Source organism: Macaca thibetana, chromosome 12 (genome assembly GCF_024542745.1).
Source record: "Macaca thibetana thibetana isolate TM-01 chromosome 12, ASM2454274v1, whole genome shotgun sequence".
NCBI lineage: Eukaryota > Metazoa > Chordata > Mammalia > Primates > Cercopithecidae > Macaca > Macaca thibetana.
Genome location: NC_065589.1, coordinates 88,277,371 through 89,430,803, shown reverse-complemented (window position 1 = coordinate 89,430,803; position 1,153,433 = coordinate 88,277,371). Strand labels below are relative to the sequence as shown.

The following is a 1,153,433-nucleotide window of genomic DNA, read 5'->3' as shown; positions in this document are numbered from 1 at the left end:
ATAAATGGTTAACTAGAGTAACCAAGAAAAGACCCAAATAATTACAATGAGAAATAAAAAGGAGGCATTACAATTGTTAGTTTGGTTATAGAAAACATTATTAGAGACTATTATGAACATATATACACTTATAAACTAGAAAACTTAGAGGAAATTGATAAATTTCTGGGAACATAAAACCTCTCAAGATTGAATCAAAAGTAAATAGAAAATTTTAAGAGACTGATAACAAATAGTGAGACTGAATTAGTAATAAATCTCCCAACAAAGTGAAGCCCATGACCAGATGGATTTACAGCCAAATTCTACCAGATATACAAAGGAGAACTAATACAAATCCTCTTGAGACTGCTCTAAGAAATCAAGGAAGAGAGAATTCTAATTCATTCTATGAGGCCAGTATTACACTGATACAAAAACCAGACAAGGACAGAGAAGCAACAACAAAAACTACAGACCAATATCATTGATGAACATACATGCAAACTTTCTCAACAAAATACTAGAAAACCAGATTCAACAAAACATTTAAAAAAACACAATAAAGTAAGTTTTATACAGCAATGCAAGGATTGTTAAACATATGCAAATCAATAAATTTGGTACATATATCAACAGAATGAAGGACAAACCCATGTAATCATCTCAATAGATGCAAAAAAGTATTTGATAAAATTCAACATCTCTTTGTGATAAAAACCATTAGCAAACCAGATATAGAAGGATTGTATCTCAAAATAATAATTGCAATATGACAAACCCATAGACAATATAACACTGAATGGAGAAAAGTTGAAAACATTCCCTTTAGAAACTAGAATGAGACAAGGATACTAATTTTCACCACTCCTATTTAACATTGTACTAGAAGTCTTAGTCAGAGAAATGTGGTAAGGAAAACAAAAAAAGGCATCCAAATTGGAAAAGATAAGGTCAGATTATTCTTGTTTGCTGATGGTATAATCTTATGTCTAGAACAACTCTATGATTTCACCAAGAAAACTCTTAGCTTTGATCACTGAATTCAGTAAAGCTGCAAGAAAAAAATTAACATAGAAATCAGTAATGTTTCTATATATCAGTAATCTAGCTGACAAGATCAAGAAAGCAATCACATTTACAACAGCTATAAAAAATTACCTAGGAGTATATTTAACCAAGGAGATAAAAGACCTGTAAGAGGAAAATTACAAAACATTGATGAAAGAAATAGTAGGTGACACAAACTGAAAAATATCCCAAGCTCATGAATCAGAAGAGTTAGTATCATTAAAATGACCATAACATCCAAAGTAATAGCTTCCATGCAATCCCTATCAAAATACCACCATTTTTCCTCAGAATTAGAAAAATAGAAATGTAACATTTATATGGAACCAAAAAGGATTCCAAATAGCCAAAGGAATCCCAAGCAAGAAAAACAAAGTTGGAGGCATTACATTACCTGACTTCAAGTTAGATTGCAAAGCTATAATAACCAAAACAGCATGGTACTGGTATAAAATAAACACATATCCACAGAATAAAATAAATTGTCATGGGGAAAGAATAAAGCTATATTCCTGTCTCTCACCATATACAAAAATCTGCTCAATATGGATTAAAGACTTAAATGTAAAACCCCAAACTATAAAAATGCTGGAAGTAAACACAGGGAAAACTCTTTTGGATATTAGGCAAACAATTTATGATGAAGATTTCAAAAGCACAGGCAATAAAAATAAAAATAGACAAATGGGACTTAAATAAACTAAAAAAACTTCTGCACGGTAAAAGAAATAATCAACAGGGTAAACAGATAACCTGCAGAATGAGATAAAATATTTGCAAACTGTTCCCAAGATAGGTGACTAATATCCAGAATTTACAAGAAACTCAAACAACTCAACAACAACAACAAATAGTATCCTTAGAAAGTGGGCAAAGGACATGAATAGAATTTTTTCAAAAGCAAACTGACAAATGGTTAACAGATTTCATATATATATATATATATATATAAAATGCTCAATATATATATATAATGCTCAATATTACTAATTACTAGAGTAAAGCAAATTAAAGCAAATTAAAACTACAATGAAATATCATCTTACAACAGTAAGAATGGCTAGCATTAAAGTTAAGAAACAACAGATGTTGGTGAGGATGCAGAGAAAAGGGAACTCTCATATATTGTTGGGAGGAATGTGAATTAGTACAACCTCTATAGAAAACAGTATAGAGATTTCTCAAAGAACAAAAACAATTAACTATAACTCAATCCAGCAATTTGACTACTTGTCTTCTACTCAAAGGAAAATAAATCAGTATATTAAAATGATACTTGCATTGGAATGTTTATCACAGCACTACTCACAGTAGGAAAGATATGAAATCAATGAAATCAACCTAAGTGTCTATCAATGTATGATTGGATAAAGAAAATGTGGCATATATCCACTATGGATTACTACTATTCAGCCATAAAAGAATGAAATTATGTCTTTTGCAGCACCATGAGTGGAACTGGAGGTCATTATTTTAAGTGAAACAAGCCAGACACAGAAATACAAATATCCTATGTTCTCACTCATAAATGGGTGCTAAAAAATGTACACACATGGATGTAAAGGGTGGAATGATAGACAATGGAGGAGGACCCACAGACCCTCTGAAGGAAATAGACTTTTCCTGAAGGACCTGGGAGAGACCCAAATACTGTGAGTGCCCCAACTGCAGAAGTGGGAAAGGGAGACCCTCCTCTCCCAAACACACACCCCCAGTGGAGAAAGTGAAGGTCTGTTTGCAAGAGAAACTTCTGACCTTACCTTGAGATGAGTAAATTTAGAGAGCTGAGTAAAATACAGGGGCAGAAGAAGCAGCAGAGAGGCCCTGGGAACTCGCTGGTTCCCCAGACAGTTCACTTCACTCCTGCCTGGCATCACAAGGATCCATCAGGAGGGAAGCCAGAGGAGCAGGGGGTAAAACTCCACAGGAAGAAGGAAATCTCTAGTTGAACTTCATAAAAATTTGAACAGAGTGGAAAAGGGGTGGGAAACCTCATGACCAGAACTTGGGGGAGGGTGCAAATCCAGTGTGCAGACTTTACAGCCCTTTTCTTTCGCAGCTAGGAGGTGTGGAGCCTGGGGCAAGTTCTCAAGCCCATCTCGCCCACTACCTGTAAACAGACTTGGGGCTGTTGGGGGTGCCCAGTGAGAGTGAGACCAGCCCTTCGGTTTGTGTGGGAGCTGAGTGAGGCCTATGACTGCTGGCTTTCCCCACTTCCCTGACAACCTGCATGACTCAGCAGAGGCAGCCATAATCCTCCCAGGTACACAACTCCAGTGACCTGGGAATCTCACCCCCAACCCCCACAGTAGCCACAGCAAGACCCATTCAAGGAGAGTCTGAGCTCAGACACACCTAGCCCTGCCCCAACCTGATGATCCTTCCCTACCTACTCTGGTAGGGGAAGACAAAGGGCAACAATCTTAATAATCCTGTTGCTTTTCTTGAGATTCTTTGCTAAGTACTTCCTATCTCAACAAACTTGTTCATTTGCCATCTTTGTAAACAATCTCTACAAGGTGGAATGAGGTATACTGGTTTAGGAAAGATGGTATCAGGGTGGTGGGAGATACACTAGAGGAATCATATCTTTTTTTCTTACACCATAATTTCCTAAGAAAAATTAATGCTTCAATGCTTTAATGTTCAATGTTCCATACCAAATGTTTACATTAAAATGTAACATAAAATATCATTGGACTTGATAAACCACTGACCCATTTTTTGTGGTATAAGAACCCTCCTAGGAGCTAGTGGCCTTTCTACTTTGAAATCTTGTACAGAGAGTAATGTTCCAGATATCAATGAAGACTGAAGCTTCATGAAAAGGGCTTATTTTTAACTCAATAACTTACCATAAAATAATCTGACCCACATTGACAATATGCATCATAGATATTCTATACTTGGTAATAATCCAGTAATGATAGGCAATTTACATTAATTAGGGTAATGTTAATTTTATAAAATCAAACCAAACTTTTTGTTTACCTTTTCTTTGGTACTTTTCTGAAATCTAAAAGTTAAATGAATGTTAAAAGCATTTCCCCTGAATGTTTATGTATTTTACTTTTCTCATGCTCTCTTATACACACAGCTGCTAGATATTAATTCCCATTATAAGCCACAATTTTACCCACAGCACTCTTCTAAAACTGTTCTAATAAAGGTAACCAATGACTAAAACTAACCAAAGAAGGTTTACATTTTGATTAAAAATTCTAGGACTTGGCCGGGCGCGGTGGCTCAAGCCTGTAATCCCAGCACTTTGGGAGGCCGAGATGGGCGGATCACGAGGTCAGGAGATCGAGAGACGATCCCGGCTAACACGGTGAAACCCCGTCTCTACTAAAAAATACAAAAAAATAGCCGGGCGAGGTGGCGGGCACCTGTAGTCCCAGCTACTTGGGAGGCTGAGGCAGGAGAATGGCGTGAACCCGGGGGGCGGAGCTTGCAGTGAGCTGAGATCCGGCCACTGCACTCCAGCTGGGTGACAGAGCAAGACTCCGTCTCAAAAAAAAAAAAAAAAATTCTAGGACTTAATTACCGTTTTTATAATATTTGCCTTGGGTGACTGTACTTGGTTTTTGGAAACATTTTTTCTTGACTTGTCTTCCATGACACTGATATCTTCTGAATTTCTTCCTAGTTCTGATTATGTTTTCTAATCATGATCTCCCTTTCACTTGCCTTTAAGTGATCATATTGCACTGAAATCTTTCAATTATCTTCGTGGTTTTTTTTTTTTGGTAATCTTATCTCTTCTAATACATTCAACGTGCACCTACATGCTGAAACTCTAATTCCTTTACCTTTCAGTTCTGATATTTCTTAACTGAAGACCTATATTTCCTTTTGAACATATCAAGTATATGCTGAAGGTAAATATACTTGTTCAAAACTTATCTCATTATATTTTTTTTACTCAAGCTGGTCCCCTGACTGTTTTTCTAAGTACAAATCGTAAACACAATAGTTTTACAAGTTAAAAGCAACATGAAATGTAATCTTCCATTATCCATTTTGCTAATCGCTTCTGCCCTCATCCAGCTAAGAATAAATACATTCTCAAGCATTAAAAATCTCAAGTATATAGCACTTATGAATCCTTGGAAAATAAAACTATTTGACTATAAATTTCAGCCAACCAATAAACAGGTCAAAATTATAGTCTCAGGAATGATGAAGCCATGTGAAAGAATACTGAAATTCAATCTAAATCTAAGTAATTATAAAAAATCTTTGATCCATAAGAAATATAACTGACATAATTCTAGACAACATATAAAATGTTAATATAATGTGGCATAGAGAGAGTAAAAAAATAGGAGAAAATGTACTTTTTGTAGTATTATGTTTAAATATTTCAGAGTTGGTAATAAATAAAAGTTTACTTACATGTTTTGAAGTGTTAATAGTATCCATTACAAAATCAAAAGAAGAAAATAAAACTTCAATGTAATTTGATGGGGAAAAAAATCACACTCAAAGTAGATAATAGAGACCATGTGCCAAATAATAGGAAAAAATGAAGATTAAAAATTAAAAAAACAAAATGATCGAATTTAAATCAGATGTTTGTTTATAACAGTAAATGGAAATAAGATATTATCTATTAAAAGAAAAAGGCACTCAGTTTGTATAACAAAACAAAATTTTATGCTATAAAAAACTCAGAACTAAAATTATTTCAATATACGGAAGATCTTTAAAAATTTGTTAAATCTTTATTTTATATTGATTCCTTATTTTATAAAGCCATTACATTCTAATCAAAATAAGAATGAATGAAAATTTTGCTACAGTGATTTTTATAATAAAAACCAATTATATGATATAAAAAGGTTCATCAGAAATAAAATTATTACAAAATGAGCAAGGTGCTTTAAAAATTTGTTAAGCTTTAATATCTATTACTTATTTTTAAAAAGGCCATTGAAAAACTCTAAATAAAATATGAACAGATGCATATTGTCCTACCATGATTTTGTTTAAAAATCAGATGAACCACTAGAATCATTTTCATTAAAATCAGCCAAAATATGTGCCCAATATTGCCTCTGTAGTTTAATCTTATTCTGAACGTACCAAACAATGCAATTAGACATGTAACTAAAATAAGTGGTATAAATATTGAATGGCTTAAAATAACACATTTCTTATTATATTTTGGGATTCTAAGTGGCTCGGCTGAGTGGTTCTTGCATGCATTTCTTCACCCAGGTAAGATTAGTTCTTGGCTGGGTGTATAACCATCTGAAGGCTCAGCTGGGCTGAAAGATGGCAAGACTCACAAGACTGGCAGTTGAAGCTGACCATTGGTTGGAAGCCTAGTTGTGGCTAACAGCCAGAAAGCTTACATCTCAGATTTCATAAGCTTCTCACAGTGTGGTGGTTGAGGTCTGAGAGGGAGGGTCCTAAGTGTGAGTGTTCCAAATCACAGAGGTAGAAGCTGCTAAGCCAAATAATGTGTCTGTGCCCATAACCAACACAGTATCAATTTGTTACATTATTTTGATGAAATCAGTCACAGAGCCTAACCAGCATCAGGAAGTGGAGACATAAACTCCACTTCTTAATGCAGACAACTTAATAAAGACACCTCACAGAAAAGCTTGTGTTATAGAGATGTTTTTGCAGCTTCCTTTGAAAACGCAATCTATTACTCTTAGTAATAAACCTAGCATGACATTTGCAACATCTAAATTATAAAATGTTGGAGACCATGCAGAAGATCACCAAAAAAAATCTTTAAATGGAAAGATTTAAGTAGAAAGATATTTTCCTTAGATAGGAAAATTCAATATTATAAACATGGCAATAGTTTCTAAATTAATCTGTAACCTCAATTTAATCTCTGTTTAATTAAAATAACATGTTTTTAACTTGATAGGATTAAAGTTCATGTAGAAAAATATGCACATAATAAATGCTGGAAAAAAACTCTAAAAGGAAGAAAACTGAGAATAAAATCAGTAATTAAAATGATTAACATATACACGCATATGTATATATGTGTGTACATATGCATGCAAATAAAGACTAATCAGTGGGAAAATAATAAAATTCTGTTTTAGAATTCTAGGATAGAGGGGGCGGAGCAAGATGGCCAAATAAGAACAGCTCCAGTCTCCAACTCCCAGCGCGAGCGACACAGAAGACCGGTGATTTCTGCATTTTCAACTGAGGTACTGGGTTCATCTCACTGGGGAGTGCCGGACGATTGGTGCTGGTCAGCTGCTGCAGCCCGACCAGTGAGAGCTGAAGCAGGGCGAGGCATCGCCTCACCTGGGAAGCGCAACGGGGAAGGGAATCCCTTTTCCTAGCCAGGGGAACTGAGACACACAACACCTGGAAAATCGGGTAACTCCCACCCCAATACTGCGCTTTAAGCAAACAGGCACACCAGGAGATCATATCCCACACCTGGCCGGGAGGGTCCCACACCCACGGAGCCTCCCTCATTGCTAGCACAGCAGTCTGTGATCTACCGGCAAGGCAGCAGCGAGGCTGGGGGAGGGGCGCCCGTCATTGCTGAGGCTTAAGTAGGTAAACAAAGCTGCTGGGAAGCTCAAACTGGGTGGAGCTCGCAGCAGCTCAAGGAAACCTGTGTCTCTGTAGACTCCACCTCTGGGGACAGGGCAATAACAAACGCAGCCGAAACCTCTGCAGACGCAAACGACTCTGTCTGACAGCTTTGAAGAGAGCAGTGGATCTCCCAACACGGAGGTTGAGATCTGAGAAGGGACAGACTCCCTGCTCAAGTGGGTCCCTGACCCCTGAGTAGCCTAACTGGGAGACATCCCCCACTAGGGGCAGTCTGACACCCCACACCTCACAGGGTGGAGTACACCCCTGAGAGGAAGCTTCCAAAGCAAGAATCAGACAGGTACACTCGCTGTTCAGAAATATTCTATCTTCTGCAGCCTCTGCTGCTGATACCCAGGCAAACAGGGTCTGGAGTGGACCTCAAGCAATCTCCAACAGACCTACAGCTGAGGGTCCTGACTGTTAGAAGGAAAACTATCAAACAGGAAGGACACCTACACCAAAACCCCATCAGTACATCACCATCATCAAAGACCAGAGGCAGATAAAACCACAAAGATGGGGAAAAAGCAGGGCAGAAAAGCTGGAAATTCAAAAAATAAGAGCACATCTCCCCCGGCAAAGGAGCGCAGCTCATCGCCAGCAACGGATCAAAGCTGGACGGAGAATGACTTTGACGAGATGAGAGAAGAAGGCTTCAGTCCATCAAATTTCTCAGAGCTAAAGGAGGAATTACGTACCCAGCGCAAAGAAACTAAAAATCTTGAAAAAAAAGTGGAAGAATTGATGGCTAGAGTAATTAATGCAGAGAAGGTCCTAAACGAAATGAAAGAGATGAAAACCATGACACGAGAAATACGTGACAAATGCACAAGCTTCAGTAACCGACTCGATCAACTGGAAGAAAGAGTATCTGCGATTGAGGATCAAATGAATGAAATGAAGCGAGAAGAGAAACCAAAAGAAAAAAGAAGAAAAAGAAATGAACAAAGCCTGCAAGAAGTATGGGATTATGTAAAAAGACCAAATCTACGTCTGATTGGGGTGCCTGAAAGTGAGGGGGAAAATGGAACCAAGTTGGAAAACACTCTTCAGGATATCATCCAGGAGAACTTCCCCAACCTAGTAGGGCAGGCCAACATTGAAATCCAGGAAATACAGAGAACGCCACAAAGATACTCCTCGAGAAGAGCAACTCCAAGACACATAATTGCCAGATTCACCAAAGTTGAAATGAAGGAAAAAATCTTAAGGGCAGCCAGAGAGAAAGGTCGGGTTACCCACAAAGGGAAGCCCATGAGACTAACAGCAGATCTCTCGGCAGAAACTCTCCAAGCCAGAAGAGAGTGGGGGCCAATATTCAACATTCTTAAAGAAAAGAATTTTCAACCCAGAATTTCATATCCAGCCAAACTAAGTTTCATAAGTGAAGGAGAAATACAATCCTTTACAGATAAGCAAATGCTTAGAGATTTTGTCACCACTAGGCCTGCCTTACAAGAGACCCTGAAGGAAGCACTAAACATGGAAAGGAACAACCGGTACCAGCCATTGCAAAAACATGCCAAAATGTAAAGACCATCGAGGCTAGGAAGAAACTGCATCAACTAACGAGCAAAATAACCAGTTAATATCATAATGGCAGGATCAAGTTCACACATAACAATCTTAACCTTAAATGTAAATGGACTAAATGCTCCAATTAAAAGACACAGACTGGCAAACTGGATCAAGAGTCAAGACCCATCAGTCTGCTGTATTCAGGAGACCCATCTCACACGCAGAGACATACATAGGCTCAAAATAAAGGGATGGAGGAAGATTTACCAAGCAAATGGAGAACAAAAAAAAGCAGGGGTTGCAATACTAGTCTCTGATAAAACAGACTTTACACCATCAAAGATCAAAAGAGACAAAGAAGGCCATTACATAATGGTAAAGGGATCAATTCAACAGGAAGAGCTAACTATCCTAAATACATATGCACCCAATACAGGAGCACCCAGATTCATCAAGCAAGTCCTTAGAGACTTACAAAGAGACTTAGACTCCCATACAATAATAATGGGAGACTTCAACACTCCACTGTCAACATTAGACAGATCAACGAGACAGAAAGTTAACAAGGATATCCAGGAATTGAACTCATCTCTGCAGCAAGCAGACCTAATAGACATCTATAGAACTCTCCACCCCAAATCAACAGAATATACATTCTTCTCAGCACCACATCGTACTTACTCCAAAATCGACCACGTAATTGGAAGTAAAGCACTCCTCAGCAAATGTACAAGAACAGAAATTATAACAAACTGTCTCTCAGACCACAGTGCAATCAAACTAGAACTCAGGACTAAGAAACTCAATCAAAAACGCTCAACTACATGGAAACTGAACAACCTGCTCCTGAATGACTACTGGGTACATAACGAAATGAAGGCAGAAATAAAGATGTTCTTTGAAACCAATGAGAACAAAGATACAACATACCAGAATCTCTGGGACACATTTAAAGCAGTGTGTAGAGGGAAATTTATAGCACTAAATGCCCACAAGAGAAAGCAGGAAAGATCTAAAATTGACACTCTAACATCACAATTAAAAGAACTAGAGAAGCAAGAGCAAACACATTCGAAAGCTAGCAGAAGGCTAGAAATAACTAAGATCAGAGCAGAACTGAAGGAGATAGAGACACAAAAAACTCTCCAAAAAATCAATGAATCCAGGAGTTGGTTTTTTGAAAAGATCAACAAAATTGACAGACCACTAGCAAGACTAATAAAGAAGAAAAGAGAGAAGAATCAAATCGACGCAATTAAAAATGATAAAGGGGATATCACCACCGACCCCACAGAAATACAAACTACCATCAGAGAATACTATAAACACCTCTATGCAAATAAACTGGAAAATCTAGAAGAAATGGATAATTTCCTGGACACTTACACTCTTCCAAGACTAAACCAGGAAGAAGTTGAATCCCTGAATAGACCAATAGCAGGCTCTGAAATTGAGGCAATAATTAATAGCCTACCAACCAAAAAAAGTCCAGGACCAGATGGATTCACAGCTGAATTCTACCAGAGGTACAAGGAGGAGTTGGTACCATTCCTTCTGAAACTATTGCAATCAATAGAAAAAGAGGGAATCCTCCCTAACTCATTTTATGAGGCCAACATCATCCTGATACCAAAGCCTGGCAGAGACACAACAAAAAAAAGAGAATTTTAGACCAATATCCCTGATGAACATCGATGCAAAAATCCTCAATAAAATACTGGCAAACCGGATTCAGCAACACATCAAAAAGCTTATCCACCATGATCAAGTGGGCTTCATCCCTGGGATGCAAGGCTGGTTCAACATTCGCAAATCAATAAACATAATCCAGCATATAAACAGAACCAAAGACAAGAACCACATGATTATCTCAATAGATGCAGAAAAGGCTTTTGACAAAATTCAACAGCCCTTCATGCTAAAAACGCTCAATAAATTCGGTATCGATGGAACGTACCTCAAAATAATAAGAGCTATTTATGACAAACCCACAGCCAATATCATACTGAATGGGCAAAAACTGGAAAAATTCCCTTTGAAAACTGGCACAAGACAGGGATGCCCTCTCTCACCACTCCTATTCAACATAGTGTTGGACGTTCTGGCTAGGGCAATTAGGCAAGAGAAAGAAATCAAGGGTATTCAGTTAGGAAAAGAAGAAGTCAAACTGTCCCTGTTTGCAGATGACATGATTGTATATTTAGAAAACCCCATTGTCTCAGCCCCAAATCTCCTTAAGCTGATAAGCAACTTCAGCAAAGTCTCAGGATACAAAATTAATGTGCAAAAATCACAAGCATTCTTATACATCAGTAACAGACAAACAGAGAGCCAAATCAGGAATGAACTTCCATTCACAATTGCTTCAAAGAGAATAAAATACCTAGGAATCCAACTTACAAGGGATGTAAAGGACCTCTTCAAGGAGGACTACAAACCACTGCTCAGTGAAATCAAAGAGGACACAAACAAATGGAAGAACATACCATGCTCATGGATAGGAAGAATCAATATCGTGAAAATGGCCATACTGCCCAAGGTAATTTATAGATTCAATGCCATCCCCATCAAGCTACCAATGAGTTTCTTCACAGAATTGGAAAAAACTGCTTTAAAGTTCATATGGAACCAAAAAAGAGCCCGCATCTCCAAGACAATCCTAAGTCAAAAGAACAAAGCTGGAGGCATCACGCTACCTGACTTCAAACTATACTACAAGACTACAGTAACCAAAACAGCATGGTACTGGTACCAAAACAGAGATATAGACCAATGGAACAGAACAGAGTCCTCAGAAATAATACCACACATCTACAGCCATCTGATCTTTGACAAACCTGAAAGAAACAAGAAATGGGGAAAGGATTCCCTATTTAATAAATGGTGCTGGGGAAATTGGCTAGCCATAAGTAGAAAGCTGAAACTGGATCCTTTCCTTACTCCTTATACGAAAATTAATTCAAGATGGATTAGAGACTTAAATGTTAGACCTAATACCATAAAAATCCTAGAGGAAAACCTAGGTAGTACCATTCAGGACATAGGCATGGGCAAAGACTTCATGTCTAAAACACCAAAAGCAACGGCAGCAAAAGCCAAAATTGACAAATGGGATCTCATTAAACTAAAGAGCTTCTGCACAGCAAAAGAAACTACCATCAGAGTGAACAGGCAACCTACAGAATGGGAGAAAATTTTTGCAATCTACTCGTCTGACAAAGGGCTAATATCCAGAACCTACAAAGAACTCAAACAAATTTACAAGAAAAAAACAAACAACCCCATCAAAAAGTGGGCAAAGGATATGAACAGACATTTCTCAAAAGAAGACATTCATACAGCCAACAGACACATGAAAAAATGCTCATCATCACTGGCCATCAGAGAAATGCAAATCAAAACCACAATGAGATAACGATCTCACACCAGTTAGAATGGCGATCATTAAAAAGTCAGGAAACAACAGGTGCTGGAGAGGATGTGGAGAAATAGGAACACTTTTACACTGTTGGTGGGATTGTAAACTAGTTCAACCATTATGGAAAACAGTATGGCGATTCCTCAAGGATCTAGAACTAGATGTACCATATGACCCAGCCATCCCATTACTGGGTATATACCCAAAGGATTATAAATTATGCTGCTATAAAGACACATGCGCACGTATGTTTATTGCAGCACTAATCACAATAGCAAAGACTTGGAATCAACCCAAATGTCCATCAGTGACAGATTGGATTAAGAAAATGTGGCACATATACACCATGGAATACTATGCAGCCATCAAAAAGGATGAGTTTGTGTCCTTTGTAGGGACATGGATGCAGCTGGAAACCACCATTCTTAGCAAACTATCACAAGAACAGAAAACCAAACACCGCATGTTCTCACTCATAGGTGGGAACTGAACAATAAGATCACTTGGACTCAGGAAGGGGAACATCACACACAGGGGCCTATCATGGGGAGGGGGGAGGGGGGAGGGATTGCATTGGGAGTTATACCTGATGTAAATGATGAGTTGATGGGTGCAGCACACCAACATGGCACAAGTATACATATGTAACAAACCTGCACGTTATGCACATGTACCCTACAACTTAAAGTATAATAATAATAAATAAAATAAAAAAAAAAGAATTCTAGGATATATTGAAATCTAATTATTTCACAGCAGTCGTTAAAATATGCTTTTCAACAAGTGATGTATGAAGACTAAAAAGCAAATTGGGGTACAAATTTTAAACATCTGTTATATGGAAAACATCCATAAACAAAATCCAATGACAAACAGAAAAATGAGAAAAATATTTGCTGTGCACAGGACAAAAATCTAAATTTTAGAAAAATTCAAAGAATTCTTTTCTCATTTAGTTTCTACAACAGTTTTTATTAAAAAGTTTCTAGGCTTCTACTCTGGCCTCCTTTGTTTTTCCCATAACAGACTGCCAACATAATTTTCAGGCACAGTGCAAAATGAAAATATGGACCTTTTGTTAATAAATTATTTTGTATTTCAGTACAGCCACAGCAGAGCATTAAACCTAGTACAGGGCACTTCTAGGCACAGGACTCAGAGCAACTGCACAGATCACACAAGCATGAAGCTGATCCTGTCCCACAATATCTTTTAAAAGTATAAATCATCGGACAAGTGTGTCGTGACTTTAAATGGTAGAAAGCATGATCTTTTCAACAAATGGTACTGGACAACTGGATACCCACATGCAAATAAATAAATAAATAAATAAAGTTAGACACTTGCCTTCCATCTTTAAAAAAAATCCACTCAAAATGAATTATAAAACTAAATGAAGAGCTAAAGCTGGACAATTCTTAGAAGAAACAGAGGAGTAAATCTTTGTGAGCTTGAGTTAGAGAATGTTTTCTTAGATATGATACCAAAAGCACAAACAGCAAAAAAATGAATAAATTGGACTTTATCACAATTAAGAAAAATTATGCTGCAAATGATACTATCAAGAAAGTAAAAAGACAGAATGGGAGAAAATGTTTGCAAATCATATATATAGTAAGCACCTTGTATCCAGAATATGCGTTCTTAAAGCTCGGTAATAAAAAGACAACCCAATTTCAAAATGAGCAACTCTAAAAAAGTAAAGAAATGGCCAATAGGCACATGGAAAGATGTTTAACACATTATTCGTTAGGGAAATTCAAATTAAATAAAGAGATATAACTTTATATCCACTAAGGTCGCTATAATAAAAACAGACGATAGCAAGCATTGGCGAGGCTGTGGAAAAATTAGAACCCTCATATACTACTAGTATAAATGTAAAATGGTACAGCTACTTTAGAAAAACAGCTCCACAGTTGTTAAAATGTTAAATATAGAGTTTATAAATATGAAGTATAAAACTGTTAAGTACCAGTACCTGTGCATGCGTGTGTATATAGACCCAAAACAGTTCATACCGCTGTTGTGCTCAAAGCCCTCTAATGGTTTCCTATTGCACTTTGCATAAAATTCAAACTTTCCTTCTATAAATTTTAATATGCCCAGATATCTGCCTAATTTATCCAGTCCCATCTCCTACTATTCTCCATCTGGATCTGCTGCTGCAGCTACTCAGACATCCTTGTTTTCCCTGAAGGCAGCAAGTTCTTTCCTGCCTCAGGGCCTTTGTATTTACATTTCCCCTTCTTCAAAAAGCTTTTACCCAGATCTTTGCGTGGCTCCATCTCTCCCTTCATTCAGGTGGGTCTCTTCTTCAATTATCATCCTATCTAAAGCAAACTCCTGTCTTACTCTTCTCCTGCGTTATTTTTTCTCATTGTACTTTTCACTACATGATGCTAAATGTTCTATTTTTATTTATATGATGCCTGCATTTCCACTAAAGGCAGTTTCATGAAAGCAAGGATTTTGTCTGTTTCTTCCACTGGTAACAATATCTACAGCTCCTGCAGCAGTGCCTGGCACATTGTAAGTACACAGTACTACTGACTGAATCAGAGTAAAATCAGTTTTTATAAATTTTTAAGAAAAAGACAAAGTCTACAATAATACTTTATTCCTGTCTGAGTTATGTCATTATGAGAATGTTAGCAATATCTATTTAAATTTCTTTGTTTTTAAATAGGCTGTGAGGACTCCAAGGGCAGAAAGAGGGTTTTATTCGATGATTTGCCCTCTGTGAGTGGCACATTGTGGTATCTCAAAAATTCTTTCAGTGAAAGGCATGAAACTTTCATAGCCAGATTTATAAAGTCACTGTTCTCTATCTAGTGGCTCAGGTTTGTGTCTTCTTTTTTTTCCCACACCCATTTCCCTTCTAAGCAATGTCTTTTTGAATAGTACTGTCAGTAGCCTGTAGGAAACTCAATTTTCTGTGATATTAGTTCTTAAAACTTAAAGGCAGCAAAAGCAGTGAGGCTTGAATCAATAGCAACTATGATAATGTTATAGCAAATAGTAATTGACTGTATGCCACGCATCTGGCAGAGTGTAAAGCCTCAAAATTTGTTTCCAGCCTAGTTGGGATATCCATTATCTTTAATTATTTATCTCTATGACAGCAACATTTGAATTTTTCTCTTCTAGCTATTTCAGAATGTATACTAGGTTAATGTTAGCTATAGTTATCCTACTGATCTAATGAAAACAGGTCTTATTTCTTCTATCTAACTGTATAATTGTAACCATTAATCAATCTCTCTTCATCTTTCCCTCCCGTTTCCTTTCTTGGTCTCTGGTAAGCACCATTCTGCTGTGTATCTTCCTGAGATCCATGTTTACAGCAGCCACTTGTGAATGAGAACAATCACTTTGTATGGGTTAAGTGCAAATTTTGTCCATTGTACAGCTTAACCCAAGAGGGTATATTTAGTAGATGGTGAAGCTGGGATTTGAACCCAAGGTCAGACCTTGTAACTACTAATCTCTCAGGCCTCATAGCTGTTTCACCACATTCATTACCACATTTTGAGAAGATAAAGAGCAAAGCACAACTCCCCAAGAGACACCTGGATATAGTCAGAGAAGGGTTTGGAGTAGCTGGACATATTATCATAATGTATGATATTTACATTATTGTGACTCTGTTGTTTTTAGTTCCTAGACTGGTGTAAATGAGAAAGCATAATTTATGCATCTCCTTGTTATTCCATAAATCACATGTAAATATATTCTTGAGTAATATATTTTTCCCCTCTTCTCAGAGCTGCCACTAAACCACCAAAGCTGTGTCAAGAACTTCCACATTATCAAGATGGCTGCTGGGTATGACTCCACCAGTCTTAACAAGGCAGCAGAACTGACTTCATGCAAATGTTCACCTATCCTCATCTTCACTCTACTGCCATCCAAATCTCCCGAGGCAGAGAGGATTGGAGAAACTGCCCTAGTTACTTAAAAATATATTTGCCTTTCAGCTAACTCTGGAAGACCAGAACCATAGAGGCCAAGGGGCAGAGCAGAGGTGTGTCATCCATTTGCTTAGTTCATGCCATGTACATGCAGCCTCCGTTTGTCATTTCTCCCATTTATTTTTGTCTATCTTGGATTAACTGTTGAGTAAAACATTTCTTATTTCATGCTATCCAAAAATGACATTTTGTTATTCAAATATAACATGCAATTTTATTATTTTTCAAAACCCCACTCTACCTTTTGCACCTAAGTTAGCTGAAAAATTATTCATTTTGCTTTTTGTAAATATCTAAATATATCAATTAGCACTTTTGTTACTAATGTCAGAAAATCCAGCTGGAGTGGATGTAGGCTTAAAAGGAAGTGTTTGACTTATATAACTCAATATGACAGGATAGTGCCATATCGATAGAGGGCATGATCTATATACTTATGCAAGGGTTCATTTTCCAACTAGTGCAGTGCATTTGTGCTTGCTTTCTATGAGATCCTAATTGATCAAGCTTTACATCCTCCCAACCCCATATTTTCCATAATTTCTCTTCCAGTCTTTCACAACTGAGATTCATTTCAGAGCTTTAAATCCTGATGCCTTAAGACATTCATGCAGCTATGTAAAGAATTAACTTTCTCAGTATTTTGGGTGGTAAAATTTGGGTACTATCTTGGGGAAAGCAGTTGCTGAAATCATTTTCTGTGCTGTAATTCTGATGAGGATCCCTGGCTAAGATAAACTGAGAGAGTTCTAAATATATCTGTGTCTAACACTTAATGGTTTGAATGATGTGAAATAATCCTCCCTAATTCAATCATTGTGGCCAGAAGGACAAAATATACAGAGAGGCACGTCCTAACTCATAAACACACATGAGAATCAGGGAAAGAGTTAAATCTAATTTCATATGTATATTATGACTGGAGGAATAATGGTTCCAGGAAAGAAATTCAAGACATTACTAACCAAATATGTTCATGGTTAAAGAGAAAAATAAATGTTTACCACAGTATATTCAAATATACATACATTCTTTTAATTTCATTATTTAGTATCCTTTTTTTTGCCCTGTCAATTTAAAGCACAGTATTGGTTAGAAACTTATTTTCTGAATTTATTTTCTATTTCAAGTGCCTTAATCATTGATGAATTTTTCTTTCATAATTTGATGTTACATATTCCTGAAACAGAGTTTGTACTAGTAATGATGGCAAAATATTGTCTTCAGTGATTTGAGACTTTACAACATAATGAACATAAACTATACAAAGCAAACTATAATAAGAAAGAACTTGTAAATGATGCCAATACTTTTAATTGGTAAGGAATATGATAATATTTTTCCTTGAGAAGAGAAGCAAAGAATGTCATTTTCTCCTCTGACAAATTTCACCATTTTTCTTTTTTTCAACATTCTCACATATTTCCTTTCGTTTCATGTCAGATGCAATTTCTCAAGCTGAACAAGGGCAAACTCTTTTCATTTCCACATTGTCACTCCTGTTCAGTGTGGTTATAAATGAAATGAAAGCATATTGTACAATAGGACCCCACATGTACTGTAATACCAGAAAATGATTTTGATACACTGAAACAAATGTTATGTATATCTAGGCCTTCTATGACTTTTTAGTCTCACATGGACATACAAAAGAAGATGTTCCTTACACTAAGGAAAATGCTAAAAAAGACACTACCAAATGGCAGGCAGAATTTAAATTCAAAGATAATATATACACCAAGAAATCTTAAATATCTAGAAAGAAAGAGTGCTAAAATACTGCATTATCCCCATGTAGTCAAATGGGATTTAGCCATGGTGAATCACTTGACTCATTCAGCCGTGTGTAATAGGCCAATTAAAATGCTTAAACTGGCAAATTCTCAAAAGAGCAAATATTTAGTCCAATGTGGATTCTCATCCAACTTATCTGTGATACCGCATAAATAGAACAAAAATAGGGAAAATCTAAGAGCAAATGGGATTTAAAGATCAACAAGCCTCTATTGTGTATCTGGCTTAGCAAACAAAATAGCAGATAAGAAGAGTTCACATGGATCATGCTTTATGTTTCCAGGCTTAGATATAACATGTTTTTAATTTATTTAACAAATACTTATTAGGCATCTACTATATTGTTAGTACTATTTTAGGCACTAAGTTTGTAGTGAGCAAAAATGCTCCAAATCCCTGCTTTCACAGTGTTTGTGAAAGACAGAAATTAAAGCAAATATGTCATGTCAATAATAGTGGTAGTTGGTGAAAAGGACTCTAGAGAAAAATAAAGCCAGAAAGCAAGATTTAGTTTGGTGTGTGTGGGTGGGTGGGGGCGGGTAGTTAATTTTAACTAGGAGATCAGATAATACCCTACTGGGAAGGAGTGATTTGAGAGAGACATGAAAAAGATGAGGGAATTAGCCACGTGGACATATGGGCAAGACGTATTAAGGAAGAAGAAACAAGTGCGGAATCCTTGGGTTAAGAGAGTTCTTGGTGTGAAAAAGGAGTAGCAAATAAAAATATTTCTGGCTGGCCTGAAGTGAGCAAAGGGAGACAGTTAGAAAATGAGGGCAACCAGGCTTCATAAGACTTTGGAGATCATAGTAGGGAATGATTCTTTGAGCAAAAGAAGGAGGTATTGGAAAATTTCCATCATAGGAGTGAATGATCTGCTCAGGTTTTAATAAATTGCTCTGGCACCATGTGAAGATGGACTGCAGGGGCAATGGCAGAGAAATGGGAAAGGAAAAAAGTAAGCCATTAAGATCAGCAAGTTTTCCTAACTGTCCAGCAAACCAAAGTAGAAATGATAGTGACTTGGAAGAAGATACAAAATGGGTCTCAATTCAACACAACTTGATTGCAACAGCTGTGAGTTTAATATTTCTTCTGTACTTTTAACAACAGTATATATTGACTATTCATCTAAAAAATAAGTGTTGCGTTATAGTCCTCTACTATTCCACCGTCTCCTATATATTGACAAGGATATATAGCTGCTTACAATAAAGACATTTTTCCAGCTTCTCTTGCTGTCAGGTATCATCTCATAACTAAGTTTCAGTTATGGAACATGAGAAGTACTTGTGTATCTTCTGGGAAGTATGTTTTAAGGAGGGAAGTACTTTCTCTTTTCTTTCCATATGGGCATTATGACTAGAGCAAAAGAAGCCATTTGGGAACATCATGTAACCTCGGGAATAGCAGCCACTCATGTCAGACAAACAACAGGAAAATAACTAGGCCCCAAAGGAATTTACAAATGAGAACTTCCATATGCAAACAGACTATATCAGGACTAATTCTAATTGAATTAGATTCATTCTGGAACAGATACCCAGATGTTACCATATACTTGTCTTTATCATTTGGTTTGGAAACAAACAGTAATTTGACTCAAGGTGATAACGCTCTATTCTTTTCATGTTGGAGTAGATGGGACCACAGTATTATCTACAGACTAATAATTTTCAAGGTTTCATTCATTTTCAGTGTTTGCTGTTTTAAGATACTATAGACTTTGCTGTGAAAATAATTAATCCTCAACTTTTCCTATTAGCACAGAGAGGAATGTGTCCTTTTGTTATATTTTATTGAGGCTTTACAAACAAAATTCCCCTTTAGGGTATCTTAATATTTTGGACAATACAAGTTCAACATTAGATTTTCTTGATGATGTGGAAATGGTAAAACCCCATGAAAAGAGCCCAAGGCTTAGCTGTCAAGAAAGTTACTATGTGGCTTGAAGATCTTTGTTTTAACTTCTAGGCTCATATTGAAAACTCTGGCTCTAGGAAAATTTCATAAGAAGTCCTTATGTTTTCTGTGTGTATGTCATTATCTGCTGTATCTTGGTTAGGAGAGCTTCTCCTTCCCCACAAATACCTTCTGTGTTTGTTTTCAGTATTCTGTTTCATTTATCAAATGGTTGATGGTGAATGGTTGATTCACCAGGAAATGCATTACTTACAATGTAAAGATGGCTAGTTGAGATGTTGGTAACCAGGGAAAGCACTTAAATGAAGCTGTGGCATTTCCAAAGATTTTTTCTTTTCTTCCACCATAGTCTCCTCCTGCCAAGTTATATTCTGACAACTTCTGGGGCTATCACCCTCTGGCCACAACATTTTGGTTGATACCAAGGTTCATAAGTGTTTTCAACCATACCATATCCCATCTCTTTGAAAGGGGTGTGAATGTAACCTGAAACTTCATGGAAAATAAATGGCATGGTAATCACAGGCGTGTGGAAATTTTATGTAAATAGAGCTGTTGCCAATCTCTGTCTCTCTGTCTCTGTAGCTCTTTCTGGTGTCTAGATGAGGCCTTTAAAAAATGCAATTAGATTTCACTGCAGCCAATAATCTGGTCTCCTCCCTCAGTTATTTGGCTTTCGATCATTTTTATCATTAAGGTTTCAACTAAAACAAAACTTGCTTCCTGAGCAATATCCTATTTAAATTGCTATCTAGATAAACCTGCTGGAAAATATTAGATATACTTATTAGTTGGATTATATGTAAAAGTGCTATTTTAATTAAGCTTAATAGTTTGAGTTCTGTGTGGCTCCTTCAGTTATCTAACTAGATATTCTTATCATTCAATGTGTATCATTGTTATCTTTTATGAATTATTTTAGTCTCTATGCATATCTGTGAATATAACTTTATTTTATTAAGAGAAATTTAACCAATTGTTTTTCTGTTTACATGAAGGAATACCTATTGGATGCTTTCTATGTGCCATGCCCTCTGCTAGCTATTGAGGCTAACAAGAAATACATGGTTCTGATTTTCCTGAAGCTCACAGACTAGAGCATAGTGTCAATCTAGTTCAATTATTCAATTGATGGGTGAGAAATATAGGGCCCAGGGAAGGTAAATGACTTTTTTGGGATCATGCAACTGAAATCCAAGCCAGGACCAAAATTCATATCTCCTGACCATCTGTCTGTCCAGTTTGATTTCCAGTTTGATAACTTTCTGACACTCCCTATCCAACCTGGTTGTTTTAAAGGAAAGCACAGGAAATGAAAGCCTATGTGCTCAGTCTATTTCCCTTCCTTCTGAAAATTCCAAATAGCTTTTTGGCGGCCTTCCATTCTAAGCCTAAATCCTGTTCTTTTTGCTATCAGTAGCAAGTAATAGATAGGCTTTTTACACAGAGCTGGTAATCACTTCTTGATTGACCCCAGACCAAAATTAAACTCACTCTTGCTAAGCAAGCTCATTGGCTTTATGAACAGAGACTTTTCAGTTATCCAAGACCATTATACCTGCTTCTAAAATGTCATGTTTTCTCTGTTATTATGAACTGCTTCAGCATACTGCAGTGAGCTATCTATTAGCATTCAGGAAAAAAAAAAAATCTTTAACTTCTTAAATGTAAGGATGTCTTTGAGAGACCATGGCGTATTTGATGAAAATTTGTTTAGTAGAAATTTTTTCTTTTTCGTCCAGATTTAAACAGTCTAAAATCAATTCCTCTGGAGCTACTTGTCATTTCTTATCTTCATTTTTTGCAGTGTGTGTGAACTCATGTCAGACTTTACTTTTACCCAGAGAAAAAAGAAAATGGTTATCAGTTCTTGGTCTTGCTTCTACTGCTGTATAAAAATAAGCTGACTTGTTTCCACACATGTAAGCAAAACTGTCTCCAAAAGGGGTTGGTCAGAGTTTTGAAAATAATGTAAGCAAATACCATTGCTATGTTTGAAGAATCTGTGAAATGTTCTGAGTTAAACCACTTTGAAAGGAGAATCTCAGAAGAGAATAGGGAGTCGAATTTGCTTTCATACTGAGATTTCATGCAGTGTCTGTTGTGGACATCAGGAATTTTGGCAGGAAGGGTCTGTGAGATGCTGTGAGCGTCCTCATGATTCGAGCAATAGTGAGGAGAAGGAGGCCAGAAGGCTAGATTCCAAACCAGGCAATATTGAGTTCCCCATATTTATACTCTTTAGTATATACATCTATAGAGGACAATGATAGTGAAGGAATTTAATGCAAGAGCAGCAGGTACAAAGCAGGGCAGGGTTAACAAACATATATCATCATCAAATATATATATATGTGTGTGTGTGTATCTATTTGTATGTATATATATATTTGTATGTGTGTGTATATATATGTATATACACACACACACACACACACATAGTGCTCTGCATGTGCTGAAAACTTGGGGGCCTACTGAAGATGTCATTTCTGTAGCCTATTTCTGGCTATTAGAAACATAGACTTTATGAGAACTCTGCAGCATTAGCCAATAAACCCTAAACAAAGATTGTCCCATCTGCAGACCACAGGACGCATGTGGCCCAGGACGGCTTTACGTGCGACCCAATACAAATTCATAAACTTTCTTAAAACATTATGATTTTTTTTTTTTGGTGATTTTTAAAGCTCATCAGCTATTGTTGGTGTTAGTGTATTTTATGTGTGGCTCAAGACAATTCTCCTTCTTCCAATGTGGCCCGGGGAGGCCAAAAGATTGGACACACCTGCCCTTAACCATGATAATACTTAGGAGACCAAGAAGACATAACCTTGAACTCTGAGGCCAAATTATATGCCCCTAATGAATTTCACATTTTGAAACAAAGTAGTATGACAAGCCACATGGTCCAGAGTGAAGCCTTTTATGTCTTTCTAAAGGTGGCATTCTGGCCCTGCTTGCCTCCCCTGTCTCTCCTCTCTCCTTCACATTCTCTTCTCCTGACTTACTGAGTTTCTCTTAGTTCCATAAAAGCTCTGTGTCATGTCTTCAGGTTTTTTTTTTTTTTTCATGCACACTTTCCTCTGTTTGATGCTCTATCTCCACACTCCCTATCAATCACTTCTATTCTTCATCTCTTTTCACATTTCAGTATATAGATGCATTTTTCTTTGGGAAAATGTTCCTTAAAGTCCCTAGAGTATGTGAGATACCCCTCAGCCTGATCCCACAGCCCTCAGTGTTATCTCAGTGTGAGCAGTCATTGAAGTTGTTTGTCAAAATTTCCTCTACTAGGATCCCCAGCAACCCGAATACCATGACTTCTCTGCCACTGAAACCCTGGATTGATACATTGTATGTAGATGCCCAGTAATTACTTGGCGAGTGACACAAAAGTTAGGCAAGCTCCTGGGAAGAGATATAAGGGCGACTGCATTCCTTCATCCTTTCATTGTTGAATAATATTTATTGGTGCCTTCTACATGCAAAGAACCATTCTAGGCACTTGGTAAACAATAAACAAAAGTTAAAGTCAGACAGACACTAAGCTGACCACCATCATGACATAGGTAGTCTTGTTTTCTAAATATGTTATCAGAGAAAATCCATATTGAATGAATTATTCTGTGGTTTAGGCAATATAAAAAATACAGAAAGGACTCAAGTATCAGTAAAGGGAGGAAGTATTCAATTAAGAATCCTTTGTAGGCCGGGCGCGGTGGCTCACGCCTGTAATCCCAGCACTTTGGGAGGCCGAGGCGGGCGGATCACAAGGTCAGGAGATCGAGACCACGGTGAAACCCCGTCTCTACTAAAAATACAAAAAATTAGCCAGGCGCGGTGGCGGGCGCCTGTAGTCCCAGCTACTCAGGAGGCTGAGGCAGGAGAATGGCGTAAACCCAGGAGGCGGAGCTTGCAGTGAGCCGAGATGGCGCCACTGCACTCCAGCCTGAGCGACAGAGCGAGACTCCGTCTCAAAAAACAAAAAACAAAAAACAAAAAACAAACAAAAAAAAAGAATCCTTTGTAATCATAACCTTTAATACCTCTAAAAGAAGACTAACACAATTATCAATATCTTCCGTTTCAGTTGAAGATTATAACTTTTACCTAAATCTTTTTTAAAAACTATAATTTTCATAGAAAGTACAAAATTGAAGACAGAGGCTAAATTGAATGTATGTGTTTACTTTGAAATAAACAAGGTTCTGTTTTTTTTTTTTTTTTAACTTAATAAACTCAGCTATAAAGTACTTTTAGTGAGAAGAGGTGATGGTGTTTGTCCCACCCTTAAGAGAGTCTTTCAGAAATAGACAATCACGGACACTTACCAGAAAAAGAAGACAAGAAGAATTTAATGCCATTGTTTAATTTTCATCAGGATAAATTTTCATCTAGCCACACATAGTTAGCTAGATTCCCTACAGTTTTCTTTTGCTTGTAGCATATATATGTGTGTGTCTGTATAAAAAATATATATATATATATATTTTTTCTCCTTTAAAAATGTTTCCCTTCAGTAGCCTACCACCAACTTTCTCTCTGTTTTTCAAGTGCCAAAACTGGCCACTGGAAGGATCAAGAATTTTTCTGAATAAGCATCAGGGACTTTAATCTGAAATGTTTGCAGCAGAGGTGTCAGACTCTGAAAGCCTTCCAGATTGTTCTTTGTCAGTGACAACTCCCTGCAGAGGAGGTTAAGAGATTAATAGTGGATGAATCACATTTTAAATATCTTCTAACCAACTGTGTTTAAGCTTATATCTGATACAATAACATATTTAAAGGTGTTTCATTTCTTTGAGGGCTTAATATAAGCCATGAGGACAAGTGTCATTTTTTTAAGTCCCATAGCTTTTCTCTCTTATATCCCACCCACGGTGGCAGAGTGGGTTGAGAAAGCAATAAGATTATGTGGCAATTTCAAAACAGGTAGAAGATTAAAAAGAAAAATATTTTGTTGGTTTTCTTTTTTAAAGTACACTCGCCACCGTGTATGGTTTAGTTAACAGAATTCTAAAATAGCACATGAGTATCCATCATGATAATATTGCTTTATGCTGTTAACAGCTGCTGTTGCCTGATAATATCAAAAGGATTTGGAGATGGTTGCTTTAGTGCCTTCTTATTCATTATATACACATATATGCCTATATATACATGTATTATTCTCTTTCATACATATATAGACAAACATTAATATATAAATATATCATATATTTATAAAATATATAAATATGTAAATGTATATATAAATTATATAAATATGTTTTTATAAGTAAATAATTTTGTTATATCTGTTATATAAACTATGAATTATATATTTATTACATATAATATGATATAGAATAAATATATATAATTTAAAAATATTTTTATATAATTTACATATATATGTATGAGAGAAATAGTGGAAGCAAAAATCTAGAGTACAATTTTTTTTACTTCCTTTTTTTTTTTTTTGGAAGTAGGGTCTCCCTCTGTTGCCCAGGCTAGAGTGCAGTGGCGAAATCTTGGCTCACTGCAACTTCTGCCTTCAGGGCTCAGGCCAAGCTCCCCACTCAGTCTCCAGAGTAGTTGGAACTATAGGTGTTCACCACCATGCCCAGCTAATTTTTTTTTTTTTTTTTAGTATTTTTTATAGAACTGGGGTTTCTGGGCATGTTGCCCAGGCTGGTCTTGAACTTGTGAGCTCAACCATGTTGCCCAAGCTGGTCTTGAACTTGTGAGCTCAAGTGATCTGCCTGCCTCAGCCCCCGCCAAAGTGCTGCAATCATAGGCATGAGCCACCATGCCTGGTCAATATTTTTTTTCCTTCTAATCTTGTATTTTGAAGTATAATTTTTTAAATCAACCTCTACCTTTTTCTGACAAAGGATATTTGTATCTAAGTGTGTTAAACTCTAAAATCCTTTGAACTATAATAATTATTTTAGTTCATAATGACTTCTGAACATATCTGACAAGAACTATTTTAAGTGTTTGAGAGAACCCTGCCACCCCTGTTGACTTCCCTGCTCCTCTTACACCCGTTTCCCTCATTTCTCTGCTTAAAGGTAACTTTTTTTTTTTTTTTTTTTACAATTCTTTTTTTATTTTTTATTTTTTATTTTTTATTATACTTTAAGTTCTAGGGTACATGTGCATAACGTGCAGGTTTGTTACATATGTATACTTGTGCCATGTTGGTGTGCTGCACCCATCAACTCATCAGCACCCATCAACTCGTCATTTACATCAGGTATAACTCCCAATGCAATCCCTCCCCCCTCCCCGCTCTCCATGCTAGGCCCCGGTGTGTGATGTTCCCCTTCCCGAGTCCAAGTGATCTCATTGTTTAGTTCCCACCTATGAGTGAGAACATGCGGTGTTTGGTTTTCTGTTCTTGTGATAGTTTGCTAAGAATGATGGTATTCACAATAGCAAAGACTTGGAAAGGTAACTTTTAAAGTACATTTGTTCTGATGTGAGAACTTAGCCTTTATCAGGGCTTTCCTCAGCCAGTAAAATGTCTCCTTTTGTCCCCAGATCCTTTCCTCATGAAAGTAGCCCTCTGTTTCTAATTTAAACCACCCTATCAACTAGAGAGCAGTCTTAGGTAGTCACTCGTTGAAGTAAGCCACTTCCTTTGCCAGAGATACAAAACATGATAACAATGAAGCAAACCTTATTTGCTCTCAAATATAATTGCTTTAACTCTTCTGCCCTTTCTGATCACAGAGTCCTAATGCAAACATCTAGTATAACTGCACAGCAAATGAATAAGCAGATTCAAACCAGCTGGAGTCTTACACCAATATACTGTCTAGGCATAAAACTGAGCCTTTAGGTAGAAACCAAGTCACAATGCAGCACATGACATCCTGAGCTAGGAAAGTGAGCTAAAAGGACCTTGGCAGCCTTCTTGGTATGTTTATTTGTGCACTACACAGATAAGCTCAGAGGAAGGGTTGGCACTGTGCTAGAGCTAGAAGTGTGGCCAACCTTCTGCTCTACTGGCTGTTGACTGCTAGGAGTGGGAGGAAAGTCCCAGAGAATGTGCTCATATCCCATCATTCATAGAGAAGACATATCAACAGCCATTACCAAAGGTGGTGAATAAAGAAATTGGATTTTTAGCTTATTATATAAAGTTAGTGATATAGCCAGTAGAACTGAAACAACAAACTATCATATGCACATATACATACAAATACACAGAAAACAAAGCAAAAGCTTCATTTATTGAAAAAAGAATTAAAAACAGAAAACAGGATGCAAAATAGGAACCTCAAGGAAACATTTCAGTATTTGCAAATGGGTTATATGCATATATTTATTAAAATAAGTAGATTGGGCTGGGCGCTGTGGCTCACACCTGTAATCTCAGCACTTTGGGAGGCCAAGGTGGACGGATCACCTGAGATCAAGAGTTGGAGACCAGCCTGTCCAACATGGCGAAACCCTGTCTCTACTGAAAATACAAAAATTAGCCGGGCTTGATGGCGGGCACCTGTAATCCCAGCTACTTGGGAGGCTGAGGCAGGAGAATTGCTTGAACCCAGGAGCCGGAGGTTGCAGTGAGCCAAGATTGCACCACTGCACTTTAGCCTGGGGGATAGAACGAGATTCTGTCTCCAAAAATAAAAATAAAAAACAGATTGGGTTAAAAACAAAAGCCCAAGTTATAGGTTGTATATAATAAATGTAGCTACAATAAAATATTTCAGACATGTGGAAGGTAAAAAACTAAAGTGAGAACAAAGATATACTAGGAAAGTGCCAACAATAAGATGATATGAATTGTATTAATATTAGAAAATTTTGATTGGCAAGGCAAATTGTTTCAATGAAAGAAAGAAGGAAAGAAATTTTTTAAAATATTAAAGTCCAACCGATAATTTCTTGGACTAAGAAGCACAGTATTAAAATAAAGATAAAATTATAGGAAATACAAGGAAATGTGACAAAATAGAAAACCTAGGAACACACAAATCAGGTAAGAAATATAGTTATGATAAAGATCACATTTCAAATCAGCAAAAAAGAATTATTTGACTTAAATGGCTTTGAGCCAACTGGCTAACCATTTGAAAATTTAAAGTTGACTCTATAAGTTGTAATGTGTGAAATTAAATGCAAATGGTTTGAAATTTCAAAAAGTTAATATGTATAATAAAAGTATTAGACTAGTCAAGTATTTGGGTTCTAAGTAATTTAAATGTATTGTCACAAAGAATTAATTAAATTGCCCGACTCAGCTTACCTAATACATGACAGACTAGGATTTGAACCAAGTAAACCTGCAGGCCCCACCCTGCCTTTTTTTTTCTCTCTCTCTTTTTTCTTTGAGACAGAGTCTTGCTTTGTAGTTCAGGCTGGAGTCCAGTGGTGTGATCTTGGCTCACATCCACCTCTGACTTCCAGGTTAAAGCAATTCTCCGGCCTCAGCCTCCTGAATAGCTGCGACTACAGGCACCTGCCACCATGCCTGGCTAATTTTTAGTAAAGATGGGGTTTCACCATGTTGGCCAGGCTGGTCTTGAACTCGTGACCTCAAGTGATCTGCCCTCCTCAGCCTCCCAAAGTGCTGGGATTACAGGTGTGAGCCACCATGCCTGACCAAGAAGCACATTTTTACCTTTTATTTAAGTTCTGGAATACATGTGCTGAATGTGCAGGTTTGTTACATAGGTATACACGTGCCGGTGGTTTGCTGCGCCTATCAATCTGTCTTCTAGGTTTTAAGCCATTCATGTATTAGGTATTTGTCTTAATGCTCTCCCTCCACTTGTCCCCGAACCCCCAACAGTCCCTGGTGTGTGATGTTCCCCTCCCTGTGTCCATGTGTTCTCGTTGTTCAACTCCCACTTATGAGTAAGAACATGTGGTGTTTGGTTTTCTGTTCCTGTGTTAGTTTGCTGAGGTTGATGGTTTCCAGCTTTATCCATGTCCCTGCAAAGAACATGAATTCATCTTTTTTTATGGTGGCATAGTACTCCATGGTGTATATGTGCCACATTTTATTTTTCCAGTCTGTCATTGATGGGCATTTGGGATGATTCCAAGTCTTTGATATTGTTTCATGCCAGTTAGAATGGTGATCATTAAAAAGTCAGGAAACAACTGATGCCATCAAGCATGTGGAGAAATTGGAATGTTTTACACTGTTGATGGGAGTGTAAATTAGTTCAACCATTGTGGAAGACTGTGTGGCAATTCCTCAAGGATCTAGAACCAGAAATACCATTTGACCCAGCAATCCCATTACTGGGTATATACCCACAGGATATGTTGTACTATTGTACTATGTAGACACATGACACATATGTTTATTGCAGCAGTATTTACAAGCATTACATTTTGAAAGTAACAAAGATTAGTTCTAAAAGGAAAATTTGATGGATTTGACTACATGAAAATTACAATCCTTTCAATGTGAAAAAATGGAAACAACAAAATCTAAAGTCATCTGATAAACTGAGAAAATAGTTACAAGACATATATCATATAAACACTGTTGACATCTCCAGTACATTCGAGGTTTGCATCAATAAGAAAACAAAGAAAAAAAGGCAAAGAACACACAGGAAAATGTATAAGTAGTTAATTAATTTGACATCCACAAAATTAAGTACCATTCAATTAGTAAAAACAAGCTTTTATAAATATATTCTTTATAATGGCTAAAGTGAGAACAATCTATTATCAAAAGAAAATGACAGATGATAGAAACAATATGACAATATGATAACATTTGTGTATTAATACTGTTCATTACATATATGGTAATGTATGATTCCTTGTAACTTTATTTCTCTTTATCTTTGTTTTGGTGTAAGAATATTTTTTGGAATTGTTTCAACCATTTTATTACCATAAAAGGAAAACAAACAAACAAAAAATTACAGAATGACCAAACTGAAGGCCTCACTTTGTTAAGCTGCCAAATAACTGTCCTGGACTCACCTTGCCTTTACCTTTCTTATGTAAGAAGAAAAACTCCTCATTATTCCTGTGACTTTTGTTTGAACACGCATTGATTTACTTGTAGTTGAAAGCACCCTAACTGATACAGACAGGGAGATACTTGTGGAAAAAAATAATTTGACCATACAATGGAAGAGGAAATTTTAAAGAAGAAAATAGAATTAGTGCATATTTAAGATTTTTCTAAAGCATTTTGAGGGCAAGAGATCAAAGAGATTTTTGAGATGATTGCGAATTTGGCCTAGTATATCAACAGGGTATCCAAATTTTACAGACAATTTTGCTGTAAGTTAATATAATTACTCCTTGCTTGCTGCCTATTTTAGAGAGCTCCATAAATATGTGCATTTTTTCTGGATATTATGTTTGAATTTGTCTGTCAGATGCAAAAAGTGCTATCCATATGACTCAATTGTATTAGAGCTTTATATGAGACAGGAAGAGAAAGAGTTTCCCCTTGAATAATAAGACCAAAATATTTTCTAAAGAGGCAGATTCTGTGTGCAAATGTTCTCAGGAGCATAATATATACTACTAATTTCTTAGAATTATAAAATCTCAATATTTTAGAAAATAAAATAAAGAATCCTGATATAAGAAAAGTGTTTTGTTGAGTATTTCCCAAACTGAAGAATGCTATTACTGGAAGGAACTATAAACTGAGTGGCTTCTAGGTAGAGGTGGGTTATAAATGAATGATATTTTCTTGACAGTGAACTCTGAAAACCCAATGTCTAGGAATAGTCTAGGGATTACTCACACCAAATCAATAATAACATTAGAGTGAGTCACAGCTCATCTTTAAAGATATTATGAGTAAAATGGATATTATGAGTAAAATACTTGGTGTTCTATAACCTTCTTGTAATTAGATATTGATATCTTTCTCTAGATTTAGGAAGTTCTCTATTATTAGCACTTAGAATAAACTTCCTAGTCCTTTATCTTTCTCTATCTCTTCTTTAAGGGAAATATCTCTTAGATTTTCCCTTTTGAGTCTATTTTTTTAATATCCTGTAGGCATTTATTTTTATTTTGTGAGACAGAGTCTCATTCTGTCACCCAAACTGGAGTGCAGTGGCATGATCTTGGCTTACTGAAACCTCCACCTCCCAGATTCAAGTGATTCTTGTGCTTCAGCCTCCTGAGTAGCTGGGATTATAGGAGTGCACCACCACACCTGGCTACTTTTTGTATTTATAGTAGAGATAGAATCTCACCATGTTGGTCAGGCTGGTCTTGAACTCCTGGTCTCAAGCGATCCACCCATCTCCGCCTCCCAAAATGCTGGGATTACAGGTGTGAGCCACCGTGCTCAGCCCTGTAGGCATTCTTAATTGTTTTTTATTCTTTTTTCTTTTGTCTTCTCTGACTTTCTATTTTCAAATAGCCTGCATTCAAGCTTACCAATTATTTCTTCTGCTTGATCAATTCTACTATTAAAAGACTCTGAGGCATTCTTCAGTTTGCCAATTGTATTTTTTAGCTCCAGAATTTCTGCTTGATTCTTTTTAATTATTTCAATCTTTGTTAAATTTATCTGATGGAATTTTGAATTCTATGTATGTTTTATCTTGAATTTTTTTCAGTTTCCTCAATACAGCTATTTTAAATTCTCTCTATGAAAAGTCATATATCTCTGTTTCTTCTGGATTGATCACTGGTGCCTTATTTAGTTCATTTGATGAGGTTAAGTTTTCCTGGATGTTGTTGATGTTATTAGATGTTCTTCACTGTCTGGGCTTTGAAGAGGTAGGCACTTAATGTAGTCTTCACTGCGGTGGGCTTATTTGTAGCCATCCTTCTTGGGAAGACTTTCCAGATATTTGAAAAGACTTGGGTGTTGTGATCTAAGCTATATTGCTTTATGGGACATTCCAAGCCAGTAACACTGTGTTTCTTGCAGACTTGTAGAGATATCATCTTGATGGTCTTAGACAAGATCCAAGAGAATTCTCTGGATTACCAGAGACTCTTGTTCTCTTCTTGTACTTTCTCCCAAACAAAAAGAGTCTGTCTCTCTTTCTCTGCTTCTCTCTCTCTCTCTTTTTTTCTGAGCCACCTAATTTATAGCTAACATGCTCAAACCTACATATTTATGAAATGTTGTTACTCAAAGTTATCCCCATGGAAAACTTTAAGTGTATTCCAATGATGTTACCTCTCAAAACACTACAGCTCTCAGTACAAATACTCACCAGTTTGGGACTTTCTTTATAGTCATACTTTACGTTTAATAAAAATAATATGACCCGAAAAGATTATGCAAGGACCATCTCAATGACTGTATTGAGTCAGATCTGAAGCCAGCACAGCACTGGGTCTTGCCCAAGGTTTGCTGTAACCACTCCCTGGTTACTGCCAATGTTCACTCAAGTATCTGGAACTCTACAATCTGCAAATGGCAAAGCCAGCCATACCTGTGTCCTTCCCTCCAGGGCAGCAAGGCTCGCCAGACCCTGGATGGGCCCAAAGGTGCTGTCTGGGAGTCAGGGACAACAGTCAAAAAACCTTAGAAGTCTATTTGGTATTCTGTTGTATTGCAGTTGAGGTGACACTCAAACCCCAACACAGTCCTTCCCACTCTTCCCTCACCTTTCTAAAGGCAGAGGAGCCCACCCGGTACCCACCACCACCTTAAGCCACAGAGAGTACTGCCAGATTACCAGCCAGTGTTATGACCCAAGCTCCTTTAAGTCAGCTTGTGTTGGATGCTGCCTGGCCTGGGACTCACCCTTTAGGTCAGCGGCCTCCCCTCTGGCTGAGGGCAGGTCCAGAAGAAGGCACATTGATTTTGGATGGTAATACCGAGTGAAACTCGCAGAATGACCTCAATTTTTGGAAGCAGCTTTACATTAATTAGAAGTTAGTTCAGTAAAAAAAAAAAGTGTAATCCTTTTGTGTCATATTATTTTTTCTTAAACATAAGGTATGACTATAAAGGAAGCCCCAAACTGGTAAGTATTTATGCTGATAGCTATGGTGTTTTGAGAGGTAACATCATTGGAATGCTCTTAAAGTGTTCCAAGGTGATAACTTTGAGTAACAGCATTTCATAAATATGAAGGTTCTAACATGTTAGCTATGAATAATTCTTACTATATTATAGTTCTCTCTCACACACACACATACATACCCAGTGAACTTTATACTGATATTATGTATAAAATATACTGATATTGTATATAATTTAAATTTCACAGAGATCAAAAGGCTTTATTTACAAAGATCTTAAGTGATATTGACAGGAAATTAGTCATATTCATTTATAACTAAAAGGCAGGAATAAGGTTATATTTTGAGATATTCCTGAGATCTGCTAAAGTAGTTTCTTGAATCGTGAAGCATTAAAATAGCCACAAAAGCACATTTTTGGCATTTCTTTAGAAATTGAGGGAGTCTGCCCTCTCAAGGTTGAGGTAAGGCAAAGATGATTTGTGTATTTAATTAATGGTCTCGCCAGAGGGCAATGAACTGTGATTATTGGTTCCTCAGGCACACATAATAGATACGAAAATGGACATTTCATATTTTTTTTCTAGAAAAGGAGTTCAAATATTTCAGTAAACTACAAACATTATATCCTTTATTACCCAGTTCGTGTTAATATTTATTATGTGTGTCCAGAATTGTACACAATTTTAAAAACAACCAAATTTGTATTAATAAAATTTAACTTTTAATAGGAAAGAAACATTTATCATTTTTACAACCTTCCATAATGAGCTCACTGGTAACTGTGTTTTGCTTTTATCTTTATTACCAATATTATGATTACATTAAATGGTAGATAAATAATAATATGGATTATTAACCCTATATGTAAATGTAACACATATGTTCTCTGGACTGAGAATGATTTCTAGGTGAATTAACAAATGATTGTAGCCACCCTTGTTGAAAATAGAGGAGCTTAGGGTAGTCTTGTAAGGTCTGTGATAATACACATTTTCTAGTTTTTGTGCTTTGTATGTGCATTGAAATGATATGGATATTGTGACTCTTCTTTATTAATTCTGGTGCTTAGCTATTTATTTTTGTGTTCTCCATTGAAATAGACTCCTGAGACAGAGGCTGTTTTTCCTGCAGTAGAAATGCTATGATATGAGTGAGTGGTTTATAATTTCTGTAATTCTCTTTTCACTGTAACCTATTAGGGCTCTATTCCAAGATCTACTTCTGACTCCTTTGACATTGGGAAAATTACTTTATACCCTTCCTAAACCTGCTTTCCCTCATCTGTAGAATGAGAATACTTAGCTCTACTTATCTCAATGGGAAATGTGTTTTATTAAAGGCCTATTAGCTTCTTGAAGTATACAATTATAGTTTTAGTGGTGTTTCCTTTACTGTGGCACTTGGCATCAAATCTTCTTTTGAAATCTTTATAAATGCTGCTCTATATAAGTGTGCTTTGCAAGGACAAGTGGAAAGTAGTTTACTCTGCTACAAAAGAAGAAACTGCCTTTATTCTAATAACAGCTAAACCCAAGCAAGTTCTCTCCAAATGATGGCAAATATTTTTTAAGCTTTTAAAATACAATAAAAATGGCATAACTATACATAGAGAATGGAACTAAATATAATTATTATGGGACTATTGTGACATATTTATTTTATATATATAATGCTTCAGTTTCTTTAAATTTTTTAGCTTGAGAATTTATATAAATGGAAACATTCAAATTTATAGGGACAAGTAAGTATATCAGAAGTAAAATTTTACAAATTATTAAAAATGTTGAGTTTCCTCCTTTTTTTTTATACCTTCACCACCGAATTCCTATTTAAGTAAGCAGATATTTGTTTTACAAGTGAGGAATTAAAGAATGTTTTTTAGGGATGGTACATTCCATGGAGACAACAAACAAATTGGCTTAAATACCAAATTTTCTGCCCATCAAATGCACATGTTGTTTAGAAAAGCACTTTCCCATCATAGGCCCCAAACTTTTTGTTCTAACCATGCACATGCCTATATTTTCTTTAACAATAAAGATGGTGTAGAGAGTGGGTGAGGGAGCTGGTTATGAGAGTGGAAGAAGAAAATGAGATATCCAGACTCTTTGTTGATTATTTGAATACACAATCCTTAAGGATTCCAAAGTTAACTGAAAAGTGGAAAGGCTTATTTGATTCCTTATAGCCTACTTGAATGCTTATTATGATCCCAGAGTAACTGATTCATGAACTGTAATCTCTAGGAGACTCTTTCTGTGTGACATTTGTCTTAAACTGCATCACTGGGCACGTGGTCACTCCCTCCACAGTAAGAGGTCTTTACCTCTCCACGCATTGTCCTGTGACATGTAGTCCCTCTTTCTGGTGGAGGCTATTTTCCTGCCTTTTGGATAATGGAATACAAACAAATGTGAGATATGTCACATCCAAACAGAATATTTGAAGGAGATCGCTTGATACACCTTGGCCTCTTGCTTTTGACCCCACCATAAAAACAGCATCTCCCAGACAGCACCTTCACACTGCGTCCTAGAATGGGAAGACATGCAACAGAGCCAAGTAGAGTCCAACAGTGTCTCAGCAGCCACAGCCTGAGCACAGCTTACATGTAGTGTAAGAGAAATTTTTGAGGCAATTCACTGAGCTATATGGGTTGTAACAGCAATAAAAATACCCACTTTAGAAAATAGCTTTCAAACCTTGTGGTCGGCTCTAACAAAGCTATCTAATAAGATTTTGCTGGGCACCAGGAGGAAGAGAGACTTTTTTTTTTTTTTTTGAAACTGGAAAACTGTTTTTATAGAGTGGCAAAACATTTTGTAATATTTTGTTTGAGATAGTTCAGAAGACAGTTGATATACTGTAAAATGTGGCTTCAGACAAAAAAGTTTCGAAACAGTACAATACTGGCATTTTGAGTTGATTGTTATTTGTTGCACTTGAGAAGGCACTATGAGAAGACTGAGGTCAGAAAAGAATTGATGTATTTGAAAGTAGGAATGAAAGGAAATAGAGATCCTAGCAATTCTAAAATTTGCAAAATTAAAAAATGAAATGATTTTTCAATTTTAGTCAGTAAAAAATTAAATTAGAAAGACTTTTGAACTACAGTCTCAAGGTAAATACTAAACATGGCCATGCTATGCTCCAGATTTCCTCATAGATTAAGGTGGTCTTTTAGATGAACAAAATGGCTTGGAGCAGAGTGGGGGGAATGGGACAATTCCACAAAACCTGATAGATGAATTACCTAAAATTAAGAAAGAGCTATCTATGTTCAAATACAAACAGTGGAGGTAATGATTGCATATGGTACTGACTATAATAAATATTACAAACAAATAAATACTTTTTTGAGAAATTTATGTTAGCAGAAGTAACAAAAGCCTGTAACAAAAACACTGTGATGGTTTAATATATCAGTAAGTCCTTGGACTCCTGTTACTGACAGAGAGAAGAAAGAATTTGAAGCTCAAAAAAGTCACACATGCCACAGAAGTTGAAAATCTGGGAAAATGCTGTAAGAACTGCTTACCACAAAGTAGGCAATGATATTTTACGGAGTCCCTGTTCTGTTCTGTTCTGTTCATTGTTCCCCACGCATTTTGGCTCCACGCTCCAAGAAGTTCTTTCTTTTCTATTATCCTCCTTGACTGTTGCTGAAGAGAAAAATGGAGAATCTTTATTATGGTTGCTTGATTCATCTCAGTCTTTTCTTTTCCCCCTGTTCTCTGCCATAAGAACAAAATAGCCCAGACAGGGGATCGTTCTTCGTTCTTCAGTCTGTATTCGGAATGAGGAGATGTTGGAGGGCTGGTCAGACCCATATCAGCCATTGCTGACCTACAGCTTGCATGTAATACAAGTGAGAAATAATTTATTGTTTGTTTCAGCTCCCTGCTGAAATGTTTGAGTTGTTCAAAACTGATCAAGGCATAATTTTTCTTTTTAAATATTCACAAACTTGTTACTAGTTGCTATTACTCTATGTTACAAATTGTGAAACTTGCACTAAAATTAATATGTAATATTAGTTCTTTCAAGAATATAAGATGCATACCCCATACTATAAAAGATATCACCTTCACTGCTCCAATTTAATAATCAAATTTCTAACTTTCACATAAACCATTGGTTCCCAGATGCAGACAAGAAGCTTTGTCCAACTCACTCAATGAAGAAATATAAATTTACTCATGGGGTACATATAAGATGAAGGGTAGAAAGAGGAAGAACACAACATAAAGAAGAGAAACTCAACCTAAATATTAAATAGCAACACAAAAATGTTCACAAAATCTTGTATATGAAGATAATCAAGAAAAATAGTAATTCAAAAGGAGAGATGAATACAAAATGTATTTTTCTGAATATGGGCTTTTAAGAATGCAGGATTTCAGGATGCTATGTTGTGTTTTATAATGAAAATTTCTGTAAGGATTTACTATATCTTTTGACTCCCCCTGATTATATTATCTTTTCTCAGTTCACTTCTTCTCTGAATAGGAACATGCACTATTTATTTGTAGCTCTACTTTCCATGCTTGGCACATAAGAGGTGCTCAGTAAATATTCGTTGAATTGAACTGGACTTACGATACAAACCTTTAAATACTGTATAGTTTAGCATCGTCACTGTTGCTGAAAAGTAATTGGCTAAATCAGGGATTGGCAAGCTACTGCCTGCGTGCCAATTTCAGCACGCACCCAGTTTTTGTACAGCCCTTAAGCTAGGAATGATTGAAACAAAACAGAAACAAGAATGTGAAATAGAGACTCTATGATGCCTGCAAAACCTGAAATATTTCCTTGCTGGCATTGTATAGCCAATTTTTGCTGAGCCCTGGTTTGAATTCAAATAATATTACCTGGACTTAATCCCAGATGTGTGGAATTTATGCAATAACATATGTAATAGTATTTCAGATTAAAGAACAACATTATAAACAGAGGAAAATGCACATGGTAAGAGGAAATTTGCTGGGAACTTCTGGAAAAATTATTTTCAGTTTCAAAAAGGGATAAGGAAGAAGTGCAGCATTTTTCTCCTTTCTAGTCTTTGGGCATTGTTGTGTGGGAATGTAATGCCTGAAGGTGCTTGCAGCATTCTTGAGACTATAAAGGGACAAGCCTGATCATAAAAGCCAACACATTGAGGATCGTACACTGAAAAGATGGAAAAAGCCTTGGTCCTTAGTGATGTCATTAAGCATCAGAATTTCCAAAACTAGAAGTATCATAATCATGTATCTTTCTATAAGTGATAATATTAAAATTTTCTGGTATTTTTAAGTCAATTGATTCAAATTTTATATTCCTTACATGTGAAAACATCCTTAGAGTTTGGTTGCAAAGTAGAATAAGTAGATATTCTTTGAAATATCTGTCTTGGGTTTGTAAACTGCTTAGAAAATGAGAGGACAACTGGACAAATGAGCAGCTTCTGTGGACTTGGCATGATTTATTTAATTGCTCTATTATTATAGTAAACAAGTTAAAAAGAGTCTTAGAAAAATCTAAGCCATAATGTTCCCAACTCAACATAAATGATCATGAAGTAAAAGTATAAATTGGTGCAAAAATAATTGTGGTTTTTACCATAGAAAGTAATAGCATAAAACTGCAATTACTTTTGCACCAGCCTAATAATACTCAGACAATACGATTGTGCAGCCATGTTTGGGAAGACAGAAGGAGACTCTTCTCAACTATAAACATGCCTTAAACACTGTCTGACAAAATTTTTAGGCTTTTAAAACAATCATATCAGTAGTCCTGCTTTAATCCCCCACCTCTTAGGATAAAAATTCAGATATTCATTGTTCTGACCTTTGACAGCATTCAAGGCAAAACAGCATCCCTCATCCCTCTTAAGAATTATCAAGCTCAAATCTGAATCCTCTAAGAAGCCTCTCCCAAGTCCCTCTTACCGATATGCTTCCAGAGTTCCTCTGGGTTATGTTTTTCCTGCTGCAAAAAACTAAAGAAACCTAACATTCTTTACTACAAGTATTTTCCTGGTGATTAAAAAAATTTAATAGACATTTAAAAAATCAATTTTAAACTTATAGAACAATTCTGAAGAACGTACAGAGTTCCCATATACTTTGTCCCTAGCCTGCCTCAGCTTCCCCTTTACTAACAACTCACATTACTGTGGTAGATTTGTTACAATTGATAAACTAATATTGATAGACTGCTATTAACTGAAGTCTGTAGTTTACATTCCTTAGTGTCGTGGGGTTTTATGGACTGTACCAAATGCAAAATGGCACGTATTCATCCATTATCGCAGTATTATATACAAGAGTTTCACTGCCTGAAAAATTCCCTGTGCTCCACCTGTTCATCCCTCCCAAACCCCACCCCTAATCCCCTGGAAACCACTGATTCTTGCACTCTCTCTGTGGTTTTACTGTCTCAATAGTTTTGCCTTTTTTATAAAATAAAATATATAGGATACAGTTTGAGTCATATAGTATGTAACCTTTTCAGAATGGTTTCCTTTAATAATATGCATTAAAGGTTTATCTGTGTTTTTTCATGATTTGATAACTCATTTATCTTTATTTATTTTTTATTTTATTTATTTATTTTTGAGATGGAGTCTCACTCTTTTTGCCCAGATTAGAGTACAGTGGTGCAATCTCGGCTCATTGCAACCTCCACCTCCTGGGTTCAAGCAATTCTCCTGTCTCAGTCTCCCAAGTAGCTGGGATTACAGGTACACATCAACATGCCCGGCTAATTTGTTTGGTACTTTTTTTAGTAGAGATGTGACTTCACCATGTTGGCCAGGCTGGTCTCGAACTCCTGACCTCAAGTATTCCACCCGCCTCGGCCTCCCAAAGTGCTGGGTTTACAGGCGTGAGCCACCATACCCAGCGCCATTTATTTTTATATTAATAAATAATATTTCACTGCATAGTATACCATAGTTTGTTTATCCCTTTATACCTATACAAGGTATCTTGGTTGCTTCCCAGTTTGGGGAACTGAAATTCAAGGAAATGGCTAAGCATACTTTTAATTTCCAACATATACAAAATAGAAAATATAATCTATATTTCCCCTATCCCTCAGGTTGTATTTGTGTACAGTTCAATTCATATTTCTGAATTACACAGCTGAGGATATAAAGTATTCTCCTTAGAAGAAATAAATATGCTTAAGCTAGACATAAAATAAGACATTATCTCACCAGGTAGTCTTTTTTTTTTTTTCCATTCAATTTACTCCCTTTCACCATTGTAGATGATAATAAAAGTTAAGTAAATATTAGGTTTTTTCCTTTCAAGGTTTTAAGAATGTTTCACATAGATAGATCCTAGACATATATTATTTATAGACATTCTGAAACCATCACCTCTTCCAAGAAATGCCTTCTCTTTGTTTGCCTACTACAATATTTTTCACCATAGGAGACATTTATCACCTGGTGGTGAATTACCTGTTGTAGTTTACCAACTTGTTCCTCTTTGCCGTGTTTTTAAGGAGTGGCTAGCTAAGGGGTCCAGTGAGTGATCTCTTTCCAAGGATGGTGTTCCTAGCATATTTTCAGAATTCCCCAATCTTTGGAACTCTGATGCTGGAGATTTATGAAAGCCTTTTATCATGCCTTTGGCGTCCTGCATAACAGCCTCTGAATTTTTCATAGCAAAACATTTATAGTACTTTTGTCTCTAGCGTTATGGTTTTATAAATATCTTATTGTAATCAATAAAGTCTGTGGACAGAACTGTCAATCTTTTCTTTTAATAATTTCCGATGTCTGACTTTTAAATTCTACAGACCCTAAAGATTTAAAAATCTGATTAGCTACCTTTTGAGTGCTGTTGACTTAAAGATCATCATTTTCCATCATGTCATTGAAAGATGTCAGCTGTAATGCAGAAGAATTTCCATAACTTTGTGTGGCATATTGATGAATTGTCAGGAAAACAAACAGAAGTTATACAGGGACTCAGTAGTCCAGAACCACCGGGAAAATTATTTAGTAAATGAGTCACACATAATTTTAAGTTTTATGATTTTATGCAGAAAAAACACGTGAACATAACTAAGAAAATAAGCATAAGTAATTAACCAAATTAGAACTCTTAACTTTTATGTAACCTACACATATATTCAGAAGAGCATTTTTGTTTAAAGTCATATGAATCATGAAAGTAATAGAATGTAGTACATGTCTATTCAACTCACACTGTTCTCTGATAATACACTGATGGGACATTTTATAATTGTTCTTGATGACTTCGACTCTGAGAGGTAAAGACATGAAGCCCTTACTCCTAGAGACTCTCTTCTTCATCCATACATCCTTGGGAGAAGTGGTTCATTATGTTACTAACTTTTGAGTTTGACTTAATGATTGAAAAAAAAAGTTGAATTTTTTTTTTTTTTTTTTTTTTGAGATGGAGTCTCACTCTGTCACCCAGGCTGGAGGGCAGTGGCCTGATCTCTGCTGACTGCAACCTCCACCTCCTGGGTCCAAATGATTCTTCTGCCTCAGCCTCCCAACTAGCTGGGACTACAGGTACACACCACCACACCCGGCTAATTTTTGTATTTTTAGTAGAGACGGGGTTTCACCATATTGGTCAGGCTGGTCTCAAACTCCTGACCTCATGATCCACCTGCCTCGGCCTCCCAAAGTGCTGGGATTACAGGCGTGAACTACCAGGCCCAGCTGAAAATCTTTACTGAGCACAAATTACACACTAAGCACTGCTATAGTTTTTTCTTTTTTTTTTTTTAACTTGCTTGTCTCATCTTGTGGTTCTATCTTACCTCTGGGAGGCAGGCGTCTTGATCTCCAATTTGGGAATGTGAAAACTGAAGTTGAGAAAAATTAGGTGCTAAAGCAGAGTGATTTTACAAAGCAATAGTTTCTAAGAAGTGTGGAACTGACAACTACTTTAGAGGACATTTGTTCTTGAAAGCAGGGGAAAAGAAAACACTTTCTAAGAAAGGGAAATGGAGGTGAGACTCTTGAAGCAAAGCGTATGCTTTATTATTTTCCTTTGATCCTTTGGAAGACCCAGTTTAGGCTACCTGCCCAGCTGACACATATTTTTTTCTGAGAAATTTTGCCGTCCCTCAAGTGACAATCATAAAAGATAGTATACTACCTTTCCACAATACATTTTCTTTTGCTTCAGGTAATTTGAAGGGAGTTCCTGGTATTTACAACCAAGAAACTTTAAACAGATTTTTTCTAGAACTCTCTACTCATAGGACAGTAAATATATATATACACACATATATATGTATATGTATATGTGTATATATATTTGTTTTTAACTTACCTTTCAGTCTTCAAGATTTAAGAAAACAATTATTTGGATGACTGTAAGAAATTTCATGATACTAAAGTAAATTAGGGCAAGAAGTTGGAAATGTAGATGTTTAAAAGTTGATAGCAGGTGTTTAGCCTAGGATGAATTCTGCAGAGTTGAAGAGGCACCACCCATTGTCTTGGAACTCATTCATATCTTTGGATATGGGAAGGTCAGGTGGTTCTGTGTCCACAACTGCTTTGTGTAACTCTACTAATTTTATGCTACTGACTGGAAATATTCAAATATTGCATATCTGTGGTTTCCCTGTAGTGTAAGTCAGTAAACTTCAAAGACTTCACAGATTAGTTTGAGGTTTTAAGTTCTTTCTAGTATAATATTTTTTTTGTACATGTTTAAGAAAAGGGTTTTTGAAATTTAGATGTTTTGAGGCAGGGGTAAAAAGAAACATAAGAGAAAATGCCTTGTTTGAATGATATATTCAATAGAAACTAAATGTGTAGACTTGAAGGATGTATGTCTGTTGATGTGGGATGGGGAGAACACTGTGAAGAGGAAATTCCAAACTCCATGCATTTCTATTTCACATTTGGTGATTACATTTTTAGCATGCTGGGAAAGAAATCAGACATAAAACGCCTGTTATATAAAAAGATGTTTTCTGTCTAATTCCCCCCTTCGCCAGGCTAACTACATACCCACTTATATTTAATTCCACACATTCAAAATGCAGTCACATTTTGAAGGGGAAAACAGTTTAAACTAAGACCAACAATTAACTAGTTATTTTTAAATATTCCCCTCTGTTCCCTATTACTGGCTTTAATGACAACCAGAACAGCACATATTACATTTTAAAAAATTAAATATGTCCCAGTAAACAGGTGCAGAATCATACTTTATTTAATAGTTTTCAACTCTTTTGAAAACAGAAAGGTAGTATTCTCAATAGATATTAATATGTAAAAAGGCTTTTTCTAGTTTTTATTTAATAGACAGAATTTCCTTTTTGACTATGGTTAGCAGGAAATAAAACAATAATAGTTGTAGTTACAAAATGCTTTGAATTCAAACATTCTCCCACCCCAATCAAAGACCTTGTTAGATAAAATAGGACATTTCTGGTTTTTAAATTTGGAGAAATTGAAGCTCAGTTTTGTAATCTCAAGGAACCTCTGATCAATCATCAAAATAGTGCTGGAATCCAGGCTCCTCTTCCTTCCAGTAGGGCCAGGGCTCTTACTGCTTTCCCAATGCTGTGTACCATTTAAACCCTCTTAAATAACATGTTCAAATATTTGCTCCTACATTGCTAGGAATTTAGGGGAAAATAGAGAAGACTTAAATAAATTATTACAGTAAGAAAGTAGAATCTGTGAAGGCAAGATAAATCAGTTGACATAGTTTAGCCTGGAGAGGATAAGGTTAGAAGGTGACTTGATACATGTCTTTAAGTAAAATGATCCTGTGAAGAGTTGCTCTGTATCTCTGTCAAGGTGATAGTATGAATTACAGTGACGAACTACTGGGTCAAATATAAGATAACTTTTATTGACAGGGGCTGCATTAAATTCAATAATAGGCACCGAAAAAAGGTGAAATGTCCTTTTACAAAGAAATAAAGAAAATAAGCTCCGAGGCTCCATTTTACCTGATTAAATTATAACATCATTTATGGTTATTGAAGCTTGTAATAGTGTATCTCTGGTCATATACCAAACTGCTGAATTTCTAAAATGCTCAAATCTTATGAATGAGCATATCTATATGATGTGTTAATTCCCTTTGAAGTCCACATTGCCTCATTTCAATTGAATTGAATATTCTAACTGGAAGGAAGCACAAGATACTGCAATCTATCACATGATCTTTAATTAACTGACAATACCTCAGGGGAAATCCAAAAGCTGTTCTTATACAGTGGAAATTCCAATTCTGGCTTCCTTTTCCTGCCTTTTTTTTTCTTTTTTCTTCAGTTATTCTTTATCTACATTTTGTTACTGATAAGCACATCTCTGGATAGCAGGATAGAATAAAGAAGGACTGAGAATTCAGTTTCCTAACGTTATTACTTCTTATCAGGCTTGATTTTTAAAAAAGAACACAGGGAGGAGAGAGAAATATAATAGCAAGTTTGTTGCATTTTCTTGGAGCATTTAGATGCATGTTATCAATGAGTATTTTATTCTATATGCAGAATTTTATGAACACCTGTCAGAAATTGTGTGCTATTAAAGCACTGTGTGGAGTGTGAAATAAATCTAGAATATAATCTGTATATGTGTGGAGTTTATAGTAGCCATTGATAAAAATAACTGTATGTAATTAGGTGCCAACTGACATGATACAGACTTTAAGTGTTGTAGAAGCTCACAGAGAAAATGATTGATTCAGTCATTCAACACAAATTGAGCAAATACTATGTTTATTCATTTATTTCTGTAGAAATAAAACTTTATATGGTGCCTACCAAGTACCACACATGGGAAACAGAGCCCTGAATTCTTCCCATTATGGAGCTGAAGTTTTAGCAAGGGTTGGGGATAAGAAGACAGACAATAAATAAATAGGCAAATAAATAGAGAGTCATATGTTGGTGAGTGTTATGAAGGCAACTAAACCAAATTAAGCACGGGAGGGATTAACATGAGATGTGGAAAAGGGTTTATTTGATGTAGGTGGCCAAGGAGGCCTCACTGATTTCCCAAAGAAGCTGAAGGAGTAAACCTTTCAGATACACTGGAAAGGGCATTCCAAGAAGAGGGAGGGGAATGGCAAAATCCTGGAAGTATAATGTATGTTTGGGGTGGCTGGAATAGAGTGAGTTGGGATCAGAGGAGATCGGAGAGGTAGTGATAGGCAGATCATTTGGCACCTTATATGTCATTGTAAAGATATTCACTGGATCTCCAGGAAGGCAAATCATTGGAGGAATTTCAGCAGAAAATTAACATAATCTGACTTGTTTGTAAACAAAATTTCTTTGAATGCTCCCTTGAGAATGGGCAATATGAGGGCAATAGGGGAAGCAGAGGGACACAGGAGATATTGCAAAAATCCAGGCAGGATACACTGGTTGCCTTGATACCAGGGACAGTAATATAATAGTAAAAAAGTAGTACAGTTAAGGATATATTTTAAAGGTAGAACATGCAGCAGTGCTGATAAAGAACTGATGAAGTAGGGGGATGGAAGAATTGCTAGAATAGTATATTTTGAATAGGTGAAGGGGGATGCAATCTAGTACACAAGGAGAGGGAGTTATTGTGAGTAGGAAAATGAAGAATTTCTCCATAGTAACAATAGCCAAGGAAGAGTACATAGCCCAACCCTAATCCTGACCTTAAATCTAATTTATATGGCCACAGTCACAGGTAGGTAGGTAGATATACTGATAAAAATTTGGTGGGGCGGGGAGGGTGTGTTCCCTTTTGATACCTCCATTTTCTCACTGGAAGAGGAATAAATGTCATTGTCTAAGAGTGAAGATAGGCAAGAGATCCTAGTGATTTAAGGAAAATGAAAAAAGTGTCAATTTTTATTAAAGAGAGTAGGAGAGTAAATGGACTAAAACAATGAGGAAGGATTGCTGAGCAGGACTAAGAGTCCCTTGAGGTCATAAAATGTCAACCAGGGAACACAAGTGGTTTTCTCCAGTCATGTTCAATTGTATAGGTCTAGATAAAGAATAGTTGGAGAATTAGATTCAATTAGAATTTTTTTTTGGTCAGGCACTGCTGTGAGGAGAGGGATGGTAAAGAGATCAATAAATACAAGAGGGTGATTGCAATGATGGTACATGATTTTTAATGGATGAAGAGAGAAGGAAAGGCATGAGGTATGTTAGGTTCAGTGAAAAGGAGTTAGGATTGTTTGATATCTTGGTGTAATTAAACATTTATTGAAGTTAAAGAACAAAATGGGTGGACTGGAAGGAAAGAAACTGGTGAGTGGAAGGATTAAGATGCAAGAAATTATAATTTTGGAGGGAATACAATAATTGATAATGCCAAGGTTTCTAAGAATATAATTATGAGTGTCCGTGGCAAAATGAACATCAGAATTTTGGGAAAAGAGGAATTCAAGGAACTGGGTGGCCAAGAATTGGAAAGACCATGTACACGAACATTAAAATCACCAAGAATAAAACAGGGGTGTTGTTGACAAGAATGATAGCAGTGTGCAAGAAGTCAATGAGTGAAAGAACGTGACTGTGATATCATTGGCAAAAGAGTCAAAGGTAGGATAATGTAGGAAAGGAAGAATTCTCTGAAAGTGCCAGTGAGGACCAATCCATTCCATTGCAAGAACTCATGATAGAGGAGGATGCGAGTGTAAATATTCTCCACTTGTGAGGACTATAATTTTAAATTGATTTTAGTTAAAAAACTAAAGGGAAGGAAAATTGTATTGAGGAATTTGAGAATGTAGGACATTTTACTGATCACTGATCATGAGTTCAGATCATAGAGCTGTGAAAATGTTTCAGGAGCTGGACAGGTTTTGGAAATGGAGTCAGAAGAGTTCATGTAGACAGCAATCTGAGGATGAGAGCCTTCATGATAAGGGATGACCTGGAAATTCTTGGCTTCCTGTAGTGATATGTTCAGGGATCAAGGGGATAATGGGATTTGTCCTGATGGTCTCTGTACAAATGCTCATAGAGGGGCTGTGAGAGCTAGTAGGAAGGTAGGGTGAAGCAGTTGCCAATTCCATTCATTTCTAGAGGCCTGATTTGACCTAGTAATGGTGACATGGAGGTTGGAAAAAGAAGTTTGGTCTTAAATAAAGCACCAAGATCTCTGTGGCTCCTTCTTGTCTCTACCTCTAGAAGATGAGTAAACTGGAGAATGATAGTTTTTACTGAAGCTCAAAGAGTACCAGTATTCCCTCCTGGCTCCTTCCAATGGAAACCTGGTTGTCAGCATAAGACTGTTTCATCCAGAGGTAATTGATTACTCCAAGTGTGGAGACCAGAGGCCGTATGAGAAGTATCTAAGAAAGAGTGGTGGTCCATACTGTTGTTGAGAAAGATTTTATTGTGGAATTACAACTGAGCTAAAATGATCACTACATTTGGATCATAAAAATACAGTATAATTCAATGAGGAGACTAGAGTCAAAGACATTGCTCGGGGTATAAAAAGTTTGTCAGGGCCTGACATAGTGGCTCATACCTGTAATCCTAGCACTTTGGAAGGGTGAGTTGGGAGGATCACTTAAACCCATGAGTTCGAGACCAGCCTGGGCAATATAATTAGACCTCATTTCTACAAAAAATTTAAAAATTAGCTGAATGTGGTGGCACATGACTGTAGTCCCAGCTTCTCAGGAGGCTGAGGTGGGAGGTTCACCTGAGGTCGGGAGACAAATGGTGCAGTGAGCCCAGATAATGACACAGCACTCCAGCCTAGGTGACAGAGTGAGACTGTGTTGTTGCAGGAAGTCAGGGACCCCGAACAGAGGGACCTGCTGAAGCTGTGGCAGAAGAACATAAATTGTGAAGATTTCATGGACATTTATTAGTTCTCCAAATTAATACTTTTATAATTTCTTATGCCTGTCTTTACTGCAATCTCTGAACATAAATTGTGAAGATTTCATGGACATTTATCAGGTCTCCAGTCAATACTCTTATAATTTCCTATGCCTGTCTTTAATCTCTTAATCCCGTCATCTTCATAAACTGAGGATGTATGTCACCTCAGGATCCTGTGATGATTGTGTTATCTGCACAAATTGCACAAATTGTTTGTAGAGCATGTGTGTTTGAACAATATGAAATCTGCACATCCAAAAGGAACAGAATGGCTGTGATTTTCAGGGAACAAGGGAGATAACCATTGGGCATGACTGCCTGCAGGGCCAGACAGAACAGAGTCATATTTCTCTTCTTACAAAAGTGAATAGGAGAAATATCGCTGAATTCTTTTTCTCAGCAAGGACAGCCCTGAGAAGGAGAATGCATTCCCAGGGGTCTGTCTCTAAAATGGCTGATCTGGGAGTGTCTGTCTTATACGGTTGCAGATAAGAGAGGGATGAAATAAGCCCCTGTCTCCTGTAGCACCCCCAAGCTTATTAGGATTAGGAAATTCCTGCCTAGTAAATTTTAGTAGGACCAGTTGTCTGCTCTCAAACCCTGTCTCCTGATAAGATGTTATCAATGATAATGTGTGCCCAGTGGGACATGAAACTTCATCAGTAATTCTAATTTCACCCTGGTCCTGTGATCTCTCTCTGCCCCCATTTGCCTTGTGATATTTTATTGCCCTTGAAGCATGTGATCTCTGTGACCCACACCCTATTCGTACACTCCCTCCCCTTTGAAAATTGCTAATAAAAACTTGCTGGTTTTGCAGCTCAGAGGGCATCATGGAACCTGCCAACATGTGATGTCCCCCTGGACATCCAGCTTTAAAATTTCTCTCTTTTGTACTCTTTCCCTTTATTTCTCAGACCAGCTGACACTTAGGGAAAATAGAAAAGAACCTATGTTGAAATATTGGGGGCTGGTTCCCTTATTACTGTGTCTCAGAAAAAAGTTTGTCAGATGGGAGGTGGTCTGCTGTAGTGGAGACACACATTGGGAAATGGTAGAGAATAATGTTAGCTTAAAGAGTGGCAACTTTCTTACTAATTTTGGGAAATTGTAAGGTACAAAGATAATAAAATAGAATTTTGTTTTCAGTTCTTCATCTTGGCAGGAGACCAAAGACTGAAGGGGAAATCTCTTTGTGGAGCCTAAATGGTATGTCTTTCAGCAGTTTTAATATAGGAACTGAAATATATAAAACAGCAATCGTTCAGGCATTCTTTGGTGAAAAAATCTTTTCTTGTATCTAACCTTGTATTAAAGTAACTATTCCTTATGAAACTACTCAATGATAATAGGCACTTCAAACATTATTTCCTTTAAATCTCTCCCTAATTCTATGAGTTATTGTACAGGCTGGGAAATGAAGGATCTACTCTAATGTAAGCATAAGAGCCACTCTCTTGTTCATGATACCACATCCTGTATCAAACACTATCTCACAGTTGGTAGGTTCTTTAGAAATATTTCTTAAGTGGTTATGTAGCAGGACGAGCCACAGACAAAACTCCTCAGACACAAAGTTAAAGAACAAAGGGGTTTATTGGGCCGGAAGCATTGACAAGAATCCTGTCTCAAGAGCCAAGCTCCCCAAGTGAGCAATTCCTGTCCCTTTTAAGGGCTCACAAAGCTAAGGGGGTCCATGTGAGAGGGTCGTGATCGATTGAGCAAGCAGGGGGTACGTGACGCTGCAGGTACTGGTAATCAGAATGGAACAGAACAGGACAGGGATTTTTACAATGCTTTTCCATACAATGTCTGGAATCTATAGATAACATAACCAATTAGGTCAGGGGTTGATCTTTAACTACCAGGCTTTTGGTATATATTTTCTATTTTCTTCAACAGATTAGGGTACTGTGTCTGGGGGAAGTACTAAGCTATTTAAATTAGTTTATCTTCATACTCTACCTTAAAACTTGGATTTTTGAGCCCTCACTTATTGTCATTATTTTCTAATATGTTCTTTACTATATTCATCTATTTATTCTAGGCTACTTAAAAACTTATTGATTTTTATTAATTCTTAATAAGTATTTAATTCTTTTCCAAGGTTCTTAATATATTCAGGTGGTCTTCTTTGCTTGTGTGTGTGCAGATGCAGTCGTGCACATGTGTGTGAGTTACTTTTCAAAGCATTTTATTCTAATACTATATTTTATTTGTAAGAGATATTTAATATATAAAAACATGGAAAAGTTTAAAAAAGAAAAAAATAGATACAGCAGACAAATACTATGAAAATAGTAGGATGCACTTATTTTAATCAGACAAAATAAATGTCAACAACAGTCATTTTACTACATATTGATGAAAGGTATAATTACCCAAAAAGATACAGAAATTCTAAATTTTTGTGTATTCTAATAACATATTTTAAAAAACACGTAAAGCAGAGCTTCACAAGACTACAGGTCTTGTGAAGGCAGAAAATACAAATTCACCATTATAAAGAGAGATTTCATAGCACTTTGCAATTTATTGACAGTGCAAAACTCAGCAATTATTGAGCAACAAAATAACAAGCTTTCCTTAACTGAAAAATTCTAAAATTTAAACCCACAATTAAAGCACATCTGATTTTATTGTAACCTTTACAAAATTTGTCCATGAACTAGGTAATAAAACAATTTTCAATAAATTTAAAGTGTAGATGTGATTAGACCAGTTCTTCAATATAATTTATTTATATTAGAACTTGAAACATATATAAAAACCCATATATTTTAAATTAAGAAACACACATCTAAATAATTGATGTGTCAAGACAATTTAATAAAGAAAACAAAAATCATTATACTTGACTAGTTATTTAAATGCCACTTAATGTAACCTGTGGGGTGTAGTATCCTTAGAAAAATGTACAAATATTAAATTTTGTATCAGAAAAATAGTTAATATACAAAAGTTTGAAAAATATAAGTAAATGCAAAACTGAGAAGATATGCAAAATCAAGAGCAAGAATTAATAAAATGGAATATAACAATGTAAAGTGAATTCACAAAGAGAAAACATTTCCCTGTAATGACTAGTAAAATACACAAATTTCTAGTAAATGTGATGTACAAAACATGGAAAAAGCAAAAATAAGCAATACTTTAGGGTTTTAAACATGGCTATAACTGCATATACAGCAGAAAATAAAGGATCAATAAAAGAATATCATAAATAGCCACATGGCAACAAACATTAAAATGGTAAATAGAATAATTTCTGAAAAATATAATTTAAGAAAACCAATCTAGATTTGTAAAACTCAAAATAGTTCTATAAACACTAAATACATGGAATTTCATTTAAAATCTGAGTTAAAATAAACCACCAGACTCATATTCTACCAAATTCTCAAAAAATAATGTAATCCAATATCCACAAAATTTCCATATTATAAAAAAAGTAACAGTCTAAGAATTATTCTAAGATATTATCATCCTCTAACAACAGTTAGAAAAAAAGAGTAGACATGTAAGTCTGATTTCATTTAGCAATGTAGTTGAAAAAATTTAAAAGTATTCACAAACTCTGTTCAGAGTATATCAGAAACTACATATATCACAATAAATTTTAGTTTACCCTAAAAATGGAATGGTGGTTTGATATTATAAAACCATTTATGTAATTTATTGTATTACCATATCACCTCAATCTATGCAGTAAAACTTTGATAAAGAGTCATTTGCTATAAAAATTTTTAGCAAAGTGGCAATGGAAATTTTCTTAACTTCATAAAGAATACCAAAAATCTGTAACAATCATTCTTAGCTATTCTCTTTAACATTCTCTTTAATATCAGGAAGAAAGCAAGACTATCTAACTGTCATCATTTCTTTTCAACACTGCTCAGGAAATCTTACTAGTATGGTAAAATAAGAAAAGTAATAAAAACTATGATGAATAGAAAGGAGGGACACTATTTAGAGGTGATATGATTGCTTAAATAGGAAACCAAAGTGTCTACAAATATATTATTGAAATAAAAATGCTGGCTATAAGAACAATATATAAAATAAATTACATTTTATATATAAATAATGCAAATTTTTGTTCATTAAGGCTGAAAGCATCCTAGCTAATAAATATAAAATACAGGAAATAAAATATATTCTGAATAAGAGAGTTCCTTAACTATTTTTCCTCCTGAATAATGAAAATCCATTCTTCTGTGGCCCTTTCACCATTCAGTTTGATTTTGTTAAAATACTCCCCTCATCTCTGAAGTTTAACGGCTGGGTAATGTAAGATCATCAGACCAGTTCAGTTATTGCTGTCTCAGGACTGTGGGAAGGAAACTGGAGCTGTTAGCAGTACTAGTAGAGGGAGCTCAGATTTTTGTTTTTTCTTGTGATTATTGATTCCCATGGTTCAGGATATTCAACATACTACTTGTCCTGGCCCCTACTCTGGCTATAAAGTATAGAACTGTCTGACACTCCCCAGCCTCCCCCTCCCCCTACCCCTCCACCAACCCACCCTACTTCTTGATTCACTGACTTTGACTATCAGTCTTATTGTAAATTCCTACTACATTAGAATTCCGACAACTTATACATTTTCAAGATCAGGTAAAGTGTATAAAAATTCTAGATTCAGATAGGTTGGAGCCAATGGTAGGGCCTATTTGTCACCATTAAGATTCTCTTCTTTGGCTTTTTATATTGTTCTTTCTGTCCATTATGCTTCACAAACTAATATGTCTATGGGGCAAAATCTGTCATATGATATCCTACATATGCCTTCTCTGTGCTTACAGTCTTGTTTTTACTATTTCAACATTACGATGAAACATTTGTCAGTGTTTCTTCTTTTAAAATTCATATAAGAGAAAACTATCTGCATATGGCAAGTCCCCAGATCCTCACTATTGTGAAACATTTTCCCTAATTAAAAACATTCATAAAAATTAACTGCAAAGAGTTAGAGGCAAGGGTACTTGAGATTACATCTTATAAGAATATGAAGAAAAATGTGCACTTCATGGTATAATGCTCTCTGCTGAGCAAGAGACTAGATGTGGCTTTGCTCAAGGCTTGAGTTATATACTTAATTGTATACATTAAAATTTAATGACCTTTTAAATGTAATATGCCTTTAACAAACAGCATTTTTTCTTTTCCAATAGCATAATTTCCCAGTATTGTAGAAATAATAGTTTAGAACATAGTTGATTTTTTTCTGTATACATTTAACTATTTTTATTAATTTTAAAAAGGTTTTTCTTTAATGGCACTGTCATTTTTTCCAGTTCTGACAAAATTCTGAGATAAAATGATTTAAAACATAATACATTTCTTTTGGCTTAGAGAAAAATTAAAATTATGCAAATAGAATATTTTTTATTGACTCATTAAGTCTATCATTACATGTGCATACAGAGCTGTTTTTTCACTCATGATTTATGGATTTTGTATATTAAGATGAATTTGGATTAGAGAAAATGTATTTTGAAATATGTCTCAAGAGGCTTTCAGGGACAACTAAAATAGAAAAAAAACATTTTTTATGTGGGAGAAATGCTTGTTTCACAATGCACTTATTCCCAAATATTCCTGGCAAGCTTTCACAGGATCTTAATTTTACATTCCTTTTTCCTGTGCAATTTTTTATTTCCCAGCCAAAAAATGAAGTAGTGAAAAGGGATTATAGAGCAGCAGGGAGACCTGTTGTTATACCAGGTAGCTAGGCAACCAGAACCCATTCTAGTATTTTACACAAAATGTTACTAAAATGTTACATTTGTGGAGAGTGTTTTACATTTTACCAAATGAGTTCGTGCTTACGTGATCTCACTTGACCCCTGCTTTGTGAGGTATGCAGAAAAACTAATATCATTATTTCTATTTTGGTGTAATAATGGCGAAGATAGAGTAGGTTGAGGCTATTTTGGATATTATAGTAAATGGTGAAGATACAACTTAACTCAGGAATTCTGATTTTATATTTATTGTTCTTCCTCTGTACCTTGCTACACACAGTGAAATTTCAAATAGCTAACTGACTGAACACAAACAATATTTTCCCAAAGTCCAAAAGCCTTTATAAGTAATCTTAAGAATATTAGAGACCCCTGAAAAATATTAATATTATTTACTAAGATTATAGTTTTAAGACTTTGAAGACATCTGTATCTGCATTTCTATTAACATGGTGATTTACTCCAATTATGAAGGAAAAAGTTCAGCAACTAAGATAAAAAAATTGTGAACTCTGTGCAAGTATTAAAGTTACAATTTTTTTAACTAATGACTGTTTTAAATTACTTTAAACAAAATACATATTTCATCCAAGTTTAGGAAGTATAAGATTAAAACTTGGCTGTGATGTACATTCATATCTTTTATAAATAAACCTGTAACTTTGAGACTAGCTTTACCGATGTCTGCAGTGGGAGTGTTTATCTGATTGCTGTGAGATAACAAAATCAAGGGTACAAGTGGAGTGCAAAAGGTCGCAGACTAATGGGCATAAAGTCTAAGTTATTCAAGAAAAATGACTTACAGAGATTTACTGTATGGCATTGTCCCTACAGTTAGCAATACTGCATTGTACACTTAAAGTTCTTTAAGAGGGTAGATCTCATTTTAAGTGTTCTTACCACAATAAAGTAACATTTGAAAAGGAGGGGTTGAGGAAGAAGCAGAAGTGTTGAGGTATAGAATATTAAACAAGAGTCTGGGGAATTGATAGGGACCAGAAGTGAGAATCAAAGTCATAGAATAAAGTCTGAATCCAGGATGAGAAAATAATTGATAAATATGAATGAAAACAAATTTGGTGAAAGAAGCCAGAAGTCAGGGTTCATACCTAATTATATGGAGCAACTGTTGCTACTTGTAACATTGTGATTGAATGAACAAAAATAGCTCAATGGCATGGGGCAGAATAGACAGTATCATGTCCATTGTTCTTTCAATATCTCAGTTGCATTCTCCTTCTCTAGTGGAAGATATCCTGAGCCCACCTGCACACAGCAATTAAATAATTTTTTATCATTCCTAAGTAGACAATATTCTTGAAATACAAAGTATTCTAAGCATGGGAAGGATAAATCTTCATCACAGTAGTTGGTTGGCATTGAAGCTGACCATAGTGCTGGTGGAATCTACAGTTTCTAATAATGTATTATTTTTTCTTATAGTAACAGATCTGGGCAGAGGTTGAGAAATGGTGATGTGTTAGGAATGCAGGATCCTGATAAGCAGGAAAGCAAAATGCCATTGGATTGACTATTCATTTCCTAAAATGTATTAGCTGATGATCTTACAGTTTCCATCAAGCAAGAGGATGTGGTATATTTGTTGTATCTGTTATTTTTATATATAATTCTGGTTACCAACTTCAACATAACGTTTGCATAAATTTTTCAGTACCAGTGGATGCTTCTTAAGTGAATGAACTGTAAGCTTCCTGGGTACTGTCTAGCTGGTGGAATTCCAAGTGGTGAATAAGTGACTGTTAGAACCCAGGATGGAGCAGCAAGAGCCATCATCATTTCCAAAGTTTTTTCCACCTAACCTTAATCTAGTCCACTCTAATCTACACATAAATAAAACTATTTGTATATGCTGCATAGGTCATGCATAAAGTTTGACTAATTAAATTTTTATTTCAGTAATATATCTTAGGGTTTAAACAAATATATTTTATAATACATTAGTACATTCAGCTAATATTTGAACCTATTCTAAAGGTTGTGAAAGTATTTTACAATTAACTTAAACTTGATAATTTTATGAAACAAATGGACTTTTAAATTTAGTGGCAGAGGCTGCAGACGGTGGCTCATGCCTGTCATCCCAGCACTTTGGGAGGCTGAGGTGGGAAGATCCCCTGAGGTCAGGAGATCAGCCTGCCCAACATGGCAAAACCCCGTCTCTACTAAAAATATAAAAATTAGTTGGGCGTGGTGGTGTCTGCCTGTAGTCCCAGCTACTCATGAGGCTGTGACAGGAGAATCGCTTGAACCCAGGAGGCGGAGGTTGCGGTGAGCTGGAATTGCGCCACTGCACTCCAGTCTGGGCAACAGAGTGAGACTCTGTCTCAAAAAAAGAAAAAAATTTAGAGGCAGAAAGATCAGTAACCATGATTGACATGCATCTCTCCACCCTTGCCATTTGTTTGAAAATAAAATGCAAAATCTCACCAGTTTGTCCAAATGTAATTGTCTTCATATGTATTTAGAAATTCTTTCTAGTTTCTTCACCATCTGATGCAGAATTTCTGCCTCAGCTCTAAAATAAAAACAGCTATATCAGATTAATACTAAATTATCAAAGAATTTATAGGTGAATCAGTAAAAAGTTCATAGAAAATATAAAAATGTTCCCTTCTTTTCTTCCTTTAAAAAAAAACTTAGATGTAGCTGTTCATAATAAAAATGAGGTAGTATAAGATATATATATACACACACACACATATGTATATGAATATATATATGGATTTGTATATAATAAATACATACCTTAGGTGGCAGATAATCTTGAGAGATTATGCTTGCAGTTGAGTCAGGCAGTCAGGTAATTTGAGTTCCAGATTTATTTACTATTTTTGCTATAAGTTGATTTCTCCGGAACAGATGCTGAAATAACAATTGGGATAAAATATGTTTGTTAGGGATCAACACATGTGAAGAGAAGGAAGGGAAGCAGAACTGGATAGAAGAAGAAGTCAAGTGATTCAAGCTCAACAAAGCTTCAGCTAATCCACTAGGGAGCTTTAGAGAGAGAACTGCCCTTTAGAGAGTCCTACACTGAGATTAAAATGGCAAGACCTTCACAAACCTTTCTCATTCAATCATCAGGTATGGGCTTCCCTGGGAAAACCATGACCTTGAGTGAGAAATTATTGTAAGATTATTTAATTGTTCTAAGGGTTGTGCTTGTGTTTGAAAAGGAATCATATTTTTTAGAATACTTACTAAAATATTACTGGATATAATTAGATGTTGTGTGAGATAAAGTTAAAAAAACAAAAACAAGAAAATGACCAAATTGCAAGTGGTATCCAATGACCAAAGATGGGACAATTTGAGTATGCTCTGGTGCCCCAGAAAAAGAACACCAAGTATCAAAACACCTAAAATATAGAGTATACATGAGATCATAATAACATTTGAAAATAACATCATATTAAGTGTTTGCTTTAACATCTAATTGGTTACTTTGAAAATAAGTAAGAGGAACACCCTAGCACTTTTTCTGCCTATCTTATACAAATATATTTTGGAGTAATCAAATATTTGAAAAAAATTTATGCAAGAATTTCATGTAATAAATAGAGAATAAATGTTAGAATAGAAAAATTTTAATAACCCTTAATAAAATAAGGGATTTAGGCAATGATCATCAAAGGATGCTTAAACATTAAGTAAAATATTGATGTAAAAACTAATTGATGAACCAGGTTGAAGCTATTGAACCACTTGTCCCTTTGGGACAGTCATATATATTATGTACCCTCCTGATAAGATGCATTAAGATACACATGGCACCCCCCATGTAAATTAGTGTAATCAAGCCTCTTGATCTAACTGTGAGTAGGAAATATGGGGGATAGAGAAACAATATGAATAGCTGCCAAATCCAAATCCTAAACAAATGTAGAAAACATTACAATACACAGTTTTTTCAACAAATAATTGATATGAAAAATATAAGGATGAAGAATCTAATTTATTTTAAATTTAAATAGTTTTATAAGACATACTAACCAAATGCAATTGTGTGGATCTTACTTGGATTCTGATTTGAGCAAATCAACTATATAGAAACATCATATCATGGAAAAAGTATTAGATGATATTATGAAAATATCATCATTTTTGTAGGTGAGATAATGTCATTGTGGTTATGTTAAAAGGTTTTGTTTGGAATGTACACTGAGTTATTTGCAGGTGAAGTATTTGTAATATACAGAAATCCACATTTTTAAATTGTGTACCACCTAAAATAATCTTGCTTACTTCTACCAGCAATACTTTAGTGTAGTATAGTTCTCTCCATCCACACAGTCCACATCTGAAGATTCAACCGAGGATCAAAAATATTTGAAAAAAATTGACAATACAACAATTAAAATAATACAAATAAAAATACAACATAATTATTTATAGAGTATTCACATTATATTCATTACTATAAGTAATCTAGAGATTATTTAAAATATCCAGGAGCATGTATGTGAGTCATATGCAAATACTATGCCGTTTACAAAAAGGACTTGAGAATTTGTGGATATTGGTATAGGGAGCAGGTGATCTTGGAGCCAATTCTCCATGGATACCAAAGAATAACTCTGTATCTATGTGGCACCTGAATCCTTGCCACTTCCACACTAGATATAAGTTCCTGATGTCAGAGAGATTTTGCTGTTCTGGTTCCTCATCCCCTAGCATAGCACCTTACTTACGTTAAGTATTAAGTAAATGTTTCTTAAATGAATAAACACATGTAACCAGTATAACTTGCAAATTCATATTATCAGTTTTGGTCAACTTTTAGATTAAGGAGTGGTATTATTGAAGTAACTGCCTTTTACACCAAATTCTCTGAATTCTGCATTGGTCAGCACTGCTCTGATTTTTCTTAAGGAAAAGCACAGGTTTAGATTGTAGAGTTGATTTATTTATTACACATAATTTGTCCACCCCCAAAATGCTTGAGATATTAAATATTTTTCTGTCCTTTAGTTGATAGAATGTAACAGTGCTACCACACAGATAATTTCATCATTATTAAAAATGTTTGATGACTTTTAACTAAAACATGATTCTACAGGTGCATTTTCCCTGTATAAATTGTTCTTAAATTTTAGTATACCTGACAACCACTTTTGATCCTTTGATTTAAGAGATTTATAGAGGTTTTTTCTGTCAAAATAATGTTGAAATGCTCTAAACTGAGAGACATATATATTTGTGATTACTAAAAAATAGATCCAAATCAATGAACATGAGAATCGTGGATAGCTATGGGTTTGAAAACTGTTAACTATCAAGAAGAATGGTTCACATGATGACAGGGCAGGTCATGAAAGTAGTTCAGAATTCTTGACAACTTAAAAATATGAGAATAGAGTATTTATGCATTTATGTTCATAAGGAAACTGAAATCTGGCATTTTATCGAAGCTGGGACATATAGAAACTGATATACCTTGTATAGCTTAATTATTTCATGTAACAAAAAATCTCACTATTATCACTAGAATATTTGAGAAATGTTTATTTCCTTGTTTGTTATTGCTTGGGAGGGGAAGAGTGGTTGAAAATTAGAAAGTGAGACTAAGTTAGATGTTACAAAGTGAGTAAATTTATAGCCAACAAACATAATATGATCTGAAACACATCTAAAAGTAAATCCTTTAATAGGTATAATGTCTTCACATATCAAAAATTCCTACTAGTATTTCACTTTTTATCATTTGAAAGCTTGCCCACTTTGTTATGCAAACTGTGAATGGTATGTCTCCATAATTAAACATTTTAATTGGCTTATGAATTAAACTCAAAATGTCTTAGTACTATCTAATTTTAAAATGCTGTCAATAGGCTTGTTAATTCTGCATGTATTTACTTAGCACCTATTCTATAGAAGATGTTCCGTCAGATAATGAGGAATAAAGTGAATAAAACAAAAGACAATGAGCACACATTTAAACTATGGTGATTATCCCAGTGCATTGTGATTGCTTTGTTATATGTTTGACCACTTTTGGTTTACTTATAGAAGTGTGTGTGTATGTATATGTGTGTGTGTGTGCACATGCATGTGTGCGTGCATTCTAAATTACAATGTAGAAATTATTTCAACTGTGATAATAAAAAAAAGTTTGAAAAATACTACACTTAGCTGTGAGTCACCTGAGAATAGAGACTATTTCAGCTATTTTATCCGTTTTTCTTGAAACCAACACTAGAACTGGGATGTTGTAGGTACTCAGCATTTGTTGAATCTTAGGTAAGAGAAAGAAGGAAACGTCGTTAGTATAGTGATAAAGTTCTTGTAGTCATTAAACCTCAAGACAATGATGTTAGAGGAATAAGGTTGGGTTATTTTTGTTGTAAATGCCATCTATGTTATTTGAAGGCCACCCTTTAGGGAAAAGAAATGTCAAGAAAAAGTTCTATCATGGAGAGTTGTTATTGGGAGGTGCTAGGTGAGCATGTCAGCTAGAGCTGAGCAGGGGAACCGGGACATCAAATCTGGTTTGAAATTTTTTGAGGAAGTGGGTAACATTCACACATTGGGATGAAGTCTAAAAAGTGAGGTTAAAGCACTAAGGTGCAGGAAGAATAGGAGGTGCAACCCAGCTTTTAGGAGTTGGGGGTTTGGCACGTATAGCAATGGGAAAGAAAAATTAAGAAGGCAAAAGCAGGATCCTAGATCTTCAGCTGGCTGAGTGACCAGATGATGATGAAGGAAATGGGGGAAAAAATGGAAAGGGGATGACTGAGTCTTACAGCGGGGTTGGGCATAGCAGTGAGTATCAGACAGATCTCTATGAAGTTTTGGGCTCTACCGTAGTAAACGAAGGGCATATTGCGATCATTCAGTCTGGCTCAAACAAAGAGATAATCTGGGACAATACAAAGCAAAGACAGTTTTTCAATAGGAAATCCGAGGTGAGGAAGGGGGGATGTTATTTATAGGTATGGGGGAAGTTATTAAATTTTCTGAATGGGAGAGTTAGAAAATGATATGTATGCATTACAGCAGTGTCCAGAATGAGCAGAAGAGGGAAGAGAATGAAGATAGAAAACAGTAGGGAACTATTGCAACAGATAGTAGAAATAATAACCTTTGCTATGTGACAGGCATAGTACTTAGCATTTATGTGCCTTATCCACATTTAGTCTACAATAATCTTATGAATTAGATACTGATTTCACCCCATTTTACAGTTGAAGAATCTGAAACACAGGAAAACTACATGACTCGCTAAGGTAAAAGAAGCTGGAAGGCAGGAGGGTAGAGTCAGGAAGTAATGCCTGAGGGTATAAACTGAGCCCTCAATTACCAGGCCACATTATCTCTATAGATACAATTCTATATCCAGTATTAAATTTCTCATACATTTTAGAACAAAACAGCTCTTTGAATGAAGTTTTTCAAGTTTAAGTTCTTTTTAAATCTCCAATTAGCCTCTCGTAGCATAAACCAATTAGGCATATGTTTGAGAATAACTTGGCAGATTTCACTATAATATAGCAAGCCTGGGCTCTTATTATCCCTTCCATGTGTGTCCTTTAGAGCCGTAGACACAGTCTTTGGCTGACTTTGGGTATTGATTCCATTTTGCTGCCAACATTCTTCAATTGATGTAGAAAATCCAGGCTGATCTATTAATATACCTTAGTCTGCCTTCTGCAGCACAGGGTTGAAGTGAATTTTTAAAGAACATGTTTATAGTCAGCTGTATTTCTAGGACCTTTTCACATAGGATCACCAACAATAAGGTCCAAAAAATAGATGTCTGACTCATTCAAGACCCCCCCTCAGGGTTCTGAATTCTCATTCAGAATTTTGTGTTATAAAACCTCTGCAGCCACAGCTTTCCTATTATTGTACATAAACCATTCATTCTACCTTCTGGCCAAGTTATCCTCTATTCTTTAAAATGTTTGACTTCCATGCTTCCTTTTTCATATATTTACTGCTTGTCTGCATTCTATTCATTGTTCAAAGACAGCATCACATCCCACTTCTGCCAATGGCCAACTACTGAGCCCTGGTGTTATTTCTTCTTCACTTCCATAGCACTGATTAGAAGTAGCACTCATTAGTAAGCCTATCTTTGACTCCCTTATGTGGTTAAGTATATTTTTATGTGACCACGTCAGTTTTAGTTCAGTAGGTGATAGACACTCCCCAACTATAACAGGGTCTTGGCCTTAGCATTAATTTAGATTTCTGATTACCATATACCATTTTACTTCACACACTGCAAATATACCAGTACTTTTAATTTATTTAGCATTTTAAAAAATTATCAAATAATGCTTATTTTCTTCTGATTAAGTACAATAGTATATATAACATATTATAGGAGTTCTAAGCTCAGGGAAAAGATAGATAATAATTTAGCAAGTCATTTGGAGATTACATATGTTGTATAAAATGGAAAAAAAAACACTGCAGTGTAGGACTGCAGGTGTAAAACTGCCAGACTTTGCTTGCTTTTTTTTTCTTTAAGACAATCCAGAAATTCACATTTTCTTGTAAAATTTCTTCAATGTTCAATATTTGCTGAAACAAGTTTTAAATACTATGCAAGAAAAAATAAACACATCTGTTGACCCATTTATCAACCCACGTTTGTGCCTTCTAATGTATATATATTTGTCATTTCAATATAATATTTAGAACACTGTACTCACAGTACAGCATGAAAAAATAATTGAATGTATTAACATACACTATTTGTTTCTGTAAACAATAATGTAATACAAAATAAAAAGAACTGAGAACTATTAAAAAATTTTTATTCCATACATGTATTTCAACAAGATTTTATGAACAATTTTGTACTGCACAGAAATGCAGTACTGCTGGGAAATTCAACCATCAATTATAGCATGAATTACTGTCTCATTTATAGAAGTATTAATATAGACATTTTTCAGGGCCTAATAGCAGTTGCCAGATTCTATATCTGCAAGAATCAAACATTTCCGTGAAGACTAAAAGAAGTGTGATCATTGCATTTCCCCCCACCTCGTGAGATTAGATTTCATTTCAATTCAACCAGCATATATTAAATGTCTGCTTTGAGTAAGACCTCATGGTAGATGTTACAGATAACACAAAAATGAGTAATATACTTTACCTTCTCTGTACGTGTGTTCCTATCTTTGCCTACCTAAATTCTTCCTGTTCCTTCAAAGCTTAAGTCTTATTTAAACTTTCCTAAATCTAGTTGATGGGCAGAACACATAATCAAATAAGTAGAGTACGAAATACACTATGACAAGTTCTTTAAAGAAGACATCCAAAAAATTATCTGGGTGCACAAAAATTGCAAAGTAAGCCTCTACTAGTTTTACCACAATTCAAACTTACTCATTCAAATTATCAGTTGCACTCATATGCAAAGAAAGCATATCCCTACAAAGACAATGGAAAGCAGCTTTCTGCTGACTCTGAGCGCAATGCCTATGAGTTAGCCCTGCTCCACAAGGAGCAGTAAATAATAATAAATGTTTTAAAAGAGAAGAAGAAAAGCAGCTTTCTACTAATGGGATGATGAGGCTTGTGATAGAATATGAATAACTAAGCCAACAACCAGCTCAGGAGATAGTCTAAAGTATTCTAACTGGCATTTCAATATGTTAGAGATGAAATATATTGTTATTCAATCATCTATTAAAAATACTGATTGTCTTCCATGGGCCTTATGCTATTCTAGATGCTGAAGATGCAGCTGTAAATAATACTGTCAAGGTTCCCTCTTCCTGGTACATATATTACAGTGACAAAGACAGATAAGCAAGAATGATAATTTCAATTGGAAAGAAATGCTTTGGTGAAAATAACACAGCATAACGTAATAGAAAGTGACCAGTAGGAACTGAAAGCAACCTTAGTTAGTTGTCCTTAGGTATTTACAACAACCTTAGTTAGGTTGTCCATTAAACTTCTCTTTGAGGAAATGATATTTGATCAGAGTTCTAGTGATGAGAGGTAACAAGAATGTGACTATCAAGGGGCCACGCAGACCTGACATTCTCTATGCAGAGAAGTGTGACAAGATCCAGAGTGAGAAAGAAGAGGAATGGTGGGAAAAGAAAGCACATCACACTTGGATTTGTTAACCAGCATAAGGACTTCGGAACTCATCTGAAATATAATGAGCAACCACTGAAAAATTTTGAGCAAGGAACTGATACTGTATGATTTATGTATTGAAAGATTACTTTGGCCTAAGTGGACTGGGTTGATAGAAAAGCTTAGGAAGGGGAGCAATAGGATAGGAGGAGATAGTATAATAAATAATATATATTATATGATTATATTTTATTATGGATAATATAATAATATATAATATATAATTATAATTATATATAATATAGTGTAATTATAGAAATAGATATGATATAATATATAATTATAATATAAAATATAGTATATTATATAAATTAAATTTATATTATATATTAAATATTATATATAATTATACATATTATATATGTAATATGAATAGGAAGGGGAGCAATAGAATTGGAGGATATATATTATATATGATAGAATAGAAATATATATAATAGAATAGAATATATTATATATATTATAGAAATAGGAATATAAATAGGAATATAATATAAATAGGAAGGGGAGCAATAAGATTGGAGGATATATATAAATAATATATGTAATATATATTTTATATATCCTCCAATTAATATAATATATAATATATATTATAATAGTAATATATTTTATATGTATCCTCAATCCTATTGTTCCCCTTCCTATTTACATATAATATATGATATATAATATTTATATTTATATAATATAATATATATTTATAATTATATATCATATATAATATATTTATAGTTATATATCATATAATATATTATAATTATAGTTATTAATGTAACATATATATTATATTTATAATTATATAATATATAATTAAAATATATAAACATATATATTATATGTATTTTATATATATATAAACAACCCCTGAAATATCTATGGCTTACAAGACCATTTTTCATTCAGGTTACCTGTCAGCTGCTACAGTTCAACCACTGTAGATGTGCTCTGTCATTTTAACCCAAGGCCGCAGTGAAGGAGCAGCCCCTATTTGGGATGTATTATCCTCATGGCAGAGACAAAAGAGCAAGAGGTAGAGCCTTATGTTGAAATTGTTCTTAAAGTTTCTGCCAGATATGACATAGTCACATTTATTGCCATTGGCCAAGGCAAGTCACATGACCAAGCATAGCAATGGGACAGCATTGGAGGCACTGCCAGTGAAGCAGCAACATGCTAATGTGCACAGTGCTTCACAGAGGAGGGAGTGCATAGCTGGAGGTGATATAATCTATCAGGATAGGTATAAATGGGGGAAAATTTGTTGATGAAAATGTCTTCAGCAGAGTCCAAATATCCAGCACTGGATTCCGGTTACAGGTGAAAGAATTATCTAGTATCTAACCTGGCTTTGCCGCTAGCAAACTTGTAATCCTGTCCAGTTCACTTAACCTACATGAGCATCCTTTTTATCAGTAAAATAATAAGTTTATACTAGAATAACGGACTATTATCTTGGCTTTCAAGAGTTCTTGGTTAACATTGGGTTCACCTAATGCTATATAAAAATTTTATATGATATCTGAGTAGGTACGTTTTCTGGAGAAAGGATGCTTAGCTGCTCAAAATCACTGGGACCTGAAGATAACAAATAACTTAAAAACAATAAATGATTTCTAAGATTCACAGTGAGCTTTATATGTCCAGATTCACACCTGCAAGGCATATCACATCCACAAGTTTAATGAATCTTTTTTCCAATTCCATCTTTTTTTTTTTTTTTTAGTGAAAGCATACTAATTGTAAGAAGAAAAACAATACAAAGGAAAAATTAGTAGTCTCCAAACACCATCTAAACAATTGATATCAACTCCCTGGTATGATTTATTCTATGTTATTTTCCATGAACATACAGGCATATATGGCCACTTGTATAATGCATAATTTAAATCTTGCTTGCTTCATACAAAAAGGGTAATGCAAATGAGTTTGAACCAGACATATTTTCTGCAACTTATTTCTCCACATAATATATCATCAATATCCTTCCAACATAGTATATATAGATTGAATTTATCTTCAGTACCTTTATATTTGTTCATGGGGTGTATATTTGTAATACTTTTTGACCATTTACCTATTAAAGGACATTAAGATTTTCTTCATAACATTTTCATCATAAGCATGTTGATAGAAATACGTTTGCCCATGCATCTTTACACATGTCTCTATATCTTATGATAGATTCTTTCAAGTGGGATTGCTGTGCCAAGAAAATGTGTACTCTTAGTTTTGTTGGCATAGTAGATGTAGATGGTGCACTGCACGGATCTTCCCTTTGGGTTTGTGGCATTCATTTCCAAACTGCTAGGAATGTTGACGTCCGACATCTCTCAGCTGAATTCTTCTCTGGTACTTGGGTTGTAATCTTTTCTTGGGGGCATCCCACTCCTAAAGAATGGTTGATGCAAAGGTACAAAGGTCTCATTTTTCCTCCAAATTGGGATAACTCTAAAGGGCTATCCCATCTCCAGATCTCCTGATATGATTGGCTAGGCTTTTGTTGCAACTGCAGCAAAACTCAACCTATCTTTCTGCCCACTTCCGTTTCCTTCATTCTCCCATATATGCTTATGCAAATATTATTTTCCAATAGACTTGTTGCACATTAATCCCAGTAATCGCCATCTCTGCTCCCCAGGGAACTTATCCAGTGGGGGTGGCAGATTCATTTCCATAATTACTGCTCAGACTTTCTCTGGCAATCAGGAAGTCAAACCTAACAGCATAAGTCTTGAGACTTATCAACATAGGATAGTTTCTATAGGATGAAGCATCCTATCACACAGATTTTCTCAGCACCAACTTGTCTGATTGAAATGAGTCTTCTATAATGAAAATCCACTACAGTGAATAATTTGTTTACAATCAAAGTTCCTCTCTCTAGGACATTTATATAATACTTGATATGAATTTTTTTCTTCAGTGAACTGTGGGTTTACTGTTTACTGTGAATGAAGCAAACATGCTTACAAAGTACTTATGAAGCCAGAAGTTCTGTTTACTAAGTATGGAAAACCAAAAGTCAATGTCTTTAAGACTACACTCAATTTCTATGCATAGCTAGTTTTCCACCATTTTGTCTAAAACCTCAATCTATTCATTCCTCAGTGTTAGAAAATTACATAGGAACTTTCCAGGCAATCCATTCCTGTAGCAGCCTTTTCAAGGTGCTCCCCTACTCTTCTGTGAATGCAACATACAGACTCCACAAAAGGAGACTTGTGAGAGGAAGGAAGAAGAAAGGAAAATAACAAGGATGGGAAAAAGAAACTCTTTTCAAAGCAATAGTAAAAATAAACTCCAGTTGCTTTCTTTGTGAGTAGCTGAATATCCAGGGTTAATTTGTCAGGATATTTGATGTTTCAGTAGACATACTTAATTTAAAAAACTTCTATGACTACCAAATATTACCTTTAAAAATGTAAAAAAAAAAAAATACAAACTAGACGTATCCAGAAGCATGTGAAATGTGCTCAGAAAATCAACAAAGCAGTATGGAGTAATAACTCTAATGTTCTAAAACTAGGCTTTTTGAGATTTACTTTAAGTGGGTAAGAGGAGGCCAATGTTGAAAGAATATACTTTAAGTTGATAAGCTTCCTTGTAATGGCTGTTAATAAATCACTATTTAATTTTGCCCATGTCAGAAAAAAAAGTGAAAAGAAAATCTTTACTGAGCTTTAAGCTATTCCATGTGCTGCACAGAAATACTGTACATCGATTTCATTACCTTAAAGTCAGTGGTTGACATTTTGTGTGTCAGTTTGAAATATGACTGTGACAAACCTCATCCAATTAAAGAATATTCCCACCCCCAAAGAACAATTTTCTGCAGCTCCATACTGGGGAGCATCATGCACTTATGATAAAGTCCATGGCAGTAGCTGACATTAGAGTTCTCCTTTATTGTCTACATAGTGCCTTGCTAATTAGCTCAACTTCACTCTGGGAAGAGCTGTCTATTCCGAGTAGGAGAAGTTATTCTTTATCAGTGCCAGCTTGCTCCTAATTCCTTCCTGAAAAGAAAGTGTCAGTCATGCTTAATTGTATTAAATTAGGTGTGATGTTTTAAAACAGCACAGCCTCCTTAAAGCTCAGCTAAATCATGCAAATTCTCACTTCTTTCATGAGCCTGGGAATAGGGTTTTAAGTCATATCTGAGAAGTGTCACTGTAGGGAATTAAATGGCATGTGTGTCCAAGGTCACCTAACTTAATTTTCTGACACAAGTTATAATCATTGTCAAGAAGAATTAAACGCTACCATGTGTATGGCGCTCTCCTAGGAACAAGCCAGAATAACAGAGGCTTGGCGTGGTACTTTAGTGGAATTCTGAGGTAGACAATATGGTTGATCACACACATGAGTGTGGGGATTAAATGTAAAGTCTTTATTAATTTGAATTTGACCCATTTGGAATAGCTAGTAATTCATGCCATGGATCCATTTGGAATAGCTAGTAATTTATGTTCTTTCATGACCTGGCTTTGGAAATCACCTATCATTAATTCTATGTACTCTATTGACCAAAGCAGTCACAAGCTTTCCATGTTACTAGAAGATGGCGTATAGATTATAAATTTTGATAGAAGATTGTTGAAAGGCCTATGGTCATATTTTCTTTAACTATCTTAATGGTCTTTGATTCCCTTCATATTTTCCATACTCCTATTAATCTAGACCATATACAGTTTCCTAATCACCTTGTATTTTCTTAGCTAAATACAAGGAGTACTGCTTACATTTATTTCTCTTCTTAAAATGTGTAAGTCTTCATCTGTTCCTATAAAGTTTCTCCTATTTTAAGATTTTCTGTTTAAGTTGTAACTCATTTATTTTTTTATTCACTTATTCAAGAAAACTTTATTTTGATGATTTAGATTCTGTAAAGTATATAGAAATACCCTATCCTAGAGTGAATTTTTTTTCTTTTCCTGGAAAGTCAAATTATAGGTATATTTTTAAAATGTATTTGATATGACCACAAACTCACCTTCCCTACCACCCCAGTTCATGCATGTGTGTGCACCCCACCATGCCATTGCTTGCCAGTGTAAGTGCACTGCTCCCCACAGACACACTGCTGTCTATTGTGTATTATGCTTGTTACATTGGCAATGAAATAATCTTTACACCAAACACTCATGACACAGAATTTACTATATAACAAACCTGCACCTGTATCCCTAAAACTAAAATAGAAGTTAAAATAAATAAATTAAATTGAAAAAAGAAGACTAGGATTTGCTTCCAAGATGGCCGAATAAGAACGGCTCCAGTCTACAGCTCCCAGTGAGATTGATGCAGAAGACGGGTGATTTCTGCATTTCCAACTGCGGTACCTGGTTCATCTCATTGGGACTGGTGGGACAGCAGGTGCAGCCCATGGAGGGAGAGCCAAAGCAGGGTGGGGCATTGCCTCACCCAGGAAGCACAAGGGGTCAGGGGATTTCCCTTTCATAGCCAAGGGAAGCCATGAGTGACTGTACCTGGAGGAATGGTACAATTCTGCCCAAATACTGCATTTTTCCCATGGTCTTTCCAACCAGCAGACCAGGAGATCCCTCCCATGCCTGGCTCACAGGTCCCCCATGCACAGAGCCTTGCTTGCTGCTAGCGCAGCAGTCTGAGATCAACCTGGGATGCTGGAGCTTGGGGAGGGGTGAGGGGTGTCTGCCATTGCTGAGGCTTGAATAGGTCATCTACGCTCACAGAGTAAACAAAGTGTCAGGGGTACTCAAACTGGGCAGAGCCGACTACAGTTCAGCAAGGCCTAGCGCCACACTAGATTCCACCTCTGGGGGCAGGGCATATCTGAACAAAAGGCAGCAGACAGCTTCTGCAGACTTGAACGTCCCTGCCTGACAGTCCCGAAGAGAGCAGTGGTTCTCCCAGCATGACGTTTGATCTGCGATAATGGACAAACTGCCTCCTCAAGTGGGTCCCTGAGCCCCTGTGTAGCCTGGCTGGGAGACACCTCCCAGTAGGGGCTGATAGACACTTCATACAGGCAGGTTCCCCTCTGGGACAAAGCTTCCAGAGGAAGGGTCAGACAGCAATATTTGCTGTTTTGCAGCCTCCGCTGATGATACCCAGGCAAACAGGTTATGGAGTGGACCCCAGCAAACTCCAACAGACCTGCAGCTGAGGGCCCTGTCTGTTAGAAGGAAAACTAACAAACAGAAAGGAATAGCATCAACATCAACAAAAAGGAGATCCACACCAAAACCCCATCTATATGTCACCAACATCAAAGACCAAAGGTAGATAAAACCACAAAGATGGGGAGAAACCAGAGCAGAAAGGTTGAAAATTCTAAACAGCAGAATGCCTCTTCTCCAAAGGAACACAACTCCTCACCAACAAAAGGATGAAACTGGATGGAGAATGAGTTTGACGAGTTGACAGAAGTAGGCTTCAGAAGGTCTGTAATAACAAACTTCTCTGAGCTAAAGGAGCATGTTCTAACCCATTGCAAGGAAGCTAAAAACCTTGAAAGAAGGTTAGAGGAATGGCTAAATAGAATAACCAGTGTAGAGAAGAGCTTAAATGACCTGATGGAGCTGAACACCACAGTACAAGAAATTTGTGAAGCATACACAAGCTTCAATAGCTGATTCAATTAAGTGGAAGAAAGGATATCAGTGATTGAAGATCAAATTAATGAAATAAAGCAAGAAGACAAGAAAAGAGAAAAAAGTGAAAAGAAATGAACAAAGCCTCCAAGAAATATGGGACTATGTGAAAAGACCAAATCTGCATCTGATTGGTGTACCTGAAAGTGATGGGGAGAATGGAACCAAGTTGGAAAACACTCTTCAGGATATTATCCAGGAGAACTTCCCCAACCTAGCAAGGCAGGCCAACATTCAAATTCAGGAAATACAGAGAACACCACAAAGATACTCCTTGAGAAGAGCAACCCGAAGACACATAATTGTTAGCTTCACTGAGGTTGAAAAGAAGGAAAACATGTTAAAAGCAGCCAGAGAGAAAGGTCGGGTTACCCACAAAGGGAAGCCCATCAGAATAACAGTGGATCTCTCTGCAGAAAACCTACAAGGCAGAAGAGAGTGGGGGCCAATATTCAACATTCTTAAAGAAAGGAATTTTCACCCCAGAGTTTCATATCCAGCCAAACTAGGCTTCATAAGTGAAGGAGAAATAAAATCTTTTACAGACAAACAAATGTTGAGAGATTTTGTCACCACCAGGCCTGCCCTACAAGAGCTCCTGAAGGAAGCACTAAACATGGAAAGGAACAACAGGTACCAGCCACTGCAAAAACATACCAAATTGTAAAGATGCTATGAAGAAAGTGCATCAATTTGCTATGAAGAAACTGCATCAATTAATGGGCAAAATAGACAGCTAGCATCATAATGACAGGATCAAATTCACACATAACAATATTAACCTTAAATGTAAATGGGCTAAATGCCCGAATTAAAAGACACAGACTAGCAAATTGGAAGAGTCAAGATCCATTGGTGTGCTGTATTCAGGAAACCTATCTCACGTGCAGAGACACACATAAGCTCAAAATAAAGGGATGGAGGAAGATCTACCAAACAAATGGAAAGCAAAAACAAACAAACAAACAAACAAAAAAACAAAAAAGCAGGGGTTGCAATCCTAGTCTCTGATAAAACAGACTTTAAACCAAGAAAGATCAAAAGAGACAAAGAAGGCCATTACATAATGGTAAAGGGACCAATTCAACAAGAACAGCTAACTATCCTAAACTATCCTATATATGCACCCAATACAGGAGCACCCAGATTCATAAAGCAAATTCTTAGAGACCTACAAAAAGACTTAGAATCCCCCACAATAATAATGGGAGACTTTAACACCCCACTGTTAATATCAGACAGATCAAAGACACAGAAAATTAACAAGGATATCCAGGAGTTGAACTCAGCTATGGACCAAGTGGACCTAATAGACATTTACAGAACTCTCTACCCTATATCAATAGAATACACATTCTTCTCAGCACCACATTGCACTTATTCTAAAATTGACCACATAATTGGAAGTAAAACACTCCTCAGCAAATGTGAAAGAACAGAAATCACAACAAACTCTCTCTCAGACCACAGTGCAATCAAATTAGAACTCAGCATTAAGAAACTCACTCAAAACTGTACAACTACATGGAAACCGAACAACCTGCTCCTGAATGACTACTGGGTAAGTAATGAAATGAAGGCAGAAATACAGATGTTCTTTGAAACCAATGAAAACAAAGGCACAAAGTACCAGAATCTCTAGGACACAGCTAAAGCAGTGTGTAGTGGGAAATTTGTAGCACTAAATGCCCATAAGAAAAAGTAGGAAAGATCTAAAATTAACACCCTAACATCACAATTAAAAGAAATAGAGAAGCAAGAGGAAACAAATTCAACAGCTAGCAGAAGACAAGGAATAACTAAGATCAGAGCAGAACTGAAGGGGATAGAGACACAAAAGCCTTCAAAAAATTAATGAATTCAGGAGCTGTTTTTTTTTTTTTTTTTTTTTTTGAAGAGATGAACAAAATTGATAGACCACTAGCAAGACTAATAAAGAAGAAAAGAGAGAAGAATCAAATAGAAACAATAAAAAATGATTAAGGGGATATCACTACTGATCCCACAGAAATATAAACTACCATCAGAGAATACTATAATCACCTCTACGCAAATAAACTAGAGAATATAGAAGAAATTGATAAATTCCTGGACACATACACCCTCCCAAGACTAAACCAGGAAGAAGTTGAATCCCTGAATAGACCAATAACAGATTCTGAAATTGAGGCAATATTTAATAGCCTGCCAACCAAAAAGAGTCCAGGACCAGATGGATTCACAGCCAAATTCTACCAGAGGTACAAAGAAGAGCTGGTACCATTCCTTCTGAAAACTACTCCAATGAATAGAAAAATAGGGAACCCTCCCTAACTCATTTTATGAAGCCAGTATCATCCTGATACCAAAGCCTGGCAGAGACACAACAACAAAAAAAGAGAATTTTAGAACAATATCTCTGATGAATATCAATGCAAAATACTCAATAAAATACTGGCAAAACAAAACAAATCCAACAGAACAACAAAAAGCATATCCACCACGATCAAGACAGCTTCATCCGTGGGATGCAAGGCTAGTTCAACATATGCAAATAAATAAACATAATCCATCACATAAACAGAACCAACAACAAAAACCACATGATTACCTCAATAGATGCAGAAAAGACCTTTGACAAAATTCAATAGCTTTTCATGCTGAAAACTTTCAATAAACTAGGTATTGATGGAAGGTATCTCAAAATAATCAGAGGTATTTAGGATGAACCCACAGCCAATATCATACTGTATGGGCAAAAACTAGAAGCATTCCCTTTGAAAACCAGCACAAGACAAGGATGCCCTCTCTCACCACTCATATTCAACTTAGTGTTGGAAGTTCTGGCCAGGGCAATCAGGCAAGAGAAAGAAATAAAGGTTATTCAATTAGGAAAAAAGGAGGTCAAATTGTCTCTGTTTGCAGATGACATGATTGTATATTTAGAAAACCCCATCGTCTCAGCCTAAAATTTCAAGCTGATAAGGAACTTCAGCAAAGTCTCATGATACAAAATCACTGTGCAAAAAATCAAAAGCATTGTTATACACCGAGAACAGACAAACAGAGAGCCAAGTCATGAGTGAATTCCCATTCTCAATTACTATGAAGATAATAAAATACCTAGGAATCCAACTTAAAAGGAATGTGAAGGTCCTCTTTAAGGAGAACTACAAACCACTGCTCAATGAAATAAAAGAGGACACAAACAAATAGAAGAACATTCCATGCTCATGGACAGGAAGAATCAATATCGTGAAAATGGCCATACTGCCCAAAGTAATTTATAGATTCAATGCTATCCCCAACAAGCTACCACTGACTTTCTTCACAGAATTGGAAAAAACTAGCTTAAAATTCTTATGGAACGAAAAAAGACCCCACATGGCCAAGACAATCCTAAGCCAAAAGAACAAAGCTGTAGGCGTCATGCTACCTGACTTCAAATTATACTACAAGACTACAGTAACCAAAACAGCATGGTACTGGTACCAAAACAGATATATAGACCAATGGAACAGAACAGAGGCCTAAGAAATAACACCACACATCTACAACCATCTGATCTTTGACAAACATGACAAAAAAGGCAACGGAGAGAGGATTCTCTATTTAATAAATGGTGCTGGAAAAACTGGCTAGCCAAATGTAGAAATCTGAAACTGGATCCCTTCCTTACACTATACAAAAATTAACTCAAGATGGATTAAAGACTGAAATGTAAGACCTAAAACCATAAAACCCTAGAAGAAAACCTAGGCAATACCATTCAGGACATAGGCATGGGCAAAGACTTCATGACTAAAACACCAAAAGCAATGGCAACAAAAGCCAAAATTGACAAATAGGATCTAATTAAACTAAAGAGCTTCTGCACAGCAAAAGAAACTATCATGAGAATGAACAGGCAACCTACAGAGTGGGAGAAAATTTTTGCAATCTGTCCATCTGACAAAGGGCTAATATCCATAATCTACAAAGAACTTAAACAAATTTACAAGAAAATACAAGCAACTCGATCAAAAATTGAAAAGGATATGAACAGACACTTCTCAAAGAAGACATTTATGCAGCCAACAGACATATGAAAAAATGCTCATTATCACTGGTCATCAGAGAAATGCAAATCAAAACCACAATGAGATACCATCTCATGCAAGTTAGAATGGTGATCATTAAAAAGTCAGGAAACAACAGATGCTGGAGAGGATGTGGAGAAATAGGAACGCTTTTACACTGTTTGTGGGAGTGTAAATTAGTTCAACCATTGTGGAAGACTGTGTGGTCATTCCTCAAGGATCTAGAACTAGAAATACCATTTGACCCAGCCATCCCATTACTGGGGATATACCCAAAGGATTATAAATCATACTACTATGAAAACACATGCACATGTATGTTTATTGCTGCACTGTTCACAATAGCAAAGACTTGGAATCAACCCAAATGTCCATCAGTGACAGACTGGATTAAGAAAATGTGGCACATATACACCATGGAATACTATGCAGCCATCAAAAAGGATGAGTTCATGTCCTTTGCAGGGACATGGATGAAGCTGGAAACCATCATTCTCAGCAAACTATTACAAGGACAGAAAATCAAACACCTTGTTCTCATTCATAAGTGGGAGTTGGATAATGAGAACACATGGACATAGGGAGGGGAACATCATACACTGGGGCCTGTTGAGGGGTGCTGGGCTGGGGGAGGGATAGAGTTAGGAGAAATACCCAGTGTAAATGAGAGTTGATGGGTGGAACAAAACAACATGGCACACCTATACCTATGTAACATTCCTGCACGTTGTGCACATGTACCCTAGAACTTAAAGTATAATAATAATAAAAGAAGACTATATCTCAACACTATACAATTACATGGAAATTAAGCAAGCTGCTCCTGGATGACTGTTGGGTAAACAGTGAAATTAGGGCAGAAATCAAGAAATTCTTCAAAACTAATGAAATCAAAGACACAATTTACCAAAATATTTGGGACATGGTTAAAGCAGTGTTAAGAGGAAAATGTATAGTGCTAAACACCCACATCAAAAAGTTAGAAAGATCTCATATTAACAACCTAATATCACATCTAGAGGAACGAGAAAAACAGGAGCAAATCAGTCTCAAAGCTAACAGAAGAAAAGTGACAACTATAATCAGAGCTGAACTGCATGAAACTGAGACCCAAAAAACTTTAAAAGATCAATGAAATCGAAAGTTAGTTTTTTGAAAGGTCAAATAAGATTGTAGACCATTATCTAGATTAATAATGAAAAAAGGTAAAAAGAAGCAAGTAAACACAGTCATAAATGACCAAAAGGACATTACCATCAATCCACCAGAAATACAAAAAACCCTCATAGATTATAATGAACATCTTTATGCATACAAATTAGAAAATCGAGAAGAAATGTATATATTCCTGGAAATATACAACCTCCCAAGATTGAACCAGGAAGAAATTGAAACCCTGAGCAGGCCAATAATGAGCTCCAAAATTCAATCAGTTATACAAAGCAAACCAACCAAAAAAAGTCCAGGACCAGAAAGATTTATAACTGAATTCTACCAGATGTATAAAGAAGAGTAGGGAGGGGCGGAGCAAGATGGCCGAATAGGAACAGCTCCAGTCTCCAACTCCCAGCGCGAGCGACACAGAAGACCGGTGATTTCTGCATTTTCAATTGAGGTACTGGGTTCATCTCACTGGGGAGTGCCGGACGATCGGTGCTGGTCAGCTGCTGCAGCCCGACCAGCGAGAGCTGAAGCAGGGCGAGGCATTGCCTCACCTGGGAAGCGCAAGGGGGAAGAGAATCCCTTTCCAAGCCAGGGGAACTGAGACACACAACACCTGGAAAATCGGGTAACTCCCACCCCAATACTGCGCTTTAAGCAAACAGGCACACCAGGAGATCATATCCCACACCTGGCCAGGAGGGTCCTACACCCACGGAGCCTCCCTCATTGCTAGCACAGCAGTCTGTGATCTACCTGCAAGGCAGCAGCGAGGCTGGGGGAGGGGCGCCAGCCATTGCTGAGGCTTAAGTAGGTAAACAAAGCTGCTGGGAAGCTCAAACTGGGTGGAGCTCACAGCAGCTCAAGGAAACCTGCCTGTCTCTGCAGACTCCACCTCTGGGGACAGGGCAATAACAAACGCAGCCGAAACCTCTGCAGACGCAAACGACTCTGTCTGACAGCTTTGAAGAGAGCAGTGGATCTCCCAACACAGAGGTTGAGATCTGAGAAGGGACAGACTCCCTGCTCAAGTGGGTCCCTGACCCCTGAGTAGCCTAACTGGGAGACATCCCTCACTAGGGGCAGTCTGACACCCCACACCTCACAGGGAGGAGTACACCCCTGAGAGGAAGCTTCCAAAGCAAAAATCAGACAGGTACACTCGCTGTTCAGAAATATTCTATCTTCTGCAGCCTCTGCTGCTGATACCCAGGCAAACAGGGTCTGGAGTGGACCTCAAGCAATCTCCAACAGACCTACAGCTGAGGGTCCTGACTGTTAGAAGGAAAACTATCAAACAGGAAGGACACCTACACCAAAACCCCATCAGTACATCACCATCATCAAAGACCAGAGGCAGATAAAACCACAAAGATGGGGAAAAAGCAGGGCAGAAAAGCTGGAAATTCAAAAAATAAGAGCGCATCTCCCCCGGCAAAGGAGCGCAGCTCATCGCCAGCAACGGATCAAAGCTGGACGGAGAATGACTTTGACGAGATGAGAGAAGAAGGCTTCAGTCCATCAAATTTCTCAGAGCTAAAGGAGGAATTATGTACCCAGTGCAAAGAAACTAAAAATCTTGAAAAAAAAGTAGAAGAATTGATGGCTAGAGTAATTAATGCGAGAAGGTCATAAACGAAATGAAAGAGATGAAAACCATGACACGAGAAATATGTGACAAATGCACAAGCTTCAGTAACCGACTCGATCAACTGGAAGAAAGAGTATCTGCGATTGAGGATCAAATGAATGAAATGAAGCGAGAAGAGAAACCAAAAGAAAAAAGAAGAAAAAGAAAATGAACAAAGCCTGCAAGAAGTATGAGATTATGTAAAAAGACCAAATCTACGTCTGATTGGGGTGCCTGAAAGTGAGGGGGAAAATGGAACCAAGTTGGAAAACACTTTTCAGGATATCATCCAGGAGAACTTCCCCAACCTAGTAGGGCAGGCCAACATTCAAATCCAGGAAATACAGAGAACGCCACAAAGATACTCCTCGAGAAGAGCAACTCCAAGACACATAATTGCCAGATTCACCAAAGTTGAAATGAAGGAAAAAATCTTAAGGGCAGCCAGAGAGAAAGGTCGGGTTACCCAGAAAGGGAAGCCCATCAGACTAACAGCAGATCTCTCGGCAGAAACTCTCCAAGCCAGAAGAGAGTGGGGGCCAATATTCAACGTTCTTAAAGAAAAGAATTTTAAACCCAGAATTTCATATCCAGCCAAACTAAGTTTCATAAGTGAAGGAGAAATACAATCCTTTACAAATAAGCAAATGCTTAGAGATTTTGTCACCACTAGGCCTGCCTTACAAGAGACCCTGAAGGAAGCACTCAACATGGAAAGGAACAACCAGTACCAGCCATTGCAAAAACATGCCAAAATGTAAAGACCATCGAGGCTAGGAAGAAACTGCATCAACTAACGAGCAAAATAAGCAGTTAATATCATAATGGCAGGATCAAGTTCACACATAACAATCTTAACCTTAAATGTAAATGGACTAAATGCTCCAATTAAAAGACACAGACTGGCAAACTGGATCAAGAGTCAAGACCCATCAGTCTGCTGTATTCAGGAGACCCATCGCACACGCAGAGACATACATAGGCTCAAAATAAAGGGATGGAGGAAGATTTACCAAGCAAATGGAGAACAAAAAAAAGCGGGGGTTGCAATCCTAGTCTCTGATAAAACAGACTTTAAAAATGTGGAACATATACACCATGGAATACTATGCAGCCATCAAAAAGGATGAGTTTGCGTCCTTTGTAGGGACATGGATGCAGCTGGAAACCATCATTCTTAGCAAACTATCACAAGAACAGAAAAACAAACACCGCATGTTCTCACTCATAGGTGGGAACTGAACAATGAGATCACTTGGACTCAGGAAGGGGAACATCACACACCGGGGCCTATCATGGGGAGGGGGGCGGGGGGAGGGATTGCATTGTGAGTTATACCTGATGTAAATGATGAGTTGATGGGTGCAGCACACCAACATGGCACAAGTATACATATCTAACAAACCTGCACGTTATGCACATGTACCCTACAACTTAAAGTACAATAATAATAAATAAACTAAAAAAAAAAACAAAAACAGACTTTAAACCATCAAAGATCAAAAGAGACAAAGAAGTCCATTACATAATGGTAAAGAGATCAATTCAACAGGAAGAGCTAACTATCCTAAATATATATGCACCCAATACAGGAGCACCCAGATTCATCAAGCAAGTCCTTAGAGACTTACAAAGAGACTTAGACTCCCATACAATAATAATGGGAGACTTCAACACTCCACTGTCAACATTAGACAGATCAACGAGACAGAAAGTTAACAAGGATATCCAGGAATTGAACTCATCTCTGCAGCAAGCAGACCTAATAGACATCTATAGAACTCTCCACCCCAAATCAACAGAATATACATTCTTCTCAGCACCACATCGTACTTACTCCAAAATCGACCACGTAATTGGAAATAAAGCACTCCTCAGCAAATGTACAAGAACAGAAATTATAACAAACTGTCTCTCAGACCACAGTGCAATCAAACTAGAACTCAGGACTAAGAAACTCAATCAAAACTGCTCAACTACATGGAAACTGAACAACCTGCTCCTGAATGACTACTGGGTACATAACGAAATGAAGGCAGAAATAAAGATGTTCTTTGAAACCAATGAGAACAAAGATACAACATACCAGAATCTCTGGGACACATTTAAAGCAGTGTGTAGAGGGAAATTTATAGCACTAAATGCCCACAAGAGAAAGCAGGAAAGATCTAAAATTGACACTCTAACATCGCAATTAAAAGAACTAGAGAAGCAAGAGCAAACACATTCGAAAGCTAGCAGAAGGCAAGAAATAACTAAGATCAGAGCAGAACTGAAGGAGATAGAGACACAAAAAACTCTCCAAAAAATCAATGAATCCAGGAGTTGGTTTTTTGAAAAGATCAACAAAATTGACAGACCACTAGCAAGACTAATAAAGAAGAAAAGAGAGAAGAATCAAATCGACGCAATAAAAAATGATAAAGGGGATATCACCACCGACCCCACAGAAATACAAACTACCATCAGAGAATACTATAAACACCTCTACTCAAATGAACTGGAAAATCTAGAAGAAATGGATAATTTCCTGGACACTTACACTCTCCCAAGACTAAACCAGGAAGAAGTTGAATCCCTGAATAGACCAATAGCAGGCTCTGAAATTGAGGCAATAATTAATAGCCTACCAACCAAAAAAAGTCCAGGACCAGATGGATTCACAGCTGAATTCTACCAGAGGTACAAGGAGGAGTTGGTACCATTCCTTCTGAAACTATTGCAATCAATAGAAAAAGAGGGAATCCTCCCTAACTCATTTTATGAGGCCAACATCATCCTGATACCAAAGCCTGGCAGAGACACAACAAAAAAAGAGAATATTAGACCAATATCCCTGTTGAACATCGATGCAAAAATCCTCAATAAAATACTGGCAAACCGGATTCAGCAACACATCAAAAAGCTTATCCACCATGATCAAGTGGGCTTCATCCCTGGGATGCAAGGCTGGTTCAACATTCGCAAATCAATAAACATAATCCAGCATATAAACAGAACCAAAGACAAGAACCACATGATTATCTCAATAGATGCAGAAAAGGCTTTTGACAAAATTCAACAGCCCTTCATGCTAAAAACGCTCAATAAATTCGGTATTGATGGAACGTACCTCAAAATAATAAGAGCTATTTATGACAAACCCACAGCCAATATCATACTGAATGGGCAAAAACTGGAAAAATTCCCTTTGAAAACTGGCACAAGACAGGGATGCCCTCTCTCACCACTCCTATTCAACATAGTGTTGGAAGTTCTGGCTAGGGCAATTAGGCAAGAGAAAGAAATCAAGGGTATTCAGTTAGGAAAAGAAGAAGTCAAATTGTCCCTGTTTGCAGATGACATGATTGTATATTTAGAAAACCCCATTGTCTCAGCCCCAAATCTCCTTAAGCTGATAAGCAACTTCAGCAAAGTCTCAGGATACAAAATTAATGTGCAAAAATCACAAGCATTCTTATACACCAGTAACAGACAAACAGAGAGCCAAATCAGGAATGAACTTCCATTCACAATTGCTTCAAAGAGAATAAAATACCTAGGAATCCAACTTACAAGGGATGTAAAGGACGTCTTCAACGAGAACTACAAACCACTGCTCAGTGAAATCAAAGAGGACACAAACAAATGGAAGAACATACCATGCTCATGGATAGGAAGAATCAATATCGTGAAAATGGCCATACTGCCCAAGGTAATTTATAGATTCATTGCCATCCCCATCAAGCTACCAATGAGTTTCTTCACAGAATTGGAAAAAACTGCTTTAAAGTTCATATGGAACCAAAAAAGAGCCCGCATCTCCAAGACGATCCTAAGTCAAAAGAACAAAGCTGGAGGCATCACGCTACCTGACTTCAAACTATACTACAAGGCTACAGTAACCAAAACAGCATGGTACTGGTACCAAAACAGAGATATAGACCAATGGAACAGAACAGAGTCCTCAGAAATAATACCACACATCTACAGCCATCTGATCTTTGACAAACCTGAGAGAAACAGGAAATGGGGAAAGGATTCCCTATTTAATAAATGGTGCTGGGAAAATTGGCTAGCCATAAGTAGAAAGCTGAAACTGGATCCTTTCCTTACTCCTTATACGAAAATTAATTCAAGATGGATTAGAGACTTAAATGTTAGACCTAATACCATAAAAATCCTAGAGGAAAACCTAGGTAGTACCATTCAGGACATAGGCATGGGCAAAGACTTCATGTCTAAAACACCAAAAGCAACGGCAGCAAAAGCCAAAATTGACAGATGGGATCTCATTAAACTAAAGAGCTTCTGCACAGCAAAAGAAACTACCATCAGAGTGAACAGGCAACCTACAGAATGGGAGAAAATTTTTGCAATCTACTCATCTGACAAAGGGCTAATATCCAGAACCTACAAAGAACTCAAACAAATTTACAAGAAAAAAACAAACAACCCCATCAGAAAGTGGGCAAAGGATATGAACAGATATTTCTCAAAAGAAGACATTCATACAGCCAACAGACACATGAAAAAATGCTCATCATCACTGGCCATCAGAGAAATGCAAATCAAAACCACAATGAGATACCATCTCACACCAGTTAGAATGGCGATCATTAAAAAGTCAGGAAACAACAGGTGCTGGAGAGGATGTGGAGAAATAGGAACACTTTTACACTGTTGGTGGGATTGTAAACTAGTTCAACCATTATGGAAAACAGTATGGCGATTCCTCAAGGATCTAGAACTAGATGTACCATATGACCCAGCCATCCCATTACTGGGGATATACCCAAAGGATTATAAATCATGCTGCTATAAAGACACATGCACACGTATGTTTATTGCAGCACTATTCACAATAGCAAAGACTTGGAATCAACCCAAATGTCCATCAGTGACAGATTGGATTAAGAAAATGTGGCACATATACACCATGGAATACTATGCAGCCATCAAAAAGGATGAGTTTGTGTCCTTTGTAGGGACATGGATGCAGCTGGAAACCATCATTCTTAGCAAACTATCACAAGAACAGAAAACCAAACACCGCATGTTCTCACTCATAGGTGGGAACTGAACAATGAGATCACTTGGACTCAGGAAGGGGAACATCACACACCGGGGCCTATCATGGGGGGGGGGGGGGGGGGGAGGGATTGCATTGGGAGTTATACCTGATGTAAATGACGAGTTGATGGGTGCAGCACACCAACATGGCACAAGTATACATATGTAACAAACCTGCACGTTATGCACATGTACCCTACAACTTAAAGTATAATAATAATAAATAAATTAAAAAAAAAAAAAAAGAAGAGTAGATACCACTCTGACTGAAAGCATTCCAAAAAAATTGAAGAGGAGGAATTCCTCCCTAGCTCATTCTGTAAGGCCAACATTATCCTGATACTAAAACCTGGCAGAAACACCAGTGAAAAATATCAGGCCAATATTGCTGATAAACATAGAGGCAAAAATCCTCAACAAAATAGTAACAAACTGAATTCAGCAGCATATCAAAGAGCTAATCCACTGTGGTCATAGTGGACACTTGATCAAGTAGGCTTTATCCATGGATGCAAGGATGGTTCAACATACGCAAATGAATAGATGTGATTCATCACATAAACAGAATGAGAAACAAAAACCACATCTTTATCTCAGTAGATGTAGAAAAGGCTTTAAATAAAAATTCAACATCCTTTCATATTATATATCCTCAATGACCTAAGCATTGAAGGAACATAACTCAAAATAATAAAAACCATCTATGAAAAAAATACAGCTGTAATCATACTGAATGGGCAAAAGTCAGAGACATTTGCTGAAGTCTGGAGCAAGACAAGTATGCCCACTCTCATCGCTCCTATTTAACATAGCACTGGAAATCCTGGCCAGAGAAATCAGGCAAGATAAAGAAATAAAAGGCCTTTAAATTGAAAGAGGAAGTCAAACTATCTCTATTCAAAAACAATATAATTCTATATCTAGAAAACCCTATAGTCTCTTCCCAAAGGCTCCTAGATGTGGTAAACAACTTCACTAAAGTTTCAGGCTACAAAATCAATGTATAAAAATAGGTAGCATTTCTACATATGAATAGCATTCGAGCTTGGGACCAAATCAAGGATGCAATCCCATTCACAATAGACATACAGACACACACACACACACACACACAATATCTATGACTACAGCTAACTAAGGAGGTGAAAGATATCCACAGTGAGAATTTTAAAACACTGCTTAAATAAATCAGAAATGACCCAAACAAATGGAAAAACATTACATATTCATGAATAAAAAGAATCAATATTGTTAGAATGGTCATACTACCCAAAGCAATTTACAGATTCACTGCTATTCCTATAAAATGACCAATGGCATTCTTCACAGAATCAGAAAAGAAAAACTATTTTAAAATTTATATGGAACCAAAAAAAATCCTAAATATCCAAGACAATCCTAAGCAAGCGGATGAAGCCGGAGACATCACGTTATTCGACTTCAGACTATGCTACAAGTCTACAGTAACCCAAACAGCGTGGTACTCTTACAAAAATAGACACAGACCAGTAAAGCTGCACACTTACAACCATCTGCTCTTCAACAGAATCAAAAACAAACAATGTGGAAAGGACTTCCTATTCAATAAATGGTGATAGTGTAACTGGATAGTCATATACATAAGATTGAAACTGGACCCCTTCCTTTTGCCATATAAAACAATCAACTCAAGATGCATTAAAGCCTTAAACATAAAACCTAAAACTATAAAACCCTGGAAGAAAGCCTAGAAAATACCATTCTGGACATAGGTCCCGACAAAGATTTAATGACAGGCTCCAAAATCACTTGCAACAAAAACATTAATTGACAAATGGGAGCAAATTAAACTAAAGATCTTCTGCGAAGCAAACAAACAAAAAAGAAACTCTGAACAGAGTAAACACACAACCTACAGAATGGGAGAAAATATTTGCATCTATGCATCTGACAAAGGAATATATATATATGTATGTGTGTGTGTGTGTATATATACAACCTCCCAAGATTGAACCAGGAAGAAATTGAAACCCTGAGCAGACCAATAATGTGTATACACACACACACACACACTCACACACACACACACACATATATATTTATCTCCAATATATCCAAAGGAATATAAATGATTCTACCATAAAGGCACATGCACACATATGTTCATTGTAGCACTATTCACAATAGCAAAGACATGGAATCAACATAGATGTCCATCAGTGGAAAAGTAGATAGATAAAATGTGGTACATATACCCATGGAATTCTATGTAGCTCTAAAAAAGAACGAGATCATGTCCTTCTCAGCAACATGAATGGAACTGGAGGCCATTATTGTAAGTGAATTAATGTAAGAACAGAAAACCAAATACTGCATGTCTTAATTTATATGCAGGAGCTAAACATTGAGTACACATGGACACAAAGAAGGAAACAGTAGACATGGGGGCATACTTGAAGGTGGGGCATGGAAGGAGGGTGAGGATTGAAAAACTGATCAGGACTATGCTCATTACCTGGGTGACAAAATAATCTGTATGCCAAACCTCCAGGCAATTTACTCAGGTAACAAACCTACACATGTACCTCTGAACCTAATATAAAAGTTGGAAAGGGGGAAAAAAGATGGAGAGACGGACTTGCATTGTGTCAAATGGAAGCACAGTTGGCTATTGTATTTATTTATAAGCTTTAAGGATGGTTAAAAGAGTATGGTTTAAATATGATTCAAGTAAGTTGTCAAGGGACAGACAGGGGTAGGTTTGTACTATGTCAACTTAGCTAAATTGGAACTACATATCCCAGAATTCCCTCCCTATATGCTTCCCAGTAGGCCACAAAAAACATTAATAGTTGAGAGTGTGGAAAATGGAAGTTATGTCTTTATTCCATTGGATCTCTCCTTCCTCAGCCTCTCTGGGCCAGGAGCATGAGCAGTCAGGTTATTGTGCCTCCTACCTATGTTACCATGATTGAGGTTGTGAGAGACAAGCATGAGTACTAGCTAGTTTTCAGGGGTTCTTGTTTGTCCTCATGGATTCCAGCTGTTCCTTGCTTCCTACTACATATGTCTGTATTTCCTTCCCAACAGCCAGCCTATTGACTTCTGGAAAATACTAGATACACAGATAACAGCATTACACTAGACTGCCTAAGCAGCTCCCACAAGTACATAAAGTCTAATTCCTATAATAAATTCCTTATTCTGTAATACTCACAGTGATTATGTTTCTCTGATCAAACCTTGACTGATACAACTTCAAAAATTTATAATAGTAGTTTGATAGAGAGAATTCTGGACTTGTGTTTCTCCTCTGTCTGTCTAATTCACCCACTACATCATGGCAAATGTCTTTGCCTGAGTTTCTTCATTTTAAAAATGACAACATAAACTCAATCCATCTAAAAAATGTATATGCATTATGCATACTACATGTCATTCATTTTTTCTATCATGAGTTTTGACAAATCTGTCCAATTACAGTCCTTTTCTGGGGAAGTCTTCACCTTATTATCCTTACTGAATCTTAAATACATTATATCCAAAAATAAATTAAAAATTTCTCCCACAGGTCTTCCACCTTTTTAAAAACTGCCAACTGTATCACACTTTTACCAGTAATTTAGACCTATGTGCATTCTTTCTCCATTTTCTCCTCTCTCCAGAGGCCATCCTTTAATCTCAATCCAAATTCAGTTTCTTCAATGACTCCTGCTTAAACTTTCCTTGGCACTATTTCATACCTGCAAAACAATTTCATTTCAATAACATTTTTCATTATTCTGAATTCCATGACATAGTTTTATCTTCAGTATAAAATTTATAATCTTCTTTACATTATATTGTTTTGTATATTTGTCACTTGTCCTTCTACCTTCATCCCACAAGACTAGGGTAGAGAGCATGCTTCATCTTCCATTCGGAAGACACTAAATGAATACGTGTTGAATAAATAGATAAATGAATAAATGCATGCATGTAGGAGATGTGAATAAAGAAGATAAATTTTAAAAATGAGTGGAGTACATTGTTAAGTGGGTAAATATTGTGTAATGCCATATGACAAATGAAGAATGGAGTTATGTAAATATACTGGCTATCTTATCTCTAGTTCCACAGAGAGAGAAAATAAATAAGTCTATTTCTACTACCCTATGGGAAATAAAAAAAAAATTCCTCTCCCCTACCTGGAGAAAAAAATGATTAGAGTTTACAAAAACAGAAGACAATAAATAGCAGGCATCACTGTACAAAAATATGTGGGAGCTAGGATCAAATTGGAGTTTGCATAAAAGAGAATAAAAATAAACTCAATTTATAAGTGATAAGATACAGAAATTATAGATCCACTCCCCTCATAAACTTGCACAAACAAATATATACCTTTAAGAAATTTTGGATTGCTCATAGGCTGTCTTCAACTTGGTCACATCTGATTTAAACATGAATAAATGCATTTCCTAACTCCTGCTTACAGAGTCAGTAAGAAAGACCATGAAAATTCTCAGTTGACTGCGGGTGTTATTTTCCTACCTCTCTGTCCATATGGCCCACATTCAGTATGTTCCTGTGCCACAGTCCCTTTCTCTTACTCAAGACTATAATATTTGCCCATCCTATAAGAGCTATAAGAGGTGACTGTTTGTGACTAGTTTACTATTTTGTTATTTACATCATGAGTTCACATAATTAAAACCAAGATCAGAAGTACACTGTACGTGAAACTCAGATACCAATCACTATTAGTTTTCCAGGGATAGCCTTAAGGAAGTTAGATAATGCCTTATCTTCTATCTTCAGGGCCATAGGCCAAGACCTATCTCTGGGTCTGAGAAGACAAGGTTATAGAGGAGTCTCCAACAAAATGATGCCAAGTCTGCCAAATTCCCTAATGACACCTGCACACTGCAATAATTCCGCCATGAGGCTAGAAAAGATGCCCCAATTTGTCTGACAAGTCTACGAAACATTGTAAATGGAGAAATGAGGATAAAGCCCCAGTCTTGCAGGAATTACACCTGCCATAAATTGATGAAATTTCCTTAACATGTGATACCTTCCAGTCGTTAGCTCAAACCAAATAGATATTGGATCCTATACTGAAATGACACAGTTGTGACCTTGGATTATGTCAGGTTAATATTAATCTCAAAGATATCTGGTAAACTGGACCATTTCTACAAGTACTTCTCTGAAGTTTTCTTGTGAACATTAATCTTTTCTGGAAAGTTATTTTAATATTTAATACCCATTTTCTCTGTTTAATATTTCCATCTTGAATACTAACATCCTTTAAGTCTACAAATATGTTTATCTCCTCACTCTCTATCATTAAAAGATGTGAACAGAATTTTAAAAAGCAACAGAAAGACAACCAAACTTTTCTCTTTATGCTATCACACCATTCTCAATTTTCTATCAGTATCTCTCTCCTCAGAGAAGTCTTTTGCTATCTCTATTTCCTCATTCTTCCCCTTTATCACCCATTATTCGACACTTTGCATGTATCTTGTTTTCAAAATCCTATTTAAAAACACTATTTTTTATCAATCAACATTATTTTCCGCGCAGTGGCCATGGGGAATAGCCTCATTCAAATAGTTCTGATTTAAAACATAAGTACCAAAGGCATAGCGTTGAGTTTTGCTGCACAAGAGAAAATGTTCTAGGCTTAATATGCTACAGAGCGTAGAGTTCTTACAAAAATACACACAAAAAATTTACTATCACTCAGTACTCAGTTTCAGGAGATTATTCTTGATTATCATCTTTAAGCTGTTTCTCCTATGTACCAAGCATAGATGGTGTGAATCTTTCTAATGAGTAAAATTATCACAATTCTTGCGCTGGCAACTAGTATTGCCCTGAATGTTCAATGTCGTGACATACACTGTATACTACTATGCACCATGTGCTATTTGACTTTGGAGAATTTTGTTGAGATCACCCGAGTACATATTTGGTGGCTTGCCTATAGATGCCCCATAAATTATTTATCCCTGTATACTTTGCTCTTCTGTCATATTTATGGCATTTTTCTATCAGTTGAAAGGGTTACAACTCCCTTTTTTGAGTCTCCAATTTCTTTTCTTTAAACCCTCGTGTTAATTTTAATTACCCAGACATCTTCTATAATATCCTAGTCATATTTTCTTCTTATTTTACTGTCCTTCCCCTATCATGTAACTTTGGCCCTCAAGTTTACACAGATTCCTAAATCAATATCTTACAAAAGGCTTTCTTCTTGAACTCCAGCTCAGGCTTCCAACTGTTTACTTAATTTATTCACATGCATATATCACTCCGTCTGCAAACTATGCACACTTTTCTATCCTCACAAGACAGTTATAACACCTGCCCTTACATAAACAAATCTAAAACAGATAATGTAGTTCTTTGGAAAAGAATATTCAACATTTCATCAATGATTACATAAGACCATAAGTGACTTTGTCATGAAATTTGCAGATGAATAGATAATGTAGCATACTTGATGGCTTAGTTGTTATCTTGAAATATTTAGTAGATCAAAATTATTTGATGTTTATAGTAATATGAAATATGTTTGGGCAAAAAGTTAAGTCCTCTTCTTGGTCCTAACACATACACCCAACTACAGAAAATGTTGTAACGGCTGAACTGCTTGGCTTAAGTGTTCTAAAGTAACAAGATTTACTTGTTTTATTTAGTTTAATTAGAAATGAAGCGACTAGCAGACCAGGCATATCTTTCTGGGTGCTAAATGGATTAGAATGCATCTGGATTATTATAGTTATTGTTTCTAAACGTAGAGATCTTTTACAAATTTGAAGAAGGATGTTATGAAATCCAGGTGAATGATTAGGAAAAAAAGGAAAAACAAAATTGAGAATACCTGAAGCAGAAATAGGATACGGCTCCATTGATTAAGATACTTAAAAGGATTTTTTGCAGATCAGGAAGATATGTGGCACATAACTAATGTTCGAGCTCTGATGTCAGACAAACTTGAGTTCAAATCTTGGCCATTACATTCCACAATTATGTGAAATTTGAACAAGTGATTTAACTCTCATCCTTCAGTTTCCAGCACTTCATAAAGTGATTGAAAGAATTAAAATGAATAATACAGGCAAAGTGCTAGACACAGTGCCTAGCACATAATAAAATGGCAATACTTATAAGTTATTACTATCAGTGAATGGAAATTAGAAAAGCAGATTTTAACTTAACAAAACTTTTTATAAAAAATTGTGGTTTGCATATACCTAAGTGGAAAACCTCCCTTTAAAAAATTTATCTTGAGAAAGTTCAAGGTTAACTTCATCTCAACAACTTTTCAGTGATTTTGAGGGGATTAATTGTACTATACAATGTCTGATGTTTGTTATAATTTAAATCTATTATGATTCTTAAGTGTTAGATATCTAAGACAACATATTTTATTGGAAGAAATTAGTAGATGAGATTAACGTGAAGGCTAGTGAGGGAAATGCCCTTGGACTTTTGATGCCTCTCAAATTGTACTGATGTCCCAAGGAGGCTCTCTCTGCCCTGGATACAATCTGCTAACATAGCCTTTGAACTAAATGGTAAAAATATCTTTTGCCAGTTTCCATCATTTCTAATCTTTTGGGAGTAACTACTTTTTCTAGGATCTGTCTAGCTTCAACAGTAAATGCTTTGATATTTCCTAGGAACTTTTGTGTTTTCATTTTAAACCAGTGATGACAGAAAGAAGCAAATAAATGGATAAAAGTGTGTGACAGGAAACAATTACCTCTCACCACCAGCTATCACTGTCCTTTAGCAACTAGAAGTCAGCATTAAAAAATCACCTGATGGGAATTTCAGGGAAATTAGCAGCTCTCACTAAAGTCCTGTATCAATATTTCCTTTTCATGACGAGAATACGTATATATCCCAGACCATGGGAATAGTCAATGCATTTATTTAAAAGGTCCTACATCGTTTTACAGGTTGTCTGGGAGAAATTAAAATTTGATATGAATAATACATAACAAGTGAGATTAGTAGAAGAATGAAATTTGTTATGACAATTATTAGTATGAATTTTTATATGTTTTCTTTATGTTATTTCCATATTGTTCCTAGCCTATTTCCATAATAGTTTCCTGGGTTACTGTGTCTACATTTTGCCTCCTCTAACTGTCATTATGTATGAGCTCTTTATTGCTTCATAAGAAAAAACAGTTTTTTTATTCCAGCTATATGCTACAAAAGGGATAATGTAACTATTCTTTTTCTGCCTGGGAATCACATCACATTGCATATTAAAATATTTAACTTGAATATCAGGGAGGTCCATTAAGCATTCAGCTGTCGGGAATGGTGTCAGGTGATGTGGAATACCAGTAGAATACACATTTATTTGGCCACAATGATTCCCTCAAATTATTTGTTTATTCCTGATTGATTTCCTTGTTGATGGTGTCAGAAGAAGAATTTTTTTCTGTTTTAATTTTTTTTTAACTTTTAAGTTCAGGGGCACATGTACAGGTTTGTTATACAGCTAAACTTGTGTCTTAGGGTCTTGTTGTACAGATTATTTCATCACCCAGGTATTAAGCCTAGTATCCATTAGTTATTTTTCCTGATCCTCTACTGCCTCCCACCCTCCATCTTCCAAAAGGCCCTATTGTGTGTTGTTCCCTCTATGTGTCCATGTGTTCTCATCATTTGGCTCCCACTTGTGAATGTGAACACGCAGTATTTGTATTTCAATTCCTGTGTTAGTTTGCTAAGGATAATGACCTCCAGCTCCATCCATGTCCCTGCAAAGGATGTGATCTCTTTTTATTAAGCCTACATAGTACTCATGATGTTTATGTATCAGATTTTCTTTATCCAGTCTATCATTACTGGGCTATCATTTAGGTTGATTCATGTCTTTGCTATTGTGAATAGTGCTGTAACGTACATATGTGTGCATATCTCTTTATAATAGAATGATTTATATTCCTTTGGGTATATCCCCAGTAATGGGATAGTTGGGTCAAACAGTATTTCTATCTTTAGGTCTTTGAGGAATTGCCACACTGTCTTCCACAATGGTTGAACTAAATTACATTCCCACCAACAGTATAAAAGTTTTTTCTTGTATACTCCTTTTCCTCCACAACCTCAACAGCATCTGCTATCTTTTGACTTTTTAATAATAACCATTCTGAGTAGTGTGAGATGATATCTCCTTGTGGTTTTGATTTGCATTTCTCTAATGATCAGCGAAGTTGAGGTTTCTCCATATGATTGCTGGCCACTTGTATGTCTTCTTTTGAAGAGTGACTGTTTATGTCTTTTGCTCATTTTAAATCGGGTTATTTTTTTCTTGTAAATTTAAGTTCCTTATAAATGCTGGATATTAGACCTTTGTTGGATGCATAGTTTGCAAAAATTCTCTCCCATTGTTTATGTTGCCTGGTTATTCTGTGGATAGTTTCTTTGCTGTGCAGAAGTTCTTCAGTTTAATTAGATCCCATTGGTCAATTTTTGCTTTCATTGCAACTGCTTTCGGCAGTTTCATCAGGATATCTTTGCCCATGCTTATGCCCTGAATGGTATTGCCTAGTTTGTCTTTTAAGGTTTGTATGGTTTGGGGTTTTACATTTCAGTTTTCAATTCATCTTTATAAGGTATAAGGAAGGGGACTGGTTCCCATTTTCTGCATATAGTTAGCCAGCAGCATTTGTTGAACAAGGAATACTTTCCTCATTGCTTGTTTTTGTCAGGTTTGTCAAAGATCAGACAGTTGTAAGTGTATGGTCTTATTTCTGGGTTCTCTGTTCTGCTCCATTGGTCTATGTGTCTGTTTTTGTATCAGTACCATGCTGTTTCGGTTACTGTAGCCCTGTAGTATAATTTGAAGTCAGTTAGCATGATGTCTCCAGCTTTATTCTTTTTGCTTAGGATTTCCTTGGCTGTTCGGGCTCTTTTTTTGGTTCCCTATGAATTTTTAAATGATTTTTTTTTCTAGTTCTGTGAAGATTGTCAATGGTAGTTTAATAGTCATAGCATTACATCTACAAATTGCTTTGGGCAGTATGACCATTTTCGCAATATTGATTCTTCCTATCTAGAAGCATGGAAAGTTTTTCCATTTGTTTGTGTCATCTATGATTTCTTCAAGCAGTGGTTTGTAGTTCTCCTTGAAGAGAACCTTCATCTCCCTAGTTAGCTGTAATCCTAGGTATTTTACTATTTTTGTGGCAACTGTGAATGCTAGTTCATTCCTGATTTGGCTCTCAACTTGACTGTTGTCAAGGCATGTTAGTGATTTTTGCACATTGATTTTATATTCTGAGAGTTTGCTGAAGTTGTTTATCAGCTTAAGAAGCTTTTGGCCTCAGACTATGGATTTTTCTAGACATAGGAACATGTTGTCCACAAACAGGAATAGTTTGACATTTTCTCTTCCTATTTGAATGCCCTTTATTTATTTCTCTTGTCTGATTGCCCTGGCCAGGACGTACAATACTGTGTTGAATGGGAGTGGTGAGAGAGGGCATCCTGGTCTTGTGCAGGTTTTCAAGGGGAATGCTTCTGGCTTTTGCCCATTCAGTATGATGGTAGCTGCGAGTTTGTCATATATGGCTCATTATGTTGAGGTATGTTCCCTTCAATACCTAGCTTACTGAGAGTTTTTAACATGAATGGATGTTCAATTTTATCAAAAACTTTTTCTGCATCTATTGAGATAATTGTATGATTTTTGTCTTTAGTTCTGTTTTTGTGATGAATCACATTTATTAATTTGCTATATGTTAAGCCAACCTTGCATCCACGGATAAAGACTACTTGATCATGGTGGATAAGCCTTTTGATGTGTTGTTGAATTTGGTTTGCCAGTATTTTGCACAGGACTTTTTACATTGAAGTTTATCAAGAATATTAGCCTGAAGTTTTATTGTGTGTGTGTGTGTGTGTGTGTGTGTTGTCTCTGCAAGTTTGGTATCAGGATGATGCTTTCCTCATCAAATGAGTTAGGGAGGACTCCCTCCTCCTCAGTTTTTTGAAATAGTTTCTGTAGCAATGGTACCAGCTCTTCTTTGTACACCTGATAGAATTCAGCTGTGAATCCATCTGGCCCTGGGCTTTTTTTGGTTGATAAGCTATTTAATACTGCTCAGTTTCAGAGCTCATTATTGGTCTGTTCAGGGATTCAATTTCTTCCTGGTTCAGTCTAGGGAGGAACGTATGTGTCCAGGAATTAAGCCATTTCTTCTAGATTTTCTAGTTTATATGCATGGAGGTGTTCATAATATTCTCTGATGGTATTTGTATTTATGTGGAATCAGTGGTAATATCCTCCTTGTCATTTCTGATTGTGTTTATTTGAATAGAAGAGTAAATATTTATCTCTTCTCTAGAATGCATTTAATTTCTTTCCCACCTTTTAAAATTTTTTATTTAGCCTGTCACTTATTCATGTCAGTACAGTGTTTTCACAAGTATAACAATTAATAGTAATTTACTAAATCTATGATCCTGAGGGAGCTTCAATAACTCTCTTGTACAATAACATAGACCCAAGTGGAACACACCAACCCCATCAAAAGGAAATGATGATATAGCGTATATTGAAGAAGCCTTCTGTCAGCTCCCAAATGTAAGTACCTTCAGGAATTAAAGACTTCAGACTGCCTTAACAAGTTACCAAAAATAAAAAAAAGAAAGTAGCAAGAAAAGACAGTTTGTGGTATTATCTTTAGATCTAGCCTTTCACATTTTAATTTATGAAAATTAATAATATTCAATATTTCATATTTACAAAAATACCATAGGAAACAAGTAAATACTAGCATTAACCTCAAATATTTATAATATGTTAATGTAACTACACAGTTATTGTTGCTGTTAATTTCAGCAAAATTCTCGAATTAATTGTAGGTGGTTAACTTTAACTTAGAATAGAGGTCAGCAAATCATGGTCCACTTCCTGTTTTTGCAAATAAATTTTTATTGGAACATAGCCATGTCTATTCATTTACATATGGTCTATGGCTGCTATAAACTACAGTGACAGAGTTGAGTACTTGTAAGAGACTGCATAACCTACAAAGCCTAAAATATTTGCTACCTGGTCTTTTACAGAAAACGTTTGCAAATCTGGTCTTAGAAACTTCTTTTGGGAGAACAGTTTCATAGAACATGAATAGCTTCAGAGGCCACTAAGTTCTGTGTGACTTTTACAAGTTGTTAGATTCTCAATATCACTAAATACTTTTGCTACTTAATATTTTAAAACAAGATATTTTAGTAAAACCTGTTTTGAAATGTTTCCAGAAAGTACACACATCATTAGTATATAGTGTATAGTTCAGTGAAATTTTACTTAGTGAACATATCTGTGTATTCTTCAGATTAGGATATATAGTATTACAACATAGATTTTTCTCTTATTCTTTGAGTCATTATCACCCAAAGGTATTCCCTCTTCTAAAATTCTGCCTTGTCTCTCCATGGATAAGGTTTGCCGATATCAAACTTCATATAAAAGGAATAACACATTATGTTACATATTTATCTCTGGCTTCTTCATTAAACATGATGTTTGTAACATGCATTCATGTTGTTACATGCAACAGTGGTTTGTTTACCTTTTACTGACTTGTGTCCAATTTTATAGATATAATACAATGTATTAATTGTTTTATCTTGGTGAATATTTAGGTTGTTACCAGTTTTGGTGTCTATCATCAATATTATTGTTGTTACCTTTCTTGAGCATGTATTCTGGTGAACTTCTGCTGAGTTCCTGTTGAGTGTATACCAAAAGTGCAACTGTTAGGTCATAGGTAGAGGGGTGTGTGTGTGTGTGTGTGTGTGTGTTTAGCATTAGTGGATATTGCTAAACCATTTTCTAACGTTAATGAACCAATTAATCTTCCTATCAGTTGTAGAAATGTTACTGATATGAAATATCAGTTAATCCACATTCATGCCAAAACTTTGTATTTCCATTTTCATTCAGATGTGTATGTCAAATAATATGGATTTAATTTATATTTTCCACATGACATATAATATTAAGCACATTGTCATATATGCTTAATGTGCATATAGGCTATTTGGATATATTCTATTACTTAGTCCTTTTTCCTATCATCTATATTTTTCTACTGGATTTGAAGACATTCTTTATATAATCTATTCTAAATGTAAGTACTTTGCTGGTTATAATTATTATAAATAGCATTTTCCATTCTGTGGTTTGCCCTTAATAAATCCCATTTATATGTGTTTGCCTAATTCAAAATCATGAAAATATACTTTTTTATCTTCTAGCAATATTACATATTTTGTTCTTCAAATTTAAGTCTACAACACTATGAATTAGATTTTTGTTTGTGGTGTCAGGTATTTTCATATCTTTCAGTCTTTTAAATGTGATTCCAATGATCCTTTATATAATTTCTAATGAAGTCAGCAGTCATGCTTAATTTTTTTTCCTTTGTAGATAACGTGTATTTTTTCTCTTACTCTTTAAGACTTTCACTTTGTCTTCGATTTCTGCCAGTTTTTCCACAGTTTACTTAGATGTGTGTCTGTGAGGAGTGGGAATGGTGGTGGGCTTAGTTTTCATTGAGAATCTTGAATCTGCTTTTTTCTAAAAGGGACATTCATTTTGTATCTCTTCAGATTTTTTTGGTCTTATTCCCTCTCTCTTTTGTTGTCCTTGTAATTAACAAGTACTGGGCCTTTTAAACCATTTTTATCCTCTTTACTATTTATGTTTCAGCATGGATTTTTTAGATTGACCTGTCTTGCAGTTTTCTAATTCTGTTTTCTGATATGTAAAATCTACAATTAAAGCTATCTATTGAATCTTTTAATTTCATCAGTTGTATTTTTCAAATCTACTATGCTCATTTGATTATTTCCTTATGGATTTCATCACTTTGAAATACTTCAAATTTTCACATAGTTCCTGAATATATTACTGAGATATTCTGTGCCTTTCAATTGTCTACTTGCATTCTTATTATTTGCCACTTATACTATTTCCTGAAATACCTGATAAGTGCTGGATATTGTTTTGAAAAACTCATACAGGATTCGATGATGCTATCTTTCTTCAAAAATATTTAACTGTCTTCATGCTCGTATTTATAGTCAAGCCTCTCTGATCCAATATAGAATAAACACAGTTTGAAGCTGGGTTGAAGATTTGTGAGAGATGGTCTGTTTCTGGTTTCAAGAATCTCAATTTAAAGCTTGAAGTAGTTTGCTGGGTACTACCTTAAAAATTATGATCAGGAGGTACCCCAAATGCTACCCTGGTCTACCAGAGTGGTGGGGACTTACAAAGGTCAGATGATAGATTTATAGATTAACTTATCTTATAGTGGACTTAACACATCCATAAAACTGTGTGTGACTCTTTCTTTAGTTCCTGAATACTTAATGGATATCTTTGGTGCAGAAATCCCATGAAATAAGAGCTTTTAAAATACAGAGACAAATCTTTCATGGTGTTGTGGTGAATGAGAAACAAATATTCCCCTAAAAAAGGAACCCAGTCTCAAAAACAGGCTTGGCTTCCTTTCAAGACATTGCCAAAGTGTGCAGACATATACTGCAGGATGCTAAAGACCTAACATGAAAACACCTGGAGGGCAGAATAATACCCTCCAGACCAGTAGGAGGGTCCTATAGTCATTCAGGGCTAAAGAGAGCAAACAATCCATTAAGTCTCAATCAAATGTCCAGGAGAGCCATGCCTGAGGAAGATGGGTAGACTAGAATTGGATGGTTTTACTGCACTTGTAACCCAGCCCTGATCCAGTTCAGTCATGATTGACCAGCTTTCCACTCCTTTGGTATATTTACATTCCATGGCTTGTAGTATTGCTTGTGGAGTACTATAAGCAATGGAATTGACCAATCTGCAACTATGCCCAATTTTATGAATGAATCTCCAAACATAATGTTGAGGCAAATAAGTCAGAGAGAAAATATTATGTATTGTATATTTTCACTTATATAAAGTATAAAAACTGACAAAAATACTTTTTTGCTGGAAATCAGAATTAATTTACCTTTGCTGGGGAGAGAGACTGCAAGATAGTGTGAGGGATATGCAGGATGCTCTTTCTTGATCTAGGTACTATTTACATGGTCACATTCAGTATGTGCACAATTAGTAGGCTTTTGATGTATGCCCTTTCCCCTATGCATATGATACTTCATTAAAAGGTTTTAAGTCCACTGGCAGTGTGAGAATATATTTTGATCCTTTTCTTTTTGCTAATAAATAGCTTGTAACAAGAATGTATAAAAATTCCTATGTGTCAATCCGAAAAAGACAGACAACCATTAATGAAAAAAATGGGCAAAAGGTTTAATAGCCACTTCATGAAAAAATTAGCCAAAAGACCAATAAACACGAGAAAAAAAAAACCCTTGATTTTATTTGTTGTCTGAAAACCACAATATGATACCACTATACACATACCAGAGGTCTATACACGAAAAAATAGAAAATAAATTTTGTTAAGGGTGTGAAACCACTAGAACTCTCATACACTATTGGTGGTACTGAAAATGGGCACAGCCACTTTGGGAAATAATTTTTGGCAATAAATAAATGTGTATATATACATGCTTTGTAAAAAATTTTATTCCTGGGAATATGCTCAACAGAAATCCATACTGATATTCTTAAAAAACATGGATTATAATGTTCAAAGCAATATTGTGTGAACTGGGGAGAAATGGAAACAGCCCAAACACCAATTTGGAGAACACTGGCTAAATGACATGTAATATATTTATGTAATGGAATACTATACCACATGTGTATGGAAATGAACAATCTGTATCTCCACACACAATGATAGGAATGAATCTCACAAATGAATATTGAGCAAATGAAACAAGCACAAAGGAGTAAATACTACATTATTCTTTTCAGATAAATTATATAAACATATTGTTAGAAATGAGGCTAGGGTTCACCCTTGGGGTTGGTAGTGACTAGAAGGGAGAGTAAAGGGGGTTTCTGAGACACTAGTACTGTTCTGTTTACTTGGAAGCTTGTTACATTTTGTGTTTGTTCTTAAAATTTTATCAAGCCATACACTTAAGAGCATTGAAATTATGTATAATTTTAAAAAAATGAATCCCTAAAAATATCATAGAAATTGGTGCCATCTTCAAAGACTTGAAAGATACACATGTGATTATTCCTTTTGGTCAGTAGAGAAGACAAACAGGTCTTGGAAACTGCCAGTGTGTTATCATAAAATTAATCATGTCTTGACTTCAGTTGTTGTTATTCCAGATATTGTTTCTTTAGTTGGAATAAATCAACTCAGGTTCTAGTTCCTGTTAGGCAGTTATTGATCTGGTGAAAGCTATTTTCTTCTATTGATTAGCAATGACCACTAGAAGTGATTTGCTTTCACCTAGCAGTGCAGTAGCATACTTTCATTGCCTTACCTCTGGTTCTTTGTTTTAATCTAGTACACAGCAACCTTGATCAACTTGTCATTCCACATATATTGAGGGCCTATGTATTGTGCACTATATTGATGTTATTTTGTTATTTGTAAATGAACAGGTTTCCTGGATGCCTTCATAAGACTCATGTACCAGAAGGTGGAGAAGAGTAAGACTCATGAAAACTCATGGGGTTGCTATTATGGGGAGGTTTCTAGAAATCCAGATAAAAGGATCATGTTGAGTTATTACTTCCAAATGAAAACCAATATTTCACATTGTTCTCCCAACATTAAAAAAAGGCTCAAAGCTTTGTGGGACTTTTTAATATTAGAGGTAATAAATAGCAGAACCAAGTGTGTTCTACAATACATTTTGTATTTAATCCAGCTTTGAGAGCATCCCAGAGAAAGAAAAGACTCTGAAGCTGGTACTAGAGAGAGTATAGATTACTCAGCAGTAGAATAGTTTAATCCAGCAGATCTCTGGCACTTGAAATTTATGTGGCGGTTAGGAGTGTTGTCTATGATTTCTTGCAAGCCCCAAAGGTAGAATCACAATACAGACCCTTTGAATTTTGAAAAAAAGTCATGGCTGCTTCTTTGACGAACTACTCATTTTGTGAAACATATTTGGATTTACCCCTGGGATCTAGGAGATATGAGAAGTCTATTATCAATTGGTTTTACCCTTCTTATCAAATCATAAAAATAGGTATATATAGCAGTATTCCTGAATCACATCATCTTAAATTGGGCTAAGCAGGATCTAAAGGTTGTAAATCAAAAAGTGACTGAGGCAGATCTCAATTGATTTAAAGGTTTATTTTGCCAAGGTTAAGAATGTGACTCGGGAAAAAAACACACTTTACGATAGAATCCGTGGCCTGTGCTTCTTCCAAAGAAGGATTTGGAAACTTCAGTATTTAGAGGGGAAAGAGCAAGCAGGAGGATAAGGGGGAAAACGTGGAGAGAGGGTAGGTGATGAGCCAGGTGGTTACATTCTTGTGAGGCTTTGATTAGCCCTGTTCAGTGAATCCACATTTTACATGTAGAAAGAAGGGAGTTTGGGGAAAAGGCAATTATGCATTCATCTCACACTCAGTAAATCTATCTTTTACATCTAATAAAGCAATTGGCTGGGCGCGGTGGCTCACTCCTGTAATCCCAGCGCTTTGGGAGGCCGAGGTGGGAGGATCACGAGGTCAGGAGATCAAGACCATCCTGGTGAAACCCCATCTCTACTAAAACTACAAAAAAAAAAAAAAAAAAAAAAAAAGGAAAGAAATCATGTGAAATTACAGCTATCTGTTTGGGAACAAATGGAAGGTAGTTTTTTTGTGTAACTCAGTTACGAAGTGTAACTTTCCCTTTGGCATAGTGAGTTTGGGGTCCTGAGTTTTTATTTTTCTTTCACTAGGTACAAGGAGGCTGTATGCATAGGTGACTCTAGGAATCCATGAATCTATGTTCATTATTTTGCCTATTCTCTCAAACTACATGTGTTACACCATGAAGAATTTCCTATGATCAATGAATAGAACAACTAAAAAGTTCAGGACTGGTTCATTATGTATGATGAAATATAGCAATTGAAAAACTAGTACTATACATAATAACATAAATAAATCCCACAGATACAATGAATGAAAGAAGCCAGACACAGAACAGGACATATGTATGATTCAATTTTCATGACTTTTAGGAACAAACACAACTAAGTAATAGTGTTAGAAATCAGAATAGTGTTTACCTTTGGAAGAGTCTTAATAGAATGATACATGAGAAAACCATCTACAGTGTTAGAAATATTCGATATTTTGCTCTGGGTGAGTTGCACATATTTGGTAGAATGCATTGAGTTGCAACTTCAAATTTGATTTGCTTAAGTAAAAAAATTTTTAAATAATAATGCAAGATGAGAGAATTTTTACAAATCTGTTCTCCACTTCTATGTGAAAGGAATGTCTAAGATACTATGTCTGGACAATAAAGTTTTAAAATGTATGTTTTAAAATAAGGAAAAATTACAGCTACCGGTATGGGAGCCCCCAAAACAACTCCCAGATTCAATGAATTGCTAGGAGAATATATGGGACTCAGCATATAGTTTTACTTACATTTATTATAACAAAATTACATTTATTATAACAAAAGGATACAAGGAAAAATCAGCAAAGGGGAAAAGGTACATGGAATGAAGTCCAAAGAAAACCAGGCACAAGTTTCCAAGTGACTTATCCCAGAAAGTCACAAAGATAAACTAAACTCTTCCAATGACAAGTTATAACAACACCTGTAAAATATTGCCTACTGCAGAAGCTCAACAGAGACTCAGTGCCCAGGGTTTTAATTGGGAGCTTTTCACTTAGGCACCATGTAGGCATGTATCAAAATTCTAGGCTCGCAGAGAAAATTAGATAGTCAGCATAAACAACATTGTTTATACAAATAATTTAGGCAAAGTGACTCACTCTTATCAGGGAATGGTGGGAACCCTCTCAAAAATACAAGTTTCTAGATACTAGTCAAGGGCCTAACTTGTGAGTAGACCTTTCTAAATGTAAATCTTTCTAAGTTTTAGGCCTGATAGTTTACCTTTCTTCTGCACAGCAGCCACATATAGGCAGGTCCACAACAAGCTCTAATATTTCAGGAATGATTATTTGATTTAGCCCATTAAGTAAGAAGTGTGACCAGCAGAATTGGTGGATGAAAGGTTAAGGACACCCTAAATACATGTAGAGGAGAGAAGATACAACTATCAGTTATGGCTTTATGACCAGTTTCACTTTCAGAAAGGAGAAAATCAGTAGTGGGTATTCTCTCCCTAACATTTTAATAAAGTTATTGTTGATTTAATCTATAGATTAAATTATATTTTTATAAATGTTGATTGTAACTAAATTGGAAGAAATAAACATTACACAGAGGATGAGATTGGAGTCTCCTTTTGAAGAAGTAAGCACATTTTTATTTTACAAGAGTTAACTGTATCATGTTAGGCAGAAACACATAGTTCTAGATAATTTTTGTTTTGCAAGGATAGTGGAGAATACCCCCTTATCCACAGAAGATATGCTTTAAAACCCCCAGTGGATGCCTGAAACCACAGATAGTATTGAATCCTCTACCTACTGTATTAGGGTTCTCCAGAGGGATAGGACTAATAGGATAGATGTATATATAAGGGGAATTTATTAAGGAGTATTGACTCACGCAATCACAAGGTAAAGTCCCACAATAGGCCATCTGAAAGCTGAGGAGCAAGGAAGTCAGTCCAAGTCCCAAAACTTCGAAAGTAGGGAAGCCGACAGTGCAGCCTTCAGTCTGTTGCTGAAATGGGAGGAAGATGAAGCCCAGAAGACTTAGCAAGTCTGCTCTTCCATCTTCTCCTGCTTGCTTTATTCTAGCCCACCTGGCAGCTGATTAGATGGTGCCCACCTAGAATGAGGATGAGTCTGCCTCTCTCAGTCCACTGACTCAAATATTAATCTCCTTTGGTAACGCCCTCACAGACACACCCAGGAACAATACATTGTATTCATCAATCCAATCAAATTAACACTCAGTATTAACTATCACACCTACTAAGTTTTTTCCTACACATACATGTCTATAAAAAAGTTTAATTTATAAATTAGGCACAATAAGAGATTACCAATAGTACTAACAATAAAATAGAATAATTAAAACAATATATTGCAATAAAAGTTATGCATATGTAGTCATACTCTGTCTTCTCTATCAATCAAAATACATGTGGACTGCAGTTGACCATGAATAACTGAAACTGCAGAATGCAAAACTGCAGATAAGCAGAGGGGAGGGCACTATTTTATGGTTAGAATATAGATGCTGAGTAGCCAACATAGGGAACTATGCTACTTTTTCTTTCTGGGAAACCCTGTCCCTTTCTTGTCTTCCCTCTTTTGATGGGTTGTAAATGTGAGATCTACATTTCTCAGACTCTCTTGTTTCTAATCTAAATTCTGCCACATTTTGCCAAGAATATATACTCTCAAAGGAAATTATAGAAAAACAGGAGTCAAAGCCATTTTCTAACAGTAATAACAGTTTTGTGAGCTCCTGAAACTCTGAGGGTTTGCAGAAGACTTTTTGTGTTTCCCTGCAGGTAACCTGCCCCATTGCTGCAGGGCATCTGTGATTTCAGAGGTAGTTCCCCACAGTTCTGACTAGTACAGTTGCAGCAATTTCTTTCTTATTAATACCACAGTGACTGTGTTGAGCCTCAAAGCTAGCAGTGGTCTCTTCTGTCTGTTGATCCTCTAGCAACTAATCCCTGATATTGAATTCTATTTACAATGCCTCTGTGGTGTCTGCTTTATAAGACATTTAGTCTGTGTTTTCTTTGGTTATGAATTCTGCAATCTTGTCACTTCCCCAGATGAACACATTTCCATATTTACCACAGCCAGATAAGAGAGAGACAAGAGCATCCTGGCTTATTCCATAAGTGACATCCCTTTTTGTTCCTATAACTAGTCACATGGCCCCCCAAAATTTCAAGGGCCCTGGGATGTGTCACCTCCATTGGCTCAGAAAAAAATGGAAAACTAGATATTTCTGAGTGTGATGTGTGAATATGTAAGAGAAAAATATTCTAAACAAAGAAAGAAGTTAAACTGTAGGTTCTTGAGGCAGAAGACTATCTGTAATATTCAAGAACCAGTGATAATGCTGTGTGTCTGGAGCTTAGCAATTGAGGCTATGAGTAATATGTGATAAAGTCAGAGGTAATGGGGTAGAAGGGGAAAGCTGATCACAAAGCAATTGAAAAGGTCCTAGTAAGAATGCTGCCTTTCAATCTGAATGGCATGTGAATGTACTGGAGAGTTTTGAACCTAGGGGTGACGTGATCTGACTTGTATTTTAACACTGACTTGCATTTGCCTCTCTGGCATTGAGACAAGCAGTTCGGAGTTTATTGGCATAATCCAGGTAAAAGATAATAATGACTTAGGCCCAAGAAGAAAGTGGAGGCCAATAGTCAACATTCTTAAAGGAAAGAATTTAAAAGCCAGAATTTCATATCCGGCCAAACTAAGCTTCATAAGCGAAGGAGAAATAAAATCCTTATCAGACAAGCAAATGCTGAGGGATTTTGTCACCACCAGCCTTGCAAGAGCTCCTGAAGGAAGAGCTAAATATGGAAAGGAAAATCCAATTCCAGCCACTGCAAAAACATACCAAAATATAAAGAGAGATGACACTATGAAGAAACTGCATCAACTGGTGTGCAAAACAACCAGATAACATTATGATGACAGAATAAAATTCACATGTAACAATATTAACCTTAAATGTAAATGGGCTAAATGCCCCAATTAAAAGACACAGACGAGCATATTGGACAAAGATTCAAGACCCATTGGTGTGCTGTATTCAGGAAACTCATCTCATGTACAAAGTCATACATAGGCTCAAAATAAATGGATAAGGAGGAAAATTTACCAAGCAAATGGAAAGAAACAAAAAAAGGTGTCACAATCCTAGTCTCTGACAAAACAGACTTTAAACTAGGAAAGATCAAAAAAGACAAAGACTGGCATCACATAATGGTACAGGGATCAATTCAACAAGAAGTGCTAACTATCCTAAATATACATGCACCAAATACAGGAGCACCCAGATTCATAAAATAAGCTCTTAGAGACCTAAAAAGAGACTTAGATTCCCAAACAATAATAGTGGGAGACTTTAACAGCCTACTCTCAATGTTAGATCAGTGAGACAAAAAATTAACAAGGGTATTCAAGACTTGAACTCAGCTCTGGATCAAGTGGGCTTAATAGACATCTACAGCACTCTCCACCCCAATCAACAGAATATACGTTCTTCTCAGTGCCACATGGCACTTATTCTAAAATCAACTATAATTATAATTGGAAGTGAAACATTCCTCAGCAAATGCAAAAGAACTGAAATCATAACAAAAAGTCTCTCAGACCACAGTGCAATCAAATTAGTACTCAGGATTAAGAAATTCACTCAAGGGGCCAGGCATGGTGGCTACACCTGTAATCCCAGCACTTTGGGAGGCCGAGGCGGGAGAATAACGAGGTCAAGAGATCGAGACCATCCTAGCCAACATGGTGAAACCCCATCTCTACTAAAAATTACAAAAATTAGCCGGGCATGGTGGTGTGTGCCTGTAGTCCCAGCTACTCAGAAGGCTGAGGCAGGAGAATCGCTTGAACCAGGAGGCAGAGGTTGCAAAAAGAAAAGAAAAGAAAAAAGAAATTCACTCAAAAATACACAACTACATGGAAATTAAACAATCTGCACCTGAATGACTCCTGGATAAATAACGAAATTAAGGCAGAAATCAAAAAGTTCTTTGAAACGAATGAGAACAAAGAGGTAACGTACCAGTATCTCTGGGACACAGCTAAAGCAGTGTGTAGAGGGACATTTGTAGCACTAAATGCTTATGTCAGAAATCTAGAAACATCATAATTCGACACCCAAACATCACAATTAAAAGAATTAGAGAAGCAAGAGCAAACAAACCCAGAAGCTAGCAGAAGACAAGAAATAACTAAGGTAAGAGCAGAACTCACAGAGACAGAGGCATGAAAAACCCTTTAAAAAATCAGTGAATCCAGGAGCTGGATTTCTGAAAAAATTAATAAAATGGATAGACCACAAGCTAGACTAATAAAGAAGGAAAGAGAGAAGAATCAAATAGACGCAATAAAAAATGATAAAGGGGATATTACCACTGACTCCACAGAAATACAAACTAACATCAGAGAATACTATAAACACCTGTATGCAAATAAACTAGAAAATCTAGAAGAAATGGTAAATTCCTGGACACACACACCCTCCCAAGACTAAACCAGGAAGAATTTGAATCCCTGAATAGACCAATAACAGGTTCTGAAATTGAAGCAGTGTTTAATAGCCTACCAACCAAAAAAAGCCCAGGACTAGATGGATTCACAGCCGAATTCTGCCAGAAGTACAAGGAGGAGCCAGTACCATTTCTTCTGAAACTATTCAAAACAATTGAAAAGGAGAGACTCCTTTCTAACTCATTTTATGAGGCCAGCATCATCCTGACACCAAAATTTGGCAGAGACACAACAAAAAAATCCCAAAACTTTAGGCCAATAACATTCATGGACACCAATGCAAAAATCCTCAATAAAATACTGGCAAACTGAATCCAGCAGCACATCAAAAAGCTTATCCACCACAATTAAGTTGGTTTCATCCTTGGGATGCAAGGCTGGTTCAACATATGCAAATCTATAAATGTAATCCATCACATAAACAAAACCAATGACAAAATCCGTGTGATTATCTCAATAGATGCAGAAAAGGCTTTTGATAAAATTCAACATCTCTTCATGTTAAAAACTCTCAAACTAGGTATTGATGGAACACAACTCAAAATAATAACAGCTGTTTATGACAAACCCACAGCCAATATCATACTGAATGAGCAAAAGCTGGAAGCGTTCCCTTTGAAAACTGGCAGTAGACAAGGATGCCCTCTCTCATCACTCCTATTAGACATAGTACTGGGAGTTCTGGCCAGGGCAATCAAGCAAGGGAAAGAAATAAAGGGTGTTCACGTAGGAAGAGAGGAAGTCAAATTGTCTCTGTTTACAGATGATATGATTCTATATTTAGAAAACCCCATAATCTCAGCCCAAAAACTCCCTAAGCTGATATAAGCAACCCCAGCAAAGTCTCAGGATATAAAGTCAATGTGCAAAAATCACAAGCATTCCTATATACCAAAAATAGACAAGCAGAGAGCCAAATCATGAACGAACTCCTATTCACAATTGCTTCAAGAGAATAAGTTACTTAGGAATACACCTAACAAGGGACACGAAGGACCTCTTCAAGGAGAACTACAAACCTCTGCTCAAGGAAATAGAACACAAACAAATGGAAAAACATTCCATCCTCATGGGTAGGACGAATCAATATTGTGAAAATGACAATACTGCCCAAAGTAATTTATAGATTCAATGCTATTCTCATCAAACTGCCATTGACATGCTTAACAGAATTAGAAAAAAAACCTACTATACATTTCATATGGAACAACAACAAAAAAAGCCCATATAGGGAAGACAATCCTAAGCAAAATTAACAAAGCTAAAGGCATCATGCTATCTGACTTCAAACTATACCTCAAGGCTACAGTAACCAAAACAGCATGATGCTGGTTACCCAAACAGACATAAACGCCAATGGAACAGAAAAGAGACGTAAGAAATAACACTACACATCTACAACCAGCTGATTTCAACAGACTTGACGAAAACAAACAATGGGGAAAGGATTCCCTATTTAATAAATGGTGCTGGGAAAACTGGCTAGCCATATGCAGAAAACTGAAACTGGACCACTTCCTCACACTTTATACAAAATTTAATTCAAGATGTTTTAAAGACTTAAATGTAAAACCCAAAACTATAAAAACCCTAGAAGAAAACCTAGGCAGTGCCATTCAGGACATAGGCATGGGCAAGGATGTCATGATGAAAATGCCAAAAGCAGTTGCAACAAAAGCTAAAATTGACAAATGGGATCTAATTAAACCAAAGAGCTCCTGCACAGCAAAAGAAACTATCAACAGAGTGAACAGGCAACCTACTGAACGGGAGAACATTTTTGCAAGCTGACAAAGGTCTAATATCCAGAATCTACAAGGAACTTAAATTTATGAGGAAAGAACAAACAACCCCATCAAAAAATGGGCAAAGGATATGAACAGACACTTCTCAAAAGACATATATATATGGTGAACAAGCATATGAAAAAACCTCAACATCACTAATCATTGGAGAAATGCAAATCAAAACCACAGTGAGATACCATCTCATGCCAGTCAAAATGGCAATTATTAAAAAGTCAAGAAACAAGAGATGCTGGCAAGGCTGTAGAGAAATAGGAATGCTTTTATACTGTTGGTGGGAATCTAAATTAGTTCAACCATTGTGGAAAATAATGTGGCTATTCCTCAAGGATCTAGAAGAAGAAATACCATTTGACCCAGCAATCCCATTACCGGGTATATACCCAAGGGAATATAAATTATTCTACTATAAATACACATGCACATGTATGTTTATTGCAACACTATTCCCAATAGCAAAGACATGGAAACAAATGCCGATCACTGATAGACTGCATAAAGAAAATATGGTAAATATACACCATGGAATACTATGCAACTGTAAAAAGGAATGAGATCACGTTCTTCGCAGGGATGATTGGCAAAGCTGGATGGATGAAGCTGGAAATCATCATCATCAGCAAACTAACACAGGAACAGAAAACCAAACACCACATATTCTCACTCACAAGTGGGAGCTGAACAATGAGAACACATGAACACAGGGAGGGGAGCAACATACACTGGGGCCTGTTAAGGGTCAGGGTCAAGTGGAGGGAACCGAGATGATGGGTTAATAGATGCAGCAAACCACCATGACACACATATAACCGTGTAACAAACCTGCATGTTCTGCACATGTATCCCAGAACTTAAAGTAAAATAAAATACATAAAGAAAAAATAAGAGCTTAGGCCAGTATGGTACATAAAAAATAATAGCTTAGGCCAGGATGGGGAGAAGAGCTTCTGTATATAGTTTGAAGATTTAGTCAACAAGATCAATTGATGGACTGGATGTGGTGTATGGGAGAAAAAAAAATGAATCAAGGATGACTTCAAGTTTTTGGCTTGAACAACAGGAATAGTAGAATTGCTATTAGCTTGAAAACATAGTCATTCAAGGAAGCAGTGGGGAGAGTGGAAATTAAAAGCTTGGTTTTAGACATGCTAATTTTGAGATGAAAAACCAAGCAGGAAGGTTAATATATGAGCCTGATATTTAGAACTAAGATCTGTGTTAAGGAGATACATTGTGAAGTAATCAAAAAATAGGTGGTAACTAAAGGTATGAAACCAGGTAAGAGCACTTGGTCAGCATAAAAAGACCAAGGATTAAGCCCTAGCACTTTAATATTAAGAAGCTGGGAAAATGAGAAGGACCTAGCAATGAGACTTGGAAACAGATGCCATTGAAGTAAGAGAAAAGCAAGGGAAGTGGGGTCTTCTGGAAGCCAAGTAAGGGAGGCGTTTATAGGGGGTGAGTGATTAGATGAGTCAAGGGATGCTGATAATCAAGTAATATGAGGCTTGGGAATTGACATTTAGCTTTTGCAATGTGAAGCATCTTAACAGCAGTTTGTATGAAATGGTCTGAGTTAAAACATCATAGATGTGTCTTCTCCATACACATTTAATCTTTCCAAATGCTTTACTGTCTGTCATTTGTCTCATTATTAAAATATAATCTTAATTTCATTTTAAGTTACTGATTCCATTGCTTACTGTATCTCATTTATTATTTCATAAGGGTATAAGTGTTATGTTTCATTGGCTTTAATCTTTTATTCTTGTTTCATATTCAGGTTCTTTCCCATTTCTAGATAATACAAACTTCGCTTATGTAAATATTTCTTCTATTTTCCTTGGGATTATGTTTTTTTCTAAAATAGGTTTTTCATCTTTCCTTTCCTCTTTCTTTCTTCCCTTAGTTGCAGTCATTTTTCCTGCTTTCCTTTCTTAGTACTTTCAAGGAGCTGCTCTTCATTTTGCATAGCTTGCTCATGAACAGCTCTTGTTAGGATTTTATTACCTAAATGTAGGGTGGTTAGATAGTCCTTGATATCTGTTCCTTCTTTCCCTGTCTTGCCTGATCTTTATGTTTAGCCTTATCAAACCAAGTTGAAAGTAGAATCGAATTAATTTCAGCCTGCATTTCCTTTTTTTAACAAGTATTGGGAAAATAGCTCATAGATAGCAGTATGTGCTCTGCTTAGAGACTGTGTCAAATACTGGAGAGAACATGCATCACTTCTGTTGTGGAACAGTAGTCAAGTCATCTTAATCACTTTGGTGCAGTTTCTTCACAGTAAAATAAAAATATAAAGTTTGGTTATTTTTAAAGACCTCCCCAGATGAAAATTTCTATGTTTCTAATAACATTAACTTACTCCTCAGTCCTACAGAATACTCTATTTTTCCAATTCCAGAAATGTTTTCTTACATTTTTCAATATATCTTGAAGACACCAGTATATTTTATTCTTGTTAAAAATCTACCCTGTAGATTTGTTAATATGGTAAGAATTAGAAAAAAAATGAGTGACCTTTATATATAAGGCATTACATTATTCAAAACTTTCTTTTTCTCATTAGCAGAACATTAAAAAACAAATATCACTCAACATTTTGACTCATAGAGAACAACTTTTGGTCCAATTACAAAAAATATATGATTAAGCGCTAAACTATGTATAGACATATTAAGGTGGCTTTCTTTCTTACTTTAAAAAATTATAATTAAGGAAAATAAGCCATTCACTGATTGACACTAAGCATGGCTACATTATTTGAGCATCATATTAACTTTTCCTGAAATACTTTCAAACTACCTCTAATTTTATTCTAATTTTCACTGCAAAGTGAGTGGCATAACTATAAATTTCTCATTGAAAATATACTATACTTCTCTCTCAATGTACAAATGCACCTCAGTTTTCAATGCAACAGTGAAAACCTTTCTTCTTAAAGCTTTAGAGCTTATTGCAATTTTGATGAAATAAGAAAAGTGGCTATTGTTTGAGTGTGCATGTGATTTTAGAGAACTGTTTTGGAATGAATGATATTTTCATTTTTCTGCTTTCTAACAGCTGCCTTCTTTCTGAGATACAAATTCCATCTGAACCCATGACTTATTTCCAATCAGATAGAAAATGCAGGCTGAAATCTTGCAGTTAGGTTAATAGAAACCCAAATATTTTCACACAGATTAACAACACAAAGAATGTATTGCAGCATGAGAACAGAGCATTACATTTCCAATATTTTTAATAAATATAATAAACAGATCCCAGAGGACTGACATCAAGTAAGTTCTTAGATGCACTCCTCAGTCCTATGATAAATATTAACAGTAAAGCTAGAAATGTGGGGAAAATTCAATAACTTCATTTATACTGATAGTTAATTTTGGAATGGTCATGTCAAACACCACCACATTGCATACCTCAGCATTCTTTAGAACAGCCAAGTATATTTGATTGTACTAAATATTTTGCTGTGTATGTAGATTTAGCAGCAGCTGTTGATTTGGTGCAGAAACTTGTACCATATACATAATGCAGATAATTGACAAATAATAGGATTTAAAAGAAAAACTTGAAGACAAAAGTTGATTTTTGAAATATGGCTCCACTGACTAGTCTTGAGTAAGTCACTTTTCTTTCCTGACTTTCCATTTTTTTCCTGTAAAATAAAGATGATAATACTTTCTGCCCTCTCTGGGTCATAAGGCTTTTAATGAGAGACATAGCAGCATTTTCAAGAGATTTTATAAAGAAGTTTCTGTTCATTGATGGAGGTACCACTGTTAAAAAAAAAGTGATGAAACGATTGCATTTGATAGCAAACTACTAGAAAACTCAGTGAGTCACAAAAACAGTTATTTATTTCTCTCTTATGTATCTGCATTTGGCTGGAGTTCAGCTGATCTAGGCTGGGTTTGTTGGGTTTGGCTCCAAACTATAGGTTAAGTTCAGGTCGGTTTCACATGTCTCTCATTGTCCTTGGACAAACAGCTATCTGAAACATACTGTTCTCAAGGGAAAAGTTAGGCACACAAGAATACAAATTCAGTTGCACAAACACATTTCAGGCCTTTGATCCTGGCACTTCTGCTAACATTGTATTGTCAAAGCAAGTCACATGTTCCAGACAATCCACAATGGAACAAAGAAATATTTTCTACTTCTTATGGGAGGAAGTGCAGAGTCACATGACAAAGGGCATGGATACAGAGGAGAGGAAAGAATTGAGAACAATATGCAGGTAACAATAGCAGGAATTTTGCTTAGCACTATTTCTCTTCAACATTTTTCTTAGAAATCTATTTAAAATAGCATTTGTCAGAGTATCTTCCCCTTCAATTACCTTTTGCAAAATATATATGCTTTGTATTGAGGAGTATATATATATATATATATTTTTTTTTTTTTTTTTTTTTTGAGATGGAGCCTCACTCTGTCACCAGGCTGCAGTGCAGTGATGTGATCTTGGCTTAGTGCAACCCCCGCCTCCTGGGTTCAAGCAATTCTCCTGCCTCAGCCTCCACATTAGCTGGGACTACAGGCACACCCCACCATGCCCAGCTAATTGTTGTATTTTTAGTAGAGATGGGGTTTCACCATGTCAGCCAGGATGGTCTGGATCTCCTTACCTCGTGATCCACCCACCTCGGCCTTCCAAAGTACTGGGACTACAGGTGTGAGCTATCGTGCCAGGCTGAGGACTATATCTTTTACTGCAGCCAATTATTTAAATCTATTTCAAAAGGCTACTACCCCATCTCCAAGACCACTGTGAAGAATGACCTTTAAAAATTAAAACCCACCACAAAGTTGTCTTGAAATTAAAACTGTGGGAATATTTCAACCAGAGATTAATGTATTAAATAATTTAAATTTATCATATGACTTCATTTTAACATTACATGACCAGTGAAATGGACAGAGCAAGGCCCCACTCCTCAATCATTTCCAGTAAAGTATCCATGTGTGCACATGAATATGCATATGCAGGAACAGACTCAGTTGGTTGCATCATGAAATAGGCCTTCACATTTCTGGACATATATTTCATATCTGTCTAGCTGAACCCCTTTCTTTGTTCTCTTCCCTATTATTTTTACTGTGCTTATTTTCAACTTCCATTTCAAATTGCAATTGTTCCTTTCCAATATGGCATAGTGGAAAACAAGAAAGGTTGTAGAATGAAGTCCTCTACCACTTATTATTTCTTCAAAACTGAATAAACTACCTAGAATTTCTGAATTGGTTTCCTTAAAGTAAGTTGAGGAAAACAAGACTGATATGAATTTGGCTGTCTCCCCACCCAAATCTCATTTTGAATTTGTATGTGTTGAGGGAGGGACCCTGTGGGAGGTAACTGAACCATGGGGGCAAGTCTTTCCTGTGCTGTTTTCATGATAGTGAAGAAGCCTCATGAGATTTGATGGTTTTAGAAAGAGGAGTTCCCTTACACAATTTCTCTTTCTTTGCCTACTGCCATCCATGTGAGATGTGACTTGCTCCTCCTTGCATTCCACCATGATTGTGAGGCTTCCCCAGCCACGTGGAACTGTAAGTCCAATTAAACCCCTTTCTTTTGTACATTGCCCGGTCTTGGGTATGTCTTTATCAGCAGCATGAAAACGGACTAATACGAAGACCTGGATTGTAGAGTTGTAAGAATAAATGTCTTGGTTTCTAGAATAGTTCCATTGGTCAAAGGTAAAAATGCCATATGCTTGATCTTTATTATTATACACATCATTAATCATAATATTGAAAAAAACCAAACAAACCTATAGAGAATCTTGATTATATTTGTGGTTTCTATGAAACATCCATATTTGCAAAGATATTTTGATGCACACCTCCTCAGATAAAAGCCAGAATTCCATTTCCTAGCTTCCTTTGTACATGGATACAAGCATGTGACCTTCATTCTACCAATCAGATGCAATAGCACAGTAGTTCAATGTATGTGCTAACACATCTGTGACCCCCTTGCCTCTCCACTGCTGTACTGCCTTGCTTGAGTACTGCTGTACTGCCTTGTACAAGATCACTTGAGAGAGTCACTTTCAGAGAGAAGCAAGTTCTCTTCATGCTTCTCCTCTACCACCTCTCATTATCTCCAAACCTATCACTAGAGTCATAGCCCCTCATGTTCTGTGGGGCCAATTACAAATTCAAACTTGAGAGGGGAACATATCCATGAATAAAACCTGGATTATATGTGTGAGTATGGAATCTGAGGGTGTTAGACCAGGGAGGAATATAATTTAGATCACGCTGAGGTTATTGATCTGAGTGTAGTTCTAGAAGGCTTCTGGATGGAATGCATGACCTCAAGCAAGTGGGACTACTACACCTTATTTTCGTTAATTAGACTGAGAAAATTAATTTTCTATGAACTCCATTAAATATTAAGAGTCCATAAATTCTTTGGAACAACAGGGAGAATGGATTCATCATGTTAAAACGGTTCTTTCCATCCTCCCTACCCACAAGTCTTCCCTCACAGAGTGAGCTCTGGTTCACTTTTATTTCTGTCACTAATTTCTGTATTCTATATAGGGCGCACCTTTGGCAATCTTCATTTGGAAATAAAAAAAAGTATTTTACATCATAAGAGAGATGTAGACTAGAAGAAAACTACTGGTGTATGTTCCCTTTACATAAAAAGTCTGGATAATTATAGTTATATGAATCTCATAGTCTTCATAAGGACCTCAAAGCAGCTTCCTTCTCCCAGACAATTCTACTTCTGTGGAGTGTGTATGTGAGAGAGCAAGTGAAAGTTTATGACAGGGTGTAAAATAAAACTACCCTCTATTCTTAACTGTTATACAGAATAGTCATAATTATGCATTTGATTGGCTGTGTATCAGGTTAGATAGATATGCATCTCAAAACCTATCATGGCAATCAGTCTTAAACTTTATCAGATGAATTAATCATCTTATGATAATCTTAAAAAATTGAAAGGAATGTGGCTTTAGTGTAAATCAGTGGTTGTCAGGATTCTCTTGCAGTCCTGAAATATTTTGAGGACCCAAAGAGATTTTGTTTATACAGATTTATCTATTTGTATTTAACAATTAAAAATAAAACTCAAAAACAACAAAGCTGGAGGCATCACACAACCTGATTTCAATCTACTGTATACTACAAAGCAATAGTAATTAAAACAGCATGGTACTGCTGTTTTATAAACACAGGCACGTTGACCAATGGAATATAATAGAGAACCCAAAAATAAACCCATATATGTTCTGTCCTTTGACTCTGGCAAAGATTCCAAAGGGGAAAGGACAATCTCTTCAATAATTGGTGTGGGAAACACTGGTTATCCAAATGCAGAAGACTGAAATTGGGCCTTATCATACACAATATGCAAAAAATCAACCCAAAACGGATTAAAGACTTAACATAAAACTTGAACCTTTAAAGCTACTGGAAGAAATCAGGGGAAAAACTACATGACATAGGTCTGGGCAATAATTTTTTAAATTTGACCCTGAAAACACAGGGAATGAAAGAAAACCTAGAAAAAATGGATTATACAAAACTAAAAAGATTTGTACAGCAAAGAAAACAGCAGGATCAAGAAACAATTTACAAATTGGGAGAAAATATTTTCTAACTACTTACATCTGAATGCAGAATATCTAAGGGACTCAAACAAATGAATAGAAAAAAAAACAAACAAACCAAAAAATGAAACAAACAAACAAAACCCATCTAAAAGAAGGGCAAAAGATATGAATAGACTTTTCTCAAAAGAAAACATATAAATGGCTAACAGATATATTAAAAAGTGTTCCACATCACTAATCATTAGGGAAATCAAAATTGAAACCACAACAAGATATCACCTCACATCTATTAGAATTAGCTATTATTAAAAAGTCAAGTTATAACAAGTGTTCGTCAGGAGGTGGAGGAAAGGGAATTCTTGTACACTGTTGGTGGGGATTAAATTAGTGCAGCCATTATGGAAAACTCTATGGAAGTAACTCAAAGAAATAAAAACAAAAATTATGATATGATTCAGCAATCTCACTTCTGGGTATTTACCCAAAAGATTTGAAATAAGTATGTCGAAGAGATGTCTGCACTCCCATGTTCATTGCAGCTCCATTCACCATAGCCATGTTATAAAATCAACTTAAGTGCCCATCAACAAATGGATAGAGAAAATGTGGTATATATATGTAATGAAATAATATTCAGCCTTAAATAAGTTCTGTCATTGTGACAACATGGATGAACCTGGAGGACAGTATGCTAAGTGAAATAACCTAGGCACAGAAAGACAAATACCACATGTCCTCACTTATAAATGGAATCTAAAACAATCAAATTAACGGAAGCAGAGAGTAAATTAGTGATTACCCGAGGCTGTGGGGTGGATGGAATGTGGAAATGATGGTCATAGGGTACAAAGCCTCAGGCAGAAGAAATAATTTTTTTCTTAGATCTATTGCACAGTGTGGTGAATATATTTAATAATAGTGTATTATACATTTCAAAACTGCTATGAGAATAAATTTCAAATGCTGTCACCACAAGAGATGATATGTGTGTGAGGTGATAGATACATTAGTTAGGTTGATTTAATTATTCCACATTGTATTCAAAATCAACACATAACTTTGTACCTAAAAAATCCATACAACTACAATTTGTCAATAAAAATAAAGTAAGCTGAGAACTTTTAAAACATGAAAATACAAAAGTGAACATTCCATTAGCTGTCAAAGAGATGATGTCATCACACATAATGTAACTTCTGGAAAACATCACAGACACTCAGAAAATGAGAGTGAAACAGTAAAATAATGTCTTGATACTATTATGAAAATATTTTTGAGCCTGTGGATCCCCAGAAGGATCTCAGTAAGTTCCAAGAGTTCAGGAGTTCCTGAACCACATGTTGAGAACAACTGGTGTGAGTAATTTTTCTTCTGAACCCAAATATAATTACCATCCAAACTGCATACATTAACCTTTAAAGGAGAAGGAATGTATATTTTGATTTCCTTATTAGAATATAGCTCCTAGAGAGCTTATCTTTAAGATTTTTCTCTACTGAACAATCATACAACCATCCAACAATCCTTGTTTGTTTCCTCCATATGTTGTTTTTTATAATATTACCCAGTTGTCAATAAAGTAATTACCATATACATTGGGAACTATTTAACTGATAAATGAATATGTCATTGACACTAACTAGTTGATATATTTTCTTTCTTACAGATATTGTGTATTTGATTATTTTTAAACATCGAGTGGTCTTTGACAGTACAAATTTACAAAAGCAATGTATAACACAAAAGGTCACTATCCTTCAGTATATTTTTATTATTAATCTATTTTTTAGGAATAAAAATTTTGTATGATAGATTTGATGTTTTTAAAAACATAAGCAAATAACACTTGCACTCTAAGTAAAAACATTTGACTTTAAAACAACATTTTAAGCCGCTTTTCTTTGAGCCTTGCCATAGGAACTTTGTTGTACAATTAGCTCTAAATTCAGCTCTCCAAACCATTTTCAGTTACTACTAAAGCCAAGTTTTTGAAAGAGTCATTTATCAAAATTACTAAGCTCAGAATGCTGAAAGGAATTTACAAAAATTGCTATTATAATTTGGCCTAAATCTATGACTTTATAACATGTATAGTATATATGGGTTTACATTAGTGGAAACATTAACTAAAACCCGGCCTCAAGTTAGAACTTGAAGTCATCATAAGTAACTTGAAATAGCTCAAGCTATAGGCTTCTCTAGGAGATAATTATAATAAAAGCTACTGTATATTGCATAGCTCAATACCATGTACTAGAAACTATGCCCAGCCCTTTACGTCTCTCATTGTAATCCATGCGGCCACGTCTAGAAGCAGCTATGATAATCCTCATTTCATAGGTAGCTAAATGGAAGTTCAGAGAAGCTGGGAATCTTGCCAATGTCACCTGGATTTGCACCTAGGTTTGACATTAAAGCTGTGTATTCTAAAGCCTTAATACAAAGAACTTAAGTAATTATATGGATCAGAAGTTTAGTTAGTAGTAGTACCAAATAAAGCTGAATTCACAACAAAGATCTGTAGCTCACTTGTGCTGCATGTCCATCATGGGTCAGCTGTGGGCTCTCTTCCATGTTTTCCTTACTCAAAAATGCAAGTTAACAAGGGTCCATCCTCTCTATTATCAGTTGTTGCTGCAACAGGGAAAGAGGACATGGAGAATTGTGTGCTGGCTGTTAAAGGCGTCACGTTTATTCACATTTTATTTGCCAAGTCAAATGGCTAGTCCTGCCTTCAAGAGGGTGAATTCCACCGCATTCTGAGAAGAAAACAAATGATAATCAAAGCAGTCTTTTCAAAACTTTGAGTAAAATATGCTACCTCCCCAGATGTTAATTCTTTTGACACAACCTGAAATAAAGAATAAAATTGTTTTGAGTTTGTGATTTTTTTAATGAAAATAGACAATTATACCTGAAATTGTAATCATATTCCTTCTTTAGAAACTTCAAGGGTAACTAGTCATAAAACACCTGGAAAAATTATGGAAACTTGTTCTTATATTTCTAATCCTTTTTAGCAAGGTTAAAAATGTGCTTCAATTAGAAGTATAATGTTTATATTATTTCAATATGACAGTTATGCTATTAGATGTGACATTCTTAGAGATTACAGCTTTCCTTTTGAAAGAAGCTACCTATTTATTAGTCTGTCAAAGAAATAGCTCACTGAAATTTAAGATATTATATATATTTTTTGTCTCCTTTCTCAACCCTTAGCCAACATCAGTCCCCTCTTGCCCTAGGTTCTTATCAACATTGGAGAATCAGTATAACAGGATAAGCTTGTCATCTGCAAAAAAAAAGAACCTTAGTATATTCTTAAATTTTTAGTTCATTTTTTTTAAAAAAATTAGCAAATAAGTTATTGGGTTTCAAGTAAATAGGTAGGACATTATGCTGGCATAGAAAAGTCTAGGGCTTTTTGCCTGGTGATCTGTGTTAAAACCGGTTTCTCTTGGACTTGCAGAGGTGAGACTAGAAAAAAAAGGTCCGCTACTCCATTAAATGGTTATTTTTCAAATTCACAAGCAACTTTGAGGTATACTACATGGAAATGATCTTTTTAAGTGTCACAGAGACATGTTTCAAGCCATGGCCATCTCATCTACCATCATTATGAAAGCCATCATTGGAGCAGGTAGTCAGTATCTAACCACTGAAGCTGACCTGTAGAGTCAACCCAGGCAAAACTACCTGTGCCCCATAGAGATCAAAGCATGTATCAGTCCACCATTTTGAAAATCTAGTCATACCCTGACCCACATGGGAATATTAAATGAATGGATCTCTTTCAGCCATTGTAAAAGGATAAGTGGAGTCCAACCAAATAAGCAATCTGTGCTGTGGGAACCTGTTGTCCACCTGTAAAAAAACTACTTCCAAAGCCAAAATATAGGTTAGTCACTTCAGGCATTCTGTTAATGGCCTGAAACAAAGAGTATGGCAGATATGGAATTTAAATTGTAGAGAAGTTTATATATATGTTAAATATTAGCTGGAATAGTAATATTATTCCTAAAACTAGTACAAGTACCTCCACAAATACTTCTATTTTTTAGGTAAAAGAGAAAATACATTATAACACTTCCCTTTGTATGAAATAAATAATACCCTTTTTCATTTCTCCTGGACAAACTGGCTTGAGAGCCAAGAAAGCATAAACAGCTCTCACAGTGCTATCAGACTCAAGAATATCACTAAATCTACAAACATCCTGATTCCAGGGTTTCCTTCCTCCTCACTGATGTCTCTTACATTATGATTTTGCTGAAGTCAGTTCTTTTCTACTGGTGACTCTCATGGTTCCATGTTCTGCCATAAGGAGACTATGTCTTTTTTTTTTTTTTTTTTTTTTTTTTGAGTTGGAGTCTCGCCTGTTGCCCAGGCTGGGGTGTAGTGGCATAATCTTGGCTCACTGCAGCCTCCGCCAAGCGATTCTCCTGCCTCAGCCTCCTGAGTAGCTGAGACTACAGATGGACACCACCACATCCAGCTAACTTTTGTATTTTAAGTAGTTACAGGGTTTCACCATGTTGGCCAGGTCAGTCTTGAACTCCTGACCTCAAGTGATCCACCTTCCTCGGCCTCCCAAAATGTTATGTTGGGATTATAGACGTGAGCCACTGTGCCCAGCCAGGCTATGTCTTTTAATGCCTATGGAGCATTAAAATCAAACAAAAATCAAACATCAATCAAATAAAAACTGTCATCTGACAACTATTCTGCTGCCACTTAGATCTCAAACTCCCCATCCTCCCAAAATGATACAATTTGCTGCCATTTTCACACCCTGGGTACCAACATCCCTGAAGTGTATAAAGAGTGACCCCACCTTCTCTAGCAATGAATACTAAATACTAAATATCCTTAAGTCTTAGGGGAAGTTCCCAGGAGCTATGCTGAGGGCATTGGATGACCCTAGTATTGTACTGAAACATCACATCTCCCTGCACAAATTCCTCAAATCTTTCCTACATCATGGTGAGTTCTTGCTAACTTGGGACATTCCAGGTCCAGAGATAGAGACATGTTTGTTGTCTTTTTCATTTAGAATTGATAGTCCCATTGAGACAGAACACGTTTATCATTGCCATAATCATCATTACTTTTTCTCCTAGGAGGAGAAAAATTTCCTCCACATGTAAGAAAAAAAAGCTAGAGACCTGTTCTATGTCAAAGAGTTCTCAAAGTCAGTTTTTAAATATACAATTAAATAAAATACACAAAAGACACGTATATGGATATCATGTTTTTGATTTTAATAAAGTCTACCTCTTTCTCACGTATTTTACTGCATGCTTTCAAAAATGCTCCCCACATTCAAGAAAACCATCTTCTAATATGTACCTTTAGGGTCTACCAACCATATTTCTCACTGTTCTAAATTAAATGAATGTATCATAGCTACAGACCAATTTTTTTAATGGTGAAACACTGGAACTGTTAAGCTTGAACAATTTGCAATGTTATAATTAAGGTAGAGAAAAATGAGCAATTATGAAGTGTTAAAAACACAAAGTACTCAATGTACCTATTCAAGCTTCCAAGAGCTCCCACCAGGCTAAATGAAGCAAGGCAAAATGGAAATGGCAAAAGCTAAAATCATAGGTTTACACCCTTTGGGTTCTAATGCTTGTGTGTTATGTCATTCTAATAATTAGTCTGAATCCAGAGTATGGAGAAAAAGAAAACAGAGTAATACTACTTCATACTTAGCCCTTACCTCCTTTTCATTCATTTGAGTCTCAAAGAGTCTGAAATAACCGTGTTAGGGAATACTGCCAATAAGCTGTTGAGAGCTAATTAAAATTCAAATGCTACTTGGAAATTTTACAGTCTTTTTCTTTAGTTTATCCATAAATGTGAAATATGTGTCTGAAGTTGTTCACTCTCTCTGTGTCTGTCGTTCCATTGCACCATGGCTCTGGGGGCGTCATTCTTAGTGAACTATCAGCTTGCAAAGGATAGGACGCATCAGGATTTTACATTGACCTCACCTCAAAATCCTGCTGGCCTCACACAGCTTGGTTATTAACTTCACTGGGATGTGTAGAATTTATTATTTATACTGACCTGTTAGGGCTGATTGTAATCAGGGGTATTTTTGTGTGCCTACTAAGTGTTAATTGCTACCAGTAGCTGAGGTGGTAATTGGATCTGGGAATGAAGTCTAGAACAAACTGTCTTCAGAAATACCCAGAGCTTCAGAGGTAGTGGTTGATTGCTTTGCAGCCCTCCAGTCTCCTTAGCTCCCGAGGGTTTCAACTGGCTTTGGCCCTTCCACAGTGTGTCAGCAGCTCTCTCAACTGTGACTGGTGCATTGCCTTTTAGCAGCTTTAAATGGTAGATGCTAATGGCTTTGCAGCCTTGCAGTTCTCCCAGCAGGTTTCTGTGCCTTGTATTACTTTAAACACAAAGCACTTTGAAAACATACATAAATTAAGGCTATAATTCCATCTCTAGTCTTTGGCATGTACTACTTGTCAACTTTTCAAAAAGCAAATGGCTAATATAAAGCATTCCAACAGGCTTGGCTCAGAGTATGCCTTCTCTCTGCCTCCCATTTAGGCTCTGGCCCTTCCATCTTTAATCCACCCATTGCTCTCTCCTTATCATATATTAACATTCTCAATTCTCAGTTCACTTTTCTTTTGGGTTTACATGCTAGCTCCCTCTTATCTTCTTCTTCTTCTTCTTTTTTTTTTTTTTTTTTCTGATTCATGGCTTGGATGTCAGAGCTGTAACCGGCCACAAATACAAACTGATGTCTTTTCATTTTACATACATATAGGGAAGAGGGCCAGGACACAGTTTTCTGGGTTAAGGATTTTGGGATCCTGAGCTATGTTTTTGTTTTCATATTGTTGAAAGGGTAATGATAAATGTTTCATTGGTAACAAAAGTTTGAGAATCAAGAACTAAGAGAGATACAATAACAACAAAAACCTTGCTTGTCTGAGTATCAGTTGAGCTGATTATTTTCTCATCTTTAGCAGAGCCTATCACTATACAGTAAAAGAGTGAGTTTGGGAGCCAGAGAGAAAATCGGATGAAACTTAATTCCATGGAAGAGCTTTAGTCACACTGAATATCTCAGATACTCGCCAGCTTGTCCAACCCACGGCCCACAGGCCACATATGGCCCAGGATGGCTTTGAATGCAGCCCAAACAAATTTGTAAACTTTCTTAAAACATTATGTGATTTTTGTGGGTGTGATTCATTTTGTTTTGTTTGTTCATCAGCTATCATCGGTGTTAGTGTATTTTATGAGTGACCCAAGACAATTCTTCTCCTTCTAGTGTGGCCCAAGGAAACCAAAGACTGGACATCCCTGAAAAGCTCACTCAGTGGGAAATGATAGCTCCCAAGCAGCCAAGGCGGCTAGTAATGACATTTCATTCTGAAGTTCAGAAAAACCTCTATGAGTAAGCAATAATCTGAATTGCACACATCTCAGATTAAAAATTTTAATTGTGTTGTTGTAGTCATATTGTAATGTAGTCTTGCATTTAAGGGTCATTCCAATGACCACCAGAGACCTTTCAATGGTTCACTAATGATTTACTGAGTTTTGAACCACTTAATGCTTCAAACTAACTAGTTATTCCTAATAAACAGGCCTGTGAGTGGTAAAACTACTCTTAATCCCATAGAAAGTAAGCTAAAAAATAAACAGCTTTAAGCTTTTTGGTTCCTAAAGCAACCTAATGGAAAGGCCCCCGACTCAAAGCATGAAACAGAAGGGAAATATTTTCATGTTCTTCTTAAAGAGAATCTGTTCCTTTCAAGATGAATCCTGAATCTTCCTAAAACCACTGACTCTAAATAACGTTAGTTTGCCTGTCTGTCATCTAGCATGCTCTGAACCACACCCTTCTCACTTCATCTATAGCAGGAAGGATTAAGGGATAAGAGATGTTTTCATAACCATTCAATATTGCTGGGGTGCTTTGGAAGCACTGTAGCTTCCCTGCCTGGGTGGCAGTGTTTATTCCCTTGACATAAGAGCATTTCCTGATGAACATCTCAAAATAATAAACATTCTGCTTTGCCATTTTCCCCCCTTCTGTTGGCTGTTTGTGGTTCCTAATTGCAGACAGTGTTGCCACATAATGAAAATAAAAGCGTATATTAGCAAGTTTCACTTCCATTCTGCAGGGACTTCATTCCACTTTTGTATTTTTTTAGACAGTAAGTGAAGCAGACTTTCTGCTACTGCTGTGGCATTTTTAGTAGAGATTTAAGCATCTATGGAGGAAATAACTTCTAAACTCCTGCAGGATTCCAATTTATGTGCTTGTAGGTGGAATATTTTCTGAGGTATCACTACTAATTTATTTGTTTGTTTTTTTTTTCAGAAAAAAACCTTGTACATGGTATTATGTAGAGAATGAACACAACTCAAAAATTATGTCAACTTTATTGCTTATATAAGACAGCATAAAATGAGTTCTTGTATTTTATATTTATAATTTTAAATCTTCTACATATTTTAATCCTTTCTGGACTGGTAGTACATTTCATGCAAAAAAGAAAGAAGCACAAATGTTTAATATTTCAATAACATGCTGAATTTTTAAGGACTGAGGCTTTTGTAATGACTGTTAAACCAATCTAACAGTAGTTGGTTAACTAGATTACTTTGAGTAAAAATTTAAAAGGCTGTAAAGCAACTAGCCAGAAGTCTTATTCAACCATGAGGTCAGAATTTTCTCAGCATTTGGTGCTTGGTCATCAATTATTTACAGCTAAATTTACTTACCAAGTTATCAAATCTAGGAGAGAAAATAAATAAAAATATCTAAAAATTAGTAAGTTTTTTTTAACTCAAAGCCACAGGATGTCCACAAACCCTCTCCTTTGATGTTGCTTTGAAATCATTTGAAAATTCTGAGAATATGGCTCACCTCTTCTTTTAATTTAACTATGTCAAAAAAATTCACTAGTGTTCTTACTTAATTAAAAAGTCCACACTTCTTAGAATTTTGAAGATAGATTAAAAATACAGTTTCATCATTGTTACTATTAGAACATAAACCAAAAACATGCTTAAAAAAGAAGCTAGGACCATAAGAGAGATCAAACTGTTTTTTAATGGTCCAATGCAAAACACAGAAAACAAACAAACACAAAAACAGAATTAAGATTGATCCAAAGCCAGGACACAAAGTAAGGTAGTGAAATTTGTCTTGGGTGCCCTTTAGTGTCTCTCCTAATCACCTGTGTCTTTTCCTGCTCAAAGGCATTCTGGGGTAAGCTTAAAGGACTTTTTTTTTCATGTTTTTGTTTTGTTTTGTTTTCAGTTTTACAAGTTACTCTTTAAACGTTGGAACGCCTTTAAACTCAACAGGAATAAATCCCTGTTCTGGAGTTTGAGGCTCATAAAAGTAATAGAGGTGAAATTTGCAGCTGATGGGCCTTCTGGTGGCCCACAAGTCACCCATAGCCATCTTCATATTCTTCTAACGCAGTGACATGAGGAAGCAGCAGGTGTCAGGACGGACCATTAGAAGAATTCTTGGATTGAGGACTTTTTTCTACCCTCACCAGCTGTGAGAAGTTACAGAGAATAGTGCTATGAACTCTAGCTTTCTCATCTATGTATTGTTAAGAACAATTCACATTCTGCTGACCTCATAGTGTTGTGAAGGTCAGGTTTGCAATACACTTTGAAAATTAAAAGGCATTTTAGAAGTATAATGTGCTGCTATTGAATGGAGCATTTAAAGTTTGTATCCAAACCATATGGTTTTATACTACATGTCTAATTAAACACGGGGGTTCTCCGTTTATATAAGAAGAAATGCCATGAATATTACCCTGAAAGTCCAGAGAAGGATTTTCTATTGGTCATTATTAACTGTATTGGGTTAACTCCCACTGAGACCCCTACTCTGCTCTTCATCCACTGAATCTCTGATGATGATGGCAAAGCACCTAAAGCCTTGGTTTTCTGTCTTCACATTTAATGTTGATACTGTTAAGTTCATTACAACAACCATCTGATCAATAGTGGCTTGAAGAAGCTGAGGATGTGCAGCTTGGAAAAGGGAAGACCAGGAAAATCAGGTAGAAATTATGGCTTTGGAGTTACCAACTGTTTGAATCCTACTACATAAAGAGACTTAACTTATCTATAGTCTCCTCTAACTCACTAAATTGTATGTTCAATTTACAAATAACCTTTTTCTGAGGGCTACATTGACACTGACTGAAAGGTACCGCTTCAATTTGTAATTGATCAGATGTTTGCTTCCATATTTGTTCAAAGTCCCTTTGAAAAAAGCTAATATGACTAAGATGCAGGAGTTCTTCTTTTAAAGTCCAAAATAATAAAAAATAATGGGAAGGTTTCAAATGATAAATGGATAGGGAATAGTTGAGAAAATTTTAAGATTTTTTGGAAAAATGTAAAGTTGATGATATTCTACCCCATAGTGTCCAAAAATCTGGTCCCATGCCACCAGCTTCACAGATGCTACTTTTGAGGAAGATGGATGCCACGGGCAGCTGGTTCCAAAAATATAATTTGAAACTTTAATTGGCATTCCTAATGTGCTGACAGCTTAATCATATGAAAAAAGAAGTGTTTCATGAATTTCCACTTCATGGAATATTCACATTGTGCTGAATGTTTAAATGATCTTTTCCCCCTCTTTGTGAAATAAATTATAAAACATTCTTTATACTATCTTTTGTGTGTGTATACAGTTATCTTAATTAGCATAATAATTTTTAATTATACTTTTAATTTTTCATATGAAGTGTTACTAGGAAATTCAGAGAGTAGCTATTTCTTCTTAACAATGATATTTGATTATTATATAAGTTATTGTTCTATTGAGTATTTTAATGCCAACATAATCTTAAAATAGGGACTTCTGAAAAAACTTTAACATTTTCATGTATATTTGGAATGGCTGTTATAGTCCTTTCTAGAGGTACAAATACACATATTCACATGCATATACAGAAAAATTACAGAAATGTGGTAGACACCACTATATAAATGAGCTTTATATATTAGTTATTCAAAATTATAATTTGATATATTTGGACAATTTAATTCAAATGATTCACTGAAATGTTAAGTCAATGCTGTCTTTAGTAACTCTCATAGATGCAACTTGTGTCTTTTTTAAAAATTGCAAGTTTTTTTTCATGTGGAATCAGTACCTTAGGTTAATTTTTCTTTAACCATTCCTTCATGTACCCATAATTTGAATGTCATAAAATATTACTTTGAGAGGCACATTTTAATAAAATTTCTGCAAAGTAAATTTGATAAAAGAACTCCATTCTAGGTGTTGATAGGCAAATAAAACACTTTCAGACAATGAATGCCTAAACTTCTACCTTCTTATTTTCCACATAAGAAATCTCTTTATTTTTAAGATATATATATGAATAAACCACGTCATTTAGCTCATGTACCTTTTTCTCCTTGTTAAGAAACACATATGGCTGGCGCGGTGGCTCACGCCTGTAATCCCAGCACTTTGGGAGGATGAGGGGGCGGATCATGAGGTCAGGAGATCAAGACCATCCTGGCTAACACGGTGAAACCCCTTCTCTCCTAAAAATACAAAAAATTAGCTGGGCATGGTGGTGGGCGCCTGTAGTCCCAGCTACTCAGGAGGCTGAGGCAGGAGAGTGGCTTGAACTCAGGAGGCAGAGCTTGTAGTGAGCCGAGATTGTGCCACTGCATTCCAGCCTGGGTAACAGAGAGTGTCAGTAAACCATTGGGTCCAAACTGATGATCTGAAATCACACAATCATAACTTCACATAGTAATACTGAAACCTATAAAACATTAATTACTATATAATTTTTAGTTATTGGATATAGACTTTAAAGCTTACCTCTTTCGGAAAGTTGTAGTTAAAAATAACAAAATCAAGGTTTTTCTGATTTCTCACATAATATATTGGTTTTGCCTGTTTGGGAGCTTTGCATGAATATAATTGTTTAGTGTGGTTTCTGATTTATTTTGTTTAATAAAAGGTTTGTGAGATTTGTCCACATTTTTGTTTGTAGTTGTACATCATTCATTCTCATTGTATATTTTGTTTGGTTAATAGGCCACAATTTATCCACTCTACTGTTGATGCATTTGGTATTTTTTTTTATTCTTTCCTATAATAAATAGTGCTTTCATGAACATTCAAGTGTACACATTTCTGTTAGAATTGAGTGAAGTAGAGTTGCTAGATCATATAGTGTATAAATGGTCATCTTTAGTAGCTACTGTCAAAGAGTCTTGTAAAGTGATTTTACCAATTGCCATCCATACCACTCATCTATAAGAGTTCTAGTTGGTCTGGGCTGGGCGTGGTGGCTCATGAATTCCAACACTTTGGGAGGCTGAGGCGGGCGGATCACGATGATCAAGACCATCCTGGCTGAGATGGTGAAACCCCATCTCTACTAAAAATACAAAAAAATTGTCCAGGTGAAGTGGCTCACACCTGTAGTCCGAGCCAAGATCGTGCCACTGCACTCCAGCCTGGGTGATGGAGTGAGACTCCATTTCAAAAAACAAAAAGAGTTCTAATTGGTCTATAGCTTAACACTGGCTATTTTCTCCATTTTCTATTTTAGCTAAATTTTTGGTGTATAAAACAATTGCCTGTGATTTCACCTTATGTTTCTTAATAACTAATTAAGTCAAGCACTTTTTTTTTCTTTTTTTTCTTTTAACTGTCACTTTAAGTTCTGGGATAAATGTGCTGAACATGCAGGTTTGTTACATAGGTATACTTGTGCCACGGTGGTTTGCTGCACCCATCAATCTGTCATTCAGGTTTTAAGCCCACATGCATAGGTGTTTGTCCTAATGCTTTCCCTCTACTTTCCCCTCACCCACTGACGGGTCCCTGGTGTGATGTTCCCCTCCCTGTGTCCATGTGTTCTCATTGTTCAACTGTCACTTATGAGTGAGAACATGTGGTGTTTGGTTTTCTGTTCCCGTGTTAGTTTGCTGAGGATGATGGCTTCCAGTTCCATCCATGTCCCTGCAAAGGAGATGAACTCATTCTTTTTTCTGGTTGCATAGTATTCCATGGTGTGTATGTGCCACATTTTCTTTATTCAGTCTATTATTCATGGCCATTTGGGTTGGTTCCAAATCCTTGCTCTTCTATATAGTGCTGCAATAAACATACGTGTGCATATGTCTGCATAGTAGAATGTTCTATAATCCTTTGAGTATATACCTAGTAAAGGGATTGCTGAGTCAAATGGTATTTCTGGTTCTAGATCCTTGAGGAATCACCACACTGTCTTCCACAATGGTTGAACTAATTTGTACTCCCACCAACTGTGTAAAAGTGTTTCTACCTCTCGACATCCTCATCAGCATCTGATGTTTCCTGACTTTTTAAAAATAAGTTCTTTGAAACCAATGAGAACAAAGAGACAATGTATCAGAAATCTGGAACACAGCAAAAGCAGTGTTACCAGGGAAATTTGTAGGGCTAAATGCCCATATCAGAAAACCATAAAGATAAAAAATCAACACCCTGACATCACAATCAAAAGAACTAGAGAAACAAGAGCAAACAAATCCAAAAGCTAGCAGAAGACAAGAAATAACTAAGATCAGAGCAGAACTGAAGGAGATAGAGACATGAAAAACCCTTCAAAAAATCAATGAATCCAGGAGCTGGTGTTTTGAAGATTACCAAAATGGATCACTAGTCAGACTAATAAAGAAGAAAAGAGGGAAGAATCGAATAGACATAATAATAGTGATAAAGGGGTTATTTAACACTGATCCCACAGAAATACAAACTACTATCAGAGAATACTATAAACACCTCTATGCAAGTAAACTAGAAAATCTAGAATAAATTGATAAATTCCTGGACACATTCACCCTCCCAAGACTAAACCAGGAAGAAGTCAAATCCCTCAATAGACCAATAACAAGTTATGAAATTGAGGCAGTAATGAATAGCCTACCAACCAAAAAAAAGCCCAGGACCAGATGGATTCATAGCTGAATTCTCTCAGAGGTACAAAGAAGAGCTGGTACCATTCCTTCTGAAACTGTTCCCAACAATAGAAAAAGACGGGCTACTCCCTAACTTATAGCCAATATTGTACTGAATGGGCAAAAGCTCATTGAGATGTCCTCTTTGTAGAGTATGTTTAAAACCCCTTTTCCATTGGATTTCTGACTTTCGTTGATTTGAAAGTTATTTGGATATTTTAGATATGAATAAATGTCTTTTCAGATGTACATATGTTTAATATTTTTTTCTTCTGTGGATTAAATGTTCATTCTCTTAATGCTGTATGTTAATAAACACATGCTTTTAATTTTAATATAATTTAATTTATCATTTAAAATTTTTTTAAGGTACTGATTATTGTGTCATGTTAAGAAATACTTGCCTATTCTGTCACAAAGTTATTGTGCTGTGTTTTTTACTAAAAGCTTTCTACTGTTACTTTTGTACTGATATCTGTAATCCCTCTAATTTTGATATAAGGGTTCGAGTCAAGATTTTCTTTGCCCACTTTCACTATTCCTATTTAACATAGAACTGGAAGTCCTAGCTAGAGCAATTAAAGAGGAGAAAATGTAAAAATCATCCAGATAGAAAAAACAGGAAGTATTCTGATGACATGATCTTATACCTAAAAAATCCTAAAGAATCATCCAAAAGATAACTAGATGTGATAAATGACTTCAGTAAAACTTCAGTATGCAAAACCAGTATTAAAAAATCAGTAGCAATTCTATACACCAAAAACAATCAAGCTGACAACCAAATTAAGAACTCAACCCCATTTACAATAGCTACAAAAATAGTAAAATATCCAGAAAGAGAACTACAAAACACTGATGAATGAAAGCATAGATGACACAAATACATGGAAAAAAAATCCCATGTTTGTAGAATGGGAGAATCAATATTGTTAAAATAACCACACTGCCCAAAGCAGTCTACAGATTCAGTGCAATGCCTATCAAATTACCAATGTCATTTTTCACATGATTAGAAAAAATAATTCTAAAATTCATTTGGAACCAGAAAAAAAGTCTGAATCGTCAAAACAATCTTAAGCAGAAAGAGTAAAGTGGGAGACATCACATTACCTGACTTCAAATTATACTACAAGACTATATAGTACCCAAAGAGCATGGTACTGGTTTAAAAATAGATACATAGATCAATTGCAGAGTAGGGAATCTAGAAATAAAGTCACACATCTATAACCAACTGATTTTTGACAAAATTGACAAAATAATACAAATATACACTGGAGAAAGGACACTCTATTCAATAATTGGTACTAGAAAAATTGGATAGCCGTAAGTAGAAGACTGAAACTGGACTGCTTTCTGTCACCATATACAAAAATCAACTCAAATGAATTAACAAGTTAAATATAAGACCTGAAACTTTAAACATCCTATAAGAAATCATAGGAATAATTTATGACTAAGATCTCGAAAGCAAATGTAACAAAATAGACAAATGGGACCTAATTAAAAAGCTTCTTCACAACAAAAGAAATTATCAACAAATAAACCTACAATCTACAGAGGGATAAAATATTTGCAAACTATGCATCTGAAAAAGAACTGCTATCCAGAATCTATAGGGAACTCCAACAACTCAATAAGAAAAAAACCAAATAAGCCCATTAAAAAGTTGGCAAAAAACATAAATAGACATTTCTCAAAAGAAGACATACAAGTGACTAACAAATAAAAATGCTCACCATCACTAATCATCAGAGAAATGTAAATTAAAACCACAACGAGACATTATCTTACACCAGTCTGAATGACTATTATTAAAAAGTCAAAAGACAACATATATTGATGGGGATTCAGAGAAAAGGGCACTGTCGTACACTGTTGGTGAGAATGTAAATTATAATAGAACAACCCCTATAGAAAACGGTATGGAGATTGCTCAAAGAGCTAAAACTATAACTACTATTTGATCTAGAAATCTCACTACTGGGCATCTAGTCAAAGGAATGTGTATACATATATACACATACACACACACAAATATATACAGGATATATATATATATATCCTGCATTCACACATTTATTGCAGTACTATTCTTAATAGCAAAGTCATGAAATCAACCCAAATGTCCATTATTAAATGATTGGATAAAGAAACTATGATATATATATATAAGAGTATATAAGGGTGTGTATATGTTTGTGTCTGTGTGTGTGTCATATATGATGTATTTATATGTGTGTCATTTATATTTCACATATATGATGTATTATATAAAATATATTGTCATATATATGTTGCCTTTTGAAGCAACATGGATGAAACTGGAGGCCATAATCCCAAATAGAATAACTCAGAAAATCAAATACTACATGTTCTCATGTATAAGTGGAAGCCTAGTGATCTGTACACATGGACATCCAGAGTGGAATAATAGACTTCGGAGATTGCAAAAAGTGAGACGTGGGTAAGGGATGAGAAATTATCTATTAGGTACAACGTCCACCATTTGGATGATGGGTACACTAAAAGCCCAGACTTTACCTCTACACGATATATCCTTGTAACAAAACTGTACTTGTATACCCTGAATCTGTTAATGATAATATAATAATAATGTGTAATGTGCATGGCTCCATTAACTCATTTTGCCACATCCTCATCCAACAGTGAAGCAGGATATTACTGATGCATAGTAACTATGGCACAGGACTATAAACATAGGATTCAAACTTTACCTTATAGGAGGCATTGGTTGATTAAATACACTTTTTAGATAAGTATTAATTGTTATTGAAAAACTAAGGTTTCAAGCAAAAAATTGGCATAGGAAATATTTTCTATTTGCCAATTTTGTATTTTGACATCATTTTTTTTCTGCAGTGCAGAGCTGCTATAAACTACTGTTGAGAAAGATGCTCTCTAAATAAAACTGGAGAACAGATCCTTGCCAGATATAAGACTAAATGCAGACAAGTGTTTTGTGTTGTTTGTTTTATATAAAGTAATGTGTTCTACTGTGGTATGTGGCACGACGACTGATGCTCGTTGTGCTACATACTGCACATGCAGTCACAACGACTGACTTTATAGTGATAAAGTCATGTGTTGCTGTTTTGAAATAAATATAATCCTCTCTCTTCTCATTTTAGAAAAAGGAACTACATTGTGAGTTTTTGAATTATCGGATACTCTACAGGAGCCATACAATGAGTAGTGGATCTCAGAAAATTTAACATTCAGAAAGATTTTCTGGACTAAAACTATCATTAGGTTATATTTAGATAAATTTATACATCCTAAATCCACAGTAAATCATTAAGTGGGGTTCAAGGATACATCTCTCATGTTTTGAGATGGGTGTCACAGAAAAAAAATGATACCTTCTTGTTTCAGTGCCTTTTGAGTTCACATTTAATAGTTTTGAATCATTTGCCTAACTGATGTGATTTTTAGTATTTGCCTAATTCGTGAGCATGTGAGTGTATAATACTAATAATATTAAAATAATATGAACAGACATTATATATCATAATTTTGTTTTGGATTAATTACCACCACAGTTGATTTTCATACGTGTTTAATGAGGCAGAGGGCATGGATTTAATTTTTGGTTAGACCAGATAGCTTTTGTGTTGTAATATAACCATGAACTCTACCCTAGCACCTTTAAGACTTAAAAATGTGTACAACAGCTGAGTAAAGGTCAAGACCCATGTAAGAAGGTAAAAATGTATCTGTTATACTAAGCATATAATTTCAAGTAAAAACAAATGAGAATATATTCATGTAAGTTGAAAAATCTGCAAATGAGTATTAAAACATGTACAGAAACTATGATTGGTTATCCAAGTATTATCTTATTAACTAACCCAACTCTGATTATTTTTTAGATAACAAGTTGGAAGACTTTGGATCCCAAGAAAAGTGGATTTGGCCTCTACCCTAGAGATAGGTATGTAATCCAATACTAGCCAATAAAATATAAGGAAATGTTTGTTAGTAGGAACTTACGGGATGTTTTGTTTTGTAATAAAAATAGAGACAGAGAAGAACTGCTTACTCTCCTAGCTTTTCTTGCTGCCTTTGAAGGTAGCTGTGTTTCTATGAGTTGAAATAGCCATATTGCAAATATGAGGCAACATATCTAAGGATAAAAATTCAACATGTAAAAATGTCAGAGTGGCAGAGTAGAAAGATGTTGAGATCTTGATGAATCATTGAGAAGATAAGCTAAGCCAACTACTACTTACCTTCATATTTCTTGTAATGCAAGGAAAAATAAACCCTTCTTTGTTTGTTTGTTTGTTTGAAAAACAAACCCATGTGCTTGTTATTATGGGTGAAAGTATTTCTACCAAACAAAACATTGGCATAATTGGGTTATAGATAATCTCACTTCATTTATCATGTATCCATTGACCTAGATTAGAATATGGAAGAAATTAAGCTACTGAAGTTAGCCTGCCCCTCAAGTTGTTCTGAACACTTCAAGATGGCAGCTTAATTTGTTTATTCATATGCAGCTACTAGCAACATTCCTTAAAGCCTCAATAAATATATGTAGAATGATTTTCTTTGTGCCATAGTGACAAAAATCAGTTGGATACAGCCCCTATTTTCCTAATTGTCTCTCGCAATACCCCCATGCACACATATTTGCACATTCATCATGCCATGTTTCATGATGAACTCTCTATAAAAGGGCTATTTCCGGCAACCTTGTAATTCTGCCTTTTTTAGCAAAGACTTTTAGAATGAGTGTTATTAGATCTTAAAGTCCTTCCTCTCTGTGTAAGGCATTTAAATCTGCTATTGGGCAAATGGTTATTGGCAGTAGCGTGATGGTGGAAAGTGGAAGCCACTGCAGGCACGTAGTGGTAGTATTCATTTCATAGCAGGTGAACATGTGGAGTGAGACTTAATCTAAGTCAATTAATTTTGAATAAAGCAAGAGTATGAACTCAGGGTCTTTAGTGGATTTTCCAGCAGACTGTCCTTTTAAAACACCTAAATCCCCTCTGCTACACAACAGTGTTCTCTTTCAGATTGCTGAATTCATCTTAAAGCCATCCCCTTTTTATTTCTTCAGTGTCTACATTGTGTTTCTCAGGAAAGCAGTCAGGTTGCTTCTTTGTCTCAGAAACACTGGTACAGCTCAGGACCATGTTGGTTGTCTATGTCTTTGCTTAAATCATTATGTCAGGTGACTGTCCTAAGACACACATGGTCAGAAGCCATGCTCCATGCAACTCAATTAAGTTTTCTGGCTTCTGGTGCCCGCCGTGTGCACTCAGATGTGCTTGTTTTTCATGTTGCACTTTGAGGTCCTCTCTTCTACGCTGTAAGACGTTGATCAGGAGAGGTTTTGCTTTTCAGTTTTCATAATGAATATCTCACATGATTGACCTTTTCTCTTATGTGTGAACTCTTTGTAATAGTATTTACTAAGTAAATCAAAGCGTGCAGTGGATAAACAAAGAGGCAGTCACCTGAATTGTAATTGTTTTGACTTGTTGACTTACCAAAACAGAAATCTGGTAAGTCTAATCTGAATTTAGTATAGGCAAACAAGAATGGAGTGGAATCTGAAGAAACATAAACAAGGGATCAGGGATAAATTTGCATATACAAGCAGCCTTCTTAAACTGCAGGCCCTCTAATTATTCAGTGTTATGCATATGTATTAGGTTGGTACAAACATAATTGCAGATTTGCTATTAAAAGTAATACTAATATTTTCAATTGGCTGCAAAAGGGGTGGATTCTGCCCTGTAACTCAGAGCTGCTTTTCCTTTTAGGAGAAGCAATGTGGCTTAAACCTGCGTGGCACTGATTCCTCCCTAGGCTGTGACGCTAGATGCAAGTGTATCCTGTGCTACTTTTGAAGTTAGAAATTATATTCTGATCATGCTGACATTTTGGCCTAATTCATAGTTAAACATCTTGAGATATAAGTTGTATTATTTTCCCATAATTGTTGGCATTGTGTTTTTTAACTGGAAATACCAGCTTTTGTATTTTGGAGAGTAACCTCCTAGAGGGCCACAATCAAGATGTAGAGCTGTCTTTTCTCTTGCACCTCCCTGAGTACCTGACAATGCAGCCTTGAACTGTGACAACTCCTTCAAAACCTGCAGCTTCCTGGCTGCCAGGCAAAGTGAAAGAACCACTGATTGATATTACCCGAAGGACAAACCCTAAGTCACAGCTACAGGGCTTCCACTCTGCAGTGTTCCATGTCTTGTTTGGAGCTGCATTTCTAAATTTTTATTTTCAGAGAGTTTAATTAAAATACATGGGCATGCTCTACCTGATTTTATTTCTAACAGCCAGTCTTGTTCAACTGAATTTTTAAAGTAAAAGAACTTTGAATTTTGTCTCTAGGGCTTACTGTTTTGTTTTTTTTAATAGTTTTAGTTTGTTGTTCAGCAGAGAGAATATACCTTTTCCCCCAAGATTTCATGCATCAAAGGCATTAAGTTGTCACATACATAGATTTTAGTGAGTAACACACAAAATAAGCTGCCTTTTTAAGCAGTTGCAATGAAAAATAGGTAAAGTTGATATTACTGAAAAAATTTGTAAATATTCTTTTTAGCATGTTATGATGATACTGCTAGGCCATCTTGATATGGACAGGCACAATGAATTTGCTTTTGTAATAACTATGGTAAGATAGATTACCACTATAATTCCACAGATCTTGCTCAAGCTTCCCCAGTTGTCTTAACAAGGGTCTTTATAGGTAACATATCCAATCCTGGATCATGTGCCACATTCCGTTGTCATATTTGTTGAGGCTCCTTCAATCTAGAAGGTATTCCCAGTTCCTCATTGACATTTAAGATCCCATTGTTGTTTAAGATCACAGAGCAATAATTTTGCAGAATATCCCTCAACCTGGTTTGTCTGCTTTCCAGGATTAGATTTGGGCCATTTATTTGGACAGGAATGTCACAGAAGTGATGCTGTGTTCATTCCATTGCTTTCTACCAGGTAGCGCATGATTTTAATTTGTCCCATTACTGGTCATGTTAACTCTGATCACTGATCACTTGATTTAAGTTGGTAGTTACCAAGTTTATCCTCTGTAAGATTATTTTCTTTTCCTCTTTGGAATAAATGTTTTGTGAAAGGGTACTCTGAAACTATGTAAACATTCCATTCCTTATCAAACTTTTATCCACTAATTCCAGTATCAGATAATGTTTTTTTAGTTAAAACAACAGTCACCATGACAGTTACCAAATGATGATGATTCTTTGTTTCCCTCATCATTTCTTCTACATTTCTTCAGTTGGCACTCCATCGTAGATAAAAGCTTTGTTTCTTCCTCATTTACTTTTTCATCCATTCATTTAAATCAGTATGCACTCATGGATTCTCACTCTTCTCCATGGGTTTTAGTCTGTTGCTACTGTTATTTTGATGTCCAAATTATCTCATATTTGGCCAACGGGAGCCCTTCAGGATAGCTCCTGTGTCCTTTTGACATGCTGCTTCAATCTTTAAGATGTTGCAAGTTCACCTGTGCTTTCCCTACTTCCCCAATGTAATCAAGTATTTCTTCCTCTCAAGAACTTTCGTTCTTTTTAATGGTGAATTCTGTTTAAAAACAAAGATCTAGGCACTAGATGTTTTATTGTTGTTGGTATATTGCAGTTCCTTGTGCCCTGTCAATGCACCATACTTAGGAACATGTATATGTTCATGTATATTAGCACCCAAATATCCACATTTTCATATGTTTTCTCTATATCATTATCTATCTATCATCTATCTATCTATCTATCTATCTATCTATCTATCTATCTATCTATCATTTATCCATCTATTTCTCTATCATCTATTGTTAAAACTTTAGGTTCACACCGATACATCCAGTCTGAACCTAATACCAGATAATTCATTTTACATTTTACCTTCCCAGGTATTCTTGTTTCCTCCTTCCTTCTTTGACATTATCTTCAGTCTATTTTCATTTTCTTCAGTCTCTCTGAATACAACCTAGCTCCTGTGACTGCTGCCACCACCTCCCACCCCGGCCAAATGGATGCCCTCCTCATGTTGCCACCCACTTCGAGTGCAGTTGCCCTTTTCCAACAACCTCTGACATTCTATGTAGAATTGCTACTGCCTTTCCCACTGCCACCATCACTCTTCTGGGAGGGCAGTCCTCTGCAAGCCCACTTGGGATCCAATATTCTATGTTGTTCTATCATCGGGCTGGCACACACATCCACTTCATCCTGTTTATGTTCCAGCAATCCACACTGGGCCATGCTGGGCCTTTCAAGCACGCGTGCCTGGTGGTTTATGAACCTAATTATTCAGGGAGGAAGAAAGGAGCACAGGCAGGCAGAAAGGGAGACAGGGTAGTAACAAAAAAGAGAATTTTAAATGATCAGGAAAGTCGGAACCTAAGAGGTCTTTATGAAAGTGTTATTATATTTTTTAATGGTTTGATTTTGAGGCTTTTTTATTCTTGTTTTCTCTAGTCTTGTTACCTTTGTTCAAATATGTTGTTTTTCAACCTGTCTTGTATATATTTATTAGAATTGTGTTTTTTTTCCAATTTTTTTTTTTATTTTGGTGGCCTTGTGTATTATCAATTTTTGGATATTCCTTATGTTATTTTTAAAATAAAGCACATTTTCTGTTTTCATTGTGTAATATATATAAATATCTCCTAGGTTGCATACATTCATTATAATATCCAGATTTTCTTCTTCTTTACTTATGTTTATCTACTCTATTTTTAAAAACTTAGGAAATGTATCAAAGTCTTCCTTACATAACAATTCTATTTCGATATCTCCTTCATCATCTAGTAGTTTTGTTTCCTATATCATGAAAATATATTATTTAGCACGTAAAGTTTGGCAAGAGTTTAGCATAGTGTTTAAGAGCAGAAAACAGGAGTCAGACTTACCTATTGTGTTACTTAAACTACAGTTTCCTCACCTGTAAAATAATAATTATAATTACCTCCTGGGTTTTTTATTTGTATCTAATTGTAAAGTTCCTAGAATAATGTCTAAGTTCTAATATAGGCTACTTGAGTTGTATTATAGAAATAAATGTAAGTAATATGTTTATGGGAATTATATATTTAACAAATATGCCAAACCATGTTAATCGTTTGCTGGTCTACTTAATATAGTCTATCTTGTGTTTAACTGTATCTAATGTTACTCTTTTTCTCTTGTTCTGTTTTGTTTTGCTCTTGGGTCTCATTTTTCCAGTATATCTTTGTGAATATTTTTATTTTTCTGGATCTTTTTTTCCTCTTACTTAGAACATTATGTGGGTTTGTTTACTAATCATGTTAAACTCTTTGCTTTTAATACATGAATTGAATATACCTGTGCTTATTTTTATAACAAACTTTGAACTTTCTATTTTCATTATAATTTACAGTTTCTGTTTTTATTCTTACTAGGTCTTTCTTGCCATTTCAACCTTTTACTGTATTTTCCATGTTTTATTGAAAGTAGCTCCACGCTCCCCATGCCCCAACAAGGAAATTTGCAAGTTGTATAGTTCACATCTGTTAATTTCATGATTACTTTTAAAGCCTTACATATTTGGGTGTAAACTTACACTTTTTATTTAGCAACTACTGAAATCTTGCCTCCCTTATGAACTACTTAAAAAATTAATTTATATTTCTTCCTACTCTATCTGTGCCACCTCTGATTTCTTCACAATAGACAATGAGCTTTTTGTTTTACTCTCTTAGTATTGCTCTTTTATTTACATAGGTTTATGCTTTTCAAAAACTTTAGTCCCACAAACCAACCACCCCCCCCCACCCCCACACAACCAACCAAAACCACACACCCACCAAAACAATTCCACCCCCCCCCCCCCCCACCCCCCACCACCCCAATAAAAATCCACAACTTCCCAACCCCCCACCCCCACCCCCACATCCCCCACTCCACCACACACAACAATAAAATGTATATGTATATGTTATTTTACAATGAAACATGTAAAAAATATGATATCTACACAACTTCCTTTTTTCTATTGGTTGAAATATGTCTTCGAGTTGATTTTTTAGGACAAACACATAAGCAATAGAGTTCTTGGGCTCTTTAATATTTGAGCATGTGTATCTACTGCCTATACATGTTATAATAAATTTATCTTAGTATACAATCCTGGAGTCACCCACTACTCTAAAACATTATAAAAATTGCTCCATTGTCTTCTTTTTCCTTCAGTTTTTTTTAAATTATAAAAATGTCCATATGTAGAGCAAAGTCAAAAGAATTTTACAATGAACACCCCAAAACTAACCAGTTATATTCTACCATTAGCACTTTACCATCTGTGCATGATCACACATGCATCCATCTATACATCTGTGCATCCATTCATTTATCCATTTTATTTTGTGATTCTTTTGAAATAAATTCAATTTAATAGTGCATTTCTCCCTCCAAATACTTCACATTTATATAACTAACTGGACTCTAATGTGTTTATAACTTTTAAATCAATAAATTACATTCAATGACATGTATAAATCTTAAATCTATATTTGCAACATTTTGGCAAGTGGATTTATCTGTGTTACCCAAACTCCTCTTTAGACACAGATAACTATTACCATCACAAAGAGTTCCCTAATACCTCTCCCAAGTCAATTCACATCCTAGTCCCCTAAGCTTATAATTAACAACTGCTTTTTTGTATCAATATATGTTAATTCTATTTTTTTAGATTCCATGAAAAATGGAATTATATACTCTGTATCCTTGTGTGTGAGGTTTTCTTCATTTTCCATACTTTGAAGATGCAGCTAGTTGTGAGTATTACTATGTGCTTTCATCTTTGGTCTTCTTGAATTAGATTTTTATTTTATTTATTTATTTTTTAAGCTTTAGTCTTTAAATAATGTACGTTACATTAATTGATTTATCAACGTTATCACGTAAACTTACTTTGGATAAATTTTACTTGATCATGATAAATGATAATTCATATATGTTGTTCATTTTGATTTCTTAATATTTTGCGAAAAATGTTTACACCTGTAGTCGTGAGGCATATTGGTGTATAATTATCTTGTGAGTAATGTCTTTATCAGGTTTTGATTATAGGTTTAGGCTAGATTTACCTTCTAATACAGTTTGAATAATGTCATTTTTCATTTATTAAATATTTAATAGAACTCACCAATGAGAACATTTGTACTTGCAGTTTTATTTGTGGAAATGTTTTTTCTTCATAAAAATTGTATTTCTTCAATAGGATGTAGAAGTATTCAAATTTTCTATGTGATCTTGTGTCAGTTTTGGTATTTTGCAAAGAATTGTCTATTTTATTTAAGTTCTAAGAATTCTTTGCGTAGAGTTCTTCAAGCTTTTTGAATCTTTAAATTTGTCTTTTGCTATACTCACGAAATTATCTTCAAATATATTTTCAACCTGGCTACTTTTTTTCTCTTCTACTGGGACTCTGATTACATCTACACTATGTGGTTTGATATTGATGACACAAGTCCCTGAGGCCCTGTTCATTCTTTATAAATGTTGTTTCTATTTTATTCATATTGGACCAATATTCAAGGTCACTGATTGTTTTCTCTTCTACTCTATTCTGGTATTAAACCTATACAGTGAATTTTAAATTTTAGATATTATATTTTTAAGCTCTAGAATTTTTATTACATATTTCTACGCATACCTTGAAAATTCTTACTTTTTCATTAATTGCAAGCGTGTTTCCTATTACTAAATGGCTGCTTTTAAATTTTTGTGTGCCAATTCTAACATTAGTTCATTTTGGCATTCATCTTTTCTCTCTAGCCTTATTAAAATTTTCTGAACCATTATATGTATAATTTTGGATTTCATCCTGTACCTTATGAATGTTTTGTTTGTTTGTCTGTTTCCTTTTTTTGTGGAGACTTAGGTCTGCTAATATTCCTTTGGAGTTTTCTGTGGTTTTAAAAGGCAGTTAACTTCATTTAACTCGAACTGCAAACACTGATTTCTGGGTGACAGCTCAAAAGTTGGCTGATGGTTGGGCTAGTTTGTGAATGCTCTGTATATATGCTTTGTTCATTTTCCATTAGATAGTTGAGCAGAGTTTATGCATATCATTTGTGGCAGACCCCTTTCAGCTCTCTCCTTTGCAATATTCCTCTTTCACTTTCTGGTGGCTCACTTCTTAAACTGTGAATTTTCTAACAGTGTTTTAGCCTTTCTGTGTAGTGTTTGCACTTAAACTAAAAGTTATAAAAGTGGGAATTTTAGCCACACTAGAAACGGAAGTCCTACTCCACTGTTTTCTGTCATTAAATGTTGGTTAATAAATGAATGCAAGTATCCTTTGTATTTCTCCAGCTTCTTCTATCCATATTTCCTAAGATTCTTTCTTTGATTTTGAAATTTGGTAAATTCAACAATGTAAGTCTCACTATCACATTTTATTTTTTTCTGTATCACTGTGAGTTATTTCAATCTATTTATTTATAAATACTATCTGTATTTTCTATCAAATATACTTTTCTATTTCATCATTTCAATTTTCTTCTCCAGTCATATCAACTATTCATATATTAATATGCTTTGCTTTTCCATTCTATTAGCTCCTCTCTAAACCTTTCATATCTGTCTTTTCCTCTGCTCTTTAAGAGATTTTTCTTCAATCGCTGTTATGTAAAATTATACTCTGATTCCTACAGTTTTTAAATCTATTTTTGACACAATGGTTTTGCATATAATCTATGTTTATTTTCTTCATTTCTTGGTATTTCTTGATTCCTAATTACCAGGGAATATAAGTACTTAATACATCTTAGTTGCTGATTAATACTCAGGAGTGGGGTTCCTTAATTATATAATTTTATTTTAGTTTTTTTATTTCAATTTTAATTTTTTATTTTGAACCTACTTTATTTTAAGGGCACTTTTTTTGAAGCTTTTGATTTATTTATATATTTTTATTTTTTGCAGATATATTGTAGAGGTATATATTTATCAGGTACAGAAGAGGTTTTGATACAGGCATGCAAAGATAATAATCACACCATAGAAAAGGGGGTATCCATCTCTTCAAATATTGACCCTCTGTGTTTCAAAATATTCAATTCAATTATTTTAGTTATTCCAAAATGTACAATTAAGTTATTGACTATAGTCACCCTGTTTTGCAATCAAATAGTAAATCTTAGTCATTCTTTCTATTTTTCGTACCCATTAACCTTCCCCACTTCCCACCCCTACAACACTCCATGACCCTTTCCAGCCTCTGATAAGCATCTTTCTACTCTCTATCTCCATGAGTTCAATTCCTTTGGTTTTTAGATCCCACAAATAAGTAAGAATATGCCATGTCTGTCTTCCTATGCCTGGCTTCTTTCACTTAGCATCATGACCTCCAGTTCCATCTATGTTGCTGTGAATAACAGGATTATATTCATTTTTACGGCTGAAGAGTACTCCAATCCATTATGTATATGTACAATTTGTTTTTAATAGAGAAAGAAAAGTGATCCCAGGGGACCGGCACTCAGCATATGGAGGACCCACACCGGCACTGGTCTCTGAGTTCCCTCAGTATTTATTGATCATTGTCTCTACTGTCTCAGAGAGTGGGATGTGGCAGGACAATAGGGTAATAGTGGGGAGAGGTTCAGCAGGAAAACATGTGAACAAAGATCTCTGTGTCATAAATCAGTTTAAGGAAAGGTGCTGCGCCTTGATATGCAGGTATGCAAACATCTCAAACATCTCCGTGCATTAAAGAGCAGTACTGCCACTAGCATGTCTCACCTCCAGTCCTAAGGTGGTTTTCTCCTATCTCAGTTAATAGAACATACAATCGGGTTTTACACCGAGACATTCCATTGCCCAGGGAGGAGCAGGAGACAGATGCCTTCCTCTTATCTCAACTGCAAAGAGGCCTTCCTCTTTCACTAATCCTCCTCAGCACAGACCCTTTACGGGTGTAGAGCTGGGAGACGCTCAGGTCTTTCCCTTCCCAGGAGGCCGTAGCTCAGGCTATCACACGGTAGAAACCTTGGACAATACCTGGCTTTCCTAGGCAGAGGTGCCTGCGGCCTTCCACAGTGTATTGTGTCCCTGGGTACTTGAGATTAGAGAATGGCAATGACTTTTAACAAGCAAACTGCCTTCAAGCACTTTTTTAACAAAGCATATCCTGCATAGCCCTAAATCCATTAAACCTTGAGTCAACACAGCACACTTCTCTGGGAGCACAGGGTTGGGGCTAGGGTTACAGATTAACAGCATCTCAAGGCAGAAGAATTTCTCTTAGTACAGAACAAAATGGAGTCTTTTATGTCTACTTCTTTCTACATAGACACAGTAACAGTCTGATCTCTCTTTCTTTTCCCCACATTTCCCCCTTTTCTTTTCGACAAAATTGCCAACGTCATCATGGCCAGTTCTCGATGGTCGCTGTCTCTTCGGAGCTGCTGGGTACACCTGCAGACTAACAACAGACAGAACAGGCACACAAGGATTAATATGAAATTTACAATAGTAGTACTTCCAATGGTCTTAACCCAAGTGACAGGGTTAAGATTTGTGAGACCGTAAGCAACTCCTGCTATTGCCTCAGTTCCTGGCACCAAATTTTAATGGGTTTTTGATGCTTCGAAAATTTGTTCTTTTAATTTGGAAATGTCTAAAGTGAGATTATCTTCTCTTCCCTGTAGATGGCATCTAACCATGTCCCACTGGTGCTCAGACTCAGTATAAACTCAGGGTTTAATACAAAAATCTGATGTATTCCAGTCACACTGTAACTGGAAAGGATGTTCTAAGCTCATGAGCCTATCTCTCATCCAAATGACAGTTTGTCTAAGATCATTAATTTAATTTCCAATTTTTGATCAATACCAGATTATGAATTCCACAATCTTGTAGAATTCTTTTGCCAATCGTTAACAAAGTTTACTGTCTGAAAAGAAGGGTGCAATGCAACTCCTGCCACAGCGGCTGTAGCTGTGACTGCAATTAATCCCATAATCACTGCAATTTAAGTAAAAATGAATCTTTTGGATCCATTTAAAATGTCTTTTAATACTTCAGTCAAAATATGGACAGATGGTGAAACCTCCCACGGTCAGTCCCTGGACACAGGGATCCACACGCCTTCTCTTGCTCTTACTAGCAGAATACTGTGCTGCCAATTAAAAGTCAAATCAATACAAGTAAACAATCTGCAGTTTTCACAGGTTATAGTTTGGGAATCTCATTTAATAACTATATTTCCTACAACTAGCATATAAGGGGGCTTTACACAACTTTGCAAAGGAACTGTGAGACTGGAATTTTGGGCAATATGTAAATTAGTACAACCACTATAGAGAACAGTTTGGAGGTTTCTCAAAACAACTAAAAATTGAGTTACCATATGATCCAGCAATCTCATTGCTGGGTATATAGCCAAAAGAAAGAAAATCAATATATTGAATAGATGTCTATACTCCCATGTTTATTGCAACACTATTCAAAATAACCAAGTATGGAAGCAACCTAAGTGCCCATCAACAGGTGAATGGATTAAAAAAAAAAAAATTGCACAGAGGTTTTTTTTTCCTCTTGTTCTTGGCAGGTAATTTTTATTATTTCTGCAATTTCCATTTCTAAATTCACTGAAAGAAATTCTCAAATTATTAATTGAGCCTAAAATTCTAGTTTGGATTCATTCTTATTAAGCAAAAGTTTATTTAACATTAAACTTCAAATATTAAGCATAGGTTAATATAGGCCAAAATATCAGTTATTTGTTTGTTTGTAGCTCCTATTTTTGGTTTGTTGTTTGTTTTTTCAAACATGGTCACACTTTGTCACCCAGGCTGGAGTGCAGTGGGGCAAACATGGCTCACTGTAGCCTGGACTTCCTGGATAATCAAGTGATTGTTCCACCTCAGCCTCCCAAAGTGCTGGGATTACAGGCTTGAGCCACCAGGCTTTGCCTGAAGCTACTGTTCTGTATATTGCAGTTTAAATATTTCATCAGAGTTGTTATTAACATCAGAAAACCTGAAACTGCTACTTATGATACATGGCCATAATATGGTACTGGTTTCCTAGAATGTAATAGAAAGTATATTGTTTATGATGTATATACCTGCCTTACAATAGTGATATGCTATGCTTCACTGAATAAAAGTAAAATTTCTTAATACACTCATTGTATAAATGACATTTTCTAGTCATTGAATTATGATATACATGCATAGCAGTGCAAATATCATAAGTGTACAGTTCAATATATTTCCCAAACCTGAACACACCTATATAACCGGAGCTCAAATTATTTTTTAAAAACAAAAATACCAAATAATACCAGGCACTAGTAAGTATATACCTCCCAAAGGTTACCACTATCCTAATTTGTGGTATCATGGATTAGTTAGGTAATGGATTGGTTTTTTTGTGAAATATTAATGGTTTTGTTGTGAAATATATATGTAGATATGTATGCAATTATTGAATCGTATAGTATGTCCAAATATTTCTCCCAATATTGTTTTAAAATTCACCCATAATATTAAAGAGATTCATAGTTCATTTACTCTTCTTGTGTAATATTTTATTTGGTATATTTTCCACAGTTCATTTACAGTAATGAATATCTGGATGGTTTCTGATTCAGCACTATTCTGAATGGTGCTGCTATGAACATTTTAGTACATGGCTTTTGGAGAACTCATGTATTTCTATTGGGTGCAGTGAAATTTCTGGACCATAGGTTATACTTATGTTAAATTTTAGTGGAAGCTGCCAAATAGGCAGGTCTTGAGAGTTTAAGTTATTCTGTATCCTTGCCAATATTTATTACTTTCAATTATTATAATTTTAGCCATTCTAGAGCCTGAGGACTGAAAACTTTCATTTCTCTAATGGCTGATGAAACTGAGCAACTTTCAATATGTTTATTAAATATCTGGATATAATTTCTTTAAAAATATTTGCTCAAGCCTTTTGTTCATTTTTCTGTTTGGCTGCCTGTTGTTTTTTAAAATTGGTTTTGAGTCTTTGTGTATTTGATATGAGTCCTTTGTTGATTATTTGTCGCACGAATATCTTCTCCAGCTTTCTGGGTTGCCTTTTAATTTTTTTGTAATTTAAAAAATTTTTAATCTTTGTGGGTTCATAGTTAGTTTATATATTTATGGGATACATGAGATGTTTTGATACAAGTATGAAACGTGAAATAATCACATCATGGAGAATGGGGTATCCATCTGCTCAAGCCTTTATCCTTTGTATTACAAACTATCCAATTACATTCCTATAGTGATTTTAAAATGTACAATTATCATTGACTATAGTCAACCTGTTTTACTATCAAATAGTAGGTCATATTCATTCCTTCTATTTTTTTGTACCCATTAACTTTCGCCACATCCCACCCCCTGAAGCCCCCACTACCCTTCCCAGCCTCTAGTAATCATTCTTCTATTCTAAAATCTCCAAAAGTGCTTTTTTTTTTTTTTTTTTTTTTTTTTTTTTTTTTTTGAGGTATAGTCTCACTCTCGTCCAGGCTGGAGTGCAGTGGAGCAATCTTGGGTCACTGCAACCTCCGCCTTCCGGGTTCAAGCAACTCTTCTGCCTCACACTCGCTAGAAGCTGGGATTACAGGTGTGCGCCACCATGCGCAGCTAATTTTTGTGTTTTTAGTAGAGACAGGATTTCAGTATGTTGGTCAAGCTGGTCTTGAACGCCGGACCTCAGGTCATTTCCTGCCTCGGCCTCCCAAAGTGCTGGGATTACAGGCGTAAGCCACTGCACCTTACCCAGTTGTTTTGGTTATTAGATCCCACAAATAAGTGAGAAAATGGCGTGTTTGTCTTTCTGTGCCTGGCTTATGTCACTTAACATAATGATCACCATTGTTGTTGCAAATGACAGGATCTCACTCTTTTTGTGGCTGAATAGTATTCCATTTTATGTATGTACCATTGTGTCTATGTATCTGTTGTTAGGCACTTAGATTGCTTCCAAATCCTAGGTAATGTAAATAGCACTACAATAAACATGGGAATGCAGATATCTTTTTGATATACTGATTTACTTTCTTTTGAGTATATACATTATAAGTATACATAAAATATTAGTTTGGTGCAAAAGTAATTGTGGTTTTTGCTGTTAAAAGTAATGGCAATTTGATCTTGTTGTGTAATATTTCATTTGGCATATATTCCATAGTTCATTTAGCCTAAGGAACATCTGAGTGGTTTCCGATTCAACACTATTATGAATTTGGAGTTTCCTCAAAGAACTAGTTTTCATTCTTTAGAACTTGTGTGAGCAACTTTCAAAATGTTTATGAAATGTGTTCAAACGTTGCTCATACCCAGCAGTGGTATTGCTGGATCATATAGTAGATACAGTTTTAGTTTCTTTAGGAATCTCCAAATTGTTTTCCATAGTAGATGTAATAATTTATATTCTCACCAAAAGTGTACAAGGGTTCCCTTTTATCCATATCCTTACCAACATTTGTTATTATCTGTCTTTTGGACAGATCATTTTAGCTGAGGTGAGATGATATCTCATTATAGTTTTGATTTGCATTTCTCTGATAATCAGTGATAAGTACCTTTTTCTATGCCAATATGATATTTGTATGTCTTCTTTTGAGAAATGTCTATTCAAATATTTTGCCAATTTTTTATTGGATTATTAGATTTTTTTCTATAGAGTTGTTTGAGCTCCTTATATACTCTGGTTGTTAATCCCTTGTCAGATGACTAGTTTGCAAATATTTTCTTCCATTTTGTGAATTGTCTCTTCACTTTGTTGATTGTATCCCCTGCTGTGCAGAAGCTTTTTAACTTGATATGATCCCATTTGTCCATTTATGTTTTGATTGCCTGTGCTTGTGAGGCCTTACTCAAGAAACTTTTTCCACCCTTATTATAATGATACCTGAAAAAAAGAAAAGAAAAAGAAAGGAACATTTGCCTAGACCAATGTCCTGGATATTCTCCCCAGGGTTTTGTTGTAGTAGTTTCATCGTTTGAGGCTTAGACTTAAGGCTGTAATTCATTTTGATTTGATTTTTGTATATGTTGAGGGGGAGAATTCTAGTTTCATTCTTCTGCATATGAATATCCAGTTTTCATAGCATTATTTATTGAAGAGACTGACTTTTCCCTAGTTTATGTTCTTGACATCTTGGTCAAAAATGAGTTGACTGTAGGGTGTATTCATTTTTTTTCTGAGTTGTCTATTATGCTCCATTGGTCTATGTGTCTGTTTTCATGACAGTACCACACTGTGTTGATGACTATAACTCTGTAGCATACTTTGAAGTCAGGTAATATAATTCCTCCAGTTTTGTTCTTTTTGCTCAGGATTGCATTTACTCAAATTATTCTGAGTCTTTTATGGTTTCATATAAATTTTGGCATTTGCTTTTTCTACTTTGAAGAATGTCCTTGCTATTTTGATAGAGGTTGTATTGAATTTGTTGATTTCTTTGCATAGTATGGACATTTTAACAATATTGATTCTTCCAATCCATGAACATGGAACATATTTTCATTTTTTGCTATCCTTTTCAATTTCTTTCTTCTGTGTTTTATACTTTTCATTATAGAGATTTTTCACTTCTTTGGTTAAGTTAATTGCTAGGTATTTAACTTTATATGTGGCTATTGTAAATGGGATTCCTTTTTTATTTCTTTTTCAGATTGTTCACTGTTGGCATATAGAAATGCTACTTATTTTTGTATGCTGATTTTGTATCTGGCAACTTTGGTAAGTTTTTCAGTTCTAATGCTTTTTTTGTGACATCTTTAGATTTTTCCAAATATAAGATCATATCATCTGCAAACAAGGATAATTGTACTTTGTCCATTGCAGTTTGGATGCCCTTTATTTCTTTTATCTGATTGCTTTAGCTAGAACAATCAACACTACACTGAATAAGAATGGTGAAAGTACATTCTCGTCATGTCCCAGATCTTAGAGGAAAGACTTTCAGTTTTTCCCCGTTTAGTATGATACTAGCTGTGGGCCTGTTATATATGGCTTTTATGTTGAGATATGTTCCTTCTATCTTCAGTTTTTTATTTAGGGTATTTTATCATGAAAGGAAGTTGAATTCTATCAAATGCTTTTAATGATCAATGAAAGAATCATATGATTTTTATCCTTCATTCACTTGATACAATATATCACATTGATTGATTTGCATATGTTGAATCATCTTTGCATTACAGGAATAATCCCCCTTGTTCATGATGGAAGATCTTTCTAATGTATTGATGAATTGGTTTGCTAGTGTTTTCTTCAGGACTTTTGCATCAATATTCACTAGAGATATTGGCCTGTAGTTTTCTTTTTTTGATATGTGTTTGTCTGGTTTTGGTATCACGGTAATACTGATCTAATAGAATGAGTTTTAAAGTGCTCTGTCCTCCTCTATATTTTGGAATAATTTAAGTAGGACTAGTATTTGTTTTTCTTTAAATGTTTCATAGAATTTCAGCATTGAAACTAAGTCCTGGGCTTTTGTTTACTGGGAGAATTTTTATTACATTTTGATATTGTTACTTGTTATTGGTGTGTTCACATTTTGGATTTTTTTTTATGGTTCAGTCTTTGTAGGTTGTATGTGTCTAGGAATTTTACTATTTCTTCTAGATTTTTCACTTTGTGGACTTACGTTGCTCATAGAGGCCACAAATAATCCTTTGAATTTCTGGGATAGCAGTTGTAACATCTCCATTTTCATTTCTGATTTTATTTATTTGGACATTTTTTCATTTTTTCTTTGGCTAAAGTTTGTCAATTTTGTTTAATTTTTTAAAAAACAACTTTTTGTTTCATTGATTTTTTTGTTTGTTTTTTATTTCAATTTCATTTATTTCCACTCTGATCTTTATTATTTATTTTCTTCTAATTTTGGGTTTGGTTTGCTCTTGCTTTTATAGTTCTTTAAGGTTTAGAATTAGGTGTTATTAGAGGTTTTTAATCTTATTTGTTTTAGGCACTTAAAGCTATAAGCTTCCCTCTGAGTACTGCTTTTGCTGTATCCCATAGGTTTTGGTATGTTTTGTTTCCATTGTCATTTATTTCAAGACATTTTTTAGTTTCCTTCTTAATTTCTTCATTGACCCACTGGTCATTCAGGAGCATATAGTCTAATTTCAATGTATTTGTATCATTTCCAAAACTCCTATTGTTATTAACTGCTAGTTTTATTCCATGGTGGTGAGAGAAAATGCTTGATATTATTTCAATTTTTTGTGTGTTTTAGGACTTCTTTTGTGACCTAACATATGGTCTATCCTTGAGAATGATCCTTGTGCTGAGGAAAAGAATGCATATTGTGCAGCTGTTGGATGAAAAGTTCTGTAGCCGGGCGCGGTGGCTCACGCCTGTAATCCCAGCACTTTGGGAGGCCGAGGCGGGCGGATCACAAGGTCAGGAGATCGAGACCACGGTGAAACCCCGTCTCTACTAAGAATACAAAAAATTAGCCGGGCGCGGTTGTGGGCGCCTGTAGTCCCAGCTACTCGGGAGGCTGAGGCAGGAGAATGGCGTGAACCCGGGAGGCGGAGCTTGCAGTGAGCCGAGATCGCGCCACTGCACTCCAGCCTGGGCGACAGAGCGAGACTCTGTCTCAAAAAAAAAAAAAAAGAAAAGAAAAGTTCTGTAAATATTTATTAGATCTATTTGGTCTCTAATGCAGTTTAAGTCTCATTTTTCTTTTTTTTTTTTCTGATGTTCTGTTTGGAAGATTTACCCAGTGTTGAGTATGGGGTGTTAAGCCTCCAACTATTATTGTACTGGGGCCTATCTCTCTCTTTAGCTTTAGTAATATTTGCTTTATATATCTATGTGTTCCCATGTTGGGTGCATATATATATAAAATTGTTATATCCTTTTGCTGAATTGACCCTATTATCATTATATAGTGACCTTCTTTGTCTTTTCTTACAATTTTGTCTTGAAATTTGACATAAGTATAGCTACTTCTGTTCTTTTTTAGTTTCTATTGGCACGGAATATCTTTTTCCCTCCCTTTACTTTTAGTCTGTGTGTGTCTTTTCATGTAAAGTGTGTTTACTGTAGGCAACAGATCAATGGGTCTTGTTTTCTTTCATTCGCTCAGCTAGTTGATATCTTTTGATTGGAGAGTTTAGTCCACTTACATTCAATGTTATTATGTATATGTAAGAACTTACTCCTGCCATTTTTTTATTTGTTTTCCGGTTGTTGTGTGATTTTCTTTTCCTTCTTTCTTTCCTTCCTGTCTTTTTTTTAGTAGAGGTGATTTTCTCTGGTGACATAGTTTTCTTTCCTGCTTTTCATTTTTTCTGTATTCATTGTATGTTTTTTGGTTTCAGGTCATGTCAAAGCTTGTACATACTGTCTTATAACCCATTATTTTAACCACATAACAATTTAACACTATTTGCATAAAAAACAGACAAAACTAATGAAAACTCTATGCCTTAACTTCATCCCCTTGCTTTTAAATTATTATTTCTATTCATATCTTATTTTACAGTTGTGTCTTGACAAGATGTTACAATTATTATTCTTGATTGGTTCATCATTTAGTCTTTCTACTTAGGATAAGAGTAGTTTACACACCACAGTTACTGTATTATAATTTCTGTGTGTGTGTGTGTGTGTGTGTGTGTGTGTACTTGCTATTACCAGTGAGTTTTGTCCCTTTAGGTAACTATTTATTGTTCATTAATGTCCTTTTCTTTATGATTAAAGTAATACCTGTAACATTTCTTACAGGCAGGTCTGGTGTTGATGAAATCTCTCAGGTTTTGTTTATCTGGGAAAGTTTTTACTTCTCTTTCATATTTTAAAAATATTTTCACCAGATATACAATTGTAGGGTAAAAGATCTTTTTCCCTTCAGCAACTTAAATATATCATGCCACTCTCTCTTTTCGGTCCAGTAAGGTTTCCACTGAAAAGTCTGTTGCCACACATATTGGATCCTCATTGTATGTTATTTGTTTCTTTTCTCTTGCTATTTTTAGAATCTTCTCTTTATACTTTATTTTTGGGAGTTTGATTATTAAATGCTTTCAGTTAGTCTTCGTTGGTGAAATCTGGTGTCCTATAACCTTCTCATACTAGGATTTTGGTAACTTTCTCTAGGTTTGGGTCCTTTGTTATTATACACTGGAACAAACTTTGTACCTCTATCTCTTTCTCTGCCTCCTCTTTAAGGCGAATAACTCTTAGATTTGCCTTTTGAGGCTATTTTCTAGATCTTATAGGCATGTTTCATTGTTTTTTATTATTTTTCCTTTGAATTCCTTTGTGTATTTTCAAATAACCTGTCTTCAAGCTCATTAATTCTTCTGCTTTATCAATTCTACTATTAAAGGACTCTGATGCATTCTTCAGTATGCCAGTTGCATTTTTCAGCTCCTGAATTTCTGCTTGTTTCTTGTGAATTATTTCAATCTCCTCCTTAAATTTATCTGATAGAATCCTGAATTTCTTTTTTGTTGTCCTGAATTTCTTTAAGTTTCCTCAACACAAGTATCTTGAATTACCTATACAATAGGTCACATAATTCTGTTTCTCCAGGATTGGTGGCTGTTGCTGTATTTAGTTTATTTGATGAGGTCATGTTTTCCTGGATGGTCTTGATACTTATAGATGTTCATCTGTGACTGCGAATTGAAGAGTTAGGTGTTTATCGTAGTCTTCACAGCCTGGACTTGTTTGTACCTGTCCATCTTGGGAAAGCTTTCCAGATATTTGAAATGACTTGAGTTTTGTGACCTAAGATGTATCTGTTTTATGGTGCATCCAAAGCCCAGTAATACTGTGATTCTTGTAGATGCACCGAGGTCCTACCTTGATAGTCTTGGACTAGACCCAGGAGAATTCTCTGGATTACCAGGCAGAGATTCTTGTTTTCTTCCCTTACCTTCTCTCAAACAAATGGAGTCTCTCCCTCTCCCTCTGTTCTGACCCACCTGATCCTGGGGGGTGGACTGACATGGGCACCCCTGTGGCCATTACCAATAGGACTGGGTCTCACCTAAGGCTTGCTGTAACCACTTCCTGGCTACCGTCTATGTTCACTCAAGGTCATGAGGCTCTACAGTCAGCAGGTGGCAAAGCCTACCATGCCTGTTTCCTTCCCTTTAGGGCTGTGAGGTCCTGCAGGACCCAGGCAGGTTTAGAGGTGTCATCCAGTAGTTAGGGACTAGAGTCAAAAACCTTAAACATATATTTGGCATTCTATTTTACTGCAGCTGAACTTGTATGCAAACTACAAGAGAGAGCATTTCCCAGACTTCTCTCCCTTTTCTAAAAACAGAGGAGAGTCACCTCATGGCCTATGACGCCACAGTTCCACTGTAAGACTACCATCAATGTTTCCTTCAGGGCCAAAGGCTCTTCAGTCAGCTTGTGGTAAATGCTGGTGGCTGGGACACTCCCTTCAGGGCAGTGGACTCCCCTCTGGCCCAGTGCAGATTCAGAAATGCCATTCAATGCGAAGTCCTGGAATCACAGATCCCAAGAGCCAACTTGGTATCTACCGACTTGTGGCCAGACTAGTACCTAAGGTGCAAGACAAAGTCTCTTTCACTATTCCCTCTGCTTTTCTCAAGCTGGAGTCTCACATCAAAGCCAGTGCAGCTGGGAATGTGCTCAGTCTCACCTGAAACCAGCAAGTCTCTGACCCTCAATGTAGTTACCTGGGTATTATTGCTGGTTATTCAGAGCCCAAGGGCTCTTCAGTTTGCAAGTGATGAATCCTACCAGGACTGGATCCTTCCCTTCAAGACACTGTGTTCCCTTCTGGCCCAGAGTGTCTAGAAATGTTGCACAGGAACTAGGGCCTGAAATGGCGGCCTTGCAACTCTTGACCAGTGCCTATCCTGCTGTGGCTGAGTTGGTATCCAAAGTCCAAGACAGTCCCCTCACTCTTCCTGCTGCTCTGCTCAAGCAGTAGGAAGGAGTCTGTTTTGGAGCTGTGAGCTGTGCAGCCTGGGGTTAGAGGAGGGATGATGTCAGCACTGCCTTACTTTCCTGGCTGGTGTCTTAGTAGTTTGTGTGCCCCCTGAGTCCTCTAGCTCTAGGCCCAGTTCAACACTGGGACTCACTTAAAAGTTGTAATCCTTGTTGTCCAAGCTGCCTTTCAAGTTTATCAGAGCCCCAGAGGAGAGGGTTAGCCCACAGTGGCAAGGCTTTCAGGAAGTCAAATTTTGCCTGCTGGAATTGGCAATTTTCCTCTGTCTAGGGCTTGTTTAAATGCTTAAATGCTCCCTGCATGGGTGGATGCCAGCTGAGTTTGGTCCAGTTTTGCTTTCTTTTATAACAGGGTAGCACTGTGTTCAATGCCTCAAAATTGCTACACTATACCTCTCTCTATTGTGCAGAAACACTCCACACCACACTGCTGCTGCCAGAGGATGAGGGAGGACTGGTGTCTATAATTTGAGACTGTTTTCTCTACCTCTTCAGTGCCTCTTTCAGTTATATGAAGTTAAAACCAAGTAGTACTGTGATTGCTCATCTGACTTTTTGTTCTTATAAAGGTTTTGTTTGTTTGTGTTTGTTTGTTAGTGTAGACAGTTGTTAAATTGGTATCTTTGTGGTTGAGATGATCAGGAGAGGTTTCTCTTCTGCCATCTCGCTCCATCCCTCTCCTTCATTTTTAGTTTTTTGAGGAACTCTATACAGTTTTCCATAATGGCTGTACTAATTTGTATTCCTATCAACTGAGTAATCAATTTCCCATTTGTCCACATCCTGGCCAACACTGTTATCTTTCATCTTTTTCAAAATACCCATTCTGACAGGTACTAGATAATAACTTGTGGTTTCAATGGGCATTTCTCTAATGAGTAGTGATGCTGAGCATTTTTTAATTTATCTATTGACCACTTGTATTTTTTTTTTTTTGAAAAATACCTATTCAGGTCCCTTGTCCAGTTTTAAATTATGTTGTTTTCTTTCTATAGAGTGTTTTGAGTTACTTATATATTTTGTATATTAACCCCTTATCTGATGCACGGCTTTCAGAAATTTTTCCTGAATCTTGTTTGTCTCTTCACTCTGTTAATTGTTTCTTTTGTTGTATATTTTATTTTTTCTTTAACTAGACTACATTATTGTGGTTGGTTATTTAAAATATCTCCTTCAACATACTTAATAGTCCTCCAAATTATCATTACGATAAGTACCCAAATCTTTATCTTGAACATACCCTCCTCACCAGGCAAAAAGTAATGGACATTTTCTGTAGTCTTCAGTGATTATTCCTGATTAATGTTTACGCCATATTGATTTTGCAAGAAGTTACTTCTGTCATTCTCGGCAACATTTTCAACAAATAATGCCATTAAGTAGGCTATTGGAAAAATATATTCCTACAAAGGTGTTTCATCTATAAGGTAAAAATAATTTATAAGATTATATAGTACAATTGAAGAAGTTTGGTAAGTATACATTCTATCTTTCTTACCTTTTCTGATTTGATTGGAAAATAAATAGCATTTAAGCGCGCAAATAAAAAATATTGTCTTCAGAGGGCAATTATGTATAAGATCACATTTATGAATACTATACTAGGATCAATTTGATATCTTTTGTGGAAAAGCCAATTATGAAAATCAGTATTTTACCTTATTTAGATTAAAAAGAGAAAAATGCTTTGGTGACAAAGAAAACATATTTATAAACCAAGTAAATAAATATGTGAATATAAGTGCTTATAAATTGTGCATTGCTCTGCTAAATGAACTATTTAAAGGAGACAGAACTAGTTGCCATAGCTATTTTATAAAATCAAACGTAGATTTTAGTTTACTTTTGTATCCTTGTAGTAGAACTTCATAAGACTAATAACTCACATTTTATCAGTTCAATTGATTTAAACTGGATTTTTGCTTTTAAATCACATGTTAAGATTGCTCTTAAAAAAAGCAGATGAAACTTGCTTCAAATACCTTATTTTATTTCCACTCATGTTGGGCACGAGTGCCTTTATCTTCTAATTATGAGAAACTTTTTTTTCTTTTTTGGTGTGTATTTCAACATCCTTTCTGCTTTCCAGGTTTACCATTTTAGAATGTACCATTGACTAGCCTTTCCATTCCAAACTAGTATCTTCAAAATTCTCAGTGAAATTTATCAGTTCTATATCTTCAGGAACTACACCTGGGCTTTCCTTGGCCAAAATGTAAACTACCTGTTCCAGTTCTCTAGGCTTTTTTTCCTATTCTATTTTTTTCAGGTGTTTTTGTTTGTTTGTTTTCTCATCCAGCCAGTATGCCTTTCACCCTCTAAACACTTGTGTCACAAATGTAGAATCTCTTCCTTTTTTAGACAGTATTTTTTAAAGAAAATTTATTTATTTTTGTTAGCTATTGACAAATTATAATTGTATGCATTTATGGAATACAAAGTGATGCTATAATATCTGTATACAATGTGGAATGATTGAATTGAGCTAATTAACATAACCATCACTTCAAAAACTTATTTATTTCTCTTGTCTAAATGAAACACTGTACTCTTTTATCAACATCCACCTATCACCCTCCCCCACAGTCACTGGTTTCTGGTAACCACAGTTCTGCTTTCTTCCATGTTAGCTTCTTAGCTTCCACATACAAGAACATGTGGCATTTGTTTTTTTATAGCTGGCTTATTTTACTTAGCATAATGTCCTCCATGCTCATATATGTTGTTGCAAATGATATAATTTCCCTCTTTGTAAAGGCTGAATAGAATTTTATTCTGTGTGTATACTACATTTTTTGTCCATTACTTAACTGATGAAGGTTTATTCCAAAACTTGACAATTATAAATAAAGCTACAATAAACATGGAAGTGCAGGCATCTCCTTGACATATTGATTTCAAATCCTTTAGATATACTGCTGAAATTGTATTTTTACTTTTTTGAGGAACCTCCTCCATACAGTGTTCACCAATGGTTGTACCAAATAACATTCCCAAAAATAGTATAGTAGGGTTCTCTTTCTCCACACCCTCCCCGACACTTGTTATCTTTCATCTTTTTGATAATAGCTATCTTGATAAGTGTAAGGACATACCTCATTGTGGTTTTAATAGGCATTTCCACAATGATTAGAGATGCTGAACATTTTTTAAATGTATCTGTCGGCCATTTGAATGTCTTCTTTTTAGGAAGTATCTGCTCTGATCATTTGCCCATTTTTAAAATCAGGTTATTTGTTTGCTTTCTGTTGAATTGTTTGCAATTCAACAGAATTTTGAATATTAATAGTAGAATATTAACTCCTTATTAGATGTATGGTTTGCAAATACTTTTCTCTCAATTCATAGGCTGTGTCTTCATTCTGTTAATTTTTTTCTTTACCCTATATAAGTTTTAAGTGTGATATAATTCTACTTCTCTATTTTTGGTTTTGTTCCCTGAGCTATCATGGTCAAATTTAAAAAAAAATTGTCTAGACAATTATTGTATAGTTTTCCTGTGTTCTTTTTCTCTTTTAGTAGTTTTACAGTTTCACTTTTTACATCAGTTTTTAACCCATTTTGAGTCAATTTTTGTATATGGCATGAGATGAGGGTTCAGTTTTATTCTTCTGCATGTGAATATCCAAATTTCCCCATTTCCTTTATTGAAGAGGCTTTTTTCTATATTGTGTTTTAGACAATTTTATCAAAAATCAGTTGGCAGTAAATGATTTTTTTTTTCTTTTTTGGCTCTCTATTCTGTCCATTGGGTGATGGATGTGTCTATTCTTATGCCAGTACCATGCTGTTTTAATTACTATCATTTTGTAATATATTTTGAATTCAGATAGTGTAATGCCTCCAGCTTTGTTTGTTTCAGTGTGCAAGATTGTCTTGGAAATTTGTGCTTTTTTGTGGTTTTATATAAAGTTTAGTTATTTTTCCATTTCTGTGAAAAATGAATTTACATTTTGGTAGAATTTTCATTCAATATGTAGATCACTTTGGGAAATAGGGACAGTTTGTTTATTTATTTATCTACTGAGACAGAGTCTCAGTTTGTCACCCAGGCTGGAGTGCAATGGCATGATCTTGGCTCACTGCAACCTTTGCCTCCCAGGTTCAAGCAATTCTCATGCCTCAGCCTCCCAAGTAGCTGGGATTACAGGCCTGTGCCACTGTACCCAGCTAATTTTTTGTATTTTTAGTAGAGACGGGGTTTAATATGTTGGCAAGGCTGGCCTCAAACTCCTGTCCTCGAGTGATCCACCTATCTCCGCCTCCCAAAACGCTGGAATTACAGGCATGAACCATCACACCTGGCTAATAGTGACATTTTAACAATATTAATTCTTCCAACCAATGAACATAAAATATCTTTACATTTACTTGTGTCATCAATTTCATCAGTTTTGAAAATTTTAGTCTGCAAATCCTTCACATCCTTGGTTAAATGTATTCCTAAGTACTTTTTATTCTTAGTAACTGTTGTAAATGAAATTTTTTTCTTGATTTCTGTTTCAGAATGTTCATTGTTAGTGCACAGAAACAGTACTGACTTTTACATGTTGATTTTTTTTTATCCTGCAAGTTTACTGTATTCATTAATTAGTTCTAACAGTTTTTTTTGTGGAGTCTTTAAGTTTTCATACATAAGAGCATGTCATCACCAAACATGAACAATTTTCTTAATCTTTTTCCATTTGGAAGTATTTTATTTCTTTCTCTTACCTAATTTTTCTGGCAAGGAGCGCTGTAGTCACTTGCAGTACTATAGTGAATAGAAGAGGTGAAATTAGACATTTATGTCTTGTTCCTGATCTTATAGGAAAAGTTGCCATTGTTTTCATCATTAAGTATAATGTTAACTGTGGGCTTGTCATGCATGGCTTTCATTGTGTTGAGTTACATTCCTTCTGTAGCTAATCCATTGGGAGATTTTATCATGAAAGGATGCTGAATTTTGTTAAATGCTTTTTCTGCCTCTAATGAGATTGATCATATGGTTTTTGCCCTTCATTCTATTAATAAGGTGTATCACACTTATAAATTTGGATTATGTTGAATCATCCTTGCATCCCTGGGATAAATTCTACTTGATCATATTAAATGATTAAATGATTCATTTAGTACACTGTTGATTAGATATTCCTAACATTTTGTTGAGGATTTTTTGCATTTATTTTCATTTGGGATATTGGCCTGTAATTTTTTTTTTTCTTATAATGTCCTTGTCTGGCTTTGGTACCAGGATGATTCTGCCCTCATAAAAAAAATTGGAAATACTCATTTTTGTAAGAGTTTGAGATGGATTTATATTAGTTCTCCTTTAGTGGTAGAATTAAGTAAAACCATCAGATCCTGAACATTTACTTCATGGGAGACTTTTTATTACTCATTCTCCCTTTAATGGTTATTTTTTATATATTTTCTATTTCTTCATGATTCAGACTGAATAGGTTGTGTGTATCTACAAATTTATCCATTTCTTCTAATTTATCCATTGGTTGCATACAATTATTCAAAGTAATCTCTTATGATGCTTATATAGCTATACTATCAGTTGTAATTTTTCTCTTTTTTCTGATTTTAGTTATTTGAATTGTCTCTTTTTTGTTATCCTAGTTGAAGTTTCATTGACTATGTTTATCTTCTCAAAGAAATTCTTGATTTCATGTATTTTCTTCTATTGTTTTTCTAATCTCTATTTTATTTATTTCTCTTCTAACCTTTAATTTCTTATTTCTTCTAACTTTGGGCTTGGTTTTTTTTCTTTTTCTTTTCTTTGAGATATAGCATTAAGTTTTTCATTTGAGATTTTTAAATATAGAACTGATTTTGCTGTATCCCGTAAGCTTTGGTATGTTGTGCTTCCATTATTGTTTGTCTCAAATTTTTAAAAATGTTCCTTTTGATTTTTTCTTGACCCATTGATTGTTCAAGAGTATGTTGTTTAATTTCCACATATTTATGAATTTTCCAAGATTTCTTCTGTTTTTGATTTATAATTGCATACACTTGTGATTAGAAAAAATATTTGATATATTTTCAATTTCTTCAATCTGTTCAGACTTGTTTTGTAGCCTAACATGTAATCTATCCTGGAGAATGTTCCATGTTCCCTTGAAAAGAACATGTATTCTGTTAAATGAAAGGTTCTGTATGTGTCTATTATACCTGTTTGGTCTAAGGATATTTCAAAGCTAATGTTTTCTTATTAATTTTCTGTCTGAATGATTTGTCCATTGTTGAAAGTAGGGAACTGAAATCCTCACTCTGATTGTATTGCATTTGATATCTCCCTTCAGATCCTTTAAGATTTCCTTAGTATATTTAGGTGTTCCAATGTTGGGTGTATTATGTATTTATACTTGTTACATCTTCTTGGTAGATTTATCCTTAAACATTATGTAATAACCTTCTTTATCTTTTTTACTGTTTTTGATTTAAAGCCTACTTTAAGTATAACTAACCTTGGTCTCTCTCTTTTGGTTTTCATTTACATAGAATATTATTTTTCATCCCCTCACGTTCAGTCTATGTGTGGCCTGAAATGTGAGTTGAGTCTATTTGGGTAGCATATAGTTGGGTCTTGTTTTTTATTTTTTTATTTTTTATTTATTTATTTTTTTTGACTTTTTAAAGAAGTAAGCCTTTATTTCCTTGTTTTGCAAATAAAGCTGGCTAAGTTAGTTGCTTTTTGGTGATTAGTCAAAGAGACCAAATCCCATATCCTCGTCCGACTCCTCCGACTCTTCCTTGGCTTCAACCTTAGCTGGGGCTGCAGCAGCAGCAGCAGGAGCAGCTGTGGTGGCAGCAGCCACAGGGGCAGCAGCCACAAAGGCAGATGGATCAGCCAAGAAGGCCTTGACCTTTTCAGCAAGTGGGAAGGTGTAATCCGTCTCCACAGACAAGGCCAGGACTCGTTTGTACCCGTTGATGATAGAATGGGGTACTGATGCAACAGTTGGGTAGCCAATCTGCAGACAGACACTGGCAACATTGCGGACACCCTCTAGGAAGCGAGAATGCAGAGTTTCCTCTGTGATGTCAAGCACTTCAGGATTGTAGATGCTGCCATTGTCAAACACCTGCTGGATGACCAGCCCAAAGGAGAAGGGGGAGATGTTGAGCATGTTCAGCAGCGTGGCTTCGCTGGCTCCCACTTTGTCTCCAGTCTTGATCGGCTGCACATCACTCAGGATTTCAATGGTGCCCCTGGAGATTTTAGTGGTGATACCTAAAGCCTGGAAAAAGGAGGTCTTCTCGGGCCCGAGTCCAGTGTTCTGGGCTGGCACAGTGACTTCACATGGAGCAATGGCACCAGCACGGGCAGCAGCTGGCACCTTATTGGCCAGCAACATGTCCCTGATCTCAGTGAGGTCCTCCTTGGTGAACACAAAGCCCACATTCCCCCGGATATGAGGCAGCAGTTTCTCCAGAGCTGGGTTGTTTTCCAGGTGCCCTCGGATGGCCTTGCGCATCATGGTGTTCTTGCCCATCAGCACCACGGCCTTCCCTCGAAGGGACATGCGGATCTGCTGCATCTGCTTGGAACCCACATTGTCCGCTCCCACGATGAAACATTTCGGATAATCATCCAATAGTTGGATGATCTTAAGGAAGTAGTTGGACTTCCAGGTCGCCCTGTCTTCCCTGGGCATCACGGCGGTGCGTCAGGGATTGCCACGCAGGGTTTAAAGACGATGTCACTTCCACGAGGACGCCTGGCGAGAGCGGGTCTTGTTTTTTAAATCAAGTCAGTAATTCTATGTCTTTTTATTGGACAATTTAATTCATTTACATTCAAAGTAATTAGTGATAGGTAAGAACCTACTACTACCATTTTGTAATTTATTTTCTGATTTTTTGAGCTTTTATATTTGTTTCTTATTTAATTTCAAAAACATTATTATAGTTGAATACTAAAACAAAAACAATAGCAGGTAGTGAACACATTATGATTACAACCCTTCACTCACTCACTCACTCACTACTGCTCATCAAGTGCCAGGAGTGAGTGTTACTCTTTGGTCCTTTTATGAAGTTTGGCACTGAATACCACCTCTGGGATGATGTTTATCATCCTCATCTGTTTCTCCATTGTAACAGTGCTGTCTTTCCTGATATGAATCAAAGTTCTAACTTGATCCATTTCATCAATCTCTTCTATTTCCTTCCTGTCAGGTAGAAGTTTACCCAACTGAGAGAGCTTATCATGAGAGAGAAAACCATTCTCAGGAAAGTTTACCTTGAATTTGATGATTAGGTGATGCTTTTCAAATGCTCTATGAAAAATTGGCATGACTTCATTTAGCACACATTTGATATCTCCATGTTTGACAATCTGACCTGGGTGACAGGTGATGACTAGTTCAGTAGTCAAGAGTGGATATTGGTTTTTGGAAACCACGCAATATTTTAACCAGTTGTCTGTCCATAGACATAAACTAGTCTTCTTGTCAACTAAAAACAGCATGGTCCTTTTCATCTAATTCAATTATAGTATCTCCTGGTTCCAATCCTGGTTCTTTGTCTCCTTCACTATGAAATGTTATCTTCTGGCCATCTTTTATGCCTTTGTCAACACGAACTTCTAGAATCTTTTTCCTTCAAACTGTCTTTCTTCCATTTCAGTTTTTACATCTATCTTTAGGACTGATTCATTCTCCATGACCCTGGCACTCCATGCATGCATACAGACTAAGTATGCTGAACCATCCCAGGCCCTGTCACATGAATTCTTATTTGCAGTCCAGAACTTGGCAATTGGGACAACATTATACTTCTCTCTTCTTTTTTTCCCCACTTCTGCCTTCACATTAGTCACAAATTACATTCTTGTGAAGTGCCAATTTTCTTGTTGTACCATCACAAACATTTTCTAAGGTTTTTGAGAGCTGATGCACAACAAAGTTACTCCTCTTTTCTCTCTGCATTCTTCTTCCTCCATAAATAATTATATCGAAGATGTCCATAGGGGACCCAGAACTGCCACTTGCTCAGTCCTCTTATTTACCTGTTATCTTCCTTTGTTATGTAATTCCCTTTTCTTGGCATCAGAAATAATTTTGTAAGCTTGAGAAATCTGTTTAAACTTCTCTCCATTTGGATTTTTATCAAGGTGGTACTTCAAGGCCAGTTTCCTATAAGCCTTTTTCAATTCTTCCTTAGTGGTACTTTCTTTGACCCTCTAAAAAATCATGGAAAGTGGTTTGTTTCACCATTTTCTGCAACTACAGCTAGTAAGGGGGATGAGGCCAGTGTGAGAAAGCAGAAAGGACTGTAGTAGCTTTTTGAAGCTCAGGCAGCTGCCACTTCTCTGCATCTCACTGAGTCTTCTGGAAAGTTCTGCCTGGTGAACTGAAGCCCTTGTCTTTTGTCTTCTGCTTGTTTTTTATACACATTTTTTCTTCCTCTATTGCCATCATCATTTGTGACTTAATGGTTTTCTGTAGTGAATTGTTTATATGTTTATATTTATATTTTAAAAATCTAGTATAGATTTTTGCCTTTTTGTTATAAGACTTACACAAAACATACTTATAACAAACTATTTCAAGCTGATAACAATTTAACTTTGATTGCATTTGATTTTGTAGAGTTACAAAACTCTACACTTTTATTCTACCCACTACATTTTATGTTTTTGATGTCAAAACTTACATCATTTTATAATTTGTGTTCCTTGAAAATTAAATTTTACCTATTGTTGTTTTGATGCATTTTTATTAACTATCATACTGAGATAAAATTGGTTTAAACATCACCATATCAGAGTATATTGAATATGATTCTGTATTACTTATACCATGATTTTTTTTTGCTTTTGTATGTTTAAGTTAATAATTAGTGGTCTTTGGTGCATCTTAAAGAATGTCCTCTAGTCATTCCTGTAGGGCAGGCTTAGTGTTAGTGAACTATCTTAGTGATATGGTTTGGCTATGTCTTCACCCAAATCTCACCTTGAATTGTAATAATCCCCATGTGTCAAGAGCAGGGCCAGGTGGAGATAATTGAATCATGGGGGCAGTTTTCCGCATACTGTTCTCATGATAGTGAATAAGTCTCATGAGATCTGATTGTTTTATAAATGGGAGTTCCCCTGCACATGCTCTCTTGCCTGCCACCATGTAAGACATGATTTTGCTCCTCCTTTGCCTTCTGCCATGATTGTGAGGCCTCCCCAGCCATGTGGAACTGTGAGTCAATTAAATCTCTTTCCTTTATAAATTACCCAGTCCATCATATGTCTTTATTAGCAGTGTGAGAACAGACTTAATACAGTAAATTGGTACCAGGAAGTAGTGGGGATGCTACTATAAGGATACCCAAAAATGTGGAAGAGACTTTGGAACTGGGTAACAGGAAGAGGTTGGAATACATCAGAGGGCTTCGAAGAAGACAGGAAAATGTGGGAAAGTTTAGAGCTTCCTAGAGACTTGGAGGTCTCAGAAGAGGAGAGGAAGATGTGGGAAAGTTTAGAACTTCCTAGAGACTTGGAGGGCTCAGAAGAAAAGAGGAAGATATGGGAAAGTTTAGAACTTCCTACAGACTTGTTGAATGCCTTTGACCAAAATGCTGATAGTAATATGAACAATGAAGTCTAGGCTGAGGTGTTCTCAGATGGAGATGAGGAACTTGTTGGGAACTGGAGTAAAAGGTCACTGTTGCTGTGCATAGAGATTGGTGGCATTTTCCCCATGCCCTACATGTCTGTGGGACTTTGAACTTGAGAGAGATGATTTAGGGTATCTGGTGGGAGAAATTTCTGAGCAGCAAAGCATTAAAAAAAAAAAAAAAAAGCAGAGGCCAGACACAGCAGCTCACACCTGTAATCCCAGCACTTTGGGAGGCCAAGGAGGGCAGATCACCTGAGATTAGGAGTTTGAGACCAGCCTGACCAACATGGAGAAACCCCATCTCTAGTAAAAATACAAAATTAGCCACGCGTGTTGACACATGCCTGTAATCCCAGCTACTCAGAAGGCTGAGGCAGGAGAATTGCTTGAATCTGAGAGGCGGAAGTTGCAGTGAGCTGAGATGACACCATTGCATTCCAGCCTGGGCAACAAGAGCAAAATTCCATTTCAAAAATGAAATTTAAAAAAAAAAGCATAAATGATAAAAGCTGGAAAAATTTGCAGCCTGATGATGTGATAGAAAAAACCCCATTTTCATGGGAGAAATTCAATCTGGCTGCAGATATTGGCATAAGTAAGGAAGAGCCAAATGTTAATCATTCCAAGACAATGGGGAAAATGTCTCCAGGGCATGTCAGAGACCTTCACCTGCAGCCCCTCCCGTCATAGGTCCAGAGGCCTAGAAGTAATAAATGGTTTTATGGGCTGGGCCCAGGGCCCCCCTGCTGTGTGCCGCCTAGGGACTTGGTGCCCTGCATCCCAACTGCTTCGCATCCAGCCATAGCAAAAAGGGGCCAACATATGGCTCAGGCCATTGCTTTAGAGGGTGCAAGTGCAAGACCCATGCCTTGGCAAGTTATACATGGTGTTGGGCCTGCAGGTGCACAGAAGTCAAGAATTGAGGTTTGGAAATCTCCACCTAGAGTGCAGAAGATGTATGGAAATCCTGGATGTCCAGGAAGAGATGTGCTGCAGGGACAGAGTCCTCATGAAGAACCTTTGTGAGGGCAGTGCAGAAGGGAAAGTGGGATGGGAGCCCCTACACAGAGTCCCCATTGGTGCACTGCCTAGTGGAGCTGTGAGAAGAGGGCCACTGTCCTCCAGACATCAGAATGGTAGAGCCACTGACAGCTTTCACTGTGCACCTGGAAAAGCTGCAGACAATGCCAGCCTGTGAAAGCAGCTGGGAGGTGACTGTACTCTGCAAAGCCACAGGGTGGCACTGCCTAAGCCCATGGGAGCCCAACTCTTGCACCGTTGTGACCTGGATGTAAGACATAGAGTCAAAGTAGATCATTTTGGAACTTTAAGGTGTAATGACTGCCCCATTGGATTTTGGACTTGCATGGGACCTGTAGCCCCTTCATTTTGGCCAATTTCTCCTATTTGAAATAGGTGTAATTACCCAATGCCTGTACCCCAATTGTATCTAAGAAGTAAGTAATTTTTTAAAAAATTTTACAGGCTCATAGGCAGAAAGGACTTGCCTTATGTCAGATGAGACTTTGGACTGTGGACTTTTGAGTTAGTGTTGAAATGATGTTCAGTAATATTCACAGACTTTATTCATTCTTATTTTTTCTTGGCTTATTTTAATGGTTAATTTCAGATATTCTGTCTTCTAACGTACTGATTCTTTTCTCTGCCTGATCAACCCTGTTGAAGCTTTCTATTGCACTTTTCCTTACATCCATTATATTATTTATCTCTAGGATTTCTATTTGTTAGTTTTTTAATTTTTGAAATTTCTTTGTTAGTGTTCTCATTTTGTTCATTTATTACTTTTGAATTTCACTTAATATTATATTATTTTTTACATGTATTCTTGAAGTTATTTAAACTTCTTTAAGAGGATTATTCTTAATTCTTTGTCTGCCACTTCATAGAACTCCATTTCTTTAGAGTCATTGTTGGAGTTTTCTTGTTTCTTTTCACTTATTTATTTATTTTATTGTTAAATTTCTCTTATTATTTTTTAAAATGTACTTTATTTTAGATTTATGGACTATATCTGCATGCTTTTTTACATAGGTATATTGTGTACTGGTGGGGATTGGGCTTCTGGTACATTCATTAATGAAATATTGAACATTGTACCCAAAAGGTAATTTTTCAAAACTCACTCCATGTCTATTATTTTGGAGTCCCTAGTGTCTATTTTTCTTTCTATCTATCTATCTATCTATCTATCTATCTATCTATCTATCTATCTGTCTGTCTATCCATCCATCCATCCATCCATGTGTACCCATTGTTTAGCGTATACTTACAGGTGAGAACATGAGATATTTGGTTTTCTGTTTCTGCATTATTTTGTTCAGAATAATGGCCTCCAGCTCTATCCATGTTGCTGCAAAGGACATGATTTTATTCTTTTTATGACTGGGTAGTATTCCATGGTATATAGATACAATCTTTTCTTTATCCAATCAATCTTTGATGGACACTTAGATTGGCTTCATGACTTCACTATTGTAAGTTGTACTGCAATGAATGTATAAGTGCAGATGCCTTTTAATATAATTATTTCTCTTCTTTTAGGTGCATACACACTCATAGGTTTGCTGGGTCAAATGGAAGTTATATTTTTAGTTCTACGAAAAATCTCTGTACTGTTTTCCATAGAAGTTGAACCTATTTACATTCCCGTGAACAGCGTATCAGTGTTCCCTTTTCTCCACATCCATAACAACATATGCTGTCTTTTTACAGTTTAGCAGTAGCCATTTTGAACGGCTTTACATGATATTTCATTGTGGACTTAATTTGCATTTAACTGATCATTACTAATGTTGAGCATATTTTTATACAGTTGTTAACCACTTGTATGTCTTCCTTTGAAAATAGTGTAGTTCATGTTCTTTGCCCACTTTTTAATGGAGTGTTTTGTTTTGTTTTGTTTTGTTTTCCTGTTTAGTTGTTTGAGTTCCTTGTGGATTCTGGATATTAGTTCCTTGTCAAATGCATAGTTTGCAAATATTTTCTCTGATTATTTAAGTGGTCTATTTACTCTATTGATAATTTCTTTTGCTGTGCAGACACTTTTGGTTTAATTAAATCCCATTTGTCTATTTTTGCTTTTGTTGCATTTGCTTGTAGGGTGTCATCACAAATTGTTTGTCTAGGGCAGTGTCCAGAAGAGTTTTCCTAGTTTTTCTTCTATGTTTTTATAGTTTCAGATCTTACTTTTAAGTCTTTAATACATTTTGGGTTTCAATTTTGTTTATGCATCCAAAAGACCAACAACTTAGTCCAAGAAAATATTTGTTATAATTTAGAGTTTTCTGAATTTATTAAGACTTGCTTTATGGCCAAGTATATGGTTAATTTTGGAGAATGTCCCATGCACAGATGAAAAGAATGTATATTCTGTGGTCGTTGGATGCAATGTTCTGTAAATGTCTTATAGGTACATTTGTTCTATAGTCCAGTTTATGGCCAGAATGTCACTGTTGATTTTCTGCCTTGATGATCTGTGTAGTGATATCACTGGGGTGTTGAAGTCCCGTACGGTTATTGTATTGCTATCAGTTTGTTTTCTTAGGTCTAGTAGTATTTGTTTTTTGAATCTGGGTGCCCCTGTATTAGATGCATACATATTTAGAATAGTTAAATCTTCTTGTTCTATTGAACCGTTTATCATTATATAATGCATTTTTTTTGGTGTGTTTTTACTATTATTTAAAATCTGTTTTATCTAATGTAAGGATGGCTACTCTGGCTCACTTCTGTCCTTCATTTGTGTTATATATATTTTTCTATCTTTTTACTTCGAATCTGTAGCTGTCGTTAGTCATTACGCCTTTCTATTGTACACAGCAAATGGCAGAGACTTATTTTTTAACCCAATTTGCCACTCTGTATCTGTTAGGAGTATTGAGGCCATTTACATTCCAGGTTAATATTATTATGTGGGATTTTGTTCTTGTCATAGTGTTGTTAGCTAGCTGTTTTGACGTTTCAGTTGTGTAATGTTTTCTAGGATTTGTGATTTTTGTACTTAAGTGTTCTTTTATGATGGTGAATACTATCCCTTCATTTCTATCTTTACAACCTCTTTGAGCCAGTCATGTGGTGACAAATTCCCTTAGCTTTTGTTTGTCTGGAAAATACTTTATTTATTTTTCACTTATGAAGGTTAGTGTAGCAGGATACAAAGTTGTTGGCTAGCTTCCCCCACCACCACCCAGTGCTAAAAATGGCCTTCTAAGCTCTTCTGGCTTATAGAGTTTCTGCTGAGAAATCTGCTATTAGTCCGATAGAATTTCCTTTACAGATGATGCTTCTCTATTGCCACTCTTAGCATTTTTTCCTTCCTGTTGACTTTGGATAGTTTGGTTACCATATGCCTTGGTGTGGTTCTTCTTGGATTGTATCTTGCAGGAGTTCTCTGAGCTTCTTGTATCTGAATATTCAAATATTTCCAAAGGTCAGAAGATTTTTCCTGAATTATTTTCTAAAATATATCTTCCATACTTTTTACTTTTTCTGTTATAGGTTTTCCTGTTATAGGTATGGAATACCTATAACTCATAAGTTTGAATACTTTACACATCCCATATTTCTCAAAAGATTTACTCAGTTTTTAAAATTCTTCTTCATTTTTGTCTGAGTGAGTTAATTCAAAATGCCTCTCTTTCAGCTCTGAAATTCTTTCACTCAAGTTAGCCTATTGTTAAATATTTCAATTGTATTTTGTAATTTCTTTAATGGATTTTTCATTTCTAGGAGTTCTGTTTAGTTTTTTTTGTAATGATGTCAATCTCTTCTTTATATCCTGAATTGCTGTTGTGATCTATTTGTGTTGTTTTCAGCTCTCTATTTGATCTCATTTAGCTTCTTTAAAATGAACATTTTGAGTTTTTTATGTGATATTTCAAACATTTCATTTTGGTTAAGATTCATTGCTGGAGAATTAATGTAGTGCCTTGAGGGCATTGTGACACTTTGTTTTTTTCCTACTTTTACAGTCTTCCCCTCATCCCCCTGGCTGCTTCTCCTCTGGATAATCTATCTCCCCTTATTTTTTGCATTTGATTTCATTTGGATGAAATTTCCCACCCTACCGCCCATTGTGGAGGTGTCTATAATATATGTTGTCTATGGTCCTTTGACTTTGGTCTGGTTGCTTTCAGTGACCAAGAGTCTGTTTTTAAGGTCCTTGGTTATAGATAGCCTTTTTATAGTGCCTTTTCTAAATTCTGGTTGTAGTAGCCATGTTCTAGGCATGTGAGCAGATTCACTGGCACCTATGGGACTGAGGTGATATTGGTATCAGGAAACTTACCTTGCTACCCAGTGCTATGCACTGGTTTCGAAAGATTTCCTATTGTGTTGTGCTGTTCCTCCTCCAGGCCAGTGGGTGGAGCTCATGGGTAAGAGCCAGAGAACTTCTCCCAGTAAACAAGGATTAAGTAGATATTCATTTGCGTCAAGGATCAAGTATATACCCATCTACATCATCAGTCACAGCTGATACATATAGGTATATATACTTATTCCTTGTTAACCTGGAGAAATTTTCTATTTCATCAGATAATGGGCTGATTTGTGTAATGCACAGTAGTCTGAGCTCCCTGCTTAGCCCTGGAGGGAAGGACCAAGATGACGGGGACTGAGCTGGGCAGACCCACCTACAGGTTCTCAAATGGTAGGCATAGGCACCATCTTTGAGGTATGGTCTTGTGGATAGCCATTAAGCACTTAGAGGTGTGTCTAGGCATGGAATTGGAAAACACACACTTCCCTAAGTTCTCTTCATGGGAAGGGGGGTGGCCTAAACTTCTAATCTAGAAGAGCTGGTGCTCCAAACACCTGGAGATATGTCTAGGTGTCAAGTGGAGAGAATGCCACTGCACTAAGATCTCTGCAACTAAAAGGAAAGGTGGCTCAGGCTCCTAATCCATGCAAATAGATGTGCCTAATGCATGGAAATATGCCCCAGCAATGATTGGAAAAACTGCTATTACATGGTCTTTGCAGGGGATGGGAGAAACTACTTAAGTTCCTAATCTGGTGTGGGGGGCAGATGTGTCTCAAGGTGGGTGATATGTCAAGAGAAGGAGCAGAGAAACTGCCACCATAAGATCTTTGTATAGGAAGGGCAGGGCAGTTCAAACACCCAATATGTGAGAGTAAGTGTGCTAAATGCTTGGAGTTACATCCACGTGTGGAGCAGAAGAAGTGCCACTGCACCAAGTCCTTTGCATGGGAAGGAAATGGTGCCTTAGGCTTCTATTCCAGGAAGGTATGTACACCAAAAGCCTGGAGATATGTCCAGGTGTGGAGCAAAAAGTTTACCTTTGCACCAAGATTTCTGCAAAGGGGATTGTGTAGTCTCCTAATCTAGGGTAGCTCAGTCTCCCAATCCAGGTGAGTGATTACTTCGATTGCCTGGAAAAATGTCCCTCTGTGAGAAGGGAAGTAATCACTGCTACAACAAAGATTTTGTAGGAAAAAGGAGGGGCACTGCGGGCTGATAATCCAGGTGATCAGGTGTGTGCTGAATGCCCTGGAAACATGTCTAGGCATAAAGCAGAGAGGACTCCAGTGCCCCAAAATCTCTGCATGGAAAAAGAGCAAAAACTAATCCAAGTGAGTGGTGATTCAAATGCCTGGGAATATGCCTGGGTGTGAGGTGGAGAGAGGTTCTCTACACACAGATGCAAGCAAAGGATTGATTGGACCGTACTTCCAATTCAGGGGAGCAGGACTAGGGTCTGCCTTGCTCTTGCTTCTCAAGACTGGTGGGGCACTCTCCCCTGGTTGACCAAGGGAGCAGTCCGGGACACCTAGCAATGGCATATGCAGGCTGGTTCCAAGTGACAAACCTGTCCCTGGCTGCAAATCCCAGATTAAATCTTGGCTTCAGCAACTCTTCCTGCTGCAGTCCTGTGACTGGAGAGAGCGGATTCCAGTGCTTACTGCTGCGGTGCTCTCCACACTTGCCATTCAATTCTGGCTGTGAGCATTATTCCTCCAATGCAGAGCAGCTACTCCAATCTCTGGCCCTTGACCAAAATGCCTGCAGTGGCTGCCGCTTCCAGGTTAACAAACAATGACTGACTTTCTATAAGCCTGGATTAAAAATGATTTCCTCCTCTCAGTTCTGGGCATGGGAAAATGCCTACAGCGTTTCTCAGTATCTTTTCCTCTGGCTGTCTCTTCAAGTTTTCTCCTGGGCTTCAGAGGAACTAGGTACTCTCTCTTGGCCAGGGTTGCATGGTATCCTAGTGGAAAGGTGAATCACAGCAGGAGACTCTCCTTCCTCATGTACTGGAGCTTCTCTCACTTTTATCAGCGGAATGCCATCATGGAGGCTGCTTGCCCACTTTCTCCTCCCTGAGATCTGGGTTGTTGTTCACTATTCCAGTGAATTCTCATTTTCCTTCTTGAATTAAAGTTCAGAGAGTTTATCTTTATGCACTGTTTTGCTATTTCCAAGTGGTTGAGACATGCTAAAAGCCTCTAGTACACCATCCTGGGGAAAAAAGACTTTGTTAGCTTTTTCTGGAGCCGTTGTGATCTCCTGATCCCTTATAGTCTTCACGTCCTTGTCATAATGTCACATTTGTAGAGACAGCCACTCCTCTGGCTTTTATAGGTATTCTTTGGCAGAGATAGGCCTTGCCTATTTAGTCTAGCCTATGATTCTAGATGGGCCAGATGGTAACAACCCTGGGCAAGCAGGGCTTGTTTTAGGCTCTCTACATGGCTGGGCTGCTGCCCCTGCTCTAATTTTAGGTGAGACTGCTCGCTGGACTCCCTCTGCAGTGAAACCACTGGCTGAGCTCTGCAATTGAGGAGAGCTGCTGGATGGCCACTGCAGTTGCCTTTGATTGGGCCAGGCCACAGAATGTGACTCTGCAATTGACCACAGCTGCTGGATGTCCACTGCAAATGCCCCTGATTGGACCTGGCCAATCAGATCTCATTGGGTCTGGCCTGGTATTCCTTGACCGGGTAGTACTGCTATTTGACATTTGTAGTTGGACAAGGTTGCAGACTGGGCCCTGAAACTAGGCTGAGTCACTGCTTGGGATGGATGGGACCAGTTTCTATGCTCAGTAGAAGTGATAGGTTGAGGTTTGCTTCCCTACCTAGGTAGGGTAGGATTTGAGACTGAGCTGAGTACTGTTTAAGCTCCCAGTGTAACAGAACTAGTTCTGGCACTTGCTGTAATGTGCTGTGGCAAGTTGTCTACCTCTCTGGGCAGGTGACACTCTTCATTTGTCAAACTAATTCTATTATAGTATTGGATACCAAGCCAGTAACATGACACTTTAATTTGAATAATTTAGATCAGTGAGATTTTTGTCGTATTGTGTATTTGCATTTAAGCTCTATGTGGAATAGAATATAGATGTCCCTTATTGACAGTAATTTTGGATGTCAGGAAGAAAAGATTTCCCTTCTTTTTCTAGATTTTTTTTCTCTTTCCCTTACTTTTAAAGAGAAGAATGGTTGTCATAGCATTTGCAGTCAATGTAATATAAGAGATTAACCTCTCTGAGAAACAACTCACAATGTAAAACAACTATTTGTGGTCTGTCTCTTTTCTTTAACTCTTATCCCAAGACAATTATATATAGCTCAATTTGTAAAACTGACCCTAATCTTAACTCTACCTGCAAATTCAACTGTAACTCTAATCATGAACATTATATTAATGTACATTGATGTGCATTCATTTATTTCGGACTGATATATATTGATATAATCAATTGGTGATTGATTAGTATAGAATGAATCATACTTTGCTGATGGGGTATAATTTGAATTTTAAGAAACTATTTTTCTGGAAAAGTAGTTGAAATACATATTCATGTTTTTATATTATAGAAACTATGGCATATTTGCAGACTTTTAATCATGTATGTAAAGAATTTTTATTGATTAAAGTAATCAATAAATGTAATACATCATAAATATATAAATCATAAATATCTTGAAAAACTCAAGAATAAATGCTTAGTAAATATTGCTAGATATTTATGGGCTTATTGGTGACATTTCTTTTCTCTCTCCCTTTACTCTTTTTTCCATATTTTTCTAATATGTACAAATTAATTTCATAATCAGAAAAATAATAGGAGAAGATGACATTGCAATTATGAAAAAAGTAGAAGCTAAATTTTATATCCATTGGGTTTTATATAAAGAGAGAATGCAGAGTTCAAGTAAATGCAGAGTTTACTTGATTCATCAAACCATTTATATAGGTAGAAAATCTATATTTATACTTCCCCATAATACTTTTGACAAGAAAACTTTGTTTTTGTAAACTTATTCTTGTTGAAATTTAGTCAAGAACAAAGATAGGCTGGGCATGATGGCTCACACCTGTAATCATAGAAGTTTGAGAGGCTGAGGCAGGAGGAGTGTTTGACTCCAGGAGTTCAGACCAGCCTGGGTAAAAATGAAACCTCATCTCTACAAACATTTAAAAACAAAACAAAACAAAACAAAAAGCAGGCATGGTGGCATGCACCTGTAATCCTAGTTACTCAAGTGACTGAGGCAGGAGGATTGCTTGAACCCAGGAGGTCGAGGCTGCAGTGAGCTATCATCATGCTGCTGTGCTCCTGCCTGGGAAACAGAACGAGATCCTGTCTCTAAAAATTAAAATTAGAACAATAATTTCTGCTGTTGTACTTCTGATCAAATACTGCACATGTCAAGCACATTCTCTGATGGTAGAAAACATCCAAATCATGTGTCATTATTACAGAAGTAAAAATTAATTTTTCTGTCACTTTATTATAGAAAGATAAATATTGCCTTGACTCAAGAAGTAATGCAAATTTTCCTTTTCTAAGAATAAGTAGATAGGAGAGGATGGGGGAGGGTTTAGAGACAGAGGAGGAAGTTTCTTTGCTCTTTAGGACACCTAATATTTCACTAAAATAATGTCATACTGACTTACAAAAATAGATCACAAATGCTTTCACTTTCTAAAACTTAGGGCATTCATTTGGATACAATACATTGATAGAAGCAAAACCAAGTCAAATATTAACACAAAATACATTATTAAAAATTTATTCATTTATTAAGTCAACTTTGAAATTTAGTTTTTCAATATATTGCCGGAATTGATATAGAGGTTGCATAGTGACTCCTAACTGCCTCATTCATATGTTGATATATTCTACTTACTTTTCAGATTTCTATTGAGGGCAAAATGCCAAGTTATTAAATGGAAATCAGTCACGTTATCATGCAAACTATTCTCTTACTAAAAGTAACTGAAATTTTCTATAAACTTTCTTAATTTTTTTTCATTATAAAAGATACATAATTCCCAAGTAAGATTAGGGACACTAAGTCTAATATCTTTTTCATCATGTACTCAGCTTATGTAATTTAAGTAATCTAATATATGTAAATATAAGTAATATGTCTTTATGCTGCCTTAAAAATATTCAAAGTTGTGCACTTATTTAAGGGCAAGAATCACATCATCTTTCTAGAGCCTTCTTTGGACACAATGCAACACACTGAATAATATTGAATGACTATGTCTTGTATAATTACTAGAAATTAGGCTTATACTAAATAAACTCCTCCAAGATTTGTTTGAAATTTTATTCTTTCTTTTTTTAATCTGCTTTCTACTTGTACCTTTATTAAAACTCTAAGATTATTCATTAGAAAATTTGTCCATAATAAATTATAAAATCACCTTTGAAATTAGGTGGTGATCTTCTCATTGCAAACACAAATGAATCAATAGGAAACTTTGAAGAAATATTTTAATGTAGATACTATAATAAACAATAAGAAAAACCTATTATATCTGTTCAAGCACTCTTTTAACTCAGAGATTTGACACAGATGTGAAATATTATTGTGGAAATAAATCAAAAAACAAATAATGAAATTTGTTCTTTCTTTTGTGGTTCGTTTTAAAAAGTGGTTGAAAGTAAAATATTTTTGAAAATTTTATCCAGAATTGTTTTAAAAAACTAAAACACAAAAGAGGGAGAGTTGTTTATGTTTCACCCTTCACAGTTAGTTGTGAATACATCTGTACAAGGCTGGTATTCTTACTGTAACTCAGCTTTGAGAGGCCATAAAATTTTCCTTGAAATGTGTTCAATAAGGCCAAAGAGCACAATGCTTTAGATTTCCCTGTTTATCCTTCCCATAGCACCCTAGCTCTCTCCAAGGACAAAACATCTTTAGTGCTTCACTACAGCTATTAAGTTATTTTTTATAGCTTCAAAATGTCAATTCCAACAAAGCATTAACATCCTAAAGGAGCTTCTTTCAATTTCTCAGTTGCCCATGTCTTTCATTCCTGATGCTGTCTACCCCAAAGATTTTTGAACTAACTACCTATAAAGCACACATTTATGAAAACATTTGTAAAGTGAATGTTTTTTTTAAAAAAGACTGTCACCTTCTATAACAATCTTTGTAGCTTCTCTTCTCTGTGCAGCTCTGACATTTCAGTAATTGCTTCAACCTTAGTGCAGCCGGGCTTTGTACTTTTCCTAGATGAAACATTTCCTTGACTCCTTATTTTAGAACTTCTCTACTTTGATTATTAAGGCACTAAGTTTCTCTCCCTTGGCCAAGGCTGCTTTTAGCCTGTCAACATGTCTGAATCAAGTTTTCCCTCAGTGAATACGGAAACCCATGGTGAAAAGTGGTTCTACCATTTCTTGTCTTTTAAGGCTCATTCTGGATGAACTACACACACCTGTGGAAGTGTTTTTCCTTTTTTTTGGAACTTAATGAAGTAGATTGACATTTTGTAACAACTACAAAGCTACTGAAAAGACATAGTTATAATATGCAGATCAGATGTTAGTGTCTTCTGTATGGTTTGTGGACAGTCAAGATTGTTTCAAATTGAAATAAAATCCTGCAAGGAAATGTAGATGCTTGAGGAGGAAATAAACCAAAACAAAGCAAATGAATAAGAAGTCACTTCTATTATCTTTGTTTAGGGCAGCAGACACTTTCCAGTGTTTCTGTTATCTGTTTGAGAGGTGGGATGGGGTGGAAGTAGAGAAGACTTAGATGCAGTGCATTTCAAAGAGGACGCTATGGTCTGAATGTTTGTGGTCCTCAAAAAGCCATATGTTGAAACTTAATCAGCAATGCGATAGTTTAAGGAGGTGGGGCTGTTGGTTGGTGATCAGGTCATGAGGGCTCCACCAATCATTATGGCAGAAAAGAGGGATCTGGGGGATTGAACGGGCAGTTCATTGTGCCCATGTACAAAACTGACACATTTCTCTTCTACTCATATTTTATTGGCCAATGCAGTAATGCTGAAATGGGAAAAGCTCCCTTGTCCCCCTCGCAGGGTGTGCAATGGGGGTGTGCTTGCTTTTCAGTGCCCCCACTGTTCACACCTCTAGGGAAGCATACAGATGGGCAGCCTTTGGGGCTTTGACCCCACAGCAGTATCTAGAGGTGGATGTTTACAGCTCCTGAAGCCCCAGTGAGTGTGTGTTACAGGGTGCTCTTTTAGTTTAACCATCTGTAGGTGGCTTGGCTTAGTCAGCTCAATTAGACCCTCTACCTTGTTGCGAGGATGGAGGGCTTTCCGCATCCCGGGTTCTTGCCTTGGTGTACTGGAAAACTTGGATCACACATGGGCTTGGAGAATGAGTGCAAGGTTTTATTGAGTGGAAGTAGTTCTCAGCCAGAAGGGAGATGGTTTTCCTCTGGAGCTGGGCTGCTTGGCTGCCCAATCTCTCCTCTGATTGTTCTGGCCAAACTTTGCCTTGTTCCACCAGTCAATGGCCTGCTGGCATGCTGGTATGCTCCTATGCCGGTGTGCTCCTATCCTGGTATGCTTCTATGCTGGTGTGTTCCTCTCGATGTCCTGCTGTCTGTGTGTTCCTCTGCTGATGTGCTCCTGTCGACGTCCAGCCACGTGTGTGTCTGCCTGTTAGAGTCTCAGAGTCTTTATAGGTACAAGATGGGGACGTGGCAGGCCAGGGTGGTTTTGGGAAATGCAACATTTGGGCGCCAAGGCAGGAATGCCTGTATTCACCTAGGTTTGTAGACACAGGACTGGGGTGGAGCCCTAGCCAAGGACCACGCCCTCCTCTACCCAACACTTCCCTTCACCCCTTCTCCACCATTTTAAGGGACCATGCTCTTCCCTTCCCAGAACTTCTGTATCAACATGACAGGCTAAATTAAAAAGAGGAGGAAGTGCAATTCTCCATTCATAAGGAGAAGAGATAATGGAAACAGTAGAAATGCCTACTTCTTTTATCTAACCTACTAAACTCTATTTCCAAGTATCTTATGACTCATAATAGAAGACAATACAAAAACGATCACATTAAAAGACTTTTAGCCCTATTCTCTCTGCTAAATAATCCCAACTCTTCTCAATCTCTATTATAATCTCAACTTCTAAACTTTTAAAAAAATTTGTACAAATTTAAGTGGTACAAGTGCAGTTTTGTTACATGGGCATATTGTGTATTAGTAAAGTCTGGGCCCTTAGTGTAACCATCACCCAAATAGTTTTTCTTCATTATTTTTTGTACTCCTCTTTGTAAAGCTAGATGTTAATTTATATAGCAAAGTGAGAAGGTAGAAAAGCAGAATAATAGGAAATCAGTAAGATTCATATTCAAATCTCAGCTCTAAAACTGATTAGCTGTGTGGTCTTCGACCCATTACTTAATCTCTTTAAACTCAGCTTCCTCAGCTGAAATTTAGGGTGATCTATTATTAAGGTTTTGTAGAGAACAATTAATGTTTGTGAGCTCCTAATCCAGTGCCTAGTATATAATAAGTACTGAATAAATGAACTAACTTCAGAGATGGGCACATATCCAGGACAATATATTTTTCCTTTTTTTTTTCTTTGAAGAACTCTTGTTCTAGATGCAAAACATGTAATTTCATTTATGCTATTTGTTGAAAGTTTGACTTTTGTTCTGAGCCTGTGAAGAGATGCTAATAAGTAAAGTGTTGGAAGTTGTGTGGTGTTTCTATTAAAAGCAGAGCCAATGGCACTAACACAGTTTCCAAGTTATAGACTTGACACAGTTACTACAAAGACATTGATTCTGCTTCTCAGGCACCTCATTTAACAATGCACTGTCGTGGTTTAATTATTAAAGTGCATATTCTGTATTATACTTGGATTTTAAAACTTTGGTAAAAGTAGGTAAGATAGAGTTCATATAAACTCTCTTTTAACTTCAACTACTGTGATCTACAAGATTTTTAAAATAGTGTATTTATTATTTCATATTCTTATAAGCAGGAATTTCAATGTTAGTCCCAAATGCATTGCTATGTTCCACTTTTATATTATAAAAATAATATGGAAGGCAAAGCTGATCTGTGTATTTCTAGACTCACAATAAAAAGGTAATTTCTCATGAGTGATGGTTTTACTAGAGACCACAGTTTTCATAAAACATCTGGATAACAACAGCTAAACTGGTTCCAATTTTTCTTAGATGTAAATACAATATCCATATGTAGCACAACATGAAGATTTTCAGCTTTTCTTTCTTTTTGTCAGCCTCTGAAGTCTCAGAATAAATCAAGAACTGTTTACATTTTTTTTCACTGTTCAGCTTCATTTCCATCTAGTTTAACATGTGTGGTGAATGTAATGTATTCGTTTATTCAAGAAAGTTCTCTATTTTTCTGACACCTTGCATGATTCAGCAAGACATCATCAGAGTCAATAATAGCTCGGGTGAACTGCCTTCTTATCTCAGTTAGACTTCCTGAATATACTCATAAAGTAGCCTGCGCGTTTTCTCTCTCATGCCAATGATCAATTATATAATGGTTCCATACAGCTTATATCTTAAATCATCCCATCCTAGGTAACATAATCTTCTTTTGGAAAGAATTTGAGGGTATATATATATATACACACACACACACACACACACATATATGTGTATATGTATGTGTATATATGTGTATGTATGTATATATATGTGTGTGTGTGTATATATATCTCAGAAGCTATCATTCTGTACATTTGACCTTAATATAATTCCTCTTAAGCCTCAGTTTAACCTACTTCTGGAAACATTAAAGTCCTTTAAACTACCAGGGTGGGCTGCTGATCCCTCAATGCTGTTCACTGTAATCACACAGGGCAGTCCTTGCTTATGCCTAATCTCTGATTGCTACAAATCTTGCTCAACTTCAAACCCTTGGTTGTGTATTTCCAAGTTTAATCATGTTTCTGGTTCTAAGGATTTAGTAGAAATCTTTGCTTTTACTAGCAGACTCATATGAAAGAAACTCTTGCTCTATCTACCCATAATATCTTCTTGATGTTTACACAGTCATGCTCTAACACTAACCACTAGATCGTACCATTGCAGGTATTACAAAATAAGACATCCACATGGGAGAACTACAGAATACACAATGAATATATTTTTGGGGGAGATATGCCCCAAAATGTATAATATGCCCAAAATAGTAGCCTACTTTCCACTCAAATTTGAGAACAGAAAAAATATTGCCTGCTCATTATGGCAATAAATTGAGGTGTTATTATGTGCCAAGCACTGAGTTAAGTGCTAGGGATATAGTGATGGCTAAGAGAGAGATGATTCCTACCTCCCCAGGACTTACTTACAGTTTAATGGGTAAGATGGATAATTAAACATGGGGTTACAGTGTCGTGTGATGAACTCTATGATAATTTGTTGGTGAATGCATGGAATGGTCGTGTGCCTGTTTCTAAAGGACAATTACATAAACTTGGACCTGAGAGGCAATTAGGTATTAACAGAGTGAAGTGGTGGGCTTATGGGAGAGGGTGACAGAGGTAAATAATCCAGGCAGAGGGAACATCATATGCCAAGGCACTAAAGATTTTGGTTCATTTGCTTCCATTGAATTGAAGTTTTGTTGCATAAGATACTGAAATTATCACATAGTCTTAATATTACATTTTGCCACTTTAAGATGTAGCATATTGGATTGAAAACAATTGTGATGTCAGAATCTATAAAATTGTTAGATTAGCTTTGCCACTGAGCAGGTACAGAGATGTGAAGTGACTTTCTATTGCCTCATTTTGCTCATCCTCACCCTGCCATCTTGTCCTGTTACAAGAAAATGCGCTTACATACTTTTTGGTGTCACAGAATTAGAATGAACACATCTGTTGAGAACTGGTTTGTTTTCTTTCTAGTTGAGATGTACACCATGCACTGGATGATGAAGCTTCGGTATGCATGCTGGACAAGAATAAGTAGTCAGCTACTCCCTGAAGTGTGAATTCCCCTCTCCATGGCAAGAAAAACTCTCTGCCATTAGAAGAGTGGGCTTTTGTGTATACAACATATAAATATTCTTTATTTTTATGTATCTCAGAAAAGTACTAAAGATGAGGTACTTTTTAAAATTAAAAACTTGTCTTTGAGTTTAAAAAAAAACACTGATATCTAAATATAGCATATTTAACATTTTCTGTTGTTCCAGAATTAGTCAACAAAAATCAAAGTTGAGGAAAAGAGATGAGAATTACTCTAAATTCTATACAGAATTGCAAATGATTTGGATTAGATATCACTTCCAATTAATAGAATATGGAAAATGTCACTTCCAAGATTAGGTTATGAAAAAGTGCTGACTTTGTGTGCTTGCTCTCCTCATTATTTCTCTTACTTACTCTAAGCGAAACCAGCCACCATGTTTTGACCTGCTCTGTAGACAGGTCCACGTAATAAAGAACTAATGTCTATAGTCAACAGCTCAAGAGAGAACTTGAGGCCTGCTATTGTGGGTTGAATTTCATCCCACCACCCCCTAAATTCATATGTTGAAGACCTAACTGCTAGTACCTCAGAATGTGACTGAATTTGGAGACTGAGTATTTACTGAGATATAGTCGTATATGGCTTAATGATAGAGACACATCTGAGAAATGCCTTCATTAGGTGATTTTGTCATTTTGTAAATATCATAGATCTTTCTATGTATCATGGATCAAATATTTCTCAGATATATCTTACACAAGCTAGATCACATTTCTCAGTTGTATCTTACACAAGCTAGATGATATAGCCTACTACACACCCGGGCTATATGGTATATCCTATTCCTCCTAGGGTACAAACTTGTACAGTCTCCTGTTCAGTTCCTGTAATGAGTACTGTAGGAAATTGTAACACAATGGTATTTGTGTATCTATACACATCTAAACATAAAAAAGATACCATAAAATACAATATTATAATTGTGTGGAACCTCTGTTGCTTATGTGGTCTGTTGTTGACCAAAATGTAGTTATGCAGTAAATGACCGATTAAGTTAAAATGAGTTATTTGGGTGGGTTGAATCTAATATACCTGGTGTTTTTATAAGAAGAGAAAATTTGGACACAGTCAAAGAGAAGACAATGTGAAGATATAGGAAGACAATGACTATCTACAAGCCACGGAGCCTTGGAACAAATCCCTCTCTTATGGCTCTCAGAAGAAACCAACCCTACCAGCACCTTGATCATGGTCTTCTAGCCTTTGGGAATCATTAGAAAATAAATTTCTGTTGTTTAGACTACCCAGTCTGTGGACCTTGTTACAGCAACCCAAGCAGACTAATATATCTGCCAACAACCATGTGAGTGAGCTTGTTAGTGGTTCTTTTGAGGCCTGTCAACACCCAGGTGAGTGCGCTTGTAAGAAACTTCTCTCCCAAGTCGAACCCTGGGAAATGGTTACAGACATACTGGAAACAGGTAGGCCCCAAAAGGGAATCTAGAGTGAGTGAAAATTGAGGATGCTTTGGGCTTACTGTAAAGGTAGAAGTGAATTCATCCAAAGGGCTGATGGATATTTAAGTCTAAAGTTTAAGAGTGAAGCCAGTTCATATTGATATAAAAATCTAAATTATGAGAATACATTACATTTCTGAGCTAGAAAATACATATCATGGAAATCAATGTGGCAGTAATAAAGCTTTGGAAAATATGCAGTTTGCAGTTTTAGTATTATAGTGGGAGAGAGGAACCAGCAGGAAGCCAAGGAAAGAAAACTCCCAGAGGTTACATATATCTTGAAACCAAGAGGAAATGACTTCATCTTAAAATTAACAAAATAAAAGAATCATCTAAGATATTTCTGTTTTTGTTTTTTGTTTGTTTTTCCTAGATGAGAATGTATACCAGAAATAAACCTCATTTTCCTCACCTTCCATATTTCATCAGTCACCTTCAATGGTACCATATTTCTTTCAGGCTCCATTTTAATGTCAACCTGGACTTCAAACCCCTTTATCAGTTGTCCAAGGCCAAGCTGATAGGGTTTGACTGTGTCTCCACCCAGAATCTCATCTTGAATTTTAATAATCCCCATGTGTCAAGGGTGGGACCAGGTGGAGATAATCCCTTCTCGGGAACAGTTTCCCCCATACTGTTCTCATGATAGCGAGTGAGTTCTCATGAGATCTGATGGCTTTATAAAGGGTTTTCCCCTTCATTCAGCTCTCATTCTTCTCCTTGATGCCTCTATGTGAAGAAGGATATGTTTGCTTCCCCTTCTACTATGTTTGTAAGTTTCCTGAGGCCTTCCCAGCCATGCTGGACCGTGAGTCAATTAAACCTCTTTTCTTTATAAATTACCCAGTTCAGGTATGTCTTTATTAGCAGCATGAGAATTGACTCATACAGTAAACTGGTACTGCAGAGAGTGGGGTGCTGCTATAAGGCTACTCAAAATGTGACCCAAAAATGTTCCTAAGCAACTTTGGAACTGGGTAACAGGCAGAGATTTTAAGAGTTTGGAGGGCTTAGAAGAAGATAGGAAGATGTGGGAAAGTTTGGAACTTCCTAGAGACTTTTTGAATGGCTTTGAGCAAAATGCTGATAGTAATTTGTCCAGGCTGAGGTGGTCTCATATGGAGATGAGGAACTTGTTGAGAACTGGAATAAAGGTAGCTCTTGCTATGCTTTAGCAAAGAGACTGGTGGCATTTTGCCCCTGCCCTAGAGATCTGTGGAACTTTGAACTTCAAAGTGATGGTTTAGGGTATCTGGCAGAAGAAATTTCTAAGCGGCAAAGCATTCAAGAGGAAGCAGAGCATAAAAGTTTAGAAAATTTGCAGGCTAATGATGCAATAGAAAAGAAAAACCCATTCTGGGGGTAGAAATGAAGCTGGCTGCAGAAATTTCACAAGTAATGAGAAGCCAAATGTTAATCACCAAGACAGTGGGGACAATGTCTCCAGGGAATGTCAGAGACCTTCACAACAGCCCCTCTCATTACAAGCCCAGAGGCCTAGGAGGGAAAAATGGTTTTGTGGGCTAGCCCCAGGGCCCCCCTAGTCTATGCAGCCTTGGGACATGATCCCCAGAGTCCTAGCTGCTTCAGCTCCAGCCATGGCTAAAAGGAGCCAAGATACAGATCAGGCCATTGCTTCCGAGGGTACAAGCCCTAAGCCTTGGCAGCTTCTACATAGTGTTGGGCCTGTGGGTGCACAGAAGTCAAGAATCAAGGTTTCGGAACCTCTGCTTAGATTTCAGAGAATGTATAGAAACACCTGGATGTACAGGTGGAAGCCTGTTGTATGCACAGAGGCCCCTTGGAGAACCTCTGCTAAGGCAGTGCAGAAGGGAAATGTAGGATTGGAGCCCCCATGCAGAGTCTCCACTAGGGCACTGCCTAGTAGAGGTGTGAGATTTTCCAGACCCCAGAAAGGTAGATTCACCAAAAACTTGCACCGTGCACCTGGATTATCCACAGACACTCAGCATCAGCTTGTGAAAGCCAGGAGGTGGGCTATACCCTGCAAAGCCACAGGGGTGGAGCTTCCCAAGGCCATGGGAACATACCCCTTGCATCAGCATGACCTGGATGTGACATATAGAGTCAAAGGAGATCATTTTGGAGCTTTAAGATTGGACGGCCCCACTGGATTTTGGACTTGCATGGAGCCTGTAGCCCCTATCGTTTAGGCCAATTTTTCCCATTTGGAACAGGTGTATTTACCCAATGGCTATACCTCCATTGTATTTAGGAAGTAACTAATTTGCTTTTGATTTTACAGGCTCATAGGTAGAAAGGACTTGTCTCAGATGAGAATTTGGACTGTGGCCTTTTCAGTTAATGCTGAAATAAGACTTTGGGGGACTGTTGAATTGTGATTTGAAATGTGAGGACATGAAATTTGGCAGGGGTCAGAGGTGGAATGATATGTTTGGCTGTGTCCTCACCCAATAGCTCATCTTTAATTGTAATAATGCCCACTTGTTAAAGGCAGGACCAGGTGGAGACAATTGAATCATGGGGTCCTGTGTTAAAGGCAGGAATAGGTGGAGATAATTGAATCATGAGGGCAGTTTCCTTCATACTGTTCTCATGAGTTCTCACAAGATCTGATGGCTTTATAAGGGGCTTCCCCCTTTGCTCGGCTCTCATTCTTCTCCTTGCTGCTGCCATTTGAACAGGAACATGTTTGTTTCCCCTTCTGCCATGATTGTAAGTTTCCTGAGGCACCCTCAGCTGAACTGTGGGTCAATTAAACTTCTTTCCTTTATAAATCACCTGGTCTCCTGTATGTCTTTATTAGCAGCCTGAGAACTAACATACCAGCCTTATACCTGTCAAGCGTATATCATCTTCTCAGGGTAATTATTCTTCTTTGGCACCTCCTATCTCCTATCACAGCTTTCGTACAGTTTGCTCTTCCTAATTCCATATCCCAAAAACCTAATATATATTACATTTTAGTGGTATGCCATTTGTGTTATTTTCTATACATATCTATCTTTGAAATATTTCTTAACTTATAAACTAAACCAAAATAAAAGAATATTCAAAAGCCACATAACATTTTTTTTTTTTTTAGTAAAAATTGTGGGCTGGCCAAAATGGCTGACTAGAAGCAGTTAGTGTGTACCACTCTCATAGAGGGAAATAGAAGGGGCAAGAAAAATATAGCACCTCCAACGGAAACATCCAGTTACAAGCATTGGGATACATCAAGGAAACAACTTGACCCAGGAGAATGGAAGAAAGCAAGGCAGGATGACCACTGCCAACCAGGAGGAGCCACCCCAACCCAGGGAATTCATGAGTGGGTGAATGATCCTGGGGACCCACACTTTTCCCATGAGTCTTTGTGACACTCAGGTCAGGGGATCCCCTCATGAACCCACTCCACCAGGGCCTTCAGTCTGACATGCAGAGCTATGTGAAGTCTAGGCAGAGCAGCCACTCAGGCACACCCAGAGCCCCAGGAGGTTTAGATACCCAGGCTTCCCAGCAAAAGAGACTGCAACTTTGGCAAAGTAGAAGGCTAAACCCACGTACAAACCCCTAGGGCTGAATCCAGGGCGCTGCACAGTGACGTCTGTAGGTCCCACTTCCACAACACCTTGCGAGATAAGACACACTGGCTTGGAACTCCAACCAGCCATGGGTAGCTGCATTACACCTCCCTGAGGTGGAGCTCCCAGAGGGACAGGTGTTTTTTTTTTTTTCTTTTGCTGTTTAACTGACTTAGCCGTTGTTGCCTTGGGGCTCTGGGGAATATGAGACAACTAGGGACTGAAGTGGTCCCCTGTTGCAGTATAGCAGCTCTGTGGAGAGACAGCCAGACTGCTTTTTAACTCTAGTGCTGGATCTTGGCTCTCTTCACTGAGTGAAGTCTCCAGACTGAGGTGAGGTCTACAACCACCCTCATCAATTTTTTTCCAGCCAGCAGCAGTTCCAAACCCACCTTGGAATGGAGCTCTTAGAGGGAATGGCCGAGCTCCATCTTTGCTGTTTCTTAGCCTTAGATGCTGTTGCTTTCAGGCTTTGGAGAGTCTGAGGCAACTAGGGGCTGGAATGGACCCTCAACACAGCACAACTGCTCTCTAAAAACTGGCCAGACTGCTTTTCTATGCAAGTCCCTGATCCTGTTTCTCCTCATTGGGCAGGACCTGCCAAATGGGGTCTGCAACCACCCTGGGCAGTGGATTCAGGTGGGTGACAGGTTTGTGCCCCCCTGGAGTGGAGCTCCCAGAGGAAGGGGCAGGCTGCTATCTTTGCTGTTTCATAGCCATCACTGTAGATATAGCCTTTAGGTACTGGAAAATCTGAGGTGACTATGGACTGGAGCAGACTCCCAGTGTACTGCAGCAGCCCTAAGGAAGTGGCCAGACTCTTTGTTATGTGGGTCCCCAATCCAGTATCTCCTTACTGGGTGAGTTCTACCAGCCTGGGTCTCCAGCCACCCACTCTGGGGCTATTGAGCCTGTAGCAGCTCTGCAACTCCCTGTGACAGAGCTCCCAGTGTGGGCATGGGGGATGCCATCTTTGCTGTTTCATAGCCCTGGTCCTTGCTGTCTCCAGGCTCCAGAGAGTCTTTGGGGATCAGGGGTTGGTCCTGACCTCCAGCACAGAGCACCCACGTCACAGAAAAGTGGTCCGATCCGATTGTTCCCCACGTAGGCCTGAGTCCTCACTTCTCGCTGGGCAGAGCTGCCTGATGTGGGACTCCATCATAACCACCCTGCTTGTAACTCACCACTTCAATCAGAGGCAGTCCAGTATTTCTCTAAAGAGGAAACCCAGAGTCAACCAACAACCCTTCTGGCAGTGCAGTTGCAGTGGTATTACCCTAATAGTCCTTGGGCTGGGGAAAGAACAAAGAACAAAGGGCCTAGTAACTATGCTGATACCTCCAGCACACTGCAGCCACCATATGGAGAGGAGTCCAGCCCCTCTTCACCAGTTGGGACTTCACCAGTTGGGACTCCTGGAACAGTCACCCTACATGGCTGAGCATACTCACTTCTAGTGGCCCAGAGTTTTCCTGGGAAGAGACTCCCAGAGGCATTTGACAACTTCTCTGCCACTGCCATAGCAGCACTTTAATCCCTGCTGCCCTTGGGGAAGAAACAAAGAACCTAGGGCTACACTGAGCTTACAGCAACCCACAATTATGATATTGAGAGGAGATGAGTCTCTCCTCCTAGTGAGCCTTTGATCCCCTGCTCCCCAACAAGCAGGACCCCAAGCTTATGCCAGCAGTGTGGCTGCCCCACCCCACTGGCTGAACACTACCAGTAACAGCGGCTCCAAATTCCTTGGAGGTGGAGCCCCCAGGGGCAATTGAAAGCCCCTCTTCCACTACCACTGCAGTGGTACTACCCCTGCTACCCTCAGACTAACAAAGGAGCAAAGACCATAAGTATCTGTCCACACCTCCAACAAGTAGCAGTTGATCCAAGGAGAGGAGGCCGGTCCATCTTCCACGGGTAACACCCACTCCCACTGTTCATAAATAGGCAGGGAACTGCTGGCTGTGTCCAAAGCACAGGAACCCCATCTTGGGCTAATCACACTGAGTGATTGCTAACCTGAGTTTCCTGGGGTGGACCTCCCAGGAGACAAGTAAAAGACCTTCAGCCACAACCACTGCTAAGGTCCCTTCCTCTGCTGCCTCGAAGCTGGGGAGAAAATATAAACCCTGAGATTATACCAGAGATATGATGGGAAGCCCAGGAGTACTAAGCTGTGATCTATGTCCAGCACTCAAATGAGAGGAGAGCTCACACTGTCAGAGCATCAAGAGGGAGAACAGCTGCAAATGTGAGGAAATACAGGGGAGCCACACAACTGAGCAAGAGCCTACCAACTGACCGCTACACTTAAGTGCCACCTACTGGATCACAGCCCAAAGCTTCAACACCAAAACTACCTCATTAGCATAACCCCCTGTGAAACCAAATATAAGTCAGCTACATATAAAGACCCTGTACAAAGTCTCAGTCCTGTGAAGATTCAGAAAATAAGTCTACTGACTGTGCTCAATGTATACAACAAAGAAATACCCAAATTCAGAGATGAGAAACAAACCAATGCAAGAACTCCAGCAACTAATTGGCCAAGTATCTTATGTCCTCCAAACAACTGCACTAGTTCTCCAACAAGTGTTCTTAACTAGGGTAAGTTTGCTGAAAATACAGAAATGGAATTCAGAATATGGATAAGAATAAAAATCATCAAAATTTGGGAGAATACTATAACATAATCCAAGGAAACTAAGAATCACAATAAAACAATACAAGAGCTGACAGACAAAATAGGTAGTATGAAAAAGAACCTAAATTATCTGATAGAACCGAAAACACACTACAAGAATTTTGCAATGCAGGCCGGGCGCAGTGGTTCAAGCCTGTAATCCCAGCACTTTGGGAGGCCGAGATGGGCGGATCACGAGGTCAGGAGATTGAGACCAGCCTGGCTAACACGGTGAAACCCCGTCTCTACTAAAAAATACAAAAAACTAGCCGGGCGAGGTGGCGGGCGCCTGTAGTCCCAGCTACTCGGGAGGCTGAGGCAGGAGAATGGCGTGAGCCCGGGAGGCAGAGCTTGCAGTGAGCTGAGATCCGGCCACTGCACTCCAGCCTGGGTGACAGAGCAAGACTCTGTCTCAAAAAAAAAAAAAAAAAAAAAAGAATTTCTGCAATGCAATTGCAAATATTAACAGCAGAGTGAACCAAGCTGAGGAAGAATCTCAGAACTTGAAGGTTGGCTCTCTGAAATAATACAGTCAACAAAAATAAAGAAAAAAGAACAAAAGGGAACAAGTAAAACCTCTGAGAAATAGGAGATTATGTAAAGAAGCCAAATCTACAAATCATTAGCATCCCTGAAAGTGACAGGGAGAAAGCAAACAACTTGAAAAATGCATTTCAGGATATTATCCATGAAAACTTCCCAAACCTAGCTAGGGAGGCCAATATTCAAATTCAAGAAATGCAGAAAACCCCTCACTTGGGTCCATTAAAAAATAGATCATCCTGAAGACACATAATCATCAAATTCCCCAAGGTCAAAATGAAAGAAAAAATAATAAAGGCAGCAAGAGAGAAAGGACAGGTCACCTGTAAAGGGAAGCTCATCAAACTAAAAGCAGACTTCTTAGCAGAAACCCTGTAAGACAGAAGAGATTGCAGGCCTGTATTCAGCATTCTTAAAAAGAAAAGTAACTCCCACCAAGACTTTCATATCCAGCCAAACTAAACTTCATAACTGAAGAAAAAATTAGATCCTTTTCAGCCAAGTAAATGCTGAGGGAATTGTTTTTTATCACCAGATCTGCCTTATAAGAGCTTCTAAAAATTTACTAAATCTTGAAAGTAAGGACCATTACCAACCACCACGAAAACACACTTAAGTACACAGACCAGTGATACTATAAAGCAACCACACAAACAAGTTGGCATAATAAACAGCTAATAACACAATGACAGGATCTAATCCATACATATCAATATTAACCTTTAATGTAAATATGCTAAAAGCCCCAGTTAATAGGTAGAGAATGGCAAGCTGGATAAAGAAGCAAGACCCAGTGGTAAGATGTCTTCAAGAAATCTAACTCACATGCAATGACACCCAGGCTCAAAATAAAGGCATGGAGGAAAATCTGCCAAGGAATGGGAATCCGAAAAAAAGCAGTGGTTGCAATCCTAACTTCAGACAAAACAGACTTTAAACTAACAAAGATCAAAAAAAGGTAAAAAAGGGCATTACATAATGGTAAAGGATTCAATTCAACAGGAAGAGCTAACTATCCAAAATACATATACACCCAATACAAGAGCACCCAGATTCATAAAGTAAGTTCTAAGGAGCTTCAAAGACACTTATATTCTCACACAATAATAGCGGGAGACTTTAACACCCCAATGAAAATATTAGATCACTGAAGCAGAAAATTAACAAAGATATTCAGGATCTAAACTCAACATTGGACCAAATGGATATGATAGATGTCTACAGAACTCTCCACCCCAAGACAACAGAATATATATTCTTCTTATTGCCACATGACACGTACTCTAAAATTGACCACACAATGAAACATAAAACAATCCTCAAAAAATGCAAAAGAACAGAAATGACACCAAACACACTCTCATGCCACAGCAGAATGAAAATAAAATCAAGACTAAAAAATTAATCAAAACCATGCAACTACAGGAAATTAAACAACCTGATCCAGATGAGTTTTGGGTAAATAATTAAGGCAGAAATCAAGAAGTTATTTGAAACTTATAGAACAAAGATGCAACCTGCCAGAATCTCTGGGATATAGCTAAGGCCGTATTACTGGGAAAATTTACAGCACTAAATGCCCACATCAAAAAGTCAGAAAGATCTCAAATTAACAGCCTATTATCACAAGTAGAAGAACTAGAGAACCAAGATCAAACCAACTCCAAAGCTAACAGAAGATGACAAATAACCCAAATCAGAGCTGAACCAAAGATCAAGGCACAAAAGTGTATTCAAAAATTCACCAAATCTAGGAGATGGTATTTTGAAAAAAATTAATAGAGAGGCCACTTGCTAGACTAACGAAGAAAAGAGAGAAGATCCAAATAAACACAATCAGAAATGATAAAGGAGATTTTACCACTAACCTCCCAGAAAAATGCATAACCATTAAAGGCCGATATGAACACCTCTACGCACACAAACTAGAGAACCTAGAAAAGATAGATAAATACCTGGACACATACACCCTCCTGAGACTGAAGCAAAAAGAAATTGATTCCCTGAGCAGACCAATAATGAGCTCCAAAATTGACTCAATTATAAATAGTCTACCAACCAAAAAAAGGTCCAGGACTAGGCAAATTAATAGTCAACTTCTACCAGATGTACAAAGAAGAGCTGGTAATATTCCTACTAAAAGTTTTTCAAAAAATTGATGAAGAGGGACTGCTTCCCCACTCATTCTATGAGGCCAGCATCACCTTGATACCAAAACCTGGCAGAGACACAACAAAAAGTAAAACTTCAAACCAATATACTTGACGAACATCTGTGCAAAAAGTCTCAAGAAAATACTTGCAAACTGAATCCAGTAGCACAACAAAATGCTAATCCACCACAATCAATTAGACTATCCCTGGGATGCAAGGTTGGTTCAACATACACAAATCAATAATGTGATTTATCACATAAACAGAACTAAAGATAAATATTACATTATCATCTCAATAGATGCAGAAAAGGCTTTCAATAAAATTGAACGCCCTTTATGTTAAAAAACTCTCAATAAACTAGGTACTGAAGGAACATACCTCAAAATAATAAGAGCCATTTATTACAAATCCATAGCCAACATCATAATGAATGGACAAAGGCTGGAAGTATTCCCTTTGAAAACTGGCACAAGACAAGGATGCTGTCTGTCACCACTCCTATTCAATATAATATTGGAAGCCCTCGCCAGAGCAATCAGGCAAGAGGAATAAATAAAAGGAATCTAAATAGGAAGAGAGGATGCCAAACTATCCCTGTTTGCAGATGATATGATTCTCTTACTAGAAAACGCAAAGTCTCAGCCCAAAAGCTCCTTAAAATGATAAACATGTCAACAAGGTTTCAGGATACAAAATCACACAAAAATCACTGGCATTCCTATACACCCACAAAAATAAATCTGAGTGCCAAATAAGGAATGCAATACCATTCACAATTGCCACAAAAAGAAATAAAATACCTAGGAATACAGCTAACTAGGGAGGTGAAATATCTCTAAAATGAGAATTACAAAACACTGCTCAAAGAAATAAGAGATGAGATAAACAAATGGAAAGATTTCGTGATGAAGACACCAAAAGCATGGCAACAAAAGCAAAAATTGGGGATCTAATTAAACCTAATTGTTTTCTGCATGGCAAAATAACTTATCAACAGAGTAAACAGGCATACTACAGAATGGAGAAAATATTTGCAAACTATCCATCTGACAATGGTCTAATAACCAGCATTTATAAGAAACAAACAATTTTACAAGAAAAAAAGCAAACAACCCCATTAAAACATGGACAGCCACTTCTCAAAAGAAGACATACCTGTGGCCAACAATAATATGAAATAAAAGCTCAACATCCCTGATCATTAGAGAAGTGGAAATCAAAACCATAATGTGATACCATCTCACACCAGTCTTAATGGCTATTATTAAGTTGGTGCAAAAGTAATAGCGGTTTTGGCCATGATTTTTGCACCAACCTAATATTAAAAAGTCAAAAAATAACAGATGCTGGTGAGGTTGTGGAGAAAAGGGAATACTTAACACTGTTGGTTGGAGTGTAAATTTGTTCAACCATTGTGGAAAACAGCGTGGCAATTCCTCAAAGAGTTAGAACTATCTACCCAGCAATCCTATTGCTGAGTATATACACAAAGGAGTATCAATTTTTCTACCATAAAGATACATGTGTATGTTCATTCCGGCACTATTTACGATAGCAAAGTATGGAATCAACCTAAATGCCCATCACTGGTAGAGTGGATAAAGAAAATATGGTATGTCTACACCATGGAATACTATGCAGCCATAGAAAAGAACAAGATCATATCTTCTGCAGGAACATGGATGGAGCTGAAGGCCATCATTTTTAGCAAACTAACACAGGAATAGAAAACCAAATATCGCATGTTCTCATTTATAAGTGGGAGCCAAATAATGAGAACACATGGACACAAAGTGATACTGGAGCCTACTTGAGGGTGGAAGGTGGAGGAGGGGGAGGATTAGAAAAAAATCACTATTGAGTGTTAAGCTTAGTACCTGGGTGATGAAATAATCTGTACAACTAACCCCAGTGACAAGAATTTACCTATATAACAAACGTTCACATGTACCCCTAAACCTAAAAGTTAAAAATAGAAAAAAAAATATTGTTTATAATCCTACTACGTGTTGGTAACCACCATAAACTTTTGGCTTTTATCTTTGCAGTAGTTTTCTATATGTATGTAATTACCATCAGTCCTATGTATTTGATGGGTTCTACACCCATGTATTCAACCAACTGAAGATTGAAAGTATTTTAAAAAAAGATAGTTCCATGGTTGCATTTATACTGAAAATGTACAGGCTTTTTTCCTTGTCATTCTCCAAACAATATAACAACTATTTATATAGCATTTACATTGTTTTGTGTATTATAAATAATCTAGAGACTACTTAAAGTATACAGGAGGATGTGCTTGGGTTATATGCAAATACTACACAATTTTACATAAGGGACTTGAGCATTTACAGATTTTGGTATTCACAGGGGGTCAGGGGGTCCTGGAACCACTCCCTAAAGAAACTAATGGCTAATGCTCTTTATTTTTTAAAATTATTTAATTTGGGATTATATTTTATATTGTATGATAACCTGCTTTTATCACTTAAAATTCACGCTGAAAATTTTACACCTTTTCACATTTTTCCAGGCATGATTTTTAATGGCTATGTAATAAATACTTGTACGGGTATATTCTAAATGGTGTAATCTGTCTGCCACTATTGGCCACGAAGGTGATTTTCCTATATCATAGAAATCCTCATTTGTATTTTACCCTCTGTCACTGAGAGAAATTCCTAGAAGAGAATAGGAATATTCTTAAGGCACTTGATTTGTATTGTCAAATTGTTCTCCTAAAAAGTTGTATTATCAATTTGGGAAGAACTGGGATATTTACAAAATGCATGTTTCCTAACAGAAACATACTAGGTCTCTCCATTTATTTAATTCAACTTTGGTATTCTGAGGTAACTTTTTTGTTTCTTTTCTTTTTTTTTTTTGAGATGGAGTCTCACTCCGTCACCCAGGCTAGAGTGCAGTGGTGCTATCTCAGCTCACTGAAACCTCTGCCTCCTGGGTTCAAGTGATTCTCCTGCCTCAGCCTCCAGGGTAGCTGAGACTATAGGCGTGTGCCACCATGCCCAGCTGATTATTTTGTATTTTTAGTAGAGACAGGGTTTCACCATGTTGGCCAGGATGGTCTGGATTTCTTGACCTTGTGATCTGCCTGCCTCGGCCTCCCAAAGTGCTGGGATTACAGGTGTGAGCCACCGTGCCCAGCCCTTTGGTAACATTTTATAGCTCTTATATGCTTTTAAAAAAAATACAGGTTTTTCTACCTTTTGTGTTAAGCTATGAATTTTTTATATTGTTCTTTGAGGTAAAAATGTTCTTGCACTTTGTCTTTACAGTCCAAACCCAGGACATCTTTTTAAAACTGAGCACAATATTAGGTACTCTAAAACTTAGCTTCTTAATCCTTTAATGGTTCAGTAGAGTTTCTCAACCCACAGCTCCTCAAATGACATGGGCAAACTGTATTATTTCATACTGCTCCTTGTCTCTGTTCTCTCACTTCAGAAATCAGAGTTATAGAACTGAAACCTAATATTTTCAGTTAGAAAACACTCTTCTAAAGTTAGACAACACTGTTGTTATTTTGCTTTAAAAAAAAAAAAACACTAGAAAACACTCTTCCCATATTACATGTTATGTATCAAAGGAAAATCCAAATCTTTGGATTTAAGGACTAGTAATCCACCCTGGAAGAGTAAAATGAAAGGAAAAGAGCATTTTCTTATACTTTATCCACACAATATTTCATTTGCCTCTATAATACCTATAATACTGCAAGCAAAACAGAAACACATGTTAAATGAATAAATACTCTAGAAAGTTGGTGGTCACAATGATGTAATCTCCCACAGTGTATGTAGATTTTCTCTTATAAGGGGGTTGGTCTTGTTAATGCTATATACAGTATATTGTAGTTCCTCTTAGGGCAGACTACTTTGAGTTTTCAGAAGGTAGAAGGATTGTTCCATTTGCTATAAAGTATCTGTTTTAGCTTTTAATATCAAAGAGTTTAGTTCCATTTTAAGTCTGAAAGCCAAGAAACAAAGCATGGGAAGTTTTAATCTTGAAATTCAAAACTATTCATCACAAATAACTTAATTCTATTTTTGAGACCCAGGTTAATAAACTTTTAAATTAAACTTCACCTAAAATTTTAAAAATCAAAAAATTTTGATTTAAAAATTATAAACATTAAGTCATTACGTAAGGTACTATTTTAGTGTTCTACTTTTTTTTTAATTTAGGAAATTTTACCAGTGGTTCCTTTAAAATGTCTCTCTCTCCCAAGTCATTATCTTTTAGAGTTAGTTTATTATTCGTTATTCAGAAAAATGTACAGCACCATAAAAGAGCATTTCATATAGCAACCTGCAGCTAAACACAATTGTGGTTAACAATTTTAAAACGAATGCATGTTGGGTTATTTTCCAAGAATACACTGTGTTTGGTCGATTAGGATAATTATTTTATTTTTGAGATGGGATCTTGCTCTGTCATCCAGGCTAGAATGCAGTGGTGTGGTCTCAACTCACTGCAACCTCCACCTCCCGGGTTCAATTGATTCTCCTGCCTCAGCATCCCGAGTAGCTGGAATTACAGACGCCCACCACTGCGCCCGACTAATTTTTATATTTTTAGCACAGATGAGGTTTCACCATCTTGGTCAGGCCTGGTCTCAAACTCCTGACATTGTGATCCATCCGCCTCGGCCTCCCAAAGTGCTGGGATTACAGGCATGAGCCACCGCGCCCAGCTTGGATAACTTTTTTATTAATGTGATACTTCAGCAATTTTTTGTAGCAGAAATAAAAGAAATTTAAGCAATGATAAATATGGTTAGAAGAATTGTCATTCGTATCTGGTAAAGAAATATTTTATTTATAGACAAAATAATGCTCCAGTAGAGTTAGTTCCATTTTTTTCTTTGCCATAGTTTCAAAACAAAAGTGACACTTAAATTAAAAAGAAAGAAACAAAAAGCTAAACAGGCCTCACAGGTTTGGCTTTCAGCTGAGCCAGGAAGGGTGGTTGCGAGTGCTCCAGATTTGTGACTTTTTCCTCACCATATTATGGTTTGCACTCATTTCTCTTTAAAATAATTGCACTAGAAATATCTTGCTAGCGACTGACAATTCATTTATAATATTCTAATTTTATAGACAAAATAATGCTCTCACATTATTTAAAGCATTTAGTTTGATTGGAAATCTGCTGAAAATTGAGTCAAGTTTTGGAAAATAATTGTACCGTACATGATTTTGTAGACATTCCTTGACTAAGATAGTGGAAAATTCGCTCCCTCCCTGTTTACTTCCATCAAAGCTAAAAGGGACATTCTCAGTGGTGAAAACAGAGCTCAATTACTGGACCTTGGATCTGATACATACTTGCCAAAGACCACATGAAACTACCTGATGACCTCCTGGGCCCAAATAAAGTGATTTATTTCGGAAAACAAATCCCAGCTAGGTACTTTTTTTGTTCCTTTTCTTTAGCTTTTGGAGGGAAAAATGTATCCTGTTTAAAAAAAAAAACAAGCTTTGTAAGTTTACTTTATGACCTCTACATGAAATATGCTTAATTTATTCTTGGATTCTAGTCAACTTTAGGTTACAATTGATTCCTTGAAGACAGATATTCATGAAAATTCACTGTTGAAAAAGATTATTTCACATTTTTACCATTAGTTCTGTTGACTTGTTTGTGTTTTCAATGGTAAAAGATTACTCTCAATTTGATAAGCTTCATACGTGCTCCTACTATATCAAGGAAGAGAGAGCTATGAACACAGGCAGTCCATTTACAATTATTTACTTAAGCTATCTGTGGCATATTTTATACCCATAATATGGTATGTATCTTGCAGTATTCTCTTAGAATTAGTACATGCTCTTGCCTCCATTCTTGAGTGTTTTCACCTGCAGATCAAATTGTGCCAGAATGCAAGTCGAGAAGAATGCCCTCACCTGCACCCTGTGGAGTGTTCTTAGTCCCGGTCAGAGAGTTCAAGCGTTCACTTCTACTTCTTTTCCACGTACTTGCTACTTTAGCAATGATGGCCTTTGTGTGCAGATGATGGGTTTTATATAGATGAAGTATTTAATACAGGAAAAGACCCATTATAATGCAACCACATCAATATTGTCCACTTGACTCATTGCCCGTGGTCAGGCTTCTGGTATGGCACAGACTGGGAGAATGTGGTGTCAATTATTGCAAGAAGAGAGAAGAGAAAACACAGAGTGGGGAGCAGTTTCTCCCTACTGCAGTGTGTGCCACACACAACACATGCAAAAGGTGAAGGTGACCTGTGCTGGGATCCTGCATTATGCATTATTTAATAAAATGTATTATATCTGTCATAACTCAAATGTTTAAATTCCAAAAGCAATCAGATGACTTGGTAAAAATGATCATGTCATGTTGGAATAACTAATTTGAAGCTCTATTTTATCAATTGCCATGGTAAATAATCTTTTATAAAAATAAATATTACAGTAACATATAACAAAAATTATATCACAAATTTACTACGTTGAGATTTAAAGAAAGCATTCTTGGCAGTATAGAATGTTTGAAATTCAATACATGTATCTAAGAAATAAACAATATTGCTAAAAATATATTCTTTGGTCAAAATATTCTCTGTTTTTAATGTGGTAAAGTACATATCCATAGAAGTTTGTGTAGCATCTCAGGAAGGCAAAAGTAGACGTGTTGTTTCGCAATACTTCCTTTGGTGTCATAAATTTAAAAAAATATATAATGGCAGGTCTTCTCCTGCCAGTTTAGAGTTAACTCAGCTTTTCCATTATGGCCAAAAAGCTGTATTTTATAATTTCCACGGATAAATGTAAATCATTAGTGGGAAAAAATTAGAAAATTTATCTTCTCCCACATGTTTGATGCAGTAAGTTAAAGAGTTTATTTCTATCATTAATTTCACTTTAGTCACTTTTTTTGACAAATGGAAAAGAATGTTTAAAGCTTTAATTTTATATGATCTGTATTATCAAAGGAATGCATTTGATGAGTATTAACATGAAAGCTAGCACTTGGGCCACAATTAATGCCGACTTCATCAGCAGATGTAGAAGACAAGTAAATAACAGAGAGCCTAATGGCAAGTCTGTTAGATGTGTCATGGGCAGAAGCTTTTTGAAATTCAGTAAAAGCATCTAGTACTCAATTTCAATCTGAAAGAACAAATATCCGGAAGCATTGCAATTAGGCTATAAATAACTATTGGAAAGAGGTATGACATATTTCCATAAACGGTTAGAAAGAATGACTTGGTGATGCTCTTAGTCTTCTTTAAGGTGTTATATTGTAATGTGAGCAAAGGTCCTTTTTGCACTACTCTCTGCACTGACAAAATAACGTTCACTTTATATGGGTCACAGAAGCTCAACCATCCTAGAAATTAATCACATTGGCTCAACATGTTTAATCTCAAGGGATCCCTCCAGGACTTTTCCTGTCACTCTGCTTCCTATGTCACCTCCAGTCTGCATGGGTAGAGATCAGAGGCTTAATGTGTTTCCCTGAAGAACCCATCAACTACGTTTCTTTTGGTCACTGGAAGTGTGTTGTAAAAGAATTAGAAACCTCCCCTTGCGATCAGAGGCTGGTACTCCTGTGGGACTCAGTTACATCTTTAGACAAGAAGCTTTGAAGTAAAGATAAAATTATGATAAAGACAGGCAGTGCAGAAGCCTGCTGTTTGACCTTGCTGAGACTCACACTCCATGCTATTGCTGGCCTATGCCCACTGAAGTATACCCATAAGCAGGCTGGAAATACAATGACTTTTTGTCCAAAGGTGATGTGGAATGCCTTCTACATTTTACTGGGTTTTTCTGGAGTAACTCTGACATAAGCCCTACCATCATCTAGCACCCAGCTTTTCATGGGCCACAGCATCAGCATTACTTGGAAGCTTGTTAGAAATTAAGAATCTCAAGTTATTTCAGACCTACTGAAGCAGAATCTGCATTTTTAAAATATCCCCAGAATATTTGTGTGCACGCTGAAATTTTAGAAGCCCTGCTCTACATTGCCCCTATTTGATTGAAGTCAACACACAACTTCTTTTGTGCTAGCCGGTAGCTTCTCTTGATCTTACAGTTCAGGATTTGCTGTGCTTACTCTCCTACTACCTTTTTCCTCTTCACTGGATACATAGAAAATATTTGATGAGGGAAGAGTTTAGCATTTACTTAAACAAGTTATTTAGTTTCCAATTAAATATTTGAACAATTTTTACTATTGTATGTATAATATAGTTTGAGTTGGGCAATTAGAGGTAAAAAGAAATGTGTAAGTGAATTGAATACTTTGAGTTTATTACTATATATGTTCGTGTTTGCATCACTGTCCAATCCTTTATGTTTTATGTGAGTGCATCTACTAAGATAAATGCAATGTTTACTTATACTGACACAATAATTGCAAATTGAATTACAAAATATTTATATGCAAACTAGGAATTTTAACAGGTACAGCATAAAAATGTCCTAGTAAAGATACAACCAATTACCTCCTGTTTCCTAATGAATAGGGAATAATTAAAATAAAAACTCCCATGAAGAACCAGTTTTAATAAGAAAAGCTCACTCTAGTGTTATATGTGGAGAAATTATTTTATCTAAGTTGTTATAACAGATGCATTAATTTTCAAATTGAACTCTTAAAAAAGTTGTCATACTTCTGGTGTCTTTCCATGTTATAGTTTAATTAATTGCCAAGTTTTACTACCCTTTACTTAAAAGTAGTTAAACTGTTTTCCCCACATTTCTATCTGCATAACGTTGAGCACTATTATTGCTGATATTTTCTAGGTGATGTTACAAATGTTTGTGTATAAGCATATGTACCTGAGGAATACTGACGTATTATTTTCATATCATCTAGATACAAACTCTGTATTTGTTTACTAGTTCTAATAGATTTTAAGGATTAAAATTTTACAGGAGATGAAATGCAAGCTCACAGGCTGCCTAACTGGGTGACTTAACAGGTGTTCATATGAAGAAAAAGTGGGCATTGTGACCCCCATAGGAAGAAACACAGATATAAATAAAGATCATGTCTTTTGGATATTTTCCATTAAGATTTAGTATTTGCTTTTTTCTGTGGTTAGTGTTAAGTTTGTTCTCTTTGTGTGTTCTTGCTAAATGTAAAACATTCGTCTTGCTTCATTGACCTGGAAAAATGAAAAGGACAGCTGCATAGAGCAGGGATTCTTGGAACTTCTTAAGACTTCTTCAAGTGCCTTCAGGCCCTGTCTACCTTCCCCAGCCTCCTCAACCAGAATGGCTCCGATAGTTGATAGAAATTGTATTCATTTATGTACATGCATACCCTGATAGTGTTTGTATATGCCAATAAAACTGGGAGTAATGCAAAGGAATTGGACAAATACTCAGGAGTCTCAGCAATCACCATGTCAGATCTCAGAGGCTGGAAAATCATCCAGAGCACAAGAATTGTCAAGTAGGTGTCCATTGCTTCCTATTCAAATGCTCTGCCATTAGAGTAACTATAGTCAGTTATATTATTGTCAGAAGTTATTTGCTATCCATCCTTATGAAATAATTACATTGTCTTGGCCTATATCACCCTATCAGGTATGATTCTATGACTTAGTTTGGCCTATTAAATGTGAGAAAACATGTGACAGATGGCATTTCCAAACACAAACTCTAAGTGCTACCTGTATTTTTCCTTAGCCATGGGAATGATATGTACCATAGAGTCCTGTCATTCAGTCAGAGTCCTGAAATGAGGGAACAGAACAAAGCTGCAACTGAGCCACATTGGTATATATTTGAGGGAGAAATAAGCATTTGTTTTTGTTAGACATTGAACATTTGTGCCATTTGTTACTGCAGCATTATTTTGCCTAGAATGACTGGCGTGGTCATCAGCTATTCTATGTTGCTATCAACTGATTTCTTTTATGCTTATTCCATTTAGCTTGCTCGCTCTCTCTCTCTCTCTCTCTCTCTCTCTCTCTCTGTCTACACCCCCACCCTGCCACACACACACACGCATATCTCAGAGAAATTGCAGGTTTGTTTCCAGACCACTGCACACTGCAATAAAGCAAATATTGCAATAAATCAAGTCACACAAATTAGGGGGGCTTTCTCAGTACATATAAAAATTATATGTACACTGTACTCTCTTATGTGTGCGGTATTATTATGTCTATAAATGCACATACCTTAAAAAAATAATTTAATACAATTCCTAATGATCATCTGAGCCTTCACTGAGTTGTAATCATACCGCTGGCAGAGGATCTTGCCTCGATATTGATGGCTGCTGACTGATCAGGGTGGTGGCTAGGAAGCTTGGAGTGGCTATGAAAATTTCTTAAAATAAGACAATAATGACATTTGCCACATGGATTGACACTTTCTTTCATGAAAGATTTATCTGTAACGGGAGATGCTGCTTGAAAGCCTTTTACTCGCAGTAGAATTTCCTTCAAACTTGGGTCAATCTTCTCAAAACTTGCAGCTACAGTATCATGTAAGTTTATATAATATTATACATCATTTGTTGTCATTTCAATGATGTTCACAAACATCTTCACCAAGAGTAGAACCTAACTCAAGAAACTGCTTTCTTTGCTTATCCAAAAGAAGCAACTCATTTGTTGAAGTTTTATTGTGACATTGCATCAATCCAGTCAGATCTTCAAGGTCTACTCCTAATTCTACTTGCTATTTCCATTACATCTGCAGTTACTTCCTCCACTGAAGTCTTGAATCGCTCAAAGTCACAATGCTATTACTTCTACATTGACAATCTGTTGCTTAGTATGTCCACTTTTACAAATTATTTTAGCTATATATTCCAGATAACTTGCTACGGCTTCTCCATCAGCACTTGCTACTTCACCATGTACTTTTATGTTATGGAGATGGCTCCTTTCCTTAAATCTCATGAACCAGTCTCTGCTAGCTTCCAACTTTTCTTTGGCAGCCTTCTCATCTCTCTCAGCTTTCACAGAATTAAGAAGAGTTAGGGGTGTGTTCTGGAGTAAGCTTTGGCTTAAAGGAATGTTGTGGCTGGTTTGATCTTCTATCCAGATCACTCAAATTTTCTTGATATTAGCAAAAAGGCCGTTTTGTTTTCTTATCATTCCTGTGTTCTCTGGAGTAGATGTTTTAATTTTCTTCAATTTTTTTTCCCTTTACATTCACATCTTGGCTGTTTGGCTCAAGATGCCTAGTTTTTGGCCTACCTTGCTTTTGACATGCTTTTTTTCCTATGCTTAATCATTTCTCTCTTTTGATTTAAAGTGAGAGATGTGTGACACTTCCTTTCACTTGAACACTAAGAGGCCATTGTAGAGATATTAATTGGACTAATTTCAGTATTGTTTTACTCAGAGAATAGGGAGGCCCGAGGAGAGTGAGAGAGATGAATGAACAGCTGGTTGGTGGAGCAGTCAGAACACACACACATTTATCAGTTAAGTTTTTCTCTTGTATGGGCACAATTCATGGCACCCCAAAAGAGTTACGATAGTAACATCAAAGATTACTAATCACAGATCACCATCACAGATATAATAATAATGAAAGGTTTCAAATATTGTGAGAATAAACAAAATGTGACACAGAGACATGAACTGAGCACATATTATTGGAAAATTGGTGCCAATAGACTTGTTGGACTCAGGGTTGGCACAAACTGTCAATTTATAAAACACCCAATATCTGAAAAGCATAATAAACAAAGGTATGCTTGTATATGGCTTTTTTGTATTCATTGTTTCCACTTATGTATGGTATCTATTGCTTCGTGTATTCTTTCCTGTGATTTTATTATTTTTGGTCTCCTGTGTCTTTCTGCTTCTAATTCGTACTGTCCACTCTCTAAGTTTCTCATTAATATTCTCAAGAAAATTAGTCATTTTATCATCCTGACTGAGCAGAGTGTTCATGCCTGTCCAGTTTATTGGCCATTAGTCAGCCATTATAGTTGTATATCTGAGGACTGTGTTGTGGCATGTCATTTACTACATGGAGAATATTTTGGTAGCAATTTTCATGATAGGTAAAATGTCACATGCTCTTAAGTTTTCTTAGAAATCACGAATAGTATTAAAATATCTTTCTTCAAGACTTTCTCAAAATGTTAGCATCTATAAATGGAATAATTGTATTAGTGCCGTGGATTCTATTCAGGAAATCAGATGTAATCAGAAGTTAAAATACAATTAAAAGAAAACTGAGTGTTTCTAATAAGCTTTCTCTTTATTAACTAAAATACATATTATAATGAAAATCACATTGATCTCTCATTTTAGGATATTTGGTTTGGTTCATTCTACTATTAGTCACTCTATTAGTCATAGGAGATGAATGATGTCATCCTTTTCCATTTTCTCTGTTATCATTTTCTTGCAAACCTTATAGTAGAGAAAAAGAGTTCTATATAATCTCAAGGCTCTGCTCACTCTGCTGTGTTTATGAGTCCATCTAATCCTTACAACCACATTTCAAGTTGACAATTGTTAAGACATCAGTGGATATGGATGCCAATTTCGTGAAATATCCCTGAGAATAATACATCCTGAGTTATTTTTGAAACTTAAGGTATTCATCCTGCAGAGGAGGAATAGCTTCAACATTCTTTCATTTCTGTTCAATCAATTTCCACAAATTTGTATTCCAATGCAAGCCTCTTTCATTTAGTCACAGCATTACGGAAACCAAAAGCTCAAAATACCTCTAAAACTACTGAATGGAATCCTGTCAAAATAGAAGCTCAGGCTCATGCCTTAGCATCTGCCCTCAGAAAAACTGTGAAGTTTTTAGTGGCAACAGAGGAAGAGAGGATGCATTAGAAATAGCATTTGGCCTCACATATTTTTAGAGGAAATCTTGATTCCGCTACTTTCTGGCTGCGTGATCTTCACAACTCAGTGCCCTTAACAAGAACACAAATTAGATTTAATATTCATTACATCCAACTGAAGATTTTGATTTTTTTTTTTTTTTTTTTTTTTTGAGACGGAGTCTCGCTCTGTCACCCAGGCTGGAGTGCAGTGGCCGGATCTCAGCTCACTGCAAGCTCCGCCTCCCGGGTTCACGCCATTCTCCTGCCTCAGCCTCCCGAGTAGCTGGGACTACAGGCGCCTGCCACCTCGCCCGGCTAAGTTTTTGTATTTTTAGTAGAGACAGGGTTTCACTGTGTTACCCAGGATGGTCTCGATCTCCTGACCTCGTGATCCGCCCGTCTCGGCCTCCCAAAGTGCTGGGATTACAGGCTTGAGCCACCGCGCCCGGCCTGAAGATTTTGATTTTGATGCCATCCTGGATTCCTCTATTTTAATGCCTGTAATTTCAGGGTGGCACTGGTAAGCTCAGTGTTCCCCTCAGGACCACAGTCTATGAGCTTCCAGCTTGTCTTACCCCATGTCCCAAATTCAGATGGATATTTTCACTGTTTTATTTCAAATAGTTTATTTCAGTATATTAATGCTACAGATTGAATTGTGTCCCCCAAAATTTATATGTTGAAGCCCTAGTCCCCAATATAGTTACATTTGAAGATAGAGTTTTTTAGGAAGTAATTAAGCTTAAATGAGGTCAATAAGGGTCTGGTCATAATCCAATAGAATTGGTGGCCTTATAAGAAAAGGAACAGAGAGAGACTGATCTCTCTCTCCATGAGCACAAAGAGGTCATATGAGCACACAGCACAATGGAGGCCACCTGTAAGCCAAGAAAAAAGGCTTCAGAATGAAACCTATCTTGCCAGCACCTTAATCTTAGACTTCTAGCCTTTATAACTGTGAGAAATAAATTTCTGTTGTTTAAGCCATCCAGTCCATGGTATTCATTATGGCAGCCAAAATGAACAAATACAATTAATCCCTACCCTTTCATCCCTCAAACACTTAACCTGCTGCTGGAGTGACCACATCTGCATTTGTCAAGAGCCTCTTTAGACATTCTTAAACCAATGAAATGACATTAACAGGAGAAAAGGAATGTTGGGATTGAGACATGACAATGCAATAGAAATTAGGGCTAATAAAAAGAAAATCAAGACAGATATAAGTAAGATTTTTGTTGTTGTTGTTTCTTTTTGAGATAGGGTCTGGCCCTGTGGCCGAGGCTCGAGTGGAGTGGTGTGGTCATGGCCCACTGTAGCTTCAACCTTCCTGGCTCGAGTGATCTTCCTACATCAGCCTTTCCAGTAGCTGGATCACAGTCATGTGCCATCATCAGCTAATTTTCTTTTTATGTTTTAATTTTTTGGTAGAGACGGAGTCTCACTAGGCTGCCCAGATTGGTCTCAAATTCCTAGGCTCAAGCTATCCTCCCAAGTCAGCACCCCAAAGTGTCGGGATTATAAGCATGAGCCACAGCACCTGGCTGGTAAAATTCTAGCAAAGGGGAATGAGTGGAAGGTGACAGAAGTTATTAGCGAAAACATTATATCTGATGGCTTTCCTGTTCTCTTTCCTTCATTTTCATAAAAAAAAACTCATGACTAATTAAAAGGGAAAAGGAAGAGTGCATTTATTTTTTACCTCTTTAATTATTTTTTTCTTTACTCTGAAGAAGTTCAGAGTAAATAACATGGAAATCACTACACAAACAAATTGTAACTGATTTCATGTAAAAATGAGTGACACTTAAGTGTAATATAAAATCCTATACATTTTATTATAATAAAAGAAAATAAAGAGCAGAATGATGTCTACATAAAATGAAAGCACACCAGACATGCTTACATAAAATATGCAATTTTACATTTTCCTTCTAAATTAGTAAGAAGACAAAAAGGTTGTAAAATAAAGGAAACAATGTTAATAAGAATTAGAAAAGTTTAGAACATAAATGGCAGAACCTAAAAATTTATTACATAGAAAATATTACTTAGAAGTTAAAGTAGTCTAAATAAAACACAAGAGTAAATGAGCATAAATTATGAAATATATATGTAATTATGGTATACATAGATTGATATATATGAATTATTAGGTGGAATAGAAATAATGTAAATTATGAAATAGAATATTAAAATGAGAAAAATTAAAAATAAAGAAATGAAAAGGTTTGAGGAGGAAATGAGAACTATTGATAGTCAAAGAAAAGTCAACATTTACATAATATGAATCTCTGAAGACAAAAAAAATCAAAGCAAGGGTATAGAAAAATACTAAAATATATTAAGTAACATATAATGAAAAGGATTATATTCTCATCAAAAATTTTAACACCAATAATTTATTCCAAAAGAAAATTGAGTAATAAAGTACTCAAGAAATTAAAATGTGAGCCACTAATTTTGTATCTAGCAAAGTTGATTTTCAAACATAAAGGTCACAGACAAACTTTTTGTGACATGTAAAAACTCAGTAAATTGTTTCCTTTTCTGAGGAATCTACTAAAGGGAATAAGTAGACAATCAAAATGACTAGAGAGACATTGACATAACTAGTGATGAACATTAACTATATAGTTACTTGTAGAATGAATCCTACGTCAGAGTTACGAGGGAGAGAATATAATATGCTCGGACCCTGTAGATATAGTTTAACTATAGCAAAAAGCAAGGTGGGGATTATAGGAATAATATATGTAAAAATAGTTTTGAGAGTTCTCAGTTGATGTGGTGGTATTAATATTGTTAGTCTAAAACTATGGTATATGTAATGTGTGAAAAACTAGTACTTATGAGATTTACTAATTCTGTAATTCATTGTCCTTTGAAAGTAGGATTCTGATTCTTTATGAAGAAGAAAGCAGATACAAGTGTAATACATGTGATTAATTTGAAAAGCCTCTAGTACTAAATTTGAAATGGAAGTATAAATATGGAATTAAGAGTGTCCTGATTTATACCTATATAAACATATATAAAAATATATAGTGTATGTATGTGTATATACAGTATATGTATGTGTGTATATTCCTAGCTTTCCTATCAAAGAGCCTAGAAACAATGACCAGTTCAGAAACAATGTATATCCCTAGCATCTGACATCCAGGTAGTCTTAAAATACTATTTCTCATGAACATACTAGGGTTGCTTAAAAAAAGTCTGATGATATATCTGTGGCAGCAAATGTCCAAGCTAAGTCTAAAACATCTTGTTATACCAATTGGTAATAAAGCTATCAAAGTTTACTAGAGTAATGTTAAAAATTACTAGATTTATGTCAGAAGGAGACCATTTGAAGAAGCTCTCACTAGCTAAAGATACAATAATTTGTACTTTAATAAGGATAATTGCAATTGACTTAAATCTATTACTATACTATATTGACAACAGATCAATAAGGGGAAATAAAAAGCATTTATCTTATGCTACTGGGTGACTAAATAATAGAGGAGAAGCATGTCTCTTTATAATAATATTCTAACTAAAATATAGGCAAGAAATTATGTAAATGAAATATCACTAATTTGCAATCCCCATTGAATTAATCAATTCAAGCATTGAATATTAACAGCTGCCAATGTCACAGAAAGAAAGGCAACCACACATTATGAGGGTCTCTAGGAAAGAAATCAATATCATTATCATGATGTCAAAGGGGTTGAACATGAGTCTGATAAAGAGCCTGGATTTACCTGTCAACTTGTAAAAACAAAAAATAGGCAGAAGAATATACAAAGCTTTACCATGAGTATAAATTCAGTAAACTTTAGACTCTTTAATGCTGTAGGCCAAATGATTCAGATTCTTCAACAGATAAATTGTAAGGGAAAGGAATAGAAGGGAACCTGTAGATTAAAGGAATTTAACAGCATACCAAATTTTAAAAAGTTAGTCAGTGCCACAGAGCTACAGTGTTTCAAGATGTACACATTGGTGAAAAGAAAAAACTATAATGAAACAAAGAAATGATTACCATAAAAGTTAAAAGCATAATTACTTTATGGGGAGGGGGAAAAGTGATGGGGATTGGGAAGCAATAGGATTTCGGAGGTGGCTGGCAATGTTCTTGATCTGGGTGTTGGTTACAGGGGTACTTACCATCATCATTATTCATGCCCAATCTGTATATTAACAGCACAAAATAAAAAGTTCATTTCCTCTTTTAGCAACCCCATCCCTCTTCTCTCATAAGTTATCACTTATGACATACTCATGTATATCCTCCCAGATATTTTTCTAACCTTTTATATTAGATAGACATATATATATATACATGTACATATGCAATAATGTATGAATATAAACTTGAATAAGGTTTTTATGTATTTTTATAGAAATGCAATCAGCCTATATATATTATCCTTTGACTTCCTTTTCTCACTGAAAAATATATCTAAGCTACATTTTCTATTAGATAACTACCTTTGCCTCATCCTTTTGAATGGCTATATGATATTTCTTAGAATGGCCATAAAATTATTTAACTGTTTTATTAGATATTTTATATGTATAAAATGTTTATAAAAATATGAAAAATACAATGATCAGTGATAAAATGGAAACTCCCATCATATAGTTTAAAATATAGCTCAATATCTTTGAAGTTTGCTGTGTATGCCTGACATTATCCCATCATCTTTCCTGAGTTATTTTACAGTATCAGGTTGATTATCCTCTAAGTTTTTTGTTTTGTATTCATATCTTCAAGCTTTTATTACATTTTAAAAAATGTGTTATAAAATTTATTTTAATTCTGTGTTTGATAATTTTGATATCCACAGTCTTGAGACCCTGGGATATTGTCTTGTATTTCATTTGTTCATGAAACTTTGTTTCCTTGTCCATTTTGTGACTTTCTGTTCACTGTGAGTTCATAACTTTTTGGATCTTTATTTATAGGAATTCAGTTTTAGGTATGGGTTAAGGCCTTCGGTTATTTTATTAGTAGTAATTTTCATATGCTTTTGATAGATGCCTAGCTAAGTTACTAACCTGAAACCACTTTCAACTGAATTATCAGCTTCAGTTCAAACTTTGTAATCACTGGCTCTTTAATGTGCACTTAGGAGCACATGGAACAAAATGCAAAGTCAATGCAATAGCCCAAAGCACTGTAGTTAATACTTTAGTGATTAACTAAATTTAGTGATAGGCAGTTTAAAATATACATTACAGAAATGTGACTATGTTTTCTCTTCTATAATACTGGCAGCTTTTGGGGGTTTTCTGTATTCTTTCATTCTATGCTCAAACTACACTAAAAAGTCAATATTAGCAATATTCTATAGTTCAGCAAACTGAAGTAAGTAAAATTAAGCTATTTTTTCCCCACGACATTTTCAACTGGTGCCTGTTTTATATACCACATTCCATACCCATACCATAAGCCTAGAGGTAGTATAATTGTCTTTCTTATTTCTCATTACCATTTTCAGCCCTTTTTTACTTTCTACTCTTCAAATCTTGGGTTCTTTGAAGTACCTGCTTGCAGACTAGATCTGCTATTAGTTCTCCTTTTTGCTGTCATCTAATCTCCAGGGTTCTCCCCTGGGTTTTTAACTATCTTAATATCCAGCTCATTCCCTTTCTAACTTTATTCCTGTCATTATTTCTTGTGACTTCAGTCTCTTTTGTTGATGTCTTCAGTACTTAGCTTCTCAGAAAATCTCATATATAAGAACCCTACTCTGGGCGAGGTGGCGGGCGCCTGTAGTCTCAGCTACTCGGGAGGCTGAGGCAGGAGAATGGCCTAAACCCAGGAGGCGGAGCTTGCAGTGAGCTGAGATCGCGCCACTGCACTCCAGCCTGGGCGACAGAGCGAAAAAAGAACCCTACTCTGACCACTACATGCTCTCTTTCAAATTTCAAATTCACATTAGCTTCTTCTCTCCATCAACTCTTTTGCCCGCATTGAAACATCCAATGCTTTGGCCCAACCTATTTTTCACTGTCATCTGCCTTATCTTTTTTCTTAATTTTCTCTTTACCTATATTAGCCTCCATAATTAATCACTTTAACCACTCTCTTGCAGAGGCCCTCAACTCCCTGCCTTTGTTTAATGCTGTCAAAACTCTCTTGGCAAAATGCCAAGCCTGCTTAAACTCGTAATTCTGCTTATTCTGTGCATATACCTGAATATCTGAACATTGGGTGGAGAAAAAGCACAACTACCCTGACTGTTTTACCCTTAAATTTATAGTCACTAATCTTTAGTGGGCACTCAGTAATGCTAAGCATTCCTTTTATACTTCCCTAGTAAATTGACTTGCTTTGTCATCAAAATGACTCTCATATTTTCTCTCTCAATCACTTTAAGCTATCTTCACTGACAGTAAAATCTATTCTTGCTTCACTGATAACACAGATGCCACCAGAATAGAATGCTCTTGTCTTTTTATCATCAAATCTTTCAGCCTCCATTAATATGCACACATTATTCATCGAACCATTTAGGATGTTTTATCCAACAATCAGCAAAATACACTATGAAAATTGGTTTTAAAATGGATTTTAAAATATCACATTAAAGAAAAACAGAGATGTGTGGTTTCAGTATTGATTAGTTCCATGCTTAAAAATATTACGGCTCTAGGTGGCTTCTCTGTGATTCTCTTGGCTATAAGATAGTTGCCACAACTCCAACATCATGTCCTGATACATCAAAACATAGATAGTAGGAGTTTCTCTTTGCATGTGTCTCCTTTTAATCAAACAACAAAACAATTTCCCAAACTTTTGAACAAACTATTACCTATATATCTTTGAGCAATTTTAACCATATGCCCACCCCTAAACCAATCATAATCAAAAAGGAAATACGATTGGTTAGGTCCAGTCCATTGAAGTGGGTCTATTAATCCTAGGCATATCTTAACATAATTTGAATCATTTTAGAAAAGATAAAGGAGGAAATAGCAATTTTGGAGACAACCAATATTATGTACTACACCTTTATATTTTGCTTTCTCTATTGTTATAATGGATGACTTGTCTCTATACTTTATTAAAGATCAACTTCCCTTATGCACTCGATCCCATCTTCTCTTGCTCGCGCGACGATTTTGTCTCTCAACCCGTTTTCTCTGTATCAACAATTTCTCCCTTTCCAAACAATTGTTGCCATTAACATACAAATATGCTGCAACATTTTTCTTTTTGTTTTCTTTTTTTTCATTTTGAGACGGAGTCTCACTCTGTCGCCCAGACTGGAGTGCAGTGGCGCGATCTCGGCTCACTGCAAGCTCCGCCTCCCGGGTTCACGCCATTCTCCTGTCTTAACCTCCTGAGTAGCTGGGACTACAGGCACCTGCCGCCACGACTGGCTTTTTTTTTTTTTTTTTTTTTTTTTTTTTTTTTTTTTTTTTTTTTTTTTTTTTTTTTTTTTTTTAGCAGAGATGGGGTTTAACCGTGTTAGCCAGGATGGTCTCGATCTCCTGACCTCGTGATCCGCCCATCTCGGCCTCCCAAAGTGCTGGGATTACAGCCGTGAGCCACCACTCCAGGCCAACATTTAGCTAATTAGCTAATTCTTTAGTTAATTCTTTTGACTTGAAAATACTCTACAATTACGCCAGAGAAACAAAATCTTTTCAAAGTGTTGTGTGTAATCATTGTCTCTATTTTTTCCTTATTCTCCATAGTCAGATTAAATTACTGGCATCTATATTACATATTAAGAGGTTTTATCTAATTAAAGTTATTATAATTATTGTGGTTTACTGTCATCACAAGTTCACTGAATGAATGTGTTTTTTTAGGTTCCATCAACTTTATTTTGTTGCTTATACATTTGTTATTTTACAATTGTACCCATTCTTTCAATTAATACCAAAAAGAAAAAAATAAAGCTGGGGAGAGAGAATTGAAGAATAAAGAGATAAAGGAGCTCTAAACAATAGTAGCAAAAGGTTTGGAAAAGTATAGGAAAGGATGGGCTAAAGTGAAGACATATTTATATGAAGATCTGTCAGGGCCATTGGCCTTAGAGAGTGGTCGTCTTTTATTAAATCAAGGAAAATACCATATACGTTTTTGTGGATCCTCATTTATCTAACAAAATGCTGTGCTTATAAGTAGGTACAAGACACTTATTTGTCAAATTTAAGTTTTCAAATTGTAGAGTATTTTCAGAAAAACTAATAAAACATCACATGTGATTTGTACAATCACTTCGTGAGGTAAAATAAAAAGGAATAATTATCATTGTTTTACTATATTTGTGATTTCAGGCCAGTCATTTAACCTTTTTGAGCCCAATGCCCCTATTACTAAGGCTGTAGTGAGAATTGAATTAATTCAGTACCCAGCACATAGCAAGCGTATTTGTGTTAGCTATTATTATTATTGTTATCATTATTATTTTAAAGACAGGGAAACCGAGGTTTAGAAAGGTGAGAACTACCTAACTGGAGAATGATGAGTTCTTGAGATCAAAATCCAGGTCTTTTTATTTCAGTCTAATGATCTCTCTACCATATTGTTGGACAAAGTGGGTATCACTTAGTGTGGATTATAACATCAAGTCAATTCCAGACAAATTTATTTCCCTTGGGAGACTGACATTTGTCTTCTCTTCGGACAATGGGAATTAAAACACTGATTAGCTTTACCTCTGTTTACTGGCTGCTGAGAAACTGAATCAAATTTAAAGTGTAATCATAGCAATTATCTGTCTTTATTGACTTTATCTTCATTTTCTTCATATATGCCTTATTTGTATTCTGATTTGTCTTGGTAATTACTTTTTACATATATTTTCGTATTAACTGTCCTCAATTTCTTAGGAGAATTGCTCAGCATTGTTGAACAAATAAATCTCCACTACTGCTCTTGTTGGGACTTGCAACATAGAGTTTGCCCATGTGAGAAGTAGAGAAATTGCAAGCCAAAGCCTACAGTTTGGAGCTTCCACCCTTGTGGCTCCTTATTTAGAGCTCACAATTGAAACCACTATTTGTTTTCTCTGTGATGTCTTAATATATGCAGAATGATTCTTTCAATTGTCAGTCACACAAGCCTCTTTTGATTTCTAAGCCTCAGCTGCTCTGGGGGACAACAGTCTTTCTTTTGAAGTGTTCACACTAGGGTTCTCCAAAATTAACACGTTTGCCTCAGAGCTTACATGTTGTCTCAATCTCTATCTCTTTTTAAATTGAGATATAATAAACATATAGCAAACTGTATAAAGTACATTACTCTTACTGATGCAGTTTAAGAATTATTTGCATATGTTTGCATTCTTTTAACCATCACCTAGATCAAGATATAGAACATTTCCAGCATGCAATAAGGTTGTTTTGTGCCCTATCTTGTCCATACAACCTCCTCCAGGAGGTAACTTGTATTGTGACTTCTGTCATCAACAATTAGTTTTGCCTGTTCTTAAATTTTCTGTAAATAAAATCATGCATATTGTATGGACATTTTTGTGTGTCTTGCTGACCTCTTTTTTATTATTCAACACATCTAAGATTTATCCATGTTTTCTCTTGTACCTGTATTTTGCTGTTTTTTACTTTGTACATTCTATAATGGACATAAATCTATATGATGCAAGAAAAGGCAAAATTATGGAAGCAATTTGTTTTTGTTTCCTTCATTCCTAGGTTTCTATTGTTAATTTCCTTAATCCTTTATGTAAAATATATGATAAATATGGAGGCCTTGCAAGGGAAAGAGAATGGAAACTAAAATACTTAAAATACCAGAGTTAGAGGATAGAAGAATTTCACTTACTATTAAAAAATACTTCTCTACACATTTATTCATAATAACAAAACTAGTAGAAATTTTAGTTTTTCTTTACGGCCCATTCTTACTTTACTTATTTTTCACCCACAGCACAATAGAGGGAAGAGAATGCTTATTTAGCTGTGGCCATTCCTACAGATTATATTTCTCCCAAATTCTAATTTATATTCCATTCCCTTTAATATTTTCCCCTCTTTCCTTTGTTTATCTCAGGTGGAGGGAAAGGATACCCAGAGCTCTTCCAATACTGATATTATCTGAACCACACTGGTGATTTCTCTCTACATAAATATCCTGCTTTCCCTATGCACACAAACTGTTTCCTTTCTAATCTTATGTAAATGATGATATCTCATAGGAATGTTGACTATAAAAGATCCTCCAGGGTTTCTTCTCCTTACAAAATTATCTGGACCATTCTACATACAGGTTTTTGTTATCTTTTTCACTGATATTGCTGAGAGATTAAAATGTATAAAAATCATCAAAGTGGTTTCACCTTCACTTTATCTTTTATTTTTATCCATATGCTTCATTTCTTATCAATTTTAGTAAAAATCCGATTTCTTGTTGGGTTCATCATTTCATTATTATTTCTCACTTAGGTCTGAGACTGTATATGAGTTTTTAATTCTTATCTGTTTTCAGTGATTCAGAATCTAAGTATACACTTTTCAATTAGAAATGAGTAAGCTAATATTACTGAGGTGGAGGTAGGGGTTTGGGAAGAGTGAGCAAGTACAACATCCTCTTGTTTAGGATTCCCTGGGACTGAATTTGCATGATTAAACAATCTTAAGATATAAAATATTTGCATTGGTAAGTTATTTAAATTATATTTTTAATATTGCTAGGCTATCAAAACAACTACAGATTGATGAATGTCGTTAATTTTCCTAAGTCTTGTAGCTATGCAGCTATAGGTCTCTTCTAGAATCAGAAAGTAGCAGATCACTCAGACCAATTCCCCATTATGAGTTATGGAGAGGATGGGAGGAAGACATACCTTATCTCATATTTCTTCTGTAATCAGAGGACCTGGAAAGGTACTCCTATAGTATTCAATTATTAGAAAAGACCTCAGAGGCCATCTGACCTGACCTGACCTATCCTATACTCATTTATTTTCTACAACTTCCCACAAATGATTACAGAATCTCTTCTTGAATACTGCCAGTGGCTGGAAATCTCAGTCTGATATGACACATGTACTGATCATAAGCAGCTAGCATTTCAGAAATCTATTGATGTAGCACAAGACCATATCATGACTTTTAACAACCATAATTTATTATTTCTTGCAATTATATAGGTTAGGAATTTGGGCAAGAATTAATAGGGCTGTTTTTCTAGTTTGCATATTGCCAATAGGATCACTCGCTCAGCCAAATAGGACCCAAAGATTCAAGATGGCTTTATACCTGGCACTTTGGTGCTACCCGATATAGTCTCTCTCTTTCTCTGTAGTGTCTTATCCTTCAAGCTCTATGTGGCTCTATCTTCAGCATGAGAATCTGTAACCCCTTGTAGCATGACAGCTGGCTTCCAAGAGAGAACAAGAAAGTAGCAGGCATCTGAAAATCTAGGTTCAGAACAGTCACCTCATCACTGATCACTTCTTTCATACTCTATTAGTTAAAACAATTCATGATTATCCCTGATTCAAGGCTTGATGAAACAGAAATACACTCCACTTTTTGAATAGAGTAGCCACAAAGCCTCATTGCCAAAAGCTGTAGGACGGGAGCTACAATTGCAGCTACCTTTGGAAATACCCTACCACATCCAGAAAGTAATGCATCACACAACACCGCCTCCTCTCCCTTACCTACTGCCAATCAATGCGCCTGATTGTTTTCATTCTGATGCTCCCTCCACCCATTTCAGCTATCTTCCAACTCAGGCCTTATAAACTGTAATCTTGATTTCTAACTCTGGCCTAACTGAATTTGATATACAGCTGTATTATTCTGAAATACAGTTTTGCTCATTCTTTTAAGTGTTGGAGGTAGAAAATTCCATATCCTAGAGCAAGGCAGGGAGGAAAACAATGCTCTTCATGTCATGTTGAGACATCTTTAACTGTCAAAAATTTTTTCTACATAGAGAACTACAATTCAACCCCCTGCAAATATTATTGTTTCCTAGTTCTATGTATAAGAGCTATTTAAACGCTAAATACAGCTACAGTGTTCTCAGACAAGCTATTGCCTACTCTTTGCTAAACATCTCTGTCTTCTGTCATTGTTTCCAAACCCTTTATTATCATAACAATTCTTTTTCAGATGGACTTCATTTGGCTAATATATATCTTAAAGCAGACACAGTTTACTTGGAGAGATGATGTCATTTATATTCTAGTTCTGGACACTATAAATCTGTTGCCACTGCGGTCTTATTTTGAGCCTGTGATGAAACAAAATCTTTAAATTTTGTTCATACTTTCTGTTCACTCATTTATCTCTCATTCTATGGTTAATATACTCACATGGTTGCATATAAACCTGATGTGTATGAACTCGGGTGAAGTGCCTGGAACATTTGGGGAATGTAAACTCACTTTATTCCATGCAGGTACAGCTCAATTACCAAATTAAGAAATATGCACATCTTCAGATGAAAATTTCTAGACGATACAATTACAATTTTTGATTTCCCTAAGGTATATTCCTTTGGTATCCTTACTCTCCAAACATATAAACTTTTAATACTTTTAGGTTGTAGCTGTAAGCTACTTCATAACAGGGGAGGGGAGGTGCAGGTCTAGTCATTAGGCAAGATCATTAACTGCATGTCTTACAATAAGAGTTTTTCCGTTCTTAACATTTTTTTTCTAAAAGTAATAAATCATTTAGAAAATGGTCTCAAATACTCACTTGTCATAATATCTTGAGGAAAGGTTTTCTTATATGTCTCAATTTCTACTGTTTGGTTTCATTAAAATGTGCTCAAGGTTTATTCTTTTGTGTTAAGAAGTCTTCACATCAGAAATTCTTCATTCTAATACTCACCCAAGGTTTTAAACCTACATCCTAGGATATGTATATTTATTCAGCTAACATGTCAGTCTCTTCTTTCTACAAGATGACTAACTGTGATTATTCCTTCAGTTTCTCAATTCACTCACTCAGCAAGTATGCTTGATGGAGGGTCTATACCTGAGAGTCAGAAAGGTCAGTTCCATGTTCTGTGAGGTTTACATTCTTATGGAAGAAAATAAATATGTAAATAATAAATATGTACTGTGATTGTAGTTATAAGTTCTATAGAGAAACATAATCAGAGTAAGTAATCAAAAGCAAGGAAAAGTGAATGGGGTAGGAACTACTTTAAAGGCAGTCAGGGAGAAGAGCCCTCTGAATCTGAGGTCATGATGTTTGGACAGATATCTGACTCCTGGGCAGGAGTCAGTCTGAGGAGATGTGTGAGTGGAGTATTCTGCTCAGAGGTGCAGAAGGTGACATGGCTTCAGGATGGATCAACTTTTGTGTGTTCCAGAAGGACCAGGAAAGTCATGGTAAGCAATGAGAAGTGGTAAGTGATAAAGTAGAAGAAATAAGTGGGGAAGGGCAGTTCATGGAATAATTTTCATGCCATTGGACATATTTAGCTTTTAGCTTGAATGCAGTGAAAACTGTAGGAGGCACTGCTGCTGCCACATTTAGAAATATTTTCTGGAGTCTTCAGCTCCCAGCACGAGCAACACAGAAGACGGGTGATTTTTGCATTTTCAACTGAGGTAGTGGGTTAATCTCAGTAGGGAGTGTCGGACAATCAGTGCTGGTCAGCTGCTGCAGCCCAACCAGTGAGAGCTGAAGCAGGGCAAGGCATCGCCTCACCTGGGAAGTGCAAGGAGGAAGGGAATCTCTTTTCCTAGCCAGGGGAACTGAGGCACACAACACCTGGAAATTTGGGTAACTCCCACCCCAATACGGTGCTTTACCAAGGGTCTTAGCAAATGGCACACCAGGAGATTATATCCCACACCTGGCCAGGAGGGTCCCATGCCCACGGAGCCTCCCTCATTGCTAGCACAGCAGTCTGCAATCTAACTGCAAGGCAGCAGTGAGGCTGGGGGAGGGGCGCCCGCCATTGCTGAGGCTTAAGTAGGTAAACAAAGCCATTGGGAAGCTCAAACTGGGTGGAACCCACGGCAGCTCAAGGAGGCCTGCTTGTCTCTGTAGACTCCACCTCTGGGGACAGGGCACAGCTAAACAAAAAGCAGCAGAAACTTCTGCAGATGCAAACGACCCTGTCTGACAGTTTGAAGAGAGCAGTGGATCTCCCAACATGGAGGTTGGATCTGAGAACGGACAGACTGCCTGCTCAAGTGGGTCCCTGATCCCTGAGTAGCCTAACTGGGAGACATCCCCCACTAGGTGCAGACCGACACCCCACACCTCACATGGCAGGGTACACCCCTGAGACAAAGCTTCCAAAGCAAGAATCAGACAGGTACACTCACTGTTCAGCAATATTCTATCTTCTGCAGCCTCTGCTGCTGATACCCAGGCAAACAGGGTCTGGAGTGGACCTCAAGCAATCTCCTACAGACCTACAGCTGAGGGTCCTAATGTTAGAAGGAAAACTAACAAACAGGAAAGACATCCACACCAAAACCCCATCAGTACATCACCATCATCAAAGACCAAAGGCAGATAAAACCACAAAGATGGGGAAAAAGCAGGCAGAAAAGCTGGAAATTCAAAAAATAAGAGCGCATCTCCCCCTCCAAAGGAACGCAGCTCATCACCAGCAATGGATCAAAGCTGGACAGAGAATGACTTTTGACGAGTTGAGAGAAGAAGGCTTCAGTCCATCAAAATTCTCAGAGCTAAAGGAGGAATTATGTACCCAGCACAAAGAAACTAAAAATCTTGAAAAAAGAACGGAAGAATGGATAACTAGAATAATCAATGCAGAGAAGGCCATAAACGAACTGACAGAGATAAAAACCATGACACGAGAAATACGTGACAAATGCACAAGCTTCAGTAACTGACTTGATCAACTGGAAGAAAGAGTATCAGTGATTGAGGATCAAATGAATGAAATGAAGCAAGAAGAGAAGTCTAAAGAAAAAAGAGGAAAAAGAAATGAACAAAGATTTCAAGAAGTATGGAATTATGTGAAAAGACAAAATCTACGTCTGATTGGGGTGCCTGAAAGTGAGGGGGAAAATGGAACCAAGTTGGAAAATACTCTTCAGGATATCATCCAGGGGAACTTCCCCAACCTAGTAAGGCAGGCCAACATTCAAATTCAGGAAATACAGAGAACGCCACAAAGATGCTCTTCGAGAAGAGCAACTCCAAGACACATAATTGTCACAATTAAAAGAACTAGAGAAGCAAGAGCAAACACATTCCAAAGCTAGCAGAAGGCAAGAAATAACTAAGATCAGAGCAGAACTGAAGGAGATACAGACACAAAAAACCCTCCAAAAAATCAATGAATCCAGGAGTTGGTTTTTTGAAAAGATCAACAAAATTGATAGACTGCTAGCAAGACTAATAAAGAAGAAAATAGAGAAGAATCAAATAGACGCAATAAAAAATGATAAAGGGGATATCACCACTGACCCCACAGAAATACAAACTACCATCAGAGAATACTATAAACATCTCTACGCAAATAAACTAGAAAATCTAGAAGAAATGGATAATTTCCTGGACACTTACACTCTTCCAAGACTAAACCAGGAAGAAGTTGAATCCCTGAATAGACCAATAGCAGGCTCTGAAATTGAGGCAATAATTAATAGCCTATCAACCAAAAAAAGTCCAGGACCAGATGGATTCACGGCTGAATTCTACCAGAGGTACAAGGAGGAGCTGGTACCATTCCTTCTGAAACTATTCCAATCAATAGAAAAAGAGGGAATCCTCTTTTTCTAACTCATTTTATGAGGCCAACATCATCCTGATACCAAAGCCTGGCAGAGACACAACAAAAAAAGAGAATTTTAGACCAATATCCCTGATGAACATCAATGCAAAAATCCTCAATAAAGTACTGGCAAACCGAATCCAGCAGCACATCAAAAAGCTTATCCACCATGATCAAGTGGGATTCATCCCTGGGATGCAAGGCTGGTTCAACGTATGCAAATCAATAAACGTAATCCAGCATATAAACAGAACCAAAGACAAGAAACACATGATTATCTCAATAGATGCAGCAAAGGCCATTGACAAAATTTAACAGCCCTTCATGCTGAAAACTCTCAGTAAACTAGGTATTGATGGAACGTATCTCAAAATAATAAGAGCTATTTATGACAAACCCACAGCCAATATCATACTGAATGGGCAAAAACTGGAAGCATTACCCTTGAAAACTGGCACAAGACAGGGATGCCCTCTCTCACCACTCCTATTCAACATAGTGTTGGAAGTTCTGGCTAGGGCAATCAGGCAAGAGAAAGAAATCAAGGGTATTCAGTTAGGAAAAAAAGAAGTCAAACTGTCCCTGTTTGCAGATGACATGATTGTATATTTAGAAAACCCCATCATCTCAGCCCAAAATCTCCTTAAGCTGATAAGCAACTTCAGCAAAGTCTCAGGATACAAAATTAATGTGCAAAAATCACAAGCATTCTTGTACACCAGTAACAGACAAACAGAGAGCCAAATCAGGAATGAACTTCCATTCACAATTGCTTCAAAGAGAATAAAATACCTAGGAATCCAGCTTACAAGGGATGTAAAGGACCTCTTCAAGGAGAACTACAAACCACTGCTCAGTGAAATAAAAGGGGACACAAACAAATGGAAGAATATTCCATGCTCATGGATAGGAAGAATCAATATCGTGAAAATGGCCATACCATTCAAGGTAATTTATAGATTCAATGCCATCCCCATCAAGCTACCAATGAGTTTCTTCACAGAATTGGAAAAAACTGCTTTAAAGTTCATATGGAACGAAAAAAGAGCCCGCATTGCCAAGACAATCCTAAGTCAAAAGAACAAAGCTGGAGACATCATGCTACCTGACTTCAAACTATACTATAAGGTTACAGTAACCAAAACAGCATGGTACTGGTACCAAAACAGAGATATAGACCAGTGGAACAGAACAGAGTCCTCGGAAATAATACCACACACCTACAGCCATCTGATCTTTGACAAACTTGAGAAAACAAGAAATGGGGAAAGGATTCCCTATTTAATAAATGGTGCTGGGAAAATTGGCTAGCCATAAGTAGAAAGCTGAAACTAGATCCTTTCCTTACTCCTTATACGAAAATTAATTCAAGATGGATTAGAGACTTAAATGTTAGACCTAATACCACAAAAACCCTAGAAGAAAACCTAGGTAATACCATTCAGGACATCGGTATGGGCAAGGATTTCATGTCTAAAACACCAAAAGCAATGGCAACAAAAGCCATAATTGACAAATGGGATCTAATTAAACTAAAGAGCTTCTGCACAGCAAAAGAAACTACCATCAGAGTGAACAGGCAACCTACAGAATGGGAGAAAATTTTTGCAATCTACTCATCTGACAAAGGGCTAATATCCAGAACCTTCAAAGAACTCAAACAAATTTACAAGAAAAAAACAACCCCATCAAAAAGTGGGCAAAGGATATGAACAGATATTTCTCAATAGAAGACATACATACAGCCAACAGACACATGAAAAAATGCTCATCATCACTGGCCATCAGAGAAATGCCAATCAAAACCACAATGAGATACCATCTCACACCAGTTAGAATGGCAATCATTAAAAAGTCAGGAAACAACAGGTGCTGGAGAGGATGTGGAGAAATAGGAAAACTTTTACACTGTTGGTGGGATTGTAAACTAGCTCAACCATTATGGAAAACAGTATGGTGATTCCTCAAGGATCGAGAACTAGATGTACCATATGACCCAGCCATCCCATTACTGGGTATATACCCAAAGGATTATAAATCATGCTGCTATAAAGACACATGCACACGTATGTTCATTGTGGCACTATTCACAATAGCAAAGACTTGGAATCAACCCAAATGTCCATCAGTAACAGACTGGATTAAGAAAATGTGGCACATATACACCATGGAATACTATGCAGCCATAGAATGTATGAGTTTGTGTCCTTTGTAGGGACATGGATGCAGCTGGAAACCATCATTCTCAGCAAACTATCGCAAGAACAGAAAACCAAACACTGCATGTTCTCACTCATAGGTGGGAATTGAACAATGAAATCACTTGGACTCGGGAAGGGGAACATCACACATCAGGGCCTATCATGGGGAGGGGGGTGGGGGGAGGGATGGCATTGGGAGTTTTACCTGATGTAAATGACGAGTTGATGGGTGCAGCACACCAACATGGCAGAAGTATACATATGTAACAAACCTGCACATTGTGCACACATACCCTAGAACTTAAAGTATAATAAAAAAAAAAAAAGAAATATTTTCTGATCCATTTATCAGGTGTATTAGGGTTCTCCACAGAGACAGAACCAATAGGATGGATGGATGGATAGATTAGATAGATAGATTAGAAAGGATTGATAATTAACTATCACATCAGATTACTTAGAAGGCTGCTACTTTTGAGTAGGATCTATAGCAAGAGACAAATTTGTGGCAAGGTCAGATCATAGGTCAGTCTTACTGCTTGGTCCGTATGACCTGGCAAATTCCAGAATTCTAAAACTATCCATAGTAAATAATGGCAATATGTCACATCTCAGGCCAGCACCAATATGTGAGTTTCAATTCAGACTCTTTGGGTTCTGAAACAAGGTCACAGGTTATGCAGAAGAGAAATGTTCACTGTTTATAAAGCTCTCTTGGAATGGCATTGGGCCCCCGTAGAGACGGTGACTGATCATGGAACATCAAATGTCTATGTAACCAGAGGCACCCATTTTAAGCTATTTTTCATCCACCAAGTTATAAGGTGTGGCAGAAACAGCAACAGTGCATCATATAAAAGAAGTGCTACATTTACGATCAGCCCTAAGCAAACGGCTCTGAACTTCATGACATCTGTTGCACCAATGACTCTTCCTCAGTGTAATCACATGTGAGTTTTCATGGGATGTTCATCAGGACCATCTCATAGAGGAGGAAAAACCTGACCAAGTTCAGAGGTGGGTTTACCCACTGACAAAGACTCTTTGCTTGGCCAAACTTTAGTCAGGCTTTTGAACCTTCTAGGTCTATCTGCATACTTTCTCATAAAATTCAGTTTTAGCAAAGAACCCTGATAAATCAGTTTAGCAAGAAATCTCCACCCTTGATAACTGATAATCTTTCATATCTGACTGGGTTTCTCATCCCCCACCATTTCCCAGGTGATGTCTGATCACCCTGACCTGTCTTCAGCCAAAATCCTGTTAGGATGGTTTAGCCAGAATCTCCCTTATCCCTGATGTTTCCTCTTAGTAATTTTCCATCCACTGACCCCCCTCCTGCTCCTTGGCTGTAAATTCCCACTTGCTGATACTGTTTTTGGAGTTGGACTGCACCTTTTTCCCCCATTGAAATATCTCTGTTACAGTGGTCCCTAAATTTATTACAAAGGTCCTGAGTAAAGTCTTCCTTAACATGCTTTAACAAGTGTCATTGAATTTTCTTTAATACTGCATAAAAGTTTGTACATAAATATTCATAGTAGCATTATTTATAATACCCAAAAAGTATAAGCAACCCAAATTTACACCAACTGATTAATAAGGAAAACGTGGTATAACCATAAATGGAATATTATTCAACTATGAAAATAAATTAAGGAGGGGGAGTTTCAAGCTGGCTGACTAAAAGCAGTTAATGTGCATCGCTCTCATGGAAAGGCAACAAAGACTTTGAGTAAATACCACCTCTTCAGGTGTATCATCTAAGAGATCATGCTGAGATTTACCAAGGAAGTGACAGAACCCACAGAGAATGGAGAGGAATAAAGCTGGGCAGCTGCCCACTCAGAACTGGCATGGAACCAGGGGAAGCTCCCTAATACAGGGAAAAGGTTAGGCGAGTGAGAGACCCCAGAATATCCACACTTCCACCATGGATCTTCGCAATTTTGGGAATGGGAGGACCCATGGTTTCCCCCGAGGGACTCCAGATCGACAAAGAAAGTCACCTGGAGGCTTTGTAGAGTCTCTGCTTAAGCCTATGTGGAGCCCCACAGACCTTGGATCCCTGAGCAGCCTGGTGGCAGCTGCTGTAGCCCCAGTAGAGGCCGCAGCCACAGTGCTGAAGAGTGGCCAGATTGCCCTGACTACCCCACTGTTTCTCACCGGGCAAGGCTCCCTGTGCAGCAACCCTACCTCTGTCTGAACAGTGGGGGGCGGTTCTGGCCCTGTGCTCCTCCAGGAAGTGCCCAGACAGCAGACTGTGTGACCCCCGCCCCAGCTTCACCTCACCAGGCAGGGCTTGTAGGCTTGGGCTCCCAGCATAGTGACTCTGCCCCTGCCTGAACACTGTGGTCAGTCGTGGCTCTGCTTTCCTCTGGTACAAAACTCCAAGATAACAGGCAAGGCGTGGCACCTCCTTTGTGCGTCCACAACAGTGAAGTGGGAGAGAAATGCAAGTGTGTCACATGCCTGGCAGCCACTAGTCTCTATTAGCATAGCTAAAGGCCCACAGCACAGCCACCCTGCCCCATCTGAGCATTTTACCTGCATCCCAGAGCCCTTCCAAAAACTCAACCCCACCGGTCTGTAATATTCCCTCAGGTTCCCACTACCTAAGTATCCCACTTAACCATGCTTGAAAGTTCAGCCAGTGACCTGAGGACGAGTCCACCCCTCCCCATCACAGCCAGCACCTGAACTTTGAACCAGCCAGACTTGGCTCCAGCTCCTTCAGCACACATACACGTTGTCCAGTGGGCCATATAGTGTGCTAGGACTGAGAAACTCTCTACCCCATTCTAACTCTGCTAGCATCTGATCATTTCTCCCAGGGCCTGAGCTCAGGCCGACTCAACCATCCAATATCACCACACCATTACCAACCTATATGGATGCAAAGGTGGAGCCCCCCTTTAAAGAAGCAGCAGTACTGCTACATTTGAGAACAGATAAACCATAAAGCTATCTGTATCAGGCTGAGTGATGAGGTAATGCCCTAAAACCACAGCCATGGAGAGTTGCAAATTAGTCATTTCCCATGGCTCTCAATCACATTGTGGTCCAGGGATATGCTACAATGTGCATATGAACTAGGAGTTACAAGCCCTAGAACAAGGATGTGATAGGGAAACATCAAGTTGCTGCCTATGGAAGGGGAACCAGTGCAGCTCCCCCACTCCCCACAGAGATTTCAGTGTACTTCACCAAGGCCTCCTCCAAGCCACCCTTGTCAGGGCTGGTACCTGCACTTGCCATCAGGACATTTGCTCTGCCCAGCTCTGTCCCCTCACCCACATGGTACAACACTGTCTAGCCCTTCACCTGAAACAGCAGAGAGCACCTCACAGTGAAAAAAAAGATCAGATACATACCCACCTGCTGTCCCATAGCTAGTTATTTCCTGCAAGCACCATCTACTGGCCTGTCCATCTAACCACACAGCCTAATATAAATCCTGCCAGCAGAAGTCCCTAGGACTTTACAAGCAAAGCCAAAGATCCTGTCCAACACACTCCTCTCGAGATGGGAAGAAACCAGTATAAGAATTATGTTATCATGAAGAATCTGACTGTTGCAACACCACCAAAGGATCACTCTAGCTCTTCAGCAATGGATCCTAATCAAAATGGAAACTCAGAAATGACAGATACAAAATTCAAAGCATGGATTGCAAGAAAGCTCAATGAGATCAAAGAAAAGGTTGAAAATCACACAAAGAAACTTCGGAAGCAATCCAGGAAATGAAGAAAGAGATAAACATTTTAAAAAGAAGCTGATTAGAGCTAGAGCTACTGGAATTGAAAAACTCACTTAAGAAATTTCAAAATACAATTGAAAGCTAGACTAAGCAGAAGAAGCAATTTCAGAGCTTGAAGGCTGGTCTCTTTGAAAAACAAATATTCAAGAAAAAAAAATTTTTTTAAATGAACAAAGTCTTCAAGAAATATGGAATTAGTTAAAGTGCCAAACATACAAATTATTGGCATCCCTGGGAGAGGAGAAAAAGTAAACAACTTGAAAAACATATCTGAGAGAATAATTCAAGAAAATTTCCCTAATATGTTTAGAGAGATAGACATCAAGATACAAGAAACTTAGAGAACACCTGCCTAATAATATACAAAATGGACATCACTAATGCAAATAGTCACTAGACTAAGGTCAATGCCAAAGAAAAAATCTTAAGGACAGTTGGAAAAAAGATCAGATCCCATATAAAGGGAACACCCCTAGACTAACGGCAGACTTCTCAGCAGATACCTTACAAAACAGAAGAGATTAAGGCCCTATTCTCAGCATTCACACACACACACAAAAGAAATTTATATCCCACCAAACTAAGCTTCATAAGTGAAGAAGAAATAGAATACTTTCTAGGCAAGCAAACACTTAGAAAATATGTTACCACTACACCAGCCTTACAAGAAATTCTTAAGGGAGTTCTAAACATAAAAGCAAAATAATAATACCTGCTACCACAAAAACACACTTAAGTACATAGCCAACACACCCTATAAAACATCTACACAATTAAGTCTACAAAACAACCAGCTACAAATATGACAAAAGGATCAAAACCTTATATATCAATATTAACCTTGAATGTAAACAGTCTTAACATCCCACTTAAAATGCACAAAGTAGTGAGTCAGATAAAAAAACAAGAGCCACCCATTCACTGTCTTCAAGAGACCCATCTGACATGTAATGACACCCATATGATCAAAGTAAAGAGTTGGAGAAAGATCTATCATGCAAACAGAAGACTTAACTATCCTAAATATATATGAACCCAACATTGGAGCACCCAGATTCTTAAATACTTCTAGACTTATGAAAAGTTTCATACAGCCACACAATGGTAGTGGGGAGCTTCAGCACCCTACTGACAGCATTAGACAGATCATCAAGGCAAAAACCTAACAAGAAATTCTGGACTTAAATTCAACACTTTACCAGCTGGACCTCAGATATCTACAGAACACCCCACCCATTAACCACAGAATATACATTCTTCTCATCTGCACCTGGAAAATACTCTAAGATCAACCACATGCTTGGCCATAAATCAAGTGTCAATGAGTTCAAAAAAGTCAAAATCATATAAACCATACTTTTAGATTGCTGTAGAATAAATAATACAAATCAATACCAAGAAGATATATCAAAACCACACAATTATGTGGAAATTAAACTTCTCCTGAATGACTTTTGGGTAAGCAAAAAAATTAAGGCAGAAATCAAAAATTTCGTCAAAGTTAATGAAAATAGAGACACAGCATACCAAAATCTCTGGGATGCAGCAAAAGCAATGTTAAGAGGAAACTTATAAATGCTAAATGCCTATATCAAGAGGTTAGAAAGATGTCTAATTGAGAATCTAACATTATACCTAGAAGAAATAGTAAAACAAGAACAAACTAACCCCAGACCTAGTAGAAGAAAAGAAATAAATGAAATCAGAGCAGAGCTGAACAGAATTGTGACCCAAAAATCCATACAAAGGATGAATGAAACCAAAAGCTGATTCTCTTAAAGGCTAAATAAGACTGACAGACCACAATCTAAATTAACCATGAAAAAGAGAGAGAAAATGCACATAAGAACAACCAGAAATGACAAAGATGACATTACAACTGATTCAACAGTAATACAAAAGATCCTCAGAGGCTAAGGAACTCAACTCTGTTCACACAAACTAGAAAATCTACAGAAAATGGATACATTTCTGGAAACACACAACCTCTCAAGACCGAATCAGGAAGAAATTGAAACCCTGAACAGACGAGCATGAGCTCCAAAATGGAATCAGTAACAAAAAAAAGAAAAAAGAAAAACCCAGCTAAACAGAGCTCTGGATCAGATGGATTCACAGACAAATTCTATCAGATATACAAGGAAGAGCTGGTACCAATCCTACTGAAACTCTTCTAAGAAACTGAGGAGGAGAGGCTCTTCTGCAACCCATTCTACAAAGCTGTCATCCCTCTAGTATCAAAATCTGGCAAAGACACAACAATAAAAGAAAACAGGCAAATATTATTGATTAACATAGATGCCAAAATGCTCAACAAAATACTAGCAAGCCAAATCCAGCAGCACACCAATACGTTAATTCACCATAATAAAGTAGGCTTTATTCTGGGGATATAGGGTTAGTTCAACATATACAAATAGATCCATATGACTCACCACATAAACAGAATTAAAAATAAAGGCCATATGATTATTTCAATAGACATATAAAAAACTTTTGATAAAAATCTCAAATCCCTTCATGATAAAAATCCTGAACAAACTAGGCATTAAAGGAACATACCTAAAATAATAAAAGTCATATATGACATACTCAAGCCAACATGTACTGAATTGACAAAAGCTGGAAGCATTCCTCTTAAGGACTGGAACACTGAATGGGCAAAAGCTGGAAGCATTCCCCTTAAGGACTAAAACAATACAAGGATACTCACTCTCACCACTCCTATTCAATATCATATTGGAAGTCTTAGCCAAGCAATCAGGCAATAGAAAGAAATAAAAGGCACCCAAATAGGAAAACAAGAAGTCAAATTATCTCTCTTTGTTTATATGATGCTATATCTAGAAAACCCTACAGACTCTGCCAAAAGGCTCTTAGAACTGATGAACAACTTCAGTAAAGTTTCTGATTACAAAATAAATGTGAAAAAATTAGTAGTATTTATATACACCAATAATGTTCAAGCTGAGAGTCAATTCAAGAACATATTCCCATTTACAATTGGCACATACACAAAATAAAATACCTAGGAATACATCTAACCAAAGAAGTGAAAGTTCTGTACAAGGATAATTATAAAACACTGCTGAAAGAAATCATAAATGGCACAAACAAACGGAAAACCACTCCAAACTCATGAATTGGAAAAATCAGTATCTTTAAAATAGCCATATTGCCCAGGACAATATACAGATTCAAAGCTATTCCTATCAAGCTACCAGTATCATTTTTCACAGAAATAGAAAACAATATGCCAAAATTCATACGGAACTCAGAAAGTGCCTGAATAGCCAAAGCAATCCAAAGTGAAAAGACCAAAACCAGAGACAGCAGATTACCAAACTTCAAGCTATGCTACAAGGCTACAGTAATCAACACAGCATGGTACTGGTACAAAACAGACACATAGACCAGTGAAAAAGGATAGTGAACCCAGATACAAACCCTCACACTTACAACCATCTGATCCTTGACAGAGTTGACAAAAACAAATAATGGGGAAAAGACTCCCTATTCAATAAATGATGCTGGGATAACTGGCTAGCCATATGCAGAACAATCAAATTAGACCTCCACCTTTCACGATATACATAAATTAACACAATATGGATTAAATACTTAAATGTAAGACATACCTCTATAAAAATTTTTGAGAATACCTAGTTAATATCATTCTGGACATTGGATTTGCCACAAATATATGACTAAGTCCTCAAAAGAAATTACGACAAAAACAAAAATTGACAAGTGGGATCTAATTAAACTAAAGACCTTCTGTACAGCCAAATAAACCATCAACAGAGTAAACAGACAGCCTACACCATTGTAGAAAATTTCACAAACTATGCACCCAACACGTTTTAATATCTTGAATCAATAAGAACCTTAAACAATTCAACAAACAAAAACTAAATAACCCCATTAAAAAGTGGGCAAAGGATATAAAAAGACGCTTCTCAAAAGAAGGCATGCAAGTGAATAACAAACATGAAAAGAACGCTCCACATCACTAATCATCAGAAAAATGTAAGTCAAAACCACAATGAGACATTATCTGACACCAGTCAGAATGGCTGTTATTAAAAAGCCAAAACAACAGATGCTAGTGAGGCTGCAGAGAAAAGGGAAGGCTTATTCACTGTTGGTGTGTAACAGACACACGGTTGGTGAGTAACTAGTATAAATTTGTTCAATCACTGTGGAAGCAGTTTGGAGATTTCTCAAAAAACTTAAAAGAGGACTACCATTTTACCCAGCAATCCCATTACTGGGTATATACCCAAACAAAATAAATCATTTTACCAAAAAGACAAATGCCCTTGTCTTTTTGGTAATTATATCCAGCATAATATCACCTTGGACCAAGGAATCCACATTTGTTCAGGGAGTTGTGACAATGGGCATATGACCATGGGATCCACCACTCCTGTCTTCTAGTATATAATGAAAAAGCTAGTGGATCGACAGAGTAAACATTGGGATGATGTGGGAGGCAAAATTCTAAGATGGATCCCCAAGATTTCCAGTCCCTGGTGTTTTTTCATATCTGATATTATTTGAATCTGTATTCTTATCCAAATCTCGTGTTCAGTTATAATTCCTAATGTTGAAAGTGCGGCCTGGTGGGAGGTGATTGGATCGTGGGGGCAGATTTCCCCCCATTAGTGCTGTTCTCGTGATAGACTTCTCAAGAGATCTGATTGTTTTAAAGTGTGTGGAACCTCCTCTACCTCTCTGTCCCTCCTGCTCCAGTCATGTAAGATGTGCTTGCTTCTCCTTTACTTTCGGCCATGATTGAGAGTTTCCTGAGGCCTCCCCAGCCATGCCTTCTATACAGCCTGTGGAAATGTATAAATTACCAGTCTCAGATAGTTCTTTATAAATTACCCTCTTCTTTTCTTTATAAACTACCCAGTCTCAGGTAGTTCTTTATAGCAGTGTGAGAATGGACTAATATAACATCTTCCCCCAGGTATCCAACCAAACACTAATCTAGGTATTGCTGTGAAGGGGTATTACATATTTGGCAATATCTGAAGATGTTTTTTGGCGATCAGAACTTAATGAGAACTATGCTACTCACATCAGTGGGTTGAGGTCAAAGATGCTGCTTAATGCTCTATAATGCATAGGACATCCCTAATAATAAAGAATTATATGACCCAAAATGTTAATAGTACTGAGGTTGAATAACTCTTAGATCAACATAAATGCTAACCAGTTTTAAAGGGAATATACAAACAGTGGTAGGAAGGAGATTATAAGTAACAATTTCAGTGTTAGAATCAATTACAGCAATGGCTCCTGTTGTATGTGTGTATACAAAGGCTACGACAAGCCACTATCTTGAAATTAAGTAAGTTATTAATAGATTAGCACAGTGCAAAAGTTATACTGTCAGTTAGCTCTCAATGTCTCATCCTTGGTCTCTGGCCACTTAACTTTTTTAGGAATGCAGGTATGACTTGCAATTGCTAGTACCTGTGACTCTTTCCATGAGTGCTCTGTGTGTGTGTGTGTGTGTGTGTGTGTGTGTGTATCCACTGAAGCCTTCTACACCTCAGTGTTGGGCAGGCCAGAAATGCCAGGGAATTAACCCTGGCATTATATCCTATAATCCCCCAGTGAAATCCTTTGCAGGAACAGCCTAAAAAACAACTAACAAGATCTGGCTTCTTTGCTCCTCCAGTGGGATGATTGAGATAACATATTCTACACTGCTTCTAGCATTTTGTATGAAATTCATTTCCACTTCCTCAAAGTGGTGGCTTGTTTGGTGTCTTAGTCTACTTTCTGTTGCTTATAGCAGATACTTGAAATTAGATAATGTATTTATCCTAGCTCCCTGGTACTTCTGCATCAGCAGCTTTCTCCTCCTCATTTTCTCTAGAACATGTCTAATTACTCATGCCAAATTCTGACACCCTTCTCTATCCCCAGCTCTTTCATTAGTGTACTCAGTTTCTATCCAACACCACCAAATACATAAAATGTATTTTTTATACTTCTAGAGGCTGGGAGGACCCAGGTCAAGGGCTTGCATCTGGTGAGGGCCTTCTTTCTGGTATAGACTCCTTGCAGAGTCCCAAGGTGGTTCATGGTATCACATGATGAGGGGGCTGAACATAGTCTCTCAGGCCTCTCTTCCTCTTCTTATAAATCCACCAATCCTACTGCCATGATTAGAGCCCAGTAAGCCATTAAGCCAGTAAGCCATTAACCCATTACTCCCTTATTGAGGGCAGAATCATGTCTTCTCATGACCCAGTTATTAACACGTCTTGAGTGCCTCACCTCTCAATGCTGTCTCATTGTGGATTAAGTTTTAACACGAGTTTTGGAGAGGACAAATATTCAAACCCTAGCACTTGGTAATGTACAATTTTTGACTTTATTCCTTTTACTGTCTTACTTCCCCTACAAGTGTTCCCTGGGATTACCTGTCAAATAAAGTCTTATACTTTAATCCTTATCAAGGTCTGCCTCTGGAGAAACCCAAAGTAAGACAGAAAACTTTAAAGAGTTTTAAACCAGGAAATGACATGATCTAGTTGATATTTTTAATGACCTGTATAGCTATTTTATGACAACTGAATGTCTGGGAAAGAGTGTAATCAGAGAAACTAGACAAAAAATTCTTTCAAATGTTCAAGAGAGATACAGGGGGCTTGGACTCAGGTAGAAGCATCGGATGGGGTAGTAACTAAATACACTAATGCAAAAGTTGGGGATACAGAAAAGTGTCAGATTTTGGCAGTAGTAATTAGGTGTGTTCTAGAGAAAATAAGGAGGAGAAAGTTGCTGATGCAGAGTACCAGAGAGATAGAATGAAACAGAAGGAAGACAAAAAAAATTTTTTTGACATGTTCATTTTGTGAACTCAGACTTTGTATTAGTCTGTTTTCACACTGCTGATAAAAACATACCCAAGACTGGACAATTAACAAAAGAAAGAGGTTTAATGGACTTAGAGTCTCACATGATTGTAGAGGCCTTACAATCATGGCAGAAGGCAAGCAGAGGCAAGTCCTATCTTATGTGGATGTCAGCAGGCAAAGAGAGAGAGCTTGTGCAGGGGAACTCCCGCCTTTAAAACCATCACATCTCCTGAGACTTATTCACTGTCAAGAGAACAGCAAGGGAAAGACACACTGCCATGATTCAGTTACCCCCCACTGGGTTCCTCTGATGACACACGGGAATTGTGGGAGTTACAGTTTAAGATAAGATTTGGGTGAGGGTCGGGCGCAGTGGCTAATGCCTGTAATCCCAGCACTTCAGGAGGCCGAGGCTGGCGGACCACGAGGTCAGATCGAGACCATCCTGGCTAACATGGTGAAACCCTGTCTCTATTAAAAATACAAAAAAATTAGCCAGGCATGGTGGCAGGTGCCTGTAGTCCCAGCTACTCGTGACGCTGAAGTGGGAGAATGGCGTGAACCCGGGAGGCAGAGCTTACAGTGAGAGGAGATCGTGCCATGGCACTCCAGCCTGGGTGACAGAGCGAGACTCCATCTCAAAAAAAAATAAAAAAATAAAAAATAAAATAAAATAAAATAAAATAAAAGATTTGGGTGGGAACACAGCCAAACGATATCATTCTGCCCCAGTTCCTCCCAAATCTCATGTCCTCACATTTCAAAACCAATCATTCCTTCCCAGGAGTCCTCCAAAGTCTTAACTCATTTCAGCATTAAATCAAAGGTCCAAAGTCCAAAGTCTAATCTGAGACAAAGCAAGTCCCTTTCACCTATGAGCCTGTAAAATCAAAATCAAGTTAGTTATTTTCTAGATACAATGGGTATACAGGCACTGGGTAAATACATCTTTTCCAAATGGGAGAAATTGACCAAAACAAGGGGGCTACAGGCCCAGTGCAAGTCTGAAATCCAAAAGGGCGGTCAAATCTTAAATCTCCAAAAGAATCTCCTCTGACTCCATGTCTCACATCCAGGTCACACTGATGCAAGAGGCAGGTTCCCACAGTCTTGGGAAGCCCCACCCCTGTCACTTTGCAGGGTACAGCCTCCTTCCCAGCTGCCTTCATGGGCTGGCATTGAGTGTCTGCAGCTTTTCCAGGCACGCAGTGCAAGCTCTCAGTGGATCTACCATTCTGGGGTCTGGAGAATGGCGATGGGCTTCTTCTCACAGCCCCACTGTGCCCCAGTAGGGACTCTGTGTTGGGGTTTCAACCCCACATTTCCCTTCGGCACTGCCCTAGCAAAGGTTCTCCATGAGAGCCCTACCCTGCAGCAAACTTCTGCCTGGGCATACAGGAGTTTCCATACATCCTCTGAAATCCAGGTGTAGGTTCCCAAAGCTCAAATCTTGGCTTCCATGCATCCACAGGCTCAATACAATGTGAAAGCTGCCAAGGCTTGGGGCTTGCACCCTCTGAAGCCAGGGCCCAAGCTGTACCTTGGTCCCTTATAGCCATGGCTGGAGTGTCTGGGACACAGGGTACTAAGTCCCTAGACCACACACAGCATGGAGACCTTGAACCTGGTCAGCAAAACTATGTTTTCCTCCTAGGCCTCCAGGCGTGTGAAGGAAGCGGCTGCTATGAAGAGCTCTGATATGCCCTGGAGATATTTTCCCCATTGTTTGGGGATCAATATTGGGCTCCTCATTACTCATGCAAATTTCTGCAGCTGGGCTTGAATTTCTCCTCAGATAATGGAATTTTCTATTCTATTGTATTTTCAGGCCTCAAATTTTCTGAATTTTTATGCTCTGCTTCATTATAAAACTGAATGCCTTTAACAGTACCCAAGTCATCTCTTGAATGCTTTGCTGCTTAGAAATTTCTTCCACCAGATACCCTAAATCATCCCTTTCCAGTTTGAAGTTCCACAGATCTCTTGGGCAGGGCCAAAATGCCACCAGTCTCTTTGCAAAAACATAACAAGAGTCACCTTTCTCCAGTTCCCAGCAAGTTCCTCATCTCCGTCTGAGACAACCTCAGCCTGGAATTCATTGTCCATATCATTATCAACATTTTGGTCCAAGCCATTCAACAAGTATCTAGGGAGTTCCAAAGTTTCCCACATTTTCCTGTGTTTTTCTGAGCCCTCTAAACTGTTCCAATCTCTGCCTGTTACCCAATTCAAAAGTCACTTCCACATTTTAGGGTATCTTTTCAGCAGCACCCCACTCTACTGGTACCAATTTACTGTATTAGTCTTTTTTCACTCTGCAGATAAAGACATACCCAAGACTGGGCCATTTACAAAAGAAAGAGGTTTAATGGACTTACAGTTCCACATGGCTGGGGAGGCCTCACAATCATGGCAGAAGGCAAGAAGGAGTAAGTCTCATCTTACATAGATGGCAGCTGGCAAAGAGATAGAGAGCTTGTGCAGGGAAGCTTTCATTTTTAAAATGATCACGTCTCATGGTCTCATGAGACTTATTCACTATCACAAGAACAGCACCGAAAAGACCTGCCCCCATGATTCAATTACTTCCCACTGGGTTCTTCCCATGACACATGAGAATTGTGGGAGTTACAATTCAAGATGAGATTTGGGTGGGAACACAGTCAAACCATATCTGACTTCCATGGTTAGATGCCAAGTAGACAGTTAATTGTGTGTATCTGGAGCTCAGGAAGGAGGTCAGAAAATATAGTTTAGAATAATTAACCTATAAATGGCATTTAACTGATTATTTAACCTAAAAAATTAAGTTTCAAAATTTATATTTGGCAAATTCTATTTGCTGTAAAATGCTTGCATGTTGAATTGAACAGAACTAGAAGCTGATATTTAGAAGAGACTTAATTCCTTTATTTGTTATTGCTACGGAAGTCTCAGTCTTTACATTTTGTTTTTGGGGAAAAGCGGAGAGATCTATTTGCTCTGAGAATGATTTTCAAGTTCTGAGTATGTATGTCCTTTAAACAGATGTGCACTACAAATTGTATATCTTAGTGTTTCACTTTATGAATGGAAAATTTTAAAAGTATTTTTAGAAGTAAAACAATCATTCACTATTCTGAAATGATTATTATTTTTATATATTACCTAGACTCATACGAGAAACATTATTTTGTATTTTGCTTTTTAAAATTTGCATGTTTTTGAAGGCAGAAATAAAGATGTTCTTTGAAACCAATGAGAACAAAGATACAACATACCAGAATCTCTGGGACACATTTAAAGCAGTGTGTAGAGGGAAATTTATAGCACTAAATGCCCACAAGAGAAAGCAGGAAAGATGCAAAATTGACACTTTAACATCGCAATTAAAAGAACTAGAGAAGCAAGAGCAAACACATTCGAAAGCTAGCAGAAGGCAAGAAATAACTAAGATCAGAGCAGAACTGAAGGAGTTAGAGACACAAAAAACCCTCCAAAAAATCAATGAATCCAGGAGTTGGTTTTTTGAAAAGATCAACAAAATTGACAGACCACTAGCCAGACTAATAAAGAAGAAAAGAGAGAAGAATCAAATCGACGCAATTAAAAATGATAAAGGGGATATCACCACCGACCCCACAGAAATACAAACTACCATCAGAGAATACTATAAACACCTCTATGCAAATAAACTGGAAAATCTAGAAGAAATGGATAATTTCCTGGACACTTACACTCTTCCAAGACTAAACCAGGAAGAAGTTGAATCCCTGAATAGACCAATAGCAGGCTCCGAAATTGAGGCAACAATTAATAGCCTACCAACCAAAAAAAGTCCAGGACCAGATGGATTCACAGCTGAATTCTACCAGAGGTACAAGGAGGAGTTGGTACCATTCCTTCTGAAACTATTCCAATCAATAGAAAAAGAGGGAATCCTCCCTAACTCATTTTATGAGGCCAATATCATCCTGATACCAAAGCCTGGCAAGGACACACACAAAAAAGAGAATTTTAGACCAATATCCCTGATGAACATCGATGCAAAAATCCTCAATAAAATACTGGCAAACCGGATTCAGCAACACATCAAAAAGCTTATCCACCATGATCAAGTGGGCTTCATCCCTGGGATGCAAGGCTGGTTCAACATTCGCAAATCAATAAACATAATCCAGCATATAAACAGAACCAAAGACAAGAACCACATGATTATCTCAATAGATGCAGAAAAGGCTTTTGACAAAATTCAACAGCCCTTCATGCTAAAAACGCTCAATAAATTCGGTATTGATGGAACGTACCTCAAAATAATAAGAGCTATTTATGACAAACCCACAGCCAATATCATACTGAATGGGCAAAAACTGGAAAAATTCCCTTTGAAAACTGGCACAAGACAGGGATGCCCTCTCTCACCACTCCTATTCAACATAGTGTTGGAAGTTCTGGCTAGGGCAATCAGGCAAGAGAAAGAAATCAAGGGTATTCAGTTAGGAAAAGAAGAAGTCAAATTGTCCCTGTTTGCAGATGACATGATTGTATATTTAGAAAACCCCATTGTCTCAGCCCAAAATCTCCTTAAGCTGATAAGCAACTTCAGCAAAGTCTCAGGATACAAAATTAATGTGCAAAAATCACAAGCATTCTTATACACCAGTAACAGACAAACAGAGAGCCAAATCAGGAATGAACTTCCATTCACAATTGCTTCAAAGAGAATAAAATACCTAGGAATCCAACTTACAAGGGATGTAAAGGACCTCTTCAAGGAGAACTACAAACCACTGCTCAGTGAAATCAAAGAGGACACAAACAAATGGAAGAACATACCATGCTCATGGATAGGAAGAATCAATATCGTGAAAATGGCCATACTGCCCAAGGTAATTTATAGATTCAATGCCATCCCGATCAAGCTACCAATGAGTTTCTTCACAGAATTGGAAAAAACTGCTTTAAAGTTCATATGGAACCAAAAAAGAGCCCGCGTCTCCAAGACAATCCTAAGTCAAAAGAACAAAGCTGGAGGCATCACGCTACCTGACTTCAAACTATACTACAAGGCTACAGTAACCAAAACAGCATGGTACTGGTACCAAAACAGAGATATAGACCAATGGAACAGAACAGAGTCCTCAGAAATAATACCACACATCTACAGCTATTTGATCTTTGACAAACCTGGGAGAAACAAGAAATGGGGAAAGGATTCCCTATTTAATAAATGGTGCTGGGAAAATTGGCTAGCCATAAGTAGAAAGCTGAAACTGGATCCTTTCCTTACTCCTTATACGAAAATTAATTCAAGATGGATTAGAGACTTAAATGTTAGACCTAATACCATAAAAATCCTAGAGGAAAACCTAGGTAGTACCATTCAGGACATAGGCATGGGCAAAGATTTCATGTCTAAAACACCAAAAGCAACGGCAGCAAAAGCCAAAATTGACAAATGGGATCTCATTAAACTAAAGAGCTTCTGCACAGCAAAAGACACTACCATCAGAGTGAACAGGCAACCTACAGAATGGGAGAAAATTTTTGCAATCTACTCATCTGACAAAGGGCTAATATCCAGAACCTACAAAGAACTCAAACAAATTTACAAGAAAAAAAACAAACAACCCCATCAAAAAGTGGGCAAAGGACATGAACAGACATTTCTCAAAAGAAGACATTCATACAGCCAACAGACACATGAAAAAATGCTCATCATCACTGGCCATCAGAGAAATGCAAATCAAAACCACAATGAGATATCATCTCACACCAGTTAGAATGGCAATCATTAAAAAGTCAGGAAACAACAGGTGCTGGAGAGGATGTGGAGAAATAGGAACACTTTTACACTGTTGGTGGGATTGTAAGCTAGTTCAACCATTATGGAAAACAGTATGGCGATTCCTCAAGGATCTAGAACTAGATGTACCATATGACCCAGCCATCCCATTACTGGGTATATACCCAAAGGATTATAAATTATGCTGCTATAAAGACACATGCACACGTATGTTTATTGCAGCACTATTCACAATAGCAAAGACTTGGAATCAACCCAAATGTCCATCAGTGACAGATTGGATTAAGAAAATGTGGCACATATACACCATGGAATACTATGCAGCCATAAAAAAGGATGAGTTTGAGTCCTTTGTAGGGACTTGGATGCAGCTGGAATCCATCATTCTTAGCAAACTATCACAAGAACAGAAAACCAAACACCGCATGTTCTCACTCATAGGTGGGAACTGAACAATGAGATCACTCGGACTCAGGAAGGGGAACATCACACACCGGGGCCTATCATGGGGAGGGGGGAGGGGGGAGGGATTGCATTGGGAGATATACCTGATGTAAATGACCAGTTGATGGGTGCAGCACAGCAACATGGCACAAGTATACATATGTAACAAACCTGCACGTTATGCACATGTACCCTACAACTTAAAGTATAATAATAATAAATAAATTAAAAAAAATAAATAAATAAAATAAAATAAAATTTGCATGTTTTGAAAAGTTTCCAAGTTTATCAGATGTACATTTTTAGAACATGCTTTTCAAAACCTACATAATATTTCATCACGTGGCTCTCCATAACTTTCTTATTGTTAGATATGTAATAAATTGACAATTTTCTTTATTATTATAAAGTCATTGAATTTCACATCCTCAAGACTTTGACTGTACCTTTGTTCATTTTCTTTGGTTAGATTCCTAGAAATGGGGAAATTCTTTAATTCTCAAAAATTTTTAAGGGTTTAGGACATATATTGCTATTTTGTCTACTAAACAAGCTGTGCACACTTACTACTGTCAGCTGAGCATGGGAATGCCTTTAATATTGCCAATATTAAGTAGTATTGCCTTTGTCAATTTCATACCAAAAAGGATGAATTTTTATTTTATTGATATCTCTCTAATTGCTAAAGAGGCTTAATTTTTATATGTTCTTTATCTTTAACTTTCTCTTTTACTGTTTGCTCCAATCTTTTGCTCATTTTTCTAAGGAGAAAGATTTGCATTTGTATTCATTTATTATTTTTTTGGCTGCCAAGAACTGTTATCTCTATTCGCACAAATTTGCAAAACTTGTTCCTAGGTATCATTATCCCTTTCATTTTTGCTTTAATAATGTTGCTTTCAGAATTATACATTATATCTAATCAATGTAACTCTTCCTTTAATGTTTCTCTTTATATGTGTTTTCATATTCTTTCCTCATGCTGAATCCAGTAAATAATAACCATTATTAATTTTTTTATATCTTATTGTCTTCCTTTTACACACTTGAAATCTTAATTCACTGAAAATAAAATTGGTTTGAAGTGTTACACATAAGAAAAGAATGTCTCAAATTTCTAGCAGCATTGGTTGAAAATTATTTTACAATTTAAAGACATGATAGTCTGTTTCAATAATTTAATTAATTTACAGTACAATCCTGTTATGGTTTGGAGTATCGTTTCTCATGCATTTTCATGTCCTTAATATAAAACTACTGTTATTATACTTGTTGACAAACTTTGTCTCTTTTTTCCTTCAAATTTCAGTTCAACTTAAGTTATCATTATTCTATCACCCCAATCCACTTATATCTATTAACATACTTAGGAAAAGTGGACATTTGTTGTACCGTTTAATATGCTATGCTACTGTCTCTCAGCCCCAATTCTGCTCTTCCGTGCCCTGCTCTGAAAACTACATTTCCTTTAATAGTGTCTCTGTCTGAGTCTGCCAGTAAGGAGCGCTAGAAGGAGGCAGCAAGGACAGGATCATGGGGCTTGCTGCTTCTTATCGGCTTCCTGTGGGAGATGTGTTCTTCTGTTCCCATGTCTTCCTAGAATGCTTGTTCCCTTTGGTAGCAGCAATTCCTTCCTGTAGCAGCCACTGTATCCATTTTGCCGATTTCCCAACCCTCACAGAATCAGCCTCATCACGCCTCAGCACCCAGAAACCCAGCACCATTGCCAATGCTCTCTCTTCACTCTGTGGGAGGCCCTCCTCGACTTCAAATCAACAATAAATCCAGCGTCTTCCCTCAGTTTCCTAAGCCTTAGCAGTGTTAATTGCTTCCGTTGTTGCTATCTCTGTGATTCTATAGTTCTCTTTTGAGTCACCCAGTTGTCAGTTTCCTACTTCTACGTCCTGATTGGGTTCATTTGCTTTTCTGAGTGGACTCTCACTAATAACTGGAAGTACAGCATATCTCTTGATTTATTGTCTTCTTTGAACTCTGTTAACAGAAATTTATAGTTCTGGTTCTATATTCATGTGACATATTTCTAGTTAATTATGAGGTACTTTATGTTTTGTTTGTGTGTATGGGCTAGCTTTGTCATGTGTCTTCAAACAGGTCGTTGCTGGAATAAAAGAAAACTTTTAATTTCCATGTTGATTTTAAGTAATTAATTTTTTCGGAAGTTTAATGAAAGAAGAGAGCTGTATATTTGGGAGCATAATCACTGGAGATGTTTTTAACTGTGTTAAAAGCTTATGCTAATAGCATAAATGAATGTATATTTCCATCAATGACTGAATAATCTGACTGTATCACAATTGACTTTCACTGGGAAAAAATGAAGAAGGCATAGTGGAGACTAACGAAGGACAGGGAAGATCACAGCAGACATTGCTAAAAATAAAAATTATTTCCAAAAGAAATGCTATTCATAGGGAATTACACATGTTATGGGTAATGATCTGTGAAGGCATAAAATAAAATTTCATTATTTTAGTATGAGAGTCTTGATAGGTCAATTTTGCTATAATCAAAACAAGTTCAAAAATAAATGGAGTTATTATGGGATTTAAGTTGTTCAGAGAATTAGGTATGTAGTTGTAAAAGATCTTTATTTTGACTCTAGTGCTAATCCTGGGAGTGTGACTAACATAAAATAAAAGTTAGTAGTTTTAGTTACAAAATGGCAGAGTTGATTGTTTGCTAACAGATTTCAATATGAATAAATAAATATTATTAATGATATTGTTTTGTAGTACTTCATTTCAACCAAGGTCAAAATGAAATAATTAAATTAAAGCTGCAGCAGGAGATTTTAGATCAGGTAGAAGGAGCACTTCTGCTACAAGGGCCATTTTGTGATGTATTCTGGGTACCTAGTTATGTTTTTCTTTAGAAAAGGGATAGTCAAACTTTTTCTGTAAAGTGTCAGTAAATATTTTAGGCTCTAAAGCTGGTCAGTCTCTGTCACAGCTATGCAATTCTGACTTTTTAATGCAAAAGCAGCCACAGGTAATACTAAACAAATAGGCATGGATGTGTCCCAACAAGGCTTTATATAGTAGTCCCCTTTTATCCTCTGTCTTGCTTTCCATGGCTTCAATTGCCCGTGGTCAAGCTTGGTCTGAAAATATTAAAAGGGAAATTCCAGAAATAAACAATTCATGAGTTTTAAGTTACCCACCATTCTGAGTAGCCTGATGAAATCTTACATTGTCCCTCTCCATCTTGTTCAGGATGTGAATTATTTCTCCAGCATCTCCATGCTGACTATGCTTGCTGCCCCCTTGTCATTTAGTAGCTCTTTTGGTTATCAGATCACCTATCCTGGTATTGCAGTGTTTGACTTCACGTAATTCTTATTTTACTTAATAATGTCGCCAAAGTGCAAGCATAGTGATGGTGACAATTCTGATACGACAAGTAGAAGTTATAATGTACTTTTTAAAAATCAGAAACATGAAAGTTCTAGACTTAATAAGAACAAAAATTGTATGCTGAGGTTGCTAAGATCTATAGTAAGAACAAATCTTCTATCTGTGAAATTGTGAAGAAATCTTACAGTATAATGTTTTGTTCTATTTTATTATTAGTAATTGTTGATACATCTCTTAGTGTATCAAATTTAACTGAAACATTATCACAAGCATGTATGTATTGGGAAAAACATGATGTACATACGGTTCAGTACTACCAATGTTCTTAGGCATCCACTAGGCATCTTGAAATGAATTTTTCATAGATAAGGGAAAACTACTTTATATGAAACAAGCAGCAGGCCAGATTTGGGTCATAGATTTGAATATTGCCAACCCCTGTTTTAGAAGACTGGAAACAGAAATTGTAAAATCAACTCTCCAGGTAGAACCATTTGGGGAGATTTATATTTTGGCAGGTCTCAAAATATGGTGGTAGCTTGGGGATTCTATGCCACTAAGCTTTCTATTCCTTTTTGATTCCTTTCTTAGTATAATATTGGACAGCCATACCTTTCAGTCTTCAGAGTTATCACTCTGAAAAGAGTGGTGTGATTTCTTAGCAATTGTTACTGATAAAAAATTAAATCTTGTTTTTTTTTGTGATTTAGGCATACTCAATTTTGTTTTTATCATATTAAATTGAAAAAGTTAATATACTGGCCTGCCTGTCCTCACCCCCTTGTAAGGAAATTTGGACCACTTGTAGCTGTTTGTAGTTAGGCAGATATATTTTCTGTTCTAAAGCCCTCTCACTCACAGGACCCAGAGAATGTGCTTAATTTAGGGAAGCCCTACCACAGGCTGGTCACCATGCTAAAATGAGACTGGAAGATATGCAAACTGGAAAGTTGCCAGAGGCCAGGCAGATAATATAAAAGACTGAAGGAGGCCAGATTAAACAGTAGTTCACTTTCTTCTGCTTAGAAGCTCTCCTCTAAAATATGCCAGGGCATAAAGACAAAGATAAAAGCCAAAGAATCTCAGCCTTATTGTAGGACAGAGTTGGGAGTGGTGGCAACCTGGACAGCACAGGCTTTGTCCAGGGGACGGTAGCTAATCAGCGCCAAGTAATTGTTAGCATGAACAAAACGCCAAGTGTTGCCAGCTCTTGTTTCTTTCAAGGGATGGCAAAAATTAGGATTTTTTGGTAAAAGTTACCAATTTATAAATATTGGGAGTTAATTCAGTTTTTTAAAACTTTAGTGGACGGGGGGCAACAGTATGTATGCTTAAAACATATCTGAAAGTTTAAAACGACTATTGAGCCACTATTTACAACTTCTATAGTACACATTGATTTTCTTTTTGGGGAACTTGAATTTGGAAGGATAATGAGGCATATAATAGGCTTATATAACAGGCATAATAAGAGGAAAGGGACTGACAAAAAACGGGGTGGAGTTGGAGCCATGGCAAGATGAAGCTCTCTGTACTTGGAACCTAGTCCCTGCCTTGTAAATATTTGCTTTTCAATGGGGATAAACATATTTTCAACTTAAATATTTGAACTACCATAAAGTATGAGTAAGCAGAGTTAAGTCAATTGGCAGAAAATCAATTCAGAGAAGAGCAGAAAAGACATGCAAAGAAAAATAGAAACTCAAGAGGAGGTAATTAAGTCTGTGAAAAAGAAGAGAAGAGAGTCTGGTCCTTGGAGTTGCCTCCTTTCATGGTACTTTTTCATTCTAGTTCTAGACTTTTTCCTCTTGTTACCTTACAACAGAACTTCTTATCCTGAGCTGACTTGGATGGATTTTTTTTTTTTTGATAATTAAAAGAACCCGAACCAAGCATATAACATTATAGCGTATATCTGGTTGCTTTAGATAGTGAATACAGGGTCATGGTGGTTAATCTTACATGTTGTGTCCCAAGAAAACTCACATGCAAGATAGATACAATTGCAAAACATAAGAATTATTTATGTCCAACAATGTAATTTCTTATTAATTCATTTAAGATTAAAATATTTGTTACCTGTCATTCAAAGCATCTGATTCAATATTTGGTACCAGTGATAGTTTGAGTAATAAAAATAATTAGAATAAAGAATGCAGTAATTTAAAAAATACAAATTTAATGAAAGGGGTTTTGGTTCTATGATGAAACGGTTTTAATGTTATAGTTTCTGGGAAACTGGAATCTTGAGGGTTTTGCTTTAAAAAAATTCCTTTAAATTGAAATTAATAAATTTAAAACTTACTTTTAAAATAATAGAAATACTTTGATAAACCCAATTTGTCTATGCTTCATAATATAAAGAGTGAATTTTATCTGTTTATCACATATATTTACATGATTATTTTAGTGCTATCACTTCATGTCATATTACAATACTTTAAATATGTATTTCAATAACAAATTTTGGATTTATGGAAAACAGCAGATTAACTCTTATATTTTGATGGGTAATGAGTTCACTTGCTCCGTATGACTTGAGTGATTTGGCCACTCTAAGATTGAATATCAGATTACTCTTCTCTAAGTAATATGTCCATTTTAGCTGTGCCATTTTGGGGGGAATAATGAACCTATCAAAAGCATTGAGTTTACCTTAATGTGCTGTATGTTATGAAGCTAACATGAATTTATCTTGTCCCCTGATCTATGGTTAAGAAAAAATAATTTTAGGAGTCTTTAATCCTAGACTGTCAATCCCAAATTGGCAAATTACCTAAATATATCTGGAAAAGATGCAATATAGCTATGTCTTTGACATCTGAATGCAATGAAGGTGAAATAACACATGGGGCAATTTATTGATGTGATAAGACAAGGAGAAAATATTTTTATTGTATATATTTAAAATGTACAACCTGATATTTTGATATACCTATATCTAGGAAACATTATGCTAAGTGGAACAAGCCAAAAACAGAAAGGCAAATACTGCATAATCTCACTTAAATACATGGAATCTAAAAATGCTGAACTCATAGAAACAGAATAGAACAATGGTTGCCAGGTTATGGGACAGGAGAGGAAATAAGAGAATTTCTGTCATACAGTACAAATTTTCTGTTATAAGATGAATATATTCTGAAGATCGTATGTGTAGCATGATGACAATAGTTAATAATGTAATGTGTACTTGAAATTTGCTAAAAGTAGATTTTAAGTATTCTAACCACAAAAAAATGTAATTGTATGAGATGATAGATGCTATTGAGGTTGATTCTACATCTTGGCTATTGAGAATAATGCTGCAATGCACATGGGAATGCAGAAATCTCTTCCAGATACTAATTTTACTTTCTTTGCATATATTCCCAGAAATAGGTTTGCTGGATCATATGGTAGCGATAATTTTAGTGTTTTAAGGAATCTCCATACTTTTTTCCATAATGGCTATACCAATTTATATAATAGTTTCAATAATGTACAAGTGTTCCCTTTTCTCCAGTCCTCACCAACACTTACTATCATTTGACTTTTTAATAATAACCATTCCAACAAGTGTGAGGTGATATCTCATCGTTTTGATTTGTAATTCTTTGATAATTAGTTGACACCTTTTCATATATCTGTTGGACATTTGTATATCTTCTTTGGATAAATCTCTATTCAGGTCCTTTGTCCATTTTTAACCATTTTGCTACTGTGTTGTATGAGTTCATTATGTATTTCGAATGTTAAACACTGTCAGATATAAGGTTTGCAAATATTTTGTTCCATTCTATAGGTGGCCTTTTCATTTTGTTGATTTTTTCCCTTTCCTCTGCAGAAACGTTTTAGTTTGATGTAGTCCCACTTGTTTATTTTTGCTTTGTTGCTTGTGCTTTTGGTGTGATATCCGAAAAAGCATTTCCTAGACCAATGTCATGTAGCTTTCTCCCTATATTTCTTCTAGGATTTTTATGGTTTCAAATCCTATATTTAAATCTTTAATTCATTTTGAGTAGTTTTTGTATGTGGTGTAAGATAAGGGTCCAATTTTATTCTTTTTTGGATATATCCAGTTTTCCCAGCCCCTTTATTTGAAGGGATAGCCCTTTCCCTGTCGTGTATTTTTGATGCCTTCAATGAAGATTAGTTGAATTTGTATGAGTTTTTATTTTATTTTGAGCTCTCAATTCTACTTTATTGGTGCAAAAGTCTGTTTTAATGCCAGTTCCATGGTGTTTGCTTTATAAAATACTTTAAAATCAGGTAGTATGATGCATCCAGTTTTGTTCTTTTTGCTCGAGATTGTTTTTGGTCTTCTGTCTATTCAGGGATCTATTCAGGAACTCCTGTGCTTCCACACAAATTTTAGGATTTTTTTTTTCTATTTCTGTGAAAAATGTCTTTGAAGTTTTGATAGAGATTGAATTGAATCTTTAGACAACTTTAGGTAATACGGACATTTTAACAATACTAATTATTCTAATCTATTAACAGAAGATATCATTCCATTTGTATCATCTTCAATTTTTTATCTTTTTTCTAAGTTTCTGTGTATAGATCTTTCATCTTTTTGGTTAAATTTATTCATAAATATTTTATTCATTTTGATGTAAATTGAATTATTTTATTATCTTTTGGATAGTTTTTTGTAGTGTATATAAATGCAACTGTTTTGTATGTTGATTTTGTGTTCTGCAACTTCACTGAATTTGTTAGTTCTAACAATTTTTTGTGCGTGTAATGTTTAGAGTTTTGTATATATAAAAATCATGCCATGAGCAGAGAGTTTTCATCTTCGTTTCAAACTTAGATGCCTTTTACATTTTTTTCTTGCTTGATTGCTCTGGCTAGAACTTCTAGTACTATATTGATTAGAAATTGTGAGAATGGACATCCATGTTTTGTTCCTGATTTTAGAGGAAAAGTATTCAGGTTTTCACTGTTGAGTATGATGTTAATTGTGGGCTTGTAATACATGGCTTTTATACGTTGAAGAACATTTCTTCTATACCTAATCCATTGAGGATTTTTAATGATGAAAAGACATTGAATTTTGTCAAATGCTTTACCTCTCTCTATTGAGATGATTATAATTTTTATCCTTCCTTCTGTTAATATTGTATATTATATAAGGAAATGTTAATATTATATATATTCCAAAAGGTATTAATTGTGAATTATGTAAGCTTTTTCACAATATTTCTGAACTGGAAATCCATATATTTAATACATTATTCATAGTTTGCAACTTTAATAGGTGCTGAATTTTTCTGATCTGTTTTGAAACATATATTTGTATTTTTTTTAATCATTGGCACAATTAGAGACAAGAAAATGTTGGCCCATGTTAGATGATCTTTCTATTCTAAATCACTAAGGAGACATTGTATATTTATTATCTAAAAGACTCAGGACTTCAAAACTGGGAGTAAATAAACACTATTTTTTAAGCTAGTAAGTGTACTGCCAAAATCATGAAAAACTGGCTGTTTACAGAGCCAGCAGAGGATGACTTAGTGATGGGGCGAACCTGACTTAGAACATTTTTTTCAAAAGGTAATAGGATAGGAGATCTAGAAAGGTCCTCCTAGTAGGGAACTATACTTATTTTTCTTACTGCCAATGAATGTGGTTGGCACATTGTAGTTATTGCTTGTTTATTAACCCACATTTTTCTATGTAATGTTGCTCCAATGCATTGAAGAAGTTTGTTTACAAATAGAAAAATGAACAAACTAATACATAGTTCAATGTAAAATTCATTGGCAATAGCATGTCATTGAACAGGTTTTGTTACACTGTTTTCCTCTGGGTTTTGAAAATATTTGGTGTTATACTCTTATAATCTTAAAATATTCATTTATATAATTTGCTTTTACATTTAAAACTACATTTTAAGAGACAAAATGTTAATATATGACATGCTGGCAAGCATGATAGACTTTATGAACATACTTGAGAAACATGTCATTCTGTTGTAATCTACATAATAAAGCAATAACCTTCTGGGCAGCAACAATATATTTATCATATTGAGAAGCAGAAAATGTTGACTAATAAACCACAAAATTCTGAGCTCCTTTAATTTTTCCCATAGTAAAGATATGTTTTTGTGTGCCTCAGGGTCCTGGCAGAAAAAAAGATGGCACATGCAATTGGGTAATTTAAGAAATGCATTATAAAAGGCAGGGCATAAGTAAACCACAAAGGATAGTGGAAAATACCCTGATGCTTATAAAAGCATCTTTAAAAGCTATGTGGTGAGAATTGCCTGGCAGAAAATACAACCTTAAGTAAAAAAAGAGAATAAGCTAGAATGACCCTGGAGGGAGGCAAGAGGGGGACTATATGCCCTAACTTGCCTCTAATCTCCTGCTAATGTTGCTCATTGGATAAACCCAACCAGAAATCTTTTTGAGCACAGCGTAGGATGTAAAAGTATGGCAAGTGCAATTGAAGACATAAATTGAAGATATTCAGCACATATTCTAATCAGATGTTTCTCAGGCTTTTTTTTTTTTTTTGGTACGTAACCTTGGAATGTTACTTAAGTATTCCAGATGTAAGAATTCTAAGATTTTAAATAAGATCTCTTACGGTTCTAAACCCCCCTAATTCTCTGAAAAAAATATTAGAATCAGTCTTGTCAAAATTGGCAAGGTTTCATATTACTTAATGGAAAATATTTTAGTCTCATAACAATTTAAATATTTACTTTCAATTACTCTTAATTTTTAGATGCTCTTCAAAAAGAACTTTAGTTATTTAATATTTTTCTTTCTATAGAGGAATTCTTTTGAACTTCATATTATTCCTCTATAGAAATTCATCATGTTTTATTTGTAAAAAAATTACCACCTTTAAAACTATGTAGCTATTCAACTGAATCTATTCCTTTATAATTTTAGAGCCAAACATTCCAGCATAATTCGAATTTATTTTTAGAAACTTTTACTTCACTGAGGAAATTATTCATAAAGGATATGAATGGGTGGCTAATATTGACTAAGCACTTTGGGTAAAGTTGACTTCGAGTTAAATATTTTATATACACATTTCATTAAAACATACACAATCATCATAATATATAAATATTATGATTTAACAGAAAAGAAAATTGAGGAGGAAAGATACTACATTCTTGTCACATAGCAAGTGGTCAAACCAGGACTTGAGCACATATCCATCTTATCCCAAAACTGAAGTACTTCCTGAAATATACAGCATAATATTTGTGCTCTTCCCCTACTCTCATAGTTTTTATTATACAAAATGTGCCTATGTTTTGAGAAAAATCACACTAGCATCTGTATTATGGTTAGATCTCAAGTTTAATGTATAACATCTGAAAGTATGTAATTATTATAAGATCCTTCATTATTAAGTAGTCTGTTTATAACAATATATTTTTGGTATCCAAAAGTACAAGTCAACACTCAAAGCAAAGTGCACAAAAGATGATGTTTACATTTCTGATTTGCACTGTTAGCAGTTCTCAGGGTTAGAGTTCAAGCTTGTTGGTCAAAAGGAAGACAAATGAGGCTAGTGCTAAAATTTTATGGGTGTTCTTTCCTATACAAAAAAAAGTACAGTGGGTGTTGGGGAGCATGGTGGAGGGTTGGGAGAGATCCTGTTTCCCATAATGGTAAAACAGTGTATTGTGGAACAATTCTGCTACCGAAAAAAAGTATAAAACTGGGGGTGGCGGGGTGGGGGGCGGGTGGCAGGTATAATCTCTCCTACAGCATCAGAGAACTACCAAGAGAGCCAGAATATGATGAAAAGGAAGTATACTGAAAAGAAGCCAACATTCTTTATCCCTTTCTTTTCAAAATTATTTGCCAACTAATGTCACTCAGAGTTGAGAGGCTAAAACATGGAACAAAAGAGAGGCACTTGATAAATAAGAAACTGAGTAGAAATTTTGACAGCCCCACAGGCTGGTGAGAATTGGTGATTAGGGAGTATCAAAGAGCAGAGGTCCTGGATGATTCTCAAGATGTACATTTAAGAACCTAGAAGTGCCATCACCTAAGAGTAAGGGTGAACTAGAAACACACAGTCTCTTACAAAAGACTGAAAAACAACTTCCAACCAACTCAGTCCTAAACTAAATGAAGGTCATCTATTTCTACACACACTGCCTGCTAAACAGTAAAAATAGGTTTTTTTTCTGAAGAAAAATTAAACTATCCAGAATCTCAGTTTATCCTTCATTTTTAAAAAAAAACACAAGAGCTAGAATGCAAAAACAAAAACTAAAGCATGCTGACAATGGGGCAAATTACAAAAGTATAACACACATACACACACACACACACACTCTCACACACACATACACCCCCCTACACCAGACCAACAGGTAATCCAGATGCTGTAATAACCACATATGAACCTTAAGATTAATATGTCTTAGAACAAATATGACAAGATTGAAGCATATCTGACAAGATTCCAGTTTTATCAAGAAAATGGCCCATATAAAATAGTATACACTTGACATTCTAGAACTGGAGAAAAAGGTAATAGTTTCAGATTAAATGAAGAATTTAATACATGTGTTTAGCAGCAAATTAAATATAGTGAAAGAGATTTGCAAACTGGAAAAATATATTATAGAAAATATCCTTACTGAAGCATAGGGGATTAAAAAAGATGGAAAATACATTTTTAAAAAGCTTAAGAGACATATTAGGCTATTTTTGCATTGCTACAAAGAAATACCTGAGACTGGGTAATTTATAATGAAAAGAGGTATAATTGGCTCATGGGTCTGCAGGCTTTACAGGAAACATGGTGCTGACATCTGCTGGGCTTCTAGAAAGGCCTGAGGAAGCTTATAATAATGGCAGAAGGTGAAGAAGGAGCAAGTTTGTCACATCAGAAATGTAAGAGCAAGAGAGGTGGGGAGTGCCACACACTTTTAAATGACCAGATGCTGTGTGAACTCAGAGAGGGAGTCCACTTATCACCAAAGGGATGGCCCAAGCCATTCATGAGGGATCTGCCACCGTGATCCAAACACCTCCCACCAGACTACACCTCTAACACTGGTGATTACATCTCAACATGAGATTTATACAGAGACAAATATCCAAATGACATCATTCTATCCCTGCCCCTCCCCACAAATATCATGTCCTTCTCACACTGCAAAATACAATCGTGCCTTCCCAATAGTCACCCAAAGTCTTAACTTAGTCCCGCATTAACTCAAAAACATAAAATCCAAGGTTTCATGTGTAACATGTGTAAAAAGGCAAGTTTCTTCCACCTATAAGCCTGCAAAATCAGATGCAAGATACAAACTTCCAAGATACAATGTGGTACAGGCATTGGGTAAACATCCCATTCCAAAAGTAAGAAATTGGCCAAAAGAAAAGGGCTACAGGCCCCATGCAAGTTTTATGGCTGACCCAGAAGGGCAATCATTAAATCTTAAAGCTCCTAAATAATTTGCTTCGGCTCCATGTCCCACATCCAGAGCAGCCCAGTGAAAAGTGAGGGCTCCCAAGGCCTTGGGCAGCTGTACTCCTGTGGCTTTGCAGGGGCCCCCTGTAACCTGTGGTTGCCCTCACAGGTTGTTTAGTGCCTACAGCTTTTCCAGGAACAAGTGCAACCTCCCTTTGGATCTACCATTCTAGTGTCTGGAGGGTAGCAGTCCCCTTCATACACCTCCACTAGGCAGTGCTCCACCGGGGACTCTTTGTGGTGGCTCCAATCCCACATATCCCCTCCACATTGCCCTTGTAGAGTGTCTCTGTGGGGGCTTCTCCCCTGCAGCATGCTTCTGCCTGGACACCCAGACTTTTTCATACATCCTGTAAAATCTAGGCAGAGGCTGTTCCTTCACTTTTGTGTTCTGTGTACCTGCAGACTTAACACCACATGGAAGCTGCTAAGGCTTACAGCTTGCACCCTCTGAAGCTGAAGTGGCAGTTCGAGCTGTACATAGACCCCTTTAAGCCAAGGCTGGAGCCAGAGCAGCCAGAATATGGAGAGCATTGTCCTGAGGCTGCAAAGGGTAGCAGTGCCCTGGGCCAGGGCAACAAAATCATTCTTCCCCACCTAGGCCTTTGGGCCTGTAATGGAAGGGGCTACAGTGAAGGTCTCTGAAAGGCCTTCAAAGCCTTTTCTCATATTCTTGGATAAGAGTACTTGGTTCCTTTTTAGTTGTATAAATATCTCTATCAAGTGGTTGTTTTATAGCCTGCTTGTATTCTTCTGAAAAAGCTTTTCCTTTTTTTGTTCATGGCTAGGCTGCAACTTTTCCAAACCTTCCTCTCTGCTTCCTGTTTAAACACAAATTCTAGCCTTATGTCATTTCTTTCCTCCCACATCTGAGCTTAGGCTGTTAGAAGCAGCCAGCCACATCCTGAATGCTTTGCTGCTTAGAAATATTTTCCACCAGGTACCCTTGGTCATCACTATCAACTGCAAACTTTCAAATATCTCTAGGCATGAACACAGTGCAGCCAACTCTTTGCTAAGGCATAACATATGTGACATTTGCTCCAGTTCCCAGTAAGTTCCTCATTTCTATCTGAGATCTTGTCAGCCTGGATTTTACTGACCATATTATTATCAGCATTTTGGTCACAGTCATTTAACCAGTCTCTAAGAAATTCCAAACTTTTCCTCGTCTTCCTGTCTTCTTCCAAGCCCTCCAAAGTCTTTCAACTTCGGCATGTTACCGAGTTTCAAAGTCGCTTCCATATTTTCAGGCATCTTTGTAGCAGGGACCCCCTCCCAGTACCATTTTTGTGTATTAAGTCATTCTTGCATTGCTATAAAGAAATACATAAAGAAATACCTGAGAAGGGTAATTTATGATGAATAGGGGATTAATTGGCTCATGGTTCTGCAAGCTTTACAGGAAGCATGCTGCTGATATCTGCTCAGCTTCTAGGGAGGCCTCAGAAAGCTTACAATCATGGTGGAAAGTGAAGGGGAGCAGGCACATCACATGGTAAAAGCAGGAGCAAGAGAGAGAGAGAGAGAGAGAGAAATAAGGAATGGGGGAAGGTGCCACACTCTTTTAAATCACCTGATCTTATGTGACTGAACTCAGAGTAAGAGCTCACTTATCACCAAGGGGATGGTCCAAGCCATTCATGAGGGATCTATCCCCATGATCCAAACACCTCTCACCAGGCCCCACCTGGTGATTATATTTTAACATGAGATTTGGATGGGAACAGATATTTAAACTATATCAAGAGACATGAAGAAAGATAAAACTTTAGTATTTTAGGGGTTCCCAGAAGGAGAAGAAAGAAAATGAGCAGAAGCAATATTTGAAGACATAGTGATACATATTTTCCAAAAGTGACAATAGATGTCAAACCACAAATTTATGAATTTCTTCAAAAATGAAGCAGGGTAAATGTAAAGTACCATACTTTTGTATATTACAAAAGTATATACCAAACACAAATTGTAAAAGTAAACAGGAAAAATGTGTATTATTTTCAAAAAAATAATAAACAATAAGAGCAAGAGCTGGTTTCTCAACATACGTGAAGGAAAAACTAAGATAGTGAAATGACATCTTTAAAGTTCTGAGAGAAACTACTAACCTAGAATTTTATGTCCAACAAAAGTAAAGTCAAAGTAATGTGAAGTATTTTCCAGGATAACAACAATCTGATACTTTTCTATTAGCAAATAAGCAGTAAACAGTAAAAAGAAGTACCAAAGAAAGTAGTTAGGCAGAAGCAAAATGATTCCTTATGAACACATAAGAATACAAAAATAAATTTGAATACACGGAAAGGATAAATATATGGAAAATCAAAGTGAATTTTTCTTAAAACATTAATATTACTTAAAACATTAATACTACTTAAAACATTAATACTAATTGTTTCTGGTGTTTAAATATATGTAGAATTTAAATAGAGGACTGTAATATACACAAGGAAGAAAGTAAAGGGAGAAAAGTTTCCAAAAATACTGCCACTGCCATTTTCAGGAAAGAGACAAAAGTAGAATGTATATTGAATGTGTATAGGTATTCAAGAAATACTGAGCACATTTTTAAGCCAATGAGGGTTAAAAATAATGATAAATATTGTTGGTTCAATTAAAAGAAAAGGTAAACAAGTTGGAGGAATTAGGAAACATTTGTAAGATGTTAGATTTAAACTTAAGCAGAAATCACATTTAAATGTAAATGCTCTAACTAATATAATTTAAAGATCACATTAAAAGATAATATTCAGAGCAAGCAGATTTGTGACTCTCATAAAGATATGAAAATATACACTTGTTAAACCGTTTAACTCATGAGTGAACTTGACATATGTTACAAATTAGTTCAAAAGAAAATCCAAAAAACAGACTCATTTATAATTCAGGAATAATGAAATGAATATGTAGATAGAGGCAAAAATTTTTCCTACAGGGTATGAAGGAAGACAATTGCATCTGCACCAAACCAAGCAGGGCATAATTTGCATGTCTATAAATTTACAGTTACAACATAGCCTAAAGGAAAAAGGCTAGAATCAGATAACCTGAAGAGGTGTCCCAATTAAAACATATTTTTTCTGCAATAAATATTTCTAGAATGAACATACAAATAAAATATAATTTAAGCTGTTTATAAGAGACATATCTTAAATATAAGGACACCTAAAAGTTGGAAGTAAAAGGATGGAAAAATGTATTCCCTACAAAAACTAATGGAAAAAGCTAGTGAAGTCAAATTAATAAAGAAAAAAGCAGATTTCTAGGATAAACAACATTACTCATGACAAAGAACACCTTTCACAATTACAAAGGGGTCTGTTTATCAGGATATATTATATAACAATTATAATTTTAATTCATCTAATATTACCTTCTCTTCAAATTATGTAAAAAGAATTATGAGTTTTGAGTAAGTAGATAAAACTACGGGCAGTAATAAAGGATTCTGAATACAAATCTTTCAGTAACTCATGTAAGAGACAAAAAGGTCATTCAGAATATAGAGATTGGAATAACATGTTTGACAAATATACGTGCTCATGCACACACACACACACACACCCCCCATAATATTTTACCCTAAGCTAAAAAAGAGTGGAAATATAACATATTGCAATGTCTCAGCAAATTCTAAAACAAAACCAGAAAAAATGCATATAGAGTTAATTATCTAATCAAATTGGGAATAAGTTTGGAATCAATTGCAAAGAGACAACATGAAAATTCCTAGATATTTGGAAATTAAATAACACACATCTAAATAACCCAGGGGTAAAAAAAAATGTAATTATAATGGAAATTAGAAAATATTTTGAGTTAAGTGGTAATAAAAATAAGACATATGTCAAAATAATGTTACCTAGCTAAAGCAGTGCTTAGAGGAAAACATGTAGAATGTTCTAAGTTGGTTTCTTCCAGAAGCACTCCTTAATTCAACAATGTATTGAGAAATGCTTCAGAAAGAAAGAACTAAAATATTGGAGATAACAGTTGGTGAAGTGTGAAAGTACAAAAAATATGGAATTTTACCGAAAGGTTCAGCTAAAATTTGATCCCATGGAGAGCTCTAGAACTAAAACTGCATCTCAATTTGAGTTCCATCTTGAGGCAAGAGAGCTGGCTTATGGAACTCTGAATCAGTCAGTAATTGATTATGGTCTGTTCCAAGGAGATGGAAATGTTCAGGCACTTCGAGCTCTCTCCAAATAATCAAGGCCATTCAAGTATTCCCAAGACGACTCTCTGAAAAAGCCTCAACTACAAGTCAGAAGCTGGACGATGGGCCAAAGACACTGGAAAACAAGTATTTGGGGGAATCTGTGTGCCATACTGGGGGTATTTAAGCTTCCAAGCACTTACAGATTTTCATATTGGTGAGGCAGTTTTAGTGCCCTGTGGGTAATACTCTGAAGAAGTGTGAAGTTGCACACTGTTAGTAGCAAAGAACACAGAAACTGGGAATTGAGCACATAGCATGGCAAAAGGGGTAAAAGGGAATTTACACAAGGCTTCAAAGGTGTTCACTTGGTAGTGTTAGGCTGAGATTCTGTCTCAAGAAGTGATAAAAATAAAAGTAAATTAAATGCAAAGAAGTACAAAGCAGAAAATAATAAATATGAGTAGTAAAGAATGACTCAGAGGTAAACACAAAATAGAGAAAACCAACAATATCAAAAGTTGCATCTTTGAAAATACTAATTACTGTAGTAAAGTTGTCTGTCAAGAAATTAAAAGAAATACAAATTTCTCAAATCAGAAATTTTAGAAAAGGTGAATATCACTACAGATCTTCAGGTAATAGAAAGATAATATGAAAAATCAATGAAAAAATGTATGCTATTGATATGAAAATTTATAAAAATATACAAACTTTAAAAAAATCTTAATATGGAGACAAAATAGGCTATATGAAGCATTTATAGCTAATTAAGTAATTTAATCTATATTTGATTCAATATTGAAAACCTTTCTACAAATTATAAATCCAGATGGTTTTACTGGTGAATTCTACAATGTATGTATAAAGTAAATTGCACTAACATTTAAAACTCTTCCAGAGAATAGAGAATTATTTTATAATACAGTGATATTTTGATCCCAAAAAATGACAAGGACTTTACAAAAAATAATAATAAAATTACAGATCACCCTCTCTCATTAATCTAGCTGCAAAAGTATTTAAATAGAATTAACAATCCAAATTAATAAAATATGGAAGGATACTACATTAAGACTAAGTTGGATTTATCTCAGAAATGTAAGGAAGTTTTAATACTCAACAATGTAACTTACAAAACTAATAATAAGAGAGTAAAAACCACATTATCATTTCAATACATGCAAAAAACACATTTGAGAAAAGTTAAAGCATTTTAATGATAAAACTAGGAATAGAAGAAACTATCTTAAACTGAAAGATAAAATCCTACCAAAAAACATACTTAATAGTGAAATATATAGTTTTTCCTTAGAGAATAGAAATAAGACTATAATGTCTGCTTTTGTACCTCTAATACTCGATAATGAACGGAATTCAATATTGTATTCTTGCCTAGCAAGGAGCAGCAATGACACAGCAAAACAGAATAAAAAGAATTAAAATTCTTCTTCTAAAAAGTGTATGAAAGAACAATTTTCAGATAATGATTATTGGTCAATGGAATACAATGATTCTGAAAAAGGGGAAACAAACAAGATAATTCCTGCAATTGCCCCAGTTTGTGGCCATGAGAATATAGGGAGGGATAACCTAGGTGTCTCCCTGAGTTGAGGGGATTGAACCAGGAGTTCTCTCTGCAGTAGAACCCAGCAGTCTCCCTGAATAGAGGGGACAGAAGAAGTAGTCCAGGGAGGGCATGGTGGTACAGTTTGAAAAGCAGAGATGTGGACAGTAGAGATCTGCAAAAAAATCGTCAGAAATCTGCAATGGGTTCCTTTAAGTATTCAGGTGAGTTACGTATGAGCATATGTGGCTAAGAAACTATCTGACGCTGGGATAAGAACCACTAAAAAGAAACAGAGAGAACAACACTTGGCACTCACACCAGTCCAGTAATAGTTCCTGTTCCTACCAGTAAACACTGGATAGAATAATCAGAATGGTGGTTTCATCTCAGTAGCAAAGAGAAAACCCTAGAATAAAGACTGATTTGTTCCTGCCTATTGAAGCCTACAAGCAGCTCTCAAAAAGATCAAACTATTTCCAAACAAATTAACTGTCCCTCAGAATATAGCCCAAGGCAATTCATAAAAACACAAGAAGTTTTCAGAACTCAAAAGTTAGAATTAACAATGTCTGCCAATCAATCAAAAATTTCCAAGAAAGAATCAGAAAAATATAATTTAAATGTGTTGAACAATCGATCAGTTAAAACAAGTATAGAAAAGACGTGAATGATAGTTACTAAACATGGACACTGAAACAAGTTTTAGAACTATATTCTAAATAGTTAAGATGGTAAAGATTCAGCATGCTTAATAAACACATAGAATATATAATAGACATCCCATCTAGAGACGGAAGCTAAAAGTTCTGGGATGAGAAAGGCACTGGATGAGATTAGCTGCAGACAATGTAGAAGAAAAGATTAGTTAAGATGAAGAATAGTAACAGAAACTAAAAGTAATGATACAGAGAGGTAAAAGGGTAAGAAAACTGAAAAGAGCATTAGGATATGTGAGACATCTTCAAGTAGCCTTGTTGTAATTAGAAACTGAATAAGAGTGATAGTTCCAACACCCTTTTTTTCTCTGTCACCTCCAGAGAAATAAGATGACAAAGAAAATGTTGAAGAAATGATGAAAGATTAACCAAATTTGATGAAAACTATGAGCCCATAGTTTAAGAATCTCAAAAACCTCAAACACAAGAGAGAAGAAAAGTATACCATAACTTATCATAATCAAATTGTTTAAGTGATAGAAAAATCTCAAATGTATCTAGAAAAAGAGGCCATATTACAAAGAAGGACAAAGATCAAACTTTCAACACAATTCTTGTCAGCAACAATTCAAGTCATAAGAAAGTGAAGCAATATACTAAAAATACTTAAAACAGTCATTCTTGAATTCTACAAGGAAAATGCCTTTTAAAAAAGTAGGCAAAATAAGAATTTTTAGAGACACAGAAAAGCTAAAACAATTAGTTACCAGAAGACCTTCACTACAGAAAATGGTACTGAAAGTCTTTTAGGTAGAAGGAAAATGATATCAGATAGAATTTTGCATTTACCTGTAATCCCTATGTTTTGAGAGGCTAAGGTTGAAGGATCACTTGAGGCCAGGCGTTCCTAGGCCATCCTGGAAAACACAGTGAGACCTCATGTTTCCAAGAAAAAAAAAAGTAGCTTGGTGTGATGGCATGCACCTGTAATCCCAGCTACTTGGGAGGCTGAGGCAGGAGGATTGCTTGAGGTCAGGAGTTTGAAGCTATAGTGAGATCTGATTGCACCCCTGCACTTTAGCCTCCTTGACAGAGCACGACCCTGTCTCAAAGAAAGAAGAAGAAGAACAGAAAGAAATTACATCTATACAAAAGAATGAATAGCACCAGAATTTATAAATACATAGGTAAATATTGAAGATCATTTTATCAGTTAAAAAAACTCTTAAGATAATAGACTGTTTAAAGGAACAAAAATGTATTGTTTAGTTAACAGCACTGAGGAAACAAAATGTATGACAAGACTAGCACAAAATGGGGGAAATTATGTATACTTTTGTAAGCTGTATACCATATTTGAATTGGTATAATATTACTTGAAGGTGAGACATGATAAGTTAATGATGTATGCTATTAACCTTAAATCATTTGCCAAAATAACAGAACGTTACAGCTAATAATCCAAAAAATGAGAAAAAATGGAGGCATAAAACTATGGAAATTGAAAGTAGACAGAAATAGAAGTAAAAAAAAAAAACCATAATAGACTTGACAAATAGTAAACAAAAAAGATAGTACATTTCAACCCATATCTATAATTACATTAAATGTAAATGGTCTGAATAATTAAAGGCAGAGATTGCCAGATTGGATTTAAAAATATCACGAAACCCAACAACTGTATACTGCCTACAAGAAACCACTTTAAATATATGCCAATCAAAAGAAGGCTACATTGCCTATATCAGGATTAGATAAAGTGGATTACCTAGTAAATGATATTTTCAAAGATAATAAGTAACAATTCTTAGTTAATGATATTTTCAAGAATAGTAAGTGATATCATGAGGTTAATTCATCTATAGGACATAATCCTAAAATGTTTATGTATTTAATAACAGAGATTCAAAATATATAAAGCAAAAATATATAGAACTAAATGAGAAATAGACAAATTTACAAATAGTTGTATATTTCAATAATGCTCTCTCAACAACTGATAGAACATATGGAAAATCAGTAAGCGTATAAAAGACTTAAATAACACTATCAAGCAGGGTGGGTTAAAATTTATCAAACACTCCATACAACAACAGCATAATACAAAATGTAAGTGGTATAACCACTGAAGAAAACAATGTGGTAGTTTCTTAAAGCTTTAAACATATAACAGCCATATAACCTAGCTATTTAACTGATAGGTATTTAGTCAAGAGAAGTGAAAGTATATATCCATACAAACACTTGTTGTATTTGGGTTCTCTTGAGGGACAGGACTGATAGGATAGATGTATAAATGAAAGGGAGTTTATTACGGAGTATTGACTCACAGGATCACAAGGTAAAGGCCCACAATAGGCCATCTCTAAGCTGAGGAGCAAGGAAGTCAGTTTGAGTGCCAACACCTCAAAAGTGGGGAAGCCAGCAATGCTGCCTTCAGTCTGTGGCTGAAGGCTCGAGAGCCCCTGGCAAACCACTGGTGTAGGTCCAAGAGTTCAAAAGCTGAAGAACTTGGAGTCTGATCTTTGAGGGCAGGAAACATCTAGCACAGAAGAAAGATGGAGGCCAAAAGACTCAGGCAGTCTAGTCCTTCCATGTTCTTCTGCCTGCTTTATTCTAGACATGCTGACAGCTGATTAGATTGTGCCCACTAGACTGGGGGTGGGTCTGTGTCTCCCAATTCACTGACTCAAACGCTAATCTCCTTTGGCAACACCCTCACAGACACACCCAGAAACAATAGTTTGTATCCTTCAGTCTAATCAAGTCAACACTCAATATTAACCACTACACTTGTACACAAGTGTTAACAGCACCCTTATTTATAATAGTCAAAAACTGGAAACAACTCAAGTATCCAGCAACATGTGAATAAATAAATTGCCATATAAATTATATAGCTAAATATATGGATTAGATAGCTAGCTAGCTAGAAATAGAGATGATGGAATATCTCTAAGAAATTAAAAGAAACGAACATGCATAGATACATAGATACATGCAACAACATGAGTGAATCTCAAAAAAATTATGCTGAGTACAATAGGTTGGACAAAAGTAATATACACTGTGTGATTCAATTATATAAATATAATTATACAATTGCATAATATTGTATAATTGTGTATTATACAATGTAGTTACAAATTGTACAGTTACAAACTATACAATTGCATAATATAGTTATACAATTATATAAATATAACCACTGTGTGATTCAATTATATAAAACTCTAGAACATACAGTTCTAGTGACAGGAAGCAGAATAATGGTTTCCTAGGAATGTAAATAGGGTTAGAAAAAGGGTATAAGAGAGGAATGATGAAAACACATGAGGAAATTTTGTGGGCTGATGGATTGGAGTAATGAACATATCCATCCATCACCCCACAGAATTTACCATCCGTCAGCCCATAGGTATATACATATGCCAGATTCATCAGGTTATATACTTTAAATCCGTGAAGTCCATAGTATGTTAATTATACCTCAATGTAACTGTAAAATGTAAGCATTGTAAGGAAATATGATTGTCATTATTGCTAATAACAAAACTGAGAACCTAAAAAACCCAAAGTAACCATGGATAAACTATTAGAGATATGTTGCTTGACACAATGTTACCAGATACAAAAATTCATATATAAAAAGCAAATCTTTCTGTAAATCAGAAATAATTAAGATATTATATATAAAAAGTATAATTTATATTATTTAAAAATTAGGCCGGGTGCAGTGGCTTATGCCTGTAATCCCAGCACTTTGGGAGGCGGAGGTGGGTGGATTACCTGAGGTTAGGAGTTCGAGACCAGCCTGGCTAACATGGTGAAACTCCGTTTCTGCTAAAAATACAAAAAATTAGCCAGGCATGGGGGTGCACACCTGTAATCCCAGCTAGTTGGGAGGCTGAGGCAGAAGAATCGCTTGAACCCAGGAGTTGGAGGTTGCAGTGAGCTGAGATTGCACCATTGCCATCCAGCTTGGGCAACAAGAGCAAAACTCCATCTCAAAAAACTCCCCAAAATTTATCAGAATGTAACAACAAAAAAAAATACGACACCTTTTCAAAGACAACTTCAAATATAATTAAAATAAGGCAAGGAAACATAATAAATGGAAATGTATACTATGTTAAGTTAAAAGAGTCAATATTTTAAATATATCAACTCTCCACAAATTAATTTATGGTTTCAATATAAATAAAATCAAGCAAATTTTGTGGTGGAAACTGACACACTGTTTCCAAAATGTATACATAAATGCAAAGGGCCAAAATAGTTCAATTTTGGAGAGGAAGAGAAAGGAACAACTTCCATTACAGAAACAAAAACATTATCATTCTACATTAATTTTGACAATGTGATATTGCAGCAAGCATAGAAAATTGATCTTGAAATGATGTAAATTCCACAAATGAGCCATGTATATAAACAAGCCTACATGTATATAAACAAGCCTATGTGTATATACATACTAGATTTATGACAAAGTTGGAAATGTGGAACAGTAAGAAATAGAATAGTTTCCTAATGATGCTGCTGAATTAATTAAATATTCATGTGGAAAAAGTTAATCTTAACACACACCATACACAAAAATTAATTGCAAATTATTACAGATTCAAGTGTCAAAGGTAAATAAGTAATCTTTCTAGAAATTTAACATGGGAGAACATATTTATAACCTATAGGTAGGGGAAATATTCTTTAAAAGGACACGTACTGCATTAAACATAAAACAAAGAATTGAGAACTTTTATAACTCAATAATGAAAAGTAATCTGATTAAAAACGAGCAAAGTAAAAAACAAAACAACAACAAAAATGGGCAAAATACCTGGCCAGGCATTTCTCCAAAGAACATTACAAATGTCAATAAGCACGTGGAAAAATGCTCAAATGCTTAACATTAGTCATCAGAGAAATGCACATCAAAGCCACAATGAGGCACCACTTTTCACCCATTAGGATTGCTATAATCAAAAGGACATCATAATAAGTATTGTCCAGGATGTAGACAAATTGTAAACCTCATACATGGCTGGTGGGACTGTAAAATGACACAGCTGCTTTGGAAACGAGTCTGGCAATTCCTCAAAATGTTAAATGAAGTTAACCCAGCAATTTCACTCCTAGGCAGATACCCAAGAAAAATGAAGACATATGTCCACACAAATACTTATATGTGAATATTCATAGCAGCATTTTTCATAATAACCAAAACAGTGGAAATAACCTAAATGTTGAATGAATGAATAAAATGTGGTATATTTATCTGATTAAATATTTTTCATCTATAAATGGAATAAGTGCTGATGCATAGTGCAACATGGATGAACCTTGAAAACATTATATTAAAGAAACCTCACAAATGACCGCATAGTGTTATGATTCCATTTATATGAAAAGTGCAGAATAGGCAAATATGTAGAGACAGAAAAATATTTGTTGTTGTCTAAGCCTTGTGAGGCATGGAGGATATAGGGAGGGATTACAGATGAATATGGAATTTATTTGGGGGTGATGAAATGTTCTAGACATAGTTATGGTGATTGTTACACAGCTCAGTGAATATATTAAAAACTATTTTGCTATACAGGTTAAATGGGTGAGTTGTGTTATAAATTGTATCTCAATAAAGCTGTGATATGTAGGTAGATAGAAATACGGATAGATTGGTAGGCAGGTAGGTAAATAGATAGACAGTTGTTTTAAAGTGGTAAACTTCTGTTCATTAAGGATTTCCATTAAGAACATTAAAATACAAGGCCCAGAGTGGAAGATATTTTTAACACACGTCATCAATAAAGATCTAGTATTCAGAATATATAAAATACTGCAAACAACCAACATTAAAACATGGATCTAAGATTTGAATAGACCATTTCACAAAAGAGACTATCCAAATGTTTCAATAAGCATGTGAAAATATGCTCAATCTCACCAGTCATCAGGAAGATGCAAATTGAAATCAAAATTAGGTAAATCAGAACTGAATGCATAAAATCTGAAAAGACAAAATTTCTTGTCTAGGTGAAGATATGGAGATACTAGAATTTCCATACTCTCGGAACAATAGTAAACATTTATGCAATTACTTTTGAACAATTGTTGACAGTTTCTAATAACATTAATTTATCCTTTGATTGGGCAGTTCTTTTCCTAGGAATCTACACCACATAAATGAGTACATGTGTTAAACTAAGGACAAGCATAAGAATTTTTATAACAATGTCATTGATAATAACCAATACTAGAAACAATCCAAATGATTGTCAACTCTAATGTGGATCTATAAATTACAGTACTGTATGGGATAGTATACTGCACTGCAAATGAACTACTGCAACATATGGATATAGCTCATGAACACAGAACTGAGCAAAAAACAAGTATATGCAAAGGACTGAATAATTCCTTTATATTAAGTTCAAAATAGGTGTTAGAACTGGGATACTGTTACCTTTGGGAAACTGTGAAGGGAATTTTACGGTGGGACTTGGTTTTTAGTGATATGCTATAGCCAGCTTGCATCAATGTGTAAGGATTGTTGTTTTCAAATTTTGCAGGCTGATCGATGTCAACTTGGTAACTTGAAATTAGCCATATTGGGAGTATTCACACTGTGAAAATTGATTTTTTTCAATGCGGTGTGTTTTTCTTTTCCAGTGGAGGAGCTGGTTGTTATATATTTACCAGCGTACCACTGATACAAGGATTTATGCACATGTGATTTGTGAACTTTTCTCTATTTATGTTCTAGTTCAAGACATAAGTTAATTCATGTTTTAAGGAAAGAAATAATGAAAGTCACTGTAATTTCAAAAAAAATCTGTATCTCATCATCTAACCCAAATCCAGGGAAAAGGGGGCAGCACAACCAAGTAGGCAGCTGTAAGAGAAGCAACAGGGCCAAAGCACTCGTAAAAAATCATTGATTTAATCTCTGCTTTAACCATTTAGATCAAAGGTCATGATCTTTTGTTTTTACAGAGGTCAGATGAGTTATAGAAACATCTTTGCGTATTTATTCGCATAGGAATATTCTGCACTTCCATACATATATATTTTTTAATTTTTTCTTGAAAATCACATACCTCTTCTTGATATATTTGAAACTTGGTGATTAAAAGATTGAGAACTGGTGTTAGACTGCCAGCATTTAACTATAGGATTTTAATTTTTTTAGGTATATGATCCTCAGCAAACTATATAACTCTTGCTTCCAGTTTCCTCATTAGCCAAATGGGGAAAATAATCATGCCCATAACTTATTCATTGAGACCAATTTTCAGAGTAAGACTTATGTGCCAGGTATGAGTCTTAGAGCAGGGGATGTAGTAAGAAGTATAATATATGAAGATCTATTATGTTAATATAAAACTGTCTCTGTAATAGGGGGGAACACAGAGAATAAATAGGATATAAGTAAAATCTACAGGAGGTAATAACCATGGAGGAAAATCAACTAGGAAGGAGAGATAGGCATATCAAGGTATAAATTAGGTGATATTAAGTTAAGTGGTTAGGTTTTACTGAGAAGATGACATTTAAGTCAGGTCTTGAATGAAGAGCAACTATGTGGGATAAATGTGTCACAGGAAGAGGTGACAGAAAATGCAAAGGCCGTAAGGCACAAGTAAGCCCCAATGATTTGATAACTAGCATGGAGGCCTGTGTGATTGAAGCAGAGTAAGAAAGGGTCAGAGATAGGCCACTGATAGGACTCTGGTATTTACTCAGACTGAAATGTGGAGATGTTCACGGTTTTAAACAGAGTGGTAATAAGATCTAACTTGGGTTTAAGAATAGATTCAAGGAGGGCAGGGAGAGAAACAGAAGCTGATTACAGTAGTCCCCTCTTATTTTTGGTTTCTGTTGCACATGCTTTCAGTTACCTCTGGTTCACTGCAGTCCCAAAGTAGGTGAGTACAGTAAAATAAGACCATTCTAAAAGACAGAGAGAGATCATATTTATATAACTTTTATTTCAGTGTATTGTCATAAGTGTTCTATTTATCAGTTTCTGTTGTTAATCACTTAATGTTCTTAATTTATAAATTAAACTTTATCATTGGTATGCATGTATAGAAAAAAACCTAGTTTATAGGTTATTTATTTATTTATTATTATTATTTGAGACAGAGTCTCGCTTTGATGCCCAGGCTGGAGTGCTGTGGTGTTATCTCGGCTCACTGCAACCTCCACCTCCTGGGTTCAAGCAATTCTCCTGCCTCAGCCTCCCTAGTAGCTGGGATTACAGGTGCCGGCCACCATGCCCAACTAATTTTTGTATTTTTTAGTAGAGATGGGATTTCGCCATGTTGGCCAGGCTGGTCTCGAACTCCTGGCCTCAGGTGATTTGCCCACCTCGGCCTCCCAAAGTGCTGGGATTACAGGCATGAGCCACATGTCTGGTCAAGGTCATGGGTTTTTATATGGCATAGGGTTAAGTACTACCTGCAGTTTCATGCACCCATTGGAGGTCTTGGAACTTCTTCCCTGGGAAGAGGGTGTACTACTATAGAATAATCCATGTGAGAAATGACAGCCCCTGGGTCCGGTTAGCTTCTTTTGCATTTGGCAAAGTAGGTTCAATTTTTCTAGATCTAATTTTAAGAGAAACCAAATATGTAGTTTATTTTAAAAATAAATATCCTAATTTTCTGATGTTGGATTAATTTTGTTTTCTAATACGCGAAGATACTCATATACACAATCTGTATCTACAGATTTTTAACTGGAATCAATTATGTTACTAGAATTCTGTTCCTAAGCCTTTTGACTGGTCTTTGTGCTAAGCCTTTTCTTCATAAACAAATGAGTCTCAAACCAGGGTCTGGCTTGATTTCTCTCCTTACTTACTTCATACCTTTTGGTGCTGGCTTTCATTTTTCTGTCCTGAGTCTTAAAATATAACAAATTGTTTGATAAATATATCCCTTAGTAGAAAAGACAAATAGGAAACAAATAAGAAAAATAAATAGAGAAGTATTATATTGTCCAACTTTTCTTTAACATTAGGAGGAAAAAAGCAAAAACATGTATTCACCCTGAACCACAGATGGTGGCTATGAAATACAAATTGGAGACAACTTTCTAGATGTAATTGAAATATCCACCTAAATTTTGATGTAAAGAGTATATATTTACTTAAAAATCTAGAAGTCATCACTTCTATACTTTTTAATGGAAGACTTTACAAAGACTTGTAGTAAATACTATCATACATTCAGCATTAATAGTCACAATAATTGGCTGAGAATCCTACCCAAATAACTTTATAGGAAGGTATATCACAAGCGAGATTCATAATTTACATGTATAAAATTGGTTCCTCTTTTCACTGGTACTAATAACAAAAATGTCAATCATTAAAAGGTAGATTTGTTTAAAATTGAATAAAGAAGTCCTATATAATCCACTTCTCAATAAAGTAAGATAATTTGAAAGTAAATTACTTTCATGTATTCATGTGTTTGAAATGAATACATGAAATGTGAGTTACTTTCAAACACATGAATTTATTCAGACGTTTTGTACTTTGTTTTGAAACTCTGGAAATTGGGTTGCCAAAAGGCAAAATATTATGATAAAATAATGCTTTGTAAAGAAGAATTCTGAATTTTCAAACTGTTGAAGTTATTATCAAAGTGCTTTGAGTCCTGACGGAGAGATCATGGTTCTATTCCTGTTCCTTCTTTTCCTTCTCTTTCATATATTAGGCACTTTAGGACATCTTTGTACTTGCCCTAGTGAGCTAAGCAAAGTTCAGAACAATCGAGGGATAGGGGATATAGTTGCTTGACTATTTAGGACCAAATTAGTTGACTTCTATCCTCTTTTACTATTTAGGACCAAATCAGTTGACTTCTATCCTCTTTTACTATATGCAAAACTCATGGAGGATTCAGCAGGTAGTTTTTGGGAAGACGGTCTTCTCCACAGAGAGGAGCATTCACTTCCTAACTATAAAATCATTAAAAATCTTGATAATGAAGATACTGCTTGAAAAAAGTCAGTTTCTTCTGATATTGAAGTGGTTATTTAGGAGACAAAAATATAGAACTATTTGATGATCCATGCTATTTATTGGACTCCATTATGTGGTAGGTACTCCATTCTATTAGGGATATTTCCATGACCAATGTGACAAAAATCTCTGGGACTTACATTTTTAAGTGAGAATCTGTGTGCATATGTGTGCTGATGCATGATCGTGTGTATGATACTCACACAGAGGACAAATGCGAATGATAGGAGTAGTAATTAGGTCTAGGAGCAGGAGAAGGAGCTCTCATAGTACCAATGTTTATTCTGATTTTAAGTTAGGATCATTACTGAGTTTAAGGATTTGAGGAGGCATAAAGCAGTGAGAGCAGTGATATGTATCCAAAGAGTTTTGATCACCTGGACTGCTATTCCTAAATTTTCCCTACAGCAAGGAGCATGAAACCTTCCTGGATCCAACTTAAGCCTCTTTTATATTTTAGAAATGACAGCAGTGCCTTTTAAAAATGCAAGGACTTAGAAATAGCTACCATTTACTGAGTACCTAGTCTAAGCAAGGTAATATACTAGGGAACCTCCATATACTGCATCATTTAATTCTGAAAACATCTATTATTATATGCAGTGTATACTTATTTTACCAACAAAGTAACTACTTCTCAGAGGGGTACATACCCAATGTCGAATAGCTGTGAAATGGCAGAACTGGATATTTACTCCACATCTGTTTTAAAGTCTACAGTTAGTTTGTGGACCCTTGACCTGAGAAGGAATGTGGTATTTAGACAATAAAATGACAACTTTGTGTAGACTGGTGAATGAAAATTAGAATAATTGTTCATTTACTATTTTCTATGCTTTGTGATGAAAATAAAAGTAGAAGATCCGCTTTTTAAAAGCTGATTCTAATACAGTTTACCTTTTTCCATGCTTTCCTTTTTTTTTTTTTTTTTTTTTTGATATGGAGTTTCGCTCTTGTTGCCCCGGCTGGAGTGCAATCATACGATCTTGGCTCACTGCAATCTCTGCCTTCCAGGTTCAAGCGATTTTCCTGCCTCAGCTTCCTGAGTTGCTGGGATTACAGGTGCCTGCCACCAGGCCCGGCTAATTTTTGTGATTTTAGTAGAGATGAGGTTTCGCCATGTTGGCCAGGCTGGTCACGAACTCCAGACCTCAGGTGATCTGCCCGCCTCAACATCCCAAAGCACTGGGATTACAGGTGTGAGCCACTGTACCCAGCCTCCTTTCTTTAATGGATGCCTAGAGACCATGACACTAGATCTTATATCAATTTTTAAAATTTAGCAAATGGTGGCTCACATGGTTTGCAGATTGGTGGGGAGGAAGTACTATTTTCAAATTTTACTTTTAACCACTCTAACCCCAAAAGATAATATAATAACATATGTGTCACATGACGTATTTAGTCCTATTGTATGTTTTATGAGAGGTGATTATAAAAGCGAACTTTTCAAATTCAATAATCTTATAGCAATTACACACTTAAAAAGATAGCTCTGGATATTTGCTTCTTAAAAATAAATTGTACTACAATTTAAAGATTCACACACACTTATACACATGCTTATATAATAACCTTTTGTTCAGAGAAGCAGCACAAAGGTGTCATTCAAGTTGATATAACTAAAGGCCTGGAAAAAAATCTTGCAGAACTGTTTCATATATCCTGGAGCAAAAATACACTTAAATGTTTTCAGTTCTATTTCTTTATAAATTTGAGTAACTCTTAATATCCTATACTATAAATTGTGAAGGGTGAATTCCCATGTTTATAGAATTCTTCATGGAGAGAATAATACTATGTTCTTTATGGCTAATAGATTTCATTGCTTTTGGATTATACTGATGACTATTTCAAGGCAATAGTACTTCAAAATAGTGCTACATATTCCACCCTAATATTTCTTTCCTAACACTAATAAATGAGGCATAGCATTTAAATATTTTATAATTTTTCCTTTTTTATGTTAAATTTTAATACTGTTCTTATTTTACTACACCTTACATTTGTAAAATGCTTTATATTTTCCAAAGAATTATACATATGATGTATTTTATAGCATACATATATTTGTATGGTTCCTTTTCATATACATATCATCAGATAATTACTACATACATCTGAATTAATGAACTCATGCATTCTAGGCTAATGAAAAATTCTAATATGTTATATTCTTATATTTAATCTGTACTATAATATGAACTTCTAATATTTTAAAATAAAGAATATCCCTTTATTTATTTAGCTAAGTTTCACAAAATTCTTCATAGTTAATGGTAGTCAACTTTTCCTGCTGGATGAGTCATTCCTTTTTCATTTAATATTGAGAAAATTGCCTCTTCACATCAATTTGGCCACATAGGTGAATTTAAAGTGAAACATATGTTCTCCTTTTTATCCATATCCTAACCAGATATTTAGATGGGATGCAGGACCAAAATTTGTGACACTCCACTTAATACCTTCTACTTCCTCTTCTCTGTTAAAATTGAATAATGTATTAGTTTGTCTACTTAAAATGTTCTTGTCTGGTACACATAAGTTTTGTTTAGTACATTATGTTACGTATAAATAATTACTTTGAATGAGATAGGTGAAGCAAAATGAGGTTTATGATGAAAATCCAATATGATTCTTGGAATCCTTTTAAATATTTAAATTTAAAAAGAGGCTTTCATACTTTTCTTTGTTCCCCATATCTGACTCACTCTAACTCTATAAGTCATCAATGCACAAATGTAAAATTATTGTCTTAGGAAGTTAGAATGAGTCAGATATAAGCTATCTGTTGGATAAAAGATGTGGTTGTTACAGTTAGTATGCTGGAATTATGAGTAAAGCCTCAAACAACTAATTAAAACACACTAGAAAGTCCTTCATATAATAGGGAGATATTTTAAGTATAGCTTTAAAATAAAGTCCAAATGAAAACCAATAAAATGTATTATCTATTGAGCTATTGTTTATAAACATTCATGTTTAAAATTTAAATAGAGAAGTATTAGATTCTTAAACATGAAAACAGTTTTGTCATTCTAATGAATTATTCGTAAGCTTTAATAAGCAATCGAAATGTGCTTGACATAATTATGCAATTTAATATATATATTTAATGAAATAATAACCATGTACTATGTGCCAGATATTGTACTCGGTCCTGTGAAGCAATGATACAGTCTCTGCCTTCCAAGGATTCACATTCAAAAAGAGGTATGACCATATGGTATATGTAAGTGAAAAAATCTTGAGAGATTGTGTATGTGTAATTGCTTCTTACATTGATTGCTGATGGCACTTAACATTTTACTTCATATTTGCCTTCTGATTTGCAGAACTACATGGAAGTTACAAAGCAGCAAATCCACATTGCCATAACTGAATGCCAATACTTTTCCACATTGTCCCGATTTCTGCCTACTTACTTATCTCTGTTTATGAATTCTGGACTTATTATACATAAGTATTTTCCATGTTGTCCTACTTTCTATGTAGTTACTTTTCTCTGTCAAAAATGCTAAATAGCATACATAGTCAGGGTGGCATTACCACAAATTTTGTTGGCAGTGATTTGTTGCTCTCCGCAGTACTGATATATCATTGTGGGCTGAAAACTAGTTGTTTTTTACTAATTCTTTGACAGGAGTGATTACTGCCCAATCAAGAATTCAAAATATGGAGAGAAAAGGTCTGTTGGGGGAAAGGAAAGATCAAAAACAGAAAGTCTTAAAGGAAAGATTTAACTGTTCATGAATAAATGGTTGGATTCATTTATCCATTCAACAAGAGTTTACTGTACGAAAGGCACTGTGCTTTGAATAAAGTTACAACAACCACCTCCCCATATAAACAAATAAGCCTATTTTTTTTTGCTCTCATATATCCTACTGTATAGTGGAGAAAATATATACAAATCACCGTTATGGAAAAATGCAAATTTGCCACTGTGTTTGGTGCAAATGACAAATGATATAAGGCTTTATGGATCATAAGATAAACTAGAGCAAATTTGAGTGTATTAGTATAAGGTCTAGCTTAAAACTATACTTTCTTCACATTATGAAATTATTACAAATCTATAGTAATAAGAAGATATATTGAATCCTAAGACTTCCAAATAAAACTTTAAAACTTTTAATGAGATCTTGCTTTCATAAACTAAACAGTTTAACAAAAGATTTTATGCTTGAAGTAGCTATATTATTTACTGATTGTGACATTTTAAATGATTGCATAATAGTTTATCATCATAAATGATGAGAAAATTTGTTTGCACAAGTATAGGTGAGAAAGATTGTAAACATTTGCGTCTATGACCAAATATTTACATCAGTTAAAATCTTATTTAAAATATATCATCTCTACTTTTCTTTCATTAATTGATTCATATTTTTTGTGGATATACATGGATTTTATAATATCTATTCAACATAATGATAAAGCTTGAATATGAAGAATGCCATCATGCATTATAAGAACAGTCAATCTGCAGCTGATATGGCTACCACTAAAATAACAAATCAACTATATATGAAAAAGAATTACTTAATCTTTATGTTGCTAAATCTTTGGGTTATTAGCTGGAGCTATACCCACTAGCAGTTCCTGCCCAACCTCCTTGCTTTCCCACCCACAATGGGCTATACTTTGAACTGAACATGCAGGCCATTCTCTAAGAAGCCCTTATCAAATTTCTTATGACCAAGGCTATCTAATTATGGGCCCTAGCAACTTGAAGCTACACTAGTTGGCTACTGCTGATGGGTGTAGTGATCAATATATTATGGCATATCTATAAACTATTTGTGGTACATGAGTTGAAAAGCTCAACTCTTAGCCTGTTTCAATTTTCATCTAGAATTTATTAGCACCTGACATAAATACACACCTACCTGTTTATTTGGTTAGGACAGCACTCCCCAACCTTTTTGGCCCCAGGGACCAGTTTTGTGGAAGACATTTTCCACAGACTGGGAGAGAGGATGGTTTCAGGATGATTTAAGCACATTACATTTATTGGGTACTTTATTTCTATTATTATTACATTGAAATATATTATGAAATAATTATCTAACTCACCATAATGTAGAATCAGTGGGAGTCCTCGCCCTCAGCTTGTTTTCCTGCAACTAGATGGTCCCATCTGTGGGTGATGGGAGATAGTGACAGATCATCAGGCATTGGATTCTTATAAGGAGCACAACCTAGGTCCCTCACATGCGCAGTTCACAACAGGGTTCACACTCCTAAGAGAATCTAATGCTGCTGCTGATCTTACAGGAGATGGAGCTCAGGCAGTAATGTGAGGAGTAATGAGGAGTGGCTATAAATACAGATGAAGCTTCACTGGCTTACCCGCCCCTCACCTCCTGCTGTGAGGCCCAGTTCCTAACAGGCCATGGACCAGTATAGGTCTGTGGTCCAGGGTCTGCAGACCTTTAGGTTAGGACATACCTCAGCAAAATGTAATATTCATGAAGGCAGGATCTATATCTTTTTTCTCACTGCTAGACAGTGCTAGGCATTTTCTTCTACTCTCTGGTAGGCACTGGGAATACAGCAGTGAACCTTAGCCTTAGCTCACTGCTGTATTCCCACTGCCTAGTAAATAACTGTCATTCTGTAAGCGCTCAATGTATATTCACGGGATGAATGACTGAACCCTAAGTTTTGTGCAGGCTGTCTTTACTTTTCTCTTTGTCTTCAATACCTACTGCAGTGCTTAGCTCACTGTAAGTACAAAGGAGGTAAGCAGAGCCCCAGAGTATAAAGGTTCTTATAGGGCATGTTACAGATTTTAGACAATTTCTTAAAATCAATGAAATGTTATAATTAGAAGAAATAATTAGAAGAAAATATTACTAGATTTCATTTTAGAAATTAAAGATATTGCTTTCAGTTTCCCTTAATAATGACATCTTCATCATCCTACTCATCCAATCTCAATCTCTTCAAGTTATATAATACATTTTCCTTTATCCATCATTCCTAATAATTTGCCAAAACCTGGTAATTTAATTTCAGCAAGATAAAACTATCTCACCCTTTATTTTCCTTTAGAATGAGGGCCTTGGTTAATCACATAATAGACAATTGTAGCTGCTAAACTCATATCCCTGTCTTTAGTATACTCTGTAGCTAAGTCCCTTTGGCCTTAAATTGGCCAATAGACATTATTGGCCTGGTAGCCATTATATTGACCTTATAGCCAAGAATTGTACAGTATTGGTCTTCCATTTATCTAAGCAAATACTTGCAATAGCTCCACTTTGATTAAAGAGAAATTTCTAACTTTCTATTTGAAAAAATATGACTTTTTAATAACTTTCAACACTCATTCAGATAAATTGTTATGGTTATTATTCTTGCGAGGTAAGTAATTATAACTGCTTGATTTTTGGAAAAGTATTGAAACTTCAAGAAATATTGCAAAATTACTACGAAGAATTAACATACACCCTTCACCAAAATTTACCAATAGTGTTATAAAAGGTTGCCACATTTGCTTCATCATTCTCTCTATAGGTATTTCTAGACCTTACAACCTCTATGTTCTTTTTATTTCAAAATATTTTATTATTCTTTTTAAAGATCAAGGGCTTTCTTATGTATGATCGCAGTACAATTAAATTAGGACATTTTATATTGATATAAAACTAATTTTATTATAAATAAAAGTCCTACAGTTCAGATGTTATAGTTTTTATTAATATTTTGAATTAGATTATCTCAATAATGTTCTTTATATTAATAGATATTATTCCCAGTTTGCTATCCAATTCTGGATTACACATTGCATTTAGTAGTCATGGTTTTTAAATCTCCATTAGTCTGGAATACTTCCTCAGCTTTTCTTTGACTTTCATCACAGTGACATTTTTGAAAAGTATAGGCAAGATATTTTGTAGAATTTTCTTTAATTTGAGCCTGTCTTTGCTTTCTCATGATTACATTCAAGTATGCATTTTTTTTGTCTGGAATCCTAAATAGATAATGTTATGTACTTCTCAGTACATCATATCATGAGGCTCATGATATCACTTGGCCCATTATTGGTGACTTTAACCTTGGTCAGTTGGTTAAGGTGATGTTTACCAGATTTATTCACTACATGCAATTTATTATTCCCTTGTAATTAAGGATCTATAGTATATTATAAAAATGGCCTCAAGTTATTTTTATTTGTGTATGCATTCTCCTTGAAATATGGCATTATAGTTTCTCCCATTAAGACATGGACTATATTATCTATGTTTGGGTCATGTAACTTCCATGGCTAATGAGACACTAGCAAATGTACGTTCACAGATTCTCAGAGTGCTCCACATTGGAGCTTGCACTTCCTTGTTGCTTTTTGGAGCCCTGCAACTGCGACTACTGCTAGCCTATTGAAGGATGATGGCCTAGATGAAACAAAAGACAAAACATTGCAGCTGAGTCCCACACTCTCAAGACTAATAAGTATGTCACATCAGACAATGAGTGAGGCCATCCTAGGTCTCTAAACCAAACTGAGCTAGCCAGGGAAGACACCAACCTGACAACCCACAGAGCTTTGAGAAATTATAGATGTTTATTGGTTGGGGCTAATAAGTTTTGGAATGGTGTGTTATGCACCAAAAGCCAATACTTTCTAGGGTGATACTTTGGGACTATGTAAATATCCAATTACCCAAATAACTTCTACCAAGTTTATGATTCTTGCCTAAGTTAAATATTATCACAAAGATTGCAAGATGGAATTGGGCTTTTTTTTTTTTTTTTTTTTTTTTTTGGCGGAGCCTCGCTCTGTCGCCCAGGCTGGAGTGCAGTGGCGCGATCTTGGCTCACTGCAAGCTCCGCCTCCCGGGTTCACGCCATTCTCCTGCCTCAGCCTCCTGAGTAGCTGGGACTACAGGCGCCCGCCACCACGCCCGGCTAATTTTTTTGTATTTTTAGTAGAGACGGGTTTCACCATGTTAGCCTGACACCATCGAGGATGGTCTCGATCTCCTGACCTCGTGATTCACCCGCCTCGGCCTCCCAAAGTGCTGGGATTACAGGCATGAGCCACCGTGCCCGGCCGCCTTTTTTTAAGAGATGAAAAACGTAAGAATGGGGGCTTATTTGTCTTCAAAAAACATATGACTAGTAAGTAGCTGTATCAGCATTAGAACCTCAATCTTTTACCTGCTCCACAGTTTTTCTCAGTATACCATGTAGAGGTAAGTGACCTGATGTTAGGACTGTAATTCACTAGAGGGAGCAGTAGAGAGAAATTCCAGAGTGTTATGAGTGGGACCCTGTGTACTCACACATGCACAGAAGCATCTCTGGTAAATGCTCCATAATTGACAGTAGGGCAGGATGGACAATGTAGGAGGAGACATTAATACAGTTATTAACATAGAAATTTAAATGATAATTGACTCATGAAAAGATATAAAGATAATATCTCTGGAAATTGCCTTTCATGAGTATCATCAAGAATGCCACTGACATACTAGATTATGATTAATAGTATCATATGTTTGTCAAACGTGGCTCTTAATATTTTTATGTAGCCGTTATATCCTCCCCCAATTCTGCCAAAAACATCCTATAAGACATGTGAAGTGACACTGTGAGAAGAAAGGACCCCTGTCAGCCGTTCTAACAAACAAGAAAACTGACACCCGAAGGGCCAAAACTAGCCAAGAGCCACAGCGAATAAAATGCCAAGCAGGCACTTGAACTCGGCAATCCCAATTTCCTAGAAAAGCTCCTCTCCCATGGCAGTGGGGGACAGGTCCCAAGTCTTTCAGATGCTGATAATGCCTGTGTCTTAGGTCTCTGCCTTCTGCCAGGCACTGTTCCAAAATCTTCACATGTATTTAAACTCAGTACCATGGGGGTACTGGTACTACACATTAACTTAGACATGCAAACGTCCAGGTACCTCGGAGTGGGTGTGTGTTTAATACCATACCTAACTGCCTGAGAAAGGAATTCAAAGCCCCACTTTTTTCTTTACCGCTTCATAAAAATTTGAGAGCTACAAGGAAGCGCTGTGTTCCCAGTACTCTTACAGTGCGTTCGGTGGCAGTAGCCACCGCCAACCAGAACACTAGGATCCTGCCAGGGTGTAGATACTGTAACCAACAAGGGGCCAACCTCCGTCCTTTCTGCGGAGGGCGCCGAAGCCTCAAGTACCCCGCAGCATCTCTCCGCTGGAGAGCCGACGGCAAGGGTGGGGTTGCCGGCGCTTTCCCCGAGGGCAATCTCTGATCCTCCAGCTCCCCTCTAAGAGGCTTCCTGATGCTTTGGGCGAACGCAGTGCACGCAGGCCGGCTTAGACGTTGTGGGGCCCCAAGGCGGCCAGGGGTCGCCAGGCGCCCTCCAGAGAGAGGAGTTGACCCCACGGTTGCTCTTGGGGGCAGTGCCTGCCAAGTATCGCGGGACTTGTGCACATCGCAGAAGCGCCAGCTCCAGGAGCAGCTGGAGCGCGCTCGGTGCGCACCGCCCCAGCCCGGGGAGGAGCGGGAGCAGGGAGGGAGGAGGCTGGGGGTGCTGGTTACGTAAATGATACTAGCCCAGTGAGAGGCCTCCAGGCTGGGGCTACGAGAGGGGGAGGGACCACGCGAGGAGGAGGGACCGGGAGGCGGCGGGCTGGGGTGGGAGGGGGGCGGGGGCCGGGGCGAAGTGACCAGGCGGAGGCGGCGGCGGCTCTGCTGAGGTGACAACGTGCTAGAAGCCCTCGCTCGCTCTCGGCGCCTCCTCGGCCTCGGCGTCCGCTCTGGCCGCGCTCGAGGAGCCTTTCAGCCCGCCGCTGCGCTATGAGGGCCCCTCTCTGGGGCTGGCCGAGGCCGGAGCCGGCTCCCTCTGCTCACGGGGAAGTGTGAAGAGAGAGGCGCGAGCGGGAGCCGGGACTGAGCGCGGCGCTCGCGGGCCGGCGCGGGTTCCAGGTGAGCGCGGGCTTGGCGAGCCCCGCACTCGGCGCGGCTGGCCGGCGCCTGCTGGGCTTGATCGGAGGCTGAATCCCGTGCGTGGACCGCCGTTCCCTCTTCGCGGGATCGTTGGCCACGATAGCAGGTCTCCGTCTCTTTCTCGCTTCCTCTCTTTTCCTCTTGATTGTCTGGGAGGAGCTCCCTCTGGGCTGCCGGAGTCCTGGGGCTAGGTACCGCAAAGTCCAGGCGTCAAGTGCCAGGGCGCGGCGCCGAGCGCCCCGGGCCGGTCCCAGGGCAAAGGCAGGGGCGCGGGCGGACCTGGCGAGGCGGCCTCCCGGGAGCTCCGAGTGCGCTCGCCCTCGGCTGCAGGTGTTGCGGGAGGACCTCGTGGCGCGGAACTTTCTGCCGCCGCCCACCTTCTGCTCTGCTTTTCCGGCTACCCCACTGAGTTGGGGGGGCTCTGGCCTCCTCTGCGTTCTGGTGACGCTCCGCGGCGGCTGTGACTCGGCCTCCAAGCCCAGGCAACTTTCTCGCACCAGCTGCAGGCAGCCCCGGCTGCGTTTCGGGCGTTTCTCGACCCGGCACCAGGCGCTCCCTGGGTCTTGGGTGTCTTCCTCGACGGTTGCCTTCCTATCCTGCCCCCTTTGCCTCGCTTTTTCAGAGTCCTCCTGCCTCTCATTCTCACCATGTGTGTCTCTGCCTCTCTTTCTCTTTCTGAGCCTTGGTCCCCTCAGTCCACACTCTCCGGCTATGTATCTGTTTTTTTTTTTCCCCCTCTTATTCTATATTTCCCCCTTTCTTGGGATGTCTGTGTCCCTGTTAATCTGTCTTTCCGCTTGTCTCTCCGTCTTGCAGCATTTGTTCTCTTTCTGTGTCTGCTTCTCGCAGCTTATCTCTGTCTCCCTCTGTCATCTCCCTGCCCCGTCTTCCCGAGCACGAGCCCCCTGATCCTGAAGCGTCTTGGTTAGGGGAGCAAGCCCTGGCCCATCTAATGGGCATCTCCAGGTGCAGAGACTTTCCTGTTTGGGGTCAGCGGGGACGCGGAGGAGACGGCCTGACCTTGTCTGGGCTATTGTGGACCTGAATGAGGGGCGCAAGGCGTAGAGTGGAGGGTGCAGCGGTAGGCTCCCCTCGCCGGGTCTGAGGGCGCTGCGCTGCTGCGAACCTGAGCGCACTGAGGCTGCTACTCTGGACAGCGAATGCTGCGCAAGCCCCGCCCGCATACCCGATTCTTGGACCGTGGTTAGTTGAATTTCCAGGAGCAGAGTCTACCTCCCCAACCTTTATAGCCAGCTGCAGGAGAACGGACAGTGGACAGGCAAACATAGATGCTTGAAAGGGTGGGAGCTTTCTTCAGGCAAAGGTGTTGCTAGCAGAGGAGAGGAGCTTTTGGGGACTGAGGTATGCCTGCCTTAAACTACTATGTATTCAGTGCTTAGGAAAGCGGTTTCCTTGGAGAGATAGTGGTCCGCCTTCCCTGAAACAGCGTAACAACATAGAGGTTTTATTCGCAAGGCCAAAGGAACTTGGCTGCCAAAGCCCCCTTGAAATTTCTGGTTTCCTTGAGTATTTTCAGCTTTATGTGAAAGCTGCCTTTCCTCAATCTCTCTCTCTCTCTCTCTCTCTCTCTCTGTCTCTCTCTCTCTGTGTGTGTGTGTGTCTCTCTTTCGCTGTCTCCCTGTCTCTCTCTCTGTTTCATTCGCGTTCATGCCCTCTAGTGTTAAAGAAACCTGCTGGTTCAAAAATACTGAAAAGTAAGGTCAACCTATTGGTTATTTACTTTTGGACCTCTCACCTTCCGGGATCATTCTCCTTGTATTACCCACATCCTTTCCTTTTCCTCAATGAATGACTTTTGCATTACGTTACTAATCTTTCTTTCTCCCGCACCCCCCTCCCTCGATCTCTATGTTTTTTCCCCCGCGGTCTCCTGCAGAGTAAGAACCTTCATATTGAAACCCTGTTCGTTTGATTTAGGAATTGGATAGATTTGGAGAATTTGCATAGCCTAAGGCAGACTTTGAACATTAAAAAGGTGCATTTCTCTGCACTATTTGCTACAAACCAGGGTTTCACGTCTTTCCTTTAGCCACTATCCACCTTCAGTTCCATGGAGAATTTTCCTGGCTGCTCCTGCTAGTTTAAATAAATGCTTTTATTTCACCATTTCTGTGATGCTTATCCCATTCCAGGGCTTCAGCTACTTGCTTAAGTAGCGGCACTATATCTCAGATCCGCTTTGGAGAGGAAGAATAGAAAGCTTTTCCAAAGGAATTATAGGGTGCTGTTGGTATAGATTAATTCTAGTTCAGAAAGTCCCAAGTGGGAATGTGAGAATGGAGGCTGTCTCAGATATGTAGTCCTTAGGACAGTGTGGGGAAACTAGTAAGTGCTTAATAAAAACTTGTTGGTTGATTGATTAGCATGCAGTGAATCATAGGCTTCCAAGTTACCAGCTGTGTTAAGGAGCCGACAGTTGAATTCCACGTCCCCACTCCTTTTTTGGGAGGTTTCATTTAGATTTTTTATGAATGGTAATTGAGAACTAGTAGAAGGGATATTGAAACAGGAGTCTTCTGTTTCTTTGTAGTTCATGTTATTGCTTGAATTTGCCCCTGTTTGCAAGTTTACAACTTGGCTGGTGTTCTTTAACACAGTCATCGCAGATTGAAGAAATGAGTTTAGAGACCCTGAAATGTGGCATCTCCCAACCTCCTTACCTGAAAGTAAATTGGGACATGACATCATTTTTGGGTGAATACTTTCATGTGGTTTCTAACAAGTGAAAAGTTCTCTCTTTTAATATGAAGAACAGATATATCAGCTTAAAATACTTGGGGGCTATATTGATCTGTAAGCTGGATCACTTACCCTAAATAGTTTATGGATTCCTCTACTGCTTCATATATATATATATATATATATATATATATATATATATATATATATATATATATGAGATGTGTGATACTGCACGAATATGAGAATTTCCTAAAGTACCTGGAAACATAATGCCTCCTAATTCAAAGTAATAATAGGAATTCATGGGCAGCAATACTACTTTTTTGATGATATGCTAGTCACCTCTTAAAATAGTTGGTAATTTACCATGAGTATAGTGCAGGAGCATGTTCAAAGCAATTTTCCTTTAAAAATATTATTTACAAATCACCTGATACTCTACCCAATTTTTATATTTAAAAATAGTAAAGACGTAGTGAAGGTGGAAAATCTGATACTGTTTGAGATACCTTCTATTTGTTTTACAGGTTTAACTTAATGCGTTTAACTTTTTCACTTAATGGGGCAGTCATTTCAGCTTGAACGGTTATGTCAGAGTGAAATATGTTTTTATCATGCCAACTTGGTTTCTAGAAATAGTAGTTGTAACAGGAACATTTTCATGTAGTAGAGCTAGAGCTTGTACAGCTTATAAAAACTTTGGGATTTTAGGAAAGGGGTGAGATAAGAAGTAACAAATGGGTATTTTTATTCTTTCTGAATGGGCAGATGAAGAGAATCCTGGTGTTTGTGAATAATAACAGTTGAGAAAATGATTGGGAATGAAATATTAATAGAATTGTCTTACTGTGTAAAATAAATTATGATGCTGCATATCTCTGTTAGGTGTTCATTGTCCTTTTAAAAATGGACACTTTATATAGTTATGACCTTTAACTAATTTGCCTTATTAGACATGATATTCTCAAGAGAAACCTCTTGTAACAAACAACACATACTTGACAGCGACTCTTAGTACATCACCTTCTTGTATTTGTGTCCCTATCGGTAGGAACATGTAGACATCTTAAATCTAATGGGATCTAACAGGATCACTGCTTTGAAGTCTGAATGACCATATGCCTAATTATCAAAGGATTTAAACTGGGCTTTGGTTCTAAATCCTTCCGTCTGCTCTTGTCATCAAAATAAACACATGTGAAACATCAAATCAAGACCTACATATATATACTCATATTTATTTTGACAACCTATTTAATGACATTTCTAACAGCACCCCCCCCCACATACACACGCAGTGGCTAAAGCATATGTTTGGAAACATAAATCACGTTTAAAGATCTGGCACTGTCTGCTTTGATAAACCATTTATTATTTTATCAGATTAGACTTCTGTTTACAATTTCTATCTGAAGGCACATTGTTGAAGGACTTCTGCCATTCAAATATATGCATACCTGTGTTTGAAAAGTCTGGTTTTTCATTGTGAAATTTAGCTTTTCAAGGAAATTTATGAAAATGAATACATTTAATTCAGTAATAGTCGTCCGTCTGAGGCATTATAAACAATTATCTCTAGTCTTTAGGAGGAGCAGTATAAACTGAACAGACTTTAATCACTTGATATTTGTTTCTTCTTAATTTCATATTTAGACCTGGTCTGTGTTTTCAGTGTAGTATATCTATTATAATACATTTAATTGGTCTTAGCTTGATTACCAAGAAATGATTACAGGTGGCTAAAGACATCTGTGTGATTCTGATTACTGTGTGCTCTCATGTCCCTAAATTCATTTTTAGCTATGAGCTTTTCAAGCTGTTTTTAGTATGTCTTTAGACTTATACATTTAAATGACATTCTTAATTTTTAAAAGTTGTCACTACAGAGATTGATGGGATCTAAAATTTAAATTGTAAGTTAAAGTTGGGAGACATGCTTTTCCTTTAAGGGCTCAACTTCATTCAATGTCCATGTAATTAGAGTCCTCATGAACTGTCAGGCTCTCTCTTAATGTCTATACTACCATAATTACCTGCCCTTCAGAAATGAACTCAAATGCAATTAAAAATATCAGTTATTAAAAATTGTTCCAGGTTAATGGTTAATCCTTTCGAGATAGTTTGAGAGGGATGTAGGGAGAAGAATGACTATTGTTATCACAGATATGAATATATTTGTTATCGTCTTGTAGACTATGTGAGAAAATTAAATACAATGTCCATAATAAATACTTAGATTTCTTTCATATTTTTTAAAGATGTGGTCATTGTTAAGACAGATGGGGGCTGTCCAAGATATATCATGTTAAGGTTTTAACATGAAGAGAAATTAATTGGGACTCTGTTTCATATATCCCGCTACATTGAATTGTCACTTAAATCTTATTTAAGCTCTTATACAACAGTTTCGGGAGAGTGTGATTAATCTGCTTGTTGACATGTTGGTGAACATAATGCATGTGGTGAGTAGCCACTGTAAACAGAAAGAAGAATTTAAAAGCATAGCACAATCAAAAATCATCGAAATAACATCTTGAAGATAGTAGTAAATGTCAACTTAGTCTTGTCTTATATTAATTGCCTTGATATTACAAGCAAAGCACCTCTTTTTGGTTAATAAAGTGGATTTTGACATATGAGGAGGATTATGTAGCTTAGAAGCATAATAACTGGCTTAATTTCCTCTTGAGATTATTATTATTATATAATTAGTTTCAGATAGAGAGGGTGAGATTTATATGATTATCAAGACCCCAATGAAATACAACCATTAGTTTAAAGAAAGAAAAATGGAATGAAATATATGTAAAGGTATATCCATTCCAATTTATTTATGAAGAAGTTAAGATGGTGTATTGGGTTGTAAAATGGTAAAGTGGCTAAAATTTATTGGCTGTTTACTTTGTACTTGTACTGTGGTAAGTAAATATCTGGCAGGTCTTAACATGTTTTATCTTTGTAACAACAATATGAGTAATAGTATGTTACTGTTCCCATTGTATAAATGAGGCCTTACCTTCTCAGAATCACATAGCTCATATGTGTGAGAGTCAAGGATGACACTAGTTTATTCTGCCTTGAAGCCAATAATCTAATAGTTCTCAGTCTAACATTTTCACTGACTAATAATTTAAAAAAATCAAATGGTAAACTTTATGTGATTATTTTCTTTTGTACAGTAAGAATGATTTAAAAAGTCTACTTCTATCATCACAATTTTATAAGAGTGGACATTTTAACACCAAATAACATGGAAGAACTGAATCTCAAAATAAAAGTTATTTAAAGAGGATAAATTAAGCTCCCTGTACATTTTTCCACATTGTACTCATTTTCCTAATGGGATGACTTGTTCCTAGGATTGACTTGTTCCTTCTTGGTAGTTAACCACCGTTTACTGACACTAAGATGGTGCCACTGTGTGTCCTGGGATTGGAAATGAATATTGGGCAATGACAAAAAGAGCTTGTCAGAACTAATTTCTCCATCCTTCCTCCAAAAAACACATCCCAACCTGTAGGGATCAGTTTGCTCCATTTTTACTTTGCCTTGGCGAAAGCAAAGCAAGTTTGCTTAGTGCTTTTGTAAAACTGGCGGTTGGTTTTATATCCCAGGTTGTTTTAGATAGTTTCTATTTGGGCCATCAAAGAGGAAAAGAATACTGGTGGAGTGTGTGAAATGTGGCTAAATTGACCTAAGACATTAATTTCATTTCTACCAAAGCAGTTTGTAAATCCAAATTACCTTGAGCTTATTTATTCATTTTAGTTACAGGTGTTCAGGTCCCACTGATACAGAGTCTCATTTAACTGGGATGGATCCACAGAATCTATCTTTATACACATTTTCCTATGTGATACTGAGGTGCAGTGACATTTCAAGCAACTAATCTGCTTGTAGTATATCACTTAACAGATTTATTTAACAAAACATGGCAATTACTATGCTCCAGAGCTGTTCTAAGTGCTTTGCAGATACTGATTCATTTAATCATAAAGACCTTCAAAAGTTGATTTTATTAGTATCCTTATTTTAGAGACAAGGAAAGTGAGGCACAGAAAGGTTAAGTAAGTTGGCCAGTGTAAGAAGATCAGTGGAAGGGCAAGGATGATGCTAATTTTGATGAAATAATTAAAACTACCTACGTGTGTGTGTGTTTGTGTGTGTGTGTGTGTGTGTGTGTATGTGTGTTTTGAGACAGAGTCTCTCTCTGTCACCCATGCTGGAGTGCAGTGGCAAAATTATAGCTCACTGCAGCCTTGAACCCCTTGGCGCAGCCTCCCAAGTAACTAGGACTACAGGATTGTGCTGCCATGTCTGGATAATTATTATTTTTTATTTTTTTGGTAGAGACAGAGCCTCACTATGTTGCCTAGGCTGGTCTTAAACTCCTGGCCTCAAGTAATCCTCCTGCCTCAGCCTCCCAATGTGCTGGGATTACAGGCATGAGCCACTGATCCCAGCCGTGCTTTAAGTCACAAAACTTGAAGTAGCAGAATTGAAAATAGAATACAGATTTCTGTGTCTTTTCCCTATTTGAGTAAGTTTTGCCTTTGAAAGTGAAGGAAGAAAAGCTGATATTTCTAGAGTTGGAAATGTTTTTAAAAGTTTATATTTTAGAAGTTGTGGCACCAGATGAAGAGATAAATATAATTATGAATGGGATAATAAACATGGAAAAATCAGAGTGGTTTTCCTCAGGTAGTGTCATCATTGACTTGGCCTCTAATTAGACATAGACCAAACCAGTATTAATAATCACTACTACATAGTGTTGCAGACAAGAATATTAAAAGATTTAGAAAAGAAATTTTGTTTTCCAAAACAAAATTTGTTATGGGTTGTTTGTTTCAACCCATAACAAAATAACCATATATACTTCAATACATAACTAAGATTTACATCTGTAACTATACTGAATAAGAAACATTTTATTTCCCTATAATGCTCCTCATAAGATCTTTAAATTACATTAGGAAATACTCATGTTTATGGCAGGATTGGGGAAATTCTACCTAAATTTATGGATTTTTTCTCAATAATTTTGTAAGCTTTGTATAAAATGGAGTATTTGTAATTTATAATCACTTGTGAAAACCAATGTATTAATCTTTAAGAAAGTACATTTTCTCCTTTTCTGTTATTTAATATTTTTGTTTAATGCACTAAAATAATCTTGTAATATGGCTTTTCTTTAGTGTTTTTTAAAATAAATTTTATTTTAGACTGATGTTTGATTAAATTATGTAAAGTATTTGAATTCTAAACCCCCAATAATGAGTCATTCCACTTGTGTGGTTTAAAAAAGAGTTAAAAATCGGCATTTAGAAACAATGCGATTTCCAATTCTGTAAATGAGTTAAGGGTTTATGGGTTTACTAACTATTTTACTTTCAAGACTCAATATCATCTTTTCTCTTTTCCTTGTAGCAAATTTCACCAGGATTCCTGAGGCTTATATTTCTTTGATTCTCTTGATCATTCAGTCTCAAATAGGATTATATATCACTTGTCCTGAAAAATATTAGAAACAGTCTGTCACTGAATATGGTGCAGATTTTATTCATATGTTATAGATTTTAAGCATATCTTTTTATTTTTTTCTTAAGGTAAATACTGTGTTTATTATTTTTCAGTGTTCTTTTTCTTTGCCCCATATCTTTTTCTTTGTTCTTCTTTCCATTCTTCTTCATGGTGCTTTTCACTTTAAGTTGTCTTTCTTTTATGACTTGTTAAATCTTCATATAGCCAAACTGAACTATGTATTGATGTCCTTGATTCTGGTAAAACAAAACAAAACAAAACGAAAAAACAACAAAAAAGGAAATAAAAAAAGTCTGTTCATTTCATCATTTAGTTTCTGAAAAGGTGAGTGATACTATAGCTCTTGCATCTAGGTCATTTAACAGGAGGATGGGGATGCTAAATTTGCATCTCATTACTTTTGTCTACTTTTAGATTTGTGTGTTTGGGCCCTGTGGTCAGTTGACAGGTGGCAGGCCATAGCTCCAAAGGAATGCCGTGTTATTTGAGGGGATGCCAATTTCAGTTGCCGCACGATTCTCACATTACTTGGTCAGACTTTTTAAAAATAAAACAATGTATGTTTCATTATTAATGCTAGATTACTGACTTCATGTCAAAAATCATTGTGATATTGACAGACTGTGATAAATATTTTTAACAATTTATATTCTGTGGTACCCACTGTCAGACTTATGGATAGTATTTCCCCTATTTTCATGACCTGGAGCAGACATTTTGTCAAAGATTTTTAAAATACTTTTATTGTTGTACACTAAAGTTGAGATGAATTGTAGGTAATTGGATGGCACAGCTGAATTAACACATTGAATTGCTAGTTATGAGACACATCATTTGCTGTTGCAGACAACAATAGGCCCATTTTTGCTTCTACAATGCACAAATTCTTATTATCTGTATAAAATTATAATTCAAGTGGGATAACATATACATCATTTCCATTCCTTTTGTAAGGAAAACTAACTTCCACAAATGTAAAATATTTACAACTATCTCAAATAATTTTGAACTTCAATTAATCTTTTTTTTGCAAATGTTCATCAGTTTTCTCATTTCCCACAAGCAGAACAGAATATAAGGCATTTAGAATATGAAATCAGTAGCATGAATTTTACCCTGTGTACCTTAAGGTCTGTGCAGATGGGCAATTCACATCTATCTCAACAGAGATCCTTATTTGAATCATTCTGAAGAACATTATTACTGTCGTGATTATGGTGATAGGCCACAGTGTAATAATTTTGTTGGCTCTTGGGTTTTTTTCATTTTAGACGTTTTAAAGTATAGCTTCTTAGTTTTCAATAGATGAGTATCCATTTTAAGAGGAAGGAATAAGAACTATTTTTATCTAAACTACCTTCTGAAAACTCATTAATTCAAGCATTAAACTGAGGGATTAAAAGTTATAAAGCTGTTACAAATTGTAGAGAATAAAGCAAGGCAAAGGAAACTGCCTAGAATGTAGTGGGAGGTCAGCGGAGCGGGGGAAGTGGGTTGGTGGCTTGAAGTTGAGGAGATTCACTCTGCCCATATTAAGGCCCCAAAGGCTTCATGAGGTTCAATAATGAAAAAAGTAGAGAACAGAAATGAGAGTCTGGGGCTAAAACAAAATAATTTATCAAACATGTATAGATGAAATAGCCTTGTATTCATAACTCTACTTTCTGTGTAAACATCTCTATAGTAAGTTTTTCTTACTCGCTCACCTAACTATCCACTCTTAACATATACTAACTGCCAAGGGACAGCAAGGGCAACTAAGGATGGGTCTTAGAAAAACAATGCCCCCTTTATTTTGGCACTTACAGCCTTTAAGCCTGATGGGTCAGCTTTTTGGTTGCCCTAAAGCAAAGTCTTCTAGTCAACAAGACCCACTCAGGTTCACAGAGATCTGCATTTTCTATTCCTTTATATTCTTTACTTTTTTTTTTTTTTTTTTTTTCTTGAGCCAGAGTCTCTTGCCCAGGCTGGAATACAGTGGCATGATCATAGCTCACTACATGTAACCTCAAACTCCTGGGCTAAAGCAATCCTCCTGCCTCAGCCTCCAAAGTAAGTAGGGCTACAGAAATGTCTCACCACACCCAGCTAACTTTTATATTTTTGTAGAAATGGGGAATCTTGCTATGCTGCCCAGGCTGGTATTCCTTCATTTCTAAATACATAAAACAGCAATCAAGGATCACAGACATTTAAGAAATAACGTAAGAACAAAAATGTTAAAATGTCTGCAACATGAAAAAAAAAAGAGACCAAGTTAAAGAAACCGATAACAAGATGACTTTGCAAGAAACACACAATTAGAGGACCATAAAAGAGACAAATGTTATATAATATATATATAATACACATATATAATATATATATAATTCTTGAAAAGATCCAGGAAAATATTGCATTCATAAAACAAGTGGATGATATAGAAAAGGAACACTAAATGAGCAGGAAAAACTCTTGGAAATTGAATATTTTCAAATATTTTAAGGGAAAATTTGTAATTTTAAATAGAGAAAAATCTGTCAATTCTAACAAAAATGAAACAAGATGGAAAATATGAGTCATAGTGAATCTCCATGAAGCATGACTTCCTACTAATTGAAAGTCTAGTAAGAAAGCAAAAAATACAGTTCGAGCAAGCATTAAGGAATTGAGGATAATTATCAAATTTCTGAGGAAAGATGATTTACAACTCAGCATACCATACCCAGTCAAAATATCCAGTGTCAGGGTAGAATTAAGACATGTTAAGACATAAAAAGACAAAGGTTATCTTCCTTAAATATAACCTTTCTTGAAAAGTTACTTGAGGTTGAACCCCAGCAAACTATAGTTAAGAAAAAGAGAAAGACATGGCATAATAGCTATGTGAAGTAGTCCAAGAAGGTGAACAAATTGTGTTGTTTCAACCTGGTGTAGGATTAGTATAAGGAAATGGAGGCTTTGGTTGGTGGGAGGATTTGGGACAAAAAGGGGAAATTATAGAATATTTAATGTTTAAGGAGTATTTAGAAAGACAAAAAATGTACAAAGAAAAAAGTAGAAATGTCAGGAAAAACAAAAGAATATGCAAAAAAGCAAAATAACCATAGGACTTTAGTTGGCTCCAAAATGAATAATATTTTTAAATTAAATATACATGGTATTTACTGACTTTCATCTTTTGATTGATTTTCAGTCAATCTTACTTAAAATGTAGAAGATAATTTTGGTGATAGAACAAAATGCAAATATTATCAAGACTGACAATATCACGATAAACATACAGGTGGTTGAGGTTAGGAATTAGATATGGGGACTGGAGAGAGTTGAAGGAAATGTTAGGGATTGGAAGAGTAGCATATAACAAAATAGGAGTCAAGAGATAATGTCTATAGTTAATATAAGAAATAGCACTGATACAGTCCTTAAAGTTACAAAGATAACCAACACGAGGAATAACAAATACATTAGGAGGAAGGATACAGAGAAGTTCTGAATATGATGTGAAGTGACTTAGATAATGGCTAAACTACTCTGAGTCTGCTTGGTCAAAGTATGCTTTAATTTTTTTGAGAAAAAAATGCAATTATGCTTCGATGAGTGTGTACTTCCCAGATTTCCACATATTCCAGCCACTCTCTGTGGAGTCATCATGATCCATAAAGATATTGGGATTTAAAGGTTCTATTGTAGAGCTAATAAGCAATTAAAAGTGAGTTCCTCTGGGGAGAGCAACTGGTTGGGGTTGAGGGGCTTTACTATATAAAGAAATATAAATTCTTGGTACTTCTGTCACTGAACATCATAGCAATAATTCCCTATAGTACGACATTATGGGACTGAGGGGAACATTGGATTTAGTCCTGATAAAGCCATTAATAAAAGTCTATAACATGTCATTTAAGTTCTCTGAATGTCAGCTTCCTCATCTTTAAAGCAACTGGTGCTGGGCATGTAATCCCAGGACTTTGGGAGGCTGAGGCGGGTGGATCATCTGAGGTCAGGAGTTCAAGACCAGCCTGGCCAACATGGTGAAATCCCATCTCTACTAAAAATACAAAAAAAAAAAAAAAAAAAAAAAAAACAAAAAAAACAACAAAATAGCTGAGCGTTGTGGCACACGCTTGTAGTCCCAGCTACTCGGGAGGCCAAAGGAGGAGAATCTCTTGAACCCAGGAGGTGGAGGTTACAGTGAGCCGAGATTGTGCCATTGCACTCCAGCCTGGCAACAAGAGCAAAACTTTGTCTCAAGAAAAAGAAAATAAATAAAAATAAAGCAACTGGTATTTAAAAATACCCAGTACCACTTTGTAGTCTGTTTATTTTGTGAAGATAGGTCTATCATTTTATTGAGAATAAAGTGAATTAGCATTTTTCTAGGTATAAATCCTGAGACTGATACAGAGCTCTTACTTGCTCTGGGTCTTTATTAGAGTAAAGGTGTTCATTGCCTTCTTAACAATGGTCTTCAGTCTCTGTCCTGTGTCCTTTAAGTTTGATTCTTTACTTTATGTCTAACTGACTTTACCAATCAAATCAGAATAATACATCTTTAGTTTTATGAATGTGTATACACGGAACCTAAATATAATTGTTTTAATAGAACTTTTTTCATTTTTTAAGGCCTTGTTTTCCTATGGCTTATTTATTTATTTTTTTGCTGATGTAAATATGTACGTTAGAAGATGATTCTTTAAAAGATCGTATCACCATTTCACCTCTGTTTTCCTAAACACTTTCAAAGCACTGAGGAATAATTTGAAACAACATTTAGTATTGGATTCCAGATAGAGGCAGTAAATTTTACAGTTCTCTCTGTTGTTGCATTGTACCAGTTACTGTGATTACCTGATGTGCCTGCAGATTTACAGAAAAATTGGTAAATGAAGGATGGCCATTTCAACGTTCACAGATGTGAAGATATTGCCATCTTAGATCAGCAGCTGCTCTCGAAATGTTCACTCTTTAGTATCGTTGGGCTAACACTAATTTTGTAGCTGATCAGAATAGTTGCTGTAAAGATACTAGCTATTCATAATTAATGTGAGCATATGGGTAGTTCCCACAAAAAATTTACTAACCTGCTGGTTGTTGCTGTGTAACATGTTCATGCTTTAGCATTCTTAACTATGAACATGAATCAGCTAACTAAAAAATAATCATAGTTAGCTTTCTATAGACAGAAATGGAGAGACAGAGAGAGAGAGAGAGAGAGAGAAATGAGGAAGGTTCCCAGTTTCCCCCCATAGTGTAGGATACGTATATCACAAAAAGGTATTGTGGAAAACTGAGGAAAAAAATAATTATATGGTAAAACCTAGTCTTTTATAGTATGAAAGGATAGGGGATTCTGAACTGAGGAAAAAACAAAAACAAAAACAAATTAACAATGAGGCACTCTTTAAAGCTGTGAATATCCGGTTTCTGTTGACAGTTTGTGATTACAGTCTCTCTTGGTCACCTCATTTTACCATTTTCTGGGTGATCTTGATTTAAGGACAGTAACTTGTGGGCAGTTAGAGCTCTTTTGTCCTGTTATTTCATGTGGTTGATGAATCTGGGGTCCATTAAGTTACATATTAAAGTTGAAGTTCTTGGCAATTATTTAGGACCTTTTAGCATATTAACTTCCTCTTCATTCTAAAATAAGATAAATATAGAGATTCAAGTTAGGAGGAGACAGTAAAACACAATTAAGTGTTAAAGACACAAGTTTAATTTTGTGGTGCCGGGAATCACATAAATGTAGTTTAAAAATTCTTATATCTGATTACTAGAAGTATGACAGAAGACAGTTACATAGCCTGCATGGAACTTAGTTACCTCATCTTTAAAATGGAGATAATAGTCATAGTAGCTAACAAGAATACAACCCAGGTCTCTTACTGGGCAAGAAGGTCTCTTTTAAGTGCTTTACATAATATTAACTCATTTAATTCTCATAGCACTATGAGCTAGATATTCTCATCCACCTTATAATTGTAATGACATGAGGGTTGAGGTGACAATACATATAATGTACTGATTGTTGTGCTTGGCACTTAGCAGGTGCTCAATAAGTGTGAGCTGTTTTTTGTGTATCTCCTCTTCAATGGTCTTCTCTTGGTATCTAGTGTGACAGGTGCCTAGTAAATCTGGCCTGCTTAACCGATTTTTGAAATAAAATCTCAGACCTGGAAGAGTTATTGTAAGGAGTTACTGCAAAATTGGGCCCCGAGTGCCAATAAATAAATAGGAGTTAAAGATAGGACTGAAGCCAAGTGAAGTAGAAACAGTAAAACTGTGTTAGTGAAATGCTGAGAAATCTTATTTAAGAGAGAAGGGAAGGTAAATGCGTGAAGGCAAAGGTGCATTCATTTCATGATAAATATTATAATATTATACACATTATACACAATGCTAAACAATGACAAACCACTTTGCAAAAAAAGTGTATCTAGCTGAGAACAAGGATGGTAAGCATTTTCTATTCGGGAATTTCCAATATCTCTGTTGAGTTTTGTTAGGTGTTCTGCGTTAAGTGACAGCCATCTTGCATTTCCCCCTTAGTTATTTGATCTGCTTTGACTATGTTGTTTTTCTTGTGGAAGAGCCTTAGAGAAATTGAAAGATCAATGCTTTTTGTGTGTGTTAAGTATGGAAAATAGAGAACATTTTAAAACATTGCCATCCCACCCTTCATTTCTGAATGAAAAAGATGAAACATTGTATACTTCTTATGCTTTAAAGACACAGATTTTATTTTCAGTCTATGATGTCTAGTTCTTAATTATTTTTATACATGCTTATTTGGAGATTTTCTACTTTTTTAATGTGGAAGAAAGCATAATTTGAAATAACAAATTGTAATTGATTTCCCATTTAGAAATATTTGAATTACGGTTCTCTTTTCTTATCAAGTAAGGAGAATATGTTTTGAGCACTGGTAGTTTGTCATTTCCTTCATAATAATTTGTGCAAATGATAATTATACATAAATTAATAAACTGCTGGTAGGAATCTAATGATGCATCATACTGTTTTTGATTTATTTCCAAATCATTTGCAGAATGTTGAAATGCACAAAGACTAATTTTTAAATGTAACCTACAACTTCCTCAGCTCCAAAAACATATTCAGTAAGATAAAATAGTTATTTTAAAAAATGCTGGTACAGGAATAAATTACATTATGTTTTGTGAGTTTATTATATGAGGACATTATAGGTTATTAAATAGTATTGTGTTTATCTGTGTTTAAAAACTGTTTCATATTGCAAGTAAATAAATTATTTTTAAAACTTATTATAACTTGTCCCATGTGATTCAAGCAATTTTCTAGTGCTGCCTAAAATAATGTTGGGTCCTCAGTTTGTATTTCCTTAGTGCTCCTGTTTTATTCCATCTTGAAGTTTTGTGTGCCACTTGAATACATTTTAAAAGTAATTAAAAACAAAATTTTGTTACAAGCTTCAATAACTGTGTAAGCAATTTCTACATAAAATATTTTTAGAGTCAAGTACTAACTCCTGCCAATTCTGGGGACCATGCATGAGGTTAAGCATTTTCAGCCAAGGTTACATGTAGCCACAGACAGACAATTGATTCATTTTCTTGTATTGTTGCATCTATCTGCCAATATATTACACCAATTATAATTATTTTATTTATAGAGTGATAGTCAATTGATAATTAATCCTGTAGTTTCACTTTCAGACCAGTCTTCATTTTATTCAACACCAAGCACCTTGGAAATTAGTAAGTCACAAAAGATATTTTCCATAGTTATAAAATATTTAGCAATATGATTAATTTTGCAATATATTTTTCATGAGCATGAAATCAAAGATATACTGTTTCCTAGCATAGGGCAGAGCTGATGCAAACTACCTGTGTGTGTGCTTTTCTCCAAAGCACTCCTGTGGAAAGTTGATTTTTCATTTTTGTAAGTTTCCTGGCAGTTTTTAAGTGTGGTCCTCCAAGATCTTGGCCTTGGATACCACTAAAGCTAAGTATAAATTACTGATCTTATTTTATAATTCAGATTCATTTTTGACTTTCAGTTACTTACTTCATTAACTCTGGAGTTTATTTTGACCTTATATTAGATCAAATTAAATTTTGCCAGATGGATTTTTTTAAAAAAACGCTCCTTATCCCAAACCTTAACGTTTAGTACAACTTTCTTGTTAGGTTCTACTAAGTAGTTTTGAGTTTTTAACCAACCTCAAAGCCTTCCTGACACCCTTTTATCCTTCCTCACCCCACACTAACACACTCTAAAACTCCCACATGTAGTGGGAGTTACTTTCTGTCTGTTTGCTTTTTATAAAATCTCATATGTATTTATTACTTGCCATGGAAAAATTTTATTACGTGATTTTAATCATGTTGTATTATATGCACTTGTCAATTTATTATAATTCACTAAATACCGATGCGCTTTTATTTGGCCAGAGGCTTACATCTCACAGTAACTGGGTGGTATATAAAATTGTGGGCCAATAAAATGCTGCTACAATTTGATATAGAAATGACCGTACTTCATTGGTGCATGAAAGGATTCCTGCTTAAGCAGTCAGTATACATAATCAATCAATAAATTGGGCCAGTGATTTTGAGATCTACGTAATTTAAGGCACTATGTAAATGCAAGATCAGGCACTTCCAATTTATTGATACATACTTACCAGTGGGTTTTCAGCAGTGGGTTCATGCTCATGGCATGCAATTATTGAATTGCAATTCTAAAACCCTGGGGGTTGACTAGCCAAAATTTAGTTTTGTCTGCACTTCTGCTCGCTTCCTGTGAAGCATCTGCCCTACTGAAGTCTCATACTATCAAGAGAATTGTTCCCTTATTCCTGCTTCTGTTATTTCTTTTCTTAATCAGGAATGAGTAACATCTGCAAAATAGAGCTACATGTTTTCATAAGGCTATTCTATCACGAAAGGGCCTCTTTGTCCCATAAACAAATGTAAAAATCATCTGTCTATATGAACAATGTTCCAAATGTATGAATCATGAATTACAAATGTATGAATTACATGTTGTTATTTTGTAGAATTTTTAGTTTTCCTGTTCTGTGTTTTTTAGTAAATGTGTTCATATTATGTTATTTGCGGCTGTGTTTTATGGGAAAATATGTGCCTCATTGATTCATTTACCACTGTGCAGGGGTTCAAGGTCAGGGAGTTCTGTTAGTATCGACAGTTCTGATCTCATGATATACTTGGCTGATTGCCATCAAACCAATCACTCAGGGGACTTAAGAATTCTGATCTCATACACCATGTACTTGGTCTGAGGGATAAAATTCACACTGCATCCCAACTTAAAACTTTTTCACGTGTTGCTTCCTCAATCCAGATTCACACCTTCTATTTAGTAGAAATTGTATGAGTTCCTGCCTTTTAGCTGACACCTATATCTGGGTCTTCCTCTCTAAGGCTAAATGCTCTTGTTAGAATGGCACAAAAACAACAGCAACAAAAACAGAAGAGAAAACAAAAGGAAAGGAAAGGAGCTTGTATCCCCAGATTCATGCTGTGCGGTGGCTGGTTTGTTTCTTCTTTCTTCAGCGCATCACTCCTGTGACATGCTGTGCCTCAGACTGCTTGAGTCGACCTTGCCGTTTAGAGCTGTCAAACCTGAATAGAGCAGAGCTTTTCTTTACCCTTCCAGTAGGTCTCAGGAGTGAGATCTGGTCACTGGCATTTATTCTCTGACCCTTAACTGTGGTTCCCCTTGAAATAGAGCTAATCAAGGTGTTGTTCCACTTATTGATTGATGCTCATGAAGTATTCATTGTTGGTACATATAATTTTGCCTGTTCCTATACTTGAACACATTCTTTCTTCTACGTAAACTAGGTGTATATCTACATCTATTTGCTGTTTGTGGATTAGAAAATCCAGGAAGGCAGTCTAACAGGATTCTTTTTGTGCTGTACCTAGCAAAATGCTCTACACAATTAAGTCCTTACTACATGCATTTAACTACATGCATTTAATTAGATTGCATATGCACAGATAGGTCCCTTGGGCCTTCCAGAGCAGTAGAGGCTACTTTGCGAAATGATGCAGGCTAAAAAGGATTTAGGTCAGTCAAATTTTTATCTGGCTTTCCCAGTAGGATAGTTGAAACTGCCTTTTCACTTGCTATAAGAATGTCTTCCATGTGACTTTTTTTTTTTCTTCTCAAATTCCGTTGTTAGCTAGTAAGGGATTGTGCACTTTATATGCTCGTTGTCAAACTCATTTGGTATTTGAAATCACAACACCTTTATGATTTTCACCCAAGTGGCTTCAGAGTTCTGCCACTTCTGTCATTTATAAGAATTTGCCTGGAACTTGTTTCCTTTGATGGACACGTAAGTCACAGGGTTTAAGATTGAAAAGGATCTCACGGGCTGATCCTATCACTCCTGCCAGCCCTCAGTCAAGGTTGTGCTTAATCTAAACCCAAGATTAACATGTTTCTCTAAAATAAAACTACGCCTCATCATGTGGTTTGTTAAATACTCTACATTGTCAATAGAAGGATCTCTCTGAATGAGCATGTAACTCCTGGGTGTTAAAAACCTTCAAAAGCTCTACAAGTTAAATTTCAAATTCTTTAGCATATCATTAAGGTCCTTCCTAGAGATCTATTTCAAATGACCTTTTTGGCCTTGCATCTCATTTTTTACCCCCTCTTAATCTATTTTCAGGATTCACTGAATTGTTTCTCTGTTACCTGGACTTATCATAGAAGTCCATGATTGTTTCTTTGCTCACATTGCTTTGCAGCCTTGAATTACCTAGCTGCTCATTTCAGAGATCAGCTCACATGAGCAAATCCTTTTTAAAGGATTTCTCCAAATCCCCAAGGCAAATTTATTCTATTTTCTCTGTTCCCATAGAACCTTCTTCCTATTTCAACCTGTTATCATAGTGGTGCCCTCACATGTCTACCATTTTAGATGATAAGCTTTTTCACAATGGAGACATCATGTTTCTCATTGTTCCTCTGAGACCTACCAAAGTCCATAATATAACCATTCATTCAATAAATGTCTTGAAAAATTGTTAAATATTGATGCAGTAGGATGAAAGGCTATGAATTTAATGATGCTCTATTGAATGAATCTTTGTGACATGCCTTGTATCTTTTTCTGGAATATAATGAGGATATAAAAATATTAACATAATCTCTTACAATGATAATCACTACAAATTTATCAAAATCATGGGTCCAAGAGTACGCTAAAAAAAAAATTTCTTCCATCCCATATTTATTGCACACTTCTAGTTGGATCTTTGTTTTAAAGGCCCCAGACTTAAAGTTAGGTTTAAAGATGTCCAAAAATGTCTTCACTTAAAACACAAAAAGACAAAATTAATATTTAAGTAATTTTTAATTTCTAGAAATTTATTTTTACAGTGTAGTGTAAACTCTCCCGGTACTGTTAAAGCTGTTTCTTATAATTTTAAAAATAATTTTTCACATTATTAAAAATAAACATTTCTTTTTATGAAATATAAATTTCTTTGTCTGGGTCAGTTTTAATGTATCCTAATTTTCCAACTGTTAATTCTTTCCGTTTCTGTCCTCTGTCTTCATTTTAAATATGATTTGACATGTGAACCCTAATATTTAGTAATATATGCTAGCCAAATACTTATTAAACCCATGACAAAAAATTTTTCTTTAATCTTATGTGCAAATTTTTAGATAATATGTATCATTTAGGAATTGTGCTCAGTGTGTATCCAGAGTGGCCTAAAGAAATTGGTACTTTATTTTTCCCTCACAAAATATGAAGTCTTGACGTTGGTAGTCTACTAAGATGACCTTTGTAATGTTACCAGAGATCTTGGATTCTTGCATTCATTCTAGGATTCTTGCACTCAAAAGAGCTGTCAGAGTTCCAATCATTGTAACTACATTTTGAACAGGCAAAGGTCAAAAAGCATAAATGTGCCAACAGCAGCTAAGAAAGGAGAGATTAGACACGGACAAGGCACCTTTCAGGTTCAACCACATTTGTCAAAAAATCATGTTTTCTTAACTTTTGGAAAATTGATTTTGTTTCTTACTTAGCTGCAACTTTGTACTATTTTCCAGCTCTTTTAATGTTGAAGTTCTGCCTAGTTTATAGCTGTGTAATTGGTTCTTACTTATGCACTTTGTTGCTTTTGTTCACTTTCAGCTTTTAAACTAGTATTTTTTTGGATTATAACATATGTATTTTTTGTCGAAGATTTGAAAATTAGAAAAAGCACTAAAAATATGACAATTACTTACATTTTTACACCATTTAGACATAATAACGTTAACATTTCACTGTATAGCGAGTTGTTATACCCAATTTATATACATATATAGGCACATATTTACATATATGTAAATTATGTAATTATTTACAAAACAACTTTATTCTCCATATTATTTTAGAAATTATTGATACTGTTTTAAAGATTAGATTTCTGCATATAAGTAAATATTATTTGGGACATTATTTTTATGACTATATGGCATTTCATCATATGGACAAGCCATAATTTACTTAGTTGATCCCTAATTGTTGCTTTTATGGATTTAAAATTATACCAATATAAATGACACTGATTAAGTACTTTGAACATGAAATTTTGCCTGTATATCTAATTATGTCTTAGAATAACTTGATGGAAGTAGAATGGGTCAAAAAGTAAGGATATGCAAAGGAAAAGGCCACATTTCTTCAGAAACTAGGAAATAATGAAGCAAAGGGTATAAAATATGCCACGCTTTAATGTCTGTTTACTGGGAATGGAGTACAGTGAATAAAGCACAGATGTTCCATTTTTCATCCCAAAAGGGGGAAGAACCAATATTTTCTCCTGTTTCTTCAGGTAGAGAGGGGCCAGTGGTGAAGGAGCTGTCATTGAACACTCTTCACGTAGGCTGTTGACCGCTTGGAACAATCATTTGGCTACTTCTTTTAACAATCAGTGAAAAAAAGTGAAATAAAACAAAGGGAACAAAGAATTGACAGAGAAGCCACTTGAATCTCTGGAGACCCCACTTGAGAACCCACACGTCTCTGGCATCTCCCCAGTTGGATGAATAAAAAAGAGGAATGGATGATACAGTGTTCAGTTAGGAAATGCAACAACATGGCATCTAACCATGATGTAGAGACTGCATATAGAATTATGCAGGGATAGAAATTGGCTGATGGACTACAGAGAGGTTATGTTTAAATATTGGTTGTGTATAAATCAGGGGATCTTGATTTGTGATGTCTATGATCGAAAATATCATGAGGGCATTATCAAGTAGTATTTACAATAAGAAAATGTGCAAGGGAGTTAGTGGTCTTGAAGGTCAAATTAGAGAGAGAGATGGGGGTGACAGGGAGAGAGAAGAAGAGGGAGGATGTACTAGAGATGACTTTAGAAGTTATAGATTAATCAGTTTGCTTTGATATGTATGAAAATAATAAGACAAAGTGATGATTGATTTCCATACACTTCAAAGAGCGGAAAAAATGGGGTAACAGCCAACATGTTTGAGAGAAGTAAATCACTCAGAGTTAATGTAATCTTCTCTGACACAATAACAGAACTTAAATATGAGAGGACAAAAAGTTCATGTATCTTTACTTCGGTAAGGTTTAGTTTTTGTCTGACATGATGTTCTGATCAACCAGCAAAGAATATATAGTCTTGTATAAAGGGAGGCATAGCCTGTTACTTGTCGCTGAATCAGTGACCTGGTAGGGCAAACAAAGCAAGACTCTAAAAGTGTTTGTTGGAGACTTATACTGAATGATATTTGTAATAATCTCTATAATTTAATAATACAAAATATGGAATCTGCAGACTAGGAAAATTGCTAAATCTGTGTGAATTTGCAGGAATCTAAAGTGAATATGGTAATTAAAAAAGAGGGACTAAAATAAGTTGGTCATCTATGAGAACCATTGATTAAAATGGCATTAAATTACCATTAATGATTAAAATACCATTAAAAATGGTAATATCTAGTGTTGCTGAGGCGTTTTGAAATATTGTTGCTGTAAAATAGAGATGAGACCTGGAATAGTTGTTTGTGTTGTTCAGGGGGATCTGTAGTGTTTCCTGCCTTAATTATATCCCTTAACCTGGAATGGCCATTTTTTTTCTATGTTCTGAGTTTCAAGATTATAACACATCTTCCTCTATTCGTGGGCATTTTTCTTTTATTAGTTCAACAAAACGAATAATTATTTTACTAAAGTTGCTTTGTTTCCATGCCTTTCCATATAAACAATTTTTTCATTTCGGTATTACCTTTTTGTGTAATCTTTTAGAAGACATTTTAAAAGGTAATTAAACTTCATATGTAGAATACCTAGAGTGCATACAACTCAAATGAACACATGACAATATGCAGAACTAGGGTCAAATTGGGGTATCAGCAGGCAACAAACACTTTGTCATGACTGCAACTATATTTCACAGTAATTGTAAAATATAAACTGATTTGGGAGTTGGTCAAATAGGAAAGTTGGGTCTATCAGTTTAATAAAATACGGTTTAACAAGTTTTAACAGTCTCATGCTACTTGACCCAGAAATCCCAGTTCTCAGCATTTTATCCTAAGGAAACAATCATGCTGTGACAGAAGATACATGCCCAAGGACCTTCACAGTGTCTTCTTTTTGTCACAAATATTTGATGATAATTTATCAGAAAATAAATAAATGATTTCATGCCATAGCAATAGGATATTAATCAGTGAAGTGATCTTGCAGTGTGATGAAAAAATGATGATATTGTCACACAGAGAAATTCACAATTAATTAAGTAAAAAGAGAATATAATCGTAAAATAGTTTATATAATTCTTTAAATAATAGTCTTCAAGTAAGAGCAGGATAGTTATTTCTGGAATTAAGGATGATTTTATATTTTAATATTTTTTTCCTAAATTAAAAAAACTTGCAACCTTTGATTTAGAAAACTAATTGTATAAGAAAAAACCATTTACACTGGTAATCTTTAAAGACTGATAACCTTTTGTCTTTTTTCTTTAAGTCCTGACTACTTTCACTTATTTTTTGATTATCGTTTCATTATTTAACTTTATATTGCTTAATTTGCTGACTATAATATAATGTTGTTTGTGTGGTTTATTTTAAAACTCTAAAGTAGATTTTACATTTTTTCTCATTCTCCTGTATTTTATATATTTAATGGGTATATATCAGTATATAAGTTATGAATAAATATCTTTCATTTAATCTAAATATATATTAAATATATATAAAGATGTAAATTGTATATACATAAACACTATATGATATATAGTATGTAAGCTATCACTCTGGATTTCTTACTATACTAATTATACAAAAACATTGATGATTTTGAATTTTTTTAACCTTTAAATATTTTTCTGATTTATTTATTTAGTTATTAGTTATTTATTTTTAACTCTTATTTTAGCTTCAAGTGTATATGTGCAGATTTGTTATATAGGCTAATTTTGTGTCACAGGGGTTTGGTGTACAGATTATTTTGTCACCAGGTAATAAGCATAGTACCCAATAGGTAGTTTTTTGATCCTCACCTTCTTCCCACCTTTCAGCCTCAAGTAGGGCCCAGTTTCTGTTGTTCCCTTCTGAAAAAGACTTCCTTGATGTATGTTTGACTATTATTCTGGGATTCCCAAATATAAATGTCTAGATTAAAATAAAACATTTTATTTTTATTTATTTTTACCTTGTTGCATAATTTTAAATTTTGACATAGTTTCAAATGTACAGAAAATGTACAAGAATTGTATTTAAGAATACCTTTTGTCCAGATTCAACAGTTGTTTACAATTTTGCCTCGTTTGCTTCATTTCTGTGTGTGTTTTCTCTATATATTCCTGTGTGTGCATGCACACACCACACACACACACCACATTTTTTTCTGAATCATTTGAGAATAAGTTACAGACATCATGCTTCCTTAGCTGAAGTGTTTAAGGGTACATTTCCTAAGAATAAGGACATTGTCTTCTATAACAAGAGTATAATTTTTAAAGATATTCACATTAATTTTGTATCCTGAGACTTTGCTGAAGTTGCTTATCAGCTTAAGGAGATTTTGGGCTGAGACAATGGGGTTTTCTAAATATACAATCATGTCATCTGCAAACAGGGACAGTTTGACTTCTTCTTTTCCTAACTGAATACCCTTGATTTCTTTCTCTTGCCTAATTGCCCTAGCCAGAACTTCCAACACTATGTTGAATAGGAGTGGTGAGAGAGGGCATCCCTGTCTTGTGCCAGTTTTCAAAGGGAATTTTTCCAGTTTTTGCCCATTCAGTATGATATTGGCTGTGGGTTTGTCATAAATAGCTCTTATTATTTTGAGGTACGTTCCATCAATACCGAATTTATTGAGCGTTTTTAGCATGAAGGGCTGTTGAATTTTGTCAAAAGCCTTTTCTGCATCTATTGAGATAATCATGTGGTTCTTGTCTTTGGTTCTGTTTATATGCTGGATTATGTTTATTGATTTGCGAATGTTGAACCAGCCTTGCATCCCAGGGATGAAGCCCACTTGATCATGGTGGATAAGCTTTTTGATGTGTTGCTGAATCCGGTTTGGCAGTATTTTATTGAGGATTTTTGCATCGATGTTCATCAGGGATATTGGTCTAAAATTCTCTTTTTTTGTTGTGTCTCTGCCAGGCTTTGGTATCAGGATGATCCTTTGTAGGGACATGGATGCAGCTGGAAACCATCATTCTTAGCAAACTATCACAAGAACAGAAAACCAAACACCGCATGTTCTCACTCATAGGTGGGAACTGAACAATGAGATCACTTGGACTCAGGAAGGGGAACATCACACACAGGGGCCTATCATGGGGAGGGGGGAGGGGGGAGGGATTGCATTGGGAGTTATACCTGATGTAAATGATGAGTTGATGGGTGCAGCACACCAACATGGCACAAGTATACATATGTAACAAACCTGCACGTTATGCACATGTACCCTACAACTTAAAGTACAATAATAATAAATAAATTTAAAAAAAAAAAAAAGATATTCAATATTGACACAATAGTAGTTGTATTGTGTAACTCACAGTATGTGTCTAGGATTCCAGGTGTATTTTTTGGTCTTATCTTTAAAAGTCCTTTTATCTGGAACATCTCCTTAGTCTAATTACTTGGACATTTGAAGAGTTCAGATCAGATACGGAATGCAGTATTCTCAATTTGGCTTTACTGAATGTTTCCTAACGGTTAATTCTGGTTTTGCATTTTTGACAGGCATACCACAAAAGTGATGTTGTGTTCTTCTCAAGTGCATCATACTTGGAGACATGTTGTATTTGTCTGATAATTGATGATATTGTCTTTGATCAATTTGTTAAGGTGGTCTCTGCCAAGTTTCTCCACAGCTAGTTACTATTTTCTCCATTGGAATTAATAAGAAATTTGTGGGAAGATACTTTTTGACTGGAAATACCTGTTTATCATCACACTTTTATGCACTGGTGCTGATCCACTAATGTTTTCTTTACTGAATCAGGTACCTAAAATATTATGGTGGTTTTCTAACTCCATCAGTCTGTCTGTACTTTTTAGGTGACATTATACTCGAAGAAAGAGTTTTCCCTTCTTAATTTCATACTTTATTATATTTTCTGTAATAAATTTTAATCCATTACAATAATTATTTATTTTTATTTCCCAATTGTCTCCGATTAAACCAGTAACAGCCTCTTAAAGCTAGGACCTTTGTCCTTTTGACATATCCCCATCATTTTATAAATGCCTTACTTGCTTTTCTTCCAAAAAAAAATGTCACTTCAAAATTTATGCATTTTTGTCTTTTCTCTGTGTCCATATTCTAATATGCCAGAATAAGTTTTCAGAATTTTCATAGTTTGAGTGGATTTTCTGTGAATGATTTTCATGTCACTCTTAGGAATTCTGGTTTCCTTTACCTTCTTTCTCACAGTTTTTCTGGACCCCATATATCTCTGTATATAGGGGCAGCTTAAAGATAGCTGCATTAGAATTGGTGTCTAATTTTCTATTTACGTATAATCTGACATGTTTATTATTCTCCAGCTTCCAGTTGTGCTGAAGGATTTGGATTCGTGTGTTTTAATTTGTTTTGGTTAAGTGTATGTATTTTTTACGACATGTGAACAGTTTGAGATTTAGGTGGCTCTTACTACCTGAGTTCCTCAGAATGCCAGTCCATATTTTTATGCATTCTGCAAAATGTATTGATATTTGAAGACAATGCAATATGCCATTATTTAAGCAAAATTTGTGGATTGCATAGCTTTACCTTTAGCTGTTAGTGTTCTGTTAATCCAGTTTATCCAACTAAATTGAAGTGTTTAATGTATCATAATTATTTTATTACCTAGTATACCTATCAATCCAGGAAATAACTCACTGGAAGACATACACGTCCATGGTAAATGTAAAATTATTCTTTGAGGTCACTCATTCTTTCACTTGATGATGTACTAATCAATTATGTTTGTAATAATTTCCCTTAGCTATGACAATTATCAAATATATATTTAAAAATAAAATATATTCAAACCCACAAAATTTTAAAACATGTATATAGATTAAAATAAGATAACTAATCAATAGCACCTGGTTATAGGAATCCAGTGAAATGTAGTATTTTAAGTGGTTATTTCAATTGACAAAATACGTTTTTTTGAGACTAATAAAGGTAAATCCTTCCTCCAGTTTCACAGCAAAAACAAAAAAAGAAAGAAAAAAAAAGATGGCAATTCTTAATAAAGGAGAGCTTGGATCTGGTACAAAACACTCCAGTATTTAAAATTGTCAGAGTGAAAGATGGTTTGTAAAAGTGGGAAGTAGATGAATATGAAAACTCGTGCTATCTAAGAGGGGCAACCATTTTTCTGTTCCATGCCTGAGTCCAGCCTTATAAAAATTTTCACTTTTTCAAAAAAGCTAGATATGAGGATTTTTTTTATGAGAAATCTTCTGCTTTTGAATATTGTGTAATATTTTAAAAACCATGGTGTGGGACAAACGAAATGTATCAGTAAGCCAGATTTGGTTTTCACACCCCCAGTTTTCAATCTCTGCTCTGGATGCAACCTAGAAATTAGCAGATATTGTAGTAAGAAGAAACCCAGGTCAGAAAAGCTGGTTTTGAGCCCAGGCTTACCTCCTATTGGCTGTGTCAGATTGAGCAAGTCATGTAATTAGAGTTCATCTCAGTATTCTTGTCTATGAGGATGAATATGCTAAAGTATGAAGAAATATAGAGATTTGCTAATTGTTATAACTTTATAGTTCTACTGAATTATATGTGAAGAAGAATATATATATCTTTTATTATGTTTTAAGTTTTAAACTTAGAAAATACAAAATTTCTTGGACATTTCTTGATTTACTTTTTCCATTTAACTATAAACTTGCTAATTATATCCAGTTTTCTCTGTTTGAGAGGTTCTGTGTAAAACACTAGTAAAATCATTTATTCATGGGCCAGGTAGAGACCTGTGCATTCCCAGTGTCTTTAACATACTAGAGGAAGATAAATTAGATTTTCTATTCAAAATGCTTATTCTGAATGTTGAATTGTTGATTTGGTTACAGTTGGTTTTGGTGAACACAAAAGCACAACTTCTGTATTATTAAACTGCTAGTTCTGCTTAGTACCATCAAGACGCAGATCTCTCTGAGCAGAAATTCTGTTTGTTGCTGAGAACTAATATTCCTTTAAAGATGTTTGGTACTTAAGGGAATTTTTATTTGTATTGTTTATAGTGTGAGCTGTCTGAAAGAACACACTGTGTTTTTAAAGGGATATATATATATTTATATATATATATATATGTATTTTTTTTTTTTGAGATGGAGTCTCATTCTGTCTCCCAGACTGGGGTGCAGTGGCATGATCTCAGCTCACTGCAACTTCCGCCTCCTGGGTTCAAGCGATGGTCCTGCCTTAGCCTCCTGAGTAGCTGGGGCTACAGGCACTCACTACCATGCCTGGCTAATTTTTATATTTTTATTAAAGACAGGGTTTCACCATGTTGGCCAGGCTGATAATTTTCATTAGGTTGTATTTTATTATATTTCTTTGAACAGTTCTTTTATAACACTGTATTTACTCAGTAGCATAAAACCCATTTAAGTTGAAATATTTTGAGATTCAAAATCAATATGCTCTTTCAAAACCCTACTCTAAAACGAACAAATTAATTAATAATGCTTGATTAAATCACTTTCTCCTTATAATCACATTGATATTCTGAAACACAGAGAATGGATCTGTTTGTGTATTTTTGTGAGGTATGCAGGTCGCATGCCTGCATTTTTCTCAGTGCATGGTTTTCAATTAGAATTGAAATGCAATTACAAAGTGAATTGGTGCAACTCTCTGGATAAATCAAGCAAAATTCTTTTCTAACTCAGTGATCCTCATATATCAGATAATAGTACCTTTTAAAAACTTGAAATATTTGAATAATCACCTCAACTCTCCAAGTATATTTGAACATCTCATATTTTTGAATTACTTTTATGCCGTTCTGCCAACTGTGTTTCTTGCATATAATTATGAAGCTAGTATGCAGACTTCTCTTACCTCTTTCTTCAAAGTGTCCTCCTTAATTGATGTTTTGGAATATTTGCATGTAGTTGGGAATATTTCTGTTCATCAGCCCATTATACTTTGCTAGATGTATAGTCTACATTTTGCAAAACCTATTTTAGTATGTTACAGTGTATTGTGTTTAAGTGTGTGTTGGTCTGTGTTAGTTTTTCTGTGACCTTGACAAATTGTTTACTCTTTTGGATGTTTTTCTTCCTCCACAGATGCATTTTTGTAGAAGCATTTTGAGGATGTATGTTTGCAAATCATTTTGAAATTGCCAAGTGCAACATACAGTAAGTAATATTTTTATTGTTCTACTCAATTGCAGTCATGCTCGATTAATTTGGCAGTCATAAAAGAACCCATTTCCATTTACAGTCTTTGATATTTTTTGTCAGCGTTGTTAAAGATCAGATGGTTGTATGTGTGCAGCATTATCTCTGGGGTCTTTATTCTGTTCCATTGTTCTGTGTGTCTCTTTTTGTATCAGTGCCTTGCTGTTTTGGTTACTACAACCCTGTGGTATAGTTTGAAGACAGGTAATGTGATACCTCTAGTTTTTTCTTTATGCTTAGGATTGCCTTGTCTATTTTGGCTCTTTTTTGGTTTATGAATTATAAAATAGTTTTTCCTAATTATATGAATGATATCATTTGTAGTTTGATAGCAATAGTATTGAATCTGTAAATTGCTTTGGACATTGTGGCCATTTTATCAACCTCGATTCATCCTGTCCATGAGCATGGGATGTTTTTCTATTTGTGTCATGTCTAACTTCTTTGACCAGTGTTTTGTATAGAACTTTCTCCTCCTTGGTTAGCTGTATTCCTAGGTATTTTATTCTTTTGGGGGCTATTGTGAGTGGCATTGTGTTCTTGTTTGGCTGTCAGGCTGGAAATTGTTGTAGAGAAATATGCCTCTGCCCTGATGAAGTGCTCTGGCCAACACTACTCATCAGAGTAAATGAGTATTTTATGACTGAATTCAAATTAAAAAAATAACAATTGCCTTATATTAAGTGTCAGTAGAACCAATCAGCAACCCAAAATGAGTTGCCTTGAACAAAATGCTATTTGATTAGAGAAAACTTAAAAATATATAACAACTCCTCCCCTAATGGCAGAGACAATATCTTACTCTTCTATTATACTTTTCAGAATTAGCAGTGGCTGACCACACCCTTTTCTTGTGGTCCTTTTTAGTTGCTTTCTGCAGTGAAGAAAAGATTGGAATGAAAGGTTGAGCTTGACTTACCATTCTTTTCCCTCCTTATTATCTTCAGATGTGTAATATTCATAGTACTATCCTTTACATCACACTGGCCACATTCATGCTTTCCCGTTTGGACTCTGGTGATCTTCAAATTCATTCATGTTAGCCACCCATTGGTCCTAACCCTGTACACTTTATTTCTTGAAACAAACCATCAGCGACATTTTATATGGGGACATTTTCGGAATTCCTGGTATTTAAAAGGCTATTGCTCTAAAATTGAATGGATCAGATCGTTCATGCTCCCACACTACTTTTGGTTTTGAGATTGAAGGATTTACAGAGGGGTGAGAATGAAGGGATGAAGTCTCCATTTCTAGATTTGACCTCTGGAAGACAAAGCTAGTGATTTTGTTTAGTAATTTTATTTCATTTGGTTCAATTAATAGTTCATGCTCCTAAATTGAGAGGTACTGTGTTAGTAAGGACTAGAGCAAGTAGGAGAGAAAGACAAAAAGAACTCTCAAGGAAACTTTGTCGTTGGTTTGAGGAAATAAGCTATTCCCTCATATAAATAAAGCAGAGGCTGTGGTAAGTTACCTCATGAGAATGGTATAAACTAATACAATTTAAAAGCCATTTTAAATAATTTGAGAAACAATAAAATGCACAGATGTGTGAAAAAAGAAGCCATTATAGGAGACCTCAGAAAGGAGATATAATTCTGAACCATATTGGTCCAAGGTTTTATGGAAATTGAATTTGGGCTAGATCTTGATGCAGATGGAGAATGTTAACAGAATAGTCAAGAAAATGGCATACTAACATTTAGAAGTAAAGAGGCATACTTCACACTCAATGAATGACAAATTAATTAGTTTGGCACAAGAATACGTTTCTTATGTTGGACTAAAAACAGGTAACTGGAAAATAAGGCTGGTACCAGGTTGTGGGAAATACTGATAGCCCTTCAAGAAATTTGAATTTAATTGGTATGTAATTAAAAATAGAGAGCTAATATTTCATGAGGGCTAATCCTGTGAACAGAAAGGTATTTTTAAATGTTATTCTGGTAATATCTTCAAAGTGGATGGCAGTTGGAAGACTTGTTGCAAAAAGATCAATTTTTAAGCATTTACAGAGGTATAAGAATGAAGGGATGAGGGCAAGACCTAAAGTCATAGCAGTGGGGAGGGACTGGCAGGGTTTGGAGCATGTGAGATTTATTTGGAAGTAAATAGGTTCAGGGAGTAATGGTTATACTTAATGCTTGTGCAGGATTTACTGAGTGCCAGGGTTGTTTTAAATGTTAATGACTAATGTCATCCCCATTTGTGCAAGAGGAAACTGAGAGAGGCATCATTTAAGCAAATGGTCCCAGGTCACAAAAGTAAAACATACCATGCCTGACATTTGGGGCCATTTAGTCAAGCTCCAGAGTCATTGCAGTTTACCACTGTACCATCATTTCTCTAAAAAAATAACTGAAGCTTCCAAGTTGACTGAGCTGGAAAATGATGTTGCCAATAATCAGAGAAACATATTTTTTTTTTCAGAGTTTACCCTTTCTTTAGGTAGGTTTTTGGGTATGCAGAAAAATCTTGACCTTTAGGGAGAAATGTCCCTTATGGTTAGTGATGAATCTCTTGTATGCATTCACTTGTGTCTTGGGCAATAGGAACAGTAATTTATTACATTATTCAGTTGTAAGTTATGATAGTAAATATGTCGTCTTAATCAGATTTGTCTTCCTTCCTTAGCAGAACTTAAAAATGAAACAAGGATAGGGTGATAAGTAGAAGATTTCATATCTTGGGTCCATAAAAGACCACTATTTTAGACTTAGTTTACCTATCTTGCAAAACTAATTTTGACAAGAGAAAAACATAACTCTCAGCATATGGAGTATCTTTTTTTCTGTTAGGTTGATGCAAAAGTAATTGCATTTTTGCCATTACTTTGTAAAACCGCAATTACTTTTGTATCAATCTAATATACTGGAGAAGTAGAATAATGTACTGCTTAAGACCATGGGCTCCAGGACCATTCTGCTTCATTGATTCATATTCCAAGTAAGGCCCATTTGCTGTGTGGCTTTGTGTCAATTATTTAAGCTCTCTGTGCCTCAGCCTCTGTACCTTCAAAATGTGATATTAGTAATACTGTGTCTTCTGGATATTGTAAAGCTCAAATGAGATAAAGCACCTACAATGGCTCTTGGTACCAGTAAGTTTTAAATAAAAGTTATGTTTATTAAAATTTATCTCAGGTAACAGTTTTCTATTTTTTAATTTCATTACATAATTACTGCTGTTTTAAGCTTTTTGCTTTGAATTTTTACGCATTAAGGAGACAGAACAGTGATTTCACAAGCAAAGACCCATGTAACCATCACACAGGTGAAGAAATAGAACAATTGCTGCATCTCCAATCCTACTTTTTCTGCCTGCCAGCCATTACTTCCTTTCTATCAGTTTCCCATGGATAACATTATTCCTGATATTTGTGGGAATTACTTCCTTGCTTTTCATCATAGTTTTAACATTAAATAATGTATCCTTATATGCAAAATATTGGTTTAGCCTGATTTTTAAATTAATGTACATAATATTTATATTACACACATTCTTCTGTGCATGGTGTCCTTTTCTGAATGTATGTTTGTAAGTTTCCTTAATGTTTTTATGTGGTTCATTAATTTTCATTCCTATATCGTATTCCGTCATATAGAAGTACTACAGAATATTTATTCCTTGTGTTGTTGATGGACATTCATGCTGTTTCTAGGTTTGAGCCATTATAAATAATGCTGCCATAAACATTCTTTTAAATGTTTTTAGCCAAATATATACATATATTTCTCTTGAATATATACTTACCAATGGAATTTCTTAGTCATATTGCATGCAATCTTTTAACTTTAGTAGATACTGCCAGATGGTATTCCAAAGTAAATATACTAATTTCACTTCATTCCTTAGTGTATAAGAGTTTCCATTTTTTCATCTTTACCAAAGATTGGTATAATCAGTTAATTGTAGCCATTCTGGTGAGAGTTTGGTTTACATTGTCTTATTGAATAATATGATTGTGTCATGTGGCTTAATAGCCATGTGCATATTATTGTCTATAAATTTCCTCTTCATATGTGTATTTTTCTATTGTGTTGATTTTTAAAATTGTTAATATTCACAAGTTAGGTACACTGGATTAAGAGCCTCCCACCAGTTAAATATGCTGCAAAGGTCTTCTCCTTTTCTATGATTTGCTTTTTCAGTTTCTTAATGAGGTTTCTCTGATGTTCCTAATTTTAATTTTAATCATTATGTCACCTCTTTATGTTTATATCTTTCCACTTGTCTTTGGTTTTTGTGAGTGATGTGAGGTAGAAGTCAAATTCTAGATATCCAGTTGTTATAGAATCATACTGGACAATTCTCTCCTTTGCCCACGGTTCTTTAATGTCATATTTACTACAAATTAAATTTCTATATGTGTCTGGGTCTTTTAGGAGCCAACTATTCTATTTAATTGGTTTATTAGTCTCTTCTTATCACTTATAACACTATTTTAACTACGGCTACTTTTTAAATATTCTTAGTATCTATTAAAACGAGTTTTTCTACCACATGTTATTCAAAGGCCTCTTGACTTTGCCTTCTTTCATGTAAATTTTAGAATTACTTTGTCAAGTTAACAAAAACAATTGTTTAGATTTTAGTTAGAATTGCATTCAATCTATTGTTAAGTAAATTGTTAAAGAACTGGCATAATTACAATATTAACTTATTTCATTTATGAACATAATATATACTGCATTTCCTCCTTATTAACTGGGAACACATTCCAAGATCCCCAGTTGATGCCTGAAACTGCAAATAGTACCAAACCTTATATAGACTATGTTTTTTTCTACACATACATACTTATGATAAAGTTTAATTTAAACTTAGGCACAGGATGAGATTAAGAACAACTAATAATAAAATAGAACAATTGTAACAATATACTGTAATAAAAGTTATGTGAATATAGTCTCTTTGTCTCTCAAAGTATGTTATTGTACTGTACTTAACCTGCTTCTTGTGATAATGTGAGATGATACAATGCCTACATGATGAGATGAAGTCTTGTGAATGATTTTGGTCATAACTTTCATAGTGTGAGGTGCAACAGCAAAAGTAACATAAATCTCTTGTTCTTTCTTCACAATTTCAAGGATAGAAGCATTCTTACCAGAGAGCTTAGCAACCTGAGCAAACAACTTTTTCTCTTTATTCTTTTCTTAAAGGAAACACTTTATGGCTTCTCTTTGGCATATTCAAATTGTCAACATTATTATTCTTGTAATTTGGGTCAATTATTAAGTAATATAAGGGAGACTTGAACACAAGCACTGTGATACTTTGGCAATCAATTCGATAACCAAGATGGCTACTAAGTGACTATAGGGTGGGTTGTGAATGTAGCATGAGGTTGCTGGACAAAGGAATGATTAAAGTCCTAGGAGGAACAGAGCAGAGTGGTGGGAAATTTCATCAAGCTACACAGAACAGCACACCATTTAAAATTATAAATTGTTTATTTCTGGAATTTTCCATTTAATATTTTTGGACCACAGTTGATGATGAGTAACTGGAACCATGGAAGGCAAAACCATAAGTAAGGGGGACTACTGTACTTTATTTATTTTGATCTTTTAATTTTTCTCAATCAATGTATGGTTTTTTGTTTAGAGGTCTTACGTATTTTGGTTAATTTGTGCCTAGAAGTTTAATGCAGTTTAATATTAAGATTATATATATACACATATAATTGTATACATATGTATCATATATACATATAATTACATACATAATAACACATACATATTATATACACTTCTTAAACTTTTATTTTAGGTTTAGGGGTACATGAGCAGGTTTTTTATGTAGGTAAACTTGTGTCACGGGGGTTTGTTGTACAGATTATTTTGTCCCTCGTATACTAAGCCTAGTACCCAATGGTTATTTTTTCCTGTTCCTCTACCTCCTGCCACCCTCTACCCTAAAGTAGACTTCAGTGTCTCTTGTTCCCTTCTTTGTGTCCATGTGTTCTAATCATTTAGCCTCCACTTATAAATGAGAACATGTGGTATTTGTTTTCTATTCCTGTCTTGGTTTGCTAAGGATGATGGCCTCCTGCTCCATCCATGTTACTGCAAAGGATATGATCTTGTTTTTGTGTGTGTGTGGCTGCATAGTTTTCCATAGTGTATATGTGCCATATTTTCTTTATCCATTCTACCATTGATGGGCATTTAGGTTGATTCCATATCTTTGTCATTGTGAATAGTGCTGCAATTAACATACATGTGCATGTGTCTTTATGGTAGGATAGTTTATATTCCTTTATGTATATACCCAGTAATAGGATTGCTGGATTAAATGGTAATTCTGTTTTTAATTCTTTGAGGAATCATGACATTGCTTTCCACAATAGTTGAACTAATTTACACTCCCACCAGCAGTGTATAAGCATTCCCTTTCTCCACAACCTTGCCTGTATCTGTGATTATTTGACTTTTTCACAATAGCCATTCTGACTGGTATAAGATGGTATCTCATGGTGGTTTTGGTTTCTATTTCTCTAATGATCAGTGATGGTGAGCTTTTTCATGTGATTGCTGGCCATATATATGAAAAGTGTTGGTTCAAGTCCTCTGCCCATTGTTTAATGGGGTTGTTTGCTTTTTCATTGTAATTTGTTTAAGTTCCTTATAGATGCTGAATATTGGAGCTTTGTCAGATGTATAGTTTGCATATATTTTTCCCATTCTATAGGTTGTCTGTTTACTCTGTTGATAGTTTCTTTTGCTGCACAGAAGCTCTTTAGTTGAGTTATATCCCATTTGTCAGTTTTTGCTTTTGTTGCAATTGCTTTTGGTGTTTTTGTCATGAAACCTTTAACAGGTTCTACATCCAGAATGGTACTTTCTAGATTGTCTTCCAGGGTTTTTATAGTTTTGAGTTTTACATTTAAGTGTTTAATCCATCTTGAGTTGATTTTTCTATGTGGTATAAGGAAAGAGTCCGGTTTCAGTCTTCTGCATATGGCTAGCCAGTTATCCAAGCACACTCCCATTGAATAGGGAGTCCATTCCTCATTGCTTCGTTTTGTTGACTTTGTGGAAGACCAGATGGTTGTAGGTGTGCCGCCTTAATTCTGGGCTCTCTATTCTATTCCACTGGCCTATATATCTGCCTTTGTACCAGTACCATGCCATTTTGTCTATTGTAGCTCTGTAGTATAGTTTGAAGTTGGTAACATAATGCATCCAACTTTGTTCTTTTTGCTTAGAATTGCCTTGGATATTCGGGCTTTTTTTTGGTTCCATATGAATTTTAAAATAGATTTTTCTAGTTCTGTGAATAATGTTATTTATAGTTCAATAGGGATAGCATTGAATCTACAAATTGCTTTGGGCAGTATGGCCATTTTAACAATATTGATTTCTCCTATCCATGAGATCCATGAGCATGGAATGTTTTTCTATTTGTTTGTGTCATCTCTGATTGCTTTGAGCATGTTTTGTGATTCTCATTGTAGAGATCTTTCATCTCCCTGGTTAACTGTATTCCTAGGTATTTTATTCATTTTGTGGCAGTTTTGAATGGGATTGTGTTCCTGACTTGGTTCTCAGCTTGGCTCTCACTGCCATATAGGATTTTTTAAAATGTGATTTTTGTACATTTTTTGCTAGTTTCTACAGATTTTGCTAGTAATTTTTGTACATTGACTCTTTATCTTGAAACTTTGCTGAAGTTTATCAGTTTAAGGAGCTTTCAAGCTGAGATTGTGGCTTTTTCTAGATACAGAAACATGTCGTCTGCAAACAGGAATAGTTTGACTCCCTGTCTTTCTATATATATATGCTTTATTTCTTTTTCTTGCTGGATGTCTGTGGCCAGGACTTTCAATACTAGGTTTAATAGGAGTGGTGAGAGGGGGCATCCTTGTCTTGTGTGGCTTTTCAAGGGTAATGCTTTTGCTTTTGCTCATTTATTATGATGTTTGCTGTGGTTCTGTCATGGATAGCTTTTACTATTTTGACGTATGTTCCTTCAATATGTAGCTTGTTGAGAGTTTTTAACATGAAGGGATGCTGAATTTTGTCAAACATCTTTTCAGCTTCTATTGAGATAAACATGTGGTTTTGACTTTACTTCTGTTTTTGTAATGAATTGCATTTATTGATTTGCATATGTTGAACCGACCTTGCTTTCCAGGAATAAAGCCTACTTGATCATGGTGTATTAGCTTTTTGATGACACTGCTGGATTTGGTTTGCTGGTATTTCGTTGAGGATTTTTAAATCCATCTTCATCAAGAATTTGGCCTGAAGTCTTTTTTGGTTGTGTCACTGCAAGGTTTTGGTATCAGGATGATGCTGGCCTCATAGAGTGAGTTGGGGAGGAGTCCCTGTTCCTCATTTTTTTTGGAAATAATTGCAGTAAGAATGGTACTAGCTCTTATTTGTGTGTCTGGTGGACATTGCCTATGAATCCATCTGGTCCTGGCTGGGCTTTTTTCTTGGTTGGTAGACTATTTATTACTGATTCAATTTCAGAAATCATTATTGGTCTGTTCATGGATTCAGTTTCTTCCTGGTTTAGTCTTGGGTGGGTATATGTGATCAGGTATCTATCTATTTCATGTTGATTTTTGAGTTCTGTGAATAGAGGTCTTCATAGTAGTCTCTGATGGTTATATATGTATGTTTCTGTGGGGTTAGTGGTTATTGCCTTTGTCATTTCTGATTGTGTTTATCTTCTGTCTTTTTCTGTTTATTAATCTAGCTAGTTTCTATCCATCTTTTTAATTTTTTAAAAATGCCAACTTCTGGATTCACTGATCTTTTGAATGGTTTTTTTATGTCAATCTTTCAGTTCAGCGTTGATTATGGTTATTTCTGGTCTTCTGCTAGCTTTGGAGTTGATTTCTTCTTGTTTCTCCAGTTCTTTTATTTGTGATTCTAGGTTATTAATTTGAGATCCTTCTAAGTTTTTGATGTGGGCATTTTGTGCTTCAAATTTGCCTCTTAACACTGCCTTATCTGTGTCCCAGAGATTCTAATATGTTGTAGCTTTGTTCTCATCAGTTTCAAAGAACTTCCTGATTTCTGTCTTAATTTCAATATTTACCCCAAAATCATTCTGAGGCAGGTTAACTTCCATATAATTGTATAACTTTGAGTGATTATCTTGAATTCTCTTTTTATTGTGCTGTTGTTGAGAGAGTAGTTGCTATGATTTCAGTTCTTTTGCATTTGCTGATCGTTATATGTCATATTGTGTGGGTGATTTTAGTGTATGTGCCATGTGGTAATGAGGAGAATGTATATTCTGTTGTTTTTGGATGGAGAGTCCTATAGATATCTATCAGGTCCATTTGGTCTTTTTGAATTCAAGTCCTAAATGTCTTTGCTGACTTTCTGCCTTGATGATCTGTCCAATACTGTCAGTGGAATATTAAAATTTCTCACTATTATCATATGGAAGTCGAAGTTTCCTTGAAGGTCACTAATAACTTGCTTTGTGAATCTGTGTGCTTCTGAGTTGGGTGTATACATGTTTAGAAGAGTCAGGTCTTGTTGACCTGAATCCTTTGACTTTACTTCTGTTTTGGTAATGAATTGCATTTATTGCCCTTTTTTGTCTTTTTTGATCTTTGTTGATTTAAAGTCTGTTTTGCCTAAAATTGGGATTGTAACCCTTGTGTTTTTTATGTTTTCCATTTGCTTGATAGACATTTTCCCCTTCCTTAAGTTTGAGCCTGTGAGTGTCATTGTATGTGTGATAGGTCTCTTGGAGACAGCATACCACTGAGTGTTTCTTCTTTATTCACCTTGACACTCTGTGCCTTTTAATTGGAGCATTTAGCCTTCTTACATTTAATATTAGCATTGATATATGTGAATTTGATCCTGTCACTGTGTTGTTAGCCAGTTATTATGCAGATTTGTTTTTATGGTTACTTTTTAGTGCCACTGGTCTGTGTACTTAAATGTATTTTTGTAGTGGCTGGTAACAGTCTTTCCTTTTTATATTCAGTGCTTTTTTCAGGAGCTCTTATATGCATGTTTTGTAGTAATGATTTCCCTTAGCATTTGCCTGTCTGAAAGCATCTTATTTCTCCTTTGCTTATGAAGCTTAGTTTGTTTGTATATGAAATTCTTGGTCAGAATTTATCTTTTTGTAAGAATGTTGTATATAGACCCTCAATCTCTTCTTGCTTGTAGGGTTCTTTCTGAGAAGTTGGCTGTTAGTCTGATGGGCTTCCCTTTGTGGTGACCTGTCCTTTGTCTCTCGCTGCCTTTATCATTTTTTCTTTCATTTCAGCCTTGGAGAATATGCTGATTATGTGTCTTGGGATTGGTCTTGTGAAGTATTTTGTGGGGGTTCTCTGCATTTCCTGAATTTGAATGTTGGCCTCCTTGTCTAGATAGGGGAAATTCTTTTTTTTTTTTTTTTTGAGATGGAGTCTCGCTGTGTCTCCCAGGCTGGAGTGCAGTGGCGTGATCTCGGCTCACTGCAAGCTCCGCCTCCCGGGTTCACGCCATTCTCCCGCCTCACCCTCCCAAGTAGCTGAGACTACAGGCGCCCGCCACCACGCCCGGCTAGTTTTTTGTATTTTTAGTAGAGACAGGGTTTCACCATATTAGCCAGGATAGTCTCGATCTCCTGACCTCGTGATCCATCCGCCTCGGCCTCCCAAATAGGGGAAATTCTTATGGATGATAACCTGTATCATGCTTTCCAAGTTGCTTCCATTCTCCTTATCTCTTTCAGGGATGTCAATAAGTCATAGATTTGGTCTCTTTATATAATCCCATATTTCTCTGAGGTTTGGTTTGTTCCTTTTTATTCTGTTTTCTTTATTCTTGTCTGACTGTATTATTTCAGAAAGTCAGTATTCAGACTCTGAAATTCTTTACTCAGCTTGGTCTAATCTGTTGCTTTGACTTGCTATTGCATTATGAAATTCTTGTAGTTTTTTTTTTTTTTTCAGCTCTATAAGGTCAGCTTCTTGCTTTTCTATACTGGCTATTTTGTCTGTCAGATTCTGTATCATTTTATTATGATTCTTAGTTTCCTTAGATTGGGTTTCAGTGTTTTCATGAATCTTGAAAATCTTCATTCTTACCCTTATTCTGAATTCTATTTCTGTCATTTCAGCCATCTGAGCTCAGTTAACAACCCTTCTTGGAGAACTAGCATGGTCATTTGGAGAAAAGAAGACACTCTTGCTTTTTCGAGTTGTCAGAGTTCTTGTGCTGGTTCTTTCTCATTTTTTTGGGTCCGCTGTTCCTTCAATATTTGAATTTCCTATCATTTAGATTTTTTTTCTTTTATCCTGTTTAATGACCTTGGAGGTTTGATTGTGGTATAAGGTGTATTCAGTCAATTGGATTCATTTCTGGAAGATTTTAGGGAGTCAAGGCTTAGCTCAGGACTCCTGGACTGTGTTTTTCTAATTCTGAGCGACTCTTATTGAGCGCTGGCTTTGTTTTCTGGCCCCTCATGGTTAGGAACCTGTTGTGAAGGATAGGCTGAAATGCTCCTGGACTTCTGGTCATAATACTTGTATGCATGGTGCCAGCCAAAGCTCTTTGTAGGGCAGTGGCAGTGGAATCTATACTCATTTGCATGTGCTAGCAGCTGTGGCAGTGGCAGCATGGCCAAGTGCACACTTGTCAGCTGTGGCAGGGTGGTAGTGGGTGCTGGGTAGCCAGCAGGTGTTTGCAGCAATGGTGATGGCAGTGTTACTCAGGGAGACAGGGGTCCTCCACTGGCAACTGTCCATGTGTTTATGCCAGTGTTGGTGTTAGCATGGTAGTGGGGGTGCTGGTGGGCTCAGGACTGTGCATGCCCTCTATGCATGTTCACACTGGTGGTTGCGGCTGCCTAGGTTGTGGGCAAGCTGTCTGTTTTCCCTGCCTAGTTTCACTTTGGCAGCAGTGTCAGTGCAAGGGGTGGGTGCTGGTGGTGGCAGGGTAGGCGGATTTCATGCCTGCTGATGCTCTGATGCAATGGCAATGTGACAGGTGGGGTTGGGGGCAGCATGCACCCACACCAACAACAGTGGCACAGCAGGGTGCATGCACACACATGTGGTGGCAGGGAAGGGAAAGGAAGGTTTGTCTGTGCACACATGTCCTGTCTTATGGGCAAAACAGCCCTTCAGAGTTCAGGTTGGACAGTTCCCCTAAGGCTAAAGTCTCCTATGGAAACAAGTTGAGCCCAGGTAAATGGGCATCCCTGACCATGCTCCACTACAGACACTCCAACGCCAAATCCTCTGGGCTCTGCACTGGCTGGAGTTCTGCCCCTAACACTTTTCTAAGTTACTCTTCCTGCCAACTGAAGGGTCCATGGTGGTTGAGGGGTTTCCTACTGCTGGGATTCCAGAGGACTGTGATGAGAGCAGCTTCCTCCTTGTGTGATCAACTCCTAGTTTCTGCAGGGGTTCTTTGGGGCCAGGAATAAATCCTGGTGAACAGTAGTCCTATGCAGGGTGCCCAGTCTCTTCTCCCTTCAGTATAGCATCTGTGTCTTCCCTCCATCTGTTCTCAATACCTTGCCTCTGAAGATATGCTCAGAGAACTCCAGTCTTTCTGATGTTCTGGTTCCTTGGAGGGAGATGTTCCTCCTAGCTGTGTCTAGTTGGCCATTTTGGGGCAGGCAAGATATATCTTAAAAATTATTTTCTCTTAGTTCCTTGTATAAAAATACATGTTTAAATATCGACCTTGCATATAGTAGATTGTAAACTCATTAATTCTAGTATTTTTACGGTGGATTATTTTGAATTTTCCATGTAAATATCCATGTTGTCTGTGAAGAAAGATAGTATTACTTAACACTTTCAAAATCTTATAGCTTTATTGTATTTTATGTGTCTTATTGACTTGACTAGAGTGTCCAGAACAATGCTGAATGAACATAGGAAGAATGAACATTCTGCTCTTATTCACGAATCAAAGAGAACACTTTCCATCATTTTACTATTAAGAATGATGTCCATGAAGTCAGGAGTTCGAGACCAGTCTGGCCAACACAGTGAAACACCGTCTCTACTAAAAATACAAAAACTAGCCAGGTGTGGTGGTATGTGCCTGTAATCTCAGTTACTTGGGAGGCTGGGAAATGGTATGTCTAGTTTACCTATCTTATATTAGCATAAATTCAGTTATTTAAGAGAGGACGGTGACTATAAATGACTAATAAAGGTTGATGGAGTACTAAAGCAACTAAACTTGTTTCTCTTGAGTAGAGCTTTACCTTTTAGATGGGATTGAGTCTCAATTTCTGTTCTTTGATGTATAATTTCTATACTTTGAACTAAACTGAAAGATTGCTCAAAGTTAAGGTTTATGATAGGAGCACTTTATATAATGTTAAACTAAGAAATAGATAAGAATTTAAAGGTTTCTCTTTAACCTTTGCCATTGGTAGGTTATGAAACTTATGAAATAAATTATATGCCTCTGGGCCTCAGTTTATTCAGCTGACAAATCAGTTGGTTGATGAGATGACCTCTACTACTTATTTACAGCTTTAAAACACCATAATTCTGTGCATTTTTTTTTTGCCCAAGACAGATTCTTTTGCCAAAAGAAATATCCTAGTCTCTGTTTGTGTCTGTGTGTATATATTTATTCATATTGCCATCATCTTTAGAATATCTTGAAATATATCATTTATGTATTAAGATGTGTATAGTACACTAATATTAAATATATTGATTGATGAGTTTTTACATAGTTATATGCCTGAATTACTGCTATCTAGATCAAGAACATATAGAATATTTCTCACCTCCAATAACTTCCCTTTACATCTCTTTCCCTTCAATAACCTTCTGGTTTTTATTATTTTTTTTTATTTTGACTTTATGATAATATAATTTGAAAAAGGTATGTAGTATTTTGAGGGATAATTCAAACTTCAAAAATATTCTAGAAGTATTAATAATTATGACAAAACCAAAATCTCTAAATAATACTGAGAAGTGCAGTAAACTATAACAATAATGTTATAAGTAATAAACTTAATTGCACATCCACTGAAACGAAACAGAATTGCAGTGTGAAAAATCTCTTAAAATTCTATCCAAATCTCCCACCTGTAAGCCAAAAAATAGAGCTACCGCACAGGCTTGTGAGTATTCTATCAGTCATGTTGCCAGGCAACCTTAGTCAGTATGAGAGACACCCAATTGAGCAGCCTTAGAGTCAAACTAAAAGGTATCTTGGAAACAAAAGGGTTCAACTGATAGAGAGGGAGGAAAGAAGGAGAGAGAGAGTGAGAGAGAAAACAAAGAGACAGAATGTCAATTAGGCAGTTATCTGTGTTAATGATGACCACAAACAGTTTTTTTTTTCTGGTAAAATGCAGCTAACTTACAGCAAAATTACTTGGATTTCTAGTTCCTTCACTGTGTTTTTTTCCTGCATGTACACATGTGTGAGTGCAAAGGTTTGGCAAGATGTATCATCATTACTTTTTTGGAGAGAAGGACGTTAAAAAGCATTTTTAGCATACTCAAAACATGCTAACTAGGAGTTCATTGAGATTTTATTAATTCAGGATTATGTTTGATTCAACCATGTTTAACATAATTAATCTGATTTTTAAATTGAAATACTGTGTTTGAAAAATTGGGAATACGAAGTAAAAATATCTACCACTTGAACTGAAATCCTTGGAGGCTAAAAGGAATGGAAAAGGAGAGGCTCCTAATTCTCTCTGGGTGAACATCAATGGAGTTAATATACACCAATCAAACAGAGTGAGAATTTGGGATGACAAAGTGAAGTAAGCCCTTGACTCTGAAAAGCAACTCTTAATGTGGTTTTCTAGAGAGGTATCTTCCATTTCCCACAGTTTCATTTTCATATCCAACCTCTGCTACTCCTGTATGCTCTAACCCACCACCATTCTTCTCCCTTCCTTCTTAACAGATCATGTAAAGAGAAAATAGCATCCGTGAGACAGAAACTTTTGAGATTCCTACTAACTTACCAGTGTCCATAAATCCTTTTATTATCCCCTTCTATTGATGCCTCTTCCTCTATAAACCAATTCCTTCATCAATGCTCTGGATCCTACAGCTATCTGTGCATGTTCTAAGGGCGCCAGTTCAAATGAATATTTTCATTTTGCTTGTTCAACCTTATCCCTTTCTCCTGATTCCTTCCTCTTGGCATTAAACGTCAAAATATCTTTCCCCTTAAAACCAAAAATGCATTTATGCATAAATCTTCACCTTATTTTAAGTCCATTTTTAGCTACACTGTAACTATTACCTCTATTCATAGCTAAATGTCTCCAAGATTTGTCAATATTCAGTGTCACATTTATTCACACCTCAACACACCGCGGCTTTCCTTGTCTGCTTGTCTGAAGCTGTTCCAAGGTCACCAAAGTTAGTTGCGTGACTTATATTGCATATAGAATATACTTCTTTGCTCTCTTAGCACAATTTTGTACTATTGATCATTCCTTCTATTTCAGAATATTACTTTTTGATGAAATCTATATTATTTGCACTTGTTTTTCTCCTCCCTTGATAGCATTGCCTAATCTCATATGTGTGCTTATCTTTCTTAAAATACATATTCTACAAGATTCTTTATGGCACCCTCGTTTTCTCTCATACTTAGATTCTCATTGAACAAATTTTATCAATTTCCATGACTTCCATTTCTATTGACTTGCTGACTCCCTCATCTTTACCTCTTCTGATATTCAGTCCCTATACTCACTTGCCTTCTAGGCAGCTCTGCTTCTGTATCCCATAGGAGATTCAAAAAGTATTAACATCTACCAGCAAATTTGTGAATACCACTATTTTTCCATTATAAACTTGATTAAAATATGTGATATTGATATATATATAAACAACAAAATGAAAATAATAAAATTAATATTCTTAACAATGATGCAGACCCCAGAAACTTTAATCTTGAGCAGGCCTTTGATTTTATGTAGAACTTCTAGATTATAAACTGTGAGGTAAGGTGTCTCAAGCACCTAATTTGGGCTAGGGTTGGGAGCATATTATGTACTCAAAAATTATTTGGGAAATAAATAAATAGCTTAATATTTGAATGAATCTTAAAGGATTTTCTTTTTCCAAGTTGCTCATCCTAATATTGATTACAAATTATTTTGCTCATCCTAATACTGATTACAATAATAGTAATGGCTAACATGTACTGATTAATTACATTGTGCCAGTTCCTCTGATTCTCCCTTCATATATATAATCTTTACCATAATTCTATAAGTAGATATAATTCTCATTACTATTTTATAAACATGGGAACAACTGGAGTTAACTGGGCAAATTAACCTCTTCAGTATCTTCAAACTGAATGTTTATAGGGGTTGGACTTGAATCAAAGTTGTCTAATGCCCCATTATATATATTATACAGTTATATTATATATATTATAATATATGTTATGTATATTATATATAACTAAATATATATATATATGAATTTTTAGAAAAAATAGTACCTTCTATATTCCTTGTTCTTTGATACAGACATTCATGTTCTAATGTTTTTGCTATTAGTAGGCCTCTTCGGATTCTCAGTAGGTGCACATGACTTAGGTGTCATCAATTACAATTAAAGTTTAAGTTGTCTTGAAAAAATAACTTAGAATATGCCTTCAGAGGCTACAGTAATCAAAACAGGATGGTACTAGTACAAAGACCAACACATCGACCAGTGGAACAGAATAGACAACCCAGAAATAAGGCACTTCACCTACAACCATCTGATCTTCCACAAAGCTCACAAAAACAAGCAATGGGGAAAGAATCTATTCAATAAATGGTGCTGGCACAACTGGCTAGCTATATTCAGAAGATTAAAACTGGACCCTTTCTTTATACTACATAAAAATATCAACTCAAGATGGATGAAAGACTCTAATATAAACCCCAAAACTATAAAAACCCTGGAAGACAACCTAGGAAATACCATGCTGGACGCAGAAACTGGCAAAGATTTTATGACAAAGATCCCAGAGCCACTGCAACAAAGGTGAAAATTGACAAATGGGACCTAATTAAACTAAAGAACTTCTGCAAAGCAAAGGAAACTATTAACAGAACAAACAGACCATCTATAGAATATGAGAAAATATTTGCCAACCATGCATCGAACAAAGGTAGAATATCCAGAATCTTTAAGGAACTTAAATTTATAAGTAAAAAACAACCCATTAAAAAGTGGGCAAAGGACATGAACTGACAATTTTCAAAAGAAGATATATATGTGACCAACAAGAATATGAAAACATGCTCAACATCACTGATCATTAGAGAAATGCAGATCAAAACCACAATGAGATCCCGTCTTACAACAGTCAGAATGACTATTATTAAAAAGTCAAAAAATAACAGATGCTGGAAGGTTGTGGAGAAAAGGGAACACACATACATTGCTGATGAGCATGTAAATTAGTTCAACCATTGTGGAAAACAGTAATGATTTCTCAAATAACCTGAAACAGAATTAGCATTCACCCCAGCAATCCCATTTTTGAGTATATATCCAAAAGAATATAAATCACTGTACCATAAAGACACATGGGCGTATATATTCATTGCAGCACCATTCACAATAGCAGACATGAAATCAACCTAAATTCCCATCAATGGTAGACTGAATAAATAAAATATGAAACATATACACTATGAAATACTGTACAGTCATAAAGAAGAAGATCATATCCTTATCAATAACATGGATGGAGCTGGAGGCTTCTATAGTAAGTAAAATAACACAGGAACAGGAAACCAAATACTGCATGTTCTCACTTGTAAGTGGGAGCTAAACAAGAACACGTGGACACAAAGAGGGGAACAACAGGCACCAAGACCTACTTGAGAGTGGAGTCTTGGAGGAGGGAGAGGATCAGAAAAATACCTATTGGGTACTGTGTTTATTCTTGGGTTATGAAATAATCTGTACACCAGTCCCCTGTGACAAGCAGTTTACCTGTATAACAAACCTGCACATGTACCCCTGAAGCTAACATAGAAGTTATAATAATAATAAAAAAAGAATGCCTTAAGAGTTCATGTAAGAGTAAGGGAGATAGAATGCAAGTGAAAATTATGAGGAAATATTGAGATGGCCAAGAGATACAATGTTTTCTCTATAGTAGAGGAAGAAAATACAGTAAATTTGAAAAAGATGGCAGAAACAATGGACAAACAACTAACAAATATATCCTGCAGAGCCAATTAAAAACTGAAATAAAAAATCCAGATCAGATGATATTTATAATTGGAAAAAGACTATGGACAGGAAATAAGATGAATAAAAAGGGATATTAGAAATATCATAAGGATAAACATAATTTAAATATGTTAAAATACATCTATAATTTTAAAAATACATATAGAAAAAAATCCATGTATCGGGTTAATGGGCTTTATTAATTTAGATTGCTGTCTTTGTACATATCTTTGCCAGAAATGTGAAGCAAAAAGGAAAATAAAAGTTGATTGCTATTCTGCTGGAGTGGAGCTGAATGGATGTGGGAAATCAGAGAATTTTTGTACTGATTATGGTTTTTTGCAGGAAGGGGAATCATACGAATATTTTCTTTTCAGTTTGAACACTGTTTCATTTCACAGAAATTAACAGATAAGAGACTTTGAACTGGAGTACACCTACTGATTTCTTCTGATGTCAGTCAGTTGTTAGAATGTATTTACTATGCTTTTCAAAATCAAAAGAAAATATCATAATCATTCAGCCACATAAATAGTGGAAGCTTTTCCTTGGAATAAACATATCTTTTGATCTTGAAGCTTTATACCTTTCCCATTTAAGTTATAAAAATATATAATCTTTACAGAAAATGTATGGACTGTTTCCTTTTAGAATTTTACCCTTGTCTCAAAAATAAACTATAATTAGAAAAGCTGTCTGTTAATAACTAATTACTTCCCCCTGCTATCATACCAATTATAAAGACTCATTTTAAGAAAGGAAACTTTATAGTTGAGGTAAACTTAGGTAGGTGATAATCATTCCTCCCCCAACCCTTACTTTCCACCCTCTCCCAGTCCACTACCATGTTCTGCACAGCTAACTTCTGGTGGATAATGTGTAAAGAAAAACTGTTTTCAGAAATCACTTTAATTAGCAACGACTGCCATGAAGTGATATATGGCAATGAATATTTTAGAGACTCAGAGATATATTATTTAATAATTATATCAAAGTAATAAGGTCATTTGAAGTAGCATTTTTATTTTAATTTTTTTAGTTTTTGAGACAGAGTCTCCCTCTGTCGCCCAGGCTGGAGTGCAGTGGCATGATCTGGGCTCACTGCAACCTCCGTAATTCTCCTGCCTCAGCCTCCTGAGTAGCTGGGATTACAGGCGCCTGCCACTATGCTCGGCTAATTTTTGTATTTTTAATAGAGACGGGGTTTCACTGTGTTCACCAGGCTGGTCTCAACAGGCTGGTCTCAAACTCCTGCCCTCAGGTGATCCTCCCACATCGGCCTCCCAAAGTGCTGGAATTACAGGCGTGAGCCACCGGGCCTGGCCTGAAATACCATTTTTAGATTAGACATTTAAAAACAGAAAAAAAAAATTAAGTATGAGTTAATAGCCTTCATTAATTCAGACTGCTGCTTTTGTACATATCTTTGCCAGAAATGTGAAGCGAAAAGGAAAATAAAATGTTGATTGCTGTTCTGCTGGATTAATAGCAAATTATAATAGAACCGATTACATCAGTTATATACTACTACTATATTTGTTAAGTACTTTTTTGGCTTTTGAATAAAATCATACTCTACCTTGCTCACTTTTAACAGGGAAAGTATTTTCTTCATGTTGATTTGATTTTGGAATCTGATTTTTTGTTAAATCTCAATCATGATTTTTTAAAATTTCCAACTTTCATTTTTAAATTCAGGGGCACATGTGCAGGATGTACAGGTTTGTTACATAGGTAAATGTGTTCCATGGTGGTTTGCTGCACAGATCACCCCATCACCTATGTAATAAGCCCAGCATCCATTAGCTGTTCTTCCTGATGCACTCCCTCTTCCCAAACCCTAGCCTCAGATAGGCCCTGGTGTGTTTTGTTTGCCACCATGTGTCTATGTGTTCTCATCCTTCAGCTCCCACTTATAAATGAGAACACATGGTATTTGGTTTTCTGTTCTGCATTAGTTTGCTAAAGATAATGGCCTCCAGCTCCATCCATATTCCTGCACAGGACATGATCTCATTCTTTTTTATGGCTGCATAATATTCTATGGTGTATATATACCACATTTTCTTTATCCAGTCTATTGTTGATGGACATTTAGATTGATTCCATGTTGTTATGCAATGAACATATGTCTGTATGTATATTTATAATAGAACAGTTTATATTCCTTTGGGTATATACCCTATAATGAGATTGCTGGACCAAATGGCATTTCTGCCCTCTAGGTCTTAGAGGAATTGCCACACTGTCTTCCACAATGGTTGAACTAATTTAAATTCTCGCCAAGTGTATAAGTGATCCTTTTTCTCCACACCTCGTCAGCATCTGTTGTTATTTTACTTCTTAATAATGGCCATTCTTATTGGTGGGAGATGGTATCTCATTGTGTTTTTGATTTGCATTTCTTTAATGATCAATGATGTTGAGCTTTTTTTCATGTTTGTTGGCCACGTGTATGTTTTCTTTTGAAAATGTCATGCTCACTTCGGCAGCACATATACTAAAATTGGAACGATACAGAGAAGATTAGCATGGCCCCTGCGCAAGGATGACACGCAAATTTGTGAGGCGTTCCATATTTTTTCAGCAATATTCTATCTTCTGTAGCCTCTTCTGCTGATACCCAGGCAAACAGGGTCTGGAGTGGACCTCAAGCAATCTCCAACAGACCTACAGCTGAGGGTCCTGACTGTTAGAAGGAAAACTAACAAACAGAAAGGACACCCACACCAAAACCCCATCAGTAAGTCACCAGCATCAAAGACCAAAGGCAGATAAAACCACAAAGATGGGGAAAAACCAGGACAGAAAAGCTGGAAATTCAAAAAATCAGAGCACATCTCCCACCCGAAAGGAATGCAGCTCATCGCCAGCAACGGATCAAAGCTGGACAGAGAATGACTTCGATGAGTTAAGAAGGCTTCAGTCGATCAAACTTCTCAGACCTAAAGGAGAAACTACATACCCAGTGCAAAGAAACTAAAAATCTTGAAAAAAGAATGGAAGAATGGATAACTAGAATAATCAATGCAGAGAAGGCCATAAACGAACGGACAGAGATAAAAACCATGACACGAGAGATACGTGACAAATGCACAAGCTTCAGTAACTGACTTGATCAACTGGAAGAAAGAGTATGAATGATTGAAGATCAAATGAATGAAATGAAACGAGAAGAGAAGTCTAGAGAAAAAAAAAAAAGGAAAAAGAAATGAACAAAGCCTCCAAGAAATATGGGATTATGTGAAAAGACCAAATCTATGTCTGATTGGTGTGCCTGAAAGTGAGGGGGAAAATGGAACCAAGTTGGAAAACACTCTTCAGAATATCATCCAAGAGAACTTCCCCAACCTAGTAAGGCAGGCCAACATTCAAATTCAGGAAATACAAAGAACGCCACAAAGATGCTCCTCGAGAAGAGCAACTCCAAGACACATAATTGTCAGATTCACCAAAGTTGAAATGAAGGAAAAACTGTTAAGTGCAGTCAGAGAGAAAGGTCGGGTTACCCACAAAGGGAAGCCCATCAGACTAACAGCAGATCTCTCGGCAGAAACTCTACAAGGCAAAAGAGAGTGGGGGCCAATATTCAACATTCTTAAAGAAAAGAATTTTAAACCCAGAATTTCATATCCAGCCAAACTAAGTTTCATAAGTGAAGGAGAAATAAAATCCTTTACAGACAAACAAATGCTTAGAGATTTTGTCACCACCAGGCCTGCCCTACAAGAGTCCCCGAAGGAAGCACTCAACATGGAAAGGAACAACCGGTACCAGCCATTGCAAAAACATGCCAAAATGTAAAGACCATCGATGCTAGGAAGAAACTGCATCAACTAACGAGCAAAATAACCAGTTAATATCACAATGACAGGATCAAGTTCACACATATCAATATTAACCTTAAATGTAAATGGACTAAATGGTCCAATTGAAAGACACAGACTGGCAAATTGGATAAAGAGTCAAGACCCATCAGTGTGCTGTATCCAGGAGACCCATCTCACATGCAGAGACACACATAGGCTCAAAATAAAGGGATGGAGGAAGATCTACCAAGCAAATGGAGAACAAAAAAAAGCAGGGGTTGCAATCCTAGTCTCTGATAAAACAGACTTTAAACCAGCAAAGATCAAAAGAGACAAAGAAGGCCATTACATAATGGTAAAGTGATCAATTCAACGGGAAGAATTAACTATCCTAAACATATATGCGCCCAATACAAGAGCACCTAGATTCATAAAGCAAGTCCTTAGAGACTTATAAAGAGACTTAGACTCCCATACAATAACAATGGGAGACTTCAACACCCTACTGTCAACATTAGACAGATCAACGAGACGGAAAGTTAACAAGGATATCCGGGAATTAAACTCAACTCTGCACCAAGCGGACCTGATAGACATCTACAGAACTCTCCACCTCCAATCAACAGATACATTCTTCTCAGCACCACATCACACTTATTCCAAAATTGACCACATAATTGGAAGTAAAGCACTCCTCAGCAAATGTAAAAGAACAGAAATTATAACAAACTGTCTCTCAGACCACAGTGCAATCAAACTAGAACTCAGGACTAAGAAACTCAATGAAAACTGCTCAACTACATGGAAACTGAACAACCTGCTCCTGAATGACTACTGAGTACATAACGAAATGAAGGCAGAAATAAAGATGTTCTTTGAAACCAATGAGAACGAAGATACAACATACCAGAATCTCTGGGACACATTTAAAGCAGTGTGTAGAGGGAAATTTATAGCACTAAATGCCCACAAGAGAAAGCAGGAAAGATCTAAAACTGACACCCTAACATCACAGTTAAAAGAACTGGAGAAGCAAGGGCAAACACATTCAAAAGCCAGCAGAAGGCAAGAAATAACTAAGATCAGAGCAGAACTGAAGGAGATAGAGACACAAAAAGCCCTCCAAAAATCAATGAATCCAGGAGCTGGTTCTTTGAAAAGATCAACAAAATTGATAGACTGCTAGCAAGACTAATAAAGAAGAAAAGAGAGAAGAATCAAACAGACGCAATAAAAAATGATAAAGGGGATATCACCACCAACCCCACAGAAATACAAACTACCATCAGAGAATACTATAAACACCTCTATGCAAATAAACTAGAAAAACTAGGAGAAGTGGATAATTTCCTGGACACTTACACTCTCCCAAGACTAAACCAGGAAGAAGTTGAATCCCTGAATAGACCATTATCAGGCTCTGAAATTGAGGCAAAAATTAATAGCCTACCAACCAAAAGAAGTCCAGGACCGGATGGATTCACAGCCGAATTCTACCGGAGGTACAAGGAGGAGCTGGTACCATTCCTTCTGAAACTATCCCAATCAATAGAAAAAGAGGGAACCCTCCCTAACTCATTTTATGAGGCCAACATCATCCTGATACCAAAGCCTGGCAGAGACACAACAAAAAAAGATAATTTTAGACCAATATCCCTGATGAACGTCGATGCAAAAATCCTCAGTAAAATACTGGCAAACCGAATCTAGCAGCACATCAAAAAGCTTATCCACCATGATCAAGTAGGCTTCATCCCTGGGATGCAAGGCTGGTTCAACATACATAAATCAATAAATGTAATCCAGCATATAAACAGAACCAAAACAAAAACCACATGATTATCTCAATAGATGCAGCAAAGGCCTTTGACAAAATTCAATAGCCCTCCATGCTAAGAACTCTCAGTAAACTAGGTATTGATGGAACGTATCTCAAAATAATAAGAACTATTTATGACAAACCCACAGCAAATATCATACTGAATGGGCAAAAACTGGAAGCATTCCCTTTGAAAACTGGCCCAAGACAGCGATGCCCTCTCTCACCACTTCTATTCAACATAATGTTGGAAGTTCTGGCTAGGGCAATCAGGCAAGAGAAAGAAATAAAGGGTATTCACTTAGGAAAAGAAGAAGTCAAAGTGTCCCTGTTTGCAGATGACATGATTGTATATTTAGATAACCCCATCCTCTCAGCCCAAAATCTCCTTAAGCCGGTAAGCAACATCAGCAAAGTCTCAGGAGACAAAATTAATATGCAAAATCACAAGCATTCTTATACACCAGTAACAGACAAACAGAGAGCCAAATCAGGAATGAACTTCCATTCACAATTGCTTCAAAGAGAATAAAATACCTAGGAATCCAGCTTACAAGGGATGTAAAGGACCTCTTCAAGGAGAACTACAAACCACTGCTCAGTGAAATAAAAGAGGACACAAACAAATGGAAGAACATACCATGCTCATGGATAGGAAGAATCAATACTGTGAAAATGGCCATACTGCCCAAGGTAATTTATAGATTCAATGCCATCCCCATCAAGCTACCAATTACTTTCTTCACAGAATTGGAAAAAACTGCTTTAAAGTTCATATGGAACCAAAAAAGAGCCCGCATTGCCAAGACAATCCTAAGTCAAAAAACAAAGCTGGAGGCATCACGCTACCTGACTTCAAACTATACTACAAGGCTACAGTAACCAAAACAGCATGGTACTGGTACCAAAACAGAGATATAGACCAATGAAACAGAACAGATCCCTCAGAAATAATACCACACATCTACAGCCATCTGATCTTTGACAAACCTGAGAAAAACAAGAAATGGGGAAAGGATTCCCTATTTAATAAATGGTGCTGGGAAAACTGGCTAGCCATAAGTAGAAAGCTGAAACTAGATCCTTTCCTTACTCCTTGTACAAAAATTAATGCTAGATGGATTAGAGACTTAAATGTTAGACCTAATATCATAAAAACCCTAGACGAAAACCTAGGTAATACCATTCACGACATAGGCATGGGCAAGGACTTCATGTCTAAAACACCAAAAGCAAAGGCAACAAAAGCCAAAATTGACAAATGGGATCTAATTAAACTAAAGAGCTTCTGCACAGCAAAAGAAACTACCATCAGCGTGAACAGGCAACCTACAGAATGGGAGAAAATGTTTGCAATCTACTCATCTGACAAAGGGCTAATATCCAGAACCTATAAAGAACTCAAACAAATTTACAAAAAACAACCCCATCCAAAAGTGGGCAAAGGATATGAACGGACAGTTCTCAAAAGAAGACATGCACACAGCCAACAGATACATGAAAAAATGCTCGTCATCACTGGCCATCAGAGAAATGCAAATCAAAACCACAATGAGATACCATCTTACACCAGTTAGAATGACAATCATTAAAAAGTCAGGAAACAACAGGTGCTGGAGAGGATGTGGAGAAATAGGAACACTTTTACACTGTTAGTGGGATTGTAAACTGGTTCAACCATTGTGGAAAACAGTATGGTGATTCCTTAAGGATCTAGAACTAGAAATACCATATGACCCAGTCATCTCATTACTGGGTATATACCCAAAGGATTATAAATCATGCTGCTATTAAGACACAGGCACATGTATGTTTATTGTGGCACTATTCGCAATAGTAAAGACTTGAAATCACCCCAAATGTCTATCAGTGACAGACTGGATTAAGAAAATATGGCATATATACACCATGGAATACTATGCAGCCATAAAAAAGGATGAGTTTGTGTCCTTTGTAGGGACATGGATGCAGCTGGAAACCATCATTCTCAGCAAACTATCACAAGAACAGAAAACCCAACACCGCATGTTCTCACTCATAGGTGGGAATTGAACAATGAGATCACTTAGATTCTGGAAGGGGAACATCACACCCTGGGGCCTATTATGGGGAGGGGGGAGAGGGAGGGATGACATTGAGAGTTATACCTGATGTAAATGATGAGTTGATGGGTGCTGACGAGTTGATGGGTGCAGCACAGCAACATGGCACAAGTATACATATGTAACAAACCTGCACGTTGTGCACATGTACCCTAGAACTTAAAGTATAATAGAAAAGAAAAAGAAAAAAAAAAGAAAATGTCTGTTCATGTCCTTTGTGCACTCTTTGATGATGTTGTTTTTGGCTTGTAAATTTGCTTAAGTTCCTTATAGAGGCTAGATATTAGGCTTTTGTCAGATGGCTAGATTACAAAAATTTTCTCCCATTCTGTAGGTTGTCTGTTTATTTTGTTGATAATTTATTTTTTTGTGCAGAAGCTCTTTAGTTTAATTAGATCCCATTTGTCAATTTTTGCTTTTGTTGCAATTGCTTTGGCATCTTTGTCATGGAATCTTGGCCTGTGCCTATTTCCTGGATGGTATTGCCTGGGTTTTCTCCTAGGGGTTTTATAGTTTTGGGTTTGTATTCAAATCTTCAATCCATCTTGAGTTGATTTTTATATATGGTGTAAGATCCAGTTTCAATTTTCTGCATATGACTAGCCAGTTCTCCCAGCACTATTTATTAAATAGGGAATGCTTTCCCCATTGTTCGTTTTTGTCAGGTTTGTCAAAGATCGGATAGTTGTATGTGTGCAGTCTTATTTCTGGTGTCTGTTCTTGTATCAGTACCATGCTGTTTTGGTTACTTTAGCTGTGTAGTATAGTTTGGCATCGGGTAGTGTGAAGCCTCTAGCTTTTTTTTTTTTTTTTGCTTAGGATTGTCTTGGCTATTCGGGCTCTTTTTTGGTTCCATATGAATTTTAAAATTCTTTTTTCTAATTCTGTGAGGAATGTCAATGGTAGTTTAATGAAAATAGCATTGAATCTATTAATTGCTCTAGGCAGGATGACCATTTTCACGATATTGATTCTTTCTATCTGTGAGCATGGAATGCTTTTCCATTTGTTTGTGTCATCTCTGATTTATTTTAGCAGTGCTTTATAGTTCTCCTTGAAGAGGTCCTTCATTTCCCTTGTTGGTTGTATTTCTAAGTATTTTATTCTTCTTGTGGCAGTTGTGAATGGAAGTTCATTCGTGATTAGGTTGTATGCCTGTTGTTGGTGTATAGGAATGCTAGCAATTTTTGCACATTGATTTTGTATCCTGAAACTTTGCTAAAGTTGCTTATCAGATTAAGAAGCTTTTGGGCTGAGATGATGGAGTTTTCTAGATACAGGATCATGTTACCTGCGAATGAAGATAGTTTGACTTCCTCTTTTCCTATTCTAATACCTTTATTTCTTTCTCTTGCCTGTCAATCATGATTTTTTTCAAATTGTTGTACACCATTGATAGGAGACATTGCTTTTCTAAAGCAAAAATCACTAAGGGTTTCAGATACCTCAAGTTGCATGTGATTTTAATCTAAATCATATTAAAAAAATAATGTTCTGGGGTTCAAGTATGTATGATTTCAATACATTAAGGTTTATTTACATGAGATGAATATACAATTTATTGGTGTTTTTTCTTTTCTAAAGATTTAACTGGATTTGAGGGAAATACAGGCTGCAATGGTGAGAATAGTTAGAAGTGAGTACTCTTTTCCACTTTCAATAATCACTTTTAAATATGGTCCTGATGGATTTAAGGTTGTATTTGTTTGAAACAAAATCCACATGTACTACTAGAAAGAGATAGTTCCTGAATTTTGGTTACGAGTCCAGGTTTGAAAAGTTAGCCATTTTCTTCAAAAGAATGTGAAGTTTTAAAATAATTTCACATTTGAGGCAAACTTTTATCTTTCTGGAGTCTGTAATACTAGAGACTAGTAAAAGTTAGAATTTTGGAAGCAGATTACTTAAATCAGGCTTCGTTTTAATGGGGAATTCTGTCTTCCTTTTTTTTCTCATTTATTTCATTTTATGAATAACCCTTGACAGTTCTTTGGGTCTATTGGTCTATGTTTGCATGGTTTTCATGACTGTGTGCGTGCCATGTGCTCACATACACATCGACACAAATAGCAGATGAGTCAGAAATTTAGTCTGTATCACTATTTATTGGTGATTTTCTTATTACTTTAAATTAAAACACATATCTTCCCCATTATTCAGATAATAGATACTATTTCTAGTTACTATATAAAAATCACAAAGCTAATTAGAGAAACACAATGAAAATTCCCACATTTGCGCATGTTTTTTCCAGTGCTTGTATATGAATAAGTTAAAAACCAGTTACAATCATAGTGCATATGTAAGTAGACATTGTAATTTTAAAAAATAGTGTCATAATATCTCTTACCTTAAGGTAAGCCTTTTCTCAATATGGGGTATTTAAAAGAGTGTCCAGTGGAGAAATTACTAGTTCGAAGTATATGATATTTTTAAGAAAATAGGTCAAAAATCTTCTTTTTAATAAATGCTATTTCTTTCCAAAAATGTTTTTACCAATTTATATTTCCATCTGCAAAGAAAGAAAGGACCCATTTATCCCGTCTTTGCTAAAATATAATTTTGTTACAAATAGTGTTTAATTTTAATTTATAGTCCTTAATATGCACAATTATTAATTAAATTAATTAGAAGTTTTGCGAGATGATAGGGGAAATGTTGCTTTGTTTACAGGTTGGATTTTCATGTGCTTGTACACATAGTGGTAATCTCTGCTTACCTGTTACATCTTGCATTACATTTTTCCCTTTCTCCTATATTTGTGGCAGATTTTCTTATTTTATAGCTTCTCTGTGTTTTCTATTAATGGATTATACACTCCATTATATTAGTTGCTTTATATTGATTAACAAATTATCATCTTTAGCAATGTTATATGACAAGTTTGCTTTGCTAATAAGAATATGAATTTTAAGTCCATGGGGACTTGATACTTTTACTTTACTGTTAATTAATTGGTGAGTATTCAATATTTGGAATATTTAGTTCTTTATGTAATTATTTACTTCTTTCCTCTAATTGCCTGTCTTTTAAGGCACTTAACTTATGATTAATAACTTTACCAGGAAGTTTGCAGGAAAAAAACCAAAGCTGCTAATCAAATTATGAAGTACGTTCATATAAGCTTTAATGAGTTGTTTTGTTTTTTTCCCCAGAAGGAGAAAATGACTATTTCACCTATTAATACTTTATTATCTAGTTTAAGAAAAGAGTGCATTTATTCCATGGATAAGGTGTAATAAAAAATCAATCATTAAAATATAGGAGCAGACAAATATAACTTTGTTTACATTTTTGCAATTTTAGTATGCCTCTAGAGTACCCTGTAAAGCCCCTTCTTCATCTCTCCTTTGTGCTACTAGGGGTTCTTTTGTGTCTAGGGTTCTGTGCTTTTGTTTGACTTTATTTCACTTTCTATCCCCCATTAATTGTCAACCAGACTAGTCGGAGTGACTCTGACATAATTTTACAAGATAATATAATATTATTCCTCATTATTTTCTATAAATAAATGTCCCTGTTTTGAAATAGAAGACTACATAAGAAATAACCACATTATTCTACACATTTCAAAGAAAGAACACTTGTAATACATTCCTTACATATTTTGTCATGAAGAATTCAGAAGCCTTAAGGCCAACTAGGAAGCTGAGGTTTAGATTTTCTAATGGTTTGATGTCTCAGTGGAAACGTTTATTTTCTTTTTAATCAGGAGATTTATGGCAGAAGATAGCCAGCTAGCTGACAGATGTCTACTGGGAACCGTCTAAATGCTCTAGTGTTGTTTTAAATCTCTAGTTTTATATCTACTTGAACATTCTGAATTTTTCCCTTCCCCTCTTGGTGACTATTAATGAACAAGCTTGAACCATTGGTTTGCCATGTTATAAGATGAATACTGAGCAGTCATTAAATGCTATATCAAATGAACCACGAGAAATGTTTAGGTTGATGAATAGGATTTTAAAAATCACTTAATTTCATTATGTTTTTGAGGCTCATATATTCCTTTTTAAAAGCTTTCTTTATGAGGACTTCTTAATTTCATTATATTTTAATAATTATCTATTCCTTTTAAAGCCCCACTATCATATATTTTAGGTTTTGACAGCCATAGCATCTTCATAGAGTGAATATCCCTAAATTCAAGCATGGCTGAAGGGAGCTCTGTGCAACAAATTGCCTTGATATGCAAGGCATCTGCCTTATAAAAATGTTACTGCTTTCTAAACATTCTCTGTAAATTTAGCTCCACCCTTATTTCACTCACTCTATGGCCAAGTATTGTTTGTCACTTCATTCTCTCAACATTAGTAGTTATGTATAAAAACTATCTGTTAAGAGTTTTACATATTGGAATTACTCCATATGTTTCATACATCATTTTCTTATCCCTAATCCACTGCTCTTGTCTATCTCCCCTCCTGGATCCTAAGACAGAAGGCAGGAATACTGTCTTGTTGTCTGTTTTATTTCATTCTCATATTTCTTTTTATTTAATTCAAGAGAAAAGTTGAAAATACATCACAGAACCTGCCTATCAGATATGGTGTGGTCGAGTGGGCCACAGCACTGGTATCACCCCAGGTTGTTAGACATGTGCTATCTCTGGGCTTATCCCAGACCTACTCTATTGAAATCTGCATTTTATTTTATTTTTCTTTCCAACATTTATTTTAGGTTTACGGGGGCAGGTGGAGGTTTGTTACATGGGTAAATTACATGTTGTGGAGGTTTGGTGTGCAGATTATTTCATCACCCAGGTAATGAGAATAGTACCCAAAAGGTAGTTTTTCAGTTCTTAACCTCCTCATACCCTCCACCTTCAAGTAGGCCCTTGTGTCTATTTTTTCTCCTTTATGTCTATGTGTACTCAATATTTAGCTTACACTTATAAGTGACAACATGCTGTATTTGGTTTTTCTGTTCCAGTGTTAATTCTCTTAGGACAATGGTCTCCAGCTCCATCCATGTTGCTGTAAAAGACACGGTTTCATTTTTTTGTGGCTGTATAATATTCCATGGTGTATATGTAGCACATTTTCTTTATTTAGTCTACCAGTGATGGGCATCTAGGTTGATTCCATGTCATTGCTATTGTGAGTAGTGCTGCAATGGACATACACACATATATATATATCTTAATAGTAAAATGATTTATATTCCTTTGGGTATATACCTACTAATGAAATTGCTATGTCAAATGGTAGTTCTGTTTTAAACTCCTTGAGAAATCTTCAAAATGTTTTCCCCATTGGCAGAACTAATTTACATTCTCATTAGCAGTGTATAAACGTTCCCTTTTCTCTGCAACTTCACCAGCATCTGTTATTTTTGAATTGTTAATAGCCATTCTGACTGGTGTAAGGTGGTATCTCATTGTGGTTTTGATTTGCATTTCTCTAATTATTAGTGATGTTTATCATTTTTTCTTATGTTTGTGGGTCACATGCGTGCCTTCTTTTGAGAAGTATCTGTTCATGTCCTTTGTCCACTTTTTAATGGGGTTTGTTTTTTGCTTGTTTATTTAAGTTCCTTATAGATTCTGAATATTAGACTTCTGATGGGTATGTAGTTTGTAGATATATTCTTCATTTCTGAGGGTTGTGAAGGTTGTCTGTTTGTTGTCTGCTTTGCAGAGGCTCTTTAATTAAGCCCCACTTGGCAATTTTTGTTTTTGTTGCAATTGCTTTTGGCATCTTCATCATGAAATCTTTGCCAGGACCTATGTCCAGAGTAGTATTTCCTAGGTTATCTTCTAGAGTTTTTATAGTTTTAGGTTTTGCATTTAAGTCTATAGTCTATCTTGAGTTGACTTTTACATATGGTGAGAGGAATTTTAATTTTCTGCATATGCCTAGACAGTTATCTCAGCATCATTTATTGAATAGGAAGTCCATTCCTCATTGCTAGTTTTTTTTGACGTTGTTGAAGATCAGATGACTATAAGTGTATGGCTTTATTCCTGGGTTCTTTCTTCTGTTCCACTGGTCTATGTCTGTTTTCGTACCAGTAAGTACCACGCTGTTTTGGTTACTGTAGTCTTGTGGTATAGTTTGAAGTCAGGTAGTGTGATTCCTCTGGCTTTGTTTTTCTTGCTTAGTATTGCTTTGGCTATCTGGGCTCTTATTTGGTTCCACATGAACTTTAGAATAGGTTTTTTTTTTCTAATTCTGTGATGAATGTCCTTGGTGGTTTGATGGGATTGGTATTGAATCTGTAAATGGCTTTGGGCAGTATGGCCATTTTATCAGTATTGATTCTTCCATATTCATGAGCATAGACTGTTTAACCATTGTATCATCTCTGATTTCTTTCAGCAGTGTTTTGTAATTCTCAATGTAGAGATATTTCATTGCCCTGGGTAGCTGTATTGCTGTATTCCTAAGTGTGTGTGTGTGTGTGTGTGTGTGTGTGTCGTGAATGGGATTGCCTCTTTGATTTAGATCTCAGCTCTGACATTATCGGTGTGTAAAAGTGCTACTGATTTTTGTACATTGATTTTATATGCTGAAGCTTTGCTGAAGTTGTTCATCAGACCTAGTAGCCTTTTAGCAGAGACTGTAGGGTTTTCTAGTATAAAATCCTATTGTCCACAAACAGAGATAGTTTTATTTCCTCTCTTTCTATTTGGATAGTTTATTTCTCTCTCTTACTTGATTATTCTCACTAGGACTCCCAGTATGATGCTGAATATGAGTAGTGAGAGTGGGCTTCCTTGTCTTCTTCTAGAACTTAAGGAGAACGTTTCCAACTTCTGCCTATTCAGCGTGATGTTGGCTGTGGTTTTGTCATAGGTGGCTCTTATTTTAAGGTGCATTCATTTCATGCCTAGTTTGTTGAAGGTTTTTAACATGAAGGCATATTGAATTTTATTGAAAGCCTTTTTTGTGTCTATCAAGATGATCATGTGGTTTTTATTTTTTGTTCTGTTTATGTGTTGAAGCACATTTATTGATTCACGTATATTGAACCAACCTTGCATCCTAGGGATAAAACCTACTTGATCACAGTGCATTAACTTTTCGATGTGCTGCTGGATTCAGTTTGTTAGTATGTTGCTTTTACCTCTATGAAGATTTTTACATCTATGGTCATCATGGATATTGACCTGATGTTTTCTCCTTTCATTGTGTTTGTTTTTAGGTTTTGGTATGATAATGATACTGGCCTCACAGAGTAAGTTAGGGAGGATTTCTTCCTCTTCAATTTTTGGGAAGAGATTCAGTAAGATTGGCACCAGTTCTTTATAGGTCTGGTAGAATTCGACTGTTAGTCCCTCTTATCCAGGTCTTTATTTGGTTGGTAGGTTTTTTATTACTTATTCAATTTTGGAACTCACCCGGGAATTTATCCATTTTTTCTGTTTTCTAGTTTGTGTTAATAGAGGTGTTTACAATAGTGTCTGAGGGTTTTTTGTATTTCTGTGCATTCAGTGACAATGTCTCCTTTGTCACTTATGATTGTGTTTAATTTTCTATCCCTTTTTATTATTCTAATTAGTGGTTTATTAATCTTATTTATTTTTTCAAAGAACCAACTTTTGGCTTCATTGATCTTTTCTATGGTTTTTCACATCTAAATTTAGTTTAGTTTAGCTCTGTTTCTGTTTATTTCCTTCCTTCTGCTTGCTTTGAAGTCAGTTTGCCCTTGTTTTACTCATTCCTTTAGGAGTGATGTTATGTTGTTAATTTGAGATCTTTTAAACTTTTTCATGTGTGCTATAAACTTTCTTCTTAATACTGCTTTAGCTGTGTCCCAGAGATTCTGGCATGTTACATCTTTGTTTTTCGTAGTTTCAAAGAATTTCTTGATTTCTACCTCAATTTCATTGTTTGCCCAAAAGTCATTCAAGAGCAGGTTAATTTCCATGTAACTGCTTTTGACAGATCTTCTTTTTTTTTTTCTTTTTTTGAGACGGAGTCTGGCTCTTGTCACCCAGCCTCGAGTGCAATGGCACAATCTTGGCTCGCTGCAACCTCTGCTTCCTGGGTTCAAGTGATTCTTCTGCCTCAGCCTTCCCAGTAGCTGAGATTACAGGGTCCTGCCACCATGCCTGACTAATTTTTGTATTTTTAGTAGAGATGGGGTTTCACCATGTTGGCCAGGCTGGTCTCAAACTCCTGACCTCAGGTGATCCTCCCACGCTGGCTTGCCAAAATGCTGGGATTACAGGCATGAGCCACTGTGCCTGGCCCAATTGATGTCTATTTTTATTGCTCTGTGTTTTGAGAGTGTGGCTGGTGTGATTTCAGCTTTTAAAAAATTTGTTTATAATTGCTTTATGGGTGAACATGTGATTGATTTTAGAGTATTTGCCATGTGCAGATGAAAAGGATATATCTTCTGTTTTTAAGGGGTGAAGAGTTCTGTATATGTCTGTTAGGTACATTTGGTCAAATGTTGAGTTCAGGTCCTGAATTTCTTCGTTAGTTTTCTGCCTAAATGATCTGTCTAATACTGTTGGTTGCATGTTGAAGTCTCCCATTGTTATTGTGTGGTTATCTAAGTCTCTTTGTAGGTTCCTAAGTAGAGAATTTCTGTGTCCCAGTGTTGGTAGCAAATATAATGTCCTTCTTTTGTCTTTTTTGATCTTTGTTGCTTTAAAGTCTGTTTTGTCTGAAATTAGAATAGCAGCTCAATATTTTTTTGGCTTTCCATTTGCTTGGTAGATTATTGTCCATACCTTTACTTTGAGCCTATGGGTATCATTGCATGTGAGATGAGTCTCCTGAAGTCAGCATATGATTGAGTCTTGCTTCTTTATCCAAATCTTCACTTTGTGCCTGTTAAGTGGGATGTTTATCCTGTTAAGTGGGAATGTTTAGCCTCTTTATGTTTAAGGTAAGTACTGATATGTGTAGATTTGATCCTGTCATCATGTTGTTATAGTAGCTTGTTGTTATGTAAATTTGATCATGGTAGGTATTTTATAGTGTCAGTGGGCTATTTATTTAAGTGGGTTTGTGTGTGTGTGTGTGTGTGTGTGTGTCGAGTAATGGTCTTTCATTTTCATGTTTAGCACTCCCTTAAAGACCTCTTGTAAGGTGGGTCTGGTGATGACAAATTCCATGAGCTTGTCTGAAAAGGATTTTATTTTTCTTTCTCTTATGAAGCTTCATTTGGCTGGATAGGAAATTCTTAGTTGGACTTTCTTTTCTTTAAGAATGCTGAATATAGGTCCCACAATCTCTTCTGGCTTATAAGGTTTCTACTGAAAGGTCCATTACTAACCTGATGGTGTTCCATTTGTAGGTGACCTGCCCCTCCTCTCTAGTTGCCTTTAACATTTTTTTGTGTGTGTTGACCTTGAAGAATCTGATGACTGCATGTCTTGGGGATGGTCGTCTTTTATAGTACCTCAGAGGATTTTTCTGAATTTATCTTTAGTGCCTTAGCACGGTGTTGGCACTTATGTGGGCACTAAATTGTATCTGTAGGATAAATGAAAGGAATATTTTAGTTTTTGTAATTAAGGGGGTTGTTTTATTCTTAAAGTAATATATGCTTATAGTAAAAATTCAAGCTTACAGAAGACTGCAAATTCTGTTGTTCAGAGATTACCAAGTTTAGTGAGTGTATCTTTCTAGAAATTTTCTGGAAATATGAAAATTTACACAGACACACATACATATTTCCTGCTTTTTCTGTGTGTGATGATTTCAGGTCTGTGAAGGGTCTGGAATTTGATTTCACCTCACATAAAAGCTAAAAGTTAGCTTGTTATTATTTCATGGATTTTGGCAGAATAGACTTCTGTATTAGAGCAAAGGACATTTTTTACTCATGGCACAGGAAGTACATGAGCCATCATATGTCACCTATCAATGCAGTTTGTCACATATTGGTCTTTTCACACATGCTTGCGTATAGGGATATCCATTCTATGAAGATGGTATGACTATAGAAGTACAATATGTATTTGTGTGAGTTCCACTTGCTTCCTGTGTTTGTCCCAGATGGGACAAACAGTAGCCATTTTTTCTCACCTCCTTTTTCAATATTCCTTACTTCAAACACAATTATGAAAAGTGGCCTGGAGTGTTTGGGGCCTTGCATTGTTGGCATCCCCAGCAAGAAGTATTAGGAATTTATGAGAGTGGAGGAATGTCTCTCAATGATATCCACTCTTGATCTTCCATAATGTTGGCTTCTTGTGAATTTTCATGTGAGTATGGCACTCCATTGAACACCCTAAATAATGTGACAGTGGCTGGGGTCAGATTCACTTAGTTTTTCCTCATACAGTATTTACATAAGGCTATTATGAACAGAACTTCTAACAACAGGATTAGGCCAACCTGGAGTTTTGACTTTACTCATGTTTCCCCATGGTCCTGTACTCAGTCATCGTAAATAAATCTAAGAGGATATCAATAGGTTTTATTCTATAAAGCCAAACTGTAGTAGTCTAAGAACAATGTATTATCCAGCACAACTGATACAAGGGAGTTTACATATAACTGCTTATCTTTGTTCACCGTTGCAATAGATGATTTAATAGAATCTGAATTTCCATGGAGAGAGAGTCCATGGCTCACTCTGCCCATGTACAAACATATAGCCCAAAGGGATACAAGTCTGTCCAATCAGGATTTTTTATTAAACTTTATTTGGATCATCATTACGTTGGTCTGATTAAGCATGTGCCATGTCACTGAAGAGTTGTAGCCTGGATTGTATACATGGCATAAGCCAAAGTGCTCAGATATCAGGAGAAGCAAGTGAATTTCTATCAGCCAGATAGAAAAAATGTTATGCAAGTTCTTGTGTTTGTTTAGGTGGGAGGAAGGGTATCTTTTTGGGAGCAGCCATTTATGGCATCAGGCACAGCAGAGCAGTTTAGGACTGGCCATGCCCACATGAGTTTTTCTGTTTCATAGCACTTGGAAGAGATGACAAATGGAACAGCAGGCTGGATTGTCAGCCACAGATGCTACTTCACTCAGGCAGGCCATATGATTATTTTGCCAGGCTCTGATTCTGGAGCTAGGTGACAAACACAGCGTTAATTAACCCATCCTCTTCCCCACAGCTCTTGGTGTACAAGCCATTTCTTCCCCAGATGTCAGAATTATTGCTTTCTCTACAGCCATGAAATTTTGTGTGCCCTATTTCAGTATAACTTTGCTTTTCTTCTCTCCAGTCCTCTATTAATCTAACCCAGAGCTTTCATATGAAAGTGTTAAATGCAAGCGGAACAGAGACATTTTTACAAAATATATAGAGACCCATTATACCTCCCATATTTGCCCACATAGGCCATGGTAGAGGGATTCAGTTAGCAGTAATGTTAGCCATCTGTGTTTGCAGTTTCTGCATTCACAGATTCAAGTAACCTTGGATTGAATATATTTGCAAAAGAACACAGTAAAAGTAGAAACACAACAATAAAATCACAGATAAAAACAATTTAGCATAACAACTATTTACATAGCACTTACATTGTATTAGGTGTTATGAATAATCTAGAAATGACTTAAGGACTACAGGAATATGTGCATAGGTTATATAAAAATACTATACCATTTTATGTAATAGACTTGAGTATTGAGTTTGGAAAATCTAATACCTTGACTATTATTATATTATTAGGTGGCCTTTGCAACAAACGTCACAACATTGCCAGACTGTAGATGGGTCTGGAAACCAGCAAATATGACCCAGTTTAGTTTCATGGGCCATAGTGGTATGGCTGGAAGTGACTGATTGGCCTGAAACAGCAGCCCTGTAACCTGAAACCAGGTAGGGTGGTGATGTAGGCACCTTTATCAAAGAGAGCCATAAATATTCTTATTCCTGCCATCCCTTCTTAGTGTTGACCAATACTTGTGTTTCAGGCCAAGGATAGGATTTACAATTTATTTTAAATGTGATAGAAGCTGTTGATCAATAATGAGCAGAACAGGGAAGATAACTAATTAAATTAAATTATTATTATTATTTTTTGAGACAGAGTCTTACTCTGTCACCCAGGCTGGAGTGCAGTGGCATGATCTCGGCTCACTGCAACCTGCACCTACAATGTGCAACCTGCACGTTCAAGCGATTCTCCTGCCTCAGCCTCCTGAGTAGCTGGGACTACAGGCATGCGCCACCAGGCCTGGCTAATTTTTTGCATTTTCAGTAGAGACGGGGTTTCACTGTGTTAGCCAGGATGGTCTCGATCTCCTGACCTTGTGATCTGCCCACCTCGGCCTCCTAAAGTGCTGGGATTACAGGTGTGAGCAAATGCGCCCAGCCATTAAATTTAAGTTTTAACAGGAACCACCTGCCTTTTGTGTGAAGAATAGATTATAATGGGGGTACATTTAAGATGCTAAGGCATAGCAGATTATCAAGCAATTCTACACCTAGGTATATACCCAAGAACAATGAAAACATGTCTACAGAAAATTTGTATGTAAATGTTCACAGCTTAAATTTTTCATAATAGTCAAAAGTAGAAATAACATAAATGTGCATCCACTGATGAATGGATAAATAAAATATATATAGCTGTATAATGGAATATTATTTGGCAATAAAAAGAAATGAAGTACTCGTATATGCTACAATGTGAATGAACATTGAAAACATTGTGCTAAGTGAGAGAAGACAGTCATGAAGGCAACATATTGTATGATTCAATTTATATGAAACATTCAAAATAGGAAAATTCATAGACAACGAATCAGATTAGTGATTACCTATGTCTATGGATGATGGTAGGATTTAGGGTTCTAGCAAAGGGGAGTGGTTTACTTTTTGAGAAAAGGAAATGCTCTAAAATTAATTGTGGTGATAGACACACAACTGTGTGACTATATTGCATTGTATACTTTGAATAATACAATGAGTGAATTATCAGATATATGAATTATATCTCAATAAAACTTTTTTTAAAACAATCTAAGTCAGCATTTCAGAATCCTGGCGGCTGCTTGGTCTATAGTTGGAGTGGTGGAATTGGTGAAAAGTGGCACAAATCTGAAAGTGGAGCCAACAGAATTTGCTGCACAATCAAATATAAAATGTGAAAGAAACAAGTTGCTAGAAAGGAGTACACGGTTTTTGGCCAAACTGTACCAAATGCTGCTGAGGATTTGTGTAAGATAATGATTAAGAATTGATCATTGGATATGACCCTGACCTTGTCACATAAGATTTCCACATAGTGGCAGGACCTAAAGCCTGTGAAGTTTAAGAGAGAATGGGAGGATAGGGATATATAGACATACATAATTATTTTCAAAAGTTTTACATTACGTGTGAATAGATGGATGTAGGGGTACCTGAAGAGAGATGTGTGGTGAAATTACTTTATTCAAAGATTATTATGAATATAACATCTTTGCATGTTGGTAATAATGACTTGTTAGAAAAGATAAACTAACACAGAAAAGTCAAATCCTTGAATATGTGAGGGCAGGGGACTTAAAGGGACAGTTCACCATGGTAACAGCTGGACTTGCCAAATTTGGTATGGGGGTAATAGAAACAAGCAAGCGATACATTTAACATGGTAGTATGCAAAATTCTCTCCTGATTGTTTATATGTTCTCTGTTAAATGTAGATGCATAGTGATCAGCCATGAGAAAAAGAAAGTGTGGAGATGACAGTATAAGGAAGTCAAATAAACTGCAAAATTGTTGTCTGAAAGATGGAGATTGATTTGGACTCCACTGCAATGTGGGCATAGATTTAAAATGAGAAGAAGTGGAATAATTTGGGAGTTTCGTGCCAGCCATGTTCACCTGTTTGCATGTAGAAGTGGAGTACAGGAAAGTGGGTTTAACTAGCCAGTGTTTTCCTTTGCTGGGATTGCTATAATTAATACCACAGACTGGGTGCCTTAAACAATAAAAATGTATTTTCTCTCACAGTTCTGGAGGCTAGAAGTCCAAAATCAAGATGTCAGCAGTGTTGATTTTATTCTGAGGCCTCTTTTTGTGATTGACAAATGGTTGCCTTCTCTCTGTGTCTTCACATGGTTTTCCTGTGTCCTAATCTCCTCCTTGAAGGGTATCAGTCAGATTAGATTAGGGTCCACCCATCTCACCTTATTTCGTCTAATTACCTTTTGAAATCCCCTATTTCCAAATATGGTTCCATTCTAAGATACTAGGGGTTAGGACTTGAACCCATGAATTTTTGGAATGTGGCAGGCAAGGGCAATTCAGCCCATAACAACAAATGCTGTAGTTTTAAAATGTAAATATATTAGAGTTAGAGAGGGTGTATGTAAGAGAAGTGTAATCCTGTTCTCATATAGCTTACCACTTAAGAAAGGGGGACAAATAAGAAACAAAAAACCCACCATTTTTCAGTAAATTGGGGGTGATAATTGCTAAGAAGGAAAGTTAAGGTGGGGTGAGAAGATAGAGAGTGAGTAAGGTGTGTGTGCTGTTTTATATAGGCTGATAGGAAAGCTCTTGGTGATGTGACATTTGAGCAGGAAGGAAGGAAGATCTGAAGGAAACAAGAGCAGGGAGCCATGAACCTACAACTGGGCAGAGAAAGCACAATCACACATGCGCTGAGGCAAGCTAGTAATTGGCATATTTAAGGAACAGCCAGGAGACATAAGTGACTGATGTGAACATGGTAGGAAATGAGATCAGAAAGGCATTAAGTAGAAGCTCTCCTATCTGGTGAACTTATGACTACAATTTATTTAATTCAAAAGTTGATGATATCAGGGAATCATATGGTACCTATTTACCTTTAAAAGGGAGGTACAATTTACACAGAGTGAAATGCATTGATTTTAAGTGCACAGTTCGTTTGGTTTTTGCTATTGTAAAACCTTGTGTAACTCATACCACGTTAGAAACTACATCTAAAATAGTTCTGCTACGTGGTGCTCTTGTTCTCCAATCCCCTGAACGCCTACACACTGAGCATGCAATGTTTCCTCAAGGGTGGGCAGGGAGAATCCTCATTATTTTCTCTGGCTCTTTCACTGATGTTTCTGATGAAAACAATGTAAGTGTTACTACTAGTAATAATAACTAATGTATAATGAGTTCTTATGTGCCAGGCACAGTTATAAGAGGTTACATGTTACATCCCTGTACTCATCCTAGTCTTACAAGGTAACTACTATTATTCACATTCTGTGAATAGGAAAACCAAGGCCTTAAACATTTAAGGAACTTGAATCAAGTTGCACAATTAGTGAGTGTTGGAACCCAGACTCAAATCATGACAAAGTAACTCTGAAACGTTTTCTTTTACAGCCTATGTTAGGTTCCCTCCTAAGAATTGAACTTTATGTTATCAATATTCTCCCTTTCCTTAGTTGATATGCAAATGAGGACTTTTTTGTTGTTTTTCTTCAGTTTTGTTTATTTCTTCTCTTCTACCATCTTTCAGTAAAAAGCATTTATTTAGCACTATATTTGTTGGCTTCTTTGTCTCTTAGTTTAACCTTTAGTGTGATGTGATTATTACAGTGGACACTTTGGTTTAGGCTGTGAGTGGATTTCCTGGGTTTAACTTAAGTTTTTGTCTTTTTTGTTTGTTTGTCTGTTTTGACAGAGTCTTGCTCTGTTGCCCAGGCTGGGGTGCAATGGCACACTCTTGGCTCACTGCAGCCTCCGCCCCGCAGGTTCAGGTGATTCTCCTGCCTCTGCCTCCTGAGTAGTTGGGATTACAGGAGTCCACCACCATGCCCAGCTAATTTTTACATTTTTAATAGAGACAGGGTTTCGCCATGTTGATCAGGCTGGTTTCGAACTCCTTACTTTTAGGTGATCTACGTGCATCGGCCTCCCAAATTGCTGGGATTATAGGTGTGAGCCACTGTGCCCGGCCAATTTTTTATCTTTATTCATGCAAAGATCTGTTTCCCTATCAGTCAGACCTGAAGCTAATTTATGGTGTTTTTTCAGGGCTTACTCACTACATTTATCAGCCTATAAACCAAACTCTGCAAAATTATTTGGTCATTAGCTCACAGAAGCTCCTGCCTATTTAAAACATTTAAAGTATGCTGAGTGCCTGAAACTTCTGGAAGGATTACCAGCAGCCTTATACTAGTTTCCAGGATCCCTTGGCAGCCTCAAGGATAGCCTCATAAAATAGACTGAAAAAATTTGCTCCCATTACACAATTTTCTACAAAAGAAAGTTTATGACTATAGATAAAAATGTCTAATAGCAAGTAAAGTAGATTCCCTGAGTAATAACTTCCTAATTAAAAAAGAACAACAAATAACAAACCAAAGCAAAAACAAAAACTTTTTTCTTTTTAACAACATAGTGACAAAGTCCTAAACTTTATCGATAAACTGAAAGGATCTACCCTATCTTAAGACTGAATACAGGAAATTTGATAGCTTGAATTGTTTCATATCTCAAATTTAGAAAATATATTTCTTATATTTAAAATCAATTTTTTTTTTTTTTTTTTTTTTGAGATGGAGCTTCTCTCTTGTTGCCCAGGCTGGAGTACAGTGGTGCGATCTCTGTTCATTGCAGCCTCTGCCTCCTAGGTTCAAGCCATTCTGCTGCTTCAGCCTGCTGAGTAGATGGGATTACAGGCACACACCACCATGCCCGGTAATTTTTGTATTTTTAGTAGAGACAGGGTTTCAGTATGTTGGCCAGGCTGGTCTCCAACTTCTGACCTCAGATGATCCGCCCGTCTCGGCTTCCCAGAGTTCTGGGATTACAGGCATGAGCCACTGTGCCCAGCCTTAAAATCAATTTTTAATAAAGATAGGAAATATGGTACACATTTTCAACTAAAAATACTATAATATAGACAATCTTGCTGATACCATTACTTAATGTTTTTGAAACAATTAGGAAAAGGGTAATAGTATTGGATAGAAAAGGCTGTAGTTGAGACAAGTTGCTCATGCACTACATTGGCTTGGCAAGCCAGGGATATTGAAGAACTTGGATTTTCTGACTGTTTGAGAAACAGAACAGTATTTGCAAATAAGTAGGGGTTTCCTGGAATAGAAACATAATGCAGATGCTGATTCTCTTAAATAAACCTGGGCCACCAACTGTGCTTATGTTGATTAGTATTCTGTGTTTAAAGTACCATTTTTCTGCTCAGTTTTCTTCTCTTAAGAGGAATATTGAAATACAATATACAAGATTATTATTTTATAAGTGCCAGGGGATTAGATCTCTGTGAATGATAAAGTTTAGCCTGTTTTCAAGGCTTAGGTGTTTTCAAGATGTAGATAAAATTTAAAAACTTAAAAAAATAAGGAGAGTCTGTTTCGTAATTAGATAAGAAGTTTAAACAGCAACTTAGTTTTTCACATGAAATGGTATAGTTAGAATTCTTTCAGTGCTAATGTCTTAATATATAGTGCTACCAGGCTATGAAATCAGGATAATTTGAATACTACTTGAAGTGGCAATAATATGTAATTTTGACTTTTTATCATAACTAAAGTTTAAATTAAATTCTCAATAACCTCAGCTGTTAGGCTCTTATTAGGAAATGACTTAGCTTAGACATTTTAATATTTAATTAATACTGAGTGATTTCAGATTTTATATTATAATAATATTCTTCATCTTTTCTTAAACAATATTTTAAATTCTTTATCTTGCTTAAGCTTCACAATATTTTATGAGATTGATGGGACAGGAAATATGTTAAAAACAAATGAAGCACTGAAAAGCAAGATACCTATCTAAGGTCATCTCTTTATTTGATGACAGAGCCAGGCATGGTGCTGTTTACATCTTCCAGGATCATTTATGTATAAGGTACTCCTTATAAACTTGGGGATGGCTGTGTAGTGACCATCAATGTTATATGTACTTCTCCATGGAATTATTTTCTACGATAAACTGAAAGGATCTACCCTATCTTAAGACTGAATACAGGAAATTTGATAGCTTGAATTGTTTCATATCTCAAATTTAGAAAAGAATGTACACAGTAACAGGAAATAAGTATGGGACAATAATTCCTTTATTATCAGGTTTAGAGGCTGATTTCCAATATTTAGCTATCATTTTTATAGAAAATTAAAGTGGAAATGAAACAAAGTAGATAATAACATGTTACTTTTTCTAAGAAAAAAACACCCAAATGTCATGTATTCTTTGGATTTACATATATCTCTCCATTTTATATGTGTGTATATATATATATTCTGAATAAATGTAAATGTAATTTTTTTCTAGTTACTAAAATAAAATCTGTTACAATAATTATTTTGTAACTGGCACTTTATGTGAATTTTGAATTTGTTGCTAGTTTAGGTTGGTTATAACAGGCGACAGAATTTCTGTTGCTTTATGGTGCTGTCAGCTGCTGTTAATTTAAAGAGCTTGTGCTCATCAAATTATACTTTGGGCCGGGCGCGGTGGCTCACGCCTGTAATCCCAGCACTTCGGGAGGCCGAGGCGGGCGGATCACAAGGTCAGGAGATCGAGACCACGGTGAAACCCCGTCTCTACTAAAAATACAAAAAATTAGCCGGGCGCGGTTGTGGGCGCCTGTAGTCCCAGCTACTCGGGAGGCTGAGGCAGGAGAATGGCGTGAACCCGGGAGGCGGAGCTTGCAGTGAGCCGAGATCGCGCCACTGCACTCCAGCCTGGGCTGGGCGACAGAGCGAGACTCCGTCACCAAAAAAAAAAAAAAAAAAAAAAAAAAAAAAAAAAAAAAAAAAAAAAAAAAAAAAATTATACTTTGATGTTTTTATTCTGAGACACACGTTTATGAAATATTTCAGGTGTCTTTGTATTTAATACTGTTCACCCCAAATAGCTCTGTCAAAACTTCATCACTTATCTTATTCACATCAATAAGTTTATATTTTACTTGATATTATTTGAAATGTAACAAATGGTATCAGATTATGTTTTGTCTGATTTACTTACTTTATAGATAAAAGTTGGTTAACCAGGTAGTTAAACAAATGTAGTAGTATAAATAAAATGCTCAATGTAGTATAAATAAAACAAATATGTGTAAGGTATTCATTCTACACTTACCTTGGAAAATGTCTCTTAATAATTATGTGTCTATCTTTGTTATAGCCGTTAGAATTCTTGCTCTGATTATTTTAAATCATTTATATTAATATGTTTTTCCTCTGATAAATTGGATGCATGCTATCTATTCTAAATACACATTTATCGTAGATACTTTCTATGCAGATCAGCTGGGATTTTGGAGGCTATGTAATTATTAATCATGCCTTGTAATTGCTCTACTTAAGAATATGAGAACAATTTTTGTTATTTTATATGTTTATTTTATTTTATTTTTATGTATGTATGTATTATTTTTTTTGAGACAGAGTTTCGCTCTTGTCACCCAGACTGGAGTGCAGTGGTTCAGTCTCGGCTCACTGCAACCTCCACCTCCCAGGTTCAAGTGATTCTCCTGCCTCAGCCTCCCAAGTAGCTGGGAATACAGGCATGTGCCACCATGCCTGGCTAATTTTTGTATTTTTAGTACAGACATGGTTTTACCATGTTGGCCAGACTGGTCTCAAACTCCTGACCTCAGGTGATCCACCTGCCTCGATCTCCCAAAGTGCTGGGATTACAGGTGTGAGCCACCATGCCCAGCTCTGTTTTATGTTTTGATAATTATCTGTTCTGCAAGATGCTTTATAAGTATGATTCTACGTAATCCTCATAACAAATGAGGTTTAGGTTTGGCATTTCTATCCACATTATACATGTGAGGAAACTGTGGCTTAGAAAGTCTTCTATTCCTAGGAGGTGTATGGACCTAGACGTGTCTGTCTAAAAAGGCCAGATCTCAGATGCTATAATATAATATATCCTAGGATGATTTCTATTTCAGTATTATTGGCTAGTCAGAAGTACTGAATTAGAGTAAACTCAGAATTGCACTGTTTGACAACCTAGTGCTATAAAGAATATCATGATATGACTTTAAGGTCATTACAATACAACTTAAAGGAATCAAATAGTTTGTCAAGGGCCTAGCAGAGTAGTGGCAGATCTAGTATTAGGTATTAAAATGTTAGCCAACTAGCTTGCTAGCAACTTTCATTTATTTAGGCTTTTAATTTTGGATTCGAAGGCTTGAGTGCTGATATATTTGAGAGCACTAAGTAAGTCCTACATTTCATGTTATATGTTCTTTATCCAAAAATCTATGTGTACAATTAATGAAATTTTCTTCTTTTTTTTTTAATACAGTGGAATGTATGCTGCTTTTATCTTGGAGTTCACCTGTGTGGCTTGGATTTATCACAGTAGCATTTGTCTTCAATCTGTGTGTTAACTAGAAATCAAGGAAAGACATGAGGAGATTTGTTTACTGCAAGGTGGTTCTAGCCACTTCATTGATGTGGGTTCTTGTTGATGTCTTCTTACTGCTGTACTTCAGTGAATGTAACAAATGTGATGATAAGAAGGAGAGATCTCTGCTGCCTGCATTGAGGGGTAAGTGCTTATGAAGCAAATATTTTTATAGAGATGCCTTGACAAAATAAGAAACTTCAGAATCAGAAGAGTTTTGCCTTAGTGAGTTAGAAGAGCATTTTGGCAGCACTATTAATGCATGTTTAACCATGGGGAAGTTACTTTACTTTTCTTGGTCTTAGGTGTCTTCTTGGAAGAAATAAGAACAGTTAGCTAACCTCTAAGATAGTGTTGAACCTAATAAATTCTGGTGTTCTATGACTGTATGAAAAGAACAGTTTAGTGAACATTCAAACTGGGCAGAATTTTAAATCTAGGCTCCTAGAAGCCAAAAGCCTTTAAAGACCAAGCACATAACATAAAACGGAAAAACCACTAAAGTGAGACAGGTGGCGATTTTAGCAAACGAACTGTGCATGAATGACACCACTAAAGACTTCCAAAACAGTTGAAATAAAACAACCAGTTTTTAAAACAAAACACATGGTGGTATGCAGATTTACCAGATTGCAGGCTGTATGTTAAGTGAAAAAGATAATTTCAAGTATACTATAAAATTACTTTAATTCAGTATTTTCCTCTTGAGGGACCAGTTTCAAAGACTAAATATGAATGTAAACATAATAATTTGTATGAATGGTTATTTATCAAGTAAAGCCACAGAAATTTGTTTTCTGTGAAGTTATTCCAAACGATTTTCTCTATGCTTTCTTTTTTGTTGACTTCAAGATCTATAAATATGTTTCTGAAGTATTCCTAGAAAATTCAATACTTCTAAAATATGTAAGAGTACTCAAAATTAGTTTTGTTCTCATTGAACGAACATATTCTCTGTTTGGCAAAAGTTTTATGCATAAATATGACAAAAAGCAAGCTTCAATTGAAGTTTGATGAAATGTTTGTACCTTTTGGAAAAGTGAATCTAAATTATCAAGTTGAGATTTACATTTATTTAATGAATGTGATCTGCTTTTAATGTTATAGATATTTTTGAGATATTTATTGAACAAAATATTTTAATAAGCAGAATTTCATTAACACTCTCAGGTTATATGAAGTTTAGGGAAACAGAAGAGCTTTTCCAAAATTTAATTTTTGTTCAAAGAGTATTTTAGATATGTTGAGTTTGCTTTAGATTACAAAAATACTCTTGTTCATTTAGGGAAATCCTGAATCGCTTCCTTGTCTTTTAAAATGGAGCTTTCATTTTAGATTTTGACCAATATAAATAATTAAAAAAATTTTGGGAGTGACTGATGCTAGACCCATTTAGGTAGTTTACATGCATTTTTTATGCCTTTATACTACAGTTATTCTGAGAGGGGAACATTGTAAGTCCGTGTTTTTGACAAATGAACAGGGGGAATGATTTGCTGATCTTTAGTTAAAACCCCAGAATTAATCAGCCTTTTCAGCTTCTTTGTCAAAATCAGTTGAGTTGCTGCTTGGCTGAATGCAGAAAAGTGTTTTTGATGGATTACATCAGTTTGGAATGATCACTCTGTCATTTGTTGAAGGAAACCATCTAGGTTGGTCACACACACACACAAAAATGTTACAATCTGATTCAGCAAAACTTTGATAGGCTTTTCTACAAGTAACAAAAAGGTACAGTTTTGCTGATTTATGTCCTTAATGCTCCTTAAGTCTTAAATCTCAAAATGTGAAATTTAACAATGCAAGGCAAAAATAACTTTTCCTTGTACTTAAATTGTAATTAAACTGTTGTTCTCTTTGTTTATAAGACTTGTTGTTTTACTTAATTCAGGTTGTTAAAAAAATATAGACTTGGTGGCTAACAAAGAGCAGATATTTATTTCTTACAATTTTGTAGACTGGGGATTCCAAGATGAAGGTGCTAGCAGATGCAATTTCTGATAAGGGCCTGTTCCTTATAAACAGCTGTCTTCTCACTAACCTCACTAGGCAGAATAGTTGAGAAATCTCTCTGGGGCATATTTTGTAAGGGCACTAATCGCATTCGTGAAGGTTCCACCTTCATGACTTAATCACCCCCCAAAGGCCCTATCTCCTAATATCACTTTGAGGTTAGGATTTCAGTATATGAATTTTGCAGAGACACAAACATTCAGTACATTGTACTACTTTCAAGTTTTATATTAATACTATTTGTCTTGAATAAATGGAAAATAGACTTAAGGGTTTTAATTTCATTTTCAATTGTCACTTATTTCAGAATTTTACTTTAGGAATTTGTATCTTGTTTTCAAAATATTTTATTTGTAAGCAGATGATGCTATGCAAAATGTACCTAACTGAATTTTTCGTGTTTTAGGTCTGCTAAAAACAGGCTTTTTTACTTATAAAAAGATCCTTCTGAACCTGTGCATGTCCATTATTAAAGCAAAGGTTTTGGAGTAGACAGTTTCTGATATCACTTATATGTCTAAAGTTTAAACAATTCATAAGGACCCAATATTAGCATACACTATTAGTTAATTTTTGAGATATTTTCATTCATTCCTTTATTCATCAATTAATTAATTATTTATTAAGTTCTTACTGTATGCAAATCCTGGGGATATAACTGAGGTCCCTGACATTTGGGACATAAGGGAACAAGGCTCCCACCTGTCATGGAGCTTAAAGTCAAATATATAGTAAACATTTTTCTCTTTCTATATGTATTTTTGTGACTGTGTGTGTGTGTGTGTGTGTGTAATCATGTGACATATAATGATTTTTTGGTCAACAACTGACTACATATATGATGGTGATCCCATAATATTTTAGTAATGATCACCGACATTGAGTTAGTTTTTTTCACATGATTTTTGGCCACATGTATGTCTTCTTTTGAGGAGTGTCTGTTCATGTCTTTTGTCCACTTTTTAGTGTTTTTTTTTTCTTGTAAATTTGTTTTAAGTTCCTTATAGATGCAGGATATTAGACCTTTGTCAGATGCATAGAGTGCAAAAATTTTCTCCCATTCTGTAGGTTGTCTGTTTACTCTGTTGTTAGTTTCTTTTGCTGTGCAGAAGCTTTTTAGTTTAATTAGATCACATTTGTCAATTTTTGCTTTTGTTGCAATTGCTTTTGGTGTCTTCATCATGAAATCTTTGTCTGTGTCCATGTCCTGAATGGTATTGCCTAGGTTGTCTTCCAGGGTTATTATAGTTTTGGGTTTTACTATATTCAAGTCTTTAATCCATCTTGAGTTAATTTTCTATATAACGTAAGGAAGGTGTCCAGTTTCCATATTCTGCATATGGCTAGCCAGTTCTCCCAGCACCATTTATTGAATAGGGAATCCTTTCCCAATTGCCTATTTTGGTCAGGTTTGTCAAAGATAAGATAATTGTAGGTGTGCAGTCTTATTTCTGGGTTCTGTATTCTGTTCCATCGGTCTATATGTCTGTTTTTGTACCAGTACCATGCTGTTTTGGTTACTGTAGCCCTGTAGTATAGTTTGGTGTCGAATAGCATGATGCCTCTAGCTTTGTTCTTTTTGCTTAGGATTGCTTTGGCTTTTGGGCTTTTTTTTTTGGCTTCATATGAATTTTAAAATAGTCTTTTCTCTTTCTGTGAAGAATGTTAATGGCAATTTAATGGGACTAGAAAAAAGCTCAACATCACTGATTATTAGATAATTGCAAATCAGAACCACAATGAGATTCCATCTCATGCCAATCAGAATGGCTACTATTAAAAAGTCAAAAAACAACATATGCTGGCAAGGTTGTGCATAAAAAGGAACACTTATTTCCTGTTGGTGGGAGTGTAAATTAGTTCAGCCATTGTGGAAGACAGTGTGGTGATTGATTCATCAGAGACCTAAAGACAGAACTACTATTCAACCCAGCAATCTCATTAGTGTATAATACCCTAAGGAATAAAAATTGTTCTATTATAAAGAGACATTCATGCATATGTTCATTGCAACACTATTCATATTAGCAAAGACATGGAATCAACCTAAATGCCCATCAATGATAGGCTAGATAAAGAAAATGTGGTACATATATACCATGGAATACTATGTAGCCATAAAAAAGAATGAGATCATGTCCTTTGCAGGGACATGGATGGAGCTGGAGGCAATTAGCCTTAGCAAACTAATGCAGGAACAGAAAACCAAATAGCTCATGCTCTCATTTATAAGTGGGAGCTAAACAATAAGGACACATGGACATGTAGACAGGAACAACACACACTAGGGTTGAGGGCAGGAGGAGAGAGAAGATCAGGAAAAATAACTAATGAGTAATGAGTATTAGGCCTAAAACCTGGGTGATGAACAAATGTGTACAACAAACCCACATGACACATGTTTACTGATGGAACAAACTGAACTTAAAATAAAAGTTAAACAAATTATAACATTTTACTGTACCTTTTCTATGTTTGGATATGTTTAGATACACAAATACTTACAATTGTGTTATAATTTCTGATAGTATTGAACGTAGTAACATGTTAAACGTGTTTGTAGCCTGGGAGCAATAGGCTATACCATACAGCCTAAGTGTGCTGTAGGCTGACTGAATATATATTCAACTAAAAAGGTAAAATAAGTTAGAAATGATTACAAAACATAATTGATATTGGGATCGGGAAGAAAAGGACGCTGGATCTAGAGTATTGGATAACATTTCCCAAGCCAGGCATGGTGGTGTGTGCCTGTAATCCCAGGTACTCAGAAAGCTGAGGTGGGAGGATTGCTTGAGTTCAGGAGTTTGAGTACAGGCTGGGCAATATAGTGAGACTTCATCTCAAAAAAGTGAAAAAAAAATGAACCTTCACAAAGGCTGTAACATTAAAATTTAGGTTTACAGCATAAGAGTAGGAAATAACTAGTAAAAAGCAAAAAAATACTAAAATTCTAATGGAATGATAAAGATTCCAGAAAGCCCAGGATACTTCTAAAGGGGAAAAATACAGAGTGGGGATGTGACAAGTAACAACTCTTAAAATTTAGAGTAATTAAGGCTATATAATTGGAACAGAGAAGCACAGGGGGAGACAGATTGTCCAAAGGAAGAGAATTAGCCCTCTGATGGCGAACCACATATGTACATATGTTTGGAACATTCTGTATATGACAGGAGAGGCACTGCAGATCAATGGGGAAAAGAGAGGCTGTTCAATAAATGGAACCGAGAATAAAATGGCAATCCATGTGGAAAGAGATGAAATTGGATGCCTAACTCATGTCATGAAGTTTGGATTTAGGACTTAAATGTCAAAAACAAAGCTAAAACTTTAGCAGAAAAATATTTAGACATCTCTAAGACCTTGGAATAAAAAAATTCTTAAAACATAAAAAAATTACCACAAAATATTGAGAAATTTGACTATGTTAAACTTGAGAAAGTTAGTTCATTCAAATGTACCTTAAAGAAGGTAAAAAGAGAAGTTAAAAATCGTAGAATATATATAAAGAAAATGCAATTGACAAATTATTAAGTACATATAAGTAACTCGATTGTTATATATATCAAGTATATATAAAAATTTTCTGTAACTAATAAGAAAAACCCAAATAATCCAATAGAAAAAGTAGGCAACAGAACTGAAGTGACACTTCATAGAAAATGAAACACATGTAGCAAATAAATTTGTGAAGAAATAATTAACATGAGCTTTACTTGGAAAAATGCAGATCAAGGCTACAGTGGTATATCACTTGTATTTAGTCAGTTGGCAAACACTATAAATGGCTGATAATACCAATTGCTAAAGGTGATGTGTCTCTCCATTTTTATAATAACTTCAGAGAACAGTTGGGCATTATCTCTGAAATCTGAACATTCATATGTAACTCAGCACTTAAAGTCATATACCCAAGATAATCTATTTCACATAAACAAAATATCCATAGCACTACAATTCATAAAAATAAAGCCTGAAAATAACCCATAGATCTATTAATGGAAAAATTGATGAATAAATGTTGGTATATCAATACAAGGAAATCTTATATAGTAGTTTAGTAGTTAAAACGAATGCAGTTCATTTTGACTTCCATCAACACGATTGAATCTTCAACATATAATAGTTAATTATGTACAAAAACTACCTGTTGGGTACTGTGTTCACAGCCTGTATGACGGGATAATTTGTACCCCAAACCTGAGCATCACACAGTATATCCATGTAACAAACTTGCACATATACCCCAAATCTAAAATAAAATTATAAAAAAAGAAAAAAGTTATATCCTTCAAAGATTATATACAGTATAATACTGCTTAAAACACTAAAAATAACTAAAATTTTAAAAATGTAGAATTTAAGAATATAGAAAACTACAACAAAACTTTTCAAAAGCCAAACAATGCTAGTTATGAATATGGGAATTAGGATGTTGTCTGTCATGTGTGTGGGAGATTGGGGTATTAGATGGGGATGAATATTTTGACTGAATGTAGGGTATTATTACAGTCCTAGATTTGATTTGGATATGGGTTTGATGTGTCTTTTTCATTATATGGATAACTAAATGAATGAGTAAGATACACTGAATGGATTAAAAGTGGGAAGCCACTGAATGGACTTAAAAATCAAAGCAAACAGGATACGAGTTGTGTCACAGAGGGATTGCTGTGGATACAATGTAGAAAATGGAATAGAGAAGAGCTATTCTTTCCAGGAGGTCTGGGTAGGAGTCTGTGGCATTATTCCATGTATTCTGTGTAGGAAAGGATGTCTGCTTAGAGCCAAATAGTGCACAGTGAGGTGTGAGAGGAGTAGGTAATACCAAGAGGCATTTCATATATGAGATTAAGATTGCGTGCTTGATTCTGGCAGGTGTAGGAGAGGGGAGTGTCAAGGTCAAGTCTCTGGATTTTTGCAGGAATTTGTTTGATCTAATTTCCTGAGAGAAGGAAGGATGTAGGAGATGATTTGAGGGTGGACATTGAGTTTATTTTGGACATGTTGCTCTGAAAGGAACTGTTCAGTAGGAAGTTGGCTACATTATTACACTCTAAATATCAAACTTGAAAAAACAGTCACTTTAATGGACATTTTTCTAAAATGGATTACATTCTCATCTCCTTTTTTAAAAGTGAAGTTTATGGGCTATAATGGAATCTTTGTTACAAAGTCAGTATTATCATTTTACACATCAATTATTGAATGATGCTGTAAAAAATAAATGATTTCAGGGACTTTATGGGAACATGTAGACCGATTCCAATATTAGATACAGACCCATGAACACTATTTGTTTTTCTGTTTTTTAAAGGATTGCTCTTGGGTAACATAAGTACTTGTTAGGGGATGATATTAACCCTTTCATGCCACTCTGATGCCACCTGGAATTAAAGTGCAGTAAAAATATTTCTGACTCCTAAATGGTATGGAATACTAAGTGCTGCTACTCTCAGTTTGGCAAAGTTAGAATAGGTATTTGAGAGAATAGGTGTTTAAAAAGCTGGGTGATGCCACAGTGTACCTGCAAACTCTTTGTGGAAATTTGAGGACGTGTGGTAGGTTTACATGGACATTATGCAAGGTAGGTTTGCAAGGATCCATGCATAGTGGATCCTTGTCCTGGCTTCCCACTCATGGCCTATATTCTCAGGCAAGTAGGTTAGTCTCTCTGGGCCTCAGTAGTAATATGAAATGAATATGAGTCATGATTTTTAAAATCATGCCAGTCTGAAGTGAATGATTATATGTTTCTAGTTTTAAGAAAATAAGCCTATAGAAAACCAGCTATTTTATTATCTAGCTTTTGGTTTGTCTGTAGATAGTATTTAGTTTGAGATGAGAAATGGTCATACAGAGAATACAAAATGGGAAAGGATCTGCTTAGAAACTCCAGAGGTTTCTTATCATCACAGAGGGCAAAAGGGATATGATGTTATGATATCTATTAGAGTTATCTAGAGGGACAGAACTAATAGGATAGATGTATATATGAAGGGGATTTTCTTAAGGAGTATTTACTGATACAGTCACAAGGTGAAGTCCTACAACAGGCTGTCTGCAAGCTGAGGAGCAAGGAAGCCAGTCTGATTCCCCGAACCTCAAAAGTTGGAAAGTCGACAGTGCAGCCTTCAATCTGTGGTTGAAGTTCTAACAGCCTCTGGCAAACCACTGGTGTAAGTCCGAGAGTCCAAAAGCTGAAGAACTTGGAGTTCAATGTTTGAGGGCAGGGATCATCCAGCACAGAAGAAAGATGAAGGCCAGAAGACTTAGCCCATCTAGTCCTTCCTTGTTCCTCTGCCTGCTTTTATCCTAACCACGCTGGCAGCTGATTAGATTGTACCTACTCAGATTGAGGGTGGGTCTGCCTCTCCCAGTCCACTGACTCAAATGTTAATCTCCTTTGACCACACTCTCACAGATACACCTCACAGATACTTGCATCCTTCAATCCAATCAAGTTGACACTCAATATTAACTATCACATGATATTCTAGAAGGGAAGCAAAGCTACCTTTCTTTGTCCTATTCTGAACTTTAAACATATGACATATGCATAGGAAATGAAATGAAATTTACTTGAAAAAAGGGAAAAATAGCAAAGCAAGAATTTCTGATTCTATAGAAAAAAGATACATACATTAGTCAATAATAATAACACAATAATAATTTTAAGTATTAACTGTTCTAAATTAAAGTGCTACGTTAGTAAATTCTCACAAAAAATCTGTAAAGTTGGCATTATTATTATTATTATTTTACATGTGAGGAACTGAGACAAAGAGAGGGTAAAGAGATCTGCCAGAACTTTTACAACCAATGGAACGAGCTTTGGTTATTATAGTATAAGTTCACAAAATGATCTGTCATCAGTAAATACCAGTTTGCATTGGAATTGAAGCACTGTGTTTTCATTTGGATACCAGTGTGGAGATACACATTCTGAAAACTCCATGTTTTGTCTTTACTCTCAGAGACACTCTACACCCTCCAGGTCTCCCTCGCCTGTAGGATGTGTAAATCTCAGCCAGGAAAATATTTACTAGTGATCATTCTGCTTGCAGATAATTAGTAAGACAGTTATCACCTTCTCTGGCATTTTAAGTTGCTTTTATTCACTTTTGTCCCTCAGACCTCCCCAATGCTGCTCTGAATTGGGGGAAATCAAGAAAATGAGTGGAATTGCTGACCAATGATTTCAGTTGAAAACCTCTACATTTTTCTTGGTGCTGCCAGGGAGACTAAGGTTTATTCTCATAAATCCAGGGAGACATATGGCCTTGCTCTCTTACATGTTTGGCAAAAGGCTGTTGTGTCAGCCTTTTCTTTTTTAGCTTTTTAAATTATCTCCTCCTTATAGCCATACACTCATTTATTGAACAGCAAATGTTTGTTGATTTTGTCTGATTAATCTTTGGTGCTTTGGGGGAGAATTCCTGTGTTTACATAGGGGAAAACTAAACACTGGTGAATTAAAGCAATAAAACTAACAGCAAAGTTTTAAAATATATGGCTTCATCTTTTGCAAGATAGGTACAGGGTATGATTGATTAAAACGCATTGTCAATATTGGAATTGCCCTTAATAAATTATAATGACCACTGGAATGTTCAGATTATAATATTTATAATTATAAAACAGTGGAATATACCAACACAATTGATTTGGATTAAGGGCATATATATCCTGGATAATTTTCAATCAGTTCTATATACAGTTTCTAAAAATTAATAGGCCTTATAAAATTTTGACCTCTGATATTTGCTTTGCTCTTTCTTTTTTTTTTTTTTTTTTTTGTTGAGACAGAGTCTCACTTTGTTGCCCAGACTGGAGTGCAGTGGCCGGATCTCAGCTCACTGCAAGCTCCGCCTCCCGGGTTCACGCCATTCTCCTGCCTCAGCCTCCCGAGTAGCTGGGACTACAGACGCCCGCCACCTCGCCCGGCTAGGTTTTTGTATTTTTTAGTAGAGACGGGGTTTCACCGTGTTAGCCAGGATGGTCTCGATCTCCTGACCTTGTGATCCGCCCGTCTCGGCCTCCCAAAGTGCTGGGATTACAGGCTTGAGCCACCGCGCCTGGCCCCTGCTTTGCTCTTTCATGCTCTTATCCACAATTCATTCTGACCCTTCTGCTCTTCTACACAGGCATAGTCAAGTCAGGAAGGACAATTAATTTTAATCAATATCATAATTATTTTAAAAAATATGATAGTTATTATAATAATTTATTATAATAAATAGCAAAAAATTATTAGGTTTACTGTGCTAGGTACTTTACAAGCATTATTTTGAGTAACTTTAAAAGCAGCATTAAAAGGAGGTACTATTATTATACCCATTTACAAATGAGAAACTGGGCTATGGAAAGGTTATTTAAATTCTCCAAGGTTACAAACCTCTAGTAAGAAAGAAGAAAGGACCCACAGCTGATCTGTCAGATTTTGAGCCCATATGTTGAAACAGTAGACTGACTGTGTTGTGCCCCTGACCCAGGCATGCCTAGACTCCTTTTAGCCAAAGTAATCATAACATTTATATACTATGTATGAAGTATTTATACAAACAGGAGTATTTCTGGAGGACGTAGAAAGAGATGGCCACTGACTTTGGGTAAAAAAAATCTTATTTAATAGAAAAGTGAAAAGTACCTTTGCCAGGCTCACCTAGCCTTATTTTAGACTAGCAATTTTGCATTTATTGAGTCCCTAGAGCACACTGATTAATTTAGACTGCAGTTTTTCTCAGCAGTGAATTGTGGGGTCAACCTAACAAGTCTCAGAAAAAAATAGTTAAAAATTGAAAGCAGTAGTGGAACACCAATTTTTCCCCAAAGCTTAATAAAAATATTTGATACCATACATTCATTCAGTAGATGTACTAGAGGTATGATGTGTTCATAAATAATACATTACAAAACAGAAAGTGGTACCTGCTCTAAGAGAAACACCACATAAACTTGCATAAGAGTTAAGAGGCCTTGAAATATATGAGTTTTATGGACATGTGAAAATTGGGAGGGAAGAGATAGCAGAAGGAAGTGAAGTATCAGGAGAAGCAGGTGGCCTTTCCCAAAATATGGATATAAGAAATCAGAGAATTCGTTGATAGGAGCAGAATCAGTCATAAAAGAGTTTCTAGATTTTAGGTTGAACATCAGGAGAAAGATTTTAAAGGAATGAATACTGGGGAAAGGAATCTTAACCTTGTTCTTTAGGAACAGGGATCATTGATGGTTTCTCTTAAAAAAGTGTGGATTTGATGCAGGACTGGCAAGCCCCAGAGTGGGTCTTAGCCTGTAAAGGTTCTCAGTTTTGCCCAGGAAAGAATTCAAGGGCAAGCCAGAGGTGGAAGAAAACAGTTTTATTGAACAGTGTTACAGCTCTGGTGGGGTTACAGCTCTGTGACTGCCAAGGAGTGCTTTCCCACCTCCCCTTTATCTGGCTGAGAACATCCAGCTGACTACAATTCCCCTGACTTGAAGCCCTCTGGCTCTGGGGGCCCTACCAAGGAACACGATGGACCTGAAGCTGGCAGTGTACTACCCTAGCATTGGTACAGGACAAAATAACAGCTTGGCCATTGACACTGCCTTCAGCACACCCTGAAAAAAAAAGGTGGGATACAAAACAAAACCCAAAATCCATAGGCCAAAGGGAATGGAGCTGGGCAAGCATCTGACAATCTCAAAACACTTCTAAGCAAAAACTAAAAGCCAAAATGAGGTTACATGTTGAAGAACACCAATAGCATAGAATTAAGCTATGTTGGGAGAAAACACTGTTCCCACAGACCTCTAAGATAAAGCACTTTAGCATTAGGCCACCACAGCAGTCATAATCAGAGGAGAAAAACTCAAAGGAGCTGACAGAAAAGCCAATGGAGAGTGCTACACGAATCTGAGAAGCTCTCAAAAGAAGTAGATCACAGGATTGAAAATAAAAGTTTCTGGTAATTTAGCAAATTAATACCTTAAGAAAATTTGGTTCAGATATAGAGACTATTTTCTAAAAAGCCTGTTATACACAATTTCATTTTAATACATCCATATATTCTCCTTTACAAACTTTTCAAAACTTATGCAGATCATCTATAACATGCTAGAATGTTCTGACTTGTTCTATGCTGCCTATTTCTTAAATAACCAGTCATTTTACTCTAGGGCAAGAGTTTACTATACAAGATCCCTTCTCTTACAAAATTACTCTTTCTTTATATCCTTCTTTGCAAAATAATAATAAATCCTCTATTCATGATGTTCTTTACATCTCTCTTTTTTACTCGCAGGTTCCCTCATATTTTGAACCTCCTTTTTAATAACTACCAAATTAGACAAAATTATTTTTCCCAATGAAGAATACATTTCTTTGGCACATTTTATGTAAACCTAGCAAGGAAGAAATCCTAAACTGCCCACCAGACACTGGCATTCTACAGATAAGAATTATTCTATCATTTTAAGACTTTAAACCACATAATAAACTCACTATTTAAGCATCTATTCCATTCTTTCACCTTTAACAGTTTTATGTAGACTATCTCCAAGAACCAAGTTGTTATGCAACTCTGGTCACCATTTAAAGCCACTTTAACCATTTCAAAGCCTATTAACATCAGTTATTTACTAAGGTAAAAATCTTAATGTCAAATTTCAGAAGACATAACATTATTTTCAAACTAATAAATTTTGACTAGTCTTATTTATGAAGATTATAAACCAATTTGATAGCATGCTAGACAAAACGCATATCACAATACATGTTTATATGCCTAAACAAACACACTAGATAAAGTTACCTACACAAGACAACTGGATTCATATTATTTACAAAATTGGGACCATCTACTTGGCCAAATTTTGTTTGCCCCAATAGGTATGAAAACAGGAAGAGGCAGGGAAGGGGATCCAATAGCATCAAATAAGAAAGGGAGGTAGCAAACAGCACTGCTTGAGGGGAGACCCTGAGCTACCAAAGAGCGCAGCCAGCAGTGGAGTCACTGAAGAAAAATGTTCAGGCAGCTGCTTGTCTGCCACTGTGGAAAGCCATCTGCAGGGACAATGGTCCAAGACTCCCAGTAAACTTACTTGAACAAGGCAGTTTGTTGGGGCTAGTGGAAGAAGGTTAGCTCTAGAATTGATGGAGGGCTTTTTTTTCTGTCTCTTACCAGGGACAGTTAGGACATGCTTATTGCCAAGGGCCCTCTTGCTTATAGTAGGTACACTGATTCTGGCCCAGGAGCTGGCAAGTTAGGGGCTCTTGTCTGGGCATCTGATCCTAGATGCCAATTTCATAACATTTTCTCATGATAGGTAACCCTTAGGGGGCAGGGGACTTAGGCAACCGTTAACAATTGTACTTTTTGGCTATTTCTTTTTTTTTTTTCCTATTGCCCTGAGATAGTTCTCTAACTGTGTCATAATTGACTGACTTAACCGTATACTTTTTCCTTTACTTTTTTCCCACTGCAGAGCAAGTAGGTAACACTATTTGTAAGTCATGATGAGTTAAATCAAAGAACATGGTCAACTTAACAAACTCCTCTATACACTTTTCTGGATTTTCCGCAAACTTTCCACCTTTCTCCTCATATAAAGTCAAATTAGACATAGAAAATGGCACTTGTATTCTAAGTATTCCCTCACTTCTATTAGGTACCTCCTGCAATGGACACAGATTTGATTTTAGGAGCTGGTATGCGGCTGACTCCTGGTGGTACTGGTTGGGCTTACTTTCTAGGGCAGCAAGGGGTATAGGCTGAGGCTAGTTGGATAAGGATGAGGTGTGCCTGATGTCCTAGGGGTACAGTCCTTCATTAGAGAACTGGTGGTACCCCCCAACCCACTCAGAGTTGGTGGACTGAGGAGACCCTGGGGAAGGAGTAGGCTTCCTAGGGGAAGCAGCTGGGAGGGGATCCTTTAGGCATGGATTTCTGGTGCCTGGAAGTAACATGAGCCAGTAAAGGTCCGTAACAGCCTATACATAAGGGACCTCTTCCCATTTTCTTTCTGTTTTAGGAAAGAAGTCTAATTGTAAAGTATCATTATAACATATAGAACCATGTTTAGGTCAAATGTGTTGGCTTGTCAATTTGCGTTGAACGCAAATACTATTGCCATACTAAATGAGTTTCTTCTTCTTTTAGCCGAATTTGAATTTGCTCCATTGGCCTAAAAGATACCCCAGTGGTGGGTCCTCTGGGATGCTTGCTGTTGTACCCATGTCTAGTAAGGATCTCTACAGAGGGTTTTGGTTAGCCTAAGTTTAGTAAATGCCGAGTTGCTTTTTCCCTTTTACATTCCCACTTTTCATAGGTAGGTGTTACAAATTAGATTACAAGCTACAAAAAGGCAGTGGGATGTTGAACTTAAATTCTAGAGAGAGGGTTACACAGAAAGGGAGGATAAACAAATGGCTGTGGAAGAGAGAAAGGAAAAGATAAACAACATTGCCCAAGGGGAGACCTCAGAGGCCCTGAATTGCAGGAGATTCTACCCAATAGTGGAGACACCAAAAACAAAAATATCTGGATAGCTTCTTGTCTACTGCTGTAAGTGGCTGTCCATCAGGCCAGGGGCCTAGGAACTCCCAGTTCCTTTGACCAAGAGAGGCTTGAGCAATTCACTTTTAGACAGCACACAGGAAGGGACTTGCAGCTGGCTGTTAGGAAAATAATACTTCTAACTCTAGGGCAGAAAAAGGTAAGACCAATATTCCCTTAGGAGGAGGGGCTATAACCAACCATACTAGAGAGAATGTCAGTGCTGAAAATCCCAGAGCATCTCGGAGGTGGCCAAAAATACTAATGCTGAAAACCCAGAGTTACTGAGTGTCAGCCAACGAGGGTCCCCTCACCAAATGCTGAAAACCTTGGGACAGCCAGGGGGCAGCCAACGGTGAACCCAAGACCAAGCTGGGGTCACAGAACAGTGTGACTCTGGCATCCCACAGTCAACACAACAGGGAACCTCTAACAACCAAGTATCCTGCCTTAATTGTCCACTCAAAATTAACAGAAAGTTTAAAGCAAATTTAAGACTGCACATGAAACACACATTTTAAGGCATAAATCATTGATTGAAGAAAATAAAACAAATGGTGGAGCAATAAAAAAGGATGAGTTTGTGTCCTTTGTAGGGACATGGATGCAGCTGGAAACCATCATTCTCAGCAAACTATCGCAGGAACAGAAAACCAAACACTGCATGTTCTCACTCATAGGTGGGAACTGAACAATGAGATCACTTGGACTCGGGAAGGGGAACATCACACACTGGGGCCTATTATAGGGAGGGGGGAGGAGGAGGGATGGCATTGAGAGTTATACCTGATGTAAATGACTGATGATTTGATGGGTGCAGCACAGCAACATGGCACAAGTATACATATGTAACAAACCTGCATGTTATGCACATGTACCCTAGAACTTAAAGTATAATAAAAATAAAAATAAAAATAATAATAATAATAATAAATGGAGTTAGAAGACAAAGGACTTGGAGAAGGGGTGGCAAGGATGTGTTTCAAGGCACCAAAACTGTGAGGAACTGACAGTTTAGCCAAAGGCTTTTATTCCCTAGCTTTACCAAATACTATGAAAGGAAGGGCAGAGGGGATACCACCCATTCAGCAGAAATGGCACAGACTGTGGGACTTGATGAAGAGCTCTCTAGGATACCACAGCTTGGGGGAGTTCTGCAGGGCTGCCTCAGGTGGAGAGGCCTGCACCAGTTTGGTAACCTGCCCATTACTAGTCAGAGAGGCAGGCTCCACAGAAGCCAGAGGGCACTATGGCTGCCCCCCACCAATGGGCTTGGCTGCTGAGGTGGGAGAGGCCTGTACAGGCAGGTAACTGACAGGGCTGCCTGTCAGAGATTTCGGCCCCACACAAAGCAGACAGCATCACAGCCATCTCACCAGTGGGCTCAACTGCCACAGTGGGAGGGGCCTGCATGGCCAGTAACCCACTGAGTTTCTGGTCAGAGAGGCAGGTGTCACATGAGGCAGCACACTATGGCTGCTTGTTCATCTGATCAGCTCCACTGCCTGCCAGGGAAAATAATGGCTCTGGAAAGAGCCTTTGGTGGTGACAGAGCTCAAGCGTTACAACTCTGTTTTCCTGCCTCTCCGATCCTCAGTCTTCTGATGACTTTTTGCCACCACTGGCTCTGCTGATCACTGTTCCCTTAATCCTGCCAATTGCTGCTTCGCTGATTGCTGACTGCTGCCTCATTAGTCACCCATTACCATCTTCTGTTGTTGCCCCATGTTGGGTGCCAAGCTGATGCAGGGCAGGAAAGCCCCAAAGTTGAGCTTAATCCAAGAGGATTCTTGACTTTGCCCAGGAAAGAATTCAAGGGCAAGCCAGAGGTAGAAGGAAACAGCTTTATTGAACAGGCAGTGTTACAGCTCTGGTGGTGTTGCGGTTCTGTGACTGCTCCTGCAGAGCAGGCCCATCCCATAGGCAGAGAGTAGCAGTCAGGGCAGTTTTACAGTCACATTTATACCCATTTTTAATTGCATGCAGATTAAGAGATTAAGGGGCAGTTTATTCAGGGAAGGGGTAGTAATCATTGGGTCATTGCCATGGAAAGGGTCAGCAACTCTGAGGGTATCACCATGTCAATGGTAAATTGACATTGGTAGTGGTGGGAATGTCTGAGTGAAAGCTGCTTTTTCCCCGGCTTGTTTTAGCTAGTCCTCAATCTGGTCTGGTGTCCAAGGCCTGCCTCTGTAGTTGAGTCTTACCTCCTATCTCAGATTGATTATTTGCTGATGTTTATAATACAATAGCACTAAAACATTTTAGTATTTATTTAAATAAAAATTCATACTGAAGTTTATTTCATTAATTAAAACCACTCAAATTGATAACTAAATGGAATACTGTCATTTAAAATTTTTACTTTACAAATTAATTAGTGAGAGAAATAAAGATTTTCATTCTGTAAAATTGAGTTTAGATATTATTTTTAAAGGTAACTCCTCAAGTCCAAATTCAGCAAAATGTATACATCAATATGTTTTTTTTTGTATATCAATTATACCTCAATAAAGTATAAAAAATTAACTACTCAAAAATCTTTACTCATGTAGTATAAGGTGAGACAACTTATCCAAGAAACGTTACTTGAATACTGATTGTGACGGAGCCTAGAGATAGTAAGAGAAAGAATACATATTCTTGTTTTCATGTTTAACAGGGAAGAAAGGAATTCGGAATTAAGTGAATGCAATGTCAACACATCAGTGCTGTGCTATTAGGAGAGAGAGACTATATGAAATTAAGACCAAAAAATCTATAGGATGCTATCTGTCCATTGAAGGCAATGCCTAATATTGTTTTTTTTTTTGTGATATTGAACAACATATTCTATGCAAATACTTAATAAGTTAATACGGCAATGTAAATATCAGGCAGATATTTTCATTCATGTTTATATAAGGCAAATGTATTAGTGTGAAGGGAGGTACTACATAATAATAAAGGTAACAGTCTGTCAAGAGGACAGAACAATTATAGACATGTATATACAACAGCCTTTATATAAAATTAGGAAAAAAAGAATTACAATGAAAAAATTAGCAGACCCAACTTCGTAGTTGAGTATTTAGCAAAATGCTTTCAAAAATTAATAATCTTGAACAAATGGAAATAAAAGCTATAGAAAACAAAATTTACAAGCTTGAAGATCAAATTTTCAATTCCACAAATACTTGAATTGATTGATTAGAGAGTGGGTAGCAAAACTGTTTACCAAATTGTCCACCAATAAAATGAGAATGGACAAATTTTATCTCTATTCAGTAGAAATTATTTTAATTAAAGGGCTATGTTGTACAGAGACAACTGACTATAATAAAATTTTGTCCACTTCTATCTTCATCACCTAAAACAGTGCCTGGCTTATAGTGGGTGCTCACTTAACAACTGCTGATTGAATAAGGAATGCATGATAAGTTTGGTACTCTGTTTTCATGATCATAGAGTAGCCAGTTTATGTATATAATTAAGAAACTTGATGTAACTTCAAATAGGCTTAAAAAATTGTTTACCTTACACACAACCCAAACATAGAATATTTTCTTGTGTCTCTTCTTGGTGCATATAATTTGATTTGTAGCCCAAATTGGGCAAATTTATAGCCTGGAGACGATATTTTTTCCTTCAGAACCTGCCTTATGTTACATTGTATATACTTTCACTGTCTCCATGATATACAGAGGTTTTCATAAGATCACTGCATATTGACATTGTAGGAGTCAGTAAGTCAAGAGAGTAAAGTGAGTTCTAGATGGAATAGATGTATCATGTGGAGTATGTGGAATGAATCAGTACGTAGAGGACTCAGCAGGAGCACTCATGAAAATAAGATTGAGGAACTTGGAAAAAGATGGAGATAGGTGGTATATTTGACTTATGTGTAAAAAGCAGCTAATAAATGGAGACAATAGCAAATAATAAAGTAATAATGGAAAGTTTTAAGAGTGAAAAATTCAATCTAAAAGGAAAACTACTGAGAATAAGGTGATTACATTGTAGGGCAGAACTCATGGTTTATTAGCCAATAAGTAAAACTCCATGTAAGTATAGCTTTGGGAATAAAGAACTTATTTCCAAAATCAACTTTATTACGGTATATTATAAAAAGCTCCATTTTACTTTTACAGTTTGATGAATTTGGACAAATGCATCCCAGTTTTAATCTCACAATCATGACTCCCCCTGCACGATGTCCCTCATACCTCTAGGCAACCCATTCCTCCACTCGAGGCCTGGTAACCACTGATCTGGTTTTTGTGATTATTGATTACTTTTGTCTATTCTAGCAAATCTGAAAAATTGAATTGTACTACTCAGCATAAGTGTTTTGAGATTGATCATATTATTGGGTGTATCAGTGGTTCTATTGCATAAAAATATTCTGTGGTATGGTTTCTTTGTTGCATGCTGCTATAACAGAACACGTGGGACTGGGTAATTATTAAATAGAAATTTATTTCTTATACTTTTGGAGGTTTAGAAAGCCAAGATCAAGGTGCAAGCAGGATTATTCTCTGGTTCCAAGTTGGTGCTTTGTTGCTTTGTTCCCCAAAGAGGAGGGGCATTGTTGTCTTTATGTGCCACAATAAATCCTTTTAGTAGTGGCATTAATTCTATTAATTAGGACAGAGGTCTCTCTACGTAAACACCTAAGTCTTCACCTCCCTATACCTCCATACTGGAGGTCAAGTTTCCAACATATGAATTTTGGGGAAACATTTAGACCATACCATATGGATGGAGTACAATTATCTTTATTTTTGCGCTGGCTGGTGGACATTTAGGTCGTTTCCATCTTTTCATTATTATGAATAAAGCTGCTACATTCATACACAAGTCTTTGTGTGGACATATGTTTTCACAACTCTTGGGAAAATACCAAAGGATAGAAGTGCTGAGTCATATGCCAAGTGTATGTTTAATTTTGTGAGATACTGCCAGTCTGTTTTCCCAAGTTGTTAGACTATTTTCTATTCCCATCGGCAATGTAGGAAATATCTAGTTACTTAACATCCTTGCCAACACATCATAGCCAGAATTTTAAATTTTAGCCATTTTACTGAGTTCATTATGGTATCTCATTGTGACTTTAACTTGGATTTCCTGATAACTATTGATACTGAGCATCAATTTCTCTCTTTCTGTCTCTCTCTCTCTCTGTTTCTCTGTGTGTGTGGGGTGTGGGGGTGTGTGTGTGTGTGTGTTTGGCCAGACTTGTTTTATTAACTATCTGTTCAATCTTTTGTTCATTTTTTAAACTGGATTGCCTGTGGCTTGCCTTTTTACTTTTCTAAATAGGGTCTATGAAAGAGCAGACATTTTTAACTCTGATGAAATCTAATGTATTTTTATGCTTTATTGTTCTAGCTAAGAAATGTTTTCCTATGCCAAGGCCATGAAAATTCTTTCTGGAAGATTTATGGTTTTAGATTTTAAGATTTGATTTAATTTTGGTGTAGAGGGTGAGGAGAGTCAAAGTTCCTTTTTTTTCCCAAAAGAAACCCTCCATTCATTCAAAAATATACATCCCTTGAAGATAAGAAAGGCATGAGTTTTAGAAATAAGAAAAGCATTTTTTGCTGGGTCCCAGTGACTCACGCCTGTAATCCTGGCACTTTGGGAGGCCAAAGCAAGGGGATTGCTTGAGCTCAGGAGTTTGAGAGCAGCCTGGACAACATGGCAAAAAACCATCTCTACAAAAAATACAAAAATTAGCCAGCCATGGTGGCGCATGCCTGTAATCCCAGATACTTGGGAGCCTGAGGCACAGTAATCACTTGAACCTGGGAAGTGGAGGTTGCAGTGAGCCAAGATCATGCCACTGCACTCCTGCCTGGGCTACAGACCAAGACTCTGTCTCAAAGCAAAAAAAGGAACAGCATTTTCATATATTTCTCAGTACTCTCTTATACGTTTTTCTATTGCTAATATGGATAATTTAGTTATGAATACTGAGGTTTATTTTTAAAAATTCATTATGCATTATATGTAATGACATAAAATTCATTAGATAACTTGAAAAATATGTAATTATTACAGACTGAATCTTCTCTAGATATTTCATTGAAGGATAATGAAAAATATATTTTGTTGAATTTCTTTAAAAAACAGTACTATTTATTTTTCCTAATAAAATTAATAAATATTCATTGTAACAAAAATTAAAATATAAATAAAAATAAAGGAGGAAATTAAATTTGAATTCCACCTAGATATTGCCCTCACAGTAAAATGAAATTTAGTTTTTAAATTAATATATTATGGGCATTTTTTCTTTTGTAAGGTATTCTTTAAAATATAGTTTTAATGGTCATATAATATTTTATCATATGTCTGTATGGTAGTATTCATAACTATTTGTCATGAATTTTCATGTAGATTGCACCAAACTTTTTGCCACTAAATGATGTTGTTATAAATATTTTTATGAAGTTATCTTTGAAAATGTGACTCATTTTTTATGTAATGGAAAGTATGTTTCACTATTTTTATGGATACATAACAGTTTTACATGTTTATGAGGTACATGTGATATTTTGATACAAGTATACAACGTGTAGTGATGAAATCAGGGTAATGGAGATATGTATCACCTCAAGCATTTATGATTTCTTTGTGTTAGGACCATCCCAATTCTTCTTTTCTAGTTAATTTTAAATTTATAATAAATTATTGCTAACTATAGTTGTCCTATTGTGCTACCAAACACTACTCCTTCTATCAAAAGTGTATTTTTGTATTCATTAACCAATTATTCTTTTCTACCCCTACCACATTACCCTTTCCAGCTTCTGATAACCATCATTCTACTCTCTATCTTCATGGAATCAATTTTTTTTAAACTCCCAAATGTGAGTGAGAAAATTTAATACTTGTTTTTCTGTGCCTGGCTTGTTTTATTTAACAGACTCTCCTCCTGTCAGAGGAGAATCTGCGAAGGGACAAATGAGAAATTCTACCATTTGTGATTATATGTATAGAAAAGGAGGGTCTTGGTTTTTGGTTGTTTCATAAATCCTTTCTTTTCTTCTTAATTTTTTTTTATGGATATGTAATTTTATTTGGTAGAAAGATTTTTTTTCTTGCTATTTGTTTTTTGTGTATCTATTTTATGTGATGCTTTGTAGTTACCATAAGACTTATAGATAATATCTTATAATCAATGATTGTAAAGCAATGACAACTTTGGTCACAATGAAAAGGAAAAAATAAGCAAAAAGAAAACTAAAAAACGCTACACTTTCATTCCATCCCCCCAACTTTAAGACTTCTGTTTTCTCTACTTATATATTTTATATTATCGATCTCATAACAAATTGTTGTTGTTACTATTTTTGATAGGTTGGTTTTTAGTTTTCCTACTACATATATGAGTGGTTCACAGTCTGAAGTTACAGTTTCAGGGTATTCTATATTTTTTTGTGAACTTACTTTTGCCAGTGAGTTTTATATCTTCGTATCATATTGTATTGCCCATTAGTGTTCTTTTGTTTCAGATTGAAGAACTTATTTTAATTTTTTTTTTTTTTTTTTTTTTTTTTCCTGACATGGAGTCTTGCTCAGTCACCCAGGCTGGAGTGCAGTGGCGTGATCTTGACTCATTGCAAGCTCCGCCTCCTGGGTTCACGCCATTCTCCTGCCTCAACCTCCTGAGTAGTTGGGACTACAGGTGCCCACCACCATGCCCCGCTAATTTTTTTTTTTGTATTTTTAGTAGAGACAGGGTTTCACCATGTTAGCCAGGATGGTCTCCATCTCCTGACCTCGTGATCCGCCCATCTTAGCCTCCCAAAGTGTTGGGATTACAGGCATGAGCCACCGTGCCCAGCCACATGTCTTGTAAGAAATGTTGATGTTGAAATTCCTCAGCTTTTGTTTGTCTGGGAAAGTCTTCATTTCTCCTAACTTTTCTGGAAACAATACTCGATATTCTAGGTTGGATTTTTTTTTTTTTTACTTTAGCATGTTGAATATGTCATCCCATTCCTTCCTGGCTTATACGGTTTATAGTGAGAAGTCTGCTCCTAGATGTATCAGAGTTTCTTAATATGCTATTTGCTTTTTTTGTTGCTGTTATTGGGATTCTTTTTATCCTTGACCTTTGAGAATTTAAATGTTTTATGCTTTAAGGTAATCTTATTTGTTTTGAATCTTCTTGGTGTTCTTTGATGTTCTTCTACCTGGTTATTCACGTTTTTTCCAGGTTTGGGAAGGTCTCTGTTGTCATTTCTTTGAATAAACTTTCTACCTTGATCCCTTTCTCTGTATCCTCCTTAATCAATAACTCTTAGATTATCCCTTTTGAGGCTATTGTCTAGATCTGGTGGGATTACTTCATTCTTTTTTTTTCACCCCTGACTGTGTATTTTCATACAGTCTATCTTCAGGTTTACTAATTCTTTATTCTGCTTGATCAATTCTGCTTTTGAGAGACTCCGAGGCATTTTTCAGTTTGTCACTTGAATTCTTCATCTCTAGAATTTTTGCTTGATTTAAAAAAATTATTTCAATCACTTTGTTAAATTTCTCTGAGAAGAGAGGATTCTGAATTCCTTCTCTGTGTTATCTTGAAATTTATTGAACTTCCTAAAGACAGGTAGTTTGAATTTTCTATCTGACAGGTCACATATCTTTGCCACTCAAGGATTGGTCACTGGTGCCTTATTTAGTTAATTTGGTGAGGCTATGTTTTCCTAATGTCCTTGATGCTTGTAGATGTTTGTTGATATCTGGGCATTGAATAGTTAGGTATTTATCAGTCTGAGCATATTTGTGCTCATCCTTCTTTAGAAGGCTTTCCAGGAATTCAAAGGGGATCGAGTGTTTTTACTTAAACTTGTTGTCCCTGCAGCTGTTTTAGCGGTAGGTGGCCCCCACAAGCCCAGGAACATTGTGGCTCTTCACTTAATTACATACACCGTCTTGGTGGATTTGGGGAAGACAGAGTATTCCCTGTGTTCCCAGGAAAAGCCTCTTGTTTTCTCCCCTGTCTTTTCCCCCAAGCAAAAGGAGATTTTCTCCATGTGGCACTGCCTGGAGTTGAGGGAGGGGTGATGTGGGTACTCCCATGGCTATCACAGCTGGTATCATGAGGAGTCACACCTGAAACCCCTGCCTTCCAGAGCAGGACACTAGTGGTGCTCACCCATGGAACACATCTACGCCTGTCTCTCTGCCACGGATATTTTTGTCAAGGCCCAAGGCCACTTTAGGCAGCAGATGGTGATTCCTGCTGAGACTCGGTCCAACCTGTCAGTGCAGTGGATTCCCTTCTGGCCCCTGATGGGTCTAGAAATGCCCTTTAGGAGCAAAGGTCTGGAATTGGGCACTTCAGAAATCTTCCTGATGCTTTGCTTCGCTGTGAGTGAGCCGGTATCCACGTTGCAAGACAAAGTCCTCTGTACTATCTCCCCTCCTGACCCAAGCCGAAAGAATCTCTCCCAGTGCCGCACTGCCTACTGTTAGGACGGATATGACACAGGCACTCACTTGGCCACCACAGCTAGTGTTGCTCTGGGCCGTACCCCAAGTCCACTGCCTCTGAGACAAGCCTAGCACCAGAGTTGGACCAAGGACTGCAGTTACTGTGGTCTGTATGCCACTCAAAGTTATTTGGAGCCCTAGACCATTTTAGTCAGTCACTGATAGAGCTGACTAGAATTCAGTTTCCTCCCACTGGGGCAGACGATACCTCTCAGTCCCAGTGGTGGTCTAAGTGCTCCCTCTGTGAGCACCAGCAGAATTTTTCCCTGTGTTGTGCTTTACTGTGACAGAGTGGCCCTGACCTTCAGTGCAAAGTCCCACACTTTCTTCGCTGTCCCTTCTCCAAGCACCCGGATTCTTTCTCCAGGCTATGCCTCCTGGGGTTAGAAGAGGGGTGTTGTAGGCAATGCAAAACTGTTCTTCCTATCCCCTCAATGCCTCTTTGTTACTACGCTGAACTAAGGTATGTGGTCCTTACCTGCTTATCTGATTTTTATGAATGTGCTTCCTTGCATAGATAGTTGTTGAATTTGATGTTCCTGTGGGCAACAATCTCTAGAGGGTTATTTTGGTTATTTTGTTCCACCTTCCTCTGAAAAGTAGTTTCTGATTATATTCTTAGACTAGATTATTGGTATTGGATTAAATTTTTGAAGACATGAATATTCTCTTAATTCTCTTGATAGAAACTTTCACTGCTTTAAATAGCCTTGTTTGTAATAGTTTAAAACAATAATTTGTTTTAATAGTTTAAAAACAAGGCTATTGATCTTCTTATCTCATCATCAGTATAGGTGTATACATATCTTACCACAATATTTACAATTTCGTTTAAACACATTTGTGAGCTAAGTTAGTTTATAATCACAAATTCTTTGAGTTTTTCTGTGTTCAGTTTTTTTCACATTGAATAATTTGATCTGTATATATTTTGATTTAGAGTAATAATGAGGATGTATTTTAATTTTTTGATAATGATTCACTTGTAACATATATTGGATTGTCTTTGCTCTCATTACTTATTAGTAATGTTAAAATTAACTTGTAGAAAATCTTTATATATATGCCAGGGTCTGTATACTTCAAAGTCTAATCCAGATATAATCTCACTTCCTCCACTTTCTGAGAATTAAAGAGGTAAAACTAAAAAAATGCATTAGGCATCACAAAGGCCTCTAGAGAAAAATATTAATATACAAACCCCATAATTTACCTGAAGTTAATAGTTTAAAAACAAATCTAATTCCTTTAATTAGAAAAACTTTAATTTTTTTTAAATTAAAAATTACCTAAATAAAATATGTGATTTCCTTTTTAGAACACTTATTCTCCTTTTAGGTTACAATAACACATGATATCTATTTAAACATTTTTTTTTCAATGTAAAAAAATAGAAGAAGTATATAAAAGAACTTATAAGCCCAATATATATATATAGATTGTTACAATTATAATCTTGGTTTATTTTTTATATTTATAATAGAGATCTTGCTTTATTTCATTTTTACATTCTGCTTTTATTGTCTGAATTTATATTTTGGACATTTTCTTACAGTATTAAATCTTTCTTAAATCACAGTTTTACTGACTGTACATTATTCCACCTATCATAATTTGCTTAAACATTTTCCTCTGGATTTTCCAAGGGGTGATAAAAATTTAAAAATCTTTCTTTACTAGTTCCTCATTCATAACTATAATTATTTTCTGCCACATAGTATGGTTCCATGTGTTTTCCTTTTCTTCTTTAATCTGTGTGTTATAATTTATTTCATTATTATTTTACTTATTTGGGGCATGCCCAATCCTACTTACTATTTATTATTCAAGATGTGAGCGGGATCTGAAAAGATAGATTACTGAAGGTGAGAGATTGTTCTTAAGGAAATTGGCACTCTTGTTGAATTTGAAGGTTTATGTGCATTATAAACATATTCACCATTATTAGAGCTACCACTTATTAGGTGTTTACTACGTACCATGCCATGAATTCAAAGCACACGTGCTATACCACTTAGTTTTCAAACATCACTATGGAGAAGTTCAGAGAGAATTATCTTGACAAAATTTTCTGTACTCATGGTCTTTGAATTCAGTTCATCATTTCTTTCATAAAGATACTACAGTCAGCTTCTTTTTCACCATGACTTCACCAGAAATGCTTTTATTAAGACCACTTATTGTTTTCATATTGCTAAGTCCAGTGATTCTCAACCTTTATTTTACTTGACTATCAATAACATCTGAAACAGTTCATCATCCTTTCCTCCTTGTATTGCTTTTGTTACTTATCTTAGAGGCTGTCACACCCTCCTGGTTTTCTGCCTCACTGACGACTCCTTCACAATATCCTTTGCAGGTTCCCTGTCTTCACTTTACCTCCTAAAGTTGAGATAGGCCAAGAAGCAGAATTAGATTTACCTGTTGTTTTTCTGTACTTATTCCTTTAGTGATCTATTTGAATATATTGTTCATTTATATTCCTTATCATAAATTTATCACTTCAAACTTTCCATAGCCATTAGACACTTGTGACTAAGGCTTACTTGATATATCTTTTTGGATTCTAAGAAACATCTAAACTTACCATATCCAAAACTGAATTTCTCATCTTTCATCAAAAGCTTCTCTCTTTGTCATCTTTTCTATGTCGATTTTTAGCAGTTTCATCACTCCAGCTGCTTCAATTCCAAATTTCAGATATTCTCAACTTTTCCTTTTCTCTCCCATTTCACATTAGCACATCCTGTTTGCATTATTATATGCAAACTTTCTTTAAAGTATATTTAGAATTCAAACTTAAGTCAGATCATGCCATTCCTCTGTTCCAACCTTTCTGCTAGCTCCCCAGTACTCAGAGTAGAAACAAAAGTTCTTATGATGGCTTCCTCAAGTTCTGTGCCTTGAGCACTGGAGTCACATTGACTTTAGGTCTTGGTATTCTCCCCTTATTCATTCTGTTCCAGTCACATTGGCTTTCTTGCTATTCTTGTAATATGGCAGGTATCTTTCTTCCTCAGGACCTTTGTCTTGCTAACTCTTCTGTGTGTAATGTTCTTTCCCTAGTTTACTTCATGTCTTAATTTTCTACCTCACCTTTTTCAGGCATTATCTCAAATGTCACAGTAGACTTTGACTTTAGAAGAAATAAGTCTTGTAAAATAAAAATATAGCCCACATGGCCACGCTAACAATCCTGTAACTCTGTTTTACTGCTGTATCCCCAGTATCTAGAAGTGCCTGACACATCAGATGTGTGAATGAGGGAAGGAATACTGAGTGAATATTTACTTAATGCTGTCATGATAGAAGAATCAGTGGAGCAATAATTCAACTTTTGTTCCAATAATAATTTACCACTAGAGAGACTCATTTCAAGACTTTAACTTGAAATCTATATACAATATAAACAGTATATAAACATACAAAATTTATAAAGAAAGCATGAGGTTTTCAAATATATGTTTTCCAACAACTGAAAGCATCGCAAAATTTGCTTTTATGATACAGTTTTATAGTACTGATAAAAATGCATGCATTCTTATAACTTGTAAATCTTTTCATATTTTATACAAATTGATAAAATATATCATAACCATTATAATGGGTTGAATAGTGTCCCAGAAAAAAAATCATGTTACATGGACTCTCAGAATGTAGCATTATTTGGAAATAATGTCTTCGCAGATGTAATTAGTCAAGGATTGAGATGAGATCGTACACAATTAGAGTAGGCCCTAAATCCAGTGACCAGTGTCCTCATAGAGGAGAGAATGCAAAGAAATACATAGAAGGGAGAAATTTATGTCAAAATGAAGGCAGAGAGTATAGTTATGTTGTCACATACCAAGGAATGCTTGGGTTCATCAGAGAAGACGAATGAGACAAGGAAGGAGTTTCTCCTACTGCCTTTGGAGGGAGTGCGGCCCTGCTGACTTCCTGATTTTGCACTTCTAGCCTCCGGAACTGTGTGAGAGAATATGTTTCTGTTGTTTTTTGCCACCAAGTTTATGGTTATTTGTTATGGCAGCCCTAGGAAACAAATATAGCAACTAATAACAATTTTTCAAATGTTCCACAGTCATAAAAATACAGGAAGAGTGAAAACATGGCTTCTCCCAAATCACAAAGTGATTCAGTCAGGATATTGATGTGATATTAAGAAGTCTTGATTCCTGGTTCAAGATGCTACCACAAATATCCTTCTCCGTCTTTTTAACTTTAATATTAGGATAAACAATATATAGTTCTATAAAAATGTAATGCATTTTTATGGAAGTCCCCTTATTAGAAAAACAATAACTACATATTGAGAATATATAACATTTATCAACTTATATGTAGGCTGCTGGTTATATTTCATAATTTGCAGTCATTCTCATGACAAAAATGCTACAAATGAATTGGGGATGATGTCATAATATGGGCATATAACTCTATATTAGGTACTTGCTGTACCTAATATAAAATAGTGTATTAATGTTAATATAAGGACATTTATTGCTTTAGCTTATGATACAGATACTTCCTGCACCTAACATGGAGTTATATGCCTATATTATGACATATATGTCAAGGAATTCCTTCCTTTAATGAAGTAGAGCTTGCTAATTTAGATAATTCAGGATAACCTATGAAGTGGCCTCATTGATAGAATTTGTATTATGTAACACTTTAGAGTTAGTACTCATGTGACAAAGAATAAATGAAAAGAATGATATAAAGGTAGTCATTGAGTTTTAGAACTGGTCACAGTCTTAGAATTCATCTAAGCTATTTTCAAACTTCTGAAAATTCTCAATGACATAGAATACATTTTCAAATAAAATCTCATGTAAATACAATTTATTAATTGATAAAATATTTAACTCTTCTATGTAAAGAGGGGTTAGTCGTTCATGGCCCCTTTTTTTTCCTAACAAGGAAATGGAAATCCGAGGAAAGTACATCAATTATCAAAGTTAGATAAGTAGTAGAGGCCAAGCTAAAACTACTGAGAGCTTTGAGGATTCTGACCTAGAGCTCTATTTAAAAATTACAGTGATTGTGAAAATACCTCTATAATTTACAACCCTGCTTTTGGTCTTGTTAATTTTATATCTTTTTCTGAAATGTATCAACATCATCCTATCTGCTGTACCAGATATCATTAAGAGTTACTAATGTTTACCAAGCATTACCACAAATCCATTGATACACTATTTTTGATGTACTTTGGTGGAATATATTTTATAACTCAATTACTAGCTACTCACTGAAGCTTTCTGCAATGCCAAATTTACAGTAACACATTTCATACAGTAACCCAACTCATATAGTACCTTATCTAAACGTCTCCCATTATAATATTATTATTTTCAGCTATTTATGTGCTTTTTTTGCCTTACCAAAGGCAGTTTGAGTTCAGAACCTATGATTGATCTGTGATTTAAGGAAAGCATCTAACAAAGTGTCTTTCATATAGCAGGTACAGAAGCAACATGAATGAATAAACTTTGATGTAGTTTGGACATCCTTTCCTCCTTTTACTTTTTATATGTTCTTTGAAGATATTTAAGTAAGTTTTTTATGTTATTCACATGCGTACCTCGTGGAATGAGGTGAACATGACCATATACAGATGATCTTGTCTTACCAATTGACATGCAGTGTCTGATAGAGACTGTTGATGATGGCTATAAACATTGCATACCCTCAATAAATATTTCCTGAATGATCATTTGTAATAGGTCCACATCTCAAGCTGAAGAACAATTTGATGTTACCAATGATTTATAGACTTTTACTTTGGACTAGTTCCTGAAATTATCTTGACATTGTGCTTTTTTCTTTGAACCTTCTTGCTGCCTTGATGTTCTTCCCTTACCAATCTTTTCTCCACACTGATGGCAGATAAATCTTCCTGAAACACTATTTTGTGGCTGTTGCTTGCTTGCTCAGTGTCCTTCAATAATTTCCAACTAATGGCAGCTCTAAGTCATAACTCCTTACTTTGGCACCAGAAACTGTCTATGGTCTGGCTAGACATAGTCTTAGCTTCAAATACTTTCCTAAATATTTACTGTATAGTGGTTAACAAATGCACTTTTGTATGAGACAGATTTGTATTTTAATCAGTCTGTCATTCCCTGAAGGTGTGACCTTGTTAAATTCATTTGCTATTATGAGCCTCAGCTTTTTCATCTTGAAAATAAGAATAATGACCACGTGGATTTTTATTCCTTCCTTCAGTAAATAGCTATTGTTTTTTATGTGCTAGTCACTTCTTAGGTATTTGGATGAATCAATAAAGAAAGTAGACAAAATTATTTTGGAGCTTGCATGCTAGTGGAGGAGATAATAAATATAACAAATAAATAACCTATAGAGTAGGCTAAAAAGTGGTAAATGCTATGAAAAAAAATAAGTGGGTATAGGGGTATTAGGAATGGAGGAAGAGTTCTGGAGAAGGGGAAGGATGGAAATCAGTCTTAGCATAAATGAGATATTCTTCCTGCCTTGATTTCCAGAAGTCATGGTTACCAGAAGAATTAAGATTTTTAGAGATAGACTAATTCGAGCTTCCTATTATTTGTTCTGTCAGTAGATCCTAGGAGATTGCAGTCGTGTAAGGAAAAGAAAGTTAGTTTTGACAGTCTGGTCTTCCTATGTCTTTGTGATGTAAAATAGTCTAGAGGAAGGAAATCTAAATTGTTTTTTTCTTAAGTGATAAGTGGGAAACTTTCAGAATCTTGGTTAGTGTATTATATGGATATCACCATAAAAAATAATGGAAATTATTTTATACCCATTCCTTGATTTGCCTATGACTGTCTTTTTTGTTTTCTTTATGTTTGTCTGGGTAAGCAAATGAGGTAGGAAAAAATGAAAAAGAATTTCACCAAAGCTTTTACTCTTAATTCAAGGAAATGAATTTTGACATTAATGTTTTTAACCCTCATTATTAACCCTATGGTGGCATCTCTTGGCCTTCTTATCGTACCTTCAAGTATGTGATCATTCGTTCCTAACAATGGGTACATGTCACATTTACCTGGAGGATTTGAAAATGTGCTTTTTCTTATATACCATCCACCCCTGCTCCTTTTATATTGGTGCTTTGTCAAATTTCTCAGTTGATTCTAATATGCAACCTGACCTGAGAACTACTGACTTAGGTGGTCTGGCACATGCCTCTCTCTCTAACCTTATCACCTACCATTCTCTTCACCACTTGCCTCAAAACGCTTTTCCACAGAGGCATTCATTTAACACTTCAACACATATTTGTTAATTAATCACCTATTCACTCTACCATGGATGAAACTGAAAAAAAATAACAATTCCTCTTAATTTGGCTGCTTCTCTCTCATCATTACAGGAGTCAATGGAGGGATGTTGGCCAAAGAAACCAAGTTTGGGAGATGATGTATAGCTTGGTGGCTACAGTTCAGAAAATTGTGTTGCATACTTGAAATTTGCTAAGAGAGTAGGTCTTAAATGTTCTCACAGCACCACACACACACACAAATGGTAACTGTAAAGTGATGAATATGTTAATTAGTTAAATTGTCTTAATGATTTCACAATGTATACCTATATTAAAACATCACATTGCACCTCCTAAATATATGTGATTTTCTCTGTCATTTATACTTCAATAAAGCTGGAGGAAAAAAGAAAAATAAATAAATATCACATCCCAACATACCTCACCTGACCATTCCAGCTGACACTGCCACTTCAAAATTATTCTCCATCTTCCTTATTTTATCACAACTCTTGTTATATATTTTGATTTTGTCTTACGTATGTATGTGTTATTGTGTTTACAACCTTTAAAAGGTATGTTCTATAAAACTGAAAATTTGTGTATCTCATTAGCCATTTTACCCTGAGTGCTTAGATTAGCATTGGCTGGAACATAATGGGTACTCAATGATCAATCAATTAATTAATCAATCTGTTTTATAATGTAACTAAATATGGTTTCTATAGTTCCTCAACTGAATCTTATCTACCATAAAGATATTGAAGTTTAACGTTTAGTACCCATTTTAATCATGAACCATTTTCAATCAATTTTATCTTTATAAAGCAGTCCTTCAAAATTCACAAATCTCAAGCCTTATACTAAAATTTGAATGTCTTCTGTTCCTAAACTAAATTTTCTTCCAACCCAATTACATATTAGTTTATCAGAATAACATTTGTTTTATTTCAGTTAAAGTAGTAAAATAATTCTGCTCTAAAGAACAAGCTATATTGGAATCATGGGTTGAGTGAATAAAACATTTGGAAACAATAATAAATGGTTGAGGTAATAGCTCATTTTGGAAAACAAAAGCCGTTCATTTAGCTTTTCTTGTAGAAACAGAATTTTTTGTCAATCTATTATGTTGGGTTACTTATAATAAGTAACATAGTAAATATATTTAATTCCATATACTACGTGATTAATTCCCACAACACATTTCATATTTTTAGAAAATTTGCATATTATTATAACAATTGGCAAAAAATTAATGTGGAAACATATGAAAAATTATTGATATGGGTATGTATTTAAAATAAATTTGAGCTTAGTTAGGAAACAATAATTTAAATAATTCCATCTACAGATGTTTTTAAGCACTTGCACTATACCTCCTCTAATAATAGAGGGCATACTAGTCATAATTGAACTGATAAATCACTTTATCTTTAAGTTATTTTTAACATTGCTCTTGTCAATGAGGGAATATTTTTCTTTGAGAAAGCAATGAAAGCAACTTTTGTGCTTGAAATAAAATCTAGATGTAGTAAGTTGTCATTCAAAACCCTTTATAATTTGACTTAAATAAACCTTTCCATCAATTGCCTCTCAAGGAAAGAGTGCTACTGACTTATTCAAAGCATAGATGATTCTTTTATGCCTAATACTTGCTCATATTATTTTATATGTCTAGCATTACCATGCTAGTTGTATGAGTATGTTCTCATGTTGCTAATAAAGACATACCTGAGACTGAACAATTTATAAAGGAAAGAGGTTTAATTGACTCACAGTTCTGCAATGCTGGGGAAACCTCAGGAAACTTAAGGCAGAAAGGGAAGCAAACACATCCTTCTTCACATGGCAGCAGGAAGGGAGAGTGCTCAGCAAAGGGGGAAGCCCTATATAAAACCATCAGATCCTGTGAAATCACTAACTCACTATTATAAGAACAGGATGGGGGAAACCACCACCATGATTCAATTACCTCCACCTAGTCCCTCCCACAACCTGTGGGGATTATGGGAACTATAATTCAAGATGAGATTTGGGTGGGGACACAGCCAAACCATATCACTATTCAAAGTGTGGTTCTGAAACCAGCATCATCATCATTATCTCAGAGCATTTTAGAGAAATGCAAAATCTCAAGTCCCACTCAAACCCACTTAATTAGAATCTGTATATTAACAATATCTGAGTTATTCATATGACCATTCAAATTTTAGAAGGTCCAAAATTCCCTTTCCATTAACTTTTTAATTTTTGAAATTCTTTTTTTTTTTTAAATTTATTTATTATTATTATACTTTAAGTTGTAGGGTACATGTGCATAACCTGCAGGTTTGTTACATACGTATACTTGTGCCATGTTGCTGTGCTGCACCCATCAACTCGTCATTTACATCAGGTATAACTCCCAATGTAATCCCTCCCCCCTCCCCCCTCCCCATGATAGGCCCCGGTGTGTGATGTTCCCCTTCCTGAGTCCGAGTGATCTCATTGTTCAGTTCCCACCTATGAGTGAGAACATGCGGTGTTTGGTTTTCTGTTCTTGTGATAGTTTGCTAAGAATGATGGATTCCAGCTGCATCCAAGTCCCTACAAAGGACTCAAACTCATCCTTTTTGATGGCTGCATAGTATTCCATGGTGTATATGTGCCACATTTTCTTAATCCAATCTGTCACTGATGGACATTTGGGTTGATTCCAAGTCTTTGCTATTGTGAATAGTGCCGCAATAAACATACGTGTGCATGTGTCTTTATAGCAGCATAATTTATAATCCTTTGGGTATATCCCCAGTAATGGGATGGCTGGGTCATATGGTACATCTAGTTCTAGATCCTTGAGGAATCGCCATACTGTTTTCCATAATGGTTGAACTAGTTTACAATCCCACCAACAGTGTAAAAGTGTTCCTATTTCTCCACATCCTCTCCAGCACCTGTTGTTTCCTGACTTTTGAATGATCGCCATTCTAACTGGTGTGAGATGGTATCTCATAGTGGTTTTGATTTGCATTTCTCTGATGGCCAGTGATGATGAGCATTTTTTCATGTGTCTGTTGGCTGTATGAATGTCTTCTTTTGAGAAATGTCTGTTCATATCCTTTGCCCCACTTTTTGATGGGGTTGTTTGTTTTTTTCTTGTAAATTTGTTTGAGTTCTTTGTAGGTTCTGGATATTAGCCCTTTGTCAGATGAGTAGATTGCAAAAATTTTCTCCCATTCTGTAGGTTGCCTGTTCACTCTGATGGTAGTTTCTTTTGCTGTACAGAAGCTCTTTAGTTTAATGAGATCCCATTTGTCAATTTTGGCTTTTGCTGCCGTTGCTTTTGGTGTTTTAGACATGAAGTCTTTGCCCATGCCTATGTCCTGAATGGTACTACCTAGGTTTTCCTCTAGGATTTTTATGGTATTAGGTCTAACATTTAAGTCTCTAATCCATCTTGAATTAATTTTCGTATAAGGAGTAAGGAAAGGATCCAGTTTCAGCTTTCTACTTATGGCTAGCCAATTTTCCCAGCACCATTTATTAAATAGGGAATCCTTTCCCCATTTCTTGTTTCTCTCAGGTTTGTCAAAGATCAGATGGCTGTAGATGTGTGGTATTATTTCTGAGGACTCTGTTCTGTTCCATTGGTCTATATCTCTGTTTTGGTACCAGTACCATGCTGTTTTGGTTACTGTAGCCTTGTAGTATAGTTTGAAGTCAAGTAGCGTGATGCCTCCAGCTTTGTTCTTTTGACTTAGGATTGTCTTGGAGATGCGGGCTCTTTTTTGGTTCCATATGAACTTTAAAGCAGTTTTTTCCAATTCTGTGAAGAAACTCATTGGTAGCTTGATGGGGATGGCATTGAATCTATAAATAACCTTAGGCAGTATGGCCATTTTCACAATATTGATTCTTCCTATCCATGAGCATGGTATGTTCTTCCATTTGTTTGTGTCCTCTTTTATTTCACTGAGCAGTGGTTTGTAGTTCTCCTTGAAGAGGTCCTTTACATCCCTTGTCAGTTGGATTCCTAGGTATTTTATTCTCTTTGAAGCAATTGTGAATGGAAGTTCATTCATGATTTGGCTCTCTGTTTGTCTGTTACTGGTGTATAAGAATGCTTGTGATTTTTGTACATTAATTTTGTATCCTGAGACTTTGCTGAAGTTGCTTATCAGCTTAAGGAGATTTTGGGCTGAGACAATGGGGTTTTCTAAATATACAATCATGTCATCTGCAAACAGGGACAATTTGACTTCTTCTTTTCCTAACTGAATACCCTTGATTTCTTTCTCTTGCCTGATTGCCCTAGCCAGAACTTCCAACACTATGTTGAATAGGAGTGGTGAGAGAGGGCATCCCTGTCTTGTGCCAGTTTTCAAAGGGAATTTTTCCAGTTTTTGCCCATTCAGTATGATATTGGCTGTGGGTTTGTCATAAATAGCTATTATTATTTTGAGATACGTTCCATCAATACCGAATTTATTGAGCGTTTTTAGCATGAAGGGCTGTTGAATTTTGTCAAAAGCCTTTTCTGCATCAATTGAGATAATCATGTGGTTCTTGTCTTTGGTTCTGTTTATATGCTGGATTATGTTTATTGATTTGCGAATGTTGAACCAGCCTTGCATCCCAGGGATGAAGCCCACTTGATCATGGTGGATAAGCTTTTTGATGTGTTGCTGAATCCAGTTTGCCAGTATTTTATTGAGGATTTTTGCATCGATGTTCATCAGGGATGTTGGTCTAAAATTCTCTTTTTTTGTTGTGTCTCTGCCAGGCTTTGTTATCAGGATGATGTTGGCCTCATAAAATGAGTTAGGGAGGATTCCCTCTTTTTCTATTGATTGGAATAGTTTCAGGAGGAATGGTACCAACTCCTCCTTGTACCTCTGGTAGAATTCAGCTGTGAATCCATCTGGTCCTGGACTTTTTCTGGTTGGTAGGCTATTAATTGTTGCCTCAATTTCAGAGCCTGCTATTGGTCTATTCAGGGATTCAACTTCTTCCTGGTTTAGTCTTGGAAGAGTGTAAGTGTCCAGGAAATTATCCATTTCTTCTAGATTTTCCAGTTTATTTGCGTAGAGGTGTTTATAGTATTCTCTGATGGTAGTTTGTATTTCTGTGGGGTCGGTGGTGATATCCCCTTTATCATTTTTAATTGCGTCGATTTGATTCTTCTCTCTTTTCTTCTTTATTAGTCTGGCTCGTGGTCTGTCAATTTTGTTGATCTTTTCAAAAAACCAACTCCTGGATTCATTGATTTTTTGGAGGGTTTTTTGTGTCTCTATGTCCTTCAGTTCTGCTCTGATCTTAGTTATTTCTTGCCTTCTGCTAGCTTTTGAATGTGTTTGCTCTTGCTTCTCTAGTTCTTTTAATTGTGATGTTAGAGTGTCAATTTTAGATCTTTCCTGCTTTCTCTTGTGGGCATTTAGTGCTATAAATTTCCCTCTACACACTGCTTTAAATGTGTCCCAGAGATTCTGGTATGTTGTATCTTTGTTCTCATTGGTTTCAAAGAACATCTTTATTTCTGCCTTCATTTCGTTATGTACCCAGTAGTCATTCAGGAGCAGGTTGTTCAGTTTCCATGTAGTTGAGCGGTTTTGATTGAGTTTCTTAGTCCTGAGTTCTAGTTTGATTGCACTGTGGTCTGAGAGACAGTTTGTTATAATTTCTGTTCTTGTACATTTGCTGAGGAGTGCTTTACTTCCAATTACGTGGTCCATTTTGGAGTAAGTATGATGTGGTGCTGAGAAGAATGTATATTCTGTTGATTTGGGGTGGAGAGTTCTATAGATGTCTATTAGGTCTGCTTGCTGCAGAGATGAGTTCAATTCCTGGATATCCTTGTTAACTTTCTGTCTCGTTGATCTGTCTAATGTTGACAGTGGAGTGTTGAAGTCTCCCATTATTATTGTATGGGAGTCTAAGTCTCTTTGTAAGTCTCTAAGGACTTGCTTGATGAATCTGGGTGCTCCTGTATTGGGTGCATATATATTTAGGATAGTTAGCTCTTCCTGTTGAATTGATCCCTTTACCATTATGTAATGGCCTTCTTTGTCTCTTTTGATCTTTGATAGTTTAAAGTCTGTTTTATCAGAGACTAGTGTTGCAACCCCCGCTTTTTTTTGTTCTCCATTTCCTTGGTAAATCTTCCTCCATCCCTTTATTTTGAGCCTATGTATGTCTCTGCGTGTGAGATGGGTCTCCTGAATACAGCAGACTGATGGGTCTTGACTCTTTATCCAGTTTGCCAGTCTGTGTCTTTTAATTGGAGCATTTAGTCCATTTACATTTAAGGTTAAGATTGTTATGTGTGAACTTGATCCTGCCATTATGATATTAACTGGTTATTTTGCTCGTTAGTTGATGCAGTTTCTTCCTAGCCTCAATGGTCTTTACATTTTGGCATGTTTTTGCAATGGCTGGTACCGGTTGTTCCTTTCCATGTTGAGTGCTTCCTTCAGGGTCTCTTGTAAGGCAGGCCTAGTGGTGACAAAATCTCTAAGCATTTGCTTATCTGTAAAGGATTTTATTTCTCCTTCACTTATGAAACTTAGTTTGGCTGGATATGAAATTCTGGGTTTAAAATTCTTTTCTTTAAGAACGTTGAATATTGGCCCCCACTCTCTTCTGGCTTGGAGAGTTTCTGCCGAGAGATCTGCTGTTAGTCTGATGGGCTTCCCTTTGTGGGTAACCCGACCTTTCTCTCTGGCTGCCCTTAAGATTTTTTCCTTCATTTCAACTTTGGTGAATCTGGCAATTATGTGTCTTGGAGTTGCTCTTCTCGAGGAGTATCTTTGTGGCGTTCTCTGTATTTCCTGGATTTGAATGTTGGCCTGCCCTACTAGTTTGGGGAAGTTCTCCTGGATGATATCCTGAAGAGTGTTTTCCAACTTGGTTCCATTTTCCCCCTCACTTTCAGGCACCCCAATCAGATGTAGATTTGGTCTTTTTACATAATCCCATACTTCTTGCAGGCTTTGTTCATTTCTTTTTCTTCTTTTTTCTTTTGGTTTCTCTTCTCGCTTCATTTCATTCATTTGATCCTCAATCGCTGATACTCTTTCTTCCAGTTGATCGAGTCGGTTACTGAAGCTTGTGCATTTGTCACGTATTTCTCGTGTCATGGTTTTCATCTCTTTCATTTCGTTTAGGACCTTCTCTGCATTAATTACTCTAGCCATCAATTCTTACACTTTTTTTTCAAGATTTTTAGTTTCTTTGCACTGGGTACGTAATTCCTCCTTTAGCTCTGAGAAATTTGATGGACTGAAGCCTTCTTCTCTCATCTCGTCAAAGTCATTCTCCGTCCAGCTTTGATCCGTTGCTGGCGATGAGCTGCGCTCCTTTGCTGGGGGAGATGCGCTCTTATTTTTTGAATTTCCAGCTTTTCTGCCCTGCTTTTTCCCCATCTTTGTGGTTTTATCTGCCTCTGGTCTTTGAGGATGGTGATGTACTGATGGGGTTTTGGTGTAGGTGTCCTTCCTGTTTGATAGTTTTCCTTCTAACAGTCAGGACCCTCAGCTGTAGGTCTGTTGGAGATTGTTTGAGGTCCACTCCAGACCCTGTTTGCCTGGGTATCAGCAGCAGAGGCTACAGAAGATAGAATATTTCTGAACAGCGAGTGTACCTGTCTGATTCTTGCTTTGGAAGCTTCCTCTCAGGGGTGTACTCCACCCTGTGAGGTTTCCTACATTTTCATTATGACTGTAACTCAATAGGGTATACTTGAATCATCATCTCTACTTGCATTCAGCCTGGGTATGAATTCTTGTTTTCCTCTTTGTTTTGTGTGACCTTTGTGAACTATCATGGTTTTCTATGTCTGATATGGTTTGACTATGTCCCCACCCAAATCTCAACTTGAATTGTATCTCCTTGAATTCCCATGTGTTGTGGGAGGGACCCTGGGGAGGTAATTGAATCATGGGGGCTGGTCTTTCCCATGCTATTCTTGTGATAGTGAATAAGCCTCATGAGATCTGATGGGTTTATCAGGGGTTTCCTCTTTTGCTTCTCTCTCATTTTTCTCTTGCCACCACCATGGAAGAAGTGCCTTTTACCTCCTGCTATGATTCTGTGGCTTCCCTAGCCATGTGGAACTGTAAGTCCAATTAAACCTCTTTCTCTTCCCAGTTTCGGGTATGTCTTTATCGGCAGCATGAAAATGGACTAATAAAATATCTTGTTTCTTTATCTATTAAATTGAGCTGGGTGTGGTGGCTCACATAGGCAGTCCCAGCTACTTGGGAGGCTGGGGTAGGAGGATCCTGTGAGCCCAGGAGTTTGAGGCTGCAGTGAGCTCTCATTGCACCACTGCACTCCAGCCCGGGTGACAGGGCAGCTGAGCTAGACTCTGTTTCTTAAAAAAAAATAATAAGGAAAGATAATAATAATACAGTAATATGCTCCTTGCATCATAGGTTTGTTATTAGGATTAAATTATGTTACATCTACAGAAAATTTTCCATGGTTCTTAATATGTAAGAAATACTCTGAAAGGTTAATAATCATAGTTATTATTATTATTTGATTATTTTAAATCTAGGTTACTTTTATTTTAGCTATCCGAGGAAAGCTCACACACAATTTCTTAAAATAAACTATTTAATTTACATTTGCTTATAATGAATTACCCCGAATCAATAGTTTTGTACTTTGAGGATGGGTATTTTTCATAAATCTTAGTGATTCAGGTAGCCACACTTATTTAAATAATATGCTGGGTTGCTGAGGAGCAGAGGATCAAAAATTAATGTGGCAATAAAGGCTTCCTTGCTTTTGAACAGATCAATATCTGTAAGTGAACTAGAGGCACTTACAACTAAATATCCAGGAATGAATTTAAAATAGATTCACTGATGCTTGATGGAGTTAAGGATCTGAGATTATGTTCTTTGGCAAACTTAGTGACCTGAATACATATTCCTTTTCTACCATCCTCCTTTTCTGCAATGCTCATCAATTTCAATAGATATTGATATGCCTGGTTGCATAAAAGGACGTTGAAGAGTTGAGCTCTTTATTCTAATAGCTTTTAAAATACACATGCAAATCATAATTATTCTCTAGTAGAATCTTTGTATATAACATCATATGCACAAATAAAACATTTGTAAGTATGATTATAAACATTCTTCAACCTCATTACAGATCTAAGGAAGCTGACAAAGAGTAGAGAAGGGCAGATTCAACATCTACATGAGGCTGATATGTATGCTTTTTGCTGAGACCAAAAAAGATTAAAATGTTTAAGCCTTGTCAAAAGTCTATGAGAACCAAATGAAAGGTAGATTATATTCTTCCTTATATTCCAGATTATTATTTACTGATTCAATGGATAGAGGCTGATGGAGCTCTATTCAGTGCGATACATTAAGTTATGTGCTGTGATATGAGAGTAATCCAGAGAGTTCAGCTAATATTAAACATAAATGTTAAACACAGAATTGCCTGTTGAGTTACAATTGTGATATATATGACAGCATGAATATGATCTCCTTTGTGAAGGCCCTAGACAAGGAGGAATTAACAGTATTTCAGAGACAGGGAGAATGCTAATACTGCTGGAGCATAGGTTGACCAAGGAGGCTAGTGACATGATCAAATCATTGTAGACAATATTAAGAGTTTTGTTTTTAATTCTAAAAGCAGTGGAGCACCACCGAATGATTATAAACAGGGAACCTTAAACACTAAGGTCAGATATGCACTAAAAAGGATTACTAATTGCTATGTGAAAAAATATGTTGGAGAAGATGAAAAGTGGGTGGGAAGGAAGACCTGTTAGGAGGTATTAGAGTAGCTTGGAAATGTACATAATGGTACCCTGAATAAGGTTAGTGAAAAAGAGATGGGGAATAGGAAGAGTAGACTGAATCAAGAAAGAAAGGTTTAGGAGGAGTAATAGGCATAGTTTAGGGATCTTTGGAAATTGTTTATGAGGTGTCATGTGGGTGATAGTGATCTTTGCTAAGAAAATGAGTGTAGTCTTGGATAGGTTGCACTTGATGTTCCCTTTAGAGATTCATGTAAGAGTTTTGAGTAGGCAATTGGATACATATTTCTGAATCTTAGAGAACTAAGGGACAACTTTAAAAATTGAAAATTCTTATTTTAAGACAGATGAATGGAAAAACTTCTCTACTCATATAAACCTATTAAATTTGTATTCCCATGTTTATTGAAATCTGAGTATGAAATAGAAGTAGGCTTCCAAATAATTTAGTCATGCGCTGGTTTGCAAGCTTTGTTTGTTAAAGCCATATGGTATCATCAAGGTGGCTGCAGAATACCTTGTATATTGAGGAGGTATCTGTGTATAGGAAGCCAGGCTCTTCCTTTTCAACTAAAGGAGCTTTACTTTTATATAAGTTGCAATATCGAATGATGTTTTATTCATTTAAAAAATTTTAAAATCTCTTTATTCACGACTGGAAACTCTCTGGTACATTATTAAATAGTGAGATGTCTCAGTTCACGCTCTAATTATTTGAGAATGAAGCCATGAAAGGAAACTATCATAATTATCTCCAAAATTATTTCTTTGAAGACTAAATACTAGATTGCAGCTACTACTCATTTGGTCTCATGCAAAATTATGTTCATCCTTGTCATATTTTAGAAATATAACTTTTAAAAATAATAAGGCAAAAGTTGCTTATATTCACAGTTTAACACTTTGAATTTTGCCTTGTCACCTGAGTTCAGCAATTCATTGAACCAGGTTATCTCCTTTGGTTTTCACAATTTTTTCTAGCTCATGGTATACAGATCTGTTGTCTATATCCAACAGTCCTCTCCCTGACATAGAATAGCCTGATATGTATATTTTTTGCTAGTTATTTTTTCTCCATTATTATTATTTATTTACTATATATATTATCATGTCTATTACTATAATGTCACTTGTAGCATTAGTGAGTAGTCTTGTCCTTTTTCTTGCTATGAGGGGCAAATAATTACCACACACAGAATGCCCTTCTGCTACAGAAATTGAAAGGTGTAATTTCAGCTTTCTGATGGTCTTTCAAACTGACACTTAACTGTAACAAATGTGTGTTAGGAGAAATTAATATTTTTTTCTCTCATATTTCACTGCAATCCACAAGAACAAACAGAGTGCCAACATTTATCATTTTAGTTAAGTGAAACGCTAGGAATCAAAGTGACAGGCTCCGAAGAAGTTATACTGTGGAATAAAACTTTATGATCCATTTGCAAGGATGGAAATGTACTTGGCTGATCTTAGTAGGTAAATAATGCTAAATTTATTTAAATATTGATCTGTTTTCAGTGGAAGAGTGAAATGAATTTCAAAATGTAGAGGTTATAAATGTATACAAAGCATTTTCTACTGTAATACCAGTATTATGCTATGTCACTTTACAAATCTGTGACTAGGTTGCTGAAAACTGCAAATTTTGTTGTAAGTTGTAGTAGTCATCTATCACCAAGTTTGTATGTTGAAGTCAGTGTAGGTAAGGAAAATTAGTGACAGAGACAAATTAGTTTCTGCATAGCATCTGTCAGCATAGATAACTACATCGTTTTATAGGTGAGAAGTTTAACTATCTTTAACAGGTAATATAGGGTCTATTCTAAGATCCACTCTATTTCCCTTAACAAGTGCCATGATGAAGCTCTAACTTCTAACTTAACTTCTAACATGTTTGGATACACGTTCAATAATCTTAAGTAAACATGATACTTTATTTTTATTTTTCAAAAGATTTATAAATTATCAAAGAAAATTTTTTTTGTTGTTTATTATACTTTAAGTTCTAGGGTACATGTGCACAACGTGAAAGTTTGTTACATATCTATACATGTGCCATGTTGGTGTGCTGTACCCATTAACTCGTCATTTGCATTAGGTATATCTCCTAATGCAATCCCTCCCACCTCCCTCCACCCCACGACAGGCCCCGGTGTATGATGTTCCCCTTCCTGTACCCAAGTGTTCTCATTGTTCAATTCCCACCTATGAGTGAGAACATGTGGTGTTTGGTTTTCTGTCCTTGCGATAGTTTGCTGAGAATGATGGTTTCCAGCTTCATCCATGTTCCTACAAAGGCCATGAACCCATCCTTTTTTATGGCTGCACAGTATTCCATGGTGTATATGTGCCACATTTTCTTAAGCCAGTCTGTCATTGATGGACATATTTTATACAAAAACAATCCCAAATGACAGACGTATTTAATATGTCTGGGGGAAAAAAAGAATATGAAATAAGAAGTTTTGGTATTTTCTCTGCCATTGTGCTGAGAATATTTAAGTTACCAGGTGCTGAGAATTTTTGTTAGAATTTGAAGAGAATAACACAAAAGGACTGAATTTTCTTAATGTATTGAAACAAGAACCATTTCTATCTGGAGATAAATTAGACAGTAATAACAATTTTATAAAGTTAATCTATCAGAAAACTGAAAAGCAATACTGAAATAAGTCTATTCTGTTTATAAACTAATTCTCTCTTACATAGAGAGTGAAATTTGGTGTGAATAGCAAGTAGCAGAATTTGCTATAGTTTCTTCAATGTTTGCTGAATTTTTCTTTTTAAGTAAATATAAATGTTATTTTAATATTTACAAATTCTGGGCTGAGATAGAATTTTCAAAGAAATCTGATGCAGGCTCTTATAGTAGCTTAGAAAAATATAATTACTTATGGTATGAAAATATTATCATCAATTGGTTCAATTTTTTATTTTAAAAAACATATCTCAGTAGTTTCTACCTAGAAGTTGTGATAAATGATAATTAATATTGATATTTACTTATAAACTCTTTAAGTATTAGAAACTACAACTTAGATTATGCATTTAAAATAACGTAATTTAATTCTCTTCCACCTCTTTTCTTCCTTCAATTTTTGGGTTGTTTGGAGTTATCTGATAAAGTGAATCTGTGACATATACCGAAATGTTAAATGGATGGTTTTTTGTTTGCGGTAATGAAAGATTTAAGCTTTAAATATTCTCTCAGACTCTAATTTCCAAAAATGAAAAACTAAAATGAGATTCCATTTGCATAATAAAGTAGTGAGAAAGAATTTGAGTGTAATTTATTTCATCGCAACCCTTTATGTCCTTGGCATTCTATCTCATTACATAAACATGCTGTTTAACATGTGGCAATGTGTATTGGTCTAAATGGAATGAACATATTTCATTCTGTGCCCTTCGTATTGTGCCATACTGGCATTTTCAATAAAGGTGTCACTTACCTTGTTCCTTCTAGAGAAAATACTATGCTTCTTCCTAAAAGAAACCAAAGATAATGTGAGAACAAGACAGGTAAATGTTTAATGATATCACAGAACTGCAATAAATTTTGCTCGTTAGCTTAAGGAAAGATCTATCATACTTGATTATACCTGTCATCTTTAATTTTAAAGTCTTTTTCTATAATAAAATTCTTCTTATGTGAAATCCATTCAGTGCTTTTTTATTTATAGAAGCTACAACTTTAGAAGTTTAATGAAATACCCAATTCTTAAGCTATATTGTCATCATAGAGGTTTTACAATAATATAATCTCTTTTTGAGTTCTTGTGTTTTAACATTTATTTGGAATTTGAAATGAAAAAATTATAGGTTGAGTTTATTGCAAGCTTAAATTATTTTTATAATTGACTAGATTATTGGCAATAGTTAACATCTTCAACACAATCATTATGTGTGCAATTTTGTCCTGGTATTTGAAAGTATATTTAGGGGCTATATAGTAAAGGATACTAGCTCCAGAAGACTGTGGTATACTAAAGGTATCCAGAGAAGTTAACATTCAAATACATCCTAACAGTGAAATTTGGAGAGACCAGATTTCTATTACTTTTAATATTATTTAAATATTATTGGAATTATATAAATTTTTTATTTTTATGTTGTATCAACCATCTTTTAAGCCAAATTGTGAGTTATCCGTTTGGTTATTTTTTCCTTTAATCAATTGTATTGAAGTGTAATTTACAAACAATCATATTCACCAATTTTAAGTGTGCATTATGATGTGTTTTGACAAGCATATACAGTTGTATAAGCAACATGATGCCCTCCTCTCACCCCAAGTCCAGGAATTTACTGATCTATTTTTAGTAACTATAGCTTATTGTTCTACATATTCCTGATGCTTCTCTTTACTATTTGTTTTATATTTCCTCTATTTTTTTCATTTTGGATAGTTTCCAACACTACCAGGTTCACTGATCTTACCTTCTGCAGTATCAAATCTGCTGTGAATTCTATCCAGTTCTTTACTTCTATTGTATTTTTCATCTCTACAAGGAGTTCTATGATAAAATATGCATAATTTTTCAAATGACTGGGGGGTCAAATCCTGTTGCTGATGTTTTCATTTGAGGAACTTCCTTAATTATTCAGTGCCTTGCAATCTTTTATCTGAAAAATGGGAAAATAGTTCCATGTGTGTTGTAAGATCAACTACAACTATTTATATGTAACACTTGAAAGTAAAAAGTAAACTTTCTGTAAGTACTAACTATTATTTTTATTATCAGTTAGCATTTATGACTTATTAAATGCCAATTCTTAGAAAAACTAAATAGGCCTATTATTTGTAATTCTCAGCTAAGCACATCACGTTCCTAAGTAAAAGACCGTTACATCTTACTTAATTCCTCTTCCCTCCAAAATTTAAATGTCCATTTCTCTTGAAGTCCACTTGGGTGCATCGTGCCCAGACTCCTCTCCTCACTGTAATACATAGAACATACCTTTTCTATTGTTAGTTGAGTTGTGTCAAGAATTTCCTACCTGTTCAGTTGTATTCCTCTTGTACATCAAGCTTTCCATTCTACTTTGATAATTTACATATGGATTCCTTTTCATAGGACTGTGAGTGACTGGAGAGAATAGATTTTCATATCATTTGTTCTATTTTCAGCACCAAACTCAGTACCTGGCTTAATAGTTACCTAATACTGAAAGGCAAAATACAAAAATAAATCAATAAATAAATAAATTCAAGGGAAGAAAAACACATTATGACAGTTTTAGTGGACTCCTTCAGCTTAACACATTAATGGGCTTGCCTCTTACGTATCTTGGCCAACTATGGAAATGAAGAGCTGACCCCGACCACTGCTTGACATCACATGAAAACAAGTCCTGACTGAAGGTCTCCCAGAGGAGTTCCAGGCCTATTTGCCTGATGAATTTTCCTGTTTCATTATTTATTAAAATGCTATTCAGTAGGAAGCTGAATTTGATGATAGTTTGCAGTGTTGCATTTTTATTGGAAATCTTTGGCTGTATTTAGTTTCCTTGGTGTAAGTTGTTACGTGATCTCAGCAGAGTTGTTCAGGTCAGAGCACTTTTGTCCTTTTGTGGTAGTTCTGAAACTGGCCCTTGGCCAGATTTATAAGCATATCTACAAGAAACGTGAAATTGCTAGATAGTATTACCAGTGATGAGGTACGGAAATACCGGGCATGAGACTATCTGACTGTGGCAGTAAAAAGACTGTAACTCTGTGACTTTACTTCCTTTTCAAATCATTACCTCATATTTACTTTATATACTAAAAAGCTGGCTTCAAACCATTAAATGCTACATGCATTAACATGGAGATGGTTTATTCTGAAAGAATCTCACACAGAAAATGCAACATTTTCTTTTAAAATTTAGACTTACAAATCAGAGGAAAAATGTGTCATACTCAAAAATATATATCCCTCATTTAAAACAAAAGAGAAAGACAGGTATTGTTCCAAATGAGACGTTTCTGGGTAAATCAGGTATCACACAGTAATCAGTAAGTGCTAGGACTACAACAGTATACTTGGTCATATAATACACATCCACAATATTGATACTGGGATGTGATCGTTACGCTTTTGAAAATCAGTACCTGGAGTTATGATTTGGGCAGCAGTTTCTCAATACGAATTTATGGACTTCACAATTGTGACGTTGCTTTGAGTAGTTATTTTTTAATCCCCTGCCCTCAAATCCTTTTAGCCCAAGATTATCCCAATCACTGTGACAAGATTTTCATGTCACAGTAGAAGACTCTTTTCTGTACTCCTGCTTTAACTAGCAAAACAGCCTTTGTTTGTTGAAAGCCTCTGAAAGAGCTCAGAATGCCTAAGGAAATGAGTCATATTGGGTGTAACAAAGTGGATGAAGGGGAGAATTATAAGAGAGAACTATGAAAAGCTGGGCAAAAGGCTGCTCGTGCAGGGTCTTCTACATCCTAGTAAAACTTGTATTTCATCTGAAGTACAGTGGGAAGCCACTGAAAAATATTAACAACAGAGGAAGGGAATGAGAAGAAATAATATAATCAGATACACATTTTAGAAATTTTCCTGCTGGGTGTTGTTTGGCAGTTAGTTTAAAGGGAAATAAGAGAAGCATAAGAGCCAGTAAATAGTGTATCACAGTAGTCCCAAGAGGAGAGAGGAAGGTGGTTTGAACTTAGGAGCAGGGAATTCAAATGCCTGGAGTTGATATCCATTTATACACACAATAATATGTCTTGGTATTAGATTGGATCTAAAGGATAAAGGAGTAGGAAGAATCAGGATGAGAGCCAGGTCTCTGGCCTAAGCAAATGTATAAATGCTGATTTCATTTAAATGAAATCGGGCAAGTCTGTAGGAAGAATTGACTGGGAGTAAAAAGAGGGTTCTTGTGAAACTTAAGTTCATTGTTGTCTTTTGGATTTGAGAGGCTCATAATTCATCTAGGTGGTTAAATTCTAGTCTGGGCTTAAGGGAGAGGGGCCTTTTTACTGCCTCTATCTTGGAAACAAGACAACTGTTAAGCAAGAAGGTACCTCTTTAGACACAACGTAGATAAATATTATTAGACTCAATCATTGTATTGAATGATCTCACACTTCAATGGGAGAAATTAAATATGTATACACATGTCAAATGTTCCCATAGTAAAGCCTAATCTTATGTTTATTGTAGTGAATTTGGGCATATTAACTCATGAAAGAGCAAGAAGCTAGGGATTATATTAGTGTAAGGTATCTTTGGAGGAGTTATACTACAAAATTAGGTGCTGACAATTGACGTCAGAGACTTGACCACATAGTCAAAAAAAGGAAGATAGTTTGCCTGTTAAATTCCTGGGCATGGCACTAAATAGGATGATAACTCACCCTGAGTTGGGAGATAATTGACTTCAAGCATCTTGGCAGAGAACGATGCTATGAAATCATTTATTTAGGTTTCTGACCAAAATTATTGCATTGTTTGCAACAGTATTAACAGTATTAATCAAATAAAAACAGTTATAATATTAAAAGGTCTAAAACTATTCCTACAGTTAGGATTAATCCCATAAGTATTCAGGGGAGAAGAGCACCATAGAACAGGATGTTTTAAAAACTATTTTTAAATTAATATTGTTTTGACAAATAATTGTATACATTTGGGGGTAGAAGGTGACCTTTATATATATATATATATATATATGTGTGTGTGTGTGTGTGTGTATGTGTGTATATTCATTGCATAAATGTGTATATACACACATACACATATACAATTTAGAATGATTAAATCAAGTTAATTAACATATCCATTGCCTCTTTGACCTATCATGTTTTATGGTGAAATGTTTATAATTTATTCACCTAGTTATTTTGCAATATACTGTGCATTGTCATTGACTATAGTCATCCTGCTGTGCAATAGATCTAAAACTTATTCCTCCTATCAGAAACTGTGTATCCTTTACTCAACAACTTTTCATTCCCTCTCACCTGCTTCCACCTGCCCAGTCCCTAGTAACCACCATTCTACTCTCTACTTCCATGAGTTCACCTTTTTTAGATTCTACATGTTAGTGAAATGATGCAGTATTTGTCTTTTTGTGCCTTGCTTATGTCACTTAACATAATGTCCTCCAGGTTGACCCACATTATCAAAAATAGTAAAATTTCCTTTTTCTGAGGCTGAATAGTATTCCATTGTGTATATACACTGTGCTTTCCTTATCCATTTATCTTTTGATGGGCACATAGGTTGATCGTGGACCATAAGTTTTAAAATATGAGCAACATTGGAATAAAGCATTGGCAGTGATTATAAGCAGCTGATGTTATGCAGTTGTAGGAAGCAAGGGCATTGATAGCCCTCTTGAGTAATATACATCTACCTAAACCCTCGGTGAAAATTTAAGAGGATGATGAGGACCTAAATATGCAATAAAAGTGACATATTTTTAAGTCTTTGGTGTATTTATTTATATTAAGTTCAGGTGACTAAAGTATGATTTTTTTGCATCACTCAGGAAATAAATTGAGCCAAGTAAACAGTAAATGCCAGAGATGGTAGTAAAAATGGAGAATTCCTTCTCTCATTGAGGTTCATCATGTTGAATTTAAATTGAACCTTAAAAGTGGGGTAATTTATGTCAAATGTTGTTAATCTTGGCCATGCCACGTGCTTGTAATAATAGATAGAGGTGCAATTAAGGAGTAAAGTTACATATTATTGTTACAACATTTTTTCCAAGGCCTTAAGAATGCTTGTATCCTCTCCTAGTCAAACTTTTTAAGGACATTTCTAAAGAATTAATACATAATGATATAAAACCGAGTAAAGCAATACTTTATGCAGCTACCTTTAATCTTGTTAAACATGCATTAACTTCTTATTGTTTTTGCCTTTATAATCTAGATTCAACATGCAATCATAGATCTGCATTGTATATGTTTCAAACTCTTAAGTATAAACCTAAATCTAAAATCATATCCCTCTACTGCTTGAAAAGGCCACATCCTTTATGGCCAAAAATTAAGAGAGAGTGGAGAGTTCTTAGTTTGCCTGATTAATTATCTATATTCCCTCCTTTAAAGCACCAGTCATGATACAGATGTGGTCTAAATACGGTGATAAAAGCCAGCCAATACAATTTTCCTCTTTTGGGTTTGTGTGCAAGGAATCCTGGAGATTAAGTGAAGAATACTTCTTTATCTTTGATGCTAACTTATAGGCAGAATTTAGAAATCTGCAACGATGTGAAAGAGTACTCTAGGCAAGGTGGATTATGTAAGGAAAGGTATATGGGTGTAGCAAGGTACAGGGCAATTCCAGGGAGAAAGTGAATATCACAGATAACTCTTGAGCATTTGCCATATTTATGCACACTACAAAATACTATAGCAGTCAAATACGCACATTCCTTTTCCTGCTCTCATATGTCAGGGAGTTAGTTGGAAATGCTAGGAAGTAAAATATTTTGATTGAAATGATGTTTTAAGGCATGTTGATATTATCTCAGAATGCATGGTGTTTTTGGTATAGAAAAGTCCAGAGGTAAATAAATTTGTCAGAAGACAATGGAATTAACTCCAATATGAAATGGGTGACATTTACTTTCAGAGATAAAATAAAACTAAAAGGATCAACAATATATGACAATATGCTGGTTGAAATAGAACAACATATCAAAGTAATTTTTCTTGTCCCAGAGGCGTCATAGAGTAACATAAGTAGCATTTATTGGAGGCAGCTTATGAATAATAGTTCTATATAGTATTAGTATTTTTTTTGTTTAATCTCTCTGTAGGTTGGTGCTTTTTTTCGTTTCTGTTCATCAGATGTGAAAAATTAAGACCTGAAGAGATTAAGTAACTTGCTCAAAATCAGACAATTAGTAAATGGTAGGCTTGGCATTCTGAGTCAGGCAGCTATCATTTTAAAAATAATGAGGAAGAGAAAAAGATGTAAGAAAGGTGACAAGTTGTTGCAGAAGAGCAACGGAGAAGATACATTTGCCAACGGTGTGTTCTTTGTGTTATTATTTGTATTTAGAAGACTTTCCCACACTTAATTATGTAGAATGCCAACGTTAACATCCTGTCTCTGTGGTATAAGGTCTACGTGTAATAAATGAGTGAGTAATGAATATGCATTTTCAGTTTTTTAGAATAAAGTCTTTCCACATTTAATGCAGAAATGAAAATAAGTAATTGAAGAATGATAAAGTTTAGAAATCCTTGTTACAAGGGAATTAGGCTCTTTAAATCGTATTTTGAGAATGTGTTTCAGAGTCTGGCATAACATTCATTACGTAGAGTGGGGCTCTGTGACTTTGAAAATAAAACAAAAGGGTACGCTTGAGAAAATGGAATGATAAATATCCCAAAGCAGTGTTAGCAACAAGTCTAAATGAATAGTTTAATATGCATTTCCCTAGTCATACAGCTTACAAAGCAAAACTAAAAACTTTCTTCTGCAAATGTGAACTAGTTGAGATGAATATTTTAGAAAATTGGTGTACAAATGGCAATAGCTGTTGTTTCAACATTTGAGGAGCAGATTGAAACACAAAATTAGCTATTAGCCTAAAGCTTAAGTACTCTCTAGGAAGGGGAGAACAACTGAAGCTAGCAAATTGATTTTCATTTGGGATGGGTGCTCATGGTTCTGATGAAACTCGCACGTGGTAACTTCTGAATCTCTGGGGACATATGTTTAACTGACCTTTGGGAAGTAGAGCAAAGAGAAGCTGGGCAGCTTTATACAAAACCACCCTTAGCATTTCACTCAGCAAAACCTTCTCCACCAGAACACAGTATTGCATAAATTTCAAAGAAATCGAAGCCTAACTTGGAGAAGAACAGAATAATTCACTCATAATGTTAGGAATGCTGTTTAACACATCCCAGTAAAGCACCGGCTGGGCAGGGCTAGATTGTGATGGAGCAAAAAACGTGGGGATGAGCTGACACCTGGTCAAATCGAAGGATTGAGGATGCAGGGGCCTAAAGATAAGCCTGAAAAGACAGCTGGAGTGAGAGACCAGGAGTCCGGAAATTTGGTCTGAGTCAGATAGGTTATGAGAGGTGAGGCTGTGCTGGAGGATGGAAGCAAGATTTGGAGGAGAAAACAGTAAACACTGTCCAGAGGTCCCAGTGAGGGAGGAGTGTATGGGCAGGAGGATATACAATATGTCTTCTTTAGGGATTCGGCCTTGATTCTTAAAAATATATAATGAACCATCATTAGAACACTCTTTGGCCACTTCACAAGAAAAGAATGAACTTAGTGTAGGGATGGTGGTGAGGGCCTTATTAACTACTGGTAAATATAGACATCCAAGCAAGTAATTATATTTTGTTAAACAGAGACAATAGTATGAAATGGTTTAAGGGGATAGGCTTGACTATATTTAATTCTCATTTCTGCCATTCCTGGTTGTGTCATCGTCAAGAAATTGTTTAGTTTTTTTTTTTTAACATCTATTTATACTTACTTAAAAGGGGTAAATAATATTACCAATGTTACTGGGCTGTTGTTTTGGATCAGGGTGTTGAAGGTCATCATCATCTGATGATCACTCCTATTTTACTAAGGACAAGCTTGTACTTAATGCCAAAGAGAGAAATAAATAATGTGGAAGGCTGCTGCTGGTATCAACAATGTGTTTTGAAATCATGGGAGAGTGGATCATGAAAATGAGACATTAATCTGATAATTGTTACCCTTTTAAAGGTGGAATAAACCTTTTGGGGAAATAATAATATCTGATAATTTTGTCCTAGGGTTTTACAATAGAGTGGCTTATCATTGTTATGTTTTTATGTTATGTTTTCAATCCATAAGTTCTTCAAATCACTAGAAAAATAGCAACCATTGTTTTGATTTAAATATTTCAGTATTGTGAAGTAAAATAATAAGAAATGCAATGGTAATTAATAGTTCAGTGTGTTTTAATATATCATATGCATGTTAATAATTAGTATGCTAAGATTATATACACTTGTTCATTTAACTAATTTCTAAGGGAGAAGTTCAGATACAAATTGTGCTTTGATGAAAATAAAATAAAAATGTTAGGAATGTTTAATGCTATTTATAATACATTTATAAATACACTAAAGTTTATGGAAAACGTATCTGGACCTAAAATGAAACAGGACCTAGTAATTTAATGCTAAATATTTCATTTTACATATAATTCATTGAAAAATACATGTGTGGACAAAGTTCAACCTGAACACTGAATGATCTGATTGCATAACTTGCTTCTGGGCATCTAGATTCATGAAGCTGATTCCCTAGTAATGGTAAGTCATTTGGGAGTTAGTGTATCCCCTTCTAGTAATTTCTAAACAACGAATTTCATTTGTAATATTTTGCCATGGGTTATAACTTTAGTCTGTGAAAACAATACCATAATGATACTTTTTAAAAAAATTTAGAAAATAAAGTGGAACAAAAAAGCAGAAAACTAATGGCAGCGCTAACAGTGAAAAAGGCGATCTGCTATTAAGTGCTGCCTCATCACCCATGCCTATTAGGCAAATTATTTTTCTTGATGCTTATAGAAGTAAACTAATATTCATTTTATTTGCACATCTTATATCTAATACCCAATTTTCTTTCATCATTAAAACTTTAAAATCCTACAAATGTTTACTTTAATATAAAATATACTGTGAAATTAGACGTGATAGACTCCGGAGAAGCATTTATTTGATTAGGAAAGGTTAGTACAAGCTGTTCTTTATGAAAGAATATTAAAAAATTCAGAAGATGATATATTTAGGACTAATATATTTTATATTTTTACCAAGTATGTGAAGTCAACTTATAAATCACAGAAAATTATCAAGATAAACACCAATCATTTACAACTATTGTACATATTAAGTTTTTATGTGCTATGTTTGACAACTGTAGATATTTACTATAAATTAAAAATCCAGTTCATTCTGAATAGATGTGTAAAAATAAAGTGACTGTAAATTCATTGAATAAAGCGAAATAAAGTAGTAGTAGTATTTAGAATAATATACTGAATTAAAAAATGATTTCTTCCAACATTCATAGTAGAAAGCATTATTAATATGATACATTTGGCCAGGCATGGTGGCTCATGCCTGTAATCCCAGCGCTTTGGGAGGCCGAGGCAGGCAGATCACAAGGTCAGGATATCAAGACTATCCTGGCTAACATAGTGAAACCCCATCTCTACTAAAAATACAAAAAAATTAGCTGGGCGTGGTGGTGGGTGCCTGTAGTCTCAGCTACTCGGGAGGCTGAGGCAGGAGAATGGTGTGAACTCAGGAGGCAAAGCTTACAGTGAGCCGAGATCACGCCACTGCTCTCCAGCCTGGGTGACAGAGCGAGACTACGTTTCAAAAAAAAAAAAGAGATAAATTCTAATGACAGATGATTTGCAAAAGGATGCCAAATTTTGGTGGTAATGACTTTTATTCTTTTACATTTCAAAAAATGTATGTAAGCCCCCTGTGCAACTGTGATCATGCTTTAACTACTTAGATCGTTTTTCTTTTGAATTAACTCTTGTATATTCAACAGAACACTTAATTGCTTTCTTAGTTGTATTATAAAATATGTCTCAGCCCAAAATCTCCTTAAGCTGATAAGCAACTTCAGCAAAGTCTCAGGATACAAAATTAATATGCAAAAATCACAAGCATTCTTATACACCAGTAACAGACAAACAGAGAGCCAAATCATGAATGAACTTCCATTCACAATTGCTTCAAAGAGAATAAAATACCTAGGAATCCAACTTACAAGGGATGTAAAGGACCTCTTCAAGGAGAACTACAAACCACTGCTCAGTGAAATAAAAGAGGACACAAACAAATGGAAGAACATACAATGCTCATGGATAGGAAGAATCAATATTGTGAAAATGGCCATACTGCCCAAGGTTATTTATAGATTCAATGCCATCCCCATCAAGCTACCAATGAGTTTCTTCACAGAATTGGAAAAAACTGCTTTAAAGTTCATATGGAACCGAAAAAGAGCCCGCATCTCCAAAACAATCCTAAGTCAAAAGAACAAAGCTGGAGGCATCACGCTACCTGACTTCAAACTATACTACAAGGCTACAGTAACCAAAACAGCATGGTACTGGTACCAAAACAGAGATATAGACCAATGGAACAGAACAGAGTCCTCAGAAATAATACCACACATCTACAGCCATCTGATCTTTGACAAACCTGAGAGAAACAAGAAATGGGGAAAGGATTCCCTATTTAATAAATGGTGCTGGGAAAATTGGCTAGCCATAAGTAGAAAGCTGAAACTGGATCCTTTCCTTACTCCTTATACGAAAATTAATTCAAGATGGATTAGAGACATAAATGTTAGACCTAATACCATAAAAACCCACAGGAAAACCTAGGTAGTACCATTCAGGACATAGGCATGGGCAAAGACTTCATGTCTAAAACACCAAAAGCAATGGCAACAAAGGCCAAAATGGAGAAATGGGATCTCATTAAACTAAAGAGCTTCTGCACAGCAAAAGAAACTACCATCAGAGTGAACAGGCAACCTACAGAATGGGTGAAAATTTTTGCAATCTACTCATCTGACAAAGGGCTAATATCCAGAACCTACAAAGAACTCAAACAAATTTACAAGAAAAAAACAACCCCATCAAAAAGTGGGCAAAGGATATGAACAGACATTTCTCAAAAGAAGACATTCATACAGGCAACAGACACATGAAAAAATGCTCATCATCACTGGCCATCAGAGAAATGCAAATCAAAACCACAATGAGATACCATCTCACACCAGTTAGAATGGCGATCATTAAAAAGTCAGGAAACAACAGGTGCTGGAGAGGATGTGGAGAAATAGGAACACTTTTACACTGTTGGTGGGATTGTAAACTAGTTCAACCATTATGGAAAACAGTATGGCGATTCCTCAAGGATCTAGAACTAGATGTACCATATGACCCAGCCATCCCATTACTGGGTATATACCCAAAGGATTATAAATCATGCTGCTATAAAGACACATGCACACGTATGTTTATTGCGGCACTATTCACAATAGAAAGACTTGGAATCAACCCAAATGTCCATCAGTGACAGATTGGATTAAGAAAATGTGGCACATATACACCATGGAATACTATGCAGCCATAAAAAAGGATGAGTTTGAGTCCTTTGTAGGGACATGGATGCAGCTGGAAACCATCATTCTTAGCAAACTATCACAAGAACAGAAAACCCAACACCGCATGTTCTCACTCATAGGTGGGAACTGAACAATGAGATCACTTGGACTTGGGAAGGGGGACATCACACACCGGGGCCTATTATGGGGAGGGGGGAGGGGGGAGAGGGGAGGGATTGCATTGGGAGTTATACCTGATGTAAATGACGAGTTGATGGGTGCTGACGAGTTGATGGGTGCAGCACAGCAACATGGCACAAGTATATATATGTAACAAACCTGCATGTTATGCACATGTACCCTAGAACTTAAAGTATAATAATAATAAAAAATAAATTAAAAAAAAAAAAGTAAAACGCTCAAGTTTGCAATAACAAGCAATGTAAAAGGGAAAGATACATGAAAGCATTAAAACACATTCACTTGGACTTTGAAAGCTTAAATCTTTAATAAAATGGTGATATATATTTCTAAATAAGATAAAAAATATTGTAATGAATATTCTTATATTAGTATAGACACAAATTATTTGCATATACAGAAATTGTTGATCAACTCTAAAATAGTTTAGTTATAAGCCTTTGCATATCTATATTAAATACTTTCCATGTTTTCAGCTTCTTTTTGTATTTAATATAAAACCCACATATTGATAACTTGTTTAAAATGCATAAAATCAACGCCTTTGATTTGCTTATTTAATAAAGAAAATTGAACTCTGTTCATTTTAATTAATACATTTATTTTATATTTAATTTTCTAGATTCAGTGCTGTGTTATACATAAAAATAAATACCACCACCTGTTCCTTTTGGAATCAAAGAAGGGTCGTATGTAAATTAATAAGTATAAGACATTGTCATTGCTCTCGGGAGCTTAGGGGCAACTTAGCAAACTATCGCAAGAACGGAAAACCAAACACCGCATGTTCTCACTCATAGGTGGGAACTGAACAATGAGATCACTTGGACTTGGGAAGGGGAACATCACACACCGCGGCCTATCATGGGGAGGGGGGAGCGGGGAGGGATTACATTGGGAGTTATACCTGATGTAAATGACGAGTGGATGGGTGCTGATGAGTTGATGGGTGCAGCACACCAACATGGCACAAGTATACATATGTAACAAACCTGCATGTTATGCACATGTACCCTAGAACTCAAAGTATAATAATAGTGAAAAAAAAGATATTTTCAGTTATTTCATGACTATCATTTAAATTTTCTTTTTAAAATTTTTTGTTTATATTTGGCATATAATTTTACATGTTTATAGGGTACAGTGTGTTGTTTCAGTACGTGTATACATTGCATGATGATCAAATCAGTGTAGTTTTGATCTATCCCTCAGTGTCTATCCCTGAGTCCTTGATCATTTCTCTGTGCTGATAACTTTCCAGATTTTTTTTCTAGCTACTTTGAAATATGCAATGCATTGCTATTAGCTAAAGTTACCCTATTATGTAATAGAACATCAGAACTTATTCTTCCTATCTAACTATAACTTTGATAAACCAACCTCTACCCTACCATCCCCACCTTCTCCCTTTCCTCCTCAGCCTCTTCCTAAACACTGTTCAACTCTCCACTTCTATGAGATCAACTTTTAGAAATTTCGTCTATGAGTGAAATCGTGCAGCATTTGCCTTTCTGTACCTGGCTTATTTCACTTGACATTATATCCTCTAGATTTATCTGTGTTGCCACAAATGACAGGATTTCCTTCTGGTTTTAATAGCCAAATAGCATTCCAGTGTGTAAATATACCACATTTTCTTTATCCATTCATTGGTTGATGGATGCTTAAATTGCTTCCATCTCTTGACTATTGTGACCAGTGCTGCAATAAACATGAGAATGCAGTTATCTCTTCATACTGATTTCATTTTCTTTGGATAAATACCCAGTGGTGATATTGCTGAATCATACAGTACTTCCATGTTTAATTTTTTGAGGAACTTCTATACTATTTTTCTGTAATGGCTGTACTATTTTATATTCTAACAGTGTATAAGAGTTCTTCTTTTTCCACACCCTTGCCAACATTTGTTCTTTTTTGTATTTTTGATAATAGCTATTCTAACTAGGATAAGGTGATATCTTATTATAGTTTTGATTTGCATTTCCCTTGATGATGAGTGTTAAGCATTTTTATCCTATATCTACTGGTCATTTGCATGTCTTCTTTTGATAAATGTCTATTCATGCCCTTTGCTTATTTTTGGATGGGAATTTTTTTTTTTTTTTTTTTTTGGCTATTGAATTGTGTGAGTTCTTTATATATTCTGGATGTTAACCCCTTGTCAGATGCATAGTTTGCAAATATTGTCTCTCATCATGTAGGTTGTAATTTCAGTATGTTGACTGTTTCCTTTGCTTTGCAGAAGTTTCTTAGTTTTACATCATTTCATCTGCCCATTTTTCTTTTATTGCCTGTGCTTTTCAAGATCTATCTGAAAAATTCTTCTTCAATCAGTTTTGTGAAGTGTTTCCCGTATGCTTTTTTGTAATAGTTTTGTAGTTACAGGTCTTATATTTGAGTCTTTAATCCATTTTGAGTTCATTTTTGTTTATGTAAGATAGGGCTCCAATTTAATTCTTCTGTGTGTGGATATTTAGTTTTCCTGGGACCAATTTTCTTTGATTGAATAGCCCGTCCTTTCTCTAATGTGTGTTCTCAGCACCTTTGTAAAAAGACAGTTTACTGAGATGCATGGATTTGTTTCTGGGCTCTCTATTCTGTTCTGTTGGTCTTTGTGTCTGAAAGTCAGTACCATGCTGTTTTGGTTACTGTGGGTTTGTAGTATATTTTGAAATCAGGTAATTGGATACCTCTACCTTTGCTTTTTGCTCAAGATTGCTTTGACTATTCAGGGTCTTTTGTGGTTTCATACAAATTTAGGATTGCTTTTTCTATTTTTTGAATGAATGACATTGGTATTTTGATAAAGATTGCATTGAAATTGTATATCACCTTGAATAATATGGACATTTTAATAATATTAAGTCTTCCAGTCTGTGAATTTGTAATATCTTTTTATTTGTGTCTGCTTCGTTTTTTCATTAGCATTTTTTCATTACTGTTTTATAGTTTTTATTGTAGCGATCCTTTACCCCCTTGATTGACTTTATTCTTAGGGGGATATTTTTGGCTATTATAAATGGGGTTACTTTCTTGATTTCTTTTTTACATAGTTTGCTATTGCCTTATAAAAAATGCTTCTGGATTTTTTTGTGTTTATTTTATACCCTGAAACTTTACTGAATTCACTTATTAGTTCTAACAGATTTGTGGTGGTATTGTTAGTATTTTCTGTACATATGGTTATGTCACCTGCAAATAGGGACAATTTAACTTCCTTTTTAAAAAAATTTTTTTAACTGTACTTTTAAGTTCTGGGATACATATGCAGAATGTGCAGGTTTGTAATGTAGGTATACACGTCCCATGGTGGGTTGTTCACCCATCAACCCATCATCTACATTAGGTGTTTCTCCAAATGCTATCTGTTCCCTAGTCCCCGACCCCCCGACAGACCCTGCTGTGTGATGTTCCCCTCCCTGTGTCCATGTGTTCTCATTATTGAGCTCCCACATATTTGTGAGAAGATGTGGTGTTTGGTTTTTTTTTCTTGTGTTAGTTTGCTGAGAATGATGGTTTCCAGCTTCATCCATGTCCCTGCAAAGGACATGAACCCAACCTTTTATATGTCTGCATAGTATTCCATGGTATATGCGTGCCACATTTTCTTTATCAGGTCTATCATTGATGGGCATTTGGGTTGGTTCCAAGTCTTTGCTATTGTGAACAGTGTCTCAATAAACATATGTGTGCATGTGTCTTTATAGTAGAATGATTTATAATCCTTTGGGTATATACGCAGTAATGGGATCTCTGGGTCACATAGTATTTTTGGTTCCAGGTCCTTGAGGAATCACCACACTGTCGTTCACAATGGTTGAAGTAATTTACACTCCCACCAACAGTGTAAAAGTGTTCCTATATCTCCACATCCTCTCCAGCATCTGTTGTTTCTTGACCTTTAATGATCACCATTCTAACTGCCATGACATGGTATCTTATTGTGGTTTTGATTTACATTTCTCTAATACCAGTGATGATGAGCTTTTTTTCATATGTTTGTTGGTAGCATAAATGTCTTCTTTTGAGAAGTGCCTGTTCATATCCTTCGCCCACTTTTTTGATGGAGTTGTTTGTTTTATTCTTGTAAATTTGTTTAAGTTCTTTATAGATTCTGGAGATTAGCCCTTTGTCAGATGGATAGATTGCAAAAATTTTCACCCATTTTGTATGTTGCCTGTTCACTCTGTTGATAGTTTCTTTTGCTGTGTGGAAGCTCTTTAGTTTAATGAGATCCCATTTGTCAATTTTGGCTTTTGTTGCCATTGCTTTTGGTGTTTAGTCATGAAGTCTTTGCCCATACCTATGTTCTGAATGGTATTGCCTAGGGTTTCTTCTAGGGTTTTTATGGTTTTAGGTCTTATGTTTCAGTCTGTAATCCATCTTGAGTTAATTTTTTTAAGTTGTAAGGAAAGGGTCCAGTTTCAGTTTCTGCATGTGGCTAGTCAGTTTTCCCAACACCATTTATTAAATAGGGAATCCTTAATACAAGCAAATGGAAAATCATTCCATGTTCATGGATAGGAAGAATCAATATTGTGAAAATGGCCAAACTGCCCAAAGTAATTTATAGAATCAATGCTATCCCCATCAAGCTACCATTGATTTTCTTCACAGAATTAGAAAAAACTACTTTAAATTTCATACAGAACCAAAAAAGAACCCACATAGGCAAGACACTCTTAAGCAAAAAGAACAAAACTTGAGGTATCATCCTCCTTGACTTCAAACTATACTACAAGTTTACAGTAAGCAAAACAGCATGGCACTGGTACAAAAACAAATATATAGACTAATGGAACAGAACAGAGGCCTCAGAAATAGCACAACGCATCTACAACCATATGAAATTCTTTTTTTTTTCCAATTTGAATGCCATTTATTTCTTTCTCTGGCCAAATTGCTGTGGCTAGGACTCCCAATAGTATGTTAACCAAAAGTGGTGAAAGTGGGCACCTGTGTCCTGTTCCAGATCTTAGAGGAAAAACTATAAACTTTTCCCTATTCAGTATGTTATTAGCTCTGGGTTTATCAAATAAAGCCCTTACTGTTTTGAGGTATGATATTTCTATGTCTAATTCATTGAGAATTTTTATTATGAGGGGATGTTGAATTTTGCTGTTTGCTGTTTCTGAATGTATCATAACATGTCTCTGATTCTTTTGCCTTGATTTTGTTAATGTGATTTATAATGTTTGTTGCTTTGTGTACGTTGAACCATCCTTTCATCCCTGGGATGAATCCCACTTGATCATGGAGTATGTTCTTTGTAATATATTGTTGATTCTGGTTTGCCAACCTTTTGTTGAGGATTTTTACATTTATATTTATTAGTGATACTGACCTGTAGTTTGTTTTGTTGTTGCATTCTTGTCTGGTTTTGGTATCAGGGTAATGATGATCTTGTAGAATGAGTTTGAAAATATTCCCTCCTTTTAAAGTTTTTGCATGAGTTTGAGAAGAATTAGTATTAGTTCTTTTTTTTTGTTTGTTTGTTTTTAATGTTTGTTAGAATTCAACACTGAAGCCATTAGGTCCTGGGCTTTTCTTTGATAGTAGAGTCTTTCGGACTGCCCCAATCTTGTTATTTGTTATTAATTGGCTCAGGTCTTCCATCACTTCATGATTTGATCTTGGTAGCAGTTAGACAAGAGAAAGGTTGTATGTATCCAGGAATTTATCCATTTCTTCTAAATTTTCCAATTTGTTGGTATATAGTTGTTTATAATTATCTTATAATTCTGTATATTGGTTATAGTACCTTCTTTTTCATCTCTGATTTTTATTTAGTTGAGTATTTACTCTTTATTTTTTAGTCTAGCTAAAATTGTATCTGTTCATATTTTCAAAAAATAACACCGTTCATCAGTCTCTTTTACTTTTTAATTTCTATCCCATCTATTTCTGCTCTGATATTTGTTATTTCTTCCCTTCTACTAATTTTGGGCTTACTATGTTCTTTTTCCTTTTTCTTCAGCTATAACATTAGGTTGTTTATTTGAAACCTTTCTTCTTTTTGATGTAGGATTATATTGTTCTAAAATTTTCTCTTAGAACTATTTTTGCTGTATCTCGTAGGTTTTGGTATGTTGTGTTTCCATTTTCATTTGTCTCAAAGAATTTTTACATTAAAAATAATTCTTCATTGATTTATTCATGTTGTTGAACGTCTATGTATTAGAGTTTCTAACATTCCTTTTGTCATTTAATCCTAGTTTTACTCTATTGTGGTGAGAAAATATAATTGATATGAGTTTAGTTTCTTAAAAAAATTGCTAAGACTTGTTCTCTGACCTAAAATATGGTCTATACTGGAGAATGTTCCATGTGCTGTTAGGAAGCACGTATATTTCATAGCTGATGGATGGAATATTCTGTAAATATCTGTTAAGTCAATTTGGAAAACAGCACAGTTTAACTCCAATGTTTCTTTGTTGATTTTCTACCTGAATGATCTAAAATTACATTTACATTGCTAAAAATGGGTAGTTGACATCTCCTACTATTATTATGTTGCATCCAATCACTCCCTTTAGGTCTATGTATATTTGCTGTATATATTTGGGTGCTCTGGTGTAGGATGCATACATGTTTACAATTGTTATATTTTCTCGCTATATGGATGCCTTTATTATTATATAATGGCTTAAGTTTGATATTGTCATTCCTGTCTTAAATTTTAACTGAAACACATGTAGCGACTCACACTCTTTTTTTAAGTTTCAGTTTGTGCAGAATATCTTTTTGTGTCACTTCACTTTCTATCTTTGTGCATCTTTAAAGGTGAAGTAGATTTCTTGCAGGCATCATTTATCTGCACCTTTTAAAAAAAGTTGTATAGTCACTCTATCTTTTAATTGGACAATTTAATTCATCCACATTCAAGGTTATTGTTGACAGGTAAGGGTTTATTACTAACATATTTTTACTCATTTTCTGTTGTTCTTTTTTTGATTCTTACTATCTTTTTGGTTAAATGATTATCTGTATTAGCACATCTTGATTCTATGTTATTTTTAATGCATCTATTATAAGTTTTTGCTTCGTGGTTATCATGAAGCTTACAAAAAATCATATAGTTATAACAGGTCATTTTAAACTCATACCTTCTTAACTTTAATTGCAAAGAGAAGAAACTGAAACACACTCTACAGTTCAAACACCATACCCCACTCTTTTACTTTTTGATGTTTCAATTTACGTAATTTTATATTACATATCTCTTAAACAATTATTGTAGTTATTATAATATTCTTTTTTGTTTTAGTCTTCATACTAATGATATTAGTGGTTTACAGGCCACAATTACAGTATTGGTGTATTCTTACTTTGTATACTTTTACCACAGAGTTTTATGCTTTCAGATGTTTTTTTGATACATGTTAGAATTTTTTCCTTTCAAATGGAAGGACTCCTTTTAGCATTTATTGAAAGACTTTTAACTTTTGTTTTTCTGGTAAAATATCTCCCCTTCATGTTTGAAGGATAGTTTTTCTGGGTATAATATTCTTTGTTGAAAGGTTGTTTGTTTTTTTGAGTTTTGTTCTAGCACTTCTAAAATATTATCCCATTCTCTCTTGGAAGGTAGGGTTTCTGCGGAGAAATCTGCTGGAAGCTTTATTGGGGCTCTGTTGTATTTGGTATACTTCTTTTCTCTCACTGCTTTTAATATTCTTTCTTTGTCTTCAATTTTTAATAATTTAATTATGATGCACCTTGGTGAATTTCTCTTTGGATTGAATTTAATTGTTGACTTCTGAGCTTCCTATACCTGGATGTTGTTGTTATTCTCCTTATTTGGAAAGTTTTCAGCCATTATTTTCTTAAATAATCTTTTTAGGCTGTTTTCTCTTTTGTCTCCTTCAGTAATAAAAAGGTTTATTCCCTTTATGGTGTTTCATAATGCTCGTAGGCCTTCTTCACTCTTTCTTGGTCTTTCTTTTCCTCTTCTCATTGGATAAATTTGTATGTTCTGTCTTCAAGCTCACTGATTCTTTTCTCTTTTGATCAAGTCTGTTGTTGAAGATTTCTGGTGAGGTTTTTTGTATTTATTGTATTCTATAATATTGTATTTATTGTATTCTATAAATTTATACATTTATTATATTCTATAATATAAAATTTCTATTTTTATTGTTTTTTTCAAATTTCTCTTTTTATTGCTAGGCAGTTTTTCTTAATTTTCCATACATATTTTCCTGTGATTCTCTGCATTTTTGAGCATTATTCTGAATTCTTTGTTAGATATGTTATATATCTTTAATTCTTCTGGCTCCATTACTGGAGCTTTGTTGATTTCTTTTGGTGAAGTCATGTTTCCCTGATTTTCCCTTGTGTCTTTATATTCATTCCTGTGCATTTGCTGAAATAGCCACCTCTTCCATCTATTGCAGTTGTTCTTTGGTGGTTTTAGACTTTCACCAATTGTTACCAGAATTTAATCATGGGACCGTTTGTTGCTTTGAATTCTGGGGAGGCCTTATAGTGAGCATCAGAACTAAAATATGGCACCAGAACTTACTCACTGCCCTTCCATTGTTTCCCATGCTGAGGATGACTTATTGCAGTCTGAAGAAAACTTAAGCACACATCAGAATTTAATTGGTAACCTCTCAGGTTTTGCAGGTTGGGGATTGCTTGACACACTTAGGCTTTGAGAGGAACCCAGCCAGGGTTTTGGGCCTTCACATATACTAGGCTCCCTTTAGCACCAAGACACCAGGCAGCATTCTCAGTATGGCTTCCCAACTGATGGGAAAACAGAACAGATACCAAGATTTTCATGCTTGTCACTGCAATCAGTGTCCCCAGTTTTATTTCCAATTTACCCCACATCATTGAGCCCTGTTGGCCCTCCCATTGCTTCCTGTGGAATGAAATCAGTGTGGGCCCCCATGAAGATTCCCAGACTGGTGAGGAGATTGAACATCCACCTTTATTTCTTCCCAAGAAACTGTGAGTCTAAGAAAATTCTCTGAGAGTAGTGTTATGCCTGCTTGGGAGAGGTGGGTGTTTACCAGCTGTGGCTTCTCTCATTTCTGTGGCTCAGGGTATTTTTGTGCTTCTTTTCCAAGTTCTTGTGAACTCAAGGTGGCATTCTTGGCTTTGAATAGTTTCTAGTTGTACTTTTGTTAAGGGGAGTAATGCTGAGGGATCTTCTATCCTACTGTCTTCCTGACATCACTCCTCTTAATTTTCTTTTAAATTATTGTTGAATACAAAGTCTTGTTGCATACTGATGTGGTTTGTATCTGTGTCCTTACCCAAATCTCATGTTCCATTGTAATCCCCAGTGTTGGAGATTGGGCCTGGTGGGAGATGATTGGATCATAAGGGAGGTTTCTCATGAATGGTTTAGCAATATCTCTCGATGCTTTTCTCATGATAGTGAGTGGGAGAATTGTGAGATCTGGTTGTTTAAAAGCGTGTAGCACGTTCCCCCTCCTCTTCCTCGTTCTGTGGCCTTGTAAGATGTGCCTGCTTCCTCTTCATCTTCCACCATTATTGTAAGTTTCCTGAGGCCTCCCCAGAAGCAGAAGTCACTATACTTCCTATACAACCTGTAGAACCCTGAGCCAGTTAAACTTTTCTTTATAAATTACCCACTCTCAGATAATTTTTATAGCAATGAAAAAAGAGACTAATACATACCTTTAATTTTTCTAATTAAAGGACTAATACTAATAACTTTCATTAGATCTTTAATGAATTATAGACTAATTCTAATACATTTAATTTTTCTACATAGAATTATTACTAATTGTTATTACTTTGCTATAGAATATCCAAATAAAGTGTTTAATTCCCTTTATATATTTTTTTCTTTTTTTGAGACGGAGGCTTGCTCTGCCTTCAGGCTAGTGGAGTGGTGTGATCTCAGCTCACTGCAACTTCCACTTCCTGGGTTCAAGGGATCCTCCTGCCTCAGCCTCCCAAGTAGCTGGGCTGCAGGCACACAGTACCACGCCCAGCTAATTTTTGTATTTTTAGTAGAGACAGGGTTTCACCACGTTGGCCAGGATGGTCTCATTCTCTTGACCTCGTGATCTGCCTGCCTTGGCCTCCCAAAGTGCTGGGATTGCAGGTGTGAGTCACCGTGTCTAGCCAGTGCTAAATTTAGTACATTGAAGGAGAGGTTCACTTCTGACAGAACATGGAACTTAAAATGAATATGAGTCAGTCTTTCTTACTACATATGGTAGATTGATCTCTCAGCATTTTGATTGACAGCTAGTATCTCAGTTGTACCATAGATCAGTACTCATCTCTTATGTCACCAGTGTCACAAAAATTGATCTGCCATTACTCTGTTACCTCCGATCTTTGAAGTGGTAGGGTAATAAACTTTTCTATTGGTGATAAACCTAATTTTAGCACAGTTATGTTTCAAATGTATGTTATTGATTGCTAAGAGAATGAATCATTACACAATGCTAAGCAAACAAATACACTGTAAAGCCCACTTATCAGGGTGGATTAGCTTTTTGATGTGCTGCTATTTGGTTTACTAGTATTTTATTGAGGACTTTTGTGTCTATGTTCATCAAGGTTATTGGCCTGAAGTCTTGTCTTTTTGTTGTGTCTCTTCCGGCATTTGGTATCAAGATGATGTTAGCCTCTTGGAATGAATTAGGTTAGAATTCCTTCTCCTCAGTTTTTTGGAACAATTTCTGTAGGAATGGTACCAGCTCTGGATCATACATCTGGTAGAATTCAGCTGTGAATCAGTCTGGTCCAGGACTTTTTCTGTTTGTTAGGCTTTATACTATTCATTTATTTTTGATATTACTGATCTCTTCAGGGTTTCAATTTCTTCCTGGTTCAATCTTGAGAATATATTTTTCAATGGAATATTATGTATTTTATCTTTTTTAGTTTGCATCTATAAAAGTATTCATAATTAGTCTCTGAAGGTTTGTGTGTGTGTGTGTGTGTGTGTGTGTGTGTGTATTTCTGTGAGGTCAGTGATAATGTCCCCTATCTCATTTCTGATTGTGTTTATTTGGATCTTCTCTATTTTTTTCTTTATTAATATAGCTAGTAGTCTAGTAATCTTATTTATTCTGCAAAAACAAACTTTTCATTATGTGATCTTTTGTCTTTTTTTCTCAATTTCATTCAGTTCAGATCTGATTTTTTAAAATTTATTTTCTTCTGCTAGTTTTTGGGTTGGTTTGCTGTTGTTTTTCCAGTTCCTCGAGCTGTTATGTTAGATTGTTAATTTGAGATCTTTCTAACTTTTTGATGTAGTCATTAGTGCTGTAAACTTTCCTCTTAGTGCTGTTTTAGCTGTGAACCAGAGATTCTGGTATGTTGTATATTTGTTCTCACTGTTTTCAAAAAAATTCTTGAATGCTGCCTTAATTTCATTGTTTACCCAAATGTCATTTAGGAACAGGTTGTTTAATTTTCATGTAATTGTATGGTTTTGAGCGATCTTCATAGCTATTTTTATCGCACTGTGGTCTGAGAGTGTGGTTGGTATGATTTCAGTTTTTTTGAACTTGCTGAGGATTGTTTCATGGCTGATTATGTGTTTGATTTTACAGTACATTTCATGTGCAGATGAGAAGAATGTATATTCTGTTGTTTTGGGAGAGTTTTAGAAGAGTTCTATAGATATCTGTTAGGTACATTGGTCAAGTGTTGAGTTCAGTTCCTGGATATTTTTGTTAGTTTTCTCCCTTGATGATCTGTCTAATATTGGCAGTGGGGTGTTGAAGTATCTGACTGTTATTGTGTGGTTATCTAAGTCTTTCGTAGGTCTCTAAAAACTTGTTTTATGAATCTGTCTACTCCTGTGTTGGGTGCATATATATTTAGGATAGTTAGGTCTTCTTGTTGAATTGAACTATATGTAATTATGTAATGTGCTTACTTGTCTTTTTGATCATTCTTGGTTTAATGTTTGTTTTGTCTTAAATTAGAACAGCAACTTCTGGTATTTTTTAATTTTACATTTACTTGGTAGATTTTTCTTCATTTCTTTACTTTGAGCCTCTAGGTCTCCTTGCCTGTGAGATAGGTCTCTTTAAGACAGTACTGTATAGTTGGGTGTTTATTTTTTGTCCAACTTGCTACTTTATGCCTTTTAATTGGGGCATTTACCCAGTTTGCATTCAAGATTAATGTTGGTAAGTGGGTATTTGATTCTGTCATCATGTTGTTAGCTTAGTATTATGCAGACTGGATTGTGTAAGTGCTTTATGGTGTGAGTGGACTATGTACTTAGTTGTGTTTTTGTGGTAGCCAGTAATGGTGTTTTATTTCCCTATTTAGGACTTTCTTAAGGACCTCATGTAAGGCATGTCTGGTGCTACTGAATTCTCTTAGTACTTGCTTGTCTGAAAAGAATTTTATTTTTCCCTCACTTATGAGGCTTAGTGTGGCTGGATCTGAAATTTTTGGTTGGAACTTCTTTTCTTTAAGAATGCTGATGGCCCCCCATCTTTTCTGGTTTGAAGGGTTTCTGCTGAAAGTTTCATTGTTAGCCTGATGGGGTTTCCTTTGTAGGTGACCTGCCCCTTCTCTCTAGCTGTCTTTTTTTTTTTTATTTCATTACGAACCTGGAAAATCTGATAAGTATGTGTCTTGGGGATGGTTGTCTTGCATGGTATGTTGCAGGAGTTCTCTGTATTTTTTGAATATGAATATTGGCCCATCTAGTGACATGAGAGAAATTTTTGTGGACTGTATCCTTAAATATGTTTTCCAGGTTGCTTGCTCTCTGTTTCTCTCTCTCTCTCTCTCTCTCTCTCTCTTTCTGCCATGTCAATATGTTACAGATTTGGTCTCTTCACATAATCTCATATTTCTCTGAGGTTTTGTTTGTTCTTTTTTATTTGTTTATATGTCTGATTGAGTTAGTTTGGAGAACTAGTCTTTGAACTCTGAGATTGTTTCCTCAGCTTGGTCTGTTCTGCTGTTTATACTTTGTGATTGTATTATGGAAGTATTTGTATTGTTTTTCAACTCTATCAGATTCATTTGTATCTATCTTAAAACAGCCATTTCTTCATTCAGCTCCTGTATCTTTTTATTGTATTTCCTGGATTCTTTGGCTTGGGTTTTGACTTTCTCCAGGATCTTGATGACCTTCATTCCTATGTATATTCTGTATTTTATGTCTGTCATTTCAGCCTGGTGCAGAACCATTGCTGGGGATCTAGTATGGGCATTTGGAGGTAAGAAGACACTGGCTTTTTGTGTTACCAGACTTTTTATGCTGTTTCTCATCTTTCTGGGCTGATGTTCCTTTAATCTTTGAAGCCGCTGTCCTTTGAATGAAGCCTTTTGCTTTTATTTTCTTTGAAGCCCTTTAGTGTTTGATTGTGGTATAGGGTGCCTTTAGTCGACTGGCTTTGATTATGGAAGATTCCAGGGGGCCAGGAAGCCCCCAGCTGTATCTTCTGGCCCCTTGAGGTTATGACCCTGACCGCTAGAGGTGCTGAAGTGTTCCTAATAAGCTAGCCCCAAAACTTTAAGGGGAATGCTAGCTGAAGCGCTCCATAGCGGCGTTGGCAGTGGTATCAGCGCTCACTTGTGCTTGCCAGTCACTGTGGCCTTGCAGTGGAGTGCTTTTGCGTCAGTGGGGCGGTGCACTAGTCGGGGTGAGGTGCTGACAGGGGTGGGCGCGCCGGTGTACACTGCGCTCACTTGCACCAGAGTAGAACCTGCACAGCAGGGATGGGCTGCTGGTGGATGCGAGGTTCTGGAATCTGTGCACGCAGTCGCACCCACCGCTGTTCGGTGGGCTGCCCACACCTCAGCGAGGGCTGGCTGGGGTGGGCAAGGCAGAAGAGTGTGCTCATGACAGCAGCGGTGGGGCAGTGGGGTGCACACTCACATGCCTGATAGGAAGAGGGTTGGCGAGGTCGTTCGGCCCTTGCGCACACACTGGCAAAGCAGTGAGGGGAGGCTGCAAGTGAGAAGAGGTTGTGGGTGGGCTGGTTTTGTAGACAGAGTCCAGTCTGCTGGACTTCTCTGATGGTTAGACATGGACTGCCAGTGAGGACGCTATCATGAAGGCATCTGGGAAGTACCCTGGTTGGGCATTTGATGCTGCATTGCAAGCGGGAGCGATCACGCTGGGGCTCCAGGAGAAGCCGGCAGCAGGAGAGGCTGCTCAGATAGAAATGGCTCTGAAACTGGCAATTATTAGAATGGCAATCATTAAAAAGTCAGGAAACAACAGGTGCTGGAGAGGATGTGGAGAAATAGGAACACTTTTACACTGTTGGTGGGATTGTAAACTAGTTCAACCATTATGGAAAACAGTATGGCGATTCCTCAAGGATCTAGAACTAGATGTACCATATGACCCAGCCATCCCATTACTGGGGATATACCCAAAGGATTATAAATCATTCTGCTATAAAGACACATGCACACGGATGTTCATTGCGGCACTATTCACAATAGCAAAGACTTGGAATCAACCCAAATGTCCATCAGTGACAGACTGGATCAAGAAAATGTGGCACATATACACCATGGAATACTATGCAGCCATAGAATGTATGAGTTTGTGTCCTTTGTAGGGACATGGATGCAGCTGGAAACCATCATTCTTAGCAAACTATCACAAGAACAGAAAACCAAACACCGCATGTTCTCACTCATAGGTGGGAACTGAACAATGAGATCACTTGGACTTGGGAAGGGGGACATCACACACCGGGGCCTATTATGGGGAGGGGGGAGGGGGGGGGAGGGGGGGAGGGGGGAGGGATTGCATTGGGAGTTATACCTGATGTAAATGACGAGTTGATGGGTGCTGACGAGTTGATGGGTGCAGCACAGCAACATGGCACAAGTATATATATGTAACAAACCTGCACGTTATGCACATGTACCTAGAACATAAAGTATAATAATAATAAAAAAAAAAAAGAAAAAAAAAAAAAGAAATGGCTCTGAAACATGGGCAGGACCGCCTTGCTCCCAATCCGACTGTCACCCAAATGCAAAAGTCAAAATTATAGGAGCTTGGTGAGCCTTGGGGGATAGACATCCCGGGCCATGCTCCACTGCAGCCATTCCCCCGACAAACCTTCTAAGCTGTGCCCAGGTTGGAGTCCTGGCACTGGCATCTCTCAAAGCAGCTCTTGCTGCCGGATCAAGTTGTTCCTGGGGGTCCTGAGGTCTCCTGCAACTAGGATTATGGGGGTCTGTGGCAAGGATGGGCCACTCCTCACCTGTTAAACTCACCCCTTACCCAATATTCACTGGGGGCCAGGAGTGGGTCCCAGGGCTCAACAGCCCCATGCAGGATTTCCAGATTCCTCCCACTTCAGTCCAGTATCTTCGTCCTCCTTCCATCCATGCTTAATGCCTTCCCTCTGGAGGTCAGCTTGAAGTGTGCTAGTATTCCCAATGCCTGAATCTCTCTGTGAGAGATGTTTAGCCTGGCTGTGTCAGGTCAGCCATCTTGGCTCTTTCCTCTTTTTCTTTTTTTAACTACTTTTTGTCTTTCTGATAATTCTCTTTATCTCCCTCACCCAAAATGTACCCATAGAGAAAATATACAATTTCCCTTATTGACATATACATTGAATAGAAAAATAAAACAAAACATGCATATTATCTTCTGAAAAATATGTATCAATTTTCTATAGCTAGATAAATATTTAATGGAAGAAACAATGCCTTCTATGTGTGGGCACAAGTTAAAAAAGGAAAATAAAAAGATATAGTACTTCTTTTCTGATACCAGAGTTTGAAGTGCTTCCATTCTTATTTTGTTTTGGTTAGCAACTTAAAATATGAATTATTGCCATCAGAATAAATCTGATTTAGTGATTTTATTTTAAGTTGTATTTGAAAAAAATACCAATATTTGTTATAAATTTAACAATAAAAAATTAAATTAGTTACTTCCTGGTCCTTGATAAGTCCTAAAGCATGACATCATTGTTGAACTTAGAAAATCTCTTTGCTGATATAGGTACATCCAATCAATAGGTGGGATTCTGCCACTATATCAAAAAGATGTGTCTGGTCCACTGATATTTGTTGATGTCACTGATTCCTAGTCCTCTCAGGAATCTCTGTGGCTTTCCAACATTCTCCTGGGAGAAAACGCAGCTATTAGTGGACAACTTTTCCCATTTTATTCTGAGTTTTTAAACTATTTTTTGTCCACTTGAAAATTTATGTTACTCATTACATTGCCTTCTCCTGCATTAATTATACTATATTTGGAAGAAATGAGCAAAAACTTAAATGTAAAACAGATGATAATGTCTACAGGATGCATTTTACTGTCACATATTTTGAATGTTCCTAATTGCAATTAGTTTTCACCCCCCAGTATTTATCTTGTTAATGTCATGATTTTGTACTCTCCTGCCTAAAAAGAAAATCTATGTTCTTTCTTTAAATTTTAAAATTATATTTATCCTAATATTTTACATCACTAAGAACACATGACTGTAATCACTTGAAAGGTATTGTGAAAATATAAATGTTTTAGGTACAAACTCAGAGATGCCAGACAAAATGAAATTAACCAGTATCTACTTGTGTTGAGCAGTTACCAGCACAGATGGTAGCAAATAAGCTTATTCTTTGTCTCAATATATTAATGATGCACAATCACATGTATTTCACTTTGGACAAATATCTGACAGACTAGCAAGCAATATTTTGGAAACATGACCCCTTGATTGATAATAGAGAGAAGTATTTAATATTTATGTCTAACTTAAGTTTAATACATTCTATATCATTTTAGATGCCTCCATCCAAACTTTTTTAATTGGGACATGACACAAAGTAATCAAAATAGAGGTTCAGTGACTTTGTGGAGTATAAAATTAGAATTTTGAATTCTTCATTCATAAACATAGGGGTGATTTTTAAAGATTATGTTTGAAACTTAAGTCTTGATGGTTACCCCCTCAGTAGCCTCTAATCTCTATTTGAAAGGTTTATAGGGTGCTAGATTTTTATTTATTTATTTATTTTAGCAGAGTCTGGCTCTGTCACCCAGGCTGGAGTGCAGTCGTGCGATCTCGGCTCACTGCAACTTCCGCCTTCCAGGTTCAAGTGATTCTCCTGCCTCAGCCTCCCGAGTAGGTGGGACTATAGTCAGGCACCACCATGCCTGGCTAACTTTTGTATTTTTAGTAGAGACGGGGTCTTACCATATTGGCCAGGCTCGTCTCGAACTCCTGACCTCATGATCCACCTGCCTCAGCCTCTGAAAGTGCTGGGATTACAGGCATGAGCCACTGTGCCTGGCCTAGATTGTTGAATCAACAAATCGAGCCAACAGGATGACTTGAGGATTTATATAAAACAACTAGAAAACTGAACAATAATTTTTATTTTTAATGAAATATATCAATAATTGAATGTTAAAAGGTGTGATGTAAATGATCATTGTTGAAAAGAAAGAGTGATCAGTCAAGTGATTTTTATTGTTATTGCTGTGGGCTTAAGAAATAAAGAATGTGGAATTAATGAGAAGTTGAGAATTTTCTGAGGGGTTGGGTAAGAAAGTACAAGAGATATAGAGAAGTACAGTATGTGGGCAGAAAGCAGTCTTTTTTCCCTCTAGAAGATTAACACATAGACAAAAGAAGACCAATGAGGCACCCACAATCTTGGGAAGAACAAATAACAGAGTATCCACAGGGAGCTGTATCCCAGAAAGGGCACTAGATGAGAAATTCAGACTTCATTTTTTCATCTATAAAATGAGAATTGTTCATTCTCTTTAATCTGACTAATATGAACTTCATGAAGATATTTTAAAATTGTAAATGATATGAAATATAGTAATAGATAATACTGGCATTATATTTGTTATAAAATAAAATCGTATCCACATATAACTCTTAACATCCTCACATGAGTAGGAATGGGCAGTACTAACTTTGGAGCTATAATGTACTCATTATTTGAAAAAACTGTCAAAATCCACTCTTTCTAAATAATTGGTTAATATGATATTAAAATGTAAAATGAAGAATACTCTTTGAAAATTACATGATAAGTGGACCACTTTCGTACTTATTTAAAATTTTGTTCTTTATAGATTACTAGGGTGTTATTCATAAGTGCAACATTCAGAAATTTACATTTTTCTCAAGAATTTGGGAAGAATGTAATGAATGTTCTCTTCTTGCTTAAAAATACTCACAAATTAATTTGCAACTTATTATTGACTATAAAGTTATTCATATTTCTCTGCCAAATGACTAAACCCAGTTCATATCTGAAATATAACACTTTTTCTTTCTAAATAAAGAACAATTATTACTATTTTTGAATCATCCTATTTATGGCTTATCACTACAAGTTAATATGCACATTGTGGAGTTTATTTTTGTTATTCGTATGGAGGATTTTAGTTATTATAGCCACCTTCTAAAGATCTGAAATGAGTTTTAGTTGTGACATGTATTGTCTTTAGGTTCTATTTATATTTTCAGTTTAGGTGGAAATAGTTCCCTGTTGACATGTCCACTGCTTACTTTTTGTTACTATCTTTTGCTTACTTTTATGCCTCCAAAAGTTTGTGGCTTTATAATCGATTTACCTTTAATTCACTATAATCTTCATCACAGTAGAATGAAGTAAGCTTGTCAGATGTGATTCCTAGCTCTTTCTGTATTTAGGAATTCAAAGGCAATAGCAAGAGAAACCATCTTTTCAGAAATATTTTCAGAAATCTCAGTACATTCCCAACTGCAATCTCATATACTAAGTAAATATATGAATGGAAACATTTTTTACATTTCCATTTATTTTGTTACTATTCCAATTGCTACTTATTGTCAGGGTTTATTCCATCCTGTAAACTGCCACTCCAAACCACAGGAGAAGGAACCACTTTTGTAAAATGCAATTAAAGTAGCCACTTCCTCCAGCTACCTGGACATAGTGATTGTCCACACCTTGTCTAAGCTGGGCCAATTAGATTCTCTCAGAATTTGGAATTGGGTCTCACAGATATCAGTCTCTGCAGTCATTTGAATTAAGTTAGTGTAAACTCAAGATGAGAGAGTTCAACCTTGTTTAGCTTGTGTGTATAGGAAGAGAAACAGAGAATGCCAAACCAGCGAGAAGATAAGAGGATGGGGGAGAAGGAGACAGAATGAAGAAAAGGGTGAGGGGATAAGAGAGAGGGAGAGAGAATGATGAAGAGGGTGAGGGGCTGAGGGAGAGGGAGAGAGAATGATGGAAAGGGTGAGACGATGAGGGAGAGAGAATGATGAAGAGGGCAAGGGGATGAGGGAGAAAGAGAGAATGAGGGAGAGGGACAGGGAATGAGGAAGGGTGAGATGGAGAATGATAGAAAGGATGAGAGAGGAGGAGGAAGAGGAGGAGGAGAGAGACAAGATGAGGAGAGAGGAAAGAGAGGAAGAGGGAAGCCTGAAAAGAGGAGAAGAAAGGAACAGGAGAGATGAAGTGAGGGAAGAGAGAGAAATCATGGGGAGTAGGAAGGAAGAAAAATAAATGAGAGAGAGAGAGATTGACTATAGGAAAGAGATGTATGAAGAGCAGAATCAAGAGATTAGGTGTCTTCAGAGAAATAGAAAGAAGCTGAGGCTTCATGCCTCTTTTTATTCCTTGATGCTGGTGCCAGAATCTTGACTTCACTCTCTGCTCTTGGTTTCCTTAAGGTCCACTCATATTGTTTATTTATTTTGCCTCACTCGTTCAACCCGAAGAACCTTAACCAAGATATAAATTAAATCAAAGCTTTACTAATATCATAATTTAAAAATCAAATGGATTGTTTTGATTTTTGAACATTTAAAGCCATTTAATACCTTGTTTCGCTATAGAAATAATAATTTCTTTAGCGTATTTGAAAAATGCACACATGACCGGGCGCAGTGGCTCACACCTGTAATCCCAGCATTTTGGGAGGCCAAGGCAGGCGAATCACGAGGTCAAGAGATCGAGACCATTCTGGCCAACATGGTGAAACCCCGTCTCTACTAAAAATGCAAAAAATTAGCTTGGTGTGGTGATGCGTGCCTGTAGTCCCAGCTACTCAGGAGGCTAAGGCAGGAGGATCGCTTGAACCTGGGAGGCGGAGGTTGCAGTGAGCCAAGATTGCGCCACTGCATTCCAACCTGGCCAGAGTAAGACTCCACAATAAATAAATAAATAAATAAATAAATAACCACAGGAAAATGCACATATTTAACAAAAAATAAATAAAATTTACCTCTGATCTCACCATCTGGAAGTAGCTTTCACTAATGTTTTAGTACATTTTCTTATAATCTTCTGTGCATGCCAGTACATACACACACACACAACACATTCATTCTTTCTGGACACTAATCGACAGTATGTACAGTTTTACATTATGTTATTTCTATTGAGCAAAATGAAGTTTCAAAGACATGGCTTTTATTCAGTATTATCCCACTTAATTAACCATTATTGTATTTATAATCATTCTGGATTTTTAATTTACACAGTGTTAATTATAGCTTCATTAGTGCTATGATTTTTTATTTCTTCATTTAGTCAACAAATCTTTATTAAGTACTCACTCTGTACCAAACATATTGACACAACTAACCAGGAAGATGTGTGTCTTGAGGGTATTGTAGCTTTACAGTGAGAAAGACTAGTAAGCAATACCTTCATTCAATTCAGGTCACTCAATTCTTTGAGGGAAAGGGGGTAAGCAACTACTTCCTAGGGGGAAACTGGGTCTTGAACTGAGTCTCAATATATGAATAAATGAGAGGAGGATACATGTGAAGTAGCAGGAGATAAATTAGAAAGGCAGGCAGGACTCAGATCATGGGGAGGGAGGAGAAAGAAGGGGAGTGAAGGTTTACTTGCCATTATATAAGGAATGGATATCACTGAACATTTCAATCTTTTTTTTTTTTATTATTGTACTTTGAGTTCTAGGGTACATGTGCATAACATGCAGGTTTGTTACATATGTATACTTGTGCCATGTTGGTGTGCTGCAACCATCAACTCGTCAGCACCCATCAACTCGTCATTTACATCAGGTATAACTCCCAATGCAATCCATTTCAAATATGCATGTTGGTGGTGGGAAGGGGAGTAAGAATGTAGTAGATTTGCATTTTTAAATGATTATGTGACAGTAGAAGATTGATTTCTCAGGCATAAAACTTGAAGTGGGAAAGTTACTTGAAGTGAGAAATCTACTGAAATAGTCCACATAGGAGATGAGATCTAATATTACACTACTAGAGGAGAGAGATTAAGTTATGGCTATATTGAGAAGACAGTTTATGATATTTGACAACTAATTGGCTGTCAGAAGGTGAAGGGTAAGGACAAACTCAAATTGCTCTCAATCTTCTGGCTTGCTATTATTTTATGAGGTATAAAATATAAGAGGAGGGACAAGTTCAGTAGAAAGTATGGATTTAGGTGTGTTTGGCTTGTGTTCCCTATTGATCATCCAGGTAGAGGTGACTAGTTGTCAGCTAGTGCTGCCGTCACAGAGTATCACAGACTGAGTGGTATAAACAATAGAAATTTATTTTCTCAATTTTAGGATCTGGAAGTCTGAGATTAGAGTGCCAGCATGGGCAGGTTCTGGTCAGTCTTTTTCCTGACTTGCAGTGGCCACTTTCTCTCTGTGCTCTCACATGCAGGAGAGAGTGTAAGTTATCATTCTACCTTTCTCTTCTTATGATGTAACAGTCCTATTGTATTAGGGCCCCACTCTTATGACCTCATTTAACCTTAATTATCTCCTGCAAACCCTAGCTCCAAATACATTTAGAATGTTTAGAGCTTCAACCTATGAATGAATTTGGGAGAGTAGGGATATTTCAGTTCGTAACAGCTAGACATAAATCTAGAAGTTAGTGACACCTAGAAATTGGAAGTATAGTTGGGTATGCCTCATCATGAGATTGGATAGGCACACCCAATCAAACATCCGGAGAAAGAATGGAAAAGGGTCCAGAACTGAAGCATTTATGTTGTTCTCGGGAGAAGAGAAGATAGCAAAAAAGACTGAAAAGGTAGGGTCAGGGAGTTGGAGGACAAGCAGGAAGCAGGATGCCTCTGCATGTAAGGAAGCAGATAATTTTATCTAGAGTGGAAGATTCAACAGCATCAAATGATATGTAGAAGTCAAAGAAAATTAGTGAGCAACTATTTTACCTATCTAAACAAGTCAGATCCCAGTCTTTTGTTCTTGACAGCATATGGTTTTGGGGATATTCACTCATTCCTCACCTCTTCCTTGTTCCTAGTTTCTTTTTAGCTATTCCATCTGTCTTGTTTACCACTGTTCTGTGTTACATTGCTTGTAGTGAACAATGTCAACTACTTAACAATATAGAAACATTGCTTTGTGTCTGCTTTTCCATAGTCAGTAGATTGATATTTTTAATGTTTGATCATATTTTAAAAATGATCCCTGACTGCTAATCTCATAGCATGAGATTAGCAGGGCAAACTGCCGAATGGACAACATATACCTAATCAATGAAAATATGTCATAGATGAGTCACACTTCAGACACTAATCCATAATGGGTCTCTATTTGGAGTTATTTGAATGACATGTGAGATATATAATCCAAAAGAAATAAGCTTAGAACTGTTTAAGCATGACCTTTCCTAGGAGAAATAAAAAATAAATTAAAAAGTTATTTTCAGAAGGAAAGATATTAAACTCATTCCTAGAGTTAAGAAAAGAATGTTAGGAAAAGATTTACAAAATAAATTGTATAATATCTATAAATATCATGGGGGATAAATAAATAGGAACTGGGAATACATCTCCAGGTATTTTCACAGAACAGCTTAACGACAAAGACGTTACCTAAGGCTTAAATGTAGCATTATTTTGAATTGTAAAAATACAAGTTAAACAATATTTGTTGTAAAAATGTTTCTCATATATTATTACATATTGCACATCAAGAATATTTTTAAATAAAGTGAATATTATATACTTGCTTTTTTGGTAAACATTGCCTAAGTAAAATATGCAATTTTGGCTTTTGCTTTCAAAAACTAGCCTTGATGTTCACATAGTTAGAGCTGCAACTGTAGAGCACTGTTGCCAAAGGAGGATGGTAAACTTTTTGGTAATGCTGAACCTACTAGCAGGTGAGGGCATTTAGCATACTGATGGTGATATGAACTAAAGGAAATGTTGACACTGTCCTAAACAATATTCCTTTTATTTTTAAAGTTATTTCCTTGAGGGCAAAATCATAACCTGTATAAGCTCATAGTACATTATGGCTTATTATTTTGCCTTTGCTATATTGCTAAGAAAACAAATTTGCTTATTCTGATAAATTTATTCTTCACAAGGCCATGAATATTATTTTTTCCCAATAGCTTGTAATTTCATTATAGCTTGCAAGTCGATTTTTTCTTTTGTTATTTGCTTCAGTATTTCACCAAGCATAAAATTTTAGATAAATATTCCACTTGGGGGATTATTGTGCCATCCTCTTCTTTCTTCTTAAAAGATGCACTTTTAGGATAGTTAGCTCTTCCTGTTGAATTGATCCCTTATATGCACCCAATACAGGAGCACCCAGATTCATAAAGCAAGTCCTTAGAGACTTACAAAGAGACTTAGACTCCCAAACATTAATAATGGGAGACTTCAACACTCCACTGTCAACATTAGACAGATCAACGAGACAGAAAGTTAACAAGGATATCCAGGAATTGAACTCATCTCTGCAGCAAGCAGACCTAATAGACATCTATAGAACTCTCCACCCCAAATCAACAGAATATACATTCTTCTCAGCACCACATCGTACTTACTCCAAAATCGACCACGTAATTGGAAGGAAAGCACTCCTCAGCAAATGTACAAGAACAGAAATTATAACAAACTGTCTCTCAGACCACAGTGCAATCAAACTAGAACTCAGGACTAAAAAACTCAATCAAAACCGCTCAACTACATGGAAACTGAACAACCTGCTCCTGAATGACTACTGGGTACATAACGAAATGAAGGCAGAAATAAAGATGTTCTTTGAAACCAATGAGAACAAAGATACAACATACCAGAATCTCTGGGACACATTTAAAGCAGTGTGTAGAGGGAAATTTATAGCACTAAATGCCCACAAGAGAAAGCAGGAAAGATCTAAAATTGACACTCTAACATCGCAATTAAAAGAACTAGAGAAGCAAGAGCAAACACATTCGAAAGCTAGCAGAAGGCAAGAAATAACTAAGATCAGAGCAGAACTGAAGGAGATAGAGACACAAGAAACCCTCCAAAAAATCAATGAATCCAGGAGTTGGTTTTTTGAAAAGATCAACAAAATTGACAGACCGCTAGCAAGACTAATAAAGAAGAAAAGAGAGAAGAATCAAATCGACGCAATAAAAAATGATAAAGGGGATATCACCACCGACCCCACAGAAATACAAACTACCATCAGAGAATACTATAAACACCTCTACGCAAATAAACTGGAAAATCTAGAAGAAATGTATAATTCCCTGGACACTTACACTCTCCCAAGACTAAACCAGGAAGAAGTTGAATCCCTGAATAGACCAATAGCAGGCTCTGAAATTGAGGCAATAATTAATAGCCTACCAACCAAAAAAAGTCCAGGACCAGATGGATTCACAGCTGAATTCTACCAGAGGTACAAGGAGGAGTTGGTACCATTCCTTCTGAAACTATTCCAATCAATAGAAAAAGAGGGAATCCTCCCTAACTCATTTTATGAGGCCAACATCATCCTGATACCAAAGCCTGGCAGAGACACAACAAAAAAAGAGAATTTTAGACCAATATCCCTGATGAACATCGATGCAAAAATCCTCAATAAAATACTGGCAAACCGGATTCAGCAACACATCAAAAAGCTTATCCACCATGATCAAGTGGGCTTCATCCCTGGGATGCAAGGCTGGTTCAACATTCGCAAATCAATAAACATAATCCAGCATATAAACAGGACCAAAGACAAGAACCACATGATTATCTCAATAGATGCAGAAAAGGCTTTTGACAAAATTCAACAGCCCTTCATGCTAAAAACGCTCAATAAATTCGGTATTGATGGAACGTACCTCAAAATAATAAGAGCTATCTATGACAAACCCACAGCCAATATCATACTGAATGGGCAAAAACTGGAAAAATTCCCTTTGAAAACTGGCACAAGACAGGGATGCCCTCTCTCACCACTCCTATTCAACATAGTGTTGGAAGTTCTGTCTAGGGCAATCAGGCAAGAGAAAGAAATCAAGGGTATTCAGTTAGGAAAAGAAGAAGTCAAACTGTCCCTGTTTGCAGATGACATGATTGTATATTTAGAAAACCCCATTGTCTCAGCCCAAAATCTCCTTAAGCTGATAAGCAACTTCAGCAAAGTCTCAGGATACAAAATTAATGTGCAAAAATCACAAGCATTCTTATACACCAGTAACAGACAAACAGAGAGCCAAATCAGGAATGAACTTCCATTCACAATTGCTTCAAAGAGAATAAAATACCTAGGAATCCAACTTACAAGGGATGTAAAGGACCTCTTCAAGGAGAACTACAAACCACTGCTCAGTGAAATCAAAGAGGACACAAACAAATGGAAGAACATACCATGCTCATGGATAGGAAGAATCAATATCGTGAAAATGGCCATACTGCCCAAGGTAATTTATAGATTCAATGCCATCCCCATCAAGCTACCAATGAGTTTCTTCACAGAATTGGAAAAAACTGCTTTAAAGTTCATATGGAACCAAAAAAGAGCCCGCATCTCCAAGACAATCGTAAGTCAAAAGAACAAAGCTGGAGGCATCACGCTACCTGACTTCAAACTATACTACAAGGCTACAGTAACCAAAACAGCATGGTACTGGTACCAAAACAGAGATATAGACCAATGGAACAGAACAGAGTCCTCAGAAATAATACCACACATCTACAGCCATCTGATCTTTGACAAACCTGAGAGAAACAAGAAATGGGGAAAGGATTCCCTATTTAATAAATGGTGCTGGGAAAATTGGCTAGCCATAAGTAGAAAGCTGAAACTGGATCCTTTCCTTACTCCTTATACGAAAATTAATTCAAGATGGATTAGAGACTTAAATGTTAGACCTAATACCATAAAAATCCTAGAGGAAAACCTAGGTAGTACCATTCAGGACATAGGCATGGGCAAAGACTTCATGTCTAAAACACGAAAAGCAACGGCAGCAAAAGCCAAAATTGACAAATGGGATCTCATTAAACTAAAGAGCTTCTGCACAGCAAAAGAAACTACCATCAGAGTGAACAGGCAACCTACAGAATGGGAGAAAATTTTTGCAATCTACTCATCTGACAAAGGGCTAATATCCAGAACCTACAAAGAACTCAAACAAATTTACAAGAAAAAAACAAACAACCCCATCAAAAAGTGGGCAAAGGATATGAACAGACATTTCTCAAAAGAAGACATTCATACAGCCAACAGACACATGAAAAAATGCTCATCATCACTGGCCATCAGAGAAATGCAAATCAAAACCACAATGAGATACCATCTCACACCAGTTAGAATGGTGATCATTAAAAAGTCAGGAAACAACAGGTGCTGGAGAGGATGTGGAGAAATAGGAACACTTTTACACTGTTGGTGGGATTGTAAACTAGTTCAACCATTATGGAAAACAGTATGGTGATTCCTCAAAGATCTAGAACTAGATGTACCATATGACCCAGCCATCCCATTACTGGGGATATACCCAAAGGATTATAAATTATGCTGCTATAAAGACACATGCACACGTATGTTTATTGCGGCACTATTCACAGTAGCAAAGACTTGGAATCAACCCAAATGTCCAACAGTGACAGATTGGATTAAGAAAATGTGGCACATATACACCATGGAATACTATGCAGCCATCAAAAAGGATGAGTTTGTGTCCTTTGTAGGGACATGGATGCCGCTGGAAACCATCATTCTTAGCAAACTATCTCAAGAACAGAAAACCAAACACCACATGTTCTCAGTCATAGGTGGGAACTGAACAATGAGATCACTTGGACTCAGGAAGGGGAACATCACACACCGGGGCCTATCATGGGGAGGGAGGAGGGGGGAGGGATTGCATTGGGAGTTATACCTGATGTAAATGACAAGTTGATGGGTGCAGCACACCAACATGGCACAAGTATACATATGTAACAAACCTGCACGTTATGCACATGTACCGTACAACTTAATGTATAATAATAATAAATAAATTTAAAAAAAAAGATGCACTTTTTAAAAAGGCAATGTATTTGTCCTTCTCATCTTCCAAAATCTCAAAAATATTCAATGAATTCTAATAAATAATAATTTTTCTGTGATTATTTTGGCCAGTTCATTATGGAATTGGGGTCTTGCAGAAGTATATAAATTTTTAAATTGTTTAACTTGGCTCATATTTTTATTAGAAGTTGTTTATATTTTAATCAAGGCTTTTCATTCTGCTGCATTTTGTGGGGCATAATTGTGTTTTCATAAGGAAATATATGATACAACATATGAATTAATAACTAAACAGGAGACTTAGACTTACTTCCCACTCCTGTTTGGGGATTTAAAAAAATGGGAAGGAGCATCACTTCCAGCTGTAGAACAGCAAGCAAAAAAACTAGAGAGTTTGCAGATTCACAACTTTTCTTGGACTCATCAGAGAACTAAGGTCATAGGGCAACCAACTAACCTGAAACTTAGGAGGAGACACAAGCACTTGTTTTCCTGGAGCAGATATCTCCAGATGGCAGTAAGAATTTAGCTGAATTTTTAAATCGAATTGATAAAGCCAGTTGTGCACTAGAAAGATAATATAGCAACCGTATTGACTGCAGATATGAGGGGAATTTGCACTGCAGGCTTTTCTCCATAGACTTCAATGTATACAAAAAAAAAAAAAACTGTCTAGAGTCCTCTGAAAGCATCTCTTCTGATACAGGCATAGCATAAGAAGTACAGGAATCACTCTGAGAAAGGCAGGAATCATCACCTGGATCCTCCTCCCCTTCCCCCTACAGAAGAACCTGGATCCTTCTCCCCTTCCCCCTACAGAAGAAAAGCCTTAAACTGCTAAGTGTAGTACAGCGGTTCTCTGAAACAGAATGTAAAAGGAAGACCTAAAGTTAAGAGTGGAGCAGATACTGAGAAAAGAAATGGCTGTCCATGTATTACCCATCCTAAACACGAGAGAATACTAGAGGAATTTGCAGCCTGTGATGCCAGGTAACCTTGGTAACAACAAATCCCAAACCTACCTTAACTCCTGAGTAGAATGATTCAAACCCCAGACCTAGCAGAAGGACAGTCATTCTCATTTAAAGACATAAACACTATTTACTCATCCTTTAATATCCTACACAAGATATTTAGTTTTAAACAAAATGTACAAGATGTGTACAATGGCAACAAAAAATGGGCACACTGCCAAAACAAAAAGAATTTAACAAAACCAAAGATATGACTTACATAATAAAACTATCAGAAAACTTTTAATTACTGTCATAAATATTTTAAAGACTCAAATGGGAAAAGTGAACAATATGCGCATCACATAGGTAATTTTAGCAGGCAACTGGAAACCATAAGAGTCACATGGAAATACTAGAACTGAAAAACATAGCAACAAAAGTGAAGAATGCATTTGATGGGCTCATCAATATGCTTGGTACACCTGAGGAAAGAATTATTGTACTTGAAAACAGGTAAATTGAGAGCTGAGGTACAATAGTGTATTTGCAATCTTCTGGGAAGTAATCTTAAATATGTGTACTTGTAATCCCAGATGGAGAAAAAGAGAACAAGACCAAAGAAATATTTGAGGAAATAATGGCAAATAATTCTCTGAAATTAATGATAAAGAAATTAATAAGGATTTAATGAGAAAAAAATCAATGAGAGACACCAAAACAGATTGAAGAAGCTCAGAGAACAGTACACACATAAACACATATATAAAAAGGAAACCATACTCAAATTGCTAAAAACCGAAGATAAAAAGAGAATTTGGAAGACATCCGAAGAAAAAGACATATTATGTACAGTGGACTTGTTATCAGAAACAAGACAAGTCAGAAGACAAAAGGATGACATCTTGAAACTGATGGAAGATAGCTACTCTCAACCCAGAATTTTATAACCACTGAAAGTTATCATGATGAAGGAGAAATGAAGATGTTGTTTGACATATAAAAATGGGGAGAATTTATTATCAGCAGAGCTTCTATATAAGAAATATTAAAGGAGGTTCTTTAGGGATATGGAATGTAATAGCAGAGTTAAACTTGGTTATTGATATGGTTTGGTTCTGTGTCCCCACTGAAATCTCACATCAAATTGTAATTCCCACATGTCAGGGGAGGGACCTGGTGGGAAGTTATTGGATCATGGGGGCAGATTTACCCCTTGCTGTTCCGGTGATAGTGAGTGAGATCTCATGAGATCTGGCTTTTAAAAGTTTGTAGAACTCCCACCTTCACTTGCCCTCTCTCCTGCTGTGCTGTGGGAAGCTGTACCTTGCTTCCCCTTCACCTTATGCCATGATTATAAGTTTCCTGAGGCCTCCCAGTCATGTTTCTTGTTAAGCCTGTGGAACTGTGAGTCAATTAATCCTCTTTTCTTCATAAATTATCCAGTCTCACTTTGTTCTTTACAGCAGTGTGAAAACAGTCTAGTATAGCTACGCAGAAAGAAGTGAAGGGCGCTGAAAATAAAATGAATGAAGGTAAAAATAACACATGTTTCTCATATTTTTAGTTGCTCTAGAAGATAACTGACCACTTGTTAAAAAATAATAGCAATGTGATATTTATTTATCTTACATGTAAAAATAAAATATATGACAAAATACTATAAATGTTGTGTAGGAGAAGTATTGGGATGTAGTGTTACAACATTCTTATAATACATATTAAACATTATAACATTTGGGAGTTGACTAAAGATATATAACTTAAACTAGGGTAAGCATTAGACACTTTTTGAAAAATTATGTATTGTAAGTTAATACCAGAGGTAATATGGTATCATAAAATATATTTAATCAAAAAAAGAGAAGAGGAAAAAATAAACAACATATGGAACAAGTAGAGAACAGACAGAAAGATGGTAGATTTTTAATTTAACAATGTTAATAATTACATTAAATGAAAATAGTCTAAACACATTCATTTAAAAACTGAATGACAGATTAGGTAATAAAAGCAAGATCCAAATATATAGTGTGTACAAGAAACCCACTTTATGTGTATGGATATGTATAGAAAAGTAAAAGAATAGAGAAAGAGAGATTATGAAAACATCAACCAAAAAAACTGGAATTGCTATATTAATATCTTTAGAGCTCAAATTAAATATATTAACAAGGTTAAAGATGAACATTAAATAATGACAAAGAAGTCAATTTTCCAACAAGACATCTTCAGTCCCAAAAGAGTGTTTAGATATATATGTACTTAACAACATAGATTCAAAATATATAAGGCAAAAATGAATAGTCTTGAAAGGAAAAATAGATAAATCCATAATTATATTGGAAGGCTGTAACAGTCCTTTCTCACTAATTAATAAAACAACCAAATAGAAAATGAGTAAGTATAAAGAAGACCTGAGCAACACAATAAACTCAATCAACCAATTTGACCTAATTTATATTTATATAACAGTCTAAGCAACAATGCAGCTAAAGCAACTCTTCAATTTGATGCTTATATAGTATTAGAACAGAAAAAAACTCAAATTCATGATCTAATCTACCATCCTAAGATACTATAAAAGTAGGTGCAAATTAAACCCAGGGCAAGCAGGAGGAAAAACTAGTAAATATAGACACAGCAACCAAATAAATTGGAAACAGACTAATCAAGAGAATGAATGAAATTAAAAGCTGATATTTGAAAAAAATAGGCATTAAAATATAATAAACCTATTTTTGAAAGATATAAAACACTAACTTTCCCTAAAAATGTAGGTTATGCGAGTAGTCCTGTTTGTATTTAAAAGTCATTTAATGAAGACACCTCTAGGCTCAGATAGATTACTAGTGAAGTCTATTAGCCTGTTAAGAAAAAAATAATATAAATTCTACCCAGTCACTTCCAGAAAGGAGAAGAAGCACTTTCAATTTATCTAATACTGAAACCAGACACAGACATCACCAAGAAAAGAAATTGCCAGCCAACACGCCAATACTTCTCATGAATATAGATACAAGAATGTTCAATAAAATTTTATGAAAAAAATCATCTAGTAATATATTAAAAGGATATTATATTATGAGAAAATTGTATATCTCCAGAATATCCAAAATTGATTTAACATTAGAAAATCAAACAGTGTAATTAATTGTATTAAGAGAATAAAGAAGAAAATTCATGTGATGATCTCATAAATGCAGAAAAGGCCTTTGACAAAATTCAAAATGTATTCCTGGCAAACTTCTTTTTTTTTTTTTTTTTTTTTTGAGACGGAGTCTCGCTCTGCCGCCCAGGCTGGAGTGCAGTGGCCGGATCTCAGCTCACTGCAAGTTCCGCCTCCCGGGTTCACGCCATTCTCCTGCCTCAGCCTCCCGAGTAGTTGGGACTACAGGCGCCCACCACCGCGCCCGGCTAGTTTTTTGTATTTTTTAGTAGAGACGGGGTTTCACCGTGTTAGCCAGGATGGTCTCGATCTCCTGACCTCGTGATCCGCCCGTCTCGGCCTCCCAAAGTGCTGGGATTACAGGCTTGAGCCACCGCGCCCGGCCTAAACTTCTGAAAACACTAAAAATAGGAAGATAATTAGTTAACCTTAAATAAGACACTTATTATGGAAATAACTGGCATCATATTTATTAGTGAAAGACTCAGTGCATTTCCACTAAGATCAGGAACGAGGTGGTGAACATATAGCATATTATAGTTCCTTTTTTTTTTACATTGTCCTTGTGGCGTGCAACCTTACTAAAATCTATTAGTTTCAGGATTTGTTTTATAGATTGTTGGGGATTTTCTACATAGAAACCATTATTGCATGTAAATAGATATTGGTGGGAAATATACAGTCGCAGAACAAACCTATACCATTATTATTAATTAATTTTCTTAAAAAGGTGCAGAAAATTCAATGGAGAAAGGTATTTTCAATAAATTGTGCAGAAAGCAATTGGACGTCTATATCTAAAAAATGAACATAGACCCATGTTTCACACCTTATATAAAATTTAATTCAATTGTATTATAAGTCTGAATGTAAAACAAAATGTAAAACTTTTGAAGAAATACAATATTTGTGACTTGGAGTTCAACAAATTCTCAGATATGATACCAAAGTCGACCGGGTGCAGTGGCTCACGCCTGTAATCCCAGCACTTTGGGAGGCCGAGGCAGGCAGACTACGAGGTCAGGAAATCGAGACCATCCTGGTTAACATGGTGAAACCCCGTCTCTACTGAAAATACAAAAAATCAGACAGAGGAGGTGCCGGGCGCCTGTAGTCGCAGCTCCTCGGGAGGCTGAGGCAGGGGAATGGCGTGAACTCGGGAGGCGGGGCTTGCAGTGAGCTGAAAAGGCGCCACTGCACTGCAGCCTGGGCGACAGAGTGAGACTCCGTTTCAAAAAAAAAAAAATCTTAGATATGATACCAAAGTCATCATACATAAAAGAAAATATAAATATATTTAACTTTAACAATATAAATTTTTGGTCTTGAGAAAACATTAAGACAATGAAAAAAGAAACCGTAGACTGGGAGAACGTATTTATTTACAAGTCAATTAATTGACAAAGGATTTATATTCAGAATATATAAAGAACTCATACAACTCAATAATAGTAAAAACTATCTAATGAAAACAAATGAGTAAAAGATTAACAGGTACTTCACCATAAAAGACATATGGATGGCAAATAAGCACATGAAAATATGCTTAACCTCGTTACTTGTTAGGAAATGGAAATATAAAACAAAATGAGATACCACTACACACCTATTATTATAACTTTAAAAAAACTGAAAGAGGCCGGGCGCGGTGGCTTACGCCTGTAATTCCAGCACTTTTGGATGCTGAGGCGGGTGGATCATGAGGTCAGGAGTTCGAGACCAGCCTGACAAACATAGTGAAACCCCATCTCTACTAAAAATACAAAAAATTAGCCGGGCATGGTGGCGGGCGCCTGTAATCCCAGCTACTCGGGAGGCTGAGGCAAGATAATCGCTTGAACCCAGGGATTGGAGGTTGCAGTGAGCCGAGATCACACCACTGCACTCCAGCCCCGGCAACAGTGCGATTCCGTTAAAAAACAAAACAAAACAAAAACACCTGAAAGGAATGAGTGCTGGGGAGAATCTGGAGTGACTGGAGCCCTCAGACATTGCTGGTGAGAATGCAAATGGCTGTCATGACACTTTGGGAAACAGCTTGGTAGTTTCTTATGAAGTTGTACTTGCTTTATGACTCAGCCGTCACACTACAAGGTATATACTCAAGAGAAATGAAAACTTAGGTTCACACAAAATCTTGTACATAAATATTTTAGTAGCTTTATTTATAATCACCAGAAATTGGAAGCAATTAAGATGCGTTCAACCAGTGAATTCGTAAACAAACGGTGGTATAACCTTATAATGGACACTCAACCCTAAAAACTGAATGAACTATTGATACACACACACACACACACACGTTACATGTTTCCATTTGTATGATATATTGGAAAATATCTTGTAAATAAAATATTTTGAATAAAATTAGATTCAGTAGGTGCAGTTTTGGTTTCACTTGGTTTTCTTTTTTTATTATTTGTACAAATTTAAGGCATGCAAGAGCAATTTTGTTACGTGGATATATTGCATAATGGTAAAGTCTGAGCTTTTAGTATAACCATCACTTGAATAGTGTACATTGTACTCATTAAGTAATTTCTCATCCCTCACTACGCTCTCATCCTCCCATCCTTTTGAGCTTTTCCACTGTCCATTATCCACACTCTGTGTCCATTTAATAATGTACACATGCTTAGTTCGGACTTATAAGTGAGAAAATGTGGCATTTGTCTTCCTGTTTCTGAGTTATTTCACTTCAGATGTTGGCTTCTAGTTCATCTGTGTTGATACAAAAGATGTGATTTCAGTCTTTTTATGGCTGAATAGTAGTCCATTGAAAAAATGCTCAACACCGCTAATCACAGATAACTACAAGTTAAAACCGTCGTGAAGAATCATCTTACACCAGTCAGAATGGCTATTATTAAAAAGTCAAAAAAGAACAGAAGTTAGCAAAGATAAGGAGGAAGTGGAATACTTATACACACTTAGTGGGAATGTAAATTAATACAACCTTTATGGAAAAAAGTACAATGCCGTCTCAGAGAACTAAAAAATAGAACTATCATTTGCTACAGCAATCCAGTACTGGGTATATTCACTTGTATATTTATCACAGCACTATTCAGAATAGTCAAGATATGGAGCCGACTAAGTGTTATCAGTGGATGATTGGATAAAGTAAATGTGGAGTATATATACACACATACATACACACTTGGATTTCTTATTGCTCGTCTCTTACAGTATGTGTGTTTGTATGTTTGTGTAATGCTTTTATTAGTAAGCATTTTAGATTAAAATATTATTTGCCATATAAATGAATCCAAATAACCTGTAGCTTAATTATTTTTATGTGGTGTATTTATTAGAAATCAAATGGATGGTGGAATTTAGTATACTATAGAACTTTAACCCCGGAAGTAAGTTATATTTTCTCCACACTGGTTCATGTCACTGCAAGTTGTTTTTCCGTCACAGAACTACAAATGGGAGTATATAGCAAATGTCTAGCATGCTATCTACAATGAATAATGTATGATTAATTAGTCATTTTTTAAGTGGAAAATTATTTCAAAGTAGAGTAGTTTTAACTATTACTTGATTTTCAAATACATTTAAAGAGTATGTTAGATTAGCAAGGGCAGAAATATTTTCATCACTGTGTTATTTATTAATGCCTGGACCAATGTTTGGAACATAGTAGACCTCTGATTAATATTTTATGAATTATTTATTGAATACCTGTGGAATAATAATACATCATAACTAAATATTACAAAACCATTTTTCTAAGATACACTTTAGGAAAATCTAGAATAAACATGAATTTTGGGGTTGTAGCATTGTTATATTATGAATATGAATTGAACACTCAGTAATAGGAGAGAGAGGAATAAAGAATAAATAATCTTTGAGATGAAGATATTTCCATGGCTAATATAGTAGGCAACAAAAAAGATATACTTACAAACCTGGCTTTCTATTATGTACTGCTTTTCTGATGATTTCATTACTTTAGTATTTTTAACTTGTTTCTAATAAGAGCTGATTGGTTATTTTTCCCCATGGTATATATAAATGTGTATATTCTGAAGAATCATTTATTAAGACAAATTAAATTTTTGTTTCATTTATTGATACAGTTTGCCAGCAATTAGTGTCCAAGTTAAGAAATACTGTTCTAGCAACAGTGATTTCCCTAGATGACTTCTTAAATCATAAAGAGAGTATTTCACATTATATCTGCTTTGTTTAAATTTATCTGTTCTGAAAATAGCAACATTGATCCCATGATATACCTGATATATTCTAATTGCCTAGAATGTAAACCACAAATTCTGCATTGCAGATACCATCATAGTAAATGCTGTTTAACTTATGCAAAATTTATAGAATGATGACAAAACAAAGCTTCTGAGAGAATAATTGTTTCACCAAAAGCGTTTTATGTATCTGACTCCATTTCTAAACTGTAAATCAGCCTTGAATTATCATTGAGTCCTATGATACACACTATTAATGGTAAGAAAATATCCCATTTTAAGCTATATTCTTATTGACATGTATGTTTATATGAATGTGAATGTGTGTGTACCTGTGTGTACATGTTTATGTATGCACACCTTTTTTTAACATACTTTTATTTTTTAACTAAAATGTTTTTTCTTTACGTAACACCATCATGCGTTGTTACTTTGACCTGTACAACCTAACAAATATCTGCCCTTTCATCCAATGGTAAGGAACAAAACCCTGTAAGAGTGTAAGAAAACTGAGGATGGCCTGTCTACAAGCGTGGCTGCCCACTGGAAACACTTGCGGAATTTTAAAGATATATTGATACCTTTGTTCCACCCCAGAAGTTCTGATTAAAAATTTATTATATGTACATTGGATATCAGGATTTTAAAATAATCTCCCCAAAAGATCCTAATATGCAGTAAAATCTGAAAATCCTTCCTCTAGAATACAACAATAAAAGTGCCTAATAAACAATGATTAGTGTGTGCTTTGGAACCAGAAACAACCATTTTCTTAACCTTTTATGGTTTAAAAAAAGTATGGTAGGGAAGTTATTTTAAAAGGAATTAAAGTTGATTTTATGTGCCTTTTTTTTTTTTTTTTTTTTTTTTTTTTTTTTTTTTTTTTTACTGCAATCTTCAACATAATGGTTTTGAATTAAGGTATAACCTGTTCTTCTTGTGGAGTGTGTGCAATAGAAAATCACCCAACTTTAAGGGTCAGAAAATATGAGTGTGTGTGGTGGTTCTGCCACTTCTTAAATATATTGCCTTGGCTGGGTCTCTTATAAGACTTACTTTCTCATTGCCCATGGTAATATAGGTGTTATGGCATTTCAAAAGTTAAATGGTGTGTTTGTAATAAAGGCTCTATGTAACAGACCCATAGCTAACATGGGTTTCCAATACTGAACAGGAAAAGTTGAAAGCATTCCCTCTGAAAACTGGAGCTAGACAGTTTTCTGTTTGGTTCTTATTCACTGTTCTTATTCAACGTAGCACTGGAAGTCCTAGTCAGAGCAATTAGGCCACAGAAAGAAATAAAGGTATCCAAATTGGGAAAGAGGAAGTCAAATTGTCCATTTTTGAGCATGACATGATATTAGATACAGAAAAACATAAAGACTCAACCAAGAAACTCTTGGAACTGATACACGAATTCAGTAAAGTTGTAGGATACAAAATCAACATATAAAAATTACCGAGACCAGCTTGGTTTTGGAGACCCTAACCCAGCAGTGCTAGAGGAATTAAAGACACACACACAGAAATATAGCGGGTGGAGTGGGAAATCAGGGGTCTCACAGCCTTCAGAGCTGACAGCCTAGAAACAGAGATTTACCCACATTATTTATTGACAGCAAGCCAGTGATAAGCATTGTTTCTATTGACTGTAGATTAACTAAAAGTATTCCTTATGGGAAACAAAAGGATAGGCCTAAATAAAAGGGTAGGTTTGGCTAGTTATCTGCAGCAGGAGCATGTCCTTAAGGCACAGATCACTTATGCTATTGTTTGTGGTTTAAGAACGCCTTTAAGCGGTTTTCTGCCCTGGGCGGGCCAGGTGTTCCTTGCCCTTATTCTGGTAAACCCACAACCTTCCAGCATGGACATTATGGCCATCACGAGCATGTCACAGTGCTGCAGAGATTTTGTTTATGGCCAGTTTTAGGGCCAGTTTATGGCCAGATTTGGGGACCTGTTCCCAACAAAAAAATCATTATCATTCATATACATCAACAATGAATTAGCTGGAAAAGAAGTCAAGAAAGTAATCTTTTTTATAATAGCCATAGCAAAAAATTACATACCTAGGAATACATTTAACCATAGAGGTGAAAGATCTCTACAGTTAAATCTATAAAATGCAGGTGAAAGAGGACATAAAAATATTGTAAGATGGCTAGGCACAGTGGCTCATGCCTGTTACCTCAGCACTTTGGGAAGCTGAAGCAGGAAGATTGCTTAAGCTCAGGTGTTCAAGACCACACAACATAGCAAAGCCCCAACTCTACAAAAATTTTAAAAAATTAACTATTCACAATAGCAAAGACTTCGAATCAACCCAAATGTCCATCAGTGACAGACTGGATTAAGAAAATGTGGCACATATACACCATGAAATACTATGCAGCCATAGAATGTATGAGTTTGTGTCCTTTGTAGGGACATGGATGCAGCTGGAAACCATCATTCTCAGCAAACTATCGCAAGAGCAGAAAACCAAACACCGCATGTTCTCAGTCATAGGTGGGAACTGAACAATGAGATCACCTGGACTCGGGAAGGGGAACATCACACACCGGGGCCTATCACGGGGAGGGGGGAGGGGGTAGGGATTGCGTTGGGAGTTATACCTGATGTAAATGACAAGTTGATGGGTGCTGACGAGTTGATGGGTGCAGCACGCCAACATGGCACAGGTATACATATGTAACATACCTGCACATTATCCACATGTACCCTAGAACTTAAAGTATAATTAAAAAAAAAAAAAAAATTAGTCAGGCCTGGTGTCATGCACCTGTAGTCTCAGCCACTGAGGTTGGAGGATTGCTTGAACCTGGGAGGTTGAGGCTTCAGTGAGCCATGATTGTGCCACCTCACTCCAGCCCGATAATAAGAAAAGAAAGAAAAAATAGTAAGACAACCCATTCTCATGGATTGAAAGAATTAATATCGTTACAATGACCATACTACCCAAAGCAATCTCAGGTTCAGTGCAATCCCTATTAAAATATCAGTGACAGGCCGGGTGCGGTGGCTCACACCTGTAATCCCAGCACTTTGGGAGGCCAAGGCAGGTGGATCACGATGTCAGGAGATCGAGGCCATTCTGACTAATGTGGTGAAACCCCGTCTCTACTAAAAATACAAAAAATTAGCCGGGCGTGGTGGTGGGTGCCTGTAGTCCCAGCTACTCAGGAGGCTGAGGCAGGAGAATGGTGTGAACCTGGGAGACGGAGCTTGCAGTGAGCCGAGATTGCGCCACTGCAGTCCAACCTGGGGGACAGAGCGAGACTCCGTCTCAAACAAATAAATAAATAAGAGAAATAAAAAATAAATTATCAATGACATTCTTCACAGAATTAGAAAAACCATTAACATTTGAATTGAACCACAAAACACTTTGAATGGCCAATACCAAGCAAAAATAACAAAGTCAGAGATATCACATTACCTGAATTCAAAATATATGACAAAGGGATAAGTAACCAAGCAGCATGATATTGGTATAAAAACAGACACATAGACCAATAGAACAGAATAGAAAACCCAGAAATAAATTCATGTATTTATAGCCAACTGAATTACAAGAAAGGTGCCAACAATATGTGTTGGGGAATAGACTCTTTTTTCAATAAAAGCTAGGAAAACTAGATATCTATATGCAGGACAATGTAAGTAGACTCCTGCCACTTGTCAAATACAAATATCAACTCAAAATGTATTATATATTTAAATATAAGACCTAAAAGTATAAAATAACTGGAAGAAAACATAGGAGTAATGCTTCAAGACATGAGTCCAGGCAAATATTTTATGGGTAGGACTATGAAAGCATAGGCATCAAAACAAAAAGGACATTATAAAGCTAAAACCCTTCTGCACAGCAAAGGAAACAACCGAGTCAAGGCACAACCTGCAGAATAGGAGAAAATATTTGCAAATTATTAATCCAAGGAGGGACTAATATCCAGAATATATAAGGAACTCAAAACAACTCAATATTCTCCAAAACAAATGATTCTATTAAAAATGGACAGAAAATCAGAGTAGACATTTCTCAATAGAAGATATACAGATGGCCAATAGGTATATGAATAAACGTTCAAAATCACTCATCATCCAGAAAATGTGAATCAAAACCACAATGAGATATCACCTAACCTCAGTTAGAATAGCTGTTATCAAAAAGATAAATAATAACAAAGGCTGACGAGGATGCAGAGAAAAATGAAGTTTTATACTCCATTCTTGGGAACATCAATTAGTACAACCATTATGGAAAACAGTATGGAAGTTCCTCAAAAAAAAATAATAGAACTATCACATGATCCAGTAATTCCACTAATGGATATTTATCCAAATGAAAAAAAATCAGTAGATCAAAGAGTTATCTTTACCTCCATGGTTATTACAGCACTTTTCACAATAGTCAAGACATAGAATCAACCTAAGTACTCCTCAACAGATAAATGGATCAAGAAAAATGTGGTATGTATACACAATGGAATATTCTTCAGCCATTAAAAGAAGGAAATTAAAAGAAGGTCATCCGTTAATATGACCTGAATAATAATGGAATATTGTTCAGTCATTAAAAGAAGGTCATCCGCAGCTACATGGGTGAATCTGGAAGACCTTATGTTAAGTTAAATAAATCAGGCACAAAAAGATAAATACTACGTGTTCTCACTCAAGTGGAAGCAAAAAAATGAGTTTATAGAAATAGAGAGTAGAATTACAGTTGCTAGAAGTGGGGAAGAGAGGATAGGGAGAAGTTACTTAATGGATGAGGAATTAAAACTAGATGGGAGGAATAAGTTCTAGTGTTCTGTAGCACTGTGGGGAGAATATACCTAACAATAATTTATTGTATATGTTAAAAATCCCAGAAGAGAGGATTTTAAATGCTTCCTACAAAGGAATTGAGAAATGTTTGAGGTGATAGATACGCTAATTACAGTAATTTGATCATTACACATTGTATACATATACAGGAATATTCTATGCTCCATAAATATGTACAATTATTATGTGTCAACTAAAAATAAAAGAGAAAAATAGTGTCTATAATTATTCAGGTATAATTTTGTACTGTTACCTGTAGCCTGCTCTGGCCTCTTATGTTTACAAAGTATGTTTTTTAAGTTCACTTTACTGAATGACATATTTACTGTTAACTCATTTCATGTATTTTTTTATTAAATAATTATTCAATGCCTACTACATGCCTGTCAGACACTTGCTAAATGTTGAATGTACAGTGTCATGTGAGACATGATTCCTGTCTCCAGTGAGTTATTGTCCAATGCAGAAGAAAGCTACACACACACATGCACATGTGTATTTTGAAGGGTGGGGTGAACTAAAAGTCCAGGATTACCTAAGTAAAATGTGAAAATGCTCAATTGGGAAGGTCATTGTGTAGTTCTTTAAAGTCCAAACCAAATTTGTTCAAATCTAAGGCATCTTTCTGATGTATCTTAGGCATTGAAGTTTTGGTGCACTGAGTAGAATACATTGTGATTATGAAATGTTTTCATTTGGAGGTAGTATAAATTAATTGATAATGGTAGAGGCTTTGAAACCATATTGTCTTGGTTCAATTTTTTGCCCCTCAACAAATAAGCTGTATGATTATGGATAGGTTTTTATCCTTTGGGTTTCACTGTCCTCATATGTAAAGTAAGCAAATAGCGCTAATACTTCTTGGACTTGTTATGAGAATGAATAGGTAATACCTACAAAATGTTTTGAGTGTTGTCCTTACACATAGGGATTAGACAATATTCACTATTATTTTAAAGTTACTTTAATAATATTGCATATTTGGGAAGAAGATATTTTTCTGCCTTTTCTATATCAGAATGGTTAGTTGAAAATATTTTACTCGTAAGGTAATTACTGAACTGTGAAAATGATACCATCAGCAAGATATAGAAAAAAGTTGGCAAAGGTAAAAATACTTTTATTTTGCATCAAAATATTAATATATTATTTTTCTGATTTATGGCTCAGAGCTATTCATTATTATTCCTTAGATGCTCGAATCCTCTATTTAATACCATGTGGTACTTTTAAAGAGAACATCTGTTTTTGTACGAAGTGTTGCTATGAAACCTCAGTAGAAAAACATAGCAAACACTTATAAAAAGTTTAGTACTGCAGTTAAGGCATGGGATTATATTGGTTTGGTCTGACTGTTCATTAAAAAAAGGAAACAATTATTAGCTAAACCACACATTTCAGATGAATAAGTAAATATGAAATTCAGGGATTATATTGTTCTTTGGTAAAAATCTTTGTGTTATAGATTTCAGTGCCTTGAAGACTCATAGGAAATATAGGTTCTTTTATGTTTAAATGTGTTTTGTTACAGAAATTACTCCACCTATCTTAAATGAAGAACTCATTGAAGTTTTTAGACTATATTATTTTTCTTGTATTCCACAATAACTATGTTATTACTTCCAATCTTTGATTCTGAGAAATCTGGCCTTTATCTTCTCTTTATCTTTTAGAGACAGAAAATCTCTTGATAGTTTGAGATATAGGGTAGAAATATGCAATTTTTGATTCCTTTTAAACTTCACTCTTTTATATTAGAAGATGTTCTGTGAGGTTTTTTTCCTGGACAAATATTAAGACAGAATCAAGCAAAACCGATGTAAACACACTGTTACATTTACATGCAAGAAAATAGGTGTGTCATCAATTAATTTACATAAATTATCTAGCTGGCTTTGAAACCTATTGACATGTGAGAAGTTCAGAGTTCCTTCAGCGTAGGGCATTCTGTTAAAAATATACGTGTTTAAACAGACAAAATAATTTATATAGATACTATAGAAATTTTCTTTAATGATATGAAATGTAATTTGTATTTACTTTCTTCAAATATGGGAACTTCTAATGCCTTTCAAAATTGCCATGATGTTGAAGACAGTGTTGATATCATATACAAGTATATATTTTACTGTTCTTTCTTCTTCGTTTCTGTGCAATCTGTTACACCAACCAAAAATAAGATTGAACCGAGATATGATTTTTAGTAAACTTAGTGCTTAGTAAATTTATTTAGATGCTTAGTAAATTAACTATAATTAATTTAGGTGTTTAGTATATTTATTGAATGGAATCTCACCTAATATTTATAACCGAAATGTTTTATAATTGATTTATAAAAATCACAAGTGATGTTCTTTTTATACAATATCTATGTCTTTATCAAGTCATAGAGATTGCATACTTAGTATAAAGAGCAACATCAAGATTTTGATGGCTGGAAAGAACACTAGAGGAACCCTGGATATCCATTTTCACTTAACTTATCTGAGTCTGATACCTTGTGCATAAAATGGGAACGATGACATTACCCCAGTAATTATAGTTTTTTATTTTTTTCCAATCTCCTTAGAAATATGTACTGAGTACCTCATTATGCGCTGCTCATAATTATAAATACTGTACTGAGGATTTACTCCCTACTTTCAAAGAAATACCTTATAGTCAGTGGGAAAAAACAACAACAACAACAACAAAAATACTAGCAGGCTCTTTTACTATAAGATAATATGTTATAACATTATAAATTTGGTTTTATTTGTTGATTACAGCTTAAATATCACCTCTTCAGAGGACTTTCCTGATCACCCACTTTAAAGCAGCCTTCCAGGCAATATCATAATCTTTTTTAAAGTGCACAATACTATCTACATTTTCTTTCTTATTTGTTTATTATTTTTCTGTCTCCCCTCAAATAAAATATCAGTCTTATGGCTGCAGATACTATGTTGTTCAGTTCTTTACTCTAGTCCTAATCATTATGCCTATATATATATGGTTTTCATTAAATATTTATTGAATAAATGAATGAAAGGAAACTTACAAATTCTTGTGCTATGGCAGTATAGATAAGGAGATTTTATTTAAATGATATTTGTTCTACTGTGTTCCAGAGACATACTGTTTGCCCCTGGGAGTACTTTGTTAATCTTAGTCTGGTGGGAAGACATTGATCAGCTTTATAATTTCAAACAATTGTAAGTGCTATGGAGAAATAGTGAAGGGTGGCGTATGACTATGTTAAAGAATAAGGTATCTCCCTAATATGGGAAATTAGAAGCCTTTCAAGGAAGTTTCATTTGAGCTGAAATTTGAACTGTTTGAATTAACCAAGCAAAAGCATTGAGAACATCATGTGCAAAGGCCCTGTGGTGATGGCAGCAGGAGTCTTTTAAGAAAGTGAAAGAAAACCAGTATGGATTAACTGTAATGGGTGGGCACTTGGTAGAGTGGGAGAGATATGGCTGAAATGCTGGACAAAGAACTTGTAAGTCACTGTGCTGACTTACACTGTGCTGGTCTGTATTAATAGTTGATATCAGAAAGCAAAATGTATACAGGAGAAACAGTGTAAACAAAGGAAAAGAGTAAAAAAAAAGTTAGTGATACATATAGTCTTTGTCCTCTGATGTAACTGGGTTACTTTGAAATATCAACATTTTCAAAATCTCTTTTGTCAACACTACTATAAGGATGTTATACATACATATATACATACATACATAAAAACGTGTATTGCAAATATAAATAAGGTCTCTATTTAAAAATCTAACAGTTATTTGCTAATCACTTGTTTTTATACATATAGGACTTAGAGAAAGAAATAAATATTCATCAGAGTGAATTAAAAACACGTCTACAGTATAATCAGTAAAGAATAGGTCACATTAAATACAAAATGTATAATTAAGTCAAAATATTCATTGAATGTATGACTCGCATAAGAAGAGACACAAGGTCTAGGACTATTTTCAAAAAATCAGCTGATACTTAAAACATACATTTGAAAAGCACCATAACAAACATATGACCTACACAAATATAAAAGGGAATAGCTGAGTAAGATCTAGGCTTATGCTTATAACCCCAGCACGTTAAGAGGCCCAGGTGGGTAGAGGGAGGTGAAACCCAGTCTCTATAAAAAATACAAAAATTAGGCAGGCGTGGTGGTGATGGCATGTGCCTGTAGTCCCAGCTACTCACAAGGCTGAGGCAGAATATCACTTGAACCCGGAAGGTGGAGGTTGCAGTGAGCAGAGATGGTGCCACTGCACTCCAACCTGGGTGACAGAGTTAGACTCTGTCTCAAAAAAAAAGAAAAATAAAAGAAGTTCTGGGCTTAGCTAAGTATAGAAGGCTTTGTAGAGGATCAGGTTTGAATTGAATTTTGAGAAAAGAAAATGATGAATATTAATAAACAAGTGAAGTGAATGGGAGAGCTGCCAATAATCAAAGGCCTGAAGCCCAAGCCATAGAAGTAAGAACTAATGACATGTGGGAAATTAACAAAGATATAAATTTTATGGAAAGATAAAGCTCAAGAGCAGAGACCTCGATTAAAAAGATACCTTGACAATTATCTGATGGATAAGGGAAGAAAGAGCATTTCAGATGGAGGCACTCCCTGTGTGGAAGTGTGGATCATTCAGTGTCAGTCATGTAGCAAGATGATGTTAGCTTGGAGATGTAGCTATGGTAGAGGCTGACCACTACTAAAGGAACTAGATCAGGATAGGCCTGGTCGTCTCACTATGGAGTTGTAGTCTGGCACATTGAAAAAGTACTGAGTGACACAGAAGGGAGCTAGGACATGATTACAGAGGGCTTGGAGGGAGATGATGAATATAAAGGAAAAGGGAAGTGAGGAGAGAAACTAGATTTTAGAGGTATTTAGTCAATTCAATAGGATGTAATGATTTATTGGAGGTAGAATGAAGGGGAAGGAGAATGAAATATCATTCTTATGTCTGTCTTAGCTAATTGAACACCTAAGGGGAACCCTGGGCCAACAAAGTTTTTCTTTTTTTAATTTTTATTTTTTAGAAGAGATAATGAATTAATTGTTATTTGCATTTAATCCAAAATAATCGAGATACACAGGATGAGATATCTAGAGGGTAGATAGTCAGGCCCAGCCTTAGTGTTACCCAGTTGGAAGCCATAGCATCGTAATGGATTAGATTTTAGCTGGGCCTAGGAGGATGAGGTATGTTGCGGTCAGTACTAGGGAAACAGAGGGCTTCTGAGCTGCATGGTGACATGTCCATGGAATAAGGAGAAGACAGGTATCACTGAACTCAGCATGTGCTGGAGTAATGTGTGAGAAGGATGAATCATGGATCAGTAAGGTGAGGCAAATTTATAGATGGAAGTAACAGAATAAGAGGTGCTACACTTTTTAATTGAAGCAACTTTCAGAAAAGGAAGATGAAATTACACAATGAACGAACTGCTTAAGGATGAATAATTGGGTAGACATTGAAGGACAGGACTTTATTTCAGTCAAATTATGTGAATTTTGATTACTGTGGTTGGAAGACATAGGAGACATACATGATAGCTGTGATATAAGAGACAAAGAATAAGAGCAACATGGAAATGTAGGCTCAAATTAGATCAATAATTGTATTCGTGATTTACTGACACAAAATGCTCTTTATTGCTTGTATCTCGGATCTTACCTTGTTTCCAGTTAGCTGTGAAGAAGATACTCCTTTGTGACCCTTGCTTTAGTCATCTTTCCATTTGTTTCTTTTCTCTTTGTTTCTGCTGACCTGCTGAGGAGGCTGACAGCTCTGAACGCAAGTGTTTTTGCTTCAGGAGTAGATGGAAGAAAAGCATGTCCTGTAGTTATAATGCTGCATTTTTCTAGGCAGGGAGAACCAGCCTCTAAATTCTAGAAAAATAACTTCCTTAATTCAATGTAGCAGTTCTGATGCTCCCGTGAGTTTAAGGATAAACAAACAAATGCTTCCTCTACTCACTAAACCAAGCAATAACAAACTAGCAAACCAGAAACCTAACTTAAAGCAGAGGAAATCCAGATTGTACTTACTCTCACTCACAAAGAAAACGATTCAGCACATTTTTACTATCATGGCATTATTGCCATTAAAGTCTTTTTATTTCTCTATCTAGTAAGTCTTTTCTTCCTGTTCAGTACAGTTTTTTTGTTGGCTTGTTTGTTTTTTTTTTTTTTTTCTGATCTAGTGGAGAGAACATTGCAGGACTATGAATAAGACCCTGAGCTGGATGTCGTGGTTCATGCCTGTAATCCCAGTGTTTTGGGAGGATGAGGCAGGTGGGGCACTTGAGACCAGGAGTTGGAGAGCAGCCTGGGCAAAATAGTGAGACCCCATCTCTACCAAAAATTAAAAAAAAAAAAAAAAAAAAAAAAAAAAAAGAGAAGATGGGCATGGTCGCACATGCCTGTAGTCCTAGCTACTTTGGAGGCTGAAGCAGGAGGATTGATTTAGCCAAAGAGTTTGAGGCTTCAGTGAGCCCTGATCATGCCACTGAGGACAGCCTAGATGACAGACTTTAAAAAATTAAAATTGAAAAGGACCCTGATAAACATTTGTAGATACAAACAAATTTCAAGTTGGGTCTGGTGGGCCGTTTTCCTTTAGGGTTCACCACTTATGGTGCCATGTTGCAAAGACATGGTGCTATTTATTAAGTAGCTATCTTACATATCTTTTGTCTAATACCTAACAAACTGCTCTTTCAATTCTCCAGGAAAAAGTTCTGGGCACTTTAAGCCCCACGTCTTGTGCAGAATTGTCCTTCCTATATGTTGTGGTCTAAATTGTGATTCTCCAAAATTCATATCATGAAGCCCCAAAGCATAGTACCTTAGAATGTAACCATATTTGGATATAAGTCTTTAAAGATGTGACTGCTTTACTGTGAGCCCAACAGGGTGGGGCCCTAATTCAATGCAACTGGTGTTCTTATAAGAGGAAAAGGCACTGTGGAGGAAAGAAAGAAGAAAAGGAAGATTAAAAGCCATCTACGCTACAGGAAGAAGGTGGCCTTCTGCAAGCCAAGGAGAGAGGCCTGAGAAGAAACCAAACCTGCTGACACCTGTATCTTGACCTTCTAGTTTCCAAAACTGTGACAAAATGTATTTCTGTCATTTAGGCCACTTAGTCTGTTTTTTATTTTTCTGTCATAGAAAACTTAATATACAGTACTTTCTGGTAAGTTTTTATTTTCCTTGAGTGAATTTTTAGTAGCACAAAACTTTTCTGTGCTGAAAATGTGAGACCTCTGATGATCTGATGAGCCTTTCTCTTATCCTAACTTGCTTTTACACTTATAATATTATACCAAAGCTAAGTGCTTTCTATTCTTATTTTCTTGTTAGTGTGATCTGTTTCACTTAGATGCACTTTTCATTTTTCTAGAAATTTTGAATACATTTGCTAAAGCTGGAATGAAAAATCTCAATAAATGAATAAATAATGATTTAGTGACATCTGCTGTGTGCTTGAACATTCGATGATCTTTAAGAATGAAATTTTCCAAAAGAGACTGATCATTAGGGGTTTCTGTAGATCTTAAGTATGATGCTTTTTAAAACCTTTTATCAGAAACAGGCTTCTTTAATCAACATGAATATAATATAGTGATGTAGGTAAGAGTATATGGTCTTGAGTTAATATGCTATGGTTTAAATCCTGGCTCAGCCTCTTGGAAGCTGGGTAACAATGAGTGAGATAATTAATTAAATTACAGCCTCATTTTCCTCATCTGTAGAACAAGAGTAATAATAGTTGTGTTCAACTCATAGTACTGCGATGAAGATTGAGTAAGTTAATAAATACAACAGCACCTGGTTCATGGTAAATCCTCCCTAAATCTGGGCTATTGTTACTATTTTTCTGAATTCTGTTGCTTGCTGGTCTGAACATCATCTTGGGCTAATATTGTTACTACTGGAACTTTATTGTGATATTAAAGTAGGTTTCTCACCTTTGGCTCTATTGACATTTGGGGCTGGGTAATTCTTTGTTGTGAGTGTTCTCCTGTGTATGTAGCATGTTTAGCATCTGAGGAGTTTAACAGCATCCATAAAGTCTACCTACCAGATGCCAGTAGCACACTGCCTCCCCACCCAAGTTGTGACAACTGAAGGTGTCTGCAGATGTATTCATCCATTTTTCACATTACTATAAAGAAATGCTGGAGACTGGGTAATTTATAAAGAAAAGAGACGTTTGTTGTTGTTGTTGTGTCTCTGCCAGGCTTTGGTATCAGATGATGGTGGCCTCATAAAATGAGTTAGGGAGGATTCCCACTTTTTCTATTGACTAGAGTAGTTTCAGAAGGAGTGGTATCAGCTCCTCTGTGTACCTCTAGTAGAATTCGGCTGTGAATCTGTCTGGTCCTGGACTTTTTTTGGTTGCTAGGCTATTAAGTATTGCCTCAATTTCAGAGCCTGATATTGGCCTATTCAGGGATTCAACTTCTTCCTGGTTTAGTCTTGGGAGAGTGTAAGTGTCCAGGAAATTACCCATTTCTTCTAAGTTTTCTAGTTTATTTGCGTAGAGGTGTTTATAGTATTCTCTGATGGTAGTTTGTATTTCTGTGGGATCGGTGGTGATATCCCCTTTATCATTTTTTATTGCATCTATTTGATTCTTCTCTCTTTTCTTCTTTATTAGTCTTGCTAGTGATCTATCAATTTTGTTGATGTTTTCAAAAAAGCAGCTCCTGGATTCATTGATTTTTTGAAGGGTTTTTGTGTCTCTATCTCCTTCAGTTCTGCTCTGATCTCAGTTGTTTCTTGTCTTCTGCTAGTTTTTGAATGTGTTTGCTCTTGCTTCCCTTGTTCTTTTAATTGTGATGTTAGGGTGTCCATTTTAGATCTTTCCAGCTTTCTCTTGTGGGCATTTAGTGCTATAAATTTCCTCTACACACTGCTTTAAATGTATCCCAGAGATTCTGGTATGTTGTATCTTTGTTCTCATTGGTTTCAAAGAACATCTTTATTTCTGCCTTCATTTCGTTATGTACCCAGTAGTCATTCAGGAACAGGTTGTTCAGTTTCCGTGTAGTTGAGCGGTTTTGATTGAATTTCTTAATCCTGAGTTCTAGTTTGATGGCACTGTGGTCTGAGAGACAGTTTGTTATAATTTCTGTTCTTTTACATTTGCTGAGGAGTGCTTTGCTCCCAACTATGTGGTCAATTTTGGAATAAGTGCGGTGTGGTGCTGAGAAGAATGTATATTCTGTTGATTTGGGGTGGAGAGTTCTGTAGATGTCTATTAGGTCTGCCTGGTGCAGAGCTGAGTTCAATTCCTGGATATCCTTGTTAACTTTCTGTCTCGTCGATATGTCTAATGTTGACAGTGGAGTGTTAGAGTCTCCCATTGTTACTGTGTGGGAGTCTAAGTCTTTTTGTAGGTCTCTAAGGACTTGCTTTATGAATCTGGGTGCTCCTGTATTGGGTGCATATATATTTAGGATAATTAGCTCTTCTTGTTGAATTGATCCTTTTACCATTATGTAATGGCCTTGTCTCTTTTAATCTTTGTTGGTTTAAAGTCTGTTTTATCAGAGGCTAGGATTACAACCCCTGCTTTTTTTGTTTTCCATTTGCTTGGTAGATCTTCCTCCATCTCTTTAGTTTGAGCCTATTTGTGTCTCTACATGTGAGATGGGTCTCCTCTCACACCGGTTAGAACGGCAATCATTAAAAAGTCAGGAAACAACAGGTGCTGGAGAGGATGTGGAGAAATAGGAACACTTTTACACTGTTGGTGGGACTGTAAACTAGTTCAACCATTGTGGAAGACAGTGTGATGATTCCTCAAGGATCTAGAACTAGAAATACCATTTGACCCAGCCATCCCATTACTGGGTATATAACCGAAGGATTATAAATCATGCTGCTATAAAGACACACACACACATATGTTTATTGCGACTCTATTCACAATAGCAAAGACTTGGAACTAACCCAAATGTCCATCAATGATAGACTGGATTAAGAAAATGTGGCACATATACACCATGGAATACTATGCGGCCCTAAAAAAGGATGAATTCATGTCCTTTGTAGGGACATGGATGAAGCTGGAAACCATCATTCTGAGGAAACTATCGCAAGGACAGAAAACAAAATACCTCATGTTCTCGCTCATAGGTGGGAACTGAACAATGAGAACACTTGGACACAGGAAGGGGAACATCACACACTGGGGCCTGTTGTGGGGTTGGGTGGGGAGGGATATCATTAGGAGATATATCTAATGCAAATAATGAGTTAATGGGTGCAGCACACCAACATGGCACATGTATACATATGTAACAAACCTGTACGTTGTACACATGTACCCTAGAGCTTAAAGTATAATAAAAATAAAAATAAACCAAAAAAAAAGGAAAAGAGTTTTAATTGGCTCATGATTCAGCAGGCTGTACAGGGAGCACAGTAGCTTCTACTTCTAGGGAGACCTCAGGAAAGTTTTAATCATGGCAGAAGGCGAAGGGGGAGTAAACACTTCACATGGCTAGAGCAGCAGGAAGAGAGAGATTGGAGAGTTGCTACACAATTTTAAAAAAGCAGATCTCACAATAACTCACTGTCACAAGAACAGCACTAAGGGATGGTGTTAAACCATTGGACCTCCATGATCCAATCACCTCCCATGGGGTAGGGGCCGCCCAACTCTATCACTGGGGATTACAATTCTGTATAAGACTTGGTGGGGACTCTGAACAAAGCCATATCACCAGACGTTGCCAAATGTACTCTGGGGGCAAAACTACCCCCAGTTGAGAATCCCTAAAAAAATTTTACTAACGAATAAAATACTGTTTGGGAAAATATATCTAAAATCTGCTTCTTACATGAGCTATACCTGATGCTCCATTTATTTTGACTGATAGTCTTGGGATTTTGTAAGACAGCTTTTCTGTAAAAATATTGTTAAAAGAGGTCATCTACAGTGTAACTCATAATTTCTCTCACTGTGTCATAAGGCCAGAATATCTCGATATGTCTAATTCTCTAAAATAGAATGCATAGCCATGAAAAACACAATTGACTTAAAAACTGATCAAATATGTTTTCATTAAAACATCTAGTAGCTGAAATAAATTATGCCTGCAGCTTATTGGACATAACTCAGAAGTTATCAGAAATGGAATTGTAAATACTTACTTATATTTCTCATGGTGCTGTAGAGATTTGTCTAAAGTTGAATTGGGAGTAGGAGGGAGAAATGTAAATATTCATGAAGGTGTGATGTCATATTTCATGATTAAAGATACAGAAAGATTAAGTATATGGATAATTTTTAAAGTACCATAGAGGTATTTCCTAGAGAAATAAGACACATCACTGTCAAGTACATGTAGATGTATATTATCTTTATAAATTAAGGTATTACATGGAACTTACTGTGGTTCAAGAACTCAGTAGGAAGTTTTTTTAAAAATAAGAATGTTTACATAAATTCCAAAGTATAATGACATCTTGTCTCTGTCATCCCTTTGTAGTACATCAAAATGATTAACGCCTGTCAGTTGCCATTCATTACTCTTTTGCTGCCTGGAAGTTGCAGTGCCTCATCTGATACACTGATACACTGATCAATGTGGAATATGCTTAAAGTACATTTTGTCAGTCTCTGGAGTTTGTCTTAATACTTACCCTAAAGTATTTAAATACTTAAATAATTAGTATTTATTTTATTTTACAATAAATACTGTTTTATACTTAATATATGTGCGTATGTATATATGGATATATGTAATTTAATGAATATATATCACTGTATGATATATAGATATATGAATATATGGATATAATGGTATATATCACTGTAATATGAAATATATAAATATATTTCAAATATTTATTAATATATAAATATATTTCAAATATTTATTACTATATAAATACTTACATATATTATTTATATATAATAATATATAAAATATATTCATATTTGAAAAATATGTATATTATATATTTATAGAATATTATATATAATATAAATATGATATATTATTATAAATATTTTATTTATTTATCATATATATATATTTATTTATTATTAAATATTATATATTATAAATATATATCATATTTATATTTATGATTCTATATCTGACATATAATATGTTATATATCATATTTATAATATATATTATATATCTTTTATATGTTATATATTATACAAAATATATAATATATTATATATAATAATATATAAGTGTCATATATTATATACTTAATATATAAATGTATAAATATATAAATAATGTATAAATATATAAATGTATAAATAAATAAAATATATATAAATGTATAAATATATGTTTAACACTGTAGTGATATATAATATATATTTATATATAATTTTATATTTACATGTTAAATAATATTTGTATTATTTAATAAAATAACATATCATTAAATATATAAATATATTTATTTTTGAAATATATAATATAAAACAAAAATATATATAATGTTATATATTATGATATATATTTATATATTTATTATATACTTCTATATATTTATATATTGTTTAATATAAATATATAAATGTATATATGAATATATAATATCACTACAGTATATATATCATATATACTGTATTATATTTATATATATATCACTACAGTGTGAAAGTCAAGAATTGTAGGAAGCAAACAGATCCAGAATTCAGGGAATATACTACATATAATAAATGATATCTAGCCATCTTTCTCCACTAAAAAATACAATTATAGTAATTTAATAGCCTAATGGGATTTTCCACATACTTAATAGTTACCACATCATGTTTTCATGCTAAGGGCAGATTTTCTATAACCCTTTTTTGGCAAGGTGAGAAGCTGGAAAAGAATGGGTTGTCTGTTATTGATTATGTAGTCTCTAAGAAATCGTTTTTTTTTTTTTTTTTTTTTGAGACGGAGTCTGGCTCTGTCACCCAGGCTGGAGTGCAGTGGCGCGATCTCGGCTCACTGCAAGCTCCGCCTCCCGGGTTTACGCCATTCTCCTGCCTCAGCCTCCCGAGTAGCTGGGACTACAGGCGCCCGCCACCTCGCCCGGCTAGTTTTTTGTATTTTTTAGTAGAGACGGGGTTTCACCGTGTTAGCCAGGATGGTCTCGATCTCCTGACCTCGTGATCCGCCCGTCTAGAAATCGTTTTCTTTTGTTGACAATTTGAATGCCATGTCTTACAGGTTTTGTCAGTGTGAGAATTTTAAAAATTACTTATTTTATTTTTATTTTGTTGGATGCTTTTTCTGTTTGACCAATACCAGCAAGTCTTTCCAAAATCAGAATATAGCTAAACATATCTTCCTTTCTCAATTGTATTAAATGTTTATTATACTATTAATTGGGCTAATTTTTGTATTAATATGTTATTTTAAATACCCCATTTAAAATTAGATTCAATATTTGTGTCATTTATACTTTCTTTCTCTTTGTCCTGATTGTTTTATACAGTCAACATTCAAATTTAGAATAGAGAGAAAGAGAAACAATGGATTTTAAAGCATAATAGTAATGAAGCTTTGAATAATTTTTTTCATACATGACTTTTTAAAATTTCATAATAGTGGGGTGATGTGGATGTACCTTCTAACATCATCACATTTTGGCGGTGAGGAAAGTGAGACTGTGCATGGGAAAAAATGTGGCTGAGTACGTGAAGCAATAAAGTGGAAATAGTTCTTTGTTCTAGCCCCTCTGACCCCAGACCCTCTGGTCTCATGCTACGTCGCAGTGTCTGTGGAATAAACTTTTATCACTTTTGTTGTTGAGAAAATGAACTTGAGGTTTCTTATTATGATGTGTAATTTCCCCTGGGAAAGTCCTTGATAGCTTGATAAAGACAGCCAAGAGTTTTGGAGAATGATTAAATACCACTCTTCAATTTTTTTTTTTTTCTTTTAAGAAGGCTTTGAGGATCTCTTCTTCTGATGCTGAAAAAACAGTAGCCAACTTAAGGGGGGAAATAATATTAAAATATAAATACATATTTTAACATATTTTAAGTATCAGATGTTGTAGAGTACTCAAAGAGTGTTTTTGCCCTGTTTTAGCATATGCACATCTGTATTTTTATTTATAAAACAAATATAGTGAAATAGTGTAATGCCGAATATTTTGTTACCTTTTTCTACACACTCATCATCTTCAAAATCAATCAGCCTTCACTTCAGGCATACTGTATATGGTCTTATACTAGAAAATACATAAATATATTGCTTAAAAGATTAAAAGAAATTAACCACATGCTGTTTGTCTCACGAACCAAAGCTGAGTAGTTTATGTCTGTTTTATAGCACATACACAATACTTGACCTCCCCCTCCCAGCACTTAGGACAATATAAACTCTGAAATAGAAAGTCTTCTTGGAAACTTTGGGAGCATTGTGTCAGACGGAGAGATAGTGCTCAGATGAGAGCCAGCGGTAGTTGTAACTCTCAGTAATAATATCCATCTTATCATCTCGTGGATCAGTGGTTGTCTTAGTGGAAATCAGAAGATAATGCCAAGGAGACATCAAACGTTCAGAATATCCTGCACTGTAGAGTATAACTTGTTAAATTTCACCCCTGTTTAAATCTCAATTACTGGAAGAAGCAGGTGGTAATAATTATCTTTCTCCTTCTTGGATTTTAAGCCATTTAACAATTAATTATTAACCAGGGTTAGAATCAAGTTAAATAATCTCATTTATTTAGATTTTTCCTTCTAAACCAAGTATAAATTCCCATTGGTACAACTATGATTAAATGGAGCAATGACATGATCTATAGACACTTCCCTTTCTAGGTGAACATGTGTAAATTCACTCCAGCGTGTCAGCTATATGTTCTCTCTAAGTAAACAATGTGATTCTCCTATTTAGCAAGATATTTCATTCAGTGTACTGTCTTATCCTAACTCTGAGCTTTCCAATGTATATTCAGAAATGATATTCCTTTGTAAAAGACTGTATTTCTCAGCGTGCAAACTTGTTAGCAAAATCAAACATAGGGTGCAAGAAAAAGCGGTGAATTTTTTTTTTTACTTGTTCCTGTGGTTATATTCATACTCCGCTGCTCATGTAAACATTTTCAGCTCCCCAAACTCAAACTGACTGCTTGAAAATCTTTACTAATGATCATTACCTCTTGAATAAAATCCAAATTCCTAATCCTTCAGACTAACCTCCGTGAGAGCAGACACTTTGCGGTTGTGCTTGTGGCTAATATCATCAGTGCTTGCTATTGTGCCTGTCCTACAGTAGGTAATCAGGAAATATTTGTGAAAGAAAAAAATATCATAACCAAGGTACTATATTATCTGTCTTCAGTGTACTTTCCTGAGGTCATCTTACACAACTTATCTCGATACATTCTGTGTTTTAGTCCAATGAGACTATTTTTCTTGCACCTGCAGATGACCCCATTATCTCCATGTATGAATCACCAGTTCGAGTGTACTCTCTTCCTACAGTTTTTCTTATCACCTCATTTAGATTTTTTTCTTCTCAAACTCTCTTAGAATTTTCTGTTTCTTTTACTAATTTTGTTCGTTTTTCATTGAATCACAGATACTAAATGTATCCTTTTTCAACTCCTTGAGGTGAGTGAGTGTAAGAGAGAGGAGAGTATATTAACTCTTCTTTCTTCAACAGTGCTCAGCATAGGACCCTCAAGTGTGTTGGCGTACAGTACATGTTGGTGTGTTGTGTTGGTGTTCAATATATGGTTGTTGACTGAATGGACACTTCTTTGTTCACTTTACTACTGAATTGAATTTTTGTTTGTTTGTTTTTGTTTGACACGAAGTCTCACTCTGTCGCCCAGGCTGGAGTGGAGTGGAGTGGCGCGATCTCGGCTCACTGCAAGCTCTGCCTCCCGGGTTCGCGCCATTCTCCTGCCTCAGCCTCCCATGTAGCTGGGACTACAGGCGTCCACCACCACACCTGGCTAATTTTTTGTTTTTATTTTTAGTAGAGACGGGGTTTCACCATGTTAGCCAGGAGGGTCTTGATATCCTGACCTCCTCATCCGCCCTCCTCGGCCTCCCAAAGTGCAGGGCTCACAGGCGTGAGCCACCTCGCCTGGCCAGAAATGACTGTTTTTTAGTTGTCACTTTTCTCTCTGGATATCTTAAAAAACTTCCCACAGCTGATGTAATTTGATATAAATCCAGTAGAACTTAGTTCTTAAAGATATCTGACAAACAACTTTTGATTTGTAATATTATAATGAGAAAGAACACTGAACTTGGAGGAAGAATCTTGAGTTCCAAAACTGGATTTCTGTGAACTGGTTGAGTAAATTTGACATCAAAATCAATTCTTCACATTAACATCATATGCAAAAGAATTTAATATGATACGTGGTGATAGCTAGACCTCAATAAAGCCTCGTTTCATCCTTTTCCTATTATTATTTCCCTTCACTTAACTTTTTTTTTCTTTTCCCTTTTCCTCCTTGCCCTCTCCTTTAAAAATCATAAATTTATTAAATGACTTTTAACCTTCTATTACCTAAAACTTTTCTGGCCTGGATTTTACATTAAATCAGTTCAGCCTGCTTTATTAGTTTCTTTGATTTCCCATATACAAAAATTGGAAAGAAATTGTATTTGCTTTATATTGAAAAACAGAAGACTAAGCAATAGTGCCTTAAGCTCCTATGATGAAATATATAGAGTATTTTTAAAAACATCGTTGGTTAGCAATATCTAGGTATGTTGCTAGCATCTACCTTCCAAATCCACTTTGGAATGGCTTTGTTGCTTAGATTTTAAAGAAGCAAAATTTAAAGAAACTTATAGAATCTAGGCTGGTGATGGGTGAAAGGCCAGGACTGAGCATCTTTTGCAGGGTGACTCAATCTTCTTAATTGTGAAATGCACCTTTTATGTTGATTTTTCTTTTCCTTTGACGTGCATCTGTTCTGTGTTTTACGTGGTGGTTAAACACTTTTAACAGAATAGATAGATTTTCCTATTATTTTATCTACAAATAAACACCAGGTTCTTGATACTTCTCTTTCTCCTTTTATCACTTTTTGCCTAAGGAAATCTAATTTATTCATTTTGCCTGTATTTTATACTCACAATATTTTCTTTTTTGCTTTTACCTTCTGCATATAAATACAAAACATTATTATCGCACAGAATAACACATTTTTTTTTTACAAACACATTTACTGTTAATATTTTATCTTTTGAGTCTACATTATGCTGATGGGAAGTTTTTCATATATGATTGTTTCATTTTTATGATACAGGTTCACTTCTTTCTCTTGATTGCCTTGTTTGTAGTTTTTTTCCCTGCAGAATGTTTTGTATGCTACCTTTCTCTTCACTTTTTCCAGACTACTTTCTGAACAAGCAGATTGTGAATTTCAAATAATTCATTTTTATTTTTATGTTGTGAATTGACATTCTTTTCTTCTGCTATTCTTCAGATGAGAAAGAAAGATAAAACTGATAAAAGGAACATAAATTCTGCCATAGAAGTTACTGCCAAGTGAATATGTATTTTAGTATGTAGGAGTTTTACTCATGAAATATTTTGCCTTTACTTAAGAAATCTATGTTAAATAGGAAAATGCTTATTTTCATTTAAAAAAATTAAGGTATAAATTGTGTGTGCAAGTATATGCACAGTCTCACCAAATTATATTTTTCTGTATAAATATGTACAAAATTGAATATCCTCCTTTTTTAATGACTCCTTCTTCTATGCAAACAGGAGGGATGGTACTTCATAATTTTGGTTCATAACATCCCTTAAGGAATTCATTCTGGTGGCCAAAAGAGCAACACCTTTGTAGGAGGGAAACAGGATCAATCAAGTTAACAAAATTATTGGTATAAGTTTCTTCACAGGAAGCTTTATGAAATAAAGGTTATAGTCATAGTAAAATAAGAAATTATGAATTATGAACTCACCTTAAAACAGTCTTTAAATGTTCTGTATGATGTCAGTGGGCTACACAACTTGTTCAATGTCTAATTATGTTGGTAAAATAAGATAATGGGACTTTTTTTTAGGTGAAAGAATTTCCATTGTAACTTTTTGCATATGTATGACAAATTATTCTCTTTACACAAAGTTAATTGGAGGTTTGATCAAGAATCTAGGCTCTCTTGTTCGATAAATCCTACATAATTATTTATTTATATTATTTCCCTCATAAATAGGAATTGTTGTCCTATCATTGTTATTTTGCTGTGTTACCTACGTAGATACAGCTATCAGTTTGATGCAGCAGTTCTGTCTATGAGAAGATAGAATAATATCTTTGATGGGTTTCTCCATGTCAGGGTTCCTTCACCTTCAGCCATGTTTTCCAATATGTAGTTCTTTTTTTTTCTTCTTAATTGAATCAGCATTGCTCATAAATTACAATTGAGTACAGATTGAAGTAAATGCAATGTCTTCTTATGAGAGTATGTCACCTAGTATTTATAATGTAATCACAGTGTTCACAGAAATTTAAACATACTCCTTCTCCTACAACATTTACACTTTTACAGAGACAAAATAAATATATAATCATTAAAACTGTTAGAGGTAAGCAGGTAATTATAAGATTGTATTGAATTTCAGCTATAAGAATGGGAGTGACTAATTGGAGAAAGTATCCTACAGTATAATTTTAGGGGAGAAAGCCGTGTGGATAGAGGATAGATGCTGTTCTAGGTAAATAAAAGAGTCTGAGTAAAACCAAGGAGGTTCACTCTTAAAAATATAAGAAGCTAGTACAGATAAATTTCAAAGGCAAGCTAGTATGCATATTCAAAAACATCTTCTTCTTAAATTATATGGTTTTCTTGCCACAGATTTAGATTCATTCTCATTAGGAATACTGCATTTTTAAGTATGGCTTTTAGAGGCTTGTGGCTTAACCAGAGCAAAGGCAGTAGGGTATGATCTAAATGTCACTCTGCAATTTTAGCACAGAGTATAACTGTCTCCTGGGTCAAGATTTCGCTATTCTCTCAAGCAAAGGAGGTTAAATGAAATCTAAATTTTATTGTTAAGTAAACCAATAAGAAGTTTTATCTTTTTAGTTATAATTCTCTGACAAGCTTTTCTTCATGTCAGAATTACTGATCTCTCATAAAGATAAAAGCTTAGGTTAAAAAAATGTTTTCATCTGATTTAGTTTTATTGCTTAGAGCTGTGCAATTTTTATATTCCCATTTAAAAAGAAAAAAAGGAAAAAAGAAACTTGGTAAGTTATTTTTTTTCTGGATAAAAGATAATTGGAAAGCATTTCAACCAAAAGTCAATGTAAGTCTATTCTCCAAATCTGCCCTCCATTTACTTTTTTAAAATCTTAAGTCGACAATGCATTTTATTTGGCTATAATAATTTAAGTAATATTAGACATCTAGGCTTATCATATTCATCATAGAAATACTTTGGTAGCATCCTTATATTTTTAATCTAAAGCGCAATATTGATCAGCCTATCCTAGGATGTAGTTAATACATTAGCTGATCAATTTAAATGCCCTGATAACTTCAGACTCACAGATGAAGTACTTTTTATAGTACTTTGGAAACCCTTGAGTTTTTGATTCTTTGACCTGAATTAATTTTCAGTCTTTTTACTGTACTTAAAGTTATTGACAGTAGAGCCATCATTAAATGAATGGGAGTTTGACCTCAAATTTATAGCTGATATTGGTAACAACTGCTTAAATTTTAGTCAGTGAAATGTGTCTTTGATAAAAACATCATGACCTAGGTTCCCTGAGTATGTTAGTAACTCCAATTTGTTAGAGTTTATATGTATCATGGTGTTCCATGGGTGATAGAGTGCCAAAACAATACAAACATTTACATATTTATGGACATTTTGGAAACAGTCAATTACCTACTTGTAATAAAATATTTAATATTAGAAAAATTGAAGAATAATATAAATTTATTTTAATTTTAGGTTGAGTTTCTTTGACTCAAGAATTTCTACTTATGTTTTTCATTTCTCTTACTACCTACAACTAAAGAAAACATTAAGAATAAGGCAGGAAGGAAACTTAATTCTTTTTTTAAACTTTTTATTTTTATTTTATTTTATTTTATTTTATATTTTGAGATGGAGTCTTGCTCTGTCACCCAGGCTGGAGTGCAGTGGCACGATCTTGGCTCACTGCAACCTCCGCCTCTCGGGTTCAAGCAATTCTCCTGCCTCAGCTTCCTGAGTAGCTGGGACTACAGGCATGTGACACTGCACCTGGCTAATTTTTTGTATTTTTAGTAGAGATGTGGTTTCACCATGTTAGCCAGGATGATGTCGATCTCCTGACCTTGTTATCTGCCCACCTTGGCCTCCCAAAGTGCTGGGCTTATAGGCATGAGCCACCGCGCCCAGCCCTAAACCTTTTATTTTAAAACAATTTTAGATTGGAAATATAAGTATAACCATTCAAAGAAGCAAAAACAAAATGTACTGTGAGATTCAAGGCACTGTCTTATTCCCTTTTTTTTCCTACTTTTTATGCATTAAATATTTATGTAGTACTGACTTTAAGTGCTGGGGAAACTAAGGTGAATATAATAGCCATTGCCCTGGAAAATTTCATAATCGATTGTGGAATAGAGACACATTATGAAATAACCCAATTGACTGTATTAAATGCAATGGCAGAGCAAAGAGAAGTAGAATCACATAGTCCAGCTCTGCAGCTGAGGTGAGGGTGGAGAGCCGCAACAAAAGGCAGCAATGGCAAAGGAATTCCTTACATTTTTGCACATGTGAAATATTTGTATAGACATATTTGACTAAGATTTACTCAGAAATTAGAAATTGTTTTGTTTTTGCCTATATAATTGTATCATGTTATGATTTCAATATCATTTAGACTTTATGGATAATCTACACACTAAATGTTTATTAGGGAAGGAAAAGTACTTTTAGAATATGCAACAATTCTGGTGACACTCAATACATTTTTGTTAAATATATTTATTTATCAATTTATTCAACAAATATTTATTGAACAGCTGCATAGTGCTAGTTATTGCACTTGAGTCCCAGGAATATACTGTTATGGACTGAATGTTTATGACCTTCCAAAATTCTATATAGGCTTCTGCCCCCAATGTTATAGTATTTGGAGATAGGACCTTTATGAAGATAATTAAGGTTAAATGAGATGATAAGTGTGGGGTCTTGATCTAATAGGAGTAGTGTGCTTATAAGAAGAGGCACCAGAGAGCTGATACTCTTTCTTTTTCAACCATGTGAGGACATCAGAAGCTGGCTTTCTGCAAGCCAGGAAGAGAGCTCTTACCAGAACCCAATCATACTGCCATTCTGATCTCTAACTTCCAGACTCCAGATCTGTGGCAAAACAAATTTCTGTTGTAAAAGCCACCAAGTCTGTGGTATTTTGTTATAACAACCTGAGCTGATTAAAACAGTCGTAAACAATAAGTGAATACATAAATAAGGTTAATATAACAATTTCATTATTAACATAAAGTGTAATACGGTAGAATATTATAAGGCAATGACTTGTGGAACACAGGAAAAGTGGAAAAGAGATAGGGAATAGGAAGTGGTGGGATAAAGGGCATCTTACAACATTAAGTAGGAGGTCTGAGTAGGCCTAATTGAAAATGTGACATTTGAGCAAACACATGAAGTTTGTCCTGTGGATATTTGGGAAGTACACATTCTAGGCAGTGAGACCAGCCAGGGTCCTGGCCCTAAGGTGGCATCATGTCGGCTGTGTTTGAAGAGTTGCAAGGGGCCAGTTTGGCTGGAGGAGAGGGATATTAGAAATTAGTAGGCAATAATTTTAGAAATCTAATAGGAGTGAGATACCTCAGGGCCTTTTAAGCTATTATAGATTTTAGGTTTTACTTTGGGTGAAGAGAGGAACCATTGTAGGGTTTTAAGGAGAAGGGTAACATAGTGAAAGGATTTCTCTGACCACTGTGTTATGAATAGATGTTAGGAGGGGGCCAGGCAGAAGCAATACCAATTAAAAGGCTATTATAGTAATCCAGGCAAAAGAAGATGGTGGTACTGACTAGGGTGCAACAGTAGAGGTGATAAGTTATTAAATTCTGTATTTTGAAATCAGAACCAAGTGTTTTTACTGATGGTTAAGATTTGAGGTATGAGACAAATATAGGAATCAAAGATGACTCCGGGATCAAGACCATCCTGGCTAACACGGTGAAATCCCGTCTCTACTAAAAAATACAAAAAAAAAAAAAAAAAAAAAAAACTAGCCGGGCGAGGTGGCGGGCGCCTGCAGTCCCAGCTACACGGGAGGCTGAGGCAGGAGAATGGCGTAAACCCTGGAGGCGGAGCTTGCAGTGAGCGGAGATCCGGCCACTGCACTCCAGCCTGGGCAACAGCGCGAGACTCCGTCTCAAAAAAAAAAAAAAAAAAAGATGACTCCGGGATTTGGAGCCTAAGCAACTGAAAAACTGCAGTTACCGCAAACTGAATGAAGGGAAATATTTGTCTCTGTTCGCCTAACCTGCTGTTGTTAATCACTGGTAGAATTCAGGTGGCTTTGGTTGTAGAATATGAACAGAATATTTTGAGAAAAATGAAGGGAAGATAAAAATAATTAGGGAAAATAGCCATGTTATGGTATTTAAGTTGCTTTTAGCTATTTTAATCTTCATTTCTCTTGAATGAACGTTAAGGTCTTGACCATGGCTGCAAGGAGAGTGATAAAATTCAAGTGATAATAATTTATAATATAAAGGCTTGATCAGAAATAGCATGGACTTCATTTTGTTTTTAAGGCTATGCTTCCTGTATCTATATATAAATATTTAATTCCTACCAACTTGTATATGCACCATTATGTTAAGCTACTCTACAAAAATCTTTTGAGAAAATGTGTGATGGTATCTTCACACAATTAAATTAGTTTCATCCATTTTTCATCTGCGAAACAGCCCATGGAGGTATTTCAAAATGATTAATTTTTCATGCTTATTCACAAAGCAGTTCTACTAATAGTTGGATTTTTGTAACATATAGTTTTAAAAATATTTCCAGTATTTAAATACATTACATTTTTCATAGTGTTTTCCTTCTTATTAGCATTATGTACCAGACAAGATGCCTGCGGGAAAGAGATAACACACTCAAAAAGAGTAACTAAAGAAGTTTTAATAAAGGTAATATTCACCAAGGTGTGGGCCAGGTTAAGAAAAGTCAGCAAGGGATGGTGAAGCTTAGGGAGCTGGTAGGGACTGAATTTTTGTGTCCTCCAAAATTCATATGTTGAAATCCTAATCCCTATTGTGATGGTATTTCGAGATGGGGGTTTTGGAATATCATTACTTTTAGATGAAATAATAAAGGGAGGGACCCTATAGTGGGATTAGTGTTCTTATAACAAGAGGAAGAAAAAACAGAGCTCCCCTGCTGCCCTCCACCTATATGAGTGAACATTTGCAAACCAGGAAGAGGGCTGCCACTAGGAATTGAATCGCTAGCTCCTTGATCCTGGATTTTCCAGCCTCCAGAACTCTGGAAAATAAATGTCTGTTGTTTAAGCCACCCAGGCTATGCTACTTTATTATAACAGTGTGAGCTGACTAAGATAGCGAGTAGGCTCACAAGACCAAGATTGCTGTCTTGGTTTTTCAGGTACCTGGAGGGAGAGTTATATCTTTATTTTTAATTTTAATTTTTTTTTTTTTTTTTTTTTTTTTTAGGATAGAGTTTTGCTCTGTCTCCCAGGCTGAAGTGCAGTGGCACGATCTCAGCTCATTGCAACCTCCACCTCCCAGATTCAAACGCTTCCCCTGCGTCAGCCACCTGAGTAGCTGGGACTATGGGCACATGCCACTATGCCTGGCTAATTTTTGTATTTTTAATAGAGACAGAGTTTCACCATGTTGCTCAGGCTGGTCTCGAACTTCTGAGCTCAGGTGATCCCCTAGCACTTTGGGAGCAAAGTGCTAGGACCACAGACGTGAGCCACCACACCAGGCCAGTTACACCTTTAAATGTAGCTGTATCTGTATTAGAAGACCATTGAAAAGAAGCAGTAAACTTGGGTAGAGGAACAAATCCTGGAACAGAGCTTGACCTAATGTGGCTCACACATGCTGATTCTGCTTGCATTTCTCATTGGCTAAACACAAGAAAGTACCTTAGGAAAGGGAACCCAATTAATATAGTTCCTACAGGTCAGCCTCCAGGGGGACACAGCAAACTGTAGAGACCCGAAGAGTAGATTTGGAGAGACACACAGAAATATCTAGCCGACATGAACTTATAATTTGTAAAGGGAAAATTGATTTACATCAAGATCAACAAATATATCAAGCGTTATGAGCCAACACCCCAATTGTGCTCCTAAGTAGTCTTCTTAGCTTATATATATGTGAAGTTTTTGAAAATATTAGAAAATATTTTCAAACTTACAAAAAAATGGCAGAATAAGAATATTACAAAGAATATCCATATCCCTTTTAACCAGATTCACCTATTGTTAGCATTTTACTCCATATACTTTATTATATGCTTTGTGTCTCTTTTTATCTTAGTAATATATTTTGTGTTATTATTCTATTATAAAAACACTGTCAGTTGAGGCATTGGGCTGAGTCCCTGACTGCAGCTCAGTAATTGCAATGCGTTGGCTATAAATACCAAGTCTAGTGTGGGGATGGTAGCTTTCCGCCATGTGATCTGCCAGGTAAAAGCCTTTGTAATTGCCTGTAGTTAGGCCTGAAAGATCTCCACAGGATTTTGGGTCAGAGCTGGACTCTTCAATCTTTTGTCAGAAATTATAATTTTATGCATATTATTTTTTAGTCATCATTCTTCCTCTGTTTTAGCTTTAATTCTAAAAATAAACATGGAATGCTCACCATCAGTCCTTTTTTAAAGTTTTTTCACTCTTCCCTTGGTTGGATGAAGCTCATGCTCTAGTAGGTTCCTCACTAAGAGTATATGTGTACAATATCCCTGGGCCTTTGTATATTCTGCTTTTTATAGACTTGATACATGAAAGACAGTTTGACTGAATGTATCTTTGGCTCATACTTTCATTTTTTTAACTTTCTTGAAAATATCACCCTACTTGTACCTTGCTTTGTATGTTGTTTTTCAGAGAAGTTTGATGAAATTCAAATTATTTTGCATTTATAAGATATTTTCTCTCTTTGCCTAACAGTGCTGAGGATGGTATCTTCAAACTCTAATAGTTTTGCCAGACATGTGCCAGAGTTTAGTGTTCTGAGTCAATAGAAATGGTGTGTCATTCCTATGGGTGGAATCCAGTCTTCTTTTATTTTGGGAATGTATTTCATTATAGTTGTAATAAAATTTTATTTGATTCTATTTTCCCTTGGTAATATTTTCCTTTTATTTTTATTTCTGATATGAGTTATTCTTTTTCTTCTATTTCTTTCTGAAGTCCATTACATTCTCTTATGTTTTCTAACTATTTGATCATTTGTGTTAGTCTGTTCTCACTCCGCTAAAAAGAACTACCCAAGACTGGGTAATTTATGAAGAAAAGAAGTTAAATTGACTCACAGTTCTGCAGGCTCTACAGGAAGCATGTCTGGGAGAGCTCTAGAAACTTAAAATAATGTGGAAGGCAAAGGGGAAGCAAACACCTCTTACCCTGCAGGAAATAGAGAGAGAGAACGAAGTGGGAAGTGCTACACACTTTGAAACAACCAGATCTCATGAGAGCTCACTCAGTATCATGAGAACAGCAAGGGGAAAATCTGCTCCCATGATCTAATCACCTCCTACCCGGTTTGTCCCCCAACAGAATTACAATTGGACATGAGATTTGAATGGGGACACAGAGCCAAACCATCTTAACATTTCTAGTGTTAGTTTTGATACTTCCAATTCAGTGTTTTTAATGACCTCAAATGTTTCACGATATTTAATTCAACATGGAATTTTTTTTTCTCCTTTTTTTAGCTTTATGTTTGTTTTTAGGATAGTTTTCATTAGGAGAAATTGTTTTAGTCATAATTTTAACAGTCATTTAGCATCAATGTGATCTGCTTTTTCTAGCATTATTTATATTATGAACAGGATTCCTAATTCAAGAGTATTATTTTTTATTATTGTTGCTGTTTTCTTTTTTCTTATGCTTTTTTAAAGAAGGGTGTTGGGGAGATGAAAGAGTTGATGTGTTTTTGTTACCCTTTTTGTTTCTGCAGCAAATATGTATTTCCTTATTTTTCTTCACTGCCTCATTTCAATCCTATATATATATCACATTCTCTTAAGGAAGCAGTGGTCTTAGAAGGCGGCCACTTTGATCCTGCATGCCATCAAGGCTCTTCTGCATAGCCATTGCTATAACCAAACAAATGCTGACCCATGTTTAGTATTTTAGCATTTAATGCTGCAGTTTGTCTTTTAGGGACTGATTTGGTCTATATTTCATTGATAACCTCTACTGTCCTCACATTTTTCATGACATCTCTTGTGCCTTCTCTTTCACAACTTCCATACCTACAGATTTATCATACTAGGTGACTTGGTAGAAATTCTGCTGGAAGTTTCTTCTTCCTTTTTGTAAAGGTCATATTTTTCTTGGTCTCCTAGTTAAATTGAAGTCCTGGGTTATGCTTGGATTATTTTGCTATTATTGATTTTATAATTTATTTGGAAGGGTGTGAAGGAGATTCAGAATCAATGGCCCCATCATTATTGTCCAACACCAGAGGTTGCCACTTATCTGTATTTTGAACTAGAGCAATCAAAAATTAATTTAAAGCTATTTTGTTTAAATAATCATACAATTTTATGCTCATAAATGATGAATATTAAATGAGAGGTCTAGTTTCAAAAGCAAGAGATTTTTTTGCAGTAAAATATGAAAAATAACAACTTTTATGGGAAGCAGAGCAACTTGACTGCACAGATGCATCCACTGATTTTCCTTCCTCCAGCGACACCAAATTTAACAACTACCTGCACAAAAAAGCAGCACCTTCATAAGAACCACAAGTCAGGTAAGCCATTATAGTACTTCATTTTAACTTCATATCATTGAATGAGGCACAGAAGAGAGTAGGAAAGAAAGTCTTGAATTGTGGACACCACTCTACCCCCATCTGCTGGCAGCAGCCCAGTGGCAGGGAGAATCTGGGTGCTTGCAGGAGAGGAAGCCCAGTGATTATAGGACATTGGATTAGAACCCAGCACTTCCCTGTCACAACAGAAAGCAAAAACTTGCAGAACTTAGCCGACGCTGATGGAAGGAGCATGTACACCAGCCCTAGACAGAGGAGAATCATCCATCCCAGTGGTTGGAACTTGGGTTTGGCAAACCTCACTACTGTGGTCTAAGGTGCTCTTGATTCCTAAATAAGCATGAAAAGCAGTCTAGGCAACAATAACTGCAATTCCTAGGCAAGTTCTAGTGCTGTGCTGGGCTGAGAGCAAGTGGAATTGGGGAGCATGTGATCTAATGAGACACTAGCCAGGGTGACCTTGGGAGTGCTTGCACCACTCCTTTCATAACTCCAGGCAGCACAGCTCACAGCTTTGAAAGAGACTTCTTTCTTCCACTTAAGAGAGGAGAGGGAAGAGTAAAGAGTGCTTTGTCTTGCAACTTGGATACCAGCTCAGCCAGAGTAGGCTACAGCACTGGGCAGAGTCATGAGGGTCCCATTCTAGACCCTAGCACCCGATGGCATTTCTAGACACACCATGGGCCAGAAGATTACCCACTGCCTATAAAGGAAGGACCCAATCGTGGTAGGATCCATCACTTGCTGACCAAAGAACTGTGGGACCCTGAAAATCAGCAGTAGTAGCCAGGTAATACACCCAGTAGGCCTTGGGTAAGACTGCTACATGTTGGCTTCAGCTGTGATCCAGCAATTCCCAGCAGTGGTGACTACGAGGAAAGGTTCCTTCTGCTTGAGAAATGCAGAGTGAAGAGTTAAGGGGACTTTGTCTTGCATCTTAGGTACCAGTTCAGCCGCAGTGGGGTAGAACACCAATCAGGATCTTATAGTCCTCACTTCTAGGCTTTGGCTCTTGGATGGCATTTCTGGACCTACCTTGAGCCAGAGGGGAGCCCAGTGCCCTGAAGGGTGAGTCCTAAGCCTGGCATTCAACACAAGCTGACTGAAGATACCTTGGGCTTTCAGTGAACATCGGTGGTAGCCTGGCACTACTCCTTGTGGGTCTGTGGCAGTGGGGACAACAGGGAGAGACTACTTTGCTTGTTGAAAGGACAGGGAAGAGTGGAAGGATTTGTCTTGTGGTGTGGGTGCCAGCTCAGCTGCATTAGAATACAGCACCAGGTAGATTTCTATGATATCTGACTCCAGACCCTGGTTTCTGGATGGCATTTCTGAACCTACTCAGGGCCTGGGGAACTCACCAGGCACAAGGCTGGCTGGCTTTGCTGTCTGCTGATTGTAGATCCTTTGGACCTTGAGCAAACATAGGTGGCAACCAGATAGTTGTTATAGTGGAGCTTGACTGAGATCCAGTGCTGTACTGACTTCAAGTCTGACCCAATACATTGCCAGTGGCGGTACCCGCAGGGGTGCCTGTGCCACCCCTCACCCAGCTCCAGGCAGCTTAGCACAGAGAGAGATTCCATTTGCTTGGTAGAAAGTAATGGAAGAGAACAAGCATCTCTGCCCGGTAATCCAGAGACTTCTTATGGATCTTATGCAGTATCACCAAGGTGGTACCTCTGTGAGTCCACAAGAGCCATAGCATTCCTGGGTTTGGGGTCTCCGTAATGCAGATATGGCTGCTGTGACCAAAACTCAGATCATAACACACAAGTCCATTCAAAATCATAGGAAGTCTTCCCTAGAAGGACAGGTATGAACAAGCCCAGACTGTGAAGGCTACAATTAATTCTGGATTCTTTCATGCACAGACACTGACAAATATCCACAAGAATCAAGACCATCCAGGAAAACATGACCTCCTGAGATGAACTAAGTAAGTCACCAGTGACCAATCCCAGAGAGATAGAGATATGTGATTTTTCAGACAGAAAATTTAAAAGAGCTTTTTTGAGGAAACACAACACAATTCAAGATAACAAAGAGAAAGGATTTAAAATCCTATGAGATAAATTTAACAAGGAGATTGAAATAATTAAAAAGAATCAAGTAGAAAATCTGGAGTTGAATAATGTAATTGATATGCTGAAGAATTCATCAGCGTCTCTTAATAGAATTGATCAAACAGCAGAAACAATTAGCTTGAAGGCAGGCTATTTGAAAATACACAATCACAGGAGACAAAAAAAAAAGAAGAAGAAAAAGATTGAAGTACACCTACAGGATCTAGAAAATAGCCCCAGAAGGGAAAATCTAAGAGTTATTGGCTTTAAAGATAAGGTAGAGAGAAAGAAGTAGAAAGAGTTTTTAAAGGTATAATAACAGAGAACTTCCAAAACATGGAAAAAGATATCAATATTCAAGTACAAAAATGTTGTAGAACACCAAGCAGAGTTAGCCCCAAAAAGACCACCTCAAGACATTTAATAATCAAAGTCCCAAAGTTGAAAGATAAAGAAAGGATCCTAAATGCAACAAGAGAAAATAAACAAATAACATACAATGGAGTTCCAAGTCTGGCAGCTGACTTTTCAGTGGAAACCTTACAGGCCAGGAGAGAATGAAATGGTATATTTAAAGTGCTGAAGGAAAAAGCATTTTACTCTAGAATAGTATATCCAGTAAAAAATATTATTCAAACATGAAGGAGAAATAAAGATTTTTCAATACAAACAAAAGTTGAGGAATTTCATCAACACCAGTCCTACAAGAAATGCTAAAGGGAGTTATTTAATATGAAAGAAAAGGATGTTAATGATCAAGAAAAAATCATCTGAAGATATAAAACTCACTGGTAATAGTAAGCACACAGAAAAACACAGACTATGATAACACTTTAATTGTGGTGTATCAACAATGCATATCTTAAGTAGAAAAATAAAAAATAAATCAGTCAAAAGTAATAACAACTTTTCAAGACATAGCCAGTATAATAAGATATAAAGATAATAAAAAGTTAAAAAGGTGGGAGACAAAGTTAAAGTACAGTGTTTTTATTAGTTATTGTTTTTCCTGTTTGTTTGTTTGCTTGTTTTTGTTAATGTAAGCAGTGTCAAGTGGGTTGTAAGATATTACTTGCAAGCCTAATGGTAACCTCAAATCTATAAACATGCAACAGATACATAAAAAGTAAACAAGAAATTAAACATACCACCAGAGAAAATCATCTTCACTAATAAGGAAGGATGGAAGAAAGAAGACCACAAAACCACTGTAAAAGAAATAGCAAAATGGTGGGATTACATCCTACTTATCAATAATAACATTAAATATAAATGGACTAAACTCTCCAATCAAAAGGCATAGAATGGCTGAATGGATTTTAAAAAATGACCCAACAATCTGTTGCCTACAGGAAACACACTTCTCCTATAAAGACACATAGACTGAAAATAAACATGAAAAATGATATTCCATGCAAAGTATAACTAAAAAAGAGCAGGAGTAGCTATACTTATATCAGACAAAGTAGATTTCAAACAAAACTATAAGAAGAGACAAAGAAGGCTATTATTTAATGATAAACAGGTCATCAGCCAGAGGATATAACATTTGTAAACATGCATGCAACCAACACTGGCACAACCAGATATATAAAGGAAGTATTATTAGAGCTAAGGAGAGACAAAGAGACGTTGAACTTAATCTGCATTATGTCTCACCATATACAAAAATCAACTCAAAATGGATTAAAGATTTAAAGCTAAGACTTGAAACTATGAAATTACTGAAAGAAAAATTTAGGGAAACTCTCCAGGATGTTGGTCTGAGCTAAGATTTCTTGAGTGATATACCACAAGCACATGCAACCAAAGCAAAAATGGACACGTGGGATGTGTCAAGTTAAAATCTTCTGCACAGCAAAGAAAATAATCAACAAAGTGGTGAGACAATCCACAGAATGGGAGGAAGTATTTCCGAACTATTCAACTGACAAGGGATTATAAACCAAAGTATATAAGGAACACAAACAACTACATTGGAAGAAATCTAATAATCCAATTAACAAATGGGCCAAAGATCTGAATTAATGTTTCTGAAAAGAAAACATACAAATGGCAAACAAGTACATGAAAAAGTGCACAATCATTGATCATCAGAGAAATACAAATCACAATTGCAATGAGATGTCATCTCAGTTAAAATTACTTTTATCTAAAAGGCAATAGTAAATTCTGGTGAGGATGAGGACAAAAGACAGCCCTCATACCCTGTTGGTCAGAATGTAAATTATTACCAGCACTGTGGAAAGCACTTTGAAGATTCTTCAAAATACTGAAAATGGATCTGCCATATGATCCTACAATCCCACTTCTAGGTATATACCCAGAAGAAAGGAAATCAGTATGTCTAAGATATAGACACACTCCCATGTTTATTGCAGCACTATTCACAACAGCCAGGGTTTGGAAGCAACCTAAGTGCTCACAAACAGATGAATGGATAAAGAAAATGTGGTATATATACACAATGGAGTAATATTCATCCATAAAAAGGAGTGAAATCCTTTCATTTGCAAATGAGGTTATTATGCAAATGAACTGGAGATCATTATGTTAAGTGAAATAAGCCAGGCAATGAAAGAAAAGCTTCCCATATTCTTACTTAGCTAGAAATTACAACAATGGAAATTATAGAGAGAGTGGAATGATGATTACCAGCAGCTGGGAAGGGTAGTGGGGCTGGTGGGAAGTGGGGATGATTAATGAGTACAAAAATATAGTTAGATAGAATGAATAATCTCTAGTATTTGATAACAAAACAGGGTGACTACAGTCAACAATAATTTATTGTACATTTTAAAATAACTTTTAGTTATTTAGTATTCAGTATTTTAGTTATTTAGTATAATCGGTTTGTTTGTGATACAAAGAAAAGATAAATGCTTGAGGTACTGGATACCCCATTTACGCTGTTGTGATTATTATGCATTGTGTGCCTATATCAAAATAGTTCATGTGCCCCATAAAGATATACTCCTACTAAATACTTACAAAAAATTACCAACATGGCACAAGTATACATATGTAACAAACTTGCACGTTATGCACATGTACCCTGGAACTTAAAGTATAATAAAAAAAAATAAAAAAATTTAAAAAAAGCAAAAAGAAAAAACAATGAAATTATGTCTTTAGAGGGCTGAAAGGAAAAAAAAAGTCAATGTAGAATTCTATAATGGATAAAAATATTCTTCAAAAATAATTATTATTTAGACAAAACTGAATGCATGTATAGCAATCATCATTACAAGAAATACGAAGAAAGTTCTTTGGCTTGAAGGAAAATATTTGTAAATGGAAGCACATAGTATACAGAAAGAAGAGAAGAGTTCCGGAATGTTCAACCATAGATACAAAGTCAATAGTAAAAAAAAATAACTGTACTGTTAGAGACTATCTACAAACGATTGCAAAAATGAACCCTTAAAAATGCTATTTATAATAGCATAAAATCATGAAACACAAGAGAGAGTTTAATAGATGTTTGAGACCTCTATTTTGAAAATATTAAAATACTGCTTAGAGAATTTAATGAACAGAGAAATAAATGGAGATCATCTATAAATTTATTATGATTCTAATCTGTATCTAAGCATGTTTCTTTTCTTTTGGTGGACATTAAATAATTTTAATATTTATATGAAATTCAAAAGACATAACATAGCTGGAATAATGTTTAAGAAGAAGAACACGTATTACCAGTTATTAGGATTCATTATAAAATTAGAATAGTTAAATGACTATGGGATTGGCACAAGGATCACATCAAGAGGTGGGATAAACTAGAGTATAGAATAGACCAACACCTATACATTGAGGAAAGGATAATGTTTACATGAAAATAGTAATTTATTCCTTCCATACATACAAATTAACTTGAAATTTACAAAATACATGTCTATGGTATCATTCATGTTTGTTCCCAAGTAACTAGCACATTTCAAGGCACATGATGGATATTGGATAAATAGTTGATGAATCAGTGACAACATAAACTTCATTACTGAGAAAGTTTTATTAGAATGCACTGCTAAAATAAAGAAAAATTAAATTTTAAGAATGCACTACTAATAACAGCAATAAGACTGATCCAGAGTTTAGGATCCTGCAAGTTTTCTTTTTGAGGACTGAAGAAATATAAATGGGTGCTGATCTGCACCCATTTAAATCTAAATTTAAATTTAGATTTAAATTTAAGGGGATTTACAACTGACCTCCAGTCTAGGAATTCATAGTTACTCATTTATTGAGCCTATCACAAAGTAGAGTTCTCTATTTGCTGTTGAAGGGGCCAGGGAAAAAAAGAAATGGAAAAGTGGTATTTCATGTTGCTTCCTTGTTACTAAACATGAGAAACTGCATTATACAAAGTGATCTCTAAAATTTCTATAGTTTCAAATTTCTATAGTTCCACATATCAGTATTAACATATCATACTGTCATATGGTTCCATGTATTGATAATACCATTCTAAATAGTTAACTCAAGAAGTTTTAATCTAAATTAGTGTGAAAAGCAGATATAGAAGAAACACATGTGGATGAAATATAGAACTAGTGTCTTTTAGTGAAGAACAGAAGGGCACATGAAAAAATAAATAAACAAAATATGTTAAAATTTTCCAAAAAGAAAAATAATAAAATGATCTACTATCTTCTCCTCTTTTATATTGTGATAGATAGAGATTCAAGTTTTTGAAAAGAAAAATTGGGCCAGGTGCGGTGGCTCACACCCTTCAATCCCAGCACTTTAGGAGGCCGAGGCAGGCAGATCACTTGAGGTCAGGAGTTCAAGACCAGCCTGCACAACATGGTGAAACCCCATCTCTACTGAAAATACAAAATTACCTGGGTGTGGTGGTGGGCGCCTGTAATCCCAGCTCCTTGGGAGGCTGAGGCAAGAGAATTACTGGAACCCAGGAGATGGAGGTTGCAGTGAGCCGAGATTGCACCGCTGCACTCCAGCCTGGTTGACAGAATGAGACCCTATTTTAAAAAAAAAAAAAAAAAGAAGAAGAAAAGAAAAGTTGGATCACTTAGCTATATATAAGGACACAATAAAATACTTACGGATGATTTAAAATGGATAACAATAAGGTTTTCCTATAAATTGTATTTCCATATTTGATTGTTTTTTCTAAAACTTCTGGAACTAATCAATCAGGCCATACTAATTTGCCAAAAATGAATTTTCAAAATAATATTGAAAGTTTCAAAAATCTTTTCTGATTCATGACTTATTTCTTGCAAGTTGGTGCTTTCCCTTTATTAATTCAAGCATCATGACTTCTTTGCCAATATTTTATTCAATCCTGAAAACTAGCATAACTGATATCTATTTATTTTTATGAGACTGATATTGGGGGTTGATGCCATTTAGATAAAGAGCTCAGAATTAAAATTTTCCAGAATTTCTGGGTCTTTATGTTACAGCATGTGTAACAACTACTTCAATATCCTTAATCCTAACATAGGGTCACATGACCTTAAATGTAGGAAATTTGTAAGTGAATGCTCTTACTGCAGACAGAAAAAACATACCTGCAATTTCATCTTTCTGTTGTGGATTGTATTTTCATAATTCTAAAGATGTTTGAACTTTAAATAATATGTTAGCACAGTTAGTCCTCATTATTCATGGATTTCATATTTGTGAATTTAACTACTCACTATGAAATATGTTGATAATCCCCAAGTCAATACTCATGGTGTCTTTGCTGTAATTCATGGACATGTGCAGAACATTGAAAAATGTGAATTGTTCAAACCACATATTCCAGTCATGTGAGAACAAGGCAAAACAGCACTCTGCCTTCTTGTTTCAGTTCTCATGTTATAAACAAGTGTCCCTTTTGCAGTCTAGTTAATGCCAAGAGCTTTGAATTTTTGTCCTTTTTCTTGGTGATTTTACTTTTAAGATGGTCCCAACCAGTGCTGAAGTGATGTTTATGCTGAAATAGACAAGAAGCACAGGAAGGCTATGATGTGCCTTACAATGAGAAAATATGAGTGTTGGACAAGCTTTGTTTAGCATGAGTTACAGTGCTTTTGGCTGTGAGTTCAATGTTAATGAATCAACACCACAAATATCCAGAAAAAGGAAGGGGAAATTTGCTGAGCTGTATATGAAGTTGCTTTGTAAAGTGCAAAACTAACATCTAGACTACATGATAAAACTGTGGAAAACATGGAAAAGTGGCTAAATCTGTGGATTCATGAAATGACAGGCAAGTGTGGAGAATAGCATTATTTTGATGAAGATAGCCAAAGCAATTTATGCTCATGTTATTCAGGATTTTAAAGATGCTATGCTAAATCCTTCTGGACTAGTGCTACATGGCCCACATGTTTCAAAGGGGGATAGCATGAACATGATAAACTTGCAGGTGAGACCTATTCTGCAGATAGGAGGCTATGAAAAACATTTAAAAAAGAATTCCGAATTCTGTACAATTATGTTTATGATGGAACACATTTAGGTTTAGCTTATAGTTTGTTTTTTTATGATCAAAGAGACTGGAGCTAATTGCAACTTACTCTCTTTTCATTATAGTGTATTTAAGATTTGACTCAAAACATCAGTCTAACCCTATAGGTCATAACTATTACTGGTTTTCCAGAGTCCATACTAATACCTCCCTGTTTCATGCTCTTTCCTTTACAATGTGTCACCCAAAAGATTACAAAATGTTTTGGAAAAAAACCCTAGGACATTGCTGCGTGATTATATGTAATAGAGTACTGATGGTACCTATCTATCTACTCCTTATAGCAACTGGTGGTAGGGCTGCAACTACAAGAATTAGATAAAATTGACTGATGGTACTGCGATCTGCTACCAAATTTGCTATTGGAAAATAGTTCACTGATTGTAAGGAACACAAAGAATTAAATGAAAACAGGAGAAATTTCTTCTAAAATAATAAAACAAAGTGTAATAATTTCTACCTACCTCAGGAAGGTAGGGATATGCAAACATTTTCATGACTTCAGGATATTAATATGGTCTATGTCAGTGATTCTCAAATTGTGGTCCCTGGTTCTCTGGGTATCCTTTAAACCCTTTCTGAAGGTCTAATAGGTGAAAACTTTTTAAAAATAATAATAGTTTGATGATTTTGTCTTGTTCACTTTGTTGACATGTGCACTGATTGAGACAGGAACTAGTGGTTAAAATTTCTGATGCCTTCATTTGAAGAAAGACAGTGACTACACATCATTTATAATGGAATGGAAAGTAACTGTGAACAATACTGGCTTCATCCTGACATGTGATGAATGTCTAGAGTAAAAGCACTTGTGTGATTGTTTGAGTTGCAAGATAAAGTAGCTAGATTTTTGTAGAATGTCATTTTTAACTGAAAGAATTACTATGGGTAATTTAACTGAAAGAGAATCTATGGATGTTAAAACGGGTATTTTGCAGACATTTTCTGTGAAAATATAGGAAGTGAGTCATTCAAATAAAACAAGTAACTATTGCCAATGGTAAGTCAAACTTTCAAGTGACAATTTGAATTTTAGAAAACTTGTATCCATGTTCACTGTGACCCTGATAGTTTTCCAATAAAGATTTTTCTGAGAAAAGTTATAAACAAATGTATTTTCATATTGCATTTGAAATGTGTCAAAATTTGCAAAATCTGCATAGCTCAAATAACCAGTATTTTCCAAATGACTAATGCAGAATGTTACAAAATCATGAAGACATTTAAAAATTCATTCAAAATGCAAGATATATCAACAGATTTAACCTATTAGAGTATGAAATATTTATTGTTAGGGTTTTTAGTTTTACATTGTGAGTAAACTGTAAGGAACTATTACTTGCTGAGTTTTGATGTAGTATCAAAGCAGAATATATCAATTATCTGAAAAATCTGCCAGAATACTATTCCAATTTCTAACTGAATATATGTGTGAAACAAAATAACATAACAAAAACAACATACTATAGCAAATTGAATTCAAAGGCAGATTTGAGAATCCGGCTAGTTTCTAATAAGGCAGATATTAATTTTTTTAAGGAACAAAATGCCATTTTCCTTACTAGTTTTTAGATAAAAGTGTTTGATACTTATATATTTTATGTATATTTATGTTTTAGGTTTATTATTTTTACATTCAAAATTCAGAAATATTTTTAAGTTTTACTGTTAAATTTAATACAATAAAATGTTTATAGATGTAGCCCAAATAAATGCTCTTATAGGCCTTAATCATTTTTAAGAGGGTAAAAGTGTCCTAAGTTGAAAAATTTTGAGAGCTGTTATACAACATTTTGAAAATATCTCAATTGTATAAATTTCATTATTATCTTAAATAAGTTATGCTTAAAAGTGAAATGGTAGTTAAAAAGGATAATCGAAAGGAAGATCTCAGAACTTGCTTGAGATTTGGAGAGCCAGTTGACTGGTATAACATGATACAAGGACTCATTTTCAAGTGTGAATTAAAATGGTAAAATTTATTGAGGACAATTAGGGTTTTACAAACATAATTTTGTTTTCTTTTCACACAACTTGTTGAGGTAGATGCTGTTACCATAATTTTGTAGATTTCAGGAACATAGCTCACTGAATTTTGGTAATTTTATTGAACACAGAAGGAGAGATTTGAGAATAAGATAAGGGACACCTCCCTAACTAATTCATTCTATGAGGCCAGCATTCTCTTGATACCAAAATCTGGTAAAGACACAACAAAAACAGAAAGCTTCAGGCCAATATCCTTGAGGAACATATATGTAAAAATCCTCAGTGAAATACTGGCAAATTGAATCCAGCAGCACATCAAAAAGCTAATCCACCTTGATTAAGTTGGCTTTATCCCTAGGATGTAAGGTTGGTTCAATATACGCAAATCAATAAATGTAATTTACCACATAATAGATGCAGAAAAGGCTTTTGATAAAATTCAACATCACTTCATATTAAAAACCCTCAACATACTAGCAATTGAAAGAACATACCTCAAATAGTAAGAGCCATCTATGACAAACCCATGGCCAATATCATACTGAATGGGCAAAAACTGAAAACATTCCCCTTGAGAACTGGAGCGAAACAAGTATGCTCACTCTCGCCACTTCTATTCAACATAGTACTGGAGATCCTAGCCAGAACAATCAGGCAAGAGAAAGAAATAAAATGGAAACAAATAGGAAGAGAGGAAGACAAGATATCTCTCTTCATGGATGAAATGAGACGTGAGAGGATCAAAAAACCAACTTTTAGGTACTACGCTTATTACTTGAGTGACAAAATAATCGGTACTGAACCCATGTGACATGCAATTTACCTATATTAGAAACCTTCACATGTACCTCTCAACCTAAAATAAGAGTAACAACACAGTTCTTGCTATTTCTATTGTACCACTTTGTAATATCAAAGATTCCTTTCTTTTCTTCTTTAGGTTTCAAGCTACATCCATACCTTACATGAAACCAAGTATAGTTGGTTTTTATATTACTTTTTCATTGTAAAATTAATGCATATAAAAAAGTATCATTAAATATTCCTCTATAACAATTTTAGTTACTAAGTAGAATTTAACTGCATGGCTATACCATAAGTTATTTAACTAATTCCTGTTATTGTTGATCAAATATATTTTCAACATTTTGTTATTGTAAATCATGTAGCAATATACACTATTCAATTATAATTTTGAATATATCCATAATTACTTCCTTTACAAAATTATTAAAACTAGAATTAAAATGTACCTCTAGATTGTACTGCAGAAATATTGGTGCTGTTAATATTAATCTAATTTGACATTTATTGTCAGTTCACTACTGGGGTAAATACTTTTGTTTTAATGTTTCTTTTTTTTATCTCTAATATCACTAACTTTACATTGTTTCATATGATCATAGGCTATTTGCTTTTTAAAAGTTATTCACTATTAAAATGGTATGTGTCAGTCATTGCTCTAAGTGTTTTTTATATATATATGTACACACATGTATATATATACACATTACATATATATACATATATATTGACACATTTAATTCTGAAAACAACCCTTTGAAATAATGTACTGGTCAGATTAGGTGAAGATATGCTGATATAACGAGCAACACTCAAATCTCAGAGGCATACAACAACAAGATTTTGTTATTGCTCACATTACATATTTACTGTGGGCCAACAGCAGCTCTGTTCTCCCTCTTCTTCATTATAGTACCCAATCTGAAAATTTCATCCCACTGGAATTTTAAAAATCTTATGGCAAATGGAAAAGGGGGAGGGTTAACCGCAAGATGACCCTTAACATTTCTGTGTGTAAGTGGTTCCCATCATTTTAGTGCACATTGCTTTGACCAAAAGAATTCAAATAAACACACCTTAATGGGATTATGATTTTTAGTTCCTCCATATGGAGAAGGATCAGAAATCACAGACTCATGGTATCAGTGAGCAACAGAAAGTATTATTCTTCTACAAACAGGGTGGCAAACATTTGAGAACAAAGATATAATCTGTAACACTAGATCTTATTATTTTCCACATTTTGTAGATGAGAAAACTGAGATGCAGAGAGTTTGAATAACTTGCCCATACTGAGAGATTTAATAAATGGTGCAGCTGGGATGCAAGTCCAAGCACTCTGGTTTCAAATATTGTGCTCTGTTCCAATGATAGAAGTTAAATTTATACAGAAAAAGTTACCTAGCACCTCATAGTATTTTATAAATATGACAACCCTGGAAATTATTGTCCAAAGTTGGACCCTTTTCCTTGGATAAATGCTAAACTTGGTGGAATATATTAACAAGTTTTAACCTGGGATTGTCCCAATTAAACCAAGATGTGAGGTAAATCTTGAGGCAAATTATATAAAACATTATACTATTGTGTAGTAATTAAGGGTTTTGGCAAGCTCGTTTAAGGAGTATCAAGCAAGGAAACACTTATTATAGAGGCTTCACTGCAAAATACGTTACATAATACCCTCCAATGCACACTAAATTTCTGACTTGGTTTTGCTCCTTTGCTATATTCTGTAAGTGAAACTTATTAATGTTTGCAGCATTTCCCAAGATGGTCTCTAAAATCTGCTCTATTTTTGCACTTTTAAACTACCATTTGAAGTAACAAATATTTCTAAAGGAGGCCAAATAATAGTTGTAAAGTTTGAATAAAGCAGCATAAATAATAAAACACCCTAGGAACTTATTAGTATAACAATGAAAAGAAGCAAGACTTCTAGACTTGAGCTTATATGCCTATTGTTTTGTGTGATTAGCGGAGGAATTTATAAATGCAGCTGAGTATACAAACTATAAAATCTCTGTAATTTTAACATTGCTTGTTTGTATACTAGGAACTTTTAGGGGAGTTTCATTTTGCAAGCTTTTATAGGTTTACCAGACTCATTAATTGCCTGGGAAGAACTTTTCTCTACAGGATTTCCTTTAGTTTATATCTAATCTTTGAAATTGGAAAACTTAAAAAAGTGAAATGTAAATTCCCCATAGAGAAGTGATCATGATATCTGAATATAATCAGGTAATTCCCAAGAGACATACAAGATAATAAAGACACAAAAACATATTCCATATCATTTGTGACCTTATTTGTGAGTTAAAGGGTGGAAAATAAAATAGGATGACATTTTCATCTATCAAAATGGCAAAGATTTTAAAATATAATATTGAATGGTTGTAAGGGAATGGTCAAATGAGCATTCTTTTATATGACTGATGAGAATTTAAATAGAAACACATTTTGTGGAAAGTAGTTTAAAATAAAAAACAAACAAGAATTTATACATGTTCCTAGTCATTGACATCAAGGAATTTATGCTTTGGAAATACAGATTTTAATGCAATATTTATCTTCTAGAATTATTTTTAGTGTTGAAAAACTAGAGGCAATAGTGAAAGATTAAGTGAATTATGTCTGTCGACATGGGGGAAAGTTACACAGCATTGTTTTTAAATCATGCTTTCAAATAATATATCTTAGGAAATTTTTATTATTCAATCTTGAATGAAAATAGCAGTCTGCAAAATTGTTAAACAGAGAATGGTCACAATTTTTAAAAACGGAAGGAAATATAAACATGTATCAGATTAGCAGCAGTTGTAAACTGTGTTGTAGAAAAATGAGTAATGTTTGCTTTTCAAAACTATGGATATTTTCCAAATACTCTGCAGTTTTCTAATTATAATCAGAAAACAGTTATTAAACAAAGTGAAATAAATTAAAGTTTAAATTTACCAGTAAAAGTTGCTTCTTTGGAGGAGTATATTTTAACTTATTGACTACCATCAGATTTACTAAATACCATAGCTCATTATTTCATTTAAATTCTCCACACATTACTTTTCTATGTAGTTCATTTACCACAGGTATGATATTGCCATTTGTATTACTAGTAGAAATTATACTTAATACATTGAATTTATGCCATAGGAAAAATAAAATTAAAATTATTTTCTTATTGTATATGCACATATTTTCTTCTTGATAAAGGATTTCTCTCAGATTGTAATGACAGATGATAGAGATAGATAGATAGATAGATAGATAGATAGATAGGTAGATAGATAGATAGGTAGATAGATAGAGTAAATATGTAAGCTACTACAAGAATCCAATTAGAGTGAATTTAGGTTGGAAGAAGGTTCTTCCTTCATCTTTCTTTATCTCTGAATAATTTCAAAGTTGACAGACCATGGTTGCTGACATCTTCATTGAGAAAACAAGAGTTTTGCCTATGGTTATTTAAATGTACTTATATTTTCCTGTTTGCTTTACATATCAAATATGTATGAACTTTGAGGATGGGGGTCATAATTTCCTTTTTTCTATCTTTCTAAAATATATATGTAAGAACTCAATAAATGATAGAGAATAAATTACTGAACATATGTTTGTGTTCACACAGAAAGGCAGTAAGTGTGGAAGTTGACAGGCAGCTTCTAGAGCCAGATTACTTGTGTTTAAATCCCAGCATTGCTATGTGGCTTCAAGAAAGTTACTCAATTTCTCTGTGCCTCAATGACTTCAATTCAAGTGTAACATGAAGAAAATAATGCTACTCATCTTTGGAGTGGTGAAGTGAGTTAATGGTTACAAAACACTTAGAATATGCTGGCACATGGCACATTTAGCAATGATTATTTCAACATAATTTCCTTGCTAGGTGACTATAGTGATTACAACACATAACTGTAGCTCTGAGGAATATGTTCACATATTCAAACCTGGGAATCGTTTGTTGGCAACTCTACTGGTATAAGGAGGGATATAGAAGAAAATCGTCCTATGTACAGATAATCATCAAGAAATTTATGGATATAAAGAAATACATGATAACAAGAATGTTTATTGATGAATTTGTAATTAGTGAGATAAAATTTACAAATGGTATGGGATATCATTAAAAAGCTTTTAGAAAAGGAAATTCTTATGGGGTACACAAAACAATATGAAGATAAATATTTGTGAACTGGAAAAAAATCTGGCCTTTCATTCTAGACAGGATATATTATGCAAGTAGTCTCTTAATTGAATGCTTCCTTTTTCTAATTTAGATAATTGATAAACATATATTTTTTTTTTTATTTCAGAGCAGGATGGAAGTTTATTTAAAAGCTTTATAACAGGAAACAAAGGAAGGTACACTTGGAAGAGACTCACACAGGCACCTTGGAGGTCAAGTGACCTGTTTAACCTTGACCTCAAATTTTACATGCTGGCCTTCTTTCATCTTGTACCCCTTTCCCTTCATTCTTCCCTCATGGTGAGTCACCCACATGCATGGTGCCCTCCTTACACTCCAGAGATGAGCATACAGAGTGTGATTAAGAAGTTGCATGCATGCTCACCTCAGGCTTTCTTCCATGATACAAAGGATATTTTTGAAATACAAAAAAAAAACCTTTTAAGTAATTTGCAAATGTAAGGCATTATGATGACTACTACTTTTCTTATTAATAATCATCATTGAACATAGAAAATTAAAGCAAAGTAAAATTAAATTACTTTGACCCTCCATTTGAGAAGGAATATTAAGGAAAATTTACATTACATTTTATTCTCAAGAGAATAAAACTTTTATATAGTTTTTGGGAATGCATTTTTGAAGTTGAATATATTTGGGTATAATGTGATTTAATACGTTGAACTTCTTCTACCCCTTTGTTTTCTAAAGGGTTTTTTGTTTAATTTTAAAGGAGATTCAGATTTTTAAAAACCCAACATTTTTGTTGATAGAGTTGAAGATATGTGCATGTGTTATTTCAACAAAGGCTGCTGGGAGGAATGTGTACCGTGGAAACCTTTATTTAGGCAATTTTGCTGCTTTAGTTGCATCCTTTATTCATTCTGCTAAAAATTCACTGGCCATGAGCTGGAGTACAGCTACTCTTTTCCCATTCTCCCTACTGTTGATCAAATGAAGCTATGGAAAAAGAAGAAGGAGAGGGTTTTGATTTGCATTTCTCTGATGGCTAGTGATGATGAGCATTTTTACATGTGTCTGTTGGCTACATAAATGTCTTCTTTTGAGAAGTGTCTGTTCATATCCTTTGCCTGGGACTGTAAACTAGTTCATCCATTGTGGAAGACAGTGTAGTGATTCCTCAAGGATCTAGAACTAGGAATACCATTTGACCCAGCCATCCCATTACTGGGTATATACCCAAAGGATTATAAATCATGCTGCTATAAAGACACATGCACACATATGTTTATTGCAGCACTATTCACAATAGCAAAGACTTGGAACCAACCCAAATGTCCATCAGTGACAGACTGGATTAAGAAAATGTGGCACATATACACCATGGAATACTATGCAGCCATAAAAAAGGATGAGTTCATGTCCTTTGTAGGGACATGGATGCAGCATGTCCCTACATCATTCTCAGCAAACCATCATTCTCAGCAAACTATCACAAGAACAGAAAACCAAACACCACATGTTCTCACTCATAGGTGGGAATTGAACAATGAGATCACTTGGACACAGGAAGGGGAATATCACACACTGGGGCCTATTGTGGGGAGGGGACAGAGGGGAGGGATAGCATTAGGAGATATACCTAATGTAAATGACGAGTTAATGGGTGCAGCACACTAACATGGCACAAGTATACATATGTAACAAACCTGCACGTTGTGCACATGTACCCTAGAACTTAAAGTATAATAAAAAATAAATAAATACATAAAGTTAGTCTGCCAATTAAATATTATGTGTAACTACTCAGCGCTAAATTAAATATAAAAATTTGTTTGGAAGGAGACAAAAACAGAAAAAGAGAAGGATTGATTAATTAGAATATTGATCATACATCAATTGAATGATAAATCTTAAATTTTATTTGGACAAATACTTTTTTCTCACCAAAATATGTATTTATAATTCATCTGAATTGTCCAATTTAAGGCAAGGATTAGAACATAAAGTATAATAAAAAAAAATACAAAAAGAAAAAAAAAAGAAGAAGGAGAGGGAGAAGTAAAAGGAAAGAGAAGAAAGAGGAAGGATTAAGTATTACCTTCAGGGCCAAAGAGTTTAAGTGTTTTCTTTAACATTTAATGAAGTAAATAAAGGGAGTAGAAAGTCAAGTAGCAATAAGAAAAACTTGAAATGCACTTGGGCAGGAAATTACTCTGTAAATATGATTAAATTCTAGACCCAACATTCAGTGGAAATAAGTTTTAGAATTTTTCCACTAGAGATCTTTAAAAACATTATTTCTCTCAAACAAGGTGACAAGTTGAAGAGTGTAAACTTGATTTCTACATTGCCACCCTCCTTAGATTCTTCTGACATACTAGCAGTGGCCAAATTCCAGTATACATTCAGAGTTCAATGCACCTTTTCATACTCTGGAGGCACCTGCATATCCACTTTCTCCCTAATCCTTTGACTATTCAAATAGTATTATCAATGCACAATTATGTCAGTGATTTTTCTTCATGAATTGTACCCTATGCTAGCTAAAGTATGCCATCATCATATCAGTGCTAGTAAATATTGTGGTTCCTTGGGTGGAACTCAAAGACTTGTATTCAGGATTCTTAAACATGTTATCCATCTAGCTTCTAGGAGGGAGGACAGGAAATGTTTAGTTTTAAAGAAAGTTTTGTTTTTTGTGTTTTTCATGGCCTGTAGTAGAAGTCCCCATATTGTGTAGTCACATTGAAACTTGCTATTATATTTGGTGGTTGCTATGAATCCAAAATTCCTTAGTACTCCTCACATATAAACTGAGTTTTATGTCCTTAGTGCCTGAATTTTCCTTAGAAGTCCTGTAATCCAAATGATTTTAGCATAAACTCCACAGAGAAGTCATGAAGCTTGTAGACCATACTCTATGTAAATCTCTGGTTCATTTCTGGACTAATCTCCACCCTAGTACCCTTCCCTTAACTTTTTCACTTGTATTTTTCTTTTAAACTCTTTCCATATTTAAAATACCACAATATTGACATGTGAGCCATCTTCTTGAGAGAGAATCAGGCATTCTCTTAGCCTTCTACCTTCTGTTGCCATTCCAAAGCTACTACTGTTTAGAGCTTAACTTCTTGTAATAACTTGCATCACTCCCCTTGTGTCCTCTTAACAAACAATCACATCACTCCTCACTCATCATTTCCCTCAATGTGACAGTATGAAGAATTCAATTTTAGTCCTTGCTATAAGGGAGTGACAGTAGAAAACTGAGCCATGATGGATCAAGCATTATCAATTCTACAGATGCTCTTACCCAAAACTCAGGACATAAATACTGTGAACATACCCTGAAAATAGTTTCTACTGGTATTCCCACCTAAATTATACCCATTTATGCCATAGCACAATACATTCCCCCATACTACTGAGGAAATTCCTATATCCATGAATGCTACAAGAGATCCAAATGTAGTTTGCTTTGAAGGTAGACCATTGTCAAATGACCATTGATTAATCTTATTTATGCTTTGATAATGTGTATAATGTTTAACAGCTTGAAGTAGCCTCAATCTTTAATGGACATTTGTGGTCAAACCACAATAAAACAGTGCTTGAGCCTTGGGTTTTCATAGTCTCTAGGCTCTAATTCAAGCAATTTCCTATCCATACAACCAATAGATTCTTCAAATATCTTGTGAATATGACAAATTTTTTCTAAAATAGCATAGTTTACTAGTTCCTAGCTTCTGTTTAAAATCTAGAAACCAATTTATTATTCCCTATCCAAATATATTCCCTAGATACAAAACCCTATATCCAAAGGTTACAGTGTAAATATAAAGATAACTTTATCAATGGTTTTTTGATGTGTGTTTTTAAATGAATTATCCCCTTTGTTTTTTAAAACAATATAATCTATATGAACTTTGTTTTCATCTTAAACCAAATGAAACTGAAGTAATTTATCTTACCTAGGGTCGGAAAACAAAGATACAATGGAGTTGAGATTTGACTTTGTGGTGTTGTCTTCACAGTAGGGATTTTCCTCTGTCTTATGTGCCAGAGCAGTTGAGAATTCTGTATGACAATAAAAATCTCTTAATTTTTAGTTCATAAATATTGAAAATTAATTGGATTATTGATTCTGTTGATTAAGGTTGTTGCACATAAAGGTGTCTAAAATTCCTTAGTGCTCCTACTTTCTGAGTTAGCAGGAATGCTTGTGTTTTGGGCATACTTTATGTGCAACTCTATTGTGATGAATATTATGAAATGTAACTGTTTCTTCACTGAAAGGAACAAATGACAAATATTTCATCTAATAAATAAGTACTATTTTTGTTAAGCTTTCTGAGTTGGAGAAAGAGCAGACTTTCTTGAAGAAGTGGTTTTGAATCAGAACGAGAAAGATGAGAAAGACATCTTCCTTCCATTTTCCATGGCTACCTCTGCTTCAGACTCACCTTTTTTCTGTTCATATCCTTTGCCCACTTTTTGATGGATTTTTTTTTTCTTGAAAATTTGTTTAAGTTCTATGTAGATTCTGGACACTAGCCCTTTGTTAGATGGATAGATTGCAAAAATTTTCTCCCGTTCTGGAGGTTGCCTGTTCACTCTGATGACAGTTTCTTTTGCTGTGCAGAAGCTCTTTAGTTTAATTAGATCCCATTTGCTGATTGTGGCTTTTGTTACCATTGCTTTTAGTGTTTTAGTCATGAAGTCTTTGCCCATGCCCATGCCATGAATGGTATTGCTTAGGTTTTCTTCTAGGGTTTTTGTGGTTTTAGGTCTTGCGTTTAAGTCTTTAATCCATCCTGAGTTAATTTTTGTATAAGGTGTAAGGAAGGGGTCCGGTTTCAGTTTTCTGCATATGGCTAGCCAGTTTTCCCAACACCATTTATTAAATAGGGAGTCCTTTTTCCATTGCTTGTTTTTGTCAGGTTTGTCAAAGAGCAGATGGTTGTAGATGTGTGGCGTTATTTCTGAGGCCTCTTGTCTGTTCCACTGGTCTATATATCTGTTTTGGTACCAGTACCATGCTGTTTTGGTAACTGTGGGTTTGTAGTAGAGTTTGAAGTCAGGTAGCATGGTGCCTCCAGCTTTGTTCTTTTTGCTTAGGATCGTCTTGGCTATATGGGCTCTTTTTGGTGTCATATGAAATTTAAAGTAGTTTTTTCTAATTGTGTGAAGAAAGACAATTGTGGCTTGATGGGGATGGCATTGAATCTATAAATTACTTTGGGCAGTATATTCATTTTCATGCTATTGATTCTTCCTATCCATGAGCATCGAATGTTTTTTCATTTATTTGGGTCCTCTCTTATTTCCTTGAACAGTGGTTTGCAGTTCTTGAAGAGGTCCTTCACATCCCTTGTAAGGTGTATTCCTAGGTAGTTTATTTTCTTTGTAGCAACTAACTTTTTTATGACTTGCACCAGTGATAATTAAATGAAGTCTTTGTGTCTTCTCACCAGATAACCATGTCCCTGCCTGACCTTTCCTTTTATATGGCAGTAGTAGCAGTTCTATTTTAGTTCCTGCTGAAGTGAAGAAAATGAAGTTTTGAGGAAAGTAATGGTTTGTGAATTGGGTGATAATGACAGACTTTAGTAATAAGAGTAGTTTGCCACTGTTGGGGAATCCTAGAAAATGAGTATCAACTGTCATGAAGAATTATTCAGACTTACTGTTTTCATTGATAGAAAGAGAGAATGATCATATCTGCAACCCAAGGACTGAAAGAGCTCATGTCTTGGGCTCCGTATCTACATAGGCTACCTCTGGAATACTAAAATAAATGTACTTCTCAATTGTTACTGGAGAAGAGATGCAGCTTAAACACTACCACTGAGTTGCTACTTTTAGAGTCCCAAACATTAATGGTCCAGATGTATTATTTCAACTCTAAATGTCACTTTTTATTGTAAAAGGTTAAAGAACTTTACAAAATAATTTTTTATTAAGTTTCTTACATTTGTTTTTCTGGCCATTCTCTCTACAGTTTTCTAATTATAAATTAATGATGGGAAATTTATTACCAAACTGGTTAACAAGATTATTTGTTTATATAGTTTCTACTATACCAGTTTGACCTGAATTATAAAAATTAGATTGATATATCTCAAGTATGAAAGGACCCTTTAAAACTCAGTTGTGAGCCATGAAACAGTATTACAACTCTAAGGTAAACCTACTAAATTTTAGGAAATTGATTTTAAGTAGAGTATAATGTAATCCCTAAATTATTTAAGTCTACTTGGAGAGAGATTTTATACTGTAAAACTGCTTATGACAATACTAATGCTTTCACTTGTCTCTATTACAAATGCTGAAAAACTCATATTAAAACAAATCCATCTTTCATGCCAACTATAATACAGATATTGTGTCTTAGTTAAAATAACAGGGAAGCTTGTTAGTGCCCAGATAACATGCTAACAGTGCTGCCTAAGAATAACTTTATATCTTTATATATTGTGTATATCTTTAAATATTATATAAAGATTTCCTTCTTCTTTCTGAAAGTTATTTTTTAATTACCCAACACAGACCAATCCTTAGTGACATTGTATTTGAAATTGTTTAAGAATCTTTTTATATTTTGAGTAACTTATCATGATTAACAAGTTTGAACATTTGCCTCTAATTTCTTAAGAATGAAATTGCTGTATTCTCTTTCACTGTTTACTTTTTTCTTGCTCAGTAAGGCAATTTAATTGCTTTCAAGTAATTTCAAGGTCATGCTTAGTTATTGGTCTTGTGCATGTTCTATGGAAGATTTTCTATAATGAATATGCCAGATAACCCAAGTCTACACAACTGATCTATATTTATATTCCTACTGAGTCATGGTAGTCCTCCTTCCCCACATTTGCCTGCCCATGAAATTAAAATATATAATTTTATATTACACATATTATATATCAATTATATATATCACATAATTATCTTTATATATCATTAATTATATTTGTATAATATATAAAAATATATTTACATATTATATATTCATATATTATATATTTATAACATATAATATATATTTATAATATATAATAATATATTATATATTTATAATATATATTATTTGTATTTGTATAATATAATATATAATATGTAATTATATATTATATATAATATATAGCTATATAATGTATTATATACAATATATAATATATAATTATATATTATATTTGTATAATATATAAATATATGATATGTAAATATATGTAAATATTTTATATACATATATAAATATATATACATATATTTATAAATATATAATGTGTATATATATTTATATATTATACATATGTAATATATATGTAAATATAAATATATTTATATGTAAATATAAATATATTTTATATAAATCTTTTTATATAAATCTTAAGATATATGTATGGGTAATTATGATTTTATAAACTTTTGCAGGGTTCTGTATATTCATCTGCATAAACTTTTGATTATATGCATTTTTATATAGGGCACTGACTTATTTTTCTTCCAGTAAATGTAAATTTCTGTCTATAAGAGGATTTATCTTTGATTTCATTTTGGTGATACTTTAAATCATAGGTTAACTTTTTGAAAACCAATTACAAATTACAACTTGGTAACTAAATGATATTTACTAAAGCAAAGCATATCAATTGATATTTTTAAGTTATATGTAAGCATATATATATATACACACACACACACACACATACATACACACATATACACACAAGATAGGATCCAGACAGATTGATGCCCTAATAAAGTAACATGTTAGTTAAAGATGAAGTGAATTAATAAACATACCATTATATATAACTTTCTAGATGGAACAGACAAATATAACTTGTGATGAAATACATGAAATTTAGTTCACCACATGCACTGTTGTCATCATTTGCTTTTTATGAGATGATTCAGCTATTGTATGAAATGTTTGCAAGTGTGAATTCAGATTTTTGGTAGGAAAAGGTAAAAGATAAATTTCTATCTTCCGAAAGGAGTTGTGAATTGTTCATATGCTCAGATTTTACACTAACGAGAAACCTTAACTGTTTCTCAAAAGAAGAAAGGCATTTCCAGCAATGTTACATATAGCATATTTTTGTTCTTCTGAAAACTTGTGTTTCATTTTCTTTCAGGAAAAAGAAAGAACAGGCTCCTAGACCAATTTTTCAGACTCTTCTATAGATTACTTGAGCAGATACGAAATCAATAAGACCTTAGGTAAACAGTATGGTACTTATTTTTTTCAAGTCACTGATACATTGAGTCTCAAAATATGTTGCACAGTAACTGAAGATATGTTTGTAGAATTCATAGCACTTATTATATCTTGATTATACTGAAACGTTTTTAACTTTGACAATTACAAATCCATCTTGCAGTTTCTCCAAATTCATTTTATTTTAATTAGCTATGATTTGACATCATAGTCCATTATACACTTACTTGACTAAGTCTATGCTATCAATTTGTCTACCACCACCACTTCCTATCAATAAATAATTGAAAGGTTTATTATTATAAAGCACAATTATGTTAGCTTGATCAGTAGACTTCAACTATATCTGCTCATGTGTCCCCTAAAATAATTGAGAAAAACGGTATAAAATCAATAACTTTTGAACTCGATACATTCAAGCAATGGTATCATTATATATGTGGTTCATCTTCCTGACACGTGGAAGATGTTTCTTTTAGACCTCAGTGCCAGAATAGTGTAATTTCAGAGCAACAATACTATTTTCTTGGAATATAAATGGGAAGCTCACAACTATTCATATTTCTCTCTTTGTCAAAAAAAAGCTATGAGGTTTAACACAATTATGAAAGCCAGAATACAAATGTATTTTTGTAGCAATTCCTGACTTTATGTTACTGTGTCTCACCTTCCAATAATGCTTTTTTTAAATAATATAATTTGTTATGTGTTTCTGCAAATTGCATGATACCCTTTGTGAATGAAGTAGATACTAATTAAATATTTCTAAACAGACCGCTATAATACAGTGTGAACACTTTTACCATAACTGAAAATGTGTTAATAAAGAAGTGGCTACAGGCTGTGTCTCATACACTGTAATTCTTTTCAGTAGCCTTGAATCTCTAATTGATTTTGGAAAACTAAGGCCTTCATTTCTTCTGTTACATTCCAATGTTCTTTTCTCTTGTTTTATCTTTAGCATGAATCGATATGAAGAAAAAAACTATCCTGTACTTTAACTAGATTCAGATGTGATTTCCTTTTGTTCATTAATCCTACTCTAACTCTCCATATTCTGTATTTTAAAAAATATTCGTACATGCTTTCTAGAAAAGTGCTATATATCCAGCTAATCATTTCTATGTACAGTTAAAAAGTAGAGGTAACAGTGCTTATTTATTTATTTATGTAGAGACGGAGTTTCGCTCTTGTTGCCCAGGCTGGAGTGCAATGGCACAATCTTGGCTCACTGCAACCTCCGCCTCCCAGGTTCAAGTGATTCTTCCACTTCAGCCTCCCAAGTAGTTGGGATTACAGATGCCTGCCACCACACCCAGCTAATGTTTTGTATTTTTAGTAGAGATGGTGTTTCCTCATGTTGGCCAGGCTGGTCTCGAACTCCTGACCTCGGGCGATTCACCCACCTCGGCCTCCCAAAATGCTGGGATTACAGGTGTAAGCCACCGCGTCCAGTCAATGCTTATTTTAAAAGGAAACATCAGGACCATTTGAAAAACATTTTTGCACTAAAGTATCAGGGCTATGTTTTTGTTCTTGATACCAGTTGCCAGCTGATTGCATTATTGTGTTTAAAATTGTCCTGGGGCATCAATTTATCCAGAGTCTGATCTAATTAATTTTAGGCTCCTTTGCAGATAGTTTTAGGGATGAATCACCTCTGAGATTTTTTGTGAACACAGGAGGGCTCATCTTAACTTTCTCTTTACCTGATTCTTTATGGTGAATGAATAGCTGGCCTACAGTTTAGCTTGATACTCTCATGAGCTACTATCCTCTCTTAATCTCACTTCCAAAATCTCTATTATTATTCAGAGTGCCTTCAAGTTTAACCTTCCCCAGACTTTGTTCCAAACAAATGAGTTCGTTTGAGGAGAGCTTTGGAGCTCTGTTCTTATGGCCTGCCTAGTCCACTGGCAAAATGCCTGTGTCTCCCTGCTCTGTGGTTGACTTTTGGACAGTGGTCTACTTCTCTCAGAGTGATACTCTGGCTTTACAAGCAGGGTACTGGGTGCAGTCATAGCATCTCGTCTTCCTTTTATAGCTTGAAACTTTCCTCTTATAGCATGAAACTTTTGCCCTGTGAGTGAGTAGAGGCAGGGTGATCAGGGCCTGCCCATTCGTTTTCTTGGCTTGCCATACCTGGAGTGGAGGTTTTACCATAGAAGTGAGGGTCAGACAAAGGAAAAAAGCCTAGACCTCTCAGCCGTTGCTGCCTGGAAAAGATTCTGAAACAGAGATTTGGGAACGGGGGCTGGGAAGCACTGGTGCTCTGCCCTTGAAGAGGAGATACCACCCCTCTTGACTAGGAATGGATGGTTAGGGAGCCCTATGTTCTTGGCTGCACCCATCTGGAGTGGAGCTTCTCTCATGCTCAGCTGTGGGTGAGCTGTGGGTGTTTGTGGCTCAAATTCCACAGACTCTTGCTGCTCTTACTAAGATTTAGCAGAATTTCTAAAATAAATGTTTCTTCCTTTACTGTCTGCTCTTAGGACAATTTCCAGAGATTACCTTTTTTTTTTTTTTTTTTTTTTTTTTTTTAGTATAACCTTCACCACTTTTGGTTGTTTTGCTGTGGAGAAAGACCACAGATTCTACCATCATTCTAGAAACCATCTCTTTGCTGCCTACATTATGAACATCATTTATTGTATCATGTTTCAATGAATACATATATTTATGTGTCAATAACTGGGCCAGATACTAAGAGCAGAAAGATGATTTTGTCATGAATGTTCCTTGCAAGAAGCACAAATTGAAACTGGAAAAGTGTAAACAATATTATCACTTGTGTAAAATACAAAATGATGTGAGTACATAGTATCATTGTGAAAGATATCTATGCATAACAAGATAAACACTGGGTGGTAACTTTAGTGTGGAATGCTCCTTTAAAGAAATAAAAATATGGGGATATTTAAGTTTTGAAAAGACAGTGAAATAACTTTATTGATATGTTATTTTCTGGGAATAGGTGAAAATCTACATAATTCTATGGTTCCTTATTTAAACTTGTATTTTCAGCTTAATTTCTATTTTATGAAATGCATATATAATTTGATCAGCTTTTTATTTTATCATATTAAGAAAATATATAGATTTTAAACATTATTCTAATAGAAGTTATTTTTAACAATTTAAAATTTATTTTGTAAATGTAAGTCCAAAATATCAGCACAAAAGAAATGTCAAACTTGATTTACCCATTCCATTCTTTTGAAAACCTAGGTTTTCTATCCTACAAAATGTATCTTCAGCACTTTTCTCAGTCTATTTTAAAATAACCTCTGTGATTGAGCTTCTACCACAGTCTCAGGAACCTGTTCCATAATTCATTTATTGTTCAGAGTCAGGAAATTGCTTCAGATATTCAACTCAAATTTCCTTTACCATTATAAAAATAACTTTCTTCTATTAGGATATTTTGTGTTTATCCTACTTACTGCCCCTAAATTTTTCCCTTGTCACACAAACATGTATATCACAATTATCTAACAGAAATATTTATATATTTGTGTGATTTTAAATATTAAAAATCTAAAATACAACATTTTAAAAAATGAATCTACAGTATTGGGCAATATTTTTGGATATAAAGAGCAATCACAAAATTTTCACATTGGACTCTTCTGCATGAGGATTTAGGGTTCTTAATTTGATAAGCCAGACAAATTATTATCAATATTATTTACAAGGATGAAAAAAAACTCAGGAAGACCCAACTGTTTGCTGTAGCTATAAAAATGGCTTAAATTATATTAAACTGCATAAACGGGTTATACTATTGTGATAATATGCAGTAACGGACTCTGTGTATTTTACTACTAGGGCTGTATTTGAAGTCTAGTGCTCAGATCTTTGATGAAGGCTCTTCCAATATTCTTTTTGAGAAGATCTCCATTTGGGAGTGGAGACAATGCAGTATAAGCTGGATGATGTTTTGTTATGAAATTTTATTTTTAATATGTATAAATTTATGTAATTTTATAGCCATATAAGGAAATTTGATTTATATTTAATTTTTAATGTTCTGTTCTTATTACTGAATTGAATGAAGGCAAAGGGCATGTTTATTACGTGTGTAAAACATGGTCCATTTAGAAAGGATATTGATTGTAATGGCTAAAACTCAAGACTCAAAATAATTTTCACAAGATAAAGAAAACTTTACCAATATAAATAATTTGTATTAACCATTATAAAATATACTAAATTAAAAGGATGAGTTGTTACCTTTTATTATTTTTATAATATATTTCATTCTTAAATGTATGCCTTTGATAGTTCTAAATACTAGAAATGAAGGTATTTATCAAATTGTTTATATCATTTTAAGTGTCTTCTGTAATAGGGGATTATTGTATTAAATTGCTTATTTAATTCATTTATAAAAATGTTAGTAAACTACTTATTCAGAATTAGTGGTTTCTATTAGAAGATAACATATAATGGTTAAACTGAAAGGCCTTTTATTTTTTCCACTATACTGAGGTAATTTTAACTATTCATTGAGATAAGAGATATTAACTAACAACTTTGATGAAATGAACCAAATGACTAGTTAAGGTAGGCTCTATAGTCAAAAACTAAATAGAGCATTTAAATTACAGAACTGCTTTAAACTAATCAGATATTTTATTGTACCCTGAGAGTTTATTACAAAAATTTATATAAGCAACAGCCCCGTCTGGCAACTCTGTTACTTCAAGCTAAGTACAGAGAATCTTGCTGCCAGCAAAGGCATTTCATGCTTCATGGTCGGGGGGGGGGGGGAAGCTATAATTTAGTTGTGTATGCTTGTTCAGACGATTTCAAGTTGATGTTTTTGATAATTCAAGTTCCAGCTGCTCAAACCTATGAGTCCTCTTGTGAAAAATTATGAAATCCCAGCCAAGTTAACTGCAGTTATTTGATAGATCTTATGTATATTGATAGGAATTACTGTACATTGCTATCTTTAAAGCTAATGTTATTTTAAAATGAGAACTATTTAAAATCATTAAGAAGAAAATCTGAGGCAAACGTTTGACACTTTGTATGCATTAAATGGCTCTGTCATTTTTGAAGGTATTTTGCTAGACTAAATGAGATATGCAAAATGCCTGTTATAATATGGATCTTTTGGAATTTAAAAGCAGCTACGCAATTTGAAATGTGTACTCCATGTAGGCTATAGCTCCTTTAATGCTGAAAATATCTTCCCCAATTAACTTAATTAACTGGAAACTGTCACTGTTGGCATCACACTGCCATAACCAAATACTTAAAAATGTGCAATTATTCTTGCTAGAATAAGAAGTGGCTTTAAGGGTACCCAGGAATGTACTTAGGGGCTAGTTAACAGTATCAAGCCTAAGAGAAATTTACATTTGCAGAGAAACATTTACACCATCATCAACATGAACAGTGGCAACCGATGTGAGATCAGGTGAAGGAGCACGTTATTTGCAATAGGAAAAATATATTGAATGTTCTTGTGAAGTCAGAGGCATGAAGTATGACTACAGGGAATATTGTGGGGTGAAGGCAGCTGAGGGTAATTCTTTGCTTTAAAGGATTTCATACAGAGAAAAATGACTCTAGATTCTGTGCCATGCCCAAGGAAGAAGCTGGATTGCATCCCAGTGCTTGTTCAAAAAATAAATGTAAAACGCACGTCTACTTTTAAAGCACTAAGTAGAAAAAAATTAAAATATAAATTTAAGTACTTAAAGTGAAATACTCAAAAGATTCCATGTACCATTAAATGAAAATAATGTAGCCCTACTTATGTCTCAATAAAATCTCAATTGTAGGAGAAATAAAATAACATGAGTAAAGAAAATGAGATGGGAAATACGTAGTAAATGGTGAATATTCATTTTAAACTGTATCTTTTTATAAATTATTTAATTATAGGGGATTCTCTTTTACTTTCTTCTTCTATGATTATTTTTTGTAATATCTGTAATGGAAATGCCAATGATTGCTAAATGTTTAAAGAAATTCAAACATATGATTAATTTTTGGAGTAAAGAGTAATTAATGCCCATAAGCATTTTTTTCAATTTTCAATTTGAGCTAAGTACAGTTCAACAATATTCATGTAGCATCTCTAATGTACCTGCACTACACTCTACCTTCACAAAAATGAATCGAGCATAGTTGTGATGTGTGTTTGGTGAGTGCCCAGCACGCTGTGACACCACAAAGCAGGAAAACAGTTCAAACTGAGAGTTTAGGGGAAACTTCCTGCAACAGTTGCCATGTTAAAGATAAAAAAAAAAACTAAACAAAAAATAATAAGTTAAACTATTAATTAAATGACCTAAAATGTTTAAAGCATTTTGCCACACATTATTTCTTTTTTTTTTTCCACTGGACTCTTATGGGAATCCCAGATGCTTCACAGGATAGTTATTTTTCTAATTTTGCAAATGAGAAAATTGGTAGTAATGCAGTGAACACTCTTGTCTAATGTTCATATAATTCAGTGTACAACTAGTATATTAAAGAACATAACTCAAAACCAGGTTTGAATATACTTGCTCTAATTATATTCTCCCTCCTCCCCATCCCCCATCAATCTGCTTGTTAAACTCGATAAAAGCTGTCATGTAATAGGCAGTTCCCTACTGACTTCTCATACAAGTAAGATCTTTTGGTATGATGGTTTTGGTTCCTGTTTCCTGTCTGTGGAGACTGTCATTGTTTAGAGTTTTGCATTTAATTTTCACAAGATATTGCATAGTTGTCTCAGAGTTTATAAATATAAAGTACTTTTAAAACATGGTTTATGCAGATAAGTTTTTATCACTGTTTTTCCCAGGCCCGTTTCTTATGTTTAATACTTAGTGTAGTTGAGCAGCCCATTAAAGCCAACTGGACTAGGTCCTATGAAACTAGGCCACCAGGCAGTTTCCAGGGTAGCAAAGTGTAGTTCCTGTCCAATGAGTAAAGCAATAGGTGCAGATCATGAAAGGAAATATTTGGGTCATGTCCTGTTCACCTCTCAGGTTGCTTGCTCAGCTGTAAGCTTTGGTGCAATGCTATACAGATTCAACATATATTCTCATCTATCCTTTATTACTCCAAACTCTTATAGTTACTAAGGCAGTCATTTTATAACACAATAGGATATAAAATAAATAAAAATTATTTGCCAGAAGTAATCCTTGCCTTAAATTGGACAATTCAGATGAATTCTAAATACATATTTTGGTGAGAAAAAAGTATTTGTCCAAATAAAAAATTAAGATTTACCATTTAATTGATGTATATTCAATATTCTAATTAATCAATCCTTCTCTTTTCCTATTTTTGTCTCCTTCCAAACAAATTTTTATATTTAATTTAGCACTGAGTACTTACACATAATATTTAATTGGCAGACTAACTTTATTTTTGAAGGCAGATATTATTCATTTAGCACATTCTCTGTTTAAATATGAACTACTCATCTCCCAGTTAGTTACCTTGCTTACCTTCATGTTGAGTATTTCCACTTTCAGATTTCTTAATCTTATGCAACCTACTTCATAAAGTCCTAAATCAGGTATTCGATTAAGGAGAAAACATGAATAAATTAATTTTTGAACATAATATAATGTATCTTATTATTTTTGTCACCATATAATGCCTTCTATTGATTAAGTTCCCAATACCTATATTTTTGTATTGAATCCAGGTCCAGTTTAAAAAACTGAACTCTTTTTTTAATAGAGAAAATACTTACATATGGAAGATGAATGTCTTCATCAGCTCTACTTGATACATAATTGACTAATGTTAGAAATGTTTTCAAAGGAAGAATTCCTACTGCAAATATCCATGGCTTAATAAATCTGGCATGTATTGTTCACATACAGCCAGTTAAATGGTGTCGTGACACATAGCTTCTGTGTAATTCCTTCAGGTGTTAGTTCATTGTCCAGGTGATTTGATAGCTTTGAGCATCATTCAGTCTCATCCCTACTTTAAAATAACTAGAAATATTAGATCTGCTACTAGATGATGCTATAGGAGATATTTACATAGAATAATTTGTATTACTGTATCACAAATTTGTGTTTAAAAAATGTTTTTTATAGCTGTAGTTCAATGTGATTGGGTGTTTTTTGCAACCCTACACATTTTCACTGGAATGCCCAAGGGATCTATAGAACAAAGAAAGGTCAAGAACCCCTATTTTAAAATTGCCAATAACAAGCTAATGTTCATACATCACCCCCAATTCATTCTTATTCTTAACTCTTTTTTTATTATGCTTAATGCCTATGGTTTCCCTACAGAAGAGAAAAAGGAAACAATAGTTTTTTTCTTAATATGTGAATAGAATGTACTTCTATCTTTATTCAGTCTTTACTTCCAAATATACTAGTTATTAAACTTAATAAATAACATGGATTACTTCTAGGTTAACTGAGAATTGCATAGTTTTATCTGGATGAATTTTAGGGCATTAAATAACTCACATATTATAAAATATGCTGGCTTTAATATTTAAATCTTGAATACACTGGTTTTGATTTTGTCCTATGTTAAAGATTTCAGTATTGATAATGAACTTCTGTAAGTTCAATATTGTCATTTTCAAAGTGTGCTCATCAGCTCCTGTAAACCACAAAATACATAGATTAAAGTAATCTCTTGATACCACACCTATAAAATATGGTCTTGTCATCTTATTAGCAAAGTGCTAGACAAAATAGCAATTTGAAGTTTCTTTCAACTCTGACAACAGGTATTCTATATAATGCCAATGTATATGTATGTATAATAAGGAAGAATATTTATATATATTCTTAATATATCACTTTTAGTATGATACATATTTTTACACAAACAAATTGAAATTGAATTTGAAGTCTTCCAGTGGAATGTACCTAACACATTCAAATAAAGTAAAATCTCAAGTCCTGGCAAGTGTTTCTTCATCCCAATCACCAACTCTGTTACTGATATTTGGTATTAGGTATTAGGTACATATCCACTCCTCTTCTGGCTTCTGGCTCTGGGACATACCCAGCTGGCATAATTGGTAGTGTGGGGAAAAGAGACAAATAGTCTTCCTACAAGCCAGAAGAGGTTCATAAGAGGCATTCCACCTTTCCAACCACCATGACATTGAGATGGCTTACAGGAATCTCATGCTCAGTTAAAAATGACAAAAATATTTCTCAACACTAAAATGATTCTCAAAGCCTTCTCATTTCTTGTATACACAAAGACTCAGAGACTTGCATACATAGATAAATTTATCATCTCTTACAGAATCTTCTCAACTGATGTTCTTGCTTTTTTGATTTCTATCATAAACAACCATTTCCCTTGCTATTACTGATTAGTTATAAAATGCCATCCTTTCACCATGTAGTCCAGATACTATTAATAACTTCTTGTTGGCTCCAGGACAAATTCAACATTAGTAGCATAGTTATCAAATCCTTGGTAGTAATGACTATGAAGAGCACCAATAAATAGCACCCTTCTTCCCTGTACAGGTTCTAAAAAATTAAAATATCTGAAAAGGTCTTAATAAAATGTGACTTTTATTAATGATAAAGATTAAGTTGGAAGATATAGCTTATTAAGAGGGCAAAATTGCCCTGTTAATTGAGTCAGAGAATCAGGCAGATTTTAGCCAATATCACATAGGGTATTTTTGTCCTTTGGGAGGAAATATTCTATATCTAAAATATAAAATAAAAATTCTATATCTAAAATAAACTATTAAGTGAATAAGAAAATAAGTAAGTAAATATCTTAAAGCCTTAAAAGACATAACATCACATTCTGAATTTATTGCCAATTTTAAGAAGTCTTTATTTTTATAGAGGATTTGCCATAAATGTATACAATTTTTTCCTTCAAATTAATGCTAGACTATTGTTTCAATGAAGTGTTATTGAGTGCTTACTATGTTCAAAGCATTAGCCTAGGTTTTAATGGAGAAACAAAGACCAGGAACGTCTCTGTCCTCACTTAATTCATAATCTAGTGAATAAAACCCACAATAATCCAACACCTCTAGAATTATGCCAAATATCAGGTTAATGATGTGCTACACCAATAGGTGGGAAGAAAAGTTAATTTTCTGTTCAGCAACAGATCCTGCTTAAAAGAAATATGTTAAAATTCCTAAAAAATAGGAAGGTAACCTAAGGAAAGCAACTAATTTAATCCTGCATTTTTAGAGCTGAGAAATCTGGTGCTCAGAGGGAGTCACAGCTAGTCAGTGGCAGAGTGGAGATGTGACCAAACTCTGGAGTCTCCCTTGAGTACCCTTCCTAGGAGGCAATAGTGCTTTAGGGCTCAGTGTGTGTTTCTCTGCTTGTCCTTTTTGTCAGCAGCTTTAAATTTGAACCTTAATGTATCTGGAATGTGGTCAAGCATTATTAAATATTGTGAACTGCACTGACATGCCATTACCATATGATGGTGTTACCAGCTGAGTGAGGATTCAGATTTGGCACGTGGTTATGAGGTTAACATCTCTTCAAGATATGACATGTAAACTAAGATATGTTTTTTCCCCTGATTATCTCCCTCCTCCTTCTATTATAAAACCTTTTGAATGGATTACTTTTTTTATTTGTACTCTTTTCTCACCTTTTAAATTGACTTTATTCAACTTCTATAACTTGTTTAAGCCCTCTTATTTTGTAATTAAAATGGTTTTGTTTACTTATTTTTAGCATTGTTTTATATTTGGGGGTCCATGTGCATGTTCATTACATGGATATATTATTTAATGGTGAGATTTGAGCTTCTAGTGTACCCATCTACAATAGTGAGCATTGTACTCAATAGGTAATTTTTCAACCCTTATTCTCCTTCCATGCTCTCTCCTTTGGACTTTTCAGTACCTATTATTTCTGTCTTTATATCTGTGTGTACCCATTGTTTAGCTTCACTTATAACTGAGATCATGTGGTATTTGATTTTGTGTTTGAGATATGCCACTTAGGATAATGACTTTCATTTCCATTCATGTTGCTGCAAAGGACATGATTTTCTTTTTTATGGCTGTGTAGTGTTCCATGGGATATATATACCACATTTTCTTCATCCAGTAATCCCTTGAAGGACAGATTGATTACATGACTTTGGTGTTGTGAGTAGCACTGTGATAAACAAATGAGTGCAGGTGTCATTATTTATATAATGATTTTTTTTTTCCTTTGGGTAGATACACAGTAGTGGAATTTCTGAGTCAAATGGAAGTTCTCTTTTTAGTTCTTTGAGAAATCTGCATACTGTTTCCCATAGAGGTTATGCTAATTCACATTCCCACCTACAATGAAAAACGTCCCATTTTCTCTGCATTCATACCCACATCTGTTGTTTTTTGATTTTTTAATAATAGCTGTTCTGACTGGTATAATATGTATTTCATTGTGATTTTCATTTGCATTTGTCTAACAATTAGTGATGTTGAGCATTTTCTCATGTTTCTTGGCTGTTTGCATGTCTTACTTTGAGAAATGTTGGTTTGTGTTCTTTCCCTATTTGTTAATGGGATTACTTGTTTTTTCTTGTTGTATCATTTTAGTTCCTTGTAAATTCTGGATATTACTGTTTAGTCAGAGGCATAATTTGCAAATATTTTCTCCTATTCTGTAGATTGTCAGTTTACTCTGTTGATTATTTCTTTTGCTGTGCAGAAGCATTTTAGTTTACTTTTTTTTTTTTTTTTTTTTTTTGAGACAGAGTCTTGCTCTGTCGCCCAGGCTGGAGCGCAGTGGCCGGATCTCAGCTCACTGCAAGCTCCGCCTCCCGGGTTTACGCCATTCTCCTGCCTCAGCCTCCCGAGTAGCTGGGACTACAGGCTCCCGCCACCTCGCCCGGCTAGTTTTTTTGTATTTTTTAGTAGAGACGGGGTTTCACTGTGTTAGCCAGGATGGTCTCGATCTCCTGACCTCGTGATCCGCCCGTCTCGGCCTCCCAAAGTGCTGGGATTACAGGCTTGAGCCACCGCGCCCGGCTGCATTTTAGTTTACTTAAGTGCCATCTGTCTATTTCTGCTTTTGTTGCTTGTGCTATCAAGGTCTTCATCATAAATTATTTACCTAGTCCAACACCCAGAAGAGTTTTTCCTAGGCTTTCTTCTAAGATTTTTAATTTCAGGTCTTACCATTAAGCCCTTAATCCACCTTGGTTAATTTTTCTATATGGTGAGAAACAGGGGTCAACTTTTATTCTTCTGCATATGGCTAGCCAATTTTCCCAGCACCGGTCAGGCACGGAGGCTCATACCTGTAATACCAGCACTTTGGGAAGCCAAAGCAAGAGGATTGCTTGAGCCCAAAAGTTGAAGACCAGCTTGGGAAACACAGTGAAACCCCCTCTCTACAAAAAATTTTAAGAAATTAGCCAAGCATGATGGTTCATGCCTGTGGTCCCAGCTACAAGGGGAACTGAGGCTAGAGAATCACTTGAGCCTGGTGGGTTGAGGCTGCAGTGAGCTGTGTTTTCCACTGCACTCCAGCCTGGGCAACACAGTGAGACCTTCAAAAAAATTTCCAGCACCATTAATTGAGAAGGGAGTTTTTGCCCCTTTGTTTATTGTTGTTGACTTCGTTGAAGAGCAGTTGACTGTAGTTATGTGGCTTCATTTCTGGGTTCTTTATTCTGTTTCGTTGATCTCTGTGTCTCTTTTTGTACCAATATCATGCAGTTTTGGTAACTATAGCCTTGAAGTATAATTTTAACTTAAGGAATGATATGCCTCTAGCTTTTTCTTTTTTCTTACAATTTCTTTGGCTATTTGGCTACTTTATTGCTACCACTTTTTTTGGTTCCATATGAACTTTAGCATTGTTTTCCTGACTTCTGTGAAAAATGCCATTGGTAACTGGATATGAATTTAATTGAATCTGTAGATTTCTTTGGGCAGTGTGATCATTTTAATATTGATTCTTGAAATCTTTGGGCATGGGATGTTTATCCATTTGTTTGTATCATCTATGATTTCTTTCAGCAGTAGAGATTATTCTCCTTGTAGAGATTATTCACTTCCTTGGTTAAATATATTCTTGAGTACTTTGTTTTGTTTTATTTTATTTTATTTTATTTTATTGTCAGTTATTGTAAATGAGATTGAGTTTTGAATTTGGTTGGTAGCTTGAATGTTATTAGTGTACAGAAATGCTGCTGATTTTTGTATGTTGATTTTGTACCCTGAAACTTTACTGTAGTCGTTTATGTAGTCTAGGAGTCTTTTGAAGGAGTCTTTTGAGTTTCTAGGTATAAGTTCATGTCGTAAGTGAAGAGAGATAATTTCACTTGCCGTTTCCCAGTATGAATGCCTTTTATTTCTTTCTCTTACCTGATTGCTCTGGTTAGGACTTCCAGTACTATGTTGAATAGGAGAGGTGAAAGTGGGCCTCTTTGTCTCTTTCCAGTTCTTAGGGGGAAAAGTTTTCAACCTTTCCCCATTCAGTCTGATATTGGCTGTGGGTTTGTGATACACGGCTGCTAATATTTTGAGGTATTTTCTTACAATGCCTACTTTGTTGAGGATTTTTATTTATGAAAGTATGTTGGAGTTCATCAAGTGATTTTTTTATATGTATTAAGGTGGTGGTATGGTTTTTGTTTTTAATTTTATTTATGTGGTGAATCACATTCATTGATTTATGTATGCTGAACCACCCTTGCATCATGCAGTATAAGCAAATTGATCAGGATGAATTATCTTTTCCATGTGTTGTTAAATTCGGTTTGCTAGTATTTTGGTGAGGATTTTTGCATCTGTTTTTATCAGGGATTTTTTGTTGTTGTTGTTGTATTCTTCCCTGATTCATCATGGTGATACTGATTTGCAGACTGAGTTAGGAAGGAATGTCTCTTCCTCAATTTTTTTGTAATTTTTTCTGTAAGATTGGTACCATTTCTTTTTGGTTGTAATAATTTTATTACAAGTTCAATTATAATGCTCATTATTGGTCTTTTTAAGGTTTCTATTCCTTCTGCATTCTATCTAGGAAGGTTGTATGTTTATAAGAAAGTATCTATTTCTTTAAATTTTCTAGTTTGTGCACATGGAAACGTTCGTAGTAGTCTTTCATGATGTTTTGCATTTCTGTGCTATCAACTGTACTGTGATTTTTGTCATTTTTGATTGGGCTTATTTGAATTTTGTCTCTTTTATCTTTAATCTAGCTTGTAGTCCATTCATTTTGCTTATCCTTTCAAAAAATTAACTTTCAATTTCATTGATCTTAGTATCATTTCTTTATTCTCATTCTTACTTAGTTTTGATCTGATGTTTGGTACTCCTTGTCTTCTCTTAGCTTGGTTTTGGTTTGTTCTTGTTTTCTATTTTCTTGAGATGTGACATTAAATTATTAATTTGATGTCTTTCTTTTATATGTAGACATCTAATGCTATAAATTATTAGTATTGCTTTTGCTGTATCCCAGAGGTTTTGATATGTTGTTTCTCTATTTTTACTCATTTCAAAAGATGTTTTGATATCTACCTTAATTTCCTTGTTCACCCAAAAGTGATTCAGGAGCAAGTTGTTTAGGTTCTATGTATTTTTTTTTTAATTTTAAGAGTTCCTCTTGCTATTGATTTCTCATTTTAGTCCACCCGCTTCAGTAAGGTACTTGATATTATTTTGATTTTTAAAAATTTATCGAGACTTTATTGCTAGGTATATGGTCAATTTTGAAAACTGTTACATACATGACAAAAATGTTTATTCTGCAGTTTTGGGGTAGAATGCTTTATAAATGTCCATTAATTAGATCCTTTTGGTCTAAAGTGCAGTTTGAATCCAGAATTTCTTTGTTGATTTTCTGTCTCTCTGTAGTAATCTATCTGGATATCCCCCTTCTACAACTACAGCTAGTGCTTTCTTGAAAGTACCACTCAATCCATTACAGCAACTCAGAAGAGAACAACCCTGCTCCAAAGAAGGAGAAAACAACAGCTAATTCAACTTCTTGTAACACCCTGGCTAACCAGAGGTCCTGAGTCTGTCTACATGACAACTTCACTCTAGCATAATTAGCATTCAAGAAAACCAGTGCACTAAACATGAGGACACAAAGGCATAAGAATGATATAATGGACTCTGGAGACTTGGGGAAAAGGGTGGGAGTGGGGTGAGGGATAAAATACTACACATTGGGTGCAGCGTCCACTGCCTGGTGATGGGTACACCAAAATCTCAGAAATCACCACTAAAGAACTTATCCAGACATCGTAACCAAACATCACGTGTTCCCCCAAAAACTTAAAATTAAAAAAGACTAAATATTGATTTAACAAAAAAAAAGTCTAGTGAGATTAATGAAGCGTTGAAATCTCCCCCTAATACTGTCTTGCTGTCTCTCTTCTCAAGTTTAGTAATATTTGCTTTATGAATCTGAGTGCTTGGGTGTAGAGTGCATATGTATCTAAGGTAGTTAAAGTTTGTTGTTTTGAATGCTTTATTATTTTATAATACCAGTTTAGTATTTTTGTACTCTTGTTGGCCTAAAGTCTGTTTTATCTAATATAATAATAGGTACTGGTGTTTGCTTTGGTTTTCCATTTCTTATTATTGCCTTGTTGATGTTTCTTTTTTATGGTATTTTCCAGGTGTTCTCTGTCTTTCTTGTATTTGATGTCTATATCTCTAGCAAGATCAAGTATTTTTTTCATTATTCCTTCAAATATATTTTTCAAATTTCTTTTTCTTATTACCCCTCAGGAATGCCTGTAAGTCATAGGTTTGATCACATTACATAATCCTCCAAGGTTTTGTTCATTAAAAATATTTTGTTCTCTATTTTTGTATGACCAGGTCATTTCAAAAGACTGGTCTTCAAGTTCATACATTCTTTCTTCTTCTTTTTCTAATCTATTGGGAAAGCTTTGAACTTTATTTTGAAATTCCTATAGTGAATTTTTCACTTACAAAAATTCTGTTTTTTAAAATATATCTGTCTCATCCTGTATGTCACAAAATTATTTATTGATTATTTTGTGTTGGTTTTCAACTTTTTCTTGGATGTCTTGAGCTTTCTTATAATCCATGTTGTCAATTCTTTATCTGTCATTTCAGAATTTATATTTTGGTTGGGATCCATTGCTATACAGCTTGCATCATTCTTGGAGATATTGAAACACTGCCTTTTTGTACTGCTGGAGTTCCTTGGACTGACTCTATTTCATCTGAAGAAGCAATCACCTATATTTGAAATTGGTATTGATTTGATAGGACTTTTAAATTTATTATTCTTTTCTCCCCTGTGGCTATCACTGTAGGGTATGTTATAGATGAGCATTTGTCGTTGTTTCTAGGAACTTTCAGAGAGCCAATGTTCTGTTTGGGTTCCTTGGTGCGGTGGTTTTCTCAAATTCTGGTTGTTGTGGCAATGTATTTGGTGTATGAACCTACTCGCCTGCTGTGGGGATGAGAGTGTGGATGTCTCACAAAGCTTCTTTCATACTCTAGCACGATTCCCTTCTGTCATGAGGTTTTTTTATTTTATGTTCCCATTTAGTCTCCAGTCCAGTTGTTGGCAATAAAGATTAAGAGCTGTCTCACCCTTGGATAACCCAGTGATGAATAAAAGCACCTGCCTGACCCCTGATGGGAGTAGTGTTGGAAGTTCATGGTGAGATGTGCTGGAGTCTGGGTCGGGGAGGAGACTACACCAGCTTGGGAGCAGACAGACACATGATCCACTTCTCTATCATGCTCCTGTATAAGGGCTTGCCATCTTCCATTCACAGAGACCCTGTCCTTTATCTTCAGGACACGATGCAACTGAGTTCCATGGGTGGGGGATGGCGGGGAGGGGTGTGGTGGGGAACGCATCTGGCAGCACTAAAATGGCCAGGGGAAGAACCTCTTCAGGCAGTCCAAAACAGATAGATTTGCAGCTGGTCTGCCCTCTGATGCAAGGACACTTCTGCTCTGTATAGAGAGGGAGAGGTGAACCTTGCCCTCTGTGTGAGCACAGGCAGTGGACACACTTTCAGTGAATGTGCAGCTATTGTGAATAGCACTGGGAAGATTGTTTTCAAGTGCAGTCATGCCAGCCTCCAGAGGGAAGAAACTTGGCTACATCCATAGCATGGACAGGGGAAGAGGGGGTGACCCTCCTTCACCTCCTTTTCCAGGCAGCCAGTGCTGCCTATCCTCTGGGACAAAACAACGCTCCCCTCTTTCGAAGACCTGGACTGCATCTGTGTTTCCTCTGTGTTAGGAGGTGCTTTGGCAGCTTGCCCTCTCATTTTCCATAGGGGTGGCACATATCATGCATTAGATCTTCAGGGATCCCACAGCTCTCCAGGACCTACTGGTCCCTGTGTTTGCCAAAGTCAGAGTGTGTTCTAGGGTGTGTTTGTGGGAGATTTTGTGATGCAGTAACACAAAGGCCAAGATTCCCTGGTCAGAGCAGTGGCCCAGAATGGGTGCACAACCAGTATGGCACCCACTGCCTCAGTTCAGGCTTGTGTAGAGTGTAACCACATGTGTGCAAGCAGGCCATCTGGTGCTCTGCCCCCAAGAAGTTCTCAAACTGCCACAGTGTTGCCCAGACTTGAGAGGGCAGAGGGGTTCTCTGACAATTTGGTACTCAGCAAGCTGTTGCAGGGTGAGGGGGCCAAAGAATCGCTTCCACCTACCCTTTTTGAGGCACTCCATGTTCCTTGGGGATCAGTCTCTGCCATATTCTTGCTGCCTTCCTTTTCTGCACCACAGATGCTTCTTGTGGGTGTTCCAACTGATTTTGGCACTCTGCCCCCAGCTTTCCAGTAGGGCCATGATTGTTCACCTATGATCTTGACATTTTTCTGAGGAGAGTTTGTATCTGGTGTCTGTAGCTAGCAATTTTGAATTCAAAAAGCTTTATTTTTGAAAACAGTCATGTACCACATAAGGACATTTCAGTCAAGAATGGTCTGCATATATGACACTGGTCCCATTAGATTATAATACCTTAGTTTTTCTGAAACTTTTATTATGATTATATATGTTTATGTACATAAATACCATTTATTACAATATCCTACAGTGTTCAGTAAAGTAACATGATTGTAGTAAAGTACAGGCTGGTAGCCTAGTTGCGACAGGTTATACTATACAGCCATGATGTGTAGTAGTCTATCCCATCTAGATTTATGTAAGTACACTCTATGATGTTCCTAGAATGATAAAATTGCCTAATGACACATTTCTCAGAATGCATCCTCATTGTTAAGTGGTGCATGACTGTACTTATAATAAACTTTGACAAGAAAACAGAAGTTTGTTTGGACCACATTAGAGAATCAAGACAGTACTATCCCTTAGAATATTTTGCATTGATAGAAATGTTCTAACACTTGTATTTTCCAATACAGTAGCCACTAGCCCCATGTGAATATTGAGTACTTGAAATATGCAGTGAAGAGACTAAATTTTTATTTTATTTCAATTAATTTAAATTAAAATAGTTTGACTAGTACCTACCATAGCAGACAACTGCATAGTGTATTTCTGAAAATTAGCTGTGGCACTCTTATATAATTGGTAAATCAAGGAAGCAAAAAAATGACAAACAGAGAAACTAAGGAGACTTCTGTTAGTCTCTGCCACTCACTCAGCTCTCATTCTCCCATTTCAGTGCTAATTTGATCATTCATTATATATTTTGGGTAGATGTCCTTTGTCAGATATAGGTTTTGCAGTTATGTCCTCACTGTCAGTGGCCTGTCTTTTTATTCTTTTAGCATATGGTATTTTTGTAGCGCAAAAGTTTTTAATTGTGATAAAGTGCAACTTACTTCTTATTTCATGGATCATGCTTTTGTTGGTATATTCGCAAACTCATGATCAAACGAAACATCATGACGATTTTACCTTATTTTTTGAGAAAATTTTTAGTTTTGCATTTTTATATTTAAGTTTATGATACATTTTGAATTCATTTGGTAAAACATGTCAGATCTTTATCTAGGTTTATTTTCTTTTGCATATGTATGTTCAAGTTCTGTAGCACCATTTGTGAAATGACTATCTTTTTTTCCATTGAATTCATATGACTTCTTTGTAAAAAATCTGTTGAATATATTTACATGAGTATATTTGGCATTCTATATTTCTTTCTTTAACCTATGTGTCTTTTCTGCCTAATACCACAGTGTATTGATTATTAAAGATTTATAGTAACTCTTGAAGTCAGGTAGTGTGAGTCTTACGTTTTACTTCCTTTAATATTGTGTTCCTTTTTGTGGGCCTTTCCATGTAATCATGTTTAAATTTCTAGAAGTTTTACTATAAATTGACAATTTATAATTGTATATATGTACAGAGTACAATGTGATGTTATGCTTCATTAGTTCAATGGGATACATAAGTCAAGCTAGTTAACATGTGGTTTGGAGATCCCTTTCAAACCTCATGTTGAAATTTGATCCCCCAGTGTTTTAGGTAGGGACAAATGGAAGGTGTTTTGGTCAAGGATGCAGATCCTTCATGAATAGATTAACATCTTCCCTTAGGGAGTGAGTGAGTTCTCACTCTATTAGTTCCCAGGAGAGCTGGTTGTTAAAAAAAACCTGGCACTTTTCCATCTCTTGATTCTTCTTTTACCATGTGACTTCTGCACATGTCTACTCCCCTTTGCCTTCGCCTGCGAGTGGAAGCAGCCTAAGGCATCACCATAAGCTGAGCAGATGCCAACACCATGTATCTTGTGCAGCCTACAGAATCATGAACCTAATAAAACTGTTTTCTTCGTAAATTACTCATCTTTAGGTATTTCTTTATAACAACATAAAATAGATTAAGGCTAATATCTGTTAACTGAAATACATTTGTTGTGTTAAAAAATTGAAATAGCTAGGTGCAGTGGCTCACGCCTGTGATCTCAGCACTATGGGAGGCTGAGGCAGGCACACGCATGTTGTTCCAGCTACTCGGCAGGCTGAGGCAGGAGAATCGCTTGAACCCAGGAGGTGGAGGTTGCGGTGAGCCGAGATCATGCCACTCCACTCCAGCGTGGCAACAGAGTGAGACTACATCTCAAAAAAAGAAAGAAAGAGAGAAAGAGAGAAAGAGAGAAAGAGAGAAAGAGAGAGAGAGAAAGAAAGAAAGAAAGAAAGAAAGAAAGAAAGAAAGAAAGAAAGAAAGAAAGAAAGAAAGAAAGAAAAAGACACTCTCTCATGAATTTCCAAATATGTAATACTCTATAATTAACCATATTTATCATGAGGTGCAATAGATATTTTTTAAAAACCCACATATTCCTTCTGTTCATCTGAGATTTTCTACCCTTTGACCATCAACTCCAATTCCCTCCATGCTCCAATGTTTTTTTGTTTTTTTGGGTTTTTTTCTATAAAAGCATTCTGTTCTCTGCCTCTATGAGTTTTATTTCTATAGATTCCATATGTTAGAGAGAACATGTAGTGATTGTACATCTATGCCTGGCTTATTTTACTTAGCATAATGTTCTCCAATTTTATGTAGTCAAAAATAACAAAATTTATTTCCTTTTAAGCATGAATATTTTGTCATTGTGTATATATACCACATTTCTTTATTCATTTGTGTGTTGATGTACACTTGGGTTGATTCCATGACTTGTCTATTGTTAATAGTGCTGCAACATACATGGGGGTGCCGACATTCCTTTGACAAATTCACATCTTTTGGATAAATACTCAGAAGTGGGATTGCTTAATCATTTGTAATTCTATTTTTTTGTGGAGGAATCTCTGTAAAGCTTTCCATAATAACTGTAATAATTTACATTACCACCAAGAGCATGTAAGAGTTCCCTTTGTTATTTTTTAACTTTTTGGTAGTTGCCAGTTCTGAAAGGTGTGAGATAATATCTTATTGTGGTTTTAATTTGCATTTTTCATGATTAGTGATATTGAGCATTTTTTATATTTCTGTTTGCTATTCGTATTTCTTTTTTTTTTGTGAGATGTCAATTCAACTTTCTTGCCCATTTTTAATTTTTTTTGTTTTTTTGCTATTGAGTTGTTTCAATTTCTTACATATTTTAGATATTGAATTCTTCTCAGATATATGCCAGATTTTCACACTGTTAATTGTTTTCTATACTGTTCAGTAGCTTTGTAATGTGATGTAATCCTATTTGTCTATTTTTATTTGGTTGCCTGTGATTTTGGAATCAAATCCAAGAAAAATAATTGGCCAGCTCTTCCTCATGTAGTTTTCCCCTCATGTTTGTTTTTTGTTTTGTTTTGTTTTGTTTTTTTCTTCTTGTAGTTGAACAATTTCTGGTCTTACATTTAAATTTTCTATCCATTTTGGGGTATGAGTTTTGTTGAGTTTTGTTTACAGTATGAGGTAAGGATCCAATTTCATTTCTCTGAATGTGGATATTCAGCTTTTCCAACACCATTTATTGAAGAAACATTTTCTTTCCATTGAGTATTCTTGGCATGTTTGTTGAAAGGCAATAAATCATACATGTGTGGGTTCATTTCCGGTGTTTTAATTATCATAGTTCTGTGGTATACAATAGTTTTTAATTAGGTAGTGTAATAAATTCAGCTTTCTTTTTTTAACTCATGATTACCTTGGTTATTTGAGCGTTTTATTGGTTTCCTATGTAATTTAGGAATTGTATTTATATGAAATATGATATTAGAATTTTGATAGAGATTGCGTTAAGTGTTTAGATCACTTTGGGTAGTATGTGCATTTTAATAATATTAACTCTTCCAATTCCTGAACATGGAATATGTTTTCATATATTTGTGTCATCAATATCTTTCACCAAAGTATTTTAAGTTTCAGTATACTGATTTATCTCCTTAATTGTTTCTTGATTTCTTTTTTAGATAGTTTGTTCTTAGTGTCTAGAAATGCTACCGATTTTTGCCTGTTGAATTTGTATCCTGTAGCTTTACAGTATTTACATACTATTTTTAACAATGTTTTTGGCGGTCATTTCCTATACATAAGATCATGTCATCAGCAAACATCAACAATTTTACTTCTTCCTTTTCTATCTAGATAACTTTTTTTTCTCTTATTTTATTGCTCTGGCAAAGGTTTAGAGTACTTTATTTAATAGAAATGGTAACAGTGATTATTATTGTCTTGTTCCAGATCTTAGAGGAAGGATTTCAATTATTCATCTTTGAATATAAATGTTAGTTGTCAGCTTCTTATATATGGGCTTCATTGTTGTGTTGAAATGCATTTCTTCTATACCTAATTTAGTGAGGTTTTGGTGATGAAAGCTTGTTGAATTTTGTCAAATGCTTTTTCTACATTTAATTAAATAATCATACGGTTTTTGTTCTTTATTCTGTTCATTTGATATAACATATCTGTTGATTTGTGTGAGCTGAACCATCTTTGCATCCCATGGATAAATTTCACATAATCTTGGTGGATGATCCTTTTAGTGCATTGTTGATTTGATTTACATTTATTTTGATGACATTTTTGCATCTATATTCTTCAAATACATTAGCCTGTAATTTGTGCACATGTGTGTCTATTTTGTCCTTGTTCTGGCTTTGGTAACAGACAATTCTTGCCTCTTAAAAAGAGTTTGGATGTATTACTTTCTTTTCAGTTTTTGGAAGAATTTGAGAAAGATTGACATTATTTCTTCTTTAAATGTTTGGTAGAATTCAACAGTGAGGGCATCAGGTCCTGGAGTTTTCTTTGATGGATGAACTGATTCAATCTCATTTGTTATTGATATGTTTGTATTTTGTATGTCTTCATGATTTTGTCTTTTTGTTGTTGTTGTTGTTTTAGTTTTTATTTCCAAAGAACTGGGGGAGCAGGTGTGGATTAGTGAGGGTTCTCTAGAGGAACAGAACTAATAGGAGATACGTATCTAAATATCTATATGTATATGTATATCTATATCTATATCTATAGAGAGAGGGAGGAGTTTCTTAAGTATTAACTCATGTGGTCACGAGGTCCCACAATAGGCTGTCTGCAAGCTGAGGAAGAAGGAGAGCCAGTCTGAGTCTCAAAACTGAAGAACTAGGAGTCTGATGTTCAAGGGCAGAAAGCATCCAGCACAGGAGAAAGGTGTAGACTGGGAGGCTAGGCCAGTCTAGTCTTTTCACATTTTTCTGCCAGTTTTATATTCTAGCTGGCAGCTAATCAGATACTGCTCACGCTGATTAAGGGTGGGTCTACCTCTCCCAGTCCACTGACTCAAATGTTACTCTCCTTTGGCAACACTCTTACAGACACACCCAGGATCAATATTTTGCATCCTTCAATCCAATCAAGTAGACACTCAGTATTAACCATCACAAGTCTACCCCCTGTCAAGGTGAACTCATACACGTCTTCTGAGGTTATACATAATCTTCAAATAAAGAAAATAGTAAGGTCATAATTACTCCTAACATACTACCTTGTACATCCAGAAACGCATCAATCCTGAACCCAAATACTATTACAGAAAGTTAGCAATACTTAAATGCCGATATAAAGTCAATAAATCTTATGTCACATGATAAAGGAGAAAGAAAATAAAATGAAAATATTTTCCAAGTACGAGTATACACAAACATGTTTTTTAACAAAAGAAGGAGGAAATATTCATGACAATTACAGTCCTTGTTTCTGCAGCTGGTCATGTGTTTGTAGTTGGTTTTGATGACTACCTCCTTCTACTACCCATTCTGTATTCCGTTTGCCTTCAGCAAGTACCTCAGCAGGTCATTTTTTTTTTTTTTTTTTCCTAGTGGAGTGACTGAAACTTTCATTCTTGAAGGGTTTGGGACATTTGTAGTCCTGCCTGGATTGGGCTGTTGTAGTTTCCCATTGGCCTTAATCACAGGGCATGGTAATACTAAGAGACACCCGGATGGATCTCCTGTATACCATGCATATTCTTCCTTACCTCTGTTGTGGAGTAGTAAACGGATTTCATCTTGATAGTTTGGGTCAATCACCCCAGCCAACATTGTAATTCCCTTCTTAGCCTGTTGACCCAAAGGTAGGAGGAGCCCAAAGTGTTCAGGTGCCAATGTTAACTTCCAGTTTAATGGAATCATTGTGTTTCCTGGTGGCAGCATTCCTCCCTCTGGAACTAAGACCTCTAGTCCAGCAGAACGTAAGGTCACAGGAACAGGAAGCAAAGATTTTGCTAGTAGATCACTAGGGGTGATGGTCAGTGGTGCCACTTCCACTTCCATCCCTTGATTTCTGGACCCGTGAATCCCAGGTATGGGAGAAAGAGCACTACATATTGGATGCTGATTCAGAGCATACACAGCCTTCTGGAGAACTTTGCCCCAGCCCTGCAAAGTATTGTCACCTAGTTGGCATTGTAATTATGACTTCAAAAGGCCATTCCACTGTTCTATAAATCCAGGTGCTTCAGGATGATGGGAAACATGGTAAGACCAGTGAATTCCTTGAGCATGAGCCCGCTGCCACACTTCTTTAGCAATAAAGTGAGTGCCTTGGTCAGAGGCAATGCTGGGTGGAATACCGTAATGGTGGATAAAGCATTCCATGTGTCCAGGCATGGTAGTCTTGGCAGAAGCATTGCATGTAGAATAGGCAAACCCATATCTGGAGTAAGTATCTATTCCAGTGAGGACAAACCTCTGCCCTTTCCATGACAGAAGAGGTCCAATATAATCAACCCACTACCAGGTAGCTGGCTGATGACCCCGAGTAATGGTGCCATATGGAAATCTCAGTTTTGGTCTCTGCTGCTGACAAATTAGGCACTCAGCAGTCACTGTAGCTAGGTCAGCCTTGGTGAGTGGAAGTCCATGTTGCTGAGCCCATGCATGACCTCAGTACCTGCTACCATGGCCACTTTGTTCATGGGCCCATTGGGCAATGACAGGAGTGGCTGGGGAAAGAGGCTGAGTGGTGTCCACAGAATGGGTCATCCTATTCATTTGATTATTAAAATCCTCCTCTGCTGAAGTCACCCATTGGTGAGCACTCACATGGCATACAAATATCTTAACAGTTTTTGATCACTCAGAGAGGTCCATCCACATACCTCTTCCCCAAATTTCTTTGTCACCAATTTTCCAATCATGCTTCTTCCGTGTCCTTGACCATCCAGCCAAAAAATTAATGACAGCCCATGATTCAGTTTATAATCATACATCTGGCCATTTCTCTTTCCATGCAAAGTGTATAATCAGGTGCACTGCTTAATGTTCTGCCCACTGGGAAGATTTCCCTTCACCACTGTCCTTCCAGGATGTTGTAGAAAGAGGCTGTAGTGCTGCAGCTGTCCACTTTCAGGTGGTGCCTGAATATCATGCAGAATCATCTGTGAAGCAGGTCCTAGTTTTCTCTTCCTCTGTCAGCTGATCATAGGCAACTTCCCATAAGGCCATTGGTGCAGGCTTGGGGAGAGAAGGCAGGGGGGCCAGAGTACAGACCGTGGGCATTTGAGCCACCTCCTCATGTAACTTACTTGTGCCTTCAGGACCTGCTTGAGCCCAATCACATATATACCACTTTTATTTAATGATAGAATGCTGCTGCACACAACCCACTTTATGGATACATGGGTCAGAAAGCACCCAGTTCATGATAGGCAGTTCAGGTGGCATGGTGCCTTGAGGACCCGTAGGCAAACATTCAATTTCCACCAAAGCCCAGTAATAGGCCTAGAGCTGTCTCTCAAAAGGAGAATAGTTATCTGCAGAAGATGTCATGGCCTTGCTCTAAAATCCTAGAGGACTCTGCTCTGATCCACCTATGGAGGCCTGCCAAAGGCTCCATTAAGCATCCCTATCTGCCACTGATACCTCAAGCGCCACAGGATCTGCGGATGGTATGGCCCAAGTGGCAGAGCAGCTTGCACAGCAGCCTGGACCTGTTGCAGAGCCTTCTCCTGCATGGATTTCACTCCAAACTGGCAGCCTTTCAGGTCACTTGATAAGTGGTCCAGAGTAACAAAGCCAAGTAACAAATGTGTTGCCTCTAAAATACAAATAGGCTCACTGGGCATTGTGCCTCTTTCTTGCTTGTAGGAGGGGTCAAATGCAGCAACTTATCTTTCACCTTAGGAGGAGTATCTCAAGAGGCCCCACACCACTGGACCGCTAGAAACTACTGAGGTAGAAGGTTCCTGAAATTCAGTTGGATTTATTTCCCATCCTCTGGCACTCAAATGTCTCACCAATAAGTCTAGTGTGTTTGCTACTTCTTGCCCACTGGATCCAATCAGCATAATGTCATCAACATAATGGACAAGTGTGATATCTTGCAGAAGTGAAGTGATCATGGTCTCTCTAAATAGGATTATGACACGAAGCCAGAGAGTTGATATACACCTGAAGTAGGACAGTAAAAGTAGGACATTGCTGGCCTTGCCGGCTGAAGGCCAATTGCTTCTGGTGGGCCTTATGGACAGGAATGGAGAAAAAGGCATTTGCCAAGTCAATGGCTGCATACCAGGTACCAGGAGATGTGTTAATTTGTTCAAACAATAAAACCACTTCTGGTACAGCGGCTGCAATTGGAGTCACTACTTGTCTAAGCTTACAGTAATCCACTGTCACTCTCCAAGATCCATCTGTCTTCTGCACAGGCCAAATGGGAGAGTTGAACGGGGATGTGGTGGGAATCACCACCCCTGCATCTTTCAAGTCATTGATGGTGGCTCTAATCTCTGCAGTTCCTCCAGAGATGCAATATTTTTTTTTTTATTTACTATTTTTCTAGGTAGAGGCAGCTCTAATAGCTTCCATTTGGCCTTTCCCATCGTAATATCCCTCACTCTACCAGTTAGGGGGCCAATGTGGGGGTTCTGCCAGCTGCTAAATATGTCCATGCCAATTATGCATTCTGGCACTGGAGAAATGACCACAGGATGAGTTCAGGGACCCACTGGACCCACTGCAAGTCAGACCTGAGCTAAAACTCCATTAATTACCTGATCTCCCCAAGTTTCTACTTTAAATGGAGGCCCACAATGACGTTTTGGGTCCTCTGGAATCAACATCAGCTCAGAGCCAGTGTCCAGTAGTCCCTGAAATGCCTGATCATTTCTCTTTCACCAGAGATCTCCTTGGGGAAGAATGGGAAAAATATTAACAGCAAAAATTGTCAGTAGTGTAGTGGGGTCCTTCTTCAAGGGGACCCGGCCTCCCCTTCATTCAAGGGGTTCTGGGTCTGTAAACTGGATCAAGTCTGGAAATTGATTGAGGAGCCATGATTCTCTGTTTTTATAATTCAAATTGGTCTTTTGTCCATTTGACCTAGAAGTTTTCTGCTTATATAAATTAAGTAGGAATTCAGGCTTCTTATTAATTTTACTTCTAGGAACACTCTGTAATTAATTAGCCAATGCCCGAACTCTACACAAGTCGGAGTATTTTAATTGCTGCTTTGCCTCTGCTGTTTGTTACAGTAGCTATGCTCACCTTGATTTTGATGGTTGAGTGCCACCACTTGGCTTCTGCTGCCTGGGATCCAATTATTCCCATTGTATTTAAATTTTGTAATTGAGTGACTGTGGTTCCGACTGTTAGGTCTGACATAGAGAGAAGAGCAATTACAGGTCTTTTTAAAGATGCAGGTGCTGCCCTCACAAACTTATTTCACAAGACATTGGTCAAGGGTATGTCTTCTAGACACTCCCAGCTGGGATGAGTACATCTAAAGTGACTATGCCACTTCATCATCCCAATCTCCCTAAGTCTTGGGAACCCTTCCTCTACATTAAACCAAGGGAGATCAGGCATTTCCAGCTCACTCAGTGTGGGATATCTTTTAATCTATATTTTAGCTAACTAAGCAAATAAACTATTAGGATTTTTATTTTATTTTATTTATTTTATTTTATTTTTGAGATAGAGTCTCACTCTGTCGCCCAGGCTAGAGTCCAGTGGCACAATCTCAGCTTACTGCAACTTCCACCTCCCAGCTTTAAGTGATTCTCCTGCCTCAGCCTCCTGAGTAGCTGGGATTACAGGTATCTGCCATGACACATAGCTACTTTTTGTATTTTTAGTAGAGATGGCATTTTGCCATGTTGGTTAGTCTGGTCTTGAACTCCTGACCTCAGGTGATCTGCCCATCTCAGCCTCCCAAAGTGCTGGGATTACAGGTGTGAGCCACCATGCCCGGCCTATTAGAATTTTTTTTTAACTCCCCAATCTGCAACATTAAATGCAGAGTCCTTACTTAGTGGGCCCAAATAAATGAATTCAGCCTGATCCAACTCGATGTTCCATCCACCATTATCCCACACCCTTAATATTCATTCCCATGCTTTTTCTCCAGATTTCTGCTTATATGTATTAGAAAACTCAAGCAGTTGTTTTCAAGTGTAGCATATCTCTTCATGGGTCACAATCTGAACCTCACCTCTAGGAGCCCCCTGGGACTCTAGTCTAGTTACAGGTCTAGAGGCAAACAGGGGTAATAAGGTTGACTTGTGAAGAGAATCAACAGTATCTTGTCTGGCAACTGCCTCAGGGGAGGCCATCACTGTTGCCTTGGGCAGAACAGGGTTTATCTCTTTAGACAAAGGTAGAAAGACTGATGACAGCATGGGTCTGGGAGGGGATGTTGCCACTACTAGGGATGAGGAAGCTGTTTCTTCTGGCAAAAAAAATGTTCATCATGTTTATAAACTCAGTGTTCCCAGCTTCATCAGTATCCTCCCACACGTCCTCATTCCAAGTTTTAGGGTTCCATTTTCCAATCAATGCCCTCACTTTAACAGTAGACACCTGGTGAGACTGTGCATGCATCTTTCACTGCAGGTCAGCCACTCACATGATAAGAACTTGTGTCCTGTTTTCCACAATTTCAGCTCTTTCTCTATAGGAGGTAAGACTCTCACTCAGGGCAATCTAAGCAGATTTGAGATTTAGTATCTGCTTCTGAAACAGGGAGCTGGAATCCCTGAGTTCATAATTTTCTTTCATCACTTTGTCCACTGAACTAGGGGCAACCAACCAGCTTCATTGTTTAGAGTCACTAAACTCCTTGCCTCTCATGAGCAGTGAATCAGGACTGTCAGATGCATTTAGTTTGTATAACTCTCTAAACAGTTTACACCAAAACTATCAGTGTTCTCCATACTATTAGAAGTAGAGTCCTTAGCATTTTTGGGTTTAATTCATATTAAGCAGTCAACTCCAGAAACCCCCCAAGCCAATGAAATAATGCCATCCTTAATATTCTGTTTCTCTAGAACCACTCCTGGTACCAAAATCTTTATTAGTCAGTGTTCTCTAGAGGAAAAGAACTAATAAGATAGATAGATATAAAGGGGAGTTTATTAAGTATTCACTCACACAATCACAATGTCCCACAATAGGCCAGCTGCAAGCTGAGGAGCAATGAGAGCCTATCCAAGTCCCAAAACTGAAGAACTTGGAGTCCAATGTTCAAGGGAAGGAAGCATCCAGCACGGGAGAAAAATGTAAGCTGGGAGGCTAGGCCGGTTTATTCTTTTCACATTTTTCTGCCTGCTTTATATTCTAGCCACACTGGCAACTGATTAGATGGTGCCCACCGAGATTAAGTTTGGTTCGCCTTTCCCAGCCCACTGACTCAAATGTTAATCTCCTTTGGCAGCACCCTCACAGTCACACCCAGGATCAATACTTTGCATCCTTCAATCCAATCAACTTGACACTCAGTCAACCTTAATCACCACAAGGTGGTATTTGGTTACATGAGTAAGTTATTTAGTGGTGATTCATGAGATTTTGGTGCACCCATCTCTGGAGCAGTATACGCTGAACCCAATTTGTAGTCTTTATGCCTCACCCTCCTCTCACCCTTTACCCTGCATCTCCAAAGTTCATTGTATCATTCTTATGCCTTTCCACCTTCATAGCTTACCTCCAACATATGAGTGAGAACGTATGATGTTTGGTTTTCCATTCCTGAGTTACTTCACTTAGAATAATAGTCTCCAGATTCTTTTAGGTTGCTGCAAATGCCTTTAATTTGTTCCTTTTTATGGCTGAGTAGTATTCCATCGTAAATAGGCACATTGACCAATGGAACAGAATAGAGAACCCAGAAATAAACCCAAATATTTACAGCCAACTGATCCTTGACAAAGCAAACAAAATCATAAAGTGGGGAAAGGGCTCCCTTTTCAAAAAATGGTGCTGGGATCAAAGCAAGCCACATGTAAGAGAAAGAAACTAGATCCTTGTCTGTCAGCTTATTTGAAATCAACTCAAAATGGATCAAGGACTTCAATCTAAGACCTGAAACTATAATGTCTTCATTTAATCTTCTGAAATTTGCTGAGGCTTGTTTTATTTCATGATGTATTATTTATTTTGGAGAATGTTCCCTGTTGTCTTTAAAATAATTTGTATTCTGTTGTTATCTGTTGGTTGGAAGATTCTATACATGTCTGTTAGATCCATTTTGTCTACAGTGTTTTTTGAGACAATTACTCCCTTATTAATTTTCTGTTTGTAAGTAGGGTATTGAAAGTAGGGTACTGAAGTCGCAGATTGTTATTTGATTGTGATTTATCTCTCTCTTCAGCTCTTTTAACGTTTGTTGTATATATATTTAGCTTTTCCAATTTTGGGTGCATATATATTTAACTTTTTGATGAATTGACCTCTTATTATATTATGTCCTTCTTTGTCTTTTTGTTTGTTTTTACAGTTTTTGACTTAAAGTCTATTTTTTTTTAAGTATAACTATTCTGTCTCTCTTTTGAGTTTCATTTGTGTGGAATATCTTTTTATATTCCTTCACTTTCAGTTAATAATAAAGTCAATCTCTTTTTAGTAGCAAGTAGGTATTTTCTTAATACATTCAGTAACTCTATTTCTTTTTGTTGAAGAATGTAATAAATTTACACTTTAGGTAATTATTGATGAATAAGGACTTACTACTGTCATTTTGTTTTCTGATTATTTTGGAGGATTTTTTTTCTTTCTCTCTTGCTGTCTTTGTGGTTTGATGGTTTTCTGTAGTAGTTCATGCTTTAAATCATGTGTGTAATTCCTGCTTTGAATGCAGGGATTCATGCTTTGAATTCATTCTGGTTTTTTTTGTTGTTGTTGTTTGTGCTCTACTAAAGATTTTTGCTTTTTTATTACCATGTTGTTTTTCTAGAACATCCTGTACTTACTGCATTCTATTTCAGTCTGATAACAACTTAAATTTTATTTTAAACAACAACTCTGGACTGCTACTCCTCCCTTCACAGTTTATGTTTTTCATGCCAGAATTGATAACATTTTTATTATGTATCCCTTGATAATTTATTTTTGCTATAGTGGTTGTTTTGAATTTTAATCCCCATACTAGGAATAAAATTGCATTACACACCTTACACACACATCAGTAAAATCCTAGAGTACTCTGAAAATGCTGTTTTAGTTATACCATTAGGTTTTGTGCTTTTGTATGTTATTGTTGCAATTTAAATATTAGTAACTCCCATTAAGATACCTGTAAGGCAGGTCTAGTGGTGTTAAACTCCCTTAGCTTTCTTTTGCCTACAAAAGTTCTTATTTCCTCATGACTCTAAAAAGACAGTTTTACTGGATAAAGTATTCCTCATTAGCAGTTTTCTTTTTTCTTCAGCACTTTGAATATATTATCCAAACTTCTCCTGGCCTGTAGGGTTTCTTCTAAGATATATGTTGATAGTTCTACTGTCATTCATTTGTCTGAAATGTTTGTCTTGTTTCTTGCTACTCTCAGAATAGTTTCTTTGTTTTTGACAGTTTGATTATTATGCATCTTGTTGTAGTCCTCTCTGAGTTGACTTTGATTGAGCTCTGTGCTTCTTCTACCTGGGAGTTTACATCTGTCCTTAGATTAGGGAAGTTTTCAACCATTATTTCTCTAAATATGGTTTCTGGCTGCTCTTCCCTTTCTTCTCCTCCTGCAACTCATTATGCAAAGACTTGTACTATTGAAGGTGTCTGAATTTTTAATGGGCTTTCTTTATTCTTTTTTATTCTTTTGTCTTTTTGCTCCTCTGACTGTATTATTTCAAATTGTCTGTTTTCCACTTACTGATCCTTTCATTTGTTTGATCTATTCCACTGTTTGAGCTTTCTGTTGAGTTTTTCAGTTCAAGTATATTTTTTATCTCTAGGATTTCTATCTGATTCTTTTTTATTGATTCTATTTCTTTGTCAAACTAATTATTTTTGTGTATTGTTTTCCAAACTTTATTACAGTTTTCATCTATATATTCTTGTACTTTACTGAGCTTTTTAAATGAGCATTATTTTGACTTCTTTTCCAGTCATTTCATTGATATTTATTTCTTTTGGATTTATTATTGCAGCTTGATTGTACATTTGGAGATGTTATGACTCCCTAATTCCTCATAATTCTTGTTTCCTTGCATTGTTGTCTGTATGTTTGAGGAGACATCTCTCATCTCTCCTTTGTTTGTAGGTTTTTTTTTTTTTCTGTCAGGGATAAATCTTAACTATTTAATATAGCCTGTGATTCTGGAAGGGCAATCTGGTAATAACCCTGAGCTGGTAGAGCTTCCTGTCAGTTTTCCAGTTGGCTTGGCTGCTACTTTTGCTGTGATGTCAGGTGGAGCTTCTGGTTGGGCTCTACTATCAGGCATAGCTTCTGTCTTGGTACTGCATGTCCTTTGGCCAGGCTGCTCACAGGTTATATTCTCTGGCTGGGCCATTCTGCTCTTTGCTACCTGCAGTTGGGCAGGACTGCAGGCTGGGCTTTGAGTTAGGTGCCGCTGCTACTTGGGGGGACAAATAGGACCAGAGTCTATGCTCATTAGAACTGGAAGACTGAGAATGGTTTTCCTGTTAGGTTGAAGCCATGGGGTGAGCTGTTGGCTAAATTGAGTGGCTGTTTGACTTTCCAGGTCAAACCAGTGTATCTCCTTTATTTCTCTGGAATGTATGGAGGTGGAAGTCTCCCTAGCTAGGCAAGGTCATTGGGTGGGCTTTTGTGCTGAGTGGAGCTACTGCATAACTTCCCAGGTCAAATCAGTTTAGCCTTTGTGCTTTTTAAAAAAATGTACAGATGTGGGAGTCTTCCTGTCTTGGTCAATTCAAGGGCATGGGCACTAGCTGCCTAGGGACCCAAGGTAAGTTAAACTTCCCACCATACTTATGAAGGCAACTAGGTCAGTTTATTAAGTGGGCTGAGATGTTGACTTATAACTCTAATCTGGTGCCACAACTGCAGGAAAAGAGAGCAACCACCAAGATTCATGTGCTAGTCACTATGACCTGTACCTCCTTTCTTTGTTTCCGTCTGAGTCTCTGTATTCTTGCCGTTCTGTTTTCCCTAGTGTTCTCCATGAGATGAATTTAGCATGGACTTCCTGGGAAATATCTTGGAATTCTAGGGAAGCTGGATGACTACCTGTCATTTTCTTCTTCCTTTGTAGAAACTATGGGTCAGGAAAATCCTGCCTGTCTGGTATTGTGCCAACTTAGGGAAGGGAATAAAATGGCTCAGTTGAACTAAGACCATTCTCCTTACCTTCTAATTCAGATTTAATTCTGTTCTATGGAACAGATGGATGTTTCAGACATGTTTCCAAGTATTGAAATTTTCAGAAGTTTGTTTTGGTCTGTGGAAAGTTGCTAGTTGAACTTTCTGTTGTGGGTGGGGAAGTGGAACTTGAGACGTTCTATTTTGCCATCTTGCTGATGTCACTCTTTATTAATATTTTGTATCAGCAGTAATGTATATACAATAGTGCACTGACATTTTGATTGGAATTGTGTTGAATTTATAGATCAAGTTGGGAATAATTTATTCAACAGTATTTTCTTCTAATCCATGAAAACACAGTATTTCTCAACTTACTTGGATGTTTCACTTGTTTTATCTGCATTTCGTAGTTTACTACATACACGTTTTGTACATATTATGTAAGATTTACACCTAAATGTTTAATTTTTGGTGCTATGGTAAATTTAATTGTTAAATATTAAGAGTACATTTCCTAAATGTTTATTGCCATATTTTGAGTTTTGTGTATTAACCTTGTATCTTATGACTTTGGTATAGTCATTTATTGGTTTCAGGAATTTTTTTTTTCTATTGTAGACACATTGTGATTTTCTTCATAGGCAATATGTCATGTGCAAGTAATGACAATTTTCTTTCTTTCTTTCCAATCCATTAAACTGGTCTTTCTTTTTCTTGCCTTATTGATCTGAGATCCAGCACAATGTTGACTAGAAGTTGTAGGAGAGGAATTTCTTGCCTTCTTTCCAATCTTTTGGAGGAAACCTTCTAGTCTTTTAATGTTCCTTTTGTTGGTTTAGGTTTTTGTAAACATTTTTATTAAGTCAAGGAATTTCTACAATAGTAATTCTTGATTTCTATTGTCTGAAAGATTTTGTGGTGAATTGCTGTTGGATTTTGAAATTTTATGCATTAGTTGATATATGTATATGCGAATTTTTTTGGCCTGCTTATTTGGTGGATTTCGTTGATGTTTCAAATATTGAATCAGCCATACATACCTAGATTAAATGTGTGCTATATGCTTATTTATTTATTTTTGTTATGGATAGATTGAAATAATCTTTTTATTGTAAATAAATGTAAGTAATCTATTTAGGTTAAAAAATAGCTTCAATTTTTATTCAAATTGGTTTAGATCACTGTTTTAGTACCATTTTGTCGAGGATTTCTGTGTCTATATTCATAAGAGGTATTGGTCCATAATTTTTCTTTTTGTACTATTTTTTTCTGGTTTGGTATTAAGGTAATGATGGCATCATAAAATATTTTAGGAAGTATTTCCTCTACTTCTACTTTCTGGAAGAATTGTGGGGAATTGGTATTCTTTTTTCTTAAATATTTGGTAGAATTCACCTATGAAACTACATGGGCCTGGTGCTTTCTTTGTTCAAAGTATAATTATTGATTCAACTTCTAAACTAGGTATAGGATTATTCAGGTTATGTATTTATCCTTGTGTGGGCTTTGATAGTTCGTGTATTTCAAGAAGTTCTTTTCATTGTAACTAAGTTATAAACTTGATAGATATGGCCTTGTTCATACTATTTCTTTATTGTCCTTTTGATGTTTATAACATCAGTAGAAATAATGATTTTCTGAAACTACAAATCTAAGTAGTGCAAGAAACACTAACAGGATAAATACTAATAATGTACATATACTCACTTCATATTCAAACTGCAGAAAACTAAAGGCAAATTGAAAATCTTTAAGGCATCCAGGGGTGGGGGGTAAATGAAAAGGTAACCTTACCTGTACATGGATAAGAAATACAGCAACTTTCTCAATGGTAACTATGTGAACAAGAAGAGAATACAATGGATTATTGAAGTATAGAAGGAAAAATGAATAATTTTATATCTAATAAAATTATCTTTCAAAATGAAGAAGTAATAAACAGTTTTAAACAAAAAGCTGAAGGAAGTTTTTTTTTCACCCATTACAATTTTTTTTTTTTTTATACTTTAAGTTCTAGGGTACATGTGCACAGCATGCAGGTTTGTTACATATGTATACAGGTGCCATGTTGGTGTGCTGCACCCATTAACTCTTCATTTACGTTAGGTATATCTCCTAATGCAATACCTCCCCCCACCCCCTCCCCATGATAGGCCCCGGTGTATGATGTTCCCCTTCCCGAATCCAAGTGATCTCATTGTTCAGTTCCCACCTATGAGTGAGAACATACGGTGTTTGATTTTCTGTTCTTGTGATAGTTTGCTGAGAATGATGGTTTCCAGCTGCATCCATGTCCCTACAAAGGACACAAACTCATCTTTTTCATGGCTGCATAGTATTCAACGGTGTGTATGTGCCACATTTTCTTAATCCAGTCTGTCACGGATGGACATTTGGGTTGATTCCAAGTCTTTGCTATTGTAAATAGTGCCGCAGTAAACATACGTGTGCATGTGTCTTTATAGCAGCATGACTTAAAATCATTTGGGTATATACCCAGTAATGGGATGGCTGGATCATATGGTATTTTTAGTTCTAGATCCTTGAGGAATCGCCATACTGTTCTCCAAAATGGTTGAACTAGTTTACAATCCCACCAACAGCGTAAAAGTGTTCCTATTTCTCCACATCCTCTCCAGCACCTATTGTTTCCTGACTTTTGAATGATTGCCATTCTAACTGGTGTGAGATGGTATCTCATTGTGGTTTTGATTGGCATTTCTCTGATGGCAAGTGGTGATGAGCATTTTTTCATGTGTCTGTTGGCTGTATGAATGTCTTCTTTTGAGAAGTGTCTGTTCATATCCTTTGCCCACTTTTTGATGGGGTTGTTTGTTTTTTTCTTGTAATTTGTTTGAGTTCTTTGTAGGTTCTGGATATTAGCCCTTTGTCAGATGAGTAGATTGCAAAAATTTTCTCCCATTCTGTAGGTTGCCTGTTCACTCTGATGGTAGTTTCTTTTGCTGTGCAGAAGCTCTTTAGTTTAATGAGATCCCATTTGTCAATTTTAGCTTTTTTGGCCATTGCTTTTGGTGTTTTAGACATGAAGTCCTTGCCCATGCCTATGTCCTCAATGGTATTACCTAGGTTTTCCTGTGGGTTTTTATGGTTTTAGGTCTAACATTTAAGTCTCTACTCCATCGTAAATTAATTTTCATATAAGGAGTAAGGAAAGGATCCAGTTTCAGCTTTCTACTTATGGCTAGCCAATTTTCCCAGCACCACTTATTAAATAGGGAATCCTGTCCCCATTTCTTGTTTTTGTCAGGTTGGTCAAAGATCAGATGGTTGTAGATGTGTGGTATTATTTCTGAGGCCTCTGTTCTGTTCCATTGGTCTATATCTCTGTTTTGGTACCCATACCATGCTGTTTTGGTTACTGTAGCCTTGTAGTATAGTTTGAAGTCAGGTAGCGTGATGCTTCCAGCTTTGTTCTTTTGGCTTAGGATTGTCTTGGCAATGTGGGGTCCTTTTTGGTTCCATATGAACTTTAAAGCAGTTTTTTCCAATTCTGTGAAGAAACTCATTGGTAGCTTAGTGGGGATGGCATTGAATCTATAAATTACCTTGGGCATTATGACCATTTTCACGATATTGATTCTTCCTATCCATGAGCATGGTATGTTCTTCCATTTGTTTGTGTCCTCTTTTATTTCACTGAGCAGTGGTTTGTAGTTCTTGAAGAGGTGCTTTACATCCCTTGTAAGTTGGATTCCTAGGTATTTGATTCTCTTTGAAGCTATTGTGAATGGAAGTTCATTCATGATTTGGCTCTCTGTTTGTCTGTTACTGATGTATAAGAATGCTTGTGATTTTTGCACATTAATTTTGTATCCTGACACTTTGCTGAAGTTGCTTATCAGCTTAAGGAGATTTTGGGCTGAGACAATGGGGTTTTCTAAATATACAATCATGTCATCTGCAAACAGGGACAATTTGACTTCTTCTTTTCCTAACTGAATACCCTTGATTTCTTTCTCTTGCCTAATTGCCCTAGCCAGAACTTCCAACACTATGTTGAATAGGAGTGGTGAGAGTGGGCATCCCTGTCTTGTGCCAGTTTTCAAGGGGAATGCTTCCAGTTTTTGCCCATTCAGTATGATATTGGCTGTGGGTTTGTCATAAATGGCTCTTATTATTTTGAGATATGTTCCATCAATACCAAATTTATTGAGAGTTTTTAGCATGAAGGGCTGTTGAATTTTGTCAAAGGCCTTTGCTGCATCTATTGAGATGATCATGTGTTTTTTGTCTTTGGTTCTGTTTATATGCTGGATTATGTTTATTGATTTTCATATGTTGAACCAGCCTTGCATCCCAGGGGTGAAGCCCACTTGATCATGATGGATAAGTTTTTTGATGTGCTGCTGGATTCGGTTTTTCAATATTTTATTGAGGATTTTTGCATCGATGATCATCAGGGATATTGGTCTAAAATTCTCCTGTTTTGTTGTGTTTCTGCCAGGCTTTGGTATCAGGATGATGTTGGCCTCATAAAATGGGTTAGGGAGGATTCCCTCTTTTTCTATTGATTGAAATAGTTTCAGAAGGAATGGTACCAGCTCCTCCTTGTACCTCTGGTAGAATTCAGCTGTGAATCCATCTGGTCCTGGACTTTTTTTGGTTGGTAGGCTATTAATTATTGCCTCAATTTCAGAGCCTGCTATTGGTCTATTCAGGGATTCAACTTCTTCCTGGTTTAGTCTTGGGAGAGTGTAAGTGTCCAGGAAATTATCCATTTCTTCTAGATTTTCTAGTTTATTTGCATAGAGGTGTTTATAGTATTCTCTGATGGTAGTTTGTATTTCTGTGGGGTCGGTAGTGATATCCCCTCTATCATTTTTCATTGAGTCTATATGATTCTTCTCTCTTTTCTTCTTTATTAGTCTTGCTAGTGGCCTATCAATTTTGTTGATCTTTTCAGAAAACCAGCTCCTGGATTCATTGATTTTTTGGAGGTTTTTTTGTGTCTCTATCTCCTTCAGTTCTGCTCTGATCTTAGTTATTTGTTGCCTTCTGCTAGCTTTTGGATGTGTTTGCACTTTCTTTTCTAGTTCTTTTAATTTTGACGCTAGGGAGTCAATTTTAGATCTTTCCTGCTTTCTCTTGTGGGCATTTAGTGCTATAAATTTCCCTCTACACACTGCTTTAAATGTGTCCCAGAGATTCTGGTATGTTGTATCTTTTGTCTCATTGGTTTCAAAGAACATCTTTATTTCTGCTTTCATTTCGTTATTTACGCAGTAGTCATTCAGGAGCAGGTTGTTCAGTTTCCATGTAGTTGAGCAGTTTTGATTGAGTTTCTTAGTCCTGAGTTCTAGTTTGATTGCACTGTGGTCTGAGAGACAGTTTGTTATAATTTCTGTTCTTGTACATTTGCTGAGGAGTGCTTTACTTCCAACTATGTGGTCAATTTTGGAATAAGTGTGATGTGGTGCTGAGAAGAAAGTATATTCTGTTGATTTGGAATAGAGAGTTCTGTAGATGTCTTTTAGGTCTGCTTGGTGCAGAGTTTAGTTCAATTCTTGGATATCCTTGTTAACTTTCTGTCTTGTTGATTTGTCTAATGTTGACAGTGTGGTGTTAAAGTCTCCCATTATTATTGTGTGAGAGTCTAAGTCTCTTTGTAAGTCTCTAAGGACTTGCTTGATGAATCTGGGTGCTCCTGTATTGGGTGCATATATATTTAGGATAGTTAGCTCTTCCTGATGAATTGATGGCTTTACTAAACATTATGTAATGGCCTTGTCTCTTTTGATCTTTGATGGTTTAAAGTCTCTTTTATCAGAGACTACTATTGCAACCCCTGCTTTTTGTTTGTTCTCCATTTGCTTGGTAGATCTTCCTCCATCCCTTCATTTTGAGAGTATGTATGTCTCTGCATGTGAGATGGGTCTCCTGAATACGGGTCTCCTGAATACAGCAAACTGATGGGTCTTGACTCTATCCAATTTTCCAGTCTGTGTCTTTTAATTGGACCATTTAGTCCTTTTAAGTTTAATATTGTTATGTGTGAACTTGATCCTGTCATTGTGATATTAGCTGGTTATTTTGCTCATTAGTTGATGCAGTTTCTTCCTAGCATCGATGGACTTTACATTTTGGCATGTTTTTGCAATGACTGTTACCAGTTGTTCATTTCCATGTTTAGTGCTTCTGAAGGAATTTTTTCTAGCAGACTTGTCTATAAGAAATTTTGTAATTTATAGAAACTTCTGAGATCAAGGAACTTGGGAACGGGACTATGGTGAAGTGAAACACAGAGATGCATAGGTATGCTACCATGATGTCAGCATTGAGAAAGTATTTTTTGTTCATGTGGACATAGCGTGTATTTCTATAAAGCTATATCTAAGGCTGTTCAAGTAATGTTTCCCTGTTGATGCTACTACTGTGGTTCAGTCTAGGGTGACCCTCAAATATTTGCAGGATGGGGATCAAGATGACAAATATAGACACTCCAATTATTTGTCTAAATATTTCCTATTTATAAAATCAATAGAAAATTATTAAATATATATTAGACCCTTTTAAAAAGGCACAAGGGAATATAACCACACACTCAATAACATGGCTAAAATTAGAATGAATGATAATATCTTGCCCTGTAAAAGAAGTATGGAGCAGCTGGAACTCTGACACATTTCTAGTGAAAAAGTGACTTAGAGAATAGTTTGTCATTTCTTAGAAAGTTAAGAAATGTACTACCATTTAATCCAGAAAATGACTACTGATACACTCAAAATATAGATGAATCACAAAAAACATTATGCTGAGGGAAGGGAATCGGGCAAAAAAAGGCCATATAATTCTATTTGTACAAATGCTAGAATAAAAAAATAAAACTTATAGTGACAAAAGTCATATATCATCAGGTCTGAGAATTTACATGGGCTTCACACAGAAGGAGCACAAGGAGTCCTTTAGAGTACAATGCATATTTTCTACATTTTAATTGGAGCAGTGTTTACATGGGTATATACATTTTTCTAAACTCATTGAACTCCAAACATAAAATATGTTTTATTTTATTGCATTTTAATAATACTTTAAATAAAGGTAGTTTGAAAAAATGTTTCTTAACTAAGAGGGCCAAGAATAAGCATTAAATTAGTGACACATCTGGGTTCTATATTTTCCCCTATATTGCTTCAAGGTGCACATAAGTAGAAGCTACATCATTTTATCTTAAAAGGGATTTAATCATCCAGATGAGACCAATCTGGTTTCCATGGATGATAAGGAAGTTGTATATCTATTATACAGATGTGATTAAAAAAAAAAGAAATTAAAAAGAGAGATACATGTCCTTAGCTTTCTAGCCAGAAGGAATATGTTGACAGTCTTTGAACAATGGATTCTGAATTTGAATTGAGTATATTTTCTATTTTATATTAAATTGACTTACTCTAATGTAGTAATGTTTGCTCTTTTATATTTTGTTATAGATCTGTGTACAACAAGTAATACTGCAAATAAAGCCAGTATTTAATGGACTTCATTTCCTACAGTAATAATTATACAGTTATTAAAAAATGACTTGTTTTCATTTAATGAAATATTTTGATTTTTTGATACCTAGACCACTGGTTTTCTATTCCAACCAAGGAAAGTCATGGAATTAAAAAGTAGTAAAATATATACACTATTGTTGTAATATTATATACCTCTCACTTGTAGGGAAAATTTAATTATTTTTAATAGATATGGATTCTTTGATTTAATATGAAAAATAATCAGTTCGGTATTAAAGAGAGACGTTTTAAACCAGTGACCATGAGGTTAAGTTAAATTCATTAAGAATATATTGTGCTCTGAAAATTCTTCTATGAAATGTGATACCCTTAAATTAATTTTAAATGTATACCATAGTTTTGATTAGATGAGATTCTGAATTGAGTTTTAGGTTGCTGTAGAACAAATAATGAAGGTAACCACATCAAAAGAAATACTACATAAGCCTTTCTGGAGAGATTTTGAACATTTAGTGGTAAATATTAATAACACAAACTCTGAGGGTAAGCTGCCTGGGTTTCATTAGAATGTAACTTAGTAACTGGGAAAGCTTGGAAGATGACTGAGTTCAAGGGGATTTCTCTTTTATCACATTGAGATGATTATAAATAATGCCCATCCCATAGACTTGTTATGCAGCTTAAATGAGTTAATATATGGAACATTTTAGAACGGTGTCTAGCACATGAGCACAGCGTAAGTGTTACCTTTTTTATTATTATATATGTTGGATAGTAACGCAATTGGCTATTGAAATTTTCTAGTGGTACTAGAGAGAAAGGATATCAGAGAAGAAAATGAAAACTTTTGGTAGATGAAGTAGAACTATGTAATATGTTAATATTTAGGCTAAGATGCAAGAAATAAAGGTAAAGGTTTTGTCAGTTTTCTTACAAGCATACTCCAAGTATCCCAAATACAGGCAGGCAAATAGATAGTCAACAAATACTTGTTCAATTGAATTGAATTACTGTTTCCCAAAACTAAATGTTCAGTTATATCTGAACAGTTATAATAAAATGTGTAATTTACATAAAAATAGAACTTGGAACTACTTACTGAAAGGATACTGCAAACTTAAAAGGAAATTATGAATTAGATAATCTACATGTACAAAAATGCAAAAAAAGTGGCTTGATAAGTCATTGGAATCTGACAGAGCAAAGAGAAGGTGACAATAAGTCATTCTCATTAGACAGGAAAAATTAGGAAGGGATGGAAAAACTCTAAGGAAAAAGATTTTTTATCAATCATAATGAATTAACTGTTAAATGTGACGAAGTTTGGTTTCATCTTCCGTTTCCTTTTTGTAATTTGAATCACTAAAAGATGACCAGTAAGAATGGAGGTTGGTAAATAACTACAGGAAAACTAAATTTTATAACTCTGCTTTGGACCCCCACTCATAGCTTGCTTTGAAGTCCCAGGAAAAAATCATTTTATAAGAGTAGAATGCCTTCATTTAACGACCTCAGATTCTTTCTTACAAGGGATACAATCTACCTTCTGTAATTCCTCAGCCTGGGGATTAATGAGTGTTTTACAGTGGGTGAATATCCATTCAGGAGGGAGCACATGAGGTCTGTTAACAGCCAAAACTATACTAAGTTGCTACTATCATGTGGTTCTGTTTAGTTGGGTAAGGTTACTCAAGACACAAAGGCAATTTACTGCATCACTCTCCCTTCCCTGTTCTTTCATCAATCTACTTTTTCCCAAGACCACATAATTTTACTTTTTGAATTATCATAAATGATTACTAAAATCATGGAGATGAATTTGCAGGATTGAATTGCTAGGTAAACTCAACTTTATTTTGTAACTAAACGACAGCTAGGGTTAAAAAAAAAAAAAAAAAAAAAAAAAAGGGAATAGGAGCAGCTCCAGTCTCCAACTCCCAGCGCGAGCAACACAGAAGACCTGTGATTTCTGCATTTTCAACTGAGGTACTCGGTTCATCTCACTGGGGAGTGCCGGACGATCGGTGCTGGTCAGCTGCTGCAGCCCGACCAGCGAGAGCTGAAGCAGGGCGAGGCATTGCCTCACCTGGGAAGCGCAAGGGGGAAGGGAGTCCCTTTTCCTAGCCAGGGGAACTGAGACACACAACACCTGGAAAATCAGGTAACTGCCACCCCAATACTGCGCTTTAAGCAAACGGGCACAGCAGGAGATCATATCCCACACCTGGCCGGGAGGGTCCCACACCCACGGAGCCTCCCTCATTGCTAGCACAGCAGTCTGTGATCTACCCGCAAGGCAGCAGCGAGGCTGGGGGAGGGGCGCCCGCCATTGCTGAGGCTTAAGTAGGTAAACAAAGCTGCTGGGAAGCTCGAACTGGGTGGAGCTCACAGCAGCTCAAGGAAACCTGCCTGTCTCTGTAGACTCCACCTCTGGGGACAGGGCACAGTAAACTAAACAAACGCAGCAGACACGTCTGCAGAGGCAAACGACTCTGTCTGACAGCTTTGAAGAGAGCAGTGGATCTCCCAACACGGAGGTTGAGATCTGAGAAGGGACAGACTCCCTGCTCAAGTGGGTCCCTGACCCCTGAGTAGCCTAACTGGGAGACATCCCCCACTAGGGGCAGTCTAACACCCCACCCCTCACAGGGAGGAGTACACCCCTGAGAGGAAGCTTCCAAAGCAAAAATCAGACAGGTACACTCGCTGTTCAGAAATATTCTATCTTCTGTAGCCTCTGCTGCTGATACCCAGGCAAACAGGGTCTGGAGTGGACCTCAAGCAATCTCCAACAGACCTACAGCTGAGGGTCCTGACTGTTAGAAGGAAAACTATCAAACAGGAAGGACACCTACACCAAAACCCCATCAGTACATCACCATCCTCAAAGACCAGAGGCAGATAAAACCACAAAGATGGGGAAAAAGCAGGGCAGAAAAGCTGGAAATTCAAAAAATAAGAGCGCATCTCCCCCGGCAAAGGAGCGCAGCTCATCGCCAGCAACGGATCAAAGCTGGACGGAGAATGACTTTGATGAGATGAGAGAAGAAGGCTTCAGTCCATCAAATTTCTCAGAGCTAAAGGAGGAATTACGTACCCAGCACAAAGAAACTAAAAATCTTGAAAAAAAAGTGGAAGAATTGATGGCTAGAGTAATTAATGCAGAGAAGGTCCTAAACGAAATGAAAGAGATGAAAACCATGACACGAGAAATACGTGACAAATGCACAAGCTTCAGTAACCGACTCGATCAACTGGAAGAAAGAGTATCAGCGATTGAGGATCAAATGAATGAAATGAAGCGAGAAGAGAAACCAAAAGAAAAAAGAAGAAAAAGAAATGAACAAAGCCTGCAAGAAGTATGGGATTATGTAAAAAGACCACATCTATGTCTGATTGGGGTGCCTGAAAGTGAGGGGGAAAATGGAACCAAGTTGGAAAACACTCTTCAGGATATCATCCAGGAGAACTTCCCCAACCTAGTAGGGCAGGCCAACATTCAAATCCAGGAAATACAGAGAACGCCACAAAGATACTCCTCGAGAAGAGCAACTCCAAGACACATAATTGCCAGATTCATCAAAGTTGAAATGAAGGAAAAAATCTTAAGGGCAGCCAGAGAGAAAGGTCGGGTTACCCACAAAGGGAAGCCCATCAGACTAACAGCAGATCTCTCAGCAGAAACTCTACAAGCCAGAAGAGAGTGGGGGCCAATATTCAACATTCTTAAAGAAAAGAATTTTCAACCCAGAATTTCATATCCAGCCAAACTAAGTTTCATAAGTGAAGGAGAAATAAAATCCTTTACAGATAAGCAAATGCTTAGAGATTTTGTCACCACTAGGCCTGCCTTACAAGAGACCCTGAAGGAAGCACTAAACATGGAAAGGAACAACCGGCACCAGCCATTGCAAAAACATGCCAAAATGTAAAGACCATTGAGGCTAGGAAGAAACTGCATCAACTAACGAGCAAAATAACCAGTTAATATCATAATGGCAGGATCAAGTTCACACATAACAATCTTAACCTTAAATGTAAATGGACTAAATGCTCCAATTAAAAGACACAGACTGGCAAACTGGATAAAGAGTCAAGACCCATCAGTCTGCTGTATTCAGGAGACCAATCTCACACGCAGAGACATACATAGGCTCAAAATAAAGGGATGGAGGAAGATTTACCAAGCAAATGGAGAACAAAAAAAAGCAGGGGTTTCAATACTAGTCTCTGATAAAACAGACTTTAAACCAGCAAAGATCAAAAGAGACAAAGAAGGCCATTACATACTGGTAAAGGGATCAATTCAACAGGAAGAGCTAACTATCCTAAATACATATGCCCCCAATACAGGAGCACCCAGATTCATCAAGCAAGTCCTTAGAGACTTAAAAAGAGACTTAGACTCCCATACAATAATAATGGGAGACTTCAACACTCCACTGTCAACATTAGACAGATCAACGAGACAGAAAGTTAACAAGGATATCCAGGAATTGAACTCATCTCTGCAGCAAGCAGACCTAATAGACATCTATAGAACTCTCCACCCCAAATCAACAGAATATACATTCTTCTCAGCACCACATCATACTTACTCCAAAATTGACCACGTAATTGGAAGTAAAGCACTCCTCAGCAAACGTACAAGAACAGAAATTATAACAAACTGTCTCTCAGACCACAGTGCAATCAAACTAGAACTCAGGACTAAGAAACTCAATCAAAACCGCTCAACTACATGGAAACTGAACAACCTGCTCCTGAATGACTACTGGGTATATAACGAAATGAAGGCAGAAATAAAGATGTTCTTTGAAAGCAATGAGAACAAAGATACAACATACCAGAATCTCTGGGACACATTTAAAGCAGTGTGTAGAGGGAAATTTATAGCACTAAGTGCCCACAAGAGAAAGCAGGAAAGATCTAAAATTGACACTCTAACATCTCAATTAAAAGAACTAGAGAAGCAAGAGCAAACACATTCAAAAGCTAGCAGAAGGCAAGAAATAACTAAGATCAGAGCAGAACTGAAGGAGATAGAGACACAAAAAACCCTCCAAAAACTCAATGAATCCAGGAGTTGGTTTTTTGAAAAGATCAACAAAATTGACAGACCACTAGCCAGACTAATAAAGAAGAAAAGAGAGAAGAATCAAATTGACGCAATAAAAAATGATAAAGGGGATATCACCACCGACCCCACAGAAATACAAACTACCGTCAGAGAATACTATAAACACCTCTACGCAAATAAACTGGAAAATCTAGAAGAAATGGATAATTTCCTGGACGCTTACACTCTTCCAAGACTAAACCAGGAAGAAGTTGAATCCCTGAATAGACCAATAGCAGGCTCTGAAATTGAGGCAACAATTAATAGCCTACCAACCAAAAAAAGTTCAGGACCAGATGGTTTCACAGCTGAATTCTACCAGAGGTACAAGGAGGAGTTGGTACCATTCCTTCTGAAACTATTCTAATCAATAGAAAAAGAGGGAATCCTCCCTAACTCATTTTATGAGGCCAACATCATCCTGATACCAAAGCCTGGCAGAGACACAACAAAAAAAGAGAATTTTAGACCAATATCCCTGATGAACATCGATGCAAAAATCCTCAATAAAATACTGGCAAACCGGATTCAGCAACACATCAAAAAGCTTATCCACCATGATCAAGTGGGCTTCATCCCTGGGATGCAAGGCTGGTTCAACATTCGCAAATCAATAAACATAATCCAGCATATAAACAGAACCAAAGACAAGAACCACATGATTATCTCAATTGATGCAGAAAAGGCTTTTGACAAAATTCAACAGCCCTTCATGCTAAAAACGCTCAATAAATTCGGTATTGATGGAACGTACCTCAAAATAATAAGAGCTATTTATGACAAACCCACAGCCAATATCATACTGAATGGGCAAAAACTGGAAAAATTCCCTTTGAAAACTGGCACAAGACAGGGATGCCCTCTCTCACCACTCCTATTCAACATAGTGTTGGAAGTTCTGTCTAGGGCAATCAGGCAAGAGAAAGAAATCAAGGGTATTCAGTTAGGAAAAGAAGAAGTCAAATTGTCCCTCTTTGCAGATGACACGATTGTATATTTAGAAAACCCCATTGTCTCAGCCCAAAATCTCCTTAAGCTGATAAGCAACTTCAGCAAAGTCTCAGGATACAAAATTAATATGCAAAAATCACAAGCATTCTTTTACACCAGTAACAGACAAACAGAGAGCCAAATCAGGAATGAACTTCCATTCACAATTGCTTCAAAGAGAATCAAATACCTAGGAATCCAACTGACAAGGGATGTAAAGGACCTCTTCAAGGAGAACTACAAACCACTGCTCAGTGAAATAAAAGAGGACACAAACAAATGGAAGAACATACCATGCTCATGGATAGGAAGAATCAATATCGTGAAAATGGCCATACTGCCCAAGGTAATTTATAGATTCAATGCCATCCTCATCAAGCTACCAATGAGTTTCTTCACAGAATTGGAAAAAACTGCTTTAAAGTTCATATGGAACCAAAAAAGAGCCCGCATCTCCAAGACAATCCTAAGTCAAAAGAACAAAGTTGGAGGCATCACGCTACCTGACTTCAAACTATACTACAAGGCTACAGTAACCAAAACAGCATGGTACTGGTACCAAAACAGAGATATAGACCAATGGAACAGAACAGAGTCCTCAGAAATAATACCAGACATCTACAGCCATTTGATCTTTGACAAACCTGAGAGAAACAAGAAATGGGGAAAGGATTCCCTATTTAATAAATGGTGCTGGGAAAATTGGCTAGCCATAAGTAGAAAGCTGAAACTGGATCCTTTCCTTACTCCTTATACGAAAATTAATTCAAGATGGATTAGTGACTTAAATGTTAGACCTAATACCATAAAAATCCTAGAGGAAAACCTAGGTAGTACCATTCAGGACATAGGCATGGGCAAAGACTTCATGTCTAAAACACCAAAAGCAACAGCAGCAAAAGCCAAAATTGACAAATGGGATCTCATTAAACTAAAGCGCTTCTGCACATCAAAAGACACTACCATCAGAGTGAACAGGCAACCTACAGAATGGGAGAAAATTTTTGCAATCTACTCATCTGACAAAGGGCTAATATCCAGAACCTACAAAGAACTCAAACAAATTTACAAGAAAAAAACAAACAACCCCATCAAAAAGTGGGCAAAGGATATGAACAGACATTTCTCAAAAGAAGACATTCATACAGCCAACAGACACATGAAAAAATGCTCATCATCACTGGCCATCAGAGAAATGCAAATCAAAACCACAATGAGATACCATCTCACACCAGTTAGAATGGCAATCATTCAAAAGTCAGGAAACAACAGGTGCTGGAGAGGATGTGGAGAAATAGGAACACTTTTACACTGTTGGTGGGATTGTAAACTAGTTCAACCATTATGGAAAACAGTATGGCGATTCCTCAAGGATCTAGAACTAGATGTACCATATGACCCAGCCATCCCATTACTGGGTATATACCCAAAGGATTATAAATTATGCTGCTATAAAGACACATGCACACGTATGTTTATTGCAGCACTATTCACAATAGCAAAGACTTGGAATCAACCCAAATGTCCATCAGTGACAGATTGGATTAAGAAAATGTGGCACATGTACACCATGGAATACTATGCAGCCATAAAAAAGGATGAGTTTGAGTCCTTTGTAGGGACATGGATGCAGCTGGAATCCATCATTCTTAGCAAACTATCACAAGAACAGAAAACCAAACCCCGCATGTTCTCACTCATAGGTGGGAACTGAACAATGAAATCACTCAGACTCAGGAAGGGGAACATCACACACCGGGGCCTATCATGGGGAGGGGGGAGGGGGAGGGATTGCATTGGGAGTTACACCTGATGTAAATGACGAGTTGATGGGTGCAGCACAGCAACATGGCACAAGTATACGTATGTAACAAACCTGCAGGTTATGCACATGTACCCTACAACTTAAAGTATAATAATAATAAAAAAATTAAAAAAAAAAAAAAGAAAAGAAAAGAAAAGAAAAATACTGCTGCCAAACAATTCTATGTTTAAAACATATTTGGGCAAAAGAAATAAATTAATGGGCTGGGCGCGGTTGCTCACGCCTGTAATCCCAGCACTTTGGGAGGCCGAGGCAGGCGGATCACGAGGTCAGGAGATCGAGACCATCCTGGCTAACACGGTGAAACCCCGTCTTTACTAAAATTACAAAAATTAGCCAGGCGTGGTGGTGGGCGCCTGTAGTCCCAGCTACTCAGGAGGCTGCAGCAGGAAAATCGCGTGAATCCAGGAGGCGGAGCTTGTAGTGAGCCCAGATCGCGCCACTGCTCTCCAGCCTCGGCATAGAGGGAGACTCCGTCTCAAAAAAAAAAAAAAAAAAAAAGAGAGAGAAAGAAAGAAAGAAATTAATGACTGATAAATCCGCAATCTTGAGATTTTATGATTTTCTAGTACTATAAGATTTGCTTGTATGTGGTTTTTGAAGAATGCTAGGTAATGTGGGCTTGACATGCAATGCATATACCAATTCAGGTTGATGTTTTTATTCACTTGGGGGTCTCCCATATGGGAGTGCATGAAATACCACAGTATATGGGGAAAAAGAGGCCAGAGTGAAGAAATAGCGATATGAGGCAAAAAAACAATATCTGAGGGATAATGATAATGTTTTTATAATGCTGCAATGGAGTAAGAACCCAAATTTGATCAATAAGCAATCTTAAAGGTGATTTCTAAAAGAATACTCAGCTGCACTTTAAAAGATAATTTTTAATTACTATTTTTACCTATCTGGACTCTAAAATTGTTTTAAAAATCAAATTAGTGATGCAAGGAGGAAATATTAAATAACTGAAAATATGACAATATAATGATATATATTAGAGTTTACCCTCCCCAGTAGCATGAATAAAGAGCCACTAAGCATAAATTACAATGGTACCTAATAGGTAGTATTAACCCATAATATAAAGAAATATTAAAGCTGTTTTAAAAAGTGACCACTGATATGTATTTCTGTAGAGATCTTAACTGATTTCTAGACATTGAAAAACTACTGTGCCATAGTAAATTACTTTTTTTTTGCTTGAATAAATTCACACTAAACATTCCTCAGAAGGTTCATAGTTGTCTTGAAAGTCAAACATTATTGCAGAATCTTCAGAGGTAAATTAAAACCACATTGATTTTGTTTAAAGTAGCACAGAATTTAAACTAGCAGTGTTTATGTAAGGAAAATTAAGTACTTCCATAAGTAGTTGTGAAGACGTGAAGAGGAAATATCAAATATTATAAAACAAAAAAAGGAGTATCAATAAAGATATTTTAGAACTTCTAAAAATATAGGAAGAAGTTTAGGTGTGTGTGGATATGGATATATATAGTCATATATATATATGTCCATATATAAACAACGTGTGTGTGGATATGGATATGTGTGTATATATGCATATATGTATATGGATATATATACACATATACACACACAAACTTTTAGATTTGCATATATTTCTGCCTACATATGCATGCATATATGTATATACATAAATATATTATATGTTTGTTATATATAATCAGGTAAAATTTTAAGGATTTTAAAAGGAAACTATAAATAGGGGAAGTTTATTACTTATCCTTAGAGCTCTGTGTTATTTCATATTGGTTTACTATTCTGTAATGTAATCTTAACTTTTCTATATAAGTAAGCATGCACAATATGCCCTTGACCTTATGATGTAACCAAAATTATTTTATTAAAGCAATGCTTACATGATAAAGGCCAGGGTATGTTTGACAATTTTCTATATAGGTCTGATGACTTGTAAGAAAGAGCATGTTCATTTAAAGATGTACCTACTGGTAATTTAGCCTTGTGTTGATGTTTATAACAGCATTTAAGTTTTGGAACTAGAATATTTCTTTGGCATACTCAGTAAATACTTATTAAATAAGTGTTGACATACTGTTTTGAATTTTTTAGTTCCTAGAATATTTAAATACTTGAAAAAGGGTCAGGAATAGGTTATGACCAATTTCTTAATTTTTAATGGCATGCTTGCATTATTTACTTAGCACATTCAATTTAATTATTTTGATTGTTAAAGTAGGTTTTCCTTTTTATAGTGTATTATTAGTATCCTGGTTCTTTTTATTCGTGTTAACTAACAGAAAATGTCCAGAGGCAATGAAAAACACAAAACCCAGTATAAATTTATCATGAACAGCAAGATTTATAATGACTGTGAGTAAATACAAAGATCAGCAGCTGGTTTATACAGATGGTCAATAAAATGTTGGAATGCCCAAAACATAAACATAAGGGGTGATGGTAGGAGGCAGGTAGTGATTAGATATGTGATCACTGACGTTAACTGTTAGTTTTGGTAGAACATTGAACTTTTTTTTTCCACTAGAAATTTTCTCCATGAAAGAAATTATCAAAATGCTCCAATTCAAATTACAGTGCCTCTTGCAGCATATATACATCAGTTTATTTTGATAACCTGAAATTGCTGCTAGGGCATCTGAAAAATATCTGATTTAAAAATCAAGTAATCATTTAGGTCATGAGACATTTAGGCCCATTATTTGACAGCTAAATTGAATAATTGATATAATTTCATATTTCTGAATTTACTGGTGAAATATGTGGGCTTCCTCTCAGAATTACATCTAGTCATTCAGAAATGCAAATCTTACATTTATTAGCCTTATTTTTATTTATTTATTTTTTTTAGCATCATGGAGATCAGTGATATTTTCACCCTACCTCGAGCAATAGATTCTGATTAACATATAAAATTAAACAATCAAATTGTACTTTTAGGATTCTACTATATGTGCCTCACCATCCTAAACTACCTTTTATAGTTTTTGTATCCTTGCCATCCCAATTACCACACACACCAGAGTACACACATAGATACAGTACCTTAGCAAACCATATTCTGTGAAAACTGACAATGTGATTATCAGGAAAGAAAGCAAAGCCTGCTGGTCATTTGAACTTTATCCCTATTTTGGCCCTCAGAAATGTCATCCAGTAATTTTTTCTTCTTCTTGATATTGTGCCAGTAATAGTAATCAATAAGAAAGTCAACCCCATGCCCAGCATGAATAGGTGAGTACTAAAATAAAATAATACCTATATATACCATCAATGCAATCTAACAGTGAAATGTCTTGAGACATGTAAAAGTGCATGTTATCATCACTTTACCTATAGCAATTTTCAAAGTACGGGGTTTGTAACCCAGGAAATGGGGAAGATGCTTCATTGAAGTGGAAAAAATGAAACATTATTATTTTTATATCCTTATATATTATATATAATATGTAAAGATATATCATCTTTATATTTATTTTTATATTTTACCTTTTAATTTTCTATTTTTGATTTAAAGTGATACCTATGTTAATTCCCAACAAACATAATTTATTACAAATTCATACTCCAACATTTTTAATTGATTAACAAACACAGGGACTGTTGTGAGAGGATTGTTAATGTACTCATGCATGTGATCTCCTGATCATCAATTTTCCAATCATGTTGTTTGCAGTTCTCTTACCAGCTGGCCAACCTGTTAGCTGCTGCTCACGGGTTAGTTCAGGTCCCTACCTCAAGCCATCTCTCTCCCTTCACACAGTGCTCAAATTTCGCCTCTGAATTTCTGCCTGATGGAAGGATTTCCTTTCACTCACTGACTTGCAGGATCATGCATGAGTAGGGTTATAAAGAAGCAGCTGCTAGCAGTTGCTAGCCTATCGGTGAATTCTTATTTAATCTAAGCTTGCAATTTCTTCCTTTATTAACTGGTCATAAGGTACTCCCTATGAAATTATAGTTGTGGTTGAGAGAGCCAACCTCATCAACCCCATAGAGAAGAACTATGGAAATAAACGCGTTGACCTGATTCATCTTCTGTCCCCTAATACTCCGTCATTGCCTTACCAACCAGGAGTCAAAGGGAAAGGGACCCTGGCTGGTATGGACATGGAGGTCAGCAACCCAGAGCACAGAGCTGGAGATGGTACCGTCAGGCCTGTGGATCCAACTAAATAGCATTCAGCACAACTGCCCTCAACAAAGTTTCACAGTCCAGCAGTAAATTTAATTTTATAACTTAAAATACTTGAGAGTATTTGAGGTGATCCATTTTTCTGTTCACACTTAGTCCAGTATTATTTTATTGATAATTTGTAATTGCAAACTTTTGTGAAAGAGCTATATAGATATATTTACTTCCCAAAAGGACTTGTTAGAGCCTGCTAATACTTGCCTCATGTTTTCTGTGACTAAATTAATGTTTGGAGCTTTGTTAGATATTGTATGAAGGTTTATAATATATAAAATGTTACATCGAGAAATTATTTTAAAAATATATGTCCACTTCCTAACTAGATGTATAGGCAATGAATGCAGTACTCTTTTCTTTATGACAAAAGTGAGTATATTTTTCTTTTTTTTTCTTTTTTTTTTTTTTTTTTTGAGACGGAGTCTTGCTCTGTCGCCCAGGCTGGAGTGCAGTGGCCAGATCTCAGCTCACTGCAAGCTCCGCCTCCCGGGTTCACGCCATTCTCCTGCCTCAGCCTCCGGAGTAGCTGGAACTACAGGCGCCCGCCACCTCGCCCGGCTAGTTTTTTGTATTTTTTTAGTAGAGACTGGGTTTCACCATGTTAGCTAGGATGGTCTTGATCTTGTGACCTCTTGATCCGCCCATCTCGGCCTCCCAAAGTGCTGGGATTACAGGCTTGAGCCACCGCGCCCGGCCGTGAGTATATTTTTCAAACATGATGATATGCTGTATGCTGCTCAAAGCTGACTATTTTCTATCTGCGGAAGAACTCATAATGAATATTGGATTATGTAAACAGCTTCTTTTAAATGGCCCTTGTTTTACTTGAGATGTCCTCTTCCAAAGGGCTACTCAAAACATCCAGCTGCCAGATTGGTGCTTTTGTTTCCAAAAAATTCATGGTTATTTCAAAAAAATTTTTTTTGGCAAAATGGGAAGAATGGGGAAGGTAAGGATATTTCCTGTATAAAGCTGAAACTAAGGCTATTACTCGAGTCGTTGCAAGATAAGGGCCTTTTAAATATTTCTATTGAGGAAGCCTATTCTTAATGCATAAGAAAATAATTTCATATTTCAGCATAATTTTATTACCTTAGTGAACACTTTAAAAGTTGGGTCAATGGTTTCCAGGAAACATTTGTGATTGTAGCATGTGCCAAACAACCTCTTACTGTATATAAGAAGAGTATGAGGTTAATGTGTATTAGTAGAATATATCGTAAAGATGATTGTGAAAGGAGTGGTAAAAATTTTTATAATAATATAGGAGTGTGCTTTTTCCTAAAAAGGAAACAAGGACCTTGCTACTTTTTTTTTGCTCAGCTACTAAATATTTTCCTTATCTGTAAATTGTAATGGATTTCCTGTGAGAAACTTATATCCTAGAACAAATCGTATTTCTTTATGAGTACTCCTCTCCCCGTTTCTCATCATATGTCCATTAAGAAACTGTCTTTCCATAGAACTCTGATCCTTTGTTTTTCATACCCCAGCATCTACTGATTCCACTTTGTACCTGTCACTATAAAAGCCAGGTTATATTCATTTTCACTGAAGCCAGATTTTTCATTAATTTGTAGCTAAAATTACCCTCGTGGGTGCATTAGTCAGGGTTCTTTAGAGGGACAGCATTAATAGGATAGATGCATATATAAAAGGGAGTTTATTAAGGAATATTGACTCACATAATCAGAAGGTAGAGTCCTACAATAGGCTGTCTGCAAGCTGAGGAGCAAGGAAGCCAGTCCGAGTCCCAAAACCTCAAAAAGTAGGGAAGCCAACAGTGCAGCCTTCAGTCTGTGGCCAAAGGCCCGAGAGCCTCTTGCAAACCACTGATGTAAGTCCAAGAGTCCAAAAGCTGAAGAGCTTGGAGTACCATGTTCGGGGGCAGGAAGCATCCAGTACAGGAGAAAGATGAAAGCTAGAAGACTCAGCCAGTATAGTCCTTCCACATTTCTCTGCCTACTTTTACCTAACCACGCTGACAGCTGGTTAAATGGTGCCCACACAGATTGAGGGTGGGTCTGCCTCTCCTAGTCCACTGATTCAAAAGTTAATCTCCTTTGGCCACACCCTCACAGACACATCCAGGACCAATAATTTGCATTCTTCATCCAAATAAATCAAGTCAACACTCAATATTAACCATCATAATAGGTAATGTACTGATTTAGAAAATATAGATAATGTATAAGAAAGATGTAAAAGACCCTTTAATTAAATGAACCACTGCTAATCTTCATTGTTGATATTTGCATATACTTCATTTAACTTTTGTTTTTCCAAAAATAGGCTTATTTTATAACATTGTTTTATAATCCTTTTTTTTACTTAGTATAACATGAACATCTTCCACATCATTAAACATTCTTCTATGCATAATTTTAATCACTGCATAGTTTTCTTATATGAATGCAACACAATTTATACAGTACTGTATATAAGATATTTGTGGGGGTGATGATACATACATTTATAATGGGATCCATGTGCAAACACACATGCATACACAAGCTACTTTAATCATGTATGCAGACCCGGGTGCAGTAGCTCACGCCTGTAATCCCAGCACTTTAGGAGGCTGAGGAGGGTGGGTCACCTGAGGTCAGGAGTTCAAGACCAAGCTGGCCAGCATGACGAAACCCCGTCTGTACTAAAAATACAAAAAAAAATAATAATAATCCCAGCTACTTGGGAGACTGAGGCAGGAGAATTGCTTGGACCAGGGAGGTGGAGATTGCAGTGAGCAAGATCATGCCATTGCACTCCAGCCTGGGCAACAGAGCAAGACTGTCTACCAAAAAAAAAAAAAAAAAAAAAATCATGTATGCAGGTAAATCTTTGGAGAGATCTATATATGTTTTAGAATATATTTTTAAAAGGAATTTCTGAGTCATAAGTTACAAGCTATGATTCATTTGCTTGTGTAGAATAGTATGGGAAGGTGTGATGTGGGCTTCTACTGTAGTGCCTATTGGCTTTGACATATAACCTTCCATCTAAACTAAATGGTGAAATTATTTAAATATCTTATTTAGGAAGAGATTGTGAGCAAGAAAGGCAGAATAAGTAGTCAATGATTGTACAGAAAATAGCTGACAATATTTAATAAGCCCCAGTTTGTGTTGAGGTATTGTTGAGACTCCTTTATAGTAGTTATACAAAATATTGTTTTTATTAAAAGTTACTATTGGGGCATTGAAATAAGTTAATCATGGACTTTTTAAATTTAAATGGTGATGTATTAACTCTCTGTTTATGATCTAATTTGTGGTCTAATTAAACCCATTAAGACCATAGTCTCCACACATTTTCATTGTGAGTTGCTGCGATTAAAGATTTTTGAACTTGTATTAACACATATCAATTTATTTATAATGTCTATACATATGGTAATCTCAACTCAATTCATCTAACTTTTTTCAATAACATAACAGACCATTTTATATATATCTGAGATGGGGAAAACCCACATTAAAAACCTCTATTCTAATTGCTTTTTCATCAGTCTTTTGATAATAGAACTAGACTGTCTAAAAATTGCCTTCTACTTTAAAAAAATTATTCACTGATTAAATGAACAGTGCCAAGTACTGGGATGAGCCAAAATTGATGCACAATGCTTTGGTGAGCTTCACAGACTAATGGGGGAATGAAATCATTACATTAATAAAAATAACACTGACAAGTATAACAAATAGACCCAAAATTCTAATGTTTTAGCAAAATATATTTGCTGTTTTGTTTTGTTTTCTCATGTAAATTTTGCAATCGATATTTTTCATGAGCAAGTGGCTGTCTTCCAAGCAGTGATTCAGACATCTAGGTTACTGCTGGTAGTGTCGACTGCTGTTTTCCACACATGGCTTCCGAAGTTGCTACAGCAGTGGAAAGTACATAGAGAACCACACATGGGAAGTTTTCATGAGCCTGGCCTTGAATTGGCGCATATCATTTCTATTCTCGGTTAAGGACCACACCTAACTGTGGGGCAGGCTGGAAAATGTTGCATAGCTATGTGTCCAGGAGGCACAACAACTACATTAGTTCATTAGTTAGAATCTCTGTGATAACATGCAAAAAATGGCATTGCAACATTATGAAAAGTATAATGGAATAATGTAAAAGAGCTATAAAATTATAAAAGAGAGAGTTATCTTACCTGAAAGTTGAAATTGGTCTTCAGAGATGAACAGAGATTATTTGAATGAGCAGCAGTTGAAGGAACTTTCTGGCAAAAGAAATATACAGAAAGTCCAAGAGATGAGAAAAGGAATAATTCTAATACAGCATGTTTAATTTGCAATTCACCCATTTTTTCAAAAGATATTTTCAGGCAATTTTGCAAAGATGTATACATAAGGAAGAATATTAATTGCATTGCTGTTTATAATAGAGGTGATTGAAAACAACGTAAATATTCAAAGAAAAAGCATTGATTAAATAAATCATGGTATATTCAAACTTTGGAATATTTTGCAGCCATTACAAAATAAGTATGAATTCACGTATTTATTTGGAAAGGTTTCCACAAATGTGTTTTAAACGATAAAGATTAGCATGTATAGCCTGCGCGTGGTGGCTCATGCCTGTAATCTCGGCACTCTGGGAGACCGAGGCCGGAAGATCACGTGAAGTCACGAGTTCGAGACCAGCCTGGCCAATATGGCGAAACCCAGTGTCTACTAAAAATACAAAAATTAGCTGGGCATGGTGGCGGGCACCTGTAATTCCAGCTACTCAAGAGGCTGAGGCACAAGAATCGCTTGAACCCAGGTGGAGGGTGCAGCAAGCTGAGATCGCGCCACTGCTCTCCAGCCTGGGTAACAGAGGGAGACTCCATCTCAAAAAACAAACAAACAACAAATTGGCATGTACAATAATGTTGAATAAAATTATAAAATTCAGCACATATGAATGGTCCTATTTTAAATACATATGTATGTTTGTATACAGATTATTGCTGACTGTTCATTCAAGCAGTAGTTTGATTTTTCACTGTTTTTCTATAGTGGCTTCCTCCTTTGCTTTCTTCCTTCCTGCCTGCCTGCCTTCCTGCCTACCTTCATTAAATGAGCATGCATTGTTTTTATCATAAAAATAATATATTTTGAGTAAAAAATAACAGTTGGTGATCAGTGTTCTCTTGTTTCTGTGGATAATCTCTCTTAGCTAACTGATGTAAGGTGCTACCTTATTGATTATCTAATAGATGACACCCTTCTGAGAAGTAGTAACTAATGTATGCTAGACTTGATGCAGCCAGAGCTTGCTATTTACAACTTTCTACATAAAAATGAAAAACAAATCTTATTGTCAGATGTGTCAGATTTATAAAAATTGTATATCGTTTATTTTCAAAGGGATACTAAATGAATTGCTACTTGTCATACATTAAATAGAATAAATTTAGTTGTTTAATTTATAGGTTAACTATCATATTGATATGTAAAGTCTATTTTTGTTTCTAAGAGAAATGGGCCAAAGCAAGTGTATACTGAATCCCCTTATTTTATTAAGAATTAACCCTGAGCCATCAATACAAAATAATAAGAGCTATTTATGACAAACCCACAGCCAATATCATACTGAATGGGCAAAAACTGGAAAAATTCCCTTTGAAAACTGGCACAAGACAGGGATGCCCACTCTCACCACTCCTATTCAACATAGTGTTGGAAGTTCTGGCTAGGGCAATCACGCAAGAGAAAGAAATCAAGGGTATTCAGTTAGGAAAAGAAGAAGTCAAATTATCCCTGTTGGCAGATGACATGATTGTATATTTAGAAAACCCCATTGTCTCAGCCCCAAATCTCCTTAAGCTGATAAGCAACTTCAGCAAAGTCTCAGGATACAAAATTAATGTGCAAAAATCACAAGCATTCTTATACACCAGTAACAGACAAACAGAGAGCCAAATCAGGAATGAACTTCCATTCACAATTGCTTCAAAGAGAATCAAATACCTAGGAATCCAACTTACAAGGGATGTAAAGGACCTCTTCAAGGAGAACTACAAACCACTGCTCAGTGAAATAAAAGAGGACACAAACTAATGGAAGAACATACCATGCTCATGGATAGGAAGAATCAATATTGTGAAAATGGCCATACTGCCTAAGGTTATTTATAGATTCAATGCCATCCCCATCAAGCTACCAATGAGTTTCTTCACAGAATTGGAAAAAACTGCTTTAAAGTTCATATGGAACCAAAAAAGAGCCCGCATTGCCAAGACAATCCTAAGTCAAAAGAACAAAGCTGGAGGCATCACGCTACCTGACTTCAAACTATACTACAAGACTACAGTAACCAAAACAGCATGGTACTGGTACCAAAACAGAGATATAGACCAATGGAACAGAACAGAGTCCTCAGAAATACCACACATCTACAGCCATTTGATCTTTGACAAACCTGAGAGAAACAAGAAATGGGGAAAGGATTCCCTATTTAATAAATGGTGCTGGGAAAATTGGCTAGCCATAAGTAGAAAGCTGAAACTGGATCCTTTCCTTACTCCTTATACGAAAATTAATTCAAGATGGATTAGAGACTTAAATGTTAGACCTAATACCATAAAAATCCTAGAGGAAAACCTAGGTAGTACCATTCAGGACATAGGCATGGACAAAGACTTCATGTCTAAAACATCAAAAGCAACGGCAGCAAAAGCCAAAATTGACAAATGGAATCTCATTAAACTAAAGAGCTTCTGCACAGCAAAAGAAACTACCATCAGAGTGAACAGGCAACCTACAGAATGGGAGAACGTTTTTGCAATCTACTCATCTGACAAAGGGCTAATATCCAGAACCTACAAAGAACTCAAACAAATTTACAAGAAAAAAATAAACAACCCCATCAAAAAGTGGGCAAAGGATATGAACAGACATTTCTCAAAAGAAGACATTCATACAGCCAACAGACACATGAAAAAATGCTCATCATCACTGGCCATCAGAGAAATGCAAATCAAAACCACAATGAGATATCATCTCACACCAGTTAGAATGGCAATCATTCAAAAGTCAGGGAACAACAAGTGCTGGAGAGGATGTGGAGAAATAGGAACACTTTTACACTGTTGGTGGGATTGTAAACTAGTTTAACCATTATGGAAAACAGTATGGCGATTCCTCAAGGATCTAGAACTAGATGTACCATATGACCCAGCCATCCCATTACTGGGTATATACCCAAAGGATTATAAATTATGCTGCTATAAAGACACATGCACACGTATGTTTATTGCGGCACTATTCACAATAGCAAAGACTTGGAATCAACCCAAATGTCCATCAGTAACAGATTGGATTAAGAAAATGTGGCACATATACACCATGGAATACTATGCAGCCATCAAAAAGGATGAGTTTGTGTCCTTTGTAGGGACATGGATGCAGCTGGAAACCATCATTCTTAGCAAACTATCACAAGAACAGAAAACCAAACACCGCATGTTCTCACTCATAGGTGGGAACTGAACAATGAGATCACTTGGACTCGGGAAGGGGAACATCACACACCGGGGCCTATCATGGGGAGGCGTTAGGGGGGAGGGATTGCATTGGGAGTTATACCTGATGTAAATGACGAGTTGATGGGTGCTGACGAGTTGATGGGTGCAGCACAGCAACATGGCACAAGTATACATATGTAACAAACCTGCACATTATGCACATGTACCCTAGAACTTAAAGTATAATAATAAATAAAAATAAAAACAAAAAAGAATTAACCCTGAGCCACGTGTGATGGTGGATTCTTGTAGTGTCAGCTACTGAAGGAGGCTAAGGAGGGAGGATCCCTTGAGCCCAGAAGTTCAAGGTTGCAGTGAGCTGTGATCGTGAAACTACACTTCAGTGTAGGTGAATAGAGAAATCCCCATCTCTTTTAAAACAATGAAAAAAGCAATTACTCAAATGATTATCCTTGATAAACTAGAGCCTTTGGACTGGCAAAAGAGCATGATCTGGGGAAAGGTGAGTGGAGAGTAAAGTGTTTTTTTGTGGTGGAGGGGTGGTGGAAAAACCAGTGTGGCTTTCTTATCTTCTGCGTCCTCTATAAACAGATGATTGATTGACAAGACCAAAAGCATTGTTTTAGGGAAATTGATTTATTGGTAGCAGAGTATGAATATTCAAATATGAGAAGGACTAAAAACCAGTGTTTCTAATTTATCACAATTGTAAAATTGGAAGTAATGAAAGTGAAAGATCTGCAATGCCAATGAAAAGAAAGATTTTAAAGGAAAACATACAGAAATTAACAACTGATTAATTGTAGATCTGAGAATAGAAATACAATTTGAAAGTTTTTTTTTTTTGACAAGCAAGGCATATGGGATATTATTTAGATTTTGATTCAATGTTATGCTTGTACCATTATTCATCACATATTACTATGTTCTCTAACAGAATAAAATCATTACTTTAAAATCAATCAACTTGAAATGTTTTTTGTTGTTTGTTTTTGCTTCAAGCTTTTTCCTAGATATAAACTAGTTCATTTCTCTTTTTTCAAAGAGACACTGCTCATTAATAAAGGGCTAATTCTGCAAATAAGAAAATGTTCATAATGTAATATACATAAGCAAATAATGCAATTGATAAATAGTGTTCTTTTTGGTAGATTTATCAGTTGATTTGTTTATAATATGATCATCTTTATCATTGGAAATTCTAAGATTAAAATAAATGTAAATTAAAGTTTTAAAGTGGGTTCTGTGTTAAAGAAAATGAAAGATATAAAATGATTCTGGTTTTATCATAATTCTATGAGCTTTATAATGTCATTTTGAGTCAAATTAATTATTTTTTAAAATAATTTCACTATATAATTAGGAAGAAAATAGCTCATAGCATAATATATTAATCTCTTTTTGCAGTCTACACCAGCTTTGGTATTTGAACATTTCATCCATATTCAAATCAACAATAAAAAAAACCACAATGTAGATTTACTTGCCTTCTACATTACATTTGCCTGTTAGAGTAGATAAGTAGCACACATATTTAAATGGCAAGTGTTTTTTTTTTCTCTGACTATGAGGAAGCATGGTATTTTGTGAGTACATGAGTTTCTTTGTGTGTGTGCTTTGTAGAGCAAATCAACAGGTGAGGAAAATGGATAGAAATTGCTATTTAAAGGTGCTTAAGATCAGCGATAAGTCAGAAAACCCAACTGCTTATTCTGTCCCATTTGTTATTTATGCTATTTGAAGAATTAGAAAAGTGTTTTCTTCTGGTAAGATGCCTTCCTCCAGGTAAAAGCCAGAAGAAGTAAAAGGCTGGCTCCCCACTATAATTACTTAGCATTCTTTTTGCTTGAGCAAAGTGAAAAACACCAGTAGGTCTGCTTATACACAGGAAACACACACACACACACACATTTTTAAAATGTCAAATATATACTCATTAGAAGCTGTTACAGAAAAATGTATTTAACTCTGGGGAGAAGACACTTAACCTGATATTCTTTAAGTTGTTACCTATTCTCCACTAAGAAACTGAGAATAATTAGGAGAATGACTACATGTTGTTTCAAGTAGTCCTAGGTATATGGACACTGTTTATGACCATTTTAATTTTATTGATTATGATACCAAAACATGGCACAATTACTCCTGCTACCACTGATAAACTATAACTTACATAATGTGAAAAAATTGTCATGCCTTTGAATATATTGCAAATATCAAATACATCTGTGTGCTTTCAATTGACCTTCATACCTTAAGATATTAGAATTGAGCCCATGTCTTTTCCACAGAGTGAAATTTTAATCCTATCTGCTTCCTAGTCTTGGAAGCATTGTGTTGATTATGGTAACTTTCTCTGCAGCATGTCTTCTTACCAGTTTACAGACGGCGAAAGGGATCAGAACATGTACCCCCAAATATACCACTTTGGCATATGGGTTATTTTAAGCTGCAGGCTCATTCTTAAAGAGCACATGCAGGAAGCTGTTTCTGATCTCCCCCTTTCTACCTAAAAGAAGGTCATAAAGTCTCCCATGATGCAGATCCCCCCCACCCCTTCCCACCGTATTAGAAAGCAAAAATTGTTCTCATCACCAGAAGTTAGGAGTCAACACTAGAATGGACCTATGCAAACAAGCTTACTAAAATAACCCTAATCTCCTCATAGTTTTCCCTATTTATTTCCTACTTACTAACCCACAATTTACTGCCCCTAGTTCCCTACCTAAATCTCCTTTGTATTACCACTTACTGCCAATTTATTATTCTTTGTTTAAAATGGTATATAATCTTTTGGGCTTAAAAGGTTCTTTGACTTTCATTTTCCTTCTGAAGACTCCTGTGTACACATAAAAATATAATTATATGCTCTTCTTCTATTAATCTGTATTATGCCAGTTTAATTCTTAGATCACCACAGAATGTAAGAGGATAAAGAAGGTTTTGTTCCCCTACAAAGGTATTGTAAACAACTGTAAACGGGGAATTGCTTTCTTAATTTCTAAAAATTATTTTTAAAAATGTACCCCAAATGATTTAACCATTCAAAAGAATCACAAATTTTCAAAATGTTAAAAATCAAGATTTTTTTATACCAGGGAAAAGTTATCTCTTTTTTATGGAATTAAAGTTACAGTACAAAATATGTTAAAAAAAAAAACCCTAAACTGATTATTTATGGTTAATATGAGCACCCATGTGACCTGATCATGTTCTTATTTCAGAATCAGAAAGACTCCCAAAGGAGCCACATATAAATTCATTTAATATTTTCTGTAGACTAAACTTTTTTTTTAATCTTAGAAATGAAAGATACCTTAATGTCATTGTCTCACCAACATCACAAATTCATCCAAAGCCAAATTCAATAACGTCATCTGAGTTCAGGGATATTACATGTACTGACACCCAAAGAAAATTATTTTTATTGGGATTTTATTTCTTAAATTTAGAAAAATATACCTTCTCATAACATTTCTGCCATTATTTCTGTTTTTGCTTTTTAAAGTGAATGATAATCTTTGTAAACTTTATTTTGATGACTACTTTTTAAATAGTTTGAAATTGAATACATATTTTTTTCTATATACAATGTTTCCTGTTCTAACTATTTTTATATATGTGAGAGGATTTCAAGGCCAATCACCTTTTTTTAACTCATATCTAAAGGTCCTTAGAGATGCCTATTCTCTTATATAGTTTGACTGATGCCATTACAAAGTCATCAACGGGATGGTCAACTATGTATTCATACTAATAATACCAGCTTTGATGTTTTGTGATGGTCGGCTCAGAGGAACATTTGCTGGGTGTGTTCTATCCTAGATTTTACCCTATTCATACATTATTTTAGAATTTATATTTTTAATGAAATGTTCTAACTTAAAAATTATTTTCATACGCATTATAGTCTTTTTTTTTCAGTATTTCAAGGTATGCTGTGCCTAAATATGTGCCTTTTAATTTATATGGAAATTAAACTCAGTAAGATTAATGTGTCAGAAACTATAATATAGCAAAACATTGGAAGAGTCAAGACCAGAACCACATTCCTTTCACTTTAACCTAATTTAATATCACTGTGAAGAGGAAGTTCAGGATACATTTGGGCCAACTGGAACTTTGTCTTATTACTATATATTAGCATGCATACAGGTATGTGTAGACAACACACACACCCACACACACTTTGAAACATATACTTTAGATCTAGAAGGGACTTCAGTGTAGTGATAACTTGGGAGAAGTGGCGAGAAAATTAGCCTATATATCAAATCCTGCATTCTCTTAATGAATATTCATCCCAGAATATTACTGTGAAGTTTCAATTATAGAGCACACAGTATCCAAATTCAACTTGACATTTGAAGTTATGTGTCACCACTATGAAGCTTCTTTTGACACAATTCAAAATGTTTTGACAAAGGAATTAAATTATTTATGGGATTAAGCCTTATCAGTTTTGTTTGCCTTTATAAAGATGTAATGGCAGTAGATATGTGAGATATCAAAACATTTAATTGGACGTGAAAAGAAATTAATCTTAATATTCTTTAAAGTTCTCTTATTTTACATTATTTTGTCTGCCTAGTGTTCAACTTCATTTTTCTCTAATAAGTGTATTAAATATATGACAGAAGTTTTAACATTTGGTATTTTGTACTGTTTAGAATTATTGTCTTAATGTTTAGTCATCATATAATTTACCTAAACTTGGAAGACAACATGCAGAATTGATGTTTTTCTTTAGCATAGTGTGTGGTTTATAAGCAGTAAAATCTTGATCATTATATTATAAAACCTGTATGTAAATAATATGCTTCAGAATCTAAGACACACAAGTTTATTTATTCAGTTCATTATCTGTGTGTTTGTATGTATGTCTGTATCTCTGTATGTCTTACAGCTGTTATTTCAAGAAACCAAGAAGGGCCAGGAGAAATGGGAAAAGCTGTGTTAATTCCTAAAGATGACCAAGAGAAAATGAAAGAGCTGTTTAAAATCAATCAGTTTAACCTGATGGCCAGTGATTTGATTGCCCTTAATAGAAGTCTGCCAGATGTAAGATTAGAAGGGTAAGTTTTACATTTGTTGTATACTCTTTTATATTCATAATCACCATATTTCAGAATCTCAGAATTTCCACTAACTCAGATTATATCAATTCTAGAAATGTGTGGTTCTGAGTACCTATCACATAGCAGGAATTTATTGTGCATGCATATGCTGAAAAAGATGAGCTATTTTCTTCTCTGGCAAAGCAAAATATGTTACTTGCAAAGACACTGCAAAATACTCAGACCAAACAGGTTTTTATTTGTGAGATGTTTTTCGTTGTTGCCATTTTGTTTTGCTTTCTTTATCTACCAGATGTAGAGCAAATATGCTCTTTAATAGATTACAGTTGTATATTGCTTAACACTGCAGAAATGTCCTGGAAAATCTGTCATTAGGCAATTTTGTCATTGCATAAGCATCATAGGTGTATTTACACAAACCTATATGGTATAGACTACTACACTTCTAGGTTGTATAATATAGCCTATTGTTTCTAGGCTGTAACTCTATACAGCATATTACTGTATTGAACACTGTAGATAAATGTAACATTATGTTAAGTATTTTTGTATCTAAACATAGAAAAGGTATAGTAAAAACATGATGTAACGCATAAAAATTTGTATACTTGTATAGGTCATGTAGCATGAATGGAGCTTGCAGGACTGAAAGTTGCTCTGGGTGAGTCAGTGAGTGTGTAGTGAGTGTGAAGGCTTAGGGCATTACCGTACCCTACTGTAGACTTTATAAACACTATACACTTAGGTTATACTAAATTTATTTTTGAAATTTCTTTCTTCAGTAATGAATTAACCTTACATTACTGTGATGTTATTTCATAAAGTCTTTAATTTTTTTCACTTTTAAACTATTTAGTATTAATACTTAGCTTAAAACACAAGCATATTGTACAGCTGTATAAAGTATTTTCTTTATATCCTTATTCTATTAGTTTTTTTTTTTCTGTTTTTAATGTAATTTTTATTTTTTTCTGTTAAAAACGAAGACACAAACACACACATTAGCCTAGATCTATTCAGGGTCAGTATCATCAAAACATCATTAGGCATTAGGAATCTTTCTGATTCATTATAATCTTATGAGACCATCATCATATATATGATCTGTCATTGTGCAATGCATGGCTATATTTGCCTTACTGCATAAAAAGGTCCATATACTTTGCTTATAAAAAGTATACCTGCATTGTTATTCCAACATAAAGATAGCTAATTGTCTATATGACTCTTTGACCCTGTAAAAGTGGTTTATTATGGTTTCCAGCAATTTATATGCTGTTTATAATTAGAATGCTTGATTATCAGCGATGGAAGAAATATGCACTTGGAAAATAATGTTACATGAAAAATGATGTTGAAAAATTCAATTTTTATGTGATTAACTGTAAGCTATGCTCTAGATAGTTGAACATATTTTAAACAGATGTAATAAAATGAAATTTAGTGGCAGAATTGTAATTCTAGTATATAGTCCTTGTAAAGCAAACTCTTGGCATTAATAAAAGATGTGTCTTGAGATTTTAGAAAATCTCCAAGTTTACAAATATACTCCAGGACACACTTCCATGTAAATATAAATTGTTCTTTTGAGCACTTAATGATTTTTCTCTACATGCAACAGAACATAATTAATGCAAATAAAAATTGCCACCTCTAATGGGCTACATTACAGTACTGTGTCATAATATTAGCATCATATTTACTAACTCTTTTTTTTTAATTTATTTATTATTATTATACTTTAAGTTGTAGGGTACATGTGCATAACGTGCAGGTTTGTTACATATGTATACTTGTGCCATGTTGCTGTGCTGCACCCATCAACTCGTCATTTACATCAGGTATAACTCCCAATGCAATCCCTCCCCCCTAACGCCTCCCCATGATAGGCCCCGGTGTGTGATGTTCCCCTTCCCGAGTCCAAGTGATCTCATTGTTCAGTTCCCACCTATGAGTGAGAACATGCGGTGTTTGGTTTTCTGTTCTTGTGATAGTTTGCTAAGAATGATGGTTTCCAGCTGCATCCATGTCCCTACAAAGGACACAAACTCATCCTTTTTGATGGCTGCATAGTATTCCATGGTGTATATGTGCCACATTTTCTTAATCCAATCTGTTACTGATGGACATTTGGGTTGATTCCAAGTCTTTGCTATTGTGAATAGTGCCGGAATAAACATACGTGTGCATGTGTCTTTATAGCAGCATAATTTATAATCCTTTGGGTATATACCCAGTAATGGGATGGCTGGGTCATATGGTACATCTAGTTCTAGATCCTTGAGGAATCGCCATACTGTTTTCCATAATGGTTAAACTAGTTTACAATCCCACCAACAGTGTAAAAGTGTTCCTATTTCTCCACATCCTCTCCAGCACCTGTTGTTTCCTGACTTTTGAATGATTGCCATTCTAACTGGTGTGAGATGGTATCTCATTGTGGTTTTGATTTGCATTTCTCTGATGGCCAGTGATGATGAGCATTTTTTCATGTGTCTGTTGGCTGTATGAATGTCTTCTTTTGAGAAATGTCTGTTCATATCCTTTGCCCACGTTTTGATGGGGTTGTTTGTTTTTTTTCTTGTAAATTTGTTTGAGTTCTTTGTAGGTTCTGGATATTAGCCCTTTGTCAGATGAGTAGATTGCAAAAATGTTCTCCCATTCTGTAGGTTGCCTGTTCACTCTGATGGTAGTTTCTTTTGCTGTGCAGAAGCTCTTTAGTTTAATGAGATCCCGTTTGTCAATTTTGGCTTTTGCTGCTGTTGCTTTTGGTGTTTTAGACATGAAGTCTTTGCCCATGCCTATGTCCTGAATGGTACTACCTAGGTTTTCCTCTAGGATTTTTATGGTATTAGGTCTAACATTTAAGTCTCTAATCCATCTAACTCTTATTGTTTTCTTTCTGAATTACTTCATATAATATGAAAACCTTGGCTGGGCTAGGTGGCTCATGCCTGTAATCCTAGCACTTTGGGAGGCCAAGGCAGGTGGATCACTTGAGGTCAGGAGTTCAAGACCAACCTGACCAATATGGTGAAACCCCATCTCTACTAAAAATACAAAATTAGCTGAGTGTGGTGGTGCACGCCTGTAATCCCAGCTACTTGGGAGGCTGAGGCAGGAGAATCGCTTGAACCTGAGAGGCAGAGGCTGCAGTGGGCCGAGATTTTGCCATTGCACTCCAGCCTGGGCAACAAGAGCAAAACTCTGTCTCAGAAACAAATAAAAAGAAAATCTTGTTGAGATTCCAGGGCTCGTAATTGTCAGAGGTTTATTTGGTAGCTTAGTAACTGCTTTGTCACGACAATTGTATACTTTTGAAATGTCTCTCTCAACAAAAGCACAAGTAATTACATATTGTGGACATTTTTGGCCCCTGGAAAATAGTTCAACATTTAATATTAAATTTATGCATTGCAAATTACTATGTAAAAATAGTTTTACATGTAGTCCTGTACATGTATATATATTTGTTTGTATATACATTTAGAAGTATATACAATAAGCATATACAAAAAATATGTACAATAAGCATAGTCTTCAAAGCAATTTTGAGCATTTTGGATGCTAAGTTTATAATGTTTTAACGTTGCGTTTATTACTTTATTTTATATGCTGTAGTATGCTTTAGTGCAGTGGTCCCCAACCTTTTGGTACTGGGGACCAGTTTTGTGGAAGACAATTTTTCTACAGATTTGGAGGTGGCGGGTTGGGGGTTGGGAGTGATTTCAGGATGAAACTGTTCTAACTCAGTTCATCAGGCATTAGATTCTCATAAGGAGCACACAGCCTAGATCCCTTTCATGTGTAGTTCACAATAGGGTTTGTGCTCCTATGAAAATCTACTGCAGTGGCTGATCTGACAGGAGACTGCGTTCAGGTGATAATGCTTGCTCTCAGGCAGCTCACCTCCTGCTGTGTGGCTGGGTTCCTATAACAGGCCAGGACCAGTACTGGTCCTTAGCCCCAGGGACCTCTGTTGTAGTGTGATAAAATGAGTGGATATGATACTTACATATTCCAGAAAACTAGGTAAACACTATTTCAAGTTTTAAAAAATTCTTGACTTTCAATCGTCAGAATACAAATAAATCAGAAGCATGAATTCAAAAAAACAAAACAAACAAAAAAACTCCATTGAGCTAGTGTTTAAAATATTCATAGCCAGTGATACTTTTTTCTTTTAAGAATCTCTGCCAGGCACAGTGGCTCATGCCTGTAATTCCAGCACTTTGGGAGGCTGAGGCCGGCAGATCACCTGAGGTCACGGGTTTGAGACCAACCTGGCCACCATGTGAAACCCCGTCTCTACTACAAATACAAAAATTACCCAGGTGTGGTGGCCCATGCCTGTAATCCCAGCTACTCGGGTGGCTGAAGCAGGAGAATCACTTGAACCCAGGAGGCAGAGGTTGCGGTGAGCCATGATTGTGCCACTGCACTCCAGCCTGGGTGACAGAGAGAAAAAAAAAAAGAGAGAATATCTTAGCTCTAGTTTGTTATCTTAGTCTAAAAAAAAAAAAAAAAGGAAGGATCCCTTACCATACTAAGTTTATGAGTAAGTCATAAACTGTAGAGAGATCCAACATTATAAATGAATAAGTCAAGTTGCTTAGCATGAAAAGTACATAAAATCCTGTATTTTCTCTGGTTACTATTGCTTGGATTCTCATATTTTACAGTTTCTGAAATAATATTAATGAAATACTTTTTTCATTTTATTTTTATATAAAACTATAGTATATGTTGTAAGTAAGAAAACAGAAATACCATGCAAAATTCCTAGACAAGTCACAGTGTATGAGGTTTACCAAGGACATTTGCAAGTCATCTTGAATGACTCAATTGTGGGACTGCCTGGGAACAACTAATGTTGAAAAACTTACCATGAGTCACATAGCCAAACTGTTATTTAAAAGATGTAGAAATGTTAATACTCATTTGATCTAGAAAATGTTTTTATAATTTGGTTGTATGTCAGTTACAGTTCAGTTTTTGGGTAATTATATCCTAAAAAGATATAGATATATTAAGCTAGCACAAGTGATGACTGATATAAATTATATAAAGATGTAAAAAGAATAGGATTCTAAAATAATTAATTTAAGAAGAAGCTGAATTTATTTTAGTGGAAAACTTGAGTTGATACTTAGAAAGTGTCTGAGTCATCCAAACTGTGAATTCATTCAAATATTTAATCATATTTTACTGCGTTATACCTTTAAACTATTTTGGCTAAATTCAGAAAATTGTCCAAAAAGTTTAATGTTATGTTTGATGTTAATATCAATTTGCAAATACTGGAAAATGTATTCAGGGAATAAATCTAAGCATATATCCTATGTTTGCACAGGAACAGACTAGGTAAAAATAGGTTTTTTTGGAGGCAGTTGTGAATAACCATTAGGACAGACTGAAGTTCTGTTCTGTAATATCTATCCCTAGGAATGTTTAAATATTTATAAAAAATTACTTAAAGTATTTAATTTTTTAATACATGCAACACATTTGTATGTAATCTTATATAATACATATAATATATATATACACACACATAGAGAGGGAGAGAGAGAGAGAGACTACATAAGAATCCCAGAAATGAAGGGCCTTCAAGAAGGTAAAACATTTCATAAAGAGGCATCTGCCCTTTATTGTACTTAAAATATAAAAATTTTATTTATATGTATAAATAAAATTTTAGACAGCTCTAATCAGCACTCTCTCTCCTTTGTCCATTCCCCCACAAATAAAATTTTTAAAAGTGAATGTCTTAATAGTCTATCTGATTCAGAATGTTGAGAAAAATGACTATTAACTAATGGCTCAGCATTAGAAATTTGTTAGCATGTTTCTCATCAACTGTGGGGCTAATATTTGTAAATTTATATATTTTGGATTTCATAAGAGCAGGATTTAAATACTTCTGTTGTCAGAAAGTAAATAAATGGATGTCATTTTGTTTGGTTTTTAACCTAAAGTTATTTAGCATTACTTGAATTCAGTCATTTAATAACACTTCAAGGGCTGGTATTGAGTTTTTTGAAGGTTATAATGCAGCTAGCATTTAAATATTTTTCATCAGGAAAAAAATTGAGAAAATAGAAATTTTATTTTAGCTTTTTATATCCTAGGCCAAATAACTGCTTCTTAGGTATGCACACTTTCAAATCGATAAAGAGGAAAAGACTCTAGCAGCCTTACATTATTAGTGGAAGAGGAGCTGTAGCATACGAATTTTGAATAAGTTGCTCTCAAAGGACAAAGAATTTATTTATTACATAAAGTAGGAATAAGATATAGTATATATTTTTTCTGTGCTCAATCTCATGAGTACATGTTCATTTATAAGGTTTGCCTTTCCCATAAATTAAAATATGATAAATGTAGCATTGATTGCACAAAAGAGAAATAGAAAATGAGAATATTAATTGGATTTCCAATCTCTGTTCTACATCTTTTCTTTTTAATTTGAGAATTATTGCAACATTTATATGCTGGTAAAAGTCTTCCCTGTGAAGATAATAATAATTTCTTTAATAATTTGATTTATGTAATGTGCTCATGTGTAGAATTAATTTCACTATCCAGATTAAAACTGGTATGTTAGAATGCCTGCATGTTTACATATGCACAAGGTATGTATATATATATATACACACACACACACATACATACACACATGTACATACCTATACATACACATACACACACATATATACACACACTTGAGGCATGTGGATATAAGTATTATTATCATTTGGGGGATAATAATACTGTTACACTGTAAGTTTTCTTTCAAATAAAGTAGAGTAACACATGTCTAGGCATGTTCTCAGGGACACATTTAAGTACATCATATGCAGAAAACATGCCACATAACCTTTATTTACACTTGAACTACCCCTCCATGGTTTCCTTATGTAATTTAATTTTCTGACACTACTACCTTCAACTTCTAAAAAAATGTGGTACTATATGCATAACATAAAATTTACCATTTTAACTATTTTAAAGCACATAGTTAAGTAGTGTTAAGTATAAAGGGCATCAGAATATGCTACCCTAAAATATGCCAATTTATCATAAAGATTCTTTTGAGTTGAAGGCAATTAAGGAAAAGCAGGCATAGGAAACCTCTCTGCTCTTCCCCATCTACCTAAAGTAGGGCATACATTTGACTTATAAAAGTATCCCCCACTCTCATACCAGGAGGAGAAGAGCAACCTTTATTAGCAGAGATAGAAATGCTGCCAAGATAAGCCAGCATAATCAAATTTCACTAAATAACCTTTATTATCATTAGTTTCCCTACTACATTACAGAGTTTCCCACCCTAGAAGCCCCAAAACCTTTTCCTTTGTCTTGCCACTTCTCCATGATTCATCACCCTTTTTTAAAATGCCATATAAACCTACTGAGTTTAACTACTTGTTTGGGTCTTCACTTCTTTTCTATGAAGGTCTGTGTTCATGTGAAAATCAAATGATTATAATCAAATAAAATGTGTATGCCTTTTTTTCCTGTTAATCTGTGTTTTTTTTGTTGTTGTTGTTAGTTTAATTCACAAGCCCCAGTTATAGAACCTAAGAAGGTAGAGGAAAGGTTTTTCTGTTCCCTATAAGTGAATTTACATTGTTGTGCAATGGATCTTTAGCATTATTTTTATTTTGTAAAACTGAAATTCTATAGCCGTTAAACAGCAACTCCACATTTCCCCAGCCCCTAGCAACCACCATTCTATGTTCTGACTTTCTGAGGTTGATATTTTCAGCATTTATCAGGACCTAATTGTGTACCCATGAAAATTAAGAGATACGGTTTTACATTAGAGAATGGAATATATATATATATATATTTGAATTATATATATAATATATTATATATAATATGTATTTTTAAAATGATATACATAAATCCAAATGATATATATATATATATCATTCAAATATATATTTATATATCTCCTAGTATGTAGCAGTGTGAATTTAGAAGTGCCGTTGTATCAAAGTGTGATGAAGGACAGTTTTACAGGAAAGGTGTATTTGGAACCAAGCTTTGTAAGATGAATTTGTGTAGAACCAGGCTCACAGAAACGAGACAGCAGAAAGGATAGTATAGACAAGAAAGCCAGTTCTGAGTAGAGGAGGGCCAATGAAACTGTTTGTTAGGAACATGGATCATAGGTAAACAGATATGGAGCCTGGCTATCATTTTATTTATACTCTTAATAATTTATATATTCACGTTTACCAAATACCTGTTAGTTTGTTTGTTTTTGCAAATTCTAATTGAGAAAGCAGAAAATCTATTTTTCATTTTCTAAATCTACATGGTAATCATGTTTTTGCTTATGTTTTTCCTACTTGAGTTATGTAGGCCTGAAAGGGTTTTTAAAATATTATCCACTATCATGGTTGTTATTGTGTTCTCAGATTTCTAGTATTTCATTTTGTTCCCTATATTTTTGTTCTATGTGGCTTAAGGCAGACATACTCAATTATTTAAACCTCAGTAAAAATTAGAGTTCACAACAATTAAATCAGACAGATTTTTTCCAAAAAAATAAGAAATTAATACAGAAAAGGTAATTTTTAAAATGCAGAAGGTTTGGATAACCAAGGAATAGAAAATGATGATACAGTTTAGACAGAAGGTATGTGAGGTCTTGTGAGAAGAGAAAACAATTAGAAAGTTGTTAACTATTCATCCAAGCTCACTGGCCTGCAGAGGATGATGAAGAGTCTTAAAAACAATTTTATTTAGACATGTGATGGTAGGCAACAAGGAGGTTTTAGAACAAAAACATGGTGTGATAGTTTGCTAAGAATGATGGTTTCCAGCTGCATCCATGTCCCTACAAAGGACACAAACTCATCCTTTTTTATGGCTGCATAGTATTCCATGGTGTATATGTGCCACATTTTCTTAATCCAATCTGTCACTGATGGACATTTGGGTTGATTCCAAGTCTTTGCTATTGTGAATAGTGCCGCAATAAACATACGTGTGCATGTGTCTTTATAGCAGCATAATTTATAATCCTTTGGGTATATACCCAGTAATGGGATGGCTGGGTCATATGGTACATCTAGTTCTAGATCCTTGAGGAATCGCCATACTGTTTTCCATAATGGTTGAACTAGTTTACAATCCCACCAACAGTGTAAAAGTGTTCCTATTTCTCCACATCCTCTCCAGCACCTGTTGTTTCCTGACTTTTGAATGATTGCCATTCTAACTGGTGTGAGATGGTATCTCATTGTGGTTTTGATTTGCATTTCTCTGATGGCCAGTGATGATGAGCATTTTTTCATGTGGGAACTGAACAATGAGATCACTTGGACTCAGAAAGGGGAACATCACACACCGGGGCCTATCATGGGGAGGGGGGAGGGGGGAGGGATTGCATTGGGATTTGTACCTGATGTAAATGACGAGGTGATGGGTGCAGCACACCAACATGGCACAAGTATACATATGTAACAAACCTGCACGTTATGCACATGTACCCTACAACTTAAAGTATAATAATAATAAATAAATTAAAAAAAAAAAACCATGGTGTGATGGAAATGATATTTAGGAAGAGTTATTCTTGCAGTAGTATATAAAAGGTATTATAGATAAGAGAAGCCTGAATTTAGTAAGATTCCCTATTGGCTATTATAGTCACATAGATCTGATTGGATGAGGAACTTGTCTAGGATAACGGCCTTAGAAACATAAAGCAATATGTAGTAATTAATTAAAATGAAGAGAAAGAAAACACATCAAATTTAAGATAGCTTCAGGAGGGATGGGAATGTGGTTGAATTTTCAACTTTATTTGTATGTGTAAGTATTTGTGTATGTGCATTTATAGGAAAGAGAGATAGGAACCGTAAGTAAAAATTATCCTAAGTATATTTTCAAGTGATTTTCCAGAATTGGTGACTTACTAGATACAAGGGAAGTCAAAATATGACTTTAATGTTTCAAATTTGGTGACTAGGAGATTTGTGGTGTTGCTGATTGTTTATGTTTATGTGTGTGTGTGTGTGTGTGTATAAACATACATATACAAAGAGTCACATAAATGCCACTTTTAATATGGATAGTAGAATTTACTTCACATTCACATATAAGAACATTAGATAAATCAAAATATTCTGGAAACTATTATTGTTATCTTTAGAGGCAAGATTTTTACCAGCATATGAAAGCTATGGTAATTCTCAACTTAAAAATAAAAGATGTGTACCAGAGATCAGAAATTCAATTAATGTCCTTGTTTCTATTTCACCTTTATGAAATCAGTGCTGCCTTTATCTGTATATTATTACAGTAATTGTTCAAAATATAATTTTTAAAATCAGCCATTTGAAAGTCAGTCTTTATGGTTAAAATGTGTATTTTTGGCCAGGCGCGGTGGCTCAAGCCTGTAATCCCAGCACTTTGGGAGGCCGAGACGGGCGGATCACAAGGTCAGGAGATGGAGACCATCCTGGCTAACCTGGTGAAACCCCGTCTCTACTAAAAAAATACAAAAAACTAGCCGGGCGAGGTGGCGGGCGCCTGTAGTCCCAGCTACTCGGGAGGCTGAGGCAGGAGAATGGCGTGAACCTGGGAGGCAGAGCTTGCAGTGAGCTGAGATCCGGCCACTGCATTCCAGCCTGGGCAACAGAGCAAGACTCCGTCTCAAAAAAAAAAAAAAAAAAAAAAAAAAAGTGTATTTTTTTTACTCGTCTCATGGAAAAAAATCTAATTTATAAAGCAAAGATTTTTTTTAGTAAACATTTGCAGATCGATTCAACTTAAGAAAGCAGATATTTCTGTTATTGCTAGAAAAATCCTATGTGGAAGGAATATTTGACTTTGTATTAAATTACCTCTCACTGTTTTTTGCCCCCGATGTTTTCTGTGCACATACCAGTTTCTTATGGGAAGGGTAAATTGTTCTAATGCCAGCTTACACTAATATTTTTCTGAGGAAGAATGTGATTTTATAGTTAAATTAATTCATGATAGTAAGACATAGTTTTGTTGACATGAAAGATGTTAGCATCTGTCTAAAAATTCTCATTATATATTATAATTAATATTCTCATCAGCTTGCAAAGTCTCCCCATATAAGCCAGTATACTTTCTGTATGGTAATTGCTGTTTAAATTAGAAAATTTATATTTGGACTTTGAATTTTAATATTTAATGTTGCTATGTAATTTTGTTCATTAAGAATATTGAAAACAAGGCCAAAAATAAGTTGCATTTTGTTACATTCCAAGTCCAACTTGAAATAAATGGAACATAAGTAATGGTTATACTTTTAGGATAAAACTATATAGGTACAAATATATTTTCTACATATGTTTATGTATTGCATAATACATATATATTCTACATATATTTATGTATTGCATTTATAGTGTCTTATTTTGCTTTTTCCTTAACATAAAGCACTTTCTATTATTTTTTATGTCTTTTTATTTGTGAGTTATAGTATAGATACAGACAGAGACATTTTCCCTAAAATGTCATAGGAGACTTTCTGGTTATATTTGACCAGATAGTTAATTTTCTAAGATAGTGTTCTATCTTCAAATAGAAATGGAAAGATCAAATATAATGTGATTGTTTTATTATCACACTATATAAAATGGTGTTGAATTCCACAATATAAATTCTTTTTTATTTTTAAACTAAATCTTCAAAAATTGTCCTGATATAATAAGAAAATACAGCATCCCAAAATGTAATATTAATATTTATCATCTTTAGTTGCACAGATTCCTTAGTTCTTTGTAAAGAACATTATTAGATCTTCATAAGAAATGAAATATTGCTGTTTACAAGTTTAATGCATGTATGTAACCTATAATTCTGTATGAAACTTTTACAATCCTTTAAGAAATGTCCTGCAAATTTAATGATTTTTTTTAATTTTATTTTTTATTTTTATTATTATACTTTAAGTTCTAGGGTACATGTGCACAACGTGCAGGTTTGTTACATAGGTATACAGGTGCCATGTTGGTGTTCTGCACCCATTAACTCACCATTTACATTAGGTATATCTCCTAATGCTATCCCTTCCCGCTGTCCCCTCTCCACAATAGGCCCCGGTGTGTGTTCTCCTTCCTGTGTCTAAGTGATCTTATTGTTCAGTTTCCACCTATGAGTGAGAACATGCAGTGTTTGGTTTTCTGTTCTTGCGATAGTTTGCTGAGAATGATGGTTTCCAGCTGCATCCATGTCCCTACAAAGGACACGAGCTCATCTTTTTTATGGCTGCATAGTATTCAACAGTGTATATGTGCCACATTTTCTTAATCCAGTCTGTCACTGATGGACATTTGGGTTGATTCCAAATCTTTGCTATTGTAAATAGTGCCGCAATAAACATACGTGTGCATGTGTCTTTATAGCAGCATGACTTATAATCCTTTGGGTATATACCCAGTAATGGGATGGCTGGATCATATGGTATTTTTAGTTCTAGATCCTTGAGGAATCGCCATACTGTTTTCCAAAATGGTTGAACTAGTTTACAGTCCCACCAACAGTGTAAACGTGTTCCTATTTCTCCACAACCTCTCCAGCACCTATTGTTTCCTGACTTTTTTTTTTTTTTTTTGAGACAGAGTCTCGCTCTGTGGCCCAGGCTGGAGTGCAGTGGCTGGATCTCAGCTCACTGCAAGCTCTGCCTCCCGGGTTTACACCATTCTCCTGTATCAGCCTCCCGAGTAACTGGGACTACAGGTGCCCGCCATCTCACCCTTCTAGTTTTTTGTTTTAGTAGAGACGGGGTTTCACCGGGTTAGCCAGGATGGTCTCGATCTCCTGACCTCATGATCCACCCGTCTCGGCCTCCCAAAGTGCTGGGATTACAGGCTTGAGCCACCGCGCCCGGCCTGTTTCCTGACTTTTTAATGATTGCCATTCTAACTGGTGTGAGATGGTATCTCATTGTGGTTTTGATTTGCATTTCTCTGATGGCCAGTGATGATGAGCATTTTTTCATGTGTCTGTTGGCTGTATGAATGTCTTCTTTTGAGAAGTGTCTGGTTGTATCCTTTGCCCACTTTTTGATGGGGTTGTTTGTTTTTTTCTTGTAAATTTGTTTGAGTTCTTTGTAGGTTCTGGATATTAGCCCTTTGTCAGATGAGTAGATTGCAAAAATTTTCTCCCATTCTGTAGGTTGCCTGTTCACTCTGATGGTAGTTTCTTTTGCTGTGCAGAAGCTCTTTAGTTTAATTAGATCCCATTTGTCAATTTTGGCTTTTGTTCCGTTTGCTTTTGATGTTTTAGACATGAAGTCCTTGCCCATGCCTATGTCCTCAATGGTATTACCTAGGTTTTCCTGTAGGGTTTTTATGGTGTGAGGTCTAACATTTAAATCTCGAATCCATCTAGAATTAATTTTCGTATAAGGAGTAAGGAAAGGATCCAGTTTCAGCTGTCTACTTATGGCTAGTCAATTTTCCCAGCACCATTTATTAAATAGGGAATCCTGTCCCCATTTCTTGTTTTTGTCAGGTTTGTCAAAGATCAGATGATTGTAGATGTGTGGTATTATTTCTGAGGCCTCTGTTCTGTTTCATTGGTCTAGATCTCTGTTTTGGTACCAGTACCATGCTGTTTTGGTTACTGTAGCCGTGTAATATAGTTTGAAGTCAGGTAGCATGATGCCTCCAGCTTTGTTCTTTTGGCTTAGGATTGTCTTGGCAGTGTGGGGTCTTTTTTGGTTCCATATGAACTTTAAAGCAGTTTTTTCCAATTCTGTGAAGAAAGTCATTGGTAGCTTAGTGGGGATGGCATTGAATCTATAAATAACCTTGGGCAGTATGGCCATTTTCATGATATTGATTCTTCCTATCCATGAGCATGTATGTTTTTCCATTTGTTTCTGTCCTGTTTTATTTCACTGAGCAGTGGTTTGTAGTTCTCCGTGAAAAGGTCCTTTACATCCCTTGTAAGTTGGATTCCTAGGTATTTTATTCTCTTTGAAGCTATTGTGAATGGGAGTTCATTCATGATTTGGCTCTCTGTTTGTCTGTTTGAGGTATAAGAATGCTTGTGATTTTTGCACATTAATTTTGTATCCTGACACTTTGCTGAAGTTGCTTATCAGCTTAAGGAGATTTTGGGCTGAGACGATGGGGTTTTCTAAATATAAAATCATGTCATCTGCAAACAGGGACAATTTGACTTCTTCTTTTCCTAACTGAATACCCTTGATTTCTTTCTGTTGCCTGATTGCCCTAGCCAGAACTTCCAACACTATGTTGAATAGGAGTGGTGAGAGTGGGCATCCCTGTCTTGTGCCAGTTTTCAAGAGGAATGCTTCCAGTTTTTGCCTATTTAGTATGATATTGGCTGTGGGTTTGTCATAAATAGCTCTTATTATTTTGAGATATGTTCCATCAATACCGAATTTATTGAGAGTTTTTGGCATGAAACGCTGTTGAATTTTGTCAAAGGCCTTTCCTGCATCTATTGAGATAATCCTGTGGTTTTTGTCTTTGGTGGATTAGTTTTTTGATGTGCTGCTGAATTCGGTTTTTCAATATTTTATTGAGGAGTTTTGCATCGATGTTCATCAGGGATATTGGTCTAAAATTCTCCTGTTTTTTTGTGTCTCTGCCAGGCTTTGGTATCAGGATGATGTTGGCCTCATAAAATGGGTTAGGGAGGATTTCCTCTTTTTCTATTGATTGAAATAGTTTCAGAAGGAATGGTACCAGCTCCTCCTCGTACCTATAGTAGAATTCAGCTGTGAATCCGTCTGGTTCTGGACTTTTTTTTGTTGGTAGGCTATTAATTATTGCCCCAATTTCAGAGCCTGCTATTGGTCTATTCAGGGATTCAACTTCTTCCTGGTTTAGTCTTGGGAGAGTGTAAGTGTCCAGGAAATTATCCATTTCTTCGAGGTTTTCTAGTTTACTTGCATAGAGGTATTTATAGTATTTTCTGATGGTAGTTTGTTTTTCTGTTGGGTTGGTGGTGATATCCCCTTTATCATTTTTATTACATCTATTTGATTCTTCTCTCTTTTCTTCATTATTAGTCTTGCTAGCAGTCTATCAATTTTGTTGATCTTTTCAAAAAACCAGCTCCTGGATTCATTGATTTTTTTGGAGAGTTTTTTTGTGTCTCTATCTCCTTCAGTTCTGCTCTGATCTTAGTTATTTGTTGCCTTCTGCTAGCTTTTGAATGTGTTTGCTCTTTCTTCTCTAGTTCTTTTAATTGTGATGTTAGGGTCTCCATTTTAGATCTTTCCGGCTTTCTCTTGTGGGCTATATTTAGTGCTATAAATTTCCCTCTACACACTGCTTTAAATGTGTCCCAGAAATTCTGGTATGTTGTGTCTTTTTTGTCATTAGTTCCAAAGAACATCTTTATTTCTGCTTTCATTTCGTTATGTACCCAGTAGTCATTCAGGAGCAGGTTGTTCAGTTTCCATGTAGTTGAGCAGTTTTAAGTGAGATTCTCTATCCTGAGTTCTAGTTTGATTACACTGTGGTCTGAGAGACAGTTGGTTATAATTTCTATTCTTTTATATTTGCTGAGGAGTGCTTTACTTCCAACTATGTGGTCAATTTTGGAATACGTGTGATGTGGTGCTGAGAAGAATGTATATTCTGTTGGTTTGGGGTGGAGAGTTCTGTAGATGTCTATTAGGTCCGCTTGGTGCAGAGTTGAGTTCAATTCCTGGATATCCTTGTTAACTTTCTGTCTCATTGATCTGTCTAATGTTGATAGTGGGGTGTTGAAGTCTCCCATTGTTATTGTATGGGATTCTTAGTCTCTTTGTAAGTCTCTAAGGACTTGCTTTATGAATCTGGGTTCTCCTGTATTGGGTGCATATGTATTTAGGATAGTTAGCTCTTCCTGATGAATTAATCCCTTTATTAAACATTATGTAATGGCCTTCTTTGTCTCTTTTGATCTTTGTTGGTTTAAAGTCTGTTTTATCAGAGACGAGGATTGCAACCCCTGCTTTTTTTTTCTTTTCCATTTGCTTGGTAGATCTTCCTCCATCCCTTTATTTTGAGACTATGTGTGTCTCTGCATGTGAGATGGGTCTCCTGAATACAGCAACCTGATGGGTCTTGACTCTTTATCCAATTTTCCAGTCTGTGTCTTTTAATTGGACCACTTAATCCATTTATATTTAAGGTTAATATTGTTATGTGTGAACTTGATCCTGTCATTATGATATTAGCTCGTTATTTTGCTCGTTAGTTGATGCAGTTTCTTCCTACCATAGATGGACTTTACATTTTGGCATGTTTTTGCAGTGGCTGGTACCTGTTGTTCCTTTCCATGTTTAGTGCTTCCTTCAGGATCTCTTGTAGGGCAGGCCTGGTGGTGACAAAATCTCTAAGCATTTACTTGTCTGTAAAGGATTTTATTTCTCCTTCACTTATGAAACTTAGTTTGACTAGATATGAAATTCTGGGTTGAAAACTCTTTTCTTTAAGAATGTTGAATATTGGCCCCCACTCTCTTCTGGCTTGTAGAGTATCTGCTGAGAGATCTGCTGTTAGTCTGATGGGCTTCCCTTTGTGGGTAACCTGACCTTTCTCTCTGGCTGCCTTTAACATTTATTCTTTCATTTCAACTTCGGTGAACCTGACAATTATGTGTCTTGGAATTGCTCTTCTCGAGGAATATCTTTGTGGCATTCTCTGTATTTCCTGAATTTGAATGTTGGCTTGCATTACTAGGTTGGGGAAGTTCTCCTGGATGATATCCTGAAGAGTGTTTTCCAACTTGGTTCCATTTTCCCCGTCACTTTCAGGCACACCAATCAGACGTATATTTGGTCTTTTCACATAATCCCATATTTCTTGGAGGCTTTGTTCATTTATTTTTACTCTTTTTTCTTTACATTTCTATTCTCGTTTCATTTCATTCATTTGATCTTCAATCACTGATAATCTTTCTCCAGTTGATCGAGTCGGTTACTGAAGCTTGTGCATTGGTCACGTAGTTCTCATGTCATGGTTTTCATCTCTATCAGTTCTTTTAAGGTCTTCTCTGTATGATTATTCTAGTTATCCATTCATCCATTCTTTTTTCAAGGTTTTTAGTTTCTTTGAGCTGGTTACATAGTTCCTCCTTTAGCTCTGAGAAGTTTGATCGACTGAAGCCTTCTTCTCTCAAGTCGTCAAATCGTCATTCTCTGTCCAGCTTTGATCCATTACTGGCGATGAGCTGTGTTCCTTTGGAGGGGGAGATGCCCTCTGATTTTTTTAATTTCGTGCCTTTCTGCACTGCTTTTTCCCCATCTTTGTGGTTTTATCTGCCTTTGGTCTTTGATGATGGTGATGTACTGATGGGGTTTTGGTGTAGGTGTCCTTCCTGTTTGTTAGTTTTCCTTCTAACTGTCAGGACCCTCAGCTGCAGGTCTGTTGGAGTTTGCTTGAAGTCCACTCCAGACCCCGTTTGCCTGGGTATCAGCAGCGGAGGCTGCAGAAGATAGAATATTGCTGAACAGTGAGTGTTGCTGTCTGTTTCTTGCTCTGCAAGTTTCGTCTCAGGGTGTACCCAGTCGTGTGAGGTGTGATGTGTTGGTCTGCACCTAGTGGGGGATGTCTCCCAACTAGGCTACTCAGGGATCAGGGACCCACTTAAGCAGGTAGTCTGTCCGTTCTCAGATCTCAACCTCCGTGCTGGGAGAACCACTGCTGTCCACAATATAAATTCTTAAGTAAAATTCACATTTTATATTCATCCAGTGTCTCATTTCTAAGCTATATTTTATGAAAAATTTAAAAGCAAGTGTAGCACATAGTTCCTATCCTTGATAAGCTTACATAGCATAATGATTAGGAAGATATATTTTCCCCCATGACACAGTTTAAACATATTAATTAATAAATTGTGTGATAATAGTAAATGTAGCTAAATATCAATATTTATTGAACTTTTAGTATGTATCAGCTATATGTTAAGTGGTTGAGCTGAATTATGACATGGAATTTTCAATCAAAGCCCAATGAAGTATATCATATGCTTTAATGTATTTGTTTATAGATTAGGAAACATACTCAGAAAGGTGAAGGAACTTCCTCAGGGTCATGCAGCTGACATTTGAAGTAAGGCTGTCTAATTCTGAGTATTTTCTCTCAACCATTAGAGAACACTAAAGAATATAAAAGGGGAAAAGACAAGATAGAGAGTTACATTACTAGGAACTTCATGGAAAAGATGAAGCATTGGTTAGTCCTTGAATAAAGGCTGGAACTTATATAGATATAAGGGAGAACACAAAAGTTCCAAGTTGAAAGACAAAAGTCCCTCTGTTATTCCATCTCCTCATGCACAGAATAGAATGATTAAATAGTGTGTTGAAGAGACTGATCTAATATAATAATGAGTTTATTGGGGAGATGGTTCATACAGTCATGCTGAGTTTTCTTAACTTAAATACTTAAATCACTACTCTCAGGCAGGCTTTAATGCTGTCCGTCAGTCATACGATATTTCCCTTGTCTATCCTTTTTTCCACTTTGTAAATTATTATTTTATAAATTCATCACTCCCCTCCCTCACACCAACAATACTTCCTCTCAGTCCTCATTCTCATTATCTTACCTTTTGTTTCACTGAGAAAAATAGATGCAAAGAAAACTCCCCCTAGTCTCACCATGGCATCTACCCATCTACCCAGTTACTTGAATTTGTACCCCTTAACTCAGCCTTCTCCACTATTACTATGAATACATTGTCCATGTTTCCAATTACAACCAGCCCAACCTCTAGGTGTTCTTTCCTCTTACCTCTTAACTACTTAAGCTCAAATGCACTGTTCACACAATTATACCTGCTTTTTTTTTTAAGAGATGGTGTCTCACTATGTTGCCCAGGCTGGATTTAAACTCCTGGACTCAAGCAATACTCCTACCTCAGCCTCCCACATAACTAGGACTACAGAATCCTGCTTACTTCTTTAGTCAGTTTTCTCTCTTGGGTTATTCTTACCAGAATGCAAACATACTGTTTATGCATGTTTATGCAAACATGTCCCTTAAAAACAAATGTATAAACAAAATACTTCTCTAGCGAATGCTTATCATGGATTTCTTCCTTTTTCTTTTCTTATTCCAAAAAGTTATTGAAAGAGTTGGCTGTCACTCTCTTGAGCCATCCCCCTACCACCATTTTGTTTTGAATTCCCTGCAGTTGACTTTTATCCCCACAATACAACAAAATTGCTGTTGCCGAGGTCACTAATGGTTCCTATGGTGCTATATTTAACAGTCAGTTCTCAGTTCTCATGTTTCTTGACTTGTCAGCATAATTTGACACAGTTGATTATGATCTTTTTGAAATAAATTTTTCACCTGGCTTTTAAGTCACTACACTGGAATATAATTTTCTCCTACTTTTCTGGCGATCCCTTCCCTTTGTTATTTGCTGATGCCTTTTCACCCTAAACCCAAGCGTAGATATGTCCTAAGGGTAAGGCCTAAGAGTAATGAACTGGCCAATTTTCTGTAGGCAATCATTCCCATGGTAATTTCATGTAGTGTGTCAATGTTCAATATCATTTTAATCTGCAGCCCAGACGTCTCCCCTGATATCCAGAATTGAACATCTAATAGTATTCTGGATATCTTCCCTTGACTATCCAACACTCATCTAAATCTTAAGATGTCCAAAACTCAGCACCAGATAGTCCCCACAAAGCCTCATCTTTTCAGGAAGTTAATCCTCTTAGAAAACAGAAACTCCATTATTTCATTTGCTCAGGCCAAACCAGGAAGTCTCATTGCACCATCTCTTTCTCTTACTATCAATATCTGACTCATCATCTCATTAAAAATATTAACGCTTATCATCATCTTCCCTGCTACTGTTAATATTTTAGTCTAAGCTGCTGCTATTTTTACCTGAATCATTGTTGCAATCTACTAAGTGTTTTTGTTTGTTTTGGTTTGGTTTTTATTTGTTGTTATTTTAAATTTTCTTTAGCACCCTTCCATCTCTGATCAACATAACAGAGTGAGCCTATTAAAATATAAAGTCCTGTTAAATTGTAAATCAGTTTTGTGCTTATTTCGCTCACTCCAAGGCACAGGTGAACCATACTAACAACAATTCTACTTTAGGACCTTTTTACTTCCTATTCTTTCTGCCTGGCGGTTTCTCCTGAATATCCACATGGTTTGCTCCCTTACCTTCAATCTCTTTAATTATGCCTGAAGTTGCAATTTTTTTGAATTTGAAAAATCAGACCTTGGGAATGACCTTGAGCAGTAGGATATAAATAACTCCAACATGCTTAGCATTCCAATAATGGAACAGTAGGCATAAATGGGTTAACCCATTTGCCATCTCTCTAAATTCTTCTTTGGTCGTATTATATAAAATTACTCCAACCTGTGACACTTTCTACTCCCTTATTCTGCTATATTTTTCTGCTTTGTAGTACTGACTACCTAATATAATGAATGTTTTACTTCTTTATTATGAATAAGGAAATAAAACATATTTCTTTTCTCACTAAACATAAGCTTATTGATTGCAGTGGTTTTTCTTTTTATTATTTATTTATTTATTTATTTATTTTTGAGACAGTCTCACTCTGTTGCCCAGGCTGGAATGCAATGGCACAATCTTGACTCACAGCAACCTCCTCCTCCCAGGTTCAAGAAATTCTCCTGCCTCAACCTTGCAGTGCCTGGGATTACAGGCACGTGCCACCATGCCAGGCTAAGTTTTGTATTTTTAGTAGAGACGAGGTTTCACCAGGTCGTCCAGGCTGGTCTCGAACTCCTAATCTTAAGTGATCCACCCACCTCGGCCTCCCAAAGTGTTGGAATTACAGGCATGAGACACTGTGCCCAACCAATTGCAGAGGTCTTTCTAGGGGACTTCAATCTGTATGGTGGGAATTCAATAAATATTTGTTGGGTGAATTTATAAATTAATAAATGATGATATATATTCTGATTGCACACAGAAGATGTGACAGGCAGAAAAACTTGACTTTGATTTTGTAATCAAAAGATAATAGGTTTTTAGAGACATACTAAGATGATGAAACAGGTGTAAATCTGTATTGAGATGAGTTAGTGTTTTTTTAATCTAATTTTTTTTTCTCAGCAGGACAGTTTAGCCTGGAGCAGAATAAGAAAAAAAGAGAAATTGAAAATAGTCTAATGTTGAGGATTACTACAGTGTGCACTATAAAAAATCAGAGTGTAATTGGCATAGTCGGAATTTATTGATAGCTAAAAGAAGACTAACAAATTGTTACAATTAAAGTTGGAAGTCCTTTTTATAGCTTCCATTTATTGAGCAACTACCGAGTGCCCTAGGTGCTAAGTCTTCTACCTTAAGTCTTCCTCTTCAATGCTTAAATTATGCTTAAAAAGTAAATTTCATTATTCCCATTTTATAATTAAGGGAACTAAGGAGAGAGATTTTTATTTGGGCTGAACTACTGGAAATGATTTCTCTTGTAATTTCCTCTAAATTTGCTGCCAGACTTCTCTTCCCAGGCTTTATTTGATTTATCTGAGGTTTTTCACCCAGCTATTTTAAAAGTCTCATTTTTAGATACTATGGTGCAGCCTAGTTTTTAGCTAATACTGGTTGGCCTTCATACTCTCCAATGCTGCATGCATTTATATTTTCATTTTTTGTGAGAAGCATTTTGGAGACTACTTTACTCTAAAATTTCCAGCAGACCAATGACTCCCACCTAATTTCTTTCACTCTCTCTCAGTTCCTGCTTCAGACAGAACACCGTGCAAGAACTTGCTTCTGAGGCTCTCTTACCTCATCAGACAGCCCTATAGAGGAGAGACTTGAGTGCAATAATTCTTACCATATCCACTTCCCTGTAGGAATTCATGACTCCTTACCACATCCAAATTTGCAGAGGTACTTCTTCAACCACTGACTTATTTTCCCCACTCAGCCCTTACAATCTCTTTCAAGATGATTCCTGCCTTACATGTCTCCAAACATTAAAGAAACCAAGTCATGTTACTATCCCATTACATTCTGTCATAACCTAAAGCATTATTTCAGATTATAATTTTATGACCATTAAATATTTTTGCAAGAGTGAGATGCTGATCTCTTAAAAGCAGCTACAACCTCTGAAAATAGATATTTTAAGATTCCTGTCACTTGGCTCAAGAGATAAGAAGCACACTACTTCCCTTCCCTAGACGTAGGAAATGCCACCGTGTACCCAACACCTTTAAATTCCCTTGCTTCATTGAACTCTTCTTCAAATTTCTTATCTTCTCCCATAGAAATTAGAGATATATGATAGATTCACTGTTACAATATCAGTACTGCTATCTTACCAATAGCTTCTTTTAGAATTTGTGGATAACTTATTACTGACTAGCCTCACTTTTCATACTTGCTAAAATTCCAAGAAAATGAAATTTTCTTATCTCGATACTTACCACATTTATCTGTTATCACATAGTATACAAGCCTTACAGTCAGGAATTGAACAAATCTCTCTGACTCCAAAGTTGTATTCTTTCTTCTGTTGCCTACTTGAATTTCTTGAGAGGGTAAAAGACACTGAAATATGCATGCAATGAGGAGGAAATGGCCAGGATACTAAGACCATAAATGTGAACGTAAATCTGTGAAATGCTGGAGTGTTCTTGGTTCAACAACTATATTCCCATTGTCTAATAAATGTGTTCTATATTATTAATGAATATTCTGCTAGAATGGATATTTCTTCATTTAAGAGATCTGAAAGTTCATGCCAGTTGCATCAAGATGATTGAAGCAGTCTAGAGTAGAAAAAATAAATAAATGTGAGTCCCACACTGGTATCATTTTAGGGAGTTCAGAATTGGTATGCATTGTGGTAGGAGTGGGGACAGGAGAGAACAACAGGAATGATTAAGTGGGTGGCTGAGACAGATGGTGTGGACTTCAAATAAAGAAACCCAGAGGGTGGTGGATAAATAATGATGAGAGTAGCATCGGCGAGTAAGGAAAAATTAGACAATTCTATCTCAAGAACACAGGGAATTAAGGATGAAATCAGACCTTTAAATGTTTACTAACTTTAATTATTTAAAGGATGAGACAACAAATAACACTTGGAAAATCATTTTTAAATGTTTTTGTTATAACCTCTTATAAACAAGAGGGTTAGTTTATAGGAAAAGATAAGGCTGAGCAACATAAGAAAATCAAGTGTATTTTTTTTTTTTTTTTTTTTTTTTTTTTTTTTTGAGACAGTCTTGCTCTGTTGCCCAGGCTGGAGTGCAGTGGTAAGATCTCAGCTCACTGCAAGCTCCGCCTCCCAGGTTCACGCCATTCTCCTGCCTCAGCCTCCCGAGTAGCTGGGACTATAGGCACCTGCCACTACGCCCGGCTAACTTTTTTTTTTTTTGTATTTTTAGTAGAGACTGGGTTTCACCGTGTTTGCCAGGATGGTCTTGATCTCCTGACCTCATGATCTGCCTGCCTCCGCCTCCCAAAGTGCTGGGATTACAGATGTGAGCCATCGCACCTGGCCAATCAAGTGTATTTTTTTCTTTTGAAAAATTACGTTGTGATTTTACATTCTAACATAAATACTCTATATCAGAAACGAACAAACAACAAACAACCACTAGAATGAGAAACAAAATGTCATTACACTGGAATGTGGTAAGAAAAGAAATTGTTGTTGATAAAAGAACCACCAATTTGTATATGTGGGGAAATAGCTATTTAACTGTTAAATTTTTGTGTCATGTAGAATTCTTAAATAACATAATAATTTTTTAAAAGTCATCGAGTGCCTTTCATAAACAGTTTTGATAATCTGAGAGCCTATTCAGCTGTGAGTGATTTTAATCAAAGTAATTGCTTCAACTCTGTGCTTAATAGATGGTGTCACAAGATTGCAGCCCAGAAAACAGAATGCTGAAAGACATGAGATGTACATGAGATACACAAGTTTCAGTCATAGCCTGAGTATGGTAGATGTAGTCTAGAAGAACTTGGCTGGGAACACAACACCATGTCTTCATATTCATTTTGAATGAAATAGGGGGTAAACAGAGATAGGGTCTTTCTAAAGAAGTATATTAGTTTGTTTTCTTATATGCATTGAATATTTGTGTCTTATAAAGAACAATGTTAGACAGAAACAGAGTTAAATACCGTAAGATTTTCATTCTCACTGTACTTAAAAATAGCAACCAAAAATATTTGTTGGCAGAATTAAGAATATTATTGTCAGTTTTACCATTATAAAACGGTACTAACTAGAGTGTTAGTTGGTGGGACTTTTAAAAATATAAATGTATTTTACACCTTCTTTTTGTGTAGATGAGGTAGTGGAAGTCCATAATAGTGAGCTGAGTTTTCCGAAGTCACTTACGAAAAAGTGACTGTCTCAATCCACATTCTTTAGTACGGTGTTCTGTTATTCATCTCACTGCTGTTGTCCATTTGACACCCAGACTGTGGCAGCTGTGCTGATTGGAGCAGTTTTCTATTTGGCTATTTGGCATACAGTAGCGAGGCTGCCTGTGTGTCCCTTCATATTCTTTAGCATAATCAGAATCATATCTGTACAGTAACAACCCCAAAGCTGTTATAGGACAGGGATAGTGAATATAGATGAACACCCTAAGGAATAAGTAAATAACAATGGGAAGTTAGTAGAAATGGTGGAGTTTAAGTAGGGGCACATAGAAATATCTGTTGTAAACTGGGTTTTTTTTAAAAAAAAGGACAAGAATTCAGTATAACATTTCTGAAAATGGCTTCTCTGTCATAAGCTATTTTCCTTAGTTCTCACTCTATATTTTATAGGTCTTAGTTTTTTTATTTATAAAATAATAGTATTGACTTTGATATCATCCAAGGTTTCTTCTAGCTGTAGGATTTCATCTTAAAATGAAGATTTCTTAAGGTATAAACTCTTCCTAATTAAGATTACTGAACCATTTGGCATGCCAAATAGTGCAAAGCTTTAGATCATACTGAATCACAGATGCTGAAGTATTTATAAAACATTTTAGTAGGCATCAATGTAGGCATAGTGTAGGCATTACATAGAATTATTCTAATGTCTCAACATAATGAGACAGGAAAAAATAGTTCAGAATTGAACACGGATAAAAAAGGGGTGAATCTAGAAATTCACAATCTTACCAGGCAAAACTGGTAATGGGGTAAATTACCATGCAGATGATCACCCCAAAGGTGATCTTTGGGCAATTGGTGGCTTAAATATAAGTGAAATATACACAGATCATCTATAGCATTCTATTTCTGTGTAACATTAATTATATTTGAAATTTGGAGTTATAGCTTAAATTCTTAAAATATATGATTTCAACAACTAGACATATTTTTTAACAAGAGGTAATAGAAGCATGATGTACTTGTCCTTCAAGGAAAGATATGATAGATTTATTACAACACACACAAAATCTACACTTGGTATCCAGAGAAACAACATATATAGGATGTGAGATTCAGGAGAACAAACTCTGTTGACTAAACAGAGAATTGTTAAGTCAAAAGGTTTTTTCAATTATCTACTCAAAAAGTTTATTTAGTTTTAATATTGAAAAGTTCTTTGTAAGGAACATAAGAAAGCACATGATGTGGCAGCCTCAAATACTAGCAATTTAAATTTAGAACTTGATTATAGAATGGATATTTGAATTTGAGGACACACACATGCACAATCTATACAAATTTAGAATTCAGAAAATCAAAAAATCAACCATGTTTATAAAAACTAAAAAACACTCTTATGGTTTATAATAAGTCTTAAGTTTAAGGATGACAGCAGTTGGGTCTGTTTGTTTTCTTTTTTCCCCCTTTAATACAATTCTAATATCTAGCAAAGTATCTGAAAAATAGTCTCTACTGAATAACGATATCTTTATATACATTAATAAACACACTGAAAAACTGAAATCCAAGTGAAACTCTAACACAAAATGCAAAATGTGTCTACTGTTCCAAGAGCATTTCAAAAACATTTCAAAGGAGAAAATCACAGGGAAATAGTAAGATGCTACTTTCTCATTTTTAAGTGAGTATTAATGTGAGAGAAAAATCAACAAAATATTTCTCTAAAGAATAGAATAATATAATCTAACAGATGTCAATTAGAAGATTGATATTTTTGCATGGGGAACTTTTACCTGCTTCACTGTCTTTTAAGATAAAATTAATCAATAATTTGAAGGAACCATCCTGTTTGTTTTCCTTTGAGGAAAGTCCTTTCCGTTTAAAGTTTCTTTTTTTTTTTTTTTTTTTTTGAGATGGAGTCTCGCTCTGTCACCCAGGCTGGAGTGCAGTGGCGCAATCTCGGCTCACTGCAAGCTCCGCCTCCCGGGTTTACGCCATTCTCCTGCCTCAGCCTCCCCAGTAGCGGGGACTACAGGAGACCGCCACCACGCCTGGCTAGTTTTTTTTTCATATATATATATTTTAGTAGAGACGGGGTTTCACCGTGTTAGCCAGGATGGTCTCGATCTCCTGACCTGGTGATCCGCCTGTCTCGGCCTCCCAAAGTGCTGGGATTACAGGCGTGAGCCACCGCGCCCGGCTAAAGTTTCTTTTTTAAAATTTTTCTTGTTTTCTTCACACATTAGGTAATTATCACCATTTTCAGAGATTGGTAATTAACTGAGACATATGTACATGCTTACACTTACAGCCTCATTATATTATCAAAATACAAATAAAATTAGCTTTAGAAAGGATGAACCACTGATTTGGGAATTAAATCATCTTAAGATGTGCTTGAATGTTTATTAACATTTTATTATTTGTGTTTATATTAAAATTGGTTTTCATTAATACTTAGAATTCTTGCAATTTAATAGGAATAGATGCAACATAACATTCTGATTCCTCATAGTGAAAGAATTTAAAGGATATTCTGGATCTTTCTATTAGAAGAAGAGGAAGTCTAAAAGAAGGGTTACCAAAGGGCACTGATTGTGGTTTTGAGTTGGAGAAAGTGAAATTAGACCAAGATCTGAACTCCACGCTGAGAAGAAAATTACACGAAGAGAAAGCTATTAGCTGAACTCAGTAGAAAGGATATCACTGGGTCAGACTCCACAGGTGGAAAAGATTTTCGATTGATTACAAATTCAAGAGCGTATTGAACAGAGTCACTTCTTGCTTGGCATCTTTGGGCACAAGGTGTTTATTTAAAGCTCTGTGTAAGAAGTTTGGATGTCATGATCTGTATCTGGTACACTGGTCAATTTTTCTTAAGGTCTCACATGTCTAAACAAAATAACTTTTTATTTGTTCCAAAAGACATGTCTAGAGGAACTCAATTCAGTCATTAAATAAATATTGTTGGCTGGGCACTGTGTTTAACGCCTGTAATCTCAGCACTTTGGGAGGCCGAGGCGGGTGGATCACCTGAGGTTGGGAGTTTGAGACCAGCCTGACCAACATGGTGAAACCCCGTCTCTACTGAAAACACAAAAATTAGCTGGGCGTGGTGGTGCGTGCCTGTAATCCCAGCTACTCAGGAGGCTAAGGCAGGAGAATTGTTTGAACACGGGAGGCGGAGATTGCAGTGAGCCGAGATCACGCCACTGCACTCCAGTCTGGGCAACGAAGTGAGACTCCATCTCAATAAATCAAAACCACAACGAGATACCATCTCACACCAGTTAGAATGGTGATCATTAAAAAGTCAGGAAACAACAGGTGCTGGAGAGGATGTGGAGAAATTTACACTGTTGGTGGGATTGTAAACTAGTTCAACCATTATAGAAAACAGTGTGGCGATTCCTCAAGGATCTAGAACTAGAAATACCATTTGACCCAGCCATCCCATTACTGGGTGTATACCCAAAGGATTATAAATCATGCTGCTATAAAGACACATGCACACGTATGTTTATTATGGCACTATTCACAATAGCAAATACTTGGAACCAACCCAAATGCCCATCAATGATAGACTGGATTAAGAAAATGTGGCACATATACACCATGGAATACTATGCAGCCATAAAAGAGGATGAGTTCATGTCCTTTGTAGGGACATGGATGCAGCTGGAAACCATCATTCTCGGCAAACTGTCACAAAGACAGAAAACCAAACACCGCATGTTCTCACTCATAGGTGGGAATTGAACAATGAGAACACTTGGACACAAGATGGGGAACATCACACACTGGGGCCTGTTGTGGGGTGGGGGAGGAGGTAGGGATAGCGATATACCTAACGTAGATGACGAGTTGATGGGTGCAGCACACCAACATGGCACATGTATACATATGTAACAAACCTGCACATTGTGCACATGTACCCTAGAACTTAAAGTATAATAATAATAAAATAAATAAATAAATAAATAAATAAATAAATATTCTTGGGTCTATCAGGTTCCAGGAATTGTGCCAGATCCCTGTGATTGCAAATGTAAGGCATATTCCCTGCCATTGCAGAATTTAGCTTGTATTTGAGGAAAAGTGAAAAGTACACAAAAAACCCTGGTATATTAGAAAACATAACGTGGTCAATTGATCTGTTTCTCCAATAGGCACAAGTAGCACTTTTAAAATTGTATTCTTCTAGGGTTGATAGAGGAATTCTATTACTAAGTGAGCTTTGCTGATTAAGCAACTTTCAGATACTCAAATATTTGAAAGGCTAAAAAAAGGCACCCTCTTCTTTGAACGAGCTTTTGGGGGTGTTTGCTATCTAACAGCAAACATCTCCTTTGCATGTAAAATTAAGCAAAAGCCTTTCTTTTATTCCTTTCTTTTCCATTCCCCTTTTTTGCTACCACTTCAGCCCAAAGCCCTTAGGTGGCACTGAACACAGAGAACACAGAGGGAGGGCAATGGTCAATGTGAGTAGAGAGACAGGACTTAATGTAGGGAGAGAAAGGCATCCATGTGTGACCACATATGTGCGTATAAATAGGGCAACCACATGGGCATCAGGGCCCAAGCAGGTTGAGAATAGAGTCCTGGTAGAAAAGCAGCCTTGCTTGGAGGGTTAGAACCTCTGCAGATTGGTACCGGCAATCCTATGGATGGTACCCTGGCATGGCATGTCAGAACCTGAGCAGGATAAAGAAGGCATTCTTGTAGGAGGACTTTTCAAAATGCAATGTAAGAGCCTGACCAGAGTAAAGGGTACTTTCACATGGGAAAGGTACTTTCACCCAGCGAAGTTGGAGTGCCAAAGCCAAGTCAGGTGGGGAGGGCCTCAGTGCATGAAAAAAAAGCAGTTTGGCCTGAGGATCTGGAATCCAAGTGGGGTGGGTGTGTTGTCCATGCAGTATCTGACCCAGGCAGGGTGTGGTATGGAGCCTAACCAATATGAAGTGGTCCAGTGGCAAGGTAGTGCAGAGCGGCATGTCAGAGAGAGATTTATTTTAAGGAATTGGTTCACATGATTGTAGAGGCTGACAACTGCAGAAGCTGCAGGGTATATTGGCAGACTGGAGACCCAGGGAAGACATGATGCTGCACATTAAATTCGAAGGCAGCCTACCAGCAGAATTCCCTCTTCTTCAGAAGAGGTTAGTCTTTATCTATTAAAGCCTTCAACTTATTGGATGAGATGAACCCACATTATAGAAAGTAATCTGCTTTACTCAAAGTCTGGTAATCAACCTAATTTCATCTAAAAAATACCACTATAGAAACATCTAAAATAATGTTTGACCAAATGTTTTTGACCCATTAGTGTTGCTACAAAGGAAAACTTGAGACTAGGTAATTTGTAAGGAAAGAGATTTGGCCAGGTGTAGTGGCTCACACCTGTAATCCCAGCCTTTGGGAGGCTGAGGCAGGCAGATCTCAAGGTCAGGAGCTGGAGACCAGCCTGGCCAACAAAGTGAAACCTCATCTCTACTAAAAAAAAAAAAAAGAAAGAAAGAAAGAAATAGCCAAGCATAGTGGCAGGCACCTGTAATCCCAGATACTCAGGAGGATAAGGCAGGAGAATCACCTGAACCCAGGAGGCAGAGGTTACAGTGAGCTGAGATCAAACCACTACACTCCAGCCTGGGTGTCAGTGCGAGACTCTGTCTAAAAAAAAAAAAAAAGAGGAAGAAAAGAGATTTATTGGCTCATGGTACTGTAGTCCATACAAAAAGCATGGTGCCAGCATATGCATCTGGAGAGGGCCTCAGGCTACCTCTATTCAGTGTGCAAGGGGGAGGGGAGCCAGTTTGTGCAGAGATCACATCATGAGAGAAAAGACAGAGAGAGAGAAAGGAAGGAGGTGCTAGGCTCCTTTTAACAACCTGTTCTCTTAGGAACTGATACTGCAACAACTCACTCCCCGCTAACACCACAGGGGACATTAATAATGAGGGATCCACCCCCATGACCCAAACATCTCCCATTAGGCCTACCTCCAACACTGGAAATCAAATCTCAACATAAGTTTTGGAGGGGAGGGGTCAAACCATATCCACACTATAGCAACAAATATCTGAGTATTTTAGCCTACTCAAGTTGATACATAAAATTAGCCATCACATTTGGGAAGCAGGCTCTGAGATATATGTAGTCTCAGTATGGCTGATTTTAAGCTATCAACTTCATATCACTGGATGTAAAGTACAGAAGAATTATGTGAACACAACCAGCTCTTGTGAGCAGGTATTAGCCAGCAGCAGTATACCACTGAGTTGACTTGAGTTACAATAAAGTCTGAATGGAATCTTCTTCCAGCCCTATAGAGGGTTTTGAGAATGGGACACAACACCCTTCAAAACTGTCCCATATTGGCACTAGTGAGTCAGATCACTATGCCCTGAATCCATTATCATTGAATACAGGCTGCCTTCAAAAGGGGGCAAGGCTTTGAGAAAGGCAGCTCTCTTCAATTTAGGCAGTTTTCAAAGCTGGACTGATAACTGGAGCTGTTCCCCGGCAGCACCCCGGTAAGTTTGGTAATAAATTACTTATTGGTGGATGAGGATCTAGGCAGCACATCATAGCATCATAGCACCCACCATATTCATATTCTCTCTTAGAGAGAGAGAGAGGGTAAGAGAACCCAGTTACATCCAGAGTTCTAGGGAGCAGAAGCACAGTGCTGCAAGGAAGGAACTTCACCTGAATTTCAGGCAGACTAAAGCTCAAATTCTAAAAGTATTATTTTCTTATTGTCAGCTTAGTTGAGTCATGGAACTAGTCCTTCATCATAGAAAGTGTATACTTTTAATTGATAGGCCTACCGTTTTAGTCAGTGTTTCCAGCTGCAGAAAAGAAAGATCATTTGCCTTTTTCCTGCCTTCCTGTTCTATCTGGGACCTTAGCCAATTGGATGGTGCCTGCCCACATTGGATGAGGGCGGATCTTCCTTACTCAGTCCACTGAGTCAAATGCTAATTTCTTCTAGAAACACCCTCACAGATATGCCCAGAAAGAATGCTTTTCCAGCTATTTGAGTTTACCTTAATTCAGTCAAGTTGACACATAAAATTAACCATCACACCCACCAAAACTGTATTCGATAAGGGAGAGGTAGGAGATTTGATGCTGGACTACTACCTACTTTGTTTACAGTGACCATATATATGATTTACTCAGGTCTACATCTGCTGCCTGGAATAACTATAAAAACTGCTCTTTTACTCCCTAAAGAGCCCAGTTTGAGCAATAAATTACGTTATTATCCTAACACGATTGCTTCTACAAGAGAAGCAGAATAGCAAGCATAGTGCCAGATGTCACAAACTTTCACTGCCATCTGAAACCTGGGAATAATCATAATAATACCTTTTAAGCCTGTCATGGGAATTAAATAAGATAAAATATGCAAAAATATACCTGCTAAATTATTGGAATAGCACCTAAGTATTATTTTATTTTCCTTGTGATGGCATTTTATATTGCCCCCAAATGAGTAAATATTAAATGTCCCTACAGTAGAATTCCAACATGAAAATTTCCAATTCCGATAATAAAAAGAAAGAAATGACAGATTTTTAAACAAATGAACGCTCTGGAACAACTTGTGTAGTTTACTGGAGAAGCTTTCAATGCGGAAGTCTTGGGTCAAACCCAAAATCTTATAGTTGTTTTTGGGTAATTTGCTTAAACTTTCTCAGCCTTGGGTCTCTCAATTATTCGGTTGTAAATTATCAAAAGAGCATCTTTAAAGCCCATAGTATCTTCCCGGACTTCTCAGACACTCCGCGATGTTAATTTCCGTCTCCTGGCTGAAGAAAGTGACTGAGGTTAGGAATATTTTTGAGACCAAACAACTACATGGAGGGCTTGGAAGGAGTCTTCCAAACTCCTCAAAGCAGAGAGCCTTCCATCCTCAAACTCTCCTTGTCAAATAATAAAATTCTCATTTATGGGGAAGGATGGGAGGGGATTAATACCACCTACTATTCTAGAAACTTGTTCTCAATTCCACTTGCCTTCTACCTACTCCACCAGCAACATTTTCTCATGGCTTGAATGACAGTATGTACAAAAGCATACTGTAAATTTGTGTGTTTTCAATTTCTAAAAATGGTTTCATATATTACACCTCACTTGAAAATCAAGACAATGCATGAGTTGTCAATTCAGGTATTAGTCCCATTTTGCAGATGGGAAATATGAAATCCCAAGAGGTTGGTTGACTTGCCTGAATAATACAGTTAATAACTGGAAGAGACAGGCAGGATATGAACATAGTTTTCTTAGCTCTAAAGTGAATGCTTTGTCTACTTTGGAACACTCTGAAATAGGAGCTCCTGGATGTGTTATTAAGACAGGCACAGTGAAGTATGAATCCATAAGTGCTAAACTGTTTCTCAGCTTCACAACTTGTTTTATCAGCTATTTCAAGGCTATTTCCACTTGAGAGTTTTGTACTTCCAGCCTGCTGTGAGTCACTAATGATGTAATCCATTTTGGAAATGGCGGTAAATTATAGGTTGTGATAACTCTGTTATGAGCTTATTATTATTAATTATTTGCCATCACTTACCATCCCAATTGTGTTTTGTTCAGTAAACATATCTGTGCTCAATGCAAAAATTAAATCTTTCTCTCTCTCTCTCTCTCTCTCTCTCTCTCTCACACACACACACACACACACACACACACACACACAATGCTAAGCCAATAATGAAGTTTTACTTTTACTTGACCTTCAGTTTGAGCCTCAAATATGAATCTGGATTCCTGAAAAACTGAGTTTCTAATTATTTTTGCCAAATAAATATTTTTGAGGGTGAATTTCAAATGACCATGTCTGATAAAAATGTTACTTTAAAATTTATTTTTATTTTTTACAGATGCATAATAGATGTACATAGTTTGGGAGTACATGTGATAATTTAATACATTCATATAATTTGTAAAGGTCAATCCATCACCTTATATATTTGTCTTTTCTTTGTGCTATACACTTTCAAATAGTTCTCTACTAGCTATTTTGAAATCTACTATAAATTATTTTAAACTATTGTTACCCTACTTGTATATCTAACACTGGGTGTTATTCCTTCGATCATACTGCTTTTTGTACCCATTAATCAACTTTTCTTTATCCTCCCTCCTCACTAACCCTTTCTGGCCTCTGGTAACCACCAATCTTTTCTCTGTCTTCATGACATCCACATTTTTAGCTCCTACTTATGAGTGAGAACACATGGTATTTATCTTTTTGTTATTGGCCTATTTCATTTAACATAATGACGTCAAGTTCCATTCACGTTGCTGCAAATGATAGGATTTCATTCCTTTATATGGCTGAATAATATTCTAGTGTGTGTGTGTATGTGTGTGTGTGTGTGTGTGCATACATACAGAGCACATTTTCTTCATCCATTTATCTGTTGATGGGCACTTACATTGATTCTGTATTTTGGCTATTGTGAATAGTTCAGCAATAAACATGGGTATACAGAGATCTATACAAGAAAAAACTATACAATATTGATGAAAGAAATTGAAGAGTACATAAAAAAATTGATAGATACCCTATGCTCGTGGATTGGAAGAATTAATATTGTTAAAATAACAACACTACCCAAAGCAATTTATAGATTCACTGCAATCCCTATCGAAATACCAATGGCATTATTCATGGAAAAAAATCCTAAAATGTATATAGAACTACAAAGACCCCAAATAGACAAAGCAATCATAAGCAAAAAAGAACATGAGTAAAACTATAGGCATCACATTATTTGACTTCCAAGTTACTGCAAAACTATAGTAACCAAATCAGCATGCTAATGGCATTAAAACAGACATATGGACAAATTGAACAGAATAGAGGACCCAGATATAAATCCATGTATTTACAGCCAACTTATTTGCAACAAAGGTGTTGAGAACATACATTGGGGAATGAACAGTCTTTTTGATAAATGGTGCTGGGGAAACTGGATAACTGTCTGCAGAAGAATGAAACTAGACCCCGACTTCTCACTATACACAAGAATCAAATCAAAATGGATTAAAGACTTAAATCTAAGACCTGAAACAATGAAAGTACTAAATAAAGCATTTGAGAAATGATCCAGGATATTGGTCTGGACGGTATTTTCTGTGTAAGACTTTGGAAGCTCGAGTAACCAAAGAAAAATAGACAAATGAGATAACAAAGCTAAAAAACTTCTGCACAGCAAATACAACAATCAACAAATTGAAATGACAACCCACAGAATGGGAGAAACTGTTAGCAAACAATTCATCTGACAAGGAATTAATAACCAGAATATATAAGGAGCTCAAACAACTCAATAACAAAAAAAAAATTATCTGACAAAGGGTCTGAATAGACATTTCTCTAAAGAAGACATGCAAAAGGCCCTCAGGTATATGAAAAAATGTTCAACATCACTAATCATCAGAGAAATGTGAAGCAAAACTATAATGAGACATTATCTCACTCCAGTTAAAATTGCCTTTATCAAAAGACAAGCAATAATAGAAGCTGGAAGCTGACACAGATGTGGAGAAAAGGGAATGCTCATACACTGTTGGTGAGAATGTAAATTAGTACAGCCACTGTGGATGATAGTATGGAGGTTCATCAAAAAACTAAAAGGAAAACCAGCATATGATCCAGCAAGTTTACCACTGGGTATATATCCAAAAGAAAGGAAATCAATGTTCTTTGAACTTAAATTAGATATAGATAATTTAATTGTGATGAGTTTGCAATTTATGATTTTCTTGATTTGTTATGTTTGCAAAGATAATTTAAGATACATTAAAATTATGCCGTCTCTGACCCCTTCACTGATTGGCTGGATGGTCTAAGTAGATTTAGCTAGACAGTACCTCAGAGTGTTTGCAAATGCTTAATCAAATACTGGTATTCCTGTTAAGGGAATGTGACTAGGGCAGATGCAATTATAGTTTAAGCTGGGGTGAGCAGCTCTACTCCAGGGTGCTACATCTATGAAACTACGTAAAAAGCAGATACTGATCTATATAGTCAAAGACTCTAAGAAACAAGTGAACTCTGGGTTGTAGAGGGTGATATTAAATAAGAAATTCAGGGAGATAAATCTGAGGACTTTTTAAGCTAACATAACAGTTCCATGAGCAAGTTGGAAAGCATTTAATGAAATAGATACACGACCTTTGAAAAGTGAACATTAACTTGTCTAAAATAATCCTTTCCAGTCAAAGAAGGTTTTTAAGTAAGATGAGTTTTGGAGTGTTTGAGTTTATTAGGTTTACTTAAAGATATAACCTTTATTTCCTTTCTTCTATGTAAGGATATACAGGAATCTTGACATTTGGTTAATTGACTTTTTACATTTCTCATTGGGAAAAAAGACTGAAGCTTTATGAAAATTCAAATCAATTGCATATATGGGATTTTTGTTTCTGCTATGTCTCATTTTTTATTGATGACTACAATAGAATATTATCACGTTTTTCTAGCTGCATGTCTATTATAATAAAAAATGTTTTCAGTCTTGGGAAATGAGGAAAATCTTCTTGTCAACATAACTATATTGCTTTCCATATACTTGATTAGAAAGCCTTTGCATATTAAAAAGAGATTTACCAGGCCGGGCGCGGTGGCTCAAGCCTGTAATCCCAGCACTTTGGGAGGCCGAGGCGGGCGGATCACAAGGTCAGGAGATCGAGACCACAGTGGAACCCCGTCTCTACTAAAAATACAAAAAATTAGCCAGGCGCGGTGGCAGGCGCCTGTAGTCCCAGCTACTCAGGAGGCTGAGGCAGGAGAATGGGGTGAACCCAGGAGGCGGAGCTTGCAGTGAGCCGAGATCGCGCCACTGCACTCCAGCCTGGGCAACAGCGTGAGACTCCATCTCAAAAAAAAAAAAAAAAAAAAAAAAAAAGAGATTTACCAGAAGTTCTTATGAAAACTTGAGCTGATATTTCATTTCAATGTGGTTATAATAACCAGTATATTTTTCTTGAGCAAATAATATGTAATATTCCCTATCATTTTGTTAATTTGATTAGACGGGTTGTAAATTCAGGTTTTCTAATCTTCAAAAGAACCAGTGAGCCAAACATCTGCATATTCTTACCCAGTGAATACACACCTCTGTTAGGAACTTAACTCATAATTGGAGGAATTCTGGCATCCTCGTTTCATTTTCTGGAACATTTTAGTTTATCCCGTAAACACATCAGTACGTGACATAGTTAATCTGTTCTTTTCAGATGTTCTCCTGATCAATACTGTGATCAAATCAATTTATAAACATCCACATAGATCACATAACATGACACTTTCAATGTAGTGAGATTCACTCATTCTGTGGAGAAAGACATGAGCCTTTCTACTGTCTGAAAAGCAACATTTTCATACAGATATTCAATATCAAAGATGTTAGTCAGGTGGCAGAACTGAAAACTATTCTGGAGGGAATAATTGAAGCTAAATGGGATTCTTAGCGCTAATTTGGAATAAGCAGGATATTTTTACCAAGCTGTTTGGGGATTCTTAACCTTTAAATGCCACAGGCTCCTTGGAAAATCTTGTTGAAACTATAGATACCCTCTGAGAATTAGTTTTTAAATGTACAATATACCAAAAAATATATAAATTGAAGTATGGTCACCAAAATAGTTTAAAATAAATGTGTAGTAGGGTAATATATACTGGAAAATTATCTCTATCTTGAGATACTTCTAATAACTATCATAATTTCAAAATAGTAACAAACATAGATGATAATCCCAGATACTTGCAACTATAATGTGCTTATGAAAAATCTATGATTTATATTATGGATAAAGTACAGTTACTGCAGTATGTCTATGGTTTGCTGCTTATAGTCATAATTAAAGTAAATGTCATTTCTTACTTAGAAATTAAGGAAATATGTTTTCCCCCATCCAAGTTTATGAATTCTAAACATGAACCACTGTCAAGGTAGTAAAAAAAAGGGTAAGAAGCCCTGTGTTAATGATTTCTCTGAGAGGCAGAAGTGATAACAATAACATTAGACTATGCTACATAGATCAAATATACACACAGACATAAAAGATAGAACATAACCCATTTTGTACTAGAATTTCTGGTTCTTCATTATGGAAATCTGTGCCTCTTAGAAGTCAGCATGCTGCAGAGTATTTTCGTTTACGGTCTAGTAGAACATATATATTTTATTTATTTATTTATTTATTTATTTATTTATTTATTTATTTTTGAGACAGTGTCTCGCTCTGTCGCCCAGGCTGGAGTGCAATGGCGTGATCTTGGCTCACTGCAACCTCCACCTCCTGGGTTCTCCTGAGTAGCAGGGACTCAGGCACCCACCACCATGCCTGGCTAATTTTTTGTATTTTTAGTAGAGACGGGGTTTCACCGTGTTAGCCAGGATGGTCTCGGTCTCCTGACCTCGTGATCTGCCTGCCTCGGCCTCCCAAAGTGCTGGGATTACAGGCGTGAGCCACTGCACCCAGCCTAGAACATATAATTTAATTAATAAATATTCATTTTAAGAATTCTTGATATCAAAAGAATAAAAAGGCAGCTATTTGGTTTAAGGTACATATTTATTATGGATAATGGTATGAATGATGTTACATAAAACCAGGAAGAGGAAAACGGTGATTAAGATGTTCATTTTACTTTGTAGTGTTTCTGTTACGGCTATTGTGCTATCCATATTCCCCTAAAATGCTGATTTTGAAAAAGTGTCTAATATATCTCATTTAACATGTCAAAGCAAAGGGAAAATTCTTAATAAAAAAACTTAGTGACTTCATTTTATTTAAATATTTTCTTAGCCCAAATTTATGGTTTTGGTTATCTAAACTATTGTTACTTAAATTGTGGGCCAGGGAGCAGCAGCATCGGCAACTGCCTGGGAGCTTATTAGATATGTGAATTCATGAGACCCCTCTCCACTCCACATTTACTGAGTCATCATTTGGAGGAGTATGGCTAAGGAATCAGTCTTTTAAGAACTGTACATAATGTTAAACAACAATAACTTGAATTAACTGCCAATATTTAAACTTAGAAAGATTTTATATTAAAAGAATTCAGAATTCTAATCTCAAGAAAAAAGAAACAGACAAAACAAGGAGCTGCTGTGGTACATCCAGACAATGGCATATCATGCAATGATAAAAAGAAATGAGCTCTCAAACCTCAAAAAGACATGGAGGAACCTAAAAGGCATATTGCTAAATTAAAGAAGACAGGCTTAGAAAGGCTATATATATACTCTATGGTTGCAACTATATGACATTCTGGAAAAGGCAAGTTACAGAGACAGTGAAAAAGCCATGGTTTCCAGGAACTGGGGAAGAGGGAATGAATAGGTGGAACACAGGATTTTAGGGCATTGAAAATACTCTTGTGATACTATAATGGTGGATACATGTCATTATCCAACAGTGAATCCATACATTTGCCAAAACCCAAAGAAAGTATACCACCAAGAGTGAACCTGATTGTCAACTATGGACTTTATAATGTATCACTATTGGCTCAACCATTGTAACTAATGTGGCACATTAATGCAAGATGTTAGTAACAGGGATACTGTGCAGTAGGAGTAGTGGGCTAGGGGAAAGGGAATATATGGGAGTGCTCTCAATTTTTCTGTAAACCTAAAACTCTAAAAATAATGCTATTTAATATATATGTACATACATATATGTGTGTCTACATACATCCATATGAGCCAGAGAGAGACCAGACTTGAAAAGAGATCTGGCAACACAGGACTATATTTTTTTGTAATAGCATTCTGCAGCTGAGTAGTAGCTACCCCCTTTTGAAGGGCCAAGGACTCACCAACTTGCCTCAATGCCCAACTTGCCATTTTAAGAATTTGATTTATATACTCCTGGCTTCTGAACCTTTATAACTCAAGTAATGCAAAAGCAAGTTTTAAGAGCAGAATTGGCATTAATTCATTCAGTAATGCAAATTATTTGCTCTTGAGAACTCTGGGAGAGGATACCACTGCCACCGTCTTCTGTTACCACTGTGCTTACTTGTGGTTATTGCTGCAGTTGGGCCAGGAACCATGCCAACCCTTATTCGCCACTATGAGATAGGTGCTAAGATAAGGTAGCAACTTGCCGGAGGTCATACAAGTGCACTGAATGGAAGATACTCAGAATCACCAGGCTATGCTAAATTGTTTCTGGTTACTTTTTCATTCGATAGATTTGGCAGGTATTTTTCAAATGGAAATTACAATTTAGTGTGAAGAAACATTATCTAAAACATGGGAACTGCTTAGTGAGAAAATACTAAGAATTAAGAATGTTTCCCTCTCATGCAATCTGCATATGGAGTTGGTCACCAAGTTCTTAATTGTATCAATTAACATATTCTTCAAGTCTGCCCTCACTCTTCCAGTACCACTGTCCTCATCATTTTTTGCCTGAAGGTTTGCAATAGCTTCTTAATTTATCTCCCTGTTGCCAGTATTATGGTCAATGTCCTTTCCCATTCAGCCAGCTCCAATTTCTTTAATGAGTCTGCCAGAATTGTCTTCTAAATGCAAATAGTAATCCTGTGGCTCCCTTCCTAACATCTTTCACTGATATTCTAGACAAACTGCTTTAGCATCATTTAAAACTCCTTCAGACAGCCTTTCTGAGTTTATCTGCAGCCTCAATCCTAAAGGTGACTGGGATCCAATCACAGAACCAGCCTGAGATTTTTAGAGCTCTCAGTTTTTTTCTTACTGATAAAATTATTTTACCATGGTGTTCCCTTTGGTAAAATTTCCTTTCCTGCCACATCTGCCCGATAAACTCTCACTTATCCTTCATATCCCAAAAAAATTATCCCTTTCTCTGAAACTCCTTCTGCTCTCTTAACTCTACCCCAGGTATGGTAAGTAGTAACCATCACTGGAACATTCTGTTTATACCAATATTATACAGTTTATTATGATTAATTTTACATGTCTGTTTCCCTCATCTAGAGAATAAATCAGAGACTATTTTTTGTCTATTTTCTTAGCATATAGTAAATATTCAAAAAGTGTTCCATGAACAAATAGATATGAGTAATGAGTGAATGAATCTGCATGTGAAATATATAATGCTGTTTTGCTGATTTCATTACAATTAAATTATGAAAAGGAAAATTTGCTGGTAAATTGCATGTATGATTTAACTATTTATTCTCTCAGACTCATTTTAAAATTAAAAGTATACATGAAATGTTCTTAAAGTCAGGAAGTGTGAGGCAAAACTGTCAAATGTGGAATATCAACTCTGAAAGCAGGCTGGTTTTTGCAGGGTTGTGTCTTTGAGTATTAAAGAACTTTACTAGCATTCATTTGAAATATGTATTGGGTTTTCATTTTTGCTATGAAACAGACCACAAAGACATACTAAATGCTCGTCTTTAAGGGCTTTCGTTTTTTCATCTGACCTTTATAACTGAAAGAAGCTTCAGGTACAATTTCATAAGCAGACAAAGCAGCTTCTCAAGAAATGAAATTTAAGTGTCAGTATTTCCGGTTTGGGGGAACCTCTTCCACGATAAAAAAAAAAAAAAAAAAAAAAAAAAAAAAAAAAAAAAAAAAAAAAAAATCTTAAAAGGAGTGTTTTCAGCTAACTCAAACATAATTCTGTTTGTTACTTGAGCGCATATCCAATCAGATACTCAGGGAGGCAGATGTTTTGGACACACCTTTCTCTATAGCTGACTTAGAGTGCATTTTATTATGTGCTTGGTTTGAAAACAAATTTCACAGCAAACTTTACAGAAATATACTGCTTAGTTTGTAATGCAATTCACACACTCAGCATGAATACCAATTTATGAAGGTGTCATCAAGTTGTTTAAACCAACCCAAACACACATAATACAGATGGCATTGTAGGCATCAGTGCCTGAAAAATAATTTGTGACATCTGTAGCCTTCTCTAATCGTTTCAGATTTTTTGTGCTTTTTGTTCAGTGACTCTTTTATGCCATTTCAAAATATAAATAGACTCAACAGTATAGAAATTGTTTTTGAGCATTAAAATGAAAATTGTATTGTATATAATTTTTGTTATTTTATTTTATTTACTTTACCATAGCTAGTATGTTAAACATTTTGGTAGGTCTTTTTTTCCCTTGCCTTTTATGGATCTTTTTGTCAGGCAGTTAACCAAACCATTTATTTTTTTAAAAATACAAATATTGCTATTTAAATTTACATTTACAATTTCTTACTGAAAGATGTACATTTCTACAGTTATAAGTACTATTAAAACAAATAGATTTGTTTTTTTCTGATTATAAATGTAATTAATGCATTTTGGAAACTTTTTAAAAAATCCATAACCATGTATAAGAATTCTAAAAATCACCATGCATAATAAGGTAAAATGTTGCTGTTCATAATTCTCACCTTCTTTTTCTAAATTAAAGTCCTTATAGAGGTATCTCTATCTGTGTATCTAAATTAACCTGTGTGTTAAATATTTTATGGTAGCTGTTTTATTTTATTTTATTTTCCTAATCTGGTCTATATACTTAATTTCATTGCTCTTTTTTAATGTCATTAACTTGAGATCTTTATAAGCATGTTAGTGATAAACCAAGTGTTAAATGAAAATATAGCTGACCCTTGAACGACATGCGTTTGAACTGCACTGGTCCACACATATGCAAGGATATTAAAAAAAATAAAAATAATAAAAACCATTAGCCCTTCCCCTTAGTTGGTTCCACATCCACAACCACGGGTGAGTGGTATTGTCAGGATGCAAAACCTGCCATAGGAAAGAGCCAACTTTTCATATCCATGGTTTTCACAGAGCCAACCAATGGACTTGAATATGTGCAGATTTTGGTATCCACTACATTCCTAGAATCAATTTCCCACTGATATCAAGGGATGACTATATTGCTTTGAATTTAATCAATCCTTTATTGTTGTATATTTAGTCATTTTTATGATTTGTAGTCCATATTGACAGTAAAGTGTTGATTATCAGTAACACTTCGGGGAATATATTTTAGCACTAGGATAAGAATTTACAAGGAAATTAACAAAATAAAAATGCATCACTTAAAAGAAATACTTTGTCCTTGAAGAGAAAACACTTCTCAGCTTTGCTACCAAGAAGGCATTTATTTAATACTTATAGCAATTCTTATATTTACATTAACATTTTTTTCTCTCTGGCAAGTAATTGGTAAATAACAATTTTAGGTTTTATTACTTGATTTAAAGTGAGTAGTATTTTCCCCAATAATTTAAAGTTGAAATGAAGCAATGCCATTTTGCTTTTTGAGAAACAAGTTTGATAAATTTTTACAATATTATATATATGTATAGCCTTCTAAGTTTTAACTATAAAATACATCCTTTTTCTGTTCACAGTAAATATTTACTGGATTTCATAAGTAAAAATAGAAGCAATTAATGTTCTTATTAATCCAGGATGACTGCAGGTTACCTTTACATATCTCTTAGAGGTTGCTCAAAATATGTTTTCATACTTTAAAAATAAATTACAAATAAATAATTAACATAAGTAATATTTCACCATTTTGATCAGTTCCTTAGTATTTAAGCTAATATTACAAATGTCAAAGTCCACTAATTAATGTATTCCTTAACAACATTTTTAGATTTTCTCCCTCTTTTTTTATGTTATTGGTAATCATTTATCTCTCTTCCCTTGTAAGATCTTTTAATATGAGAGTCTAATAAGATTAATGGTGATAACATAATTGAAATACTCACAGATATTTACGGAATTCTTACCAAATATCAAACACCATGCTAACTCTCATATATGCGTTGACTATTTAATTTATAACCCACTGAGCTTGTACTATTTCTAGCTCCCTTTGCTTCTACGGAAACAAACACTTATAGAGGTTAAACAAATGGCCCAACCCAGCAGTGCTAGTACATTGAGAAATAGCGTTTCAAGCCCAGGGTGTCCGACTCCCAAAGATATGTTAATCATTTGACTACTAAACTTACAAGAAAACAGTGTTTCATTTCTTCAATGCATTTCCAGTTGCACAAACTGAAAAGCACACATTGCTGTTTTTTTGTGTGTGAATTTGGTAGAAGTACTTCTAAATATTTGAAAGTTGTCAGTGTATTCTAAATATCATGATCAGATATGTCTGAGCCATACAATAATATTGGTTCTATTTTGTGGTCATTAAGGATCTTTCTTTCCCCCATCCATGTGGAATAATAAGCCAGGAGTTCTCAAACATTCATCTTAAAAATTATTGAGGAAATCAAACACTGTTTATGTAGGTTATAACTAATTATATTTGTTTTATAAGAAATTAAAGCCAAAAAATATATATGTATTTATTATATGGTATCTAATATTTATATAATATAGAATAATATATTTATTATATTTATATAACATATGAAAATATATTTGTTGATATTGGTGTTGACCCCTTTTTAAAATAAGAGTAGGCCTGGCACAGTAGCTTATGACTAATCACAGCACTTTGGAAGGCCCAAAGCCAGAGTAACAACTGAGCTTAAGATAACAATACCGGTCTGGGCCATTTGTTTCTCAGGGACAAATCCCACTTGATCATTGTGTCTGATCTTCTTAATATGCTGTTGAATCCAGTTTGCTAGCATTTTGTTCAGAATATTTGCTTTCATATTTATTAGCAATATTGGTCTGTAATTTTCTTTTCCTGTAGTATCATTGTTTTGGTTTGGTATCAGAATAATGCTGGTCTTGTGGAGTGAGTTTATAATTGTTCCCTCTATTTAATTTTTTGGAAGAGATTGAGAAGCATTGGCATTGAATCTTCCTTAAATATTTGTTTGAATTCATCAGTTAAGCCATTAGCTCCTAGACTTTTATTTGTTGGGAATAAATACCAAATCAATGTTTTTAGTTGTAATTAGTATGTTGAGATTTTCTATTTCTTCCTGGTTCAGTCTTTGTGAATTGTATGTTTATAGAAATTTACCTCTTTGTTAGGTTATCCAATTTGTTTGAGTATAATTGGTCATAGTAGTTTCTTATGATCCTTTTTACTTGTGTGCTATCTGTTGTAATATATTCTCTTTCATTTATAATTGTATTTATTTGAGTGCTCACTCTTTTTCTCTTGTTTAGTCTATCTAAAAGCTTGCAGACTGAGCATGGTGGCTCACGCCTGTAATCCCAGCACTTTGGAAGTTTGAGGCAGTTGATTGCTTGAGCGTAGAAGTGCAAGGCAAACCTGGGCAACATAGCAAAACCCCACCTCTACAAAAAAATAAAAACATTAGCTTGGTATGGTAGTGCATGCCTCTAATCCCAGATACTTGAGGGACTGAGGCAGGAGATTCACTTGAGCCCAGGAAATAAAGGCTGCAGTGAGCCATGATCATGCCACTGCACTCCAGCCTTGGCAACAGAGTGAGACCCTGTCTCAAACAAACAGACAAATTTTAAAAACTTGTCAATTTTGATTCTCTTTTCAAAAAGAAAACAATTCTTAGTTTCATTTTTCTTTTGATTGTTTTTCTAATCTATTTTGTTTATTTCTGCTATTATCTTTATTATGTTTTTTCTTCTGCTAATTTTGGAATTAGTATTCTTTTTCTAGTTCTTTGAAATGAAAAGTTTATTTGAAATTTTTCTTTATTCTTAATATAGACATTAATTGTTACAGCCTCTGCATTTTTTAATAAATGCAGGGTCTTGCTGTGTTGCCAAGGCTGCCCTCAAAGTCCAAGGCTCAAGAGATTCTCACTTGTTATAACCTTATCATGAATTAACCCATATATTATTTGAATTTATAAATTTGTAATATATTTGAACTTATAAATTTATAATAATATGTGAGTAAAATATAGTATATTAATTTATCCATAGATTATTATGGAATAAACTTCTTTATCTCAGTTGTGACAGGTTTTGACCTATAACCTATTTTTTATGTACATATACCTGCCTCTTCTCACTTTTTGTAACTCATAGAATATGCTGTTTTACCCTTTCCTTTCAACCTTTGTGTGTCCTTAAGAGTAAAGCGAGTCTCCTGGATACTGTTTTTAATCCATTCAGTGACTCTCTGTGTTTTGACTGAATAATTTAATTTCTTTATACTTGAAATAATTATTGATTGAGAAGGATTTATTATTATCATGTTAATTGCTTTTCTGTTTTTTAATTCCTTTGTTATTTTTTCCTATCTTGTTGTCTTCCTTTGTGATTTTTTTTATTTTCATAGTGATATACTTTGTTTCCTATCCTGTATCATTTACAGTTTCTTCTTTGTGATTACCGTGTGTCTTAGTCTGTTCATTGTTGCTAAGAATACCTGAGGTATGGTAATTTTTAAAGAAAAGAGATTTATTTGGTTTATGATTATGCAGGCTATATAAGATGTGTGGCAAGAGAGAAAACAAGAGTAGGGAGTAGAAGTGCCAGGCCCTTTTTAACAATGAGCTCTTACCAGAGCTAATAGAGCAAGAACTCACTTATCTGCAAGGACAGTGCCAAACCATTCATCAGTGATTTGCTCCCATAACTCAAACATCTCCCTTTTGGATTAAGCCCCACCTCCAATGTAGAGGATCAAATTTTAACATGAGTTTTGGAGGGGACAAACATCTGTAGTATAGTACCATGAGGCTTACATAAAATATCCTATAGTTATGACATTCTATTTTAAGGTGATAACAACTTAATTTCAATCATATATAAAAATTAAACACTCTCTGAATTTTATGTTATTGACATCACAATTTACATTTTTTCATATAGTATATCATTTATAAAGTTATGGCAGCTCTAGTTATTTGTAATACTTTTATCTTAACTTTTATATTAGAATTAAAAGTGATTTATATACTACCATTACAGTATTAGAATTTTCTTAATTTGATGATATACTTACCTTTGCCAGTGAGTTTTATGCCTGCATATGATTTCATGTTGCCAATTAGTATCTTTTCATTTTAACTTGAAGAACTTTCTTTAGCATATCTGGTAAGGCAGGTCCAGTGATGATAAACTCCCTTAGATTTTGTTTGTTGAAGAAAATCATTATCTTTTGATTTGACAGCTTTAGTGGTTATCATTTTCCTAGTGGGCAGTTATTTTATTTAAGCACTTTGAATATGTCATTCCACTTTCACCTGACATGCAGAGTGTTTGCTGAAAAATTTACAGATAATTTTATGAAGTTTCCCTTGTTTGTGATAAATTGCTTTCCTATTACTGCTTTCTAAAATTCTCTCTTTGTCCTTGACTTTTGACAATTTGATTATCATATGTTTCACTGAAGATGTCTTTATTCTCAACTAATTGGAATTCTTTGGTCCTTATCAAACTGTATGTTCATTTCCCTATTTGTATTTGAAACGTTTTCTGTCATTATTTAAATAAGTTTTCTACACCTTTCTCTTTCTCTACCCCTTCTGAGATTCTCATAGTATACATATTAATTCACTTGGTAGTGTACCATAAGCCCTATAGGTTTTCTTCACTTTTTTATGGTTTTTACTTTTTGTTTCTTTGACTGGATAATTTTAAATTATCTGTCTTTGTGTTCTCTGTTTCTTATATTTGATTAAATCTGCTGTTAAAGTTATTCATTGACTTTTTCAGTTCAGACATTATATTTTTTAGCTTCAGAATCTCTATTTTTTATATAATTTTTATCTCCTTGTTGAAATTATCATGTTGTTCACTTATTGTTTTCCTGATTTTGTTTAGTAATCTATAAGTTATAGTTTCTACATGATTACCTACAATGAAGAATCTGACTCCATATCAAGGTACTTTCTATACTCTGCCATATTAAAATGTATTGCCTAGCTTGTAGTTCAAGTGGATATTTTCACTTATGCTAAACTTTCTAGCATTATTTACTATTCATTTGGAAAATATTTTTTACTTAACTATTACAGTCTTCCAAATATAGCATATTTCATATTATACTACTTGGTAGATTTAGGTCGTAAAATTACATTGGCTAATAGCATCACCAATCTCATCAGATAATTTGTTTTTACACATTGTAATGCTGTCAAGCTCAAGGTAAATGATATAAGTATTCTAAAATTGTAATTTTTGTTTAAAATCTTAAATTTTTATTATTTTTAAAAATCGACTGTCAGCCATTTACATGAATAGCAGCATTATTTTATTAATTTTGAAGAAAATATTAGGCAAATTCCCAATTGTTAAATGACAGTTTGTCTGTCATCCATCCTTTCCAGTAACAATGTCATTAGATGAACAAAACAGATATATTAGCTTGCAATTCAAACAATCTCATGATTGCTTATTTGAGGCAACCATTATAATTATATATGTAGCAGAAGTTCTTTGGGCATGATCTCCATTTCATCTCACAGAATTTTCAAAAGTTATGTGTTGTTGCTGCTCACGTTATTTTTACTGGGCGGTGAAGAATGTAATGATCACTAGTACAGTTTGCTGCCAACTGGATTTCTCTAAGAGGCCAGCAACTTACCCACCATTGATTTTACATCATCAGTACAAATGTCAACTCTGTGACAAAGGCAAATATCTTAGTTTTGCTTTGAAACTAGTTGAGAAACTCTACAATAATCCATCAACACTTCTTTGCTTGGTTCTACTTGAAACCATATGCCTATATTGTTGAGCTAAAGTAAAATTGTTTTCTCACAATCCTAGTAGACTTACAGGTCAAGCCCATGACTTTGACCCTGAGTGCACAAAATGACTAATTTAGAAGAATTTGTTGCATTAATTGTGATTATACTCTGCCTTCACACTTAAAGCAAATCATATAGGAAGCCAGATGTCAAAGAAGCGTTCTGTCATTGCTTCAAGTTTATATATGGTAACAAACTCTGGATTGAGCAAGTATCTTTCTCATCAGATGCCATTAAGTCTGAGTAGAAATAAGAAGCAGGATAAAATAACAGAACCAAAAATTTAAAAAAAAAAACAGTTTATTATGAAAATAAAATACTATCAAAGTAGTCTTACAACATTTTTAGTTGTATCACTCTTGTAGACTCAGTCTGAATTGGTGAGTTTATTGCTCTATAGAAAACTATCATGGTTACATGAAGAAAAGTGAATTCTGGATTACCAGTTCATATTGCTTAATCAAAATCTGATAAAGCTCTTCAACCTGGTGCTTTTTGTCAAACATATCTGATTTCACTGTATTTTAAATTAAATTTAAAATATTTTAAACACATAAATGCACTTTTAAAATTATGTCTAGTATAATTTTGGAAACTATTTTGTTTAAATATTCTGCAGAAACTTCTTGGAATAGCTAAGTGAATGAGTAAGAAAGAGATAGGAAACGCACACACACACACACACACACACACACACAACTTCTAAACATGTTTGGAAATCTCAGGTGGCATCCACTCTGAGGGGCATCAGCCAGAACAAGCATGTTAATATATCACTGTTCACCTCATGATGGTTTCGAACATTTCCTTCTTTTGAATATGCAGATTTGGGCTAGTCGGCTCAATAGTACATTTATTAACATGTAAGCTTAAGTAATTGTTTTATTACTTATCCTTATTACACTACATAACTCATTAAACTTATAGGCATTCTAGGAAGTTAGAGAGACATGTGAGCTCAAAACTGGGTGTAGACCGAAACAACTACCCGAGATAACAGAAAATAAAAACTAAGGATGGGGAAAAGAAAGGCAATTAATTTACTGCATACATAAAAGATATTAAAATGGCATTTTTAAATGTTATAATTAAAATAGGTTTTTGTTGTTTCTGTGACATTTTATTAGGGTATTTTTGATCATAAGTAACAGAAATACAAACCCTACTAGTTCATCAAGAATAGATATGTAATGGAGATTATTCTTTTATATTAGTGTTGATGAGAAGAATTCCCTTGGTGATTTCACAGAAAAAGTAACCCAAGAAAAAAGTAGTGATGTAGCTGGGCATCAGGCATTCTCTCTCTCTCTCTCTCTCTCTCTCTCTCTTTTTGTGTCTATATTAGCTTCATTCTTTTCTCACAGCAGTGCAACTTTCCCCAAATGGTGGAAATATGACCTCCAAGATTTCCATCTCTGGTAACATGACTCATCTGAACAGATGTCCAAATGTCAGGAACGGAACTCATTTGCCTTTGGTCAGATGAATTCTCTGTGGCACACGGAATAATGATAAAGAGGTCAAAGTAAGGGCAGTCCTTACTTGAACTATATGGACTGAGTACAAGATGTCAACAATCCCCAAATAAAGAGTGGTTATTGTAGCTGAAGAAGGGATGGCTACTAGGCAGACAAAATAAAAGTTTGCACTGTAGAGATTCATTGTTACAAGATTTTAAAAATCAGGTCAATTAAGTTATTATAAATTACAGTTACAAGATGTATCCATGTTGAATAAAAATGAAATCCATTACTAGGCCAACTGCCAGCTGGGGAAAACAAAACACAAAAAGATGCTATGATTGTGAGCCCAGCAGAAGCTTTGCATGTAAATTAATTAGTATTTATTAGCGTTAAAACAAAAAAGATAAGCATATTAATCTCCTAGCAGCAAAGAATATTTGATGAACAGCAGACCATTTTTAGATTAGATTGCTGAATATTTCATTTGTCCTTGTATATAACAAATGGAGTAGGATGTGACTTTTTTTTAACTTTAATGTTATTTTGGAAATAAAAATTATCATGGGGAAAAGTATATGCTATTTCATTCTTAAAGTTCAAAGCATATCTCATACTCAAAATACAGTGTTTCATTTTTTCTGCACGTCTCTCTAGATAATATTTTTAAGACTGTAGTTTGACTGCTTACTATCAGGTTGGTACAAAAATGATTGCCATTACTTTTAATGGCAAAAACTGCAATCACTTTTGCAACAACCTAATAACTGTAATAGTCTTGAGTCAATTATTTAAATTTACTATGCCTCAGTTTCCTAACATAAAAAGGCTTAATAATCCAATCTAAAACAATTAAAAATTTTGAATTAGGTGATTTAAGGAAAACATTTGGAACTAAGATAATTAAAAAGCTGTTCTTATTCACATAGTTGTACTCTGACCATTCAGACTAGCATATAGAGATGGAATGGAGAAGCTTTTAATTATAAATAGGACATATAAAATTTAAAAGTTGGATAATGTTATGGACTGAATGTTTATGTCCCCAAAATTCATATGTGGAAGCTCTAACTGCCAATGTCAATGTATTTGGAGATGGAACCTTTGAAAAGTAATTAGGTTATTAGGGCAGGACCTTGGTCTGATGGAGTTAATGGCCTTATGAGAAGAGGCACCACAGTGGTTGTTCACTTTCTCTCTTCTCACGTGCACACCAAAAAAAAAAAAAAGGAATGTGAGCATGCAGCAACAAGGAAGAGAGTCCTCACCTGACCAGCCATGTTGGCAACCTGATCTTGGATTTCCAGAACTGTGAGAAAATAAATTTCTGTATTCTATGGTATTTTATTATGGCAGTTGAAGCTAAGACAGATAAAAATTAGAAGTTAATATAGAAAAAAAAAGAATGATTTGAAATGGTAAACGTAACAGTGTTGTCAGCTTCCATCTCAATAAATATGTCACCACATTTTATTCCGCCATCCACTCCTACTATGGTGGGGTAGGATAAGAATGAATTAGTAATAAGTAAAGCTATTTGATCTACATTAGTAAAAATAGCCTCACCTCATAGAAAAAAATGGAAAAAATTCACATTTTAAACCTATAACAGTGCTACTTAAATTGTTCTATTATCAGCTTTGATATGTAAAATACAGTTGGTTGTTAAAACCATATAAAATCCTGAATTTAAAACTTTTTGTAAAGCTAAAATGTCAGGTCATAAAAGACACCGTATTTGGTATCCTTCTTGTGTGTGGTTTTTTTTCGGTGTCTTGTTCTCAATGAAATTCCCTCAAATGCTCCTTAGAGGCAGGTTTGCTTGCAGCAGGATCCATGATGTGAGAGGACTGTAACTCAATTTTCTGATTTAGTACTGCAGGGTTATTCAAGCATGAAATTACCTATTCATGTAGAGCAATCCCCTTTGCCTGGCAAGTCAAGCCTCAAAAACTTGATGTCTACTGTGATTACAGCTATTGACCCAACCAATTGTTGCTAGGATCAGAGTTAAGTTTTTCTGTATGCTCCACTGAGGAAAATATGTCTCTGTGAACAGCTAAAAGATGAAAATAGGTATGTAGCTCTTCTTAGAATCGTAGCACTATGTAATTAACATGCTGGGTTAAAAAGAACGAAGTATGATTATAGCACAGATGAAAAGTGTATTTTTTGAACTTTTATTTTAGGTCAGGTGTACTTGAAAAGTGTGTTTCTTTAATTGACATTCAGTTTAAACAAGTTTCTTTTAACAAAAATTCTACTGGGTTTAAGAATTACAGAGAAGGCAGAGTCCAACTCATCTTTGTCTGTGACCATCTGCTCTGTGGGAAACAATGAAAAACAATTTGGTTTTCCTCATTAACCTAATCAAACACCATAAGTGCGGTTGTTTAAAATTGCAACCTCTGAAGTATGAAAATTCAAATAGTGCAAACCTGTCCAGGAGTACACTTGAGCCAGAAATTTTAGTTTCATATGTAATTGTATTTTTTCCTAGTAATCACTTCAAAAAAAGAAAACAGGTGAACCTAATTTTATTAATATATGTTTAATTTACCCAATATATCAAAAACATGATTGCTTTCAACACTGAACAAAAAACATGTCTGATGAGATACTTTATATTCTTTTATTCATACTAAATCTTTGAAATCTGATATGTATTTTATACTTAATGGACATCTCAGTTTGAAATAGTCATATTTCAAATGCTCAATAGCCACATATCTTCTATCATATTGGACAGTGCAGATCTACCATCCTTAACATCATAAAATATTCTCTCTGAACTCAAGGATTTTCAGAGCCTTTAAGTGGCAAACAGTGGAGTATGTGAAATGATTGAGAAAAACAGACAAGGCTAGCTGCTTTAATGAGGTATTTTCAATATGATAAGGCTATCTAAAAAATAGGTTTTCTTTTTTTATGCAATGGGAAAAGTCACAAATATTCTCTCTCACACTCACAGATATGTGCGTGCGACACACACACACCCCACTTAAATTTTTGGCTCACTGACTTATCTTTTCCTGAGCAGAGTAATGGATTAAGAAAAGATCTTGGAAAGCTGCAGTTGGAAGCAAGAAAATTGTCATTTTTGGATGAGATTTAACGGAGTGATAGGAGAGACTGAAAACATCAACTTTAGGAAGAGAAATTCAGAGGGGTAACATTTTGTTGTGCAGTATGAATGTAATCGACCTCAGTAATCCACCCCATAGTTTTTGGTAAAGTTTAAACCACTTTTCAACTTGGAAAGATGTTTAACTGATGGTTTTCTGAATATAACGTGATACCTATGAAACGGGAAAAGTTCCCTTATCCCCCTCATAGGGCGTGCAGTAGGGTGTGGCTTGCTTCTTCAGAGCTCCCCCACTCAAAACCCCTTGGGAGAGCAGGCAGATGGACAGGTTGTGGGGCTCCGACCCACGGCAGTGTCTAGGGGTGAATGTTACAGCTCCTGAGGCCCCGGTGGGCGTGTGTTACCGTGTGCCCTTTTAGTTTAGCCATCGGCAGGCAGCTTGTGTTTATCAGCGCAGTTAGACACCGCCTGCCTTATAGCAAGGACAGAGGACTTTCTGTATCCCGGAGGTTCTTGCCTTGGTGTGCCAGAAGAATCGGATCACATGTGGACTTGGAGAATGAGTGCAAGGTTTTATTGCGTGGAGGTAGCTCTCAGCAGATGGGGGAAGCCAGAAGGGAGATGGAGTGGGAAAGGTGGTTTTCCCCTGGAATCGGGCTGCTCAGCAGCCGGGATCTCCTCCAAGCGCCCCAGCCAAACTGTGCATCGTTTCGACAGTCGATGGCTTGAAGGTGCTTGTGAGTGTGCCCTTAAGCCAGTGCGTTTCTCTGTACGTCCAACCACTTATCTTCTTCCATCAGTGTGTTCCTCTCCATGTCCAGCCGCTTGTGTGCCTGCCCTCTAGGGTCTCGGGATTTTTATAGGCACAGAATGGGGGTGTGACAGGCCAGGGTGGTCTTGGGAAATCCAACATTTGCGTGTGGAGCCAGGAGTGCCTGCCCTCACCTAGGTCTGCGGGTACCCAAGGACCTGCCCTTCTCCTCCCAGCACTTTCCTGCCCCACCCCTGTATCACCTACATGGGCCACGAAGTCGCCAGGTTTATTTTGGTTATATTTACATTCACATGGATTGAATAACAAACAATATAGCTTTATTTTTTAAAAACTTTTAATCTGCCTGGGGCCAATTATATAGCATACACTTTATATACACACACATACACACACACTCTTATATTTTTTATATATACATACACACACACACTTAACAGCATTACGAAATAAATTAACTTGTCCGTTTGTGTATGCAAACAAACATGGTATAAAACTTCAGATTTATCTTTATAAAATTTGTTTTTTATCTTTGTTAGCCAGCAATTAGGTCCATTTTTATAGATGTTTCTAGTAATTTGTTTGTTTTAGTCACATACATGAAATTTTTAGAAATATTATTTAAGTTATTTAAAGACTGATCTTGAAGGACAAATGTTTTCAAAGTAAAAATCTAAAAGTTTTAAGGTTGTTATCTTGTGATTTACTTAATTAAGGCTTATATGTAGCTTGAAAAAGATGTTAAAATCTCTTTGCTGTCAAGAGCTAGTTTCAATATTTCAGAAGCACATGACTTAAAAATCTACACTAACAATTCTCATTCACAACATTGACAGTTGAGGTTTGTTGAGTTCTTTAAATTGGCTATAAGTTCAATTTCTTGAGTAAAAAGCTATTAAAAATAATTAGAATAGTAAGAGTAAATTTCACGTAAATTAAAATATTTTGACTAAACTATTAGTGTGTGTTTGTGTGTCAGATCAACACAGTCATGTGTTTCTTAGCAAGGAACTATACACATGCATATGTTTTGCTTCTGCTCAGGATAAGAGTGCAAATCCCTCTGGCTCTTTCTGAACAATTACAACAGATAATTTTATTTGAAAATATTCCATAAATAATATATAACTGTTGTATGCACAAATATGTGTTTATTCTTATGATTCACTTCAACTTTCTCTCAAATGATACTGATATCTCTAGCTGCTTTGTTTTTCATTCTTATTAAATAGAACTCATGGACTCAGGTTTGGAGGCATCCAAGTTGTGTTGTTCAGTTGCATCTCCAGAATTAGGTCATCTCTCCTTGGGGAACAGTAGATGACCTCCCTCAGAACTGACCATTCTGCAGTTTTGTTTCATGAAGAACCATGACCATAACTAAACATCACTTGAATGCTGAAGGTTTTTCTTTCTCTATAACTTTTCTCCAGCAGCCTGATTCCCTCCAGATTCCTGGCCTGCTCAGTGACAGCCCTTGTCCTGACAGGGGCTGATGAAACCCACCACCATGTCCCAAGAAACTCTTGATTCAGTGCCACCCTTGTACCACAGCAATAATAACTCATCTAATTTACCTTCTCTTGTTGCTTAAGAGTGACTGTCAAAAGTTTACTTTGCTTTCAATGTTTATAGGTAATAAGTGTCAGCAAGCTTCTAACCAGCTCCACCTCTGACTATCTATACTGTTTTGGGAAAATTACCTAGCCTCGGTAACCTCAATTTCCTAGTCTGTAAAATGGGAATAATAATAGCAGCCTATTTTGGAGGATTACTATGAAGATTACATGACTTGAGGGCAAGATGTGTTAATTCCTGTAAACCAAGTTGAATAGGACCTGGCAAATGGTAAGCAACCAATAGTTGTTTACCATCATAAGATAAGTGTATTTTTACAGCAGTGGCTTTAGACTGCACAGCAGAATCACCCAATGAAAATTTTAAAAATCAAGCTACTTGTGTCCCAGCCTAAACTTACTGAATTAGAACATCAAGAGGTAAGTCTCATCATATGGTTTTTTTTTTCTTTTAAAGTTCCAAAGATGATTCTGATATTGCAGCAAAGTTTAAGTCTTGCTGCTGCAAGAAGATATTATCATTCTAATTGGTGTCCAGTTTTTATTAATTACAAGTTAATCATATACTAACAGTGACTATTCTGTGCTTTACTGACTCTAGACCATTATTCAATGTCATTATTTATGTAGAGATCTCAAATGAGAGGTTGAGACCAATTCTTTTCCTATGTCATTTACATGCCATTTTTAAAAAGTGGAGGTTGGGAAGAAGAGCCCACCGGGTTGAAGTTTAACTATGAAAATACAGTGTAGACAGAAAGGGAAATCTAGATTTTAGTTCAGCCTTAGAGTGAACAGTCATTTCCTGGGGAATTGTTGGTGAAAGGTTGAGTTTACATGAACAGATGGTAGATCTGAATTTTGTTGTATCTTTGTTTTCCTCAATATTTCCACTGCACCTTTAGAGCACAGTTGCACTATAGTCAGGGTCAATTTTTTCAGGTTTGCCCCAATATTGTTATTAGCTAAGATTTATTAAAGGCCCTTTGGGAATTATAAACTGTTTTAGGGGCTTTACATGATTTTATCTCAATAATGCCATTAACTAGGAACTAGTTAATATCATCATTTTACCTATAAGGAGGCTGAAGTCAGAGAGATTAAGCAACTTGCCTAAAGCTGCAAAGTTTATAAATGGTATAGCCAGGATTTCAGCCTGGACTCCAGAGCCATATTTTTTTTTTTTACTTTAAGTTCTGGCATCCATGTGCGGAATGTACAGGTTTGTTACATAGGTATACATATGCCATGGTGGTTTGCTGCACCCATGAACCCATCATCTGGGTTTTAAGCCCTGCGTGCATTAGGTATTTGTCGTAATGCTCTCCCTCCCCTTGCCCTCCACTCCCCGACAGGTCCTGATGTGTGATGTTCCTCTCCCTGTGTCCATGTGTTCTCAAGAGAGCAGTATTCTTAACCACTGCTCTGTACTACTACCTCCCGCAACTGCAGCTCTTCAGTCCGTCCCACTTTAGAATAAATACATCTTCTTAAAGACGACTATTTTGGGTAAATGTAAATACTCTTCTTCTGGGCATTTCTTTCTCTCTCCTGACTTTTGTCCTGAGCTGCAGGTTTTGGCCACTACTCTACCTTCTTCATTAAATTTGCTTTTCTTAGCATTTCCAGTTACAGTGCTATTAAAAACAGTTTTTCATTTTCTTTTAAAAATGTACCATGGGAGAAATGCAGCCGTCTTTCCGTCAGGGCTGTTTCCTTTAGACATGATTAAACAATTCACATCAATAAATGACTCAACCAGGTGAAACAGAGAATTCCTAAGAAACCATAAATCTCACAAGTTTCAAAGGCTGCTGCTCATTTCACATTGTTCAGATGAAATATATCACCCTAAATTCAACTTTAATCATATTATCCTGATTGTCTTTGCTCCTTATACTTCTTCAGATTTTCAACACTTTGGTCTTTCTAATTTTAGTGTCAAGGCCTTCCACACATATAGGAGCTCACAGCTTCTTTTTGGTAATTACAGATGAGCCTCTTTAAATTTTGAAAAAAAAAAAAAAAAAAGAATCTCAGCTCTGGGGCTTAAATGAACTCCTCGGTCTCAGGTTTCAAACCATTAGATAGTGATATTTTCCAAACACCCTGCACAGCCAAGCACTTGCAGTGAAGTGATTTTGCCACTGGGGAGCTTCTATTCTGGTGCCCCAACCCCTGCTCATGGTACTGGAACCCTAACTCCACTCTACAGAACTGTACTGCTCCTATTCATAGATCTATGATTAGGATGATATTGACCCACCCAAGCTAGAAACAGAAACTGTGAAGTCCGGTCTTTTGTTCACCTTAATTGCATGAGGCCTGGGCCTGTGAGTCAGTTCAAACCAATGTGACATTGCAAATATTTGTGATGTCTTCTGGGTAAAAAGCTTGTCTTTCCACTGAGACCTATGAAGACAGTGTTACCCCTTTACTTTTGGACATTGAAATACAAGATTGTAAAGCCTAGAACTGTTGCAGCTATTTCTGATAAAAAGAGAAAAGCCAGTCTTAGAAATGATCTGATACTCAAAAAAAAAAAAAAAAAAAAAGTCTCATGAATCACGTGTGAGAATTCAGTCAAACCACAGTCAGAGAACTCTGAGCTTTTTAATTCCTTTTTATGCTTAAGGCTGTATCATCTGTGATTTTTGGCTACATACAACATAAAGAGTTCTAAATGATATTCTAAGAGAGAAACAGAAGAGTTCATGCTTGAATTATAAGTCTTTATAGAAGTTCTTTTATTTGTTTTCTTTAATTTTTTAATTAATCCACTGGTGTTAGTCATACCAAAGACACAGAAAAGTGAAATAATTAGGTAATCACAGATTCAGAGGCAGCATAAAGATAGAAATAAAAAACAAACTGTAACAAAATTTAATTCCTGTGTAAAGGCTTTGATTCAATCAACGTGATCATTAACATGTATTTGAATATGTAGGTGATTCTAATAGGAATCTACTACCAGTCACTGTTAAGTGAGTTTATTTTCAGTTGTATAAACTTTGTGATAATTATATGTTCAACCATAGTTCAATAGTCACAATGTAATTATAGATGTGGACTTTCACAATCCAAAGCTCTTTGGTTGCTCTTTGAATTCATATTTCCAAGAATTAGGTTCTACTAAAATTATCATTTCATGACCTCTTTGTTGACTGTCCTTTGGCAATATCTTTGCTAGGTGGTCATATATCCAATGCTTAAACATCATGGGTTCTAATCTTGATTGGATTTTACTATTATTATATGCTTTCTTACTCTCAAGAGATGAATCATCTGATTGCTATCTCATTCCCTAAGTGCCATATAGAAATTATGTGTACACATGAAAGCCTTTTCGATGTTCAAATATGTCTTTTATAACTTTTATGTATTTTAAAATAATCTCCAATATCTTCTCAGGATAAATTCCCCCAACATCCTCAAGTTATTTGATTTTTTAAAAATGTCAGGCAGAGGTTGCGGTGAGCCGAGATCGCATTATTGCACTCCCACCTGGGCAACAAGAGCAAAACTCCATCTCAAAAAAAAAAAAAAAAAAAAAAAAAAAAGTCTGTTAGACATTTCTTTAGGCCAAAGACATGAATGACAGTAAAATATATAAAAGAAAGGTGGATACGGACCAGAAACATTCATTATTTGTAGATAATATGTTTCTCCAAACAAAAAAGCCCAAAGAAGCCTAGGGGCAATCACCACGCATTGCATTCCAGGTGGTAAAGAATGGACTTTTCAATCAACTGAACTGATAAAGTTGACTTTCCCTATTCCAAAAGGGTCTATTAGAAGAAAATAAATGAGTACATCTACCTCACTTGATACACAGAATCAATTCTAGATGATTAAAGACTTCAAACTAAAAAGTAGAACACTAAAATGATTATTAATATATTTAGGAGAATGTTTTATCATTTCAGGATAAAAAAGAAAAACTTTTAAAGAACTCAGAAGAGAACATAAGCTCTGAAGAAAAAGACTGATATTTTAAATTAATTTAAAATTAAGCACATCTATTCATTGGACAGCATCCAGTAAAAAACAAAAACAGAAAACAAAACAAAACAAAAACCAAAAACAAACCAAAAAAACTAGCGACGAATAAGCAGAAGATATGTGTAGCATATATAACTGATGACAGATTAATCTAGAACATACAAAGTCTAGTAAGTAATTCTTAAAAGACACTCATCTAGTATAAAAGTATCTAGATAACAGAAACACAAATGGTCAAAAAATATATGAAAAGAAGCTTAACTTCATTGTAATCAAAGAAATGCAACTAAAAACCGTAATGAAACCCAATTTTATATTCATCAGATTTGCACAAATTAAAACAGAGAAAAATAGCAAGTGTTGGCAAGGATGCAAATCAATAGATATTCCCAGACATAACATTGAAGAAAAAACAGCAGCAGATATATACATGTAAAATAAATTAAATTACATTTTTAAGAAATCACCTTTTTAAGAAATTAAAAAGGTAAAATGATTTTACATGTTGTTTAGGAGTACATGCATATGTATTCAAAGTAGAAACAATGCATAGAAAAAACACATTTAATTCAGAACAGTGAATAACTATTGAGACAGTGAAATGGGGCCATCAGAATAAGTGACCAGGAGGTTTAATTGTACTTCACGTTTTAAATCTTTTATTTTCTTTTTCTTTGTCGTTTTTTTGTTTCGTTTTGTTTTGTTTTGTTTTTGCTTGGTGACTTTTTTTACTGTTTTATAGTATATATACACAACATAAAATGTACTATTTTGGTCATTTTATGTGTACAATTCAGGGTCATTAGGTACATTCATGATGATTATGTTTTCAATAGTTAAAATAAGTTTCTTCCCCTTATGGAAGTAACTACTGTCCTGGAACAGAAAATTTGGTTGGACAAGGTACTGAAAATGATTGGAACTTCTTTAACTTACAGGGAACAAGACTTGGAGTCCCTATAGGTACCCTATAAGGGGTACTTTCAGCATATAATCTCCTTCTGGCTGAGATTTGAAAAAATCAATAGTAAAATGACCCAGTAACAAATTAGAATATGGATAGGAGGGAACTGAAGGGTCAAAGAGTTAATAAGGTTATCTTACAAAGTGGAGAATTAAGATATACTGTCTGTGGTTGTTGTAATACAAAATAGAGGTTTAGATATGCTACCTAAAAACATACAAATACAGTTACTAGAGTAATATAGCCTTAGTATTATAAATATATCAGGAAAAGGAGTAGGATATAACTAAACTAAATCTAGCATAGCAGAATGTCAGTGGTTAATGCTGACTTTTCCAACAAAAATGTATGTATATGTTCAAAATAAAAAGTTAATAGTATATGATTTACAGCTATGGAGAAGTAAGAACAGAAAGAGGTCCAAGTGCTTGCATCTAAGGAGCTGGATTCAGGGTGGGGAAGCTGATCAGGAAATTGTGGCTTTTAATGATAATTTCTTCTGTTTTTTTAAAGTAACTTGCTTGTATTCTTTGATTAAAAATAATTATCATGGTATGTTTAGAAAACTGATTCTGTTCTGCTCTGAATGTCTCTCTCAGATTTGTATCTAAATTTTAATTATTATTGACAGTAGTATACCTATTATAGTATTACTGTAAAAAATGGAATGCAGGAAGAAAGGGGAAGCATTTTAAGTCTAGGAAATAGAATAAAATATACTGCAAAAAATGTTTTAGGTTTAGTATTCCTTGAAACATAATTCAGTCTTGATTTTCAGGAGAATTTTTCACTGTATAAGTCTTTCTATATAATCAAACAGAGCACAAAATGGGTACACTCAACCTTAGGAAACTTGAGGTTTAGTAAATTTTCCTTTTTTAATACCTCACCAAAAATGGTTGTGTTAATTTAATTTTTTATATTCATGCAATTTACTTCCAAAACAAGGTAATTAACAAGGGTTTTATAGTTGTTCGACAGTGGAAACTAATCAAGATATGTCTCAGTGGAGTAATTATTGCTTATGTATGTATTAGAATTTCTCTATTAGTAAAAAAAAATCATCAGTCTTATAATTATGTCATAAAATTTGATTAGGGACATAAAACTGGAGATTGTAATACTATTAGAGTGCAGGGAATCTGCAATTTTCTAAAAATCTAATTTTGGAATGTGTCTCTTTTGGATACCAAATACAGAATTTTTTGACCCTAGGGTAAGTAATCTTTTATCTGAACTCTTTCTTGAATTTTCTAAGACTTGTAATAATCAAGGCTTGGATTGAAAGCATAATAAATTATTCAGAGATGCATTATATCCTTGATTTTGTAATCACCAAGCAAGAATTCCAGAGATATTCATAGTTGCACATTCCACATAGACTCCTCAGAAATCATATCTTCAACATAAGTAAAATAACTTCCACTAGTAATTTATTTATTTTTTTGTGAGGGATGAGGGGATTAATTCTTAAATATTAAGACATTAAAGTTTCTACAAATTGTTATCCCTGTAAGATTTTATTCTAGGGGTCATGAAGATATATTGGGTAGTGAACATAGAATTAGATTTTGTCTTTGCATATTCAAGTCAATCCTCTAGGTATGATTATCATTTAACTTATGTAATGCATACTTTTTCTTATCTCTTTTGAGATAAGAAAAGAATGTCAATAGAATTACTGCATTAACTATGGAGATAGGGTGGTGAGTTAAGGGGAATATCCCACCAAAGGTATGAACTGTGGTCTGGTAAGAGTATGGCAAGAGGAATAGAAGAAATGCTACTACATTACTTTTAATGAATTTCCCATGAAGATTGTCTTAGTCTGTTTGTAAAGCTGTAACAAAATATCATAGACTAATTTATAAATAACAGAAATTTATTTCTCACATTTGGAACTTGGGAAGTCAAAGACCAAGGCACTGGCAGGTTCAATGTCTTGTGAATATCCTGGTTTCCACTTCCAAGATGGCAGCTTGTTACTGCATTATCTGGAAGAAAGGAATGCTGTGTCCTCACATGGCAGGGGGTAGAAGGGCAAGAGGGCCAAGTATTTTGTGAAGTCTCTTTTACCAGAGCCTTAATCCCATTCACAAGGGAGGAGCCCTCATACCTGATTACTTCTTACATGCCTCACCTCTTGCTACTATCACATTGGCCATTAAATTTTAATACCGGAATTTTGGAGAGGACACATTCTGACTATGGCAGAGATTAAGCTGTAAAACTTGACTAACCTACATGATGAGACAGTTCATCTATTAAGATTTATTTTGAACTAAAGAGGTTTTGGAAGCTAGCCTAGAAAATGTATATCTTATATAATTTTGTTTTTCCAAGGAAATGCAATTCTATTTTACAACAATTAAATGAATTTTAAGAAAATACTTTGGGAATAGTATCAGTTTATACATTTGAAGTCTCTTTATATGTATATGTGTGTGGGTAGTCACATCAGGTGTTATATATGATATTCTTTGTATTCATTTGTAAGAGCTATTATCAAGTTCAGCTAGCTAACTGAAGAGATTGTGGTCAGCCTACAAAGAGTTGTCATGTGTATTAATAATGTAATCTGTATGAGTGCACAGTGATGAAATTATACTGTTGGTAGTTAATAAAGACAATAGAAAGTCTTGCATGAACGTGTATTGATGACAGCATGGGAGAATAATTCTGTCTAGTTACACTTTGAAATCCTGGCATGTCATAGAAGCTTTGTTTGATTTGTTGCTGTTGCTTTCTTGACAGAAATTCAATTTAGGGAGGAACTCTGAGACCAACGCATCTGTTACCTGCTTTGTGAAGCATGGCATTGAAGACTGTCTTATACCTATTAGCAATCATGGCAAGAAGACATTAGTAACAATAACACACATGCATAGCATCACCTTCTTACTTTATTTAAAGTGTCATGGGATTGGGTCCCTTAGATAACTATTTCAAACAGGTTTAGATAATTTTGCAGTTTAAATATACAGAGGCTACCAAAACCAAGGACCATAAAATGTTGTTCTTTAGATCACATTTTTAAAAAAGTATCCTTGGTTATCTCCTCTTTTCAACGGCTTCCTTTATCTTCATTTTGTTTTGATAATGGTAAGAGTTAATTTTAAATGTTTTTGCCATAAGCATGTGTATTTGGGAATTATTTGCTTACAAAATAGGCATCTAGTTGAGCAAGTATGTCCCAAAAGATTGATGTGTGTCTGGTAGTGCTTGCCCTTCACCTAAGTCCTTGTTCCATTAGAGTGACTATTATTGACAGAGCACCATCTTTGATTCTTCTTGACACCTAAAGACTCAGCGAGAGTCACCTAATTTTATTATTGCTATTTATAATTTGTCCCTTGACAATCACATTTTTACAACTAAGACACATTGATCAAAGTGACTTTCTGGCATTTATACTACTTACCCTTAGATTTAATTCAATCCGAAATACTTTCGTGAAACACCTACTTTGTGCTTGGCTGCAGGCAAGGTTGCTCTGTCTAGCACGGGAGAAAAATAACTATATTATATAAGAATAATATATAAGATGTTAATAGAGCATCTATTGTGGAAAAGATAAAAACTTTTGCTTTCATGGGAAGGGGCTAGATTGGGGTAGTCAGGAAAACCCCTGTAAGGTAATATTTGATCTAGATTTTGAATTATATATGTATTTTAATTACATATAGTAAGTACTGTATGTTCCCTGATGAAGTTCTGTTTTTCAGGGAATGCTGCTGCACTTAGAGTCTTTGAGAGCACACTTCTACTTTTGGATTAGTAGAAACATGAATGGAGGTAGCAATTTTTAAGGCACATATTCTTAAGTAGACACTTTACAAATTATGATTGTGATTCTCAGTATCCTCTTTCTTTAGCTGTGGGCCAGGGAGCCAGGGTAACTTAAAACAATGTAGGAAAATAATACATTTGAAGACTGGAGAAAATTTAGGAGGTTTTACTTGTTACCTGATGGCCAACACCAAGATCCAAGCTTTCTTCACTATGAAGATTTTATAAACATATATTTATTAATCTCCTCACAGCTTCGCCCATCTTTTGCCACCATGGCATTCTATTAAAAAATATTAAGAAGCTTTGTTTATGTTTAGGTCCAGTCTCTTTTGATATTCCAAACAGGCTAAAACCATATACTTCAGCATTTCAACGTATGTAACAATTATCCAAAATGACTACCATCGGTGATTCCAAGGTAACTGTGCATCAAGTTATCTCAGAGAAATTAATAACACAGAATTCTGAGCCTAACATTGGATGTTTCGCTGCAATAGGCCTGGGCTAGGAAAATATAATAAAGATTTTTAATATGTAATTTAGGCAAATCTGATTCAGTCATTTTATGAAATGGGGCCTGGAAGCCGTTAATCTAGATTTTATACACCTGCTAATGAAAATATACTTTCTAAAGTTCCGGTCTGTACTCGTGTTTTCGGGGGCTATAACTGGCCCCCAAGCAGAAGTATCCCAGAATGTAAAACTTATTGTAACCCAGTGTGAGGCACGGGGAGGAGGGAGATACCAATTAATGAAATTCATTATGAGCACTCATAACTAGTTAGCCATTTTCGCCTTGAGCAACCCTGGCAGAAAATTATGGGAGAATAAATGTCAGTGTTTTGTATTCCTCTTATTCAATTCCAGTTCTCTTTTCATGTTTAACATCTGGATGATTAATAACTTATTAATATTCTGCAATAGGAAGCTCTCAATTTATCAATGTTGAAAGACTTACTGTCAAGCTATCAGAATTGGCATCCACAGTTGTAACAGAATTGTCTTTTCTATGAACTGTCTCATGTCGCATTTTCTCTCTCTCTCTTTCTCTCTCTCTCTCTGTCTCTCTCTCTCTCGATAGATAGATAGATAGATAGATAGATAGATAGATAGATAGATATTTAATGGCAGATTTTTTCACTATAAAACCTCTTCCTAGTCATGTAATTCCTTTCAAAGTCATTCAGACCAAAAGTCTGGAGGCTCTCCCTAACTCCTGATTTCCAGGGAACCCCCCATTCATCCATTGCACCTCCGGTCTTCCCTGTATCAGTAAATAACGACTTCTTCCACCTGGTGCTTTGGAGAAAATTCCAGGAGTCTTTCTTGACTCTTTTCTTTGATTTATACCACACCTTTCAATTTCCGCTACATGAAAGCCCTATTCATCCAGCTCTATAATGTAGCCTGAATTAATTCACTTCTCTTCCTTTCCTGTAACAAATCACTGCCATTGCCTGTGTTTCTGCTGTTGTCTACCTACAATCCATTATTTATGCAGTAGCAAGAGGAGACTATATAAAAACTAAGTGGGATAGGGTCACTCCTTCAATAGTGATTCTCCAATAGATTCAAATTGCTTTAAATAAGATGCAAAATCTTTACCTTACCTACTATGCCATCAATCTCTGACTTCTGCTCACCTCTTACTATACCTCTAGTATCACATTCCCACAAGCCCATTTTGATCCGAACACACAGGCCATAATTCTGTTCTTTGGACATTGGGACTCATTCACTCTGGACCATTGCCCTCCTTCCTCTGACACATTTTATCCCAGACTGCCTCCTCATTAATAAAGTGCAAGTTCAAACATCAGCCATCTCAGATAGTCTTTCACTGATCAGCCTAACTGTAGTGCCACCATTCTATTCCCTCTCTCAATATATTACCCTATTTAATTGTTTCATAGAACTTATTTTTTAATTGTATAGTGATTTAATCCAAGTTTTTCACTCTAAAATATAAGATGTGTCTGTCTTATTACTATATTTCTAACTCTAGAGAAGTCCCTTGTATATTGTAAGTATGCAATAAATATTAACTGAATAAATAAAGTAATACATTTCAAGGCACAATAACTTGAATTACTGATTTTCATTTTTGCAATTTAAAAGTTCCTGAATTATGAGAGGACCTTAATATTTTTTAAGACTCACAATTATTCTAACAATTCTCCTTTTCCCAGTTGAATCTCACCACATTCCATCTTCCACAGAGTTGCCAGAGTTAAATTTCTAAACCAATAAGGTGATGGACTTCTTACCATTCTCCAAATCCATAAGATAAAGTCAAAAGTCCTAAGCAATGTCTAAAGGCTTTTTATAGTTTATTCCCCATCTGTATTTTTAGCTTTGTTTTCTCCCTCTTCCCTTCGTACTCTACTATCTAACCACATAAAACTTGAGTAGTCTCAGACATATCATGTTATGTTGTGATCCATGTCTTTGCCACTACTAGTACATTATTCCTTTTGAAGTTCACATCAAGTGTCAGTTCTCCCCTCTTCATTGGCAGTTAGTTGTTTTCACTAACTGTCTTAGTGTTTAATACAGCATATGGTAATTATTTATATGCTATGCTAGCCCTGACGACTAACATAGTAGGCTCAGCATATGTCCCATATGTGTAAATTGAATGAGTGGATGAATGGGTGGATGGGTAGATGAATATATGAAAGATATCTTCTACTAATTCATAATCATCATGTGAATAGGATCCTTTCCCATTGACACTGGGCTTTAAACATGGTAAATACCTTTATTACTTATTAAGGCAGTGGATAAAATAACTGTACTTATTTATCCACTGTACCATAATAAAAGTACTATTAAGAGAGTGGCTAAAGTAATGGTATTCACATACTTTTACCGAAAGAAGCATTATCTTCATCTTAAAAAGTTTTTTATTTGTGTCTTCTACACTTGTGTTAGAGAACACAGGTGTAGAGCACACACCTGTGTAACTAGTAACCACGAGTTATTTGAGGGTACTGAGCACTTGAAATGTTTCTAGTCCAAGCCAAAGTGTGCTGTAAGTATAAAATATATACACTTAGCAGAAAAAAAAGAATGTAAATTAGCTAGGCAATAACATGAATTATATATTGAAATGTTAATAATTTGGGTATGTTGTCACATAGACACTGTGTTAGTTCATCTTCATGCTACTGATAAAGACATACCCAAGACTTGACAACTTACAAAAGAAAGGTTTGTTGGACTTACATTTCCATATGACTGGGGAGGTCTCACAATCAAGGAGGAAGGCAAGCAGAAGCAAGTCACATCTTATGGAGATGATGGCAGGCAAACAGAGAGCTCATGCAGGGAAACTCCCGTTTTTAAAACTGTCAGATCTCATGAGACTCATTCACTATTACGAGAACAGCACAGGAAAGACCCTCCCTATAATTCAACTGCCTCCCACTGGATTCCAAAAGATAATTTATTTTTAATTTTGGAATAGGTCCAACTTTAGTATCAGGAAAAAAAAATTCTCTGGTTTTCTTTATTTGACTTCATTCAGCTTTATTTAAATGTTTTATTTTGCATTGTATTTTATTTACAGGCTCTGACATACATGTTTTGAAACAATTATGATTTTCCTTTTATTTCTGTAGGAAAAATTTTGTTTTTGAAATCTTATATCCATCTATTTATCTATCTATCTATAGAGAGAGAGACAAAGACACTTGAATTTTTAGTTGAAAGTTGTGGTTTTCAATAAACTGCTTACTTACAAATATTTACCTAGTAAACAGTCTAGGTTTGGAATCACAGTTATCTAGGGGTACAAGAGGAAGGGGGGCTGGGCACGGTGGCTCACACCTGTAATCCTAGAGGCCAGGGCAGGTGGATCAGCTGAAGGCAGGAGTTGGAGACCAGCCTGACCAACATAGTGAAACCCCATCTCTACTAAAAGTACAAAAACATTAGCCGGATGTGGTAGTGGGTGCCTGTAATCCCAGCTGCTCAGGAGGCTGAGGCAGGAGAATTGCTTGAACCCAGGAGGCGGAGCTTGCAGTAAGCCAAGATTGTGCCACTACACTCCAGCCTGGGTGACACAGGGAGTCTCGAAAGAAAGAAAGAAAGAGAGAAAGAGAGAAAGAGAGAAAGAGAGAGAGAGAGAGAGAGAGAGAGAGAGAAAGAAAAAACAAGAAAAAAAGGAAGGGGATTTAGGGGATTTGAGAGGTTAAGGAATAAGTCTAAGATCAAGAACATGGTCATTTCATCATGCATTTCACCATGCAAATCAGCAATCAGGATTTATATATCAAATTTGATCATCTTTTTCATCTCTGATATCATACCCTGTTCTAGAGCTTTACTACTTTTTACCATGATAATTTCAACAATCTCCTGTTATCCTTCTCTCCAGTATTGTCTGCATTAAATCCATGTTCCACACTGCTACCAGAGAGATGATTAAATATTTATAATTTAAAACTATCACTTTCCTAAGTGAGAGCCTTTATTAATCACTAACTATGACCCCATTAAATACAGAGATAAAGTCTAAATCCGTAGCTAGGGTATACATGCCCCTGTGCAATTGAAATCTGGCTACCTCCAATATCGTGTCTTGTTTGATGCCTCCCCTACCTCCTACTACATGTTCTAGCAACACCAGTCTTGTCTTCCTCATTCTCATCTCCATAACCTGCTCTTCTCCACTTTCCTTTGCTGACTCCTTTTGTTGCTCTCCCATTAATAATCTGTTGAATTATGTATCATTTCCATACCCGATTTTATTATGAATCTGTTTATTATAAATTACCCGACAAGACTGCTTGTTCTGTAAGGCAGAGATCTTGCCTTATTATCTGTGGCTTGTTTTCCTCATCAGAAAAATGAGAATGACTCATTACTTACATTGTAGGAGGACTGAGTTAATACATGCTCCTGGCAAATAATCAGTGGTCATTAAATGTTAGTTATATCACTTAATATAATTATTGTAATTATCAATATTAATAGTAATTTGTTATTACCACACTGTTAAGCGCTCAGTAATGTGTATATAGTAAATAAAGATCAGGTGATTAATTATATTTAGAATCCCAGGAAAGAGGGACAGGGAAGAACTGAGTAGAATTAAGAAGGAAAAAATTCAAAAAGCAAGCTTGAGACCAGAAGTCTCTAACTGGAACTACTGATTCCTCTACCCTGGTCTAAACCTTGGTCATTCAATTAGCTTACATACTAACTGTCTCCTGAGGAGTCATTTTTCATATATTCATTGCAAGTTCCCTCAGAGATCATAGTAAGTATTAGATGATGTCAGATAGGACAAAGGGAACATATGTGGCTTTGGAATAGGACTTTTCAATGTACCCCCTTCAGCATTATCCTGATTTACTTCCTGTAATTCTGTACTGCTAATTTGGCTGTTTTCTATTCCAATAATGAATGCCTAGGGGATTTGTTTTAAGCAACTAATAAGGATGTTGCAATTTTTCATCAGTTCAAGTTAGATCAAAGAGGAAATCTATCATGTAGTTGGTAAAAACAAAATTAACCAAAAGGTTATTCTAGAAAAAGCTGTAAAAAGAGCAAGAAAAATTGCATATCACTTAATTGGTTATGATTTAAGTAGTTAACTTGTTCTCACTTTTTGTCCGACACTAATGATATTATTTAGTAAGCATAACATATTGTTATAGAACAGACCTAGTTCCTGGTTTTTTGAGTTATTATGAGAAAATCAGAATTTAGGGTCAGAAACTAATTGAACTAGTCATTATGAGAAAAGCAGAATTTAGAGTCAGAAAACTAATCTGTATACAAATAAATATATTTTACATTAAAATAAGTATCAAATCACTTCATACATATTGCTGCAAATATGTAATGTAATGTGTGAAATCTAATATTAGGTAATAGTTACTGAGAATCTGTTTTTTCACATGTAATTGTCATAATGATCTGGAGCTCAGGTTCTTTCCTGGAGTCATGCAGTGGCAGAATCACAAAATTCAACAGAGATCTGTTTGACCCTGGAGTCTGATATCTGAAGCACTGCCTTGTCTTATTTTAATCACATTTGTGTGCATGTGTGTGTGTGTGTGTGTGTGTGTGTAGCTAATTGAACTTTTATGCCTAGAACAGTGCTGGTCTAACATTAGATAAGGATCATATACTTTTATTACCTCAAATGCCCATGAGTATCATATTTTTTAAATCAGTTATCATACTTCAGCTACCCAATCTCTAAAACTATATATATTTTAATCCTGTGGACTATTTTTATAATGAGATCCATGTCTATATTACCTTCATTAAGGCACAAATAAGTAGAAATTCTTTTTATTTCAATTAACTTTGTCTCTGTCCTGCTGCAAGAGATACCTACAATCATAGTATTTAAGGATTTAATAAGTAGGTCTGTATTTCCCCTTTACAATTTCTGTATGGCTTTATAAACATTGTAGACATCCCTTCTATACTGTCCTAATTCCAGATCAAAGACTCATCTTCAGTGTTTTTGGTTATAACAACAAAAACAGGAAGAATTATAATTTTCTTTTAAAAAAAGTGTTTGTTAAAATTCAGGGGAAAGAAGAGAAAGAGTTCCAATAAATGAGATCAAATGATGTTTCCATCTAGAAAAAATGAGAATATCCAAATCCGTCTTAAAAGCAAATTTAATTAAATCTGAGGATACAGGGGGGTTTGGTGATGGTGGTAGTTGTTGACCTATTTTTAGGTCACAAATCTCCGCGGAGAATGTAATGAAAGCTAAGGATTTTTTCTTCCAAGCAAAATGCTTGCATGCAAATAAATACAAACTTTTTTCATAAAATTTCAGGGAATAGGGCCCAAAGGATGGACCTTAGGTTAGTAACTTCTGACTGAATCTATAAATTAGGATTCACTTTACTGAATTGAATTCAGTTTTCACTATCTCCTGCTAAAGCTTTGTATCTTCTAAAGCTATAACATGTTTTACTGCTTTACCACTTGATGTCTCCTCCTTTCATTTACATAATGCTGATGCTATTTCATCTCTTCAACTCTGCTATTTTTTTCATTAAAAGTTTTAGAAAACATCCAGCCTTTTAAGAATTGTCCCACATGCCTACTATATTATTTGAACATTATCTCAGAGGGATTATTTCATGTTCCCTTTTTAAATTGTTAATTGACAAATTATCATGTATATTTTTGTGAAGTAAATTGTGATTTTTGATATATGTACCTCTGTGGAATAATCAAATCAATCTAATTAACATATAAATCACCTAAAATACTTGTCATTTTTGCGTTAAGAACATTTGAAATTTAAATTTACTCTCCTAGCATTTTAAAAATATATGCTATTTAACTGTAGTTACCATGCTGTGCAACAGATCTCACAAAAACTATCCCTCCTGTCTAATTGCAACTTTGTAGCATTTGTCCAACATCTCCCCTTTTCCACCACCTCTCAGCCTCTGGAAACCACTGTTCTCCTCTCTGAGTTTGAATGTTTTAGATTCCACTCATAAGCAAGATCATGTGGTATTTGTCTTTCTGTGCCTTGCTAATTTCACTAGCATAATGTCCTCCAGTTTCATTCCTGTTGTCACAAATGACAGAATTTATTTATTTTTTAAGTCTGAATAGTATTCAACTGTACATTTATACCACATTTTCCTTATCCACTTATCTATTAATGGACACTTTGGTTGATCCTGTATGTTAACTGTTGTGAATAGTGAGGCAGTGAATAAGGGAATACAGATATATCTTCAGCATGCTAATTTCAAATATTTTGGATATATACCCAGAAGTGGGATTACTGGATTATATGGTAGTTCTATATGTAGCTTTTGAGAAACCTTTATACAGTTTCTCATAATGGCTGTATTAATGTACATTCCCACCAATACTGTAGGGACAGCAATGTTGTGTTCCCTTTTCTCTACCATCCTAGTAACACTTGTTATCATTCATTTTTTTCATAGTAGCCATTCTGACACATGTGAGGTGATATTTTATTGTGGCTTTAATTTACATTTCCCTAATGTTGGGTGATATTGAGCATATTTTTATATAGGTGTTGGCCATTAGTATGTCTTCTTTGAGAAATGTCTATTAAATTCCTTTGCTCCTTTTTTAATCAGGTTGTTTATTTGCTACTGGGTTGTTTGAGTTTCTTATGTATTTTGGATATTAGTGACTTGTCAGATGTATGATTTGTAGATATTTTCTTCTGATTCACAGATTGTCTCTTCACTCTATCATTTTCTTTGCTGAGCAGAAGCTTAAAAAAGCTATCTTTTTTTTGGGGGGGGGGATACAGAATCTTACTCTGTCACCCAGGCTGTAGTGTGGTGGCGTGAACTCACTGCAGGATCCACCTCCCTGGTTCGAGCAATTCTGGTGCCTCAACCTCCTGAGTAACTGGGATTACAAGCGTGTGCCACCACACCTGGCTAATTTTTGTATATTTAGTAGAGACGGGGTTTCACCAGGCTGTCCAAGCTGGTCTCGAACTCCTGGACTCAAGTGATCCTCCCGCCTTGGCCTCCCAAAGTGCTGGGATTACAGGCATGAGCCACCTTGCCTGGCCAAGAAGCTATCTTAGTAATAGTATTTCCTAGTCTTGTTTCTCTTTTTTGTGTGTTTCCCCATATTTTATGAATTTTTAGTTATTGGGAGATGCCACATACATTTGGTGATAAAGTGTACAGTGCATTTTAAACTATGACATTTATGCATTTATTTATTTATTGAATGTATGTGCCCAGCAACTTACTAGGTGCTTGGAATATGATATGATTGATCTAGAAAGGTCTCTGTTCCAGTGAGGCCTACAGTTTAGAATAAGATTGACAGTAAACCATTAAGCCATAGATGGAGCTGTAATTATAATTTATGATAAGTGGAATGTAAGAAGAGACAGGGCATTGTGAGAAACAGTAATTTGTGCAGGGGCCCACCTATGTGAGGAATATATATTTGGGATATTATATGCTTATGATGTTTTGGAGAAGTTAACCTGATGTCAATAGAATGACTAGCAGCTAGTCAGATGAGAATGGAGCATAAAATTCCAGTCAATGAGAAAAATATGCCTTGAAGCCAGAAAGACCCTGACACAGTTAAGGAATTAAGTGAAGCCAATGTGCCTACTCATATAAATTATTGGGAGAATGTCAGACAATGTGGTTTGATAGAAAGGCATGGTCCATATTACACAAAATCACAAAATCTGCAGGGTCCTATTTAAGAGCTGTCTTTCATTTCAATATTATGGGGGACACTTAATGGTCCTACACTGGAGATTGATATGATCATAATTTTATTTTTAAAATACCATTTTGAAGGGTTTAGGAAAAACGAAATGGAACTGGCAAATATGGTGGCAGATAAACCGTTTAGGAGATGACTTTTCTAGTTCTGATAAGAGAATTATAGTGGTTTTAGCTAAGAAAGTATAGTAATGATGAATAAAAGAAGATGGAATCAAGATATATTTAGGGAGTAGATTTGATAGTTGGGAGGTGGAAGCAATGTTAGAAATGACTCTTAGTTGTCTAGCTTAAATAATTTAATGAATGTATGTATTATTGTTAGAGATGTTGAAAACACGAAGACAGGCAGGATTGGTAGTTCAATTTCGGCTATGTGAACTTTGAGATGCCTGTGAGACATTGAAGTGGATATATCTAATTGATTGAGTAGAGACTAGGGCTATAGAAATGTGTGTTTTCAATATCTACACTCATGCATTGCTTAACAGTGGGAAATGTGTCTTTAGGTTATTTTGTCATGCAAACAGAGAGTGTACTTACCATACAGCCTATTACACATCTAGGCTATATAGTATATAGCCTATTGCTCCTAGGCTACAGATCTGTACAGCATGTTACTGTAGTGACTACTGTAGGCAACTGTAACACAGTGGTGACTATTTGTGTATCTAAACATATCTACACATAGAAAAAGGTACAGTAGGCCTGGCTCAGTGGCTCACTCCGGTAATCCCAGTGTGTCCGGAATTGGTGGGTTCTTGGTCTTGCTGACTTCAAGAATGAAGCTACAGACCTCCATGAGTGTTACAGCTCTTAAAGGTGGTGTGTTGTCTCACTGGCCTCAGGAGTGAAGCTGCAGACCTTCGTGGTGAGTGTTACCGTTCATAAAGGTGGAGCATCCGGAGTTGTTCTTTCTTCCCATCTGGAGTTGTTTGTCCCTCCCAGTGGGTTCATGGTCTTGCTGGCTTCAGGAGTGAAGCTGCAAACCTTCGTGGTGAGTGTTAGACCTCATCAGGGTGGCACAGACCCAAAGAGTAACCAGCAGCAAGATTTATTGCAAAGGGCAAAAGAACAAAACTTCCACAGCCTGCAAGGCTATCAGAGCCCATTGCCGCTGCTGGCTGGGGTAGCTGGCTTTTATTCTGTTTCTGACCCCACCCACATCCTGCTGATTGGCTCACTTTACAGACAGCTGATTGGTCTGTTTTACAGAGAGCTGATTGGTCCGTTTTGACAGTGCTGATTGGTGTGTTTACAAAGCTTTATCTAGACACAGAGTGCTGATTGGTGCGTTCACAATCCTTTAGCTACACACAAAAGTTCTCCCAGTCTCCACCCATCCCAGAAGCCCAGCCAGCTTCACCTCTGACTGGCACTCCCCTCTGGACTTTGTGGCATCTAGCCTGGGCACTCTGGCAGCCCAGAGGGAGCTCGTCCCAGACAACCAAGAGAAAAAGAGGGGAAGTGAAGAAGAGACGGACACCTGCCATCCTGGCCAACGACCCCGCAAAGTGGGAACTGCGGTCCACGCACGGGACCCAGCCTCCCATCAAGCCCAGCAGGCTCCTTCTGCCGCGCTGAGTGCAGGTGACAGAGCCCGCGCCCACCCTGAACCCGCACCTGCCGCGAGCGCCTCGCGCAGCACCGGCTCTGCCTGCACCTCTCCCTCCACACCTCACCCCGAGCAGAGGGAGCCGGCTCCTGCCCTGGGAGCCCCAGAGAGGGGCCCCACACAGCGATGGGCTGAAAGGCTCCTCCAGCGCGGCCAGAGGGGACACCGAGGCCGAGGAGGCGCCAAGAGCGAGTGAGAGCTGCTAGTACGTTGTCATCTCTCACTAGCACTTTGGAAGGCTGAGGCGGTAAGATCACCTGAGATCGGGAATTCGACACCAGCCTGACCAACATGGAAAAACCTGTCTCTACTAAAAATACAAAAAATTAGCCAGGCATGGTGGTGCATGCCTGTAATCTCAGCTACTCGGGAGGCTGAGGCAGGATAATCGCTTGAACCCGGGAGGCAGAGGTTGCAGTGAGCCAAGATTGCGGCAATGCACTCCAGCCTGGACACCAAGAGTGAAACTCCATCTCAAAAAAAAAAGAAAGAAAGAAAAAGGTACAGTAAAAATACGGTATTAAAATCCTATGAGACCACTAACTTATATACAGTTTGTCCTTGATGGAAACATTGTTATGCGGTGCATGACTGGAAATGGCATTTAAAGCTATGGTCCTAGATAAGATATCCCAAGAAGTGAGTATGAAAGTAGAAAAGATAATTCAGTATTAGCCTTGAAGAGGTTTAGCACATGGGTCAAGAAATACAAAACAAAGAAGTAAACTATAGCACATGGGTCAAGAAATACAAAACAAAGAAGTAAACTAAGAAATGAGGGTAGGTCATTTCCCACAGAGAAAGGGTAGGTCAAGAAGGCTGTGAGAAAGGAGTGGCAATCTGTGAGATATGTACCAAATAAAAAACTAAGACTATTGTCACTTGAGTTTGGAAAATTGCGTCTTTGGTGATACTCTCCAAAGAAACTTTACTAGCATATTAAGTTGAGAAGCCAGATTGAATTGTGTTGGAAAGACAATGAGAAGTTAAGAAGTGGAGATAGCAAATGTAGGCAACTTTTCAAGAATCTTTGTTCTGAATCTGTACAAAATGTTTTGTGGTGGAGGTGCAGGGGGTGGGGGGTAGCGTTTTGAAGAAATTCAGTCAGGATTTTTTTTTCTTTCTTTCTTTTGTTTTGTTTTGTTTTGTTTTGTTTTGTTTTGTTTTTTGTGATGGAGTCTTGCTCTGTTGCCCATGCTGAACTGCAATGGCAAAATCTCGGCTTACTTCAGCCTCTGCCCCCTGAGTTCAAACGATTCTCCTACCTCAGCCCCCGAGTAGCTGAGACTACAGGTGCTCACCACCATGCCCGGCTAATTTTTGTATTTTCAGTAGAGACGGGTCTCATTGTGTTGGTCAGGCTGGTCTTGAACTCCTGACCGCAGATGATCCACACGCCTCAGCCTCCCAAAGTGCTGGGATTACAAGTGTGAGCGACAGCGCCCAGCCCAGGCTATTTAAATGTACATTCTTCCTTTCTTTCTCTCTCTTCCTCTTGCTCCTTTTTTCTTCCTATTCTTTTTCTCCTTTTCTTTCTCCTCCTCCTATCCCTCTTCCTCACCTTCTCTTCTCCTCCCACTTTCCTTTCTCTTTCCTCTCCCTGTTCCCCTCCTTCTTCCCCACATCCTTCTTCTCCTTCTAAGACAATGGATACTAAAGCAAGTTTAAATGCCTAGAGAAATAATCTGGTGGAATAAAAGGACGTTGCCAGTGAAGGTAATATAATCCCTTTAATAAATTTATTTTTCAGACTTGTGCATTTTTTTTCACTTTGATACACACATTTTATTAATCACAATGGTAGAAATAGAGTAGGATAGATCTCAAAGTGTTATGTGGCCTTAAAATATACAGAAAATGTAACATTCATTTGGGATGTTGAAATCAAAGGACTGAGTTAGTATTTGAAGGTCACTTTTAGAATTCGACATAAAGAGGAAGAGTGGCTGTATTTGCCAAAAAGATGAAGTATGAACTTAGCAGAAAAGGAAGTCAGGTTTTTGTTTGTCCATTTGATTTTGAGAAGGCTCTGGCTCTGTCACCCAGGCTGGAGTGTAGTGGCACAAGCTCAGCTCACTGCAACCTCCACCCCCAAACTCAGCCTCAGTGGCTGGACTACTAGTGCATGCCACAACGCTCTAGTAATTTTTGTATCTTTTGTAGAGACGAGGTTTTGCCATGTTACCCAGGCTGGTCTTGAACTCCTGGGCTCAAGCAGTATGCTCGCCCCAGCCTCCCAAATTGCTGGGACTATAAGTGTGAGCCACTCTGCCCAGCCCAGTTTTCTTTATATTGAAGTTAAGGTGGTCAAATTACTTTGAATTTGAAAGCAAATGTTGCAGACAGACTAATGGAAAGCAGATTGTATATATGAATTTATAAACCATATTTATGAAGTCAGTTCCAAATTAATATAACATATCTGGAAGATAGCAGATTAGAAAATAGAAAGGACTGGATGGGTATGAGGAATGCGTAAGAGAGAAAGAAGAGAATTCTGCTTAGAAAGTGAAAAAAAAAAAACGGAATAGACACAGGCAGACAATAAGATTTTGGATGTGTATATCACAAGAGGAGATGGTGACTGAAACTAAATCTGGGAAGCCATTTTTCTGAAAGAAGGAAGTGGGAAATCATGTTTTTATAGCAGGGTAGATGATGCTTCAATAACAGGATAGATGAGACCAATACATATTTATTCATTATTGTTAATTTTATATTTACCTAAAATCAATTATCAGGTTAGAGTTTATTTATAATTATCTGAGAAGAGTTAGAGCAATAATCATTCTCATGTACTTCTATTCATCTGTTCTGCTCCTCAGTATTCTTCCTCCTTTTTTTTTTTTTTTTTTTTTGAGACGGAGTCTCGCTCTGTCACCCAGGCTGGAGTGCAGTGGCACGATCTCAGCTCACTGCAAGCTCCGCCTCCTGGGTTTACGCCATTCTCCTGCCTCACCCTCCCGAGTAGCTGGGACTACAGGTGCCCGCCACCTCGCCTGGCTAGTTTTTTGCATTTTTTAGTAGAGACGGGGAGTATTCTTCCTCTTAACTACACAAACTTTTCATTATATTCTCATTTAAACTATTTTAACATCCACTTTTCCAGATCTGTTTCTGAGGTCCACCTGCTTACTAGAATATTCCACTAATGTCATTATAAACTCACCAATGATGTAATGAATAATGATAAATTATCATAATTGATAAGAATTTATAAATTTCACTTGTGAATTCACTGTAAGATCCTTTCTTAGTGACTAACTCTACCATTGTCTACTCACTAACACAAAGCACCAATAGTCAATCCTTTCCTCTTTCTTACAACCAATAACCAATCCTTCATCAAATGCTGTCCAGTCTTCCTCTTTGTTCTAAATTTGTGTTGAATCCAAATGGATTTTCCATTTCCTTAGTTTCCACCCTCATTTATTACATGGTATATTAAAACATTCTACCTAGTGATCCACCTTTGCTTGTTGTGCTATTGTTGTATTTGCCTCTCATTCTCATTCCCATCTTATTTAAACAACATCATTCAAGTTCATAATTAGGGGAATCAGCCTTTCCCTATTGATATGGTTTGGCTGTGGGTCCCCATCCAAATCTCACCTTGATTGTAATAATCCCCATGTGTCAAGGGTGGGATCAGGTGGAGATAATTGAATCATGGAGGTGGTTTTTCCTCTGATGTTCTCATGATAGTGAGTGAGTTCTCATGAGATCTGATGGTTTTATAAGGGGCTTCCTCCTTCACTCGGCACTTCCTCCTGCCGCCATGTGTGAAGAGGGACATGTTTACTTCTCTTTCTGCCTTAATTGTAAGTTTCCCAAGACCTCCTCAGCCCTGTGGAACTGAGTAAATTAAGCCTCTTCTTGCCTTTATAAATTACCAGTCTCAGGCAGTTATTTATAGCAGTGTGAGAACAGACTAATACACCTATTATCAGTGTGTGTAATTGGAGTGGACTTGTGCTGGCTGTACCCTTAAGAGCAGTCTGTTTCCCTAGCACAATGCTGGATTCACAGATGACATGAATAAGATGATCTATGACAGCACTCACTCAAACTTTGATTTGGGCTGTTGGGGAAAACAGTATTTTTCAGAGCTATTGCTGAGCCGTGTAGCATATACAAGCCAAAAGTTTCTGGTGGTTAATTCTGCAACCACATGTGAAGAGAAAAGTCAACATAGAAGAAAATCAAACCTAGATGAGAAGACAGGCACTTGGCACCATTGTTTGCACACATAGATCCAGCTGTGTGCAGAGCTCTCACTCTCCACTGACTTTGGAAGTTATATGCGCCAATAATTTCCCCTTTTGTGCCTGAACTAATTTGAACTAAATCTCTGTCATATGTAGCCAAAATTTTTAATATACCACTTCTATATATGGACCTTCCAATCTAATTTTTACTGCCACCAGATAAATATTTCTTTTTTTTTATTTTTTATTATTATTATACTTTAAGTTCTAGGGTACATGTGCATAACGTGCAGGTTTGTTACATATGTATACTTGTGCCATGTTGCTGTGCTGCACCCATCAACTCATCAGCACCCATCAACTCGTCATTTACATCAGGTATAACTCTCAATGCAATCCCTCCACCCTCCCGCCTCCCCATGATAGGCCCCAGTGTGTGATGTTCCCCTTCCGGAGTCCAAATGATCTCATTGTTCAGTTCCCACCTATGAGTGAGAACATGCGGTATTTGGTTTTCTGTTCTTGTGATAGTTTGCTAAGAATGATGGTTTCCAGCTGCATCCATGTCCCTATATTTCTAACACAGAAACCTGGTTATCAAATCCCTCTGCTTTATTAAAGCATAATAGAGCCCTTGGGATAAACACAGTGCCTCACTGTGACCTGACAGATACCTTCATGATCTAACCTTTGACCTACCTTTCCAACTTTGTCTCTTGGCACTCTCCCTCCACCAAATTTGTCCACTCATGCTTCTAAGTATTCTTATATTTATTTGCTCTGCCTGAAATGTCTTTCTTTTCCCACCTATTAATAGATAGTAACTATTTGCTTTCCTTTACTCGTCAGGTTTTATGTTTAAAACTCTTCTTCGTATCCGGTAGCTCTTAGTACATTCCTTTATGAGACCCCATAGAATTTATTTCTCTTTCTTTCATTTAAACTTCCATAAAGGGAAGAATTTTTTTCTGAATCTCTAGCTCTTACCAGATCATTTGGTCTATTAATAAATGTTTACCTAATGAATGCTTGGAGGAGTAAATGAATAACAATCTTTAAAAGGCTAAAATAATAAATTTACAGTGCCTTTTCAGTGGGAGCATGTTAGAATATTTTGCTCTGCTACAGAAGCCTTGCTCATTTAACCTTAGGCATCAGAGTCTAAAGTTTTGGGGAAAACAAACTCTTATACATTTTGTAGTTAGAATAAATTTTTAAATATTTATATGAAAAAATTGATTATATTTTAGAAATATAAAACAAATTAATTATTTTACATTTGATATTTTCTTTACCATTTGTTAACTTACATTACAGTGAATTTAGGCATCTTTCTTACATATTATTTTATTTATGATATATACACACATACCCTTTTGAGCTTCCTGTATAACACTGTCTTACATGTAGTGATGTCTAAAATATTAATGCTTTATTTAGGTTTGAAAACTCCCCAGGAAGATTTGACATTTAAGACTAAATTCAGAGTGTATTATCATGAACTTTACAGCTGAGAGTGTGACTGAAGGGTCTTTGTCCTTACAAACTATAAGCCTATTTATAATGCATAATGAAACACTAGAAAGCCATTTTTCTGCCGGGCGCGGTGGCTCAAGCCTGTAATCCCAGCACTTTGGGAGGCCGAGACGGGCGGATCACGAGGTCAGGAGATCGAGACCATCCTGGCTAACACGGTGAAACCCCGTCTCTACTAAAAAATACAAAAAACTAGCCGGGCGAGGTGGCGGGCGCCTGTAGTCCCAGCTACTCGGGAGGCTGAGGCAGGAGAATGGCGTGAACCCGGGAGGCGGAGCTTGCAGTGAGCTGAGATCTGGCCACTGCACTCCAGCCCGAGCGACAGAGCAAGACTCCGTCTCAAAAAAAAAAAAAAAAAAAAAGAAAGCCATTTTCCTTACATGCGTCTATATCCACCATTCTCTACATATAAAATTTGATTGGTTTTGAGTATTTTTATTTAACAAAATTTAAGAAGTTGGTGAAGATGTAGTTGTTTTATAGATCCCATTTTCTCAATACGAAGCAAATTTCTTATTAATTTTTTATCAATTATAACAAATTATGAATTTGAAATGTACATGGCTTCCACTCGAAAAATGCTTCAGATATTGCCCATCTTTTTATTAAAATGAGATTAAACCATGATGGTCTAAAACATTATAAGTTTACTTTTCTTTGTTCTTAATTTAAGACAAGTTAGAACTTTCAAAATAACCACTTTACATGGATTTATATTCATGTCCACCTGTCTGCATATAATAATTAAGAAAAAATATTAAAATGATTCAATTTCCCTTCTTTAAAATTATTTTAAAAGGCAAACACTTTTCATTTACTTTCATTTCTTTCTCTCTCTCTCTCTCTCTTTTTTTTTTTTTTTTTTTTTTTTTTTTTTGAGACAGGGTCTTTCTCTGTTACCCAGGCCCAAGTGCAGTGGCATGATTATAGCTCATTGCTGCCTCAAAATCCTGGGCACAGCCTCCCAAGTAACTAGGACTGGAGGCATGGACCACCACATCTCGCTATTTTATATATATATATTTTTAGAGGTAGGATCTTGCTGTGTTGCCCAGGCTTGTGTCGAACCTTTGATTTCAAGTAATCCTTCCACTCAGCTTCCAAAAGCACTAAGATAACAGGCTGAGCCACCTCACTCGCTTCATTTCTCTTTTTATTAAACTATTCAAGTTGCTTCTTACAAAAAGACTTTTATATTCTCAATTATTGGAGATTTTAAAAATGTACCTTATCATTTGCCTTACCTCTTACAAAGAGGATTCCTGAAGAACATGACAAATAACAAATAAAATGTAAACTCCAGATTCCAGCAATGAAATTATCATTACTCAGTATATAATTCACATTTAACTTCTTATTTTGAAACATATGAATGAACAAAGTACTATTTCTGGAGGAGACTACATCTGGCCATTCATTTAGAAACCTGCCTAATGTGTTTGAAGGGAAAATAAAATTGTGTAAATTAGTGGAAAGAAAGGTTATCAACAACATTTTTTTAATGTTTATGTTTTAACTTTATGTATCATATGTTCTATTCTAATTTACATACTTTTTGTTTTCAATGACATCAAATGATATGATGTACATCTTCTGGCACTTGTTAGCCTCATGAGTTTTGTAGACCATGCTGATGTTGTTGATCCCCTTATGTATACAAAGCTTTGGAAATATTTATCAAAAAAGGAAAAAATCTTCACTGAGGAATTAGCATTCCAGTGATATGAGAATTATGCAATGTTAAGATTAAAATAATTTTCTTTTTTCATGAGTAATGCATGCTCATAGTTATAAAAAGAAAATAAATTAAAACTGCATAGAAGTATATAAAGTGGAAAGTAAAATGAAAAATATGCTGTCCCCACAGAAAATATTTTAAGATGTATTTTCAAAAGAGGGTGTGTGAACAGAATTTATATGCACTTAATCACCTCTGAACTTAGTTGACAATCTAAAAAGTTGTCCGGAATAAGATCTAGGTAAGCAGTAGGGGTCTAGGAGGCTTAAATGACAGGAAAAGATCAGAATTATCTTCTACAAGATATCCAACAAGTCTGCACTTATGAGATCATGAGGACATTTCAGTTTCCAGGAGACCAATATATCACATTAGCTTTGGATTGATATCAGATTTCAGGAAATAATAATAGAAATTTGACAAAACAGCTAGTCAATAAAAGGACAAATATGCAGATAAATGAACCCAGAGAATGGTCTGACTTTCATCAGTTTCTTAGCAGTCAGCCTGAGCATTAACATTCAATCAGTGTTACATTTACTGTTTCCTCAAAGACTTTGAACAGATGATTTCCTATATATCCTAGAATCAGTCATTGACAGAGATGTAACAGTAACTACATTTCCTCAGTCTCCAAACCCTCCTTCACTCCCGACTCGGCCTGTGAACATTCTCCCATTGTTTCAGCCATCTAAAGAGGCAAACAAACTTACATACAAGAAATATGCCCTCCGTTTACCTCCAATCCTCCTCCAGATGTTGTACTATTCCTCACCTTTTCTTAAGAGCCAAAATTATAGAAGTAGCTCTTCACTGATTGTCTTTACTCACTCATTTCCAATTTATTACTCTGTAAGAGAAAGACTGAAAGGCCTGCTGGATTTCCCAACATGGAGGCCCTCTGTGACACTTGGGAGAGGAGCACCAATAATGATTTTGGAAAACAGGCACCAGATTACAGTGGGTAAACTAATCGCTTACTTTTCAGTATATTCATTCTCAGCAATTCTAAAGTCATTTTCTACTAGATCTTAAGCTCTTAAATTAATTTCCTGACTTTCTGTTCTTTTTCACTTCAGATCTTAAAAATACATGTGCACATATGCATACACATATTTCTGAAGAAAAGAAAACTTATTTTAACTTAAATATTTACATTATGAGCTTGGGATAGAAGCTGTTAAAATCTTGATCTTGTACAATTTTTTTTTATGATGAGTTCTATTATTTTGCAATGCCAGTAATAAAGCAAGTTGTAATATAAGTAGTCAACAGTGAATCATCTTATAACAATCAAGGGAGTAGGTGATACTTATTAAATCCTAGTTTTTAAAGACATTGTGCTAAGAAGGCCCATTGTTTATCACATTTAATTAATGAAAGATTGCAGAAGTTTGTAAAGTTTAAATAAGACACTTGTGCTTTAGTTTCTGGCCCAAATACTTGTCCTGATTCTCCAAACTATCACCTTTTTGTTTTAGATGAGCACAAAGAAATAATGACATTTTATAGACAGACCAAATTGAATTATATTAATTTGTTCACTCACATTTTAAGCACATAGTACACTGGAGCTTAGAAAGATAAAGAAATCATTTTCTCTGGACTCCAAAAGCATCTAATAGGTTTTTACCACTTACCAGTATATTAACCAATTCTTTCCACCTGCCAGAATATTCTAGTAATAAAATGCACAAATTAGTATTGTCAGTCAATTAACTTAGCCTTCTTGAATAAAGGCTGTTACAGTACTTGTTGATGCAAACAGAAAAATGAAAAATGAGAGCCTGCTTTCCTTATCATACAAATAATTAATAGAAATAGTAATGTTTACTTTTCGTTGTTGTATCATGTATATTGTATTAGACAATAGTAATTTTTTAAAGTGAATGATCCCCACCACCGTGTTCACAGCCAGCATCTATTTTTATTAGAATTCTTATTTGAATAACTCTTTGCTTAGTAATTCAACTAATTACATTGTTTTGTTTTGTAGGTAGGTATTTCTTTTGACTGTTGGCTTGAGGTTGATTTTGTTCCCTAAAATTAGAATCTATAATTATAGAGTAACATTTGAGATCTGAGAGAGCAGTGACCTTGAATTTGTAATAATTTGACAATCACAAGTGCAGTAGGTTCTCCTTAGAGAATGAAAGGCAATTCTATTTGAGGTTTCTAGTAACAGATTCCAATGACAACTCATTCCCTTCTGCAGGATATGGAAAAAGGAGTTAGAGTTCCGATACTAACCCTATTCATTACTGTTGAAACCTTCCTTCTGACATGGAAATTCTCTTTTAGAGCACAGAAATTGACAGTAAAATGAAGTTTGTTCTTTTCCCCAAAGAAAACATTACTTGTTTATCTTATTATGAAAATTCATTTGTTTACCGTTTATTAATGTTTGAAGTGGGGCTTTCCTTTTTCCCAAGACACCACACCACTGAAATTCTCAGAGAGAAATGGTGAAACCACCCCAACATTTCTCCAAAATAGTTTTCATTTCTTTTATAGTTGCTTGAATTCCAGCTCTATTTGTTATATTAGGAAAAACTTAAAATGCTATATGTGGGTGCATTTTTCTAGCATTTCAGAAAATGCACCTTTTTAAAAATCTTTTTTTCTCACCATTTATTCTCTACATACCTTTGTTCCATTTCTGCCTGCTCTTTTTGCACAATTTACGGGTTGATCATACTCTCCTTAGAAAAGAAAGCATTGGGTATTTTGTCTACAAATCCTATGTAAGAAATCTTGCTGAAATCAAATAATCTAGATGAAATTTAAATTCCTAAAAGAAAGTTATAGTATCTTCCACAATTAACAATACAGATTATTAGCCAATGAGGCAGATCTTTGAAATGTTTCCCTACTTTTCCTCATGAGTACTTTTTATTTTCAATGAAATTATATTCTGATCAGCCAATATCATGAAAGATAAAGAGGCTTTTATAAGAAAATTGAATAGACCTTACAAAAAAATAAAACAAAGTACCTTATATTATTTTAATCCCTAAAATTATTGTTGATAAAACACAGAATGCATTTTGACCTGGCCTATTCCTTTTGTTTTTAATCTGTTATTTGTTTCATAAAAGGTGAACTATGTAGAATCTTTGATTTTATGAGTACATTTCCCCTGCAGTAGCTCCTAGACACCCTGAAGAGGAAAGGTCCGTGTTTAGAGAATTCAAAGACTTGATTTCTGGTCAAAGCACAGCCTCCAGCTATTTACAATACTTTTGTCCCATTATTTTCCCTGTTTGTGATGCACTTTCCCCATATGTTGCCTCCTCAATCATGGACTGGTTGAGGATTTATGAATGAGTTCATGGAGTAAGTTGGATTAGAAAGAGAAGCATCATTGAAGTGGTAGGTGTGATTGGTGTCAACAAAAGAGAGACAAACATTCCTTTAAAATTCTGCTTTATTTCAAAAAGATTTAAGGACAGTGTAAGAAATGCTGTTTAAATAAATCATAAAGAAGACTAAATTAAGAAAAAAAATGCCAGCTCTAGTTCAGAGTTTACTTGTAGCAAGAGAGGAATACTTGATTTAAACATGTAACTTCTGTTTATTAAGCCAAAAATATAGCTCTTGTTTAAATTATTTGAAGAAAGAATCTGGGATTTCTTTAGCATATAAAACTATAAAAGGGTCCACCTTTAGGTATGTAATCAAGTGATCTTAAAACTTCAATATGATTTTAAAGGAGAAATCTATTATTTTGATATTCAATTTGTTTTTCAGCCCTTTTCATAGAATACAGATGTGAAATTATTTAATAATACAATTAAATAAACACATGCCATGTTTCATACAGCTAAATGTAAGAGATAGCAGTAACATATAAGGGCTTCTGGATAGATACTATATCTATTTGGGAGTGATTAAGTTCACTATTTCTTTTCACTATGTTATTGTAGATGGAAAGCTGATCCATTTTGTTGATTTTTATTTCTTTTTTTTTCTTTTCTTTTCTTTTCTTTTCTTTTTTTTTTTTTTTTTTTTTTTTTTTTTTTGAGACAGAGTTTCGCTCTTGTTGCCCAGGCTACAGTGCAATGGCAGGATCTTGGCTCACTGCAACATCTGCCTCCTGGGTTCAAGCGATTGTCCTGCCTCAGCCTCCTGAGTAGCAGGGATTACAGACATATGCCATCATGCCTGGCTAATTTTCTATTTTCAGTAGAGACAGCGTTTCTCCATGTTGGTCAGGCTGGTCTTGAATAAATTTATCATTTTATTTTTAATAAATCATTTGGAAATTATCTTATCACAGGCAAAAGTATTTATCACCTGGGATTTTCATTCTTCAATGGTAATAGCTGCTCTTAACTAGCATTACATTGAAATTAAGGATAGCTATATTTAACATTTTGATATTGCTTGCAGTCAGTGAGGCATGATATTTTATATTACATTTAGCAATTACAATTGAAGCCCAGGGCATTTATGAGGTGTTCATGATGGGAAGGGAGGAGTTGATATATGAAGATTGCTTTGACTTTAGTTATTCATTACACTTCAGAAATGCTCAGTCATAAGGTCATTCTTCATAATTTTAGGAAAAAAGAGAAATTTACATTATTTATTTATTCATCATTTATTTATTTGTATGGTATATGTGTATAGACAGAAATAGAGAAAACTATAAAAGCCCTATATGAAAGTGTATATACCTTGTGATATCATGGCAAAATAATTATGTGGTGATAAAAAGCAAATAAGTGGTTGATCTGTAGGACAGAAAATTTCTTGTGAAGAAATGTAGCTATGATAATTCTTCACATTTTAATAGGTGTTTAGGTTACACAAGTGTATGCATTTATCAAAACTTAGGAAATACACATTTAAGCTATGTGCATTTCATGGTATATAAATTTTACTTAAAAATACTGAAACAGAAATCAAACTCTAGTTAATAAAGCACATGGCAATATTAGGGAGGAGTGTGCCTATACTCTGATAGGCATAAAATATTTGATGAATCAGAATGAATAAAGGGGCTCACAAGAAAAAATATGCTAAAATAGCTAGGAAAGCAAAGAAAAAAGCTACAAGGGAGAACTAGTCTTGCTGGATATTAAAACATAGTATAAAGTTTTATATTTAAAACAATGTAATAGTTGAGCATGGATAGACAGACAAAATGAATGAAATAGAAAATATACAGATACATACAAAAATAAATTGAGGTTTAATATATGATTAAAAATGACAAATCACTCTCCTATCACTAATAATTGATGCTGAAACAACTGGTTTGTCATTTGATAAAAGATATAATTTGACACAAATCTCACATCAGAAGAAAAGACTAAGCTCCATATAAATCAGCATTCTAATGTTTTTGAAAAAACTAGCTAAATTCCTCTTAATGTCGGTGGAGGGAAATGCTCTCTGTCTGTGGTGATAATGCATATGCAACGGAAGAAAATATTGATACATACAACATTTTACGTAGCAAAGCAATAAGTTAAATGAAAGGACAAACATCAAACTGATGGAAAATATTTCCAGATATATCACAGCTAAAGTGCTAATATCACTATAAAGATGTCTAAAAAATTGATAGTGTTAAAAGCAAGACAAGCAAATAAACAAAAACCCTCCACCACAATAATGAATGAAAGACTAGAAAAGACATTCACAATACCCATGGAGAGATAGATAGATAGATAGATAGATAGATAGATAGATAGATAGATAGATAGATAGATAGAGACAGAGAGACTGAGAGAAAGTTGACGTTTCACATATTCAAAGATGTTTGACTTCATTCTTAATTTTTAAAAATGCAAGTTAAAACTATACTGAGTTGACCTTTATTCACCAGCAGTCTGCTAGAAACTTAAATGTATGATAGCACATTCTGCTTGCAAGTCTATGGGAAAACCAAAACTGTTCACACATTGACGATGTGAAAGTAAACTGCAACAAACCTTATAGTGAGAGATTTGGCAATACCTAATAAAACTGTATATGCATTTACCTTTGATTCAGCAATTTAACTTCTAGGAATTTACCCTCAAGATACAGCTCCAACTATGTGAAAAAATACATGCACAAGATATATGTTAAAGGAAATAGTTATCAATAGATGATGTAGGTACAAGAGAAAAACTTCTTCGTCCTCTTGATGGTTTGCTGGAAATCACTGACAAAGGCAGATTAATATGAAAAAAAAAAAGTCATACAGTTTCATTGTATCACAGTTTTACGTGACATGGAAGCCTTCAGGATAAAACCCCAAAGATATGGGGGAAATTGTCCATTTTTATGCTTAGATTCAACAAAGTATGAACAGCTGTGTAGAATATTACTGGACAAAAAAGGGTATGATACAATGCTAATACACTGAGTGGGGAAACCCAACAAGGGCTGTCTGTCTAGATTTTTACCTCTCTGTGCAGCAGTCCTTCCTTATGGGTGTGGGACACAACCCTCTCCAGAATGGGAATCTTATGACCTGTAGTTAAACAAGGTAGGTCAAATATTTTCTTGATGGACAATTTTTACACAGAAAGTTAGAGGGTGGTGAGTTAGAGTAATATTTTTAGGTTTTGTGACTGGCTTTGGGGAACAGGGTTCTGTTTATTATGACCCACCTTGGAAAAGAGGGATTCTGGCTAGCCTTGGGGGAGAATGAGTGAACAGAGACAGGAGGGCAGGAGAAGGTCAGAGAAAAACTTTTCTTACGAAGCCTTTATTTTGGTGTATCATTTTCTGAGCTCCAATAATGATATAACTAGTGAGTGAAATTTTGATAAAAATTGAAAAATTAGCAAATTCTCCCCTTAAGTGATCAAAGTTAACATTAGTAATGGCACAAATCAACATTCTCTGTCAACTTCTCTGATGCACTAAGTACACAATATTACTTCTGTTGCATTCTTGTCAAAAAATGCTTCCCTGAATGTAATGACAAATCTCCCTTCCTCCCAAAATGATGTGCCTATAATTGTCATTTATAACAATGATTGTACTTAATGAGAATAAAATACAAACAGAAAAAATAATATGTTTATTCTTTAAAATGGTTCATGGAGAAATATGCAAGAAGATAAATTTATGATGCATATAGTTTTTAATTGATACTTAATTTAGCAGCAATTAAACCTTGCAATTACTATTTAATATTTTTAAAATTTTATTTTAGTAGGTAAAACAACATGATTTCTCTGCTTTAATTTTTTTAACTTGTTTTACACACAAAACCAATATTAATTGTTCTTATTGATGGATTTAAAACATTTTTGTAAATATAACAATTAGTATTTAAGTTTCTATGCCACAAGAATAAAATATAGTTGTTCCTTAAAACATTTCTTTAGTGTCAGAAATTCATGATGTTCAATTTCAGAGTATTATTAAACACCATTTATATTGATTTTATATTTATTGGCATTAGTATATAGTACTATATAGTTTAAAAAAAAGATAGAAATAAATGGAAAAAGTATCTTAGCCAAAAGAAAAAATAAATTCTCACAAAGCCCACATTTTTTTACTGTATGCAGAGAGACTCTCCCCATTGACCCTGCTCAAATAAAGTGCAATTATCTGCCTGACTTTCTGCTCCACTTCATCTAAAGATGCAACTGTTCCTCTGGCAACAGAACATATCACTTCTCGTAGTCAGGGTGATTTAAGGACTCCTAGGCTCAGTACATCCATGCAGAGTGATCCAGTGTGTGTACTGCACAAAGACACCAGCTGAAGAAATGAGTGGGTGCACTCTGCCGATGATGTGGGGAGGGGCTGTCTCACTGAGAAAAGGGTGCCTTTTTTGGATACAAAGGCTTCATTTGCTTTTAGGTTTGTGGAAGCAGGACTGCACTGGCTACCTGGGGCACATTTTTCTAATCACACAAAAATAGGCTGGTTGTGGCCTTCATTCTAGCTTAACCCATTTCCCAATTGCCCCTACAATACTCACCAGTGGCACTTGTGGCTGTAGCATTTACCCTGAGATAACTTTGCCACGAAATATCTCACTTTTATTATTATATTTGCATGGCTCTAGTATATTGACTTTGGAAACAATAGACATCATTCTATTTATTGCATTCTGTTTTTAGTAGTGGTATTTCCATTTACAAAATATAGTAATTCTCAATCACTGTAAATGTCAAATCCTAGAAAACATAGCATTCGTATGTATGATGTTAACATTGTTCTCAAACAGTTTGTTGGCTGAAGATTCATTTGATGAATCCAATTTTTCTGAAATAGATGATTCTTATGATTCAGATGATTCTGATGTTAGTTCTGTTTAGAAATAACTCCAAGAACAGTTTTTATATTTCATTTTCATGTTGAAAATCAGTCAGATTTGCCTCAGCCTCAAAGAGCGTGTTTATGTAAAATTAAGTGAGCACTGGCAGAGATCTGCACTTTTTTTTTCCTTAACGGGAAAGGGTTAACAAGCCCTTTTTACACCTTAATTGACCCTATCTCTTTAGGTTACTACTTTGGTCCTGAGCTCTAGTTCGCATGTTGTACTGTGATCCATGAACTGATTCTGTGTCACACACTTTTGTATGAATATCTTGCTGCAACCAAATCAGAAGCCCTGTTTCTCCATGAAGGAATTATTTTCTCTGGGACTGTGATCTATTCCTGAAATCGTCCCCTGGATGTGGTCCCTGCTATTGTTACTGAAACACTAGAGGTTTGCTGTAGGACTTGCTGCTCACCATGCAGAAAGCCAATGACTGAAAAGATGAATATTGCCAAGGAAGAAGGCTTTAATCGGGTGTTGCCACCAAGGAGCTCAGTCTCAAATCTATCTCTCTAACTGACTAAAACTCGGGGTTTATATAGCTGGGAAGAAATATAACAATGTGTGAGGAAACAAGAACTAGGAAGGGGCAAGGAAACAAGCATGATGAATGAGGGGTCTGGAATTTCATTTTCAGGATGTGGTGATCTGGTGTGTTTCAGTTCTTTGATGCTTTTTTTTTTTTTTTTTTTTTTTTTTGAGAGGCCTGAAGATCCTTTCCTAAGGAAGGAACTCAAATAAAACAAATATAAGTTTCAAGCTTTAAGATCAGAAAGGTCAATTTCTATGTTTATCAAATAGAACAGTTTATGGGACTATTGGGTCAGTTTCACTACCTGCTACCAAACTCTACAAATACCATCAATTTATCTGATAGTATCCCTTCATTGTGCTCATTGCTGTATACCACAGGCAAGGCTCTTGTCCTTTGCCAACATTGGGCTGTTCTTAACCTAGTATTTTTCTTGGCACTAAGGACACAATATCAGTTCTGAATCTAATGATGTGTAAATACCAGACACATCTCTCTTCCTTCCAGTCATATCTCATCCTAATTTACTCTGAATACAGAGCTTCACTTGACAATTCGAGTTTCATTATCAATAACTACATCTTTCTTCAAGATTGTGTGGCCCATAGCCAACATATGTTTAGTATATACAAATTCTCAAACTCTTGCTGAGTGTGTGTGTGTGTGTATGTGTATATACATAATTTTAAAATTTCTATGGGTGAAAAGTCTCATTAGAAACATACTAAGAGGAAACAGATCTTTTCAGAGAATCGTTCAGATTTTGCACTGAAAACAGTAGTTACGCTATGATCAGGAATTTTCTACACACTTCAGAATGACTTCATCCTCTCAGTGGGTTTAATTGGCCAATATCCTATTTATATAAGAAGGAAAGGTGAATAAATTTACAAAATATACTGGGAGATGAGGAGAGGGAATAGTTGAATGCCACTGGAGAAAATTAGGATTTCTGAGAGGAAGTATGACTTGAGGCCTATCTTGGGTAATATATGTGAGTTCTGCATGAAAGAAAGCATTGCATATAGAAGGCATTCTACAGCTAGAAAGAGTTAAAAGCATGAGAGGGCTTTGTTCCCTGAAGAAGCATTGATATGTTCAACATTGCTGAAGAGTTAAAGGCAATAATGAAAGGAAAAGATAACATGAGGTGAAGCTGATGCAGATCCTGTGGAGCCTTTAGACTTTATCATTAGGAAAGAAGAGTCATCAAAAACATTTGAATAAAGGAGTGGATGTTTTAGATTTGCATTTTTGTCTGCCATGAGGAGAATATATTTTTGGATCAAGAATACTCCACAGATGCACTGTACTGACTCCATGCAATAATTTAAGGATTTGTTGATTCATGATGTCAACATCATCATTGTAATGTCAACATCAAAGTTTCTGGCTTTTAACCTGGGTGGATAGTGGTTTCATTGTCTCAGAGAGGTAAAAATCATGAGCACCTGGGTGGTCAGTTGACTGGGATAAGACCATAAATGATAGCAGAAACAAAGCCTAGACCAGAGTCCAGACCTGCTGACAACAAAATCCAGTGTTATTTTTACTAACAAAAGTAAAAATTTAACTTATGAATTGCAGGAGGAAGTTTGTTGCAAAGTCATTTTAATTATAATTATCACAGGCTATAAACTTATTTATTCTAGGCAACTAATTGTTAACTACTTCCAATAGCATGAAAGAATTATATTCAGAGGTTACACAAAGGGAACAATCCCATAAATTCATGTTCCAAAACAACAAAGGCCACAACATTTACTTGAATGGTGTTCTTTTACTTTTATTGTCATTTATTTCCAAAATTTGAGAGAGTTCTTCACAATAGAAAGAATATAAAACTTGCTTGCACAATACTGTAAGTTATCTCCTTCATTTTTATGTCCTAGATAAACAGGCTGTTTTAAAATTATTGACATTATGGAAATAACTCCAGTGGTAATATATGATTGTTGTTTATTTAATAGAAATTATATTCATGACATTTTATTTTTAAAAATAACTTAGATATCAGCCTAGTGTACCCTCTGTTAAAATCCAGATGAGGTCCACTAAACCCCAGAAGAATTATCTATGGATGTTCAGAGAGCCGTGCAAGATTTATTCAATTCCCTGGTAGACTTAAGTGTTTTGTGACTGCTTTTGTTACTGCTTTCTCTGCTCCTCACAGTTCTATCCAGATACTAAATTTGGCTTTTTTCTCAAATTAATGACATTGCCATGACATTACTGATATGATGCATGTATTAATAGGCTAAATTTAGTAGACAATAAGAGAGGAAGTGGGCTTGTATTGCAAAATTATAGTGAAACCTGAACTTTAGACACACTCATTTTTCAATTTCCTCCAGCTATCACACCAGCACTGAGGAGCTCACTGGCCTTTTTAGCTTCACGTCATTTGACTTGCTCCTTTCCTCATCATAGTCTCTTTTTACTCCTTTCTTTAGTTTTCCCCACCTTAAGCCCCTACCCTCCTGGAATGAAGCAAATATACCCCTTATCTCATTCAAAGCAGCTATTTCCTCGGTTTCCTGGCAATACATACCTCCCTAAAAGAAATTCTTCCTGTCAAAGGCAGTTTCTTTCATAAGTGGGTTGCCAGTGCTAGTTGTTAAAATAATAATATGTTTACTTTCTGAAATAACCTATCTGTGCTTATGATTTAAAGACATGGGGGCCTCTTCAAAACACTCACCTTAGAAGACGGCATGTTTCTATTGATGATGTTGCTCTTATAAATGGATTTTGTTTTGTTTTGTTTTTATTTTGGGTTGCTCTTTCATTACTACTCTGGTGAGGCACTTAATTTATTCAAAAATGATAAAAAAGTTTTATTATTTTAAAGAACTTCAATTAGCACCAAAATACTTTTCAAAACAAGTCTATAAGGGGTGACTATTCCTTTTGAAGTTCTATTTCTACAATTTTAGTAAAAACCACAAGGTGCAGTGGAAGATAAAATGAAATTTTATCATTGAAAGTAATGGCAAAAACCATGATAACTTTTGCACTAACCTAATATCTAACCAATTTTGTTTGGTTTTATTTTTCTATTGATTTGTAAAAACTCAAATAAGAAAATTATGGCTATATACAATAAAAAAGCACCATGTAATAAATTTACATATATGTTATACTATATTCTAGGCACTGGCCTACTTTACATTTACTGCCTCCTGTCTCACAACTCTGCGAGGTAGTTAATATTATTATTCCAATTTTACAACCAAAGAAACTGAAGCACAGAGTGCTGAAAGAAAGAAAGAAAGAAAGAAAGAAAGAAAGAAAGAAAGAAAGAAAGAAAGAAAGAAAGAAAGAAAGAAAAGAAAAAAAGAAAAAAGAGAGAGAGAGAAGCCCAGTCTAACTCTAGGCCTATGCTGCCCTGGACCATCTCAGATAACATTCCAATTATAACAATGCTGAAATGTGATTGGTGAGTTGATCTAATAATTCATGCAATGCCTGCCTCACTGTGAAGCTTTCATTCATTCAACCTCTTATTAAATATATTTTGTGATATGAAAGTACAACTAGTAAATAGCACATTTACAGTCTCTAAAGTTAATAGTATTGATCCTAATTGTCAATGTTCTACTCTGTTCTGCTTCTCTCATGGTGTCCATAAGTTTATTCCCATTTGTTAACCTTCATGCTTTAAGGCACCAAGCCTTGATGGACAGTTACTGCTTTAGACTTTAAAATCATCATCACTCTAATAATCACTGTAGACTTCTTTATATCTAAGTCCTATTTATTTCCATTAATGTATACTGCGACAAAAATAATGTACCATCTTTATTTACCATGTGGCTTAGGACGGTGATATAACTACCATTGTTATCAGAAACACTATCTGAACTAGTAAAAAACTTTATCCCATCAGGAAAGAACATTTTAAATCAGACTGCATGGGTTTGAAACCCAGCTCCGCTACATAGAAGCAAGTTACTTAACTGATTGGAACATCAGGTTCTTTATTTATCAAGTGGGAGTAATAGTATAATTAGGTTTGGTGCAGTGGCCTGTGATACTAGTATTTTGGGAAGCCAAGGTGGGCAGATTGCTTGAACTCAGGAGTTTGAGACAAGCCTGGGCAACACGGTCAGATTTTGTCTCTACCAAAAAATACAAAAATAAGTCGAGAGTGGTGGCGTGTGCCTGTAGTTCCAGCTACTTAGGTGGCTGAGATGGAAGGATGCTTGAGCCCAGGAGGCGGAGGTGGCAGTGAACCAATATCATGCCACTGCACTGCAGCCTGGATGACAGAGTGACCCCGTCTCAAAAAAAAAAAAAAAAAAAAAGAAAAGAAAAGAAAAGAAAAAAAGTACAGTTGGTTCTTAAGGAATATTATAAGGATTATCTTTTCTGTGAACCCCACAAAAGACCACCAGAATAACCTGATGAAGAAGAAAACTGAGTTTATTTCCTGATCACCACCTTAACAGACATCTTAGTAGTCATAGAAAGGAGAGGCCAAGGTGGGTATTTGTAGACATTAGGAATCTGGACTGAAGCAGTTTAAGGAAGTCTTTTAATGTATTGGGTAAAGTACATAATATAATAGTTTGGGATGGGTAGACATAATAAGGAGGTTCTGGAGGTTAATTGATAAGCAACCAGCTTGTCTAGTTAGGCAATATATAATTGTCCTAGGAAACAGGCTGTTTACCCATGTGAGGAACTTATCCTCCTGAGAATGGGGCTGTTTGAACAGTTTATTGTTTGAATAAATTTATTTCCTAGTAGTTCTTGATGCATGAAATGAAGTTATTTATTACTTTTAAGCCTTATCATAGTTCTGATAGGTAATCTGTGTGGTTGCTGGAAGTCTCCGTTCTCAGGAACAAATGACACGATCCATATAAAACACATAGCACAATGCCTGCTATATAATTAACATATCCATAAATATTAGCCATTTATAACTGCCTCTTGTATTATGATGTTTCTTAAATCAGGGCTTGATAGATGGGAGACCTAGCCTAACTCTGGCAAGATGCAAAATTTGGCAACCAGACAGACCAATAGAGTGGAGAAAGTGGTCGAGGACAGTCCCAGTTGTGCTTAGTAGGAGGGGAGCAATATGGCAGATAGCTCATGGATGGTCAGGAGCAGGCAAGAAACAGAGATCTCAGCAAGCAGGCAAAACATGATCCTCTGGGTTCTTCCAGCTGAAAATATTAAACAGAGATTAAGATAAGTAAGCAGAGATTAAGGTAAGTAAGCAGGAAGAGCTACCTGCAGGTCAGATAAATTTAGGATTAGGAGCTACACATGATTTAAAAGAGCTGAAAGGGAAAGAGGCAGGACCCTAACTCCATATTGCTACACTGGACAAACAGATAAAGCTTCCCTCGAGCCTAGATGGTCTAGTCACCAGATCTATTACTGAAATTTATTGGGAAATAATGAGTATAAAATGAAAGTTTGACCACAGAAATTAAAGATAAAATACAAGATACTAGAACCATGGCAATGATCAGAGTCCTACCAGCAGCATGGCTGACCCAAATAATTTTAGAGACTTTATCTATAATATTCTGTACAGTGCTTCATACTATAAGAATATTATAATAATAAATTCCATTCATATCATTTCATTATAATTTCATATGTTCTCCTCCAAACTTCTGCAATGTAGATATCAGAGCAGTTTTACTCTAATTTAGGTGATGACAAAACTGAAGCTTAGAAAGTTTAGTCACAGATTTTAAATGGCAGAATGGGGAGGCAACTACAGGTTTTCCAGACACAGCTCTTTCTCCAATATGTCCAAATAGTAATTATGTTACTGAGGTTTGAGAGGAATGTGTTATAATTGGATGACTAGCAAACTCATTTTCATATACTCTTTCCCTTTCCCTTCTCTATCTTTTGCTCATTTCTGGTTATAGAAAAACAAAATCAATTGAAGATATGAAAAAAAAAGTTTTTTAAAAAGGTATTTCTACACCTCTATTTCATCTTGTAATAATGCAGAGATATGACTGGGGAGTTGATCTGATAATTCATACAATATGACTCCTTATTGTGAAACTTTCATCCATTCGACCACTTATTAACAATATTTTTGTAACATGCAGAATGCTAGATTCTGGAGAGGCAGAGATAAATAAGGTGAACCTTCCTTCTGTTCTACTTTTTAAGAATCCCCTAGTCTACTGGATTCAACAGATTTATTGTGAAAGAGTATAAAAAAGTAAAAGATTAGGCATATACAAGGTACAAGGCCAGGGAAGGGGGCTGTATATTCTAATATGGGATTAGGGAAGAGTAGAGAAATTCCTTGGCTTCCTGTTCCTATTTTGTCCAGCACTGCTATGTCCCACCTGAGATTCCTATGACATATTTCCAATAGAAGCCAGGAAGTATGGGAGCATTGGAAGTACATCCTTCCCAATGACCCTCTCACTCCATCCCCACCAATAATTAGAAGAAAACAGAAGAAGCAAAGAATTGATCAGATAGCAAATACACTAAAGATGAGTACAGCATCTCCCTGGATTTTAAAATAAAGATGTTTGTAGCAGAAGAATACCAATCTGATTGTTTTAAAAATTTGAATTACTCAAGTAATTATGACACAGGAACTTACTTCTGGAAGATTTAACACATTCTAAATATAAACCAACACATAGTAACCCATGCAAAATTTAGTGCTTTATTTTACTTCAGGCCCCAAGCTGCTCAATTATTATGAAAGAACCACTTTTTGGTTGCGCAAGTTTTCTTTGCATGGATGCATGGGAGAATGATGAAATTTCTCTCTGTGAATATGAATGTTAATGATTGGGAAACACAGAAACCACACAGAATTCTGCAATCCTCTTAGCTCTTAAAAATATATAGAGGACTTGTGTTGCAAGTACTTATTTTAATCACTGTTATTAATCATCATTGACTGAGGTAGTAAAAGGCAACCACTGACTCAATGAGCAGCAATCCAACAAGTCATGCAAACTCCAGTGTTGACAGCCTTTGTCTGGAGTCCTGAATGGACTGTGTCTAACTAAATCACTGTGTAATCATGGATCCTTTGTGATTTCACATTCTCATCTTACAGTCAATTTTTATTTCTCTGATGTGGCATGTTGTTTTCTGTAGCTTATCTGAAAACATCAATACTGTTTTGGAAGGATAAAATCAAATTGTAACAGTTTATGTTTCCATAATGTGTGCATAGCCTAGGGAAAAAGTGATAAATAGGAATACTGTTTCACTGTATTGCTATGTTACAGACATTGGAAACATGATTCTGCCTCCATATTATCTCCAAAGTAGATCAGCTGGATTTATTTTTATATATTTATAAATCAACAGCTAATAGACCATTAGAACAGCATTAGTGTACATCCAGATGACAGAAGAGATTGTAAAAGAAGTGGAGAAGACTTTATGACTTTCCCTGCTTTCATGACAGTAAATAATGTCTTCTTGCTTTTATATGACATAAAAGTAATCTTACTTTTATACGATAGAAACACAAAGAGAGACGTTAACCTCATGCATCATATTTTAAAATGTTGACGTAAGCCTAAAGGTTTTACATATTTCAAAAAGTCTATCCTTACGGTAAAGTACTTGAGTAACCATTCTCAACTTTGGCCACACATTTGAATTTCCAAAGATTTTTAAAAAATATCTTCACCTGTAGACACATTCAGACACTTTAATCATAATCTCTGTGATAGAAACTCTCACACCTATAGTTTTTTGAGCTCATGAGATAATTCCAATGTCCAGCCAAGATTAAGAACCACAGATATATTATCATAGAATTAAAAAAAATACACTTTCACTTCCTTGCAAGTATTACAAATTCAGCATGTCAATATAGTGTTCACTGTTGCCATGATAAAGCTTATGATTTCACTGGAATACCAGATTTCAGGTTCTTGATTTGGACAACAAGTATTCCTTTCAAATTGATGAAAATTGCTATTGCCATCTGCCACTTTTACTCTCAAAGTTAATTACATATACATTGTGCACCACAATAATGTCAATTTTTGCTAATCCCATTTAGATGTTTATGTAAAAGAAAACAAATAATAACTTCATAAGACATGTTGCTAAAAGAGTTATTTGGTCTAAATATACATAATTTCAATTAAAGCTGACATTCTATGCTTAGTTTTAATGAAGTGATCCTAGGGAAATCGATATTTCCCTATCTGATATAATGATATATACATTTGAATGCAAGATTTTGGCACATTTTAATATGCTTTATTTGTTCCTAATTTTTCCAGTTAATTTTTTTACAATTAATGTCATTTAAAACTTTTGATATAGCATATAAAAGAATTTCAGGCAGAAATCATTAGTATTACTAAATTATTTTTGTTACATTATTATTACTTTATTATAGTACTGAAAGAAGTATGCAGCTTGAGACTTGTATTCTGTGAAATGAAACTTTGAATTAGCCAACTTTGAAAGTCCTTTCCAGTTCCACCATGTGGAGATTATGAGCTTTTCTCTGCAGTGTATACCAAACAATGCCTACTATCCATTTCAGATAAGACCTTTGAGCTTGCCTACCTTAATCTTATTATGCAAAAGATATAAAAACTGAGATGAAAAGTGGTGAAATTATCCTTCTAATATCACAAAGAACAAATTGTCTTGTATCAGGGAGAATAGATTATTAGCCAAGTTCTATCAATTTGTTCTATTTGAAGTACTTATCCCCACTTCCATCATTTGTTCCTTGTTTATGTTGTTGTTCTTATTTGTTTTGAATTGTTTCTGGAAATATCAGTGAGTTAAAAACTCTGCCAGCTTTATATATATATATATATATATAAATATATATAATATAAAATATTATAACATTAGATATTTATAATATATAGTGTAACATATAATATAGTTTATTTTAAAGGTTTTTTAACTACACAGAACTTTAAATGCATTTTCTTATCTAACAAAAGAAATTATTGTATTCACATGTGCTAAGATGTGCAGTTTTTTCATTTTAAGTGTCTGAAATTAGCATGAGTTTTACAAACATGGTCATAGCTGTTCATATAGTCGTTGTTTCAACTAAATTATGTGTACTCTTTGTACTGTGTGTATTGAGTTTAATTGTCATTCACTATTTTTTCAAAAAGATTACATTATGGTTCACTATTAGAACCAAAAGTTATTGTCTGAAAAGAACAAGATACAAAAGAACATCAAGAATTAAATTTCATATGATTAAACAAAGATTTGTTACTGGAGGCATCATTACAATCCTACATTTGCCTGCTGATCAACAGCTGACTGATTTATATGGCTTTTTTCTTATCATGTCAACCAAGGACCAGGAGTGTTGGCACCACCAAGGATGGTGTTATAAATGTAGAATCCTGAGTTCATACCAGATCTACTGAATCAGAATCTGCATTTTAACAAGATCCCCACATAATTCATTTGCACCTTAAACTTTAAAAAGCAGGACTTTATAGTACCAAGGTAGATATCCACAAGAGGTTGATACTGTTTTAGACTTCTTGAGTTATATACTAAATGGTTGCCCCTCATAGGATAAGCAATACTATTTAAAGCCGGAGAAAGTTTAAATACATGGAAGAAACTTCAAATCCACAGGAAAATGATGTGGCTGATTCGTAAGTCAAGCATGACAATATTGATAGAAATCTATGTCCAAATTCATTTAAAAACTTTTTCTGTAAGCTCTATTTAAGTATGAAATAGATTCTAGTGATAAGAGAGCATTGTGCTATAATTTGACCACATTTTTTTCTTTCCTAACAGTAGATAAAATCATAGTATATCTTCCCATAGATGGAACATTAACTTTGGTAAAATACAGACAATGATACCAGTTCATTGCACCACAGATTCCTCAGAAGTAATGAAGATCATAACTCTTGCTTACATAAATCTATGCATTTAGGATAACTGGATAAACTGATGTAGAAAATAACTAATTTGTATCACTTTAGATTAATAGCACAGAAGGGGTCTTTGCTGAATGACTTTATTCAACTTTATTGAGGTATATTTGACAACTAAAAGTTATGTATACTTAAAGTATACAACTTGATGTTTTGATACACCTAAACATTGCGAAATGATCAAATTAACATGTCTATCACCTCACATCTTTATGATTTTTTTTTTTGATGTGGTGAGAACTCTTAAGAACAATTCTCTTAGTATATTTCAACTACAGTATACAATACAGTATTATTAATTATAGTCACCATGCTGTGCATTAGATCTCCAGTACTTATTCATCCCTCATAACTGAATCTTTTTACCCTTTGATGAATGACTGTTTACATAGGAAGAAGAGGAAGAATTAATTAAAATATTAGCCCTATTTTATTTTTATGCTACATTAAATAATGACAGTGGAAGTTTGCCATAAGTAAACATGATAGCTGCATTAACAGCAAACTAATTCACTATAACTTTGACACATAAAATGAATACTAATACTAACTTTGTATTCATTTGTGAGTGGATTTTTTTTTTTTTTTTTTTTTTTTTTTTTTTTTTTTTGAGACGGAGTCTCACTGTATTGCCCAGGCTGGAGTACAGTGGTGTGATCTCGGCTCACTGCAAACTCCTTCTGCTGGGTTCACGCCATTCTCCTGCGTCAGCCTCCTGAGTAGCTGGGACTACAGGCGCCTGCCACCGGGCCCGGCTAATTTTTTTTTTTTTTTCGTATTTTTAGTAGAGACAAGGTTTCACCGTGTTAGCCAAGATGGTCTCAATCTCCTGACCTCTTGATCCGCCCGTCTCGGCCTCCCAAAGTGCTGGGATTACAAGCGGGACCTACCGCGCCCGGCCTGTGAGTGAATTTTTTTAATCACAAAGTAAAGCTTGATAAAAATACTTTAAGATGCTGGATCGAAATATCTGCTTTTAGTTTGACATTTTTAATCATTTATTTAATTGTTGGCATTTAGTGTAACATACAAAAAATGTTGATTGAAAAAATCTTTTTTAAAAAATGATGCTGAGTAGACTTTATTGACTGTAATCCTTGAGTGAAGCCACTGGCTGTTGGCTGTTAGACTGCTTTCAGCCTGTTTTTCCAGCTATACTTCTTCGAGGAGGATGATGATCTTTACCTTACTCTTGACTTTGCATACTGAAAGTGATTAGGTTTTTTAATGAGGCAGAAGAATGGAAATTTGAAGAAAATGGTAGAGAAAACCCTCTCATTTACCAAGATGACTTTCTAAGTTTATTTCGTGATGAGCTACTTGGAGATACAAGTCAAATGATGAAGTTCATGGAAACCTTTTGAATCTTGCCTCCAGAAGAGAAAGAGATGACAATAAATCCAACTACTTTTCCCATGCCTTACATGTTTATTTTCCTATATGCACAGTATCTTTTATATTCTAGATGCTTAATAAATCTTTTTCAAGTAAATGTATGCTGGAAAATGTTGTAATTGAGGTAAATGGACATTTTTAGCTGGCTATATTACAGAAGACTTTATTGACTAGGTGATCTGTTAGATGGTTTTGAAAGATAATGAAGATCTTAACTGGCACACAATCAAGTATTTATTATATGCCTTCATCTTCCACATTTTATTGTATTTTTTTTCACTCCCTTGTGAAGGAAACTAATTTCAACAATGCTGTGTTGTGTCATGCATTAAGCCAGTCATAAGTAGCAAGAGGTATCTGATTCAGTTTATATTATTGTGTTAATTATCTAGCTCTTCAGAATATTTTACATGAAAAATAACCTCAGGTGAATACACTTCTGTTACTGCTCCAGAAACCTTTTGACATTTTTTTTTTTATAATCTGTAATCACATTGATTTAAAATGACATGACAGAAATGCCTGAATGTTGACAAGGTGATGGGAGCAACAAACACCTGCCTGTTAAATTTGGGCTCACCACCTACAGCACCACACATATCATTGATCCAAGTGTACCTTGACTGATTACTTTAAAAGAAAAATCTGGACTTCTCTGGATTTATAAGCAAAGTCAAAAACATTTTCCAAAATATTAAGTTCTAAAACTAGTAATAATTATGGTGTAGCCCCTTACTAATCAGTGTGCACCAGGGACCAGCAGCCTCTAAATCATCTCGGAGCTTTTCAGAAATGCAGAAACTTCACCCAAGACCTAGTGAATTAGAATCTGCATTTGAATGAATCTCCAGGTGATGCTGAAATGGGAAAAGTTGCCTTGTCCCCCTCACAGGGCGTGTGATGAGGCTGTGGCTTGCTTCTTCAGTGCCCCTCTGCTCAAATCTCTAGGGCAGCATATGGGCGGACTGGGCAGGTTGTGGGGCTCCGACCCCACAGCAGTGTTTAGGGGTGGATGTTTACAGCTCCACCCCAGTGGGAGCGTGCTACCGTGTGCTCTTTTAATTTTGCCGTCTATAGGCAACTCGTGTTAACCAGCTCAATTAGACCCTCTACCTTGTCACAAGAACAGAGGACTTTCTGTATCCGGGGTTCTTGCCTTGGTGTACCGGAAGAGTCGGATCACACTTGGAGAATGAGTGCAAGGTTTTATTGAGTGAAGGGTAGCTCTCAGCAGATGGGGGAGGCCAGAAAGGGGATGGAGTGAAAAGGTTTTCCCCTGGAGTTAGGCAGCTCAGCGTCCTGTGCTGTCTCCTCTGACTGCCCCAGCCAAATTCTGCCTGCCCCCACTGGTCAATGGCCTGCTGACTTGCCGATGCCTGTCGGTGCATCCCTCTCTATGTCCAGCTGCCGGTGCGTTCCTCCGCTGACGTGCTCCTCTCCACATCCAGCTGAATGTTTCATCCAGCTGTCTGTTTCATCCAGCTGTCTGTGTCTTCTTGGGCAGATCTGCTCCTCTGGACGTCCAGCAGCTTGTGTGTCTGCCTTCTAGAGTCTGGGGGTGTCAAAAACATTTTTCAAAATATTAAGTTCTAAAACTAGTAATAATTATGGTGTAGCCCCTTACTAATCAGTGTGCACCAGGGACCAGCAGCCTCTAAATCATCTCAGAGCTTTTCAGAAATGCAGAAACTTCACCCAAGACCGAGTGAATTAGAATCTGCATTTGAATGAATCTCCAGGTGATGCTGAAATGGAGGGGGGTGGGGGCTGGTTATAGGCACAGGATGGCAGGCCAGGGTGGTCTTGGGAAATGCAACATTTGGGCAGGAAATGCCATCCTCACCCAGGGTCTGTTGGGGTGGAGCCCTAGCCAGGGACCACGCCTTCCTCTACCCAGCACTTCCCTTCCCCGCTTCCATGTCATTTAAAGGGAACAAGCTCTTACCTTCCCAGCACTTCCATATCAATGACTGTGCACATTAAAATTTGAGAAGTGCTGGTAGTCCATTCCCTTTCCTGATCTCCAAAACATAAGGAAATTTTAGAGGCCAAGATGCATTTAGTAGATTCTGAATCTAAAGGAAACCTAAATCTTTCCTTGGAAGTAGATATTGTTTATAGCATCCTCAAACGGAATTAAAAGCATACATGACTAGATTTAGAACAGAAAAATCTGTTTTACATACTTCAAAATCCTTTGGGCCCGTGTCTGTTTGTGTTCCTATGACTTCTTGAGTTATACATTTTTATTAACAAAGAATAAAATTATATTTACTAAATGAACTCCTTTGTACCTGTTGTACCAGGTCTTTTATCAAAAGTTTCAGAATGTTATTTTATATTTCTTAGGTTTTTCTTAGACTTGTAGAAATCATGCTGCTTTGTTCTCTGCAGGAGTTAAAATAAAAATATTAGTAATTATGCATATTTAATTTTCAGAATGCCAACTGATTACTCATAGCACTTATAAAAGGGAAATGATTTTAGATATTCATAAAACATTTCCTTAGTAAGGGGCTTTCAAGTTTGAAGTTGTGTTATTATGGATATTTCTTTTTATAATAATCAGGATAAAAAATGCATTTATTAAGATCCCTCTTCTTTCCTCTTTTTCAGATGTAAGACAAAAGTCTACCCTGATGAACTTCCAAACACAAGTGTAGTCATTGTGTTTCATAATGAAGCTTGGAGCACTCTCCTTAGAACTGTTTACAGTGTGATAAATCGTTCCCCACACTATCTACTCTCTGAGGTCATCTTGGTAGATGATGCCAGTGAAAGAGGTACAAGCTGTTTTTTTTGTTTGTTTGTTTTGTTTGTTTGTTTGTTTGTTTTTTGTATTAGAAAGCTTTATTATGGCCAAAAAGATAACTAGGCAATTATCTATATTTGCATTATAATTTTACTAGCCCTGCCATAGCCTATCAAATTCTCATCAATAACCTCATTAATGCCAACTCTAGAAGCAAATAACTAATTCTTTCACTTTCTCTCATGATTCTATATGGTTCTTACTAACCTAAAAATTCAGCCAAAATGACTTTCAATAATATATCTTTTTTTCCAACTCAATTGATTATATTATTGAGCATTCATGTGATTTTTATGGATACATGACATTAATTAACTAATGAAATCTCTATTATTTTATATCTAAGGCAAAAAATACTGATAGGAATTGGCCACCATTTCTGTGTGTTGAATTTCCATCTTAGTAGTATCTCTGCTGTTTCTTAAAACAGTTTCAAAAATGTTTCTTATAAATTCTTTTACATGTTACAGATTTTCTCAAGTTGACATTAGAGAATTACGTGAAAAATTTAGAAGTGCCAGTAAAAATTATTAGGATGGAAGAACGCTCTGGGTTAATACGTGCCCGTCTTCGAGGAGCAGCCGCTTCAAAAGGGCAGGTCATAACTTTTCTTGATGCACACTGTGAATGCACGTTAGGATGGCTGGAGCCTTTGCTGGCAAGAATAAAGGAAGACAGGTAAGAATTTATGTGTTATGTCTGCCTGGGTTATGACTGAACCTCTTAGGACAGTTCCAGATGTCCATCAGAATTTGTCTTCCAAGTTCCTATTTTTAGAAGGCTTATTTTATAGCTTTTCTTAAAAGCAGGTTTTCCCACTTGCTTGATAAATAAGACTGCTGTATTCATGCTGGACATAGATAGTTGACTAAGAAATAGTGAAACAATTCAAGTTATAAAAAACATGTTAAATTACTTTTTAGGTGAAGGAATTAAATATAATCTAAAATAGTATAATTGTGTTATAAAGCACATTTTCAAAGCACCTTTTCGTGTTCTCACAACTACCCTGTGAGGTAAGTACTGTAGATATTCTTATCTATAACTCATAATGGGGAGGAACTAAGGAGCTACATCTAACTTGCTCCAGTCATTGGAAGTGCTGGGAACAATTCAGCTCTTTCCAGTTCTCTGCCAGTGTTCTCTAAACTACACGAGCACCCTTAGTCAGTCTAGTTCAAATTCACCTGGAATGTCTTAAAAATGCACACACATACATGCACACATGAAAATACTGAAAATAATTATAATTAAAAAAAGGAAACATAAGAGCACAGCTATAAGAATATGTTTAATTATTTCAACAATATTGTCACCTTATACATACACATTTTGAAATCTGGAAAATTGAATAAATAGCACTTTATAGAAATTAAGAATCCTTATACATACCTGCAGTTCCTTCTGTTGTTGATGAAGTACAAGCGTTCTTTTTGCAATTATTTATAAACACTGGTGATAAGAGAGTATAATTTCTAAATACCTAATGAAGATAACTAACATTGAATGCTATCTGATACAATAACAAAACATTACATAACACCTTACTTGCATAGTCATTTCATCTATAGTAGAAAAGTCCTTCTAGAATTGACATTTTTAATTAGACACTCCAGATAGGAACTAATTAGTCTGAGCTAGTCCAGCCACATCACTTAAACAGCAGGATTTGGTACTTGCCAGGAAGATGGATGGAAGCTGTCAGTAAAATGAAGCACAACAGTTGAAGAAAACGGTAGGAACCTTTTAGTCCATAGAGTGTTGTACATGGCTAATAACATTTTTCCACTCTGTGTATTGTGCAGTACCCACAGGACAATAAGACTGGCAAAGTAAAATGAACTTAAAAATGAATTTCCTGGCAAATTTTGGTATATTATGCTGTTTATTTTTACACACGTGTTTCATATTCAACTCAATGCGCTTTTAATATTTCAATATGGTCATGCATAGGCTATTTTTTGTTTGATCTAACAACATAATTACACTGTATTTGCATATGATGAACCCTTTTATCTTGTCCTGATTATAAATTTGAAAACTACCCTAAATAGATAGTCTGTTCAAGGTTTTTAGACCTAATTTCTTCTCCTCACAAGTTAAATCATTAAATCTAATAAAGGAAGTGAGAAAAATATTGATTTTTCTGGGGTCCAGAGTCACCAAGAAGCTTTCCCAAGGCTACAGGAGTCTTGTTGATTGCAGATAAGTTGAAGCTCTGGTCAATTTTGTGGAATATAAGACCTTAATTGAAAATGAGTATTGGTGAAACTGGTGTTACAAAACAAGTAAATAATGGACATTTGTGTGCTTTTCATATCTGGAGATGATTCAGAAGCCTATTTGTATATTTACCTTCTACCAAATATGAAAAACCAATTCTGGTCTTCAGAATTAGCTACAACCAGTACGATTTGAGTAGGCCTGAATGTTTACTTGTGGAAATCACAGAAGTTTGATCCCATAATAAAATAAATGAACAGGGGTTAGATCAAGAATTAGAGAAGGCACAACATGGATTAAAAGTGTACCTAATGATTTTCCCAAATGAAATTTTCTAGCATAGAAAGTTACCATTAAGAACACCAACCTTTTGGCTCTTACTTTAAGAAAAATGGGATAGGCCAGGTGCGGTGGCTCACGTTTTTTTTCTGTCTCAAAAAGAAAAAAAAAAAAAGGATAAAACACCAGAGATTGAAGTTGCTTATCTTTCCCTATCTTAAGCTATCGTCTAGATTATAAATGTAAACTCTCAATTTGAGGACATTTTACTCAGAAATTGTCATGACCCTATCATTTTTCATAGGAAACATTTACTTATACTGACAGATTATGATTTTTATTGTTGCTGTTTGTTGATTTTTGTTTGTTTTTCCTAGTAGGTGTTTTCTCCATGAAGATGTCCTCAGAACTCTCTAAACTAACGTACCCTACTTGAAATGCAAACTACCAGATCTAATTTGCCATCATCCCTTCTTCCCTCCCTGAATGCTATTGCTTTTCAATGGGTTATAGCTAAAATGATACCTAATCTCAAAGCAGCTCTACTAATCATGCTGTGGGTGGAGGTTTGATGAAAAATAGACCCTGCTCATCTTGCTAAGTTAGTACTTAGAATGCATTTGGAAATAGACTTGAAGGTCAATTAGTGTATTTGATTAGATTTCAAATGATAGCATAAAGTAAACTGTAAGGAATATATATTCAAAGGAAATAATTCCATGGACTAATAGGATAAAATGAAGCTAAGGCATATTAAAGTAACAAAATAATTACATTTCATCATATCAACTGTAATCAGTTTGGAGAAGATAATGTAACATTTTAATTATCATGTGTCTATAAATTGGTTTTAATTTTTCTGCAGGAAAACGGTTGTCTGCCCTATCATTGATGTGATTAGTGATGATACTTTTGAATATATGGCTGGGTCAGACATGACTTATGGGGGTTTTAACTGGAAACTGAATTTCCGCTGGTATCCTGTTCCCCAAAGAGAAATGGACAGGAGGAAAGGAGACAGAACATTACCTGTCAGGTATGTATATCATCTCTCCTGAAGATTATGTATATTCCCATAAAAATTAAGGAATATTATAAATTTCTGTTCTAATGTTGAAATATTTAATCGTATCCTTATTATTCAATATACATATACATTATGACCCTTTACATAATCATATAAGGATCAATGACAATATTAAATCTAATTTAAATTAGATAAGCAAACTTAAGTATTGGCAAAAATGCTAAATATCTTTTGAAGGTTTATGTATTCTTATATTCAAAATATATTTACTGTGAATTTTCTGTGTGACAGAAATGTGCTAGCCTTGACACTCAAGTAAATGTATGTCTTACCTTAAAGTGTATGGCTTATAATAGAAATGTTCTCAAAACTGAAATAGCCAAAAATGTTTTGCTAAATATTCTAAATATATCACGTTTAAACGGCTATCTTCCTTATAGATTCCATAGGTCCATTTGGAAAATTTTAATGTATTCAAAATTTCAAAGGGTTTATTGCCCCAAATTACTTCAAATACTACTTAAGTTGAAATATTGATTAGTGAAATATGAGCTTACTTGTAATAAAAAAATATCATATACATCTTGAATTGTCTGTATAAGCATTACCCACTTTATTAACACAAAAGTATCATCTTCATACTTAAACACATTGTGAACCTCTTACCTGAAACTAAAAATTGATTTCCTGAAAAATACTTGGGGAAGTATTCACTAGTTTAATTCTTTAAAGATGAATTTGGCAAATCATCCTTCCTTTGGAACATGAGAAAAATACCCTAACATTCTAAAACCATACACTTTAAGTCCTCACTTAGCATTGTAAATGGGTTCTTGGAAACTGCTACTTTAAACAAAATAACAAAAAACACTGTCATCAATTTTATAATGGAGGGACATTGAACTAAAGGATGTTACTTGAGGACCTTTTATTTGTCATTTCACTTAAAGTCACAATAGCATTAAGTGAAGACTTACTGTATGTAAAATCCATGATCTGAACAAGAATGTCTGGTAACCTACTGAAGGGATGAGTTATCTATTGTCACCTACTTAATTATATAATGAATTAATTGAAATTAAACTCTAAAAATTGGCTAATGGAGGAGAGTGGCTAAAGTTATTTGTTACTGAACAATTAAATATTAGAGATGTTAACTTCTAAAGGAGATCTATTATATCAAAGAGAAAAATAAAATGTGACTTCTAACATTTGCATAAAGTCATGTAAGTTATCATGTCAATACTTAAAATGTAACTTAATAGTCTTAAGTCTTGTATAATCTTCAAATTCACCAAGTCTTATTGATACTTAACCTTTAACAAACTGGGAAAATATAGTGGCTCATGTTACCATCATTTATTAGATATTCTGTTTTCCCAAATTGTTTTCATTTAGTGTTAGCTGATATTTAAACTTTAGATCCCATGTGAAAACTATCAGAATGCTTGACCAATACACTTACATATGGATAATGTTTTTATTCATTTGAAAATGCTGTTTATAAGAAGGCATGTTCATACTCATTTAAAAAAACACATTGGCAAAAGACATGCTTTATTTATGTTCTCACAGAGTCAAACAGAAGATAACTAAGAGGTAGCCAACATTCATAGTAAGAAATTACTGATTTCATTCATAAAATAAAGATCTATGTAGAAATCAATCATTATTACTCATCTTTCATTAACTAAAACAAAAGATGAATCATCTAACTTGCTATATTTTAACCATAATTTATGTGGTTGTATTACAGTAGCTTGAGAACTGGTAAAATCTCAGTACATTTTGTTTGCTTCAGTAACTGCACATCATTTTATTTTCTAACACACTGAGGAAGCTGAAGCGAGAGAAACAGAGCAACCTCAGTCTTTGCTGAAGTTTCTAGATTTTTGTGGCAAAAGGTTAATTAATTCGTGGGCTCGGTTGTAACAGCCTGCAGGTAATTTTCATCAGCATAGCTGTAATGTGAATGTTCCTTCTACTTGTAATCTATTGCTTAAAGCTGTGATCATTTTTCTCACAGTCATACAGATAAATCATTCTAGATGTTGAAGATAATTTTTTTCCTACTTGATTAACAGAATTCTGAATAGCTAAAGTGATGAAAATGAAGCTGAAATTTTAGTTTTCTTAGTGGAATGCTTTATTTAAAATGTCAGTTATGACAGAACTTTGTAGTCACCATAATTGGCTAGTCATCATTTAGAAATACAATCATGCAACTGCTTATGTTGAAAGCCAGGTTGAACTTGTGACCTAAATCAGTTATACTACATCTAAAGTAAAGCTTAACATGGTGATTCTTATTTTTCTATTGCCAACTTCTGGGCTTTGGTATTTTCATTTTCATAATAAATGGAGTTTGTGAAATACTTGTTAATGTTCATATTATAACCATGGAATAATATACATAATTGTGAATATATCGTTTTCTTTAATCAGTAAACTTTCCTTGACATTTAATAATCGAATTATATGACTTTTCAAGAATATTTCAATTATGTGTGCAACAAATAGTACCTTTTAAACTGGAGGTCATAAACTAGGAGCTTTTGTGCCAAATATTCTCTATAGAAGTGTTTTATTTGACATACATAGTGTTTTACATTTTCAAAAATTACCAACACTTTAAAAATGAGATACTTTAAATAAAAATCTGTATTTCCATCTACTAATAAGTCAGAAGGTCTTACTACAATGGACCAGGATTCTTAACCTGGTACCATCAGGTGGAGTTTAGTAGAAACTGCCCATGTAGAAATGGCATGAAAACTTATCCCGGTCTCCACAACTTCTTCTAATTATGTTCCTGACTCTGAGGCTGAGGGTCATTTGGTATTTGTTATCATTCTTGAAATTGAAGAAATATTTATCTGCACCTGTGTCTTGAGGAAAGAGGGAAAATATATTTATTGCAACAAATCCACTTTATATAATTATCTTTATTTGGCTATAATCTTTTAAAGTTCTGACGCTGGTCTTAGAGGCTACTGCCTGGGAAATGGCTGAGTTTGAAACTCATCAAGCATATCACCCCTGTATAACTATGCATATACATTACCTAATGGAATAGGCAACTAGTAGCAAAGTTACCTGATGATGCAAATAATACTCTAGATCATTTAATTAATTTGGGGATGAGTTATACATTTTTTCCTAACACATGCAAATGGGAGGTGATTTGGTTTAGGCTATTGAAATAAGTTTGATTCCATACAAAAACAAACATACAAACTGTTCTATTTGTATTCCATGCATACAAACTGTTAGGCACTGTGCTAAGTTCCTCACATACAAACATGGATAAGGCAACCTATGCTGTCAAGTTCCTCACTGTCTGGCACTGGCCACAGGTATGCTGGATGAGGGAAAGAGTCTAGTGTAAATGGTCCAAGTGTGGATGTACAGGAATAATTATGTCTACAACTAAAGTGGTGTGGACCTCTAGAAATGAGCCTGGCTTAAGTCTTATTGATTGCTTTAGTCTCTTAATTATGCCCTGTAAGTGAACCTCAAATAATTATAAAGATATTCATTTCCACTTTAATTTCACACTGATTAAAATAGATTTTTAAAATTAAAAACCTATTGGTAATTTCCAAGTGAATTTAACTTTTTTTACCCTTCACATCTTACCTTATGGACTTTTTTACATTTAATCATCATTAATATTTTTAATATGACTGCCTTCATTTTTACTTCAAGTGCCATATTGAGTATACTTCTAAAGTAAAACAAAAGAGTTTTAGATGTTCTTTTAATTCTGATATAGTAATAAATCAAATGTAAATATTATTGGTTTTTATTTCAGACCTATTATACCTAATCTTATATTCCTTTTTATTAGCATTCACTTTATTTCATGCATTTATTTTTCACTCAATTAGAATTAGGAGTTTATGAAGATCAAATAAATCAAGTAACATCATTAGTATCTCTGATTATAATTGTGAAAAACTCATGGAATGTTCACATATATTATCTCCTCTATCATTCTAGTGTGATCATAGAAGAAGCATCGAAGCTAGCCTTCGAGGATCTGGTTTTATTTCAAGCTCCTCCAATTAAGAAATTACCTAGTCTTCACAACTGTAAAATGGAAAATTATTCTCCCTACTTTGCTTAACTCATGAAGTGCTATAAAATATTGAAATGAGCAATGTCCTTGATATGAATTAGATTTTAAATTCATATCTGATAATGTAACATATAGATATTGCAAAATAAATGTGACAAGTACCTAAAAGGATAAAGAAGCAGAACACCAATGAGCCACCTCTTTTTGAATTTGGTTGTATTTTCTTCGAAGGCTTTTCTATTCAATTTTTCTACAATGTAGAAGTTAATATATCATCAATATTTTTCTATGCCATTAATTTTTCCCCACATAGGTTTTAATGGCTGCTAATGTTTCAATTACTTAAGATGTTTCCCTATTTTTTTTTGTTGACTAAAGTTCATCAAGAGTTTGTTTGCACTTTAACTTTTGTATCAATTATTTCTTCTTCACCTAGTTTTTGCATACAAAGTGATTGCTTTAGAATTATGCATTTGAACATGAAATTTATTTTAATATTCCTGATGCCTTCTGCCAATTTAATTCCTTCCCAAAAATATTATCACTGAATCAATTTATAATTTCACTAGTAAGTATAATAAATTAAAAACACAAATGTTACTCTTCAAAATCTTATACAAATATAAGATGAAGTTTCTTATGTTTAATAGTAACAATTTACTTCTTAATTTTTATCAGATTGTATTACACTTTTCTCAATCCAACCATAATATATGTTTGAATTGAAGGAAAGAAACAGAAATAGATACCACAAAAGCCTTTAAAACACTTCTATAAAATGAAAGATATGAAAACAACAGCACAGGGAAAGGTCAACATTGTGAGCAGAACAAAGACTGAAAGAAAGAACTAACTTTGGAATGCTCAACTAGTAATGCTCTTGCTTACCCCTGTTAAAATCTAATGTATGTTGATTGAGAGAAGTAAAAAATTCTCTCCTCAAATAAAAATATTTGAATCTATATTCTATGAAAAAGAAGAGTACTTTTGTATTGTATTACTTTCTAATAGCTTAGGGGATAATTTGCAAGACTTTCTTAGCAACATGTTGGGATAAGAAAACTAGGGTAATAGAGTGGTAAGTTAAATATTACATTTATATACTGAATAATTTTATCACGTTAACCAAAATATTTTACGACATCTGATCCCAGCTGGCCCCATTGTTTATTTTGATCCCTCGTAAGCATGAAATGAAAGTAAAATGAAAGATTAAAATTTGCACCAATTACTGTACCTCCTTGTGGAAGCTTAGGGTTTTATCAGGTCCTAGGAATTATTAAAAAGGACTTAGGGGAAAAAATAACTACTCCTTTATTGGAAACATAGATTAAAGCAGGCACAGGTTAAAGTATTTGATTCCCCTGCTTGTTGGTAAGTGGGTTCTTTGGCAGCAAAACAAATCATTTGCCCATACTAAGCAAAACATTATATTTTTCTTATTCCTTAAAAATAACACAAATTATTTGTGTTCCATTTTGTGTTCCACTAAAATCCTGCAGAAACACAAATTGTTTCTGCAGGATTTTAGTAAGCTTCCATGTCCAGAGCCTAAGCCAGCATAAACTCTTAAAGTAATAGTTTCTTCTCTACAGAAAACCACATCTTCATACCCAAACATAGGTTCAGATGATTGTAATAGTGTGTGGTATCCACCAAACTTCCCATTTTTAGTTGTAAAAACTTTAATTACATTCAGCATTTAATTATTCATCACTCTGATAGAAGAGCATTTGTGCCTCTGCTTCCTTTCTCTTTCCTCTGCTTTCTATTTTGGTTATACTGCATAGAATATGCAAGAAAGGAGAGAAACTCTTAGCATTTCATTTCCTTTGGGTTCCTAAACCTGCAAAATGATTAACCCAATCAAGCCATTCGATTTTATAGTTAAAAAAAAATAGATGTATGTGAAGATTTCAGCTATTCATGCCCATAAAAAAACCAGCCGGGCACGGTGGCTCAAGCCTGTAATCCCAGCACTTTGGGAGGCTGAGACGGGCGGATCACAAGGTCAGGAGATCGAGACCATCCTGGCTAACACGGTGAAACCCCGTCTCTACTAAAAAATACAAAAAACTAGCCGGGCGAGGTGGCGGGCGCCTGTGGTCCCAGCTACTCCGGAGGCTGAGGCAGGAGAATGGCGTAAACCCGGGAGGCGGAGCTTGCAGTGAGCTGAGATCCGGCCACTGCACTCCAGCCTGGGCGACAGAGCCAGACTCAGTCTCAAAAAAAAAAAAAAAAAAAAAAAAAAAAAAAAAAAAAAACCCTCATTTTTATTACTTATCTTTATTAATTTTATAATCTATGGAAAATGTAATTAACACAGATCTAAATACTAACAGTGTAGATATTGTGTTATTTGAACATATAAATAATAGCCTAGAACTCATCTGTAGTCTCTCAAACATTCTTAGGAGTTTTTCTCCAAGGCCCTTGATTATTTGCAAGTAAGATTAAACAGAATCCTGATGTATCAAAAGAAAAAAATAGAAAGAATGATGTTTCAAAACTTTAAGAGAAATTGTTTCTGAAGGGTGGTCCAAAAATTCACGGGAAAACATGGTACATAAACATGGAGACTGAAATCAAGAAAAATGTATTATTTTATGTTGTTATTATTATTGTTGTTGTTGTTGTTGTTGTTTTGAGACGGAGTCTCGCTCTGTCGCCCAGGATGGAGTGCAGTGGCGCGACCTTGGCTCACTGCAAACTCCACCTCCCGGATTCCCACCATTCTCCTGCCTCAGCCTCCAGAGTAGCTGGGACTACAGGCGCCCGCCACTATGCCAGATTAATTTTTTGTATTTTTAGTAGAGATGGGGTTTCACCATGTTAAGCCAGGATGGCCTTGATCTCCTGACCTCGTGATCCGCCCGCCTCGGCCTCTCAAAGTGCTGGGATTACAGGCGTGAACAACCGTGCCCAGCCAGGAAAAATGTATTTCTAGTTACCCCAAATCTTTTGCTGTATAAGGTATATGGACAAATGGAAAGATGATTGATTGATTGATAGATAGATAGATAGATAGATAGATAGATAGATAGATAGATAGATGGATAGATAGACAGACAGACAGACAGATAGATAGGAAAGAAAGAAAAAGAAAGATGACTTTTTTATCCATGCTACCAATTAGTTAGGGGTCCTTGAACAAGTCACTTAAACACATTGCAACTAAATTTTTTGACCAAAACTGTAGGGATTTTAGAGCTCTGAAATATTACATATCTGAAAATTATTTGGACCCAGAAAACAATAAAAATGAAGCGACTTATAATCTTGGTAAACAGAGATGTTTCCCCTGTTTTTATAGATAGTATCTAAAATGTATACTATAAGCTTTGTGCTGGTATTGTTTCAAGAGTGTTACATATATCTAGCTATGAAGTCCAGACTTCTAACAACTAAATTTGGCTGCCTCTTGGGGTCTCCTTCCCGGGGTGATTATCCTAGCATGAAATACAGGATATATTGTCTTCTTGGTGAAAATACAGACATTACATTTTAGCATTACTAAATAATTAAATGTATTCTGTCACAATTTCTACTGATTTGCCAACTTCTGGTGAAAAACTCCAGCATTTTTCCATGTCAAATGCATACTTTTTTGAGACCTTTACTATTTTACATAGTTACAAATCTTCATATCTTAAATTCTAAAATACTATCAGAAACTGGGCACTGTGGCACGTATCTGTCATCCTATCTGAGACAGGAAGATTGCTGGAGGTCAAGAGTTCAAGATTATTCTGGGCAATAATAGTGAGACCCAGTCTCAAAGTATAACTAAATACATAAATAAATAAAATACTATCAAATTCAACCCCTAAAACTCCTATTAAATGATAGAGCCTTTGAAAATCTTGGAATTAGTGAAGTCATCTTTGTTACTCATCAATTTAACAGGTGCGAGCAAAGAACATTTTTGGAATTTCAGAAATAAAATTGCAGATAATTTTAACTTTCAAATAGATTGTTCTGTGGCTATAGGGATACATTACTCATTTGTTTGTTTATTCAGTAAATATCCATCAATAGTCTAATACTATTATTATTATGTTATTTATTATTATTATTATTATTTTTTTTTTTTTTGAGACAGAGTCCCCCTCTGTCACCCAGGCTGGAGTGCAGTGGCACAATCTCGGCTCACTGCAAGCTCTGCCTCCCGGGTTCAAGCTATTCTCCTGCCTCAGCCTCCGGAGTAGCTGGGACTACAGTCATCAGCCACCAGGCCCGGCTAATTTTTTTTTTTTTTTTTTTTTGGTATTTTTTAGTAGAGATGGAGTTTCACCGTGTTAGCAAGGATGGTCTTGATCTCCTGACCTCATAATCCACCTGCCTTGGCCTCCCAAAGTGCTGGGATTCCAGGCGTGAGCCACCATGCCTGGAATCTATTAAATAGTCTAATACTATTAAATAGTCTAATACTATTAAACCAATGTATTGGATATGCTTATAGAAGTGGTGAAATGTACATAGAAATAAATATAATACTATATACAATAGGAATTGGCCGGTTCCTTGAGATAGACAGTGATAAGGGCTTATAGAAGAAGGTGGAAGGAGAAGAATATGTCTTGATTGAGGCAGCAGGGGGCAGGGGCAGTGTTGTTGAAGGTAGGATGCCTAGAGTGTATAGCATTTGTATTAGCCTAAGAATAATCAAGTTTGAACGTACAAGGGGAGTTTTCAAAGAAAAATCCAGGTAACCAATGGATGTGAACAAATATACTGAGGTACAAAAACGTTAAGCATTTACCAGTAACAGCTAAACAGTTTACATGCAGGCAAATAGTTAAAAGGGGTTGGGAGGAGCTCATTGGGTAGTGCTAGATTAATGATGCCAGGATAAGAAGCTAGAATTTATTTCCTTAACATAGATTTTTGAACATCTGGTTAACATTTTTAGAGGAGCATTGATTTAGAGAAATTATTCTGGCTATGATTTTTAGGACAAATTTCAGAAGCAGAAGAATCTAGAGGCATCCATATCCTCTCAGCATCTAAGCATCTTAGCATCTAAGAGGACCCCATTATTAGCAAACATAGAAGATAAGAGTAGTCACTATGATAACAGAGATGAGTCAAAAATACTTCAGAAGAAAAAGAAGTCTTTTGGAAATAATTGAATTAGGCGCAAAAAATGTGATTTTTCATTTTATACTAAGAGACTGGAAAGAAATATAAGACATTAAAAGAGAAGCAGATGAGTAGCAAATTTTCAGGTCTATGATATATACACTGAACAGAGTCAATGGAGTTTTTTGAAGGAATCATCTAGTGAGTAACTGCAAAAGCACAACTTATGCAGAGGAAACAAGTATGAAAACACAGATTAAGAGTGAACCACAGAGGTGACAGTGAAAGGTATGTGATGGATGATCTGATCTTACCCAGACAAAGAGTACAGAAAGAGAAAAGTGCCTCTGAGAGACCCTTGGGAGGACTACATTTCAGATGAGAGAAGAAATTATTAAATGCATATATCCACAAAATAATATTATGATGGTATATTGGACCCACCTGATAGATATGAAATTAAGAGCTTGTCCAAAGTCTGATAGGAAGGAAAAAGGAGAGGAAGGGGGTATCAATAAGAATCACAAAATTAACAGTCAAAATAGTAGAAGGGAAACCTCTACAGAACAATGCAATGGGAACTAGAAATGAAAATAATTTCAAGCAGGAAGGCTGATGAATTGTACTATATACTTTCAGAGGAAAAAGTTAAAGACAGGTTATTGGAGTTCAGAATCAATGGGGACCTTTCAGAAAGAAGTTATTGTAGAGGTGGGCGCAAGATCTAGCTTCTAGTTAGAAGGTCAAAAGTTGTTAAGGGAGTATGTAGAAATTATCCTTTCAAGAAGGTTACCGGTGAAGGGAATAGAAAATATATGTCCCTAGTTTAAAAGAGTAGTAAGGTGGAATGAAAATGTTTTTTGGTTTAGGATAGAACTTAATTCAGCAGGCTTGTAAGCTCAAGGGACCAATCTAGAAATCAAAGGCATAAAACATAAATGTTAATAGTCAATGAGCAAGGGCCTGAAAGAGTAGTCAGGAGAGAGTCTGTTGAGTCCACAAGCATGAATGCTAGCCTACAAGGAGAGGAAAGGAGGTATTCTTTTCCATGAGACAAGAGGAAACAGGAGGCCATGAGGAAGACACATTTTTAAACACATTGAGCTAGAGATTGAAGGAGTTTAGATTTCATGATTGAAAGAGTTTAGGTTTCCTGCATTTCCTTCATCCCCAGGTTGTTGAGAAGAGTCCAAAACTTTTGGAAAAGACTCAGGCCAAGTGTGGTGACTAACACCTGTAATCCCAGCACTTTGAGAGGCCAAGGTGGGCAGGTCATTTGAGCCCAAGAGTTCAAGAACAGCCTGAGCAACATGGCAAAACCCGGTCTCTGCAAAAAATACAAAAAGATAGCTCAGTGTGATGGTGCATGCCTGTAGTCCCAGCTACTCTGGAGGCTGAGGTTGGAGAATCACCTGAGCCTGGGAAGTCGAGGCTGCACCACTCACTCTAGCCTGGGTGTCAGAGTAAGACCCTGTCTCAAAAAAAAAAAAAAAAAAAAAAAAAAAAAAAAAAAAAAACTCAGTTAAAAATAAGACAGGTAAACAAATAAACATAGATAGCAGGATTGTTAGCAGTTTGTGAATTAAGCAGAGAATCAATAATGTGGACTTGTCCTATAACCAGTTAACCACATCTTATTACTTTTCCAGTGTCTTAATAGCAGAAGTAAATGAAGTGAAAGGTAAATTCACCCAAGCACCAAAATTAAAGAAAAAAAAAAGAGAGATAATTGGAAATTGCAGAAAAGCAAGCACAGAGAACCAAGATTCCTAAGCTAGTGTTTTGCTGACATGGCAGAGCCTTGGAAATCAGTTGGGAGAAGGGAAGAAGAAATTCCTGAAAGTTGTTATTAATGTGAGACTAGGGATTAACTAAGGAACCATAATCACTGATGAAGGATAAAATGACTTCTTACGAAAACAGGAGGAGTTAAAGAGTAAGAAATGATGCTCTGAGGCAGATTTCAGTCAACATCTTGGATATGAGGTAGTTCCAAATGGTTTTGAAACCTAAAGTGAGGGTATATATAGAGAGAGGAGCCCAAGTCAAGTGAAGGACAGCAAGGATTTTGCTTAAATGATTAACATCAATAACAACAACAAAGATGAATTACCTACCCTGTTGATTATGTGTTAGGAACTGTGTTAAGTGCTTTACTTCTGTTAACTCAGTTCATCTTTCCTACTTACTATGTGTGGTAGGTAGTGTTCACAGTCATTGAGCTGACTATTCCCCTCTTGTTCAATTGATTAAATTGGTTGTTTGGTTGTATAGACACAACCTTGAAAAGCAAATAATTTCAGCTAATTTAACCATAATCAAGATTTTTCATTTTCTAGATGCTCTGAACACTTAAAGTTTACATAGGCATATGTAAATATTTTATTAAGCATATTACAGGACAGTTAACTTAGAACAGAACGTGTTGCATAACATTGGCTATGGCTATAGGTATTAAACATCGTAAGGCACAATCTCCTATCTGAGAGAGCTAACTGATATTGCAAACCCAAAAATCTGTCCAGGAGTATCTGTCTTCAGAAAATACAGGAGTTTCTTGAAGAATTGTAATTTTATCTTATTATTTTTATTATTTCCAAGCATAAGTAAAAATTATTTGAGTCATTTTCAATAGTATAAAAATAAACTATTAAGCATAGTTTATTTTTAGCCACTTACACATTTATCATATATAAGGATGATGACCAACTGTAAGATGAAATTCAATATGTGTTATTTAAATTAAAATGTGCCAGTACTTTATCAGTAAGTAGATAAGTAGATAGGCACTCTGAACTGATCATTAAAAATACATCACTTAACAATATTAAGCATTTGGTTGCATTATGATAGGATAATTGCAGCAATTTTGGTTCCTAATTTTATCAAATAGACTCTCCAGCACTGTAATATCTTATATATTTATTGCCATAGTGTTCCAAAACCCCCATCAGGTGAGAGTCATGGCTACTTCCTAATTACCATCTGCTTAGCTTTGTTAGTGTTTCTCATTATAACTCAGAAGGTCAATGATACTGTTCATGATAGGAACCCAGCAAGATGAAAAGTAATAAAATAGCTCTGAGACTAAGCAAGCCTCTGCTACTCCAACTGATGGACAGTTAATTACCTGAGCATGAAACAGTGAGAGCACTGGGAGAAATAGAGAACTCTGCAATATGGTAGATGTCCAAGTACAATATTATTTGGTGGTTTTTCAGTGAACAATTCTGTTTAATTAAAACATGAGCATAACCTTTGGCAGAGGAGAATATAATTTTGACAAAAGCAAAATATTTGGTTTTTAACAGCCTCACAGACTACTTAGATGAGCATTCCAAATCTCAGTTTCTATAGCAGTTTCTCACCCTTGGCAGTGCATTAGAATTACATAGAAACTTTACATTAATACCACCATCAGGCCCCCACCCCCAGCCAATTAAATCTAAATCTGTGGAGGGTGGTACTTAAGCATATCCATCTTTTTTTTAGAGGTGCCTCAGGTCCTGCTATTGTGCTTTGAAGATTGCAAACCACTATATTACAACTAACATTCAAAAGTCATCATTGCCAGTATGGATCTATTTTATGAACAACTACAATCTTCTTTTTAACTTTTAATATACACTGCTTATATATAGAAAGATTTGTGTAGCTCACTCATTAACCATTGTCTTTAATTCATCTTTTAAATTAACAATTAACTAATCCTTTAAAAAATTCACATCTGACTTCTGAGCTCTTATAGAAGAATTAAGAACGTGAAACCAAAAGGCATTTATTCCTAGGAAAAAGTTTTAGTAGAATCCCTTCAAAGTGTCCTTTCAAACCTCTGAATAACAGAAATTCCATAAATCCTATGGGATTTATGTTTATCCATACAATTACATGATTAATTCTATCATTTTAATTAGTAAAGAGAAGAATAAACAATTAGCTGTAAAGCCCTTATGTTAAAAAATACTTTTGTAACCATCACTAGATACTTATTTTCTATAAACATTTTATAGAATTTATTTTTTTTCATTTTTAGATAGGCTATGGATCTCTTCATGGTAAAACCATGTCCACAGGTTTCTAGAGTTTACATATATTGTGTGACCTAAGTTCACAACTGGTAGTTTCATAACCAGCTAACCACTTCAAGGACAGTGCCAAGGGCAGAAACTTCTCTTCACTATGATTTTCAGAGGGAATATAGAAGTCCCAGTCTTCCATGGCCAGTGTCACTTTCATGTATCTATTTGATCACCTGTAAGAAAAACAAAAACTAATTTGAATTTTACAGAAAATGTGAAAAAAATGCTATTTATTAATTTTAAAACTTCTTACACCTTGACTTTATGTTTCTAGTTTGAGATTTTTTAATATTTAGAATGTCTCAAAAATATGTGCTACAGTCTCATTAAACTCCGCACATTGTTTTCAAAAGATATTCTTTTCTTTTTGTTTTTTTTTCAACTAGGACCCCTACTATGGCTGGTGGCCTATTTTCTATTGACAGAAACTACTTTGAAGAGATAGGAACTTACGATGCAGGAATGGATATCTGGGGTGGAGAGAATCTTGAAATGTCTTTTAGGGTAATTGCATTTTATTTTATTTTTTGACGCTGAACATACTATGCTGTAGGATGCACATACCAGACCCAGTAATTTACTGTCAAATCATTTTTGCTAAGTGATACAAATTACTGATCAATTGGTCATCTTAATACATATTTAGAAGATTTGACAGAGTCCTATTGCATGCAATATTTACTGTTAAATGGAAAATTATAGATAATTTTTGTTTTCAAAAATAATGTTTTTATTCACAGCAAAAATACATTAGGACTTTCAATTGCTGAAATAAAGAAGGGTTTTATTTTTTAATAAAGTGTTACTCTATAAAATCACTTTGTGTTTTTGAACTGAAACTTGGAAGTATTTATGTAATCTGAATTTGCAACTACTGCCTGAGATTGTTTTCAGAAAACTTTAAGAATGAACTGTGGTCAAAGGAATTTGAATAGTTCTGCAAGTAGTATGACCATTTTCACTAACATTATTGTTGGATAAATCAGTTTGAATAAAGCAAATTCATTTAATAAATGGCCTTCCAAGTAAATAAAAATTGAGGAGTAAGTCCTTATAAATATGTTATTAGGAAATGTTTAATAATAATTTAAATAATTTTTAAATAATTTTTTATATTCAAAAAATAAAAAATGAAGACATAAGTTTGCTTTCATGCTAAGAAATTGATAAGCACTAACATAGTGGTTTTGTTTTTTCAAATCACTGCTTTTTTTTCTACCTAAAATTCAGTGTAAACTATTTGTGTGTGTTTTTTGTTGTTGTTGTTGTTTTTGTTTTATGAGACAGAGTCTCCATCACCCAGGCAGGAGTGGTACAGTGGTGCAATCAGGACTCACTGCAGCCTAGACCTCCAGGGCTCAGGTGATCCCCCTACCTCAGCCACCCTGGCTGGGACTACAGGTGCACAACACTACTCCTGGCTAGTTTTTCTTTCTTTCTTTCTTTTTTTTTTTTTTTCCTACTTTTTGTAGAGACAGGGTTTTGCCATGTTGCCCAGCGTGGTCTCAAATTCCTGGGCTCAAGCAATCCACCCCCCTCTGGCTCTCAAAGTGTTGGGATTACAGGCGTGAGCCACCACACCCAGCTTCAGTGTAAAATATACGAAACATTCCATCATTTTGCCCAAAATATTTGTACAATAAAATTATAAGAGTTTAGATATATTTATCTATGAAGTTTAAAAATTATGCCTTTTAATTTCTCATTTCAAAAGTAAAGTTTGTTTTTCATTATCATAATATAAATATGTGTGATGTTGTGTAAGAAAATGTTAAAATTTGAGAATGAGTTACCTTGAATTTCTGTACTGTAGAATTCAGTGGATCTTGGATAAATTATTTTAAAATCAGTAAGATGGCCGAGTTATACTACTATTTTGCCTGTAAACTTTCCTTTTAGCCAGATGTCTGAAACAAACCTTAGTTAATGGAATTTTATTATTTTTGCATTTGCCTATATGCTTATATTCTCATGAAACTTGCCAAACCAAACTCAGCACCTCACTCAGGAATATCTTCTTGCCTTCAGGTCGATGGACAGTAAATCTTTGCGGAAATTTTGAGGACATTTGAGAACCCAAAATTATTACCTGGTATAGTTCTCACAGTGAAAGAAGTAAGAGGTGACAGAAAAAGAAAAGAAAAGAAAATCAGTATATTCAAAAGTTTAAAAACATTTTGCTTCTATTCTTAGATGTAATAATGAGAGAATTTACTCATTCATTAACCGATATTCTTTGGGTGCTATGCTGGGTTATGTAAGAAATAAAATCAACACAGAAATATTGCTACTATGTAGGATCCTCTTGCTACTTTTTTCTCTTGTCTTCTTCCTAAAATTCGAATTCACCTCTTTCCTCCCTACCTGTTAAGCTTGATTTTCTGCCAATGGACTCCTTTTACTTTTATCACATATGTCCCAGATTGGAGGGAGGCTCTTTATCTAACTGATTGAGAGTAGAATTCAGAAAGAATTTAGTGGAATAATATGATAAATGAGGAGGACCTGATCAGGAAATGTAACAGAGGTATAAATGTATAAAAAGGAAGACTTGAGGATATGATAGGTGAGGCAGATACTAGGCGTACAGAAGGGATGGAGCTAGGGGCCATAAGAATAATCAAATCCCTCAAAAATGACACAGGAGGTTTTCTGTAATTGATTTTTGGGATTATTAAGAAATAAAATATGTATCAATGACTTTTAAAACAATATCAAGTGTTTTAAAATGTATTATCTTTAGTTTCCATATGACTTTAATAGAAGCAAAATATGTATTTTGCTTTTTATTAGACTCTTAATTTATGTTTTACTTTCTTCTCTGTGACATGAATATGTTTGCTTAATAGTTTGTGCTGTAGCTGAGGAAGACATTGAATAAGGAAAAATGCTAGAATAGCGCATTAGCCAAAGATTGAGACCCCTCATCTCTCTTTAGACTAATTTCATGACTTGATGAAATGAGGATATGTTGAGCGTTTATAATCAGAGTGTTTGAATCTAATATCCAGCTCAATCATTACACAACAAATATACATTGAGCAAGTTATATGTTTCCAGGGGCTGAGGCTACAAAGATGAATAAAGCATGATGCTTCTTTGCTCTCAAAGAACTACATTCCTGTGACAGAGATGCATAGGTGTTATTGTCAAGAAAATGTGATAATTTCCTTTATAAATTTTTGTGTGAGTTTTTTTTTTTGTCTCTGTCATGTGAGTATAGGTGAACGTAAACTCAACTGTAAAAAGGTGATTACAATAATAGTGAAGTTATTGTGGTTTTGAAGCTGTGGTCTACATAGGTTCTAGTCTAAGTAAAAAAGATAGAAATATTTAGGGCTTGCAAAATATTAAGATTCTGACTGACCCCAAGGGATTTTAAGCCAAACCAAAGGAATACATTGCAAAGATTTATTTGTAACATATCACTTGATCGTTGTACTTAAAGACATTTGAAAATTTTATGAGAGCTGTAGATTTCCTAAGAAAGATGTTTCCAACCTTTTAAAGACGACAGATTTAAATACAGTTTCAAAGGGTTTAAAAATCTCTTGGAACCTTAGGAGAAAGACCCTTGGCATATAATAATAGTGACTATTAGTATTTATACTAGGTAGTAAGCGGAATAGCTAAGGGTTGACCCACAGCATTCTGACACCAAGGACTGTGCTGTTAAATACCATACTCTTACCTCCTCATTAAGGTTCATCTCTCCATAACATAACAAACTTAACAGCTGATGGTATTATTAAGAGAAAGAAAGAAGCTAACATGCAAATACAAGCTTCCTCCACAATTCTGAGATGGTTCTCTCATCTATAATCTTATCTTCCTCTTATAGGCTATAGCCTCTAATGGAAGATGATACACATTCAATAGCAGTGAGAATATCAGGTATATCTACCAGAGAACAGTAGGTAGATCTTAATGCTTCTGAAAGCTGTTTCAAATATTTCTCCTTACTGCATTACACAACAATCACTGCAATAACATAAATTCTAACAGCACTGTCTAAACATAAGTGTTAATTAATTATGTTTAGACAGTGTTATGTATGTGCTGGGGATACAGTAATGAACAGAACAGACAAAACTTTGTGCTCTTATGGAACTTATATTTTAGAGAAAGAGACAGACAATAAACAAAATAAGTAAAATTTATTAAAATATCAATTATAAGTGTTAAAGAAAAATATGTAAGGAAGGTAAGATTATATGAAATGTTAGATTTTAGAGGATACATAGGGGTTGAAATTTTAGACAGGAACTGAGAAATTGATACTGAAATAAAATAGTGAGAAAATGAACCAAGGAAACTATGAATTACCATCAAAAAGTATCCTCTATATTTATTTAATAACCCTGTTTCAGGATAGGTATCAACCAACAAGGACACCAAAAGTCCTTGTCTTTTATAAGCAATATCATGGGGGGCAGCATTCCCAAGAGTACAGATCATTTTGCTCATTCTAAAATGAAGAAAACTGCTACTGTCCAATCAACTGAAAGCATGGGAAAAAATAAATAAAAGAGCTTGATGACAGCAAAGGAAACAGAAATCTGCCTCACTGCCATGAATGGTTACAAGTATGGACTAGGATTCAGATAGCCTGCATTCAACACCCAGCTCTGGCACTTACCATCTGTGTAAGCTTAGGTAAGATAGCACATCTTCTAAGCTTTAGTGTGTCCATCTCTAAAACAGGAGAGATTACAGCACTTTCCTCATATTATTAGGGAAAGATTAAATGAGACTATGTATATAGTGCTGAGTACTCCACTCAACACATAAAGTGTGTCATAAATGGCAGCTGTTGTGGTGATTGTTATAAGCTGTGCAACTCAGGGCAAGTCATAACATTCCTGGGAATCACCTAAAAACAATCTTACCTTTAATAATTCGGCTTTGATCATGGTTAATTACAAGAGAGAATGTACATAGAAAGTCATTTAAACCCAGAAATGCAATATGCATAAAAGTATAATTATACTAAGTGCTAGTTGAGATGTATTTCTAAGGCTCCCCTGCTCAAAAAAAAATATATTAAATTTTAAAAAAGAAAAGAAAAAACACACACACAAAATACTTTTTTGTATTTTGTGTATGCTTCCACAACATCCTTGGAGTTAATTACTGACATCTAATAATCTAGGGTGGAAAACATTTTTCTACACTCATAAATCAGTTGGAATGAAACAGTTGTTGAGTTAATTTTTAAAAGTATATATCATCTAGACTTGGAGTAACAAGTACTAGAGTTACCATTCTCCCCATCATTCACCTGAATAAATTAAAAAATGGACAAAGATACATGAAATAACACTTTCATGACATTGAACAGCAGGTCACCCTGAGAGATGGGAAACAAACAAGGAAAGCCCCACAACTGCCTCAGCTTACTGCCTTGTGAAAGTTTCTAGGCCTTAGTGATAAAAGGGCTAGATCCTAACAGACTGCATGACTTGAGGAGATGAAGCTGAGTGTCTGGGGAGACCAAGCCTGCTGGAATTTGGTGAACAGAGTAATGGAATTCTGGGCAGAGCATTCAAGAGATGTACAGATGTTCCTGTGGGAGTATTCAGCTGTGTCGTCACACATGTGTGAGGAAACAATCCAAGTCTGAGGAAAGGACCTTCAGAAAGGATTAGAGGTCTCATTGCCCAGTGATGACTCAGGACAGTCAATTGTACCTGTATCCTCAAGACAGATTGATTCATGAGGTAAGGGACAGAGTAAATATTGAGAAACTACATAACATACTTCTTAAAAATCCATGGATAGGCTGGACATGGTGGCTCATGCCTGTAATCTCAGCACTTTGAGAGGTCGAGCAGGTGGATCACCTGAGGTTAGGAGTTTGAGACCAGCCTGGTCAACATGGGGAAATCCTGTCTTTACTAAAAATCAAAAAAAAAAAAAAAAATTAGCCGGGCATGGTGGTGAACACCTGTAATGCCAGCTACTCCGGAGGCTGAGGCAGAAGAGTCATTTGAACCTGGGAGGTGGAGGTTGCAGTGAGCTGAGACCACAACATTGCACTGCAGCCTGGACAACAGAGCGAGACTCTGTCAAAAACAAACAAACAAAACCCGTGGATTAAAGAACAAGTAAAACTACCACTATTTGGAATGTAATGAAAATGAAAACATAGCATATCAAAATGTGTAGTGACACTAAAGCAAACTTAGGAATTATTTATAGCACTAAACATCTATATTAGAAAAGAAAAAAAACTAAATTAAAAAAAAGATATAAAATCAATGACCTTAGCTTCCACCTTCAGAAACTAAGAAGAGTTTTAATGCCAAAATATCTAAGGAAAAGGAAATAATAAAGATAACAGCAGAAATAAATGAAATATAAAAGGAATATATATAATATTCCATATATATGATACATATATGATATATATACATATATGGAAAAGCAATGAAGCCAAAATTTGTTTCCTTGAGATCAATAAAATAGATGATATTTTAGCCAAATTTGGGAAAAATAGAGAGATAGCACAAATTATCAGTGTTGGGAATCAGAGAGGTGACATGACCACCATGGATTCTACAGATGACTAAAAGGATTGGAATGGAACGTTATCACTCTCATTATGCCAATAAACTTGACAACTTAGATAAAATGGACAACTTCATTAAAAGATAGAAATTATCAAAGCTCAAAGAAAGAAAAAAATAAACCAAATAGCCCTGTATCTAGTAAATAAATGAAATTTATTCTAAAAATTTATAATTTTTAATACTTTAAAAATACTTTTTACAAAGGAAACTCCATGGCCAGATAACTGGTGAATTCTACCAAATGTTTTGGGTAGAAATAAGAAGAGTTCAGGCCAAGCTCAGTGGCTCATGCCTGTAATCCCAAAACTTTGTGAGACCAAGGAGGGCAGATCACCTGAGGTCAGGAGTTTGAGAATAGCTTAGCCAACATGGTGAAACCCTGTCTCTACTAAAAATACAAAAATTAACTGGGTGTGGTGGCGGGCGCCTGTAATGCCAGCTACTTGGGAGGCTGAGACAGGAGAATTGCTTGAACCCAAGAGGAAGAGGTTACAGTGAGCCAAGAGTGCACCATTGCACTCCAGCCTAGGCAAGAAGAGCAAAACTCTATCTCAAAGCAAACAAACAGAAAAACAAAAATGCTTCCACAAAATTGAAAGGAGGTAGTACCTCCCAATTCATTCTATGAGGTCAGCATTAATTACACAGATACCAAAATTTGATAAAGTTGTTACAAGAATAGAAAACTAAAAATTAATATTCCTGGTAAATAGAGATGCAGAAATTCTAAATAAAATTAGCAAATCAAGTTTCTCCATATGTCAAATAAATAATATATCTGATTAAGTAGAGTTCATTGCAGAAATGCAAGGTTGGTTTAGCATTCAAAAATCCATCAAGGTAATTCACCATATCAAGAAACTAAAAAAAAAATTGATTGGTCATCTGAACAGAGTCAAGAAAAGTATGTAACAAACTCAGTCTACTCCTGAATTTATGAAGAAAAAAGGAAAAAAGCCCCGACAAAGGGCTTGAACAAAGAAACCTGCACATACTTAATGTTGAAACATTGAATGTTTTCCCTCTAAGATCAGGAATAAATAAAGATTTTGGATCTTACTGTATCTACTTAACATTATACTGGAGGTTTTAGGCACAGCAATAAGGTCAGAAGAATAAATTGAGCCATCCATATTAGGGAGGAAAAATTAAGACTATAATTCCAGAAGACAAGATTATCTACAAAATCCAATGGAATCTACACAAATATTGCTAAAACAAATAAGTCAGTCTTCTTATCAAGGTTGTAGAATATAAGAACAATGTATGAAAGTCAACTTTATTTCTTTACACTAGCAACAAACAGCAGAAAACTGATACTAGCATCTAAAATAATGTAAAAAATATGAAAATGTTATAAATCTGACAAAAGACGTGCAAGACATCGACGCGAAAAACTACTGTATATTACTGAGAGAAATTAAAGAAGACCTAAATGAATGAGGATAAATATTATTATTTATTAATAGTAGGCTCAATATGATATTAAGATGACAATTCTCCCTCAGATCAATATAGATTCACTGCAATATCAAGTGTATTGTATTTACTTACTGTTGCATTGAATCTATAATGATATGCAATAGTAAATAAAACTTATTTTGCTAGGTAGAAATTGACAAGTTGATTCTATCCATATAGATATACAAGGGATGTATAATAGCTAAACATGCATTAATAAAGAAAAAAGAATTAATCAAATAGGATTTAGAATTTATTATAAAGCTGTAATAATCAAGACTGTGTGTTATTGACATGAAGACAGACAAAGCAACAAAACTGAAAATCTGGAAATAAACTTACACATATATGGACCACTGATTTCTAACAAATATGCAAAGGCTGTTTAGTAGAGAAAGAATAGTAGTTTCAACAAATATTATTAGAACAACTGAATATGTGGGGGGAAAAACAACTCCAATCCATAAGTTATACCATGAAAATATTAATTCAAAATTTAAAAACATAAAATTATGAAAGAAAACATAGAAGAACTTGTGTGACCATTGATTAGATATTTATTAGATATGACACCAAAAGTATGAGTCATAAGAGAATGGATTGATAAATTAGATATCATCAAAATTTAAAAACTTGTGCTTTTCAGGCCGGGCATGGTGGCTCATGCCTGTAATCCCAGCACTTTGGAAGGCCAAGGTGGTCAGATCACTTAAGGTCAGAAGTTTGAGACTAGCCTGGCCCACATGGTGCAGCCCATCTCTACTAAAAATACAAAAATTAGTCAGGTGTGTTCGCGGGTGCCTGTAATGCCAGCTACTCAGGAGGCAGGAGAATCACTTGAACCCGGGACGGGGAGGTTGCAGTGAGCCGAGATAGCGCCACTGCACTCCAGCCTGGGCAACAGAGTGAGACTTCATCTCAAAAAAAAAAAAAAAAAAAAAAAAAAAAAAAAAAAAAAAAGAAACAACTTATGCTTTTCAAAGCCACTATTAAGAGAATGAGAAGTCAAAGCACTGACAGAAAAAAAGAAGTTAGCAAATTATGTATCTGATAATGGATTTTTATCTAGAAAAAAAAAAACTCTAAAAACTCAGTAATAAGAAAACACTCAACTCAATAAAAAATGGCCAAAATAACTAGAATAGACACTTCACTAAGAAAGGTCTAGAAATGGCCAATAACCAAATGAGTAAATCCTCAGCAGTTAGTGGGGAAATGAAATTTAAACAATGATGAGATTACACTACACATTTATTAAAAAAAGAAAAATTAAGAAGGTGGACCATGTTGGTGATGATATGGAAGAACTGCACCTGCAATGCTGGTGAGAATGTACAAATGCTACACTAAACTCCAAAAAATAGTTTTAGTACTTTTTAAACACTCTTGAGTATTTACTTAGTGGAAAGGAAAATGCATATTCATACAAAGAGTTGTATGCTAATATTCATAACAAGTTTATTTGTAACACAAAAGCCAGAAACAATCCAAATGTCCATCAACAGGTCAATGAATAAACTATGCTTTGTCCGTACAAAGAATGTGTGCAAACTATTAATGCACCCTACAACTTTGGTGAATTTTGTAATAATTATGCTGAATGAAACAAGCCAGGCAAAAAGATTATATACTGTATGACTTCATTTGTATAAAATTTTAGTAAATTCAAACTAATCTATGAAATCAGATAACATGTCTGGGGACATGAAATTGAGGTGGCAAAGGGAGGACTGCAGGGAGAGACTACCAAGGGGCGCATGAAAACTTTTAGGGGTAATGTGTATATTCATTATCTTGATTGTGGTGACAGCCTCACAAGTTTCACATATGACAAAACTTCTTATTGAGTGGTACAATTTAAATATATGCTGTTCATTATATGTTAATTATACTTTAATAAAGCTATTAAGAATTAAAACACAGAGAGAGAGAGAGAGACTCCAAGGAGAAACAAATGAAGGAAAAATGTAGTTCAAAATATCTACTTAACAGTAAAGCTCTATACTTCAGATTAGATTCTCAATATATCATAATCCAGTTACTTTTAAATACCCCTGTTGATATGATTATAATAGTCTACCTCTCAGGACAACTGTATTCATTAAATCAGGTAGTACTTTTTAAAGCTGTTTATAAACTGTATGGCAATATTAATTTTTATTATCATTACCCTTAAAATAAGCTCTTTTGTCAGTAACTATTATTTTAGTTAACAAGATGGAATTTACTTCAAATACCTCAGTTTTCTTTTGCTTGCAAATCAAAATGAAAACAGTAGTATATATTACTTGAAAAATATAGCCAAGTGAAGTGTCTTCCCATGCGAAATCCATTTATTTCCAACTTATACAAGCAATTAAGTGGAAAAGAAATGAGAGCTGACATAGTAGTGGAAAAATGAAAAGCAGGGGTTTCATTGAACAGAATAGTATGGTAAAAGAGGCAAAGAAATTTGTCAACCTTTAGGGGCTTACAGTATCCAGAATTTTTTTAAGTACTAAAAGAAAGTAAAGAATTTTCTAAGCAATGTCCACACAATTCAAATTTTGACAAGTGAAAATATCAGACATAATAATTTATTAGAAATTATTTTAGAGACACTTGGGATAGGCGGAGCAAGATGGCCGAATAGGAACAGCTCCAGTCTCCAACTCCCAGCGCGAGCGACACAGAAGACCGGTGATTTCTGCATTTTCAACCGAGGTACTGGGTTCATCTCACTGGGGAGTGCCAGACGATCGGTGCTGGTCAGCTGCTGCAGCCCAACCAGCGAGAGCTGAAGCAGGGTGAGGCATTGCCTCACCTGGGAAGCGCAAGGGGGAAGGGAATCCCTTTTCCTAGCCACGGTAACTGAGACACACAACACCTGGAACTCCCACCCCAATACTGCGCTTTAAGCAAACAGGCACACCAGGAGATCATATCCCACACCTGGCCAGGAGGGTCCCACACCCACGGAGCCTCCCTCATTGCTAGCACAGCAGTCTGCGATCTACCCGCAAGGCAGCAGCGAGGCTGGGGGAGGGGCACCCGCCATTGCTGAGGCTTAAGTAGGTAAACAAAGCTGCTGGGAAGCTCGAACTGGGTGGAGCTCACAGCAGCTCAAGGAAACCTGCCTGTCTCTGTAGACTCCACCTCTGGGGACAGGGCACAGTAAACAATAACAAACGCAGCAGACACCTCTGCAGACGCAAACGACTCTGTCTGACAGCTTTGAAGAGAGCAGTGGATCTCCCAACACGGAGGTTGAGATCTGAGAAGGGACAGACTCCCTGCTCAAGTGGGTCCCTGACCCCTGAGTAGCCTAACTGGGAGACATCCCCCACTAGGGGCAGTCTGACACCCCACACCTCACAGGGTGGAGTACACCCCTGAGAGGAAGCTTCCAAAGCAAGAATCAGACAGGTACACTCGCTGTTCGGAAATATTCTATCTTCTGCAGCCTCTGCTGCTGATACCCAGGCAAACAGGGTCTGGAGTGGACCTCAAGCAATCTCCAACAGACCTACAGCTGAGGGTCCTGACTGTTAGAAGGAAAACTATCAAACAGGAAGGACACCTACACCAAAACCCCATCAGTACATCACCATCATCAAAGACCAGAGGCAGATAAAACCACAAAGATGGGGAAAAAGCAGGGCAGAAAAGCTGGAAATTCAAAAAATAAGAGCGCATCTCCCCCGGCAAAGGAGCGCAGCTCATCGCCAGCAACGGATCAAAGCTGGACGGAGAATGACTTTGACGAGATGAGAGAAGAAGGCTTCAGTCCATCAAATTTCTCAGAGCAAAGGAGGAATTATGTACCCAGCGCAAAGAAACTAAAAATCTTGAAAAAAGAGTGGAAGAATTGATGGCTAGAGTAATTAATGCAGAGAAGGTCCTAAACGAAATGAAAGAGATGAAAACCATGACACGAGAAATACGTGACAAATGCACAAGCTTCAGTAACCGACTCGATCAACTGGAAGAAAGAGTATCAGCGATTGAGGATCAAATGAATGAAATGAAGCGAGAAGAGAAACCAAAAGAAAAAAGAAGAAAAAGAAATGAACAAAGCCTGCAAGAAGTATGGGATTATGTAAAAAGACCAAATCTACGTCTGATTGGGGTGCCTGAAAGTGAGGGGGAAAATGGAACCAAGTTGGAAAACACTCTTCAGGATATCATCCAGGAGAACTTCCCCAACCTAGTAGGGCAGGCCAACATTCAAATCCAGGAAATACAGAGAACGCCACCAAGATACTCCTCGAGAAGAGCAACTCCAAGACACATAATTGCCAGATTCACCAAAGTTGAAATGAAGGAAAAAATCTTAAGGGCAGCCAGAGAGAAAGGTCGGGTTACCCACAAAGGGAAGCCCATCAGACTAACAGCAGATCTCTCGGCAGAAACTCTACAAGCCAGAAGAGAGTGGGGGCCAATATTCAACATTCTTAAAGAAAAGAATTTTCAACCCAGAATTTCATATCCAGCCAAACTAAGTTTCATAAGTGAAGGAGAAATAAAATCCTTTACAGATAAGCAAATGCTTAGAGATTTTGTCACCACTAGGCCTGCCTTACAAGAGACCCTGAAGGAAGCACTAAACATGGAAAGGAACAACCGGTACCAGCCATTGCAAAAACATGCCAAAATGTAAAGACCATCGAGGCTAGGAAGAAACTGCATCAACTAACGAGCAAAATAACCAGTTAATATCATAATGGCAGGATCAAGTTCACACATAACAATCTTAACCTTAAATGTAAATGGACTAAATGCTCCAATTAAAAGACACAGACTGCCAAACTGGATAAAGAGTCAAGACCCATCAGTCTGCTGTATTCAGGAGACCCATCTCACACGCAGAGACATACATAGGCTCAAAATAAAGGGATGGAGGAAGATTTACCAAGCAAATGGAGAACAAAAAAAAGCGGGGGTTGCAATACTAGTCTCTGATAAAACAGACTTTAAACCATCAAAGATCAAAAGAGACAAAGAAGGCCATTACATAATGGTAAAGGGATCAATTCAACAGGAAGAGCTAACTATCCTAAATATATATGCACCCAATACAGGAGAACCCAGATCCATCAAGCAAGTCCTTAGAGACTTACAAAGAGACTTAGACTCCCATACAATAATAATGGGAGACTTCAACACTCCACTGTCAACATTAGACAGATCAACGAGACAGAAAGTTAACAAGGATATCCAGGAATTGAACTCGTCTCTGCAGCAAGCAGACCTAATAGACATCTATAGAACTCTCCACCCCACATCAACAGAATATACATTCTTCTCAGCACCACATCATACTTACTCCAAAATTGACCACGTAATTGGAAGGAAAGCACTCCTCAGCAAATGTACAAGAACAGAAATTATAACAAACTGTCTCTCAGACCACAGTGCAATCAAACTAGAACTCAGGACTAAGAAACTCAACCAAAACCGCTCAACTACATGGAAACTGAACAACCTGCTCCTGAATGACTACTGGGTACATAACGAAATGAAGGCAGAAATAAAGATGTTCTTTGAAACCAATGAGAACAAAGATACAACATACCAGAATCTCTGGGACACATTTAAAGCAGTGTGTAGAGGGAAATTTATAGCACTAAATGCCCACAAGAGAAAGCAGGAAAGATCTAAAATTGACACTCTAACATCGCAATTAAAAGAACTAGAGAAGCAAGAGCAAACACATTCGAAAGCTAGCAGAAGGCAAGAAATAACTAAGATCAGAGCAGAACTGAAGGAGATAGAGACACAAAAAACCCTCCAAAAAATCAATGAATCCACGAGTTGGTTTTTTGAAAAGATCAACAAAATTGACAGACCACTAGCAAGACTAATAAAGAAGAAAAGAGAGAAGAATCAAATCGACGCAATTAAAAATGATAAAGGGGATATCACCACCGACCCCACAGAAATACAAACTACCATCAGAGAGAATACTATAAAAACACCTTTATGCAAATAAACTGGAAAATCTAGAAGAAATGGATAATTTCCTGGACACTTACACTCTCCCAAGACTAAACCAGGAAGAAGTTGAATCCCTGAATAGACCAATAGCAGGCTCTGAAATTGAGGCAATAATTAATAGCCTACCAACCAAAAAAAGTCCAGGACCAGATGGATTCACAGCTGAATTCTACCAGAGGTACAAGGAGGAGTTGGTACCATTCCTTCTGAAACTATTCCAATCAATAGAAAAAGAGGGAATCCTCCCTAACTCATTTTATGAGGCCAACATCATCCTGATACCAAAGCCTGGCAGAGACACAACAAAAAAAGAGAATTTTAGACCAATATCCCTGATGAACATCGATGCAAAAATCCTCAATAAAATACTGGCAAACCGGATTCAACAACACATCAAAAAGCTTATCCACCATGATCAAGTGGGCTTCATCCCTGGGATGCAAGGTTGGTTCAACATTCATAAATCAATAAACATAATCCAGCATATAAACAGAACCAAAGACAAGAACCACATGATTATCTCAATAGATGCAGAAAAGGCTTTTGACAAAATTCAACAGCCCTTCATGCTAAAAACGCTCAATAAATTCGGTATTGATGGAACGTACCTCAAAATAATAAGAGCTATTTATGACAAACCCACACCAATATCATACTGAATGGGCAAAAACTGGAAAAATTCCCTTTGAAAACTGGCACAAGACAGGGATGCCCTCTCTCACCACTCCTATTCAACATAGTGTTGGAAGTTCTGGCTAGGGCAATTAGGCAAGAGAAAGAAATCAAGGGTATTCAGTTAGGAAAAGAAGAAATCAAATTGTCCCTCTTTGCAGATGACATGATTGTATATTTAGAAAACCCCATTGTCTCAGCCCCAAATCTCCTTAAGCTGATAAGCAACTTCAGCAAAGTCTCAGGATACAAAATTAATGTGCAAAAATCACAAGCATTCTTATACACCAGTAACAGACAAACAGAGAGCCAAATCATGAATGAACTTCCATTCACAATTGCTTCAAAGAGAATCAAATACCTAGGAATCCAACTGACAAGGGATGTAAAGGACCTCTTCAAGGAGAACTACAAACCACTGCTCAGTGAAATCAAAGAGGACACAAACAAATGGAAGAACATACCATGCTCATGGATAGGAAGAATTAATATCGTGAAAATGGCCATACTGCCCAAGGTAATTTATAGATTCAATGCCATCCCCATCAATCTACCAATGAGTTTCTTCACAGAATTGGAAAAAACTGCTTTAAAGTTCATATGGAACCGAAAAAGAGCCCGCATCTCCAAGACAATCCTAAGTCAAAAGAACAAAGCTGAAGGCATCACGCTACCTGACTTCAAACTATACTACAAGGCTACAGTAACCAAAACAGCATGGTACTGGTACCAAAACAGAGATATAGACCAATGGAACAGAACAGAGTCCTCAGAAATAATACCACACATCTACAGCCATCTGATCTTTGACAAACCTGAGAGAAACAAGAAATGGGGAAAGGATTCTCTATTTAATAAATGGTGCTGGGAAAATTGGCTAGCCATAAGTAGAAAGCTGAACCTGGATCCTTTCCTTGCTCCTTATACGAAAATTAATTCAAGATGGAGTAGAGACTTAAATGTTAGACCTAATACCATAAAAACCCTAGAGGAAAACCTAGGTAGTACCATTCAGGACATAGGCATGGGCAAAGACTTCATGTCTAAAACACCAAAAGCAACGGCAGCAAAAGCCAAAATTGACAAATGGGATCTAATTAAACTAAAGAGCTTCTGCACAGCAAAAGAAACCACCATCAGAGTGAACAGGCAACCTACAGAATGGGAGAACATTTTGCAATCTACTCATCTGACAAAGGGCTAATATCCAGAACCTACAAAGAACTCAAACAAATTTACAAGAAAAAAACAACCCCATCAAAAAGTGGGCAAAGGATATGAACAGACATTTCTCAAAAGAAGACATTCATACAGCCAACAGACACATGAAAAAATGCTCATCATCACTGGCCATCAGAGAAATGCAAATCAAAACCACAATGAGATACTATCTCACACCAGTTAGAATGGCGATCATTAAAAAGTCAGGAAACAACAGGTGCTGGAGAGGATGTGGAGAAATAGGAACACTTTTACACTGTTGGTGGGATTGTAAACTAGTTCAACCATTATGGAAAACAGTATGGCGATTCCTCAAGGATCTAGAACTAGATGTACCATATGACCCAGCCATCCCATTACTGGGGATATACCCAAAGGATTATAAATCATGCTGCTATAAAGACACATGCACACGTATGTTTATTGCGGCACTATTCACAATAGCAAAGACTTGGAATCAACCCAAATGTCCATCAGTGACAGATTGGATTAAGAAAATGTGGCACATATACACCATGGAATACTATGCAGCCATAAAAAAGGATGAGTTTGTGTCCTTTGTAGGGACATGGATGCAGCTGGAAACCATCATTCTTAGCAAACTATCACAAGAACAGAAAACCAAACACCGCATGTTCTCACTCATAGGTGGGAACTGAACAATGAGATCACTTGGACTCAGGAAGGGGAACATCACACACCGGGGCCTATCATGGGGAGGGGGGAGGGGGGAGGGATTGCATTGGGATTTATACCTGATGTAAATGACGAGGTGATGGGTGCAGCACACCAACATGGCACAAGTATACATATGTAACAAACCTGCACGTTATGCACATGTACCCTACAACTTAAAGTATAATAATAATAAATAAATTTAAAAAAAAAAAAGAAATTATTTTAGACAAAAATCCAGCTGATTTCTTTCTTTTAGAGTTCTTTGCCTTTTTGTAAACTTAATCATACAAATCTGATGAAAGTAGGTTATTTGTCAGTGTGTAAAACTTGACTGGTTTTTTTTGGGACCAGTCATAGAAACCAAACTATAATAGAAATATGGAGATGGTTTTGTGGGATGCTTTTCTTTAAATATGATAAATCACTCTCTTAATGATAATATAGAGATTTGTTAGCCTTAAAAAAAAATCCTATGAAATCGTAAACTGACATCATGTGTGCGTAGTCTCCACAAAGAATACAAACCAATCTTAATGATTTGGTTCAGCAAATGTTTTTCTTGTTCCCTATTTGGTCCTGGCTAAACCTTAAACATATTGAAAAATAGCTTAAATTTTTAACTTCTGTGCCTGCAACTAGTTTTTCTGTCATCTGGCCACCACTTTGCTTTGAACTATTGTTTAAACATATATTTTCATTCAAAGAAGGGCTTTTTAAATTTAAACCACAGAATAAAATATTTCTAGATAAGGTACAATGAGACAGTGCTACTAAAGACTGTCATATCTATTATACATATTTCTAAAGCACAGGCGAGTTGGTGTCACAGAGTAATATTTCATTATGTTTCCTAACAGAATTCTGTTTATCCAAAACAAATGTGTTAGAATTTTATTTTGAATATTAACTGCTATAAATAACTGACTTCATATGCTCCTTTAGAAAAAGTATGTGAGCAATAGGTAAATTAGACATTAATCAAACTTTAGAAGAACATTAGCAAACATTAACAAAACTTGTATTGCTCTTAAAATTATAATAGCTTAAGGCATCATAATTTGAATAACTACATTCCTCTATTAACATTTTTGGTTCAGAAAACTGGAATATGAGAAGAGTTTTATATTAGCCTTTGATATGATGCTTTACCTTGTAAACATTCAATTTGGAGACATGCTTATAGTTTTAGAAACATAAAGCATTTTAAGTTATTTAGATACACTAAAACTTGGTGTTAATCTCTGGTTCTCTTTTATATTCATTTAATTATTTCTTAAACTAATTGTTTGAAAATAATTTTGAGGTGGTCAGTACCACCCATAATTTATTTTTAGAGCATAACCAGTTATTTACACCTTTTCTGTTATTTCTATAATCATCCTAAGAGATTACTAACATAAAAATTCACATTGAAATGATTGAAAACAAAGCAACTGAGAGGAAAGATGAAAATGAAGGGCAACAGAAATAAAGTAACAGGAAAATGGGATAAACTAGTCACATTGAATAATCAATAACTTTACTCAAATATTCATACAGCTAAAGTGAAAATAAATAAGTTAGCAAATAAAATTGCACTGAACCTTTTTTTTTTTTTCTTCAGATGAAAGGAACTAGATTCTGAAAGACATTGTCCAGTAGACAGAAAATAGTTGGTATTTTAGACCATGTTTTAGCAAACATCCACTAGTGCCTTTAAATGGATGGTGGGTTTTTTGGGTACACTAAGAGAAAATTATCAATTTTATTGCTTTCCAGTGATTTGATCTCATAAAGGAATATATCTTGAAGATAGAGTGTCATTTGGGGTTTTTCTCTAAATAAAACTTACCTAAATCCAGTCAAGCTTAACTGTTGGTGAATTCACATTTGAATTATCTTAGCATTCTTTCCTCTTAATAAAAATAGAACTCACATACACAAGATGCAGGGATGTAGATACTAACATTAGTGGCTGGCCATGAAAACTATGATACAAACTTTTTGTCCTACTCAGACCCATCACATTTCTTCACAGGTTTGGTTCACAGAGTTGCTTATGAATAATGTTATTAGAGAATGGATTTGCTTGGATACAACTTGGTAAAGAGATTAAAATGTAATAAAGATACAAATTGTCTAGATAGTTTTGGTTATGCTATTTGTTATCTGTGCAACCCATAGAATAATTGGCCATTACTATTTCCAATGAAATATCTATGCCAGCTTGTAACAGCTGTCTTGGAACTAAATAAACTAAAAATTATGGAGAAGTTAAATATGAGCTTTGTTAGGCAATTTCATGAGGATTTAGAAGATGGTAAGACAAATCCTAATTAGAGTTATGAGAAGATAGATGATGTTTGAACTGAGTGTTAAGGAACTGACAGAAGTTAGCTATTTCAGGAATAATAAGAAAGACATTAGAGGAACAGAATACCACATCTATGAGGAATTAAAATATGGATCATAAACCTAGCCCTCTTGCATTAATAACTTTCATTTCTTCTCTTTTATGACCTCACAAAATCTCATCATATGAGTGTTTCTCTGGAGAACTGTAAGCATATACTGTATTGGTAAACCAGCAAAAATACTCATCTGCTACCTAACCAATCATGAATACTATCTGTTTATTTTATTCATCTATCTATATCTATCTAATTTATGTGTATGTGAGTCTATGTGAGGGTAAAAACTCAATAGTTATGAGGTCCCAAAATGTAAGTCTCTAGTGGTAGTTACTGTAGAAGCTATAATGTAACAATGATCTATGTATAAAAAGATTACAGTATTAGATGTCTCTATAAAAATAAATGCTGAATGGTACTCACAAGGCATCCTGAATGAGTTGGAACTAGGATAGTAAAGGGAATTATAAAATTATGGAACCCCGAAAGATGGACAGGAATTAAATGCATAAAAAGAAAAAGAAATTGAATGAAAATTATACAAAAATAGTAATATACATTTTCATTTCCATTAATAAATAAAGAAGTGAATGATATTTTATAGGGCTTATCCAGAAATACACATTGGAAATAAGTTTTGTTGGAAAAGCAATCTAATTGAGAAAGCTTTTCTGCCTTCTTGAATAATACTATTAGATGGAAAAAAAGTACACACAAGAAAAATAAACAATTAACTTCTGAACTATGATAAAAACATTTTTGAAAATATTGTTCTTTAACAAATACAAGGATATTTTAAACATGCTAAGCAGAATGTCCCTGTATATAGCAATAAGCCAGGAATACCTGGCTTTTTAGTGAGTTTCAGTACATTAAGTAACCAATACTCTTACTAGAGACAAATGTCTAAAATGTCAACTTTGAGAAACATACTTCATTGCTGTGGCTTTCTGACCCTTCTCTGCTCATATGAACAGATATTCCATGTGCATGTTACCCTTAAAACTCTTTATAATCTTTCTGATCCCAGACATAAAGGACTTAAATTCAGCCATTTGAATTTATGGCAATAAAAACAGCTATATGAAGAATGTTAATGTGCTCAGAATTATTGAACAGAAAAGTTTGATATCCCCTTAAGGCCAAATTTCACTAGAGCCTCCCATTAAGCATGCTTAATCAAACAAAATGGTGCTGAAAATTAAGGCAATTATCCTGCTGATTTAAATTTGAAATGTCCCTGAAATATTCTAATAAAGAAATGTTTAACTTTCTTTTAAATCTAAATATATGCTGCCATGAATTGACTTTTAGCTATTTATTTTACTAATTAGGGTTTCATTTTTCTTACATGGAAAGGGAAAGTTAAAGTAAATAACTTGTAAAAAATTAGCTTTAAAATCTTAAGAAACATTTATACAGATTGGGTTTGATTAATGAGCTACAACTGCCATTAAATTCAAATGAAATGTGCAAATAAGTTTAACCCAGGGAATTTACTGGTTAATTTTAAAATGTTTGCCAGTTCTTGGGCATACTCAGTCCCTGGTCTCCTAGAACTTATGCTAGAGGGAGACCATAGACAATAAATGAGTAAGCAGAAATATTATTCTGTTAATTTCAGATGAAGACAAGTGCCTAGAAGAAAATAAAATTAGATAAAATGTTGTGAATGACAGAGGTGGAGGGTGAGGGGTAGAGAACTACATTACCTAGAGTGGTCAGAGAAACCCTCCTAGGGGACATTTGGGCTGATACCAAGATGACAGGAAGCATCTATCTATGCAAGGATTTGCAGGAGGGAACATTCAGCATAGAAAAAAATGATAAATGCAAAAGGCCTTGTGCAGCTATGAAGTGAGCTCAATTCTCCTGTTCCAAGTCTATAGGATCACAAATATCCTAAAGAACTCGGAGGGTTAAGAGAGAAGTCATCCTCTCAGAATAATGTTTAAGTTGACTGATGTTCAGCATGCAATTAATGTGTACCTATTTGCCACATAAAATCACACACTACATAATGATGTTTTGGTCAACAACGACACATATACAATGGTGGTCCCATAGTATACTACTGTATTTTTACCAAACCTTTTCTATATGTAGATATTTTTGGATACACAAATACTTACCATTGTGTTACAGTTGCCCACAGCATTCATTACAGACACATGCTTTTCAAGTTTGTAAGCTATACCATCTAGGTTTGTATAAGAACATTTTGTAATGTTCACATGATAATGAAATCACCTAATGGTGCATTCCCCAAACTGTATCCCAGTCTTTCACTGTTGCATGTACACCGAATACAGTTACAAAAGATGTACAAGAGATGTTTTTTAAGAGTTTATATTTTGATGAAGCCTTACATTTGAATAATACATAATAAATACATAATAATAAAATCATTTTACAAATATTGTTATAATGGGTCTACTATAGATTAAATATATGAGGTTTTTTCTCATTTTGTGTTTTATCTTGAATGCATTTTGTAACATTTGCATTATACTTCAGATCACCTCTAAGTATCAGTCAGCTAGCTATAAATCAACCCTCATTTTACCTATCAATCAGTATAAATAGATACACACCTAAACCTGCAATAGACCCTGTGGATGGCAAATATGCAAGGTGTGGTTCTTGATTTCATTCAGTGTGTGGTTATGTAAGACAGCAGGTAGCACCTGATAATGTACTAAGTTCTAGGTATCATTTGAACATGAAGATATAGAGTGCATTAAGTTCAAAGGAGGGAAAGATAGCTGTGGTGTACGACATTCATGGAAGAATTTATAAATAAAAAATGTAAGGGTATATGTAGTCTTGTGAAAAGAAGCAGAAAAGCAGGGCCTGGAAATCTGTGTACTCTCAGTTTACAAAGTTCTCGCTCCTGTGCTCCTTGATATAGTTTGGCTGTGTCCCCACCCAAATTTCATCTTGAATTGTAGTTCTTGTAGTCCCCACATGTCATGGAAGGGATCCAGTGGGAAGTAATTTAATCCTGGGGGTGGTTACCCCCATGCTGCTCTTGGCACTTCTCTTTGCTTGGCACTTCTCCTTGCTGCCACCATGTGAAGAAGGTCATGTTTGCTTCCCCTTCCACCATGATTATAAGTTTCCTGAAGCCTTACAAGCCTTGCTGAACAGTGAGTCAACTAAACCTCTTTCTTTATAAATTACCCAGTCTTGGGTATGTCTTTATTAGCAGCATGAGAATGGACTAATACAGTAAATTGGTACTGGGAGTGTGACACTTCTGTAAAGATATGCAAAAATGTAGAAATGACTTTGGAACTGGGTAACATGCAGAGGTTGGAAGAGTTTGGAGAGCTCAGAAGACAGGAGGATGTGGGAAAGTTTGGAAGTTCCTAGAGACTTGTTGAATGGCTTTGACCAAAATGCTGATAGTGATATGGGCAATAAAGTCCAGGCTGAGGTGGTCTCAGAGATGGCAAACTTATTGGGAACTGCAGTAAAGGTCACTCTTGCTATGCAAAGAGAGTGGCAGCATTTTGTGCGTGCCCTAGAGATCTGTGGAACTTTGAATTTGAGAGAGACAATTTAGGGTATCTGGCAGAAGAAATTTCTAAGCAGCAAAGCATTTAAAAGGAAGCAGAGCATAAAAGTTTGGAAAATTTGCAGCCTGTTGATGCAATAGAAAAGAAAAACCTATTTTCTATAGAGAAATTCAAGCCTGTTGCAGAAATCTGCATAAGTAACAAGGAGCCAAATATTAACCTCCAAGACAATGGAGAACAGATTTCCAGGTCATGTTGGAGACCTTCACAGCAGCCCTTCCCATCACAGGCCTGGAGGCCTAGGAAGGAAAAATAGTTTAGTGAGCTGAGCCCAGGGCCACCCTTGCTGTGTGCAGCCTTGGGACTTGGTGCCCTCCATCCCAGATGCTCTAACTATGGGTAAAAGGAGCCAACATACATTTCAGGCCATTTTTTAGGGGGTGAAAGCCCCAAGCCTTGGCAACTTCCACATGGTGTTAGGCCTGTGGGTTCACAGAAGTCAAGAATTGAGGTTGGGGGACTTCTGCCTAGATTTCAGAGGTTGTATGACAATGCCTGGATGTCCAGGCAGAAGTTTGCTGCAGGGGCTAAGCCATCATGCTGAACCTCTTGCTAGGGCAGTGTGGAAGGGAAATGTGGGGTGCAAGCTCCCACACAGAGTCCCCCCCTGGACATTGTCTAGTGGATCTGTGAGAAGAGGGCTACCATCCTCTAGACCCCAGAATGGTAGCTCCACCAACAGCTTGCACCGTGTACTTGGAAAAGTCATAGACATTCAACCCCAACCCATGAAAGCAGACAGGAGAGGGTCTGTCCCCTGCAAAGCCACAGGGATGGAGCTACCCAAGGCCTTAGGAGCCCACCTCTTGTATCAGTTTGACCTGGATGTGAGACGTGGAGTCAGAGAAGATCATTTTGTAACCTTAAGGTTTAATGACTGCCCTGTTGGATTTTGGACTTGCGTGGGGCCTGTCGCTTCTTTGTTTTGGCGAATTTCTCCCATTTGGAATGAGTGTATTTACCCAATGCCTGTACCTCCATTGTATCTAGGAGGTAACTAACTTGCTTTTGATTTTACAGGCTCATAGGCAGAAAGGACTTGCCTTGTCTCAGATAAGACTGTGGACTGTAGACTATGGATACTTTACTTTTTCTTTTCTTTTCTTTGTTTTCTTTTGTTTCCTTTTCTTTTCTCTTCTCTTCTTTTCTTTTATTTTCTTTTTTTTTTTTTTTTTTTTTTTTTTTTTGACAGTCTCACTCTGTTGCACAGGTTGGCATACAGTGGCACAATCTCAGCTCACTACAACCTCCTCCTCCTGGGTTCAAGCAATTCTCATGACTCAGCCTCCCAAGTAGCTGGGACTACAGGTGTGGGCCACCACATCTGGTTACTTTTTGTATTTTGAGTAGAAACGGAAAATGCAAGATCTGCATCTTCACCATATTGGCCAGGCTGGTCTTGAACTCCTGACCTCAGGTGATCCACCCACCATTGCCTCCCAAAGTGCTGGTATTAAAGGCATGAACCACTGGGCCCTGCTGGACTGTGGACTTTTGAGTTAATGCTGAAATAGGTTAAGATTTTGAGTTAATGCTGAAATGAGTTAAGATGCCTCCTCATTGGGAAGGCATGATTGCTTTTGAAATGTGATGACAGGAGATTTGAAAGGGGTGGAATGATAAGATATGGGTGTGTCCCCACCCAAATCTCATCTTGAATTGTAGTTCCCATAATCCCCACCTGTTGGAGGGATCTGGTGGGAGGTAATTTAATCATAGGGGTGGTTAGTTGAGTGCTGCTGTTCTCATGATGGTGAGTGATTCTCACAAGATCTGATGGTTTTACAAAGGGCTTTCCACCCTTTTGCTGGATGCTTTTTGCTGCTACCATGTGAAGAAGGATGTGTTTGCTTCCCCTTCCTCCACAATTGTACATTTCCTAAGGCCTTCCCAGTCTTACTGAACTGTGAGTCAATTAAACCTCTTTCCTTTATAAATTACCCAGTCTTGGGTATGTCTTTATTAGCAGCATGAGAACAGACTAATACACTCCTACTTTGTGCTTTGAGACATATCCAAGTTTAGAGTGGGACATCTGATTTCCTACCTTTTGTTTTCCCTATGGAAGATTATATGAATGAAGTATTACTAAAGCATTACATGTGTATCTTATAAAACTTAGATTTAAATGGCAGAATTAATAAAGTATTTATTAAAAATTCACTAAACTGAACCTGTTATTTTTGTATACCTATATCTGATCCCTTAAAGACATCTAGGACAAAATTACAAATCTGTTGTTTTTGTAAATGTTCAGTTAGGAAACCTACTGCATCTTGCTTGTCAAAATTAATGCATTCAAAATCAAATCTATGTATTTTTTATTAAAGAGCCAAATTTAAATCTCTATGGTAACGACTGCAATAAATGTGCAACATCTTAAGCTATGATTATATTGTCACACTTAGTGATGTCTATCTTCAGTACATGACTACCAATCGTTTCACTGTTGTTCTAGTCAACCAGAAATGTAGTTAAAAAAGGAAACCAATTATGAGATTTATTTAAATAAGACTGAACAATTTCTGCAATAACAGATTCTAGATAGTAGAACTTACTCTGAGTGTGTGAGATAATGTTGAGGGAAGAATTTCATCCAACTGTACAAAAATTGAGTGGTAAGTACCAATACTTAATTACTACTGAGAAATTAAGTATAATTGAAAAGCTAGTTGTTGATTTTCAATAGATATTTTAAATTACCCTTAAAAAATATATTCAGCCAAACAATATTTACAACATCTGCAAAATTCCAAATTTGATGCATTATAAATTCTAAAAATATTTTATAATTGCCAAGCTAACCATGTGGTTACACTGCAAATATGCCAAAATTGAAATAAACATTCTTGGTGTGGAATTATTAGCATTTCTTTACTGCCACCATGATGCACCTGCATGTGATAATATATTTCTGCATGCCGTACTCTATTATGAAAGTTCTGGCAACATTTTCCCACTTACTTACTTACCCCATAGCCTAGTAATATGTGATCCTTGCCAAAATATATTTTTCTCTATTTCAATTGGTCAACCAAATTCTATATTTACTTTTTAAAATCCTATATTGTAGTTGGTCAACCAACTTTATATTCTATATTATTAATTGGCCAATAAAAGCTATTTGCATTTGAGAAATACATCATAACTTATGGAATTCCTAAATTAAGATAAAAATCTATACAAAACTTTAAGCCTACTGTGTCACACAGTAATCCTGTAATGGTCAATTTGGATAGTAATTAGACCTGATGGAAGACTACTGCTCCTTGATCATTTCTCTGACCCTACAAGAGAAGACCTCAGGAACTGCAAGATTTATTTTCATATTTGGGGAACAAAATGGAAGTTCTTGATTTTATAAAGTTACGGAAAGTTCAAGATGTACCTAAAGCAGCTGGAAATGTGTTGCAGAGTTGAGACAAAGGATAAGGAATTAAATGGGTGTATGAGGATTGATTAATTTGCCAAGGAAGAAAATAGGCAGAGCAAAAGAGCAAGGCATGTCCTTAGGTAGCACCTACTTTAGGGGTGGGAGAAAGAAGAAAAAGTGATTGCTAAGTCAAAACTGTCAGTGAAGAACAAATAAAATGTCACAAAAACTTAGAAAGTTATGGTGATTGTCAACAGTGTCAAATGCTACAGAGAAGTCAGGAAGTAAGAATAATGTAAGCTCATAAAAAGTTTCATGAGCAGTTTCAGATGATGGATTCAAGATAGTGGAATAAAAAATGTTAAGATAATTGAGTTGTGAAAACATGTAGTGGGGGAAAAATCTTTTTAAGACATTTGCCAGCAAATAAGAACAAAAGTCATAGTAACTTTAAGGTTAAATATGAACAAAGTAATTATTTTGTATTTTCTATCATTTCATTTTATCATAAATTTTAAATATCCTCTATATTTTAGATAGGTAATATATCTAAAAATGAATAAGGAAGTATTTTTAAATACGAGGTGATATCTAAAAAGAAAAAAGAAGGGATAATTGATGAGATAAGTACCTGCAGGTATTGGACAAAAGGTATAGCAATAAAGAATATCTGCGTAACACTTAGTTTACAGTGCAGTTTTTTTTACTATGTCCTTACTAGAACACAGTGGATGAGTTCTTATTATCATCCTATTCTATAGTTGAAGTTTCTGAGCCTCAGATAAATTGTCATGTGCCTAGAAATTGGCAGGGCTAAATATTAAACTCACATCTCTTGACTCCAAGTCTAGTGCTCCCGTCATATGAGTTCAGGAGACCCAGGACAAGGGTAAACTTTAGAGAAGAGGATTGACTTTCTTTCCTAAAATGGAAAGAAGAAACTAAGGATATTTGAGACATTTAAAGGTAGAAATGAGTAGAAAATCGGGTCAGCTTTTCTTGATCTCAAGGAAAGTGGAGGCAAAAGATTATTTTCAGAGAAGATGGAATTTATGGAGCTTGATAAGAGGTGAAAAGTTTGGATTAATCACAGCTTCTTCAACAAGCATTTGAATGAACATTTGATGTTCTCTATGGAGCTACTTTTAAATTTCACAAGAATAGCATTTTGAAATACTAGTATACCAAGGAAATTATCTTTACTGGACTTTAAGCATCATATCTAGAGAAATAAACTTTGCATTCTACTCTCCTTGTTTGTGACTGATAAGTTAGCAAAGTAATATGCCAAATGTTGCTATTTCAGGGTTACTTCTTTACTCTTCTAAAGTGTGATGTAACCTCCATTGACTAGTACCAATTAATTTTTTAATAATAAACTGTCAAAAGTAGAGTATTAGTTTCCTTCTTAGGAGGTTTGTGGGTTTCTTGAATAAGTACTTAAAGTGACGTTAACATGGATATTTTTAGGTGTTTCACATTGGTTCTTGCCAAACGCTATATAGAAAAAAAAAAGAAGTGCCTGTAAGATGAGTTTTGAGAAGTACTCATAGTTTTCCGTTGACAGCATTAGAATTTTAGATATGCCCCCTAGGGAAAGTACTCATTTGAAGCAAAACTTAGAGCTTTAAAAAATAATGTCTAGGTTCTTGACAAGAAACAAAATGACTCTAGCTGATTAAAAGCCAAGAGAAAGGCATCCTGTCTATGATGATGGTGGGGGTGAGAACCTCTCAAGTCCCCTTCTTGTAGGCATGAGAGACTGTTTATTTATTGATTTATTTCACTGTCAAATGCAAACTGATGACTAGACTTTAACCTTAATATGCCCAGTTTTGACATTCACAACTAGACTGGCCTGTGAGCTACTAGAAAGCTATGTATTATTATTATCATTTTTCTATGCCCCAGAGACCAGCATTGTGCTTGACAAAGCACAAAGTAATTGACTAATATATATTTGCTGAATATATGCCAGCCAGGATCTTAGAAAAAAATTCTAGAGAGGAGACAAGTTTTCCTCTTTCCTCAAATTTATCACAATTCTCTGCCTTTGGGACACATGTGACCACTTTACAAATTACACAGGAAATTTAATTGAAACTGAAATTCTGTAACTCCAATTAGGAGAGGTGGACATTTACAGATGGAGAGACTGAAGGAAAACTTTTTCTAAGCTACCAGGTTTTCTTTTCCACTCAAGTTCTTTTTATGTATTGCTGGCATCTGTGAAAGAGCAGGAGATGCCATATATTGCAGCTGGGTACCCAGGTGGTCTACTGATATTCAAAGGGGACTGGTTTGGCATGAATTCTAGGGCAGCGTCACGCAGCTGTCATGAGCCACTCTGTGGCTAGAAGCAGCAGATGTTACTGATATCTGAAAGGCAGTCATATCATCAGATATGGGAGAAGACCAATGTAAAATGCAAAGTATCTGACCCAAATATCATTTATGAAATCACACACATTTTCCATTCAGTTTTCAAATTAACGTCCACATACAATTTTTTTTTTTCACAGTTGAGAGTAATTGATAGGCTTAATTATACAACAAGGAAAACAAAAATTCTAATAATTCTACTTTTGTTTTAATAATCACTTAAATGTACTGAAAGTACTTTCAGAGCCTCCAGGACGTATTATACCTTAAAATTGTTAATTATCGAGAGATGAAAAAGTGTTACTGTATCATATTTTGTTTCCTTTTTTCATGAGTTACTGTTCGAAACAATCTGTGCTCATTAAAAAGCAATACTTGTTTATAATGTGAAAACCTAAACATTAATTTCTTAAGCAGAAACATCTTATATTGTGCAGGATTTTTAACATCTGACAGATGGCTTTACATTTTTTATTTCTTGCCTGTTGTATTCATACATTTTATTTACACAGAGAATGGAAGATTTGCCATAATACAATCAGAACCATGTGGCTTGTGTATTGTTGATCTAAAGGACAATTGGGATTTTCTGAAATATCAGCAGCCCTAATAAGTTGTGGAGTAATGACATGTAACAATTTTTCTGATCCCAGAAAATACAGAAGGCATAAAGTGTGGTGATCAACCCTAAAAATCAGAAAACTCCAAGGCAAAGAAAGTTGTTGAAAGGCAAAAAGTGACAGTAGATTGTACATTATGAAATGTTGGCATGTGTGTTTTGGGGGTAGCTTCACTATGTTTTTAGCTGCTAGGAATGGGTTTCTGGTTTTGAGAGGGGTGGGAGATGAGATTAAAGTCTCCATCCATGATCAACACCACTTCACCATACCTCTCATACACACTGGTTCGTGCACATTTTGTTCTTAAACACATCCTCTCCTTCAATTCTACATTCAGTATATACATACCTTTGCATTCTTTCACTCTACATTTTTCTCTCCCTTTCCATGCCCCTACTCTGCCCCCGCTGCTGCTCCCTCAAAAGTCAGTTGCTAGGCCTTTGGAAAAGCAAAAGATAAACCGTGATTGAGAGACATCCTTTAAAAAAACCTACTTCAATGTCAATTTGCTAATTCCTTTAGAAAATGAGTAAGTATGAAAAGGACCATTTTGAATTTGGGGCTTTCAGGAACTTCATTACTAAATTAAGCAGAAAATACTTGATAAGGGAATATACTTGTTAAGTGGACATTTTAGAAGCAAACTGACATTGGTGGGATAAATACATGGGATGGATTCAACTCAGCATTGTCTACGTTTAATGCCAACTTTAACATCTCCAAATTACCCTAATATGGCTATGACCTGAAAAATTATCCTAAAGGGAACAAAAGTGTTCTTCTGTTTTTTCTTGTTTTTAAAACATCTGTGAGCTTTCTAAATGAGAGGAATTCCCATATTTCAGGGGGAAAAACACATTTATTGGCCGGGCATAGTGGCTCATGCCTGTAATCCCAGCACTTTGGGAGGCTGAGGCGGGTGGATCATGAGGTCAGGAGATTGAGACCATCCTGGCTAACATGGTGAAACCCCGTCTCTACTAAAAATACAAAAAAAAAAAAAAATTAGCGGGGCATGGTGGCAGGTGCCTGTAGTCCCAGCTACTTGGGAGGCTGAGGCAGGAGAATGGCGTGAACCTGGGAGGCGGAGCTTGTAGTGAGCTGAGATCGTGCCACCTCACTCCAGGCTGGGCAACAGAGCGAGACTCTATCTCAAAAAAAATAAAAAATTTATTGCCTCATAATAACTTTTATAGTGTCAGCTCCTTTATGCTTTCTCTTTTTCACAAAATCACAATCTTATTATATTCTTTTAATACAGCTAAAGTAAAATAAGCTTGCCTTAGTAGGAAAAGTTTTATTTAAATTTTGGAGGGTTTTTATCATTCTCATCATTCCCTTGCACCCTATTTAAAAAGACTAATCTAAATCATAAATATAGGGGAAAAAAACACAAAACCATCATCAACCTCATTCCTTCTTCTTCTGCATGTGAGTTTTCTAAGGACTCTCCAGATTAAATGACTTGTTCCAAATTCTACAATCAGTTTGTGTCTATTTCAAGAACAGAATCCAGCTTTCCAATTTTAAATATGATGCTTTCTTTTATTTTCCATGCAAAATATTTTGTTTAAAAAAACATTAAATTATCAAGTATTGGACAGAATCCTCAGGTGTGTTGAATCTCCCTGTGGCTTCTGGCAGGTGACCACTTAAAGGCCACAATAACTTGATGTAGAAAAATCTTCATCTTGAGATGTTATCATCACATCAGACTTCAACTCTAGCCACCACTCCCAAGTAACATAAATCTACATTACACTGTGAAGTTAAAAGTAGGTCAAGTGTCAACCAAATAACTCAAGAAGGTATTCGCTCAATCAAAATGACAATGAAGAAAAAGTGGCAAGTTTCATTTCAAGAATGCAGAGAAAATGCCTACTATAACCTTCATGCCTGTTCCATTTGAATGACTTTCATGCGTTTTGTGTTTGTGCATGCCAGTTTATCAAGGATCATAGTGCCTTCAGCATCTCAATGAAGGCCTTTTTAGGCTTTGTTTCAATTCTAAGATTTATGGGATTTGTCATCAAGCTACTTGAATTATGGAAAGTGGAGAGTTGATATACTGACAGGGATTTTTATTATTTTTGAAGCAAACAGGAATGTGGAACAATATATTTTGAAAATTAAGTCACCAGTATCTTCAAGTTTTCCCTTTACCAAAATTGAGAAAATAACAGCTGTTTTTCCTGATTCCATTACATGGTAGATACATTTTGTGTGCCTTGTGTAATTTTTCTGATTTTTCTTTATCAATATTAATAGATCAATGATCAATTATTATTGAGCTCTGATATGAGCTAAACTTTTTTTAGACTTAGCTAACACTGAGAGAATGGTATCTTTAATTTCTGATTTTTTTACTATATATAAATTATACTTCAGTTCCATAATGTAGAAACGTGATGCTTTTTCTTGAAGAGATAACGTGAGTGGGACTATAAGGCTAATATATACAAAATACACACATATACACACACGTACACACACCTATATATGTGTGTGTGTATATACACACAAACACATACCCACATCCTCACATCCACATACATATACATGAACATTTGTCTAGATGACAAACTGTAGAATTGAGAACTCAATGGGGTGATATAGAGGTAGATAGATAGTAAGTTCTATAAATCAGTGAAAACTTGAGATCAATGAAAACTATCATAGTCAAAAACTGTTTACAGGAAGAAAACAAATGTGGGCTGTGCCTAATAGGGAGGACATAATAGGTAAGGGAAAGTACATATATTATTTTATTTTTATGTTTATTTGTAATTAACACACAATAACTGTGTATATTTGTAAGATACATTGTATTGTTACATCTATGTATACATTATAGAAAGAGCCAATCAAGTCAATTAACATATCCACCACCTCCCAAACTTATTTTTATATGTGTGGTGAGATGTTAAAATTATACTATTTAAGCAATTTTGAAATACACAATACACCCCGTCTCTACCAAAAAAAATACAAAAATTAGCCGTGAGCAGTGGCGGGCTCCTGTAGTCCCAGCTACACGGGAGGCTGAGGCAGGAGAATGGCGTAAACCCGGGAGGCGGAGCTTGCAGTGAGTGGAGATCGCGCCACTGCACTCCAGCCTGGGCGACAGAGCGAGACTCCTTCTCAAAAGAAAAAAAAAAAAAAAAAAAAAGAAATACACAATACATCATCATTAACTGTGGTCGCCCTGCAGTGCAACAGATCACTAAAACTTATTCTGCCAGTCTAACTGAAATTTTTTATCCTTTAACCAACATCTTCTCTTTCCCCATCTCTCCCTGATTCCCTATAATCTACTTTCTCTTTCTATAAGATTGACTGTTCTAGATTCCTCACGTAAGTAAATTTATAAAATATTTATCTTTCGGTGCCTTGCTTATTTCATTTAGCATAATGTGCTCCAGTTCCATCCATATTATCACAAATAACATAATTCCCTTCCTTTCTTCAGCTGTATAACATGCCATTGTATGTGTGTGTGGGTGGGTGTGTGTGTGTGTGTGTGTGTGTATTTTCTTTATCCATCCAGCCATTGATGGGTACTTTGGTTGCATCCGTATTTTGGCTATTCTGAATAATGCTGAAATCCACATGAGAATGCAGATATCTCCTTCTTATATGAATTTCAATTCCCTTGAATATATACCCAGAAGTGGGATTGCTGGATCATATGGTAATTCCAGTTTTAGCTTATTGAGGAACCGTCAAACTATCTCCCAAAATAGCTGTACAAATTTACATTTCCGCAACAGTGTACAAGGGTTCCCTTTTCTCCACATCCTCATGTGGAGAATGAGGATTCGGAGAATTACTGTGAAATATAACACTTATTATCATTCTTCTTTTTATAATAGCCATTCTAATAGATGTGAGGTGGTACCTCATGTGGTTTTAATTTCCCTGTCTTTAATGATTAGTGATGTTGCACATTTTTTCACATATGTTAGCAATTCCTATCTTTTTTTGAGAATCATCTGTTCATATCATTTGCCTATTTTTAAATTGGGTTATTAGTATTTTTGCTATTAAGTTTTTTGAAGTCTTTATTTTTGATACTAGCTCTTTATCAGACATATGGTTTGCATATATTTTGTCCCAATCCATGAGTTGTCTCCTCACTCTGTTGCTTCCTTTGTTATGGAAGAGCTTTTTAGTTTGATGCAATTTAATTTGTCTCTTTTTACTTTTGTTGCCTATACTTTTGGAGTCCTAGCCAAGATATCATCGCCCAGACTAATATCGTGGAGTTTGTTCCCCATGTTTTCTTTGAGTAACTTTACACTTTCAAGTCTGATATTTAAGTTTATATTTTATCCAATTTGAGTTGATGTTTGTGTACGGTGTGAAATAGTACAGTTCATTATTCTGCATGTGGATATCAAGTTTTCTCAATGTCACATATTAAAGACACTCTCTTTCCCTCATTATGTGTTCTTGCCACCTCTGTTGAAAATCAATTTATAAATACTTGGGTTTATTTCTGGGCTTTTAATTCTGTTCTACTGGTCTATGTGTTTGTTTTTATGCCAGTCCCACGCTTTTTTGATTTATAATAGCTTTATAGTATATTTTGAAATCAGGAAATGTGATGCTCCAGCTTTGCTCTTTTTGTTCAAAATTGCTTTGGATATTCAGAGTCTTCTCTGCTTCCATATGAACTTGAGGATTATCTTTTATATTCCTGTGAAAATAACATTGCAATTTTGATAGGTTTTGCATGAAATCTGTAGATCACTTTAGGTAGTATGAATTCTACCGACATTATCTGACTATGAGATATATTTTTATTTATCTATGTCTTCAGTTTTTTAATCAATGTTTTATAATTTTCAATAAACACATCTTTCATCTCCTTGGCTAAATTTACTCCTAAGTATTTTTTATGTTATTGTAAATGGGATTGTTATTTTCCATTTCTTTTTAAGATAGCTCATTATTAGTGTGTAGAAATACCAGTGATTTTTATATTTTGATTTTGTAAACTACAAATTTGTTTATCAGTTCTAACAGTTTTTTTGGTGGAGCTTTTAGGGTTTTCTACATATAAGATCATATCATCAGCAAACAGAGATAATTTCACTTCTCTCTTTCATATATGATATCTTTAGCTTATTCTTGCCTAAATGCTTTAGCTAGGACTTCAAGTACTATGCCGAATATAAGTGGCAAGATTGAGCATTCTTGTTGCTGACCTTACACGACAAGCTTTCAGCATTTCACTGTTGAGTCTGATGTTAGCTGTGACCTTATTATACACGGCTTTTATTGCATTGAGGTACATTTATTGTACACCTAGTTTTTGAGAGTTTTTAACATAAAGGGATATTGAATTTGTCAAAATTTTTTTCTGCTTCTACTCAGATGATCATGTGCTTTGAGTTATTCATTTTGTTAGACATGCCTTACAAGAAATACTAAAAGGAGTTCTTCAACCTGAAGGAAAAAGTACCACTAGGTAGAAACAAAAAAATATAAAAATATGGTCAGAGTGGAAGCAGGTGTGAGAGGGTCCAGCAGAAGGAAACATGGCTGCCAGTATGTTTGAGTCCATTAGTAAGTTTGGCCTGGCCTTAGCTGTTGTAGGAGGCGTGGTGAACTTTGCCTTGTACAGTGTGGATGCTGGACACAGAGCTGCCATCTTTGACTGATTCTGTGGCATACAGGACATTGTGGTAGGGGAAGGGACTAACTTTCTCATCCCATGGGTACAGAAACCAATTTTCTTTAACTGCTGTCCTCAACCATGCTATATGCCAGTCATCACTGGTAGCAAAGATTTACAGAATGTCAACATCACACTTTGTATCCTCTTCTGGCCTGTTGCTAGCCAGTTTGTTCACATCTTCACCAGCATCGGAGAGGACTACAATGACTGTGTGCTGCTGTCCATCACTACCAAAACCCTCAAGTTAGTGGTGGCTCACTTTGTTGCAGGATAACTGACCACCCAAAGAGAGCTGGTCTCCAGGTAGGTGAGTGATGACCTTACAGGGCAAGCAGCCACCTTTGGGCTCATCCTGGATGACGTGTCCTTCACACATCAGGAGTTTGCAGGAGTTTGCAGAAGCAGTGGAAGCCAAACAGGTGGCTCAGCAGGAAGCAGAGAGGGCCAGATTTGTGGTGGAAAAGGCTGAGCATCAGAAAAAGGCAGCCATCATCTCTGCCGATGACAACTCCAAGGCAGCAGAGCTGATCCCCAACTCACTGGCCACGGCAGGGATAGCCTGATTGAGCTGTGTAAGCTGGAACTTGTGAGACATTACATACCAGCTCTCATACTCTGGGAGCGTCACCTACCTGCCTGTGGGGCAGTCCGTGCTCTGTGCTCCTCCAGCTGCTCCAGTGAGGGCCCAGCCTGTCTTTACCCCTGAGGGTCAACTGGGCCACAGCCCAGTGATTCTTAATGATGCCTTCCTTTTGCCCCAACCCAGATTGGATTATTTCCAATGACCTGTTTTCTAGTTCATCAATCCTTCTTCTGCTTGTTCTACTTGCCTGTTGAACTCCTCTTTTGAATTGTTATTATTATATTCTTCAGCTCAATAATTCCTGTTTGGTGTTAACTAATATTTCCTATCTCCATTTTAAAGTTCAGTTTGTTCATACGTTTCTCTCCACACCTCAGTGATCATCTTTATGACTGTTCTTTTGAACTGCCTATCGAGTAAATTCTATGTCTCCATTTCATCAGGGTTGGCTTCTAGAGATTTATCTTATCATTTATTTGAAATATGTTTTCATATTTCTTCATTTTCCTTGACTTTATGTGGGATTCAGTACCTTAGATGAAAGAACCACCTCTCCCAGTCTTGCTAGATTGGTCTTGTGTTGGAGATATTCCTCCCAATTAGCATGGCTGGAGATTCTAGGTGCCTGAAAACACTTTGTTTGTCTAATCCATTTTGCTTTCATTGGCCCCTGTGTTATTCCATTCTCACACTACTAGTAAAGACATACCCAAGACTGGGTAATTTATAAAGGAAAGAGATTTAATTGACTCACAGTTCCACATGACTGGGGAGGCCTCACAATCATGGTGGAAGGCAAAGGAGGAGGAAAGTGACATGCCTGGAGGCAGGCAAGAGAGCTTGTATAGGATAATGCCCCTTTACAAAACATCAGATCTCATGAGAATTACTCACTGTCACAAGAACAGCAGCATGAGGGTAACCACCCCCATGATTCAAGTACCTCCCACCAGGTTCCTCCCACAACATGTGGGAATCATGGGAGCTACAATTCAAGATGATATTTGTGGGGAGACAGAGCCAAACCATATTGTTCCACCCCGGCCCCTCCCAAATCTCATGTCCTCACATTTCAAAATCAATCATGCCTTCCCAACAGTCCCCCAAAGTCTTAACTCATTTCAACATTAGTTCAAAAGTCCGCAGTCCAAAGTCTCATCTGAGACAAGCCAAGTCCTTTCTGCCTATGAGCCTGTAAAATCAAAAACAAGTTGGATACTTCCTAAATACAATGGGGGTACAGTCATTCAGAAAATACAGCTGTTCCAAATAGGAGAAAATGGCCCAAATGAATAGGCCTGCAGGCTTCATGCAAGTCTGAGATCCAGTGGGGCAGTCAAATCTTAAAGCTCCAAAATGATTCCCTTTAACTCCATGTCTCACATCCAGGTCTTGCTGATGCAAGAGGTAGGTTCCCTTGGTCTTGCGCAGCTCCACCATTGTAATTTTACACATCCTCTGAAACCTACTCAGAGGTTCCCAAACCTCAATTCTTGACTTCTGTGCACCCACAAGCCCAACACCATGTGTAAGCCACCAAAGCTTGGGGCTTACACACTCTAAAGCAACAGTCTGAACTCTATACTGGCCCCTTTTAGCCATGGCTGGGATGCAGAGTATCAAGTCCCAAGACTGCACAAAGCAACTAGGCTGGCCTATGAAAAAAATTTTTTGTCCTAAGTCTCCAGGCTTGTGATGGTACCAATTGACTATATTAGTCCATTCTCATGCTGCTAATAAAGAAATACCCGAGATTAGATAATTTATAAAGGAAAGGGGTTTAATTAACTCACAGTTCCACATGGCTGGGAGGCCTCACAAAATGGCAGAAGGCAAAGGAGGAGCAAAAGCACATCTTACAAGGCAGCAGGCGAGAGAGTTTGTGCAGGGGAACTCCCCTTGATAAAACCATCAGATCTCATGAGACTTATTCACTTTCAAGAGAACAGCATGGGAAAAACCCAACCCCATGATTCAATTACCTCCCACTGGGTTCCTCCCGCAACACATGGGAATCATGGGAGCTGCAATTCAAAATGTGATTTGGGTGGGGACACAGCCAAAGCATATAAATCCCCAAGAAATTAGTGATTGCCAAGTCATGCTATTGCCTTGAGAGAGCTGGAATAGAAGACAGTCTCTTGGGATTCAGCTAGAGAGGCTAGGGTGTTAGATGTGTGTTCCAGTTTCTTCTTTTCTTGCAGAGAAGCTGAGAGCCAAAGTTTATGTCCCACTTATTCTGTCCTTCACCAAGGAGACAGTCTGAAGCAGCTGCCTCTGCTCATAATCAGAATGCTCACTTTGAGTTTAGTGAGAGAGATGCTGAACATTTTCAAGTTTAAAAGTCTTTTCTTGTTCCCTGTGGTCTAGGAGACTTAGGAGTGCAGAGCTCTGTCGACTCCTATACCTAGGTGATTTAGGAGCCAGTCCCTTGGGTAAAGGCTATAAAAGTTGGGGCACTCAATGCATGCAGAAGCCACTCACAGTGCGAGTGTGCATATCTAGATTTACTGCTGGGGCAAACCAGGGAAAAATATGCAGGGAGAGCCCACGCTCCCATTCAAACAAGTGGAAGTCTCACACCCTTCTAGCAGGGGAAGAATGTAGTCCAGAATTATCACTGAAACAAAGCAGGGAAGAAGGTGCAGAGAATGCCTACTTTTCCAATCAGGAATGAAGAGGTCCCCCAGTCTCTCTCTAATGAGAGATTGCAGAAATTTATCTTAAAAGCAAGGCAAGGAAGGAAGCAAGGGGAGTGCCCACTCTCCTATTAAAGCAAGCAGAACTTTTACACCTCTCTTGTAGGAGTAGACTGAGATTACAGAAATTTATCTTAGGAGCAAGCCCGAGAAGAAGGTACACACAGGACATGCCTTGCTTTCTGTTTAAGCTGGAGAAGGTTTATTCTTCATTTGCTATGTAGGTTCCCAGATACTGGCTTGTTAAAAGGCCAGAACCACAGGAAGCTGATGGGAAAGCCTGAGACCAACTTTGGGGGAATTTAGAAGCTGGGCCAATCCTGAGTGCTGTATCTGCTAGGAGGGCTCATGTGTTTCAAACCTTTTGTTTTCTTTTCTTTTATGCTTGAGATAAATCTTCTGATGCTCTCTCCCTGTGGCTCATCAAGCATGGGGATTGAAGAGCCAAGCCCTCTGTAGAGACTGCAAAAGTTGGCACTTTATGTGTGGTACAAGCCCCTTACCCCTCAGGAAGAAGCTGGTAGTTGAGATTTTTCTTCTCATTGTAAGGCTCTGTGGTCAGGGTGGAGCTAGTGTATGAGTGTATTTCTGCTTTCAGTATCCATTTTGATGTGACTATTTCTCAGTAGTCTGGCATGTGGGGATCTTTCATTTGGATTTTGGCTTTCTCTTGGAGAGAACTGACTTATGTTTAGTTGTATACTAGATGTGCCTGTGGGATGAGGGGTAGCCCAGAGCCTGCTCTTTCAACATGTTGCTGACATACCCTCATACATTATTTCTTAATTTTAATTTCCCAAATTGTGTCAAGTTATTAAATTCCTATTTCATTGCCATCATCTTGGGCAAAGTCATTATCATCTCTATTCTAGATTGTTGCCGTAACTCCTCAATAAATCACTCGTTTACTCCATTCCAATTCATTTGCCAAATAAAAGGTAAGTATCTTTATGTGAATTAGGTTGCCTTAATCCTCATAACAATGTTCTTTTACTAGGATTGCTGGGCTAGATTCTTCTAGTTTAATTTTATTATCTGAGACCCAAATCATAGAAAAATGACATAACTGAGGTCACCCAGCTAGTAAGTTGCAGAGCTAGGATATAATATCAGGAGCTATAGCCTCTACTCATAATCATTGTGCTATATGGTCTCCATTGTATATTATTGTTGTTTGTTTTCATTATGACTATATTGAAGAATGACTTTGGGCTGGGGGCAGTGGCTCATGCCTGTAATCCCAGCACTTTGGGAGGCTGAGGCAGGCGGATCACGAGGTCAGGTGATCGAGACCACGGTGAAACCCCGTCTCTACTAAAAATACAAAAAAAATTAGCTGAGCATGGTGCATGGTGGTGGGCACTCGTAGTCCCAGCTACTCGGGAGGCTGAGGCAGGAGAATGGCGTGAACCCGGGAGGCGGAGATTGCAGTGAGCGGTGATCGCGCCACTGCACTCCAGCCTGGGTGACAGAGCGAGACTCCGTCTCAACAAAAGAATGACTTTGTGCCAGACATAGTATGTTTATGGGTTAGGGGAAAGATAAAGATTAATATAAAAACAAGCAGTTGCATGAATTTGGTACAACAGCTGTAAAATTAGAAACAATAGTAGCACTAGAACTGAGATTGCAAAGTGGAGCTTATGAAGTTTATGAACTTTAATTAAAATGTCACTGATGTAGGTGCCAAAAACCATGAAAAGGATGAAGTATGTTAGTTAATTGTCTCCTAGCAGGGGAAAGAAAATAGAGTAGATTATCAAATGAGCAATGGGCATTTTACATTTTGATTAAGAACCTTCTCCATCATAAGACATTTATAAAAATATCTGGGAACAAAGACAAGTTTTAATTCCCTGTGGATGATAGGATAGTTTATATTGTATACATGATCAAATTTACTTGAAAGAGATAAAATATAAAATATTAATCTGTTGAAAGCCTAGAAAATAACAATCGGATATACTCAGTGATACAAAGTAATTCAGATGTCACTTGTTCATGTGAATGAGATATCATGTTTTATTCAGCTTATAGTGTTTGTTCAGACATTGTAAAATAATTTCAGGGAATAAAATGCAGTATTCTAATTAGAAGCTAATAGACTATTCTTTTAGACTCCACACAATGTACATAACTCCTGGACACTGATGTTGTAATTTTAAAGAAACACAACATTTTTAAGACCTGAATAAAATTCTTTTTAAAAAGCAAGAATGAGCTAATAATCTATAGATGTTGATTTCCCTGAGAAATTATGGCAATAAAAGTTAAATAATATCCAAGTATCATTTTACTTCATCCCATATCAAGTGCCAGACATAGTTCCTTGTTCCTTTACACATAAAATCTTATTAGGGTCTTGGAAGTAGTCATTATTATTCCCACTTTCCATTGGGAAAGTTAAGGCCTAAAAGACTTAAATAATAATTTTCACAAGTATACATAGTACGTGACAGAGCCAGTAGAGAAATTCTGTTTGCTTATTTCATAGCCCAAGTTTTTGTTTTTTGTTTTTATTATACTTTAAGTTCTAGGGTACATGTGCATAAGGTGCAGGTTTGTTACATATGTATACTTGTGCCGTGTTGGTGTGCTGCACCCATCAACTCATCAGCACCCATCAACTCGTCATTTACATCAGGTATAACTCCCAGTGCAATCCCTCCCTGCTTCCCCTTCCCCGTGATAGGCCCCAGTGTGTGATGTTCCCCTTCCCAAGTCCAAGTGATCTCATTGTTCAGTTCCCACCTATGAGTGAGAACATGCGGTGTTTGGTTTTCTGTTCTTGCGATACTTTGCTGAGAATGATGGTTTCCGGCTGTATCCATGTCCCTACAAAGGACACAAACTCATCCTTTTTTATGGCTGCATAGTATTCCATGGTGTATATGTGCCACATTTTCTTAATACAGTCTGTCACTGATGGACATTTGGGTTGATTCCAAGTCTTTGCTATTGTGAATAGTGCTGCAATAAACATACGTGTGCATGTGTCTTTATAGCAGCATGATTTATAATCCTTTGGGTATATACCCAGTAACGGGATGGCTGGGTCATATGGTACTTCTAGTTCTAGATCCTTGAGGAATCGCCATACTGTTTTCCATAATGGTTGAACTAGTTTACAATCCCACCAACAGTGTAAAAGTGTTCCTATTTCTCCACATCCTCTCCAGCACCTGTTGTTTCCTGACTTTTGAATGATTGCCATTCTTACTGGTGTGAGATGGTATCTCATTGTGGTTTTGATTTGCATTTCTCTGATGGCCAGTGATGATGAGCATTTTTTCATGTGTCTGTAGGCTGTATGAATGTCTTCTTTTGAGAAATGTCTATTCATATCCTTTGCCCACTTTTTGATGGGGTTGTTTGTTTTTTTCTTGTAAATTTGTTTGAGTTCTTTGTAGGTTCTGGATATTAGCCCTTTGTCTGATGAGTAGATTGCAAAAATTTTCTCCCATTCTGTAGGTTGCCTGTTCACTCTGATGGTAGTTTCTTTTGCTGTGAAGAAGCTTTTTAGTTTAATTAGATCCCATTTGTCAATTTTGGCTTTTGTTGCCATTGCTTTTGGTGTTTTAGACATGAAGTCCTTGCCCATGCCTATGTCCTGAATGGTATGACTGGGTCATAATGTTCCTTCTTTCTTTTCTCACTTCCTTTTAAAATGTTGAGGGTACACTAAAGGAAATTATTGAGGTAGTCATTGTGGACTCCACTCAATTTGAGTTCTTTCTGCTTTAACATTTATTTTTTTCACATTACCCCGGAGTCTAAATATATGACATTTATCTGGTCAATATTTCATAAATTGAATGTTTTATTCTTATTTTAACTTAGTATTACTATGAGTAGATATTAGCCTAATTAATGCACAGTGTTATGCATTTCTACCTCAATCTTTTTATTTTTGTACAAATTTTGAGGAGAGGCTTTACCTAGGAAATACAATATCAGCATTTATCTGCACATTCTGTGAGCACAGATGGCTGATGGGAGAAGCACTCACATTATTTCAAGAGTCAGTAGCCTATGGCATACAGGCAAAACATGAGCCAGTGTTCATTGAGTTATGGAACAGTTGCCACCACTTCTTTGTATCTATCCTCAATATATTTAAGAAATGCCTTTATCTGTGAGAATCAAAGTCAGACAGGTTTTTCTTGTCTTACAAATATCAACCGTTGCAGCATTATACCTGTATATGTACATACAAAATGTCATTACATGTCAGGAGGATAACATAAAATCTGCACTTTCATATATCCTTATCTTTGCCAATTAAGATGGAAAGGAGTGAGACCATTAGAACCCTACTTTAAAAGATTTCAAACCAGATTTCATTTCCTGTTCTGTGTGCACGTTCAGGATATAGGGGAAAACAAAACAATATCTTTTCCCTGCCTGTCACAAGGTTTATAACTGACACCCTTATACAAAAGACAGACAGATTCACAAAAGGATATCATGACAAATTTATTTAACCCAAGTTTTATGTCAAATGAGAGCCTTCAGAAATGAAGACCTAAAGATCCAAGAATTTTTATCCTTAGGCATCTGTTTCATAAGTCAATGATACTTTTATCCTTAGGATCTGAGAAGAATGGACAGTATGCTTGGACAAAAATTAAGTGTGATCTAATGGAATTAAAGGAAGCGGGGCACTTAGCAAGGTTGGTTTGTTCAGATTCTTCTTGGCCTGAAGCTATAGGGCAGAACCCCTCTAAAATTAGAGTCTTATGATCTTCTTTCAGGCAGAGTAAGTCAGAGAATTTCTTTATGGCTATACTTCAGGGTAGAAAGGTGGGAGAAGGTCAGAGTGGCGTCCTGGCTACTGCAGTTTTTTCAATTGCCAACTTGACATATTTTGGAGTATTATATTCAGAGCCCTGATATTGGCAGAGAACCAATAAACCCACAAGCTATGGGGAAGACCAAGAAGCAACAGGGTGGAAATAAAGAGCCCTGTGCATCTAACTCACACAACCACAGTACTAATCCATATTTGTAAAAAGGCAAATGGAGAGAGTCCTGAGGACAACTGTCAGTCACTAGTTAAACAGGGCTCAGTCTGAATTTAGTGGAGTGCAGATTTAAAATGGGTTTTTTCCCCAATTATTCCTTTTATGCTCTGAAGAATACTCATTTTCAGTCCTTAATGTTATTTAGCACTGATTTTATAGCTTTGTAATAACTTTTAGTTATTGAAAATTCTTTTTATTTTATTTTATTTTTTATGTTTGCAATGGAGTCTCTCTCTGTCACGCAGGCTGGAGTGCAGTGGCGCGACCTTGGCTCACTGCAACCTCTGCCTCCCGGGTTCAAGTGATTCTCCTCCCTCAGCCTCCCAAGTAGCTGGGATTATAGGCACCTGCCACCATGCCCAGCTAATTTTTTGTATTTTTTAAATTTTAGTAGAGACGAGGTTTCACCATGTTAGTTAGGCTGGTTTCAAACTCCTGACCTCAGGTGATTGGCCCACCTGGGCCTCCCAAGGTCCAGGCGTGAGGAACCATGCCCAGCCATTAGAGAAAACTCTAATGTCCACTGTAAAGCCTTGATTTTTGTAGGCACATATCACTCACATTCTCTTCTCTCCCTAGGCCCATGATGAAAGAGGAGCTTGGAATGAAAGAGGGCAGGGGTTTGTGGGTTGCCTTCCCCAGTGGGTAAGGTCAAATAGGAAGGCTAGAAAAATGGCTGGTCTTTTGTGGTAAGTTTGATGATGGCTTGCCGTTGTTGGCTCCATATGGTTCCACTTGCTATTGGTGGCCTTACCCAGGTGATTATTTTCCATACATAGTTTTATTGTTTTCTTCAAACTGTGCTCAGCTTCAACCTTTATTTCTTCTCTTTTCCAAGGGCCTTTTTGGAGAGGGAGATCTTAGTCTCTATTTCACCCAGCTGCCTTTCTCAAAGTGTGCCTCCTTGCTGATCTGCCATACTGTTAGTCCCATAGCTCATTCTTTCTTTTCTATGTTCCATGCTCTATAGATCCCAGAAATGACTGTGGTCTTGTCCAGATGCTATTAAAGACCACTTCCTCCAGGTTCACTGCATCACTGGACCTATCAATTCTGCTGAAACAACCTGTACAATAAACCCCAATCATAGCTTCAGAATTCACTAGATTGGGAGCGGACTCTCTTTTCCTAGGGTCATGTAGCTCTCTGAACACATTCTTCTCTGTTCTAAAGGCAGCACCAGGCTAGCGTGCTAATTTGCTGTGCAACTATCCAGCCGGGAGAGAAATGCCAGTCTCTTCTTCATTCCGTTAGCTCCTTTGTTTGGGTGAAGGAGGAAAGAAGCTCTTCATTTATGCATATTCCATAGGAAGGGAGGGAAAAGCCTCTTTAGCAAACACCTTGTGTTCCTCACAATAAAGAGAAGACCTTAAATTCCTTCTCATGTATAACAAGTCATGTGTCATTTCTTCTGAAATTGGAGCACCTTTTACAAAAGCCTGGTCATGGAATGAATGTTGAGTACTCTACTAAATCATGTCTGAGAGAGAAAGAGATTTGTGTGATCTTAGTTAAATAGATTTCATAGCACATTAAAAATTAAGATTGTATCATTGAGCAATCTCATTTGCCATAAACTATCAACCATTTCTAATTTTTCTTCGTTATGCTGTGACCTCCGAAGAACTTCCTCAGTTCCCAAGACATGTGGAAAAACAGTTGCATATCATTTGACTAGATTATTTTACCTAGTCTTTTAAAGATATTGCCTACAAAAATGCCATTTAAAATTGCAAAAAAAAAAAAAAAAAGTTTAAACCTCATCACTGTACCAGGAATGTCTTTTATTTTTAATGTTAACCTTGGTAGTTAATTTTGAATTGTCCATTTGTCCGTTCAACCAACATATAGTAACATCTACTATGTATGTAGCACTGGGCTTAGCTCTAGGGCTACAAAAATGACCAGACATCTCCACTGTCCTTTTTAGAGCCTACATTCTAGTTGAGGAAAGAAAGTATATAGGAATACAAATAAACAAGTTACAGATTGTGGTAAGCAAAGAGGGAACTAAACAGGGTTCTCTTAGAGAAAATAACTGGGGTGGGGCTACTTTAAATATAGCAACTGGAGAAGACCTCTCTGATGAAGTGATGTTTCAGCTGAGATGACAAGTATGGGAAAGAGGTAGCCAAGGTGAAGGGCTGACAGAACTGTATTCCAGGTACAGGGGAAGGAGATTTGAGAATTTGGTGTGTGAAAAGGTATGTGGTATGTTATTCTAGAATGTGGCAGGGGGCCAATATCACCAGTGTTTTTTGACAGAGAGGGAAAATCAGGTATGGTCTTAGAGGCCCTGCTAAAGAATTGTGTTTACATTCACAGTGCAATGAGAAACCATTCAAGGATTTAAGCAGGGAAGTAAAATTAAGTAATTAAATTTTTAAAAGATCACTTTGATTTCTCAGTACAAAACAAATTGTAGAAAGCAACAGTGAAAGCAGCAAGACAATTAAGAGTCTGTTGAATTGACAGACAAGAGATGCTGGTGATTAGGACAAGGATGGTGGCAGTGGAAACGGAGAGAAGGCTCCCACAAAATTCATGTATTGAAGGCTTCAATTACCTCCTCACATATGGCCTGTGAGGAGGGAATTGAAGAAAAATGAGGTCATAAGGGTGGGGTCCTAATTTGATAGGACTGATATCCTTACAAGAAGAGAAAGAAAAACCAGTGTGCTCTCTCCATGATGGAAGGACACAGCAAAAAGATAGTCATCTACAAGTCAGGAAGAACACCTTTATGAGGAACTGACCGTGCTGGCACCTTGGTCTTTAACTTCCCAGCCCCTAGAACTGTGAGAAGGAGATTTCTGTTGTTTAAGCCTCCCAGGATTTTGTTACGGCAGCCCAAGCAAACAAAGACAGATGGCCATATGGAGAATTATTTTACAGATAGCACTACTAGGATTTAATAGTGGATTGCATATGCATACAGGTGATGAAATAAATAAGTCAATGATATGTTCTAGTTTTATTTATTTATTTTACTTATGTATTTATTGGTTTGACTATCTGGGTGAATGTTGGCACCATATACTATCAATTGGAAAAAAAAAAATTAGAAAAAAATAAGACCTGGCTGACAGAACATGGGTGATCAACAAACCAAGTTTGAACATTTCTGTTTGTATGTTTCTGGAACATACAAGAGGAAGTATCAAGTAGATGTATAGATACACAAGTCTGGATCCCAGAAAAGAGGTCTGGGCTGAGATATAAATGTTGAGATTGTTGGCATGCAGGTCCTATGTAAATTAATAGTAACAAATGAGACCGCCCATTAAATGTATAAAGAAAGATTAAGGCCAGCATTGAAATATAAATTTAAAGTAAAAATGGATAAACATATAAAAGAGGAAAATCAGGAGACTCCAAGAAAAGAGTCAACAAGATCATAAATGCATCAAGGGATATTTGTTATTTTGACCAGAGGAATTGTAAGGAGCTACACAAATAAACAGCAATTTTTACAGTAGGTCAAAAAGAAATGGAAATTGAGGAAAGGAAAGAACATGTATCACTAAATATATATATAATATATAAATATGATATATTTATATTATATATTTATATAAATATATCATACATGTTTATGCTAATATAAATATTAGCATAATATTCTACATAATTACATAATATTTTACATAATTAGCATAATATAATACAAAATGCTTATATAAATATATTTATATTATATATTTATAAAAAATATTACATATTATAATATATATTATAAATTACATATTTATATATTTTATATATATATTAATATTTTGTTGTTAGTGTTGTTGTTGTTGTTGAGACGGAGTCTCACTCTGTCGCCCAGGCTGGAGTGCAGTGGCTCAATCTCGGCTCCCTGCAAGCACCACCTCCTGGGTTCATGACATTCTCCTGCCTCAGCCTCCCAAGTAGCTGGGACTACAGGCGCCCACCACCACACCCAGCTAATTTTTTTGTATTTTTGGTAGAGACGGGGTTTCACTGTGTTAGCCAGGACGGTCTCGATCTCCTGACCTCGTGATCCGCCCACCTCGGCCTCCCAAAATGCTGGGACTACAGGCGTGAGCCACCGCACCTGGCCACTAAAATATATTTTTACCATATTAGTGATACATGTTCTTTAGGAACGTGGCACCATCTCTCTCTGTTTCCACTGCCACCATCCTTGCCCTAATCCCCAGCATCTCTTGTCTGTCAACTCAATAGAATCTTAATTGTCTTTCTGCTTTCACTGTTGTTTCCTAAGAACGTGTATCACTAATACACTAAAATTACATAATTCATAATTTTACCATGACAAAAATATAAAATACATATTAGAGATACAAATGTATTATATATAAAATATAAAACATAGATTAAATATATATTTTATATTATTTAATGGTAAAAGGAAACAATGAGATATCTAGGATATAGATATTAAGCAATTGACTTTTTGTTGTGTTTTATAAATTTTTAAAGCTATTTGAAAGATAGACGACTTTAGAGGGTATTATGCAAAGATAGGCATAATCTAGTAATGAGAAACATGATTAATATTTCAGGAGAAAAGCAAGGGGAATGACTAAATTAGTGACATCTTTAACAAAGGTACAAGGGATATAATAAGGCATATAATGGGGGGCTGAAAAAGAAGTATTGATTTATCTTTGATAGGATAGGGATTAATTGCCTCCATTTTAACAGGAAGGAAGAATGTAAAAATATGCATAATGACAAGAAGGTTCATATATTTCATGAAGCTAGAAAGATGAAGTTATCAATCAATGAAATACTTTGATTATTTAAGAATGATCGAGGAAGGTTTCTATTCTTCTCTCATATTCATCTGTATTTCAGTATTTGTTGGACCTATTTTTCTGCTAGCATCACACTAATTGCTTCAAAGAGAATAAAATACCTAGGAATCCAACTTACAAGGGATGTAAAGGACCTCTTCAAGGAGAACTACAAACCACTGCTCAGTGAAATAAAAGAGGACACAAACAAATGGAAGAACATACCATGCTCATGGATAGGAAGAATCAATATGTGAAAATGGCCATACTGCCCAAGGTTATTTATAGATTCAATGCCATCCCCATCAAGCTACCAATAAGTTTCTTCACAGAATTGGAAAAAACTGCTTTAAAGTTCATATGGAACCAAAAAAGAGCACTGTTTAAAAATTATAAAATAAAAAAGAAGAGATTTACATGAAATGCACAAACCATTATTGATTATTATGACATTATTTATCATCTTTTATCTTCTGATAAAAAAGTGAATGTATCTTACTGCTACCCAAGTCCAATAGCAGCTCTCTTCTAAGCTAAATGTTATCTGAAGGGCCAGGTGGAAGGATATTTTTCTTTTTTCTTTCTTTCTCTTTTTTTTTCTTTTCTTTTCTTTTCTTTTTTTTTTTTTTTTTTTTTTTGAGATAGAGTTTTGTTCTTGTCACCCAGGCTGGAGTGCAATGGCGCATGATCTTGGCTCACTGCAACCTCTGCCTCCTGAGTTCAAGCGATTCTCTTGCCTTAGCCTCCTGAGTAGCTGGGATTACAGGTGTGTGCCACCACATCCGGCTAATTTTTGTATTTTTAGTAGAGACAGGGTTTTCCCATGTTGGCCAGGCTGGTCTTAAACTCCTGACCTCACGTGATCCACCCACCTCAGCCTCCCAAAGTGGTGGGATTACAGGTGTGAACCACCGCACCTGGCCAGAAATGGCCAGAAAGATATTTTTCTTTCAAAAAAAGTCACTCTGCTTAAATCATATGTATCAAATAAAAACAATGTTAGTTACAATATAAAACCATGTCTTCCAAATTTTGTAGAGCAGTAACTATGACTTCTATTTATTGTGACAAGAAAACATGTAGCATATATATAAGAAATACATATATGCACACTTGTATGTATAGTACTGTGTGTGTAAACACATATATAGAAAGAAACAATATACGTTATGGCTATACAATGTAATTTCATAGAAATAAGTATTTTATGGATAGTTTATATAATACTTAGCCTCAAATACACAGTGAATTCTAGGATACTAAGAAATATATGGTATATTTTCTAAGAATTTATAGTTTTAAAGGAGTGATAAGGAAGTGAATAATTGTATTCAGTCCTTCAGTAAAAAATGCTTAAAATACAAAAGGTACACATTACTAAATCTCCCCCCAGAGCTTTCTAGAAGAAATGATCTTGGTGAAGATGAGTTTTGAAGGATATGTAGATGCTGAGCACCTATAAAGGTGTCCTAGCACATCTTAATAATAAATCCAAAGCCTGAAGATGCAAGGTATAGGAACAGCTTAGAATGAACGGTCATTTATAATTCCAGGTGGATAGAAAATAACTGATTTTTCTCCAAATCAAATTTAGTTTTTGACAACAGCATACAACATGTACAAATTCATTAATAGCAGATTTGAGTAACAAATCTACTAACTAGCAATTAGGTTAACTACTAGAAACTAGAAATTAGTTCATAAAGAGATATGAATTAATTATATCTTACCTCCATAATTCCAATGCTTCAAGTATTTTAATATATCAAGATCTTCCAAATTTGCATCCTTTGCCAAAAGTAAGTATAGTGTACTAGTTCTAAATTTTGCGTCAGATATTTGCTTGAAACATGTAAGATCTGAAGATTAGGCCTAAGTTTCAGTTGCTTCATCTCATTCAATATTATTGCATTATTTACAATGATTGTTCCTTTTCCCAGATTTGGCAATGTGGAGGCTCCTTGGAGATTGTTACTTGCTCCCATGTTGGTCATGTTTTTCGGAAGGCGACTCCATACACTTTTCCTGGTGGCACTGGTCATGTCATCAACAAGAACAACAGGAGACTGGCAGAAGTTTGGATGGATGAATTTAAAGATTTCTTCTACATCATATCCCCAGGTACACAATTCTGACATTTTTCTTTCTCTACAGGAGAAAATAAAATTGAAACATACTGAACATGTGTTTCATTATTGCTGTTATTCTACTAGTTAAAATATTGTTTATTACCATAATATTGAAGAAAAGTGTATATGAGACAATTGTACTATGAAGTAAATTTTGATGTAAAATAAGAACTATATTTCAAACACCTAAATACTATCTTTTTTGTCTCAACCTGAGTATTATGTTGGAAAAATGGAGCAAGCTGTACAGAGAGATCTATATTTATTATTAACTCAAATTAAGAATATTTTAAAAAATATCTTAGTAGGGGAAGGTTAAATGACTTCATACAGAAACAAGATAGAAAATTAGGCAGATATTCAAATTTATATTTCTGAAGAACATAGTAAATTATTCATCAATAAATATGTGTGGAAAATAATATAAGACTAAAATGTTTTCATACTTTAGTTACAGAGAAGTATATGTATTGAAATAGAAGTAAATATAGGCTATCAGTGGGTGGTAAGATTATGGGTAATTCTTTTCCTTATATTTTTATATATTTTCTAAATTCTCTCAATATTCATACATTACTTATTTTAAGAATTGAAAGTCATTAAGAAGGAAAAAATGAGAAAATCCTATTACTGGGTGGTGGGATTATTAGTAATTACATTCTTTATAGTTTTCTAGATATCTGCAATAGCCACATTACAAAAAGAAAAAGAAAAAAAAAAAGCTGAAGCATTTAAAAAGGGAGAAAAATAAGGATACAGATGGACTCAGTTTTTGTATAGGCCTTATGGTCATTAGCATCATTATTGTCATTATTATGTAACCCATAAGGACAACAACAAAAATCCAGGCCTGCATACTCTTTCTGTAATATAATCTATTAGCTGGCTTAGAAAAGCCTATTTGATTTTAATTGGCATGCTCTGATTTTTGAAGGTATATTTAAGTGTCAATGAAAAGAGTCAAACTCTGTAAAACATTTAGAGCTTTATTCTGAACCAAATTTGAGTGAACCTGGCCCAAGGCACAGTGTCAAGAGTTCCAGAGAACATGTGCCCAAGATGGTTGGGTTATAGGTTGATGTTATACATTTTAGAGAGACATAAGACACATCGGTGAATGCATATGAGGGATATATTGGTTTGGTCAAGTTATTATCTAAAGACCTAGAATCAATGGGAGAGTGACTGGGTTAAGATAGGAGGTTGTGGAAACCAAGGTTCTTATTATGCAGATGAAGTATCATAGGTGGCCACCTTAGAGGCAATAGTTGGCAAGTGTTTCCTATTCAAACCTTTAAAAGGTAGCTAAACGCTCAGTTAATCTCCTCAGGTTTGGGAGGGACTGGAAGGGGAAGGCTCTAGATGCAGATTTTCCCCCACAAAAGATGTCTTTGCAGGATCATTTCAAAACATGGTAAAGAAATATACTTTGGAGTTCCTTCTTTATCTGTCATATGTTTTTATGCCAGAATCAGATTGGCAATGAAGCGGCTACGTTGTCTGGGGTAAATACTAGGGGCTTGTTCCCTCATGTCAAGAAAATTTAGGACAGGGACACGCAGGAGGAGTTTAGGAGCAGAGGTTAAATAGGCAGAAGAGAGAGAAAGGAGGACAGCCCTCTCTCTCTGAGAAAGAGGACTTCCGAAAGGGAAAGACCACCAGAGTCGGATGCACGGGATTTTATAGGCAGCCTTGAGGAGGCCGATTTACTAGGGCCCACAGAATAGTTCCATCAGGTATGCCCTTTACACCCGGTGCAGCAAGGCTGGCCACCCAACCCTAATCTTATTATGCAAATGGACTTTCCACTCCACTGGCGCCATCTTGTCTGCTCCTTAATGTACATGTGGCTGCCAAAGAGAAAAGGGAAGATGGAGTCGCTGTTTTGAACATGATTGGCCCAGCTGTGGGCATCTATGTCTGCAGTTCAATTTTACAGACTGCTCTTTGTTAGAAAATGATTTTGGGGGGCTGTTTTTCATTAAAAAGGAAAACCTTACCGAGAACTCCTGTACCCTCACTGTCTGTCTAAGTAATTTCGTCTTAACTCCTATATCAGCCACTAACCCACATTACACAGGATTAAATAAACCCATCTGATGAGATTGTATGGTCTATAGGGCGTGATAGGAACTTGGACGAGAGAGGAAAGGGTCCTAGTTTAGTCCTCATAAGGAAATTCAAACTCTTTTTTGTTTGAGACTGAGCCTCACTCTGTTGCCCAGGCTGGAGTGCAGTGGCATGATCTCAGCTCACTGCAAGCTCCGCCTCCCGGTTCGAGTGATTCTCCTGCCTCAGCCTCTCCAGTAGCTGGGACTACAGGTGGCCGCCACCATGCCTGGCTAATTTTTGTATTTTTAGTAGAGACGGCGTTTCACCATGTTGACCAGGCTGGTCACGAACTCCTGACCTCCAGTGCTCCGCCCCTCAGCCTCCCAAAGTGCTGTGATTACTGGCTTGATCCACCGCACCGGCCAAAACTTTTTTATATACAAGTACCTAGAAGAGAAGGAGCGGAAGGAGCAGTATGAAGTTTCTGATTAAGATCCAGCATTCCTATATAGAGAAGAATGAGGGCATTGTATGTTTAAGTGTGTGATTAGGAAAAGGACTTTTTCACACGTTTTCAAGCCTCTTCTATGTTAAAAAACTATTACCAGGAACACCATTTCATGCATAGATGTATTTCTCTTTATAGTAGAACTCTAGTCCAGATGTTCAGAGTCGAATTCAGCAAGAGCGTGTAATATTCACAGCAAGGCAGTGACATTTATGTAACCTTTTCATTTTCTTTTGATGATACTTTTTGAATTCAAATCATTACTTGTAGAAATATATAAGTTCAAATATGAATAAAGGAGTAATGGAGGGAAAAAGTGTGTTATGTGTGATTGCATGCAACATACACTCAGGAATATGAGTAATTGAGAATAATTGTAATCACGTGTATTATATTCGTCCATGATGAATATTTGTGAAAAGTACTGTGCTAGTCTTTTGTATAATTTTCCACTGAATGAAAAAGGCAGATAAATGATGGAACCATCTCTCAAACTGTAATGAAATGACTATAGAATGTAAAGGGTGGAAAAAAATGCCTGCTATCTGGAACTAATGACTTTATGTTGCACAATAGGGACTGCTTGTATATCCTGGAAAGTGCAGATTTTACATTACAATAAATATTATTTGGGGTTATTGTTCTTATAAAATGGATTTATTTAACTCTAGAAAAGTAGTTTGGGAGGCAGAACAAGGACTTTTGGGGAATGTGTTGAAGATATCTAAGAACTTCTAAAGGGCATTTATGCTTACGTGTGTCTCAGAGACAGTCAGTGCAGCTAAGCAATGGTAGAATCTACCAGCAATAGTGTGGGCAGAGGGAGGAAACCCCAAACCTGAAACATAAAACAATGAATTGCTTCTCCCTGAAAAAGGAAGAATGGACACAGGCTGGAAACTGGAGCTGGATGTCTAAAACAATTTGAACCCTGTGAGGATTTCGGATCATCCAAAAACAAATAAAACAGGTTGTATTCAGGAAGTCATAAATCTATTATTTTTATGATAACAATTTCAGCCATTGTTAATTTAGGCTAAGAGAGTGGTGGTCATTTTAATTTAAAATCAAAATCATACACTTCTTTGCTATGCTCTGGAATTTTTTATTTTCTATTTTTCATCCCTTGGGGAATGGGTGAGTTTGTAAAGAGAGAATCTGGTGTATGTGTTCAGGAAGAAGGGGTGGAAACTACATGCATTCGCATCCACAGTTAGAACTATATCCTTTACTATAATACACATGCATGCACACACACACACACACACACACACATGCGTATGAAAAACTGTAAAGAGTTTATGAGTTTATATTGAGCTTCCCAGAACTTCCTTAACATGGGGAAATAAATAATACTTGTTCTTTCTAGAAATTCCTCTATATATTTGTTAATTTTTCCAATGTTTTGTGAGATTTCCGCTTTTTACATGTGGGCTTCTACTCTGAAATTGTATTCTTCACTTAGGCAGTTTCTCAAACTTCAGTCTAAGTGCTGAGCCTTTATAACTTTAATTCTGACAATAACTTACTTCCAATATACTCTATAAAATCTCACATGCCTACTTTATTGGTTGGCTTCAGGAATGTTTCAGCTCTATCTGTCTTGAACTATCTGGGTATTCTTTCTCTTTGTATTCCCTGAAGTTTGATAACATGGGCAAACCATCGTCACTTCTTACCATATTGTTTTAATTTTTATTACTTGTCTCTATATCCAAAGTAGTTCAGAGACAACTATTTACAATGCCTAGCAACTTTCCTGTCATTTTGTTTAAAAAAAAATTGTTGAATAACTAGAATGAATGAATAACTTTTAAAAGAGAGCCACTTTTGTTTCTTTCTTTCTGCTGAACGATCCATGGCTGTCTGGTTTATACCAGGGAAACTCTTCACAAGAATTGTGACAAGCCTTTATCCCACCTCTCTGATCCAGCCCTGGATAAGGACCCACTGTTAAAAAAGAGGTGAAGGGCCTTCCTCATAAATCTCTTTTATTCTTATTATTATACTTTAAGTTCTGGGATACATGTGCAGAACGTGCAGGTTTGCATAGGTATACACGTGCCATGGTGGTTTGCTGCACTCATCAACCCGTCATCTACATTAGGCATTTCTCCTAATGCTATCCCTCCCCTAGCCCCCAACCCCCCAAAAGGCCCTGGTGTGTGATGTTCCCCTCCCCGTGTCCGTGTATTCTCATTGTTCACCTCCCACTCATGAGTGAGAACATGCAGTGTTTGGTTTTCTGTTCCTGTGTTATATCATTCTGTAACCACACAGCAGGTTCTCCTTGCCCACTGCCCAGACAGAGCTGATTTATCAAGACAGGGGAATTGCAATAGATAAACAGTTTAAGCCACATAAAGCTGGCTGTACAGAAGAGCAGAGTTTCATTATTACTCAAATCAGTCTCCCTAAAAATTCAGGGATCAAGATTTTTAAGGATAATTTGGTAGGGGCGGGGGGAGTCAAGAAATGGGGAGTGCCGATTGGTCAGAGATGAAATCATAGGGTATTGATTGTAGTCTTCTGTCCCTGAGTGGGATCACAGAACTGGTTGAGCCAGATTACCCGTCTGAGTGGTATCAGCTGGTGCATCAAAATGCAGGGTCTGCAAAATATCTGCAGCTATGATCTTAGGTTTTACATCACAATAGTGATGTAATCCCCAGGAGCAATTTGGAGAGGTTCAGAATGTTGTGGCCTCTGGCTGCATGACTCCTAAACCATAATTTTTAATCTTGTGGCTAATTTGTTAGTCCTACAAAGGCAGACTAGTCCCTAGGCAAGAAGGTGGTTTGTTTCAGAAAGGGCTGTTTTGGGTTTTTTTTTCAACATTACACTAAATTCACTCCCAAAATTTGTTTGGCCTGCACTCAGGAATGAACAAGGACAGTTTGGAGGTTAGAAGCAAGACAGAGTTGGGTAGGTCAGATCCCTTTCACTGTTATAATTTTCTCACTGTTATAATTTTTGCAAAGGCTGTTTCAATTCCTCTGAGTTTTCCATAGAAAAAGAAAATTCCTTTGGTTTACATATGTGCTTAGGGTTTTATGATTTCACCATAATCATAGGTGCACATTGTAGTATAATCTTACCCTCCAGGGTTAATACAAAAGTCTAACAGGGCCGGGCGCGGTGGCTCAAGCCTGTAATCCCAGCACTTTGGGAGGCCGAGACGGGCGGATCACGAGGTCAGGAGATCGAGACCATCCTGGCTAACACAGTGAAACCCCGTCTCTACTAAAAAAATACAAAAAACTAGCCGGGCGAGGTGGCGGCGCCTGTAGTCCCAGCTACTCGGGAGGCTGAGGCAGGAGAATGGTGTGAACCCGGGAGGCGGAGCTTGCAGTGAGCCGAGATCTGGCCACTGCACTCCAGCCTGGGTGACAGAGCGAGACTCCGTCTCAACAAAAAAAAAAAAAAAAAAAAAAAAAAGTCTAACAGGCACAATAAAAGCAGACAATAAAATTGTCTAACAGAGCAACATAATACAAGAGCCCACAAACTAAAATAAGGTTATTTTTATACATCTTGGTTTTTATATTTCTTGTGATTCTCAATTAATTTAAAGTTAAAAATGAGATGTGTAAATGGCTACATGTGTGAATACCTTTATCTGAGTTTTTTCACAATATTTACTGTATATCCTAATAGTCCTGGCCTATGCTCATTAGCCATTTGGTAATATTGACCAAGTTGGTAGGGTCTACTTATGTCTTCTAAATAAGTGTGTAAATGAAGAATAGACATACTTTGAAATAGTGTTCAAGAATAGATTTTTTTTTTTTTTTTACATTTGTTTAGTTTGATTTCTGGCTGTCTTCTTAAGGATGCAAATACTATAGTATCATTGATTTTTAAAGCCCTGTAGGCTGTTAAAGCCTAAGGCAGTTTTTACAAGTAATTGAGCTGTTTCAGCTTGAACCAATCTGATTGTCCTAGCAAATCCTTTGAAATGAAGTTATGTAAGCAAAAACTGCGATTCCCAGAATACCACATTATAAAAAGCAACATTTTCTTTTCCTCTTGGTCACAGGTAAAAAGCTTAAGAACTTTAAGATAAACTATAGTCATAATACTTTCTGTATATTTGATATGCTGGCTGTTTTATAAATAGTGATTTTCTTTTGGGGGAGAAAGTAGATCTCTAGCTGTATATCCACAGGCATGGTGATTAGAATCAGTGGTTTTATATAACACCCAGGTTCTTCTTCCTTTACTTGATGCACACTCTTGTTTTGAGCAGAAACATATTAAAATTAAATTTAAAGGATCCCAAAACATACCTTTAAAGGTATTTATATGTAACTAGGAAAAATAGATTATTTTTTCTTTGGCAATATTGTAGTTTGATCTTTATTCCAGTTAAACACAAACACACAATTACAGACTCCTTGAACTTACTTTGAAGGTTAACTCCCTATTCGTTAACCTTTTAAAAATGCTTAAGAAAAATCAACTCACCAAGGGCAGGCTTTGTTAGCAGCATCTTTGCATTGTTATTAAAGTTTAAAGCCTATATGCATTTCCATCTCTTGAAATTTCTATGAAATACTAGTGTTTTTGACATGCTGATTTTTTGAAAAGTACAATATTTAATAATCAGCTCTTTGAATGCGGGGCCTAATTTCTTCTGTAAGTCATGAAAATGTTCCAGGCTGATTTTGCAACCACATTTTGTTTCCAGCAAAATGTGCAGTGTGAATATTTTTGTAATAATCTAGGAATATTAGTTTTTGGTTGGATTAACAGGAATTCATCTGAAAACAGTGCAGCACTTCTAAAAATAAAGTACATTTGTACCTATGAGTTTTGAACTTTTATTTTTTAATAAATGCTTTTTTAGCAGCAGCAACCATAGTACCAATGAGGAAATGTGGTATGATGAGGAGAAAATTCTAAATTATTTTAATGTGCCATGTTATAATAACACATAATGCATTATTTGTGTGATGCCCTAAAATGCTAAATATTGAAAATAAAGAATGACAGCTATATTCATCAACTGCTTTTCCTTGCTACAATCAATTAAAACAGTTTTGGATTCTTTAATTCTTTAAGGCATTAGGTTAACATTTTTTATTGGTCCTTTTATTGGTATTTTATGGGTTTTTATTTGTATTTTTATAATAAGGATGCTGCCTTACTTCTGTCTTCACTTGTTAAGTGCTTGTTAAATACTTGTTTGTCATTATGGCAAGTAGGAGGGACTATGAACATTTTTAAAATGTTGTCTTTGCCATTAAAGAGTGAACTCTCTACGTGAGCACATGTAATTAGTTTAAATGAAAAATAAGATTAAATGTTTAATACATGGGAAACACATTTTCAAGAATTAATATGATTCTTATGTGAACTGTCTACGTTTTCCTAGATTCTTCCTTCTCACTCACAGTCTTCAAGTGAATCTCCAATTCCTTTCTTTTCTACCTTCTAATTGCTCTCAAATCCATTCATTTGTGTTCATTTCCAGACTCACCTTCATCCACACAACCTCCTGATTATCCTGATGGGGCTCTGTGCTAGTCTGTTTTGTGTTGCTATAACAGAATATCTGATGCTGGGTAATTTATAAAGATAAGAAGTTTGGCTCACAATTCTGCAGACTGGGAAGTCCGAGATCAGGCACCATCTGGTGAGGGCCTTGTGCCACTTCAACTCATGGCAGAAGGTGGAAGGGGAAATGGGTATGTACAAGGAGACGAAACATGAGAAGGCACAACCCCCTTTTGAAGTAACTCATCCAGAGATGGCATTGATCTATTCATGAGGGATCCACTCCCATGACCCAAACACCTCCCACTAGGTCCTACCTTTCAACACTGCAACATTGGGAATCAAATTCAACACAAATTTGGGCAGGAACAAACCTCATCCAAACCACAGCAGTCTCCCTGTCTCAAAGCTTGCCTACACCTCACCCATCCTTACAGCGCTGCTGGAGGACCTTCCCAAACCAAATTATCACTGGTTTCTTATTTTCCTAACAACTTTTTAATGACTTAACACAAAGTCAAAAGTCATGAACGTGGCCAACAAGGCCCTGTGAGATCCAATCCTTGCCCAACTTTCCAATCTTTTCTTGTACACTTTCTTCCCAAGACTTCCACATACCTGCCATGTGGAACTACATTCATTGGGTCTCCAAGCTTAACATGCTCCCTTTTACCGTGAAGTTTTTCTGTATGTCTAAAAGAGTATTTGAGTGGTTAATGAATGCTGCCACCTTCGCTTAAAGTACCATAATCATCGACCCCTGTCAATCAGGTTTGATGTAATTCCCCCCAGAGACTCCAGTGGTTCCTGTAATTTCCCTAATGTAGCATTTATGCATGTTTCAAGTATTTCTTACCCCCACTAAATGATGTGAATAAAGGGGCTATATCTGTTGTATAGTTTTTTGTTTGATTTTGTCTTTAGAGCTTACTGAGCTCCAATCTATTATATTTGTACTATTTTATAACCTATGTCAGAGGCAAATGAAATATATAAGTCCCAATCACCATTACCATGTATCCTTCAAATCTTTTTCTTATGTATTTACATACACATACGGATACATATTCATATATTTAAAAATCAGTACTGTTGTAACTCCTTTACTTCTACCTTAATATTATGCCCTGCAGTGTTTTACATACTATTTGCTTAGAATTGTTATTCCATTTTGTAGAGAAATAGTTTCACATTGCATGGATATATCAAAACTTATTTAATCATACCAATATTGACAAGCAGTTAGGCAGGTTTCAGTTGTCCCTTACTACAAAAAAGTTACAGAAACCCTCCTGTGACAACTTCTTTGTGAACCTGAGAGGATATTTCTGAGGGATGTGGAAGCACTAAGAATGAGAGCACTGGAGGCAGACTACCTGAGTTAATTCAAATCCTGACTCTACTTAATCTTTCTTTACTTAATCTCTGGACTTAGTTTATTTACTATAAAATGGGGATTAGAAAAATATGGCCTTCCACATAAAGTTTTTTGAGAGTTAAGTGAAATATATGAATGACTTAACACAAAGTTTGCTTAAATTTATTAGATCAATGGATATGTAGATTTATATTTTGGTAGATATTGTCAAAAATTCTTAACTTCTTGAAGTACTTTATTATCACTCCCACCAACAATGCTTGAGCACTTACTGTATACTATCAGCATTCTAGATTATCAATCTTTTTGTTTTTGCATATATATATGTATAGACATATATGTACATATTTATTTATAGTTGTATAGATAATTGCACAGATAATCTGTTTTTTCCCCCAATTGCTGCTAGCAATGAACATATTTTGCAAGTTTCTATTGACATTGGGATTTCTTCTGTAAATAAACTAGTCATCCTTTTTATTCATATACTTTGTTCATTTTACCATTGAATATTTTTGCCTTTCTTTTACGTATTCATAGATCTTCAAGTATTCTGTTGATAAATTATTTGCCTGTTATATACATTGTCAAGGATTTTCTCTGAGGTTATTACATGTGTGTTGTAATTTAACTGATATACAAAAAGATATTTTAAAATAATCTAATTGTTGAAGTAAAGTCTGTCTTAGACTTTATGGCTTTTTTGGTTTATACATTGTTAAAACAATCTCCCCTAAGTATAGCACATTTCATATGCCCCAGAAATATTTGTTAAATGATTTAGGCTTGAGTTGAACAAAATTAATGTTTTGCTTGTTTGTTTGATTTTAGTGAAGTCAGTGGTCTCTCTGGGCAATAAGCATGAACAGAATACCAGAATCAGATATCTTTCCTTATGAAAAGGGGGTTTGTTTGTACACATGGAACAAAAATAAAATTATTAGCTTAACAGTTAAAATTAAAGTTTTAAGTAAATCTATTAATGTGATTATATTATAGTAATTCTTCCTAAATATCTTGAATTGTATTCATGGAATAGAACTAATGAGCAGATGGTATAAATATTATTTGTTGAATATTACAAAAATATTGAATTGCAGAAGGGTAGACCATTGCATCCTCATTGACTTTGATTAGCATTTCAACAATTGTTTTGAATAATTAGGTTCTCAAAATAATTTTATCATAATGAAATGTGGATAGTTTCCAACTATTTCTAAAGTGAATAGAACCTAAGTTCTAGTGTGTGTATATGCATATATATACACACACACTAGATATATATATTTATTTATATGTGTATATATACACTAGATATCTGTAAACACTATATATATTTATGTGTGTGTATATATATATATACACTAGAGATATATATACACTGTATATATAAATACATATGTTTAGATGGAGTCTCACTCTGACGCCAGGCTGAAGAGCAGTGGTGTGATCTCGGCTCACTACAACCTCTGCCTCCTGGGTTCAAGTGATTCTCCTGCCTCAGCCTCCCAAGTAGCTAGGATTACAGGCACACACCACCATGCCCAGCTAATTTTTGTGTTTTTAGTAGAGATGGGGTTTCACCATGTTGGCCAGGATGGTGTTGATTTCCTGACCTCGTGATCTGCCCACCTCGGCTTCCCAAAGTGCTGGGATAACAGGCGTGAGCCACCACACCCAGACCTAGTATATGTTGATTCACAGAATAAGTACTACCTTCTAGGGTTCAGATACCATGATCATTTGTATATCTTGTTTCTGATTCTCCTTCAAATAAAACATGGATACCTGTAGTCTAATCATTTTTTTTGTATATGCAACTAATGCAATAGTCTGAAATTTTATAATGATAAATTCTACCCCAGTTAGATTGGATGGGTCATGATTACTTTCCATTACCCTAAACCTGCTGAATTAGTCAAGGTAGGAAATTACAAAATTTTTCAAATTGGTGCAAATGATCAAGAACACTTACGAAAAATGCATGGATTTTTGGTCAGTAGTTGGCTGAGTTTTTCTTTGATGTAAGAGTACTACATCTGAATTAAATATCATTCAAGTACACATGGAGGCTTTATTATAATTCCTTTCATCTTGCAACCTGTTCTTCAGAGTATCTCAGTTTTACTAGTTAAATCTAATGAAATAAAATTGAATAGCTTAAAATTATATGAGTAATTACACTAAATTTCAATTCTAATTTCTTAACAAAATTGAGGAGATCACTCTGACACTTAGCTACAGTCATATATATAATGTTATTGGCGTAGGTGGTTACACATTGCAGATTTCTTATCTCTAATACTCTCAGTTAAGTCCCCCAAATTAGATATTCTGGTGGTTTGCATTTGCTTGGATAATACTCATTGTTTTAGTCTGATTGTATTGCTATAAAGGAATACCTGAGGATGAGTAATTTAAAAAGAAAAAAGGTTTATTTGGCTCACAGCTCTGCAGGCTGTACAAGAAGCATGGCATCAGAATCTGCTTGGTTTCTAGTAAGGGGCTCAGGCTGCTTCAACTCAGGGTGGAAGGTAAAGGGGAGCCAGCATGTGCAGAAATCTTGTAGGGAAAGAAAGGAAGCTAGAGTGAGGGAGATAGGAAGTGCCAGTTTCCTTTTAACAACTAGGTCTCAGGGAAACTATTTTGGAAACCAATAGAGCGAGAACTCGGTCATTACTGCAAGGATGGCACCAAGCCATTCATGAAGGATATACCTTCACTTCCCATTAGGCCCCTACCTCCAACACTGGGGATCAAATTTCAGTATAAGGTTTGGAGTGTCAAATATCCAAACTATAGCACTCATCTTTGCCTGTATTCCAATGTTGAAACATACTCTTCTTTGCCTAAATTCCTATGTTATACTCATTTTTTTGGCTATTTTAAATATAATTTGAGTTCACATCTGGAATGACCCAGCTACATAAACTCTCAGGAAAGTGATCCAAGAATGGCTTAAAGAATTAAGAAACCTAGTCTTTTCTCTACCAAATAATAATATAAGATGGATAAACTTCTCAGATGTGCTAAATTGTCTCTTTAAAATAGTCACTTATAAAAACAAAAAACACACCACACACTTTCTTACAGGACATTGAACTCTCAGTGACAGATTATCTCAGGACCCTAATAATTTACATTCCCTTTGGAGCAGTTCTTCCTCAGGATATTATTACAAATTGTCTAGAAAATAAAAATTCTATATTTATTAGATATCTTTATCAAGTGGGATTATGAGTCTGAGAGCACTGCAGTAAATCTTCAATAGGAAGGAATGCTAGACAATGGATCCAAGCTGGGATGAAAAGGTGCATCAGGAAGGCAGGGCTATGGCTTTAAAAACAGAAGGGGAAACGATTTCTGAAGTAGGAAGTTTATTTAACAAATAAGCCTTCTGCCTGATTTTATCAGAAGCACTATTAATGTGGAATTCTTGGTGCCTAAAGGCTGGTGGCTATCATGATGATACTGCCTTGCTATGAAATATCTGGTGTGAAAGGTCTACTTAAGAACACATACACACACGTACACATGATTCGTTAACACATCCTCAGTGTGGTAGGTACTAATTGTATATCAATTGCCTAAAGATGTTTATGTTTTAATTGCAGGAAACATGCACCAAAATTAAATGATTGTTATATTTTACAAATTGATTTAACTGAAGTTTCAAAATAATGAAGGACTTATTGTTGGTTACTTCAGTTCAGCAAGTGAATTGTAAATTACATATAATATTTGCACACTGAATTAAGTTATATTCTAAGCACACAGGGACACTGATAAAATGTATCAAACCAGATCACAAGGTCAGGAGTTCGAGACCAGACTGACCAACATAGTGAAACTCTATCTCTACTAAAAATACAAAAATTAGCTGGGCATGGTGGCACACGCCTGTAATCCCAGCTACTCAGGAGGCTGAGGCAGTAGAATCACTTGAACCCTGGAAGCAGGTGTTGCAGTGAGCTGAGACTGCACCACTGCACTCCAGACTGAGCGACTGAGTGAGATTCCATCTAAAAAAAAAAAATCAAACAGTTAAATGTTTCTAATTTATATGGTTGAAAATAAGATAAATGAAGTTAGAATGATACTATTATTATTACTGAAAGGTATTCTGTCAGAATTCTCATTAGTAAATTAGTAAAATTAGTATTATGCCATTTTAACTTTCTAATTGTTTTTATAAACTTTGCACATTCTTAGTGTAACATCTCTGTTGTTAACAAAAACAGAACAATTCATCTGAAAATTGTGGTCAACTAGGAATTTTGTACAACTTAATAATTTAGAAAATTTTGTCATTTTAGCATGATTTAATTATGTTTTCAACAAAAATTTTTATTCAAATTAAGGAATATAGATTCCAAGTTCCTGAATAAGTTTTCAATTTTTCAAAGTGAACACAAAATTAAATATAACTAAATATAAAATTAGCTGTCTCAGTCCATTTTCTTTTGCTATAACACAATACCCGAGAGTGGGTAAATTATAAAGAAATGAAGTTTATTTAGCTCATGGTTATGGAGATTCTGGGAAGTCCAAAAGCATAGTGTTGGCCTCTGTTGAGGGCCTTCTTGCTGTGTCATAGCATGGCAGAGGGCAACGACATGCTTGTCAGATCAGGTCTCTTTTCTTCTTCTTTTGCCACAAGTACCAATGTGGGGGTCTCACCCTGATGACTTTATTTAATCGTATTTAACTACCACAGGCCTCCCACCAATCAGCATATAAATTTGTGGATTAATTTCCCAACAAATGAAATTTGGGTGACACATTTAACACATTCAGCCTTTGCCTATGTTATGTAAATAACAGTGAAAGGAATGGAGCTTTGACTTGAAAATATAGGTGGACCAGGCGCAGTGGCTCATGCCTGTAATCCCAGCACTTTGGGAGGTCAAGGCAGGCAGATCAATTGAGGTCAGGAGTTTGAGAGCAGCCTGACCAACATGGTGAAACTCCGTCTCTACTAAAAATACAAAAATTAGCTGCGTATGGTGGCATGCACCTGTAGTCTCAGCTACTCAGGAGGCTGACGCAGGAGAATCTCTTGAACCTGTGAGGTGGAGGTTGTAGTAAGCTGAGATTGTGCCACTGCACTCAAGCATGAGTGACAAAGCGAGACATCTTCTAAGAAAAAAAAAAAAAAAAAAAAAAAAAAGAATGGTGTAGTGTTTTTATTAAAAGGAGCTGTTATGGGGAAGAGCTTATACGTTTGTATAGATTGAGAAGATAAGAAAATAGATATAATTTTAAATTCTAGATCAATAAGCTTTCCAGAAAACGCTGTATATGGGTTGATTTTTAGTGCGGTAAGCTACAAATCTAGTAATATCTAGAAATGTTCAAAGGCTAGATGTTGATCTTTTAGGGATGTTCTAGTGAGAATTGAATAAGAAGCTGGATTTGATTTCTTATTCAAACTTTCTAACTCTAAAATTCTACCATCATAGAAACTTATATATCAATGAATAAAATCACATTATATTTTTTCTAATAGACTGTATTAAAATGGAAAGAAAATGGATTTTGACTCAGCATAAGAATCTTCTAATAAAAAGCTTTTCAACCATGGGACAGGAATGTTTGAAAGAAGATGGCTATACCTCCCTGTTTCCCTGGGACTCCTGGTTTATGCTTGTTATTTAGAGATAATTATATATAGCACCTCCATTCACTCACCACAGCATCCTCATTTTTGAACAATAAATTACATAGTCATTCTACTTATAAGGCATCGAGCACACTGACCCTGGAGGTATCTCTCTCTAGAATGGACTAAGTGGACTGCCAAGGATAACAATCATTCTGACACTGAACAGGACATAGACTCTTATTCATCCAGATTCTTGTCCTACCAAAATCTAAATATCTATATATGTCATTTAGGCTTTTGTGGACTATCAGTTTGTAGATAACTGCTCTACCTCAATAAATTTCTTGATACCCAAGACAAATGCTCTCTTTAAAATACTACCCAAAAAGAGGTAACTAATTAAAAATAAGCTATCTCTTTGAAGATAAAATTATATCACTGAGTTTTGAAATTTTTTTTGGAAATGCGTTTGCTCTCACTTTCTTATTAATTTGTGTGATTGATTATCCCTGGCTTTATGATAATAAAAACTCAAGTTCTAAATGAATGCTAATGTTTCTAAGTTTAAAGCTTATGACACCTCAAAGTATCTACAAACATTTCTACAGGAATTTAAATATTCCAAAACACCTTAAAAAACTTAATGAATATTACAATGCAATTTAGTTCATGGTATACCATTAGAAAGAAGAAAGGAGTGATGAATTAGTAATTTCACAGATTAAACCACAGGATATGCTAGCTTAAAGAAATTTAGAAATTATTAGATTAGGCTGGGCGCAGTGGCTCACACCTGTAATCCCAGCACTTTGGGAGGCCCAGGCCAGTGGATCACCAGAGGTCAGGAGTTCAAGACCAACCTGGCCAACATAGTAAAACCCCATCTCTACTAAAATACACAAATTAGCCAGGCATGGTGTCATACGCCTGTAATCCCAGCTACTTAGGAAGCTGAGGCAGGAGAATCGCTTGAACCTAGGAGGCAGAGGTTGCAGTGAGCCAAGATCGTGCCATTGCACTCCAGTCTGGGTAACAGAATGAAACTACATCTCTCAAAAAAAAAAAAAAGTAATCATTAGATTAAATTAGATTAAAATATAATCTAAAAAATAGAAAAGGGCCAAGATTAGTGGATTCAGTTATTCATGGAATCACCCAATGGTTAAACATCGTTGTACATGCCTCTACATTTTATCTGTATTTTAAGTATACACACACACACACACATATATATCATATGATAATCATCCAATGAACTGGTAAGTAAAGACTAATTGAATATTCATTATACTGGTAAAGTTGAAAATGAAGGCTCAATAGAGCTATTTCTTTTTACCACAGTTTTTGTTTACTTAAGTACAAGTGAGGTACATTAAAAAAATAAAAACTCAATGGAAACCACACATAACCCATGTTAATTGTTTATTTTTAAACAACTTATCTGTGTAAAGTATGGGGAAATTAAGAGACTAGGAACCTGAGAAGTTAAAAGTACATAAAATAAATGTATATGGACATTTGAACAACAAGAGCTTTTGTTTCTCATTTAAAAGCATAGGGAAAATGAATACTAATACATAATTCAAACAAATGAGTATACAAATTACTGAATAATTCTATAGTGAATGTTACTGGAAGAAATGACTAGCATTACTTTTGATCAATCCTTAATATAGCCCAGGGATAGTGGCTTACACCTGTAATCCCAGCATTTTGGGAGGCCGAAGTAGGTGGATCACTTGAGATCATCAGTAAAAGACCAGTCTGGAAAACATGGTGAAACTCTGTCTCCACTAAACATAAAAAATTAGCTGGGCATGGTGGCACGTGCCTGTAATCCCAGCTACATGGGAGGCTGAGGCAGGAGAATCGCTTGAACCCAGGAGGCAGAAGTTGCAGTGAGCTGAGATCACACAACTGTACTCCAGCCTGGGTGACAAAGCAAGACTCTGTCTGAAAAACAAACAAAAAAATTGTTAATAATGTGATCCCATTTTAACTGAAATGTTGCTTTGATGATACTTTATTCTAGAAATATCAGTTAAATTGAGCATTAACAATAAGCATTATATTGAACTAGAAATATTACTCTTTTCATTCAGTAACATATTTTGATTTATTTTGTAGTTGTTATTTTTTCATCTTTTTTATATATAGTAATCTAAACTTTCACTTCATAAAAAATGTAATCTTATTTGACTTTAGTTATAGCAGACATAAAAGAAAAACTAAAACTAAGTGCTGATATATATATCCCTATATATTATATATATTATGTGTGTATATATATTTCCCTCATATATCATGAGTCCTAATTTTGAGTAACTTATGTAATAACAGACTATTGTTTCTGTTGATACTGTGGATCTGACTCTTTAAAAATGGACATTTTTAAGGGTAGCTATTTGCCAAGGTTTGGTTTTACTCTGCCAAATGATTAAAGTGTACAATCAGAACATATTTATCTTTTGAAGTTAAAGTTAATGGCTTACCAATAAAATATCATTTATTCATTGTCAAGGGAAAATAAGGAAACTTGGAAGTCTGTATTAATGGGCTAAAGAACCACCTACTAAGACATTACATTTGCTAAGTTCTATTTTCTTCCATTATACTTTCCCATGTTTAGAGTCCTTATGTATTATTAACATGGAAGTAAACAGAAAAAGTAAGCAATTAATCGATGGGCTTCTTATCAGTCTTCTGAGTATGTATTCAGTAGGGATGTTGCCCAGAAATGTTTATTTTTGTTAGGGACTACATTGTGCCCACAGAAGTCTTTTTCTTCCATTGCTGTCAGTAAAGAGTAGTAAAGGGTGGTGGCTGTGTAGGAAAAATTTCCAATGCATGATGTACATGAATGATAGCATAAAAGTTGTGCTTTATTGTAGAGTCACTGATGTCCTCCATGACTGACCTTCTCCATTCTCACACTCCCAGGCCTTCTTAATCATCTTCAGGGACCACTCTAGCCTGCCTTACACATGGACCAGACAGGCTGAAGAAGGCTCTTTATTTTTTCTACTTTCAGATGCCATCTTATTCTGGTATTGACAGCCAAATCTTTCTCTGTAAAAACCTAATCATCCAAAATGCTCATTGACAATGAACTTTATCCCAAATCTGACTCCTAGGGACAGTAACATTGAAAAGATCTTCTTTTCACCCTGTAGTAACTTTTCCAATAAGAGTTGCTTGTTCAGATTTTTTATTTATTGACCTAATTCTGGAAAATCTTCAAATATAGGTGGGAAAGGCAATACATAGGAAACATCTTGGGAAATGTGTTAGCAACTGGCATCATAAGGGTACTTTGCTGAGTTGCCCAGGAAAATGGAAAGATGAGAGGGGATACAAGGATCTGCAGCAGGCAGTTAAGGGAAATAGAACAGGGAGGAGTGGAGGCACAGGAGGAAAAAGAGACCATGGTGTTGTAATTCAGGGGTCAGCCTGGCTACATCATGATGGACACTAAACCCAGATGAACTAAGATTTGGAACAATAGTAGCTGTCTTTCGCAGGTGGAGCTTTGGTCATGTGACTCATTATCTTTCTTTCTCCTATCCTATAATCTTTGTCAAGTGATCCCTATATCCATAGCTGCTTCCAACGATTTGCATTCTACCATCTTTTAAAAATGCCGTTTATTCAAATATAACCAATAACTGCTATTCCTTTTCATCCTTTTGTCTGTAAATGAAGACTTTAACAGAAAAAAAAAATTAAACTTAACTTTTTTGATCAAGCATGTATTAATACAGAAATAAAGTCATAATTCAATACTAGCAGTGTAACCTTGGACAAGTTACCTAATATCTTTATGCTCTAGTTTCTACCTCTGCAAAGTAGGAATTTTAATATTTGCCACAGAGAACATTTGTGAGTATTAATGAAATAAAGTATGTAAAGATATTGAAACTGTATCTGAGACACACTGAAGACTTACTGAATTGCAAATAATAATATTAAAAATATCTGGAAAAATAAGGAAGCACTGGCTAAGGACCAAATATTTGATAGATATATATGTATCTATTGTATTATGTTTAAAAGCCATTATTTAAAATGTTATTGATAAGTAACAGATATGTTACATTATTGTGCATAATAAAATGGCAAATTCATTTATATAAGCCTATATTTCTGGATTTCTTTAAGGTGATGTTTCTTAACCTGGGGCAGGGATAACAAACTGAAAAACTGATAAAGTCTGTGAAATTATTCCTAGGTATATACATATATGCACAACTTGATTCACACAAATTTGGCATTCATGGAAGCTTTGGTTCCCATTTATGGAATTCACAGGGGTCTAAGACCAAAGGTCTAGGACTCTTAAGGCAAGAAAGTAATTTAGAAATTTTGGTTTTGAGTTTACTTTCTAAAAGTATTTTATTGTATTATTATTCTGGGATACTGACTCACAGGCATTAAATATTTTCATTTAAATTGGCAGTTGTAAAGAATTATTTCTAATTCCAACTTTTCACTTTCTATATTCTTATGAAATAACTAACTTCTCCGATCCTTTTGAAATACAAGACCATTTTCTCCCACTTGATCATTCTGGTATGAGTGGGATGATTCAGGAGCACTCACTAAAGAAGTACATCTTCCTCTGCCTCTGGCCTTTTAAATTGGGACATGGCACTAGGGGCAAGAGCCAAAAGTAGAAAAGACAAGAGGCTTGCTCACAGAGACTAAAAGGACAATTAAATAAGGATGTAACTGTATAACTACATATCAGTGGCAGCCTTGGTTTGAAGGCATCTGACTCAGAGTGGGAAACAGCTTTGAAATGTATTAACATCATTTTGTTTATATTTGACTTTTAGTCCTTTGTATTTTTAATCCCCGACTCCTTGTCTTTAAAACTGGTGGTAGTCAGGTTCTGTTGTTTGTCTTGGTTCTAGTTTTCTATTACTATATAACAAATTACTCCAAAACTTAGTGGCTTAAAATAACATTTTACTATATGGCAGGATTCTGTGCGTAAGGAGCTTAGGCTGGACTTGACCAGATGATTTCTCTGATCCCGAAGCCATCAACTAAAGTCCCTCAGTGGTATTCAGCCGGCAAATGGGCTGTTCTGCAGGATCCAAGATGGCTTTACTTACTTGTCTGGCATTTTGATGTAATGGCTGGAAGACTTGGCTGACCTAGGATGGTCAACTGAAATGTTTATCTGTGACCCAGAATAGTTATCTCGGGGTACTCAGATAACTTTCAAGGAACCTGGCTTCCCCTAGAGCAAATGTTTCAAGGGGCCTGCACAGGAGCTACAAGAATTCTTATGAGCTCATCTCGGAAATTCTAAAATGACTCAGATTCAAGGAGATAGATTATAAACCTCATGTTTCAAAGGAAGGAGTAGCAGCTGAGCATAATGACTTCTGCCTGTCATCCTAGATACTTGAGAGGCTAAGGCAGGAGGATTCCTGGAGCTCAGGAGCTTGAGGCTACGGTGAGCTGTAATTGTGCCACTGCACCTCACTGCCTGGTCTTTAAAAAATAAAAATAAAAAAGGAGAGGATTAGCAAAGTATTTGTGTCCATCTTTAACCTACCAGGTTTTTCCCCCTGAACTTTGAGTAAAGAGGGTTGAGTTAATCATACTTCTCAGTTTATTGCACATTAACATTTTGGTCCTTAAATAGCTCACTTGTTTGTTTTATCCACCATCATAGACAACTATTGCATTTCGTTTAACATGTATATTTTGTTTGAATGTTTTACTGAAAAATGTGTATTATTTGGGGTTAATTTATTTAGGATTAGCATGAATGGCATTGAGTTATACATCTTACTACTTTTCTTCTCTTTATCATACAACTTTATGTGGTTAAAATTAATTCCTTGTTTCTAAGTGTGCATCTTTGTGTTGCAAAGTCCTCAGTAATGGGAATCCACTGCATTTTAACTATTCACCCTTCCAGTGATAGTTACCCAGAGTATCTCCAACTTCCTGTTACCATTAGTTTCTTCAACAAATAACATCAATAATTTTCTGTGTTCAGGCACTATTCTAGGTAAAAGCAACATACATATTCTTATGGACATATGTCCATAAGAATGGGGAAGGAGGATTTCTTTCTATGAGCAAAATTTCTGAGTTTTAGAAGTTTGTCAGACAGTTTTGTAGCATCCCAGCAAGTATCATCTCCCAGGTGCCAATTAACTTTGTCAATAGTGTTTCTTTTATTAAACAAGATTCATTTTAAAACGTTTTAAATGCCTATCTTATTTTGGATATATAATGCATTCACATGATGCCAAAGTAAAAACAATATAGCAAGGTCAATATTTAGAAATCTTAGTCCCATCCTATCTCTACCTACTGGACTGTTTTCCCACACCTTGTATTAGTTTCTTCTGTATTGTTACAATGGGAATTCCTCGATTTTGTTGAAATTGATTTTTTGTCTTTTGGTTTATGCTCTTGAAGTTTTTTTAGAACATATTTTTAGAGTTTTTAAATTATTTTGTTTAAAATTTTGGTTCTTTTTTATTATTTCATTGTCTTTAATAGCCTCAACTATGTCTTGTTTCTAATAATTTTAAAATTACATATAAAGGGTATAATTTTGTTTTATTATTTTTTTACTAGATAAAATCTCAACTTTGTCCACTGGAGGATATTCACCAATACAACATGTGGCAATTTTGTATATTTATATTGTGATATATTTAAATTACTAATTTTGAGAAGTTTCTTGTGAATTAGTTGGCAAATGCTACCTCCACCTCTTTTATGAAGCTTTGGTCTATGGGGATAGGGTAGGTTGATTTACATGAGGAGTCCATGGTTTTCCTGAAAAGAAGGAATCATTTGTCTCCAAGTTCCAGGTTTAAGAGGTTAAATTTAGGTGGCTACAAGGGAAGTAGGTTGCAGAGAAAATACGGAAAACCAGTGGGCCAATCTTGCCTCTAAATCAGAAAAGTGGAAATAGAAAGAGTGGTCCTGGCGCACAGAGCAGAAGATGAGGTCACTGATTATAACTGAGAGCCTCCAGGACCAGATGCTTACCGGCAGGAGTGTGGTTGCTTGGCACCAGCCAGTGGGTCTATTTATAATAGGTGGAAATTCTTCTGCCTCACCACAGTGGTCTGGAGATGGTCCTGAGAAGCTCCGGAAGTAGTATGTGTTTTTCAATGAAGAGACAACCTTATCTGTAAGAGGTCTCACCCTGTTAAAAAGTTTGCCTCGTTTTCTTTTCTGTTTGTTCATGAGAGATCCAGCCTTCATTCTTCCCTGAGATCTGCATGCAGTGGCACTGTTTCACTGTAGCTGGAATCTCTATCATCTCATCTCCATGAGGCCAAACCTTGGCGCATCTTAGTTGCCTGTGTGAGTGGCTCAGTGAGAAAGTAAGAAAATCTTCATATTAGAGAGCCGGAGCCAGTTTGAGCAGGAACATCCTTATCCCTGAACCTAAACCTATGCCTAAAAAATGATGAGGGCCTCCTCTCAGGAGAGGAAAATACCACCAGTTTTCATGGTCATCCCAAACAGAAAACTTTGCTCCTGTTCTCAATGTGAAATGATTATTCAAAGCCATCTTAAGCTCTGTTACCAGAATTCTCCACCACTTCCACATTAAAAGAACTAGATCGGGTTCCTCCAGATTAAGGCCCTCAAATAGACTAGAATATGTTAAGGTAAATGAGGTGAGGCCTTGGAATGGGATAGATCTTGCTACTACTGCTACTGGGGTACTACAATCTAGGAACTGAGTTATATCATTTGTACTTGTCCTTTTTACTTATATTAATCATGTATTCCGCCCCCCCAATTATAGGTATTTAGATTTTTCTTTTAACCTTTTTTCTTTTTTTAATTTTAATTATTATGGATACATAATAATTGTATATATTTATGGGGTACGTGTGATGCTTTAACATAGTCATACAATGTATGTCACAAAAAAGAGTAATTGAGGCATCCATCACCTCATGCATTGTAACTCATTTTTAAAACTAGATACTTTTATTTAATTATGTATAATCAAGCTTATATTTCATTTTTTAATTTTACTCTTTCAATATGGTATATAACTAGCTTAGGCATATAGAGATCAGCTGTGAGGGTAACTCATTCACTGATTCTGTGTTCTCACATTAGCAAAATGAGCACCACCTGGGAACTTATTAGACCCACACTCCGAGGGCAGGGCCCAGGAAGCTATGTTACCAGGTGATTCTACAAGTGCACTAAATTTGGAGAACCACTGTGCTCATCCCCTTCTATTCAGTGTGTATTGTCATCACCTGTGCTTATTAGGCAGGCACAGTCTACAGCCCCATTCCAGGCCCACAGTATCAGAATCTACATTTTAACAAGATCTCTGGTGATTCTTGTGGACAACTGAGAAAAACTAGTCTGATAAAAATTGCTTGTTCTCATTTTCTGTCTGCCCTGGTTGGCCCGGTCTGGTATTGCCCTTCTGGCCGCTGTAATAAATGCACAGGTTTTTCCAACATTGAATCCTTTAATTCTAAAATCACTGAACTTCAAAATATGATTACTTTATATAGAAGGGAATTTCTGCAAAAAAAAAAAAAAATTTAAATCTGAATGTGAGATCAACAACAAATAATATTTTAATGTATGTATGTTTCATGTAACATTCGATACTTGGAACATAGTTATACAAATAAATTATTACTTGTTGATGTGAAATCCAAATTTAACTGGGAATTCTATATTTTCATTTGCTACATCTGGAAATTCTACATATATATATATATGTATATATATATGTATATAATCTCCTAGGAGAACCGGTAATTTCTGCCAACATCAATATGAATATTTTCTAAAACAGCCCTGTCTTGTTACATAACAATTTTTCAGTTCCTTTGGAAAAAAAAAAGGAATCTAAAATTCTGATCTCTACTTCTAATAAGCCAGAATCTATATCCCTTTTTATACTTAAAAAGATAAAATCGAGCTTAGTCTTATTATCTTAAACAAGAACTGACCTTAAGAATCAAAACAGTCTGCTATCTGAAGCTAGTAAGAGGGAAGGACAAAAACAAAATTCATTTTTTAAAAGCATTGTCTAACACATAAAAATTAGTATCAACTAATTCTCTTCTAATAAGTTAAATTTTTCAGGTGTTGAGGGCACATTTTGCAACTAAGTCATTTTGATTTGTCCATCAGGAGTTCCTATGGATGCAAATTTGATGCTTTCTGCTGGATTATTTCTAAAGGTCTGATATGGTTAGGCTTTGTCTCCCCACCTAGATCTCATCTTGAATTGTAATCCCTATAATCCCCACAGGTCAAGGAAGGGACCAGGTGGAGGTAATTGAATCATGGGGGTAGTTTCTCCCATGCTGTTCTCACTATCAGTATCCTGTAATAGTGAGTGAGTTCTCATGAGATCGACGGTTTTATAAGGGGCTCTTCCTCCTTCGTATGGCATTTCTCCCTCCTGTCGTCTTGTGAAAGCTGCCTTTGCCTTCCACCATGATTGAAAGTTTCCTGATGCATGCCCAGAATGCTGAACTGTAAGTCAACTAAACCTCTTTCCTTTGCAAATTACCCAGTCTTGGGGAGTTCCTTATAGTAGTATGGAAACGGACTAATACGAGGTCCCTCTGGTCTTGGAGGTTAACTGGTAACACCTGTTCTGAGTTTTTGTTTCTAAGATAAAATTTGTCTGCTATGATCCAAGTTGGGGATTTGCAGTTAAACACAGATTTGGTGCCAGAGGGGGACTAATTCACTTCCCTGACGAAACCTCTTATTGGTCATCCTTGGGCCCAACTCTATGCGGATATGAAGTGCACTTTTATTTTGATGGAGCACTCTTTAATTTTAATATATTCTGAAGCCTGTCCCGCTTATCTGGTTTCCAGAACTTACATAAATGACCTTAATCAACAATATCACATTACTGCAATTTAAACTCCTACACAGGAATACTACTGATATTTGATTTGTATTTTCTACCAAAAGTCTTATAGAAGAGTTTAAGGGATATACTGCTAACAATGTACTCCTGTACATTTAAAGACAATCATTGAATCAAATTAGAATACCAGAGAGCTGTAAATTTGATATTCCCTTGGAAGAATCTTCCTTTCAAAATTAGCTTTTTAAGTTTTCCCTTCAAATTTTATCAATTGTCATACAAGATATAATTTCATACATTTTGCTTTTCACTTTATATGTTGTTAACCTCACTTTCCTATTTTATACACTTGTATTTGTTTATATTATATTTTTAAGAGGAGCATAGTGCATAGCACTTCTGTTTTCTATTATAAAAACATTCATATGATAAAATGCAGTTTAAATTTGTACCCAGCATGCTGTTTTAAAAACTAGGTACTGATTGTACCTTAAAAGCACCTTGTCTGCATCTTAATTGTATCATGTTGATCATCCTGCTGCTAGGGTTAAGTGCTATCTTGAAGATTGTAATAAACTTTCTTTTGCTTTCTTTCCTTATTGAGTTTGTCATGCATATGTTTGCTTGCTTTTGATCTTTTATATAACTGGACTTATATATTGCACTGAGATTTATTTTTTGCTCAATATTTTTGATACTCATCCACACTGATTCATTTTCACTGGCATGTAATGTTCTACGGTGTTACTGTATCATAATTTATTTTTCCGTGCTACCAATTATGGATATTTGCATTGTCTCAAACTATGTTGTAAATGATGCTGCTGTGATCATTATTTTTCATGTTTTCTGGTGCATAGCTACCAGAGATTCTCTGGGGCGTGGTACTGAAAGTGTGTAGTCCAGGGACTAGCAACATCAGCATCACCTGGATCTTGTTAAAAAATGCCCCACCCTACAACTGCTGAATCAAAATCTGTATTTTAATCAATCATTCCATAGCATATACCTACAGGTGGAATTGCTGAATATGTTTGATTTCACAAGATAGTGCCCAATGTTTTTGTAAAGTTATGCCAGCATTACTACCCACAAAGTCCTCCTTGCTTCAATATTTTCTCCCACAGTGGTATTGTCAGGTTTTAAAAGTGTAATGAGAAAATGGTCTTTTTAAAAATGGTTGTATCAATTCTGTCTGTAAATGCAATTGATGTGCTTCTGTGCAGTCATCTTGTTCATGACATTAAGCATCAATTATTTTTCAGACTATCAATATTTCTCCCTCTCTTAAAAGACTGCTCATAATTTTGTTCATGTTTTATTTGTATTTTGTCTTTTCCTTACTGACTTTAAGGTATTCCTTATACATTCTTTGTACTAGTACTTTGTTGGCTATACGTGTTGAAAGTGTTTCTACCCAGTTTGTGGTTTGCAATTTGATTCTTTTTTTCTTTTTGTTGAGATGAGTCTAGCTCTGTCACCCAGGCTGGAGTGCAATGGCGCAATCTTGGCTCACTACAACCTTTGCCTCCTGGGCTCAAGTGATTCTCCTGCCTCAACCTCCCAAGTAGTTGGGACTACAGGTGTTTGCCACCATGCCAGGCTAATTTTTGTATTAGTAGAGACAGGGTTTCACCATATTGGTCAGGCTGGTCTTGAACTCCTGACCTCAGGTGAGCTACCCACGTCATCCTCACAAAGTGCTGGGATTACAGGCGTGAGCCACCATGCCCAGCCTGAAATTTTATTCTTTAGAATGTTGTTCATTAAAGTTATTTAAAAAATATAGTCAAATTTATCAGTTTTTTACATGGTTATCAGTGTTTTGGGTTTTTGAATGCGCTTTGCTTTTGCCAGTTTGGTTTCTCTGGACATCTAGTTTTTCACATTTTGGAGACAGAAGACATGGTGAATTTCTTATACTGCAACCCACTTCATATCCAAGCTGCTATAGTTGGGATGTTTGTCCCCTCAAACTTCATCTTGAAATTTGATCGCAGTGTTGGAGGTAGAGCCTAATGGGAGGTGTTTGGGTCATGGGGGTGTATCCCTCAAGAATGGATGAATGTCCTTCCTAGGGGAGGGGTGTGAGTGAGTTCTCACTCTGTTCGTTCCTGAGAGAGCTGGTTGTTAAAAAGGGCCTGGCACCACACCTCTGCCTCTTGCTTTCTCTCTCTCATGTGATCTCTGTATCGAATGGCTCCCTTTCACCTTCTGCCGTGGTCGAAAACAGCCTGAGGCCCTCACCAGAAATATTCTGGTGTGATGCTCTGGTACAGCCCACAGAACCATAAGCCAAGAAAAGCTAAACCTCTTTTCTTTATAAATTACCCAGCCTCGAGTATTTCTTTATGGAAACATTAAATAGACTAAGACATCAGCCAGTTAGTTCCCAGTGGAAGTCCTATACACACAAGAAAATAATAGCCAAATGGCTATTGATATGGCACCAAATGGCAGATGATATGCACCCATCCTCAAAGCAAGGAGACACAATCTCATCTAGGAACCCAGGCTAGTAAATTTTAAAAATGCATTTTAAATAGAGAATGACCAGCACATGTTTTCTAACCACAAGGGAGCAGAAAGTGCTGGAGAGACTAAAGCCTCCATTCCTGATTGTCTAGTCCAGGAAATCCATTCGTTAGTATAACACTCTCAAGGAATGTTTGGGAACTGAGACCAGTCAAATTTGCAATGCCTTCTTCCACAGCCAGGGAAGGGGAGAACCACAAAGGCAATGAAACGAGTATGTGTTCTCATGTTCCTTTACCTGTTGGCCAAAGCTAAATATGGTAAAACAGACAGATAGTAATCACCTTGCTCCCTAATTTATATACAGCTGATTTCTCTTTTCTCTCTTAACTGACTAGGCTGTGGTTAACTAAGAGAAGCTTCTCTGATTCCCAGCTTGATAATGCTCCTCCCCTGCTCCTTCTGATTATCCAGGGACCAGTGATTTGGCCATTCAGCACTTTCTTCCAGAAATCTCTGAAACAGATCTTAATAGGATATTAACATTTCACTCAGACCATGCTACGCCATGGATCAAAAATTCATAGTTTATTCTAAACCCAAGTTTACAGTGGGTTCCATTATGCTGTCCAATATCATGAACCTGAAACTGTACAGGTTCAAATAACAAAATGAATCATATTCTAAATTTAAACAACATAACCCTTCCTCACATTAATAAGTTTCTACTATTTTTAAATCCCCTTTGATATCATGTAAATTCAAAGGAATTGTAGTACAACTTAATTTTCATTCACAATTTATGATTTCCCTAGTCTCAGCTGGAAGAGTGATAAGGACAAAAGATATAGAAGGAGTAGACCTGGAGTAATTAATATGCCTGGACACTGTTTCGTATGTTTATAAACATCATGAGGACTTCAAAAAAAAACTTACAGCTTATTATAAATATTCCCTTTATAACATCCCCTTTACAATATTATGCCATATTCTTATTAAAATGCTATGCAAAATAAAAATTTAATCAAGGCAGTGGCTATACATGAGATAAAAGTAATACAAGCTTTAGAGAAGGGGGAAATATGTGGCAACAAGTTGAAAAGATTATCATCTGAAATAATCTCCACTGAAAAAAATCTATTCAGTAACTACCTTTTTTTTTTTTTTTTTTTTTTAAACTGTTCCCCTATATTCTATCAAAAGCACTCTTCATTGCAAGTAACAAGTTGACTTGTTTGGAGTGCGGTAGAATTATCATAGCTCACTGCAGTCTCCAACTCCTGGGCTCAAGCCATCCTCCCACGTTAGCCTCACGAGTAGCTGGGAACACAGGTGTATGCCACCATGCCCACAATTTTTTTTTTTTTTTTAATGTAGAGACAGGGTCTTGCCATATTGCTCAGGCTGGTCTCAAACTCCTAGTCATGAGTTCTACCTCAGCCTTCCAAAGTGCTAGGATGACAGGTGTGAGGCACTGTGCCTGTCATGAAATTTTCATGAAAATAAATTTCTAGGGAGCTAGTTCAGAGGAAGCTAAAGCTATCTAATTTTGACAAAGTAATGTTAATATACTATTTAATGTAGTTTTGATATGTGAGTTTATTAACTAGGATATATTACATGTGGGCATCTGTCTCAGAGTAGTGAGTACTAATTTTAAATGGTTTTTTAAACTTTTTTTCTCCACAACCCCATACATCTAGCTCTTGGAATAAGCTGATAGCCACTTCTTGCTACAGAAATAGAAAACTGTAAATGTGTTATTTGTGAAAGACACAAGAGCTCTGGAAGCAAATGCCCAAGGCAATCTTCATTAAGGAATAAATTCATTTGACTGGTTTGAATAATTTGAATAGCAATGTGCTGTCTCCATGTGATCTATTTCAGGCTTGAATGCTGTTGTACTGGGTTGAATAATTTATGGAAAATATTTGAAGCGATTACCTCTGGCATTCAAAATACCATGCTTCTCACACATGGATAGCAATCCAGACACACTTAGCCTCTGTATCTTTATATACCCTTATGACCTTTTCTTTTATCTCAAAAAAGTAAAAAGGAAAAACTGAAGGAAAAAAGAACTGAGGTTGTCATTAAGTACATATGTTTTATAAGAGGCAGAGAGATTGTGTTTTCTACCTCTGCTGAGCCTAAAAATAACAAACATAAATGCTGACCTTGAGGCCAGAATGTTCAAAGCTTGGTTTTTACAAGAGTTCCCTAGTTTTGATAAATTCTTGAATCTCAGTCTCCTCAGCAACGTCTATCTGTAAAATGGAAACCAATTCTGCCCCTTGCTACTCCACATAAAAAACTGAGTATCTAACCAGGTAAGCTGTTAAAAAGACATGATATGTGGTCTATAAAGCCCTCCTGCATGGTTTTAAAATGAAATTTTAAAAAATAATCTTTATGGGACCCATTTGTCTATGCACTGAATGCTCAAACCAACAAGTTGAGGAGCCTCTTTGTAAGACACCTACCTCTTCTAGTTTTTCACCCAGCAACAGATCTCTCCAGAACTTGAATCTCTCTTCTGGCTATCTGAGCTGGTTGCCCTGTTTGCAATGTTGCCAGTAGCTGTGACCAGTGCCTCCTCTTTCCCAGAGAAATGTTACTGGTTGAAATTAAGCAAAGTTATGAAATGATATTTAACTCAATCCTAAAGGCAAATGCTGAAAAGCCATCAGTTTTGTTATGTGATAAAAGCAAATGAATGAAGAATAAGAAATCTATCTTATATACGTATTCTCACTGCTTTCAGTTATCCGAATGTTTTGTAGTAATACAAAAAGCCCATAGGTGTATGCCTCTTGGAAGCTTCCCTACACATTGTATCTCCTTTTCCTAAGTAGAATTAATCACTTCATTCTCAATGCTTCTGTAGAATGCTTCTGTAGAGTTACCTTGGTTTTCAAATGTCACATGACTTTATAATGACCTTTTTATGAGCCTACCTTCCCCCCAAATAAGGAAAGATTTCTAGGAGCCCCGTCTTTTCCTTTCTGTATTGCCAGGACCTCCTTAGCTCTGCACCTGTGACTCAGTAGAGCCTAAGGAAACCTAGAGGTTAGAAAATAAATACAAGAATTTTCAGTGATTATCACTGATATTGGAGTTATAGTTGTATTTGTAACTATATATAAATAACTGTATACATACATGTAAAAAATATATAAATATTTTCTAATAGATACGTGTTCATTTCATAGAAGAAATATGAATTATTAAAACAGTTATTTTATTGATTATACAAAGCGATTCTGTAGCCAGGGATTCTAGTCCTGCATTAAAGAACATGTATAACTGTTTTATCTAGAAAGCTTTATTCTTTGAAGGTAGGAAATTCAATTACATTATTGGGTTTGAAATAATGTTTCTCATTTGCCATTTGTTGAACAAAATAATTGATGAAAGCAAAAACAAATTGCACATCTTCAATTGTGCAAAACATTTTCAATGACTTGTCTTTCCCCTATTTTATATTAACTTTTAATTCACTTGAAATAGCAATGAATTCTTTATACCTGTTTAACTATAAAAGAAATGGTGAAAAATGTTTCAAAATATCAGTTGAGCAACGACTAACAGCAGTTATAAATGCACAGCTCCTGCTATTGTAAAGGGAGTTGGCAGCTTATCCCTCCTCCTAGACAAATTAAAATGATGGCTATTTCTCCCTGTTAAGAGAAAATGATAGTTGTTCTACTAAATCTGCAAGTGGCAGCTCATGCTTCATTTGAGACTAGGCTTTTGTTTTAACAAATGAAAATAATCCAGTGCCTTTGCTTGGATACTAATCATGGAAGATTATATCAAACTGGCCTATTTCTACAATTGTAGTAACTTGCAAAGCTTCACAGACAGCTGAGTTCATTATGTTGAAGTTGTCAATCACACAGGCAGTCGTTTATATTCCTTTTGAACTCTGTTATGTTTCCTCATGGATGACTTTTTTTTCTTTTCCCTTTTATATGATGTTAAAACGTTCCATTCTATCTCCTTTACAATTGACGTTCTAGAAGATCCCCATAAGATTTTCTTTGCCATAACAGAGAAATAAAATACTTTGTTCATTCAAATAATGTGAGAGATATGATTCCTTAGGCTAGTCTCAAAAATTTTTTGAACTCACGTTTTACTATTACATTGATAATTTCTTTCTACCTGCCTTATGAAAAACTATAGGATGCAATAGCATTAGACACCCTGTAAGTTCATTATAAATTCACATAGCATCCACCAAGATAACTCCTTTGTCTATGAAATCAATAGACAACCTTTAAACTAAATTGGAACTGAAAGTATTATCAATACTACAGAAATTTTAAGCTGTAAATATGATGGAGAGAGCAATGTTGAATAGCTGATGTGGATTTTAGTTCTGATCATCTAACCTCCACTACATCAAGAGTTTTGTGGGGTACCCATTTCGGACAAAGGCAGTAACTACTTATTTGCATCAGAAAACTTGCCATCATTCTTCTCAATTACAAACTTTCTAGCAATCACTACAGTTTGTTGTTTCTAACTCCAAAATATTCCTGGACTTTGTGTATATCTCTCCATTCTCACTACACAGATTTGGGCAATCAACATTTTATGCTTGGTTTATTATAATATACCTTGCATCCTCCAATCTTCTCTCCACTCCAATTCCTTTTCCATATAACAGCCAGAGTGATTCATTTTCCACCTGCTTCCTTAACTCACACCCAGTTGCCCTTTGAGATAAATTTCAGGATGCTGCTTAACTCTTCCAATGATACTAAATTTCTCATTTTTGGTTAGACAGCATCATACTGTTAATTCTCTGCGGGGACAAACTGTGATCCTTCTGGCAGGAAAAACTACATTTTCCCACTAGTCTTCTTTTACTCTAGCTAACTTCTGCTCAGCATAAAAGTCACTTCACTCAGAAAAACTATTATGAGCTCCTACAAGTATTTTCAGAAGACTTCCTATATGTTCTCTTGTACATTTTCATTCTATACCCTACTTTTCAACTGCATCCTAATTGCTCATTTACTTGACTTGATTTACTTCTATGTGGTAGCATTAAAGAAGATGTGGGGGTATAATCTTTTGTTCAACAACTGTTGAAGATAAAAAAGAATGGAGTCACGATTTGACAGCAAAAGGCATTATTAATATACATTTCATCATAACTCAAATTTATTGACAAATGAGCAGAACTATCTAATTTTCTTCCAGCTTAGGATTTTCAACTCCTTAGCCCTAACCAATTATCTGAAATAATGTCATTATTACAAAGGCATTGTAATTCTTTTATATTGTTCCAAATGTGTTTTCTCCCCTTTTCAGGGGCTGGGGAATTTTCTGCTTTCTGGAAAAATAAAATCCACTTTTCTCTCACAAGCAACTTTCCTGTTATATAGGTGAGTTTTTACACTGCCAAAACACCAAGGATATTAAATACAATAGACTCCTGGGACCCGTCTCTGTAATGGCCCTTTGTTGTTCCTCTAGGTAGAGGAAAAAACAACTTATATACGTTGAACATTTTTTGTTAGAAGTTATATTTATGCTTCATTAATTATAATACATAATATATGGATTAATCAAAATTATTTATCCAAACCCTCATTACTAGATTCTCAGTTATGTAAATCTGTTATAAACAGCAAAACAATGAATTTTTTTTTTTTTTTTGAGACAGAGTCTCGCTCTGTCGCCCAGGCTGGAGTGCAGTGGCCAGATCTCAGCTCACTGCAAGCTCCGCCTCCCGGGTTTACGCCATTCTCCTGCCTCAGCCTCCTGAGTAGCTGGGACTATAGGCACCCTCCACCTCGCCCAGCTAGTTTTTTGTATTTTTTAGTAGAGACGGGGTTTCACCGTGTTAACCAGGATGGTCTCGATCTCCTGACCTCGTGATCCGCCTGTCTCAGCCTCCCAAAGTGCTGGGATTACAGGCTTGAGCCACCGCGCCCGGCCAACAATGAATATTTTTAAAGTAAATGTTTGCCCATTCTTAATATGTAAATTACTAGAAGTTAAACTGCTGGAATAAGTAACAAATATAACCAGAAGAAGCAAGTTTCCTCTTGATTTGGCAACTTTATCTCTTATATTTCCACTATGTCTAAATTTATGGGGTTTTTTTTTAGTGTTTACACATTAGGTATTTACTTGGTACTTCGTTAGAAATCTTTAAGGAATTAATATATAAAAATGCATATATCTATTAGGATTAGTGACAAATACAGAATACCAAAAGACTGAATCCACATGAATTGTGGCTTAGAGAAAGAATCCAGTGTCATCCACATATAAAACTTCCTAGCACACCTACAAGTCTAGTTGATTAAATAAGCTCCTTGCTTTGTTTGGAATTAAAAGAACAGATTATGTGGGGCAATCCAAATGGTTAATGGTAGAGATATTTTAAATAATCAATACAGTTTATGAAGACCAGAGCCACAGACTGGTCTTTTGAAAGTGGTCCTAGCCTAACCTACTTAGTGATCATCAGGAACACCACAGGGCTTTCCCAATCCAGACAATTAGAAACCATGCCCATCAGTGAAGATTACTGCATTCACGTCAGAGATATTCTTGGCTTCCAGCTCATTCATGAGACCACAGGGGCCAATTTAAATTTCAAATCAATAGGACTCATTTCATTTAGAATCTCCTATTAAGCACGGAAAGAAATGCAAAGTTACTGTGTTGGCAAAGCATTTTATTTAAAGTATGGTTCTATTTAAATAATGCTTTTAGAATTTAATTTTGAATTCAGAAATCCTGGAAAATGTCCTTTAAGCAAATAATAAAACCACAAGTCTTTTTTACTGTAATTATAGAATTAGTTTCACAATGGTCAAATTTATTTTCTTAGTAAAAGCTCTTTGTAGTAATAGTAATTTTAACTTGGAATTTGGTTGTGGTTGTTTAAAGTTTTAATGTCCTAACACTTATTATTAGGGAAATCTACAGTGAAATTCCTTCTAGTTAACTTAGCACTCTGCAGTGGTACTTCTTGACTACAAGGTCCTTTTGGTACTCAACTGGGTAAACCACTGAGATAAGAATCCTATTTTGTCTGGAATATTAGACTTTTTTCTGGTTCAATTTTCTGAATAACATCTAAGCAGAAATTATTATAATCATAGTAACTTTTCAAATATACTATCTCCAATTATTAATATAATTTTTAAATTGTTAAATTATTTCTCTACAAAAAATATACATGTATGCCTGTTAAAATATGCCTGATATGCCTGGCAGTCTCTGGTAGAGTGCCAGGCCCCACATAACAGGCATTCCAAATTAAGGGCAAGGTTTAAATTGAAATGCCTAGTTAATAATTTCTAAAATGGAATATAGTGATTCAGGCTAATGTTAGTTCAATATGAAGAGACATTGGAATACCACACCAGGTAAACTTAAAATGTAGTCTTACTGATTACAGAGTAATATATGTTCACTGTAGAAACCTTTCTAAAAAGTGCATATGATTGATAATTGCTTTATTGGTAAATTATGAGGAAGGAAAATGATTAAGTGAAGCTTTTAGCTATATTTCAAATGTTTTATTTTTAAAAAATATAGAAAATTCTGAAGTTAATATGTTCAAATGATTGACTTTGTTACATCTAGATCTTGGGTATATAGTTTAGTTTCTCCATTTTTGAAATGTTTTAAAATTTAAAATAAAATATTTTAAACCCATAAGCATAACACATAGTGATGATTAACATTTTAGTGCCTAGCATTTCAGCTTTTGTTGTATTAATATTTAAATGTACATTTTGTTATAAATATGGAATTATAATTTTTAAGTATTTTTGAGCAATGTATTTTACATTTTCCATAGGCCATATATAACATATATAGTATATATTAATTGCCCAAGTCAAAATAAAAATGTAAACACAAATCTAAATTTAACATTCTTTTTGGGAAGAAAGAATTGTAATTTGAGGCATACGTAGAGACCAGGTGGTCTGAAGAACAAGAGAAAATTGGAGGTATTATAAAAGAGAATGTTGGTGGTGATCCGAGAGAAAGCTCATTTGTATTAGTAAAGCTTTAGGGGAACTGGCAAGCTGAATTGGTGGGTGACAAGAGCAAGCAAAATGAGTCCTAGACTTGTAGCAAGTTATCTCAGTAGTTACAGATAGAACTGGTCTCAGGTTAGAACAGGCAGTTTCAGCAGCCAGACTTGCAGAGAATTTCTTTGCTAGAGCAATGCTGTGTGCCCTGAGTGCCCTGTCCCCCTGGCCTCTAGACTCTGATTTAGTTGAGTATGATAAAAATAATCCAGTTTGCATGATCAACTTTCACATAATATATTTTTAACAGCACACTATTCCATCAGGCATTTTAGCTAGGTTTTTTTTTTTTTAATTAGAAGCTGTGTTAATTGCAGCAATATTGGTTTAAGTATTACCAAAGTGTTCTACAGAGAGTTTGTACCAAATTATATACAGAATAACCAATTTAAAATTTTAGTCAACTTTATAGGTGAAAAGTCTTTTTTTTCCATCCTTTTTCCCATATGTGGAGTTGTTTCATTGCCAGCATTATGAATAGAAACATTTTCACTGAGGAATTATGTTTTAAGGCTACCTAGGATTTGTTTCAATTAGGGATGGCCAGACAGGCAGACCTGGAAATTACTGTCTTGAAGGAGGAGTTTTACTGTACTCACAGATTCCTGGAAATGGGAGGAATGGCACACTGTGCAGGGCCACATGGAGCAGCCCCAGGGTCAGTCAGGAGGCAGAGGGAGGTGGTAAAATGTGGGCAAGAGCCCCTATTATGGTTTCCATGAGAAGAGATGAGCAATAACCAGGTTTAAGATCAATAGTTTGAATAATTTCTGTAGGCATAAGGACAGTTCCTAGTTGTCTGGTACCAGGCCCTGGGAAATTTAGGTCTGATGGATAATGGCCCAGAATTTGAGAGCCCTATAGAAAAGGTAGTTAAGGTGTGAGCTCTGTCATGCTTGGTTTGCATTTGAAAGGCAGGCTCCCTCATGAGTTTTCTACTATATCTAGGAATTGGCTAACAAGGGTCTGCAGGGCCTTATACCTCAAAGTATCAGAACATAGAAAATAGAAAGACATGGTTAATGCAAATTGGTTTTAAATATGATATTTTTAAATACTGAGCAGAGGTGCATAATGCACTTTGGAGAAAAGAAATTAGACCAAAGATAATACAGCTGTAAAAATTGTTTATTAACTCATTAGGCAAATGTTTACCAAGAATCTACTACATACCAGGCATTCAATCATGGGCAAAATCAGACCCACATCCTCCTTTTATTTAACTGACACTCTGAATTTCATTTTCAAATACATTATACTAGTGTGGATTTCTCAGTTTCTATTAAAATGTTTCAAAATCAAGAGTAACTAATATGCAGTTGGTATATCTATCATTTTCTGTCTTCTATATAGGATGGTTTCTCCACTTTCAGGTTTCCCTTAGTCTTAACTGTAATAATACTGTTGTATCATTGGTTGTTTTTAATTTGGAGGAACTTGGATAAGTAACAAATTTTTCTTTCAGTGACTCAAAAAAATAATGGGTGTACTTCAGGCTAGAATTAAGAACCCTATGATGTACTTTAGTACTTACCACCCTCTGTTAATAAGAACTGTGTTGGGCAAATGTGGTGTTTGAAATATATTCATTATTTGGAAGGAAACTGCAGGAATTTTAAAATATAGTTCTTATAGAAGTATGTTTGATTGGAAATAATTAAATGAATATAAGGAATAGCATTTGCTGTGAAGTTTTACAAAGTTTTAATACTGACTTGTGTTGAGTTCACACACAGAAATAGGTATCTACTTTAGTGACAATGGATATTAAATGATTAGGTTTTTTCAATTATTGATTTAAATTCTGATTTCCAAGGAATCATTTGAACTGCTTTTAGTAGTAAAATTTTTATTTTGATCAGTTTTGGTACCTGAGCTTTTTCTCTCTGTATATGCCAGATTTTCTCAAATTGATGACTTATTTTGCAGTGAATGGCTGGAAAGGATTTTATGTTCAAACTACTAGAGGTGTATCAGCAGGTGAAATATACTCTCAGCTGCAATGCATGTTTTGTAAATATATATTTTATGTTTTTTACCACAGAGGTATTTTGCAGGTGTATTCGGTCATATTATAAAAACTGATTTTCAAAAGTGTCTATTCTAATTCTGTCTTCAAAATGGTAAACATGGAAAGAATCAGAATGTTGTGTATGGCTTTCAAATAATAGACTCTGATATTTCTTAAGACAGCTAGGCATAGTATTTCCATTGGCTGTGCAGATCTCTATTGCTCCAACTCTCTAACTTGGTTAAAATAAGTTTCCCTCATTCTTTATGTTCTACTTGCATCTTCCTTAATCCTCTTTTCTCATCCCTCTTCATTTATTTACCTATTTACCTTTCAGAGACAAGGTCTCACTATGTTACGCAGAAGGACTAGAACTCCTGAGCTCAAATGATCATCCCACTTCAGCCTTTCGTGTAGCTGGGAACTACAGGTGCATGCCACTGTGCCTGTCCCTTCTCAATGATAAAACATACATATATTCTCCAAATGCAATGCAGGAAAATTGTTTGGCTCTTAATGTCACTTCACACTGAGTTTTCTTGATGGTGACTTCAATTTAATAAAATGGTTTTTTGATTCATTTCTTTATTATTCTTTGTTCCCTGATGTAATATATTGCTGCTGATGGTAAAAAGGATTTTTTTCAAGTCTCTTCTTCCTTTTCTTCCATAGCTGAAGAAAAATCATACCATTATCCTAAATTTAGATTGAGAACTAGTCCCACATTAAATTCACATTACAAAGTCCATGGGACAAAAATAAATATGTAAATATAATTGAGTTATTGCTTAGCCTAAAATGATTAGTGTAAAAATATATAGTATCTTCCCTTGGTAATGATCTAACATTGAACAACTAATAGTTTACCAAATATCCTTAACACATTTATCAGATTTTATCCTTCCAATAATAGGTAAGTTAGGCAGACATAGATATCTTTGTTCTTTGTGTGTGTGTGTGTGCATGTATGTGTGTGTGTAGTATGTGCATGTATATGTGTACATTTATGCATATATTCATATATAATACATAGATATTTTCATTATAGAAATAAAAATTTCAAGTCATAGACTTTTGAACTGACCCAAGAAGACACACATATAAAGTAACATATCTGTATCTTGATTTTAAAGTCTGCAGTAGCTTTTTTTTCCCTTTCTAATAAAATATACAGGCATATACAAAGGAAAAAAATAAAGATCACCCACAATGCCAGTACCAAAAGATGTTCACTTATCCAGCAAATGTATTTTAAATTCTTACTATGCCAGGTACCTTTCTTTGTGACTAGAGAGAGCCACAGTGAAACAGGTAAAAAAAAAAAAAAAAAATTCTGCTCTTGTATAGAGTTTACATTCTAGTGGCAATGATTTAAATAGCTTAAATGTGCAATATAAATTAAGTGATGACAATGTGATGGAGAAAAATGAAGCTGCTGAGATGGAGGTGTGGAATGCAGTGTTTAAAGATCTATAATCAGGGAATGCCTCATTGGGAAAATGATGGTTAAACAAAAAACTGTGTTACAAAAAAAGATAGTGTATTCCAGACATAGGTGGGACTGTCATGCCTGAAAAATATCAAGGAGACTCTTGTGGCTGCAGCAAAGTAAGAAGTTGTGGAACATGAGGTCAGACAAGTTGAGAAAGGAGGATAGGAAAAGAAGCACATAGGCCACTGATATAGGGCTTTGTAGGACACAGCAAGTACTCTGGCATATTTTTCTGAGAAAATTATTTCCAGTTCTGGACAAAGGAATGACATGATCTAACTTGTAAGAAATCACTCCGAATCTTCTATGGAAAATAGACTGTAAATAGCTGAGGGTATAACATCAAGAGCAGTTGGTAGCTTATTGCAATAATCTAGGTGAGAGATTATGATAATAGTAACAGATGTCATGAAATGATTGTATTTGAGATATATTTCCCAAAGATAGAGCCAAGAGTGTTTGCAGGTGGAATGGATATGTGCTATAAGACAAAACATATAAATATGACTCAAAGTTTTGAGCCTGAACAAATAGAAGGAAGATTGGGATAGAAAGATTTGGGGAAGAGACTGGTTTAGGAAGAAGATTGAGTTTAGTTTTGCATATGTTCAGTTTGAGATGTAATTGTATAATAAAAACTCAACATCTTCATTCAAATGGAGTCCAGGGTTTAGGAAAAAATTCAGGCTGGAGATATACATTTGGGATCCATCAATGTTTAGATAATTTTAAGGTCAGGGCACAATAGATGAGCTCACCAAGAGAATGCAGGTAGGAAAAAATGATCTAATAAGGGTTGAGTACTCAGGTAATTCAAAGATACTAACAATAAAAGAGTTAATTCACCTCTCAAAAGGTGATTGAGTTCTTAAGTCAGCACATAAGACAAACTGTAAACATTAAACTCCTTAAATTACCTCTAAATTTCAGTATATGTGGCTTGGTTTTTACCAGAGGTTAACTATGGCCATAGAACAAATCCAGGCTGCTGTCTGTTTTTGTTTGTTTTGTTTTATGGCCTATGACCTAAGAACTTTTTACATTGTACATTTCTAAATGACTTTTTAAAATCAAATGAAATATATCAAAATTCTATCAAATTCAGATTTCAGTGTTCATAAACCTTTAATTACAACACACATGCTTATTTGTTTCTGTGTTATGTATGACTGTCTCAGCTCTACAACAGCAAAGTTGAATAGGTACAACAGAGTCTGTATATCTCACGAAGGCTATTTACTCTCTGGTCCTTCACAGACAAATTTGCCAACCACTGGTTTATGCAATTTTATACAGTTGTATCTATATATACAGTAAAGTATATTATATAATTAAGAGTGTATGTGTATGTGTGTGTGTACACGTGTGAGATTTCTTAGGGTATTTAAGTTTTAAAATATTTAAAGCATTTTTTCTTATGGAGCTAACTGCTTCATTTGCCTGAGATTAGCTCACTGTTCTTAGGACCATATTTGAACATCTGTTTACCAAGTACATTGCAAGCATTATATTTAGTATGAATTTGCCATGCACATTTTAGAGACAAAGAAGTCAAGGATCACAGAGAACAAATACATTATGAGAATACAAACTTGGGTGGATCTGGGTTTTACGTCTGGGATCTCTTTTACTTTACCACAAACCCTGCCCTGCCCTGTAGAGCTAAACATGTGGGGCATCAACTCTCTTTCCAGCCAGGTCTCAAGGAAAATACCAGAGACTTGGAGGATATTCTGAGATTTAGATTTGAAAACTCAGTGAAATTAGTTTTAAAAATAAAATGTTAAGGAATTGTTACCTGCCTCAAGAGATTGGAGCTATCTGTTGAGGGAAGGGGAACGACTTAGTAAATACATAGATTTGCTCATTCATAAACTTATTTTAAGAAAGTGGTTGTTACTGGAGATAAAACGGTGAATGACACACTAAGAAATTTTCAAACTGGCAAGCAAGCAACTTCATTATGCAATAGATACAATTAGGCTGTGATCTCATAAGCCTACTGTTATACAATAGAGTGCTAGAGCTTTTATTTTTTTAAAGAGTATATTTGAGTATTCATTACTAATGTTTGAAACTTACATCAAGTCAGTCAGTAAACTACAGGCATGACCCTGCCCAGCATGCCTTTTGTTGCACAGTTTTTTGACTTGAATGAAACTTACCTATGTTGAGATCTTGAAGATCCCAGATCTTCTTGAATATGTGATCTCAAATCATGGCTATAACATTGATATGTACAGTGAATCAAGTTCATCCCTAATTACTGACATAATCAGAAAAGGACAGGAGTCCTTCCAGGGATTTTGGTTGCATGAAATGAGGTAATACATTATGAAAATATTTTTTAAAAAAAACTTTATGAGCTATTCAAGCTTAGGAAGATAGCTGCTCTGTTTTTACTGTGACTAATTGAACCCCTGAGAAGAACATTTTGCATTTTGAGAGGATATGTGATTCTGTCACTTCTATCTATTTATAGATAGAATATTTCAGCGAGTGGCACCTTAGTGGCTTGGAAATATGAATACAGCTCAAAACACTGTTTCCTCTCTCCTTGTGAGTCTTATGACCCATTACTTGATAGAATATGTTTCTAAGAAGGATTTTATATATTCTGTCTCTATGATCTTTACAAATTCCTTACTAGGTAGTGTCATTAAGCTCAGATCTAAAATTTTCTGCTTTTTAAACACAAAAGACTGTTTGCAAATTGCATGATCACATAGTGGGAATTTACAAAATTTAAAGAAAATTGATACTCCATAGTTAACAAGTAGGAGTTCTTGCTTGTTGACTGGCCTGACAAAAACTTCCAGCAAACCATTATGATGTTGTTCTGTCATCCTTTTATCTTCCGACTAACAAATAACAGTCTGACAGTGTTAAAGGACATCAGAATTTTTCTGCAGAAAACAGCCCTGAGCTGACATCAATGCCTTCACAAAAATAAAATAAAACTGGTGAAGATATTACCTTGACATCATGGGGAAAAATTGTTGAAATGGATTTACATCTAAATCCATTATTCCATTTAATCTTTGCCAAAAACCCTGTGATGTAAGTGTTGTATTAATTTTTCCTATGAAGATTCCGGCTCACAGTGGTTTAATAATGCCTGTGGATACATAATTAAGAAATTGTGGAGAAACAACAAGACCTGGGTCTTATTCTAGTTTTTGTTCCCTTTAGATGATACAATCTTGCAACTACCACCCCCACAAACAGAAAATCTAAATTCTCTTATTTCTAGAAGGTCTCATTATGCCACCACTATTAATCACAAATTGCACAGATAAGAATTAGTGCAATTTGCTAGAGAGAATATAATTTGAGAAAGGTATATTTTGAATTCGAGATGTGGGGAGAGAGAAGGAAAGATTAATTATGAGCTTTTAGAAGAGTTAATTGAAAATTGTTGATGGGACCCGTGACCACTGGAGGACACTTTAGGACTCCAAGCACTGTGTGGCTAAAAATAGTAGCAAAAATACAAGAAACTCAGAATATGTGGCTGTTGCTAAACAAACTCCACATGCTTTACAACTTTATCTCTAATTAGAAATGCCTTAGGATCCACTATATGGAGAACTGAGACAACAAGGGCAGAAATTCTTAGCAACTTTTGTATATCTCCTGAAATAAGGCTTTCAAAAAGACCTTAGATAAACAGGTGTTTCACTCCTAAAGATACCGCTGATTAATGAGTGATTCATTCTTGCCACTACTGTTCTTTCTTGACCTCTTGGTAGCTGGAAAGTTCGTAATAATCCTGAAACACCTGGAGCAAAAGACAGATGGTCCCTGAGATCAAGAATAACCTCACAAAAGGATTCAAGCTCACCAAACGGTTCAGCTGTTTTCCATGTTCCCCAGGTTAAGATTTCCTCCTTAGAAAAAGCAGCCATAATCTAGGAAAGTTGTTGCTCAAGAGAACATTCTGTGATAATGAAAATGTTCTATAAATTTACACTGTTCTATATAGTAGTTACTAGCTACACTTGAATTCTCAAGAGAATAAAAACTAAAGAAAACATTTGTAGATATTATTTTTCCTCTCTCTATCCCATCCAAATTATCCTAAACCTCTATTCAAAATTTCCATTTTAGCCTACAGTAACACTCTATCCTCTATAATTAAAGCTCATATATTATTTTTTCCTACAGTCCAGCATCATACAAAGTATAGAACCATTAGTCCTGAGACTCAGGTTCAAGCCTAGCTCAAGTCTTTACTGGCCATCTGAATTTAGGGAAACGATTTAACCTCGGTCAGTCTTAATATTCTCATCTGTAAAAGGGAAATGATATATATATGTGTGTTTTATAGAATTATTGAAGGAATTAAATAAGATATATATTTATGTGTTTATTTTAAATAAGAGAAATAAATGCTTTCCAAAAACTAAATAAATAAAATGCTAGGAAAATGTCAACAAATATAATTACTCTGTCAATGATCTGTCCTTTCTCACAGACTGACCCTTCTTCCCATTTCTGAAGTTATTTCCTCATATAGTTTGGCTGTGTCCCTACCCCAATCTCATCTTGAATTGTAGCTCTCATAATTTCCCCATGTTGTGGGAGGGAGCCAGTGGGAAATAATTCAATCATGGGCATGGTTCTTATGATAGTTGAATAACTCTCATGAGATCTGATGATTTTATAAGGAGTTTCCTCTTTTGCTTGGCTCTCATTTTCCCTTGTCTGCCACCATGTAAGGTGTGCCTTTTGCCTTCCTCCGTGATTGTGAGGCCTCCCCAGCCATGTGGAACTGTGAGTCCATTAAATGTCTTTCCTTTATAAATTACCCAGTCGCAGGTATGTCTTTATTAGCAGCATGAGAACAGACTAATACATATCACTAATAATAGCCTATATTCACATAGAACACTATATTTACAATCTGCTTTTAAATATAATACTGCATGTATTTACTGCCTAATGCCACCTAGATTCTCTCCTAGACCCTGGTCAAATAGCCATGCAAATTACATATTCTAGAAATATTATCAAAATAGATCTGATACATAATTGTTGTGCACAGTAACCAACCATGGGTTTCATGTGTTCCCATCCTGGTATGAAAATTTTTGTCAGCTACTCCAAAGCTGTTAATCTAATATCTAATTATTTTAAGTAGCAATTCCAGTTAAAAATAATGTAACCTTATGCAGAAAATTTGAAAGTTAGGGAAAATACAATGCTAGCAAGTTAGCATTTCATTGGGTATCATCACCAGCAATAATTATTATTAATTGTTAAAATAAGTAATTAATGCTATTATAATTTAATTTCTATGCTTGGATTAATAAGTTCTAGAGATTTTGCTTTGTTCAGTAGTTGCATTTCCTCTTCTATACACTCTGTATCCTTGCTATTGCCCATTTATTTGTCAGGACCTTAGTATATTGATTATCAATTCATGGGAGCACATACTGTATAAAAGATGATGATACCACTTGATCTTTCATGCTTGTTATAATATTCTATTCCCAATGCCTTTTTAAAGTTTTTAACATAATTTGATGATCTAATTTTTAAATTTTCATGTACTTAAATCTGCAATTATGTTTCTCTCTAATTTTTTTATTTTGTAAATTATCTGATCTCCAGTAATTTGACCAATTGTCAGATTTGGTCTTTCCATATCAATATGTCACCTATAGATTTTGTTTTTTCTCAACTGTCTTTGCTCATAATATTGGAGCAAATACGATTAAGAGCTCAAATTGTCAGACAAAGTCATAGAAGGAAAATGTTTGGTCTTTTCAATTCTGCCCAACTTGAAATTATGGACAAAGTTTATAATCATAGATTTTCAGTGAAGGCAAAAGGGACTAGCCACATAGTGCTGTAGGCATGTGGTATGTGTGACCTTCTTTCATGTTCAGCACAACTCTCAGAAGTAGGTAGTATTCTTATTTACATGGTAAGATACTGAGGCTATGGGGGCTAAGTAATGTCCTAAGATCATACTGCTAGAAATTAGTGGATCTGGCTTCCCTATCCAGGTTCAATTGGCTCAAAGTCCGTATGCTCTTCCCTGGACTGTGATATTTGGAAAGCCACTTACCTTATGAAAAGTGTTTTTAAAAAATCAAATACATTCATACTAATAATAATGATTCTGTAATAACCACTAATTATCAAACTTTAAGAAGCAGTTCCTGCTTAAAACCTATCATGCTTTATCTTATTTGAGATTGACTATAATTCTATAGCATTGTGTTATATCCCTGTGTTAAAGATTAGGAAACAGAGGCCCAAGGTCACAGAATTATCAAGCATTGGAGAGAGGCTTATAACCTTGGTCTTGGTTCTAACTCCTGGCCCTTAACCACTGTACAATCCTGCCTCAAACTACTGTGTACTGTATCATACTGCAAATGACTTCCCAGTCATTTGAAAGTGGAAAGGACCTACCCAAATGAATGGCTACCCAAACAGCTTCTTTAGCATATTTGTTAAATTAGGCACTTGTTATATAATCACTTCCATTTGAATAGTGTTAATAGTGCTTACTAGTTTCTCTGTGTTAAAGTGTGCTTGATTGGTTGGTTGGTTGGTTGGTTGGTTGGTTTGCTTGTTTTAAGTATACTTTCTATTAGTCAGAGATTAGAGTGAAAAGGGAAGAAACACCCACACAATCTTAGGTTTCCTGGCATGTCCTACAACTCCTTTGAAAACCGTGTTCATTGCCTCCTGACAGGAGCACTGACCCTGAAGTCTGTCATATTCATAACAAAGCCACAGCATCTATTTTATGTTTGGGCCTGGCCCGTCTCTAATGTGCTATGACTTGCTTCCCAAAGGTGCGTCCCAGCAGGGGAATCTATTTGAGGAAGTCTCAATGTCATTTTATACTAGATGGTAGGAAAACCTTCACAAAGCCCTCTTTGTCACTGTGATTCTACAAGGTCCTAGAAATTCACTTGAATATCTAGAGCTCCGGAGTTTGCACGTTATTCAGAGGTGAACATTCAGGATGAAAGCGCATAGTCAGAATCAAACAGACTTTCCAGAACTTTTTAAAGGGTCATGGAAATGAAAAGACTAGTAAATTCTTTCAGATAATTGTGCCTTTCTGCATTTCTCACTAGCTTTTTAGAAATGAATACTGAAATTTCAAGATAACATTTGTTGCAGGTTCACTAAAATACCTTAAATACCAAATTATTTAAAATTACCACAACATTTAAAAGATTGTCACAACTCATGTGTGCTGTATTAATCAAATGTAATTTTAGAGAGTACCAAGAATGTCTCCACAAATGTCCACATGAGCAATTGTCAGTAAACAGGCACGTATAATCCAAGGAGAGAACTAGAAAGCAAGAACCTAAGGATCTACATTTGATTGTCATCATCATCAATAATTAGACACATAATTGATGGGATATGTCATTAGATTTACCCTGTTACATTTTCCTATCCACGAAATGTGGATAAAATACAACTGTTTTAACTGGCTTACAAGAATATTGCAAGGATCATCTAAGTATCACCTAAAAGAGTTTAAAACACTTTTTTAATGAAAGAAACTAATTTCTAGGTTTTTCTCCTCCCTGACCAAAGCTATAAGTCTTGAATCATAAATATATTCTTTATAAACTGGAAAAGTCAGAATGTTCTATTGCATAAAATCAAATTATTCACCAACAACATTGCTGTTAGGTCAAACATTAAAGCTGCCACAAGTCATCTTTTAGTATGTGGGTGAGCATGGCAATTTACTATATCATTCAAATTGGGAAAGGCCCTAGAAATGGAGGTAAATCCAAACCCTAGGTTGACACAGGCGCAGAGAGAGAAGCCAGGAAGGGAGGAGATGGGCATATCCAGAATCAGATGCTGGGATGATGTCCAAGCCAGTAAACAGGCTTAATAACCTAAATCTCTGGACACTGATAAATAAGTGCCATCCAGGCCCACAGGCAATGTAAATTGGGTCCAGTGTTAAGTAACTCACTGGTTTGCACATGTTTGCCGAGCTTGGCAATGCTGGATGGAAAGCAGAAGTAGGACCATATTGGAGGAGTCCAGTGGAAGTATCAGGAATCTGGCCATTAGACTGTGCAGTTCAAAAATAGACATCAATTCTAAGTTGCTAAGAGCAAGGCAGGGTTTTGATAACCTAAAGTCTATGGAATTCAAGGACAAAAGAAAAAACCAGAAGCAATTTTTATCAAAAATAAAATGTTAGTTCAGAGTGAGAAGAGTAAGTATGACTAATTTATTCATTTGTGCATTCAACAAATATCCATTAACTCCCTGTGATGGTTAATATTGAGTGTCAACTTGATCGATTGAAGGATGCAAAGTATTGTTCCTGGTTATGTCTGTGAGGGTGTTGCCAAAGGAGATTAACATTTGAGTCAGTGAACTGGGAGAGGCAGACCCACCCTCAATCTGAGTGAGCACCATTTCAATCAGCTGCCAGCACAGCTAGAATAAAGCAGGCAGAAGAACATGGAAGGACTAGACTGGCTGACTCTTCTGGCCTTCATCTTCCTCCTGTGCTGGATGCTTCCTGCCCTCCAACGTTGGACTCCCAAGTTCTTCAGCTTTTGTATTCTTGGACTTACACCAGTGGTTTGCCAGGGGCTCTCAGGCCTTCAGCCACAAATTGAAGGCTGCACGGTCAGCTTCCCTACTTTTGAGGTTGTGGGACTTAGACTAGCTTAGTTGATCCTCAGCTTACAGACAGCCTATTGTGGAACTTCACCTTGTGACTGTGTCAGTCAATACTCCTTAATTAACTCACTTTCCTGTATACATCTATCCTATTAGTCCTGTCCCTCTAGAGAACTCTGACTAATATACTCCCTACTATGTGCAAATGAATATGCTAGTTTCAGGAATGTGTGGCGGGGGAAGGTACAGTAGCCCTCATATGCTCATATTCTAGCTAGGAGACAAATGGGTGAACAGAGGGCAATTAGCATTGTGTAGCAGCAGTGGAAGGCAGTGGGGACCAGGCAAAAACTTTCCAGAGAACTTCACACTTGAAGTATGTCTTCAGTGATAAGTAGAAACTAGCAGTTCTACTTTGAGAAGAATATTTAGAGCAGAGAAAATGTGTGTTTTAAAATGCCTGTTTTATTGGAGAAAATTAAATAGTTTGATATTGATGAAGATTAAGGTAGATATGGGAAATGCAGTGGAGCTGGTGCCAGGGTAGTTGGGGACACAGGATTTGCAGCTGCAGAGACAGGAAACTTACAGGCCCATGAAGGTTCACGTGTGCCATGTAAGGGCTCTAGTCCGCATCATGAAGCACATCAGGAGGCCCTGAAGGACTTGCAACAACAAGGAATGACATCACTTTGGCTCTTATTCAGTCAAAGCTTTGATGGTGAGACCATGGAATATCTTTTGGAAATGGTGTCTTAAAGCTTGATTTTATTATGTTGAAGGATCTGAGTGAGTAAAGCTGAATTTCTCATTTGGAAATATGGATTAACTTTACCATATTCTTCTTGCATCTTGTAGATGTTTCCATTTGTGAGTTTCAAGAACTGAATTGAAAAAAAAATGCAGTAAAGACCAGAGCTCTATTTTATGAGATCACTCTGTCACTTGTACACAATAAATTTTGTATAAGACCATATTGATCTGTGCATCTATCACAAGGAAAAGTATAGGTTCTAAACACTTTCATCAATAAAACAAGTAGTTTTATATATGCATATAAAAATGAAGAAATAAAGCATAGTAATCAAACATAGGTTATAAAAACTTCATAAGGTTCATTTTTCTTTGAAACAAACTACTAGATGTGCCATCTTTTAGGAAGTCTAATTTCATGTGAAGTTTTGCTACATTTTAGTTTCATGAGGAAAATTTTTCATTCATACTTTTTCAGTGTCATTTGATAATAATACTAACTAGTTCATATATTCTTTTAGTGTACTTACACAATTGTATTTGGTTGCAATGTTGATAATACACTACCAAAAATTTAGTATCTCTTTTAATAAGCTGAAGTCCAAGGAAATAGAAATACCCAGTATTGCTGCACCTGCCTCAATCCCATTTCTTTACATGAACCGGCCTCACCTATACACTAATAATAAAGCTGAACCATGGACATGCCTCTGCAGTTGACCTCCCACAGCCCTGCACTACCTGTTTCTGTTCTGGGACAGTTTATAAGATTATGCCAAGACTGGTTTCTTCCAAACTTGTCTTTGAGTCTAAGGTAGATAAAACAGGTATTTACTTTTACTTCAGAAAAGTAAAGTCCATAGCTATTTATTGAATGCTTACTAATATTGTTAGTCAGACATAGTTCTAGGTGCTGTTCGTGCATTATCGCATGTAAGGCTCATAACCCATGAGGTAGGTACTTTCATTACTCCCAGATTACAAAGGAGAAATTTGAGGCTCAGAGGTGAAATAGCTTTTCAAAGTCACCCATGGAAGAAGCAGTTGTACAGAGTGAGCTTGAATTGAATGCAAGTTAGTCAGGCTCCATGGCTCATAACCTTGCCAACACCACATTCCTCTTACAGTGTGGTCAATATTATGAGAAATGTTTCCCACACTACATAAGTTTCTTCAGTGTACCTCCTAGGGTAAGTACTTTCGATGTGCCTCCCACTTAGGGTACCTAGTTAGTGGCCTCACTTACTGTCTTTCAGCTCTGACTACTGAAATTTAGCCTCTCCTTGGGTTTTGTGGAATTTGGCAGGTCCGGTGCAGTGTCTGAGAGCATCTACTTTTGGCAGCATGAAGTTAGGCTTACTGTTAGTATCCTCCAAACTTGTTGCTGTGGTTTGCTGGAAGCTGGAGTCTAACTTTGACAGTTACTCAGAAATGGAGCACTGGCCTTTTTTCTCTAGTGACTCAGTAGTTCTTTGAAGAAAGTCATAGGAAGGTTATGAGCTTTATACTACAATGACCTGAATGCAAACATCAACTCAGCCATTTACTGTTGTACAGCTTTTATCAAGTGATTTGATCTCTTTGAGCCTCAGTTTATCATCTGTATAATGGATATTAAAATATATACCTCATTAGGCTTTTTGTCAATTTAAATTAAATATTGAATATAGAGAATCTCTATATTCATGGAACCCCTGTATAGTTAGCACTCAAGGAACCTGTCTTGTTATAACTTTAAAAACATTATATTCACTTAAAAAAATAAATTGGGTATATCTGAGGTTTACACATGATGTTATGGAATACATATAGATAGTAAAATGGTTATTACAGTGAAGCAAACTAACATATCCATCACCTCACATAGTTACCTGTGTGTGGTGTGACAAAAGCAGCTAAAATCTAGGTATTTAAGAAAGATCCCTAATACAATACGAATTTATTAATAATCCTCATGTTGTACATTACATCTCTAGACTTGTTCATCCTACACATCTGCTACTTTATATTCTTTGAATGGTATCTCATTTTCTCTCCTCTACCCTGGACCCTGGTAACCCCAGGTTTTTTTTCTGTATGTTTGACCTTTTTATTTTAATTTCACATGTAATTGAGATCATACAATATTTTTTCTTTCAGTGTCTGGCTTATTTCACTTAGCACAACGCCCTCCGTGTACATCCATGTTGTGGCGGATGGCAGGATATCCTTTATTATTGCTGAATAATATTCCATTGTGTAAGATGTATATATACACACCACATCTCCTTTATCCAGTTGACTTTGGTTGTTTCCATATCTTGGCTATTGTGAACAATGCTGCAGTGAACATGGGAATGCAGATTACTTTATAAGCTGGTGATTTCATCTCCTTCAGGTATATATCAAGAAGATAGGTTGCTGGGTCATATGGTAATCTATTTTTAACATATTTAGGAACCATCATACTGACTTCTGTAATAGCTATACCAATCTACATTTTCACCAACAGCGTATAAGGGTTTTCTTTTCTCTCTACCCTCACCACCTTATGCTATCACTTGTCTCGTTGATAATAGCCATACTAATGAGTGTGAGGTGATATTTTATAGTGGTTTTCATTTGCATATCCTTGATGATTGAACATACATTGTCATATACCTGTTGGCATTTTTATGTCTTCTTTGGAGAAATTTCTGTTCAGGTCTTTTGCACATTTTTAATTGGGTTGTTTCTCTGCTATTGAGTTGTGAGGGTTTTAGATTTTGGATATCAATCCCTTATCAGATATGTGGATTGCAAATATTTTTCCCACTCCACAGGTTGCCTTTTAATTTTGTTATTTCCTTTGCCAAACAGATGCCTTTTAGTTTGATGTAGTCCAGCTTTATTTTTTGCTGTTCTGGCTGAGCTTTTGGTGTGATATCTAAAAAATCATTGCCATGGCCATCTCAGAGTTTTTCCTCTATGTTCCCTTCTAAGACTTTCATGGTTTCAGATCTTACATCTAGGTCCTTTGTTCATTTTGAGTTATTCTTTGTGGGTGGTATAAAATGATGGTTCAACCTCACTTTTTTTTTTTTTTTTTTTTTTGAATGTGGAAACTCACTTTTCCAACCACCGTTTATCGAATTTTCCCCATTGTGTTCTTTTGGTGCCCTTGTTGAAAATTAGCTGATCATAAATGTCTGGATTTATTTCTAGGTTCTCTTCTATTCCATTGGTCGATGTGTCTGTTTATCTGCCAGACATCATACTTCGTGATTTTAAATTATTATAATTTGTAACCTTAGTTTCTCACAGCAATTCTCTGTACTGTTTCTTCGTGTCAGGGTGGTTCTACTTGAATGCCAGTGTTTCTATACGTGGAATTTCCCACTGTTTTCTCTGACACTAACTTTCTACTTGTCTGGATTTCTACCATTGCCTGCCATAACCCTTCCCAGTCAGAAATTAGATTCAGTTGGAATTGAATCATAATCCATTTAATTTTTACCTTGTCCTTTGTGGACTGATTTTGGACTTACAAATGACCTTAAGCTTTAGACCCCACTCAACTGCTATTAGAATAATACACAGCAGCTTTGCGCCCACACCCAGCCACGTTTTCCCTCTTCCCAAGTTCAGGTTGTGTAGCCTGTACACATTCATACCTGACCAAGTACTTTTGGATGTGCCGTCTCATTTAATTTTTGCAGTAATTCTGTTGAAGAACTGTGAAAGGTCACATGAGATAATGGAGACTTGCCTTTTAAAAATATTTGGTTAAACCACATGACATGGCTGATATTTGGATATCTTTGACCTACAAAAACAATTTCTTAGGATTCACTCTAATCCTTCCTTGAATGTGCAAGATATGAGTTCTTAAATAGTTTTAGTTCATGAAGTGCATCAGCACAGGTACATATAAATGTCACATTTCATTCTGATATTGTATTTGCCACACTAAAATGAGGAAAGGCATCTTATGTTTTCTTCTGGCACAAAGCACAGGATTCCAAGGAACTAATGGTGTCTTGATTTCAACTGGCACAGCATGAACCCAGTTCAGCTTGTTACTTCTCTTCTAGAACTCTAAAGTTAAATTCCTGGTCGTGCTCAAAAGCTTCTCAGATCTTCTTATATAGTCTTATTTCCATTAATACTTATTCAGTTGCTCTTTCAATATGAGGACTGGTAACATTTTGTGAAAACATATAGAACTTTGTACTGAAGTAACCTATATATCCTTAGTACAAGGCCTGACACATAGTAGCTGCTTAATAAATCTTACGACTTGTTACATAAATTAAAAGAACCAATGAATCAGGGACTACTTAATGGGTAGTATATATGTATTGTACTTTTATTATGTAAAATACTTGTATATCTACTATACTGATAAAAATAGGAACCTAAAAGTAAGGATTCCCAAACATCAGTTGTGTCTATTCAACTCTGTGGTTATTTCCTCTGAGATTTCATGTCACTTAGGACTTTAATTTTCTCAAAATAGATAAAGTGACAAATACATCAATGAGATCTTGTGCCTGGGGCACTTTATTTAAAAGTTTTGACTGGGTGCAGTGGCTCATGCCTGTAATCCCAGCACTTTGGGAGACCGAGGTGGGTGGATCACCTGAGGTCAGGAATTCGAATCAAGTCTGGCCAACATGGCAAAACTCCATCTCTACTAAAAATACAAAAATTAGTCAGGTGTGGTGGCAGGCACTTGTAGTCCCAGCTACTGGGGAAGCTGAGGCAGGAGAATCGCTTGAACCTGGGATGCGGAGGTTGCAGTTGGCCAAGATCGTGCCACTGTACTCCAGCCTGGGGAACAGAGTGAAACCCTGTCTCAAAAAAAACAACAAAAAAAGAAGTTTTAAAGTATTTTTATTGACTCTGATAATACTTCCTAGAACTTCTTAAATATTATTGAGAGTCTCAAAAGGTTTTCTTCCTAAATGCAAGAAATTATGATTCTATTTTAATTAAGTTCAAAGCTCACTTTTAACATGAAAGAAAAGTAGTTTTTGTACAAACACATTTTCACTGAAGTTGTGATCAAAGATGCATGGAAAAGTACCACAAAAATATTGTTCATGCTTTAATTTACGAAAAACATTGGGTGCCTTTAACCTTCCTTTTAGGATGTCATTACAGAATTCAAATAATTCCCAAAACCTGGTCGTTAAGTGTGATGTTTGAGGAAAACAGAAGTTTGTAATCTGTATCAAACCAACTGTCCATATATTCTCCATATTGAGATGAAACGCCCTAAATGATTTTCAGATTTTTGAGGATCTCTTAAATATTTTTCGAAACATCCTAACAGTGATGTTACCTTTCTGCTATCCTATCTGTGTATACAACAGTGCATTTTCCTCAAACTTTTCTTGAAAATTTTCAAACAGCAGTTGACTGAACTTCACAGTGAACAACTGTATACCCAAGCACCTATATTCTGCTATTAATATTATATATAGATTTCAAAGCAAATTGTAGACATCAATATACTTCAATATATTTAATACTTAAATATCTACAGCACCAACTAGAGTTAACATTTCTATAGAAGTTTCTTCAAGTGAAATTTATATACAATGAAATATATAAATCTTAAGCAAATATTTGCTGAGTTCTGACAAATGTATACAATTGTATAAACACCCTGTTCAGAATACAATATCTTACCATCACTCCTGAACATTTCCCCATGCCCTTTAACTGATAATTTCGCCTTCTCAAGGGAAATAACTCTGATGCTTTTGCACCATTGATTAGTTTTGCCTGGTCTAGAACTTCATGCAAATAGAATCATACAGTAGGTACTCTCTATTGTAAGGCCTGTTCTACTCACCAATTTTTTTGAGACTTACCTGTGACACTGTATGTTTCAGTAGTCTTTTTCTCTCTATTCCATAGTAGCATGCCATTGTACAAATATACCATAGTTTATCCATTTTGTCTTTAATATTTATTTTATCATTATTTTTGATCCATTTTGTCATTAATGAATTGACCAACTTAAAATAACATGTATTTCAGATATTTTCCTAGAAGATAAAAATCTCTCAAATTCCTAATAAAATGCAATTCAATTATTTAAACATAATTTAAAGTAATAAAGTATGTAAGAATTCCCAAAGGTTGTGAAGGTACCATGATTTCTGCATAGGAATGGATACAAGAGACTTCTGGTTACATAAATGTAAGCAAACTGATCATTCTTTATTATAATGCTGATTCTCAAAATGTTCGTATGTATTTGGACTATTTTTTATTCATCTCTGTATTCTGACAACCCTTGAAATACAGTAATTACTAGTTGATCATGGACTTAATTTTTTGGCTTAGTTGGTTATTTATACTATTGTTCCTGGAAGAAAATACCGTGTCTACCTTAATTAAAAACTGATGGTCGTGGGGGAGGGGTTCCAAGATTTTTAGGTAAGACATGTCTAATTGTAGGTACCTAATAGGTATTTAGGATTCATTTATTGGTACTATTGACAAAGGCTGCAAATACCTTGAAACTTCATCATTCATGTAGATTGACAGTAAATCCCGACTATTTTATGTAATGTCAATTATCTTTTCTCTTTAGGCAAAGGTAATTTATCTTAAGCCATGTGAGATGAACTGCAACTCTAGTTGGCATTGTTTGAATATAAACATAAGAGATATATTTCAGATTTTGCTGAATGATACCCAGAATGTATTTCAAATATTTTTTTTGAGACGGAGTCTCGCTCTGTTGCCCAGGCTGGAGTGCAGTGGCGCGATCTCGGCTCACTGCAAGCTCCGCCTCCCGGGTTCACGCCATTCTCCTGCCTCAGCCTCCCGAGTAGCTGGGACTACAGGCGCCCACAACCGCGCCCGGCTAATTTTTTTTTTGTATTTTTAGTAGAGACGGGGTTTCACCGTGGTCTCGATCTCCTGACCTTGTGATCCGCCCGCCTCGGCCTCCCAAAGTGCTGGGATTACAGGCGTGAGCCACCGCGCCCGGCCCCGTATTTCAAATATTACAGTGCAATCCATCTTTTAAAATGTCATATATGTATGTGTGTGTATATATATATGTGCGTATATGATATAATAAAAGCTTATTGTAGAGCTGGGCAAAGTAAGTCATTCATTATCATTACTGCTAATATGTGTAACTGATAACCCCAGAGTTTCTTTATAAATGTAGTATTTCTCACAGCATCCACAAGACAGTTTTTAGAGGCTGCATAAAATGAGTACTTTTCCAACACCCATTTAGGCAAAATTATCCACTCAATAATAATGTTCTAGAACTTTGGACACTGTGTTCTGAGGTCGGATTGTTTTTGATAATGGACTGTGAGGTCATGTTTTTGTCTTGCTACCACTGTACCAAGAAGAGGATTTAAAATTTTCTTAGTGACAGGAATCTCAGTCTGTGCCTTCTGACTTTCTTCCTGCCAGTATCTTTAATTGCCATGTGTTCTTATTGAGAACAAAATTTGTCATCAGGTTCTTTTTGATATTAAAATGGCTTCAAACACCTCAATTTGATTTAATTTAGGTCTGATATTACTAAGCCTTTACTAAACACAATTTCAAATGATTTCTCTTTGATCACTATTCTATTACTATTGGTGAGATAAACTTCTCAGAAGTGGCTTAAAATCTGTTTGCTTTATTTTTTGACAAAGTTATCTTCAGATTTGCCCATTCGTTTTTTCCTATTAATCAAGTAAATTTAAATCTAACTGCTAAGTAGGTTTTCCTTAGAACTCTTTTTAAAAAACTGTTGAAGAAATGTGTCTCTGGTGGATTATTCCAATTTCCTAAACTCAGACTCTAAAATTGTGTGTTTTCATTTAAGATTTTGAGAATTGCTAGTGTTCAGTTTGCTCAGATTGGATTTTAGTTATGAGAAATCTAGACATATGAAAAAAGTGCTTTTTAATCAGTTCTTGAAATCAATATAGCAATAAAGCAATACATGAGAAATTGTTTTGAAAATTGTACAGGGTGGATGTCAGAGTATTCTACGTGAATACTCATTTCATATCGTACATGAGGTATTTGATCATTTACACTAAATTATTCTACTTAGGAAACTTCATCACTGAGGCATCTTTTTGTAAATAACTACCTGTCCTCAATTTTATATGTCCAATATATTCTACTTTAGGTCAGTTTTTCCCAAACCTCTGCCATTAATTTACTTACCTTTTTATTACCTTTGCCATATTGTAATCCATATTTGTTTCTTTAAATTGATTTTCAATCTTCTTACACTTTTAACTGAGCCTTAAACTATAAAACTATATGTTGATGCATATTTTTCAAAAACACATTAAATAAATACTTTGCTGTTAACACATAAATTCATAACCATGTACTACCTGTAGTTATGTCTTCCACTAGACTAGGTACCATAGGTATCTGTTTAGGAAAAGTTTTTGGTTGTCTTATATGATCTATATAAATATAGATATTTGATAATACCTGTTTTTATTAACCTGAAGATTGATTGAAATGAAATAAAACTGTGGGAACTTAGTGTATCAAAAAGAACATTATATTTAGTATTACATGAATTAGAAGATCTGTCTTGTAATTGCTTTTGTACCTCTTGCTTGCAATATAGTTTTGGAGACATACATTTCCAAGGTCAAGTCAGTTGCTTCATCTGTACATTAAAGACATAGAATCATTAAAATAATCTCTAAGATCTCTTTTAGCTCTTAAGTTTCTAGGAGAGTCAAAAATTCTTTGTAGCACTCTTGGATGACTTATTTGGGGCAATATGTATTCTAACCTGCATTACTGTTATATTTTGTAACAAAAATATATTTTGCATTACTGATGAGTATTAACCTTTAATTTTCATATTTCATGTGAGTTGTCTTCTCTTATTAGAGTTCGATGTTTGGCCTGGGTTCCCTGTTCTATTTGTGCTTTCTCATTCGACTACATGCACAGTGTAAGAAGTGGGGTGCTGCTGACATTTAAGGCATGTAAAAAGGCGTGCAAATATTTAGCTAGCTGAGTTTAGTCGCTAGCAGGTAGTAATCAGGAGGCATTGTGCATAGTGGATGACAACTACAAAAATACCTGACTTGTATCTTTCCTATGACATTAGGCAAGCTACTCAAATACTCTGATTCTCCATGTTGTCACCTGAAACAAAGCTTCATTTAGTGAAGGATATATGGGTCAAGGGATGACTGGTCATTCACTGGGATAGTCATGATACTCATTAATACCCCAGTATCAGTCACATTTGACATTCAGCTGGAGTGATGGCAGAAGTAGGTAACATCGGTCTTTCAGTGTATGCTTCATGGAGGATAATGATGGTTTGCCGCTATTATGTTCAAATGGGCCTTAGAAAATAGCCTACTAATTAAATGACTAAATCAAATAAAACTCCACATTTAAAAATTTTTCTCCTTTATTTAAACTCAGCAAATTATCTTTTTTGCTCTTCTATACTGAGTTTCTAACTTATCTCAGCACAATTTTTATATATCTGAACTTTGAGTGGACTATGCCCTTCCAAACTATAATACTTCTAAAGAATGTGAATATTTTTATGCATTGCTTATGGAACACTTGACTTCTTGAAATTCTCATCTGGTTTGCTTTGCTCTTACACAAATTATATGCGCTATATATACATACATTGAAACAAGCCACTTTTCCAACAGCAAGTTCTCTGACCATGGAAGTGTGATCCAGTTATCTTTGATATTTCATTTCTCTTAAATATCTTTTAGCAAACCACATATCTTAGAAAGTGTTATCATTTTTTATAAGGTGATATATTTTAGGTGAATTTTTGTATTTCCAGAAATCTGTTTTTTCCACTCTTCACTATGCGAACTCAGAGTTGGTTACAAATACTAAATGCTCTGGCTAAACATCAATGAACAAAAATCATGTATCAGTCTAAACCAACTTTAAATGCATTTATATAATATATTCACTTTCATATAAAATTTTACAATTCCGTATATGTTAAAACACTATCTAGACTCAAAATCACTTAATTTGAAGTTTTTATGCAATTTAATAACTTACTCCTAAAATGGGAGGTCTTTACAATACTACAAAGGAAAATCATAATTGAACCTTATGGGTTTTATTTGCTTTTTTGATTTTTTTTTTCTTTTCAGGATTACAAACAATAAGTCTTACTGTTTTTCAAATTATATCCTTATTTTCTAATTTATTTACAAATGCACGTGATCTTTCAGCCAAAATGCTTGCCCTTTTTCTTTGCATCATTCCAATGTTTACGCACCTAACTTAAATACTCAGATACTTGCCACGTACAGTCTCTAGCTCTTTTAGTTTATGAGAAACTACAATGGAAGAAATGTGTGACTTGCATTCATAGTACTGTGAATTTGTTCACTCACTGAAATTCACTAAAAACAGAACCTGTTTTCAGCCATTCTTTATTTCAATCTGCATTCCTTGTCTGAATAACTGTAATAAAATAGGACAAAACAAATTTTGATGGGCAATTTCATCGCAGCCCATCTGTTCAGTTATGCTGGGAGGCAGGAACCTAGTCTTATCTGTCCTGCTGTTTGTAGGGCTGTCTTAATAAAGCTTGGTGAATCAGAACTACAAGGTATTTCATTTACTTCTATGTGTATTCCTGTGTTTTGACTTTCCTTCCCGTGCCCTTCATAGTGGAGTTAAAGCAGGAATCTAGTGGCATCAGAGGTAGGAGTGTAAATGAGGTTGGAACTAGACCGGATGTCCTATTCAAGGTAGTCTTGAAAATAGAGCACCAGCAGGACAAGTCCCAGGTATCCACTAGGGAAAACTGAAATTCAAACACTAGGAAACCAAATATATACTCCAAGTTCCAATGGCAAGAGAAAATTAAAGTGAAGGTTCAGAGCCAAGAGTGAGCAGGTGGGCAGAGACCAGATCAGCACTGGAGCTGATCATAATCCAGCAGGGAGGATTGCTGCGTGCAGCCATGGTTCCTGGAACTACTGTTCACCAACTGGAGGCTTCCTAGAATTGAAAGATCATGAAAATGTGGACAACTACCTTACTTAAGAGGTAAAATGAGGCAAAGGTTAGACTTATGGTCATCTCTTACCTTCCTGGTAAAATTTCTCAGATCATCTGATACAATGTAAGACAATCTGCTTGTGATCCATAGGCCACTCGTTCTTCCTCCAAAATGGCCTTGTATATTTTATTATATTTTCCTTGAATATAAACACAATTACCAAGCAGTAAATGATTTTCCTTACCCATTGATTAGTGCATGTTGATGCTGGAGATGCATTGATTCGTACAAGCCTTGCTTGAAATGGAGCAGATGGGTATGTAAAGGTTTACTCGAAATCGATGTGAATTAGATTGCTGCTCCTCAGTAAAACGAATTATAAGTTAGAATGGCTATTTTCTTTAACTTAATGTAATAGAATCCTGTCTAAGGCAATCTGTTAAGGTAGACTGACTGAAAATGCAGCGTTTGATCTCAAAAATAAGCATTCCCAAAGCAACATGACTTAATGAGCAAAGACAATATTATGTCTAAGAAAATGGAGTTAAGGCATTTTAGCAAATGTCCTAGAAAAAATGTTTGACAATAGACTTTTCTTTTTTTTCTAAAAAAAAAAAAAAAAATCATGTTCTTTCGAGTTATACAGTATTACACTGACTGCTTTTCTTCCTTGATTGTTTGTAAATATACACATATACATATGTTATAGTGGTTTAATCACTGCACTGCTCACAATGCAACAGTGCTGATGGATAGCCTTTCTTTGTTTTTGAGGTGGAGTCTCACTCTGTTGTCCAGGCTGGAGTGCAGTGGCGCAATCTCGGCTCACTGCAAGCTCCGCCTCCCGGGTTCACGCCATTCTCCTGCCTCAGCCTCCCGAGTAGCTGGGACTACAGGCGCCCGCCGCCACGCATGGCTAGTTTTTTGTTTGTTTGTTTTTGTATTTTCAGTAGAGATGGAGTTTCACTGTGTTAGCCAGGATGGTCTCCATCTCCTGACCTCGTGATCCGCCCGTCTTGGTCTCCCAAAGTGCTGGGATTACAGGCGTGAGCAACCGCGCCCGACCAGATAGCTTTTCTTAAAGAAATATCATTAACATTTATATCCTTGCTTACTGCTGTTGCTTACAATGTAAAGAAAACTATAATCCATTTATATTCCCCTGTCAGTATATTCAGTCTTTGTTAATTCCTTTAAAAAGAATAGTCCAACCATTCATGTTCCTGAAATATTAAGGGAATAGGCAATTCTTTGTCCAACTTCTTAAAAAGATCTTGGAGTTTCGGAAAAACCATGGGGGAGAGAAAGGTGTCGGAGGAAGTACCACAGACTGTTTTATCCCAATATAGGGGCTGCTTTCGCAGAAAAGTGAAAAACATCCCCAAATAAGAGTATGCTTTTGTTTTTCCACTGGAATTATTCCTCAGATAGCTTGTGCCTGTTTTTAGAGTGACACAAATTTGCAACAGTATACCTATGTGTGGATGGATGTCTCATAAGTCTATAGTCATAAATGTGACTATTCAGTATATCTTTATTGAGCACATATTTTGTACCAAGTAGTAGACTGTGTACTAGACATTTAAAGAAATAGAAAGCAGAGCTCCTGCTTTCAAGGAACTCAGTTTGATGTGGCACCATGATAGCTCTCAGGCAATATAAATCCTATACAAGAATTCAGAGAAGGAAGGATGAGATTAATCCAGCCAAGAAGGGTTGAAGCATTTGACTTGGGATTATAAAGATAAATCATACTTTAGAAGCATGGGGAAGTGAAGTGAAGATGGAGTTGGTTAAAAACCTAGGAAATTTGAAAACAAAAAAAAATTCAAAGCACAATTTGGAAAGATGGGTTATGTAAAACAATTGGAGCATGGAGTGAGTGGTGGGGAAGAAAAGTGATCTTGCATAGACAGCCTAATTTCCCTACATATTTTTCAGACTAAGCACCCAAAAGAGCACCTTATTTGTTTTTGTCTGATATTTAAGTTATGTTTATAAAGATTTTATTGAGCAGAATGTGATCAACACTGCTGGTATTACAAAGCATAGGGGCATATTGTAGTCTAATTTGTATAATGTATCCATATATGGTTTATATGCATATATAGCATAAACATTTCCTTCAAGATTGGTATATGTGTAACCTAAATTAGTCTCTAGTTCCAATTCTGATACTGTCTAAGTATATAACATTGGCTAAGTTATAACTTTTCTAAAATGTAACTAGATGGTCTATAATTCTTTCAGCCAAAACTTGTGGAGTGATATTATGACTTTGTGATTCAAAGCAGAATATTTGGAATCAGACTGTCCTGGATTGAAATCCTAGCTCTCCTGATTGCCGGTTGTATAAACTATCATTTTGCTGTAATACAGTGTACTCTCTAATCCTCAAATCCCTGTTATATAAAACTAAAAATAGTGTCTATCTCATAGGATTGCTTTTAGATTTAGTGTAAAGCGCTTAGCCCATTTCTGTCACATAGTGAGTACTTAACAGATGCTGCCTATTACTATTGTGTGATTCTATACTGATTAGTAAAAGAATCATATCCACTTAATTTCTGGGCCTTTGAATGTCAAAAACCAGGCCTGTATTCTAATAAGCATGACTCAGCTTTTTAAATCAACATTATTCACCTCAGCCTTGGCCAGTGATTCCTCATGCTTGAATTTTAGTTCTGGCTTTCCTAAGACTGCATAGTTTAGCTTCTGGCACTCTTTCCAAGCCTTATTTATTTTGGAAAACTAATATGATTCATCTCTCAAGGTTAACTGGCCCTTGACTGCTATACTTGATTTAGTTTGCCCACAGTTCTTGGTAAGAGATCCTGCTACTACTAAGCCCAGGCCCATGGAGTCAGCACTAACTAAGCTATCACTTCAGACATACAGGAGTAAAGAAACGAAGAGTGAAGTAGGCAATTAAGATAGATAAACAACTGAGTGTCCACAGGAACTGGTGGCACCCTATTTTCACAAAAGAATAGGCATCAAGAATTGGAATGGTCCTTGGAAGTTTCTATTCTAATACATATTTTCAGAGTGCAAAAAATGATCACAAATTTTATCCCCGCCCCCACCCCACCCCACATCAAGAAGTGAATCTATCTAGTTTCTTGCTTCTTAAGTCTGGACTAGTCTTATTACTTGCTTTTCTGACATACACGACATAGAATAAAATAGAGTAAGTTTTGATCTTCAGACCGAAGACTTTTATATTTCATCTCTCTCTCTCCCCCACCCCCTCTCCTTTCATCTTTTCTTCTCTCTTTCTCGGAAAATGTTCACCATATGAGCAAGCCAATTTAACCTATTGGTGGGTGAAAGACCATGTGTAGAGAGGTCTCATTCATCCCAGTCTTTCTAGTCAAAGTCATTTTAAATTAGCCAACCCCCACCAACCCAAAAGCTCTTGCCAAGTGCAAGAGGAAACTTGATACACAAGAAGAAAAAATAAAGCCCAGCTAAGCCCAGCCAAATTGTTGAATTACAGAATTGTGAGCTAAAAAAAAAAACTGGTCATTGTTTTATGCACTAAGTTTTGGGTAACTGCTATACTTAGCAATGCATGAATCACCTCTAAAATATTGCCTACAAGTGGTCAACTAGCTATTGCATTAAGGAAGAAATTATTTCTCCCCACTTTCATTTTCATGACTGAGGATACTATATGGCTCAATAATTAGTGTAGGTCAACCTTTCACACCCTTTAAATTATTAAAGTCATTACGTGAGTTTTCATTATAACAGACTTAAATCACAAATGAAGTTGTCAGTTTATTTTTGAGTTAACAAATTCCTTACACAGCTTTTAAAGTTTCATTGTCCACTACTGTTTTGCTTTCTCATTTACTTTAACCCAGAAATATTTTCTAAGCTTAAGTGCATTCAAAACTTTTTTTCTCACCTGATTTTACTGATCTCTGGGATTTGTTATTTTCAGAATCCATTGTTTGTTTTTCTAACTTTTTCTCACACTATATTACCTTTGTTGACTTAAAAACTCAATAGGCTTGGTAAGCCAGATGTATGCCTGTCCAACCAGCTCACCCCAGTTTGAATCACTACTCTTTCATCCTCCTTGCCTTCCCAGTATGGCTTAGATGTTCCCAAGCCTTGACTTACCGCCAGCCTTTTCAGAACAGTATTCTGAATTATGTCTATAGCATTTGTTTTAACTTTTTGTGTGTGTGGGGTGGAGGCCGGGGAGCAGCAAATGTTCTGATTATTTATTCTGTGGATTTCTGCAGTGGACCAGTGAGGATTCTGCCTGTCATAGTTACCTCCATCAATCCATCAGCTAATTGTATGACCTTTTCTTAAAAATGCAGTTTTGCTGCAATCACTATTCTGCACATTCTGACCCATTATGGTGATGAAAGAAAATTAAACTACACTCCAAAATATGAAAAAAAGCAAAAAGCAGTGTGATGAAATGAAATGGTTATGTCTATACGCTGAAATGTAAATGTGGGCAAATTCTTTTTCTGTAGGGAGTTTTTATGTGAAGCTCTTTTGGAATAAATATAAAAGATAAAGACTGGAGTTAAATAGAAGTGTTGAATTGACTCCCCAGACCTATGCCTTCCACATCATGTTTATGCAATTGTGTTTTTAAGTCATTGTCTTTATTCATCTGAAAGTATCACCCAAGTGCTTTATCCCATCTACAAAAGAATCATATTTGAGAACTGCTCAGTGGGTAGGCATAGACGTCTCAATTCCTGTATAACCATGAGATGAAACTATCTAGGGGGTCTAAAAAGTATAAGTCTCCATCATATACTTTTCAATAATTATCTTTTGGTGTTAACATTAAAAATCCATCATCCGGCCGGGCGCGGTGGCTCACGCCTGTAATCCCAGCACTTTGGGAGGCCGAGGCGGGCGGATCACAAGGTCAGGAGATCGAGACCACGGTGAAACTCCGTCTCTACTAAAAATAGAAAAAATTAGCCGGGCGCAGTGGCGGGCGCCTGTAGTCCCAGCTACTCGGGAGGCTGAGGCAGGAGAATGGCGTGAACCCGGGAGGCGGAGCTTGCAGTGAGCCGAGATTGCGCCACTGCACTCCAGCCTGGGCGACAGAACGAGACTCCGTCTCAAAAAAAAAAAAAAAAAAAAAAAAAATCCATCATCCTTGAATTAAAAATTGAATGAGCTAAAAATCACACAGGTTATATATTGAATGGAATAAAATGAGAAGTATATTATATTGACCAGAGATAAGATACTGTTGTATTATCCTTATAGAATTTAAATGAAATCGTAATTTCTATTTGTAGGCAAGCTATATATGGTATTGAGACAAGGAAATAATTTACAACTCTTACAGTTATAGAAAGGTTATTTCTATTTTTCTCATGGAGGTAAAATAGAAACTTAATTTTAAATTAATCTCACTTTTGGGAGTGTAATAGCGCAACCTTTTGTTAGCAAGAATATATTTAACCTAACTCTATAAAGCATTAACATATTGTGTAATATCACTTATCCTGTAGGAAATCATCAAAATTTGATGATTATGGAAGACTGGCTTTACAAGTTCAAGGGAGAATATCTCGACTCCAGTAAATTCTATCAAAACTGAGAATAGTGTGATGGGCAGTTAGAAAGTATAGCAAATTAATATCCTTAGGCTGCTTTCTAAGAATATCAGTGAAAATGAAATCAGACCTTTCTTAAAATGCTATTTTCTAACACAGCATTTTAGAAATAAACTCTTAATCTGTTTTCTTCTAAGGCTGTTGAGTATTGTTACCCTTCACTTTCGTTGTTGTTTTTGTTGTTGTTGTTGTTTTGTTTTGAGATGGAGTCTCGCCCTCTCACCCAGGCTGGAATGCAATGGCACGGATCTCAGCTCACCACAACCTCTACCTCCTGGGTTGAAGCGATTTCTTGCATCAACCTCCCAAGTAGTTGGAATTACAAGTTCCCACCACCATACCTAGCTAATTTTTGTATATTTAGCAGAGATAGGGTTTTGCCATGTTGGGTAGGCTGGTCTTGAACTCCTGACCCCAAGTGATCCGCCTGCCGCAGCCTTCCAAAGTGCTGGGATTACAGGCATGAGCCACCTTACCAGGCAGTTATCCTTCACTTTTTATGTACATTTGCATTCTTATATTTTTTGCAAAAAATAAGTGCCAGTTTAGCCACTACTAGACAAACTAGTTAACATTGTTCAATTTTCACATGAAAATTAGAATCCCACCTAGTTGGGGTGATCTTCCCATTCTGCTTTTTTCTTTTCAAATTAGTAAAATCATTAGCTTCATAGAAGCTTTATTTATCCACTTATCCTAGTCACTGAACACCTTTACCAAGTATGTTGCTACTTTAGTCTCTGGGTTTCTAACAATACATAAGTTTTTTCCTAAGCAGGTCACAATCAATTGTTGGATATAAATGATTTTCATACAACTAATTCCCAAGCATACCCTTCAATTTAAACCAGAGAAATACAGCTAACCACCATCAAAGACAAAAGGAAAAATACATTTGTGCTGTATTTATAAATTGCCAATATTTTAAAAGGAGAATGAAAAACTTTGACCTTATGCTAGAATGTGCCATTTTTATTATAAAATGTTCCCACAATTCCATCTGTGCATTACTATGATTCATCCCAAAATTGTTTTAAAGGGTAAGTTTTCCCACTAAAATTAAGATTCAATTTGGAAACTATATCTATTTCATAAAATAGGGTGGACTTCTGTGACAGGATCATCGTATAGATGAATGGAGACTTCACTAAAGTAAGGAAATGTTTCTTCAGCTTTATTCAGAGAAAGTAGAAACAGTCATCGACTTAGGGTTCCATTGTCTGCATTCTTTCCTGTTAGATACTCGGTAAATGTAATTAGATTGATTAACTGACTAAACAAGTCTTACTTACTACATAAGAGGAACTATCTCTGTAAAAGGATATCTCCCTTAGCAGTCAAATTTTCTGAATGATGTCTTCAATGTGAAGAGTAATAAGTATTTTCCTCTACAGAAACCTGAACCAATATCAGCCTAGTGAAGAGACCTAGACCTCTGGCCATTAGTGTGAAGTCAATGCTATTGACAATCATCAAAGACTTTCATCCTTTCCACTAGAGTACTTAAGAACTAAATATCATTGATGAGAACTAAAGCCTGTTGATGCGTTCTGTAATTTTAATTAATAATACATTAATTTTTTTTTCTGATTGTGTGCACATACATCATTTAACATTGATTTATTCCAAAGCCATTAGGAAAGATTTAGTATCATATCACAGCCAAAGTTACTCTTTTCTTCCTTACCCCTAAAAAATGTCCCAGATGCAGAAAGTCATAATCTGATATTCAGATATTTACATTTAAAAGGTTCCTATCTTTTAAAGAGTTTTCAAAGTTCTGTATCTTTGTCTAAAATATATAGTTTAGAAAATATAATGTATATGTGTATTGCATATATGTATATTATAAATTAAGGATGTATGTCGCTCGCTATATATATGATTATCTTTAATCATGAGCACCATGCCTTGCATATATAGCACAACCTCAGACATAAGTCATATCTAGAGAAGAATGTGACAGAAACGACCAGAACCTCGTAACAAGATTGAGTAACCCAACTAACATCTCTCTTTTAGACTGAGATATCAAGTACAATGAGTTAAACCGTTAAAGCAAATTCAAATCTTCTCCAAGTGAGCGTTAATTTCTAACATGTGTTATACATGTCACAACTTCTGAGCAGTGTTAATCAAGTGAAAATTCTTGGGTGAGAGCTAAGGTTATCTGTCAAGTGAGCAAGAATTGGTGCAGTATGAGAAGAATTCCTCTGTATGATGGACAGAAACAGAATTGGAGTCCAGCAATGATTACTGTGTGGAAAGTGATCACCAGAGAAGAGGGAAGGAGGAAAGTATAGTTACACAAAAAAGCAAGTCCAAGTTTTAATCAGGTGATTGCAAATAAGTCAATTCCAGATGTCACTTAAGGTACAGGGACTCCAACAAACTGTCAAACATTTAAGGTCAGCATATAGGGACTGATCAGACTGGATTATGAATGATGTAAAGCAAGAAATACCATAGAATACTCTGCCTCAGACCAAGTTGAACACTGAAATGAACAGGTTTCATTGTTGCTACTTTTTTATGTTTTTATTTTAGTTAAATAAACTCCTTTTTTAAAAAAAATTGAAATTATATAACAGGGTAAAAATAGAATTCACTTTATACAGTGTAGAGAGTTTCTGGTTATAAAACAGCTGAGATGTAAACCATAAATGAAGAGATAAAACATAAGTGATATGAACATAAGATCATTCTAAAAATAACTACCAGGGAACAAGGGAGTTCAAGGTATTAAGAGCCCTTATCTATGTGGAAAAATGGATAACTATCAATCCCCTTTCTAGATTCAGTTCCTAGAAATGAAAAAGAAAAATGAATGATTAAAAAATGAAAAGGATGATGTGAGCAAATGGTCCAGAAGTAGGCCAGGCAGTAGAAAGCAAAATTTTCTTAGCCATTAGTTACATAGAACAGGTTATGTACGTCCCTGCCTGGGAAGTCATAAAACATACCTGAAAATTCTAGCTGGCATTTCCAGCAAATTGTGAGAGAGCACAATTTTACATTCTGAAGCCCAAGAAGCATTGTTTCTCTAATCTTATATACCATTTCATTACTTACCATTTCAAGAGTATAAAATCACAATAGAATTGGCCTTCTCATTCTGATATTTTAGAAAATTCCACATTTTCACAGTTCCTATTGCAAATAAGAATAAAATCTTTTGGCAGAGCCTGACTCTAAAAAGATCTAGAAGCTATTAATTCTTATCATAATGTAAAAAAAGACTGTTTTTATGACCTTGCCAATTTCTCTATTGATAAAGTGCAGGAAGTGTGGATATGATCTATGAACATATTTTTAAATGACAAGCATAGATAAAAAATTCTCCAAAGCAGAATAATTTATAGAACAAAAGCAGTTAAGGATTAAAACATTTATCATGGGAAATGGAAATACTGTGAGAAAAAAAATGTTCAAGATAAAGTACAATGATTTATGATAATAGAGATCCTCACAATATTTTCAGAGCTATAGTTTAATAAAAATATATAGTAGTTGAAAACCAAAACAATGAATTAATGAAACTAGAAAAGTTTGGGTTTGGGCCCAACAACGGACATTGAAATGTGAGTATTTTTTTTTAGAATAAACATTTTTATATAGCTCCAGTGAATTCACTTCGATTAAAACATAATTCAATGATAAGTTGGATAAAATATGTTAAAAGAAAAAAAACCTCTCGCTCTGATGACAAAAAGGCAGTTTCACAGATTTGCTATCAGGAATTACTTTTTCGTAGAAACCTACATATTTTTCCTTTTCCTTTATTCTGATATTCTAACTGAATTTCTCATGCGAGATGAGGCAGTACAAAGGCCAGTATGGCTCAGGCAAAGCTGACCACAGCATAGAAACCCTTGCCAACACTGAGTAGCAAATCCCTCTCTGGGGGTGTGACTGACCACATGCAGGCCTGTCTTTCCCAAAGAACCACAGGTGCCACTTCTGTGGCATGAAGGCCTTTTTAATGGAGAATATCTAGTCAAATGTCTCCCTAATATTACCTTCATTGTTTGTAGAGTAAAACGTAAAGGGTTTTAACTTCAGAGGAATTGAGCACAGGTAGGGAGGTGGGTGGAATTGACCTCATGAAGAGATGGGGAGCCATAGCTCACCGGTCAGGTATGTCATCTCTCAATTCTATTTATGCCATTGCCTTGTTATTGGATGGTGCACAGGCAATTGATTTATCTGGTTAAGTTTTCAACATGAGGTTTAGAGGGAGGCAGATATTCAAATCATAGCAGGCTGCTATAACAAAATACCATAGACTAGGTAACTTAAACAACATAAATTTATTCCTCAAAGTGTAGGAGGCTGAGAAGACCAAGATCAAGGTGTCAATGAGCTTTCATTCCAAAGCATCTTCTCTTGGTTGGTAGGCTTCTCGCTGTGTGCTCACATGAATTCTTTACAATGTGTGTGTAGAGAGGGAGAAAGAGTTAGATATTTAAATTCCTGCCCAATCTCTTGAAAGATCACCTTGCCTTTCATCTCATAATTCTCACCTGATTCATACTGTTAAAAGTCTTAACATATATAATGCATTTTAGAAACGATATGGCCATGAATCCTATTGGATTCGAGCACCACCCTGAGATTTCATTTTTTAATTTTCCTCTGAAAAGCTGTAGTTTCAAATATAGTCATATTGAGGGTTAGTGTTTCAACATACGAAATTTAGTGGGGGATACAAATCAGTCTCATTGAAGCTAATAAGGCATAATTACCGAGCGGTGATTTATATATTGGTAGAAAAGTAGTGTGGGAACAGATTTTGAAGGTCTTCTAGACTAGTCTAAGGAGTTTGATTTTTATCCTAAGAGATTCAAAAATCATTGAACAGGTTTAAAACATTAACGAAATCTGCTTTGCATTTTTCAAAATAATTACCATGGTGGCTATGTGGAATGTTAGATGTAAAGAGGAAGAAACATAAACAGGAAAACCAGTTAAGACTATTTCACAGTCAAAAAATAACTTGGGTGAGGACAGCAGTAGGAGAGATGGCATAAGTGAAATGGGCTAGGATATGACATAGAGTCAACAGGGTTTGTGAATAGAGTTAATGGAAGGGAATGTTGAAATAAATAGAAGCACAAAGTCTTCTAAGTTTTAGTTATGAGCTGCCGGGTGGTTAGAGGTGCCATTTGCTAAAATGGAGAAGATTGAAGGAAGAACATTTTGGGGTTGGGTTGAGCTAAATCCAAAGTTTTGTTTTTAGATTTGTTGAGGTGTTCTTCTAGATTTTCAAGTGTAGGTGTAAAATAGGCAGACTTATAAATCTTGAGTTAAGTCAGGCTTAGTGTTAACAACTTAAGAGTTATAGATCATATTTAAGTCCATATAACAATTTGAAAGTTATAGCTACTATTTAAATCCATTGGACTAAATGAGATGCCCTAGGGAGAAAGTTTCCATTAAAACAGTCTCAAAATTGAGTCTCACTCAGGGCACACCATTTAGAAGGCCAACATAAGAGGAGGCACCAAGAAAGAGAACCAAAGATGGCTATAAAAATAGAAAACCAGAAGAATGTGGTGTTATGGAAGCCAAGAAAAGATAAGCTGACAAGAAGGAAATAGGCACCTGTGTGAAATGTTGCTAGAAGGTAAGATAAGACAAAGTGACTACGAGATCAGGTTACATGGAAGCCATTGGTAACTTTGCTTAGAGGAGTTTCATTGGAGTGGTGTTTATGGAAGCCACCTGAGTGTAGATTGAAGGCAGAATAGGAAGTGTGGAAATGAAAAATGACAACATAGGCTAGTGTACCTTAACCCTAGTTCTACCCGTGGAACTTTAGAGAATTTTCAATGCCTGATCCCATACCAGAAGTAGAGGGATGAGCTTGAAAGTATTTTTGAAGCTGCAGTATTGTTAGTGAATTTCCAGGTAATTATAATATTGCTGCCAACATTAAGAATCACTATTATAGACAAAGGTTTCTAGAAGTTTTTGAGTGTATGTGACAGAAAGCAGAGAGGTGACAATGTGGCAAGAAAAGTATATGTTATTACTGTAGTTTTGACTGTATTTCTCATAGGAAAAACAAGAGGATGTTATAAATTCATGAGGAAAATCCTATATAGAGGGAGAGAAACTGATGATTCAGGATTAAGAGGAAACGATAGCAAAAGGAAATCCCTTGAGGAGGGCACAGGGGACAGAAACTCTGCATAATTTTAGAAATCATATCTGATGGTAACAGGGGTAGGCACGTTCATTTTCACCACTGAAAGAACTCATCTTGCCTGGTTTGCACCTATATTCTGATTCTGAGTAGGGAAAGGTAGAAAACAAGGCCTTAAGCTTTTTTTTTTTTTTTTTTTAGTGCTTTAATTAAATCTTAATTTCCCATAGAAACATTAGTCTTTTGGAGTCATTATGATCAGGAGGTAAGTCAACATGCACATAAAAATACTCACCTATCCTTTATTTAGTTAAATAAGAATGAACAATAAGAATATAAATCTATTCAATACAGAACTTTCCAATGTTAAAGAACACAAGTTTAACCACTTATACCTGACATAGACAAATACATAAGTAAAATGAAAATTCATTGCCTAAACTGGTACTCAATGAGTTATTACAATGTATTAGAGAAGAAGAGATGCTGTCATCAAGAATGGGAAATAAATGTTACTTTTCAGTGAATAGTACAGAAAGCTTTGAAATTCTAAAGCTTAATGGCTTTATAAAAAATTAGTCTTTTTTTCAAATTGTAAAGAAGTTACCTGAATTTGTAAAGAAAAAAAGTGGTTTAAGTCAACCTCCAAAATCCACCAAATTGAGTGAGATTTTATTGTCACACTATTTTGAAATTTGTCTAGTTCAAAAGAGGAATAGAATTTGCTAAGGTTGGTAATCCAAAGAAGTCAAGACCTCAGCATATGGAAGAATCCTCTAATCCCCCTGATGTACTGATTGATTGCTGCGGCTGCAAATTTTTCTTAACAACTAGAGGCAATAGAAAATAGATTTCTCGTCTCTGGAACCCTGTTAAGAAATAAGTTTGCATTCAGATATCTATGTACAAATGCATTCATCCCAATGTCATTTGTAATAACACTTGCACAGGGATAAATCTAACAATGATAGCGGACCGATCAACTAAATCATGAAACTTCTATTAGATAGATTATGATACAGCCACTGAAATATTTACATGTTTATTTTATTAAGAAATTTCTTAGGAAGTGAAGTAAAATATAAACACACAAAATATAGTATGTTTTCAGCTAGCTGAAAAATACATACAAAATAAATATCCAAAAAGATAATGTTATGTATGCTTATTTTTGGGTAGTGAAATTGTGATTATTACTTTTTATTTTTCCCTTTCAGCATATTTGAGTTTTCAAAGTGTGCATACGTTGCTCTGTTTGGAAAAAAAAAAAATCATTCCTTTTACAGATAAACTTAAATCATGAAAATTGTATAAACTCCATTTACTTTTTTCCTTTTTCAATATGATAATTTTAAAATAAGTTAAAAGATAATCTCTATTTTTTATTTAATCATTAATACTCTGTCAGAATAATTTTTAGAACACTTTCCTTTTTAAAGAACCCTGTTCCTAGGAGCTAAGATAACTGAAATTATATTTTGGTTTTAAAAAGTCAAAATATTTTAATAAGTATTTTAACGTCAAAATCAATTAGAGTAATGGAAACATATAAAAAACGAATCATGTGCAAAAATATTTCCTCAGTTTTCATACATTTTATGGTAAACCTTCAACACTTATTTATTCCAGATGCTGAGATTAAGACATCTGGTACAGTGTGAGGAAACACTATTAAAAAAGAAAAAATACATTGAGTTTAGTTGTGCTAGTAACCAAATTAAGTATAAGAAATATTATAACAAAACTGAGGTTGTACTATATATATGTACTCACCATTTAAATTGAGGCTTGAATCATAATGGCACCAGGATTTTCTGTTCCCTTCATTTTTGATTCTGTCTGTCCATGTCTTGATCATCCATATCTTGATCATCCTTGAAGATAATTTTAAATTCAAAAACTTGAGAGCTGATTGTCTAGTTCAGACCTTCAATCTGCTAAGAAAAATGATGTCCAAAAAGATGTATTATTTGTTGAAGACCATATAGACAGTAAGGGATAGAACAGGTAACTTCATCACTGGACTTTTTGCCCTCAAAAGATCTTGTATAAAAATCAGACCTGCTTTTAAAATAAAACAGCATCCCATGTTTCCACTGCTTTTTTATATTGCCTTTACTTATATCATCATTAAGTCAAAAGACACGAAACAGGTTTTGACTGCAGAATAGTAACAACAAACATTTTCCCATATTGGGCACAAGTCTTCCCTTGGACTTGTAATAGCCGCTTACAGGTGTGGCAGGAGTACTGTTTTAAGGACTTTTAAGGATTCTTACAGAGTGTGAACAATTACAAAGATACTCAGAGCTCTGTGGGGTTTTTTTGTTTTGCTTTATTTCATTTAAGTTTTCATACTTCTGAGTGCCATTTTTTGGTCTCAAGATGTGAGGGTAAAGTTGTGTTCAAAATTTGCTACAATTCCTCAAAGCCTTTTGTGAGTGCCTCCTTCAGACTTGTCAACTGAAACAGTTCACCAACTATAACACGAAGTACTGTCTTTACTCCCAGCCTTCTTCCTTTCCCGACTTCCTTCCTTCTTCACTCTTGTGCAGTATAGAATTGATGTGACTGGGAGACTGAAAGCTCCATTTTGCAAATTGGTAATATGATTTTATTATCTGTATTGCTGAAAACCATTGAGATATAGGGTGAATTTCTAATATTTGGTAAATATCATTCAGATATTTTATCTAGCTCTCCCTTTGTTGAAGAAGGAATGCTTATATATTATTAATCTGGAGAAGTTGTGGTAGTTGTTTTTCAAATCTTAATTGAGCATTATTGCCTTTTAGTCCTTAAAAGCATATGGGGAGACAGTTAAATGAGTTTTCAATGAAACGTGAGCTGATGGCTCTTGTTTAGTACAAGGAAAACCGATGAGCTGTTGGAAGAGTTAGAAGCCATTACCAGAGATAAGGCTCTAAATTAAAGCTGAACTATAAACTTCAGAATTGAATAAGGAAAAAAAGGATGGGAGAACCATTACCTACCTAATTATGATGCAATTCAATGGCAAGTATGTAAAGTTGATTTCAGGTACTCTAGCTATACCAGCAGAGGTTGTCATTGCACATTGTTTCATTAGTTACGACTTGTAAACACATGCAAACATCATTCAACTGCCCCTTTTGCAGTTAAAGAGAAGTGTGGCTTCCCTGATGAAGTGTTGATTCCGTATTGAGGTTTGAACTGACAAAACCAGCTTATAATGTACTTTGAAATGCTATGAGCCCAGATTTTTATTTTTTTAACTACCCTTGTTTTAAATATCTTTCAAAAAGACAACAAGCTAAATAACCAATCACGTAAATAGTGATTTAATTAACCGCAATGATTAAGTCTCATCAGTTATTTAGAATACAGTCATTAATTTCCTGGACAGGGAAATGTAAATACAATCTATAGTTGTTCACAGAAATATTTTTTTGTTGTTGTTTTTGTTTTGTTTTGTTTTGTTTTTTTGAGAAGGAGTCTTGCTCTGTCGCCACGGCTGGAGTGCGGTGGCGGGATCTCAGCTCACTGCAAGCTCCGGTTCCCGGGTTCAGGCCATTCTCCTGCCTCAGCCTCCCAAGTAGCTGGGACTACAGGTGCCCGCCACCACGCCCGGCTAATTTTTTGTATTTTAGTAGAGATGGGGTTTCACCATGTTAGCCAGGATGATCTTGATCTCCTGATCTCGTGATCTGCCGGCCTCGGCCTCCCAAAGTGCTGGAATTGCAGGTGTGAGCCACCGTGCCCGGCCAGAAAAAATTCTTAAGACTGGTAAGAAGACAGAGAGGACGGGCTCAATATAAAAAGATAGAGCTATACATAGGAACAAGGAGGAAACACAGTCAGTCTACACTTTAGCATCACCCTCCGGAAAAACCCTGGGCTACTTTCCTTTGCTCATTCCAGGAGGATCTAATTTAGAATGTTCTTCTCTGCTCATTGGGCACTTGCTTCCAAGGAACAATAATGGACGGATAGAGATGTAACCACTAGCCTGGGAAATTTATCACTGAAAAAGGGCAACAAGGACGTGGACACTAATGCAGGAAGACAAACAAACCCATGCAGCCACCAAGAGACTAGCTTCAGGAATGAATTTATTCCTCCCATTCTCATTCACCTCGTGGGGGTCAAAACAACTTGAATTTAATAATGCAATTTTCAAAGCACTTACAAATCACGCAAATTGTGGTCTTTCTGATATACTCTTAGGAGAGCGACTTGTTTTTTCCACCGAGGGAATAGCAAATCCGACTGCATGCATGGTTTTGAAGCAGCTTTAAGTTTTAAAAGGTGAAGGCTTCCATCTACTGGATGCTTTGAGTAATAAAGACTATGAGAATCCACATCAGATTTCCTTTTGTGCCGGCAATGCATAACCGCATAACCTGATATGTTCATTTAGATGTTTTGTAATTCTTTTAAAATACATTTTATTGGAAGAATTTAGTTGTTACTGAATACATTCAGCTTTTACAAAATACAAAGCCAACATTATATCACAAAAGGGAGTCAAAAGGAATATATAATTTGCCCTTCTTTTCATTTGGAAACAATTTCATGGAGCGGTTAAATATCCAACAAAGACATTCTATTTGTTAAGAAAATCCATAATAAACACAGCTTTAACTGGAATATGAAGATGGTTGAAACAGAATGGGGTGTTTCAGTCACCTCACTTTTTTTCTTTTGTAAAAATTGTATTACTTTTAATGAGCAAATCTCATCTTTTTTTTTTTTTTTTTTTTTTTTTTTTTTTTTTTTTTGAGACGGAGTCTCGCTCTGTCGCCCAGGCTGGAGCGCAGTGGCGCGATCTCGGCTCACTGCAAGCTCTGCCTCCCGGGTTCACGCCATTCTCCTGCCTCAGCCTCCCGAGTAGCTGGGAGTACAGGCACCCGCCACCATGCCCGGCTAATTTTTTTGTATTTTTAGTAGAGACGGGGTTTACTGTGTTAGCCAGGGTGGTCTCCATCTCCTGACCTCATGATCCGCCTGCCTCCGCCTCCTAAAGTGCTGGGAATCCAGGCGTGAGCCACCGCGCCCGGCCACAAATCTCATCTTCATTAGAGTCCCCCTATTTTGAGTTCAGTTAATTCTATTTAATGACATATATTTTTGCTAATATGTTGCATTAGGTAGTCAGATAAGAACACGGGTCTCTTCCTGGGCATATTTTGTAGATGGGATATATTCGAGCTAAATCATGTATTTCTTTCCTATAATGTTTTTTCAAGTCAGCACATAAAAAAATCTTTTTTTCCAGCAGATAGATTTTTTAAAAGAATGTAAGAATTTAATGCTTTTATTTAAAACAAATTTAGTTAATAAAAATTTTAAAAGTACACAGAGTACAATATTTTAGTGTCTGAGTCCTAGTGAAATCTCTTAAATTTATATAAAAGTCAAAATATCAAAATTATACTACCTTTTATACCAAAGAAAACAAGCAAATTACATGTTAATAGTGTCAACTTATAACTATGATAATATTATGGCAAAAAGGACAAAATTTAAAAATGAGAATTTTTTTTAATTCAAACTCAATATCTAGGACAGTAATATTCGTGGGTTTTCCATGTTTCCATAAAGTTAGGTTGAAGAAATAAAGCAGAAAAATCTTAAGACTTGCCCCCTAAACTATAAAATATCTAAGGATTTGCAGATGCATTCTCTCCAGCTTTATTCCTTCCTTTATAAATTAGTAAATATATAATCCCACACCTAGAAAAGATTGTCTTGCTAAAGCAGATTTTTGTTAGGGTTACTATAGAACTTATTTTGAATATTCTTAGCACCAGGACCTGGAATATAATACAATGTTAGGATCTACCTAGCTCAGATATATCTTTATAATTCTACCTGCAGGATTATCTAAAATAGTACTTTTGAAAACAGTGAAATGATGTGCTGAGAATAATAGGCAATGTAAATTGTTCATATTTAAATATATATTAGCTTGGTAAGTATATACAACAAATATTAAATTACAGAAGATAATATGATAATTCCTCTTTGATAAGGACCTAAATATTTTCACTCAGTGGTATCTTCTCTTTGGGTTGTCTGGGTTCTGTTTATTGTCTTTTTTGTGACCAACCTTTTTCACATATTTATGGCCCATGCTGATTGACAATGGAAATGTTTATTTCATTTTTACAACTGAAAATTTCTTGGTGTTTACAGAAGAAAGAAGGGTAAGAGAGGATGGAAAGAAGGCAGGCAGGCTAGGAGGGAGGGAGGGAGGGAGGGAGGAATTAGCCTTTTCTTTGCATTTGTTCCTCTAGCTAAACCAAGCCCAGAACTTCTCAATGTAACAATAAAGGAAGAACCACTCATAGGCTTTAGTCCATACAGTCACCTCAAATTATTTAAATAAGACTTTACTAAAGCCTAGGGGAGAGCACAAAGGAAATAAAAATGAAAAGTTACATAGGTGTAGTTAGTTAATCTGACTTAAAAATAATAGTTCATTCATTCATCATTTATTATCTAATATATCCCAGGCATTCCTGTAGTCCTAGGGATCTAGAAGTACATGAAACAGACAAAATATTTTTTCTTCATTGTACTTAACTTCTAGTATGAAGACAGACAATAAATAAGATAGATTATGATAGTAGCTGAGGAAATTAATAGATCATGAACAGCAACTGGGTGAAGAAGCAAAGTCATTTTAGATAGGGTAGTCAGAGAAGGCTTCACAGAAAGGGGTTAGTGCTTTGATCATATGCTGTGACCTAGAGGAAATCAAAGCTCAATCTCTAAAGACATGCCACCCTTTTGGAGTGCATTCCTTTTTGGCTGGATTGGCCTTCTTCCTTGTGACTACATTTATATGACCCCTGTCCTTATGGAGGGCCCCCAACCTCATATATGCTACTCAAATTTCAGACCCACAGACTATTTAAGTTCCCTGTCTGGAGAACGAACACAGAAAATGCCAATTCTCTATAAGGGAGACCCACACTTACACACCACATTTAAGTTCAACCCACATTCAAAAGGTTCACTGGGATCGCAGAAGGAGGTTGTTCTGCTATACTTGCTCAATATTCAGATTAAGAATTGATCATTTATCACAAATGTTACTGAGACTCCTTGGCTGACTATCTTAGGAATGATTTGAGATGTGCAGCCTTGTGCCTTCACTTGAGACAATAAGGAAGTATGTAACTAATATTTTAAGTTAGAGAGAATGACTTATTTCCACACCTCCTGCTATTATGAAATGCTTGAGCTCTAGGAAATATATTTCAAAACCATTATCCATCTTCTCTGTTGTAGGCAACTAATTTAATACAGTTTACACATGTACACAATTGCATTTTATTCTGCCTATGTTTAACAATGCAGACCACAGATTGGTTGCAACAATTTGCTGTCTTACAAAAGTGAGTATCAAATATGAATGTTTAAATCACAGATAATTTTTCTTTGTACCCATTGACTAACCTCTCACATTCCTCCCTCCTGATCCTCTGGTATCGACTCTTCAGCTCTGCTTCTATTATATTAAATCTTTTTTTTTTAATTCCACATATGAGTGAGATTAACCCTGATTTGATCATTATACCACATATATAGTATCAAAACATCAAATAGTACATCATAAGTATTTACAATTACAATGTGTCAATGGAAATAATATAAACATTTTTAAAGATAATTTTCCCTGAATGAACAATTGATCTGTACCATTTTGTCATGATGCCTCTACTTTGGCTTGGATTGTCAAGACTCTTTTTATTTAAAATTTGATAAACTGTGACTTTAAAATGTTTCAGGCCTAGTCTCAAGGAAATTTCCTGTTACGCTACGTAAAATGAAACCATAATAACGGCAGTAATTTCAGAGGATATAGAATATGTGGCTAGAAATACTTAATGTGTGCTTAATAAATGATGCCTAGCCCTTTTAAAGCAGAAAACAAAACTACATTAACTATGATATTTTAGAAAAAAACCCTAAATGTTATGTCATTCGCTCATCTTAGTGAAACGGTTAAAAATTTTGTATTTTCATATGATAAAGACATGTCATATTGACTAAGGACTAACAATATGTCTTAATAAAATAAACACACCTTGCAAAATGCTATGTAGCTTTCTCTAATTTTTTTTAGAGGCTTAAACTAGATTTCATAAACCAGGTTTTTTCAAATGTTCTTAACATTTTCTTAATCTTACTACAAACTGTCTTTAATAGTAGAGATCATGGTTATGAAGCTGTGAGTGAAAATTAAGATAATGCTTAAGTGCAAATAATTTCGAAGTGATTATTTTTGGTCTGTTAACATTGTCTAATAGTCTCCTACCTATTCAATTCCTTAGAAGGCTGTTTGATTCTCATGTTACGTATTTAAAATAAACAAACTTTAACAGTAAATTGTCTAGAAACTACTTAAAATGTAAAAACATACTGATGTTTTAATAATTAATGAGTAGTCCTATAATGTCTGTGTTCTTAAATATTGAAACTCTACATTGGTTTACTGTCAAACAGAAATCTATATACTATGTAGTAACTGTACAATTTTAATGCTGTTAAAATTTACGATGAATTCTGCAACACTGCCCTGCAGAGTAACTCTTAACTCAGTAAATACTGAATCCTGGGCAGGAAAAAAATGCAAAATTAAGTATTACATTTAAAAAGATTAAAGGAATTAAGATTACTGAACCCCATGAAAATATTAATAAAATACTTAATGACTGTTATGTGAAGTAGCAAATATCTTAATCCATGACTAAAATCACTAAAAATTGCTTTCAAATTTTTTTAATCTAGCAGAAGGAATAAAATTAAACTTACATATTTCTATCTAAAAATTCAAAAAGTGGAATAAATAAGACAGTAACCTGTTATTAGATTATGAAATACTTTACTGTAAAGTTTATATAACTGAACAAAAGGTATTAGTTTTTGGACACAAGAGTTAACATTCTTTAACTGTCACTGTGCCAAATACTTCGTATACATCATTCTATTTATTTCCTCATAATAATCCCATGAAGTATTAATTATATCTGTTTTACCCTTCAAGAGTAAAGCAACTTATTAAGGGGTCATATAGCTAGCATATGATGTACCTGAAATTCATACTCAGAGGGATCATTCACATGAATGAAATGAATAATCTAAGTCTCCATTGCTTCATGGTTTTTCTGCCTAATGCTTTTTAGACTCTAGGATGACATTTTGGTAAAAGGTGATAGCATATCATTTTTTTATGTAGCCTTAAATAGTTATGTGTTAATATTTCCAAAAGTTCAACTCTTAAAATATTTTTGATGTATAAAGAAATTAAATGATGATCTAAACAACTTTATAGTCGTACTTCCAGAATTTTTCTCTTCATTTTCTTTGAGATTTTCATAAGATGAAAAAGGACTTAATGCTATCAGCATCGAAAGACATTCCAGATGAAATCTGAAGACACAAAGGGGCAACATATTATCTATCAGTATCTACAAATATGTGTACTAAATTGCCACAAACTTAGTGGCTGAAATCCAGACATATTTATTATTTCTCAAGAGTCCATGGATGGCCTAGCTGTGGCCTCTGCTTCAGGGTCTGTTACATGCCTGCAATTAATGTGTTGACAGGGGCTGCAATCTCATCTCATGGCTCAACTGGGGAAGAGTCCGCTTCCAATTTTACATGCCAGAATTTAGTTCCTTGAAGATTGTCAGGCTGAAACCTTTAGTTTCTTGTCTGTTTGCCAGCATTTTCTTATGTGGCCCTTTCCATAAGCTAGCCTACAACATGGCAGTTGGCTTCACCAATGCCAGAAATGCAGAGAGTAAATAGAGTTCCTGCTAACAAGATGTAATGTAATCATCAAAGTGACACCTCATCATTTTTGTCCTATTTTCTGGATTAGAAGCAAGTCATAGGTTCTACCTACATGCAATAGCAAGGGGTCACACCTAGACATGAATATCAGGAAGTAGGGTTAATAGTAAGCCTTTTTAGAGTCTGCTTGCTACAGAAAATAATGCAGAACCAACCAAACAAGTAAACAGTCCTTGGAAACAGCCAAATAAAACCCACTTTTTATCAATATATTCCCAAACAATTAAACCAGGAGGCACTTCCTGTAATGCCCACCCACTCTTCTCTATCTCATCTCCCCTACCTTTATGTCTCAGCTCAAAGATCACTTTCCTCAGAGAAGTCTTCCCTGACCACCCCTTCCTGACCACCAGTGAATCAGTTGCCTATTCTTTGCATTTATTCTCTATACATCAATCAAATACACTTGTAATCTCACATTTGTTAATTTTTGTGTTGGCTATTTTATTACATCCCAATTAAGCTGATGAGGAAAGAAACTGTATAGAGGTTTTGTGGAAAATTATATCCCCATCACCTAGGACAGTGTGTAACACAAGGTGCACGACAAAACACGAGTGAAGGAACAGATGTTAAGGACACTAACCTGGAAGTCAGGAAACCTAGGTTCCAATGTGGACTCTTTCACTTATTAGCTTTTTTGTTTCACCCAAGTCCGATCATATTTCCAAGTCTTAGGTTATTCATGTGTGAAAGGTCATTTTCTAATGCAAATGGTTAGAATTTTGATGCAATTTTTTGATTTTATACTGTTGTTAATAAAGTTTTACTGTATTGAAATTTTTCCCCCAGAATCTTTTGGCAGCTACTGCCTTCATCTTTTGACCAGTGATTTTGAGGTATGCCCAAACAGTTTGCAACAGGCAAAGTTAGAGGATAAGAGAAGTAATGTGAAAAGCTGAAATCAACATTTGTAAATTACATATATTTTAAGAAACACTCCTGATGCTCTTCAGAGTTTGTGCATTTGAATGCCACAGCTATGATATAATTCAAAATGTTTTCCTTTCCCCCTAGACAAATGAAAACCTCACCAGAAAACAAACTACATCACACACATGTTGTTTCCTTTCAAGATGTTGGCATCCTGCCTTCCCCTTCAGCTGCCCAATCCCCTCTATGGACACAGAGGGTTTGTTAAATTAAATGGTAGCATAGTCCTAGATCAATGATATCTTGAGACAAATATAAAGCTCTAAAAAAGAAGAGAGGCATGTTAGAATTCTCTATGTAATAGAGAACTAGACTATTATGTAGAAGAATATTTTAGCATCACAATAGTACAGCTGACATGCTTGGCCTGCTTTCATCATGACTGAATGTTACCCTTATTTAGTGATTACTGAGAAGTTCTCATACCAAGCAGTGTTAAGTTCAGTTTTTGAAGTGTAACTTATGTATGCAATAAATAACTTTGCATTGTTTTCAGTATCAATTCTTTGACGTGAGCAGTGCTAGAGGATAGATACTGCATGGGAAACCCAGAAGCAGTATGTTACTCTACCATTCTCCGAAGTCATATGTCAAACTCACGGTTATTGAAATTTTGCTCATAGATTGTTCCACAGTTAACAGTGCACACTGTCCCAGGGGTGACTAATGATCCTCCTGTAGCCTTTTCCAGCTTTTTTATAGTAGTTTATATTTATAGTAGTTTAGGACAGAAGGGGAAAATTGATTCACAATTGAGGCCATGAATAATTTTTACAACTGTTCTTTTGAATCCACAAATTAACATGTTCTCTTAAAACAGTTTTTTTTTTTTTTAAATATCAATTTCTACTGTTCTTAGTAGTGTGTCTTAACTGAGAGACTATGGTTATGGAATTTGTATTTTTTTCTTTGTTACTGTGTGGCGTATGTGTCAAAATCACCCTGGTGCACAAATGTAGATAGAAATGGCAAGTGCAGAGAGATGTGGTGCGTAAGTGTCGTGTTTATTAGTACTTTGGGGTTAGAAAAATCCTTGGGCCAAGACCTTAAGTGATACCTATAGGAGTGCAATTGTGAGACACGTTGGAGGTGATGTATGGTATGCTTCTTATTGAAAAGGCATCTGAGCCAGAGCAAGCAGTTGATTTCCCACTTCATTCATCTGATATACAACAGAAGTACACAATCCCAGAAAATAGCTAGCCTACTCTTCTGTTAGGAGATGATGTGTGCCTTGAGGTACATATCCACAAGAAAACAATAGACATAATGGGTAACATTTAGTGAGCATTTACTATGCATGATGCACTGTTTGAGTGTTTTATATGTTAACTCATTTCATAATCATAGTAGCACTCAGAAAAAGGTGCTATTATTAGCACCGCTGTATAAATAGAAATCTATACATATTATAAAGAACATTCCCTGCTGAAAAAAAAATTGTATGCCCTATGTTTACAGTCTGTCTAGATAGTCAACAATTGACTATTTTGTAGTTATTATTTCCTTGGTTTGAGTTAACATGTTCCATAATATAATCTCAGATGCTCCTTGAGTTACTAAATTGTACCAACAATTCACGGTAGTCTTCCTGGGTCACACTGTTTTTTCTTTACTAACTCATAATTTTAAAACATAATTAGATTTTCTTACTGCTTTGCAAAACAGAATGCTGACTAAATACAGACTAGACCAATGCACTTTAATAAATATTAAAAATTACTTTTATGATATTCTTTTATTAATGAGACCAACTAATACTTTGAAGCCGATTTTTCATAAATTTATTGCTATCGATATAGCTATATCTATATATTACAAAAGTAATATAAAATGTATATCTAAAGAAGTCCAAATCACTTTTTAATAAGTATAAGTAGTAATTCTAAGATATAAAAGCAAATATATATATATTTCTAAAACATACATGTATGTGAGAGACAGCGAGAATAAGACAGAAGAGAGGGCACATGACAGCTCTGCAAATAGTAATTTAGCTAATATTTAGAGAATGTCTATTGGCATCAGATACTGTTCTAGGAACGGAATGTAAATACACATATCAACAAATATGTGTTTGCTACCATTGCCTTGGTTTAATTAAAACTTTATGATTAAAACTTATTAATGGAAGAATTTGAAAAGTACATGGAAGGAATTATGTTTTGTTCAAAAAGATTGTTCCCTAATGGGATCAGTTTATAATTTGCTAGTGACTAATATTTTTGGCTAAATATAGGAAATATAACAATAGTGCATTTCTCAAAATGTTTTCAATGGAGCACTGTTGTCTCAAATTCTGGAAAGGGGAAAATAAGTCTGGAAAATGCTTTGGTTATTCATAATGCACTTTACCATAGTAAAAGTTCTAAGTCCTGTTTAAAGACACCTATTTAATTTTGTTTTACTCATTCTTTCCATTAAAATATAAGCAGATCAGAAATGATTAAAGAATAAATATATTTCATTTAATTTAGGCTGCCATCAATTGAAAGATCACCATTATATATCTCTAAGAAAAAATTGTTAAACTATGATGCAAAACTTCCTTTTACCTAGAATTATTTTGTCCCTATTAAAGGAACTCATTTAGACCTAACTAATTCAAAACCAGCTTTTAAATCATACGTCATTCAGGTATATATATAAAAATAAAAATATAAGCAAATGAATTGATCAAGCAGCTTTATATTTGCAGGTTAACTCTTTTGAATCATTTTTCAATGCAAATTAACTGATGTTCATGTGTTTCCTACCCACTGTCATTCTCAGTGCCTTCAAGATGATTGACAATCCAGGCTTTCTTAAAATCATCTTTCATTATTATGCCTGGGATATTCTTTCAAGTTCCTGAAACCATTTAGGAATTTTATCTTGGTATTTTTAAAATTTTACCAGAAGGGATCAAAGGAAGCTTTTTCAAACAACAATCAGGATGCATTAAAATGTTCCCTAATTTAAATGGCCATAATTATCTACTGAAACTGCAATTGGCTACTGATTTTAGAGATGGGAAAACATATTTGCACATGCTAAAGCAGTGACAACTACAATAAAGTTGCTTTCTCACCAACAGCAATGGTAAGATATCATTGATTATAAAACATAGCACTATTTCAGAAAGGTTCAAATAAGATAGTATGTGGCATATAACTGAAGAAACAGTTATATCTAACTAGCTTCCTGCAGTACTAGTGATGGATGGGACACAATTTGTAAAGCACTTTAGGAAATATTTTGGTTTGTCAGTCAATTGCACACTGAAATCTTCTGGCTTGTATTTAATTGTCAAATCAATAAAGTAACTCATTGTATATCATTATTGATTTTTTATTTCTATGAATTCAAGTTTGGGATCTTGGATCAATCACACTGATGTCAGATCAGGGAGAATTTGCCACATGAGTCCTTTCATTCAAGGGATGATAATTACCATGTTCTGTACCTGGGAAAATATTTCTCTTTATAGGTTTTTCAAACTTTCTCCAGTTTAATGACTTCATTATAGTAGAGTGAACAAGAGCATGGATTTTGATATTAGATAAAAGTGAACAACATCTGATCCTACTTCTGCTATTTTCTTAAGTATACTTAATAAAGTTATTTAACCATTCAAAGTCTTAATTCTTTCCTCCTTCAAACAAGAAACAATAAAACAGATAGAAATGCTATATCGACTTAATGAGAATGTGTATCCAAAAGTGCTTACTGTGTAGTCTGGAACACGAAGTCCCTTAAGTAACACTTTATCTGTTGTTCAAATACTTCTGGTGCCTAAATAAACCATACTACTCCATGGATGGATAGATGAGTGTCCTCTTTCAATAATGATTCAATGTGGCTTTCTACATTCTAAATTCTTATGATACATGGGAAGAATATACAGGGATACCTCATCAATTATAAAGTTAGCAATGTTTGTCAGATATAGCGAGTCAGTTGCTAAGGACAAACACAGCTTTTCCTGCTTCTGAGTCCATAAAAGAAATTACTCTTGAGATTTCTAATAAAGACAAAATGCAAACAATAGCAACAACATGTATGATAAGATAGTCAAAGTCCTCAGCATAGCACAAAATGCTGGTACAGTAACAAGTTTGGTGTCACTATTTTTTTGTACTGACTCTCAGTGTCTTACCAAGATACCAGAAATTCAGTCTTAGGTCCTGCTGCTCGCTGCACAGAAATTCAATCACCAAGACAATTAGTATTGCCAGGGAAGAAGACTTGAAATCAGTGATGCAGCTGAGGAGAGATGGGAGATAGTCTCAAATTCATCTCCTCAACTGACTAAAATCAGGGATTTATATAGCAGGCGAAAAAAATGTAACCATGTGTGGGAAAACAGAATGAGGGAGGGGTAAAGAGGAGTTGATCCAAAGGAAACAGGTGGTAAGTAAGGCAATCATGATGGATCAGTTGTCTGTCATCTCATTGTCCACATGTGGTGATCTGGTAAGTATCTGGGTGGCCTGATGGTTGGTTTTCTGAGAAAGGACTCAGATAAGACAAATATAACTTTCTCAAGTTTCAAGACTGGGAGGGTCAATTTTTATACTTATTCAGAAGAAATGATAAGCATCAGTTCTCTTGGACAATTGGGCCAGTTTTAAATGAACACCAATATCGTAATTCCAAATCCTCATTTAGACTTGATAGAGGTCAAAATAATGCTCAAATATACAGCTATATATTAGACTAAGTTAATTCTAGATAGAATTTTGATAGCCTACAAACTGTTCAGTCTATGTTTGCCTCAATGGATATCAAATTGTTCTTTATTTTAAAAGGCTACTGCAAATATTCACTTTTGTTTCCCATGTTCTCATTGATCTTGGACCAAGCATTTGAATACGAGATCTTTATTGTCAAATCGAACTGAAGTTTGAGGTAATTGCCTAGAAAACTCAGTCTCAAGACCTGCTCTAACTTTTGACTGTGGATATTAGGGTTAAATAAATTGAAAGTTGTCTGATAATCCTCTTCCTGTGCGACAGCTCTGTGCAGAAGCTATGATTTTGTAAAATTCATTATCTCATTTTTATTCCATTAAAATAAAATTGCAGTAATAATAGTAAATGATAAATTCAACAGAAGATCACTATGTATTATTAGCTGGAATGGGCCATCAGCCAGTTAATGTAGTTATGTCCACTGACATTCTAATGAGAAGTTATGAGCTAGGGTAATTTGTATGCACATAGGGAATAGATAAAAAGGTAGATTAAGGGAATAGTTTTAAATTTAAAAACAGCAATGATAATTCCAAGAAATCTCCTAAACCTCTGAAACAATACAGTATTTATTTATGTACTTACAGACTTACTCATATTTTTAATTGAGAAGTTTTAGCAGTAATCATAAGGCACAATGTGATTTTTTGAGATTACACATACAGACCCAAACAGTATGGAATAAATAAATCAAGCTAATTAACATATCCATAACCTTGTTTACCTATTATTTTTAGTGATAAGACATTAGAAATTTAATGTCCTACTTATTTTAAAATACACAATGCATCATTGTTGACTATAGTCACCTGATGAGCAATAGATCCCAAAACCTATTTCTCCTGTCTATCTGAAATTTTGTACTCTTTGATTAACAACTCCCCATTCCTCCCTCCTCATGCCTGTAGCCTCTGGTAAGCATAATTCTATTCTTTACTTCTGTGAGTACAACTGTATTAGATTCTACACATAAGTGAGGTCATGTGGTATTTGTTTCTCTGTGCCTGGTTTATTTCACTTAGCATAATGTCCGCCAGCTTCATTCATGTTGTCAAAATGATGAAATTTTCTTCCTTTTTAAGGCTAAATAGTGCTTCATTGTGTAGAATACAACATTCTCTTTATTCATCTGTTGATATATATTTAGGTTGATTCCATTTCTTGGCTATTGTGAATAATGCTGCAGTGAACAAGTGACTGCAGATATCCCTTTGACATATTGATTTCATTTCCTTTATATAAACCCAGAAGAGGAATTATAGCATCATGTGGTAGTTCTATTTTTAGTTTTACAAGGAAGCTCCATACCATTTTTATAATGGATGTACTAATTTATATTTCCATAAACAATATCTAAGAATTCCCATTTCTCCACATCTTCTCCAACACGTATGTTTTATATTTTTGATAAAAGTCACTCTAACAGGTATGAGGCGATACCTTATTGTGGTTTTAATTTGCACTTTCCTAATGATTAATGATATAAGCATTTTTTTTCACGTGTTTATGGGCCATTTGAATGTCTTCTTTTGACGCATGTTTGTTCACAACCTTTGCCCATTTTTAATCAGGTGTTCTCTTGTTTTTGAGTTGTTTGAGTTCCTCATATATTTTAGATTTTAATCCCTTATCAGATCCATGGCTTACAAATATTTTCTTCCATTTAGTAGGCTTTCTCTTCACTTTGTTAATTGTTTCCTTTGCTGTGCAGAAGCTTTTTATTTGAAGCCATCACACTTGTCCATTTTTGCTTTTGTTGCCTGTGCTTTTATGGTCAAATCGAAACAATTTTTGTTCAGACAAATATGGACTATTTTCCATGTGTTTTCTTTTAGTATTTTTACAGTTTCAGATCTTAAAATTTAAAATTTTAATACATTTTGATTTGATTTTTTATGTTTGGTGTAAGATAAGAATAAGATCTGATTTCTTCTTTTGCATGTGGATCTCCAGCTTTCCCAATATCATTTATGATTTGGTATTTAGATGCAATAGAATACAATAATTGCTAGCTGTATTAACAATGGCTTATTATATTATTATTATTTTAAAAAGGAGAAAAATGCAGATTCTTATTCATGAAGTTCCTAATTACCATTATTTAGAGTAAATAACAAAGTTCACTTTCTATTTGGAATTTAGAAAATATCACAAAAAAATAAATTATTAGCTTAAACTGTATATACTGGTCTGCTCCTGTAATGTGAATATATATCATTAATATGACATACATAACAGAATTTATATTCAACTGCATTGTTTTGACTGTTAAAGGAAAAAAGGGGCTTTATCTCAATTTTTTTATTATTTCATATATTTTAATTATTCTGTGTAATAAACATATATTTGGCTTATTAACATTTTTCCATATTCTTATACAGACATAATTATTTTAATACAAGAGTTGTATTTTGTCAACCAGATATAACTTTGATTTACTTAAGTGTTCTTTTTGTTTTGTTTTGTTTTTGTTTTGGGAGTGTGGTTTTTTGAGATGTGGTCTTGCTCTGTCACCCAGGCTGGAGTACAGTAGTGCCATCTTGGCTCACTGAAACCTCCACCTCCTGGGTTCAAGCGATTCTCCTGCCTCAGCCTCCCAAATAGCTGGGATTACAGGCACCCACCACCATGGCCAGCTAATTTTTTGGTGTTTTTAGCACAGATAGGGTTTCACCATCTTGGCTACGCTGGTCTTGAACTACTGGCCTCAAGTGATCTGCCCACCTCAGCCTCCCAAAGTACTGGGAGTACAGACATGAGCCACCGTGCTCACTTAAGCATTATTTATTGAAGAAAAATTTCCCCTTTAAGTTACACTGCAATATGTATTCTTGTACATGAAATTGTAAGCTTTAGCATGCAATTAGAGTATTCTTTAGGTACTTTGATTTTAGAGAGACAGAACTATTAGACTTACTAGGCATCTACTAGGGGAAGAATTTTACTCAAATAATTATTGTCATTGAAATGCCAGGAGTTTGGTCTAAGACTTGCCTCACAGAAATCCAATCCTGAGACAATGAGTATTGCCAGGAAAGAAGGTTTTAATTGGGTGCTGCAACCAAGAAGATGGGAGAGCAGTCTCAAATCCATATTCTCAAGTGACTAAAATTAGAGATTTATATAGCAGCAAAAAAATGTAATTATGTGTAGGGAAAACAGGAATTAGTGAGGGGTATTAAAGAGGAGCTAGTCAACAGGAAGCAGTTGGTTGGTTTAGGCAACATGATGGGTGAGGGGGTCTGGTGTCTCATTGTCCATATGCAGTAATCTGGTAAGTTTCAGTTCTTTGAAAATGTCTGGGTGGCCTGATAGTTGGTTTCCTAAGAAAAGAACTCAGATAAGACAAATACAATTTTCTCAAGTTTTAAGACTGAGAGAGTGAATTTCTATGTTTATATAAAAATACATAAATATCAGTTCTATGTGACAATTGGGCCAGTTTCATTATGATCTTCCATCTAATATCTATTTAAAATTTAAAACATGATTTCTCTAAAGTGAATTTAATACTAGAGTGCAATAGACTTATGAATAAAAGCTTCTTTTTTTTTACTTTTCAGGGGTACATGTACAGATTTGTTACATGAGTAAATTTGTGTCAAGGAGGTTTGTTGTACAGATTATTTTATCACCCAGGTATTAACCCTAGTACTCATTAGTTATTTTTCCTGATCCTCTCTCTCCTCCCACCCTCCATCCTCCAATAGACTGCAGTGTGTATTGTTCCCCTCTATGTGTCCACATGGTCTCATGAGTTAGCTCCCACTTATAAGTGAAAGCACGTGGTATGTGGTTTTCTGTTCTTGTATTAATTTGCCAAGGATAATGGCTTTCAGCTCCATCCATGTTCTTGCAAAGGACATGATCTCATTCTTTTTTACGGCTGCATAGTATTCCATGGTGTATATATATCACATTTTCTTTATCCAGTCTATAATTGATGGGCATTTAGCTGGATTCCATGAAAAAACAGCTTATTTTAAAAAAATATAGCAACCCATAAATTTTATCATTTAGCTATTAATGAAACCTGCAAATCTGGAGTTAATTAAAATACTCTTTTGTTGGTACTCATTATGAATCTTTACTTCATTGTCAAAGCCTTTACATGACTTTTGCAAGTCCCATTGAAAGACTTGCCTTAAAAACTTATAAATTTTTGCCACAGCATGTATCAGCTTCTAATGTATTTACTGTTTATTTAGGTCTTTCTCTAGTAGGATATAAACTCCATGGAGGAAGATAATTTTGTTTTGTTCACAGATATATCCCAAGTGCCTAGAAAAGTCCCTTGTACAGAGCTTGACCAGAATAAGTATCTGTTACTAATCTTGACTTGGCCTATGCTTTCTATCTTTAGTCAGTCTTCTGTTTTACTCTCACACTTTATATCTTTCCATATGTGGATTTATCTTCTATATTGGTGTCACTTTCATGGGCCTTTGTTGTATGGTAGTCCCAAAAACTCCAGGCTTAACTCATCTATACAGCTACCCAGTTCCACAGGAAATAGTTTCAACTTTCTAATAGTCCTAGTATATTCTCAAGGGTATGCTTTTATTAGGCTGACTGGTTTATTTGCCCATTCCTGAGTCAGTCATTGTTATCTGGGTTATGTGTAAAGTTGAGAAATAGAATGCTCTAGTTATTTTGGGTGCTAATCAAAATCTGGACTGAGCAAAAGCAGGATCCCTTGGAGCTTGTTAGAAATATGGGCCCTAAGGCCCTCACTCAAGGCCAACAGAATCAGTTTGCATTTTAACTAGATTTTCTGGTGATGTGCCTTAGTCTGTGCCCACAGATGGAACTGGAAGAGTGGGGAAGGCAATGAAACCAGCCCCACCCAAGCTGGAAGTGAAGTGGGAGTGGTTTCCCAGAGAAAATTCAAGTGTGTTTACCAGAGGACAGAATGGATGTCAGGCATGCAAAACAACAGCTATCCAATGCAATATATAGTGTGTATTAAGTAATTATTATATTCCAGTCATCGTACTAAGCATTTTCCAGGCATTATTTATTTAGTAGTCACAATATCTTGTAAGATATTATCAGGTAGGATACTTTATCTTTCAAAAAAGGAGATAACTCGTCCAAAGTTTTTGTTGAGAAGGCAATGAGCAAAGTGATCTATAATATGATATCAGATAATAAGTGCCATGGAAAAAAATTAAGCATGATAGAGGGATAAAGACCCAGGAAGATGAGAGAAAGGGATCAATTTTGATAGTAAGGTCAGAATAAACCTGAAGAAGTAAAATTTGAGCAAAGACTTGGACCAAGTGAAGGACAACTCATGAAAGTTGCAGGGTAACACCATCACAGACAGAAAAAAGAGAAGTATAAAGCCTTGAATTGTTGAATTATGATGAATTATGAACTTGGAATGTTTGAAGAAATGTAAAGAATGAAAAAGGGGGCTAGAATGAAGATGTTACTGAAACACAGGGGTTCTGTCTACGTCCTGCTGCTTGCTGCACCAGAAGCCAATCACCAAGACAATCAGTATTGAAATGGAAGAAGGCTTTAATAGGTTGCTGAAGCCAAGGAGATGGGAAATCAGTCTCAAATTCATCTCCTCAACCGACTAAAATTAGGGGTTGATATAGCAGGGAAGAAATATAACCATGTATGAGAAACCAGGAATTAGGGAGGGGTAAGGAAGATAAATTGATCAACAAGAAACAGGTGGTTAGGCAATCATGACAGGTGAGGGGGTCTGGTGTCTCCCTGTCCAGACGTGGTCATCTGGTAAGTTTCAGTTCCCTTATATTATCTGGTTGGTTTCCTGAGAAAGGAACTTAGATAAGACAATTGTAATTTACTCAAGTTTCAAGACCAGGAGGGCCATTCTTTCATGTTTATTCAAAAAAAAAAAAAACATAAACATCACTTCTGTGGGACAATTGGGCTGGTTTCAAAGTGAGTATAAATGAATTCAAAAAGCTAGTCAAGAGCTATTTTCTGAAGGATCTTCAGGCAATGGTTAAGAGACATTCAATTATTCTTAGTATTATGGAAAATCACGGTACACTTTTGAGCAGGGGAGTAACATGATTTGATTTGTATTTTAAATATATTGACTAAGGAACAGGCAATAATGAATAAAATATAGGTAGAGGAATGTAAAATGTTTCCAAGCTAGTTAGGAGACTACTGCAATGCTAGTGTAAGCAAGAGATGGGAGAAGTTAGGACCAGGATGGTAACAGTAGAGTGGCTGAGGCTATATTGTGAAGGAGAGCCAACAAGAATTCCTATGAGTTAAAAATGTATATGTGTGAGAGAAAGAAAATTATTTATTTTTCCTTGAGAAAATCAGTGGATATTTGTGCTAGATACCAAAATGAAGAACCTTGGAGATGGAGCAAGTTGGAGAATCAAATTTTTGACTTGTCAAATTTGAGATGCCTAGTATAGATCCCAATAAAATTGTTGGGTAAACAATTAGGTAACCTACTTTGAAGAGGTTTGAATTGGAGATAAGAGTTTGGGGAACAGGTAAGATTATGTATCAAACCATGGATCTAAATAATCTAATTCAGGCTCTACAGTCACTAAATCATACAGTACAAGAAAAGTCTCTCCATCTTGTAGCTGCGCACCCACTGGGATACAAATCCTCCTCAGTCCCTGTGGTAAAGGAAAAGAAAGCTCTCATACTTCCTTTCCTATCTTTAAAATCAGAAGTGACATAACCCCTTTCTCTCACAGTGTATTGGCCAGGAGCAGTTAGATGTCCCTGCCTAACTGCAGCAACCTGAGAAATATGGGGGAGTACATAGGGTGTTTGTGAGGACTGTTGTCTCTTAATATGTCTCACTTCTAATAAGAAAAATATGGATGCAGAGAGAAAAAGCCATCCTCACCAAAATGTTAAGATAGCCCACAGTATTTCTTTGTGGATTTCTAAAGGTAATTTAGCATAATTATCTAGGATTAGAACAAAAGCAAGTTGCAGTGGAAATGCCAAGGGGTGGCTTAGAGGTGACAGGATAAGAAGGCCTTTGCTTTATTCAATAATCTCTATAATTCTCCACTAGCCACTATTTGCCAAATCCAAAGTGGACAATTAGTGTTTTCTCTGACCTTATGTAAAATGGTATGCAAATGAAACTTTAAATTTTCATTTCAATCAGATAACTGCTCATAAAAACCTTCTAGGACTTTATCTTTTAGAGCAGGGGTTGGCTACTATGTCCCATGTGCCAAAACCAGCTCGCTGTTCCTTTTTTAAATACCCAAGATCTAATTTTAAGTAGTTGGGGAGAAGTCAAAAGAGTAATATGTCATTACGTGAAAATTATGTGAAATTCATATTTCATTGTCCATAAATAAAGTTTTATTGGAAAACACATGCACAAAGAAACCCTTCTGGGAAGATATTACAGAGCCAGAACTACCAAATCTTAACATGATGAAAAAGGGAGGATGTTGATATTAAATAAGCCACCTCAATTAAATCCACCCACCTCAAAAATGAAGACAGAACAGTAAAATTGACTGTTAAATTAAGTCCTCTGAAGATACAGTGTTTCGCCTCCCCACCGGGCACAATGACATCTCTTTATGTGATTTTGAGGACTATGTATTCAATTATTTCAACTGCAATAATACTTAACATAATGAGAAATTCTTCTGGTGATTTACTTTGTAAATACTAAATTGTTTTGAGCCTCTTATTTTGAAGGTTGCATTCCTGATTGGAAGTTCTGAATAGAATTATTTTGAAAGCAAATATTTATCTGTTTAAAAACCCCAAAGACCTTGTTTTCTATCCAAACACCAGCTAGGAAAATCAATATTTTCTCTTGGAAGGAAATGGTTTGGCTGCTTCAGGATCAGAATGCTTTCTAATAATACTATGGCATTTAATTTTGAAAAAACAAAAATTCTGAAAAGACAAGGGGGTTGGAACTAGTGAGTGATGAGTTTTGAGAGCGTTGCTGCTTTGGAAAATAGTGTCTTGGTAATGGCATTAGTTACAGACATTTAGATTGTCTAAACACTTGGTCCTATTTTACAGAACAACTGATTGGCTTTGTTACTTGGTTGGGATAGAATATCCTAAATACTAGGCCATTTTGTGCCAGCATGTTGCATAGTGGCCTTAAAGAAAAGAGTTAAACATTGAAATATTTTCAGAATAATCTAAGAAATAATTGCTGTATTGTCACAGTTATTAGTTATTTCAATCAAATGCCAGTTTTAATATAAGGAGCAAATCAAGTTGTCATATGTTTTTATATAAAAAACTAGTAGCATTATTATTTCTCAACTAGAAAACATTCTTTTATGATTTTCAGTGGAAATATTCATTTAAATGTCAAATATTCTATTATGTGAAATAAAATTAATCATTTTTCATATATACATGTGAATATATTCCTGTTCATTTGTTTGTTAGTTTCTTTACACTTACATGCTTACTAACTTTTCAAGGACTGGGGTAGCTTAGAATAACTCAATAAATCAATAAAAACATAAGTTTAAGGTAACTAGATAGAAGTTCAAGAAAAAGAATACATGTGCAGTCTATTATGTGAATATTTTATACAAATTTCTCATAAAATCTACAGGTGGTGAATAAGTGACTCTAGGGAAAGTATGAATATTAACAAAAACATTAGAGCTACTAGAATTTTTTATTAAGGAAAAACAGACATATTACACAGTTCAGTTAAGCTTTATGAGATACTAAATACCAATTTACATTTAGTTAATTATTCAATCTAAGTAGTACAAGTACTTGGTGATAAATATTTGCATTTGAAAAGTCATAACCAATGGGAGAAGTGTTATTTATATCTATTTAATGTACTAATTCTATGGTAGTAACAATCCAGTGTAGTAGCAGCTGCATATGCAATTGAATTTGCTGGAAATATAAAGAAAAAAACTGAGAGCAAAGTAAATGGAGTAAAACAGTACTAAAACAAAAATAGCACAAACTGATTTGTGTTTCTCTGAAAAATTCCAGGTGTTGTCAAAGTGGATTATGGAGATGTGTCAGTCAGAAAAACACTAAGAGAAAATCTGAAGTGTAAGCCCTTTTCTTGGTACCTAGAAAACATCTATCCGGACTCCCAGATCCCAAGACGTTATTACTCACTTGGTGAGGTATGAATTATTTATTTTGGTTAAGTTATAAATATATTTTGCAAATGGAGCAATTTCTAAGGAGCTCAGTATTTTTTATGTTATGAAAATGCTGTAAGGGATTTTTAATTAGATCTATTTTAAATAACTTCTCATATTTCAAGGACCATAAAGTCTTCATCGTAAGGAATCATAAAAATGAGCAGAAATTTTAAGATTGAACAAAAAAAATTTTTTTGTTCCAACAGTACTAAAACTTTTGGTCATTTACACTCTTAAAATTTACTGTGTACTCCAAACACCTTTTGTTCATGTGGGTTTACAACTATGATTAATATTTACTGTATTTAAATTAAAATTAAGAACTTTAAAACCCATTTTTTACTAAACATTATGTAATAAGCAATTACATGTTAATGTAAATAACATATTTTTGAAAAGTAAATATTTTTTTCCAAGAAAATCAAGTAATTATAAGAGACTACCATTGATTATATTTTTGTAAATTGCATTAGTGTCTGTCTTAATAGAAGATAGCTGGATTGTCATATGTGCTTCAGTATTCAATCTACTGCAGTACATGGCAGTCTATTACAATAGCCTCTAGAAAACTCTTGTACACTCAGGAGAATGTGAAAGTGAAAACTGAAAGTAATATCTTGGTACTATAACAAAAGTGGTATTGACTTTTTAGACACTCTGAGAACCATTGATCTACACCATTCTTTTCTACATATCTATTTTATCTCAAAATACAAAAGCGACTTCATTATAACTATACAAACATGTATATAATGTATGTATAATATATTTGTAATATATTCATACATACAGATATATATATAATACTGCATTCATCTCATAGATTGATTATATATATTTCTATATATCATATATATATCTCAACTGATCAAAATAAGAATTATATTTCCTTTATGAATTATATCCTCCATATGGATATTTTCCACTTAATAGGAATCAAAGCTACTTTAATATTGGTTGTGATTAAAGCATTTCAAGAGCAATAAATAGGTGGGGCGCAGTGGCTCTTGCCTGTAATCCCAGCACGTTGGGAGGCCAAGATAGGCGGATCACGAGGTCAGGAGATCGAGACCATCCTGGATAACACGGTGAAACCCCGTCTCTACTAAAAATACAAAAAAAAAATTAGCCGGGCGTGGTGGCAGGTGCATGTAGTCCCAGCTAGTCAAGAGGCTGAGGCAGGAGAATGGTGTGAACTCGGGAGGCGGAGCTTGCAGTGAGCTGAGAGCGCGCCACTGCACTCCAGCCTGGGCGACAGCGAGATTCCATCTAAAAAAAGAAAAGCAATAAATAATGCACTTCGGAAATAATTATCAAGTAAGCATGTTCTTAGATTTAAAATTCCATTGTTGTAGGTCATAATGGTAGACTAACTGAAAATTTATATGGCTCGATCTAATACTTTTTTGGGTCATCTGCCTTAATGCTCTCTAACTTTATAAACATACCTTACCTACAATTAACTAGAAAAAAGTAAAGAAAAAATGTATTTGAGGTGACTGGAGCCCTAGCTGAATCGTTTTTAATGACTGATTTATGTGCCATCTTCATGCCCTATTGTCCAAGTCTCCACTTCCTTATTAGCCATGTAAATATCTCTCTATAGAGCTTCATTTACATATATTTAACTTTAATCTGAATAATGTAGTGAAAAATTTCATGTGTAATAACATTGATGTTACCACTTTCTAAGTGTATGACTTTAGACTAGTCACTTAGTCCTGTGCCTCAAAGTATTTTTTTTTTTAATTGGACAAGGGGTATTGTTGCTATCATTTTCAAATATGTAACATCCTCATGTTGGCACTGATCTCACAGGGATTTATATTTAATGCAGAAAACATATGACAGTGCTTTTTAAAATAGAACAGTCCTTGCATGTTAGTTATTATAAACCACTGAAGATCTCTGATAAATATGTAATATCCTTATCACTTTATTGAAAATTTGTTTGAACATTGATGAACCTGACTGTATCCTCAGAAGAAAGGAAGTTTTATATTCTTATTATAAAATGTTTCTTTCACTGTCGTCAATGGACCCAAATCATTAGTAAACATCGATTTCTTTTTCTAAAAGGAGGAATGACCAAGGGCTGTAACAGGACAGAAATGAGCAAAGAAGACTTTTGGAAATTCTCTGGGGCCACCAAGGTGACTCTTGAGAAAAACTCAGGGCTCTGTAACAGAACTAGATGTTTACTTCCAAGTTAAAAATCCAATTTTATGCTGTCCTGCACTACATCAAGGGAACCTAATTCACTTTCTAAATTGTAAAAATAAAATACAGTGTGGGCAAATTCCTTTGTACAAAGTACTAATTTACAATTAGTTATCTTCTACAATGGATCAGGTGACCATATTTTAATCTGTAGAAATACTTTATGATAAGATTTTAAAGAGAGGAATTGAGCCTTTCGTAGTATCTAAAAGAGGCAGTATGGTGTATTGAAAACATTCCAGCCCCTGAAGCCAAGAATAGGAGGGTTCAAATCCTAGCCTTACAGCTTTCATTTTGAGTGATGTTAAGTATCCTCTCTACTACCTCTGTCAACAGAATAAAGATAGTAATAGTGGGTTATAGTGATGACTGAAGACATAAAACATATAACCCAATGCCTAGCAAGAAAAGTAGCACACCAGTAGTTACACTTATAATTATTATAGCTACCATTTATAGATTTCCTATGCCAACAGTTATTCTAGGTGCTTTAGATGAATTACATAAAAATTAGAACAACTTTCATGACTTAGGTTTTATTATTGCAGGATTAATAAGGAAACTGACACACAGAAAGTTTATGTGCTTGGCCTATAGGTCACACAGCTAGTTAACTATTGAAGTTAGGAAAAATTACATGCTAGTCCAACACTAAGGCTCACTTTTTCTTATAACTAGAAGAAGAAATAGATGATTTTATTATATTTTAATAATTCAAAATGTTTTTTATTAAATAAGAGCATGAAGCTGAGTATGTTGGCATGTGCCTGTGGTCCCAGCTAGTCAGGTGGCTGAGGCAGTAGTATGACTTGAGCCCAGGAGTTCAAGACCAGCTGGGTAACATAGTGAGAACCCATCTCTATTTAATACAAATAAAAAGAGAACTTGAGCTATGTCTTAGTCCCTTAGGGCTGCTATACCAAAATGCCTTAGATTGGGTAATTTATAAATATTTTAAATTTCTCACAGTTCTGGAGATTAGGAAGTCCAAGATCAAGGTGCAGCCAATTTAGTCTGGGAAAGGCTGGCTGCTTCCAGGATGGCACATTGTCACTAAGTCCTCATATGGAAAAAGAGGCAAATGATACATCATCACATGGACAAGGGGCAAGACAGCTCGCTTCAACCTCTTTTATAAGGGCACTAATTCTATTCATAAGGATGAAGCCCCCATGACTTAAACACTTCCCAAAAGGCTCCACCTCTTGAATCTTATGATTCATAGTTAGACATGTTATCTCTTGGGCCACCATTCCTCTTGGCCCCGCCTCTTAATACCACTACAATGGGGATTAGATTTCAACATGAATTTTGGATAAATGCATTCAGACCATATCAAACTAAACCTTTTGTTATATGTTGACAATGCAATGTCAAATAAGGAAAGACCTTTACTCTTAAGCCTTTCTACCAAAATAGGGATGCGGAGGTGGGTAGGGCAAGAGAGAATCAAACAGGTAAAGAAATTCAGTAGAAGTAAAAGATGCCCTGCATGAGTTACATGATATGCTGTAACGGCTGTTTAAAAAACCTGATACATTTAAAAGATACAGTAAGTTCTGTGCTTTCTGAAGTATTAATGTACTGTAGTTTTCCACTTTAAAACTAGCCTTAAAGAAATGCAATCCAGCATCTGTTTCCATGGAAACAGAAGGACAAATTCACCAAGCACTACCTCCTAATTCAATTTTGCGTGGCCATGTATGCATAATTTAAGATGGACATTTTGATAATGAGTTAGAGTTGAACTGTTAATGAACAACAGTCATTTACTAAAGCTTTTTCCTTCTTACTGCCTGTTATTAACCTTTATTGGAAGAATGTAAAAAGATATTTTTCCTTATGTATAAGGCACTTTCTCTTAAATAATTAGAGTCCCAAAGCAATATCAAGTGTTCAAGCTACTTGTCATCAAAACAAGAACAATATTTCTTTGCAGTATATTCATTTGTACTTCTCACTGAATTTGAAATGAAATTGTGTGGCTTTAACAATTCATATATTTTTCACTTCAATGTTTCTCAAAGTCTATTTAATATTGCTGTGTATTGGTGAATATAAATGTTTCCTTGTCAATTTCTTTTTATAACTTTCCTTGCTGTGTTGGAATATATAGAGGCAAATATGGTATTCAGTTTCTCCATTATATACCATCACCAAAGTCAATAGTTATTGATATCAGATATCTGTATCTTAATTTATTTTATGTTGCATCTTACTCAAGTAATTGAAATATTGCTTTATCCAGCCCACGAATTACATGCAGTTTCCAATGGGGAGTTAAAAGCTGTGCAATTGCTTTGAACTAAAACCTTTAAGTAAGTTAATGAAGCATGTGTCTTTTAGACTCAGTAAGCAGATCATAATGGAATAAGGAAGTTGAGCTCTTTGCAGCATTAAATTCTCTCTTAACTAGCCCTGAAGCTTATGTAGATTTAACAGGCTGGGTTCTGATCTTGTAAATGTAAGTGTAAGACTGAAAGAAATGGCATTCTAAAATAGAATGTCTCAGCCCAAATTTTTGGGTTATGACAGGCTTTCTGAAAAAAAAAAATACATTGTGAACTAAAATTGAACACAATCTGAGGGCAAATGAAGGAGATGAGGATTTCAGGAGCCAAGTGACAACTCTTGGTGCTTAAAATTTGCATTTGCATGTTGCTTTGAAGATGTTTTGACATTAGTGTATGCATTTTGTATTGTGTACTTGACCTCAGGATTTCTTTTTCCTCTTGTATCCTTTAGCCATAGTAAGTAGTTAAAGTTCTTGCATATATTGTTATTGTATTCCTTAAATATTGCTGAAGGGCAAATTTAAGTAATGAAAAATAGACATCCGTGAAGCTGCTAGGCTGCAGAGATTAAGGGTAAAATCAGTTACTGCCAAATGCAGAAGCTAAAACGCTTAAAAGTTTACCCTTTCTGTTGGTAATCAGATCTATTTATAGATTCACAGTCTTCTTGGCCTTTTAATAGGATGACCAGCAAGAAAGCTTTATTTTAGGTGACTTACATAAATGTGGACATTTTTCTGTTCATTTTATTTCCAAAATTCTTGGGGACTCAGTAGCTAATTTTTATCCCAGGATTTCTGAATATGTGTATGTATAGGGAGAATATGTCACCCTTTATTGGATGGCTACCTTAAAGTATGTTGGGCTAGGTAACTCACCTGTGAACAAAGCGTGCTATTTTTACTACCTGAAAATACTGTATTTTTTTAACTTCATATTTCTAATAAACTAAAATTCATTCTAATTTTATTACTTAAATGTGTATTGGCACAAACAGCTACAACAAACCATATGCCAGTTTGTCATTTACTGAATTCTCTCAGGATTTTGGTTGTCGCTGTTTTTGTTACCAACCTAATAAATTAAATTGTTTATTTTTCTATGTTCTTTACTTTTGGGGGAAAGGGATTTCAGGTATCAGATAATAATAATTTTTAAATCTCAGTCATTAGTCAAGGACCTTCTAAATCCAGGTCTGCATAAGTGAAGTCAACTTGAATTGTTTCAATATACAGATTTTGTTCTCATCTTTCTGATTTATTCACAATTAGACTAAATAGAAAATATACTTTAAATGCATATCCACAAGAGCAATCATATTATGGAAATATTAACATTAAGCTGTGGAATTCACTGCAACTGTGCTTATTTCCATATTTACAAAGAAAAGAGAAAACAAATGAGGTTAACATTTGTAAAATAATGATAAAAAGTAACAACGTGCAATTGAAGAATAAGCATATGTTGGGGTAATTAAAGTAAAATAATGCTAGTTTGACAGTCTTTAGAATGGATTTAAAAGAGTTTTTAAAAATGCAAAGATTGGTGGCGGGGGCGTGGGGAGTATGTATCTCTCTTTTAGAAATGGAGTTCTCATTGCTACTTGCTTTTACATTCCAGCAGAGGGAGCAAAAGCTAATGAACAAATTATATAAGTGGTGAGAACATTACCAATGATGCTGCAATGCACAGAAACATTTAGAAAGTCTTGCTGATTTCAAATATCAAAACACAAGTGGGAAAAATGCCCTCAAGTTTATGTCACTAAGAATTGTTTTCAAGCAACAAAAGATTATGTGTAAACACAGAAATCTCAAAGCAGACAGCCAATTAAAGTTAAAACTATCTTGGCCTTGTGCCATACATTCAAAGCTCTACCGTAACATAAAGAATGAGTCAAAAGAGTTTACCAGATCTTAGAGCTACCAGTGTACTCTACTATTTTGATTCAAGTTCTAGAACAGACTTTGTAAAGAATTTTTAATAAAGTTCTTTAGTTGTTGGTTGCTTGGATTTTTCTCAGGATTAATGACATTACCAAGCCATTGTTACTGTCAGGTAATATGGTACCAGCGACAGAATTGCATCTTTTCTGAAATTTCACTTCTTCCCTTGAACAACATTCTTTGTGAGTATATATTTGAGGTCTCAAGGTGTTCTTAGAAAAGTTCTGATTTTAAAATTATACATGATCATCTTAAATTTGATTATCCTTTACATCTCAAAAGATGAGATGCATAGTTTCAACTCTCCCATATGCTAGTATTGAGATATACATTAAGAATTGCTTGCTGAGATCGTTAGAAAACACCAGTGACCATTTTTGTATTTTGAAGACAATACAGCAGATGCCTACAGGGTTGGGCTCGCTCACTTGAGAACAATCTATGTGCTTCTATCTGCCCTGTAGTTGTGCATGGCTTTAAAAAAATCTGAATGTTATAGGCCTAGTAGTGATAAAAACCTTTCAGATTTTAGGCTGGGCATGGTAGCTTACGCCTGTAACCCAGCGCTTTGGGAGGCCGAGGCAGGCGGATCACTTGAGGTCAGGAGTTTAGACAGCTTGGCCAGCATGGTAAAACCCCAGCTCTACCATAAATACAAAACTTAGCCAGTTGTAGTGTAATTCCATGCCTGTAGTCCCAGCTACTTGAGAGGCTGAGGCATGAAAAATCACTTGAACCTGGGAGTTGGAGGTTGCAGTGAGCCGAGATCACACTACTGCACTCCAGCCTGGGTGATAGAGCTAGACTCCGTCTCAAAAAAGGAAAAACAAAGAAAAACCTTTCAGATATTGTCTCTATACCAGGTGATATGTCCCTCTTATTTGTTTAAGATGGCAGTTGATATCCTGATTTCCTGACACTCTGTCCTCCACACTGCTAATCTCTCAGGTTACGCTGGACGTAGACAGAAATTATTTGCCTGACCTCAGCTCGTCAGGCTGGCACTAAGCATAAAGAATATTTTGTTTTTAGGCTTTTTGACCTGGTCCCCCAGGCCTAATTCCAGGCTGCCTTTGTGTATCTTGTTTCATATGTCTTCACCAGTTGTCTAGATAACCTCTAGTTAGCGCTGTTCAAGCAGAACTGAGTCCTCCCTTGCTCCTTCCAGGCCTCCTTTCTAAAAAACACTGCCTGCCTGTCTGGAAGTCAGGACTGGAAATTCCCAGACTCAATAGAATACCTTTACATTCCTTGTTTTGGCAAATTAGTTAACCTCTCTGTATCTTAATATTTTTGTTTGTAAAATGGGAGTAATAGGTTGGCACATACAATTCAAATAGTTTCTAATTTATATTATTATTATTATTATCATCATAGTGGAGGTGGTAGTGGTTGTCTCTCTTTTCTCCCTGTGGCAGGTTTCCTAAACCATTGACTCCTGTATATTGCTATTCTCCCAGATTCTACATCCAGCCAGACTTGATTTCAGTTCCTATTTTGTATCCACTTAGCACCTGCTGCATTCTGAAGGACAAGTAATATTACACATCCACAAACTACAAAACCACATTGAATGTGGAGTAGTTAGAATGTGCCAGAAATAGGATAGGCTTCTTTTCATGCAGTCCCCAAGAGAAGTCTATTCTGGAATTCTGGAAAAATTGGTGGTAGCAATGACATAGTGTGTGAATCTCTGAATTTTCCCATTAAAACGGAAAAGAACAACTAGGACAGCAAAACTTAAAAAAATGATGAACAATTTTGACAACAAAATTAGGTGGCAAAGTGTTCTCACAAATTCTCAAATATGAGCTGACATTGTCATGACCCAGATGATACTACAATTTTTGCAGGAGACAACAGAGGAAAGCAATGAGGTATCTGATGGAAATGAGGTCAGGATAACACCCAATTTTCTAAGAGATACTCATGAGAAATTGTTTCAGGCCAATTGGATAATAGTAGCTGAAAATGGGAGAAGTACCTTGCAGGTGAGCAAAAAAACTCCTCTCTAATATCTGAAGGGTCGAAACAGTGTGCAGTCTGTGAATTCTTGAAACTCACTAGCCGAAGCTCCTTCTCAGAAGGCACTTCAGAGAATAAAGCCCAACTAGAGTGTGAGGAAAAGGAAATGAATGGTTCAGATTACAATGGATGAGGTAAATGGGGTCAGGAGGTCTCAAGAAATAGAAGGGTAATTTTTTCAACACTTCAAAAAATACAGGAAAAGGTGTTCTATATTTGTGAAATTAGAAATGGTCTTTTGATCAACCCTTTCCCCATAAAAGACTAGGAAAATTGATCTTATGCAGAAAAGGAAAGAAGGAAGAAAAACAGGAAGAGGAACTAGAAGAGCATGACTGATGTAAGAAAAAGATAGAAGTAGAGTAGTATCTCTGCAAACAATGCAAGCACACCAATGCTTTATGCTTATAAGACAGAGGAAAAATGTAATCTAATATTTCAAAAGATGCTAAAATAAATGCTCTAAATGATAGAATATAGAAAAGAACAACATAAATCAAATTTAGAAAAACTGAAATGAGGGACTAGAATGCAGGAAAGAATTAGAAATCAAAGACTAAATCATTTCAGAAATGAACATCAAACTTGTAAGAACACATGAGTGAATAATACCAAGAGAGTATGCGATACGAATTTTAGAAAAGAAAAAGGAGCCACTAAAAAAAATAAAAATTGGAAACTAAATTGTTCAATTGAAAGTGACACACATAGAAGATAAGCAACAAGACCCAAAATAATAGGATTTCCTAAACAGAAAAACCAATGAAATAAAATGAACATTAATAACTATAGGCCAGCTGCAGTGGCTCACACCTGTAATCCCAGCACTTTGGGAGATGAGGCTGGTGGATTACCTGAGGTCAGGAGTTTGAGACCAGCCTGACCAATATGGTGTAACTCCATCTCTTCTAAAAATAAAAATAAAAAATGAAAATTGGCCAGGTGTGATGGTGGGCACCTGTAATCCCAGCTACCTGGGAAGCTGAGGCAGAAGAATTGCCACCACTGCACTCTAGCCTGGGCGACAGAGTGAGACTCTGTCTCGAAAAATAAAATAATAACTATAATTCCAGGAAACTTTCCTGAAAATAAAATTGAAATGATATTGTGAAAAGGAGCACTACATCCCTGCGAGAGTGATCCTTAATGAGTAATGTCAAGATATATTTTAGTAAATCTCCCAAACTTGAAAGATAAAAAAATCAGTCTGATTTCCAGGGAAATAGATACTTGTAAGAATTAATGGGGGAAAAACCCAGATTGTAATCAGTTTTCAAAGGAATCCTTTACTCTGGAAGTAAATGGAGTAACATTGAAAAGGTATTCAAGTTTGGTGAGCCATGGATTTTAGACCTATCAAAGTGATTTTCAAGTACAGCAGCCACAGATATAATTATCAACATGCAAGAACTCAAGACTGTCGTTCCTGGTAAATAGAAATAGCATTTGCCCACTTGTTCAGGCCCAAAGCTTGACATATTTCTTGATGTCTTTATTTGTGTCATAACTCACATTCAATTCAGTGAAAAGTTCCAATGGCTGTACCTTCAAAATATATCTGAAATTGGGCCTTCCACCCGCGTTGTTGGTCTCTTAATCAACCATCCTCTCTTGCTGGCATGACTACAGTGGCCTTCTTCCTTGTTTCTCTGCTTCCAATCTTTCCTCCCTCTAATCTGCTCTCTGCACAACAGCCACAATAAGCTATTATACCATGCCTATGCTAAAAATCTCATGATTCCTTACTATTACTTAGTCTGGAATACCTCTCTAACCTGCCCCTTGCTCACTGCAGTGCTGGCACAATGCTAGTCCATTATTTCACTCAGTGTTGTCCAGCTTACAGGGAGCATCCATTTGCTGTTCCCCTGCCCAAAATGTCCTTCCATAGATGAAAATATGGTTGCTCTCCTCTTCATTATGCATCTTTTCAAGTGTATTTGTTCAAATTGACCTTTTCTTTCTAAAACAGTACTATCTCCTTCGCTTTATCTACCCTTACTATCCTTTATATTTCTTCACAGGACTTCTTGATTTTCTGACATATTACAAATCTATTTATTTGTTGCTCTCTTCCCTTCTAAAACATAAGCTTTATGAAGGAAGAGACTGTGTTTATTTTGTTGCTTTCTGTATCCTCAGCACCTCAGGTAGTACCTGGTATGAGGTATACATTTTCCTGATACTACTTCTCAATTGAATAAATGAATTCACAAGAGTTGTTACAATACTAAAACATAAAGTGTTATCTTTTGTAGAAAATAGATCAATAATAGGTTGTTACTGAAGGCAAAATATTTTGGGGTCATTCTTAAATATTCTTCTTAATTTGTCAAAGAGTAAGATGGCGTGCATCTCCAAGAAGTCCCTTTCCAATACCACTGTCAGGGGATGTACTAGGCTGAATACGGCTTTGAAGTTTCTGTTTTCCAGCAAAGAGAAAAAGCCTTACAAACAATTCAAGCTGTAACCCCTATAATTATTAATTAGTGTCTATGCAAGTACCATGCACCTAGCAGAGAGTCTTCTAATCAGATTGCATACCTTACGTCTAAAAATCAATTAGTCATTTTGTGAGATGTTTATTTCTCTACATATTATGGCATTATACTGTTCTATACTCTTTTAGGAAGCTAAATAGCAATAATGTACAATCTTACTATTTTCAAGAAATCTTCCTTTTATGAAAAGTTAAGAAAATCTGATGTAAAGGATTTAAAAATAATTCAACTTATGTAATTTGATCAGACTATGTGCAACCTACACCGACCTATTTACTACATCTATACAACAATTTATCAATTGTTACCTTCCTTAATCCTCTCCAGCTGCAGCTCCTAAAAGGTCTTTTGCTTATAGGTTCAATCCCTTCCAGTGCCTGAACCACCTGAAATCAGATTGAGAATGTATTTCAGCCCTATATGAACTGATACAGGTTTTGCTTCTGGAAGCCCGTGCCCTTTCCTTGTAATATTCAGTGTGTGTTTTGTCTTTTTAATGGATTGCTGCTCAGATTTTTTTTTATGAAAGCACATATAACTCTGCTCTAAATTTCAGCCCCTTGAAACAGCACTTGAAACGTTTACCAAGTGAGAATTCTGATCTATACTATTCTCAGTTACTGATGGGGGCCTTAATGCAAGTTATACCACTTTCCCCAACTCCAGGTACTAGTACTTGGCCATGAGGTTCTGCACCACAGAAAAAGTGAATTGTGTAAACCAAATTCATCCTCTGTATGTTTATGTAATAAGTTTCCCATCTTATTCATTTGCCAATGTGAGGAAACATGTACTCAAAGCATAGATAACTAAATAGACGTATCCAATAATTCTCCCAAGTGAACACTAAAATATGCATGTCTATGGCTCAGAGATACAAACTTTTCAAAAGCAGAGTGGACAGGCATAAATACATATTTGGGGTTGAGACTAAGTAAAAATCTGAAGTATCCCATTTATTAGAAGGTTTTTTTTCTTTTCTGTATTTGTTCTTGATTCAGTCAGATTAGTATCTTTAAAGTCAATTAATGGTTTTGTAATTACATTTGGCACAAATATGTATTAACTTTATGTTAATTATGGGACTAATGCCATGTTTTAATGTAAACCAAGAACTTTATGTCTGCAGTCAACAATTTAATCTTGCTTTTGAGGAATTTGTAATGTGAAATCATTGTTTAGCCTTGTAATAGCTTTCCTTAGGGTTAAGCACTTCTCAATAAGTTTGGTATTAGGCATGAAAGAAGATGCATGAATATGTTTTAGTCACAGATATAAACAATGTAATCTTTATTAATACACAGAATAGAACATACAGTAATGAAGCAATCTAAAAGAACATAAATTTTAATATTTAGCCAATTTGTTTTTATTTCCTTCCATGCAATAGTATAGGAGTTCAAGAATAGTCAATGGTTATTTGAGTGGAATATGAAAACTGTGTCCTAATTTTAGAGGATTTGGGGAAGAACTCCTAATTCATAATATGTAGCTGCTTCCTTCTTCTATGATACTATGCTATAAACAGGGAATGTCTCTTGATTAGATGCCAATGCCAATTCTGTTCAAAAACTTCAGGAAGAGTTTAGAAATGTATACAGGTTAAGAATGGACACAGAAAAAGAAAAATATATAAGCAGTATGTTTTTCTTGGAGAAATTTTCTTATGAAGTTGTATTATTCAGTTAACAATAGTAACGTAAGAAGGATTTGATGACTTAAATAACTGTTTGATTTATGTTTTACCCCCCCCCCCTTTTGTGTGTTTCCTTTAGATAAGAAATGTTGAAACCAATCAGTGTTTAGACAACATGGGCCGCAAGGAAAATGAAAAAGTGGGTATATTCAACTGTCATGGTATGGGAGGAAATCAGGTAAACTCTCCCTTTTTATCAGCTTCATATTTTAGAGGAAAAATAATGTTAAAACTATCAGTGGAGACCATGGCTCACATGTTAATAACTATAAACTGAACTTAGTAAATAAATGTGCATTCAAATCTATAACTAATTTGGCTATTTAGTTGTCCCAAGGATCTTAAAAGAGCTCTGAAAAATTAAATAAAAAGAGCAACACTTTCAGTGTGCCTACAGTTAATGAAGATATCCAAATATTTTAGACAATCTCATTTCATCATGTATGAGCAAATGAGGAGTACATTTTATTCTATTAACTGAATATATAAAAGAATTCCTCCACATCTGTGATGCTTTCCCAATGGTTATTGTTCTCTATTTCTTTTCAAATTTTTATGTATATTATGATTTTTAAGAGCTTTTGAAGTTTAATGAAATGTTTAAGTGCATAGTTCGATGTTAAAGGCTGACTAAAACTCTTGGACAGCTTTTCTTGTGTGTGACAAGAGTTCTTGTGCTCTCCTTAAGCACTGGAAAATAGCTTTGCAAGGTGGGCCACATGGACGCTATAGGACTGTGAGTCTTCAGGCCAGAGCTATTTTACTGCCATGGCCACTTTGAGAGGTAGAATTTGGAGTTCCTGGGAACTATACCAACAAAGCAGAGTTTGAGGTAGCTGATCCTCTGTAAACAAGTTATCTACAGAAGTTTAGGGGAACCTCAAGATTTTTGTCCAGAGGTAGAATTTCTGAGTTAGTGTGAACCGAGGTTGCAAAAGTTATCCTGTCTAGCACAATTATGGTTATATTTGTGTCAAGATTTATAAATGTCAAGATTTATTACAAAAATACTTGTTGATTCTTGTACTATAAGAAAGAAAATGAACTCTTGAGTTTTGGCACCATACTTCAAACATGGTCTGTGTTATCCAATGGAGAACATTAAAAGGAAGTTTCTCTCTTAAAAATTCTTAATTTAAAAAATCCTAATTAGTGTTCCAAACTGTCAATTTGAGAAAGAAAATATTTAAACAAAATTTCTAAATTACAGCATGGGAAATTGACCTTATGGAGGAAGAGGATAGAAACAACATAGGCAGACTAGTAACAAAGCATTCAGAAATGATTCTGTTTATTGTTTCACTGATTCATAATGAATGTGACGGGCCTCTACTGCCAAAAACCAACGGAGTCTGGATGAATTCAGCTGGAAACAACAAAATGCTTAACTATAAGAGGACTAAATGTGTGAGGGTTTAATTTTCTCACGTAATAAGAATTCTAACATTTGTTTAGGACCTCAATGATTTCATAAAGAAACCCAAAACTTTATATCTTTCCATTCTTTGGTGTTTATAGTTAACTTTTATCATCAGCTGGTCAGAAGAGGACTGCTGAAATTCCAGGCATCATTTCCACATTCAAGGCAGGAATATCAAAGTCAGGGAAGAACTGCAATAGCCATGTCTGTTTATCTTTTAGGAAAAGCAAAAGCCTTCCTAGAGGCTCAACACATGTCAATGTATCTCTCTTTGGGTAGAAATGTGTTACTTGGACATCCCTAATACAACAAAACACCTCACACTCACAATTAACTGCTTCTCACAGTTCATTTACCAAGATATTGCGGGGACATTTAGAAATGTCAGCCATAATCTGTTTCAATAACTTATGGCAAAAAAAATCAACTAATTATCTGCTCCATAATGTCATACAGAATTTAAAGACACACTACTTATGAAATTTCTCTCATTCTATTGCTTATGAAAATGAGAAAGATACCCCAGGTGAATTATCTACATAGAATCATTACAGTGCCATGTTAAAAATTACTTTATTCATCTACACGTTTTCAAATACCCAGAAATAAGCTATCCCACTCTACTGCAAATTTCTTGTTGGCAGTCCTAGGTCTTATTCCTGTTTTCATACCCAGGACTTGCTACAGTCTTGGGACATGGTAGGCACCTAACGAATACTGGGCAAGTAAATAGATGAAAGATTGTATGGTCAGAACAGTAGATTTGTACCTTAGAACTTTGTAGACATTGCCAAGAAATAATGAGCTGTTATTTTCATAGTAATTAAAAGTATATAAGAACAGCTCAGGGATTCATAAAGAAAGTGATCAAATAATAATAAGCATAAAATCTATCCCTAGTTTTATTCTAATGTGCTCTACAAGATCAATTTAATGACAAGATAAAAATTAAAACCATTATTTTTCCATCTACATACTTAATTGCACATACACACACACACACACACAAATGTTTTTGGAGCCCTTTTTGTTATAACACAAACAGTGGAAACAATTCAGTATTTACCAAGAGGGGAATGGTTAAATAAAGCATGGTATACACATAGTATAGATAGTTATATACTATCAAAGTGACTGAGGGAGGTCTGCATGTATGTCATTAGAACTTCAAAAGGGAAAAACAATCCAGACAACTTATTTTCAATAATCTCATTTATGAAAAAGTATGTGAACATTTTTCTATATATGGTATCTATATATTTATATGGATGCTATGTAATCTATTATAAATCTATAAAAATCTATCTGGAATATAGATCGTATCTGATGAGTGGATATCTGGAAAGAAGACTGAGTTGGAAAAGAAATTTTCCTTTTTACCCCACATTTTTCTGCATACAGTAGTACATGTATTTCCTTCATAATTAAATAAGAATGGAGAAATTTAAACTATTGAGACTGGAAGAACATTGTTGTGTTGCATTACCCCACTCTGATTAATTGGGTAACTTATGGCAAATTACATAACATTTTTGAGTTTTGATGTTGATTGTCCATAAAATGAACAAAATACTTCACTCAAATTTTTTCTAAGACTAGGAAAATTCATAAAAAAATTAACACTAAACATGGCACATACTAGACATGCAATATGTATTGGTCCATTGCCATTAATTAGCCCCTTATTATTTCTATTGATGTTGTTAATTCTCTTATTTCTGAAGTTAAAAAATGTTCATTTGGTGGCTAATGTTAAACGCAAGATAAAAGCACAACACTTCATTTGGTATTGTTGATCTCAAAACAATGAACAACCTCTCCTGTAACTCTAACAAATATATATTATGGAAAAATTTAACCATCGCATAAAACTCAATTATTGTGAATTCTGCTCTGATAGAATTCAGTATTTCTAAGATAATTAATACTAGGAACCTGTTTCACTTTTTGTCTTTCTCACTTTAATAAAAAATAGATTTTAGAATTTTATTCTGAGAACTACCCTCCCTGGTTTTTTTGCTGTTCTTTTATGTTACCATGGAAGCAGCATTTATTTTTATGGTTATTTGGTTTTGGATGTTTTATAAGTAGCCCCCAACCCATAAAAATTACTCAAGCTTCTCTCTCTTGCTTTTACACAAAAATCACAACAAATGTGAAAATCCTTTTTTAACTTAGTTACTCTTCTAAAAAAAGGTATTTTTTTTTTGTTTGTGGACAATTATACCTTAACCATTTCTCCTTGCACAGGAGTTTTGATAGTTTGGGGGTTTTTTAAGGCCTTGCAGACATCAGGAGGAAACTTACTTTTCAGTAGTTGTTAGAAATAATTTTCTTAAACACTCAGATTTCCAGCAAAATCTAAATGGAATCAATGAAAGTTTTTGTAGCAGGAATACTGCAAAAGGTAACAACTGGAGAATTATTATTAAATTCAACATGACCATTTTGAAGTGTTCTTTTTAAAGCCTTATAAATAAAAACTGTCTTACTCAAAGAATAACAAAATTCAGCACTCCATTTACATCTATTCTTGCACTGATTTCATTGTCAAGGAAGTTCATGATGATCATTAACACTTTGAAAAGAATAAGAAGATTTGATTAACTTGAATATAAACTTTTACAAGTGAAGGAACTTACACTTTACTGAAATAAAGTATAGAAGTTAGGAGATTGTCTTCTCTGTACTTCTGAAAGATGACATGGATTCTTGGAAGCACTTCTGTGTCCCCTACAATGTTAATGACTCAGATTTACATATACAGCCCCAACCTCTCTCCTGAGCTCTAGAATCTACAGCCAGTTAATTATTGTTAATGTCTGTGGACATCTCAAACCCACCTGTTTCCAAACTGAACTCATTTCCTTCCCTTTCACACAGTCATCCAAAATGGAAACCTAACATAGAAACTTACTTCTGAAGTCCGATTAGTCAACAATTCCCAACATTTCTATGGAAAAATGTCCCTACATCTTAGTCCTTTTATAACCAGGATCTCTGCCTTTGTTCTAGCCTAGATCTACTTTTACCCATATGGATTTAAAACCTTATTTTCATGACTCATAATTCATGCTACCTTAGTTTAACATCTCATTAAATTTTCAGCAGCTTTCCACTGTCCAAAGAATAAAAGACAAATTCTTTCCTATGGTATACAAACCCCTCATAATTGTATCTCCATCTGGCTTTCCAGTCTGATCTACCTTGATGTCCCATCAGTCTCCTGTGCTCTAGACATATGTCTTATAATTTCCCATTCCTTGCATGCCTTCAGTGTTTTCTTATCCTAGCAGTTCATTTACACTGTTCTCTGAAATTGAGCTGTTGGCTACACTCTGCTCCACTAAAAAACTTAAGACACACTCACTGTTGCTGCTATAAAGACACATGCACACGTATGTTTATTGCGGCACTATTCACAATAGCAAAGACTTAGAATCAACCCAAATGTCCATCAGTGACAGACTGGATTAAGAAAATGTGGCACATATCCACCATGGAATACTATGCAGCCATAAAAAAGGATGAGTTTGTGTCCTTTGTAGGGACATGGATGCAGCTGGAAACCATCATTCTTAGCAAACTGTCACAAGAACAGAAAACCAAACACCGCATGTTCTCACTCATAGGTGGGAACTGAACAATGAGATCACTTGGACTCAGGAAGGGGAACATCACACGCCGGGACCTATCATGGGGAGGGGGGAGGGGGGAGGGATTGCATTGGGAGTTATACCTGATGTAAATGACGAGTTGATGGGTGCTGACGAGTTGATGGGTGCAGCACAGCAACATGGCACAAGTATACATATGTAACAAACCTGCACGTTATGCACATGTACCTTAGAACTTAAAGTATAATAATAAAAAATTAAAAAAAAAAAAGAAAACCCAATAATTTGGCTTCTCTTTTGCTAGCTATTCACTAGCAACTCCTTAACTTAAACAGGACACATTTTAATGGATAAAATATAATTAATTTATTCATTGTTTTATTTAACATACAATATTTGTAAATGTCCATTATTATAAACTAGGCCCATCAAATTTCCTTGTAGCTAAAATCTGGTGATCACTACTATTTACTTCTTTAGAAATATGTCTAGAAGTACATTTGCTCAATCAAAGGTTATGCAAAATGAGAAGGCTTTTAAGGTATAGTGACAAATTTTTCTTAAAGATTTCAGCAAATTAATAAGACCAATAGCTAAAATAAAAAGGACTCTGATAAACATTTAATACAAATTACCCTCTTTGAGTCTCACAATGATCTTTGAAGTAGATAGTGTAATTATCTTGATTTTACTTATGAATTTAATGGAAATCTTGAGTGATTAGTATCATGACTGAAATGGTAAAGCCAGTGTGAACCTAAGTCTGATTCCACACCAGGTTTATAGTCACTGTATTTGCATTGATTTCCAACGACACTTTCTAGGATTATAATCACAGTGGCCAACCCTGTGTATTATTGTTTTTGTTTTTTATCTTTGCCGTTTTAATATGGGAGAAACATTTTAACTTGTTTCAACCACATTTCTAGCATTATCAATGCATTTAATGATTTGAAAAACTGGCATTTAAGCATTTCAAAAATTGTTATTGCAAATTTTCTAGTGATACTGTTGCTTATGTTTCCATTGAGGGTTGAAGGGGTTCTTTCTTGTGTAAGAGTACTTTGTTAAATACTATTACCCTTGTCATGCATGTTGCAAACATTTTTCTTTTTGTTTACAGTTTGTTTTTATATACAGACTTTTAAGCAGTTTATATACTGCAAACAATGTTTGTCTTAATACTTTCTCTTTTTGGTGTAGAAATGCCATTCATTTTTAAAGTGCTTTGAAACAACATTTATATCATCATAAAGGCATAAATACCAAAATTGATAACTGGATTACAGTCTTATTAGGAATATGTTATATCTACTCAAACTGACACTAATTTTTATTTAAAATTTACATAAAATAGCTGGGCATGGTGGCATGCATCTGTAGTACCATCTATTTAGAAGGCTAGGGCAGGAAGATCTCTTGTACATAGGAGTTTGAGTCCAGCCTGGGAAATGCAGCAAAACTCCATCTCTAGAAAAAAAAAAAAAAAAAAAAAAAAAAAAAAAAACTCTGATACATAAAATATATTTATAATTAGGTAAAAATTCAATTAATGTAATATTTATAAAATAAACACTTTACTTTGAAATTAATCACTATAAAAATTTAAAAATCCAATGCTGTTTTCCTTTGAATAGCAGCACATCTTTAATTAAAAATGAATAAAAATAGCCCCATACACATTGTACCTTTCCCTTTTAAAGGCAAAAAAATGTAAAGTAATGGAAAAATATTCAAAACCTAGTGAATGCATTTATAATGTTTCTTTTTCTCCCTAGAGCCACTCATTTGGAGAGAGCAAGAAAGCACATGGAAACATTCCATATAATTTATTGCAGTAAATGATTCAGAGCTATTTTTCAAGGTAGCAAGCCTTTAAGGAAGCTTATGCTAGCCATTTATTAAAATGCTATTTTCTGCCAAGATTAAAGAAGAGATCATTAGGTGTTACTACACTTTTATACAAATGTCTCCTCCTCCTCTAACATCTGATTACTTAAATTGAATCTAACCTTATGACAGGTGTATTAAAAATTTAGAGAGTAAACAAATACTTTGTCTCATTACAGATACTCTCCTAGAGAAAGCTTAATTATTTTAGTAATGTGTTCTAATGTAGTCACAGACTGTAATGAATACATTCATTCAACAGATATGTATTCATTTTAAAGTTTGCATTTTTATACGTACTGTAATTACTTAGAAGCCATTTCAATACTAATTTGGTCCCTTTTTAGTAGCTTGCACAGTGGAATTAAAACTTACCAGGGATTTCACAAAATAAATTTGCAAGTTAAGTAGAATGGCCTATGAGGAAAAAAGGAAAATCTACCATTCATTAAATGTTTAAATGAGTTGGATACATGCAAGCTAGAAGAAAGCAGAGTCACCACAACTTCTATAGAAACAGGAATTATTACAAGAGCCTTTCATTATCATTGATGGGAGAACTTCTCTGGTCTTTGCTGCTTTGTCCTCCTGTCAGGAGATTATACTATACTTGGGATGGAATGGTGTCTTAGTCTGTCTGGGTTGCTCTAATAAACATACAATAAACTGAGTGTTTTAAGAACAACAGAATTTTATTGTACACAGTTCTGGAGGCTGAGAAGTCTAAGATCAAGACACCAGCAGATTTGGTGTCTGATGAAGGCAAAGTTCATTGAGGCTTCTTGTTGCCTGCTCACATGGTGAAAGAGAAGACCTAGATCTCTGGGGTTTCTTTCACGAGGACACTAGTCTCATTCCTCAGGGCAGAGACTTCGTGACTTGATCACCTTCTAAGGGCCCAGACTTCTAAGACTGTCACACTGGGGACTAGATTTCAATGCATGAATTTGGGAGGGGGGACCCAAGCATTTAGACCACAACAAATGATAATTTCAGTCAATCATTCACTTTGGCTAGTTTTTTTTAGGGGATCATGAGTTATCTCTTTACCCTCAAGTTCTTCAAACAATGAAGTTTGAAGTTTCCTTTCAAGTAAATCCAATAGGCTCTGCAATCACTGGATCAGTCAGGTGTCAACAAAGCCTTAGGATACATGTCAGTGACTCTTTTATCTCCTTGCTACTATGTTCAGTCTTGATTCTTCACATTTCATTTTTCTAGAAAATTAATCCCCTCAAGTTTATCTTTAAGAAGGTGTCAAAGTTGTACCATTTCCTGGGTTTGCAGCCATTGTTTCAAACTCAGTGTGTCTATAATTACCTTATCTTTTATCCCAAGCCTTTTGTCCTCTAATCTCTTTCTTTCATCTTTTACATTTTTCTCTCTCATCTTTCATCACCCCATGCTCGCTACAAACTGGACCCTAAGCCCTGGGAATTCATTCTACTAGTCTTTTTAAAATCTATTTCTTCTTTTCCTCCATTAATAACTCAACTTTCTAAATTTGAGCCTTGATTGCCCCAGACTTGAATTACTACAATGATTTTCAGTGTAGTTTCCCCAAACTCCAGCCTGTCCCTATCTTCATTCCACCTTCCTTAAATAATTAAGTGATGACTCCTAAATTATCACTCCCAGACTCCCAACTAGCAAAACATACAAGCACCAAAAAAACACTGAAAGAGTTCCTAGTTATTACAGGATAAAATTGGCATTGTTTACACAACTTTGACCCCTTTCTGCTCTACTCCATCAACTTTATTGACCCTGACCAGATTTGTAAAAAATTGTTATTGTTAGTCATTGTTTTTCTTATAGCTTTGCCTTTTCTTAAACCAGTTTGCCATGACCTTTCCATGCTTTATTATTATTTTTATTTTTATTTTTTTGAGGCAGGGTCTTGCTCTGTTGCCCAGGCTAGAGTGCAGTGGCACAATTTCGGCTCACTGCAACCTCCACCTCCCGGGTTCAAGTGATTCTCCGGCCTCAGCCCACAGAGTAGCTGGGATTACAGGTACCTACAACCATGCCCAGCTAATTTTTGTATTTTTAGTGCAGACAGGGTTTCACCATGTTGGCCAGGATGGTCTCGAACTCCTGACCTCGGGTGATCCACCCACCTTGGCATCCCAAAGTGCTGGGTTTACAGGTGTGAGCCACCCCGCCTGGCCACTTTTATAACTATGTAAATGCTATCAATCTAGTAGATCTAGTAGCACTTCAAAAACCACCATCTCTATATAGTGCTGTATTTTTTCTGCTTTTCAATATACATTTATATTTCCTTTGAACTTACACTGCAGAATTTTTTCTCGTGTTTTTAACTTATATATTATTTCTCAATATTCTTTAATCCTTATGTTGTCATTCAATTATGTATGTTTCATTATCCTATCTGCAAAAATAAATTGTAATCTTGTTTTGGATGCAAGAATTTGTTGTTATTCTTAAAAAAAAAAAATCCCCCTACATGAATAAACACTTACTAAATTTATTAAAAGTAAACAATTGTTATAAAAATGTTTAAAGTTACCCAAGAGCCTACTGTTATCACAAAAGTAGCTTCAAAATTGACTACATAAAGTAAAATCATCTTCCTGGAGGATGAAATTGTTCCTATAGAAATGTGTGGATTTGGGGCTGTGGTAACTGAAAATGAATATCAAAAGATATCCATGTTCTAACCCCTGGAGCCTGTGCCTTACATGGCAAAAAAAATTTTGTTGACATTTTGTTAAAGATCTTGAGATATGGAGGTAATCTTGTGTTATCTGGATAGCCATGCTACCACATGTATCCTTATAAAAGGGAAGCAGAGGGAGAAGAAACCAGAAGAAAAGATCATGTGACCATAATGGCAGAACTTGGAGTAATGTGGCCAATAAGCTAAGGAATGGTTGCAGTCACAAGAACCTGGAAGAAGCCAGGACTGGATTTTTCCCCCAGATCCTCTGGAGGGAAAGAGGTCCTGCTGATACCTGATTCCCACCCAGTAAAGCTGATTTTGGACTTCTGGCCTCCTGAAATGTGAGAGAATAAATTCTTGTTTAAGCTGCCAAGTTTGTGATAATTTGTTTTATCAGCCACAGGAAATTAAGGGCTCACAAAGAAAATTCTAGAAACAGTTATAGCTCAGAGTTCATAACTAGCTCACTTATTTGGACAAAAGAGTCTAAGATACTAAACCTTCCTCAAAGTTGGAAACATACATGATTTCATCCTGATACTTCTAAAAATGATGTGATAGCTAGAAAGAATGGACCTAAATTATATAGTAACTGATTCTTCAGAAAGTTTTAATTGTAGAATTTTTGTTTTTAGAGATTCTGTTTTAACTCAAATTTTTGTATTCTCTACCATCATAGTAATTGTAAATAACATTGTCAATGAATTATAAATCCTATATTAATAAAAATATAAAATAACTAAAATGAAATCCTTAAAATATTAAATGATAATGGCTCCTTCTGTTATTAGTTAATAAGTCCTGCATAGGAGTGTTAAAATTGTTTTATCCAATAATTGAGCAAAAAATCAACAAATAACATTTTCCTGAGTCAAGAAAATTACATTTATATTAGAGGAACATCTGTGAAAACTTGGAGTTGATAAAAACTTGTAGGAATTTGTGATCTGATCCTGCCAGGTGTTGCCTGGCCACAGTATTTTCTGGCGTAGAAACGTTAAATATGTCACGTTTGACCCTTTTCTTTCCCTGACAAGAGTTACTCAAAAATCGTAAGATTTTTTTTTTCTTAAGGTCTCCTAAAAATTGAAAACTAGTATTGGCTGTTTTTCAGATTTATCTTTTAAGTATTGTACAGTCTAATTTAATGTTTCTACCTATTGATTGTTAACATCTACCATGTAAGACATTTTTTCAAAAGTCTTAGAAAAATTGTCAATTCAAGTCAATCTAGAAAACACCTTTTCCATTTTCATAAAGTATTTAAAATCAATTTCATGGAATTCTACATTCATTTAAGTAAGTCACAACTTTGGTTCTTTGCTTTCTAGCTATGAGTACAGAGTTGATTATATGATTCCTTGTGTCAATAACATTAAAAAACAGCTTCATAAAAGTTCAGATATTCCTGGTGTTAAAATCATAAGGATGTCTACTATGATTCTTGATAAGAAAAAGCAGTACACGGAAAAGGGACTATGGCACCAACAAGGGAAGGACACCAGACCAAATTGGAGAAGACAGTGTCTAAGAAGGCATCCTAGAAAATAACAAAGTATGTCAGTGCAAATAGTAGGACAAAAAAATTTATTCTGTTGATTAATTGGTTAAAGTATATCACAATCCTCCAATGCATAACTGAGATTAATATTACATTTCTATAAGGCTTAAACGTTAAAATGATATTCTTTTTTTAATGTACATAAATGTGTATCAGTTTTATGAATGGGATTCTAAGAATATTTGGAAAAACTGCCCTTAAAGTGAAATATCACAGAAAGTGTATAAAGCAGAAAGTTTACTACCCTGGTTTAGTAAAACCCCAATACGTACACAGACACATACACATAGACACAAAGGCGTACCTCAACCATCAAGACAGCTTTTCTTACTGAAAATGGAAAGCTGTTACCTGAAAAATTTACTAAAAGGAAAATGTTTTGCTACTAACAGCATCCACTTAGTACCCATTACCCACCAATTTATCTCCTCTACAGCTCCTGTTATTTACAGATGGACTACAAGCTCTCTGCTAACTTTACCAAGATGGACTTGTCTCCATTAAACTAGATATTTATTCCCAGCAGAACTTATTACTCCTGTGTGCTCTTTTAATCTGACCCTCATTCTTTTCTCTACCTTGTCTTCAAATATTTTTCTCCTGTTTTATGCCTAATTCCTTTTGACTTGAGGCTATAACCTTACTCATTACTGTGAAATGTATTCTTGTTCAAGTAACCTTCTGGCCAACATTTTATCATATTTAATATTTTTTAATTAAATGATTTGAATGCATGAGTCTATGTGAAGAATATTAAGGTCTTTTGAAATACTCTCCTATTCCCCATCACCCTTCGACTAGCTGGATGCCTATTTTTCATTGAGGACATAATTATTTTCACTATAACCATTTTAAGCGTTTTATAATAGATAATATAACTTTATCTTGGCTTAATCTGTGTAGTAACAGTTAGTTTATTATTTTCTAGGTAAGGTAAATAATGTCTATGATTTCTAAATTAACAGTGTTGCCTAGCCCACTTTTATATTCTTGAGAAGGCAAGCAGATCCATACTTACGATTAGTTGCTTTGCTGTACCTGTGATTGTCTTCATCTTAATGCATTTGCAATTCCATCCTAGTTATGATGACAGTTTTGGAAGAAATTAGGCAAGCGTATTCCTAGTTTTTTGCTTTTTAAATATGAAAACTGATTTTTTTCAGAAATGAAAAGATAGCACAATAAAGCCAAGATGACATAAAACTAGACAAGAAATTCATGTTCGAATATTTGACTAGGCAATGCTAATACTTTATCTCAGCAAGAAAAACATTAAGTTTAGAAAAAGAAAACGTGAAAAAATATGCAAGTGAAATGAAAATATCTGATATAATATTGTATAGCACAAAATACATTTTATATTCTGCATAAGATTTTTAAAGGATTCCTTGCTTAAAACTTACCAGTTTTTAAAAGGAGTCATCAAATATAAAATACTATTGAAAGCAGCCCAATGTGAGGAGACTAATCAAATGTAAGCTACACATCAATATGGCTAAAACAAAATGTTTTAGATATGTCATTTAAAGTTAACTATCCCATATATATTTTGCCTTGCTATGAATATAGACATAGTGGTCATACTATGTCAGCAAAGTATCTTCTATTATATATTTTACTTGCCCTAATTATATACTCATGTCAAGTAAAAAGGAATTGGATCTGAGAGATGAGATTGTCATTTTTCTATATAAATGATGAAAAATTATTTCTAATTTTTATTTTCCAAATCTATTCTTACCATTAAAAGCTATCTTTATACTGAAATATGTCTAATATATTTTTCTTTGCACAAGAAATTTTTATATATGTTTTCTAGGATTTTATTGCATTCTACACTAATTTGAAGCATGTATTAGTATGAGATGGGTTTTTTCTTTTTAATTACTTACATCATATATAATTACACATATAAAATATATATATATACTTGTTATAGAGAGATAGATATCCCTGGTTAAATCCACTTGGACACAAGATTTAATATAAATAGGCACAAAAACCATATACTCGATCTCATAGGGAATACAAAAGAATCATTAGCAATACACCAAGCATTCATAATGGTCTACAGGAGGCATTCAAAAAAAGGTCTGATAAGGACAGGAATGGAATGGTTCTAAAAGACTCCACAAAGCACTTGGCGTGCACAGAGAGCAGAGGGTGAGTAAGAACAGCAAGGACACTGCGACTAATGGAATTGAAAGTCTGGAGTGGGACAGTGGAAAATTAAGTTTTATAAGTAGAGGAGCTAAGATTACAATAGACAGTAAATGTCAAGCAAGGGAATTTCAACTTGAGGGGACAAAAGCAATGAGCTTTCAGACTACAAAGGTTGTCAAAGGATAGTGTGTAATAAGCATCATGAAAATACTTGGACATTCAGTTTTGTTATTAAAAATGACACAGTGAATTCAGCCAAATATGCAAAGGACTTTTTATTCACGTTATTTAGTATTGAAGTATAATTTCACAGCAAGCAGGGGCAGACTGTAGAACCTTTTTCAATTCATTTCTTTTATTCTGCTATCAAAGGATTTGATCCAATACAAAGCATGAAGCTGCATGTGGTGTATACAGAAATGATACCTTTCCATTAAAGGAAAAAGGCTTCAGTAGGTAACCATGGAAACAGCCTAGTGTCCATTCCAATTTCTAATAGAAAATCTTGGTCTTCTAATGAAAACCTACCAGATAAACATATTTCTACTCCAACTCTCTAGTTCTAACTCTCTAAAAAGATTTGGAATATTCATTTAATTTAAAAAAGTAAAATATGTGTTTATGACTGTAATATGCAAAATTTGATTTTCTTTTAACCAAAAAATTCAAACATGCATTTTAAGATCATAACACCAAGGAATGGTCAAAGCAGTCTTGATAGCTCACTGTGGCCAGTGTCCAATTCATGGTTTACACATTAATGAGAGCAAGTGCCACTTCTGGGTGGCAGAAATTGTCATGTTCCAATCCACCTAACAAAGAGACCTGATTTTTTTTTCTTCATTCAGTGAGTAAACCAAGTGACGCATGAGCTGGGCTTATTTTTTATTGTTATACTTTAAGTTCTAGGGTACATGTGCACAATGTACAGGTTTGTTACATAGGTATACATGTGCCATGTTGGTGTGCTGCACCCATCAACTCGTCATTTACATTAGGTATTTCTCCTAATGCTATCCCTCCCCCAGCTCCCCACCCCACAACAGGCCCCAGTGTGTGATGTTCCCTGCCCTGTGTCCAAGTGTTCTCATTGTTCAATTCCCACCTATGAGTGAGAACATGTGGTGTTCGGTTTTCTGTCCTTGCGATAGTTTGCTGAGAATGATGGTTTCCAGCTTCATCCATGTCCCTGCAAAGGCCATGAACTCATCCTTTTTTTATGGCTGCATTGTATTCCATGGTATGTATGTGCCACATTTTCTTAATCTGGTCTATCATTGATGGACATTTGGGTTGGTTCCAAGTCTTTGCTATTGTGAATAGTGCCACAATAAACATACGTGTGCATGTGTCTTTATAGTAGCATGATTTATAATCCTTTGGGTATATACCCAGCAATGGGATGGCTGGGTCAAATGGTATTTCTAGTTCTAGAACCTTGAGGAATCGCCACACTGTCTTCCACAATTATTGAGCTAGTGTACACTCCCACCAACAGTAAAAGCGTTCCTATTTCTCCACTTCCTCTCCAAGCTGCACTTATTTTTTAAATGTAGGAATCCTAATGTGGTATTACATATAAATCTAACATAAGGACATGGCCCCCAATTTCTGACTTAAGCTTTTAGAGACAAGTTAAAATTGATCTCTAGGATCCCTTGTATAGAAGAATTTCATATAATTTTTGTAGCTCATGCCCGCTCCAGGAAGTACAACAAGTACGACATAACCTTCCCCCTCCCCTGGCATGTGTTGACTTTCTTCCAAAGATTACAATGTGGAAGAGGATAGTGGCAACTTTACAATGGAGAATTATTGGCAAATACTACCTTGAGTATGTAATCAAGATTCTATAATGTGAGTCATAGTGATACCATACACCCTTGATATGATGTGACGAGAGTGGCACTGTACCCTTGTGGTCTTCCACCCCCAGCCCTAGACCCCTAGTCCAACCATGAGATAAACATTAGAAAAATTCAAACTGAGAGATATTCTATAAAGTGCCTGATAAGTATTTCTCAAAACCATCATCAAAAACATAAAAGTCTGAGCATCTATCAGAGTAGGCTGAGGGGATATGATGACTAAAAATGTATTGTGGGATGGGATCTTGGAAAAAAAGGAGCGTGGATTGAATTTGCAGGGGAACATGATGGAAAAACCTAATGAAATCTGAATAAACACTGGAATTTATAAAAGATCACCAAGAAGTGAAATGCTAAGTGTGTGGAAAGAATATGGGACTTGGAGCCTGACAGACCATGGTTCCAAGACTGGCTCTCCCACTTGCAAACGGAGTGACTTTGTAGAGCTTCTTTAACCTTTGCAAACTTCATAATCCTAATTTTCAAAAGAGGAATAACACTGTATGTGCTATATAATATTTAATATACAGTGTATTTTAAATGGCAGCTGTCTTTCCTAACACACAACAGTTGCTCCCAAAATGTTCTTTCTCCCCTTGCTTCCAGCCCAACATCAAAAGGCTAGCACCTCTGACCCTCTGTCTGGAGGTTTGCACTCCAAAGGCTGCTTTGCCCATCAGTCACGTTAAATTCTGCTCCCTGGAAGCTCACCTCAAGCAAAAGGTGAGGGCAGATGATGTATAAATATCTCAGCCCTGTCACTCTTTGAGGGACTAATTCTGACATGCTTATTCTACACTGGTTGCCAGGGATCCCCAACAGAATTAAGCTCTAGTTATCCATAGTGTAAACAATTAGAAAATTTACCATGTATTAGCCTTTTTCTCTTCCCTACCACCACACTTGTCTTTTCTGAGATCATATTCCTAATAAACTACTTGCACTTGAATTACTGTCTCAGTGTCTGCATTTGGGGGAACCCAAACTAAATAGATCCTGCTCTTAGTTTGCAGCAATACTGAATGCTGTAAGTAAATAAGATTTCTTTAAACTTGAAACTATCTAGAAAACTTTGATATTATTTGCACCCAATGCAAGCATTGTGGTAATAACTGCAAGGTAAATTTTGAATATTGTGTCTGGTAAAGAGTACTTTCCCTTTACAGATAGAGAGTTGAAAACGATACATAAGTATATCATTATATCATTTAGGACATTATAATTTGGCTTTCTAGTCTTTTTATACATGTAACAATTTTATCTAATTACATGCTTGAATATATCTGGTATAGTATATACCAGAGTTTTAGGAAGTGTCTAAATATATAAGTGAAAACTTTTAAAATTATATGAAATGTTACAAAAACACCTGTAAAAGACATTCAGATGGGAGAGCAAAAAGTCTTTTATTATTTTTCAGCTATTAAACCGAACACTAAAATTAATATAATAGTTTATATAGGTATCATGTGAATGATATATATTATTGTTGTTATGTCTATTTTACATTCACAGGCTTAGATCAGTAAGAACCTCAAAGACCAGATATGTTGCTGCACAATGGTACCAACTAATGAGACAGGCATAAAGGAAAACTATGTATGTATGTATGTTACCCATTGAAAAGAAGAATATCTCATTTAGGAGTCAACATTCTTCCCTTGAAATATATGTTCAAGAGTCAGTTCTTCATAGAATAAATATTTAAGGAATGATACAGTTGAAAAAACATAGACGAATATACCATCAAGAGAAAGATAAGTTGCTAGAAGACCATTATGAAAAGAACGGAGTTCAAATGAGGTTGGAATAGTGGTAGAAATTCTTACAGAAATGATAGCACTGGGTTAGATGTATGTGTATTGAATTCAGCAGTTCATGAAGGTCATGTGTAATTTGGATAAACCAGACACATTCAACACACAGAAAAATATGTTGAATAAATAGATGATTGAATAGCTGAGAAATAGAATGATGGAGATGCATCGTAGAAAATGGTGTTTCACATGGTGAGAACTATTCTAGTTTTTGCATGTTTCCTTTTTCCTGATGGTCCCATATTAGTTTTCTATTGTTTCATAACAAATTGCTACAAATTTAGTGGCTTAAAACAACACAAAATTATTGTTTCACAGTTTGTAAGAGGAATTCAGGCACAGTGTGCCTGGGTTGTCTGCTCAGGGCCTCACACAGCTGAAATTCAGGTGTTGGCCAGAGCTGTGATCTCAGTTGAGCCCCAGGGGATTCCTCTTCCAACCTCCCTGGTTCCTGGCAAAATTCAGTTCCTTGCAGCTGTAAGAATGACTTCCTATCTTTGTTTGTTGTCTGGTTCTCCGCCAGGGTTGCTCTCTGCCAGCAGCTAGAGACTGCCCTCAGTTATGTGCCATGTAGCTCTCTCTAAATCATGGCAGTTTTCATCATCAGGCCAGCTGGAGATTCCCTCTGTTCAGTGCTAACCCAAGGTTGTATCTAATATCTTTGTAATATAATGTAATGTGATCTCGAAATGACCGTCCTGTCATGACCACAGTCTGTCCTACGCTTAAGGAAGTTATATAGGGCATGTATACCAGGGGACAGAAACCTTGGATCATCTGCAGATTATACATCAGTCACAAAAAAAGCAACCTCTGTACATTCAAGCATAATTCGTGGGATATATTTTGGAAGGGATTCCCAACTCAGCTTAAATTTGCAATTTATATTCTTCAATACTGCAATAGTAAAATATGAGTATCTGCAGCATAATATTTATAAATTAGATTTCCCAAATTGTAGACTTCCTTTAAAACCCTTCAGGGCAGAGTCAAGTATTAAAAAAATACATACAATTTAACATCGGTAATGTTTAAAATGGGAAGATTTAACAATGAAGTAGAAAAGAGAAATGTCAGTCACATTTTGTTATTATATTACTGCATATTGCTTATTGTATTATCTTGCACTCTTGCTCTGTTTCCCGTAAAGACTAGGGAATTTCAAAGACAAATTGTTTTCATTTCGATTCAGTTAGTAATTATTGGACACTACTCTCCTACTAGAACAGTTTGCACAGGGATTCAAAATATATCCTTAGCATTGTTATTGAATCCACGAGATTTTTTTAAAAAGAACCTAAAAACTGATAGGAAAAGATGAGATAGAATATAATCAAATGTAGATATTATGCATGAATATTGCACAGAAAATCACTAATATTTAGATATTACTTGAGGCAAATGTTTTGTTTAGAGCTTACAGGAATTTGCATTATTCAATCTGTAAAATAGCCCATGAAAGAGGAGGCATATATTTATCTCTTTTCTCAGATGAGGAATCCAACATTTTGACAGAGACTCCCAGTAACTCTGGTCCTGAGTCATAGCTCTCAAACTTAGGTTTGTGTAATCTTCCAGAGCTCATTTTTCCAGTATTATCCAATTCCAAATATATACAGATATGGTATCTGCAGTACAATGGCAGATAAGCCATCTGGGTAAAAATGCTAAGAGAGTGCTAAATGAAGAAAGTGAAGAATGTATGAAGACTTTAAGGAGACTAGTCTTTTGCTTGGCAAAGTGGAGTGGGAAGGATCGTCCTAGTGATGTGATCAGCACATACCTGGTCAGGGATGGAAGAATGAGATGGCTTGCTGAGTGCAAATCAAAAAAGCATCACATTATTATATTGAGGTGAAAGCAGAAAGAGTTAACGCTTTACAGATGATATTGAAGACAGGATGAGAATAGTGAACATAAGGTGCATACCCACATCCTGTTTTTAGTTATAGAATTTTAGAGCATTAAAGCTATAAAAAGTAAGTGATATCTAGATGTGTAAGCGTAAGTTAAGAGTATACAGCTAGATGCTACTTACTCCTCCTGACCCTCCTCTGCACAAACCACTGAGCTAACAGCCTATAGATGAAACCTGAAATCAATTCATGCATAGGAAAAGGTGCTGTCTGGGAATAAACTTGGCAGCTCCACTGGTGAATTCAATTCCATCTATGAATTCTCCACGCTGACTTCAGGATGATGTGACATGTGGAGGAAGATAATATTTTAAAAAAATAATTTGCATTGCTAAAGGTATAATTTTTGTTGCTAAACAGTTTTCCCTTTGATTTCAATACAAATTTTCTTGGGTTATTTTTACAGATGAGAGAGAAAATCATTATGACAAGTTTATTTTCTTATAAGTTATATTTCTGGATTTTTTTTTGACATACTTTTCAAATTGAGCACGTTCCAAATACCTAAAGAGATCTCCCAGAGGATGCAAAGGACCAAAATGACTAAATAATGGGTGTGTAAAGAGAAGTTGAAGCACGTGGACAAGTAGTGGCAAATAGCAGATCTTCAGGTTCAGAGAGACCTCTGTCATTAAGCGGCTTGGACATACTGGGTGAATCCTGTAACTTCTTTGGCTTCAGTTTCATTTAGAAAGCGAAGCCGTTGGCATAATTGGATATATATCAAACTGTGAGCTTTTATAGTAAATATTATCCTGAGGAACTCAAACAAAAGTATTTTATAATTTAAAACAAATGCAGGAAAATCAAAACCTGTATGATAAAGCTGCACCAAATATACATGTAGACATTTTGAATTCAAATATTTATTCATTTGTGAACTATACCTTAATAAAAAATAAAACAAAAATGAATACATGTATTTGTATCTAGGAATACATTGTTTTATTACTCTTTGCTTCATTGTGCTTCACAGATATTGCACTTTTTAACAAATGGGATGTTTGTGGCAACCCTACACGGAGCATGTCTATTGGCCTCATTTTTCCAACAGCATGTGCTCACTTGATGTCTTGGGTCATACTTTGGTAATTCTCCCAATATGTTAAACTTTTTCATCATTATTTTATCTGTTATGATTATGATCAGTGATTTTTTATGTGACTATTGTAATTGTTTTGGGGTGCTGCAAATCGTACCCATGTAACAACAGCAAACTTAACTGATGAATGTTGTGTGTATCCTGACTGCTCCACAGACTGGCCATTCCCTCTCTCTTGCTCCTCAGGCCTTCCTGTTCCTAAAACACAACAATATTGAAATTAGGCTGGTTAATAACCCTACAATGGCATCTGTGTGTTCAAGTGAAAGGAAAAGTCACATGTTTCTCACTTAAAATCAAAAGCTATAAAAGATTAAGCTTAGTGAGAAGGTATGTCAAAAGCCGACATAGGCCAAAAAGTAGGCTTCTTGCACCAAACAGCTGGCAAAATAGTGAAGGCAAATGAAAAATTCTTGAAGGAAATTGAAAATGTTACTCTAGTAAACACATAAATGAAAAGAGAGCAGACAGCCTTATTCCTTATATAGAGACAGTATTAGTGGTTTGGATAGAAGATCAAACAAGCTATGAAATGCCTTTAGGCCAAAGCTTCACCACAGCAGGGCCCTAACTCTAATTCTATGACGGGTGAGAAAGCTGCAGAAGAAAAGTTGGAAGCTAGCAGAGGTTGGTTTATGAGTTTTAAGGAAAGAAGTTCTCTCTATAACTTAAAAGTGCAAAGTGAAGTAGCAATTGCTGAGGGAGAAGCTGCAGCAAGTTATCCAGAAGATCCAGCTGAGATCATTGATAAATGTGAATACAGTAAACAACAGATTTTCAACGTAGACAAAACAGCACTCAATTGGAAGAAGATGCCATCTGGGACTTCCATAGCTAGAAAAGCGAAGTCAATGCCTGGTTTCAAAGCTTCAAAAGACAGGCTGATTCTCTTGTTAGGAAAAATATAGTGAGTGACTGTCAGTCAAAACCAATGTTCATTTACCATTCCCCATATCCTAGGGCCCTTAACAATTACACTGAATCTACTCTGCCTGTGCTCTGTAAATGGAACGACAAGGCCTGGATTACAGCACATCTGTTTACAACATGGTGTACTAAATATTTTAAGCTCACTGTTGAGACCTATTTCTCGGGGGAAAAAAAAAAGATTCCTTTTAAAATATTACTCTTCATTGATAATTTACTTGGTCACTCAAGAGCTCTGATGGAGATGTACAAGGAGATTAATGTTTTAATGTCTGCTAACACAATATTCATTCTGCAGACCATAGATCAAGGAGTAAGTTCAACTTTCAAGTCTTACTATTTAAGAAATACATTTTCTAAGACTCTAACTGCCATAGTGATTCCTGTAATAGATCTGGGCAAAGTAAATTGAAAACTTTATGGAAAGTATTCACAATTCTAGATACCGTAAATAACATTTGTGATTCATGGGAGGAGGTCAATATATCAACTATAACAGGAGTTTGGAAAAAGCTAATCCCAACCCTCTTAGATGACTTTGAGGGGTTCAAGACATCCGTGGAGGAAATAATTGCAGATAGGGTAGAAGTAGCAGGAGAACTAGAATTAGGAGTGGAGCCTGAAGATGTGACTGAATTGCTGCACTCTCATGCTAAAACTTTAATGAATGAGCATTGCTTCTTATTAATGATCAAGGAAAGTGGTTTCTTGAGATATAATCTCCTATTGAAGATGCCGTGAACACTGTTGAAATGACAACAAAGTATTTAGAATATTACATAAACTCAAGTTGATAAAGCAGTAGCAGGTTTTGAGAGGATTAATTAAAATTTTAAAAGAAGTTCTACTGTGGGTAAAATGCTATCAAATAGCATCACATGCTACAGAAAAATCTTTAGTGAAAGGAAAAGTTGATTTATGTGATAAACTTCATTGTTGTCTTATTTTTTAAAATTACTACATCCACTTAAATTTCATCAGTCACCACTCTGGTCAACCTGCAGCCATCAGCATTGAGGCAAGACTCTCCATCAGCAGAAAGATTACCACTCACCGAAGGCTAGGATGATTGTTAGCATTTTTAGCAATAAAGTATTTTTAATTAAGTAATATACATTGTTTTTTGAGACACAATACTACTGCACACTTAATATGCTACTGTATAGTGTAAACATAACTCATGGGCACAGGGAAACAAAAACATGTGTCTTGCTTTAAATATGATACTTGTTTTATTGTAGTGATCTGAAACTGAACCCACAGAATCTCTGAAGTATGCCTGTGTATACGCATGTACATACATACACACTCACACCCCCTTCATCTATGGATAAAAAAAGGAAAGAAAGAAACCCTGTGGCAAGATAGAGCAAGTAGAGGGTGTTTAATTCCTGAGCCCTTTGCAGAAAGAGACAAGATTCAGGTCCCGATAATACAGCAATGCCTTCCATTCTTGCTTTGTAACTTGTACTGCTGGAACGAGGTTTCATTAGCACAGGCTCACGCTAGAGATTTGAGCAAACTTTTGTTTGTAGTTTTTCTAAAGGGTCATGAAAAAAGAGTATTTTAAAAGAAGTAACTATATATACATTAGGATTTTAAACATAATACAATTGGTAAAAAAAAAAAAATGTGGACACCTAGTCTTTCATTATGTTAAATTAATTTAACAGAATATTTTAGATCCTTCTCACAGAAGTCCTTGAAATTATTTAGATGTTGTTTTAGGTATTTGAAGAATCTTAAAATATCTTTGGACATTCTCCCTAAAAAGAAAAATCCAGAACAAACCATACATGTAGGTGAAAAATAAAGAATGCTTACCATCTGATATGATTTGGCTGTGTCTCCACCAAAATCTCATCTTGAATTGTAGCTCCCATAATCCCCACATGTCATGGGAGGGACCTGGTGGGAGATAATTGAATCATGGGGGCAGGTTTTTCCCATGCTGTTCTCATGATAGTGAATAAGTCTTACGAGATGTGATGGTTTTACAAAGGGCAGTTTCCCTGCACACGCTGTCTTGCCTGCCACCTTATAAGATGTGCCTTTGCTCCTCCTCCACCTTCCACCACAATTGTGAGCCTCCCCAGCCATGTGGAACTGTGAATCCATTAAACCTCTTTCCTTCATAAATTACCCAGTTTGGGGTATGTCCTTATAGCAGTGTGAGAGTGAACTAAAACATCATCTATGGAAAGAAAAATATTGAGATTAAAAGGATTTGAGATTTGAATTGGCTTTATATATAGCATCATCCATTATAGATAGTACTCATTTGATTACAAGATAAATTCAGAGGCAGAAATCATTATGACCCCAATAAAGTACACATAAAATCAGGAAAATCACCTAGTCACATTATAAAACACCTTTATGAAGATATAGCTATAATAGAAAAGTATTTTGAAAATGGTTGATTTTATGCTGGTGGAAAGTATAACTGGGTGTTAAAATTTCAGCCCATATACCAAGATACAATAAATGTGAAATGTAAAATCAGACTTCCCTATGCAAAATTCGCAATGGCAATCTAAAATCAGATTTTCCTGTGCAAAATTTGAAAAGACACTTTAGAAATCTGATTCTGTGACATTAGACACTTCAACCAGCATGAGGAGGAAAAGGATGTATGTTAGTTTGCTGGAGCTTTTGTATAAAATTATTGCAAACTAGGTTTCTTAAAACCATGGAAATTTATTGTCTTATAGTTCCGGAGGCTAGAAGTCTGAAATCAAGTTGTTAGAAGTGCCATACTCCCTCTGAAACCTAAGGGAAAATCATCTTTTTCCGCTTCTAGCTTCCAGTGTTTGCCAACAATCCTTGGTGTCCCATGGCTTGTAGATGCATCATTCCAGTCTCTAATTCCATCATCACATGGCTATCTTTTCTCTGTCTCTATTCTCTTATAAGGACACCAGTCCTTTTAGATTAAGGGCCCATCTTACTCCAGGATGACTTCATCATAAGGACTATCTCCGTAAGTGTACACATTTTGCGGTACTGGTGGTTAGGACTTCAATCTATCATCTAGGGAGCCACAGTTCAACCCATAATGGAAGGTATCAGAATATGGAGAAGATTGTAAGATTTTGCCTGGAGAGAATAGTTGCCCTGCCTCTAGAGAAGATGGGCTGGGATTCTAGCTTCCAGTAAGAAGAGGATTCAAAGCAGGGAAGTTCTTGAGTGTGCAACCCATGCAATCAGAGCCCTACAATCTTGGAATTCTTGATAATTTTATAAAAATAAGTTCTGCATTTTCATTTTGCACTGGGACCTGCAAATTATGTAGGATGCCAGTTGGAGAGCTTGCTATATGCTTCTGGTATATGGCAGGCTGTGAGCTGACTCACACACGATAAGGCTGGCTTGTGACAACTGAATACAGGGAACTGACTGCACTGCCTAGTGTTAGCCTGTCTCCCAGAGTTTTCACAAAAAGTGGCTCACTTGTAAAATATGCATTGTCCTCTTTCTTTGCACTTCAGTTAAGAGGTGCTCAGCGATGGGAATCTCTAAGAAAATCCAAATGGTCTCAGAACAGGGAGCTTTAAATCTCTGGCAGGCCAGAGAACAGGAAGGAGTTATACACAACGGTTCAAGTAAGACCTCTCTTATAGCTTTGCCACTCTGGAAGAATAAAAAAAATTAAAAAAAAAAAAAAACTGATTAGCAGACTGGGTGAATTTGGGAGTGGGCAAGAACAGTGAGGGGAAAAAAAAAAGCTTAAGACGTAAAACAGAAAAAGCCTTTGCCTCTGCAGGCTGCCAACATAAATTAAGCTCAATGTGGAGAAGGGGGAATTATTTGATATTGCATTACATTTAGAGTTTTGATTAGTAATACTAAACAGTATATTCTAATTTCAGAATTGAAATCCCAAGGTGACCTAAACAGGTTAGCCAAAAATAAATAAATAATGCACACCATATTTTTCACTTAGGAATAAGGAAAGATATGTTATCTACTCCAATACATTGTAAAGGGTTAGTGGTGGCATGGCCTGAATTGTGTTCTAGAAATTCATATGTTGAAGTCTTAACCCCCAGTTCCTTAGAATGTAACCATATTAGAGATGAGTCTTTAAAGAGGTAAAGTTAAAATGGCATCATTAGGGTGCCCTAATTCAATGTAACTGGTATTTTTATAAAAAGAGATTAGGACACATGCAAACAGAGAAGGAAGACCGTGTGAAGACACACGGAGAAGATCCCTCTTACAAGCCAAAGAGAGTGGCCTCAGCAGAAACCAACTCTGCTAAGATCGTGATCTTGGACGTCCAGCCTTCAAACCTGTCAGGAAATAAATTTCTGTTGCTTAGGCCACCCAGTCCATAGTACTTTGTTATGGCAGTCGTAGTGAACTAATACAACAGTAAACAATAAAAACTGAGTTATTACAGTGAGTAATTAGTTTTGAAAGGCATAATAATCAACAAGGTCCATAAACTGGAGCATAGACATTATTACCTGTATCATTATCATCATCTTATAAGATAGCTGAGATTAAAAGAGTTGACTTAAAAAATGGCCATTTTAGTGGTTGTTTGCAGACCTAGCTTGACTGAAGGATTACATAAGAATATATGTGATACTAGATAGCTCATAATTTTACAGATTAGACAACATGAACATTAAGTGTGAAACAGAATTTTAAAAGCACTATAAATTACTAAATCCATAGGATTCATGTAAAGAGCTCTATTTGTTACATTTTGCAATACTGTCAGTTGGTATACATTCATAGAAATATAAATGCAATTGCACAATGAAAGAATAGAGCAAATTTATTTAATATATATGAAGCATAGAACACATTATTTTTAAAAAAAAGGTAGTGTTCAATTAATGTTAACTTCCTCCCTGTTTCCTCTTTTATAATGGAAGGAAAGCCACAGAGATTGATTGTTTTTCCCTGCTTCTAGTCACCTTAGCTTAATTAAAGTGATCAGACTTTGAACAAATTAATTGTCATTAAAGTCAGGCTGGCACTGGAGCAAATGGAAACATATGCTAAATCTATGGTTCATGTAACTCGGTTCTGCTTTACTAAGTATTGGTAACCGATGATAAAGCAATTTGAGTGATAATCAGAAAAGGAAGAAGAATAGTTTCCATTATTTTAAGAGAATGTACAATGAGATTTTACTAATGAATGAATCAATCTTGTATAGTGTATTTATCAACATACCTGATAGTTTAAAGTAAAGTGCTTCATTGGTGTTCAGGTTTGAAATATTTTAACTCACATAGGCATAAAGGTTTCAACCACAGCAAGGACAGGCTGGGCCTTACACATACCAACTGAGAGTGTCTGTGGAGTAGTGAGACGGAAAAACAGGCAACAGCTGTAGGGAATAGCTGCTCCTAGAAAATCCAGCATGAGATTTGGAGATTGTCCCCAAAGTCATAAAGGAACTCATAAGTAGTTAATCTAGAGGGTCAGAATACAATGCTTAAATTATCAGAAATATCTGTCATCAGGTATTATAAACTCTCCCTCAGGACTTGTACAGCAGCCAAGGGCTCAGCTCAGACAGTCAAGAGCAAACATTGCTGGACCCTTATACTAAAATTTCTTGGTAGTGTTGGATAGAAATCCTCAATTTGGGATTAACTCCAAGACTGGGAATAATAACTCTAAATATCAGCTACTGAATTTTGTCTGTGTGCCAGAATCTCTACAAAGTATTTCACATATAATGTTTTCAGTATACCCAAGGTGAATTTCATGAACCTTTTACAGTAGTAGATATGAAAAAATTTAATAATGACAATTATGGGTTCAAAAACTAATAGATATAAATGATAAATAATTGAGTTCAAACCTAATAATTTCCAGATTAGGTTTCAAGAATGATATGTATATACTGACATGCACTGATTTTTGTTATTATAAAGAGTAAAAAACATCCTAGAAACAAGCATAAAAATGAGATTATTTCTCAGGTACAAAAACAAATTAATCCTGATTTTACATTAATCCAAGAAAAACAAGGAAGCATTATCAACAGATTGTTTTTAACAAAAATTGCTTGTGAGCCAAATATTTTAGCATCCGTTAATTTTTTTCAAGTACAAAGGCCAAAAAATAATTTAACAGACATATAATTTATATACACATATAAGTACATAAACTATTCTACAAATATATCTTTCTTAAATGTAAATTACTTAAGATAGCTCTAATGACCACAAACTGAATCTAAATTAGAAATTGAGGATCAAGGGATGTGGTAGACTGCTCTCTAAAACTTTCAACAGGTACTGTTTCCAAACTATCTTAAGAGACTCGAGAAGAATATACTGTATAGAAATGGCCTGAGCCATTAGAAAATTAAGGCTGAAATGGACGTTATGAGGTTTCCTTTTACACTGGCATTTGTCGCTTTAAAAGGAAGCAATTTTAATGTAGAAGGCTATCTTTGAGTATTGAAATAATCCTATCATCTCAGCTTAAGATTCTCACTTGTGTAATTAAATAAGTTTGTAATTGTGTTTAAAATAATACTGTTTGGGGAGGATATGAATATTTCTGTTTGATGGGTTTTTATGTTATTCTTCTTAGGTGACCAGATGTTCTTCATAAAAACATATGAGCATGAAAAAGTAATGAAGCTAGAAAATATATTTGTGAATTGAATACATGAAGTCTGTGATATATTTTGCATAATTCAATTAAATGTACTTCACATTTCTCAAAATTGTATATTAAGTAAATGTATAACCTTTGTGAAAATTTTTCTGGTTTTTTTTTGTTGTTGTTGTTATTGTTGTTGCCACTGTTGTTGTTGTTTTGAGACTGGGTCTTGCTCTGTCACCCAGACTGAATGCAGTGGTGTGATCATGGCTCAAGTAATCTGCCAACCTCAGCCTCTCCCACTTCAGCCTCCCAAGTAGTGGGGACAACAGGCATGTACCACCATGCTTGGATAATTTTCTTTTAATTATTGTTTGTAGAGATGAGATCTCTATATGTTTCCCTGGCTGGTCTTAAACTCCTGGCCTCAAGCAATCCTCTTGCCTTAGCCTCCCAAAGTGTTGGGATTACAGGCATGAGTCACCGAACCAGTCCCCAATAATTTCCTTTTAAGCGGTTGACAGAAGAGGGTATTTGTGTTCCATCATTGATTTTTCCACTTGCTCTCACCGCTTCTTGTGATTTTCATAGAAGTCCTGAGAAGCAGTGCTGCAGAGGCAACTCTGCCAAGACTAACTCGTTCAGCTTATGGAGCTCCAGAGTTTATATTATTTGTAAAGCTGACTTCCTCCAATTTCATCAGATATCTTTGAGAAACAAAAAGACCCTGACATGACCTTTCTCGTTATCTTTTCTGTTGACATAGCAAGGAGAAAGAAAAACCCACAGAATACTGAACAATGCTTATCGTAGCTAAAAGAAGAAAACACATTCTATAATTATGTGCTTAATAACCCTCATGAGGCTGGGCACGGTGGCTCACACCTGTAATCCCAGCACTTTGGGAGGCCGAGGCAGGAGGATCATGAGGTCAAGAGATTGAGACCATCCTGGCCAACATAGTGAAACCCCATCTCTGCTAAAATACAAAACATTAGCCTAGCATGGTGGCATATGCCTGTAATCCCAACTACTCAGGAGGCTGAGGCAGGAGAATCGCTTTAACCCGGGAGGCAGAGTTGCAGTAAGCCGAAATTGCACCACTGCACTCCAGCCTGATGACAGAGCAAGACTTCATCTAAAAATAAAAAAATAATAAAAAAAACTCATGAAACTTTAATAATCAATGTTGTAAATAAATTATTCACACCAGGAACAAAATAATAAAGATTATTATAGTTCAATTGAATTATCTAACAAAGAGTCCATAATCCACCATGACATTTCTTGGATATTTTCAGAAGAATTGATGTAGTTAAGCCTAGGCAAACCATATTAAAGAGATAAGTGTAGAGCCTACCTTTAATGAGATCTCTAGAGAAGATACTTCTACAACCTTCAGAAGCTCACTGACAATATTTAATAAAATTTACACAATGTACTTATGTTATCAGAAGAAAGATTTAAACTTCTATATGAAAAAATGACATTGTAGAATTGGAGAACTGGTCATAAGATGGTAGGAACAGGGACTGCCCTTCATTAAGCTCCATGCAGTTTGCAAACTATATTTTCTTTAACCTATTGTGAGCTTTATAGTGCAAGTATCATGCAAGAAATACAGTGCCAGCAAATAGTGGGTATTTTAAAGTTTATTTTGTTAAACTGAGGTCTCACCAAAACATCATAAAACAGATGACTTTGTCCCTATTTTACAGTTGAGAAAAAAGACTCAAAGAGATGAATTAGCTGTCTCAAGATAACATACCAGCAATCATTTGAAAATACAAGTTTATCTGATATGAAAGCTTCCATGGATAGATCTGCTCTATTGTAACATTTTAAAATGTACATATTATTTTATTAGCTGAATTTTATATTTTCAGGTATTTTCTTACACTGCTGACAAAGAAATTCGAACCGATGACTTGTGCTTGGATGTTTCTAGACTCAATGGACCTGTAATCATGTTAAAATGCCACCATATGAGAGGAAATCAGTTATGGGAATATGATGCTGAGGTATAGTATTTTCCTTAATTTACTTATTATTTGATGCTTGAGCTCAGTTATATATTTCAACATTCAATATTTAAATCTTAAGCTGGTTTTTATCTACATTGGCAGAATTCGATTTTAAGCATGCAGGTTCATATCGGTAACATTAGGATGGCATATCATTTAAACAGGTTTTGCCAAATTGGTCCATTAATATAAAATATGAATGAGGACAATGGAATCAGTTTTGTGTATGACAACTTGTATCTCCATGTACATGCCAAACATAAATTAGGCAAGGGGTAAGCTAAGCCTATCTGAGAGGTTTGTATGAAGATGTGTATACAGGATAATATTGACAATATGTACATATTTTCAAATTTTAAATTTTATACCACTAATCACTGACATTTATGTTCCTCAACTGGAAGGAACAATATCTGACAAGTTTAACAAGATTTCTTTACTGTTTACAATTATAAATATTTCACAGAATTCAGTAAACTAATTAGTCACCTAAAAAGCTGAGTAGCCTCTTCTCAATATAGCACACCTTTCTGACAGAGGAGAGGGAGAGAAAACAACAAAATTACTGTTGGAAATTTATCTCCAGGCAGTGTGTAAAAACCAGATCAACCATCAGATGGAGCTAATAAAAAAGAAATATTTTCCTTTGCATAAAGAAACTTACTCTCGAAAACAGCTTCATTTCTTTCGGTTTTCTTTTATGATTAACAAAATGAATTGGTCTTCTGTGTTACATTTCCCACATTATTAAGTGGTAGGTGATTTATTTAAAAGGAAAACTAAAGTTCATTCTGCTTAGAAGATAAATACTACTATAGAGGTAAATGGGTTTCACAGATGCAGTATTCCATGCAAGCCTAAAATTTTCTACAAGAATAACATTTTAAAAAACAATCTACAGAGTTTTTTGGCATTGTTGATATTTTAACAAGACCTTTAAAAACCTTTTTGAATGTCATTTTAATATTTGCATGATTCTGTAGTTTCTTAAGTTGAATATTAGAAAAACTTACTGAATTCTTATAGGATTTGAAACTGGTTATGTAGGGTTAATTTGGGGTCTAAAACTTATACAATGTTACCAGGATCGTAGGACACAAAATCATCTTCTGAGCCATAATTGAGGACAAACACTGAGAATTCTTCCTATGTTGTACCAATGTGTTCTATTAAGATGCTGTTGCCTTCACTATATCTTACTCACCTTGTCTGACCACCAATCTTTTTTTCTCTTCAACTATTATTTATTGGTGCCATCCTTGATATTAAGCCTACAGAAAACAGTGCCTTTGCAAAATACATATAGGTAAATCCTTCATCAGTACTCTATCTCTTCTATGAGGAAAAATGCAGTAAAATGTACAGATACAGTAGAAATCCTATAAGTGATACTTATTTTTAAATAAAACTTGTTCTTGTTGTTGTTACTGTTTAGTTTCTACCAGGAACCTGGGACTCTACTGAGCTTATGCTAAAGATAAGAAAATCTAGAATATATTTATTAAGAAAGGGGAATGATCATATGCATTTTTATAAAATGAAGCAGTGTGGAATTTTAGAATACCACTTGTAATCTTTAAACTTTTCCATAACTCTTGAGTGAGCAATATCATAACTCAAATTCTTTCATTTCTCAAATAACTACTGTTAGCAATTACGTGTATATTTTTGTTTACATTTTCTGTCAGCTAGTAGCAATGCTATTGAATACTAAGGAATTTTAAGTAAAAAGTGAAAAAAATAGGTAGCTTCACCTAAGATAAATAAATGATTTCTATAAATTTACTCTTTTGGATGACTAGTAGTTATCTGTTGTAGTATTTCAGAGCACTATAACATTTTGTGTCATGTTTACTTTGACTTTGGAACACACACACAGAAAAGCTTATAAAATGCCATAAATATTGAGAAATTTTTATTTTAAATAATTTGATCATCTGAATTATATAGCTTAATTAAATTCTCATATATGTTTATGTTTTCAAAATTAACTAGTGATATTTACATTGTCTAATGACACCACTTTGCTAAATTAAAAAATGAATGGATCATAATCTAATAAATGACATGAGAATAGAGCAATTGTAGGAATAATACATTGCCTTTCTGGAAATTTCAGCTTTGAAAGGTGATTTTATTTTTGAGAAGGTGTTAAAAAGGATTTTTTTTAACAAAATTGAAATATAACATTTATTACTATGCTTTTAAGTTTTACATTTAGGGTTTCTTTAGGTCACAGAAGGGTTCCACCCCTTGCTACCCACAGGGTGATTCCAGGAGTAGTAGCATCACCTGGGAACTTGTTAGAAATGCAGGATCCGAACGCATGCTAAACATACTGAATCCAAATCTGTATTTTAACAAAATCTCCAATCATTCATATATACATTTACATTTGAAAAGGACAGGGCCAAATATCTATGTATCTTCCATAGTCTTTTTATACACTGATTAAAGAATATTACAAATTTAGGAAAAGGCATGGATACAATTTGGAAAATGGCAAGGCCTCCAGAGGGGAGCAAAGAGAGGGAAAGGGAGCAAAAGGATAAGAAGTGTTGAGATGAGAAGGAGGAATAATTGCTCAGTGGTTCTATTCTTCTCATATTCCAACCTGTGGAAAGAAAATGCGTGCTGCTTACTACTTTAACTCAATTCTTTATCTTTTGCTAGCAAGGACAAAAGTTTTCTTTGAAAAATCTCTGAGGTGGTGCAGGTTCAAGGCAGAATAAAAATTGTCGGAGTTCACAGAATTACAGAACTGAAACGTACCCTAAAGTTCTCTCCTTTAAGCCTTTATCAGGAGGAAACTAAAGCACAAAGATTACGCCACTAGCAGCAGATCTAGAATTCAGGTCCTAATAAAGTATTCCAAGCAAGCTAGCTATCAGTATAATTGTGAATCTCACCATGTGAACAGCAGAAATATTCCATCACCTTATCTCCCATAGTCCTTTCAATCTTAGAAAAGAAAGTCATAAATAGGAGCAGGATTGTTGGAATATCCAGAGAAAAATGGAAACAGTGTCATAAAGCGTCAAAACCTGGAATCTATCCAGCTACTTTGGTTTTGTTTACTTCTTAGGTGAGTGGGGGAAAAGAGAAGGAATAAAGTTCATCACATATTTATCTGTTTTCTCGTGCAATTCTTACAATAGTCTTATAAGACAGATATTCTATTTTTCACATTAGTAAAATGAAGCATACGGTAAATGCCTCATTTAAGTTTGCACAGCCAGATTCTTACAGTAAATCCAGCAATTTTTCTACTACACTACGTTGCCTCTCAATGTTATCAAAAAACTAGAAATAATTCGGTTCTTTCAATGGTTATGATATAATAAGCTTAATATACAGTATTTCAAATGGAATACCTAAATGCTATCAGTTATTTGTTATACCAAATTTTATTGACATAAAATTTCTCATTTTTTTAATAGTGAGAAAGATGTTCTACAATAAATATGGTCTATTTAGCTAAATAAGCAGTCATAAAACTACTTTGTCATTTTGCTCTAATTGCTTACAAGCTTCAGCTATACATACTCGTAATTGCTTATCCTTGTAATTGAATGAAACTAAGCACATGTTAGTAATAAATGCACTTCTTTGGTCAACTTTGATTTCAAATGTAGTTTCTCACACCCCTAACTAAATAGTTCGTAAATAACCATGAATTTAGTTCATTGTCATCTTATATATGGCCTAACCTGTTTGAATTGAGGGCATCCTGGGCATCATTAGCAAAATTGTAGGATACCTATGTGGTCTAGAAGCTTGAATAAATTTCACAAACCCTTCTATGCCATGAAATGTCTATTGCCAGCATTAAATGAAAAGAAAAAAATTCATCTCACTGAAACATTTTAAGAATTATTTTTATAAAGTTCTGTCATCCATTCATTCTGTTTTATTCAGGTGTTCTTATATTCTGTTTGAACATTACAATGGTGTTCCAATCAATTTAGAATATTTTCCTATGATATATGCATATAATTACATTTCTTTTTGAATAACTAGGCAGCTACATACAGTGTGAGAATCTAATTTTAGATCAGAACACTTACGTTCAACAAACACTATGCAACAAAGAAAAAAAGGGAGAAAAATATGATGCTAAAAATAACTCTTATTTTTCATGTGACTGAGCAAGTGGACTTAGAAAATACTTGTTGTGAATTCTATGTACATCTGTATCAAATAATTTCCAGAGTCACAATATAAGGAATGCTTTTCCATAGGTAAAATGTGTTAGATTAATATTTAGACTTGAATTACACTACCATCTTTTATTTACCTTTATTAGAGAGCAGGTAAATGGGATTATAATTTCAAGGTAAGTGATCTTTAAGTGCATCCCAACCATTCCCCTGTGTAGCATTCCTAAGAAAAACAATGGCTTAATTTACCTTTTGAAGGCTGTGTGCATTACACAGGTATCACCTTTCCATATTCCTATTGACCCATAGCTGTGATTTCTTATTAGAAGTAGTGAGTAGGAATTTCAATAGATTAGTGTCACATTTGTAGTTCCTATGTGTTAAATGATTACACTTCCTATTTTATAATATTTCTATTTGACTGAATGCATAGATTACCTTGTCTGGAGATCATAATTAATGTTTTGAGTAATAACTTTGTTATATTAATTTTTAATTGTTATTCTATGCTTAACAGAAGAAATCCTATTATCTTTGCTATTAAATTAAATATCTATAGTAGTCCAAATTTATACTTATTTTGTATATTATTATATGTAATAACATAATTGAGTGGGTTTTATTTTAATCTTTTAGTATACCAACTTTTAAACTGAGACCTGTGCGATTGGCTCTTAAATTAACTATGCAGTCAGTTCATTAAAATATCTATTTTTTACATTAGTACTTTTAATGCCAAGGTATGGCCTAATTTTACAAAATTGTTTAGCCTGATTCCAGTTGGCTTTAAGTAGGAATTATATATTTGGAAGGGTAAATTTAGATGCTCCATGCCACATTTTATGTTAGTCAAACAAGCAAATATATATAAAGGCAGGAATCATTAATGTTTTTCTTATGTATTTTTATGTTATGATTGAAATATTGTACATCGCAGGAAATACCAAGGCTTTACACTCTAGAGGAGAACAATAAAGTAATGCCGTATTATAAACAAAACTCAATACTAGCTTAGGGTTTAGATCCTATTTTCTAGTCAATATTTTAAATATGCTATAGGAAAATATATTTGGCAGTAAGTTGCATGTCAGCCTGGATGTCACATTGTCTTCAAAATTGAGTTAATATAGCTGGATGCGGTGGCATGGGCCTGTAGTACCACCTACTTGGCAAGCTGAGATGGGAGGATTGCTGGAGTCCAGGAGTTTGAGGCCAGCCTGGGCAATATAGTGAGACCATTTCTCTAAAAGAAAACAAAAGTAGACTAATTAGCCATGTGCAACAAAAACAGATATAACTAAGGCTTGATATGCCTAATAAAGAGCATATCAACCCTTAGTTACTGTACTTTTTGAAGGGAAAATAGTATACCACATATAGAAATGTGCAAGGACTTGAATAAACAGCATAGTAGAAACATAGCCAAAGAAAATGGAAAAAAAGTTTTTAAAAAACATATATACATAAAAATCATTTTATGTGTTATTGTATTCGTTTCTTGTTTATCCTATCAATACAGCAAGAAATGTTTTTAGCAGCAACTTGTAATATTGGTGAAGATACAGTGATACCCATATAGTATCCCGACATATAGCAAGTACAAGAAGTGTTAGCTGCTGCTGCTGTTATTACAAATTACTGTTATAGATATATTTTAAAGAACTTTGCTAATATGTGTTAAAGTGTTCATGTATTTGACCTTGCAATTTCACTTCTAAGAATAATTTCCAAAGAAATAATGACAGATATAGACATTGATGTTCAGAGATATTTGCCATTATTTATTATACATACATATCAACCCTTAGTTATATCTGTATGTATTACAAATAATGGCAAATATCTCTGAACATCAACATATTGATCAAATATCTCTGAAATACAATATATTTTTGTTATTTGCAATAGCTCCAAATTGGAAAGATATTCCCTGCAAATAAAAAAGTTAAATGGATTTTGGCAAATTCATTTCAGAGAAATAGTTTGTTTCTTAATAGTATGTTTTTAGATTATTTTAGATTATTTTAATGATAGAAAAAAATTCTCACAACATGAATAAAGGAATATTTGATTATATGACCTCAATTATATAAATTCATAAAATTATTAGAAGATACACACAATATTAATAATTGTTATCATTTCAAACAGTATACTCAGAAATAAATGAACTATGCTTTGTTTTCAAGCAAATGAAGACACTAAATAATTTTGTGTGTTTTTAAATGAAAAATAATTTTTGTCTCAAGAAGGACAAGATTTGTAAGTTTTCTTCTGGGCTATGGCTTTTTATAAGTACCTGGAATTAAAGTTCTTTGACTATTTTTTCATGGCCATTCATTTGATAAACACTTTTGGGAGGTATGTTTTTAAATGAAAATTCTATGTTGTATTTATGCCCTGGGGTTATGTTTCCAGAGGGTAAGCAAAATCATTTTTGTTTTGTTTTATGTCATAAAAATTAATTTTTATATTACAAATGAAATTAACATCATTTACACTAATATCTTTGATGTTAAAATGGCATTTTCCAAGAAAAGTTCACTTCAAGAAGAAATATCACTGAGGGTAGAGGATGATCTAGCCTAGCAGTTTTAAACAGTATGATGGAAAAATTCATGTTTGGTTAAAAAAAGAAACAAAAATATAAACTAGTCTTCTTAAAAAAAATCAAGCTATATAGTTAACAATATTATTTATAGTTACAGTTTTAATATCAACTACATAGTTAACAATACTATGAATAAAATGTTATTTTTTCTTTCTTTACAAATTATATACTATTTTACTATAGAAGATAAATCCTTGAAAACAATAATCCAATAATTTGTGTACATTAAGCTGACTGAGAGAAGTAGCTTAATTTTAACAGAATTTATTGTCTGCACTGGTCTTGTACTAAGCATTTGAATCACCAGACTTACTTAGTGTATCCCATGGGCAGGCAGTGAGCTTCAAGATGTAGGTGGCCATAGTCTGTGACTTTCCTGGAGCTTATGTTCCTTTAGAGGAAATAGATGGAGAGCAAGAAACGGACAGATAAATTAATTAATTGAAACTGTTTGGAGAATTAGATTAAGAGTTGATCTTTTTCTTTTTCCTCCCTTCATTACCTGCCTTTCTAATTGACATCTAACGAAGGTGGCAATGTACATGTGGAACACAACCAGGTTAGCCCTGTAAAAACACAAGTGGGAGCAATTTGAGTACCATACTGTTCAAAGTAAAGCCTTAAAGCTAAATTATCCTCCAAATTTGTCCCTGATATTATTTAATTTTAGAGTGTAAGAATGAGGAGGCCAAGGGCCATAGTTGGACTAATCAACTATTTTGAATATCTACTCGCAAATAACTCATCTGGTACTAAAAAGCATTGTATTACTAGGATGAAGGCTGAGAATATAATCTTTTATATCTAAAAATAACCTTTTGCCAAAAATATTTCATCATTTAATCTTAAGCCCTTCTCCATAGTCTCAGTCTTATCTTCATTTACGCCTTCCTTATAGGGTTGATATTAAAGCCATCTAAAAAAATGTGGCTCACAGCTCCATGGATGCAATTATTGTGACATGTGCCTTCCATCTTTATCCAGTAGAAATTGCATGTTGCCTAGGATGATTGATTTATTACTGTCTTTGTACTTGATTTCGTCATTATTCATTATTTTCTTTGTCAAACAGACCCACACTCTTCTTCATATAATCACCCAGTCTTGTCTCTCAGTGAACAAAGTAGCTGATGGCTCCCAGCATCCTACAGTGGAAACCTGTAATGATAGCACTTTGCAAAAATGGCTACTAAGAAACTATACAAGAATGGAAATTTTTAGAAATATTTTTGGGAATTCTACTGATTACATTCTCTAATGATTTTTGGAGGTTTGTGTTGCAGATTTTATTAATTTTAGTATTTTTGTTATGTTCAGTTATTGAAATCTGGAAACTCCTTTAAAATGTGGTTAAGAAAAATTTTTATGTACCTTTTCTCCATGGAGTTAACTCTCTGTCTTTTACTTCTTAGTTACTCATTAATTTGGGGACTGCATATATTAAGTTGTGTTTAGTCTATCCTTAATGAGTAGGTATGTTTTTGATTTTTTCTTTATTTTAAACATATATATGCATAAATATCTTTGATGAACTGTATTATGACATATTAACTCTGAGGCGAACTATAGCCGTGTTTATATGACAACAGGTTCTGCATCATCAGATCTGAAAAATATCAATTAAAAAACTAACAGGGTCAAAAAAAGATTGTTTCTAAAACAACAAAATCATTTATTTTTGTTTCTTTTTATTCAGATACTTTGGTTAAATGCAAATATGGCATATCCTTTCTAAAGTATCTTATTATTTTAATTAAAACACTAAGCAAGCGCATTATTAAAGACTAAGATGTGATTTTTCAATACCTTTATAAAGAAAATTATTTCTAAGCATTTCTTTATGGTTGCCTAAGTGAAATAATACTTTTTTTAAGTTGTATCTTTTATCTCTCACTTGTATGATTTGTGACTATCTTTTCAGTAAGCAATAAAATGAATCATTATTCAGGTCAACTGATAGGGAATTCCTCTAAAGAGTGCAAATAAGAACATGTCCTACCTTTTAGTTTTAAGGGGTTTATTATCCAAAAAATAAAGGATTTTACTTTGTCCCTTACCTTACAATGAGAACACAGGAAGATTGGGGCATTTTTCTGGTTCAGATGAACCACTTAAATATTGTTAGTGGAGGAAACAATTGAGCTCAGAAGTCTTGTAACAAGGCTGGGAATGAAATTATGGAGAGGGGACAACACATGGGGTACTATTTTAATTAGAACTATATTCCAGTCAAAGACATTCCAAATGTAAGAGTTGGTAAAACTGGAAAAGTCTACGTCTTTTGCACAAAGAAAACTTGTATACAAAGCAATTTTTGTGTATTATCTTAGTTGCCTTCAAAGCAATCAAACCTGATATATGCAGTGCCAAAAGAGGAGGTTTAGGTTTAACTAACTTTTTATTCTCACAAGTCTACTATAGAGTGCTAGAGCAGAGACCACAGAGCGCTTCTCTCCATAGGAGAAATTGCGGCAGTTCCCTTAGCAGTTCTTATAGCCTTCTCCACAGGTGACAGTCTGTTGCAAGGAGATGAGATCCACATCAGGCAGATGTCAAAACCATCCTGGCTTACTGGCCTCACAGAAGATGATCTCTCCTTGTAACAACTCCATAGGCCTAGCTTCCAGGAACCGAATAAAACATAAAGAATTAGAAGTCTGCACTTAGAAAAGCCCAGTTTGCTTTTCTGTTAGTATATATATGCAATTTATCAGTTGCAGATGCAGTTTATCAATCAGAGTTCATTTTTACCATAAACAATGTAGGCTAGAAACGTAGTTAACATTTTTACCCTTTTGAGGTTGCCAGGGGATTCCAGTTAGTTGACTGAAGGTCAAATTTTTTTAAAAAAAGGGAAAAAGGATATTTGTAAGCATGTTTAACTCTAAGTATTTTCTGACAAAGAACATGATTCCTCAGAATAATTCAAAGCATGCCTGAGTGTTCACAGCTAGTAAATAAGGGACAGGAATTTACCTGAGCCTAAAAGGTCTGGTTTTCTACTGCACTGTACTATAAAGAAGTGTTTAGTTGTTTCTTTGTCTCTGCAGCAGTGGGTTTTCACTACTAGTGAATTCCTTCAAATAAATCATGTATTGTTTAGAAAGAATAATAAAAACTATTGTTTTTAAAATTATTATTTGTGCAGTTGACAACATCTATTCACATGATCCTTAAAGAAAAATCTCAAGTCTGTGCTATATTTTGAACTAAGGTAACAGATAATTGATCAAAGCATTCAACTACAATGATATGTGATCGACTGCAATAAGACACTGGCAGTGCTTTCTGGGGTAGCTTAATGGGCAATAACATATGTGATATTTGAAAAATCGTACTTTTTTAAAAAAGGGATCTAATAGAAGTATGCAATGGTAAGTTATATTTTTGAAAGAGAATATATACACAAAGGACCACAGATACGTAACAAAAATCAAGCCATTTTGTTGATTTTTAACTAGAACTGTTTAGAAAAAATATATATTGTTTTCGTTATGTATCTTTATTTTTTCAAGCTGGCTACTGGTTGAATTTCTGGCATCATAAGTGTAAATCAGCCATCTTCTTGCCTATCTTTGGCCATTTATTCCTTTCTTTGTTTTTTAGTGTAAATAACTTGATTCCATGTTTTGAAAGAGCAACAACAAAGGTCTCAATCTTGAAATCTCCTTTGCATCTAATTGCCTTGCTCTTTTAATTTCCTGCTTGCTGTTTCTTAGGCCTCCTCTACCACAAACCTATTCTCCCTTCCATCGTTTCTTACAACAGTGCAGGCCACGATGTTTTCAGTCCTAATCTAAACAAATTACAATCGTCTGGCTGCTATTTCTCTACCATTTTTATTGCCCACCTCTTATGTTTACTTTCATCCCATTTTCAATGTAGTATCAAGAGGCAAAAAAAAAACATTTTGTTTACCTTTAATTTTGGTAATTTGCAAAAAAAAAAAAAAAAAGTAGAGTGCTATTTTCAAGATATATTTGCAAATTATCTCTCATACATTCAAATACTTCGCTTCTGGTTGGAGAGGTTTCCATATAATATGGTCCTAGGTATTGCCCATGAAATAGCAGAAATATATAAAATTAGTATGTATAAATCATGTTGATTTAAAATGTATATCTGAAAAGTCCAAAAATGTGATTTCCAATGTACGTAAAGATGCCAAAGAGAAGATATATAATGACTGGTTAACATACAATTATTGGAATTTATGAATAAACCAAAATATAAATATAATGTTTAAAAATATATGATCATCATGCCCCTGTTTTTATTTGTTATATTTTTAAGATTCTTAAAAATACAGACCAAACTATTGTAAAGATTTTATCAAGTAAGACAGATTAATTTTTGCTCTGATAATCACTTTCTACAATGAATGTCTTACAGTCACAGATACTATAGCTTGTTTAGTATTTTGAAATGGGAACATCTCTAGCAGTTTTGTTCATTTGGGTCACAGCTGTGCCATCTATTTGCATGTTTACCAAATGGTTACTGAATAACACATGCCTAAGAAAACTAAGCTTTTACAAAAGCTTGTTAATATTTGCAGTCCTCAACTGAACTCAGAGCTCACAAATGGGCTTTTTGCAAAGGAGCCTGAATTCTTGGCAACGCTTGATAAATGTCAGCCAGTTTCTTTAACCATCTGCAAATAAAGGTATATTAGACAATGATGACTTCATAACAGTCAAAGTTGTATAATAATTAATCCAGGGACACCTGTGCACAGTTCCTTTTACAAACCTATCACAGTGTATTATACTAAAAAAATCATAAAGGATTTTTTAGAGAACAGATTTCATCTGATGTGCTAGTGAAGCTAAAGATGAAATAAGCTGCACTGATTATTGGTTATCTTTTACAGAGACTCACGTTGCGACATGTTAACAGTAACCAATGTCTCGATGAACCTTCTGAAGAAGACAAAATGGTGCCTACAATGCAGGACTGTAGTGGAAGCAGATCCCAACAGTGGCTGCTAAGGAACATGACCTTGGGCACATGAAGACCATGTCCTCCAAGCCATGAAAGTGTCTACGCTTTTGTTTTTCCATTATTTCAATTGGGGGAAAATATTGACTTTGCTGAATTGAAAGTTTTAAAAATCCTTTTAGTATTCTAAAACACAATTGTTTCTAAATCGTTTCTAGAAATGTTTGCTTATTTCCCTACTAAAATTTGTATCTGATAAAAGCACATAAAAATATAAATAATAGCAAATTATTATTAAACAACAGAACAACTTGTAAAACAAACAGTTTGCTTTAAGAAAAATCTTTATTGCACTCATGTCATAGGGTTAATTGGAGGTTATTTTATTTTTGGTTGTCATGGTGATTGAAAGAGATAATGTAAATGCCTTATAAAATCATCTTCATTATGAAATATTATCAGTTGCTTTATAAACTCACCCATTTTACCGATCCTTCATGGAAACATGTTTGAATTCTATGTCTACAACAGGGCCACATATTAAATTATTTCTGAATGAATTCATCCTACAAAATATTCCAAGTTTTGGACAAAGAAAAACATTACATTGGATATTGAATTCATAGAGCCTTTACAGAAGCATCACATTTAAACCAATGTGAATCCAAAAAAGAGAAGGAAAATTTTTAAATTCAATTTAAAGGACATAAAAAAAAGAAATCCGTGAAGCATTGAGGGGAACAAGACGAGTCTAATCCGCAGTGCTTCAATCATTGTGAGAGAACTCAAAGTGGGTTGCAATTATTCCTAACACAGGCTGAAGCTAAACAATCTTGCTTCCAGAGTTTATGTTGGAAACTCAATTCTTAACCAAAATCTTGGTCTCCACAAACTCTACCATCCCTTTTCTCTTCACTCTATAGACAGTGGCATGCCACTGATGCTGTACAGAATTGTAGGTGAAAGAGAGAATTTTAGACTTAATTTTTAACTCTATTGCACTTAAAGATTTTAGTTAGGTCACCACTGTCATTTTCATTTTCTATGTTAAAGAATACCTTTCAGTGCTATGCTCCAATATCTAAAAATTTTATCACCAGGGGAATAAACTCAACACACATTCATTAAGCTTTTATTGTAATTAAACTGCTATATATTGTTTGCCATATATTATGGCCCGAGGAACATAGTTATAATTAGGCTAGATTCACATTTTCTTTTCTCATCTTAAAACCCTTTATGCTCAAAATACATTAACAGAGGCCATGAAAAGGAAAAAAAAAATCAGAATTTTGCTAATAAGTTTTTGTATTTGACAGCATTTAAAATGCTCATAGAGTTACCCTATATATGTATGTTATTCATTATAAATGCACTCAGCAGCTAAGAGAAATTCGAGAGGAAAAATGGAAGAAGTGTTTTCTGGAGCAGAAGATTCCACCTCTGTGGTCCTCATCTTTACTTAAAAAGCTCTTATAGAAAGGATTAATCATTCTGACTGCATACAAACTCTCTATGTCTCTGACTTGCACATACACTGCTTTATAATGAAAATGAGGGCACTTTCTGATTGTCAGTAAAATCTTAAATGATTTTTGCAACTGGTATTCCTTCCTCTTTTGACTTTTTATTGGTACAACTGTAGGGAAGAATCTGCAACCTGGAGCATTTCAGGTTTGCTCTTTAAATATAGACACCCCTCACCATGAGCTCTCCGGGAATCCGTGACTTTCCTAAAATTGTAAGCAAAATGTTGAGTATCCGGGCATGTTTTTCTGAGGTGGGAGTATGTCGCTTACAGCAAACTTGGAAAGAAGGCTATGACTCACAAGAGGCAGTGAACCATTGCCTTAAATTATTAGCAGCCTCTCAAGTCCATTGAGGCCTCATGTAAAATTCCCATCTTTCATTTTTACACTCCTCTTCTCCCCTCATTTCCTTTTCTCCTGACTAAGGTAAAAAGACCCTGCACAGCATTATTACTTAAGTTGAAAAGCTTCAACTCTCAAGGACTCATGTATACCATATGTTCCACTTATTGATTTGTCAGTCAAAATGCATGTTACATAGAAAATGGTCAATGGCAAATTTTTATAAATACAGCTACCCCATCAAAGCTGAACTTGAAACATTTTAGCAGCATTTTAAATATGTGAAAGTTCGTTATGGTCATGGTGAGAAACTAAAACTACATGAGTTTCATGCTAGAAAAGAATTTTTCAAGAATCTTCAGATGGCTTGAACGCATGCCATTACAGCATCTAACAAAAAGTGGCATAAAATACAAAACACCTAACACTAGAAAGCAATGACTAACATATAATTTGTTTTCAAAAATGTTTATTGTCTTCAGTACAAAAAGTTAAAACCATGATTGGATTCATAATGCACTTGTCTTATAGATCCCTTATTTATGGAGCTAGACTGACATATTTCAAACCAATCTCTTCTGTGGTCTTCTCCATCTCAGTTAATGCAACTTCAACCTTCCAGATGCTCAGGTCAAAAACTGAAAGTTGCTTTTGACTCCTCTATTTCTGTTTCAACTTTCATCTAATCCAACAGCAAATTCCCTTGATGCTACCTTTGAAATGTAACTAGAAAAGAATTACTTGCCGCCACATCCACTAGGTGTCACTACCTCTAACCTTTTTAATCACAATATGCTTATTATTTAGTTCCCTAATTTCCTAGTCCTTGTCTTGAACAATCTTTTCTCAATACACCAGCCATAGTGATTCTGTTAACCATGAATTTGATTTTGTCACTTCCCTGCTCACAATCTTCCAATGACTTCTCCCTCCAGTGGCCTTCAAGGTCCTTCATGAGTGTTACCCCTCTACACATCCACACCACTCACCACACATACATACACATGCACACACACACAGATACAATTCCACCTTTTTCTAACGCCATCTCTTATCTCTTATTATTCTGCCTCTTACTTACCCCACTATGGCTCCCAAGAAAGTTCCCGCTTTAGTGTTTTGTTCCCTCTGCCCCAGAGAGCTCCCCTTAGTGGTCTCAGTTCAAATATTATCTTATCAGTAAGACAAACCCTTCTCCCATCTGCCCTCCCTATCCCCTGTACCTGACAATCTAAAAGTTTGCTTCTTTATTTCTGTCTGCACTTCCCCCTCCCCAGCCCCAAACATGCCCATCACATGCCCTAGAAGGTAAGTCCCATGAAGGCGGGGGCTTTGTCAGTTTTGTTCATTTGGTATTTCTGGCATATATATTCTTTAAATATTTCTTGAATTAATGAACTGAAAAATGTGTGTTAAAGTTGCTAAGTGTTACTGTATCATACTTTTTTTGTATTTTAAAATTTAAAATAAAGGCTAATATATTTAGACAGGATTTCCAATAACTTTGTCTTCAAGTTATAATTTTCTTTGTAATATTCTTCACATTAAACTGTGGACTATATATTATTTTCTGGATAAAATATCCTGCCTTATGGAAATGAAATATGATATTTTATTAAAATGCTGCTATATTACATAAGTTGCTTCATTAAGCTAAAAATAGTTTTAATTTTTATTTTTTGTGTCCAATGGCCACCTGAAGGTATACGATTTTGACTTTTAAAGAGATATCATTGTCTTAAAAAGTATGTATTTTCTTGATTTCATAAGAATTATTACTAAATTTATCTTCTAAGTGCAGTCGATGGAATAAACACAATTAGAGATTTTTAAAGGACTTTACAGATGACGTTGTCTTAGTTTCTCTGTTTATAGATAATAAGACTGAAACCCAGATACGTAATATAACTTTTCTAAAGATCATATATCTATAAGTTGTGTTGCTTGGACCCCTTATTGTTAATGTAAACTAATACTGTCACTCAAAAAATTACAGAAATGGAACAATAATGAGAAAAATATCTTCATTAGACATGTTATGGGGCCAGGCACGGTGGCTTACACCTGTAATCCCAGCACTTTGGGAGGCTGAGGTGGGCGGATCACTTGAGTTCAGAAGTTGGAGACCAGCCTGGCCAACATGACGAAACTCTGTCTCTACTAAAAATACAAAAATTAGCTGGATGTGGTGGCACACGCCTGTAATCCCAACTACTCGGGAGGCTGATGTGGAGAATTGCTTGAACCTGGGAGGCAGAGGCTGCAGTGAGCCAGGATCACACCACTGCACTTCAGCCTCAAGACTCTGTCTCAAAAAAAAAAAAAAAGTTTCTGACTAGTACATTGATTCTTTAGAAATATTTAAATTCTTACTACTTATTTAAATAAAATTAGTTCTTTAAAATAATACAAGCACTAACACCTACAGCAGAAATAAACTACCAAGAAACAGCATGATTACAGGAACATCCGATCATTATTTGGCAAACTGGGTTTCAGGAAAGCAAAGCCTCTTCAGTAGTAACTAATGGAACATACTCACTTTCATTTTTCCTTCTAATTATCTTCAAGTTAAAAGTAAGGTTTGGCCCACAGCTTGCACAGAGAATTAGACCATCTATTACTGTGAAGACTGGGGAGGTTCTATGACATGGAGCTTCAAAGACTGCAGCGAAATCAGCAGAGATTTCTAGGCTTCCCAGTGGAGCTCTGTAAACTCTAGTAAACACAATCTATAAATTTGATTTTGCCACGGTGCTTAGAAACAGTCTAATAAATAAAAGGGAAAAAAGTGTACAGAGAGAGAAAAAATAACTACACTAAAACAGAACTGTTTTTACCTTTTAAAAAATTTGGTGGGAGGTTAGGAACATATTCTGAATTGGTTCAGTAAACCTCAAAATACTGTCTCCCCCACACATGGTTTTACCACTTAAGAAATGATGATTGTATCTGCTCACAACCATTTTACTTGCATCTCACTTACAGATGCTAAATCTAGTCTCAGAGGAGGCAAAACATGTATGCATTCTTAAGTTATAAAGTGTACTGATTTCACAAATTGAAGAATTTTAGAAATTCAGATTTGTCATGGATGTGTCACCATCCATAACTGTCATCCTGCATAGCTGATATCTGCTGCAAATCTTGAATAAATTTCCAATTCAGTTGGGCAGCAGAAATTCAATTAGATCTTAAGGCAGTTTGTGTTTCAGGATTCCACCTCTGCCCATTTTCCCCAATATGTCAAAATATGGAATAGGTGAAATCAGCCCCTCTTATGTACAGCACATGGACACATCTGTTGTGACTACACCATGTTCGAACTGCTACTAAGTATCAGCTGTGTATGAATTTACAGTGTTGAATGAGCACCAGCAATGTGTTTTAAATAATTTGTGTATATTTGTAGCCCAGTTTCTTTGATATTGGTCAATAAATTCTAAAGACACTTTTCATTGTATGTGTTTTAAAAGAAAAATCCCTCTGAAATACTAGTGAATTCAGGGCAGCTCTTTTCTTAAGGATCCTTTAAGATTAAGACCACTTCTGTGATACTTGTGTTACGTTATATAAAGTTATTTTGTTTTGTTTTTTTTAGCTGGGGAGAACAAATCACTCAATATTCTGTTTTTAAAGGGTTAGAATGAGAATGGAAAATTAGATGATTAAGGCTATAACACTTTTTTACAATGAGATTTTCATCATGCATTCAATTGGTGTGAAAATGAAAGTAAGCCACTGCTTGGTTCCAGTTGTACTGAAATTTCAGCTAAAAATAGCACAAGGGGGAAAAAGAATGATTACATGTGTTTTTTTGTTTCTTGTGTGTGTGTGTGTGTGTGTGTTTTTCTATTTCAGCTTTTGTTGTTGTTGTTGTTGTTGTTGTTGTTTGGTCAGTATAGCCACAGCTAGAAAGGAGTAATTTCAAAAATGTTTTAGATATATGCTTGGCACCTAGTGCTTTAACATTTATAAAAGTAGATTGTGCATAATGACACATTTTAAATACTGTAAGCATTACTAGATGATATAATTGTTCTTTTGCTGTCAATTTAAATATTTATACATTTTTGTAGAATTAAAATATGCCAATTTAGTTTTCCTTTGGTATATATTGCCTTTTTTGAAAATAAATGGGTAACATTTCAAATAGATAAACATCAGTATTTTATGCTTAACTTCCATGTTTGTAGATTATTTAAATAAATGATTAAGTGCCTATGATTATCTCCTAGCACCAAGAAAATGTTGTGTTCCCAGCATAATTTTGTTACCAAAATATATAAAATAGAAACACAAAAATATGCATGATTTAAAAGTATTTATTTTTGATTCTGAAATGATTTGAGGTGGATTTTTTCTTCCTGTTTTATAAAAATGACTAATAATAGAAAAATGTAAAAATCTCATATCAATGATAAAAACTATTTTTCAGAATATAGGCCATACCCAACACCCAGATTCTAAGACTGAAATCTTAAAAGACAGTCTGCCAGGGTGAGAGGAAGATGGAGAGAAGCGGCCGACTCCACAGCACAGTGACTCCCCAGGATCAGCTCTTCAGTCTTAACCACCAAGATAATCAAAAAGAGCATTTAATTTTCTAAGGTGGAGAAAGGAAGGAAGGGAAGGAAGAGAGAAGCAAGAATAGAGAAGAAAAGAAGGAAAGGAAAGGAGAGGGAAGGGGAGGGGTGGAGAGGGAAGGGAAGAGAGAAGATTCTAATATCTGTTTTCATAATTTTATTCTGAAGAGACTCATCTGAAATTTCCTGTTCAGAAGTCCATTGATTTACAAACATGAACGCCTTGTTAGTTTTCCACAACTTATAACTGTCAGCAAGTGTAAAGGACATTTCTAGATTTTGTGTCTTACACACAAAAATGTCCCTTCTTGGCTTTCTGGAAACCAAGTGTGACTCCAGATACCCAACTCTGTTACTCTCTTTTCGGTTACTCTTGTCCACGCACAGCATACATTTCCAGCAGTAACCAGGTTCTCAAGTATAACCTAATAAAAGAGCCCCACCCACTTCAGGTTTTGATAGATCCATAACTTACCCTGTCTCGCTTTTCACCAGCACCTGGTAGAAACAGCATGTGAGCTCTTATGCTCAGAACTGTGCTTTCCTCTTCCTCCTCAGCCAAGGAGACTATCAGGTAGACTTTCTGCCGACTCACTCATTTTCCGATATAATGATATTTTTCCCCCCGCAAGACAGAGGATATTAATCACCAATCTCTGCTTCCACTGTGGGAAAGAGTTGGTAGGTAGCCTACCGAAATTCTTTTGACAGAAGTCTCTTCACCAATTTTTTGAAGCCAAAACCTAGGTAAACATGCAAACATCTAAAACAGATTTTACAGTTTTCTCTGCAATACAAAACACATGAACTTGGTGCAGCAAGCACTCTATCTACTACATGATAATACATATAAGGTGGAGGCTGTGAGATCAACATTGTCTAAACAATCAAGGTCAGAATTTAACATACGCTTCCTTAAGACTAATGGGACCTGTGCTCTCAGCCCCGAGTCTGCAGCTTCCTTTCTCTATGTACCTGTGAAACGTTTTGACTTTTAAACAATGACATGAAGTTAAGTTGCATATATAAAAGCACTTCAAATGGGTGGAGGATCCATTTCTTCCCACATACTTAGCTTTTTGAAACTCTAGCTTCCATTAGTGGATTTAGAAACATTTGACTCAGCAGCTCACCAACTCCTCCTTTGGATATACTTTCTTCATTTTTTTGGTTTTCCTTCCACCTCATTGGCCAATGATTTCCCATTTCCTTGGCTAAGCTTTCCCTTCTTTCTTCCATGTCTTAATATTGGAGTGCCTCGAGGTGCAGTCCTTGGCCTTCTCAATTTGCACTGACATCTGAAACTTGGTGTGTCCAAAACTGACCTTTTTGCCTTCTCCTACAAATCTGTTCAACCCAGAGATTTTCCATCTCAGTTGATGGCAACTCCATTTTGCCAGTTGCTCAGGCCAATAATCTTGGTATCCTTGAAATCTCTCTCTCTATTAGAAAATCTCCTTGATCCCACCTTGACAGTGTTTGCTGAATCTGACCACTACTTTACACCTCAACTATTCCCATCCTGGTCTGAACCACCAACCAACCTATAGCCGGAGTCTCCTGACTGCTTTCCCAGTTGCTTGCACACTTGCCTCCTCCATAGGCTAGTCTCAAAGAGAGCCTTAAATTTATATTTAAAAAAATAGTTTAAAAGAGAACCAGAATAATGCTATAAAATGTAACCCAGATATGTCTCTCTTCTGCTCAAAATCATCCAGTGCCTTCCTGTTTTGCATAAAGTAAAAGGCTATGTCTTTATAAGAGCCAAACACACTGCATGCTGATCTGGCCCCTATTAACTCTCTGACTTCCTACCACACAATGTTCCCCCTTATTCGCTTCATCCCAAGCACTCTGTCCTTGCTGTGGATCTGAACAAGCCAGGCATGTCCTTGGTTTAGGGCCTCTACCGGAATACTTGTTCTTAGATATCTACATGGGAACTCATTAGCTTTGATCACAACTAAATTCTCCATGAGATCCCCTATCTGCTCTTTGTCATACTGTAGCCTAATTTACTTATCATTTTTAATGTTTAGTTGTTCAGTGCCTCTTTCTCTCTACTCCTCACCCCTACCAAGCACCCTCGCCCCTTTAATAAAAGGTACCGCAAAACAGGAATCTGGATTTCATTGTGATATAATGCAAGTATCTAAAATAATACCTGGCACATTCTAGGCACCCAATACACATCTGTTGAGTATCACATGAATTTCCATCCTTCCATTCTATTGGTGCATTGTATTCCATGCAAGGGACTTGGGAGTTGGTGGGAAAAGGGTTGGTGGCAGAGAGAGAACTTTAACATTTTTCTTGTTCTTCTTTATATTGATACAGTTTAACCTTCACTACTTACACTTTTTTTTTTTTTTTGAGACGGAGTCTCGCTCTATCGCCCAGGCTGGAGTGCAGTGGCCGGATCTCAGCTCACTGCAAGCTCCGCCCCCCGGGTTCCCACCATTCTCCTGCCTCAGCCTCCCGAGTAGCGGGGACTACAGGCGCCCGCCACCTCGCCCGGCTAGTTTTTTGTATTTTTTTTTTTAAGTAGAGACGGGGTTTCACCGTGTTAGCCAGGATGGTCTCGATCTCCTGACCTCGTGATCCGCCCGTCTCAGCCTCCCAAAGTGCTGGGATTACAGGCTTGAGCCACCGCACCCGGCCCCTCCACTACACTTTTTAATGTCCTCTTACTAATAGGATTATGTCATTTATCTTCATTGCAAGGCTATTAATTTTTAAGGGGATGGATGCATTTGGAACTTGAGACAATTCCATAATCATGCAACTATTAGGCTAATTATATTTGGTATCACCCAGATGAGCATTTTTTTCTCTAACAGAAGCATGGTTTTGGGAGATAGAATAATGGAATGTTAGCATGACAAGGCAGCTGGAGATGTGATCATAAAGACAAAAAAAGTTGCGGTAGACTATTTGTACAAATTTATTGTAATATCTTTCTAAGGCTTATTTCTGAAAACTATGTACTTAGACATTCCTAAGGATACATATAAAGGAAATGTATAGTATAAATTTATAGATTCCAAGTTAAAATAAAAGACTGAAAATTACATTCTCCCTCCTGTGTCTTTTATTAGGGTCACCATTTATGTGCCCAAGTCTCTGGTGATAGGTGGGGAGATGGATTTCTCTCTCTGATGTTTGTCAAAATCTTAGGTGGTGTTAGCTGTACACTAAATATGACATTCTCTTATCGTTCATATACTATGGACAGATCCATGAGGTGCTAACTATCCTATCACGATTGGCAAGAGGTGGGAGTACAGGTTCTTTTTAACTGCACTGCAGGACCAGGCTCTGAAGAGAACTGCTTAGATCTAACAGAGATTTCTTTCAGTAACAATCAAGTAGGAGAAGAGCCACGTTTGCTAAGGTAACTGCTCAGGTCAGTTTTATTTACCTTGAAATAGAATCTTTTTATCCTGTGGTTAGAGTACAGTAGGAAGAGTATGGATTTTGAAGCTAGGTAACTAAGGTTGTCATCTCACATGGGCCACATACCATCTAAGCTGACAGTTGTACTTGTCCATATCAATGCCAGTGCCCACCTCAGGCCCACCTTGAAGGGCTTTTTTGAGGGTTAGCAATGATTCAGGTAAAGTGCCTCTTGCACCAAATGTTAGCTACATAAGTTTACTTCAGTCTTCTATGTTCATTGTAATTCTTCCATGTAGAAGGATAACTGACACAAAAACTGCTTTTAATGAATAAGAAATGTCCAGGCATTTTTTTTTCTTTTCCCTTATTTTCCCATCATGTATAGAAATTGGCTTCTGTTTTGCATCATAAGCAGACTAAACACCCTGTGTTTTGTCCCTCTAGGCCTGCGAGTCAGTGGAGGAGACAGAACCCTATAGCAGATACATTTTGGAACTTCAGATATTTATGTAAGAAGCTCTTGAAATCAGCTTTTCTGAAAAGTAGCACCTTAGATTTACAGAAGTAAGCCCAGAATGCAAACAGTTTTAACCGTTCTTCAGTAGCTACCATACTGACATCCAAAACTTTGTTTATGATAAGCTATGTTGATCCTTAAAGCTGTGCTTTATAGAAAAACATTTTGAAAGGATTTCCAATGCTGTTTGACTTATCGCTGCTTTGTTTTTCAAAAGATGCAAGTAGCAGCAGAACTCAAATTAATGTACATGTGCCAATACATGAGTCATGACGTAACTTACTTTTGACTTTAAGAGCTGAAGTTGCCCATGGCATTGAACTAGTTGATATTTTTATCCTTAATTATTCTCACGGACTCAAAATTAGAACTATTTATTTTTCACATAATGCTTTATTAGCATATTTTCTATTTTTTTTTTTAATGTTTAACCTGTTTATAGAGAAAATCGCTAAGTCAGAAACATTTGCCAACAGATGAATAGTACATCTTAGGTAAAGTTCATGCTTTCAAAACTCTTATTGGGTTCAAGTAAAACTCTGGATTCTCTTTTTAATTTGTATTTATTTATGTATTTTAACTTACATTTAAAGTTCAGGGGTACTTGTGCAGGTTTGTTACATAGGTAAACTTGTGTCATGGGGCTTTGTTGTACAGATTATTTCATCACCCAGGTACATTCTTTTATAAGGAAAGAAATTCTTAATTTTTAATAATCTGAATATTGCCACAAAGCTCAGTATAGAAACAATTTCCATGCAAGTTAGTGATGACAATGCAGGATATGAGGATTTGTTGTGGTTGTTGTGATGTGCATTATGATTAAACGTCAAATATTGGTTATTATGTGATTAGTTATCTAACGTCAACATGTAAGAATTAAAGAAAGATGAAGACAACAATCTATTTGCATTTTAACAGTTAAATTCAAATCAACTAATCACATTGTAATCTTCAAATAGAATAAGGGAGCCAGTCAGGCAAAAGAGCTTTCTTCATTCCCTACTCAGGCAGAATATTTCAACCCCATTTTCCCTCCTCGGTGCCAACATCTCTCTCCACCTATATGCCAACCAGATGCATGTTTAGGAAGGTGATGTACTTTTGGCATTATCTGGGAATTTGTCAAGATCTGAGGCAAAAGGAATTGGGTTTAATGGGAAATAAATAGAAAAGTGAGATCTTTTTTAAAAAATGAAATTACCATAAATCTCAGTGAAGAAATGTTATCCTGACTAAAATAACATGCATAGCTTATAAAGGATGATCATCAGCTAATCTGAGTGCATTGAAACCAAGCAGGATATATTAACCTGTATCCTTATGCTTACATGCTATGTTTTGTGATTAGAGAATATGGTTTGAAACAAATCTTTTTCAAATTAAAGCTCTTGGGCCAACAGCAATTAGATAAATCTCATTTCTGACTGGTGCTCTGTAATCAGATTGCTGCTTGGATATTAAGGTGGAGATCAGATGGGTAGACAGATAGAAAGGCGCATACATTTGTTATGATGTTGACTCATTTTGTGACTTCCTGCCTATTACATCCACTATTTATTCTTCCAAAGTAAGAAGTCTCTCTTCTAGGTTCAAGTCTGACAGTCAAAAGAGAATGTCTGTAATATTCCTTCAAAGTGTGGTTTAATTCAATGGTAACCTAAAGCCTCCACATTCATAGCAAATATGTTTTACAATAACAAGGTGTATTAGAAAGGGCAGGCTTGAAATGGATGAATCAGGATCCAACTGACAATTCTAGCAATGAGAAAGTTCTTGAAAGCTATGGTTTTCATGTGCTAACCATTGCACCCGTCCCCACCTCCTTCCTTCTGGGAATGCATGATCAGGAATAAGCCAATCATGGACCCCTTTGCCCCTCTGACTCTAGTGATTGCTCCAGAGATGGACCTGTGATAGAAGGGGGCTAATTAGATTTCTGTTTTTTTCTGCTTTATAAGTGTTTTATTTGGAACTGGAGGATAATCTTCCCATTTCCTCTCATGGTGAATTAAAGAAAAAAGACTATGTCCCAAACTCAAGCATGTGAGGTTTCCTACTCACAAAGAGAAATTGAAAGAAAAAAAAAGAGAGAGAATTAAAGTTTAGGTCCCTAGAACTAAATGCAGTGCAGTTCTGCCCTCATCCTTCTTTTGTTTAGTTTTTCAAAAAACTCCTCCCTTGCTTAAACTGGTTCAAGGTTGGGTTTAAGCACACACAGATGAAAGTGTACTGGGTAATCAATTATTTAAGCTAGTTGAACAGGTTTCATCGCTTGAAAAATGTAAATAATAAAAAGGTCATCATAGATGTCTTGTACAATTGTAATCTATGCAGAGAGTCTAATTGTGCATGAGTCAAGGGGATGCTCAATGGAAATTAATTTCCTGATGTCAGTGTTATTTCCAACACGCCACGGTAAAAGAATATGTCTAGCAGACCTTATATGCTCAAGTGAAATCTTTACACACCACTAATATACCTAGAGTTTAAGCTAACTGGCTGTGGCTTTTTTGGAAGTGAGGGGCCTTAATTTTTAACACTTTATTATAGTAGAAAAATAAATAGGCCTAGTGACACAGTCCTTCTCAATTGAGGTTATTTTTTAAGTTTTAATACAGGAAAAAAAAATACAGATTATATAAGTTACTTTTCAAGTGTAATGTGTTGAAGTGTGAAAGTGTGCTTATTAAATAGCATCTATGGTACAGTGATTATGCACTATTATTCCCCCTACAGACCTTACCTGTCTGTTAAAGGATTGCCTTGGCCAAGAAAGCCAATATATTTCTAACTCTCATAAAATAAGTTTTCAAATGGTAGCATGTGAAAAAAGTCTTTGTAGAGGCAGGACAAAGCTAGAAATGCATTTTAGCAATGACTGACAAAGGATATGATTGAATCAGAGGGATAATGGGACCTATATTTGAAAAGAAAAAGTTAATTACTTTGCATTTGATTAAAATTCATTGAATATATTCATCATAATCAAAATTACTTGTAAGTACCTATATTCCAGAGACTAAAGCTACATTTTCTATGCATGATTTGAATAGACTGAGACCCTACTTTTTTGGGAACTTATGAGTTAAGATGGTAAAATAATGACATTAGAAACAAACATCGACATCAACACCTGTGCCTATCTTGATGTGCCATTTGAAAATATATTAACTTAACTGTAATTTTATTTAGTATAATGGACTATATGCAACATTGGAATAGTGTAATATCATTTGGTAGAATGCCTTCAAGAAGGAGTGGCATTGGGTCAGTGTTTAAAAGATAAAACAGAAGTAATTTTGTGATAGCAAGAATGGAAAATCTCAAAGATAATCCCTCAGATACAAAAAAGCAATCAGCTAGTGTTTTTGTGGCTGATGTTTCTAGTAAATATTTAAATCAAGATTGCTAATAGTAATAAAATGTAGGCCTAAAATCAATTAAAGAAGTTATAAGCTATAAAATATTCTTAACTCCTTTTAAAGGAAAACCTTTCAAAATCACTCATCCATTATTGTGTATACGTGTGGTTGTGTGTGTGTGTGTGTGCCTGTATGTGTGTATGTGGAGTATTCTTATTTAAAACATGATAAATAGGCATCTTACTGGCTTGGAAGCAAGCTAAAAATATCCTGCTAAACTCCCCTAGGTTTCATGGCAGAGGCATAGAGCTCAGAGTTAGATAACTGAATTCTGTTTTCAGCTAAACCCCTGACTTCTGAGAGTAAGGCTTCAAGGAGCTGTTGTTATTTGCTAAAGGCAGAGCAGAAGGCATGAAGAAGAACAGTGGTGCTTGCTGTGAAGATTTTCTAATGGAGGTGGTCCAACCCTGCTGTTTTCCAAGGCTACTGTTCACTTTCAAGCTGCCTTCATGATGCTTTCTCTGTGTATTAATTTCCTAGGGTTGCTGTAACAGAGTAATAAAAACAAGGAGGCTTACAACAACAGAAGTTAACACTCTCACAGTTCTAGAGGCTAGATGTCTGAAATCAAAGTGTCAACAGGGCTAGGCTCTCCCTGATGATTCTAGGGGAGAATCCTATGCCTCTTTTAGCTTTTGGCATTTGCCGGCAGTTCTTGGCATTCCTTGACTTGTGTGAATGTATCATTCTAGTCATGTGGCCGTCTCCTCTCTGTGATGTCATCACATCATCTTCCCTCTGTGTCTGTCCGTCTGTGCATCCAAATTACCCCTTTTATGAGGATATCAATCATAGTGGATTAGAGTCCACACTAATGACTTCATTTTAACTGGATTACTCCTATAAAGACCTTCTTTCCTTCTTTCCAAATAATGTTACCTCCTGAGGTACTGGAGGTTAGAACCTCAATACACATTTTTGGGGACACAATTCAACTCATAACATTTGGGGCTTATGCCTTCCTTTAAGGTTGACCCACAAAAATAGGAGTCTAAAGGGATTCTTGGAGTAACTTTCAGCATCTTCACTTTGCGCTATTCTTATTCATGTTTCTACACTTGATACATTTCGAGCCTTCTCACACCACACTCCCTTTTCTTCTAAAATCATAAATATTGCATTATATTCAGAGTTTATTTTTCTTCGTAATACTCTCCCCTACTGCCCACCCCCTTGATAGAAATACTAATGATCTGCAATAAGAACTCCCTATAAAGAGACATAAGAGGGAGATGATATTATTTTTAAATGTCTTTCTTCCCACTCCACCTAACTCTCACCTATGCAGTTTCAACTCCCACATGGACAAGAGTCCACTAATAGATGGGCAAGTCATGTCAAAATAAGAAACACTATAATATTTTGCAGTGGAGAAGCTTCTCTGGGAAAGTGTTAAGATGAAGAAAGCTGTCATTTTCACTCCTCATTCTAGGAGAAAGCCATTTGTTGGATCCAAGAAATACATTAATAGAGAACAAGGGATTGGTGAGTAGAATAGAACGGAACACCTACCCAGTTGTATATTGGTTTCTTGACAAAAATACTTTTCTCTTTCCACTTTGTCATCATGCGCCCTAAATCCCTTACTAGAACCTCTCAAACCAAATATTGTGTTAGTTATGCTGAGATGTTGATATCCTTCAATCTTTGGAAGACAGGTGACACCACCTGCTGACAGGTGGTGTCCAAGCAGCATCCTACTTTGCCCAGCATGCCTTATAAACCATATTCTAATTATCCATGTGTGCTGTCACATGAAGCATTGCTCTACACTGATAAAGAACAGTGCCCAGAGACTACCAGAAACATACCCATAGTCAACCAAAATTAGGTTTATTAACCTGCTGCAGCGAAGAACACATATTGTAGTGAACACTAAGATGTGTCAGAAGTTAGTAAGCAAGGAGGGAGAACTTTCTGAGCAGAAGAAGCAAGAGATGCAAGGCATAAAGTTATGAATCATGATGATGTGGTTAAGGAACTGTATGAAGTTTGCTATACCATAAACTGGCTCACATGGAGGTAGACAGAAATAAGAAATAAGCAAGAAATAAGCTGTCGGGGACAGCTTTGTATGCCAGATAAGGGCCTGGGACTTTTTTCCATAGGAAATGGAGTGTCATTGAAGAATTAGAAGCATGCTGGTGATATAGTTATATTAGGATGTTGGAAATTGCTCTTTAAAATCAGAAGGAAGCACAGGTTTGAGGGCTTGAGACTTTCATAATAGTTTAGGTTAGAAAGAATGAGACCTCGAAATAGAGCTGTGACTTTAGGAATGATTTTTGGGTTATGTCAGACAGAGGTGGAACTGTGCAGCTTAATAGGTGATGAGGATGAACTAGAAAGAAGAATCTAGGGTAGGAATACTAAATAGATTTCAACACAGAATGATAACTGATGAATTCAAAGTGCCTGCTTGGAGTGCTCAGTTCAGACTCATTTTATGGCTATGTGAGTACATATTAGGAAAGTGATGAATTAACCACAGTTGCCATGGCATGAGGAGGGAGAAGGAACACACTTATCATGTGAAAATGGCATTGTGGCTGCATAACTAGGTACCATTTCATAATTTTCTCTTCCTTCCAAATCTCCAGTTTCTTTTCAGCCAGCCACTTTTATATTTTACGTTCTTTAGGAAAAGGGATCATCTAGGGCAACTTCAATGGATATTCATAAAATATCACTCATCTTCTTTGCAGAGGGATTGTCCAAGAGCTTGGGCCTAAGCCCATCAGCCCCTGTCACTTCCACAAACAAAGAGGTTGGTTTAGAAGTGGGCATGTGATGCCATTCAGACCAATGAGATGCTAAGAGAGCTTTTCCAGAGGCTTCTGGGAAATAAAGTTTCTTGCTCTTAAGAGTAAGCTGGGAGAAAAAAAAAAAGGGTAAGCTAGGACTAAGCCAACTGTGGTACACCAATAAATATCCATATTGTTTAAAGCAGTTTGAGCTGAGATTTCCATTACTTGTAATCAAAACACATTACGATGCCTTTGTTGTCCTTCCTGTAGCACAACTCCCAAGTTCTTATTTTCAGTGACTAGGTGGATGTTGGTTCTATTCATCAAGCTGGACAACAGAGGAGGTAAAGATTTTAATCCTAGGTTGGTTGGATTTGTGACATATATAAGACATCCAGAGAGAAATAACTAATAAATAATGTACATGCTCATCTATACTTCAAGAATGAGATCTAGCATGAGTTTTAGACTTGAAAATTACTCATGTTCAATAGGGGCTTTAAACCATTGTGTAAAATGAGAGAGACTATTAACCTACAAGGTAAAGGGCAGTATTTGTGTTTTTTCAATGACATAGAACACAGTACTTAGAGTTGAACAGCAGATAAAATATCAATGTATATTGAATGTAACGGGAAAATATTGTTTTTTAAAACTTTCATTTAGTTATATAGCTGTGTGCTCTGGATCATAATATAAGATAGATTTCTTACTATAAGTAGAAGTCAAGATATCTTTCAAAACACCGATATAGAGTGAGAAACTTAGAAAGCTAAGAACAAAACCTGGGGACCACGTAAGGAGAGAGAGCGAGAAAATAATTCTAAACAGGGGAGACTGAGAAGGTAAAATCCACATAGAATGGTCTCACCATTTTAAATTCATCTGTATTTATCTTTTCTTTTTCTTTTTTTTTTTTTTGAGAGGGATTCTCGCCCTGTCACCCAGGCTGGAGTGCAGTGGCGCAATCTCAGCTCACTGCAAGCCCCGCCTCCCGGATTCACGCCATTCTCCCACCTCAGTCTCCCGAGTAGCTGGGACTACAGGTGCCCACCACCACGCCCGGCTAATTTTTTTGTATTGTTAGTAGAGACGGGGTTTCACCGTGTTAGTCAGGATGGTCTGGATCTCCTGATCTCGCTATCTGCCCGCCTTGGCCTCCCAAAGTGCTGGGATTACAGGTGTGAACCACTGCCCCCGGCCCTGTATTTATCTTTTAGCAGAAATCTCTGATGCAACAAGAGTGATGGAGAGTCAAATTTGGGTAGGAACAACATTAGGTTTAGTAACCACTCTGTCTTAACTATCTTGCACCTAGAAGAATATGTCTTTCTTTCATGCACACTGATCCTTTACAGTTTGGACTCCTACAGTGTCTTATCCTCTAAGACTCTATCTTTTCTCAATAGCCATTTCTTTTTCCCTAGTAATGTTTGAATTTTCAATCACTCCAAAATTTTATATTCAGCTTATTTTCATATCAACTTAAGAATTCTCTACTTGTAAAGTATTGTAAACTTCTTACATGACAACACCATGGGGTGACTAGGAGTGTAAAAAAAAAGCAAGGAAAAATCATAAGTTTTAGTTAGCTGAATTATCTTATATAAATGATATTTTTAACAGAATTGGCCCATGTGAACCTAGATTAGACAGACTGAATCAGTTTTTAACTTGAATCATAGGAAAAACCTCATTCTCACCTAGGAAGTGAGAGTGTGAGTTATAGGAGATCCCCGGAGACTCAGTTGGATCAAAATTCAATTCTGTTTTTAAATAGACCTGAAAAGTGTGGATCACTGTTTTCAGCAGCATCCCACGTAATCATAAAAATTTCATGCTGGCATCTAACAAATCAATGGTGTTTTTCAAGACTTTCTTTTTTTTATACATTTGCTTGAGCGGCTAGAAGGATTAATTTGCTCTCATCAGGGTACACACCACACAATACTGCAGAATGAACATTCTAATACAGTTGTCTATTTAATGATTGCTTCTTTGTTGTGTAATGTGTATTTTAATTTTGAAATATATGTGAGATGTTTGATTCTTATTGTATATTAATTTACATTTTACATGCATTCATCCAAGAATCTCTGAAGAAAAGGGGCTCATCTCAAGGAAAGAATGTAATATTTCATTATTTAAACTGTATCTGAATCACAAAAGCAAAAATAGAATATTTAAAAATGCATATTTTTACCCTGAAGATACAAAAAATAAAAAGGAACAATTTATAAACAAGTCTACTTATTACGGCATTATTTGTAAAACAAATAATTTTGTAAAGCAAAATTGCTTTGTAGAATAATTCAAATGACCTTCATCAAGGAGCAGACTGAGCTATGATATAATCCCACAATAGAATATTATTCAGCTATAAAAATAATGAGAAAGATGTGTGATTATATGACTCTGTAGTAATCTCCAAGACATATTACTAGATAAAAACATTAAGTCGCAGAATGACAGATTACATTTTCCAGGAGTTATGTAACATTTTTTTCATCCAACATTCAACATGTTATTCAGAACCCAGTTACTTCCCCTTCAATAAGTGGAGTATATGTCCCCTCTCTCTGAAACATGGGAGACTTTCTGACTGTCTCAAATAAACAATAGTGATAAATGCTACTTCCAAGACTAGGTTATAAACAGTGATTTAGTTTCTGCCAGCCACCATGTCAATTACTTTACACTACATTCATCATGCAAAGAGTGCACTTTATTTTCACTAGAATAGACACTAATTCTGTACATGGAATTGCTTTTTCACAATTCTTCTTCCAATATCACCATCCTTGCATTTACAACATGCTTTATTCTCCTTCACAATGTTTCACACAGCATCACTTCTGACAAAGAAACTCACTTTGTAGAAAATGTTTCAATGGGTTCATGTTTATGGGATTCATTGGTCTTACCATGTTCCTTTTTACCCTGATGTATCTGGCCTGTGGGAAGGGTGGATTAGTCTTTTGAAGACTCAGTTATGGAGCCAGTTGGTTGGCCACACCTTGTGGGTGGGGTGTATAGTCTTCAGGATGCAGTATAGACTCTGAATAAGTGACTATGAGTACTGTTTCTCCCATATTTAGGACTTGTGAGTCTGAGAATCAAGGAGTGGAAATGAGAGTGGCTAATCTCCCTATAACCCCACAGATGTGTAGTTGCTTCCGCTGTCTGTAACACTAGCTTCTGCTGGTACAGAAGTCTTAGATTAGAAAAGGAGAAATGTGTATTCTAGGACATACAGTAATAAATCATCAAATAGAAAGTGACAGGCAAAAATGAGATTTATTGTATTTGCTGGATTGATTGATCCTGAATATCAATGAAAAATTGGGTTACTGCTACACATTAGGGATAAGGAAGAGTATTCCTGAATTCAGGATATTCCATAGGGTATTTCTTCGAACTCCCGTGTCCAGTCATTGAAGTCAGTAGAAACTATAATGACTCAATAGAGGCAGCAATTCTAATGACTATACCTCCAAAAATAAAGATTTAGGTCACTCTACCAAGCAAGGAAGCATCACCCATCAAGGTGCTTACCCAGGTCATAGGGGATATAAAAGGTATACTGGAAGATGGTTATGATAAGTATTAGCTATGACAATTTTTTAAGTTGTAGAAAAGAAGTGATAATCATTAATATTTCTTCCTTATTTTGATATGAATATAAATACCTATATGTGTGTATACACATGTGTAACTCATTTTCTTTCTGACTTATACATATGTAAATCAATTTTTTTTCATTCTCTCTCCCGTACCTCTACCATCTAACATGTGTTCATACTAACAAGCATTGTATCTTAGCATTTGAGAAAGCATGGTTCAACAAGAAGAGGAATAAACATCAGCCAAAGATGGCTAAAAAGACTCTGAATCCTCTTTTGGGAAAGGGGAGTGAGTTTTGGCTATACAAAGTATGGTTGAATCCTATTAGGCAGATTCATTATTTTGCCATTGTATTTATTTGGGAGTTAAGTATAATTAAAAGAGGGATATATATTGGACGACGACCTCACAAAAGATAGATTGTAGTGGCTTTGTAAAGTGTCAGGTTAGTTGGAACTAAGTTTCTCAGTATTCTCTTCCATGTTCAGTTCTAAGTTAAGATTTGCCACAAGTGAAATTTTCATGGAATTTAAAGTCTAACAGGAATCAGCTGCCAGGATTACACTCAGACCTGTGTGGGGTCACACACTGTTGCAGCTCACACCGTTTATGACATTGTGGTGGATCTGCATAGTGCAGCAGCTTGGTTGGCAGCTTCTCAAACTGCCCTTGGATCTCCTCCTTCAGCTTTTCTGAAAGCTGCTCATGTCAGGGGCTAATGTTTTGGCAATTTGTTCCAGTTCTTTTGCAAGTTACCCACATCATCAAAGTTGGAGGCTTGGAGGTGCTGAGATACTACTGCCAGTTCAAATGAGAGACAGATATGGATGCCAAGTTTATCTTCACACGTTCCATTTTGGTCCTGCCCTCTTCATTCCTTCCTAGTTTTAGAGACTTCAAGTCCAGCTCCAGTTCTAAGGGTGGCAAGCTCACATAGCTTAACAGGCTCTCTCAATTGTGTAAGGGGTGTTCCAATAATAAATTCTTAATGTTAATTGTAGTGGTTCTGCTTCTCTGATCAAATTCTAATAGATTCAAGAAGAGTTTCTATTGTATGCTGTTTTTAAAAGAAAAAGTGAAAGATAATCTAAAAATTAGTGAAAATAGTTACTCAGTAGAAAGAGAATAATAAGAAACAGAGAATACAAACTTTGAAACTCTGGAAGTATTTTAGTTCATAGTTTTGACTTTCGAATCACGTAAATATGCTTCATGAATTAATCACCCAAATTAAAAGCAAACAAAAATCAAAGTATTCTGTTACAATGAAACAGTATATTAAAAAGTCTGTATATGTGTAAATATATATATAAACACATGTACATATACCCACATATATAGCATATTCAAAGAATATAGTATAAATTAATATATAAGGAGTTTCTATAGTGTATAAAATATGTAAAATTTGCCAGCCGTGGTGGCTTATGCATGTAATCCTAGCACTTTGGGAAGCCGAGGTGGGCGGATCACCTGAGGTTGGGAGTTCAAGACCAGCCTGACCAACATGGAGAAACCCTGTCTCTACTAAAAATACAAAATTAGCCAGGTGTGGTGGCGCATGCCTGTAATCCCAGCTACTCGGGAGGCTGAGGCAGGAGAATCGCTTGAACCCGGGGGTGGAGGTTGCAGTGACCCATGATTGTGCCATTGCACTCCAGCTTGGGCAACAAGAGTGACGCTCTGTCTCAAAAAACAAACAAACAAATAAATAAATAAAATATGTAAAATTGATTAAATAAACAGACATAGAACTGTTCTTTCAAATGACCTTAAAAAACACAATGTTTTGACTCAAAAGGTGGAAGTACATATTCCTCAGTTTGGGATATTAAAAAAAAATGTGGAAGTACATATTCTAAACTCTAAAAAAGAAAAATTAGATCTGTTTTTATTTTAATTAAAATGTAAATAATTTTATTTTGAAACTATATAATGCACATATATAAACTTATGCAAAGGTGAAATTTGGCTTTCTCTCTTGATCAGGATTTTCATGTAATATTAAAGGAAAATGAAAGATTTTTGTTTGCCTTTTGAATAAACTCAGGAAAAAAAAGGAAAAGACAAGAGATAGATTATTTGGAAAGCTAAGTCTTCCCTCTACCAATGAGCGTTTTTGCCTGTGTAAAACTTTCGAGTTATCATTTTGGCTAAAGGAATGACTTACTGTGACCTGGAATTCTATTTTATAATGTCAAGTGTTTTAAATCTTTAACATATTTGATAGGCTTCCCAAAATCAAATTTCAACTTTAGAATGGTCTTTTCTGACCTCTAACTTTGGTACAATACAGAGGGCCCCTGAAGCATCCAAAAGAGAGGTGAACTGGATTATTTGACATGTTAAGTTACATGGGAAGCATTGTCAAAATAAAAAATAATGCTTAATCTTCTTCAGGTTACATTTTAGTGAATGATATTAATATATGTTCCAAAATTGTATGGATTTTCTAATAGTAAAACCTTATAGACAAATCAATTTAATATTAATCAGTTTGGCCATAAAGTGAGATTCTCATAAACCTTTACAAAAATCTTTGTTTAAGAGCAGATCAGTGCTTGAAAAAAAACCCTGTTATGCTGTTACTCCAATGTTCAATTCCTGGAAAAACTTAATAATACCCTTTAAATTTAGCCAATATGTTCACACACAGAATTTTTTTACAAGATTTTTTTTTTAATCTTCCTCAACTTGCTTAAAGCTCCAGCTTTATCCTAATTTAAAACAATCCTTTAGCCATCTAAACTAGGCAAAAATGTACATTCCCATGCCTTACAGTCACTCTTTTACTAAAAGCACATTTTGCTTTCCTCACACACCTGGCATGTAAAACTGTTTTTTTCAGTGATCTCAATTATATGTTACAATGTTAATTCTTAGCAATTTTTATTTTTGGTGAAAAACCTAGTAACTGGTTTTAATTATCTATTAGGTGTGGAGCCTAAGATACCAGACAGAAGTGCAGATAAAGTCTGACTCTTTCCAGCAAAACCAAGGGGTTTGGCTAACTCTACATGTTTCTAAGCCTTACCTAGAATTGAATAGCTCCAAAGCAGTTAAGTTGAAAAATTTTCAAAAGTCAAAGAAGCAGTTTATTACCTTAAGGCATTTGGTAAACCTAATATCTGACCTGCCTAATTTAGACCAAGTGTCTTTATTTTACCAATAATCTTTAAAACTCTATTTCTCAAAGCTTACTAAAGTCATATGAACTAAAAGGCATTAGGGTTTTTATTTTTCTGATAATATATGTAAGTGCTTATTATTTTCAAGCCAATTAATAAGAGCTCTTTCATATCTAAACTTTATACACATACCACATATGAATACACAGAAAGATAAAAGGAGATCCGATAGTTGTAAGATTTTTTATTGGTCAGTTTTTAAATTTCTTAATCCAGCTACTGGCTTCAGGGTAGAGTCTTCAGAGGAACAGGGCTAGGAAAACATGCAGTTTCTAGGTCCTAATAAGCAGGTAAAGCTGTAAAGCAAAATAGTACCCCTGAAATTCAGGGTAGCATTTTTATACTGGATCCTGGATCCCCAAAAGAGAAACACTACGGAACAAAACAGTACAATGATTTTACCCTGCATTTCATTGCAAAGCAACTCAAAGCTGATCAGCCCATTTTGTGATTAACCCATCCCCACGGAAGTCTTATCGCAGTGAGGGATGGAGACATTTCCATATTTTCTAGGTGACCAAGAGGATGCTTCTCTGATCCAAACACGCAAAGAACTGAGCATTTCCCCATAACTGCCATTTGTCATCTCTAAATGTATATTTGCCTTAGATTTGGAGAGGGATCTGTCTGCTTTCAATTCCTGGGGTTTCATAAGGAAAACAGATTTTTCCCAAAACAGGCTCTGTGGCTTTTCCTCTGTTTTTCCCAAGAAATCCAGGCTGTTAAAGCTTGAAATTTCACTTTCAATTAAGCTGGCTTTTAACCATAACACTCTTAAAAAATATTTTAAATCTCTTATTATCCAACTTTAGCCAGGCCAAATGGCCAATGTTTCTGGCTTTTGAACTTTACCAAAGATAACTTCCCAGATGCTCAGAGAAAGGAAAACTCAAGAAAGGAAGCCAGAAATTGTATATGGAGGGGAACAGTATTGAGAAATGGAAAAAGTCACACAGATATCACCCAGAAAGCACTTACACCCGAAGCCAAGACTGAACCTGGACTGTCTTTGTAAAATGGCAGAGCCTTGGCTGCTGAGCTGTAGCATGGGGTGGTTTCCATTGTCCTTCCCAGAAGGAGCATAGAGCAGTCAATTTTGAGCTTGCAGTGGCTTTTAACTGATCTATATAATTTTTAGAACTAACTATGGTATGAGCCCCCAAATTCCTATTTCCTAGATATGAGAGACCAAGAGAAAATACCATCATGTGATTACAAGGTCAAGCTCCCAAAGACATAAAACAAAACAAGATGGAAACCTCATCCAGTTTTGTTTGTTTGTTTTGTTACTGACCAGCTTGCTGAGCTGTCTTGAACAGCCAGCTTAGGGAGCCCAGGCCTACATTCCACCTTATGGTACACCTTTTTATGACAGAAGGATGTAGAAAGACCAGTTCATAGCATATAGTACACCAGATTTGCTACAGCTTCAGACTAGCCTCACAAATCCTTTTTCTCATTAATTAAACGTTGTAAGAGATAGTAATTTTTACTAGTCCTACAACTACTTTGCACAGAGGAAAGGGAAGTGAGAAAAGCAAGGCCCGCAGCAGGCTGGGAAAGAGAAAGAGCTCAGGGAAGCCAGAGAAAGACCCACCCTTTGCAGCAACATGGAATCAAAAGTTCAGGCGGCCGCTTGTCAGTTGCAAAGGGATCTTTTCCAGGAGTCCCATTAGCTCTCAAGTTTCTCCCTTTGCGGAGAAAAAATTCCTCATGTCCTATGATCCTATACATACCTAATCCTGTCACCCACAACCATCAGCAAAGAGTGCAAGGCAGATTAATCCAAAGAGAATGCAGTTAACATCCCATAGTACCAAATCAATTTTTAACCAAGAGGTACTTTTCTGAGGGGAGGGCATCTAACCCAATCTCATCCTTTACCCAGGTAAAATGTACCCCATTACTTATTCAAAGTCAGCCAATTGGTGCTGCAGTATATATCCTTTGAATCAGGATCATAACTAAGCTAAAAGGTTAGCAGATTTGATGTTTTTAATCAATTTGTCATTTATGCTTTTTATTTGCCTTCTGTAAAGTCTTTAAATAAAAATACTGAAATTTTCTTAGATGTTTCCGTGTATCAATAGGTATCCCTAGATAAGACTAATTTGGGAGCCCTCATTTTTCAATGCATATCTGTGCAGTGTTGTTCATTTGGTACATTCCAGTGTAAGTTATCTTTAGTAAGATTTCACCAGTTCTGTAAGAGTTTGCTGCTTAGTTCGTCAGAAATTAAGGACCTCATTTTTACCTCAAATATTGGTTTTGCTCTCAGGTTTCCTGGATCACCTCGGTCAGTGATTTTTTTTCCTATCTAAGCACACAAGAAAAGTGGAAAAAAAGGAATGGGACACAAAAATCCCCATGAATTCCCAAAAGCCAAATTGTATACCCCCTGCAATATTGGCATTTATTACCAGTTTTTTTTCTGACCCAGTCAGATGTAAGAGGCCTCTAGTTGGATCCAAGCCAGTTAATTACTGGATCCAATCCAATCCTAGACCCACTCCAGTTTCTGTTAGGACTCCCAAACCCAGTTTGAATCAGAAATTTGCTCAAAGAAACTCGAAGGACTCAAAACACAAATCTGTGGAGCTTCAGAATCTGAGAGAGAACTTACTACGATCCCCAGCAGCTCCAAGAGAGCAATGGGCACAATGGGCCAGGTGGGAAGCACACTCAGCGCTCCTGGGGGTTGTTAGAAGCTCTTCTTTGGATTCCACTTCTGACACCATCTGACAAAAGAAAAACTTCAACTGAATTAAAATTAAAGGAGTTTAATTGAGCATGGACAATTCACAAATTGGGCAGCCTCCTGAGCCAAAACAGGCTCTGACTCCCCAGCACAGCCACGTGATGAAAAAAGATTTATGGAAAGAAAAGGAAAGTGACGTACAGAAAATGGAAGTGAGGTAGAGAAACAGCTGGATTGGTTACAGCTTGGTGTTGGCCTTATTTGAACATGGTTCAAACATTTGGCTGCCTTTGATTAACCATAACTTGGTTATTTGCACAAGTGTAGGTTATGGTCTGTTTACACCTCCACCTGTTATAGTTTACAATGTACAGAGAAACTTTTAGGCAGAACTTAACATACATAAGGAGGCAGATTTAGGCTAAACTTAGTTTAACAAGTCCTAGAAGCAAGGAGCAGTCTTCTCGCCCAGACTGTCATCTCTAAATGCAACTTTTCAGTGTAAAGAACCAGGACTCCTTGGACAAATGGCTAATCCAGAGTCTGGAGTAGAAAATGCACAAGATGAAATATCCTGTTGTATTTGAAAGCAACAAATCCATCTAAAAAAGGGGGGCACAACAAGTCACTGGCCAAATATGGGAAAGCCTGAGAATCACCGGTAATGATGACTGCCATGGACTGAAACTGTCAACTGTGTTAACGTCTGTGGGTATCTAAAACACAAGGAAAATAAAACAGACAACAAAACAGAGCACAAATTATAGGTCTCCTTAGGGGTTTACTAAGGCACAAACTAATTATTTTAAAAATCAAAAAAAGAAAAAAAGAGAGAGAGAAAGAACCAAGCATTTATTTAGCTTTTCTTCAATTGACTTTCAGAATCATCACCAAACAGTTGATGAAGAAAAGATCTTTATGTAAGATTCAAAGCAAGTAAATGCAGGAGAATGATAAAACTAGATAAAACTAGAAGGTCACTTTTTTGCAATATCTAATTGATATAGTTTGGATTTGTGTCCCCACCCAAATTTCATGTTTAATTGTAATCCCCATATGTCTGTGGAGGGGACCAGCAGGAGGTGATTGGATCATGGGGGCAGATCTCCCCTTGCTGTTCTAGCAACAGTGAGTTCTAATGAGATCTAATGGTTTAAAAGTGTGGCACTTTCCCCTTTGCTATTTCTCTCTCTCACCTGCTCTACCATGGCGAAATGTGCCTTGCTTCACCTTCATCTTCTGCCGTGATTATATAAGTTTCCTGAGGCCTCCCCAGTCATGTGGAACTGTGAGTCAATTAAACCTCTTTTCTTTCTAAATTATCCAGTCTCGGATAGTTCTTAATAGCAGTGTGAGAAGAGACTAATACAGAAAATTGGTACTGGGAGTGGGGCACTGCTGTAAAGATACCTGAAAATGTGAAAGCAACTTTGGAACTGGGTAATGGGCAGTGATTGGAACAGTTTGGAGGGCTCAGAAGAAGACAGAAAGATGAGTGACAGTTTGGAACTTTCTAGAGACTTGTTGAATGACCAAATTGCTGATAGTGAGATGGACAGTGAAGTCCAGGCTGAGGTGGTCTCAGATGGAGATGAGGAACTTATTGGGAATTGGAGTAAAGATCACTCCCTCTATGCTTTAGCAAACAGACTGGCAGCATTTTGCCCCTGCCCTAGAGATCAGTGGAACTTTGAACTTGAGAGAAATGATTTAGGGTATCTGGCAAAAGACATTTCTAAGCATCAAAGCATTCAAGAAGTGACCTGGTTGTTTGTAAAATCGTATGTTTGTATGTATGAACAAAGAGATAATGTGAAACGGAACTTATGTTTAAAAGGGAAGCAGAATATAAAACTTTGGAAAATTTGCAGCCCAGCTATGTGGTAGAAAAGAAAAACCAATTTTCTAGGTAGAAATTCAATCCAGCTGCAGAAACTTGCATAAGTAATGAGCAGCAGAATGTCAATAGCCAAAACCATGGGGAAAATATCTCCAGGGTATTTCAGAGATTTTCACCCATTACAGGCCTAGAGCATTAGGAGAATAAAAGTGGTTTTGCTACTAGGTCCCAGGGCCCTCTGCTCTGTGCAGCCTCAGGACATGGCACCTGAATCCCAGCTACTTCAGCTCTAGCCATGGCTAAAAGGGACAAAGATACAGCTCAGACCATGGCTTCAGAGAGTGCAAGCCCCAACCCTTGGCAGCTTCCATGTGGTATTGGAGCTTCAGGTTAGCAGAAAGCAAGAATTGAGTTTTGGGAACCTCTGGCTAGATTTCAGAGGGTGTATGGAAATGCCCGTAAGCCCAGGCATTTCCTCTGCTGCATGGGTGGAGCCCTCATGGAGAACCTCTAATAGGGAAATGCAGAAGGCAAATGTGGGATTGGAGCCCACACACAGAGTCCACAGAGTCCTCACTGGGACGCCGCCTGGTGGAGCTGTGAGAAGAGGGTCACCATCCTCCAAAACCCAGAAGGGTAGATCTACTGACAGCTTGCACCTGCCTAAGAACTTGAGAGTCTGCCCCTTATGTCAGCATGGCCTGGATGTGAGACTTGGAGTCAAATTAGATTTTGCAGCTTTAAGATTTAATGGCTGCCCTGCCTGGTGTTGTACTTCCATAGAGCCTGTAGACCCTTTGTTTTGGCTAATTTCTCCCTTTTGGAATGGGAGCATTTATTTAATGCCTGTTCCCCCAAGTTAGTTACTTTTAAATAACTTAGTTCGTTACTTCTAAGTAACTAACTTGTTTTTGATTTTACAGCCTCATAGGCAGAGGGACTTACCTTGTCTCAGATAAGCCTTGGGACTTGGACTTTTGAGTTAATGCTAGAATGAGTTAAGACTTTGGGGGACTGTTGGGAAGGCATGATTGGTTTTGAAATGTGAGGAGGACATGAGATTTTCGAGGGGCCTGAGGTAGAATGATATAGTTTGGATTTGAGTCCCTGCCCAAATCTCATGTCAAATCGTGATCCCCACATGTCAGGGGAGGTGACTGGTAGGAAGTGATCGAATCACGGGGGCAGATTTTCCCTTTGTTGTTCTCATGACAGTGAATGAGTTCTCACGAGATCTGATCATTTAATAGTTTGGCACTTCCTCCTTTCTCTTTCTCTCTCCTGCTTTGCCATTGTGAAGATGTGCATGCTCCCACTTCACCATCCGCTGTGATCGTTAAGTTTCCTGAGGCCTCCAGTCATGCTTCCTATTAAGCCAGTGGAACTGTGAGTCAATTAATTCTCTCTTTTTTTTTTTTTTTTTTAAGTAACTAGACAGTTACATCAACAAATGCTAAATCCTTTAGGTGAATATTTGAAATGCTAAATCCCTTAGGTGAATATTTGAAACTCTATAAGGGTCGAATGACATTAAAGATTTCTATTACTGTTACTATTGATGAATCTTTACAATTCTAAAGTCAAACAATCCGATACAATGTATCTCTTTGTAAATGCAGTGAGATGCTTAATTGGATGTTCATTAGTTACCTATTTACAGAAAATTCAGAAATACAATAAAAGAGAGAAACATGTTAAACAATACCAAAGGGACATAACCTATCCAATCCAGAATGTGTTGAAATTTTTACAGGACAAATGGCCCACTTTTGTAAACATACAAATGGGAGAGAGTGTATGAATGAGAGAGAATAAGAATGAAAAATTATACCATTAAAAGTGATGTAAGAAACATATCAGCCACATACAATATGTGGGTAGACCTTGTTTGGACCACAGTCTTAATAAAGCAACTGTAAAAAGATGTATCAGATATTGCTATAAAATTTTTCTTAATTATATTGTCATAATATATATAAAATTCCCTTATCTGTAATATATATTACGTGAAGTATTTATAGGGAAAGCTATGTGATGTCTAGGATTTGGTTTAAAATGCTCCAGAAAAACATAATGTTTTTTGAGGATTGATAAAACATTTAGGACAGAAAGTTGATCATTATTAAAACTCGGTTAGGGGCACATGGGAGTTTATTTGATTAGTCTCTCTACTTCTACATATATTTGCAAATTTCCATAATAAAAAGCTGCACATTTGTAAAACAACAACAACAACAACAACAAAAACACACACACACACACACACACAATGGCATATTTCAGTTTCTTAGAAAATCGAAGCAAAATTATTGCTGAAGAAATAATTCTTTTAGGAGCTTTCTAATTAAAAGCTTTTTGAAAACCTGAAAATTGCATGGTTCCCTATTTCTCTTTCTTTATTATCATATCACAAAAAATGGTAAGTATGTTACTCTATAGCACAAGTTTGGAATAAGGAGGATGTTGCGCTTGCAATGAGAATAGAACTCAGCAATAATATTTCTAATATGTGTCCAATGTACAGTTACTTTAAAGGAGGGCAAAACATTCTTCTAGTTCAAGATATTGTTTCTAAAATTCATATTTTATAACAAACTATAAAATGGAAGACTTTTGCTTTATCTTGCTTTCCAAAAATCTTTTAAAAGCTTACTTGTAAACACTACTTATTTTTCAGGTATAACACTATAGTTAATTTTGTTTTTTGTTTCAGCAAAAAAAATCAGATTTTTACTATTTCCCCTTTTTTGGTAATTTCTTTTAGCAATTAATTTCTGAGGATCTGTGTCTTCTTAATGAGTACATTTTATTTCATGAGCTTGAAACTGCCTTTGCAAAAGGCTTATCTGTGAGAAAATTGTAACAGTAAACTAAGCTAACCCAACTTCCATCTTGCCTTTTCCTTAATTGTTCCTGGGCTATTGGGCCAAGCCAACTTTGGCAGACATTTAGTTTACAATTTAAATGATAATAGACTTTGCCCACAACTCAGCCACTTTTGTAAAGCCAATAGGAGGCCATCAGGCTGAGGGGAGGAGAGGAGCCTTAGTCCTGCTAAGGTCAGCTATTATTTCAGAGGTTATAAAATATGCAACTTCCTCAATTACTCCTGCGAATAACACCACTGTTGTAGACTGGCCTTTTGAGATATCTGTTCAGGTTTTTTGTATGTCTGACTCCCATGGCTCCACCTGGACCCACAACACCCCCACAAACCCCCGCTCCTGTGGCCCCACCTAGAAGCAATTCCACCTGCAAGAGAACAGCTTCAACCCCCTATGATTTCACCTCTGCCCCAACACATCAGCAGCAAGCACTTGTTACCTGGCCACTGGCACCCTTCCCTCCAAACTGCCCTTGAAAAACCGCTAACTGGGGAGCTTCGAAGGTGATGATTTGAGTACAAACTCCTTCTCTCACATATGGCATGGCCATCCTCGTCTATTAAACTCTTTCTCTACTACAGTGCCACGGTCTTTCTATATGCAGAGGCAGGAATAACCTTTCAGGTGGTTACAAGCTTAGAATAGTAGGAATATTCTATAACGATTTCAAGATTGATTGAGTTTGGGAAACTCTTCCTAAAATTCTGAGTTTCCACTTTATATGTGACAGGTAATGGGAGACCAGATCAAACCTCTTAACAGAGCCGACTGCAAACCCATTTTTCTAAAAAGAGACTGTATCCTAATGATTTATTTTTAAGTACAGGATTCGTGCCTTGCTAATTGCTCTTTTTGTTCTCTAACCAACCTGAAAACATTGTACTTAACGGGTGGGGAATTAATGAATAAATAAACTAGTGTGGGAAAACTTAGCCATCAGAGTGCATAGTACAGCTCCAAAAGGTTAAGCAACTAACAGTTAAAAGAAATAAATGCTGAAAAAGTGAAGCACTATTCACTAGAGCCACATCAGGGAATGTTTTCCAAGGCAGCTGCACAAATACAGTATACCCACAGGGGTGGGGCAGTTTTCACCCTGCAAATGTTTGGAAAATACATCCTGCAGGCTTCTGCTTCCTGCTGTGGATCTGTAGGGTATATTAATGGCTGGCAAACAGTAGCATGCTGTGTCTGATTGCTCAGAGCATTATTTTTTTTCTCTAAAGTTTGCATCAAGGAATATTTTTCAAAATGTTTCTAAAGGTCACTTGGAATCTTCTTGAAGCTAAGAAAATAATGAGACGCCTGGAAATGCTGAGACACTTCCTTTCTAATTCATAGCTGAAAACACAATAAGCCTTTATGTATATGTCATTTTCAAGACAGCCTTCATTTTCTGCAGATGCTCACATACCTGAAACTAAGAGTTCAGTATAATCAGTAATGAAATGTTTAGAATATATGGTTCTAAACTCCTATCCTAAAGCATTTTACATATTTCCAATAATATAACTTCATTCCTGCCAAGGGAGATTTCTAACAATTAAAAAAGAGTGACTAAAATGCAGAAGATGGCTGGGCATGGTGGCTTCTGCCTGTACTCCCAACATTTTGGAAGGCTGAGGTGGGAAGACCGCTTGAGGTCACAAAGTCCTCACAAAGGTGCGGCTAACATTCACCCTATGTTGACTTTAAACATCTCATACCCCCTACCCGCCCCCGCCAGTAAACAGCAATATCATTTAATGTAAAATTCCCTTCAAGCAATGCTTTTGAATTCTAATGAAATCAGTAAAGATGATGCAGATGATTAAAAGAATGATTTTGTTTCCATTTGTGAAGTATATTTACTTATGAGCAAGTAAGTTGGTGCTATTTACTGCTTATAAATTAACATAAAATATTTACTGTGCTAGCTTGAAATTTTTTTTTTAAAAAAGCCAAAAGTTTGACTTAATAAATTTAACCCTGTTAAAAATTGTGTCAAAGTATTCTATTCTGAGGAAAGTGTGAGAGGGAAGACATAAAAGCAACTTTAGAGCTGAAATGAACCACTGAGCTAATTTCATCTACCCTCTTACAGGAGGTCCAGAGAAGGGAATTTATTTGTTCAAAGCAATTAGTCTCAATATAGGGACTGGAACCCCTTAAATAAGGAAAACAGAAAAACAGTAAGGTTGAGAGAAGGTGAGTCTATTAACATCTCTCAGGGCGTGTAAATCTGGCTTTCCAAATTAGGTAGAGCAGTAGCCATTCCTCTCCTCTTAAATTTGCATTTGTTCCTTCTCTATATATTTACTCTTTATGCCATTTCTAAACTCATGGGAAATGCAAGAGTTGAAAAAGGACTGAGGCAGGGGCACTTAGATCCAAGGTGATACAGGGCTATTTGAGCCGATTAATTTAGGTTGGACCTGCTTTGTCAGTATTCACAGCAAACACTAATTCCTCTATGCAAATAAGAACATCAGATGGGCAAGACATAATGTAGATAATAGCTTCCTATGGATCAGATGCTGTTCCAAAGCCCTTTACATAGATAATCTTATTTAAACTGCTAAACTCTAGGAAGCACTTAGCATACATGATAAAAGAAAAGCATATAAAATTTTAATTGAATTACACAAATCACCTAGGTAATTAATGATTGAGTCAGAACTTCAACCCAAACCCGGTGATTCTAAAGCCAGTACTCTTGGCAATTATTCCAAGCCAGATCTAAAAATTATGCCAATTCTATCATTAAATATTGTACTCACAGTACATTTTCTATTGTTTTATTTGGGTTAATAATTTCAACTACATGCAGCATGTATTTTAACATAATTCATAAGAAGTAAATGTCGCTGATAGGATTTTTAGTTCCTTTGTCTTGGGGGTGATGGGAGGTGATTCCTGTAGAAATGAAATTCATCAGTCTATTCAGCAAATAGTACCTGTTTTACATATGACATATCAGTCATGGAGATACAATGGGGAGGAAGAGAGATATACGGAAGACAGAGGGTATAACGAAGATTCAGTGACAATTAAAAATCCAAGATAATTTTACCTATTTATGTTATAGTGAGATAATTTTCATAAAGTGGAAGTAGAAGAGATGGTAATGTGAATAAAAAGGAAAACAAGGTCATCTCTAGAAGCTGAATTATGAAGAATAATTTCCGAGTAACGCTGAGTGCTACAAAACAGTGAATGTTGGACATCTCCATTCTTCAATATTGATTAGAGTAGAAGGAAGACAGAAACTCTTTCTGAAGGTATAATCTTTAGAGAGATTTCACTGGGACAGTTAGTAAGTAGAAAAAGAATGTCTCTTTCTTTAGCTCTCAAAAGGACATTTTACCCATTTTTATTTCTTACTCTTCCCTGAACTAACAATGAAAAGGTCAAGAAAAATTTTTTAAACCTCCGCTATACAGCATATAAGAGGTTTCTACAGCATTTGTTAAGGAATGACAACATGATTAACAGACAGTATGACCTTCTAGAACATACAGCATGAAATGTGATTTTAAAACTTTTTTCTCCCAAGATAAATCACAAGAGGGGGAAATGAAACTTCCTATTAACCCTAAAATGGGCAAAGCAGGGAACTTGGCACTGATTTTCATTTATCTTATTCCTCTAACCCAGTGTACTTTTCCTTCATCAAATTGGAAGTAAACATGTTCATGTTCATGTAGTCTCCGTATAAAGTTGATTGAGAACTTCTGAACTGTTTTCTAAAAAGGTATGTGTACATGTTCATACTAGCACATTAGACTTAGGTAGAAAAAAACTGCCGCATTCTCTTTGTTCTATTCTAGGACAACACATGTAATTATCCTTTAAAGCTTGCTGAGGAGGGTGACTCATATTCAAATATGTCTCTGCTTCCAGAATGCAGCAGTGAAAAGAGTGATTATCACCTCCAGTCTCTGCCTACTGCTTTAAATCTCAGCTCCCAAAAAGTGGAGGAACTTCAAATTTTCTCTTTCTTTTAGTCCTTTGGGATTGATCCATTGTTAATTTAATCTTTATAAAAGAAACCACCCTTAAGGATATAGAATTGGATTCATTTGCTGTTATTTGATTCGTACTGAATGGCAATTGGGCATTAATACAAAAAAAAATTCTAACAGTCTGTGTCATGCACAGGGTTTTCATATTTAACACAGCTCCTGTACATGGCAGGCACTTCACAAATATTTGTTTAATGAATGGATGAATCCCTTTTGGTCCAATAGTTCAGAAGTATCCTATCAAAGTGCAGCTAGAGCTAGTTAAAATCAAGGCCCTTCGTGAACTGATCAGGTTAGGCCTCTATAGGGGCAACCGCAGGTGAGCTGAGTCCTTCAAAGTTATCCACAGACCAGTGAATTCAGAAGAGATTTCAACGATGAAACACTCTTAAATTAACTGCTTTGCACAGCACCTTGGATAGAAGCTCGTAAAATCATAAAATTATGTCTGTGAACCTTATAAATTATAATTATTGGTTGGTGATGCTGGTTTTCATGTTATATAAATAGGAACTGTGCCAGTGATGAAATTATTGCTCTGAGAACAACACTAGCGTGAGTTATTAGCAATGACAGTTGAGGGCTGGGCGCCGTGGCTCACACCTGTAATCCCATCGCTTTGGGAGGCGGAGGCAGGTGGATCACGAGGTCAGGAGTTCGAGACCAGCCTGGCCAATATAGTGAAACCCCGTCTCTACTGAAAATACAAAAATTAGCCGGGCATGGTGGGTCACGCCTGTAGTCCCAGCAGCTGGGGAGGTGGAAGTTGTAGTGAGCGGGATCACGCCACTGCACTCCAACCTGGGCAACAGAGTAAGACTGTGTTTCAAAAAAAAAAAAAAAGAAATGACAGTTGATGATCTGATGATCTCAGGGACAAAATAGAAAGTTATTGTGCTTAAGGCACTGCAGAGAATACAAAGAAATACAAGGAGGCAAGAGGGTTTCTCTCCTGTATAATGTACATTACCTTTTTTAATGCTTGATAACAACACTGAAAGTGGGTGCTATTTGCCCTTATATTACAGATGGGCAGATGAGGCTCAGACAGGTTAATTATCTTGTTTGAAGTAACATAAATAGCGAGAAAATGAACTGACAAGCCAGATGCACATTCTTTGTTATTCTACTCTGAAAACCCATACTAAGCACAAATACCTTTGTAGATATCTGAGTACGGAGAAAATTCAAGGACTGTGCTATATATTAGCAGCATCTAGGCACATAATAGGCTCACCTAAGAAGTTTGTGAATGAGGATGAGAAACACATTTTACAAATTGGTTTTCGAAATACTTTTCACTTGTTTGTGTTACTGAGCTAGTACTATCGGAATACTCCTCCTCCTCCCAGTTTTGCCTAAATTAGCTGAATGGTTACTTTCAGCTCTAGTTTCATATCACCTGAAAGGTTTTGGTGTTCAGAGTCTTATTTTGTCATTATGGAATCTGCATACTTTAGCTACCAAGGAATGAACTGTTTAAGGTCAAATCAAAAAATTATCTTCTTACGCACTGATATGGTTTGGCTATGTTCCCACCCAAATCTCATCTTAAATTGTAGCTTCCATAATTCCCACGTGTTGTGGGAGAGACCCAGTGAGAGGTAATTGAATCATGGGGATGGGTCTTTCCCATGCTGTTCTCGTGATAGAGAATAAGTCTCACAAGAGCTGACGGTTTTATAAAGGGGAGTTCCCCGCAGAAGCGCTCTTGCCTGCTGCCATGTAAAATAGGACTTTGCTCCTTCCTCATTCACCTTCTGCCATAATTGTGAGGCCTCCCCAGCCATGTGGAACTGTAAGTCAATTAAACCTCTTTTCCTTTATAAATTACTCAGTCTCGAGTATGTTTTTACTAGCCTGATAACAGACTAACACATGCTCTATCATTTAAACAATTTTGGGTTTGATTTTTCAGACACAGAAAGCAAGTTTTGTTATTTCCAAAGTTACACAAGAGCATGAAATGCAGTCTTTGAAAGACAAAACTAAAAAGAAAATGCATTCTCACTCTCAGAACATTCTCAAGTTTATTAATATGTCTCATAGCAAGCTGAAACTATGGTTTCAAATGCCCTTGAGGAAGTTTGTTTAAAAAGTAGGAAAGGGGGTGTGGACTTTGGGATATTTTTATGCCTCCCTAGAAATTCTCTATGGTTTTCTCACAAAGTGCTGATAACGATAGCACTACTAATTTCTTTCTGGTTTATGAATTTATTCGTCCCTGCAGGATGCTATATTGAATTTTCGGAAAGAAAGTGAAACATGTCTGGGTCTAAACAAGAAGTGACTATCTGCTTGGAGATTCTATACAAGATGGTGGGGCTGGAGGAATAACCTAGAAAGCGGGTGGGCTGACTTGTTACCTGAAGTACTTCATGACTCCTAGCGGGGGGAGGGCATTAAAGAATGATACCTGGGAAGTTTGCTGCTGCAAATATTTGAGTTTATAAATAGAGAAAAAGAGTACACTAAGAATTTACCTTCCAATTCAGCATGCTTAATCACCCTTTTCAAAGTGCAACCATCGGTAAAGAGTTACATGCTTCGTGCATAGGTAGGAGGAAATTCAAAGCACACACTCAAGATGAAAATCCCATTCTGACTCTTACTAACTATACCACCTTAAGAAGTTACTTAGTCTCTTCAGGCCTCAGTGTTTTCCTCTGTAAAGTGGAGATAGTAATAATACCTGCTTCATATAATTGTTTTGAAGGTTAAATTAGATAATTCATGTTTACTAATAATAAAGTCTGGAACTTGAGTGCTCAAAATGATGATTATTACATTCTCGTAGAACTCAAATTGTTTATAATTATACTTATGATCTTATTTTTTCCTCAAATTGGTACAAAATAAATAGTAGCTTCACTTTCTGATATGGTTGGGGAATAAGAGTTCATGAAACCAAGAAGGAAGTACTATATTATTTTTCAAAAACTATAAAATTAGAACAGAGCAAATAAGGTTTTCTTGCATTGGTGCATTTAAGGTTGTGTTGTTCTACCCTTAAAAGCTAGAGGAAGGCCACGTGCAGTGGCTCACACCTGAAATCTCAACACTTTGGGAGACTGAGGCCGGTGGATCACTTGAACCCAGGAGACTGAGACCTGCCTGGGCAACACTGCAAAACTCTGTCTCTACAAAAAATACAAAAATTAGCTAGGGGTGGTGGCGTGTGCCTGTAGTCCCAGTTACTCAGGAGGCTGAGGTGGGAGGATCACTTGAGCCCAGCAAATAGATGCTACAGTGAACTGAAAACTTTTTTTCAAGATAAATCACAATACTAGAGGGGAAAATAAAACTTCCTATTAACCCTAAAATGGGAAACAGCAGGGAACTTGGCCCTGGTTTTTATCACTATCACCTGGACGGCTAGTGAAACCTTGTCTTTAAAAAAAAAAAAAAAAAAAAACCTGGAAGAAGGGCTAAATAACAACCCCCTCTTGTTATATTTGATAGTAATGTTTAGTAAACTATGAATAAGTGACTTCTCAGGGTCACAGAAACTTAATAACTGGTGAAGACAAAAGCCTCATGTATGTTAAATCCCCAAGGTCAAGTCTGTATCTTTTTATTAATTTTTACGTTGCTCTTTCTACTTCTTGACAGTTGACTCTTTAAATACACATGAAATTTTGAGGCTAAGAATACTTCAAATTGCACTACATACTTATGAGGAATTATCTGTCAATACACGTAATGGCAACACAGATGATAAATAATGGGGCTCGCGATCTTTGGGGCACTGCAGGTATATGAGCCAGACTAGTGCTGTATGCATTGAGTATCCGGCTGAGACTCTAAACCCAACAGACTTCACAACAGGGGGAAAACGTGCATTTAATATAAAAGATTGGACTGTAAGCAAAATTTGTAAGATTGTATCTGCCACTTTAAAAACATTTTACTTCTCCCTATCCTTGTGACTGTCGTCTTGCACATTTTATGTGATTGTAAAGATCAAACTGGCTGAAGGCTGAGCTGCCTCTCTTGCCATGGATTTTTATTTTCAAATTACGGGGGTTCTAATGTGTTATTTAGTCACTTTGGCTTAAGTTAACATTGCGTTAATCTTACCTGGTTAACTCACTTAATATTTCAGACCTCTCTCTCTTCCTGTCACCTCTTAGGGATTTTGTGCTTGGTCCCCAGTCAAGGTCGGGTAACTTGCTCTAAGTGCCCCTCTCCATCAATGAACGAACTAGGATCCTTTTCTTTCAGGGCACTTTTCTTCACTAGTAATTGGCATTTGTTACTGTGGTTATTTCATTACTGTCCAACTACCCATTAAACTATCATTTCTGTCAGAGCATTAACTGTGTTCCTTGGCTCACAAATATTTCCCCGGTCCATTATAGTGCTGGGCACCAAGTAGACACCCAGCAAATATTTGATGAATGAACACTTACTTTGGATTTGATGGAGACATAACTCCTGGGTTCATCATCAATAATTTACCCACGTTCATTTTGAGATAAAAGTTTATATGGAAATAGTATTGGTTCTATGTTTTAGTCTTCAGGAAACTTCTCATTACTGAAATTTTTCAGCCCTTTCCTCTAAAAACAGACCTTTTATTTTGGGTACAGGATGTCACTGAGTTTGTGTTTATAGTGGTACTCAATGAATGGATAAACCAATAAATTCAAGTGACAGACTGGTGATTAGCTACCAGTCTTTTGGTCATGGTTAAAAACTTATGTGATACTGGAAGTTGCCTCATGAGTTTTATGTGTAAGTGCAGTCCTATTACAACCTAATATACTCTGCCCACAGTTCCATGGAGAACATCTTGATGACTCAACCAGGCATAGATATCTGAGAAATAGTAGTACTAGAAGAAAATCAATGGTCTATGCACTGCCTATGAAATGTGAGCTCTTAACTATCTTTGTTTTTGCTGGTTTATTTTGGTAATTTAATTACTGTTTTATCCCAGAATCTGCTGACTTGACAGACCCTCAGAAGTTCCAGGGCACAACTGGGAACTCTCCGGTTATTTCTAGGCCATTACCAAAGTGATACCTCTTGTGTACCTTCAACTATGTCTGCTGGCTTCTGTACCAATGTAGCTTCTTCCCATTCTGCTCTGACTCCCTCTTGGATCATTTTTTCCTGTTGTAGAAATTTCACTATTGTGGTGACCTAAATGAGAATGTCACTACCATGCCAAGGGCTGCCCTCCCCACCTCGCCCTCCCCATGCACCTTCCCTCACTCTCTCTGTACCAGTAGTCAAAGTGCTGGAACAGTGTTGATTTCCATGCAGGACTAGGTAGATGTTTACTCCAACTTCTTGACATACATTCCTATCTGGGACATGAACTTTCACAGTCTCCAGGGAATCATTCCTGCAGATTTGGCCCGTATTCCTACCTATAGGCACCCAATTCTATTGAACACATATGCTAGATATACTGTCCTACACTGACTAAAAAAGGAAGGCTCATGCATGCTAGTGTCTTGTCAGTTGTTTCCCTTTTACCCCTTCTCCTTTCTGCTACAAAGACGGAGTGAATGGGATATAAATACAGAAAACTGGCACTTAAGCAATTGACTTATTTAAAACTAATTTTAATGTCTTACCTTAGACAACAGTGCCTATAGCAAGAATTTTCAGGAGTACCCTAAAAATAGACTAATTTTACCTGTCACTCCCTTTCCTCCTGCTGTTATTTTTCTTCCTTGTTAAAATTGGGACTGTCTTAGTGCCCAGTGTTTAAACATTGTTCCCTGCATCTTTCTGGCTGTCCACGTAGCTGCATATTATTTTTTAACCTTTAAAAGTGAAACCTTCTCTTCAGTCCTTAGCAAGCTAGGTGTGAATCTGATGTTAATAATTCACGGTAAGCAATAAAGAAAGGTAGACGGTGCCAGGAGACATTTCCATTTGAAACATTTGCTGGCCTAAATGTATTTCACATAGAAGAATAAGTGAAAATGGTGTTATTGAGAAAAGTCATTTGCTCATTTCTTCTAGGAAGTGACACATACAGAATCAAAACTTGAGTCACACAGTCTCCTTCCAAACTAGGATCTCGTCATTTCACCTGATTGTGCAACACTGAGGTCATTCAGTAAAGGGAATAAGATAGGTGTTAGTTATGAGGGGTGGGATCCAGTAAAATGTTATATTTTGAAACCTAGCATCACAATTTTTTTAAAATATAAAAGCACCAGGGCAAAGGAAAGTAAATTTGAGCAAAATTTAAGGAAATAAGCATCTGGTTATCTTTATCAATTCTTAATTACTAGTAACTTTTTATTTTAAGCCTAATTTTCTTTGGGGGGGGTTTAGTGTTTTTCACGCAGTAAAAAAATGTATTTTGTTAAATATTAAATTTCCTTTACGCCACCTCTTAAGATTTTCTGTCAGTGGAATTGCTTTTACTCAGATTCCCTTGAGGAGTAAATCATTTGTGTCCTTTAATGGCTGGAGGTCCATGATGGAGACTTCGATTTCCATCAGAAGGCAAATTTCCTCTCTCATTTTTGGGCTTGGCCATGAAAAAGATGGTTTGGACAGGACTGTGGCAAGTCCATCACTATATTCATCACCCTATTTTTTTTTTGTTTTTTTTATCAGCCAGGAAAGCTTTTCTATGGCAATTAAATTTATCCAGTCCTTATATGCCTCTATCACAGATTATAACATGTCCAAATTTGGAGTCAAGCTTTAAAACAAAGAGACAAGTAAGAAGAAAAAAAAACCCCAGGTAGGCTTTGTTATATAGGAGGCAAGCCGCCACAGTGTTGAATATTGGAAACCTTTCAGCCGAGCAGGTGGACCAGAATTGGCAGAGTCCAGCAATAGCTTAGTCTAATTAAGAGTTTTCTTCAGTGATATTTAAAAAGTGTAAATTCAGTTAATAGGCAAAAAACAGTACTAAGAACATTCAGGAATTCAGTCAGGCAGTTAAAGAAGTGAATAAGCCATAGGAGCTAAAATATTTTATTTCATGACTGACAAAGTTGTATATATTTATCATATACATGTTTTTATTTGAAACATGTATATATTTTGACATGGCTAAATAGAGTTCATTTACATATACATTATCTCACACACTTAACATTTTCTGTGGTGAGAGCATTTAAAATTTACTCTCCCAATTTCCATGAATATATTGTTCTTAACTACAGTCACAATGTCGTATGATAGACTCCTCCAATTTATTTCTTCAATCTAACTGAAATCTTGTATACTTTGATTAACATTTCCCTTTCACCACCCCTAGCCTCCTTTACCATTATTCTACTCTCTACTTCAAGTTCACCTTCTTTAGATTCCTCATGTGAGATCATGCAGCATTTGTCTTTTTGTGCCTGTCTTATTTCTCTTAATATAATGTCCTCCAGGTTCACGTATGTTGTCACAAATGACAGGATTTTCTTCTTTCTAAAGGCTGAATAGTATTCCATTGTGTATAGATCACATTTTCTTTATCTACTCATCCAGTGACTGACACTTATGTTGTTTCCATATCTTGGTTCTTACGAAGCAAGGAGCACAGGAGTGCAAATATCTTTCATATAATAATTTCTTTCTTTCTTTGGGGTATGTACCCAATCGTGGAATTGCTGTATCATGTGATTGTCCTATTCTTAATATTTTGAGGAGTTTCCATACTGTTGTCCATAATGGTTGTACTAATTTACATTCCTACCAACAGTGCACAAGGGTATTCTTTTCTTTATCTATTTGCCAACACTTGCTATTTTTCGTCTTTTTGATGACAGCCATTCTAAGAGGTTTGAAGTGATATGTGATTGTGACTTTAATTTGCATCTTTCTGATGACTAGTTGAACATTTCATATACCTGTTGGCCATTTGTGTGTCTTTTCTTGAGTATATCTATTTAGATTCTTTGCCTATTTGTAAATTGAGTCTTTTATTTTCTTACTATTGAGTTCAGTGAAAGAACTCAGATATCTATACTTTAATATTTTAATGAAAATTGAACATATAAAAGTATATTTATATACTTTTATATTTTATATTATATACTAGATATCCTAAAATATGTCACATGGTCACATAGAAAATATACTGAACTTAGATTTAAATGAGGGGAATTTTGTCTTGTTTCCTCCAATTACCATCTACCTGGATAATGAAAAGCATTTCTTTTCCAGTGTAGTTATGAAAGAGGTTTATGTGGCTTGCCTTCCTCACAGGGTTAGTATGAAGCTCAAATGTGAGGATGCAAAAAACATGCATTTAAAATTAAGTACTAAGAAGAAGAGTAAATAAGAGTCCAGAACCAGTAATAAGGTGGGCCGCAGGTGTAGTGGAGTAGAGGAAGAAGTCCACAGAAAGAATTCAATTCTATATTCAGATGTAGAGAAACGTAAGTTAGAGCAGGGTGTCCCCCCACAGTACCAGTCTGGACCGTGGCCTGTTAGGAGCCAGGCCACACAGCAGGAGGTGAGCAGCAGGTGAGCGAGCATTACTGCCTGAACTCCACCTTCTGTCAGATCAACAGTGGCATTAGATTCTCACTGGAGTGCGAATCCTATTGTGAACCATGAATGTGAGGTATCTAGGTTGTGGCTCTTTATGAGAATCTAACTAATGTCTGAGGTTCTGAGGTGGAACAGTTTAATCCTGAAACCATCTCCCCCTACCCATGAACATGGAAAAATTGTCTTCCTTGAAACCATTCCTTGGTGCCAAAAAAGTAGGGGACTGCTGGGTTAGAGAGATGTGATGAAAAAGATGATAAGCATACATGAACATTCTTTTGTTGACTTGAGAGATGAAACCCAGATTACAATCACCTCTTCTCATTGTCCTGAAAATGTAAATCAATCCTTGGTTTCAGTGCTTCATCTACTCTGTACTCTTAAAACATAATTAATGTCTCGAGATTAGTTAGAGCAGTCCACATGAAGTGAAATTATTTTCTGGATGATTGTATTAACACATAGACCACTGTAACACTGTAGACCTATAATAAATAAAATGAAGCTTCTTGAAGTCAGGTTGTTTAACCTTTATCTGTGCACATATTGTCCCTCGGGGGAAGAAAGAAACAAGCAACTACTGGGTGCCCACCATCTTAGGTCAGGAAGTGTGCCTATCTCAATGAGTCCTCATGCCCAATTCATAAGGAAGGTCTATTAACAGAGGGGAAGATGAAGGTCTGTTGAGGTTAAGTAGACTGACAGTAGGTCCTCTAGAGATATTTGGAAATTCTTAATTGTGATTATGATAAAAAAAATCACACTGGACAGAATGAGCAAACATTGATTTTATTCCAATACTATTGCCTGATATAGGGCAGAGAGTATAGATCACGTATCCATACCCAATTCTGCTGAGGCAAAGGGTAGGAGGGTTTTTAAGTGTTTAGCGCTGAACTCTGAGCTAGGGAAAAAGTACTGGAGGACCTCAGGGAAGATGTTGATCAATGGGATATATTGAACACATTGAGTTATAACTGAGTTTGCAAATGTTTGCTCTGTGATTAGGCCCTCTGTGTTTGCTAATTGGTGACTATTCCATGAAGATATGCTGCTACTCTCCCAAAATGTCTGAGATTCTATCTCCTCCTATGTTCAGATTTCAAAGAGATGGTTCCCAGATTCTTGAGGATGACATTTTCTGAATTATAAAACTAGCAAAAGATTTACATACATTTCAAAGGCACAGAGAAAAATTTACATTTGTAAGTATTCTAAAGCAAATGCTCAAGAAAAGAGTTTGGCCGCCTATCGTCAAGACAAAACCTGTTTAATGTAGTCAAGCTTAGGCTTTTTGGGTCAATTACGTTAAAAAATTGCCTAGGAAATGTAAAATGAACAAACCTGCCAAAAAACAAAACAAACAAACATAAATTCCAGGTCTTACCGTGGACCAATTAAATCTGAAAATTAGAATCTCTAGTAACCTGGGCATCAATATTTTGAAAAGCTAGTCAGGCAATTGGAATATGGACTGAGCATCATATATCTATATGCCTGTCCCGTAACATTATACTCTAATACCTGTCCCCTAACTGGGCCATGATGGTCTTTGGCCCCATGATTGGCTTATTGGCTAGGATTATTTTAGATGTATTTTTAGATGTAGTGAAGGTTTGTAGGGGCAAAGGGGAAGTTTTATCTTTGCCCTCTGAAGGCCTCTGAAAATCAACTGACAAAGGGCAGATTAATAGGAGAAATGGCATGCAAATTTATTAATGTGCAGGGGGAGAAATCACAGAGTAATTGCTCCATCACAAAAAGGGGTACAGATGATTAATGCACCCTTCTTCTTAGATTAAAGGAAGATGGGGAAGTATGGATGATTTTAGGGAAGGTAGTAAGTGATTTTTAGGGGAATCCAATGGGTTTGAAGAACATTCAATGGCTTAGGACAAAGTCTGTTGGGCCCACAGAGCAGGCAATGGTTTGTGACAAGCCTGTGTGTTGACAGACTTCAGTCTTTCTTTCAGGGATATGAGTTCAGTTAATGAAAACTCAGAGAAGGTACCAGGGTTAATTGTTTTCTTCTGTGGTAGGCCCAGACTTTAATCATATAAGGGAACTTCAGAGAACAGCTTCATTCTGTGCTTTAGGAGATAAATGGGAGACAGGAAAAGAGAAGATCAGACAGACTTTGAGGCTTTTTCAGTTCAGTGAGTTAAAGCACCATATTTTGGAGTATTGGTTTCTGAGCTCAACCTTGTAGTTATTTCAGTTTGGGTGATTGCATAATCTAAGTACTTAGTTACATGAATGTGAATGTTCGCACAGACACTGTTGGTTGTCAACTGTCTCCCTTCTATAAACTCCTTTAATTTATAGATTCTCAGTTTTGTTTGAGCAGTAATGCTCTCAGGGAAAGCAAGAACCTCCACAGCTTCAGAAAATGTATAATGATTGGCCAAAGACAGGTAAAGTGAATGTTTTCCCATTTGCTAAATGCTCATTTATAAGTAAACGTGGCCTGGTACTGACAAATAAGATGTAAGAGAAGTATTCTGGGGACCTACTGGGCAGAATATTTTCCCTGGATATAAAGAAATACTGAGAAATCTTGCCCCTTTCTTCTTACTTTGGATGGGTTGTATAGCACTTAATGCTTGAGGCAGGCATCTTGCAACCAGGAGGTAACAAGCTATAATAAATGATTAAAAGTCAAGTTATCCAACAGAGTGGAGACTTAGAGTCTGGATTCTTAATGATATCATGATGTTCTGTACAACAATTAGAACCACTTACTTCCAGATTATCTTTTGTGTGTGTGAGATTTCTTTCTCTCATTTAAGCCAGTGTTAATTATTATTGTGCTTGCAACTGAAAGCATTCTACTTGATAATGTGTCATAACATAATGAGCAAAAGCTGAGATTTATAAAGAGGTGGCAGAAGTCATCAATAATGGAAAAGAGAGTGCTTGTTCTTTGTTTCTGCACATAGCCAGAATTCATCTCTCCTTCTACAGCTTAATAATAAGAATACTTACTAGAGTTTCCATGTTTTAAAATTGTGAATGTGTATTTCTCTTCCCTATTGGACTGTGGCTCTCTGGAGAATGAAGACTATGTGCAATTTATCTTGGAGTCTCCTCCAGTTCCAACTTAATCTTTGCACATGCTATTTGCCCAGTAAATGTTGAATCAAGTGAATTGAAGTTTGAGTTTGACAGCTTAGTGATTGATGAGGAGCTGAATGATATGTGAGTTGAATAAAGTTCTCATGGAGATAAATATGTTGGTAGGATTGAACATGTCTTCTGTGAAATGTGTGACATGGAATCTCCTTAAATTGGTCTTTGCACTATCACCATAAAACATCAGCATTTGAATTAGCAGGTGTGGGTTGAATAATCTAGAATTAGGTAGAATTAATCTAAAATAATCCCTTTAGCTTTTCATTTTCTCAGTAGTAAACATCTGGTATGCCTGAATAGTTCACTAAAATCACTGTTTATTTTTTTTTGTTACCATTCTTTTTGAAAAGCTATCCACTATCCTTAAGGATCACGTGAAACTAAGACTGCACCTCAATCCCTTTCCCCTCAGCAATAGAATCATGTCATTTTGGCTCATTTTCCCTGCAAGGACAGTCATGTGCACTGATAGTGAAGTTAAAAATAAATCTCTGTTTGGAATTCAGGATGGGTAGAAACCTCATCAGCCTACAAGGCCACAGCCTTTCAGAACTGTCAACTGCCACTCAAGGGAGTTAACATAGCTGCAAGGCATTTTAATACCAATATTTTCCTCACAGTCTAAAATGATTCAGGATTGTGCAAGAGGGAAAGAAATGCACGAAGTGTGTGAACTCAAATGGTCTTCTTTGTTAAAGTCATGTGAATTTTTATTTAACATTATTATCTAGTTGCACATAGAGCCCTAAGGTCTCACAGGAAGTTCTAAAGTCATGTAGCTTTTTGACTCTAGGGAGGTCAGTGCCTATACCATCCTCTACAAATTATTGACTGTTCCGTTTTTAAGGGTTGCCAGACAGGGAATTTTGCTAATATTAAACAGAACCTGACCTTATGTTAATTAGCATCAGAGTAAAGAAGTTATTTCATCTAATCAGTTGAGCTCTGTGATACTGAAATAAATAATATATCATTATGACTTTGTTAAGGGCAAGGAAGTAGCCATTTTAGGTAAGTCTAAAAATAAAGTTTTAAATTTCACTACAAAAAACTTAGCAGATTCTTAGACTTCATTCTCTCTGAGAATGTTAGTCTCACCGTAAGTCCTTCTTAAGACAGCTCACTCCAACCATGATCCTACTACTACCCATCATTCCTACCCTTAGCAACCATATCAACATGAACCACAGGAGATTTTATTGCCTCATTTAATTCACAACTGTTCGTATGAGGGGTTAAGTGTGTTTCCTTCCTCTCTATGAAATGAAGTTCTTGTGTCTCAGAAAATTTGTTTATGTGGTCTCAGCCAGAGACGGACAAATCTAACTAATGTCCCAGCTCTGTACACGAAAAACTACAGAAATTTGCTAGGATAAATTTTATAAGACCCAAATAAATGGTCTTTGCATTGAGTCCAATGACTCAGTATTCTTAAGGTGTCAGTTCTCCTCAAATAGATCTGCAGATTCAAAGCAATTTCAGTTAAAATTCAAGCAGACTTTTCTGTAGAAATTGACAAGTGGATTCTAAAATTTTTATAAATTTTATAATGTTTTTTAAAAAGAATGACAAAGTTGGAGGACTGACCCTATCTAATTTCAAGACTTATTCTAAAATGATAGAAATCATGAGTATGATGTCAAAGCTGACAAGTAGATTAATAAAACAGAATAGAAAATCTAGAAATAAATTCATATGTATTTGGACAACTGATATTTGTTTCAAAGGCAATTTGGAGAAAGAATATTCTTTTTAACAAATGGTGCAGCAACAATTGTAGCTCTATATGCAAAAAGAGGATAAAAAGCGCAGCTCACATCATTTACAAAAATTTAGTTTAAAAAGTGAAGTCTAAAACTTAAATTTCTAGGAATAAGCAAAGGAGAATGATTCGTGATCTGGGCTAGGCAAAGATTTCTTAGCTATGACACTGAAAGTATAATTTACTAAAGAAAAAATGATGAATTGTACTTCATCCAAACTAAAATCTTCTGCTCTCAGAAACACTATTAAGAGAATCAAGAAACAAGCAACAGATTAGAAGAAAATATTTGCAAATTATAAAACATGAATTACATCCAGAATATTAAGAATGTTCAAACTCACAAATACGAAAACAAAAGGGCTAATAAAAATAAGCAAAAAAACTTAAACATACTTTTAACTAAAGAAGATATTTGGATTGGAAAATCCAATTTCATTTGTTACTAGACAAATTCATGTTAAAAGTCACTCTGTATTATCCTGAAAAGCTAATTGGGATAATTGAAATAAAAAAGACTGACCATATCAAATATTAGCAAGGATGTGGAGAAAATGGAACTCTAGTAAGCTGCTGATAGGAATATGAGATGGTACAACCACTTTGGAAAACAGGTTGACAGTTTCTTAAAAATAAATAAATAAATAAATATACAACTACTATATTATCCAGCCATTCCACTCCTAGATATTTATCAAAGAGGGTATTCACCCACAGACTTTCCAAAAAAATATTTATAGAAGCTTTATTTGTAATAGCCTGAAACAACCCAATGACCTCCAACACAAGAACAGATAAGCAAAAGCTACAATAGTACTAACCCACAAACACAAACACACTATTGATACACACAACATTGTGAATGAATTGGCCCCAAATCATGCCATGTATTAGAAGCCAAGAAAAGAAAGAGAATATACTATATGATTCTATTTTTACAAAATGCTAGAATACGCAAATTAATCAACAGTAACAAAAAGTAGATTAGTCCTTGTCTGGGAAGAAGGTTAGAAGGTATAGGAAGATGGGATTGGTCAGGAGAATTTGATGGATGTTAATTATCTTTATTGTGGTGATGATTTCTTAGATACGTATTTCAAAATGTATCAAATTGTGCATTTAAGTTTGTGTGGTTTATTCTGTGTAAATTAGACATTGGTAAAGCAGTTTAACAACAACAAAAAGAATCAGGAGATTTTCACTAGTTGTATGTGGGCAGTAAGATTATCCGCCTAAGTTTCTACTTAGGAGTAGAATAGTTGAGTTAGCAGAGGTATATTTAGCCTGAAACTTAAATGACCACCACCACAACAAGGATAGAGAAATGGGGTAGTTGGTAGTTATGAACGAATGAATGGGTGACTCTCTAATCTACTTATCCCTGGCAAGTTCCATTTGAGAGCAAAGAGCAGAGGAAAGAATGCTAACGAGAAGTCTTGCCTTGTTGGTGGTAGTTATCCAGCATTGGGTAGGAAAGTTCACATTTTTTTAGCCTTAGTTTTCTCACCTCAAAGAAGAAATCCATGATGTCTGCTCTGGTATAGGCAAGTTTTTGGTGATGGTCACATTTGATAATTATAGAAAATTATCCCATAAGCTATGAAATGCCATACAAACATGAGCAGCTAAAATTGTATAACCAATTTACCAAATGAAAAGGACACAGTCTGGACCCAACAGAAAATGAATTTGTTATTTTTTTCCCCATTACTCTTCTTAAAAGCTTGGTCAAATCCTTTTCCTATTTTCTGGATCTCTCAGATGCCTTAGGTTTTCTAGACTTTCTCAATAATTAACAAATAGTCTCATTTTTCCAGGTGTTAAAACATTAACCACGTCAGTATACAAACTCCATTCTCTCATTTGATTGAAGGCTTGGTCCTCCTCCAGTCCCTCCCCAAACACCTAGGCTTGTTGAGATCAGAACCCTGCATGGGAAAGGCCATAAAAGGTTGCCTCACTATTTATTTCTCTCTGTGTTCTTTGCTACTAGGGAGTTCTCTGTCTCTTACCACAACAGTTGGAAGTGGAAGGTTAGCCAATTTTTATTTGTCTGGTGGTTCTTTAAATTTGTGTTTGGAGTTCTCTATTTGTGAGTGCTCAAATGCTACCTTTCTCATGTGGTGATTTTGTAGTTTGTTAGAAGATGTACTCCCATTTCTACACTTTACCTCCAATAGCAGCCTTTCCTGTTTTCAGTGACACATTCATCCAACTGGCTGTTTATAGCTTCTTCCTCAGCTCCAGACTTCATGCAGGAAGGCTTTTTCTGTTGGGTTGACCTAACCATCCAGTCAGGTCTTCCATGTTAGCATGAGCTAGGTAATTCAATTCTAGCTCACTTCTGCAGTTAGCACAGCTGACTTTTGGAAAACAGTCACCTCTGCCCTCCCAGGTAGAAGGCTGACATGTTTCTGTTACAGATATATTGCTTCTCTTCATTACAGTGGCAACTCCCACCAGAATTTAACCTTTAAAAATTGTGTACATATGAGTCAGGTATCAGTTGTTGTGGCCACCCAACTTCAAGAAATACATACCAAGTTCTCTTAGGGGTTCTTTTTTGAACACCACCCAACTTAATTGAGGAAGACAATAATAATTCCTTTCTCTGAGCAGAAAGGCAGGAGGAAAGAAATAACCCTTTGACAATCTTCACAAAGCAATTTCCCCAGACATTTTCATCCCTGATGACTCTGAGCCTTCCTTTCTGCAGCTGGAGGGTGGAAAGAGGGCTAGTTTTAACTATTGCTTTACAAAGTGAGGGTTCATATGTTTATTGGCTGTTTGGTTGTCTTCTTTTGAGAAGTGTCTGTTCACATCCATTGCCCACATTTTAATAGGGTCATGTGTTTTTTCTTGTTGACTCTTTTAAGTTCCTTATTGATTCTGGATAGATAGTTTATTTTTGTCAGCTTTGTCGAAGATCAGTTGGTTGTAGTGTGCAGCTTTATTTTTGGCTTCTCTATTCTGTTTCTTTCGTCTATGTGTCTGTTTTTGTACCCGAACCATGCTGTTTTGGTTACTGAAGCCTGTACCATAGTTTGAATTCAGGTAATGCAATGCCTCCCACATTGTTCTTTTCACTTGGGATTGCTTTGGCAATTCAGGCTCTTTTTTTGGTTCCAGAGACATGCAAATCAAAACCACAATGAGATACCAACTCACACCAGTCATAATAGCTATAATTAAAAAGTCAAAAAATAACAGATGTTGGCGAGGTTGTGGAGAACAGGAAATACTTATATACTGTCAGTAGCAATGCAAATTTATTCAGCTTCTGTGGAAAGCAGTTTGAAGAACTAAAAGTAGAGCTACCATTTGACCCATTACTGTATATCTACCAAAAAGACACCTGCACTCATATGTTTATTGCAGCGCTGTTCACAATAGCAAAGACATGGAATCAACCTAGGTGCCCACTAATGATGGGATGGATAAAGAAAATGTGATACATGTACACCATGGAATACTATGCAGTCATAAAGAAGAGTAAAGTCATGGCCGTTGTAGCAACATGAATGGAACTAGGTCATTATCCTAAGTGAATTAATGCAGAAACAACAAACCAAATACAGCATATTCTCACTTATAAGTGGGAGCTAAACCTTGGGTACACAAGGACGTCAAGCTGGGAACAATAGACACAGGGAACTCTAAAAGGGGGAAGAGAGGGAGGCAAGGATTGAAAAACTACTTGTTGAGTACTATGCACACTATTTGGGCGATGGGTTCAATACAAGCCCAAATCTCACCATTATGCAATATATCCATGTAACAAACTTGCACATGTACCCCTGAATCTAAAATAAAATTTTTTAAAAAAAGCACAAAGAATGTAACGGTTCTTCGGCATATCTGTTCTAAATTTACCTTAGCCAGAAACCACAAACAGTACCTCCTTTTTAAAAGACTAACATTTGATTAAAGAATGAAGCAGAAAAATGCAATAAATTATCTGTTGCAAATTTGTGCTAATGTAGTTTATATGTGTTGGTAGCAAAGCCAAAAAATCATCTCTTTGCATACTCTAATAATTTATAAGACAGAATATTATATAAAGACTATTGAGTATGCAATTTTTTGACTCAAAAATATAAAGTGAAAGGAAAATAATGATTATGGGAAAAGATGGAGAATTAAGCCATTGTTTTAATTTTCAGACTAATTCTGGGTAGTGGAGCCTTTTTCATAACATTTAAAATTACAAAGATAGTTTTGCTTACCCTCGTAATTACTACTTTAAAAGCATAAACTAGCCAGGTACCTGTAATCTCAGCACTTTGGGAGGCCGACGTGGGAGGATCCTGGGCTTGAGCCCAGGAGTCCAAGAGCAGCCTGGGTGACACAATGGGAATCCATCTATACAAAAAAAAAAATTTTTTTTATATTAGGCAATCGTGGCGGTGCACACCTGTAAGTCCTAGCTACTAAGGAGGCTGAGGTGGGAGGATCACTTGATCCCAGGAGGTTGAGGCTGTAGTGAGCTGCAGTTGTACCATTGCACTGCACCCTGGGTGACAGAGTGGGATTTGTCTCAAAAATAAGAACAAAACTCAATAAATAAAAGCAGGAGCTAATGGGATTGATGTCAACATCATCAACAATAATCATTATTTTAAAATATTCATCTTATCCCTTTTATGTGCTATGATCAGAAAGTTTCCATATAAATTTAATACATCAGAGAGATATACCTGTGATTGAAAGAAATGACTTACATCTGATATGGTTTGGCTGTGTCCCCACCCAAATCTCAACTTGAATTCTATCTCCCAGAAATCCCACTTATTGTGGGAGGGACCCAGGGGCAGGTAATTGAATCATGGGGCAGGTCTTTCCTGTGTTATTCTCTTGATAGTGAATAAATCTCAGGAGATCTGATGGATTTATCAGGGGTTTCAGCTTTTGCTTCTTCCTCATCTTCTCTTGCTGCCACCATGTAAGAAGTGCCTTTCACCTCCCACCATAATTCTGAGGCCTCCCCAGCCATGTGGAACTATAAGTCCAGTTAAACCTCATTTTCTTCCCAGTCTTGGGTATGACTTTATCAGCGGCCTGAAAACAAACTAATACAACATCCAATATCTCACAATCATTGGTGTATATACATAATATTTAATAAACTCAAACAAATGGTTGTGTTTAACATTATTTGTAAATACTTTAAAACATAATGAGTTATCCTGCCTTGATTATACATCATAGAAACAGTATTTAAGATCATGTTATATAAAATAAATAGATAATAGAAACAGTATTTAAGATCACTTTATATAAATAAATAGATAAGTTTGGACTGCTATTCTTCAAATCTGCTAATGTGAAAGCTGTGACTTAATTGTTTACTTTCATCACTAGTCAAGGAAGAAATGTTTACAGTTACTAAGAAACAGTCTTTCTGTATTCTTAGGAGGCCACCTCTTGTCAGATAACTAATGCTAGGAGGATAAAACATGCTGGAAAAATGACACCTAAACAGCATATTTGTGTGTTACTTTCCACAAATTAAATTATGTGGTACTAACATCTAATCGCTTTTATTTCACTACAGGCAGTGTTTTAATGTCTTTTTGTCTTAATGTTTTAATGTCTTCTATAAACAAAGACAAGGAGGGAATTATAAAACATGTTACATATGACGGTAATTATTTTATATCTGGATCTAGACTTGGATCAAATATGGAGCACTCTTGGTCCCCACATCCTACAAATGTGGGGTTGTATAGTATTTGGCTTGACTTGGCCAATGAACAGTTAGGTAAAAACCGACTTAATTTCAAATGCTTCAAAAAAATTAAAAAATTGCAGATTTATTTTTAAATGGTTAAATTATTCATATACCAATTTCATCTTTCACATTTCCCCATTATACAGAATTGAAGTTGTCTGCATTAGCTAGACCCAAACACTCCATCCTATGGTTTTTGTTTGTTCTACCTCTATCTTCTGCTTCTCCTTTGAAGTCCACTTCCTCATCTCCTCCACATTTTAGATGTTAAAGTCCTTGTGTTCTCTTTGTGGCTCCTCCTCCTTTCAAAACTGGGAAAGCATTTATTTCATCTTTTTAAACTTGTTAATCAATAGTCTGGTCATTTTTTTCATTTCAAGGAATTTCAGCCAATGCTTTAGCTCAACCAATCACTTGTCTTTTAAACCTTTCATTTCTAATCAGAAATGTGGATATATCTTCAAGCATATGGCAAAGTATTTTGAGGAGCCAGTAGGTCCCTGAAAGTATACTATAGCAATTTAAAAGAATCTTGTTGAGGATTAGGATGACTACAATGTGTGGATTGGCAAGGAAGTTGGAAAGCAGAAAGACTTGTCTCCCAGATAATCTCCTCAGAAATTTTGGAATTGAGACCAACTGCATCCACAGAGCTTAATGTGGAATAAAACCATCTCTGTCAGTTTGACTCCAGCATTTATTTGAGGAGAAAGAAATGTTGGGTTTCTTTTTTATACAGAAAAAATTCTTTTGAATTTCTCTTTTATGCAGGAAAATGACGATATAAACTAATGACTTTAGAAAATTCCTGAAAATCAGTTTTTCCAGACAAATAATTTCCTCATCTGAGTAAACAAGTTTAATTTTTGTCCAGCAAAAGTTTAATAAACTTAACTTGAACCACTGAGATCAAACCCAAAACTCTATAAAAATCTTTATTTGCCCTCTCTTTCTGAGGTACTATTGAGATTATCAAGATGTTGTTCATCCTTTCTGAAAAAACTTTAATAAACTTTGCTTTGCTTGATCAACAGGGTAATTTGGTGGTCGTTTGAGAGTGGGGTAGCAGTAAGGTAGCTGACTAGTCTTAAGTACATTTGTAATGGGGATTATTTCTGCTGTTATTTTTTGTCTGAAATTGACTTGTTCTAGTACAGATGGCCCTGTAGGGGACCCTAGGGCCTCTTCTCTGCACTAAAAACACTAGGGAAATATTCTGTTTCTAAAGCTATTGCAATTTTGTTTTTACAAACCTGCCCTAATTATAAACAGAAACTTCTACTTCTTGGAACACTTTCCCATTTCTGATTTCTATTTCTAGAAACTACATTTCTGATAGAGTTGTCTAAATTTACGTAATTGAAATAATGATTTCTAGCAAGGGATTTTAGGAATAGATAACAAGTGAGGTTTCTTTGAATGCAAATATTTCAAGATTCTCTGAGCTTGTATTTGGATTTGTTCTCTTTATGAATAGGCAAGACACTTGGACAAAAATATCTGTCACTCAACTAATAATCGTGGTTGATTTAGCTGATTTGCCTGACATAGATTTACTTTTCTTCTCACGAGAGCTACATGGAATCTTCCTGAATCTGAGAGTTTATTTGAAATAATAACTTTTAAGTAGAGATTTATCACATTGTAGAGTTCAAAGAGCAGAACAACAAAAGTGTGTACTCCAGATTAGAGATCTGTGAACACAATGCAATTACTTCTTTACTTTGTAGTTTCTAAGGCCTAAATGAAATTATGAAAAGATGTTCACTTCAAAATAACTTCCAACAAAAAAATTAGAAAGTTATCATTATTAATATGACCTAATTAGTGAGGAATGGACAGGTTTCAATAAATAAAAACTTTTCTACCTACATTCAGAATGATCAGAAATTATATGAAGTCATTGGCCTGTAATTTTTGGCTTACAAATGCATATGTGATATTTTTCAGAAATGAAATGAATCACAGCATATGGTACCTTGGGTTTTGTTTTGTTTTGTTTTGTTTTGACAGAGTCTTGCTCTGTTGCCCAGAGTTGAGTGCAGTGGCAGGATCTCGGCTCACTGCAAGCGGTGCCTCCCAGGTTCACACTATTCTCCTGCCTCAGCCTCCCTAGTAGCTGAGACTACAGGTGCCTGCCACCATGCCCGGCTAATTTTTTCGTATTTTTAGTAGAGACGGGGTTTCACCGTGTTAGCCAGGATGGTCTCGATCTCCTGACACATGACCTCATGATCCGCCTGCCTCAGCCTCCCAAAGTGCTGGACTTATAGGTGTGAGCCACCGCGCCCAGTCCGTACCTTGGGTTTTAAGAGAACAGAAAATATTTACAGATTAATATTTTCTGAAATTTAAAGTATTTTTATAAGATATATACTGTTAACAAATGAGTAAGAAGCCGGGCGCGGTGGCTCAAACCTGTAATCCCAGCACTTTGGGAGGCCGAGGAGGGCGGATCACGAGGTCAGGAGATTGAGACCATCTTGGCTAACACGGTGAAACCCCGTCTCTACTAAAAATACAAAAACATTATCTGGGCGTGGTGGCGGGCGCCTGTAGTCTCGGCTACGCGGGAGGCTGAGGCAGGAGAATGGCCTGAACCTGGGAGTTGGAGCTTGCAGTGAGCTGAGACTGAGCCACTGCACTCCAGCCTGGGTGACAGAGCGCGACTCGGTCTCAAAAAAAAAAAAAAAAAAAAAAAAAAAGAGTAAGAAAGAGAATGTAACATATTTTAGGGAAAAGAATACTCAATACACAATGAATCCTACAAATAATATGAACATTTAAATGGAAAACAGGGAAAAATAGTTAATTATAGACATTAAAATATAAATGGTTAATAATTATATGAAAACATTTAATTTTGCTACTAGCTACATAAATAAAAAAATATCAATCAGATAAAACTTTTCAGCCGTCATCTTGGTAAAAATTTTAAAAGTGCAATTATAAAATTTTAGTGTGCACATAAATACCTGGGAATGTTTTTAAAGTGCAGATTATTGTTTGCTAGGTCTAGGAAGGGACCTGAGAGTCTGTATCTCTAACAAGCTTCCAAAACATGCTGATGTTGGTCTGAGGTCCACACACTGAGAAGAAAAGACTTAACAGACACTCAACCCACTGACTTTAAAAAAAAAAAAATCCTCCCTTAAGCCTGAAAATAGTGTCTAAAATCTCATATGCAATAGACATTCCTTAAGTTAATTCATTGTTCCTAAGGGCAACATTAGGTTTTACCATAGCTAGATGACATTTTACAATGGAATCTCATGAACCAATTAGCATTGGAGTTAATCAGATTAGCTAGTTTTTAATGAAGCATGACACTGAAAGAATGGGATACAGAAAAGTTATGTTCCCATTGGAAACTGAAAAAAGAGGCAAAGATATAGAACACAAAGAGATGGCTAGGTGGAGGACTAGCGGGGCCTGTGTGGCAAAATGACAATGTCCTTCCTGTCTGTACATGGGGATCTCTTAAAAGAACAAGGAGCAGCATTAGGAAAGGAAAGGGTGTTGGAGATGGATTTTCATCCTAGACATCAGCACAGAGGGAACCCTGAAAAATGTGAGTACAGTATGAACAGTGGGAATTAAAAAGGTAAACACTTTCTGGTTGTATCTGTTTTTAAAGACAGTAACAACTACTATATAATGTCGGGGTTTAAAAAGAAGTGTTTGGAATATAAAATCATTCTTTGGTTTAAAAATACTGAATTTAATAGAATTGATTATTTTCACACCAGAAATAACCTACTTGCCTACGCTAGTGAAAAACTAAGAAATACAAGGAATTAAAAGCATGAATCAAGTTGTTTATTACAGCTTTATTCTCAAAAACCTTGTGATTACAAGCAGATTCTAAAAATTAAGTTTAAATCCACTATGTATTGCTCAGTCCAGATTCTAAAAACTAAGTTTTAATCCACAATGTATTGCTGTACTCAACAAAGCCAGTTTAGTAGATACTGTGATTTTCTGTAATGTTCAGCATCAGTCCTCCTCACGGGTAATTCTGTTCAGGGCCTGGCATCCTGGGGAAGTTAAAGCAGCAGAGCGATGTCCACTTCCTGGTTTTGTCTACATTACACTCCTCAGAACGCCCTTGGAATTCTGACTTTCCTATCAAGAGAGAACTATACTCGCAACAAGGGTCTATTGACTGGCCTAATGTCTGAATAAGAAACACAACATAAAAAGATTCAACAGGGCTGTGGTGTTTGTATTTGTATGGCATCTACATAATGCATTTTTAAGAGGGATTGTACAGTAGATACAAAGATGTTAAACAGTCTCATTATCTTTCAAAGGAGTCCTGTCAATACTCCTTTGAAACAGAGCTATGGATTAAAAGCTAGCTGAGGGATAAAGAAAAGTTAATGTGTAATCATTTTTGATGAATGAAGGGGAGCTATCATGTGGAGTGCTACAGAAATCCGTGTGAGACCTCACATTTAACATTTCTCACATTAATCACCCAAAAGAGAAGGTAAACTTACATTAATTAAATCAGCAGATGATACTAAAGCTCATCATTAACTCCAATAGAGGGCAATATTTTCATAAAAGAGACTCTTTGAGTTGGGAAATGAGATCATAAAATTCCTAAGTCAGATGTCATCTTAAAACAATCTGTTTATCAAGATATTAGCATCTTGTAGTAGAAAAAGAAAAAACTACAATGTCTTTTCCTTCTCTTCCTCCACCTCCTCCTTTCTTAACTGTTTATTATGCAATGTACACTATGGACAAAACTGAAAATATGTAATTAAAAAGAACAAATATTAATAGCTACCATCAACATTTTGCTTTTTATTTTCCAGACAATTTCTTTTATGTATATAGCACATTCACTTATATTTTTTAAAGTTTCTCTAAATTTAAACTTTTTAATGGCAATGTCTTTCTCTATTAAGAAAGTTTATTTAGGTATTTTGTATCCTGTCTTAAAGATTTATCCTTGTTAGTATGTGTCAGAATGTTCTTCCTTTTAAAGTCTGAATCATATTTCATTGTATGTATATACCGTATTTCTTTGTCCATTCATCCATTGATGAACACTTGGGTTGCCACCTTTTGGCTATTTTGAATGCTGCTGCTGTGAACCTGGATGCAGTCCCTGGTTTCAGCACTTTTGAAGATACAGCCAGAAGTAGAATTGTTGCGTTACATAATAAATTCTGTTTATAATTTCTTGAGGAACTACTATACTGATTTCAAAAAAAGCTGCACCATTTTACATTCTCACCAGCAGTACACAAGGATTCCAAATACTTTTCTTTGAAAGATAGGCGATTCCATTTTTTTTTCCACTAATATGTGGTGGAAAGCTTTCTTCCTAACATCTGATACCCTCTGTTAAAATACTACATTTGCTTTAGTAGAACACTTTGCCTTTTTATATAAATAGAAAGGAATTTATAGATGATAAAAAGGTGCAAATGTGATATCTGCCAACTTGCCACTGCTTTGATACTGACCTGGTATTTTCTATTTTTCAGTCTGCCAAAAATATCCCAGATGTTTCTGCCAGCCATGAAGAATACAAAACTTTGTGAGTAAGTATTTTAAGTCTTTTAAGAAAGAATTCATAGGAAATTTTAGGTATAGAAAATGCACTTTGTTGTGTTTTTTACTCACTGCCAAAGAGGCAAAAAAAAAAAAAAAAAAAAAAGTGAGAGAAATAAATAATACTCCAGAAATTAAATCAATAGCTTAATGAAATCTATTTTGGTTCCATCTATTATTGTATAACACATAAGAATAACTATCTCTCAATTGCTTAAACATTTCTTTCTTTCAAGGTCTCTTCATAATGATCATATATGCTTCTGAGGGTATTGAATGCATGCCGTTGAACAAAGGAGTACATAGAACACTAATCTGTTTGATATTTTTACCTAGTACACATGTTATTTCAAATTATTTCAATTCTTAGGGCAGGTTAGTAGGGCATAACATTAATAGATGGTCAAGCACACAAAACCTCTCATCCATTTCAGTGGTTGTAAGCCATTTCAACAGATATCTGTAATTGCTGACTGCAGGGTATGAAGCAAAAAAAATAAGAATCAAATGAGAAGTTTTAAACAGAACTGTGGTCAATGAACACATCAATAAAGCGAAAGTATCAATTGTCCTATTACCTCCTGCAATTAAGAAGGCTTCAAAAGATCTTGACTTCTGCTCCTTATCTAAACATTGATATTTGACTTGATTTACCTGATTTACTAGTTTTTTATTCTAAGCTCTCAAATCAGGGTAAAATTACAGACTCCTAGTTTTGTCTGCAATAGGACTAACATATGTGGAGCATGTGGGATTTGTGAATAGTGTGCTTTGCTGGGCCAACAGCCTCAATGCCAGCCTAATTGTTCCAAGTAGTAGTTTGTTCCTTAATGAAGATTCCACAACGTAATTGTTGTAGAAAAATAATGATTACTTTAGGACAGATGGCAAAGTGGCAAGATGGGGAAATTGTCCATATAATTCTGACTCTAAATCCTGAGCTTGATGAAGGATAAGTGTTTGAATACTCCAGGAGAGGTATTTATAACAGCTCTGAATCACCCGCTTACTGCTCAGCTCTTCATTCTCTTTTCCTTAAATAATGTAAGCTTTGCCTGCAGGGCTGAAAAACTGAAAGACAATATTCATCTTTAAACTAATTAAATACTTTGAGTAATGCCAAAGCATTGTTATATTTGTGCCTGTGTGTATTCTCAATTCCAAAATGCAAAAATAAAAAATAAAATTTAATGTCCAGAAAAATATATTTTAAAAATTAAAGCACAAATGGCTCACTCAACCATCTGGATTATTTTAGATTAAATGTGGATACTCCCTCTTTTGGCTTTTACATTTGTTTCAGCAGTTGTAGGTCTATGTTCAAACATCATCTAGTTCAGCACATACGTCTCCAGAACTATAAGCATACAGACACATATTTAATTTAATAAAGGAAATATTTGGTACCTTGCATCAAAAACTAATTTTTAAATGATCCATTACTATTCTTAAACCAATAATTTTACTTTTTGGCTATATCATCTACTCTAATAGAATATATAATATTGTCAAAATTTTTCTTGATGTAACTTTAAAACCCACTTAACCAAGCACAAAGGAAATTAGAGATTGATTATAGCAGAAATTTTTAAGCTAAACTCAGTAAAATACTGAAATATTATATATAAATTTATAAATGTAAGTTTATATACACATTATTTTTCTAAAAGTGGTTTTAACATTCATTTAATTGCCATAAGAGTGGTCTGTAATTCAAATCAGATTAGGACTACCAAAATACATACAATGTTATGGTATATGTGCTTTTCAAAGGATTTTGCCTAATTGTTTCTGAGGTTCCTTTGTTTTCATGTATCTGTCCTAGAGTGGACATATATAAATCGGAGTACACAAAAATTATCTCATTGGTTCAGTACATGTGTTTCAATTGCTACATCAGTCATTTTTATTAACCACCACTACTGCTTAGCTATTGACAATGTAGGTACTTTACTTCACAACCTCCCTTTGTGTTGATAGATCTGTCTAGTCATGAATAATATATTACAACACATTTCTAGCATTCATTCATTCATTCATTTTGGAACACTTTTTGAGCACCACTAAATACCATACAAAGTGCACCATGAGCCATTTAAGTGAAGATAAGATCTAATATCAGAAAGGTAATAAGAGGTCCTACCTTCAAAAATATGCATAACAGGCTAAGGATTTGGGCATTTATTTGTAGAAAATAAGAAGGTATTGGAGGGTTTTTAGCTGAGGAATGACACATTGAATTTGCATTTTCCATGGATCCTTCTGGCAGTAGAATGAAAATGAATTTGAGTTCAGAAGCAAAAGTGTGAGAGATAGAGACAGAAAACTCACTTCTGCCAAGTGGAGGCTGGAATCTAAGATAGTGAACTGATTTCAGGAATATTTGGGAGAAAAAATTCACAGGACATAAATCAATTTAGCTATATTTGAGATACAGAAGATAGAGGAAGAAATGACATTGGAAGAAAAACTAAGATTTCAGTTTATGGTTTTTGTTTTTGCTTTTTAATTTTATTTCCAGTTGGAACTGTACAGCAGACATCTGAAGATGCAAATTTTAAATCTGGAGAATAAGTTTATGATTAAATGAAATTTGAAAATGATCATTTTTGTAGTAGGTAAATCATACACATATGTGAAATTATGAGAATACTTAGAATGAGAAGAGTAACAGGACAAGATCTGAGTCTTGAATTGTATGACTTTGTAAATTTTCAAGGGTGGGCACATGAAGAAGGGTCCTTGGAAGAGAAAGAAAAGGAATGGTCAGAAGAGTTGCAGATCAACCAGAAGATAGACTGTCATTAAGGCAAGAGAATAGAGAACTTAAAGGAGGAGGGAAACTTAAATAGTGTCAAGTGATGTAGATATGAATATAGAAACACTCACTTTTACATTTGGTAGTTTATGAATTGTTACTGATCAGTGAAACCGTCTTCACAAACCTGCTTGCTGCTTTCAACAGACTTGACAAATTATACTAAAAAAACTAATGATCTTATTGATATTATACTATTTCCATTTTATGAGGAGGGAAATCAGTATGCATGTGTATATGTTATATATTCTATATTTTTCTAATTATGTTTACTCAGTTCAATGGCTAAAATGAGTATGATGAGGTCATTCAATGAGAGATTTTATATAACAATATATCATAATTTTCCTGATGTTTTCACTTCACCATAGAAGAGCAGTTGGGGGCAGCAAAGGGGAATGATGGGATATTTACACAAGCAAAATCCAGTTATTGAATGAGGGTTGCTTTAGAGAGTGTTGTAATTTAGGACAGGCATAATTTCCCTTGACTGTTTTGGTCAAGGGAAATTCATGGGGAGGTACCAGGCTTCCCATCAGTGAGCAACACTCCCAGCACCTAGGGCAATGGTGCTCAGTCCTAAAACCAGGGTTCTGGGCAACACCAAAGCATTTCCTCATCATTCTTGTAAAATAATCACACAGAACCTGGCATATAGAATATACTTAGTAAATGTTAACTGATCTTATTATGTATTTGAATAAAATACCTAAAGACTTTACATGGCTACAAGACTTTGCATTGCCTAGCCCCTACAAAACTCTTCATCTTCAATTCGTACACTTGTTCAAGTCTCCCTCACCCCCATGTACATTTTCTATTTCCTAAACTTGTCATCCTCCTAGTCTGCAAATATAAAGTTTCCTTTAGCTAGAATCCACTCCTACCTCCCAAATTCTTAATTACCTTCTCTTAATTCACAACTCAAAACCAAATGTCCCTCTCCAGGGAATTTCTGTTACTCTCAAAACATGGGGTTTCTCCTGCTTGATATTCTTATGGAGTTATGTGACTTGCTTCAAAGCACCTATGACCATTGAAACTAGACTGATAGGGGCGGAGCAAGATGGCCGAATAGGAACAGCTCCAGTCTCCAACTCCCAGCGCGAGCGACACAGAAGACCGGTGATTTCTGCGTTTTCAACTGAGGTACTGGGTTCATCTCACTGGGGAGTGCCGGACGATTGGTGCTGGTCAGCTGCTGCAGCCCGACCAGCGAGAGCTGAAGCAGGGCGAGGCATCGCCTCACCTGGGAAGCACAAGGGGGAAGGGAATCCCTTTTCCTAGCCAGGGGAACTGAGACACACAACACCTGGAAAATCGGGTAACTCCCACCCCAATACTGCGCTTTAAGCAAACAGGCACACCAGGAGATCATATCCCACACCTGGCCGGGAGGGTCCCACACCCACGGAGCCTCCCTCATTGCTAGCACAGCAGTCTGTGATCTACCGGCAAGGCAGCAGCGAGACTGGGGGAGGGGCGCCCGCCATTGCTGAGGCTTAAGTAGGTAAACAAAGCTGCTGGGAAGCTCGAACTGGGTGGAGCTCACAGCAGCTCAAGGAAACCTGCCTGTCTCTGTAGACTCCACCTCTGGGGACAGGGCACAGTAAACAATAACAAACGCAGCAGAAAACTCTGCAGATGCAAACGACTCTATCTGACAGCTTTGAAGAGAGCAGTGGATCTCCCAACACGGAGGCTGAGATCTGAGAAGGGACAGACTCCCTGCTCAAGTGGGTCCCTGACCCCTGGGTAGCCTAACTGGGAGACATCCCCCACTAGGGGCAGTCTGACACCCCACACCTCACAGGGTGGAGTACACCCCTGAGAGGAAGCTTCCAAAGCAAGAATCAGACAGGTACACTCACTGTTCAGAAATATTCTGTCTTCTGCAGCCTCTGCTGCTGATACTCAGGCAAACAGGGTCTGGAGTGGACCTCAAGCAATCTCCAACAGACCTACAGCTGAGGGTCCTGACTGTTAGAAGGAAAACTATCAAACAGGAAGGACACCTACACCAAAACCCCATCAGTACATCACCATCATCAAAGACCAGAGGCAGATAAAACCACAAAGATGGGGAAAAGGCAGGGCAGAAAAGCTGGAAATTCAAAAAATAAGAGCACATCTCCCCCGGCAAAGGAGCGCAGCTCATCGCCAGCAACGGATCAAAGCTGGACGGAGAATGACTTTGACGAGATGAGAGAAGAAGGCTTCAGTCCATCAAATTTCTCAGAGCTAAAGGAGGAATTACGTACCCAGCGCAAAGAAACTAAAAATCTTGAAAAAAAAGTGGAAGAATTGATGGCTAGAGTAATTAATGCAGAGAAGGTCCTAAATGAAATGAAAGAGATGAAAACCATGACACGAGAAATACGTGACAAATGCACAAGCTTCAGTAACCGACTCGATCAACTGGAAGAAAGAGTATCAGCGATTGAGGATCAAATGAATGAAATGAAGCGAGAAGAGAAACTAAAAGAAAAAAGAAGAAAAAGAAATGAACAAAGCCTGCAAGAAGTATGGGATTATGTAAAAAGACCAAATCTACGTCTGATTGGGGTGCCTGAAAGTGAGGGGGAAAATGGAACCAAGTTGGAAAACACTCTTCAGGATATCATCCAGGAGAACTTCCCCAACCTAGTAGGGCAGGCCAACATTCAAATCCAGGAAATACAGAGAATGCCACAAAGATACTCCTCGAGAAGAGCAACTCCAAGACACATAATTGCCAGATTCACCAAAGTTGAAATGAAGGAAAAAATCTTAAGGGCAGCCAGAGAGAAAGGTCGGGTTACCCACAAAGGGAAGCCCATCAGACTAACAGCAGATCTCTCGGCAGAAACTCTCCAAGCCAGAAGAGAGTGGGGGCCAATATTCAACATTCTTAAAGAAAAGAATTTTAAACCCAGAATTTCATATCCAGCCAAACTAAGTTTCATAAGTGAAGGAGAAATAAAATCCTTTACAGATAAGCAAATGCTTAGAGATTTTGTCACCACTAGGCCTGCCTTACAAGAGACCCTGAAGGAAGCACTAAACATGGAAAGGAACAACCAGTACCAGCCATTGCAAAAACATGCCAAAATGTAAAGACCATCGAGGCAAGGAAGAAACTGAATCGACTAACGAGCAAAATAACCAGTTAATATCATAATGGCAGGATCAAGTTCACACATAACAATCTTAACCTTAAATGTAAATGGACTAAATGCTCCAATTAAAAGACACAGACTGGCAAACTGGATAAAGAGTCAAGACCCATCAGTCTGCTGTATTCAGGAGACCCATCTCACACGCAGAGACATACATAGGCTCAAAATAAAGGGATGGAGGAAGATTTACCAAGCAAATGGAGAACAAAAAAAAGCAGGGGTTGCAATACTAGTCTCTGATAAAACACTTTAAACCATCAAAGATCAAAAGAGACAAAGAAGGCCATTACATAATGGTAAAGGGATCAATTCAACAGGAAGAGCTAACTATCCTAAATATATATGCACCCAATACAGGAGAGCACCCAGATTCATCAAGCAAGTCCTTAGAGACTTACAAAGAGACTTAGACTCCCATACAATAATAATGGGAGACTTCAACACTCCACTGTCAACACTAGACAGATCAATGAGACAGAAAGTTAACAAGGATATCCAGGAATTGAACTCATCTCTGCAGCAAGCAGACCTAATAGACATCTATAGAACTCTCCACCCCAAATCAACAGAATATACATTCTTCTCAGCACCACATTGTACTTACTCCAAAATTGACCACGTAATTGGAAGGAAAGCACTCCTCAGCAAATGTACAAGAACAGAAATTATAACAAACTGTCTCTCAGACCACAGTGCAATCAAACTAGAACTCAGGACTAAGAAACTCAATCAAAACCGCTCAACTACATGGAAACTGAACAACCTGCTCCTGAATGACTACTGGGTACATAACGAAATGAAGGCAGAAATAAAGATGTTCTTTGAAACCAATGAGAACAAAGATACAACATACCAGAATCTCTGGGACACATTTAAAGCAGTGTGTAGAGGGAAATTTATAGCACTAAATGCCCACAAGAGAAAGCAGGAAAGATCTAAAATTGACACTCTAACATCACAAATAAAAGAACTAGAGAAGCAAGAGCAAACACATTCGAAAGCTAGCAGAAGGCAAGAAATAACTAAGATCAGAGCAGAACTGAAGGAGATAGAGACACAAAAAACCCTCCAAAAAATCAATGAATCCAGGAGTTGGTTTTTTGAAAAGATCAACAAAATTGACAGACCACTAGCAAGACTAATAAAGAAGAAAAGAGAGAAGAATCAAATCAACGCAATTAAAAATGATAAAGGGGATATCACCACCGACCCCACAGAAATACAAACTACCATCAGAGAATACTATAAACACCTCTATGCAAATAAACTGGAAAAGCTAGAAGAAATGGATAATTTCCTGGACACTTACACTCTTCCAAGACTAAACCAGGAAGAAGTTGAATCCCTGAATAGACCAATAGCAGGCTCTGAAATTGAGGCAATAATTAATAGCGTACCAACCAAAAAAAGTCCAGGACCAGATGGATTCACAGCTGAATTCTACCAGAGGTACAAGGAGGAGTTGGTACCATTCCTTCTGAAACTATTCCAATCAATAGAAAAAGAGGGTATCCTCCCTAACTCATTTTATGAGGCCAACATCATCCTGATACCAAATCCTGGCAGAGACACAACAAAAAAAGAGAATTTTAGACCAATATCCCTGATGAACATCGATGCAAAAATCCTCAATAAAATACTGGCAAACCGGATTCAGCAACACATCAAAAAGCTTATCCACCATGATCAAGTGGGCTTCATCCCTGGGATGCAAGGTTGGTTCAACATTCGCAAATCAATAAACATAATCCAGCATATAAACAGAACCAAAGACAAGAACCACATGATTATCTCAATAGATGCAGAAAAGGCTTTTGACAAAATTCAACAGCCCTTCATGCTAAAAACGCTCAATAAATTCGGTATTGATGGAACGTACCTCAAAATAATAAGAGCTATTTATGACAAACCCACAGCCAATATCATACTGAATGGGCAAAAACTGGAAACATTCCCTTTGAAAACTGGCACAAGACAGGGATGGCCTCTCTCACCACTCCTATTCAACATAGTGTTGGAAGTTCTGGCTAGGGCAATCAGGCAAGAGAAAGAAATCAAGGGTATTCAGTTAGGAAAAGAAGAAGTCAAATTGTCCCTGTTTGCAGATGACATGATTGTATATTTAGAAAACCCCATTGTCTCAGCCCAAAATCTCCTTAAGCTGATAAGCAACTTCAGCAAAGTCTCAGGATACAAAATTAATGTGCAAAAATCACAAGCATTCTTATACACCAGTAACAGACAAACAGAGAGCCAAATCAGGAATGAACTTCCATTCACAATTGCTTCAAAGAGAATAAAATACCTAGGAATCCAACTTACAAGGGATGTAAAGGACCTCTTCAAGGAGAACTACAAACCACTGCTCAGTGAAATCAAAGAGGACACAAACAAATGGAAGAACATACCATGCTCATGGATAGGAAGAATCAATATCGTGAAAATGGCCATACTGCCCAAGGTAATTTATAGATTCAATGCCATCCCCATCAAGCTACCAATGAGTTTTTTCACAGATTTGGAAAAAACTGCTTTACAGTTCATATGGAACCAAAAAAGAGCCCGCATCTCCAAGACAATCCTAAGTCAAAAGAACAAAGCTGGAGGCATCACGCTACCTGACTTCAAACTATACTACAAGGCTACAGTAACCAAAACAGCATGGTACTGGTACCAAAACAGAGATATAGACCAATGGAACAGAACAGAGTCCTCAGAAATAATAGCACACATCTACAGCCATCTGATCTTTGACAAACCTGAGAGAAACAAGAAATGGGGAAAGGATTCCCTATTTAATAAATGGTGCTGGGAAAATTGGCTAGCCGTAAGTAGAAAGCTGAAACTGGATCCTTTCCTTACTCCATATACGAAAATTAATTCAAGATGGATTAGAGACTTAAATGTTAGACCTAATACCATAAAAATCCTAGAGGAAAACCTAGGTAGTACCATTCAGGACATAGGCATGGGCAAAGACTTCATGTCTAAAACACGAAAAGCAACGGCAGCAAAAGCCAAAATTGACAAATGGGATCTCATTAAACTAAAGAGCTTCTGCACAGCAAAAGAAACTACCATCAGAGTGAACAGGCAACCTACAGAATGGGAGAACATTTTTGCAATCTACTCATCTGACAAAGGGCTAATATCCAGAACCTACAAAGAACTCAAACAAATTTACAAGAAAAAAACAAACAACCCCATCAAAAAGTGGGCAAAGGATATGAACAGACATTTCTCAAAAGAAGACATTCATACAGCCAACAGACACATGAAAAAATGCTCATCATCACTGGCCATCAGAGAAATGTAAATCAAAACCACAATGAGATACCATCTCACACCAGTTAGAATGGCGATCATTCAAAAGTCAGGAAACAACAGGTGCTGGAGAGGATGTGGAGAAATAGGAACACTTTTACACTGTTGGTGGGATTGTAAACTAGTTTAACCATTATGGAAAACAGTATGGCGATTCCTCAAGGATCTAGAACTAGATGTACCATATGACCCAGCCATCCCATTACTGGGGATATACCCAAAGGATTATAAATTATGCTGCTATAAAGACACATGCACATGTATGTTTATTGCGGCACTATTCACAATAGCAAAGACTTGGAATCAACCCAAATGTCCATCAGTGACAGATTGGATTAAGAAAATGTGGCACATATACACCATGGAATACTATGCAGCCATAAAAAAGGATGAGTTTGTGTCCTTTGTAGGGACATGGATGCAGCTGGAAACCATCATTCTCAGCAAACTATCACAAGAACAGAAAACCAAACACCGCATGTTCTCACTCATAGGTGGGAACTGAACAATGAGATCACTTGGACTCAGGAAGGGGAACATCACACACCGGGGCCTATCATGGGGAGGGGGGCGGGGGGAGGGATTGCATTGGGAGTTATACCTGATGTAAATGACGAGTTGATGGGTGCAGCACACCAACAAGGCACAAGTATACATATGTAACAAACCTGCACGTTATGCACATGTACCCTACAACTTAAAGTATAATAATAATAAATAAATTAAAAAAAAAAAGATACTAGACTGATATTTGGTTGACTGTTGATTACTATAATGGCTATTACCTCCGCTAGATAGGAAGCACCATGAGGGCAGGAAATATGTTTGTTTCTTGCCTCAATACCTAGCAATAAATATTGTCCTTAGTACCTAGCAAGAAATAATTATTTGAAGAAATGAGTTAATGAATAAACCCATGTTGATTAAATGCTCTGAAATGAATAAACATTTTCTATAATATATACAATAAAATTACAATAATATTAATAGAATAATCCCAAATTTCAGGATTTTGTTTCCTCTCTCCGGTCTCTTTTACAACACTGTATTTAAAAAAATAACACTAATGTGTATATATATGTAAACAGGGAACTGATCCTAATTAGTTGTGATCTACTTAACTATAGGAAGGATTCATTTAGTGAAGTAAGGGGTTCCATTAAATAGCAGTAGCATTTTTTGTTTTCTATAGTGAACTAGGCAAAGTCTGCAGCTATGAGTAGGTAATTCTTGCACACCTAACTGTAATCTAGACCATCATGACAATAAGGGTGTGTTATTCTCTTGCTAAATCTTTTTATCTTCACAACTGAAAACATGTTTCTGACTCTAGGATGAAATATCTCCCTTTGATCCAATTTACTGAAAAACGCTCAAATTAAATTGAGTATATATTTTCAATTACAATTAAATTCTAGTGTAATAATTAGCACACTAAGCTAAAGGTCCTTCCTGACTAAAATTAATGAGCTAGAAATGCTATAGCAGCTTGGCCTGTGAAGGGGATTCTGGGAGGCTTTGGATGTGGGTACTAACATGAACACCAGCTTGACCCACTTCTAGAGTAGAAATATTTATAAACAGCATGAGTTAACTCTCAGCATGAAAACTTCCTGAAAAGTTTTCTCTTCCTGCTATATAATAGTCTTTGACTATGGGCTCTCAATGTTTCCTATGCTTAAGAATCACCTGGAGAGTTTGATAAAAATGCATATTCTTAGTTTAAAATGCAGACTCTTAACCCCGCATCCAGATACTTTAATTTGGTTGCGTTAACAAGCACCTTAGGTAATTCCGATACAGATTTCCAGAACAAAGGGATTATGTACCAGCTCCTCAGATTAATGCCTGTGGAGCTCTCTAGCCTGTCACCCACCCTGCTTCCTTCCCAACCAACTTCACACTTATAGGAAGCACTGACCACAACACTTAGTTACTTTATGATCTGTGCCTTTCTTCATACTTTCCCCTCTACTTTGACTGCTCATTACCACCCACCTTCTTCATATATAGGTCCAATTTCAAGGGTCTTCAGAAATGTCAATGATCCTTTGAAAACCTCTGCCTCCTTATTGTGCACCTGTTCTGCACCACACAGCAGAGACAGCGAATAGACAACATGCAGACTGACCCTTTCCATCCCAGACATATCGCAGTCATCACCAGTTGATCATGTTGCAGACTCCTTTTCAAATCCTTCTAAATCATGCTCTAGGAGCTACCATCAACCTATGAAGTTTCGCAGATGAAATTAAACCTATTGGCCATTCCAGTTAATTATTTTATTATTATTATAATACCTATAGTATTGTTTACATATGTGTCTTCTATTAGACAGAGATGGCTGGCACAAAGTCGACCCATAATCAAGATTTGATTATAGCTGAATAATACTGCTTTCTTGCATAAAACAACATACATTTTCTATGTTCACCTACAGTTTAGAAATAGCTTCTGCTTTTATTCCTTTGATTATAGCTTCACTCAATGTCTTCATAATCATTCAATTGAATTCAATAGCTAGATGCAAATGGATCTGTCTGACAGATATTTTTGTTATGTCATTTGTATGTCATGAAGATCTCTAAGCCAAAATATACAAAAATGAACTCTTTCTTACTGGTGGTTTGAGTAAAGAATTTAGACTGCTCAACTCACAAGCATCAGGAATTAAAAGAAGATAAGAAATCTGAGGCTAAAGGCTCCTGTGTCTTAATTCCCACTTATCTTTGGGTAAATGTCATTTTATCATCATTACAGCGATAACATTTATTGAATATCTTCTAGGCCTCTGATTTTTAATATATGAAGGTTTCACATTATTGACCTGCCCTTAAAGAGTTTTAATAATGCTTATTCTTTTTAATGAAGTGAGATAAGATTGTGTTGGAATAGAATATGCATAATCAGAAAAAAAGGAATCAGGAGGAGCAAATGTTCAGAGCATAACAGGTACGGTTAATATCTTCATAGAAGCATTAAAATTTCTATAGACCTTGTTAATAACAAGAACAGTACCATTTATAATATCACTGTGGATTTGTAAAACAAGTATCCTTCAAAAAGCTTGAAATAAAATGAATTTGCTAAAGTTGTTTGGTTGATGAGTTGTCTCTCCAAATAAGTAAAGTGGGTGAGGGAAACACACACACACACACACAACCAGTAGCTTCCTGAGCTCTCAACTATGACTAGGCATCAGACAAATGTTTAGTGAGAGAATTAGCTGGCAAAACATGAGCTGGTCTATACGTTTGTGGGATGTTTCTTTTTTTTCTTTTTTTGAGACAGAGTTCTGCTCTTATTGCCCAAGCTGGAGTGCAATGGCGCGATCTCGGCTCACTGCACCTGCCAGCTTCTGGGCTCAAGTGATTCTCCTGCCTCAGCCTCCCGAGTAACTGGGATTATAGGCGCGCACCTCCACGCCTGGCTAATTTTTTGTATTTTTAGTAGAAATGAAGTTTCACCATGTTAGCCAGGCTGGTCGCAAGCTCCTGACCTCAGGTGATCTGCCTGCCTCGGCCTCCCAAAGTGCTGGGATTACAGACATGAGCCACCATGCCCGGCTGTGGGATGTTAGTTTCTAAAGAGTAATGCTGCAGTCGTTCTAAAACATCAAGAGCTTCGTTACAAAATAAAGGCTCTTGAAGGCTGTTCTTGATTGCCACTTTAGTTATCCTCACATCCTGTTCACCCTTCTTTCTAACATCAGACCCTATTCATTTTGTCAGTTTAAGAATCGTTCTGAGCTGAACATTCAGGTTTAGACGACTTTGCCTAATGGAAAATACCATAGTGAGAAATTGATGTGTTTCAAAATGCTCTTTTGTTTTTAAAAAAAATTATCTGAAAGTTACAATTGCCAAGAATGATTATTTGTGTCCCTGAGAGAGACAGTATGGAGAATGAATAAATCAACAGGGTTTGAGACAAATGCAGGATGGGGTAAGTACAAGGTTATTAGAGCGTTGGTTATGATCCCAAATGATTGGGAATAATCTAAATTTTTTCTAAATTAATAATCTATTGATTTCCAACTAATAACCTAAATGCCCATCAATAGTAGACCGGCTAACAAATTATGATACATCCATATTATGGAAGAGTAGGTAGCCATAAAAGAAAGTTTTTTCCTAAGCTTATAGTGAAAAATAGTTATAAAAACAACAAGTTATAGAGAAACATATATTATATGATATTTTGTATTTAGAAAGGAGAGATTATATATGCCCATAGATATACCTATTTGCTTATTTATGCATTTTTTTTTTTTCTTTTAGGACACATAAGAATCTGCTAACATTATTAGGATGAATACCTAATGCATGCAGGGCTTAAAACCTAGATGACGGGTTGATAGGTGCAGTGAACCACTATGGCACATGTGTACCTATGTAACAAACCTGCAAGTTCTGCACATGTATCCCAGAACTTAAAGTAAAAAAAATAAAATAATATAAATTGCAAAAAATCTGCTAACATTGATTGCTAACATTTGCAATTTGAACCATATGACTATAAAACTTTTTTCAAAAAACTAAGCAAATACATTTTTAAAACATTAAATTATAAATATAAGGATACAGATGCCAGAATTTTGCCTGGGTTTGAAACTTGGATCGCCTAATCCCAGTTGCATAAATCTGAGTAATTTCATTTAACCCTTGTAAGTCATAGCCCTCATCTGCAAAATGAGGTTAATATAGTGCCTGCTCCACATCTTTTGGGAGAGATTAAATGAGATGGTATATGGAAAGCATTTTCTGACAAATGATAGCACTCAAATGATATTGTCATTATTTTCATAGCATTTCAATGGGCTCATTTGCCTGGTTTAAATAATCCTTTCTTTTTCAAAAGTGGCCCAGAATTCTAACTGGGAAATTTAAAGATTTGTCCATTTCCCACCAGCCAGAAATTATAAGGAAACTGGAAAATGACAAAGCTGCTTATGTTGAATTCCAAAATCCTTTTTTAAGAGATTTTACTGTGGTTAGTCGGTTACATACTCCTTGAAATGGAATTTCTCATTCTATGAATTTGAAATCTTGAAAGTTTCATGTGACCTCCTAATTGTTAAATTCATAGATTGGAAAAACAATATCCCAATATTCTCTCTTTTCATTCTTTAATGATTTTTTTCAGTTTTAATTTTGGTGGGTACATAGTAGGTATACATATTTATCAGGTACATGAGATATTTGGTTATGTGCATGCCATACATAATAATCACATCATGAAAAATGGGGTATCCATCACCTATGTATTTATCATTTGTGTTACAAACAAATTATACTGTTTTAGTTATGTTAAAACATGCAATAAATTATTATTGACTGTAGTCCCTGTTGTGCTGTCAAATATTAGGTCTTATTCATTCTTTCTAATATTTTGTTTTTGGACCTGTTAACCATCTCCACCTATCCTTTCTCACCCCAACTAGCCCTCCCAGCCTCTGATAACCATTCTTCTACTCTCTATTTCCATAAGTTCAATTGTTTTGATTTTTTGGTCCCCCAAATAAGTGAGAACATGGGATGTTTGTCTTTCTGTGCCTAGCTTATTTCACTTAACATAATGATCTCTAGTTCCATTCATGTTATTGTAAATGACAGGACCTCATTCCTTTTTATTATTGAATAGTACTCCATTGTGTATAAATACCAGTTTTTAAGTCATTCATCTGTTGATGGACACTTGGCTGTTATGAACAGTGCTGCCACAAACATGGGAGTGCAGATATCTCTTTGAAACACAGATTTCTTTTCTTTTGGGTATGTACCCGCAGTGGAATTGCTGGATCATATGATAGTTCCATTTTTAGGTTTTGTGAGGAACCTCCAAATTGTTCTTGATGGTGGTTGTAGTAATTTACATTCCTACTAACACTGTACCATGGTTCCCTTTTCTCAACATCCTCGCCAGCATTAGATATTACCTGTCTTTTAGATATAAGTCATTTTAGCTAGGGTGATATGATATCTCATTGTAGATTTGATTTATCTGATGGTCAGTGATGTTGAGCATTTTTTCATATGCCTGTTTGCCTTTTGTATGTCTTCTTTTGAGAAATGTCTATTCAAATCTTTAGCCCATTTTTAAATCAGATTATTAGATTTTTTCCTACAGAGTTGTTTGAGCCCTTTATATATATTCTGGTGGTTAATCCTTATCACAATGGGTAGTTTGCACGTATTTTCTCTCATTCTGTGAGTTTTCGTTTCACTTTGTTGGCGATTTCCTTTGCTATGCAGAAGCTTTTTACCTTGATGTGATTTCATGTGTCTATTTTTGCTTTGGATGCCTGTGGTTGTGATGTATTACTGAAGACATTTTGGCCCAGACCAATGTCCTAGAGAGTTTCCTCAATGTTTTCTTTTAGTAGTTTCATAGTTTGAGGTCATAGATTTAAGTATTTTATGCATTTTGATTTGATTTTTGTATATGGTGAGAGGTAGTTTTATTCTTTTGCATATGGATATCCAGTTTTCCCAGCAACATTTATTGAAGAAACTCTTTTCCCTAGTGTATGTTCTTGGCACCTTTGTCAAAAATGAGTTCATTGTACGTGTGTGGATTTGTTTCTGGATTATCTATTCTGTTCCATTGGTCTATGTGTCTCTTTTTATGCCAGTATCATGCTGCATGATATAGTTAATATAGACCTGGAGTATAATTTGAAGTCAGATAATGTGATTCCTTCAATTTTGTTTTTTTTTTTGTTTAGGATTGCTTTGGTTATGCTGAGTTTTTTGTGGCTTCGTATACATTTTAGGATTTTTTTTTCTATTTCTATGAACAATGTCATTGCCATTTTGATAGGGGTTCCATTGAATCTGTGAATTGTTTTCGGTAATATGGACATTTTAACAATATTGGTTTTCCAATCTATGAACATGGAATATCTTTCCAATTTTTTGTATCCTATTCAATTTCTTTTGTCAGTGTTTTATAGTTTTTATTACAATCATCTTTCACTTCTTTGGTTAAAATAATTCCTAGGTTATTAACTTCAACTGTGGCTGTTGTAAACAGGTTTATTTTTTATTTCTTTTTTAGATTTTTCAGTTTTGGCATATAGAAATGCTACTGGTTTTTTTACGTTGATCTTGTATTTTGCAACTTTACTGATTTTCTTTATCTGATAGGCTTTTGGTGGAGTCTTTCAGTTTTTGCATATATAAGATCGTATCATCTGCCAACAAGGATAATTTGACTTCTTCCTTTCCAGTCAGTTTGGATGCTCTTCATTTCTTTCTCTTGTCTGGTTGCTCTAGCTAGGACTTCTAGTACTATGTTCATTAACAGTGGTGAAAGTGGACATCCTTGGCACATTCCAGATCTTAGAAGAAAGGCTTTCAGTTTTTTCCCCCATTTGGTATGATACTAGCTGTGGGTCTTTCATATGTGGCTTTTAATGTGTTGAGGTATATTCCTTCTATACTCAGTTTTTTGAGGGTTTTAATCAGGAAGGGATGTTGAATTTGGTCAAATGCTTTTTCAGCATCAATTGAAATAATCATATGGTTTTTGTCCTTCATTCTGTTAATATGATGTATCATGTTAATTGAATTGCATATGCTGAACCTTTTTTGCATCCCTGGGATAAACCCCACTTGGTTGTTATGAATGATCTTTTTAATGTATTATTGAATTCAATTTGCTGTTTTGTTGAGGAGTTTTTTCATCGTTATTTGTCAGAGATATTAGCCTATTTTTTTTTTTTTTTTTTTTTTTTTGGTGTGTCTTTAATTTTGGTACCAGAATAATACTCCCTCCTCCTCTACTTTTCAGAATAGTTTGAGTAGGTTTGGTATTAGGTCTTCTTTAAATGTTTGGTAGAATTCAGCAGTGAAGCCACCAGGCCTTGGACTTGTCTTTACTGAGAGAGTTTTAATTACAGCTTTGATTTCATTACTTATTATTAGTCTGTTCAGATTTTGGATTTCTTCACAGTTCAATCTTGGTAGATTATATATGCCTAGGAACTTCTCCATTTCTTCTAGATTTTTCAATTTATTGGCATATAGTTGCTCATAGTAGCCACTAATAATTCTTTGAATTTCTGCAGTTTATCAGTCGTAATGTCTGTTTTTTCATCTCTAATTTTATTTGGATTGTCTTGCTTTTTTTCTTAGCCTGGCTAAAGGTTTGCCAATTTTGTTTGACTTTTAAAAATCAGCCTTGTGTTTAATTGATCTCTTGTGTTGTTTTCTTCATTTCAATTTCATTTATTTCTGCTCTGATCTTTATTATTTCTTTTCTTCTACTAATTTGGGTTTAGTTTGCTCTTGCTTTTCTAGTTCTTTAAAATGCATTGTTAGGTTGTTTATTTGCAGTTTTTTTTTCTTTTTTGACATAGGAACTTTTAGTTGTAAACATCTCTCTTAGTACTGCCTTTGCTGTATCCCAATAGGTTTTAATATGTTATATTTCCATTGTCATGTCATTTGTTTCAAGAAAATTTTCAATTTCCATCTTAATTACTTCATTGATCCACTGGTCATTTAGGAGCATATATTTAATTTTCATACATTTGTATACTTTCCTCAATTCCTCTTGTTATTAATTTCTAGTTTTATTCTATCGTGGTCAGAGAAGATGCTTGATATCATTTTAATTTTTTTGAATGTTTTAAAACTTGTTTTGTGACTTAACATATGGTCTATGCTTGAGAATGATCCGTGTGCCGAGGAAAAGAATGTATATTCTGCAGCTGTTAGATGAACTGTTCTGTAAATATCTATTAGGTTCATTTGGTCTATGGTACAGATTAAATCTGATGTTTCTTTGTTGATTTTCTATCTAGAAGACCAATGGTGAATATTGGCTATTGACGTCTCCAACTATTTTTACATTGAGGTCTATCTCTTTAGCTCTAATAATATTTGCTTTATATACCTGGGTGCTCCAGTGTTGGATGCATAGTTATTTAAAATTATTATATCCTCTTACTGAACTGACCCCTTTATTATTATATAGTGACCTTTTTTCTCTTCTTATAGTTTTGGTCTTGAAATCTATTTTGTCTGATACAAGTATAGCTACTTCTTTTTTTGATTTCCATTGGCATAGAGTATTTTTTCCGTCTCTTTATTTTCAGTCTGTGTGTGTCTTCATAGGTGAAGTGTGTTTCTTGCGATAACAGATCATTGTGTCTTTTAAAAAATTCATTCAGCCACTCTGTCTTTTTAATGCAGAGTTTAGTTCACTTATATTCAATGTTATTATTGATAATAAGCAGGGGCTTACTCCGAGCCATTTTAAATTTTGTTTTCTGGTTGTTTTGTTGTCTTCCTTCTTTCTTTTTTTTCTGTCTTCCTTTTAGTGAAGGTGATTTTCTCTGGTGATATGATTTAGTTTCTTGTTTTTTATTTTTGTTTATGTATTGTTTGTGTTTTGACTTGAGTGTAAGATGATGCTTGCAAATACTATCTTATAGTCTGTACGTTTAAGCTGATAATAAGACTTTTTACATAAACAAGGAAACAAAAACTAATGAAAGCGCCATGCCTTAATTTCATCTCCCTGCTTTTTAAATTTTTGTTGTGTGTGTTTATCTTATGTTACTGTCTGTCTTGAAAAGCTGTTGTAGTTGTGATTTTTTATTGGTTCATCATTTAGTCTTCGTAGTTCATACAACACAGTTACAGCATTGTAATTTTCTGTGTACTTACTATCACCAATAAGTTTTGTACTTTGGGATGATTTCTTATTGCTCATTAACATCCTTTTCTTGCAGGGCAGGTCTGGTGTTGAGGAAATGCCTCAGGTTTTGTTTATATGAGAAAGTCTCTATTTCATCTTTATGTTTGAAGGACATTTTCACCAGGTATACTATTCTAGGGTAAAAAAATTTTTTTCTTCAGCACTTTATTTTATTTATTTATTTATTCATTTTTTTTATTTTTATTTTTTGAGACGGAGTCTCGCTCTGTAGCCCAGGCTGGAGTGCAGTGGCCGGATCTCAGCTCACTGCAAGCTCCGCCTCCCGGGTTCACGCCATTCTCCGGCCTCAGCCTCCCGAGTAGCTGGGACTACAGGCGCCCGCCACCTCGCCCGGCTAGTTTTTTTTTGTATTTCTTAGTAGAGACGGGGTTTCACCGTGTTATCCAGGATGGTCTCAATCTCCTGACCTCGTGATCCACCCGTCTCGGCCTCCCAAAGTGCTGGGATTACAGGCTTGAGCCACCGCGCCCGGCCTTCAGCACTTTATTTTATTTTATTTTTGGAGACAGGATTTCACTCCTGTTGCCCAGGCTAGAGTGCAGTGATGCAATCATGGCTCTCTGCAACCACTACCTCAAGAGCTCAAGCAATTCTCCTGCCTCTGCCTCCCGAGTAGCTGGGACTACAGGTGTTTGCCACCACACCCAGCTAATTTTTTTATTTTTTGTAGAGACGAGGTTTCACCATGTTACCCAGGCCGGTCTCTAATTGCAGAGTTCAGGTGACCCACCCGCCTTGGCCCCCCAAAGTGCAGGGATTGCAGACTCTTTCAGCATTTTAATTATGTCACACAACTCTCTCTTGGTCTGTAAGGTTTCCACTGAAAAGTCTGCTGCCAGATATATTGAAGTTTCATGGTATATTATTTGTTTCTTTTCTCTTGCTGCTTTTAGAATTATTTATTTATCCTTGACCTCTGGGAGTTTGAATATTAAATCCCTTGAGGTAGTCTTCTTTGGGTTAGATCTGCTTGGTGTTCCATAACCTTCTTACACTTGTTGATATCTTTCTCTGGGTTTGGAAAGTTTTGTATTATTTTCCCTTTGAATAAACTTTCTACCCCTATTTCTTTTTCTACCACCTCTTTAAGGGCAATAACTCTTAGATTGGTCATTTGGGGGCTATTTTCTAGACCTTATAGGCATGCTTCATAGTTTTTTATTTTTTTTTTTTTTTTTTCCTGCTCTATATATTTTCAAATAGCCTTTCTTCAAGGTCACTAATTCTTTATTCTGCTTGGTCAATTCTGCTATTAAAAGACTGATGCATTCTTCAGTATGCCAACTGTATTTTTCAGCTCCAGAGTTTCTGCTTGATTCTTTTAAATATTTCAACCTCTTTGTAAAATTTATCTGATAGAATTCTGAATTCCTTCCCTGTGTTATCTTGAATTTCTTTGAGTTTCCTCAAAACAACTATTTTGAATTCTCTTCCTGCAAGGTGACATGTCACTGTTTCTCTGGGATTGGTCCCTGATGCCTTACTTAGTTCATTTGATGATGTCATGTTTTCCTGGATGGTCTGGATACTTGTAGATTTTCTTCTGTGTCTCAGCATTGAAGAGTTAGGTTGTTTATTGCAGTTTTCAAAGTGTGGACCTGTTTTGTACCCGTCCTTCTTGGGAAGGCTTTTCAGATATTCAAAAGGACTTGGGTGTTGTAATATAAGTTGTATCTGCTTTAGTGGGGCACCCTAAACCCAATAATGCTGTATTTTTACAGACTCATAGAGGTACTGCCTTGATGGTCTTGGACAAGATCCCGAAGTATTCTCTGGATTACCAGGTAGAGATTCTGGTTTTCTTCCCTTGCTTTCTCCAAAACGAAGTCTCTCTCCCTCTGTTCTGTGCCACCTGGACCTGGGGTTGGAGTGGCAGAAGCAATCCTGTGGCCACCAGCACTAGGGCTGCACTGGGTCTCACCTAAGGTCTACTGTAACCACTCCCTAGCTACTGCCTATGTTCACTCAGGGCTCTGAAGCTCTAGAGTCTGCAGATGGCAAAACCAGCCAGGCCTTCCTTTCAGGGAGACAAGTTCTCCCTGGCCCCAGAGTGGGTCCAGAGGTGCTGTCTGGGAGCCAGAGCCTAGAGTCAAAATCCTTAAAAGTCTACGTGGTGTTGTATTTTACTGTAGCTGGGCTGGCACTCAAACCACAAGGCCTAGTCCTTCCCACTCTTACCTCCCCTTTTCAAAGGCAAAGAAGCTTTACCCCGTGGCCACCCCCACCATAGGCCCAAGGGGAGTACTGCCAGACTACGGCTGATGCTCCTTTTAAGGCCCAAGGACTCAACTCATCAGTCAGCTTGTGGTGAATGGTGCCTAGCCTAGGACTCATCCTTTAGGGCAGGGGGCTCTCCTGTAGCCCAAGGAAGGTCCAGAAATGCTGTTCAAGAGCCAAGTCCTGGAACTGGGGACCCCAAAAGCCTGCTTGGTGCTCTACCGCTCTTGGCCTCAAGCTGGTATCTTAGCTGCACCTTAGGGGCCAAGCTAGTATCTAAGGAACAATACAAAGTCCCTTTACTTTTCCTTCTGCTTTTCTCAAGCTGAAGGAGTATTGTCCTCTATCCACCACAGCTGGGAATGTGCTTAGTCTCACCTGAAGCGGGCAAATCTCAGTCTCACCCAATGCATTTGATGTAGTACTTGGGTATCACATCAGGTTATTCAGGACCTAAGGGCTCTTCAGTTTGCAGGCAATTAATCCTGTGAGGACTGGGTCCTTCCCTTCTAGGCAGTGGTTTCCCTTCTGGCCCAAGGTATGTCTGGACTTGTTGTCCAGGAGGTAGAGCCTGGAAAGGGGGCCTCACAGCTCTGACCAATGCCCTCTCCTGCTGTGGCTGAGCTGGTATCCAACATGCAAGACCAAGTCCTCCCCCCTCTTCTTTCTCCTCTCCTTGAACAGAAGGAAGGGGTCTCTTTTGGAACCACAAGCTGTGCAGCTTGGGTTTAGGGGAAAGGTAAGGCCAGCCCTCCCTCACCTGCCACAGCTGGTATCTCAGTAAGTCCTCTAGTCCACTCTCTCTGGGCTCAGGTCAGCGCTAGGAGTTACCTAGAATTTGCAGCCCTTGTGGCCTAGACTACCTTTCAAGTTTATTTAGAGCCCAAGAGCACTTTAGCCCATGGTGGTGAAGCTGTGGGAACTCCAGTTCAGATGCTGGGATCAGGGATTCCCCTCTGACTAAGGCTAGCTGAAATGTTCTCTTTGTGGCTGGACATCAGCCGAGTTTGGTCTGGTTTTGTTTTCTGCTATAACAGAGCAGCACTATGTTCAGTGTCTCACAACTGCTGCGCTGTCCCTGTCCTCAGTGCACAGAAATGTTCTCTGCACCACCCTGCAGCTGCAAGGGGATGGGGGAGGGGGTCACATCAGTGATTTGAGACTGGTTTTCCTATCTCTCAGGGTCTCCTTCAGTGACATGAAGTTAAAACCAGGTACTGTGAGTGTTCACTTGATTTTTGGTTCTTATAAAGGTGGTTTTTCAGTGTGTAGATAATTGTTAAATTGGTGTCCTTGTGGGAGGGACATTCAGTGGAGCCTGCTATTCTGCCATCTTGCTCTTCCCCTTCCTCCTAAAAAGATTGAACATTAATATTAAAAATACACTAATACAAAACTAAAAATTTTGGTCCCTTATGTTAGAACAACAAGGTTTTCTTAAATTGATTGACTTTTAATAAAATTACATTTTAATTAAAAATAAAAAATTACATCTTTAAATTTTGTAATCTGTTGCTTTTTGAAACTTCAGATACATATCTCAGAAGTTTAATTTTTGCTGTACCTTACTGCATGTGATTTGTAGGCATACATCATTGCCTTCTGTTCTTTCTCCTCTTAAAAAGATACATTCTTTTGTTTGTTTGCTTGACTGGGATGATAACTCTTTCTTTCAACATTTTTGTCAATTCCTGTAGTTTTTTTCCCTCTGGTTCTAACTTTGCTGTCATGGCCTGATGCTGAAATATTTATTTTGAAGGTCTAGAAAAGCAATGTTTTCTTCACATGTAACTTGATCTGTGCACCTGGCTTTGCTTGGTGTGTCTAAATTGGTCAATGTAACCAGGAAACTTCCCGAGCTGTTACTAAGAGCCATATATTTCCCATTTCAAGGTACCAGTTTTCTTGTTTACATTCCTTTAAAATATAATGTGTACTTGTAACCCTGAACCTGGTCTTTCTATGTCTAATTAAATTCAAGTATCCTTTTCATCAGTCTTGACTTCCAGGTTATCCAAATGGGCTTCACTTAAGGAGCCGTAATCACCATACAGGAAGTTTTTCTTGACCTTTTTGATACTGGCATAAAAAACAAAGATTTTACATTTTATCAAGATAATTCCTGTGTTGTCTTATTTAGATTTTTTGATTATTTAGGATAACTGAGCTTTTAAAGGTTGAGGTTTTTGTGTCTTTTGATTATTGCTCTAGTTAAATAAATAGCTATTATTTTACGATGACCTGTGATTCTGTTTTGATTAAGTGTTTTACACCTTTTGAGATTTTTGGCAGCTTTCTCCAGGATTAATATCCTAAATTAAGTCTTTTGGGTCTAAAATTAATGTTTAGATTTTCCAGCTGGGTTTCTGAGAAACCTCACAAAATGTCTCTCATCTTGTAGAGAGATATTAAATGATTAAATTATTTGGTAAATTGTATGTAAAATATTATCCAATGATAGATTATAGTAAATATATAAGCTTTTGTTATCCATAGTTATTGTTCTAAATTTTTCTTAAAAACATTTGCAGTCAGCTTCAGTCTAAAATTGCTTTTCATGAAAAGGAATCTAATAAATATAGGTAAAAAGAGGAGACAAAAAAGAATAATACAATTAATGAAAGAATATGCAAATGGATGTCCTGGTTTTATCGGATGATTATCATGTTTTTTTTTTTCAATCCTTAATTCACTTTGATTTTATTAAGTATATTCTGCTGTATATAATTTGCAGTATCTTTGTAGTAGTTCTGTTGAATATTATGTTAAGTGCAGGAAAAGACAATGTTATGTTTGGTGCAGAAAAAAGGTGAACAGGCAAAACTTCACTCCTGCTGAAAACCAAAGCACATTTCAAAGCCAATTCAGATTCAGCGGAAGAGGAGATAGTCTCCACTCATTGATGGAGAAGCAGTACAGAATTTGTGGTAGTCTCTAACTTACTACTCTTTCCTTTCCAGCTGACTACTCTCACTTAAACTTCTCTCATTTGACAGACCCAGCCCCCTTCTGCTTATCAAATCCTCTCCTTTGTATGGTTTTGGTTTTGTTAGCGAAATGGGGAAATTGCATGAAGTTTGGAAGGTGGAAATGAAGTAGTAATCTTTACTCTCCGAAGATCTCTATTATTAGCTGTGGTGACAAGACAGACTCATGAATGGCAAGATTCCTGCTGTCCTCACTCTCTTCCACTCCACGTTCAGCTCCTACACAACTGCTGATCTTTCTAACCAAGAGTGGCCCCAAGTCCCTCACTAGACACCTGGTTGAAGACCCATAGAGTCAACAGTTTAAGAACTTCTCCACCAGCTCACCCTTTGTAGTTCCACCTCAGTGCCTGCACTTGCTTACTTCTTACATTGACTGATGGGTGTCTTCTCTGATTCTTCTATTCTCTTTCAATACTGTCCTTATCCACTGCCTCCTCCAATTGTGTAAGGCCTAATTTCTAAAACAAATCCCTTATCCCATAACTCTTCAGAGCTCAGCTTCTCTGATTAATCCCTGACAGATACACCCAGATAACTATCTTCTTTAAAAACTTTATAAATGATTTTTAAAATAGCTGAAATGCAACATTTAGAATGATATAAGGAAGAGTTGTAGAGCATTATCACTGATTTTTGTTTCTATTGCAATAAAATTCTGGGGACAATTATGTTTAGGGAAAAATAAATACAAAACAATATAGACAAAAGTATTTATTGACCACAATGCTTCTATAGAGACTACACTGTATACTGAGGTGAAAACTATAAAATCAACTGAATAAGTAATCCTGTACCAAAAGTCTCTTGACTAACTTTGAAGACTCTATTATTGATCATCTCAGCACCTTAACACATAAAGGTTTGCTTTTCCTCTCACTATGTGTCCAGTGTAGGCCACTTTGAAGATTTGCTGTATAGCATCACTTGGGTGCCCACGCCAATAGAGGCTCTACCATCTTGGAGCTGTGCCATCTGGCACAGGAAGCCTTATAGTGGTAGAGACAACTTATGAGTTGAGCTCCCACTCTTCTATACTTTTGCTCAGAAGTGACACATTTCACTTATTTTCCAGCCAAAACTATTCACATGGGTCTATCCAACTGCAAAGAGGCAGGGGATGTGTGAGGCTAAAGATGGAATGTTTGATGAGGGCAACTCACTCTGCCATAGAGAGGGAACAAACATTAAAACCTGAAAGACATTTTCACAAAATACCTTAAAGTAAGAACAAATAAATAATAAAAGAAACTCTGGGAAGACTCTGATGGAAAGAGTGATTTAAATTAGTTGACGAATTATTATGGCTAGAAGCTTTCTTGAAAAATGAGGACCATTGAGGCAAGATGCAAAGAATATGTTGAGTATGGATTAGTGTTCATAGATAGTCAGACCCCCTGGTAAAAGCAGAAAGTTAGAGGTTGATTATTAAATGCTGTAAATTAAGTTCCTATGGGAAAAGATTCTCATACAGGTAAGAAAATAATGAGAAAAGTAGCTTAAAATCAGTCACCTAACAGTTAAGGTAGGATGGTTGATGAGAAGGGCTTTAACTGTATGTATTAGTAATTTGACTCTTCAGTTTAAAAAATTCCTACTGGATTCTAAAGTTGTGTACATGGCCAAACTCAAAAAAAAAAAAAAAAAAAAAAAAAGAAATTATTCTAGTCTAGCAACCACGTGAAGAGTAGAGAGAGAAGGCTGACAGTCATAACAGTCATATACATTAGTATGTTCTTACTGGATATTAAAATCTCATATCTGGTTAGGTGTGATGGTTCACGCCTGTAATCTCAGTACTTTGGGAGGCCAAGGCAGGCGGATCACTTGAGGTCAGGGTTTCGAGACCAGGTTGCTCTATATGGCAAAACCCCGTCTCTACTAAAAATACAAAAATTAGCTGGGCATGGTGGCACGCACCTGTATTCTCAGCTACTCGTGAGGCTGAGGCAGAATTGCTTGAACTTGGAAAAAAAAATATCACTATGAAACAATTTCTTACTGAAACTAACTATAAAGTTGTCTGCTGGGTTATATATAGTCTTACGTTCTTGGGCGAGTATTTCCTTGAACAAACAGCTAAGTCTTGTTGACATAGGTGGCCTCAGTTCTCAGTCCTAATAGTTGAGTTGTTGATAAAAGTGGTTTCAAATCTCACAAGGAAAGTTTGTAGACAGAATAATAAGACTTAGCTGCAAATTGACTGGAAAAGGGTTGAAAGAGTCTAAATTGACTCCGAGAGTCAATGTAAGAACTTGGAGGATCAGATAATGCTTTATGGGAAGAGTCTGTGATCTTTATTGCTAATATAAATGACCTAGCAAAATTATATGGCCTCATGGTTATGAAACAGGAAACTGGAAATTTAGTTTTCAGTCTCTAATAATTGACCATTGAAATCCTGTGAATTAGTGAATGTAGAAGGAAAAAGAATGGGAGTAAAAATAGTGCAAAAATAAAGACTTAAAAATTACCTCAGGGATGATAGTTGCTAATAGCCAGTAATGAATAATAAATTAATGCTAGAAAGGAAAAGAAGATAAGAAGGAGAGTGCTATTATGGAAGCTATGCACGATAGGTAGATTTATGGTATAAAATTAAAGAGTTAAATGCTTGGCTGTGGTCTAGTATAAGACTTTTATTTCACAAATTAGAAAACTGAGATTAAGAATGACTGATTTAGGCAAGACCATTCCACTGGTTACCAGCAAAGCTAGGATTTAAAGCAGGTCTTAGTTTTTGGCTGGCCTATGTAACACACCGGCTGGCCACTTCTGTGCAAATAAGACATCAACATGTATAAGCACTTAGAAGAGAGTGCTGGCTTTGCCCTGGAGGAAAGTAATAAATGACTCTCAACTTAACACTTGCTGAAAAGTTATGACAAAACAGACCAGAAATTTTGCCTTGAGGAGTGAAATTGGCGAGGAGAATAAGAGGTAGTGGATAGAAACTACCTATTTGCATAGCTTAGGCAGGCTGGCCTGATAATTAAGAGGCATTTGTTTGTATTTAGGTCATCTAAGCTGAATTAAGGCTTAAGCTTTTTTAAATCAACAATGTTTGTATTTCACATTTTTAGAACTCTCCAGTTTTATTTCTTCCAGATTTTCTGTGGCATAGCCTGTCAAAAAATTCAACCTTAAAAAGGTCAAACCTATTATAAAGCGAGAGTGTATGAAAATTTTCCTTGTACCTTCTTTATACTTTGTCTTAATTTTGAATGGTTAATTGGAAACCAAATTCAACTTCTAATGCCCAATTCTAGTTGAAGACAAATGCTCCTTGTAACATGGCTAGCTGACTGTCAAATCTGCTCAGCAAAGTTATGTCCTTACTTATTTGGGAGACCTTGAGAGTGAATTTAACCAATAACATATTTAACCAATAATACCGAGTTCATCAGTGTAAGGGAGGGCAGGTATGCTTTCAGCTTTGCTGTCAGTAGATCAAGTAGGAAGTAGTCCTTTAACAGTTTCCTCTGTTAGTGTTAAAAATTTCTTTGAGCTAAGGTGCCTGATTTTTACTGTAATTATGAAGGTCCCACTACTGTGAGCCTCCAAATAACCCTGAAATTTGTTTTGCCTGCAAGTATAAGGCCAGGCACTCATACACTCAACAGTCTTTTGGGGGCAAGTTTACACTTCTCTCTGACTAATACCAGGGCTTGTGTTCTTAGGGAAATCCTGGATCCTTTATTTACCAGCCACTATCCTTAGTGTGAAACGTTTTACTTGGGGGGCCATTGTTTTCAGCTGAGCTCCTGCACCAGGCCCCAGCAGACCAGACAAAACTAAATAGCGTTTACTTGTGCAAAATGCTACGTAATCAAACTGAAACTTTAAGAAAGCTGCTAAATCCCTGAACAGGCTGGTTTATCCTAAAAACAGGAGATTCAAAGCAACCAATTAGAAAAGGCACAGTCAACCTGAGTTATCATAATAAGGAAATTATCTCGGCTCTAACCCTTACAAGAAAAGTAACCTGAAGTAAACTGATGTTAACCAATCCAATTTGTTCTATTATTCTGCTTCCGTGTTCCCATCTTACAAAAACCAACTGTTCTACCGTGACCAGTGGAGCACTCATTCTATTTTGTAGAATAAAATGCTGCCCAATTCTAGAATTGCAAATAAAAACCAATTAGATCTCTAAGTTTGTTGCAATTTTGTTTTTTGACATTAGGTAAAACTGTCTAGTCTTCACTTGTTTCCATTGTAAAATTGAGCTAGGAATAGAACTTGTTGTGCTAGATTATGTTGAAGATAAATGAGAACACATTTGTGAAGCCTTCAATATATTGACTAACTTGATGAAAGCTTCAAAACTAATACATGGTGGAAATTGGATTCACACTCCGTTCTACATCTTCCCTTCACAGTAAATATAATATCTGGTTCATAAATGTAGCTGGTTCCTATGGCTATAATTGTTGTGTGCAAAAAATCTGCAATTCTTGTGGAATTGCAAAAGTTAATTAGACCCTACTCTTCCCTGTATCACCATAGTATATAACAATGCAATTGAAAAGGGGGGATATTCCTAAAAGTGACAAAAACTACTCAGGAGGTGGAACCATGTGCCAACTGAACACTGGACATTGGCTGTATGAGGGAAACTGAAACTATTTCATCCCAAAACATATTTTTTTTTGACATATTTCAAGATGCCTATTCAGACGAGCTAGAACTACAAGAATAGCTAAAAAGCTGTCTTTTGAAGGGAGATTTACATCTGTAGAAGAAATAGTAAACAACAGATGCAAACAGACTTTCTCTGAAGGCCCACTTGTCCATATCTAGAAACCTTTAAAGGTCTGACAGAAACATTTACCACTGGCTACCATCTATTCCTTCTGAGAGCTGCTACCTGTGAGATTTCATCTGTACCTTATTTAGCGAGGAGAATAGGGCCTGGAGCCAGGGAATCTAAGGATTTCCTAGAACTAAGTCAAATAGAAACACATCAGCTATGACAGAAAACATTCTCTTCATTTACATAGGGCATACACTGAGTAAAAGACTTTGTAACTTCATCTTCTTCATTTACATAGGGTGTACACCAAGCAAATAACTTTGTAACTTCACTTTAGCCTCTTCATTACATAAGGTGTATACCAAGTAACCAATGGAAACCTCTAGAGGGTATTTAAACCCCAGATAACAATGTAACTGGGCTCTTGAGCCCACTCATCCCACTCTCACTCTGTGGAGTGTACTTGCATTTTCAATAAATCTCTGCTTTTGTTGCTTCATTCTTTCCTTGCATGTTTTGTCCAGTTCTTTGATCAAGACCCCAGGAACCTGGATACCCTCCACTGGTAGCATTATCTGTATAAAAAGTGCCTTTTCTGCAGGTCTTTCCCGAACTTCACTGTCTTTGCCATGATCCAATCAATCCTCTATTCTTTCTGTAACCTCAAGATGATACAAAAGTGGCATCTTGCCTTTTTTGGGGTTTTTATATTTTATATGGATCTTGTGCATACAATAAGTTTTGTATGCCCTTTTTTCCTGGTAATCAGTCTATTATCAGTTTGTTTTACAGACTCAGATTATTGAAACTTCAAGGGAAAATATTAAACTTCCCTATATGTGTTAAGATTCAGATTGAAGGAGAGATATGTGAACAGGCAAGCTTCATGAAGAAGGGACTTGAGCTAGACTTAGAAGGGGTGGTCAATTGTGAATAAAAAGAATGAAAAAGGAAGAATATTCCTAGCCAGAATTAAGTAGAAGCAGAGGAGCTTGTAGGGACCAGGGAGATTTGGCTGCTGGAGTGATTGAGTAGAGAAATAAGGAGTAATACACAGAAAGAGAGAGGCAGTGATGAATGGTAGAGCACTTTGTATGCCAGGCTAAAAGTTTGACTTTTCAATGAATAATGCTAAATTGATAAAGTAGTTAGTGCTTTTGCATACGTATTTTATCTTCTGATCAAATTTTCTTAAAACTGCTGTCTGAAGTTGTGCCATGTTTTCAACTGGCATTGGCCCAAATCTTATTAATTAGCTAAAAATCACAATTTCTCTAAGTTTAGTAAGATTTATCTCTCCATTTTACAGTGAAAGCAGAAATAAAAAATGTAGATTGGAAACCCCCTTAGAAAATATGTAAATAAACTACAACAACAGAAAAATTGTGAACAAGAAAATTCCTGACCGAATTATTTTCAGTAGGAAAAATAAAACAAATCTTTATAAGATAATTTAAAAATTGTTTATGTAGAACATTTTCTTAAATATTGTTAAGATAAGGCTACATTAAATCTAAAGTCTAGAAACACAATATTGTCATTATCCTCTGCTAGCTTTCTTCTCTTTTTTTGAGACAGAGTCTCGCTTTGTTGCTGAGGCTGGAGTGCATCAGTGTGGCGCGATCTTGGTTCACTGCAACCTCTGCCTCACGGGTTCACACCATTCTCCTGTCCCAGCCTCCTGAGTAGCTGGGACTACAGGCACCCACCACCATGCCTGGCTAATTTCTTTTTGTATTTTTAGTAGAGATGGGGTTTCACCATGTTAGCCAGGATGGTCTCCATCTCCTGACCTCATGATCCACCCGCCTTGGCCTCCCAAAGTGCTGGGATTACAGGTGTGAGCCACCTTGCTTGATCCTTCTGCTAGTTTTCTATAGATTCTAACTTTGTTAACATTATAGGTGATTCATAAAACTAATCATTGATATCACTTGATCAAACAAAACCAACACTACTCCTAAACCTACACACTCACACCCTTTCTATCATATTGTATAATTGTTTTCTTCTCTATTTTAACAAACCAAACAATCATCTAGAATTTTTTTTTTAAGTCTGGTAAGTGTTTACAGGAATACCTTCAGCTCTGTATTTAAAGTTCACCAACAATTTGTCTTTATAAGTCTCTATTTTTAGAGGTTTATTACTTAGCAAAATACAAATACTGTTATAGTTTAAAATATGGTGTACATGAACTCTGTCAAGAGAAGATGGTCACACAAGCTTTTGTTTCTCTTTAAAACAGGTTATTTTGACTGCATGTTAGTTTTAGAAAAGCTGAGCTAAAATGGGAGATTGTCATTTTTATACTTACTCTTTCACAGCTACTAAAATAGCTCCACTTAATTGAGTAAAACCATTTTAGGTCACTACGCTGTTAGGTAGTGGGAAATATACATAGCAGCAAGAAGAAGTTGACATTTTAAATGTAGATAAATTCTGAAGAATAATAAGTTGCTGATTGACTACAAATATACATATACTAAGAAGAGTTTAAATAAGGGTTATTTCTTGAGAATATATTTTGTACCTTCTCAGAGTCACACTCTTTTATTCAAAATTCACTATATTCATCTATATGTGCATATGCCTTTTAATATATTTTCATTTTTTTAATTCACAGCATTTATTTAAAGGGAATTAAAAGGATATTGTTTGGTTATCAGATTTAATATAAACATTTTTGTTATTCAAAGGAGAAAGGTCAGTGTTAAAAATCTTATGACAAAAAGCAGTTTATTAGTAAATTGTGGATATTTGGTCACTTAAATTTTATTGATAATGTTATTTATAGTTTATAAAGCTTAATAGCTCTTAAATCACATTCTAAGAAGATTTTATAATCTTACCCTCACAATAATAAGGAAAACAGAAGAAATGTTATTTCTGTTTTACGGTAAATACAAATAGAAGCTTCAAAATTCGTACTTCTTTTATTCAGTCACTCTTACCTTTCCCAGTAGTCTGTTATGAAATCAGAGTCTATTTCTGGATATAAATACTTCATTGCTTTGTTTCTGGCATCAATAGTTTTCTCTCCTCACATCATCCATGGCCCTAATATTAGCTGGGAAATGAGGTTGAGACATTGCTTCTCTGAAAATGGGAGCATCTTGCTATCCCCCAGCCAAGAGAGCTAGGTAGCCAGAAGCAGAAGGTGGGAGCTACCCTAGCTGTTTAGTCAATTTCCTCTGTCCTTATTTTGTTTAAACTTGCTTCCTGGATTAATATTCTATTTTCAAGTTCCTGTCATTTTCTTCCTTATATTACTGTCAATTTCTAAATTACCTGATTATGCTGTGAACACAAAAACATTCAACAGTTTAAGGCAGGTTTTGTTTTTGTGTATGTAGTTAGTTATACTGCTGCAGCGGTTGTTATAGTAACCAGTTCTCTTCAGCAGGGAAAGGACTGTGGACATTTGACAATGCTTAAGATTTAATAGAATGAGATAAAGTTTCTAAATTTCATATTTTATTAGAAGATGAATCCAGGGCAAATGCTCTCTTTTAAAGTCGCTATTTTTAAGTAAACAGTACGTTAAAAGCAGGTGCTATCCTTTTTCCTAAATTAACCTGGATAAATTCAGCCTCCATCAGGTACTTTAATTGGTTTATGTGGTTATTCCCCAAATGCATATTCAGATATTTCACACAGAAGTGCCCAAGTGCTATGGTTTGAATATTTGTCCCCTCCAAAACTCATGTGGACATTTAATCCTTAATGTAGCAGTATTGAGAGGTGAAGCCTTTAAGAGGTAATTGGGTCATGAGGACTCTACCTTCATGAATGCATTAAGCCATTTATGGATTCATAAACTAATGGTTTATCATGGGAGTGGGACTGATGGCTTTAGAAGACGTAGAAGAAGAAGAAGAGAGACCTGAGTTAGCACACTCAGCCCCTTTGCCATGTGACGACCTGCCTCACCTTGGGACTCTGCAGAGTCCACAACAGCAAGAAGGCACTCACCAGATGTAAATCCTCAACCTTGGTATTAACACTAAAGCAGCTCTGCTTTGCATGCTAACCTGCCGTGTTTGTTTCTGATTAACCCCTGTTTCAGGAAGACCTGTAAGATTTCCAGTTTGTGTATTGCTCCTTCTGTGAGAGCACATATGTACCATAAACCTTGCCCTCAGATCAAATAACATTTGATGTTATCATACTTCAGTTGTCCTACACATCCCTTCGGAGTCACCCTTTCCCTGTGGTAGATAAGCCCTGGGTGTGGGAGCATAATGGCATGGGGATCCACCACCTCTCTCTGCTGCCCAAGACACAAGCATGACTTCTGTTCATAAATTCCTATTAAATGTTTCTTTCTAAGAAACTAGATTTGTCAGCTTCTTTTTTCAGCCTCTCAGCTTCCTTGGACTTATTTATTTGGACTTTGGGGGTGGGTTTATTATATTTATTTGGACTTTGAGGGTAGGTTTACATAGGCCTACATACTACAGAACATTTGGATTTCTCAACCTCTGTAACTGTATTAAGTAAATTCCTTTTTGTTACAAATTATGGTTTCAGATATTCTGTTATAAGCAACGGAAGACAAACTAAAGTACCAAGTTACCCAGAAAAATAAGCACATATCAAAAAGTCAATTTTGTATGACATAGCCACTCAGAGCATACAATTTACCAAGAAGAGCAAGCTTTGCAATGAGCACTTCCCTCTTTTGCTTCTTTATATTTTATTTCAGTGATAGTTTCTACTGGTTTGAAAAGTTATTTACTCTCTTTTTATTCTCAGTTGTCTCCCAGAAGTAGCACCATTAACAGATCTATTTTTATGCAATTATAAGAACATGAATATTTAGGCCAGGCGTCCCAGCATTTTGGGAGACCAAGGCAGGTGGATCACGAGGTCAGGAGATGGAGACCATCCTGACTAACATGGTGAAACCCCATCTCTACTAAATATACAAAAACAATTTGCCAGGCGTGGTGGCTGGCACCTTTAGTCCCAGCTACTAGGGAGGCTGAGGCAGGAGAATGGCGTGAACCTAGGAGGTGGAGTTTGCACTGAGCCTAGATCATGCCACTGCAGTCCAGCTTGGGCAACAGAGCGAGACTCTGTCTCAAAAAAAAAAAAAAAAAAAAAAAAAAAAATATTTATAGCTGTGTTGTGCTTAAATCAATGTTTATACAAAAAATAGGCCTCAAAAATATTTATATTTGATCATAGGGATCAAATATATTTTTATTCATCTAATATATCGTGAAATAATTTCTATGTTTAAAGCTATACCTTATTAAAATAAAAAGTGTATGGTATGTTTTGCTGTAATTTATGTAAGAAGCGCCTATTAATGAAGAGTTAGGTACTTTCTAACTTATTGCCCTGATAAATCAGTGTTCTGAGTGTTCTCATCCCCAGAATATGTATTGATACAGGAATTGCTTGATCATAAGAAATCTCATATTTTATAGAAATATTTATAAGTTGCAGTGAGCCGAGATCGTGTCACTGCACTCCAGCTTGGGCTACAGAGTGTGAGACTCAGTCTCAGAAAAAAAAAAATATTTACAAGTTAAAATTATAAATGACTCAACTGCCATCCAAAGTATGTCACAGTTCACAGTGCTGTTGCTATTGATTATATATAAATATGCTAATTTCTTCATACCTTTATCAATGACAGATACTCTCTCTCTTTCAAAAATATATTGCCTATCTAGGAGGAAAAAAAAAAAAAGTTAATGCCTCTACTTACACTTCCCCTTTTTAGGTTTGTTTTTAGTGGGGCGTGGTGGTTTATGGTTCACGCCTATAATTCCAGCTACCTGAGAGGTTGAGACTAGAGAGTTGCTTCAACTCAGGAAGCAGAGGCTGCAGTGAGCCAAGATCGTGCCACTGCACTCCAGCCTGGGTGACAGAGGAGGACTCTGTTTCAAAAATAATAATATTAATAATAATAATAGTATTTTCTAAGGTGTTATATCTGTTCACATAACAGAAAATTTAATATTTTTGTTAGCTGGTCCTCTATCCAAATAACTCACTAAATGACTATGTTAGCTATTGTTATATTTTACAAAGCACTCTTTAATGAAAATGTTTCTTATATTTTACCATTTAAATGCATGCTGCCATAAGTTTCTGTGTGATATATTTTATCAAGCAAGTTGTTTTTCTTATACTAAAATACTTAAAAGCACTTGTTTGGTGTTAAGAGTGGAATCGTATGAACTTCTTTTCAAGTGAAAGCTGATTATATTAAAATTCTAGTCCCAGCAACATAGAGAAGCTTACGTTGGACTAATTCTCCCACACAAAAAGAGCATAAACTCTGTATGAGTATGTAACTTTTTGAGGACACTGAACAACGTAAAAACAGAAACTACAGGAGTTGGTTCCTTCAAAGATGGGCAAAGCACTTAGTGAGATCTTTTACATTTATATGGCTTTTACCTTACAGCACTCTGTAGTCTCCAAGAAGGGAGATTTAGAAATGATTTAAAAAAAAAATCACTCTTTGCCTGACCCCTAAGTATACATATATAGGCACCACTCCAGGGAGCTCAACAGAAAGCAGTAGCTTGAGGATTAAAAAAAACTTAGTCATATATTTCCCATTTTGCATAATTAAAGGGACATAGAGTTCAGAATATGACTTCAGCCAAGTTAGAGACTGTGTGTAAATGTCTTGGTTTTGCAATGAAAACTTAAAAGTCACAAGTTAATAGTAAACACTATGTAACAGAACAAAGGGATTTACCTTGGACTAAGGGCTAAACTGAAATAGACAAGCATTAATAAAATATAAAATCAAGTCTCCAAAATTTCAACGTGGTCTGCACATAATTTAATAGAGCAGAATTTATACATTTCAGATGACAATAATGTAATATAGCCTGTACAATGTGTCATCCACCATAATTAGGATACAGCAAGGAGAAAATTACTAAACATGCCAGGAACAAGGTTATGTGACCCATAATATTCAAGGGGAAAAACAATGGGTAGAAAAACAGCCACTGTGACTCAGAATTCTAAATGGAAAATAAGAAATTGCAGGCAAGGATTGTCTTCATAAGTGAACATGAGGATTGGGAAATGTCAGGAGAGAAATAGAAATTATTAATCAAATGAAAATTTTATCACTGAAAAGTACATTAACTGTGATGAAAAATTAAATGAACTAGATATTGGAGATAGAAAAAAGAGTTGGCAAACTTAGAAACAGATTATTATACTTTATTCTACCTGAGGAATGGAGAGAAAAAGGAAAAACAAATCTTAAAAGACATGAGGGGTAATAAGGAGCAATTTACTAATAACATACATATGATTTAAATCGCAGGAGGAAAAGAGAATGGTGCAGAAAAATATTTGAAGAAACAGTGGTCTAAAATTTCCTAAATTTGGTAAAGAATATCAAAAAGCTTAATGAATCCCAATCATGATAAATGCTAGGAAAACATACCTAGTTGCTTCAATTCCATTCCAAATCAAAGAGGAAATCTTTAACGCAGCTACAGGAAATAAACAGGACATATTGCACGTAAGGGAACAGCTATAGAAATGATGCTGACTTCCCATAAGAAAAGTTTGGGGCCAGATTGGAATGGAACACCTTTCAAATACTGGAGGAAAAAAAATCCTGTTATACTAGAATTCTATGTTCAATAAAAATATTATTCACAAATGAATAATAAAGTTGTTTCAGATAATAGTTGAAAAAAATTATCAAAAGCAGAGTTGTTCTATACAAAGTACTTAAGGAAGTTTTTCAGGATAAAGGGGAATGATAGATGGAAACCAAGTTCTACCTGAACAAAGATTACTAAAAATAGTACATACGTTATCCAGACAGCTTTTATTCTATTTTATATACACATATTAATCTCACAAAAGACATTTATTTTAAAGTAATAACAAGTACTGTAATGTATTTGAGTAATGTATTTGAGAGGAGGTATAGAATTAAAATATATAAAATAAAGTGGGGGAATGCTAATTGGACATATAACACCATTTCTACATTGTTACATTATTTGTGAAGTAATAGAATAATTTTCGAATGTAGACTGTGGGAAGTTACAGAGCCATGTTCTAAATAAACACCAAAAAATACAAAAAGGTATGGCTAAAATGTTATTAGAGGAGATAAAATGGATCATTAAAAATATTTTCTTTCCATACAATGGCAGGGGCATGGAAACAGAGGAAAAAAAGCAGTTGCAACAAATAGAAATAAAATGCTAAAATGCTGAAATTATATCCAAACTCATCAATACTTAAATTAAATGTAACGAGACTGAATACTTAAAGGAAAAGCTTTTCATATTGGATTTATAAAAAACAAGAACCACCTATTTGTGTTCTACAAAAAACACATGCAAAACACAAAAAACACATACAGGTTGAAAGTAAACTAATGGAAAGTATTAAGAAAACTGTTGTGACTGCCAATATCAAAGAAGACTTCAAGAGGAATGCCAAGTAAAGGGTTCTATCACAGTGAAAAGAGTCAACTAATTGAGAAAATATAAATATTAAATGGGTATGAAACCAATAACAAAGCTTTCCAATTCATGAAGAAAATTATGTCAGAACAGAAGTGAAATATCTACAGATTTATATTAATATCAGAAATGTACTCCATTTTCTTTCTTTTTATTTTTTTTATTTTATTTTTTTTTAATAGTATAATTCTTTCTTTTTTTTAAAATTTATTTATTATTATTATACTTTAAGTTGTAGGGTACATGTGCATAACGTGCAGGTTTGTTACATATGTATACTTGTGCCATATTGGTGTGCTGCACCCATCAACTCGTCATTTACATCAGGTATAACTCCCAATGCAATCTCCATTTTCAAATAGAAAAGGTAGATCCTCCCAAAACATGTAGATCTATGTGACTTGAACAATACTATCAATTAACTTTTTTCTAACAAACTTGCCCTAATTGACATTTTTAGATCACTACACCCAACAAAAATACTATGTGTGGCTCATTCACCAAGATTGACCAAATGCTGAGCCAGAGTAGAATTAAATTAGAAATCAATAACAAGAAGATACTTGTACAATTCTAGAGATTTTGAAACATGGAGATTTGAAAATGAGCTACTAAATGATCCATGGACTGAAGAAAAATTATGAGGTAAATGTGAAAAAATATTTTGTGATTAAAAAAATGAGAACACAACATAAAAAATATGTGAGATATAGGCAAAGCAGTCCTTAGAGTGACATTTAAGTTTGAAATGCTTAAAAGATAAAATGCTTAAAACTAATGCACTGTGCTTCCACCTTAAGAATCTCAAAAGAAGAGCAAAGTAAACAAAATTAATTTTAAAAGGAAATGATAAAAATCAGAACATAAATCAATGAAGTAGAAACAATAGACTAAATCAAAGAAATCATGTAATTCTTTGAAAGACTTCTAAACATGATAAAAGTTTAATGAGAGTTATAAGATAAAAAGAAAAATTTAGCAACATAAATTATGAATGAGAAGATATAAACAACTTTATAACTTAAATGATTTTCTTTGAATAACAGAAATTATAAGAATTTAATAAATAAAACTTTAAAATGTAATAGTTATATATATATTTATATTTAGAAATTGAATTTATAGGCCAGGCATGGTGGCTCATGCCCATAATCCCAGCACTTTGGGAGGTCGAGGCCAGCAGATCACGAAGTCAGGAGTTCGAGACCAGTCTGGCCAACATGGTGAAACTCCATCTCTACTAAAACTACAAAAATTAGCCTTAGCCAGGTGTTGTAGCAGACACCTGTAATACCAGCTAGTTGGGAGACTGAGGCAGGAGAATCGCTTGAAACCAGAAGGCGGAGATTGCAGTGAGCCGAGATCATGCCATGGCACTCCACCCTAGGCAACAAGAGCAAAACTCTGCCTCAAAAAAACAAAAACTAAATTTATAATTAAACTTTCTACAAATAAAATCCTTGGCATATTTGACTTCATTAATGAATCTTTAAAAATATTTAAGGAAGGAGAAAATATCATTCCTACACAAACTCAGACAAAAGAGGCCAAAAGAATACTGCCTAATTCATATTAGGAAACCGCTACAGCTCTGATACCAAAACAAATCAAAAATATCCCAAGAAGAAAAATAAGACTAATATCTTTCGTGAATATAGACATAAAAATTTTAAAATATCAAATTGTCTGACAATGTGTAAAAAAGATAGTACACCTGATAAAATTGCATTCACAATAGCCATGCAGGGTTTAATATAGAAAAATTAATATAGTTCATGTATTTACAGATTAAAGGAGAAAGTTCATATGGTCGTTTAGTTAGAAGCAAAAATAAGCTTTCTAAAAAAATACATAAAATGCCTCAGCAAACTCTGGATAGAAGAAAACCTGCTAAAGAACATTTACCAAAATCTTATAGCTAATATTGTACTTAATGATGAAATATTAAATGTCATCCTCAGACAGAGAGAAGGACACGATTGTCTGTTCTATTTCTATTAATTTTGTACCGGTCATACTAACAGTGTAGGGGACAAGATAAATAAACACAATTTAATATACAGACAGGATGAAGTAAAATAGCCTAATCTCACAAATGACATAATTTTGTAGGCAGAAAATCCTTAACCATGTACAAAGACAACTACCAATAAAACTCAAAGCATCCCACCTGTCCATCAACAGAAGAATGTAAAAACAAAATGTTATTGATATGACAATATGACAATAGTAAGCAAGAATGTACTGCTGACACAAAAATAACACGGATAAATCTCAAAAACATAATGCTGAGTTGAGTAAAAGTCCCGTATTAGAGAATCCATTGCCAGGATACTGTTTCTACAATGATGAAGAACCAGCAAATAGAAGTCAGAGCAGTGGTTGTTAATCAGTGGCAGTATTTGAAAGGGAACATAAGGAAACTTACTGGGGTGATGGAAATTTTCCTGATTTTGATGGATTAATAGGTTGCATGAGAAATTACATGTATCAAAACTCATTGAAATTCTTAAGATCTGTGCATTTCATTGTGATATGGTTTGGCTGTGACACCACCTAAATCTCTTTTTGAACTGTAGCTCCCATAATCCCCATGTGTCATGGGAGGGACCCAGTGAAAGGTTTTTCCTGTGCTATTCTTGTGATAGTAAATAAGTCTCACCAGATATGATGGTTTTATAAAGGGCAGTTCCACTGCACGCACTCTCTTGCCTGCCACCATGTAACATGTACCTTTGCAACTCCTTCACCTTCCTCCATGATTGTGAGGCCTCCCCAGACGTGTGGAACTGAGTCCATTAAACTTTTTTCTGTATAAAACCAGTCTTGGGTATTTCTTCACAGCAGTATGAAAATGGACTAAAACAGTAAATTGGTACTAGTAGAGTAAGGTACTGCTATTAAGATATCTGAAAATGTGGAAGCAACTTTGGAATTGGGTAACAGAGAGAGGTTAGAACAGTTTACAGGGCTCAGAAGAAGACAGGAAGATGTGGGAAAGTTTGGAGCTTCCTAGAGGCTTGTTTGAATGGTTTTGACCAAAAAGTCTAGGCTCAGGTGGTCTCAGATGGAGATGAGGAACTTGTAGCAACTGGAGTAAAGATCACTCTTGCTATGCAAAGAGACTGGTGACATTCTGCTGCTGCCACAGAGATCTGTGGAACTTTGAACCTGAGAGAGATGACTTAGGGTATATAGTGGAAAAAATTTCTAAGTGACAAAACATTCCAGAGGAAAGACAGTATAAAAGTTTGAAAAATGTGTAGCCTGACAGCTGGCTGCATAAATGTATATAAGTAATGAGGCTCTGAATGTTAATCACCAAGACAATGGGGGGAAATGTCTCCAGGGCATGTCAGAGACCTTCACAACAGCTCCTGCCATCACAGACCTGGAGGCCTAGGAGGAAAAAATGGTTTCATGGGCTGGACCTAAGTACCCCCTGCCGTGTGCAGCCTAGGGACTCAGTGCCCTGTGTCCTAGCCACTTCAGCCATGGCTAAAAGTTGTCAAGGTATAGCTCAGGCCATGACTTCAGAGGGTGCCAGCCCCAAGCCTTAGCAGCTTCCACATGGTGTTGAGCCTATGGGTATACAGAAATCAAGAATTGAGTTTGGGGAACCTTTACCTAGATTTCAGAGGATGTATGGAAATACATAGATGTCCAGACAGAATTTCACTGCAGGGGCAAAGCCCTCATGGAGAACCACTACTAGGGCAGTGCAGAAGTGAAAAGTGGGGTCAGAGCCCCCACACACAGTCCACACAGGGGAACTGCCTAGTAGAGCTGTGAGAAGAGGGCCACCGTCCTCCAGACCCCAGAATGGTAGATCCACCAACACCTTGCACCATGCACCTGGAAAAGCTGCAGGCACTCAATGTGTAAAAGCAGCTGGAAGGTAGGCAATGTGAAAAGGCAATGTGCAATAGGCAATGTGCAAAGCCACAGGGGCAGACCTACCTAAGGCCATGGGAGCCCACCTCTTTCATCAGCGTGACCTGGATATAAGACATGGATTGAAAGCAGATCATTTGTAATTGTAAGTTTTGATGACTGTCCTATTAGATTTCAGACTTACATGGGACTGGTAGCTTCTTTGTTTTGGCCAATTTCTCTAATTTGGAATGGGTGTATTTACCCATTTCCTGTACCCCCATTGCATATAGGAATTAACTAACTTGCTTTTGATTTTACATGATCATAGGTGGAAGGGACTTGCCTTGTCTCAGATGAGACCTTGGACTCTGGACTTTTGAGTTAATGCTGAAATGAGTTAAGACTTTGGGGGACTGTTGGGAAGGCATAATTGGTTTTGAAATGTGAGGACATGAGATTTGGAAGGGGCCAGGGGTGGAATGATATGGTTCTGCTGTCTCGCCACCCAAATCTCATCTTGAATTGTAGTTCCCATAATCCCCACATGTCATGAGAGGGACCTGGTGGGAGGTAATTGAATCATGGGAGTGGGTTTTTCCCATGCTGTTCTCTTGACAGTGAATGTCTCATGAAATCTGATGGTTTTATAAAGGGCAGTTCCCCTGCACATGCTCTCTTCCTTGCTGCCATGTAAGACATGGTACCTTTGCTCTTCCTTCACCTTCTGCTATGATTGTGAGGCCTCCCCAGCCATGTGGAACTGCAAGTTCATTAAACCTCTTTTTTCTTTTCTTTTTCTTTCCTTTTTTTTTTTTTTTTTTTTTTTGTTGTTGTTTTTGTTTTTGAGATGGAGTTTTTGCTCTTGTTGCTCAGGCTAGAGTACAATGGCACAACCTAGACTCACCGCAACCTCCACCTCCTAGGTTCAAGTGATTCTCCTGTCTCAGCCTCCTGAGTAGCTGGGATTACAGGCATGTGCTACCACACCTGGCTAATTTCATATTTTTAGTAGAGACAGGGTTTTTCCATGTTGGTCAGGCTGGTCTTGAACTCCCAATCTCATGTGGTCTGCCTGCCTTGGCCTACCAAAGTGCTGGGGTTATAGGCGTAAGCCACTGCACCTGGCTAAATCTCTTTTTTCTTTATAAATTACCCTGTCTTGCGTATTTCTTCATAGCAGTATGAAAATGGACCAAAACGCACTATATGTAAATTATATACATATGAATATGTTTATTATTTATTCTTTCAAAGCTCTAATCTATACAAATTAGAAATAGTGGAATGAATTCCTGTCAGGGTTCATTTTACAGTTTCCTAGGATTATTGTTATAATTCTTCTCCCTTTATTGAATCTTGGTGTCAAAATTCATTGGAAATTCTTGGGAAGAAGCTCACGTGTGTGTGTGTGTATGTGTACATGTGTGTGACAGAGAAAGAGAAATAGAGAATCCATTTGTATGTGCTGCTTATTTTTTAGAAATTCCTCTATTTCTATCTCATTCTGACAATGCTTTCTGGTTTATATAGTTTCTCTGGATTGATTTGGTGCTTTAGAGCAGCAGTTAGGTAGGAGAAAGCAGGTATTGAGAAGATACTGCCTTTATCAAAATGCCTGCCTAACTTGTGTATCACTTATTCACGTAGGATATTTTGGAAATCAGGTTTAGAAATTCCCTAGTGCTATTTTAATAATAATCTTATTGGATCAAATGTATTTTAGAAATGTAAATCAAGGAAGGAGGTCAGTTTTGTTTTCCTGTACTAATTTTATTATTTTTATTTTTACCCTTTCAGCACATTCCAGTTACTTTGGTTCAGGAGACTATGTTGCCTTGGCAACATTTCATATTTTGGGCAAAATTTATTGCTAAAAATTAAGCAATTTAACAAGCTTATAAAATATTACTTTGACCAAATGCTTTTTTATAGCATGCCAAGGAAAAAACGAGTGATGAACGAGACTATTATTCTTTTGTGACTATTTAAAGTACTGAAGTGAGAAATCTGTAGCTTGAAATAGAAAACAAATAAATGTAATCAATGTTCTCATAGCAACAAATGCTTGAGCCATTGTGTTTGCTCATAAGCTGCCATGGTATGGGAATGGGGTTGTGGGGTGATATTCATTGAAGTAAGTGACAACTACCCTTGTTTAGTTAGAAATACCATTCTGGAAATATTAATTCTCCTACCTCTTTGATTCTTACTGAATATAATGTAGTCTTTCCAAGTCTAAGTATTTTGGAGTTCGCAGACCCATTATTTAACACTGATAATTTCATCCAAAATCATTCATTTTCATTTGCCATGGATTTTGGATTTTGTTGGGGATTGAGAGTAAGTATTTTGAATCATTAAACACAGTCTCAATATTGGCTGCTCACTTTGGGATCTTAAGGTGAATCAGTATATTTGAAGCTATTATAAGACTAAATTGTGTGTGTGTGTGTGTGTGTGTGTGTGTGTGTGTGTGTGGCCTCGATTTGGTAGGGGTACAATAAATGTTGCTTACTTTTTGTTTATATGCTTTATATGAAGTATCAAGTAATCCTGCATTATTCATTCAATTATTTATTAATTAACTGAATTACCTCTTCAGAACTGAAGAGAAAAATAATATCATGGAGAAAGAGAGAAAAATCAGGGAAAATGGAAAGAAAGAAAGAAGTATCAATTTGTGAAAGAAGGTCATGTGTATTCACAAAGGTTTTTATAAACTTACATACTAACAGATTCACAATTGCTTGTAAATTGTAAAAAAAGAAAAAACGTTTTTAGATAAATTTTAGCTTTGGAAATAAATTCTAGGACTTCTAGTATAAACAAAGTTGACTGATCCCAAGGATTTATTTCTATTCCTTTCCCAAATCCCACTGAGAGTACAGGAAAAAATGTGATTTGAGAATAAATTAAAAATAGCACCAGCAAGCTGGAAAGGTGCCATCAGCAAGCTAGAATAGATGGGAATTCAGAAAGTTACAAAGCAGATGCTATCAACTTGAGAGAGAAACCCAAGAGAACTGAGAAATCTGCTACCTCATAAAAATGAAAATGGAAATCTCCTAAAAAGCTGCATTTCCCTGGTAGAACATCATCAGAGGTGCTGTAGGCTGACCAAAGGGGTAGAACAAGTGGAAGAACTTCAATATTTGTTGTCGTCCTCCAATTAAATTTGTGCATATAATTCTCCCAATAACCAGGGTGTTGTTACCAAGGAGACTTGCAGAGTTGGCACTGAGGCCAAAGTGGAAGAACAGTGAGAGCCACAGATTACTTAGGCCACCGGAAAGCAAGTTGTCATACCTAGAGTGAAAGATAAGCTACCCCCAATACTGGAAGAAAGGTTTCCTTGTGGTAAGCCTCACTTTCCCACATGGGGAAAAGGCCACTGGCTTTGGGCTTCCTGTGAGGCTCTGTTTTCCCTCATATACAACCAACACTATTCTCCTGATTAGCTCTTCTGTAATTCAACATCTCAGTTAGTGTCATATTTTGGGGGAAGACTTCCATGACTACCCTACTTAGAGTAGCCTCCTCTTTGTTATTCTCTAGCTCAGTTCTTGTTTGTTTTTTAAGTGCTTGTTATGAATTGAGATTATTTTATTTTACTGCTTACTTATTTTACTGCAAACAGTTTGTCTTCTATAACCAAAATGTGAGCTGTATCACTGTGACCTTGTTTTATGTTCATGGTGCTATTCCCTTTCTTTCCCAGAGCTTGGCACAAAAAAAAAAACTGCTCAACAAAAGTTTTCTGAATGAATGAGTGAATGAATAAAGCACTCATAGAACATTTCAAAATAAGCCATGTTTTTATCTATAAGAAAAGTATTTCCTTAGAAATAATATAAAACGTGTTTTAGTAAGCAATGTAATACTCTAGAAATTATCTCAAAAAGATAATGAGAAATGAAACAAACAAAATCTATCTCTATCCAACTAAGCCCCCTATAAGTTAACTCTAAAGGTAAAAACAATTTCCACTGAAATTACAGATTTCAGAAATAAATGGAAAATACTGACTGCATACATCAACTGAAGGAATGAGCCTTGTACATGTTTTTGAAAATATGAGTTTTTTAAAAAAACATTCAATTTGAGAAGCTAAGGTAGATTAAATAAAATTTAAAATACAAGAAACAACAAAAAAACGAAAGATTAAAAATGTAAAAATAGATTTTATAAATAAAACTAAAAGTTGGTTTTAGGGAAAGGAACAATAAAATAACAAGGCTTTGGTATGTCTGATCAATACAGGTATATTAGCTTGCTAGGACTACCATAAGAGAATATCACAGAGTGGGTAGTTTAAACAATAGAAATTTGTTTTCTCACAGTTCTGGAGGCTGGAAGTTCCAAGATCAGTGTGTTACTAGTTTTGGTTTCTCCTGAGGCTCCTCTTCTTGCTTTGCAAATGGCTGTCTTCTCACTGCATCCTCACATGGCCTCTTCTCTGTGTGCCCATATTCCTGGTGTCTCTTCCTATATATACGAATCTTCTCTTTACACAAGGATTCCAGTCAGATTGGATTATGGCCCACTTGAATGGCCTCATTGATATGGTTTGGCTCTGTGTCCCCTCCCAAATCTCATGTCAAATTGTAATCCCCATGTGTTGGAGGAGGGACCTGGTGAGAGGTGATTGAATCATGGGGTGGGACTTCCCCCTTGCTGTTCTCATGATAGTGAATGAGTTCTCACAAGATCTGATGGTTTAAAAGTGTTTGGCACTTCCCCTTTCACTCTCTCTCCTGCGCTGCCATGTAAGACATGCTTGTTTCCCCTTTGCCTTCTACCATGATTGTAAGTCAGGACTGTGAGTCAATTAAACCTCTTCTCTTCATAAATTACCCAGTCTCAAGTAGTTCTTTATAGCAGTGTGAGAATGGACTAATATACTCATTTTAACTTAATTGCTTCTTTAAAGTGACAATATGCAAATATAGTTATACTATTAAGTACTAGGGGTTGAAACTTCAACATGTGAATTTTTTGGTGAGGAAGGGACACAATTCAGTCCCTAGCATGAGGCAACAGATGTTAGGAAACTATATTAAGTGTTAGAGGAGGGTTAGAACCACATATGTGGATAATTTAAATATCTTATAAAATTACATTAAAATTTGTTATTTTTTGAATGATTCACTAAATCTCATAAAATGAATATGTCCAAACTTGATTAGTAAAACAACATAAAACTTGAATTCTCTGCTAGTTTCAAACAAAACATAAATGGTAGCCAAATCTAACACACCATCCCTAGTTTTACCCTTAGAGTTGCTAGACCCGGGCAACATCAAGTAACATGGTTTCTATGTATATATTTTTTTTTCTGAAACAAAGAAAATAAGGTTTCTCAACATGCTCTATCAATCAGTGTAATATCCTTGACTCCTCACAGTAAAACAAGAATGTTAGAAATATAATATCCCAAATTAATTCAAAATAATTACAAATATTCCAAATACACAATTGCTTATGCAATCTAGCAGAGGACTAGAGGAAAAGTACAACATACCTATGTAGTTATTCTAGAAAATGCAAGGAGATTTAGCACTAGGTAATATGGTAAACTTAATTATATTAATAAAGTACACACAAAAAATATATCAATAAAAGATAAAAATATATTTGATATAACCTAGTAAGTCAAAAAAAGAAAATCATATCCTAACTCAATAGACTGAAATATATGAGAAATATTATACTTAGAGTCACAATGTTAGGATCATTTTCTCTAAAGTAAATTAGTGAGTCTAGAAAAAGTCTAAATGTCCTAGCCAATTCAGTAAAGTAAGGAAAAGTGCATATACAGTAGATTTCTCTTTGAACAATATTCTCTCTGGGGTATTGTTCTTTTAGCATTGTAACCTTGACTACTTTGACTTTAATATACCTAAGTATTTGGGTATGTGTAGACAGACACACACATATGTATGTGTAAACATCCTTACAACATATTAATATTTATATACACACGTACATACTTTTGCGCATACACAAGTTGTCTACCCAAATATGTAAATATTATTTGAAGTAGTTTATTTGGAAATTCATGAATCTAGTGACCATTTCATCATACACAAGTGTTTACTGTTTTAGAAACTACTACAGTATAAAGCACAAGCAGGGATCAAAAAGCTATTTTTAATATAAGACCTTAATGGAAGTACCATTAATAGTTTGTATTACAGGTCCTATTTGTGCCTGTGGCAACCTCAAACCAAATAGTGATGAGATATTTAAGGATCAGTCGAACGCTTATTACTGGACCTATATTTGCTCATGGCATCATTTGCTGTTTTATATGTGTAAAATTATTCCAGTATAAAATACAAGCTGGTGAAAGGGCCTGGGGGTTCATCAACAACAATCTAATCCTACTCTTCTCAGAATGCTGCTTCTGATAACCATACTAGTGTAGCACGCACTTCTCATGTTATATAACATGCCTACATATCTTAATATTTTTTCCAGGCTGGGCCCAGTGGCTCACACCTATATCCCGAGCACTTTGGGAGGCCAAGGCGGGTGGATCACCTGAGGTCAGGAGTTCAAGACTGGTCAGCATGGTGAAACCCCCTCTCTACTAAAAATACAAAAATTATCCAGATAGTGGTGGGTGCCTGTAATCCCAGCTACTTGGGAGGCTGAGGCAGGATAATTGCTTGAACCCGGGAGGCGGAGGTTGCAGTGAGCTGAGATTTGCAATAACGCATTCCAGCCAGGGTGACAGAGTGAGACCATGTCTCAGATATATATACATATACCAAAATAAACCCAAAAACATAACTGCACAGTATCACTTTAGAAATACTGCATAAAGAAATGTGCCAAATATTTATCTGACTTTAATCTTATACTCTCCTGTGTTATAAGTGGTTAGAATTTTAAATTATATTTCTTGGACTCCCTTGTGAACTGTTTGCTGGTTAGATTCTGCCAAAACAAGGCATTTGTTTTAGACTGAAACTTTATAAAAAGTGTAGGCCATATTGTTTCTGCATAGCAGGATACTGGAGGTAGCCATTTGCTCCAACAGTTGGGAAAGCCAGCAGCATCTCTGGGAGACTGGACTTCACGCTCCTGCAGTATCATGGTGTGGGCTCACAGCTGCCTGCTAGGAAGCCAGTCTGATGGCAAGGAAGCCACAAAAAAGAGCTGTAGGTAATACTACTTTCTATTTCACTCTCTAAACCTCCTAACATTTTTATAGTCAATTCTTCTATTAACTATTTTTTTGTTGGAAATACCTAGAGTAGTTTCTTTTCCCCAGCCTGGACTGATATAACACAAGATAAAAAAGGAATTTGAAGACTTAGGAGTTATATAAAACAGATGTGAAATCTGAATAATGACATACAGTGTTGTTAAGGCCTTGAGAATTACTCTCAAACAGAACTTGCTGCAGATAGCTGTTAGTTTTAGGAGATGTCTTAGTCTGTTTTCTGTTGCTATAACAGAATACCTGAGATAATTTATAAGAATTTAATTTATAAGAAATTAATTTATAAGAAAAGAGTATTTTATAATTTATAAGAAAAGAGTATTTTTTTTCTTATAGTTCTAGGGGCTGGAAAATCCAAGATCAGGAAGCCACATCTGGTAGGCTTCTGGTAAGGGCCTTGTGCTCTGCCATAACGTGATAAGAGGCATCGCAGGATGAGAAGACAGGAGCCTGCCACTTCAGATTTCTCTTCCTTTACTTATAAAGCCATCAGTCCCATTATGGGAGCTCCACCTTGATGACTTTATCTAACTCTAATTATCTCCCAAAGGCCTCACCTTTTAACGTCATTATAATGGGGGTTAAGTTTCCCACATATGAAATTTGGAGTGCATATTCAAGCCGCAGCAGGAATTATAATAATTGGAATTTCTAACTCCCTATATATAGGCTTTTCTTATGCTTTTTTTTTTTTATTATTATATAACAAGTTGGTTTGGGACAGCCCTAGTAAGTTATCACATTCTTGTCTACAGCTTGCATGGCTTTGCTAGAAAACTATGTTTCACTTTGGCATGTAAAATTTTCAAAAAATGGGACTTTAAAAACACCATCCTAAAATTAGCTATAAAAAGGAAAATCTTCTTGCCAAACTATTTACCAAGAATATATGACTCAAGATCAATATTCATCTCAGCAATGATATTTTTGTAGTTGATATAAACTTGTATTAAAGTGCATTCCATGTGGAGCTTCAGAAATCATTTTATTTGCTTTCAAAAACTCCATTAATTCTAAGGAGTTTTATCTTTACCCAAAATTTGTATAAACTTGCTTTGTTTTTGTTATTTTCAGATTATACCAGAAGCCAAAAGAAGGTCAGGGATGAGTGTGGAGTGAGGTAGGGAAGATTTCTGTACAAGGGGTTAAATTGAGGAATTACAGTATGGAGATTTATGTGAGTTAGATGGCATAAAGGTGATGAAATTCATAGATTTTTATAACTGGAAAGCTTATTATTTGAAACTGTATATCATTTTCCCAAAATATGTACTCCATATATACAGATCTGTTTCAAATGTATAGTGTTTGTTAAAATATGTGCAGAACTATAATATCATACACATTACCCAAAGAACCATATACTTCAACCTAAAGTGTTAGAATTATCCTACTGAGCAAATGACTCCTAGCAGAAGAAATAATGTTATAAGAGCTATTTTTAAATAGTCGGATGTGTCACAGAAGCTCTTCAAGAAATATATATTTTAAAACCTAAGTTATATGTATATATAAAGTGTGTGCTAGTCCTCTAAATAGCATATCTTACACATAAAATAGAAACTAGTTAATTTAAGCTCTTAAAATTTCATATAACAAGTCTGCTGGAAATTTTTGTAGAGTTTGGTGATGAGAACTTGGCACAGGGATTGGGAATTTATGTTCTAAAGATGTCTTGGATTGCTTTATATGGATCAAACCAATTGTGGTGGCTCCCTTTGCTTATTCAGGCAATGAGAAAAAAAAATATCAGCCTTTCATTTTCTGGATGCAATTTGAAAAACAAAACAAACTCTTTTATTGATGTTTTATAAGACTCAATTTTTAAATTGAAAAAAATAAATGCAAATAACTCTGTTAAAAATAACTCTAAAGATTGAAATATGAAAAACCCAAGTCTTACAGTATTATAACAGCTCATAATTAAGGGTGCTATCTTAATCCATTCACAGTTGTTTTTCTGGGCTACATGAGGCACAGGCAGTAAGAAGCACCTGTTAATAGGTTACCTAGGTTACCTCTACTCTAGTCATGAACAAGTGAACTTGCAGAGCTCTTTCGGTTTGGCTTGAGATGTCTTGAGCCGTGCTCAACAGCAGACACAGTCTCTGGAAAATGACCTCTTCACTGGAAGACAGGCCTCCCATTTGGTTTTCCCACCATTAAGGAAAATTAAACAATATACAGAACTTTAGCAATAACAGATTTTGGGGAAAGGATGTCTAACTTTCCTGTCTCTGATATACAAAAATATAAAAGAAATGAAAACGAAGATACTAAATGATTATATACAGCATGTATGTAGAATAAAAGCAATGTATAAACTTACTTTGAATCATAAAGAGTTGACGATACACTGTAAATTCTCCTCCATTTTTCACAGTTGATTGTTTCTTTTGCCTCATTTGCTTTTTAGCTAATAGGAAATTTGTGATGCAGAGCTCTTGGGGGAAATATCTGTGGAAAGTAAGGAAAGCAAACATGATTGGGCAGTGGAGTAATTTGGCTAAGGGAGTAAAAAGTGGCACCTAAAGTGGTTCACTTGAGTGTGAACCATGTTTTTTCAAGCTCCCATTGTGTAATAGTAGCCAGACGTTCTCCAATTATCAACATCAGTACATCATTTCAGAATGATGACTTTTCTACCTGCTAGTCCCTTGACATGAAGAGCTACGTGCTCCTGTGATATTTATAATTTATAGTCCAATGAGATTCTTGCCAAATCTCTGGCTGAAGCATCCCCCAGCAGAATCATTCATTGTTTTGTCAGAAATTTGAGAGTTTTTGAAAGAATTTTCCTAACCAGAATATTTTGAGTAAAAAGGGGTAAATAATAACAGGCAAACTCTGCTATCTGGTTACTATAATCATGTATGACAGTATAAATAATTATGCAACTGTTGCTAGAGAAGTAAATCTGGTTTAATATAATAACACATAAGGTTGTATTTTAATGGAGTCAAGTTGATTTTTCTATACTTCCATTATGTTATGCATGATTATGAATGGCAAATTAACATGAGGTATAGATCTTTTTGTATTATGTTAGAACATCTATGCAAAACAAATATTTTGGTAGGTAGGTAAGCACTCAGGCCTTCTCAGTTTTCACCATAATTCAAAAACATCATTTTAGAGTATGACTAATTTCATTTTCTCCAACCTATAAAAGAGCAAAACAAAGACCAAATGAAAGAAATAATCCATTACAAATAAAGACATTCTTGCTTGAGAATGTGATCTGAATGACTGCAAAGACAGAATATTTTCCATGGAATAGAGGACTTTTTATATTGCTCATCTGAATATTAATTGTCCTAATGCTTTGGAACATCTCAAAATGCTGAATGAATCAAAATTCCTCATTTGTGCAATGGAGGAATAAGAAGGAAAATTAAAAGATTATTATATTAAGAAATCATGAAGTTTATTGACATTAAAGTTTTTATGAAAGTTACATAATTATGCATATATAGGTGAAAAGAAATTGTTATTGTCTAAAAGTGTGGATGTAGTTGAAGTTATACTCACTGTTGACTGGGTATACAAGAGAAACCAATGACTGATTGGAATTTTCTGGGTATAATCAAGCACTAAGTGCACTTGCACTCTTGCACTTTAAAGACCAAAGTCTATAATTTTTGACTACTGAATTGACTTTATAATTCTAATTTTCTCATATGTTCTCTATTGCTTTCCAGTGTATTTATTTTCTTAGTTTTTCTTTTCAATACAGCATCAAGTTAACTCTCCAATTCTTCCAGCTTCTGGTGCAAATAAGGAAACTTGCCCCCAAATTAGTTTATTTGGAGTTATGTTTATAGGATATTGGCAAGTTGCCAACATCTGCATGATAAATGTGAATGTTATACTCTCCTAACATTTCTTACAAATGATTTGTTTTAACTATAAAAGACAGATGTATTCATACGATTGAGTAGTCTACATTTTGCATAATTTGGGGGAATGAATATTCCTCTTCTGCCAGAATAATAGTCACAGAATTTTCTGTGTGTGAGATTTGAAAAACCTTGTGTTTTGCTCTTATTGATAGATGAACTAAGTAACTGCAACAAAAAAGTAACCCAATGATAATTACCACTTGTTTTGGATTCCAAATATTATTGTAGAAAAGTGACATCATCTCTACTGTCAGATATTAAATTATCATTATTTTTTCTTATTGTAACTTTGATATAATTTAATATACTTTTTCAAATAGGCTGCATCTCTAATTATTTATAAGAGAATCTTCATTAAGGAGTTGTACTAGGAAATTTTAAACATTCAAACAATATTTTCCCAATTATTGAGTCTCAATACAAAGTGCTTATTTAGTTTTGCTCTTATTGATAGATGAACTAAGTAACTGCAACAAAAACGTAGCCCAATGATAATTACCACTTGTTTTGTATTCCAAATATTATTGTAGAAAAGTGATATCATCTCTACTGTCTGCTATTAAATTATCATTATTTTTTCTTATTTTAACTTTTATATAATTTAATACATTTTTTTCAAATAGGCTGCATCTCTAATTATGTATTTATAAGAGAATCTTCATTAAGGAGTTGTACTAGAAAATTTTAAACATTCAAACAATTTTTCCCAATTATTGAGTCTCAATAACAAAGTGCTTATTTGGTACTAAGAGCATTTGAAAGGCCTTATCAAAAAATCTATCATTCCGCCAGGCACAGTGGCTCATGCCTGTAATCCCAGCATTCTGGGAGGCCAAGGCAGATGGATCACCTGAGGTCAGGAGTTGGAGACCTGCCTGACAAACATGGAGAAACCCCATCTCTACTAAAAATACAAAATTAGCCAGGTGTGGTGATGCATGCCTGTAATCCCAGCTACTTGGGAGGCTGAGGCAGGAGAATCGCTTGAACCTGGGAGGCAGAAGTTGCAGTTAGCTGAGATCACGCCATTGCACTCCAGTCTGGGCAACAAGAATGAAACTCCATCTCAAGTAAAATAAATAAGATAAGATAAGATAAGATAAGATAAGATAAGATAAGATAAGATAAGATAGTCTGGTACCTGCTCCTCTTTGTACCTCTGGTAGAGTTCGTCTGTAAATCCGTCTGGTCCTGGGCTCTTTTTGGTTGAAAGGCTATTAATTACTGCCTCAATTTCAGAACTTGTTATTTGTCTATTCAGGGATTCAACTTCTTCCTGGTTTAGTCTTGTGAGGGTGTATGTGTTCAGGAATTTGTCCATTTCTTCTAGATTTTCTAGTTTATTTGCATACAGGTGTTTATAGTACTCTCTGATGGTAGTTTGTATTTCTGTGGGATCAGTGGTGATATCCCCTTTACCATTTTTTATTGTGTTTATTTGATTCTTCTCTGTTTTCTTCTTTATTAGTCTGGCTAGTGGTCTATCTATTTTGTTAATCTTTTCAAAAACTAGCTCCTGGATTCATTGATTTTTTTGAAGGGATTTTTCATGTCTTTGTCTCCTTCAGTTCTGCTCTGATCTTAGTTATTTCTCATTTTTGGCTAGCTTCTGAATTTGTTTGATCTTGCTTCTGGACACAGGCAGGGGAAAACCTGGGGCCTGTCAGGGCATTGGAGTCTATGGGAGGGATAGCATTAGGAGAAATACCTAATGTAGATGAGAGGTTGGTGGATGCAGCAAATCACCATGGCACGTGTATACCTATGTAACAAACCTGCAAGCTCTGCACAGGTATCCCAGAACTTAAAGTATAATAATACAAAAAACTATTATTCGTATTCGATAAAAATGCAGGAGATAGTTTTAGATGAAAAAGGTAGGTCAAGGTCAGAGGTAGCTAGCACTTCTTCAAAAGCATAGGTCACAAGTACTTTCAGATGGAATGATATACCTATTGGAGCATTATACCTGGGATTCTCTTGAAAATTAAGATTCATGTCTGTTATATAATTGCTTTGTGATCAGGAAAGAATATATTATGAGACGTTTAGATTCTGCTAAAGTTATTAAATCAAAGATAACTGATTATCTACATCATTGGTGATGTAATAGGAAGTCAATTATTTAATATTGGATAATTCTTTGATTATTTCAATAGTATGTTCCTTTTCACAGTACCACACCATCTTTTAAAGATAGCAAAAAATAAAGGGAAACTTAGCTGTTTTGTGCAATTTGATATAGATATATACATACAATGTGTAATGAATCAGGGTAATTGGAATATCTATCACCTCAAACGTTTATCATTTCTTTGTGTTAGGAGCATTCCAAATCTTCTCCTAGCTATCTTGAAATATACAGTAAATTATTGTTAAGTATAGTCACCCTACTGTGCTATTGAACCCTAGAGTGTATTTCTTCTATCTAACTGTATTTTTGGGTCAATTAACCAACCTCTATTTATCTCCCTGTCCCCCCTTACTTTTCTCAGCCTCTGTTAACCTTCATTCTACTTTCCACCTGCATGAGGTCAGCCTTTTTAGCTCTCACATATGAGTGAGAGCATGAAAAATTTGTCTTTCTGTGCTCGGTTTATTTCACTTAACACAATGTGCTCTAGTTCCATCCATGTTGCTGCAAATGGCAGAATTTCATTTCTTTTCTTTTGGTGGAATAACATTCCATTATGTATATGTACCATATTTTCTTTGTCCATTTATTCACTGGTGGACACTTAGGTTGATTTCATATTTTGGTTATTGTGAATAGTACTGCAAGAAACATAACAATGCAGATATCTTTTCAAATACTCATTGTCTTTCTTTGGAATACATACCCAGCAATGTGATTGCTAGATCATATGGTAGGTACATTTCTAGTTCTTTGAGTAACTCCATACTGTTCTATATAGTGACTGTATGAATTTACATTCCCACCAACGGTGTGAGTGTTCCCCTTGTCTGCATCCCCATCACCAACTGTTATTTTCTTTCTTTGTGATACCATTTTAACTGGGGTGAGAAGATATGTCACAGATTTTGATTTGCATTTCCGTGATGATTAGTGATGTTGAGCATTGTCAAATGTTCCTCTTGGTCATCTGTATGTCTTCTTTTGAGAAATGTCAATTCAGATCATTTGCCCATTTTAAAATCAGATTATTTGGGTTTTTTTGTTTTGTTTGGAATTGAGTTGAGTTTCTTGTGTATTCTGGTTACTAATGCCTTGCCAATGGATAGTTTGCAAATATTTTCTCCCATTCTCTACATGCTCTAGGTTGTTCCTCATTCTTACCTGCCTGCCTGCCTGCCTCCCTTCCTCCCTCCTGTGCAAAAGCATTTTATCTTGATGCAGTCTTATTTGTATATATTTACTTTTATTGTCTGTGCTTTCAAGGTCTTACTGAAAAAAATCTTTGACCAGAACCGTGTCCTTAAGCATTTCTCCAAAGTTTTCATCTAGTAGTTTCATAGCTTCAAGTCTTACATTTAAGTCTTTAATTCATTTTGATGTGATTTTTTTGGTATATTTTGAGAAATATGGGTCTAGTTTCATTCTTCTGCATATGGATAGTCAGGTTTCCCAGCACCATTTATGGATTAGACTGCCATTTTTTCCAGTGTATGCTGTTTGCATCTTTGTTGAAAATGAATTGGCAATAAATACATGGATTTAGTTCTGGAGACTCTATTCTGTTCCATTGGTTTATACATCTGCTTTTATAACAGTATCATACTGTTCTGGTTACTATAGCTTTGTAGTGTATTTTGAAGCTAAAATGTGATACCTCCAGCTTTGTTCATTTTTCTCAGGATTGCTTTGGCTATTCTGGGTCTTTTGTGTTTCTATATGAATTTTCTGTTTGTTTTTTTCTATATCTATGAATAATGTTATTGGTCTTTTGACAGAGATTGCATTGAGTTTGCAGATTGCTTTGGATAGTGTGAACATTTTAAAAATATTAATTCTTCCAATCCATGAGCATAGGATATCTTTCAATTGTTTCATGTCCTTTTCAATTCTTCATCAGTGTTCTATAGTTTTCATTGTAGAGATCTTTACATTTTTAGTTGAATATATTCCTAGGCATTTTTCGTACCTATTGTAAATGAGATTGCTTTCTTGATTCATTTTGCAGATTGTTTGTTGTTGGTGTATAGATATGCTACTGGCTTTTGTATGTTGACTTTGTATCCCGCAAATGTACTGAATTCATTTATCAGTTTTAACAGGTTTTTGTTGCCATCTTTAGATTTTTCTAAATATAGGCTCATGACATCTATGAATAAGAATAATCTGACTTCCTTTGCGATTTGGATGCCCTTTATTTCCATTGCTTGCCTATTTTCTCTGGGTAGGCCTTCCAGTACTGTGTTGAATAAAAATGGTGAAAGTGTGCAAACTTCTCTTGTTCAAGAATTTAAAGGAAATAATTTTAATTTCTTCTCATTTAGTGCATTACTGTGAGTTCATCACATATGGCCTTATTATTTTGAGGTATGTTCTTTCTATGCCAAGTTTGTTGAGAGTTTTTATCATGAAGGGATGTTAAACTGTATTGAATGCTTTCTTAGCATATGTTGAAATAAAATTATATGATTTTTCATCTGATTCTGATAATGTGATATTTCATGCTTATTGATGGCATATGTTGTACCATCCTTGTATTCCTGGGATGATCCCACTTGATCATGATGAATGATATTTTTAATGTTGTGTTGAATTTTGTTTGCTAATATATTGCTGAGAAAGTTTGCTTTTATGTTCTTCAGGGATATTTGTAGTTTTCTTTTATTTTTAAATTCATCCTTGTCTAGTTTTTGTTTCAGAGTAATGCTGGCATCATAGAAAGAATTTCAAAGTAGTCCCTTCTCTTCAAACTTTGAAATAGTTTGAGTAGATTTGGTATTAGTTATTCTTTAAATGTTAAGTAGAATTAATTAGTAAAATTATCTGGGCCTTTCCTAGGCTTTTCTTTGATGGGAGACTTTTTATAACTTCTTCAAACTTATAATTATTGGTCTGTTCAGGTTTTCTATTTGTGGTTCAAATTTGATAGGTTCTATGTATTCAGGAATTTATTCATTTCTTCTAGGTTTTTCTAATTTGTGGGTGTATAGTTGTTTATAATAATATCTAATGATCTTTATATATCTGTTGTTTCATTGTAATATATCTTTTTATATTTCTAATTTTATTTATTTGGGTCTTCTCTCTTTTCTCTGAGTCTATCTAATATTTTGTTGATTTTATCTCTTTTTAAGAAAACAACTTTTTGTTTTGTTGATATTTTGTATTTTTTTGCCTTATTTTTATTCATTTCTGCTCTGATCTTTATTGTTTCCTTCTACTAATATTGGGTTTGGTTTGTTCTTGCTTTTCTAGTTTCTTGAGGTGCATTGTTAGGCTTTTTGTTAGAAGTCTTTCTAATTTTTAATATAGGCATTTATTGCTGTAAACTTCCCTTTTATAACTGTTTTTTTTTTTCTGTATCGGTTTCAGTAGCTTTTGTGTGCATGTTCTCTTGTCTCAAGAAATTTTTAAAAATATTTTTAAATGTCTTTATTAACTCATTTGTTGTTCAGGAACAAGTTATTTAATACCTATGAATTCATAAAATTTCCAACTTTTTTTTTATTGATTTCCAGTTTTATTTCATTGTTGTCAGAAAAATACATGATATTATTTTGTTTTTTCAAAATTCGTTAAGACATGTTTTGAAGACAAACATATGGTCTATTCCTGGAAAGGTTTCATTGTAACATGGAGAAAAATGTTTGTTCTGCAGCTATTGGATGGAATGTTCTATAAACGTCTGTTAGGTCCATTTGTTATAGAGTACAGTTGTATAGAGTCCAATGTTTTGTTGTTGATTTTCTTTGTAAATGATCTGTCCATTGCTGAAAATGCTGAAAATGGGGTTTTGAAGTTCCCTTCTATTATACTGCAGTCAATTTATCCCTTTAGGTCTATTGATATTTGTTTTATGTATTTGGGTGTATTGATGTTACGGGTGTGTGTGTGTGTGTTTGTGTGTGTGTATTTGCAATTGTTACATTCTTTTGCTGTATTGATCTGTTATTATATAATGGCCTTATTTTTCCTTTTTTATTCTTGAATTAAAGTCTATTTTATCTGTTATAACTACTTCTGTCATTTTGTTTTTCATTTACATGGCTATCTTTTTCCATCTCTTCACTTTCAATCTGTATGGGTCTTTATAGGTGACTTGAGTTTCTTGAAGAAAGCATATACTTGGGCCTTGCTTTTTTAAGAAATCCTTTCAGCCTTCATATATCTTTTAATTGAATTATTTATTTCATTTATATCCAAAGTTATTTTTGATAGGTAAGGATTTACTACTGCCATTGTGTTACTTGTTTTCTGGTTGCTTTGGGGATCCTTTCTTCTTTTTTCCTTTCTTACTATATTCCTTTGCAGTTAAGTAATTTTGTGTAGTAGTATGTTTTGATTACATGCCATTATTTTTGTATCTATTATAGGTTTTTGCCTCATGGTTATATGGTTACAAAAAAGTACATGGTTAGAACAAGTTATTTTAAACTGAAAATGACTTAACTTTGATTGCAAAGAAAAGTAACACAAATTCTATGCTTTCACACTAGTTTATCCCCACCTTTTGCCTTTGTGATGTTTTTATTTACATTTTTATATTGCCTCTTTTTTTTAACCAATGTAATTATTATTGCTTTTAATAATTTTGTATTTTAGCCTTTATATTTAAGATACAAGTTATTTACTTACCCCAATTACAATATTAGAGTTTTACAAAGTTATCTGTTTTCTTTCTTTTACCAGTGGGTTTAATACCTTCAGCTATTTTCTTGTTACACTTCAGTGTTCATTTCTTTCAGAATGACGAACTCACATTAGCATTGCTTGTAAGACAGTGTTGGTGCTGATGAGTTCCCTCAGCTTTTGTTTTTCTGCGAAAGTTTTTAGCTCTCCTTCATATTTGAAGGATTGGTTTTTTTGGGCAGACTATTCTTTGTTGGCAGTTATTTTCCTTCAGCCCTTTAAATATAGCAATCCACTCTCTCCTGGTCAGCAAATTGTCTGGTAAGAAATGTACTGAAAGCCATATTGGTGCTCTGTTGAATACCATGTTTCTTTTCTCTTGCCCTTTTGAGTATTTATTCTTTGTCTTCAAATTTTGCTACTTTGATTATGATGTGTCTTGGAGAATTATTCTTTGAGTTGAATTTGATAGATGACCTAGGAGCTTTCTGTACTTGTATGCTGCTGTATTTCTCTACATTTGGGAAATGTTCTGCACTATTTCCTTAAGTATGTTTCTAGGCCATTTTTGCTCTAATCTTCTGAGAAAATTACTATTATGCAGAGGTTAATTTTCTTGACAATGTCCCATAATTCTCGTAGGCCTTTACTTTTTTAAATTTTTTTTTTTTTTTTTTTTTTTTTTGAGATGGATTGTGACCCTGGAGTGCTATAGCACTGGCCAATCTCTTCAAAGAGTTGTATCTCCATTGATTAGAGTGCAAGTAGCCATCAACATCTTTGTGCCAGTCACTTAGCTCAGCACCCTACTCTTTGTCCCCAATTCACCCCACTTGGTTCAGCCCTCCTGACACTTTCAATGGTTCAAATGGAATAGGACTGAAGTAGGCTTCCTGTGAATATTCCGAGAACAGAGGGGAGATTAAAAATTCACCTCTAATTCTCTCCTCTTGCTTAGAAACTATCAGTCTAGGAAAATCTGAGTGGAATTACGCCAGTTTTGAGGAAGCGTGACACAGTCTAAAATAACCATTTCTCTTACTCCTCATGGCTTCTCTTGATTCTGTGGGCCCAGGGGTTTCTTCACTTCTCCCCAAATTCCAGTGAATTCCCATGGTAGTCTTATATTTGAATAGTTTCTAATTGTATTTTTGTAGGAGGGAGTGATCCTGGGGTATCTTTTAAATTGAAATCTTGCTGACTAACTCCTTGCACTATGCAATTTTTTATCTCAGGTCAACTACCAATAACTCAGAAAACATTTACCTAACATAAGATGCCAGTTCAACTATCTAAATGTTATATTATTATAGCTTCAATGATGATCACTTCTTAATATTTACTGAAGTTGTAATTTTACATTTTATGAAATTATTTGATAGCTGTCTCTCCCACCAGATTGTGAGCTACACCGCAGGCATTTTGTTCTTTGGTTTTCTTTTCTTTTCTTTTTTTGGTGGGAGTTGGCAGGCAAGATGGTGATTTTATCATCCTACAACTAGTGGCTAGTAGAGTACACAATAAATAGGAAAAAAAGGTATTTATTACTTCAATGACTGAATAATAAATAAGGGTTGAAAATCATTACTGATTTTAATTATCTAGGTAGTTGTTGTGTTTAACAATGAAGAGGACCCAGTCAACATAGCATCCTGCAGTTATTTTAGTCTCTCTCCATAAAACATCAGAAAAAAAAAAAAAAAAAGTGAAATGTAAAGCATATAAATAATAAAAAGGATTAGTGGTCTAAACAAAAATCCATAATACAACAAGTTAAACACTTACGTAGACCAAAAGTAGAAAAACATATATCAGTAATTTTGGCCAATGTTTTAGACTTACTCCAAGCTTAAAAGAAGATGGAGGTGGGTGGTAAAAGGGAGCTCAAAAGCAACATTTTGGTGGCAATGTCCAAACCCAAGAGGAAATTTACAGAAAACAGGGCAGTAATGGCCTGAGCAAGAAATATGAAAAGATTGTGATTATTATGTGAGATCAACAGCGTTGAGCATTGATAACTTTTAATGTTTCTTAAATTAATCTATTGTTTTAATATTACCAAGGTTGAGAACCATGAGACTAACAAAAGTTATTTTTAATATATTTAAGTAAATATGTAACATATATGTAAAACACCTTCTACAAATAGAAACATGGACTCTTCATGCTAACATTTCAGAGAAAAGAAAATGTGTAAGTTCATAAAGTGAAAGTGTATAAAAATATATTCCAATTTACCAGTAATCAGAGAAATGAAAATTAAAACACTGTTGAAATATTCATTTTCAAGGACTCATAAGTAGGAAAAAAAACAGGTTAAAATTGGAAAGTTTGAAGAAATAGAAATTTTATACATTATTGGTGCTAATGTAATGAAATTATGGGAACCAATATAAGTATATATAGTGAAATTGAAATTTTTTTAGAACTTCTCAGTTTTCTTTCTAAGCATATACTTCAGAGAAGTTCTTATTCATGTACTCAAAGGAGTCATGTTCATTGCATTGTTTAGAGGTGGCAAATTGGACACGGCTTAATATCCATCAATAAGGAAATAAATACCTACATAGTCATATGTGGATCTGATTCTTATCTGTATTAGCTTTTGCTGCATAATAATACAGCAATGATTAAAATTTAATCATTGAAAACAATGCCTATTTATTTAATTCATGTTTCTGTGGGTAGGCAATTTAAACTGGGTTCACCTGAAAAGTTCTTTTTGGTTGTGACTGGGCTCAACCATGCATCTGCAGGCAGCTGCCGGTATGTGGCCTTATTCACAAGTCTGGAAGTTGGCAGGCTGCTGGCTCTGGAGAGGGAATAGCAGAGTCCATGTGTCTCTGATCAGCAATCAGGCAAGCCCAGGCTTTTTGTCATGGTGGTAGTCACAGGATTTCTATGAACAGCTACTAATCAAGATCCAATATGGGGACACCTTTCAAGCTTCTGCTTGTGATCCATCACTAACATGCTACTGGCCAAAGCAATCAAATAGCCAATCCAGACTCAAGTTGTAGATAAATACACACTACCTTCTCATATGAGAAGTTGCAAATTATTGCGGCTATTTTTTTCAATCTACCCTTGGGGTTAGAAGTGTCTTCAAATTCAGAAATTTTTCATTGTAGAAAAGTGATTAAATGCATGTATTAAATATTCCCTGAGACCTCAAGCAGAATCTGGAATAGCTCTCTATAATCAAGCTCATTAATATATAGTAAAATATATAACTATTGATAAAGGTAATAAACTACATCAATGTAATTCAGGAGTTTTGTTAAAAAATTAGTTTTGATATCAAATTTACAAACATACAACAAAATAGCAAACTTTTGGATTTAGAACTTTTGAGGTTTCAGAATTGTGAATAAGTGATTTTGGACCTTCTAAACATGAGTTAAAAATAAATGAAGTTGATCATATATACCCACTTTGATAGAGCCTAAAACCATAGTTTAGATGAAAGAAAGCAAGTCGCATAAAGATAAAGATACTTATCACAGTTTAACATTTATATATAATCTTAAAATCAGACAAAATAATTTATACATATAAGTGCATTAAAATATAAAAATACAAATTGAAATAATATACACAAATTTCAAAGGGGTACTTAGTTCCGAAAAGAAAAACAATGAGAAATCAGACTGTGGTAAATAGAAAAGGAAAATTATTTTAAAACAATCTAAAGCAATACAAACAAGTAGAGATGGAAGCTTATTATATAATATATCATGTATGATATGATGTGAATTTCAAATCACTAGGGAAAAGTCATACTTTTACATAAATGGAGTGAGGAATTTGATGGCCATTGGAAAAAAAATTGGAAAATTGGATCCTTACTTCAGACTACACACATACCTCATACCACACACTAGAATAAAACCCAAATAAGTCAGAAATTCCACTTGTAATAATCAAGCCAAACAATTACTTCAAAAATGCATTATTTTATAGACTGAGAGTGGATAAAAGCTTTCTAACTGTGATTAAATGCAGCCATGAGAATTATGAAGAAAGATCTTATATATTGAATGTGTGAGATCTTTGAGACATATTGCTGGGAGAGAAAGAAAAGTGTAGAATAATATATGCACCCTACTTCCTTTTGGATAACAGAAGAAAAGGAAACAATGAAATCTATAGACCCACATAATTCACTTAGTTTCAAAAAGGAACACCTGTCTATGGCATGGGAGGAGGTAGGCAAAGTGGAATAGCAATGGATGCAATACTTCTTTTTATAGACTATTAAATATAGCTTTGACTACAACCACTTAAATGTTTTTTTCAGTTAAATAATAAACTTGGTTTAAAAAGAAAACAAATCAAACCCCATACTATTGAATATAAGAGGAAGCAAATCACTAGTTTTGATCTCAAATTTATAAATAACAAAATAGCAAACTTTTGGATGTAGAGCTTTTGAGGTTTCAGAATTGTGAATAAGTGAATAGCCTATTTACCATGTGATATAGTTAGGATATTTGTCCATGCCAAATCTAGTGTTAAATGGTAATTCCCTATGCTGGAGGCCGGGGGCCTTGCAGGAAGTGTTTGGATCATGGAGGGGACCCTCATGGCTTGGTGCTTGCTGTCTTTGTGATAGTGAGTTCTTGTGAGATCTGATCATTTATAAGTATGTGGCACCTCCCCCAGCACTCTCTCTCTTGCTCCTGCTTTCTCTATGTGATGTGCTTGCTCCCAGCTTGCCTTCTGCGGTGATTGTAAGCTTCCTGAGCACTTCCCAGAAGCAGATGCTGCTATGCTTCCAATATAGCCTGCAGAACCATAAGTCAATTAAACCTCAGTCTCAGGTATTTCTTTATAGCAGTGCAAGAATGGCCTAATACACCACATTTGTAACATAACCACACAGAGAAAAAATTTCAAGACTGCACTCTGTACATTCTTAGAGGAATATATCCTGAAGACATAAACAAGAAAGAAATCTTAAACCTCAGATAGCATCTTATTTTTAATATGACTGATATCATAGAGTTAAACCATTTAATTCATATATTGTAGGCAAATTGCAGAAATTATGTTGTGATATTTTGGAAACAATGTTTTCAGAGAAAGAGAAAATGCATATTAATATACTAGTACACTAATATATCATTGTGCTAACGTATGTTTATACTTATATGCTAATATAAAATCAACAAAATTCAGAAAAATCATTTTGATGTTTGAAAGGGAATTGGAAATACTGATGTAAACTCATTATTCTATTTTTAAAAACATATATTCTAGTTTTGTCACTGACAGGGCCTAGAAACAGTAAAGCATCCCTAGGGCCCCAATCTTGTTTTTTAAACGTAATATTCCATTGAAAGCAATTAGAACTCCTTCAAGAAACAGTTGATTCCAGATCTAGGGAAGGAAAGGTACAGATATACGTGGATAACTTATGCCAAAAAGCAAGGAAATGCTCAAAGAATAAGGGAGTAAATCAAAAGGATATAGAAGTAAGTTTAACTACACGTTAATTGCTTTAAGTGTTGGATCCTGAAAAGACTCCCAGGACTCCAGTGGTTTCACTCATGGGCTAGCTTTTATAGGCAAAGGAGGCAGTACAACGACTGCAGGGGAAGGATGTGGATTGAAAAGGGATATGGAGATCTCAGGGTTAGGCTTCTTTGTTTTTCCACCACTGGATCGCGGAGGAAGCACTGACAAATCAAGACAAATCTTCAACTTTGGATCATGAGTGGCATGCTTGAGAAGCAGCTTGGTAGCAGGAAACCCAGTTCTGCTTGTGAGAATAATCTCTTATATTAAGTAAGTCTTATACGTACATTCCAATTCTATAATCACCCTTAACCATCAAAACCCCTGGGTCTCTACTAAAACCATGTGCAAAACATGAGTCCAATTATCATTGCCGAATTATGCTGACAGACAGGTATGTCCTGCAGACCTGTAGTTAAAAGGCATCACTTATCTGTAGTTAATGTAATTCACAGATTGGCCAAGGGATTATTATATTCCAGGCTTTTCTGGAGCAAAGCCCATGATTAATCCAAATCAGCTGAGTTTAACTCATGCTATGCAAAGGGATTCTCATTAGCTCAAATCAGGGCATTTCAAGCACTAAAAGAAACAGTGATAGGTAACACATAAAAAGTTTTTTAAAATTATCCATTACTCAAAATGAAAGCTTTATTCATAATTTATTTTTTCAGTTTTTTCTAAATATTTTAATATTAATATTCAAAAACATTTATTTACACTAAAACAATAGTGTAATGAACACCCATACATCCAATTTTTAAGTTTGCCACGTTTGCTTTATTTATATCTATATTTTTTTCTGAAACATTTCAAAGCAAGTTGCAAACTTCACACTTAATTTCTAAAATTACATTTTGCCACTCCTAAAATAAGAACTTGCTCTTATACAATCATATATCATTATGTCACATAAGATAATCTTAATTGATTATAATATAATTTAAATCACAGTTTATATTCAAATTTTCCCCATTGCACAAAAAATTTTTATTAATTTTTTTCAATAAATCTTTTAAGTTTCATGCATTTAATTTGGTCATGATTTTGCTTCCATTTCTGTCATTCTAGAATGGCTCTCACTTTTTTTTTTCATGACCATAATTTTTTAAGAGAACAGGTCAATTATCTTGCAGTGATAATATTATTGGAATCATGTGATTGTTTGTACATGGTTTCATTTAGCTTATATCTCATAATTATATTACACAGGCATCGTAAGTTAGAATTGAAAGCTTGATTTTTTAAATATATTTTTTGCAAGACTATTTCATAGGTCATACTGTATATTTCATATTATATCATATCAGATAGCAGACAATGTTAGGTCACCCCACTATTAGTGGTAACAGATTTGATCACTTGGCTATGATAGTGATAGCCAGATTATTATTTTTTTTTTTTTTGCATTTAGAACATAATCTGCTGGATAATATTCTGCAAATATCCACTTTCACTCAACCTTTCACCTAATGGTTTTAGCGTTCATTAATGATCTTTGTATGAATCAGTTATTTCACTGGGTGTTACAAAATTGTGATTTTTCTAATTCTGTCATTTTCCCCCTTCATTTTAGCTGACATTGTTACCTGATACCGTTTGATCGTCAGCTGCTGTGGTGAACTCCAAAGTCTTATGAAAATGCAGACTAAATAGTTGATTTTGTATCTTTAATTTTCAATTTCAGTGTAAGGAGGTCCTGTAATAATTTCATTAATGGCATATGAATTTTTTCCTCTTTCTTTCTGACTTTCATTATGAGTTTTTAAGGATCGAGTGTATAAATATCAATTGTAGATGCTATTTATTTGATATTTATATTGTACCTACATTGGCCAGTGACAATTCCAGTAATAATTCCATCTGGATCCTGGGTCCATTTGATATAGTATCAACAGTCTTTGAACTCTTCCTTGTTTTCTGGCTATAACAAGATGTCCTACAATTAAGGTATTTTTTTTCCCACTTACATGGAATACTACTAATTTCTCCAGGAAGCTCTGATTTGTTTTAGTTAAGAATAATATTTAAAACCAAGATTTTATCCTAGCTAACACGGTGAAATCCTGTCTCTACTAAAAATACAAAAAAATTAGCTGGGCATGGTGGCGGGCGCCTGTATTCCCAGCTACTTGGGAGGCTGAGGCAGGAGACTGGTGTGAACCTGGGACACAGAGCTTGCAGTGAGTCGAAATCACGCCACTGCACTCCAGCCTGGGCAGCAGAGCGAGACTCCGTCAAAAAACAAAAAACAAACAAACAAAAAAAACAAGATTTATGTACAAGGAGTGCTCATTGCTATTGAGATAACTTCAATTTTTACATTCAGAGACCAGAGCTAGAAAAAAATTTAAATCAACACCTTGTGATCATATTGATATTTTTTACTTAATTTTGTTGATTTTATATTTGTATCTTTTTTTTTTTTTTTTGAGATGGAGTCTTGCTCTGACACCCAGGCTGGAGTACAGTGGTGCAATCTTGGCTCACTGCAAACTCCGCCTCCTAGGTTTAAGTGATTCTTGTGCTTCAGCCTCCTGAGTAGGTGGGATTACAGGCATGTGCCACCATACCCAACTAATTTTTGTATTTTTAGTTGAGGCGGGGTTTCACCATGTTGGCCAGGCTGGTTTCGAACTCCTGACCTCAAGTGATCCGCCCACCTCAGCCTCCCAAAATGCTCTGATTACAGGCGTGAGCCACCATGCCCAGCCTGCATTATTTTTTATTGCACTGAAAACCTTGGTTACTAATATAATTAATATATTAACATAATTATTTGTTTTCTTTATCTTACACAGGTAGTATATTTGCAATAGTTTCAAAGTTACCATGGTAATAATATTATTAGGATTATACCTATTGAGTTAGATTAAAGACTTCTTTGCTGGATTTTCTTTTCTTTCTTTCTTTTTTTTTCTGTTTTTTAAGTCCTTAACATATGTGTCACCAAGAATATACAGACTACAGTATTTAAAAGTCTCTTGAAATAATGTTTCTGAGGCCGGGCGCGGTGGCTCAAGCCTGTAATCCCAGCACTTTGGGAGGCTGAGATGGGCGGATCACGAGGGCAGGAGATCCAGACCATCCTGGCTAACACGGTGAAACCCCGTCTCTACTAAAAAATACAAAAAACTAGCCCGCCGAGGTGGCGGGCGCTCCGTCTCAAAAAAAAAAAAAAAAAAAAAAAAAAAGAAAGAATGTTTCTGAGATTAAACCTCTGTATTAATGTGTCCAAGTTGATAAGTAGCTAGGATTGTTTATTTCCATTCATTATTCTTAGTTTTAGCATTTGGTTTTTCATATAACTTTATATTTTTGAGTACATAAGACACACATGTGTGTCAAAATTATATAAAATCTTGTATTTAGGAAAGTCTCTTTTCCTTTCTTATCTTTACCACACACTTCCTCCTGCCCTCTGTAGTTGTCTATTTTAGCTTCTGGTGTATACTTCCAGTGTGTGTGTGTGTGTGTGTGTGTGTGTGTGTGTTTGCAAAAATGGACAAGTATGCCTATATTTTGTATGCTTATAATTATTATATTCTTTATATAATTTCTTTTTTAATATGGAATATGTCCTATATGAACTGTTCAGTTCTTTGCTTTTTTAAATTTGAAACATTGAAAATTACTAGAAATTGTTTTCTAGAAAGCAAACCAAAATAAGCTCATTTATTATTGCTCTTATTTTATCTTATTTATCACATATCATACAAAGCAGGTAAATTCACAATGTATATTATTCTTTTCATCTTAGTCATTGTCTTCAAAATCTTCTCACACATTAAGCTGTCTTTCATCCCACCCTTAGAGGTAGTAGTAGTTTTTCTACTATTGTTAGTGCCCATGTATGAGAAATAGCTTGCTTTACTGAAATAGTCATTCTACCTATCTTTCAACAACTGATATCATATTACTCTCATTTGGGAACTAACTGGCTTTATTAAAGTTTAAACAAGAATCTTTTAAACATTCTATAAAAGTAGTATTAATTAATCAAGGCAAGAAAAAGAAAATTAGTATTGCTCTGTTAAACATTAAGCATCTGAGAAAATTGCTTAATAACCCTACATAAAAAATTTTAATTTATATATTCAAAATATGACAACATTCCATGTACTATTCATTTACTTTTTTTTGAGCATGTTATTGGAATTAAATAAAATTCACATGATTATACTCAATTTGCAGTCAAATTTCAAAATGAAAGCAAACAATTTTTTTTTCAATTTTTTGAAATTACATCCTTTTAAAAAATCAGTTTCTTTCTAAAAGTTAAGCTTATCGCCCCAGGTATAATGATATTTTTTGAATACTGTTTTTCCCTAAAATTTAGTATATAGGCTATTTCTTTAGTGAATTTAATTTCCTGATCTACTTTTTCCTTGTATTTGAAAATTGATTGATATTCAGATCTAGTTATAATTTTGCGATGCAAAAAATAATACAAAGTGATCAAAAAATGAATGTTAATAATTATAATTTATTGAAACGATATCAATTTTTCAAAAACTAATCCAAATATTATTTGCAATGCAGATGGGTATTTTATTAATTTGCTATCTGTTTGCAATTTGTTTCAACGATTCACCGTTTAATTCATACAATACAATGATCCATATAAGGTCGGAACACATAAACCAAATTGGTAATTGCTGAACTTTTTACCCTTTCTCACTGTAGCCTGAATTTTTTTTCACAAAGAAAGAAATGTAATTGAGAGAGAAGTTACTACTTCACTTAAAGGTCAAAACTTTTGGCTTTAAGGAAGACATAAGTAAAGCTAATATTTTAAATTAAAGAGAAAATTAAAAGTACAAGAACATATATGTCATTTACATTATGTTAATACATGTTATAGAACATAAAATATATAAATAATATTTTATATTAGTAATGCCATTCCAAAATTCTAGAATAGAGCAAAAAAACCCAGATACGGGAGCCAGAAAAACCCTCACCAAATTCTGCCATATTTCTCATTTGAACACATTTCTTAACTTTTCTTTCTTTTTCTTTCTTTCTTTCTTTCTTTCTTTCTTTCTTTCTTTCTTTCTTTCTTTCTTTCTTTTTTAATAAAATTGGAGTGGAATATATCTAATTGATAGAGCTCCAAAAAGGATGGTCTGAAATAATATATGCAAATAAAAAACAGCTGGCATCTCTGCACTGGGATAGTGACATGTGTTTTAGATTTACCAACTTTCCAAAATCCTTTAAGGCAAACTGCATTTATTATCCCCAGTCTACACATAAGGAGGAAAAACGACGTACTGAGAGAGTAAACTCATAGCCTGAATTCACACAGCATGTGTGATCAAGGATCCAAATCCAAGTTAGTTTGCCTTGCCATCTACTTCTCTCTAACATGCATCCACTTCTACTGAGCTAGGTACATTGCAGGTGCTCAAGAAATGCCGGGTGCCTTCCTCATTCCTTTCCAACGCTAAATGTTTATTGGTCAATCAAGTTATCTACCCAGTGTTATTACCAAAATGTAGTCTATGAGCATTTTCTGCCTATAGTTTGTCTTTTTGGTTGGATTTACTGCTGAAGGAAAAGACATATTGTCAAGCCAGGAACATAAGTTGTCTATTGGTCTGGCCAACAGACATGGTAATATGTGCTAGGATTCCCCACTTGACTTTATTAGCCACCAACAAGAGTATGCTGTCATAGAGACAATTAAATCTCCTTATTAACTTTTCTGAGAAACTGGGCACTCGGTTGCTTATTTTGATGAGCCTTATTGGTCATCTTACACTTGCTTATGCACCACTTATTTTTCTCACCAGGGTCATCTAGGCTTTGTTGTCCAGCTGAAGGCAAGAGAGTCAAGAATATAAAACCAGTGTCCCCTTTCTCTCTGTGTTCTGTTCTGTTTGGCCTCTCAATTTACTCATTCTTAACATGAATGTGGTCTGCGAATGAGGTTTCTTTCAGCCAGTAGTAGAAGCTCTCTGCTTCTTTTAATTGACCACACTTGGGTGGATGTACATGGGAGTTATTAATGTTTGCTTTCTACATTTCTGTAGTGTTTGGCAAAATTAAGTTTCCATGCCCTTTCACAGTCCTAACTACCCGGAAAATTAGATAGGCAACTATGATTATTCAAAATCACATGCTGAGAAATTTGGGTGTGAACTACTTTTAAAGAGATCCAGCTGGTAATTAATGATCAGTATGCAAATCTGCATCTCAAATACCTAGTCTAGTGCTTTTGGTCACATACAACAACAGAAGAAGTTACTGTAGTATGGGGTCATTTCTTTCTTAGCTGCCCTAAATAATGTTTAAATAACTAATTTATTAGGGAAAATAATTTCCTGGCAGTTTCCTTAAAAAAGTAAACATAAGATAAGATTTATCTTAAATCTTAAAATAAAAGCACATGGTACCAGAGGAATAAACCACCTGCCATCCCAGTCTTAGGCTCAGCAAAAATGTTCATTAGAATAATTTTCTCAGGGTAATTCCTTAGAATCTGGAAGCTACTGCAAATATTTTAGGTTTGGCATAGAACTAAAATCAACAGAACAATTAAAAATTGGTTGGAGCCTTCTGGATTTACCTCTGACATGTAACAAGCTTAGAAGTCATCACGCCCTTCCTAATAATAAGAAAAACCTGAACAAACTGAAAATAATATCTTTTACTGGACCTGTCAGGGGACTGTGGTCACAGGGAAAATCGCCGCCCTGAAATCTGGAAAGACAGGTGAATAGAGTCACAGCTGAGGTTGGCTTGCTCTGGACCCATGTGTTTTTATTGTCTGTATTCTGATTCTTTGACATCTGGGGCCTTGCTGGCCACGGAGGGACTGCCACTCTCAGGGTTCATCAGTTCCTAGAGACAGTTAACAACTCACGTGTGACTGCACTTTTTAAACACAAAACAACCAATCCAGAGCCCACGCCCCAACCACTCCCTTTAATTGAAGTCTCTTACACAGAATGACTATCCTCCTGCCCTCTTTGCCACAGGCCTGGATACCAGACAGCAAAGAACAGCCTTTATGTTCAGAGTTTGCTGAAATTATTCAAACTAGCCAATCTTTTTTTTTTTTTTTTTTTTTTTTTTTTTTTTTGAGACTGAGTCTGGCTCTGTCGCCCAGGCTGGAGTGCAGTGGCCGGATCTCAGCTCACTGCAAGCTCCGCCTCCCGGGTTTACGCCATTCTCCTGCCTCAGCCTCCAGAGTAGCTGGGACCACAGGCGCCCGCCACCTCGCCCGGCTAGTTTTTTGTATTTTTTAGTAGAGACGGGGTTTCACCGTGTTAGCCAGGATGGTCTCGATCTCCTGACCTCGTGATCCGCCCGTCTCAGCCTCCCAAAGTGCTGGGATTACAGGCTTGAGCCACCGCGCCCGGCTCAAACTAGCCAATCTTAAAACTGCTTGCTCTGTGTTTCCTGTTCCTTTCCACAGAAAAATCACAATAAGTCTTTTGCCAATAGTTTTCCCCTCTCCCGCTACCCCTTGACTGACCCTGATTCTTCTTCATGTGGCCCCTATGGCATGACACACCCTCTCTTCTTGGGAACTGTAACTGTCTTGTCAGTGGCAATCATCTCCTGATATGTTACTGTACCTCATTTAAAAAATTAATACTGTATATTTTAAAACAAGCCATGAACTGGTAACACACTTAAACAGGATACTAGACTCCTAGAGGCTGAGAGTGGACTAGACTGACGGTGACAAACTGCTGGGGGCACCTGACGAAGCAGCCACATTGGCTTCTCCTGGAGAGGAACAGAGAATCCCACAGTGGCCCTGGCAGGTGGAGTGGAAAAGTAACCATTTGAAACAGACCAAAGCATTCTCAGTAACAGTTCTACTTGCCAGGGAAAAAGACCTTACCCCAGAGCCTTATCCATTGCTGCAGAAGGGAATTTCTCCAACTCCAGTGCCCTTTAGCCTTCTTGTCTCCCCAAAATGGGAGAGAGAAGGGGAAGGGGAGAAGACAAAGCTGAAAAACACTTGTAAAGGTCATAACCAAGGGGGATAAGCCCATTGAAAGAGTCAAATTTAAGATTATAGCATGCTTCCCCACTCCCATACCTTACTGCTATACCAAGAGGCCTTCAGTATAAAAACAGTGGATTACAATTGAAAGTACTTTACCCACATACTCTATTTGAGCAAGACTTCCAAGGAAAGCCCAGAAACAATAGGGAAGATAAGAACAAGGACATTACAGGTATTTGAAATCTCTTGTTATTGGCACCGACAGCTACAGAAAACATTAACCATAGGCTGTCTCTTTGTCAGATTAACATGAGAACCTCATGCTGAATACTTATTTATCTCAGTCCAATTACCCAGTTTATTATATCCAGCTTTCAACCAATAATTACAAGCCATTCTTAAAGGTAAGGAAAATAGTCTGGAGAGAAAAGCAAACATCAGAAACAGACTTGAATAGGAAACAAATGTGGAATTATCAAACAGTGAATTTAAATTATGATGTATATGGTAAGGGCTTTAATGGAGTGAACAACATGCAAGAACACATGGGTCATGTGAGAAGAGAGATGATGGAAACTAAGAATCAAAAGGAAATGCTAGAAATTTAAAAAATACTGTAATAGAAATGAAGAATGTATTTGACAGGTTTATCAATAGCCTGGACATGAACAAGGAAAAAAAGTCAGTGAGCTTGAAGATATGCCAATAGAAACTCTCCAAACTGAAATGCAAAGGGAAGAATGAAAATAACAGAACAGTATATTCAAGCACTATGGAACATTTACTAAAAGTATAACATATATGAATCAAGAAATAAATAATCTGAATAGACCCATATCTGTTAAATTGAGTCAAAAATTAATAACTTTTCAAAACTGGAAGCAACAGGCCCATATGGTTTCACTGGTGGTTTCTACCATACACTTAAGGATTAAATAACACCAATTCTCCAAATCTCTTCCAGAAGTTAGAAGTAGGGGGAACATATCCATATTCATTCTATGAGGCCAACATTATCCTAATACTAAAACCTAATAGAGATATTCTGAGAAAAGGAAAGACAATATTTACATCTGATAAATATGGATGTAAAAATCCTCGATAAAATATCAGAACATTTATCTAGCAATATATCAAAGTAGCCGGTTAGTATTCTTCAAATGTTTCAAGATCATAAAAAACATGGGAAGTCTGAGAAACCATCACAGCCTAAAGGAGTCTAAAGAGACATGATGACTAATGTCTTGCGGCATCTTGGATGGAATCCTGGAGCTGACAAAGGAGAGCAGGGAAAAATTGGGAAAATCCGAATAACATAAGGGCTTTAGTTAGTAATAAAATATCAATATTTGTTCTTTAATTGTAATACACATATATACTAAAGTTCTAGATGTTAATAATAGGGAAACTGGAAATTGGAATTCTGAATTATAGTAATTTTTCTGTAAATCTAAAACTTTTCTAAAAGGAAAGTTTATTTTAGAAAATATATCAAAGGTATCAGATATTAACCTCAATATTTTTCAGTGTTGTGCTTGTGTAGCAGTACGAGCCACAGACAAAACCTGTCAGACACCGAGTTGTAGAAGGAAGGGCTTTTTTCAGCTGGGAGGATCGGCAAGCTACTGCCTTAAAATCCGAGCTCCCCGAGTGCATAATTTCTGTCCCTTTTAAGGGCTCACAACACTAAAGATTTCACATGAAAGGGTTGTGATTGAGTAAGCAATCTAGGGAATACGTGACGGGTCTCATGCACTGGTAGAGAGAAACAGAACAGGGCAGAGAGTTGCACAATGTCCTTCTATACAATGTCAGGAACATCGGTGTCTAAGTCATGGGTTGATTTTTAACTACTGGGTTTAGGCCAGGCAGACCCAGGCCTGGTTCCGGGCTTGGCGCCAGGCTGCCTGTCTTTGGTTTTACTTCAGTGAATTTTTTTTTTAATAAAACAGGTACTGAGTATAAAACAATATTAAACAATATGAGAGGGTCTCTCTCTTTCCTCACTTGTAAGTCTTTATCGCAGATTATGCCTTTGCTTGCTAGTAAATTGTCTATCAACTTTGGTCCATGCTCAGAGGTTCTCTACCTTGAAGGTGCTATGCTTCTTTGTTTATCACTTTTGGGTAGAGAGGAGGTGAACACTTTAGGAAACCCTGTTGGTATTTGTTTTCTACTGAAAGCTTATCTTGTTTTATTAGAAAATCTGTTATAAAATTTCACACCCGTTTTCAAAAAGCAAGAAACCTTTCTTAAAAGGGAAAAACCACTTTTAAAAAAATAATAGACCAGAATGTTTCTTTATATCCATTTCTTTCATATTAGGCCTTGCCTTTTCTAGCTGTGTTCAGTCACAGGCACTGAGGCCGAGTGCTAGATTCAGCACTGCCTCGTTTCTAAGTCAGTCCTAATTTGTTAGTCTTCTGATATCAGCAAGGTAAAGTGCAAGTTATGGAGCCTTGGGCATGGTTAGATAGAGAGTCAGTTCCCACAGACTTGATTCCCACATGTACTGTCTTCTTTCTCTTTCCAAAATTGCCCATATAACCAAAATACCATAATGCTTTCAGGCTTAGTGGAAGTAATGACAAAAATAGAGAGCAAAATATTTTGTCACAGATAATAATCTAATCCCAGTTTCCCACGAGGGTTGTTCAATATTTGAAAATATTTATCAAGTCATTATCCAGAAATGGCTTTCCTCTAGATTAATTACGTGCATTTCTGGACTTCCACAGCCTTGATTGTTACTTCCATAAAGGACATCTCTTTCACTTGTGTCCGTGTGAAGAGACTACCAAACAGGCTTTGTGTGAGCAACAAGGCTGTTTATTTCACCTGGGTGCAGGTGGGCTGAGTCCGAAAAGAAAGTCTGCAAAGGGAGATAGGAGTAGGGCCGTTTTATAGGATTTGGGTAGGTAAAGGAAAATTACAGTCAAAGGGGGTTGTTCTCTGGCGGGTAGGGGTGGGGGTCACAAGGTGCTCAGCGGGGAACCTTTTGAGCCAGGATGAGCCAGGAGAAGGAATTTCACAAGGTAATGTCATCAGTTAAGGCAGGAACTGGCCATCTGGATGTGTACATGCAGGTCACGGGGGATATGATGACTTAGCCTTGGGTTCAGAGACCTGACATTCCTTTCTTATATTAATAAGAAAAATAAAATAATGGTAAAGTGTTGGGGGGGTGAAAATTTTGGTGCGGATGGTATGGAGAGATAATGGGCGATGTTTCTCAGGGCTGCTTTGAGCAGGATTAGGGGCAGTGTGGTAACCTAGAGTGGGAGAGATTAAGCTGAAGGAAGATTTTGTGGTAAGGGGTGATATTATGGCATTGTTAGAAGAAACATTTGTTGTATAGAATTATTGGTGATAGTCTGGATACGGTTTTGTATGATATGAATTGAAAAACTAAACAGAATAAGAGCAGGAGAAAAACAGGTATTAAAGGACTAAGAATTGGGAGGACCCAGGACATCTAATTAGAGAGTGCCTGAGGAGGTTCAACATAGCCCTGCCAGCAAAGATTATTTATTTACTTTAAGAGTTGAGAGTGGTGGGGCCAGGCGCAGTGTCTCACGCCTGTAATCCCAGCACTTTGGGAGGCCAAGGCAGGCGAATCACGAGGTCAGGAGATCGAGACCATCCTGGCTGACACGGTGAAATCCCATCTCTACTAAAAATACAAAAAAAATGGCCGGGAGTGGTGGTGGGTGCCTGTAGTCCCAGCTGTTCAGGAGGCTGAGGCGGGAGAATGGCATGAACCCGGGAGGCGGAGCTTGAAGTGAGCAGAGATTGCACCACTGCACTCCAGCCTGGATGACAGAGCGAGACCCCATCTCAAAACAGAAAAAAAAAAAAAAAAAGAGTTAAGAGTAGCAGTTTGGGGATAGCACCAGGAGATATCAGCTGTGATGGCTTGGAGAAACAGTGTAAACCAGCAGTGTAAACAAAGGCAGGGCATTTATGAGTAGTTGCGAATGGTGGATAGGAGTATGACTAGACAGAAGATAGTAGGGATGACAAGATTTTGGGGCACAGTCCAAGTTGGTCTGGTGTCTGGAATCAGACTGGGGTCTAATAAAAAGGAGTGTCTATACAGGAGCTTAAATGGACTGTACCCTGTAGCATTCCAAGAACAGACCTGAATTCTGAGAAGGGCAAGTGGTAAAAGTATTGTCTAGTCCTTTTAAAGTTGGTGGCTGAGTTTCGTGAGGTGTGTTTTTAAAAGACCATTAGTCTGTTCTACCTTTCCTGAAGATTGAGGACCGACTGTAAGGGGTATGAAGGTTTCACTGAATACCAAGAGCCTGAGAAACTGCTTGGGCGATTTGACTAGTAAAGGCCGGTCCGTTACTAGACTGTATAGAGGTGGGAAGGCTAAACCGAGGAATTATGTCTGACAGAAGGCAAGAAATGACCGTGGTGGCCTTCTCAGACCCTGTGGGAAAGGCCTCTGCCCATCCAGTCAAAGTATCTACCCAGACCAAGAGGTATTTTAGTTTCCTGACTCAAGGCATGTAGTAAAGTCGATTTGCCAGACCTGGGCAGGGGCAAATCCCCAAGCTTAATGTGTAGGGAAGGGAGGGGGCCTGAACAATTCCTGAGGAATAGTAGAATAGCAGATAGAACACTGAGAAATGATTTCCTTGAGGATAGATTGCCATGATGGAAAGGAAATGAGAGGTTCTAAGAGATGGGCTATCGCCTTGTAACCTACATGGAAGAGGTTATGAAATGATGACAGAATAGAATGGGCCTGTGAGGCTGGAAGGAGATATTTTCCTTGGCCCAAGAACCATTTGCCTTGTGTGGGAAGAAATTGATAGGTGGAAGTTTTAGTGGGGGAGTCGGTGGGAGTGGCCAAATGAGAAGGAGAAAAACTGCCATGAGGGATAGAAGTTGGAATGCTAGCTGCTTTTTTAGCTAACTTATCAGCATAAGCATTGTCCTGAGTGATGGGATCTGATGCCTTTTGATGACTGCTTTTTTAGCTACCTTATCAGCGTAAGTGTTGCCCTGAGTGATGGGATCTGATGCCTTTTGATGACTGCTTTTTTAGCTACCTTATCAGCATAAGTGTTGCCCTGAGTGATGGGATCTGATGCCTTTTGATGGCCCTTGCAGTGAATGACTCCAGCTTCCTTTGGAAGTAAAGTGACTTTGAGAAGTGTTTTTAATAAAGAGGCATTAATGATGGAGGACACTTGCGTAGTGAGGAAACCTCTTTCTGCCCATATAACAGCATGGGGATGCAGGATATGGAAGGCATAGTTAGAGTCAGTGTAAATATTGATGCTTAGTCCTTTTGTAAGAGTAAGGGCTCGAGTTAAGGCTTGCCAAGAGGTAGTGGAGGGGGGACAGAAAGCATAAGCATCAGGTGTGAGGAAGAAAATAGATTTTGGAAGTTATGAGAACTGTAGAGAGTGAGTTGAGCACAGTTTGTGATTTTGAGGGCCTCTAAAACTATTAAAGCAGCAGCAGCCGCTGCACACAGACATGAGGCCTAGGCTAAAACAGTAAGGTCAAGTTGTTTGGACAGAAAGGCTACAGGGTGCAGTCCTGGCTCTTGTGTAAGAATTCTGACCACACTAACCATGCCTAGGAAGGAAAGGAGTTGTTGTTTTGTAGAAGGATTGGGATTTGGGAGATTAGCCAGACACAATCAGCAGGGAGAACACGAATTATGCCGAGATAGGTAACAGACGAGGAAGAAATTTGGGCTTGACAGAAGTAATGGGGACTGTCTGTGAAGCCTTGTGGCAGTACAGCCCAGGTAATTTGCTGAGCCTAATGGGTGTCAGGGTCAGTCCAAGTAAAAGCGAAGAGAAGCCAGGATGAAGGGTGCAAAGGAATACTAAGGAAAGCATATTTGAGATCCAGAACAGAATAATGGGTTGTGGAGGGAGGTATTGAGGATAGGAGAGTATATGGGTTTGACATCATGGGGTGGATAGGCAAAACAATTTGGTTGATAAGGTGCAGATCCTGAACTACCCAGTAAGGCTTGTCTGGTTTTAGGACAGGTAAAATGGGGGAATTGTCAGGGGAGTTTATAGGCTTTAAAAGGCCATGCTGTAACAGGTGAGTGATAATAGGCTTTAATCCTTTTAAAGCATGCTGTGGAATGGGATACTGGCATTGAGCAGAGTAAGGATGATTAAGTTTTAATGGGATAGTAAGGGGTGCATTATTGGTTACCAAGGAGGTAGTAGAGGTGTTCCATACTTGTGGGTTAAGGTGAGGGGATACTAGAGGAAGACATGAAGGAGGCTTTGGGTTGGGAAGAAGGGGGGCAGTGAGATGTGGCTGTAGTCCAGGAATAATCAGGGAAGCAGATAATTTCGTTAAAATGTCTCAGTCTAATAAGGGAATTGGGCAGGTGGGGATAACTAAAAAGGAGTATATAAAAGAATATTGTCCAAGTTGGCACCAGAGTTGGGGAGTTTTAAGAGGTTTAGAAGCCTGGCCATCAATACCCACAATAGTTATGGAGGCAAGGGAAACAGGCCCTTGAAAAGAAGGTAATGTGGAGTTGGTAGCCTCCATATCAATTAAGAAAGGGACGAACTTACCTTCCACTGTGAGAGTTATCCAGAGCATCCGTGATGGTCCAGGAGGGTTCCAAGGTGATCAGGCAGTGTCAGTCTTCAGCCGCTAAGCCGAGAAGATCTGGGAAGAAGGCAATCAGAGAGCCTTGGCCCAGAGTTCCAGGGGCTCTGGGAGTGGCTGCCAGGTGAGTTGAACAGTCCGATTTTCAGTGGGGTCCCGCACAGATGGGACATGGCTTAGGTGGAATCCCAGGCTGCAGGCATTCCTTGGCCCAGTGGCCAGATTTCCAGCACTTGTAGCAATCTCCTGGGGGAGGGGGTCCTGGAGGAACTCCTGCCAGCTGCGGTTCAGGCGTTTGGAGTTCTTGTGTGCTGGAGATGTGGCTGGGGTTTGTCTCACAGTGGAGGCAAGGAATTGCAACTCAGAAACACATTGCTACTTGGCTGCCTCTACTCTATTATTGCACACCTTGAAGGCGAGGTTAATTAAGTCCTGTTGTGGGGTTTGAGGGCCGGAATTTAATTTTTGGAGCTTTATTTAATGTCAGGAGTGGATTGGGTAATAAAATGTATATTGAGAATAAGATAGCCTTTTTGACTTTTTAGGGTCTAGGGCTGTAAAGTGTCTCAGGGTTGCTGCCAAACGAGCCATGGGCTGGGTTTTTATATTTGATGAAAAAGAGCCTAAATGCTATCTGATTTGGGATAAAGGAAAAGGAACATTAACTTTGACAATGCCTTTAGCTCCAGCCACCTTTTTAAGGGAAGTTACTGGGCAGGTGGGGGAGCGCTAGTCACGGAATGAAACTGTAAGCTGGACCAGGTGTGAGGAGGGGAGGTGATAAAAGGATTATAGGGCAGGGGAGCGGAGGCTGAGGAAGAATTGAGACCTAGCTCAGCCTGGCAAGGAGCAGCCTGGGGAGGTGAGAAGTCTGATCGGTCTGCAGAAAAGGAAGATTGGAAAGACTCAGCGAGGCTTGGGGTTGGGACTGAGGGGGACAGGCAGGAGGGAAAGAAGGAAGATTTGGGACGAGTTGCATTGGGAACAGAGACTAGGGAGGGACTGATGTATAAAAGAATGCCTGGACGTCAGACACCTCAGACCATTTGCCCATTTTACGACAAGAATTATCTAGATCTTGTAGGATGGAAAAATCGAAAGTGCCATTTTCTGGCTATTTGGAACCACTGTCAAGTTTGTATTGGGGTCAAGTGGTGTAGCAGAAGAAAATAAGATGCTTAGATTTTAGGTCAGGCGAGAGTTGAAGAGGTTTTAAGTTCTTGAGAACACAAGCTAAGGGAGAAGAAGGAGGAATGGAGGGTGGAAGGTTGCCCACAGTGAAGGAGGCAAGTTTAAAGAGAAGGGTAGAGACATGGAGAGAAGGGGTGGGGGTTCTTTGCCCTCCAGGAAAGTAGGGAAGGGTGGGGGGTGCTTGCCCCTCAGGAAAGTGGAGAGAAGAGAGGGTAGAGACACAGAGAGAAGGGGTTGGGTGAGCAGCCAAAGCAGGCATCCCTGCAATTGACTTGCCGATAGGGGAATGTGGGTGAATGACCAAGGCAGGCGTCCCGGTGCTGATCACCAATTGAAGTGTGGGTGAATAATCAGGCAGGCATCCCCACGTGATTAAACACCAAGGGAAGACTGTCTTCCTGAGTCCGTGACCGGCGCTGGAGTTTTGGGTCCAGGGATGAAACACGTCTCCTTTGTCTCTACCAGAAAAGGAAAGGAACTGAAATTAAGAGAAGGGAGAGATTGAAGCGTGGCGCCAAGATTGAAAGGAGAAAGAGGTTGAAGGATAGTGAGAGAGGTTGTGGAGAAGAGAGTAAAGAGAGGCCATTTACCCGATTTAAAATTGGTGAGATGTTCCTTGGGCTGGTTAGTCTGAGGACCAGAGGTCGTAGTGTTTTGCCCAGACCGTTTATTCCCCGAAGAAGACCACCAGAGTCCAGAGTCAAAGCTAAGCAGCAAGGATCTTTATTACAGGTTCGAACCTGGAACTCTCCCTCGCTCGTGAAACGAGACGGGCAGGAGAGCTCCCCCACTCAGCTCCGAACAATGTTATATAGTCTAAGAAAAGTGGGCATAGAGTTATTATACAAATCAGATATATGATTGGCTAGTGTTTGAACAAGGCAATTTGGCTAACTATGATTGGTTCCTGCCATTTCTGATATTTTGGTTCAAACTTTGAGGTGGGAGAGCAGGTTTATGGCAGCAAGAGTTTATCTTACTTAAACACATCTTGTGACCTTAGAACTTACAAAATCTCTGGTATGTGCAAAACAAAATCTCTGGTACGTGCAGAAAACCAGGTACTCACAGAACTTACGAAATCTCTGGTATGTGCAAAGATTAGAGAGCAGAACAAGGGTGTAGCGGGTGGGAGGCAGGTACACATCTATCTTTGTGTCCTTTCATTTCTCCCTTCTCATAAGTAACTGGATGTCCAATCTTGGATTTCCAGAGTCTTATAATATAGCCTCACTTTCTGGGTGCAGGAGAGGCTGGTGATGGCTACGGAGGACCATTAGTTGGATGGTATCAAACCTTTCTCTGACAAATTGTAAAATTTTATTTACCACACAGGGGCCTATAGTGAATAGAAGTAGTAAAGACATTAGGGGGCCTAAAAGGGGTGCCAGAAGGGAAAACATTGAAGAGCTCCACCAATTGTTAGCAGCTGTAGTGAATTGTTGCTTTTTCATTTCTAAGCTTAGTTCGTGTAGGCGTTGGACTCTTTCCTCAACTAACCCTGACTCATTTATATAGAAACAGCATTCTTCTTTGAGGAACATACAGGTACCCTCCTTTCTCAGCCGTGAGTAAGTCTAAGGCTCTGCGGTTTTGAAGGGTGACCTGTGCTAGGGAGGTGAGCTGCCGCTGAAGGGAGGCTAGGGAATAGGCGGAGTCTTCCATAGCAACAGAGAATTGTTGTAACAGCTTGTCGTTTTCTATCATGGAGTGTTGTAGGGCCCCTCCTGCTAACCCCGCTGCGACGACAGAGGTGGTTAAGGATATTCCGGCAATTAGTGGTAGAAAAACTGCTCGTCTATGTCGCGCAGTTTTAGTTGGGGCGGTCCCTGCCCAGCCTATGAACTCTGCCGGGGTTAGCAGTGTCAGTCGGGGAACTAGGGTAACAGGGATACACAACTGTCCGTCAGAGATGCTTTTGGACAGAGTTTTTAACAGAGTCATATTACACCAGAAGAACACACCAGGGGGAGCATATATGGGACTATTAGGGTATGTAGCCGATTGGTTACAGAGGCTGTTGCTAAATGCCGAATAACAATAGGGGTATTTCTCTTGGTATGGGTCACGGTACAGGGCTACATCGGGTATCGTGACTATCGATGAGTTAAAACCTGTATGGTTTGTGGGAGGGGAGGAGAGAGGAACAGCCGTTAATGGTGGTCTTCCTAGGGTTGCACACATAAAGCAAGAGGACAGGTCGCCTAAACCGGTGAGGTTGGCGAATGCTAGCCCTTCCCGTAATAGAGTTAGCCAGGAGAAGGGCTGCAAGTCTTGTGATAGCTTGGTTTCTTGCCTGTGGATTTGTGTGTGGATTAAGGGTTGAATCTGGACTAGACTTCTCCACAGATATAAATGGCTACTGGGCCAGGTACTAGTTGATGAGTAATATACTCCCCCATGTTGTGGGGTTGTCCACCGAGAGTCCCATGGGTCTCTAATTATCCAAGTGTAAGTGACGGGAGACTCCGTTTTGTAAAAAATACCACCCTTGTCGTTCTCTCCAGTATCGGACAGAGTGCGTCTTACAGTAGCTATATGGGCAACCTGCACTCTGGTGCCACCAATAATTTTTACAATTATATTCAGTTTGATCATATTCAAAACAGATCATGGGTATTGCTGGTTGGGCAATCTGGAACCTAGTGAAATTGAGGTAAACTATAGTATTACACCCTGAGGGGGGGCAGTCTGCGCTAGCTAGCAGTTTACCCGCTTGGGGGGTTTCCCGGGGTGAGTTTTGTTTTCATAGAGCCAGAACCTCCAGACATAGGGATTAGACGGCGCAGCAGTGAGGAGAGTCAGATGCATAAGGCATAAAAGCATAGGTAAGCTAGACATGGTTACGGCTATGGGGATGACGGCGCAGGGTTAGCTTTAAGGGATTGTTCTTAGCTTTGTCTACAGTCCATATAACCGGTGCTCCAGACGGCTCGAGAAGGTCGGATGTTGGGTCCACTGGTTTGACGTGTGTGTAGTGGATCCACGAAGCGATGCCTTCTACTTTGAGAGCGGTGGGAGTAGTCAGGAGTACTTGCAGTGGTCCTTTCCACCTGGGTTGAAGAGTTTCTTGCCGGTGGCACTTGACTAGGACCCAGTCTCCCGGCTGGAACGGATGAGGCGTCGGCGGAGGTCCTGCCTCGTACAGTTCTCGTAGTCTGGGCCAAATTTCCTGGTGAATTTTCTGTAAGGCTTGTAAGGAGAACAGGAGCTCAGAGACATTTTCAGTTTCAGGTTTGAGTAAGTCATCTTTTAGACTGGGGACCAGGGGTGGGGGTCTGCCATACATGATTTCATATGGTGTGAGGCCTAGTCTGTAAGGGGTATTTCGGGCCCGGAACAGAGCGTAGGGGAGAAGTACTACCCAATTAGCGCCAGTCTCCATGGTCAATTTAGTTAAGGTCTCCTTCAGAGTCCGATTCATCCTTTCTACCTGTCCTGAGCTTTGGGGACTATAAGCACAATGTAATTTCCAATTTGCCCCCAGAATGGAAGCCAAATCCTGACTTACCTTAGCAACGAAGGATGGTCCATTGTCTGACCCTATTTGGACGGGAAAGCCATACCTGGGGAGGATTTCTTCCAAAATTTTCTTTGCTACAACCTGAGCAGTTTCTCTCTTAGTTGGGAACGCTTCTGTCCATCCTGAAAAAGTATCTACAAAGACAAGTAAGTACTGATACCCATATTTTCCAGGCTTTATCTCAGTAAAGTCTATTTCCCAATAGATACCAGGCCTAGTTCCTCTACACCTAATTCCTGCGGTGGTCTGGGTTTGGGGGCAAGCGTTGTTTAGTTGGCAGGCTTTGCAATTTGTTGTGACATCACTGGCCAGTTCAGCTATGCGCCTGATTCTAAACTTGGCGTGCCTGATTAAGTCCATCATTCACCGGGCACCCAGGTGGGTTGTCCGGTGGATGTGTTCCAACACCTGCCGTCCTAATTTTTCTGGTAGGATGGTTTGGTCATTTATATCAGTCCACCACCCATTTTTAACCTGTTTTAGGGGAAGCGTGTTCATCCATTCGTGATCCTGTTCGGTATAGTCGGGAAAACATGGCAAATTTCGCGGGCCAGGATCTGGGAGCTGGAGCGCGAGGAGCTGACTGGGAGCTTTTGCTATGCTCCTTGCGGTTTGGTCGGCTAAGAAGTTGCCTCGAGCGATTGGCGTAGTTGGTTTCTGATGCCCAGGGCAATGTACGATAGCCAATTTCTTTGGTTTCCACAAAGCAGTTAATAGAGCTAGGATATCTTGCTTGTTTTTTATTTCTTTGCCTTCGGCTGTTAATAGTCCCCTTTCTCTGTAGATGGCCCCATGTATGTGCGCAGTAGCGAAAGCATAGCGGCTATCCGTGTATACTGTTAGTTTTTTCTCTGCCCCTAGGGTGAGGGCCTGTGTAAGGGCTATCAGTTCGGCTCTTTGGGCCGATGTCCCTGGAGGCAAGGGTTCCGCCCAGATTACCTCAGTCTCTGACGTTACAGCCGCTCCTGCATACCGCTGGCCTTGGTGGACGTAGCTGCTGCCATCAGTGAACCAGGTGAGTTCTGTGTCGGGAAGTGGACGATCTTGCAGGTCCTCCCGCACCCCATGCACCTGAGCCAGTATCTCAGTGCACTCATGGGACGGGGCGTCCAAGTCTGGATTTGGCAGCAGTGAAGCAGGGTTTAAAGAGGTTGGGGGCAGAAAAGTTATTCTGAGGGGGTTTAACAGCAGTCCTTGATAGTGGGTGAGCCGGGCGTTTCTCATCCATCGGTCCGGCGGCTGCCGGAGGACGCCTTCAATGGCATGTGGGGTTATAACGCGCAACTCTTGCCCCATGATAAGTTTATCAGCGTCTCGGACCATTAGGGCGGTCGCCGCGATTATCCGGAGGCAGGGTGGCCAGCCAGCAGCCACTGAATCTAATTTTTTTGACAAATAGGCAACTGGCCTCTGCCAGGGGCCTAGGTACTGTGTTAACACGGCTTTTGCAACACCCTTACTTTCATCCACGTATAAGTGGAAGGGCTTGGAGACATCAGGGAGCCCCAGCGCGGGGGCTGATAACAAGGCAGTTTTGATTTGCTGAAAGGCCAGCTCAGCCTCTTCCGTCCAATTGAAGGGCTGCCGTTCCTTTGTTGCCTGGTATAGGGGCTTGGCTAACTCAGCAAATCCGGGTATCCATAACCTACAGAACCCTGCCGACCCCAGGAATTCTCTCACTTGCCGTGTTGACTGGGGTCTAGGGGATGCGTAGGACTGTTTCCTTTCGGGCTTTGGTTAGCCAGCGTTGCCCCCCTTTTAATAGGTACCCCAGATAAGTTACCTCCGACTTGCAGATCTGAGCCTTTGTTGCTGAGGCTCGGTAGCCTAGCTCCCCCAGAGTCTTCAGGAGGTCCTCAGTCCCTTGAACACAAGTTTCCGGGGACCTGGCCGCTATTAAGAGATCATCAACATATTGCAAAAGAGTTATTTCAGGATGTTGCCGCCGGTACTCACCCAGATCTTCATGAAGGGCTTCATCGAACAGGGTTGGCGAGTTCTTGAACCCTTGTGGCAGTCTGGTCCATGTTAGCTGACCATTGATGCCCCTCTCAGGATCCGTCCATTGAAATGCAAAGAGTTCTTGACTTTTGGGAGCCAGAGGAAGGCTGAAGAAAGCATCTTTTAGATCAAGAACGGTATACCACTGTTTTTTGGGATGTAAGGCACTCAGAAGGGTGTATGGATTGGGCACAGTGGGATGTATGTCCATGACCCTTTTATTAACTTCTCTTAAATCCTGTACTGGCCTGTAGTCCGTACTGTTGGGTTTACAAACAGGTAACAGTGGAGTATTCCAGGATGAGTGGCAAGCCCGTAGGACTCCCTGGTCTAGGAGTCGGCGGATATGGGGCGTAATTCCTTCTCTTGCCTCCAGGGGCATAGGATATTGCCGAACCCGAACCGGGTCCGTCCCTGGCTTAACTTCCACAAATATGGCAGGTCGATGTTTAGCTAGACCCAAGCCCCCAGTTTCTGCCCACGCTTCAGGGAAACGCTGGAGCCAAGAGTCAATTCCCTGATCGGGGGGCTTTTGCTCTTGATGGAGTCGGTACTCATCTTCTAAGGTGACAGTCAGGATAGATATTGGCCTGTTTTGGGAATCAGTTATCTTGGGCCCTTCTGGCTCAAAGTGGATTTCGGCCCCCATCTTTGTCAGCAAGTCCCTCCCTAGTAGAGGGCAGGGGCTCTCTGGGATGACTAGGAAGGAATGGGAGACTTTTCCCGTTCCTAAGTCTACAGTCCTCTGGGTTGTCCAGGGGTATTTTTTGATGCCTGTGGCCCCGTGCACCCAGGATGTTTTCTTAGACATTTTTCCAATTGGTTTGGTTAGGACTGAGCGTTCCGCCCCAGTATCAACCAAGAAGCGAACTGGGGACCCCTCCACTTGCAAAGTTACCCTGGGTTCGGGGAGGGGGTCCGAACCCCGTCCTCCCTAGTCAGAGTCCTGGGTAACGAGTATGGAGGTAGGGTTAGCTGGTCTCCGTTTCTTTGGGCAGTCCTTAATCCAGTGGCCACGTTCCTTGCAATAAGCACACTGATCTTTTTCTAACCCTTGCCTAGGGCCTTGCTTTTTCTGCTTTCTGTTTTGGCCATTTCCTGCCTGGGGGAAAGCTGCTACTAAGACTTTGGTCATTTCTTTGGTTGCCTTGAACTGTTTTTCTTCTGGAGTATCCCTATTATTATAAACTCGCTGGGCCATCTGAAGGAGGTCCTGAATCTGCTTTCCCTCTAAACCTTCTAATTTCTGGAGTTTTCTTTTAATATCTGGTGTTGCCTGGTTTACAAAGGACATTACTACCGCTGCCTGATTTTCCGATGCTTCCGGGTCCATAGGGGTAAACTGTCTGAAGGCTTCCATTAATCTCTCTAAATACACAGCGGGGCTTTCTGTCTTACCTTGTAACACAGAATATACTTTAGCCAAATTGGTGGGCTTGCGAGCTGCAGCCCGGAGACCCGCCATTAGAGTCTGGCAATAAATGAGCAGTCGTCCCCTACCTTCTGCCGTGTTGTAGTCCCATCTGGGCCGGGTCAAAGGGAAAGCCGCATTAATGAGGTCAGGATTTGCAGTTGGCTGGCCGTCATCTCCTGGAACCAGTTTTCTGGCCTCAACTTGGATTCTTTCCCGCTCCTCCGTTGTGAACAGGATTCGGAGGAGCTGTTGACAGTCATCCCAGGTCGGCTGGTGAGTAAACATGACACTGTCTAACAACGAGGTTAGATCTTTGGGATTATCTGAGAACCGAGCATTTTGGGACTTCCAATTGTATAAATCACTGGTGGAAAAAGGCCAATACATGAGACGGGAGAGCCCGGTATCATCGAGCGATCCTATTTCTCTGAGAGGCAGGGCTACAGTGGAGTCAGGGAGTCGGGAAGCTTGGTCCCGCTGTACGCGGCCTCGTGTTCGGCCGGCCGGCCCCCCCAGGTTACTTTCGTTCTCGGCTGCTTCTGCTTCTCGGTTTCCCTCTACGGAAGCACCACCCTGGGGGACTGGGTCCTGCGGGATAAGGTGCGGATATGGTGGGGGAAATGTGGGTTCTAACGTTAGGGGGTCCTGGCTGTCCAGCAGCACAGGGGCCGAGGGAGCAGAGGGAGTCTTTTGTCTTGTAGGTCGCGTTACTAGGACTTTGCAGGGCTCAGGGATGAATGGAGTTATCCAGGGTGGTGGGTTTTCCACAAGATCCTGCCACACTAGAATATAAGGAATTTGATCAGGATGTCCTGACTGCCCTGGCAGGAAAATCTTAGTTTTTACCTTAGTAATAATAGAGAGACAGAAAGTTCCTTCGGAGGGCCACCCTATGCCGAAAGAGGGCCACTCCGAACGGCAGAAAGTAACTAGCTTTCCCTTCTTTAGTTCTACGCTTAAGTTACGCCCCCGAGCCTTCACATCCTTAAAATTGGTAACAAGGAGTGAGAGCGGCGTGCTCTGGTTGTTGCCCATCTTTGGACTGCTCCTACAAAGAGAAGGGGGGACGAAAATGAGTGTGAAGCAGAGGGGAGTATCCGACAGGTCCGGTCCTGGAAGGGGAAGAAAAGGTTTTATGTTTCGTTTTGGGCTTACACTTAACATTTAACAATAACAGACAGACAGTAATAACAATGAGCATTCGCGAGCGCGTGTCGGACTTCCGACCTGAGTCAGACAGGGCAACCAAGGATGGAGGCCCCCAGATGGGCACTGGGGAACGTCTCCCACCAGTCCCGAGTGGCTGTCTTCTAGCGCGTCCGCTAAGACCGTGCCACTTACAGAACAGACCAATACAGATTACAGATTACGGATTTCGTGAAATTTCAGGGAGACAGACAGAGACAAAGACAGAGACAGTGACAAAACCGGCTTACCTACAGATTAAGATCCGTTGACTTGGGGGTCTGGTGGGCTTGGGGGAAATCCCGGACGAGCCCCCATTTGTTTTGCCCAGACCGTTTATTCCCCGAAGAAGACCACCAGAGTCCAGAGTCAAAGCTAAGCAGCAAGGATCTTTATTACAGGTTCGAACCTGGAACTCTCCCTCGCTCGTGAAACGAGATGGGCAGGAGAGCTCCCCCACTCAGCTCCGAACAACATTATATAGTCTAAGAAAAGTGGGCATAGAGTTATTATACAAATCAGATATATGATTGGCTAGTGTTTGAACAAGGCGATTTGGCTAACTATGATTGGTTCCTGCCATTTCTGATATTTTGGTTCAAACTTTGAGGCGGGGAGAGCAGGTTTATGGCAGCAAGAGTTTATCTTACTTAAACACGTCTTGTGACCTTGCCTCAGAACTTACAAAATCTCTGGTATGTGCAAAACAAAATCTCTGGTACGTGCAGAAAACCAGGTACTCACAGAACTTACGAAATCTCTGGTATGTCAAAGATTAGAGAGCAGAACAAGGGTGTAGCGGGTGGGGGGCGGGTACACATCTATCTTTGTGTCCTTTCAGTAGGTGGATCTTTCTCACAGAGCAAAGAGCGGGAGGATAGGGGATTGATCTCCCAAGAGAGGTCCCCTGATCTGAGTCACGACACCAAAAGTTCACTCATGTCCGTGTGAAGAGACCACCAAACAGGCTTTGTGTGAGTAACAAGGCTGTTTATTTCACCTGGGTGCAGGTGGGCTGAATCCGAAAAGAGAGTCAGCAAAGGGAGATAGGAGTGGGGCTGTTTTACAGGATTTGGGTAGGTAAAGGAAAATTACAGTCAAAAGGGGTTGTTCTCTGTTGGGCAGGAGTGGGGGTCACAAGGTGCTCAGCGGGGAAGCTTTTGAGCCAGGAGGAGCCAGGAGAAGGAATTTCACAAGGTAATATCATCAGTTAAGGCAGGAACAAGCCATTTTCACTTATTTTGTGGTGGAATGTCATCAGTTAAGTCAGGAACTGGCCATCTGGATGTGTACATGCAGGTCACAGGGGATATGATGGCTTAGCTTGGGCTCAGAAGCCTGACAATCTCCTATTTGCCTGTGGTCTCTAAAGGCAAGACCTCATCCCATTGCTGACCCCCATAATCATCATCTTCATCAATAAGTAAGTGCTTATTAACTGGCTAACATGATTGCAATGCTTGTAAAATACTAACTAGCATATGGCGGGCTTGCAGATTACTTAAAAATGTCAAAAATATCTTTGCTTTTTATATTCTAAAAACTTCATAAAACCATTTTAAAATAATGAGACGTGATAAACTCCCATTGAATGTCTAGCCATATAATCCTCTGGGAATTAAGAAGAACCAGTGGTCACTTCAAAACCTTATATAAATAGAGAAGGCTTTATGGAGAAATTGGTTTAAAGCTGGACATTGAAGGACATGTAAAATTTTGGGGGGGTAATGAAAGCTATTTTCTGTAGCAGAAAACTTATGCTCAAGTCATCAGGGTTCATGTATATAATATAAGTGGCTTCAACTATGAGAAGCTTGAGAAATAGAATGTTGATTCTGTACACAGAAGTTCTCCACCTGTTCAGTGACCATATTACACTTTGCAGAACATTCGGGGCATTCAGGGAAACTCATCTTGTCCACCTATTAGCAATCAAATGCCACACTATTAGTACCATAGAAACATGGGTTGAATAACCAACATGGACACCAAAGAGTTCTGAATATCCATTGTGGTCTAAGGTAACAAAGCATGAATCCTTTAAGCTTCATGGGCATCCATCCCAAATGTGGGGCCAAGCTGGCATAAAAGGTTGTGGAAAATGAGAATTCTTAATCATAATCACTGAAGACTCTTAGGGTTCTAGCCTGACTTTCTACAGCATTCACTCTGACCACCAAGTTTGTGAACAGATGATTTGGAATCTTGGTTCCTCTGAGCTGTCTTTCTGATAACAATAATAGCTAATTATATAAATCAGGGTTTTCCAGGGAAACAGAACAATAAGAAACAGAATCAATAAGAAACGTGTTGTAGGAGAAGCGGCGTGTGGTGTCGGTGTATATACATATATTATAGAAAAAGATTTACAATAAGAAATTGATTCATGTGATTCCAGCTCCAATAAGCTGAAAACCTGGAAAAACCAATGGTATAGTTCCAGTCACAGTCCAAAGGCCTAGTAAGCAAGAGAGCTGATGTTGTAAGTTCTAGTCTGAGTCTGAGTCTGAGTCTGAAGGTCAGAGAAAACTGATTTCTCAGCTCAAAGACTGCAAATTCTCCCTTAGTCTTTTGGCCTTTTCAGGCCTTCAACAGATTGGGTGAGGCACATCCACATTGAGGGAGCCAATTTGCTTTACTTAGCCTACTGATTCAAATGTTAATCTCACCCAGACACACCCTCATAGACATACCCAGAAAAATATTTAATCAAATATCCAGGCACCTTGTGGCCTAGTCAAGTAGCCAAAACAATCAACTATCACACTAATATTTACTGAGAACCCTATATATCCCTGTCACTTAAGCTGGACTTTAGTCCTATTATATTTGATTTAATCTTTTCAGAAACTCTGAAAGATAAGGTACAATTACTGTCCCCACTTTTTCAATGACAAATAGTAAGTACAATGTTGTTAAACATTGTTATGGACTGAATGTTCCCCCAAACCCCCACCTAAAATTTATATGCTGAAATCCTAACCTATAATGTGTTAGGATCTTGTGAATGGGATTAGCACTCTCTTAAGAGGAGACATGAGAGAGATGATTTTTTTGTTTGTTTGTTTGTTTGTTTTTTGGTCCATGTGAGGATAAAAGAAGACAGCCATCTGCAAAGCAGGAAGAAGGCCATTACCAGACACTGGATCTTGCATTTCCAGCTTCCAGATCTTTAAGGAATAAATATTTAAGCTACCTAGTCTATGGTATTCTTTTTTATAGCAGTGCAAACTGACTTAAATCTTTTCCAAAGATCACACTTCTAAGTAGAGGAACATCTGTCTAGCCCCAGAGCTGACTCAACTATTATGGACTAACTGACCCTAGTATGCTTGCTTTTTTGAGTCCAACTGAGCCAGCTGAAAGGACAACAATCCCAGCTTTGGTAGCAATGGTTGTTCCAATAAAAGTGAACTTCAATCACACTATTGTTTATATATTTTGTCCAGTTAGCATGGCTGAGGACCTAGTATCCCTACTTTTCTAAGGTGACTGCGGGGAAGAAAAATCACAAGGCTTTTTGAATGGTCTAGAATGTTTATATTATTAAAAAATCTTAAATAATGACAACCGAATTTATACTCCATATTCTATTGCACCAAACTACTACCTGCTCACCTTTCCACATTATTACATATCTCTACTCAGTGATATGCTGCAGTCTGCTCTTACCTGCTTCCAAGAGTCAACTGTGCACATTCCTTCCCCAGAGCCCATTGTTAGACATTTAGCAGCCCACCACTGACTTTATTCCTTTGCTCATGCTGATCACTTTTCTTCCATGATCTTCCTTGCCATTTTCACTGGGTTTAGTTTTCAAAGGTCCTCACTCATCCTGTAAAAGTAATATTTAGCAATTCCTAAACTCCTTTCTTGATGCTTTTGCAGTATTTCATGGTATGTATGTATTATTGCCTTTTTTATTGCTTTAAAATTATTTAGTTCTTTGAGCTTTTCAAAGATAGAGCCAATATTTTATTTATTTTTATATTCCCAGGATATAACAGAGCTCCCAACATGTGGTTGATGCTCAGTACATGAATCTTAGGCAGTGGATCTACTGAAAGTTTTTGAACACAGGAGAAATGTGATCAAAACACTGCTTGGAAAAAATGACTTTGGCAGTGGTAGGACAGGCGAATTAAAGTGAGGACGATTGAAGAACGGAAGCATGGTTAAGTGTCTGAACCAGGATGGCTACGGAAGAAATGTCGAAAAGTTCATGAAGAAAGACTCAACAGGATTTGTTAATAATCAGCTGTGATATAAATCCTTGCTACAGCATGTGGTGGTTGAGCTACCAGTATCAGCACCTCTTGGAACCTTGTTAGACGTGTAGAATTACTAGCCTTACTGGAAACCCAGTAAATCAAAATTTGCATTTGAATAAGATCCCCAAGTGAGTTGTATACATATTCAAGTTTGAGAATCCTTGGTCAAAGAAGAGGAAAGAGTATAAGATGACAAGCTTCAATCCTTTGTTTTTTAATCAAAGGCTTTCTCAATATTTCCTTCTTTTACAGATTCCTTTGCTGATTCCTGTGAAGTGACTGTAGGCCAGGGACAGGTGAACCATTGGTTCTTGCAAAGAAAAATGGAAATAATTAGATTATTGGTGCATGTGTGGAAAACAAAGCCCCTTATCCACAGAATGGATGCATATCCTTAAACAGCTCATGGAAAAATGTGCTGCAATGAAACTTGTTTTCTACTGCATTTTTGTGGCAAATATATCAACTGTTATGTGCAGAGATCCCTAAGTCCACGAGTAGCCTTAATTCTTAGGTATTACAGTGTGTCCTTCAACTCAAGTTTATCTGCCTCATGGGAACCTTTTTCAAATAATTTTTTTAACCCATTATTTCTAGCAGTCTTGTTGCTCAAGGCCATTTTTGAAGCTAAATTCCAATTAGCTAAACTGGTAGATTAGTTGTCATGTGACAATGTTAATAGTAATAGTAAGAGTGATCATACACATACATCTTATGATATGCCAAGCCCCGTTCTGAGTGTAGCAGGATGAGTGGCAGACAAAACTCCTCAGACACCAAGTTAAAGAAGGAAGGGGTTTATTTGGCCGGGGGCGTCGGCAAGTCTCCTGTCTTAAGAGCCGAGCTCCCCCAGTGAGCAATTCCTGTCCCTTTTAAGGGCTCACAACTCTAAGGGGGTGCATGTGAGAGGGTCGTGACTGATTTAGCAAGCAGGGGGTACATGACTGGGGGCTGCATGCACTGGTAATTAGATCCGAACAAAACAAGGTAGGGATTTTCACAGTGCATTTCCATACAATGTCTGTAATCTATAGATAACAGAACCAGTTAGGTCAGGGGTCGATCAAACTACCAGGCCCAGGGTGAGCACCGGGCTGTCTGCCTGTGGATTTCATTTCTGCCTTTTAGTTTTTGCTGCTTCTTTCTTTGGAGGCAGAAATTGGGCGTAAGGCAATATTAGGGGTGGTCTCCTCCCTTAAGCACTTTATGTATATCAACTCGCTAAATCTTCATAACAACATTATGAAATACGTATACAGCCATACTACCCTGAATGTGCTTGATCTCCTCTGACTTTGGAAGCTAACCATAATTGGGGCTGGTTAGTACTTGGATGGGAGAAAACACTATGAAAATGTAGCCTACGTTTTACAAAAGAAGAAACTGAAGAATAGAAAAATTAAGTGATGTGCTTATAGTCACACACCTAAGTAGCAGGCTTGGATTCAAACTCAGTGACTTAAGAGACAGTTTTCTTAATGACTCTGCCAATTGTTCTGAAACTGTAGCATACATCAAAATCACCAGGAGAACTTGTTAAAACACAGGTATCTGCCTTCCCAAGAATTTCAAATTCAGTAGGGCTGGATAATTTGCATTTCCATAAATTTTCAAGGTGAACCTGTGGCTGCTGGTCCAGGCATCATGCTTTGAGGATCACTTAATTATGCTACATATGACCTCTCTGTGTTTGATAAATTTCAGCTTACCTAATTATGTTTTAAAATAGCCTTTTTGTAGAAAAATAAAAACTAGACCCAAATGAATGATATGCACTGAGAATTCCCAGATGCTTTGAAGAAAACATTTTCTTTTTTTTTTGTTTTTGTTTTGTTTTGTTTTGTTTTGAGACAGAGTCTTGCTCTAAGATCGCCCAGGCTGGAGTGCAGTTGCGCGATCTCAGCTCACTGCAAGCTCTGCCTCCCGGGTTCACGCCATTCTCTTGCCTCAGCCTCCCCAGCAGCTGGGACTACGGGCGCCCGCCACCTCGCCTGGCTAATTTTTTGTATTTTTAGTAGAGACGGGGTTTCACCGTGTTAGCCAGGATGGTCTTGATCTCCCGACCTCGTGATCCACCCGCCTCAGCCTCCCAAAGTGCTGGGATTACAGGCCTGAGGCACCGCGCCCGGCCTAACATTTTCTAATTAAGCAAATCTTTTGGAGTGGCTTGTACCACGAACGATTCATTGCCTTTTCTTTACAGCTAACTCTTTTTTTGGTAATTCTATTCAGGCAATTCTGTTCTGAATTTTTTTCTTTTATCCCAGAAAGAATAATTTGAGTATTTGATATATACAAAGTTTAATTTCTGGTTCTGAAATACTAGGGAATTTAACGATTTCAGTATGATGAGTTAGAAGTAGCAGGCGACCTTGACACTCTACTTGTTTCTGTTTTGTCATGAATTATCTTCATGCCCCATGCAAGATCACGTGACCTCTATTTCTTTATCTGTTACGTGAGAATCTTGGACTACGTTTATTTGTTCCCTTTGTCTTAATTCCATAAATGAACAATTCAGGATTGAGGGCCAACAATCTCCCATCAGAAGGAGATTAGAGACCCTAGCAGAGTTACTTTATGATGTTGCAATGATGCCCATGGCTTTCTTGTTGCCAAAAAGGAGGAAATAAAAGAGAACTCTGTCAACAGTGTACTAATCATGAATCTATGCAACAGCGACAGTTAATCTTCTTTTCCTATTAATAGATGCAGGTGCCTAAGGGCTTAACATTTTCCTACTAGCTTAACAAGGAGAAAAAGATTGAAGGGGAAGCAGAGATGCCTAATTGCATAGCCAGCAGCTATTACAGTGTTGCTCAAAGGGAGAAACTCAAAAAGAAGAGAAAGAGGCAAGATAGAAATTCAGCATTGGCCATGCCAGCAAGCTGTCCCCTCAGGAAATTAAAAGCAAGTCATTTTGATCTGTTTTGGTGCATCTCTAGGAGAATATTCAATTAAGAACCCAGATGAGATTTCACTCACCATTGCGCCTGCACAGCTGTATAAAACAAAGCTGAAGATATATTGATCTCCCTGAGTATGCCATGGAATACTTACTGCAAGTTTACAAAAGAAAAATAAAGCTAAGTCTTTCTGGCTTTGCAAAACCATTTTGATTTTCAATTCAGGAAGTCATCGTACGGTGCTTCGATGTTTCACTGGCATTTGAACATAGGAAGGTTGTGACAGGGAAAGGGCCATGTATGCTTATAAAATGGAAAAAAAAATTCACATGTGTGACTCTTTGAATTTTTTCTAGTTTCATTTACAAATTAAATGGATTTCTGTTACATCTCTAAGTAACATATTCTGACAGTCACTCTGGATTCCTCAAATAATGTGTTCCCAATAGAGGAAAAATAATACCTTAATAATAACATATTAATTAAGAAATAGACAGTTACATAAAAAAGCTAAGTCTTACACATTAAATATACTTGCCTTTAAACAACTTCCTCACTAACAAATAGCCACTATATAGACTGTTAAAATGATGTTTGGTAAGCTCCTATTCTGAGATTATAAGTAATGTCTTGATGGATCACATTGAGTAGCAATTAACCAAATTTAAATTAAACAATCATGCTTGAGTGCTTACTGTTGATATTGGTGGGCTTAGAGAGGTCCCCAAATGCCAGTGGGACCTCAACCCCAGTTAGTGTTCAGGGTCTTGACACAATTATGTGAACAAATTCCAGGCTGAGTCAAAAAATAGTGAAACTATGAAGATTTATTGCAAAGTGAAAAGTACACTCTCAAGAAAAGGGAGTCAGGGTATACTCAGAGAGAGTCTCATACAAGGGGGTTCGGGACTTCCTACCTTTATGGGTTTCTTCAACCCAGGGGTGGAATATTGATGAAGATTCTTAGAAAAAGGTAAAGATTTTTTGGAATTGTGATGCCACCCATTTTTACATCAACTATAGATGTTTCCAGAACTGTTATGATGCTGGTGAGTGTGGTAATTTAGCATAAAAATGACTGTGTAATGAGGTCCTAGATGAAACCTAGGTCAAATGCAACACCATGTTGGGTCCAGTGGGTGTTAGCCAGCTTGGCCCATATCTTGTTTTTCAGGATCTTATAGGCCCCTAGCTTATGAATCTATTTCAACAGTTTCCTTTTGCTAGTCATGTGAAACTGCTGCCTAGAATTTTCTATTCTCTGGCGATCACCCTGTATTATTCCTGTCTCACTATGAGCCAAGTCTTCTGCTAGATGTTGAGCACACCGATATGAAAAAGAAAATTGCCTAGCATCCAGTAAGTTAGTGAGGAAGCAATTCTATTTAGAAATAAGAAAACCTTTGAAACCACCTTTGCACAAATTATAGGCATGAGAAAAGGATGACAGTGGAATATACCTGATCTAACCCAGCCCCTATCTTACCTATAGCCTCCAAACTGCCCTTAGTCATTACTAGGCTTGGGCCAAGCTAGCTTTGGGAGAAATTTAGTTTATAGGTTAAATAATAGCCCTTCCCCAAAACTAAACCACCTCTGAAAAGCTAACGAAAGGTCTCCCAAGTTAGGAGGATGAGAGGATCCTGAATTCTGTCTGCTAAGGTGTAGACATAAAGGATTACCAGCCATTATTCCAGAAGTTGTCAGACTTGCAACTTCCCTAATTACTCCTGCAGATAATACCACTATTGTAGAACTTAAGATTGGCCTTTTGAGATGTCTTTTCAGGATTTTGCATTTCTGATGACCAATGGCTCCACCCAGACCACCAGCAAATCCTGTCACCCCACCCAGAGGCTGATTCAGTGCACATGCGGACCGTTTTCCACAACCCTATGATTGCACTGCCAACCAATCAGACACAGATATTCCCTTGCCCGCCAAATTATTCTTGAATCCTCTAGCGTCTGATTTTTGTGGGAGTCTGATTTGAGTAATAATAAGGTCTCTCATTCAGCCTACTGTGCGTGAATTAAACTCTTTCTCTGTTGCAATTTTCTTGTCTTGATAAATGCCTCTATCTGGGCAGTAGGCAAAATAAACCCACCGTGCAGTTACACCTTATCTACTTAACTTCTCATATTTCTCCAACGTGGGAAAGGTGTGTTTGAATTCTGGGAAGCCTGAAGTGACTCATATTTGTTACAACACTAAAAAAATCTGTGAATTTTCATTATTCTGTTATTAATTTCTGTTCATATTTTAATCTGTTGTCTAATGTCTTACATTACTATGTCCGTAATTTATTAATCTGTACTATAGTGTCTTGTACATATAAGCTCCTTGTTCTATCCAAAGTTTAGGTTCCTCATCTCTAAAGATTATATAATGTATTTAAGAGAGTTTTATGAGAATTCAGTAATATCATAAAAAGAAAAGGTTTTTTTAGAAAACCAAAAAACACCTTAAAATGCAGGTTTTCACATACAAGTGTCTTGTACTATGGGCAACAATTTAAGCTCACAGATGAATACATTAGGATCTTGATAGTTTAATATTTATTTGTTATTGTGTTATATCCGAAAGAGGCTGTCAGCATGGAGATGACTATTTCATCACTTTTTGTGGAAAAATGAATTTCATCAGAGTGATCACACCTTGACTGTAATTTATAAATATTTACAACTCCCCCTTTTCATTGTAACAATGACTAATCATGCATCATTTAAGATGGATTGTATGAGTGATTTAAGGAACATTGAATTATTTAACCTGATTGAGGGTTTAGATATTCAACAGAGTTGAAATTGTCAAAAGAGGTACTTGTGAATAGGAGAGACGGCATTGTTTATATTTAAATTGTGGAGCCTAAGATACAGACATTTTTTTTTTTTTTTTTTAGACAGAGTTTCCCTCTTGTTGCCCAGGCGGGAGTGCAATGGCACAATCTTGGCTCACCACAACCTCTGCCTACCGGGTTCAAGCAACTCTCCTGCCTCAGCCTCTTGAGAAGCTGGGTTACAGGCATGCGCCAGCACACCTAGCTAATGTTGTGTTTTTAGTAGAGATGGGGTTTCTCCATGTTGATCAGGCTGGTCTTCCCCGACCTCAGGTAGTCCACCCACCTTGGCCTCCCAAAGTCCTGGGAGTACAGTGGTGAGCCACAGTGCCCAGCCAGAAACAGATATTTCAAACTAAATTTCTCATTCTAGTCTTGTTGATTTTGTGTTCATTGCAACTGTTGTACAGCTACTTCTTTGCAGTAAGAAAGAAACTTGGGGAAGTACACTCTCATGTGTCATAACCAGCTCATGGGGAAAAATGACTTTGGACATTATTTGAACCAAAATACATTTATTGTTTGAATAAAAATGTATTATAGGAATGAATTTCAAATTGAGATTAATATAAATCTTTTTATTCAGATACTATAAAAATGATCCATAATATATATTATTTCATTTTTTAAAATGGCATTTTGATAAGCTCACGTAAAGTAGATTTCACCTCAACGTTTCAGTTTGCATTAACAAGTCAATTATTATTGTGTTTAGCTGTAGTGAAACCATTAGGACATTGATAAGACAACTATGATGAGAGCAATTGTGAATGTAAGGGGTAGCAGATTGTAGAATGCAGTGAGATTAATCTCTAGTATACTTCATAGGGAATGGTAAAATCAGGCAACTCACCAGGACACAGTAACTTTCCTAAATGACTCATTTCTCTCTTAGAAAATAGTTTAAAAATAAAAGATACTTTGTAAGAATTAGTTTCTTTAAGAGCAGAGACAACATATAAACTGAAAACTTGATGCCTTTCTCTGCTCTTTTGTTTGCACTTTCTTCCTGTGGTGTTGTATTCTCCTTGTCCTTCCAGCGTGTGAGTAATCTGTTTCCCAAAGACATATGGTAATAAAAGGTAAAGAGGGTTTTTGAAAGTATAACTGTGTATTTAAGCTATCTTTTTCTTCCTGTGCAAAGTTATTTACCTTTTTAAAAAAATTGAATGACCTTAGGTATTTCACATGATTTAATGCCATTTCCCTATTAATAAACTTTTAAGCTATCTCTGTATTTTTACTACTGGAAACAATGTGACAAGGAGCACACTTGTATTATTGTGCACAATTGACTATTTGTATAGAATATATTCCTAATCTTTCTGGGACAAAGAAATGTATATACAGAATTTCACAGATATTGCTAACTTTCCCTCCAAAAAGCTTATGACAGTTTATACAAACAAACAATTGAACAAGGGCGACTTACCTTCCCAATATTTTCAATCCTCTTTAAGAACTTTTTTTCATATGTAGCCTATTTCTTTTAAAGCTGTGAAGTCATAATTTTACTTGACAGTTTTATGCTTAACATTGTATATTTCTATAATGAAGAATTTTCTTTCTAGATAAGTTTCTTTCTAGATAGGCAATTTCTGAAGGGGGATGAGAATAGCATTGGAATTCTCCAAAAAGCCAAGTTTGTGGTTTTCGGAAAAAAATTCAATTGTGATATACTAACTTTGTTAAATAAAAAGTAATTTAAGTTGTGCGATTGTCATTATGATGTGTATATATGAAGGATGTCTAGGATTGTGTTTGAAGCATTGTATAATATTGCAATTTAACTTGTTGCTCAAGAATCAGAGAAATAAAAATCTATGTTGGTTGAACAAAATATAGTGCTTACATTTATTAGACACAAAAAAATAAAGGTGTTATTAATTAAAATGGCAAATTCAAAATTGACCTTATTTTTATACTTAAATCTTTGTATGTACATGTATTTTTGCATAAAGTGAGATTTTCTTTGAAACAAGAGGAATAACACAAAAGGGTAGATACTGTGTGATTCCATTTATGTGGTATTCTAGAAAAGGCAAAATAATGAGACAAATTAAATCAGTAGTTGCCAGAGGCTGGGATGGGGGAAGGAGATTGACTGCACAGTGGCCTAAGGGAAATTTTGAGGTAATGGAGATGTTCTTTGTCTTGATTCTGGTGTGGTTACCTAACTGTCTGTGTGTCAAAACCAATCTAACTGTATACTTTAAAAGGGGGAAATTTACTGTATATATCATATCTCAATAAACCTCCCTTAAAATTTTTAAAAATTTAAAAAAAAGACTTCCTTACCAAATTCCTGGGTGTAAATGATGAAACAACATTTATATAAGAAGAGTGAGAAGAAGGCTGGCTTTCAGTACATTAAATGATTTTTTTTTTTTTTAATCCCCAGAATAGCTCCTGGCCTTATAAATTGAGACATTTATAAAACAAATGATTCTCTAGCCTTGGTGCTTGACTAATGTTATAACACTAAAGACCAGTTGACACTGCATAATGATTACATGTGGCAGTGGCTTTCTAAATGTGTCCCTGATTTTTCCTTGAAAACCACTTTACATTTTGGAAACACCAGCTCTGAATAAATGTTTCTGTAATACACTTTTACTTTCAGGTTTTGAGATTTATTCATCACAATTTGCTGTACTGAAAGTTCTCGCAATTGCAAGTCGCTAAACATTACACAAGTTGCTAAATAATTTTATGCAGTATTAGTTCTTCTAAATAAATTTTCAATGTGTTTAAAATAAAAATGGAGTGTTTTGAGTGTGTTAATGAGATTACTTAATGTCTCATAAGATATTATTTTAAAATGTTATTGTAGAAATTACAGCACTAAATATTATAAGTAAAGCACCCATCCCCTTCAAAAGCTATTGTTAATATTTGGTGACTTTTTTTTTTTTTTTTTTGAGATGGAGTCTTGCTCTGTCCTCCAGGTTGGTGTGCAGTGGTGTGCTTTTGACACACTGCAACCTCCAGCTCCCAGGTTCAAGCGATTCTCCTGCCTCAGCCTCCTGAGTAGCTGGGACTACAGGCGTACGCCACCATGCCGGCTAATTTTTGTATTTTTAGTAGAGACGGGGTTTCAGCATGTTGGCCAGGATGGCCTCAATCTCCTGACCTTTTGATCCATCCACCTCGGTGACATTTAAATCTAGTATTTTATTCTAGAAGAAATAAAACCATGTTTACACAAAAGATTGAATTGTCAAAATAGACTGATATGAATCACATTTAACCAAAAATAAACAAAAAACAAAAAACAAACCTCTCACTGTTACTACGCAGAATACTTGTGGGCAATGACTAGAATAGTGACTAGCTATTGTTCTGTAAATCCTTGATTTCTTCAAGATTTCTATTTGTCTTTAAGTCAGTTTTTATAAGTTGGAGATTTCTGGAAATTTGTCCATTTCACTCATATACATTTTCAAATTTCTTGGTATAATGTTCATTTAAATCATATTTTGATATGTTTGTAATCCATATATAATCTGTACTATATAATATGTACTTATGTATATATAAATATGTATAAACATACTCTATATATGTAATCCATAGTAATGTACCCATTTTCTTTCTGAAATAGTTTTATAATGTTTCCCTTTTTTTCCCCTTGCTTTCCTTTCCTCTCTCTCTTTTTTTTTTGTTGAGATGGAGTCTCACTCTGTGGCCCAGGCCGGAATGCAACAGTGTGATCTCAGCTCACTGCACCCTCCACCTCTTGGGCTCAAGTGATTGTCCTGCATCAACCTCTGGAGTAGCTGGGATTATAGGCTCGTGCCACCACGCCTGGCTAATTTTTGTATTTTTACTAGAAATGGGGTTTCACTGTCTTGGACAGGATGGTCGGTCTCAAACTCCTGATCTCAAGTGATCTGCCTGCCTTGGCCTCTCAAGGTACTTGGATTACAGGAGTGAAGCACTGCAACTGGCCCCTTGTTTCACCACAGGGGTGTGAATCTTATTTATAAAGTCAAAAAAATCAACTTTTAGCTTTGTGGATTCTTCATTATATGTTTGTTTCCATTTCATTATTTTCTACTTTCATTTTTATTATGTCCTTCCTTCTAGTTTCTTTTAGGATTTGTGTGCTGGGATTTTTCTTCTCCTTTAACTCTTGAGAGGAATGCTTTATTTATATATATATATATATATATTTGCCTGTCATAAAAAGTCAAAAAAAAAACAGATGCTGGCAAGGCTGCAGAGAAAAGGGAATGCTTATACACTGTTGGTAGAAATGTAAAATAGCTTAGCCACTTGGAAAGCATTTTGGAGATTTTTCAAAGAACTTAAAACAGAGCTACCATGAGACCCAGCAATGCCATCACTGGATATACCAAGGGAAAATAGACTATTATACCAAAATGACACTTGCAGGCATAGGTTCATTGCCACAATATTTACGACAACAAAGACATGGAATCAACCTAGGTGCCCATCAATGGTGGATTGAATAAAGAACATGTGGTTCACTCCTATAATCCCAGCACTTTGGGAGGCCGATGGGGACTGATCACTTGAGGTTAGGAGTTTGAGAATAGCCTGGCCAACATGGTGAAATGCTGTCTCTACTGAAAATACAAAAATTAGCCAGGCATGGTGGTGCATGCCTATAATCCCAGCTACTAGGGAAGCTGGGGCAGGAAAATAGCTTGAACCTAGAAGGTGGAGTTTGCAGTGAGCTGAAATTGCCCCACTGCACTTCAGCCTGGGTGACAGAGTGATAGTCCATCTCAAAAAAAAAAAAAAAAAAAAAAAAAAAAAAAAACCATGTGGTACATATTCTACCACATCAATATACAAATCTGTTTACTCTTTCTATGGGTAGCATTTGGGTATTCACAGATTTGTGGTTGTGTGTTATGTGTTTATTCAGTAGTTTTGTGGATTTGTTTTTAAGCTTTATATGACTGTAGCCTTATAGACTTTGTATAATTTATATAGCTTTGTATATAACATAAATTTATGGGTAACATTTCTTTAGACTTATATTACTGTAAACTGCTCCACTGATTTTGAAACTATTTTATTACGTTTATATACATTTAGCAATGTTATATCTCTTTGGTGAGCTGAAAGTTTTTTTAATTAGTAGTATCATTCTAAACTCTAATTATGCTTTTTGGGTTCAAACCTATTTCTCTTTTTTACTAATATAACTAAAAGAGCTTTCATTTGAGCAGTCTTCGAATGTTATTTTCTATTTCTTCACATTAAACTTCTCTGCATGAAAATGTTTCATATATATTTCTCACAAAGGACATGTAATTTTGTTTTTAAATTAAATATATCATTCTGTGCTTTTTTAGCTAGTCCATTCATTCTTGTCTTTGAGATGGGTGGCATTAATGACCTATTTCCATTTGAGTTACCCATCTTACTATATGTTCCCTATTTGTCCCTGTAGCTGTGCTTGTCTTCATTCAAAATGTTTCTTTTATATTGAGTTTTACGTTTTTTCTTCTGCTGCTTGTACAAAGTTATAGTATCTCCTTTTATTTTTGTTTTTATTGTAGAAATTAAAACATATATGTTTAACTTAATATTTTCTCACAGTAGTTAATATATATTACTCTTCTCAGATGTTACAAATATCTTTGAATATTTTAACATCATTCCCAGAGCTCTCAACATTCTCTACCATTGGTTATTCAATCAAACACTAATCTAGGCATTACTGTGAAGAGATTTTGCAGATATAATGCAAATCCCAAGTCAATTGACTTTCAGGTGATGAGATGATCTGGGTGAACCTGACCCAACGAGGTAAACGCTTTAAAACTGAGAATTTTTGCTGGCTAGTGGTAGAAAGGGAAGGTAGATTCCTAATACCAAAATGATTTAATATGCTATTGCTAGCTTTAAGATGGAGAGGCCCCATGTGACAAGAAATGAAAGTGACCTCAATAAGCTGAGAGCAGCTTGTGCTGTTAGCTAGCAAAAAACCTCAATCATAAACCTGCCAGGAACGGAATTCTGCCAACAACCTGAATGAAGTGGATTAATCCCCACTTATTCATGGTTTTCTGTATCCTTATGTAACTGATTATACTTTTGTGTTGCCTATGCAAAAGAATAGAGGAGGTGTTTTTTAAGGTTGCTACCTGGATGACTGGGGGGCTCAATCGGACCCTTTCTTAGGCAGGCCTTGGACTTTGGCTTCTGTCATGCATTGGCCCTGGAGCTCATCAGCATCAAAGCTCAAGTTCACCACTCTGTTTCACCAATATTGATCTGCTAAAGTATATTGTTTAATATTTTCTCAACAAATGTCTGGGTTACTAAGTGCTTGCAGCTCTTAATTGTCTGAAAATATCTTTATGGTAGCCTTATTCTTGATGTTAGTTTAGCTTGACATAAAATTTCAGTTCAGATTTATTTTTCCTCAGCATTTGAGGTTTTTTTTTCTGGGATGTAGGCTATTAACTACGAGGTTTTTCCCTTCTAAGTAATCTGGCTTTTCTGATCAATAGTTTTCATATTTTATTTCCTATTGTACATTATTTTATTTACTTTTATAATTATGCCCTAAATATAAATATGTTTCCGCTAGGCGGCTTTTGTTGAATCATTTCAATTTGTACATTAATATTCTCAGATCTGTAAAATGATCACTCATTAGCTTTTCAAGTATTCTCTTTGTGCTATACTCTTTCTTTCAATCTAAAACTCATGACAGAAGTTTGAAATTTCTTCATTTCAAAATATTCGTGGAGATTGTTTTGTCTTTTGCTAATTTAAGGTAGAAATGTATAACATTTCTAACATCTAAATGGTACATTTTCTTTTATTGCTTTTATTTTTATCTTTTTGAGATGGAGTCTCACTCTGTCACCCAGGCTAGAGTGCAGTGGTGCAATCTCGACTCGTTGCAACCTCCGCCTCCCAGATTCAAGCCATTCTCCTGCCTCAGCCTCCCGAGTAGGTGGGACTACAGGCATGCACCACCACAACCAGCTAATTTTTGTATTTTTAATAGAGACAGGGTTTTGCCATGTTGGTCAGGCTGGTCTTGAACTCCTGAACTCAGGTTATTCACCCCCTTCGGCCTCCCAAACTGCTGGGATTACAGGCGTGAGCCACCATGCTCGGCTCTAAATGGTACATTTTCAATGCCTATTCTATTCTTGTTTCTCTAGATTTTTAAACCTTCTACTCTTATTTTGAGAATATCTTTCCATTATTAATCTCTTTGAAGGTTTGTGCCATAATCACATCTCCAGAGTCACTTTTGACATATATGGTATTAATCTCAGGAATTAAAATGTGGACAGAATGGTTGGGGGGCATAATCTAGTATATGAACTCCATTTTATCTTATTGATCGATTTCTCCATCATAGTGTCTTATTTACTAGAGCTTTATAATAGATCTCAATATTCAAGCGTGATAAAACTATTCTTATTCAAGATTGTGTTATTTTTTTGCTCTACCTACTGAGATATTTGTTTTGAATGCATAACATTCATATATTAATTTCACAAGCTTTAGCACCTACACATTTTTGTCTCTAATAATTGCATGGATTTAGAAGGTACATTTAAATTTCTCAATAATTACATCTATTTTGAAAACAAAATTCTCTTAAAGCAGGCTAGCCTTGGGGAGGTCAGACTTGTTCAGAACATGCACAATTTGTTTTAGAACATTAAATATATCTGACTCCAGTTACACATGCACTTACTGATTCAATGTTAACTTGAAATAGTTCCTGCTGGTAAACTTGCATCATCGTCTTTTCTATTCACCAACTTGCTGAGGTCAACTTTCTTCCTTGGATCTTGGTTGTCTAACTTTATTCTTTTCATTTATATTTATTCCTAGCTTTTTTGTATGTGCTCCTGATGAGTATAAAGGAAACCAAAGGCTCTCAGCAAAGTTGCAAAACAAGAAAAGACTGATTTGTAAAGATATGATGCAGACATATTTTCTAGAACATAAGTGCAGAATCTCTGCAGCTTCACTACCTGTACTAAATATGTCTACAGATGCCAGAGACTTAAAAAATATTTTTTAAATGATTTATGTTATTTGTTGAGTCAGGTTCCCTTAGAAACAGACTGAAGTGAGAATTTGTGTGCATGAAAGGTATCTATTAAGGGTGATCTTAGGCAAAATCGGCAAGGAAGTGAGGGGAACTAGAGAGGACTGGGAAATAGCAGTACAAGAGCAAGGTGTCAGGGGACGTCTAGCTTCCATCTGATTCATCCAGAAACTCTGATGCTCACATTGCAATGCAGGTTATGCCTCCTGTAGGCAAGGACTTTTGTAATTCCAACTACTCTGTCATTGAATATACCCTTGGCTGTGTAACCCTAAGACAACTCCCAGAGAAGTGGCACCAAATGCCCAAGGGTGAACCTCTGAAGTTGCTGGGTAGTTACAGGTGTGAGCCTTGTGACCACTGTGGGGATGGACACTCAGCAAGTACAAAGGTTCCCAGTTGATTTATCCTGGAGCCAACATCATATGTTACATCTTTTATTCCCTTGTGAGCTCTCTTTTACATGAACACTGCTTATAGCAAATACTGATCTTATTGTTAACCATGATTTCTCATAGTATTTAACATTTTTTAATTGTATGAATAGATTTATAAGAAATTTATTAATCTGAAGGTCTACATAATTTTAGAAGGATATTCTTTGGTTTCTTACATGGGTTTAAAAATTATGCCTTGAGTGCAAACATTTTTAAAGAAACATACATTGAAATTATAATGTAAATTAATAGGGTATTAATGGAATTAAGAGGCTACAAATGACACTGGCTAGCTATTTACCAGAACTATTTTCCTGTTCTTTCTTTTCTTCTTAGACTGTATTTCCCAGCCTACCTCTATTGAGAGGGTTGTTACGAGGTTATGCCAATAAAATGTTCATGGATATTATGTATGTGACTGCCAAGCCTGATCTCCCATACAATCCTCAGGCTTGCTCTTTCTCCGTGGGCTGCTTGGATGTCAATGCCCAGGTTGACATTGGCGGATGGGGAGATGTGTTTAAGATGTGTTTAAGACGGCAAAGCTTAGCCGGGCGAGGTGGCGGGCGCCTGTAGTCCCAGCTACTCGGGAGGCTGAGGCAGGAGAATGGCGTCAACCCGGGAGGCGGAGCTTGCAGTGAGCTGAGATCCGGCCACTGCACTCCAGCCTGGGCGACAGAGCGAGACTCCGTCTCCAAAGAAAAAAAAATAAAAATAAAAATAAAAAAAGACGGCAAAGCCTCCAGCCATCTGAGTTCCTGATTTACCAACAGAGCATGTCACATACCTTGTCTCTAAGTGGACTCTAAAATGAGCAAGTAATAAACTTTAATAATACTAAGCTGTGGAAATTTGAAGGTGTGTAGCTAATGCAATTACTAGTATTGTCTTATTTAACATATATAACAGAATATATGCACAAACATACTTTCAGGAGAGTATAGATCCTAAAAATTGTTAAACACACTTGTGTATGTATATCATTAGTATATAAGGGTAAATAGTAAAATCTTAACATTAAAATCCTTTTCTATTATGTCGTCCTTATTGGAAATGTATTTTAGAATTCTTTCCACTGTAAATACTATTGCTTAATATCTTGAAGCCAGAATCTCCCTTAGACTTATATATTCTACCTAATGCTTAAAATAATTGTTGAAGAACAAGAATAGCAGTAGTTTTAGAGGTCAAATGAAGAACATTTTAAGAATGACTGTAAAATTTCCCATGAAGTTTTGTTTTATTTGAATTTGTCTATGCTTGATTTTTTTTTTTTCTGGTATGGAACCCTGAGCCACAGTAGGCATTGGATCATTTGTTTTTCTACTCTCAGCTTATATAGCTAAGCAGCAAACCAGCTCCCTAAGGAAAATCAGAGAAATATCCATTATTTCAGCTACAAATTTGACTACAGTGAACTCACCAGGCACTTTAGGTGACCATGTTTAATGGGAAGTCAGTCAGCTCAGACACAATATCTTATATTATTGATATACCACTAATTAAAATAATTTGAGGGATAGCAAATAATATGAGGTAGAATTTCTGGAAATATCATATGAAAATGGGATGATTAGCTGGTAACTAAATAATATTCATTGACACAGTAGCTTGGTTTACCAGATAAATTATCATCAATGAATAGGGTATGAGATGAGATTTAGAGAGGTTTTGAGAAAGGGAACATAAAAGTGAAGGTCTGTGTTCAGTTTTTTTCCCCTTGATATCTTAGGAATAATTTGTGCTGCTTGTGTCCTAATTGTGGAAAAGAATGAGTCCAAGGACTGTGGAGGACAGGACACCACCACAACTTGCTGCTATAGAATTACAGCTAGGACCGATCTTTTTTCAAAAGAAATACAGAACTTGGTTGGGTTTGGCATTACATTATCTCTAAGGCATTTTTATCCGTGTGGCCATGCTTGGAAATCAAAACATTTTTTCAGTAAAAATCTACTTAATATGATAAAAGGTGTGTTGCTAGTACCTGGGTCATCGTGACTTCAAAAAGAACATTATTTGAGGAGTAATACAGTTCTTCCTTTCCAGGATACGGTCCCCAGAAACATAATTTTGTTCATAATTGTACTTAGAAATTATGTATGATGTTCAGGAAATTACATGTATGCTTTATTTTGAAAGGTCAAAACATTGTTTCCAACACTAAGTACTTATTAAATACCCCATTTAATTCATGACAAAGAATAAGAACATTCTAGAATTATAAATGTGTTTAATTTCATTTCCTATATTTAAATATGAATGTGGTGATTTGCATTATTTCTTCAAAGGCCACTATAATAAATCTTTCTTCAATGGAATACTTCTAAAGATCTAAATTATGGTGATTTTTGTTGTTGTGTTTTGAGAAGTAGTAATTGACTTTGCTGCCCTTTTAAGTGAATTATGTGGAAGGAATCTCTACATGTTTTCTGAGACCTAGAAACAATCAGACAGCAGTTGTCATGTCTCTCTTTAGCATCATTGAGATTGTATAAAATAAAAGGAAAGCCCACTTATAATTATTTTTATTTCATTGGTGAAAGGGTCACAGAGTATAGTTTTAATAATTTAAGCTTTTTGAAATCCTTAAGGTCATAAAAATTGCTTAGCAAATTGCTAAGCTGAGAATTAAAGATCCTAGATTGTCACTTAGGTCTAAGTAGTGTCTGCTCTCTTAAGTAAAATAACACCTTTTCTGATAATATACAGGATATTTATCCAATATCTACTGGATATTAAATGTAAAATATTCTTTCTTTTTTTTTTTTTTTTTTTTTTTTTCTGAGACGAAGTCTCACTCTGTCGCCCAGGCTGGAGTGCAGTGGCAAGATCTTGGCTCACTGCAACCTCTGCCGTCTGGGTTCACGCCATTCTCCTGCCTCAGCCTCCTGAGTAGCTAGGACTACAGGTGCCCACCACCACGCCTGGCTAATTTTTTGTATTTTTAGTAGAGGCAGGGTTTCACTGTGTTAACTAGGATGGTCTTGATTTCCTGACCCCGTGATCTGCCTGCCTCAGCCTCCCAAAGTGCTGGGATTATAGGCATGAGCCACCGCACCTGGCGAATGCAAGGCATTCTTTCAAAGGTGGCTATGAGATATGGTATGGTTTAGATACTAACCCAAAGATTTAATTCTGGATAACTGGATAATTTGAAGGAGGGCCATAGAGATTCATTTGCTCTCCTAAACCCATAGCCTTATTTAGATAAAATTTAGATTTGGAGATGTAAGTCAAGATGCAGAGAGTGCTTTGAACATGTACAGGGGAGAGAAAAACTTATACATATTTAACTGATAGTATTTACCAAGATTTGAAGCAGGTACTTTATATACCACATTTATGAAATCTCCATAATAGCCATGTGAATTAAACACTAGTTTTCCTATTATACAATAGATGATCTTCTAGAGTTACCTGTAAGAGAAATTCAGAGATATAAATTACAATGGGCTCTTTTACTTGGGACCATGCCAGCCTCCTTACTTAATGTCTTCTACCCAGCAATATTTCCTGGAGGGAAAGAACTTCTCTCTTGATCATTCTTAGGCTCTTCTTCCCTGAAATTTTCTTGCAGTGAGAGAAGGGCAAATATTTATGGGAACACTGACTAAGGCCTACTTGTTTCTTTGTGAAGTTATTTACCACCCGAGGAATTCTCACAATTGTGTAACCACAGAGAAACAAACCTATCTGTGGGCTGCATGACCCAAATAGTTCCTGTCAGGTGGCCAAGCCAGGAGGAACACTTCTGACACCCAAATTTCCCAGATGAGTAGGGTTCTAGAATAGCAGGTTTCTCATATTAGTAAGGCCCAACTATTGATCATAAAGCTCAAGGTTTTCCAACTTGATTGGGTCCCCGCTGCCAAATCCAACTCTTTGTAAACATGTGTTTCTAAACATAAGAGGCAGCAGGGCATGAGATCCCCCTCTAGTGAGTCCAGCTGTGGTTGAGCCACGTATGTCTCTTCATGTTGTGCTAGAGCCTGGGGAACCCTGTCATTTACCAGCCCTGTGCCTGAGGATGTCTGTTTGAGAATTTCCTGTGGATTATTTGTGCTGCTTAGCTTAATTCTCAATTCAAAAATAGCTAAATGGAAAATATTTTCCCCATCCTGTTTTTTTTTATAACTGTAGGCATGGCTTGGGGCAGAAATGATATTGGCAGAATTTAGGAGGCAAAACTCAATATTGAACTCTACCTGTGTAAAAAAGACAGAAATATTTCCTTTATGCTATTTGCTTTACCATTTCTCAGCTTAGCACTTCACATTTTAAATGGAAATATTTCAAAGCAAATAAAATACCTAAAAAGTAGTCATGACATTCTATGTAGTAAAAAATAAACCTATCAGCAGAAAGGTGGGATTTATATTTCTGCAGAGTGTACCTTCTGAGTTATGTGAGCATTAAAAAAGATGGGAGAAGAGAAAGAGCTACTTCAATTATACAAGGATAAGTGTCACAGTGTTTTTAATTAAGAAAAAAAAAGAAAAAAAACTGACCAAGGAGCAAAAGGGAGAGCTCTTGTTTTGGTAGTATCAGACTATTGATGAGAGTAGAAAATAGTCTGCATATGCCTATTAAGTTATTTTTTCTGCACTCTGCATCAATTCATATTACAGCTGTCAGAGTTGGTGCAGGTTTTCAAGCAAATTCAGGTAATGCATTCACTTTTCTTTTCCCCCATTTATTCTTCTCTCTAACATAGGGCCTTAAGTTGCCCTCAGACTTGCATCCTGCCTTATCATAACTAACCATGATATTTCTAGTAAAACTGGTGTCAACCTACTTGAAAGTACATTTCCATTTTTTCAGCAGACTAATTGTCTCCTTCAATCCAACATCTGCTTGCAGAGATTTTAAATTAAGCCCCAGAAGATTAAATAAGTTATATAGTTATTAGCAAAAAGAGACAGCACCAGAATATATCAAGAATTTAGTAAAATGCAAATGCTATACCAATATCAAGTATAGCAAAGTAAGTCTTCCAAATGCAAAAGCCTGACAGAAATCTATATATTTATTTTATTGTGTAGATGTCAATATAACACTTGTTAGTATGTATGAAATGGTGATTTGGAATCTTTCCTAAAGCAGCAAATGATAACTTATCCATGGATGTCTACACTATTTCCCTATTGACTGGCAATCTAATATTTAACTAAGCTAGCTTAAATTGAAGTACATTTCAATTGTATAATTTCCTTTGAGAGCAGATTGAAGTTTTAAAATTCAGTAGGCTGAGGTATATCAGATAAGACCACGCTAAGGGAGAAGACTGATTTTCTGTAACCGATTGCCTCCTAAGCAAGTGAAATAATGAAGAAATAACCTTGGGCTTTCAAACTGTAGAAACATAATATTTGTTTCAAAAATAACAAAATAACAAAAGCAATTAAAAAACTGAACCCTTGACTTGTGAAAAAGTATATTAAGATCTATCTTAAAAAACCTATTAGACTTTGCTAGAAAATTCTTAGAGAATACCTGAGGCTATTATTTCTATGGCAAAACGATGAAGATTTGGGTATTCAGTTATTTGCCTATAGACTCTTTATTCATTAATAAACATGTATTAAGCATTAATTCCTGAAACCCAATATAAAAGGTAAAAGAAAATTACTGGCAATTATCAGGTTGCTAGTACCTAAAATGGTGGGAATCATAAAATAATCAAATAATAAAAAATAACTTGTATTTTAAATTTACAAAACAGTTTAATGAATTGTTTTTATTAAATATATGTTTGTAACCATAACATTCATATCAATATAAATAGATACATGGCAGTGCTTGACAAGTTGTACCAAGTATTACAATTTTACATTTAATTTAGCCAGAAATTGTTTCTAATATATGCTTAGAATGCTTTAAGCAACAAATGCCATCACCAGTGTTTAGGCCCCCAGAAGTGGGGTTTGAAACACTAAGCTGTAAAATATATTGGGCTTGTTTTTCTTTTTCTCATGTTGTGAACATCCTAAGACTCTTTGAAATTGAATGTTGCTATTTTCAGAAGACAGTAAATGTGTGCCTTTTCAAAATCTTTTGATAATGTATGCCATTTTTTTTTTTTTACCACAATAATACTTTTAGAGCATTTTGGTATTTTTCAACTAATATATTTCTTCTTTTCTGCTGCACAGTCTTGAAGTCCTGTCAGATTTCCCCATATGATCAACTCACTCCACATTCCGATGAATAGGTATAAGATCCATGCTGCCCAATTCTTCTATATGCCCAGGATACATAAATAAGGAGCTATCATTAAGAGCTTCACTGTGCTACCACTTGTTCGTATAAGTTATTAAAAACAGGAGCAACTCTGTTCCCAAAAATGTTTCCACTGACAGCTCTTGGGAAACTAGAAAGCAGTAGCTGATATAAATGTAAAAAGGGAAGTGACTTTACAATATATGTCTTTCTTTCTTTATTTTCTAGGCTACAAAACTATGTTGAATTTCAACTTCATATTTGATTTTTACTGCATTGAAAAACTTCAGTAGTTATTTTTAACAATTTTTTTATTCTTTCCAATACATACTGGTTGAAAATAAAATTAATCAAATTATTTCATTATATTGTTTTTCAGAGTTAATGAAATAAAAGTTTGATAACTTGTGTTTTTTATTCTTTCCCCCTTCTTTAGCTACTTCAGGAATATTAGCTTCCTTTACATTTTTAAAAAAATTTTAAATTTATGAGTAATACATTTCTCTATCTTTTCCAAGAGATTTGCATCTTATACTACTTTTTTGAGTAGACATGGTCAAGTATCATTGAAGGGGCAGCCAATTCCTGCTCTGTGAGGCCATTTTAACACCGCTGCCCCTAACCCAGAAATGCTTGTGTTACCATAGGTATTAATTATCAGGTCCTTCAGCAACATGATGTCAAAATATGCACTTGATATATTCAAATAACTCATTGAAAAATAAATCGAAAAATTTCTTGGCTTCAGTGGCCAGGCTATTAAATATTCTTTTTTTCTTGGATGGAGTTTCACTCTTGTCACCCAGGCTGGAGTGCAATGTTGCAATCTTGGCTCACTGCAACCTCTGCCCACCGGGTTCAAGCCATTCTCCTGCCTCAGCCTCCTAAGTAACTGAGATTACAGGCGTCTATCACCACACCCAGCTAATTTTTGTATTTTTAGTAAAGATGGAGTTTTGCCATGTTAGCCAGGCTGGTTTTGAACTCCTGACCTTAAGAAAGTGAAATAATAAAGAAGTAACTTTGGGCTTTCACACTTTAGACACAGAATATTTGTGTGTGATCCACCTGCCTTGACCTCTCAAAGTGCTGGGATTACAGGCATGAGCTACCGTGCCTGCCCATAAATATTTAATTCTTTAGCATCTCACTTTTGTATTCTTGGGTTCATATTTATGACCAGATCTTGACACTGTGTCTTCAAGTAGCCTCTTGACTCCTGCCACAAATTACAGCTGTATATTGTGTTATCTCAATTACCTAAAATCATGACTATTTTCCTTTTTTAAGAAAATCAAACTTTGAGTACTTAGGTATATGTTTTAAACAAAACACGGTAATGAGAGCCTTTACATATTCAATAATTTAGCAGTCCAATTATATCCTTCTGTCCTCTAAGTCAACATGTTTCAATAGTGAGAACATAGTAATTTTAAATCTACCTATATGGAAACCATGTTCTTTTTTAAACAAAAAAGCAACCTTTTAGCTTTGATATGAGGCAATTATGTTTTTCAGTAATATCTGGGATCTATTCTACCTGTTACAATTCTGCATGTCGTAATAAGCCACATAAAACTGTTGTAGGAATTGAAGGGCTTGGGAAGTAATGCCTTTGACTCTTTGCTTACATAACTCCCTGGCAGAAATTTTTCCTTCCAGTAAAAATATAATTTGAAAAGCTGGTTACTGCTCAAATCAAGTGTACCTGGGAGCTCACTAGATAAAGGAGATTTTTTTTTTTTTTTTTTTTGAGATCTAGTCTTGCTCTGCCGCCCAGGCTGGAGTGCAGTAGCGTGATCTAGGCTCACTGCAAGCTCTGCCTCCTGGGTTCACACTATTCTCCTGCCTCAGCCTCCCGAGTAGTTGGGACTACTGGCACAGGCCACCACGCTCGGCTAATTTTTTGTATTTTTAGTAGAGGCGGGCTTTCACCATGTTAGCCAGGATGGTCTGGATCTCTTCATCTTGTGATCTGCCCCCCTTGACCTCCCAAAGTGCTGGGATTATAGGTGTGAGCCACCCGCATCTGGCCTAAAGGAGATTTGTGATAACAACTGAAAGAATGAAAAAAAGGCAAAAAGATAGTAGTTTAGAAGGTAAGTAGAATAATAATTATATGATTTCAGCTTTATTTTTAAGAAAAAAGGACTCATTCCAAATTAAATGTGGTTCCTGTTATCTGTGAAAACATTGAAAAGTTTAATGTTTTTATATTCTACTTATATTATTTCCAAGTTAAAAACCTCAAATAAGTCTTTTAAGACAAAGTATGCATATCATTTACTTTAAAGATAACTATTGCAGCTAAGAAACAAAAAAAAAAGATATTTCTTGAAAAATTTTAATTATCTTACACTCAAATATCTTGTGATTACATGCTGGAATCAAATACACAATATTTTTAAAGATCCTAAAGCAGTATACTTAATTCTATCAAGGAAAAACTATTCAACATATATACCCTTCATATCTAAGTTTTCCTGAATCAGGTTTCTAATTCAGGAGGTTGCTTGGAAAGGCTGATGTATGAAGTGCTCTAATTTCCACTTGCATTAGAATGCCGAGGTCCATTCCTTCTAAACATTTTCCAAAAACATTTTTGAGTATATCATTTATTCATTCATCCTTTCAATTGATCTGACAAAGATTTTTTGAGCTCCAGCTACATCCTATGTTCTGTGTTTGGGATGTCACGGTAAACAAGAAAGGCAAAATCAATTTGCTCTCAAGGGATTTATACTCTAATCAGGGAAATCCACACTTGTTTATATGCTCATATAAACAAGTATGTTTATATCTTTATGTGCTTATATATGTTATAATCATGTATACAAATTAATAATTAAAATAACTTTAGATATTTAAAAAAATCCTGGATGACATTAGCCAGGATAACCTGGCAAGGCCATTTTAAGAAGAATGCATTTCAGCTGCGTCATGAATAGGAAAATAAGCCAGCCAAGCAAATGTCTGATGTAAGATGTCTTCAGATAGAGGAAACTACAAGAACTGAACTTCTGAGACTGGTACAAGGTAAGAGATAGACGTAGACAGTAGTGGCCAGATGGAAAAAGACCTTACAGGCCTTAGAAGGAAGGAAGGGAATTTTTGTTTATTTTCTTTTCTAATAATATTATAATAAGGATTTTTATCATAGGAAATATGGGATCTGATTTATACTTTAAAAGACCAAATGGAAAGCGAGCTCTAATTAAACTAAATGGAAAGTGGACTAACTCTGGTAAGGTGTAGATTTAACTATGTTAATCTATCCTAGCACTGTTTCAGTTGAAAAGACAATGTGCTGTGTTAGTATGATTCTTTGTACAATCTTTCATACTAGAGGTAAGAAAAAGAAGTTTCAGTCAGAAACCTCCAAGAGTGTTCCTTATCTCTGGGCTTTACTAAGATACCCTTTTCATTTCTCTCTAGCCTTTCATGCCAGAACAGAGAGAAGCTTTCACCCAGTGGCATAGGGACCAGTTAGTTGATTCATTGTCTCTAGCAAACTTTCCTCTTATTCCACCACCAATTCCAGCCAACAAATTGGGAATCTATGGGTATTTGTTTCAAAGAGCTCACAGCCTCATTCACAACCAAAAATATTGCAGAGTGTACTCTGCAGTAAGAGCTATACCATAGTGTGAACACATTGCAAAATAAGACAGACAGAAGAGAGAGAACACTTCTGTCTTGGGGAAGTTAGGGAAGATTGTATAGAGTTGTGTTTGAGTGAGACCTAAAGACATCTAAAGTGGTTTTAGGAAGAGAAAATATGAATATAAAATTTTCTCTAAATTACAAGGAAAAGTAGCATGAATTAGAGCATGTAAGTATGATCATATATGATTTTTAAATAAATGGAAAAGCATATGACTTCATCAGAAAAAGTGAAGATTTTTATGTCACTGGCAGTGGTAGCAAATAAAATGAAACAATTTATTGTTTGTACCCATGGTAAGGCATATGAGCATTAATTTTTCAAGCCTTTAATGGAGAGTCAGCAAATAATTTTTGAGCATCAGGGTGACCACCAAATTGCTAAGGAAGAGTGTAAAGAATGGATTGAAGGAGCAAAAGGGCAAGAAACTAGCAGCAGGAAAACCTGTTAGAAGTCTTTGAAGTGATCTAGGTTAGATCAGCTAAGGGGCTGGACAACGAGAGATGGAATCAAATAGGGAAGAGAGATGAATTAAAGAATGATGTTGGTGTAGAAATGATAGGGTTCATATGTGAATCAGGTTTATCTGCAAGAATAAGTGACGTTAATGAAATTTATCAAGCTTCAGGCTTAGACTACTTACTGGATGCGGATGCTGGCAACCTACTAATCTATGACGTGGCTCAGGTATTCCAAGGATTATAGTCACTTGTTAGGCTAGAACTTCACCTACATCTCCTCGTAATCATCCTAACTTCCAGTTTCTTTTTTTTCTTCCCCCATCGTTGGTGTTTGGTATTTGAATAATGAATGTGGCTCTCTTCAAGTAAGGTGCAATATGCTTTGTGTTTTAAGTTGCAAATATCTCCTGCCTACTAGTTTTGCCAGTGTGTTTAATGTTTGTTGTATTTTTCATAGATGAATTGATTTTGGTTGAGCCATTGCTCCTAACAGGTAATAAAGTCACATATTGTTTTCAGTCCTCCTTTATAAAGCAGCCATATTTTTCACTTATGGCTGATTCACATCTTCTCATGAATTTAATTTTCTTCCATCCACATTAATTATCTAACTAAAGATGATATAGAGTTGTAATATCATATCAGTGATATAAATTGCCTATTACATAAAGTTAAGATATATTCAGTTACAAATAACAAAAGAGTCAATACAACTAATTTTTAATGAGAGATTTTTATGTTATATATAAAAAGAATAGTGCAACTACCAGGTTGGTTAATTGAAAAACTAAATATAAAGCAAAGAAATAGTTTCCTTCCGTCATCTTGCACTGCTATGTTTGTCACACTAGGTTATGTTTTCATGGTATCACAGGTACCTTAAAAAGATATCACCTGTTCTGATAAAAAGATATCACCTTTTCTGTGATATCACTTTTTAAGATATCATAGAAAAATGAATAATTCTTATGTTGTGTCCCTTTACAAGGGTTTGAAAACTTTACTAGATGGTGTTGTCTAGACTTCCTCTCACATCTCATTGGCCATTTATACAACACTTGCTCTATCTAAGCCAATCAAATGTGATGGCAAGAATAATGAAACCACTATGATTGCCTTAGACTCATCCTTCTCTGAAATGCATGACCATCTAATACCTGAGCAAAATCAGGGTTTTATGTGAAAAGATGGAGGAGCATGGAATATGATTTTCTAAATAGGCAACTAATAGTATTCATCACTACAGTATTCCTGAAGGATGTTTCTTTTGGAATATTTTATGATTTGTCAATTACATACCTTGATCTCTGGGTAGATAGTGCTCCCTGAATACCTGTCCCAACCTTGGAGCTTTCAGCATTAATTGGTCACTCATTTGGAGAAGACAGAGGAAAAAAAAAAGTCATCAGAGTTCTTACCTATTGCGACACAGTCTCAGTAATTTGAACCGGGCACTGGCAAATTTCAATATTGGTCCTTGTTCAACTGCCCTTCCGGTGCCATCCATCATGCTATTAGGAATCTGGTCCATACATGCTGTCTGTGGCTGCTCAGAAACTCCCTAGGAGAACTTTAAGTATTTTCTTCCGATTAGTAGCTTTCTGTTTCAAACTCATCTATTTTGACCAAAGTGTAACTGTCTTCTAGACTCAGGAGCATTTCTGATTCATATAAGAAGCTAAGCTCTATCTTTGTATTCACTGGAAGTAATGGGTTAAAAAAATTCATTTCTCAAGCAACAGAAATGTATTTTTACAAAGATCTGAAGGTTCTAAGGATTATTCAAAAGAGGACACTGTTTGAAGCAGCATTTTCTAGTTTGCTGCCTATTTGACATTTGGCCATGCACTGATTATATCACATCTCAAAAGCAGCACTTTCCCACCTCCATTTCTGTACTATCCCATTGAAATAATACACAGTAGAGGGCACTGACATTGTGAGGCGCTGCTCCAAGAAGTTCTTAGGACCTGGGGCAGAAGCTACAGATTAGAAGACCATGAAAATGATGAGTATTGTTTCAGACACTAGCTAGCTTCCATTTTTGGAGGAACCAAAGTGTTGAAATTCCAAGTAGTCAGAGAGGTGAAAATTTTAAATTATGGAGTGATCATCCTCTTCACATCTCCCAGAAGCCATGGAGTAAATATTTTACAAACAATTAATTTTTGATCTCCAGTTACACAAGAATGATCTGATTACTTTCTATGAGTGAAAAGTTGTGGTATAGTGATAACAGTAAAAAAAAAAAAAAAGAATATTCTAGTGATTATTGCAAATGTCATCTCTTCATGCAGGAATATAGCATTAAAACAATTGGGACTTACCAGCTCTGTATATGTGTGGGGCCACAAAGAAATTCTAATGAAATCCCACGCTAGTGTAATAAATGTTTTAGTTTTGCAATCTATATATTTCCTGAAATTCAACAGAAAGCATGTCTTCAGTGTCCTGAGCATTTAAAACAAGAAGAAAACTTTATTTAAAAGGGTTTTGATGGCAGAAGAGAAAAGTTAAAGTTTTCATTTCTTTCATCCTTTTATCTACCTTAGTTTTTCTGCATTTCACATCTGTCTTTCTTCTCTGAATACCAGAAGTAATTGATGTTAACTTGATAGGGTCTCACAAATAATTTAAATTATTAAAATGTAGTTCCTGCAGGTATAAAGAATGTATCTATGCCATTTTATTCTTCACTATTTCAGAATGACGTCCTGCCCTCCTACCCACGGTGTAGCCTTCTCCACTTATCTGAACACGAACGACATCTTTTATGTATAAAGACTAAAGTGAAGTGCCATGAATCATTTCTTTTTTAATGTTTCCCATGGAGCATTTCCTCTCCCTGTCAAATAGAAATCCACTTTATTCTCTTTTACAGTTAAACCTTAATGTATTTTCTTTTTGCTTGGAGTATTTTTCTATTTTACTTGGTTTCCGCCTTGCTTCTTACATCAGGGTCATTTGCTCCATCACTCTAGGTGCCCATGCTATCTTTTTGTAACCTGACCTTGTTCAGGGAAATAGGTCTCTCAAAAGCACTAACTGTCCGAAACCATGACTATTTATAATAGGATGGTATAGTACACAGTAAGGATCCCCAAACCCTGGGCCTACTGGTACTGGTGTGTGGCCTGTTAGCAACTGGGCTGCACAGCAGGAGGTGAGGTGAGCAGGCAAGATAATGTTACTGCCTGAGCTCCACCTCCTGTCAGACCAGTGGTGGCATTCGATTCTAGGAGGATCACAAACTCCACTGTGAACTGCGCATGTGAAGAATCTAAGTTGCATGCACCTTATGAGAATCTACCTAATGCCTGATGACATGAGATGGAACAGTTTCATCCCAAAACCATCTCCCCTGCCCACTCTGACCATCGTGAAGAAATTGTCTTCCACAAAACCAGTTTCTGATGCCAAAAAGGTTGGGGACCGCTGGCACAGAGAGTCAAAACATGATTATGAATTATAAAGTTTTATAAAATTAAATAAATGAAACCTGAGAAGTAACCATTACAATTACCAAAAACAGAATAGAGTTGTATATTTTTTAATTAACCATATGTATAGTGTAATAGAAGAAATCTTTACCATAGAGTCAGAAGATGCCCCTAACAAGCTCTATGAACTTATACAAGGCTTTTCTCAGCCTTGTCATCTGCTTCCACATTTATAAATATATGGAAATATATGAATCTTGAACTAAATGATCACTGTGACCCCTTCCAGGTCAAATGATCTTGATTATCAATATAATAATAGGTTATTTTATTTTTATCTTAATCAACTGGAAATGGACTTTTTAATAAAAGCATTAACATGGAATGCTTCCTCTTCTTATGTGGAAACAACTCCTAAAGCACAAACTTGTAATTATGGTGCAGAGGAATCTTATCATAGGTTGCAGATTTTTAGGCAGTTTTCCATAATGATTTAGAAATTATATTAGGGAAACTTATGATGGGGTCAGTTACTTATAATGTTTATTTTATTAGAGAATATAGTATACATTTTGATGGAATAAAAGCTATTTGGGAGGATATTGCCCTGTTCTCTCACTCAATTTTTTACATGTCTTTTATTCTACAGTTGCTGTCTAAGTCTTAATATCAAAATTTGCTCCCTATGTGGAAAATCTATTGGGTAACTATCCATTTGCTACCTAATCTGGGTAATGTTGTAGAACAGGTCTGTTCTCCATCATATATCCCTGTCTATCCAAATCGATGTTGTCTTTAGTGTGAATAATGAATATTTAGATAAACAATTTGAATAGAAATGGATATAACTAAAACTATTCAGTTCTGGGGTTTGGGATAGTAAGAGTTCAAAGAGCAAGAGTTTGAATGTGAAGGAGGGGTTGGGTAATATTTTCTTGGGGAAGCAGAATGCCTTAGTGAAAAGGGTACAAGAGTTCATATAAGGAAAGATAGACTCACTCAATTTCTTTTTCTTCTACTTGCTATCTGGGTGACCTGAAACAAAGGAATTGGCCAGATATGTATGTTAGGATTCACAGTTGTAGGTCGAAGAAACAAACTCTGGCTGATAAGTACAACTTGATTTATTAGAAGGATTTATACATGGCTCAGAGAAGCAGTAGAAGAATGAGTGTTGCATTTCCATTACAATTATAATTACATTATAATTACATAGAATAGTAATGATGGTATGTGGTAAATATACAATTTTTGAAGCTGGTGTTATACTGATATTGTTTGACATTTAGTACTAATACTCTAAAAACGGCTATTTGATAAGAACATGAAGAACTTAAATTGGACATTAGCTAGTGAATGATTAGAAATTCTATCATGATCTGTTCATTTAATTTTGTCTTGTCCTTTCTGAAAATGAATCTATAATTTGTAACTCTCAGGTAATAAAACAATATTGAAATCTTCACATAGTTCTATTGATTAAAATTTTATTTAGGAGATATAGACGTTAAAACAATCTTATAATAAAATTATCACACCATTAAGATGGTTACCAGAAAGACTTCAGTATTTTTACTAGTTCTTTGTTTTACTTTTTTTTTCCTCTTAGTTCTCTTAGTGTTTTTTTTTTTTTTTTTTTTTTTTTTTTTTTCCCAATCTTTCTAATTATCACCTACTCTACCTATAGGCATCTTAGTCAGTTTTGGCCATATACATTTACTCAGAATTCCAGAAGAAAATTAGATTGTATAGTACATGTTTGATTTCCCTTTATGTTAGCTTGACAAATAGCAAGTGACAAGATTAGCCATCCAGGAATCCACAATTAAAGAATATGGTTTAATCATAACCATGTTAATCAGACTGGCAGAAATTTTGCTCAGTCCTCTGATAAACCAGTAACAAAAATTACCAAAGTCCTCGTTGGTGTAAAGGGAGGCAAGGATAATTTGTGAAAATGATAAATTTTGCTGGAAAGATACAGAGGTTTACTCATTATGTTTTCTAGAATGTTTTCATTATATTTTCTAAAATAAGAGAATTAGCTTATGGTGTGAGATTCGGGGTTCTTGAGTTTTAGAATTTTAACTGTTTTCAATGAAAAAGAAACATTCATTACGCACAATACTGTTGTTATGACCATTTTACTTTAAAAAAAATAATTTACAAACAAGGACAGCACGTGTTTTAAGTTATGCTTCTTTGCATTATCCATGACCTGTGAAACTGTTATTACCATCAGTGAAAGGATGAAAGAAATCCTCTGACCTTGGAAAATAGTAACCATTTACCTTTAGTCACCAACACTTTCTTGTGATGAGATGTTCTGTCAGTGGCTATACTTATACTTGTTATCTCAGGGTACATGACTATGTGCTGTTTCATTCATACACTGATTTGCAGATGCGCAAATTAGAGACGTCTACTAGCTAACATTCCTTTTCACCCAAACTGCAGAGGAGAGATGCTTTCACTCTATTAGTTATATGATTACTTTGCTGAGACCATTTAATGCTAATATGTGCTTTTGTTTGCATTCATCTTTTTGCTTTTAGTTGTTGTTACCCCCCTCCTCATGTGCCTCAGCCTTGCTATTGGAGCCATCTACCTGGCTGACTTAGTCTCTATTTCCATAGAAAATAGACATGTAGGAGTTTAATAATTCCCTATGACATGGCAAAAAAAAAAAAAAAAAAAAAAAAAAAAAAAAAAAAAAAAAAAAAAAAAAAAAGCCCTGTAGAGACTTATAAACTATTCTTTACAGGCACCTAAGAGTGAAATATCACATTGCATGATAAGAATAGTGATGTGACACAATTAATGGTCTGTGCTAGAACTGCCATAGTGAGGCTTTTCATATTTTTAGTCATCAGTCATCCATTGAATATGTATTAATACATGTGTGTATTAGAGTTCTCCAGAGAAACAGAACCCGTAACATATATATACAAAAAGATATAAAGAAAGAGACGTATTAGGAGGAACTGGCTCATGAAAGATTACGGAGGCTGAGAAGTCCCACAATTTTCTGCAAGCTGGAGGCTCAGGAAAGCTGGTGATGTAGTTCTAGTTAAAACCTGAGGCCTGAGAAGCAGTGGAGCTGATGATGTACTCCCAGTTTTAAAGGCCAAAATCCTGAGAAGCAGGGAGCTGGAGTCTGAAGGCCCAAGAACCAAGAGCACTGATGTCTGAGGGCAGGAGAAGATGAATGTCTCAGTTTAAGCAGAGAGAGCAACTTTGCCCTTTCTCTGCCTTTTTATTCTTTTCAGGCCCTCAGTAGGTTGAATGGTGCCCATTGGTGAGGGCAGATCTTCTTCACTCAGTCCACTGATTCAAATGCTAATCTCTTCCAGAACACCCTCTTAGACACACCCAGAAATAATGTTTTACCAGCTATGTGGGCATCTCTTAGCTCATCCAAACTGACACAAAAGCTTAACTCTCACAACACCACATCTCTCTCTCTTCCTTTCTCCCTTTCTCCCTTTCTCCCTTCCTCCCTTCCTCCCTTCCTACCTTCCTTCCTTTTCTTTTCTTTTCTTTCCTTTCCTTTCCTTTCCTTTCTTTTCCTCTCTTCCCTTCCCTTCCCTTCCCTTCCCCTCCCTCTCCTCCCCCCCTCCCCTCCCCTCCCCTTCCCTTCCCTTCCCTTCCCTTCCCTTCCCTTCCCTTCCCTTCCCTTCCCTTCCCCCTTCCCTTCCCTTTCTTTCATACCATTATCTGTTCAGGCAGAAAGTAAAAGTCATAATAAAGTATTTTGATAGTAGTATAGTCTAAATTCAGACAGACCTATGTTTGAATCCTGACCCATTCTCTTACTAGCAAGTTTACTTAGCGTCCATGAAATGGGTTTTACCTTTTGGGATTATTCTGAGGATATGATCAATTGATAAGCTTAAAGTGGCAAACAGGGTCTTACCGAATCTGGGTCCCACTCTTAGGTGTGTAGTTTTGGGAAATAAACTGCTTCATGATGCTCTAATGCAGATACATTTATGTTGTAGATTCCCTGAGGACTGTAAATCACATTGCTATGATGAAGGTGTTTGGTGACAAGGACATAGCAGTACAGTGATTGTGATGCCATGGAGCTAGTATAAGTAGGATAAGTGGTTTTATTCTATATATAGCCATGGGCAAGAGGAGATGGGTATCCCTTTGGATATTTATATTTTGTCATTCCTTAAAAAATTACATTGCTTCAAAAATAATTTTCACTTTATCATTCATTTATACTTTTTTTTTTAAGTAACTTTCAGTCATATAAAATTTGTAATGGTAATGATTCAAGAGAATCCCAAAATTGTGTTTAATAAAAGTTTTACAAATAGCTTTTCTACATTCCTTTATCTGTCATTACATTTGATTTGTTTTTAATTGTCTTTGATTTTCTCCCTTTCCCATTCTTGGAGCATCTCTCACTATACTCTCTCCATGACCCTCAGTGATTACCTAGGTCCTACTTCCTTAGTAGATCAGGCCTGTGTTCTTTAGTTCATCAATTGCTTACACTTCTAACTATAAACTTATCTGATTCTCAACTATCTCTCTCTCCTTGCCTTTAATCACAAATGGTGTAGGGTACTTCTCTTTCTTCAGGTCAAACTAGGTCAACCCAGGTCAATCTCCTATGTTCCTGACTTCTATCTCTTAAGAGACTGTGAGCTCTTCAAGGTCAGTTATTATGTCCTAACCACTTTGGTCTTCTCTAGCAGGTGTGCAGATGGCCTCCTTATATCCGCTGGGCCTTATCATTTGAATGACTAAACTGGACGTTCTTTGCTTGGGCTTGCTCTAGCACCCCAAGTACCTCACTCTACTGACACGCACTGCATGTGGAGATCCTAGATAATTAATCCCTCCCTTCCCCAACCCAGGTTCCGCTCTCAAATGATGACTTCTAAAAGTTGGTATATAAATATTCCAGCCGTCTTGCTCCTCAGGCAGGATAACTAGGATGAACGTGCTCTATATTGGCTACCAGAATTCATCAGTCTGATTCAATTCTAGTTGACCCACAGTAATGCTTAATAATGTACCTTTCATCAGTTGTTATCTTTTCCCTGTTTCTCTTTGCTTTCCACTTCCCCTACCCAGGTGCTTCCCTGGATCACTTCCCAAGGAAATAACTTGCAAACAAATCTCAGTGTCAGGGTTTGCTTTCAGGGATATGTAAAAAAAACAAAAATGTTTTCTACACCCAGCTCTGAGACTATCACATAGAGCATTATAAGTGTTTGTTGAATGAATAAATGAATAAAATTAACAAATCATGAATCTTGCCATGTTACTTGAATTCATGTGAGCTAAACTGTGTTTTAAGGTTTTAAATAACTCAGCTACTACTCTTGCCATATTTTTGCACTACATGTTATTCAGTATCTTGTCTATATTGTAGTAAACTTAGATTATCTTTGCTATAAATTGCTTTATCATGTCAGTACATATTCTTTCATGTTAATATTGTTCTAGATTGTAAAAACATTCCCAGGAGATTAAAGCACGTGCAGTCTACATGCCAGGAATGGTTCACAAATAGCAGAAGTTTAGGCTAGTAATGCCAGCTTTATCTGCAAAACAGATCACAATGACAATTGCAAGCTTCTGCTGTTGATGTTGAAAACATACATTCGCTGTGCCTGCTACATAAAAATAAAACCTAGTCACAGAAGACATATTTGTGCTAGGCAGAGACCTCATTGGAAGCCCTTATTACTTCTCAGCTATCTGGGGCCAAAATACCCTTGAGTATTTTTTTTGATCACTGCCTCTCTTAATTTTTCCGTAATTATAAAGTAAATTAGGCACCATGTAAAACTTTGGGATTTGAAGATGCTTTTTGTCTTTGTCCTCCACAGTCCAGCAGAGGGAGCAGTGTGTCACCCAGAAAAGCTTCAGCCACACACAGACCTGAGCACTGGATTCTATGAGACAGACAGATGCTTGGATTTCAGTGACAGGTATCCTTGACATAAGCTGAGAGCAGAGACTCAAAAATGCTAGTGAAAATGAAAGGACAGTCACATACACAGTGAAATTTGAGAGACTGAGTCAAACACATCTCAATCAACATCTGCTTTATAATCAGTTCTACTGATGCACTGAAGATTCCTCTGAAAAAAAGAAAATATTGTTCAGAAGAAGGGAAAGTCACCCTTGGGAATTACAACTGATGAAAATCTTCAAATGGGTTAGTCAGTAGGAAGCAGTGAGTATGAAGACTAGCAAATTAAACTTTGGTCATGCTGTGGACTCGATTCCTGACTTTCGTGTATTAACTGTGTGACTTTATTCAAGTGATATAATACCTTGAACACTCACACTCCACTCTTTACCTTAAAAGTGGGGATAATAACATCACCATCACAGTACAGTTATAAGTATTAAATACCATAAAAGGGCTTAGCATGAATCATCAATAGTATCTCAGTAAATGTTAGCCCTTCTTGTTCGATTGATTAAAGTTATTTATCATGACCCTCAGGAAAAGAAACAGGCTAATGTGAAATCCAGGGCAGATAATGAAACACGGAAAATTACACAGGTAGAAAATTCTAGGGAGGAGATAAAATGATAGGTCTTGAATTTTGGAGGCTGCCCAGTGTGCAACCACTGATACTAGGCACCAGAGAGTAGAAATATGAGGGCAGGAGAGGTCACCAGAAGCAGCAGGAAGTAATAGTATTTAAGTCAAGTACTGCCTCGTTTACACATTTAATATGGCTTGATTGTGCCACAAAAGTCTTCTTTCACTAGGACCAAAGGGTTCAAAAAGAGGGTGAAATAACTAAACTCAATGCAGAGCTTTCTTCAAGTCAAATTTTCTGGAGTGTACAAAACATTAAAATGTTGGCAAAGACATATGAATACTTGGCATCAAGGGCAACTAGGAATAAATGTAGATTGAGCTTCCTTTTTTTGTGTGTATCCATCTTATTTTAGCTCTGTTTGGATATGGGCCAGCCCTTGGGATGCAATTTTTCCCCTGCTCTTACCTCAAAAATCATCATTGTATCCATTATCCCTGCCTATCTTTCAGGAGTATCATTCCTCTGTGTTAGATTTTTTGGAGGTGTATCCACAGCTGTATGGAACCAGAAATGACCAATGCTAAAATAGTTTATCCATGCTGCAATCTGATCCTTTCCTCTTTCTCCATCTCCTTCTGACTCCTTATTCCTCCCTTGAAAATCAACTGTTTTATTTCATAGTCCATTGAATTTTACCTGTATTTTTCCCCTCAATTTTTGTGCATGTATATCCAAGGGTTGTTGCTGTGGCAACCTTCTGTGAGGAAGCTTTTGAGCTGTTCTATTACTATATATTAAGGTAGATTATAGAAAGCATCATTTTTAAAATAGAAAGAAATTTAACCAAATTTATATCTAAAAATGTTAGAGCACCAGGACTCTGAGTGTAAAAATATTCGGTAATTGAGTTCATTATTTACAAATATTATTAGTGTTATTACTCTTTGTGTTCACTTTTACCTTGGATTTGGAGAACCATTTTCATTTTTTTTTTTTTCCTTTTTACCCTAGAGCATACTGCAAGTCGGCATCTGGTACAATTATCCTCAAGTGTATTTCTCAATATGTGCTATATAATAAATGTCTCTCTCTTTATTTTCTTTAGTTTTCAATAAATATTTGCTCATAATTTTTCTTTTCCTCTTCTGAATTACTCTTTGTGAAGCAAAACTTCCATGTATAGAATGTGTACTGGATCCTCTCTTAGATGAATCTGTCATGTAACAGACCATCATGCCCTCAGAGTGTTATGGAACAGCTGTGATTTCTGACCGTGACTCTCGGTGGGTATCAAGAAATAGGAATATGGAAAGTGAAGTCTAGCCTTCTGTAGTTTCTGTAGTTTTTCCTTTTCCTTCATTTCCACAGCTTCTACTTATGAACTGGAATTCTCTTGTTCTTCCACCAGTGGTGTTTATGGCACATGCAAACATACAAACACACACTCCTCATTCAGAGAATTGTAGAGCTTACTAAGGAATTTACATATTGCTTTTGGTGGGAAAGTTTTAAAGTGCATCTTTCTTATGGTTTCTTCTTCATGGCTCTGTTTTACCCTCATAGTCTACATTTTTCAAGCCTGTGTCTTTAGAGTCTCATAACTTTTAGGTGCACTAGACTGAGAATTCCTGAGAAGAGAAGTTATAGCTTTCTCATTTTTAACATACCCTAGCACAGGATCTGGCACATTAAAGTCACCTGGTAAATGATTTGTTGTGTGCCGTAATGAAGGTAATACAGATACTATATATACATAATTTTATCTTTTTTTTGAGACGGAGTCTTGCTCTGTCGCCCAGGCTGGAGAGCAGTGGCAGCACCTAGGCTCATTGCAAGCTCTACCTCCCAGGTTCACGCCATTCTCCTGCCTCAGCCTCCCGAGTAGCTGGGACTACAGGCATCCACCACCACGCCTGGCTAATTTTTTGTATTTTTCTTGGAGACGGGGTTTCACCGTGTTAGCCAGGATGGTCTCCATCTCCTGACCTCGTGATCCGCCCGCCTCGGCCTCCCAAAGTGCTGGGATTACAGGTGTGAGCCACCACGCCCGGCTATATACATAATTTTTTTTTTTCTAGTACCCAAGTATTTAATATATAGCCCAAGAAACATTATTTTTGCATGTATATGCATATTTATATTTATTAGCACAGTAGTTTTTCTACCTTTATATATATATATATATTTTAATTTATTTATTTATTATTATACTTTAAGTTGTAGGGTACATGTGCATAACGTGCAGGTTTGTTACATATGTATACTTGTGCCATGTTGGTGTGCTGCACCCATCAACTCGTCATTTACATCAGGTATAACTCCCAATGCAATCCCTCCCCCCCCCCGCCCCCCTCCCCATGATAGGCCCCGGTGTGTGATGTTCCCCTTCCTGAGTCCAAGTGATCTCATTGTTCAGTTCCCACCTATGAGTGAGAACATGCGGTGTTTGGTTTTCTGTTCTTGTGATAGTTTGCTGAGAATGATGGTTTCCAGCTGCATCCATGTCCCTACAAAGGACACAAACTCATCCTTTTTGATGGCTGCATAGTATTCCATGGTGTATATGTGCCACATTTTCTTAATCCAATCTGTCACTGATGGACATTTGGGTTGATTCCAAGTCTTTGCTATTGTGAATAGTGCTGCAATAAACATACGTGTGCATGTGTCTTTATAGCAGCATAATTTATAATCCTTTGGGTATATACCCAGTAATGGGATGGCTGGGTCATATGGTACATCTAGTTCTAGATCCTTGAGGAATCGCCATACTGTTTTCCATAATGGTTGAACTAGTTTACAATCCCACCAACAGTGTAAAAGTGTTCCTATTTCTCCACATCCTCTCCAGCACCTGTTGTTTCCTGACTTTTTAATGATCGCCATTCTAACTGGTGTGAGATGGTATCTCATTGTGGTTTTGATTTGCATTTCTCTGATGGCCAGTGATGATGAGCATTTTTTCATGTGTCTGTTGGCTGTATGAATGTCTTCTTTAGAGAAATGTCTGTTCATATCCTTTGCCCACTTTTTGATGGGGTTGTTTGTTTTTTTCTTGTAAATTTGTTTGAGTTCTTTGTAGGTTCTGGATATTAGCCCTTTGTCAGATGAGTAGATTGCAAAAATGTTCTCCCATTCTGTAGGTTGCCTGTTCACTCTGATGGTAGTTTCTTTTGCTGTGCAGAAGCTCTTTAGTTTAATGAGATCCCATTTGTCAATTTTGGCTTTTGCTGCCATTGATTTGGTGTTTTAGACATGAAGTCTTTGCCCATGCCTATGTCCTGAATGGTACTACCTAGGTTTTCCTCTAGGATTTTTATGGTATTAGGTCTAACATTTAAGTCTCTAATCCATCTTGAATTAATTTTCGTATAAGGAGTAAGGAAAGGATCCAGTTTCAGCTTCCTACTTATGGCTAGCCAATTTTCCCAGCACCATTTATTAAATAGGGAATCCTTTCCCCATTTCTTGTTTCTCTCAGGTTTGTCAAAGATCAGATGGCTGTAGATGTGTGCTATTATTTCTGAGGACTCTGTTCTGTTCCATTGGTCTATATCTCTGTTTTGGTACCAGTACCATGCTGTTTTGGTTACTGTAGCCTTGTAGTATAGTTTGAAGTCAGGTAGTGTGATGCCTCCAGCTTTGTTCTTTTGACTTAGCATTGTCTTGGAGACGCGGGCTCTTTTTTGGTTCCATATGAACTTTAAAGCAGTTTTTTCCAATTCTGTGAAGAAACTCATTGGTAGCTTGATGGGGATGGCATTGAATCTATAAATTACCTTGGGCAGTATGGCCATTTTCACGATATTGATTCTTCCTATCCATGAGCATGGTATGTTCTTCCATTTGTTTGTGTCCTCTTTGATTTCACTGAGCAGTGGTTTGTAGTTCTCCTTGAAGAGGTCCTTTACATCCCTTGTAAGTTGGATTCCTAGGTATTTTATTCTCTTTGAAGCAATTGTGAATGGAAGTTCATTCCTGATTTGGCTCTCTGTTTGTCTGTTACTGGTGTATAAGAATGCTTGTGATTTTTGCACATTAATTTTGTATCCTGAGACTTTGCTGAAGTTGCTTATCAGCTTAAGGAGATTTTGGGCTGAGACAATGGGGTTTTCTAAATATACAATCATGTCATCTGCAAACAGGGACAATTTGACTTCTTCTTTTCCTAACTGAATACCCTTGATTTCTTTCTCTTGCCTAATTGCCCTAGCCAGAACTTCCAACACTATGTTGAATAGGAGTGGTGAGAGAGGGCATCCCTGTCTTGTGCCAGTTTTCAAAGGGAATTTTTCCAGTTTTTGCCCATTCAGTATGATATTGGTGTGGGTTTGTCATAAATAGCTCTTATTATTTTGAGATACGTTCCATCAATACCAAATTTATTGAGCATTTTTAGCATGAAGGGCTGTTGAATTTTGTCTTTTCTGCATCTATTGAGATAATCATGTGGTTCTTGTCTTTGGTTCTGTTTATATGCTGGATTATGTTTATTGATTTGTGAATGTTGAACCAGCCTTGCATCCCAGGGATGAAGCCCACTTGATCATGGTGGATAAGCTTTTTGATGTGTTGCTGAATCCGGTTTGCCAGTATTTTATTGAGGATTTTTGCATCGATGTTCATCAGGGATATTGGTCTAAAATTCTCTTTTTTTGTTGTGTCTCTGCCAGGCTTTGGTATCAGGATGATGTTGGCCTCATAAAATGAGTTAGGGAGGATTCCCTCTTTTTCTATTGATTGGAATAGTTTCAGAAGGAATGGTACCAACTCCTCCTTGTACCTCTGGTAGAATTCAGCTGTGAATCCATCTGGTCCTGGACTTTTTTTGGTTGGTAGGCTATTAATTATTGCCTCAATTTCAGAGTCTGCTATTGGTCTATTCAGGGATTCAACTTCTTCCTGGTTTAGTCTTGGAAGAGTGTAAGTGTCCAGGAAATTATCCATTTCTTCTAGCTTTTCCAGTTTATTTGCGTAGAGGTGTTTATAGTATTCTCTGATGGTAGTTTGTATTTCTGTGGGGTCGGTGGTGATATCCCCTTTATCATTTTTAATTGCGTTGATTTGATTCTTCTCTCTTTTCTTCTTTATTAGTCTTGCTAACGGTCTGTCAATTTTGTTGATCTTTTCAAAAAACCAACTCCTGGATTCATTGATTTTTTGGAGGGTTTTTTGTGTCTCTATGTCCTTCAGTTCTGCTCTGATCTTAGTTATTTCTTGCCTTCTGCTAGCTTTCGAATGTGTTTGCTCTTGTTTCTCTAGTTCTTTTAATTGCGATGTTAGAGTGTCAATTTTAGATCTTTCCTGCTTTCTCTTGTGGGCATTTAGTGCTATAAATTTCCCTCTACACACTGCTTTAAATGTGTTCCAGAGATTCTGGTATGTTGTATCTTTGTTCTCATTGGTTTCAAAGAACATCTTTATTTCTGCCTTCATTTCGTGATGTACCCAGTAGTCATTCAGGAGCAGGTTGTTCAGTTTCCATGTAGTTGAGCGGTTTTGATTGAGTTTCTTAGTCCTGAGTTCTAGTTTGATTGCACTGTGGTCTGAGAGACAGTTTGTTATAATTTCTGTTCTTGTACATTTGCTGAGGAGTGCTTTCCTTCCAATTACGTGGTCAATTTTGGAGTAAGTATGATGTGGTGCTGAGAAGAATGTATATTCTGTTGGTTTGGGGTGGAGAGTTCTATAGATGTCTATTAGGTCTGCTTGCTGCAGAGATGAGTTCAATTCCTGGATATCCTTGTTAACTTTCTGTCTCGTTGATCTGTCTAATGTTGACAGTGGAGTGTTGAAGTCTCCCATTATTATTGTATGGGAGTCTAAGTCTCTTTGTAAGTCTCTAAGGACTTGCTTGATGAATCTGGGTGCTCCTGTATTGGGTGCATATATATTTAGGATAGTTAGCTCTTCCTGTTGAATTGATCCCTTTACCATTATGTAATGGCCTTCTTTGTCTCTTTTGATCTTTGATGGTTTAAAGTCTGTTTTATCAGAGACTAGTATTGCAACCCCCGCTTTTTTTTGTTCTCCATTGGCTTGGTAAATCTTCCTCCATCCCTTTATTTTGAGCCTATGTATGTCTCTGCGTGTGAGATGGGTCTCCTGAATACAGCAGACTGATGGGTCTTGACTCTTTATCCAGTTTGCCAGTCTGTGTCTTTTAATTGGAGCATTTAGTCCATTTACATTTAAGGTTAAGATTGTTATGTGTGAACTTGATCCTGCCATTATGATATTAACTGGTTATTTTGCTCGTTAGTTGATGCAGTTTCTTCCTTGCCTCGATGGTCTTTACATTTTGGCATGTTTTTGCAATGGCTGGTACTGGTTGTTCCTTTCCATGTTTAGTGCTTCCTTCAGGGTCTCTTGTAAGGCAGGCCTAGTGGTGACAAAATCTCTAAGCATTTGCTTATCTGTAAAGGATTGTATTTCTCCTTCACTTCTGAAACTTAGTTTGGCTGGATATGAAATTCTGGGTTGAAAATTCTTTTCTTTAAGAATGTTGAATATTGGCCCCCACTCTCTTCTGGCTTGTAGAGTTTCTGCCGAGAGATCTGCTGTTAGTCTGATGGGCTTCCCTTTGTGGGTAACCCGACCTTTCTCTCTGGCTGCCCTTATGATTTTTTCCTTCATTTCAACTTTGGTGAATCTTGCAATTATGTGTCTTGGAGTTGCTCTTCTCGAGGAGTATCTTGGTGGCGTTCTCTGTATTTCCTGGATTTGAATGTTGGCCTGCCCTACTAGGTTGGGGAAGTTCTCCTGGATGATATCCTGAAGAGTGTTTTCCAACTTGGTTCCATTTTCCCCCTCACTTTCAGGCACCCCAATCAGACGTAGATTTGTTCTTTTTACATAATCCCATACTTCTTGCAGGCTTTGTTCATTTCTTTTTCTTCTTTTTTCTTTTGGTTTCTCTTCTCGCTTCATTTCATTCATTTGATCCTCAATTGCTGATACTCTTTCTTCCAGTTCATCGAGTCGGTTACTGAAGCTTGTGCATGTGTCACGTATTTCTCGTGTCATGGTTTTCATCTCTTTCATTTCGTTTATGACCTTCTCTGCATTAATTACTCTAGCCATCAATTCTTCCACTTTTTTTTCAAGATTTTTAGTTTCTTTGCGCTGGGTACGTAATTCCTCCTTTAGCTCTGAGAAATCTGATGGACTGAAGCCTTCTTCTCTCATCTCGTCAAAGTCATTCTCCGTCCAGCTTTGATCCGTTGCTGGCGATGAGCTGCGCTCCTTTGCTGGGGGAGATGCGCTCTTATTTTTTGAATTTCCAGCTTTTCTGCCCTGCTTTTTCCCCATCTTTGTGGTTTTATCTGCCTCTGGTCTTTGATGATGGTGATGTACTGATGGGGTTTTGGTGTAGGTGTCCTTCCTGTTTGATAGTTTTCCTTCTAACAGTCAGGACCCTCAGCTGTAGGTCTGTTGGAGATTGCTTGAGGTCCACTCCAGACCCTGTTTGCCTGGGTATCAGCAGCAGAGGCTGCAGAAGATAGAATATTTCTGAACAGCGAGTGTACCTGTCTGATTCTTGCTTTGGAAGCTTCCTCTCAGGGGTGTACTCCACCCTGTGAGGTGTGGGGTGTCAGACTGCCCCTAGTGGGGGATGTCTCCCAGTTAGGCTACTCAGGGGTCAGGGACCCACTTGAGCAGGGAATCTGTCTCTTCTCAGATCTCAACCTCTGTGTTGGGAGATCCACTGCTCTCTTCAAAGCTGTCAGACAGAGTCGTTTGCATTTGCAGAGGTTTCTGCTACGTTTGTTATTGTTTACTGTGCCCTGTCCCCAGAGGTGGAGTCTACAGAGACAGGCAGGTTTCCTTGAGCTGCTGTGAGCTCCACCCAGTTCGAGCTTCCCAGCAGCTTTGTTTACCTACTTAAGCCTCAGCAATGGCGGGCACCCCTCCCCCAGCCTCGCTGCTGCCTTGCCGGTAGATCACAGACTGCTGTGGTAGCAGTGAGGGAGGCTCCGTGGGTGTGGGACCCTCCCGGCCAGGTGTGGGATATGATCTCCTGGTGTGCCTGTTTGCTTAAAGCGCAGTAGTGGTGTGGGAGTTACCCGATTTTCCAGGTGTTGTGTGTCTCAGTTCCCCTGGCTAGGAAAAGGGATTCCCTTCCCCCTTGCACTTCCCAGGTGAGGCGATGCCTCGCCCTGCTTCAGCTCTCGCTGGTCGGGCTGCAGCAGCTGACCAGCACCTATCGTCCGGCACTCCCCAGTGAGATGAACCCAGTACCTCAGTTCAAAATGCAGAAATCACCCGTCTTCTGTGTGGCTCGTGCTGGGAGTTGGAGACTGGAGCTGTTCCTATTCGGCCATCTTGCTCCGCCCCCCTCGGCCATATACATAATTTTAAAGAATCATAACCATTGTATTATGTCCACTGGAATTAACAATGTGCAATACAGTGTGTCCCCCATGTAGCAGTGGCATCAAATACACTACTACATAGGGGACACAGGCATGGTGACTTACGCTTGTAAAGCATAATCCCAGCACTTTGGGAGGCAAAGGCAGAAGGGAAGCTTGAGCCCGAGAGTTTGAGACCAGCATGGGAAACATGGCAAAACCCCGTCTCTTGGCAAAACCCCCCAAAATACAAAATTAGCTGGGTGTGGTGACACATGCCTGTAGTCCCTGCTATTTGAGAGGCTGAGGTAGGAAGATCACCTGAGCCTGGAGAGATTTAGGCTGAAATGAGCTGTGATTATACCACTGCACTCCAGCCTGGGTGACAGAGTGAGCAGAATGAGACTTTTTTTCTAATATATATATATATATATATATATAATTCATATAAATGAATATAATATATAATATATACCTATTTATAATACATATTTATTTACATATATGTATTTATAATATATTTATATATTATATATAAATATGTAGACAGAAAATTCATATATATGAGAAAATTCATATATGTGAATATAATATATAATATACATATTTTTAATAAATATTTACATGTATAATATATATTTATATATTATATATAAATATGTAGACAGAACATTCATATATATATGAGAGAAAATTCATATATATATGGAAGTTAATTCAGTTCATCTTAATATTTGTTCTACATTTTTGGACTGATTGAATGACTATCCTAAATAATTTGTCTTTACTGACACTTGTATAATAGATCCCTGCCAGTACTGAAGTGTGTTGAGGTGGTCTGGCACTTCAAGGAATACCTCATGAATTCTAAGGAGTAAGGCCATTCCCCTACCTGACATATTTGGTACAGAAGATTTAACCTCCAAAGTATCAAGCTTATTGTGAAAACTAAGGTTTTGCTTTAGTATATATTTATATTAGAAACTTCAGTTTTTCAATTCTTTTCAGTTTAATATAACAAAAAGCTTTAAAATATCTCAATATATATTAAAAAATAAACTTTGTGTTGATGTTCTAATTTTAACTAACCATTTAAATTATAGAGTAAGCCATTTCCCTTCAAACTTTATCAATATCAGAATTATACAATTGCTATCTTAATTGTTCAGTTTTAATTTTAAATTTATCTTTTTGAGACAGAGTCTTGGTCTATCACCCAGCTGGGAGTGCTGTGGTGCGATCCCAGCTCCCAGGTTCAGGTGATCCTCCCACCTCAGTCCCCCAGGTAACTGGGACTACAGGCAGGCACTACCATACCTGGCTAATATTTTACATTTTTTTGTAGAGATGGGGCCTCACTATGTTGCGCAGGCTGGTCTCGAGCTCCTGGCCTCAAATAGTCCTCTAACCTTCGTCTTTCAAAATGCTGGAATTGTAGGCCTGAGCCACCATGCCTGGCTTCAATTTTGATTTCAGAGAATATAAATTTAGTGCTTGCTGTTCAAAAATATCTTCCATTGGAATATTCTTGATGTGTTGGCCATCTAAGCAGTATTGTCCTATGTGCTGGCAATAGATAGCTAGTGGGAAAATGAGCTTTATAATTCTGTAATTTATATTTTTTATTTCTCCTTCATCCATTTTTCAATAATTATTAAATTTGGGGTTGTGATGTTTGTTTTCCCATTACACATTTTTTTCTAGGAAATTATATAAACATCATAAATTGTTTCTTTGATCATGAATTTTCAAATATTTCAGAATAACAGATTATAGGTACATATTCATTCTAAAGTGGACAATTTGGTAATATACTAGGTTTTTGCAATATATGTACATATGTATTCACATTTTATATAATGCTTAAAAAGCCATACTTTTATCATCTCTGGCCCTCACCTCCTTACCTGCAAAGTGAGGGGTTCAATTGAATTGTTTTTGCACAACAGCTTCTGGGCTTTAATTGCCATATTCTGAGTATAAATTCATCTTAAACTTATGATTACCTTTCAGTATGACTCTCGATGCTCTTCCATTACTCGTTCTTTCACTGATTATCCCCACCATTCACAGTGTCTCATCAGTCAGGAAAAGAGTATTTCTTGAAACCGTCCTCTCTTTCTCATCTTTAATATGTTATTGACTCTTGTTTGAGTTTATTCCTCAATGTCTTACCTATGGTCTATATCCATTTCTCCATAATGTTCCAATCCATAATCATATATTGCTTGGAAAATTGCAGTAGCCTCCTAAGGGGGTCTCCTTGAATCTGTTACTCTCTTCCAATCTCCTCTTAAATGGTACTCAGAGATATCCTTTACAATTCCAATCGCTCATGTCATTTTCTGCTTGAAACACTGCATTGGGAATAAAAAAACAGCTATGTTAACTGGTCGTGCTAGACCCTAATTAATGTATTCCTACTCCTGTCTGTTTCTCCACTTCTATCTTGGTACATTTAGTCATCTTTTTTTCTTCATTTTTCCATATTGGATGTCTTTCAGTTCTTCAAACATGCAATATTTTCATATGTCTCGAGTCTTTTGGTATTCTCTTCTCTGTCAGCATCACATTAGCTCATCCCATTCTACTTTTACTACTCAACTTCTGCTTATTTTCTGCTGTCCACCCCAGAAACACTTAGCTAGGAGAGACTATTGAGACTCTGTATTAGAGCAAGATGCTGTTATACACTCTGCTTGTTTCATATAATATCTTAATCTGCCAGAACTCGTCAAAGTACTAAATATTTTATAATTCATAAACATTACTTCCATTAGATGAGAAGCTCTCCGAAGAGGGAATTGTGTCCATTTCATTCACCGTCAGGCATTAACTATTAAGTCCACTGTAGAAGTAGAGAAGAACCACCTATTGGTAAGCTGGTAATGTGTACTGCATTATAGATGACACGTCTCAACATAGGATACACTCATCCATCCCTGTAAAAGAGAGCTTTATAAAATTGAATTATACAGTACATACCATTTATAACCTGTTGTATTCACCTGCAAACTCAATAAATTGTCAATATGTACATGTTCTCACAAAAATCTGCATTGATTTTTGTAAACTGTATAGAAGTTAATCATAGGAATTGAATACTCTTACTATTTTTTACCTGTTTTGTTTGCTTTGTGTTTTGATTTTTTTATTAAAACAATTACATAACCATTCAGAAAACTATGTATTTGTGTACTACCTTGATCATTTCCAAGGAGAGTGTTCTACAAGTCGTTTACTTGGTGTATCCCTAAAGCAGAAGAGAATAGAAGAATGCCAGCCACACCTAAAGTGGCTCTTATAATAATGGAGGATTTTATACACACATACATAATATACCTATATTATATTTACATTATATGCATGTTATATGTGCATACATATGTAATATTTTCTTTAAATAAAAGCAGATAAATTTGAAATACAATTTATAATCTGTGTGTTCTAACAATACATTTGAAACTGTTTACAAAAAATACTAATGATTGCCTGTGGCTTCACCGTGTAATTAGTAAGATATTATTGCATTGAGTCTATAAATTTTTGAAAACAGAACCAAATTACATGGCCTATAAAATCCAACATCCTGCTAACTTTTGTATTCTTATTTGTGTCATGATATTTCAAGAAACTAAACTCATATGTATGTGTATGTACAAATAACAATAATATTTTCATTACTTTATTCTTTTATAATAATTCATGAAGGGAAATGGCAGGTTGCTGCTGAAGGACAAAGTATGGTCTTTTCGGTTTACTCTTTGAGAACATTGATAGGTCTCATCTTGGTTGGATGTGAAGACACTTGGGTATTGTGGTGGATTAAAAGACTATCTGATCTACTTCTCAGTCTATTTCAAAATCCAAAGTCTTCTCTCTTTTTTTTTCCTATGCAAATAAACCAAAATTCACTAATAATTCATGATATCCATCAGCAAGATTTATCACTTATAAATCAAATTTGCTTTCATTGTGTTTTGTCATGTGTAGTAAAAACAGCCACCCATTTGTCACTTTTAACATACACAATTTCAACAAAAAAACTTTTAAATTTATGAAATAAGTTAATTCAATACTACAATTTATTATTAAGGTTGGAGAAATGCTTATTGATCTTAAGTAGATGTTTTCTCTCTTTTTTTAAATGTTCTTTTCTTTCTTTCATAAAAATCTATACAACAGATAATTTAACATTTTTATCAGAACATTCTTTCACATTACATCAGCATATAGCTTCCTAGGATAAATTATTCTTAAAAGTTTTCTCCATTTAATTAAATATTACTTTAAAAAAAATACAAGACTTTTTACACCAAAGAAAAAGCATATTTTTTCATTGTGTTTATTTCTATTGAGCACAATTAAAAAACAAAACTTTGATGCAACATATATTTGATGAAAAATTAGGAGGTGGATTCTGATACATAAAGGTTTGGATAAAAACTATCACTCCACAGTTCTTTAGTGTCAAGTTCATTATCCAGAAGCCTCGGGTCAAGACAATGATGAGCAAGATTTATGATTTTATGTACTGCATTTTCCTACCGATCTTTTCCATCAGAGTTTTCAGTTATATATCCAATTTTTATTTTTAACCACAAATCTACTTTCTTGATTAAATCATACTTTTAAAATGGATATAAATATTGATATTAAAATTGCTAACCTCACATGTTTTAATATTTGCTGTTAATAAGTACTCAAAGATAAAGTGTAACTAGGCTGGGTGCAGTGGCTCAGGCCTGTAATACCAGCACTTTGGAAGGCCAAGGTGGGATGCAGTGAGGAGATAAAGAACAGCCAAGGGCAACATGGCAAGACCATATCTAACAACAACAAAAAAAGGTCAGGTGTGGTGGTGCACATCTGAAGTCTCAGCTACTCAGGAGCTGAGGTCTGAGGATTACTTGAGTCTAGGAGTTCTAGGCTGCCATGACCTATCAACGCCACTGCACTCCAGCACAGACAACAGAGCTAGACCCTGTCTCTAAGAAAATAAAATCAAAAAGTAAAAACTGTAAAAATTTGCAACATTCACAAGGGGTTGAATTGGTTTACTTGAATATATGATTCTTTGGTGGCAGGGCCAGGGGGAGGTGAATCAGGACACAGAGAAAGATTATAAATGACAAGGACATATAAAAATATGAATTTTAGTAAATTCTTAGTACTCACCAAGAAATCACACAGTCTAGAGTAATTGCACAAAGAAGTGGAGACTAGCCATTAGCCCAATTCATATTGACTGCATTTTGCAGGTTCACTAATATGAAAGTTCCACATTTGTCAATCTATGCTTATAGGAATGCTACTTTTTTGATGTCAAGAAAAGAAATGAATTCTCCTATATCAAATCAAGATGCTGATAATTTGAATATATTTTAGTATGCCATCTCACTGTCTTGTAGATACACAGGAGAGTCAAGTTTGAGAAGACAATCTTAGGATACATTTTTAGAAGTGGTTTTCATCACTGGGTCAAAGGATACTTCTAAGTAAGCATTTTATTTGTTTTCTGAAACTGCCCATTTGAAAGGTAGTGCAATTTTATACTTTCACCACTAATCAAAATGTGTTTGTTTTCCTTCTTGTAACAGCATCAGTGGGTTCTTCTGCTTAATTATTTTATGTGAAAAAATCTCTTATTATGAAGGGAAAGCTAAGGATAAAAACAGAAACAATGTTGCAATTGACAACGCGAATACCATAGTAAGGGTCTTTAACTTAGGTATGATAATTAAGTGGACAAAATGTACATTTGTAATCCTCTAGACCTTTTCAACAATTCCCACCCACCTGTCATGGTCAAATCGTCAAAAGACTGTTCAAATCAGCAGCAGAGTCTTGTTGTCAGCACACAAATTTATTCTGGAAAGACAAAGGAGTTATTCCTTCTACACAAAGACAATCAGGAAGTGCCACATGCTCAGGATGGCCTAGTGAGATTATACCACATCTCATCTCAGCTCCACCAGTACACCCAAAAGCTAGCATAATATATGGCAGAAAGCACACACTTAATATTAGAATATGTGGATGGATAAATGAAGGGGTTTGTATATGGATGGAAGGGCAGATGTCCTGAAAAATGTTATATTGATTTAAAAACTTGAGTATCTTGGGTATACAATGAAGAAAAGAGCAAATTTTGAAAACCTATGTATATTTTCTCTGATTCTTTTATTATGACTTTTCAAAATTTGGAATATATGAAAAATAAATTTTAATAGTTTTTTTTTTTCCTAAATAGAATGACCTATGTAGTCCTGAAAAATAATAAAGGTAATTTATAATATTTCACTTTTCTCTTCCAGGTCAAGGAATTCTATTTTGAGGGAAAATATCCAAGGAGACATTCTAAAATTACCAGTAACAATATCAGAAAAGCAAAACCACATATTTAAATGTCCATAATTTTTTTAAACATTTAATATCAGATATTTTACTGAAAGTCTTGACAAATAGGTCTTCAGGTTTTCTCAGTGTGGACAGATCTAATGTCACTTATTTTCACTTTGTGAGTATCTCTAATGTTACATTTTATACTCAAGATGTCTTCATTCATTTAAGCGGCATTTCTTTTTATTTCAGTTTATAATTAGCCTTATTCTACACTTTCATTCTTATTAAGTAGTTGAACAGATGACAATTTCTGGAGGGATTTCATAGTACACTGCACAAAAGAAGACAGAGTTTCAGAAGGGAAATTTCTGGCAAAAGTAAAAGCTTGGGTAAGGATAAAAATATGTGTCATTGCTTTTCTTGGAGCAAGTATGGTTTAAAATTATTTCTGAAATGTCTGGAGATTAATCCTGAAATGTTGTCTACATCTCCTCCCATCAACATTTAAATCTGAGTTTCATATAACTCTATCTAGAGATGAATCTCTTGATTAAATTACTAATAATAAAAGTCAGGTATAAATAAACCATCATCAAATAAAAAAGGGTAAGTTAAACATGAAATATTCAGCTTCAAAAAATCAAATGCATTAGCTATTTTGGTTTGTGAGAGAATAGTGATTAAGGGTATTAATCATATTAATTTTGAAAGCTGTTTCCAGAATTTGTTTTCAAAAGTAGGAATGTCTCTCATTGGATTGAAAAACATTCAAATTCAAATTAAAAACACTTTCCCTCTTAGGAAAAAACATAATTCTATAGCTTCAAAGAATATGTTATCATTTTTTGCATTTCTATTTATTTTCTCCATATGTGATATTATTTCCATATAAATATGTATTTAAACTGCTATTGGCATTTTTTTTTCTGTTTTGAAACTGATTTTATCAAATGAAATTGGGAAATTTGGAAAAGCATACAACAGAGCAGTTACAATTCTTTGTGTATATGTGTTTCTTGCTCTCTCTCCCTCTTTTTCCAGTCTACACTGTACTATATTTATGACTTAATATCCTACTTATTTTCACCTAACTGAGTAATAAGGTCAGCAATTCCTCATGATCTCATAGTTGTTTACAATTGAATAAGTGGTAGCATAATATTCCATCAACTGGAAATTCTATTTAGATTGCTTCCAACTTTGCTTTTACAAACAAAACTTCAATGCATATTTTCATAAACATATTTATGCACAAATTTCTGATTATTTTCTAGGTATATTTGTAGAATAAGGTATATGATCATTTTTTAAAAGTCTGTGTTATTTGGCAAATTGCTTTCCAGAAATATTCTGGTTTATGATTATACCAACATTTGAGAGAATGCTTATCTCACAATGTGTTCATATTATCAATTGCAAACTAAAAACTATACCTCATTTTATTTTAGTTATCATTTAAGCTGTTTATTTTGTATATTTATGAATATGAATTCCATAAATTGAATTTTTATATTTTTGATCCTCATAGTGTTATACTGAATGATATATATACTTTAATATAACAAGATATATATGTTTTAATGGATCAAATTTATGTATGCATTTTAATGTGTATATATTATAAATAATATGTGAATATATACTTTATGAAAATACATTAATTTTAATCATCAAAGATTATATGTATACATATATCTATCTTTACAAAACTTTACACAGATTAAAGCTACATAATATCTTTGTGTTTTACTTATTTTCATCTAATAGTGTAACATTAATAATTTCTTATGGTTTTTTACATTGTTTGAAACAATGAAAAGAGGCAGCATAATATTCTATCAATTGGAAATTTATAGTGAGATTGAGTGAAATGTAAAACTTAAAATAATAAAATGAAAAACTGAAAAGATATCCAAATATAAAAACAAAAACCTTTTTGTATTCTCACTTCCCTGACTGCCTTTGTTTTGAGTCTCTGGCAAAGGCTGGCTCTTTTGATATAGGACGCTCTGAATAAATAGGTTCTCTTCCCATTTTGTGATCTTCATTTCCTTTCATTGTAACATGTGTCTTGAACCTGAATACTTTGTGGAGTTTTGAAATTAGAACCATATAAAATTATCATTGTATGTCCAGCTGTAGATTGGTCTTTTATCATTAGTTTTGTGTGGAATTCTGTGATTCCTCTTGATTTGTATACATTTTTTTCCATAGCATGTCACATATTGTTGCTTCTCTTTCTGTTTTTAGATTTCTTACTTGCAAGCAAGTGTCGTTCTTGTTTAGGTCTTAAATCTCAGAATTCTGTATCTTTTATCTTCTCTGTCATAGTTTTAACATGTCCTTTACTTTTCTATTCTTTTCTGTTTTCTCTCCGAAACAGTTTGTGTACTTTTATTCTACCCTTATTAAGGTAAATTTAATTCTGTCACTGTCTTTTGGGATTTCCTATACCCTTACTTTATCACCCTTTCTTTTGGTCTCCCTGATCCCATTTAATTTTGTTTTCATCTTACCATTACCTAGACTATGTGCTTTACAATGGTTTTGAGAGCATCATGCAGAAATCTCCCTTTTTTTTTTTTCCTATTTACTTCATGTAAGTACTTTTGAAACTACTAGCTACAACACTAAGGAAACATTATAAAACCATGGTTAAGAAAGAGATGGTCTTCAAGGTCAGATAACTAAAACATGACCTCTGACTCTTCCTAATTGTGCTGGGTTGGGTCAAATTTCTTAATTTTCTCACCTGAAAGTGTGAATAATAATACTTATCTGCTTGGGACCACTGAAAAGTTTGCTTTTGAAGTTTTTTCGTAAGGTGGGCAGCAATCAAAATATTTTTCCCATCTTCTGTTAGTTTGTCTGTGACAGTGATTCTCAAATGTTTGCAGGCATAAGGACCACCTGGAGCACTTGTTAGACCACTACCCACCCCAGGTGGCTGGGCCCCACCAATAGTTTCCAATTCAGAGGTTTTGAAGTGGGCTGGTGAATTTGCATTTCTAACAAGTTCCCAGGAGATGGTGCTGCTGGTGGTCCTGTGATTCTAGGTGCACACTCTGAGAACCTCTGGGATGTGATTTTTTTGTTATTGTTGTTTTTTTGTTTCCCAAAGATGGGATACTTGATACATAACTCAAGCCTCTGCTTCTCAATACATTATCAACAATAAAGTTAGTGAACTTCCTTCTGCCTGTTGTTACAAGGTTTTAATTTCATCTTTCATTCCAGTGCTACTATTTGGTTTTGGCTTTTTGGATATATTCACAGGCATTTTAAAGGAAGTGTAGAGGACAAGTATTAAAACTGGAAAATCTTGCTACCATATTAACTAGGGAGTCCAACATTTCTGTACAAAAATACACCATATATACAGGTAATTCGTCTTTTCTGATTATAAATTCATTGTTTAAAAGCCATGTTTTAGACCCAAGTAGTGATGTCTTATAAGTTACAACTGACAAATGGTAACCAAAAAGTAGTTTTATTCTTATTTCTTTGCATAGCGTTTTGTAGTTTACAAGTTGATTTCACACATGCAATCTCACTTAACTATCATCACAAACATGCTGTTTTTGTTCTATTTTCCCCATTTAAAAGTAAAAATACCCTGTTGGTAAATGATAGAACGTGGCAAAGCAGAGCTTATGTCCATAATTTCTGATTCCAAGACTCTCTCAACCACAGAGTAGGTAGTGTGTTACAACGTTCACATAAAGACCGTAGGTGAACAATACTCTTAAAAAAATAGGTAACAAAATATGCCAATCTGTAAAATATTGAGGCACAGATTTGCCACATCACATTTGGCTCCTGCCTCATGAGCTATCACAGCATACAAAGCCAATTTCACCTTGAATCTCATATTTATGGTGATGGGTACTACAAAACCTGAAAGCCTTAGTGAACAATTTGGCATTCTTTATATGACTTTTAAAATAGCAGTTAAAACTGTGTGGACTGTGCGCCCATATGTAAAATGTATACATATTACTTGTATAGTATATGTAAGTATATAGTACTATATACTATCTTTTATACATATTACAATATAAGTAATACAGATTACAATTTAAGTAATATGTATAAAAAGGAAAAGAAATACACATAATATATATGGCATATACATATAAGTATATACATATGACTTATGTAGTATATATAAGTATATAGTACTATATACTATATTTTATACATATTACTATATGTCTTATGTATAAAAAGGTAAAGAAATACACACATAATATATATATGCCTATTATATATGCCACAAATATATATATATAAAAAATGTACATATTTCTTTTCCTTTTCTTTTCTTCTGAAAATGTCCAGATTACCTGCATGTATTATATAAATATATATACTTATGTATGCCTAATAGCATATATTAATATATAGGCATATTACATATATATATGCATATATATTTACACACACATAGTTTCTCTGTGTGTGTGTGTGTGTGTGTGTGTGTGTTTCTTTTCCTTTTCTTTTCTTCTGAAAAAGTCCAGATTGCCTCCTTTGGTGGTTTAGCCAAATCAAAGGGGAGAGATTATAGCATATTAAACAGTTCTAAAATGTGTCTGTATTTCCCATAATTTTTGGACCTACTTAAGTTTCTGTAGTACAGTGCTTTCTCCTCTTGCTTGCAGTGTTGGTGAGGAGATTCCATTTCTAGCCTCTCTTCTTTTGTATCAAGCTTTCTATTGTATGAATGTTTCATTCTCTTCTGTAGCATGACTCACATAAAGAGGTTTTCCGTACCTAATATGTTAACTGAAGGTGGAAGTTGGACTTGATAAATTATGAAAGCATTAAGCGTTGGATTTCTGAACTTGTTTTTACTGATAAATGGGATTTTCAAACTTTAATGGAATGTTTTCTATCTTAAGTTCCTGGGATTTTTACTATTTAGCTTTTGAGATTGGATGAGGATATGTGATTTTTATTTGCCAACGAAAGATTAATTTTTGTTGCTAAGAGGTTGATTTCATTCTGCCTTCTGAACATATTTTACTTCTCAGCTCCTGTAGGAAGTTGAAAACTGGATAGCATTCCCTCTCATGGTGAGTTGGCAAGGATTCCTTCACTTGATACGGAGATATTCTAGCAGTGAAAGCATAGTGTTTTAATTCATACCCCCTACGATGAAATATTCTGCTTACTCCTCAGAGTAACCTCTTCATTGCTCATATAAATCGGGGCAAACTGATCATTAAAAAACATTAATTATACTTTTAATTAGATGATTCAATCACATATAAATCTCTTCCAGGCTCCCTTGTGTGGTGACTGTATAACCTACTTCTACCTTCTCTGGGAACTACTCCTTGCAGTTTCATTTGTATCATGAAATATTGTCGACCTGACCATGACTTACTGATTAAGTTGGATTTCTGTTGGACTTCAAAATAACCTTTGATAACTTACTCACGTATCTTTTTTAGGAAGTGCAAAGTTTCACTGTTTTAGACATTCAGGTCTTTGCTCTTGTGTATTTTTAAAATTCATTTCGAATATACAATTCAATGATCAGATCATGTTAAATTAATAGAAATTAGGTAAATATAATTTACATGTAGATAGTTTCTGAATATTTAAGATGGTTATGCGCAAGTGCAAATGGTATGAGTAAAGGCTAAAATACATTTCATAATTGGAGACCATGTGTTGACTTCAGCAATGGACAATGAATTTTTTCACCTTTTTCAGAATGTCAACAGTTCTCCTTGGATAATAGTAAAGAAGAGGCAATTTGCATAGTGGTCAAATCTGTAGGCTGTGAAGCCGGATTTGATTCTATTACTAGTTCTGTCACACAATATCTGCGTGTCCTTGGATAAGTTGTTTACATATTCCATAATTCCCTTTCTATAAAATATCTATAGTAGCAGTGTTTTATTTCTGAAGATTCTTATGAAATTTAACATTCAAACATTAAACATTTAGAGTGCTTAAAATAATACATTACTGGACACATAGGAAGCATTTAATAAGTTATTATTACCATTACTATTATTATGAATGCAGAAAGAATCTAGTCTAGATTTTCCGAATTATTTTTCTTACTAAAAGTGTTTAGAATTTAGCTACAATATATAAATATGCCTCATATAGGCTATGGAGTTTTACAGCTGTATTCTAACATAAATTCATGAGGGAACGTGTGTTTTATTCAGAACTGTCTCGTGATAACAATTTGGGTTTCATTTCCATCAGGCTAATTTCATCATTTTCATAAATGTGCCAGGCCTACATGGAACTCACAAATTATATTCTCATAAACCATAAAAAGGCTCCCGATCCTTGTGCCAAGACCTTCATGCAAGAAAGGGCAAAGCAACACTTCAAAAGAATTTAGCACCATTGCAGAGCTACTTAGAAGTACAGCAAGTAATATTTGGCTGCAAACCATCATCTCTGTTAGGAAGCTTGGAAGCAGAATATCACTGTGTCCCACAAAGTGTTATAGCACATATGGTAACTGTTCTTTATGAAGACTCCTGAGAGGTTATCTGTGTTTGGGTCAAGATAAGTTTGGCTCTGCCTTCTCTACTCTGCTCTGGCAAACAGTCCCCATTATTGTAAAATAGTTTTATTCTGGGAAAAAGATATCCCAATACAGCTGTAGCAGAGAGACAGAAAAGGCATTTTATCCATTTATATTTTTATTGATTTTATTTCAACCCTCATTGCATTTCATAGATATGCTGACTTATTTTCACCTCTAACAGCCTTAGGATGTGATAGTTTGTTTTTTAGAAATGAGTTCGTGATTATCTTTATTTTTTCCTTTAGATCTAGGAGATAGCTATGTACTTTTTGAGGTTTTGCCTGGAAGAGAAGTTTCCAAGTTATTTGTCCTTGAGGATAACCTGGAGGGTGAAGTAGGATTGCCAGGTGTTATAGAGTGATGATAAAGTACCAGTGTAGTCCACAAACTAAAATCAATACAAAATCTGAGTCTTTCCTGAGAAAGTGTGGGTCTCCCTCTGGATAGTGCCCTGAGAGATTCTGTAACTCCTTTCTTTCACAAACTTTTATTAAAACACTATTGTGTTAACTGGTGTGAGAGATTCATGGGTGAATAATACATTCTGTCTTTTTCAGAGCATTCATGATAAGAACAGATCTAGAATCACAAACCTAAATAATAGTATGATACAGAACGACGTGATTTGAATGCAATACAAGGAGAGATGAATTCTGCCTGGGAGTTGAAGTTGTTGCTGTGGAGAGGTTTTCAGAGAAGCTACTGAGCTAGGTATTGAAAATAAGTAATTGTTTTCTAGGCAAAAGAATGGAACTGTTTTCCAGGACAACTAAAGCAGAGGAAGAAACATATATAACTGCATGGAGTCAAGAGGAAACATGGCATGCTTGTAACAACAGTGAGACATTCAAAGTGGTCAGAATCTAGAAACGTGCAAAAGAATAGTAGTAGAAGAAAATCAGCTTAGACAGGTGGAACAGGTTCTGGTTATGAAGAGCTGTGGAAGACATACTGAGCAGTATGATTATCCTGTAGGCAAAAAGAGTGAATAACATTTTGATTTAGAAAGATCACTGTGGCGATTGTGACTGAAAGATAGAAGGGAAAAAAATCACGGTTGCGTGTTCAAATAACAGGTGATTGCCACACTCCATGTGATTGATGACAAAGATCTTGGCATATAGAGTTATGTAATACAAGGCAGAGAGGAAATTCAGAAATATTTTCGGAAGTAGAAAAGACAAATATTTTCGGAAGTGGAAAAGACAAATATTTTCGGAAGTAGAAAAGACAAATAAGAATTCGGTGCTCAGTAGTGACGTCTGACATGGATATGTCAACACAAAGAGGGTCATTAGAGTCGGGGAGACTATATCACATCAACCAAGGAGGTACTTAGGTCAAGAACAAAATAATGACTGTGAACAGAATGATCTGATCTAATCATATGATTAGGAAGAAATGCAGAGAATGGTTTTCTTAATTGAGGTGCTTTTGTATCCAATGAACAAAAATCCTAATTTAACCTGGCTTAATCATGAGAGGAATTATCTATAATGGGAGAGAGTCCCTATCTAAACTTCCCAATTTTTGTCACAATGATTTTTCAACTTTAAACTCTTTCCCAGCCTGGCTTCCCTTATCAGTAAAAAATGGCTGCTAGAAGCAATTGGGATTGTATGCATGAGAAGAGAGAGATACAGAAACACTCCCATAGCCGTAAAAATAAAATCTTCCCTTCAGATGGATAAGAACAATTAAACAATCCAGTCATCCTTGGTCAAATAACAATCACTAGGGAAAGGCCATTTCAGCTCATTGACAGGTGGTATAGGATTAACATAACTGGGAATAATTAGGATCTACTGAAAATAATGTACAGTAGAGGTGAAAATGATGTAAACTTTTCTTGAGTCACATAGGACGAACTGGGAGGGGTAGATTCCTGTATAAAATGTTGATTATATTAGAAAGGAGTAATAAAAGCAATGGTTTTTAGATAAGCAAACAACAGTCTCTACCATACTGGTATTGTAAAGAGTAGAATGTGCACTTTATGCTTACCAACAGTTACTAAAATGCAGTCGTGTTGGTGTGCACTCATATATAACATTAGGAATTTTTTAAGGGATTAAAAAATGTTTAGGGCAGAAAGGAAATAGGACTGTATGTGGGACAATACCATCATGACACCACATTGGTTTTCTGAGCGCAAGACTTCAAGCACTATTTGTAGATAATATTTCACATTTATTAAGTGCTGTCTCAATCCTAGATATTTTGCAAAGTTCTTTACATGGGTTATCATAGTTAATCCTTTTAACACTACGATGCAACAGATACTCAACTTTGCATAGGACCGTATCGCCAGCATATGATAAAATCAAGATTCGAACTCAGTCCAGATCAAAGAATTAGGGTCTGTTCTTATCTCTGACACTCCTGTCATCGTGTTCCACCACCATTCACCACCAATGAAACGGGTTTAAAAACTGTGAGTTATTGGGTACCCCAACAAATGGGTTGAAGTTTAAGATGGTTTTGACAGAACCCCAGCTGACAAAAGGAGTAGCAGCCAACATGACTGAGGTTAAGAGAAGGACACTGTGTGACCTGCAGAGAGATTTCCAGGGTTTAATCCCATATTTGAGGTCAGTAGTTGATAACAGTAATGTCAAACCCGCCTGCTGAGAGATGGAAGCTCCAGTCTGAGTTTGGATTGACTCAAGGACTTGGAGAGAACTTAGGTGTAAAGAACATAAATATGTATGTATGATTGCAAAGATGTAGGGAAGATGAGTTTTGATAATGCAGTCAGTCACCAGTTGCACCAACACTGAATAATTGCCAGTCACCAGCCTCTATCCTCCCCTATACAGTTTACTGATAACCTCACCAACAGGTTCAAAACCATGCCAGTTCCCAAATCAAACCTTTTAACACACTAACTTTCTCAGCCTCTTAACTCCCTTACTTCAAGTAAGATGAGCCCTTTCTCAATTCCATAGTAAGGATTTTTTTTTTTTTTTTTTGGTGTAATTCTGACTTGTAACTTAATATGCTAATGCTATCCACTGAGTCCTCCACTGTTACCTGAGTTGCAAATTTAGGCTGGGAACATGAAGGAGGGGCCAAGATAGGCTCCTCTGGCATCCTTGCCCCTCCTTCATGTTCCCAGCCTGAATTTTTCTATATCCTCTAGTCCATGGTTCAGACTTTATTTTGAGATTCTGTTTCAAAAACTTCTATTGTTCCTCAAACTCCTTTAAGAACTAGACTTCTTCTGGCCCTCTCCCTAGGAACTTGAATCCTGATTCCTACCACAGTCATGTGTTGCTTAGCAACAGAGATACATTCTGAGAAATGTGTCTTTAGGTGATTTCGTTGTTGTGTGAACACCATAAAGTGTACTTACACAAACAAAGATGGTGTAGCCTACTACATACCTAGGTAAAGTATCTTGCTCCTAAGCCACAGATCTGTACAGTACGTTACTGTACTATGTAGGCAATTGTAACATAATGGGAAGTATTTATGTATCTAAACACAGAAAATGTACAGTAAAAATACAATATTATAATCATATAGTACCACTGCATGTGTGATCCATCATTAACAGAAAGATAGTTACGGGTGCATAAGTGTATTTCAATTTGCCCCTGGTCTGAATAGCGAATGGAGGCTACCAAACAGCTCACCTGCTATATTGAATATTCATTACCCCTCAGGCCCCTTCTAAGTACCCCTATTATCTCAGTGGGCAATTCTAAGGCTAAGCCTAGGCTCTTCTCTGTACCTGAGATATCTGACAACAAATAAACTACTCTGCATCATAGATGAATGCTAAGAGAAAGCACATGTCATTGTCAACCCCACTGCCTCTGTAACCATAAACAGATTTTCACAGAGTTCTATGATTCAAAAATGTGTCTATATCACTGATTTTACAGAATACATATTATTTGGCATATACTAGTGGCTTAATATTTTATTTATGTTTTGTACAGAATTGAATTGATTTTTAAATCAAAGGCAGGAAATATATAAAAATAACTGAGAAGAAATTCATATATTACTTGAACTCAATCTATTAGTTAATTTTACTTTGTGTAGTTGAAAACGGAGTAATTATGCAATTTTTAGAGCTAACACAAAATTCACCCTACCTAATACTATTGAAGAATCATGACTATTCATATCTAGCAGCTAGCAAATGTTAAAAAAAAAAAAAAAGCAAGTTAAAAACTCTAGATGCCATCTATAAAGAAAAAGATACATTTTCCAAACCACTTTAGTATTTCCAATCTGCAAATCTGAATTTATGTCACTAACTTGGTTACAGATGAATCTGTGTTGCCTCTGGCTTGACAGGAACTCTGATTGCAATAACTTCAGCTCTTCTGTGATTCTGAGGCTGTTAGGAAGCCAATATTTGTGAAACATTTTAGAGAAATTATGTTCATATCTAATAGGGACATTGTTCATACTATTGATTGTCCTTGATTTATGTTTTGTCTTTTAAGCCAGGTAAATGTCTGAAACTACTCTTTTTAATAATTTTCTTCTCCCTAGTCCACCTTATATACAGGATGGTTCAAAAAGAATCAAACACTTCAAAACATGTATTACTCAGTACGTTGGTCATATGTGAGCATGTAGTAACAAACAATTTGAAAAGAACTAACACAGGTATTGTTATACATGTTCAGTATTTGTTCTTCATTTCACAGGCACACATCAATTTTTGTGGCCTAATTCTTCCCATATCCCTTTTATTACACATTGCCTTTTATACTGTAATAGAATCCACTCTGTGTGTTTTTTACCTTCTTTAAAGCTTTGAGAAAGACGTGGAAGAACATTAGTGTTATTAATTTATCCCTCTCATAAAGTCTTGTGGTTTGCTATCTCAGGATCCGAGTGGCAACTCTGTAAGTACTTACTGCATGCGATTGTACATACACATTTTTATTTTCAGTTGTATTACTCATCATAATTAGAGGTGATTATGTCTTATTACAGTAGAATAAAAGTGAAAATTGTTATATTTCTTGACCACTGTGAGAAGATATTGAACAAATGTTTATCTTTCTGATTTGGCAGACAAAGTGAGTAATTTCTTGAATATTGAAGGTAGGTAATAAAATAAATTAGTTTATTCTAATTGTAAATATGTTACATATAGCAAGAATAAAGGAAATTGTGAAACGGTAAAAAGTGATAATTTTTGAGATGCTATGAGAAATTAGCACTTTTTATCATATGTTGATGTACCTAGGAAGTCTTGAAAATGAACTTTCTCAGTAAGCAGTCCTAACCCAAAAATGCATTGCAAAAGTGAATTATAAGAGTAGCAAGAAAAACAGTGCATCATTTTATATAACAGATCATTAATTAGTTTGTCACCCACAGACATAATGTCGATGAAAAATAGTTAGAAGTTAGCAATACAAAGATGACTAGGAGAATCAAATTTGTTATTAAAATACAAAAAATGTATGTACACTTTATCATAATTTATAAGGAAGACTTGAATAATGGCGACCCCTCAGAATTCCTAATTTCATGGAACTAAATGATGTACTATATTTTTACATCGGAGTTTTGATATAGTAGATAAACACACAGATTGTTGTATCAAAACCATAAGAGAAGATGCCTTTGACTCAGCTTCAACTTTACAATGTAATCTCTAATTTTTATATATGCTTTACTTTTTATTTGATGTTTTCCTTAAACCAACCAGATTTAGTCTTTGAACTCCAATATCTCACGTTTGGAAGTCTTAAAATTAGTTAGCAAATGTTTCCATTCGTGTGATAATAAGCATGTAGTTATATTATTGATTTCTGTTCAATATTATAATACAGAAACATAAGATACTTTAAAAAGGTCATAATGCGGCTGGGTGCAGTGGCTCACGCCTGTAATCCCAGCACTTTGGGAGGCCGAGGTGGGCGGATCACGAGGTCAGGAGATCAAGACCATCCTGGCTAACACGATGAAACCCCGTCTCTACTAAAAATACAAAAATTAGCCAGGCGTGGTGGCAGGCGCCTGTAGTTTCAGCTACTCGGGAGGCTGAGGCAGGAGAATGGCATGATCTGGGAGGCGGAGCTTGCAGTGAGCTGAGATTGCGCCACTGCACTCCGGCCTGGGCGACAGAGCAAGACTCCTTCTCAAAAAAAAAAAAAAAAAAAAAAAAAAAAAAATCATAATTCATATGTTAAAAGAAAACAACTATAAAGTCAGAATAGTCTCTAAAAGCCAAATGAATGCATTTAGCTTTGCTTCATGCTCTGTGCAAGATGCAAAATTTTAAAGGTTTCTTTTCCAAGATATGAAATTCACTATAACTATTAGAGAACAGAAGGGAGGAGACACATTAATATTTAGAGATTGATTTTAAACACACGTGAGGTAATTATTATAAACCAAAGCCACCAACCTTGGAGAACTTGGAAAATCTAAAATGTTATCTGGAAGATTAGAATAAATGAATGGTTATTGAAGTGCTATGGTGGAAAATGAAAATATCATTTTAGTATGGTAGAAAGATAGTAATGAGAACAATTACAACTACTGAAATAAAAGCCAATACTTCATACTTGCAGAATTTCTTTTTCTGTCATTTCTCCTCTCCTAGGAAGAGATTCCAAGTATATGCTGTATATAAGGTTACCCAAAATTATCATGTATACCAGGACACATCTGATCATGAATTGAAGTACTATTAACAGTTACTACAGACAAACTGGCATGTATGTTCATCCTAGGTGGCAAAGGTATTTTCAAAGACTGCCTAGGCTAAAGTTCCATTCCAACTGTTACCAGTGGTATAACCTGTCTGGAAATGTTGCTTAGTCTCTATACGCCTCAGTGTTTATTTCCCCAGTGTAATGGAAATAATAATAACACACTGGGTTGTTGTGTGGAAGTCTCCTAAAATTCCTATATTGTTTCCTAATTTACTTTGTTTCACTGCTGCTTTGTGTTCTACTAATAAATGCACGTAAGTTATTCACCCAGTTGAGATTATTTCCAATATTTTATTATCATAAACAATTCATCAGTGTTATTGCATTATGTCATTTCACACATGTGAATATAAAGATGTTTGTAATTTTCTAGATATGGCATTGCTGTGTCAAAGGGAATATGCATCAAAGGTGTTTAATGAACAAACTCTAAAGTTTGTTCTTTGTTTTGAAATACATAAAGATATACATTTAGTTATGTCAGAGGTAATCTACTCAAGGAATCATGTCATGTACATATTTCAGTTCTGAACATTTCCTGTTATAATGATTATTGAATTTTTACATGTAGAGAATTTCACTATGGCTTTAATATTGCACTGCCAACTGATGATGTCTCATTACGTATTTTTCCCAGTTTCTTTTTTCTACTTGTTCAACTTTCATTTTAAGCTTTTACTTTAAAGAAATATCTGATAAAATTTTGTGTTTGAGATGGGGAACAAGGAATAGAAAAGGAAGGTAAAAGAACATGGAAAATTGGTTGTAGCAGAGGAAAGATAATTTTATAACAGTAACTGCTTTTTTAATTCACATCTTTGAGATGGAGCTCAGAAACAATTCATTTTCTTCATGCTTGGCAGAATCACTTACATTTATTAAGTGGTTTCTTGAGCCTTGTTGCTCATATTACTCCTAAGATGGCACACTCATCCCAATAGTGTGCTTTTCATACTAAGTACCAATTTCCAGGAGCTCACAGTAATTAATGTTTGTTAATTATATAAAATGAAGTAAATGCATTGAGGCAAAAATCAATATGTCACCATTATTGCTCAAGTAAACTTTAAAAAGCTGGGCAGGCAGAGGCCCTGGAAAGATCTGAGTCCAGTCACACATACCTGGCCTTTATGGTCAGATTCTTTGTTATGGATGTCATGCTTTCAACCCTTGTTTTTAAGAGTTTTAGTGGACTCTAGAGTAGCCTTTACTCTAAGACTTGTTTAAGTCCCAAGGAATGACCCTAATCAAATCTTTACTGGATGTCCCATGTGTCCAACAAGATCTCTTCACTCTGATTGGTGGAAACTCGAATGACTCTTAACCTTATGTGAGTTCTTGAAATTATTTGACTTACATTATTTTTCTTTCTCTTGAAGTTCTTTTCTACTCAGGCTTGTAGGCTTTCACTCTATATGTGAGAAGATTAATATTCATCCATGAACTACAGAATACTCTGTGGTCCTGATGATCTCTGTTTCTTGGTGTTAAGCCCTTATTATCCCCTGTCCTTGAGCTTGGGCAGGACTTATGACTGGATTCTAGCCAATAAAATATGGCAAAGGGGATGAGATGTCAAATCCACAAATATTTATGCTACATAAGACTTTTTCTTAGCAGGCTAGAGAAGAGACTCATTCTCCTACTGCTCTTAAAGAAGGCAACAACTGTTTTGGAGAACTCCTTATCCAGAGAGCCATCAGGAAGGGAACTATGGGTGGCTTCTAGGGCCTGAGAGTAACTTCTAGCTAACATCCTGTAAGAGGCCAGGGTCCTCAGTTCTATGGCCACAAGGAAATAAATTCTGCCAACACCCTGAGACCCACTTGAAGCATATCTTTCCCCAGTTGAGCTTTGGATGAGGCCACAGCCCCAGTAGTCCCTGATCGCAGCCTGGTGACACCATGAAGCAGGGCCTGTATTTCCTACTTTAAAAGCCTGTGAGGTAATAAATGTGCATAGTTGTAAGCCACTATATTTGTGGTAATTCATTATGTAGAATAGAAAACAAATATAAATCCAAATGTAGATCTCTGGAGCTCTGTGTCTGACTAGTTACCTCCTTTCTAGTACACTACCCTGCAAATTTTAACCACCTCTAGTGCTCCAACCTCTGTCTCTGCAAAACGTCAAGATTGCCTAGTTCTGTTTTGGTTCCCCTAGACTATTCTGCATTGCAGAAATTGCCACCAGGTCGAAAACTGAAACAAATAGAAGGTTCATTACATTTGTGTCTCTTCCTGCAAGGATCACAGTTCTGTGCTGTGTGTTGCTTGGTGTTTTAAAATAGTTGTTTATGTATTTTTCCCACTTTTTTGTTTATGTCTAGCTCTGTTATCCCATCATATCAATGAGCAGAACTTATTTTCATTTTTGAAAACTACATTCTCTGAGTACCAGTTTCTAGGTTGCAAGTTCTTTCCTTTCAGTGCTTTGAAGATAAGTCTATACTATTCTAGCTTCCATTTTATCTGCTGACAACTCAGCTGTCACTTTTGTGGTTGCCCCTTTGAAGATAGTGTCTCTTTTTACATACAATTCTTTTTAAGATTCTCCCCTTGGCATTTATGTTCAGTTATTTTGCTATGCTGTTAATGTGATTTTATTTTTATTTATTGTGCTTGTGGTTATATTGCTTCTTAAGTCTGTGGTTTCATGTTTTTCACCAGTTTGAGAAAATTATTCGGCATTATCACTTCATCTATTTCTCCAGCATTGTGTTTTATCTCCTTTCTGGGACCTCAGTTGCACTTATGTTAGACATTTTCACTTACTCTCATACTTTATTATTATTATTTTGGTATTCTTCATCCTTTTGTCACTTTGTGCATCATTATGAGTATTTTCTTCTGCTCTATATTTTAGTTCAATAAATCTCTTTACAGCCATTGGAGTTCACTGTTAAATCAGTGTTTTTGAGATCTTAATTTCAGTTAATGTGGTTCTTTTGGTTATGCACTTCGCATTTGGTTATGTTTTATGACCCAGCTTCTTCCAGACATCTAAATCTTATATTTTATTTCCTTGAGCATATTAAGTAAAGTTATGGTAACTCCATTATATGTCTTTCTTGTGTGGCAGGTGCTATCAATACTCTGCCCATATCCCCTAGGTATTTATCTCTAAATATCTAAGCACTCTTCAAACATCTCTTCCTCCAGGCTTTTCACCTTTGTTTTGCCAGTTGGAGTATGCTTGGCTTATACACAGTGCAAGCTGCAAACGTTGAAGAGGGAATGCCTGTAGAAGTAGCCCTCATCCAATGATTGTTGGGAAGTTGATGGACAAATACAACAGCTTTCTCATCCCTTGGTTGGGATGACTCTGTGACATGTTTTAAAATATCTCCTTAAGTTTCCCAGAGAGATTGAACTCCAGTTATCCTTAAAGGGAATTGTTTCAGTAATGCATCTGCCATGAGTTTTCTTTTTTCCCTCTTTCTTACCTTTTCAGTACTCTAAAAAAGTTTTCTAGGAACAGGTAGGTGCTCTCAAAAATATTTGTGCTTGATGCACTTTCTCAGGATCTGGTTCTGAGAGAAACCTATATAACTTTGCTTCCTCTTCCTTTGTACTTTGTTAATTTTGATTGAGAGTTAGACATTATATATTTAAAAATATAAGAAAAAAAAACTGAGGTTGTGAATGATGTTACCTTCCTTTAAAGATGATCTAAGTTATTTGCTGGCAAGGAAACTTGTCTAAAGCAGATACTGCCAAACCTTTTCCAGTGTAGGCCCAGGTTGTAAGTATTTTAGTCTTTGAAGGCCGTGTGGTCAGTTCTACAACTGTACCAAGAACACAGCCATAGACAATGCAAAAAAAAAAAAAAAAAAAAAAAAAAAAATGAATATGGCTGTTATCCAGTGAAACATTATTTATTTATTTTATTATTTTTTTTTTTTGAGACAGAGTTTTGCTCTTGTTGCCCAGGCTAGAGTGCAATGGCCTGATCTCAGCTCACTGTAACCTCTGCCTCCTGGGTTCAAGCAATTCTCCTGTCTCAACCTCCCAAGTAGCTGGGATTACAGGTGCCTGCCACTATGCCTGGCTAACTTTTGTATTTTTTAGTAGAGATGGGGTTTCACCATGTTGGTTGGGCTCATCCTGAACTGACCTTGGCTAATCCACTCGCCTCAGCCTCCCAAAGTGCTGGGATTACAGGCGTAAGCCACTGCATACATAATTTTTAAAGTTAGGTAGAAGGCCAGAATCTACCTGTAGACAAATCTGTAGTGTCCTGACATCTGGTCTACAGGAACTTGCAATCCAAGATAATTTTAATCAGATCAGGAATTGAGATAATTTAAAGCTAAGCATCTGTCTCTGTGAGAGCCAATATAGTTCTGATAGGAGACTTGGAAATCTCCTATCCAAAGCCTGGGAAGTTTTTCAGTACCTCCTCCAATCCTTAGTAGAATTTAATTTTAAATTTATAACCTACGACTAAGGTTACAAATACTTATACTTCCAAATACTCTTGGGAGTATTATAAGTCCTTACTCATCCTCTTAGGATTTTTTTTTTTCTTTTTTTCAATTATTGATGGTATCTCTTTGAGGAAAGCAATCCCAAGTTCCGGGTTACCTCTTGGTTTTCTTCCTACCTCTGGTGGTCTTGGCTCATAATTCTTCACTGTCTTTGTAGCTCTCTAACGCTTTTTAAGAAGTTTTGTTGTTGTTGTTTTTAAATATTTTGAGCAGTTATAACTCTTCTCAGTGAGAGAGTTACTCCATATTCCCCCATCTTTCATTATTGAAATTGGAACCCCTCTACTCCCCTGTAGTCATCTGTGGTCAGGATCTCTCAGTCCTTGAAGATTTCTTGGCTCACTGTCAATAATTCTTGTACTGCAAAATTAATATATATTATTTTTCCAATATACTGGCCGCTCAGACACTTGCCCTTGTTTTTGCCAGTGATCGTGTCCTCCACCGTGAATCCACTGATCACTTTTATGATTGTATCTTACCTAGATATTGTCATTACTAAGAATTGCATTTCAACCTCAGACCAATATCCCTTCTCTTTCTAGTTTATTACTTCTGGAATCCTTTCTTGACCTTTAATGGTCTGTTTTGCTAGTTCTTTCTTATTTCCCAAATCTGTAAGTACTCTATGGTCTCAGAGCTCAGTGACCTGGTTTTTATGTACACTCACTACCTTCATGACCATTTCTAGTCTCACCGTTTCCCCTCAAAGAAAGGCAGGAATCCAAAGGAGGGTGTGTTCAGAGCAAGTCAAGAGACTTGTCCAGAAGCCAGGAACTTGGAATTAAATTTAGAGTTGTGGATTTAAGTCTAGGTCAAAAAATGCTCAGAAACAAAGACAGCAAAGAAAAGCGAAGTCTTGAAACTGGAGGAAATCTTGCCTCAGATAGAAAGCTTTCTAGACAAATTTTTGTTTCTGTGGGAGCAAATTAATGAAATCTTGGGGCATTATTCTAGGGTATGAATAGTGTAAATGCATCGGGAAAATAATAAATACACTTAAGTAAAATAAAAATACTTCTGAAGGCCTGCAAACAAATTTCCCTTTTTTCCCCCGTACTCTGTAAACAAACCAACTAATTAGAAACAATCCTCTTTTGTAATTTCAGTCCTTGGGATTACCAGTTATCATATTGAGGACAAAGAAAAACTGCAGATATTACCTCCACAAAGTCACCTAGCTACATTGGATTAGGTGCAGAGTTTTCTTTAAGTTCTAAACAATTCTTTCACAGTAACATTTGAAAACCTTTGTCCTAGTTTAGTCCCTTTCCACTGCCATAATAATAAAAAATACCAACCTATAATTGTCACTGTCTGGAGGCAAATAAAGAGCCCTTCATTTCACCTTGTGCCATCATGGGTATCTACTCTTGTAGTTCTCAGTGAAGAATCTTGCCTTATTCTTGTGAAAGTTTGAAATGTTATGGCACACAGTGCTATTCCTTCCACCCTGGAAAATGTTCTAGGTCTATCTGGGCTCTCTGACACCTTGGCTCCAGGGGTATTCCTAGGGTGGAATACTAGATTAATAATTCTTGCACATCAAGGTGAAGATTCTTAAAACAAAATAAACAAAATCTAGATTATCATCTTTTAATTCTGTTTATTAGAAAGTAGGGTTATACAAAAATGCCTACATTCTTATTTCTATGAAGATACGGAAAAGTACTATTTAAATAACATTTGACATCAGAAATCTCCCTCTCCACCCCTCATATTCTAGTGGTTAGTCGCTTCTGCTAGGTCTCTATAGCAAGCTTTCATTATTTAGGAAATTCTCAGATAACAGCATGGAGAATCTACCTGGTATAAAGGCCTGGTTACGTCACATAATAGGACTATACTGGAACAAATATTTTATGTTTCTGCCTAGATAAGCCCATCTTCAAATGGGTTGTAAGGATTAAATAAGATAAACACTGCAAAATGTTTCCAACAGTGCCTGGCATATAAGGAGCACTCAATTGATATAATTGATCCTCATCACCATCTTCATGTTTGTAATTTTTTATAATCATTATATTATCACACACTTTTGTATAGAACAGATAAAAATTCACAAAATTGTTATAATAACTGGGAAAAATTACAATGTAGTATACTTCATGCAACTGTATAAAACATGTTAGCAGGTAAAAAACCATATGGCTATTTGCAATCATCAACACAGTTTTATTACCGTGGAGTTTTCCTAATTATAATATTTTATACATTATTGTCTTAATTGTAAAAAGTCATAGTCTCTCCTTGCTTTTAAACAAATCTTCCTCACCTACCAATAAATTAAGCCCAACTTCATTTTCAGTTTGTTCAGTGAAAATGTGCAGTGAAATTCCCCTTAGGAGAACTCTAGATTAGTGTTACTGCACTAATCCTCTGTCGACCATCCTTGGAAGATATTTCAATCTCCTGGTGAATGCTTCCAAGTTACTCATCCTAGGTCAGAGAGTTCTAATGGTTAGAAAATGTCTCCTGCCGAACTTAAATCTCTCTCCCAGTTATGGGCATCGATTGATTCCAGTTCTGCCTTCTGAAGCTGTACCAGTAATTCTAACGTGTTCTGAGAAAAATATCCCTTCACTCTTACCATAGGGGATTTGAAACAAGCCTAATCAAACAATGTGTCTATGGATGTGCATGTCTGTTTTATTCGTAACTTCAACCATGAGGAAATAATCTAGTATTTACACACAATGTTATGACTACCTTTTATACATCTTAGGATTCTAATTTTAATGTGCTTCATCATATTATGTAAATAAATTATTTCAATGAATGTTATTAATAAATACATTTTTGTTTTAAAATTTAAATGTAAATTCAAAACTAAACAAGTTTGCAGTTGAAATATCTTGAAAGCACTTTCTGTCATTAACTACGTATGATGTGCATATTAGGGAGTGTTACAAGCTTCCAATTTATAGAAAATGAGGTTTTTATCTTCTCTTTTGGATCTGTAAAATTTATGTTTAATTTTTTGAACTTCTGAAAGGAGAAATGCTTTTTGTTTCACTAACCTTGCAAATGTCAGCCCAGCAGGAGAATTTTTGGAGAGCTCTGAATAATAGAAAATACAGCTTACTAATCATAGTTATCTTCCTGGTAGGTTTGCTTTTGCAAACACTGTTATACACAGTGGTTCCAAAGATTACTAAACTGCCAAAAATGGTCAGAAATGGAATCTGAAGTAGTTCTCCTAAATATTTGGCAGTTTATCTTTAACCTGATTTTTATTTTGGAATGTACTAAAAGTATAACACTACCTGAACTGAACATGCCTATTTTTCAAATACAGTGTTTAGCTGGAGGTTAGTGTATTTGTTATTTTAGAAAGAGGACATTTTATTTAGTTACCCATTTTTACAGTTTTTAAAATTTACAGTTAAATAAATGGAGTAAAAATGGTACTCCTGCAGCATGGTAATTTTACTTCTTGCCAAGATTCTATGATCCTTAAGTCATATTTAGAGATTGAGGATTTTTTTTTCCTTCCTTGAACATATAAAGACAAAACAGAGTAGAGAAAAGATGCAATTCTAAAACTACATTCTGTAACAGTTAATTTATTTCACACTTGATGTGACAAAATGAAAGGTCAGCACCGTCAGTCTCATGCAAGAATCATCAGGTGGGAAGTTTTTGTTTTTTTTCTAAGCATTTTTTTCCTCCTAATTTACTCTCTTATGTATAGGTTGAAATGAGAGTTATTAAATTAACCAAGAAAGAGATTTTTATGTGTTTTTATAAAGCAAGTAATGTTCTATTCAATAGACCACTGGATATAACCAATATTTTTTAAGCATCTGCTTTCTGGTAAGCTAGGTATTTTTTATAAACACATTTAATGATATGAATGAAAATTATCATATCCATTATCAAACAAAGAAACTTAAGCTAAAGTACTATACAATTTGTGTAAAATTGTATAATGAATTTGGAGCTTCAGTGTTAATACACGTAAGTCCTAGCTCTAGAGTTGTGACATTTCCCTCTCAGCTATGCTCCTGCTACAATAAGATACCAGATAATCAAATCAGTATGTCCAAAACCAGAGTTCCTATTAAGACATTCCTGATGTAAAGCCTTTGGAAACTGTACATCCTGAATCTGTCTGACACTCTTCTAAACAATTATAATATGACATAATATTTAATGTGTTATATGGATGCAAAATTTCTTTGTACACAGAATAAACACTCATTATTGCAATAATACCGTTAATTGAATGGGATGGTTATATACTGACCACATAATTAATAGATGAGAAAATGAATGCAAAGAAGGCTTAGGGTTATTAGTATAGAACGAAAGGGTAAGAACATTAAGAGATTCTCGGAACATCCCCTGTCCTCCATCCCTGTTTGAAGAATCTAGATATTTCTGCATTACCACTACTTACCCTTACAAATATAGGCCCCTCTCTCTCTCTTCTCTCCCTCTCTCTATCTCTCTCTCTCTCTCTCTCACACACACACACACACACACACACACACACAGAAATACAGAGTTTTCTTGACCTCATAACTTGGATTTGGACAAGGTACCAGATGGTACTGAACTCTGTTAGTTTTGGTAAGGATCTGTAGAGAATATGTAAAACTTCTTCAGAAGTTGTTTAAAGTATTTACAGGAAGTATTATAAGCAAATTTGTGTTTATTATGGCTGACATTTTAACTTTCAATTTGTATGACCATACACACTTCTGAAAGTTCATAATTTTCTTAAAATAATAAAAACTTGTAGTAGTTCACCATTGATTAATTATTACAGTACATGCAAAAAGATAAGTGCTTGGAGATATTGTGGATTGATTGGTGATAATTTTGTTCAATTGTTCTCTTTTTTTATATAGTTCTGAATTTTGTTGCCTCTGCCATAATATGACATGGGCGTAATGTTTGACAATGAAGGACATATAGGTCAACAGATCCAAGAGCCCTGAAATAAAACTGGATAACACTCAAAAAGGATTCTTTCTTTTACCTTCATTAGCAAACTGTGAAATGCAAAACAACAAGTGTGCCTTAGGGATAATTTTAATGTTTATCTTTCTTCCTTTAAGAACTATTTTTTCTGAATATGCATTCTCAGCAAATATCCTGTTCTTGTAGACATGGACAAGCAATTCAGTTTTTTACTTGGTTGGGTAATTTCCTAAAATGCCTCTATAATCCAAATGTAAGTTTTAGTATAGCTTATTTCAGAGGTATTGAGCCTCAGGATCTCATCCAGCAATGAATGGAATTTAGTATATTCTGATAGAGCACACAATATTACAGTTCTAATAGACATAAAGAATTTCATATTGCTTCGGACTTGTAAAATTATACTCTAGCAGCCCACTATTGTTCCCTCACCCTTTCTTAATATTCAGGGAACAGAACATTATTTTGAGATTTAAGAGTGGAGTGAACCCTATTTTCTTGAATGTCAAGAAATGCAGCTAAAAAGAGTGGTCGAAGACAATGCTTAAACGGCAGTGACACACATACATTTTTTCTTGGTACCTGATCCTCTTTGTCTACTGGAGTAAAAATAAAATAATCACATTTTACTTGTGGATTTCAAATCACATTTTGTGTAATTTTATTTTTTGAGACAGAGTCTTGCTTTGTCTCCCAGGCCGGAGTGCAGTGGCACGATCTCGGCTCACCGCAACCTCTGCCTCTGGGGTTCAAGTAATTCTCATGCCTCAGCCTGCTGAGTAGCTGGGACTACAGGCACACGCCACCATGCCTGGCTGATTTTTTGTATTTTAGTAGAGATGGGGTTTCGCCATGTTGCCCAGGCTGGTCTCAAACTCCTGAGCTCAGGTAATCCGCCTGCCTCGGCCTCCCAAAGTGGTAGGATTACAAGCATGAGCCACCACACCCGGCCTTAAATCACATTTTAAATATTAAACTTTTAATAAAGAAATCCTATCTATCATTTATCTATAGAGAATTGAACCACCATAGGTAGAGAGAGCCATTTTCCTATTTTACAGACAAGTGAAATAAAACCATTTACTATACCTAAAGTTAACATTAAAAGGGTACTAGCTGAACAGTGGTATCACAAAAGGAAAAAGACAACCTGGTAAATGCTTGCCACATAATTTTAATAGCTAACACATGCTTTAGGCCAAAATACATTGAGATGATACATACCTTACATGTATCGTCTTATTTAATAGAAGAATCATAAGATAGGTACTACTGTTGTTCTGATTTTCAGCGAAGACAATGAAAACTTAGAAAGATTAACCGTATTGCTCCAGATTTTTTAGTACTTGCAGATTTACATCTCCAAATTTCTCTCCCATTCCCGAGCCTATGCACTTAACCATTCAAATGTAAACTTGGGTAAATAGTGTTTTATCTGCCCTCTACTCTAGCTGACACCATTTTGTTCCAGTTCCCAGGATAGAAAAAAGATGAGAAGGGAAAAATGAGAACAACTGTTCATTAGTCCACCTTATTTCTGGGTCATTCGAGAAGACTCCAAGTGTTTGGCACTTTTGTACTTTATTCTGAGATTTTGTAGGTCCTAAGGCTTTGCTTCTCGGCCTTCCCAGAATTAAGGTTTTACCAGACCGCTAGTTTTCCAAATAAAATTATTTATAGGACTGTATAGAATCCCTCATTAGAAATGCTTAGTATTAAATTTAAAATGAGATTAACAAGGTGGCCTTGGTCAAAAATATAGCTATAACATTTATTAGAGGTTAAAACACAGATATTAAAGCAGATGCAATTATATGTCATTGCAGTTAGAGTCATCCTGGATGAATTAACCAGTTAATTTAGAATGTTAGTAAATGTATATTCTTGTTTTGAGTGGATCCAATTTGTATATGCATTCATTTGTTGCTCATTAGATTAAAAAATATTTAATGGGCTCCTACTATATTCAATAGATTGTGTCCATCATGAGAATGCAAATATGACTACTAATGAATTTAAGAGAAAAATAAATATCAATGTCATGAGTTTTACAAATGAGTGATCTTTTGGATATCTTTGGTAAGATGGGACAAAAACTATAAAAAATGAGAATATAACTTCTGAAATATTCAATGTCTTCATTTTAGTTGTAAAAATCCTCCTTTTCACATAAATGCTTACTAGCTCTGCTATAATGCTACACATATATTTGATCTGAATTTCAAATTTTGTGCACCTTCTCATGAATATTAATGTGAATATCACTAAAAAATTTCCAAAATGGGCAACAGTAGAAAAAAAGGAAAGAAAAGAAGTTACTGGCTTGAATAAATCTCAGATTTACCAACAGAGTGAAACAAGTCAAAGAGCAGAAGTCAGATTCTGATTTGTGGGGTAACCTTTCAAGGAGCTCACCAACCAATGAAAGAGGATACGAGATGGTTTAAAATTCTCTTTACAGTGTAATGATACATCAGAAATTTTACTGGTGCCTTGAGTCTCAAAGCTCTAACTGGCGGAAAAAAAGTTTTTCTGTTTTCTTTCTTTCTATCTTTCTTTCTTTCTTTCTTTCTTTCTTTCTTTCTTTCTTTCTTTCTTTCTTTCTTTCTTTCTTTCTTTCTTTTTTTTTCTTTCTTTCTCTTTCTTTCTTTCTTTCTTTCTTTCTTTCTTTCTTTCTTTTTCTTTCTTTCTTACTTTCTTTCTTTCTTTCCTTCTTTCTTTCTTTCTTTTCTTTCCTTCTTTCTTTTTTATGAGATGGATTCTCCTTCTCTCACCCTGTACTCTCACAGGCTGGAGTACAGTGACGCGATCTCGGCCCACTGCAACCTCCACCTCCCAGGTTCAAGTGATTCCCCTGCCTCAGCCTCCCAAGTAGCTGGGATTACAGGTGCCCACCACCATTCTTTTCTTTATTTTATGTTTTAAATTGACAGATAAAATTGTATGTATTTATCATGTGCAGCATTATGTTGAAGTCTATATACATAGTGGAATGGTTAAATCTAGCTAATTAATAAATGTATTAACTCTCACAGTTATTCTTGTGATGAGAAAGTTTAACATCTACTCTCTTTGCATTTCTAAAGAATACAATATATCATCATTACTATAGCCACCATGCTGTACAATAAATCTCTTTAATTTATTCCTTTCATCTAACAGTAATTATATATCCTTTGACTACTATTTCCTCACCCTGCCTTCCCTGTAATTGTCAGACTCTGATAACCACCATCCTGATCTCTACTTCTATGAGACCAATTTTTTTTCAGATTCCACATAAAATGAAATTATGTGATATTTGTCTTCCTGGGCCTGGCTTGTTTCACTTAACATAATGTCTTCCAGATTCATCCATGCTGTTACACATAAGATTTTGTTTCTTTTTCATGTCTGAATAGTATTCAATTGTGTATATATAACATATTTTCTTTATCCAATCATCTGTTGATCATTTGTTGATGATTTCATATTTTGGCTGTTGTGAATAGAAGGAAAGGTATGTCAAGCAAACATTAGGGATCTGTCATTAGCAATTGTGGGGATGGGGTTTAGATATCTGATCTTGTTAATCAGATACTCATGTGCATTTAGCCTTATTGTCTTTAAGTGCTTTTGTAATGAGGAGGAACCAGGAGAGGGAGAGTTTTACTGCTGTACACTCATCTTCACTACATTGACAATGCACTCTAATCCCACACATGGAAATCACAATTATACAACATGGTGCCACTCCCACTAAAAACTAGCTCTGGGGATTGCAGATCTTTTTATTACTGTAGTCTCATTGCTTTACTTCTATTTCTTATCATCCTTTTCTCTATTCCTGTGTCTAACTGAATGCTGAACCTAAGACTCTGTGTCTCATTCTTTACCCTAGGAAGAGCTTTCTACTTTTGATCTCTTAAACTCTTATCTATGATAGTGTTTCTGATGCCACTGCATTTGCTTCTGGCAACTCTATGTAACCACCACTGGGGAATGAAAACTCAATATTTTCCTCACATCTCACTGTCTGACATTCACAGCAATTTTTTTGCCTTCCGCAACCTCAGCAACTCACCACCTTTCTCTTCCATTTCACACACATCACCTAAAAATGATCATATGCGCAACCCAGCAATATCTCTTAATTCTAGCTTCCCGAAAGAGGATAAACTGGAACGTGGTGACAGACCAACAATTCAGGGTAGGTAGCTGTAAAATGATGGGGTTTCAAAATACTAGGCAGAATTGGATTTGATTTGAGGGATGGCTGCAAAAGTTCCATAGAGTGAAGTGTGTATTCATAGAATTGAAAGAAAATTTGGGAGCACTACGTTCACACAGGAGCCCAGGCCATTACATTAGATGATGTTTGAAGTGATAACGAATTAGACTAAATGATTTGAACTCTGAAAGAGTTTTTGTGTTTTATTCTAGCTACCTATTTATTTTCTGTATTTACTATTGAAGCATGGATTACTTACCTGGCAGAAGAGTCATTTACATATAATCCCAGAGCATTTTTGCAAAATATATACTAGGTAGATTTTGATTATCAACCTCTTCCACATTTGACACATGGGGCTTTATTTTCATTGCAATCGTAGTTTCAATTGCTCGAAGTTCACAATCAAATAACTTTTGTGTTGACCATTGAGATCAATTTTGATTTTACCCAATTGATTTAGAAAGGATATTGCGTGGAGAAATATACATTTCTGAGTGGTGAATTATTTTATTTATACTTATCACATTTTATGCTTTTTGAATTTCTTTCCCTCCCTCAATTATCCTTGTAACTGTGAATAAATGATTTTACTTTTACAGAGGAGTGAAAGGAAGTAGCAAAGTTGTCAGGATCTCGTATGCAATAAAAGTTGCTAATATAGAACAAATAGGTCTTCGTATTATATTTTGGTAAGATCCAAAATATTGTAGGTGAAACAATGAATTATTTGCTGGTTGGGTAACATTTTTCAGGGCATTTGTGGGAAAGTTCTTATCTTGTAACAGATAGGATTCGTGGCTCTCTCAGATGACCTTCCAACTAAGAATAACCACCAATAGAATGTCATGTAAAACTTAAATAAAAATGTGAAGGTGAAAATTTGTACATAAACGAATTAAAATACATTATAAAAATGTATTTTAGACTCAGTATATAAAATGCAAGTAAAATATTCATTTCAGAATATCATCTATTTCAAAAGTCTAATTGTTATGTATAAATAAATCTTATTGATTTAAAAGTGTTAAATAAGTCCTCATATTGCAACAATACATACTACACGTTTGTAAAAAGAACTCTTTTGAAAAAATGGATCTCATGCTACCTAAAAAAATAGATCCAAAAATGATTATAAGAACTCAATATATTTCTAAGTATTTACTTGATTTCCAAAGTGTTTGGCAATATGTTAACAAACCTTGTACCTTTAAAGAATTATGTAGGTGAATTAAAACATCTTCCTCAAAATTAACATAATTTGAGATAAATATAAACCTAAATTATCTCTTATTACAGTATTATCTCATCACATCGGTTATCTCTTATCACATCAACTTTCATACTTCAGTGACTTGGTTCACACGATTAAATGTAGCTTCCAATAACGCTTAAACTTTTTCCAGGGTTTGTAAAACCTACATACGTTTTAAAGGATAGCTCAGATGTCATTTCTTCTTGCACACTCTTTGTGATATATCCTAAGACAGAATTTTGTATTTACTTCTAATTGCAAGATAATAATCATAGAATAATATCCTTTGTAAGCTTAAAATATTACACACAGGATCTCTGTTTTCTAGTAGGATGTAGTGTGTTGTATCAAAGAAATGTTCACTCTACATCCTGTTAAAAAAAATTATACAAAAAATCCCATATTTAAAAAAAAATCAGAGAGCTGTGAAATCAATGCAGACTATATCAACAAAAATGCTAGATAGTGAGAGAACTTTTCTGAGGTGAACTGATGATTGCCTGGTACTTTGCCTTTGAGAATACTAGAGATTACATACTTAGGTCAAGGGCCTTTACTGAGAACAAGAGAAAACAGAAAAGTGTGTAGTGTTGGATAAGACTGAAGTGAACAATTTGATCTTGATGGGCCACAAATGCCCGAAATGCATGGTTGATTTTAAGCACTGAATACTTGCTTTGTCACGAGGCTTCAAGAGAAGTTGGGAAGTTAGCCTGAATGCTTCTGAATGACAAAGGCAATTATCTTGTAGTTCCATGGTATTTAGGAAAAATTCTTCTGGGGAAAATAAGTTGGTCTAAGTCCATGATGAGACTCACTCAAAATGTTTGTCAGATAACTTCCATGGGGCTGGAGGTAGAAGGGCTGGACTCAGAAGTTCACATACCTGGGAAGGGCATCTGAAGTGCATAGATTTCCCATGGTCTTTCAGGACTGGAGAAAGCTCAGAAGAGCTGCACCCTAGGAACTGAAGGAAATTAGAGGTAGACAGAACCTTACTATAATGTAGCACAGCCCCTCCTCAGCTCAACTACTAATATTGAGCTGATCAATCTTATCTACTTAACAGAGCAAATAAATACCTTCCTTTCTGGAATGATATCACAAGAATAACATGGCACAGCCCCTTCTCATCTCAACTGCTAATATGATTGAGCTGATCAATCTTATCTGCTCAACTGAGCAAAGAAATATCTTGTTTTCTGGAATTATATCATATATATAAATATATCATATGTATATATCTCATATACATGTATAAAAATACAAAAATCATCAACATAAAAATAAAGATAAATGAAGTAAAATCATGGATGACCCTGATACTGGTGAAAATGGAAATGAATATTAAAATCGCTGTGTTTATTATATAAAAGTAAAGGGGGAAAAGTTACACAAAATGAATAAAAGAATGGACAATTTTACTAGATATGTTAAATTTATAAAAATAACCAAATATGCATTCTAGAAAAATAATGTTAGTAAAGTTAGTAACTTGATATACATGTTTAAGTGCAGATTGGATACAGCAATAGATAGAATTAATAGACTGGAAGACAATTAAGTAACTATTGTCCAATCGAAGCAAAGAGGGAAAAAAACGAAAAGAAAAATCACAGTATAAGATATTTGGGATCTGTTCAAAGACTTTATATGTAAAACTGGATTCTTGGAAGGAGAGCAGAGAGGAAATGAGGCAGAAGCAATATTGGAAATGTAAATGACTAAGAATTTTCCTCAAATGTTAAATTATGTATACCCACAGATTGAATAATCTTAATGAACCCCAAGTAGAATAAACACAAAGAAAACCACACCCCGTTACATCATAGTAAAATTGCTAAAAATCAAAGACAAAGAGAAAATCTCAGAACCAGCCAGAGAAGACACATGATCTTAAAGAGCAATAATAAAACAGACAGCTGGCTTCTCAAGGAAAACACTGGAAGCCTGAAGAAAATGAAATGGTATCTTTAAAAGGCTTAAAAATCAACTTAGATTTCAATACTTGGTAAAAAAATACGCTTCAAAAATAAATATAAAATAAAGCTTTTTTTTTAAAAAGAGAAAAACCGAGAAAAATGCCAGATTCCTGAATAAAAAGGAATTCTAAGAGGAATTCTTTAAAGAAAAAAAATCCTGTTCAGAAATTTCAAATGAAATTAAGAACAACAGAAAGGGTAAATGTGTAGATAAATATAAATGAATTATTTTTAATATTTTCTAAAATTTAAAATATATCCAGAAATAAACTGCATAATAATAATAATACAGATAGTAGAATAATGTAAAGTTAAAAGAGTCTAAGTTTCTAATGATAAATACTAAAGCAGTGTTTTGTATGAGACAGTAAGTAATGATTAACTTTACAAGGTGACTTGATAGGGCTAAGAGGTACCCAGATAGCTGGTAAGGCATTATTTGTTGGCATGTCTATGAGGATGTTTCCAGAAGAGATTGCTATTTGAATCAATGAACTGAGTAAGGAAGATCTGCCCTCACCTAGTGTGGATGTACATCATCCAATAGATTGGGCTTAGGTAGAAAAAAAAAAAAAAAGAGGGAAGGTAAATTTGCACTTTCTTTTCTGGAGCTAGGGCACATATCCTTTCCCACCTTTGGATATCAGAATTCCAGTTTCTCAGACCTTTTGCCTTGGACTGAGAGTTTCACCTAGTTCTCAGGCCTTCAGACTTGAGAGCCGAGTGATGCTACTGGCTTCCCAGTTTCTCCAGTTTACGGATGGCATATTGTGAGACTTCTCAGTTTCCATTATTGTGTGAGCAGTTTCATAACAAATTCCCTTTTATGTATTTATATCTATATCTATATCCACTATGGGTCCTGTTTCTCTGGAGAACTCTGACTAATACACTGTAGCACAATAAGGTTGCATTCTGTAATGTCTAGAGTAGTGGTACTCATAGTCCCCAGACCAGCAGCATCAGCATAAACTGAAAATATAATAGAAATGCATATTCTTGACCTCATCCCAGAACTACTGAATAAAAAATTCTGAGGATAAGGCTTAGTAAAGCTCTGTTATATAAGAAGCTCTCCAGGCAATTGTGATTAATATTAACATTTGAAATTTGAAATTAAATCAAATATATATTCAAATCAAAGTGTATAATATATAAATAATATATACATAAAACCTAGTATATAACAATCTATAACTAAAAAATTAATAGAAACTAAAAATGGAATAATAAAAAATGATTTATCCAAATAAAACAATTAAGGAGAGGAAAAGGACATAACCTACGTGGACCAAATTAAAATTAGATGCTAAGATGGTAGGTAAAATCTAAAATATATTAGATAGTATATTAAATGTAAGTAGACTAAGTACTCTAAGTCAAAGATTAAGATTGTCAAACTGGGTAAGAAAATAAAACTCAAATATTTGTTGTTTACAAAAGCCACACTTTAAAAATAGGACAAAAATATTTGAAAACAAATGGTTGAAATAAATATATAACCTAGACATTAACCAAAAGAAAATTGGAATTTGTACTCTAATATCAGATAAAATAGCCTTTCAGTCAAGAGGCATTACTAGGTATACACAGAGATAATGCATAATCATAAAGGGTCCAATCCAAAATAACTAAATCACACTCCTAATGTACTAAGTATGTTCTCTTTACCACAGTGAACTTAATCTAGAAATAAATAACAAAAAGAGAAGTTAGAAAATCAAAACTACCAGGATATTAAACAGTATACTGTTAAATAATCTGCTGATTGAATACAAAATCAAAACAAAAATTATAAAATATTTTGAACTGAAAGTTAATGAAGACACAAGACATCAATCATGTGAGGTCCAGCTAAAGAAGCATTACACAGAAGTGTATAGGCTTGAATGCATCTCTTAGAAAGGAAAAAATGACACTTCTTTTATGAAGGTTGTAAAACAATTATACATCCAATTTAGGCAAAGCAGTAGAAAAGAAATAATGCAAATAAGTTCAGAATTCAATAAAACAAAAAATAAATTTCTTATTGAAAAAATTAACAGTCAATTATTTGAAAAAAATAAATAGACCCTAGCAAGTCTGAATGTTTTAAAAAAAGATAAAAATACACAAATCACCAATATCTAGAATTGAAAAAGATTTACTACAAATTTTAGAGACTTCAAAAAGTAAATAAGAAAGCATTAATAACATCTTTATATTGATGAATTTGAAAATATGCATAAAAAAGACAAGTTTCTAAAAACAATACAAACATCTGAAGTAGATAAACAAGTCTGAAGAATTTTGTATTTATTAAGGAAATTGAATCAATTATTTAAGAAAATTTTAATGAAAGAAACCAAAAGTCTGGCTTCACCAATGATATATTCCAAACTTTCAGGGAAGAAATAACAAAAATTTTAATATTCCAGAGAAAAGGAAAATTTGGGACACTATCTTTTTTAATTAGTCCAGCATAACTTTTATTCAAAATTTGGCAAAAATGTTAAAAAAATGAAAATTATAGATTAATTTCCTAACTAGGAAATAAATTTAAATTAATAGATTTAATTTAAACATTTTATCTAATCCAATCAAGGAATACTTATAAAAGGAAACTGTGTCATGACTAGGTATCTTATATTCTGGGAATTCAAGGTTGGTTTAACATTCAAGAATCAATCAATGAATTTCACGTTATTAAGAAAAAAACCAGAAAAACCATATGATCATCTTGATAGTCACAGAAAATAGGTTTCGATGGAATTCAACATAAACTTATTATATTACTAAATGAACCAATTTTAGCAAATAGATACACAATGTCTACCAATAAATGTATAAAAATAGTGTATGTAATAATGAGGAATTGAATTATTTCCCCTCAGAGACAACAAGATGAGTAAGCCCACTATGACTTCCTATGGAAGTCTGACCCAGTGCAAAAAGTCAAAAGAAATAAATAATACATGAATTAGAAGTAAGGGATTAACTGTCATTATTGTAAAATGACATGTTTGTATCTCTAATTGTTTACAAACTATGAGAATTATTAAGTGAGCTAGTAGGGTTTCTGGATACAAGGTCAATGTTAAAAAAATCTATTAAGCTGAATGTGGTGGTATGCAGCTAGAATGCCACTACTTAGGAGGCTGAGGCAGGAGGATCACTTGAGCTAGGAGGTTGAAGTTGCAATGGGCTGTGACTGTGCCATTGTACTCCAGTCTGAGTGACACAGTCAGACACTGTCTCAAAAAAAAAAGAAAAAAATCAATTAAATTTGCATATGACAGTCTCAAACAAATAACATTATAACTTACAATAGCAGCTAAGCCCATAAATACCTATAACTATTATACTAAAACATATGAAATATCTTTATATTAAAATATATAAAACATATTAAGACAAATTATAGAAGACCTAAGTAGGAAAGGGATATACTTTATGGATTGAAAGAATCAATATTGTGAAGAAGCCAAATCTCCCTAAATTATCAATACATTTAATACTATCCCAATATAAATTAGAACAGGTATTTTCATGGAAATTCTAAAATTCACATGGAAATGCAAAGGTCAAGGATACTTAAGCCATCATGCAGAAGTGCAACAAACCTGTTATACAACCAAGGTCCAAGACATACTGTAAAGCTATAGTAATTAAGACAATTTGGTTTTGGTACAAGTTTGGGAGGGGGCAAATAGCCAACAGAACAAAATAGAATCTAGAGATACTTGCTATTGTCTGGATGTTTGTGTCCCTTCGAATTTATGTGAAAAAACCTAATCTCCAATGCAACATTATTAAGAGGTGGGGCCTTCAGAAAGTGAGGGCAGAACCCTCATGAATGATATTGGTGCCCTCATGAAAAAGACCTTAAGGAGCTTGTTTGCTCCTTCCATGTGAGACTATAGTAAAAGGATGTCAGACTATGGGAAAGAGGGCCCTCACCAGACACCAAATCTGCTGTGGACTTGATCTTCGATTTCCTAGCCTCCAGAATTGTTAGCAATAACTTTGTTTTATTTATAAGCCATCCACTTATAATATTTTTGTTATAGCAACTTGAATGGACTAAGAAAATACCTTCACGTGCAATTGTTTGATTTATAACAATGCAGTGTTCTTGATGTGCTTAATCAATTGGATATTTATCTGGAAAAAAATGAGTCTTGACTGCTTCCTCGCACCACATACACAATTTAATTCTAGATGGATTACAGATCTAAACATAAAATATGAAACAATAAAGATGATACAAAGGAAAACATAGTAAATCATCTTTGTGACCTTAGAATAGGCAAACTTATTAAATAGAGGCTACAAATCACTAAGTATAAAAGAAAAAAAATCGATAAATTGTACTATATTAAAATTAAGGACTTCTGTCATCAAAAATCACAAGAGTGAATTTGTAACCCTCAGAGTAGCACATATTTGCTCTTTCTGATAAAGGGCACAAAACCAGAATATATAGACAGCTCTTTAAAACCAATAACAAAAATAAGGGACACACAAGAGAAAAATGAACAGAAGATCCTAACAGAGAGTTCATAAAAGAGTATTTTCCAATACAAATAAGCCTATTAAAAATGCTTTTTAATAGCTATTCAACTATCGCTTATCAAGGAAATGGAAATTGAAATGGTAATAGGATACAACTGCACACCCACCTGAATGAATAGAATGAAAAGTCTGAAAACATGTTGGTGAGGATGTAGAGCAACCAGAACTTTTATACACAATTGATTGAAATACTAATTGGTTGGACAAATATTTGAGAAGGTGTGCTAAAGCTAAACATGTACACACTGTGACCCAGCCATTGCACACCTTGGTATATGCTCTCTCCTTAAATGCATGCATTATGTTACCAGAAGATGAATCCTAAAGTGTTCATACAAATGCTGTATGCGATCATCTCAAACTGAGACCTATGCAAGTGTTAATTGTATGAATAAATACATGTGGCAGATTCACACATGGAATAAACGTCTATTCAGCAAAGAGATGAATAAAATGCAACTACATATGTCCTTGCAGATAAATGTTAGAAACATAATGTTGAGCAAAAGAAAGCAGACACAAAAAAGAACTTTTTGTATGATTCTATTTAACTGAAATACAAATCAGACACATTTATTTATGCTGTTAGAAAACCACGTAGAAGTTACTGTTGAGGGACATTTAATGACTGGAATGGGACATGAGACAGACTTCTCTGGTATCAGTGTTTCATAGGGTATCAGTATTTCATAGATGTATTCAGTTTAAAAAAGGCCGTCAAGCAGGACACTATGGCATGCCATTTTATATGTGTGTATTATACTTTTATAATATGTTAAATGTCAGATATTAGCTAAAATCCAATTTTACCACTGTCTCTAATGATGTCTTCCTTTATCAGGGTAAACTGTTTCACATAATAATTTATTTTGTGTTTACATGAGATCTACCTCATTCTTGGAGAAGTTAGTTTTTCACATGCTGATCGACACTCAGTGGGGAAAGGTGATTCTATTATTTGCTCTTTCAGAAAAGCCTGAACTAAACACCCTTATACATTGTTTTCTGTGCACATTATGTCTGTTTAGCCAAGGTAAATATGCAGAAGGTGAATTGCTGTAAAATAGGATATGATTATTTCAATTACGATACATATCGCCAATTTTACCACCCCAAATTTATACTCTCACCAGCAGTATTTAGAGTACCAGTTTCTTTACACCTTCATCAAACTTGTCAACCTTTTTTTTTTCTTTGTTTGCTGTAACATTCTTGTTTTAATCTGAATTTCCATGGGCATGGTGAGGAGCTTTTCATTTGTTTGGCTTTCTGATTTTAAGATAGAGTCTACATTGCACTCTTCTACTCCCTATATTAAATCCACAAACATGATAGAAAAGAACATATAAATGCATAAAGACCTAAGCCAGGAAATGAGAAGACAGCCTCTTCACAGAACAGAGGCTGAAAAATACCAGCTCGAGTTCATTTTCTCCATTCATTTTTCTCCTTCCAGGATGTTGCTCAAGTCTATGTTTTAGCACCAGTTTAATTCTGCTTACAACTACAGTTGGCTAGTTTTATGTCTATCAACTCCTACTAGTTAGTAAGTACAACATTAAAAATGTTCTATTACTTTATTCAGGAACTAGCAAATATACAATAGAGCTCTGCCTATTTTAGACATTTAGGAAATATGTGTTGAGTAATGTAACATTAAAAATGGGAGAAAATCTTTCAAACTGGATATACTAGTTTTAAAAGTCTCTGAATTTACTTGCCAAAGCCTATTAATATTTTTATAATCCCAAACTAAATCTGTTGTTCTCAGAGAGACCATACAAAGCTGTATTATTTTGCTTCATAATATTAAAATAATAGTTCGCTCACTGTGTAATCCACAAGACAAAGGAAAAACCACAGTGAGAAAAATATCCCTATTTCCAACAATCTCTGCAAATCAACTTTGCATGAGAAAAATTTGCTAATACAATTTGAATATTCTGTTTGCAATGTTAGTTTATGGCAGAAATACCTGGAGAAACTCCAGAGAACTTCTCCACTGTAGACATTTCCAATAAATATTTTCCTAAAATACAAATCAAACAAAAACACACCATAGTTGAGATAGGATGAATCTTTGCACTAAAAAGGAAGAAATATGGTGAGATGACTAATGGATGAAGATATAGCTTTGAAAATTATTGTCAAATATTTAAGTTACAGTTTCTGGAGCCCAAACTGTGACCTAAAAATAAATTGTTCCTTTATCAATAATAGTCCATTTACAACCTCACAAAAATGTTGACCTAAAGGACTTATTAACATATCATACAAGAAGTTGTTTATTTTAGAAGTTATTTTAAAAGCATGAAAGGACAGAAAAGGAAGTTTCCAGTCCAAAAAAACATTATATTTTCAGCACCATAATTATTGTCATTTACAGTGCTGTAAAGCTTTAATCCAGGGGAAACTCATCAGTGGAATATGACTCAGTTTGATCTAAAAGTCCTTGAGAGGAGAACTGTCTGCAGATGGTTGCTCATCTGCATCTTGTAATTACAGTATATGTTCGTTCACACTCTAATAAACCTAAAAATATATGAGGACCAATATAGCCAATCTTCTGAATAAGCAATAACTAATGAACAAACATCTGGAAATGGCTACATGACTTATAATTGAGTAGATAATTTCCAGATCAATCAATGAAGTGTTGGCTGTTAATTTCTTAGTGTAAGTGCCACAGTACCACCTAAGCATTTAAAACCACTAGGCCTATTTGAAACACTTATTTGTGTAAATTATAATATTCTATAATCCTAAATAAGTCTGTGTGACAGTGAACTTTTTGAAGATGGACAACTACATGGTTTGGTGAGTGACTGGAAACACCAATAAAATGTTTCTAGGAAAAACAGAGCAGTCAGTGGGAAAGTAAATAAGTTCTGTTTGCCTACGTCCTATAACTGTAAGCACAGACAGGAGCATCCTCAGAAAAAAAGACTCAGGCCAGTCAGGAGTAGCCTCAATTTCAAAGACACCTCATTTTCTGTTGCCTTTCTAATTTGGTTGCACTCAACATTATTATGGCATCTGTGTAAAATGAATTACTAAACTTATTCACTGGAAATCTTGACAGTCTCTAAGCTAATGATTTTCTAAATTGCCATTTTACTTTTGTGCTCTAAACTCTTGGTTTCCAGACTCTGCTTCAACCACAGTAGCTCAGTTTTTACTTGTTTTGTATTTTCAAATGTTATTAGTGCTTGTTTTTGAGAAGGCATTGTGCTACCACTGAAAAGGGTTTAAAACCTACTCTTTCTTTTTTTAAAAATTTATTTTATTTTTTTTTTAAATGATACTTTAAGTTCTAGGGTACATGTGCAGAACATGCAGGTTTGATACATAGGTATACATGTGCCATGTTGTTTTGCTGCACCCATCGACTCGTCATTTACATTAGGTATTTCTCCTAATGCTATCCCTCCCCCAGCCCCCCACCCACTGACAGGCCCCGGTGTGTGATGTTCCCGTCCTGTGTCCAAGTGTTCTCATTGTTCAGTTCCCACCTATGAGTGAGAACATGTGGTGTTCGGTTTTCTGTCCTTGCGATAGTTTGCTGAGAATGATGTTTCCAGCTTCATCCATGTCCCTTCAAAGGACATGAATTCATCCTTTTTTCATGGCTGCATAGTTTTCCATGGTGTATATGTGCCACATTTTCTTAATCCAGTCTATCATTGATCAACATTTAGGTTGTAAAACCTACTCTTTCAAGTATATTTTTATTTTAAAGAAGACAGATCAATTTTTGAAATCAACTGATGAATTATAGAATGTGAAAGTTCAGGAAAATAATATAGTACACCTGAAAAGTAGATGAAGTTTTTAAAAACATGGTATTTCTGGTTCTCTGATGGATTTTGCACCAGAGACAAACTTTGTAACCTGCAGGAAACATTGAGACAGCTCTTACAGAAAGAAAAGGCAATATGTTGGTTTTTCAAAAAAGTACAATAGATCAAACTACTATATGATCTAGCAATTCCTCTTCTGAGTATGTACCCAAAAGAAATATCTGAGATATCTGAGCTGCCATGTTCATTGCAGCATTATTTACAATAGCCAAGATATAGAAACAAATGTCTATCAATGAATGCAGAAAATATTGTGTGTGTGTGTAATGGACTATTATTCAGCTTTAAAAAAGTATATATTGCCATTTGGAACAATATGGATGAACTTGGAGGATATTATGCTATGTGAAATAAGTCACAGAAAGAAAAATATTGCTTGATCTCACTTATGTGTGAATCTTAAAAAAGAAGTTGAGTACATATAAACAGAGAGTAGACTAATGGTTGCAAGGGAGAAAGAGGGGCAAGAAATGGGGAGATGTCAGTCTAATGGTACAAACTTGCAATTATGTAGAATAGGTAAGTCTAGAGACCTAATGTAGAGTGGGAAGATTATAGTTAAAATGTTGTATTTTATATTTAAAATTTACTAAGTGAGTAGATTTGAGGTGTACTTCCCTATCCCTCCACCCGACCACACACAGTGGTAGCAATGCAAGGTAATTAATACGTTAAGTTGTTTACTTGTAGTAGTTTTATTATGAATATGCATATGAAAACATCATGTTGTACAATGTAAATGTATATATTATAATAAAAAAGAAAAGCACACAATGAAAATAATCATGAAAATGGCAATAATAGTAATTTTGCACTTAGATATGATTTCTACATTTTTTGTTTTCAAAACTTGAAATATTACCTCTCTCTAGTTTTTAGATAAAAATGAAAACGAGAAGGAACTGAAGGAGTGAAAGCCCTTTTTAACAATCCTGTTGTGGGTGTTAAGTACTTAACAGGCATTATCTTACTTAATCTTTACAGTAACTTGTTTAATCTTCATAAAAATAGTAAATACTATTTCTATCCAATTTAATAAATAGAGAAACTTGACCTGGACACTTCAAAATTTGTGACCAACAACATTTGGGTTCTAAAGTCACTTCTTTCCATAGTCTTATATTTACAAGAAGATGATTCTTGAAAAGTATTAAAAATGCGGCCTTATATAAGTAGACTAGCCTTGTCTGGTCTTATGTTCGTATTTTTCTTAGGAATATGAACAACAGCAAAAATAAATTCTGTATATTGTAGAGAATTCAAAACTTCAATACCTGTTACTGTAGATATACAAATATGATAAAGAAAAATCCTTTCAAACTAACATAGTGGTCAATGTTTATGCTTCTCCTCATGTAGACAGTTCTCATTGCATCATTTATTTTGGAGTAGTGACGATGCAGAAGACGAGACATGCCTTTTCCTTCATGAGCTAGTAAAAGCTCCCAATTCCATACTTTAGGTTTTTAGTTTATTATAAATTTAAATTTGTATGTAATATTCACCTATTTCTAATTACCAATTAGTTGCTAAGAAGTAAAAATGTTTAGTTTTATTTAGAAATAGATAATTTTGTTTCCTCCACTAGATATGGTCGTCATTTGGTAGTTTACAACAGATTTTTTCCCCTAGTCTTAACTCTGATAAATTTATTTGGATGTTATTTTAAGTAGTTTTTACCTGATAAAAATATTTTAACAGCCTTCATCTAACATTTTGGTCTTGATATTCAAAACTATTGTGCTTAGTTTCTGTAGTACACATATTATCCTGGCCATGTGGTGCTGCTTTATAAGTTATTTGCTTTGATTTCATCAAACTAAAATAAATAACTTCTCTTCAAAGTTGTAGTTTATGTACTGCATTAGAATAGCTATTATTATAAACTGAATTGTGTCTCCTAAAAATTCATATGGTGAAGCCCTAACCCTCAGTACCTTAGAATGTGACTGTATTTGTACCTTCAGAGAGGTAATTAAGATTAAATGAGGTGAATGCGAGGCTACATCCCAATCCAATATGACTGGCATCCTTTTAAGAAGATGAAGAGATACCAGGGACATGTGCACATGCACAGAGAACAGGTCATGTGAGGACACAGTGAGAAGGCAGTAATCGAAGGCAGGTGCATCACATTGTTTCCAGGTACTTTAAAAAAGTCCATCATATTAAACAATTTCTTTGATTATCAGTATAACATTGATATTACATAATATCCTATGGTATCATAAATGCCTTTTCTTTTGAATTAAAAAAAATTAAGACTCTACAAGTGAGAGCATTTTTTCTTTTGCCTCATTGTAGAGTAAATATAGCTTCTCTCTTCAGAACTCTTTTGTATGAGTATCAACTGTTGATTTGCTAGTGAGGGACTTCCCTTGATATCTCAGATTCTGTTGAAGACAATTTCAGTTGCTAACTCAACCTTATATGTTTGTAACTGAAGCCACCCAAACCACCTATTCCATCACTAAGCTTCTTCTTTCTACCTTTATCTCAGGTTGCTTTGGGTGGAATGCATTTATCTTTCCATTGTGTCGTAATTCCTGTTTCCCAGTTATTGCTAATGATGTGCCTGTCGGTTGGTCCTATACATCTCTGCAGCAGAAAGCAGAGTGCCGACACAAGCCATTGCCCTGGCAGGATGTGTCACTGAGCACTTTCAAGAACAGCCTCGCTGCAGTTGTTCTGACTACAGGGAAAGGCTAATGATGCATTGCCAAGATTTTTTCTTAGAGAAAGCAATTACCTAGCTATAAGGGCTTGAACAACAGCAACATGACCTTTGATTGTGAAATTCTCTTTATTAATTTTTAATTACTTCTATACAGATACCCAATAATATTGACAAGATTTTATCTAGTAAATTTGTTTTTGTGCAACCCCTGAATCATAGGTTAAAAAAACTGCTGTAGCAAAATTTTATACAAGACGCTTATTATATATTTATATTCATCACCATATTCTAAAAGGTGATAAAGCATTATTTTTACGTTAATTTTGCTGACTATTGACTTCTTTTTTTGCCTCAGTTCTACCATACATAAGAAAATTATTATTGTGTAATAATAAAGTACATTAGACTCTTCTGAATACTTCAAAATATTGACAATGATGTCTTGTCAATACGAGGATTGGATAAAAAGTCTAATTCATAGTATTTGATTTCTTATTTTCATTTATTGCCAGTACCATTTCTGGTTATTCTTCTTCTAGTCAAAATTTATTTACTTCTTTGTACAAAAAGATACAATCTACATCTGATTAAAGCACAGAAGCTTAAGCTACTGGAACTTTTGGAGCCGAACATTCTGATATTTGATATACATTGACCTTCTCACAAGCTACTCTTCCAGGATCAAGTGGACTTTAGCTCATAACATAGAGATTATTTTTTATCATTTAATTTTTGAAAATATACAGCTCAGCTGAATTAAAATATAGCAGGCAACATAGATTGGTGATATGTGTGTGTGTGTGCCTGCATGTAAATGCTGAGAGAGAGACAGAGAAAGACACAACACAGAGAGAGGCAAATGTGTCTATCAACTTGTCATTATCTATGGTGAAATTTTCTTTCATATTAATTGGAAGCATTTATATTTTCACATAATTGACAGTTCCTAATCAGTTTAATTACCTGTTTGTTGACTTACTGTTTCAATTAGGAGGCCATAAATTGCAAATAACAGAAAACTCAACTTTAATTGACTTAAAAAATGAAAAAAATATTTGGTTAAGTGCATGTGTTAATGGATGGGGAAGGGCTCAGGCATGATTTCATGGAGAGGTTTACAGTATCATGAGAGATCCAGCTCTGTATTTCTCAGCCTGTGCATCTTTTACATTGGTTTATCTTCACAATAACTATATTAAAATGTCTACAGCAGGCCTAAGCTTCATATCTGTATATGACATCATCCAAAGAAAGAGAGCTTAGCTGCAATCCTTCAATAATTCTGGGATTTACTGTTATTATACAAGCTTAGGATGAATATTCAGGTCTGAACCCAATGACTATGATGAAGGAAATGGGATGTACTGTGTCAAGGTCACATTTCCCACACTTGAAGCTTGGAGGATGCCCAGGTCACATTTTCCACACCTGAAGCTGAGATGGAACCCAGTTTTCCTGAAAGCACTAGGATCTCTAAATAAAACCAGAGCCTCTTTCAAAAGGATGAGAGGAAAGTGCATAATAAAGATACAATCAACAAAGATAGATTATAGATGCATTTTTAAATTCTGCATTGTCTGCTGTAACAAAAAAAAAGTCTGCAGTGTTCAAACTGCCATCTTCCATTCTATAAGGAAGGATTGATATTATTCTAAAAGATATTTTAGCTATACCTTGTTGGTGTCAGAGAGTGGGTGTCAAAGAGGAGTTCGGCAGGGAAACAGAATGAAGAAAAAGCTGGACAATTTCCCAGCTCTCCTGAGTCAGGTCTTCACTGTATGGCTTCATTAATCTCTTTGAAGTAATTTCTCAGAACATCAGACACACATTCAAATGTTAGCACAAAAATACACTTCAAAGCCAAATGTGAATACTTTTTATACCATGTATCACTTTGGATTAACAATATCTTTTTGATAAGGTATACCTATTTCTCCAGGATTTAGGTAGGCTTAGGAGAGATATTCAAAATATTTAACAACAGATATTTTGTGAACTTCTGGCAATTAAAATGTCCCCAGCAAAGCTGAAAGTTGGATTGCCAGCTGATGTCACTAACCTGTGAGTCGTGGCTGAATGACAGCCCTGGTTAGGTCCTTCTGTAGGAAATCCTTGAGTTGTTATGGATGAGCCTAAAGAAAAGTTATTTTAAAAATGCAAACCTAGTGTTGAAAGTTGCTGTCAAATGGTTTGATATTTGTGAGTAGGAGGTCCTCCTTTTGGCGTTTTCTAGTTATTCTGGGGCTGCCTGCTTTCACCGTTGGTCTTTATTGTTGGTCCAAACTTGCTGTTCTTTAAATAGATGGTTCTCAAACATATTAGCTTTTTGACCTGTAAGAACAGATAAACTTTTCCATTATAAATTATTCCTTTTACAGTCATAACAATTTTTTGTTTTGTTTCTCATCTGTTGCTCCTATATCAATAACTTTATTTTACCTTTTGGGAGAATGCATTTGCTGAAAGAAAGTCACCATGTCTTTGGTTGCCATCCACCAATTGTTTATCTGTATTCGCAGCCCTATCAAACTCATAGATGAGTGATTACGGGGTCCATACCTGAGATCCGCCTAGCCATAAGAGAATGTTGATTTTGTTGGGAAACTCAACAATTCTCGGAGAGGCACTGTTGATAATTTCTGGAAAACGATTGGTGACCACTGCTTTCCAGACACCCAAAATTTCCTGATGGCATACTCACTGTTTTCAGATTCACCACAGAAGTTAAAACCCTCGAGTCAGGAAAATCAGTCCTTTTGATAGGTCACACAACATTTAGACATATTTCTGTGGTGCATCAAGAATAAATCATAACAGCCTATGGTGATCTATTAATAGCTTAATCAAATAAACTTTTATCAAAATGATTAGAGCCAGATTATTATTGACTTTAAGTATTACTAGCAAGTGCTTATTAATTGTGGCCTCCCTTAAATTCTGGCAAAAAAAAAAAAAAAAAAAAAATAAAAAAAAAAAACTGTTTGAAAGATTGTTTCTAAATGTTAGTCATCTCTTTTTCATTTCTCCTTTTCAGACCAGGCAATTCACTACCGCTATGCTTTGAATGTGTCCTGCAAATTTCATGTGTTAGAAACTTAACCCCTCAGTTCACATGTTGATGGTATTTGGAAGTGAGACCTTTGGAACGCAATTAGAATTAGATAAGGTCATCAGGGTGGTGCCCCCATGATGGGACTGGCAGCTTTTCAAAAAGAGAGAAAGCTGGCATGTACTTACCCTCTCACCATGTGATGCCCTCTGCCATGTTATGACACAGCAAGAAGGCCCTCACCAGATGCTGGCATCATGGTCTTGGACTTCCTAGCATCCAGATCTGTGAGCTAAATAAACTTATTTTCTTTACAAATTACCCAGTTTGTGATATTCTGTTATGGAGACAGAAAAGAGAGTAGGATTATCATTTTAAGTGTAGTTAAAAGAGGCACATCTTACCTGTACTTTGAGTAAGTAAACACACACACAAATCTTTTCCCACTGCAACATCTTATATTTACTTCTGCATTCAGCCCTTATCTCATCTCTGTAATAATTCACAGTCCTTGCAACCAGCATAAGTGTTATCAAAGAAGAGATTACTGAGTTTATCACTTTAATGCTTACTGCCAAATTTATATTTGTATTCTAGACATACATATAAAATTTCTTGCACATCAAGCTCAAATGCCAAAAATGGAGTCAAAACTTGATCCTCTTCACTGTTTCCTGTTTAGTAAGTGCCAGCATCTTGTTGCCATCATCTGTTGCTTTCGACACCTAGGAGTGAAGTCTGACCTTTCATTCTTTCTAATGCCTACACCCGGACAATCAATTGATAATTTCCTGTCAGTTCCAGCTCCTAATGTACCTCAAATCTACCAGCTTTTCATTTCTTACTGCTACTTTTCTGATCTAAGTCACTAAATCTTCTTATATCCACACCTGTCCCCTTCACTCAATTCATTCTCTCCCAGCCGCCATGATATGCATTTTAAAAAACTCAACCCTGGTAAGAACACTTAAAATTTAGTAGCTTTTAGTGATTTCCTATAGCTCTTAGGATTAAAAACAAAACAAAACAAACAAAAAAACCACTGATCTTGAAATAAGGTTAAAATCGATGGTCCTGTATCATGGGTCCTCAGCACATAAGGTCCTGTATCTTGGGTTCTCAACCCTGGCTTCATATTATAAACATCTGGAATTCTTTTAGGGTATTCCACATGCCCCAAGGAAGACTGACATCACTTCCTCAGCTTTATTTGTAGTGTTCTGGAGAAAGAATCTGATTGGCTTAACCAGACATACAGGTTAGAGTGGACAGGCGGAGGAATAAATGGGATAGGAGTTCCCAGAATATTATATAGTGCTTGCAAATGAATCGATAGAAATTCCATAAGCCAGCTTGGGAAATGTTTGGACTAGAGTGATTATGCAATTACTGCCATGGTTTCCCGTGTGTGTGTGTGTGTGTGTGTGTGTGTGTGTGTGTGTGTGTGTATGTAGACAGAGACAGAGAGATCAGAAGGGCAGGAGCTGGGGATGCGAAGGAGGGGGCTTGGATAGATAGACTGAGATTTACTTGAAGAAATGGACTCACATGATTGTGGAGGCTTGGTGAGTCCAAAATCTGATGGAGGAGCCCAACACATTGGAGACTCGGGAAAGAGTTGCAATTTAGTTCCAAAGTCAGTCCACTGGCAAGCCAAGAAGAGCCAATGTTGCAGATAAAGTCTAAAGGCAGCCTGCTAAAGAATCTCCTCTTGCTCATGAGAGGTCAGCCTTTTGTTCTATTCGGGACTTCAGCTGATTGGATGAAGCCCATTCACGTTATGAAAGTCAATGTTCTTTGCTCAAAGTTCAGAAATTTAAGTGTAAATTTAGTTCAAAACATCCTCATAGAAACATCCAAAAAATATCTGACCAAATACCTGAACACTGTGGCCCAGGCAAGGTGACACATAAAATTAACAATCATAGCCAGTTTGTCCTCTTTCCTCCATGTAGCCTTTAAATAGACTGTTATCTGTGAATGCATATCAAGGCATTTGTACAACCAACACAGATTGATGGAATCAGGACTTCCCTCTTTTAATGAGGACAACAAATCATTTTCCACCTAGGAAAAGTTGAGAATAGTTTGTATTTGTTCTGAAAGAAAAAAAATCATAGATATAATTATTTCCTTGGAATGTTTGCTTTACTATGTACAGAGTCACAATCCATTTATCTGCTTTCTGTTGTCAGCATTGCCCTGGGTTCTCAAGGACTTAAATGTACATTTTCATCAAAAGTGAGAATATAATCCAAAAGCAATATTACATGACTATTTATTTAATTTATTATTGTTGTTGTTGTGTGGAATAGGGCATCATCCATAATGTTTGCTTGGAATGCCATTGGAAAAATAACCTTGCCTAAGCTGCTTTCACTTCCCTTGCATAATATCCGAAACTTAATTAGAATAAAATTGTATACTTGGGTCATATGATATATTATCCTGAAGAATAAAGATATACATGAGAGGAAGCTGTCTTCATTACCTTCATACAGTGAATTTGTGTATTTGTTTATAAAAGCATTTCCAAAGTCATTTTGTTAGAGCACTACTCATTTCAAAAACTCATTCAGTAGTCAAAAAGTTTATTTCATATTTTATGCTACATTGCTTTTTTAAAGAGTCATAATATGCATTAAAGAATATTAATGATTTTGGGAAGTACTCCAGTTTAAAATATGTTTTATTTATTTTTCAAAAATGCCTGAGAGTTGTTTGTCTATAAAGCCACAATTTTATACTACATTATTTAACATACTTGTTGCATATATTTTGGAAAATGCTGATTTAACAGATCCTGTCTTTAATGATTAATTCATTCAACAATAGCCTTTTTTGAACTCCCACACAGCTCTAGACAATGTATTACACTCTGAGACATAAAACTGTGAATAACATAGAGTTTCTACTGTGAGAGAACCCACAGTTTGGAATTTTTGGACACATACATGGATAAATTGTGAAACTATGACCTAGATGTTTAAGAGAAGCCCAAACAGTGTGGTATAAGGGTTTGAGGTTATGTATTTGTCTTTTAGGTAAACATGAGGTTAAAGAAAAGTGTTGTTTCAAAAACTAAAGTCTTGCGATGAGGAATGAAATCAAGAAGAGGTTTCAAAGCAGGAAAGGGGCAAGATCAATTAAAAATGCTTTCGGGAAGATAATTTGGCAGGAATCTGGTGGAGAGACTGTAGTTGGGAGGGCCTGGTGTGAGAAAGAACAGATGGAAAGCTATTGCAATATTTCAGATAAGTGATCCTGAGTTTCTGAACTAAGGCATTTGCAGTGGAATTGAAGACAGGCCAGATTTTAGAGACATTCCGAGAAAGAACTGACAAGAGAAATTGACTTGTTGAATATGGGGAAGGAAGGTAGGAAGAAAGGGGTGTCAAAGATATTACTCTAAAATTTCTACCTTATATTTCTACATGGATGTTAATTCCAATACTTTGCAAGACAGGAAGGAAGGGACAATGATATATCCTAGAAAAGGAAGTATTGATTTCAGTTTCGAATTCACAGAGTTTGATATTCCTGTAATGAAAAAAGATGGGCATATCCAGTTAGAGATAGAAATATTGATATGGAACTCAAAAAAGATCAAAATTGGCAAAATTGATTTGGAGCTCTTTAGCCTATAGATAATTAATTCTGGAGTGTGGCATCAAGAACATTAAGAGAGCATACAGAGTGAGGGAGAAACAGAAACAAGACAGGGATCTGGTTAGGACTAACATGTATAGTACAAACTACTGAGGGGGAGTCCTTGAAGGAGACCAAGATAAAGCAATTCAAAACATACAAGAGGAACAAGGAGAGAAATAGTATTCTGGATGATAGTGAAAAAAAAAAAAAAAAACTTTCAAGAAGTACATCTAAGCATCCCTTAGTGAAGCACAGAGATTGTATTTCCCTTCTCATTTTCTTTTGGAGTCTCTTCTGTTGCTGGTGTCCTTAGAAGCTCTTCTTTGGAGATATTAAACATGCATCAATTTACCAATTGCAAATTGCAAAGGTGCAATTAAACAATGCACCCTTTTTAATAGTTTCATTTTTCTAAATGTAAATATTTAACTATTGGCATTTATTCTGAATATAATGTCACATATACTTTTAAGTTAATGCCCTACTCCAATCCAAATTCAATTTATCTGTCTCAGACAGGCATCACTTTACAATGGTTCTGCCTCAACTGTTCTGTTGCACGTGTTTTACTTGTTTTGGTCCCAGTGACTACTGTCAGGACCCACTGGGGGTAGCCTATGGCCAACTTCCCAATAGAGGACTCCTGCCTCCTACTCTAAGGCTTCCCTATTGATGTAGAGAAGTGAGAGGTCACCATTTCTCTTTGTGTAACAATGTGTTTGGCAGAGGTAGGGGTTTGGATTGATTAATCTCCTTGGGGCACACTGTTGACTAATCCATGACAGACAGTGGGCCTAAAGATTAATTCTTCTGCTTTCTGACCCCAGGTGGAGTGTGGTGAGAAGCAGTTGCTTTTATAGCCTCTTAGAAAGTGGTCTTCCAAGGTGGAGCAGTCAGTGAACTCAGTCATTCATTCTTGCTCCCTCTATTGGTTTTTCTCTTTCTTTGCCTCATTCCCCTTCCCTTCACTCTTACTGTCTTGGATTATGCTCTTTAATAAAGGGGTATTGTATAAGTCTTTGCCTTAGGACCTGCATTCCATGGATCCAAACCTAACATTACTCATCAATAGCAACAGCATCAGTATTTATTATGAACCTGTTCTTTTCTCACTAGTTTGTAATTTGTTTATACCATAATAGGTTATTAGGTGGGTTTCTGGGTGTGTAATCTGTTCAGCTGACATTTCTTTAGTTAGCTTATTTTTGTTACATAACACATTTTAATATCATACAGATCATTTCTGTCTACAGAATAGAAAGGGGGAGAAAGGTTTCCTCAATCCACTTAGTGTCTCTGGGTATGCCTGAAAGTAAAACTGAAAAAGTCATAGTAAAGAGAAACGCATATACATTGATTTATTAAAAGTTTTATGTGACACAAGAACATTTGGAAATAAAGACTCAAAGACTCAGGGAAATACATGTATTTGTATGTTAAGTTTGATGAAAGTCATGGGACATGGATAGTTATGAAGAAATAGGATTACACAAAAAGGGGTATGGTTTAATGATAATAAACTGGGAGTACTCAGCAGGATCTGTTTGTTCAGACTTTTTTTTTTTTTTTTTTTTTTGAGATGGAGTCTCACTCTGTCACCCAGGCTGGAGTGCAGTGGCACGATCTCTGCTCACTGCAAGCTCTGCTCTCTGGTTCACACCATTCTCCTCCCTCAGATTCCTGAGTAGCTGGGACTACAGGCAGCTGCCAACATGCCTGGATAATTTTTTGTATATTTAATAGAGACAGGGTTTCACTGTGTTAGCCAGGATGGTCTCGATCTCCTGACCTCGTGATCTACTTGTCTCGGCCTTCCAACGTGCTGGGATTACAGGTGTGAGCCACCGCGCCTGGCTTGTTCAGGCTTTTTCTGCATCTCTGTGTGCCATTCCTTCCCCTTGGGTATGGAGTAGGACATCTGTCATATGAGGGTCTTCAGGGGATAAGAGATGGAAGAAGTCAGACAGTGACCTTTTTAGGTTTTATGGCTTGGTCAGGGTAGAAGAATTCTAGTTTCTGTGACCCACTTCAGAGGGCCTGGAGAGACACCTTCCTGCTTCTGTGGTTTTCTTATTTTTTTCAGTTTAAAACAGTATTCTAAAATGCCATAATTTAGGGTATGGTGTTCTGAGCTATCACTATTTTCCAAATGTTCTTACTTCATCCCATCATATTGTGTTATCATTCCATCATATTGGGTTATCATACTGATCATTTATTAACGTGATCAATATATGTGCCAGGGTTTCAATGTGTCATCCAAAGTTTATGTGTTGGAAACTTAATCCCTGATGCGACAGTGTTGGGAGGTAGATCCAACAGGAGGTGATTGAGTCATTAATCTGTTAATATGCTCTGCCCTCACTAATGGATTAATGTTATCTCAGGAGTGGGTTAGTTATCAGAAGAGTGGGTTTGTTGACCTCTCTTACCTATCCACCATCTGCTATGGGAGATGAAGCATGTAGGCCCTCACCAAGTGCTGATGCCATGGTCTTGGATTTCTTAGCCAAATAAACTTCTATTGTTTATAAATTGACAAATCTGTGCTATTCTATTATAGCAACACAAAGTGGGCTAAGACAATATGTGACCAATATAATGATTATATGAATATAATGTGATAAATATATAAAGTGATTAATGGGTAATATTATCATTATATCTGCGTTTCATTCAACATGGACCTCAAAAGTCATGAACAATGTGACAAAGTCCCTACACTTCTAAAATTAGGTGCTAGAAGTCTTTAAGACATATTCAGAGATTGTGAAATTGGCTCAGTCAACATTGTTCCATTAGCCATTTCCAGCTGAATATAAGAAAACAAAGAATTATCTGAGATTAAAAATTCTGTAGGGAGAATTGCTTTGTAAAGAGTTGACAGAATATGATATGACCTCCTCTCAACTGCCCATGGGAGGAAGAAGAAGAGAAAGCCAAATGGAAAAAAATTCAAGATAATACTCTGGAGCTGTTAATATGGGTCCACTGGAGCTTGAAGACCACTGAAACAAGGACTTGCATCACACTTGCAAAGTGTAAAGAGGAAGGGCTATGCCTGAGTGGAGTACTGAGGAAGCCTGGGAAAAGGGCTTTCATGTGGAACAAGCTATGCTTGTTTGGGCAAAGCATTTTGGGGGATGCAGCTGGCTCTGAGACTTTTCATAAAGGACCCCAAGGATTCTCTTGAATGGAGAGCAGGAGTTGTACTGGCAAAGGCAAGAAGCCAAGGGAGGAGTCACAGGCAGCTAGCATGTCCCACCTGCAATTGGAAGGTAACATTAGGGAACTCTACAGTACTCAAACAAACAAACAAACAAACAAAAAAACCACCTACTCAAAATATTTTCAAAATGGAAAATCTTCCAACAAAGAGGCTAATGCCTGTAAGGTTCAAGTCCTTTTAATTCTCTGCCACTTTATGAATATGAGGGACCTAGATGCAGGCTCTGGTGCATACTAGCAGAAGGGCACATTGCAGCCACTCAGGGAGAATTAGGTGGCTCAAAGGGAAGCACTGCTTGAACCAGCACCTGACGGTTGCATCTGGTACACATCTGGGACACAGTTTTCTCTGCCCAAAGTTCCAGCTCTGATGAGTAAGATTGTCTTATTATATATGTGGCTCCCTCTCGACGAAGACAAATCTAGTCCCATGAACACAAGGTCAGGGCAGAAGCCAGCTCTCTGCCACCTTATGAACCCAGAACACCAAGCTCCTAGTGTCCCATCTGTCATCCACGTGGGGCCACAACCTTTAACAAACCAAGGCTATGGCCTCTTAGCCATTACTAAGGAGAGCAACTCCCAGTGATTTAAAGATGTATTATCCATCTAACCAGAGCTGCCCTCAGTGATTCTACAGTAATTTCTCATCTTTATTTGCCTGTAACATTGTGCCAGGTTTTTTTTCCCTACCAAAGAGAAGGGGAAATCTACACATTCACTCTCTTGTTAGGCAACTGGGAGGGAAGGGCACCCGCTACGTGTGAACTGCAGTGGATCATGGCTCTCTACTTAGCAAAATGTGAAGTGACTGAAAAATTTCAAAAGGGGCAATGATAGGATGTGACAATGAGTAGAGGAGGAATGTAAACGTTTCTTTTCTCGAAATTTAAGATAGTAAAAGTTATGCAATTCCGTTCTATATTACTAAGCTCCTTTTCATTGCCACTTGATCCCAACATTTTATTTTTTAGTTAATGTAACTTCCACTGTCCATCACTTTTTTTTTTTAATCTTCTGGTGGTCACACATTATTGTTAATATATAAGTTGATGTCTGGTCCAGTAACATAACCTTTTTTTCACTTTTTTCCTGTTCTGCCCACTAAGGGAAGGGAATATACCACACAGAGAAGAAACCTCTGTATGCTTCCAGTTCTCTGGCTTCTCTTGGGTCCTGCCTGAGGAATTAAGTGTGGAGCTACCTTTACTGGGCTTCACATGCTCCAGATGTGATAATATCCCCGCTCCCACTCTTACCATTTTGAAACTGAAATCAAGTGCATTCCATCACATAGCAGCTGGGCTAGGCATATTTTGGGTATTCCAAATGCTCAGACACCCAGGTTTTTTTTTTTTTTTTTTTTAAACAACCCTTTCCTCTGCACTGCTATACTTTTCCACAGGGGAACCAACACATGCTGCTTATGCTCAACCTTTGTCTTTTTTTTTTTTACAGAAATCTTAATGAAACATTTCCCTTTTTATTTAGAATCCCACCAATCCTTCCAACATCTGCACATTTGCAAGACTCATGTATCATATTAGACCATTACTGCCTAGATGACAGATATTTCAAACTACAAGTAACAAAAAATAAGTAACACGAGGCGCTTCCCTGTGTGATTAGACTTTGGTACTAGCTTCTCTGCTTTATTCTCTCTTCCCTTCAAGGGGATAAGTTAGGTCTTTCATGAGATTTTCAAGTCCCTCAAGGAATTCACTTTTGCAGTCTGCCTCATCATTCATCCAAATTTAAGAGAATCCCGTAAGTGAGCAGAGTTTGGGATGAAGTTGGCATCTCTCCCTCAACCCAATCCCACTTCCATTCCATCTACCGAATTCCAGAAAATGACAAAGGATGAACTCTGTCCCTCAGAACCCTTTAGTTTCTTTAGCTTTCCCTTGGGGCCACCATGAGAAAGGAGAAAGGGTCCAAGTTGGTGGTGTTTTGTGCCCCAGCTTCAACAACAGTAGCTCTGCTTCTATCTGTTTTATTTTTTCTCCCTCATGAGCTTCCTTTATAAGGAAAAGTTCCAAGAATTTTATTATTTCCCAATCTCGAATCAGTGCTAAAAAGTGGTCAGAGTGATAAGTTATTCAACATTGATAGCTATTAGCTGTAACTGGTATTAGTGTAGTCAATCCTAACTTTTTGCAAATAGATGGTGAATATCAGGTAATTCAGAAGAACATACTTTCAGGGTAAAATTTGTCTTCTCCCTAAACTTTCATTATTAACAGTTGCATAAAACTAACATTACTTTTAAGTGTCCTTGCCTTTTGATACGGTTTGGCTCTGTGTCCCCACCCAAATCTCATCTCAAATTGTAATCCTCACATGTAGAGGGATGGAACTGGTGGGAGTTGATTGGATCATAGGGGCAGTTTCCCCCATGCTGATCTCATGATAGTGAGGGAGTTCTCATGGTATCTGATAATTTACATGTGGCAGTTTCCCCTGCAGTTTCTCTTTCTCTCCTGCCCCCTTGTGAAGAAAGTGCTTGCTTCTGCTTTCACCAGAATTGTTAAGTTTCCTGAGGCTTCCCCAGCCATATAGAACTATGAGTCAGTTAAACCTCACTTTTTAAATAAATTCCTCAGTCTCTGGTAGTTCCTTATAGCAGTGTGAAACCGACTAATACACTTTTGAAAATTAAATTCTCTCGCCCTAAAATATGTGTGTAAAGATTTTTCTCAGGAGATTGAATATATTTATCACTGCTACAGTCTTTGCTTTGTTGAGGCATACACTATAGTTACAGTTTTTCATACTGTTTGAAAGGCATGTAGAATTGAAGTATCGTGACACTTTTTATAGTACAGCTATTTTGCCTCTAAATAGCGCCAATTTGAATGTGCATTATTATCTTTGGTGGTCTTAGTTTCTAAAGTCATTATTTGAAATACTGTGTGTTGCTAGATTGTTATCTGCATAGTTATTTTAATAGCCTGGTCACCTTTATCTCTTAATTTCAAAATGTTTTTCCTATTGTGTTATTTTGTAACCTACATAGAGCACAGTGAAAGGTTAACGGTGAAAAAGTTGATGTGGTACAGTGCCTGGTCTCTGGCTTGGTGAGGAAAATATTTCTAAATGAATCAACCAAACAACCAGCAACCAACAAACAAAACCCTGAAATCAATTTATAAAGCAAGAGTCATCTGGGAATCCCCTTGTCTCTTAGAGAACTATTCCAACTCGACTTGAACCTACGGCCTAACCCAATCTAAAACCCTCAAAGAGAGGTATTTGAGTTTTTAGGGTTTATTTCCTCCTGTGACTCCTTACCTTTAAGCTGTTGTACCTATAAATACTGCCTTAGCTTTGCCTCATATCAGGGTGAATGTGAAGTCTAGGTAATTCATTGGCTTCAGAAAAATCATGAGACAGTTTAGCTTTGTGAATATTGAAGACTATCATGAGAGAGAGTCACCTACCAGAGCGACAGGCCTCCACTCCTAGTGCTGACACCTCTTCCAACTCTTCCTCTCTTCCTTTTATCCTTCTTTCCCTCAGAAGTAAAAGGCAGTTCTTCAGGTCTCCCCCTGAGACAGTTCTATCCGCTGTCAAATGTCCCAGAGTCTGACAGGTTCACTTCATTTTTTTTTTTTTTTTTTTTTTTTTTGAGACAGAGTTTTACTCTGTTGCCCAGGCTGGAGTGCAATGGCGTGATCTCAGCTCGCTGCAACCTCCGCCTCCCGGTTCAAGCGATTCTCCTGCCTCAGCCTCCTGAGTAGCTGGGATTACAGGTGGCCACCACCACAACTAACTTTTGTACTTTATAGTAGAGACGGGGTTTCATCATGTTGGCCAGCTGGTCTCAATCTCCTGACCTCAGGTGATCTGCCCACCTTGCCCTCCCAAAGTGCTGGGATTACAGGCGTGAGTCACCACGCCTGGCCAGGCTCACTTCTTAAGTGTTCTGGTGAACAAGTCTTTCACCATTTCATTACAGGAAAAACTTAAGGAAAGTTTTGTTTTATTTTGCTTCTTGTAGTAGTTTTGTAGTTGTTGAGAGTTGGAGGGGGTGACAGTTTTGTTGGGTTGCTAAGCCACTTCTTTATATAAAGGAAAGGATTTCCTAAGTTGTGGAATATGGTCATAAATGGATTTTCCCTTTCATTAATATGCAAAAATATCATGAATAAGAATGAATTGATGTATCTATTAAACCAGAGATAGTAAATCAGAGTAGTGGAATTTCAGATACAGCTAACATTTAAAAAGTAACAGGAAAATAGGAAAACGTAAAGAGAAAAAGCAAGCACATTCTTATTTCTGTTGAGTTGAGCTGAGAAAACATAGTTTGCAGTTTATAAATCTAGAATGTTATAAAGAAGGGAGGACACAGAACTCTTTTGAACTTAGTTATTGCTTTAATTTCACTTTATTTCTATAGCTACAAAATCATCTGTAGGCTTATTAGCAAATTAGAAGTTCTCCATGTGGATTTTATTTTCAAGAAATGATAATTTTAGAATGTGTTTTCACGTATCTTGAAAATACTGTGTGACAGATCTTAGGCACTATGCTTTATGTAGATTTTCTCATTTAATCCTTTTATCAAACTACCTCACAGAGGCAGGTGCTATTTCTATTTCATTTTAACAGTGAGAAAATATAAGAACAGCAAAGTTAGTCATTTGCCCAAGTACACACAGCCAGAAAGTACAAAGCAAGGATTTACACTCCAATAATCTCAGGGTAGTATCAGAGGTCATTTTTAAGAAGATCTTGAAGTTCACACTGATTAAGATGACTTTGAATTGTGTTTTGAGCATCAAGTGTTTTAGTATGATTAACAGAGTGGAAGGTTATCCCAAATAAAATAATACCTTTTAATTAATTATACCTTAACAATTTAAAATGTCTGATAACAAATTTATAATTACCTTACAAATTTTACTGATGGAGTTGATAGAGTATTTTCAAAATGCATGCTTTTGTTCCATTGATTAGTGCTACATCTCTTATTACTCATTAGTAGATCTGGAACAGGAAGCAATATAGAATTAGAACAACTAAGGTGTTAACTATCTTATTCACGTTCTGTACATTTTGCTGAGACATTATCATCCCAGACTACGTTAATAATTGTAGTACCCTTAAAAAATGTAGACTCCAAATTCAATCCCAGAAGCAAGAACACTGGGAAACAATGACAAATTAAAGAAGAAAAAGAAATGACACTTCTTTTTCAGTGTGAGTATCTACATGGTAGCAGAGATTCAGAAATGCATGGTAATTAGGAAATGTCCTGCATTAAATTGTTTAGGCAATATTCCTTCAGGAGAATCACAGTAGTATTTACTGTGATGGCTATTGCAGACATATCTAATTTAATAGCACAGTTTAAATGAATTCTGATAACTACTTTGTACTTCATCTATGTTACCTATAACAATTGGTATGCAACCTTTCACAGACATAGAGGCAGCCTTGTCATTTATTGGTGTTGTCAAGAAGCATAAATAATCACTAGGTGACATTTTGACACGAGGGTTTATTTAGTGATGTTTGCATCCTGACATTGACAGAATATGTGAGGACATTTTATCAGCAGCACCTCCAGCCTCACAGAATGCAAAAAAGAATGTGCACTTTACTGATAACTGAAAGTGAGATTTGACCTCCCTATCCCAACTTCCTTATGTTTTCTTCCACATTTCTCTAATTGTTACATCCCCATTCTTTGCTTTTATTAGAAAGAACTTGCTAACAGAACCTTCCTTGTATCCAGGAAGTTAATTCATTATTTGGTAATTTCATGATATGTTTTATTCACTTTTTGACGTCTGTTTGTAACATTAATTACACAGAATGTTAATGTTAAACAATAGGTATCTCCTTAATATTATGTGTCTGATACAGTGCTAACATCCATTCACCCTCTTTAATAGAGAAATTTGTGTATTTTCAAAATTCTGTCAATCATCTTTGGCAAATAGATTTTCCAATTAGTAGATAGAGATGAGAGAAGGAAAAAGAGTAGCTTTTGAAAATCATTACATTTTATATTTTAATTGGCTATTTGAATGCCAAGATATTTCTAGAGTCACATCACCTATGTGGTAATAACAAATAGGTAGATGCTCCCTATGAATGAATTGAATACAATTTTTATTTTCAGGTTAGTTTTAAATAATAATTGTTAATTACTCAAATGGAAATTTGAGTTACAAGCACGCATCTTGTAGGGTGGAGGAAAGACCATGTAACAAGGAAGTAGAGAATTTTAATACATTCCCACTCTACCAATAAAATCATCCCCAGGGCCTCTTCTGTTATTTCCAGGAAAATCATGAAGATGATTTGAGAATGGCTGGGTAATCATGAAAGTGGATGAGTTTTAGTGGCCATTTTACAGGGTAAACTCAAAACAGTTCTTTCCTCAAATGAAAATATTTTAAAGTTCCCTTGAGTAAAAACTGGGAGGAATTCTACAAATGAGTGTGTAAAAAATGACATTCTAGTTTCTAGCATTTTTTTTTCTGTAGTTGTTTTTTACCCACTATCTAGAGATCTAAATAATCATATTATATAGAGCAGATGACCAGCATGGCTGAACCCGGCTTGGCTCTGTATCTTTGTGGACACACAGTGATGTGGTCTTCCTCCAGCTTAATGGTAGCCTTTGTGAGAATTTTAATTTTTGTGTTCTTCCTTCCTCCTGGGAAGTATGATGCGTAGTGGTGGGAATTATAAAGACAGAACTTCTACACACACATACACAGAAAGCAGAAATATTACTAACAGAAAAAGTTTAAACATTTATGGTCTTTACAATTCAGTGGCTCCAGACTCCCCCATCCATGTTCGTTATTTATGCCTGCATGCGTGGTGGCACTGGATGAAACTGCAGTCACTGTACAGTGTGTCCTGCTTTTCCCAGTTGCTTTTCCACTGAGGGGAAGATCCTCCCATGAATGCAAGTTTATATCCACACATTGGACTCTTGTGATCTGTGAGAGAGCAGGGAACCAGGGTTTACTAATTTCAGCTGTTCCTGCTGCCAAAGAATGAGGGCTCTCAGGAGTGAGGAAGGAAGATTGATGGTGTTTCTGTGTGTGACATTTCCCAGGGAAGCTCCTCTGCTAACAGGCATGCCGTTCCCATTGATCAGTTTCTTAATCCTAGCTGTGTTGTCAGAATCACCAATGGAGCTTCTGAAAAATACTGATGCCTTGGTCCTCCCCCAGATGTATAATTGATTGGGAGTGGAGTCCTGAGGTGATTCTAATGCATGGCTAAAAACTATAAACACAGCAATTTAATTTCAGAAAATTCATTTCACCATTCTCCCTTTATATTCACCATTCTGTTTACCACTCTAACCTGTATTACCTGCCATTAAATGTTTGAGTTCTGTTCCCTACCCCTTTGTCACTGAGGATCTTTCCTGCCTTTCTGGCTTCTCCCTTATTCCCCGTACATCCTATTGTCCAACTATTCTGTTTCTCCCTTCTCCGCCTCCGTACTGGAGGATGCTAGAGGAAGTTACATAGATACATGTATATCTTCTAGCCAATTATAATCAAAACAAAGATGAGCATGGATGGCTATGGGTTATGCCCTATACCTCTGTCACCCTTCACTCCACAAAATGGAATTCATGTGATTGCACCGAAACTAAAATCTAATGCATACATTCATAATCAGCTGATTAGATTATAGAAACATTTCTGGATATTCGTAACAAAACTTCTGAAGAGATACCCGTAAGTTCCATTTCTCTACTCTGTCTGGCAGCCATGGAGATATGCCACTGGATCTTCCTTCAAGAAGAGCTTGCCCTTCAGCTGGAGGCCATGCAGTTAGCTCACGGCCTCCAGCTACAGCACCCTTCCAGATCTGAAGCAGCATTCAGCTGAAGACAAGGACTGACAAGGGCAGCTCCCAGACACTGACAACTTGGTGGGCCATTAGGACCAGGCCATCTTTTCCCAATGTGGTACTCTTCTAACGGGCAAGCTGGGCTCGGGAGCCCCCGATTGAGTTAGCCAAGACTTTATCTGACTTACATCTGATTTACATCATAGTCTGAGTCCCTCTCTACTCAATTCTTCCTACACCTCTCCATCTTTCCCTTCACGGGTGTCTGCATCAGAGTTGAAGGCTGTCTCTGCTTCATTTTCTTTTTTCCCCTTTTATCTTTCTTAGGCATTGAACCCTGAGAAATTTCCCCTCTTAGCTTTCTCTCAGCATCTGCTTCCCAGATAAGCTGTGTTGACATTATTATCTGCCTTAATATTTTTAAACATTGTTTAAAAGTTGTATTACTGTTTTCCAATTATTAAAAAATAATTTCAATCTTTTCTGTATATATATATACACAGAAAATTAGAGTGAAAATTTTATCACCTCTAAAATCTACTGTTTGTATTTTTCTCCTAGAATTTTAATACATATTTGAAAGGTTCTATAATGTGGTTACAAATTATTTCTTATTTTATTCTAATTGTGTAAAAATCTTACCTCTTAAAAAATGTTGTCATTAAAAATCCATTTTCAGAGTTCTAAAATTAAGTAGTCTGAGCAGAGAGAATTTAATGCTGAACCAAATGTAAGTGATCCCAGTTTGATAGGTTTGGAAAACTCCCATTAGACAGAGCCATATTTCCTGAAGGGACTTACTAGTTCCTCTGACTGCAAATAAAGCAGTCCTCTTCCTTTAGGTACTTACCACATTGTATTGATTATTATTTTCATTATTATTTTGAAAAAATACATGTTGTCATAATATATTTTGTGGCATAATTTCTTCCTTTCTGATCTGCACAAACCTTGGCATAGTGCTAGATACATAGTTTGTGCACATTAAGTGTTTATTGTACTGAATTAGGCAAAATTCTTACACGTTTTGACATTTGCAACTTCATTGGTGTTCTCAGGGGAGACGTCCTCGGTATAACTTCCATGTACATAGATGAGAATAGGAAATTGTTATTTTTCTGTGAAGCCCTGCCAGAAAAACTTTAGGTCTGATAAAAGTTATTTCTTTTTAAACAGATGTCGAGCTCTTGAAGACTTTAAAAGTCCTTATTCTTTCATAAATCAGAATACTCCAATGTACAGCTTTGCAGTAAAGAGAGGGTTTAAGTCAGGAAAACCTTGCTAAATAAATGGTCTACAAGTTAGAATGGCATATTGCCTTTCTCTGAATCCTCAGGCAGAGGCCAGGGTTTGGAGCCAAGATTAAAGGCTGGATGAGTCATCTGCCATGGTATGGCAATGCCTCTGTTCTCACGTCTGCGCAATCAAATCTCAAACTGATTTCTCCTTCTCGTTTTTTTCTTCTCTTTTTGGCAAGAGAGAAAATAACTTCAGCATTCTTTTTTAGGAGGGTAAAAAAAAGGAACACCATTCTATTTCCCAAAATTGCATATAGAATTTCAAAGAGTGACCTCTTCCCAGATATAGCAAAACTTATGGTGGCAATGGGAATGTGTCACCTTTTGAAGTATGAAAGCATTAGATCCCCAGGCCTGCCCATCTCTTCATTGTACTTTTGGAGAATGGTAGGATTAGGAGTAAAGGAGTATTAAGTATAATATCATCTTCCCAGAGAGTAATTAATATTTCTGGCCATGCAGACTGTCACGTGGTATGTCACGGTGGCAATAAGTGAATGACGAGAAGACAGACTCCAGGGATACTGAGATGTTCAAAGCCTTGCTTTTGTCACAGTTGGCCGATTAAGTCATTTTTAGAATTTGGACTTCTCAGGGGCAGAGGTTTTTTCTTTCATATTAGATACACTCTTTTCCCCACACCATTCAGTTACATAATAGGATAAGTGCATGTACAAAGTCATGCCTTTTTAGTATAAAACACAGAATCATATTCATTTTTGAAGTTATAGTTATTCATGATATTACTAATTTTGGACACAGCAAATAAGACATTGCCAGAAGTACTTTCCAGGCAGAATAAATATGTAGCTTGCTCCTAGCCGAGGTTGTTAAATATAGCTTTGATCCCCCCCACCCTCATGAACTGTATGGTAGTTTTCTCGTAATCTACCACCCTATCTTTAAATGTTAGACTCCAGATGATTTTGTATTCTGCAGTTACATTTTCCAGATCTTTCCTGGCTTTGTGACTTGGCCTGAAGTTGTATGCCTCTCTCTCCTTTGACCCATTCTGCTTGCAGTGTTTCACTTCAGTTCATCAGACAGCACCTGATTAGGAGGCCTTCTATCATCCATTCCCCACACATCCGCCTGGCCTCTGCACCACGGGGCTGGCTGCCCTCCAGAACCTCATCCTGGAAGCAGCTGCCCTCACAGGAAAGGATGAGTTTGGTTCATCTGTGAACATTTTCAAGGAGTTGGACTCAATGTCACAAATAGGTCAAAGCCTCAGTCACATTTAAAGTGTGACACAACGGCATCCTTAAAAATATTTAATTTCCCTGGCAGGACTGTGTCATTAAAAGAATAGAAATCTTGACAATAAGCAGATGTGTTTTGGAATTCCTGCTTCACTGCCTTTCTATCTATATAATATAAACACTAACCTGTAAAGTTCTAAGCACATTACCTGGCACATTAAAGTAGGCTCTTAATAAATTTTGGTTCTCTCTAAAACTCTATCAAGTGTTTATCATGCACAAGGTCAGTTTGGATCATGGAATAATGGATGGTACCAAATTATTAAGAAGTCGATGCTCAGGGTGCTCAGAGGGAATCTTGGTAAATTCTAAGCTGAAATACAAGTTAGAATGTGAAAAATGCCACATTGCAAATCTAGGGAAATGAGAGTTCAGAGGAGGGATGAATTACTCTTAGTGAGAGTATAAGGAAAAACTTTATGACAGCAATAGCAATTGAAATAAAACATGAAGAAATCCTTCCCTTTCCTTACATACTAGTGCCTATTATTTGGACTTTGCAGGTGTAGAAAAAAGATATTCTAAGTGATGAGAAAAAAAGCGAGCAAATGAAGATAATATACGGCACGTTTGAGAAATACCTAACAGTGAAAGTTGGCTAGAGCAAAGTGCCCATTAAAAGGAAGACAGGAGATAATTTGGAAAGCTAGATTATGCCATATGTTGGAGGATCTTAGATTTCACCTGCATGAGAAGCTAGGCCTATAAAGGAAGAAGACCTTTGCTATGAATCAGGAATCCTAAGTCCCTTTCTTACTCTGCCACTACCTGGTAAGGGATGGCAGCGCATCCAGGTTCTACAGTCATATTGTTCTGTGGTCAAATCTCAGTTTCCACTTAATCAACTCTGTGACATTGAACAAGTTATTTTGCCTTTCTATCCCCAATTTCCTCACTTGTAAAATGAGAGGATTAGACCAGACCATGTCTCCTGAAGTATAAACTTATTTGTTTACAAATTTGGTTGCTAGAAAATGGCAAAGGTTTTTCATGAAAAAGTGTCTTTCAAAAAGTGGGAATGTTTTAAAATCTTCCAGATGAAATAACTGGAGAACTTTTATTTTCTATGGCAATGCTAAACATATGGTTTAAGGCGAGAGATCTAGTACTACTATCCCAGGCAGTTTGAAGGAGAGGAAAACTGAATAAAGGCAAGAAAGTTATTCAAGTTGGGCCTAACTTGAAATGAGAATTTGAAGAAGGGTAATGACATTTTTTTAAAGAGAGGGGAAATTATGAGAGATATTGCAGCAATAACAATAAAAAAGACTTGGAAACTGATTATCATTTCTAAAGCTAATGAGCATAGGAAGTATTACTCTTTTTAAACAAAAACTTACATGTTTTTTATATTGTCATATAAGTGATCTGATTTAATGATTACTTTTATTTAGTTCCATATTACTCAGAGAGTTTCAATGCAGGTAGTTTCCAGTGATATAGATTGGCACGTTATTGATCTAATACATATTTATTGTGGACCTAGTATGTGATACGCTTCTAGGTGTTGGAGACATAGCAGAGAACAAGACAGACAAGGTCCTTCCTCTTGTATAGCTTACATTCTACAACTGATAATGGTGGAAGAGAAAGACAACAAACAAATGAAGAAAACAGTAGCTGTAAAAAAGAGCGTGATGAGGAAGATAGATAAGGTTGATGTGATGGGAATACCTGAGATGCTAGGGAAGGCTTCCCTGAGAAGGATGCATTTAGATTGAGAGTTGAATGAGTGAAGGAGTGAGCAACATGGAGCGGCAGAGCAAGAACTTTCCAGGTAGAGGGAACAGATCTAGTGCAAAGGTCCAGGGCTGGAGCTATGCTCTGGTGTGTATCAGGAATTGAAAGAAGCCAGGCTGCCAAGGGCATAATGAGCTTGGGAGAGAGTAGTCAGAGATGAGATGAGAATATAGGTGTTAGTTCACAGCATAAAGCTCATTTGTAATCTCTTCTTGGCCTCGTTGCAACTTTATAGTCCACTATACAACATTCTTCATAGCAGAAATAAAAAAAACACATTTACTCTCTTTTTTCATACCAACACTAGGAAAATGTTCAAACTCCCAATTTTTCAGGGGAGAAAATTAGGTCTCAAAGTTGTTCAGCTACTTGCTCAAGGTCACACAGCTTGTAAATGGCACAGATGCGACTCAAATCAGGTCTTATGATTCTAGGACCAGAGAAGTTTCCACTTCCCACAGTGTCACTTTCCCTTCTTATGTAATCTTAAGAGAACAAACAGAGAGTTACTGACCTTTTATCAGCGAACTGGCAGGAGAAGCATCTGTAACTGAGGATAGATGTTTTAACCAAATAACAGTGAAAGAGTCCCCTGCTTATGGCTGACAACCTGACACGCACTTTCCTGCAGTTGGTTTATAAGTGGAGAGGTAGAGAGCAGTACCTATTGGCAGAGAATGCATAGAGTAAATTATGTACTTATTTTCCTTTCCATGGGAAACTTGTAGCAGCCTTTTGCTTTTATAATGCCATGATTTGATGAATTTCCAACAAAATCAACTTCATGTATC

At 35.9% G+C, this 1,153,433-nt stretch overlaps 3 protein-coding genes, 2 long non-coding RNA genes, 1 other non-coding gene and 2 pseudogenes across 13 annotated transcripts; 3 read left to right on the top strand and 5 right to left on the bottom strand.

Annotated features, from left to right (window-relative positions):
• Positions 1-160,727: 160,727 nt before the first annotated feature.
• LOC126932837 (60S acidic ribosomal protein P0-like) lies at positions 160,728-161,838 on the bottom strand. The gene has a single exon (XM_050752073.1). It carries the CDS (start codon positions 161,753-161,755, stop codon positions 160,799-160,801), a length of 957 nt encoding a protein of 318 aa, XP_050608030.1. The 5' UTR covers positions 161,756-161,838; the 3' UTR covers positions 160,728-160,798.
• A 292-nt stretch (positions 161,839-162,130) lies between these two features.
• On the bottom strand, positions 162,131-163,318 carry LOC126932834 (dnaJ homolog subfamily A member 1-like; annotated as a pseudogene).
• Positions 163,319-278,221: 114,903 nt separating this feature from the next.
• GALNT13 (polypeptide N-acetylgalactosaminyltransferase 13) lies at positions 278,222-891,102 on the top strand. Of its 7 annotated transcripts, none has more exons than XM_050752062.1 (15): positions 278,222-278,307; positions 307,251-307,322; positions 353,418-353,663; positions 517,025-517,165; positions 566,325-566,493; positions 671,231-671,397; positions 671,897-672,104; positions 674,794-674,964; positions 688,584-688,701; positions 737,837-738,017; positions 833,605-833,744; positions 846,527-846,625; positions 875,883-876,017; positions 883,864-884,061; positions 887,665-887,746. In XM_050752062.1, the coding sequence occupies exons 3-14, from the start codon at positions 353,522-353,524 to the stop codon at positions 884,047-884,049; spliced, it is 1,857 nt and encodes a 618-aa protein (XP_050608019.1). In that variant the 5' UTR covers positions 278,222-278,307; positions 307,251-307,322; positions 353,418-353,521; the 3' UTR covers positions 884,050-884,061; positions 887,665-887,746. The 7 variants fall into 7 exon arrangements, with proteins under 7 accessions (XP_050608019.1, XP_050608021.1, XP_050608022.1 ...); XM_050752063.1 differs by lacking the exon at positions 278,222-278,307 and adding an exon at positions 303,462-303,951; XM_050752064.1 differs by lacking the exon at positions 883,864-884,061 and having other exon boundaries at positions 887,665-891,102.
• Positions 328,022-328,128, top strand: LOC126933339 (U6 spliceosomal RNA). Its single transcript, XR_007718562.1, has one exon. It is a non-coding gene; the product is annotated as a U6 spliceosomal RNA (small nuclear RNA).
• Positions 328,057-560,990, bottom strand: LOC126932844 (uncharacterized). Its single transcript, XR_007718342.1, has 3 exons — positions 560,753-560,990; positions 548,874-548,959; positions 328,057-328,143 (listed from the first exon to the last, which is right to left on the bottom strand). It is a non-coding gene; the product is annotated as an uncharacterized LOC126932844 (long non-coding RNA).
• Positions 722,105-727,351, top strand: LOC126932838 (prohibitin 1-like; annotated as a pseudogene).
• On the bottom strand, positions 880,799-895,278 carry LOC126932843 (uncharacterized). 2 transcript variants are annotated; one of them, XR_007718341.1, is made up of 4 exons: positions 894,665-895,278; positions 883,294-883,357; positions 883,105-883,182; positions 880,799-881,423 (listed from the first exon to the last, which is right to left on the bottom strand). It is a non-coding gene; the product is annotated as an uncharacterized LOC126932843 (long non-coding RNA). The 2 variants fall into 2 exon arrangements; XR_007718340.1 differs by lacking the exon at positions 894,665-895,278 and having other exon boundaries at positions 883,294-883,636.
• Positions 895,279-1,030,444: 135,166 nt separating this feature from the next.
• Positions 1,030,445-1,035,798, bottom strand: LOC126932832 (uncharacterized). Its single transcript, XM_050752069.1, has 2 exons — positions 1,034,733-1,035,798; positions 1,030,445-1,031,365 (listed from the first exon to the last, which is right to left on the bottom strand). The coding sequence occupies exons 1-2, from the start codon at positions 1,035,679-1,035,681 to the stop codon at positions 1,030,542-1,030,544; spliced, it is 1,773 nt and encodes a 590-aa protein (XP_050608026.1). The 5' UTR covers positions 1,035,682-1,035,798; the 3' UTR covers positions 1,030,445-1,030,541.
• Between the last annotated feature and the right edge of the window lie 117,635 nt (positions 1,035,799-1,153,433).

What these genes read in the sequence shown, in the direction of transcription:
- LOC126932837 (XM_050752073.1), bottom strand. Translation starts at nt 161,755, where the DNA reads ATGCCCAGGGAAGACAGGGCGACCTGGAAGTCCAACTACTTCCTTAAG.
- GALNT13 (XM_050752062.1), top strand. Translation starts at nt 353,522, where the DNA reads ATGAGGAGATTTGTTTACTGCAAGGTGGTTCTAGCCACTTCATTGATG. An exon ending in TCTGCTGCCTGCATTGAGGG is followed by an intron (nt 353,664 to 517,024) that starts GTAAGTGCTTAT and finishes CTGTCATTTCAG; the next exon opens with AATTTATATTTTGGTTGGGA. An exon ending in AGATGATGCCAGTGAAAGAG is followed by an intron (nt 671,398 to 671,896) that starts GTACAAGCTGTT and finishes TACATGTTACAG; the next exon opens with ATTTTCTCAAGTTGACATTA.
- LOC126932832 (XM_050752069.1), bottom strand. Translation starts at nt 1,035,681, where the DNA reads ATGGGCAACAACCAGAGCACGCCGCTCTCACTCCTTGTTACCAATTTT. An exon ending in GGACTACAACACGGCAGAAG is followed by an intron (nt 1,031,366 to 1,034,732) that starts GTAGGGGACGAC and finishes TTGTCTTTGTAG; the next exon opens with ATACTTTTTCAGGATGGACA.